The following is a 1,141,225-nucleotide window of genomic DNA, read 5'->3' on the forward strand; positions in this document are numbered from 1 at the left end:
GGCAAGGAACAAAGAACTTCCATGCCCTTTCTAGGCATACCACTCTCCTCACATTTCCATGTGTCAATCCAGAAGCATTCTGAGTGCCATCCTTTTGGGTTTTTATGGAAGCTGTATGATACAGGCATGATTGATTAAATCATCAGACCCTAGTGGTTAACCTCAATCTCCAACTCCTGTCCCCACCCTGCCCTCCCTGGAGGTCAAGGGGTGGGACTGAAAGTTCTAACTCTCCACTCAAGGATTGGTTTCACTGACAACCAGTACCCCTGCCCCCCCCCCCCATCCGGAGGTTACCTAGGGGTTTTCCAAAAGTCTCCTCATTAACATAACAAAAGATACCTTTGTATCCCTCTCATCACTTACATTCTAAGGGTTTTTAGGAGTTCTGTGCCAGAAAGTGGGATGAAGACCAAATATTGTGATTTTTAACAAGAAATATGTATCACAGACTCCAGCACGGGGATGTTTTCCTCCACTTCCCAATTACTAATATAATTCCCCTTTTGGAAGATTTTCTTTGAATATTCTAGTACTAGAATTCCCATTTATCAGATTTTCTAGAAATGTTAAATCATTAATGATGAACGAAGAGAAATTTTCAGGTTTCTCTTTGCTTCCTCACACAGATTGGAGCCAATGCTCATGTTTAATTAGTTCTTTGGTGTTCAGTGATTCTACAAGTGTGTCTGGTAACATCAGTCTTTTCTCCACTGCAGAAAATCATGTTACTTTGGGAATTTGAACCTCAGATCCCAGCTCACCTGCAAACGTCTGCTTTTCATTGACAATACCACCAGGCACTTATTTTAGCTCCTCTTTCTGCTCTGTAACCATCTGTGAAGTGCCTCTCTGTAGTTTTTTTTTTTTTTTTAATTCTAAAATGACATGTTGAAAACATAGTCCCAAAAGTGTAGTTTTGTTGAGAGCAACAAGCCAATTTGGGACTTTTCCTTTGTTGAAATGAACATTTCTGATGCCTTCATCTAGTCAGAGATTGAAATGTTTTAAGTACATTACATTTGGGAAAAAGATATATATATATTAATGTTCTGAGCAAGTAGCTTGGAAAGAAATGTGTTTATTTGCATTTCACCAAAAGCTAATGGGCATAGGTGTCCTGTGGTCTAAATAATTCACTTGGAGGGCTATTTAAGATAATGTGGGTTGAGTTGTACCTGTTATAAGAGCTTTTATAGTGTCCCTTAGTGAAGTGATTAATTTAAATACATCCTGTGCCTTGTTCAAAAAGTAGCATTTGTGCCCTGTTCAAAAAGTAGTTTCTTGAATTATTGATCAAATACATCAATTTGCTGAGGACGCTTGGTAACTTGAGGTTATAATGGTGTGAATCTACTAATCCAGAGTTGTATAATGAAGTGAGAACTGGTTTGCATCACTAGCTAGTTGTGTGACCTTCAGTAAGTTATGTAACCACACTGGGTTTCAGTTTTCTCCTTGGTAAATGAAATGTCTTACCTGTGCCACACCCTATCCTCATCTTCAGGTTGTTGTCATATTCAAATAAGATGTTATATGTAAAAACCAGTTGTAGGCTGAGATGTATCCCTATTATCCAGGACAGTTGTCTTTTTTAAATAAAACAGAACCTGATGAAGAATGATGGAACTAATTTTGTGACTTTGAAGTAGTTTAAGTGAAAGTTAAGCTTTTCTGGATGGCAAAACTGGTTTTAGAGGCAAATTGTCTCATGTCAGCTCACCTACTATAAATTGCTACCTTCTGAAAACTCTTACTTCTGACAATAATCACCTTTTAGAGTTTGGGCCATCTACTGGTTATAAGGTTTAGTGCAGTGATTCTCCACCTTGGCTTATCATAATAGCTTGTGGCCCTTTGAAAACTTACCCATGCTCCATCTTCATCTGAATCAGAATCCCTGATGATGTGGCCCTGTTCTTTCTATTATTGAAATATACTCAAGAATATTAATGGACAGAGAAGAATCAATTCACTGGCTTAGCAGAAATGACACCAGCTTTTGAGTCAGACATCCTTTGTTGTGCCATTTGCCAGTTGTATGACCTTGGGCTGAGAATTCGATAAAAGTGTTACAATAAGCAGTCTATTGCCAGGCTGTCTTGAGACTGGGAAGTCACTTACGCAGCACACTTAATTCAGTGGGAACTCAATAGTGCTAAACATTGTGATTACATTCTGCCATATATTCTGTGCTATTGTTTCATGGGTATTTGCCTTGTGGCCTCAACTGCATTTTAAGAGTTCCACAGGTGCTCTTCGAGCACAAGACTGTGAATCACTTTTCTTCTATATGCTCTGCAGCACATAATAGAATGTTGAGTGTATAGCATGTTGGCGTCTATGAAAAATTCATTGGCAGAAAAAGTAATCAAAAATTTTTAAGCTTTGTCTAGTGCAATTAAAACACCAAAAATGCATTCTCATATAGTACTCAGAGCTTCAAATAAGACTCATGGAGCATTTTCTCATCTGCAACCAGATCACACAGAAATGTTTTCTAAATCAGTCTATGGAGCCTATTGGTTGAGAGACGCTTTTTACAGGAAAGTTTGCACTAAATCCTTCTCTTTGTTTAAGGAGTATAAGAAAGTTTTGTATACATTATGAGGACAGTGGTTGGGTAAAACGTCTATAAGTACCAATAAGAAGCTCTTCTTAAGAAATAGGGTTAATGGGCCAGGTTAGGTGGGAGAGAGTTCAGGGTATAATTTTAAGGGCTGGGGTACAGAAGCAGGTTAAGGATTTGGTGCAGACTGGAGAAAAATATGAGGAACTGAAAGGCATATATTGAAGGGCAAGTGTTGTCTCGGGGAAGAATTAGGAGTCCTAGGGTCAGCCCTGGTTCCTGCATGATGGTCAGTCAGGCCAAACAGAGAGAAGCCTGGAACTTAAGCAAGATGCAGTGGATTTGGGGAGGGGTACAAGAAGGATAGCTAAAGATACTAAAGTCTTCTCTTCCTCCATCCCAGAGGTGTCCCACATATAGTAGAGTTCTGAGCCCACAGATAGTGACATCATTGGTTCTAGTCATGGTGACCTAGAAAGTGCTAAAGGAAGAAACTGAAGCAGGTGCCGGCATTCCATCTGGACTGAGCTTGCTGCATCACTGTGTGACCTTCCTTGATACTAATCACACTGAGGAATATAAAGCACACGTGTGACTCACAGACATATTTTGAATGACTCTTACTGGCCGAGATTGTGTTTTAAAAAGCTACTTCTGTCAGATGTTTCTTTTGGTCTGCAACATCTCTGTAATGTCATTATTTTGTGCTACGTTTATGGTCTCTGTGGGTATTTGAGCTTACAAACTCTGAGTAAAGACACATTACAGGTCTTAGGTCTTCACTATAGTCTCTCTAAATCATTCACCTTTCATTACACATTCCATGATTCAGTGTTATGATAGTTTGTGATTTCTTTCCCATACCAAATGGACAACTGGACCATGAAATTAACAACATTTAGGTCTTATCCTGAATTACTCTGTGTCATAGGTGTTCATTGGGTTTGGGGGATCAAGGAAGTTCTACAGAATCCTCTGGTTGTAAGAGGTCAAAAAAAAAGAAGCAGTCCTGAAGTCAGGAAAGCAAAACTAGGTTTGGGGGCAGCCCCAAGTCAAATGTTAATGAAAATTAAGACTACAACGTTTCTAAAGAATAAATTGAGCCAATAATTCAGCCATCTGAGCACATGATGTGAACCAGAAGTAGGGATAAAGTCTGCCTCAGCCAAAAGTCTCTCATCTACAGTTCTCTCTACCAGATGGAGGGGATCCAGGCTTGAGATGACTTGAGATGCAGCTTTGATAGTATTTTTAGCTGTCTGAGCAAGGCTGTCACCACCTTAAATCAAGATATATTTCTAATGTAAGAAAGTAGCTACTCCTACTGTTTTCTCACAGTGCTCAGGGAAAACGACAACAAAGTTTTGTGAAGCAATTAATCAAATAAGAGGATTCTGATAGGAAAGAGAATATGGAAGGTTACTTTGATATTGATGACTGCATGGTAAAAGTACTCTCACTAAGTGGAATTTAGTAGCTAGAACATGTTTGGGAAGATTCTGAATTTTGGATTTTTGTTTTTCTTTATTTTCCCAACCACAAGGTCTAGCTTATTAATATTTCACTGTCTTTCACAAATAATACTGTGACATTTGGGGGTCAACTGGTGGTGAAATTACATATTTTTTCAATGATTCCAGGATTCTGAAGACACGAGTTAATTTCTCCAAGGTTACTTAATGAGTTATCAACCAGCACAGTCCCATGCAGTCCATTAGACTGAACTGCTTCCCGTGATGAATGAACTAAGGGCCCCAGGTTGGTGACTCAATAAAGCAAAAGAGATGAAACTTTTCCTGTTTTAGCAGTGGATTCTTATATGACTCCATTGTGCCGTGTAAGGCACATTTGTGATTCCTTTAGGTAAATCACTTTCCTCCCTCCCTTAATGAGAGTGGGTTTGTTAATACTGTGCCTCTGACATGCCATCTATTATGGTGCCAGTTGTGCCCCTCTGTTCTTGTTCCAGATGGCTTCCATAATTACTTTTGCAGGTGTTGTAAGGGAACTTCAGTATGTAAGTCAACAGTGAAACTCAGCAGGTAATAAAAATAGGCTTTTTCAAGAGATCATAGGAAAACAAATATATTCTTTTTGTCATAACCAAGTACTAGGGACTATGAGTCCAACATTTCTTAGATATTAGGAAATGCATTTTCTGTTATTTACAGTTAGAAATGATTACTTATTTGGTGATGGAAGTTATGGAAATAATTTTAATAAGAATCACATTTCTCTGAGCTAATTAAAACAAAAAATCTTACGTAATTACAAATTTTGCATTTTACGTGAATTTAGAGATTTAAAAGTATTTTGACAATAATCCTGGAAAGAAAACCAAGCAAGTGCATTTATCCTCACGTTTCTGGTGAGGAAACTGAGGTTCAAGTGGGTTATGCATCTACTCATGGTCATATAGCAATCCAGTGGAGAAAGCAACCAGTCTCTGTTAATCTAGTCTCTCTATTTCCCATCAACACACTGCATCTTCTAGATAACAAGCACCAACTGAGATGTAGGAATTAGGCATTGTGTCTCCTTCCTGTAACTCTATCTTGATTAGGAAAGCAGGATGTGTTTTCTATGAATTTCTTTAGGATCTAATGATAGATTGTAGAATCCTTTATCCACAAAAGAAGTCAGGAAGCAACTTTTCACAAAATAGCCCCAATTATGTAATTTGCGATGGTTCTTGAAAATCATAAACATTCAACCCATTGTAAATCCCTCTCTGGTCTGGCGTCAAAGAATTTTTAATAAACCCCTAGTTAGTGAACACATTTAATTTGCCTGCACATCTGCATTTTGGGCAGAGCTTAGACTTTTTTTCCACTTAGATTCAATAGAGTGTCTCAAAGGCTGGGGGCTCTAGTCATTTGCATGCTCACTCACACTCATGTCTGGTGCCTGGGCAGGGAGTACTTGAACTGCTAGGGGCTAGAACTTCTGGGTTTGTTTGTACATCTTTATCTCGTTGTGGTCCCTGCATGTTCTTTCCAGGATGACAGCTTCAAGATAGTGTCTCATTACATGACAGCTCAGAGCTCCAAAGACACCTACCCTCAAACCCACACCCAGGATGGGGGGCAGAGGAGGGAAAAGAGGGATGGAGGGAGGGAGAAAGAGGGAGAGGAGGTTCTATCACGTTTTCTAACTTTATCTTGGAAGTAGCACCGCTTAATATCTGTCATAATCACAGACTTGCTCAGTTGTTCTCAAGGAGAGGGAATAGAGACCTCAGCTCTCAATGCAGAAGTGTTATTATCATGAGAAGATCATACAGATTAGTATACACGAATACAGTGCTCTCCTATAGCATCTCTGATACTCATTTTAATTCAGACTTAATGTTTCTACAGTTGATTTGTTTCATTTTTGCCTGTGGTGAATAAGGGAGGATGTTGGATTTGGTAATTTCAATGTTCTGTCTATGTCAAATATTCTACCTAGAAATGCTTAATGTTAATATAAAATATTACTATAAAATAACTTACCTTTCTAAATAGTTTACTAAATGCATCTTGAGTTTCCAGTGCATCATCATATTGAGATGATTCCTGGATGTGCCCTGTGTTGGTCATGTTCATATGTCTGTATACTTAAAATTCTCCAATGTGATAACACTTAATTTCTCTCAAAATGTCTGCTGTTAGTGTAAAAGTAGTAGTAAATGTCATCTAGTGAGGGGATAGGGATTTTTTCCAGTAGGGTGTTATTAAGCAGCATATTGATGAGAAATTCCTGATTCATCATGATTAATTTGTAATGTTATTTATGTGATGGAAGGAGATAAAATTGTAAAACTGTACTGTGAATTGAATGGATGAGGAGAATAATGAGAATTGTGCTCTAACGCCTAAAAACACTTTAATATAAGTAATCTAAATGGGAATTTATTGTACCAAGGGAAAAAATAATTAAGATTAGTTAGTATGAATAAATTAAATAGTAATACAAAATCTTATTGAATAATGGATCATATAAGGAGAAAAAGGACTTCACTTGGAGTCCAGCAAAGTATATCTGAAGTCTTGATTCATGTTGATTCATGTTGAATCATGTATGTTCCTATACTCTGTCATTTTCAGGGGTATCCTATACCTGATGATAATTTTAAAAGATACAATTCAAAGACTACAGAGTTACACCTTGAGGGATGATCTGGGGAAATTTTTAGTAGGTATTCATGCAACATATGGATGAGATCATCAAGAAACAATGGTGTTTTAAGAGTCTGTGCATTAAGGAATTTCCTGTTTATGGTGGACCTCTTTTATTTCCCATGGACTTTATTTGGGCTCTTTGGAGGCAATATTCTAAAGGTTTTGGGCATCTACTTTACATTAAAAATATTGTTTTATGTCATTAGTACATTGAAGGAAATCAGAAAGGGAGCATCCTTTGAAATATTCAATATCTATGGTTAGAAGACTTGACCAAGATGGGCACATTTTTTGATCCTCACTCAGAGTTGAAAACACTTGAGTTTAGATTAGTTTGTTAGCTGGGATGAAATGACAGTGTTAAGTGTACTGCAGAGTGGCTATATCAGGACAGCAATAATCATGCTCCCCAAGTTCCACTACTGATAATGGGGCTAGAAAAAATATTGTTTTTTTTAAATTATACATACATATATATATATATATATATAAATTGTAGAAATTTGGAAAATGGAGAAAAGAGTTAAAAAAGTAATTTTAATGCACATATTTTCTATGTGAAATTATGTTTACTTGATTTAGATATAGCTACATTTTGCAAATATGGGGCTGTACTACCTCTACCATCTTTTAAAATCACTACCCAGTATTAATGAATATAAATACAAGGGAATATGATCCTGTCATTTAAAATTATTGTATAAAGCTCTATTTGTTGACCTAAGTACATGTTCATGATGACTATTATTTTTAAAAAAGCTGATCACAAAATAGCATATATGGCATAGTTCTCTGTGTTTAAAATTATATACATGCATCTACATGGGGCTTGAGTACAAGAAATGTCTGTAATGATGTTGAAAGTGTTAGAGTATGCAATTTTTTGGTGGGATAATGATATTTTAATTCTTTAAATTCTTTTTGAACTTTTCAAATATTTATAATCATTATTTATCATTTGTACAAAAACAAAATAACATTATTTAAAATAAGACAACAGTTCTGATTCTGTGTGTTTTCTTTAACTGTTCAAGCAGTTTTTTGTTAAATTCTCTAGCTGGCCTTCTCATTTCTCACTCCATATGTAGTTTCTGACAATCCTGGACAGAAGACATTTTTTTCCACTCATTTGTTTTGTATCTTTCTAGGTAAATGGAACCCTGGAGTTTCTTGTATTTTATTGTAGTTAGTAAACATAAGTTTGGGGAATCATTTTCTAAAATTTAAAGCATACCATTATACAGCCAGCAACACTGCTCAATAATCGTCTCTCCCAGGAGAGATCTTTTATCTTCATACCCTTGACTAGGGTATGTTCTCTGATTTTATGGCAATGTTATCTGTTTAGATGTATGAACAACTTGGGAATAATCATGCTTCTCAAGAAACAATGGTAATTGTCAGACTATTCAGCAAGTGAAATGAGGTCTTAGAATGCTAATTTTAAACACATTTCTTCTGTGTATTTTTATAAATAAAATATCAATTTTGGGAGAACATTTCATTTCTCAAAGTTAATATGAAGGAAGAAAACATTCAAATATTTGCTTTAAATTAGGCTTATGAATGACAACTTATGAGAATGGACTAAACTTTCATTAATAGATGCTACATGGGTAAGACCATAGACTGAAAAAAAGAAAGGTGGTTTATTTTTGTTCCTAGTCTGAGCTTAGTACATATTGTTACATTTATGCTTGTTTTTATGCAATTTAAATATGTTATGCTTATCAGTATTCAGCACAGATAGGCAAGTGAGAATAACAACAGCTATCAATTACTAAGCATTTAATGTGTGTAGTCAGTGCACTATAATATTTTACCTGCATTTTAAAATTTGATTTCCACAATGGTCCTTTAAGATTTAAAACTACAGTGACCTCCATTTTGCCCGAGTTTGTTGACAGTTAAAGAGTTCAGCAACTTTTTCTAGACTGAAAAGATACCAAGTAATGGATGTATACTTTGACTCATGTTTACCTAAAAATAACATCGAAAGTCTTCATCATTGGGCTATTATCTAATGTTTCCAAATAATGGTTTTTGGACACATTGACTTTATGTTCTTACTTTTTTTAATCTTATTTTAAAATTTTGTTTTAAAAAGAGCTAGTGACTGTCTGACCTTGAATGACTTTGATAATGGATTAGAGTGTGTGCTCTCTGCTTTATGTTTAGCCAATGACAGTCTCCTAAACCACATTCTGATCAACTTGTAGATAACAATTTATCTTCCATTTCATGGAAAATTGATTCTTACACTTCTTTCTGTTTTAGCAGTGGAAACTCATGGTCCCATCACTGTCACTAAATGACATTTTCCCTTAACAGTACCTGATAGGGTCCAGCACAGTAAATCCCAAATATTAGCAACCAATTAAAAATTAAAATGGAGATTGTTATCGTACTGTGACCTGTGAATGTGAGTGAGTGAGCTAGAGAGTACAGGGCTGACAAGATCTTGCAGGCTCACTCTGGGCACTCAGGTTTCATTCAGGGCTGGCCTAGGCAACAGTAGGAAATAAATGGAATTTATCACTGGGTGTGTTTGGTCTTTCTCTCTTCATGTTCCAGCCTCTCCTATTCTCTGTGCTCTTCTTTCTCCAGGGCTGCTTCTTCAAAGCCTTGCTGCTCTCTCTGAATAATTATTGACAATTGAATGTCATAGACTCCGCTAGATGTTTTAAATTTTATCCAACCCTGACAGCAACTCTTCAAGGCTCAAAAAGATTAAATGACTTTCAAGGTCACAAACTCATAAAAAGGTTAATGTGAGATCTTAATTTAGGGTTACCTGATTGCAAAGGCAATATTTTTGTTTCTATGCAATGCTCTTTTACTAAGCACCCCACAATTATAACACGTCCTCAGGAACTATCCTGGCTCCAAGTATTTTCCTAACATGTAAATTTCAGCAGTGATATGGTTGGTCTCGTCTCAGGGGGATCTGCTTATATTTTAAGGGTTCTATCTTCCTGATGAATGGGAATTTCTATCCTTCTTTGGATATTTTATGTGGTAGTTGGCCTTTGGGAAAATATTTTTGGATCAGCAGAACTCTCCCGTGCTTTTGATGTGACCTCAAGCGGGAAAATACCTATTTTATTTATGTGTAAGGACACCATTGTTTGTTATCATGATAACAAATAGGGAGGTTTACATTTGGGTGTTTTTCCCCTATATAAAGGAGATCTACCTTTTCTTGGGAATAAAAAATTAAGCCTCCTCAAGTATCCTCCAAATGGACAAATTGTATTGTGACCACTTAGGCTTTTCTTTCATCTGAGCTCTTGCTTAAAAATTCTATTCCTCAGTATAGATACGAAAGGGAGGACATTTATGTACGTGTCCAATACATGCAATGTGTGTATGGAAGTGCACATGTACACATGAAGTATGTATTAAGTTAGTTTCACCTTTCATGCATTGTAAATCGGTAAATAAAAGTATCACAGGTTATTAGAAACTGAGAAAAAGAGGGAAGCTCATAAATAAGGAAGCTTTATGCCAGCTTTACTTTTTTATTCTACCACTTAGTAAGGAAGGCAACTAGTTCTGCTTATTCTAATACTGCATGTTTCCAGAGGTCATCCAGGCACCATCGTAATTGGCATTTCCTAGAAAGTCGGGGACATTCTATCACCTGTCATCTGAGTTGCTTTCTTGAAACTATAATCTAGGTGATCAATCTAGGTTGGTCCTTAGGTTGAATAAAAAAGTAAACTTTATTTGGAAAGGATATAATTAATCTGATCTAATGATAAATATGTGCAGCACATGACCACGGAGTTGCTATTAAGCAGTTCTATGACTAACCAATCCCATTTCATAAATTACTTTGTCTCTTTATATAGGGATATGAGAGTTCTTTGAAGGCAACAAGAGGATAATTCAGGTACTGGACAGTGTTGTGTGGAATTATGGATTTATTGTTTTAGGGGATATCTTTGTGAAGATCTGATTATTCAAACATTTATTTCACGAATGAGGAAAGCACATCTAAGGAAAGCCTCCTTGAATATTTCTGGTTTTCTAACAGAATTATGGCTGAACAGCAGAAACTAACACAACATTGTAGACCAACTATACTCCGATAAAAATTAATTAAAAAAAAAAACAGAAAAGGAAACAATCTCAGAATTGCTTAAACAAGGCTAGAGGTAGGGTGGGATTCAGGTTTCACTCAGTCAAGATGCCAGTTTCCATTTTTTTCTGAATTATTTTTCCCCCCAAGGTATACTTGTCTCTGTGTACTGGTTTCATTCTCAGGATGCTTTCCTCACGGTTGCATTGTGCTTGCACCAAGACTTAGGTGTGTTCCTCCTCACTCAAACCTGGGGGCAGTAGAGATTTGTTTCTTAAAAAATATGAACAAGAAGTCCTGAATTTTAACATAATTAGGGAAAAAAAACAAAACAAAACATGGTCAGGGTAATTGAATGATCTGATTGTCTTAACCCTGCATTACAAATCTCTTAAACTAACATTGTGGCAAATTACATAAAATTATAGTCATTTCGCTTTAACTACCACCCAGTGAAAAATCTGAGCGAGATGAGAAGTGGAGGAATGGAGCTATGGGGTAGGTAACAAGATACCATCGGTTACATTAAAAAAAAAAAAAGTTCTATTTGTTCCATAATCTTCTATATTAGCTAGCTTCCTCCCTCCCTCCCTCCCTTCTTTCATTCCTTCCTTTGTTACTGTGGTAAAACACAAATAATGTAAAATTGATCATGTTAGTCATTTTTAAATGTAGAATTCAGTGACAATAAGTATTTTCACAGTGTTGTGCAACCATCACCACTATCAATTTCCAGAGGGTTTCCTCATCTCAAACAGAAATCCATTAAGCAATAATTTCCCCTTCCCCTCTCCCTCTAGCCCCCTGTCAGCCTCTGTTCTAATTTATGTGTCTGTGAATATGCCTATTTTAGGTACCTCATGTAAGTGAAGTCATACATTATGTGTCTTCTTGTGTCTGATTTATTTTACTTGACATAATGTTTTCAAGGTTTGTCTAAGTTATAGCATGCATCAAAATTTCGTGTTTTTTAAGGTTGAATAATACTCCATTGTAGGTATATATCATATTTTGTTTATCTCTTCATCTGTCAGTGAACATTTGGGTTGTTTCCACCTTTTGGCTATTATGTATTGTGCTGCTAAGAACACTGGTATACAAGCATTTGGTTGAGCCCCCTGCTGTCTATTCTTTTATGTAAATACCTAGAAGTGGAATTGCTGAATCATATGGTAATGCTATGTTTAACTTTCTGAGGAATTACCAAAGTGTTTTCCACGGTGGCTACACTGTTGCACATTTCTACCAATAGCACACAAAATTTGTCCACATCCTCTGCAACACTTGATATTTTTCTGTTTTGTTTCTATGATTTTTTAAAATAATAGCCTCTCTAATGGATATGAAGTAGTACCTCATATGGTTTTAATTTTAATTTCTCTAATGGTTGCTGATTTTGAGCATCTTTTCATTGGCTTCTTGGCTTCTCCTTTTATTTTTTTCTCTCATCCTCTTCCTTTTTTTTCCCTTTTCAATTCGCTCTCCCTGTTTTTCTCCCCTTTACTTTCCTTTCTCTACCCTTCCCCCTTCTTTTCCTCCCTCTTTCCTCCCTTCCTTCTTTCCTTTTTCCCTTCCTCTCTTCCTTCCTTGAAGGACATGATAAGATGTGAATTGACTCTGCACACACAGGGCTTTGTCCCTTCTCCATTCAGTCAAAACCCTAACTAGCCCAGAGTTGCGTGTCTGGTAGGTAGTAATCAGCATTCATAATTGTGTTTGACTCTGATTTCAGAGGTCTTAAAAATATGTTACACTAACTTCAACAAAAACCTCTGAGATTTATTTACATACATTTAATATATGGCCACTATGTTTCAGGCATTTTTCTAGGTGCTGGGGTTACATCCTTAAATAAAAGCAACAATCCCTATGTCTTTGAAGCTCACTATATACTAAAAGTAAAGAGATAGAGGTTTCAATGGATTTTATGAGTAATAAATAAATACATCACTTCTCTATGGACCTCGGTTTGGTCAACTATAGAACTGGAACATTTCACTATAAGTTATCATTTAGCTCAAGCATTCTATGACTATGAGAATTCTATTTTAAGATGCCTTTCTTTTTTCTTCAGTTCCCAATCCCAACTCAGTCTATTTTTAGGCCACTTTTGGTTTTGTTCTAGACTGTCAGTGGCCACATGGGAAAGCAGAAGGGCAGATTTGAGAGGCAATCAAGCTGCTGTGATGTGTTGGTTTGGTAGCGGCAGTATTCCGCCAGCTCTGCTCCACCTACCTTTTTCCTCCTACCTGTGCCAGACTGCTGCTGGCCTGTGGCCTGCCACCATGCTTGAGGGCTCCCTGCCATTCTCACAGATGGGCCCAGATGATGGGGTCAGCTCATGGTGTGGCAGAATCAAATGAAGTCATTAGAAACTATTGCCAACAGCTGTTCATGGGTTTTCATAACATGAAATGATCTACCCATCTGGGCCTCAGAAGAGCCATGGGTTAATATGGTTGAGTTCTTAAGCAACATGCTATAATTAGGCATTTCAAATATGGTTTTTATTTTTATTTTTCCTCATAAAAAGACACTAGAACTGTGGATAAGAGGATTTTGGGAGTGGATTTGCTGCATGATGTCTTTGCTGAAAATGGTTGTTATGAGATGTCCATCTCAATTTTTCACCGTTAATTTTCAACAGTTTATTCATTCAACTATATACATTTATATATTTTAAGACCCATATTGGAGATACAAACATTATCAGTAAAATGTGTCTCCTTGTCTTTAAGGAGTTCACATGACTTACAGACATATAGGGCTTAAGTGGTTTTTCTCCATTTTAGGTAAAAATTGGGTATGGTATGTCATACCAAGAAATCTAGATTTTCAGACACACATGCAGATAATACTGGTGATATATTAATAAAAGCCTCATTTTTGGTGGCTAAAAATGTATGAAATATATAAAGGTGCCCAGTTTCAGAGGGAAAGAGCAGGAAGCTCACTTACATGGGTTAGCTAGTAGAGGAGAGGAAGGTATTGATATCTTTGCAATTTTGTTGACTTTGCACAACCTGCCAGTTCAGATCTTGTTATGCATAGAGAAAATAATCTCATTTATTATTCTCACTTATGCAGGGAATGAATGGTTCCAGTCATCTGCAAAGATATGTTTAGATCCTTATCAAATAAGACCCAAATATCCAGCATTCATTTTTCGTCTATTGAGGAATCTGGTGCATCCCTGGGCTGCAAATAAGTAACTGATAGTAGCAAGATAGAACTTTGGCTTGCCAGGGAAGTCTAAGAATTTTACAATGTGTCTAAAACACTTCATACTTCCTAGGAGATGAAGCAACACATAAGGAGGTTAGCTGTCTCAAGAATAGCCCTCAGTATATACTAATTGTCCACATGTTCTGCCCGGTTCACTCTCCAAAACTTCCGGGTTGAATGGTACATTTTATGATCAACTGTACACATATCCAACAGATCCTCTGTGCATTATCTCTACAAATTCAAATCCTAAGACAAGTATGGTACATCAGTACTTTCCAAGAAGAGATTTGGCCAACAAGGGGGAACGCGTCGTAACAGAAACTCTGTGTCTGTTCCCTGTAATTAAATTCTCTTGACAACTCAAAAACTTCTGTATACTCTAAAGCCAATAATGTGATATTTGCCTTATTGCTTTAGAGAAAGGCGTGGGTGAGAGGCAGACGTAAAATAACAATAAAGCTCAGTTGCTTGTTGAAATGCATTCCCATTTCTGTCACAGAAGGATATGATATGTATTTAATAGGCCATGGCTAAGCAACATGTGGCTGTGAACAGCAAATTGCTGAAAATAGCAGAACGGAACAGTCTTTTCCAGGTTGGTAAGTATGGCTGCTGCTAGGAGGGCTCAGATAGTAACTCCAACAAGAACTGGAACGATATTTTTTTAAGAGGATAGCATAGCAAATAAGATAAGGAATTTTGAAATAATGTCGACTTGTCATTAAAGTAAATAGCTGTGTAATCTTGGGTCTCATGCTTATTAATTAAAACCTCAATTTCCAGATCACTATAAAGTGTGAAATATTCCTCTCTCATAGAGTTTTATGAAGATTGAATGAGATTATAGATACAAATATACGAAATACACATACGTAACTATATAGTGTATATATTATGTAGTATAGATGTAAGTGTATATATGGTTGTGTGCGTGTGTGTATACATATAATGTGTTAAATAGTGTCTCATATCTAGAAAAAGCTAGTACATTTTGTAATTGGTGCCACTCTTCTGATTGGAACTAAAGATCTCTGTTAACTCTCTTTCTCTGTATTTTTCCTCCTTGTTTTGGTTTTATACAAGTTCTGGCTGTGGATGGAGGACTTTATTATTTCTTTGCTGTGTATAGTTTCAAATATAAAGTTTCATTTATATTGTATTCAGGGCAGCCTCTCTACGTTTTTATCTCTTTGATGTCTCCATTTAGCAGAGTTGAGGCAATTTATTTGTGCAGTGTTATCAAGTTATAGTCTTATGTGTGGGTTTGTTTCCCAATAATTATTATCCAGTGTTTTCCTTGGACACACAAGCAGGAGAGCACTTCTACGTTTCAGAGGCTCTTTGCTTTGTCTATACATTCGCTTCGTGGGCAGAATACTCTTTAGGTCCCTCTTTATCTTCCTTTGCTTGGATTTCATGCCAGCCTACACCTGTAACTGCTGGTGTAACTACATCAACTTCACATTCTGGTTTGGAAGGTTTTGTTTCTTGATAGGAGAACATCATGTTTGCTGAATTCGGAAACCAGAAGCTCTCATGGCCTAGGAAATATAACAAAGGAAAAATGGAGAAATAAAGAATTGTATAAGCATCTTACAAATAAATAATAACTAAAGGGTAGAGACAAATTGCTTTATTTAATCTGTTGGGATTCATGACAGTGCAGGTCTTTCTGGAATATGAGGGAAATGGGAAAAGGAACCAACACTATGGTGTGTGGGGCACCAAGCACTGTATAAAACTTGGGTTACCTCTTCCACCTATGGGCACAGAAATACATGAGTTAAAATCCCCTTTGTCTGCTTCCTAAGCCTGTGAGTTTTGGCAAATCACTTACCCCCGGGGTCTTTTTTTCTCACATGTAAAATGTGGATAATAATTCTTATCAGATTGTTCTGTGGAGTAAAAGAGATAATACATGTAAGATATTTATTAGTGTCTGGAATATGATAAGTACTCAATAAATTTCAGTTATGATCAGTAATATTATGGATGGTATCTTGCTGTAGACACTATCTTAGTCCATTATACACACCATTTTATTTTTACAATAAAATAGTAGATGTTATAAGCCCCAGATCAAGATTAAACAACTAAATATTCAAAGAGCTAAGCAAGATGCTCATGTAAAGAACAGAACTGGATTTAAACTCCTGTTTGTCTGACTCTAAAGACTTTTTTATTATTATAAGACATCTACTATATAATAAATGCATTCTTATTAGACTTATAGCAGCTCTGAAACTGTTTGTTTCTTGAAAGAAACATCAATGTATATAGAGAATTTGAATAAAATAAAAATAGAAGACATGAGCATTTAATATATTTAAAAAGGAAACACTACACATACTATATATCACCATGCTAATTGCAGAAAGGTAAACTATCCCAAGTGTTTGATCAGGGAAGGGTCCAATATGCAGTTCTTATCTAATGTTGTAGGAGCTTGGGGATACATCAGTGAACAAAAGTTACAAAAATTTTTCCTATTGCCCCTTAGTGTACATTCCAGTGAGGAAAGACAGGTGATAGACAGTAGCACAATAAAGAAATTTAAAATGTGTATTTTAGAAAATTGTGTGTTTTTAAATGATGATATTAATAACAACAGAAATAATAGACCAGGGTAAGAGGGAAGGCATGATTGGGGAGTTATTGCCCTTTTAGATGAGGTGACAAAAATAGGATTTATTAAAGGTGGTATTTGAGCAAGACTTTAAATAGGTGAATAAGTAAACTGTCGGACTATCTGCAGACAAGAAGTGTAAGCAGAGAAAATAGTGTGGAACAGTGAGGTGGCCAGTGTGGTGTACTGAGTGACCAAAGAATAGAGTCGACCGAGCTGAGGTCAGAGAGATTGCAGGGGGCAAGGTCATGTAGGGACATTGACTTCACACTGAGAGAAATGAGGAGACCTTAGAGGTTTATGAACAGAGAAGAAGCACGATCTAACTTATATTTTGTATAATTGCTCTGGCTTCCACAGAGCATAGAGACTTAGTTTTATGGTTTTCTCATTCCCTTGTTATCCCTACTTCTCTTTTATGGTCAGCTGCCTCTTTCTAGAATCTAGACCACTCCTCACTTAGCTCTTAGAAGGGGAAGGGTTCATGGTGTGGACTGTTAACCCTTGAAGAGAGAACAGGATTCCTCCCATCCCACCAATTGGACAACATTTGAATAATATATGAAGTATATGTAGTATTGCTAAAACAATATGGCAGAACAAACACTTCAAGTGAAAAAGATGAAAAAATAAATTACCAGGAAAGAAGACAAGTTCAAATCAAGTCCTATGTGTTAGTATTTATTGTGAGTCAGGCTCTCTCGCTCACTCGCTCGCTCTCTAACACATCACTGGAATTGAGATTTTACAAAAGACTGAAAAAATCCTTTTTGTATTCTCCACAGTCTTTATACCCTTCCCAGAGGATGGGAACACTCAGATCTATTAATCATATTATAGAACTGAACTATCCACTGTTTTATCAGTGAGAGACAATTTGTCTTTAAAGGCAGAATATACAATGCAGTGATTAACCATCTGTTATTCTTTCAATTGAGATTTAATTTAAATATAATAAAATGCACATCTAATTTTGACTGCAACCACCAACACAATCAATATGTAGAAATATTTTTTTCTATTACAGGAAGTTTTTTTTGTCCCATTTGTACTATAAATGTGGATTAATTTCTTTGTTCTTGGCCTTCATCTAAATCAAGTCACACATATGTACACATTTGTGTCTGGCTTCTTTCATTTAGCATAATAATTTTGAGATTAGTTATTGCAGATAGCAGTCATTAATTCCTTTTACATTCATTTTATTAGTGAATGTTTTCTGCTTTAGGATATACCACTTTTTGTTTGTCCGTTCTCCTGATGATGAACATTTGGGTTGGGTCCAGCTTTTGGCTATTATGGATAAAGCTGCAGTAAATATGTACAACATATGTCACAAACATAAGTTTACATTTCTGTGTTTAAATCCCTAGGAGTGGAATAATTGGATCATAGAGTAAGTGTGTATTTAACTTTGTAAGAAATTGCCAAAGGGTTCTCCAAGGTGGTGTAACATTTTATACTCCAACTGTGATTATGAATTTGTCTATTTCTCTCATTTAGTCCTTTCTACTTTTGTTTTGTCTTGAAGCTCATATTAAACATGTCAACATTTAAGATTGTATTCTTGATTTTCTACTTTGTTATTTTTGAATTGTCACTCTTTATCTCATAATACTCCTTAGTGTTTACATAGAACACATTTCCCCATCCTCTGACTTCAAATCTTATTATGCTTTTATATGAAAAGTGCATCACTTATATACAGCATATAGTTGGATAGTTGCATTCAATTCATTCATAAAATTTCTCCCTTTTAATTTTAGTAAGTACTCCATTTATATTTAATATAATTTTTGGTATATTTGAGATTCACACCATCTTGCTATTTGTTCTCTGTCCCTATTCCTCTTGATTTCTTTGATACTCCTTTACCATATTCTTTCACATTAATTATTTCTAGCTGTTTACCTACTTTATCAGCATTTTGCCTATATCTCTTTTCATGTTATTTTTGTGGCTTTGGTGGTTACAACACGTATTCTTAATTTATTGAGTCTATCTTGAATTGATGTTATACCACTCCTCATGTTATAGAATAACCTTAAAACAGTATAATTCACTTTACATCCTCCTTCCATCTTCTATGGCATTTTCACACATTTTACTTCTCCATATGTTATAAGTCCGAAGGTACATCCTTCTAATTTTTTATTTAAAGAGTCAATTGTCTTTTAAAAACTTTAAGGAAAGAGAAGAGAATAGTATATTTAACCAAGTATTTATCATTTTCAGTTATCTTATTCCTTCTCGTAGATCCCTTTCAATTTTATTTCTCTTCAGCTTAACAAACTTGCTTTAGCATGTCTTGTATAGTTTACATCAGCTGGTGATGGATTATCTGAGGTTTTATTACTCTGAAATATTATTTGATTTTCTTACAATATTTTTGCTCGATATAGAATTCTAGTTTGACCACCCTGTCACCCTGCATCCAGTTCTTTTAAAGAAGTTATTCTATTATCTTTTAACTTCTATTGTTTCATTTGAGAATTCAGGCATCATTCTTATTGTTTCCCCCTTGTGAGTGATGGGTATTGTTTTTCGTGCTGGCTCATTTTACAGTGTTCTCTTTATCTCTGTTTTTCAGTGGATTTTAATAAGCTGCTGAGGTATGGTTTAATGAGTGTTGAATAAAGGCATAAATATTTCTTCTGTGTAACAATTCTTTTTGGTATAAATGATTTTTCTCTCTCTTTTCCCCCAATTTCCAAAATACCTTACAAATACTCTAATTTTAAAGTTTGAGCATTTTTAAAAATTTCTCTTATATTTGTTAATTAGCTCAGTGGCTTTATGATGAACCTTCTTGTGAACAGTTCAGTGTGTATTTATCCAAATGTAACAGCTTATTTCTAGTCTTACCTCTCCCCATCTTTTTCTTGACTTTTTTTAGCCTGTTTTATTTTCATTAATGTCATTTTTCAATAAAATTTATTTCAAAACTTGTACTCTTCTCTTCCTCTGACTTCTCAAGCTTAAGTTCTAACTCAACCTCCCTTTTTTTTTTTTTTTTTCTGCTATTCCTCAGAGTAGATCCTAATACTACAGGAACTTTGGCTTAAAACTGTGGAAGAGAAATTACACACTTTGCCTCATAAGCATTATAGAAAATACATCCAGATTAGATGGTCTTTCTGACATCTGTCTTTCAGTTGAATATTTTCCCCATAATTTGTTTTCCTTATTAACAAGGCCTGGCATTTCTCCCTAACCTGAAGATTTTTCCTGGAAGAAAATAATATTAGAGACATTAAAACGATCATTATGATTGCATTTATCCATTCTCCACATTTATTTTTATGGATAAGCTTTCTATAATTTTGTAAAAGAGAAAAAATGTAACTTAATGCTACTTACTCTCCATAAATCATCCCAACCCCATCTTCTCTAAAATTCTCTAACAGTTTTACTTTGTGGACTTCTGCTGACTTTGCTCATGGTGGTGCGTGTGGGTAAAGGAGGGGGAGAATGAAAAGATTTGCACTCCTATGGGAAATGAGTTTGAAAGTGTATTTTGACACAAAGGGCTTTGTGATAATTCATCTTAAGTGGGGATTTAATAAAGATCATCCAAGTCTCTACTAAGTGTTTTGGCTATAAAAGCATTAAGCTGAATATAGATACTACTCACTAAGTGAATATATTGAAAATTCAGAAAGTTGGAGTAGTCTTTGAGTTAAAGGACAAAGTCATTTTGACATAATGTTACACTTTTCAATTAGTGACAAACATGTCAATGTTGTTTGTGTGAAAAATGGCTATTTCATTCACACCTTGACTTTGATAGTAGAATGTCCAAAATGCAGGTCACAAACTATAAAGAAAACTCACTGCTAGCAAGACTGAGCCAATAGATCATTGATCTTGTTTAATGGTTGGTGGAAAACTAATTTTTACATCAGCTCTGCTATTGTACATTTGTCCATTTTTGGAGTCCAATCCAGTAAAAATTTCTTATTCGATATAACCTTCTTACATTGTGTAGCATACATCTTAGATTGACTAATTCTAATTATTACTGCAGTCATTTGCAGTGTTGGTATGACTGCCACATTGTGAAGTCTCCCTCTTTAAAGGCTTTGTTTTCTTTGCCTATATCAAGACTGATCAGTTCTATCCACCCTATTTGCAAGCACAACGCCTTGATATGCAAGCACAAAGGTAGGGTGGTATTTGATTGATTACACCATCACCTGCTAACCACGTGTTATGCTTGACTAAGCTTCTAATTATTTGACTCTATTCAATATTGTGATGAGATACATAAAATGACACTGTTATAGTAATCTCACCTTCTTTATAGGAGTTCTAATACATGAATAAACATGGAATGAAATATTTTGGTAATATGTAATAACTGAATTCTCTATATTTTCAGTGAGAAGATAGTGGACATTTAAAATAACAGACCCCATACTCCCAATTACGTGTAGTGTGTGCACATGCATGTGTGTGTGTGTATTTAGTCTTACAGAATTCTGTGAAATAGAGGTTGTTGATTTGCTTCTGACCTCTAAGATAATGTTTTAAAAAATCTTTTCCATAAATAGACTAATTTGTGGATATATAATTTGTGTATGTGGAATTGCATGCTGCATTTATACCTCTTCTTTTCTCATTTACCTTTCCTCCAGACTTACTGATATATTTTACTTCCTTGAACAAGTTTTTCACATTTGAGAAGCAGAATAGAAGTCTATCATTGTAGAATCTGGAGTCAGGCAGCCAGGAGTAATGTCCCAGGTCTGCCACTTGATAGTTCTGTGACCTTGGATAAATCACATAGCCTCCCTTTCCATATCTGTAAAATAAGTTTGATATTAGTACCATTCCTCCTAGGGTTGAGTTAATATTTCAATGTAAAATGGCATTGGGCATTAGCCATTATTATAATTTAACTATTATTAACCTGTAACAATCACATGTAGTGGACTCCGGTTGAGTTGCTTTTTGAGTACCTCTTTCTGCTTTGATAACAATCTCCTGAATTTCCTTTGGAGCCACTTCTCCATTATACATGGCTCTCATAGCATTATCAGTTGTGATGCCTTTCCTCCTCTAGGCAAAGGTGAATGAGTGACCATCCTAGGCAAGTCAGAACTTCTCTCCTAAGAGTTTGAACCTTGGGCAGTTACACAAGGACAGATTTTGGAAGAACAGGTTGAAGGTAATATATACCATGAATTGTATTCTTAAGAGAATGTACTTTAGTTCTTGCCACTCAGATCCTCATAGTTGTCCTATTATTGCATTTCCCTTTTAAGGGACTGTTTGTTCAGATTCTCCATTGTTTTTTTCATAACCTTCATATCCTTCCAATATATTCCTCTTTCTCTTTACTTTAACCAAAGTTACTTTCTCTTCTTGTAATCGAAGGACTCTAACTGGGCCAATATTCTTCATAATATTCCACACTGTATATACCTTCTAATTATCCCTTTATTCATACTCTGCCCTTTCTTCAAGCTCTGATTTATGGTCTTTCCTCTTCAAGAAATCCCTGTCAACCACAAGACTCCATGACCTCCTCCATTCTGAAGACTATTACTTTTTTTGTCTGTACCACTTACTTAAGTACTATATATTTACCTATATGATTAGTTTTCTTTGTATATATTGATCAATTTTTAAAAATTGCAGCATGACAAAAAACTGTGGATGCTGGTGGTAACTAATTTTTTAGCTCTAGATTTGGTAGATTGGAAATTTTGTCTGGGCTTCTCTGAGATGTTGGTGGTATCCTGGGTTCAATCATGCGTTTACATCCAGATGCCAGTTTAGCTGGAGGATGATTTGTCATGATGGTGGTAGTGGGGATGTTGAGCTGGAGTGGCTCATTTCTTCCATGCATTAACATCAGCATCTAGCAGGGTTGCATGGCCTTGTTTACACAGTAGAGTGTTCCAAAAGCAGCAAGAGAGGACCAGCCTGACTGCTCAAGTTCTTTCCAAGCCTCTGCTTGGAAATCTCATTGACCAAACAAGTCATATGACCAAGTCCAGAGTTAGTCTGTAATGGGAACTAGACTTCATGCCTTGATAAAGGAAACTATGACATACTACGGACATTGTTACAATCTGCTACATACAGAGACTTGTAGAGCTGGAATTTATCAGGAGCACCTAAAGATGCATTTCCTTATCTAAGGGGTGCTGGAGAGATGACTAACCAGCTTTTCTGGAACATTTCCATTAATTACAAACTCATTACTTCGAGAAGCAGCCTTTTCACATTTAGAGCAAATATTTTTTGAAGTTCTAATTTTCCTTTTTTTCTAATTCTTACATGTGAGTCTAGTTTCTGGAGGGTTAGAATAAGCTTGCTCCTTTTTCCCATGGAACAACCTTTCAGATATTCATAAAGAGCTATTACGCCTGTACTGAACTTTTTCTTCCCTAAGCTAAATACTTTTTATTCCATTAATTATTCCATGTAGGAGAGAGTTTCCTGTCAGTTTTGTCACAATCTCTGGATACATTCCAATTAACTTATCTTTCTAATTCACTTACAAAATGACAGAAAAAATAGTAGTAGTAGTTTACAGTGGATCTACTACTTAACATCCAGGGACTATTTTAACTTTGTCGTTTTGAAGGAATCATTGTGTAGGCTGTTGAAGTGAATAAAGTAGAAGTAAGTGTTGTAAAAAATGAGGTGTCTAGTAATGTCTTTCCAGGAACCCACTTTTAATAAACCCAAATTTCAATCTTCTCCCCACTGTAAATGGGAATCTGTGGGTACATGACATCCTGTTCTTTTGACCAAATGATCTCAGTGGGTTGGCTTCAGTGAAAAATGAAAGTGTCCTATAAAAATAATTTATGAATTATATAACTTAGGAAGAGTGAATTTATTTCCTCAAAAGATGTGCCACAACCTTCTTCAGAGTTCATTAAAAATATTTTGTATTCAGAAAACCAATTTATGTGAATTTCAAGAATGTGTCATGCATATATTACATGAACTGAAGTATTCCAGTAATCATTAACATGATTTGAGATTGGAATCTCAATATGATGGATTTATTAATCAACTATTTAAGGAGCCAATTTCTCAATTCAACAAGATCATTGAATGTACTATATTATGTAAGGGTTACATCAAGATGAGTGTGGGAATGGGGTAGTGAGACAGGGGAAGCTGCAGTTTGAGTCTAGGTTGGGTTCATTGCTGGGATTTAGATATACTTGAACATGACTAAAGATATGGTGAGCTGGTAATGTGAACTTGGATTCCTTAATCCAGCAGGTTATAGACCAGATACATGAAACAGATTTTTCAAAGAGTGAAACAAACTTTACTGATCAGGAAAGTATAATTTAAAATTTGTTACAACATGTAACATGCTAAAATTTGTCACAACATTCTTATTACTTGATTAGAAGTGTTATTAAACCTAGTTCTTGCCATTAAATATAATGACTATAAATTTATTATTTTCTTCTCCCAATCTCACTTAAAATTGGTATTATCTTACGCTAGAAGTTAAATTAACAGATTTTCAAATTAGGGTCTCCTGTCATGGAAAACAGCCAAATTTTGGCCTTCAGCAGTGGCCTTTATATAACTAATCTGAGGACTCAGATATTCATATTTAGGCTTCTACAGAGTTGAGCTACTAAAGACCTGAAGATGGACATTTTCCAGGAAATATAAGATTTTAAATACTGAAGGAAAGATGTACTGTCTGACTTAGTTTTTCACTTAAAAAAAAAAAATTGGGTAAAAGATAGATACTCCAGGTCCTTACCTCTTTTTTGACTAAACTACAACCAGAGCCTCCTAGTTTCTATTTGCAATCATATTTCCTTCAAATCCATGCCACAAGGTCAACAGTGTGATGTATTAAAAAAAAAAATAAGTTAACCCCATCACTCCATAGATAGCAATTTTATGTGATAAATATGGTGTTTCCCTGCAACACACACCAATTCAACAACAGAAACTCTATTTTTTTAAAAATCTGTTTCATAAACTAGAATTCTGTGTAAATTTCACTAGATCAAAATTCTGAACTGATGAAAATAATTTGAAGTATATTTTTTAACATAACAAGTTCACTGTGACTTGACTTCCTTCTCCCCCATCCCTAGCCTATATTTATTTTGCCAGCTTAATTGGCCTGCTGTGCTGTTGTTAGATTCTGTGTCTTTGTTCATTATAGCTCTATCTGCTAGGCATGTTCCTTATACCCTTCCTCATTCAGCTAACTCTTAACTATACCTTAAGACTCACTTTAGGAGATATCTCTAGGGAACATTTTCTTATTCCTAAGGAGTATTAGGGACACCGACTCATTATTCTCAAAGCATATTTCTGTGGCCAAACTTTTACAAAATATTTTATGTTTCCTTAATAGGAAATCCCCTGAAATGTGCTAGAGTTCCAGGGCAAATATAAAAGAGACATCTTCTAGTGAGAGAGCCTGTAGTTTCTTCAGATTCTAGGAAGGGTCTAGGGCCCAGAAAAAGTTAAGTTCTGACTTGTTGACCTGTTTGGCTCTCTGTCTTAAGAGTGAGAATAAAATTTTATTCTTCCCTATATCTTTCATGCCTAACGAAATTCCTATATTTGCACAGTGGGAGCATAATGCTGTTGAATGCATAAAGAATTAAATTATTATATTGTGATTCAATGAGTTTGTGGTTGTTCACACTGTTCGCCTTAGCCCAGTATTGCCGAAGAGTAATGCATTGCATAGTATGAGTCACACCCATTATTCCAAAGACAGCATTTCTGTTTGGACCACGTAGATTTCATTAGGTGACTAGAAATACATTCTTAGGAGTAAAGTCTCTGCTGCTAAAAATAAACATTAACCAGTTGCTTCCTAAGTGGAATGGTCTCAGAGACAGCTTCTACCCAGGCTTCTGTGAGGCTTAGGGTCCCAAAAGGACCGATAAATTCAATGCATCTCCTTCTCCCTATCAAAATATAAGTAGCTTTTATTTTGGGAAAAAGTGACCACATATTTTAAAGCATAGAAAAATTAGTATGCTGATACAGGCAAAATATAGCCCCCAAAAAAGAAAGAAAAAAGATGGAAAATAAAGAGGATTAGCCCTGTCAGGTATTTAAAGAGTGTTATACTCTTGTAAAACGAATGGATATATCCTTGGGATAAGCCACCAAAACTCTTTGGAAAACCTCAAATATAGATGGGAATAGAGGTTGTGATAAAAGGAATAGCATAGGTTTCTGCTAAAGAATTGCTCCTTACCTATTAACAGAAATTCAACCTGTTCCCTTCACAGTATATTTTCAGAAATTGAGGTGAAATAACTTTCAATTTAACCTAATTTATCACTGGCAGAAGATCAAGCCCATAGCTTATGGAAGGCCTGCTCTGATTTTGTTCTTCCGAGAAAATTATAAAGAGAATCTTTTTTCACTCTCTATTAAGAGCAAAGGCTATTACTTTTTGACACTTATCATATGCCTGGTATTATGCTACATTCTTTAAATATATTTTATTCTTACATAACCCTCTAAGTACTATTATTTTCTCATGAAAGTTGAAGAATTTGGGGCTCTGACTTAGAAGTCATGCTTTGGGGAGTGGGCTTTACAGTTTCTGAAAATCTCTAATGCTATGACTATGAAGTCCATTTTGGTTAATGTCATATGGTACATTCAAGTCCGTTTCTCCACCCTTCACCTCCATCCCCAGTGCCAAACCCCTCTGCCTAGTCTTTGCAGATGCATAATTTGAGCAGGACTATATGGGAAGGTGTCATATCCCCCTGCCTAGATAGCTCTTTCAGACTTTGACATTCTGCTACTTAGACAATGTAGCACATAAGGTTTCTCTATAAGGGACTATCTCCTGCAGTTCTGTTTTGTGATGCCCTAAACCTTAATGATATTTCTATCTGGTTTCTACCATCTTGGGAAGTATGTGTATGTGTGAAGTAACTACTTCACAGTGTGAAGTCTACCGTTTAGAGAACGCCAGCTTCTAAACCCTGATCACTTTTTCCTGATTCTTTTTCCCTTTAACTCCTTAAAATTAATGCCTTTGGCTTAGAAATTGGTCCTTAATTTATTATGCATTTTGTTTCTCACTTAGTAGTTATATAAACTCTATGTTTTGCATGCACTGGCTCTTTATATTTAAAGCCAAAATTTGAAATTAAGATTAAAGGAGATAAATAGAATTAGAATGCAGAGGATAAAGAGTAACATATTTGTTATCAAGCACCTCTTAAAAAGTCATGACTACAGATTTACCTAAGTATCACTAGCAGATTCAAAGTTGTTATTTGACTCCTGGTTCTTTGGCTTTTTTTGTATACCCTGAAGATAATTCACATCTTATGGTCTCACATATGCTTGGATGGAAGAAGGTGTGGAGGGAAGAATATAAGGTTAAAAAAATAATTGAAAACCAAAACACATGATTTAATATCAAATAATTACACCCCATACAAGACATTTTTCATATAATCTTCAACAACACTATAGAGTTTAGACACTTACCTCATATTGTTGAAGAGGAAACTGAGTAGTTAAGTCTCACAACTGAGAATAGAGCCAGGATTTGCTGCAGATTCTCTGACTGCAACACTTGGGCTCTTACTTCTTGTATTGCACTGTTCTTCTGGTGTTCTTTCTGGAGCTTTTGAACTGTTTCTAGAAATTAGAACCTATTTACTCTTTGATAATAAAGACTGAGACCCTATTGCTCAGTTCAACATTCAAATTATTGTAGCTTAGTCTAATTGAGCATTTATTATTTACTAGATATTTTTGCAAACACTTTATGGATATTAACTCTTTTATTGCTCACAAGAACAGGTAGGGTACTGTTGTTGTTATATTTCAATTTTTCTGTTTAGAAAACTGAATCAGAAAGATTTGGAAACCCACTTAAGTTTACACGGCTAACTGGTTAGAGGCAGGATTCAAACCTATACAGTTTAACTGCAGTCTAGTTTTGCTCTTGACTATGCTGCTTCCCTTGCGTACCTAATACGGTCTGGTATGTTAGAATTTAGGGGATATTGTCAGGCCAGCATTTCCTAGTTTATTTCATTTGCCATGCTGGTGAGGTTTAGTGCTTCTGGGGTAAGCACTCAGGTCAGACTAATAGCATTTTAGGTTCTGAAAAGACTGGGAAGTTTAATATTATCAAGGTACTAAACTTTACTAGAGGTAAGCAACAAAATATTCTGAATGGCCCTGCACAAGCTCTGAGCATGAAAGCATCCATGTATAAAATAAGGCCCGCCAGCCATTTGAAGCCAATGCTGGTTTTTCATTTGGATGCTCCCTGTCCTGGACACGGATTGTTTTGGCATGGTTGCAACATATGTCCACTTGGAAACTGGGAATAATGGCTTATTCTTTATCCTTTTAAATAAAAGAACCCCACATAAAAGCACATACATGCACGCAGGCATGCACACACACACAGAGGACTCTCTTCTCCAATTCCCATCTATCACTTCCCTTCCCTTGATTTGTTGAGTTGTCTGTATTCACTGCCCTTCCATTTCACCTCCCCCTGTTTTCTCTTGAGCATTCTTCAATCCCCACCAATCCTCTGAAATTACTCTTATCACGGTCTCTAATGATCTTCACTTTGCTGAACATAATGATCAGCTCTCAGCACATCTAAGTTGATCTATGAATAGTTTAACTATACATCTCATTTTTCCTGAGACAATCCTAATTTGTGTCTATTCTGTTGTTTTAATGATTTATTACTTCCACTTAAACTCTCCAGTTCATTTGAGCATTTGGATAATAAATTATATAGTCACTCTATCAGCAATCAGCAGTTTATGACCCAATCAGTCCTCCATGAAACAATTTTTATACTTGTCTTCCAAGTCACCACAAGCCTTGTTTCTTCTTGTCTCTTTGATTTCTGTTTAATCTTTGCTGATTGCTCTGTATATATCCATGTATTCAAATACTTTAGGATTCAGTAATTGGGACTCTTCTCTTTTCTACATATCCATTCACCCTAGATATTCTCATTTAATTTTGTGACTTTATGATTACTCTCAAATTTCTGCCTTTAATCCAGACTCCTCTCTATAACTCTAGAGCCTTACACCTAATGTTCTACTCTACATTTTCAGTTAAAGGTTAGTAGACATCTCATGTGTAGTATATCAAAACAAATGCTTATCACCACCTCACATCTTGTCCTTGTAAGCCTTCCCTCTGCAAACTTGTACAGTTAATGATGACTCCATTTTTTTATGTTCTCAGGTCATGTAAACCTGCAGTCTTTCTTTAGTCCTCTCTCTTGCCGTGATATACAATATAAACACCTCTATCAGGAAAGAACCAGATTTTGTTTTCTCTGTTACCTGTGAAATGCCCGAGAAGCCTTATCTGGCTCACTGTTTCCTCTGTTAAATGAACATGTGTATTATGATCCTAGGGGACAGATGCACAACCAGAATGCCTCACCATGGCTGTCCTTGTATTTGAAATATTAAAATATACCCACATTATTTGTCAAATGGTCAATCCATAAGCTCAATCCCCCACTCTTCTACCTATAGTGGCCGGTAGCCACTTTTGCCTCTCCTTCATAGTCTCCAGACCTTGTTGTACTCCAGTGTCTGAAAGCCCACAGGACCTCCCTCCAGCACTGTGGGCTGGCAACCCTTTTGAATTCAAGCCATTCTGACTGTAAGCTGTTTTGATTCTCACTGCTGCTGGATCCCTCAGTGGAATCAGGAGAATGAAGTGTTTTGAGTACTTATAAATAAATCACCAATGCTAATTACCATGAGATAAACCTTTTAAGTTCTCTTTAACTCACTTTTAATGCAGTGGCAGCTGCACCTTGTTATCTGAATGATTCATTTCCCTTGGCCATGCTTTGCTATGTCTTTAAAAATAACTTAATTCTTTTGTGACTCAGTAATATCTTCTACATTACAACTGCAAATAGATAGTTTCATTTATACCCACATTCTTCCCTCCTCCTTTGATGGAAACTCCTCAATCTGCCACTCTTAGGTATAGAATAGTAGTAACTAACTTTGACCCTAATATAGTTCTCTTTTTGTTTTGACTATTTCTTGGTAACAAAGATAATTAAGAAAGAAAACCGATGAAAAATATCTCTGGATTAAATAGGTTCTATTTTTGGTGTCTGGGAGAAGAGGCAGAGGGGGCCAAGAAATGGGTCAATTTAGGTCCCCACATGAGGGAGAGGAGGACTAGTATGAAGCAGGTCTGAGCTAGGAGATACCTCCATATTCCTTACAGAGCTCTGAATAAGAACTTTTGGAACAAACCCTCATTGACTGGTTCATTTGCCATAAGTCTGTTAAAATTTGTGTCCATTGGCTATGAATTCATTTAGACATTGTTCACTTAGTGAAAACTACTGTATACTCTTTACTGTATACTCTTGGAAAGATCAAACATAGATGTGGACCAATAATCTGTCAACTGCCTCAAAGTAATATTTTTAAGCTAGTTGTCTATAATTTGTAATATTTTTCTGAAAATATTCAAAGGATGTTTTGGGGAAGACCCAGAAATTAGAACGTGGGCATGGATTAGACACTTCTTTGTTATCCTGAGTTCAGCTCTGCCAGAAGTTTGCATACTCCTCTAAACAAAAGCAATGACCCACAGTGTCCAGAACCAGCTGCCACAGAAGACAGTTTGATGAGCCTCTGTTGCTACTTACCAGTGTTTACCTCCTGGAAGCACAGGTCCTACCCAATATAGAATTATATTGGACAGCTTTTCCAACCATACAGATTCCTCTCCTTGAGAGAAATTTTCTTTACTCCTTTTACATTTCCAAAGATATGACAGTAATCGAGGGTTATATAAGAGCCCTTTCAGGTAGGTATCCAAGGATATTGGCTGTGTTTATTTCTAACACTGGAAATTCAGCCCCAGCTAATTTCATTGATTCAGCCTCATTTTTTCCCTGCCCATTTGGTATAGTTTTACTTCTTTCATTCTTAGATTATTATCACATTTTTGACTGAATTCATGGAATATTAAGAAGTATCATTTTTATCCCAATAAACATCTCAGAAGAGAATGAAGACACAGTTTGAGTAAAGATATTATTACATCTATTATCTCCAAAAAAATTCAAGTGAAGTGAGATATTTGATATTGTGGAATAATATAAATATAAATGTGTTAATTTAATACATGGGCATTAGTTCATCAACAGTTATTTGTTGGTGCCTTCTCCATGTTAGGTTCTGTACTAAGTTTGAGATGCAATGATGATTGAAACAGTTCCTGCCCTCAAGGAGTTTTGGGAAAAAAAGAGATCCTATTAATGCTTTATTGTCGAACTCACAGCATCTGCCAGTGCCCATCAGCTTTCTTGCTACACATTAGCCCTCTCTTACATTAGAATGTGCCTCAGTCATTTCTGGAAATTTCTCAACATCCATTTAGAAATGCCTTTCAGATACTTCTAAACATTCTCTTCACCGAACTGTGGCACTAGTTCAAACAGGATTTAATTTTACAAAAGACTTTACACATGGAATATCGGGAAATAACTATTTAAGACAGGAAGGCATGCCATCTAAAATGCTTGGAACGTGGTATTCACAGATTTCTTATGCCTTTGGCCCATCTCTCTTTCTCATTTGTTGCTTTCCTTTCTTATGTGTCTGCTACAATGCCGTGGTAGTGTCAACCAAAAAACAACACGAGAAGTTGCAAGTAAGAAAAGAGTTTATTTGGGGTCTTAAAAACTGAAATTCAGGAGACACAGATTCCAGTAAAACTGAAAAGGGTGTTCTGGGGAAGAGAGAGGTCAGGAGCTCATGAAAACAAAAAGCCATGAGATTCTTAAAAGCTGCCCAGTGAGGGAAACAAAAGTAAAAGTAAACATATAGGGCTACATTAAACTAAAAGGCTTTTGCACAGTGAAGGAAACTATCAACAACATGAAAAGGCCACCTACTCAGTGGGAGAAAATATTTACAAACAATTTATCCAATAAGACATTAATAACCCCAAATGTACAAAGAACTCATACAACTCAACACGAAAAACAAACAGACAACCCAATTAAAAAATGAGCAAAGGATCTGAGGAGACATTTTTCCAAAGAAGATACACAAATGGCCAACAGGAACATGAAAAGATGCTCTACATCACTAATCATTAGGGGAATGCAAATCAAAAGCACTGTGAAATATTTATCACCTCACACCTGTCAGAATGGCTATTATCAAATAGACAACAAATAATAAATGTTGGCGAGGATGTGGAGAAAAGGGAACACTTGTGCACTGTTGATGGGAATGTATGTTAGTGTAGCCACTATGGAAAACAGTATGGAGGTTCCTCAAAAAATTAAAAATAGAACTACCATATGTTCTAGCAATTCCACTTCTGGGTATTAACAAAAACACTAATTCAAAAGGATAAATACACCCCTATGTTCATTGCAGCATTATTTACAATAGCCAAGAGATGGAAGCAATTTAAGTGCCATCAATAGATAAATGGATGAAGAAGATATGGTATGCATATATGATGGAATATTACTCAGCCATAAAAAAGAAATCGTGCCATTTGTGACATCATGGATGGGCCTAGACGGTATTATGCTAAATGAAATAAGTCAGACAGAGAAAGACGAATACTGTATGATTTTACTTATATGTGGACTCTAAAAACAAACAAACAAACAAACAAACAAACAGAAACAGTCATAGAGACAGATAACAAACAGGTGATTGACAAAGAGGAGAGGGGAAGGAGGAGGAGAGAAATAGGTGAGGGAGATTAAGAGGTTCAAACTTCCAGTTGCAAAGTAAATGATGAGACGCAGATATGAAATGTAAAGTGTGGGGAATATAGTCAGTAAATATACAATGTCTTTGTATGGTGATAAATCATAACTAGACTTATCCTGGTGAACATTCTGTAATGTATAGAAATATTGAATCACTATGTTGTGTAACAGGAGCTAACATAGTACTGCAGGTCAATTGCCCTTCCATAACAAACTCTTAGGAAAATAGATTTGTGGTTACCAGAGGTGGTGGGGTGGTGGGGAGAGAGGGAATTGGATGAAGGCAGTCAAAATGTATGAACTCTCAGTTATAAGATACATAATTACTAGAGATGTAAAATACAACATGATGAATATAATTAACACTGCTGTTATGTTTTCTATGAAAGTTGCTAAGTAAGTAAATCCTAAGAGTTCTCATCATAAGGAGACAATATTTTTTTCTGTTTCTTTGATTTTTGTACCTATATGAGATGATGACTGTCCACTAAACTTATTGGGGTAATCATTTCATGATGTATATAAGTCAGATCATTATGCTGCACACCTTAATCTTATGTAGTGCTTTATGTCAATTATATCTCAATAAAACTAGAAGGAAAAAAAAGTTGCTTGGTAAGAATTGTGACTAACGTGAGTCAGGAAATATTTATCCTTAAGGAATCATGAATTATTTTAGGGTAGGGTTTTGATAAGTTATTTTAGGGTAAGAGTGTAATAAGTATCTTGAGTTTCTGGCAGATATTCTGGATGACTACATTAGGCCCATATGTGGTCAAAAGTTCCACTTCCATCAAAGCTGAGATGTGTGTAAGGCACACTTCTTTAATGGCCTCCTGGTTCTATTTTAGAGAGCTCTCTTAGAAATTTTAATTATCCTCTCACACTGGACAGAGTTCTCTCATTTTCTATAGAATGTGTATAAAGTAATGTAGAGAAAAACCAGGAATTAATAGTACAGGAAGCAATAACAAAACTTAACTTGGTCGTGGCCGGATTTTAAGAAATCTTGATGAAAAATGTTGATTCAGATCATGTTATTAGTGTATAGCACTGTCTAGAATTTTTATTTTTCCCCCAGTTTAATTACCAGTGCAGTCATCTGGGCAATTGGGATTTGATTTGTGATAGGATCTCACTATTGAATGGTGTGATATCAGGAAGATATGCCCCCAAACTGCAGTTCTATTCCTGGCAGAAGGAAGTGCTAGTCTTCTCCATAGATGAGACTCATACAGTCCATACAACTGCTTTCCAATTTCCTTATGCTGCACCTTATATTGTCAGCTCTTCTTTAGAATAATGCCTATTTCATCACCTGAGTTGAAGCACAAATGCATTTTTATGCCCTCAACTACTCCCTTGATGTTGCCTAGTTTATATGAGTCAAATCCATTCCATGCCTAATCACTCAACAAACTCCTTTCTTTATGCTTTATAATGGAAGATAAATAGGTAGTCAGAACGGTCATTACTCCTGAGAGAAAATAGGGATTAAAGCTACATAAAAGATTGGTGGGGGAAAGGAGTACTTAGATCAGTGTGCTTCCTTAAATATTTAATCAGTTTAAAACCAGTTTCACCAAAACCCTTCAGACATTACTGTAGGGAATAGTTGTGCGTTGACAATGAACTATTGCTGGATTAGGTGACTCATTGTAACAGGTCCCCACCCCCCTCCCTTATTCACTTAGAAAATACTATTTTGAGGGAAATGGATTGGTTGAATGAGCTTCAATTGAGCCAAGTCTTCAAAAGTCATTTTATAGCTGCTTTGAATCCGGCCGTTTAAAAGTATAACCTCCAGATACATTTTGCAATACATCTCCATTAAAGAACTAGTAATTTTTAATATTAAAGGGACAATTATTCCCATTAACTCTTTAACACAGAAAATGATTAAATTATACCTCTCTTGGGTATTTAAGATATATTGTGCATGTTTCTATAATTATAAATATACCCCTGCCTTTTTTTTCATTTTGAAGAAATCTTTCTAAGCAGCACTTATCCATTTTTATAACCAAATATTCAAATAATATGTTTAAGAAACATTAAAATGACTCTAATAGAGTGGAAATATGTTTTCTTTTATATATGTGTGTGTGTGTATATATATATATATATATGTATATATCATGACAACTTGAATAAAACCAATGAAAAAGTGAATGAAGTAGAAAGAATGAAATCCGTCCTTAAGGAAGTGTTTCCTATAAATTTTATCTGGAGAACTAATAAGAGCAAGGTTCATGTAGCAAAGACACTTGGTAGTACTTTAACTGAGACTTTAGTGACTGCTCCTGCTAAGTAATTTCTCTTATTCTTCCTACTCTTGCTCCTCTTCCTTCTCTCCTTTTCTTCCCACTCTTCCTCCCTCCTCCTTTATTTATCTTGTCTTGACAGTAACCCATGTACTCCATCTTCTGTATCTACTGAATATCTTTTTTTTAATAAAATCAGAAAGAGGCTCTACAGTTGTGTATGTGTGTGTATGCGTGTGCGTGTGTGTGTGTGTGTGTGTGTGTGTGTGTAGTAGTAGTAGTAGAAAACAGGGTATTGGAACTCTTATTTTGGAGGGTGCTATATCATTTTGCCTTCAGTCATCATGTCAAATCCTAAAGTCCTAGAGATTTGTAAGCAGAGTAATAAAATCTCTGGATCCCTGAGGCAAAAGACTCAGTTTGAGCTCTTTCTCAGTCGAATTTGATATCTCAGAGTTGGCAGCAACCAAAATAATCCTAGTATCAAGTAAAGTGGTACAGAGTTCTCCTCTATTTGCAGGCTAGTATATTACTGCATGGTGAGGACAGAACAAATTGGGCCCAGGCACCATCTATTGGGTAAGAGAAATATTGGCAAGGAAAAATGTAGCATATTCTGAGAAGGGCTTCCACTGAAAATGTAGTTTGAATATCTCTACCCATTATCTTACTTGGATGATACTTTATACTGTGGAATGTTGTGGCTAATGAGATTTTAAAATGAAAGATGCTAAATTAGAAAAGTATTCTACCCTCTATTAAAAAAACATCAAAGCCCAGGTTCCTGCCTTGGTAATTAAACCCTAGTACAGAATATTCATTATGGAAACAGTCCCTTCATTACCCTTGCCTATGAGTCTGTGAATGTCTCTTGATACCCAGAGGTTGTCTTCAAGTTCATTATTATGATCTTATATTAAAAATAATACATATCCAAAGAATCACTAAGCATGACAAAAACATTAGCCCCATCACTATTCATGAATCTCTAGAGCTATGAGTGAGATGCACCCTGAGATAAATTACCCTGAGTTTCAACTTACTAAGGATTTATTTTAATAATAACTTACTGAACAGATAGAATAAAAGAAACAATGAAATATTTATTATTGAACTAAGTCATATGTGTCTCTACAGGTTGTTACCCCCTCTGCTTGAACGGAATAACATAATGGTAGAAAAAAACTAGGATAGAGTAAAGACATAATTAATTGACCCACTTATGTATTCAATTTAGAGTGCCTTATTTTGTTTTATTGACATTTGCTTTGTAATTATTCTTCTATTGTTTAATGTGCCGTGTCTTATTGCACAAACCTGTTGCCAGCTTTTTGAAGGAAATCTTTATGCTATCTCAGTGTTTAAAAATCCCCTAGGGTATCCTGAACTTAATACAAGTACAAAACAGCTTCTTCCCTAACCGAAGACCAAATGCAAAGTCAGCATTAATGTAAAACAGTGCATTGTAAAGTATATGAGAATAATAGATGATGCTCATGGAGAGTTTAATTGTTAGGAAGGAATAAAAGTTAGTAGAAAGTAGGCAATATGTTGATTCATCGGTACATCTTGCTAACAGCGCAATTGTGGTTTTTCTGTATAAGTTCAGCATGGTTTATGCTGCTAATTGTTAGGTCTGAGTAAGTAATTCATTTCAAAGACTAGTATCCATGCTTTTACCACATAGTTTTACTAAACTGCAGTTATGCCAAGACCTATAGTGTTGCTATTAAGTGTAAAAAGTGATGCAGCATAAATAAATTGCCAGCTGTTGCTTGCTACCAAAGGTGGTTGTTACATTAAAGTTCTTGTACTGACCATCATAGAAGACGGTATTTCAGTAGCTTTTAGTCCATATGAGATATATCTAAGAGTAAAAAACAAAGCTGTTGTGGGGAAGTCGAGGCTTGATTTTAAAAAAATTGATAATTCTTCATTTCTCATGTTCATAAATGGCTTATGACACTTGACATACACAAGGGAAATGATTAAGCATCTTGTCTAGATGTCTTAAACCTAGTAAACTGGGAATGTATTTATGTTTGTCAAAAAGTAAGATGAGGGCTTCCCTGGTGGCGCAGTGGTTAAGAATCTGCCTGCCAACGCAGGGAACACGGGTTCGAGCCCTGGTCTGGGAAGATCCCACATGCCGCGGAGCGACTAAGCCCGTGAGCCACAACTACTGAGCCTGCGCGTCTGGAGCCTGTGCTCCACAACGGGAGAGGCCACGACAGTGAGAGACCCGCGCACCGCGATGAAGAGTGGCCCCCGCTCGCCGCAACTGGAGAAAGCCCTCGCACAGAAACGAAGACCCAACACAGCCAAAAATAAAAATATAAATAAATAAATTTATTAAAAAAAAAAAAAAAAAAAAAAAAAAGTAAGATGAGAAAAATATCTCAGATTTTTGTATCTCAGATCCTCTGAGATTATTGTATTATCTCAATTCTGTTTCTAATGATGAAGCTAAATTTCCCTCGTGATACAAAAGCTGTTGAGGCATGAGAGTATTCTGCATTGTGGTTCTTTCTATTTTTCTGAATTGTCCCTGAAGCAGGCCATTAGTAGAGGGAAACTGGAGAACGTGAAATGCTCATTAGTTGCTAATAAGGTATATAGATCCAGATCTAGGACACACAGGGAGGATAAGTTTCTTTTGCAGTTGTTTTTACCTTTTGTCCCTTGGACTTCATAGCTGTATTGCTCTGAAACTCATTAACTGAGTTCTAGTCCTAGGACCTCACCAGAAGCTAGAGAGAATGTTAAAGTCTGAGGGTAGGGAAGTTTGCTGTGTATGTGAAAGAAATAAAAAATTACCAATCTCTGTCCATCACTGCCTCTCAAATAATAGCTATATATAGAGGCTGAAGCTTGCACTATTGTAATAGCAAATAATTTCTACTAGTGGTATTCCTGTTTGTAATTGTTATCACTAAGCCCTGCTCTGTGCTCATTTGGTTAATACACTAGCATTTACTGAGTGCCAACTATGGGTTGAAAGTGGTGTTAGGTGTCAGAATTATATGTAAAATAATTTAATTGATAAGAATTATTGAGTTCAACAGACTCGGAATCATCTATGATGCTTACTAGTGGTGTGAATGGGGGTAAGTTACTTTATTTCATGCTTCAGTTTCCTCATTTGTGAGATAGGTTTTATTATTGTTTCCTATCTTAAGAGTGTGTGGTAGTTTTTAAAAGATGCGTGTAAAGCAGTTAACAGAGTACTTAAATATCTGAGGATTATTAACTGTTGTAATAATGATTATTTTTAATGGATGTCGAGTGTCTTAGGGCCTAAGCTAGATGCTTGAATAACAGCAATAACTCTGTCTTGAGAATTGTTGAGAAATTCACTTTTCTAAAAAAAAAAAAAAAAAATAGCAAAATAGAAAAGAAAGAGAGAAAGGAGAGATGGAAGAGAAAGAATTCCATGTGATACCTGGGGTAGAAGGGGGGATAAAGTAAAGAGAACTTATATGGGTATGAGACTGGAATGGCTTCACAAAGAATGATACTTGAGCTATGTCTTGAAGGATGGTAGAAAGCTGCCACCTGTGAGAGGTATGTGAAAAGGCAAAAGGAATAACTCAAATAAGCACGGTTTAATTGGCAAGTAGCAAGGAGATTACAGTGTCTAGACTGGGAGCCAGGAATCTCTATTTAAACCAGAGTGAAAGAATTGGGGACCAGAGAGACACAGGTAAACCCTGACCTTGCTTAGGGCCATAGCAGATGCACACAATCCAGGATAAGTGATGCACCTCTAATGAATGTGACCCTTCAACCTAAGTACCTCAGTCCTACCATGCAGATCCTTACCCTGGCTTAGAACCCTCTAGATCTTCAAGGCCCTCAGTGCTGAGATCATTTTGGGGCATCTCAGAAATCACATAGATTGTAAGTAAATTGAATTCTTCGACTCTGTTCTTCCTATGAAAAATTATTCCTACTATTCAAGAGCGTTTGCCTTTCCATATAAATTTTAGAAATAGCTTTTCCATATCTACCAAAATCCTGCTGGAATTTTGACCATGGTTGGATTGGATCTATGGATCAGATTTAGGAGAATTGATATCTTAACAATACTGAGTTTTACAATCCATGATCACAGAATATAGATTCATTTATCTAGGTCTTATTTTTTTGATCAGTGTTTTGTGTTTTCAGCACACAAATCTTATACATACTTGCTGAGATATATACCTAAGTATTTAATGTTTTTAGTAATATTATAAATTCTAACTTTTAATTTCCAATTGCTATTGCTAGTAGATAGAAATACAACATATTTTTTTTCTGTTGATCTTGTTCCCTTTAACCTTACTAAACCGACTTATTAGATCCAATATTTTTGTAGGATCCTTTGGGATATTTTAGACCATTGTATTATCTTCAAGAGTTGTATTTCTTACTTACAAATTATTGAATTTTTAATTATTTTTCTTGCATTATTGAGATGCTACATCCTCCTGGATGATGGTGAATAGGAGAGAGTGAATATCCTTTCCTTGTTGTGGATCTTGGGAGAAAACATTGTTTTTCACAATTAAATAAGATGTAGCTACAGATGTTTTGTTGACGCTCTTTATCACGTGGGAGAAGTGTCCTGCTTTTCTCAGTTTGCTGAAATATTTGACAACATTTGAAACGTTTGAAACATCCATGACCATGGATGTTAACTTTTTTCAAATGTTTTACATCATTATTTTAAATGATCACGTTTTTTTTCTTCTTTTATAATGTTGGTATGGTGAGCTACATTATTTTTTAGATATTAAACCAAACTTACACTTTCAGAATAAACAGTACAGTCATAATGTTTTTTTGTTTGTTTGTTTTTTTATTGCTGGACTTAATTTGCTACCATTTCATTGGGAATTTTTGCTTTTATGTTTATGAGGGACATTTTTGTGTGGTTTTCTTTATTGTAATAATGTCTCATTTTGTATCAGGGGAGGCTAACCCCACACAATGAATTAGAAATTTTTCTCACTTCCATTTGCTGGAAGAATTTGTATAGGATTGGTATTTGCAAGAGAGACAATAGGCCTGAACTTTTCTTTATTGGAAAGTATTGAGATAAAAATTCAAATTCAATTTATTTAACATCTCCATCTATATATCTCTGTATCTGTGTGTTGGGTATAAATATGATACTATTCAGATTTTCAGTACTTCTGAAGGAAACTTTAATAGTTTTTAATATTTTCTTATTATCCTATTAGTGCCTGTAGGGTCTGTAGTGATACCTCTGTTTCACTCCTGTTATTGGTAATTTTTATATTTTATATTTAACTGTAATCAATATGGGTTATATCTAAATCTTGCTTTTTGTCCCATGTATTCTTTCTTTTTTCCATCTTCTATTTTCTGTTGTATTAAAATGTTTTTTAAAATTATTTGATTCCATATACACAATTTGTTTTCTTAGCCATATTACACACAAACACACACACACTAGTAGTGAATCTGTGGTATACACAATTACAACATACAATTTAAGTCATCGTAGTCTACAGTCAGAAATACTATACATTTTCACTTATAATGTAAGAAACAATAGCAGAACATTTACATTTATCCTTCCCATACTTTGTGACATTATCATACACTATATTACACATGCTATAAGTTTTGTAACACATTTTCTTTAATGTTTAACTACCTTTTAAAGAGCTTGATAATGAGAAAAAATATTTTATATTTATCTATGCATTGAGTATTTCCAGTGTTCTTCATGTGTTTGTGTAGACCCATATTTTGTCTGTTCTTGTTTTCTTCTGTGTCAACTTCATTTAACATTTCTTGTAGTGCAGACATGCTGGCAATACATTCTCTCAATTTTTTTTCTTTAAAACATTTTACTTTATCTTTGAAAGAAATTTCCATTGGATATAGAATGTTAGGTTGACAGTTTGACAGTTTTTGTTTTGTTTTTCCATTAGCAGTATATTAAAAATATTTCTTTTGACTTGTACCATTTTTGAAAAGCATTCTGCTTTCATACTTTTAGTCCTCTGTACATAACACTTACTTTTACTCTGACTGTCTGAAGATTGTCTTTTGTATTTTTTAAAAAATAATTTGATTATGGGTGTACTTGGCATTGTTTCTTTGTATTAATTTGGCCTGTGCTTCATTTTGTTCTTTGGTTGAGAGTTTATCTCAGTGATTAACAAACTTTTTGTAAAGGATCACATAGTAACTATTTTAGGTTTTGTGTCCCCATAACATCTCTGTCACATATTTTTTTCTTTCTTCAACCTTTTAAAAATGCAAAATTGATTTATAGCTCAGGAGTCATACAAAGAAGGCTATATGCTGAATTTGGTCTGCAGTTAATATTAGTTTGACAACCGTTCAGTTTATAATATAGTTCATCATTAGATGATTTTTGTTTCTACAAATATTTTTTACTGTTTTCCCCTAATTTTCTCATGTTCCAATTTCATGTATGTTTTATCATATACTATTTTCTTACTAGTTACTGGTGCTTTGTTCATTTCCTTTTTTTGTTTTTTTTTTTTCCTGTGCTTAAGTTTTATAATTCCCACTACTATGTCTTGAAATTTTAGAGTCAGGGTGTTTTTTTAAGGCTTTCCTATATAAGGTCTATCTTTTATTATTCCAATCCAATATATTTTTAATACACATTTTACCACAAAGAGTTTCCTTTTGATCTCTTTTGCATTTGTCCTTTCTCACTCTATCATGATTTCAAGGTTCCCTCTGCTCTCTTGAGTATATGGAGCATATTTATAATTGCTGTTTTTATTACGGTTGTCACTTGATTTCATCATCTGTACTAATTCTGTATCAATTTCAATTGAATGATTATTTTTCATAATTAAAATTATATTTTCCAGATTCTTTGTATAACTAGTAATTTTTGATTGGATGGTGGGCATCTTAAAATTTTATAGTGAGTACTAGGTTTTGTTGTATCCCATTAAAGTTGACTTTTGTTGTCAGAAGCTAAGCTACTTGGAATCAGTTTGGCCCTTCTAAGACTTGCTTTTAATTTTTTTAAGGTTTGTTAAGATCACTCTTAATTTAGGGCTAACTTTCTTCCACAATTAATTCAGTATTTCTCTGATGATTTTACCTAACGTCCATTCACCATGAGGTCTTACCGCTCTGGTTGGTAGACTCATCAACTACACCCAGCCCTACTTGAGTCCTGAGAATAGTTCTATGCATTCTGTTCTTGTGGTTATTTCCTCTCACAAATTTGAAATTCAGTACTCATTCAAGGAGGGCCTGCAGATCACCAGAACTTTCTTTCCAAAAGATTCCTCCCTCTACAGTAGTCTGCCCCACGTATTCTAGCTATTCTGGACTCTCTAAACTCCAAACTGTGTCTTCTAAACTGAGAAAGATTACATGGCTCTGTTTAGACTCCCCTCTCCTCTACTTCAGTTTGGAAACTGCCTCTAAGCAGTTATCTGGGCAATCCTAAGGCTGGCCTAGTTTCATTTTCACGTAGGAATCATAATACTGCACTGTCTGTCATTCAGTTTCTGAAAAACTTTGTTTCATATGTCTTTTTTGATTTTTACTAGTTGTTTAAGATGGAGGTCCAGAAATGTAAATCTCTTTATTACAAACATGTAGTAGATAAACACCCACTTTGGGGGCCTTTCCATCATGTTGTGCAGATAGTTTTACACCCATTAGTACTTGATGTTCTTCTGCCAGCTCTGGTTACTATTGTAAGATGGGATCTTCTACAGCATGCTCATCTGGACCTCGTTCTTGAACTGCTGAGTCTTTTTCAGGCCACTATTGCAGCTGAACTCATCTATGTAAGTACCCAAGAGTGGCAGATTTTCACCCATGATACCTATCAAGTTCAGTAAACCCCACTACCTTCCCTTCTTAATAAATAAAAATAATAATTAACTATTAAAAATTAAAGGAGACTGTTAATGGAAAGCAGTCAGTTCCCCATGACTTATATTATTATCAGTGACATTATAAAACAGAGTATTTAATGGAATAATTAATAGGAAGGGTAAAATTCATGCTCAGTTTTATACAGATATGTCATATAATTCTGTCTTTCCTTTAGGAATCACTGTGTTTTACCAAAAGTTTTCTGCCTGTAAAAAAAAAAAAAAATAATGACAGTCAGTGTAAGGTCCATTCAGAAAGTTCTGTTCTTCAACGGAAACTGTTTTGTTTTGTTTTTTTAACATCTTTATTGGAGTATAATTGCTTTACAATGATGTGTTAGTTTCTGCTTTATAACAAAGTGAATCAGCTATATATATATGCATATATCCCCATATCTCCTCCCTCTTGCATCTCCCTCCCACCCTCCCTATCCCACCCCTCTAGGTGGTCACAAAGCACAGAGCTGATCTCCCTGTGCTATGCAGGTGCTTCCCACTAGCTATCTATTTTACATTTGGTAGTGTATATGTGTCCATGCCACTCTCTCACTTTGTCCCAGCCTACGCTTCCCACTACCCATGTCCTCAAGTCCATTCTCTACGTCTGTGTCTTTATTCCTGTCCTGCCCCTAGGTTCTTCAGAACCACTTTTTTTTTTTTAGATTCCATATATATGTGTTAGCATACAGGATTTGTTTTTCTCTTTCTGACTTACTTCACTCTGTATGACAGACTCAAGGTCAATCCACTTCACTACAAATAACTCAGTTTTGTTTCTTTTTACAGCTGAGAAATATTCCATTGTATATATGTGCCACATTTTCTTTATCCATTCATCTTTCGATGGACACTTAGGTTGCTTCCATGTTCTGGCTACTGTAAATAGAGCTGCAATGAACATTGTGGTACCTGACTCTTTCTGAATTATGGATTTCTCAGGTTATATGCCCACTAGTGGGATTGCTGGGTCTTACAGTAGTTCTATTTTTAGTTTTATAAGGAACCTCCATACTGTTCTCCATAGTGGCTGTATCAATTTACATTCCCACCAACAGTGCAAGAGGGTTCCCTTTTCTCCACACCCTCTCCAGCATTTATTGTTTGTAGATTTTTTCATGATGGCCATTCTGACTAGTGTAAGGTGATACCTCAGTGTAGTTTTGATTTGAATTTCTCTAACGATTAGTGATGTTGAGCATGCTTTCATGTGCTGGTTGGCAATCTGTATATCTTCTCTGGAGAAATGTCGATTTAGGTCTTCTGCCCATTTTTGGATTGGGTTCTTTGTTTTTCTGACATTGAGCTGCATGAGCTGCTTGTAAACTTTGGAGATTAATCCTTTGTCAGTTGCTTCATTTGCAAATATATTCTCCCATTCTGAGGGTTGTCTTTTCGTCTTGTTTATGTTTTCCTGTGCTGTGTAAAGTTCTTAGGTTTCATTAGGTCCCATTCGTTTATTTTTGTTTTTATTTCCATTTCTCTAGGAGGCGGGTGAAAAAGGATCTTGCTGTGATTTATGTCATAGAGTGTTCTGCCTATGTTTTCCTCTAAGAGTTTTATAGTGTCTGGCCTTACATTTAGGTCTTTAATCCATTTTGAGTATATGTTTGTGTTTAGTGTTAAGGAGTGTTCTAATTTCATTCTTCTACATATAGCTGTCCAGTTTTCACAGCACAACTTATTGAAGAGGCTGTCTTTTCTCCATTGTACATTCTTGCCAACTTTGTCAAAAATGGGGTGACCATATGTGTGTGGATTTATCTCTGGGCTTTCTATCCTGTTCCACTGATCTATATTTCTGTTTTTGTGCCAGTACCATACTGTCTTGATTACTGTAGCTTTGTAGTATAGTCTGAAGTCAGGGAGCCTGAGTCCTCCAGCTCCGTTTATCTTTCTCAGATTACTTTGGCTATTCGGGGTCTTTTGTGTTTCCATACAAATTGTGAAATTTTTTGTTCTAGTTCTGTGAAAAATGCCATTGGTAGTTCGATAGGGATTGCATTGAATCTGTAGATTGCTTTGGGTAGTATAGGCATTTTCACAGTGTTGATTTTTCTAATCCAAGAACATTGTATACCTCTCCATCTGTTTATATCATCTTTAATTTCTTTCATCAGTGTCTTATAGTTTTCTGCATACAGGTCTTTTGTCTCCTTAGGTAAGTTTATTCCTAGGTGTTTTATTCTTTTTGTTGCAATGGTAAAAGGGAGTGTTTCCTTAATTTCTCTTTCAGATTTTTCATCATTAGTGTATAGGAATGCAAGAGATTTCTGTGCATTCATTTTGTATCCTGCTACTTTACCAAATTCATTGATTAGCTCTAGTGGTTTTCTGGTAGCATCCTAAGGATTCTCTATGTATAGTATCATGTCATCTGCAAACAGTGACAGTTTTACTTCTTCTTTTCCAGTTTGTATTCTTTTTATTTCTTTTTCTTCTCTGAATGCTGTGGGTAAAACTTCCAAAACTATGTTGAATAATAGTGGTGAGAGGGGACAACCTTTTCTTGTCTTGATCTTAGAGGAAATGCTTTCAGTTTTTCACCATTGAGAATGATGTGGGCTGTGGGTTTGTCATATATGGCCTTTATTATGTTGAAGTAAGTTCCCTCTATGCCTACTTTCTGGAGGGTCTCTATCATAAATGGGTATTGAATTTTGTCAAAAGCTTTTTCTGCATCTATTGAGATGATCATATGGTTTTTATCTTTCAGTGTGTTAATATGGTGTATCACATGGATTGATTTGCATATATTGCAGAATCCTTGTATTCCTGGGATAAACCCCACTTGATCATGGTGTATGATCCTTTTAATGTGCTATTGGATTCTGTTTGCTAGTATTTTGTTGAGGATTTTTGCATCTATGTTCATCAGTGATATTGGCCTGTAGTTTTCATTCTTTGTGACATCTTTGTCTGGTTTTGGTATCAGGGTGACGGTGGCCTCATAGAATGAGTTTGGGAGTGTGCCTCCCTCTGCTATATTTTGGAAGAGTTTGAGAAGGATAGGTGTTTGCTCTTCTCTAAATGTGTGGTAGAATTCTCCTGTGAAGCCATCTGGTCCTGAGCTTTTGTTTGTTGGAAATTTCTTAATCACAGTCTCAGTTTCAGTGCTTGTGATTGGTCTGTTTATATTTTCTGTTCCCTCCTGGTTCAATCTTGGAAGGTTGTGCTTTTCTAAGAATTGGTCCATTTCTTCCAGGCTGTCCATTTTATTGGCATATAGTTCCTTGTAGTAATCTCTCATGATCCTTTGTATTTCTGCAGTGTCAGTGGTTACTTCTCCTTTTTCATTTCTAATTCTGTTGATTTGAGTCTTCTCCCTTTTTTTCTTGATGAGTCTGGCTAATGGTTTATCAATTTTATTTATCTTCTCAGAGGAACCGGCTTTTAGTTTTATTGACCTTTGCTATTGTTTCCTTCATTTCTTTTTCATTTATTTCTGATCTGATCTTTATGATTTTTTTCCTTCTGCTAACTTTGGGGTTTTTTTGTTCTTCTTTCTCTAATTGCTTTAGTTGTAAATTTAGGTTGTTTGTTTGAGATGTTTCTTGTTTCTTGAGGTAGGATTGTATTGCTATATACTTCCCTCTTAGAACTGCTTTTGCTGCATCCCATAGGTTTTGGGCTGTCGTGTTTTCATTGTCATTTGTTTCTAGGTATTTTTTGATTTCCTTTTTGATTTCTTCAGTGATCTCTTGGTTATTAAATAGTGTATTGTTTAGCCTCCTTGTGTTTGTATTTTTTACCGATTTTTTCCTGTAATTGATATCTAGTTTCATAGCGTTGTGGTTGGAAAAGATACTTGATATGATTTCAATTTTCTTAAATTTACCAAGGCTTGATTCATGACCGAAGAAATGATCTATCCTGGAGAATGTTCCATGAGCACTTGAGAAAAATGTGTATTCTGTTGTTTTTGGATGGAATGTCCTATAAATATCAGTTAAGTCCATCTTGTTTAATGTATCATTTAAAGCTTGTGTTTCCTTATTTATTTTCATTTTGGATGATCTGTCCATTGGTGAAAGTGGGGTGTTAAAGTCCCCTACTATAATTGTGTTACTGTTGAGTTCCCCTTTTATGACTGTTAGTATTTTCCTTATGTATTGAGGTGCTCCTATGTTGGGTGCATAAATATTTACAATTGTTATATCTTCTTGGATTGATCCCTTAATCATTATGTAGTGTCCTTCTTTGTCTCTTGTAATAGTCTTTGTTTTAAAGTCTGTTTTGTCTGATATGAGAATTGCTACTCCAGCTTTCTTCTGATTTCCATTTGCATGGAATATCTTTTTCCATCCCCTCACTTTCAGTCTGTATGTGTCCCTAGGTCTGAAGTGGGTCTCTTGTAGACAGCATATATATGGATCTTGTTTTTTATCCATTCAGCCAGTCTATGTCTTTTGGTTGGGGCATTTAATCCATTTACATTTAAGGTAATTATCGATATGTATGTTCCTATTGCCATTTTCTTAATTCTTTTGGGTTAGTTAGTGTAGGTCTTTTCCTTCTCTTGTATTTCCTGCCTAGAGAAGTTCCTTCAGCGTTTGTTGTAAAACTGGTTTGGTGGTGCTGAATTCTCTTAGCTTTTGCTTGCCTGTAAAGGTTTTAATTTCTCCATGAAATCTGAATGAGATCCTTGCTGGGTAGAGTAATCTTGGTGGTAGGTTTTTCCCTTTCATTACTTTAAATATGTCCTGCCACTCCCTTCTGGCTTGCAGAGTTTCTGCTGAAAGATCAGCTCTTAACCTTATGGGGATTCCCTTGTATGTTATTTGTTGTTTTTCCCTTGCTGCTTTTAATATTTTTTCTTTGTATTTTATTTTTGATAATTTGATTGATATGTGCCTTGGCATATTTCTCCTTGGATTTATTCTGTGTGGGACTCTCTGTGCTTACTGGACTTGAATGATATTTCCTTTCCCATATTAGGGAAGTTTTCAACTCTAATCTCTTCAAGTATATTCTCAATCCCTTTCTTTTTCTCTTCTTCTTCTGGGACCCTTATAATTCGAATGTTGGTGTGTTTAGTGTTGTCCCAGAAGTCTCTGAGACTGTTCTTGATTCTTTTCACTCTTTTTTCTTTATTCTGCTCTGTGGTAGTTATTTCCACTATTTTATCTTCCAGGTCACTTATCCATTCTTCTGCTTCAGTTATTCTGCTATTGATTCCTTCTAGAGAATTTTTAATTTCATTTATTGTGTTGTTCATCATTGTTCGTTTGCTCTTTAGTTCTTCTGGGTCCTTGTTAGACGTTTTTTGTATTTTCTCCATTCTATTTCCAAGATTTTGGATCATCTTTACTATCATTAATCTGTGTTCTCTTTCAGGTAGACTGCCTATTTCCTCTTCATTTGTTTGGTCTCATGGGTTTTTACCTTGTTCCTTCATCTGCTGTGTTTCTCTGTCTTCTCATTTTGCTTATTTTACTGTGTTTGGAGTCTCCTTTTTGCAACCTGCAGTTTTGTAGTTCCTGTTGTTTTTGGTATCTGCCCCCAGTGGTTAAAGTTGGTTCAGTGGGTTGTGTAGGCTTCCGGGTGGAGGGGACTGGTGCCTGTGATTTGGTGGATGAAGCTGGATGTTGTCTTTCTGCTGGGCAGGACTGTGTCTGGTGGTGTGTTTTGGGGTGCCTGTGACCTTATTTTGATTTTAGGCAGCCTCTCTGCTGATGGGTGGGGTTTTGTTCCTGTGTTGCTAGTTGTTTGGCCTAGGGTGCCCAGCACTGTAGCTTGCTGGTTGTTGAGTGGAGCTGGTTCTTTGCGTTGAGATGGAGATCTCTGGGAGAGCTTTTGCCGTTTGATATTATGTGGAGCTGGGTGGGAGGTCTCTCGGTTCTCCCACCTCAGAGGCACAGGCCTGACACCCGGTCGGTGCACCAACACCCTGTCAGCCAAACGGCTCAGAAGAAAAGGGAGAAAAGAAAGAAAGAAAGGAAGAAAAATAACGTTATTAAAATAAAAAATTAAAAAATTAAAAATAAAAAAATTGAAAATAATTTTTTAAAAAAGAAAAAAATCGTACATACAGAACCCTAGGAGAAATGGTAAAAACAATGCTATACAGGCAAAATCACACAAAGAAGCATACACATACACACTCACAAAAAGAGAAAAAGGAAAAAATATCTGCATCTATATATAAAAATAAAAAATAAGAGAGCAACTAAATCAATAAACAAATCTACCAATGATAATAAGCTCTACTAAACTAAGAAACATAAAACCAGAAAAAAATTAAATGAAGAAAGCAAACCCCAAGTCTACAGTTGCTCCCAAAGTCCACTGCCTCAATTTTGGGGTGATTTGTTGTCTGTTTAGGCATTCCAGAGATGCAGGGTACATCAATTTGAATGTGGAGATTTAATCCGCTGCTCCTGAGGCTGCTGGGAGAGATTTCCCTTTCTCTTCTTGGTTCGCACAGCTCCTTGGTTTCAGCTTTGGATTTCGCCCTGCCTCTGCGTGTAGGTCGCCTGAGGGAGTCTCTTCCTGCACAGACAGGACGGGGTTAAAGTAGCAGCTGATTCGGGGACTCAGGCTCACTCAGGCCAGGGGGAGGGAGGGGTACGGATGCGGGGCGAGCCTGTGGCGGCAGAGGCCGGCGTGACGTTGCAGCAGCCCGAGGCGCGCCATGCGTTCTCCCGGGGAAGCTGTCCCTGGATCATGGGACCCTGGCCGTGGTGGGCAGCACAGGCTCCCAGGAGGGGAGGTGTGGAGAGTGACCTGTGCTTGCACACAGGATTCTTGGTGGCTGCAGAAGCAGCTTTAGTGTTTCATGCCCATCTCTGGTGTCCGCGCTGAGAGCCGTGGCTTCCACCCGTCTCTGGAGCTCATTTAGGCGGTGCTCTGAATCCCCTCTCCTCGCTCACCCTGAAACAATTGTCTCTTGCCTCTTAGGCAGGTCCAGACTTTTTCCAGGACTCCATCCCGGCTAGCTGTGGCGCACTAGCTCCCTTCAGGCTGTGTTCACACAGCCAACCCCAGTCCTCTCCCTGGGATCTGATCTCCAAAGCCTGAGCCTCAGCTCCCAATCCCACCTGCCCCGGCGGGTGAGCAGACAAGCCCCTCAGGCTGGTGAGTGCTGGTCAGCAGTGATCCTCTGTGGGAGAAGCTCTCTGCTTGGCCCTCTGCCCCCTTGTTGCTGCGCTCTCCTCCTTTGCTCCAAAGCTTCCCCCACCACCCCCCCCCCCCATTTCAACCAGTGAAGGGGCTTCCTAGTGTGTGGAAACTTTTCCTCCTTCAGAGCTCCCTCCCCAGGGTGCAGGTCCCATCCCTGTTCTTTTGTCTCTGTTTTTTCTTTTTTCTTTTGCCCCACCCAGGTACGTGGGGAGCTTCTTGCCTTTGGGGAAGTCTGAGGTCTTCTGCCAGCGTTCAGTAGGTGCTCTGTAGGAGTTGTTCTACATGTAGATGTATTTCTGATGTATTTGTGGTGAGGAAGGTGATCTCCTCGTCTTACTCCTCCACCATCTTGAAGGTCTCCCCCAGAAACTGTTTTGATTCTTAAAATTTTCCAGTGTCACCTCTTATGAATGACTATTCTGTGATTAGAAGCCCGTGGGTAAACCAGGCTAATTATATTGTTGGTTTCAGTCCAACAATGATGTGTTCTTGCAGTGTATTAGTGGGTTTACTGGGTTGCAAAATAAAGAATGTATTAAACTGTTTTTCTTTAGTTTTGCCAAAGCATCAGGGCTATAAAGTAAGATACTTTAAGTGAAAAACGTTAACTAAAAGATAATAGGCTTCAGTTACTCTATAAAGCAAAGCCAAGTGGGTTTAAAATTTGGAAAGCTTTGCTTTACACTTTAAGATCTTAGGAAATCAACTATTACTTATTTAGAAATTGTTCGGTGACATGAGAGGAAACCTATGTCTATAGTTGGAACAAGAAGGTACAAAATGTGGAGAAATCATTAAAGTCCAAATGACAGACAAAGAACTCTTATTTTATAGATAATGGCCCTTAATACTGAAGCTGTTTTCCCCATTATTTGACAAGGGTAAGCCTTTCCATGTTAGTCCTCATGGACTCCCATTTTAACCTACTTTTACTGCTGCCTGACATATATCACCAATAATGAATTCTAACCAAGGAAATCTGAATCAACAGATATTTTTAGAATATGAAAGTGTCATTTTCTTCTCTTAGCATGTATATCCCTGCCTCCTGTCTATTTAAATTTGATGCCTACTTTAAAACCCTGCTCCCGTCTGCACTATAAAAAACTTCCATGACTACTCCAAATTCTAGTGCATTTCCATAGAATGAGAATTCATTGTAACCAACTGAGTACTTGATCCTCTGCTACTCAAATGTTTGCTTTATTCTCAGGGGTGACAATTTGTCCTCCCAACTGAACCAAAACTTGCCGTATGGCAGAGACACTGATATGACAAATCAAATGAATTTGTATTGTATTAAAATACCATACATTTTTGGAACTGAGGAGCTACTGTCTTTTCTGGTTTCCGTCTTGATGAGTTGGTCAGTCTATAAGATGGCAGCTAGATTAGCTCTATGTCCTAGGCTTATGGTCTATTTCCAAACTTGGCTGAATGAACCATTTGATAATTAATCACAAAAAGTTTCCTGCTTTGGTACTTCTCTCAAGTTAACTGACCTCACTAGTCCCATATTTAAGAGAGCAATAATAAGGTTAATGGGGTGAAATAAAAGCTAGGAAAATATAGTAGCTGTTTTGTTTTTGTATATGGAGAATGTGAGTATTAGAGGACAGTAGAGCCTAGAAAATTGGGAAATAAGCAGTGGAAGTCTTAGAGAGATTCAGATGTTCTTCCCTAGTTTGTTACATGGACCTGCCATGAGTTTGTTTTCATGGCTCTGCAGGGGCTTCCTGTTCTAAGGAACAATAACTCAGAAACAAAGTCTTCATTGTGTGAAGATTTTGAGCACAGGTGGAGTTTGTTCACTAATTTTATCCAATCCCCAGTGGATTCTATTCTAACTTAGATATAGAACAGGTGTTTAAAAAGTAAAGACAGAAAGCGAGCATTATTATACTAAAATATCTGTAGTGTGGTAGAGAACAATTCAGTCCTTGAATTTACCTCTAACAGTGCAACCAAAGAGGATATAGAAATTGTTCTTTCTCACCTTAATATGCCTTACAATTTAAGTATCTCAAAGGACCTTATGTCTTCATTTAGCAGCAGTCAGAGGACATGGTAATTTCCAGTAAACACCTAGCCAAAATAGCATCATCTCTGGGCACAGTGGAACTCAAAACGTGCCTGGAGGAGACTGAAGGGCATGGGTCAGCAGCAGGATCCAAGAGGAGTTGACTTGTTTGTGAGTACATGTTAAATATCATCCTTGAGTGTTCAGAATTTCTTGGACAGAAAGTAGGAATCGGGAGTAAGAGGACATTCCTGAGCATTAGAGCTGAGGCCACAGCCAGATCATCTGAGTTGTTATTATTATAATGCCATATGTGTACCAGCCAGATAAGACATGAGGGATCTTGGAGTTTCAATGATAACTTTCAGGAAGGTTTGTTAACCTATAGCTTCTGAATAAGATATATAAAACCTTCCTTTAAAGAGCGCTTTTGAAGTATGAGAATGAAGTCAGTAAGGATGGGTTAACTTGGTTCTCATTATAGAAAGTGAGTATGAGTTCATTCTTCCAGTAAGTCAGAACTAATTCAAATCAGATATTTATTCCCTCAGGTAAGTTTTTCAGCACTGAATTTTCCCCCCAGAAAATCGTTTCAAATGCTGTTACTTGGGTACAGAAGAAATGCAGAAGGGCCTTGCATCATCTTCAGCAACAGGCATCTTCTCAGTAAGGAAGGGAAGAAAATCCTAGGGATGAATGTTCCAGGGAACATGCCTTTTGCTTCTATCTAAATGTGCATGGCAATAAAGGGCAACGGTAATTTTTCTTTTATATGTAGAGCTTACATTTTATAGTTTTAGAAAACACAATCTTGATCAATTCCAAAAAAGAGAAGAGTAGGGATGTGAGTGAGCTCTGAATTTAGAATGTCTGCCTCTTCCTACCTTTACAAAGTTCCTTGAGTTCTTCCAGAAATGCCTGTGAACAAAACAGGCAGTGGATCATGATGACATGCCTAGGTATCTGTTATCTCTCCAGCCAAATGTGTAGACATTGTTATAGTTGCCAACATACCCAATAAGGATAGCTATTGAATACTTTCCACATGCCAGTTTCTCTTACTTATTCAATTCTCATAACATCACCACAGATTAATTATAGTTATCGCCATTTTCAAATTAGAAAGCCAAGAAAATGACATGCCAAAAATTACAGAGATGGTAAGTGACAGAAAAAGACCAACTCCAGAGCCTGCTTTCTTAACATATGCCCTATTCTGCACACAACTGTTCCAAATGACTTAATTCATTGTTCCAGTATACCTACCCCAATAAATTCAAGCGATGAAATTCATTCTTCTTAACATATGAAGCTGAAAATAAGGCAATGCAATATTTTTTTCTTGTAAAAGTATTTTTTTGTTGTCTCCAAAATTGAGTTATAACAGGACTCTTTAAATAGGTGTATAATAGGGGATAAGTAGAGGCTGTAATAGGGGATGAGTAAAGATAGTTTCCACGTGTAAAATAATGAAGCTTGTGCTCCTCTCGAACTACAAAGCTCAGATGCCAGGACTCTTGGGTATCAAACTTGTTCATCCTAACAATGCAGATCAGTATCCCTTTCCATCTGCTAAAATGAGCCTTTTTTCCATCTTCAGTGTTTCTGTCTACTACTTGGATGTATTGTCTCCAGACTTCCTGTATGATATCTTTCTTGGACTGTGATATTCCTCTCAACTCCTTTTAGTTTTCATCTCTTGAGATTCTAGCAATATGTTGACAGGAATGCCCTACCTTCACAATTCTGCCTTTTCAACTCCAGTAACCTTCATCACTCTTCTATCATAGCTCCCCTCAAAATGCCCTTAAGTCTTGACACCATGTTGGTGGCTTCAGCCACAAAATTCCAGGTTCAGAATTACCCATATCCAACATGTTTGCTCTCTGCCTCCTATTTCCTCCTTCCTTCCTGTTGAAAAAAAAAAAATCAGTATTTACTCAGTAACCAGGTATGTGATAATAAGTCACACTTTTTGAGTCACAGGATCTATTTTGGGAAGACAGATAATTTTAATGTGTCCCAGAGATGGCTGAAAGAGTTTTAAACAAACGCTAAGGGAGTCTAGAAGTGCTGAACCAGAATAAGGAGTATTTAGAAGGACATCAAAATACATTGAATTTGGTTCTTACCTAGTGAGCAGTCATCTGCTGGGCAAGGAAGTGGAAAGAAGACCTTTTAACGCAGTAAAGTAAGTGTGGACGATTATGTGTTTGGAGACCAGATAAAAGACTAGTGAAATAGTTTAAGATATAATTAAGGTCTGGACTAAACACTATGGGAATGGAGAAGAAGCATTAAGAAAAGACAATTTGCCATAGATTCAGCAAGATTTGATGATGGATGTGAGAATAAAGAGAGGATAGTTCTAATGTTTCTACCTTGGGAGACTCGATAATGGCACAGTCAAATGATACTGTGTAAACAAGGACTTTCAAAGGAAAATAGTAGGAAAAGAGTTTGCTACTCAGCTGGTACACAATGGTCTGTTACAACTGACACTGCTCAGTTGTTTCTTACTGTTGTCCATTCTGTTGTCCATTCTGCTTAGTTGAACACCAGTGAACCTGTGTTATATTGATTGTGAATATTTTGAATACTATCCCTGGTCAGAAATAACATGATCAGTTTGAGAAATGGATTAAGTTTGGGATAGTTATTGAAAAGTGAGGTAAAGAAATAAAGAAAATAGTTTTAAATATGATGTTGAACCTTTAGAGAGAGATTAGGGCTGAGGATGTATAAGATTTGGAGTCATTAAGATGTTTATAGTCACAGAAGACAAGGCTGAAAATGGAAGTGTGAGCCTCAGTCTACTGAGAAGAGGATCTTCTTGCCTTTAACATTCTCCATCCCTAATATCCGCTGCATCTATTTTTGTGTGTCACCTTGATCTCTAACTGCATGACACTCCTTATCCCTTTTGATTTCATTTGCCCAAATCTACGTTCCATGGTATGTTATTTCAATTATGTGCTTATTTCCTACCTAGAATCACATTCTCTTTCAATGTTTTCCATTTTTGCCTTACCAATATCTTTCTTTCCACACTCATACAGGTTCCTCAATTATCTTTTACTATTGTTTAGTCAATAACACTGCTCTCTACCAACAGAATGATCTTGGTCTCCTCCCCCATCTCACCTTTCTTAGTCCAATCGATCACACATTCTTATTAAACTGCTTCCCTTATAGCACTCCTACCCAAAACTCCTCTTCTCCTTTTTCCCCGCTGCTGCTGCTGACTTAGCATATGGGCTATTGCAATAACCTAACTTGTCTCCCATGTCCTCAGTATTATCCCTTCAGTTCATTCTCCACCCTAACAGAGTAGACTTGTTAAAACATTAAAGGGGTCATGTTACACACTTGCTTAAAATTCTCCAGTGAATCTCTTTTTTCTTCAAGAGAGTATCTTTAATATGTCAAATCAAGTTTTTCATCATCTGATTCTTGCATATCCATCAGTCTCATCTGTCATCACTTAACTCTTTTCTCATATCCTCTAAACGTTAAGTCTTCGGTTAGAACTGTATCCTGTGCATTCTTATGTCTCCATCTATGCCCTATATACTAAAAATGCATTGTACTTTCTTAATATATGACTACTGAATGTGTTAGTAAGCAAAGAAATGAACTGAAGAAGCATGATACAAAGCATTTTTATAATACTAGGTGAATCCACAAATCTGTTTTTTCATCTACTTAAAAATATGTTTTTGCATCATAGTGGGTCCTCTTACTGCTGCCAAATATATTCTTTTATTCATTTCCTCTTAAATATTTGATATATTTTTAATGATGACTTTTACAAAGGTTTCCTATACTTGATCCTTCAGTTTTACTTCTGGCTCCTTATTCTCATAAATCAATCCTTAATAGACTTGTTTGGGTCAATGCCATATAACATGAATTGCTTCCTTTTTTTTTTTCTTTAAAAGCCTATGTTTCTTCCCCTACCAGCTTTTTATTTTGAATGAATGTTCCCTGTCTACCCTTTTCTAGATTCTTGGATACCTCACTTTTATGTTTACCTCTGTATTTTTAATAGTTTCTCATGGAAAATGAACAACAAAGATATTATCAATGACAAACCATTTGTTTCTCCTCCTAAGAGAGCTTTCCTTAAATTGGATACCTGCTTAAGCTACTTTAGCATTTTTTTTTCCTTTCCTGTGCTGTAAAATTTTAAAGAAATAAAGTAGTCTATAATAACTGACTCATTCTCCCTCCGCTATAAAATCCTTATCTCTTTGCAACCTAGCTCAGTAATTTAGTTTTTTTAAAACTGTTTTGCTAGGCTTCTCTGCACCAAGCTGATCCATGCCACTGCCTTGTTGTTCTCCTACTTCTCTGTTTATTTCTTCTATATCTTCCACTGTTTTCTCTCTCCACTCCTTTCATTAGCATCTTTTCCAACTTCAACCTCATAAGTATTCCTCGGAATTGCTTAGACCTTCCTATCCCTTCCTTAATGGTACCTATCCCACAGCTCCATCTATTGTATCTATACTAATGACTTTAAGATCTACCTCCACAGTCTCCTTTCTAAGTTTCAGACACACAATTTCAAGTGCATATTGGATATTTGAACCCAGTGACTAATCAGTACTTCAAATGACAAATTTGAGTTCATCTTTAACTCATTTGCTGTCTGTTCCTGCCATTAAGTTGAACTTTAAGAGGTAATTGTCTCCACAGTTTTCTCTCATTTAAATCTCCCCTGTCAGTTCCACTGAACTTGCCCTAGCTCAGAATCCAATACTAATTATCTACACCAGTCTCTGTACTTTTAGGTGTCTCCCATCCCAGAAAATTGTTTCTCTGTAAGTGTAATTTTTTTTTTTTTTTTTTTTTTTTACAGTTAGAGGCTTTTCATACCTCTCATTTGAACAAAATATTGTATCTATTTATTACTTTCCTATTGAAGAAACACATTTTTAAGCCTGAAATTAAACAATGACACTCAATATTCAGGACCTAAACTTCCACTGTACCTATTCTTCACTAGTTGACCTTATTCCAGTTGAACTGAGCTGCTCACAGTTTTCCAAATAAGTTTCATACATTCTTGTGTCAATGACATCCTCTGAGCCTACTTAGACCTCACATACAACTCTACCTGTCGTCTTGTTTTCCTTCTTCTTGGCTAAATTAAAGGATATCCCCTGTATGAAATGTTCTGTGCTCCCACCACTACCAGCTATAATAGCATGGTCTCTCTCTCTCTCTCTCTCTCTCTGTCTCTCGCCCCTCATCCATCTCTATCTTTCCCAACTGGGCTCTATTCTCTTCTTGATTTAGATGATGATTGTGAAGAAGTACAACCTCTTCTGACAAAATACCAGTTTAAATTCCAGATGGGTAAAAGTTAGGTGGAAACCAAACAAACAAAAAGGTATATTCTTAAATATCTTGCAAAATTTTGATAAAAAATCAAAATGTTTAAGAGAAACATCACATGAGTTAATCAATGAGTTTAGAAACTCTCTACATTTATTTACTTATTTATTTAAGTGTTAATCTCATCCAAATACAATCTCATAGAAACACCCAAGTTAATGGTTTTTATAATTTAATTTAATTTTTTTACACAGCAGGTTCTTATTAGTTATCCATTTTATACATATTAGTGTATACATGTCAATCCCAATCTCCCAATTCATCCCACCACCACCACCCCCCCCCAACCACTTTCCCCCCTTGGTGTCCATACCTTTGTTCTCTACATCTGTGCCTCAATTTCTGCCCTGCAAACCGGTTCATCTGTACCACTCTTCATCTGTACCACTCTTCTTCTACCACATATGTGCATTAATATATATGATACTTGTTTTTCTCTTTCTGACTTACTTCACTCTGTATGACAGTCTCTAGATCCATCCACATCTCTACAAATGACCCAATTTCATTCCTTTTTATGGCTGAGTAACAGTCCATTGTATATATGTACCACATCATCTTTAACCATTCGTCTGTCGATGGGCATTTAGGTTGCTTCCATGACCTGGCTATTGTAAATAGTGCTGCAATGAACATTGGGGTGCACGTCTCTTTTTGAATTATGGTTTTTTCTGGGTATATGCCCAGTAGTGGGATTGCTGGGTCATATGGTAATTCTATTTTTAGTTGTTTAAGGAACTTCCATACTGTTCTCCATAGTGGCTGTATCAATTTACATTCCCACCAACAGTGCAAGAGGGTTCCCTTTTCTCCACACCCTCTCCAGCATTTGTTGTTTGTAGATTTTCTGATGATGCCCATTCTAACTGGTGTGAGGTGATACCTCATTGTAGTTTTGATTTGCATTTCTCTAATAATTAGTGATGTTGAGCAGCTTTTCATGTGCTTCATGGCCATCTGTATGTCTTCTTTGGAGAAATATCTATTTAAGTCTTCTGCCCATTTTTTGATTGGGTTGTTAGTTTTTTTTAATATTGAGCTGCATTATCTGTTTATATATTTTGGAGATTAATCCTTTGTCCGTTGATTCGTTTGCAAATATTTTCTCCCATTCTGAAGGTTGTCTTTTCGTCTTGTTTGTAGTTTCCTTTGCTTTGCAAAAGCTTTGAAGTTTCATTAGGTCCCATTTGTTTATTTATGTTTTTATTTCCATTACTATAGGAGGTGGATCAAAAAAGATCTTGCTGTGATTTATGTCAAAGAGTGTTCTTCCTATGTTTTCCTCTAAGGGTTTTATAGTGTCTGGTCTTACATTTAGGTCTCTAATCCATTTTGAGTTTATTTTTGTGCATGGTGTTAGGAAGTGTTCTAATCTCATTCTTTTACATGTAGCTGTCCACTTTTCCCAGCACCACTTATTGAAGAGGCTGTCTTTTCTCCATTGTATATCCTTGCCTCCTTTGTCATAGATTAGTGGACCATAGGTGTGAGGGTTTATCTTTGGGCTTTCTATCTTGTTCCATTGATCTATATTTCTGTTTTTGTGCCAGTACAATACTGTCTTGATTACTGTAGCTTTACAGTATAGTCTGAAGTTCAGGAGCCTGATTCCTCCAGCTCCATTTTTTCCCCTCAAGACTGCTTTGTCTATTCGTGGTCTTTTGTGTGTCCATACAAATTTTAAGATATTTTGTTCTAGTTCTGTAAAAAATGCCATTGGTAATTTGATAGGGATTGCATTGAATCTGTAGATTGCTTTGGTAATATAGTCATTTTCACAATATTGATTCTTCCAATCCAAGAACATGGTATATCTCTCCATCTGTTGGTATCCTCTTTAATTTGTTTCTTCAGTGTCTTATAATTTTCTGCATACAGGTCTTTTGTCTCCCTAGGTAGGTTTATTCCTAGGTATTTTATTCTTTTTGTTGCAGTGGTAAATGGGAGTGTTTCCTTAATTTCTCTTTCAGATTTTCCATCATTAGTGTATAGGAATGCAAGAGATTTCTGTGCATTAATTTTGTATCCTGAAACTTTACCAAATTCATTGATTAGCTCTAGTAGTTTTCTGGTGGCATCTTTAGGATTCTCTATGTATAGTATCATGTCATCTGCAAACAGTGACAGCTTTACTTCTTCTTTTCCAATTTGTATTCCTTTTATTTCTTTTTCTTCTCTGATTGCCATGGCTAGGACTTCCAAAACTATGTTGAATAATAGTGGTGAGAGTGGACATCCTTGTCTTGTTCCTGATCTTAGAGGAAATGCTTTCAGTTTTTCACAGTTGGGACTGATGTGGGCTGTGGGTTTGTCATATATGGACTTTACTTTGTTGACGTAGGTTCCCTCTGTGCCCACTTTCTGGAGAGTTTTTATCATAAATCGGTGTTGAATCTTGTCAAAAGCTTTTCCTGCATCTATTGAGATGACCATATGGTTTTTATTCTTCAATTTGTTAATATGGTGTATCACATTGATTGATTTGCATATATTGAAGAATCCTTGCATCCCTGGTATAAATCCCACTTGATCATGGTGTATGATCCTTTTAATGTGTTGTTGGTTTCTGTTTGCTAGTATTTTTTTGAGGATTTTTGCATCTATATTCATCAGTGACATTGGTCTGTAATTTTCTTTTTTTGTAGTATGTCTGTCTGGTTTTGGTATCAGGGTGATGGTGGCCACATAGAATTTTTTGGAAGAGTTTGAGAAGGATGGGTGTTAGCTCTTCTCTAAATGTTTGATAGAATTCACCTGTGAAGCCATCTGGTCCTGGACTTTTGTTTGTTGGAAGATTTTTAATCACAGTTTCAATTTCATTACTTTTGATTTGTCTGTTCATATTTTCTGTTTCTTGCTGCTTCAGTCTTGGAAGGTTATATCTTTCTAAGAATTTGTCCATTTCTTCCAGGTTGTCCATTTTATTGGCATAGAGTTGCTTGTAGTAGTCACTTAGGATGCTTTGTGTATCTGCAGTGTCTGTTGTAACTTCTCCTTTTTCATTTCTAATTTTATTGGTTTGAGTCCTCTCCCTCTTTTACTTGATGTGTCTGGCTTGGTTTATCAATTTTGTTTATCTTCTCAAAGAACCAGCTTTTAGTTTTATTGATCTTTGCTATTGTTTTCTTTGTTTCTATTTCATTTATTTCTGCTCTGATCTTTATGATTCTTTCCTTCTACTAACTTTGGGTTTTATTTGTTCTTCTTTCTCTAGTTCCTTTAGGTGTAAGGTCAGATTGCTTATTTGAGATGTTTCTTGAGGTAGGCTTGTATTGCTATAAACTTCCCTCTTAGAACTACTTTTGCTGCATCCCATAGGTTTTGAATTGTCGTGTTTTCATTGTAATTTGTCTCTAGGTATTTTTTCATTTCCTCTTTGATTTCTTCAGTGATCTCTTGGTTATTTAGTAACGTATTGTTTAGCCTCCATGTGTTTGTATTTTTACTTTTTTCCCCCTGTAATTGATTTCTAATCTCATAGCATTGTGGTCAGAAAAGATGCTTGATATGATTTCAATTTTCTTAAATTTCCTGAGGCTTGATTTGTGACCCAAGATGTGATCTATCTGGGAGGATGTTCCATGTGCACTTAAGAAGCAAGTGTAATCTGCTGTTTTTGGATGGAATGTCCTATAAATATCAACTAAATCTATCTGTCTATTGTGTCATTTATTTATTTATTTTTTTAATTTATTTTATTTTATTTTTGGCTGTGTTGGGTCTTCATTGCTGCGCATGGGCTTTCTCTAGTTGCGGTGAGCGGGGGCTACTCTTTCTTGTGGTGTCATTTAAAGCTTGTGTTTCCTTATTAATTTTCTGTTTCGATGTTTATCCATTGGTGTAAGTGAGGTGTTAAAGTCCCCCACCAATATTGTGTTACTGTCTATTTCCTCTTTTATAGCTGTTAGCAGTTTCCTTATGTATTGAGGTGTCCCTATGTTGGGTGCATATATATGTATAACTGTTATATCTTCTTCTTGGATTGATCCCTTGATCATTATTTAGTGTCCTTCCTTGTCTCTTGTAACATTCTTTATTTTAAAGTCTATTTTATCTGATATGAGTATTGCTACTCCAGCTTTCTTTTGATTTCCATTTGCATGGAATATCTTTTTCCAGCCCCTCACTTTCAGTCTGTATGTGTCCCTAGGTCTGAAGTGGGTCTCTTATAGACAGCATATATATGGGTCTTGTTTTTTTATCCATTCAGCAAACCTGGGTCTTTTGGTTGGAGCATTTAATCCATTCACATTTAAGGTAATTATTGATATGTATTTTCTTATGACCATTTTCTTAATTGTTATGGGTTTGTTTTTGTAGGTCCTTTTCTTCTCTTGTGTTTTCCACTTAGAGAAGTTCCTTTAGCATTTCTTGTAGAGCTGGTTTGATAGTGCTGAATTCTCTTAGCTTTTGCTTGTCTGTAAAGCTTTTGATTTCTCCATCAAATCTGAATGAGATTCTTGCAGGGTAGAGTAATCTTGGTGGTAGGTTCTTCCCTTTCATCACTTTAAATATGTCTTGCCACTCCCTTCTGGCTTGTAGAGTTTCTGCTGAGAAATTAGCTGTTAACCTTATGGGAGTTCCCTTGTATGTTATTTGTCGTTTTTCCCTTGCTGCTTTCAATAATATTTCTTTGTCTTTAATTTTTGTCAGTTTGATTACTATGTGTCTCGGTGTGTTTCTCCTTGAGTTTATCCTGCCTGGGACTCTCTGTGCTTCCTGGACTTGGGTGGCTATTTCCTTTCCCATGTTTGGGAAATTTTCGACTATAATCTCTTCAAGTATTTCCTCAGGTCCTTTCTCTCTCTCTTCTCTTTCTGGGACCCTTAGAATATGAATGTTGTTGCATTTAATGTTGTCCCAGAGGTCTCTTAGGTTGTCTTCATTTCTTTTCATTCTTTTGTCTTTATTTTGTTCCGTGGCAGTGAATTCCACCACTCTGTCTTCCAGGTCACTTATCCGTTCTTCTGCCTCAGTTATTCTGCCATTGATTCCTTCTAGTGTAGTTTTCATTTCATTTATTGTATTGTTCATCTCTGTTTGTTTGTTCTTTAATTCGTCTAGGTCTTTGTTAAACATTTCTTGCGTCTTCTCGATCTTTGCCTGCATTCTTTTTCTGAGGTCCTGGATCATCTTCACTATCATTATTCTGAATTCTTTTTCTGGAAGGGTGCCTATCTCCACTTCATTTAATTGTTTTTCTGGGGTTTTATCTTGTTCCTTCACCTGGTACATAGCCCTCTGCCTTTTCATCTTGTCTATCTTTCTGTGAATGTGGTTTTTGTTCCACAGGCTGCAGGATTGTAGTTCTTCTTGCTTCTACTGTCCAGAAACTCTCTACATTTAAATGCACAAATTAAAAGGTGAAAAGTAAACCAGAGAGAATAATTCAGTCAAATAATGATATTATTTATATTTAAGTAACATAAAAAATAAAACAAGATACCTATAAAGGGCAGAGGGAGATATCTGACTTACAGATAATGTAAAAATATTAGTGGAAATAAAGTGAATACCTTACTGTTTTAAATTAAGCTAGCATAATAATTTGTTGTTTTGTGTTTTTAACCTAGCAGATGAGTAATGATTTAAATGATAATCTTTCATGATGGCAATAAAATGGGCAGTTTAGTCACATTTCTGACATGATTTTTTACTGGCTCAAACTTTCTAGATAGCAGTTGTCCATTCACTATCAAACCTTTAAAAAGTATATAACCTTTAACCTACCTTTTACTCATGGAGGAATCCTTAAGTATGAGAAAATCTATTACACACATACAAGGAGACTTGTTTTTATTTAAAATAGTTGGAGATAATCTAAATGTTCATATGTTGGGTAATATTGTAGTTAAATTTACCATACTAAAGAATACAAATAGCATTCATATTGTTATTTTCATATATATTTAATTACAGAAAATATTTGACATAGTGTTAGAAAATTCTGTATGCACTTTTATTTATGTCACCAACATAATTATAAATCACGCACGTGCACAACCACCATCACATAGTGAATATAATACCATGTTGTTTTCTCTAAAACAGAATTATGAGTGATACAATTTTTCTATTTCCTTTTCTTTCCAAAGGCTCTCTTATTATCATGATTACTATTTTAAATTAAAAATGTGTAAAACAACTGTGTATTTATTTAGCTGTTCCTGCCAACATGTCCTCATGGGAAGTGAACTCATGGTATAGGAGGGGGAACAGAGGCAGTGGAAGTAAAATTTGCTCAGGCAATTTGATGACTGAAAGTGGTGAAAGGAGAGTGTAATGAGATGCTTCTCTTCTCCCTTGTTAACACAAACTGCTGACACCTGACTCAACCCACAGGTGGTCAATAGCAAGTTAACTTGATGTGCATATGTCAATCTCAGCCGAAGTTTCATTAGACCCTTAGGATGATTCTGCTGCTTCTTGACTTTCCTATCAAGGTCAGACAGAGACAGGTGGCCCATCAGTGATTAACTATTAGAGGATCCCCAGGGGAGTTTGCATTTTATGTGCTTTATCCCTTTGGGAAATTTGGCAGCATTCAGGTTTATTAAGGCTTTCTAGAAAAACAATGATCTATAATATCATTCATCCCGCCAAAGGCTCAATATTTGCTTATTTTAATACTTAACCCTTCAATTATGTTTTTATGAATAACTGATTTCTGAAATTGCAGATTTTGTGCCTTTGAGAAGATGAATTTTTTAAATGAACAATTCATTGGTTTTTGTGTTGTATTAAGCCAGTTGGGTTCAATTCCCAATGACACTTGATGACAGAAGTTTTGGGCAATTAATATAAACTCTCAAATCTTTAGTTCCAGTGACTTAAAAATAGTTGAAAATACATATTTTTTATCAGATAGGATGTTTTTGCTTGAAAGTTACAGAGAAGCCAATTCAAAATAAATTAAACAATGAAGGAATTTATTAGATTATAAATCTGAATATAGGCATTAAACAGTTTTTTTCAGGGTTATGGCTCCGTTTTTTCTGGGTTTTTTTCCCCCCTGGCTTTACCATACTCTACATATCTATGTTATCCTCATGCTGACTTTCCTAACTATTGCAAGATGGATGCTACAACACTAGTGCTACAAACTTCATTCAACTACAGAAAAAGTGTGTCTATAACTTCCTACAGCCATTGAATAAATCTTTGGAGATAACCAGAGTCTACCCCTGGGGTATAGTAAATCTGGGGGTCAATCCTATTGTACCACATGGCTCATTTATTGAGGAGGAAACCTTAAAATTTCTGTCTTAATTTGTTGGGGCTGGTATAACAGAATATAATGGATTGGGTGGAATTCTAGTCTCTGTTTCTATGAATTTGGCTTTTTTAGAATCCACGTATAAATGACATCATGCAGAATTTGTCTTCCTCTAACTTATTTCATTTACTATGATGTCATCATTATCCATCCACGTTAGGGCAAATGGCAGGGTGTCTCTTCTCATGGTTGAATACTATTCCATTTTAAACATATATTGCACCTTTTGTATCCACACATTCATTGATGGACACTTAGGTTGTTTCCATATCTTTGCTATTGTGAGTAATATAACAATGAATGTGGCAGTGCAGATACCTCTTTGAGATTCTGTTTTCATTTCCTTTGAACATATACCCAGAAGTAGAATTGCTGGATCATTTGGTAGCTCTGTTTGTAATTTTTGAGGAGCTTTCATACTGTTTTCCATAGTGGCTGTACCAATTTGCATTCCCACAGGTACACAAGGATCCCCTTTTCTCCACATCCTTGGCAGCACTTATTTCTTGTCTTTTTGATAATATCCATTCTAACAGGTATGAAGTGATATCTCATTGTGGTTTTGAGTGTCGTTTCCCTGATGATTAATGATGTTGAGCACCATTTCATGTACCTGTTGGCCATATGTATGTCTGCTTTGGAAAAATGTTTATTCAAGTCTTCTATCAGGTATGTCTTTTGCAACTATTTTCCCCCAGTCTGTGGCTTGTCTTCTCATTCTCTTAACATTGTCTTTTGCAGAGAATCACCATAGCCAATGTTATCTAGGCTTTTTCCTATATTACCTTCTAGGAGTTTTAAAGTTTTGCACATAACATTTAGGCCTATGATCCATTTTGAGTTGTTTTTTGTGAAAGATGTAAAGTCTTTGCCTATATTGTTGTTATTTTTTTGCATGTTGATGTCCAGTTTTTCTAGCACCATGTGTTGAAACAGCTTTCTTTTCTCCATTGTATTGCCTTTACTCCACTGTCAAAGATAAGCTGATTACATTTATTATGGGTCTATTTCTGGGCTCTCCAATTCTGTTTAATTGATCTCATGAATATAGATGCAAAAATCCTTGACAAAATGTTTTAGCAAGTCACACCCAACAATATATTTTTTAAAATACACCATGATCAAGTGGGATTCATCCCAAGTATACAAGGCTGTGCATTTAAAAACAAACATTCAAAAATCAATTAATGTAACTCATCACATCAACTGGCTAAAAAGAAAAATCACAGGATCATACCAATAGATGCAGGAAAAGCATTTGGAAAAATCCAACACCCATTTATGATAAAACTTTCAGCTATGTAGGAATAACAGAGAGTTGCTCAACTTGGTAAAGACAAAAAAACTTACACCTAACATTACACTTAATGGTGAGAAACTCAAAGTCTTCCCACTAACATGAGGGACAAGGGAAGGATCTCCCATTTGGTCAAGGATTTTTATATCTATGTTCATGAGACATATTGGTCAGTAGTTTTCTTTTCGTGTAATGCCTTACCGGTTTTTGGTATTAGGGTGACACTGGCCTCATACAGTGAGTTTGGAAGTATTCTCTCTGCTTCTGTCCACTGAAAACAATTGTATAGAATTGGTATAATTTCTTCCTAACACATTTGGTAGAATTCACCAGTGAACCCATCTGGGCCTGGTGTTCTCTGTTTTGGAAAATGATTAATTTTTGGTTAAATTTCTTTAACAGACAGAGGCTTATTTGGGTTACCTATTTCTTCTTCTGAGTTTTGGCAATTTGTGTCTTTCAAGGAATTGGTTCATTTCATATAGGTCATCAAATTTATGTGCATAGAGTTGTTCATGGTGTTCCTTATTAACCTTTTAATGTCCATAGAATCTGTAGTAATGTTCTCTTTCATTTCTGATATTAGTAATTTGTATCCTTTATCTTTTATTTCTCAATTAGCCTGGCTAGAATCTTATGCATTTTATTGCATAAGATAAACAAAGAACCAGCTTTTGTTTCCATCGATTTCCTCTATTGATTTCCTGTTTTCAATTCCATTGATTTCTTATTTTTTTCTACTCTTTATTTTGGGTTAAATTTGTTCTTCTTTTTTCTAGTTTTCTAAGGTGGAACCTTAGATGATTAACTGTAGGTCTTCTAATATATGCATTAAATGCTATCAGTTTCCTTCTGAGCACTGCTTTAACTGTATCCCACAAATTGTGATAAGTTGTGTTTTCTCATTTAATTCAAAATATTCTTTAATTTATTTTGAGATTTCTTTTTTGATCCATATGTTATTTATAAATGTATTGTTTAATATCCACATATTTTATTCATTTTTTATTAATCTTTGGTTATTTCTAGTTTAATTCCATTCTTTTCCAAGGGCAGACATTCTATGATTTCTGTTCTTTTAAATTTGTTAAAGCATGTGTTATGGCCCAGAAATGGTCCATCTTGATCAATGTTCCATGTGAGCTTGGGAAGAATGTGCATTCTGCGTTTGCTGGGTGAAGTAGTCTATAGACATCAACTATATACAATTGATTAATCGCGTTGTTGAGTTTAACTTTGTCTTTACTGATTTTCTGCCTGTTGTATCTGTCCAATTCTAATAAAGGAGCATGAAGTCTCCAATCATAATAGCAGATTCAAATATTTCTTTTAAATTCTATTAGTTTGTGCCTTACATAGTTTAATGCTCTGTTGTAAGGTGTATGCATGTTAAGGGTTATTGTCTCTGTGCTAACTGACCCCTTTATCATTATGTAATACCCCTCTTTATCCCTGATAACTCTCCTTGCATTGAGTCTGCTCTGTCTGAAATTAAAGTAGCTGCTTCTGCTTTCTTTTGGTTAGTTTCAGCAGGTATATTTTCTTCCTTTCATTTACTTTTTTCTAAAATAAAGTTTGTTTTATTTATTATATTTTTTGGCTGCATTGGGTCTTCATTGCTGTGTGGATTTTCTCTAGTTGCGGCAAGCGGGGGCAACTCTTCATCGTGGTGCGCAGGCTTCTCATTGCAGTGGCTTCTCTTTGTTGTGGAGCACAGGCTCTAGGTTTGCAGGCTTCAGCAGTCGTGGCACTCGGGCTCCGCAGTTTTGGCTTGCGGGCTCTAGAGTACAGGCTCAGTAGTTGTGGCGCATGGGCTTAGCTGCTCTGCAGCATGTGGGATCCTCCTGGACCAGGGCTCGAACCCGTGTCCCCTGCATTGGCAGGAGGATTCTTAACCACTGCACCACCAGGGAAATCCCTTTCATTTACTTTTAATCTGTGTGCATCTTTAAAGTATAAAGATTTCTGGTAGATAACATATTGTCTTAACATTCCTGCCATGTGTGGTTCTGATGCTTGCTCTTTTTCTTCAAAGTGTGTATGTGTATTTCCTTCTAGAATGCTCTGTAATTTTTTTTTTGATAACCAGACGATGTACTGGGTAAAACGAACTGCTATAAATACGATTTTAATAATGTGGTGGAAAGGTATGTGGGGGAGAGGATGTATTCTGCACTCCTACAATTTTCAGTCTTTTAGTAAGCTTCTGAACTGTGAACTTCACAAGTGTTTTTCAGCCACCTCCCACCCCTTGGGTGGGACAGGCTGGCTGGAGTGAGCTGAAGTTGAGTATTTTCCTTCTCCCTTGTGGAAGGCTAGATGGGCTTGGAGTTGGTTATTTCCCTTCCCCTAGGTCAGGTAGGATCCGACACGGTGGATTAGGCTCTGGTTATTTAGTTTCCCCTGAGGATAGGCCTTGTTAAGAAGAACTGTGTGCTCTGGCGTATTTCAAAATGGTTCAATTTCCCCTTTCCCTGCTGGAACTCTGAAATTTACTCTGAGAACCTACTTGATCTCCTGGAGGTAAATATCACAGAATTGTGGGAACCTCCTGCGACTTGGTCTCCCTGGAGTTTTTAACTCTCAGAGTTGTCCACACTGAGCCTCTAGCACTTTGTCAATTAAAGTTGAGGTTTTCCTACCCTGTCACGGGTTCCCGATGTTGTTTCTGCTGTGGTAAGTTGTGACCATCTGTATTATCCTATCCCTCTCTTAAGTCTTGAGGGCAGGGGTTTGTTCTGTATCTTCCCTTCTCTTACATATTCACGGAAAGTTGTTGATTTTTCAATCTGTCAAGCTTCTTGTTAGGCTGGAGTGGTAATTTTCAAGCTCCTTATATGTGGAACCACAATGCTTATCATTTTCGTTGTAGTAGCTGGGAGGAAAACTATGTCCAGACATTAGTTTGTTACATACAAATTTTAATATTGCTGGCTTTCTCCCCAAAGAGATCTCCTGAGCTTAATGATCCATGGACACTCTCCTATTTCCCACTAATCTATAACCTAAACAACCTACTATCTTCAAAGTGCCTAAGAAGGCTAGTCACCTAATCCTTTCATTATCTGTTCTGAGTTGTTGAACTCTGAGTTGTCTATATTTCCCTTAAAGCAGACACCTGCATCAAATGTAAAACACACTTCTGACCATTTTATGCCTCGTTTCTTTCTTGAAATTCAAGATAATTCTGGTTCCATTTGAAATTACCTTACTCCAAATGAATAGTTTTAAATTGTTGACTCTTTTACTGATTTGACTATTTAACATTTTGTTTTGTGTGTCTTCTACTTGTCTTGACTCCATTACAGCATCCAGTCATAGTAGGCATTCACATGTACATTATAAGATCAAGAAAGTGTGGCTGCAGATAAGGGGGTTAATCTGCACTACTAATAAGAGCTTCCCTTTGAGGGAGCCCAATTGTGGAAGAGGAATTTTCCTAAGAAATCTGAAATTCAAAATGAGAGAAACCATCCGCATATAATGATGTCTCATTATGCTACATAATTCCTAGTATAGATAAAGACTTTTTTTATTATTATTATTCTGTGCTCTTGGAATGCATATATTCCCTGCACTGCTTCTTAAATGAAAGCAAGGTTTTCTGTAATGAAAATTGGCCCCAGAATGAGATTAAATTTGATGGGAATCCTCCTAATAGGATATCAGTAATAAACCCTGAAGTTTAACTTTCCACTTTCGTAGGATTTCCAAGGAAATACATTTATTTTTCCCTAACACAGATATATTCATTTTAATAAAAACCAATCCAGATAAGTGTTAGTAGAAAATAAGGATTTTGCATGATGCCCTTCTATATTTGAGGAAAAATAAACCCATTAAATTGAGTAGTATTACCATCTAGTCATAAAAGGAGGATGGGTGAGAAGAAAACTGTGAAGCTAAAATTTCTAGCTGTTGACTTGTAAAATTAATCTGTGTGAAAGAAATAGACCAAAACAAAATCTTACCTCAGAATAATTTTTCTTAGAGTTGTGGGCTTGTGCCAGCAAATACTCCCAGAGACTGCTGCTTGTGTACCGAAGAGTTCACCTACCACAAGATCAGATATAGCCATGGAACATATAGAAGACACTCAGTATCTAATTACTATTCTTTAAGGGAATGGCTCTACATGATTTGTTTCTGGCTTGTCCAAATGGGTTATGAAACCTGTCTTGGCCCAAGAGATTATTCTATACCCCAGTCACTGGGCTTATTTCAGATATGGTCATGTGACCCAAGTCAATTCTGGAATTTAGGCTAAAATAATTGGGGGAAAGGTGCTTGTATTAATCAGGTCTGGCTAGCCTATGCTTTGGTTACAAATAAGCCCTGAAATCTCAGTGGCTTTGCACAATGAACGTTTATTTCTCAATAATGCAAAGGCTAATATGGATTGGATAACCCTCATGTATCTTGTAGCTATACTACCTGGGACATGTACGTTCCCAAGGATACCACAGCATTGGATGAAGAGCTGAATGATCCAGCAAGAAGCTCTTAAGACTGGGCTTGGAATTATCACTCCTGACTACACTTCAGTAGCCAGCATTTGGTTGTAATCTTAAACTTACTGCTAGGGAAGCTCTGAAATTTAACTGTCTTTTGTGCTCATGAAAAGGACACAGTGAGGTAAATACATGGGCACTGTCCCTGGCTCTTATACTAGGATTGCTAATCTCATAATATATAAACCCAGAGTAGCCTGTGATCTATTTTACATACCATAAAAGAGCCTACCTATGAAGTTAATGATGCGGTAAGCCAAACTGAGACATGAATAAAATATTGCATTGATCTTGAATGTTTGAGTCTTTAGATTTATGTACTTGTAAGCTAATAAATTAGTATTGTTCGTATAATTTTACTTTCGATTTAAGCCAGGTTGAGTCAGAATTCTGCCTCATGGAACCAAGAGTTATCGTCAAATCATAGGCTTTTACCACTCATTCATATGCTTGCTAAAACAAGTTCATTAATCAATTAATTGATCAATCCTTGTATCAGTGAAACAACTGGAAACTCTTTCTTGGGCATTAGCTAAGTTCTGATCATACCTAATGACTTGTACTCATCTGCCAAACTTTGTTCTAGTGTCACCTTCTCCATGAAGTCTTAACCAAAAATCTCTAAGTGGTCTATCATCATTTCAGTCCTGATATACAGCATGGGGTGATAGATAAAGCATAGGCTCTGGAGTTCTGCTAAATCAGAGCCTTCCACGTATAGAGGTGAGAAATATGGTATCTAGGTGGGTGATAAAATCTCTGGAAGCAGCAGAGAGATAAGTGGGAATAAAAAGGGAGGGAAATCATAAAAGGCAAGCAAATAAGTAGGAAACACTTGTGCCTACCTTAGGCAGTTGTGTGTGTGTGTGTGTGTGTGTGTGTGTGTGTGTGTGTGTGTGTGTATGTATGTATGTAGAGGGGGTGGTACAGTTATATTTAGGGATGTTACAGGTCCACAGACCATCTGTGCCTGGCTTTCATTCACTGAAGACACTTTCCTATGAGTAGCTGTGAGGTGAATTGTACAAGTAAGGCATAGAGGCCCTTTATGTGTAGCCAGAGAAAAACATGTAAAACATATCTACAAGTAAAAAATAAACAAAAAAAACACAAATGATCCTTAGAAAAATAAGACAAAAGTTCATTAACTTCACCAATATATTCTGCTTGGACTTTTGAGACCATCTGCTCCAGGGCTTCTAAATACGCAATGTTGTCAGAATGACCCATGGCTCTTGTAAAAAAGAGAGACGCTAAGGGGCCATTTTGCATCATCTGAATCTGAAACTTTTGAGTTGGAGCCTGAAGTATTGTCATTTCTACAAAATTCTTTGCAAGATTCTGAGGCTCAGCTAGAGTTGAGAATCAGTGATCTAATCCAATCCCCTTATCTACACGTGGCACAAATTCCCCTAAGCTAGACCTGCTTGTGTATTTGAGTGGAATCACAAACCCAAATGTAACAAATGTGATGAACTCTTTTTCCCATTTCTGAAACAAGACCTCATTTTGTTGAGAATACCTTCAAAAAAGTTTTTGGCGTCCCTAATGTGTCTTACCTGTGCTCATGAACTGGTGAGAGCCCATGCCATGGAACATTGTGTAGGGGGCTTATTGAAGGTATCATGAATGGAAGGAATCAGAACAGTTTGGAAGCTGTGACATTTGTCTCAGAGAGCCCCTGGGCAGTACTGTCAGAAGACTCAGGCAGAATTAGTGAGCTGTCAGTCCCCTAGCCAGGCTCTTCAGATGTTAAGTCAATCCTCAACTTTCTATCATTCACTCTTCCTCTCTTGATTAGCTTTGGACTAATCTTCTCTATGAATTTTTTTTTTTTTTAACTTTGGGTTTATTTATTTATTTATTTATTTTTGGCTGTGTTGGGTCTTCGTTTCTGTGTGAGGGCCCTCCCTAGTTGTGGCAAGCGGGCGCCACTCTTCATCGCGGTGCGCGGGCCTCTCATTATCGAGGCCTCTCTTGTTGCGGAGCACAGGCTCCAGACGCGCAGGCTCAGTAATTGTGGCTCACAGGCCCAGTTGCTCCGCGACATGTGGGATCTTCCCAGACCAGGGCTCGAACCCGTGTCCCCTGCATTGGCAGGCAGATTGTCAACCACTGCGCCACCAGGAAAGCCCCCTATGAATTTTTTAAGGGGGGAAATAGCTATACTTTCTCCTTTTAAACAGAGAGGTATCTAAAATGCAAAACTTGATATGAAAGAGACCAAAATTCTTATAGCTATATAAAATATTTACTAAAAAGTAAAGGCAAAAATTGTCAACTCTCTTATAAATATACTTTGGATCATTTAACTCATAAGTTGAAATTAGATATATCTTTTGTTGGAAAGACCATGTGTAATTTTAAATGCCAATAACTTATTTTCCCTCTTGAGCTCTAGGCAATCATCATTGCAAACTATAATCTGCTGTCTCCTATACTGCATGTGAAAAGCATTAAGTTGGGTTTATTTTATTAGAGAAATTAATGGAAGAGGAGCCATCTTCTGTGCCTGATATGTGTTTTTGTATTGATAATAAGCTGACATTGTTTAATTGCAGATATTGTGATACTAACTCTGTATTCACCTCAACTTCCTGTCATACAAGGAAATTTAATTTTTAATAATTATTGCTCCAACTCCTCTGTAAGGCTTTTAGGGTTATTTTTAAAAAGCATATTTGTGGTTATAGGCATCATGGGCCATGAAAAGTCTGATTTCAGTGTTAACATTTTCTCTTGGATTCTTCACTGTCATAAGAAAGCTCTTATCTTAAGGACTGGCGCATGGTAAGGCATGTTTAAAAAGCAGTTGAGGGGCTTCCCTGGTGGCGCAGTGGTTGAGAATCTGCCTGCCAATGCAGGGGACACGGGTTCGAGCCCTGGTCTGGGAGGATCCCACATGCCGCGGAGCGACTAAGCCCGTGAGCCACAATTACTGAGCCTGCGCGTCTGGAGCCTGTGCTCCGCAACAAGAGAGGCCGCGACAGTGAGAGGCCCGCGCACCGCGATGAAGAGTGGCCCCCGCTTGCCACAACTAGAGAAAGCCCTCGCACAGAAACAAAGACCCAACACAGCCATAAATAAAATAAATTAAAAAAAAAAAAATTCACCTATGCTGACTCCTGTCCCTTCCCTTCTTTCTTAAAAAAAAAAAAAAAAAAAAAGCAGTTGATATCAATATTATTTATTGTTAATATCACAATACCATAATCCTCTCCTTTCATAATAATATCAATGGTATAATCCTTGGTAATTGTAAAGGATATCAGGCCATTTGGAAGTATCAGCCTAGCAGAAACTGGTTTAAAGTAAAAGCAAAATCAGAAAATCTGGAAAGTATTTTTCAGAACAACTAGAGAGAAGATCAGCAAGGAAAAAGAACACCTAAACAGCTCTGTAAACCAACTTGACCTAATAAACGTCTGTATAACATGCTACCCAACAACAGCAGAAAATACATTCTTCTTAAGTGCACATAGAATATTATCCAGGATAGACCATAGTTTAAGCTATAAAAGAAGCCACAATAAATTTTAAAACAATGAAATGATATTAGAAATTAATAATAGAAGGAAATTTAGGGATCTCATGAATGTGTGAAAATGAAACATTATATAGATACATATAAATAATGAATTGATTAAAAATCACAAGAGAAATTTAAAAATACTTTGAGATAAATGAAAAAAACTTATCAAAACTAAGGATATTTAGTGAAAGCAGTACTTAGAGGGAAATTTAAAGTTGTAAATGCCTATATTAAAAAAAAATTTTGACTTATTTCATGAAGCATAATACCCTCTGGGTCCATCCATGTTGTCCCAAATGGCAAAATTAGATTCTTTTTCATGGTTAATATTCCATTGTGCATATGTATGTATGTGTGTGTGTATCTCACGATTTCTTTACCCATTCGTCCTTTATTGGGCACTTAGGTTGCTTCCATATTCTTGGCTATTGTAAATAATGCTGCTGTGAACATTGGAGTACATGTGTCTTTTTGAAGTAGTGTTTTTGTTTTCTTCAGATAAATACCCAGGAGTGAGATTGCTGGATTTTATGGTTGTTCTTTTTTTAAATTTTTTGAGGAGCCTCCATATTATTTCTCATAATGGCTGTACCTATTTACATTCTTACCAACAGTGCATGAGAGTTTTCACTTTTCCACATCCTCGTCAACACTTGTTATTTCCTGACTTTTTGACTATAGCCATCTGACAGATGTGAGGTGATATCTCTTTGTGGTTTTGATTTTCATTTCCCTGATGTAATGTACAGCACAGGGAATATAGTCAATATTTTATAATAACTTTTCATGAAGTGTAATCTATAAACATATCAAACTATTTTGTTGTACACCTGAAACTAATACAATATTTTGAGTAAATAACACTTCAATTAAAAATCAACTCAGTAATCTAAACTTCGATCTCATCACGGTAGTAAAGGAAGAAAAAAGTAAACCTAAAGCAAACAGAAGTAGGAAATAATAATTATGAAATACAGAATAAAGAATAGAAAACAATAAAGAAAATGTTGATTCTTTGAAAAAATTGACTATTGGCAAACCATTAACTATACTGAGCAAAAAAAAAAAAAAAAAGAGAAAGAGGGCTTCAGTAATTAAAATCGAGTGGAATAGGATCTGTAATACTGACCTTACAGAAATAAAAATGATTGTAAGGGACTACTATACTTTTATGCCATGGAATTAGATGACTTAGATTCCTTAAATTCTTAAAAAGACACAAGGTACCAAAATTGACTCAAGAAGTAAAAACATCTGAAGAATTATAACAATAAAGTGAATGAGTTAGTAATCAAAAACTACCCACAAAGAGAACCTCCATACCAGATGGCTTTACTGGTGAATTTTACCAAATGCTTAAAGAAGAGTTGACAGCAGTTCTTCCCAAATCCCTTCCAAAAATAGAAGAGGAGATTTCTCAGTTCTTGTATGAGGCCAGTATTACTTTGATAGTAAACCACAAAATGATACGGCAAGAAAACTAGAGACCAATATCCCTCATGAAAATATAAGCAAAATTTCTCCACAAAATATTAGCAAATTGAATCCAGCAACATATAAAAAAGATTACATATAGTGACCGAGTGACATTTATTTCAGGAATGTAAGGTTGGTTCAACATACAAAATTACTATAATATAGCATTTTATTAGAAAAAGAACACAAACTGATTGTTACAGTAGATGTATTAAAAATATTTGGGGAAGAAAAGGCAACATTTCATGATTAAAAAAAAAATTCAACACTCTAGCAATAATAAGGGAAACCTCAAACTGCTAAATTACATCTATGTCCGTGGCAGCCATTTTCATTGCCATTTATCTAGAATCAGGCAGTACTAGTCTTACATTGTTTAGTTTTGTTACTATATAAGTCCTGGTAGTATATCCAAATCTGTAATGATAGAATATAGAATTTGGAGAGTGGCAGTCATTCACAATGTTTGTCTACAAGCAGATGTGCTAGACAATGGAAATGTGCAGGACAGTGTGTTTCCTTATCATTAGGTTCTTGTGGGTATTTAGCCCTCAAAATGTGGCTAGTCCAAATTGAGATGAGGTATCAGTATAAAATACACATCAGATTTTGAAGATGTACAAAGAAAGAATGTAAAGTATCTCAATTTTGTATATTGGTGAGATTATAATATTTTGGTATAGTGCAGTTAATAAAATGTTACAAATAAATAAATAAATAAATAAATAAATAAATTGCATCTATGAAAAACCCAGAGACAACATTGTACTTAATGGCAATAGCATGAAAACTTTTCCCTTATGAAAAGCAAGAAAAGTGTATCCGCTCATGACCTATATTCAACATTGTACTGTAACTTCTAAATATGAAAATTAGGCAAGTAAAGTAAATAACATCCAGACTAGAAAGGAAGAACATATCGCCAGAAGATATGATCTTGCATACAGACTATAATAAGTAATCCCTCACAAAATCTGTTAAAGGTAATAAAAAGCTTAGCAAAGTTGTATGATAAATGATCAATATATAAAAATCAATTGTATTTCTGCCCTCTAGCAATGAGCAAGCTCAAATGAAATTTATAAAACAATTCCATTAAATTTTTAATATAATAAAACTTAGAAGTAAATTTAACCAAAAGAAGTATAATTTCTAATTTCTGAAAATTGAAATAATTGAAAGAAATTAAACTTCATTAACATGGAATATCATTTCACTTATTTGATTGGAATAAAATATAATTAAGATAACAATACTCCCCAGATTGATCTACAGATTCAGCAAAATCTTTATCAAAATCCAAGCTCCCTTTTTAGTAAAAATTGACAAGGTGACTCTAAAATTTATATGAAAATTCAAGTGACTCTTAAAAGTCAAGACAATCTTAAAAAGGAATAACAAAGATAATAGACTCACACTTTTAGATTTCAAAATTTACTACAAAACTAAAGAGATCATAGATGGATGGATGGATAGATAGATAGATAGATAAGCAGATGAGCAGACAGACTGACAGACTGGCCAGAAATAAACCCATACTTTATCAACAACTGATATTTGAGAAGATTGCTAAGACAATTCAATGAGAAAAAAAGAGTCTTTTCAATAAATAGTATTGAAACAAGTAGATAGTCACATAAAATAAAGTCTGACCCTTCCCTCACCCCAAATACCAAAATTAGCTCAAAATGAATCAAAGACCTAAATGTAAGCACTAAAACTATACAACTCTTAGAGGAAAATATAGATAGAAATCTTTGTGACCTTGGATTTGCCAAGAGATTCTTAGGTATGACACCCAAAGCAAAAGCAACCAGAGAAAAAAAATAAACTGAATTTCATCAGAAATAAAATCTTTTGTTCTCCAGAGTACATACTCAAGAAAGTGAAAGACAAGTCACAGAATGAGAGACATGCATCTATTAGAGGAGTAACATCCAGATTGTGTAAAAAAATAAATGCACAAAAAGACAACCCAATTTAAAAACTGGACAAAGGATTTGAATAGACATTTCTTCAAAGTAGATGTAAACATAGCCAGTAAGCACATGGAAAAATTATTGATTAGAAACATGCAAAAGAAAACCAACAAAACCATTTCATATCTATACCTGCCTGTCTGTATATACTCTCAAGTGATCTCAAACACAGGGAGCTCTGAGGATTTTATTTTCAGCTTATCTCCCTTATGAGCTTCGCTTTGGTACATTCCACTTCCAATTTAGCTTATGCAATTGGATGTTTAAAAAGCACCTCAGTCGCAACAAATCAGGAACTACAATCTTGGTCTAAATTCCCCCAAACCAGTTTGTTTCCAGTGTTAAAAATTCAGTGTTCTGAATCTTTATCATGTTGAGCAACTTAGAAGCCATGTTTAATAATCTTTGTTACCTCTTTCTCCCCATATCTAGTCCATCATCAATTCCTGGTGATTCTAAGTATCTTTGAATTGTGTTGCTCAGGTAAATAACTGCAAACTTTTGAGTTGTAGTAGTTCCTATGATTCCAAACCCCAGATGAGGATTTTTTTTTTAAACCCTGGTTAATGCTACGGTGGTGGTACCCTCTAAGCTGACTGTGGCCTTTGAAAGTTTATGAAGTAAGAAAACGTTTTGTGTTACAGTATAATAAGCTCAGTTAGCTCTAATGAAATATATTCTTTCTTCAGCAATCAAAGATAATTTCCATGATTGTAGAGTCAAGTAAATTTTATGTTTCTTTAGTGCTTTTGCTTTATTCTCTGTTGTTTGAGACACGCTGACAATTTAACAAAAACCCAAACCCAATTCTTTCCCTACCTTCCTCATGGAAATGAATTATCTTTTCTGCCACTCTACTCTCAAGTCTGTCACAGAAGGACCCAATGCAAAGCAAGCCTGATACCATGCTGGTTTAGGGCCATTTCACCTTATGTTGATAAATCATGCAGGCACAAGTCATTGCCAAAAATACATTTACTTGAATCAAATTTGCTTTGCATGCAGGAGGTGCTGGATTCATATCTAGCTTTCATTAAATAATTTATCAAACTCTGATTTGAAATATACAAAATCCTTAATAAAATTAAACTTTTCTGTACCTGGGAATCATATATTGTGTGAAACATACAGCTCATCACAATATTACAATACCATTACGCTGATTTCAATAGTTGAAAAGTTGGCGGTGTGTTGTAAAGTAGACACAATAAATTCAATTTAATATGATTTTATAAATTACTGTTGGTTTCAAAATGGTTGATATTCTTCACTTCTTCCCACTTTTCCACCCACCCATGCCTCTTTTCTGCTATGGGAGAAAATACTAAACTCATGTGCTAAAGACAAGAGTTTTGCTTTTTCCTTTGGTCTCTGAACTTCAGTACCTGAGAAAATATTATGTCTAGTCCATCAGTGAAACAAACACTCTAGTGTACAAAAGGAAAAGACAGTCCTTACTATGTACAAAACTCGAAGGACTCTGGATTTTGAGAGAAAAAAATTTGCCTGATTTGAAATAACGGGTAGACGGTTGGCTGTGCCCTTAGAGATGGTGAGCACGGAGTGTGTCCTTGTCCCCAACCAAAGGTGTCCCCACAAGGAGAGAGGTCACTAAAATATACTGGCTAAATATATAGGCTCTAGAATGTAGCAGTTCAGCTTTGAATCATGGTTCTGTCATTATCTTAGTTGTGTGATCTTAGATAGTTTACTTAACTTCTCTGTTCTTCAGTTTTCTCATGCAGTATAGACCATAATGGTGTCTATGGTTTAGAGTTTGTGGGAGAATTAAATCACAGAATCCCTCAGGAGGGACAGAGGGTAGCTCCACCTACACAATACGCTTTGTGAAAAAGACCAAATCAGCTCCTACTTCACTCAGCCCCTTTCGATTGAAATGAATGAGGTTTCCTAACTTCTGACTGGCCCTAACTAATTCCTGAGATTTTTCTGAGCAGCTGGAATTTAATTAGCACTTCTAGTGTGCCAGTTCACAGAGTCTGTGTGTCATTGTGTCTTTTGTGTGGTCTGGATATAAATGTATTCATAATTTGACAGCTTTCTTAACCTTATCTTATTGCCCCCCTTGGTTCTGCTCATAAGACTGTGCATTTCCCTATTGGCATCTTTGCACTGGACTCAGTTTCCCAGACTGAGTTTCTGAATCCTGGCCTACTTGCCAAGGCCCTTGACATTCTATGTACGCTGATCTTGCCATAGACTTCTCCTGCAAAGATGAATTTTCCCCGTATATCATCAGCCATAATCAGGTTTCTTATAGCAAATGGACCAATAACACAGAGCCATAGTAATTCCATGCATCTACATTAGAGAAAGACTTTCTTGACATTTCTGAAATACATCTCCATGAATTTTGGAACATGTCAGAAACTCTTCTGTTTCCCATACCTTTGGACTTACGTTGCCAAAAGCTAGCTATCAGCAAGGGTCAGCCCTTCAGCCTTGCTGTTACTTGCTTATGTATAGAATACACCTTATTTTTGTATATTGGTCTTATATGCTAAAATCATCTCATAGGTGTGTTAGTTAACTAGAACTACAACAACAAAATGCTAGCGACTGAGTGACTTAACCAACATAAATTTATTTTCTCATAGTTCTGAAAGCTAAAACTCCAAGATACGGTGTTGGCAGGATTAGTGTCTTCTGGTACCTCTTCCTTGGCTTGTAGATGGCCACCTTCTCTCTCTGGACCTAGATCTCTAGTATCTCTTTGCACATCCAAATTCCCTCTTCTTATAAGGACACCAGTCAGATTGATTATGGTCCATACTAAGGGCCCATATTTTTTACCTAGACCACCTATTTAAAGACCCTATTTATAAATACAGCCACATTTAAGGTACTAAGGGTTAAGGTTTCAAAATCTGAATTTGGGGGAAAACATAATTCATCCTATAACAATAATTTTATTAGTTTTTATATAGATTCCATCAGATATAAATAGATAATCATGCCATAGGCAAATGAGAAAAGTTTTTTTTTTCCCTTTACCATTTATATCCCTTTTTTCCCTTGTAGTTATAGAGAAAGTGTTACCTACTCCCTGTTACTCCACAGTGGCCCAGGTAAGAAATCATATAAAATTATTTTGCCCAAGACTCCTGGAGGTAATCAGAATTGATGGAAAAAGCTGTTTTCAACTGCATCCTAGAGAGTAGAAGAATGTAGAAGAATGTTAATACTTAGAGTAGGTTAGCTAGAAAGCAAATTTGGAACTTTGTGGGATGGGAGTATGAGAACAATTGATCACAGGAATATACAGAGGCTGCATTTGCATCACACTGAAAAAGAGCAGGGTATCAGCTTATTACTAGATCCTATTACAGGAAAAATATAATGTAAGATTTTCTATGCCTTTGGTTTGGCTACCATGAAACACCAAAGAACTTTCCTTTTGCACAGGATGACAAAAGTCATACACAAAGAGCAGGATAAGAACAAAAATGTCCACACTGACATTTACTGAGAACTTGGTATATACAGGAGTCATGGCTAAATATATTGCAAGTTCTGTCTCATACTACCCTCACCATAGCCTTAGGTTATAGATATTATTTTTACCTCAGTTATACAGAGGTATATACAGAGGTATACAGGGACAGCCTTGTCCAAAGTTTTGCTATTATAAAATGGCAGCTGTGAGATTTGAAGCCAGGTCTATAAGATTAATTATTAACTATTAAGTATTAATTATTTTGTTGAGCATTTAAGATATTAGGCAAATTAATTTTTGCATATGTAACTACCATTTTTTAGAACAGGAGCAGGCTTTTCAACGCTGTATTTTGTGCAGTCAGTAAATTATCATGTGGTTTTTAACAGTGGTGGGTGTCCATAAAGGTAACTGTGCAGTATTAAATTTAACCCTGGATTTGAGTATTAGTAGTATATGAGAAAAATAATGAAGGAGTACCTGAAATACAAATATAATGATTTTAAAATAGAAAAAGTTTAAGAAATGAAATTATATTATAGTTATCACCTTTCCCTTACTTAAGGTAAATTTTTAAAACACCATATTGGAATAATACAATATGAAAAATCAGTTTCAGCAGTCATCTATTTTCTTGCTTTTATTGTGTTTATGCCTGAGAACCTTTTATTCGATTATTGTTTTGTTAATGATCTTATACCAATGAGCAAGTTTGGTGTGAGAGCTGCAGAGTTTGCAAATTTGAAAGGACAGAGTTAGATAGATATAGATAGATATAATAGATATAGGGAGAAAAAGAGACTGATTTTCGGTGGTATACTTCAAAAAGTCAATTTGGCAAGGATGGCATTGATGAATGGTTGAAGGTAAGGAAGTCTTTTGGGAAAGTAAATATAACCAAATCAATCATTCATGGAAGAATAAAAGAACAGGGAAGGAGAGATCAGTGGAGGAATACCCCTCTCCAATGTGAGTTTTGCTATCATATTGTCACCAAGCTCTACTCTTAAGAAAAGATACACAGCAAATTAGTTTCCTGTCATTTATATCATGTATCATGGACTGTGTATTTAAGATCAAAAAAGAAAATCTCATAACCATTCTATGCAGTATATTAATGGTAGTTTACTGATAGCTATATTTTAATAATATCAAAAGGTGAATATTATTGGATGAATGTAAGATGACTAATTCAAGGAAGGGATGTAGAAGGCTCTAATTAAATTTCAGAACTCTTGGGATTGGCATATAGAGAACCAAGTGCTCAATAACCCTGAATGCATGAAAGAAGGAAGGGAAAGAAAATGGGAAAATGTTGAAATGGATGGTCTGAAGAGTCAGGCCTCATATGCATGTTCCACACCTTTAGAGCAATCATTTTATATTTAAATTTTGATCAAGTTATTGTATTGCAAGGGAAATACTTTGGTAGACCACATATCTAAATCACCAATTTTAGTTTGAAAAGCACCTTAGGTATCATCCATCATTGTCCATATTTTCCAAAAGAGAAAATTGGGGTTAAGCAAAGTTAGTAATTATTTGAGATAATACCATTCATTAACAGGAGAGCTGAGGTCATAATTCAGATTTTCTAACAGAAGATCACAGGCCTGAGTGTAGACTAGTACAAAGTATAGATCTGTACAGAGGAGCCATGGAAATAACCATTAGAATCATTAGTAAATGACCTGAGTTTCAAACTATGGCCAGTGGAGTTGCCTCAAAGATGTCTAAGCAGGTGTTACCGACCAAACTCAGGTCTGCTCACCCAACACACAGCAAAGTCAATATACTTTTATCGCCTATTCAGTACATGATCTGCTTTGTTATTAATTAAAGCCCAAGGAATTAAGATCAATAAAATTCTGATTTTATTTCCTTTTTGTTTATAGCTCTAGTCATATAATGTCAATTATAATCCATTTTTCAAATATTTATTGAGAACTTACTGCATGTCACCAGGAAATGACCAAATACTTGAATAAGAATGACACGGTCTCTATTCTCATAGAGCTTATGTGAGGCAGGCATTGAATTAAAAAAAAAACTAAGTACAAAAGAGCTTTGAGAATAGGAGTGTAGTTGGTTTTTTGGCCTACTTAAATTGTTGATATACCAATTTTAATACATGCGGACGTTGAAAGCCCTCAATGAATTGTTGTGGACAAGAATCTGAAAATTTTTATTTCAATTTCAGTATTCCCATTAATCACATCTATTTTTAAGAGTTTTCACAGGACCACTGGTTTATATCACTTCTTAACCATTTTAAAGAAAATTAGATCACAATGAAAATCTGATGAAAGCTATAGCCATAGACTTGCTTCCCAGAAAAATACATTTATGAATTGTAGTGACTTCTAGTTTTGGCCTGCACAATATCCATCCCCACTTCTGGTAAATGTAGCTTGATTTTCTTTTCAAGGAATTATCTCTCTAGTTATATGTCATTGTGACTTGATTCAGGAATATTCTCAACTTTCTGGCCACAATGATCATTTGGAAATGATTTTTTATCCAAGATGGCACATTCTGGAGATACTGTGAAAGAGAAGCCTGCTCTTTCTGCTGAATTCGCAAAGAAGAAGGTCCTAAGTCTTGAGTCACTGAAACTATAATGTGAAGAGACTCCACCTGTGTAAAGCCACAGGAAGGAAAGCAGAAGCCAGAGAAAAAAAGTGCATCAAGAATCTGATGATATCCTTTGAGCCTATGGATCATGCCTGAAGCTAGAATTCTACTTCGGAAATTATCTTATGTAGAAGTTATTGCACTCCCATTCCACATTTGCTAAAGCTAATGTGATTTCAGGTTTCTGACACTTGTGACACAAAGTGTCCTCCTTAGCTGTTATCTAAAGTGTGCAGCACAACACCCATTACAGGAATCTCACAAGGCTCTCCTGTGAGGTGCTTTCTAGAAGGAGAAATTATAATGGAGCTGTCTTCCTTTGGAGGAGACTGAGTTTTTTGAAAGGCTATAGAAAGTATGAATGAGTCAGAAATCAACAGATACAGTCACAGGAAATTACCATGAAAAGAGCTGCTGTCACAGTTCCTTGGAGCAAAGAGCAGGGAAATCACAGCTAAGGGCTTTAGGGACCTGATGAGAGTCACCACAAACATTTATAAGCACTAATTATGTGAAAGACTTTTTTGCCAGTTTGATGGAGGAGTCAAAAAGCCATAAGACATATGGCTTCTACTCCAAGAAATCTTGTAGTCTGGAGGGAGAGAGAACATATAGATGTAAAACCATACGAAACAGAGGTGAGGACCAAATGAATGGAATTGATTAGGTTCCTTGTAAGATTTGGGAGTAAAAAGTTAAACAAGATCAAGGACCACTTCATCAAGGAGGCATCATGTGAGCAGGACCTTGAAGGAAAAGCACAATTTTAGAGACAGATTTTGAAAGAGACATTGGAGGTAAATAGTATGAGAAGAGGACCAGAGACAGAAGATTGCAATCCTGAGTGTAGATGAGCACAAAGTATGAATTTGTACAGAAAAGCCATGGAAATAGCCATTATAGTCATTAGTAAATGACCTGAAATTCGAACTATGGCCAGTTGACATGCCTCAGAGGTGTGTAAGCAGGTGTTATCAAACCAAACTCAGCTCTGCTCACCAACAGGTACAAAGTCAATCTACTGACAACAGGTTGTGGTGAAGAACCATCAATTTATTTATTTGGAGAGCACCAAGGAAGGAGAGTTGTCAGCTAATGCTCAGAAGACCCAAACTCCTTGCTTGGTGCCCTGCAAATAAACGCTCTATTTTCCTTCACCACAACAGGATGTCAGTAGATTGGCTTTGCTGTGCATCTGGTGAATGGACTCGAGTTCAATTCAGTAACACAGGGAAGTGTGATGTTCTGGGTAAATTAAACTGGTAACAGGAGACCCTAATTGACAAGAAAAAATATAGCTCCATACCTGAGTTGGGGGAAAGACCTTGGAAAGAAGACATTATTTTCTTTCCCTTGAAACTAGATGGGTGGGTTGGGCGGTGGTGTGAGGGAGGTCCAAAAGGGAGGGGATATAGGTATACATATAGCTGATTCACTTCGTTGTACAGCAGAAACTAACACAACATTGTAAAGCAATTATACTCCAATTAAAAAAAAAAAAATTGAGATAGCACATGTTGCCTAGTGCCCTCAATCCAGATTAACCTTTCATGGATACTTTAAAAAAAATACTTTATTTCAGATTTTCAGTAATTTTTTTTTTCAAAATTAGACATGCAGCTGAGCTTTGTCCTAACAATTCCATTCCTGGGAATTCATCTTATAGATTTACGTACACTGTGTGAAATGACATGTATACAAAGACTTTCATGGCAGCATTGCTTATAATGGCTATCAAGTTAAAATAAATCGTGTCCATTAATAGAGGACTGGTTAAATAAATCAAGGTTAATTTATTTGCCTTAATAGCAAATAAATAATAAAATAAATGAAGAATGTTTCCATGAACATAAAATCCTGTGAAAAATATATAACTAAATAAAAAATGCAGAATAATTGTGCATCGTATGTAATCTTTATTTAAAAGAGGTAGCAATAACTTAATTTGCTTCCATTTGTATAAAATTAGAAGGAAACACCTAAGAAACTAATAAAAGGGGATATCTACAAAGAGGAGGGTAGAAACTGAGTGACAAAAGAAGGGAGATGATGAGTCCTTTCCCTGTATAATGTTAAAGTTTTTGTACATATTTTTCTAATTTTTAAGCCGTATATTATGTAGTCAAACTTTAAATACAGGAAATGCTAACAAGCAGACTATATTAAGCTGAACCTGAGTTGTACATGTGGTTGGACTCTGACTCACAGCTCTCACCAAAGCGCTGAAGAAAGAACTGAGGAACATGCTGTTCCATGCATACTTGGACTAACTTAACATCACTAATCCTTTTAATTTTCTTTAGGAGAATTTGTCTAATTCTTGCTCTTTATTATAAAGCAATGCTCAATGTTCTCCTGAAGTATAGTGTGTGTTCCAGTGAGGCTTTGACCATGGGATACACTAGGATATGCTCAATGACTGTTATCAGGGACCACATCTAGTTTCCAGCTCTCTTGGCAGAAGGAAATAGCCAAGGCACCACTAGTCAATGCCCCGAGCTCAATGTGTACTTGCCTGCAGTGCGAGAGGTTCTCTCTCCACTGTGCTTTCACAAAGGGTACCGAGGTAGGAGAGGAAAGTATAATAAGCATCATCATCAAAGATTATGAAGTTGTCTCGTGTGTATGTGTGTTGGTATGAAAAATCACAAGGTTTCAGCTGTGATAAGGATTAGGGAACCCTAGATTCATCAGCACAACTTGAATGTAAGTTCCACGAAACAGACAGTGTAGATAGTTAACTTTATCACACCATTCCCAGCTGTTAGCACACTACCTAATATAAAGTAGATGTTCGGTAAATATTGATTGATGGAACGAATAAACAATCTTGGAATTTAATCATGTCCTATCTTCTAGGCTCATCATCTCATGTAGATTAGCATTCCTACCCATCTGTCCCTCCATCTGTAATGACAACTCCGTGAAGTTAGGAAATTATCAATAAATGTACTAATAAGAGCAGTTACCATTAATTAAGTACTTAGTCCAGGTAACAGGCCTTGTGGGAAACATATCACATACAAATATGGTCTTTCTCTCCTCCTGGCAGATGAAGAAAAAGGTTCAGAAAAGTTAAGTGACTTGCTGTGGTCACACAGCATGTTCATGGAAGATTATCCAAAGCCCACATTGTCAATCACCATGCTACTCTGATATTTTTCGTAAATCTCACACAATGCTTAGCATGACATTAAACCTTTGTATAATTGAAGTTGGTAGGTCTGGTTTAGTTAAACATCTGACATTAGGGAAGCTTCTTTTTCTGTCCATTTCTGTTCTGAGTAGCTATTGTGCCATTTTAGGTCTGCCCCGACCCCCCATTATCAAACCTCATTTAGAACTGCTATGCTCAGGACAGCCCAACCCTGCACTGCCTAAGACCTCTTCTCATCATGAAAACTTACTTTTATTTTCCTGACATTTATTGACTGATTTTGGTAAGCCAAAAGGGATGCTAAACTCTATAGGCTGTCTCATAATTCTAACAGTCATACTAAGAATAGGTTCTATTATTGTCTCCACTTTAAAGATACAGAAATTGAGTCTCAGGGAGATTAAGTAACTTGGCCGAAGTCAAAGAAATATGACCAATTTACTTCTGTGCACTTATTTAGGCCAAGGTCCAAAATATACTTTGACAAATTTGGGCACTATTCTAACCATATCTTATATTTACTGATGCCAATGTTTTTGTTTGTTTCTTTGTTTTTCCTACACATTACTTCTCATTTATCTTTATACCAAATTTCTAAGGAGAGCAAAGCACTGAAACTCAAAAAGGTGGTGTTAATTGGATTGCCATTGCAAGCATGGGGCTGGTGCTTAGGACTTCTGACTCCTTGCCGAGCTGTCTTTCACCACAGGACACCACTCTTTACAAGGAACACTAGTGAATTTTAACAGTGTCCATTCCTCATATCAGCAGCTGAAAGTAAAACTTGCAGACCCCACAGTAGCATCATAAGGGCAATAGTTGGGGACATAGGGACTATCTTCAGTGTTTCTTCAGTCTAACCACCAAAGCTGTCTACCCTATTGCAGCTAAAGACCTACATTCTCTTTCATCCAAGTTATCTTGGTGGTAGACTTGTGTCATATCAGACTAGCATGTACCATATTGTAGAGAATTGGAGAGTCTGGGAACTGGAGCTCATTGCTCTTGTGGTGGAAGAACATTTTGCTTCACTTTAGTTTCCTTTATCATGTGAATTTAATACTTTTATGCATAGAGATTGCTGGAAAGACTTTTGTCAGATATCTCTGGCCTTGGTGGTGACATATTGAGAAATGTACTTTTATTCTCTTTTTTATATTACACAAGAAGATGTTTAACCAATGGAAAGGACATGTCTGTTTCCTTCCTATATGGATTCCTGTCAAGAGAACCCTAACCAAATTCATTCCCTGCTGCTGCTGCATGTATTAGCCTTAAGGTAGCCTTAAGACACTCTTTACAGAGAACAGTCCAAATTACTGGAATTCCTCTTCTGGAAAAATTATTAACAGTATCCTGTGTTATTTTCAAAAGTATCCTGATAAACAGAGTAAATTATATAACTGCCTTATGTATTCTGCAGCAGGTAACTGCTGTGTTCTACTAAAGTAAGCCAAGAAGGCATCTATTGTTTTAAATTAATGTGAAGCTAAGAACATATCTATTGTTTTAAATTAATGGGTGATAAAGTGTGGTCATTCCATACACTACATCTTAGACCCCAAACAGTGAGAAGAGCTGTCTTTAAAACTAAGTGATTGTTCCATTATGCCACAACCTAGGCACAAAATAGTGAGAGGAGTTACCTATAAAACTGTCTATAGCCAGTGAGAAGCAATAACAGACCCAGGCTGGGGGCTGAAGTGTTCGCCCTTATAGATCTAAGGAAATGTGCACTCATACTGGCCAATGATAGTCATTTAGCTTTCATAATTCTCTGTTGCTGTAACCACACCTTTCCCTACAAAACCCTGCATAATTATGTCTTTAATTGCTCTGCACAGACAAAAACATTCAGCTTCTAGTTCTCCAAAATTTTCTGTACTCCCTTCTCTCTGGGAAAGTTAGTTTTCTTTAAACATATGTACACAAACACATGTGAATGCATACACACACAGTACAAAAAAGGACTCACTCCACTGATTGTCTCTGGAGCATAGGTTACTAGAAAGTGGCTACTGGAGTTTTCTTCATATTTATAATTTTCTTGCTTTTGATGTTTTCAATTAAGTTGAGAGAACAAAAATAGCTCCTTTAGTAAATATTAAATATTAACCAGAAGAAGGATTTATTCTGGGACTTCCCTGGTGGCGTAGTGTTTAAGAATCCGCCTGCCAATGCAGGGGACATGGGTTCGATCCCTGGTCCGGGAAGATCCCACATGCCATGGAGCAACTAAGCCCATGCCCACAACTACTGAGCCTGCACTCTACAGCCTGTGAGCCACAACTACTGAGCCCACGAGCCACAAATACTGAAGCCCGCGCGCCTAGAGCCCGTGCTCCGCAACAAGAGAAGCCACCGCAAAGAGAAGCCCGCGCACCGCAACAAAGAGTAGCCCCCGCTCGCCACAACTAGAGAAAGCCCGTGGGCAGTAACAAAGACCCAACGTAGCCATAAATACATAAATAAAATAAATAAATTTAAAAGAAGGATTTATTCTAATTTGTTTTATGACTTGTAAGTAAAGAAATGGTTTCAGTCTTTTATATATATTTTACTTTCTGTGTTTCTTCTTTTCTTTAAAGGTAGTATTTATTTTTAATAATAAATTATCTTCCAAATAAATCTATGAGTAGGTACTACCATTATATTCAGCTTACTAAATAGGAAACTTAGGCAGGAAGATGTAATTTATCAACTGTGAGTTACCTAGGATCAGTGGTGCAGTTCATGCTTAGGGTGTCAAGTGTACCAGCTACAGCTTGAAATATCTAAAGACTCTCGTGAGATGAAGACCAATACAACGTGTTCACTCACGTACCTGGTGCCTCGTTTGGAGTGGGTAGAACAGTTGCCTTCTGGTTGCCCATCTCTCTTTCTCCACACAGCATCTCTGTGTGACTAGCTTGGGCTTCCTCAAAGCATGATGATCTCAGGGTATTCATACTTCTTTCCTAGAGTCTATAGAAGAAGCAGTTCAAAAAACCAGGACACCAGCTGAAAATAATCTTATGACCTAGCCTTGGAATCCACAAGGTACCTCTTTTGCCATGTATTATTGGACGAAAGCAAGTTATAGGGCTGGCCAAATTTCAAGTGAAGGGAATTCCACTATGGTGTAGGTATTGGAAAGTATGGTTCCTTGATAGGTCATGTATGGAGATTAGCTACTTTAATAATATAGAGAAAAACAACCCGCTTTACCTTTAAGTCTAATGCTTTTCCTTTGGTCCTAATTTGGATCCAGTAATTCTCCACTGTGTAAATTGAATTAATTAAGTCAATAGAGAAGGTGAAATACCTAATAAAGAGCTTCTGCAAGATGACAGTTATAAGGGTTAGAAGCATTTAGAGTTTTTAGAGTGTCTTGCATACTTCGGGGTTTCTGAGAGTTTATTCAAGCCCATATTCTAATCCCAGTGGACGTTGTGTGTACTTATGTTCGTTCTAGGTATATGTTTTTGCTTGTATGAGCAAAATCAGTGCTCACAAAAGCATGCAGGTTGCTGCTCTGTTGGGTCTGGTGCTTTGTATATTCATGAAGCACTTGCCTCTCCTGCTGGGGAGACAAGGACCAATGACCTAGATAGGCTCTTTGTGTTCAGGAATGCTGGAATCCGTGTCTTCTACTACTGAGGAGTTAAATTTTCCCCTGATTATTCTTTTACTATGTGAGGGGCTTCTTCTTGGGCAGTTTCTCCCTTGAGAGGCCTTTATTTCTGGCTATGTTCATTTTCCCTTGGCTTCTAGTTTCATAGAAGCTCAGTGCTTCTGAGAAAGCTTAAACATTTTTTTTTTCTTTAAGTATCTGAGCAATTTTGCCCAAATCTCAGCTGCAAGTTAACTCATCTGGAATAATGATGGTAAAATAGAATCTGGTGGCTCTGACTGCTGGTATTTTGACCACTCTTTACTGTATAACTGCGTTCAACATATCTTTTGAGGGATTAAATGATAATGCTGATTATTTGAGTTACCATTTATTGATCACTTATCATACATCAAGTTTTGGATAAATTCACTTGCATTTTCTTATTTACTTGTCATATAAACCTACGCAGTTCTTACTGTAATTTTTATTCACATTTCACAGATGAGGAAACTGAGGCTTAAAGAGTAAAAGATGGTTTACATGCATAGGCAGTGCTCAATCTGGTACTCAAAACGAAGCAGTTGATTCACAGCATGTACTCAGAGCCATATGCTCTTTCCAATTCAACTAAAATCTTTTGAAACTCCAGTATGGGAAAATATTATAATTAGTGGGTTATTTTGTTTTGTTTATTCTTATTGTTTTTTGATGGGCTATTTGGGAAACCTCGACACACTCAAATTTTCTTGATAACCAAAGCTAAAAGATAATCTCCTGGTTTGTCTATTCATCTTTCTTTTTCTATCTTTTTCTTTCCAGAATGATAGGACTAGTGTCTCCGTTTTTGAGAGTTTTTTTCTGTTCAGTTTATAATGCTGAGTTTTCTTTCTTACTAGCATACTGTCAGCTTGAGATATATATGTTATTGAAGTATAGTTGATTTGCAGTATTGTGTGAGTGACATTTTTATTTTAACATAAATTTATGGTAATGAAGTAGCAGTCATCACATGGATTTTTTCCCTCTTAAGAAAGAGGAAAATTCTGAGACTTGGGAAATTCTGCAACATTTAGCAGTTTGTCATAGGACACTCCAGAATGTTATTTGGAGTATAAAACAGAGTAACCTGTTCCTCTGACTTCTTACCAGTGGTGTCCCAGTTTCCGGGAACATTTGTCTAACAATCTATTATAATGATTTACAGTGAACAATTGGTAATTTACTATAGCACATCCTCAGGGATGTTTGGATTTAAAAGTAAGACTGTGAAGTGAGAGGAAATGTTTACCTTAAAGAGATGCATTTCAAGTGATAACATTTGTATTAGAATTTCCCAGAGAAACAAAACCAATAAAAGACACACACACAGAGATATACATATACATATATATTTATCTATTTTTTCCCTTTCCAACATACATTTTATTTATTTTATTTTTTTAACATCTTTATTGGAGTATAATTGCTTTACAATGGTGTGTTAGTTTCTGCTTTATAACAAAGTGAATCAGTTATATACATACATATGTCCCCATATCTCTTCCCTCTTGCATCTCCCTCCCTCCCACCCTCCCTATCCCACCTCTCTAGGTGGTCACAAAGCACCGAGCTGATCTCCCTGTGCTATGCGTCTGCTTCCCACTAGCTATCTATTTTACGTTTGGTAGTGTATATATGTCCATGCCACTCTCTCACTTTGTCCCAGCTTACACTTCGCCCTTCCCGTATCCTCAAGTCCATTCTCCAGTAGGTCTGCATCTTTACTCCCGTCTTGCCCCTAGATTCTTCATGATCTTTTTTTTTTTTTTAAATTCCATATATATGTGTTAGCATATGATATTTGTTTTTCTCTTTCTGACTTACTTCAGTCTGTATGACAGTCTCTAGGTCCATCCGCCTCACTACAAGTAACTCAGTTTTGTTCTTTTTTATGGCTGAGTAATATTCCATTGTATATACGTGCCACAACTTCTTTATCCATTCATCTGTTGATGGACACTTAGGTTGCTTCCATGTCCTGGCTATTGTAAATAGAGCTGCAATGAACATTTTGGTACATGACTCTTTTTGAATTATGGTTTTCTCAGGGTATATGCCCAGTAGTGGGATTGCTGGGTCGTATGGTAGTTCTATTATTAGCTTTTTAAGGAACGTCCATACTGTTCTCCATAGTGGCTGTATCAATGTACATTCCCACCAACAGTGCAAGAGGGTTCCCTTTGCTCTACACCCTCTCCAGCATTTATTGTTTGTAGATTTTTTGATTATGGCTATTCTGACCACTGTGAGATGATATCTCATTGTAGTTTTGATTTGCATTTCTCTAATGATTAGTGATGTTGAGCATCCTTTCATGTGTCTTTTGGCAATCTGTATATCTTCGTTGGAGAAATGTCTATTTAGGTCTTCTGCCCATTTTTGGATTGGGTTGTTCATTTTTTTGTTATTGAGCTGCATGAGCTGCTTGTATATTTTGGAGATTAATCCTTTGTCAGTTGATTCATTTGCAAATATTTTCTCCCATTCTGAGGGTTGTCTTTTTGTCTTGTTTATGGTTTCCTTTGCTGAGCAAAAGCTTTTAAGTTTCATTAGGCCCCATTTGTTTATTTTTGTTTTTATTTCCATTTCTCTAGGAGGTGGATCAAAAAGGAACTTGCTGTGATTTATGTCACAGTGTTCTGCCTATGTTTTCTGCCTATGTTAGGGAGTGTTCTAATTTCATTCTTTTACATGTAGCTGTCCTGTTTTCCCAGCACTGCTTACTGAAGAGGCAGTCTTTTCTCCACTGTATATTCTTGCCTCCTTTATCAAAGATAAGGTGACCATATGTGCATGGGTTAATCTCTGGGCTTTCTATCCTGTTCCATTGATCTATATTTCTGTTTTTGTGCCAGTACCATACTGTCTTGATTACTGTAGCTTTGTAGTATAGTCTGAAGTCAGGGAGCATGATTCTTCCAGCTATGTTTTTCTTTCTCAGGATTCCTTTGGCTATTCGGGGTCTTTTGTGTTTCCATACAAATTGTGAAATTTTTTGTTCTAGTTCTGTGAAAAATGCCAGTGGTAGTTTGATAGAGATTGCACCGAATCTGTGGATTGCTTTGGGTAGTAGAGTCATTTTCACAATGTTGATTCTTCCAATCCAAGAACATGGTATATCTCTCCATCTGTTGGTATCATCTTTAATTTCTTTCATCAGTGTCTTATAGTTTTCTGCATACAGGTATTTTGTCTCCTTAGGTAGGTTTATTCCTAGGTATTTTATTCTTTTTGTTGCAATGGTAAATGGGGTGTTTTCTTAATTTCTCTTTCAAATTTTTCATCATTAGTGTATAGGAATGCAAGAGATTTCTGTGCATTAATTTTGTATCCTGCTACTTTACCAAATTCATTGATTTGCTCTAGTAGTTTTCTGGTAGCATCTTTAGGATTCTCTATGTATAGTATCATGTCATCTGCAAACAGTGACAGCTTTACTTCTTCTTTTCTGGTTTGGATTCCTTTTATTTCTTTGTCTTCTCTGATTGCTGTAGCTAAAACTTCCAAAACTATGTTAAATAATAGTGGTGAGAGTGGACAACCTTTTCTTGTTCCTGATCTTAGTGGAAATGGTTTCAGTTTTTTACCATTGAGGACGATGTTGGCTGTGGGTTTGTCATATACAGCCTTTATTATGTTGAGGAAAGTTCCCTCTATCCCTACTTTCTGGAGGGTTTTTATCATAAATGAGTGTTGAATTTTGTCAAAAGCTTTCTCTGCATCTATTGAGATGATCATATGGTTTTTCTCCTTCAATTTGTTAATATGGTGTATCACGTTGATTGATTTGTGCATATTGAAGAATCCTTGCATTCCTGGGATAAACCCCACTTGATCATGGTGTATGATCCTTTAAATGTGCTGTTGGATTCTGTTTGCTAGTATTTTGTTGAGGATTTTTGCATCTTTGTTCATCAGTGATATTGGCCTGTAGTTTTCTTTCTTTGTGACATCTTTGTCTGGTTTTGGTATCAGAGTGATGGTGGCCTCATAGAATGAGTTTGGGTGTGTTCCTCCCTCTGCTGTATTTTGGAAGAGTTTGAGAAGGATAAGTGTTAGCTCTTCTCTAAATGTTTGATAGAATTCTCCTGTGAAGCCATCTGGTCCTGGGCTTTTGTTTGTTGGAAAATTTGTAATCAAAGTTTCAATTTCAGTGCTTGTGATTGGTCTGTTCATATTTTCTATTTCTTCCTGGTTCAGTCTCGGAAGGTTGTGCATTTCTAAGAATTTGTCCATTTCTTCCAGGCTGTCCATTTTATTGGCATATAGTTCCTTGTAGTAATCTCTCATGATCCTTTGTATTTCTGCAGTGTCAGTTGTTACTTCTCCTTTTTCATTTCTAATTCTATTGATTTGAGTCTTCTCCCTTTTCTTCTTGATGAGTCTGGCTAATGGTTTATCAATTTTGTTTATCTTCTCAAAGAACCAGCTTTTAGTTTTATTGATCTTTGCTATCGTTTCCTTCATTTCTTTTTCATTTATTTCTGATCTTATCTTTATGATTTCTTTCCTTCTGCTAACTTTGGGGTTTTTTTGTTCTTCTTTCTCTAATTGCTTTAAGTGTAAGGTTAGGTTGTTTATTTGAGATGTGTCTTCTTTCTTAAGGTGTGATTGTATTGTTATAAACTTCCCTCTTAGAACTGCTTTTGCTGCATCCCATAGGTTTTGGGTAGTCGTGTTTTCATTGTCATTTGTTTCTAGGTATTTTTTTATTTCCTCTTTGATTTCTTCAGTGATTTCTTGGTTATTAAGTAGTGTGTTGTTTTAGCCTCCATGTGTTTGTATTTGTTACAGATTTTTTCCTGTAATTGATATCTAGTCTCATAGCATTGTGGTCAGAAAAGATACTTGATACGATTTCAGTTTTCTTAAATTTACCAAGGCTTGATTTCTGACCCAAGATATGATCTATCCTGGAGAATGTTCCATGAGCACTTGAGAAAAATGTGTATTCTGTTGTTTTTGGATGGAATGTCCTATAAATATCAATTAAGTCCATCTTGTTTAATGTATCATTTAAAGCTTGTGTTTCCTTATTTATTTTCATTTTGGATGATCTGTCCATTGGTGAAAGTGGGGTGTTAAAGTCCCCTACTATAATTGTGTTACTGTTGAGTTCCCCTTTTATGGCTGTTAGTATTTGCCTTATGTATTGAGGTGCTCCTATGTTGGGTGCATAAATATTTACAATTGTTATATTTTCTTGGATCGATCCCTTGATCATTATGTAGTGTCCTTCTTTGTCTCTTGTAATAGTCTTTGTTTTAAAGTCTGTTTTGTCTGATATGAGAATTGCTACTCCAGCTTTCTTCTGATTTCCATTTGCATGGAATATCTTTTTCCATCCCCTCACTTTCAGTCTGTATGTGTCCCTAGGTCTGAAGTGGGTCCCTTGTAGACAGCATATATACGGGTCTTGTTTTTGATACATATATATTTATATATGCATATAGAAATTTATTAGACAAAATTGTTTCACATGATTATGGAGGCTGAGAAGTCCAGACCCAGGAGAACCTATGGTGTCCACTTCAAGGGCAGGAGAAAACCCATGTTTCACCTCCAGGGTACCTATATAAAGATAAAAGAAAAAAAACAAATTCTTATTCCAAACTTTTATTCTTATTTAGGCCTTCAGTAGATTGAATGAGCCCCACCCAGGTTGGGGAGGGCAATCTGCTTAACTCAGTGTGTGGATTCAGATACTAATCTCATCCCAGAAAACCCTCACAGACACACCCAGAAATAACATTTAATCAAATATTTCAGTGCCCTGTAGCCCAGTGAACTTGACACATAAAATTACTGCTTCACAATATTTTAAGTCAAAGTATTACCAGTTATCTTTTTTATGCATATAGTATGTGCCAGCTTTTAATCCTCACCTCAACCTTATAAAGCAAATATGTTGATCCTCATTTCACTTAAAAAATAAAGGAAAACACAAAAATACTGCACCTCAGAGAGGCTAACTAGCTTGTCCTGTATGATAGAGCTGGTAAATAAGCCAACATCCACTCCGCCTATTTGTTAACCTAAAATAATAAAATAGCCAGTTATTTTTACCAGCAAAATGGGTTTATTCAGGAGAAGCAAAGAATTGCAATTCCGGACATGCAACTACGGTGAACCACATGCAAGTCTGGTAGAGCAAAGGAGAGGAAACTCTTTTATAGAGGAGAAGGGGTAATTGGGAAGGCTGTTATAAACAAAAAGTCCATTGGAGAAAACTGGGAATTTTAAGAATAGTGGCTTTTCAGTCGCTGAGTTGTGACAGTCTCTCATTGGGTGAGCTGTTTCCAGCCAAGGAGAAAAATCTTTCTTTCTCCTGCTGGCGGTAGTGAAGTAGTGTCACTTTCTGCTGGAGGTACAGGGGCATCTCTTCCTGTGGGGGTCTGTATTAATGTCCAGTGGTCTGTGCAAGAAAGCTCCCCCTTCTGGCCTCCCAGCTCCATTTTAGTGAGGTTTTTCTTTATCAATTTTCACACACTACACTCAGTCTGATTGAACACATTAATGGAGAAGGAGAACCTAAGGAGTAATGATAACTCCAGGTGCCACTCATTCTACATATACACAGGTTTATAGAAAGTAAGCCAGGATTCCCCCAGCTTTTCTAAGGCTATAATGTTTCCTTCCTATTTGGGGTGGAAGTTTAACTGATTATTAAGCAGAGGGTAAAGATGTTTCCTGAACCTTGACTCCTGCTGACAAAGGAAGTTTCTATCAGTGACTCAGAAAATCTTCAGGTTCAGTTCTCCTTGGACATAATTAACACCTTTTCCGTTGCTCTCAGTAGGGACATCTCAGGAAGGAGGGAAACAGGGTGGCCTACATTCAGACAGAGGAGGACCCTTTTATAGAACACCCATTTTTAAAGTAAGTACCATACTAGGAACTCTTAGTGAAATATATTTCACAAAAAGCAAAACCCTTTTTTCCTTGATCAGTGTTTGCTGTCTAGCCACTGTTTTGGGCGTAGGATAGATGGAAAACAAAATATTGATAATTCAGTTTGATAAAATATTATTGTTCAAGGAATTTTTATGACCTTAACCAGACAGTGGAGGGTATTAGAGGAAAACTGTCCTGAACTTGAGCACTTTGGTGGTCTTCAGTCCCCCAGATGGAAGCTACCAACTCTGGGAACAAACATATCTTTGCCTTGTTTCTTGGATGATAGTTTTTAAACCAATTTCCAGCAATTTCTCAAGACACTCTTTGTAGCTGTCAGAATGACTACCCTCACCCTTGTCCTGGAGATGCACAATCACATGATTCTAAGTTCTTTTATTTCACTCTCACAGAAAGGTGAGGTGAGAAAGGAATATAGTGTACCTGTGTCTTTGTCCATGTGGCCTGCAGTTTGTGTCGCTTGGCTGTTTTAGAGAATGGGTTTTTAAATAGCAGGAACGACAAATGTCATCTCACCCATTTTTAACAGAGGGTCATGGGGATTATACAGCTATGAGGGCCTCTAGCATAAAATGCCACCTTCAGTGCCACTGTGACTCAGAACCTCAGATTGCTACAGTTTGAAAACTGAGTCAAATTTAGTATGTTTCTCCCTGACAGATTTAATGTCCATTAGGAGCTGGGGAAAAGAGCATCGACAAGCCTCAAGATTAACTGTGTTCTAAGGGAAATGAGTGAAAAAAAATCTCAGCAGAGAAGTGTTTAGCAGGTTGAAACACACAAATTTGTCAGCAAACTTTACTCTCCGTGTACATGAAATTAGGCAAGGCTTTTTAATGCCATTTTGAATTATGCACTCTGCAATATAGACATATCAACCGTTCCTTGTTTGTTAGCCGATCATTTGGAAGACAAGGATGGATTATACTTCCATGTCCATCTGCTTCTGATTCAATAGTTAGGGTGACGTATTGTCAGGCATCACATTAAAACAGGCGCTTTAAGAGTAAGTGCAAACCGTTTTCCATTATGCCCGTTGAGATATAACTGGTCCTGTTGACAACACTCTGGATTGTGTTGATGTTTTTTCCATCAACTGAAAACCTTTAACATACTTTCTTTTTTCTTTTCGTTTTCCTATCCTAACTATTCTATATAGAGTTTTGAAATATTTTCTAAGGGAAACCTATATTATTTACAATTTTCTTATGTGTGTCTAAGTTGTAATCTTGAATTAAGTTTGAACATCAGTCATCCAAAATGACAACCTAAACATTTCCTGCATTACCTAAAGTCATCCTCACAAAAGTTCTAAATATTAACTAATCATATTATCCTTATTTTATACATGATGAAATTGACCTTCACGGGGTTAGGCAATTTATACAAAGAACCACAGTTAAGAAATGGCCTCCATGGGGGGCTTCCCTGGTGGCGCAGTGGTTGAGAATCTGCCTGCCAATGCAGGGGACACGGGTTCGAGCCCTGGTCTGGGAAGATCCCACATGCCGCGGAGCAACTAGGCCCGTGAGCCACAACTACTGAGCCTGCGCGTCTGGAGCCTGTGCTCCGCAACAAGAGAGGCCGCGATGGTGAGAGGCCCGCGCACCGCGATGAAGAGTGGCCCCCACTTGCCACAACTAGAGGAAGCCCTCGCACAGAAACGAAGACTCAACACAGTCTTAAATAAATAAATAAATAAATAAATAAATAAATAAATAAATAAAAGAACATGAATTTCTTAAAAAAAAAAAAAAAAAAGAAATGGCCTCCATGGAATGCAAACCCACTGGTGTCTGACTCTGGGGCCTATACACTATGCGCCATAATATACTTGTTAGTGGCAAAGGACAGACTCTTAGCGGCTAACCCTGATTGTATTTCCTGATACCACCTGTCTGTTTCTTCAATATTACAAACATCTGAGACTTATCTCCTCTTCTTGATTATAAACTTCTTATGTGCAAGAACCATAGCACATGATTCTTGTATAGCCTCGTTAAGCATGAGTTAAGCTCTCAAATACTTGAAGTCTAGCCAGGCCTATGATTGATTTGAGCCTTCAGTCCCATCAAAGACAAACTATAGCTGTATTGTTTCTTCTCATTTTAAAATTGGCCTTCCAGAGATAAAAGATTTAGAGTTGTTTTTCTGATCAACTGGCAATGATGGGAATCATTATCTCTATAATAAGTTTATTCTGAAGGAACTGCCACTGTTAGAAGCAGGAAATGTAATTATATGGCCACTGGTTGGTTCTGGTTATTTGCATCACTTGTGGTGATTTGATAAGCAAAAAAGATTCCTCCCCACTGACATCTCTGTATTTTACCCACCCTCACTGCACTTGCAGAGAACACTGGATAGTTCGAAAACCTGGATCTGCCATTTCCACATGCAAAGCCTAGTTTATTATATTGTCTCTGGTAAAGGAAGACTCTTAAAACATCTCTTTATCATTAGTGGCCAACCGGAACAAAGGAGCATCGTTTATTCTCTCTGGTCACCCCTTTCTCCCTCCCAAAAATGTGAGCTGAAAAAAATATTCAGATCATGCTGTTTCATCTACACAATGGGGAAAATAAGAATGATTTGGAGCCAGATGTAAATGTCAAACTCTGGTCTGTCCCAGTAGTAACAACTTGTGTCTGGGAAGAGGTCTTTAAGATTAACTACACACTCTCCTGCACACACACACAAACACACATCCGTGAATTCCTTTTATTCCGAATCATGAGATCTGCCTGTATACTGGAAGCAACACAAACAGAAAAGGATGAATTGTCCTCAGCTTTCTCTAACTTGTTGCCCTCAGGGCCCCTCCTTTTTATTTGTCCCTGAGCTCTAAAGAAAACAGCATCTTGAGCCAGTTTCTTCAGTTGTAAAAGGGATCGATAAGGCCCTCTCTACTTTCCCATTAAGTACTAAATAGATCATACTGTTGACATAATTGTTGTTTAGGCTATACCTGGTCAGTAAGAGAAACTGACTTATGGAAAATAGCATTTGTTTGTTTTTTTTTTAGTCCAATAAGACAGATCTTTCTCAAACGGAACTCCCCCTGCTTTGGCCCTACACCCACCCCGTGGAAACAAAATAACAAAATCTTCTGCTTTGCTTTGGCACCTCATTAAATATCATGGAACCTGAACATACTTTTCTTATTTGCTGGTTTGCCTTATTTTGCAGGGTCCTACACAATACCTGAAAATATTGTTTTAAATCTGTTGGTGGTTCAGCCGGTCATTTCCCACACTGCTCCATCTCCCCCAGCACATAACAATTTGAATTTCAACAGAGGCTTTCAAAGAGACCATAGACCCTCAATCTTACCAATAAACAGCTGCTGATTTTATCTGTGTCTGTAAAGAGATTTCTTTCTAAAAATAACTCAAGTTGTCTGGTACAGATTCCCCTGTACCCCATTAACCTGGGGTATTAGAACAAGTACTGGTAGGATAGATCATGGTGGGGTGAGACAGTGAGCTTTTGAATCTGACAAGTCAAGTCTTAAATTCTAGCACCAACAATAAATAGCCATTTGGCCTTAGGAAATCACTTTACCACTCTGAAACTCAGGTTCTTTACCACCGCAGCCCAAGAAACATAGAAATGGTTGTAATTTCCACTTTACAAGGTTGTAATGAGGATTGAATTAGTCACTCATCCGAGGTCCTGGAACAGTAAGGCCTTTCAAATTGTAGTTATCGTCATGCCATCACAGCTCTTATTAGTGATGGTAATATTGACCTAAATTGATTAAAATATTTGTTCGTCCAGGTTACCCAGGTAGGCCCCCATTTAGCTATCCTCTCTGTGACCATACCACACTTTGATTTCTCCCAGGATCCTGAGAATAAATGGACCTGAAGGCCAGCCTCTGCCCTGGAGAGGGCTGCCTTCTTCAATCCATCAGTCAGAGCACAATGGATTGCTAGTTGAATTAGATTAGAACATGGGCTTCTTGAGCCCAGATCTGATTGCTAACTCAGAATCCCTGTAGCTGCAAATGCAGCTGCCTGGCTTGCTGACCTCTGGATATGCAGGGCCTATCTTGTTTTCTTTAAAAGAGAAGTCATTCATAATTGATAAGAACTGAGAATATCTCTGTCATCCACCACACTAACTTAATGAACAGCATAAATTTATTCTCTCACAATTGTGGATGCTAGAAGTCTGAAATCAAGGTGTAGGCAAGATTGAATCCCTTTGAGAAAGAACTAGTTTCATGCCCCTCTCCTAGCTTCTGGTGACAACAGGCAATCTTTGGCATTCTTTGGCTTATAAATGCAGTATTAGAATACTAACCTCTAACCTCTACTTCCATCTTCACATGGTGTTCTCCCTGTGTCTCTGCCTCCTCTTCCCTCTGTGTGTGTCTGTCTCTGCATCCAAGTTTCCCCTTCCTATAAGAACACCAGTCATATTAGAGTAGCCTCATCTTAATATGATGATCTGTAAAGACCCTATTACCAAATAAGTTCACATTGAGGTACTGTGATTAGGACTTCAATGTATCTTGACTGGGACGCACAATTCAACCTGTAACAAGGAGTCATTATGTACTCAGTACACTGAACATGTTCATTAGGATTTCTTAAGACCAAATAAGGGCGAGAAAATGTTCCCCATAAACGATACTAGGATGTAACCAAAATTATAATTTAGGGGACAATAATGGGCAGCAGGATGTGGTATCAACTCAAAGAATCAACTCTAACAGGTCATCCGACTGTAACAGATCCTCAAGATGACGTTGATTGGAAATATTGCAAATACAGACTTATCATAGCTACCCCACCATTTCTTGAGAGGAGAACAGTCAGCAGACATCTGTGTTTCCTCCAATCTATCTATCTCTAACATATTCCATGTGACTGGAGTGACAACTGTTGAGCTTCATAACAGGCTTTTTGTTTGTTTTTTACAGTGACATAGAGTAAACTGGAATATTGCTCTTATTTTTCAAAAAGTTGATAACTACTCTTTTTTTGTGTGAATTCTCCCTTCATCTCTCAAATCTCCTAAAACTTTCTTTATCTCTCTGCGATTGTCAGGGTTCATTTATTTGTAGCATACACAAGCCCACTTGTTCTTTGAGCAGGGACATATTCTTTGTCTTCCTCAGCTCTTAATTTATTCATTTCAAAGGACAGGACTGTGGGCCTCACCCACCAGCCACTCAGGAGACCTCTTCAGCTACCTGAACACAGGGAGATGACATTGTGGAGAAGGAGGAGGGCTTTCTAAGTCCCAGGGGAAGAAGTGCCAACCCCATGGAGCTTTCCTCTTCCATGTTGGCAGCCAAGGAATTGTTTCCTTGAGTCACTCTTCATATTTTTTGCTTGCATCTTTTTTGACAATAATTTCCTTTTGACTTAAGTGCATAATTATTCCTAATTCTTTTCACAAAATTGAGATCTTTCAAAGCAGGAATTATATGTTATATTTTTGCTGTCTGCAGTCTAGATTCTAGTCCAATGCCAGACATTGTTTGTTTGTTTGTTTGTCTGTTTTTGGTAAGTACATATGCTGAAGTGAATGGCATTGGAGTATTTTTTAAGTAACAGAAATAATGCATGTCATTGTAGAAAATTCTGAAAACATGGAAATCTAGGGATGATAAAAAACAAAACAATAGTACCACCATAAAGCATCCTGCTTTAATTTTTGTTATTTTTGAAATTCATTTGAAATAAACATGGTTGGCTATCAAGTTCTATCCATGATTTACTACATTTTATAATGTTAGTATTATATAAACACTTCCTCCATGGAATTACAAACACAAAATGTAACTAATTTAACAGTTGCTGTATTATACACTATACAGATACAAAAACAATTACCTATTGTTTCCAATATTATATTAGTATAAATAAATACCTAAATATAATAAGAATGATAAGTATATAATAAATACGTGAATATGTATTAAATAAATATAAATAAATTTTAATATAAATATATTAATAAATATTCAATATGACTAAATATCTAAATAAATTGAACTTATGCAATATAAATAAATACAGTATTATGGTGAACACCTTTGTGTATAACGTTCTCAAGTTGATTTTTAAAATTCCTGAGAATGTACTTCCATAAATAGAATTACTGAGTTGAGGGTTATTTTATAACACATAACTGTTTTACTAAACATGAATAGCTGCTTATTTCTCCAAACAAAGAATAAGAGTTTTTATCATCAGGGTTGAGTGTATGTATAGTATTTGAATATATATATGTATATAAACAATCTTTGTAACTAAATAAATATTTAAAAATTAGAGGACATAAAAAAGAAAACAATAGCACTGTGATCAAGTGTGCTGCATACAGTTTTGGGCAAACTGGGCACTACGAAGGTTTGGTGAAGGGATGAGAGGGTGCTGAAGTCCAGCCACTGTTCCATCAGCCAAGCTGAAGATCTGAATCTGTAACTGCGCAAGAACTTTCTTTAACTAGTAAAAGATACCATCTGTTCAACAAGCTGTGTACTCATCTGGAGAGAATGCCTTTCTCTGATTAACACGAAGCCTGCCTACAGGCCAGCTTTGGGCCCTACTGGATTCTTCAGGCCAAGACGAAGGGAGTGCAACCTTGGTCCTTTTTCTCTCTGAAGATGTTGCTTTCTTGAAGAAGCAGGTAACATCCTGTGGAGCTAAGATATAGCCAGACATAGGGAACGGCACGGCCTCGCTGAGATTTGTCAAAGATAAATGCAGTCAGACGTTAGTAAAAGCAGTGAAAACAGATTTGATTCAGTAACTGCTGACAGTAGGGGGAAGGGTTGAACTACACTCTGATCTGTGCACGGGTGATCGGGTGTTTTAGAGGGAGAATGGAGTAGGGAGGGGGGGTTATGGGAGCTTGAGTCAGGGAAGTGAAAAATTACAAAAAGTGTAAAGGAGGTTCAGTCCCCGTGAAACACATCTGAGTTTGCCAGCTGGCACTTATCAAAGTTAGGCTCCTACCTTCCCACGGAGATTAGGGGACAGTGCCCTTATCTTCTGATGCTGGGTGAACAAAGAGGAAATTACTGATACTTCGGCAGTCTTGAGTTTTCTTGGGCATACACTTCGTGGGGGGCTAGCGTCATCCTAGGGCTATGGTCATGAGCCATTAGAAACTGTGTTACTGTTTGTTCAAGTCTTTGTAGGCCAAGGTTGAGGGCTGCTTGAGAAGAAGGCTTAGAGTAGCCTGACTAGAGTTTGTTTGGGGAGAGAATCTTTATCTGGTGCTTGGATGGCAAGACTTCTGAATATTTCTAACTTGACAGTCAGAGCCATACACAATTTTCTTTTCAGGCTTAGCTCTCATTTCAGTTTACCTGAGGCCTCTCCTCCAGCTTTCACCCATCATGGTGACTTTTCTCACTCTGCTCTCCTGTTGGCTCCTCTTTGCCCATGTATCTCTTCCCAACCTTTAAAGGCTTAACTCACCATCTCTCTCTCCTGTCAAACTTTATCTGGTTGAATTCTTGACTATCAGTGACTTTACCTCCTTTGAATTCATAGCATTTATGTTTTAACAGTCACATAGGGAGGCTGTTCTAAGAACAATCTATGGAGCCATTTGGTTTAGTTTTAAACGTGGTCTATAACTTCCTGTGGAGAGGTGGTAATAATGTTTCTTAATCTGGGCCTCAGTTTCCTCATCAATAAGATGAGATAATAATAGTGCATTATATCTTAGAGTTCTGGTAAAGAGCAACATCTTAATATTTAATTTAATGCAGCACTTAGAAAATAGTGTTTTCGTTTATTGGTTCGTTTTAATATTGTATTCCTTTTTTAACCAAATGATTCTTTAATGTTTTGAAAGAAAATTCATCTTTTTTTTTTTAACATCTTTATTGGAGTATAATTGCTTTACAATGGTGTGTTAGTTTCTGCTTTATAACAAAGTGAATCAGCTATACATATACATATATCCCCATATGTCCTCCCTCTTGCATCTCCTTCCCACCCTCCTTATCCCACCCCTCTAGGTGGTCACAAAGCACCGAGCTGATCTCCCTGTGCTACGCGGCTGCTTCCCACTAGCTATCTATTTTACGTTTGGTAGTGTATATATGTCCATGCCACTCTCTCACTTTGTCCCAGCTTACCCTTCCCCCTCCCCGTGTCATCAAGTCCATTCTCTACGTCTGCATCTTTATTCTTGTCCTGCCCCTCAGTTCTTCAGAACCATTTTTTTTTTTTTTTTTAGATTCCATATATATGTGTTAGCATACGATATTTGTTTTTCTCCTTCTGACTTACTTCACTCTGTATGACAGACTCTAGGTCCATCCACCTCACTACAAATAACTCAATTTTGTTTCTTTTCATGGCTGAGTAATATTCCATTGTATATATGTGCCACATCTTCTTTATCCATTCATTTGTCAATGGACACTTAGGTTGCTTCCAAGTCCTGGCTATTGTAAATAGAGCTGCAATGAACATTGTGGTACATGCCTCTTTTTGAATTATGGTTTTCTCAGGGTATATGCCCAGTAGTGGGATTGCTGGGTCGTATGGTAGTTCTATTTTTAGTTTTGTGGAGAAAATTTATCTTAAAAATTTGGTTTTTATTCTTGGAAATTATTTCACAAGGAAGACACTAAATAAGTATTTGTTGGTTAAATGAGTAAATGCACATTGGCTTTTAGTGGTTGGCATAGCAGCCGATTTGACATTGTTCCTTCTTTCCCTTTTTTTCTTTTTTGCCAGTCAGTATTTCTAGAGCAGATGCTATATTACAATATGCCAGGTATGGGAGTGCAAAGAGAGGATCATGGTCCTCGTCTCAGGAACCCACATAAACAGGCACATGAATAAATGTGGTGAGAAAAGCACTGTGAGGGGAGCTGCACACACATAGGAAGGCTGGGAGCCCAAAGGAAGAACGCCTGCCTTGTACATAACCCCAGGGGAAGTGTATGCAAAGCCAGGATCAAGCTCACAGTTGTGGCATTCTGACCAGGAAGGCATCTATCTAGTGACAAGGAAGAGATAAAAGTTGAAACCGGATGACCTAAAAGTTTTCCTAAAGCCTTAACAACACCTAAGAGATCTAACATCTTAGAGAGAGGACCAAGTCAGAACTGATGGTGTTTCTTACAGTCCAAAAGAGACTCAGATTTACCCAACTCATTATAGTGCTAATTTTCTCTCATATATGTATAAACACACAAAAACCAAACAAAGCATCGCCAACAAAAACAATCCTTTTGTATATAGTTAGTACGCTTGGCAACTACTACCCTAATGAAAGAAAAGTGTGGGGCTACATTTATGATAGTGTTAGCTAAGTTAACTAGTTGTGTTTTATACCAGTTTAGGAGAGAGCCAGACCCTGAGCAAGATACTGTATAATTATAGGATCACATTAAGGAAAGGCAATTTAATTGCAATTAGTGTTACAATAATTTATTTATGAAGTGCCAGGATATGCGTTTATAGCCTATCATTCACTTACTTCCAGCCTGGTACTAGGTGTGCCTCATTAAATTACAAAATACAAGTTTATTCACCTGCAACTCTGCTTGCAATCATGTTACTAGATTGCATCCTGTTCCTCTCTGGTATAGCATCGTTAAGCCTTTTTGGGTCGTTTATCTGTAGCTATTTAATTCCCCTGTGGTCATCTAAAGACTCTTGTCATTGCCAGTTAAGCAGGTGTGACCTGTGCTGAAAGCAGCTGGCTTTCCTTAAACATCTGTTGAGGATCCAAAATTGAGTCAGACCCCTTCCGTTCTCACTAGTTCTTCCCACTAGCCTTTTTAAAATAATGATTCAGGACACTAAGCATGTCCTGAATCTTGCCATGCTCTAGATCATCAAAGTTTTGAGGGCCTTTTAAAAGGGCACTTGACAAAGTTTACCGTAAGTAGGCTTTGAAAACAAAATCATGAAACTGAGATACCACTTAGCCATCTGTTTATCTTTCTGATGCACTGTTTATAAGAGGGGGGAGTTCAATGTAAATCCATTTTCACTGCTGACTGAACGACTCAGAGGTAGTGGAGTAGAAGAGACATATTCTTTATTGAGTTATTTTCACTGTTGCTGTGAGAAATATTGAGCTGGGATTTTTCATATTCATGGTCCCAGGCAAAGTCCCCAAGTTTACTCTATTGAATTTTACAAATTAGCTGAGGTACAGAGAGAGTTTGCTGAGGTAGTTGATCTGGGATTTAAACCCAGATCTGTTGGACTCCAAAGCTCTTTGGAATATCCCACACTCCAGGTGCCCCTGTAGCATCACTGTATAGGGAGCTGACTCTTGATTTTACAGAAAACTGATTATCCTGTCTGAGGATTAAGTATCTTGCCTTTATCCTCTTCCTCTCTCTTAGTGGTCTACTATTAACCACTCATTGATTGCTAAAGTCATCCACACAGAGGGTAATCAGGAGACAGAGGAAGAAATAAAAGTAATTATAAACAAATTCAACCACTGATAACTCTTGGTGTGTGTGTGTGTGTGTGTGTGTGTGTGTGTGTGTGTGTGTGTGTGTGTGTGTGTGTGTGTTCTTAAGAGTTAAGTTGCCATAACAGATAAAGGAGTGTGCTGACATTTAAATGTTTGAATTCTTGTGCCTTTCACAGCTCAGGTTGCCTGCCCCTTGTCTCTTTCATTTACACAACTTGGTTAGAACCAGACACAGTGTACATGTTTCCAACAGATGGTAGGTCTATGATGCTTTTTCAGACTTTGAGTTTATGTTTTATTAAACGGGGAGAAGGTATGCTGGGTTGATGTTAGGTCAAATAGACCCATCATTTGGCCTGTTAATGGTTGGTTAAGCTTCAATGAGACAGCACCACATCTGTCAGTAATGAGAGTTTATTGTCCCCTGTGGACATTAGAAATAAATGATTCATTACTTAGGTCCATGAGTGTGTTGTTGAATTGTTTTGTTTTTTGTTTTTTTGGTTTTTTTTTTTTTGTTTTGGGTTCAGAATACAGGGAAACATTTTTGTCATTCTTTAATTTGACAGACTGCAGCAGATCAAAGGGAATATTGTGATTGTAGTGCCTTGAATATAAATAGCACTAAAGGAAGTAACAGCATATCTCTTCATGTTCTACATACCCATTTGCCTGCACAGCACCACAGCTTAAAGGTGGAGAGTGTACAGGGGCACTGGGTTTATGCAGTCAACGTTGACTCAGAGCTTATATACCAAAACAAAAAATACTGTAAAGACACATGCCGTCTGTACATTCTGAACTCCAGGGATGAAGTCAGCTGTTTTGCAGGAAATTGTCACTCTTGGAGGCTGAGTGATGGCTAGGTGACAGAGTACCTGAGCCCTCTATATACAATTATAGTCACCTTCTTATTTAGAACTTGATAGGTCCTCTACCTTCACCCTCATTCCAGCACTCTATCCCCATAGCACTCTTTCAAAAATGAGAAAATTGTATTGTGTGGTTGTAGATCTTCTTCTTGTCCTCTTCCACTCTTTTGTGAAGAAGACGAGGCTGGAGCTGTGCTGTGTCTTATATATCTTTATCTGCCCAGTGACCAGTGCAGTCAGATACTTAGTAGCTGTACACACATGTTGTAGTTTATAAAAGAAAATGTGTGGAGCTTAGAGTCGGAGAACAGGTTGACTTACTAGTCAAAACTAACAGAGCTTCAGCTCCCTTGTTTGTAAATGGATATAATCATCACCTTCAAAGGCATAGGATAAGGATTAGACATGAATAAGTACATTTTGATTATTTAAAAGTGCTGTGTCAATGTGGGCTAGTTATGTGGTTGTATAATTATTATCTCACTAAGGGAAACCTGGGGTCAAATACGTTTGTTTATATATTGTCTACTGCTACTACTACCACACACACACACACACACACACACACACACACACACACACACACACACACACACACACACACACACACACACTCTTACCAAGTATGAAGAGAGAGTGTGGAGTTTAATAATGGGAGGCTGAGCTATGCCACATCGATTCTCTATTAGGTCTATGTATTTTTTGTTTGTTTGTTTTACTTTTAAGAAAATAGTCAGTTCCATGCAGAAATGCCACAGTGCCATTACCCTTCCTTTCTTGCATTTATCTCTGTTGCAGTTTCTGAGGTTACCCTAGCAGCACAAGTGATGGTCTAGAGCAATCTAGAACGGAATGAGCTTCAAGTCCTAGCTCTATCCTCTCCTGGTTCTTTGGCTTAGTTGTTACTTAATATCTGTTTGTTGTAATTTTTCACCTATATCATGGATGTTGGGGTAATATCACCTACCTCATACAGTGTGGCTTGAGCATATGTAAAGCCTTTACAACAATGACTGGCATGTAGTAAGTGCTATATATAGGGACTATTATCACTATTGTTAGAAGTAGTACCTGAGTTATCCTTCTCCTTCTGCATGATATGTTCATACCACTATGTGGCAAAGTGTGAAGATAAGCTGATGCATCGTTCAGAACATGTGCAAAACGTTGTGGGATATAGCCGTGGCAATTTTATCATTATTCTCACAGTAAATAAAATAATTCCATTCACAATAATGGTAAAAACGATAGTTCCATTTGCAAATTACTGAATATGTACCAGGCACTGTGTTAGTTTCCATGTATTAATTTATGATCCATATGCAGACTTTTGAGAGCTGTGTTTTTAATCCTTATTTTACAGTTGAAAGCAAACTCAGGTTTTGATAGGTTAAGTCAATTATCCATCGTCCCCAGGACAACTGTGTAAGTGGTATTCAAATGCAGATGTCTCTGGTTCCAGAGCTTGTGCTTTTTCTTGCATATTGAGTTTCTCATCCTAGGAAGAGTTCCTCACAGCCAAACAATATATAAAAATATCCTCTCTCTTCAAGATGTTATAAGAGACAAGTTAAAAACCCAGGCTTGGGAGATAGGCTTTAGTTGACATTTTTTTCTGTTGTTTCCTCAGAGTTCAAGAGTGGACCAATTATGAAACATTTCAAAGCCTCTTTTTCCTCAACTCTATATGTTGCCTCAAGCAGTTTTGCCTCATACTGTTCTCATATGCATAAAAAAACTGAAATAAAAATTTTTAATTTTCACAAAATTAAGTCAACACTTAAGAATTGTTTTCAATAACAGTTATTATTTTGAGAACTTTTTAGGAAAGTGAGGACATACGAGGCAACGTTTGTTCCTGTATGGCTGAAGTATATGTGGGGAATAGTGCCAGCAGAAAGATTGGAATATGTCAAAGATCAGTCATAAAGGACACTTCATATAGAAGAAGTTCACCATCATATAGACAATAAGAATTCTTGGAAGTTCATTAGCTCTTTTTGCTTCATATAATCTGAAAGATTCAGAAATGTTATTCCCATTATATCTCCATTTTATTCCACAGTCTTGTCTTTATAAAAGTCAAATGAATTCTGGAAAAAAAAAAATTAGTCAATTACCACAAACTAAACCAAGTAGTAGCCTTAGTTCCATTTGCAGTGGTAATGTAGTATCTTTGCTACAGCAGATTAACATGAACTCAGTATACATGTATTAAGGCTATTAATCTGAAGAACACATCCTTTTTCATACTTTCAGTTTCTTTCTGAAAAGAAACTCAGAAACTGTTCTCATTCATGTGAAATGAACAGTAAGATTAATTTATAGTCTTCCCCAAGGGCTATACTAACTGTATTGCCTTCTGTCATAATATAATCCGAAGAGACCTAGGCCATCTGACCATGCCCAGAACACTGCACTGGTACACTTTATTGATGACATTGTGCTATCATATTGGATGTTCAAGAATAACAATATATTGGAGAATTTAGTAATGTACGTGTGCTCCAGGGGGAGAAAAATAAACTTTATAAAGATTGAAGGACATTCCACGTCGGTGATATTTTTAGTAGTTCAATAATTTGTGGTTCAGTAGCACTTTGCTCCCAAAGAGAGGTCACATTATTACTTCTCCCATCGCCTTCCACAGTGAAAGTGGCAAAATACCTCAAAGGGCTCTTCAGGTTTTAGAGGTAGCACATTTCGCTCCCATGGAAACTGTAGCACTGGATGACCCCAAAACTGAAAACTGTGGGGGAGGTCCAGACCACAGAAAGCTGTGAAGCAGGGTTAGACTGCAGTTCAAGTAGCACTGCCACTTGTACCATATGGCCTGGCAGAGTCTATGTTACTGGAGGTTCTAGATATGATGCGGAATTGATGAAAAACTCCAAATGGAGACTTAAGTTTAGATTCCTAGAGTTCTGGATCAAGGCCATGCCAAAGGCAATGTAAAATTGTATACCTTTCTGAAAAGAGTGCTACTAGACCTTGGTGGACATGCAGTATCATGAGATGGGTTCTGTCCTACTCTCTGACCCATATGGAAAGGAAGACCCAGCATCAATTTATTGTGAGATGGAAGTGCTACATCCAGGATCCAGCCCAGGTAACCTGCACAGCAGATACCCCTCCCTGACTCCACATCACCCAGCACAGTTGCACCGGCATCTTTCCCTCAGCTAACACCTGTGCGACCAGCTGAGAAGGAAAAACTCTGCTTCTTAAAAATGGAAATAACCTGATGCATATAAATGCTTAACACAGAAGCAGGCAAATAATAACAGTTCCATAAATGCTACCCATTCGTTGTTGTGGTTCATTTGTTACGGCCAGTAGGATTGGATCTCTCCTCCCACTTTCGAAATAACTTATTTTCTTTTTACATTTTTCCCTCAGTTAATTGTGTTTAGTTTCTTCTTCATACTGTGTCTGAACACCCTGATTAGGGCAGAAAGTCTGTACGTTGCTTTTGTGGCTGATGAGATGCTAGGACTGAACAAAGACGTTGTCCTGGGCCATGGTCTAGACTGGTGTCACCCATTAATCAGAAGACTCATGCATTCCTCCATCCCTCTCATACTTTACTGACATGGTTTAGAGTTGGTCGAACTTTATATTCATGGAGAAGTTTCCTTTTTTCCTTTAGGTTATTTCCCTTTAAAAAGTGAAAGCATCTGTTAGTATTATAATTAGTATTATATTTCCTTTTCAAAGCCAGAAAAATCAAATTTTTGCATGAAAAAATGTTACCTTTATATTCCAATTTGATTTTCTTGTTCTTATCTTACAAAAACTGGCTTTTAATGAGGTTTTTACTTCCCACTGAGAGCCTACAGCCTGTCCTGGGTTCCTGTTGTGGTTTGTTCAGCATTGATTGGCCCACCAAGGCTTTGAGAAAACTCTTGAATTGGGCGATTGTTGATCCCAATGGAAGATGGTTTGCTGAGAGATTTCCAGCTTTACCACTGAGTTAGAGATGCTGACACAGAACAGCACTTTGCACTATGTACATGGGAACTTTTTCAGATTATTTGAAGTTATGGGGCTGAGAGATGCTTCAGCTACACTCCCAGGGCTCTTCAGAATTCATATTAACCCAGCCCCTCAACAGCGTCTTCAGTTCGTGTGCATGTGGAGCGGTGGGCTCAAGTACATTTTCTATTTGCACATCTCCAAAGAAGCTCGATGGGTATGCTGTCTTCATTGACAATAACGTCAGAAATTCCCCCAGAAACTGGAAAGAATGGAAGGCTGGGGGACTCTGTCCTTAGGGGAAAAAACAAAACAAACAAACAGGAAAAAGCATTTGAACACATAGCGGCTGCACGTGTCACAGGTCATATTTCTTAGAACAGAATCGTGCATGTATGTCAGCCTTTGAAATCCAAGCTGCATGGTCTTCTAGAGTGTGGTCATCCCTTCTAAAATGTTAGAGATGCTTTTTCTTTTCTATTACAAAGCCTGCCCTGGGACCTTAGATAAGACTTTTCATTGCCATCGATGTTTTAGGAATTGGACAGTTTTGATATGTTCATTGCTCGTTTTCCCCAGGACACAACTGCCCAGTGCTTTAAAATGAACAAAACAAAACAATTTCTCTGACTCTATTCTTTAACTCTTACCCCTACACATTAGCATGAACACTGCAGCAATCCTCAAACACTCCCTAGTTTATGTCTGGAAGTCGCTCTGTAAAGAGGAGGAGGATGGGGAGACTGGCTGTGTACTCATAAGAGTAAGAACGGGGACCATGGGCCCTTTTACTGCCACTTTTTATTGACGTTATCTGTGTGATACTGCATATTTCTACAGCTTCATGGGGATGGGGGACACTGCTGCTCTCTCAATAAGGAGGAGAGAGACCCTCTTGATGCCTGTGCCATCCGGCTCTCCATTCAGACCATCAACTCAGCCATCCTGCCATGAGAACTATGTCATGCTCCCCACTATGTCAAAATCTCTCTCACCTCTGGGTTTCTTGCCTTTGCCCAGAACACTCTTCCTCCTCCCCTTTATTGTTTCATTCTTAATAATTCTTCTTGTCTTAGCTCCAAAGTTGTTTCTTCCAGAAGCTTTCCCAGTTACCCCTGGATGTGTTATCTGTACTTCCCTCTCAGGACTTTTATCTCTACTATAAATGTCTGCTTAATCGCTTCCATTTCTGGATGATGAATTTTTTGAAGGCAGAACACAGTGTTACATACCTTTGTATTCTCTGTGCTTAACACAAGTGCTCAAGAGGTAGTAAATCCACGCAATGCACCTGTGTTGAATGAATAAATTAAGTGCTTCTTGCTCCTGTTTATTGTCATTTCTGATTGCACAATTTTTATTTTGCCAACAGAAAAAGAGATTTCAGAACTCCAGTGAGGGCACTGACAAAACCCTTCAAACATAAATTAATGAGATGAGGTGAATTGTGATTGTGGTTAACTCTTGATTAACTAGACTAATGAATTACACAGGAGAGATTATAGTGGGAAGAGCAGCATTTGTGGTCCAAAGACTTGCAATCAACATTTGGATGTACCACTCACTGAGAATTCAAATGCGAAATGCATCCTTTATAGCTTCAGCTGTCTTATTTATGAAGTGGTGGTATTGATCATAGCTGTCGCCCAGGATTATAGTTGAGGTCAAATGATAAAATTGAAAGTGCTATGTAAATGGTGATTATCTTTCCTATTGACATGATAGGGATTGGTATTTGAAGTCTGACATTTGGTCTTCTGGAATGGTGAGTGGGGTAGTTGTGTGTAAGAAGATGCCAGTATTACTATTTTCGTAGAGGTAGTACTAGTGGAAGCAGCAGCTGTAGCAGCAATAAATAGTAGTGGTATTTGAGTTCCTTCTACAAGCCAGGCACTGTCGTAGTAAACTTTTCATATGTATGAGCTTTTCTAATCTTCAAAAAATTACAGGGGTCATTATTATTACTCTCATTTTGTAAATTAGAAAACTGTGGATCAGAAAAGGAAATATGATGCGTAACTTCACACAACTGATAAATTTTTGATGAAATCGAAACCCAGAGCACTATGACTCCAAACCTTATCCTATTATCCAACTTACTATGACTGCTTCTTAAGTATTTACTTTAGAGGAACTGAGGCAGCTTGCTTGACACAATAATAATATTCCTGTTAATAATACCAATTTATTTGAGTTAATTTATTCAAACAGGAATAAGACAACATTCTGGATAATTCCAAAACTTTCAGAATATCATAGAATCTTAGGACTAGATGGCGTTTTCAAGGTTATTCCACCCATCCATCTTTCTTTTCTACTTGATCCTGGGAAAAACTTAAGGTCATAGCTATTTTTGGATAATAGTTTTTATTTGAGTGGACTAATATTGCTTTCTTTTGACTGCAGCTCTTTCTGATGCCCTTCCTCCATGATTTTTTTTTGACATCCACTTTGTGAGCCATTAATTCCCCTCTACTATTTTTTTCTTCATAAACTTATTTCAGTTGAAGTTCTTTTATTTGTGATACTTTCTTTTTTTACCATATAATCCACCTTCCAACTCTGAGTTTATGAATTTCTCAAGGCCATTCAGTTAACTGAACTTATAGCTGGGAATAGAACCTTTTCTTCTTTAAGATCCTAGCATGAAATAGATGACATAATGCTTCTTGAATTTACCTTCTTTAATATTGCCATTTTGATTTTAATCCTGGGCAATGTACCTTTTTTACTAATATTCAGATCAAGGATTATGACAGATTTTCACTGATTAAAAAAAAGCCTCAGTAATTCGAACAAACACACACACACACACACACACACACACACTAAGCCAGTGTCTCTATGGGACCTTGGACATGTGTATGGGTTTTCATAACTTGCACTCTAACCTGCCAAAAATGGACCTAGACCTTTACACTGTCTCACGAGCTGCTGAGACAAGGAATCCATTGCTACAAGTGCCTGAGGTTTCAGCAACTTCTCTTTTGTTGAGCATGACAAGAAAAACACATCCATGGGTACTTTCAGTAGCTTTCTACCATGGTGATATATTTGTCCTGCAGAGACATACTACAGTACTTGGCCCAAGTCTGTCAGCTCTGGTGCAGCATATTATATGTCCTTATTGTGGATTTTAATAAGATTTTTTAAAAATAGGGTATTAAGCCATCTGAAAACACTTATGTTTGAAGCCTCATTTTAAACTTCACTTTGTCTGGTGTGGGATTTTGCTGAGACCAAGTTTTTCTTTATCTATCTTCAGCAGATCTGTTATATTTTCCTGATTAATTGTAATAGCTTTATTTCATGATTCAGTACATTTATAATAACATTTCACATTCATGATCATTCATCACTCAAGTGAGAAGGGGCTGCTTTCTTTTTCTAGTTTGTAGTTTACCAATTTAACATAGTAAATAACCTGAAACTCTTTCACCTTAAGATGTATCTGGATGAGAAGCTGGATTCACAAAGTTCTTGGTCCTCATTTCTACTGAGACATAAGTAGGAAGACTACATTAATACATCAAATATTAGGATTCTTTGTGGGGTAAAAATTATTTTTCTGATTGGTAATATATTTATATAAAATCTTTTAAAAATAACACTCTATGTAACTTAACATTTAATATAATCTCTTATGAACACCCATGAAATTTTAAATTGTGGCAAATCACAGATATTTAATTATTTGTTGAATTTGGCTTATGTGTTTTCTGTGTATATTTTTCTATAAACATTAATGAAATGTTGTGGTTGGAAAGACTAGAGAAAATGAAGATGGATATAAGGTAATTAAATTGAATTCTGTACAAAATACCAAAATGAATGGTCTAAACACCAATTGTACTGAGTCTTAGGATACACTGACTTATGCAAGTTCCCAAATCTGATGACATGGGCTTTAGTAGGTCTCTAAGATCCCTAAAATTTCATATGTACATACATTTTCTCCTAATAAGTTTATAGATTGATCAGATTCTCAATGGTGTATATGACCAAAGATCATAAGTATCACTAACAAAATAGTTTATTCATCAGTAAAATGGAAGGAATTTGATTTTATTTTCTCTAAAGCATATTCTAACTTTAGATTTCTGATCTTTCACCCTGTGTACATCTTTTTTGCAGTTTCTTTAAAATATAAACCATGGATGGGTAAATGATACTCATGAAGTCATGCAGGTAGATGAATCCGGAGTGGGGAAAAGAAATTGCCCAAACACCCCTCCTCAGTTTTGCGTGTACTGGATTTCAAGGTGTATGAAGATCATTTCTTTCTAAGGAGATCTGTCATCTTAAACCATGGGGATAATGGGGTAAGGGTTTAGAACACACATCCATGAAATCAAGTAGTCTACAAGAGTTCAGCTGGAACTGTAAATTGACTAAGGAAAAGGGGCAGAGGTGATGTTTGCTTGTCAGCGAAGTAAAGGTTTAGGACCAATGATAGCGGACCAGGAAGTGAGGTAAGGAATTTTATTAATTAATTAATTTATTTATTTATTTATTATTGATTTTTTTAATTGAAGTATAATTGATTTACAAAGCTGTGTTAATTTCTGCTGTACAGCAAAGTGATTTATTTATACATATGTTTGTGTGTGTATACACACACACACACACACACACACACACACACATTCAATATCCTATGATAAACCACGAGGGAAAAGAATATTAAAAAAGCTGCAGAGTCATGTACCACAGTGTTCATTGCAGCTTTTTTTATATTCTTTTCCCTCGTGGTTTATCATAGGATATTTAATATAGTTCTCTGTGAGAAGTCGGGAATTTTATAACCATAGAAATGAGAAAGGGTTATGGAATACATCACAGCACAGTTCTCTAGAAGAAACAGTGTGGTTTGATATACCAGTTCTCTCGTGTAGGCTGTGTTAAGTGGCGTGGAGAATCTGCTACATTTAATGGACACATCAGCTGAGTCAAGGGCTCCTGTTTCTGTGATTTTCTCTACTGTCCTATTTCTTTTTTTTAAAGTTGGGGTATTTCTTCCCACCTCTTTTTTTTTTTTTTTAATTAATTAATTTACTTATTTATTTTTGGCTGTGTTGGGTCTTCGTCTCTGTGCGAGAGCTTTCTCTAGCTGCGGCAAGTGGGGGCCACTCTTCATCGCGGTGCGCAGGCCTCTACTGTGGCCTCTCTTGTTGCGGAGCACAGGCTCCAGATGCGCAGGCTCAGTAGTTGTGGCTCACGGGCCTAGTTGCTCCGTGGCATGTGGGATCTTCCCAGACCAGGGCTCGAACCCGTGTCCCCTGCATTAGCAGGCAGATTCTCAACCACTGCGCCACCAGGGAAGCCCTGTCCTATTTCTTATATACACAGGACACTGCTTCTAAAATAGCAAATTCAGAAACCCTTTAAGAAATTAAGGCTGCTGGAATGAATTGGATGACATAGAAATAATTTTTTGAAGATAATAAATGAGGACAGTTGGGGGTGTTAGCAATGAGGTCAGTGCAGCTGGCACCAGCCACACCAAATGGAGAGAAAACAGATCACATTTTACCAGTCAAGAGCACAAAATATCATTCATTCAGTATGAGACTAAATCCTGATTGGTCCTTACCCACGGTAAGACGTGGCGCATACGTGAATGGTGTGGTCTCTTCTCCACTGAGATGTGTCTCTGCCATGGAACAAAACTACATTATAAAGCAAGGGCCATGCTCAGCATGAGCACATGGAATATTGGGATTTAAGGCCTCTGAATGCCTTCTTCAGATTTCTGCCAACACTGATTGAATGATTACACTAAGATCGTTAAGCGAGAGGCAGATAGGCATAGAACATTGAAAGCAGAAGGCTGAATTTCAAGGTCTTGGCTCTACCATTCAGGGCTACGTAGTTAAGTGAGAGTTTCTTCCCATGACAAATAAGCCACCCCAAATAGCAACTATTGGGGTGTGTCCAAGATTTAACGAGATGGTGAGTACCGCAGAACTTCATAAACTTTTTACAAGTATTTAATCTCATTTATTCAAAAGTGAACAATCTGTCCCTGGGATTTGCAAGGTGCAGAGACTATTTAGAGGGAAAATTTGCTTTAAGTAATCGGATTGATGCTCAAATGGGACACAGTGTACTGTCTTCCTTGGCCATCCACCCGAGGGAATAACTTGGAGCAGTCAAGGCACCAGCTCCCAGTATGAGGCCCATCAGAAAACAGCCAGGGCCTGACTCTTGCCCCGTGTGAGGATTCTTTCACTAGTGTTCCCGTTATAGCTCCTCTGGGTCAAGGGGCTGAGAGCAGGCAGCGGGAAGTCATGATTTTTGCGATGCTCCAGGATCTCCCAGAGTCTGGCTGTGGAGAAACCATCCATCCTCATGATTTACTGTCTTGTGTGAAGGAGGCAATTTAACTTATTTAGGGGGAAAAAAAATCCCTAATGTCAAAATAATGAGGCTTTCTCTCTTCCCATTTCTGAGCAGCCGGATGTGGTAAAATGTACTCCCTGGAGGCAGAATGGCTGGTTTCCTGGCTGATTCCACCACTGGTTCCTCTCGTGAACTTTATTAAGTCACTAGGCGTCTCTGTTTTCAAAAATACAAAATATTGTGAAAAATTTTCCTGATATTGGTAATATTTGGGGCGGGAATCCACCATTCTCCACTTTTCCACTTACGAGACCTGATTTGATACCATCTTCTCAAAAGTTTTATTAAATGAGAATCACAAGAGTTAACTTTACAGAAAGAAAGAATTCTTGCCTTGGGATAACGTGATGGAAATGAAAGAACATGAACTTTAGAAACAGAGAAACCAGGGTTTAAATCCAGCTCCTTGCTGGATTATTTACATGCTAGGTTATCTTGAAAGTTAATTCATTAAGCTCTATGTTTCTCTGTTTCCGAGAAAATAAGGTTATCAGTTTCATTATCTTTATGTTGGGCATCTCTCTCTTTACAATGCTACAGTCACCTGAAAAAGAGGGTTCAGTTCAGCATTAACTGCGTAAAAACACAAATCTCTTGATTCAGTTTCATAGTGTGTTCTCGGGATTTTTTTTTTGAAATGAACAAAACATAAGAAATGTGTGGTACATATGGATTTTTAAGGAAAAGTTACAACATTTATGTATTTATGTGAAGATGGGCGCTTTTTCCTTGTGAAGTCTAAATTCTCTTTGGATTTAAACAAATACCAAATGAGTTAAGTGTACATGTGAGCAAGTTTCCAATGGGACAGGTAAAAAGGAGAATAGCAATGGAGATCTGCTTTGTTTTGTTTTATCTTCTGAGCAATGTGAACTTGGGCCAAACATATAGTGATGTTGGGCCTCAATTCCCTTCCTCATAAATTGATTTCCAAGATGTCATTTCCAAATCTTTGTCTTGGATGATAAATTTACCTCTTCGAGAGGGTACAGATTGGATGCTAAACCCCATCTGGCAGCATTGGTGCAGCCCCACTTCTTTTCTCACTGAAATACACACCTGCTAGTGGTCACCTCCTCAGGCCTCTGCCAAATGGATCACTGAAGGTGCATTATGCTCTTCCCACTGGTGGCCTCCTCCTCAAGAGGGTACTTACTTGTGGTTTTGTCTTAGTTGAAAACAATCATTTGGAAACTTGTGCAATCCTAGTGAGTAGGAGCAGTGAACAACAAAAACAACAACAAACTTGTCTGTCACTTGGAACATCAGACTAACACTAACCTATAGCATGAGCAATTCTCTAGAGTACTGGCTCAAAAATGGCAAGAGCTATTAAAGGGATTTTTTAAGGCACAGACAGTTTTATCTTTTGACAGTACTTGTTGTGGTGGAAAATGGGTCACTTTCCTCTAAGAGAGCAGCGTTGAGGGTATGGGTGTTGCAGTGAGAAGAGAAATCTGTACTGTTCCAGGCAAAGTTGAAGTTCACCATTGTGACGGATCATGGTAACCATGTGTTCTACTACCAGCTTGCTTCCTCATGCCACCATGTGGAAAGAACCCTTCTCGGGCGGGAGAGGACAGGCCACCACGCAAAGAGGTGTTTATAGCCAAGAAACAAAGATGGGTGTGTAGCTAAATAAATAGACGAAAAGACAGCAAGAGAGAGCCAGTCCTGGTGTCATCATTTGAGGACTTTTATCACACTGGGCCTGAACTCTGAAGAAAAAGCTAGCTAGCATTGGCTTTCTGTCTCTTCAGACAAATAAACAAAAAAGAGTCCTAAAACAACCACACATTATAGTGACCCATTTCTTAGAGTAGAAGTCAACATGTAAATATATTCATCCCTTTTACTGACCAAGATAGTCTTAAAGATCCCATTAGCTTGAGTCAATTCTAGACAGCTTTCTTCTGGACCATAGGCCCTGACCTCCCTTTTCTTAGAGCATTTATTTTAGAAAACTTGTAATCGTAAAGGCTTTCTGTGCCCCTTTGAGAAGTAAATATTTTATAACCCAGAAATGTGTTTTTCTAGGACCTGGGAGCTCTCTCTTTGAAATGTAATTATCCAGGAAGATAGCAACCCGATCTCCCAGTGACTGTGAGGAGGTAGGAACCTAACTTGGATATGCATCAATTAGCGAACACAACCGGCCTAAACACATTGACCAGACTCCCTGCTAATGTCCTCCAGGACTTTTCCACTAGCTTAACCCAGCCCTTAAAAACCCTCCTGCTTTTTGTTTCAGTGGAGATAATTTCAATCTCCCTTCCCTCTGGCAATACTCTCAAATAAAATGCTTCTCGACTGTCTGACTGATGGGGTACAGGTTTTCTTTTGCAATACTCCATGACCTTTGTAGTCCAAAGAGACAACAGTGTGAAGAGTCCAAAGACTTGGATTTCTGCCTAATTGCTTAGAATCTGTCATGAAACAATTCAGTTAAATTCAACATACCTCTTATTTCCTCATCCATAAATTGAGAGCCTCAAAGATACTTGAAGAGATTACACAGGGTGAAGGATGTAGAGAGCAATGTAATTCTTAAGTAAAGCACATCTTTAAAAAAGAGAAAAAAAGGAAGATTTGCAGATATAACTATAAACTAAAAATGATTCTACATCTCAAATTTTAAATAAACACATGAACAAATTTTAAATAAACAAATGATGAGGTAATTAACCAGAATATACAACAGACTACTGTAAGTCAATACAACTTAAAAAAAAAAAAAAAAGTAGTGATAAAGGATGTGTGCAGTCAGTTTATGGAAACAGAAATGAGCAATGAACATGTGAAAAATTCTTAGCTTCATTAGGAAGCAGGGTAATTGTAGTAAAAACGGCAGCCCTTGTGTACAATGGCCTGGCACCCTATGTATGTTTAACTTAATGCTGACTTTAGAACTTGGCATAAAGAACTTCCCCTTCTACCCACTCACCCTCCAGCGTCACTTCAAAGATCTTGAGATCAATGCCAAAATATTGATACATGGATGATAACCATTATTGTTATAACAAAAGAAGTTACCAACCTTGAAAACAAAGAAAAAGAGTTAGTGTACTTTTCAAAAAACATTGGACAGGGAGGTATCATAGAACAAAACTTAGATATAAAACTTAAAAGAAATTTGAGCACTTCTAAGTGTCAGAACTTTGCTAGGTACTTTCACACATTATTATCTCAGTAATAAATCTATTGGTAGGTCCTTCACATAAAGCAGAATGGTATGACTCTTATAGCTAAACATGAACATTTTATTAAAATTCCCCATCCATCCCCCTGTCATACTAGGTATTTGATACTTATCTTAAAAACAGAATAACTTGAGTTCTTAGACATCGGTGTGTTAACTTGTTTGGGCTGTTATAACCAAACACCATAGATTGGGTGGCTTATTAGCAACAGAAATTTATGCCCCGTGGTTCTAGAAGCTGGGAAGTCCAAGATCAAGGTTCCAGCAGGTTTGGTATCTGCTGACAACCTGCTTCCTTCTTCACAGGCAGCTGTCTTGTCACTGCTTCCTCACATGTCAGAGGGGCAATCAAGGGAGCTCCCTGGGGCCACTTTTATAAAGGCGTTAATCTCATTAATGAGAGCTACACCCTCACGACCTAATGCTTCACCTTTAAATACCATCACATTGGGGTTAGGTTTCAACGTATGAATTTTGAAGGATACAAATATTCAGTCTGTACCAAAGCATCCAAACTTTCCTTCTGTTTTGTATTTTTCCCTCTGTCCGGCTCAATGGTTCTTATACCTCAGGGTACATAAGAATTATCATCAATTGACTATCCCCAAATAACATATAACATATTTTATGGCTTTCTGATTTTAACGATATACAACTTATACGTTAAAAACTGACCTTAAAATCTAATCTCACTTAAAATGGAACCCTATTCTTTGTCATTTGACAGGTTAGCAAATCTTAAAAAATAATAATGAGGACATGAGCTTTCATGTACACTACTGCTGGTGTTGAACCACATATTTTTAGGGCATTTTGCTAATATATATCAACATGTTAAATGTGTACAACTTTCAAACTGATAATTCTGCTTCTATCAGTTTGAGACTCAGAAATGTTTACAATGCATGCAGCAAGATGTATGTACAAGATGTTCAAGACAACAATGGTGCAATAGAAAGCTACAGTGTGGGCATGATGTTTAAACCTCTTACACATCTCTATACTTCACTTTGAATGAAATCATAATTTCTGAGTTTGATTTATAAGGCCCCGAACCATCAGCCTTTTTTCTCTCTCTCCAGCCTTATGTTATTCTTCTAACCCCTGGGCTCACCATACTCCATCCCACGGCCTTTTCCTAGTGCCTTAGGCAGAATGCTTAAGTAAAATCACATCCAAACAGCTTAATACTACAGAGCAATTAACAAGTTTAATCTAGATCTTTATGTTCAATATAGAAAGATCTCCACAGTAATATATATATGTGTGTGTATGTGTATATATATTAATATAATATATACATGATGAGATTTCATTTGTGTGTGTACACTTATAAGCACAACTCTCCACATTTGAACTCTATGATGTAGTTTTATTGTGGGCATACTCATTTTTCAGATGGAATATAAAAAGATAGATGAACTGAATCAAAATACTCACCCTCCCCACCCCCCAAAGACTTCCTCAGTTCTTCTCAAATAAAAAGGTTATTTGAGGTTACTATTATGCAGGTTATTTCTTTCTGCATTGCTTCTGGAAAAACACCCTGATGGCCTCTAAGTTTCATCCTAAATATTTAAAAATCATTCATAAGAATTACAAGCGTTTAGAAAGTGCTCATTTTGGCAGGGACAGTGCTAAGTCCTGTACATGCAACATTTCATTTCGTTTTCCCTACACAGAGACAGTAATGTTATCATCACCATTGTGTGGTGAGGATCACAGAAGTGAAGTAACTTTTCAAAAGCCGTATAACTTGTAAGTGGCAAAAAACAGACTTCACATTCTATTGGGATGATCAGAGTGCCCACTTCATTCTCAAAGGTGTCCTGGTTTGGGGGACAAAATATATAGTCATCCTAACGATGAAGAGAATACAAACTTCGAGGATTTGAAATGAAGAGGAAATAATGCAGTGCTCTGTAGAGATTGCTAGAACCTACTAAGGCGTGGAAACTGGCTGTGGTGCCTTATAGCTCTGTGGCTGTCAACAGGGTTCCTTGAACTCTTACACAAAGACATCGTAAGGTGAGCTTTCTCTTCCATTGCCTGTGGGAATGTCAAGAAGAAATAACAGATGACTAAAACTATACATCTGCCTGACGTGGTCCATGTCTAAACGTTCCTGTAGATCTGGAGACAAGCTTTGGGGGATTTTGAATTATAAATGGCATATGTAAATTGGGGCCTGAGAAAAGATTATTTATTGAACACTTCTGATTAAAGGTTAAAAAAAAAACTGTCTAAAAAAGGGAGAAAATGTAATAAACTTCTTTACGAAATCATTTTAACTCTATTAGTTCATGACTAGTAGAATCAACATTCAATTCACTTTCTTCTAATAATTGGCATGAGTGTGCTTTGATTCATCCACGTTTTCTGGCATAGTTCTTTCTGAGATGCTGTCTGGAACCTGGATGGAATTGGATACTGTGTGAGCGTAAGAGCAAAGCTAAGTGGTCCATACAGGGATCACATTCAGAACACAGGCTTTATAAGCATCTTTATTTTTCCCAGCAGGGAAAATAATGTGACTCATGGACTGATAAATGTCACAAATAAGAGAGCTTCCAGGCAAAAAGCTTCTGGCAGTGATATAAAATTTCCTAAAAATGTCACCAGCTAGACCCACTTGACTCTTTTTATCCTCACAGCTGGCCCTGGGTACAGGCATTTTCCAAGCTGTTTGGATAAAGGGACTCCTTGTGTTTGATGGTAAATTGCTAAATATCTAATTATTAGTTTTGTCTGTGGGAGAGGCAAACTAGGACTCCCTTTGGTCTGGTGAACTGATGAGTGGATTTCCAGTTAATGATGGTGTCGAGACCATACTTACCATTTTTCCTTTCTAGCCTCCAAACTTCCCCCACACACCAGCTAGCTGTGCAGGTGATTGGCATCCTGAGCTGCTCAGTGACCTCCTTCTAGAGTTCTGCCTTCTCCCACTGCCAGGTGGGGAATAGAGAGAGTCCAACCGCCACTTGGTCTTGCGCCCATCTGTTTTATGATGGTTTGCAGGAGTTGACTGTTCTTCTCTTCATAAGTGAGCTAGTGGCAGGGGGCTAAATAAGAAAGTGGATAATTGTTAAGCATAGGAAAGTCACAAAGGAAAAGGCTTATTTCCGTTTTAGAAAAGAACTGACTGACTTCTTAGTTCAGGCCAGGGGAGTGGGAAAAATATAAGATTTGCACCCCCCAGGTAGAGTCTGGCTCAAATTCTATCTTTTTAACATGCTAGCTGTGTGATCTTAGACAGTTTGTTTAATCTGCTTGAACCTCACTTTTCTTTTCATTAGAAATGAGGATTATAATAATCCAGAAGTGTTGTTAGGAGGATTTTCTATTTCTGTTATCGGATAAAGACTGAGCTGTGGCTTCAGCTAATACGTGTGAGTGATGAGAAGCCAAGAGCTGGAATATTTGGTTTGGCTCCATTCAGTGTCACTCACTCAGCATTTGGCACGACCTTTGGTTTTCTTAAAAACCCTCTGGATTCTGACGATTCACCTAATCACTGTGACTATTCTTTTTTCATAAGGTCACACATTTTACCCATTTATGTTTACAAAATATTTATAGCAGCAGCAGGAGAGGCTTAATTGTGTATCTTCACACTTCAGTTGAGGTTTGGTAAACAAAAATTCTATCTGAAAATGCATCCTTGCAAATAATAGTATTTTGTAGAGCAAGGCTTTTTGTTTATAGTTTAAAAAATTTCAAAAGAATTCCTTATTACTCCAACTCTATCATTTATAATTTGCAATTTATGACCTTCAAAGCACACAGTGTTTATTACCTATTTGATCCTTATCCAATAGGATTATTATTTCTCCTTTTCAGATGAGGGAAAGTAAGTTTAGAGAGGTTGTAACTCACCAACCACAGAGTTCACAATAGGATGTGTGTCTACTGATTTCCAGCTTTATATTCAACTTTCCGTACTGAGCTCTACTAATGATACTACATCTTATGATTTGGTGGTAATAAGGTTGGTAATAACAATGAGACGGCTTCAAAGTTCTTCATCCCCAACATTTTCCTGGTATTTTCAAAAATAGCAACAACAAAAAAATAAAGAAACATTTCTCTTCACCTTTTAATATAAATGAGGGATCATATGTTACATTTCCTCATCTAAAACAAATCAATGGTCTCTGAGCATTCTCCTTCCCATTCGATGTAAGTATTTTTAGGTATATTTTCTTTAAGCACGTTTATAAGAAGTAGTATGTCGCTAAATCAACTCTAATTGCCTACTAACATAATCCAATAACCTCATTTCACTCGTATTGTTAGAGGAATTAATTGACCTGCACAGCCACCAGCTAAATATATTGCTTTGTGCAAACAGTGAATCCAATTTCCTCTCTAAACATATGTCTGCAGGAGGAGACCAGACAGGATACTGGATGCAGACTTAAAATATCAGTTAAGTCCAGTTATCTGCTCTCATTAGATAGACAATTAAGAAAATACCACTAATTTATTTAAATATAAATTATTGTGTATATATGATACAAATGTTAGATATTTGTATAATACATAATACAATATATATGAATTATATATGCATATTTGTACATGTACATGTAAATTTATGTATGTGTATACAGGTATATATGTATGTGTTGTTACTTTTCTTTCTTTTTTTAAATTTTTTCGACCATGCCACACACACAGTTTGTGAAATCTTAGTTCCCCGACCAGGGCTTGAACCAGGGCCCCGGCAGTGAAAGCACCAAGTCCTAACCACTGGACACTGAACTGTCAGGGAATTACCTCATTACTTTTCAGTTGTAACATGTCAAGAAATAGGAGCATGATAAGATGTATAGCACAAGTGAGTTTAGCCCAAATCAGCAGAATGGACTTCGCTTGCTTCTGAGCCCATTATGCCTCATACGCGTTATCCCTAAAAACTTAATTAGTCTAAGAATGAAGGGAGATTTGTGCTTGTTTGATTTGTTGGAGATGTATGTGTGTATATATATATATATATATATATATATATGTGTGTGTGTGTGTGTGTGTGTGTATAAATTATGTAGTTTTTCCTGTGGGTACATTAACATATATCTCTAAAGTATAAAGTAATATATTCAGATATCAGTGCCTTAAAATTGGTGTGACTCAGAAAAGTGGTTACTTGGTATATTAAACTTGAGTCTGTTGATTTCTGGTCCCATCCCATGACTCACTGGTCTTAGATCTTGGGAAAGTCATGAAATGTCTGTAAGCTTCACATTTTTGTTTGTGGAAGGCTAACAGTTTTGCTTACTTTTCTGATAGACAAATCATGCAAGGTTCAAATGAGAACCTGCTTTTGAACTGCAAAGTATTACACATAAAAAAGAAACCATTTTGAGGTTAAATTAAATAAAAATAATATAATGAGTATAAAAGAATATGTTAATTTACTTCCGTGAAAAACTGTTTTCCATCATTCTGGAACATTGCACCCTAACAATAAATATGCTAATAATAAATCTTCATGAAGAGTTCATTAAACAAGGTACATTCTGTGGAACATTTTCCTGTAACATTTTGTAAATCAGATTCTAGTTACTGTGCCTTTTAAATATGCCTCAAAAATTTGTCTTTCCACCGATTCAAATTGGTTGTCACTTTAATCCAAATTAGTGAGCTAGTATTCTAATCACTTCAGTGCCTGACTTGACAAGCTTCAGATCTGGAAATTTATGTTGAAATACAAACTCCTCTGCCTTCTAGAAACAATAAAAAGTACTCCTTCCGTAAGTTTTGTGAATTTCCTCTTTCTCTAAGTAAAAAGTTAAAGAGCTGAAATAATGGTCTTTTCACTTCATGCTGATTTACAGCAACTTATGGGGGAAAAATCCCTGCCACTTATACTTGATACATTGTGTCTGCACTTGCAGCTTGGTCATATGTGTGTGTGTGTATATATATATATATATATATATATATATATATATACACACACACACACACACACACACACACACACACATATACACACACACACACACACACACACACACACACACACACACACACACATATATATGGCGCATATATATCAGTGAGTCTAACTAACGAGTAGATTATCCTGGCACACTCAACTAGTCAATTTCTGTGGAGCTAGCTATTCAGTGTTCTTCACGTAAGTAATGTTAAATCCCATCTTTCCAAGATCTATTCCCAAATGTGTTTGTGGAGAGTGCATCAAGCACTGTGACTCAACCTGCAGGTAATAGAAGGAAGGTTATTGTTAGTTAATAGTACTGAACATCATAATTATTATGAAGGTTTTAAGAATTTTAAAATCTAGTTAATAAAAAATTTACAATAATGTGTGTTCAAAGGAGGTAATGTGTGAATCAAGCTGTCAGTGCCTTGGAAGTGGACGGAAGAGAGAATTTAGTGAGGAATATTGTACCGGCGAAGGCTTATTATACAAGGAGACATAAATTGAGCCTTGGTGGTTAGTAGGATTTTAAACAAGATAAAATGTAAAAGAACCATTCAGGTTGGAATTTAGGGGTAGACATGTTGATGGCTCTGGCTAATTATGTATATTTTGCTTCTCTTTTTTTTTAATGCTTTGTTTTGTAGAAAGTTAAATCCAAATCTGTGATTAGTGCAGGACCTTACCTTGTTTATGTAGTTGCAATGGCACTTACTTGTTCAGGTTAACCCTCAGATCACCTTCTTCTGGGCCATGTATTTCTCTTTGTCCAGGAAGACAACCCTCCAGGCTTCATCCCATCTGTATGGTTCCTGAAGGTATGAGATTTTGATAGAATATTGTCCTGCTGGCCAAGTTCAATTATCTGACCCAAGCTGGGGCTCTGGGTCCCTTTCCTAGGATTTTTGGACTTGGCACCAGGAATACCATGATGAGCACTTTTTTTCCTCTGGGACAAAATCTACAAGGCATAAAGCTTGGGGGCTCTTGGCCATGGTGTTTTTGGCCATGTGGAGAAAGCTACTCTATACAGTAGAAGGGAAGAATGAGGCTAACACAGGAAAGGGAAAAAAGCATCCTGACGACTCTCTTGTTTCTGGAAGCCAGCCACAAAATGGTTCTCAGGTTCTGTTGCTCTTTTAGTCACTTCCCTTTCTGATTAAATAAGTTCAAGTTTTTGTTTGTTACCTCCATTTTCAACGAAAAATGCCCTAATTTACATCTTGTGAATTAGTAATTGTGCAGCAAACGTAAAACATCCAGAGCCTGGTCTAGTCTATATAGTGCCATATAGTAACTTTGTTTGAATTAGAGAAAGTCACCCCCTCTGGCCAGATGCAGCCTCATGGGGGCTGTGCTGGTGAGGGCACCACAGACTGGATTCCAGCCCTTGCCAGCCTCAAAGCCAGGTGCACAGCCAGATGCAGCAGCCCTCAGTGGCCCGAGACCCTTAGCCTGGGTCGTAAGCACCACTGTGGTTGTAGTTTCCCTCAGTTTCCCAAACATCATATTCTTTACTGTGACTTTGTCAATATAGACAGCACCTTTGGATGGTCATAAAGAAAATCTGTCAATGAGGTCCTCCATAATAACCCACAAATGGGGAGCTTTGGGCGAGGGCAATGGGTAGTGTTTTACTGAGTAGGCTAAAGGGGAGCGAGGGCTTACTTACCTTTGGTCTTGCTATTTAAACCTTATGAGTAGAAAAAGTATAAGCTGATTCCTGGCTCATTAATAGTTTTTTATATTTATACTATGCTTGGGCATCAAATAATGTTCTCAGGGAAAATGCTAATTGGTATGTACAAATTATATTACCAAAGTTAATGAAGCCGTATGCAAAGAGAATGCTCACATCGGTTAAAGCTCTGGTTTTGCTTTACGACCTGCAACATCCTAACTCTACAGATAGAGGGTGCGCTTCCCTAAGCCAGGTCTGGGTTTCTGGAGACACCACATCAGGCAGCTGCAACTCTCAGTGAAAGCTGACCAGAAATTCTCCAAAACAAAGAGCTGATTTCCTCTGAGTCTTAAGGAGTTGGCCTTTTCTCCATGTGTCAAGAATCTTAAGCATAAATATATAACCATCTTTGTACAAAGTTCTTTAAAGAATAATACAATTTAGGTTGTTCCTTCAGAGAGGGAAGATTGCATTTAACCATTCAAGTTAACTCAGGACTGAGGGTTTTTCTGCACAAAGGATTTTTAGTGCTAAAACCAGAAAAGCCCCAGACAAACCAGAAGCAGTTGGTCACCCTACCTATGGAAAGGTTTTCTGGCACGCTGAAGATAGAACTAAGATGGGGAGAATGAGGTTACTTTAGATCTGAACATTTCCCAGACCATAAATTGTTTATAGACCTATTGCTCAAATTCAAAGTTACAGGCAAAAGTACATAGGAAGTGAGCAGCTTGTAACTTGGGCTATTAATCAAAGAAGCCATGCTTATGAGCTAAACAGGTGGGACCTGCCTCAGGTCATGTAATCTCTTTACATCCCACATCCTCATTATCTCTTTCCAAATAAAGACAAGACATAAGAGGCATTTATTATAATATTCAGGGTAGAGTTTGGGTTCTAAAGTCAACAACTTCCTGCGTGCACATCTTGGCTGGGTAGTTTTCTTGCAGTCTAACTTTGGTCAACTTACTTAATCTTCCTGTACTTTGGTTTTCTGATCTTTGAAATGAAGTTAATAATAGTAGTTATTTTACAGGATTTTGATGAGGCCAATAAGCTAGGATATGTAAAAACTAGGCAAATATTTAATATTAATTAGCTGTTACTTTGATGTCACTCCCAGCAAAAATGTGCCAGTGCCTTCTATTTGCCTTTCAAATTTCTTAGGGAAATGTTTAAGACTTAATCCGGCATCAGACTTCCCGTTTCCCAAACTCAGTTCCTATCTTCCTCCCAGCCCCATCCTCTCCCCGATCCTGACTGTAGACATGCAGAACTCCTCCCCATTCTCTCAACGCGTCATAATTTTTTTCACTCTCCTGGGGCAGACTTGTTCTGCTCCCTCTATGGGTATCTTCCTTCTCTACACTTCAGGCATCAAGATAAGACCTTGTAGAGGCCAGGGATTAGAGTCTTCAGAATTGAAAAAGCCTGGATTTTAATCATGGCCCTGTACTCATTTACTGGTGATCTTGGGAAATATGTTTACATTAATTTTATGTGCCTTGGTTTTTTTTTAAATCTGTAAAATGGGCTTAATAACTCAGGATTAAATAAGATAACATACTCAAGTGCTTATACAGTCACTGGTACATATTAACAGCCCAGGTAAGTAAAACTTATCATTACCCAGCAAATATCATCTTCCGTGTGAAGCCTCTCTCTCACCTCAGGACAGAGCTGGTCACCCTTTTCTCTAAGCTTTCCTACCATTTTGTATATTCCATTAAAATAGCATTTATTAAATTGTATACTAATTACATGCTAATTACACGATCATAGTTCTGTTTCTTCAGTGGATTAGAAGTAACATGATTCAAGGAAATGTGTCCTATTACTTTTTGTTGGTCTAATACATAGCACAGTTATTAAAGAGAAAATGTGCTTAATGTGTTCAATGAAAGGATAAACAAAGAAAGTGAATACACTCTAAATCATTAAAATAATGATAATTATAGTAATTAGTGTGCTAGATTTATAAGTCAATTTAGCTAAGCTTGACCTGTGTTTCCCAGAATTCTCTCCTCTATATAGGTCTTATACACAGGACCACAAGAGACATTATATATTAGATCTCAAAGGCAAAGAGAACCAGCAGCTGTCTTTTTTGTGTACACTCAGCAGGCTGGGAGAAATGCACAGGTGCTTTTGCATCTCATCCATGTTGTCTGTGATGTTTCATCTCACCTGGTTAATGTGAAGCTGCAGACCCAAAACTTGTCCAGCTGCTGTTGTATCGCTACCTTCAACTTTTAAATTCCTGGACCAGGTATAAATTTAGCTTTGTGATGAACGGCACAACCTTCTCCAGTAAACCACTGTCATAGAATGTGGAAGCTTAGAGGCAATGAGAGACTGACATAGGTTCTAGTTGCCCTGGGGTACCAAGTTCAGCCTTGCAGGCTCCTATTCGTCCTTGTTTACCCCTTCAAGTTGTGCCTGCCCCTGTAGACTTCAGTTTCTAACACCTGACACAAAAGTAACCACCTCATAAAGACTGTTTAACCGGTTCCCACCACCCCTTAATGTCAAATTCCAATCATAAATTTTATGTGTGTGTGTGTGTACATATATATGTGTGTTTGTGTGTATATGTGTGTGTGTATTTCATGACTTCAGGTGGTTCTGCTTCTGTGTTCTAATCCTGACATGATATAACTAGTAATCAATGGCAAGGTAGGCTAAGGACTTAATGCTTAGACTCTCAATTATATAGGATTTCATAGAAAGTAGAAAACTGTATATCAGAACATTAGAGAAGGATTCCTGAAGGAGGGAGATTTGGAACAGGGCCTTGGAACGTGGGAAAGCAGAAGGTATAGAAAAGAGCCAATGGCACAATGCAACAGGGGTGCAACAATGTTTCAGTAATCCTTGTTTTTTGTGGTTACCAAATTTTTTTACTGAGGTATAGTTAGTGTACAATATTATATAAAATATAAGTTATAGGAGTACAACATAGTGATTCACAATTTTTAAAGGTTATACTCCATTTATAGTTATTATAAAATATTGGCTATATTTCCCCATGCTGTAAAATATATCCTTGTAACTTATTTATTTTACACATAGTAGTTTGTACCTCTTAGTCCCCAACAACATCTTGTCCCTCCCCCTTCCTTCTCCTACTGGTAACCATAAGTTTGTTCTCTATATCTGTGAGTCTGTTTCTTTTTTGTTACATTCACTATGTTTTATTTTTTAGATCCCACATATAAGTGATATACAGTACTTGTCTTTCTCTCTCTTACTTATTTCACTTAGTATAATGCCTTCCAAGTATATCCTTCTTACTAATTTCACTTAGTGTAATACCTTCCAAGTACATCCTTGCTGTTGCAAATCACAAAATTTCATTTTTGTGACTGAGTAGTATTCCCTTGTGTATACATATATATGTACAACATCTTCTTTATCCATTCATCTGTCAGTGGACACTTAGGTTGCTTCCATATCTTAGCAATTGTAAATATGCTGCTATGAACATTGAGGTGCGTGTATCTCTTCAAAGTAGGTGTTTGCATTTTTTTTTCTGGATATATACCCAGGAGTGGAATTGTTGGATCAGGTCATATGTTAGTTGTATTTTTAGTTTTTTGAGAAACCTTCATATGGTTTTCCATAGTGGCTGCACCAATTCACATTCCCACCAACAGAGTATGAGGGTTCCCTTTTCTCCACATTCATATCAACATTGGTTATTTGTGTTCTTTTTGATGATAGCCATTCCGACAGGTGTGAGGTGATATTGCATTGTGGTTTTAATGTGAATTTCTCTGATGATTAATGGTGTTGAGCATCTTTTCATGTGCCCATTGGCCATTTGTATGTCTTCTTTGGAAAAATGTTTATTCAGATCTTCTATCCGGTTTTAATTTTTGTTTTTGATGTTGAGTTGTATGAGCTGTTTATATATATATATTTTTTTTTTTTTTAATTAACTAATTAATTTATTTCTGGCTGTGTTGGGTCTTCGTTTCTGTGCGAGGGCTTTCTCTAGTTGGCGGCGAGTGGGGGCCGCTCTTCATCACGGTGCGTGGGTCTCTCACTGTCACGGCCTCTCTTGTTGCGGAACACAAGCTCCAGACGCACAGGCTCAGTAGTTGTGGCTCACGGGCCTAGTTGCTCCGCAGCATGTGGGATCTTCCCAGACCAGGGCTCGAACCCGTGTCCCCTGCATTGGCAGGCAGATTCTTAACCACTGCGCCACCAGGGAAGCCCTGTTTATATATATTGGATATTAACCCTTTATCAGTCATATCATTTGCAAATAGTTTCTCCCATTCAGCAGGTTGTCTTTTACTTCTGTTGATGGTTTACTTTGCTGTGCAAAAGCTTTCAAGTTTAATTATGCCTCATTTGTTTATGTTTGCTGTTATTTCCTTTGCTTTAGGAAATACATCCAAAAAATATTATGCTATATGTCAAAGAGTGTTCCACCTATATTTTCTTCTAGGAGTTTTATGATTACAAGTCTTATATTGATGTCTTTAATCCATTTTGAGTTTATTTTTGTATATGGTGTGAGAGAATGTTCTAATTTCATTCTTTTACCTGTAGCTCTCCAGTTTTCCCAGCACCACTTATTTTTTTTTTTTTTGCACCACTTATTTTTTGTTTGAATTTTATTTACCAGAACCACTTATAAAAGAGACTGTCTTTTCTCCATTGTATAGTCTTGTATTCTTTGTCATAGATTAATTGACCATAAGTGCATGGTTTTATTTCTGGGCTTTCTGTCCTTTTCGGTGATCTGTGCGTTTTTGTGCCAGTACCATACTGTTTTGATTACTGTAGCTTTGTAGTATAGACTGAAGTCAGGGAGTGTGATTCCTCCAGCTCTGTTTTTCGTTCTAAAGATTTTTTTTGGCTATTTGGGGTCTTTTGTGTTTTCATACAGATTTTAAAATTTGTTCTATGAAGAATTTCCTTGTTATTTTGATAGGGATTGCACTGAATCTGTAGATTGCCTTGGTAATTTAAATGATATTCTTCCTATCCATGAACATGGTATATCCTTCCATTTGTTTGTGTTGTCTTCAGTTTCTTTCATCAGTGTCTTATAGTTTTCTGAGTATGGGTCCTATACCTCCTTAGGTAGGTTTATTCCTAGGTATTTTATTCTTTTTGAGGTGATGGTAGATGACATTGTTCCCTTAATTTCTGTTTCTGATAGTTTGTTGTTAGTGGATAGAAATGCAACAGATTTCTGCATGCTAATTTTGTATCCTGAAACTTTACTAAATTCATTGATGAGGTCTAGTAGGTTTCAGGTGGTGTCTTTAGGATTTTCTATGTATAGTATCATATCATCTGCAAACAGTGACAATTTTACTTCTTTCTTTCCAATTTGGGTGTATTTTCTTTTTCTTCTCTGATTGCTGTGGCTAAGACTTCGAATATTCTGTTGAATAAAAGTGATGAGCGTGGGTATCCTTGTCTTGTTCCTGATCTTAGAGGGTACGCTTTTAGCTTTTCACCTTTGAGTATGATGTTAGCTGTGTGCTTGCCATATAAAGCCTTTATTATGTTGAGATATGTTCCCTCTATGCCCACATTTTGAAGATTTTTAAAGTAATTCTTAAGAATTCTAATTGTTTTTGGGTAAATTGTTTTCCTAAAAAAGGTGTTAAAATCTAACTCACAATAGTTCAGAATGTGACCTTGTTTGAAAATAGGATCTTTTCAGACTTAATGAATTAAAATGATATCATACTGGAGCATGGTAAGCCCCTGATCCAATATGATTGATATTCTTATGAGATGGCCATGTGAAGGCAGAGACAGAAACAGGACACAAGAAGAACACCATGCTATGATGAAGACAGAGATTGGATTTATGAAGCTATAAGCCAGGGGATGCTAAAGTTTGCCAGTATACCACCAGAACTTAGGAAGTGCAAGGAAGGATTTCCCTATAGTTTCAAAGTGGGCATGGCCCTGCCAACACCTTGATTTTGAAGTTCTAGCCTTCAGGACTGTGAGATAATGAATTTCTGTTGTTATAAATTACCCAGATTGTGGCACCTTGTTACAGCAGCCCCTGGAAAAACCAGTACATTAATAGAGAAGATGTTCTTAATTATTTAAGGAGTAAGACAGGGTGGGAGGTCATGGATAAATCCAAATCATAGGGCAAAATTGGTAAAACTATTGTACAAAATGGGTTAAGTATAAATGTATTTAGTTAAGATTGCATCAGATACTTGGTATGCATTCTTTTGTTTCTGAGCAGCCTTCTGTGTGCTTCCTTGCCAATCTACCTTACTGGATGTTCCAAATGGCCAAACACAGTACCAGACTGCATTAGTTAGTGCAGGCCAACAATAGTGGCAGAAACATCAAATTGGAAAATGGCACACACACACAATACAAGAGTATTTTTGCTTACATGATAGTCCAAGGTGTGTGTTTCTGGTCAGCTAATGTCTTTCCTCCCTGTAATGATTCCAGAACCTTCCATCATGTGATTTTCCTATCCTTTGTGATCTAATTTTCATATACATCTAATCAGCGGATGGGGAAATAACATTGAGTTCATCATGGGAGGATTTTTGTTAACCATATCTAAAGTTGGGACACATCATTTCTGCTCTGTTCCTTGGCCAGAACTCAGTTGCATGGTCACACTTAACGCAACGGGGTCTGGGGAATGAAGTTTAGCTTTATATCCAGAAAAAAGAAGAAAAGAATGGTTTTGTTGAGCAGCTAGAGCCTCTGCTACTCATGACATCTTGTTTTCATCAGTGATTGCTTTCATTTCGTTCTTATAGTCCTTTCCTTTCTCTGCTCCAAATGAGCATACAAAGTTGTCATCATCATTCAAGGTCTAGAACCTTACCTTTTATACATTGCAATCAAAACATTAACTGTGTTATTTTCATGGACATATTTTACCCCAATAGTAAAACTGAGTGCATGAGCTTTTATAGTTATCTGCTAATCTGAGACTGAATTTTGTCATATTTCAAAGAAGAGTTGAAACTAGGAATAGTTTAACTAATATGCAATAAGTTTGTATTTTTTCTGAAAATGCAATACCTATTATTAATAGTAGTTGCAGTTAACCACTGTTAACAAGTCCCTGAATAACAGTGATTTGACTATAATCCCATTATTTATTAATTTCATGCCTTGTGCTTCACTGGCATCTCATTTTACACATAAATCTTAAACCTATGAGCATGCATTGTTATTACACTGTTTTAATGGTCCAGTGACCCAAGGATTTGAATTAATTTTTTTTAGCTTTATAGATCACACTGTTTACTGTGGATAATAATTCATTCCTTTCATACCTTAGTGGAGAGTTTTTTTTAATGTCATATTGTAATTATGAAATTTCTTGGGTCACACTAGACAAGCAATCTGCATATTTTTGCCTAACTGAACAGCCATTGAATCGAGGGTCAGGATTTGCATATATATATATATATATATATATATATATATATATATATATATATATCTCAATATCATATGGCACAGAGAGATTTTATGGTTATGTCTGTTGGAAATGAAAAGTACATTTTTTGCATGATTATCTGGCCTGCTTTAATTAATGAGCTTTAATAATTTGTGATTTATAATGACATATGGTATCAGTAACAAGACAAGAAAGAGGAAGCTAATAATTTCCCTGTATAAATAAACAGTTAAGGTTTTGTTATAACCCAGAAATGAGTTGAGATTATTGGCCTTTGAAATGGTAATGAAAGTTATTTTAAGGAGTCATAAAGTAGTATTTCCATTCTTTCTTCAAAAAGTATTTCCATGAGACTTTCATAATGTCTATGGCTTATCATGGGGTAGGGTGGCATCTGAAGATTCTGAAATTATTTGTGGATTATTTAAAATCCAAACAAAATTATACATTAATTTGTAGAAATATCTTAATTGAATTGATAGAAAATGTTCATTCATTAACTTTAAACTTGAATGCCATTACTGAAAAACACTGTCTATGCTGCATCATAAAATAACATTTTTTATTAGTCCTGAAATTCTTTAGAATAGGACAGTTGCAGTACAATATTTGGTGTGTGTGTTTGTGTGTAAAAAATATTATTTATAAAATGTGAATATATAAAGCATGCCACAATTTTGTAAGCCTGTCTGGACTATTAATTAATTAATTTCCATATTCTGGCATTCACCAACTGGAGGTAGTCTAAGCTTACTTTGACCACTGAGAAGTCCTGGTTTTATTTTCAGACACTTGGAGGTACTGAAAGGTTTTTTTGTGTGTGACTTTTCGTCAAATGTAGATGTGCTCTGGATGCCCTGGAAACAGCACACCTGCAAGACTGTCCCTGGGCCATGATTGAACTCTGAGCACTTACTCTGGTGCACTTACTCTGTCCTCAGAGCATCTGGTCTCTGAGAGCAGGTGACTCTGTGTCATGCTCTAAGGGCCACACAACATTGTGCGGGGAAAATGGGACCCTGAAGATGAAGTGAAAAAAGCTCTAGTATATCATTTGAAGTTGCTATTTATCTACTCTAATAACCAATCTGCTTTGAAAAATATTCTTATATTCTCTCCTAAGGTAAACTCTTTTTAGAGAACTACCATAAATATTCATCTATTTTTATTAACTTTATGGTCGTTTCCCAGGATTTCATCCTAGAGGAGTCTTGGGGCCACGGTAAATATTTGAATTTCCAAAAATCTAAATATATGTTGAGACCATTATTTTTAGCCCTGCATGATGGTGTCACAGTGGTACAGTGGGTATCTATCACAGTGAATTACTCATACTCTTAAAATTGTAATTAATACATCTAATCACATCCCTACCATGCACCTGGGGAGAAGTACATCCCTACCATGCACTCAATATCAGTAGCTCTGTAATAAAATATGAAACTTCTAAGATCCCACCAAAAAAGATCTCCTGCTAGTCTCACTTGAGGACAGGGGTTATCTGTATTTCTGGAATGAATCTGGGACCTTAACCACTGTTACCATTTATCACTTTCCATCTGAATGTATCTTGAGACTCTTTAATATAGAGATCTTGGGATCTGCCACAGGCATAGTTAAGATGTCCTGAGGCCTATTGTGAGTCGGGCCCTTAATGGCTATTAATGTTCATTAATGACTGTTAATACACGGAAGAGATTTTTCTCTAGTAAATCAGTCATCCAAAAATCAGAAATTTTCACAGCAAATCAGGGTCAAGTTTGGGAAAGAGAGGCAGGACTCTAATGGCTATTATCTCTGCTATAATAATCAGAAATTGTTGCTACCTTCAATGCTTTCTTTTCTTTTCAGCAACCAGTTTTCATTACAGGAGAAGGTAACATTTGTTTCATGTTCATGTGTCAGTTGTTTTGTTCCTTTTGTATATATCAGTTGTTTTATATACTTTCCATTGCTCTCAGAGAAATCATGGAATCTAGGTAATGTTAGTCTCATTTTGTGAAAATGTGTCACTGAGGCACAGAAATATCAAATCACATCCCAAAGGTCACCATTATTAACATAGCAGAGTCAGAATTCAAAGCAAGACCCAGACTTCTAAACCCCACTATTGCTTTCTGACCCAGTTATGATCGGTGATTGCCTACTTCATGTGAAAATCTGAATTCATGTTGGGATAAAGAAGAATGGCTGAGAGAGAGGGAAAAAATGGGGCTGAGGAAGAAATAAATCATATCCAGATGATAGTGGGCAGGGGAGAGGGGCAGAATGCAAGAGGGATGAAAGGGTCAATGGCTATATAACATCTACTTTTCTTATTTACCTAAGACTGCCTTCAGCAATGACATGGGGAAGGAAAACTTATTTGATGCAGTGCTGCTTGTTTCAAACCTTGCTGTGCACTCCTGTATTCTTTTCTCCTCTGTTTTTAGTGGCTTAAGTTATCACAAAATGGGGATGAATGTCATCAAAGAAAAATTGCACTGGACAGAGTTAAACAGGCAAGGAAGATGTTATTCATGACTATTGCAGCAGGAAGAGAGGTTGAACTCAACTTCACTGAAACAAAAGGCAGAAGGGTTTTCAAGTGCTGAGGTGAGCTAGTGGAAAAGTACTGGGGGCCATTAGGTGGGAGGTTGGTCAGTGTGATTAAGACCATCTGTGTTTGTTCATTGGTACTTAAAGTTATTAGGCTCCTGTCCTCCCTTAGACACTGGGAGATAGAGACTGTATCTTTCTTGGTGATTATACTTCAAAGGTTAACTACCAAGTCCTTGAGAAAGACATGCCTGGGTTGTAAAACTGGGCAGAGGCTCTAAACCTCAAAGGGTACAGAAAGAATTTACAATTGCAAGTTTTCTAAAGTAAATTCTCTAAGAAAAGAAAGGCCAGGGGCCTCTTGTCAGGAAGAAATCAGTTTAAATTTTCATCAAGCTGAGAATGTTAGGCTGGCATGGTCAACATCTTCCAGCACAATGTTCTTGTCTTGAAGACTGGAAGGAAAGATGATAATCAAAGAGAAATTTTATTTTAAATAGTTATGTTAAAAACATACACACACACCTTACTGACTTGAAAGTGGTTGTCTCCAGGGAACCAAAGTGTGAGATGGAGAGAGATGAAAAAGGAAATGGCTGAGATTGTTAGTGTTTTGGTTAATAAAATTGGAGCAATTTACCATTTAAAAATAAGTACTTGAAATAGTTTGATAAAATAATAGTAATAATACTAAAAAGAATAAGAACTATTAGACAGTTAGAAATGAATACAGAACATTGTCAAGGGGAAGAAATGGTTAGCTAGCTGCTCCTGCCTTGAGATGTGAGCCCTGTATCATGACCAAAGTCCTGGTACGTTGTGACCATTCTGAGATGCACCCATAGGAAGGGTTCAGCTCTTTCACTCAGTGGATTCTCAAGATGTGACTATAGGACTTATTCCCCTATAGCAATAGGTAATTGCCAGGCTAGTTCCCCCCACCATCTAATATATTTTTGGTCAAACTTCAACCACTTCAGTTACATGTTGATGTCTAGGAGTAAGAATTGATTTCACATTAGCTAGAATGAAATCTAATTAGGAAAGTAAATCATCTATAACTAAAGTAAATCAAATAAAAACGATGTCCTTGAACCTAACAATTCCCACCAAGTACACGTAGGTCTGTGGCACCATGGTTGTCAGATTGGAGTCAGTGAATCAGGAGTCCCCTTCTAACTCCTTAAAGAAAAGTGGTGCAGGAGTATATAAGCATGAATGTTGATGAATTACACAAAACACACCAATTTGGAGCTGGTTATCTGAGTTTATCATGTATGTCTTAGTTGGGTTACTCAGAAGCATGCCTAGACAAGAACTTTGGTGCAAGGCGTTTATTTGGAATGTTAAAGAAACACTGTCAGGGGACTTGGTAAATGAGATAGGGAAAAGACAGCATCAGTAAAGGTTTATTGTCTTTGGGTAGGTATCAAGAAGCAGACCCTGAGATGGGGATGCTTGTGAAAGTGTTTTATTACAAAATATTTCCAGGGAAAGAATAAACCAAATCAACAACAGTAAAACTCCCCTAGATTGTAGGAAAGTAGGACAAGGAAGGGAACAAAACCAAGCCTGTGTGTGATATTCATGTCTGTTCCTGGTCTCTTACCGTCATGCTCCATCTTCATTATTGCATCCCTGTATGACAAATCTCTCATTTATTTGTATTTCTGGGAATATTCACATTCACATGGGATAAATACAGAATAATATTGGATCATTAAAGTCTTTAGGACAATTGTAAACTTTTAAAATAAAACCACACACCTGAAACTAACACAACATTGTAAATCAAGTACACCCAATAAAAAAAATTTTTTTTAATGCATCAAAATATTTAAAAATTGGAAAAAAATAAAATCACCCATTGGGAAGCACCTTTAATTGTTTTTGCTCCACTTTAATTGAAAGGTCATTCTCAAAGCCTGGACTTCTTACCCTCTCCACCATTATACATTCCTTATTATGAAAGATAACCCCCCCAAAAGAATAAGAGCCTTAAGATGACCCGGAGCCTGGGTTGTGGGTTGGGGTGAGGGTAAGAAGAGAAAGATTCTAGAAATAGAAAGGAGCTTCGTCTTATTAAGATGTTAAGTTCTAAAGGCAGTACGTGAGAACCAACTTATTGATAAAATTACTTCTGAAATCTGCTCAGAAAGGTGCCTCAGTGGAGAACAAGGTACAATCCCTCAGGGAGACCACTGGTTTCCCACCAGAGTAATGAAGTTTCCTTTGCTTTTAGGGCTGATGAATTGTTTGTCTTGTGTTTAAAGGACGTAATGAATGGATAATTAATATCTTTAAACACTCAGATAATGCCCAGAACAGCAACATGCCCACAATATAAGAAACGTTTGTGAAAGCACCCTAAGAAAGTGAATAGTCAACCCAGGTCTTATTCCCGTCTAGAGTCAGAGAAAACAGTAGTAAGTGACAGGGAAGTACACTGTTTCAATGTATGAATAGTTTCTCTCTTTGTCTCTTTCTTCATTTATGCAAAATGCTTAAAAGTTATATGTACCGTGTTTTAATTCAGGCTTCTTGATTGTCTTACAGTGTCACCTTAGGCAAGCCCTTAGCCTCTCTAAGCCTCAGTTTCCTCCTCCACCAGGTTGTTGTAAGATTGAATAAGATAGCAATTACTAAGTTGGATGCACTTGCTATATAAGTGTTCAGTAAACATTTGTATGTTATAATTGGCCTCTGATGGTCTATTGGGAAAGGTCTTCGTGACGGTGACCCTTGGAATTTTGAATCCAAGAGCCTGTCCAGCTCTTACATCTCTTTAAATTGTGTGTTTCAATGAATCCTTGTATCTTCCATGGCCCAGGACTTAACACAGGTGGCTGTCTAAAGAATGAGTTACTTCCATTTAGCTTGACATTTTCTGCTAGTGGATTCTGATTATGTCTACTCAGTGTTCACAGAGTTATATTTTATGAAAATCATCTGTGGTCTGGGCTAGCATTTACATTCATGTTTAAAATTTGTCTCTTCCATTTTCAACTGGCCTGTTGTGCTAAAAAAAACAAAGTAGCAAATGGGGAGGTAAGAGATTAAAGATTTCTCTGAGGGCTTTCATGTTTCCAGCTAATACTATTTCTTTTTCTTAATATTTTAAATTCCTGGGCCTTTCCCCTGTACTTTCTTAGCTCCTGGTGAATGGACAGCGGGGCCAGCATGACAAGCTGCAAAGCTGGAGGAAACTGAACCGAATACATGCAGCAGTTGTGATATCCTGCTGTGCACTAATCAAATAATCCCTCTGGGTAAATGCTGTTACCTTGGAAATATTATATTGGAAGATAGATATTTGAAAAATGAGCTATAAGGATATAAGCAGTAAAAATGAACTTTAGGTATTATAGAAAAATTAGAGGAGAAAGCAAACATCCTAGGGACTGGGGAGCCAATATTGGTATCTATCAAGAGACAATGCTATCCATCTTAGGATATTAAGAAGTGTAAATACTGAAGCATTCATGAAGGGAAATGAAAGCAGGGAAGCTGAGTTATAACTTAGGGCTCTAGTCTGTATGTATACTATGCTGACAGGATAAAAGGGCAAGTAGAAAAGGATACACAAAGGACAGTTTTCCATGTTTAAGTTTGTTTGTTTTCCTGTGTTCATAAATGTTCACTTACAACATGACAATACCAGGAAATAAAAATATTTATATTTTTATGAAATCCAGGAAGAAGCTTGTGAGAGTAGACACTGGCTTGACCAGATCTTCCTAGAATTTCAGTCTCCCAGGAATGTTGCTGTATGATATTTATGTGCATATACTGTTGGTGGTGGAGTCAGTGAGGGACGGAGTAGAGTGGCCTCGAAGCTAATGGTTGAAGTCTCAGCAGAGCCCACAGACTAATGATTTTGACTCCCCTCTTACATGTAGAAAAGCTAGAATTCAGTTAGCTCTACAGTTGGACAACATTACCCTGATGGGAATGAAAACAAATGAGAACCATCATTCACAAAATGTGTGCCATCAATGCCATTGGGAAAAGCCTGGTGAAGGGCCAGGCTACAGGGTCCTGAGAGATGAGACTCTCTGCTTATCAAGGTCTCTGGAACCCTCTGCACTTTGCCTCTGCTAGGATTAAACTAAAGTCATTTATTTTTCTGATTTACATGAAAAGAAATGCATTTATAGAAAGACAGCTAAGATGATGGAGGACTGTATAAGAGAATAAGAATTCTTTGATCAAATGAACCAATTGTAAACTTTGCTCATGAAGATGCACAAAGAAAGGTAAAAATTGTGCTCAGGCATGTAATTGCCTGGATTGCTGAAACTTCTAACAGCATTTGTTTAGTAATAATATAGAAACAGTATGAGTTGCTCTCCACTAGATCTACTTTACTTTTACATTCTGCCATTGGACAGAATGAATGACCTTCAAAAACTTTGATTTAAGGAAAGATTGTCCAGTTCATCATGAAGCTAGTGTTTGCAAAGTGTTGTTAAGATGACAATAGTTAATATCTATGGGAGAGGAAAAAACATTTCAAAACTGAAAAATTAAGGCTCAAGAGGATATTTTCCATAGTGGCTGAACCAATTTATGTTCTCACCAATAGTGTACAAGTATTCTGTTTTCTCCATATCCTGTCAATGTGTGTTATTTGTAGACTTTTTGATGATAGTCATTCTCACCAGTGTTGGATGATATCTTACTGTGCTTTTGATATGCAATTCTCCAAGGATTAGTCACGTTGAGATCTTTTCATGTGCCTGTTGGCCATCTGTAAGTCTTCTCTGGTAAAGTGTCTATTCAGGTCTTCTGTCCATTTTTTTAATCAGATTGTTTTCTTGATATGGTGTTGTATGAACTGTCTGTATATTTTAGTTATTAACCACTTGTTGATCATACCTTTTGCAGGTATTTTATTCCATTTGTAGGTTACCTTTTCATTTTGTCAATGATTTCTATTGCTATGCAAAAGCTTTTAAGTTTAATTAGGTCCCGTTTGTTTATTTTTGCTCTTATTTCTTTTGCTTTAGGAGATAGATTAAAAAAAAGATATTGCAGGTATTTACGTCTAAAACTTTTCTGCCTAGGAGTTTTATGGCTTTAAGTCTTACATTTAGGTATCTAATTCATTTTGAGTTTATTTTCTTATACATGGTGTGTGGAAATGTTCTAATCTCAGTCTTTTACATGTAGTCATCCAGTTTTCTCTGCACTATTTATTGAGAGACTGACTTTTCTCCATGTACAGTCTTGCCTTATTTGTTGTATATTAGTTGACCCTAGGTGCATGACTTTATTTCTGGGCTCTCCAGTCTGTTCTAGTGATCTATGTGTCTGGTTTTGTGCCAGTACCATGCTGTTTTGATTACTGTAGCTTTGTAGTATAGACTGAAGTCAGGGAATGTGATACCTCCACCTTTTTTTCCCTCAAGATTGCTTTAGCTATTTTGGGTCTTTTGTAGGTCCATATAAATTTTAGGATTATTTGTTCTAGTTCTGTGAAAAATGTCATGGGTATTTTGATAGGTATGACACTTAACCTGTAGATTGCTTTCAGTATTATGTCCACTTTACAGTATTAATTCTTCCAATTCAAGAACACAGGATACCTTCACATTTTGTTGCATAATAAACTCCTTCACCAATGTTTTATAGTTTCAGAGTATAGGTCTTTCATCTCCTTGGTTAAGTTTATACCTAGATTTTTAAATTCATTTTGATGTGATTTTATACAGAATTGTTGTCTTGATAGTTTATTATTAGTGCATAGAAGAGCAACAGATTTCTGTATATTAATCTTATATTCTGAAATTTTAGAGAATTCTTTTATTAGTTCCAGTAGTTTTTGGCTGGTGAATTCAGGGTTTTCTATATATAGTATCATTTCATGTGCAAATAGTTACGATTTTATTCCTTCTCTTCCAATTTGGATGTATTTTATTTCTTGTCTGATTGCCACAGCTAGGACTTCAAATACTGTGCTAAATAGAAGTGTAGATAATGTTCATCTTTGTCTTTTTCCTGATCTTAGAGGAGAGGTTTTCAGTTTTTCACCATTGAGTATGATGTTAGCTGTGGGTTTGTCATAAGTGGCCTTTATTATGTTAAGATATGTGTCCTCTATATCAACTTTGATGAGGGTTTTTATCACGAATGGATGTTAAATTTTATGAAATGTTTTTCTGTGTCTATTGAGATGATCATGTGATTTTTATCCTTTCTTTTGTTAATATGGTGTATCATGTTGATTGATTTGCAAATATTGAAACATCTTTGCATCCCTGGAATAAATCCTACTTGATCATGATGTATGATGCTTTTTCTGTAATTTTGGATTCAGTTTGCTAACATTTTGTTGAGGATTTCTGTGTCTATATTTATCAGAGATACTGGCCTATAATTTTCTCTATTTTTGTAGTGTTTTTGTCTAGTTTTGGATCATGGTAATTGTGGCCTCTTAAAATGAATATTGGAGTGTTCCATACTCTTCAGTTTTTTGGAATAGTTTGAGAAAGATATGTATTAGCGCTTCTTTATATGTTTGGTGGAATCCCCCCATGAAACCATCCATTCCTGGACTTTTCTTTGTTGGAAGTTCTTTTTTTATTACAAAATTAAATTTTACTACTAGTAATCGATCTGTTCAGATTATCTGTTTCTTCCTATAGGTTGTATGTTTCTAAAAATTTGTCCATTTCTTCTAGATTTTTCCAATTTGTTGACATATGACTGTTCATAGTATTCTTTTATAATTTTTGTATCCCATGGTATCAGTTGTTGTTACTCTTCTTTCATTTCTTATTTTAATTATTTTGGTCCTCTCTTTCTTTTTTTCTTGATTAGCCTTGCTAAATGTTCATCAATTTTGCTATGTTTTCAAATAACCAGCTTTTGTTTTCATTGAGCTTCTCTTTTGTTATTGTTGTTGGCTCTTTGATTTCTTTTCTCTGTGATCTTTATTATTTCCTTCCTTCTGCTGGTTTTGGGCTTTGTTTGTTGTTCTTTTTCTAATTCCTTTAGATGGTAGGTTAGGTCGTTTGAGGTTTTTTTTGTTGTTGTTTGTTTCTTGACGTAGGCCTATATTGCTATAAACTCCCTCTTAGAACTGCTTTTGGTGCATCCCATAGTTTTTGGAAAGTTGTGTTTCCATTTTCATTTGGCTGGAGGTATTTTCTGATTTCCTCTTTAATTTATTCCTTTACCATTGGTTTTTTAGTAGTATGTTGTTAACTATCCACTTCCCCCACCCTTTTTTTTTTCTGTATGTGATTTCTAGTTTCACACCCTTGTGGTCAGGAAAAAATGCTTGATGTAACTTCTGTCCTCTTAAATTTTCTGAGACTCTTTTTTTGGCCTAGCCATGATCTATCTTGGAGAATGTCTTGTGTGTATTTTAAAAGAATTCGTATTCTGCTGTTTTTGGATGCAATGTCATACAGATATCTATTAAGTCCACCTGGTCTATTGTGTCACTTAAGAGCACTATTGCCTGTTGATTTTCTGTCTAGATGGTCTGTCTATTGGTGTAAGTGAGGTTTTAAAGTCCCCTACTATTATTGTATTATTGTCAATTTCTCCCTTTATGTCTATTAATATTTACATGCTCCTGTATTGGGTGTATAAAAAACAAGTATAATATCCTCTTCTTGTATTAATACCATTTTCATTGTATAACTCCCTTCTTTTGTCTTTTCTTATAGAATTTTTAAAAATTCTATTTTGTCTAATATTAGTATTACTATCCTTGCTTTCTTGTTGTGTCTATTTGCATGAAATATTTTTCCATCCCCTCCCTTTCAGTCTGTGTGTGTCTTTAGCTCTGAAGTTAGTCTCTTGTAAGCCACATATATGGGTCTTATTTTTTTAAACCAATCAGCTGCCCTATATCTTTTGATTAGAGGATTTAGTCTATTGACATTTAAAGTAATAATTGCCATTTTGTTACCTGTTTTCTGATTGTTTTTGTAGTTCTTTCTCTCTTCATTTCATCTTCTGTTTTGATGATTTTTTTAATGGTATGTTTATGTTCCTTTCTCTTTAGTTTTTGTGTAGCTGTTGTAGTTTGATTTACGGTTACCATAGGTTTCATAAATGTTGACCTATAACTATATCTACTTGTTTTAAGCTAGTAGTCATACATATGCATGGATATATATGAGATACAGACCTGGACGTGTATGCTATCAATATGGAGATAGGGATTTGGATCCCATAGTAAATTGGTATGCAGACTAGGCTCCAATCCCTTAGTAATGCATAGTCTGAGACAACATAAATTTCATGGGAAAGTCATTTTGATCTTGGCATCCAACAGTTATGCCAGTGTATTTCTGGCATTTTTCCTCTTTTTGATCTATAGTGATATTTCAGCAGGGCATCTATCCCACCCCTTTTCCCTTGCTGTCATCAATATGATGAGTTTGCAGAGTTCCAAGTTAACTGAAGTTAGCATTGCTTTTGTAGCCTTGCCTCTCTCTGAAGTCTTTGCTCTATGAACCAAGAAATTGAAGAAATGGAGTCAAGGAGAGAAAAGTAGGGAAAAAGGAAGTTTAATTCTCCTTTTTTTAACAGCTAAATGTATCTGGGCTACCTGAGATCACAGTGAATTTATCATCAATTAACTTCTTCTGATCTACTAAATACCTCAGTAATAACCTGTACTTCCCTAGCACTTTGTGAACAAAAAGGCAGATACTGGGGCTGGGAAGGTGAACTCTTGGGCTATAGTGCTCAGCTCATGATGTCAGTCAATCATGGGTTGCCTGCGCTGTGGGGCTACAGGGTCTACAACCCACTGGATAACAATACATGTTCTTCCTAAAGGAAATGTGGTCTTGTATAAAATGCAGTCTGACATCTGAAGGGGAAATTAAGGAGTACCTTGATTCAGGAGGATCATGATACATGTTGGTATCAACTTAATGCAAAATAAAGACAATTTTAGAAATAGTGTAAGTGGCAAGCATTATTCTTATATCCAGATCATACAAATACATAATAAGAAATGAAAACCACAGATCAGTACCCTTTATTAACATATATGTAAAGGTTTTTTAATGATATATTAGCAGGTCACAGCCTAATCAAATAAAAAGAATAGTAAATTGTAATGAATTGGAGTATATCCCTGGACTTCAAATTTAGTTTAAAAATTGAAAACCAATCAATATAATTCACCGTATTAACAGATGAAAAAATACAAACATATGATCAGCTCAGTTAAATCAAAAAACCTGTTTGGCAAAATTCAACACCCATTGATAATAAAATCTCTCTGTAAGCTAAGAATTGAAGGAACTTGCTGAACTTAATAAAGCTCATCTCTAAAATATCGTGCTAATATCTTACTTAGTAATGAAAGACAGACTGCTTTCCTAACAGGATTAAAAGCAAGACAAAGAGGTTTGCTATTATGACTCTTATACAATGTTTTTATTGAAGATACTTATCAGCACACTAAGGCAAGAAAAGAAAGAGCTCTAAATTAAAAAAAAAAAAAGTAAGACTGCCTTTATTCACAGATGACATGATCCTGTATTTAGAAAGTTCTATGAAATCTCCAGAACAGCTACTAGAAGTAGTATGTTAGTTTTAAAAACTCACAGAATAGAATATCAATTATCAAAAGGCAATTACATTCCTACATATAGCAAGGAAAAATGGGAAAATATTTTTAAATGCTATTTATGATGCCTCACTAATATGAAATTCTTAGGTATAAATCTAACAAAACTTATGTAAAGGACTCAGAGGCAAAGAATATACAAATCAATTTTCACTGCAAAGTAAAGGAGCTGTTACAGTGGAGGATTACTGGACTGAATGTCAATATTATGACATAGTATGAGTGTGTTTCATGTTTGGTAATTGCAATCATTGTTGCTTTTGTTGTGGTCATCCATGTACAATGCTTAGTGTCAGTCTATTTATCTCTTGTAAAAATCAAATACAGTGAGTGTGTGTGTGAAAAAAAAAAAAAAAAAAAAACTTATGTAAGATCTGTATACTGAAAATCACAACACATGAAAGGAACTAGAGAATCAAGGAAAAACTAAGTATTATAGTCAAGGTTCTCCAGAGAATAAAACCAACAGGAAGTAAAAACATAATAAGGAGAAAACATAATAAGGAGTTAGCTCACACAATTTTGGAGGCTGACAAGTCCTAAGATCTATAGTCAGTAAGCTGGATACCCAGGAGAGTCAATGGTGTAATTCTAGTCTGAGGCCAAAGGCCTAAGAACAAGGAGAGCCCATGGTGTAGTTTTAGCCTGAAGGCTGGCAGGCTCAAGACCCAGGAAGAGACTATGTCCCAGTTTGAATCCAAAGGAAAATGTTGATATCATGGCTCAAAGGCAATCAAGCAGGGAGAGTTGCCTCTTACTCAGCTATTTTGTTTTATTCAGGCTTCAAGGAACTGGATGAGGCCCACCCACATTAAGGAGGTCAGTTTACTCAATCTACAAATTCAAATGTTAATCTCATTCAAAAACAACCTCCCAGACACACTCAGAATAATGTTTTATCAAATGTCTAGGCACTTCATGGCCCAGCCAACTTGACACCTAAAATTAACCATCATATGGAATGAGATAGCATGCTCATGCATGGGACGATTCAATATTATTAAGATGCCAGTTTTCACCAGTCCAATCTTTAAATTCAACAAAATCACAATCCCAACAGGAATTATTATAGACATTGACAAGCTGACCCATAATTTATATGGTGATACAAAAGCTTAGCATAGTCAAATTGAGAAAAAAAACAAACTTGGAAGATTTATACTGTCTGATTTCAAAACTTACTACAATGCCACAGTAATCAAATCTGTGTGGTAAGGATAGATATATAGATAATAGGACAAAATACACATCCTAAAATTGGTCAATACATATATGGTCAATTGATGAACAATGAACATGCCAAGATAGGGAAAAGGATAGACTTTCCAATGAATTGTACTAGAACAAATGAATATCCATATTAAAAAAGAAAAAAAAAGGAAAGCACATACTAGTTCACACTGAATAAAAAAACTCAAAATGGATCATAAATGTAAATTTAAGAGGTAAAACTAGAAAATGTATAGAAGACGACATGGGAGTGTATCTTAGTGACCTTGATTTAGACAAAGGTGAAAAATATAATAAAATGATGGAATAGTATATGTGTGAAGAAAGGACAGAGACAAAGGCTAATATTTGGGAAGAAATAAGTAGTTAATTGAGGAGATGATTTGAGCAATGTTAAGTAGTCTTCCTTTTACCGTATTTCTTCTTCACCTACTAGGGCTTGTTGCCTGAATTAAGCCATTAAAATTTGTTGCTTAATACTATACAGGACACTATTTCAATCTACTAGATTACATATTACTGATATTACAATTTATAATATATATATTAATTGTGTATCAATTGTGTATTTATATTTATATATATATATATATACACACACACACACACACACACACACATATCTACACAGATAAATATAGAAATGAATATAGATATAACAATACCTCCTGTTTTCCTGTTGACCAGACTGGGGGGAGAAAAGCACTCTCATGTATTTTATTGGCTTGGCCAAAAAGCTTGGGTTTTTCCATGAGATGTTATGGAAAAAACCAAATGAACTTTCTGGCCAACCCAATATATTGCTGGTGGGAAGACACATTTGTATAGTACTATGAGAGGGAGATTTGGTGATACCATATAAAACTACATCTGTATTTACCTGTTGACCCATTGATTCTACTTCCAGGAATTTGCCCTGAAAATACACCTCAAACAATGCTAAACACACACACACACACACACACACACACACACAGTCTTTGCAGCATTGTTTGTCTATATTGAAAACATATTAAATGTTCATATATAGGAGAACAGTTCAATAAACTATAGTATATAAACCCAGAGGAGTACTTTATAAAAATGGAGGAAGGTCTCGATGAACTAATGAGGAGTTATTCCCTGGATATATTTCTCACTGCAAAAAGCAAAGTACAAAAGAATATCTATGTATGTTATCTTTTGTGCAAAAATAAGGATAAAAAGCATACACACACACATATACACAAACACACTTGTTTGTACTAAAAGAAATACAGGAAAGACAAATAAGAAATTCATGAGACTGGCTCTCTATGAGGGTGTGGGGAAACTGGATGGAAAGGGTGGAGGAAAGGGAACATGGAGGAGTGGAAGGAGGGAGAGTACTGAGATGGAAGGGAATTAGGTGGTGACACTTCTAAGTACACCATTTAAAAAATAACTTTGGCTTTTAGAACCATGTTCTGTTTCACATGCTTGAACAAGCAAATAATAAACAGAAACAGGAAGAATTTGAGGGAAATGGAATACGAACAGAAACACATGAATCTAACTCTATTTCAAATGAGTAATATAAACATGTTAGGGATGGGCAATAATTCTTGAATACAGTACTTCATATGCCCTCAGGCTAAAGACAAAAAGAATGTGTGTATGTATTTTTTAAATGACTCTAGTCACTAGGTTTATTTTCCGCAATAGTATGCATTAGTCATTCTGAAATGACTTGATGTACCTTAAAATTGAGCATTTAAGTGAATCTATTGTGAATAAGGAAGAGTTAGTCTCTTTTTGTCAGAAAAGAAAGTCAAATTGTGGAAAGCCAGAAGCTAGAATAAGTACTATGTTGTCGGAATGAAATTGAAGGTATTAGTGTGGATATGTGTTTTTGAATATCTAGATATAGATATGGAAATATATATGTATATAGATTTAAATTTATGAATAAGTGGACAGATACAGAAATAAATATGGGTGTGTATATACATATATACACATATAGTTTAATACTTACCTGATTTAATGTTTTTCAACACTCTAATACCGTTATTGTACAAACCCCAAATATTTAAAGTGAAATTTCTAAAATCTCGGTGTTCCTCTACTCACTTCCTTCTCACAAATACTTTGTTTCATCTTTTCCCTTGAATCCCCCTTAATTTTTCCCAACTACAAATTTCAGAACTCTTAGGGCAGTCTTAGCATTCTGAAGGTGCACAGTAAAAATGTATAAACTCATAGTAAACCAATAGGTAAGGCAGAATGAAACAAAGGACATTTTCAGTACATAAATTGTTTTTACATGACCCTAATCAATAGATCTCTCAATGTTACATGGGGGCAGTGTAGGAGGGGAGGTCAGAAGGAGAGAGAGATGGTTGATAGCATTTGAAGTATTTGATGGACTATGTGACACACAGTGGAAGGGGAACGTATGAGCAGAGTGTGTGTGTGAACTGTGGAGGAACACAGCCTGCTCCCTTGATGAAGCCTTATTATTTTTTATTCTGAAGGTCATGTATAAGATTAGAATCATCCAAGAATAGTTTTCTCATTTTTTCTATAAATGCTTGACAAGTCTACATGTGCAAAAACTATTTAGCAAAATGCCAACATAGGCTTCATAGACTGTAATTTTAAAAAGCAATAACAAAGATTCCCTGCAACTTGTAAAATATTCAATAGAGGGTTTTGAATAAGATTGAAAAATGAAAGGAAATTGGTGTTCCCAGCAGGCAAAATATTACTGACATTTTTAATAATAATGAAACGTAAGACCTAGATAGGGCAAGACAAAAATCCATTTTGCATGTCAAAGACTTGTCTGCAACAAATTTGTTTAGGTTACTTTGTTAGATTCTGTGACTCTAATGGAATAAGTTCAAGGTTAAGAAAAGTAAAATAAATGTCTAAATGATTGTGCAGAGGCTAACTTTTCCAGCAAGGCTCTGCAAGATGAGAAATCTGTATACAAGAAATGACTTCATCTTTTCTTCATGAATGCGTGTTTGTTTCACTTTCAAGATAAAAAGAAAATCAAAGTACCTGCCAACTTGGCTTTACATAATCTGTGTTCTCCTGGCTGTGCATAAATTTAAGTGTTTAGGCACAGTTTCTTGTATATGGTAAGATTTTCCTATTCATCACACGTTTCAACTCAACTAATGAAAAACACAGTAATTCAAGTGTCCTAAAATTTAAATATTTGATAGTTTATTAATATATTATTAAATCCTCCTACTTGGGAAAGAATTAAGAAGTTTAGCATGAAATAGGCTTCAATGAGCAGGGATTATGGTTGAAGAAACACATTAATGAACTTCAGTTGGCTTGAAATAATGGAGTTTAAAGTTATTTTTAAAGCCCTTAATGTAGGGACTTCCTTGGTGGCACAGTGGTTAAGAATCCACCTGCCAATGTAGGGGACACAGGTTTGAGCCCTGGTCTGGAAAGATTCCACATGCTGAGGAGCAACTAAAGCCCATGCACCACAACTACTGAAGCCCGTGTGCCTAGAGCCCATGCTCCGCAGCAATTGCAGCCACCGCAATGAGAAGCCCACGCACCACAATGAAGAGTAGCCCCCGCCTGCCGCAACTAGAGAAAGCCCGCGTGCAGCAACAAAGAGAAGCACAGCCAAAAATAAATAAATTAATTTAAAAAAACCTTAATGTATAAATAAAAGATTAATCTTCTACTTATGACTAGTTTGTATCAGTTACCAGTAAAGAGCCTTTTGATGATTAGATGATTGATATGAGGTGGGGAAAAAATCTACCGTTAACTCTCATTTCCAATTAATTCCAGAGTCTTTTTGATTTAAAGATGATCCTTGAAAGTGATTGATGCTTAAAACATTATTTCTGCTTAATGTTTAATTAATGTAGCATGTAAGCATGCTTAATGTAAGCATGAGTTTCTTTGGGCAAATGATTCAGTTGGTTGTGATAGACTTAACAAGGAAGAACTGAGTTTTACAGAAGCCTATACCTTATGGACAAATAGTCTCCAAAAATTGATCTTGGTTCCATAGAAACAACAAACTATTCAAATTTTGATCAAGATGACATTGAATCTATAAATCAAATAAGGTGAATAGACATCTTGATGGTATTGATTTTTCCAATGAGTGAACATGTCATATCTCTTAGTTCTTTGTTTTTTCTTAGCAATATTTTGTAATTTTCTGCAAAGTGTCTTGCATTTCTTTTGCTGTAATTTTTATAAATGCTTTTTCATATTGATACTTAAAATTTCCATTTGCTCATTGCTAGTGTATAGAAATGCAGTTGCCTTTTGTACGTTGACCTTGCATGTTGTGCCATATAATGTACAATAGAAATAGGGAAAGTAAGCATTCTTTGTGGTTCCCAATCTTAGCAGGAAAATAGTCACGGTTTCTCCCGTACGTATGATCGTAGTTACAGGTTTTTATAAGTAATATTTTATAAGTTTGAGGAAATTTACTTCTACTTCTAATTTGCTTACAGCTTTTATCATGAACATCTGTTGAATTTGGTCAAATGCTTTTTCTGCCTTTAGAGTAATGATCCTCTCCTCGCTCTTTTTTTCTTTCATTTTATAACTGTGGTGCAATATATTAACTGTTAAATACTAAAACAAACTTGCATTCCTGCAATGAACCCTGCTTATTCAAGATGCATTCCCCTTTTCAATATCTTTTTGGATCAATTTGTTAGTATTTTGTTAAGGATTTTTAAGTCTATGTTCATGACAGTAATTATTTTGTCATTTTATTTTCTGGTAATTGTCAGGCTTTGGTACCAATATTGATACCAAAAGTATTACTCTAGAGTCATGAAATGGGTCAGGGATGGTTTCTTCCTCTATTTTCTGAAACATTTTATATAAAATTGTTGTTTAACATAAATGGTTTGTAGAATTTAAGACTGAAAACATCTGAGACTAGAGAGTTTTTTTGGAGTGGGGTAATTACAAATTATGATATTCATAGGCTTATGGTATTCAGATTTTCTACTTCTTGGGTCAGTTTTGTTAATTTGTGTGTTTCAAGGACGAAGCACATTTCATCAAGGCTGTCAAACTGATATTTTAATTTCTATGAGATCTGAGTTAATGTCCTCTCTTACATTTCTGGTATAGACAATTTCTGTCTCCTCTCTTTTTTTTATTGCATGGTCTAGCTAAAGATTTATCAATTTTATCAATACTTTTACAGGAACTGATTTTGGTTTATAAAACTTCTAATTTTTAAAAATTTTCTACTTCATTGATTTCTGCCTCTATCTTTATTATTTCCCTCTTTCTACTTAATTTGGGTTTAATTTTATCTTCTACTTCTAGATACTTGAGGAACTGTAAATCACATAATATATCTATTATTTTCTAATATATGCCTTTAAAGCTATACATTTCTATGTATTTCCTTTTATGCATTCCACAAATTTAGTGGGTAAATATTCTTTATCACTGATTTTAAAGTATTTTAACATGTTTATGATCTCTTTTTTGACTTGTCAATTATTGTAAAATGCATTGCTTAATTTCATACTGAGATATTTTCTAGGTGCCTTACTGGTATTGATTTCTAATCTAATTCTATTACAGTGAGAGAACTTACTATGTGATATTTCAGTTTTCAAAATGTATTGAGAACTTATTTTGTTTTGAAATATATTTTGGTAATTGTTTTATGTGTGCTTGCAAAGTATTTTGTTATCTGAGTTATTGGCTCCATCAATGTAGATCAGGCCAGATTGGCTGATGAATCTGTTCAAATCTGTTGTTCAAATCTGTTCTATCAAATAACTTCGAGAGAAATGTTAAAATCCTCAACCACATTGGTGGATTAATCTACTTCTCTTTAATCCTATTAATATTTGCTTCATATTTTTCAGTTCTTTTATAAGTGGTAAACATTTTAAGCATTGTTGTGCCTTCCTGATAAATTAATCCTTTTTGCCTGATATTAATATAGGCAATGTTTTATTGTGTTTATTATATGCATAGCATATCTTTTACCATTTTTTGCCCCATTTATGTCTTTTTTATCTATCTCTTGTACACATAATTTAGTCTTTTTATCCAGCCTGAAAATATCTTTCTAAAAATTGGAGTGTTTAGTTCATTTATATTTATCAGTATATAGGATTAGAAATTCAGTGGTGCTATTAATTCTTGTTTCATTTGTGTTCCTAAGTAATTTTTCTTTTATTTTGTCTTTGTGTTTCTCCTTTACTAACTTCTTTTGGGTTATCATTTCTTTTTTATTAATTTTTCATTTTAATGCCTCAATTGGCTTTTTAACTATACCTCTTTGTATTATTTTTATAGTTATTGTAGCAACTATAATAAACATCCTTAAGTGGTCACAGTCTACAGAGTTAGCAATGTACCATTTAATATAAAACATAAGAACCTTAAAACAGTAAAATTACATGTATTACCCACATCTTTGTGTCACTGTTATGTATTTTACTATATATATATATAATAAATCTCAAAATCAAAATTCCATACTATTATATTTGCTTTAGGAGTTGCTTTTCAAACAAATTAAAATAATTTTAATAAAGTGAAACAGTCTTTCATAAAAATCCATGTGTTCATACTTTCTGATCTATTTCATTATTTCCTATAAAATCAAGTATTTGTTCAATCTTATTTTCCTTTACCTTAATGAAACTCCTTTAACATTTCTTGTAGTTTAAAAAAAGAAACCTGATGGTATGAATTTCTTAAAGACTTTCATTAGTTTGAAAGTGTCTTTATTTTACCCTGTTTTTTAAAAATATATTTTTCTATGCAGATGTAGAATTATTCTTGTTTCACATTTGCTTTTCTTATACTAGTTCAAAGATGCTATTCTGTGTCTTCTGGCCAGCATTGTTCCCAATGAGAGGTCAGGTATAAAATGTATAACTTTTTCTCAGTATGTAATCTATTTTCTTCTTGGCTCCACTCAAGATTCCTGTTTTTCTTTGATTTTCTGCAGGTTGAAATCTGTATACTTAGGGTTGTTTCCTTTGTTTTTATCCTCCTGATGGTTAACTGAACTTTGTAACTTGGGCTCAAGAATGCAGACAACATACACTAGGGTGTCTGGTTATGCAGTCTCCTTCAAAAGTGTTATATTTTGTTCTGTCAAGCATTTAGATTTCTGTTAGATCCTTTTAGGTTCTGTGAGATTTGGTTTTATTCTTTGATGGGGTGAGTCCATTTTGGTTTGGAACTTAGTTTTTGGTGATGACACCTAATTTAGGAAAGGGTGAGTCGTTTGGAACTTAGTTTTCAGTGATGACACCTACTTTAGGACAGGGACCATAATCCAAAGCTTTGGCATTGCCAGGGCCTTAACTGAATGCTTAAAACTTTCAGCATGGTCTCCCTACTGTTGCTAACTCATTCCAATCTCTCCATGCACAGTGTAACCTCTGATATCACCAGCCAGGTCTCAGCCCTTAGCCAGGCAATCTCTATTAGAACTCATGGAGTTTCATCCTTCCCACATCAACCAATAGGACCCCAAACATCCAGCAAAATGCATGGGCAAGATAACTAAGAATTGACAAGTAAGGGGCTTTATCATAATTGAGTGACATTTTGAAATGTCAGTGTTCAGAAATTCTAATCATTTTTTTTCTTACTTTACACGGCAGTACCTTACTCCAACTTCTTAAGTTACTGAAGTATTCCACACAGCAGCCAATTTGGAAATACATAGCCATAGATGGTTTTCATTATATGATGGTTTCTTCCCTTCCATGAAGGCTTCCTTCATTAAAAAATGCTCTAGGAAAATCCAGTAATGGTAGAGGATGATTTGAATTGTCAACTTCCCAGTAATTTTCCTATCTTCAACTACTGGTAGTAGTTAGTTTTGGCTCAGATTTAAACTTCCATCGAGAAGCAGAGATTTTACACAAAGGGTCATTTTCTTTGGGCAGATCTCATCCTGTCCTGGCCCAAATTCCAGTGTAGGTTATCATTCTGGTCTTGTCTTTCTAATCTGTTATGTGGAGCTTCAAGCAAGAAAAATATGGTATAATTTAGAGAAGTATCAATATTTACAACTGCAGAGAGAAACATATTTTTCTCCCATATTAATTTCTGTCCCAAAGATATGACCCTCACTGGACATGTTCTAATAGGAAAGAATATGTTAAACTCCATGCCATAAAAAAATCAGGGCTTGCAGCATTCATCATCACAATTAATCAGTACTTATTAGGCACCTACCATAGGGCAGCCCAGAATGACGTCACAGATTGTCCCCATGGATAGATCTTGAAGTAGGCAAAGAACACTGATTAAAAGCTAGGGTTTGGGAGTATTTGCTTTTGACTTTGTCATTGATAAGCTTTGTGGCTTAAGCATGTTGCTTACTACTTCTGAGTCTCAGTCTTTATATATGTATAATTAAATAAAAGAGGTTTTAAGAGAGTGGGGGAAATTATGTGTAGAAGCCTCCTAGAAACATTTCTTAGTTCAAGCCAATCATCATAATCTTCCTCTTCAGGTCAGTGATTGGTTTAAAATGTTCATGAAACTGACAAAGGGATGTGTGAGGGGCTTCAGTGAAGCTAATAAACTAAACATGAATCAGAACTGTTGGACATACCAAAATAGTCTAGGTGTCACCAACATGGCCCTGGTTAATAATCTACTGGCATGCAGTCTTTGGTAACAACAGAGACAATGTACACACATACATACAGACAAGCATGCATGCACACATGTGATATATATATGATACACATGTATGATATCATATATATGAAAAGTCAATGGTGTTATATCATCTCATTTCTAAAGTCTATGTAAAGCCAACAAAGGGTTAGTAATTTCTTCTATGTAATGAGTGTTATTTCTTTATTTGAATAATCTATATCTATATAAATTTATACTTAAGCATAGGTTTCTTGGGTTTTTAAAAAAAATAACATTGGCAATAAAGATATTTAAACTTTGAGTTTCATACCTTCATTCCCCCCAAAATGTTATGAATATTTTACTGGACTGGTGACTGAAGAAAAGGTTAAGTTTCTTTTTTTTTTTTTTTTTAAAGTACTTTAAAGATCTTAAAACACTGTTGTTGTTTTTTTAAATTAATTAATTATTTATTTTGGCTGTGTTGGGTCTTCGTTTCTGTGCGAGGGCTTTCTCTAGTTGTGGCAAGCGGGGGCTACTCTTCATGGCGGTGCGCGGGCCTCTCACTATCGCAGCCTCTCTTGTTGTGGAGCACAGGCTCCAGACGCGCAGGCTCAGTAGTTGTGGTGCACGTGCACAGTTGCTCCACGGCATGTGGGATCCTCCCCAACCAGGGCTCGAACCCGTGTCCCCTGCATTGGCAGGCGGATTCTCAACCACTGCGCCACCAGGGAAGCCCAGGTTAAGTTTCTTGAACAGGGAAGTTTAAAATAAAAATCCTTGAAATACGGAAAGTAATTATTGCTACCTTTCTTTCCAATACCATATGCTATCTCATGGCGAGATAGTTACAACAAGTCATGAAGGGATATTTGTACGATTATGTTTAATTATTTCCAAAGGTTATTATCTATATCAACCTTCACCTCTAAATAATATTAGCACAGAGATTTTATCTTCAGGTTTAACCTGTGTGAATTGTTCACCTCTCATGGGGACTTCCCACCAGGACAATAATAGATTATTGTTTCACCTATTATGTCATACACTATTTTTCTGGTGTCTGTAAAATACTAATAAAGATAAATCTCAATAGTATGTCAAGATAAAGTGACAATTATTAATGAGAGGGAGAGAGACCATCATAGCCATGAGACTGACATGTGTGCTAGAAATTTTCAGAGCACAGTCTTAGGCCATCATTTATCGCATATCTTGGGTGAATTGCTTAATCTCTCTAAGCCTCTATTCCTCTCATATATAAAATGAGTAATAACAAGTTAATAGTGTTATCATGAGGCTTAAATGACTAATACAAAAAAGTCCTTTGGACAAAGCCTAGCAAACAGTAGTAATTTCACAAACACTGTTTGGATGAATTCCTGAATACAGATTGCAGATACTGTTCTCTTCATTTTACAGGTGAGGAAATTGAGGCTCAGAGAACTTGAGAAAAGTAGCAAAAATCTCCCAGTCAGTGACAGAGCTGGGTTTCTAACCATGGCAATCTGACTCAAAGCCCGCAAGCGTAACACCTTCCCCTCTTGCTTTGAGTTCTAGAAAATCCCAGGTAGCAAGACACAGATTTCCTGATGCCTTCCTCTGAACATGCATCTTTCTCTCCCCCCTTCTCATATCTAACTGCATTGTACCAATAGAATAACTTTCTGTTTTTAGTAAAGTAATTGAGTGAAAGCCACCATACTAGGCACTGTGCAAGACAGAACAATAAATTATACAAGACACCATCTCCTAACACCCAAGTACATGTTCTGTGCATGTATGTGATTTTTCTTTCTGTGGATTTATGGATATTTATTAGAATTATTTCTCAAGAGTTTTCAAAAAGTTTTCAGGGAACATAAATAAAATGTAGAGATACCAAAGCCACACAGTCCTCCCCCAAATCAATAACAAGGAAAGCCTTCAAACAAAGAAAAAGTGATGAGAGTAAAAACAAAACAAAACAACAACAACAAAAAACACAACAAGAATTATGTAATGATGATTAAGAGAAAGTCAAAGTGATATGACTATATCGCAAAATCTAGACTTTTGGAAGCATATGGGGCAGAAAACTAAGCTATGAGCAACCTGAGAACCAGTGCAGAAACTAATACAAAATATGCAACATAGTTCTTACTGTCCAGTTAAAGTAATTTAATCTAAGTTTTAAGGTTTTTTTTTAACAGTTCTAAACTCAGTTCTCATTCTGTTTTTGTAGAGGATATTGGACAGCCTAAGTATAATATTTTATAGCACAGATTTATTCAAAATTTAAACACATCTCTCTAAGAACTCATTAAAAAAAATTCCACATTTCCACAAATCCAGGACCCATAACTAACAATATAATCTTTGAAAGGGTTATTTATTTTTTTTACTTTCCTGTGGAAATTAAGGTCTCTTGGGCTTTAACCAACTTGAAGCAGCAGAAGGGGAGATAGAACTCCAAATGAGACAGATGTTATCTCTGCCTCGGGAAGTTTGTAATCAGGGAGGACAGATGTTGCACACATGATTAGAAATGTGCAACAGAAATGGGGGGTTATAGACATGTGTGACATGTACATTCAATCTTTTTAAAGGCAGGAATGTTTAGAAATACAAAAGAATGAGTAGAAATGTACTAGGAATTTACTACACAAAGAAATGGGAAGGGTGAGTGTTGTCGTGTGATGGTGTGGAAAGAGAAATCCTGGGTAAGTTAAGAACAACAACGAAAAGATGGGTAGGTATCCATTGAGGGGAAAGAGCAAGGTATGTACGAGAATGTTAAAGAAGCACAGTGTGGTTAGCAAATAAAGACTGAGGAGGAGAATGAGACTAGAGAAATGAACAGGGGTTATTATGAAATCCAAAGGAGCTAATTAGGGCTTAATAGTGTATAACAATGTGAATGTTCCTCCATGTTACTGTTATTAGAGTTATTAATTTTACCATAGACTTAAAATTGTGTGATAGGCTTAGAAGGAAAAATAATTTCCTCTGACTTGGTTTCATAAAGAGAAAGAAAAGGATTCATGCTGTGCTAGAGGAGCCCTCTCAGGACTCCATCAACGTTGTGAATTTCCAGCTGGTTCTGTGCAGGGAAGAAAGTAAGTCTGTTCTGGAGAAGGGGCTGAGCTAGTTTTTAAAATATAAAACATTGTTTCCAAGTATGCAACATCCTTGACTCTTTGACAATTAAAGCTTGTCTTACATCAATTTCATTTGATTGAAGTGAGATAATAAACATATGAACCTGTGATATATGATCAAAACTGTTTGCAAATATTGCTCTATTTTACAGTTTCTTTTCTTATTAACAGTACCTCCTTAATGTACGTATTTATTCACCTTATTCAATACTCAGGGCGATGATTGCCAAGTGCAATGCCTCCACAGGAAAAAACAGTATGCTGGGTTAAAGAAGAACCCGAGGTGGTGGTTGGGATGAGTTTGTTAGGTATATGGATTGCATGTTTGTAAATGAAGGATTGTAAACTCATGCCAATAAAATAGCAACAGAAAAATAACTGCCATGCCTATGATTGTGGAAGAATGAACTGGAGAGATTTTGAGGCCATCTTATTTGTGAATTACTGACAGGGGAAAGAGAGTTGGAGAAAGTGTGTGTTTTCATTAGAATATCTAACAAAAATCTCTGGCTTTTATTTTATTTGTTCGTTTCTTTGGGATGGGAATCTCACTTTAATACACAGTAGCCTCATAACAGCTGGGCTTGCAATTTGTGTGCAGTTGTCTGGCCAACTTGTTTAGGAAATGCACTGGTGTTCAGAAATGGCAGGAGTAGTCTTTAGGAAGGTCTGGAGAGCAAAATTACTGAGCTGCACCCAGTGGAGATGAATAGTGAGAGTCAGAATCTGTCTATAAACAAACAGGCAGGTAGAGAGAAAACTAGAATTCATGCACAGGTTAGGAACCTGTGAGCAATCCTGGCTCCATTCCAGGACCCCACCTACTTATCTCAAGTCATAGTGATTATGTCGGTGTTATCTATGATATGACTAACTCGTGGTGCCATTGTTGTAACACAGTTTTAATTGTCTTGTATATTTATCATTTTATGAGTATTATTATGTTTTACCTAGATTTATAGAGGCTGTAACTTTCCCAAATTAATAACATCCTTAGAAACAAAAGACGGTGTCTTAAATGACAACTAAAGTCCCCATAAGGTTTTGCAGTTCTGCCGAGGCCATTAAATGTGTACCTTAATTAAACTCCTCTGAGGTAGGATTTTATAATGCCTTTATTTTAAAGATGAAGATGCAAAGGACAAAGGTAATAGCTTATAATGATAACTTCTGACTATAAATCGTTTTATTCTACTATAGTTTCTTCTACACTACTTTTTACTTACCATTTTTTGATCAAGCGTAGGAACTACCTCATGTAGAAACTCAAATGCTTGTGAATGAATAAATAAATATGGACATAACCTGTGCTTGATAAATGTGTGCTACTTGCTAGGGTTACAAAAGTTAAATAAAAATAAACATATCTCTCTTGCCTTCAAGATATTGGAGTCTGCTGGGATCATATAAATAGACATACATAACATAGCATAATGTAACATAGCATAGCATAACAACAACATGTTAAGTAAGTTCATGAAGTAGAAATGGAGCGTTAAGGGGTGTTGATAAGTGTAACAATTAATTCTTCTCAGGGGTATGGGGTAAGGCTTTACCAAGGAGATCTCAGTTTCAGGGTATTGTAGGATGAGTTGAGTTTGCTGGTGAACAAACAGGAATAGACATTCCATACAGAAAAACAGTATGTTCACCAAGACACGGAGTTATAAAAAGGCATGACTATGCACTCTGAGAAGGGTGAGAATAGCAGCTTGCCTGGAGCCTAGAGACCTCATGGGGAATTAAAATATAATGAAATGAGGCTGGAGAAGTAAGTCTGGGCAAAGTGGTAAATGATGTATGTCCCAAGTAAAGGAGCTGATCCTGTAAAATCCGGTTTTGAAATCTTCTTTGCTACCAGTGGAGCTACATAAACCATATTTAAAGTATTATAAGCAGAACTTTTCCAGTCATTGAGTTCTTAAATCCCTTGGCCTTTTTGTAAGAGCTTTACAATTGTAATCTTATAAAATTAATGCTCCAAAACCACACAATGAAGTAGCTAACATGAATCTCATTTTGCATGTGACCAATCTAAGCACAAGAGAAGTTAAGAAACTTGCTTCTGTTCACAAATTTGGTAGGCAGTGGATTTTCTTTTGGATCAAACCCCTAAACTTTCCATCCAGATTTGAGGGCGGTGGGGGGTGGGGGGGCGGTGCGGATTTTGAGTACAGTGACTAGAGTGTGAAATTTTTACATATAAAGAGACCATCACTCTCAGAGTCTTGCAAGTGCTGACTCTACACTAGCATGTTCCTAAGAACGAGTACTTCCCTAAATGTTGCGTCAGTCCTACTTCCCCTAAGTGTTGGCAGCAAGGAACCCTACATTCTGGACAGTAATAAAGAAGATACTGGGAAACTTCTGCATCCAAAAAATTCCAGAGGGATAATTTACTGGAGACTTCTAACCCATGGACCTACCTCCACTCAACTCCTCTCTTTCACTCTCCGTAAACCTCTCCCAAAATATTTTTGAAAAGCCCTTTCATATCATTGTCTGTTTCCTGCTTAGAGTTTTTCAGTATCTACTCTTGGACGTAAGAATGAGCCTAAAATCCTTCATGTGGCCATCAAATTCCTTCCTATCATGCCTGTTTTTTCCTCATTTTCTGCCACTTCTACTCCCTTTAACCACATTCTATCAGCATTAGTTTTTATTCAGTTCTATGAGTAATGAGCTCTTTCAGACCTCAGTCCCTCTGCATTAGCTATTTCTCTTCCTAGAATATTCTTCCTTTCTTTTTACACTCCACAAAGACTCAATATTGAGGTCTTAGCGTCTTCATTAGAGATGCTTTTTCTTCTTTTATGAAAATGATTCTATTGAAATATAACTCAAAGATACAGTTTGCCCATTTAAGGTGTTCTGTGTTTTTTAGTATCTTCACATGCATATATGATCCCTATCTTCCCCTATGCAACTATTAATCTACTTTCTGTCTCTATAGATTACCCTATTATGGACTTTGATATCCATAGAATCGTATAATATGTGCAGTTTTATAGCCAGCTTATTTCACTTACCATATTGTTTCCAAGATTCATCCATGTTATGACATGTATCAGTAATTCATTTATTTTTATGACTTAATAATAATCCATTTTATTGATATATCACATTTTGTTTGCCCATTTGTTCGTTGATGGACTTTTGAGATTGTTTCACCTTCTGGCTTTTATGAATAATGCTGTTATAGTATTCATGTACAAATTTTTGCACCTATTTTTTATTTCTCTTAGATATATACCTAGAAATGAAATTGGCCATTTGTGTATCTTCGTTGGAGAAATTTCTGTTAAAATCATTGACCTGTTTTTTAGTCGAGTTATTTGTCCTATTATTATTTAGTGTTCAAGAGTTATTTATATATTCTAGATGCAAGTTCCCTTATCAGATATATGATTTGCAAACATTTCTCCCATTATATGAGTTGTATAGTCATTTCCTTTATGATATTCTTTGAAGTACACATTTTTTTTTAATTTCAGTGAAGTTCAATTTATCTATTTTGTTTGTGCTTTTGATATCCTATCTAAGAATTATTTGCCAAATCAAAGTCAGAAGGCTGTGGAGGAATTTATTAAAATACATAATTAGCCTTATACAGGAAGAAGGTTATGTTAAAGAGTGAGTTTTCAACACTAATGAAACTGGCTTGTTTTATAAGAATGCTGGTGAACAAATCTATAATGTAACCTATATAATGTGTTGTGGTTGACAAAAATGCTATGACCTGAGGCTCACAGACATCTGAACTTGTATTTCCTTTAGGAGCAGTAGTCCAATATTTGTTAATTCATTGTTCATGGTGACTATGTAGAGCGTAACTACCGTGAATAATGAGAATTAACTTATGTTATCCACAGCATTCTGACTTCATTTTTTCTGTTGAGAAGTCAGCTGTTCATCTTATTGGGATTCCTTCTTAAATGAGGAGTCCTTTTTCACTTGCTGCTTTCAAGTTTTCCTCCTTGTGTTTTGACTTTCAACATTTTCACTATAATATTTTTGTTTGTGGATCTCTTTGTGTTAATCTTCCTTGGAGTATTTTTTTAGATTCCTGGATATGCAGGAAATTATTTATCAATAAATTTGGGGAGTTTACTGCCATTGTTACTTCTTTTCATTTTTATATGATTTTATTCTCTCTTAGCTCTCTCTCCTGAGTCTCTGAGACTCCCATTATGCCTATATTGATGCTTTAGCTGGTGTCACACGTTTCTCTGAGGCTTTCTTCAATTGTCTTCATTCTTTTATCTCTCTGTTCTCTGGCTTAAATAGTCTCTATCATTCACCTTCAATTTCACTAATTCTTCTGACAATTCAAATCTACTGATCTGAGCCCCTCTAGTGATTTTTTAAATTCAGTTATTTCACTTTTCACCTCTGGAATTTCATTTTTAAATCATTTCTTTATCTTTATTGACATTCTCTATTTGATGTGACATTGCCATTATATCTTCCCTTACTTCTTTAATCAGGTTTTCCTTTAGTTCCATGAACATGCTTATAATGGCAACTTTGAACCCTTTTTCTGTTAAATTTGACATCTGTTTGCTCTCACAGACAGATTGTGTTGCTTTTTTCTTTTCCAATGTAGGTTGAACTTTCCTGTTTCTTCCAATGCCTAATAATTTTTTGTTGTTGTTAAAAACAAAATAATAATTTTAAATAATATATTGTACTACAGTGTCCCATCCACCCACCAACCAAGGACTGCTATTGTTATTTACTTGTTTACTTTTTTTTTTAAATATAATTCCCTGTGCTATACAGTAAGACCTTGTTGTTTATCCATCATTTTTTTTTTAATTTTTTATTTATTTATTTTTGACTGTGTTGGGTCTTCGTTTCTGTGCGAGGGCTTTCTCTAGTTGCGGCAAGCGGGGGCCACTCTTCATCGTGGTGCGCGGGCCTCTCACTATCGCGGCCTCTCTTGTTGCAGAGCACAGGCTCCAGACGCGTAGGCTCAGTAGTTGTGGCGCACAGGCTTAGTTGCTCCGCGGCATGTGGGATCTTCCCAGATCATGGCTTGAACGCATGTCCCCTGCGTTGGCAGGCAGATTCTCAACCACTGCGCCACCAGGGAAGCCCTACTTGTTTACTTTTTAGAGACTGATTGAATTCTTTCAGTGAATACTATTCCCCACTTCATTGAGTTTTTGATGTTTCTTCTCAGGCACAGCTTTGGGTGTACCCACAACCACCTTGGGTTGACAACGGTATCTGTAGGACTATCTTTCTCTTTCTAACCACACCCAATTTTTAAACTCTACTAATTTCTTGTTGATTGCTATACTGTTTCAACAATGACCTGGAGCATTAATTTCTCTATAAAATAATCAAATTATTACTTCTTTGAAGAAATAGTTTCTGAGGTCCATGTTATATATTTATTCTAACCCCAAGAGAGCTCTTCCCATCTGTCTTATTCCCCAATTCTCTCCTGCATACTAGCTGTCCTACCAGCTAGGCTGTATGTTCATCAAATCCATTAATCTCCTTCCAATTGCCTTTCATTGAAATTTCCCTGTTCTTGATAGCACCCTTAGGTTTGAATTTCTCCACACTCCTTTGCAAATGAAATCAATTCTTTTGGGAAGAGATTAGGAGCTATTTCTTTTGCCATCTGCTTTTTCTTTCCAGACACCATTCCTCTAGTAACTAAGAATTCAGTGGAGGTGTGACAACAGCCTGAGGTTCTTTCAGCTTGCCTCTCTAGCATAAAGTCACTGCCTCGCAAGCCAGGGACAAAGGTTATAGGGGCACCAGATTTCTCGAATTGTTAAGCCCAGGGTAGAACCTTTCTCTGTTCCATTAGTGGGACTGGAACAAAGAAGGGAGCTCTCACCTTTTAAATTAATTAACTCAGGACTTCATCTCAGCAATGGGTCATTGGGGACAGGATGAGAAGTTCTCAAGTCTTGCTCCTCCTGGGAAGAAAACTCTCTGACTTGGTACTAGAGGGAGAGGATGCTGTAGGTTCTTGGCTACAGTAATCTGGAGTGGTCTCTACCTTGCTGAGCTAAAGATGGGGTGAGAAGAGAGTACTCTTTGTTCAAATACCACAGATTCTTGTCTTTCTTACTAAATTTGCATAGATTTTCTTGAATAAATTCTTCTTCATTTGCTCTTTGCCCTTACTACCATTTGCATAGAATTTCAGTTTTTTTAAAAAATAATTTTCATTAGTTTTATTGAGGTGTGAATCAACAAAGCTCTTCATGCTGAGGTGCTAATAGTCAATCAAACCTCTTCTGACCCCCTGTTCTAAAGTGGAGCCCTTTGTAAAGCTATCTCATTTATCCCTGTTAAATTTCCTTTGTATATGTTATCATCATGGTGGCATAATTATAAATGCCATAATTATAAATGCCAATTAAAATTATAAATTTATAATTTTTATACTTATTTTATGATAGCCTCCTTAATTAACCCTGAATTCTTGAGGTCAGAGACTGTGTGTTTTGTTCCACAGCTATACTAACATTGACTAAACTGGCTCCATTGCTGGCTCCTCGAGTATGTGTGGAATAAATGGCTGGACATAGTAATTAGAGTGACTAGATTGTGTTGGTCAAAGAAACATACGTGTATATGGCTGAAGTGGCAGATGGGGATTTTAAAATGAGTCCAGGTCTTCAAACCTGATGACAGGGTGGAGATTGACCCTCTTAAGTTTGATGGAGAATATAGAATATCCCATTTGTAGTGAACTTCTTTAAGTCTGAACACTGGGAGGCATTTTGCAACATTACTATACAGGCTTTACTGTTAAAAAGTTCTTATTCACAGGAGACCATAGACCATAGACCATAGACCACTTTCTGAAACACCAGTTTTCAGAAAGTTCTGGTTGGGATAAAGAGCTCATTCATGTTGCCTTAGCCAGCGGGAGTCTTCCCAGGGTATGGGTTCTCTCAAGCATTGAAATTCCTATTTCCTTGGCTGACACAGTCCCCATGCCATTTTGGAGATTTAGAGATCTGCATTATTCAGTTTGGACAGGGGACCAGAGCCGAGGGAAAGAAATCAGCAATCTATGTAAGCACTGGAACTGGAAGGCAAGAATGATGTCTTAGTCCAGGACACAGTGTTAAATCAGAGTACTTGAATTAGGGTCAAAATAAGATTATGGATAAGAATGTCAACAATTTCTGAATGCAGAGAGTTTGGGAGCACAAAATAAGAAGTCTATCTTATTTTGACCTCAAATCCATTGGAAGCTTGAATAGAACAAAGAGACAGACCAAGGAGGGTTTGTTCTCTCTGCCTGTCTTCTCTTGCCTTCAGACTTGGATGCATACGAGAACTACATCATTGGCTCTCCTTGTTTTCAGGCCTTCAGGTTCAGACTGAAACCATTCCATCAGTTACTCTGGGTCTTCAACTTCCTGAATGCAGACTATGAGATTTTCATCTTTCATAACTGTGTGTGTGTGTATGTAAAATTGACACTTGAATAACATGAATTTGAACTGTACAGGTCCACTTATAAGTGTATTTATTTCAATAAATGTGTATTACAGTACTACACAATTCCTGATTGCTTGAATCTGCGGAAGTGGATCTGTGGATGCGGAAATGTGGATAAGGAAGGCTGACTGTAAAGTTTCATGCAAATTTTTGCTGTGCACAAGATTGGTGCCACTAATTCTGCTTGTTCAAGGGTCAACTCTATTTTTTTTTTTTCTGGTTCTGTTTCTTTGGAGAATCCAGACTAATACAAATTTTACTTGATGAGAGGATGTGACTGTCCATTATCAAATAACTTCACTGTTAGCTGGCTCATAGACATGGGATCCTAGAGGGCGTGCAAGGCAGTCATTTATCTGCAGGATTGAATCACACCTTCATAACCTTCTATACAGTTACAGCTTCAAAAAGGGGCACCTTCTTACATCCCTAATAAGAATGACGTAAAAACAACACATCAATAATAACAATAATTTTATGGTCAATTGATGGTTTCCTTAATGTCGTGTAACATTGATATTGCTATTTTAATTGAGTTAAAGTAATTCACAGAGCATCCGGTTATGGGAGCTAGGGCCCATTTGTTCTGTCAGGGGTCACCAAAACTATCCTCAGTAATTCACTAGAATGACACACAGGACTCAAAAACTGTTATACTCACAGTTACGGTTTATTACAGTGAATGGATATAGATCAAAATCGGCAAAAAGAAAAGGCACGTGGGGCCATGTCTGGAATAAGTGCAGTACAAAATGCCAGTGGAATTACATGGGACACACTGTATGCTTTATTCCTCCTGCAAAGACGCATGACAACACATGCAGAGTGTTGCAAACCAAGTAGCTTACCTGATCCTTGTTGTGCAGGGTTCTACTGGAGGCCAGTCATGTGGGCATTCAGTACCTGTGTGAATGACCTCAGCTCTCAAAGCTCAATCCGGGTATTCACCATAAATATCGTTAGTATAATCTATCTGTTCAAACTTGTACAGCATGCCCCAAGGCCTCAGGCCTACAAAAAGATTCATCACATAGCATATTCAGAGTGCTTAGAGCTCAGTTGCTAGGAACTGGCCCAGGGCTAGTCCTGAAAACAGACCCTTCTTGGGAATATGCAGGATGTGAGAATGTTATACTGGATTATAAATTTCCTTTATATGCCCTATCTATTTTGGTTACCCACCCAGATCCTTAAAAGTCCTAGTAACCTTGATCTAGAGTCCCTGACAGCCAAATGTGGCTCTCTCTCTCTGTGTCTAAAAGGGAAGAAGTAAAATCTTGTGTTCCATTTGGTTACTCTTCCTCCAAGTCTTTTTATCCTATGCTCTTCTCATTTCTACTTGGTAGGGATCAGGATTCTGTGACTACCACTTAGTGAGCACATATTTTCTGATGTGTTTGGTTCTAAGAGCCTTACTTTACTATCATAATATTAAAACAATCTTCAATGGCAAGTGCTGTTATTATCTTTGTTTTACAAGTCAGGAAATCAGAGCACAGAATTCTTAAGCAAACTGCCAGTAACTTACATCTACTGAGAGTTAGAGGTGGATTATAAACCCAGCTAGTCATAATCCAGAGACAAAAATTTTATCACTGTATAAGCTACAAGAAAAACAGTATGTTTGCTTAGCCAGTATTGACTTGGCATATTTCTTGTGCTCTTATGGAAAAAAGTTTTTACCTATTTTTCTACCTTGGTTTGCATTATCATGTGCTGCCGTAAATTTCCCTGGCAACTTCTGAGATGTCTGTGTGCTTGAGGGACAGGGAGGTAAAGGGGTGAGATGGAGGCATGTAGAAGGAAGAAAATCATTGCTGTTACATGTGAAATTACAGCGTTAAAATGTACATGCTAGGATGCTGTTTACAACTGATCTGATACAGACTTTAGTTCACTATTAAGAAACACTTTTTAATAGCAAGATCCTACCACAGATCAATACACTGACTTGCACAGCAGTGAGATCCTTGCAACTAGGAATATTTGATTAATATCAAGATAGGAATCCATTTTTATAGTGGGTGGGACACAGGAAGAGATGACTTCTAAATTTTCTCCAATCTTTTTTTTTTAATTTATTATTATTTTTTTTTATATTTATTTTTGGCTGTGTTGGGTCCTCTTCTCTGCGCAAGGGCCCTCTCCAGTTGCGGCAAGTGGGGTCCACTCCTCATCGTGGTGTGCGGGCCGCTCACTATTGTGGCTTCTCTTGTTGCAGAGCACAGACTCCAGACACGCAGGCTCAGTAGCCGTGGCTCACGGGCCCAGCTGCTCCACGGCATGTGGGATCCTCCCAGACCAGGGCTCGAACCCACGTCCCCTGCATTGGCAGGCAGACCCTCAACCACTGCGCCACCAGGGAAGCCCTTCTCCTATCTTAATAGTATTATACTTTATTTTGGGAGAAAGGGGCACAAAGTGATTTTTGGTTTCTCCAAGATTATCCAACTAATTAGTGACAAAACCAAGTCAGGATTTGTCCCGCCTATGCTGTCTCCTGGCCTAATACTTATGGAGGTCCATAAGAGTTAAGGCTGAAACGGAAGGTGAAATGGATATTGATTTTGACTTTTTAAAAGCTAACATGTTTAGCAGAATGGGACCTACAGATGGTTTTTTTGTTTCCCAACAGAAGTTTTTTATGCAAACACGAAAGGCCTTTGGAAATGTATCATCTGTAACCTCTCCCTTCCTTTTTTGTCTTTTTAAAATTCTTGATCTTTTAGACATTTGAAGATTGACTCTGGAATAGGACTTTAACAAATAAATATTGATTGTGTCTCCTGTTCACAAAACATAAATTTAGGCACAAAAGGGGTAAATAAGATGGACCCTCATGTTTCTAACAGTCTAGAACGTAAATGGGCCATAGAAAATAGCTAATGATTTAAGACATATACCATCTGTATCAAATGAGGCATTCAGAAATAAGTGATATGGAAGATAGAGTAGGAATCCTGTACAGAGTAGGAAGGCTGCTCGTTTGTGTATTACTGCAACAAACATTAATTAAATAGTCACACTTCTCTGGGCTCAGTAATAGGTGCAGCAGACATATTAATGCAAAAAAAAAAAAAAAAATCCACGTGTGGTCCCTGATCTTTTGAAAGTTGCAATCAGCTGAGAGAGACAAACAGTAAATATACAAGCAAACATACAAATACATTGTGCAATTGTTATGAAGCAAAGTAGAAAATCCTAAGAAAGAAATACTACAAGGATATCATTTATCTTAGGATCAAGAATGTTCCTTCAGAGGAAATGGTTTAATGTAAAGGATGTGAAGGGACCTGTTTGATGAAGGAGGACAAGTTGTGGTTTTGAGTAAGAGGGAAGAAGAACTTTCTAGGGAGAAGGAGTAGCTTGTGCATAGGAACTAAGGTGAAAATATGTTTGATGCATTCAAATAACAGAAAGAAGAGCAATGTGGCTGGTATGGGACAGAAAGAGATGGGGAGGGAGAGGGGGAGAGAGAGGGAAAGAAAATATGAATATGAGTATCAGGGAAGTAAGACAAGATTGGGGTGGGATTTTGTGGAAGAAGCAGGGTTTGAGATTTGGCGCTGTATTGAATGGTGTCCTTAATATCATGAGGTTGGAGAAGCTTGACTGACTCTCACCCTTAGGATGAGGCATTAAACTGTTTTCTCTTGCAACAGCTCAGAGCTCAGCAGTAGCCTGTAAGCCAGGCAAATTTTATTCATGAGTTATATTCTACCCATCCTGAGAAAATTTCAAAGAAACCTCTTGCAAATGCAGAATATGAAAGAGATTAAATCAAAATGTTTCTCAGAGAAGGTTAGGTATGTGCTTATAAATCTTCCTGAGCTTCCCACGTGAAAGAATATTTCAAGCCATTTTCCTTCAAATGCTCTTGTTCAGGGCAATATTGTTCTTGGTGAAAGAAAGGCCCATTGGGGGTTACAGAAGTTGGTTTTTGCAATATCCAATTTTTCAAACCTCATGTAAAACTGTCAGTGAGTTGATTCAAACTGACTATTTATGGGCACCAGGACTCTCAAGTAGAAAAAGGGCTTCACATGGTCTAATGTATTATTGTCCAGAAACCCCACCCCCTGCACCTTCAGGAAAGAACAAACAGGAATGTCAGCACATGTATCTGGAGAACTTCCCTCCTGGAGCTCTTTGCAAACAACTCATTATTCTTTGGGAAACCTGAGAGCACCTCAGTTGCCACTGCCTGCCTAAAAGTGACAAGTTTTGCCTCCAAACAATCTTCTTGAATTACTTTTGCAATCTTATTATTATTTTTTTTTCCCAACTACAGTTCATAAATTCTGCAGTAGGAGTATTTTTACTTTGGAGGAATCTGTACCCTGAACCAGCCTAGGCTTGCTTTGATTAGGGTATTGATGGTATCCCTTATGGGAAATAAATGAGAACTTATATTTTATTTAATATTTCTCACACTCCTCCTCTTCCAGGGGGTCTACCTGGAGACAGATACCATCTCTCCCATGGACTGTGGTCCTTCTCTGTATTATTATGTTTAAAGCACAATGGGTCCTTCCTGTGTCTCCATCTGAAACATATGAAGATAAGTGCCATATGTCTCATTCTTTTTCCTCATTCCATGAACCACATGGCAGAACATAGGAGACTGAAATGTTGATGAGAGCCGGAGATTGGTTTATATTTTATTACTGGATTCCCAATACCTAAGACAATATCTGCATATAGTAATCACTCAACACATTTATGGAGCAGCTGGCTTATTTACTAAGAAGTCTTGGAATTTCTTAAGCCCTTATAACTAAGGATGAGTTACTTAAGTTTCAAGGTTAAATATTGGGGATGAGTTTGAATGAAACAGTAGATGTAAGCCACAGCTCGAGGGTACCAAACACCACCACCATTAATACCAACAATAAATATATCTGCACTTACTTAATGTTTACAGTGTATCATACACTATGCTAAATGATACACATGTGGTATTACATTTAATCATAAGAAACAGCCAATTATTATTTCCAGTTATTAATACAAAATTAACCAGAGAAAGTTTAGATAACTTGCTTAAGGCATAAAGCTGGAAAATGGAATAGATATAACTTGAACCTAAGTAGTCTATTGTCAGACCTCCACCCTTAACTGTCATATACTGCTTCCCAGTCAAGAGGCATGACTTAGTAGTGTCTGTAGTTAATTGCCCAATTATATGAGCCACAATCCCAGAAAGAACTCGTGATTACCTCAGTTTTTCTCTGGCATTCGTCCCAGGTTAGTATAATATGTCTGAAGATTTCATACCTTTTTCTTGGGTAGCCTGGTGGCCAAGATGTTCAGTAAGAACAGTATGAGAGTCCCTGCTCAGTATTACTAGCTGTGTTACTTTGAATAAGATTGTTAAACTCTCTAAACCAAATCCTCTGATTGGAAGTGGTACAGTTATTACCATTTTACAAAAGTTTGTGTGAGCCTGGCGTGACACAATACATACCAGGTGCTCAGTATGGAACTGATAAAACAGTAGGCACAAAATAAATGTAAGCTGTCATCATCAGGAATTCTTGGAGTTTGTATCATAAAGTCTCTTTGGAGAATTAAAAGATTTTTGACTGTAAATCCTGGCTCAGTTTGTAGAGTTTGGATCAAGAGTACCCTCACAGGGAGTTCCCTGGTGGTGCAGTGGTTAAGAATCCGCCTGCCAGTGTAAGGGACATGGGTTCGATCTCTGATCCAGGACAATCCCACGTGCCGTGGAGCAACTAAGCCCATGTGCCACAGCTACTGAGCCTGTGCTCTAGAGCCCAAGAACCACAACTACTGAGCCTGCGTGTCACAACTACTGAAGCCTGTGCGCCTAGAGCCCGTGCTCTGCAACAAGAGAAGCCACCGCAATGAGAAGCCTGCGTACTGCAACGAAGAGTAGCCCCTGCTTGCCACAACTAGAGAAAGCCTGCGCGTAGCAACAAAGACCGAACGTAGCCCCACTCCAAAAAACAGAGTACCCTCACATTTGTGTAATCTTCCCAGTAAGAATAAAATAAATTATATGACTAAAGATAATGTGTTTTCTCAACAAAAAAGAGAGACATATGGTTGGATAAAGAACATTTCTTAATCAATTGTACTTAAAAGTAAAGTCTTACTAAACATTATAGATAAAAAGTAAGTTTAGTTGGGTTTCTATCAATTTTCCTTGTTGAGAAGAATAAATCACACAAAATCCTGAGTATTTCGGAAAATTCAGTCAACTTATCTCTAATGGGTGTGGGGTCTACAGCGATCTTTGTTCTCAAAGACTCATTCCTCCATGTGAAATATATTCCTCTTTAGAGACAGAGTATGTTCTCAGAGCCCACTAAGGAAGAACTTTATTCCTAGCTCCTAGGAGTAGTGTCCACAGAGAGCCTTTAGCTGTCAGCTCTTTCAGGGTCTGCATCAGATGCAGAGAGCCGCTGACCTGTGATCATGCCTTTCCAAGGCAACCTGCATTCAATCACTAAACAGGGCAGAGGTACGGAGAGAGGCATGGCTGACCAGGATACTCTGATGGGGGAATATTTACTCCAGAACTCTTCTTTCTCTAGTTCCTTTAAGTGTAAGGTTAGATGTTTATTTGAGATTTTTCTTGTTTCTTGAGGTAAGCTTTTATAGCTATAAACTTCCCTCTTAGAACTGCTTTTGCTGCATCCCATAGGTTTTGGATCGTCGTATTTTCATTGTCATTTGTCTCTAGGTATTTTTTGATTTCCTCTTTGATTTCTTCACTGATCTCTCGGTTATTTAGTAAGGTATTGTTTAACCTCCATGTGTTTGTGTTTTTTACGTTTTTTTCCATGTAATTCATTTCTAATCTCATAGCATTGCGGTCAGAAAAGATGCTTGATATGATTTCAATTTTCTTAAATTTACTGAGTCTTGATTTGTGACCCAAGATGTGATCTATCCTGGAGAATGTTCCATGCGCACTTGAGAAGAAACTGTAATCTGCTGTTTTTGTATGGAATGTCCTATAAATATCAATTAAATCTATCTGGTCTATTGTGTCATTTAAAGCTTCTTTTCCTTATTTTCATTTTGGATGATCTGTCTATTGGTGTAAGTGAGGTGTTAAAGTCCCCCACTGTTGTTGTGTTACTGTCGATTTCCTCTTTTATAGCTGTTAGCAGTTGCCTTATGTATTGGGGTGCTCCTACGGTGGGTGCATATATATTTATAATTGTTATATCTTCTTCTTGGATTGATCCCTTGATCATTATGTAGTGTCCTTCCTGTCTCTTGTAATATTCTTTATTTTAAAGTCTATTTTATCTGATATGAGTATTGCTACTACAGCTTTCTTTTGATTTCCATTTGCATGGAATATCTTTTTCCATCCCCTCACTTTCAGTCTGTATGTGTCCCTAGGTCTGAAGTGGGTCTCTTGTAGACAGCATATATATGGGTCTTGTTTTTGTATCCATTCAGCAAGCCTGTGTCTTTTGGTTGGAGCATTTAATCCATTCACGTGTAACATAATTATCGATATGTATGTTCCTATGACCATTCTCTTAATTGTTTTGTTTTTGTAGGTCCTTTTCTTCTCTTGTGTTTCCCACTTAGAGAAGATCCTTTAGCATTTGTTGTAGAGCTGGTTTGGTGGTGCCGAATTCTCTTAGCTTTTCCTTGTCTGTAAAGCTTTTGATTTCTCCATCGAATCTGAATGAGATCCTTGCCAGGTAGAGTAATCTTGGTTGTAGGTTCTTCCCTTTCATCACTTTAAGTATATCATGCCACTCCCTTCTGGCTTGTAGAGTTTCTGCTGAGAAATCAGCTGTTAACCTTATGGGAGTTCCCTTGTATGTTATTTGTCATTTTTCCTTTGCTGCTTTCAATAATTTTTCTTTGTCTTTAATTTTTGCCAATTTGATTACTATGTGTCTTGGCGTGTTTCTCCTTGGGTTTATCCTGTATAGGACTCTCTGCACTTCCTGGACTTGGGTGGCTATTTCCTTTCCCGTGTTAGGGAAGTTTTCGACTATAATATCTTCAAATATTTTCTCTGGTCCTTTCTCTCTCTTTTCTCCTTCTGGGACCCCTATAATGTGAATATTGTTGCATTTAATGTTTTTCCAGAGGTCTCTTAGGCTGTCTTCATTTCTTTTCATTCTTTTTTCTTTATTCTGTTCTGCGGCAGTGAATTCCACCATTCTGTCTTCCAGGTCACTTATCCGTTCTTCTGCCTCAGTTATTCTGCTATTGATTCCTTCTACTGTATTTTTCATTTCAGTTATTGTATTGTTCATCTCTCTTTGTTCGTTAATTCTTCTAGGTCTTTGTTAAACATTTCTTGCTTCTTCTCGCTCTTTGCCTCCATTTTCCGAAGTCCTGGATCATCTTCACTGTCATTATTCTGAATTCTTTTTCTGGATGGTTGCCTATCTCCACTTCATTTAGTTGTTTTTCTGGGGTTTTATCTTGTTCCTTCATCTGGTACATAGCCCTCTGCCTTTTCACATTGTCTGTCTTTCTGTGAATGTGGTTTTTGTTCCATAGGCTGCAGGATTGTAGTTCTTCTTGCTTCTGCTGTCTGCCCTCTTGTGGATGAGGCTATCTACCAATTTTACACTTTGGGTTATAATCCAGAATTATTTAAATATCTTATTGTTCAAATTTCTTCCAGCTTTGGCTATTCGGAGCTCTTTTCAGTTGTTTCCTGTATTCCCTTGTCATGTCTCCATCAGTCTGTGCGTGTGTGTGTGTGTGTGTGTGTGTGTGTGTGTGTGTGTGTGTGTGTGTGTGCGCATGTGGGTGCAGGTCTGTGTTTCAAGCACTTCTTTAATTTCTGATACTACAAGGATCTCCAAGCTCATCTTGTATATGCCCTGCCCCAGTCTTAGAATGAGCTATTCAGCAATTCTCCAAGGAGCCCTGGTTACTTTTCTGCTGGAGAATGGAATTAAAATTCAAGTTCTGTGTGCAACTTGTACTAATTCCTAAAAGAGCATCATTACTTCTGCGCCTGCTCAGCTGACAGAACAGGGAAGGTGTATATGTGTATATATTAAGCTATGTAAGTACACATATGTATAAATATTTTATATTTAAACATCTATATCTGTATCAAGCTAATACATAGTTTATACTGATGTCTGCAGCTCTAATTCATTACCACATGGATAGCGCTAGCCCCCTCCTCTTGCTTATTTATAACCTCCTATTCCAACAGTGAGAAGCCTGGCTCCCAGTATCTGTTATCCATTTATTTAATTGTTCAATCTCAGTGTGTCTGTGTATGTGTACATACATGGTGTGTGTGTGTTTGTGCATGTGGGTATAGTGGCTTCAAAATGCTTAACTCATGCCCCTCGGGGAAACACCTTTAACACAGAGTGCAGTGCTGATGTGTACTTCATTTTGCATTTTTTTGTCAGACTGCAGTATTTAAAGAATTACCAGGGTGAGGACCCTTTTCCCTAACACCTTTAAGTGAGGTTGTTCCATACATTTGTAATACAGTTAGACTGTTTTATCATATTCTGCATTTTGTCCTGGAAGTCCTCTAAACCCTAAATTATTTTTTAATTTTCATACATTGATGGTCATTCTTTGTACTATAAAGCTCATTTATTCCTTCTCCAACACTTCTTTTTTTTTAACATTTTTATTGGAGTATAATTGCTTTACAATGTTGTATTAGTTTCTGCTGTATAACAAAGTCAATCAGCTATATGTATACATATATCCCCATATCCCCTCCCTCATGCAATTCCCTCCCACCCTCCCTCTCCCACCACTTTGGGTGGTCACAAAGCACTGAGCTGATGTCCCTGAGCTATGCAGCTACTTCCCACTAGGTATCTATTTTACATTTGGTAGTGTATATATGTCAGTGCTACTCTTTCCCTTCGTCTCTGCTTAACCTTCTCCCTCCCCGTGTCCTCAAGTCCATTCTCCATGTCTGCGTCTTTATTCTTGTCCTGCCCTAGGTTCATCAGAACCTTTGTTTTCTTTTTTTTTAGATTCCATATATATGTGTTAGCATACAGTATTTGTTTTTCTCTTTCTGACTTACTTCACTCTGTATGACAAACTCTAGGTCCATCCACCTCAATGCAAAAACTCAATTTCATTTCTTTTTATGGCCCAGTAATATTCCATTGTATATATGTGCCACATCGTCTTTATCCATTTGTCTGTCAACACTTAGGTTGCTTCCATGTCCTGGCTATTGTAAATAGGGCTGCAGTGAAGACTGTGGTACATGTCTCTTTGAATTATGGTTTCTCAGGGTATATGCCCAGTAGTGGTATAGCTGGGTCATATATTGGTTCTATTTTTAATTTTTTAAGGAACCTCCATACTGTTCTCCATAGTGGCTGTATCAATTTACATTCCCATCAATAGTGCAAGAGGGTTCCCTTTTCTCCACACCCTCTCCAGCATTGATTGTTGATTTTTTAAATTTATTTATTTATTTATTTATTTTTGGCTGTGTTGGGTCTACGTTTCTGTGCGAGGGCTTTCTCCAGCTGTGGCGAGCGGAGGCCACTCTTCATCGCGATGCGCGGGCCTCTCACCGTCGCGGCCTCTCCCATTGCGGAGCACAGGCTCCAGACGCGCAGGCTCAGTAGTTGTGGCTCACGGGCTTAGTTGCTCCGTGGCATGTGGGATCTTCCCAGACCAGGGCTCGAACCCGTGTCCCCTGCGTTGGCAGGCAGACTCTCAACCACTGCGCCACCAGGGAAGCCCCTGTTTGTTGATTTTTGATCATACCCATTCTGACTGGTGTGAGGTGATACCTCACTGTGGTTTTGATTTGCATTTCTCTAATAATTAATGATGTTGAGCATCCTTTCATGTGTGTGTTGCCAATCTATATATCTTCTTTGGAGAAATGTCTATTTAGATCTTCCACCCATTTTTGGATTGGGTTGTTTGTTTTTTTGATATTGAGCTGTATGAGTTGCTTGTATATTTTGGAGATTAATCCTTTGTCAGTTGCTTCATTTGCAAATATTTTCTCCCATTCTGAGGGTTTTTTTTTTGTCTTGTTTATGGTTTCCTTTGCTGAGCAAAAGCTTTGAAGTTTCATTAGGTCCCTTTTGTTTATTTTTGTTTTCATTTCCATTTCTCTAGGAGGTGGGTCAAAAATGATCTCGCTGTGATTTATGTCATAGAGTGTTCTGCCTATGTTTTCCTCTAAGAGTTTCATACTGTCTGGCCTTACATTTTGGTCTTTAATCCATTTTGAATTTATTTTTGTGTATGGTGTTAAGGAGTGTTCTAATTTCAGTCTTTTACATGTAGCTGTCTAGTTTTTCCAGCAGCACTGATTGAAGAGGCAGTCTTTTCTCCATTGTATATTCTTACCTCCTTTGTCAAAGATAAGGTGACCATATGTGCATGGGTTAATCTCTGGGTTTTCTATCCAGTTCCCTTGATCTATATTTCTGTTTTTGTGCCAGTACCATATTGTCTTGATTACTGTAGCTTTGTGGTATAGTCTAAAGTCAGGGAGCCTGATTCCTCCAGCTCCGTTTTTCTTTCTCAAAATTGCTTTGGCTATTCTGAGTCTTTTGTGTTTCCATAAAAATTTTAATTTTTTATTGTTCTAATTCTGTGAAAAATGCCATTTATAGTTTGATAGGGATTGCATTGAACCTGTAGATTGCTTTGGGTAGTATAGTCATTTTTACAAAATTGATTCTTCCAATCCAAGAACATGGTATATCTCTCCATCTGTTTGTGTCGTCTTTAATGTGTTTCATCAATGTCTTATAGTTTTCTGCCTACAGGTCTTTTGTCTCCTTAGGAAGGTTTTTTCCTAGGTATTTTATTCTTTGTGTTGCAGTGGTAAATGGGAGTGTTTCCTTAATTTCTCTTTCAGATTTTTCATCGTTAGTGTATAAGAGTGCAGGAGATTTCTGTGCATTAATTTTGTATCCTGCTACTTTACCAAATTCATTGTTTCGCTCTAGTAGTTTTCTGGTGGCATCTTTAGGATTCTCTATATATAATATCATGTCATGTGCAAACAGTGACAATTTTACTTCTTCTTTTCTGATTTGGATTCCTTTTATTTCTTTTTCTTCTCTGATTGCTGTGGCTAAATCTTCCAAAACTATGTTGAATAATAGCTGTGAGAATGGGTAAACTTGTCTTGTTCTTGTTCTTAGAGGAAATGGTTTCAGTTTCTCACCATTCAGAACGATGTTGGCTGTGGGTTTGTCATATATGGCCTTTATTATGTTGAGATAAGTTCCCTCTATGCCTACTTTCTGGATGGTTTTTATCATAAATGGGTGTTGAATTTTGTCCAAAGATTTTTCTGCATCTATTGAGATTATCGTATGGTTTTTATCCTTCAATTTGTTAATATGGTGTATAATATTGATTGATTTGCATATCTTGCAGAATCCTTGCATTTCTGGGATAAACCCCACTTGATCATGGTGTATGATCCTTTTAATGTGTTGTTGGATTCTGTTTGTTAGTATTTTGTTGAGTATTTTTGCATCTATCTTCATCAGTGATATTGGTCTGTTGGTTTCTTTTTTTGTGACATCTGTGTCTGATTTTGATATCAGGGTGATGGTGGCCTTGTAGAAGGAGTTTGGGAGTGTTCCTTCCTCTGCAATATTTTGGAAGAGTTTGAGAAGGATAGGTGTTAGCTCTTCTCTAAATGTTTGATAGAATTCGTCTATGAAACCATCTGGTCCTGGGCCTTTGTTTGTTGGAAGATTTTTAATCACAGTTTCAATTTCAGTGCTTGTGATTGGTCTGTTTAAATTTTCTATTTCTTCCTCGTTCAGTCCCGGAAGGTTGTGCTTTTCTAAGAATTTGTCCATTTCTTCCAGGTTGTCCATTTTATTGGCATAGAGTTGCTTGTAGTAATCTCTCATGATCCTTTGTATTTCAGCAGTGTCACTCGTTACTTCTCCTTTTTCATTTCTAATTCTACTGATTTGAGTCTTCTCCTTTTTTTTGCTTGATGAGTCTGGCTAATGGTTTATCAATTTTGTTTACCTTCTCAAAGAACCAACTTTTTGTTTTATTGATCTTTGCTATTGTTTCTTTCATTTATTTTTCATTTATTTCTGATCTGATCATTGTGATTTCTTTCCTTCTGCTAACTTTGGGGTTTTTTTGTTCTTCTTTCTGTAATTGCGTTAGGTGTAAGTTTAGGTTGTTTATTTGAGATTTTTCTTGTTTCTTTAGGTAGGCTTGTATAGCTATAAACTCCCCTCTTAGAACTGCTTTTTCTGCATCCCAAAGGTTTTGGGTCATCGTGTTTTCATTGTCATTTTTTTCTAGGTATTTTTTAATTTCCTCCTTCATTTCTTCAGTGATCTCTTGGTTGTTTAGCAGCGTATTGTTTAGTATCCATGTGTTTGTATTTTTTACAGTTTTTTTCCTGTAATTGGTATCTAGTCTCATACTGTTTTTGTCAGAAAAGATGCTTGATACAATTTCAATTTTCTTAACTATACTGAGGCTTGATTTGTGTCCCAAGATATGATCTATCCTGGAGAATGTTCCATGAGCACTTCAGAAGATAGTGTATTCTGTCATTTTGGGATGGAATGTCCTATAAATATCAATTCTATCTATCTGGTCTAATGTTTCTTTTAAAGCTTGTGTTTCCTTATTTATTTTCATTTTGGATGATCTGTCTATTGGTGAAAGTGGAGTGTTAAAGTCCCCTACTATGATTGTATTACTGTCAATTTCCCCTTTTATGGCTGTTAGCATTTGCCTTATGTATTGAGGTGGTCCTATGTTAGTTGCATAAATATTAACAATTGTTACACCTTCTTGGATTGATCCCTTGATCATTATGTAGTGTCCTCCTTTGTCTCTTGTAATAGTCTTTATTTTAAAGTCTATTTTGTCTGATATGAGTTTTGCTACTCCAGTTTTCTTTTGATTTCCATTTGCATGGAAGGTCTTTTTCATCCCCTCACTTTCAGACTGTATGTGTCCCTAAGTCTGAAGTCGGTCTCTTGTAGACAATATATACATGGGTCTTGTTTTTGTATCCATTCAGCCTGTCTGTGTTTTGGGTTGGAGGATTTAATCCATTTACATTTAAGGTAATTATCAATATGTATGTTCCTATTACCATTTTCTTTATTGTTTTGTGTTTGTTAATTTGGGTCTTTTCCTTCTCTTCCATTTCCTGCCTAGAGAAGTTCCTTTAGCATTTGTTGCAAAGCTGGTTTGGTGGTGCTGAATTCTCTTAGCTTTTGCTTGTCTGTAAAGGTTTTAATTTCTCTGTTGAATCTGAATGAGGTCCTTGCTGGGTAGAGTAATCTTGGTTGTAGGTTTTCCCCTTTCATGACTTTAAATATGTCCTGCCACTCCCTTCTGGCTTGCAGAGTTCCTACTGAAAGATCAGCTGTTAACCTTATGGGGATTCCCTTGTATGTTATTTGTTGCTTTTCCCTTGCTGATTTTAATATTTTTTCTTTGAATTTAATTTTTGTTAGTTTGATTAATATTTGTCTTGGGCTATTTCTCTTTGGATTTATCCTGTATAGGACTCTCTGCGCTTCCTGGACTTGGGTGACTATTTCCTTTCCCATGTTAAGAAAATTTTCAACTATAATCTCTTCAAATATTTTCTCAGATCCTTTCTTTTCCTCTTCTTCTTCTGGGACCCCTTTAATTCGACTGTTGGTGCGCTTAATGTTGGCCCAGAGGTCTCTGAGACTGTCTTCAATTCTTTTCATTCTTCTTCTTTATTCTTCTCTGTGGCAGTTATTTCCACTATTTTATCTTCCAGGTCAGTTATCTGTTCTTCTGCCTCAGTAATTCCGCTATTGATTCCTTCTCGAGTATTTTTAATTTCATTTATTGTGTTGTTCATCTTTGTTTGCTCTTTATTTCTTCTAGGTCTTTGTTAAACCTTTCTTGTGTTCTCTCCATTCTGGTTCCAAGATTTTGGATCATCTTTACTATCATTACTCTGAATTCTTTTTCAGGTAGACTGCCTATTTCCTCTTCATTTGTTTCATTCAGTGGGTTTTTACCTTGCTTCTTCATCTGCTGCTTATTTCTCTGTCTTCTCATTTTGTTTAACTTACTGTGTTTGGGGTTTCCTTTTTGCAGCCTGCAGGTTTGTAATTCCCGTTTTTTTTGGTGTCTGCCCCCAGTGAGTGAGGTTTGTTTAGTGGCTTGTGTAGGCTTCCTGTTGGCGGGGACTGGTGCCTGTGTTCTAGTGGGTGGGGCTGTTTCTTGTCCTTCTGGTGAGCAGGGCCTTGTCCATTGGTGTGTTTTGGAGTGTCTGTGAACTTAGTATGACTTTAGCCAGCCTGTCTGCTTATGCGTGGGGTTATGTTCCTGTCTTGTTAGTTGTTTGGCATGGGGTGTCCAGCACTGGAGCTTGCCAGCCATTGGGTAGAGCTGAGTATTAGTGTTGAGACGAAGATCTCTGGAAGAGCTCTCGCAGATTGATATTACATGGGCCTGGGAATTTTCTGGTACTCCAGTGTCCTGGACTCAGCCCTCCCACCTAAGAGGCTCAGGCCCAGCACACGGCCAGAGCACCAAGACCCTGCCAGCCACACAGCTCAGAAGAAAAGGAGGAAAGAAAAAAACAAACAAACAAAAGCAATAAACAGAACCCTAGTCCAAATGGTAAAAGCAAACCTATGCAGACAAAATCACAGAAAGAAGTATACACATACACACTCACAAAAAGAGAAAAAGGAGGAAAAAATATATATATATATATATAAAAGGAAGAGAGTAACGAAACCAATAAAGAAATCCGCCAATGATAATAAGCACTGAATACTAAACTCAGATAAACATAAAACCAGAAACAAATTAGACACAGAGAGCAAACCCCAAGTCTAAAGTTGCTCCCAAAGTCCACTGCCTCAATTTTGGGAACATTCATTTTCTATTCTAGTATTCTTCAGATGCAGGGTTTATCAAGTTGAATGTGGGGATTTAAATTGGTGCTCTTTAGTCAGCATGGAGAAATTTCCCTTTCACTTCTTTGTTCGCACAGTTCCTGGGGTTCAGCTTTGGTTTTGGCCCTGCCTCTGTGTGTAGGCTGCCCTCAGGTGTCTTTTACCCACCGAGACAGGAGAGGCTTAAAGCAGTAGCTATTTAGAGCTCTCTTGTTCACTCAGGCCAGGGGGAGGGAGGGATATGGTAGTCATAATTGGAATATGAGGCAAGCCTGTTGTGGCAGAGGCTGGTGTGATGTTGCAACAGCCTGAGGCACACTATGTGCTCTCCCGGGGAAGTTGTCCCTGGATCATAGGACCCTGGCAGCGGCATGCTGCACAGGCTCCTGGGGGATGTGCAGATAGTGACCTGCGCTTGCACACAGGATTCTTGGTGGCAGCAGCATTAGCGGTTCATGCCTATCTCTGGGTTCTGAGCTGAAAGCCACAGCTCATGCCCGTCTCTGGAGCTCATTTAGGTGGTGCTATGCCTTCTGTGGGCACACTGGGAAGGAATCCCCTCTCCTCGTGCACCCTGAAACAAAGGTCTCTTGCCTCTCTGGCAGGTCCAGACTTTTTCCCGGACTCCTTCCCAGCTGGCGTACTAGCCCCCTTCAGGCTGTCTTCACGCAGCCAATCCCAGTCCTCTCCTTGGTGTCTGGTCTCCGAAGCCCAGACCTCAGCTTCCAGCTCCCAGCTCCCAGTGGGTGAGCAGATAAGCTTCTTAGGTTGGTGAGTGCTGGTCAGCACCGATCCTCTGTGTGGGAATCTCTCTGCTTTGCCCTCTGCACCCCTGTTGCTGTACTCTCCTTAGTGGCTCTGAAGCTTCCCCCCACCCACCCTCTGTCCCTGCCGGTGAAGGGGCTCCTTAGTGTGTGGAAACTTTTCCTCTTTCACAGCTCCCTCCCACAGGTGCGGGTCCTGTCCCTATTCTTTTGTCTCTGTTGTTTCTTTTTTCTTTCGCCCTACCCAAGTACGTGTGGATTTTATTGCCTTTTGAGAACTCTAAGGTCTTCTGCCAGCATTCAGCATGTGTTCTGTAGGAATTTTTCCACACGTAGATGTATTTTTGATGTATTTATGGGGAGGAAGGTGATCTCCATGTCTTACTCCTCTGCCATCTTGAAGGTCTCCCCCACTCTTCCTTTCTTCGTTCAGATATGAGTTTTCATCATGTATCATTTTCTTCACCCTGAAAAACTATTTAAAACATGTTTTGTAAGGCAGGGCTTCTGGTGATGAATTCCCTTAGATGTTGTTTGAGTAGATCTTTATTTCTTTTTTACTTTTGAAGAATAATTTCACTGAATATGAAATTCTAAGTGGTGTTTTCTCTTTTCAGTGCTTTAAATATTTTACTCCACTCTTTGCTGTGGTATCTTTGTCCTCATCTGGGTTATGTCATGTTTTTCTCTTTGGTTTTCTGTCATTTGAATATAATATGCTCAAGTGTAGTTTTTTCCTTTTAATTTCTTTTTCGTTTTTACTTTTTTCCACTTTTGTTTGGTGTCTGCTATTAATTTTTGAATGTCCTCATTCATTATTACTTCAAATATTCCTTATACTCTGTTCTTTCTTTCTTCTCCTTCTGACATTCCATGACATGAATGTTGTATCTTTTGAAATTGTTCCATTGTTCTTGAATGTTCTAATTTTTTTTCTGTATTCTTTTTGAATTTCAGTTTGGGAAATTTCTATTGAACTACTCTCAAGTTCAGTGATTATTTTCTCAGCTATGTCCAGTCTACTGTTGAGCCCATCAAAAACATTTTAATTAGTATTTTTTAGAATTTCTTTCTGATTATTTTTAGAAATTTTATTTTTCTACTTACATTACTGATATTTTTTTTGTTGTCTATTTTTCCATGAGACTTTGTACTGGGTATACAGTGTTCCCCCCCCAAATTCATATCTACTTGACACCTGTGAATGTAACCTTTTTTGGAAGTAGGGTTTTTGTAGATATAATCAAGTTGAGACAAAGTCCTACTGGTCTAGGATAGGCCCTGAATTCAATGGCTGGTAACCTTATAAGAAGAGAAAAATTTGGACACAGAGACTTAGACACATAGGGAGAATACCACGTGATAAATAGAGGCAGAGATTTGAGTTATGCTACCACAAACCAAGGAATATCAAGGATTGCTCACAACTACTAGAAACTAGGAAAGAGAGGCATGGAACAGACTCTCTGAGCTCCTAAGAGGGGATCAACTTTGCCAACACATTTATTTTGGATTTCCAGTCTCCAGAACTGTGCAAAAATACATTTTTTGTCTTTTTCAAGATACACAGTTTGTAGTAATTTGTTACAGCAGCCCTATGAAATTAATATAGAGCACTTAACATATTCATCATAGTTATTTTATAGTCCTTGTAATTCTAACATTTGTGTCATATCTGAGTCTATTTTGATGCTTGCTTTGTCTCTTTTGACTGTGTTTCTTCTTACCTTTTGCTGTGTCTTACAATTTTTTGGTTTCAAAAAGCCACATGTTGTATTTGGCAAAAGTCATTGAGGTAAATAGGTCTTTAGGATGAGGATTTGTGATAATTTGACTAGGAGTTGGGCTGTGTTAAGAGTCTGGTATACTTATGGATGCCAAAGACTTCAAAATTCTCTGGTGTGTTTGTGTCTGTCTCCCATCTCGACTTTGGCCTTGGCAAAGTAATCCTCTTGTGAGAGAGTCTACATCTTTTATATCTTTCTGTTGTAATCTGTTATTATACTGAAGCCCTCTTGAAGTAGTGTTAAGTTGTCAGGTAGGGAAAGAATTCTATAATTTTAAGATTAAATCTCATTTTTTATTGTGCCCATGTCCTTGGTTTGTGATACATTTTTTTGGTGTTTCTTCTGTTTGTTTGTTTGGTTGGTTTTTGTTTTATATAACTTTTTCCTCCCTTAAGGGATACAGGAAATCTGGAAGTTTTTAGAATGGGATGAATGTCCTTCCTCCAGATGGAATAAGTCTTTGGAAAGTTCTTCACCTTGGAGAGTAGACCTTTATTATGGAGTATCTGGGGGAGTATCTCACAGTGATTATTCTTCCTTTCCCCCTGCCAGAGCCACTAGGGATATTTCTTGGATTGTCACCATGAGAAATTGTTGAGATTCCTATAGGTAAAGCCCACAAAAGTATAAGAGCCCCTTCTACGTATGCAGCCCCCGAGTTTCTTCCTCTGAACTTAGTCTATATCAGCCTCCAGGAAGTCATCGAAATTACAACTGAAGTATCCAGACAAGTTTAAACTCCATTGGTTTCTGTTCTGGCTAAGTAGAAATCAAATCTCAGCTGTTACTCCCTGGGTTTGGCTGTCTATCCAGCTTTTGGGGTGGTAGTTTTTCCTGAAAACTCTATTCTTTTCATGGGTCCAAGAAAAATTATTGGATTTCAGTTTGTTAAATTTTTTGTTGTTGTTATAACCATAGGAAGGACAACTTCCAAGCAATGTAAGTGTCAGGACTGTAGCTGGAAGTCCTCTACACAGCAGTTTAAGAACTGTTGGCCAAAGGGTGTGATTTGACATTGATAATCAAAAACCTGAAACATCAACTTGCCCACCTTGTTAGAGTGGGGTCACCTGGAGCTCAGGTGATAAATGGCATCCTGTGTTCCAGTGACCACAGTGAGGTTACTGTGGCCCTAAGAGAGGACACTAAATTCCCACTGATGTCTGCTTGGATACTTTGAGCTTGTAATGCCTTGGAATTAGGAATCCAGAAAAGGAACCACCATATGAGTAATGGTAGTTAACTTGGATCATCAGGAGAAAACAGAGTTACTGTTACACAGTGAGTTGATAGATAAACAAATATGTTTGACACCTAGGTGATCCATTTTAGTACCTGTTAGTACTTCCTTATGTAATCAAGATGGTAAATGGATGGGTGCAGCAATCCAAGCCTTAGAAGAGCATGTTGACTGGGTATTCAGACCCCTCAGAAATGAAGGTCTGGCTCACACTTTGAGGTAAAGACACGGATAACATTAGAAGTGCTATCTGAATATGGGGAGGATCTAGAATTCATAGTAGAGAAGGGAGAAAATGACATCAGTTGCACTCCTGACATCAGCTGCACTGTCAGGGGCTCTGCATCAATCCCACTAACCTTCTAATTTTAGGTGTCCCCTGGGGAAAAAACCACTAGAATCCTGAAGGATCTGTTTCCCAAGCCTATATGGTGAAGTCCATCCAAGAGGTGCAATGACTGGGCATAGAGATGCCCACTCTAGATCCTCATTAAATTACAGAATTGTTGCCCCAGGTACTGGAAGTCCTGTCAGGGGCAGCATTTTGCTGCCAGCACTTTTACCTGCTCTCTGCCACTGATTGCCTCAGTGGCAGAGAGCTACCTCACCCAAGGTTTTATCCTTCCTGGAGCAGCCTGTATCTAGTGACTCTGCAAAGTTGCTGTCAAGGTGCAGACTATTTGGTCTGATGCTGGATGCTCTGGTGGGAAATGCCATGCCAGCACTCATTGCCAAATGACTGAGTCTTTATCAGGCCTGAATCCCAGTTCAGCTTTTCTCTTGCTCTTAAAGCTCCTTTTTCCTTTTTCCTTTTTCCTTTCACAGACGCCCATCCCTAACAAACACTGTATACTCCAAAAACCATCGTACCATCTGTTTCCAGTGAACTCAACTTATGACACACATTTGTTTCAAGCTCAAAATCCCTAGTCTTTTCCCACGTTAATAGTGAATATTTCATTAGCTAGCATTATTTCTCCTGTATTATTTGTCTGGATCAATAGTTCCAAAATGTTTTCATGTTTTAAAGGACATTCGATTCTTTAAAAATAACTATTTATCAGCAACTGCATTTATTGCAGTTGTTTCTGCAGCCATGGAGAGCATTTTGAAGTGAACAGTGGCTCTTATAGAATCTAAAGTGTAGAATAGTTGTTAATAGCTCTGTCTCTGGAGTTGAGCAGACCATGATTCAGTACAACAGTGTATTTGAAAGTCTCCAATAGAGATTGTATAGCTCTCTAAGTCTAAAATATTTGCTATATAGCTCTTTAGAGAAAAAGGTTTTCTGACTCAGTATATACCAAATATTTTTATTGATGGGTGTTTATGTAATTTTTATTTTTTGCTACTATGAACAACACTGCAATGAGCATCTCTGTGCAAATACCTTTCATTTTTGCACTTGTCCAATTATTTATTTAGAATATATTCATAGGACTGTAATTTCTAGTTCAAAGAACTTAGGTCTTCCCCCAGTCTGTTTTAAACTGTTACCAGTCTAAAAAGAAGAGATAATCAAGTCTGCTTTCAGTTCAAAATATTGACAATTTGAAGGAAATAAACTCTCATTTCAGATTGACCTTGGCATGGACATTCCACAGCTTGATGAGAAATGCTGGTATCTTCAGAAGAAAGACTTTGGGATTTACCCTGGCAGCTATAATGTGCTTGGGCTTCCAGGCTTGATTCTAGACACATGCATTTCAGGCGCTGGCCAGGCTGACTCTCAGGACCACCTGAACTTGAAGAAGGCACAATGGCTATTGCCTTACTCTGTAACAAGTGGTGATGATCAGGTCAGAATAAATGTTAACCTGGTTCTAAAAGGGCTGTAGTACATGAAGAGAGAAGATGATGGAGTTAGAAGCATTGACAGCATGGCTTACATAATGCCTGGGGGAATATTCAAGCTTCTCATTTAAGGCAGGGCTTTTTTTTTTTTTTAACATCAGAAATTGTCTTTATTTCATCTCAGTTCTTGAATTAGACTTTGGGTATAGAATTCTACATTTAAAGATATGTTTTTAACTTTTTGAATGAAAGAATCTTTAAATTCTACAGTGTTTTATAGTTTTCAAAAGTTTCACATAGATGATTTCATATAATCTCATAATAACCCTCTTTAAAAAAATCCCCTACCCCTATATTTCCCCTCCCCCCTTCCCCTCTCCCCACTGGTAGCTACTAGTTTGTTCTGTATATCTATGAGTCTGCTTCTTTTTGTTTGTTTGTTTTATTCTCTAGTTTGTTATATTTTTTAGATTCTACATATAAGCAATATTATATAGCATTTGTCTTTCTCTGTCTGACTTATTTCACTTAACATCATGCTCTCCAAGTCCATCCATGTTGATACAAATGGCAAAATTTCATTCTTTTTTATGGCTGAGTAGTGTTCCATTGCATATGTATACCACCTCTTCTTTATCCATTCATCTGTTGATGGACATTTTGGTTGCTTCCATATCTTGGCTATTGTAAATAATGCTGCTATGAACACTGGGGTGCATGTACCTTTTCGAATTAGTGTTGTAATTTTTTCAGATATATACCTTGGAGTGGAATTGCTGGGTCATATGGTAGTTTTTAGTTTTTTGAGAAATCTCCATTCTGTTTTCCACAGTGGCTGTACCAATTTACATTCCCACCAACAGTGTAGGAGGGTTTCCTTTTCTATACATCCTTGGCAACATTTGATGTGTTCTTTGGTGAGAAGTGATATCTCACTGTGGTTTTGATTTGCATTTTCCTGATGATTAACTATACTGAGCATGTTTTCCTGTGCCTCTTGGCCATCTGCATTTCCTCTTTGGAAAAATGTCTATTCAGTTCTTCTGCCAGTTTTTAAATTGATTTGTTTGTTTTTTTCATGTTGAGTTGTATGAGCTGCTTATATATGTTGGATATTAATGCTGTATAGGTCATATGGTTTGCAAATATCTTCTCCTATTCGGTAGCTTGTCTTTCTGCTTTGTTGATGGTTTCCTTTGCTGTGCAAAAGCTTTTAAGTTTAATTATGTCTCATTTGTTTATTTTTGCCTTTGTCTTTTTGGTTTAGGAGACAGATCCAAAAAACTACTGCAGCAACTTATGTCAAAGAGTGTTCTGCCTATGTTTTCCTCTAGGTTTTTTATAGTATCTGATCTTACATTTAGGTCTTTAATCCATTTTGAGTTTATTTTTGTATATGGTGTTAGATTATTTCTAATTTCATTGTTTTACATGTAGCTGTCTAGTTTTCCCAGCACAACTTATTGAAGAGACTGTCTTTTTTGCATTGTATATTCTTGCCTCCTTACCATAGATTAATTGACCATATGTGTGTGGGTTTATTTCTCTTCCATTGATCTATGTGTCTGTTTTGTACCACTACCATACTGTTTTGATGACTGTAGCTTTGTAGTATAGTCTGAAGTCAAGGAGTATGATTCCTCCAGCTCTGTTCTTTCTCAAGTTTGTTTTGGCTATTTGAGGCCTTTCATGTTTCCATATAAATTTTAGAATTATGTGTTCTAGTTCTGTGAAAAATGCCATTGGTATTTTGATAGGGATTGCATTGAATCTGTAGATTGCCTTGGGGTAGTGTGATAAATTTAACAATATTAATTCTTTGAATCCAAAAACATGATGTATCTTTTCATCTGTTTGTGTCATCTTCAGTTTCTTTCATCAGTGTCTTATAGTTTTCAGAGTACAGGTCTTGTACCTCCTCAGGTAGGCTTATTGCTAGTTATTTTACTCTCTTGGTGCAGTGGTGAATGGGATCATTTCCTTAATTTCTTCCTGATTGTTCATTGTTAGTGTATAGAAATGCAACAGATTTCTGCATATTAATTTTTATCCTGCAAGTTTACTGAATTCATTGATGAACTATAGTAGCTTTCTGGTGGCATCTTTAGGATTTTCTATTTATAGTATCATGTCATCTGAAAACAGTGACATTTTTACTTTTTCCTCTCCAATTTGGATTCCTTTTATTTCTTTTTCTTTTCTGATTGCTGTGGCTAGGACTTCCAAAATTATGTTGAATACAAGTGACGAGAGTGGACACCCTTGTCTTTTTCCTGATCTTAGAGGAAATGTAAAGCAGGACTTTTAAATCATGTTTTCTTTAGGGTTAAACACCATCACAGCCCTTCTCTAATTTTTCCTTATCTATTAAAAATGACATCTGGGGATTACCTGCATTCTTTTTGTTTTTGAATGAATTGCATTACCTGAGGTTGATAAGTAGATCTTCTAGGAGATTGGCACTTGTCTAATCTAAGCCTGTCTTAGTTTTTCTCCTAAGAGGGCTTCAAACACCAGTAAGTCCAATACAGGTTGGATCCTACAGCAAGAAGAGCATCATAAAGTGTTTACTTTATGCCATCAGCCAGCCTCTGTTACAACCGATCTAGCTTTAACCCTGTAGAATAGAACAGACCCCTTAAGATGAAGTCCTGGCACAGGTAATAACTAGCATGTATGAGTACCTACCATGCATGTTTGAAACGTTACATTATGAACTTTATATTTTATATTCCCAGTCATCCTGCAAGGTAAGCCCTATATTTAAAATTAAAATATTAGAAAGAACTCTAGCCTGGGAAAATCAGTGAAACTCAAATGCTGGTTTTAGCTCTATCGTCATATCAGTATCGATGACTTATTTTCTTGGGTCTCAGTTTTCTCAGCAATGGAATAAAAGAGTTAGACTTGATGTTCCTATTTCCTTCAAGGTGATACTCTATAATTATGTGGCTTTTCATGGAAAAAAAAAAAAAAGCCATGAGGAACTTCCAGGGAAGAATTGTTCTCAAATCTCAAAAGATGCCTCCCTTGCATTTTATTGAACTTTGGACATCTAAAAACCAGTACACAAAATGCCTTTTTTTGGATGCCTCATATATAACATGCACAGGCTTTCAGAACCCTCTCTTGCCAAACTGCATTACTAGTTCTGAACTGTACTGAAAGGTAGATTTCTATGTAGTGTTTCCTAGCAACTTTGTCAAGGCAGAACGAGTGTGTTAATAAAACATAGCATGAGAAGTTTTGTGTTGTATACACTGTGTTTCTTAGCATTTCTGCTGCTTTATGCAGTCTGGCTGTCCCCTAGCAATCTTGAAGATATCTGAACTTTGGTGAAATTTAGTTAGAAGAAAAGCTCATCTTTGAAGGTCTTTTCATGTGTAATCTACTTTGTACCTTCCTCTCTTCCATCCTGACTCCTCCCCCAACTCCCTATGCATGTGTCCAGGATTCTCTCTATTGATTTCTGAAATCCAACAGGTTAAGACTCATGGGTTTTGCCTTTTAAAACTAAAGAAACAGAGTCATTTGTTTCCTCTTTCTCTCTGTTAATTGATCATGATAAGCTGCGGTTGACACCATACCCTTCAGTTTTGGCATGGCCTATCTCCTGAATAGATTGAAAATGTATATGCTGTACCTGGTCTCTCAGCTGTCCTTAAATCGAGGAGGGGAAAAGTCACTTAATCTATAGCAAATAAACCTAAGGGAAGACGAGTGGAGGGCTTCTAGTAAAGAAGCAAACAATAGGATATTCTACTTTCTGTGTTTGACATGGTTGTAGTATAACGTGGTATATTGGCAGCCATGTTGTAACCATGTGGGAATGCTTTTGAAGATGGAGGACAACATGCTAAAGATGGATAATTAGGAAGACAGAAGCCCCTGGCCACTGATGGTGTCACATATCTGGTTAATGAACACTCCTTAGAACTCTCTACACTTGTTGCATGAGATAATAAATACACTTATTTTAAGTCAATTTTACTTTGGGTATCCTGTTAATTGAAGCAACCTGTTTCTAGTTATAGTTCTCAAATTCATCAATGGCCTTCTAAGGCTTCATCTTCCCCCAACTTGCTACATTTTAGTTTGCTATTACAAAAAAAGATTCATGTCAGGACCACAGAATGGAGACTTAGGACTCTGAGGGTCTGCAGGAAGGGAAGGCCTTTTAGATGTAGAAAACATAGTTGAGCCATCAAAAGTATATTCAATGTTTTACTAAAATGAAAACATAAATTATAGTTTTATATAGTCTTTAACTGACTAGAAATCACAGAAATAAGATCAAAACCAAGGAACTTTTGATCACTTGGAGAGATTAAAGTCTCCTGCCCCAGAGTCGTAGGACAACAACATGTCAAATTACAGCATAATATTTCAGAGGCAAAGCTAGGTACTTGCATATTGTCCCTCTACCCTGAATTTTGAGTCCAGTATGTCACGTGCCTAGGTCATGTATGGACATCCAGGTGCACTGTGAGTAACTTAGACCTGCCAAGATCTGGAAAGCACAGCTATTTCCATCTGGTCTTATTCACCAACACAGAGTGGTCTAGGGAAAATTCACAAAAACAGTTTAAACTATGTATCTAAATTGTGTCCTTGTATCGATATTTTTAACCTTTTTCTTGGTTTGGTTACATCTTTTTTCCTGTAAACATTATCCTGTATATCAGTAATTGATGAGAATAGTGTATCTGTTTCCTTCTCTTAAATATGAATTTACTATGAATTTATCACTGAATTCAACAAGGTTTGGTTTTTCTTTTCAAAGAAGTTAATTAGTGGCATAAGTTGCTATTTGAAAACTTTGGGATTGTACAGATGCAATGGAATTTCAGCACTTCTTTCTGAAAGGAAGTTACTGATTTGTAAGAGAACATTAATTTTCAGTTTGTGCCTCCCGCCTCCATGACCTCTTTGAAATATTTCTCTGGGCCCTTCTAAGAGCTGTGGTCCACTATACAGGATTCACTATTGAGCATCTTCAGATTGATAACTTTTTGAAACCACCGAGCAATTTCCTTTAGGGAAAAAATGTGCAGCGATAGGGAAAACAGAAGACTTCAATGTATTTTTTGCTTAGATATGACCACCTCCCGTTTGCCAGGATGTTCATCTTTGTAGAATTCACATAAAACAGGTAGCCATCATTTACTAAGGGCCCACTATGTGACCAGGGCTTCAAATGTGTTAACGCCAGCCCTCCCCCTTAGAATAGCTGTTATCACCATTTCAGAGTTGTGAAAAAAATGTCCAGAACAGTTAAGTAACTTGATGAACAATACCATCTGGAGGTTTGGCAAACTGAGCCTAACATCCAGGTTTTCTAATTGCACACTATGGCTCTTAACCACACTGAGCTACTGAAAACACACACACACACATATATGCACACATGTGAGTACTCACATCCACAAAGAAAATTTTTGTCATGATCAAATTAAGTGCATGGAGGAAGGGAAAAGAAATGAACCAGTGAGGACAGAAGTGTATGGTGTAAATATCTTTTTCATACCAAATCCTGCAAAACATCTGTTGATTATTGGAAAGTAAGATTTTGAGTCAGGCGTGAGAGCTCCAGTTTGGAATACAGGATGTTATGATAAATTTCCTGTGACCAGATAATGATGTATAAAAAAGCAGACTGTAAAAAATCTAGTAAGAACAAACCAAAATTGATTCTATTAAAATTTGGTTAAAGATTATACACTTAGCTAATAATTTTAAAGAACATTGTCATATCCATTGGTCATATCTTCTACTGTTTATAATTGACATCTGTCCCTATTTCCCTTGTCAATTCAGGATCTATAGTATGCTCACCTATTTTCAAAACCCAAACATTTTATTAATTTTTAAAAAATTGAAGTATAGTTGATTTACAATATTGTGTTAGTTTCAGGTGTATAGCAAAGTCATTCAGTTATATATATATATTTTTCTTCAAATCATTTTCCATTATAGGTTTTACAGGATACTGAATAACAGTAAATCCTTGCTGCTTATGTATTTTATATACAGTAGTTTGTATCTGTTAATCCCATACTCCTAACTTACACTTCCCTCCTCCCTTTACCCTCTGGTAACCGTAAGTTTGTTTTCTATGTCTGCAAGTCTGTTTCTGTTTTGCATATAGCTTCATTTGTATTACTTTTTAGATTCCATATATAAGTGATATCTTATAATATTTGTCTTTCTCTGCCTGACTTACTTCATTTCGTATGATATTCTCTCCATTTAACCATGTTGCTGCACATGGCAATATTTCATTCTTTTTTAATGGCTAATAATATTCCATTGTATGTATATATATATATATAATATATATATATATACACATACATACATACACCACATCTTCTTAAACCAATCATCTGTTGATGGGTACTTGGGTTATTTCCATGTCTTGGCTATTGTAACTAGTGCTGCAATGAACATTGGGATAAATAGTGCTTCAATGAACATTGGGGTACATATATCTTTTGGAATTAGAGTGTTTGTCTTTTCTGGATCTATGCCCAGGAGTGGGATTGCTGGATTATATTACAACTCTATATTTAGTTTTCTAAGGAACCTCCACACTGTTTCCCAGAGTGGCTCACCAATTTACCTTCTCACCAACAGTGTACGAGGGTTTCCTTTTCTCCACACCCTCTCCATCCTTTATTATTTGTAGTCTTTTTTGATGATAGCTATTCTGATGGGTGTGAGATGATACCTCATTGTGGGATTTGATTTGCATTTCTCTAATAATTAGCAATGTTGAGCATCTTTTCATGTGCCTGTTGGCCATCTTTATGTCTTTGGAGAAATGTCTCTTTAGGTCTTCTGCTCATTTTTAAATTTTGTTCTTTGTTTTTTTTGATATTAAGTTGTATGAGCTGTCTGTACATTTTGAATATTAATCTCTTGTTGGTTGCATCATTTGCAAAGATTTTCCCCACTGTGTAGGTTGTCTTTTTGCTTTGTTGATGGTTTCCTTTGCTGTGCAAAACTTTTAAGTTTAATTAGGTGTCATTTGTTTATTTTTACTTTTCTTTCTTTTGCCTTAGAAGACTGATCTAAGGATATATTGGTACATGTCTGAGAATGTTTTGCCTGTGTTCTCTTCTAGGAGGTTTATGGTGGCATGTCTTATATATAGGTCTTTAAAACATTTCGATTTTACTTTTGTATATGGCGTAAGGGAATGTTCTGATTTCATTGATATACATGTAACTGTCCAGCATTCCCAACACCACTTGATGAAGAGACGGTCTTTTCTCCATTGTATGTTCTTGCTTTCTTTGCCGTAGATTAACTGACCATAGGTGTGTGGGTTTGTTGAAACAATTTATTTTATCCTGAAGAATTAATGATATTTTAACCTTGATTTTGAAAATAAATTATATTTGATTTCAAAAAGAAAACTGTGAAAGTAGACATTACTCTTGAGTTAAACAGCATCTAGAAAAGTGCCTAGTACTTACAAGTTGCTTAATATTTAATGATATAGTCAATGAATGTCAATGTCAGTATATTAATCTATCTTTGTAAAATATGCAGAACACTTATTAATGTTCAGAAGTTAAATGGGCATAGGCAAAACATCAATATCAATATTATATTTTATTTAAACACATTATTTGTCACAATATTTTATTCTGCTAAGAATGGAGTAAAAATAATCTTACATATGAGTCTTTCACCAACATACTTCTTTTCACCAATCAACATTGACAGTATGCTCTGTAGAACCACAACAGAAATAACCATTAGAATCTATTCCCCAAGGAGCATTTGTTGGAGGGCAGAGTAATGATTTTCTGTACCTGAGTTCCATTTTAGAATATTTTCTAAAACCTTATAAAACATGTTCCAAAATTAATGGATTTTTTTAAGAAGCCTAAAGCTCTCTAAAATATTCATAAGTTGCATTTTATAAGAAACAGTGATTTTATTAACACTGATAAAGAACAAAAGAGTTGGTTGCTTGAGAGATTCAAAGCAACTTATTTCAGTAGGTAGTACTCAGTGGTTTTCATGAAATAAAATTAGTCTTATTTTGGAACAACAGGAAGTAGATAATAGAAAATAAGGTTAAGCCTGATTCAAAAGTAAAACAGCATGACAATCTAGCTGACAAAATAGTGAAAGAAAATGCCCAGCTTCTTTTTATGAATTATTAATCTAGTTCCTTTTTATAATATTGCTAATGTTTCTGAAAGAAAGGGTGGGTGGGCATCAAAGCTTGAATTTTGGAGTCAAAAGCTTGGTCAAAGAATGAGATTGCCTTGCCTCAGAATGTGATTTGTTAGCTTAGGTAGTTTGTAATGCAAATGAAAGTTTTATTTTTCAGTTTTAAATAACAGGGATTTTTGTTATGAAATATGTTAAAATGTTTTAAAAACCAGTATTTTCATATTTATTTCATAATTCCCAAATCACTAGTTTTCTTACTTTATGATTGAAATATGTTAAGAAAAGCTAGTCTATGCCATTTGCATAAGCTTGATTAGAAGTTCTTTATGGAATACTGACTATGCTAAGAATCGTGTGCCTAGGGGGCTTTTAACTTAGAAAGGAAAAAAAAGGACTACTATTTAAATGTATAAAGTATGGACTGAGACCCAAAGGAGAGGTACGATTATTCTCTAGGACCTACAGGAAGACAAAAGTCTCTGACTTCTCTGGGGAATTGAGATTTTTCCACTATTCAGAATTCTGGGCCCTATACATTATTCAATTGAAAGGGTTTTACCCCAAATCTTATTATTTAAAGGAAAAAACTTTCTCCTTGATTTTGTGCATTTATTGTTATAAATACTCTTAGAAGTTTTGTGTGTGTGTGTGTGTCCTTGGTTCTGCCCTGATACTCAGAAGGTTGGATATATACCACCAAAATCCTCTATATCATGCCCAAATTTAGCTCAAAATCTAGTGAGAATCATTTATGTCTTTGGCTCCTGAATTTGACTGAAGTTGGTTATAATTAATTATAGCTGAGAAGTGAGAATGATGTATGTGTGTGTGCATGTGTGTATAAAATTGAAGTCCATTCCAAGAAAAAACACACATAATAATAAGAGATTTCAGCCATAAAAAAATAAATGACCAGGATTCAGTGTACAAAACTATTATACTTTATATTAAATGAGTAAACACAATTAGTCCACACCTTACTTGTAGGCTCGTGTAAGTCTTTTCATATCACTGTTATATCAGACATTCATCCTCAGGAGTTAGTGATGAGGAAGAGTATAAGGAGAAAAGTACTGGTCACATACTATGATTGAAGTCATGCCCTCAAACATTAACCTTATCCCAGTCTTATGACTTCAATTCTGTGAAGATTCACCCTTCCTTATCAACCATGAAAGAGTGAAGTTTCAGTTTGTAAAGAGAGATGATTGGATTTATACATTTTGTATTCCCTCAAGAATGAGTGTGAACAGTAGAATGCTTACAGACCAACCCTCTGGAAATTTAGGAGAACAAGAGGTTAGAATAATCCTCTCATTATTATCTGGGAGAAAGAAAAACTCTTTAACTAATAATAGGTAACTAACTCTCTTGAAGAAAATGTAAAAAGAAAATAACAAATTTGTGTTTAGGTGAAAGGAAAGCACTATGACTTCAGAGATTAGTTGTAAATGGCTTAGGTTTAGAGGTTAAGTTAATCTGGAATGTCTTTGGCTGCAAGTAATAAAATGCCTGACTACAGGAACTTAAAAATTCAGGATATTGTTTTCCACATAAACTGAACTCCAGGTATGAGCCATCTAAAGTTGGTGCAACTGCTTAGTGATTCTGTCAGATGGGTGGGAAATGGGAGTGGAGTTGGCCAACCTACAGTGTTAGTGATTTTTCCCAACAATATCTAATGTGTTTTCTTCTACCAAGTAAGGAAAGTTGTTATTGAAAAAATTCAAACCTTTTTATTTTTTAAAGGACATTCACAAATACCATTTAGTCTTTCATTATATATGTCGACTGAAAAAAATATATACAACCTAAAAGTTGAGAGTTATGATTTTTTTTTGTTTTTTTTGTTTTTTTTGTTTTTCACACACACACACTGTATTTTATTTTTACAAGAGATAAATAGACTGACACCAAGCACTGTATATGGATGACCACAACAAAAGCAACAATGATTGCAATTACCAAACATGAAACACACTCATACTATGTCATAATATTGACATTCAGTCCAGTAATCCTCCACTGTAACAGCTCCTTTACTTTGCAGTGAAAATTGATTTGTATATTCTTTGCCTCTGAGTCCTTGTTGGATTTTTTTTTTTTTTAATTCAGACAGAAAGTCACAAAAATTAAACTCATCCTCATCAGTTCACTCAGTCCCATGTAATTAATTTTTTTTTCATCTTGATCTTTTGTTAGCACTTTTATGAGTTCATCAGTTTTTCATTAGAGTTCTGAAAATTCAGTTCTGCTTATTCATTCAGTTCAGCAGTACAGTCAGTTACCAGAAACCTGTACTTGTCAGAGTCTTTTCCCTGAATTTCTTAAAGATGAAACCCTTTTATAGGAACATATTTGCAATAGCATCAGAGTACACACAGAACTGTCTGTAAATGACAAAAGACTTAAAAATGACCACAGTTAAAAATTTGATGAAAGTTCATAATAATGCAGTTGACAAGAAAATTAGTTATTTCTGAGATATACATTTTAAGGTAATAACTAGGATTATGACTTATAACATTATACCAGAACATATAAGATTTTTAGAAATTTCATGTACTGTCTGAAACATTTATATTAACATATTTCCATACAAATAACCCAATGAAAGTTTAGTATTAGTTGTTTTGTTTGTTTGTTTTTTTATACTGTAGGTTCTTATTAGGCATCAATTTTATACACATCAATGTATACATGTCAATCCCAATCTCCCAATTCAGCACAACACCATCCCCACCCCACCACAGTTTTCCCCCCTTGGTGTCCATATGTCTGTTCTCTACATCTGTGTCTCAACCTCTGCCCTGCAAACTGGCTCATCTGTACCATTTTTCTAGGTTCCACATACATGCGTTAATATACGATATTTGTTTTTCTCTTTCTGACTTACTTCACTCTGTATGACAGTCTCTAGATCCATCCACGTCTCAACAAATGACTCAATTTTGTTCCTTTTTATGGCTGGAGAGTTATGTTTTATTTGGCAGACATTCTGAGGACTTCAAGCCCTGGACACAGCATCTCAGATATCCCTGAGAAACTATTCCAAAGAGGCAAGGGGGCAGCCAGGATATATAGGAGTTTTACAACAAGGACCAGGTAGTTGGAAGATCAAAAGATTACTGTTAAAGAAAACCAGATATCTCAAGTTAAGAAATTTAACACTTTTCCACATATGGGGAGATGCAAGAGTCTAGGCTCACTGAAACCATTCCTTTGATATGGACTTCAGCTATTGGGAGGCCAGTATCCTGCTTTTATCCATCCTGAATTTGAGGGGACTGCAGTGGCTGAGGGCTTGGCAGAAGGCAGCTTATTTGTCTCTATCCTGAGTTCCCTCAGGGCTCATGGTCTCCAGGACACTATAATGTGATGGCTTGATGGCTGCAATGTCCTTTGTTTACTGATAGAGCAGACAATACTTTTTATTGACATAGATGTCATAGTTGACAAATTATATTAAAAATATGTCCTAATCAAGTATTTCTATCTCTTTTTACTTTAAATATTTTGCTATTATAATTAGCTTTCTAATTATTCACAAATCAAAAAAATATTTTGGCTTTTGGGGTTTTTTTAAGGTTTCATTATAGCATTTTGTTTTTGTAATGTAATGAAAGTTCTGAACTACAAATCAAGATACTTGGGATCTAAGTGAATAGGCTTGAGGATCAAATCAACCTAGGTTCAAATCCTTGATTCACTTCTTACTAACTATAAATTCTCCTGAAATAATATTGAATTACCAAACCCCAGAAGGGCACCCCTCATATTTCTTAAATAAAGGAATTAAAAAGACCTTAGTCATGTCATTCTTTCTTTTTCTCCCACTATAGTGGTTGTTATGGATCTAGATCCAAAGGACATTTCAGTCAACTTGATAGAAATACAACTAACACTTTGAAGCTTTTTATTTTCTCTCCCCCTGATTAACTATTCTCTTGCTGTCCCTCTTTTCTATCTAATTTTCACTTGGGTATTTCCAGTTGCCCAGTTTAGTTATATATTCCCATAATGTGGAGAAAAAGTATCTGTCAAAGTGAGTTGACTTACCTCAACACTGAAGATACAGAGTATTTATAGTCACCAGTCACCCCCCTCATGGGGCATACTGTCAGAGATGCAGTTCTTGACTTCGCTGAGATTTTCTTCTGTTCTCTTTGGTCTAGTGAAAATCAGTTTCACTGTTTTCCCCTCTCCCTGCCACTCAGTGCCTCCTATCTCTTCCTATCTCTCTTTCTGCATTCTCTGCTTGTGTGTGTGTGCTTTGATTTATGGTAGAGCCCCCACTGTCTCCTCCTCTTGAATTTGACTACTGATAGATATCCAAGGGCACAGAGGGAAGAGAAACTGCAGGATTTTTTCACTGTCTTGGCCTTTTGTTGCTTCAGACTTCTCAGAACGAAGATAAGAAAAGAAAACAAATACTGTTATTAAAAAAAAAAAAACCCAAATTTAAGAACTAAAAAATAAATATAGGAAAGTCTAAGGAATACCCATTGCACATTAAAACAGCTAAGTTTTGGCTTTGATGGAGGAGGTTTTTCTCCTTCATCAGGGTAGAGGTTAAAGAGATGGAGAGAGCAAAGTTATTGACCAAGATAGCCTTAAAATTCCCCTCAGTTTGACTAAATTTTAGCGAATTTTTTTCCTGACTATAGGTCCTCCCCTCCCTTTTCTCAGAACTTTTACTTTAGAAAAGTTGCAAATTATTTTCTGCCCCTTTTGAAATGTACATAAATCTCCTTAAAAGCCTTTTGCCGTTTTAGGACCCAGATTCCTCCACCTACCTCTTAACTCCCCAGCCCTTTGTTTCAGCAGTGTTGAATTCAATCTCTCCCTTACTGCAATAGTCTTATATAAAATCTTACTTACTTATCTTTGCATGGTACAATTTTACTTTGACATTATCTGTCCTCAGAAGTTTGTGCAGTTTGTTCCTGTGAATGGCTTAAGAGACTAATCAATGTACAGGCAAAGTCAGCTGGTTCAGTGTACTCAGTGGTAGACTTCTCAAACATCCTGCCCCACCCTGCACCCACCCCACCCTCCTCTTCAAAGACATCACCTACAAGTGGCAATAATATAATCAGAATCCCTATTGGAGACTTAGTCTAGAGCTACACCAGCCAATATCCTATCCCATCGCCACGAGTGACCATCAAGTGTTTGAAATGTGGCTAGTCTTGAGTGTCCTGTAAATGTAAAATGTACTGCATATTTTTGCATTTATTACATGTTGAAATGGTAATATTTGTAGTACTGTGTTAAATAAAACATATTATAGAAATTAATGTCACCTGTTTATTTTTAGTCTTTTCAATGTGGCCACTAGAAAATTTTAAATTATATATGCAGCTCATTTTATGTTTCTATTGGATAGTGTTGGTCTAGAGACAGCCTTTTAATTTAAAGCCAGCAGTAGTTTACTATGTTTGCCTCTAGAAGCTGAGCCAGAGAAGCTTTTGTGAATAAAAGAGGAAGAAGATGTCTATAGAGAAGGCAGGAGGAGATGGTAGAAAAAGAAAAGGTTTTGGTATCAGGGTGACCAAGGTTTAAATCCTAGGCTCCACCGCTTTCTGCTGTGCAACTAGGAGCAAATTATCTCATCTTGGTAAACATCTATTTTCCATCCTTAAAACTAGATCATGGGGCTTCCCTGGTGGCGCAGTGGTTAGGAATCCACCTGCCAATGCAGGGAACACGGGTTCGTGCCCTGGTCCGGGAAGATCCCACATGCCGCGGAGCGGCTAGGCCCGTGAGCCACAACTACTGAGCCTGCGCGTCTGGAGCCTGTGCTCCGCAACAAGAGAGGTCGCGACAGTGAGAGGCCCGCGCACCGCGATGAAGAGTGGCCCCCACTTGCCACAACTAGAGAAAGCCCTCGCACAGAAACGAAGACCCAACACAGCTAAAAATAAATAAATACATACATACATACATACATACATACATACATACATACATACAAAATGAGTAAAGTTTCACACAATGTGCCTTGGAAAAATAATAATAAAAAAAAAAACAAAACTAGATCATTATACCTCTTGCTGAGTCCTTAAAAATAGTCACTGGGACAATTTATATGAAGTGTTTAGTAAATGCATGTTTAATAAAGGGTAAACTAAGGAAAAATCTATACCAACAAAAGACTCACTAGAGGACATGCTGCAACCCAGTAATATTTTTCCATATCTCTCTTTTTTAAGAAAAAATTAATTTTTCCATGGTAATAAGGATCAATCACTCCAACCAGTAGTTACTCCACTCACTGCTTATTGATTCATCAGCATGAAAAGCCCAAAATTGTTAAGTGGCAGTCTCAGCATCCAGTTAATAGAATAATTTTATTTTGTCACCTGTTGGAAGTATTCCTCCATTGGGAACAAAATTTCTAAAGCAAAAGAACCCAAATTTGTGTATTAGTAAGGAAAAGCTTTTCTAATGGACCATTGGGGCCACAGTTAGAATAACACCCACCATTTGCATGACTTGATCCCTGGATCCATGAATTCTGGAAGTAGGAGAAAGATTGCTGTATGTTTATCAGAGATTCAGAGAATATAACACCCTAAAGGCTACAAACTCAGAGCCTTAAAGTATTTTCATCCTCTGATGCTATCAGTTGATGCATCTTTAAAATGCTGTCTTTTAATCTGTCAAGCCAGCTGCTTCATGATGATGGAGCATGTGGTAAGAGCAATGAATTACATTGGTTTGAATCTACTACCTTACATTATTTTCTCTAAAATGATTTCCCTAGTCAGAAGCAACACTAAGTGGTATGCATGATAATGTCTTCAAATGGGGGTTTTGGCAGAATCATTGTAGTCAGGAAAGAAAATATATAATAAAAATAAATGCCTATTTCAATGAGAAGAAAGTACCATCTCTTTCATAATGGAAATAGTCCAGTGTAATCAGTTAGCCACTTAGTGTCTTGTTGGTCGCCCTGGCTAACTGTGGGCTCAGTGTTAATTTGTGCTGTTGGCAGGTTGAGTTCCCATCAGTAGCTGTAGCCATATTAGCCTTGATGAAGTGAAATCCAAGTTTCTGAGACCATATATAAACTCTAACCCTGTCACCATGGCCAAGTAGTTCATAAGCCCATTGGGCAAAGACAGGGAGGCCTGGGGAGAGACGGTAGCTAACGTTCATTAAATATTTTATCGTGTGTACTTGATTATTGATACTAATAAGAGTCTCTCTAAGCTGAGGTTACTCTTTAGTAAAGAGTAACCCAGGCCCATTATCACTAGTTTTCCCATTGTCTTCCATCTAAATATTTGAGCATCCAGACACACCATTAGTCACTGTACACAAATTAGAGTAGTTCCATGCCTTTGGACATGTTTCCTTAAAGGCAAAATTCACTGTCTTCTGGGTTGAGCACATCTTTTATTATAAATCAACTCAAATATTTAATGTTTGGGCAAACTTCCTCTGCAGTAAACCAAGTACATTGTGACATCTGAGCTTGATTCAATGCAGACCACCCCTTAGTTCAGTTTTCAGACAGTTGACTAAGAAGGCTGATAGACCTATTCCTCACAGCTCCAGCTTATTAAATCCAGGAGTTTTGGCAGATATACCCATTTGGAACAGTTGCTTTAACTCAACAATATATTCTTTCCATTCTGATCCAAAATCCTCATAATCCATTCCCATATGTATTGCAGTTCTGATGAAGTAAATTAGCAAGATCTTATAATTCTGTTGATTTACAGCCCCTTCTCAGGGCTCACACCTTGGATCCATTCTCCTGGCGCCTATCAGTACTAAATCTGGTTCTAAACCTAGATGTCGTGAGATATTGTGTGGATATGTTTTGAGCAGGATCCCTATTAATTCACAAGACAACTATTTCAAGAGAACCTGTTACAGGTTCTTCAGGAAGAGTAAAAAGAATCCATTCTCGTAGGGCAGAATGAGCTGCTTCTACTGGTAACTGAGATTCCGCAGAGCTTCAAAGTGCTCAGTCTCATCTGAATTTTCCATTGTATTTATATTACAATTTCCAATGTGCCACTCCTTCCCAACAATATTCTAATATTAACATAAGAGAACCTATAAAGTTTATTAGTCTTGTGTTTTAGATTTTTAGCAATCTTAATGCTGAGACTAGAGGAGATATGGGTTACTTTCAGGGCAGAATAGAAGTATTCCAGTTTCTTATTCAAATGTTTATCTGGGAATTTGAAGCCCTGAGCTCCACTTTTGTTTTCTCCCATAAGTACATGAGCACTCTTAGAAGCACCCACACAAACCCACAGTTATTACACTCTTTATTTCTACTGAGTTGTTATTTAGCTCTGTGGTAACAGCTGGTTGATCACCCAAAGCCTTGCCTTCTGAAAGCATTTACTCCAAGTGGCTAAAGGTCTCAATTTTAGTAACTCTTGCCAAGGCCTAACAGATACTAGGAATGTCCTGTTTACCCCCCATCAGTGGTGTCGTTAGTCCAGCTAAATCTTTTCAGATCAATAAATCAATTCCATATTTCTATCCTTAAGTTTCTCTTTCCATGGAACCACTTCTGATACCAAAACCTACATCTTTGAATCTTTAGTCATGGAGTATTAAGAGATGAAAGAACTGATTTTAGATATTAGCTCTGTGGCAAGAGCTGGAGAGATAAAAGTCAGAAATCGAGTCAGAGAATTAGAGAAAGTATCATTAATTGTTCCTCTGAGGCACTGGCACAGTTGAACACGGCAGAGCTTCTGGTGAAATCTGAAAAGGCAAGCAAAATCCACCTGCTAAAATAGATCTAGAAGGGTGAGCTCACGGGAACTGTGACAGGAAGGTGTGCTGTTATGTAATCACAATCTCTGTGGTTCTGAAGTTGTTCATCTAGTAGAGGGCTGATAGAAGCTAGGTCTGCAGTCTGGAAAATAATCAAGATACAAAGCAGAGGCTATGAAAGACAAACTGGACATGCTAATCTGTACCTATATGTAAGCATATCTGCCCAAGACAGCCTTCTGATATTAATGGCATTTGCTGTATTTCTTCCAATTCTCATGTAACTTTCTCTTTTTGTCAGCCCTAACCTGGTATCATACAGAGGTGGGCATTCTGTGATACACAGCTCAAGCTTAGCTAAGTTCACACCTTAGCCTGGAGACATCCAGCACGCACATAACAATGTTTAGTTAAATAACTAGTCAGTATGTACCTTAGTATGGTCCTGTAGGCACTGCTCAGTTCAAGGTAAACCTTTCTGTGAACTACATCTGACCTCTCATACACCAGACAATATTTCTCTTTCCAGATTCTGAACTGTACCTCAGAATCTATTGATCGATCCACATTCTGGAGCCTTCTGACCTCCTACTGAAAAATAGATTACGTTCTTTATGTTTTGTATCTGCTGAGTGTAGCTGCTGTTTCCTGGATTCTGATGTCTTGGTCTTTGTTTGTCAGTTTGTTTTGCTTAATCTATGTGGTTGGATAGCTTCTAGGTAGTAGCTTCTTGAGGAACGGTGTGTGAGGGCAGGAGAAGGAGGAGGAGAGGAGATGGAAATGAAGGAGAAGAGAGATTTCATGTCTGAAATTTCTCTTTATTCTGTTGTCACACGGGACCAGGAGACTTGCTGAATATACAATATTACATTGAGGGTAATTTTTATCATAATGTTATTGAATGCATGTATCATGTTTTCTCTCACTAATAAGCCTATTGAGATTCCTGATGCCATTCTATTTTCCATCCTATTTTAGCTCTCTGGAAATCCTTATGGTCTTTTTAATTTTTGAATTCTGAAATTTGGCAAGGTATGACTTTGGATCCCTTTTTATTCCTGTATGGAATACTCAGCCTACTACTTATTCAATCTGTAAACTAATCATTTATTTATTTATTTATTTATTTTTCTCTCAAGCTAGTATTTAAAATAGGAAATCCAGATTAAACTTTTTAAAAAAAAAAATTCTTATTATTTGTTAAGATGAAACAGACTCAATATTCATTCAAACCTACTTTCCATTGTTTGATGCCGTGGAGACCATGATCTGCATGATTTTGATGATTACCAAACCTACTAAATTGTAACAAACATGGCCCCTATCCTAAGCCATGTTTGTTACAATTTGCACAAGTTCTTTCTTTTTTTTTTTCATTACACTCATCCAAATTGTACTAGTATAAGAAGGTTCAGTGCATGTCCCATGTCTTCTAGGGAGACTTCTGAGTATTCTATTTATTAATTTTCTCTTTCTCTCTGAACTCTTGAACCCCACACTTTACCAATTTTATACGTACGGTAAATAGCAGGCAGAAGAAACTATAATATTCTAGGTAATGTTTTTTGAATCCAGCATAGTTTGGTCATTCTGAGTACACTTATGTAAATATTTCAGAAAGCTTTATGATAGGTTACGGTATTTTTTTTTCTTGTTATTTTATTAAAGACTATGCTTTTAGAGCAGTTGTAGGTTTACAGTAAGATTGAGAGGATAGTACAGAAATTTACCATATACACCCCGGCCCAACACATGAATACCCTCCTGCATTATCAACATTAATCACTAGAATTGTACATTTTTTTTAACTGAGGATGAACTTACATTGACACATCATAATCACTGAAATCCTTAGTTTGCTTAGGGCTCACTCTTGATTTTGTTCATTCTATAGGTTTGGACAAATGGCATATAGCTATTATTTTAATATCTTACAGAGTACTTTCACTGCCCTTAAAATCCTCTATTACTGCCTGTTCATCCCCCGAGCCCCAGCCACTGATCCTTGGTAGCCACCAATCTCTTTATTGCCTCCATAGTTTTGTCTTTTACAGAATGTCATATGCTTGGAATCATATAGTATGAAGCCTTCTTAGACTGGTTTATTTCACTTGGTAATATGCACTTAAATTTCCCTCATATATTTTAATGACTTGATAACTCATTTCTTTTTAGCGATGAATAGTATTCCATCGCCTGGGTGTAACAGTTTATTTATGCATTTACCTGCTGAAGGACATCTTGGCTGCACCCATGCTTTGACGATTATTAATAAAGCTGCCGTAAACATCCTTGTGCAGGTTTTTGTGTGGTCATAAGTTTTCAACTTCTGTGCCAAAGGAGCTCAATTGCTGGATCGTATGGTAGGAGTATGATTCGTTTTATATGTAATCACCAACCTGTCTTCCAAAGTGGCTATATTTGAGAGTTCCTACTGCTCCCCATCCTTGCCAGAATTTGATGTTACTAATTTTGTCCATTCTAACAGTATCTTATTGTTTTAATTTGCATTTCCCTGATGACATATGATGTGGAACATCTTTTTATATGCTTATTTGCCATCTGTATCTTTGGTGAGGTACCTGTTAAAGTCTCTGGGCCACTGATTAATTGGGTTAATTGTGTTTTTATCTTTGAATCTGTCTTTTGCAAATATTTTCTCCCAGTCTGTGTCTTGTCTTCTCATTCTCTGGATAATTGTCTTTTGAAGAACAGAAGTTTTTAATTTCAGTGAAATCCAGCTTATCAATTATTTCTGTCACATATCTTGTTATTGGTATTGTATTTAAAAATACATCAGCACACCCAAGGTCATTCTAGTTTTTTTCTGTTATCTTCTATGAGTTTTAAATTTTTGCATTTTACATTTTAGGCCTATGATCCATTTTGAGCTATTGTTTTTGTGAACAGTGTAAGTTTTGTGTCTAGAAGATTATTATTATATGTAATAAAATATATATTATATAATAGGTATATATATATGTGTGTGTGTGTGTATATATATATATATATATATATATACCTGTTTTATATATATATATATATATATATATATATATATATATATATATATATAGGTATATATAATTTAAATCTCAGTGCTCTCAGGGGTGTGCACTTTGCCTCCTCAGTGTGTCCTTGAGCGGGTCCAGGTCTGCCGGGGGGCCCTCACTGGGTCTGCAGGACCACATGGTATGGGCGGCCTGCCCTTGCTCTCTTCACACCCCGCTCCAAGGCAGTGCCCGCCACCCACACTCCCGGCTCCAAGGCTGTCCCGCAGAGCCCCGGCGCCTCATGCACACCCTATTATATATATTTTTTGCATGTGAATTTCCAGCACCATTTTTTGAAAAGTCTATCTTTTCTCCACTGTATTGCCTTTGCTATTTTGTCAGAGATTCATTGACTCTATTTAGGCAGATCTATTTCTAGGTTCTCTATTCTGTTCTTTTAATCTTTTTTTTTTTTTTTTTCTGTTCTTTCACCAATACCACATTCTCTTGGTTACTGTAGCTTTATAACCAGTCTTAAAGTTGGGTAGCATCAGTCCTCCAACTTTGTTCTTTAATATTGTTTTGGCTGTTCTGAGTCTTTTTTTTTTTTTTAACATCTTTATTGGAGTATAATTGCTTTACAATGGTGTGTTAGTTTCTGTTTTATAACAAAGTGAATCAGCTATACATATAAACATATCCCCATATCTCCTCCCTCTTGCGTCTCCCTTCCACCCTCCTTTTCCCACCCCTCTAGGTGGTCACAAAGCACCGAGCTGATCTCCCTGTGCTATGCAGCTGCTTCCCCCTAGCTATCTATTTTACATTTGGTAGTGTATATATGTCCATGCCACTCTCTCACTTCATCCCAGCTTACCCTTCTCCCTCCCCGTGTCCTCAAGTCCATTCTCTACATCTGCATCTTTATTCCTGTCCTGCCCCTAGGTTCTTCAGAACCATTTTTGTTGTTGTTTTTTTAGATTCCAGATATATGTGTTAGCATATGGTATTAGTTATTCTCTTTCTGACTTACTTCACTCTGTATGACAGACTCTATGTCCACCTCACTACAAATAACTCTATTTCGTTTCTTTTTATGGCTGAGAAATATTCCATTGTATATATGTGCCACATCTTCTTTACCCATTCATCTGTCGATAGAACTACCATATGACCCAGCAATCCCACTACTGGGCATATACCCTGAGAAAACGATAATTCAAAAACAGTCATGTACTGCAGTGTTCATTGCAGCTCTATTTACAATAGCTAGGATATGGAAGCAACCTAAGTGTCTATTCTGAGTCTTTTGACTATAGATATAAACTTTAAGGAATCAGTTCGTTGATATTCATAAAATAACATGCTGGGATTTTGACTGGGATTGCATTGAATATATAGATAAGGTTGGGAAGAACTGACATCTTGATGATATTGAGTCTTTTTATGTAAGACCAGGAAATATCTCTCCATTTATTCTTTCTTGATTTTATTCATCAGAATTTGGTAGTTTTCCTTATATGGATCTTGTATGTAAGGAAAACTACAAAATTCTGATTTATACCTAAGTATTTCATTGTGGGAGGGTTTAATATAAATGGTGTTGTTTTTAATTTTTAAATCCAATTGTTTACTTTTGGTATATTAAAAAAGTGATCAACTTTTATATATTAACCTTGTGTTGTGCAACCTTCTTTTCATTGCTTATTAGTCCTAGGATTATACTTTTTGTTTTTTTGTTTTTGTTTTTTTAAAATTATTTATTTATTTATTTATTTTTAGCTGTGTTGGGTCTTCGTTTCTGTGCAAGGGCTTTCTCTAGTTGTGGCAAGTGGGGGCCACTCTTCATTGCGGTGCGCGGGCCTTTCACTGTCGCGGCCTCTCTTGTTGTGGAGCACGGGCTCCAGACGCGCAGGCTCAGCAGCTGTGGCTCACGGGCCTAGTTGCTCCGTAGCATGTGGGATCTTCCCAGCCCAGGGCTCGAACCCGTGTCCCCTGCATTGGCAGGCAGATTCTCAACCACTGCGCCACCAGGGAAGCCCTTTGTTTTTGTTTTGACTTATATAGTTTCTTGCTTTTTCAGCTCTGCCTACTTACTAATGGTGACAGAGGAACTATAAACACTTGAATATATAATGTCATATTGTCTTATGTGTTACTCTTATCTTTCAAGTTGTGTTATTTATTTACTATTCTATATTGCCTTAGTACATGGCTTTGAGAACATGGAAGGAATTTCAGAAATTCATGATTTCCTCTCACTCTTTTATTACTTTCATCTTGTTCCAAAAATAAAAATTTATAGTATCATACAAGTTACTTATGAAAACAGTATTGATCATAATAACTTAGGTGTGTTTTATAGCCCAGAATGTGGTTTATTTTGGTGAATGATCAATGCGAGCTTGAAAAGAATGTATAATCTGCCCTTGTTGGATTAAGTAGTTTATCAATGACAATTATATCCAGTTAATCTATAGTGTTGTTGAGTTCTACCTAATTCATACATTTTTTATAGGGAGCTGTTCAACCTCCAAATATAATAGTGGATTTATCTTTTTCTTCTTGTAGTTATATCAGTTTTTACCTCATGTATTCTGACACTTTATTTTTAGGTGCATACATATTGAGAATTGGTGTGTATTCTTGGAGTATTGACCCCTTTATCATGTAATGGCTTACTTTATTCCTGATAACTTTGCTTGTTCTGCAGTCTGCTCTGTTGGGAATTGGTGTAGCTATACTTGCTTTCTTTTGATTAGTGTTAACATGGAATATCTTTCTGTTTCCTTTTCCTTTTAATCTATATGTGTCTTTATATTTAAAGTGATTTCTTCTAAACAACATGTAACTGGGTCTTTTGTTTTCATCCACTCTGACATTCTCCGTTGTTTAATTGGTGTCTTTATATCATAACCATTTAAAGGGATTATTAATATAATTGAATTAATATCTACCATATATTTTTTAAATGATTTTCTAGTTGTTGCCCTTTTTCTTTGTTTCTATTTTTGCCTTCCACTCCTTTGCTGCCTTTTGTGGTTTTACTTGGGTATTATATATGATTCTATTTTCTCTCCTTTCTTATCATATCAATTAGACTTCTGTAAAAAAAAAAAAAGTGTCTTAGAGTTTGAATTATACATTTACAACTGATCTAAGTCCACTTTCTAATAACACTATACCACTTCATTGGTAGTGAAAGTATCTTATAATAACAACATACCTCTAATTACTCTCTCCCATCTCTTGTATCATTGCTGTCCTTCATTTAACTTATTCATAAATGTGTATATATATATATATATATATATATATGCACACACACATATATATGTATACCTGTGTATACACACATATATACACACGAGTGTATGTAATTGAATATGTTGTTGAAATTATTATTTTAAACAAACTGTTATCTGTAGATCAATTAAGAATAAGAAAAATAAAAGTTTTCATTTTATCTTCACTTATTCCTCATCCAGTACATCTCCTTTCTTTAGATCCAAATTTCTGAACTGTATAATTTTCCATATTTTTGAAAAACTTATTTTAACATTTCTTACAAGGCAGATCTACTAGAAATAATTTTCCTATATTTTTGCTTCTGTGAGAAATTCTTTAATTCTCCTTCAGTTTTGAAGGAAAATTTTGAAGACTTTAGAGTTCTAGGTTGGTGGGGTTTTTGTTTTGTTTTGTTTTGTGTGTGTTTCTCTCAACACTTTAAATTTTCAGTCCACTCACTTCTTGCTTTCATGCTTTCTGAGGAGAAGGTGGATGTAATTCTTATCTTTGCTCATCTGTAGGTATCATGTTTCTCTCCTCTAGTGTATTTAAAGATTTTTCTTTATCCTTGAGTTTCTGAATTTTGAATATACCTAAATTTTTTTTTGATATTCATTCTTTTTGATGCTCTTTGAGTTTCCAGGATATGTAATTTGGTGTCTGCCATTAATTGGGGGAAAATTCTCAGTCATTATTCCTCCAAATATTTCTTCTGTTCCTTTCTCTCTCTTTCTAGTATTCCCATAATGTGTATCTTATATCTTTTGTAGTTTGCCTACAGCTCTTGGATATCCTATTCTTTTTTCTTTTCCCCAGTATTTTTTTCTTTCTGCTTTCCACTTTTGGAAATGTGTATTGTCATGTCCTCAAACTCAGATATTTTTTTCTCAGCAATGTCTAGTCTACTAATGAGCCCATCAAGAACCCTCTTCATTTTTGTTACAATGTTTTTTATCTCTAGCATTCTTTTTGATAATTTCTTAGAATTTCCATCTTCCCACTTATATTATCCACCTGTTCTTACATGTTATCTACTTTTTCCAATAAAACCCTTAGCATACTAATCATAGTTTTTATAAATTACTGGTCTGATAATTCCAATATGTCTGTCATGTCTGCCTCTGTTTCTGATGTTTGTTCAGCCTCTTAAAAAATTTTTTTTTTCCTTTTAGTATGATTTGTAATATTTTATTCAAAGGCAGACATAATGTATTGGGTTAAAGGAACTGTAGTAAACAGGTCTTTAGTAGTGTAGTGGGGTGGGGAGGGGAAGCATTCTACCATCCTGTGGTTAAGTCTCAGTGAGCTTTTGGTGAGCTTATGCCCCTAGACTGTGAACATCACCAGTGCTCTTCTCAGCATTCCCCCTCTCCCTTAAGTAGGAAGGATAGCTGGGGAGACTGGAGTTGTGTATTTCCCTTCCCCTATGTGGAAGGCTCAAGAGATTGGAGTTGGCTAGTTCTCTTCCCTCATGTGGAAAGCTGGAGCTGACTAGAGTTGGATATCTGCCCCCCCACCCCCCGTGCTTAGTCTGATAAAACCCCAGCAGGCTAGGGTCCAGTAAAATAGTTTCTCCTGAGAGTAAGTCTTGCTAAGAAGAACAGAATGCTCTGAGGTATTTCAAAGTGGCTCCTTTCTTTCCTCCTCCCCCTGCAGGAAGTGAGAGGAGATTTTTATCTGATATTCACTGTGAGGACCTGTTAGAGCTCCTATAGACAAAACTCATAAAAGTGTAAAGGCCCCTCTATTACTAGATTCTCTTGGAATTTTTAACTCTCACATTTATCCCTGTTGAGTCTCCAACAATTTGTTAGCCGTAATTCAGGTTTTCTTACCATGCCTCTGGTTCCTCCAGAAGTTTTTGTTCCTGGATTTCTGTGCCAGTGAGTTGTGATACTCTGTATTTGCCTGTGTCACTCCAATTTGGAGTCAGCAATGTTCTCTGAGACATCACTTCTCTGCCAGATCTAAGAAAACTTGTTGATTTTTCAGTTTGTTGAGTTTTCCCCTTGTTTTTAGGATGGAGTGGCAACTTCCAAGTTCCTTAGATTCTATACCAGAAACCAAAAGTCCATATACCTTAGTGCTTTCATTTTTATAAAATACTGAAGATTTTTTCAAAGTTTTTCCAATTAGGATGATCTTCAGCAATTTCATTTCCAGTTTTTAAAAAAGTGATTCTAACTTTTTAATTGAAAAAATGTAACCATTTTTAATGACTTGGAAATATCCTTTGTAGAGAAGGCAAACAGGTTTTTTTTAATGCTAATAAAAGTCTTATTAGAAAATTAAACTCTCACTTGCTCATGATGAATGTAATAAATTTTGCTCCAATGAAAAGAAGCTTAAATCAATTTTGGTATTCTCATTGAGCTGAAACATTGTTATTTTTCCTCCAGCATAGTGTGGATGCCATAAGCCATGCCTAAATGTGCAAAAGACATTTACTTCCATAAGGTTTTTTTTGAACTAGATGATACTTTATAAGTGACTATGTTATACCTGATAAATACATTTTAATTTAAATGTATTTTTAAACATAGCTTTAATATCCTTACTAGCTGACCAAAGTGGCTTAATTTCTAAAGTAATAAAATACTTTCAAAATCTCTTTAGATGCTCTTAGAGTCTTTAAATATTCTACTTCTATTATGCTTAAACTTACTTAATTACACTATAAATTTATGAAGTTTTAGAGTAGTTGAGCATAGCATATGATTATAAATTTTCCAGACCTAATTTCTAGGCTCATTATCAAAAGATTTCCTGAACTAACATTATTGTTTTCCAGAGAAAAGATCTTCAAGAGACCAAACAGGGAAAAGCCAGTATATGGGAACATCTGAAAATTAAGGGACAGAAAGGTAAATTTAGTCATATGTAACTACACTGGGGGTGTATGGAGTGGAGCAACAGATGAGAAATTATAATTTATATACAGTACATCACAGGAAAATAAATCTGCTGTGGTTTCATATAAGCTTGTTAATTTTCATATTCAAGGTAAATTGTCACTTCCAGTGACTTCATTTGAAGGACTGGGTAGTGTAATATTGAAGAGAGATGGTAATTATTTTCTGGGTACAAGATATATAAATGAAGTATCAGATTTATTGCTATATCTTCTCCTAAGGAAAAGCAAACTGATAAATTCCCTCAAAGTCTGTGCTGAGAAAGGATGTGACCAGTTCCATCTGGAGAAACAAATCTCTCATCTGAGCATCTCTCAGATGAGAACACAACCATTTTCTGTAAAATCAAAACAATATTCCAAATCTAAATATTCCATTAGAAAAGACAGCCGGGTCATTATCTATAAGGAAGATGATGATGAATGATGAGAGTTAACATGGATACTGGGTTAGGCTTAGAAAGAGTAAAATGAGTAAAAATCAGGTGAATAATAATATCAGATGCTTAAGTAGCACTTACTATGTGTCAGCGGCTAGTCTGTGTATTTTATACATACTAACTTATTTAGTCCTCATAATAGTCCAGTGATGTAGATTCTCTCAACGTATTTCAAAAAGCAAACAAACAAAAAAAAGGAGGAAATTGGGGCACTGAGAATTTAAGTGACCTGCTCACACAGTGCTCAGCCATGGGCAAGGAAGCAAAATGTGAAACCAGGCTGTCTGGTTCCAGAATGTGAACTATTAACTATCATAGGATACTTCACCCTGTGTTATGGGGTAGGTTTCAAGTAATTTGAAAAAATTATAATTTGCTTTTAAAGTTTTGATTTCTACTTTGTTCATAAACAAGTCACTGGTGCTGGATTAGCTCTACGATTTTGTTTTTGTTTCAGCAGAGTAGTTACCTGTGCATAATATTTATAGCCAGTCACATAGATGGCCAGAAGAATAAATATCCTGTTTTTTCAGTATATTAAAAAAATGCCCTGGAGAGTGAGAAGAGCATTTTTTTCCACAAAATATTATTGTGTAATTTTCTGGCTTTCTCTAATCTTGACATCTTGAGATATTGTTTATGTGGAGATAGAATTGCTGGGTTAGACAGGGTAGTTCTTAGTTATAAATAGGATCCATGTAAGACCTCAGGAAAACTAGGAAGACCCTTTCTAGCTATAGCCAAAGAATTCTTAGATGCTCTTCTTGGAATAGACCTTAATAATAATTTTAATAATAATTTATTCTTAAACTTCATTTTGGCAACTGGTCTTTTTTTAAAATAATCAGTCTTGGAATATACATACCAAAAACGTAGCTGCTTTGTTTATTCTTTTGTTTATTGGTTTGTTTTTACTTTTTAAAATTTTAAAATCTTAGTTTAGTAATATTGATACTTACCTTGTTTTACCTCATATAGTGTTGTAAGGATCAAAAAAGGTGATATGTATGAAAGAATTTTGTAAACTATAAAATATCATATGTACATGGTAATACATGGCAAAGTGACAAATAGATACTAGATATTCTAAAATGGTGAAAGGGAACATTTCAGGTAGCTTATGAAAATGCAAGTTGTTTTAAAACTCACTTTTAATGTTGCCTCTATATTGACACATTATATTGAGGCTCAGAGCATGAGATAAAACTGTATACGGTTATAGATCAGAGATTACACGTAGAATTCTTTTTGAAAGGTTGGGAATGTTTGCTCAGAGTTTCTGTTGCAGAAGGTTTTGAGATTTTCTTAGCACTTTTCATGAAAGAGTTTTTTGGTAGATTAATGTCTTAGGGTAGAAGATGGGAGTGCCGTACAGTTTCCATTCATGTCATAGGTTATATTTACTCCTTTGATTATTTATCCCCTTTCCTCATTATTAAATTCTTAATCCCACATTCTTGGTGTTCTGTCCCATATTATTTCATGAGACAGCTAGAATCCATCATTCCCAAAATTGTTGATGAGACTAAATCATCAAGCTTTCGCTTGGCACAGAATCTTTTGAGCCTCTCTGTTTTTAAATTATGGCCAGTAGCCAGTCTCCCAGTTCATTAGTGGCTTTTTCTTTATAGTACATGCTATTCTTTGTATCACAGCCAGTTTAGAAACTCACCAAAATTTTTAAGCTTCATTGGGGCCTGTATCACTTAGAGACTGAAACATTTATTATTACAGTGTTATAAATGCCTCTTCCCTCTTTCCAATACATTTTGAATACAAAGTAAAGGCACTCTGTATAGGGGAAAGAGAGAGCCTTTTGAGGAGATACTCAGTAGATGAAAGGAGTAAGGTAATAGTCAGGCTTCCTCTGGGAACAACGAGTCAGATGTCCTCAGCTCTGTTTGAGCTCTGACTTTCATACCCAGCCCACGTGCTTTGCCCATGAAAGATTTTGCCACTGAGAAAAGTGGTAAGGGATGAAGAGAGCACCCCCATAGATCTTCCATGGATTTGGTAGCAAAATGAGCTCCTTGCTCCCAAGGGTCAGCATTGCAATGCTGCATGTGTAACAGTTGAAATCAGCAATGTGTGCTTCTCATTTGTTCCAAAGCCTAACAGCATCCCTAATCATGGTTATAAAGCAATAGTGGCAACAGAAGCCCTGTCTTGTTATCTTCCCACTCTAATTGTGATGGATCATGAAGATACTAGACTTAAGTCTGCATTTGGAATCAGCAGAAAACAGTGCTTTCTTTTCTGGAACAGGAACGATGAGTGATTGGAGTAGATATAAAAATCACTCTCTGCTTTATGATGTGTGAATTAATGAAGGTATTAAACTATTCTAATGATAGATAAGGAAATTATATCTGCTCTTGCTGAATGAACTAAAACTGTTTCATCATAAATTAAAGTGGTCTAAAACGTTGCAAGCTCATCAACAGTGCATGGGCAACAAAGAGGTACAATTTTTTTTTTTTTTTTTTAATAATTTATTTTTGGCTGTGTTGGGTCTTCGTTTCTGTGCGAGGGCCCTCTCCAGTTGCGGCGAGCGGGGGCCACTCTTCATCGCGGTGCGCGGGCCTCCCACCGTCATGGCCTCTCCCGTTGCGGAGCACAGGCTCCAGACGCGCAGGCTCAGTAACTGTGGCCCACGGGCCCAGCCGCTCCTCGGCATGCGGGATCCCCCCAGACCAGGGCCCGAACCCGTGTCCCCTGCACCGGCAGGCGGACTCCCAACCACTGCACCACCAGGGAAGCCCCTAGGTACAATTTTATAACCCATTATGAGGCACCTTAATTTCTTAACATCCATCATTTTTTTCTGCTTCACGCCTGTTGGTTTTATTCTCTAAAACTTATGGAAAACACCAATTTTTGCAGAAGGTAAGAATAAACATGAGGCAGGCTTTTATCATTTTTAAGAGGAATGCCGGGATTTCCCTATTTTATTAGTATGTTGCACTGTTAATTTTTATTTCATTGCCTCTCCTCTAGAGAGCAGCTGTACCCTAAGCTTGAATGGCATGATTACTGCTCAAAGATTAAATGTGTATTTGTAATAAATGGTTAGATATAGTTCTAAACTGTCATAGCAGAAGGGCTACTCCCTCATATTGGTAAAACCCTATGGAATTTGTTGATTCACCAGCACAGGCTATTACAGAGTATAATGTCATAAACTGTGGGCAGGGGAATATCTTGATTGAACTTCTATTGTCTATGACTTTGTCATCTCCACAGCTACGGTGACCACTCTTGTGACAAGCTTTCTGATGGTGCAGCCTTGTGGTACCTTGCTTCAGGCCTTGCACCATATATTTCTCACTTCTTGCCTTGGAGCTTCTCCAGTGCCAGGATGTAAGATGCCTATAGGACCTCATGCATATCCAATCTGTAAATACTGTCTGGGATTATGGGAGAATAACAACACTGCAGCTACTCTTGACAAATTCAGAATGAGGTCCATTAAAAAATTTCTTCCCCCTTTTATCCCTGAGACTGTATCCCTCTCAGCCCTTTTTCAGGAAGGCAAGTAAAAGGCATGTCTGCTAATCCTTTGCATTCTCTTATCCTTTGATGAAAGATGGAGTTATTCTTCACAGCATGACCTCAGAAACTCACGTAAAACAATGTTCTAGGCAGGTATTAGCAATTGATTGGAGTTAGTATCATTGTCCTAGCTCTTTTTCCATTGCACCAAGGAAAATTAGTTTCATGGATTCTCTTTCATTCATTTATTACTGATTCCTGTTATACCTGAAAAACTAAGACTACCCACATGGAATAGACAGTACATTCACTGCTGCAAGGTGAAAGCAGGAGAGTTTCCAAGGTTTGCCCATTTATGTACTGACTCCTCTTATATTCCATACTAATCTCATGAAATGGATAGAAGAGTAATTTGTGTCTCTATAATTATAATCACTCATGATGAGGATAAGTTGAAAATAGGTGAAAACACAAATGTTGTTTGTGAAAATTACATAAATCTACCATATAAAAGATACTGAAGGACAATCATGGCTAAAATATGGCCTGGCCCTGTGTTTTTGCTCCCTTGAGGGACCAGACCTATTAAATTCAGAATTGCTTCAAACCATTGACTGCTGTATTTCTCCTGTTTTCACAATTTTGAAAAAGAGATTCAATAGTAATTATCCTGTGTTTACCCTATGATTGTATGTTGGGTGTATGGCCAGTAGCTAGTGTCCTATTCCATTTTTTGGATGAGCAACACTGGAAATATTCCTAGCAGCACTGATGACCAGTGGTCCATAGTAATGGTAAACTTGGTGACATAACCTTAGGTTAGCTTTCCCTAATACCCCTAATACCCTATTATGACCTTGTTCCCATACCCATTCATTGAGATATTTTCCTAAGCAAGTCACATGCTTAAGAATTTGTATATATAATGACTATTCTAAGGAATGTCAGTGATAGAAATGTAACCCAAACTAATTTTAAGCAAAAATGATTATTTATTTGCGCCTATATATTAATAATGTAGGGCAACTGAATAGGGGCTCAGCAGCTTTATTGGTAATTGGCCTCTCTTCATCTTTTGGACCTGCACGTGCGTGTGTGTGTGTGCACTGATGTGTATGTGTGTGTGGTGACTTCATTCTTAAACAGGCTCCCCCATCGTGGTACCCTCTTAGAGCCACAGGTTTGTACCTTGCTAATTTCTGATTCTATCAGAAAAATATGTTCCCTTCCCAAAGTTTTCAACAGAAGGTATAGAACTAAGTATCATTTTCTCTGGTTGGTCTGATTCTACTTACATATGATGGCCAGTACGATGTGATATTCTTGTTTTTATATGTTTATTTTTTATTTATTTATTTTTTCTTATTAGTCATCCATTTTATACACATCAGTGTATACATATCAATCCCAATTTCCCAATTCATCAAACCAGTGGTATTCTGATTAGACATATCTGAACTACATGTAATCCCCTTAGCTAATGCCTACCTACCTTAACAACATGGTTTGTTTACCAAGTAAAATCAGAAAGATAATTTCATAAGAACTGAAGATGAATTTTGGGCAGACACAAATAACAAATGACACTACACAGTTCAGTCATGTCATTCAGATGTTGTAGCCTCTTTGAGTCAGAAAGTTTATGAGTTTGTGCTTCCCCAACCCTACCCCAATAACGTAAAGGTCCTCTGTAAATCTCCTGCTTGTTCTCTTGCCTCGTTTACCTGTTTTCCCTGGATAGTATACATTCTTTTACAAGGATTTTATTAGTTTTGATATTTGGCTCAGTGCTTTGGTGTATTTGAAGGGTTTATTTATAGTCAGGTGATATCTTCCAAATGCTCATTGTGGGACTTCTCAATTATCCTACATGGCCATTACTCTCAAAAATGCACTTGCATTATCAATATTATATTTCATGACTATCTTTATTGTGACATTTAGGTACTGAATGGGGACTACTGAGGTCATCAGAATCTCCTTGATGTGTTTCATGTACTAGGGAGTCTGCATGATAAACAGAAGGGCAGAATATGGCATTCTGGAAGCTCAGGTCATCAAGGAACTAACAAGATAGATATGGTGGGATGATGGTAGAGACACCATAGTGAGAGGGAAGGAAAAAGTTGTTCAATATCCCAAGCTTGCTCTCTTACTCATTATCTCTATGAAAGAATATCAACTCCTGGTCAGGAACTTATATGATCATTTTAGATTGAATTACAAGTTAAAAGTAAATAAATTAAGCATTCAGGGTCCATTGGGTGGCTCTACATCGATGTAATGGTTGTACTTTCATATATCGTAGATTGCCTCAGATAATGCTCCACTGACTCAGATCAAAGGAATTGCAAAATTATGTGCCCAAAATGCTATTAAAAGTTATGTTGACCATTGCTAATGCATATTATGGGGTCTATAGGGATGTATTAAATTCCTGGATGGCCTAATTAATTTTAGCTTTTTCCCTCAAAACAGGGTTTAGCTCAAATCCTTACCATTTAGATTTCAGTCTGGTATAACTATTGTTGGCACAAAAATGGAAGGATAGAACACATATGCTCAGGGCAATAGGATCTCTTATGGTAGGAAAACTACTCAGTGAGTATGCTTTATAGCAGATGAACTGGGAGAGATGTTTTCAAATCTACAGAAAAATAATGGATTAAGATTCAGTATGGAGAGGTGGTTAGCTTTGACCAAGCCCTAGCAATTGGCCCAAATGTCACATCCTTTTATGTTGCCACAGCAAGAAGATGGATTTCTAAGGAACTTTGCTAGATTATCTTTATTTTCTGTCTACTTTCCAGAAAGGCCTGTGTTAATTACCCCCAGCAAATATACCACAGCTTTTTGGAAATCATTCACGCCTATCCCCCTCCTTTTTCATCCTTTCCAGACTAACTCTCAACTACATCTAAATTATGAAATGTACATATTGCCAGCCCAGACATGTCTAGTCATGTCCAGACCTGTGCAAAGACTTGCTCTATCAAAATCTCATAGAAATTTCCCAATCATTATATGAGAGAATGTGATTGACTCAACCTGAACTTAGTGCTTACTTGTGGTCCAATTAACTGTTGTGTAGGTTCAGCATCAAAACAGTAACTTCTTCTAGGTCTTCAATCCTATGGATTAGGGGTTCTGAGATGGACAGATATTTTAAATTATTAGTAAAGAAAAATTAACTCTATAGATGTAAGTTACAACAAGCCTACCCTTTTCAACTATTCGAAGAACTATTGGTGAGTATCTGGCAAATGTTCCCCCCTGTTGGCTTGGTTCAGATCACATGGTTGAGTTGGAAGTGCTGGAAATAATGAATGCAAACTGGAGAGAGTCATTATCAAGTCACCCAGTACTCTTTCTTCCACATTTAATTAGGACAGAGTATCATAGACCCTTCCATCACTTATACATTAATTTCACACCTAAATATTCAATTTTTAATTTAGAGTAAACACAAGATAATATTTTCTCTTCTCCTTATTTTCAAATCAAAGGTCTTACCCAAAGGCTATGCCCCCAAATCAACTTACCTAAAATATAATATGATTATTTATTTTTCTATAATTATTGCATTGAGTGTTTATTAATCTCCCCATAAATGGTTGAAGAAATGGGGTAACATTTCTCCATATATTAAAGGAAAATGCCATCTCTCACTCTCTGCATTCTTTCTTCCACCACCCAGTTGTAAAGATAAATTCTCCTGTCAGGTTTACTTCAGCACCTGTATGAATATAAATGTTTTATTATTTGAGCTTTTACATTGACAAATTTTGAAAATGAGCTAACTTTATGTGCTTAAAAATCATCTTGCTGGGATAATAAAGATGAGTGTTCACAACAGAGAGTAGCTGTAGCAGATGCTGCAGGGGATATCAGACATTCTTTATTCTCTTTCGACCCAAATTTGTCATCTTGACTTTATCAAGTCCATTACTTCTGAGTCTTATATGCTGGTTCTTATCAATTAATTATGATGTTGGTAGGCTTAATAATAGTTCCCAAAGATATCCAGATTCTACTTTCTGGAACCTGTTCCAGTGTTACCTTATATGGCAAAAGAGACTTTGCAGGTAGGATTAAATTAAGGGTTTTGAGACTGAGAGATTAACTTGGATTAGCTGTGTGAGAACTAAATATGATCACAGGTATCCTTAAGGCAGGGATAGTGGGAGATTTGACTACAGAAGAGGAAGTAGGAGACAGGACAATGGAAGCAAGACGTTGGAGTGATGGGGCCACAGCCAATGGATGTCAGTAGCCAATAGAAGCTGCAAGAGGCAAGGACAAACTCTCCCTTGGAGCCACCAGAGGTATCAACTCTGCTGACACCTTGATTTTAGCCCCATAAAATTTGAACTTCTTGTCTACAGAACTGTAAGAGAAAACATTTGTTATTTTAAGCCAACAATCTTATGGTGATTTGTTAGAGCAGTAACTGTAAACTAATACAGTCATCATCCAGATTTGTGTTGAGAAATATTCTAAGGACTTTCCAGAACTCAGAAATAGTTTTGGGATTTATTGATCTTGGTTGTCATGAGTTAGCAAGTAGTATAGCAGCATCTGTGCTGTTTATGTTTAATTTCTGCATATTTTGAAAGACACTGCAGGATGGACAATAGTTTAGTATAACACCAATTATAGATACTGAATATCATGAAATCTGGAGCCTGTTGTCACCATGCCAGCATTTACTACATGAATAGTTGACCCTTGGTTTCCTGGAGAGATATATTCAGACACTTCTGCAAGTCACTGACCTGGTAATACTACTACAAATTTTCTAAGCCCATTTTATGTACCATTCACTATTCAGAATACTTTACACATGATCTCTCTCTCTCTCTCTCTCTCTCTCTCTAAAATATTCACAGAAGTCCCATGAACTAGGAGTAATTATTATAACCCAGTTAGCCTGTAAGAAACCTGAGGCTTAGGAAAGTTAAATAATGTGTTGATGATTACACAGGTAGTAAGTAGTGGAGTTGGGATTCAAGTCCAGGCAGTCTGACTTCACAAGGCTTAATGTCTATGCTCTAGGGTCTCCAACATGTCAGAGAGCTACAAGTAATTGAGATGGGACGGTAGGACCACTGGGTAGGCTCACTCGTTAGCTACTTATTTTGCTCCCTCACAAGCAGTCTCATGATTGTTTTTATTCATCCTCGGCTGGGCGCTCTGCATACCTTGTCTTATTTAACTTCCACCACAATCTTATAGCTGTGATTTTTTCCTAAATGTTCATTTTCAGCCTCTCTAGAAAATATTAAAAATTCTAAAAGAGTAAACATCAGAAGACGATTGTAGCACCATGTATCTTTCACCACTCCATTTAAAGATTAAAAGATTAGCCATTGACAACAGAGCAGTAAAGACCAGTAGGTAAAGTCATTATTATTTCCAGTGACAGACAAGTTCAGTAAATATGAAAAAAGCAGAGGTCAAGGTACAGAGATTGTGGATGTATGCTGTCAAGCCACATTTATCTTCCTTTATGCTCACATAGCACCATGTTCCACTTCACTATACATAACTTTTTTGTGTTTACAATACATTATATGTACCGAATTTCTCTTATGTATTTGTTGTTTAAAGGATCAAATGATCAAGCAAATGAAAAACCATGAAAATATGAATAAAAGCTGCACAAGGGATCCAGAGCTAGACTTATGTGGGGACACCAGGGCCTGAGTCACATCATTCTCTGTGTAGAAATATACTGATATGTTTGTGGAATATTTAAATGCTCCTTCTGGCTGCAGTGTAGGATAATATAGAGGAAAAAAGGGAAGAGGATTACTTAAGGGACAGTAACATTTATTTTTAAGGTTTAAATTGTCTCTACATTAACAGAGTTGTCTGATTCATAATTCAAGTACTGAACTCAGTCAGCTTTAAATTTATAATTGGATGTGGGTTAGCATAATTTGTGCATTGCTATATTCTAAGAGATCTAAGCATTAGCCTTTGCTTATTGTATTATTCTTTCTTGTTTTTTTTAAACACCTTTTTCAGAGGGAAGATGGAAAAATTAATGATCAGGTAATGAGATTTTAATCCTGTTTCATCATTTAGTTTTATGATCTGGGATAATCTATTTAGCTTTTCTGCCTCAATAACAACAAGAAAGACTGGAGAGAAAACACTGGCCTTGTCTATGTGAGGGATATATGTATATACTGAGAGAGACAGACAGACAGACAGACTGACTGAAAGCATTTTATGAGATGATGAGATGTTTGCTCCCTATTCTAAACTCACACAAATTATGCCAGTTCTCTTCTTCTGTTGCCACAGACACGGTCTATCATTTTGTCATTTTTTTTTTTTCTCTCTATAAGATGGCGTGTTCTTTCATGTTCCTTTAGGGTAGGGCAGAATCTTCTTTGTTGTATTTTCAGCAGTGTGTATCACAAACTAAGTGATTGATAAATGTGCTTGGAAAAGAGACTTTGCAGAGGTGATTAAGTTAAGGATTTTGATGAGGGGATTACCTTGGATTATCCAGATAGAGCAAATGTAAAGACAAAGTTCTTTATAAAAAGGAGGCAAGAGGATCAGAGTCAGAGGAGATGTGAAAATGGAATCAGAGGTCTGAGTGATGAGGCCAAGAGCCAAGGAATGTGGGCCGCCCCTAAAAGCTGGAAAGGACAAAGCTCCCTTGAGCGTCCAGACAGAGCACATCCCTCCTGACACGTTGGTTTTAACCTGCAAGATCCGTAAGACTTCCTGACCTCTAGAACCGTAAGGTCATACATTTATGTTGTTTTAAAGGGCAACTTCGTGGCCATTTGTTACAGTGGTAATAAGAAAATAATACAGAGAGAAATCTATAAGTTAGAGTAACTGAGGTGTGTGGAGAAAATAAACACCGAAGAAAGGTGTCATTCTGGCAGAAAATATTTATGCCCCAGTGACCAACTGATACCATTTTTGCTTTGTGGTTTGTATGATGCTGCCCTGAGTTTTGCCCTTAAAACTGGATTTCCTGGAGCAGGGAACACCACGCAAAAGGTTTTCTTCAGCTTGGCGTTTCCAGTCCTGATTCTGTGGATTCACAAAACAATTTCAAATAACGCCCTATATTCTTGATAGGAATTTAAATTTCTCTAAAATTTCAAAATAAATGTCTTAATTGTTTTATTTATTTATATTACTTTTTTCCTCTACATTTACAGTATAGTGACAATTAAATACCCAGTAAGATTGTACTCAAATTGGTGCACTTGTGCTGTGCAGTAGTTCGCCACAGAATACTTTAAGACACAGGATAAATATGATCAATTTTGCTGGATAAATATGATTTAATAGTGTTCTGGGAATGTGTTATTATATTAAAGCATACATGAATATATCAGTCAGGTGTTCATATATTCATACATGACAAAACACAACACAAAATTCCCTTGTGTTTTTGAAGAAAAAGTACAAGCCTTCAGAGAAATGTTATACTTTCTGATTCAGTTCAGGTGAAACCTCTACTTCCACCAAGAAATTCCCAAGGCTCTTGTGGAGAGAATAATTTCATTTGGAGTAATATATGTTTGAGCACACAATATTTACTTCCTTATTTGTGCACATATAGACAAATGTCTGCTACTCCATGATCAGACTTGCTTCCCTGTAATGCAACTGTTTTGTTTACACCACCCCTTTGTACACCTTTGATTCACTCAGACTTGATTATTCACTGTTCTTTAGACTCAATCTAAAGTTTCACATCTCAATGCCTTTTATTCATTTTGGTCCATATTCCATGAAATCCCTTCTATTCTCTCAGTTCCTGATTTGTGTTTGTCCATTCTTTAAACCTAAGCTCAAATTCCACTTCTTTCATAAGGCTTTAATAAACATTCCTTTCTCCTTCTGTCACATTAAGCAGGGACATTCTCTCAACAAATGTCTATCAATTCCCAGCTTTATGCCAGCTTCCATGCCAGATATTGGCTATACAAATTTGAACACAGACGATGTTTGGATGATTTCTTTTATGACCTTTCCCCAACTCCTATAAGTGATTACTTTTTTGCCTTGTATCATATTTATTTGTAAACATATGATATTGTTGAAAAATAAGTTGCAGTCAGGCAGACCTGAATCACAATTAGCTCTATGAGTGATAAGCCTGTGATACTGAAAAATCATGTAACTTCTCTGAACCTCACTCTCATCATTACAGTTACTTCATTGTGGAATTTTACATAATGTATATCAATAATCTTGCCTGCTAAGTAGTCAGTGATCCAAAACTACTGATCTCCCTTGCTTCCTACTAGCTTGCATATTTGTTGAGGGCAGCATTCTTATGTGGTTAATCATTATATATATATATGTATATATATATGCACACTCTGTAGCACTCAGTGTAATTCTAAGCAAATTGTGAGGACTTAAAAAATAATGAAAGAATCAGCATCAATAGAGTTGCCCTGCAGGAGAAGAGATACAGTTATGGTTTCTGTCTAGTGAATGGAAGCTCTGAAAACAGGTTTGAGGATGGAGAGAGCACTACTGAGTATGTGTTTGAAGAGGGTGGAAATGAAACCTGGACATTTAGTTAATTGCAAACAATAATAACAGCTTGACATGAACCCTAAATATATTATGTACATGTTCCTTAGAAAATATAACCTTTAGGTAACTCATTCTGAAGGGTCTGATTAGTCAGGGCACTGGTTCACAATAAAAAGAGGAGAAACTAACAATAGGTGGGAAAAGCTGAGGTAATGCTTACTGAACACCTTTATGAAACATTTAAGTACAATCAGGGGTAAATGCTAATTGGAGAGTGAAATTACATTCCAAGAAAGTGAAATGATTCGAGGGAGATATTCATTTGAAAAATTCACCTAAGAGTTCTAATTCAATCTAGAGAATTAGAAGCTACAGAGCCCTTCTCATACTCCACATCCTAGACATGTTGGGAGGACCTTCAATGAATGAGAAACTGTGTCATCTAAAATGGTGACAAGCAAAACAAAATGGATTGATGAAGAAAATCCCAATCACAACATACACATCATGGAGTTGCTGTGGATTGAGAAGCTCCATGACAGTTTTTCATGCCTGGAGATGGTGGATCCTGAAAAAAGGAGATGCTTCAGGGACTTTGGCCTCTTCAAACCTTATGAGGGCTACCCTTTCTCAGTTACCACCATAGCCTTTGCTTTTTTGGTCCTCCAGCCTCCTTGTCTCCTGATTCTCTTTTGAACCTGCTTCTTGTATATTGGAACTATGCCTTCTATCCCAGTTTGCATCCTTCCTTCGGCCATTAGACCAACAGTTGGGATAAAGTCTGGTACTACTTTTTCACCGCCGATAGAAATGAGGCGTTCCTCTAAGACGTAGGCAGGGTATAGCTACCAGAAACTTCTCTCATGTAACAAATGCTTCCACTTGTGCTAAGGATCTAAGTGATTTATTTAGTAGATAAATCTACATGTGTATCTACACATCAATGTCTCAAGAGCCATCTCAACACTGACCACAGTTCCAGAACTCTGTGAATGAGTGGTACTGACCTAATTAGGAGATGGAAAAAGAAAGAGTGAAAACTTTATTTCTCTGATTTTATGAAGTAGAAAAAAACAAAATGTGTTAATCTTGTGTAGGTTTTTCCAAGCTTTTTAGAATTTAGCACCAAAATCCTGAGAAATAATATAATTCTGCACTTTAGAGTTTATTAAAATGAATGACTTTTCCAGTTCCCATTTCAACAGCATTTTACTATGTTAAATTTTGTGGATTGATGTTCTTTACATATATATTTCCACAAAGGTGTCCCTTCTGATTCCCAGCCAGAGATAAGCAGAGGTAGATCAATCTCTGCTTTCATCTCTGTTCTGCTTTATCACTTTGTCCTGTACTTAGTGGAGTTTTGGTTGCCACCTCAAGGACTTCGTTTTCTTTTGTCTCAGTTTCCCGCTGCTTTAGGCCCAAAGTAGAACTGATCCACTATGAAGGAGGGGACTCTGTGGGTCAAGTATTTTTGTTTCACGCTGGGTACTCTGTAAGCCGAATCCAGAGATTTGCGTTGATATAGGACACTACAATGCAATATGAAAGTATTCCTGACATGAGTATTTTTGGAAACAGGACACATATTTTTAGTCTATTTATTCCCATTTATTCACATCTTACTTTATCACTCCAAAACAGCATATTATTAGCATCTCTCTCTATTTATACACATTGTCTGTCACTCCATGGAAAATCCTGCCTGATTCTGTTCATCCTTTAATATCCTGACCAGATTTTAAGGCCTGTCTCAAATCATGTCACCTCCCTTTCTAGATGATTCTGGTTTATTATTAGATATTCATCACTTAATTCAATATGACACTTGCTGTCTGCATTACCCACTTTATTACTTAATCATTAGCATCTGCTTCTATTACACATAAAAAGGTTAAGTGTCCCTCCTAATGGGTCAGTTCCATAACTTTGAAGTTCCAATGACGTATGGTAAGATCTATTGCTGGAGCGATACCAATAGTGTATTTCCTTAAATCTCAAACAGTTCTCAAGCTGTCATATTATTCGAATTATTGACATATTGATTAAATTGCTCAGAAATTCTCATAGTTCTATGTGTATCAGTTTCATCAGAGATGTATGTTACAAAGGCAGATTCCTGGGCTCTTCTCTCCTGAGATTGTGATGTTTGTTTCACTATGAGTTTAAAATATTTCTCTTCTCTTCCCTTCTCTCTCTCTCTCTCATTTTCTTATATATGGCGTTATTTTTGTTGTTGTGTTTACAGTTATATCAGGTAATTCTGAGGCAGGTGAGCCACGGAACAAACTAAAAAAGAAAATACTTCCATGCATACCTTAGACACTTTTATCCATGAAACTCCAGAGGCTTTAGAAAATGCTGTCTCAAAAAAACTATTTAAAAATAACAGCCAAAAATACTCTGCTCATTGAGTCTGAATCTTCATACGCAATATTTAGTCATACTGTTAGTGGTATATTAAAAATTTAGGGTCAAGTGCCTTAAACTAGAGAAAGAAGAAAGAACATTGAGAATGTGATGTTTGGCTACAAAATCTGGCTAGTCATGGGGTTGAGTACTCTAGATTTGGGGTACAGGTAAATTTTGCACATTATTGATTTGACAGATGTAAATCTGCCCACTTAGATGTCCAATGAATTGTACAAGGCTCTTGGCAACATTTGAAAAGAACATAAGCTGCACTTCCACAGCCATTGATTTACCTAGTGAAGCATTAAATTTGATTATCCTCTTTTTTATTCTTTAACAGTCATGGATAATTGGACATAAAATCATAGTCCTATTCAGGATCAAACTAAATACATGACTCAGTGAACCCCACCCACACAGGGAAATCAAGATTTCCTATATAAAAATCTTTGCTGGTAGATTTGGTTAACACAGAATGTTGCAAATGTTCAGTTGCTTATTAAGCGCTTGGATATGAGACATTTCAGAATCTCCCCATTCCACAAAACTTTTACTTTGAAAAGCAGCAGAGATTGGGAAATAAGGAGGCACCTAAGAAATGGTAAGTGTGAAAGGGGGTCACGATAGAAAAAGTTGTGTGCTTGGTTCCAGTTCCTAACCTGCAATAATTTTCAATAGTGAACACTTTTAAGCACTTTCCTAAAGGTTTTCATTCATTTTCTTTAATTTTTCCTGCTGTCATATTCACTATATAAGTGAGTAAACCATATCTCAGTGTGTTTAATTGACTTTCCCAATGTTATGTAAGCTAGTCAGCTACTCAGAATTTTAGATTACCATAACAAAACTCATGGTCTTAAACCTGATTGCCATGAGGAGATAGAAGACTCATTGATAAAAATCACAAGAGGAACATTTTATGGCAGCTTATAGACAAGAGTATCTTCTGTACTCAGAACACAAGGGAAGGAGAAATTGTAATAAAGCATTGCAAAATGCAAAAGGTGAGCTCGCTACCAGAGAAGAGGAAATGTGAACAACAGGTTTTCTAACAGTGGGGATATATTTGGCAGGCATTTAAGAATCAAGAGGTTAACATTGGGTTGGCCAAAAAGTTCGTTCGGGTAAGATGTTACGGAGAAACTCAAAGGAACTTTTTGGCCAACCTGATACTTTAGTGTGGTGTAAATCATCCTATAGAGAGAAGATACGAGGGGTTGTGGTAAGTAGTTTCGAATAACTGTAAGGCTTTCAAAGGGAATAGAAGTTAAATTTGTTGTTTGTGGCCCAGGGAACATTGCTCAGTAAATAGCACACAAGACAGTTTGGCTGGGTAGAATTAAGGTTTTACATATAGGAAGTTTGCTCCAAGAGGGAGTGACTTCACTATAATGAAGTCATTTAGGCTAGTTCTGTAATTATCTTTATCCGTGCTCATTTATTGATTTGTGTGGATTCACATTACTCTCTAGTTTGCTTTAGTTTCACCCTTCAGGACTTCCTTTAGTAGTTTTTTGGGGGGCATGTCTACTAGGAGTGAATTCTCTCAGCTTTTGTATATTGTGAACGTCTGATTTAACTTTCATTTTTGATAGTGTTTTACTGGGTATAGAATTCTTAAGAGCCTTTTCCTTTCATCACTATGAATAACGTCATCCTGTTGCCTTCTGGCCTGCATGGATTCTGATGATGACAATTTATGATGTATCTAGGTAGGGATTTATTCGACTTTATCCCACTTAAAGTTTGCTGAACTTCTTGGATGTTTATATTAATGTTTTTTCAGCAGATTTGAGAAGCTGTTGGCCATTAGGTCTTCAAATATTTTTCTGCCCCTTTCTTTCTCTCCTCCCCTCCTGGGATTCCCTCATGCAGATGCTGGTATGCTCGATGATGCCTTGTACGTCTCTGAGGTTCTTTTCATTTTCCTTCATTCTTTTTTTTTTTTTCCTATTTTTCCTTGAACTGAATAATTTCAATTGAACTGTATTTGAATTCACTGATTTTTGTTTTCCTGCCTGTTCAAATCTGCCTTTGAGCCCCTCTATTGAATTTTTCATTTCATTGTTGGCTTTTCAACTCTAGAATTTCTACGTGGTTCATTTTTAAAACTTCTACTTACTAAGTGGTAGTCTGTTTGCCAAGACATCATTCTCATACTAAACTAAACTACTAAACTAAAATAATTTTAGTTTCTTAGATGTGGTTTTCTGTAGTTACCTGAATTTATTTAAAGTAGCTGATTTGTCTAGTAATTCCAATATCTGTGTTTCCTCTGGGGTAGTTTCTATTGACTGCTTTTATTTTTCTGTGCATTGGCCATATTTCTAGTTTGTTTGCATACCTCATATTCTGCTGTTACTGTTGTTGAAAACTGGACATTTTACCTAATACAATGTGGCAACTCTGGAAGTCAGATCCTCTTCCCTCTCCAGAGTTATCGTTGTTGCTGTTTGTTGTTATAGTTGTTATTTAGTGACTCTTATCTAAATATGAAAAATTTTGTTGTGTGTGACCGCTGAAGTCTCTGTTAGCTTAGCTTTAATGGTTAGCTGATAATTTAACAAATATTCCCTTAAATATCTCCTAAATGAAACAAGGTCTGGTGTTGGACATTTCAATTTCTCAGAGGTTGGAGTATCAGGCAGCTCCTCTCTGTTCACTGATTTAATTTATTTATTTCTCCAATATTAGAAAATAGAAATGTGAAATCCACTTTTTAATGTTAAGGACACCAAATTTTGCTACATGAAAATGGACACTGAATATGTTTAGGTCAGCCTGGCACTTTTTCTTCATTATCAACAAATCAACATACAACTTCTATTGCTCTCAGCTCTCTTATCAAAAAAGGAAGCTTGGAAATGCCATCAGAAGGGACCAGTGATGCATATATTATGTTATAGAATTGTATATTTCCGAGGCAAAGGTGAATTATTTAGAACTTACACAGCTATAGAGAGAGATAAATATCATTCCATTGAATCTAGAGATAGAATACTTGTGGAAAGAAGATTGGAACTATTGCATTACACAGTTCTGCATATTTGGATATTCTGAGTCCATCAACTACAGATATATTAAAATCAAAGTAAGTCATATGACATCTAAGAGAGGGTATATGGTAGTTCTTCCTTTACCACAGTCTTGGTCTAAGTTGATGTCTTTTTTATGTTACTAATTTTATATAGGCTTTCTAGAGATAAAAGTTTAGAATACTGCCAACAAACATAATCTTTATGAAAAAAGAATAGAAATGAGGCACAAAGACCATTAAGAAGATTGTTAAGATGGAGTAGAATGAATGAATAGGGGTACATGGGCGTGAAGTTTGCCTCAGTGTCAGGATTTGTCTTGCACCATACTATACACACATTAAGTCCTAAAACCTTTGCTAAACTGAAATGAGTCTGGCAACTAAGTTGATAAATGAGAATTTAAACCTGGTAGGAGACACAAGAAAAGGTACATGTTTAGGGTAGGTGGAAACTGTTAAGTTTGGTTTGAAGTTGTCGGCCTTGCCAATAGCAAATATCACTGCAAATTGAAGGGGGAGAGAAAGAAAAGATGTGAAAAGAAGTCAGAAATCTGTATACTGTGAGCTGTATTTATATCATAACATGACCTCTGCATTGAGAAATACGGAAACTTTTAAAAACATATATTTATCTATTATGTTTTGTTAGAAAAACAGAGTTAAAAATGAGTTATAATGGATAATGACTATTATCAAAGTTTTCTCACCCTAGTTCATTATATTTCAAGGAGAATAAAAATGTGTATGAAACTATTATATTTGTCACGGTCTACTCAGAAAAAATGGAAATCATCTTAATATTTAGCAAAGTGAATTTAACATAGGGAATTAATGAAATTATTATAAAAATTCAGTCAATGCAGGGTTAGTTTCCTCAGATGAGAGGGCAGGCAGTGTCCATTGGCAAGAGAGACACTGAGAGATTCTAAGGTTTCAAGATTTTCGGCTTCTTTTAATTCATCCAGATTCCAAGGTTCAGGCTCTTCTTTCCAGTGTCCTAACATTCACATAACAGGGTTTGTAGCTGTAAATCTCATTGCCTAGTAATTATGCAACCCATACAATAGAATTTAGATTTATTTTTCAAGGATGTTTCCCTATGGCTACAAGAAATAAGATATTAATTTCCAGCCACCATTGGAGTGAGAAGCTATTACTTTGACACTGAGTTGATCTCAGAGATTAAAGTCTCATTTATTACTTCTTTCAGAAAGTGCTCCAGTGCAAGATAGCATTGGCCATCTTACTCACAGCCCTTATAGTTGTTATTGCTACCATAACTGTCAAGTGCAGTTACTACTTAGTGCCCACGGCATTTGCTCTAGTAGGGTATTTGCCTACAGGTGGTATTTCACTTGACTGTGATGAAACCATATGCCACAGATTTCCAATTTCCCTTGTTCCTTTACTAAAATGCTCAGCATCATGTTCAGTACCAAGCTGACCACCAAACCATCTCCAGAGACTTTAGTCAGATGGTTCTGTGCCTTTGAAGAGGCACAGGAAGGATATTTTGGGGAATAATAAGAGAAACTGGGGCCTATAACACTGCCTCTTGTAGGGTGAAAAACTATTGTTGATAAAAACCTCAAACAAAATAAGAAGGAACAATTCCTTCCCCCTTCCTCTTGATTCCTTTGTGCCTTTTCTTATGGGACCTAACAAGAAGCCATCTAATGAAGCAGAAAGATAGTTTGCAGTCTCAGTTCCAGCATTATAAAGCAGAGCATGGAGGATAAATTTTGCAGGAAATGGAATAACTTAATGATTGGCAGAGGTTTATTGGCAGCAATGAGTCATTCTTCAAAGTAAGTTTTTTTCAGGTTTTGACTATTTTTTCATATTAAATGGGAATGCATTTCCAGGTTCAAGTACAAAGATATATATATATATATTTATATATACAATTATATATACAATCATATGTAAGTATATACCTATGTTAATTATACATAAAATTATATATAAAACTCACAAACTTTTAGTTTTCCATGAAGATATTAAGGAAAACCTAATATGTGTATGTTGTGTGTGTGTGTGTTTCTCAGTTCTTACCTTTCTAGGTAATGTTTGACTTAACTGTAGAATTAAATTTGCATACATATTTACTCTAAACCAGTTCTATCCCTGTTTTTGGAAAAGATTGCCCTTAATGAGTTAAATATAATGCACTGCAATGTAGCAAATCATTACCCAAAAATATCAGATGTAAAAAAATTAACTGAGGATATTGCAGTGAATTTAAATTTATAACACATCTTCCTTTTCCAAAAGGGATCATCATTTACAATAAAAGAGTGTAATGGAACTCAGGTGCAATAAGCCATCCAATTTGACTCTCTGTGAATAAAAGAATAAGCCATTTGGACCTCTCACTTGAGTGTTTCATTGAATTTGTTGTTTTGGGCCATCAAAAATACACTGGTGGCCATAATATATTTTTGCATAAACAGTAGTTCCATTCTTCCTCTACAGGAAGTGAATGGAATCAGATGTGTTTCTGCCAAATTTAAGAACTATGCATAGTGTATGGCTTCTAGAATCTAGACAGAATATAAAAGGAGGTCTTTAGGGAAGGTGTTTAAGTTAGATGAATAAGAAGGAAAGCATAGAGTGAAGAAGATGTAAACTTTGAAAGTCAAATCATATACTAGCAGGCACAATATTCTAGATTACACTCAAAAACACTTGTTTCTATAAAGAATTTCACCAGGTATTGTCAGGTAAATCAGAGCAACAGGAGGGAAGTCTTCTGGTTGCCAGAGCAGGGATTTTAGAAAGTCGGTCTTGGTGTGCTAAGGAATTTTCCTGGAAAGCCTGAAAGCCAAATATACTTTTAAAGATTTGGTCTCTCAGATGCATTCCAAGATTGATGAGCAAGTTCAGGTATTCCAAGAAGAAATATGAGAGAGAAAATGTCCTTGCAAACAGGGAGTGAGTTCTAAAACTGCAAATAACACCTCAAGTTAAAAGAGCATATTTGTCACACTGGAAATAGTGACCTTTCTAGAAAGAGGAATGTGTTCAAACCAGTGAGGGGTGGCGTGAATTACTAGATGGAAAGATGGGAACAGTTCTTACTTTTATATTTGTAGCTTCTGGAACAATAGAATAAAAATGGCAGAGCTAATAAGGTGAGACTTTTACACTGTCATCATCATTTTGACAAAGGAAGCCACTTTGTCTAAAATATTGGACTCTATTATAAAAATCTTCATAATTAATTAGGATTTGGCATGTTTTTGCCCCTTCAGGATTCCTTGAGCTACAATACATTTGGAACCAACAAAATAGGTCAGAAACAAACAAACTTGTTGTTGATGAAAGGTGAGGCTCGGCTAGATCAATTTTCTGTATTCCTGGTTTTCATGAGATATCTGAGGTATCAATACCACCTCCTCATGCTAGTCAGAACTTCACTGGCAGAATTATACATCCAACTACCTATTTTTATGTTTAAGTAAATAAGTTCCACTGGTTTAAGGAAGTCAGTCCTCTAGGAACTTCTTCTAGGTCTACCTACCCTTATCTAGTTATGACTAGGTTAATATACCTGAGTGTCATTTTACCTAACAATAATGTTGGCACATGATAGAGTTAAAGAAAGTGAATTACGGCTACTCTATAAATCGATTTTGTATTTACATGTGAAAAAATAGAACAGCAAAATTTCCTCAGTACTTTAAAATACATGTTCAATTTTCAAATAGGTACATGCAATTTTTGAACATTATTATCAAATAAATATATATTCCATATTCACATAGTTAGGATATTTGACTCAGAGGAATAATGTCATTCTTGGTTTCAAAGCAAGCTATTTTCTGGAATCTGAAGTTCTTGTCACTTAAAACAAATGAGAGCCATGCAGAACACTGAAGGAGACTGCTTTAGGTTAGGGAGAGGCTCTTCATAATTTTGCTGTGCGCATTTTCGCCTTTTACCAGGTAAGATGCTTGTTTTCTTTTCTATTAGTATCTTACTATGATAAGCACAACAACAAAAAATAATGATGACACTCCATGAAAACAGAAAAAAAATTCTATTTCTTCACTCCAGCCCCATCACCTTCTCTCCCCACTCCCCCAAATAAGGTTCCTAATCAAAGAGGCCACACTGATCGCCCAGGAATTTATTGGCCCAAGAATCAGAAAAACAGGGCCTCAGATTGCTGCTCCTGAGCAGCTACCATGGCCTTGGTTCAGAAGTGTATTTTCTAAATCTTACGGACAAAAAAGACAGGAAGTAGATTGCCTTAATGAATATTTTGCAATCGAAGTTTTCAAACCCAGAGAAGTCTACCAAATAATCAATTTGGAGCTCATCCCAATTCCTGTGGGGGGAAATTAGAAAGAAATTCAGAGAAATCTAAAACCTAGGCTTTACCTCCAATAGTTGAGTGAGGACCCAACAGGCAATGTTTAGAGCGTTTGAGCTGGACTCGACCTTAAATATTGTTTCCACCCGGGCACTACTCTTAGACTCCAGGCATCCTCTGGTCCAGACAGCTGATCATTATTTCCTGAAATGGCATAACTATCTTCCCTCTGGAGGCTGGCTCTGACCCAATCCTGCCTGTAATTTCAGCTTTCCCAATAAAGACTCAGGGTTGACCTCCTGTCATTGATTGTGCTCCTAGAGTTGTCTCCCTTTGGAGTTAATTGCCCATTTCCAGCATTTAACTTCACAGTTCTAGGACTATGAGGTAGACAGAGTTCTAAAAGAACCCCCAGTGTTTCCTACCTCTTGATATGTATGGCCTTCTGCAGTCACCTCCCCTTAAGTAACTTGGTTCTAACCAAAAGAATATGATAGCATTGAGAGAGGCACTTCCATGATTAGATTAAAAATATTGTGCCATCTGCCTTGCTAGCATAGTCTCTCTTTTCCCTCTTGGCTGATAGGCTTTAATGAAGACTACGCTATTTTGAAGAGTATTACATAGCAAGGAACTGAAGGCAGCCTGCAGCCAACAGTCAGTTAGGAACTAAGGCCGTCAATCCAACAGCCCTTGAGGTACTGATTCAGCAAATAATCACAGGAGCATGAAAGTACACCCTTCCCCAGTCAATTCTTCAGATGAGACTCCAGCCCTCACTGCCCCCTTGTTAGAAGCTTTGTGAGAGACCTTAAACGGTAGACCTGGTTAAAACCTGTATAAACTTCTGGCCCACAGAAACTGTAAAGTAATAGGTGTATGTGTGTGTGTTGTAGTAAAATATACATAACATAAAGCTCCCCATTTTAACCATTTTAAAATGTAGAATTTCATGGTATTAAGTACATTCACATTGTTATGTAACCATCACCACGTACACCTTCAGAATTTGTTCATCTTCCCAAACTGAAACTCTCTCTCATTCAACACTAACTTCCCATTCCCCTCTCCTCAGCTGCTGTTCTACTTTCTGTCTCTCTGATTTTGACTACACTAGATACCTCATATAAATTGAATCATACATTATTCTTTTGTGACTGAATTATTTCACTTAGCATTACTTTTTCAAGGTTCATCCATGTTGAATCCTGTGTCAGAATTTCCTTCCTTCTTAAGGTTGAATAATATTCCATTGTATGTGTATACCACATTTTGTTTATCCGTTCATTCTTGATAGACCCTTGGATTGTTTCTGCTTTTTGGCTGTTAGGATAATGCTGCTGTGAACATGGCTATACAATATCTGTTCAAGTCCTTGTTTTCAATTGTTTTGAATATATACCCAATTTTATGTGTAATTGTCATACTGGTTTCCACTGACTGAACTATTTTACTAGGTTATGTATTGTTTTAAGTCACTAGGGCTTATGGTAATTTGATGCACAGCAATAGATAACTAAAAGGGATTGCTGTTAGGATACACAAAATTGGAAAAAAACACCCCACATGGTCCTTGCATTCATGGTGCTTATAGTCTAGTAGAGGAGAAAGAAATAATCAAATACTCATGACATTGAATGTATATTCACAATTTCTATGTGTATTAAAAAAAAGAAGTATATGGTATAATAGGGTTTTGTAAAAATTGATTGCACCCAGGCTAGGGAGTCAGGATACCATCAATGCAAGCAGCAGGAGTAGCTTCAAATGAGCCAGCTGGCTAACAGCCTGTGGCCCAGATTCAACAAAAGAATGCTCCTTGCTTTGAGATTTCATCTTTCCCTTGCATGAGAGGATTCAAGCCATATAAGAAGAGAGGAAAGCACATTATCAAGGCCTCATCTGTAACCAGTTGTAATGCCAATTGTTAACCTTCTCTTCTTGTATGCAAGCTGTTGAAGAGAAGCAGATATTTACTGTATCTTCATAGCAAATAATTTTTCTGGCCCATGTCTTACTATTTTGTTTGTTTGCTTTATTTTAATGCATTTCAAACTGAACAGTATTTTTGCTTTGTTGAGCTTTAATTAAAAATGTGGATCTTAGTATCCCTCAAAGCAAAGATCTAGAAATATTTAATATTACATGAGTTGAATGTGGAAATGTAAGCAGGCATTATTAGAATCTCCTGCTATTAAGACTACTTGAAGTTTGTGATTTTGTATCCTTCATTTTCTTGGCAGCGTTTCAGGCAGCTTTTCAGTGAGTTCTAATGAGAACACCTCCCTAAGACTGTTCCCCTGACACCCAGAGGACAGATTCCCAGCAAGTTTCTGGGGTGCAATGTCTCAAAAACTGTTCTTCCACACAGTAAGTCACAGCAGTGACTTATCTTCATCCAAATCTGATCTTAGTCTTAGAACTAAATAAAACTAGTGCTGATAGGCCAAGAAGAGAAGAGCTAAAACGTATTAGTTTTATTTAGTTACAGGGAGATTAACAACGTTCTTAAGGGGGGGCTCTTTGGGTAGAGAAGTAGGCAGGAACAGACTGCGGTGGAAGGAACAGGAGAAAGTCCAGAAAATTCTGAAAATCAGTTGGACTTATCAGAGGAGGGAAGAGAAAGTAAGGAGCTAAATGCTTGTCCCACCACATCATGCAGCTTTACTTTCGGCTCTGCTTTTCTGGGATTCCCTCCTCTAGATTCCCTATTTTGTAGGATTTTCCAAGGTCGGATCTCAAGATATCACTGAAGTAGCCCCAGGACACACCTCAGGGTATTCACTCTGCTTCTGAGATGCAAGTGAAGCCACTGCAGGAGGCAAATCATCACAGGTCCTTTTAAGTGTCCAGCATCCCCTTATCCCAAAGTCAGGAAACTGTTGAAACAATTCTCTAAGGAATTTATTAACAAAAGTACAGTTCTGAGGAATATCTCAATAAGAACAAATGATATTTCTGTTCATGTGACCAGCATGCAACAATAACAAATCTACTATTTTATGGGGCCAGTAACAGTGCCATTCTGATTTCCTAGATGATCGGACTCATTAACTGAAGCTGTCCACTTCCTTAACATTAACACACTTGATACTCCAACTTGAATAAATACAAACTGTTTAATACAGTATATATACATATATATTCCTTGTGATCGCCAAACCCTGTTTTTCTATTCTTGTTGTTTTTATAGAGCAAGTTTCATGATGGTGAAAGGTTGCAAACCTTCACTTGCCACTTTCTCTGAGCAGTAATTTAGCAACTACTGGGCCCCAAAATCATAAGCAGGGAAATGCAGGAACCTGGCAGATGATGGTGAGGCACAAATGGGAGTAACTTTAAAAAGGGAGCAAACTGCAGCTCAGAAATGGGAATCATGCTGCAGAAACATGCCCCAAGTGTGTATGGGAAAGAAACAAGGAAAGAACTTTAAAGGCAGATTACTGGTGGATGTTGACTACACTAAAAAGGGGCAGCTGATGTTTTGATGTCCTACTACTAGTTGTAATACAGTAATTTTCATCATGTTGATATCTCTCTTTTGTCAAGTGCCATATGCTGTGATGCCATGTATTATGCCAAGGGCTTTGCAGGATGACCTTATCTGTGCACAGAGTTCACATTCTATGTATAGAGTACACTCTGTATACTGCAGAAACTATTTAACTTCCCTGAACATTAGTTTATACATCTGCAAAATGTCATTAAAGTCACAAAGCTGGTTTAAATTGGTAGAGATAGATTTTAAATTTAGGTCTAGCAGACTCTTGAGAGCAAACCTTTTTGCTATCTTGCAGGATTTGAACTGATAATAAGGGCATCTGTGTTCTTCATATGACCATGAAAGAACTGTGTGATGCAGAATCAGAAAGATAAAGCAACTTTACCCTTCATGCAACTTTCTGTAAAATGAAGAGGTTGGCCTAGGTGATTTCTCTGTTCTTCTCTAGAGTTAACATTTTACCATTCTCCTTGCTGCAAGCTTCTATAAAGAGGCTTCTTGACTTCCTACTGTCGCCACCAGGCAAATTAAACTCTAAATAGCCTTTCTCAGTTGTAGACCAGAATGAGTACATGAAGGAAAGGATGACTAAGGATCATTGCTCGCGATGCTGTTTCAAGTGCCATAGGAATAGAGGGATGTGTGAGTATGGAGTAAGAACTATCCTTTCTCTGATGTCCCTGGACTCTGGGGTGTCTGTCTAACCACAAAACACTTATGCTGGGAGGAATCCACAGATGTCATAGAGAATCAGTCTCCAAATGCTCTTGCTGCAAGAACCTCCTTAATTTTTTTCTTTCATTTGATTTTCCAACATCCAATGACTCTGGAGTCCAGAAAACTCACCAATTTGTGCTCAGGGATAACCAGCCAACTGAAGTGGAAGAGGAGGATATTACCAGGTCCTCTCTACCCCTCCTCCACTATATATGGTCTTGGCCTCTCAGGGAGGTGGGTGAGCTGATTACAGCAGTAGAGAGTGATGTGTTCTACAATCTGTTTTCAACTCACAACTCTGCCAACATGTGAACTCTGTTGTTTCCCAGGCAAACATTGCAGGAAGACTGAGTGGCAGGGTGGATGGAATAGTGGGAATCTGCTAGGGCTGATTTATTTACAGTGGCCTGCAAATAGGTCAGGAGAGAGATAACCCTAGAGATTCTTTTTTTTTTTTTTATTTTATTTTATTTTATTTATTTATTTTTTATACAGCAGGTTCATATTAGTTATTTTATTCATATTAGTGTATATATGTCAATCCCAATCTCCCAATTCATCCCACCACCACGTACCTGCTCCCCCCCCAGCTTTCCCCCCAGATTCTTAAACAGACATACTTGGATTTACATATTTATAGAAAACCTTATACTCCTTTGCATTTTATACCCAGATCCTCTCTGAAGCCAATCTGTACTGCAATCTGGGTGGTCCTCTCAGGGATGTACATTTTCTTCAATAAATTAGACCTGTCTGTTCACCTCCTTATATTACTATGCTATTAAAATATGAGAGTGGTTTGGGGTTGTAGGTAACTTCTGTCCTTCTGACTATAATACTAATGCTGCTTGGTTATCTTTTAGATGTATACAAATCAAATTTACTTTTGAGATGCAGATGAACACATTTACTTTTTTACTCTTTCAGTTTTATTGAGATATAGTTGACATTTAGCACTGTATAAATTTAAGGTGTACAGCATAATGATTTTACTTACATCATGAAGTGATTATTATTATTACCTAAGTTTCATGAACATCCATAATCTCATATAGATACAAAATTAAAGAAATAGAATTTTTTTCTTGTGATGAGAACTCTTAGGATTTATCCTTTTAACAACTTTCATATATAACATATAGCAGAGTTAATTATGTTTGTCATGTTGCACATTACATCCCTAGTACTTATTTATCTCATAATTGGAAGTTTGTACCTTTTGACTGCCTTCGTTCAATGCCCCCCTTCATCCCCACCTCTGGTAACCACAAATCTGAATTTGTTTGTTTTTGAAGTATGATTGACTTACAACACTATCTTAGGTCCTGTTACACAACACAGTGATTCTATATTTCTATACATTTCAAACTGTTCACCACACTAAGTCTAGTTACAATATGTCACTATATATTTACCTTTTATTATATATATATATAAAATTTTTTTTTTTGATGTGAAGAATTTGAGAGTGCCAAGTGCTAACAGTTGCATTTCTACATCTTGTATTTGAAGAGACAATTTAGTTTGGACCTAAGAAACAATTTTATTAAGCCAAACATTGATAATTTAATACATTTTTCTAAAATTTATGAACATTAACATCAGTATTTAGGATTTAAAATAGTTCTTATATTATCTCGATTAATATTTTTCTAAAACACTTTTTTGTTTTTCATTGAAGTTTAGTTGATTTACAGTATTGTCAGTTTCAGGTGTACAGCAATGTGATTCAGGTATATATATATTTTTTCAGAATACTTTCCCTTACAGGTTACTAAAATATAACGAATATTGTTCCCTGTGTTCTACAGTAAATCCTTGTTGCTTTCCTGTTTTATATATAGTAGTATGTATCAGTTAATCCCATACTCCTAATTTATCCTCCCCATAGCCACCTAATGGTAATCCCAAACTCTTCTCACTGTCCTTTCACTTTTGGTTTCATTTGTTTTATTTTTATTTCATTTTTACCTTTGGCTTCTTTTTCCTTTTTTGCAAGCCTCTTTTCTATTTGAAAAATGTGCTATTTGATTGATTTTCATGAACTTTGAATATTATTTCACTCCTAGTTTTTTTTTTTTTTTTAAATTAATTAATCAATTAATTTTATAAATTTATTTATTTATTTATTTTTGGCTGTGTTGGGTCTTCGTTTCTGTGCAAGGGCTTTCTCCAGTTGAGGCGAGTGGGGGCCACTCTTCATCGCGGTGCGCGGGCCTCTCACTATCGCGGCCTCTCCCGATGCGGAGCACAGGCTGCAGACGCGCAGGCTCAGTAGTTGTGGCTCACGGGCCTAGCCGCTCTGCGGCATGTGGGATCTTCCCGGACCGGGGCACGAACCCGTGTCCCCTGCATTGGCAGGCGGACTCCCAACCACCGCGCCACCAGGGAAGCCCTCACTCCTAGTTTTAAAGGATGCTCAATCAGACAGGTAGTATGTTTATTGCTGGTCAAAGGAAGGACTTAGGAACACAGAATGCTAAACTCTACTTTGCAGCCAAAACATCACACACCTTTTCCTCCAGCCTTTTAATGTATGTTAAATATTTCAAAATGAAATCAAAGATCTTTTTTGAAATAACTTCCATTTTTATAGTTAAGCTAAGCCTGTACAGCTTGGCCATTGCTAGAGAGGCTGGGATTTAGGAAAGAGTGAGCAAAATTCTCATTAGACCATTTTGGCTTAATTCTTCAATTTTGAAAAAATGTATAGCAGTGTCCTCTTCCCTTAGAACCATGGGCCTCAGGCAGGCCATGGAGGAGTTCAGAGCTCTGTATGACCCCTCTCATCAACTGCCTTTCTCTAGACTGTGTCTGGCAATTGTTCGCTCTAGGAGAGGCTGCCGTGCAACTGCCCTGGGCAGAGTGGGAGCAGGAGACCTGCCACAGCCGCAGGTGGTTTTATTTTCCTCGCATTTCTTTCTTTGTCCTTGCATCCAAAGATATTTGTGTATAGCACAGGGAGCTCTCTACTCAATGCTCTGTGGTGACCTAAACGGGAAGGAAATCCAAAAAAGAGGGGATATATATATATATATCTAAGTATAGCTGATTCACTTTGCTGTACAGCAGAAACTAACACAACATGGTAAAGCAACTATACTCCAATAAAAATTAATAAAAAAATAAAGATATTTGTTAGTGTGTTAAACTGAAACACTTGTGCTTTTTTTTTAAAATTAGGTCTCATCCTGACACACTTAACAGAGCAATGTGAACTGGCTCATTCTCACAGAACTTATTTACCTCTGAACTCCCTCCCCTTCAACTCCCCCCCCCAGCTCCCACCCACCCACCCATACAGCACCTTTGCAAATACATACATCTGGTAAACCTTTAACAGAAGGAGATGCTTATCTGTCTGGAATCTGAAAATATGTGGAAATGAATATTTTATTTAGGCTTTGGGCTGGTGAATCTATATTTCCTTTAGTTTCCTCCTACAAGGAATTGGTGATTTCATAATCAAGGTCCAAGATTTTGGGATTTCTGAAAAGTCAGCTGTGGATTGAGTAATTCTTTCCCATCTACTCTCTTTCAGAGATTAATTGACTCTGAAATGATGGTGATTGAAGCTTTTTAACCTCTCTTCCACTAGGTCTTAATTGATACTGATCTGCAAAAAGAGGCTAGGGTTAAAGAGTTTAATCACCGAAGATTTGAGGCTCTGAGAATTTAAGATAATCGGCTACCCAAGATCACATGTTGATAGGTGATGGAGCCAAGATTTAAAACCAGGCACTTTCACTCTGGAGACAAGAAGCTTAATCACTCTACCACACTGTTTTCCTAGGCTTATTTTTTTCCCAGAAGACTAGTTAAAAAACCATTTAAAAATGATAAAAAGAGCATTATGAATGCATGGATACCTGTGTATTTGTGTGTGCTCTGTCTAGCTCTCAGTGACTATGTCTAAACCCCACAATTTGACTGTGCAGGAGTGGTAGCTCTTTGGTATTCTGTGGTATTTGATAACCCAATACCAATCTGTAAAGATTTATGAACAATACAGTGGTCTTTTGTGAAGCTTCCTCTGTGCTTTTTCTTTCAAGTTTCCTCTCTTGCTCACCCACTTTCTGAGTTCACCTTATTTAGAAAGTGGATACAAATAAAATTGCTTCAAAGCTCAGAGAATGTAGGTAAGCTTTGTAGAAAAAAAATTATAACTGATAAATTGGAATTATTACAGATGGGTTGACAAAATGTAAACTAAAGCATCACTGGGGATGTTTTCACAAGAATTGCTGCAGAGAGAATAACTGCTTAATGGGCTCTGTAGTAAAAATAAGTCAGCAAACAGAAACCACATGGAAGAGATATCATGTTCAATTAGGGGATGGAATTGGGATAAAGTTTGTCAGTAGGATAGACTCTCACCTGACATGGAGACAGGACCACAAGAGTTGAGCAGAGACAGCGTGTCTAGACAGGCAGTTAGCAATAGGGGGATCTGACACTGGTCCTGAACCAGGACTTGTCAGAGGGTCAGGGAGCCTTGATTCCTTCTTCTTTCTTAGCTATCAGTTTCTTGTCTTAAGGTACTTAGAATAATTTATAGGCAGAGACTCAGACATAGAAAACAAGGCAAGCCGCTGGTTATTAGGATTAGAGCAAAATATTTCACTGAAGAAACCAAGGAGAAGCCAGTAACTCATTTGAAGCATAGGATTAGTGGTAGAGACTATTCAACAAACCATATACTTCCTCCACTGGACACAAAGATAAGTTAAATTTGCCAGCCTCTTCACACTTCCTCATAGCATAGAGGGAAATAGTATTTGCCACTTCCAGGCCTTCCCATAAAACCATCATATACATGACTCTCTACCCTTTTTCCCTAACTGATGGAATATTGGACAGTCCTTTAATGATTAAAAAATGGTAGAGCCACAAGATGGAAGGGGCTTGAATCACCAACTCCCTGCTTTGAGGGGAGCCTTCCAGAAAAACTGTCTAATCAGAGACAATTCTATTGGAGTTAATAATAAAACTTTATTTGGTTAAGATCCTGATATCTTATTTGTTGTTTTTACAGTAGTAACCTTGGCAGCCATGTTCTCCACAGCTAATCCAAGGTCAGAATGCAGCTGACAGCAAGGCTGACTATGATGGATGTGGGTTGATTTTGACTGCTCAGCACATCACCTTTGCCTCTCATTCTGAAACCACAGTACAGTATTCCTAAGAAATCACTCCTGATCTCAGTTCAAGTGTCTCACATGGGATTGGCATAGTTCCCCTCCAGATTCAGAGCATATGACCCGAACTTAGCTAGTTAGCATATTTCACCTGACCCCTACCCAGTAACAATTAGATATAACCCAATTTGGTCTCATAAGAGTAAATGTTGGTATTTTTATTGGAGTCTCCAGGGAAGAAATGATCACTCTTCAATGACGTCCACGAGACTGAGTCTGTAACTTCTGGGGTCTTGACTAGAGAACATACCTGGAAATAAAATGAAAATAATGGGAAGCAGAATTGAAAATCAGGGATAAACAAGTTTGTGATGACATTGATTGAACATTAGGATCCAGCTGTGCCTGAAGTGAGGCCATACTCGGATTTTTCAGTTTTGTGTACAAAATATTATACCAATCGGAATTGAAATCCTGTTACTTATACCCGAAACAGTTTCTGAGGCCTCCTTAAACTTTGCTTTTCAAATCTTTCAGACCATGCATCTAGTAAAATCTGGGTAATACAGTCCCAGATGAGAGAAGAAAATTGTATAGGAATAAGGAGAGAAGGAGATTATTAGGCAGAGGAAAATATGGTTATTACTTTTACTTTATCCAGAGGCTATATTACACAGTAAATATTCATAAAATATTTTTGATTAATAGGATTTATAGCATGTATAAGTAATAACACAATAGATTTGGGATATCATTTGTAGTAAAGGATTTGCTTTGTTTGTAAATCTTAAATATTCTATACTTTGATTCTTTCTACCACCTTAAAGGTAAAAAGACCTTATAAGGAGGATGACCATAAAATTTATAGTTCAAATCAGAACACTTTTGAGAGTACAAGATAATGCTAATAATATGTAAGGTAGGTAACTGACTTACCTGGAAAATGTCCTGGACAAACTGAGAACCATGGTCATTCTGTTACCAGTGCAAGTCTCTGTGCCCGATGCACAGTGAGGCCAAACAATACCAAAACGTTGGAGTTTAGAGCTGAGAAAGGTTTATTGCAGGGCCAGGCAAGGAGATGGGTGGCTATGCCCCAGTAAAACCCTGAACTCTCTGAAGGCTTTCAACAAAGCTGTTTTAAAGACAAGGCGATTTTATTTTTGTGTATGGTGTTAGGTAGTGATCTAATTTCATTCTTTTACATATAGCTGTCCAGTTTTCCCAGCACCACTAATTGAAGAGGCTGTCTTTTCTCCATTGTATGTGCTTGCCTCCTTTGTCATAAAGACCTAAATGTAAAACTGGACACTATAAAACTCTTAGAGGAAAGCATAGGAAAAATACTCTTGACATAAACCACAGCAAGATCTTTTTTGACCCACCTCCTAGAGTAATGACAATAAAACCAAAAGTAAACAAATGGGGCCTAATTAAACTTAAAAGCTTTTGCACAGCAAAGGAAACCATAAACAAGATGAAAAGACAACCAACAGAAGGGGAGAAAATATTTGCAAATGAAGCTACAGACAAAGGATTAATCTCCAAAATATACAAACAGATCATGGAGCTCAATATCAAAAAAACAAACAACCTAATTAAAAAATGGGCAGAAGACCTAAATAGACATTTCACCAAAGAAGTCATACAGATGGACAAGAGGCACATGAAAAGATGCTCAACATCACTAATTATTAGAGAAATGCAAATCAAAACTACAATGAGGTATCACCTCACACCAGTCAGAATGGCCATCATCAACAAATCTACAAACAACAAATGCTGGAGAGGGTGTGGAGAAAAGGGGACCCTCTTGCACTATTGGTGGGAATGTAAATTGATACAATCACCATGGAGAACAGTATGGAAGTTCCTTAAAAAACTAAAAATAGAACTACCGTATGACCCAGCAATCCCACTACTGTGCATATACCCTGAGAAAACCATAATTCAAAAGGACACATGTACCACAATGTTCATTGCAGCACTATTTACAATAGCCAGGACATGGAAACAACCTAAATGTCCAACAATATTTGAATGGATAAAGAAGATGTGGTACATATATACAATGGAATGTTACTCAGCCATAAAAAGGAATGAAATTGGGTCATTTGTAGAGATGTGGATGGACCTAGATTCTGTCATACAGCGTGAAGTAAGCCAGAAAGAGAAAGAAAAACAAGTATCGTATATTAATGCATATATGTGGAATCTAGAAAAATGGTACAGATGAACCTATTTGTTGGGCAGGAATAGAGACGTAGACGTAGAGAACGGCCATGTGGACACAGCGGGGAAAGGGGAGGGTGGGACAAATTGGGAGATTAGGTGTGACATAAATACACTACCATGTGTAAAATAGATAGGTAGTGGGAACCTGCTGTATAGCACAGGGAGCTCAGCTCGGTGCTCTGTGACGACCTAGATGGGTGAGTGGGAGGGAAGTCCAAGAGGGAGGGGATATAGGTATACACATAGCTGATTCACTTCATTGTACAGCAGAAACTAACACAACATTATAAAACAATTTTACACCAATAAAAATAAATAAATAAATGAATTTTTAAAAAAAGGCAAGGTGAGGGAGGGGTGTGGTTAGCTGTTGCAAACTTCTTGGTGTCCCATCTATCATTCTAGCAGCTCTCCAGGTAGGTCAGGTCATGATCAGGTCATGATGTTCCTGTAAACCTTCAACAAAACAATTGTTATTCTCTGCTCTGCAACTTTTTATCTATCTTCATATGAATGGGCTCTAAAAAGTCAGAGCCTTGGTAATAGGCGATCCTGTATGTTTCAGACTATAGGCAACATTCTTTTACAAAAGGTGCAGACCCCAGGCTGGGTGGAGTCAGCCTGGGGTCACAGGAATGGTAGAGTCAGCATGACTAAGCACAGGCAACAAAGAACAAAGGTTAAAGTAAAAAGGAACAGATCTAATACGGCGTCTGATTTGTTCCTCCCTATTATAATGCTATTTATAACAAGTCATTTTATATTATCCAGTGTCTAAACCAACTTCTTTGAAAGCTGAGTTAGATTTCTATTGCTGTGTAACCAGTCACCACAAGCCTAGCAGCTTAAAACAATACCCATCTATCATCTCACAGTTTCCATGTATCAAGGGTCTGTACACTCTGCTCAGGTTCTCTCCATGCTGAATCAGGGTGTTGGCTGGGGTTGTGAGCTCATCTGAGGCTCAGGCTCACTGGTTACTGGCAGAATTTAATTCTCTGTAGTATCAGCACTGAAATCCCTGCTTTCTTGCTGGCTATTGCTTGGGGGTTACTCTCTACTCCTAGAGGTCACCCTCAGGTCCTAGCTAAGTAGCCCTCTCATAGCAGAAGCTTGTTTCTTCAAAGCCAACAGATTACCTTCACAGTCTTCTTCCGTGGAGTCTAATATAATGTAACATAATCATGGAATCCTGTCATCTTTGCCATATAACGCACCCAAATCAAGGGAATGACTATCCCATCATATTCACAGGTCCATCCAAAGTTCAAGGGGAAAGCCAGGAATCTCAAGGGTCATTTTATAATCTTGTCTACCACAGAAGGGATAAGCTTACTCTAAATTCTGCTTTATAGAAAAAATAAACAACAACAATAAAATCACAAACAAAAACTAGGATGTTTGAGTGGGTAAAAACAATCACAATTTAGTGTCCAGTGTGTTTTCATCCTGAGTGGAGAATAATTTGGGGTTTCTGAAAAATACTAGCTTTTCTTAAAAACCATAACTTTGGGAAAAAATTGTTTTTGATGGTGAATGCTTGCTAAGAAATAATTGTTTACTTCATAAATCATTAAAATTGACAACTCTGGGGTATTCATTCATTTAGTCATTCACTGATTTATTTATTATTTATTGAGCATCTACTATGTGCCAAAAGTTAGACATGGATATTATTCTAACTTGGGAAGAGAAGCTCAAAAATATGCTTATGATGCACTTTAATTAGGGTAATGGCTGAGGTATGTGTATGATTCTTAGGAGGAAGAGAAAGGACATAACAGCATGGAGGAGTTCAAAGAAAGGGTAAGAAAAGGCTTTGTGATATGTGTGGAGAAGTAAGGAACATTTATTCTCCCTTAAATGTTTGGTAAAGTTGAGGAGTATATTAAGAGAAAAGGATTAAGATGGGTTCAGATCTTGAAGGATCAAGAAATAAAATAGAGAGAAGGAGGGAGAGTGAGAGAAGTCATATATAGCAGTGGAAGTCATTATGGGAAAGATGGACAAGGAAGTTTGAAATGTGGCTCTTTTCCCTACTTTTTACCCAAGACAGATTTGGTGCTGTGGATATCAAATGTGTCCTTTTTTATTTATTTTTTAATCTTACATCAAATTAGCCCAAGACAATGTACAAGGCACTTTGACTGGAATAAGCTCATTGAATCCTCACATAAAGATGCTGGGGTGAGAATAGAGATCACAGATAGAGTGAAGGACCTGCCTGTGGTCACAGGTGAGGGGGCCTGAAATAGGGCAAGGACCAGAAGTCACCTCATTCATTTCATCATTTCAATTCACAGGCCCCCACTGCAAGCATGGTAGAGTCATGGAATATCCATCTGAGATAGAATATCAAAAGTCTTCTACCTGTTTCCCAACTGATGTACGAGTTCTCTATAGCACTTTCTGAGCTGGCAAGCTCCTTGCTTCCCTGGAAATCCCATCCTTAAACTTTGCTCTGATTTCTAAGACATAAATTCAGGTTTTAAGTTTTCAAATTAAAAAATGTAAAAAAAAAAACTTTTTACAAACACATTTTAATTTTCCATTGTGGTTATAAAGATTCTGAGGAATGGGACATATCATATGCTGACTTCTTACTGCTGACAAGGCCTCAACCAATCTTGTACCTTCTGAATCCCTTTCAATTTGTGATATTAAACAGAAATAGTCTGAGGAGTTAGGATGAATGCAGACAAACTAGACTGACATAAAATGACACAAAGTGCTGATCCAGTATCAAGTTGATCCCCTGATCCTCAGCTCTAGATTGTTGTTGACCTCTATATAATTTATGTGTGAAATTTCTGAGGCTAAAAGGGGAGACTGCTCACAAACCTTGAACTAGTCATAAAACTAACATTCCTTGGTGGACAGTTGTTTTGAGCTTCAATTGAGGGGAAATCTCTTTTGGAAAGGTATACTTCTGGTCTTCCCATTATTACTAGATCATCACTGATATATATGTTACCACATCTGACCCGTACAAGAGGACTTGAACCCCTGTTCTTCTCCAGTTCCACTGGGATGCAAGCCAGTCTCTTTGTGCACATGTGTGACTTTATAAGTGATGCCATGGATTTGACACCCTTCTGAAAAGCAGGCACTGTACATACATTTTTCATAAAACGGCTGCCATGGTGCAGTTAAAGGAGGAATAAGTCTTACCATCTTGATGACAGCCTGTGAAACTGAAACCACGCAATATAGATTTCTCTGAGAAAATGGAAACTTGTATTCTTTGACAGTGTAATTATTATGCTCTATCAAATTACTTGGCTTTTTTAAAATAGAAATCACTGAATACTTCATGCAGATATAATTTTTGCTATCAAATATCACTTTGAGGAAAGTTAATAATTTAGGAACTTTTATATTTTAAAATGGCAAATCCAATAGATGGATGAGATGCCATAGTCAGATAGTCTTCCCACTCTGAAAGTTTTGTGTGATTGCTTCAGCCTTAAGCAGGATTCCAGAGAAAACAAGGGAGATTGCACATTAAGGAGACTCTGCTTAGAAGATGTGGAAGTCTGAGTGTCAACAACAGTATTGGAAATAATTTAAGAGGGTGTTGGGACTTTTATTTAGAAGAGAGACATTTCCTCTCCAGCAGTAGTCTCTTTTATTTTATGACATTTAAACTTAAAGCAAAGGTCTCATTTTTGCGAAGTGTATCATCTTTGAGTTACCAGTGAATGCATTTTTAAAAAAAATAAATTTATTTATTTATTTTTGGTTGTGTTAGGTCTTTGTTGCTGCACACGGGTTTTTTTCCTCTAGTTGCGGCGAGCAGGGGCTACTCTTCGTTGCGGTGTGCGGGCTTCTCATTGCGGTGGCTTCTCTTGTTGCAGAGCACGGGCTCTAGGCGTGCGGGCTCAGTAGTTGTGATGCGCGGGCTTCAGTAGTTGTGGCACATGGGCTTAGTTGCTCTGAGGCATGTGGGATCTTCCCGGACCAGGGCTGAACCCATGTCCCCTGCATTGGCAGGCAGATTCTCAACCACTGCACCACCAGAGAAGCCTGTGAATGCATTTTTATTCTTATGACAGTGATTGTAGTAATAATGATCATTTTAACTGGCATTTACTAAATGATTAATATATGCCTGGCACTCTTCTAGGTTCTTTACACATACTCTCTTGTTTAAATTCCTTAACAGTGTAAGATAGGTATGGCATTACCCCATTTTCCAGAAATGGAAGTGAAAGTTCAGCAATATTAAATTTCCCAATGTCATACAACGAATAAGTATCCTAGTGTGAATTTGTACTTGGACAGTCTGAGTCAGGACCAATCATTGTAATCATGACACTTTAATGCTTTCCTGTAACAGCTATCACTGACTGAATACTTGCTCTTGAACACATGGTAAGCTTTTTTCACTTGGTAAGCACATTAGATACGTCTTCTTGATTCTAACTTTATAGATGAGGAAACTAAGGTTTTTGGTGATTAAGCCATGTGTCCTCAGTCACTCTGCTAATATGAATTAATTTTTAAACATACTTCAATCTCAGTCTTAGAAGTTAGACAGTGTTAAATTTTAGTTTTTAACATCAACGTTATCCTGTTTCCTTTTTGAATTTTTATTTCCCATTCATCTCAGGAGGAACACAGCTTTTGCAGAATGACTTGTTGAACACAAGTAGAGAGAGACTTTCATACTCCAAGATAATGAAGGAGATAATAAAATATATTTGGTAGAAAAAGAAATCTTTATCTGGATTTTTTCAACCTTGATTTTTAAGGGTTGAAAAAATATACACTCAAATCTAATTGCATGGGTTTGACATGTAGAGGGAAATGCTATATACATTTCATCATCAAGTTGTCACTCGCGACTACATCTTTTTCCAAGGATGAAGATTAAAATTTGTTAATGCTGGATTGACTATGTTAATGCTTTTTTTTGTGATCTCTACACAACTGGAAGCACCCACTATCTAGGAGACATGTATAAAGAGAGGATTTGTTTGTTTTTTCATGTGTATTTGTGATAATGATACTTTGGCTCTTGTGTCTTGCGTAACATGCCTTGAAATATTTTATATAAGTTTTTCATTAACCCTCACTGTACTCAGTACATAGATATTATATCAATTTTATCGAGGCACAGAAATGTGGGAGACAATTGTGAGACATTAGCATCAAATCCATGGCATGATGGGGATGATTTATGATTCATCCTAGTGGAGGTGGGTCTGTGAGAAGACGGAGCAGGAAACAACACCCAAGAAACTCTAGTATCTGATGAGCTCTCAGCAATAACTAACTTTCACAAGTCCCAGTGGTCCTTTCGTTAGTTAATTTCTCAATGCATTTCCACATAAGAAAATATTGTGATTCTTTTTCCTACCCTACTTCCTAGACTGGAATGTAGGTCTTCCACAGAATAGCAGTATGGTGAGGTATGGAGTGGTTGTCTCTTTTCTTAGTGACCCTAAAATTTTCAGTCAAATCTCAAACCATTTCCAGGTAGACTCTTAGGCACCTTTAGTTAGACTCACCATACTTGTTGTCCTCATAGGATTTTTGCAATGGTGTCTTATTCATGAATAGTTGTTAGTTGATCATCTTATTAGGAGGGGTGAAGTCAGGAATGACCTATGTCACCATCGTGGTGATGTCACTTCTTCTTTGTCTTTACAGAAACCAAGCCTTGTTGAGATTTTTTTTTTTTTTCAAAATCATGCTTCAGTTTGAAGCTGTTTTTTCCAATCCACTTTTTTCCTTTTTCAGGTTTCAGACCTGCATCGTGGTTTGAAAGTTATCTTTGCCTACCCCTGTTTTCTTTCTTTTTACCTCTCCCAAATCCTAGGGCAATTTTGAATCTTTTTAGCCATACGGGGTGGAGAGTGTTAAAGTGGACATTGCAGATGTGTCTAAGTCCCAGTCTATCTACTCTCAGAACTCCCCAAACCCTTTACCTTTTAGGGTGACTTAACAGAACCTATCACAGTAGATTGCTTCAATAACACATCTCCATAGAGAGAACTGGATAGCAGAATCTATGGACATCTAAAGCTTAGGGTAGAAACCAAGAAATCTCCAATTCCTAGCCACGTTCCAAGGCAGTCCTTCAATTACTGAAGGGATTTGATCTCTAAGCATAATAACAACTATCTCTGTCCAATTTGCCTTGTCAGTCTGAGAACAAAAGAGCTATAAGGGGCTGAAGATACAGCCCCTTCCCTTTCTTAGTCAAGGTTATCAGGGATGACACTAATGAAAGACTGGCATCTGCAGAGCACTGTAAGGAGGCAGAGGAGATGCCTGATTCTCTGCTGGGGAATTTGAGACAGAGGCCAGCATGAATTATCAGGGATGTTCAGCTGCTAAACATGAGGCAGCCTCATGTGCATCTCACCATAGGAAAAACTCTAATAACTCCACACTGATGCACACTGACCACAGTGCTATTTGAGCAGAAAAATCAGACAACAATTAAAAAAAAAAAAAGTGCTGTCTCATTTTGGTGCCATGTCAGTTTGCAACCACAATATATTGAAAAATCAGTTTTCTACTTGATACCAATGACCTTTGCATCTAACCGTGGTTAATCACTACTATTCCTGGCACCACCACATAGTCTGGCCAAACCTGTTCCCCTGCTTTGCCTCACATGGGCCATTTTTGTCCTTATTTCTTCCCTAGGCTGCTGTGAGCCATGTAATGTCCCTCTCTTCATCACCAGTCTTTCATACCCAGTCTATTCCCTAAACTCATTGCAGCCTCTGGCACTCCATGCAGAATTATTTGCCTCCCCTTGGACTCCTCCCATTTTACAAAATACAACAAAGCTTTCCTTATCTACTTAGCAACATTAATTACCTACTGACTAGTTCCTTTCTCCTTTTCCTCAAGTGCTATCTCTTCTCCTTAACTAGACTATTAGCTCTTTGAGGAGAGTCCCTGTGTTATATGATTCTTTAATCTTGTTATGATATCTAATGCAGAACTTCTGTCATGGTGGGCTCAATTAATATTTGTTGGTTGATTTGTATGACCTTTGTATAAATGTATTCAGCAACATTTTAGGAGATTATGGCTTCTAGTACAACACAATTAAATTCGTGTTTTGTTGGATCTACAGAACTCAGGATTTCAAAGATAGAAGAGATTAGGGATCCATTATCTAACTTCCTTGCTTTTCAGGGGAATAACCTGAAGCCCAGAGAGTGAAGTAAGTTAATTAAGATTATGCAGCAGACTTTGATGTAGTGCATTTGTGTTAATTATCTTGATTGTGGTAATCATTTCATAATGTATACATGTATTATACCATCATGTTGCATGGTCTCAATGTCAGTAGCTGCAGGAGGAGAAATGGCTAACACATAATGCTTCTGTGCAAACCAGATGCAGGTCAGTGGTCAAGCAAGGGAGTTTTAAGCTGTACAGTGCTCCACCCACACAAAGCACTGTGATAATTGTTACAGGGAATGGTAATAGTAATGTCCATACAATATCATCCAAAAATGCACTCAAGTCCACCAAAATTTCTCCGTCTTAAATATGTGTCCAAACTTTGTTCCTGATAGTCACAAAAATGTTTAAGACTAGGTTATACCTTTGAAAGATTCTGAAATATTCTAGGAATACTTTGTTCAGAATTATACAACATACATATAAAACACAAATGATAGTTGTCAGAATACCAGTAGCTTATCCATGGAGACCATCTACCAACCCTCCTTCCATCACTAATGTGACTGTGGGCAGGGGGCGGGTACCCTAGTGTGCTATAGGTGTGGGGGTAAATTAGGACTTAGCTGAACACAATTCTAGTATAAACAGACTTTCCATGTTTAGATTTGTTACTCTAATGCATTAGGTATCATTACCATCACTATCTTTGAGACTGAGATGGGTGCCTCTAAGGATGCAACAGTTTTCTATAGCTATCTAACAAATTGCCATCAATTTAGTGGCTTAAAATTATAGACAGTTATTTATTGTCTCACAGTTTCTGTGGGTCAGAAGTACAGGCACAGGTTATCTGGGTCCTTTCGTCAGAGTCTCAAAAGCTTAAATCAATGTTTTAGTAAAGCTGAATTTTCACCTGAGGATCAGGATCCTCTTTCAAACCCATTCAGGTTGACAGAGTTCAGTTTCTTGTGACTCTAGGACTGAGGAGATCTTTTTTTTTTTTTTTTTTTTTTTTTTTTGCTAGCTATTGGCCAGGGGTCATTCTTAGCTCTTAGAGGCCACTCTCAGGTCCTAGTCATGTGGCCATCTCATAATATGGTAGCATTCTTCCTCAGAGCCAGCAGGAGAGTCTCTCTAATCTGCTACAAGATCTGATGTAACATGACCTAATCAAGGTATAATTATAGCCAGACGTCCCATCCACACTCAAAGGGAGGAGATTATGGGGAGGGTGCATGAGGAAGCAGGAATTTTGGGGCCTATTTCAGAATCCTTCCTACCACCAAGGGCTTTTATCCTGATGTGCCATGGATATAATCATAACTTAAAGAAGGTAAACATCCTCGGCAAACTAGGAAAATCAATTATCAGATCTATCCATCCCCTTGTTGTTTCAGCCCCACGGGTGTAGATATATAGTGAAAATTGCTTTCCCCCAGGAGTCAAAATGCCAGAAAGCCTTGTAATTTTGACTTCAGAAGTCCCCAACAATCTGAGCAAGGCAAAATTATTTAAACCTCCTTGGTCTCAGTTTTCTCATTAAACACCAAGAGCTAATACATCTTTTTCCTTCTCACAAAAAATGTTGAGAAGAAAATGAAAAGTGAGCTAATCAAAGTGATAATGAACTTGGAAAGTTTAAAAAGGATGAAACAGTATATAATTATAAAATATAGAGAGAAACAAACCAACACTTTTATAAAGTCTTTAATTTGGTCCAGATACTCTTTTAAGCACTTTACATAAAAAGTATATTATTGACTCGTTATAACAATTAAGAAAGATGAAATTTAATAGAAATTTATCCATATGGCCATTCACATTGTAAAACTAAAATGTCAGCACTTTTCACCTCTTGCATGAACCTCTCCTTCTCAGTCACAGGAACGGAAGTAGAAATGTTGTTGCCAAGGCTTATATGATATGTAGGAAAAGTAGGGTAGACTGTTTTACCTCTAAAGGGACTTGAATGAGTAGTTTCTGATCTCTGTAGTCCTCATCAGAATGGACTGTGCAAAAGTATCTACTTCGTCTCTCTGACTTCAGCTTCAACATCCAGGGTGGGCCCCTCCGATTGGCAGAGCTCAGGTCACATGTCTGCCACTTACCTGTAGACGAATCAGGGAGCATGAGTATCTTGCATTCTTATCTTCTAGAGAGAGAGAGACAAACTGCCTCATACCAACACTCACGCGTTAAAGGAATTTGCCAAAGATAGGAAACGGATACAAATGTTGGGTAGTGAAGAAGAGGTACATGTTTACACAGCCAAGAACTAAAATCTTTAACACATTTTATTCCCAGGACCTAGCACAGTGTCTGGTGCATAAATGACCCTCACAGAATGTACAGTGAGTGAATGAAAGACAGAAATATGAATACTTATTTTACTCCAGTTATTAAAAATGTGTCCCAAGAAATGATGAATACCATATATATAATTGACTGTTTACAGAGTAGAAGAGGAGAATATGTACTTCACCTTCAATGTTGATACCAAGGATGATGATAGTCTTCATAAAACATACACTTTGAGGGCTTCAGAGCCAATTATTACTAGTATCAACATCTCCATCTTAATTAGAAGCCACTGAGAGAGCCAATCTTTTATTAATTCATCCATTCTTTCCATTTATTTTGAAATTCCTTTTATTTATTCATGCTATGACTTTAATGCATATTTTGTATTCTTTTTTATTACTTTGTTAATTAAAATGGTGAACATAAACAGACACTAAACCTGCCCAAATGCAGTATACAGTGGAGTCCTGGAGAAAAACAGTAATCCTTATAAAAGGAAATTAATAAGCAATTACTGGGCTTCCCTGGTGGTGCAGTGGTTAAGAATCTGCCTGCCAATGCAGGGAACACGAGCCCTGGCCCGGGAAGATCCCACATGCCACGGAGCAACTAAGTCCGTGAGCCACAACTACTGAGCCTATGTGCCACAACTACTGAAGCCTGCGTGCCTAGAGCCCTTGCTCCGCAACAAGAGAGGCCACGACAATGAGAAGCCTGCGCACCACAACGAAGAGTAGCCCCCTCTCACTGCAACTAGATAAAGCCTGTGCAGCAATGAAGACACAACACAGCCGAAAATAAAAACAAATAAATAAATAAGAATTTTTTTAAAAAAGCAATTACTGCCATCTTATAGGCTTTCAAAGAGAGCAGCTGGTGAGGAGAGAGTATATAATGAAAGATATGACCTAAACAAAGGGTTCAAAGAGAGGCTTCTTTGAAGAAGTAATGGTTGAACTCAGATTAAAAGAATTAATAGAAAATAACCAACTAAAGTGGGCAGAGGCAAAACCTATACAAATACCTCAGAAGGGCAGAAAAATAGTATTCTTCATGTTAAGTATCTTTACTTGTATCCAAAGGACAAGGGGGCTCCTTAGAGGGTTTGAATCAGAAGAGAGCTTCCTCTGCCATAGTCAAATTTGGGATTGGGGAACTTAATCATTCTTGTACTATGAAGAACGATTGCAGAGTACAAGAGTGCAATAGGAGACCAGCTAGCAGACTAGTTCAGATGAGAGATGAATGGGGGCTTTGACAAAGAAGATGGTGGAGTTGAGGAGATGCAAACACTTGATGACAAACTGAGGGCTAAGGGGCACATGGGAAGAGGAGGAGAAGTAGGAAGGACAAACACCAGCTTTGTCTTAGTCCCATTACAACTCTGTGCTGCACAAGGATGTTAGGGAAAATCCAGCCACAGTAGATTTCCTTGAAAACCGTCATGTGCTCCTATTGAAAATGAGCACATAAATCCATAAACCAATTCTAATTAGTCTTTTTATTTTTTGCCAATAAAACTTGAAACTTTCTTTTGACCCAGTAAAACTCTTAATAGCCCTTTTTTATTTCCCTTCTTTTTTTTTTTATTTCCCTTCTTTTAAAAGCCATTTTTATGTGTTCAAAGTAAAATAATTACTCACTAGTGAAAAATGTATTCCTAATTCCACAATTACTTTATTAAAAATCGCCAGTTTAAAAATGCTTAAAGTCTGAGATTGGTCCAGGAAATAAATTATTTAATACATATTGCAATTTTCTTTCAAAAAATTACTTAGGGGTTGTGGAGAAAAGGAGTTGGGCTGAGAAGCTCCAAGGTATAATTTTCGATCTGATCTCCTTGGCACAAATCAGGCTGCACTGTTTGCCATGAAATGAGGTTGGAGTCCTGGTTTCTTGTGGAGTGTGAGTATGCATATATCCTGTGTGTATTCACGTGTGTGTGTGTGTGTGTGTGTGTGTGTGTGTGTGTGTGTGTGTGTGTGCTGTCATGGTTCGTTATGAGCAAGGTGTCTTTCACCAGCAAGAAGCCCATTTTTAGTCTCAGTGGTCCAAAGTTGAATTAAGTGTCTATGTGGTGAATCCCCTCCCACCCCCGGCACTGAAAGTTTCCTCTCCACATCTCTGTCCTAGCACCTGACATGCACATTTGAAAGCTAATACTTCCTACACAGGTGACATAGAATACTTTAGTCAGCTATTAATGACCCAAGGGGAGTGTAATTATCAAATTATCTGTATTTTCCAACAAGTGAGAATAAATACTCAGTGTCAATGGAAACTTTGATGAAGGGCAGGTTGGAATCATACACTGGGACCTGGACACTTCTGAGCACCTGATGAACAAAGGCAGAGCCCTGGGAACTACTAGGGAGGGATTTGGGAAACAGATAACCATAGACCAATTTTGCCAGTTGGCCAAATCTGCATATTTCTGGGTACCAGTTCTGCCTCCTAAATGAATCACACATTAATATTAGATTTTTTGCTCATGTAGAAAGTCTTCTCCAAGGCTTAGCTTTGCTTACCTCACTTCACAGGAATATGGCTTTCTTATAGCTCAGGCATGGGGCCAAACTCTGAGGTACTGTCTATAGAGTGGCAAAATTAGGAAGTTTTAGAAAATTCCCAAATAATTCTCCAGTCCAAATGTCCCCTTAGATTTACTGGACTTTTCTAGAGAAATTGCACTACTCACATTAGACGAATTAGGTTACACTGGAGGGGCCTGGGGTGGACTTTGTTCTTTCAGTTCTCTTTTTCTCCATTTACTTTCTCCTCGTGACCCTCTTTTGCTCTCTCTCAGTTACTCTCTTGACTCTGATACATGAGAATCTAAACATGTCAATATTGTCTCTTTTTTCACTCTGCTTACTTCTATTCATCCTTCTGGCCTCAGTATAAATGCTGTTTTCTCTGGAAAGTTCTCTATCCTCTCAGCAACCCACCCCACTAGCCTCCCATTCCGCAGACTACATTTTATATTATCTCATTTAATAATAGTATTTATTCTGCACTTAATTGCTGATCTGCTTGTGTAATAATGTCAGCTGGGGACAGTCTCACCTCTTGAAATCTGGATAAAATTGGGTTGGACCTCTCGGTGCTATGGCCTAAGAAAATATCCCTCCACAGGCTGGCTGCTAATTACAAAGGTGAGGTGAGGGGGTTGTGAGTGGGCAGTTATTCTCCTGGCTTAGAGCTGGTGAGAAAGTGAGCGATAACTGTCCTGTACTACCTGGGCTCAGAGTTGAAACTCATACCAGGGCTCAGTATTAACAACAGCAAAACAGCAAGAATAATTAGAAGAATTTATGTGTCTATCATGTATTATTGAAGACTTTTTGAGAGAGAGTTTCTGGGAATGGCTCAAGGGAAAGCATATTTCTGTTCATCTCTTGCTTCTCCAGCTGGTCTAAGAAACTCAAATTGATCACTTTTATTATTTAGAGCATCTTTTTCCCTGTGAAACCTGGACATCAGATAGCACTTGGGCAATTAGAGTGGGGTTGGGGAGGTTCAACTTCTACCTGAAATCCTTATCCAAATTTTATCCAACAAATTTCTCGCTGCAAGAGAAATCCTAGAGTTGCTGATAAATTAATACAGTTTTCTCCAACTCATTCCACTTGCTTATTTTCCTCATTAGATTATAGCTTGCATGGGAAGAGGGATAGTGTTCACTTTATTTATATCTGTCTTCCCAGAAGAATGTCTGGCATGTGGAAGTAGCTAAAAAGAATTTGGTGAGGGAATAAAAGAATGGGAGAGACACTATCCACACGTGGAAATGACTGAAATGATTGAAGCCTTTGACATTCCAGTCTCCTAGTCAAGGAACCATTCAATTAAGATTCAGTAAGTCCCTTTTTGCTATTAGAGTGAAATATGAATATTTGGGGCATATAAGTTATGTCTTTGTTCTGAAAAAAGCATGGTGACAAAGATAAATGAACACATCTGTAATAATTAGCAATTGGTAAGGAAGCATATGTTTGCAGTTGTCTATAAGACAGAATAAATTCAATGAAGTAGAGAGTGGAAAGGTGGTTGCCAGGGGCTGGGGTGAGGAGGGAGGAAACGGGGAGCCGTTCAAGGCTATAAAGTTTCAGTTACAGAAGGTGACTAAGTTCTTGTGATATGCTCTACAACATAGTGCATATAGTTAACAATATTATTGCACACTTAAATTTTTATAAGTGGATAGATCTTATATTAAGTGTTCTGACCATTATAAATAAAAATATTTCAGAGAACATACTTTGGTGCTGGCTGGAATATTTGAGTGAACTTTTATGGAAAAGTAGGAACTTTTAAAAAATTTATATATTGAAGTATAGTTGATTTACCATGTTGTGTTAGTTTCAGGTATACAACAAAGTGATTCAGTTATACATACATATATATCTATTTTTCTCAGATTCTTTTCCCTTATAGGTTATTACAATATTGAGTATAGTTCCCTGTGCTATATAGTAGGTCCTTGTTGGTTATCTATTTTATATACAGTAGTGTGTGTATGTTAATCCCAAACTCCTAATTTATGCCTCCTCCCCCTTTTCCCTTTGGTAACCATAAGTTTGTTTTCTATATCTGTGGGTCTGTTTTGTATATAAGTTCATTTGTATCATGTTTTTTTAGATTCCGCATATAAGTGATATCATACGATATTTGTATTTCTCTGTCTGGCTTACTTCACTTAGTATGACAATCTCTAGGTCCATCCATTTTGCTGCAAATGGCATTATTTCATTCTTTTTTATGGCTGAGTAATATTCTGTTGTATAAATATATCTTCCTTATCCATTCATCTGTCGGACACTTAGTTTGCTTCCATGTCTTGGCTATTGTAAATAGTGCTGCAATTTACAATGTGCTGCAAGAACACTGGGGTACATGTATCTTTTTGAAGTATGGTTTTTCCAGATATATGCCCAGGAGTGGGATTTCAGGATCATCTGGTAGCTCTATTTTTAGTTTTGTAAGGAAATTTCATACTGTTTTCCATAGTGGCTGTTTGATCAGGTTCTTGAAAGATGGGTAGGATTTGGACCAGAAGTGTGGGTAGGGTGGGCTGCTCTCCCACATGGAGGGTATCAGGAGTCAGAATAGTGCCATTGAAGTGAGCTTGGAATATATACTTGACAAGTAGAGGAACTTAGCCTGGGTGGAAGGGTGTATATGGTAGGGAAGAGTAAGTCTCAGATCAGACAGGTAGCCTGTGCTTGGAGGTACCAGGGAAAGCCAGGTGGAGACATTTGAGCTCCATACTTGTAAGTAGTAAAAGCCACTGTAGGATTGTGAGCAGAGAAGTGACTGGATTGGCGTTTACTTCACGTACTTCTTATGTGTCAGACTCTTACATATTAATCATTTTCACCTTATAACTACCCAGTGGATTGAGACATGCTTATATTTTACAGATAAATAATCTGAGACTCAGAGAGGCTGATTAAATTCCCCAAGGACACACATCAAGCTACTCGCAGAGTTTAGATCCATTCCTGATCCTCAAACTCCACATTTGGGCTCCTTCCGTTTCATCTTCCTGATTGTAGAAGGGAGATGACAGACAGAAGATTATGAGGAGATACAATTTTGAGAGAGAAGAATGGTGGTGTCCTGAGGTGTCCCTCTTTTTTCTGAAAGGGAGGGAAACCTGGTCAGCGGGTAGGGGAAGAAACTCTTAGTAAGTGAAGAGTCCAGACAGCAAATACTGAGAAATACCTCAGGCTCTTGGTGTAGTCTGAACAAACGGGGCCCCAGAGGCAGCCGAAGCACCCAGAAGAGAACAGTCTATGGGGGCCTTTTTGGAATTCTTGCAGCATATCCCTTCTCTGGGCTGTGAATTGTGTCCCAGAGACACAGCAGGGGTTGTTAAGGTGGGAAATGAATATCGTGTCCTCAGACTCTTTGAGCAAATGCCACTTTGTCATTCCAGTCAGTCACTAATGACCTTCTTAAGTATATGTCCATTTGGGGGTTTCTTGATTTTTGCTGGGCCTCTAACCAGTCTGTGGGAACAAGAGTGTAATTGTAAAGGCAGAGAGCCTGCAAGGTGAGGGAAGAAGAAGAAGAAGAAAAAAACAGGCTGTGCACAAAATATCTGTGACCAGTGACCTGATTCAGGTGTTTATATGGACAAACAACAGGGAGCCATCTCTGGGAGCCAGACGTTGCTATAAGGTCCTGAGGAGAGTGTTGAGGGCTTCAGTAGGTCAGGCTTCCCCTTGGATTCAGGTAAGTGGTCCCTAAACCACTCAGAGCAGAAGTTGGACACTGCCTCTGGATGCTCACCAGCCAACCATAGCTTTTGTTGACAATCCTATGAAGGCGACTCCCTTCAGTACTTCCAGAGGAATTGCCATTCCCTGGTTTATCCTGTATGTGAAAGTCCCCCCTGCCCTGACGTCAGCTGAGCCCTCACCTGGAAATGAGACGTTGTCCTTGCTACATGCCTGTAGGGCAGTATCATTGTTTGTCCAATCCCAGATAATATTATCATAAAAGGTATAGATGCTAAAAATAGAGAATGTTAGCCTTATAGTAAGTTCAGGGTGTGGGTTTGAGATGACCCCAAGGGAGATGAATATTCCCATTACAGATATTAAATAGAGTTTTCATGTGTTGAGTGCTTTAAGGAAGCAAGCCCTGAGATTACATTATTAAGAATTCTATTAACAGTGCTCCAAGATAATTTTTATTCTCATCATTCAACGGATGAGATATAGAATGCAAAATTCTACAAATGCAAAGTTAATAAGCTAAGGTAACAAAAAAGTAAGATGTATATCGTGAAACTTGATTTAAGTTGGTCTCCAATATTTCATGCTCTTTCTATTGCAACACAAAATAAGCCACCATTCATTGGAATATTAAGTAACTGACATATGGTGTCATGGAACAGAGTTTTCAGCTTAAAGGCAGGGATACTGGTTGAATCGAATATGTCCAAATTTCAGCACAGGCTCTGAAAGTTGTTAAGTCTTGGGTTACATAATTGATGTGTGCTTGACTGTTGTCATTTCTCCTCTGCTGTTTGAAGGTGCATGTAGCAATGCAGTTCTGGTGCTGATTCCTGTACTCCTCATCTGACCTTGAATGAATTATTTTTTCTTCCTGGGTTTTACTGATACCATACATGAAAGGTTTGTTTGATGTATAGTATGCATTTAAAACCCAGATAAACAGTTAGTTTGGAGGTTGGAGAGTATCTCTTCCAGGTAACCTAAAATCCTCACTGGTTAAAAAGAAAACGCAGGCATAAATGCATAGAAACTACGCAAATAGACAACAAAAGAAATGTAAAATTTTATATGAACTCTCATCTCTTTTGAGAGATCACTACTTTCAGAAGATGCTGAGGTGAAAAAGTAACTGTAAGAGAAAGACATAGCAGTAGTGACCACAGCTCTAAATGGGTTGGGTTATTACTGGTAGCACATGCTTAATTAAAAGATTGTTAATGAAAGCTTCCCTTTGAAATATAGCCTGAATACTGCAGAGTTTTATTTTTTAATTGGCCTTTATTCTGAGGCATTGTGATATTTAATAAGTTGAACGTTCAGATAGTAAGTATAGTAAATTGAAACCTGCAGTGACCAAAACCTCAGCAGTTATGTTGTTGCCCTGTGGTGCTATTACCCCACAGCACGATATAATGGAATATCAAAGCTCTTAGAATACAGGAAGCTCAGAAGTAGATGAATAGAAATGCAATCAGTTCTGTTAACACAAATTAATTTAGATAAATGCAAGGCTTTCTTTGCCATTGGTGGTAACCTTCAATTATGCTGGAACCTGCGTTTACAATAAGTGGGCTGCAAACAGTTAAGGCTAAGGAGCAAAGAAATTTTAGACTCTGGACACTGAGCACCACTGTGACTTCAAGTCTGGGTTGTAATTGGAACCCATTCAGAAAATGGCAGATCCAATTTTTTTTAAACATGCAGGAAGTTTCTTAGGATCTTTGAGACATAGCTCCTTGAGAAAGCCTGGGAGCAAAGACTATCTTATTGGAGAAGTTAGTGCCCCAAAAGCTATGAGTTAGTGTTGGAAAACTGAAGTTTTATAGAATGAGGATTCATAGGAGTATAAATTGAATAACCATTTTGAGAAGGTGTCTGGTAAGCCCTAATAAAGTCGAATATATGTACACCTTATGGCTCAGCCATTCCACTCCTAGGGCTATTCCCAAGGGAAACCTGCTTACTTGTGTAATCTAAAACATGTGTAAGAGTGTACATAGCAGCATTATGTTAAAAGTAAACTGGGAGGCAACACCCAAATTTCTATCAATATAAAATATATAAATGAAATATGCTATATGTTTGCAATAAAATACTATTGAACAGTTAAGAGAAATGCATTAGAATCTCTCAAGTAAAAGTAACCTGCAGAAGGAAAAATATAATAATTTTGTAAACATAAAAACCACACTGCATAGGTTTTAGGGATCGATTTATAAGTAGTAAATATGAAACGCACATGAATGCTAACGTGAAGTTCAGTATGTGGTTACCTCTGAAAAAGTTTGTAAATAATTAAAAAAATAAAATTAGAATCCATCTACTTATCCATATGCCCATTTCTTCATATATGCAATAAATATTTACAGAGCTTCTTTCTTATCCTACTATCTCTTCTAAGGGTTAAAAGACCAACAAAAGAAGAATATGATATAGTCCTTGTCCTTGAAAGACTTATAACTTAATTGAAGGCTCACAGGGGAATTTAGACCATAGGGTCAACATTTAATAGTGGAGAAAAATGTCTAAAATGAAGACACAGCTTGAATCAAAATATACACAAAGCCTGACTCCCAGAGTATGGATAAGGATGGGGGAAATAATGTGTTCGGGGGAAAACCCAACTCTGAAAGCACAGAGTATAAATCCCCTCATTGGATTCTTCATTTTTCTTTCCAGGATGTAGTGAAATCCATTGATTTGACAGATGATCCTAGTCAAGTCCAGTTTTTCAAAAACTTATTACAATAGCCTGAAGTTCTGAACAAGGGTGTTTTTTGTTCCATGGTGTGTGTACTGTTTTTTTTTTTTAAATGTGTGATGACTCTCCTTATAAAGCATGACTAGTTAAAGGGGTCATAATGTATTAGTCATTTTGTATTTGGAGAGCACAGTCCTTTTCAAAAAGTCCTTTATTAAGAAACACAGTGGAACAGAATGGAACAGATTCTCCCCGTCAAGAGAAAACAAGGGATGTACTCTGGGGAGATTCACTGTCATTCTTGACAATATGTGTGTCAGACTGTGTGGGGGATATCAAGGGACAGGTTAGGTTAGATCACCTGGAAGGACCTTTTGCAGATCTGAGACTCTGTAGCTTCAGCTTTCAAAAATGAGAACTGTCTTTAAATATTACCATATATTTCTTAAAATCTACTTACGGTGGTGTCATTTTTAGTGTCTGCCATCCCTTGTTTAAGCTGTATTATCATCATTAATTTTAGTTTAGTTATTGCTTGGATGACCTTGAAAATAACAAGCTTGATGCAATTACTTCATTTATTTGTCCTAAAATTATCTCTTAAAATTCACAGGGGACTCCATAGGTCTCGTATTTTAGAAATTAATTCAAAACAAGACTGATTTCTTCTCATCTGAATTTTTTATCATTTGTAGTTTTAAACACAGTTCTTCATTCTGCCTTTATTTTTCTAGGATAAGAAGCTATTTAATGTGAGCCCAGTTTACACATTTTATTTTTAATATACTTATAAGTAAGACATGGCAGCACCTATTGAATTCATTTTCCAAATAAGAGAACCAACAACACATGGAGAGGTTAATTTGTCTAGAATATCATGATGAACAGACACAATCTGAGGAGGGTAGTTTTCAACCTCATGTTCTTTTCTGCTACCTGAACTTAAAATGTAGGAAAGATTTATAGAAACACTCACATACACCCCTCTGAGAGTGGGTAGAGAGAAAGAGGCTATATACTAATTATTATACCTGTTTTTTTTCTCCTAAAGTAGGGAAAGAGTGGGTAGAGAAGAGCTATCTCATAATGAGGATTTATACATTCTGTTACATAATTGGGCAATCTCATATTGTAGCAACACCATACATAGTTTTTTTTTGTTTTTAATGTAAAACTTTATTTTTTAAGAGCAGTTTTGGGTTCACAGCAGAATTGAGGGGAAAGTACAGAGATTTCCCATATGCCTTACTGTCCTCACACATGCAGAGCCTCCCCCATTATCAACATCCCCCACCAGAGGGAAACATTTGTTACAGCTGATGAACCTGCATCAACAATGTTATCACCCAAAGTTCATAGTTTATATTAAGGTTCGCTCTTGGTATTGTGCATTCTTTTGGTTTGATCAAAAGTATAACATGTAACCATCATTACATTATCATACAGAATATTTTCACTGCCCTAAAACTCCTCTAACACTGTATTTTTTGGTTTGTCTTCATTGAGGTATAGTTGATTTATAATATTATATTAGTTTCTGGTGTACAACTTGGTGATTCAAAAATTTTAGATTATATTCCAAATATACTTGTTATGAAATAATGGCTATATTCCTTGTGCTGTATAATATTTCCTTGTAGCCTATTATTTTATACGTAGTAGTTTGTACCTCTTAATCCCCTATCCTTATCGTGCCCTCCCCCTTTCCCCACTGGTAACCAATAGCTTGTTCTCTATATCTGTAACTCTTCTTCTTTTTTGTTATATTCATTAGTTTATTTTTTAGATTCCACATATAAGTGATAACATATAGTATTTATCTTTCTCTGTCTGACTTATTTCAATAAATATAATACCCTCCAGGTCCATCCAAGTTGTTGTAAATGGCAAAATTTACTACCAACGGCATTTTTCACAGAACTAGAACAAAATATTTCACAATTTGTATGGAAACACAAAAGACCCCGAATAGCCAAAGCAATCTTAAGAAAGAAAAACGGACCTGGAGGAATCAGGTTCCCAGACTTCAGACTATACTACAAAGCTACAGTAATCAAGACATTATGGTACTGGCACAAAAACACAAATATATATCAATGGAACAGGATAGAAAGCCCAGAGATAAACCCACACACATATGGTCACCTTATCTTTGATATAGGAGGCAAGAATATACAATGGAGAAAAGACAGTCTCTTCAATAAGTGGTGCTGGGAAAACTGAACAGCTACATGTAGAAGAATGAAATTAGAACACTCCCTAACACCATACACAAAAATAAACTCAAAATGGATTAAAGAACAGACACTATCAAACTCTTAGAGGAAAACATAGGCAGAACACTCTATGACATAAATCACAGCAAGATCCTTTTTGACCCAACTCCTAGAGAAATGTAAGTAAAAAGAAAAATAAACAAATGGGACCTAATGAAACTTAAAAGCTTTTGCACAGCAAAGGAAACCATCGACAAGATGAAAAGACAACCCTTGGAATGGGAGAAAATATTTGCAAATGAAGCAACTGACAAAGGATTAATCTCCCAAATATACAAGCAGCTCATGCAGCTCAATATCAAAAAAACAAAAAACCCAATCCAGACTCCCCATTGCAAGAGCACCGGAATCACAACTAACTGCTGAACAATCATCGACAGGAAGACACTAGAATTCACCAAAAAAGATACCCCACATCCAGAGACAAAGGAGAAGCCACAATGAGATGGTAGGAGGGGTGCAATCAAAATAAAATCAAATCCCGTAACTGCTGGGTGGGTGACCCACAAACTGGAGAAAACTTATACCACAGAAGTCCACCCACTGGCGTGAAGGTTCTGAGCCCCGCATCAGGCTTCCCAACCTGGGGGTCTGGCAACGGGAGGAGGAATTCCTAGAGAATCAGACTTTGAAGGCTAGTGGGATTTGACTGCAGGACTTCAACAGGACTGGGGGAAACACAGCCTCCACTCTTGGAGGGCACACACAAAGTAGTGTGCACATCGGGGCCCAGGGGAAGGAGCAGTGACCCCATAGAAGACTGAACCAGACCTACCTGCTAGTGTTGGAGGGTATCCTGCAGAGGCAGGGGGTGGCTGTGTCTCACCCTGAGGACAAGGACAGTGGCAGCAGAAGTTCTGGGAAGTACTCCTTGGTGTGAGCCCTCCCAGAGTCTGCCATTAGTGCCACCAAACAGCTCGGCTAAGCTCCTGTGTTGGGTCACCTCAGGCCAAACAACCAATAGAGAGGGAGCCAGCCCCACACATCAGCATACAAGTGGATTAAACTTTTACTGAGCTCTGCCCACCAGAGAAACACCCAGCTCTACCCACCACCAGTCCCTCCCATCAGGAAACTTGCACAAGCCTCTTAGATAGCCTCATCCACCAGAGGGCAGATAGCAGAAGCAAGAAGAACTACGATCCTGTAGCCTGTGGAACAAAAAACACATTCACAGAAAGATAGACAAGATGAAAAGGCAGAGGGCTATATACCAGATGACGGAAAAAGATAAAACCCCAGAAAAACAACTAAATGAAGTGGAGATAGGCTACCTTCCAGAAAAAGAATTCAGAATAATGATAGTGAAGATGATCCAGGACCTCAGAAAAAGAATGGAGGCAAAGATAGAGAAGATGCAAGAAATGTTTAACAAATGCCTGGAAGAATTAACAAACAAACAGAGAAGAACAATACAATAACTGAAATGAAAAATACACTAGAAGGAATCAATAGCAGAATAACTGAGGCAGAAGAACAGATAAGTGACCTGGAAGACAGAATGGTGGAATTCACTGCTGTGGAACACAATAAAGAAAAAAGAATGAAAACAAATGAAGACAGCCTAAGAGACCTCTGGGGCAACATTAAACACAACAACATTCACATTATAGGGGTCCCAGAAGGAGAAGAGAGAAAGGACCCAAGAAAATATTTGAAGAGATTATAGTCAAAAACTTCCCTAACATGGGAAAGGAAATAGCTACCCAACTCCAGGAAGTGCAGAGAGTTCCATACAGGATAAACCCAAGGAGAAACATGCCAAGGCACATAGTAATCAAATTGGCAAAAATTAAAGACAAAGAAAAATTATTGAAAGCAGCAAGGGAAAAGCAACAAATAACATGTAAGGGAACTCCCGTAAGGTTAACAGCTGATTTCTCAGCAGAATCTACAAGCCAGAAGGGAGTGGCATGAAATATTTAAAGTGATGAAAGGGAAGAACCTACAACCAAGATTACTCTACCTGGCAAGGATCTCATTCAGATTCGATGGAGAAATCAAAAGCTTTACAGACAAGCAAAAGCTAAGAGAATTCAGCACCAGCAAACCAGCTCTACAACAAATGCTAAAGGAACTTCTCTAAGTGGGACACACAAGAGAAGAAAAGGACCTACAAAAACAAACCCAAAACAATTAAGAAAATTGTCACAGGAACATACATATCAATAATTACCTTAAACGTGAATGGATTAAATGCTCCAACCAAAAGACACAGGCTTGCTGAATGGATACAAAAACAAGACCCATATATATGCTGTCTACAAGAGACCCACTTCAGACCTAGGGACACATACAGACTGAAAGTGAGGGGATGGGAAAAGATATTCCTTGCAAATGGAAATCAAAAGAAAGCTGGAGTAGCAATACTCATATCAGATAAAATAGACTTTAAAGAATGTTACAAGAGACAAGGAAGGACACTACATAATGATCAAGGGATCAATCCAAGAAGAAGATATAACAATTATAAATATATATGCACCCAACATAGGAGCACCTCAATACATAAGGCAACTGCTAACAGCTCTAAAAGAGGAAATCGACAGTAACACAATAATAGTGGGGGACTTTAACACCTCACTTACACCAATGGACAGATCATCCAAACAGAAAATTAATAAGGAAATACAAGCTTTAAATGACACAATAGACCAGATAGATTTAATTGATATTTATCGGACATTCCATCCAAAAACAGCAGATTACACTTTCTTCTCAAGTGCGCACGGAACATTCTCCAGGAAAGATCACATCTTGGGTCACAAATCAAGCCTCAGTAAATTTAAGAAAATTGAAATCATATCAAGCATCTTTTCTGACCACAATGCTATGAGATGAGAAATCAGTTATAGGGGGAAAAAACGTAAAAAACACAAACACATGGAGGCTAAACAATACATTACTAAATAACCAAGCAATCACTGAAGAAATCAAAGAGGAAATCAGAAAATACGTAGAGACAAATGACAATGAAAACATAATGATCCAAAACTTATGGGATGCAGCAAAAGCAGTTCTAAGAGGGAAGTTTACAGCAATATAATCCTACCTCAAGAAACAACAAACATCTCAAATTAACAATGTAACCTTATACCTAAAGTAACTAGAGAAAGAAGAACAAACAAAACCCAAAGTTGGAAAAAAATCATAAAGATCAGAGCAGAAATAAATGAAATAGAAACAAAGAAAACAATAGCAAAGGTCAATAAAACTAAAAGCTGGTTCTTTGAGGAGTTAAAATTGATAAACCATGAGCCAAACTCATCAAGAAAAAGAGGGAGAGGACTCATATAAATAAAATTAGAAATGAAAAAGGAGTAGTTACAACAGACACCACAGAAATACAAAGCCTCCTAAGAGACTACTGCAAGCAACTCTATGTCAGTAAAATGGACAACCTGTAAGAAATGGACACATTCTTAGAAAGGTATAAACTTCCAAGACTGAACCACGAAGAAATAGAAAATACGAACAGACCAATCACAAGTAATGAAATTGAAACTGTGATTAAAAATCTTCCAACAAACAGAAGTCCAGGACCAGATGGCTTCACAGGTGAATTCTATCAAACATTTAGAGAAGAGCTAACACCCATCCTTCTCAAACTCTTCCAAAAATTGCAGAGGAAAGAACACTCTCAAACTCACTCTATGAAGCCACCATCACCCTGATACCAAAACCAGACAAAGATACTACAAAAAAAAGAAAATTACAGACCAGTATCACTGATGAATATAGATGCAAAAATCCTCAACAAAATACTAGCAAACAAAATCCAACAATACATTAAAGGATCATACACCATGATCAAGTGGGATTTATACCACAGATGCAAAGATTCTTCAATATATGCAAATCACTCAATGTGATACACCATATTAACAAATTGAAGAATAAAAACCATATGATCAGCTCAATATATGCAGAAAAAGCTTTTGACAAAATTCAACACCGATTTATGATAAAAACTCTCCAGAAAGTGGGCATAGAGGGAACCTACCTCAACATAATAAAGGCCATATACAACAAACTCACAGCAAACATCATTCTCAATCGTGAAAAACTGAACGCATTTGCTCTAACATCAGGAACAAGACAAGGATGTCCACTCTCACCACTATTATTCAACACAGGTTGGAAGTTGTAGCCAAGGCAATCAGAGAAGAAAAAGAACTAAAAGGAATACAAACTGGATAAGAAGAAGTAAAACTGTCACTGTTTGCAGATGACATGATACTATACATATAGAATCCTAAAGATGCCACCAGACAACTTCTAGAGCTACTCAATGAATTTGATAAAGTTGCAGGATACAAAATTAATGCACAGAAATCTCTTGCATTCCTATACACTAATGATGAAAAATCTGAAAAAGAAATTAAGGAAAGAGTCCCATTTCCCATTGCAACAAAAAGAATAAAATACCTATGAATAAACCTACCTAGGGAGACAAAAAACCTGTATGCAGAAAACTATAAGACACTGATGAAAGACATTAAAGATGATACCAACAGATAGAGAGATATACCATGTTCTTGGATTGGAAGAATCAATATTGTGAAAATGACTATACTACCCAAAGCAATCTACAGATTCAATGCAATCCCTATCAAATTACCAATGTCATTTTTTACAGAACTAGAACAAAAAAATCTTAAAATTTTTATGGAGACACAAAAGACCCCAAAGAGCCAAAGCGGTCTTGAGGGAAAAAATGGGGCTGGAGGAATCAGACTCCCTGACTTCAGACTATACTACAAAGCTACAGTAATCAAGACAATAGGGTACTGGCACAAAAACAGAAATATAGATCAATGGAACAAGATAGAAAGCCCAGAGATAAACTCATACACCTATGGTCAACTAAACTATGACAAAGGAGGCAAGGATATATAATGGAGAAAAGACAGTCTCTTCAATAAGTGGTGCTGGGAAAACTGGACAGCTACATGTCAAAGAATTAAATTAGAACACTCCCTAACACCATACACAAACATCAATTGAAAATGGATTCGAATCTTTGATAAAGGAGGCAAGCATATACAGTGGAGAAAAGACAGCCTCTTCAATAAGTGGTGCTGGGAAAACTGGACAGCTACATGTCAAAGAATGAAATTAGAACACTCCCTAACACCATACACAAAAATAAACTCAAAATGGATTAAAGACCTAAATGTAAGGCCAGACACTATCAAACTCTTAGAGGAAAACATAGGCAGAACAGTCTATGACATAAATCACAGCAAGATCCTTTTTGACCCAACTCCTAGAGAAATGGAAATAAAAACACAAATAAACAAATGGGACCTAATGAAACTTAAATCTTTTGCACAGCAAAGGAAACCATAAACAAGACCAAAAGACAACCCTCAGAATGTGAGAAAATATTTTCAAATGAAGCAACTGACAAAGGATTAATCTCCAAGATTTACAAGCAGCTCATGCAGCTCAATAACAAAAAAACAAACAACCCAATCCAAAAATGGGCAGAAGACCTAAATAGACATTTCTCCAAAGAAGATATACAGATTGCCAACAGACACATGAAAGAATGCTCAACATCATTAATCATTAGAGAAATGCAAATCAAAACTACAATGAGATATCATCTCACACCAGTCGGAATGGCCATCATCAAAAAATCTAGAAACAATAAATGCTGGAGAGGGTGTGGAGAAAAGGGAACCCTCTTGCACTATTGGTGGGAATGTAAATTGATACAGCCACTATGGAGAACAGTATGGAGGTTCCTTAAAAAACTAAAAATAGAATTACCATATGACCCAGCAATCCCACTACTGGGCATATACCCACAGAAAACCATAATTCAAAAAGAGTCATGTACCAAAATGTTCATTGCAGCTCTATTTACAATAGCCAGGACATGGAAGCAATGTAAGTGTCCATCATCGGATGAATGGATAAAGAAGATGTGGCACATATATACAATGGAATATTACTCAGCCATAGAAAGAAATGAAATGGAGGTATTTGTAGTGAGGTGGATGGAGTTAGAGTCTGTCATACAGAGTGAAGTAAGTCAGAAAGAGAAAAACAAATACAGTATGCTAACACATATATATGGAATCTAAGAAAAAAAAAAAAAGGTCATGAAGAACCTACTGGCAAGAGGGGAATAAAGACACAGACCTACTAGAGAATGGACTTGAGGGTATGGGGAGGGGGAGGGGTAAGATGTGACAGGGTGAGAGAGTGGCATGGACATATATACACTACCAAATGTAAAATAGATAGCTAGTGGGAAGCAGCCACATAGCACAGGGAGACCAGCTCAGTGCTTTGTGACCACCTAGAGGGGTGGGATAGGGAGGGTGGGAGGGAGGGAGAGGCAAGAGGGAAGAGATATGGGAACATATGTATATGTATAACTGATTCACTGTGTTATAAAGCAGAAACTAACACACCATTGTAAAGCAATTATACTCCAATAAAGATGTTAAAAAAAAAATGGATTTGAGACCTAAATGTAAGAGCAGACACTATAAAACTCTTAGAGGAAAACATAGGAAGAACACTCTTTGACATAAATCACAGCAAGATCTTTTTTGATCCACCTCCTAGAGTAATGGAAATAAAAACAAAAATAAACAAATGGGACCTAATGAAACGTAAAGGTTTTTGCACAGCAAAGGAATCTACAAAGAAGACGAAATAACAGCCCTCATAATGGGAGAAAATATTTGCAAACGAATCAATGGAGAAACAGCTCATGCAGCTCAATATTAAAAAAAACACACAACCCAATCCAAAAATGGGCAGAAGACCTAAATAGACATTTCTCCAAAGAAGACATACAGATGGCCAAGAAGCACATGAAAAGCTGCTCAACATCACTAATTATTAGAGAAATCCAAATCAAAACTACAATGAGGTATCACCTCACACTAGTCAGAATGGTCATCATCAAAAAATCTACAAACAAACGCTGGAGAGGGTGTGGAGAAAAGGGAAGCCTCTTGCACTGTTGGTGGAAATGTAAATTGATACAGCCACTATGGAGAACAGTATGGAGGTTCCTAAAAAACTAAAAATAGAATTACCATATGACCCAGCAATCCCACTACTGGGCATATACCCAGAAAAAACCATAATTCAAAAAGAGACGTGCACCCCAATGTTCATTGCAGCACTATTTACAATAGCCAGGTCATGGAAGCAACCTAAATGCCCATCAACAGATGAATGGTTAAAGATGATGTGGTATAGACATATACAATGGAATATTACTCAGCCATAAAAAGGAACGAAGTTGGGTCATTTGTAGAGATGTGGATGGATGTAGGGACTGTCATATAGAGTGAAGTCAGAAAGAGAAAAACAAATATTGTATATTAATGCATATATGTGGAACCTAGAAAAATGGTACAGATGAACCGGTTTGCAGGGCAGAAATTGAGACACAGATGTAGAGAACAAAAGTATCAACCCCAAGGGGGGAAAGTGGTGTGTGTGTGGGGGGTGGTGGTGGTGTGATGAATTGGGAGATTGAGATTGACATGTCTACACTAATATGTATAAAATGGATAACTAATAAGAACCTGCTGTGTAAAAAAATAAATAAAATAAAATTCAAAAATTCAAAAAAAAAAAAACCCAATCCAAAAATGGGTGGAAGACCTAAACACACATTTCTCCAAAGAAGATATACAGATTGCCAACAAACACATGAAAGTATGCTCAGCATCACTAATCATTAGAGAAATGCAAATCAAAACCACAAAGAGGTATCACCTCACACTAGTCAGAATGGTCATCACCAAGAAATCTACAAACAATAAATGCTGGAGAGGGTGTGGAGAAAAGGGAACCCTCTTGCACTGTTGGTGGGAATGTAAATTGATACAGCCACTATGGAGAACAGTATGGAAGTCCCTTAAAAAACTAACAATAGAACTACCGTATGACCCAGCAATCCGACTACTGTGCATATACCCTGAAAAACCATAATTCAAAAGGACACATGTACCACAATGTTCATTGCAGCACTATTTACAATAGCCAGGACATGGAAGCAACCTAAGTGTCCATAGACAAATGAATGGATAAAGAAGATGTGGCACATACATACAATGGAATATTACTCAGCCATAAAAAGAAACAAAATTGAGTTATTTGTAGTGAGGTAGATGGACGTTGAGTCTGTCATACAGAGTGAAGAAAATCAGAAAAAGAAAAACAAATACCATATGCTAATACATATATACGGAATCTAAAAAAAAAATGGTTCTGATGAACCTAGCAGCAGGACAGGAATAAAGACGCAGACATAGAGAATGGATTTGAGGACATGGGGAGGGAGAAGGGTAAGCTGGGACGAAATGAGAGAGTAGCATTTACATATATACACTACCAAATGTAAAATAGATAGCGAGTGGGAAGCAGCTGCACAGCACAGGGAGATCAGCTCGGTGCTTTGTGACCACCTAGAGTGGTGGCATAGGAAGTGTGGGAGGGAGGTGAAAGAGGGAGGGGATATATGTATACATATAGCTGATTCACTTTGTTATACAGCAGAAACTAACACAACTTTGTAAAGCAATTATACAATAACGATGTTAAAAAAAATAATAAGGGGAATCCAAATTGGAAAAAAGTAATACTGTCACTGTTTGCAGGTGAAATGATCTTATACATAGAAAATCCTAGAGATGCCAACAAAAATCTAGTAGAGTTCATCAATGAATTTAGTAAAGTTGTAGGATACAAAATTAATGTGTGATGGTCCTTTATTAACTGCTATGATTCAGAAATAAAGAATTTCATAGTTTAGTCTGAGATAAACTGGGAAAATTAAAGAAGTTTCTTCCCTGTCATATTTCTCAGAATCTCTGCTATACTGATGTGAAAGCCAAATCTCTAAAAAGAAACAGAGAATACAGCATTTTTGAAACATTTGACTACATAACTGGTTTTTTATGATGCATTTTACAAAACTTATTTTGGGAAACATTGTTCTAATCCAACTCTATTATTTTACAAGAGAGGAAACTAGAGAGGTAGAGAGGTGTACAGAGGTAAAATTATTACCCAAGAATAAACAGCTTGGTAAGGGAAATTAAGCTAGAGAGATGGGAGAGAGATCCTGTAATATAAATTTTCCCAAAAAAGGTGAATACAGATAGGTACTATTTTAGAGCCTGTATAATGCTAATAAAACACATGTATTCTCCAGAAAACTATTTAGGGAAATATGTAACATATATATATATATGTATTTCACACTTCTAAAAGCATCCGTTATCATTAGACAGTATGCAGAAGTCACACAATTTTATTTCAGCAGCAATAATACCACTCATGCATTAAATACCTATTAGACATCTGGTTTACCAACAAGAGCTTAACTTCACTAACATTATCCACATATAGAAATGCTCTGATAATAATATGCTGGAATGTGTTAATACATACTTCATAGACCCATGGATGGACCCATGTAATTAAGGAGGATAGGATTTTCAACATTATTTAGACTAACCCTCTCATTTTGAGTAAACTGAGGCCCAGGTAGAACAAATAGCAAAGTCAAACACCTGGCTTTTGGCAGCCATGACCCAAGAGCCTGTATTTCCGTAGCACAGTGTTTTCAGTCTTACATGAGCATGTGTAACCATGCCAAGTTTCTGGAGCTGGCTCATGGAGTACCCCATTCTATTCTCATTTAAACTTCTATTTGGGTTTATAGGCTAGAGAATAATTATGAAACAAACTGATTTGTCATTCCTGGGTGAACAGTTCTCCTGTTCAGGTAAAACAAAATAAGGACATGCTTTCGCCTCTGAGAAGTATGAGCTGCTTCATGCATGCAGGATTCATTAGCCATGCTTTCCCTTGTTTAGAGTTACCTGTTTTATTTAGAGATGCACACTCTTTTCAAGGAGAAGAAAAGCCTTTCTTTCTTGTCTATAAATGTCATCTGTGCTGCAAAGCATTAATAAGAACAGTGAACGGAAGAAATGTGATCGTCTTTCAGGGGAAAAAATACTTCTCTTGAAATACATAATGGAAAGAAGAAGGTACAACTTGCTATTCTTTTCCTGTTTGTTGTTTGTTACTGGGTAGACTCTGTCATTACAAATGCTCTGGCATCTCATCACTTATGTCAGAAGCAGTCATTTAATTTTATTGTTTCTCTTTAGGCTTGAACACTGGACATCTGGGTTTCCAACTTTGTAGTCCACAAAACTCCCACCCAGTCACAGAAACGCCCAACACCTACACATCTAACTCCAAATTCTTCTCTGTGTGAGGTTCTTCTTGGAGCTTAGTATTTCCATCTTTTCTAGTAGCCTTAGGTTTGTGTCACTCTCCTGTAACCATGGGCCTTGAACTGTCATGCCAAACCAAGCCTTCCTAGCTGTTCATCTTGGGACAAGTTCCCCAATTTTACAAAGTTTTGTGCTTTACATTTAAACAAAAGACAATCCCCTCTATCACCCAGAGTTATTTAAAGATTAGTTATAATAAAGCATATAACACATGTAGAATAGGCCCTGGTTCTGAAATCTCCTCCTGTACCACATTCATGGGGTGAGGAAAAGGAACACTGGAGTCTGGATTCTCAGTTTCTGCAGCATTTGTACCTTTCTGAAGATTACATCTCCATTCCTCTATCCAAAGCAAGGAGATGAGTAGTGAAGCAGCTTAGTAGAGAGGTTGAATTGAGACTATTAAAATGAGAAAGAAAGGAAAAGTTTATTCAGGCCTTAGAAACACAGGTCAAGACTTTAGGACAGTGTCAGAAGATGTTAGAACACACTGTGGGCTCTCTATTGTCTTTGTAAACCAAAGCTACTTTCAGCCCAAGCACTCCAGAGGTAAAGGGCCCGGTAATCCCTCAGCCTCATAATAATCAGCTGCACCTGCCTTGTAACACTGTGCTAGGCCTTTATGGAGGGCAGGATGGTGGAGTAGAGCACCCAGTGGATTCAGTTCTGACACATAGGAGGTGGTGGCTTTTCCTAAGGCAGTTACCTTCTTATACTTCTTTACACAAGTGTTAATAATTGTACACATTTATGTGTCTGTATTACTTACAGGTTATTGGGTACTTACCATGTGCTTGTCTCTTTAAGTTCTTTATACTATTATCTCATTTAATTCTCATGCTCACTCTGTGATGTAGGCACTTAGTATTATCCATTATGCATGGGCATAAGAAATGTATTACAAAAGGAAAAGAATGGTTACTCGAGACCAACTGAACCAAAATGACGGTTTTGCTAGGAGTTAGCCTTGTTGCAAGCCATGCAATTTCCAGAGAGCTAGCTGGAGAGTCTAACCCTCCCCTGCTCTGACACACCATCAACATCACCAGTAGAGACTCTGAACTGGTGCCCACAGAGCCACAGGTTGTAAAGAGCCAAACAGCTTAATGTGGAGATGACTCCTGGTCCCATAGAACATAAGGCCACCAGAACAGGAAGGCAGCCAGGGTATAAAAGAGGTACGTTCTTATTACAGGTTCCAGGCCTTAATGGCCTTTGTTCTTTCCCTCATCAGCTATGTGACCTTGTAGAGTTTCATAACGTCCATGAACCTCAGATTCATCATCTATAAAATGGGAATAATGAAGTCTGTCATAGCTCAGTGAGGATGACTTAAGATAACACATACAATATATTTCTTGGTGTGGTGCCTGGCAACAAAGTAAGCTTTAAATAGATGGTTAACTCTCAGAATTATTACTATTATTAGTTGTAGTAGGGTTGGTATTCTACTAAAATATGAAGAATTACTTGGCATGTATTAAGTGCCAAAAGTATTGGTGGATACTGGCTTTTTAAAAGTTTTTATTTTTTATTCTTACAAACATAAAAAGAGATATGATAATACATACTGACCTTTTTACTATTTCAAATTGTTCTCTTGTTCCCTCTTTTATATCATGTAAGAATCAGCATAGTTATTCTAGGCTCTGATTACTGGACATTTCGGTTGACATTCCTCATCTTTGGCATCTTTATGACTTCTCAATGGAGGAGTCAGAACAAGTGTCACTTCCACTTGGTTAATGAAGTTATCTACCCAGTAAACTATCAGAAAAGGAACCAATCCCCGGATTGATTCCTCGCCACAAACTCTGGTTATGCTAATACTGACTGAATCTATTCTATTATCCACTCCCCCCAAACCTGTGAATCAACTGATCAAAAGTAGCGAGATCATCTGTAAGTACTTTCACCAATCATAAGTCATTCTTGAACAAAGGCATTCTACAGGGCTTAACACAGTGCTAGGCAATGGATGGGGGTGACACTGAACCACAATAAGGACCCTCTCTATCTACAAGCACCTTCTTGTTTCACTGTAAGGACAAGCATACCATTTATGGAGGTTATGAGTGGAAGTTATGATGGAGTATGCATGAGAACAGATATAAGTGTGTATCCATTAAGAAAATGAAGGAACATTGGAAGAATCTGGCTCTTGCGTTAGTATATGATTCTGCATGGACTAGATGTCCAACTTTGTGTAGCAGATGTTTCCTTCTCGAGTTTCAAGTTCATCAGAGAAGGCTTTGGTGTATTTCTTAGACCTAAAAGCATAAAGAGCGAGTGTAGCTGAATAAGTTTTCCTGCTTAGATCTTGTCCCAGTTTAGGAAAAAAGAGCTACATCATAAAAATAAATGAACAAAAAAGATGAATAAATAAATACATAAATAAATGAAGGTTGGAGTAAAAGTGCTAGAAGAAAAAACTAAAACAAAACTTTATTTTTTTAAGTCAAAAGCAATAGAAAGACTGTAATACTGTTTGCAGCTGGGATGCATGATTTACTTTCTGTTAGAAATTCCAGGATTTGACGTTTGGTTTGTTAAGGTGTCTGTTCTCCAATGAGCATCTATAAATCTGTGAAATATTGAAGAGTAGTGAGAAATAAACCTCTGAGAAAATACCTGTAAGATACTTGCAAGACGATACTCCATCAAGGAAAACCAACACATATTAAGGGTACAATGGGTTGAATTGTGTATCCTCCAGATCTCCTATGTTAACATTATAGTGCCCAATACTTCAGAATGTGACCTTATTTGTCAGTAGGGTTGCTGCAGATATAATTAGTTAACATGAGGTCATACCGAAGTAGGATGGGCCCCTACTCCAGTGTGAATGGTGTCCTTATGTAAAGGGGAAATTTAGATACAGAGACGCATACAGGGAGAATGCCATGTGAAGATAAAGGAGTGATGCTTCTACAAGTCAAGGGATGCCAAAGACCGCCAGCAACCCACCAGAAGCTAGAAGAGATGCACAAAACAGATTCTTATTCAAGCCCTCAGAAAGAACCAAACTTGCCTACACCTTAATCTTGCACTTTTCTAGACTCCAGAACTGTGAAAGAATACATTTTTTGTTGTTATTTAAGCCAGGCTAAATTTGTGGTTCTTTATTATGGCAGGTCTAGAAAACTAATACATAGGGGGATGGAACTTGTCAGGAATTGTTGGAAGCCACTTCTATCACTAGGTTTGTTTAAAAAGTAAATTGCTATGTGAGTAAGAAAGATGTTTGAAACCAAAAGTTCTCAAAAAGTGGAAAGTCCTGAATATTGTCAAAGCTGTCTCGCCCTCAGGATTTAGGTTTTGTTCTGGAGAAAGTTTCAGATTTTTATTTCAATTGAAAGCCTTTTTCTGATTTGTGATTTACTAAGAATCCAACAAGTAGAACTCACTGAGGAAAATTACTTTCTGAAAAGATGTATGATTCATTCATCCACATGTCTGAGCTATTTAGAGGAAATTATCTATGGGATTGTATGATCAGTTTAAAAGCTGCTGCAATTGTTTTTGTGTCAGTGTGATTTTAGGCCATGTAAGAGCATTAGTTAGTCACTTTTTCAAATATGTTTTTCTAACTCATTCCATTTTGCTAAAAATGTGATTCAATAATTATTTGACACTTTATTTGTAACTGGTCCCATAGATGAAGTTGAAATACAACCATCCCTCTTCTGCTGATTTCAAAGGCTATAATTTACCCCTAACTCCTTCATTAGGGAGTGCTGTATAGTCAAACGGAAATGTCAGGCCCAGCTATGCTTGCTAACATGTGCTGAGAGAAAAAGAGCTTTAAGCTCATTTCCTGTGAACTGCTTCTGAAAGCCTGGTTATGGCAGTTGAGTCTCTGGGATCTGTATGGATCTTAAGAAATTTCTCCAAATTTCATATGGAACTAATTTAATTCCTATAAGTTTCATAAGAAACTATTTATCTCCCTTCTACAGTGCAGTCATTAGGAGTTTATAGCCAAGAGGCTTTCTCTTAAACTAGAATAGTACTAAATATATCTAAACTTGTATCTATCAATCGATCTCATTTATCATAAACTTTAAATGTCCAAAAGAGTCATTATGAAAAAGGCAAACCAAAAGTAAAGACAGACTTCATGGAACAAATTCAGAGACTGACAGGTCAGAAAGATCAAGGGAAAAGACATGTTTTTCTTCTGATAAATATTTTTAGACATCCTTTAAGCTAAGAGGCATTTTGACTATGTGGGACAAAAGTGGACATTTTCTCTCTTCGAAATAAGTACTTGCAGTATGGAAAATTAAAGTCCATTTACCCACATTTGCCAAACACTTTACAAAAAGGTTTGTCACAGAAGAGTGCAGGTGTTTGATACCTTATCTTTAGTATATTTCCTGACAAACAGCTATTCTTTAGTTTCCTTCTGCCCAGTATTTATTGAGGTGTATCCAAAATAATAATTTCACAGGAAAACTTACTAAAAATAATTTTAAAGATGCTTAGTGCTATAGAGTTTTATAGCAGCAAAAAAAAAAAAAAAAAAAAAACCTCTGTTAATTTGAAGACTTGAGAAATAGGCAAGTGGAGCTATTTATTTATTTATTTGTTTATATATGACTATTTTAGAGCAGTTTACAACAAAATTAAGAGGAAAGTATAGAGATCTCCCATATAGCACTACCCCAACACACGCATAACCTACCCCATTATCAACATCACACACCAGAACTGAATCTCCCTCCAACTCCCTACAACCACAAATCTTTTGATTTTCTCCATAGTTTTGCCTTTTCTAGAAAGTGGTGTGTTTGGAATCATGCATTGTGTAGTCTTCGCAGATTGTCTTGTTTCATTTAGTAATATGCATTTAAGGTTCCTGCACATCTTTTCATGGCTTGATAACTCATTTCTTTATAGCCATGAATAGTATTCCACTGCCTGGACGTACCACAGATGATTTACCCATTCATCTACTGAGGAACAGCTTGGTTGCTTCCAAGTTTCGGCAGTTATGAATAAAGCTGCTACAAACATTTGTGTGTAAGTTTCTATGTGAACATAGGTTTTCAACTTCTTTGGGTAAATATCAAGACGTATAATTGCTGGATCTTATGGAAAGAATATAGTTAATTTTGGAAGTAACTGCCAAGTTGTCTTCCAAAATGGCTGTACCATTTTACATTCTCACTAGCACCTCATGAGATTCCCAGTTCCTCCACACCCTAGCCAGCATTTGGTGTGGTCAGTATTCTGGATTTTGGCCATTCTAGTAGGTATGGTGATATTTCATTGTTGTTTTAATTTGCATTTCCCTGATGACATGTGATGTCAAGTATCCTTTCTTATGCTTATTTGCCATCTATATTACCTTCCTTGGTGAGGTATAAGTTAAGGCCTTGGCCTATTTTTTTTCTTTCTTTTTGGCCACACCACACAGCATGTGGGATCTTAGTTTCCTGACCAGTGACTGAACCCTGCCCTCAGCATTGGAAATGTGGAGTCTTAACCACTGGACCAACCGCCAGGGAAGTCCCTTGGCCTACTTTTAATTGTTTTGTTTGTTTTCTTATTGTTGAGTTTTAAGAGTTGTTTGTATATTTTGGATAAGAGTCCTTTATCAGATGTGTCTTTTTCAAATGTTTCTCCCAATCTGTGGCTTGTCTTCTCATTCTCTTGATATTCTCCTTCACAAAGCAAAGTTATTAAAATTTAATAAAATTGAGCTTATTAATTGTTTCTTTCATAGATTGTGTCTTTGGTTCGGTATCTAAAAAGGCCTCACCATACTCAAGGACATCTATGTTATCTACTATAAGTTTTATAATTTTATGTTTTAAACTTAGGTCTGTGATCCATATTGAATTAAGTTTTGTGAAGAGTGTAATGTCTATGTATAGATCCTCTTTTTTTTTTTTTTTTTTTTTGGCTTGTGGGTGTTCAGTTGTTCCAGCACAATCTGTTGAAGAATTTATCTTTGCTCCATCATATTCCTTTGCTCCTTTATCAAAAACCAGTTGACTATACTTATGGGGCTTTATTTCTGGGTACTTTGTTCTGTTCTATTGATCTATTAATCTTTTATTTCACCAATACAGTTCTGTCTTGATTACTGTAGCTTCAGGCTGGGCTTTCTTAATGAGCATTTTTCACATAATTAATGCTCAATCTCTCTGTTTACTTATGGAAATTCTAGTAAGTTTTCCCTGAGTGAAACATGTGGAGTGTTTTTTCTAGGTGTGTGTCACTTTGTCTCCTGTAGTTAAACACCCTCTTCTAGAACCTTCACTTAGACATGTGGAGAAAGTAGAAAAGAAATATCAGGCTTGAAACAAAAAAGAAGTATGAAACAAAGCAAACTCACAAATCCCCATATATGAAAACTCTGCTTTGAGTTACAGTTTTATACTATTTTTTTCTTTTCTTTGAATTGAATGAAAGATTCTTTAAGTTCTGTAGTGCTTCACAATTTTCAAAAATTTCACACGCATGATTTCATATAATCCTTAATAATCCTTTTTTATCCCCTACCCCTATATTGTCCCTCCCCCTTCCCTCTCCCCACTAGTAACTAATGGTTTGTTTTCTATATCTATGAGTATGCTTCATTTTTGTTTTATTCTTTAGTTTATTTTTTAGATTCCACATATAAGTGATATCATACAGTATTTGTTTTTCTCTGACTTCTTTCACTTAGCATAATGCCCTCCAGTCCATCCATGTTACTTGCAAATGGCAAAACTTCATACTTTTTTATGGCTGAGTAGTATTCCATTGTGTGTGTATGTATGTGTGTGTGTGTGGGTGTGTATCTCACAGCTTCTTTATCCATTCATCTGTTAATGGACACTTAGGTTGCTTCCATACCTTGGCAATTATAAATAACACTTTTATGAACACTAGGGTGCATGTATCTTTTTGAATTAGCATTTTTTGGTTTTTTTGGATATATACATAGAAGTAGAATTGCTGGGTCATATGGTACTTCTATTTTTAGTTTTTTGAGAAATCTCCATACTGTTTTCCACAGTGGCTGCACCAATATACATTCCCACCAGTAGTGTGGGTTTCCCTTTTCTCCACACTCTTGCCAACATTTGTTATTTTTGTTCTTTTTGATAATAGCCATTCCGACAGGTGTGAGGTGATATGTAATTGTGGTTTTGATTTGTGTTTCCCTGATGATGAACAACGTTGAGCATCTTTTCATGTGCCTGTAGGCCATCTGCATTTTCTATTTAGAAAAATGTCTATTCAGTTCTTCTGCCCATTTTTTAATTGGGTTGTTTTTTTTTTTGATGTTGGGTTGAATGAGCAGTTCATATATGTTGGATAGTAGCCCCTTATCAGTCATATCATTTGCAAATATCTTCTCCCATTCAGTAGCTTTTTACTGTTTTCAAAGACCTTTTAGGTTCTTTTATCTCTGATTTACAGTTTACTTTAAATTTCTACACATATAAAAGAGGAGCATCCATATGAGTTTTCTAATCAATACTGCACATAGTAATTTAGTATCTATATCTTAACATGAAGATCAACTCCAAATTCTCCATGTAATCTTCCCAAACAGCCAACATTAATCATTAAAAACACAGAACTTCAGAGGTAGAAGGGACTTTGTCCTTTTAATTGAAGCAAAACATAAACAAATCTAATAATTAGCATCACCTGGGAGAAATATATTTTCTTCCAAAATACAGGAACCTGAATTCTAGATGTACTGAATAAGAAGTTCTATTGGTGGAGCCTAGGTAAATATGAAAAGAAAATGCCCATGTAATTTACCTGAACACTCCACTCCACAATAATTAACCACTGACCAATTCCTTCATTTTTTCAAAGGCAGTATACTGAATGCTTTATCTAATATTTTTTCTCTAAGCAACCACACAAAGAAACTTAACCCAGTGTCATACTGATAGTAAATGTCAACAAGAATCTCAACACAATCTGAAGACTGAAATTTCACTCTTAGCCACCACAATATCATGCCACACTATTATATAATTTCTCCACAGATAGCATGGAGTGAGGTGAAATTGACACCCTGCCTTTTTCTTGAAACAACTATCCATAATTTTTCTAGACAGATGCATTTTTAAAGATAAAGAACATGAGATCTGGAATCATATACTTTTGAATGAAAATTTAGATCTTCCATTTTCTTATATTATCTAGATACAGTTCTTAACTTACCTGAGACTCTTCTTATTTTTGGCATTTGTTTTGTTTTTTGCTTACAAATGGGCTTAGTAATATATTAACTAGGATTTGTTTGAGGATTAAATGAGATAGCATGTGTGTAAAGTTCATAGCCCTCTGTAGCATGTAACAGTAAGTTGTTAATTTCCTTTATTCTTTTTTCTACTCTCCTTTATCATGCTCAGCAACAGTGAGCATACTTCCAATATGAGCAGAAAATTATTGTATGTTAATAGCCCCGTTGACCTACACTACTGTAGGTCTATATGTGTATACTGGGACATGTTAGTGAGCATACTTTATATATATGCTGTTCAGTTCTGCTCAGTGTGTTCACTGTGTATACTGAACATACTATATAATATGCCATGAGTAAGAGCTATGAGCTGAGCATAACATTAAGCCAGAATCAAGGAAAATCCATAGGCCTTGAAATAATTCTGTCTTCTGAGAATATAAATGTAGTCTGAGCAATTAAGCAGTATATAGTACTGAATAATGACCAGGCAATGTTGTGAACACTAAAGATCACTTTGTGGCAACACAAATGTTTTAAATTGTGACACTAATTTTGAAAGTTCTGATGCTATGATAGAAGTGAAAACCCCTACTGGGATTTTCCTCCTGCTGATTGCAATGAACGTATCTGGAAAAGAAAACCTAAAGCAATTATCTGAGGATTCTGGAAAGTAAACAAAAGGGAGTTGATTATGGAGTGGAGTTAAAACTTGGAGAAGTGACTCACACAAGGGAGAATTTCCTTTTTTTCTCTCTCTCTCTGACAGCTTTGCACCAAGTGAAGGCCCCAGGGGCTAGAAAGGATCTCTTGCAGGCAGGAATTTGAAGGAAAATCTCAAAGTAGAGGTACAAAGCAGAGAACTTCCAATTCTGTGTATGAACTTACACATCTTTCAGTCCAACCCCTAATTTGTGTATGCATGAAAGAGATACATACCAAATTAGAAAAGGCTTACTGAATTTGCAACTACTCCCATGAGTGTCAGGTTATTAAATTAGGCATGTACAGAACAAATTCAATCCAACAAATATCACAAGGGCATTGAGAACTGAGAGTTGACAATTTTTTATAGTTGTAACAGTCTACTTTTAAGTTGATAACAACTTCAATTGCATACAAAACTTCTAAACTTTTACTTCCCCCCCTCGCTTTGCTATTAGTGTCACAATTTAGGTTTTTTCATATTGTGTAGTCAATAACATATTTTTGTAGGTATAGTTTATTAATACTTTTGTTTTTAATTTTTATATTAGAATCATGTGATTTACATGCCACCATTACATTACAATACTTTGTATTTGTCTATATATTTGCCTTTACCAGTGAGTTTTATATTTTCAAATGCTTTAATGTTGCTCTTTATTATCCTTTCATTTCAAATTGAAGAACTCCCTAACATTTCTTATAAGGCAGGTCTAGAAAGTCTTTATCTCTCCTTTGTTTTTGAAGGATAGTTTTGCAGGGTATAGTCATCTTGGTTGGCAGGGATTTTTGTTTTTTTTGTTTTGGGTTTTTAAAAAAATTTTTGTTTGTTTATTTTGTTTTGTTTTTCCACTCATCACTTTGAATATATCATCCCACACCCTTTTGGCCTGTTGCAGGGAGCAGGAATTGGGGAGTTGCTATTCAATGGGAATAAATTTAAACTATATAAGATGAATAAGTTCTGGAGATCTGCCATATGACATTGTGCCTATAGTAGTTAACAGTACTGTATTATGCACTTAATATTTGATTAACAGAGTATATCTCATGTTAAGTGTTATTTCTACAAGAAAAAAATTTGAACAATTTTCATCTATATCATGCTAACTATTGAGCAGTGCTATCACAGAAACAGACACAAACCAAGACAGGAAAACCTCTCAGAACCAAAGTGAGATGTAGAACACATATTCAAATATAAGCCTAACTGCTAAACCATACTTGTGCAATCAGACACAAGAGTGGTATAGCCAGGTCTCTGAGAACTGAATTAGGATGTGAACAGTCACTCATGGAAAGTATAATGGAAATTTTATTATCTTGCATTGATGGTCTGCTACACCATCATCATTCAGGAAAAGATTATTAAAAAATTCAGACACAACAGATTTAAACTTTCATAATATCTAGCATGTAATCCAAAATTAATCAACATACTAAGAACAAGGAAAATATGGTACGGTATCAAGAGAAAATACAAAAAACAAAGGCCATCCCTGAGATGATCTAAATGTTGGAATTATGAGCCTGAGACTTTTGGACAGTTAATCTAATTTTCATTTATAGAACAGTACTTCAAACTTCATTTATAGAACAGTACTTCAAACAACCCTTTTTTCAGTGGATGAGATACTTTGATTCAAATAGACCATTTTCTAGGCAATAAATCAAACTTCAGTATATTTAAAAGGTTTGAAACCACTAAATTACTCAAAATTACTATAATAAAATTAGCAATGATATATCTGGGAAAATACCTCATAAATAATAATTACACTGCATTTCTAAATAACTAATTGGTTAAATATGAAAATTTCGTTGATATAAGAAACACTTAAGAGATGAGAAGAATGTAAATAACATCTAAGTATTATTAAAATTTTAATCAGTCTTTTTGAAAGGATTTTAGGGGTACTCACTGAAGACACAAGCCCAGTGAAAATATAACAAAACATTGGGGAAGTTTTCATACCTCTAGTTGGTGGTGGTTGAATCAGGTTTTGTTTCTTTGTTTTGGGTTTTTTTGTGTGTGTTTGTTTTGTTTTGTTTTTTTTGGTGTCATGGGAGTCAGAGAAACACTCTTGGGATATCCGGATTTAACAAAGAGCAGGAGAAACAACTCCAGTTTAGTCAAAGCTTCCTCATACTACATTTAAAATAAGTTTACACTTTATATGTAAATCCTGTTTACTGCATATAAAAAATTTTTTTGATTAATTAATTTATTTTTATTTTTGCCTGTGTTGGGTCTTCCTTGCTGCACATGGGCTTTCTCTAGTTGCAGCAAGCGGGGGGCTACTCTTTGTTGTGGCGCATGGGCTTCTCATTGTGGTGGCTTCTCTTGTTGCGGAGCATGGGCTCTAGGCACGCGGGCTTCAGTAGGTGTGGCTCATGGGCTCTAGAGTGCAGGCTCAGTAGTTGTAGCACATGGTCTTAGTTTCTCTGTGGCATGTCAGATCTTCCTGGACCAGGGCTTGAACCCATGTCCCCTGCATTGGCAGGTGGACTCTTAACCATTGCAGCACCAGGGAAGCCCTCCATAGAAAATTTGTAGCTGGTATATAGACCCCCCCCCCAAAATGACTTGCATATTAATTTGTTTATCAATACACCCAAAAGGACGTGCACAAAATTTCATTAATAGTAGATAACATAGATGGAGGTGGCAGAGTTACAGGAGAAAAAAAAAGGTATTGAAGAAGTAAAACATTATCACTTGTGTTATTTCATTTTCTTTTTTTTCCCATTTACCTTGGTATACCAATGTCTTAGAATCCAGTAACAAAGAACTAATTTATGACTAAGGATGTTAACCATTTGTCATGCAATGCAAATAAAATACCATATTTTATTGCCATCAATTTACTATGGTGTTTTGTATTTTGGTTGTGTATTAAAATATAATCGTATTGTGTTTAAAAAAATAAGTTCACATATGAGGCTCTGATAGAAGTGGAAGGTAGATACATGTGGTAAGTGGGCTCTGCCTAATTCAAGGAAACAATTCTGCAATAAACAAATTAACAATACTTAGAATACTTAATGTTTTTAAGCATTTACATGAATTGTTATTTTAGTACACATAGAAAAGGTTTTGTAGCTATGATCAGCCTCATTTTATAGATAAGTAATTTGAAGTTAAGAGAAATCATGTGGTCATAAAGTAAGCAGGTAAATTAGGATTTAAATTTATGGGTGAATAGATTAAAAAATAGGGTATATATAAACAATAGAGTATCATTTCAGCCATATAACAGAAGGAAATATTGCCACTTGCAACAACATGGATGAACCTGGAGGATATTACACTAAGTGAAGTAAGCTAGACACAGAAAGATAAGTATTTTGTGATTTTACTTACGTGTGGAATCTAAAGAAGTCTAACTCACAGAAGCAGAGAATAGAATGGTGGTTTCTAAGAATTGGGGACGAGTAGGGAGGAGAATGGGGAGACATTAGTGAAATGGTACAAACTTTCAGTTTTAAGATGAATTAGTTCCAGAGGTCTAACGTACAGCATGGTAACTATAGTTAATAATACTGTATCGTGTACTTGAAATTTGCTCAGACAGTAGATCTTAAGTGTTCTCACCACACACACAAAATGGAACTATGTGAGGTGATGGATGTGTTAATTAGCAAGATTGTAGTAAACATTTTACAATGAATACACACATCAAAACATCACATTGTACACCTTAAGTATGTACAATTTTTATTTGTCAATTATGCTTCAAAAAAGCTAGAGAAAAAAAGAAACTCAAGGCATTTGATTCAAAGTTCTGGGAACTAACCACTGTGCTATTGGGGCTCCTCATCTATAGCCTATAATATGTAAGGAATTGAGAGAGCATTTGCAGAAAAACAATACAGAGGGGGAAATGACAATGGTGAATTGAAAAAGCCACTTAGTGCCTCAATTTTCCTGCCAGCATCTGAAAGATTATCTGCCAAGGACTATATCAGATATGCAAGTGATGGCAGAACCCTTTTGAACAGTTCTTATATCCCCATATTTTTATGATTCTCCAGCAGAAGTTTACCAGTTCCCCTCCTCCAAAACAATAGTTGCCCTCTTAGGAAAAAAACAAGGAGGTGTATTTGTAACTTGAATTCTGAATGAAGGAAAATTGGCAAGTGATATTTTAAAATTCCATTTATTTCAATTTACCATCTCTGAGAGCAGAGACAGTGTTTCTTAACATTGTGGTAATAAATACACGATGTGTAATATCTCATTTTATTCAATGTATAGTTATTAAGTTCCTGCCAAGATGCAATAAAAGAAAATTAAAATGGCCAGGGGGACATAATATATGGCATTTTTTCCCTCTGAAGCATGCTTTTAAATAACGTTCAGTCAGTTCAGTGTCATCGGGCCATTTGGGGATTGCACATTGTGTTATTAATAAATTCTTTGACTGAGATGAATTGAAGTAGCAGAGCTAATGCAGGTTAGATGTATCTTTCAAAGACTGTGAAGAAACCGTTGCACATGGAAGGGAGTGGAATTCACATCATCTGATGACAAATTAACCCAAATTAACATTGTGGGTGGTAAGGATTGGGAAAAGGTCTACTCCTTGCTGCTCACTTCCTTTCTTCCCAAACTTTGTAAATACAAACAGCCAGTTTTAAGGTGCATTACCTGAAGATTGTACCGAAAGAAAGCAGGTACAGTGTCAGATTACAGTGTAGAGCCAGTGGTCATAGGCTTCCACCTCTGCCAGCAGCTTAGAAGGGTCATGATCTCAAAGAATCTATGGTCTTTAAATAGGCCTTTGTTCCTATCAACAACCCCTGCTCCTAAATATGTCCTTATAAATGCCTGGGTAGGGTACAGAATTATCCTTCTTGTAAATCCATGCTTTCCTGTGGGAAAATATAGAATAAGTGAAAATAGGATAATATACGAAGAAACAAAGAGATAACAGGGACCCTGAATTTTCTTTCAATATTTGCTAAGACTAGGAGAAGGGAAGCAGTATGAATGATGTAGGAAAGAAGCTTCATAAGGCCAGTGCTAGAAAGAAAGGGGGAAAAAAAAAAAAGAGGTATAATCTCCTAGAGAGGTCAGGTCATGTGAAAGACAGTGGGAAAGCTGATTAGCTGGAAGCAGGGGCATGTAGAGCAGGGATGTAGAGGGACTACTGCACAAATGCGAAAGCAGCTTGAGCAAGCATGGACACATTTTGCAAAGCTTTTTGAAGATATAGTATAAATATGGAAGAGGGCATATAACATACATTTGCAGCACAAGAGGTTTTAGAAACTGAACAATCCTGTACTATCAGCACTCGGCTCAAGAAACTAAATGTTATCAGTTCCCTCAGAGCCCCCTATAACCTCCATAACAGTCTTTCGCGCCAAGAATAACTGTTATCCTGAGGCTTAAGGACATGGATTGGTTTTGCCTGCTTTTGTACTTTCAGTCTAAATGCTGCATTTGGGAATTTCATTCATATTGTTGTATGTTGTTATAAATCATCAGTTTGTTTTGTTGTATAGTATTTTATTTGGCAAATGCACCACAGTATATTTATCTAATCCAATGCTGATGGGGGCTTGGGTAATTTCTTAGCCATGGATATTACAAATTGTGCTTTTATGAATATTTTAATGCAGATATTTTAGTGACACATGACACATACATGCCTTACTCTGGGTAAAACTAAGAGTAGAAAGTCTGTCTCACTTAGTATGGATAAGTTAGGTGTAACATCTATATTAGTACTTCCAAATAAGAAAAGGGCTGCACTAACTTGCAGTCACAATAGTAGTGTATGATCTTTATATATATATATATATATATATATATATATATATATATATATATATATATATATATATATATAAACTATAAAAGATTTTATATATTAAATATAAATATATTTAATATATAAAATCTTTTATAGTTTAGCAATTCTTATGTAAGAGCTGATTATAATTTTAATTTGTATTTTCCTGATGAATTAAGAAGTTGTAATTTTTTCTCAGATTTTTATTCGTCATTTGGGTATTTTCTTTTATAAAAGTGTTCAAGGTGATTTCATTTTTCTATTGAACTATCTATGTTTAATGTAATCTTACTGATTTTTTTGTGAATGACTTGCTTTTCTTTTTTTTTTCTTTTCCATTATAGTTTAATACAAAATATTGAATATAGTAGGAGCTTGTTCTTTATCTATTGTATATATAGTAGTTTGTATCTGCTAATCCTGAACTCCTAATTTATCCCTCTCCTCCTTTTTCCCTTTGGTAACCATAAATTTGTTTTCTATGTCTGTGATTCTATTTCTGTTTTGTAAAAATTTCACTTATATCAAATTTTAGATTCTGCATAAGTGATATATAATATTTGTTTTTCTTTGACTTAACATTGCTTAGTATGATAATCTCTAGGTTGCTGCAAATTTCATTATTTCATTCTCTTTTATGGCTGAGTAATATTTCAAATTATATATATATATATATATATATATATATATATATATATATATATATACACACACCACATCTTCTTTATCCATTCATCTGTCGATGGACATTGAGGTTGTTTCCATGTCTTGGCTATTGTAAATAGTGCTGCTGTGAACATTGGTGTGAGTGTATATTTTGAATTAGAGTTTTCTCCAGATACACACCCATGAATGTGTTTACTGGATCATATAGTAACTTTTTTTTTTTTTTTAAGGAACCTCCATACTGTTCTCCATAGTGACTGCACCAATTTACATTCCCACCAACAGTGTAGGAGGGTTCCTTTTTTTCCATACCCTCTCCAGCATTTATTATTTGTAGCCTTTTTTTTTAAACATCTTTATTGGAGTATAATTGCTTTACATTGTTGTGTTAGTTGCTGCTGTATAACAAAGTGAATCAGCTATATGTATACATATATCCCCATATCCCCTCCCTCCCTCTTGCACCTCCCTCCCACCCTCCCTATCCCACCCCTCTAGGTGGTCACAAAGCACTGAGCTGATCTCCCTGTGCTCTGCAGCTGCTTCCCACTAGCTAGCTATTTTACATATGTTAGTGTATATATGTCAATGCTACTCTCTTTGTCCCAGCTTACCTTTCCCCATCCCCGTGTCCTTTTTTTTTTTTTTATTGGAGTATAGTTGATTTACAATGTTGTGTTAGTTTCTGCTGTACAGCAAAGTGAATCAGTTATACAGATACATATAGCCACTCTTTTTTAGATTCTTTTCCCATATAGGTCATTACAGAGTATTGAGTTCCCTGTGCTATACATTAGGTCCTTATTAGTTATCTAGTTTTTTAATAGCTCTTTATTGGAGTATAATTGCTTCACAATACTGTGTTAGTTTCTGTTGTATCACAAAGAGAATCAACCATATGCATATACATGTCCCCATATCCCCTCCCTCTTGAGCCTCCCTCCCATCCTCCCTATCCCACCCCTCTAGGTCATCGCAAAGCACTGAGTTGATCTCCCTGTGCTATGCTGCTGCTTCCCACCAGCCAAATGTGAAATTATTTGTAGACTTTTTGATTATGGCCATTCTGATGAGTGTGAGGAGATACCTCATTGTAGCTTTGATTGTATTTCTCTAATAATTAACGACGTTGAGCATTTTCTCATGTGTCTATTGGCCATCCATATGTCTTCTTTGGAGGAATTTTTATTTAGGTCTTCTGCCCATTTTTTGAAGGCTTCTTTGTTGTTGTTGTTTTTATTGAGCTGCATGAGCTGTTTGTATATTTTGAAAATTAAGTCCTTGTTAGTGGCATCATTTGCAAATATTTTCTCTCACTCTGTAGGTTGTCTTTTCATTTTGTTTATGGATTCCTTTGCTGTGCAGAAGTTTTTACATTTGATTAGGTCCCATTTATTTATTTTTGCTTTTATTTCTTTTTCCTTGGGAGACTGACCTAAGAAAATGTCACTATGATTTATGTCTGAGAATGTTTTGTCTAAGTCTCTATGCCATTTTGAGTTTATTTTTGTGTATGGTGTGAAGGAGTGTTAGAACACCTGACACTGACTCAGTAACTTATATTCTTTGAAGTGAGTGTTTTCTAAGACAGGGGACAAACCATACATTTGTGAAGGATTTAAGGGTTAATCTCCTTTTCCCTGTCTGAATTCCCTCCCATTGCCTCTGTGTTTCCTTTAGTTGTACTTCCAGATTTATTGCCAGGGCAGAGCTTTGAGCCTTCTGTCTAGACTGGGCTCTTCTGCTAGGTGTTATTCACACAAAAATTGAAGCACCCTTTCCCTTTATCACTATATCTTACTTTTACTATAGATGACTCAAGAAACTATGTAAACTTTCCTGTTATGTCTTCTTGGCATGGGGACGGAGAAACAAACAAACAAAAAACCATTTAACAGAAGTACTTTTATTTCCTTCCTGGAAATAATAATAGAAAAAAATCATTGTACTGCAGGGTTAGATACAATTTTAGACATTTCCCCCCTTCACCTTTAAGCATCTATTTGCAAAGAAGAAAGAAAGCATGATATATCAAATTTTGTTTAAAAGTTTTCCCAGTCTCATCATCTTCCAGAAGATTGTGCTGACACTCCCACTCTCTGCCTTTCCCATATGTGCCCTGTGTCCGTGGTCAGCGGCTGGACTGGCTAGGGGCTAGCTAAACTGAGATATCTCAGCTGCGTTGTCTCATCTCTACTTCACATGTTTCCTCATCCTCCAGCAGCATGAGCTTGTTCACATGGTGGAGATACAGACATTTCCACAGAATGAACAAAAGTGAACAAAGTCTCCTGAGAGCTAGGCTTAGAACTTGCACAGTATTGTTCTGCCACATTGGCCACGGTCTTGTTTTGAGGCCATCCTAGATTTAAGGATGGAGATATAAATACCATCTCTGATCTTTCTCATAAGAAACTTAATATAAAGTCAAGTGGGGACATGAGTTAGTTCTGCTTTTCAAGCCTTTATTAACTGTGAACTTCACAGGCCAAACTGGGAACTCGACCTTCCTTGTGTTGGGGCACCTAACTCAGTTTCCTTTCAAAACCTAACAGCTACCCCAGGTAGTTCAAACTGAAGTCCTCTCATATTATTGAGAGTTCAATATTGACCCACTTAGAGGCTCAGTCCAATCCTTATTCCCTGTCAAATCGCTGATGTCTCTTGAAATGCCAAACTTCATTGCTGCCTGTTTAGCTGAATATTCTTTCCTCTGCAAATTTTTTTCTTTTCCTTGTAGAAAATTTTGCTACTGATAAGTGGAGGCAGGATAAAACTGAGATTTCAGAGTCTTATTAGCTCCAGGAGGAAAAAAAAAATGCTAAAAGTCTCTATTTTTATAGTATCCTGTAAGAGTATTTGCCTATCAATCTATCTATCTCTACAAATACATAGATACATAAATATAAATATATCTGCTGTAGATTTTTGTATTTGTTTATAAAAATCTCAAAAATTTTAAAGACATAAAATAAACATACATATATGCTGTAGATTTATGTATTTGCTTATACAAGTCTCAAAAAATTTTTTTAAAATATGAGGCAAATAATGAATTCTCGAAATAGGACTGCCATGATGAAATGTCATATTTATTTAAAAATTGGACCATGTTTACTTTATCTGATAGCAAAATCCTTCAATTAAGTTCAAAATAGAGTGGGAGTAGAAGTCACTTCTCTGAGAATATCAGTTGATAACTCATTCTGAGTTCTTCCAATATGCCTGTTTGTCCTGCTGGACATACCCACTTGGATGTTGTCTGGCATCTGGAAGATGGTCCAAAACTGAACTCACCATCTTCGCCCTCTAATGCATTCCTTACCCCTTATTCCAGTTTTTAGGTAGCTCCAATATCTACCTAGTTATCTGAACCTGCACAATTATTTTTGGTTTCTCTTTTTCCAAGTTCCCCAATCCCAAGCAATGGAAACAAGATGATTATGCAGGTCCTAATTCCTTGAACAAAGTCCCCCTTCTTTCTAGTGTAGGCTTTCATTACCTCTTCTGTGCAGTACTAGAGTTGCCTAGCTGGCATCCCTGCCTGAAAGTCTCTTCTCCTTGCAGAAAAAAAAAAAAAGCAGGGGTTTTGGAGCCACTGAAACAGGAGTTTTAATGCTAGCTATCTCACCTCAGGTTTACTTACTACTTGAGGAACCTTAGGAAGTAATTTATCTTGGTGTCTCTGAGCCTTAGTTTCTCTTGCAGCTATACGAGCATAATTAAACATATAGGTGATGCCTTGTGAGTTCATTCTATACTTTAAGTTTAATCTTCAAAATACACAGCTCTGAACACACCAGTCCCTGATACAAGCATCCTTCATGACTCTTCATTTTCCTCAGTATAAAGCACAGACTTCTTAGCTTTTGCAGTCCCCTGTCAGTCTTCCCTAAACTTCATGTCTAATATCCTTTCCTACCAACTCCTTAGTGGATTATTATGTTACAGATTGAGTCCTCTCCCATCTCCCGTCCACTCTTTTTCTGACCCTGCTTTTCCACTTATGCCTTGACCTGACCTAGAATGCTCTGTAGCCAGGAACCCTGGCTCTAAAGTCAGACTACAGGATTTCACACCCCAGTTCCATTAATTGCCAGCTGTGTGCTCTTGGGCAAATGACTTAAACACTCTGTGCCTTTCTTCATCTTGTAAAATGAAATAATAGGACCTATACCATAAGATGATTATAAAGGTTAAAACAGTTATTAAAGCACTTAGAATAGTACCAGATGACAGTAGGTTAGTAAATATTAGTGATTATTACATACATCCAACTTTTTATAGCCTTCAAATACCAGCTAAACCACATTCTTCGGGAAGCCTTTCCTAGTGCCCTCAGCTAGTTATGAACCTCCTCTATTCAGAACTCATCCTTCACTTGTAGGCAGCTCTTGTTATTTATTTCTATCATACACTATAATTAAATGTATGCATTACTTCTGCTAAAGCATCTACTCCTTAAGGAGAAAACTATCTCTTTACTCTTTCATCTAATATACCACTAAACACAAAGTGAAATTTCAATAAGTATATAATGAATTAATATGTCTCATACCCTATTAATAAAAACACACCAAAAGATAGAGTTGATTGAATTATTGCCATTTAAAATATCGTATAAGGTCTCGTAACGGCAGTAGAAAACACTAACTTTACAGCTATATTTTATTTCTATAAAAAAATGATATACAGCATCTATTTAAGTTAAATCAGTTTAATCTAATTGATCTATCTCAATTAGAGGTCAGAATTAATTGTAATAAAAGGTTTCATTTATAGCACATGAAAAATAAACCACACTCATACACTCACACAAAAATGAGAATTCAGTGCCTAAAGGCTGGCATTTCTGGTTTTGTGCCATGTTTAGGTAACACACAGTATATCTAAGGACCTTAAACTCATCAACAAAACAAAACATTATATTTATCCAAACATATATCTATCCCAAATTCTTTATCTGCTTCATGATTTAAAAAAACTGGTTCAGGGTATCAAGACTACACAATGAAAAAAGAACATCCCCTTTAACAAATGGTGCTAGGAAAACTTGACATACACATTCAAAAGAATGAAGTTACCTTATACCATATGGAAAAATTAACTCAAAAGGGATTAAACCTAAGACCAAAAACTATAAAACTACTAAAAGAAGACATAAGGGAAGAGCTTAATGATATCGGATTTGGTTATGATTTCTTGTATATGACACCAAAAGCACAGACAATAAAAGCAAAAATAGGCACATGAGATTACATCAAACTCAACACTTATGTTCATCAAAGGAAACAATTAATAGAATGAAAAGGCAAATGGGAGAAAACACTTACTAATCACAAGTCTGATAAGGGATTAATATCCAGAATATATAGAAACTCCTATACCTCAACCACCACCATCACCACAACAAAAATAATTTTAAAATGGGAAAAGGAGTTGAAGAGACATTTCTACAAAGTAGACCTACAACTGTCCAACAAGCACATTAAAAGATGCTCAACATTACAAATCACTAGAGAGAAATACAAATCAAAACCTCATACCTACTAGGATGGCAACTATCAAAAATACAAACCAACCAACCAACAATCCCAGAAAGTGACAAGCGTTGTGGAGGATGGGAGAGGAATTGGAAGTCTTGTGCATGGCTAGTGGGAAAGCAAAATGGTGCAGCCACTGTGGAAAATAGAACAGAAGTTCCTCCAAAAATTAAAAATAGAATTACCATATGATCCAGCAATCCCCCTTTTGGGTATATATACAAATTAATTAAAAGCAGAATCTCAAAGAGATATTTGTACACTCATATTCACCTTAGCATTTATTCACAAGAGCCAAGAGGTGGAAGCACCCTTAATGTCTATGGATGGATAAATGAATAAATAACATATTATTCATCCTTAAAAAAGAAGGAAATCCTGTAACATGCTACAACATGGGTGCACCTTGAGGACATTATGCTAAGTGAAATAAGTCAAATACAAACAAAAAGACAGATAACTACATGAGTTCACTCATATGAGATATCTAAAGTCGTCAGATTCATAAAAAGAGAAAGAATGGTGACTGCTGGGGGCAGGGGAGGGGAAATGGGGAGTTGTTATTCCATGGAACAGAGTTTCAGCTTCACAAGATGAAAAAGTTTTAGAGATCTGTTATACAACTTGAATATACTGAATACCACCAAAGTATACACTTCAAGTGGTTAAGGTGGTATGTTTTGGGTTTTTTTAATTAAAAAACTTGAAAAAATTTGTTCTGGGTACACAAAATTAATCACCATGTTGTTAATTTGGAAGGAATTACATGGAACACCTGCTTTTTTATCTCTGTGTTTTTCTTCATTCATTCACTAAAACATTCAGATCTCTAAGTACAAGTCACCACCAATTCCCAAGAACAGGCCTTCCAGTAATTCAAAGCAGAATAAGGTTTTTAAAACATAAAGGTAGTTGGGTCATGCTTTTCAATTTTCTCTTACATTTCTCTTTTCTCTTTTTGGAGCTACATCCCCTGGGTTCACTTGCCAGATCCCTTGAGCAGTCAGTCAACCTGTATTTTGAAGTGTGTGCCTACCACATGCATGACAGTGCTGAGAAAAGAAACAGAGTAACCTGCTAGGACACAACTGGGCAGGCCAGTCCTCAAGTCTGGGGAGACTGAAATCTCCCTAAGAGCAGGCGGAGCTATGTTTGCAGTCTTACTCTGTTTCTTCAAGGGTATGTAAAGGGGCCATTGTACTGTCTGCAGGATTTGAATGTAAGAAATGCCTGACCAGGTGAAAATGTTCCCTGTCAGCTTTGGCCAGACAAAAACTGCCTCTGTGTTCCAGAAAAATGTCTTCTTTCTCCATAAGTGAATCGATCTCTTGGAAAAAGCCCTGATTCTTGTGAGTACCCGTGAGGATGCTTTTGGCTGCGAGAGACAGAAAGGCTATCACAGCTGGCTTAAATGATGATCACATTTATTGTTTTGTATAATAAGAACAACTGCAGGAGCAGGCAATTCCTGGGTCATTAAATACACAGCGTAATGATGGCCCAGTTTCCCCTTAACTTTTAGCTCTGCCAGCCTCAGTGTGTTGGCCCCTTCCCCGGCCATATAATGTGTCCTGTAGTTCCATCTGGCACATGCTGATAATAAACACTGTGGCAAAGAGTGAGGCTGTCTCTTCTCATGGGTCTCTGTAAAAGCTAAACAGAAAATCTTTCTCCATAGCACACCCCTAGCAGACCTCTCCTCACATTTTATTAGGAATCACATCCCTGGACATTCACTGCTAGTAGAAACTGGATTACTTTGTCTTGTAGGCAAACAGTAATGTTTTCTACACTCTGCTACTAACTAGCTGTACAATTTAAGATACGTGTATTTTCCTTGTGGGACCCAATTTTTTTGTTTTTTTTAATAATTTATTTTTGGGTGTGTTGGGTCTTCATTGCTGCACACGGGCTTTCTCTAGTTGCGGCAAGCGGGGGCTACTCTTTGTTATGGTGTGTGGGCTTCTCACTGCTGTGGCTTCTCTTATTGTAGGGCACAGGCTCTAGGTGACGGGCTCAGTAGTTGCGGCTTATGGGCTGTAGAGTGCAGGCTCAGTAGTTGTGGCGCACAGGCTTAGTTGCTCCACAGCATGTGGGATCTTCCCGGACCAGGGCTTGAACCCGTGCCCCCTGCATTGGCAGGCGGATTCTTAACCACTGTGTCACCAGGGAAGTCCTTGTTTTTCCTATTTAGATGCTATACATCTGCTTGGGAAATTGAATTTTATGTATTTGCCGAATGTAGGATTCTATGCTAGACTGCAGGGTGTTCAAAGATGAAAGTGCTATCTGTTGCCTTTGAGGATCTTAAGGGACTAGGAAAAAATAAGTAAATCCCATGCCATTGGATTCAACCTGAGAAGACATAGGTCAAGAGGTACTGTCAAGGAACATGATACGTGGTGGATCCTGAGACTAAAACTCATGTGAGCTTAGGATCAGGAGTTAGTTAGATGCAGAGAGACTAGGTTCAAAGGGCATAACGTAAGCCTTAGATAACACCCCTCCTCAAAACTAGCAAGTTCTGGAATTGTCTGTAATTTGGAATAGTAAAATTTCTTTCTCCTAATTTAACGGGTCTAACTGATAAAATTAACCAAAATGCATGACATTGGAGAAGTCTTGAATGCCTAAGGAATAGCCAAGGAAAATAAATAAAGGTTCTCCTGGAAGAAAAGAAAAATGAACAAAGAAAAATATTCCGTAATATAAGGTATTAGTGTCTGTCGGCAACCAGCACATTTGGGGGTTGACATTTTCCTCCAATGTCAGCCCACATTGTATATGAAATAATAAAAGAAGTCTTTTAAATATACCCTGCTGACATGGCACTGATACAGACATCATGCCAGTAAAATGCAAGGCATTATCTAGTGCTTTTAGGGGAAAAAAGAAAATAGGTGAACATATATTTGTAGAGTGAAAGACATTAAAGTTGGGGAAAGACATCATCTCTTCTAGCCCCACCCTTTAACAACACAAATGAAAAAAAATTCAAGTGGGGATCACTGATTTTCACACAGACCAAACCTGTGCTCCTACTTGAACTACAACATTTCTTGGGGTGAGTGCTCCAAACATTACTCTTTGGGAAATGTTGGTATAGACCATTCTGGGGAGTTCTCATTCAGAATCTATAGCCTCATCAGCAAGACTCAGCCCACCTCACTAGGGTAACCCAGGAACAGTTCCTAACTTCCAAAAACTCCACTAGAAGGCCAGACATCTCCCAGGCACCAAGGAAAGATACACTGTCTTGGCACTGGGGCCGGTTGGGGGTTGTTCATGGTATTTGAAGGGCCTGGCTGTTCTCACCACTCATTCCCTCAGGGTTTAACTATAGTTCCACATGTAATTAGAAAATCCAGTCCTTAAGATGACTAACAGTGGTAGTAAATCGCAAAATCTTATATTCCACAAAGAAAAGGGAAACTGATCAATATTCAAAGAGGTGTCCACATTACCAAAGAATTAGTAGAGATGACATAGATTGAATCAGGGGACAGAAGGAGTATCACCTAACATTTAATGAATACCTACCATGTGATGGGAAATACACTAGGGACATCCCAGTAGCACTTCATTTAGTGCTTTTCACAACCCTCTGAGGCAGGCCTGGTTATCACCTTATATAAGGCAGCTAAAGCTTAGGGAAGTTAACTGAAACTCAAGGCATAGAGCTTGTAAATTGTGGAGTTGGGATGGTAACCTAGGCCTTATGATTCTAAACCAATGTCCTTAAGTCTCCCCGGCCATGCCCTGGCCAAACTCAGCCAGCCCTTCTTGGTAATTAGGAGACAGGATTACCAGAGTGACACACAAAATAAGAGCTATTAAAAAAAAGGATAAGTAAGTTGCTTCAAGTGCTACAAAATCACATATGCTAGAAAGATACTGGATAAGTACATTAAAATAATAACTATTTTTGAGTCCTTATTGTTATTGAAACCAAGTCCCTCTAAAACTGAGTTCTTCTGCCAAGTTTATGCTTAACCTCTCTATCCAAACTTTACTCTCTTTCTTTTCCTGAACCTGCTCCCCTCAAGACTGAGGAGTATGAAAGAAAAGGGGGGATTGAAACCATATACAAGCCCCTGTATCCCTGTGCTTTGAAGTAAGAGGCTTTTGCTTTAGTCTCCAGGCCTCCCTTGAGTCTCAAAAGGCTGACTCAAGAGTTAATGACTAGGAAATGTGAAGATGTAGAAACAAAGAAGAGCTGTTGGGCTGGGAAACTGGTAACAGTTTATAATATAAAGCTACCACATAGCACAGGCACCGAACTCCCAGTTCCCTGAAGATACAGACAAAGGCCTGACACACTTTCCTAAGTTGTTTTTACAGGAAGCAGACCCCCACCAGATGAAAATGGGTGACTGCAAGAACATAGATTCTCGACTGGTTGAGACCAGGGTTGATGATGCTTGAAACTTCACCCTGAGGCCAACCAATCTGAGAATTGTGCATGAGCTGATCACACACCCTGCAGCCCCCTCCCTCACACTGCCTTTAAAACCCCTTTCCTGAAAGCCATCGGGGAGTTCAGGTCTTTGGAGCATGAGCTGCACATTCTCCTTGCTTGGCTCCCTGCAATAAACACTGTACTTTCCTTCACTACAACCCGATGTCGGTAGATTGGCTTTACTGAGCACAGGCGAGCAGACCCAAGTCTGGTTCGGTAACATTATCCAGGGACAGGCTAAGAACTTTTTTCCAAACTATAGTGCCACAAAATCCATACAGTGACTCTAACAAGGTACTGCTATTAATTTCCTCATTTTACAGATAAGAAAATTGAGAATCATAGACCCTAAATAACACATCTCAGGTTATACAACATAGGATTTAAAGCAAGGAATGTGACAAAATGAATCTGTCCTTGACTATGGTAAATGTTTACAATTCCATAGGGGTTTCCACTGTATAAATCATGGAAAAGTGGGAAGAACATACTCTAGAACATCCCTAAATTTATTTCATGAAAAGATAATGTGCTATCCTAATTTCATTGGTGAAAGCTTTGTCAAAGGCCAGAGCTGACCCATAGACCTGCATTCAGGAACACTGACCCCAAGACATCAGCAAAATGGAAGTTTTCAATTCTCATCTTACACTTACTTTACAAAACTAGAACAAGAGCATAATCATGCTAGGTGTTTTCAGGATGCCATCCACATTTCATTCTGCAAATGGCCTATCAAACACATATACAAAATATCTGAATTATATCCCCTCTGATTCCATTTTTTTTTAAAATTATTTTTTCCTACACTATACTTCTACTGTTGCATTGGTTGGGCCAAGAAACTACCACCCTCAAAGCTTAGAATTTGAAAATGAACCTCAGGTAAGGAAAGGGCATTAACAAGGAGTGGAAGGATAAGCTTTAAGGATCTGAAAATTCCTAGACGCTAATATCAATTTTTTTTTTTTTAACCAGAATGGGCCTAACTGCTGTGGGTATGGGTTCTAAAGAACTTAAAATCACTACTCTAGTCAAAGTTCACTGGGTGACCCTGGGAGAGTCACCTGACGATTTTATCAAATAGAAATAATGTAATACTTGAAGGATGCATCTTTAAAATGTGAGTCTTACATGAAATAAATGTCTATATAAAACTGAGCAGGGCTTCGCTGGTGGCGCAGTGGTTGAGAATCTGCCTGCTAATGCAGGTGACACGGGTTCGAGCCCTGGTCTGGGAAGATCCCACATGCCGTGGAGCAACTGGGCCCGTGAGCCACAACTACTGAGCCTGCGCGTCTGGAGCCTGTGCTCCGCAACAAGAGAGGCCACGATAGTGAGAGGCCCAAGCAGTGCAATGAAGAGTGGCCCCCACTTGCCGCAACTGGAGAAAGCCCTCACACAGAAACGAAGACCCAACACAGCCAAAAATAAAATAAAATTAAAACTGAGCATTTATGAGTGCTCTTTATCTCATTTCCCTAGAGAGAGCACTTATATAGTTGTATATGCTGTTTCATGAGCATCCTTTTGGGCAAATTCCATTGTACCTGTGTTATTTAGAGGCTCTACTTTGATGATTTAATTCTTTTTCTTCTATGCCAATCTTTTAGTATCCTGTACTCACTGCATTCCATCAATTTTTATCTTTACTGTATTCCAAAATCCAATAAAAATGTAGGTTAGGAATAAATGGAAATAGTTAATATTGCATTTTTGCCAATTGATGTGTGGATGGGAGTTCAAATGAAAAGTCAGCTATCTGCAGTTTTCTAGGTGACACACAATCACTCCCAGGTAGATTAAAGAACCTCAGTAGAGATTATTCTTAAATCACAAAATCTTACCTGAGTAAAAAGGGAAAGCTATGTACTTGCTCTGGGGATATCTTGCTATGGTAGTATTAATATTATTAAATATCAATTAATAGAATTCATATTATTAAATGTTCCTTAAGTATTACTTCTAAGTGTCATCTGAAAGATGTGTTGCTTTGAAGTCTGTAGAGTATTGTGTTTATGTGTGCTGTCATTGTGGAAAAATCAGCAAGGCTGAGAGTGACTGTATCCTTGGTGTCTGACATCCTTTTAGAAGAGCTTTTTTTTTTGTGGGACAAAGTCACACTAATTGGCTTTTTTTTCCTGGGTGGAAATATTTTGCAATTGGAAGATATCCCCAGAGCAAGTACACAGCTCCCCCTTTCTACTCAGAGGAGATTATCTGATTTAAGAACAATCTCTACTGAGGTTCCTTAATCTGCCTGTGAGTGATTGTGTGTCACCTGGACAAGTCCACAGTGAATTTTCTGCAGAAGCCTCATAATCTGGCATCGTTTAGAAAGAAAGTTTTATTGTTATGTTCTCAAGTGAGGCTTCTACTATTGGCCTGAGCAACCTGAATCTTCTGAATCTAGGTAACAATTTTGCAGTCAAGATGAAGATGATCTAGAGAATAAAGGAGAAGACCTTTAGACTCAGTCCCAATATAAATATGGATCACTCCCCCACTTGACTGCAGCAAGGAGCACATAGCTGTCTTTCCTCACCTCACCACTGATCAAGAAATTATGACTTCTTCTCGGAGAAATAATTTGAATGTAGGAAAGGTAGATTTCTCTAACAACTGGATAAAGAGGTACTTCACATTCAGGAAAAACACATGCTCTAATTTAATGGAATCCTAGAAGATCAAGGTTAGACTAGAAAGAAAGACACTGCATGATATGTAGTCCAACCTCAATGCATGCTTTAATCCTTGCTACACACCCATGCTGTGCAGTCATTCAAGCAATGGTAGAATACCTACAATGATAGGGAGATCACTACTTCCATATGGTTGGGCAGCTCTAATCATTATTTATTTATGCATTTGTGCAAACATTTAAAGGCTACTTTTGGACAGACATTCTGCTACACAGTGAACCCGATTCACATGGATACATATTCAGAGGACCCATATTCTGGCAGGAGATGCCACTAATCCAGCAATTACGATAGCACATTCTTCCTTAAATTGAACTGAATTCTCTGCCTAAATCTCACTTACTGTTCCTGGATTAATCTCTTAAAGGCACACATAATGTGTCTAACAATATCCCACAGCCCAAACCCTTCAGACTCCATGATTTCATGAGGCTTCTTTTTTGTGGGTTAACAATCCCCATTTCAATTCATTTATCCCTGTATGCATTCATTCATTCAACAAGTATGTTTTAATTATTTATCATGTGCCAGGTTCTGAAGAGAGAGGAGAAAAATTTTAGCAATGGTCCCTGTCTTCATGAAGTTGATGATCTGGTGTTCTTTCATCTGTCACTGTTCTTGGATAAAAGAATTCCCCTATAAATATCTCTCTACTTACTAACTGAAATAAAGTCTAGTCTACAAATAAGTATGATTGACAGCCCCTGCCTTCACAGACCGTAAAGTCTTGTAAAGCCAAGTGTAGTTTCTGTATCCTTGTTTATGTCATGAATCTCCAAGGCAATCAGTTATATGGCAATACTTCCCTATAGCATCACTCTTGCAGGTATCTGAAATATATGATTACGGAGGAGGAACCAAGATGGCAGAGTAGAAGGACGAACTCTCTCTCCCTCTTGTGAGAACACCAGAATCACAACTAGCTGCTGGAAAATCATCAACAGGAAGACACTAGAATTCACCAAAAAAGATACCCCACATCCAAAGACAAAGGAGAAGCCACAATAAGATGGTAGGAGGGGCACAATCACAGTAAAATCAAATCCCATAACTGGTGGGTGGGTGACTCACAAACTGGAGAAAACTTATACCACAGAAGTCCACCCACTGAAGTGAAGGTTCTGAGCTCCACGTCAGGCTTCCCAACCTGGGGGTCCAGCAATGGGAGGAGGAATTCCTAGAGAATCAGACTTTGAAGCCTAGTGGGAATTGATTGCAGGACTTCAACAGGACTGGGGGAAACAGAGACTCCATTCTTGGAGGGCACACACAAAGTAGTGTGCACATCAGGACCCAGGGGAAGGAGCAGTGACCTCAGGGGAGACTGAACCAGACCTAACTGTTAGTGTTGGAGGGTCTCCTGCAGAAGCAGGGGGTGGCTCTGTTTCACCATGGGGAAAAGGAAACTGGCAGCAGAAGTTCTGGGAAGTACTTCTTGGCATGAGCCCTCCCAGAGTCTGTCATTAACCCCACCAAAGAGCCCAGGTAGGCTCCAGTGTTGGGTTACCTCAGGCCAAACAACCAACAGGGAGGGAACCCAGCCCCACCCATCAACAGTCAAGTGGATTAAAGTTTTACTAACCTCTGCCCACCAGAGCAACACCCAGCTCTACCCACCAACAGTCCCTCCCATCAAGCCTCTTAGATAGCCTCATCCACCAGAGGGCAGACAGCAAAAGCAAGAAGAACTACAATCCTGCAGCTTGTGGAACAAAAACCAGATTCACAGAAAGACAGACAAGATTAAAAGGCAGAGAGCTATGTACCAGGTGAAGGAACAAGATAAAACCCCAGAAAAACAACTAAATGAAGTGGAGATAGGCAAATTTCCAGAAAAAGAATTCAGAATAATGATAGTGAAGATGATCTAGGACCTCGGAAAAAGAATGGAGGCAAAGATCGAGAAGATGCAAGAAGTGTTTAACAAAGACCTAGAAGAATTAAAGAACAAACAAACAGAGATGAACAATAGAGTAACTGAAATGAAAACTACACCAGAAGGAATCAATAGCAGAATAACTGAGGCAGAAGAACGGACAAGTGACCTGGAAGACAGAATGGTGAAATTCACTGCCACGGAATAGAATAAAGAAAAAAGAATGAAAAGAAATGAAGACAACATGACAGACCTCTGGGAAAACATTAAACACAACAAAATTCGTATTACAGGGGTCCCAGAAGGAGAAGAGAGAGAGAAAGGAACAGAGAAAATATTTGAAGAGATTATAGTCAAAAACTTCCCTAACATGGGAAAGGAAATAGCCACCCAAGTCCAGGAAGCGCAGCAAGTCCCATACAGGATAAACCCAAGGTAAACATGCTGAGACACATAGTAATCAAATTGGCAAAAATTAAACACAAAGAAAAATTATTGAAAGCAGCAAGGGAAAAATGACAAATAACATACAAGGGAACTCCCATAAGGTTAACAGCTGATTTCTCAGCAGAAACTCTACAAGCCAGAAGGGAGTGGCATGACATATTTAAAGTGATGAAAGGGAAGAACCTACAACCAAGATTACCCTACCCAGCAAGGATCTCATTCAGATTCGATGGAGAAATCAAAAGCTTTACAGACAAGCAAAAGCTAAGAGAATCCAGCACCACCCAACCAGCTCTACAACAAATGCTTAAAGAACTTCTCTAAGTGAGAAATACAAGAGAAGAAAAGGACGTACAAAAACAAACCCAAAACCATTAAGAAAATGGACATAGGAACATACATATCGATAATTACCTTAAATGTGAATGGATTAAATGCTCCAACCAAAAGACACAGACTTGCTGAATGGATACAAAAACAAGACCCATATATATGCTGTCTACAAGAGACCCACTTCAGACCTAGGGACACATGCAGACTGAAAGTGAGAGGATGGAAAAAGATATTCCATGCCAATGGAAATCAAAAGAAAGCTGGAGTAGCAATACTCATATCAGATAAAATAGACTTTAAAGAATTTTACAAGAGAGCAGGAAGGACACTACATAATGAGCAAGGGATCAATCCAAGAAGAAGATGTAACAATTATAAATATATATGCACCCAACATAGGAGCACCTCAATACATAAGGCAACTGCTAACAGCTCTAAAAGAGGAAATCAACTGTAACACAATAATAGTGGGGGACTTTAACACCTCACTTACACCAATGGACAGATCATCCAAAATGAAAATAAAGAAGGAACCAGAAGCTTTAAATGACACAATAGACCAGATAGATTTAATTGATATTTATAGGACATTCCATCCAAAAACAGCAGATTACACTTTCTTCTCAAGTGTGCACAGTACATTCTGTAGGATAGATCACATCTTGGGTCACAAATCAAGCCTCGGTAAATTTAAGAAAATTGAAATCATATCAAGCATCTTTTCTGACCACAACACTATGAGATTAGAAATGAATTACAGGGAAAAAAAACGTAAAACACACAAACACATGGAGGCTAAACAATACGTTACTAAATAACGAAGAGATCACTGAAGAAATCAAAGAGGAAATCAAAAAATACCTAGAGACAAATGACAATGAAAACAAGATGCTCCAAAACCTATGGGATGTAGCAAAAGCAGTCCTAAGAGGGAAGTTTATAGCTATACAAGCCTACCTCAAGAAACAAGAAAAATCTCAAGTAAACAATCTAAATTTACACCTAAAGGAACTAGAGAAAGAAGAACAAACAAAACCCAAAGTTAGTAGAAGGAAACAAATCCTAAAGATCAGAGCAGAAATAAATGAAATAGAAACAAAGAAAACAATAGCAAAGATCAATAAAAATAAAAGCTGGTTCTTTGAGAAGATAAACAAAATTGATAAACCATGAGCCAGACTCATAAAGAAAAAGAGGGAGAGGACTCAAATCAATAAAATTAGAAATGAAAAAGGAGAAGTTACAACAGACACTACAGAAATACAAAGCATCCTAAGAGACTACTACAAGCAACTCTATGCCAATAAAATGGACAACCTGGAAGAAATGGACAAATTCTTAGAAAGGTATAACCTTCCAAGACTGAACCAGGAAGAAACAGAAAATATGAACAGACCAATCACAAGTAATGAAATTGAAACTGTGATTAAAAATCTTCCAACAAACAAAAGTCCAGGAACAGATGGCTTCACAGGTGAATTCTATCAAACATTTAGAGAAGAGCTAACACCCATCCTTCTCAAACTCTTCCAAACAATTGCAGAGGAAGGAACACTCCCAAACTCATTCTATGAGGCCACCATCACCCTGGTACCAAAACCAGACAAAGATACTACAAAAAAAGAAAATTACAGACCAATATCACTGATGAATATAGACGCAAAAATCCTCAACAAACTACTAGCAAACAGAATCCAACAACACATTAAAAGGATCATACACCATGATCAAGTGGGATTTATCCCAGCGATGCAAGGATTCTTCAATATAGGCAAATCAATCAATGTGATACACCATATTAACAAATTGAAGAATAAAAACCATATGATCATCTCAATAGATGCAGAAAAAGCTTTTGACAAAATTCAACACCCATTTATGATAAAAACTCTCCAGAAAGTGGGCATAGAGGGAACCTACCTCAACATAATAAAGTCCATATATGACAAACCCACAGCAAACATCATTCTCAATGGTGAAAAACTGAAAGAATTTCCTCTAAGATCAGGAGCAAGACATGGATGTCCATGCTCACCACTATTATTCAACAGAGTTTTGCAAGTCCTAGCCACAGCAATCAAAGAAGAAAAAGAAATAAAAGGAATACAAAGAGGAAAAGAAGAAGTAATACTGTCACTTTTGCAGATGATACTATATACAGAGAATCCTAAAGATGCCACCAGGAAACTACTATAGCTAATCAATGAATTTGGTAAAGTTGCAGGATACAAAATGAATGCACAGATATCTCTTGCATTCCTATACACTAATGATGAAAAATCTGAAAGAGAAATTATGGAAATACTCCCATTTACCATGGAAACAAAAAGAATAAAATACCTAGGAATAAACCTACCTAGGGAGACAAAAGACCTGTATGCAGAAAACTATAAGACACTGATGAAAGAAATTAAAGATGATACCAACAGATGGAGAGAAATACCATGTTCTTGGATTGGAAGAATCAATATTGTGAAAATGACTATACTACCCAAAGCAATCTACAGATTCAATGCAATCCCTATTAAATTACCAATGGCATTTTTTACCAAACTAGAACAAATAATCTTAAATTTTGTATGGAGACACAAAAGACCCCGAATAGCCAAAGCAGTCTTGAGGAAAAACAATGGAGCTGGAGGAATCAGACTCCCTGACTTCAGACTATACTACAAAGCTACAGTAATCAGGACAATATGGTACTGGCACAAAAACAGAAACATAGATCAATGGAACAAGATAGAAAGCCCAGAGATAAACCCATGCACCTATGGTCAACTAATCTATGACAAAGGAGGCAAGGATATACAATGGAGAAAAGACAGTCTCTTCAATAAGTGGTGCTGGGAAAACTGGACAGCTACATGTAAAAGAATGAAATTAGAACACTCACTAACACCATACACAAAAATAAACTCAAAATGGGTTAGAGACCTAAATGTAAGACCGGACACTATAAAACTCTTAGAGGAAAACATAGGAAGAACACTCTTTGACATAAATCACAGCAAGATCTTTTTTGATCCACCTCCTAGAGTAATGGAAATAAAAACAAAAATAAACAAATGGGACCTAATGAAACTTCACAGCTTTTGCACAGCAAAGGATGAAAAAGACAACCCTCAGAATGGGAGAAAATATTTGCAAATGAATCAACGGACAAAGGAGTAATCTCCAAAATATATAAACAGCTCATGCAGCTCAATATTAAAGAAACAAACAACCCAATCCAAAAATGGGCAGAAGACCTAAATAGACATTTCTCCAAAGAAGACATACAGATGGCCAAGAAGCACATGAAAAGCTGCTCAACATCACTAATTATTAGAGAAATGCAAATCAAAACTACAATGAGGCATCACCTTACACCAGTTAGAATGGGCATCATCAGAAAATCTACAAACAACAAATGCTGGAGAGGGTGCAGAGAAATGGGAACCCTCTTGCACTCTTGGTGGGAATGTAAATTGATACAGCCACTATGGAGAACAGTATGGAGGTTCCTTAAAAAACTAAGAATAGAATTACCATATGATCCAGCAATCCCACTACTGGGCATATACCCAGAGAAAACCATAATTCAAAAAGACACATGCACCCCAATGTTCACTGCAGCACTATTTACAATAGCCAGGTCATGGAAGCAGCCTAAATGCCCATTGACAGATGAATGGATAAAGAAGAAATGGTACATATATACAATGGAATATTACTCAGCCATAAAAAGGAACGAAACTGAGTCATTTGTTGAGACGTGGACGGATCTAGAGACTGTCATACAGAGTGAAGTAAGTCAGAAAGAGAAAAACAGATATTGTATATTAACACATGTATGTGGAACCTAGAAGAACGGTACGGATGAGCCAGTTGGCAGGGCAGAAGTTGAGACACAGATGTAGAGAACAAACGTATTGACACCAAGTGGGGAAAACCACGGTGGGGTGGGGATGGTGGTGTGCTGAATTGGGAGATTGGGATTGACATGTATACACTGATGTGTATAAAATTGATGACCAATAAGAACCTGCAGTATAAAAAAAGAAACAAACAAAAATACAACTAATACTAAACTTTCTTTGGGTTATTTGTATGGAAATATGTTAATATAAATGTTTCAGAGATTACATGAAATTTCTAAAAATCTTATATGTTCTGGTATAATGTTATAAATCATATTTCTAGTTTTTACTTTAAAATGTATATCTCAGAAATATCTAAATTTCCTTGTCAATTGCATTATTATGAACTTTCATCAAATCTTTAACTGTGGTCATTTTTAAGTCTTTTGTAATTTACAGACAGTTCTGGGTGTACTCTGCTGCTTTTGCAAATATGTTCCTATAAAAGGGTTTCATCTTCAAGGAATTCATGGAAAAGACTCTGACAAGTACGGGTTTCTGGTAACTGACTATACTGCTGAACTGAATGAATAAGCATTTTCAGAACTCTAATGGAAAACTGATGAACTCATAAAAGTGCTAACAAAAGATCAAGATAAAAAAAATTAATTACATGGGACTGAGTGAACTGAAGAGGATGATTATAATTTTTGTGACTTTCTGTTTGAATAAAAAAAAAAAAATCCCACAAGGACTCAGAGGCAAAAAATATACAAATCAATTTCCACTGCAAAGTAAAGGAGCTGTTACAGTGGAGGATTACTGGACTGAATGTCAATATTATGAGATAGTATGAGTGTGTTTGGTAATTGCAATCATTATTGCTTTTGTTGTGGTCATCCATTTACAATGCTTGGTGTCAGTCCATTTATCTCTTGTAAAAATAAAATACAGTGTGTGTGTGAAAAAAAAATGTGTCACATGATAGCAAACCCATAATGCAAAATTAAAAAGAATCAACCAATTGAGAAAATGTAATATGCTGCAAATGTAGTATAAGGCTCTTGAAAAAAAAATATATTTATACACCTCTGAGAAAAATGATAAACATGTTGAGTGTGAAAAATCAACAGATATGTACAAAATAGGAACAAAATAAAATATTTAGAAAATATATGTATAATTGTATATGTATAAACTCAACAGATGCTTATAAAATAAAATATGAGGTTTATAAATGGTAAATATGCATATATATGTATATATGTATGCATTTTTGAATAAATTTAATCCTATCTGTAATCATAGAGATACAAATTAAAATAAACTACAAATGTTGTCTATCAAAAAATAAAATGAAATAAAATAAATGATTACCATTGCAATCTGCATAATTAACATAGTTTTAATAGAACACATATCAAATATTTTATATTAATTGCAGAGACTGTAGGTAGGTCCTGAGGATTCCTCCTGTGATGGGGAAGTCAGTAAAGCCCATTTACCAAACACAGAATAGTTGAAGTTCTATTTCTTTTCTTGGGATTATTTTTGAGAACTTGAGATCTCCCAATTTTCCATACATACTGATGTAGGTACTAAAGAGTGCTGGGCAACAGAATAATCCCTGAGCCATGTTCTAAATCCCTCCTCTACTCTCTGGAGTTGGCTAAAACTCAAGTTACTGTGACTTATTTTTTCGATCTGAAAACCAAATGATGCAATATAGTGGTTACATGTCTCCTCTTAATCAAAGGCACAGGGTTCTCAGGAACCTCTCCAATATACTCAGATTTGAGGGAGAAGTTTTGCTGGAGGTTGTCATTTTTCTCCTTTTAATTTTTCCTTGGTTATTTTTTTCCCTCCTTTCATGGACAGAGTCCCTGCCTTTCTCCATTCAGTCTTCTAAAGCACTAAAGTTTCCCAAGCTTTTTTCTCCCTGTAATATAATTACATGATTTCTATTATGACTGTTCTCTCATGAGGATGTTTTGATGTGATATATAAAGCATTGAATTTTTAGTCATTTCATTAACAAGTTATAAGCAAAAAGGGCATCATTAATATTTCCCTGAATCTCACCCCATTGTTACCCCTTACCCTTGGGAAGGGCTTTGACAATATTAGAGAGATCAGACACCATTTACAAGATAGGACACATGTTTGCCTCGGAGAAGATTTCCCCGTCAATTCAATGCAAACCTGCATCCACGGCAAGCCTATCTCACATGGTCATAGTTTTATTTTCTACAGAGCATATCCCATGACCTGAAATTGCCTTAGTTATCTACTTCTTTATTTGTATATGTCTTTATTTCCTTCATCACAGCCCCACTCCCATCCCTAACTAGAAAGCCAGTTATACAAGAACAGGTACCTTGGGGGGATTACTGGTTGCTGTATTTCTATCAGGCATAAAATTAACAGTAAAAAAAAAAAATGACACACATACACACACACATACACATGTTAAGGAATGACCCATGGGAGATGTATTTTTCATACTGGCTTATCTCATAAAGAATTTAATTGTTCTAAGCAAAGTGTTCATTCTTAGAATTTTACTTTAACTGGGTGTATCTAATGTCTGGTATCTATCTACTCAACAGTACAAATCAACATACTCTTTCATTTAATAACTAAATTGGTTCAGTACCTTTGAGCCTCTGGAGGAAGATGGTGACATAGGAGGTCCCTGAAATTCCATCGTCCCACAGGCACATCAAATACGCACCTGCACACAGCAATACTCTCTGAAAGAAATCCAGGCTTGGGTTGAGTGACCCCTACACATCGAGAGACCAGGAGAGTACCCACAAAGAAATAAGTGGGAGAGGCTGAGACACACTCCCACCATAAGCCCTATCCCTGGCACAGTACCATACAGTCAGGAGGGAACACCCAAACTCCTAGCATCTCCCTGAGGAGTTAAGCATATGGACCACACGTCTAACACCCTAACTTTTAAGGCTGCCACCCAGGGGATGAGACCCCAAAGTATTTATTTCTAAAAGCCAATGGGGCTTGCATTCATGAGTCTCAAAGGATTATAGCAAAGGGAGAAGCAGTTGTTAGTCCCCAGGGACTAACGCAGAGAAAACAGGAAAAAATGCGCCATCTTCCAGTCTTTCCCTGGAAGGGGACTGACTACATATTTCACAAGCTGCTGCCTCAGGGTCCAGCATCTAATTTGTATACATCTAAACACTGACTGTGATCCTTCCTGGAGCTCAAAAGAGCCTGTGGGCACTTCCGATAACTTCTCTCTGGCACACTCCAACAAAAAATCAAGTCATCAGCATCTCCCTGAAAGGAGATTATCCACACATCTAGCACCCCAACTTTTATGGCTGACACCAGAGTGATGGCCCCCCGAATCACACAGCCCTGATAACCAGTGGGGCTTGCAATTTCAAGTCCCATAGAACTATGGTGAACAAAAAAGTAGTGTTTAAATGAGTGCAGGAATCACCACCCGCATCCTTCACCATGGCTATACACCCAAGCTCACTGTATAACTTCAACATAATAAAAGTCATATATGACAGTCCACAGCTAATATTGTATTCTGTGGTGAAAAGCTAAAAATTTTTCCTCTAACAACAAAGACAAGGATGCCCACTCTCTCCATTTTTATTCAACACACAACTGGAAGTCTTAGCCAGAGAAAATAGGGAAGAAAAAAAGCATCTAAATCAGAAAGGAAGAAATAAAACTGTCTCTGTTTATAGATGTATAATCATATATAGAAAATACTAATTACTTGATCATGGCACTGTCTGAACTAATAAAAGAATTCAGTAAAGTTTCAGGATACAAAATCAATATAAATAAATCAGTTGTGCTTCTATATACAAGCAATGAACTATCAGAAAGAGAAATTCAGAAAACAATCTCATTTACAGAGCAACCAAAATAATAAAATACTTAGGAGTATATTTATCCAAGGAGGTAAAATATCTGTACACTGAAAACTATAAAACATTGATGAAAGAAATTAAAGAAGACACAAACAAATGGAAAGATATTCTGTGTTCATAGATTAGAAGAATTAATATTGTTAAAATGTCCACATTTCCCAGAGAAATGTACAGATTCAATGCAATCACTATCAAAATTCTCATGACATTTTCACAGATATAGAACGATCTTAAGATTCATATATAAGCACAAAAGACCCCAAATAGCCAAAGCAACCTTGAGAAAAAAGAACAAACCTATAGGCATCACAGTTCCTTATTTCAAACTATATTACAAAGCTATAGTAATTAAAATAGTATGGTATTGGCATTGAAAACAGAAATATAAACTAATGGAAAATTAGAATCAGGAGCCCCAAAATAAACCCATGCATATATGGTCAATTAAGTTTTGACCAAAAAAATCCAAGAATAGACAATGGAGAAAGGATAGTCTTTTTAATAAATGATGCTGGGGAAACTGGATATCCACATGCAAGAGAATGAAACTAGACCCCTACCTTACACCATACCCAAAAATCAACTCAAAATAGATTAAAGACTTGAGTGTAATACCTCAAACCATACAACTACTAGAAGAAAAAGTAAGAGGAAGTCCCCTTGCTGTTGATGTTGGCAAGGAAATTTTGGCTATGACAACAAAAGCAAAGGCAACAAAAGCAGAAATAAAGAAGTGGGACTATATCAAACTAAAAAGCTGCACAGAAAAGAAAACCATCATCAAAATGAAAAGGAAATTATGGAATGGGTGAGAATATTTGCAAACCACCTATCTGGTAAGGTGTTAATATCCAAGATACATAGGGAACTAATTCAACTCAATAGCAAAAAAAAAAAAAAAAAAAAGCAATAACCAAATTCGGAAATGGGCAAAGTACCTGAATAGACATTTTTATAAAGAAGACATACAGGGCTTCCCTGGTGGCGCAGTGGTTGGGAGTCTGCCTGCCAATGCAGGGGGCACGGGTTCGGGCCCTGGTCTGGGAGGATCCCGCGTGCCGCGGAGTGACTGGGCCCGTGAGCCACAACTGCTGAGCCTGAGCGTCTGGAGCCTCTGCTCCGCGACAAGAGAGGCCGCGATGGTGACAGGCCCGCGCACCGCGATGAAGAGTGGCCCCCACTCGCCACAACTGAAGAAAGCCCTCACACAGAAACGAAGACCCAACACAGCCAAAAATAAACATAATAAATAAATAATAAATAAAAATTAAAAAAAAAAAAGAAGACATACAAATGGGTGACAGGTACATGAAAAGGTACTTGACTAATAATTAGGGTAATGCAAATCAAAATCACAATGAGATATTGTCTCACACCTGTTACGATGTCTATTATCAAAAAACCAATAGACAGTGTTGGTGAGAATGTGGGGGAAAGAGCACCCTTGTACACTGTTGGTGGGAATGTAAACTGGTACAGTCTCTATGGAAAACAGTATGGAAATTCTTCAAAAAATTAGAAACACAACTATCATATGATCCTACAATACCACTACTACCTGTATATCCAAAAGAAATGTAATTACTATTTTGAAGAGATATCTGTATTCCCATGTTTATTATGGTATTATTCATAATAGTTGAGGTATAAGGACAACCTTAGTGTCCATCAGTGAATGAATGGATAAAGAAAATGTGGTATATATATATAACCACATATACACACACTCATAATGGAATATATATATATATATATATTCACACACACACACAATGGAATATTATTCAGCCTTATAAAAGAAGGAAATCTTACTATTTGCAACAACATGGATGAACTTCGAGTACACTATGCTAAACTAAATAACCCAGAGAGGGAAAGAAAATACTGCATGGTATTACTCATATGTATGGAATCTTAAAAAGTTGAACTCATAGAAAAAGAGGATAGTATGGTGGTTTTCAGGAATTGGGGTGAGAGGGTAAAGGGAAATGGGGTGAAAGGGTACAAACTTTCAGCTGTGAGATGCGTAAGGTCTGAGAATCTAATTGATAACATAGTAACCCTAGTTGAATACTGTACTGTGTAATAGGAATTTGCTGAGAGACTAGAACTTAAGTATTTCACACACACAAAAAGGCAGACATATGAGGTGCAGGATATGTTAATTAAATCAATGGTGAGATGATGGGAGTCCTCTCACAATGTATTCATATATCAAATTATCACTTTGAACCCTTTAGATATGAATTCCTTTGGCTGTGACATCCCCAAAATGCTTGAATTTCTAAAAACTGGACATGAAATTAAAGTAGATGAAGAAAGGGAGAACTTTCTTGAGACGAAAATAGCAAAGCTGGATATGTCAAATGACCAGATAGCTATCAGTCTGCAAGCAGTTATCAGTTAAGTTTGTAGGCACAGATTTCTGAGTTTGGGACACTTTATGGTGTGGGCTTTTTTTCTTAGAAGTTCAACAAGTGAAGGTTTCTTACTAAAGACTGGGTCATTGTCGTCCATCACTGGATGAAAGGGTAAAGACAATGAGGTATTTTCCATAATACAATGGAATATTATTCAACCGAAAAAAAAGAATGAAATAAGTCAGACAAAGAAAGACAGACACCATATGATCTCACTTATATGTGGAATCTTAAAAAAAAAAAAAAAAAAGGCAAGCTCATAGATACAGAGAACAGATTGGTAGTTGCCAGAGATGAGATTCGGGGGGTGCACAAAATGGGTGAAGGGAGTCAAACGTTACAAACTCCCAGTTATAAAATAAGTAAGTCATGGGGATGTAATGTACAGTATATCGACTACAATTAATAATAGTATATTATATATCTGCAGGTTTCTAAGAGAGTAAATCTTAAAAGCTCTCATCACAAGAAAAAAAAATGTAACTATGTATGGTAATAGATGTTAACAAGACTTATCATGATGATCAATTTGCAATATATACAAATATCTAATCATTATGTTGTACACCTGAAACATAACACTGGACGTCATCTATACCTCATAAAAAAAAAGATTGAGCCATTCCTGCCAAAAGTAGAAACCAAAGAAAGTAACAAAGAAGCTGCTTAAAGTGTGCATTGTGAAATTATTTTCAGTGGATTAAGAAACAAATAGAGAAAATTATAAAACTGACAATTTTATTTGTCACTTAAACCTGAATAAAGCTGAAAAACGAATAAATAGGAAAATCTGCCTACAAAATTACTAAATTTAAGCTATTTTCTAATTTAAAATGTATAGTTTGTATTTCTATATACTATCTTACTTTGGTGAATTATATATTAGACACATGAGGTGAAATAAGGGCAGGCAGAGGATATTTGAGCCACATGTGATCTCTTTTTCAACATCTTAGACTTCAAAAGAAATTCTGAATTATACTTCTAACAGTTATTTCAGTACTTTTTTTAATATTAAAAATATCATTAATAATTTAGTTTAATAAAACATTTAAAAATGGCTTTGGTAACTAGTTCTGATATAGACACTAACTTTATTCTATTAGACTTAAAAATCTTATTTTCCCCCAGTTAAAAATAATCTTATCAAAACTGAAAAAAAAAAATCGACAATATTCTATAGTTAGGGAGATATTCATAATGGAACATGGGTAACGGATATTTAGTAACATTTTACAAACATATTAAGAGATTTGCATTTTGTCCAGGAGGGTTTGACATGATCATGCCAAAATACATGGTTTTCTTATGGAATAATATACTACTGCCATGTTAATCCACAGAAACAACCAACAAGTTGAGATTATGCTGAAGTTTACAGTTACCTTCACTGAAAAGTTTTTTTTAAAGTAAATATATAATTAAACCTCAGTCAAGACATTTTACCATTTGAGGGGCATCATCCAGTGGTCAGAGAAGACACTGACCAGCTTGGATTGGACTATCACATTAATGCATAATTCCGCTTCAGTGTGTTACTACTTACTGGTCATGTTGGTGGTAGTGCTGCTGCTATTAAATGTAGCTCATTTTTGCTACACGTTTCTTCTCAGTAGAATACATGTATTACTGCCTTAAAAACCTTGTAACACTGAGAAGTAGGTATTTGCACCCTCTCTTAAAAATGAACAACTGCAGCTAGGAGAGATTAGATAAACTACCCAAAATAATACAATAAGAGGTAAAGAGAATCAAAATTGAAACCCCAGCTATACAGGGAACACTAGGACTAGAAAAATGCCACAGTGAAGGCCCATGAAACAAGGAGATTGGTAGGAGAAATGATGGAATTGGAAGATTAGGAATGATTCCACCTAACTTTGCAGTAAAACAAATGATACCCAAGTTCCCATTTTAAATTAATGCCTTCATGGGTCAACTCAAATTCTATAAATGAGCTGTGGTTCCGTAACCTAGAGTTTGCTATCTGTGAGTATCCAGCCACTTAAATCTCTACCAATGCCATCACAATGGACAAATCAACATCACTGCTCCTAAGAAACCAGGTTTAGCCATAATTTCATTTCATCCATTCATCTGTGCACTTACACATATGCCCTTGCAAATATTTGAGTAAATGTCTGGCACTTGGGCACACTCTACCCTGCCCTGGAGGAACATCTCTCACCTTAGCAGGGCAATACTCAAGAGAACAGACCCAGACAAACACAGAGCTCATACCCAACATATTTCTAAATGGTAATTAAATATCTTCTGTGCATTAAAGGTCAGTTCAACAAAATCCAAATGTTGGAAAATATTTGTCTGTAAAGTACAAGCTCTTAAAAAACTCAGTTCTCTCTTCCACTCATTGTTACAACCAGCTGAATTATTTAGCCGTGGGTCCACATGATGCTTTTCTGATAAGTTAAAATACGGTCTTAAGCACAAATTAGTCTGCCTCAAAGTCTTTTCTCAACCAAAAAAGATTTATGGCATTAATTAAAATGAGGAAAATCTACAGAAAAAATTTTTGTGCCTTTATATTGATTTACCAGCCATTAAAACTACTTTTCATTTTACTAAGTGAGAAATAAAAACCAATTATAAAGTAGAAAGGACTGATTTTTTAAAAATTAAAATGAACATTTTTTGTTTGTTTGTTTAATATACTTAAAGCTTTCCAGGCTAACCAAAGTTTACATAATATGTTGCCTCAGTTGTAAGTCTGAACCTGTGAAACCCAATTTCACTCTAAATCACATCTCCAGCCTCTCTCTCCTGAACAGAGGAATGAACAGCAATAGGTAAATAAGCCATGAAGTGTTAAACTTTAGGAGATTGTTGTCACAGTTGTCACAGTGTTTCTCCTAAGGAAAGGTCAAAAGTGTGACAGTTGGGTAAGACTCCTCCGGACAAGAAACAGAGGGTAAGCCCTTAAATTTATGCACAGTCAGGAGAATATACATAATATAAATGCAAGCTTGCCAATACTTTGGTTTCCTTTTTGCCTCTGGAAATAAAACAAAACCACATTAAAGAAGCAAAGGGGAGAAGTAATTCTTTCATACAGATTTCTCTCCTTTCAAAGTCTAGTTAGAAAATCAGCTACCTGTTTTCATCTGGATTCATACCTCTTCTCAACCATTTAGACATTTATTATAATCTCTGTAAGCTTGAAATTTTTACATAAGAAACAAAAGCTAACAACGAAACCTAAACAAATTAAATAGAACCTATTCTTTGACATGCAAATGTGTTTTAGCTTTGCCCCACTGAGGTCTTAGGTTTCATTATTATTAAAAATATCAAGCAATTTTTTGCCTTCTGGGAGTGTAGGTTTTACTCCTATTCTTCAATCTTACTCAAAACCCTTCACGGCATATTATATGAGGTGCAGCAGCCTTAGGTTGTTTTTTTTTTTTTTTTTTTAAATTATAAACTATGAACCCCATGGTGGCCTTTTGCTAAATGGTTCTGCACATATTTGCTTTTGAACATTTATATAGAATAAAGTATAAAATGAGAAACCCTTTTTGGATGATTATTCTCTTGTGTGCAACCTACAGGAGTGAAAATCATCTGTCCTCATTCATGGAGCAAGGGGGTCCTCCACCTGCTCAATTCATGAGCTTTCCTTCCATCTTGGGTGGTGCAATCCTCAAACTACTTCATCAAATACTCCCTTTCTCTCATTCCTCACCAACACCCCACATCCTACGTTTTACTGAGAAACGCACTGATTAGAATTTACATGAAGAGAATTTGCTGAAAGCTTGAGTGGTGTATAAAAATGTCCTGCTTTTTCCCTTGCATTAACCTCTGGGGCTCGGTGAGCTTAATGAACTTGCCATGTGTGTTTGCAATGTGTGAAGTCTTCTGGGAAAATAATTCCTTCTGTCATAGAAAATATTTGAAGGACACTCATGGGAAAAATGGAACAACATATCAGGAAATACCAACAGAGTTGGGAACATGGGTTTTACAAATAGATTTTTAAATAGTTGTGTTTTGTTCAACACCTTTTCAGAATAGTAGATTACCACAGTCAAATTTTTCCTGTCTGGATGGACAGGGTAGTTGTGAAAACCTAAGGAGCTAATATATGTTTAGAGCAGGGCCTGGCCCAGGGAGAGTATCCAGTAAATATTTGGTGTAATTATTAAGCTTCTCCTTATATAACAGCCACTGTAAACCCATCAGGAGGAGCTAGAATATAACTTCTTTAAGAGGAGCCCTGATTGAATCAGAAAACATAGGAAAAACAATGATTTAGATTCTAGGACCATAGCTGTGATTAACAGCTAGTATGGAAGATAATACTTCACATTCACTAAGACGGCTATAATCAAAAAGATAAAAAAAGTATTGCTATGTATTTGAGGAGGTTAAAACCCGTGTACGCTGCTAGTAGGGTTGTAAAATGGTGCAGCCACTTTAGAAAACAGTTTGGCAGTTTCCCAAAATGTTAAACGTAGAGTTACCATATGACCTAGTAATTCCACGTCTAGGTATATATTCAAGTGAAAATATATGTCCACACAAAAACCTGTACATGAATATTCATAACAGTATTATTTATAATAGCCAAAAAGTGGAAACAACCCAGATGTTCATCAACTGATAACAAGATAAAATATGGTATATATCTATTATGTTGCCATATAAAAAGGATGCAATATTGATATATTCTACAACATGGATGAACCTTGGAAACATTATGATAAGTGAAAAGGAAAGAAGAGAGGGAGGGAGGGAGGAAGGGAGAGAGAATAAAAGGATAGTTAATGATATATAATTGCATATATATGCAAATATATAATTTCATATATATATATGCAAAAAAATTGTTTTTTCAGAAAGCAGTCCATTGGGCTACAGAAAGAAATCATTTTGTGGAATTTCAAGAACCAAGGATAGATCCCTACTCGTCACCTGTCCCTCCCATCAGGAAACATGCACAAGCCTCTTAGATAGCCTCATCCACCAGAGGGCAGACAGCAGAAGCAAGAAGAACTACAATTCTGCAGCCTGTGGAACAAAAACCACATTCACAAAAAGACAGACAAGATGAAAAGGCAGAGGGCTATGTACCAGATGAAGGAACAAGATAAAATCCCAGAAAAACAACTAAACAAAGTGGAGGTAGGCAACCTTCCAGAAAAAGAATTCAGAATAATGATAGTGAAGATGATCAAGGACCTGGGAAAAAGAATGGGGGCAAACAGCAAGAAGATGCAAAAAATGTTTAACAAAGACCTAGAAGAATTAAAGAACAAACAAACAGAGATGAACAATACAATAACTGAAATGAAAACTACACTAGAAGGAATCAATAGCAGAATAACTGAGGCAGAAGAACAGATAAGTGACCTGGAAGACAGAATGGTGGAATTCACTGCTGCGGAACAGAATAAACAAAAGAGAATGAAAAGAAATGAAGACAGCCCAGGAGACCTCTGGGACAATATTAAACGCAACAACATTCGCATTATAGGGGTCCCAGAAGGAGAAGAGAGAGAGAAAGGACCCGAGAAAATATTTGAAGAGATTATAGTCGAAAACTTCCTTAACATGGGAAAGGAAATAGCCACCCAAGTCCAGGAAGCTCAGAGAGTCACATACAGTATAAACCCAAGGAGAAACATGCCGAGACATATAGTAATCAAACTGGTAAAAACTAAAGACAAAGAAAAATTATTGAAAGCAGCGAGGGAAAAACGACAAATAACATACAAGGGAACTCCCATAAGATAACAGCTGATTTCTCAGCAGAAACTCTACAAGCCAGAAGGGAGTGGCACGATATACTTAAAGTGATGAAAGGGAAGAACCTACAAACAAGATTACTCTACCCGGCAAGGATCTCATTCAGATTCGATGGAGAAATCAAAAGCTTTACAGACAAGCAAAAGCTAAGAGAATTCAGCACCACCAAACCAGCTCTACAACAAATGCTTAAGGAACTTCTCTATGTGGGAAACACAAGAGAAGAAAAGGACCTACAAAAACAAACCCAAAACAATTAAGAAATGGTCATAGGAACATACATATTGATAATTACCTTAAACGTGAATGGATTAAATGCTCTAAGCAAAAGACACAGGCTTACTGATTGGATACAAAAACAAGACCCATATATATGCTGTCTACAAGAGACCCACTTCAGAGCTAGGGACACATACAGACTGAAAGTGAGGGGAAGGAAAAAGATACTCCATGCAAATGGAAATCAAAAGAAAGCTGGAGTAGCAATACTCATATCAGATAAAATCGACTTTAAAATAAAGAATTTTACAAGAGAGCAGGAAGGACACTACATAATGAGCAAGGGATCAATCCAAGAAGAAGATGTAACAATTATAAATATATATGCACCCAACATAGGAGCACCTCAATACATAAGGCAACTGCTAACAGCTCTAAAAGAGGAAATCAACTGTAACACAATAATAGTGGGGGACTTTAACACCTCACTTACACCAATGGACAGATCATCCAAAATGAAAATAAAGAAGGAACCAGAAGCTTTAAATGACACAATAGACCAGATAGATTTAATTGATATTTATGGGACATTCCACCCAAAAACAGCAGATTACACTTTCTTCTCAAGTGTGCACAGAACATTCTCCAGGATAGATCACATCTTGGGTCACAAATCAAGCCTCAGTAAATTTAAGAAAATTGAAATCATATCAAGCATCTTCTCTGACCACAACACTATGAGATTAGAAATCAATTACAGGGGAGAGAACGTAAACAACACAAACACATGAGGCTAAACAATACGTTACTAAATAACCAAGAGATCACTGAAGATATCAAAGAGGAAATCAAAAAATACCTAGAGACAAATGACAATGAAAACACGATGATCTAAAACCTATGGGATGCAGCAAAAGCAGTTCTAAGAGGGAAGTTTATAGCTATACAAGCCTACCTCAAGAAACAAGAAAAGTCTCAAATAAACAATCTAACCTTACACCTAAAGGAACTAGAGAAAGAAGAACAAACAAAACCCAAAATTAGCAGAAGGAAAGAAATCATAAAGATCAGAGCAGAAAGAAATGAAAAGAAACAAAGAAAACAATAGCAAAGATCAATAAAACTAAAAGCTGGTTCTTTGAAAAGATAAACAAAATTGATAAAACATTGGCCAGACACATCAAGAAAAAGAGGGAGAGGACTCAAATCAGTAAAATTAGAAATGAAAAAGGAGGAGTTACAACAGACACTGCAGAACTACAAAGCATCCTAAGAGACTACTACAAGCAACTCTATGCCAATAAAATGGACAACCTGGAAGAAATGGACAAATTCTTAGAAAGGTATAACCTTCCAAGACTGAACCAGGAAGAAATAGAAAATATGAAGAAAGCAATTACAAGTAATGAAATTGAAACTGTGATTAAAAATCTTCCAACAAACAAAAGTCCAGGAACAGATGGCTTCACAGGTGAATTCTATCAAACACTGATAGAAGAGCTAACACCCATCAGTCTCCAACTCTTCCAAAAATTGCAGAGGAAGGAACACTCCCAAACTCATTCTATGAGGCCACCATCACCCTTATACCAAAACCAGGCAAAGATACTACAAACAAAGAAAATTACAGACCAGTATCACTGATGAATATAGATGCAAAAATCCTCAACAAAATACTAGCAAACAGAATCCAACAACACATTAAAAGGATCATACACCACGATCAAGTGGAGTTTACCCCAGGGATTCAAGGATTCTGCAATATACATAAATCAATCAATGTGATACACCATATTAACAAACTGAAGAGTAAAAACCATATGATCATCTCAATAGACGCAGAAAAAGCTTTCGACAAAATTCAACACCCATTTATGATAAAAACTCTCCAGAAAGTGGGCATAGAAGGAACCTACCTCAACATAATAAAGTCCATATATGACAAACCCACAGCAAACATCATTCTCAGTGGTGAAAAACTGAAAGCATTTCCTCTAAGATCAGGAACAAGACAAGGATGTCCACTCTCACCACTATTATTCAACATAGTTTTGGAAGTCCTAGCCATGGCAATCAGAGAAGAAAAAGAAATAAAAGGAATACAAATTGGAAAAGAAGAAGTAAAATTGCCACTGTTTGCACATAACATGATACTATACATAGGGAATCCTAAAGATGCCACCAGAAAACTACTAGAGCTAATCAATGAATTTGGTAAAGTTGCAGGATACAAAATTAATACACAGGAATCTCTTGCATTCCTATACACTAATGATGAAAAATCTGAAAGAGAAATTAAGGAAACACTGCCATTTACCATTGCAACAAAGAGAATAAAATACCTAGGAATAAACCTACCTAGGGAGACAAAAGACTTGTATGCAGAAAACTATAAGTCACTGATGAAAGAAATTAAAGATGATACCAACAGATGGAGAGATATACCATGTCCTTGGATTGGAAGAATCAACATTGTGAAAATGACTATACTACCCAAAGCAATCTACAGATTCAATGCAATCCCTATCAAATTACCAATGGCATTTTTTACAGAACTAGAACAAAAAATCTTAAAATTTGTATGGAGACACAAAAGACCCCGAATAGCCAAAGCAGTCTTGAGGGAAAAAAACGGAGCTGGAGGAATCAGATTCCCTGACTTCAGACTATACTACAAAGCTACAGTAATCAAGACAATATGGTACTGGCACAAAAGCAGAAACATAGATCAGTGGAACAAGATAGAAAGCCCAGAGATAAACCCACGCACCTATGGTCAACTAATCTATGACAAAGGAGGCAAAGATATATAATGGAGAAAAGACAGTCTCTTCAATAAGTGGTGCTGGGAAAACTGGACAGCTACATGTAAAAGAATGAAGTTAGAACACTCCCTAACACCATACACAAAAATAAACTCAAAATGGGTTAGAGACCTAAATGTAAGACCGGACACTATAAAACTCTTAGAGGAAAACATAGGAAGAACACTCTTTGACATAAATCACAGCAAGATCTTTTGTGATCCACCTCTTAGAGTAATGGAAATAAAAACAAAAATAAACAAATGGGACCTAATGAAACTTCAAAGCTTTTGCATAGCAAAGGAAACCATAAACAAGATGAAAAGACAACCCTCAGAATGGGAGAAAATATTTGCAAATGAATTAATGGACAAAGGATTAATCTCCAAAATATATAAACAGCTCATGCAGCTCAATATTAAAAAAACAAACAACCCAATCAAAAAATGGGCAGAAGGCCTAAATAGACATTTCTCCAAAGAAGACATACAGATGGCCAAGAAGCACATGAAAAGCTGCTCAACATCACATATTATTAGAGAAATGCAAATCAAAACTACAATGAGGTATCACCTCTCACCAGTTAGAATGGGCATCATCAGAAAATCTACAAACAAGTGCTAGAGAGGGTGTGGTGAAAAGGGAACCCTCTTGCACTGTTGGTGGGAATGTAAATTGATACAGTCACTATGGAGAACAGTATGGAGGTTCCTTAAGAAACTAAAAATAGAATTACCACATGATCCAACAATCCCACTACTGGGCATATACCCAGAGAAAACCATAATTCAAAAAGACACATGCACCCCAATGTTCATTGCAGCACTATTTACAATAGCCAGGTCATGGAAGCAACCTAAACGCCCATCGACAGATGAATGGATAAAGAAGAAGTGGTACATATATACAATGGAATATTACTCAGCCATAAAAAGGAACGAAATTGCATCATTTGTAGAGATGTGGATGGATCTAGAGACTGTCATACAGAGTGAAGTAAGTCAGAAAGAAAAAAACAAATACCGTATATTAACACATATATGTGGATCCTAGAAAAATGGTACAGATGAACCGGTTTGCAGGGCAGAAATTGAGACACAGATGTAGAGAACAAACGTATGCACACCATGGGGGGAAAGCCACAGTGGGGTGGGGGTGGGGATGTGATGAATTGGGCAATTGGGATTGACATGTATACACTGATGTGTATAAAATTGATGACTAATAAGGACCTGCTATATAAAAATGTAAATTAAATAAAATTCAAGAATTAAAAAAAAAAAAGAACCAAGGATAAGTAGATGATGAAAATAATTGAAGAAGAGTTTTCCTAATAGCCCTCAGGTGGCCCCAGAGTAACCACTTTTTCAGGTATTAACTTTCCCCTGCTTGTTCTTGCTCTAAGCACATGTTCTATTTCTGATTTCATTCTTACTCAGCATTAAAGTGTCACTGGCTGCTGCCATGATCCCGACAACCCAGAACTCACCTTTCTCTTTCAGAAGCTAATAAAACCTCTGGTGTAACTAGGATCTTAGTTCCTTGGGGTAAGAAAATGCAATATGTCTGGACTTCCAGGCTGAAGGCCTCAGCAAACCTGCAGCTCAGACCCAACCCTCTCAGTACCTCCTCTCCCCCAAACTCCAACCTCAGCAAACCCAGACAGAGCATGGCTGGATGCCTGTGCTGTTCCCTTCCCAGTCCCCAGTGGACATCAGGAGAGGTTTGTTGATGGACTTTCTGTGTGCTCAAGTAGCTAAAATGTCTCCAGCAAGACTGAAGGCAGAGAAAGAAGGTTGAAGGCTATTGTGGTAATCCAGGCAAGAAATACAGGGGGTGAGAAACCACTCAATGTGAGTGTATGTGAGGGAGTGACACGCTGGAAAAATAAAGGAATGTGTGACAAATAGGTGTCAGTGATTAATTTAGAAACAGGGAGGAGGGAAGAAGCTCTCTGGCTTGAATGTCCAATGAGATGGTGATTCCACTAATGAGATGATGAATTATGAGGAGGATGTGCTTGCAGGAACCCCATGGAGGGCATGTTGAGTCAGAGGAGCCGGCAGGACCTTGGGCTGAGAGTAAACTGCAGTAGCTAGAATTCTGAGTGGAGACAACCTTTTAAAACCAGTCCTTTTCTTTGAAATAGCAAAAATACATCATTCAAAGCAGGAATGTGGAAGGAATGCACGACCTGATATATGAAATGAGGATCTTACACAGCAGAGTCAATTAAAAGAGGATGAGGGAAATTGAAAGGAGGAGAGAGATAACCTATTGAACAAGTGCTTTAGGCCAACTAGGAATTCGAATGTCAAGTAAGCTACAACGACAGGCTCTAAAACAGCATCTCTGACCGGAGATTGGAGGACAATCAAATGAGATTAGTGCTAAAGGTGCAATTGAACATCTACACTTTGTAGCTCCATTTGCACACACAGAGAAAAGCCACCATCAACACTGACATCCCAAAACCCAAGAGCCAATTGAATCACAAATGTTTGTCACAGTCAGACATCAGTGACTAATGTCTGGTACAGAGAAAAGTAATGAGCAAATAAGAGGTCTGTCATTTATTATCAGTTGTATAGTCTGCTTAAAGTCATAAATGGCCATGATTAAATTTAATAGAGCTTTGTTTTTCTTCACTTGTATATTAATTTTATACATTTTACAACAGAAACACAATTAGTTTCTACTTCTATAGTTAATCAAAAAATTAGACAATTAATTTTTGAAAAACAGTCTAACCAGGTTCCTAATACATTAATTTACTGAATGTTCTTCCTTTGCTCAATTTAATTTACTGTATGTTATTTTCATCTATAGACATTAATTGAAGTTTCATATTTATTTGCAACATTTTTAAAGCCCTACCTAATGATAAGCTGGGTTGTTTTTTTTCCCATAAATCAAGATTTGTTGAATGTTACTCAAATTGTTCAACCCTAAGATGAAAAAGCAAAGTATATCTGTGGAACTCAGTTTGCAGCTCTTCTATATCTTTATTAGAATAATGTTCAGATAGCATTTTTAGATTTCCAAACAACATGTATACTCAAGCACAATTTGTTCCCTTTCATCATCATATAAAATTATAAATAAAGCATTTAAGGCTATTTTTGGATGGTTTTCCTTCGACTTTACTGGTGAATTCATTATCTCCTGTAATGCTACTGCCATGCCAGTTCTCTTTCTAAAAATGCATTTCTTTTAAGGGTAAAGAAAAGACCAAATCTCTCTGGCTTAATGTTAATAGAAGGCAGAGGGTCAGTGCAATCTTGGTAAACAAGGAAACTCAATTTTTCACGCTCAGTAAGAGAAAGTGGGAGATTATTTCACATGGCTAGTATGATTGTCATACCCTCATGATACAAATCATATCCTTTGTGTAATATGCAAATACTCTCGGGAATCACCAGTTTTCCTCTGAGAAGCCACAAGCTAATTTTTGTTGCTTTATTTGCTCCCAATCATACATAATGTTGGGATCCGTATTTGTAAGTTGTGTAGGAAAAGCCAACTATGAAACCATCTTCCAGTTCATTCAGAAGGCAAATCAGCTTACCTCAAGGACTTTGTTTTCAAGATTTTTACAAGGGTACTAAGTATTATGAATGGTCCAACATTATTTTCTCAGGTTGGTCCATATCAATTTGATGTTTGCAGAAAGATAAGTAAATGTCAAGACGTCCATATGTGGTGAGATAGCAGAAAGAGAAATAAAACAAGGATAAGAGACCAAGAGAGAGTGATAGACAAGAAACTAGAAGCTTGACCAAGACAGACATATAAACATATAAGTAGACACTTTATCCCCGCTTTGTGCTTCTATTTTAGCTTCGTTGTGTGGGGGAGTATAAGAATTACAGAGAAAGAAAGGGAGTTTGACTCTTGGTCTGCACATATTAACTCTGTGTCTCTAGGTAAGTTATTTAAGTTCTCTGAGACTCACATTTCCCATTTATAAAAAGGGCATACAAAAAGATTTCTCATGAGATTACTGTGAAAATTTATGCAAAATCTACAAAATGTAGCCTGGAATACGAGATAAATAGGCCCTGACTCTACTTTCTTTCAACAAATATGTATTGACAACTTTTCCAATGTAATCATAATCACTGTTGGTGGCAACGGTGGTGATCTTTGATTCTCAGATACTGGGTAAAAGATTACTTTCAAAACAATTTATCTCTATTTCTAGACCTTGTCTACTTCTAAACTTTGCTTGGACCATCTTCTGTCTGCTTCTCAGTAATAGTCGGTTTATTGTCTGCATATCAGTATCATGCTTTGTCAGGATTTGTGGGGTAGAAAGCGTTTCTTCTAAGTGGGTAGATGTCTTGCTTGAATCAGAAATAATGAATAACTTAAAGATGGACTGTCTGGAATGGTTTATCACTCTTAATATCTGAACATCACACAGAAATCCCCTATGATTTGGTAACACCACCCATTGCTCCCGATCCCTTGAAAGTAATAATATTCCACATATCTACAATGATATACATTTTGGGCTCTTAAAGTAACTTTCTGTTCAGTTTTTTTAATGAAGCATTCCACTCTGTCCTTGTAAGTGTTCTTAAAAATCTCCTTACTATGCAAAATCACACTACAAAAGCCACAGGGCTTATGGTGGAAATGGGGTGAGAGGCACAAGATTCATAAACTTCATGAGTGAAAAACTTATATATATAGGAGTATAAGAAACCAGTAGCATAGTTTCACATATAGTAAATGGTTCAGAAATTCATAATATTCCAATACATATAGCACTTTACCTTATAAAGACATGAAGTTTATTTGGAAGGGCAGATATTTAAAGGGTGCAGCTTGTGAGTTACTGTAAAGTGGTAGAAGTAGATTTTTTTGTCTGAAATCAGACAAAAAGTTATAACACCAGGTGTGCATGGACGTAGGGCAGAATAGATATAGTGAACTGAGGTAGCTGTGGTGTTTGAGATGTGTGCTTGTGTGTGTGCATTCCTACACAGCTCTGTTCACCTGGGTGCAGTTTTCTAAGTTTACTGAGTATTTCACATGAACAAAAGTGTTTATAAGCAAACGTATAATGTGTGTTATCCTCAGATTGATTCTTAAGATATCAATCATGTTAGAAAAAAATCTTGTTTTCAAAACATAAATTATAGCAGAAGTGAATGTATGTACTTTGTCTTCAGAACATACATATACACTATTCTGAATGAAGGATAGACTTGACAAAATATTCTCAAGTGAGCCTGGTGGTTTTATATAGTTAACCAATAGTTATTTTAAGAAAAGACGCATTATATTCTGTTCAAGAAGTAGATGGGATTAGTGATCCATTGGCTCCATATTTGATTAAGTTTACTCGGTGGAAACTGGTCAGAGAATAGATACCAGATAAATCATAATGCTGTCTATGTTTCGTTTTGAATCTCCTTATTTAAAGCTAATTTATAATCCAAATTTGAGTTTATTCCAGATTATATAAAATTCACTTCCATTTCCAGATGACGTTTGTGTGACTGAAATAGGGTAAAGTTTGATGAGAAATGATTGGGTGGCCAGGGAGAACTAGTTTGGGCATTATATATCCTTTCAAAGAGTCAAGGTGAATTCAGTAGCATTCATCCTGTGAATGCTAGTGAAACATTTACCAGTGTTTAGACCTTACTAGGTGTCAGGAGAAAAATCTCAGAGTGACTAGTATTCTCTGGGACCCCAGTCATGAGACATCACCCAGATAAACTCATCGAAGGTCTCCTCCAACTCATCTCAGGAATGGAAGGCTCTTTACAGAGCAACTGCTTTTTGCCTTCCTCTGGCTAACTTCCTTATTTACCTCTTGAATTATTGGGAGTTTTTTTTTTTTTTTTTATAGTACTTTAAATACACAGTTAGCAATAGCAAATTGTACTGAAGGGTTTATCAGCAGTAACAAAGGCAAAGACAACAGAAACATGAAGACGGCAGCATTGTGACTCCACCTCCCTCCCACCAAACGAAACCTGCATGTCATCCCGTTCTCCCCAATTCTTCAGTCAAGAACAGAGGAGTTCTGAGAGATGCCCACAACTAGTTAAAGACGAGCCTTACTTAAGCCACTAAATGGACAGGGAGAGAGCAACACAAGCCATAGGCTATATCTGGAACAAGCAGCGTTGCGTCGTGCCATTCTTTATTTCCCTCTTGGTTTCATTCCTAGAGTCAGCCTGAGACAAATAATAAAGCAGATCTTTCACTGCCTTTGCCCCCTCAACTCTTGCTTTCACCTCCCTGCCCAGCCCCATGCCTGCTGCCTTCCTCGGGACCTCTCACAACGCCCTTCTTCCTGAGCCCCACTTCTTTTCTTCTGCTAAACTTTCGCAGCTCTAGTCTGCACACTCCCCACCCCGCTTCATTTCTCTGTATCTTGACCTCATCTCAGGTTTCACACCAAGGGTCACGACTGACAACAACTGTGTTAGAAATAGGATCCGCTAGAGCTTAACCCAGTAGAATTGGGTTTCTATCCAGTCTTTGCTGTTTTAATATGTCCCTGGGGAAGCCACTTTATGTCTAAGTTTCAGTCACACCATCTCCAAGATGAATATAATCACCTTTCAGGGTTGCTTTGAGGATAAAAGAATCTACGTAAAAGCCTGGTACATCATAAGTGCTGTAATAATGCTTTCATTTCCCCTGTACTGACAATTTTTTTGCAGAAAAGAAACAAAAAGGATTTGAGTATTAAAAGGTTAGGTCTACCCTCTATAGGCTAATACAAGTAGCAAAGGAAGGGCAAAGAAAGAAGTTATTTGATGTCTGGGATAAGTTCTGAGACCTCTGCTTTAAAGATTTCAGATATGCTTTCAGATGAGAGGTGGTATGGCATGTGGTTAAGGCCTCAGACTCTTAAAAAACAACAACAACAAAAGCACCAGACAATCCTGACTCTGGCACCATTAGCTGAGTTGCCTTTAGCAAGTTACTTAATCTCTCTGTTCCTTCTGTGTGTGTGTTTGTTAGAAAGAATCAAATGAGATAACACATTTAAGTGCTTACTTAGGTCAGTGCCTGGTTTGTATGAAATACAGATTTTTATTTTCGTTATTTTTGTGGTGATGAGGAAGATGGTAATGATGAAGTTGGTGATAATGATGTCATGGAGTATTAAAAAAAATACTCCGACTCCAAAAAGGCTTAGAAGTGTTTACAAGCTTTTTAATGAAGAAACTTATTTCTGCCATTGCTATGGATGGTTACTCAGATCATTGATATAAAACGCACTGTGTGAATTTACTTCTCTCCCATTGGATAACTGGATCCATCACCTGCTAACACAACATGAGTTAAATATTATGAGAGGTTATCAGAGTAATTCACTGAGGGAAATACTAGCTGTACTACTTGTTCTTGTTTGAGTTCTGCAGGTAGTAAATTTAGTCATGGGTAACTTCAAACATTTACTGTGGACCCCTGAGACTTCACCTGAAATGCAATCCCAGGAAGATGACAGTACAGAGGACAAAGCAGTCGAACTTTTATAGTAGTTATTTTAAAAGCCGTTCATCTTCAGGGAGGGCACAGGGAAGATTTCTAAAGCAGACTGATTATTAGAGTAGATATATATTAACTTCAGGAACACAGTAGAGGTTTTTTCCCATCCATCTTCAGGATCCTGTGCATTCCTGTACAGCTCATAAAGTAAGGTGTTGCATCGCCTGCTTTTAGAGCCCATAAAAAGTGTACATAAGACCCCATCTAGGTAAGTCATAGCCCAAACTCCCTACCTCACAGATTTTTAAATCTGAGTAATATAACTGGAAAAATATGAATCTGTAGAAATATTATGTTTCATTTAATTTCATTCCCGCCACCTTAACTAGATATATGTCTTACCTACTAAATATTTCTGTCTTAAATAAGTTGCATTTCTCCTTTCCTAAGCTGACTTTCTAAATTAGATTTTTCTCCTCATGAAAATGTTTACAAATTGGGGAATTATTTATGTTGAAGATTCTCTTCATGTACCTGGCATCTTCCCAAACCTCTAGGAAACTCATCTATTTGAGGTAACGTTCTAGCCTCTGTGGCTGAGAATTATAATCACTTTGCCTGTTGCCACCTAACCCTTTACCTGGTAGCCTGTGTTGTAGGACAGTACATTTGTGGGCCTTGGAGCTAACCAGCCCTATCCAGGCATATTTATTTTTTCCTGCTGATAAAGGAGAACTTCAAATAAAACAGAGCCATTAGAGTGTGCTCCTTCTCTCTCTTGTGTCAACTTCTCTCTGGATAGTAGCTTCATTTTTCTCTCCTATCAAAAACTAGCTTTCTCCACATGTCAAAAACTTAAGAGGAACAAGTACTCTCAAGTTTTACAGTATATAGCTTCTTCCCAGAGAGGGGCAGATTTCAAGTTCTTTCTTGATTCTATGTCCCAAATGCTCAGAGAAGAGAGATATTAGCTAAATTTGAATGTATTAGTTTTCTAGGGCTGCTGTAACAAAGCACCACAAATGAAGTGGCTTTAAAAATAGAAATGGACTCCCACCCCAGGCGTGAGCGTTTCTACGTCAGACCAGTCAGCCTCCAGCAGGTTTCCGGACCCAGGCCAGAAAAAGATGCTCAGATGGTCGGAAAGCTCATGAGGCAAGAGCTGCGGGTCCAGGATCCGGGACCGAGAGGACTTGCCCAGCACCTCCAGAGGCAGCGAGAAAACAGCCAGCTTCAGGGACTCAGCAGCAGTGGTTCTCATCACTACATCAAGAAGCGGTGAGAGGAGATTAACCAAGATGGCGGAGTAGAAGGACGTGCTGTCACTCCCTCTTGCGAGAGCACCAGAATCACAACTGACTGCTGGACCATCATTGACAGGAAGACCCTGGACTTCACCAAGGAGGATACCCCACGTCCAAGGACAGAGGAGAAGCCACAGTGAGACGGTAGGAGGGGCGCAAGCAGAGTAAAATCAAACCCCGTAACTGCTGGGTGGGTGACTCACAGACTGGCGAACACTTATACCACAGAAGTCCACCCACTGGAGTAAAGGTTCTGAGCCCCACGTCAGGCTTCCCAACCTGGGGGTCAGGCAACGGGAGGAGGAATTCCTAGAGAATCAGACTTTGAAGCCTAGTGGGAATTGGATTGCAGGACTTTGACGGGACTGGGGGAAACAGAGACCCCACTCTTGGAGGGCACACACAAAGTAATGTGTGCATCAGGACCCAGGGGAAGGAGCAGTGAGCCTGGGGGAGACTGAACCAGACCTACCTGCTGGTGTTGGGGGGTCTCCTGCAGAGGCGAGTGGTGGCTCTGTTTCACCGTGGGGATAAGGACACTGGCAGCAGAGGTTCTGGGAAGTTCTCCTTGGCGTGAGCCCTCCCAGAGTCTGCCATTAACCCCACCAAAGAGCACAGGTAGGCTCCAGTGTTGGGTTGCCTCAGGCAAAACAGCCAACAGGGAGGGAACCCAGCCCCACCCATCAACAGTCAAGTGGATTAAGGTTTTACTGAGCTCTGACCGCCACAGCAACAGGGAGGGAACCCAGCCCCACCCATCAACAGTCAAGTGGATTAAGGTTTTACTGAGCTCTGACCGCCACAGCAACAGTCAGCTCTACCCACCACCAGAGCCTCCCATCAAGCCTCTTAGATAGCCTCAACCACCAGAGGGCAGACAACAGAAGCAAGAAAAACTATAATCCTGCAGCCTGTGGACCAAAAACCACAGTTACAGAAAGATAGAGAAGATGAAAAGGCAGAGGGCTACGTACCAGATGACGGAACAAGAAAAAACCCCAGAAAAACAACTAAATGAAGTGGAGATAGGCAACCTTCCAGAAAAAGAATTCAGAATAATGATAGTGAAGATGATCCAGGACCTTGGAATAAGAATGGAGGCAAAGATTGAGAAGATGCAAGAAATGATTAACAAAGACCTAGAAGAATTAAAGAACAAACAAACAGAGATGACCAATACAATAACTGAAATGAAAACTACACTAGAAGGAATCAATAGCAGAATAACTGAGGCAGAAGAACGGATAAGTGACCTGGAAGACAGAATGATGGAATTCACTGCTGCGGAACAGACTAAAGAAAAAAGAATGAAAAGAAATGAAGACAGCCTAAGAGACCTCTGGGACAACATTAAACGCAACAACATTCGCATTATAGGGGTCCCAGAAGGAGAAGAGAGAGAGAAAGGACCAGAGAAAATATTTGAAGAGATTATAGTCGAAAACTTCCCTAACATGGGAAAGGAAATAGCCACCCAAGTCCAGGAAGCGCAGAGAGTCCCATACAGGATAAACCCAAGGAGAAACACGCCGAGACACATAGTAATCAAAGTGGCAAAAATTAAAGACAAAGAAAAATTATTGAAAGCAGCAAGGGAAAAACGACAAATAACATACAAGGGAACTCCCATAAGGTTAACAGCTGATTTCTCAGCAGAAACTCTGCAAGCCAGAAGGGAGTGGCATGATATACTTAAAGTGATGAAAGGGAAGAACCTACAACCAAGATTACTCTACCCGGCAAGGATCTCATTTAGATTTGATGGAGAAATCAAAAGCTTTACAGACAAGCAAAAGCTAAGAGAATTCAGCACCACCAAACCAGCTCTACAACAAATGCTAAAGGAACTTCTCTAAGTGGGAAACACAAGAGAAGAAAAGGACCTACAAAAACAAACCCAAAACAATTAAGAAAATGGTCATAGGAACATACATATCGATAATTACCTTAAACGTGAATGGATTAAATGCCCCAACCAAAAGACATAGACTGGCTGAATGGATACAAAAACAAGACCCATATATATGCTGTCTACAAGAGACCCACTTTAGACCTAGGGACACATACAGACTGAAAGTGATGGGATGGAAAAAGATATTCCATGCAAATGGAAATCAAAAGAAAGCTGGAGTAGCTATACTCATATCAGATAAAATAGACTTTAAATTAAAGAATGTTACAAGAGACAAGGAAGGACACTACATAATGATCCAGGGATCAATCCAAGAAGAAGATATAACAATTATAAATATATATGCACCCAACATAGGAGCACCTCAATACATAAGGCAACTGCTAACAGGTATAAAAGAGGAAATCGACAGTAACACAATAATAGTGGGGGACTTTAACACCTCACTTACACCAATGGACAGATCATCCAAAATGAAAATAAATAAGGAAACAGAAGCTTTAAATGACACAATAGACCAGATAGATTTAATTGATATATATCGGACATTCCATCCAAAAACAGCAGATTACACGTTCTTCTCAAGTGCGCACGGAACATTCTCCAAGATAGATCACATCTTGGGTCACAAATCAAGCCTCAGTAAATTTAAGAAAATTGAAATCATATCAAGCATCTTTTCTGACCACAACGCTATGAGATTAGAAATGAATTACAGGGAAAAAAACGTAAAAAGGACAAACACATGGAGGCTAAACAATACGTTACTAAATAACCAAGAGATCACTGAAGAAATCAAAGAGGAAATCAAAAAATACCTAGAGACAAATGACAATGAAAACACGACGACCCAAAACCTATGGGATGCAGCAAAAGCAGTTCTAAGAGGGAAGTTTATAGCTATACAAGCCTACCTCAAGAAACAAGAAAAAGCTCAAGTAAACAATCTAACCTTACACTTAAAGAAACTAGAGAAAGAAGAACAAACAAAACCCAAAGTTAGCAGAAGGAAAGAAATCATAAAGATCAGAGCAGAAATAAATGAAATAGAAACAAAGAAAACAATAGCAAAGATCAATAAAACTAAAAGTTGGTTCTTTGAGAAGATAAACAAAATTGATAAACCATTAGCCAGACTCATCAAGAAAAAGAGGGAGAGGACTCAAATCAATAAAATCAGAAATGAAAAAGGAGAAGTTACAACAGACACTGCAGAAATACAAAGCATCCTAAGAGACTACTACAAGCAACTTTATGCCATTAAAATGGACAACCTGGAAGAAATGGACAAATTCTTAGAAAGGTATAACCTTCCAAGACTGAACCAGGAAGAAATAGAAAATATGAACAGACCAATCACAAGTAATGAAATTGAAACTGTGATTAAAAATCTTCCAACAAACAAAAGTCCAGGACCAGATGGCTTCACAGGTGAATTCTATCAAACATTTAGAGAAGAGCTAACACCCATCCTTCTCAAACTCTTCCAAAAAATTGCAGAGGAAGGAACACTCCCAAACTCATTCTATGAGGCCACCATCACCCTGATACCAAAACCAGACAAAGACACTACAAAAAAAGAAAATTACAGACCAATATCACTGATGAATATAGATGCAAAAATCCTCAACAAAATACTAGCAAACAGAATCCAACAACACATTAAAAGGATCATACACCACGATCAAGTGGGATTTATCCCAGGGATGCAAGGATTCTTCAATATACGCAAATCAATCAATGTGATACACCATATTAACAAATTGAAGAATAAAAACCATATGATCATCTCAATAGATGCAGAAAAAGCTTTTGACAAAATTCAACACCCATTTCTGATAAAAACTCTCCAGAAAGTGGGCATAGAGGGAACCTACCTCAACATAATAAAGGCCATATATGACAAACCCACAGCAATCATCATTCTCAATGGTGAAAAACTGAAAGCATTTCCTCTAAGATCAGGAACGAGACAAGGATGTCCACTCTCACCACTATTATTCAACATAGTTTTGGAAGTCCTAGCCACGGCAATCAGAGAAGAAAAAGAAATAAAAGGAATACAAATTGGAAAAGAAGAAGTAAAACTGTCACTGTTTGCGGATGACATGATACTATACATAGAGAATCCTAAAACTGCCACCAGAAAACTGCTAGAGCTAATTAATGAATATGGTAAAGTTGCAGGATACAAAATTAATGCACAGAAATCTCTTGCATTCCTATACACTAATGATGAAAAATCTGAAAGAGAAAATATGGAAACACTCCCATTTACCATTGCAACAAAAAGAATAAAATACCTAGGAATAAACCTACCTAGGGAGACAAAAGACCTGTATGCAGAAAACTATAAGACACTGATGAAAGAAATTAAAGATGATACCAACAGATGGAGAGATATACCATGTTCTTGGATTGGAAGAATCAACATTGTGAAAATGACTATACTACCCAAAGCAATCTACAGATTCAATGCAATCCCTATCAAATTACCAATGGCATTTTTTACGGAGCTAGAACAAATCATCTTAAAATTTGTATGGAGACACAAAAGACCCCGAATAGGCAAAGCAGTCTTGAGGCAAAAAAATGGAGCTGGAGGAATCAGACTCCCTGACTTCAGACTATACTACAAAGCTACAGTAATCAAGACAATATGGTACTGGCACAAAAACAGAAACATAGATCAATGGAACAAGATAGAAAGCCCAGAGATTAACCCACGCACCTATGGTCAACTAATCTATGACAAAGGAGGCAAAGATATACAATGGAGAAAAGACAGTCTCTTCAATAAGTGGTGCTGGGAAAACTGGACAGCTACATGTAAAAGAATGAAATTAGAATACTCCCTAACACCATACACAAAAATAAACTCAAAATGGATTAGAGACCTAAATATAAGACTGGACACTATAAAACTCTTAGAGGAAAACATAGGAAGAACACTCTTTGACATAAATCACAGCAAGATCTTTTTTGATCCACCTCCTAGAGTAATGGAAATAAAAACAAAAATAAACAAATGGGACCTAATGAAACTTCACAGCTTTTGCACAGCAAAGGAAACCATAAACAAGACGAAAAGACAACCCTCAGAATGGGAGAAAATATTTGCAAATGAATCAACGGACAAAGGATTAATCTCCAAAATATATAAACAGCTCATTCAGCTCAATATCAAAGAAACAAACACCCCAATCCAAAAATGGGCAGAAGACCTAAATAGACATTTCTCCAAAGAAGACATACAGATGGCCACGAAGCACATGAAAAGATGCTCAACATCACTAATTATTAGAGAAATGCAAATCAAAACTACAATGAGGTATCACCTCACACCAGTTAGAATGGGCATCATCAGAAAATCTACAAACAACAAATGCTGGAGAGGGTGTGGTGAAAAGGGAACCCTCTTGCACTGTTGGTGGGAATGTAAATTGATACAGCCACTATGGAGAACAATATGGAGGTTCCTTAAAATACTAAAAATAGGATTACCATATGACCCAGCAATCCCACTACTGGGCATATACCCAGAGAAAACCGTAATTCAAAAAGACACATGCACCCGAATGTTCATTGCAGCACTATTTACAATAGCCAGGTCATGGAAGCAACCTAAATGCCCATCAACAGACGAATGGATAAAGAAGATGTGGTACATATATACAATGGAATATTACTCAGCCATAAAAAGGAACGAAATTGAGTCATTTGTTGAGACGTGGATGGATCTAGAGACTGTCATACAGAGTGAAGTAAGTCAGAAAGAGAAAAACAAATATCGTATATTAATGCATGTATGCGGAACCTAGAAAAATGGTACAGATGAGCCAGTTTGCAGGGCAGAAGTTGAGACACAGATGTAGAGAATGGACATATGGACACCAAGGGGGGAAAACCGCGGTGGGGTGGGGATGGTGGTGTGCTGAATTGGGCGATTGGGATTGACATGTATACACTGATGTGTATAAAACTGATGCCTAATAAGAACCTGCAGTATAAAAAAACAAACAAAACAACTAATACTAAACTTTCATTGGGTTATTTGTATGGAAACATGTTAATATAAATGTTTCAGACATTACATGAAATTTCTAAAAATCTTATATTTGTATTTGTATGGAAATATGTATGGAAATATGTTAATATAAATGTTTCAGACATTACATGAAATTTCTAAAAATCATATTTGTATTTGTATGGAAATATGTATGGAAATATGTTAATATAAATGTTTCAGACATTACATGAAATTTCTAAAAATCTTATATTTGTACTTGTATGGAAATATGTATGGAAATATGTTAATATAAATGTTTCAGACATTACATGAAATTTCTAAAAATCTTATATGTTCTGGTATAATGTTATAAGTAATAATCCTAGTTATTACTTTAAAATGTATATCTCAGAAATAACTAATTTTCTTGTCAACTGCATTATTATGAACTGTCATCAAATCTTTAACCGTGGTCATTTTTAAGTCTTTTGTCATTTACAGACAGTTCTGGGTGTACTCTGATGATTTTGCAAATATGTTCCTATAAAAGGGTTTCATCTTCAAGAAATACATGGAAAAGACTCTGACAAGTACAGGTTTCTGGTAACGGACTGTACTGCTGAACTGAATGAATAAGCATTTTCAGAACTCTAATGAAAAACTGATGAACTCATAAAAGTGCTAACAAAAGATCAAGATGAAAAAAAAAATTAATTACATGGGACTGAGTGAACTGATGAGGATGAGTATAATTTTTGTGTCTTTCTGTCTGAATTTAAAAAAAAAAAAAAAAAAATTCCACAAGGACTCAGAGGCAAAGAATATACAAATCAATTTTCACTGCAAAGTAAAGGAGCTGTTACAGTGGAGGATTACTGGACTGAATGTCAATACTATGACATAGTATGAGTGTGTTTCATGTTTGGTAATTGCAATCATTGTTGCTTTTGTTGTGGTCATCCATGTACAATGCTTGGTGTCAGTCGATTTATCTCTTGTAAAAATACAATACAGTGTGTGTGTGTGTGAAAAAAATAAAAAATAAAAAATAAAAAAAAATAAAAAAAAAAAAAAAAAATAGAAATGTACTGTCTTACAGTTCTGGGACCTATAAGTCTGAGGCCAAGGTGTTAGCAGAGTTGATTCCTTCCGACAGTACTAGGGAAGGATGTTTCAGGTTTCTCTCCTTGGCTTGTTGATGCCTGTCTTCTCCCTGTGTCTCTTTACATTGTCTCCCCTCTATGCATGCCACTCTCCGTATCCTAATTTCCTTTGTTTATAAGTACATCGGTCATATTGGATTATGGTCCATTCTAATGATTTCCCTTTAACTTGATTAGCCCTGTAAAGACCCTATCTCCAAATAAAGCCACATTCTGAAATATTGGGAGTTAGGGTTTCAACATATGAATTTAGGGGAAACACAAAGTAACCCATAACACATGTACAGGAGCATCCATCCCACGACTCCCATAACACCTCACAATAACCACCTACCCCTGAGAACTGCTCTCAGACAGAAGCTGTCTTGCCTGAAACATTACCCTCTATCACCAAAAGACTAGGTAGGCCACAGACAAGTAGTGACTGAGCTGAAGGTACAAAAGCCCAGTCTCTTAGACTCATGATTAGACCAATAGTGTGGTGCAATTCAGACTCTAGAGCTTCTCATGGGTTCTGGCTGTGATTCTGCAGCATCTTTAAGAGTTTTGTGCATTCCTTACTCAGCTGTAAACTCCTTTCATCTTTTATAATGTACATTTTTATAATAATCATTATCAATAGCATTTTGAATTAACAAGTACCTTAGTCCATCCATTAGATCTTGTAGCACAATTCTAGGTGCATTCTTGATAAACACATATTTGGAAACAGATTTTTGGTGAGATGAGGCTTAGCATCACTTACACAAGCCACATTGAGCAACCACAGCAAGCACAACCAATGAATGGCAGGGGTACTGACTTTTATGAGATGTAAATGGACTACTAGGCACTTAATAGTATGCTAAGAAGTGATATCAAGCTGGAAGATTAGAAATGTTGTGTTTGTAATATGAGGGACCATGTTTTGTCACTGTAGAACACTATACTGTAATGAAACTCAGATTAAGAACAAAATTAGTCTATTCCTTATCTTCTCTAATTAGAGGATAACTTATAAGACAAGAAGTTCAGGTTCTATGGGGAGATTTTTTTTTTTTTTTAACAAGACAAAGTAAGAGTTTACTTCAACACAGATTTTTTTATCTTTGTTAATTCAGGCGTTAAGAATGACTAGCATACTTGTTCACTTAGTGAAATGATGAACATGTTAAATTTCTGAAAAGTAAGAATTATGAAATACGTTTAAAAGGCACAATAACCACAGTCTGTATAACAAAAGGCTACCAGAAGTCATTCCATGGGGAGAATCTGTTTTAGTAAACTAATTCTGAAAATTTGTCGTTACCATATTTATTGTTAGGATGAAAATAATGCTTCCAGAGAGAAGAAAAGAGCTTATTATTTGAAGTAACATAATTTCTCTTCTATATTCTTGTCTAAATCATTGTTCCTTGGATTTAATCTTTAAAATAGTTTCTTACATTTATGTTGGACTTCACAATTTAAAAGCACATTATCAGAGGACTTCTGGTTCTAGCCATGAGAGAGTGGCCTTTCTCCTTTAGCCCAACTAAAAAGCCCTGAACATAAGATAATAAGCAAGCATAGGAAGACCCTTGAGGGTGGACTGCCTAGAGAACTCAAGACTTGAGGAAGAACATGGTAATGAGTTTCCCTGGTTTTCTTATTGGCTCCCATATATCCTGGACAGAGTATTGCAGAACCCTCCAATCCAGAAGTGCTGACAGGCACAGAAACATTATGATTTTTTTTTTTTCCCCAGAAGAGCCTGTCTCTCTTAGCCAAAGGACCAGAAAATAGGTGGGTAAGAAGAAAAATTAGCAATACCCAATCTACTCCAGCCAAACACCAACAGAAAAGCCATATACACATACTACTCTCACAGTTTCAATGGAGCTGAGTGGGAACTGACCTTCTATCCCACCTCCAGAGAAGTGCCTTGTGGAAGCAGGCAGTGGAGCTCCAATTCCTCTGCCCATTGAAAGAAGGTGGTGTTCCATATCCCATGTCTAAGTAGTGTCAATAGGGCAGAGCAAGGAACCGATCTCTATCTCTTGCACAATGGAAGTAGGAAGTACTCTAATTCCCCTGCCATGGTGGTAGCAGCAGAGGCCTGCAGTAACTGTGGAACTCTGCTTCCTTTCTCCCCTCCCCAAGTATCAACAAGGCCCAGTGGGGCACAGCTGAGCTTCAGCTCTCAACCTGCAGCAATACAGTGATATAAGTCAGCTCTCTGTTTTCCCCTTCCCTGGAGTCAACTGGGCATGGCAGGGAGCTTAAATCAGGGCCCCACATTTGCCAGGAAGGTGTTAGTGGACAGGGATGGGAGCTAAACCTCCACCTGATCCATTTACAATGAAGCAGCTCCACACTTTTGCCAGTGGGATGGTGGGGGGCAGCAGAAAGCTGTACATATATGTTCACCTGCCCTCGCACCACACCTCAATAGGGGTAAAGCAGGATTCAGAATCTCATAATATTCAAACTGTACATGATACAACAAAAAATCACTCATCAAAATCCAGGAAGATCATGACTTAAATGAAAAATGATCATCAACATATTCCAACACTGAAATGAATCAGATGTTGAAATTATCTGACAAGGTTTTTAAAGCAGCCATCATAAAAATGCTTCAATGCACAATAATCAATTAACTTGAAACTAATGAATAAATAGAACATTTCAGTCAAGAAATATGTTATTAAAGAGAACCAAATAGAAATTCCAGGACTGAAAAATGCAGAAAAAAAGAAAAAAGGAAACAAAATAGAATAAACTTGCTGGATGGGCTCAAAAGTAAAGTGGAAATGACAGAGGATAGAATCAGTGAACTTGAGGATAGAGCAATACAATTTACCAAATCAGAGTAACAGAGAGAAAGTAGACCATGAAAAATTAACAGAGTATAAGGAACCTATGTTACAGTAACAAAAGATCTAACATTCAAATCATCAGAGTCTCAGTAGCAGAGGAGAGAGAGAGAGAGAGAATAAGACTGAAAATATATCAGAAGAAATAATTGCTGAAAACCCCAAATATAGTGAAATTCATTAACCTACAGATTCAAGAAGCTAAGTGAGCTACAAATAGAATAAACTCAAAGATAATAATTAAACTTCTGAAAACAAAAGACAAAAATTCTTGAAAGAAGTCAGAGAAAAATGGCACATCATGTATAGGGAAACTCCAATTACAAAAACAGAAGATTTCTGATCTGAAAACACACAGGCCAGAAGGAAATGGAATATTTTTCAAGTACTGAAAGAAAAAAATACCAGCCATGATTTCTATATCTCGTAAAAATATCCCTCAGAAATCAAGGGAATATTCACACATTATCAGACAAAAGAAAACTAAGAGAATTTGTTGCTAGCATAACTACCCTCAATGAAGTGCTGAAGTAAGTTCTCTAAAGTAAGAGGAAAGGAGAGAAGGAGGCATGGAATTTCAGAAAAGAAAAAAACATCAGAAAGGGTAAAAGTCGGGGTAAATATAATGTCCTAAGCTACTTCTCATAAGCTTCTTAAATAATATTTGATTATTGAAACAAGAATAATAGCACCATATGACATGTTGCTCAATGGATGTAGAGGAAATATAATTACAGAATTATAAATAATATAAAATAGTATTTTTAAAGTAGGGAGAATAAAGAGATCCAAATGGCAGTAAGATTTCTCCACTACATTCAAAATGGTAGAAGCACATTTAAACCTCATGAGTGAAGTAAAGCAGAGATTTAACCACTTCCACAGATAAAGTAGGGCTTAAAGATGTTTTATACTTGCCAAAGTCATCTTTCATATATATACAAGGTTCCTATTTTTCCGAGTTACCAGTAATTCTAAGTCAGTGGGATCTCAATAACAGGTTTTTTTTTTTTTTTTTTCTTTTTTAAAAGAGAAATGGAACTTTCTGGGAGTGATGGAAACTAAAACAGGATTTTATATGGTTGCATAACTGTTTAAATTTATGAAAACTCATAGAACTTTACACTTAAAATGTAAACATTTTGTGGTTATGTAGATTACACCTCAATATTGCTGTTGAAAAAGAGAAATAGTGTAACATGACAAAAAATTCAAGGACAAAAGCAAACTTTTTCTGGATTCATTCCTATAGTTCATAGATACATGCTCTATGTTGTACAGATTCACTGAGATTCTAGTAGGAATAGAGAAGCCCATTTCTGTAGATTTTTGTCTGGGCTTGATTATAGTGCCAAATTTGTCTTGTTACAATTTTTGTTTGCCTCTTTCAATTAGAAAGGAAATGAATATATACACATATTATCATTTTAAAATGTGGTAGTGTTTTCTTCTCCATCTATGTAGAGAGAGCAGATAATTGAAATGACATCATCTTTTGAAATTTCACTCTAGAATCCTATCTTCTTTCTCCTTATTTGCATTGCTACTGCAAAGGATTATAGATGAAGAAAATTATATTCACCATTCACATAAAACAAAATTTTTAGCTGGTGGCAGTCCAGGTTCAATAAACTCCTCTAATAATAAGGGTAAAACTGTGGTTTTTGTTTTATGCTTATATCCCATTAGAATTGTTATTGTTGAACACTTTGTTTTGTAACTTTATTTAATGTCAATAACACAATACTGAAAAATATTTCATGGGGTAAGAAGGGTTGCCTGAGTGGAAATTTAAGCAAAAATCTAGGTTATGAAATCAAAGACAAGGCCTTTATTTAGTTTTAAGGGTAAAGGGAAGGTGTCTTCTGCAGAAATCAGGACAAAAATGTCAACATAACACTCTTTAAGCCATATCATTATCATTTTTATTACTATTACATCATTTAAAAACACTAATATTATTGGGGCTTCCCTGGTGGCGCAGTGGTTAAGAATCTGCCTGCCAATGCAGGGGACATGGGTTTGAGCCCTGGTCCAGGAAGATCCCACATGCCTCAGAGCAACTAAGCCCACGAGCCACAACTACTGAGCCCGCATGCCACAACTGCTGAAGTCCGTGCGCCTAGAGCCAGTGCTCCACAACAAGAGAAGCCACCGCAATGAGAAGCCTGCACACCAGAACAAAGAGTAACCCCCACTCGCCGCAACTAGAGAAAGCCCATGCGTAGCAACAAAGACCCAATGCAGCCAAAAATAAATAAATAAAATAGAAAACAAAAAACAAAACTAATATTATTAGTGGGACACCAAATGGCAACAATGGAAGAAACATGGAGTTTAGAACCAGTTGAATAAGGTCTTAATTTCATCTTGATGGCTGGTGAGTCACAAACTTTCTGAACTGACATTTTTGTTTGTTTGTTTTATCTGGAAAGTGGAATTAATAACATGGTTCCTTTAAGGATTCAACAGACACGATGGATCTTAATAAGGTATAACTTACAATGTGAATTTGGAACAATAATTATTATTTCTTCTGAAATTATTTTAAACTATAACACAATGGATTTTAGTTTTATGTATTAAAAGTCTTCCCTGAGTAGTGAGTGATAATAAAAGATTTTTTAAAAAAATGTACTTTAATATCTTTAAGATTAATCAGCCCTCTCATTCCCCTAGACTACCTATTTTTTCCTATGAATGGGAGCTCCCAGCCTTACGGGAACAGAGCTAAAAGAGATCTGAGATTGTTGCCAGTTGGTGTCGGCATCTGATGTAAGAGGTCACACATGTAATATTCCATAGAAATCAAATTTTGAGAGAAGAAAAAGGCAGAGAGAATAAAGCTGAGAGAGAGGAGAAAGGAGCATAAGAACAGAAGCAGAAACAATGACTAAAGGGTGTCAGAGACTCAAAGGGAGGTAGAGACTGGTAAAATAGGAAATTAAGACACTCTAGGAAAGATCAGAGATGGAGACAAACAGAAAGACAGAAGGAGTCACTATTTTTATCTCCTTATAGTTTTCCAACTTCTAGTTCCATACCCATGTGATCTCCAATAGCACTGTATCCTTAAAAGAAGCCCCATTCCCACCCCCTACCCTTTTAGGCTCCTTTATATTCCAAAGACAAGTGCATAGAGCCACAAACTCAAGGTCACACCCCTTCCTGGGTCAGTCTATTTAATTTTTGCCAAAATTCTTTGGAGTAAATATTAGCATTCTCCCCATGGTTAGGATACCCATGAAATAAATCTTGCAAACCAGGAACAAGTGAACATGGGAATGATCTAAGAATGTCCCTAACAAGCCAGAGAGTTGGGTAACAAGATCAGTTACCAAAGTGGAATGGGAGGTCCAGAGGACCCATGGCTCCTTAATGATCCGACAAAGTCAAGGGTTCAGGAGGTCCAGTCTAGGTATTTCCATTTTGCTTCTGAAGCTTCCTGACTCTTCTTCACAGTTTTGTCTCTATTTTTTAGCACAATTGTTTACAAAATCACAGCCAAAAAGACAAAGCTGATCCATGTTGCCATATAAATAATGACCAAAATCTAGAACCAAAAGGTGAGAAATGCAATTAGGGTCCTTAACGTAAGAAAACACGCATCATATGCATGTTTAAGAGGTGCTCCTTCTGACTCTAGTCCGTAAATCATGGACAGGTTTGTCTCTGCAGCTACTAATTACAACAACCGTTCTGGAGCGAAGGGAAATAGCAAAGCTGACATAGGTGCCCTCCCTGTGAGCTCAGGTGCCTGGCAATTGATGTAGACATAGAAGGTGAGTTGCATTGTGTGGCTTTTCTATCCCTGTGATTCTAAAGGGACTCAACTAGAACCAGCAGGAGGTCGAGTCACCTCTGCTCTAAGGAGAGTGTTGAGACATTTCTATGACTTTGAACTACATCTTGTGATCAAGGAGTCTCTGGTTGTCTCAGACATGGAAGGGCAGAGCTGTAGCTCTGTGTCTTTAAGAACAATGTAGCCAACTGTCCCTTTCTCTCTCACATACCTTACCTAATGTGGGATTTGGGGCAGGGAAAAGGGGTGATCAGTTGGCTCTAAGTTGACAAACTCTGCTGTCTACCCACAATTGTCAGCCAGTTTAGTGCTTATAAGCACCAACTCTGAAGTCAGATAGTGTTGGTTTGAATAATGACTTTATCTTTTACTAGTTGCATGCCCAGAGTAAGTTATTTAACCTTGCTGATCCTCACTATAAATGAGGGGGCTGACTATTTACTTCATGAGTTTACTGAGATGAATGAATGAACTAAATGCATGGAAAGTGTGCACAAGACATTGCACAAATTCACTTTTGATAAATACTTACTATTATAAAAAAAAATAATAAAGCTTAGGACAGACTTATGAAAGCATTCTCCAGGACCAGAATGAGAAGCAATCTAGTCATGTTTTTAAAATCTCTGCGAAGAAGGGGGAAAAAAGGGAGTAAATCTGGAAGTGGTAGTTTTAGTAGTTTATTCAGATTTTCCACTCAGCGCAGCTGAAGGAGCAGGTTCACAACTCTGCTTCAGAATTCTAAATGAGCAAAAGCTATGTGCGTGCATACACACACACACACACACAACGTTAGGTCCCTCTATATAAGATGATGCTGTCTTGGAGACCTTTTTGTCTTTATAGATACATCTGTTTCAAATTTGTTATTTGTCTAGAGGTATTATAATCTATTTTCCACTCCACTTTTGTGGAGTTACCAGTTATTGTTGTGTAGATGACAAGAATGTAGAGAACATAAGAAAAGGCTAGAGATGTAACAAAAAGCCTGACCTTTCAGGGCCTTGTAGTCCAAGGTAAGAGATTACACTTTTATTAAAAGTACATTATGGCAATATCTAAGGAAGTATATTCATTAATGGAATGGCTTTGTTTTGCTAAAACAATCAATCCTATAATAAACATCGTCTTATACATCTTTGGGCACATGTGTATATAGGTCTTTTAAGAACAATTGCTAGAAGTGGAATTACAAAGTAAAAAATTTGTACACTTTTTAAGTTGAAAGATATTGACCAATTACTTAATGAAAGTGTTTTGCTGAGACTCTCAGCCAAAGTGTATGAGAGCCCACATCCAAGCTTAGCTAACTCATTATTATCAATGATTTTAAGAATTGTCAGTATTTAGAGTGAAAAACAACTAAACGGTATTGCTTCTTTTACTAGGGTTAGGCTTTACATTCAGCATGTAATATGGAAATTGCATGTTGTCAAAATCATCCTGGAAAGTCTCTTGGGTCACTCATAATGTAGAATACATGCAGCTGGAAATATACAGCCCTGTGCAGTAATACATATGTACCCTGAAGTGAAAGAAGCCCTGAACCCAATAAAAAGAAGGAACAGAAAGAAAGCACCCATGCTGATGTCTGGCAACTAAACCATCCTGCCTTCAAGAAAACTGTTAAGCACTGGCACTTCTTCCATGAGCAGTGGAAGGTCTCCCACACCCTATTTTTTATGTCCAGGTGAAAAATGACCCACATTCAACGTCCACAAGGACTCTCACAGCAGATGAAAACACCTTTATAAATAAAAAGTCTCTATTAGTTACACCCATATTAGAGTCTATGCCTTATAAACTTAATTATGCATCAACTTAAATCTACCCTGCTGCTCTTGGTGATGCAGTGAGTCGTTTTTGCTCTTGACCAGCACTGAGACTATAATGAGCTTCCACTGTATTAACTTCAACCAAGAGAAAACCGTAAAACAATCCCCTCCCTGAAAGAGACACAGGTCTGGGGGAAGGCCGTTGGTCAACCTGCAGTGTAATGTTCTGCCACAGATGTTCATTAAGCAGAGTCTGGAAGAGGTGGCCCTTAACAGGGCTGCGTGTCAGAGAGACGGGGTGAGGCTGGAAATGCAGTCGTTCGTTCATGCTGTTCAACTTTGCCTCCTGCCTGTTCCCAGTGATCAATCCAAGCCTCCTCTTTTAAGGGTGAACTAATCCAAGGTAAAGATGCAAAACCAGAAAATGTCAGTGCTGGAAAGGGTCTTATGATGAACTGCATCACTTTGTGAAGGAAACTGAGATCCAACATAAATGCATGATGTGTTGAAGGTAACATTACACAGAAGAAAATATTTATCTGCGTTACTAATCCGCCTTTTATATTTCCTACCGCAGATATGCTTGTTACCATATTCATTTTATTTTAATTTTTTCCTAAATCTAAGGAGAAGTGAATCCTCACAAGGAAATTACTCCTCTCTCACCTGAACACATGAATGTATTCTTGACTGTGCTATTTACTTTCTTAATTGTTCCTTTAAATGTCCATGTAAAAATCACTTTAATGTACTTTAAGCTAGTCAAAACCCAAAGAACAGCAGAAGAAGCCAGGTGACTGATAAAGAGTTTTATATTCACATTACTTACAAATTCCATTTCAATATTGTACAGAGTGGTAGAATGGATTTAATAATTAATGAGAATCTACTGTTGGCCAGATATTGTATAGAAGCCTACTGCACATTCTCCACCTCGCAGCAATTCTTTTTTTTTTTTTTAAACATCTTTATTGGAATATACTTGCTTTAATATGTTGTGTTAGTTTCTGCTGTATAACAAAGTGAATCAGTTATATGTATACATATATCCCCATATCTCCTCCCTTTTGCATCTCCCTCCCACCCTCCCTATCCCACCCCTCTAGGTGGTCACAAAGCACCGAGCTGATCTCCCTGTGCTATGCGGCTGCTTCCCACTAGCTATCTATTTTATATCTGGTAGTGTATGTATGTCAATTCCACTCTCACTTCATCCCAGCTTACCCTTCTCCCTCCCCGTGTCCACAAGTCCATTCTCTATGTCTGCATCTTTATTCCTGTCCTGCCAATAGGTTCATCAGAACCATTTTTTTTTACATTCCATATATATGTGTTAGCATACAGCATTTGTTTTTCTCTTTCTGACTTACTCTGTATGACAGTCTCTAGGTCCATCCACCTCACTACAAATAACACAATTTTGTTCCTTTCTATGGCTGAGTAATATTCCATTCTATATATGTGCTACATCTTCTTTATCCATTCATCTGTCGATGGACACTTAGGTTGCTTCCATGTCCTGGCTATTGTACATAGAACTGCAGTGAACATTGTGGTACATGACTCTTTTTAAATTATGGTTTTCGCATGGTATATACCCAGCAGGGGGATTGCTTGGCCATATGGTAGTTCTATTTTTAGTTTTTTAAGGAACCTCCATACTGTTCTCCATAGTGGCTGTATCAATTTACATTCCCACCAACAGTGCAAGAGGGTTCCCTTTTCTCCACACACTCTCCAGCATTTATTGTCTGTAGATTTTTTGATGATGGCCATTCTGACTGGTGTGAGGTGATACCTCACTGTAGTTTTGATTTGCATTTCTCTAATGATTAGTGATGTTGAGCATCCTTTCATGTGTTTGTTGGCAATCTGTATATCTTCTTTGGAGAAATGTCTATTTAGGTCTTCAGCCCATTTTTGGATTGGGTTGTTCGTTTTTATGATATTGAGCTGCATGAGCTGCTTGTATATTTTGGATATTAATCCTTTGTTAGTTGCTTCATTTGCAAATATTTTCTCCCATTCTGAGGGTTGTCTTTTTGTCTTGTTTATGGTTTCCTTTGCTGTGCAAAAGCTTTTAAGTTTCATTAGGTCCCATTTGTTTATATTTGTTTTTATTTCCATTTCTCTAGGAAGTGGGTCAAAAAGGATCTTGCTGATTTATGTCATAGAGTGTTCTGTCTATGTTTTCCTCTAAGAGTTTTATTGTGTCTGACCTTACATTTAGGTCTTTAATCCATTTTGAGTTTATTTCAGTGTATGGTGTTAGGGAGTGTTCTAATTTCATTCTTTTACATGTAGCTGTCCAGTTTTCCCAGCACCACTTATTGAAGAGACTGTCTTTTCTCCATTGTATATTCTTGCCTGCTTTATCAAAGATAAGGTGACCATATGTGCATGTGTTTATCTCTGGGCTTTCTATCCTGTTCCATTGATCTATATTTCTGTTTTTGTGCCAGTACCATATTGTTTTGATTACTGTAGCTTTGTAGTATAGTCTGAAGTCCAGGTGCCTGATTCCTCCAGCTCTGTTTTTCTTTCTCAAGATTGTTTTGGCTATTTGGGGTCTTTTGTCTTTCAATACAAATTGTGAAATTTTTTGTTCCAGTTTTGTGAAAAATGTCATTGGTAGCTTGATAGGTATTGCACTGAATTCAGATATTGCTTTGGGTAGTATAGTCATTTTCACAATGTTGATTCTTCCAAACCAAGAAAATGGTATCTCTCTCCATCTGTTTGTATCGTCTTTAATTTTTTCAATCAGTGTTTTATAGTTTTCTGCATACAGGTCTTTTGTCTCCTTAGGTAGGTTTATTCCTAGGTGTTTTTTTTTGTTGTTGCAGTGGTAAATGGGAGTGTTTCCTTAATCTCTCTTTCATATTTTTCATCATTAGTGTATGGGAATGCAAGAGATTTCTCTGCATTAATTTTGTATCCTGCTACTATACCAAATTCATTGATTAGTTCTAGTAGTATTCTGGTGGCATCTTTAGGGTTCTTTATGTATAATATCATGTCATTTGCAAACAGTGACAGTTTTACTTCTTTTCTGATTTGGAATCCTTTTATTTCTTTTTCTTCTCTGATTGCTGTGGCTGAAACTTCCAAAACTATGTTGAATAATAGTGGTGACAGTGGGCAACCTTGTCTTGTTCCTGATCTTAGAGGAAACGCTTTCAGTTTTTCACCATTGAGAATGATGTTGGCTGTGGGTTGTTCATATATGGCCTTTATTATGTGGAGGTAGGTTCCCTCTAAGCCTACTTTCTGGAGGCTTTTATCATAAATGGGTGCTGAATTTTGTCAAAAGCTTTTTCTGCATCTACTGATGTGATCATATAGTTTTTATTCTTCAATTTGTTAATATGGTTTTTCACATTGATTGATTTGCCTATATTGAAGAAACCTTGCATTCCAGGATAAACCCCACTTGATCATGGTGTATGACCATTTTAATGTGCTGTTGGATTCTGTTTGCTAGTATTTTGTTGAGGATTTTTGCATCTATGTTCATCAGTGATCTTGACCTGTAGTTTTCTTTGTTTGTGACATCTTTGTCTGGTTTTGGTATCAGGGTGACGGTGGCCTCATAGAATGAGTTTGGGAGTGTTCCTCCCTCTGCTATATTTTGGAAGAGTTTGAGAAGGATCAGTGTTAGCGCTTCTCTAAATGTTTGATAGAATTCGCCTGTGAAGTCATCTGGTCCTGGGCTTTTGTTTGTTGGAAGATTTTTAATCACAGTTTCAATTTCAGTGCTTGTGATTGGTCTGTTTATATTTTCTATGTCTTTCTGGCTCACTCTTGGAAGGTTGTGCTTTTCTAAGAATTTGTCAATGTCCTCTAGGTTGTCCATTTTATTGGCATATAGTTGCTTGTAGTAATCTCTCATGATCCTTTGTTTTTCTGTAGTTTCAGTTGTTACTTCCTTTTTATTTCTAATTCTATTGATTTGAGTCTGCTCCTTTTTTTTCTTGATGAGTCTGGCTAATGGTTTATCAATTTTATCTTCTCAAATAACCAGCTTTTACTTTTATTGATTTTTGCTATTGTTTCCTTCATTTCTTTTTCATTTATTTCTGATCTGATCTTTTTGATTTCTTTCCCTCTGCTAACTTTGGTTTTTTTTTTTGTTCTTTTTTCTCTAATTGCTTTAGGTATAAGGTTAGGTTGTTTATTTGTGATGTTTCTTGTTTCTTGAGGTAGGATTTTATTGCTATAAACTTCCCTCTTAGAACTGCTTTGGCTGCATCCCATAGGTTTTGGGCTGTCGTGTTTTCATTGTCATTTGTCTAGGTACTTTTTGATTTTTTCTTTGATTTCTTCAGTGATCTCTTGGTCACTTAGTAGTGTATTGTTTGCCTCCATGTATTTGTATTATTTACAGATTTTTTCCTGTAATTGATATCTAGTCTCATAGAGTTGTAGTTGGAAAAGATACATGATATAATTTCAATTTTTTAAAATTTACCAAGGCTTGATTTGTGACCCAAGATATGATCTATCCTGGAGAATGTTCCATGAGCACTTGAGAAGAAAGTGTATTCTGTTGTTTTTGGATGGAATGTCCTATAAATATCAATAAGTGCATCTTGTTTAATGTGTCATTTAAAGCTTGTGTTTTCTTATTTATTTTCATTTTGGTTGATCTGTCCATTGGTGAAAGTGAGGTGTTAAAGTCCTCTTCTATTGTTCAGCTACTGTTGATTTCCCCTTGTATGGCTGTTAGCACTTGCCTTATGTATTGAGGTGCTCCTATGTTGGGTGCATAAATATTTACAATTGTTATATCTTCTTCTAGGATTGATCCCTTGATCATTATGTAGCGTCCTTCTTTGTCTCTTGTAATAGTCTTTATTTTAAAGTCTCTTTTGTTTGATATGTGAATTGCTACTCTGGCTTTCTTTTGATTTCCATTTGCATGGAATATGGGAAGTTGTTCCTGGATCATGGGACCCTGGCAGTGGCGGGCTGCACAGGCTCCCGGGGGGGGGAGGTGGTGGATAGTGACCTGTGCTTGCACACATTCTTCTTGGTGGATAGTGACCTGTGCTTGCACACAGGCTTCTTGGTGGATAGTGACCTGTGCTTGCAGCAGCCTTAGCATTTTATGCCCATCTCTGGTGTTTGCACTGATAGCCACAGCTCGTGCCTGTCTCTGGAGCTCATATAGGCGGTGCTCTGCCTTCTGTGGGCAGACAGGGATGGAATCCCCTCTCCTCACACACTCCAAAACAATGTTCTGTTGTCTGTTAGGCAGTTCCAGACTTTTTCCCAGACTCCCTCCCGGCCAGCTGTGGCACACTAGCCCCCTTCAGGCTGTGTTCACACAGCCAACCCCAGTCCTCTCCCTGGGATCTGACCTCCAAAGCCCGATCCTCAGCTCCCAGCCCCAACCTGCCCTGGTGGGTGAGCAGACAAGCCTTTCAGGCTGGTGAGTGCTGGTCAACAACGATCCTCTGTGTGGGAACCTCTCTGCTTTGCCCTCTGCACCCCTGTTGCTGCTGTGCTCTCCTCCTTGCCTCTGAAGCTCCACCCCCCCCATTGTCTCCACCAGTGAAGGGGCTTCCTACTGTGTGGAAACTTTTCCTCCTTCCCAGCTCCCTCCCTGAGGTGCAAGTCCCATCCCATTCTTTTGTCTCTGTTTTTTCTTTTTTCTTTTGCCCTACCTATGTACATGGGGAGTTTCTTGCCTTTTGGGAAGTCTGAGGTCTTCTGCCAGCATTCAGTAGGTGTTCTGTAGGAGCTGTTCCACATGCAGATGTATTTCTGATGTATTTGTGGGGAGGAAGGTGATCTCCACTTCTTACTCCTCCGCCATCTTGAAGGTCCCCCCCCCCCGCCGCAGCAATTCTGTGATGCCAATTCTAGCATCCTTATGACCATTTCACAGGTGAAGCAACTTCATCCCAGGCAGTTTAAGGAAATCATTCAAGGTTACTTGGCAGAGACTGAACAGAGATTTAAACCCAAATCTGCCTACTTCTAAAGCTTATACTCTTTCAACTCCTACATATCACCCTCAAGGCACAACCTCAGGAATTGCGTCTTCTTCAATGTTGTTTATCTGTGTCACAAGAAGGTGCAATCTAGTGTCTCATAAATAAAGAGAGTTGGATTGGCCTCACAATATAAATAATATAAGAGGGGGTAATATGTGCATACCTAGCTCTTTATAACATCGTGACTTTTAAAAGCTTTTCAAATACAGTTCATAACAGTTCATAAGGAAAATAGGATGTATTTGATAACCCATTTTTACAGATGGGAAAACAGAAAAGTCAAATGAACTCCTGAAGATCCCAAGGTGAGGTAATGGAATGGCCAGCCTGGAAAGCATTCTCTTACCTCCAAGTCCAGATCTCTTCCCATCACATCATGCTTTTCAGAGATGTGAGCAGAGGGACCCCCACTAATTCTGACATTAGGTCCTTTTCTTTGTTTTTTCCTCAAAGAAGCTAATTTGTCTCCGCCCACTCAAGATAGGAGGGTGAGAGGTCAAATGCTTTCTCCACCACCAGGCTCAGAAGCTGTTGACTCATCTGGGATTTAGCCTCCCCTCCCTCCTGCTCTCAATCCCTCCTGCCCAGAGAAGCTACAGTAGGAGTATTTCACTGGAAAATCTCCCCACAGAGAAAGGGTCAGACCTGGAAGAGTTCTGATGGGCCTCATGCTAGGAGTTGGCACACGATGCTTCCAGCTCCTCTGTGGGGACAAGTAGCAGAGGGAGAGGTTCCCACTGTGCCCCATTTGGGCATTGATCTGTTTACTGTACTCCAAATGGTTTCTGGGCCTTACCAGTCCCAGGGACATATATTTATCTTTTAAATAAATAAGTAAGCTAACATTTATAAAGAGTTTTACAACCTTCTGCCACATCCACAATCTAATTAAATTCTGTACCAAATCCAATGCATATGTATCTGTACTTTTGTCATGTGGGGAAACTGCTTAGTGATGAAATTACTGAGTTGACTTAATTTGTGTTATTTGGCCTCCAAAAATCTCATGCTCTTTTCCCCTACACCATTCTTTCCATTTACTGAATGACCTTAGACTATCTAAACCTTGGTCATGGAAATTTCCCCAAGAAAGCACTCAGAAATCTTACCTCTTAGTATGTCAGGTGTCCAGGCAGTGAGCAGCTGTTGAATGCTACATGAGAGCCCTTTCATAAAGAAGATACTTTACAGGGAAGCAGAGACTAGATCACTCAGCTATATGCCCCTCTTTCCACTGTGTGGAAATAAGGGGCTAGGCTTTGATCTGATGCTTAGTGAACACCCTGTGTGCTCCTGACTTGAATTTTTTTAAATTTTATTTTATATTGGAATACAATTGATTAACAATATTGTGTTTGTTTCAGGTGCACAGAAGAGTGAACCAAATATACATGTATCTATTCTTTTTCAAATTCTTTTCACAGTTAGGTTATTACAGAGTACTGAGCAGAGTTTCTTGTGCTATACAGTAGGCCCTTGTTGCTTATCTATTTTAAATGTAACAGGGTGCACATGTCAATCCCAAACTCCCAATCTATCCCTCCCCACTCCCCTACCCCCCTGGTAACCATAAGTTCATTCTGTAAGTCTGTGAGTCTATTTCTATTTTGTAAATAAGTTCATTTGTGTCTTTTTTTTTTTTTAGATTCCACATATTAGTGATATCATATGATATTTGTCTTTCTCTGTTTGACTTATTTCACTTAGTATGATAATCCCTAGGTCCATCCATGTTGCTGCAAATGGCATTATTTCATTCTTTTTAATGGCTGAGTAATATTCCATTGTATATATGTATCACATCTTCTTTGTATATTCATCTGTCAATGGACATTTAGGTTGCTTCCATAATCTCCAAAAGTTACAAACAGCTCATGCAACTCAATATCAAAAACCAAACAACCTAATCAAAAAATTGGCAGAAGACCTAAATAGACATATCTTCAAAGAAAACATACAGATAGCCAAGAGGCACATGAAAAGACGCTCAACATTGCTAATTATCAGAGAAATGCATATCAAAACTACAATGAGATATCACCTTACACCAGTCTAAATGGCCATGATCAAAAAGTCTACAAACAATAAATGCTGGAGAAGGTGTGGAGAGAAGGAAACCCTCCTACACTGCTGGTGGGAATGTAAATTGTTACAGCCACTATGGAGGACAGTATGAAGGTTCCTTAAGAAAGTAAAAATAGAGGTACCATATGCTCCAGCAATTCCACTCCTGGGCATATAGTTGGAGAAAAACATGGTTCGAAAGGATACCTGCACCCCAATGTTCATTGCAGCACTGTTTACAATAGCCAAGACACGACTTAAATTTTTAATCTCATCTCTTCTCTCCATTTGCTATGACAGGCCCAAGCTCCCTCATCACCAAAGCCCCAATTGTCCTCCTCTATGCTAGTTCATTCTAGAAGCTTCCAGTTCTTAAGTAGTTCCTGAATTTGTTGTCATAGAGAGAGAAGCCTGTGTGTGAGAAGCCAGATGGAAGAGGAACGGCAGAGCAGATTTGGGCTTTGAGTGCAGCTGCCCCTCTCATGCAACTTAACACAGTCTATTTGTAGAAGGTCCGGACATCATACCATGCCACCTCTTCCAAGGAATTGAGCAGCACTGTTTTCTGCCTTGACCCTCTGCGCTTTGATTGTTTCTATTACTATGTAATTTCTGACTCCATTTCCTAAATTCCTATAATATTTCTGGTCCTTCACTTTGTTAAAAAATAAAACTTCTGTCTATGGCTTAGTGAATTCATTGCCCATGTCAATTCTGCAGTCATGATCCTCTTCTTTTTGTCTGTGTATTTTTATTCTCACTACTCCTTCCTAACAACTTTTATATAAAATATTCCTTTGATAAAATCTGATTTCCAAACACCCTAACATGCAGCTCACAGACAAGAGGGGAACAAACCATACAACTTTGGAAAGCTGTTACGCCTCAGTAGAACTTATTTTCATCTATAAAATGAGGGAGTTCGACTACATCACTTCCTAAAAAGGAAGGAAAAAAAGAAAGAAGGAAAAAAGGAAGGAAGGAAGGAACTCAGTGAACACACAAGATGAATGATCAGAATCTGGGAGGTGGAGTGAAATTTAAGGAAAATAAAATCTATTGTCTCCAATTATACCAATGGAGAAACTATTATATCAGTAGAACTTAGATGGTAGCGGATATGGGCTTCATTGAGAATCATATGAAAGCTATGCACACTTAACAGAAGAAAGTGTATGTACATATAATTATAGACATATGCATACAATTGCACTGAAACCTACCCTAACCTTAGGTTAAGAACCCTGCAACTGGCATTCAGCTCAAGTCTCAGTGCAGTTGCTGTTTGGGCCACACATTTGGTATTTAACTTAGAAAACATGTGTCAAATCTTGAATTTCCTGTAATTATTTCATGCATATTAAATTAACATATTTAACTATGGCATTTGCTGAATATTTTTACATCAAATATGTAGGAAAAAAGACCAGTAGAAAATGTGCACACGTTTAAGTCAAATTAAATAATCAAATTTATGGTACAGGTACCATTTTACATTAAATCCATTCATTTCCACAAAGTTAATAAAACTTTTTATTAAGTACACTTACCAATCAGCAAACAAAAATTATTTATCACATGGAGTATTCTATTTTTAATGTGGGTCATATGACCCACATATTGAAGGCTTAGATGATTTGAGTTCAACTTCTTATCCTGAGATATTTGAAGTTGAAAGGTTATTAGGTCAGGTTTTATATTAAATTGATACAATGAATGCTTGAGAAAGAGGTGTCTGTCTGCTTGGGTGATAAATGATTGTGCATCTAAAATGTTATTACAACTTCACTGAATTATGAAACATTGCTAATATAATTAATTATGAAAACATACCAAATCTGCTGAAGAGAGATAAATCCAAAAAATGAACTCAGCAATATTCCAAAACATAATAAAGGGGTTTTTTAATTGTTGCTTTAACCTTAAGTGTTTTCAGCTGACTTTACGTTCTTACTTAAAAATAGTCATACTCCCCAATAAGAATATATAATGTAATTCGCTAGTGTTGATTGACTTAGGCCAAAAACTACAGGAAGTATCTGAAGGCCAGATAAATGAGAATATATCCAAATGTTAGAAAACCCTTGAACAGACCTTGTGTTTTCTTAACATGGTCAATAAGAAAAGGCCAGTGGATGCTGAATCCTTAGGCATTGTCAGTGAAGAAGAAGTTGTCCAAATAATACATGAGACAGAGTGTAGGTAAGTATAATTGCTGGTGCAGCAAAATTCAGTTATAAATATCCACAGATGTCATATTTTTCCCGACAGTAAGGGAAATGTGAAATGTAGTCACTACACAGAAAAAAATTAACACAAGTAAGAATTTAAATGGGTTCATATTCGGCTATAAGATGAATAAGGTCTGAGGATCTAATAGAACATGGTGACTATAGTTGATTATATTATATAACATTGTTATACTATAAAATCCATTGTGTGATAGATTTTTTTTTTCAGGGAGTCAGAGGAATTTTGTTAAAGTACCAGAAGACCTTTAAAAAGTGGACTATCATATAGATGTTATAAAAATAATATTTTATATTTTAAGCATCTATTAGTTTGTACAGAACAAAATATTCTGCAGTGAAAAACACAAAATGCCAATATGAGTTAGGATGCTCTGGTTACAAGTATCAGAAAACCACACTTAAACCTCAAATAATAAGGAAATTTATTCTTTCACATGACAGGGGTCCAAAGTTGGGCAGTTTCTTGTGTTCGTTGATTTGGGCACTCAGTGATGTATACAATCAAAGAATACGTTATTTTTATTTCTCCACTTTCCATTTTTGGGACTGTCTTCTTTCTTGGAATGGTAACAAGAGGCCAATGCAAGTATTACATGGTGATTGTCTCTTCCTGAGTTCTTTCATTTTGTTCTAACTTTTCATGATTCTCTTTTACCTATCCAAATTGACCTGCTATTATGGCATAGTATTTCTCAATTTCATTCAGTTGCTTATGATGATCCTCTTTAGCTAGACGATGTAACTAGGCTTTTTGTTCCATTTCACTCACTTTTGTAAAGACTATTTAGAACTCTGTAATGCTTTTAATGTTCCTTCAATCCTTTGATTTTTTTATTTCTGTATCAAGTTGATATTTTCTCTTTTATTATTCCAAGACACACATCTTCATTTGCAACTGCATTTTTAAAACTCCATTGCCTTTTTTTTTTTTTTTTTTTTTTGCTTTACTAATGTTCCTTTTAATTCGAAGAGTTTCCTTTTGCAATTTAATTTCTTGTGTCTCCTCAATAATTTTGCCACCCTGCTCTCTATATTGAGTTTCTGCTTCCTGGGGCATTAGCCACTGAGTACTGATCATACTATAGCTGATTATACTATCGAACACTTATACTATATAACACTGTATTGTATAATTGAAATTAGCTAAAAAAGTAAAACTTAAATGTTCTCACACAAATATATATGTATATATTTCAATATACTTCATATATATCAATATTTGAGGTGATGGATGTGTTAACTAGTTGGGAGGAATCCTTTCACAATGTATACATATGTCAAATTATCAAAATGTACAGCTTAAATATCTGACAATTGTATTTGTCAATTATACCTCAATAAAGCTGAAAAAAATAACTTAGGTGACCCAGAATCTGGTTCCAATCTATAGAATTCAAACTCAGACAGACTCATGTCAATTCCAGACTGGGATGTAAAGGAGTATGCATTCCTAGTCCCAGTCATGACACCATTTCACCAGATGGTCGTGGGAAAACCATAGATTTAGAACTGGTAGGTAGACTATATGCTATATTTACCAGAACTATTATTATTTAAATTGAGAAAAGTCCAACCCAAAATATCTTCTAAAAAAAAAAAAAAAAAAACCACCAACAAGAGAAAATTTGTTTAATACCCAACAAAACTAGGAAGTTAAAGGAAATCTGGAGGTAGATCTTTGGTTACACCTGAATTCAGACACTAAAATAATATCAAAGTGGCTTCCCTTTACTCCTCAGATAGATATTCTACACCTTCAACAATAGCAACATACTTAAGTCCTAGAATCTAATTGAAGCAAGGTAGCAACTGATTAGATGATCTTTATAACCTGTTCTCATCTTTAGATTCAGAGTCTAAGAATTCTTAGCATACTAATATTCAGCATCAGAGCATTTGATAGCCATGCTTTTTTTTTTTTTAATTTATTTTATTTATTTATTTTTGGCTGCATTGGGTCTTTGTTGCTGCGCACGGGCTTTCTCTAGTTGTGGTGCACAGGCTTCTCATTGCAGTGGCTTCTCTTGTTGTGGAGCACAGGCTCTAGGTGCACAGGCTTCAGTAGTTGTAGCACGTGGGCTCAGTAGTTGTGGCTCACAGGCTCAGTAGTTATGGCACATGGGCTTATTAGCTCTGCAGCATGTGTGATCTTCCCAGACCAGGGTTCGAACCCGTGTCCCCTGCATTGGCAGGCAGATTCTTAACCACTGTGCCACCTGGGAAGCCCCAGCCATGCTATTTTGAGTTAATTATATCAATTTAAAAAATATTGTTGAGTCTGACAGACTGTCTTAATTTTTGCACTGTCTCCTAAATATTTAGCTAGAGGTTCATGTTGAAGTCAGCCCAAGAATATTTAGGAGGCACCTTGAGATGCAGAGCCACATAATCCTGGGGCCAGATGCCTCTTTACCAGCCATGTGAACTTAATCAATTCACTTAGCTTTTCTGAGCCTTAATTTCTTCATCTAAAAATAAGGATAACAATATCACCACCTACCCCAAAGGGTTATTGTAGCTAATAAAGGATATCACGTATGTAAACTTCTAGAGGAGTTCCAAGCATACAGAAAAAAAACCTACTCTAATTCCAGTCCTTCCCTAAGCCTAACCCTAACCCTGTAATTTCGATTTATTTAAAAATATTTATTGAGTACCTACTATGGACCAGGCACTATGGTAGGTATCAGAATTCAAAGATGAGTAATACATGTTCTATATTGTTCAAGCTCTTGAAATCTAATGAAATGAAAGGAGAAGAAATTATCAGAACCCTAATGGATGCACACTCTAAACCTTCCATGCTGTGCTGAGAAACAATCATCTCTTTCCTGATGATGAGGCTTTACAAGAAAAACTCCATCTCCCTGAGAATGAGTTCTCTCCCAGGATGCAACCTGGTCCCATATACAGATAACTAATTGGCAAGCTGCTCCACCAGCCAGGCAAACATGCCCTAACATATAAGGATGGTAGTGACAGGACAGAGCATAAAATCAAGATGGTGATCTCATTCCAAAGTAGGAATTCAGAATGTGATAAAAGGTTGAGCTGACCCAGCCCTCTAAATTTAGCCCTAGCAAATATGTGTTGGGGCCAATTATTTACTCACTTGCTAAGAGGAAGTCAGCAAAATTCTCTAATGGACCCAGAAAAAGATCTGTATCAAGTGTAGTCAACTTGAATTGCATTAGTTTCACCCAAACACAAAGTCCTGCAGTTCAGCAGTCAGTTCAATTCCTGAGGGAATTTTATATGTCACTGTCACTGAAGCCAAAATGTGTATTCAGCCTCCTAGAATATGGACTAATGGAAGTTGTATTTGAACCCACAGTTTGTGGACTGCTGAGAGACTGAGTTTCTAAATATAAATACAACTCTCTGTGGATATAGCTGAAGCATCTCTCAGCCCCTTAAAATGATGTATTACACCAACCACAAGGGACAGTGGAGAGAAGTGTTGAGAAGTGATTTTCTCAATTCACAATTTATTCATTAGCTTTACTTGGGCATCTGTGTAGAATACAAGACTACCAGATTATAAATTATAAGAGAACATGGATTGTGTATATCTTTCCACCATTGCATGTCTAGGTTCTGGGACAGTCCCTGGTAAAAATTGGTGCTCAATAATGAGCTTCCAGTGTAGATCATAGTACTCCATAGAAGAAGTGCTTCCTTTTACAGAGGATCTTCTGGAGACCGCTGTTCACTCTATCACCTGCTTCCCTCTTCATATTCTGGTCAACCAACTCTGTACAAAGTGCTATTCAATACCACCATCTTACAGTTCTGTCTATTGAGCTCAGTGGCAGAGCTGAGCAACTCTGGGGTTGAAATTCACATTGCTCAGGAGTATGTGGAAGCCTGTTGAGCCAGTCAATAGTGAAAAACTATGATAGCATGGCAGGCTGAGGCCTTAGAGGTAAATAAAAGCTTCATCACAAATCGGTTGAGGCAAGAAGTTTATAAAGAGAAAAAAAGAGAAAGGCAAGCGTAGGCCAAAGCTGCTACTTCATTCATACAAAAATAATTTTCATTATTCTGAAAATAAGACGTCGTGCTAATTTCGAAAGAAATAAGAAACACAAGAAAACTCTATGTGATATGAAGTCCAACATAATGACAAGGAAGCGTATTGGTAAAGCACAAATGTCTCTTCTAATGATTTAACTTTATCTCTCAGTCTGTTTCCTCCTTTGTAAACTGTGGTTAGTAATTGTGCTGACCTCATAGGGCTATCCCAAGGATTAATTCAGAAATTGTATGCAGAGTGCCTGATGTACAGTTTTACTAAGATGACACAATTTTTCAGTTATTAAGCAGGGAAGAGCAAAAATTTTGATAATCAATGATTTTGGAAACAACGAATTACATCAAGTTGAGTAGGTATATTTTCTATAGGGTATCTCAGATCAGAGCCAATAAGATGTATTGCAATTTTTCAAGATGGGGATGTATTATTCTACATTTCCTAAACTCAACTGCCCCTACCTACAGAACTTCATTTTCTAAAGCAGGCAAGAAATTCTTGTTCTATGTGTCCCACTTTGGGAACTTCTAATTAAGGTCAAACCATTTATTGTGAAGAAAGGGGGCCCAGCAGGGCCTGGACTGAGGTAAAGCAGGTGAAGTGCTTAGGGTGCAAAATTTAAGAAGCCACTAATTCTCAGGGCTGACACTGCACTTTCACGAAAACAACGCTGAGAGTAGTTTTAAGGGCCTCCTTAAATTCTGTGTCCTAGGCATCCCACTTGCCTCACCCTATCCTGGTCCTAGGATGGAGACCCTGAGAAAGAAAGTACCTGCCCATATGACAGAGATAGGGTTGGAACCTGGACTTGAACGCAGCATCCTGATTTTCACACTAATCTCTTCCCATAAAAGAGTAGTTACCTTTGAGGATAACTTGAAAATGTCCTTAGAAACATCAAGTATCTGAAACACCAAACCGTCTGCTTTCTAACCAGCCAGACTCACAATTGCTCTGCCAGTTCCCTAACTCAAGGTTAGACTGGGGTTCATGTCTGGGATTTTATTAAGAAACTATAAAATATTGATCTGCTTAACTTGTATTAGGATTTAAAACAACACAAAACTGTCGGATGGCATTTATGGATGTAACCCAAAGAGACTCATTATGTGTAGGGTTGAGAGAATGATCTTTTACTTTCATTGGTCTTTAAGTTTCATATTAAGTATGTAGAAGTAGGAGTCACTATTTAATCCATTGCCATGACTCTTCCACCGAGGGCCAGGTTCATAAAGCAGGAACAATGGATACAAGTAGGACCCTCTGCAAAGTCTTATATTTCATTTCTTTCCTGGACTCATTCACTTCCATCAGCTAGTATTTTTATGCTTCCCTCAATCACCTAAACTTTACGAAAAATAAAACATCCACTTAATGCACACTGGAGGGACACAAGAGGAAATTAATGGGAAAATTTTATGGACATATCATTGAGAAGGGGCTTTTGGAAAGACCAATAACAACAATAGGAACAAGCCTTTAGATTTATAATGAAGAGCTCCATCACAGTGTCCTTTGAGAAATGTGAGATTTGTCATGGGTTGGTAGAGGGTAAAAAGAAGAGGTGGGAAGGGGAGGAGAGGGGGAGAGGGAGGGAGGGACGGAGGGGGGGGGAGAGAGAGAGAGGGAGGGAGGGAGAGAGAGAGAGAGAGAGAGAGAACCTCAAACTACAAAGTTAGTCTTCTTTAGGAGTACCCAAATCAGATGCTACAAATTCAGATTCATTAAAATTGATCTGCTAACTCATAGACAAAACCCTGAAACCCTCTCTTAATTAATATAAGAGATAGATACTATATAATTAATATATAATTAATATAATTAATAGATATTAATAGATATATTATAAGATATAACATATATAAGATATATTAATAGATATAATTAATATAATTAATATATTAATATAAATTAATATAACATTTTTTTTAATTGAGTATTTGTTTCCCCAGTTCACTCCAGCCTTGATATTAGAATCAGAAAGTACCTGCTTTTGGCAGGCATAGTCAGAAAACTAAATACATAACAACTGGAAGTGAAAAATAAATACAGAGAGACATTGTAAAAAGTAGACACAAAAGGCAACAAATACAGATGTTTAGTAAATGGAAAAACAGTCCTATGCATTCAAAACCCTGGAGGACACTGCTAAAATGCCACACTGCATAATTAACAGTAGTCATAATATTCATTCACTGTTTCAACACAGAACACCTGATTATGTGTCAAGTACTGTTCTAGTTGAGAACAGATTCTAGAATGATCAAGAAAGCCAAATCATCACTCTTATGAGTTTAAGCTGTCACAGTGGAGGCAAATGAGATACAATAAAAGCAATATAAAAATAATACCATATACATATATATATTAATGACTCTGTTAACAAAGACAGGATATTCATTTCAAAAAAAGGTTAATTAAAAACATCTCTTTTGGGCTTCCCTGGTGGCACAGTGGTTGAGAATCTGCCTGCCAATGCAGGGGACACGGGTTCGAGCCCTGGTCTGGGAAGATCCCACATGCCGCGGAGCAACTGGGCCCGTGAGCCACAACTACTGAGCCTGCGCGTCTGGAGCCTGTGCTCCGCAACAAGAGAAGCCGCGATAATGAGAGGCCCGCGCACCGCGATGAAGAGTGGCCCCTGCTTGCCGCAACTAGAGAAAGCCCTCGCACAGAAACGAAGACCCAACACAGCCATAAAAAAAAAAAAAAAAAAAAAAAAAATCTCTTTCATGAGACACAGAAAGAAATATACCACATGATCTCCCTTTATGTAGAATCTAAAAAAGTCAAATACATAGAAGCAGAGAGTAGGATGGTGGTTACCAGGAGCAGGGAGGTGGGGGAAATGGGGCCATATTGGTCAGAGGGTACAAAGTTGCAGTTATTTGGGATGATTAAGTCTAGAAAACTAATGTACAGCATGATGATTATAGTTAATAATACTGTATTGAATACTGGAAATTTGCTAAGAGAATAATTTCAGCTTCTCTCATGACACACACACAAAGGTAACTATAGGAGGAGATGGATATATTAATTAGCTTGACTGTAGTAATCATTTTACTATGTATACATATATTGAAACATCATGTTGTATACATATATACAATTTTATTGAAAATTTTTCTTTCTTCCTTTCTTCCTTTCTTTTTCTTCATTCATATTTGGATCTTAAATATGTACATGCTGCTTCATTGATCAAAAGTTGCTATTATCTGAAATTTGACTATACTTGCCGTATACTTTCTATGCCTGCTCCTTCTTTCCTTCAGTGTAAACAATTTTACCAAGTAATAATGTGATCCCTAGAGAGTCAGCAAAAGAAAGAAGGAAGATAAAGACCAAATATGATTAATCCTTGGACAGGATACCTAAACTCAGGGAAACTGAGATTTAGGTTTGCACATGGTGGTGCCAGAGGGTAACTGAATTATGGTCTGTTGCAAAGGGCTTTGGAGTTCTGCAGACCTGACTTTAAATTCTAGCTCAGCTACCTAGTAACTGTACACACTTGAGCAAGTGCATTTTTCTCTCTGGGCCCCAATTTCTTTACCTGTAAAACTGGGTTTATAGTAACACCTTTCTGAGAGCATTATAGGGAAATTTACTTGGACATGAGTTAAGAGCTTTCACATTCAATATTAACTAATACATCAGTAGGAGCAACATAAATGGTAGCTCCCTTTTACTTCTTTCATTCTTCACTTATTCTGCCAAAGTCATGAATGAAAAGTCAGCTTGACTGTCCAGTCTCTAGCTCAGATGTACCCAGTAAGATATGTGAATTGCTGGCCTGGAACGGGAATGTAAGTGGTCTGTGTTCGGGAAACACAGGTTTCATCTATGCAAAAGAACCTACCTGGGAAGTTCCACTCTACAAATCCCAGACTCATTATCCATAACACTGAGCTCAACAGCCTGACCACTCAACACTAAGTACCATCCTGGCTTCAGAAGCAGAGGGAGTGCTTTACTTCCATGGTCTATCTACAGTGTACCTGGTCACATGCCAAGTGCCCTCTTTAAAGCCCCCAAAACCCTAATGATCCTGAACACGAAAACATGCACAGAGCTGCCATAATCACTAATGACCAAAGGCAAATATGAGGAAAATAAGAGCACTAAAGAGACTTGACCCAATTTTGGATCCTGGCCAGATGTTCAAGGAGTGCCAACCGCTTTTGGCACAGATCACACCTGCTTAAACTAGCAGTAATAAGAGCTTTTGGAAGATCACAGGTAAATTAAATGGTTACAGATAAGTGGTCTAACAATTCTGTCTCAACCAGAGAAGGGATAGGATGCTATTTAATAACACGCAAGTGGAATTGAAGGTTAATGACCTTGCATTTTATAATTTAATGAGGCACACACAGTACCACACTGAAAGTAAATGGACTGTCAAATACAAATGCATACACTGGCATTTTAAAAATAAATTATTATAACAGTAATTGCAATTAAATTGCTGTATTTTAATATGGCCTAGTAATTAAGTAATGAATGGCTTGCTGCCTGGTTCTTGCTTAAACTGGCACCAAATAAAACTATTTCAGTCAGTTAAAGCAGTTTTGAATATGCCCTCAAGGTTCGTACAGCAGTGGAGGTACACAGGAATCCCAACTATGTAAATAAGGACTATTCCTTCTCCCCCTTGCCTTTTTGATGAGTATCTGCAAAGGAAAACAATATCACAGTGAACTGGGTGAACTTGAGCCCCTCTTTTATCTCAAGAAATACTGTCAATTCTGACTCAGTCTTCGCCTGAAGTTTTTTTTTTTTCCCATAAAGCTTAGAGCAACTCTCAGGCATGTAATTTCACCATCCATTTATTTTTTTTAGTACAGAAAGGATAACACCCTTGTCAGAAATGTCACAGCAATTGTGAGCTCTGGTTCTGTGTGATGGGATTCCTTTGGGCCGCCTGCCCCATTGTGTGCTCCCATTGCTCCTGTGTCAGCCACGTCATAGCACTGTTTTTCCCAGGTTCCAATCAATCATTTACTCATGGGTCTATTTATGTTGTTTCCTAAGGGCAGGGCCATGACCTGCTGTATTTCCCCAGAACCTTAAATATAATACATGCTCAAAACTATTGAAAGGAAAGCTCATTCACACCTCATCACAATCACTAAGTGCCCATCTGTAAGGACTAAGTAAATCAATTCATATTTATTTTAGTGTCTGCCAACTGCAAGCATTTTTGTATCTACAAAGACATACAATTTACAATCCCTGCCCTCAAATGAAGTACAGTCCATTTACTACAATGTATACCCACGTAAAGGTAAAATCACTTTTTGCAGACACTACATTAAAAACAATATGAGCTCTCCAGTCCTCACCATGATGGCATGAGATAGGTACTATTATTATCTCTACTTTGTATATGAGGCAGAGAGATTAGGAAAATTTCCCAAAGTCTCTTTCCTAGTAAATGACACAGTCAGGTTTCTGTCCCAAATCAACTGGCTCTACAGCCTGCACACTTAATTCCCATAAGATGTAACTATAGATTTAAAGGAGGTAAATGTCATTTTTCTCTAGGCATTAGGGTGTTTGGAGACACTGACAGCAGAAGTTGACAGTGTCTTAAAGGGTTGGAGGAGTCAGATGGAGAAAGAGGAGGTGAGGCTCCCAACTGAGGAAAGTCAGCACAGAGATGGAAGTGAACATGGTGTGGCTGGAGCCCAGGAATCAGGTGGACCGTATAAAATATAAGGCTATAGAGTTAAGGTGTACAGGACTTTGCCATCCACACGAAAGAAGCTTCAGATATTCCTGACACACAATCTTTACAGCCAGAAGCCTCTTGTCACCTGCACTATCTGTAAGGGAAATTCCTCAACCAAATACTCATTGAAGTGATAACAGTTTGTTTCTCCCCAGGCTTCTCATGTGGTTGTTCAAATATGGTCCAAGCAGCAAATAGATAACTCTGCCGCTCTCTTTACATGCCCAGCTGCACAGGGTAGTAAGTCTACAGAGGGCAGAATGGCAGACATTGGAATCTGCTTCCTTTCCTCTTTGCAGAGATTTCACTGGGAGTGTTTCTTGATTTGTTAGTGCTTGGTATGCCAATGACAAACTACTTTGACTGAGACTCTAGTCTTGGATAAACAAGGAAGGAAAATGCTTGTGCATTCACCTCATTTGTCATTGTTCTCTGCTATTTCTTTTGGCCCACAAAGTTGAGAACAAAAGCTGTTTCATGCATCAATATTTTGGTTAACAAGATATTTTATTAAATTGGGGTAGTGGGTGATGGGGATGATTTTAGACCTTATCAATTAGCTATTGCTTGAAGCAAACAAGATGGGCCCTCTCTTGCTGGATATCAGTCAGGTTGCTGTCTCTCTAAGGACTGGATTTCTGGATTAGTCTATAATCAATTCTGCCTTGCTGATCTGAGCTCCAGTCTAATGCAATCATAACATCTTGTGCTTAGCCTGACTCATTGAAGAGGACAGCTTCCTACAGGGCAGGCCCTGACCTTAAGGAAGCCCCTGGGGAAATTTCACTTAAGATCAATTTCTTGGGAAAAAACAAATCAGGGAAAGGGTCCTGTAGAGATGTTTGAAAGATAGGGTTACCTGGGAGTCATGAATATATGAAGATTTTAAACTATTTCAGATCAATATCATCAATAATTATAGTTAATAACAACAAAGGTATTTAATAACCACAATTATCATTTTTTATCATAAAAACTTCTTCCTTGGAAGAAAACTATGACCATTTGCCCCCTGACTCTGCTTTGGGACTATTAGTTCCCCTTGCTAAGTTGATTATCAGAGGATAAGCACAGTTTGATGCCAGAGTGGTTGGAAGGTATTTGAGATGAAATTTAGGTACTTGCTACTCATGCACCTGATGGGGTTCCTCCCACCTACAGCACCTGCAGAGTGATTATTTTAATAACATGTAATCCCATATGGCTCACTCCTTTCATCTTTATTGGATGAGGGATAGACACCTGAGTAAGGGTGGACTACCCATAAACTGGCTATTCCTTGGCTTTGAAAAATGAACAAAGGCTATTAGACCTCCAACTTGGAAATGTGAACCAGAAGACACAGAAGGGAATTTCTGACTGTGGAGTTTCAAAGTCCTGTGATCTTGAGGTTGAGGCTGCTATTACCACACTATATAGACACACAGCTTGAAGGAGTAGCATCTAGGAAAAATGGAATGAGGAGAAATAGAGCAGAAATGAGCATATGTGCAGAGGGCCTTCCAAGAGAAGACAGAAGAAAGTGAGATTAAGAGAGTATCACATAGCAGAACTACCCTTCTAGAGATCTGATTCTTAATCTTCCTTAGGTTTTTTGAGCTTGTTTGTCTTCCTTATCATAAAAGTAGATCTAACTAGAAGAGAAACCCTATGGTCACTCTGCAAACAAAAAGCTGGACTAACAACTAAACACAAATTTGGTTTTCCTAAATCTTCACTTCATACAGGTCAATGCTATGAGAATGATCTGGAAAAAGTATAAGCAAAAGTATCTGTAACACTTGAGAGAGTCATGAGGGAGCCATTTGAATCTGGTCGTGCTCAGGGAAGACACAGTGCCTTGTCTGGTGCAATAAAGGTCTCAGGGCTCATGGGAAATAAGCAGGGGCTGTGCAGCCCTGCAGAGCAAGATTTGAATCTGACTCCTCCACTTACTATGTTATCCTAGGCTAGCTAGTTCACTTTTCTGAGCCTCAGTTTCTGCATCTGTGAAATCGAGATAGTAAAATCCAACTTGTGCATGTTGGGGACAGACTAAATATAATAGTATCTATATAGCTTCCAATATAATTCCTATCATGAAGTTGAAAAATTTAGTCCTTTCTCTTGCAGGACAATTTGTCAAGTGGAAAGTAGACTGAATTTCAACTTCTATTTACCCCCTCAGCTCTGCTCTTGTGTACAATACATCTGCATGATGGTCCTAAATATGTGGTATTTCGTAAGTGGTAATTATCATGTTGCTGTGGGTGATTTATATCAGGGAAACAACATAGATTCATTTAAGGCAGTTGAAACTAATATTAGTTTCCCTTAGAGAAAGTTAAATAACTGGTAGAATAGTTGGGATGAAAATTTTAAAAGAATCAGAAAGGGTTTAAGACAGTTAGGAAAATCAAGGCAGTTCAGTGAGTTGTCAAAAGAACCAATTATACCTCATTGGTTATAATGAAAAGTGGTTTGCACTTATCTATTTCAGATTAATTTTTAACCTGAGAGATGACCAAATTGACCCTTAGCACCAAATCAGAAATAGATTGACATGGAAAGAAAACACATCCCAGACTTCTAAAAGCTAAGCAACCAGCCAAGAAATAGTTGATCTCTGTGTGATGTAGAGTGCATAATTCAAAATGACATAGAAGGGGGTGGGGGGAAGGTTTGCCTAATTTTATGGATGTGGAGGATAAATTTTGCTGACAGATTTATGGGTTATAACCATCTGAAGTCCTTCTGTTGAAATATTCACTTGTTTCCTTTGGAGACAAAATCAGTTAATCTTATGGCCCTTTAGATGATATTTCCCCAGGACTTCATGGATTTTAAATCTGTCTAAGGGGAACTTATCCAATCTGACTCAACGCCACAATGGTAGTGATCTGAGGCCTTGAGTAGCAGCAGCTCTAAAAGTGATACAGACCTTCCCAAATGGTGTTTTACATGGAGGACAGAAAGCCTGATATAATTAATACAAACTAAATTAATACAAACTAATTAAAACCAGATATAATTAATACAAACTAAATTAATACAAACAAAAGTGATGGGGACACTATTTGTAAACCCTGATTCTCTTTAAGGTTTCCACTGATAAAATTGCTGAGCAAATAATATCCCAAGACCCTGTGAGAACCGGTTACTAGCACTGTGTTCCTTTTGCAATTTTCAGGAGAAATGGAAATAAAAGAACTTAGAACCATATCATTCTCATCTTCAAAGCAAGGGAACATGACAGGTACAAAGAATACCTTAAGTAAACACTGAAAATTGGTTTAAAAGTATCATCCAAAAGACAAGTCAGAGGAAATGCTTTTATTTCCAGGGTTGGCAGATCCCATATCTATGTTTAAATGTTACCAAGTTCACAAAAAAACTTCAATTTAGTATTAATAGTCATGAAAAATCAAAAAGCAAGAACTTCTAAAGTTCCACTAAACTGAGTTACTTTATTTTTTTTCAACATCTTTATTGGAGTATATTTGCCTGACATTGTTGTTAGTTTCTGCTGTATAACAAAGTGAATCAGCTATACTTATACATATATCCCCATATCTCCTCCCTATTGCATCTCCCTCCCACCCTCCCTATCCGACACCTCTAGGTGGTGACAAAGCACCGAGCTGATCTCCCTGTGCTATGCAGCTGCTTCCCACTAGCTATCTATTTTACATTTGTATATAGGTAACTCAATTACGTTTCTTTTTATGGCTAAGTAATATTCCATTGTGTATATATGTGCCACATCTTCTTTATCCATTCATCTGTGAATGGACACTTAGGTTGCTTCCATGTCTTGGCTATTGTAAATAGAGCTGCAATGAACATTGTGGTACATGACTCTTTTTGAATTATGGTTTTCTCAGGGTATATGTCCAGTAGTGCGATTGCTGGGTCGTATGGTAGTTCTATTTTTAGTTTTCTAAGGAACCTCCATACTGTTCTCCATAGCGGCTGTATCAATTTACATTCCCACCAACAGTGCAAGAGGGTTCCCTTTTCTCCACACCCCCTCCAGCATTTGTTGTTTGTACATTTTTTGATGATGGCCATTCTGACTGGTGTGAGGTGATACCTCATTGTGGTTTTTTTTTCTTTATTTTTTTTTTTTCACATCTTTATTGGAGTATAATTGCTTTACAATGGTGTGTTAGTTTCTGCTCTATAACAAAGTGAATCAGTCATACATATACATATGTTCCCATATCTCCTCCCTCCTGCATCTCCCTCCCTCCCACCCTCCCCGTCCCACTCCCTCAGACGGTCACAAAGCGCAGAGCTGACCTCCCTGTGCTATGCGGCTGCTTCCCACTAGCTATCTATTTTACATTTGGTAGTGTATATATGTCCATGCCACTCTCTCACTTTGTCACATCTTACCCTTCCCCCTCCCCATATCCTTAAGTCCATTCTTTAGTAGGTTTGTGTCTTTATTCCCATCCTGCCACTAGGTTCTTCATGACCTTTTTTTTTTTTTTTAATCCCTTAGATTCCATATATATGTGTTAGCATACTGTATTTGTTTTTCTCTTTCTGACTTACTTCACTCTGTATGACAGACTCTAACTCCATCCACCTCACTACAAATAACTCCACTTCGTTTCTTTTTATGGCTGAGTAATATTCCATTGTATATACGTGCCACATCTTCTTTATCCATTCATCCGATGATGGACACTTACGTTGCTTCCATGTCCTGGCTATTGTAAATAGAGCTGCAATGAACATTTTGGTACATGACTCTTTTTGAATTATGGTTTTCTCAGGGTATATGCCCAGTATTGGGATTGCTGGGTCGTATGGTAGTTCTATTTTTAGTTTTTTAAGGAACCTGCATACTGTTCTCCATAGTGGCTGTATCAACTTACATTCCCACTAACAGTGCAAGAGTGTTCCCTTTTCTCCACACCCTCTCCAGCATTTATTGTTTCTAGATTTTTTGATGATGGCCATTCTGACCGGTGTGAGATAATATCTCATTGTAGTTTTGATTTGTGTTTCTCTAATGATTAATGATGTTGAGCATTCTTTCATGTGTTTGTTGGCAATCTGTATATCTTCTTTGGAGAAATGTCTATTTAGGTCTTCTGCCCATTTTTGGATTGGGTTGTTTGTTTTTATGTTATTGAGCTGCATGAGCTGCTTGTAAATCTTGGAGATTAATCCTTTGTCAGTTGCTTCATTTGCAAATATTTTCTCCCATTCTGAGGGTTGTCTTTTGGTCTTGTTTATGGTTTCCTTTGCTGTGCAAAAGCTTTTAAGTTTCATTAGGTCCCATTTGTTCATTTTTGTTTTCATTTCCATTTCTCTAGGAGCTGTGTCAAAAAGGATCTTGCTGTGATTTATGTCACAGAGTGTTCTGCCTATGTTTTCCTCTAAGAGTTTGATAGTGTCTGGCCTTACACTTAGGTCTTTAATCCATTTTGAGTTTATTTTTGCGTATGGTGTTAGGGAGTGTTCTAATCTCATACTTTTACACGTACCTGCCCAGTTTTCCCAGCACCACTTATTGAAGAGGCTGTCTTTTCTCCACTGTATATGCTTGTCTCCTTTATCAAAGATAAGGTGACCATATGTGTGTGGGTTTATCTCTGGGCTTTCTATCCTGTTCCATTGATCTATGTTTCTGTTTTTGTGCCAGCACCATACTGTCTTGATTACTGTAGCTTTGTAGTATAGTCTGAAGTCAGGGAGCCTGATTCCTCCAGCTCCATTTTTCGTTCTCAAGATTGCTTTGGCTATTCGGGGTCTTTTGTATTTCCATACGAATTGTGAAATTTTTTGTTCTAGTTCTGTGAAAAATGCCAGTGGTAGTTTGATAGGGATTGCATTGAATCTGTAGATTGCTTTGGGTAATAGAGTCAATTTCACAATGTTGATTCTTCCAATCCAAGAACATGGTATATCTCTCCATCTATTTGTATCATCTTTAATTTCTTTCATCAGTGTCTTATAATTTTCTGCATACAGGTCTTTTGTCTCCTTAGGTAGGTTTATTCCTAGATATTTTATTCTTTTTGTTGCAATGGTAAATGGGAGTGTCTTCTTAATTTCACTTTCAGATTTTTCATCATTAGTGTATAGGAATGCAAGAGATTTCTGTGCATTAATTTTGTATCCTGCTACTTTACCAAATTCATTGATTAGCTCTAGTAGTTTTCTGGTAGCATCTTTAGGATTCTCTATGTATAGTATCATGTCATCTGCAAACAGTGACAGCTTTACTTCTTCTTTTCTGATTTGGATTCCTTTTATTTCTTTTTCTTCTCTGATTGCTGTGACTAAAACTTCCAAAACTATGTTGAATAACAGTGGTGAGAGTGGGCAACCTTGTCTTGTTCCTGATCTTAGTGGAAATGATTTCAGTTTTTCACCATTGAGGATGATGTTGGCTGTGGGTTTGTCATATATAGCCTTTATTATGTTGAGGAAAGTTCCCTCCATGCCTACTTTCTGCAGGGCTTTTATCATAAATGTGTGTTGAATTTTGTCAAAAGCTTTCTCTGCCTCTATTGAGATGATCATATGGTTTTTCTCCTTCAATTTGTTAATATGGTGTATCATGTTGATTGATTTGCGTATATTGAAGAATCCTTGCATTCCTGGAATAAACCCCAGTTGATCATGGTGTATGATCCTTTTAATGTGCTGTTGGATTCTGTTTGCTGGTATTTCGTTGAGGATTTTTGCATTTATGTTCATCAGTGATATTGGCCTATAGTTTTCCTTGTGGCATCTTTGTCTGGTTTTGGTATCAGGGTGATGGTGGCCTCGTAGAATGAGTTTGGGAGTGTTCCTCCCTCTGCTATATTTTGGAAGAGTTTGAGAAGGATTGGTGTTAGCTCTTCTCTAAATGTCTGATAGAATTCGCCTGTGAAGCCATCTGGTCCTGGGCTTTTGTTTGTTGCAAGATTTTTAATCACAGTTTCAATTTCAGTGCTTGTGATTGGTCTGTTCATATTTTCTATTTCTTCCTGGTTCAGCCTCGGCAGGTTGTGCATTCCTAAGAATTTGTTCATTTATTCCAGGTTGTCCATTTTATTGGCATAGAGTTGCTTGTAGTAATCTCTCTTTAGTTTTTCTATGTGCTTTTTAGACGTTTCTTGTATTTTCTCGATTCTATTTCCAAGATTTAGGATCATCTTTACTATCATTACTCTGAATTCTTTTTCAGGTAGACTGCCTATTTCCTCTTCATTTGTTAGGTCTGGTGTGTTTTTACTTTGCTCCTTCATCTGCTGTGTGTTTTTCTGTCTTCTCATTTTGCTTATCTTACTGTGTTTGGGGTCTCCTTTTCACAGGCTGCAGGTTCGTAGTTCCTGTTGTTTTTGGTGTCTGTCCCCAGTGGCTAAGGTTGGTTCAGTGGGTTGTGTAGGATTCCTGGTGGAGGGGACTGTTGCCTGTGTTCTGGTGGATGAGGCTGGATCTTGTCTTTCTGGTGGGCACGTCCACGTCTGGTGGTGTGTTTTGGGGTGTCTGTGGCCTTATTATGATTTTAGGCAGCCTCTCTGCTAATGGATGGGGCTGTGTTCCTGTCTTGCTAGTTGTTTGGCATAGGGTGTCCAGCACTGTAGCTTGCTGGTCGTTGAGTGAAGCTGGGTCTTGGTGTTGAGATGGAGATTTCTGAGAGATTTTCACCATTTGGTATTACGTGGAGCTGGGAGGTCTCTTGTGGACCATTGTCCTGAAGTTGGCTCTCTCACCTCAGAGGCACAGCCCTGATGCCTGGCTGGAGCACCAAGAACCTTTCCTCCACACGGAAAAAGAGGAAAAGGGGAAAAAATAATATATCCTGCTCCCAAAGTCCACCTCCTCAATTTGGGATGATTCGTTGTCTATTCAGGTATTCAACAGATGAAGGTACATCAAGTTGTTTGTGGAGCTTTAATCCGCTGCTTCTGAGGCTGCTGGAAGAAATTTCCCTTTCTCTTTGTTCACACAGCTCCCAGGGTTCAGCTTTGGATTTGGACTCGCCTCTGCGTGTAGGTCGCCTGAGGGCGTCTGTTCTTCGCTCTCTCATTGTGGTTTAGATTTGCATTTCTCTAATGATTAGTGATGTTGAGCATCCTTTCATGTGTTTGTTGGCAATCTGTATATCTTCTTTGGAGAAATGTCTATTTAGGTCTTCTGCCCATTTTTGGATTGGGTTGTTTGTTTTTTTGATATTGAGCTGCATGAGCTGCTTGTATATTTTGGAGATTAATCCTTTGTCTGTTGCTGTATTTGCAAATATTTTCTCCCATTCTGAGGGTTGTCTTTTAGACTTGTTTGTGGTTTCCTTTGCTGTGCAAAAGCTTTTAAGTTTAATTAGGTCCCATTTGTTTATTTTTGTTTTTATTTCCATTTCTCTAGGAGGTGGGTCAAAAAGGATCTTGCTGTGATTTATGTCATAGAGTGTTCTGTCTATGCTTTCCTCTAAGAGTTTTACAGTGTCTGGACTTATATTTAGGTCTCTAATCCATTTTTAGTTTATTTTTGTGTATGGTGTTTTAACTTCATTCTTTTACATGTAGCTGTCCAGTTTCCCCAGCACCACTTATTGAAGAGGCTTCTTTTCTCCATTGTATACTCTTGCCTGCTTTATCAAAGATATGGTGACCATATGTGCATGTGTTTATCTCTGGGCTTTCTATCAGGTTCCATTGATCTATATTTCTGTTTTTGTGCCAGTACCATACTGTCTTGATTACGGTAGCTTTGTAGTATAGTCTGAAGTCAGGGAGTCTGATTCCTCTAGCTCCATTTTTCTGTTTCAAGATTGCTTTGAAAAAAAAAAAAAAAAAGATTGCTTTGGCTATTCAGGGTCTTTTGTGTTTCCATACAAATTGTGAAATTTTTCATTCTAGTTCTGTGAAAAATGCCATTGGTAGTTTGATAGGGATTGCACTGAATCTGTAGATTGCTTTGGGTAGTATAGTCATTTTCATAATGTTGATTGTTCCAATCCAAGAACATGGTATACCTCTCCATCTGTTTGTATTGTCTTTAATTTCTTTCATCAGTGTCTTATAGTTTTCTGCATACAGGTCTTTTGTCACATTAGGTAGGTTTACTCCTAGGTATTTTATTCTTTTTGTTGCAATGGTAAATGGGAGTGTTTCCATAATTTGTCTTTCATATTTTTCATCATTAGTGTATAGGAATGCAAGAGATTTCTGTGCATTAATTTTGTATGCTGACACTTTACCACATTCATTGATTAGCTCTAGTAGTTTTCTGGTAGCATCCTTAGGATTCTCTATGTATAGTATCATGTCATCTGCAAACAGTGACAGTTTTATTTCTTCTTTTCCAATTTGAATTCCTTTTATTTCTTATTCTTCTCTGATTGCCTTGGCTAAAACTTCCAAAGCTATGTTGAATAATAGTGGTGAAAGTGGGCATCCTTGTCTTGTTCCTGATTTTAGAGGAAATGGTTTCACTTTTTCACCATTGAGAATGATGTTGGCTGTGGGTTTGTCATGTATGTCCTTCATTATATTGAGGTGAGTTTCCTCTATGCCTACTTTCTGCAGAGTTTTTATCATAAATCAGTGTTGAATTTTTTCAAAAGCTTTTTCTGCATCTATTCAGATAATATGGTTTTTACCCTTTGTTAATATTGTGTATCACAATGAACGATTTGTGTATGTTGAGGAATCCTTGCATTCCTGGGATAAACCCCACTTGATCATGGTGTATGATCCGTTTAATGTGCTGTTGGATTTTATTTGCTAGTATTTTATTGAGGATTTTTGCATCTATGTTCATCAGTGATATTAGCCCATAGTTTTCTTTTTTTGTGACATCTTTGTCTGGTTTTGGTATCAGGGAGATGGTGGCCTCGTAGCATTAGTTTGGGAGTGTTCCTTCCTCTGCTATATTTTGGAAGAGTTTGAGAAGGATAAGTGTTAGCTCTTCTCTAAATGTTTGATAGAATTCACCTGTGAAGCCATCTGGTCCTGGGCTTTTGTTTATTGGAAGGTTTTTAATCACAGTTTCAACTTCAGTGCTTGTGATTGGTCTGTTAATATTTTCTATTTACTCCTGGTTCAGTCTCAGAAGGTTGTGCTTTTCTATGAATTTGTTCATGTCTTCCAGGTTGTCCATTTTATTGGCATAGAGTTGCTTGTAGTAATCTCTAAAGATCCCTTGTATTTCTCAGTGTCAGTTGTTTCTTCTCCTTTTTCATTTCTAATTCTGTTGATTTGTGTCTTGTCCCTTTTTTTCTTGATGAGTCTGGCTAGGGGTTTATCAATTTTGTTTATCTTCTCAGAGAACCAACTTTTAATTTTATTGATCTTTGCTGTTGTTTCCTTCATTTCTTTTTCATTTATTTCTGATCTGATTTTTATGATTTCTTTCCTTCTGCTAACTTTGAGGATTTTTTGTTCTTCTTTCTCTAATTGCTTTAGGTGTAATGGCAGATTTTTTATTTGAGATTTTTCTTATTTCTTGAGGTAGGATTGTATTGCTATAAACTTCCCTCTTAGAAATGCTTTTGCTGCATCCCATAGGTTTTGCATTGTCGTGTTTTCATTGTCCTTTGTCTAGGTGCTTTTTGATTTCCCTTTGATTTCTTCAGTGATCTCTTGGTTACTCAGTAGTGTATTGTTTGTCTCCATGTGTCTGTGTTTTCTACAGATTTTTTCCTGTAATTGATATCTAGTCTCATAGTGCTGTGGTCAGAAAAGATACGTGATATGATTTCAACTTTCTTAAATTTTCCAAGTCTTGATTTGTGACCCAAGATATGATGTATCCTGGAAAATGTTCCAAGAGCACTTGAGAAGAAATTGTATTCTGTTGTTTTTGGATGGGATGTCCTATAAATATCAATTAAGTGCATCTTGTTTAATGTGTCATTTAAAGCTTGTGTTTTCTTATTTATTTTCATTTTGGTTGATCTGTCCATTGGTGAAAGTGAGGTATTAAAGTCCTCTTCTATTGTTCTGTTACTGTTGATTTCCCCTTTTATGGCTGTTAGCATTTGCCTTATGTATTGAGGTGCTCCTATGTTGGGTGCATAAATATTTACAATTGTTATATCTTCTTCTAGGATTGATCGCTTGATAATTATGTAGTGTCCTTCTTTGTCTCTTGTAATAGTCTTTATTTTAAAGTCTGTTTTATCTGATATGAGAAATGCTTCTCTGGCTTTCTTTTGATTTCCATTTGCATTGAATATCTTTTTCCATCCTCTCACTTTCAGTCTGTATGTGTCCCTAGGTCTGAAGTGGATCTCTTGTAAACAGCATATATATGGGTCTTGTTTTTGTATCCATTCAGCCAGTTTATGTCTTTTGGTTGGAGCATTAAATCCATTTATATTTAAGGTAATTATCGATATGCATGTTCCTATTACCATTTTCTTAACTGTTTTGGATTTGTTACTGTAGGTCTTTTCCTTCTCTTGTGTTTCCTGCCTAGAGAAGTTCCTTTAGCATTTGTTGTAAAGCTGGTTTGGTGGTGCTGAATTCTCTTAGCTTTTGCTTGTCTGTAAAGGTTTTAATTTCTCAGTCGATTCTGAATGAGATCCTTGCTGGGTACAGTAATTTTGGTTGTAGCTTTTACCCTTTCATCACTTTAAATATGTCCTGCCACTCCCTTCTGGCTTGCAGACTTTCTGCTGAAAGATCAGCTCTTAACCTTATGGGGATTCCCTTGTATGTTATTTGTTGCTTTTCCCTTGCTGCTTTTAATATTTTTTCTTTGTATTTAATTTTTGATAGTTTGATTAATATGTGTCTTGGCATGTTTCTCCTTGGATTTATCCTGTATAGGACTCTCTGTTCTTCCTGGACTTGACTATTTCCTTTCCCATGTTAGGAAAGTTTTCAACTGTAATCTCCTCAAATATTTCTCAGACCCTTTCTTTTTCTCTTCTTCTTCTGGGACCCCTGTAATTCGAATGTTGGTTCATTTAATGTTGTCCCAGAGGTCTGTGAGACTGTCCTCAATTCTTTGCATTCTTTTTCCTTTATTCTGCTCACAGTGGTTATTTTCACTATTTTATCTTCCTGGTCACTTATCCGTTCTTCTGCCTCAGTTATTGTGCTATTGATTCCTTCTAGAGAATTTTTAATTTCTTTTATTGTGTTGTTCATCATTGTTTGTTTGCTCTTTAGTTTTTCTATGTGCTTTTTAGACGTTTCTTGTATTTTCTCGATTCTATTTCCAAGATTTAGGATCATCTTTACTATCATTACTCTGAATTCTTTTTCAGGTAGACTGCCTATTTCCTCTTCACTTGTTTGGTCTGGTAGGTTTTTATCTTGCTCCTTCATCTGCTGTGTATTTCTCTGTCTTCTCATTTTGCTTTACTTACTGTGTTTGGGGTCTCCTTTTTGCAGGCTGCAGGTTCGTAGTTTCCGTTATTTTTGCTGTCTGCCCCCAGTGGGTAAGGTTGTTTCACTGGGTTGTGTAGGCTTCCTGGTGGAGGAGACTGGTGCCCGTGTTCTGGCAGATGAGACTGGATATTTTCTTTCTGGTGGGCAGGACCACGTCCGGTGGTGTATTTTGGGGTGTCTGTGAACTTATTATGATTTTAGGCAGCCTGTCTGCTAATGGGTGGGGTTGTGTTCCTGTCTTGCTAGTTGTTTGGCATGGGGTGTTTGGCATGGAGCTTGCTGGTCGTTGAGTGGAGTTGTGTCTTAGCATTGAGACAGAGATCTTTGGGAGAGCTCTCACCAATTGATATCACGTGGGGCCTGGAGGTCTATGGTGGTCCAATGTCCTGAACTCTCCTCTCCCACCTCAGAGGCTCAGGCCTGACACACGGCTGGAGCTTCAAGACCCTGTCAGCCACACGCTATCTAGAGAAACATCTGGGGGAAACCTCAACAAGGCTGGCTTCTTAGCAGTAGCATCTGTAACAGGAAGCTTATTCCTCCCTATGGATGGGGCAACAAGTTGTCCTGAAGGTGCGAGGGTGCCTCCTTTGTCCTAAGGAAACTAACTCCTTGTTGCCCTTGCTGTGGACTAGGTGCCGACATTCTACCTTAGTTTTATATTTTCTATCTATCTACATTCTCTACCTCAATCTTTAAAAAATGTTTAGGCACAATAAAGGAAAACAGGAATAAAATTCCTCTGAGATAAGTCTGAAAAAGTCTAGCAAATTATCTAACACACTAAGTTCTTCGCAAAACGGTGCTCCCTTCTTCCTCCCATAGGGCATTTTGGTCCTCTCTTTGAGGGGTTCCTCCCGAGTGTGGTAGAAGGAAAAAGGCTAATTCTGCCCAGAGGAGAATTGGGCCTGAGGATTATCTAAGTCTCTGATAGAAACCTCTTACCTCACTAAGAGTGATGGTTCAGGAGTTCCTATCATCTTTTGTGCACATTCAATATTCATAAATATCCAACCCACATGGGAGGGCAATCTGGGTAGTGAGGTAGGATCCCAGCTAACTTTCTATCAGGACCAGCCTTGTGTGCAGGCAATGAGTGGTGCCTCCAGCCAATGACCATGCATGACCTGCACAAGGCTAAAGTAGTGATTATCTAGAACTAAAGAGACCAGATTTTGAACCCCGTGGGATGAGATACTAACTTTTTTCTGACCCATAGTTGTTATTATTATTATTAAAACGGATTGAAAATATCTACTATGTAAGGCTGAGGTCAGGAATAATGAGATGATATAGGAAGATATTACTGTAGTGCCTGGCACTTAGTAAGTATGTATTAAATGGGAAAAACATTAAATAACTAATATCTCTGTGTGAATCAGTATGCTTGGTCTCTTTTCTACTTTCAAGGGGGTTTCTGAGGACTCTGGGGAGCCCACTTATGAGAGAGCAGAAGACTTGGTACATAAAAAGAGGCAGGGATTTCGAAGTCCAAACTTTGCTAAATTTTGCAGAACTTCACAAGTCACCCAGAGTATAGTATTCTTTAAGAATAACAAAAGAAAGCTATTTGCCATATTGTTTTCTATTCTCACAAATGTGTGCTGAAATAAAAATACTGCAAAGTCTACTGTAATGCTATTAGAATACCAGGAACCACATAATGAGATATGAAAGCTCAAAATTTCCAACTGGACAGAAAAGGTTTGGTCATCATTCTTGTTGGTAAATAACAGAGAAAGAAAAAAGAAATGGGAAGAGGAAAATAAGCATCCAGTCCTGAGGGCAATTCTCTTTAGCTTTGAGCATCAAGGCAATGTAAGTATACTGAGACTTTGTAAATAGTCCATGCATGTTTCTGTTTCCAAAAACCTGCACATATTTCTCCAGATTATGAGACTCAAGAGATTTTAGAAACACAAAAGTGAAATAGAGATTAGACTCACATGTCTTGAAGTCAAATCGCCTGAGCTTGAATACCAGATTGGACTCTGATTAGCACTGTGAACTGGGAAGGCATTCAGCCTCTCTAAGTTCCAGCTTCTTTCTCTTTAGGGGACAAATAATACTGCCCACCTTGTAGGACTGACATGAGAATTTTAATGGGATGGTGCATATACAATAACAAGAAAAGAAAGAAGAAAAAACTTTCTCCTCATGAATGAGAACTTTTAGGATTTATTCTCTTAACAACTTTCCTATATATCATAGAGCAGTGTTAGCTACAGTCATCATGCTGTACATTATATCCCTAGTACTTATTTATCTTATAACTAGAAGTTTGTACTTTTTGACCACCTTCCTCCAATTCTTCCTCCCCCAACCTTCTGCCCCTGGTAACCACAAGTCTGATCTCTTTGGCTATGAGTCTGCTTGTTTGTTTGTTTAGATTCCACATATAAGTAGGATCATATAGTATCTGTCTTTCTCTATCTGACTTATTTCACATAGCATAATGTCTTCAAGGTCCATCCATGTTGTCGCAAATGGTAAGATTTCTTTGTTTTTTTAATGGTTGAATAATAATTATATATATACATTTCAGGTGCACAGAATTACAATTTAACATCTGTATACACTACAAAATGATAGTAGTATAGTGGTAGTATTGACTTTTTAATAATATTATCTCTTCCAACCCATGAACACAGGATATATTTCAATTTATTTGTCTCTTCTACTTCTTTCAATGGTATCTTGTAGTTTTCAGTGTATAGATCTTTCACCATCTTAGCTACATGTACCCCTAAATATTTTAGTGTCTTTTGATGCTATTGTAAATGGGATCAATTTTTTATTTTCTTTTTCAGGAAATTTGTTCATAATGTATAGAAATGTTACTGGTTTTTATATGTCAATTTGGATCCTGCAAATTTACTGAATTCATTGGTTAAACCTAACAGTTCTTCAGTTGAGTCTTAAGAATTTTCTACATATAAAATTATGTCATCTACAAATAAAAACTATATTACTTCCTCCTTTTCAATTCTGATGCCTTTTCTTTTTCTTGCCTAATGCATCACATTAATTGATTTATGTATGTTGAACCATCTTTGCATCCCAGGGATAAATCCCACTTGGTCATGGTAAATGATCCTTTTAATGTCCTTCTTAATCCAGTTGGCTAGTATTTTATTGAGAATTTTTGCATCTATATTCATCTGGGATATTGGCCTGTAGTTTTTTTTTTCTAGTAGTGTCCTTTTCCAGTTTTGGTATCAGGGTAATGCTGGCCTCATAAAATGATTTGGGAATGTTTCCTTCTCTTCAGTTTTTCAGAAGAGTTGAGAAGGATTGGTGTTAATTTTTTCAAAGTTTGGTAAAATTAATCAGTGACATCATCTGGGATTTTCTTCGTTGGGAAATTTTAAGTTACTGATTCAATCTCCTTACTCGTAATTGGCCTATTCAGATTTTCTATCTCTTCCTGATTCAGTCTTAGTAAGTTGTAACTCTGAGAATTTTTCCATTACTTCTAGGTTGTTCAATTTGCTCACATACTGTTCATAGTAGCCTCATGATCCTTTGAATTTCTGTGGTATCCATTGTAATGTCTCCTTTTTCATTAATAATTTCGTTGATTTGGGTCCTTTCCCTTTTTTCCTTGGTTAGTCTAGCTAAGGGTTTGTCAATTCTGTTTATCTTTTTAAAAAACCAACTCTCAGTTTGGTTAATCTTTCTACTGTTTTCTGCTCTCTATTTCATTTATTTTTTGTTCTAATCTTTATTGTTCCCTTTCTTCTGCAATATTTGGGGCTCAAATTTTTCTTTTTTCTTTTTCCAGTTCCTTAAGGTGTAGAGTTAGTTTCTTTTGGGGGATCTTTCTTGTTTTAATGTAGGTGTTTATTGCTAGAAACATCTCTCTTAAAACTGCTTTTGCTGTATCCCGCAAGTTCTGGTATGTTGTGTTTCAGATTTTGTCTCAAACTTTTAAATTTCCTTTTAAATTTCTTCTTTGATCCATTGGTTGTTCAGGAGAATGTTAATTTCCATGTGTTTTTGAATTTTCCAGTTTTTCTCGTATTGTTTTTAGATTCATGCCATTGTGGTTGGAGAAGATACTTAGTATGATTTCAATCTTCTTGAATTTTCTAAGACTTATTTTGTTGTCTAATATATGGCTTATCCTAGAAAATGTTCCATGTATGCTTGAGAAAAATGTGTATTCAGCTGCTGTTGGATAGAATGTTCTGTATATGTCTGTTATGTCTATTTGGTCTAAAATCTTGTTCAGATCCACTGTCCCCCTTATTGATTCTCTGTCTAGAGGATCTATCCATCATTGAAAATGGGGGTATTAAAGTCCCCAAATATCACTGCATTACTATTTATTTCTCTTTTTAGCTCTTTTAGTTTTTGCTTTATACATTTAAGTGCTCCAATGTTGGGCACATAAATATTTACATTATTATAGCTTATTGATGTTATTGACTCCTTTATCATTATATAATAACTTTCTTTTTCTCTTTTCATCAATTTTAGTTTGAAGTTTTGTCTGTAGTGAATATAGCTAGTCATGATTTTATTTATTTATTTATTGGTTATCATTTGCTTGACTTCACTCTTAGTCTATGTGTGTCTTTAAGGATAAAGTCAGTCTCTTGTAGGTAGCATCTTGTTGGATCCTGTTTTTTTGTTTGTTTGTTTTTAAACGTTTCAGTCATTCTATTTCTCTTAATTGGAGAATTTAATCTATTTACATTTAAAGTAACTATTGATAGGTAAGGACTAAAGATTGCCATTTTGTTAATTGTTTTCTGGTTGTTTTGTAGATATTTTGTTCCTTGTTTCTTGTCCTGCTGTCATTTCTTTCTCATTTTGTTGTTTTTTGGTATCAGTATGCTTTGACTTCTTTATTGTATTCCCTTGTGTAATTACTATAGGATTTTCTCTTTCAGTTAACTTGAGATTTAGGTAAAATTATTTAAACTTATAACCCCCTATTTTAAACTGACATCAACTTAACTTCAATAGAATTTATAAACTCTACACTTTTACTTCTCTTTCCTCTCACATTTTAGGTTATTGCTGTTACAATTTAAATGTTTTTTTAATATAGTGTAACCAAAACAGATTATTTGTTTTAATAAACTGTTTAGTTTAGAATAGTTTTATATTTACAGAATATTTGTAAAGATAGTTCAGAAAGTTCTCATATAAGCCTTTTAAAATATTGATCTTTTCAGTATGATGAGTACGGACAACTTGTAGACTAAATATATAATTGTATACCATCCAAATGACTATGGTTTTCATGTTACTAACACTGTCTCTCTTGCTGGCACACTCCCCCTTTCCTCTTGCTTGCTCACTCTGATGAAGCACATTGCCATATTGTGAAATGCTGTGTGCAGAGGTCCACAAAGACAATGGCCAATACCTTCTGAGAAACTGAATCCTTCCAGCAGCCATCTGAGTGAACTAGGACATGAAGCCTTCCTAGTCAAGCCTTGAACTGACTGTAGCTTCATTAAAGAACCAGAGATAAAGGACTCATCTAAGCCACACCTAGATCCTGACCCACAGAAAATGTGAGATGATAAATGTTGGTTTAGGCCCCTAATTTTTGTAGCAATTTGTTATTCAGTAGTAGAAAACTAGTACAGGGAGCCAGGTACTGTGCTAACAGCTGGGGATACAGTGGTAATTGCCATGGTCCCTGCCCTCATGGCACTTACAGTCCAGGACTGCTAGTGACTCAGTGACTCTGCAGGAGTCCATGGCCCAGGGCTTCCCAGTTTTCTTTCACTGATGAAGCCCTGTATTGCTCCAGATAACAAAGAAGCTAAATGGAAGAATGGGGTATCTTCTTATCAGAAGCTTATGTTTTTTAAATAAGCTGGAATAAGTTTCTACATGGACTCACTGCCTATTTGACATTTCCCTCCTCGTCTATATTCACAGAAACTGGTAGGAATTCCTGTTAATACCCAGATTTGAAATCTCAGAGCCAAGTGCTATAGCAGTGGGGCCTGATTTGCATCCATGAATATGCAGCAGCACGAGCTCCTTGCTTGGGATTTCTGCCCTGTGTTGGGCATCAGTGTTGTGTGTAAGGCTGTGAATTTTCCCTTCCTGAACTGAACATCCAACTCAGGAAATGAATTCAGAGCTGGAGAGCAGACAATAGAAGCCCCCTTCCATTTTCTTTTTACTACAAAATTTCACACTGGTCTCACCAGTCCCTGAACGGTTTTCACGTCTAAGTTCTGGTAAAATTGATATGATTTTGTTACCTCCTCCAGCCCTAAGGTTTGAAAGATGGTGAGTAAACTATTTAATTGTAGTCAACTGCTTTTCTAATACACTACTCAGGAAAAGAAAAACAAATAAATAAAAATAAGCAAACATGAATGTATGATGATCTTTAAAAGATAGACAAATAGCTCATTTCCAGAGATTCAAGAGAGATAGAGAGTAATATCTGATATTTCAAGAAGTATTAATTTCATTTGATGGGCACTTATCACATAGATGAGAATTTTTTGAAATAAACTAAGAATGTCTGGGGCCCATTTTGATTTTTGTAAGAAAGACTCTTCTCATTGTTTAGATAAAAGTACTGGCCAAAGTGGATCTATTGGGATCACAATTATCTTCCTCATTATCAGTATCTTTATCTTCCTCTTGGATTTCTTTGATGGGGCACAAATGACCTCCAGAATATAATGGGTGATTCCTTGGAGAAAGATGTAGAACTTATGGCCCAGGCTACATTTTGTGCTGGCTAAGCTCTATTACCAGGAAATGAAGTACAATTTCCACTCAGGCCCTCACTCTCAGAGAGCCACTGCCTGGACCATGTCTGCAACCAGCTGAGGCAGTCAGTTGGGCATTACATCTCAATTATTTTAGATACTCAGAGCTAAATTTACAGTCAGTGGGACATTGTTTTTAAAATATCACAGTATCTTTAAAAAGACAGTATATCGTTTGGTAAACAAGAGGATCACTGCTGTTAGACTGGATGAGAGGAGAAAAGACTCAATTCAAAAATGGTATGAAAAAGGGAAAGATAAACAGCATTCATAGAGCACCTACTTTTCAGAAATGTTATCTTGAATCCAGTCAGCTGTCCCAGGAAATATTTGTTATTATTCCCATTTCATAGTCAAAGAAACTGAGGCCCAGAGGGTAAAGTGACTTGCTAAGGTCACAAAAATAGTACATTGGAGATTCAGAATTCAAAGTCATGTTTGCTTGATTTTCATTTCTGGGCTCTCTCCACCCCACCCTGGTACACAAGAGATTTGCATCTTGGCCTTGGTTCTGTCTCTAATTGGCCATCAGCATGACCTTGGGCTATACATTCTTTAGTGCTGGGTTCTTCTATTATGTGAGTCAATGAGTCATTTGGACTAGATAATTCCTGGGATCTCTTCAATGAGGTCCTTACCCTGTGGCCCAAAGGGGCAATGTGACCCAATAGAGGGGTCAAAATTGGGCCCATCGTAAGATGGGCAGATATAATAATTACACCAAGGGAATAATTCCAATTTTCTTTAGAAGAGACTTTAACTCCAGATAGAACAATAAGAGGCTCACAAAAGCCTGCATCAAGCACAAAATACCAGAGTAAGAAACACCTACTGAATTTATTTTTAAAAATCTGATTACTGGGCCCCACCTCAGGCTAACTTAATTAGAATCAGAATTTCATGGTGAAAAGTTCATAGAAAACTTATTTTTCAACTTATACCCCAAGTGATTATTTAGTCTCCAAACCACATTGTAAGAAAGAGTATGATATCTACTACTATATATATTGAAATTCTAAGCTATAACAAGGTATTCTCCATTTAATCTGGGTCCTTGTAAAAACTTTGATATCAATTAGAACATTCTCTAACACCATATACAAAAATAAACTCAAAATGGATTAAAGACCTAAATGGAAGACTGGATATTATAAAACTCCTAGAGGAAAACATAGGTAGAACACACTTTGACATAAATTGCTGCAATATTTTTTTGGATCTGTCTCCTACAGTAATGGAAATAAAAACAAAAATCAACAAATGGGACCTAATTAAATTTAAAACCTTTTGCACAGCAAAGGAAACCACAAACAAAATGAAAAGACAATCTAGGCAACCTACAACTGGGAGAAAATATTTGCAAATGATGCTACCAACGAGGGATTAATTTCCAAAATATACAAACAGTGCATACAGCTTAATATAAAATAAATTTAAATAAAAAAGAGAAGAAGACTTAAATAGACATTTCTCCAAAGAAGACATACAGATGACCAACAGGCACAAGAAAAGATGCTCAACCTCTTTAATTATTAGAGAAATGAAAATGAAAACTACAACAAGGTATCACCTCACACCACTCAGATGGCCATCATTAAAACGTCTACAAATAATAAATGCTGGAGAGGGTGTGGAGAAATGGGAAACCTCCCACACTGTTGATGGGAATGTAAATTAGTACAGCCACTATGGGGAACAGTATGGAGGTTCCTCAAAAAACTAAAAATAGAGCTACCATATGATCCAGCAATCTCACTCCTGGGCATATATCCAGAGGAAACTCTAATTCAAAAAGATACATGTACTCCCAACATTCATAGCAGCACTATTTACGATACCCAAGACATGGAAGCAACCTAAGTGTTCACTGACAGATGAATGGATGAAGAAGAAATGTCATATGGTATCACTTATATGTGGAATTTAAATATATGATATAAATGAACTTGTTTACAAAACAGAAATAGACTCACAGACATAGAAAACAAGCTTATGGTTACCAAAGGGGATAGCGGGGGGTGAGGGGGAGATAAATTAGGAGTTTGGGATTAACATATATACGCTACTATGTATAAAATAGGTAAACAACAAGGACCTATGATATAGTACAGGGAACCATATTCAAAAATATCTTGTAATAACCTATAATGGAAAAGAATCTGAAAAAGAATATATATATATATATATATATATATATATATATATATATACACACACACACACACACATATATATATATAACTGAATCACTTTGCTGTACACATGAAACTAACACAACATTACAAATTAACTATATTTCAATTAAAAAATGGTTATAAAACAAACAAAAGCCTCTGAGATCTGTCATATTAGGGTTAGGAGATGCTGCTCTTGTGCTAGAATGCAGGTTTATCAAAAGTAATTACAGAGATGCTGGTGGTAGTTGAAATTTATTTATCTTCTACACACTTTGGATAGCTAGATGTGGTAGAGAATGGGAAACTAAACCAGAGTTTTTATGGGTTCTCTCTCTCCTATGGTTCTCATTAAGTATAGAGCTATCTCTTCATTTGAGAATGCCCAAAATGAATCTTAAAAAAATAAGTGAATAAAATTTTAAAAATATAGCCTCAGGTAAGATCAATTCTCCTTCCTATTCTCATATCAAAATAGAATTCTAACAAATAAAATGCACCGCCCTCCACTTTTCTGCTGCAACCAGCATCACAGAGGCCAAAAAATAATCTGAATGCATCTGATAAAATTTCCAATACTTTCCCCAATGTACTTTCTTAGGCTTAACTCAGGGTAGGCACAGGAAAGGTGATGCTTCCATATATACCAGGAGCAGGAGTCAAGTTAATCAGGGACCCCCAGTTCATGGCCTGGTAAAAGCTTCCCCATTACTTCTGTCTGAAGAACCAGGACTGACCCAGGAGGTGAGAATAAAATAATTGGTTTGGATTCAGTATTACTGCCATCTCTAGAATATCAGACCTTCTATAGAAGAATTTGGGAAATACAGTGGTTAAGAACAAGGACTTTAGAATCAGACTTGTTAGAACTGATTCTCAGCTTGGCCAACTATTAGCTGGGCGACTACAGGCCAATGAGCCTGAGTTTCCTCCTCTATAAAATAGAAAAAATAACAGCAAATGTTCGATAGAGTCTTTATAAATTATAATGTAATTTAGATTATTTTAATAAGAAAAGTAAGTGGTGGACAACCCTTATTAATACGTTTAGTTGCAATGAAGGAAGATAGTAACACCTCCATGAGTTTCATCTCTCATGAAACCTTCATGAGGTGCATCTCTTTTTTGTAGGATAGGTGTCTTAGACCAAAGGTTTTAACAAAGCAGTGATGGCACCCTTATACAATTATAGAATATCCTAATCTGAATAAGTATTTCTTTTCTTTTCAAAAATATATCCAATAAAGTATAGTCACTGATATGACAAATTCCCTTAATGTGATTGGGCACCAAATGCATGACCCAAGGCTTACATATACAGAGCATGCAATTTATATCAACCCCTGTATTAAGGCAGACTAATCCAAGACAAAAGAAGATACTTCCTTGACATTAACTCATTTAATTTGTATCAAAAACCTCTATTGGGTAGACATCATTATCCATTTTTACAGGTGAGAAAATGAGGCTTAGATAGGTAAATTCCCCAGTCATTTTGCTAGTAGGTATCAAATTGAAATTTGAACCTATAGTTTTCTAACTATCATGATATACTTTATTTAATAAACATAAGCACACATACATACCTCCAACGTAAAGCAGTTGAAAGGAAAAGAAAGCAAACAGTTATCAAGTGCAATCTACAGAGGATAGATAAGGAGGTGACTTTTGAATCTTTGGCAGTGCTAAATGTGGAAGTCTTTCTCTTCTCATTGCCACTAGAACACAAAGAAGAGGAAGTTCTTTAATGATGAATGCAGGTGCCTGCTGAGCTCTGGGTACTGTCTGACATTGGCCTATCTGCTCCCTTGATCTAGGAGGGCCAGGCATGATGAAGAGCCCATCATGTAATGACATCTTGGTCAAGTAAGCACATAGCATTTCACCACTGTCAAATACTCACTGGAGGTATGAGTTTGCTTGTGGGAAAAACAATTGGCTTTGACAGTGAGGAGCAGAAATTAGACAGATTATTATGAAGGGATTCGAGAGGATTAGTGTCTTTAAACAGTCCACAGTGTGCACAAATGCACATACTCCTCAGCCTCTTTTAACTGAAATTTTGTGTTGATCTGTGGCTTAGAGCCTGGTCTCATGATCCACTAATGCCCCTGCTTGAAATGTTTTGCTTACTGGCATTTTTATATGTAATATTTGCCTAGTTAGTACATTCTGATAGCTAGAGAAAAAATACAGCAAAAGGACTTGCTTCTATATCTTTTATTTACTCAGTTTATGTTTTTCTTCCACAGTTTAAATACCACCATTACTTTCTCTGTACACTTCTGAAGTTTCTTTATGCAAATGCAAACATATGTGAATAAAAAGCTTTCTTTTCCTTTTGCATAAAAGGTAACATGCTACATAACATTCTACACTTTATTCTTTTATTTGACTATATAAATTGGAAAATTTTTTTCAGTACATGGAGAGTTGTTTTTAACAACGTATTTTAAAAAAATGTTTATTGTAATATTTTGATGAACCATAATTTATTCAACAAGATCCTACTGATGAAAACATGGATTATTTTCAGTCTTTTGGGCTTACAAGCAACACTGCAGTTAATAATCTTGCACATATGTCATTTAGGTAGGAAAAATACTATATGTAGATTTGCTGAGTAAAGAATAGATGCACCTGCATATTTTCAGAAGTGGAAGAAGAATCAAAATTTAAAAATCAAGGCATCTACAAGAGGTCATCTGGATAGAACCTACTACCTATCGTAAATATTCTCCATTGTTTAGAGGAAAAAATGTTTATGGTTCTTTCCTTAGAAAGGGAGACATCTTAATTCTTAGAAAAAGTTCTACCCAGAACTTGGCTTCAGCCTTCACTAATTCCCCACTCAGACTATTTCAAATGTCCCCTACAGACTCAGGTCTGGAATTCAAGGCCATTTACTAACAGAGTTGACGTTGTCACTGCTCTTCTATACAAACACCTGCTCTGTGTAAAACATGGGTGTTAGACTGCATGACCCCTCAAGTCCCTTTTGGAGCTAAATTCTTCTAGTTAGTGATATTATGGGCCAAAATTGTATCAATTTTATGCATCAAAGTTGTGATATTAAATGATTGTCCTAGAGCTCCAGATTATGAACATTAGCTCTTTCCCTTGATATGAGTCATTCTATTTTTCTCATCCCTTCTAGTCAATCATTCATGTATTCTGACAGTTGTTGAGCATTTAATTTATTCACAAAGGTTCCAATTATGGTCAAGAATGAATCAGGTTTCTGTATGTCTTCACTTGAGTTAGGCACCCCAAACTGGTCCCGTAGTCTCTGGATTTTATGGAATTCAGACTTTTTTTAATCAAAAAATTACTATAAAGTTGACCCATAATATGGTTAAATGTTATTTCTCTTCTTTTACCATGAATGCACAGTCTGACCTATTCTGTGAATTTCCAGAAGCTAAATCAGGAACACAGTCCTCAGACAATAGAACTTTGAGCATAATAACATAGTCAATTCAAAAAGGGATTTTCCTCAATTATCCTCTATTGTGTTTTTTTGGTGATGGTTTATTTTGGTTAAATTAAATTTTTCTGATTTCTTTGCCCTTAACCAGAAAATAATGCCCCATCCATGGTTAATTAAATTCCATTATATATTATACCAAAAATAAAAAGGGAAAAGTAAATCTTACCCTTGTCATAGGTTTTTTATTCCTTTATTTATGTATATTTTAAATTTTATATATAGGTTTGTCAGCTCTTACTAGCTTGCTCTTTAGTTCAAGACCATTACTATATATTACTAGAATTATGATATATTTACCACTTCTAGTGTTCTTTATTTTCTGAAGAACTGAGTTATGTTCTAGTATTGTGACTTTTCATCTTGAGGGGAAATTTCTTTAAAACTTCTGTACTTCAGATATTCTGAATAAAAATTGCCATAAGAATATCTTTATTTCATTTTTCATTTTTGCCAGATATACAAATCTGAGATGACAATACAGTAAGTCCCCTACATACAAACAAGTTCCGTTCCTAGAGCATGTTCGTAAGTCCAATTTGTTCATAAGTCCCAACTTATGAACAAGCCTAGGTACCCAACTAACATAAATGGCTATATAGTACTGTACTGTAATAAGTTCAAAATACTTTTCACACAAATAATACATAAAAAAACAAACACAAAAAATAAAACATTTTTAATCTTACAGTATAGTACCTTGAAAAGTACAGTAGTACAGTACAACAGCTGGCATACAGGGGCTGGCATTGAGTGAACAGGCAAGAAGAGTTACTGACTGGAGGAGGGAGAGGAGGTGGGAGATGGTAGAGCTGAAGGATCATCAGCAACAGGAGATGGAAGGCAAGCTGTAATTTCACTCACGACTGACATTGATGGCACAGGTCTAGTTCCTTGCTGGATTCAGTTCTATCCACCCTCTTGAAAAAATGATCCAGGGATATCTGGGTAGTAGCTCTTTTTTTTCTCATCATAGATGACACGGTAGCACTGGATTGCATTCTGAATGGCTGCTTGCAACCTTTGTGTTCTGTTCTATGTTTGGGTCCTGTGCCTCAAAAACTAACAGTGCCTCCTCAAATAAATAAAACCCCCTTGCCATTTCCTGCATCGTGAATCTCTTCAGTCCTTCAGTTACTTATTCTTCCTCTTTCTTCATCCTTTCTCTGGGCCTCCAATTTCTTGCACTTCTTAGCAGTACCACCTACATCACTGCTGCTTTTTCACTTGCTTCCGGACATCCTGGGCTTAAAATGAAGACACTGCACTACTGTATACAGTACTGTATAGTAAGGTACACAAATGCACAACCACTTGTAGAGGATGCATGCATGTGACAATGAACACCAGACACGTGAACTGACTTATGTGATTGGACATGTGAACATACGTTCACATCTTTGGAAGTTTGCAACTTGAAGGTTCTTATGTAGGGGATTTACTGTATATGCTCCCTGCAACACACGTTAAAAAGTGGATGTTCCATTGCTGCCTGACTTCCATAGTTTCTAGCGAAAGGTCAGGAGCTTGTCTATGTAGTGGGTCATTTTTATCTGGCTGATTTCAAGACTTTTTGTTTGTTTTTTAGCAGATTAACTATTATGTTTGAGTTCCACTAAGCATTTAAAAAGTTTAAATTTATGTTTCTCCAATTTGTGAGATTTTCACCCATTATTTCTTCAAATATATTCTTTCTCTCATTTCTCTCTCTCTGGGATTCAAGTCACATATATGTTATATGATTAGATATTTTCTTCAGGGACCATGAGTCTGAATTTTTTGATATTTTTATTTCCTTTTATATTCTTCTGAATGTATAACTTCTGTTGATCTGTGTTCCCAAATTTTGACTCTTTCCTTTTGTTATGTCCTTTCTGAAATTAACTTCATCCTGTATGTTTTTAATTTTATATTTAAAACTCTTTTCAATTTATTTTATTTTACCTTTTTATACAGTTTCTATTTGACTGCTGATTTTCCTTCCTTTTCATCTATCACAAAAATTTTGTTTTTAATTTCACTAAGCAATTTTATAATGACCTTTTATAAAATCTTTCTTGGCTAATTCCAACATCTCAGTCATCTCAGAGTCACAATCTGCTGATTGTCTTTTCTTTTGAAAATAGGGTAGTACAGTTTTCTCTTTATATGTAGAGTATTTTTGTATTGTATTATGAACATTTTGAATCTTTGCATGTGTTTATTCTTTTATATGCCTTTTAACAGTGTGTGAGAGTGTATAATAGGCAATAAACTGGTCAGACTGATTCTCAAATTGTCTCCTGTGCAGCTCAAGTTTCAAATCAATTCTTTTAGTCTTAGCTGGGCTGTCTGCTACATATTTACATGTTTCTGGATCAGAAATTTAGACCATAGTTTTTGTTCTTTCTCTCATATCTTTGACTCTCTTATCTCTGGGATTCCCCCTGCACTTTCCATTGCTTATGAGCTAAAGTTACTCCAAGCTTTTTCTCTGCTTTTTCAGGCCAGAAAAACCTTACTATTTGTTTTGTTTTGTTTTGTTTTTTTGCTTGTTTTCAATTAGAGCTTTAGCTGTTCTCCATTGCACCAACTGTGACCCATCCTTAGGTTAAAAGACAAAAAAATCAGAAACTCAACACATGCTGACATTTTCATTCAAATGTTACCCTCCTTTTTAATGTGCCTTGTGGGTTCATTTCCTTGTGTGTCTAGATTTTTTTTTTTGTAAACAGAGTTTACAGTTGTTATCTTCAGGAGCATCAGTTGAGTAGGAGCTTACTCAACCGCACTAGAAAATAAGTTCTCAATTTCCTTCCTGTCATTCATAACAAAACTCAGAAAGGAGATAAATGCCCATTTATAGAGCTAGATAAACTATTACGCATGTATACAATAGAATTCTATACCTTTCTTTTTTGATAACAATTTGTATGTATATTGTATAGAGTTATCTCTAAGATACATATATTTTTAATACCTTTATTGGAGTATAATTGCTTTATGATGTTGTGTTAGTTTCTGCTGTATAACAAAGTGAATCAGCTATATGCATACGTATATCCCCATATTCCCTCCCTCTTGTGTCTCCCTCCCACCCTCCTTATCCCACCCCTCTAGGTGGTCACAAAGCACCGAGCTGATATCCCTGTGCTATGCAGCTGCTTCTCACTAGCTATCTATTTTACATTTGGTAGTGTATATATGTCAATGTTACTCTCTTACTTCGTCCCATTAACTGAAAAAATACAATCAATATGCATGTCTCTGAAACCGGGAGGAAAAGAATGCCTGCTGAAGGATGTAAAAGGAACTAATAAGAATAGTTTTCTCTAGGGAAGAAAACTGGATAGCTGGACTGGAGGTAAGTAGTGAGAGGCAGAATTTTGCTTTATAACATTTGTATCTATCAAATCTTGAACACAGAAATGAATTATCTTTTCAAACATAAACATAACTGCATTTAATTAAATATAATTTCAAACATTAAATTTAATATGAATCATTGTTTCCTTTTATTACCATTTTAGGACTATGCCTCTCTCAGTGGATCCTAGGAAGAAGTCTCAAGAGATACTGAATTGCAAGGTCAGAGAATTTTTGTGGGATTTTCAGCCAGTCTAGACAGAAAGGAAGAAAATTGTGGAGAGAAGACAATAGGTAGTAATGCCCTTGGTGAGCTCACAGTGGGGAACTTCTCTCCTATAACTGGAAGACATCAGAAAGTTACTCTATAGCCACACCTCCTTTTAATCATACCTCATGTCAAATAAGAAATAATGAAGATAAAAGCAGTGTGAAAATTCATTTAAATTATGCTTTTAAAAAACAATTCAGCTCTCTTTTATTCCATTTACATCAATGCCTTCTCACTAATAGATTTTTTAAGATACTTTTTCTTTAATGCTTTAATCTTTGTCAATACAAGTGAACAGAAATGGACTTGTGTGAAGGTTAAAAAAAATTAAAAGTGAAAAGAAATGGTATTCTGTCAGGTCTAAAAAAGAAACAAATAATACACTTGTCTATCTTATTTGTGCCAGAAAATTGATGTAATTCAGATCTCAGAAGACTTAAAGGGTGATCTCCTAATTTCACTTCTGCTGGGAGATTTCCTTAAACTCTTTAATTTCCATTTCCCATGAAATAATTGATTTCTCACATGTATTGAAGTTTTAAAAGTTACAAAGGACTATATCAAGATTAAATTAATTATTTCAGTGATGATGAACATAGTTGCAAATTTACTTTACTTTAACTACTCTTGACTTGGATCAAAGCAAGAGAGTCATTTGAAAGGAAAAATCTTATCTTCACCTAAACATTCTTAAAGGGAAGTGGGAATGCTGTTACTTTATCTCACACAAAATTGCAACTGCCTCACTATAGAGATGTGTTTGAGTTTAAATACCTGCCTCACAAAATGCCAATTATTAGGAAGAGGAAAAAGTGAGGGACTTGAACGTTCAGAGCAGCTAAAAAAAATCACTTTAAAAATAAAAATAGGTAAAATGGTTGAGACCTCACCATAAACTGAGCTTTGGGTTTCACATAGATAATTTTATGAAATATTCCATTTTTGAAACATTATTTTATCCCTAAGAAAAACTTTGTTTTTACAGCCTGAACACCCTGAAAATCCTTGGCCTCATTAAACTGTCTTAAGTAGACATACTAAAAAAAATCCTCTAAGTTGTCAAAACTCAGTTAATTTCCAGCAATGACAGAAGCCCTTCATTTCCTCTCTAGTGTGGAAAAGACAACAATCATCACTATGCTCCATCTGGGATCCAGTCTGTAAGTGCCTGCCTGTCCTCTGGGAGAGTCCACACTTCAAACAAGCATATAAAGCATATCTGATGAAAGCAACTACTACCGCATCTGGGGGGAGAAGAAAAGGTGATACATTGGGATTTTTTCCCCAAGTTCTCAGAGTGACAAGCAGATCTCACTAGCTATTGACTTGTATCATCCTTAAGAACAGCTGCCAAGCCATTCAAGCAAGATACTATACTGACCCCTAAGGGTCACATGCAGTTAACCAAATCTATTTCTAGGAAGTATCACATGCTGAGTGCCAATTGCACCTGCTGCCCCTGCTGTTGTTCCCAAGTTTTCTTTCTTATAGTTTTGCACCTCCAGAGATCAACCCATTGGTTTTGATGATCTTACTGGGCTTCTTTATCTTTTGTTTTTTTCATAACTCTTAGATGGGATCAGAGGCTTCCAAATGATAGACTCCCTCCTATTGAATGAGTCATGAAATCAAAGAGTAAAGGAGACTGAATCAAGATGAGAAACGGAATCTAAGGGTCTCACTCATCTCTCCAAAACTCGCATGGTATTTCAGAAAAAAGCCACTAAAAATGCTGAAAAATAACTTCCATTTCTAGACCAGAAAATAAGCATTGTGAAAGATAATAACAAAAGAAATACGAAAAGGAACTGAGGAAATCGTGCAAAGGAAGACTTCCCTGGAAGTGATCAAAGGACCAAGAATCACAAAGCACTGAGGACAGTGAATACCACGAAAGAGGGGAACTTAATAAATTGAAAACAAAATGATTCTCTCCAAAAAAGACTACAGAGAACAAATTGTCAGACATCAGAATAAATAAAATCAATACCATAAAAATAGGATATTGATTGCATCCATTAACTAAGATGAGACCTTAGAGCACACATTTCTAATGATCATAAGTAAGAAACTAGGGAATTAATCAATAAAAGACATAAACATTTAAAACAATAATAAACCAAAGTCCAAGATAAGATTGGTTGGTATTCAAAATTTGTGTGTTTGTGGTAGGCTGCAAATTGGTCTTAGAGTTGCTAAAAAGACAAAGCAGAGAGTAAAATATGATTAGTTACAAATTTATAGAGTTTACAACATAATAAAACAACAATTGAGGGCTTCTGTGGTGGCGCAGTGGTTGAGAATCTGCCTGCCAATGCAGGGGACACGGGTTTGAGCCCTGGTCTGGGAAGATCCCACATGCCGCGGAGCGACTAGGCCCGTCAGCCACAATTGCTGAGCCTGCGCGTCTGGAGCCTGTGCTCCGCGATAGTGAGAGGCCCGCGCACCGCGATGAAGAGTGGCCCCTACTTGCCGCAACTAGAGAAAGCACTCGCACAGAAGCAAAGACCCAACACAGCCATAAATAAATAAATAAGTACATTTTTTTAAAAATTAAAAGAAAAAAGAAAGTGAGAAAAATAGGTAAAAGAAGTGAATTTAAAAAAAAAAAACAACTGATAAGGAGAAATAGCAGGAGTTCTCATAACAGAAGCTGAGAGAAAACTCTTCAATGGTTTTCATAAAAATAATATGTTCATTGACATCCCTGTAATAAATATAATAAGTGTATTCATAGGAAAGTTGGTTAGCACATCCTTCAGGCCAAACACTATTATTATTTTTAAAGCATTTATCTTCCCTCTCCTTTAATTTCCAGGTGGTTTGTGATTCTTGATTTTATGATAGTTGTTTAGCGTGAGATCCCAGTGGCTTCTCTGGGAAGGTACAGTATAACTCCACTTAAAAGCCTCATTGGCTCTGAGGTCAGCACATCAACCCCTCCTTTGCCTCAGGCTTCCTGTAGGACTCATGTGATCCCTGTAACTGTCACCATGGATTGCTGATCTAAGATGATGCCTCCAAAAAATTAACCAGGAGAGTGAGAGAGAGAAATAGTATTCCAGCAAATGAATCCCATGGCCTCTTACCTAGGGGTTGTTTTTAATGTTGTGGTAATATAATAAAACGTAACAGCTTCTTATGACAAAAAATTGCTATCAACTTATACACACTTTATTTACAAATAAGAGGAAAATCAGGAAAAGAAAAAGCACAGAACTGCTATGGTTTTGTTTGAATGCTGAAAGCTTTTATAAAAAGCAAAATTAAACCATGATAATTTGATCTCATTGCTAGGGAGAGTCTGGAGAACAGACCAAAAAAGAGAAAAAGTAAAAGATATAGGTAAATTTGTATTGTTAGTTTTAATCTCAAAAGCTATTTTATAGATGTCAGCTTCCTCAGTTTCTCCCTCTGCTTCGACCCCCCAAATCCCTGTTGGTAAGAAGATATTTCAAAATTCTGTGTTATCTTAATCACTACATGTGGGCTTAGCTCTAATGCATGTGTCTACCACACAACAAAAAAGACTGATACCAGATTTATGGCACCAAGATTCATCCCAGAGCCCATGATTTGGTGTGCTTGGAAAGTGCTGGAAGATATTCTGCCCTGGGGAGGAATGTCTCAGAACGTAGGCAGGGCATGACCTGAAGGCAGGAAGCCCAATAATTCCAGCTCAGAGAGGATAGTAGAGTAGGGGCTGCTTGTTACTCCTCCATACAGCAAACACCAAGACCAGAATAAGCATGCAACGCTATTAAAGGGGAAAAAAATGGGGAAAAGGGGAGGGAGCCAGGGAAGCCTGGGGCTGTAATTCTGCCCCAAGTGAAGGAGAGAGAAGTTTGGGTGGAAGTGGCCTGGAGAGTCCCAGGAATGCCCAAGGCCATCTGTGAATCCTTGAGCCAACGGTCAGCAGTCAGAGGAGTCCTGTGTGTCACAGGAGTGAGTCTGCCCTAGTATATCTGCTGTGTTCTGTCAACTATGTTCCCTGTAGTGAGAAGTCTTCAGGGAGCATTCTTATGACTGATATAGGGTGAAACATTTCTTTCGATTAGATGTTTTAAGCTAATGGAACAACATCAGCCAAGCCTGCCTAACACTCATCTAGCAAGTTGGATTCATTATTGGGCTGTACAGAGAGATTATATATAATCTCTATTTTAAGATGGTGAAACAGAGGCCTAAAAATGTTCCAAATTCAATTTCACCCAGCTAGGAAGTGAGCAGGTTGGGCAGGGCAGCCCAAATCTGGAACCTGTTTCTCTAACCACTGTACCTAAAAAATGCCCACCTCTACTTGTTGGGACACCATCTTCAGGGGATAGAGCAAAGAACGAGCCCACAGATTCAAATTCAGAATTATCCCTATTACTATCCATTATTTCAAATCAGGACATATTTTCTCTCTTAAGTATTAGTAAAGACTGTGTGTGATTCATGAATGGCAGAAACTGTTTTTCCTTTTAATATTAGAGCATTTTGGAGTGTGGGGGAAAGCAGTGCTGTCTTAGGTACTGGAATTCAGTTAGGAACTCAAGGCAAAAACAAAGGTTCCAGCTCCATCATATGAGATTGTTATTTTCTATTTATCAGGATATGTATGACCAAGGGAGGGGGTGTGGGCAGGAATAGACAATACCAACAACTTTTAAATCAAGAGTTATAACAATATATGTTTTAAATTCTGTTTATAATATCTATTTTGAAATACACCAGGAAATATTTAACTGTTGAACTAAACTTTTATGCTATGATAATGAGCTACAATCACATTTCCTCCAATGTACTATTCCCAGAAGTAGGGACTTTTATTTGATTTTACTATGGGCTGTTTTTTGCTACATTCAAACAAATCTTGGTTCAATAAATTATTTAGTAAGCCCTGGATAACCAATCTAGTATCTCTGCACACGAAGCAACTGTGATTTAAGTAAATGTATTTTTGATAAATGAGCTCTGCCTGAATGATTTATCAACTTAATGTGGAATTGCCCTACAATTGTATAGTATTAGGTTTGGTTTGTATCTGAACCTTTTATTGTAAGCTGAGAAAATGAGGCAAAAGTATAAGCTATTTCCAGTTGGAGGTTAGGAAAGAATTAGATTTGTGTAAGTTGACAGTGTATGGCTCAAACAACAGAAAATAAAGTAAAAGGAGTAAAGACACAGAAAGTTTATTTAAATCTGATTTTATGGAAGTGATCCATGCATGCTGAATAAAGGGGAAAAACACCATTAGATTTAACTGAGCTTACTAACTAAATGTGTCTCTCATATCAGAAACCTTTTTCTAAGGGGACACAGTCTGCTTCTATTTAGTCAGCTTAGCATTAAGCAGAGTTAAAAAATACAAAGACCTTTGGTATAGTTTGACTGGGTAGAAAAAGCTACAGCTAAGAAGCATACTAAGCATATTTCCACAATCACCTTCAGGAAGACGCAGGGGTTTATAAGCTTTAAGATGCCTTATTGGCTCATAGGTCTCTGTGGCACATGAAATGACGGGGTGAATTATAATGACTCATAACCATATCAGAACTTCATCAACATAGATTGTGACATAATTTTAGCTTACGTCAAAGATAAACACACTCAAACAGTTAAAGCGGTGAAACAGATTTTTTTCAGTAACTGACCATAGGGGAAAGAGCTGGGCTCCATCAGATTTGTGCACGGGTGACCGAGCCTTTTAAAGGGAGAATGAAGGAAGGGGGTGGGAGTAACCAGGGGCTCACGTAGAGTCAGTTCATTGAGGAATTACAAAGGGTTGTTTTGTGTAAATGTGATTCTGCTAGCTGGCAATTATCGAAGTTAGGATCCGGTCCTCCCATAGTGACTGGACATAGAGGCTCTATCCTTCCTGATGATTATATTTCAAAGGGAGGACTTTCAGGTACTTGAGGAAGACACTCCTGAGGTGTAGGAGATACATGTATTGATATATCTCAGAGAAGTGGAAGTAGTATTCATAATTGTAAGTTCTCTTTAGTAAATGTCCTAAGAAAGGGAGATCAAGGACCTACTGTCAGGCTTGGCTAGAACAAACAGTAAATTCTCCTGGCTGCATTGAGCTTTCTCAGGCAGGCATGCCTGCGGTCATCCTAGGGACGTAGCCTTATGCTGCCAGAAGCCATGCTAGAGCTTGGTCATCTCTTGGTGCAGAGGTTTGGAGAGAGATATTATATGGCAAGGGTTCTGCACTTCACACCTAGCTAAGGAAGTAACATGCACAGGCCTCTTAAGGCAGCATGCTAAGATTAGTTTGGAATCCTAAATACATAACAATGCAAGCTATAAGATACATAATTATGTATGGAAAATATTATTTGGGCTTGACACAATGCCAGTCAAATGGGTTACAGTGGTAAATGATACAGAACTATTTCATGAACATGTCAAATTTTAATCTAGTGGGTGAAACTAGCACTAAAGCAATAGTGGCACATATAATTAACAAATATTGTGCTTCCAAAAATAGAGATACCCGGAAATACATAAGACCCTCTATATTTTTTGCCAAAAATTGAATGTGAATCTGAAAAGCCTCTAAAACTAAATATAATATAGGAGAAAAAAAGAACATGTTAAACAACACCATAGGCATGCATTCAGTAAGATTCAGACTGCAGGAGACTTTACAGAACAAATAAGCTAGATTTCTTTAAAAAATTAATAAAAATATTATAGGGAATCAGTATGTTAAAAGATAGCATCTATGGACCTTGATCCTAATGAAAACAAGAGAGAGACAAACTACATATGTGATTCTACTAAATACTGAATATTGTTAATAATTTTAGATTTGAAAATGACTAATTTTTTAAAGAGACGTAAATTAGAGATACATACTGATGTGTATGTCAATGAAATAATATATCTTGAATTTGTTTCAGAATAGTCTGGGGTTCAGGGTTAAATGTGAGTCTAAGTGAATTAAGATGGACAAGTGGACAACTGTTGATGCTGGGTGATTGGTATATTTGAGTTAATTAAGCAAGTCTCTTTTGGAGCTAAGAAGCTTAGTTCTACCATAGATGGGAAACAGAGTATAAAAGAGGGGGACTTGCAAGAAGAAGCTGGATATATAACCTTCTTGAGGATTTGGGGCATACTCTTATAATAAATGGAAAATCATCAAAATTTTTAAGCAAGGAAGTGACAAAACTAGGTTTTGTTTTGTGAAAGAACAATCAATCTCTTAAGAGATTGAAGGAAGGCAAGAATGAAGAGGCTTCTGCAATACTCCAGGTGAGTGATAATAGTGACAGAAATACAGATATAGTAAAGTGAATAGGGTCAAGATACTAAGATGATAAAATCATCAGTAATTGGCAGTGCACTAGATAGAGAGAACTGTAAAGAAAGATGGCAAGGAAACCTCTATGATTTTAATTCACACAATTTAATGTTGGTATCATTCACCAGATTATTGCAGAGGACATATTTAAGGGGTAATACTCATAAGGTCTGTTCTAGACTTAGAAAATTTGAGGTGTTTTTGTAGCATACAAGTCAAAAAGAAAAGTAAAAGGTTTTCTACAACAATCTATAATTTTAAAAAAGGGGATCTAGGTTGGTAATATAAATTTAAGAGTCCCAAGAAGATAACAAGAGAAAAACTAATGAATACAAAGAGGGCCTTGGTGTAAGCCCTGAGAAATATCAGGTCCAGGTAGAGAAATTTGCTTCTAGGTTACTGAAGTCATTCAATATTCATTGTGCAACAAATATAAGCTGGGTAACATAAAAACCATAAGTTGACACACAAAAAGAAAAATAATGAAAAAAGTGTAAGATGAATGAAAAGACACATCAATGTAGAGTCTACTGACATTAAAAAGATATTCAAAGGATATTATTAATAGTTTGGTGCCAATAAAGTTGACATTCTATATGAAGTGGTCAAATTTCTTAAGAAACAAAATTTGAGAAAATTGCCAAATAAATAATTTTTAATGGAATACCTCTATGCCTGTTAAAGAAATTAAATTCATAATTTAAAAAACTTAAAAGCAAATCAGCAACAGCAACAGTAACAACAATACAAAAAAAATTCCTAGCCAAGCTGCATTCACAGGAAAACATTAACCAATATTTTTAAAAGAAGAAATAATACCAATTTTACACTTACTCTTTCTAGAATAGAGTAAGAACACTTCCCAAGTGCTCTTATGAGGCCAGATATTACTGATTTCAAAATCTGGCAATGTTATGAGAATAGAAATTTAAGGCCAGTATCTCCCATAAATGCACACGCAAAAATGCTAAATTGAATAATACCAATCAATAATAGTCATACTGTATTATGATCATCATTTTTATTCTAGATATTTAAGATCATTTTCCAATTAGAAAAATCAATCCATTTAATTAACTACATTAACAAAATTAAGGATAAAGTGTATAATAATTACAAAAAATTACGTGGTGAAATTCAATACTCACTTTATGAAAATGCTTGATGTACTTAGAGGAAACTTCCTCTATATTATGAAGGAAACTACAAAGAATCTACAAGAAGCATCATATCTAATGGTAAAATATTGAGTACCTCCTCTGAGACTGAAAGCAGTATAAGGATATAAAAGGTATAGAGATTTTGTAAAAAGTCAGTTTTGTTCACCACTGTCCATCTGAAATATAGAAATGTGCCTGGCATATAGTAGATTTTCAATATTTAATTAATGTTCACGCTTCACTTATCTTGGCCTTGGGGACATATAAAAAGAAAATACGGCAAAGACTTTTTTCTCCATCGAAACACCAAATGGAATCTTAGAAGCTGTTTAAGTTGCTCCAAACTTTATTTCACATATAAGATTAAACCCAAAGGATTACAATAAAGAATGATGAGAAATTCCACGGGGGGCGGGGGAGGTGAAAATAACTCTAAAATGTAGACCTTTCATATTCCGTAATGATTGTAGCTGCATATACACATTTTAAAATAGTTTAAAAGCCCCATAGCAGAGACAGAGAACAAAATTTTATCAGAAAATAATTTTCCAAAGACAGTAGCAATTTTCTAGCAACCAGAAAAGAGGTACAGAATTATTTCCATAATAACTGCTATTAAACTACTCCAGCATAATACTGCTAACAAAAGACATGTATTTGATAGGAGAGATGGCCTCTCCTACAATTTATTTCACTAAGACATTGACTTAACACTTCTCTCATGTGATATAGGAGAGACCAGAGTACAGTTTGCAGTGATGGTTGCTAGAACTCCAGAGAAAAAATAACTTTCTGTGACTGGTAATTACTCCAGCCTTCCTTGGGAAAAATCCCAAGTCTAATTTCATTTTTTAGTATGATATATGTGATCCAAAACATATTTATGACAGCTAGTTGGCATTTCCATGTTTTTGATTTGGGGGAATTATTTTTATTGCTAAACATTTTATTGTTGTTGTTTTTCACATTAATTTTGGCAATTAAATATAGGACATTTAGATTTTCAGTTCCTGGTCTGCCTTAAAGCAGGAAACCTAGAGGCTGCTCTTCCCATGTTTTTCCCTTCAAGGAAGATAACGGCACAAAGAAAAAGTATGAAAATGAGTGGTTAATTACTGTAGAGACCAGACATTCCACATAGCCTGGCTGGTCACCTGCGCCCAGCATGTCCAGACTAAAGAATCTCCCTACTGTGGTGGCTTGGAGTTATCATAGGGTTAACTGCCATAGCCTCCTTCTTGCTCACTGTAATTAATTCTCCACTCAACAGCCAGAGTGAGTTTTAAAAAACAACTCAATTTCATTTGCAATAGCCAAAATCTGGAAAAAGACCAGGGGTCCTTCAATGGGTGAATGGTTAAACAAATGTATATCTACACTACGGAATACTATTCAGTAATAAAAAGGAATAGATTATTGATAAATGCAACATCCTGGATGAATCTCCAGAGAATTATGTTGAGTGAAAAATGCTAATGTAACCAAAATGTCATCTTCTGTAGGATTCCATTTGTATAGCATTCTTGAAATGATGAAATTAAAGAAATGGAGAACAGATTAGTGGTCGCTAGATTTTAAGGAGAGGGTGATGTCCTGTACTTTGTATCGAAGTCAATATCCCTGTTGTGACATTGTGGTATGGTTTTGCAACCTTTGGCAAAATTGGGTAAAGTATGCTTGGGGTTTCTCTGTATTATTTCTTACAAATGCATGGGAATCTTTGCCTCAAAATAAAAAGATTAACAAATAAAATAGTACATTTAAACTTAAATGTAAAAGAAAAGCATGGGATAAGGTATAGAAAAGGCAAAACTATAAAAATATCAACTAAAAATCCTGAGTTCACTTAAGCACACAGGGTGTTATGTGTATATTTGATTAAAAGCCTTTCCTACAGAAATCAAAATATTTGGGAGTATAATTTTCAGCTACACGTCACGTAAAGGATGCTGCTTCTCAGAAGCTTGTATCTTGTGGTTTCAGAGGAATGGAAGCTCATGTAGAGGCTAGAAAACTTTAACTTCCTTGCATGACTTTATGAGCACCTTGAATACTACAGTGTTACCAAATGTATGATTTAAAAATGTAGCATATAAGGTGGGGAAAGGATCTAAGATTTTCTTAGCAAAATTGGAAAATAGGTGGCAATATAATCAATTAGTATGAATTCCAATCAACATCATCATTTAAATGAGTTTAATAAGAACTCCATTCAAGTTTGAAATGTTTCATCTTTGAGTTACTTGGGAATGTCACTGAACTACAGCAAAAGAGTGCTGGCTGTGGGCACTGGGATTCCTTGAGTACCATTGCCATATAGGTTGTGATCCCTTTTGGATTGGTGACAGTTGGGCATCTTAAAATTATCACCTGGGACAATATAAGCTTTTCTGGGGGAAAACTACCTTGTGATTTGCAAGTCATGTGGCTGCTCTTCAACTCTCAGAAATCTTCAGTTACGGCAACTTTAGATCCAGACATTTTACCTCAGCATAACTTTGTTACCTTTAATACTGTCTTAGTTATGTATATTTGGGCTACTTTTTAATTCTCTCAGTGTCTCAAGTACCTCATCTATAAATTGGAGATAATAGTAGCACTTACTTTATGGGGCTGTTGTGAATAAGAAATAAGGCAAAACATGTAAAGCTGGTAACATGAGCTTATAACAGAGCTTTGACTAATAGAAAGTGAAATGTAAATGTTAATGTTCTCTGTCATGAACATCACTGATCATTCACCTTGGTTTCTGATCTACCTAGGATTGAATTTTCTATAGGAGGAGATGTCTCAGGAAATTGCCCTGACTTGGTCTTTCCAAGTTTAAGGAATCTGATCTCCAGATTTCTGATTTATGGTTTCTGTTGGATAAAGAAACTTCCCTAGAATGAAAATTATTGGAAAGCATAGCTAAGAGATGCAAGAGACAAAGTCTGATGACATTATATGAACTACTGGACCTAGGTAGGCCTGAAGTTAAATCCACCTCTTGCCAAATCTAGAAATGTGCCTTCTATTTCTACACCTAAATCCAATCAATCAGCCACACAATTGTGTCAATTGTACCTCTGAAACGTCCCTTGACTCTATTGGCTGCTCTCTCTTCTCAATTCCACTTAGTTCAGGCTCCCTTCACTTCTCCCCTACTTATTTCAATAGTCTCAAACTTCCAGTTTTTTCTCCCTCTCCCAACACCATTCTCCACGCTCTTCTCAATTATCCTTCTATATCACAAAATATGATCAAGTTGTTGATATATCTAAAAGAGATCCATTGCAGTGATTTTTTTTTTAAAGGCTGAGACTTTTATTTGAGCTATGGAGGGAGCAGATTCACTTTTTCTGCTGGATATGCATCCAAGAGAATATAGCCTTAGATATGCCTGACAGCCAACTTGTGACCAAGAAGGGGAGTATTCCAGATAGAGTTAACCTGGAAAAGATGTTAACTGAGTTAATGCTGGAAAGTGGAGAGAGAAAAAAAAAAAACAGACCCAGAAAACATCTGTGGATCCCCTGTATCCAGCTGTGCCCAAACTCATCTCAAAGAGTATGAAAGAGGTGGTCTGATAAGGAGATCTGGATTCTGATTTTTAAAAGTATACAGGTAACTTTCATATAAGTGTGCTACAGATGACCCTTTAGAAAACCATGACAGGCTCTGCCTCTTGTGACTTAACCTCTGACTCATAATTCACCAGCCTGTCTCTGCTGTTAACTAAATAAAACATTCCGTCTCACTGTGAGATAACAGTTAATCTGAATTGTAGACTTTCTGAACTGACCTGTTTATCACACAATATTTTTCCTGTCCTATGTGCCTGATTTTATGTGAGATATTTTGTGTAGTATTTAAAAATGATATCTATGTAAGATTAGTTTTTGGAAAGGTAAGTTATGTGCTATTTTACACAGAGAAGTGAATATATGTTATCTTACATGGAGAAGTGAATATAAATTTGTATCTCCTTTCTTTGAATTGATGACTTAATATGTGTTAAATTTATTTTAAGTACTGAATTTAAATCAACATGTGATGTTTTGTTTTTTTAATTCCTGCTTTGAAATTTTTGGTGAATATTTGCATATTTTCCATTTAAAAATTCAAAAGCTCTTTGAAATTTAATCTTTTCTGTTCTATATGCATCATAATACGCTTTAGCTAAAAGTAATACAATCTGACATCAGAGTGTTAGTGAGAGAATAGAAGAAAAAATGAAAAATTTTACTAAGAAAGAAGAATTGAACAGCTAAAGTATGTTCTATAGATATGAACAGAAAGAATATGAGACTCACTGAATGACAGAGATTGATTTAGAGAAGAACAATCTGTGGACCACACAGGTTTTCATATATGGAAGAAATAAAAGTTAGATAAATAAAGTGGATAAGGGAAATATCTCTGTGAAAGCAAAATCTATAGATAATAAGATCTGAGCTGTTACTAGAATAAAAGACCTAGGTTTAAAATCTACGGTTTATCTTCTCTGAATTATATTTTAACTTCTACTCCTTGGATAAGGACAGAAAATGAAATTGGAACAGGGGAATGACACCAGGCCATGTGATAAGCTGATCCCACCACATTTCTTTTATTTCTTTCTTAATAGCTACAGTATCTTTTTTGCTTCTCTGATTCCCCATTTTACCTCACAGAATTGTACTGGGTGATTCTTTGGCCACCATATATAAGGTATTTAATTAACCTACTGTAAGCTCAAATCTCAGCTCTGCACTAACTTATTACTTGGGTTACCTCGAGCAAGTTGCTGTACCTCCTTGAGACTTGATTGCCTCACATGTAAAACGGATAAGCCAATACCAACCTACTTACAAATATATTGCGAGGATTAAATTAGTTAATGTATGCAAACACATGTAAAACTGTCCCTCCCTAGATTAACCATTCTACCAATATTGACCATTTGTATTATTGTCTTTATCATTGCCTTGGCTAGAATCTTTTTTTGAAGTAGACATCCTGACAAGCTTTTACTTATTGAGTTTGCTTTACCCTTATATTTCAGGCTGTTACAGTTTCTCAAGGTCTTAGAGTGCTCTATTTCCTCACCAAGTTCACGAAATAGCTTTGCTCCCTCTTCGTCTGTTTATTTTCTATTTATATACCTCTATTTATTATGGCTGTGTTTTTCCTGACTCTGACTTTGGAGAAAGTCAATTCATTATTCCCAACATGTCCAGAGCGGATTTCAACTGTTAAAATAATTGATTCTATCCATTATCTACATTCTTAAATTAATGAGTATATTGTCACTTCCCAGAAATGCCTGCCAAGAAGCAGTAATGGCAAAGACTCCTGGCTGCAACATTGCTGTGATGTTCAGAACTTTCTGAAAAGCTTTAGTTGACTGACTGAAGAACAGAGCTGCTGAGCTGAGGCAAGAGAAGAAATGGGTCTAAGAACCCATTGCGATTTCAAGATGTGATATCATATGTCTTGGCTGGGTGAATTTGTTTCTGTTCTCTGTGAGGTAGGGTAAGAATAGCAGATAAACCCTTAGGAGTGTTTCAAGTGAAGTCCATTCCTAATCTCTTCTAGCAGTCTCAAAACTTTGTTTTCTGGGGAAAAAGTATAGCTTTTTAAAAGACTCTTCACCCGCACAAGGGTCCCTATCTTCTAGGTGTTTCATTGCCTCCACCTGCCTGGAACAATAGTAATTCTTTGGATTGGAAAGGTGGCCATTTTGACGACTTTATTTATCTCATCCTCACGACTCTCCCATCTTTGCTCTTCAACAGGGCAGGGAAAAATAGAGCCCCAACTCCACAGAAAAACTTCTCAGCATCTGACCCCAAAATCAAGGCAAGGTCTTCCCATGGGATGCCTCAGTGACTCAACCTAAGATAGGAGGTCATTGGCACTTTTTCAAATTTCTCAAGATACTTAGTAATACAACCCTGTGAGGATGAAGGGAAGCAAGCTGGACTATTCTGAGTATCAGAGAGGGTACCTTTCAGGTTTAGGGAGTAAGAATCAATTTGATCCCATTATTTTGTAAGTTAGATTGACCCATTCCTCTCCATCATCATTCGATTTTAACATGTGATTTAACATAGATTTAAAATTCCCTATTAGAATATGCTTCTAAGGAGCACACTGATTGGCCATGAACTGTCCTTGAGGTGACATTTCTTTGCTTTCTTTTTGCTATTGAAGCTCCCTGCTAAGCAAACAAGATCCTGAGTAGCAATCATACTTCCCCTAAAGCTTGGGCAAAGGGGGATGGTAATAGAAATTGAAGTCAATCAAGGCTAGCCAATGTGGCAGGGCAATGTGTGAATAAACAATCAGAATTTAAAATATTTAGCTTGTGTGTATCTGGTGGTATGGAGAAGCCATTTACTCATGTTCAGTTCTGCAGCACACCTCAGAAGATTTATTACAGGGACCAGAGCTGAACTACGGTGCTTATCACTTCAATTTAGCTCTTTGCTCCTTCACTAATAGTAAAGGTGAAAAGAATTTGAAGATTTATAGACAAAATTTAGGGGTTTTGTTGCTCTTCTGGTATAAAATCCCAAGTAAAGAAAAGGAAAAGAACTGTAATGTCATAGGGCTTAAAGATCCAAAGAATCAAGAGCCAAAAATTCTCAATAATTTTAACAATGATTAAGTTCCTTCACTGGGCTGAGGACATTAGGATATCCAAAATTCTGTTTTCAAAGACTATAAAATCTACACGAGAAGATAAGATTAAAGTGGAAAAAAATCAGGATTCAGAAGAGGGTGCAATGACATTGAAGGCTGAAATATATAAATGTATTTGGAGGGGGTTGCCTGCCAAAATTATATTAGGCCAGGTAAGGAAAGCCATCCTACCTAAAGTGTATGTGAGTAAAGATACTGCATTTTCATGAAAGGTACATGAAAGTTTCAAATGGCAAATAGTTACACCAAATGTAACACCAAGTGCCAGCCAGCAGTATGCCTTACTTCTAATTCTGAAGGGGCTTCTGGAAAGAAGTTAATTGCTATCTAATGAGGATAAACATGTGCTGTGCTTGATTCTAGATCAATTTGTGCTAAGTTTAAGGATCCCCAGAAATTCAACTATCCAACAAGAGAGCATCGTACACTTCCATTGCTCTGCACTTTTAGCTACGTGAGACAATTCACTAGAAATACTGTCATCATTTCCCACCACTTATAAAAATCCTTCTCATCATTCAATGGCTAAATCAAATTCTACTTCCTCCATAAAACTTTCTAAAATATTAATATTCTTCATCGTTCATTCACATTTCCTGTGGTCATCTTGCATCCCCAAACTGAATCATATGTGTTTGGAGAGAAGGGGGCAATGTGTGGCAGAGACAATGCGAAGTATTCACCAAATCATCTATACCTCCAGAACACACATGAAGACTACATTCAACTACTTTGTGAGTCAGTGTGGCAATATGACTAACTTTGATCAGTGTAATGTGCATGAAAATGATATATACTACTTTCAAACTTGCCTTGAAAAAATACTCCCATATCCTATTGTTCTGTTGATTTTCCTTCTATCATAGCTATGGAAGCTCTGTGGTTAGGAAGGTGGTGACCCAGGTGGAAGGAGCCTAGATTCCTTAGTTACTGAGTAGAGAAGTGATTCCCAGAAGAAACACCCAACCAGCAACTTCCGCACTGGATTCTGAATGAGTAAAAAATAAACTCCTTTATTCAGACTCCTTTACACAAAGCTACTGAAATTTGTTTGTTGTTGTATTTTATGAGAACTAGTATTAAACACTGTCAATATCTAGAAATCACAAGTCTTATATAGGTCTTACACCAGATATTTTGGGGTTCAGTGAAGGATAATTTCCAATGAAAATTAGAATGGTCATAAGAAACTTTATAAAAGGCAAGAAACTTAAAATGGCATAAAGTATTAGTTATGCTTCCATATTAGAAGAATAGACATAGTAGAGAGGATTCATATCATTAAGACAAGCATGGTGAAGAATTTTAATAACATATCATTAAAGATGTAATTGAAGAAATTAGGTATTTTAAGACTATGGATTAGAATATTAGTAAAAAAAAAAAAAAAAAAAAAAAGAAAAGGGACATAGCAGACCTGTCTGGCTAGAGCTAAACAAACGATCAGGAGTCACAGGGAGATGGATTTTCGTCTGATATAAGTCTTTTCTTCAGTAATCCAAGTTGTCTAGGTGAAAGATCTATTACTCCAGTAGATAATGAGTTTTCTGTGTTTAGAAGCATCCAAGCATGTGTTCAGCATTGACTTATCAGGGATGTTTTAGAGGGATTTAAGGTTGGACTAAATGCTACTAATACTATCATTTTAGAAGCTGTCTACTGAAGAATGTAACATATTGAATGTTACTTTTCTGGGAAAAGAAAACTCTACTACCACTTTTACCTTCAATTCTCAGTTCCCACAACCAGCCTTGCTCTTTTCCTACAAACGCTATGAAAAGTTGTAACCAGTCATTCATGCTAATATCAGCAACCCCTTCAGATGCAGGACTACAGGAGGGAAGAAACAATTCTCTCCTCAGAAATCTACAAATTACTGGTGGGAGGAAACCCATGACCTACCTCCTGGGAGAAAATGTCAGGACAATATTGTTTTATGTATTACAAACTACGTTTTGGGATAATCTTTTCTCTCTTTTAATTATTTCAAACTCCACAATGGTTGTAGTGAATCTAATACAACAATATTTACACATTTACTAATGCCTTATCTATTGATCACTCAAAGCCATTTGTGCATGATGTTGGAAACTCATTGTCTTTTTCTGCAGCTTCTCATTTGTAAGCCCCTTCAAATCCACCCACGCAAAGACCACTGCCCAGAATCAAGCCCCATAGCTTATTCTGTTTTATTACTATCTAGTTATTTTCCAGTTTTCATCACTTATAAATTCTGACAAAGGTATCTGTATTGCACAATTATCTACCTCTACATTTCCAAGTCTCAACACTGACCTTTCTCTTTGGTAGAGGGGAAGAAAAACACCATAGTCTGAGAGAGCACAGGTCTCCTTGATCCTCTCTAATAAGCAGGGTTTCATTTCTATTCTATTTGAATATTTTATTGTCTCTGCTTACAAAGGATAGATCCATTTTCAAAAACTATGATGTTGCTCTATTTCAAATTTGTTGCTTTTCAGCTGACTTTATTCATTTTCATTTCTCTTATTATTTACAACAAAAGAAAACTCTGACTCTTCCTGGAGGTGTCATACTCTGAGGGAATGATTCATTTTGCTTCTTTGGAGCTCAACTCCATTAATGTCATATTACACAGCATAGGTTTATCTAAATATATCAGCCTAAGATCTTTTAAAGACTTGCTGTTTCTTCTCTCAGGTCTGGCTCATCCCAGTTAGAATGAACTAAGGATCATAGGAGGAAAGCATAAATCTTTTCATTTTGACTACAAAATACATATCCTGAAGACACTGCTTGACAATTTATAAATCACCCTAAGTATAATGAATTGGCAAAAAAGCTAATAGGAAGAGCAGTAGAGAGAACAATGAGTTTATTGATTATTCATGAGCTATATGTACATTTATGTTGCTAGTTCTCCTTACTATTGCATTGTTCATGTGCACTAGCCCCTTTTGTCTTTGTTGAAATGAGAGAGACTAGAGAAAGACAGTGGATTAGATTTTCATGACTCAAAAAAAAAAAAAAATCCAAAAGATAGGAAAAAAAAAAACCCCAAAAGATCAGGAAAAAAGTCTTTCCTTAGCTACTAATTGCAGTTACATTTCACAGTGTAAACATGAACAGAAATCCCAACTCGTGTTTATATATTTTTCCTAATGTGAACATCAGCCTTTTTATGACTCTTACCTTAAAAGAGTACAGTGATGTCATTATTAGAGTGGGTGGGAATAGCTATCACTTAGTAACTCAGGAACTTAATTTAGCATTTCTAAATTTTAATTTTCACATCTGAAAATTTAGAATAATTATACAGTTGTCATGATGATTAAATGAGATTATACATGCTTAGTTTGTTTGCAATGTAAAACTCAGTTATTTGTGTCTACTTTAGTCAAGTAATGGGAGCCATCAAACGGTGTTACTCAAGAGAATCATATGGTGAGAGGTAGGCTTTAGGAAAATTGATGAAATGTTTAGGCCAAGTTAAAATTAAGAGGGGGGTAGTTGAAAGAGGCAAAGATCATGCATCTAGGGAGGGTGAAGTGAGATTGGAAGTGTAGATGTAAATGTGAAAGAAAATGGTTAAGGTAAATCTATAGAAATTCACAATTAATGAAGTATGGAGGGCCCCAAACTTTAAAATTTGAAAGTTTATCAGGACATTCTCGATGTAGGTCCCCATATGCAGTTAGAAATGAGATTATAAGAGAGGTGAGTACTTAGATATTTACATTGTAGTTATTCACTTTGCTATCTTACATGGAACATGAGAATAGATATAATTAATAGAAAGTTTAAAGAAAACTTGAGAAATGCTCCAAGTGAGAAATGAGAAAGGGTAAGTTGACATTAAAAAATAGGCAAGGAATGAAGGGAAAGAATCAGGATAAGCAGTCAGAAGAGTAGGAGTACAAGATAATATCATGAAGCAAGATTCACGAGAGACCAGAGAAGTGAAGTCAAGTAAAACACAAAGAACCAAAAGTCTGTGTTTAGGTAGGCAATGAATATTTCAAAGAAATATTATATTGATTCAACATAAATCCAATGATAGTCTGAACAGGGATTTTTTTTAGCATCTTTATTCGAGTATAATTGCTTTACAATGGTGTGTTAGTTTCTGCTGTATAACAAAGTGAATCAGCTATACGTATACATATATCTCCATATCCCCTCCCTCTTGGGTCTCCCTCCCACCCTCCCTATCCCACCCCTCTACATGGTCACAAAGCACCGAGCTGATCTCCCTGTGCTATGCAGCTGCTTCCCACTAGCTATCTATTTTACATTTGGTAGTGTATATATGTCAATGCGACTCTCACTTCATCCTAGCTTACCCTTCCCCCTCCAGGTGTCCTCAAGGTCCTCAAGTCCATTCTCTACGCCTGCATCTTTATTCCTGTCTTGCCCAAAGGTTCACCAGAACTACTTTTTTTCTTTTTTTTTTTAGATTCCATATATATGTGTTAGCTTACGGTTTTTGTTTTTCTATTTCTGACTTCTTTCACTCTGAATGACAGTCTCTAGGTCCATCCACCTCACTACAAATAACTCAATTTTGTTTCTTTTTGTGGTTGAGTAATATTCCATTGTATATATGTGCCACAAATTCTTTATCCATTCATCTGTCGATGCACACTTAGGTTGCTTTCATGTCCGGGCTATTGTAAATAGTGCTGCAATGAATATTGTGGTACATGACTTTTTTTGAATTATGGTTTTCTCAGGGTATATGCCCAGTAGTGGGATTGCTGGGTCATATGGTAGTTCTATTTTTAGTTTTTTAAGGAACCTCCATACTGTTCTCCATAGTGGCTGTATCAATTTACATTCCCACCAACAGTGCAAGAGGGTTCCCTTTTCTCCACACCCCCTCCAGCATTTATTGTTTGTACATTTTTTGATGATGGCCATTCTGACTGGTGTGAGGTGATACCTCATTGTGGTTTTGATTTGCATTTCTCTAATGATTACTGATGTTGAGCATCCTTTCATGTGTGTTTGTTGGCAATCTGTATATCTTCTTTGAAGAAATGTCTAGTTAGATCTTCTGCCCATTTTTGGATTGGGTTGTTTGTTCTTTTGATATTGAGCTGCATGAGCTGCTTGTATATTTTGGAGATTAATCCTTTGTCAGTTGCTTCGTTTGCAAATATTTTCTCCCATTCTGAGGGTTGTCTTTTTGTCTTGTTTAGGGTTTCCTTTGCTGTGCAAAAGCATTTAAGTTTCATTAGGTCCCATTTGTTTATTTTTGTTTTTATTTCCCTTTCTCTAGGAGGTGGGTCAAAAAGGATCTGGCTGTGATTTATGTCAAAGAGTGTTCTTCCTATGTTTTCCTCTAAGAGTTTTTTAGTGTCCAGCCTTACATTTAGTTCTTTATTCCATTTTGAGTTTATTTTTATGTATGGTGTTAGGGAGTGTTCTAATTTCATTCTTTTACATGTAGCTGTCCCATTTTCCCAGCACCACTTATTGAAGAGACTGTGTTTTCTCCATGGTATATTCTTGCCTCCTTTATCAAAGATAAGTTGACAGTATGTGCATGGGATTATCTCTCGGCTTTCTATCCTGTTCCATTGATCTATATTTCTGTTTTTGTGCCATACCATACTGTCTTGATTACTGTAGCTTTGTGGTATAGTCTGAAGTCAGGGAGTCTGATTCCTCCAGCTCCGTTTTTCTTTCTCAAGATTGCTTTGGCTATTCGGGGTCTTTTGTGTTTCCATACAAATTGTGAAATTTTTCGTTCTAGTTCTGTGAAAAATGCCATTGGTCGTTTGATAGGGATTGCACTGAATCTGTAGACTGCTTTGGGTAGTGTAGTCATTTTCATAGTGTTGATTCTTCCAATCCAAGAACATGGTACATCTTTCCATCTGTTTGTATCATCTTTAATTTCTTTCATCAGTGTCTTATAGTTTTCTGCATAGAGGTCTTTTTGCCTCCTTTGGTAGCTGTGTTCTCGCAGCCAACCCAAGTCCTCTCCCTGGGGTCTGACCTCTGAAGCCTGTGCCTCAGCTCCCAGCTCCCACCCGCCCCAGCGGGTGAGCAGACAAGCCTCTAAGGCTGGTGAGTGCTGGTTGGCACTGATCCTCTGTGTGGGAATCTCTCCACTTTGCCCTCTGCACCCCTGTCGCTGTGCTCTCCTCCGTGGCTCCGAAGCTTCCCCTCCCCACCCCCCACCTTCACCAGTGAAGGGGCTTCCTAGTGTGTGTAAACTTTTCCTCCTTGACAGCTCCCTCCCTGAGGTGCAGGTCCCGTCTCTATTCTTTTGTCTCTGTTTTTTCTTTTTTCTTTTGTCCTGCCCAGGTACGTGGGGATTTTCTTGGTTTTGGGGAAGTCTGATGTCTTCTGCTAGCCTTCAGTAGGTGTTCTGTAGGAGTTGTTCCACATGTAGATGTATTTTTGATGTATTTGTAGGGAGGAAGGTAATCTCCACGTCTTACTCCTCTACCATTTTGAAGGTCACCCCCTCATCAGGGATTTTTGCAGAGATTAGCAAACTGAGTCTAAAATGTTTATGGAAATGGCCAAACAACCACATGACCATTCTTCAAAAGCAAATTGGAAAAAATAAACCAAATTTGAAGGATGCTCTGACATCATAATGTCAATCAAAGTAATCAATTTGGAAAAAAAAATTCTTTTCACAAATGGTGTTGAAATAACTGGATAGACATATGGGAGAAAAATGAAACTTGACCACTACCTTGCATCATACACAAAAATTAATTTGAGATGGATTACAGACCTAAATGTAAAGCCTAAAACCATAAAGCTTTTAGGAATAAACAGACACAGAAGACCATCTTTAGGACTTGGGGGTCGACAAAGAGTTCTTAAAAAGGCCACAGAAAGCAATAATATTAAAAATATATATTTCATCAAAACAAAACAAAAAAACCTGTGCATCAAAAATTTAAGAAAATGAACACTTACAAATGTAGAGGACATAGTGGAAAAATAAATTTATAATTATAGTACATAGACTAAATGATAAAGTAGCAATATTCACAGAGATTTAGGGTAGGGATTTCATGCAAATGGAATGGCATGGGCACAGATACACAGGCATGTGTGCCTAAGCCTTATGAGTTAAGGGATGCTCATATAGCTTGACATGGCTGGAGCATAGTGTGTCTGTGGGCATGTTGTAAGAGATGAGGCTGGATGGAAATGCAGGACATGTTGACAGACATGTAAGTAAGACCTGATGAAGGAGATGGGGATCTTCAGAAAGATTTTAAACAAGTGAACCACATGATTCCATTAGCATTTTAGAAAGACCACTCTACTGCCAGCAATGTGGAGAATGAATTCAAGAAGTAGACTGAGAGGGAAATTATTTAGAGAGAATTTCAGTAATCCATGTGAGGCTTGATAAAGAGCCAACCTATGACATTTACAGTATGGACAAAATAAGGAAGGTGAAGGATTATAGAGCTATCAAGGAGATAGGAATTTTAGCATTCTTTGGGTCAGGGAGTTAGAGGAGATGCCTAGGGTCATTCTCTGAGCAGAGAATAGTGTCTTTAATTAAGAATCATGTTAGAGAGTTAAGGTCATGTTTAGGTTGTAGACAGGATAAATGATTTTACGGTGAAAGTAGGCACATAATTGAAATGGCAGCCTATGGTGTTTAGATTGTGAGAAATGAATTCAGCAGCATCTAGGGGAGCCAAAGGGGCTGGAAGTCAAAGCGGTTCAAAGAACAGATCCAGTGGAGATCAGGGAGTGGAGATGGTAAAAGGCAAGGAGATCTTCTCAACAGAATGAAACACATTTCCTCTGTGTGGTTCATCCACAACTTGGACACCAACCACGACTGATAAATTGATGACTAAGACACCTAATCTTAAACAGACAAACTAGTCCCGAGTTACATCCCAAACTCCAACATAATATCTTCAACTTCTCTCTAGGTTTCTTCACCTCCATATTTAATAGACATCCCAAACTTTACCACGTCCAAATCTTATTTATAACATTGGGCCAACGTTAGTGCTTAAAATATTTTATGACCAAAGCATCACAGGTTTTAACTTAGAAAGAATGCCAGATGATTCAGAATGGCAACTATGCATAAAGAATTTGAGCAAGCAAACCACCACCCACTGGCTAAATAACAAATCTGTCTCAAACCACCTTCATTTCCAAGTCTTTGTGTTGTAAATCTCAGTTAATAATACTATTGGCTGGTCACCTATATGAGATAACTTAGGGGTATCTTCTAGGCCCCCTTTCCCTTATCAACTTCCCTAAGTGGTCATCAAGTCTTGCCAGTACTACCCTTGATAATCCCTTGATTAAATTTGCCTCCTTTCTCCATTTCCATGCCTATATTTCTGGCTTTAATTGTCTCTTATCTTGAGTATGGCAGTAGCCTCTCAACTGGTATCCAATTACTTTACTCATCTGAACTTATTGTATCCTGATCCCAGAATACTTTCTTTCCCCCTACTCTGCCTAGTAGATAATTACTCACCACTCAGGATTAAAATAAAATATCATCTTCTATATGAAAACTTCCTCCAGCTTCCAAAGATGGTCCTTTACTTCTGGACTTCCACACTTTTATAAACCTTTTAAGGCTATTACTTTGTTTCACTACTTATAAGTGACTCTCTATTTTCTCCCAACTTATCCTGTGGCACAGATAATTTGTAATTATTATGTATTCAGTTTCTTACACATAACTGCACACTGTGTTTAGTAGATATTGAAGGCATTTCTTTTTTCAAAAGTAAGAAAGGAAGAAGTGAGGGAAAAAGGGAAGAGGATGAATCTGTATTCCTCCCCTTCATATTCCACTACCCCACTACATGATAAAATAGCTAAAATATCTCCCTTGCTATTATTTTATCCCAAAACTTAAATCTGAAGGTACGCAGCTGAGTTAATTTGCGTGGGACACGCATGAAACGATTATGTTATATTTAGCCACATCCTTAATTGAACCACCCCATTAGTCAAAGGGAGAGCAGAAAAGAGAGATATTTCCAAGGATGCCAATCTTTTAATAGAAGTTCAGTGAACGTGAACTGAACTTAACAGTGATATCACTGTCTGTCTTTTAGCAAATTCTGTGTTCAATTCAGAAGACGAATTTCACCCCATGTATGTATAAGCAATGTCTTTGAGATAGCACAGAATCGAATGTTCAGTTGGGTAGAAGTGATTCTCCTGTCAAGGGAATTCTCCCCAGTCCTAAATTATGTGTATAATTTTGATAAGAAATCCCAAGTAGTCGGTGTTCCAAATAAGGAAAGGGACATTTTCAGAGTCCAATTAATATAATCCAAATTAATTCACTCAATCAGATTATACAGATCAATTTTCATCAACAGTGATGATTAAGAGTTATCTAAAGGATAATCCATTAAACACACACACAGAGACACAAAGACACACACAGACACACACACAGAAAAAACTTTCACCATGACAAATGATGCTGACACTATCTACCCCTTATGGATCACAGTCTATAAAATCAGGATCAACACTCATATATACCAATTGAACAGCTAATGATTTCCCCAAATTTTCTACTTTCTCACTCATGTTAATATGAACTTTTCTTCTCAAATGAGAGATTCATTTCTAGTATATATACATATATGTTAATATATGTTTGTGTGAATAAGAAGCTGTTCTAATTTTTAATACACCATCTTTGTTTACTAAGTAACTCAAGTTTATGGGCTTTAATTCAAGTGTTCTGTAAACTTATGCAACTTACACAACAATACTGGAAAAACCAAGGAAAAATAAAGTTTGCTTTAATAAATTTTGATTTAGCAATCTACAAAATTCACTAATATGTTGGGAAAATAAGACTGTTGTTAGACTAATACAAAAATATAATTAGCAGTTACTTCATAAACTATGATAGTGTTTAATGTTTTAATAACAAAATTTCTTTCAGGAAATAGCATTTCCTTAGTGAACTTCACGTTGACTTTGGTTATCTTTTCATAAGCAGGAACAAAATTGTTTGTGAAAAAGGACAGTGATGTTATCCTAACCTTTACATTACCCTAAGAGAAATGTGCCTGCCTTCTAATGTATACTCTCACTGTTTCCCCTGATCACATAAATAATGGGAGCATAAAGCATGGGGAACGGTACCTCCCATTATACAGGCTCCCATAATTTTTATCTTTTTGTTAATACTTATTTAATTTACTGTAAGAGTGAAAAAGGTGATGAGAATAAAAATGAACAAAATAGATTTAAAACCAAATAGCCTATATTAATGGGATCACTTTACATTCTAAGCTTCATGACAGAAGGGAAGGAAAGAAAGCAACCATAAACTAGGTGAAATGGCCAGAGTCTCTCCATAAGAGGGAGATGCTCCTCGGTCTCTGCCCACTGGGGCCATCAGATGAGCCTGAAACTAAGTAAGAATCAACCACAAGCATCTTGAGGTTTGATGTGTGTGTTTTAATGTCCCTCCTGGAAGAAATATTTTTAAAGATCCCTATTATTAGAAGAAGAAAACAGCCAGCAAACCAAGTTACGTAAGTGATCAATTTTGTTCACCTCTTGTGTGCTAAACACTGAGATAGCTGTTTTGTATATTTTATATCAAAGACTCACCATAATCCTGTGCAGATGTATCATTATTATCCTTCAATATACTGATGAAGAAACCCCAAGTTTATACATATTAACTTTTCTACTCTAACACAATGTATAAACGACAAAACCAGGATCCAAGAATTCAGGTAGGTTTAAAAGATTTCCTACCTTAATTCTAAATCACAGCCTTAACCTTGAGGCTGAACAGTTCCATATTCAACTCTTCTTTTCATCTCCCTCTCCCTCTTTACACTTACTCATTGTTTCAATTTATCCTGATTCATTTAAGAATTTACCTAGACCATAATATTTTAAGCCCCTTAAAATCACTTTTTTTTTTTTTTTTTTTTTTGCCTTTTGCTGCACAAGACTATGGGGAAGGCGACATAATTCAATGAACCTAGAACTCCACCCGTAGTCTGGCCCAGTGGGGGTGATGAAAAAATGGCAGCACCTACCTTCATGTGGTAGACAGGGCTCTCCATGTAGACAACAATAGTGAAGACTTTCAGATGGACAGAAAGATTGCTCACCAAAGGGTTTTAACGTTTTACAGGTATTATTAGAGATTCCTCTCCTAAGGGGGTGGACTAACCTGTTATTTCTGAGATGTCCAGTGTTAAAGACTACACCAGGAGCAACCACTGATACTGGGTTTTTTAACTGTGCCATGGCCCTCTGTTAGACTGTGCCCATCTGGCCCCTATTATATCCTTTCTAACTGCTTACTGCTCTTTGGCCTTCTAAGTCATAGACAGATGCTCAGACATATCAAATTCTTTGCTATTTACCAATTAGCTATGTTTTTCTCAAACCCTTCTGATGTTCCAAATTTCTCTCTTCCAAATCAGGTGAACTGCTACTCATTCTGCAAGATGTAATTCAACTATCTTCCCTATGAAGTCTTTCACAAATATCACACTCATGGAAATGCTACTTTTCTACTTTTCTGTATTTTCACCACACTGGATATATAGCTTTCTGGTGGCAATTGTTGAATGGAATACTTTCTTGCTGTGTTTAATTTTTATCATATTTAGGAATTGGCCAGCAGATCACAGAGTAAGAATTGATCACTGAGCAAGATTTAAAGACAGTGATCATTACCAACAATTCTGCCACTAGAAACTAAATGATGTTGCTATAAGGAGATTTGTTTGTGTCTTCATAGACATTTAAATGATGCTGATGGATAGAGATGGGAGATCTTCCTCTCCTGACCCCTTATTACAATACACTCTTTACCCTCTCACTTCATTTCCCCCAGTTAGCAATGACTGAAACCAGGTCAAGAGTCTTGATGGCACTCAGAGGTGAAGCCCTGAAAAGATCTGGGCAAAAGGGGAAAAAATCACTAAATGTTTCCTACCAAACATGTGACATAGAATTGGACCTAAGTATTCTATTAACTTCATAGACATTTCATGTTTTTAAATTTCCCTGTACTAATTTAATTTCCTGGCTTAGGGTAGCTGGTTAAAGGCATATTGTGTCCATTTGAAGGAGAAGGCAAACTGCAGCTGAGAAGCTGTTGAAATTGACACTGAACAGAACAAGACTGCTAAGTATTTACCATTTTCAGATTGCAAGGAATTCATTATTTCAATAATACTGAATATGGGGGCCCTAACAGGTGGGAGCACAACATTAAGATATTCATTATTTCTAGATCTAAATTCTTTCCAGACCAGATTGGGCTTATAATGGTCAAAAGAGAAGGCATAATCACTCCTTCTCTAAATAGGTCTGATATAATGGATTTCGATTTTTTAAGCCCCTGTTTTAGTTTATATTGTGCTGTATTAACTATTAATATTTTAAACAAAGGAGCAAGTCTATGGGGTTAAATTTCATCAAGCCAATGTAAGTGCCAAAATTTTAATTTTAATTTATTAGTCATTGGATGAGAGTGACCATGCCCACTATGGGCTGTTTTAGGGCAATGAATGCTATTACTATAAGAAAATTTGGTAAGACAATAGTTCTGAGGGTTAAGATGAGGCATATCTGTTTTATGTTTGGTAACTCTCCTAAGAGTGTAGAAACTATATTATTTAAATTTATTGTGAACTCCAGGTATAATAATAATATGTGCTCTAATATTGATTAAACTATGAAGGTTTGCCAATTGGTACATTTTAGCACAATGTAAAGTTAATTCAGGATATAGGTTGCAGAGGAGATATATGTCTAATTATCTAACTAGTCCAAACTATTTTTATCTTTATTTGATTTTCTTAAAGTTCTAGTTAGTGAAGAAACTAGTTTTGAGCCTGTATGATGTTCTGATTACTGGTAAAGAAATTTAAACACTAAAGAACCTAGAGAGATCCTTTAATAAATTTGCAGTATGCTTGTGAAACTTAGACACGTACGTTAAACAACAAAAGGACACTTTAAAAGTAACTGTTGCGGGCTTCCCTGGTGGTGCAGTGGTTGAGAATCTGCCTGCCAATGCAGGGGACACGGGTTCGAGCCCTGGTCTGGGAAGATCCCACATGCCGCGGAGCAACTAGGCCCGTCAGCCACAACTTCTGAGCCTGCGCGTCTGGAGCCTGTGCTCCGCAACAAGAGATGCCGCGATAGTGAGAGGCCCGCGCACCGCGATGAAGAGCGGCCCACACTTGCCGCAACTAGAGAAAGCCCTCGCACAGAAACGAAGACCCAACACAGCCATAAATAAATACATAAATAAATAAATAACATTTTTAAAAAAAGTAACTGTTGGTAAGTTCTAAAGAAGTCACTGCAAATTGAACACATAAGGAAGCTGCTTAATTTTGCAATGTCCTCATTAAAACTATGTTTTATTGTATTTTCATTTTTCTCAAAGTTGTAAAGATATTCAAGGAGGGTTGAAAAATATAACATGCATCAGAGAGACATATGTATCTTTTTTCAGTAATGATAATGATAATTTCATTGCTTCTCTTATGTTATTTGTGCATGTGCTCATGTGCTCATTAAAATCAAGCTCTAGTGAAAATAAAGTCCCAGCATTCTTCATCGCAGGTTGCATCTCACTTACAGGTAAAGAGACTCTTGAAAAAAATTTCACCATACTTAGTGACACCTTAGAATATAATGTGTTATGTTAATGTAAGTTAATGTAATTAACTGGGAGTCAAGCCCTGGGTATCAACAAATATTCATGTACTGACAACGAAAAGTAATGAAGGGACTGTTGCCATAATGAATAGTATGTATTAGGGTATAATTACCAAAGCAGGATCCCGGACCTTGATGATTTTTTAATGAAGAGTAGGATGCTTTTATGATTTAGAATTATTCATCTCAAAAGCTCATTAGCAATCACATTCTCTAGTGGAACAAAATTTATCCAAGGAAGAAACATGGTAGGGCTAGTTAAACTATCATCCCCAGAGTAGAAATGGCAGGGTTTGTAATTTTCCCATAAGTTGCTATAGTATTCTTTTTCTTAATTGAAGTATAGTTGATTTATAATACTATATTAGTTTCAGATGTACAACATAGTGAATCAATATTTGTATAGATTATACTTCATTTAAAGTAGTTATAGTATTCTTAACCAGTATTTTTCCTAGTAGTAATATGCTCTCTTCTCACAGGGGCTTTTATGTTTAGTAAAAAAGTACTAGAGATGGGTCTGTTGCTGTGAGAATCTCAGAAAACTCATCTGGTAGGCTGACAGAACTCGGGGCCCCTTGGTTTTGACTTGGTATGCCAGATAGTCAAAATGATATCAGAACTCTAAGGTCCCTCTTACCGGGAAGTATTGATACTTCCAAAATAGTTAAGAACCTGTTGAAAACCTGCTGTTCCATAAAAGTACTGGTGAATATCATCAATATCAAATGTTTCAGGATTGTAAAAATTAATAAATGCTTGCAGGAATCAGAGTAGCATTTGTTCAAGAAAAAGGCTGAATTAAACTAAAAACTGCAAAATTTTGTGTTCTAACTTGCCCTATCCCAACCACTTTCTCTCTAGCTGTACAGTTGCCTTAAAATAACAACAACAGCAGCAGCAAAACACAGGCAGGCTTGAAAACATGAAAATGTGGAAATTACTTACTAAGGGACTAAAAAGAGCATATCTGGACTGAAGCTTTTCAAAAGCCCCTTCCCCAAAGTATTGTCATATGTGTCTGACAGATACCTGAAAAAGCCCCATTCAAAGGGCTTGTCATTATTTGACATTACTCAGTGATCACTCAATAGGAAAAGGCCTATATCCAGAATATGTCTAAAACAAGAGTAGAAATTTTTAACATCATAGCTGCCTGAAGTGGCGATATGAGTTGGGGCAAATAATAGGTTTGCCAAAAAACTTAAGAGAAAGATCTGGGAAATCAAATGTCAATAGGAAATTTGAAAAGCTTCAACATATTCTTTGAAATCTTGAAGGCCACATACATGTATTTGGATACGCACATTCTTACTGAGAAAGCCTTAATCTATCATTTATATCTGATTTGAGGTTCTGCACAAATAGGAGGTCAAGGCCTAGACAGAGCTGTGAACTGCTAGAGCATTGAAGGCATGTCCCAACATAGCAAAGAGCCCACAGCCACGTGAAAAGTGCTACAAGTCTTTCTGCTTAAGTCACTTAGGGAATTTTCTGTCCAATTATTAGGTGACTACTAAAGATACTGATGAGAGGCTTAAGTAAACACACACAACAGGAAATACAAATTGTATACATAATTAGGCCAGTGAACTCACTAAACAAAAGATTAGCAAAAATAGAAACAGCAAATAGCAACAACAATCAACTCTGGAGTGGGGGAGGACTGATTTCTAATACTGCCACATTGTATTTAAAATATCCAGTTTCAAAAGAAAATTATAAGACATGAAAAGGAACAGGAAATTTTTGTCACAACACAGAGAAGAAAAGAAGTCAATAAAAAAAACGGAGGAAGCCCAGATTTTGGACCTAAAAGACTTTAAACTGACTATTACAAATACGTTTAAAGAACTAAAGAAACACTTGTCTACATAATTAAAGAATATATGAGAACCAAGTCTCACAAAATAGACGAAGTCAATAAAGAGAAATTATTTTTAAAAGAAGTAAATAGAAATTTTGAATTTTAGAACTATATTAACTGAAATGAAAAATTCACCATAAGGAATCAACAGCAGATTTGATTTGGCAGAGGAAAGAGCATAACTGAGGACAAGTCAATTGAGATTAGCTAGTCTGTAGAACAGAGAGAGAGAAAAAAAAAAGAGAAGGAAAATGAAAATAGCCTCAAATACCTATGCAATGCATCAAATGTACCAACATACTCAATGGGAGTCCTAGAAGGAAAGAAGAAACAATGCCAAGGAAAAATAATAGTAATAATGGCCCTAATTTCCCCAAATTTGATAAAAAATTAGTCTACATCTGCAAGAAGTTTAGCAAGCTGCAGGTAAGATAAATTCAAGGAGATCTACATCTAGGCACATTATAAACAAACTGTCAAAAGACAAAGACAAAGGGAGAATCTTGAAAGCATGTGACAAAAGAAAAACATAGATAAGTTGGACTTCACCAAACTTAAAAAGCTTTGTGTTTCAAAGGAAAGTGGAAAATCAACCCATAGAATGGCAGAAAATATTTATAATCACATATTTAATAAAGAACCTATATTTAGAACATACAAAAAGTCTTACAATTCAAATTAAAAAGACAAATAATCAAATTAAAAATGGGCAAAGTAGTTGAATAGTCATTTCTCCAGAGAAGATATACAAACAGTCACCAAGCACATGAAAAGATGCTCTAATCATTATTCATTAAGGAAATATAAATCAAAACCAAACTAAGATACCATGTCACACACACACCAGGATGTCTAAAATTAAAAGTACCAGCAATAACAAGTGTTGACAAGGATATGGACAAATTAAAACTTATATATTGCTGGGGGGATTGTAAAATAGTACAACCATTTTGATAGTACCTCAAAATGTTATATAGAGAGTTTGCATGTAACTCAACAATTCTATTCCTAGGTATATTCCCAACAGAAATAAAAACGTACATCCATACAGTCACTTGTATACAAATATTTATGAGAATTACTCATAATAATAACAACAACAACAAAAAAAAACGGTTAACAACCCAAATTTCCACTGACTGATGAATAGATAAAATGTGATGCATCTATACAATGGAATATTATTTGGCAATAAAAATAAATTAAGTATGGATACATGTTACAAGACAGATGTAACTTGAACACATGTGAAAATAACCTGTCAAAAGAGACCACATATTTTATGATTCCATGTATATGAAATGCCCAAAAAACACAGATGCATAGAGACAGATAGCAAATTAGGTCTGCTAAAGGTTGGGGGAATAGAGAAATGGGAAGTTTCTTTAATGCTGTGAGGTTTCTTTTCCGGAATGAGGAAAATGTTTTAAGATTAGATAGTGGTGGTGGTTGCACAACTCCATGAATATAATAAAAACAACTGAATGTGCACTGAAAAATCGTGAACTCTGGGATTTCCTTGGTGGTACAGTGATTAAGAATCCACCTGCCAATACAAGGGACACAGGTTTGAGCCCTGGTCTGGGAAGATTCCACAGGCTGCAGAGCAACTAAGCCCATGAGCCACAACTACTGAGCTCGTGTGCTACAACTACTGAAGCCTGCGTGCCTAGAGCCCATGCTCTGCAACAAGAGAAGCCATCGCAGCGAGAAGCCCGCACACCACAATGAAGAGTAGCCCCCACTCGCTGCAACTAGAGAAAGCCCACATGCAGCAACGAAGACCCAATGCAGCCAAAACTAAATTAGTTTTAAAAAATGGTGAACTCTACATTACAGGAGTGTATCTCAATAAAATTTTAAAAAGATAACTGGGGCTTCCCTGGTGGTGCAGTGGTTGAGAGTCCGCCTGCCAATGAAGGGGACACAGGTTCGAGCCCTGGTCTGGGAAGATCCCACATGCCGCAGAGCAACTGGGCCCGTGAGCCACAACTACTGAGCCTGCGCGTCTGGAGCCTGTGCTCTGCAACAAGAGAGGCCGTGAAAGTGAGAGGCCCGCGCACCGCAATGAAGAGTGGCACCCGCTCGCCACAACTAGAGAAAGCCCTTGCACAGAAACGAAGACCCAACACAGCCAAAAATAAATAAATAAATTTATAAAAAAACAAACAAACAAACTGACCATTCAGCAGGCTTGGCTGGTAATTTTTTAATATCTCTGATGTTATAAAAATAACTTATGTTGAATAATTCAGAGAAAAATAGCATGAGATGTTGCCAAAACAAAAAAAAAGAAAATGTTCTTGATGGGACTCCGAATAGTCACCAATGTCTCACTGAAAGTGATGTCCAGTGCCTCTGCTGCATAGCTCTGTTCTTTTCCAACCTTTCCATAAAATTTACAGGTATTTATATATATATATATATATATATATATATATATATATATATATATATATATATATATATAACTGGCTGCTATTGATATTTCTCACATATATAATAAAAAGGAAATTTATTGCTCTATTTAACTATTCCAATGTTTCCTAAAAATTTATTTGCACATTTGACCTCAAACCATAAACAACTGTTTTTTGATAAGATTCATTTTTCTCATCATGAGAAAAAAAAAGCAGGAATGCATTCTTAATTAGGGAAACATGCAGAGTACAACTTAAGCTCCTAATATGGGCATGGCTTCCTGATATCATGCAATAAGGGGAATATGCAGAAAATACTCTATCATAATTGCAAGCTCTATAATGGAGATAGATGGCAAAACTTTTCTGAAGGTTATACTTTTATTTTTTATTTATTATTTTTTTTTGAAGGTTATACTTTTAAATGGCCAGATTAGAAGCAGTTATGAAATGACTTTTAAAGTGTGGGTGTATTTGGAAATCATTTGCCAAGCCTATTTCCATCATAATAGGCTCCTAGAATGGAGTGCAGGTATAAAAAGGGCCCATTACAGAGAGGTCAGCAGATATAGCCCTAGCTACAATACCGTATTGTTCCCTTCAACACTGTCTTCAGGGCTTTCTCCAGACTCATTTGAAATATGTGCAGATTTCACCTTCCCCATTATTTTTAACTTGAATACCTATTTCCTAATGGCAGTAATGATTAGTCTGCCAACACATTCATCTTCCTTTAAAGATGGAAATAAAAGAGATTTTTGGGTACTCTGAGCAAAGAGCAGAATTGGCTCACAGTTTCTAGGTGACAGTAAGTGGATAGCTGAAGTTGTGCAATTATCTCTGGGGTCCCTGCTCCCTGAGACAAGCATTATTTCAAAGGAATAAAGAAAAGAAAGTGGAGATTAAAAAAACTAGAAAGTATGTTGTTTGGGCTTTTTAGGTGGTGCTGAAGGTACCGTGGAATTACAGACTCTTGCACCACTCTGCTGTATTTAGGTTTGGAAAATGTGGAGAAAACCACTTCTCCTTGAGAGGAGACTGGACTGATATTTGTCATGTTTTAAACCATGGCTTCAAAGTGAAATATTACCTAGTTCTAGATTTCACTCTTATAAATCTTACCAACAATGTTCAGCTTTATTCACTAATAATTATATATAAGAAAATCAAAGCTCAGAAAATAATCAGTAAAATACCAAGGCTTAATACAATGTCTTCCAGTATTTCTCCATAATGGTAAACTGGACTAAGGCATCTTTTGTGATTGTTATTTTATATGCCATTTGTTAGCTGCTTCCCCCATCTCCTGAGAAGGACCTCTAGGTTCCATGGATGCCTTCTGATTTCACACTACCATTTTCTCACAACTCAAGTAAATACTACCATCTGTACTTGGTGACAGATTCCACACTCACCAAAGCATTGCAGCAGAAATAGGGAGAAGCAAGGTACAAAGAGATGAGGAGAATGCCTGGGCAGAACCATCAGAAAGCATTGAGTCCTCCTCCCCTCGTATTTTAGATGATCTCTTCCATGAGCAGGACTTCCTATTTTAAATAGCTATGCTCTAATACTCTGAGTATAAACAATTTGGATAAATCAAACCCTGTATGAATCATTATTATAGAGGAAAGAATTATTGGAAATGCATAGATGACATAAGTGATGGACCAAATTGAATACTTCTACAAAAATAAAATGAGATTTTAAAGAAAAAGAAGGGAGTGTTGATTTCTAGAATGAAAAGTAGTGAAGTCTGGCAGATATTGTGAATCTACCATCAAAAGTTTTGATTTTTGTTAATTTTTTTTTTTTTTTTTTTTTTTTTTTTACCCTGAGGGCTATGGTATTTGGCAACATATCAGATTACATATCTCTCCCAAAATATTAAAAGCCCTTTGGTGGAGATCAAGACAGCAGAGTAGGAGGACACGGAACTCACTTCTTCCCAGAAACACATAAAAAATACATATACATGTGGAACAGTTTTCATTGAAAACTAACTGGAAACTGGCAGAAAGACTCCTGTACAACCACGGCTGTAAGAAAGATCCATACGAAATCAGGTAGGAAGGTAAGAGAAGCAATCAGGTTGGGACCTGTGCCCCTGGAAGGGGACTCAGAGAAAGAGGAACATTACATGTGTAGAGTGGGTAGAGATCTTTCCTGGGGAATGAGCAGTTTGAGCCAAATATTGGACACCCCAGCCCTGGGGTTTGACGCCGGGAAGACAAGCCTCCTTGTCTGGTTGGAGGGCCAGTGGGAATAATAGGAGGGCTGTGGAAAGCCTGAACTCTGCTCATGAGGAGCATGTGTATGCTTGCTTGCTCTCCAAGCAGGGTGAAGAAGGTGGTTTGAAACAGAACAAGATGCAGACCAGTTTCCCACAACAACCCAGGCACATGCCCCAGCTTGAACTAGTGAATGCTCCAGCCCCACTTCATGATGCAGCTCCACACTAGTGCAAGGGCTTGGCTGTGAGACACAGGAGTAACTTAGATTTGAAGCAGCATCTAAGCAGGGCAGAGGAAGCCATTTCTGACATTTACACATGGAGTGCATCAGAAGCAGTCTTGGTCTTTGACCCAACTGGATTACCGCAGCCTGCAGCCCAACCCATGCTGTGTGCCCACATGGACCCCTCTTGTTCCAGCACTGCTCACCTCTGTGGCAATGTTGCTGGTGCTGTGAGGGGGGAGAGCACACACTTAAAGAGATGGAGCCAGCTTGGACCTAAACCTCAGAGGTTCTGCTCCAGCAATGTAGGAACTAACACCACACAAGATAGGGCAGTGACCAACACTGAGCAGAGGAAAAGCCCTGGCTCAGGCCCTAGCCCTTCCATACCCAGTCCCACCTCCCAACAGGGTGATGGCTGCTGGCATATCCTGAGGAAAGGCACGACTTGTGTTCATGTCAAATCCAGCTTTCCCACCAAAGGCACTGGGCACACACAGACTGTGTAGGGAATGCTCCCACATAAGGACACACCTTTGAGAGCACAAGAGGTAACTGTTCCACCTAATTTCATACAGAGAAAGTTAAACAAAATGAGGAGAGAGAGAAATTGGACTCAACTGAAAGAGCAAGAGAAAAACTCTGAAAAAAACAAATAATGAAACAATTTACCAGAGAAAGAAATCAAATTATTAGTAATAAGAATAATAACTGAATTATGGAAAAGAAGAGATGAACACAGTGACAAGTTTTTCAAGGAACCAGAAAATATAAAAAATAACCAGTCATAACTGAAGAATATAATAACTGAAATGAAAAACACATTAGAAGAATTAATAGCCAATAGCTGATATAGAAGAATGATAAGTAATCTGGAAGATAGAATAATGGAAATCACCGAATTTGAACAACAAAGGGAAAAATAAATTTAAAAAAGACAACAGTTTAAGGGAGCTCTGGGAAAACATCAAGTGTAGGAATGTTCACATTATAGGGGTCTCAGAAGGAGATGAGATAGATAAGGGGTTCAAAAATGTATCTGATGAAATTATGGTTAAAACTTCCCAAACCTGATGAAGGAAACAGCTATCCAGGTACAGGAAGCATAGAGGGTCCCAAAAAAGATGAACCCAAATGGATCCTGACCAAGACATATCATAATTTAAAATGGCAGAAGTGAAATATAGAGAGAAAATTCCAAAGTCAACAAAAGAAAAACAAAGAATCATATACAGGAGAACTCCATAAGACTATCAGCTGTTCCTTCTGCAGAAACATCACATGCCAGAAAGGAGTGGCAGGAAAAGTCAGCAACCTAGGATATTCTACCCAGCAAGATTATCATTTAGAATTGAAGAAAAGATAAAGAAATCTTCAGACAAGCAAAAACTAAGAGTTCATGCATACTAAACTGACCGTGAAAGAATGCTAAAGGGTCTTCTCTAAGTGCAAAGGAAAACACTACAATAAGAAGGAATAATCTATAGGAAAGGAAAAATCCCACTAGTAAAGGCAAATATATAGTAAAGGCTCTGTATCAGCCACTTAAATAAGCTAGGGCAATGATTAAAAGACAAAAACATTGTAAAGTTAACTATAACTACCATAAAAAGTGAAGAGATAAGCATGAAGATGTGAAATATGACATAAAAAACACAAATCATGTGGGAGGGGAATAAATAAATGCAGATCTTTTAGAATGCGTTTGACCTTAAATGACTACCAGTTTAAAAAATATATATACAGTGAGAGGTCAACATATATGAACCCCATGGTAAACACAAATCAAAAACCTACAGTAGATACACAAAAACCAGAGATAGAGGAACACAAGCATACTACTAAAGAAAATCATCAAACTACAGAGGAAGAAACAAAAAGAAGAAAAGAACAGAGAATTACTACAAAAATAACCAGAAAACAAGTAATAAAATGGTACTAAGTGCATACCTACCAATAGTTACTTTAAGGGTCAATGGACTAAATGCTTCAATCAAGGGATATAGGAAGGAGCAGAATCAAGAACTACAATCCTGCAGCCTGTGGAACAAAAACCACATTCACAGAAAGATAGACAAGATGAAAAGGCACAGGGCTATGTAGCAGACGAAGGAACAAGATAAAACCCCAGAAAAACAACTAAAAGAAGTGGAGATAGGCAACCTTCCAGAAAAAGAATTCAGAATAATGATAGTGAAGATGATCCAGCACCTCAGAAAAAGAATTGAGGCAAAGATCGAGAAGATGCAAGAAACGTTTAACAAAGACCTAGAAGAATTAAAGAACAAACAAACAGAGATGAACAATACAAAAACTGAAATGAAAACTACACTAGAAGGAATCAATAGCAGAATAACTGAGGCAGAAGAACGGATAAGTGACCCGGAAGACAGAATGGGAATTCACTGCTGTGGAACAGAATAAGGAAAAAAGAATGAAAAGAAATGAAGACAGCCTAAGAGACCTCTGGGACAACATTAAACGCAGCAACATTCGCATTTTATGGGTCCCAGAAGGAGAAGAGAGAGAGAACGAACCAGAGAAAATATTTGAGGAGATTATAGTCAAAAACTTCCCTAACACGGGAAAGGAAATAGCCACACAAGTCCAGTAAGCACAGCCAGGCCCATACAGGATAAACCCAAGGAGAAACACACTGAGACACATAGTAATCAAATTGGCAAAAATTAAAGATAAAGTAAATTATTGAAAGCAGCAAGGGAAAACCGACAAATAATATACAAGGGAACTCCCATAAGGTTAACAGCTGATTTCTCAGCAGAAACTCTACAAGCCAGAAGGGAGTGGCATGATATAATTAAAGTGATGAAAGGGAAGAACCTACAACCAAGATTACCCTACCTGGCAAGGATCTCATGCAGATTCAATAGAGAAATCAAAAGCACTACAAACAAGCAAAAGCTAAGAGAATTCAGCAACAGCAAACCAGCTCTACAACAAATGCTAAAGGAACTTCTCTAAGGGGGAAACACAAGAGAAGAAAAGGACCTACAAAAACAAACCCAAAACAATTAAGAAAATGGTCATAGGAACATACATATCGATAATTACCTTAAACGTGAATGGTTTAAATGCTCCAACCAAAAGACACAGTCTTGCTGAATGGATACAAAAATAAAACCCATATATATGCTGTTTACAAGAGACCCACTTCAGACCTAGGGGCACATACAGACTGAAAGTGAGGGGATAGAAAAAGATATCCCATGCAAATGGAAATCAAAAGAAAGCTGGAGTAGCAATACTCATATCAGATAAAATAGACTTTAAAATAAAGAATGTTACAAGAGACAAGGAAGGACACTACATAATGATCAAGGCATCAATCCAAGAAGAAGATATAACAATTATAAATATATATGCACCCAACATAGGAGCACCTCAATACATAAGGCAACTGCTAACAGCTCTAAAAGAGGAAATCGACAGTAACACAATAATAGTGGGGGACTTTAACACCTCATTTATGCCAAAGGACAGATCATCCAAAATGAAAATAAATAAGAAAACAGAAGCTTTAAATGACACAATAGACCAGATAGATTTAATTGATATTTATGGGACATTCCATCCAAAAACAGCAGATTACAGTTTCTTCTCAAGTGCGCATGGAACATTCTCCAGGATAGATCATATCTTGGGTCACAAATCAAGCCTCAGTAATTTTAAGAACATTGAAATCATATCAAGCATGTTTTCTGACCACAACGCTGTGAGACTAGAAATGAATTACACGGAAAAAAACATAAAAAACACAAACACATGGAGGCTAAACAATACGATAGTAAATAACCAAGAGATCACTAAAGAAATCAAAGAGGAAATCAAAAAATACCTAGAGACAAATGACAATGAAAACACGATGATCCAAAACCTATGGGATGCAGCAAAAGCAGTTCTAAGAGGGAAGTTTATAGCTATACAAGCCTACCTCAAGAAACAAGAAAAATCTCAAATGAACAATCTAACCTTACACCTAAAGGAACTAGAGAAAGAATAACAAACAAAACCCAAAGTTAGCAGAAGGAAAGAAATCATAAAGACCAGAGTAGAAATAAATGAAATAGAAACAAAGAAAACAATAGCAAAGATCAATAAAACTAAAAGCTGGTTCTTTGAGAAGATAAACAAAATTGATAAACCAAGCCAGACACATCAAGTAAAAGAGGGAGAGGACTCAAACCAATAAAATTAGAAATGAAAAAGGAGAAGTTACAACAGACACTGCAGAAATACAAAGCATCCTAAGTGAATACTACAAGCAACTCTATGCCAATAAAATGGACAACCTGGAAGAAATGGACACATTCTTAGAAAGATATAACCTTCCAAGACTGAATCAGGAAGAAACAAAAAATATGAACAGACAAATCCCAAGTAATGAAATTGAAACAGTGATTAAAAATCTTCCAACAAACAAAAGTCCAGGACCAGATAGCTTCACAGGTGAATTCTATCAAACATTTAGAGAAGAGCTAACACCAATGCTTCTCAAACTCTTCAAAAAAATTGCAGAGGAAGGAACACTCCCAAACTCCTTCTATGAGGCCACCATCACCCTGACACGAAAACCAGACAAAGATACCACAAAAAAAGAAAATTACAGACCAATATCACTGATGAACATAAATGCAAAACTCCTCAACAAAATACTAGCAAACAGAATCCAACAACACATTAAAAGGATCATACACCATGATCAAGTGGGATTTATCCCAGGAATGCAAGGATTCTTCAATATATGCAAATCAATCAATGTGATACACCATATTAACAAATTGAAGAATAAAAACCATATGATCATCTCAATAGATGCAGAAAAAGCTTTTGACAAAATTCAACACCCATTTCTGATAAAAGCTCTCCAGAAAGTGGGCATAGGGGTAACCTACCTCAACATAATAAAGGCCATATATGACAAACCCACAGCAAACAGCAATCTCAATGGTGAAAAACTGAAAGCATTTCCTCTAAGATCAGGAACAAGACAAGGATGTCCACTCTCAGCACTATTATTCAACATAGTTTTGGAAGTCCTAGTCAAGGCAATCAGAGAAGAAAAAGAAATAAAAGGAATACAAATTGGAAAAGAAGAAGTAAAACTGTCACTGTTTGCAGATGACATGATACTATACATAGAGAATCCTAAAGATGCCACCAGAAAACTACTAGAGCTAATCAATGAATTTGCTAAAGTTTCAGGATACAAAAGGCACAGCAATCTTTTGCATTCCTACACTCTAATGATGAAAAATCTGAAAGAAAAATTAAGGAAACACTCCCATTTATGATTGCAACAAAAAGAATAAAATAACTAGGAATAAACCTACCTAGGGAGACAAATGACCTGTATGCAGAAAACTATAAGACACTGATGAAAGAAATTATAGATGATACCAACAGATGGAGAGATATACCATGTTCTTGGGTTGGAATAATCAATATTGTGAAAATGACTATACTACTATACTACAAAGCAATCAACAGATTCAATGCAATCCCTATCAAATTGCCAATGGCATTTTTTAGAGAACTAGAACAAAAAAATCTTAAAATTTGTATGGAGACACAAAAGATCCCGAATAGCCAAAGCAGTCTTGAGGAAAAACAATGGAGCTGGAGGAATCAGACTCTCCGACTTCAGACTATACTACAAAGCTACAGTAATCAAGACAATATGGTACTGGCATTAAAACAGAAAAATAGATCAATGGAACAAGATGGAAAGCCCAGAGATAAACTCACACAGCTATGGTCAACTTATCTATGACAAAGGAGGCAAGGATATACAATGGAGAAAAGACAGTCTCTTCAATAAGTGGTGCTCGGAAAACTGGACAGCTACATGTAAAAGAATGAAATAAGAACACTCCCTAACACCATACACAAAAATGCAGTCAAAATGGATTCGAGACTGAAATGTAAGACCGGACACTATAAAACTCTTAGAGGAAAACATAGGAAGAACACTCTTTGACATAAATCACAGCAAGATCTTTTTTGATCCACCTCCTAGAATAATGGAAATAAAAACAAAAATAAACAAATGGGGGCTTCCCTGGTGGCGCAGTGGTTGAGAATCTGCCTGCCAATGCAGGAGACACGGGTTCGTGCCCTGGTCTGGGAAGATCCTACATGCCGTGGAGCAACTGGGCCTGTGAGCTGCAATTACTGACCCTGCACGTCTGGAGCCTGTGCTACGCAACAAGAGAGGCCACGATGGTGAGAGGCCCGCACACCGCGATGAAGAGTGTCCCCTGCTTGCCACAACTAGAGAAAGCCCTCGCACAGAAACGAAGACCCAACACAGCCATAAATAAATAAAAATAAATTTTAAAAAATTATATAAAATAAATAATAAATAAATAAATAAATAAACAAATGGGACCTAATGAAACTTAAAAGCTTTTGCATGGCAAAGGAAACCATAAACAAGATGAAAAGACAACCCTCAGAATGGGAGAAAATATTTGCCAGCGAATCAATGGACAAAGGATTAATCTCCAAAATATATAAACAGCTCATGCAGTTCAATATTAAAAAAACAAACAACCCAATCCAAAAATGGGCAGAAGACCTAAACAGACATTTCTCCAAAGAAGACATACAGATGTCCAAGAAGCACATGAAAAGCTGCTCAACATCACTAATTATTAGAGAAATTCAAATCAAATCTACAATGAGGTATCATCTCACACCAGTTTGAATGGGCATCATCAGAAAATCTACAAACAACAAATGCTGGAGAGGGTGTGGAGAAAAGGGAACCCTCTTGCACTGTTGGTGAGAATGTAAATTGATACAGCCACTATGGAGAACAGTATAGAGGTTCCTTAAAACACTAAAAATAGAATTACCATATGATCCAGCAATCCCACTATTGGCATATACCCAGAGAAAACCATAATTCAAAAAGACACATGCACCCCAATGTTCACTGCAGCACTATTTACAATAGCCAGGTCATGGAAGCAACCTAAATGTCCATCGACAGATGAATGGATAAAGAAGTTGTGGTACATATATACAATGGAATATTACTCATCCATAAAAAGGAACGAAATTGAGTCATTTGTTGAGACATGGATGGATCTAGAGACTGTCATACAGAGTGAAATAAGTCAGAAAGAGAAAAACAAATATCGTATATTAACGCATGTATGTGGAACTTAGAGAAATGGTACAGATGAATCGGTTTGCAGGGCAGAAGTTGAGATATAGATGTAGAGAACAAACGTATGGACACCAAGGGGGGAAAGCCACAGCGGGGTGGGGATGGTGGTGTGCTGTATTGGGTGATTGGGATTGACATGTATACACTGATGTGTATAAAATTGATGACTAATAAGAACCTGCTGTATAAAAATATAAATTAAATATAATTTAAAAATTAAAAAAAAAAAAAAGAAGACTCACAGATAAAAAGAACAAACTTGTGGTTACCACTTGTGGGAGTGGGCAATATAGGGGTGGGGGAAAAATGGGTTATCATGGGTTTATATGAAGTCATGTGTGTGAAACTTTTGGAAATTGTAAAGCACTATAAAATTGTTAAAATCTTTCATTCAATAAAAAATTATTTACCATACAATTATTTTAATACCTATAGAGACGTAAGTAAAAAAAGAAAAAAAAAAGAGATATAGGATGGCTTTTGGATAAAAAAAATAAAAATGACCCATCTACATGCTGTCTATAAGAGACTCACTTCAGTGGTAAAGACACAAACAAAATAAAAGTGGGGGAATGGAAAAGATATTGCAAATGGAAACAACAGAAAGCAGGGGTATCGATACTTATATCAGACAAAATAGACTCTAAAACAAAGTATATAAATAAGATAAAGAAGGACTTTATATAATGATGAAGGGTCCTATATAAGAAAAGGATATTACACTTGTTAACATATATGCACACAATACAGGAGCAATTGAATATATAAAACAAATTTGCACAAACATAAAGGGAGAAATAAAAAATAATGTAATAATAGTAGGGGACTTTAACACCCCACCTACATAAAGGAAGAGATCATATAGGCAGAAAATCATTAAGACAACCATGGTCTCAAATAACACAATAGAACATTTAGACTTAATAGATATCTACTGGGTACTCTATTGCAATACAGCAGAATACACATTCTTTTCAAGCACACATGGAACTTTCTCCAGGATAGATCACATGCTAGGTCACAAAACAAGTCTCAAAAAATTTAAGAGGATAGACATTATAACAAGCATTTTTTTCTAAGCATAATGGTATGAAACTAAAAATCAGTTATAGGAAGGAAAAGGGAAAGCACAAACAGGTGGAGAATAAACAACATGCTACTAAGAAGCCAATGAAGAATTCAGAGGAAATCAGAAAATATCTTGAGACAAAGGAAAATAGAAACACAACTTTTGAAAATGTATGGGATGCAGAACAAACAGTTGCAAGAGGGAAGTTTATAGCAATGCAGGACTACCTAAGAAACTTTTTTAAAATAGCAAATAAACAACTTAATCTATCATCTAGAGGAATTAGAAAAAGAACAAATGAAATCCAAACTCAGGAAACGCAAAGAAATAATAAAGATCAAGGAGGAAGAAAATAAAAGAGACAAAAATAATAGTAAAGATTAAATAAAGATCTGAGTTTTTAAAAATATAAATGAAATTGATAAACCTTTATCCAAGCTCAACAGTACAAAGAGAGAAGAACCAAATAAACAAAATAAAACATGAAAGAGGAGAAAAAACAACAGTTATCACAAAGAGTAAAAAAATCATAAGAGAATGCAACAAAAGTTATATGCCAGTAAATCGGGCAACATAGAAGAAATGAATAAATTTCTAGAAATATACAACCTTCCATGACTGAATCAGGAAAATACAGGAATCTGAACAGACTGATCACCAGTAGTGAAACTGAATTTGTAACTTTAAAAACTCCTAGCAAACAAAATTGCAGGACCAGACAGCTTCACAGGGAAATTCTACCAAACCTATAAAGAAGAGCTAATATCTGTTCTTCTCAAACTATTCCAAAAATTTAAAGAGAATAGAACTCTCCCATATTCATTCTATGAGGTCACCATTACTCTGATATCAAAACCAGACAAATACATTACAAAACAGAAAATTACAGGCCAATATCTTTGATAAATATAAATGCAAAAATCCTCAACAAAATATTAGCAAACCAAATTCAAGAATATTTAAAGAGAATCATACAACATGATCAAGTGGGATTTATTTCAGGTCTGCAAGGATGGTACAATATTAGCAAATTAATCAATGTGATACAACACATTAACAAAAGGAAGGATAAAAATCACTTGAACATCTCAATAGATGCAGCAAAAGCGAATGAAATATTCAACATCCATTCATAATAAAAATTCTCATCAAAGTTGGTATAGCGGGAACATATCACAACATAATAAAGGCCATTTGTGATAAACCCATGGCTAACATTTATACTCAATGGTGAAAAGCCGAAAGTCTTTCCTTTACAGTCAGGAACAAGACAAGGATGCCCACACTTGCCACTTCTATTTAACATAGTATTGGAGTCCTAGTCACAGCAATTAGACAAGAAAAAGAGGTAAAAATCACCCAAATTGGAACTGTCACTATTTGCAGATGACATGATGCTATATATAGAAAACTCTAAAGTCTCCACCAAAAAACTATTAGAATTAATAGTTTTAATAATAAATAAAATTAGTAAAGTTGCAGGATACAAGATTAATATGCAGAAATCTGTTTTATTTCCATACACTAATAATGAACTATCAGAAAGAGAAAGAAAACAATCCATTTTAAAATTGCATCAAAAATAATAAAATAACTAGGAATAAACATAACCAAAGCAGTAGAAGACTTATACTTTGAAAACTATAAAACACTGATGAAGGAATTTGAAAAAGATACAAAGAAATGGAAAGATACACCATGTTTTTGCATTGGGAAGATTTAATATTGTTAAATATTGTCCATACTACCCTAGCAATCTAGAGATTTGTTTCAATCTGTATCAAAATACCCATTACATTTTTCACAGAACTAGAACAAATAATCTTAAAATTTATATGGAACTGCAAAGGACTTCAAGTTACCAAAACAATCTTGAGGAAAAAGAAGAAAGCTTGAGGTAGAACACTCCCTGACTTCAGACTATACCACAAAGCTACAGTAAACAAAACAGTATGGTACTGGCACAAAAACAGACACATAGATCCTGGAACAGAATAGAGATCCCAGGAATAAACCCACACACCTATTATCAATTAATATATGACAGTGAAGGCAAGAATATACAGTGGAGAAGAGACAGTTCTTCAGTAAGTGGTTCTGGGAAAACTGGACAGCTGCATGTTAAAGAATGAGATTAGAACATTTCCTCACACTATATTCAAAAATAAACACAAAATTGATTAAAGACCTAAATGTAAGACTTGAAACCATAAAACACCTAGAAGAGAACACAGGCAGAACACTCACTGACGTAAATCATAGAGATATTTTTTTTGGATCTGTCTCCTAAGGCAAAAGAAATAAAAGTTAAAAGAAACAAATGGGTCCTAATTAAACTTAAAAGGTTTTGCACAGAAAAGGAGACCACTGACAAAACAAAAAGGCAACCTAGTGAATAGGAGAAAATATTTGCAAATGATATAGCCAATAAGGGGTTAATATCCAAATATATAAACAGGTCATACAAATCAATACCAAAAAACAGACAACTTAATTTAAAAAATAGGCAAAAGACATTTTTCCAAAGAAGATAGACAGATGACAAACTGGTATATGAAAATCCCTCAACATTTCTAATTACCAGAGAAATACAAATCCAAACTACCATGAGATGTCATCTCACACCTATCAAAATGACTATCATCAAAAATTCTACAAATTAACAAATTTTGGTGAGGATGTGGAGAAACAGAACCCTAGTGCACCATTGGTGAGATTATGAATTGGTGCAGCCACTATGGGAAACAGCATGGAGGTTCTCTAAATAACTAAAAATTGAACTATCATATGATCCAGCAGTTCCACTTCTGTGTGTATATCCAAAGAAAACAAGAATAATTCAAAAAGATACATGCATCTCAATGTTCATAGCAGCATTATTTATAATAGCCAATATATGGATGTAACCTAAGTGTCCATCAACACATGAATTGATAAAGAAGATATGACATATATGTACAATAGAATATTACTCAGCCATAAAAAAGAATGAAATTCTGCCATTTGCAACAATATGGATATACGTACAGAGTATCATGCTTGCTTAATGAAATAAGTCAGACAAAGACAAATACTCTATATTATCGCTTATACATGGAATCTAAAAAATAAAACAAACAAACAAATGTATATAATCAAACAGAAACAAACTTGCAGATCAAGAGAACGAACTAGTGGTTACCAGTGGGGAGAGAGAAGTGGGGAGGGGCGAGATAGAGGTATGGGATTAAGAGAGAAAAACTACTTTGTATAAAATAAATAAGCAACAAGAACATATTTTACAGCACAGGGAAAAATAAACATTATGCTGTAATAACTTTAAATGGAGTATAATCTATAAGAATATCTAATTACTAAATTGTACGCCTAAAACTAATATTATAAATCAACTATACATCAATTAAAAATAAAAGTGAACTTAATTAAAAGGATCACATTGTAATTATTAAAAGACAAATGACATTTAATAATATTTAATAGAGCTTCCCTGGTGGCACAGTGGTTAAGACTCCAACGCCAATGCAGGGGACACGGGTTCGAGCCCTGGTCCAGGAAGATCCCACATGCTGTGGAGCAACTAAGCCTATGTACCACAACTACTGAGCTTGTGCACCACAACTACTGAAGCCCGTGCTCCTAAACAAGAGAAGCTACCACAATGAGAAGCCTGCACACCGCAACAAAGAATAGCTCCCGCTCGCAGCAACTAAAGAAAGCCCGCGCGCAGCAATGAAGACCCAATGCAGCCAAAAATAAGTAAATAAAAATTAAAAAAAAAACTTAATAATAAAAAATGAATCAATCCCTTAAGAAGTCATAACAATCCTGAATATGTATGCACTAAATAACAGTTTCAAAATACAAGAACAAAACGTGATAGAACTAGGAGGAATAAAAACATTTGCTATTATAACTAGATATTTTAACACTCTTCTCTCAGTAATTAACAGAACAAGTAGACAAAAAATAAGGATATTGAAGACATAACACTGGCAACCAACTTGATACGTTTATAGAACAGTCTTCCCAACAACAACAGCAGTACACATAAACATTTACCAGAATAAATCATGTTCTGGGCCATAATATAAACCTCACTGCATTTAAGAGCATTGATATAGTACAAAACATGATTTCAACAACTATGGAATTAAATCTTAAAGTAGTTCTTAAGAATTTGTAAAAGGGTAATTATAAAAGTATTAGGGGTATGACTGGGTGAATCCAGAGATAATTTTGCTTCAAGTCAAAAAAAAAAAAAAAAAAAAAACCAGCCCCTTAATGGCAAGGATTGTGTCATTTTTACCACTGAACCAATCCTGACACTGTGATAATCATACATGAAGTATTTGATAAAGATTAGTTGAGTGCATAATATTCTAAGTGTTAAATAAATCACACACATATTCATATATTTTTCAGAGTATTAAAGACTGATTCCTCTTTTCAGTGATATTGTCATAGGTAATAAAATACAGTAAAGATCTTTACTCATAACTGCCTTCACTCTGTTCTGCTTACAGTTATTGGAGAAACAATATCTGTACCCTTGTGCTCATTGAATTCAAAGAAAAAATATTAAGTTTGAAAGATTGAGAGGTGAAATAATTTATCTCAAAGGGAAGGGGAAAATGAGACTAGAATAAATGAAAATATGTTAAGGTTTATGTTCATATCCTGCAAACAATTCAGGCAGATTCCTATTGTGTCCAATATAAAAAACTCTAATACATCCTTGTGGTACTAAAATGCTTTTTGAAAATAATAAGGTAAAAGAAAATATGCACTTCAAGGAGATACTGTATATTGTTGGAAGGACCATTTAGATAATTAAGTAGGATTTGAGACTTCCAGGAAGCATGCACAAGTAACAGCAGATGTTCCTAAACACCTTCTACAGGATTAATGTGTGTGCAGGGAGAGGTGGAGTGGTCTGAAAAATTAACAGGACAGAGACAGGACAACTGTGGGGATACAGGTAACAGAGACAATGAGATAGACACTTCAGGTTACTTCCCTTGACATGCATCAACTCTGGCTATTTCTGTTTCAACCTGCCTAAGATTCAAATTCCTAGGAGAGAGCCAGGAAACCTTAGATTTTTTTTTTCCCCCAAATGTTTATTTTTTTCCCAAAGTTTATTTTTCTTAGCAATTTAAAAATACATAAGCATACACATTAAGTTAGTGTTTTATTTCCTTACTATACAACTGATATTATAAGAAACTTCCATTCAGTTAAAATCTAATGAATACTGTCAACTTTCCCTGGCTTATATTTCTGCATAGAATTAGTACATGGACATGTAATTTTGTTATCATTTTCAAAATGCTTAGCAAAATTACAATATCACAGTTCACATGAAGTCCTTTAAAAAATCTGATGTCACTGGTTGTAGATGTTAAAGGTAAATGATGACATAAGAAACCACCACAATTGTTAGTACCAGAACTGTTGCCAACTTGCATGAAGTTCATTTGCCACATTTTAAATGGTTTGAATTTCAACATAGATATCACAGCACAGAATTTAAAATTTAAGGATTAAATCAAGCAATTGATGGTAGTTAATTATATTCTTAAAATATGGGGACCTGATGTATTGCTTTGTTTCAAATGTGACTATTAAGTGTGACTTTATTTAAAGTATGACAAGTTCCGTGGTTAGGGGAGGGCAGGGTACCTCAACTGACAGTGTAACAAAGACACATAAAGTAGAAGGGAGATGTTCCTAAGAAGGAAATTTTAAATACTCATTAGCAATAGACAGAGAAAGGAATGCTGTGTGGACAAAACATCAGATGTCCACTACATACGGTTGTGGTGGGAAAATAACACTGTCAAATATATATATAATATTACTCACATGTTAAAAGCATTTTGTCCTGTCCTAAGACTAACTGGTATTAACTCATTTAACCTTCCAACAACCCTCATTTTCCCTACCTTACAGATAAAGAAACCTATGTATCAGGAGCTTAAGAGCTGATCTAAAGTTACACAGCTACGTAGCGGCAGAAAGAAAGTTTGAACCCATGTCACCTGGCTCTAGAGTCTACCCTCTACTTCATACTGCTTCTCAAAAGTGTGCCATCTGTGAAATAGAGCAGCCAGTCGAGCTAGGAGAAGCAGTGTAAAGGGAAAAAGGAAAAAACATAAAGTTGTTAAACTATTTCATTATGCCACTTTATTGCATTTATTGAAAGAGTATTTGAACTTTTATTTTATGAACCAGATCCAATTCATGGCCTCAATTTCACTAAAGCTTGAAAGATTAAAAAAAAACCAAAAAACTCACTTTCACACATGAAAGTTAACTTCTTAATGATTCAGTGCCTATAATTGAGGCTTGGAGAAGGAGTTTTTCAAAAGTCCACTATCTTCTCCAAAATTCAGAGACTTCAGTGCCTAAATGTTATCAAAAGATTCCTTTTGTTACATATTCAAAGATCAGAGCTTCTTTCTTGAAGCAGGTAAGGTCCACTAACACCGTGTCATTTCAGGTCTCTCATCACAATTGAATAGAGTCACGTAATTGGACGCTTACCCAAGCATAACAGGCATTAACAGGTGATGGTACAATCTGATGCTACCCTTGCTTGCAAACCCAGGCCATTTCACACTAGAAAGGATTTAGAGTCTCAGGAGGGACAAAGGAAAAAGCCTCTGAAAAAAGAGTGTTTACAAAGGAAGAATTATCCATACCCTCTAGAAACTGCAGAGATCAGCAGAGTTTAGTCCATCCAGGGCCCATGCTGCATGAAAAAGCAGATAATGTTAAATATGAGGCTTTTACTGTATTGGACTCCAAACCAAGCAAATAGACAATAGCAGAGCTTATGAAAAAAAATAATTTGCAACTAACCATTAAGCATTAAACACGTCAGTAATATATTAACTCTAATTTACTAGCAATGAAATTTTGTTATACTGTGAGGCCTGTGTTTTGAACATTCTACCCCCTAATATGGGACTTTAAATAAAGTGTTGCCTTTATACAGGACAGCACAGCATGCTGATGCCAAGGTTTAACATTAATTCAAAACTGTTTTGTTCTTTTTCTCAAAGACTGTTCACTATCATGGCCTTTGATAACCATTAGATTTTTCTATTATGATATTCTTCAATGCGCAAAAACTGTTGTGGAGACTTAGAAGATCCACACTTAGATGAAATATTAGAAAACCATTTGTGACAAAACCCCTTCTTAAAATAATCGCCGTATGAGGTAAAGTTGCTTATCTACATACACTCACAGGCAGAGTCAGCAAATGTCAATGCAAAGAGAGGTCTGAACGGGAATTGTAAAGGAGAAGGGACAATGGAGAGAGAGATACTGTAATGAAAAGTTAATTATAGTACAATTTTAGAGTAAACTTGTCTTGTTCAATTAAACAGAAAGAACAATTACAAAGTACGTGGATTCATTCTACGTTATCATTTCTCTTATGGATAAACTTCTCTAGGATGAGGACTAAGAATAGATCTTACTTATAAAGCAAAGAGATTTTGTATGCAGGTAAAAGATTCCACTGATCTGACAAATGCCAAGGGCACCACCCAACAGCATGTATTTTCCATTCATTGTTCAGAGGCAAACTTCACCATTCTATTCTCCACATGCCAAATTTCCTGCAAATATTCCCAACTAGTCACCAGAAGCTTTGTGCAAGAGATTGCAGTAGGTCTCATTTTTGAGAAGGCAGGAGAAAGGAAGAACAGAAGTCTTCCTCAAAACTGATAATTTCTGTGTTGGTTGTTGATACTACTACTTTCAGGATATGGAGCTACTTTCCTTCTCCTGGAGTGTGGGCAGGGCTTAGTAACTTGTTTCTAAGAAACAGAGTATGTAAAGAGAAAAATAGTAACTTTACAGGGAGATACCTGGCAGATACACCCTTTGCCAGATGACAAAGGCTAACAACACCAGTATTAAATCATGCTGATATATATTATGTATTCCCTGATATGATATTATAGGTAGGGCACTTCACTTCTATGGTATTCTCCCCCCCACATCTATAACCTCAGTCTAATCATGAACAAATATCAGGCGAAGCAAATTTGAGGGACACTCTACGAAAATACCTGACCACTAGTCTTCAACAGTGTCAAGACCATGAAAGACAAGAAAAGACATAAAAACTGTCACAGAATGGAGTAGGCTAAGGAGACACAAGGACTAAATACAATGGGGTACCCTAGTTTGGATTCTGGAAAAGAAGAAAAGCACCAGAAGAAAATCTGGGGAAACGTCAATGGAGTTTTTAGCTTAGTTAATAGTATTATACCAATGTCAGTGTCTTAGTTTTGGTAAACGTAACATGCTATGTAAAATGTTAACAATAGGGGAAGTTGGATGAAGGGTGTAAGGGAACTCTATACTATCTGTGCTGTTTTTCCAGAAATCTAAAAATATTTCAGAGTAAAATGTTAAAAGTATTGTAATGCCAGAAATTAAAGAAGTGATCAAGAAACAAAAGGGTAGGGGCATGTCAAAGGATTACAGGTGCCTACCTGGAAGAGCATCCAGGGGCACAGCTGGAACTATGAAAGTTAACATATATATAATGTAGTGATGGATCATAATCCAAAGTATAAAATAAATATCCATGAATCCATATTGATATAAATTATTAAATCATAAATAGATGGGAGAAAAGACACAAATTTCCCATGCAGAAGACTTTCCAGTAATTTATATAGATATTTTCTCTCCAATAGGTGGTGCTTAACTCCCCAAACCACACAAGGGTTAATGAGGACTACACTAGGCAATTTGCTTTCAAAGGGTAGAATATGGAAAAAGCAGGAGGAACTTTATAGTTTAGAAACCTAGCAAACACTTGCCTCACTCAGCCATATGATCAAGGTCAGCATCATTAGTGATAAGTCATGTTGATAACAGGTACTCTTGGTATATGATAAGAATGGTATTTCACCTCTATCGTCTTTCTCCCAGAAACCCATGACCCAGATTAAATTATGAGAAAAATATCAGACAAACCCCAATTAAGGGGTAGTCTGTAAAATACTTGACAAGTACTCCTGAAAACTGCCAGGGTCATCAAAACAAAGAAAATCTGAGAAATTCTCACAATCAAGAGAAATTTAAGGAGACATGAAAACAAAATATATTATTCTGGATGAGACCCTGGAACAGAAAAAGAATAATAGGAAACAACTAGTGAAAATTGAATAAAGTTGTTTCCTTAGTTGTGATAAATATACCATAAAAAGTTAGAAGCTAACAGTCAAAGAGAGGAGCATACAGCAATTCTGTACTAACTTTTTACATTTTCAGTAAATCTAAAACTATTCTAAAATTAAAGGTTTATTTTTAAAGTTTAAAATTATATTACATATACAATATATATTTTATGTTTATATATACACATATATATATAACATTAAATATTGGATGGATTCTCCTTAGCATCTTTTATGGTGGGATCTTGCTGCCTCTTGCCATGTCCCCAGGAATGAAAATAACCATAGGTTTCTTCTCTCTAGAAAAGTTTCATTCTTTTATGGAGTTACTTTCATTTAGTTTTATTTACAGCCTTGTCTCTCTGATGGGTTTTTAAAAATCTACGTTTTTGAAGCTTATCTGACAAGTTATCATTGTTAAGTTTCTTGTGACTTTATACATCCTAAAGGGATCAGAAGCCACACTTAAATTTTAAGTGATATTTTCATCACTAGAGATGTTCACAGGTAGAGAAAATCAACTTTTTTGAATGCCTCAGATAGTTATAAGTCTAAACTAAAACGTGAAATAGATAATCCCTGAGGATTCCTTTTATTTCTCACTTGTATTAAGAGAAGGAACAATTGCATAAGAACTAAACATTGAATCCTTCACCAGTAAATCAATTTGGATGGTTTCCTCTTCCTGCAATTATTATGGTATTTTATGGCCTCTGGAGACTAAATATCTATCTACATCTATATCTATACCTATCTAGATATTTTAAATATGTCTAACACTTGCAGTACACTTCCCCTTGTTCTATCTCTTTTCTTCAAATTTCTCACCTAAATTGATGAGATACTGTTATCGGTAACATAGGTAGGTAGCTATAAATGTGTAATAGAGCCTTATTTTATATTTGATGCAACCTGGAACATGGTGAAAAGACATCCAAGACATACAAGACTTGACAAAGAGTTGTTTAGTTTCTTTCAGTTTCTTCAACTGCAAAATGAGAGAAATAACATCTACTAGAGAATAAAATGAAGAATTAAATACAATAATGTATGAAAAGTCCTGGTGCAGCATTTAGGGTAGAATTGACCCTCAAACACATTAACTTCAGTGGCTAAAATGCATCACACAATTTCTACATCCTACATGCTTGTGACTTACACGCATTACCTCCTCTGTTAAACAGGACAACCCTGTGGGTGGAAACTAATATTATTCTCCATATTCAGTGAGGGAACCAAGACTCTCAGAGGTAACTTGCCTTCAGGTTCACAGCAGGAAAATAGCAAAACTAATGACTCCAGGATGGACTTGTAATCACAATTCTGTATTGTGCTCCGTATAATATTATTACTGTCTCTCTTTTATTGTCCTCTGGTGCAAGATGGACTTGCTCTGGCCTGAATTCTCCCCAAATAGTTTTGTATCACTAGAGGAAGATTCCAGTATGTGACTATAAAATCTTCCACTCTTTTCTACATACTGTCGCTAAACAATTATTCTCTGCCTTTTTGCTTGCACCCCCTCCAGATGATCAGAGAGATCTTTCTTTACCATTCTCCAGTACTTCCTTTGTCATCTCCTTGGCCCCTTTAACAAAAGTCACCCCTCTGGCTTTGCTCATCCTTTCCCTCTCATCAGCTGTCAATTTCTAGCTACAGCAGTGTCTGAAGAGAAAGCCTTATTCTAGTGAAAGATTCACTGGAATTTTCATTTAGACTCAAGCACAGAGAGTTGCTGATTAATTCATAACACCCAATGCCCCCAAATCTGAAACAAAACTTTGAATAACTATGGTGTTACAATGGTTAAAGCAGTGATCATATAGTATACACAGCTGCATAAAACGCAAAGGTAGTGAGATAGCACATTTCAGGAGGCAAAATAACAGGACAGACTGAAATCCAATGCAAACATAGAAATACTGTACAGCTTATATTCAGAAATATTTGCATAAAGTTGCTTGGTTAAAAAAAGTAACCAAAAAGTTGATAATGCTGCCCAAGTAAGCTGTCTCAATTCTTCTGTGTTTCCCAAAGTGAATATCGAATGAATAAGAAAGCAGAGAAGCAGCCCTGACACACAGAGTAAAATAAATCATACTCTTTTCAAAGGGTATCACTTATGCTTTGAAACTACAGATGACACAGAAATAATCAACTCTCTTCCAGGAAGGCTGAGCATAGAAAAAAATCATAAACGATGGGATATTAAAGAAAAGGAGGAGTGACAGATTTGCATTCCAGTCTGAAGAGGTATTCTTCGATCTATAATTTACTAAGCTCTTATTAGGTATCAGACACTGTCTGTATACACATTATCTCATCTAATCCTCACAGCAGTATAAGACATGACATTTTAAACACATCACACAAAGAAAATGAGGTACAGACTGTTACAGAGAAAGCCCTAGATCATTATTCACCTGGGAAATGCTACATACAGTACAATACAATTTCATACCCAGTAGGGTGGTTAAAATTCAAAAGAGGGAAAATACCAAATATTATTGAGGATGTGGAATAACTAGACTTTTTATGTTGGGTGGTTTCTTTACAAGGTAAAATATACTTCTACCCTAAGACCTTTCATTTGAACTCCTAAATGCTTACCTAAGAGAAGTGAAAACATTTGTTCATGAAAAGAATTGTGCAATGATTCCATGGTAGCTTTATTTATAGTAGCCCAAGCCTGTAAAGAAATGTATATCAAGAAGAGAACTACTAAATAAATTGTGGTATATGTGCATTGTGAAATATTATGTAGCAGCTAAAAAAGAACAAGTGACAAATTCTACAATAAAGATGAACCTCAGAAAACATTATTTCTGGTGAAAGATGATATACAATATATGATTCGATTTATATGAATAAGGAAAAGCTAATATAAAGTGATAGAAATCAGAACAGAGTTTGCTTGTGGTGTGGGGGATAACAGAAAAGAGGTTTGAGGGAACTTTCTAGCATGGTGGAAGTGTTATATATCTTGAGTTAGTGAAGGTTGTAAGTGCATATATTTATCAGAACTCATTGAATTGTACAGTTCTTTTCTGTGCCTCTCACTGTAAAATTTTCATCCATTGGGAATAAAAGCAATAGTAACATGATGACCATAGTTAACAATACTGTATTGTATATTTATTGTATATTTGAAAGTTGTTAAGAAGGTAAATAGATCTTAAAAGATCTCACCAAAGAAAAAAAGAAAAAGTTCTAAATATGTGAGGTGATGGATGTGTTTAACTTTATTATGGTAATCATTTCACAAAATACGCATATATCAAATCATTAGGTGTACATCTTAAACTTACAAAATGTTATATGTCAATTATATCTCAATAAAGCTGGGGAATAAGTGATAATGCATTTGAATGATACTCAATAATGGTCAGTTATTGCTAGTCTCATCTAACACTTGGTTTGGGGGTGGGGGGAGGAGCTATGTTAAGGATGTTGAAGTAATTCCTCAAGTGAGTCAAGAATAAAACCAGAAGGGAAAGCAATTCCACTCCCTCCCCCCAATTTCTTCCATCCATTAAATAATAGCAGGACTATCCCCATACACAATGATTCTTTTTTTTTCCTAGACTTTACTGTTTTTTTTTTTAAATTTTATACAGCAGGTTCTTATTCATTATCTATTTTATACATATTAGTGTATATATGCCAATCCCACAGTGATTCTTATGAGCCCATTAAAACAAACATTTTGTTATCCCTTTCATTGGAAAATAAAGTGTTTCTCTAAGTTTGACACTTTATTCAGCAAAAATACACAGAAACTATTTTGACAATTAATACTAATACTTACATCTCATTTTACTTGTTAGGCAATTCTTCTTTCCTAGGAAGCATGATTACTCTCCTACCATTATTATATCAAAAATACAATAAATGCCATTAAGTCAGCAAATATTTTCAGTCAAGAATGTTGATATAAAACTTATTTATAAAAGAGGCAAATTTTGAGCCCTATTATTCTCTACATAGTGCGTCTGCTGCAAGTTTAGAAAATGTCACACAGACTCAATGTTTAATAACTGCAAGAAATTTTTTAAAATGAAGGAAGAAGGAAAAAGGAAGGAAATGAAAAGAAAACTTTGTGGTTCTACTTACCTATGCAAAATTACAAATTAGAGATTACAAAACTAGTGGATGAGGGAAAAGACGTCCTGGCCAGAAGAAGGCCAGATAGAGCACTTAACCAAACACTTTGAAAGGTGGAGAAGCACACCACATCTAAATTTCAATATTGTTTTATATCACTTTACTATGTATCCAAATGATACCTGCTTATTATAAATAATTCAAACAATATAAAAATATTAAAGACAAATGTAAAAGAAAATCTTTTCTCAAGGGTAAGATCCCCTTGGAGCACATCAAGAGTGTTAAATGGAAAAAGACATCAAGGAAACTTTCATTGTGAGGAATACAATACCTCCTGGGCTCAAGCTAAAATCTGAGATTAGTGATTCAATTTGAGTCTGTGTGAAAAATTCCAGCCAAGAATTCTCACACGCTGAAAATTCTTGATCATCTAAACATTATCCATTTACCCAGATGCAGTTTACATTCCCACTGACAGTGTACTAGGGTTTCATTTTCTCCACGTCCTCACCAGCATTGTTATCTCTCATCATTTCGATAATAGCCATCCTAGTAAGTGTGAGATGATATCTCACTATAATTTTGATTTGCATTTCTCTGATGATTAGTAATGTTGAGCATCTTTTCTTGTACCTGTTGTCCATTTGTATATCTACTTTTGAGAATTGTTTATGCAAGTCTTTTGCTGTTTTAATTGCATCATTTGCTTTTTAGCTATTGAGTCATATGATTCCCTGTATATTTTGAATATTAACACTGTATTGGATGTGTGGTTTGCAAATATTTCCTCCAGTTCCACAAACCTATTTTCATTTTGTGGATGCTTTCTTTTGCTATGTGGAAATTTACTTTGATATAATTCCACTTTTAATTTTTTTAAATTGTTGTCTTTGATTTGGGTGTCAAATCCAAAAAATAATTGGGAAGACCAAAGTCAAGGAGATTATCCACCACTTTTCCCATTTCCTTCTAGAAGTTTTCAATTTCAGGTCCTACGTTTAAGTCTTCAATACATTTTGAGTTGATTTTTGTGTATGCTGTAACGTAGGGGGCCAGTTTTCCCAACACCATTTCTTGAAGAGAACATCCTTTCCCCATTTACATTCTTAGTTCATTTATTGAAAATTAATTGACTATTCATGCATGGGTTTATTTCTGGGCTCTCTATTCTGTTCCATTGATCTAAGTGCCTGTTTTTATGCCAATACCATACTGTTGATTACTACAACTTTGCAATATACAGCTGACCCTTGAACAACATGGATTTGAACTGTGATGTCCACTTATACACAGACATTTTTTCAGTACATACTACAGTACTACATGATTTATGGTTGGTTGAATCTATGGATGCAGACTCGTGGATACAGAAGGCCAACTGTAAAGTTATATTCAGATTTTCAACTGCAAAGATGATTTCTTGAATCTGACACCAAAAGCAAAAGCAACTAAATCAGAAATAAATAAATGGGACTACATCAAAGTAAAAAGCTTCTGCACAGGAAAGGCAACCATCAACAATATGAAAACGCAGCCTACTGAATAGAAGAAAATATTTGCAAATTATATATCAGATAAGGGGTCAATATCCAAAATATATAAAGAACTCATACAACTCAATAGCAAAAAAACCAAACAATCCAATTAAAAATGGGCAGAAAATCTGAACAGTTTTCCAAAGATGAAAGACAGATGGTCAGTAGACACAAAAAGATGCTCAACTAATTAGAGAAATGCAAATCAAATCCACAATGAGATATCACCCCACACTTATCAGAATGGCTAATATCAAAAATGGCAAGAAATAAGAAGTGTTGGTGAGAATGTGGAGAAAAGGAAATCCTTATGCACTGTTGGTGTGAATGTACAAAAAATTGGTGCAGCCACTATGGAATACAGTATGGAGGTTCCTCAAAAAATGAAAAATAGAACTATTATATGATCCAGCAATTCCACTTCTGAGTATTTATCTGAAGGAAATGAAAACACTAACTAGAAAATATATATGGACCCCATGCTCATTGCATCATTATTTACAATAGCCATGGTATAGAAACAACCTAAGCATCCACTAGTAGATGAATGGATAAAGAAAAAATAAATAACACACACACACACACACACACGCACACATACATGCACACAATGGAATATTATTAGGCCAAAAAAATAATAAAATCTTGCCATTTGCAGCAACATGGTTGGACCTCCAGGGCATTATGCTAAATGAAATAAGTCAGAGAGAGAAAGGCAAATACTTTATGATCTTACTCATATGTGGAATCTAAACAAAACAAAAACAAAATTCAAAAAAAACAAGCTCATAGATACAGAGAACAGATTGTTGGTTTTTGGATGCAGGAGGGTAGGGGGTGAAATGGGTAAAGGGAGCCAGAAGACACAAACTTCCAGTTATAAAATAAATGTCACAGGGATGTAATATACAGCATGGTGACTATAGTTAATAATACCTTATTGCATATTTGCAAGTTGCTAAGAGAGTAGGTCTTAAAAGTTCTCATCATAAGAAAAACAAATTTGTAACTATGTAAGTTGATAGATGTCAACTAGACTTACTGTGGTGATCATTTTGCAATGTATACAAATATTTAATCATTATGTTGTATACCTGAAACAAATACAGTGCTATATATCAGTTATACCTCATTCAAAAAATCAAGATCTGAAATTATATTTAATAACATAAAACATGCATGAAGTGTTAAGTGAGAAACCAATTTACAAAAGAGTGGAAACTGTGGAACATCAATTTTATAACATTAACTCCAGATAAAGTACACATGCATAAGCATTAAAAACAAAAAAAGCAATGGACGGGTCTACAGAAAAAAATGATTACTGAGTATTTTTCTTCAGTTACATATATATGTATATCACATATTTTTTCTTCATTTTTTCCTTTTTTATCTTCCATATTTTTACAATAAATTATTGATTCCACTTATGTTCAGAAAAGTCAGTAAGAATATATTCCAAATCCTGTTTTCTGAAGTGGATATAATTATTGGTTTCCTAAATCTATTCTGGACTAAAGTACAGCATAGTCAGGTGCTTCATATCAGTATCCAGATTCAAGAGATAGTTTTCTAACACACACTCACCCAAGTTACCCATCTTGGTCATTTTTTGTAGCCACAGATCCTCACATTAAAATGGCTGCTCCCTCAAAGATTTCCTTCCATGCAACAGTGACATCATGCTGAAATACTGAGACGAGAGATTTCTAAGACATGTAATTTATGTACTAAAGTCAGTGGATGTTTAAATAGGTCTTCAACACCCTGGAAGATCTCTAGCCTATGTGCTCAGTGCAATCCAAATTTCTTTCTTGTGATCTCATCTTTATCTACTAAGTAAACATGCACTCACTACCCCAGACTTTACCCAAAAGTGAAGCTAGCTTGACTTCAGGTTGCAGCACTCCTAATTATGGTTTGTCATATTTCTTATGGCTTTTATCCTTATAATATCAATATCAGGGGCAGGAGATTCCTTAGAGAGGCAGAGTGGGGATGCATGCAAGTCAATAAGAGTTGGTTCCTTAGATGCACTTGGTTGGACTCCCACTGGGCTCTTGTGGCCCTAAGAATGCAATTATTCTGCAGTGTTATTATTGTGTCTATTTCCCCATAAAAGTTTAATGAGCTATATAATTTTCCTAGATACAAGACAATTATGTTATTAACTAACCATGAGATATGTCCCTTGCCAGTACAATAAATTTTATTTCTGACTGAAAACTTCTATTTAATCATTTGTTTGAGGAAGAGCAGAGTTCCAAATCACTCTCCCTAAATTCATTCCACATCTCTGTACCAGTTTTTCCATCTCCTTCTACTGTACAAAACAGCAGAACAACTAAGAGCATGATGAAATATGAATCCCTGGGCAGCCATTCCCCAAACAGCCTCCTTAAGTAAGTTCCATTCCTTCCCACCGTTAAGTATCACACCTACTTCTAGGCTATTAGCTGAACTTTGAGAAGAGTTATGGCTTGACAAATCTTGAAGAATTTTAAGTTTAGTAAAAACTGAAAATGACCAGCTTGATGAGAAATCTGGACACCTTTCCCTATGGCAGTTTATTCTAGGGCCAAGGTACTTTTAGGGAAAAGATGAGCTAGCAGAAATAATGGTATCAATAGGTGAAGATTTATAAGATTTTTTGAGTCAAAGTGAAATATTAAATCAGTTAAATAAATTATCCTGTCACAAAACTAACATATCTATTCATACACGTGTCATGGCAAACCTGAGACCATTAGAAGTAGAAGGAAATAAATACTGACTTGCTCTAAGAGGAAAATGTCTTAAACTCAGAAATTTCAAAAAATGGAAATATATCACCCCGTCTTTAGAAACCTTCTGTCGAAGGCAGGAAATTTATCCCTCAAGAAGGATGTAGGAAAGACTTTTACCTAGGATGGGTCATTGAATTTCATGAGTTCTATGGCCTATCCCCAACTCTAAAACTAAGAATTTTCCTGTAACAACTTCCAATGATTCTTTTCATAAAAACAAAGTATTATGGAGCAAAATGAAAAAAAAAAGAAATAAAAAAGAATCCATACAAGATCAATCTTTTGTATTCCTACAGATTTGGGTGTTGGAAATGGTCCTCTAAAGAAGTGAAACATCTTTAACTTGCATCTACATCAGGGATTCTGTATCCAAGATATTCTCTGGTAGTAGAATATGCATAGAGGATTAGGAGTCAGAAGACTGACTGACACTATAATAAATCACTTTACTTCTCTGAACTTCAGTTTCCTCAGCATGGTTCTCAGAATAATAGTACCTGGCTGGCTTTCTACCCAACATTATAGTCAAACACTTTAAAACCCATGAAATCATATAAAAAGGCAAGAAAATGTAATTACATGACTTTTTTGAAAATGAAGTTAAAAGAACGCTTGATTTACGACTACTACTAAATTAATTTCCAAACGCCCCCCATTCCCCCATGAAGCAAAAAGATCAATTTATATCTCAAATAATTGGCATGCAATTTATAAAATTACAATATGCTTGACTGATAATCTACTGTACCTGCAGTTGATATAAAACATATATTTTTTTTACACAATGAATACTCAATAAAAAAGTCCACTTTTATTACCTTCTTTGATGTTTTGTTGGCTCGTACCTTGAAATTTCCCGTATGACATCTGCAAAAATAATAAACCAATTATGAAGTCACCTGGAAGAGAGTGAAGAGAAAATACTATTTTTTAAACCTCTCCTTTGAATAACTGTAATAGAGGGCATGTCAGAACTAAACCATTAACAAAACCATTATTATTAAGGAAAGACGGAAAGAGATTTGCATAAAGAAAATCATAACTGCTTATTATCACACACAGTGGGGTCACATATTGAATCACGGCTGAAATAGACCGAACATCCATTCCCATATATATTTGAGACACAAGCTGGGGCCATTCAAGTCTGTAGAACACCACCCTCTTCAATTAAAATATGGATTTTTAATCGTAGATCCATGCCACAGAACTATAGATTTATTGAAGAAATTTAAGAAAATGTTAGTCTTGAGGCTTCAACCAAATTATCCACCTAGTTTGGGAAAACAAAAATAATTCCTCAAGGATGGTGGAAAAAAGTTTCTTTTCTCTCCTCTCAACATTCTCCCTCAAAGTCTGGGTAATCAAATTTAGAAATATTATAAACATTAGAAAGTAATCAATAATCACTGTTAAGCAAAATAAAATGAGCAAACACTAAAAGATCTACTTATTTTCTCTGGGTTTAGCGTGAAAAATCTCAGGACAAAAAGTTTTCGGCTTTTTGCCTTTTGTAAACCTGGCTTCACCACTGAATGACTTTATCCTAGTATAATTTACTTAAATTTTCTCAGTTTCACTCTTTTAAAAATAGAGAAAATCATATATCCCTTGCTGTTCTCAAATGACACCACTGGAATCTAAAATCTATGGGAAGAATTCTTATCAATTTAACTAGTCCTATTTAGTGTTCCAAAGCTCTCATCTAGTAATATTATTCCTGAAAAAAAAATTTCCCTAAGGAATGATTAAATTAAAAAGAATGAACAAAACAGCAAGACATAATCCATGAAAGAAAAAAATTGATAAACTGGACTTCATTAAAATATAAAACTTGTGCTCTACAGAAGGCACTGTTGCGAGAATGAAAAGACAAGGCATGGACTCGGAGAAGCTATTTTCAAAATACATATCTGATAATTTTTCTGCATTTATTGAGATGATCATATGATTCTTGTCCTTCATTCTTTAATGTGGTATATCACATTTGATTTGTGTTCCATCTAGGCATCCCAGGAATAAATCACATTTCACCATGGTGTGTAATCCTTTTTAATATACTGTTGAATTCAGTTTGTTAGGGTTTGGGGGTATTGTTTGTTTTTTAGGATTTTTACATGTATATTCATAAGGAATACTGGTCTATCCTTTTCTTTTCTTGTAGTGTCCTTATCTGACTTTGGTATGAGGGCAATGCTGGCCTTGTCTTTAAATGTTTGTTAGGCTTGAACAGTGAAGTCATCAGGTCCCGAACTTTTATTTTGGGGGATGATTTGACTACTTACTCAATATACTTTCTCATTATTTGTATGTTTATATTTTCTTTTTCTTTGTCACTGTTGGTAGGTTTTATTTTTCCGGGAATGTATTTCTTCTAGGTTGTCCAATTTGTTGGCATTATATGTTCATAATAGTCTCATATGATCTTTATATTTCTGTGGTGTCAGTTGTAATGTCTCCTTTTTCACTTATAATTTTGAGTCCTGTTAGTCTAGCTAAAAATTTAATTTTGTTTATCTTTAATAAAAAGAACTTAGTTTCATTGATCTGTTCTTTTGTTTTTTAGTCTCAATTTCATTTATTTCTGCTCTGATCTTTATTATTTCCTTCCTTATTCTAACTTTAGGTTTAGTTTTTTCTTCTTTTTCGAATTTCTTGATGTGTGAAGTCAGGTTGTTTGAGATTTTTTCCCTTAATGTAGGCATTTTATTGCTGTAAACTTCCCAACTGGAACTGCTTTTGCTGCACACCTTAAGTTTTGGTGTGGTTAATTTCCATTTTCATTTGTCTCAAGTTATTTTTTGATTACCTTTTTGGTTTCTTCTTTGACCCACTGGTTGTTTAGAAGTGTGTTTCTAAACTTCCACATATTTATGAATTTTCTATTTTTCCTCCTATTATTGATTCTAGTTTCACACTATTTTGGTCAGAAAATACACTTGAAATGATATCAATCTTCTTAAATTTGGTAGGACTTATTTTGTGACCCAATATATGATCCATCGTGGAGAATGTTCCATGGGTGTTGGAAATGAAGATGTACTCTGCCGTTGGATAGGATGTTCAATATATGTCTGTTAAGTTTATTTGATCTATAGTTTCATTCACTTCCACTGTTTCCTTATTCATTTTCTGTCTAGATCATCTATTCAATATTGAAAGTGGGGTACTGCAATCCCCTACTATTATTGTATTGTTGATCAATTCTCCTTTCATTTGTGTTAATACATGCTTTACATATTTATGTGTTTCAATGTTGGGTGCATATACATTTATAATTGTTATATCTTCTCAGTGAGTTGACTTATCATTAGATAGTGAACTTCTTGGTCTCTTTTGACAATTTTTGACTTAAAGTTTATTTTGTCTGATTTAAGTATAGCCACTACTGCTCACTTTTGGTTACCATATGCATGAAATAATTTTTTCCATCCCTTTACTTTCAGCTTGTGTGTGTCCTTAAATCTAAAGTGATTGTCACAGAGATAGAACATAGATGGGTCTTGTTTTGTTTTCATCTATTCAGCCAATCTATGTCTTTTGATTTGAGAATTAATCATTTGCATTTAATTATTATTGTCATCATATTGTTTTCTGACTGTTTTGTAGTTCCTTTCTTCCTCTTTTGCAGTCTTTTGTTATTAGATGATATATTTGTACTGGTAATCTTTGGTTCCTTTGTCTTTGTCTTTTGTGTTCTGCTACAGGTTTTATATGTGTAGTTACAGGAGGCCTACATAAAATGTCTTATAGATATAATAGTCTAATTTAAGCTGATAACTTCAACCACATACAAAAACTCCACATTTTAACTTCTCCCAGCACATTTGATGTTATTGATATTACAATTTATATCTTCTATATATAGCATATCCATTAAAACATTATTCTAGCTAGAGTTATTTTTTATACTTTTGTCCTTTAACTTTTATACTAGAGTTAAAAGCGATTTACATACCATCATTACTGTATTAGAGTATTCTGAATTTGACTACATTCTTACCTTTATAGTGAGTTTTGAAATTTTTATATTTTCATGTTGTTAGTGTTCTTTTGCTTCAACTGAACAACTACCTTTAGCATTTCTTGTAATGCAGGTCTAGTAGTGATAAATTCCCTCAGCTTTTGTTTGTTTGGGAAAGTCTTTCCCTCAACCTTCATTTGTGAAAGACAACTTTGCTGAGTAAAGTATTGTTGGTTGGCAGGTTTTTTTCCTTTTTTTCTTTCAGCACTTTGACTATGTCACCCCACTCTCTCTTGGCCTGCAAGTTTTGTGCTAGGTAATCTGCTGATAGCCTTATGGCAGTTTCCTTGTAGGTGAGAATTTTTTTTTCTCTTGTTGCTTTAAAAATTATCTCTTTGTGTTTGATTTTAGGCAGTTTTGTTATGTCTTGGGGAATATATCCTTAAATTGACTTTGTTTGGGGACCTGTGAGCCTTGTGAACTTGAATGACCAAATCTTGCCCCAGATTTTGGAAGTTCTCAGTCATTCTTTCTTTTCTTTTTTTAAGTTAAGTGTAGTTGATTTACAATATTATATTAGTGTCAGGTATATAACACAGTGACACAATACTCCATTTAAACTTGTAATAAAATATTGGCTATATTGCTATATTCCCTGTGCTGTACAATACATCCTTGTATCTTATTTATTTTATGCATAGTTGTTCGTATGTATAAAACATACAAACTGTCTGCTACCACTATCTTTCCTCTCCCCCCATCCCTCACCCCACTGGTAAATGCTAGTTTTTTCTCTATATCCGAGTCTGTTTCTGTTTTGTTACACTCATTTATTTTTTTAGATTCCACCTGTAAGTGATAACATACAGTATTTGTCTTTCTCTGACTTACTTCAGTGTTCAGCCATTGTTTCTTTAAATAAGCTCTCTGCCCCTTTCTCCCTCTCTTCTTTTGGGACTCCAGGGATGCATAGATCGTTTCTCTTCTCTTTGGTGAAATGACTATTCATGTCTTTTGTCCATTTATAATTGGATTTTATTTTACTACTGGGTTTTAAGACTTCTTTCTATATTTTATACATAGGAATTTTTTAGATATGTGGTTTGTAGAACATTTATCCCAGTGTATAGTCTGTCTTTTTATCTTCTTAATAAGGTCTTTTTCAATGCAAAAGGCTTAACTTTGATGAAGTCTAATTTATCTTTTTTATTTTTATTTGGGAGGTTATGCATTAGTTATCATATCTAAGAACACTTCACCTAGTCCTATGTCCCAAGGATAAGCATTAGGGTTATGAAGTTTTATATTATAAAATATTAATAAGTATATATTAGAATTTTTAATTATTCACAAAATAGTAAAAATTAAGATAATAATGGGAATCAACTATACTAAATTCCAATAAGTAGAGTTCACAACATATCTCTTCAAAGTGGTCTTTCATATATTCTCTCATACCAACCATAGTTAATTACTCCACAAAGGGGATATTTCTAAACACCATAAGTGAATGGCAAATTATAAATAAGAATATAATTGAATTTGAGCTGGTGAGAAATCTGTTATGTCAGGTAAGCTCAATTAGTTATCAAGGCTGCAGCTTACATCATTTTATTCCTGGAGTCAATCACCTCTAATTTGATAAATTTCTCTAAATAAGAAATTTATGTCTGACATATACTTTAAAATTAAACCTGGATCAAATCACAATGCTTAGATGTCTAGAGTTTTGCCTTGACTTATTGCCTGCCAAGACTTTGAACATTTAATATGCATTGACATCTGTTTTTGGAGCTTTTCCCAAAACTCATTTTGTTTGACTAAATTCTGAACTGCTGTTTGCTTTGATCTCTTATACTTATATATTTCTGCACAATATCTTTGCTTTCAATCTTATGCAAACACATAGTGACCCATACTTCAAAATTTTATTTGAAAACAACAGTGATAATTCAGGGTAAGAACCAGATTTTATTCTCTACCTGGTTGGATTTTCCACTATCTCTGGGGAGGAAATCTCAAAGAAAAAAATAAAAAGCCAACTGGCATTTTTCAATTAACATTCATTGGATTTTGATCAACTTGAAAGGACTGATACCTTAATATGGAATTTTCTGATCCATGAACACAGTATCCATCTACATTTATTTAGGTGTTCTCTAAACAGTAACTTGTTGTTTTCAGTGCATAGCACTTTCAAATATTTTTATCAGGTTTATTTCAAAGTATCTCTTAACAAAAAATATCTGACATTTGTTACTACTATGTAGAAATATGATAGATTTTTGTACATTGATCTTGTAACCTTGCTAAACTCATGTATTAACTCTACGAGTTTTTATTGATTTTTGAGATTCTGTGTGATGTTCTATAAATAATGACAGTTTTACTTCTCCCTTTCTAATCTGGATGACTTTCATTCCATTTTCTTGTACTATTTTACTATACCTTCTAATCTGATGCTGAATAGAAGTGGTGATAGTGGAAACCCTTGCTGTGATTTCAATTTTATAAGAAAACTATGAGATAGTTATCATTTCACACGATGTTAGCTATAGTTCTTTTCATTCATACCCTTTATTAGTCTGAGTACATTTTCTATTGCTAGTTTGCTGATAGTTTTTATTATTGAATACATCTGTGAGTTTGTCCAAAGTTTGTTTTTTTTTTTGCACTTATTGAAGTAACCATGTGGCTTTTATTGTAAATCTGATAACATGGTGAATTACAATAATTAGTTCTCATATGTTACACCAACATTGACTTCCTGGTGTAAACTCCATTGGTCATGATATATTATCTATTTATCATTATATGACCCTATTTATTCCTGGTAATATTCTTTGCTCTAACAATTTCTGATATTAATATAGCTACTACAGATATATTATTATTAGTGTTAGCATGGTATATCTTTTCCCACCTACTTTTACACTGATGGTGTGTTTATATTTAAAGTGGCCTTCTTATAAGCAGAATATAAGTGAGTCAATTTTTAAATACACCTGATTATTATTATTATTATTTTTTACGTTCAGCAAAATTCTTTTGAAATTCATCTGTGTTACAGTGTTTTCCTAGGTGAGTGGGATTTTACAGTATGAATGAGCCAGTCACAACTGATTTCTTATCCATTCATCAGTTCATGAGCATTTAGACTGTTTCCAATTTTTGATATTAAGAATAAAGTTGCTATGAAAATTCAATGAGTCTTTCGCTTCTCTTGTGTAAATATCTAGGAATTTTCTTGGTCTTTTGTTAGGTGTATATTTACATTTAAAAATTTGTTTACCTCTTTTTCAAAGTGGCTCTTCTATTTTGCAATGCTACCGGAGATGTATGAGAGCGTCAGTTGTTTCATATCCTTGTTAACACTTGGCTTTTCCTTTCTTTTTAAAGTTTAGTTATTCTAATGAATGTGTAATGGTATCTCACAGCAGTTTTTAATTTGATTTCCCCTAATGACTGAGGATGTTCAGCATCTTTTTATATGCTTATTTGTCATTTGTATATTTTCTTTAATGAAGTGGCCATTCAAATCTTATCCCTACTTCTTAACTTTCAGAAGTTAATTTTTTAACAATTAAAAAGTTTTAGACTAAAAAATACAATAATACAGAAAGTTTCCATATACCCTACAGCCAGTTATACCTACTATTAACATCTTATATTAGTATGATACACGTGTCACAACTAATAAGCAAATACTGATACATTATTCTTAACTAAGGTTCACATTTTATTAAGATTTCCTTGGTATTTACCTAATGGTTTCTCACTGTTCTGGGATCTCAACCAAGATACCATATTGTATTTAGCTGTCATGTCTCCTTAGGCTCTTAGCTCTTACAGTCTCTTTGACTTGCCTTGTTTTTGTTGGCCTTGACAGTTTTGAACAGTTCTGACCAGGTATGTTATTGAATGGCCCTCAATTAAAAATTGTCTGATCTATTTCTCATCATTAGACTGGGGGTATAAGTTTCTGGGAGGAAGACGACAGAGGCAAAGTGCCATATTCATCACATCATACCAAGGGTACATATGCTATCCACATACCTTATCACTGTTGATGTTGACCTTGGTCACATGGCCAAGGTAGTGTTGGTTAGGTTTCTCCACTACACGTTTGTACTTTTTTCCTTTACTTCTCCATATTATACTCTTTAGAAAGAAGTTACTGTGCACAGCTCACACTTAAGGAATTGGGGAGTGTGCTTCCCCTCAATGAGGATGGAGTATCTACATACATTATTTGCAGTTCTTCAGCATGGGAAATTTGTTTATTCTCCCTCAAATATTTATTCATTTATTTATACCATTACAGATTCATGGATATTTATTTCATACTTTAGATTATAATCCAAAACAATTTTATTTTATTGTTCAAATTGTTCAACGTTGGCCTTTGGAAGCTCTTTCATTTGACTCCTGTGTTCCTTTGATATACACCCATCATTATGTTTTTGTTTTTTTTTTTTTTTTGAGCACTTCATTACTTCCTGGCACTATAAGATGCTCCAGCTTTATCTTGTATATTTCCTGCCGCAATCCTAGAATCAGGCCTTTCTCTAAGGAACCCTGGTTGCTTTCAATGAAGAATGGTATTGAAAGCAAGATATGGGTGCTGTGTATGCTTGCTATTTCTAGCCCCTCTCAGCTGACATAGTAAGAAAACATGTACGTAGTAAGAAAACATGTATCATCTAGATACACATCTCTATAAATATTTATATATGTAATTATCTCTACCTATATTAAGCTAAACATTAATTCATACTGAGGTCTCCAACTCTAATCCATTGCTATAATGGTTATTCCAGTCTCCTCTAATCGCATATCTGTAAATTTTACTCCAATACTGAGAAAATTGACTTCCACCATCCACCATTTATTTACTTAATTTTGATTTTCAGTATACAGAATTGTTATCCAGTATGCTTGTGGGAAACCACTTTACCAACTAGAAAACAGTCTTTCATATAGTTTATTTTTCCCTTCGTCTTACAGACCCCACTGGATTCCAAAGTTACTTAGGTCAGACTTCCTCCATGATTGCCTTCAATATGGTTGTTTCATACACTTGTAGTAGAGTTAGATTGTTGTGGCACATTCTGAATTCCATCTTGGAATTCCCTTTATCTATTAAATGAATTTTTCAAAATTTGCATACCTCAAGGTTCACTCTTTGAGTTAAAAAGTTCAATGTGTTTTGACAAAAATGGGTTTCACCATCCTAAAAAATCCACTGTGTTTCACATTCAACCCTACCATTCTCCTGAACCACTGGAAACCACTAATACTTTTACTGCCTCTATAGTTTTGCATTTTCCAGAATATTATGTAATCAAAATCATACAGTCTTTTGCCTTATCAGACTAGCTTCTCTCTTTTAGCAATATGCATTTAAGAGTCACTCATTTTTTTTTTTACATTATTTTATTTTTTTAATGAATTTATTTATTTATTTATTTATTTTTGGCTGCTTTGCTGCATGCAGGCTTTCTCTAGTTGCGGCGAGCGGGGGCTACTCTTTGTTGCAGTGCATGGGCTTCTCATTGTGGTGGAGGAGCATGGGCTCTAGGCGTGTGGTCTTCAGTAGTTATGGCACATGGGTTTCAGTAGTTGTGGCTTGCAGGCTCTAGAGCACAGGCTCAGTAGTTGTGGCGCACAGGCTTAGTTGCTCCGTGACATGTGGGATATTCCTGGACCAAGGCTCAAACCCGTGTCCCCTGCATTGGCAGGCAGATTTTTAACCCTCTGCCACCAGGAAAACCTAATTCACTCATTTTTATTGAATTGATAGCTCAATCGTTTTGATTACTAAAAATATTCCATTATATAGATATACTGTAGTTTGTTTATCTACACAACTAGGGGAGTGTATCTTCGTTGTTTCCAGGTTTTGGCAATTATAAATAGGTCTGCTATAAATGTCCATGTGTGCATTTTTGTGTGGATATAAGTTTTTTAAGTTAGTTGGGTAAATATCTAGGAGTACAATTACCGGAATGTATGATAAGACAATGTTTAGCTTTGTAAGAAATTGCAAAACTGTCTTCCAAATTGGGTATATCATTTTACATTCCAACCAGCAATGAATGATAGTTCTGTAGCTCTGCATCTTCCCCAAAAGCTGGTATTGTCAGCTTTTGGATTTTAGAAATTCTAATATGTACAAGAATCTCATTGTTGTTTTAATTTGCAGTTCTGTAATAACAAACGCTATTGGGCATCTTTTACATACTTATTTGCCATCTGTGTATCTTCTTTGGTGAGGTGACTGCTCAGATCAGTAGCCCATTTTTAATTCAATTGTCTTTTTTTAATGTTGAGCTTTAGGAATTCTTTTTATAATATTGATACAAGTTATTTACCTATATGCATTTTGCAAATATTTTCTCCCAGTCTGTGGATTATTTTTTTCACTCTTAGTGTTTAACAGAATGGATTTTTTGATTCAATAAGGTCTAACTTATGAACTTTTTTCTTTCATTAATCATGATTTTGATATATCTAAAACTCACTGACAAACCCAAAGTCACCTAGATTTTCTCCTATAATGTTTTCTTCTATGTTTATAATTTGGTGTCTTACATCTAGACCTATGATCCATTATGAATAAATTATGGTGAAAGGTATGAGCTCTATGTCTAGGTTCACTGTTTTGCCCATGGTCATCCAATTGATCTAGTACTATTTATTGAAAAGACTATCTTTTCCTTACGGAACTGTCTTTGCTCCAATGTGAAAAATCAGTAGATTATATTTGTGTGGCTCTATCTATGGGTTCTCTATCCTATTTCATTGATCTGTGTGTCTATTCTGTAAATAATACTATGCTGTCTCGATTTCAGTAACTTTGTAATAAATTATGAAATTGGGTAGTGTGTATACTTGAAGTTATTTTTATTCTCAAGTACTGTGCTTGCTATCCTAAGTTTTTTGTCTTTTCTATAAACAGTAGAGTCAGTTTGTTTATATCCACAAAATACTTTGCTGGGATTATTACTGCAATTACATGGATTCCACAGGTCATATTTGGAATAACTGACACCTTAAAACATTGAGATTTCAAATCCATAATCATGGGGTATCTCTCCATTTATTTAGATCAATGTTGATTTCTTTCATTAGAGTTTTATAGCTTTCAGCATAAAATCATGTATGTATTTTGTTAGATTTATATTTAGGTACTACTTTCTTTATTTTGGGCAGCTGTTTTAAATGTTATGTATTTTTATTTCAAGTTCCAATTGCTCACTATACTTATATAGGGAAGTAGCTGATTTTTGTATTAATAGAGTGTTCTGTGATCTTGATATACTAAACTGTCTATCATAAGAATGAATTAAAAAGGAAGTAATCATGGATGATTATTTTATGCAAGTGAGTCAAAGTTATATCTCAATTATAACTCATCATTCCTCTCATTGTCTACAAAGGAAAGGAAGCAAGTCATCAAACATCATTGAGTGAGCAACTCTTTCAGGCTGTCCTGAAAGTTTTATAGAAATAAAAATAAACAAAGTATTCTTATCAATATTATCAATAATTTCGTAATTCTTTTTTTAGTTATACTGCCATGGGCCAGGCATTATAGTTAGTATATGTTACTTAGCTCAGTTTTTACCATGACCTTACAACATAATGCATTAGTCAAGAAACTATAAGACACTGATGAAAGAAATCAAAGATGACACAGATGGAAAGATATACCATGTTCTTGGATTGGAAGAATCAATATTGTCAAAATGACTATACTACCCGAGGCAATATACAGATTCAGTGCAATTCCTATCAAATTACCAGTGGCGTTTTTCACAGAACTAGAACAAAAAAAATTTTAATTTGTATGGAAGCACAAAGGAGCTTGAATAGCCAAAGCAATCCTGAGAAAGAAAAACAGAGCTGGCGAAATTAGGCTTCCTGACTTCAGACCATACTACAAAGTTACAGTAATCAAAACAATATGGTACTGGCACAAAAACAGAAATATAGATCAATAGAACAGGATAGAAAGTCCATAAGTAAACCCACGCCCCTATGGTCAACTTATCTATGACAAAGGAGGCAAGAATATACAATGGAGAAAAGACAGTCTCTTCAATAAGTGCTGCTGGAAAAACTGGACAGCTACATGTAAAAGAATGAAATTAGAACACTCTCTAACACCATACATAAAAGTAAACTCAAAATGGATTAAAGACCTAAATGTAAGACTAGATACTATAAAATTCTTAGAGGAAAACATAGGCAGAACACTCTTTGACATAAATCACAGCAATATCTTTTTGGATCCACCTCCTAGAGTAATAAAAATAAAAGCAAAAATAAACAAACGGGATGTAATTAAACTTAAAAGCTTTTGCACAGCTAAGGAAACCATAAAATGAAAAGACAACACACAGAATGGGAGAAAATATTTGCAAATGAAGTGACTGACAAGGAATTAATCTCCAAAATACATAAACAGCTCATGCAGCTCAACATTAAAAAAAAAAAAATCAAAAAATGAGTAGAAGATCTAAATAGGCATTTCTCCAAAGAAGACATACAGATGTCCAAGAGGCACATGAAAAGATGCTCAACACCACTAATTATTAGAGAAATGCAAATCAAATGAGGTATCACCTCACACCAGTCAGAATGACCATCATCAAAAAGTCTACAAACAGTAAATGCTGGAGAGGGTGTGGAGAAAAGGGAACCCTCCTACACCACTGATGGGAATGTAAATTGGTACAACCACTATAGAGAACACTATGGAGGTTCCTTAAAAAACTAAAAATAGAACTACCATATGATCCAGCAATCCCACTCCTGGGCATATATCTGGAGAAAACCATAATTCAAAAAGATACATGCACCCCAATGCTCATTGCAGCACTATTTACAATAACCAAGACATGGAAGCAACCTAAATGTCCATTGACAGAGGAATGGATAAAGAAGATATGGTACATACATACAATGGAATATTACTCAGCATAAAAAAGAATGAAATAATGCCATTTGCAGCAATGTGGATGGATCTAGAGATTATCATACTAAGTGAAGTAAGACAGAGACAAATATCATATTATATCACTTATATGTGGAATCTAAAAAAAATGATACAAATGAGCTTACTTACAAAACAGGCATAGAAAACAAACTTATGGTTACCAAAGGGGAAAGATGGTAGAGGGAGGGATAGATTAGGAGTTTGGGATTAACATATACACACTACTATATATAAAATAGATCATCAACAAGGAACTACTGTATAGAACAGGGAACTCTACTCAATATTCTGTAATAACCTGTATGGGAAAAGAATCTGAAAAATAATGGATATATATACATATGGTATATATATATATTTTTTTATATAATAGTATATATATATTTTTTATATATATATAACTGAATCACTCTGCTGTACACCTGAAACTAACAACATTGTAAATTAACTATACTCCCATATAAAATAAAAAGTAAATTTAAGATTCTCCAAAATGCAATCAAAAGAAGCCAAATTCTAGCTATATGATATAAAATAAAATCATAATAAAAGCAATAGGAGGTTTTTATTATGTCAAGGCACTGGGAAGGGTGGGTGAAAATGGATTAGGCATTACATACAGCACCTACTTACTCTTTTTTTTTTCTCCTTACTTATCTTTATGTTTTGACCTTAAAGAAGGGGATTTCCATTGTAAGAACAGGATTCCTCCATGTGACAGAGAAGATAAATACTTAAAACTATCAAGGAGAATCTCCCTTGCATTTTTAAGCAAGGAAGTTTCAAGGCAGTGTCTTGATCCATGTTGCTTGCATCACATGTCTATCCTTTAGCCAACTGTCATAACTGGGAGAATGAAGCTCCGTTATTGGCCAGTTCAGGTCATATGCCCAACTCTGAGGGTCAAAGAGTAAGGTTCCATGATTGACAGCCCACCAAAATGAGTGGTGGGTGGGGAATTTTCAAAATATAATGTTAATTACAGGCCGGTATTACTTTATAGATGAGGTATATGAAGCTTAGAGTTTATATAACTTATAAAACGTTATCCATGTAAAGTGTCAGAATGGGCTTTAATTCTAGGTTTGATTGAATTATATACCCAAGCTCTAAATACCTAAGCTACATTGCCTTCTCCATTCTTGCTTTGTGGTGGTCACAAGCTATGGAAGAGGAGGAAGAGGAGATGGGGGAAGAGGATGAAGGGGGGTTGGGGGGAGGGGGGTAGGAGGAGAAGAAAGCAAAACTGGGTAATCAATAATAGTAAAACAAGGTGTTCCCGAATATCCTCATCAATTATGGGAGATATCATGCAATAAGAGAACTTACAAGAATCTTGCAGAAATGAAATTTCAAGTAACTTTGAAGAAAGTTAAAGGATTGGCTAATGAAAAAAGAGAATGTGATGCTGTGTTTTTTCCAGCTACAAATGGAGCTTTATTTCTTATAAAAATATCATAGAGATGAGGGATAAAGAAAAATGGATTCTAGTCTAGGCTTAGTTACTGATTCATTTGTGACTATGAACAGGTCAATCAGTCTGTGAAACTTATCTACAAAATATGGACACACATATTAGCTCCATTTCATGGAGGTCTCATGAGATTCAAATTGGAGACTAAATATGAAAGCATGTTGAAAATAGTAAAAAAAGAACCTATTCAAGTAAAAGAGCATATTTTTCATGTCATATGCTTCCTCCTGTGCATAAAGCCGTAGTCACTTTCTATCAACATTCTTTATAAAATCCTGGAGAAATTAAGCCCCTATTACAAGAGCAGCTTTTAAATAGCTAAAAGGACGATTTTACACCAGCTAATGTATCCCTTAATTAATATTTTATCCTAAACTTTTAATTTGATGAAGGTGTTTTTGCTAAGCTTTCCTCTATAGCAGAATTCTTATAAATTAAAATAGGTGCCTCAAGAATTTTTTTGCTTGCATCCAGGTGAAATATTTATTTCTTTGTATTGAGTAATATTCAGTAAATAGGGCTATCTTACTTTCTCCACAATGGTCATTAATTTTCCCTGAATCTTTTCTTGCATAATTTAAACCATCCTTTCATTTCTCCTTATGAAAACGTTTTTTTTCCCCCCCAATTCTTCCAGGTCTAAAGGGATCCTCTTCTTATGCAATTCCAGGTAAAAATAAGGCATCGATTGATGCCACGTCTTTAGCCACTTAGCCCTAAGGAAAACAGTGAAAGGCCACATTTTGTGAATAATTGGTTTCTAAAACAAACCAGAGGCAACAGGAGAAACAATAAAATTTGTGTTTCATCTCATTTATTTTGATAGTTACAGGAATTCAAGTCCAAATATGTATGTTAATATTGGTAACTAGAGGTACAAAAATGAAAAAAAAAAATTAAGTCAAAGAAGACTCAGACTCACTGAAGCTCAAAAACCATCAAATTGTGACTAATTTAATGTGCAGCACATTTCTCATATGACTTTGGGATATACTTTTCAGAAGGTTCTGACTGGTTTTTCACATTCTGTCTCACAATAGTATAAATAAACAACCTATTGAAGGCATTCTCTCAAAGGGCCCGAAGTTACTGAGAGCAGCAGGCTGCCCTTTGGTTTCAGAGAAATGCTGTTCCTGCACCAGATCCCTGGATCTCAGAAATAAAAGAAGAAAATGTCTCTATTTTCTTCAGACTCAGTTTCTTTGTGTTGATATAGGGGGAAGAAGGGCATTTTGAAAAACATGTATGGGAAAATATAGAATATAAATAGAATGAATGAAGTTAATCAAGACGTAGAAACATAGAAAAACTATAGTAATGTTGTGATATAGACATAAAAAAAAGAAAAATAGTTAAAATTGATTGCATCCAGGTAGTGAGGTTACAGCTGGGGTTCAATGTGGTGGGGACTTTTTATCATGGAGCTTTTGGTATTATTGGATTTGCTTTATTATGCATGATGATAACAATAACAACAATATCAATAATGATAACAATATAAATATGGTTATAGACCAAAAGGATTAAAGTTGAGATGAAATGGCATCCATGTCTGTGAAATAATAAAATTATCTTTCACAATTATTAGTCTCTTGAGGCATCATAATAACTCTGAGTTACACAAATCAGGTTTATTGTCTCACTGTTCAGATAAAGATCTTGAGAAAAACAAATATCATATATTAACGCATATATGTGGAATCTAGAAAAATTCTATAGATGATCATACTTGCAAAGCAGAAATAGAGACACAGGCATAGAGAACAAATGTGTAGATACCAAGGGGGAATGGGGGGCAGGATGAATTGGCAGATTGGGATTGACACACATACACTATTAGGTATAAAACAGATAACTAATAAGAACCTGCTATATAACACAGGTAACTCTACTCGGTGCTCTGTGGTGACCTAAATGGGAAGGAAATCCAAAAAAGAGGGAATATATGTATACGTATGGCTGATTCACTTTGCTGTACAGCAGAAACTGACACATGAAGGTAAAGCAACTATGATCCAATAAAAAATTTTTAAAAAAAGATCTTGAAGTTCACAGATTTAGAGATATCTCCCAAAACCACCCAGCAAGTTGAGGATAGAATAACTGGGAGACAACTTGTCTCCTGAGTTACACACTAGTGCTCATTCCCACTCACCAGATTCAAAGAGATGTTCCCAAGATACCAGTCACTGGAGCAAGAGAGATTTAGGGCAAAGGGAAGGAGTGAGCATACCACTTTAGCCAGAGAAACACCAATCTGACAGGTGACAGAGTCAAAGTGTCAACTTATTCAGTAAATTTTTAAATAACAAATATGAGAGCAACTGGTCCATACAGATTATGAGAAATTGTATGTAACTGGGCAGATGTTTTAAGGATAAGTGTGTTTTCCCATAAATTAAACCCTTCCAAACATAAAAGCACAAGAACATACAAACACAGGAATAAGTGAACCATATCCTGACATAGTGGGGTAATGTGTTTGTTTCTAGATTTACAGATCAGAAAAAGCAAGCAATACATCACCTCCACTAAAGTAAGATCAGTGAAACTGTGTAAGCAGATACTGACTTGTATAAATTCCGTAGCTCAATAGCAGTAGTAGATCCTTAGCAACTCACATCATGGCCCCATTGTTCATCCAGCCCTCCATGCAGGAAGAGAAAGACCACAATATTGTTCTGATTGTGGTGAGTATTTAAAGGCATTTCCAGCCAAAGAAAACTATCACAGCTAGACTTATCCAAAAGATTTGGGTTGGGGCGGGGGTGGGGTGGGGTGGATATTCAAGCAGAAGAAAGTGGGAAGAGCATGAAAAAAAATATGAAATACGAAGCACAGAACTCAGTGAAGAACAAGACACATTCATTCTAGGTTAGAGCATGAGGGGAGAATAGAATGGCATGGGACTTCAGAGGTGGCCCAGGGCCAGCTTCTACAGGACAGAATATGCCATGTTAATGAATCTCACCCTCCAGATGCCTCCATGGTTCACTCACTGGATTCATTCAACTCTCTGTGCAAAAAGTCATGTGCATAGAGAGGCCTTCCCTGACCACCGCATCCAAAGTAACATGTGGAGTCTACCACTCTCTAGCTCTTTCTCTTCCTGTTATTCTTTCCACAGAGCTTATTTATGCGTTGCTTTTTTTTATTGAGACACCATTTGTTTTCCCCACTAGAATGTAGATTCTAACAAGACAGAAACTGTTTCTGTTTTGCTCACAGCTCTATCCCCAGCACCTAGAATAATGGCATATATGTTCCAGAAGTATCTGGGAGATGAATGAATGAATGAATGAATGAGTGAACAAACAATCTTGCTTTCCTAGTCTAACTGGGTAATTTAGGCAATTCATTCAGCCTCTTCATTTTTACATATCTCACTGAGCTCTTATGAGATTAAAGAAAATGTACATAAAGTACTTAGTCCAGGCCTGACACATGCACATGGTAAATTCTCAATGAAAGTAAATTTTAGAATCAGACACAGAAAAAGGAGAAGCAAATAGTCGACCAAAATATGCACCCATTATATATTTCAGAGACAACACCTCCATTGCTTTAAATCTCTCTGTCCAAATGTCACAAAAAGATCTTTTATATCTTTGTCTTTCCTTAAAGAAAGAAGGGAGGGAGGGAGGGGAAGTTCAGTGTTGAAAACTACCAGAATTTAGCCTATTATTTTATAGAACCAGATAAGATAGTTCTGTCACAAATCTTTCTTTCCCACAATAATACATCAGATTCTACACAGGAAGAATATGAATGTTTGTATGTGTAAATGAGTGTGTGTTTGTATGCAAACACATAGCTACAAAACCACATATAGTGTAAATGCGAAAATAAGCCTCTTCCCTCTGCCTTTCCTGCAGTCTCTATATAACCAGAATCATGAAAAAATGAGAAATCCTCTCTCCTTTTGGTTTTGCAAGAGGATTTCAATCCTGACTCTGAGGCGTTTGGGTCTAATTTATGACACATTTATTGTATGATTCTTATCCAACGTAAAAACAAAAATCAAAAAAAAAAAAAACAAAACAAAAATCAATAATGCAGGACTGATCAATGGGGCTCAAGTACTGGAAAAGAAATATATCTTGTAGGTGTTAAACATATAAAAGTGTGAATAGTTATTATGGTGCTTCAAAGCTAGGTATCTGCTTGTAAGTAGTAAAGATATTATATTATATTATATTATATTACCCCTGTTTCACCTACTTTGCAGAACTGATGATATTTCTAAGGCTACTGAGCTTCCTGATGGCCCATGGATCAGAGAGTTGGAGGCCTGAAGCTTCTAGAATGCCCTTGATTTTGCTGTTTATCTAGTTTATTTGTTTATAAGCAATGGCCTATTCACCAAAAAGATTTAAAGAACACTTGTTTTGTACTAAGGCTGTGTCTCACACTGTCCCAGTTCTTTCGGGGAAGCTGAAGGTAGCCCTGTTTATCCCACCCAAGTGCACCTGTGAGTGAGGGAGAAGGGAGGAGAGGGTTGGAGAGGGAGGGTAGAGATTATCAATTACTGTTTCAAAAGTAAAATGTAGTAATAGCAGCTGAATTATTACATATTTGTATTTTCTTGAAAACTACCACAGTGATAGACCTATCCTAGGCCAGTGGTTCTCAAATTCCTGTCCTTCAAGATCACTCTGGAAGCTTGTAAAAAACGTAGGTTCCCAGGACTAGCCCCCAAGGATGTGTGATTCAGGGGAACTTGAGTGAGAACAAGGAGTCTCAATGTTTCACAAGCACCTGAGGTGCATCTGATGGGCTGAGGGCCACATTTTCAGTAACACCAAAGTAATCAATATCCTCTAAACCACTTGTTTATTATCTTGCATATGACTTGTTTATTGACACCTGTTCCTTTTTTTCCATTGATCTTCTGCCCCACCCTCCACCCTCCCTAAATTTGTTCTTAGTCTATTATGTAAGGCTAAGCTGGTCCCATTGTAAAGGTCACTTTACAAGATGGCAAAACACCTGTAGCTGGTGCTCCCTGGAATTAATAGTGATGGGAAAAGAAGCAGACATGGCAGGAATAAAGGAAAATTATCATTCCACTTAATCATGATAGGACGTTGATGAACATTGTTATTACAGCCCCTCTTGTTAGTAGTTGAAGAAACTGATATTCAGAAAGTTTAAGTTATTGGGTCAAGGTCACACAAATGGCGTAGGAAAGGCAGAAAGATCAAAAATGGGGAGGGAAGATTATTGTAAATTGGAAAGTCTGTCAAGTCTCAGTTTGAGGGGGGCTCATTATGGATATTAATGAATCATTATTCCCTGAGGGATCAAAGTAGGCCAATAAGCTGGCTGTGCTAATAATATGACTTTGGAAATAAATGAAAGAAAACCGTAGTTCTTGTTACCCAATCCCAGATGAAAGCAATTAAAAAGTAAATCTAAAAGAAAAGAGTGGGGTCTTATATCCACTTACATCAGGCCATGAGTGAAAGAGCCTTGCCAAAAGGGGGTGTGCCTGTGCGTATGCATGTGTATACCCACGTGCATGCGATAACCTCTGGGCAAGGAGATTATTTTCTTTTCCTAATAGAGAACAGCTTAGATGGTGCTGATCAAAAGCTGGCACCAGGCATGCAGCCTCAATCATTAAAACTTCCATTTATAACCTCTCTTTTAAGAGAAGACAGGTTGATTATAAGTTTCTCAAGTCAAATGAATTAACTTCATGTAATTCTAATTTCCAAGCCCCAGCCCCTCTCCAACCCATCTTTCCAGGTCATCAGGAAGCTAGTTTGTAATTTAACACTGTGTTGTCTGCATGAGGATGAGAATCATGTGTTCTCAGTCAGATGGAGAAGTGTAGGCCACTTTGTCCTAAAACCTCAGCCATAAATATGACTAGCATTAAGCCATCAGCATGAACAGAAAATAGCATTTCATAAATTTTAACTCTTATCTCTATGTAAACTTAACCAACATATTTTAAATAATAACTTATAAATATTTATATTTATGCTATTTGTCTATGAGGATTTTTAAAAATTATATTTAAAATAATGGTTTATAAACCATTATTTCATTTTATAAAACCCAGTAATTGGCTGTCTGTGGAGCTACAAAATAGAGATCCAATCCATCTCCTATTTAAAGAAAACTAACCACTCAAACTCTTCTAAGCTAAGAAAGGAGTGATGCCAAGCATAAAGGTACCAATATTAAAAAGTATTTTGAAATATTAAAATGAGTCTACGAAATGCACTTTTTTTAATGACTGCATATTTGAACAATATAAAATATAAAATCAACATGACTGAAATGTTAATATTTATTCATAATTGGGGTATATTCTAAACACCAAACAAATGATAGTCTATTCCTTTCCTCCTCAGGGTCTAGTACGACCTCCATTATATATTGAATGAACTATGTGTATACGTTTATGATGATGAAGACACATTTTATCAAGCATCTTCTGAAGAATACACAGACTTTGTATCAGCCATGGTTCTCCAGAGACACAGAATCAATAGGATATACGTGTGTATATGGATAATTATTATGGGAGCTGGAAATTCTGAAATCTATAGGTTGGGCCAGCAGCTTGGAAACTCTGGCAGGATTTCTATGTTATAGTCTTGAGGTAGAATTCCTTCTCCAGGAAATCTCAGTTTTGCTCCTAAGGCCTTCAGCTGATTGGATGAGGCTCATCCACATCATCTACCATAATCTTACTTAAAGTAAATTGATTGTAGGTGTTAAACACATCTATTGATATAAAATATCTTACAGCAATATCTAGACTAATTTTGACAAAAGGTCTGGGTACCATAGTTTAACCAAGATGATACATAAAATTTAACCATCACAGACTTGGAGAGAAATGCCTCATGTTGAAAACCACTGAGTGTAACAGAAGTTTCTGTAACAAACATGCCCCGCTATTTTCATGATTTAATGAAATAGAAGCTTAATATTTATCCTTATTATAGCCTTATGTGATACAGGTTTGGTAAGCACTCTTCCTGCACACCACTGTCCAAAGACTCAGGTTTCTTCCATTTTTTGCATCCAATATCACCTAGGGCCTCATCATCCTCTGCAGCTAGTCAGCAAGACAGAAAAATACTGAATATGAACAGTTACTTCTTCATAGCTTTGCCCCAGAAATTACATTACTTCTACCCACATTTCAATGGCAAGAAATAGTCACATGGCCATACTTAGATGCAAAGGGGCTTGTAAATGTGATTAGTATATACACAGCTTATTGTTAGCAGAAATTCTCTACTCTGAAAGGGGGAGCACGCATTTAGACACAAAGTGCAAAAGGAATCTCAAGACATCATCTAAATAAAGTCATTTAATTGTTTAAAAATTAGGCTGTGGGTCAGGATATCACTAAGTACATAGAAAATTTCTTTTCAAATACATATTCCTGTGGCTCTTGATTCATATATTATGGTTTAGAAAGTCTGTGATAGTATCCAGAAATGGGTATTTTAAAAGTTCCCTCAGGTCACACTTCTGGTTAGAGATACACTCTAACCAGAATGACTTAATTAAAATACATTATCTATGGAGAAAAGACAGCCTCTTCAGTAAGTGGTGCTGGGAAAACTGGACAGCTACATGTAAGAGAAAGAAATTAGAACACTCCCTAACACCATACACTAAAATAAACGCAAAATGGATTAAAGACCTAAATGGAAGGCCAGACACTATAAAACTCTTAGAGGAAAACATAGGCAGAACACTCTATGACATAAATCACAGCAAGATCCTTTTTGACCCACCTCCTAGAGAAAGGGAAATAAAAACAAAAATAACCAAATGGGACCTAATGAAACTTAAATACTTTTGCACAGCAAAGGAAACCATAAACAAGACAAAAAGACAACCCTCAGAATGGGAGAAAATATTTGCAAATGAAGCAACTGACAAAGGATTAATCTCCAAAATACACAAGCAGCTCATGCAGCTCAATACCAAAAAAAACAAATAAACCAATCCAAAAATGTGCAGAAGACCTAAATAGACATTTCTCCAAAGAAGATATACAGATTGCCAGCAAACACATGAAAGGATGCTCAACACCACTAATCATTAGAGAAATGCAAATCAAGACTACAATGATGTATTACCTCACACCAGTCAGAATGGCCATCATCAAAAAGTCTACAAACAAAATGCTGGAGAGCGTGTGGAGAAAAGGGAACCCTTTTGCACTGTTGGTGGGAATGTAAATTGATACAGACACTATGGAGAATAGTATGGAGGTTCCTTGAAACACTAAAAATAGAACTACCATATGACCCAGCAATTCCACTACTGGGCATGTACCCTGAGAAAACCATAATTCAAAAGGAGTCATGTACCACAATGTTCATTGCAGCTCTATTTACAATAGCCAGGACATGGAAGCAACTTAATTGTCCATCGACAGATGAATGGATAAAGAAGATGTGGCACACATATACAATGGAATATTACTCAGCCATAAAAAGAAACGAAATTGAGTTATCTGTAGTGAGGTGGATGGACGTAGAGTCTGTCATACAGAGTGAAGTAAGTCAGAAAGAGAAAAACAAATACCGTATGCTCACACATATATATGGAATCTAAAAAGTAAAACAAAAAAGTTCTGAAGAACCTAGGCCCAGGACAGGAATACTCTTGGACATGGGGAGGCGGAAGGGTAAGCTGGGACGAAGTGAGAGAGTGGCATGGACATATATACACTACCAAATGTAAAATAGATAGCTAGTGGGAAGCAGCTGCATAGCACAGGGAGATCAGCTAGGTGCTTTGTGACCACCTAGAGGGGTGGGATAGGGAGGGTGGGAGGGAGATGCAAGAGGGAGGGGATATGGGGATATGTGTATACGTATGGCTGATTCACTTTTTTATACAGCAGAAGCTAATGCACCACTGTAGAGCAATTATACTCCAATAAAGATGTTGAAAAAAAATTAAAAATCCATTATCTACCTCTAAGCAGGGGCACAGTCAGACTAATTCACGGAGGGATACCTATCTTGGAACTCAATGGTTCTCAAAATTAGTGAGCATGCAAATCCTAGTCTGAGCTTCAGGAATACTCATTTTAACAACTACTTGGCTAATAATTTTAGCTAATCTTTACTGGGCATTTAAGATGTACTAAGAACTGTTTTGGGAGCATTGCATCAGTTACATAATTTGCACTTCACAGAAACATTAAAAGTTAGCTATTATGTCCAACTTTACAGATGAGGAAACTGAGGCACAGAAAGATTAAATTAAATTATAAGCATTATACTAGGAGATGACAGAGATGGGATTATGGGATTTAAACCTAGGCAGTGTGACTCTCAATCTTGCATCTTTCCCAATGCATTATTTATTATCCAGGTGATTCTGATACACCTTAAGTTCCAATATGAATCAAGTTAAGGATAAACATGAAGAGGCTTAAGATTGAGCAGAGTTTGCCAATCACTTTGACAAATAATATGTGTTCCTTACTTTTCCTCTCTCAATTAAATCTCCATCCAAACAACTCTGAACTCCAAGTCTGTACATCCAACTACCTATTCTGAATGTCTCAAAGGCAATCAAAATATTATATCCTAAAACTAACTGACAATCTTTTTCTGAAAATTTGGTTTTTTCCTGCTGTTACAAATCTCAACAGTTGTTAACAGTATTGCAAGCCTGTACCTGGGAATTATGCTCAATACATTCTTCACCAACATTTCCCACCATCTCCTTACAGCTATAAATTAGTCCTATCATTTTATCTCCAAAATCCCTCTCCAACCAAGTACTCTCCACTTCCACTAACAACTCCTGAGTCCACACCGCTATCATATTGCTTTGGTGACTCCACGAACCTTCTAAATAGGCTCTGCTACTTGCACCCTACAATATGTCTATCATACAGTGGCAAGAGTGAAACCAAGCAGGATCCTGTGGGGTTTCTAGGCACAGAAGCCTTTCCGTGTCCCACATTTCTTGTTTGTAGGGCATAGGTTTCAACCTCTATAACCTTCCCTGAGTTCCAAAGGGCAGGTTCAAACAGTTGCTAATTAGAGAAGGAAGGGGATGCAGAGACAAGGGAGGAGAAGTCAAGAAACAATAGTGCAGCCTTGAGACAGGATCCTGGTTCTGCCTCAAGGGATACGCATTAACAATATCTTTGAGCTCTTCTGCAGAACTAAACCCCCAACAAATGGAAGATGTTAACTCCTTGATAAAGCTTTCTTCATTCCAGAGAGACGCTCATCAGGAGACCACCTGAGGCCAGATTAAAGGAATGCAGGGCCTACACACACCCCGATCCTTATCAGCAACCCCACCCTTGAGCCATTGCTATAAAACACCTCACCAAATCCTCCCCAGTGTGGGACACACAGTTTTGAAGGGCATGAGCCCTCTGTGTCCCCCTTTGCCTGGCAAAGCAGTAAAGCTATTCTTTTCTACTTCACCCAAAACTGTTTCCGAGATTCAATTTGGCATCAGTGCAGAGAGGCTGAGTTTCTGGCCTCAAGAGTGACCCTTCCAATGTGTAATGCCTGAAGCCCCAAATACTTAGCATTTCCTGGAAGATCCTCCATACACCAGCCCTGCCTATCTCACAGCCCTCTGCTCAGACCACTCTTCCCATTTTTCTAACTTTCAGACACTTCTTGTCTAGGTTAAGTCTTTGCACATACGGGCCTTGGTGCCTGCAGTTCTCCCCTTAATCCACCTTGGATGGTTACTTGACCACTCCCAGACTTATCTATAAAATGGGACTAAAATGCCGCCAATTGGAAGCCATATAAAGATGAAATAAAACAAGTCGTTGGCACATAAAATGTTTAACTTTTTTTTTTTTCTAAAAAGTTCCAACTTTTAAAATTTTATCCAACATCCTAAAAAGATATATCCATTTTCTTGTTCCTCAAATTGTATTGAATCTCTAGGTTGGAAAGACCCTTTAAAGAATTTATCTATCTCAATTCAGATAATTATTAAAATGAGAGTGCATCTTCATCTCAAGGAGGCTATAGCAGTTTAAATTACTATCAAGTTAACAATACCGCTAGGATGTTGCATCTTTGCCAAATAAAGGTGTTGAACTGTTATAACTTTTAACACTACTGCTTTGTTTCAGAATCATTAATGAAATACATATGCCTTCAGAGGCACTGACATGAAAAAAAGAAAGATTTCAAATAAATGAACAAGTAAAAGAATAATAACTAGGGTCTAATTTTAGAGAGCAGAGTGCAGCACTCAATAATTTGAAAATGAATTGAACCTTCATATTGGTGTAAAAGTTGGAAGCATAGCCAAGTTCTCAATGAGGTGAGATTAATGTTAACTTAATAAATATATTGTTAAAAACTGGCTTGTTGAAGGAACAAAAGTGTACCATATAAGGAAGATCTATATCAGAGCACATCCAACTTTGTATAGCAAGAAAGTAGAGTGTTTGAAGGATATTACACACTTGTGAAAATGGAAATGCTGGGAGATTCTGGAGATAATAGCAAAGACAACAACAATGTTATTTATGTTGAGTTTAAATTATTAGAAAATTGGATTAGAATATTAGTTGCTTGTAGACAAATCAAAATAAACAAGTTTATGATATTAATAAATGAAAGAATTGGTGACATGAGAGTTATTTTTTAAAAATTGTCTTTACAAATTGAAATTATTAAAACTCAATATTCAATAAGTTATTAAACTCCCTTGGGGGACCTCTGTAATTCTCCCTTGTGCTTACTAGGAAGAGTTTTAGGCGGTCAGCATTATAATTTTATCCAGGAGTACAGTGCAGAGATTATAGAGACAAAGGACTGATCATCAGGCATCCTTTGTACAGTGCCATGGCTAAGAGCTAGGCTTTACACTCAGACATGGGTTCAATTCCACCATTAACCCTTAAAGCCTGTGCAAATTTGACCAACTACATAAGCTTTCTTAGCCTCGGTTTCTTCATCTGGGAAATAGGGGTAATACCATCTACTCACTGGTTTGAGGACTCAAATAAGGTGATTATGTAAAGTGGCAGAACCAGGATTCCAACCCAAGTATTCTAACTCCAGAACCCCAAATCTTAAAAGGAAAATGCTATACCCACCCTTCCACTCTGTCAACATGGTTTGGATGATTTGGTTGCACACAAATGTGCCTAGAACATAGTAAGTGCTCAGTACAGGTCATCATAATCCAGAATAATAGTTCCTTTCACATTTTTTTTTGACATTTGACCATATTGATCAAGAAGATAAATATCAGACTTCGGCCTAGCTTGCCATCTTTAAAGACTGAAAACGGCATGTGAGACCCAGCAGAAAATCAGGTGAGACTGGGGCGAAGGAAGAAAATGAGCAGTGTGAACAACAGCAAGACATCCATTTCCTGGAGGCACTTGCAGAGATAATATGATGTGCTGCAAGTTGGGGCTGTATATTTTTTGTCTTTTGATTGCTTTACTCGTCACACACAAATGCCAGCTTCTCAAACTAGCACTTGTATAGGGAATCAATGCAATTTAGCCCAGACAAGTTGATCCCTGCCCTGTGATGAAGGCTGACTTTTCCACACATCTAGACCTGGGGAGAAATTTATGGTTTATGAGCCAATCTCCTTATTTATACTAACTGCAAAGGGGAAAAATAAAAGCTTTGCCCCTAAATTAAGTTTGCATTTTTTGAAAAATTGTACTTTAAATACACTAGAGATCACTCTTTTAAAATATCCTCAGATAAAATATTTTTTAATTAGCCAATGTTTTAATAGAAATTACATAATGGGTTTTATCCAGTTGATTACTGTATTTCTACTCTCTAGTACTGTTTGACACACAGGACATGCTATAAATATTTGTAGAATGAATGAATATGTCTGTAAGATGGTGATCATAATCCTACCTGCCTCACATATTTGTTATGAATAACATGATTTATTTAAAGCATTAAGTGCCTAGATTATAGGAAGGGCTCCATAGGTTAGTAATTATTACTAACAAATAAGTTTGACTAGAGATCGCAGTATGCAGTGCTGTGAGATTACATTTAAGAAGGGTAGAAACAGTTAAAGAAAAATATCACAGGAGTCTGTAGTTTTTTCCATTGGCAGTGGGGGGAGGTTTAAGGAGAGGAGGGACATATTTGTAGTACATAACATTATTTGGGCATTAGTGTGCAAAATGATTTCCAGGAATGAGAGATGAAAAGAAGGGCAACTCTAATTCCTCCAAGCCTCAGTTTCCTCATGTATAAAATGGAGATGATAATACTTGCAAAACCTATCTCATGATATTCTATGGATGAAAAATAAGAGGTGTAATTATTCATGAAGACAAATGTAATGTGCTATATAGAAAAATATACAACATGGTCATCCTGTGTGGTTGTGTTCATGAATATCAGTTGTGACTCAGAGAAACATATTCTCATTAGCAAACTGGCCCACCCTTTGCTCTCCTGGACCTCATTTGTAGGAGCCTCCATGAACAGTGTAAAGGCTGGGAGTGATATGGCTATAGACAAATTAGCATTTTCCTGAAGAGAAAGGAGGAGGAGGGGAAGGAGGGAAAGGAGGATATGAAGCTCAAAGGAGGAAGATAAACTGTTACAGGGAGAAAAAGATATTTGAAAATATCTTGCTGACCCTGGTCCTTGACTTCTAGATGTCTTATCTTCTTATCAAGTTTCTTTGAGCCCCAGGGCATTTCAATTTAAAAAAAAAAAGAAGGGGCCTGAAATGATAGCCTGAGATAGCCTAAACAGATGATAAACTTTAATCTCCATCTTTATTTAATTAAACTAATGGAAAACTGTGCCCTTGCCAAACCTATTAGCACCTGATAATAAAGTTGTTAACAGAGGTCCAATAGTTGATCATTTTTAGAAAAACTTGCTAACATTTCACTTTTAGGTTGAGTGCTAATTAGCCTTTCACCTGAACTTGACCTTGCAAAATGGAGTTATATAAAACTATCAGAAAAGGAAGAGTTGGGTACAGATGTGTAGGATCATGCACAGGAAATGCTGAAGGCTGGTTCCATTTAGAGATGGATGTGTAAGGCTGGTGTGGGTTGAGCAAGACCAAAAAAGCAAGAAAACATGGCAACTGGGAATGCAATACTGCAGGAGGCTGGCAGCTACTGAAGAGGCTGGCACAAAAATAATGAGTCCAGGGAGGCCAGTAGATATTAGTTAAATGTACACATTTAGTTCACATAGGTAACATCTAAAAGACAGTGAGTCCTGTGCTCTCTAAAGGCCAAGGGATTTAGAACATGAATATTCACCCTAAGGCACAGACACCTTACTCGCCATAACTTCTTTACATACTGCTGAATAAGTGTGATTGGACAAGACAGGCTTGAATATTTAAAGCCAAACAGAGACTATGTATAGAGTAAGTGCTATTAACTAAGGCAGACGTGATCTTGGTTTTTCCTATAGGAAGAAAGAACAGCATTGAGAGGAGAGTTATAGGGTTGGGAATTAAGAGAGACCAGGGCTTAATTCTCAATTTGAAAACTCAGAGCAATTTTGAACCTTGTGAAAGTTCCTTAGTATATATGAGCCTCTATATTATTTTCATATATATCTTGAATACTAATACAAAGCATTTTGTAGAAAATGTGGAAATACAGAAAATTAAGAGAAATAAGTTTTAAATAGTCTAGAAGATGACACCCTAGAGATGACTATTACATTTTATATATTTCTGTCTAGTTCCCTCATGGAATGATACTTTATACATGATTTGTACCCTGATTTATTTCACATATTTTATGTACTAGGTATTTCATAGGTATATATTTCATATGTATAATTAAGACCCTAAAAGCACAATTTCTGAGGCTGTAAAATGATCCATTATATGAATGTAGCATCATGTATCTAAGAAGTCAACCTACCTGAGGCTGTCATGTGGAAATAACATATGGAGATAAAGGAGAGGAAGGGAGGGTGAGAGACTAAAGAAGACTCAGCTGTTCCCCCGCACCTAACTATATGAGTCCCAGCCCAGGTGCAGACACGTGAGTGAAGAAAGCTTTGGGATGAACCATGTTGTACTGTTGAGGGTCTTTTGTTTTTTTTAAGTTTCTGCAGCTTAAGTACAAAGCACATGAATGTAAAAGCATTTCCGAAAATAAGACAAAACATCTGCACGTATCGTGTTTAATTCAGAAGGCTTCAAATCGAGACGAGTGTTACTTGAAGAGCTATAATTGAACTTGGGAAAACACACCTAGGAAGCTTCATCCATCTGAAGCTTCATTTATCATTCATGAATGTGGTTTAGATCATGAGATACTGGACCTTGACCCTGAGCCTGATGCTACAATAGATGACACTTTGGGGGGACCCTAGGAGGTAGTGAGTATATTTTGTATTTGGGAGGAATGTAAATAACTTTGGCAAGAGGGTGGCCTCTGGTTAGTTTTAAAACATGTCTGCAAACCGTATGACACTCTTCCCATCAAAGATGGAGTCCCTTAAACTCAAATGACTTGTGACTTCTTTGATTAACAGAATGTGGCAAAGGTGATGTTGCATGATTTCTGAGGCTAGAATAGAAAAAAAATCATGTTGTCACTGGTGGTCCACTCACTCTGGGGGCGTTCATCTGCCATGCAAGAATTCAGTCTACTCTGAGGCTGTTGTGTGGAAAGTCTACTCGAAAGGGAAGTAAGGAAGAGAGGAGAGGAGAGGGGAGAACAGCTCCCAGTTACCTGAACTTTCCAGCCAAGATGCCACATATACAGTTGAAGAAGTTTTGTTATGACACCAGAGCCAGACTCTAACTCTAGCCTAATGAGAAATCCTGTGCCTGCTGAGCCCAGTCAACCCTCAGATTTATGAACAAAATATTATAACTGTCATCATTTTAAGTTCCTTGATGGGTGGTTTGTTATGCAGGAACTGTGATTAAATGAGACAATGTAGGTAGATGCAGAGGACATGGCAGTTGGTATATATTGCAAAAGTCAGTTATCTCCCGGCTCCTTTTGTGGAAATATCAGTACTTTAAGAGCTAGAAACAGTATCAAGAAGGCTTTAATTTAATCTCTTTTCTCCAGATACCACCCTAGACAAAAATTTAACCATGTCCCTCAATGTGACCTCTGCAGGAAAATCTGCAATGTATCCTGGTAAGTGTTTAAAGTCTCCAAGCATATGATCCAGCAATCCCACTCCTGGGAATATATCCAGAGAAAACCATAATTTGAAAAGATACCTGCACCCCAATGTTCAGTGCAGCCTTATTTACAATAACCAAGACATGGAAGTAACCTAAGTGCCCATCGACAGAGGAATGGATAAAGAAGGTGTGGTACATATATACAATGGAATATTACTCAGCCATAAAAAAGAAAGAAATAATGTCATTTGCAGCAACATGGATGGAGCTAGAAATTATCATACAAAGTGAAGTAAGCCAGACAAAGATAAATATCATATGATATCACTTATATGTAAAATCTAAAAAAAAAAAGATAGAAATGAACTTATATATAAAATAGAAATAGACCCACAGATATAGAAAACAAACTTATGGTTACCAAAGGTGAAAAGGGGGATAAATTAGGAGTTTGGGATTAACATACACACACTACTATATATAACCTACAAGGGAAAAGAATCTGAAAAAGATATATATGTATGTATAACTGAATCGCTTTGCTGTATTCCTGAAACTAACACAACATTGTAACCAACTATACTCTAACAAAAAATAAATTTAAAAAATAAAGTCTCCAGGATTTATTTTATTTAAATTCAACTTTTTTTTGATCCAAACTCTACTCAATTTAACATGGGTTTATTTAGCTCCTGCTACACACCCAGGACTGTGTTGAATGGATGATGAGATAAATACACAGAGTCAATTCTCAAGGAACATTTGGGAATTACACTGCCACCCCAACAGTGGCCTCCCTCAATCCTCAGCCTACTTTATACAGCCATTGACAACCCCCTTTTCACTATGTGTGTGTTTGGATGTGTGAATATGCTGAGAAACAAAAGTGAAACATTCACTGAGTTTTCTAAGTACTAGCCTGTGTTAGGGAGTTTGCATAGATTATCTCATTCCAAAGATCTCAACAACCCTATAAGCTAGATACTATTTCTACCCCATTTTATAAAAATTATAATAAGTTAGGCTCCAAAAGCCTACTTTTGGACATTAAACAAATGCCCAAGATCATGCAATTTTTAAAAGGCAAATTTGGGAGTCAAACCTGAGTCAAGGTGACTCCAGCAACTTGCATCCCTAATGAGAAACGTAGTCAATCGCTTTGAACCTCAGTTTGCTCATCTGTATAATCGAAATAATAATAACCGCAAGGCCTACACTAGGTTTCTCTGAAGTCTGACATCTTAGTGTAAGCAGACAGTCCTGAGTTCAAATCTCAGACCTCCTACTTACCACCCTATCAAACTTGAGCACATTTCTTAACCCTCTTAAGCCTCCATAGCTTCATTAGTGACATAAATGTAGCAGTACTATTTACCTCTGTGGTTACTGTAATGCATTAACGAGGAGATGGGTGAGCACTTAGCACAGGGTCTGGCACGTTGTATATTTTCATCAACTACGGTGGTGGTAGCAATGTGATTGTTATTTCTGATAATACTCCCTCTGATCTAACCACTTTTCTGTGAATTTATTCCTGGGTTCTTTTATTCAATGACTCACCACATATTAAGAGTTTGTTGTCTTCCTGGTGCTGAGAACCAAATATCTTGAAATGCCTCTCCCTTTGCCAAAGTGAAGGTGAATCTCTGAGCTGGAGACAGGCAGGGGGTGCTAATGAGAGCAAGCGCTCTTGGATAATAATTTCTGCCTGCATCTCACTGAGAAACCTGTCTCCCACTCCCCATGACCTCCCTCCACCAAGTTACATCATTATATCCAGCAGAGAGGCTGCTTCTTGTGTCTCTTATTTTTCCCTCAATTTTTTTCAGCCAATTATTTCAGCACAATGTTACATCCTTTACCATGAACAGCTTCTCAACACAAATTCACAAAGTCCTTTTTCCAGTACTTCACAAAAGTAAGTTTCCTGATGGCTAGAAAAAAAAAAAAACAGCCAATGACAGCAGAAAGTCATTTCACAAAAAGAATAAGGTAGGTGCATTTTCTCTGGGCCATCAACTTCTAGCAGTTTGGGGATTGCGGGGAGAGGCAGAGGTAGATGAAGGACTTGCCAATAAATGAAGAAAAGAGAAGGCGTTCTAATATCTCCAACCTACCGGCTGAAATATCCCAGGAAATGACCACAGGCTCACCTACTGACAACTAACAAGGCCATCCTGGCAGCCTCTGGTATCTCCCATTCAATTAGTAGGAAAAAGCAGGCTAGTACAATGCCTTCCAGAGAGCTGCACTTTGCAAAAATGTTCTAATGAATGAAATGGCCAAAGTACAACAACTTTCTTGGCTGATTATTTTTACTAACAATATTTTTTAAGATGTATGTCTTTGGGCCAGTTACTTAACTAGAATCCCTGTTTTCTCTTGAGAAGTAGAAATGGTAATCATACCCATGCATTGTTGCTTGTGAAATTAAATCTTGACAGATATAATATATATGATAGACAATATGTGATCCACATATATATTAGATGATGATGATAATAAAATCATTTTTCAGCAATCATGAAATGAGCAATATGTTCAAGACATGGGAGATGTCAAGCTTCTGTCTTCCAGAAACATCCCATTGTATTGGGGGTGGGGAGGTGAAGTAGAATAATATCAAATAAAACCCCACAAAAAACAATATAAAACATAGCAAACCAAACAGCTTTTGGCTCAATCCTAGCACAGGCTCATATTTTAAGAAACCTCAATGTGACAACCATAAATCATTGAAATTTAATATTTATTTTCCTTGAAGCCCAGCTATGTATACCAACTGAGGATCCTGTACGTAACTCCCAGCAAACCTCCTTACATTCTCTCACGCCCAGCCTCCCTCACTCATGCATGGCTGCAGGACTTTCAAAATCTGCCTCTCCTTTCCTCCATCCCAAAATCTCCTTAAAATACAAATAAAAACCATCTTTTTCTAAATCAGAGCCATAAGCCCAAACAGGCTTTTATGTTATCCTCCAGCCTCTGCTTTCTCTAGTTTAGTTATTTGTCATTCACATCAACTTAAGCCTGTGGCCCTTTTCAAATTTTCTAATCCTCTTTACTCAGATTCTACACCATAAAGAAAGACCTGGGAGTGGACATAGAAATCAACAGTTACCCCTCCATAAAAATCAGCAGGGAGGGGGGACAATTTCAAACACTTGGGAATTAATATCATTTTCTTTATCCCTGTCCCAGCTATAGAGAAATGCTAGATATAATATACGCCTTAAAGGTACAAACAAAATGCTGTGTGCTGAAGCACTGTTCAGGCAGCTGTGTTGGTTTGGTTTAGGGATGGGATAAAAGGTGTAAAGTTAAATATTTGTACCAGTTAAAAAAAGAGAGGATGAAGGGCACTCCCCCTCAAGAAAGGGAGTGAGCAAGTGGTAGGACCAGCAAGAGAAGCTGGAGCCAGATGTGGGAGGGGGCAGAATCTGGGCATAAACTGAGAGCTATGCTGTTAGGAGACTCATCTGCTAAGAGGGCAGCAGGCTGTGGGCAGCCACAAAGGGCAGGAAGAGCAGTGGAAGAGGCCACTGAAAACATCTAAGCAATAGGGAATGTCTATTTGATTGAGTGAATGATCTTGAGTGAGTTTCTGAACCTTCTCCCCAGGTGAAAGAAGAATGAAAAATGGCTTGTTACTCTTTCTTTCTCTCTCAGAGCTGGCTGCTCTGCAAAGACTTTCTTCTTTCTTCAGATAATGTTTTGTAACCATACGTGAATGGTGTCTTACACATGAATCTGTAACAGCTATTTTCGCCCAGGTAACAGCTTTGAAAAGAGGACAGTGGCAATGGCTGCTCGATCAGAAAATGAAAGCAGAGTCGTTCTCAAAGCTCCAGGAATAGAGCCTCTATTTCACAGGCTGTCCTGACTCCAGGCCTCCCTGAGTCTCTAAGCCAGATCAGGCCAGTCTTATCTCTGTCTTAAGGTATTTCTGGGGGTTTACATGTATGTCTCCAAGTATGTCTGTGTGTCTATGTCAGTGAAACTATCTTTGAACTATATGTATGTGTCTTATTTTTTTGTATGTAACAAAGGAAGGGATTGATAAACTTCTACTCAGTCCAGCTATGCTCCTAAACTATTCTGTGTTGCTATCAAACAAATCCATAGGAAAGCAAGTTTTTCAGGACTTGACTGCAAAACAGGATCACCTTTATACTTTTAAAACCATTCTGATGATAAAACCCTATTTCTACCAATTTTTAATAACTTAGTCTTTTCTTGGATGAGGTCCAGACATCAGACAATTTTTAACCTCCTTCCTACTGATTGTAATATAAAGTCAGGTTTCAAAACCACCCTACCAGTGAGAAGGCTGAATTTCTTCATGGAAAGCTTGAATTGCTTCAACTATATGAGTCTTTACTTACATCATGCTGGGGTAGGAAAGAGGATTTAAGTCTCATGTAGAAGAGAACAGATCTCCTCCTTTCCTGCTGAGTTGCGAGGTACTCCATCCACTGGAGCCTAGAGGACTGACCTATGAAAATAACTGAAGAGAAACTTCCTTCCCAGCTCTTTCTCTTTTATCCAGCACTCGTTTGTTCTAATATATAGCTCTGCATCATTAAAATGACAAAGTGTTTTCTTAATTTACATATAAACTCTTCACATCCCCTACAGGCCTTTGGCAAACAAAAAAGAATTTATTAGTATAATAAAATAAGTACTACATAAAAATTTAAATGCATGTTTTGGAGCATTCTTTACATAGTAATGAAAAGAGGAAGGGCAGTAAATGGAGCAGAATTGATAGCCTTGAAGGATGCGGATTTAAGGATAGGAGACAGATAGGATCGAAATATTGGAAAGGAAAAAAAAAAAAAAAACCCTGCAGATGTTTAACCTGGGAGACGGGGCCACTTTTATCCTAAAAGATACTTTTCCACAAATCAAAATCCTGCTTTCCTCTAGGATTCAGCCCTGTTTACATTCTCAGCTTATATCCTTTTTTAGTGAACATCCCAAAACCCCCGCAAGAGTGGGACAGCCTGCCTGGTGTCCATGTAGCCCTTCTCTCATCTCTTGACTCTCACCCTTTTGGAGCTCTCCATGGTACTGAACATTTGGGTTCTGCCACCCATAAACAAGACATCAGGTGGACCGACACTTGATTAGCCAAAAGGGAAACTGGATTTATAAACATTCTTCAGTTCCACTATTGCATTAAGCTGTGAGAATCACAGTAAGGTGTTGAATAAATATTTGTGGGATAAAGGAATATATTACTGTTTAACAACTTGTCAGAACTGAAAGAGCAACTCATAAAGCTCTCTTGACTGAAGCCAGTGAAAAGAATCAAAGGGAAGCTTTGTAACATGAGCACAGTTATCACCACAGGAATATGTCTTGGAAACAAAACATTCATGAAAAAGCATGAGAAAGATGCTATTTCTATGGATTGTCTCCATTTGTATCAACTACCTAATGAGACAGGTGTATTAGTTATCCCAGTTGCACTGATGAGAAAACCTAAGCCCAAAAGATCAAATAACACATCCAAGGTCAGATGATATGTAAGTGAGAAAGCCTGAATTCCAGTTCAGATCATAGGATTCCAGAGCCTCTGTGCTTAAGCAATATACCACCCATTCTCCATACACCAAGGACAAGATGATAGAGCAACTGACTAAGTAGTACAGATGGGACTTACTTCAAATTCTCCCAAATCATGCACCTCCCTTTTATCTCATTTCCTAAGCTACTTGGGAATACACAAGATGCTAACTGACTCCATGAGTTGAAGTGTGCCTTAATGAGGAAGGTATGCAATTGCCTTGCTTCGGGATTTATAAGACAAGAAAGACAGACACTTCATAGAATATTGATCTGGCAAAGACTCTGGAAACTGTCCAGGCCAGATCTCTCATATAACCCTGAGTAACTAGTTTTCAGTGATAGAAGGTGATTTATTTGGTCGCAGAGTTCATCAATGATGGAGCCAGAACAAGTACTCAGGAATAATTCCCTTATCTGTTACTCTTTTTAGTATATCATGCTGCTTTCTCCTCTCTAGAATGTCTTGACAAAGCCTATTTGGCAACATTAAAAAATCAAAAAACAAAACAAAAACACACATAAAAACCCTTATTGCCCTCATGCACCTTTTGCTGAATAAATTCTGCTTCCAGATCTACAATAAATTTATCAATAAAATGATCAAAATAATTTTCTTCCCCCTTGGGAAACAAGAACGACTCCTCCTCCCTTTTTCTCTCACTTCATGATTATATAACCTGTAAATGTTTACCGGTATTATCATGCAAATCCAGTCCCTAAAAAGAAATTGTGTTTAGCCTGCAGCACTGCTTTGACTTTCAACTTAGAGTGATAGATTTATGTGGTGGAGGGGCTAATAAATGGCAGATGCCCACATCGTATGACGAAGTTAAACCTCTGCTAAGAATTAGGAAGAAAATGAAACAAACCAAAAATAAATAAGTTTCTCAAAAAATAAAATCCTAAGTTCTAGAAGGTCGTACAATATTTGCTCATTTAAATAAAGTCACCACTAGAAGTTAGTATCACAAACTGCTAAAGTGATTCTGCTAGCACGTGTATTCAACAGCTTTTTATCTGACCCACAGTCGTGTTTATTTCTTGTACTCTTCATACTCACCACCAACCACCACCAGATGTATTTCCACATGTGGCTATTGGCAATAAGAGCAAGCTGTGACTTAGTACTGGAAAACCAGCTTTGAGAAGCAACGGTGCAGGATTTGCAGACACAGAGATGAAGGAAAGCAAACACCAAGTTTTGGAGGAGGCCATCAAGAGAATGTGACCACTGGTTGACCCAGGAGCTGGACCCGGGCAATTGGAGTCTCCTCACCCCCTCCTCTGTCCTAGGGATGTACATACTGCCCATTATTCCCACAGTGGGAGCCCTTTCCAAGGACACAGCTTTGAGAGAGCAATGTGTTATTGAGGTTATCTGGACGGTATATGTGACTGAACCCAGTTAAGGCTTCTATATGAAGATTCTGACAGGCAGGAACAGAGATCTTAGTCTTGTGGCTGCCTAGGACAAACCTCATGTAAGTTCCCTTGCTTATTAAATTCACTACCTACCAATCTGGAGTGGCCTCTTTCTTTGCTCTCATTGTCCACTGTGTTCGAAGGTCAGTTTCAGATTTCACCTGGGAAATTCCAGGGTTTGCAAACCAACACCTTGGCAGTGATTTAAAAGATCCTGGTAAGAAAGTAACCACTTACACTGGCAGAAGAATTAAAATAGGCAATATTTGTATGCTTTCACTACTTACTTCTAGAACTGGATATTCTAAATAAATGAATAAAATTTCAGTGTTTGCTATTAGTTAGTCATTTTCTATGAATATTGCAGAAAGAAAAAATTCATAAACTACAAAAAATTAACTTACGATGAATTTTCTGGTAAGGATATTTTAGTAGAGAATTTTTAACTGCAGAGACCTTTGAAAGCCACTAGAAATAAATCTCAAAGAACCAAAGACATGAGATTTCTCCATTTGTTTGCAATTTGGGATATTTAATAATCTATGGCAAACTTTATTTTTAGGTTTAAGGTTTTCCATAAAGACATTTATATTTTCCAGATATTTATATACCTGTTGCCTAGTATAGAAGGAACTTTCTGAAATTAAAATACAGAAGTTTATCAGATTGAAGTCGAGTAAAGGTAGCCATGTGCTAAATGGGATTATAGACAATTGAACAAGACTATGCACAGGAAAAATAACTTTACATAGTCAATGACAAATTGGCAGAAACCAAATCTTGAAAAAAATAAACTATAATGTTTTTATTCAGTGTTAATCACACGTTCATACGCAGATGTAAGCTTTTTAAAAAATACATTAATGTCATTGGAAAGTATTCATTTATTTTTTACTTTCTGTACTATAAACATTTTTTTACTATTATGATTATACATGTAAAATTTGATAAATGGAGAAATGCACTCTGTATTTTGGGCCATTATTTTTATTGCTCATTTTATGTAATTATTATTAATAAAATAATTGTGTTACATAGATGAGGGGCGACTAAAAATGATGCACTCTGATGTCAAAAACACTAGATGTACCATTGGGTAGTAGGTACATGGGTAGATGAAATTTACCCATGTTTCTGCATCTATTTTCCTAGCTTTTCAAACTCTTATAAAGCAGATATGGTCACTCAAAGTTCTTTCAAGGTACACTAAGTAGGAAAAGACAATCCTGTGCCAGGTTGAGGGTTGGGAATACGAATGTTACTTAATTCAGTAAGAGGTGGCAAGGGATGCATTATCCACTATGCACAAAATGGCCATAAATTAAGAGATCCTAAGTAGATGCAATTGCTTTTTAGCTTATCTCAGTTTGCATTCCCTGAATCCTAAATTATACACCATTATGTACTGATTCCCTTAGGACCTGAGGAAACTGCAACCCAGTTCCTGACAACCCTCTCCTAACAGGCTGCCCAGCTGTTAGGAGACAGCAACAGCAAAGAGAATAAAGGGCAAACCTCAATCAATTCAGTGGATGTGTTCCGCAAAGGCCCCATGCAAGCTTAGTTTTTGCTACTAAAACTCTATGGGAAGTGCAGGAGGATGCTTACAACTTAATTTAACAGTAATTACAATTATAAAGTAAATATTGGCTCTGTTTAATTAGCTATACATATATAGTGTATGCCATCATACTTTTTCTTTTATTTCTTGTTATGGGGTGGGACAAAGACCAACCTCAAGCATCTTAGGGAATATAGGGGGAGGGAGGACAGTACTCTTAGAAAATACTCTCCAGTTTGACCAGTCTATGAAAAAAGAAAACACAAAAACAAACCAAACTCTGGCACTTTATAAAAACATTCAAAGAAAGATCTTTGCTTCCTTGAAATGCTTTCAACCTGAGGAGCAGAAATTTGAGAAATGAATTAGAGAGAAGTGGCAACAATTAAGAACAGAAAAATAAAGTATGTATTAGGGTGTTTTCAACTGCAAGTCACAGGAAAGATATTGAGTAGCTCCTTAAACCTAAGGATATTCATCATTTATATAACAAGTCATTTGGAGGAAGGTGGTTCCAGAATTAGTGCAGTACCTCAACAAAATAGAGTTCACTGTTTTCTACTCTTCTTGTTGGCTTTTTCCTACATTCCCAAGATGGCACTTCAGAAATGCCAAAGACACTCAAGGCAAGAAGGAAGGGGAAGAATTGACATCTAAGAGCTCTTCCTTCATATCTGCCTTCCTGCCTCCTATTAGAAATTACAATATTTCCCAGAAACTTCCTAACAGATTTCTCATTTCTCTTTCTCTAGAATTAGGTTACTTGGACATGCTTAAATGCAAGAGAAGCTTGGAAAGTATAATAAATATCTAGCAAAAGGTAAGAGAATTAAAACCGCATCCTCTAAAAAAAAGCCAAAGTCTGTTAGCAAATAATTTCTGGGAAAGAACAAAGAATGACTGTTGGGTAGTAAATTACCTTTGATTCAAGACTGTCTCTGATGGAACCACTGAGATGAAACCGTCACCCTCAAACTATGATGTTTGGGTTCCCATCTTATTTATCAATATGAATATAACAATAAGAAAAAATCCATCTTAAAAAGCTATTTCCAGTGGTTTTCATAGAACAATCAGCCTGCAAGATGACGCAGAAAAAATTAATCAGAGGATTTTTTAATTCACATTACCATATTAAAGACTTTGGTAATCCTGTAATAATAAAAACAAAAAACTCTTTATCCAATGTTTCCCAAATGTATGTATTTAATTTATTTATAACTTGTTTATGGGATCCACTGCTTTATGTAACACCCATGGAACCCACTCTGAGGTACATTCCTCATCCCATTAGCACAAACTGTAGAACAGTTTTTGGTTGGATACTGGTATTTCCCTAGGAGAGATCATCTCAAATTATTGATATCTCCATTCATTGCTCACTGTGATGCCCATCAAAGTATTTGAAATATTGTCTTTTCTTTGTCTTTGAACAAAATATAAGTCAGGAATGAGTAAGCAATCATATAACTATCATTTAACAAAGAAGTGACAGAAACATGAGTGTAACCACACAAAGGTAAAGCAGAATATCAAGCTACTGACCTTGAGAATTATAATATGGAACAATACTGTTTAATGGAAAATAAATACTATTTGACAAGACTTCGATGGATTATATAAGTGGAGACAGCCAGCTCCCCTGTTAATTTCAGTGAATGTTTTCATGTGCTTTTACTCTTGCCCCAAATACCTATTCTGCAAATAGTTTTCAAGATGAAGAGTAAAGTCATAGAGGTAGAAAAGCTCTGAAATTGTGACCACTCTCATCTTACACTCTTTCCTACCCTCCCCAATTCTCACTATTCACCATCCTAGAGTTGTCAATCCCGAAGTAAATATGAGTCTTAAAAGAATAGATGGGCTCAAATGTTCTCCTAGGTTTCAGTAATATCAATCCCAACCTTCATGACCTGCAGGCTGATGGACAACACCAAACATGTTCTCACTTGAATATACTAACTTCGTTTTCCAAAGGAGATTTCTTATTACTACTGTTTTCTGGTTCAGGGGAAAGAGAGATATCAAAACGTATGCAGACCAGTCATATCTTCACAGAACCTTTCAAGGTTCCAACACAACCCATGCAGAAATCCTTGCCCAATCCAATGTCTCTGTGGGAGACACAATTTAGGTATTGTCCAATCTAACAACTTTTTGCACACTCAGGGGCCAGAACTCTTCATTATGACTCAAATTTTTTCTTGCATATGCAAACCCAACTCTGAGCATTTCTTTAGCTGTCAAGAAGACCTAGCAGCATTTTACTACATTCATTACAGCAACGAGGCTGGCAGATAAGAACTTTGGTTTTGGACCCTATGAATGTAAATACACACACACACACACACACACACACACACACACACACACACACACACGGTTCCTCCAGAGACTTCTAGTGCCAGAAGTCCCTGGAACCAGAGATTAATTCTGATTAATCTAGTGATTAATCAGAGACATTTATCCACCCTTTTCTCCCAAGGTTGTCTTCCTCAGCCTGACATTGGGGTCTGTGGGCCCACTGGAGAACACTCAAATGGCTGGAGCCCCTAGAGCCTGGATAAGCCCCAGTATACTTGTCAGAAGGGAAAATAAGGGTGAAGATTAGAAATTCTCAATGCCAAATTGAGAATGCTAATTCTCAATGCCAAATTGATGAACCTTCCTCCTTTCCCCAGAGCATACATCAATCAGATCCATTGGTCCATAGATCACCAAACACAGCATTTGACTATCTACCCTGTCTTAGAATTCCCCTTGCATTACCTGCTCACAAAGAACTGCCTGAGCCCAAGTAAAGTCTGTTGGGACCCCATAGCTCTGGGCTCTGAGACAAATCACTTATCCAGAGAAACCCAGCTATTAAGGGTCAGATTTGAGACTTGATATGGCATAAGGTCATGTATTCTCTTAATTGCTCCAAAGATCAATACGACTTGGCATTGGCTCTATTAAGAGGTAGAATTGGGATTCTAGCCCAGGCAATCTGAGCTTAGCACCCACACCCTTAACTACCTCACCACTATGGCCTCCAAAGAGCCCATTGGGGTTGTCATCAGACTGACTAGTAAAATCATACCCACTCAGACAATCTCCCTTCTTCAGACTTGTCACTGAGATGTTGGTGAGGGAAAGACAGGGGCAAAGGGGAGAATCAGTACAATCAGGATGCCTCAAGTTAGTGTCTCCACCAGAGAGAAGGCTTAACTGGCAGGGACAACGCATATTTGGGGCACACCTTAGGCAGGGAATTACTAGAAAGTTAAATTCAAGTTCCAGTCAAATGTAAGTGTCAAAAGTTTTAACACATTGAAAAGTGATAGTTTGCCTTCCTGTGCTATGTTCACAGGACAAAACGTCAAGTAAAGAGCTCCTCTTGCTTTTGATCCTGGAAAACCACAGATTCAAATTATTGCCAATTATTTTCTGGAAATCAGAAATAGTTCCTGGTAAAAGATAGCTCCTTTCCCTCATGATGTTACTGGGAAATAACCCAGGATCAGACCATATTTTAAGTCATAGCTATACTGTCCACTTTCATCTGTTTGTAGTTTCTAGTGATGCTAATTTCCATGGCTGTGATAAAAAACAGCTATAGGCAGGATTTTAAAAGCTTCCTGAGAAATGTCATCAGGGCGTTGGTACTGCCATTGCTAATTTATTGACCTAGCAGTGAATTCTTTGAAAATTTTATGATCCCTCCTCATCTCCCAGCTTCACCTCATTTCATCTTCACAAACCTGTACTATCAATGCATCTAGTAATTTGCCTTTATAATAAAGTGCTCCAAATTCATTTATTTAATGACAACATTTTGGATAAAATATATATTCTTAAGGTGATATTTAGACTCTTTAATGCTTAGTTTCACAATTTCCATGAGTTTTTATTGTTCAAACTCATACTAACTATATAAAAGGACTTCATATTCTCCAGAAGAAATCCCTCACAACTCTAGACGTTCATAGACTTTTATATATTCTTTTCTTATGGCATTTATAATTTACCCCACTGTGGAGTTTTTTTTCATTTTTATTTTATTATTTATTTATTTATTTTTGGCTGTGTTGGGTCTTTGTTGCTGTGGGCAGGCTTTCTCCAGTTGTGGCGAACAGGGGCTACTCTTCGTTGCGGTGCTCGGGCTTCTCCTTGTGGTGGCTTCTCTTGTTGCGGAGCACAGACTCTAGGAGCACAGGCTTCGGTAGTTGTGGCATGTGGGCTCAGTAGTTGTGGCATGTGGGCTCAGTAGTTGTGGCACATGGACTTAGTTGCTCCACAGCATGTGGGATCTTCCTGGACTAGGGCTCGAACCCGTGTCTCCTGCATTGGCAGGCAGATTCTTAACCACCGTGCCACCAGGGAAGTCCTGTAGAGTTTTTTATGTTATCTTTTTATCTTCTCTTTTCTGTCAGAGAAGATACACCCTATTTGAAAATACACTGGGAATTGTTTATCTCCCTAGTTTTTACCATGTCTAGAGCAGAACCTAACAAGTAGAACTAATGTTTCTATTCTGGCTCAATCAGAAACCCTAAATGCAATAATTTAATAGTATCAGGTTGGTGATCAATTATCGTTTAAACAACTTAAAGCCTTAGAAAAGTAATATAGTTTAGCAATTAAAATGTAAACCTTACTGGCAGCCTTAGGGTTTGGGTTTCTGCTTACTTACTGTGAGATCTTAATTAAATGATTTAACCAAACCATGTCTCAGTATCTTGTTTTGTAAAATGAGGTTATGCATAGGATATGATAAATTAGTTTTTGTATGAATTAAATAACATGACACAGCTAAAGCTTCCCAATAGCTTAGATACACATTTAAAGTTGACAATTGTTCTTTCAGCTAAAAGCAAAAGACTCCAAACAGGGAGTCCAACACTCCTACTTCCTCATCCTCTACTTCTTCCACCTTTCTCTCCTCTCCCTCACACACACACACACACACACACACACAACCTGTGCGGCTGTGAAAACGCGGACAGCCTAGGTTATACTGCAAAAGCAAACAACTTCCAAATCTAGGTGGCTTAAAAGACTTAGTTTTCACTCACATTTCATGTCCACCAGCTGGGTCTCTAGTCAACATTTTTCTCAGTGTCAGTGTGGACTTCCCCTAGATAGCTCACAAAGTCAGGCAGGGAATGAGCAGTGCTAGGCTTCAGTTTAAGTGGGGAAAGGAAGACATGCCAGGACCTCGTCTGCCCCTCTAAATAAGGAACTTTGATAAGGAGGAAGCTATTTCTTTCCTGGCTCCTGTTCTTGGCCAATGCAAACCCTTGTTTAAAAAATGAAAGATAAACGGAACAAAGTGACATACTCCTAACTGCCTGTATCTTGTCTCCCTGGCTCTGTAAAGGACCACCATGCTATTGCTGGATTATTCAAAAGAGACCAGGGTTACCATGGCACCAGGATATTACAGCGTTCTGTTTCCCCACAAACCCAGGACTGGGTAAACTTCCAAAGGCAAATGGGCAGTGGAAGGGCAATGCCTGCTTGCAGGAAAAGAAGAAAAAAACTAAACTTTTCAAATTTTCCAACTCTACAATATAAAGGAATGAGGCTCAAAATTATAAAGTTGACCAAGTTTCTCTTAGGTCCCTCTGTCATTATCTTTTCATCTCTATGACCCCAAATTCTAAAGCCCCGAATTTGCTATTTTTCCCAACATATCACCATGATGCATAGTAATCAGTTGTAATCAACGGTCCTCTAATTACAAAATTATGGGCCCAAATTTTTCCAAAGTTCATGTCTACGAGGAAGTACTAAGCTGAGGTATGAGACTTCTTAAGAAGGAAGGTAGGAAGGAAGGGTGTGGGAGGATACTAGATTCAGAGATGTGAAATAATATGTCTGTACCTCGTTTAAAAAAGTATGCTTTTAGAGTCATAATTCTTTACTGAAGAAATGAAATGCAAGTACGTATTACGAACTATCCTTGGATGTAGTGAGCACTTGGCTCAATTCATAGCTGAGGCTGAAAAAACTTAAAGACGAGTTTACCAATGTGTCACTCCACAGAGGACATGTGGGATCATGACAGATTTTAAAAACTGTTGTAACAGCAAATTGTTCTGTCTCAGATCTCCCCTTGAGGTGTTATCACGGGTGGACCTCTGGATTAAAAGGGCCATGTAATGACCCTAGAGGGAGTGGGTGGGTGAGAGGAGGAAACAAACTTTTCTGTAAAGTGCCAGTTAGTGAATATTTTAGTCTCTGTGGGCCAGATGTTCTCTGTCACAATTATTCAACTTCTGCTGTTGTAGCTCGGAAGCAGCTATAATCTGGATGTGGCTGTGTTCCAATAAGGCTTTATTTACAAATACAGATTAGGGGTCAGATCTGCTGCAGTGCTATCTTTTGTCACCCCCTGCCCTAGTGGAAGAGCACACACAGGTCTGGGAGGCAAGAGATGAAGGTGTTAATCCAAGCTTTGCCACTATCTTTCTGAGATGTGACCTCGGGCAGGACACAGTGCATTGCTGTGTGTACTGTCTTTTCCAAGGGTAATAATGAAAGCTGTTCCAGCTCTCTGGGTTGTGGTGAGAATGATATGAAATCACAACTATGGATATTTCTTGGGAGGGTGGATTTTAAACGCTGTGTACAGTCCTAAAGAGGTGATATTTTATTGTTTGACTTTGGCATTAATGAGTAAGATTTCATACTGAATGGGAAGAACTGCTCACTATCTTCATCACCCCCTAAAGTCAGAAGCACAGTTCCTTTCCTCCTGTGAGTCTGTTCAGTCTCCATCCTCTCTTGTCCTGATGTCCCAGTTTAGTTCTGAAAACATTAGCTTTTCCTTAAAGCCCCACAGCCGGCACGAAAACTCTCCTGCAACCACGCAAAGGGAGAACTAATGTGTGGCCACGTAGCTCCCACACGTTCCCCGCTCTCTCCCACAGCCCATCTTTCCTGTTGACAGGAGCAGGCATTTTTATCTACTTTGATTGCAGCTGTGAGCGTGGAGTGGTTAAACTGTATTTAGAAATAAATGGTAGGAGGACCTTCAAGATGGCAGAGGAAAAAGTCATGAAGATCACCTTCCTCCCCACAAATACATCAAAAATACATCTACATGTGGAACAACTCCTATGGAACACCTACTGAACACTGGCAGAAGACCTCAGGCTTCCCAAAAGGCTAGAAACTCCCCATGTACCTGGGTAGGGCAAAAGAAAAAAGAAAAAAACAGAGAGAAAAGAATAGGGACGGGACCTGCACCTCTGGGAGGGAGCTATGATGGAGGAAAAGTTTCCACACATTAGGAAGCCCCTTCACTGGTGGAGACGGGGTGGAGCGAAGCTTCGGAGCCATGGGGGAGGGTGCAGCAAGAGGGGTGCAGAGGTCAAAGTGGAGAGATTCCCACACAGAGGATCAGTGCCGACCAGCACTCACTAGCCTGAGAGGCTTGTCTGCTTGCCCACTGGGGCGGGCAGGGGCTGGGAGCTGAGGCTCGGGCTTCGGAGGTCAGATCCCAGGGAGAGGACTGGGGTTGGCTGCGTGAACACAGCCTGAAGGGGGCTAGTGCGCCACAGCTAGTCGGGAGGGAGTCCGGGAAAAACTGTGGAACTGCCTAAGAGGCAAGAGACCATTGTTTCAGGGTGCGTGAGGAGAGGGGATTCAGAGCACAGCCTAAATGAGCTCCAGAGACGGGCACGAGCCGCGGCTATCAGCGCGGACCCCAGACGGGCATGAGACGCTAAGGCTGCTGCTGCCGCCACCAAGAAGCCTGTGTGCGAGCACAGGTCACTATCCACACCTCCCCTCCCTGGAGCCTCTGCAGCCCGCCACTGCCAGGGTCCCGTGATCCAGGGACAACTTCCCCGGGAGAACGCACGGCGCGCCTCAGGCTGCTACAACGTCACGCTGGCCTCTGCCTCCGCAGGCTCGCCCCGCATCCGTACCCCTCCCTCCCCCTGGCCTGAGTGAGCCAGAGCCCCCTCATCAGCTGCTACTTTAACCCCATCCTATCTGGGAGAGAACAGAAGCCTGCGGGTGGCCTACATGCAGAGGCCAGTCCAAATCCAAAGCTGAACCCCGGAAGCTGTGCGAACAAAGAAGAGAAAGGGAAATTTCTCCATGCAGCCTCAGGAGCAGCAGATTAAATCCCCACAATCAACTTGATGTTCCCTGCATCTGTGGAATACCTGAATAGACAACGAATCATCCCAAAATTGAGGCAGTGGACTTTGGCAGCAACTGTAGACTTGGGGTTTGCTGTATGAGACTGCCTAGTTTCTGATTTTTATGTTTATCTTAGTACAGTTTTTTTTTTTTTAAACGTACTTTGGATTTTTATTTATTTATTTATTTTTTGGTTGTATTGGGTCTTCGTTTCTGTGCAAGCGCTTTCTCTAGTTGTGGCGAGCAGGGGCCACTCTTCATTGTGGTGCGCGGGCCTCTCACTGTCGTCGCCTCTCTTGTTGCGGAGCACAGGCTCCAGACGTGCAGGCTCAGTAGCTGTGGCTCATGGGTCCAGTTGCTCCATGGCACGTGGGATCTTCCCAGACCAGGGCTCGAACCCGCATCCCCTGCATTGGCAGGCAGACTCTCAACCACTGCACCACCAGGGAAGCCCCTTAGTACAGTTTTTAGCACTTGTTATCATTGGTGGATTTGTTTATTGGTTTGGTTGCTCTCTTCTTTTTCTCATTTTTTAAATTACTTCTTAAATTTTTTAAAGAATTTTTTAATTTTTTATTTTAATAACTTTATTTATTTTATTTTATTTTTCATTTTGTTTCTTTCTTTTTTTTCCTCCATTTTCTTCCGAGCTGTGTGACCGACAGGGTCTTGGTGCTCTGGCTGAGTGTCAGGCCTGAGCCTCTGAAGTGGGAGAGCTGATTTCTGGACACTGGACCACCAGAGACCTCCAGGTCCCATGTAATATCAATTGGAGACAGCTCTCCCAGAGATCTCCACCTCAAAGCTAAGACCCAACTCCACTCAACAACCAGAAAGCTCCAGTGCTGGAAAGCCCATGCCAAGCAACTAGCAAGACAGGAACACAACCCCACCCACTGCAGAGAGTCTGCGTAAAATCGTAATAAGTTCACAGACACCCCAAAACACACCAGCACATGTGGTCCTGCCCACCAGAAAGACAAGATCCAGCCTCATCCACCAGAACACAGGCACCAGTCCCCTCCACCAGGAAGTCTACACAACCCACTGAACCAACCTTACCCACTGGGGGCAGACACCGGAAACAACGGGAACTACGAACCTGCAGCCTGCGAAAAGGAGACCCCAAACACAGGAAGTTAAGGAAAATGAGAAGACAGAGAAATACGCAGCAGATGAAGGAGTAAAGTAAAAACCCACCAGACCAAACAAATGAAGAGGAAGTAGGTAGTGTACCTGAAAAAGAATTCAGAGTAATGATAGTAAAGATGATCCAAAATCTTGGAAACAGAATGGAGAAAATATAAGAAACATTTAACAAGGACCTAGAAGAACTAAAGAGCAAACAAACAATGATGAACAACACAATAAGTGAAATTTAAAATTCTCTAGAAGGAATCAATAGCAGAATAACTGAGGCAGAAGAACAGATAAGTGACCTGGAAGATATAATAGTGGAAATAACTACAGCAGAGCAGAATAAAGAAAAAAGAATGAAAAGAATTGAGGACAGTCTCACAGACCTCTGGGACAACATTAAATGCACCAACATTTGAATTATAGGGGTCCCAGAAGAAGAAGAGAAAAATAAAGGGACTGAGAAAGTATTTTAAGAAATAATAGTTGAAAACTTCCCTAATATGGGAAAGGAAATAGTCAATCAAGTCCAGGAAGTGCAGAGAGTCCCATACAGGATAAATCCAAGGAGAAACACAGCAAGACACATATTAATCAAACTATCAAAAATTAAATGCAAAGAAAAAATATTAAAAGCAGCAAGAGAAATGCAACAAATAACATACAAGGGAATCCCCATAAGGTTAACAGCTGATCTTTCAGCAGAAACCCTGCAAGCCACAAGGGAGTGGCAGGACGTATTTAAAGTGATCAAAGGGAAAAACCTACAACCAAGATTACTCTACCCAGTAAGGATCTCATTCAGATTTGACAGAGATATTAAAACATTTGCAGACAAGCAAAAGCTAAGAGAATTCAGCACCACCAAACCAGCTTCACAAAAAATGCTAAAGGAACTTCTCTAGGCAGGAAACACAAAAGAAGGAAAAGACCTACAATAACAAAACAATTAAGAAAATGGTAATAGGAGCATACATATTGATAATTACCTTAAATGTAAATGGATTAAATGCTCCAACCAAAAGACATAGACTGGCTGAATGGATATAAGAACAAGACCCATATATATGCTGTCTACAAGAGACCCACTTCAGACCTAGGGACACATACAGACTGAAAGTTAAGGGATGGAAAAAGATATTCCATGTAAATGGAAATCAAAAGAAAGCTGGAGTAGCAATTCTCATATCAGACAAAATTGACTTTAAAATAGACTATTACAAGAGACAAAGAAGGAAACTACATAATGATCAAGGGATCAATCCAAGAAGAAGATATAACAATTGTAAATATTTATGCACCCAACATAGGAGCTCAGTATATAAGGTAAATGCTAACAGCCATAAGGAGAAATCGACAGTAACACAGTAAAAATAGGGGACTTTGATACTCCACTTTCACCAATGGACAGATCATCCAAAATGAAAATAAATAAGGAAACACAAGCTTTAAATGACACATTAAACAAGATGCACTTAATTGATATTTATAGGACATTCCATCCAAAAACAACAGAATACACTTTCTTCTCAAGTGCTCATGGAACATTCTCCAGGATAGATCATATCTTGGGTCACAAATCAAGCCTTGCTAAATTTAAGAAAATTGAAATCGTATCAAGTACCTTTTCCGACCACAACGCTAGGAGACTAGATATCAATTACCGGTAAAAACTGTAAAAAATACAAACACATGGAGGCTAAACAATACGCTACTAAATAACCAAGAGATCACTAAAGGAATCAAAGAGGAAATCAAAAAATATCTAGAAACAGATGACAATGAAAACATGATGACCCAAAATCTATGGGATGCAACAAAAGCAGTTCTAAGAGGGAAGTTTATGGCAAAACAATCCTACCTCAAGAAACAAGAAAAATCTCAAATAAAAAACCTAACCTTACACCTAAAGCAATTAGAGAAAGAAGAACAAAAAAACCCCAAAGTTAGCAGAAGGAAAGAAATCAGATCAGATATAAATGAAAAAGAAATGAAGGAAACAATAGCAAAGATCAATAAAACTAAAAGCTGGTTCTTTGAGAAGATAAACAAAATTGATAAACCATTAGCAAGACTCATCAAGAAAACACATTCTGCAAGGCCACCATCACCCTGATACCAAAACCAGACAAAGATGTCATAAAAAAAGAAAACTACAGGCCAATATCACTGATGAACATAGATGCAAAAATCTTCAACAAAATGCTAGCAAACAGAATCCAACAGCACATTAAACGGATCATACACCATGATCAAGTGGGGTTTATCCCAGGAATGCACGGATTTTTCAATATACGCAAATCAGGCAATGAGACACCATATTAACGAAGTGAAGGATAAAAACCATATGATAATCTGAATAGAAGCAGATAAAGCTTTCAACAAAATTCAACACCCATTTATGATAAAAATCCTCCAGAAAGTAGTATAGAGGGAACTTACCTCAACATAATAAAGGCCATATATGACAAACCCTCAGCCAACATCATTCTCAATGGTGAAAAACTGAAACCATTTCCACTGCGATCAGGAACAAGACAAGGTTGCCCACTCTCATCACTATTATTCAACATAGTTTTGCACGTTTTAGCCACGGCAATCAGAGAAGAAAAAGAAATAAAAGGAATCCAGACTGGAAAAGAAGAAGTAAAGCTGTCACTGCCTGCAGATGACATGCTAGTATACATAGAGAATCCTAAAGATGCTACAAGAAAACTACTACACCTAATCAATGAATTTGGTAAAGTAGCAGGATACAAAATTAATGCACAGAAATCTCTTGCATTCCTATACACTAATGATGAAAAATCTAAAAGAGAAATTAAGGAATCACTCCCATTTACCACTGCAACAAAAAGAATAAAATACCTAGGAATAAACCTACCTAGGGAGACAGAAGACCTGTATGCAGAAAACTATAAAACACTGATGAAAGAAATTAAAGATGATACAAATAGATGGAGAGATATACCTTGTTCTTGGATTGGAAGAAGCAACATTGTGAAAATGACTATACTACCCCAAGAAATCCACAGATTCAGTGCAATCCCTATCAAACTACCACTGGCATTTTTCACAGAACTAGAACAAAAAATTTCACAATTTGTATGGAAACACAAAAGACCCCGAATAGCCAAAGGAATCCTGAGAAAGAAAAACATAGCTGGAAGAATCATGCTCCCTGACTTCAGACTATACTACAAAGCTACAGTAATCAAGAGAGTATGGTACTTGCACAAAAACAGAAATATAGATCAATGGAACAGGATAGAAAGCCCAGAGATTAACCCATGCACATATGGTCACCTTATCTTTGATAAAGGAGGCAAGAATATACAATGGAGAAAGGACAACCTTTCAATAAGTGGTGCTGGGAAAACTGGACAGCTACATGTAAAACAATGAAATTGGAACATTCCCTAACACCATACACAAAAATAAACTCAAAATGGATTAAAGACATAAATATAATTAAGGCCAGACACTATAGAACTCTTAGAGGAAAACATAGGAAGAACACTCTTTGATATAAATCACAGCAAGATCCTTTTTGACCCACCTCCTAGAGAAATGGAAATAAAAACAAAAATAAACAAATGAGATCTAATGAAACTTAAAAGCTTTTGCACAGCAAAGGAAACCATAAACGAGATGAAAAGACAACCCTCAGAATGGGAGAAAATATTTGCAAACGAAGCAACTGACAAAGGATTAATCTCTAAAATATACAAGCAGCTCATGCAGCTCAATATCAAAAAAACAAACAACCCAACCCAAAAATGGTCAGAAGACCTAAATAGACATTTCTCCGAAGAAGATATACAGATTGCCAACAAACACATGAAAGGATGCTCAACATCACTAATCATTAGAGAAATGCAAATCTAAACTGCAATGAGGTATCACCTCACACAGGTCAGAAAGGCCATCATCAACAAATCTACAAACAATAAATGCTGGAGAGGGTGTGGAGAAAAGGGAACCCTCTTGCAGTGCTGGTGGGAATGTAAATTGATACAGCCACTATGGAGAACAGCATGGAGGTTCCTTAAAAAACTAAAAATAGAACTACCATTTGACCCAGCAATTCCACTACTGGGCATATACCCTGAGAAAACCATAAGTCAAAAGGAGTCATGTACCACAATGTTCACTGCAGCACTATTTACAATATTCAGGACATAGAAGCAACCTAAGTGTCCATCGACAAATGAATGGATAAAGATGTGGCACATATATACAATGGAATATTACTCAGCCATAAAAAGAAACAAAATTGAATTATTTGTAGTGAGGTGGATGGACGTAGAGTCTGTTATACAGAGTGAAGTAAGTCAGAAAGAGAAAAACAAATACATATATATGTAATCTAAAAAAGAAAAAAAAGGTTCTGAAGAACCTAGGGGCAGGACAGGAATAAAGATGCAGCAGTAGAGAATGGACCTGAGGACACGGGGTAGTTGGAAGGGTAAGCTGGAGGAAGTGAGAGAGTGGCATGGACATATATACACTACCAAATGTAAAATAGCTAGCTAGTGGGAAGTAGCCGCATAGCACAGGGAGATCAGCTCGGTGCTTTGTGACCACCTAGAGGGGTGGGATAGGGAGGGTGGGAGGGAGATGCAAGTGGAGGAGATATGGGGATATATGTATATGTATAGCTGATTCACTTTTTTTATACAGCAGCAACTAACACAACATTGTAAAGCAATTATACTCCAATACAGATGTTAAAAAATAAATATTCTGCCCACTGTCACCATAAAAAAAAAAGAAATAAATGGTAAAATAACTTTTGACAGGGAAGCTTTTTAAACGTCCCATTTTCTTTGTGTTTAATGCTTCTCTGGCTCTGAGTGAGTAGCAAGGGGCTCATTATGCCTTGGAGAACAGGGCTGGAGGCAGCTGCTTCCAGACCTCCTTAAGCATTTTAAGGAGTCCTCTGCTCCTGGGGAGGCAGGGCCTGCCTTTGAGAGGGCTGGTGCTCCCAGGACTGCTGTGGCACCTGTTCTTCACTGGGGGAGGGGAAGGGGAACATGTTGCTCGGATATAGGGTAGGAGCTATTGTTTACTGGCTGGGGCTTTAGGAAAGCCTGTTACCCTCTCAGGCCTCTGTTCCTGAAGGAGAGGTTTGGAACTGTGACATTGCTTCCAACTGTCTCTTCTTCTGGCCTCTGTGGGGAAAGAACTAAGACTCCATCTCTGCTTCCTGCCAGAGACTGATCCCATTTCAAGGCCCCTGTGTGTAGGTGGAGAGAAGGGTAAGGTTGATGTGTCAACTCACCAGGACAGGGAACCCTGATGTACTCTTGAGGTTCTGATGGAGCAGCCTTACTCACTCAGCCTCTCCTGGCTGGAGGCCTGAGTGGACGGGGCCTGTCAGGGGCAACCAAGCACTTGCTAAGGGCCTGGGAAACCGTGAGAAGCCCTGAACCAGGCCAGGAAATTGACTGGCATTCAGGCCAGCACCTGCCCCACAGTGGGTGTCAGATAAATATTTGCTGATAGAAAAAGATGAATGCCCCACCCACCAATCCTCACCTCGGAGGGGGGAGACCAAACTGTGTGGCCTAAAGCCCTCCAGAGGGCCAATCCCTGCTCCATAACATCCTGGTCAGAGAGTGCTGGCTGGGCCCTAATCTGTAGGAGTCCACACCTGCCTGACAACCACACCTCAGCTGCAGTCCATTCATGTATCATTTCTTTCATTTATTCCTTCATTCTGCATTTGCTGAGTATTCATTGTTTCAGTGCTGGTGATTCAGTTATGCATGGGACAGCCACAGTCCATACTCTCCTGGAATTTACATTCTAGCTCAACCAATCTGGACTCTTCCAAATTACGTGACCTCCATAAAGGCTCTCCAGGCCAGCTCACAGGAAGGTGTTTCTCCCTGTGTTGTGAGAGTGAACCATTGTTTTTATCATTGGGGGTAACACAGCAAGTGACATTTCTCATCTGTAGAATGGGCACGATAATGTCTTGGCTTCACATAACCCATTAGATTCAAGTGGGACAAATTCCATTTGAGGTTTTAAATCAAAAAGTGTCATGCAATCTTAAAATATAGACATCATCCCTTATATTTGTATTTAATACATTTATTCATTGTTTCAAATGAATATCCCCTGACACTCCCCACCTCACTTACTACCTCCTTCTGTGATTTAAGGCAACATCAGTGTCTCATTCTTTTTTTGTTTCCAACAGCAAATAGTGCTGAAGGAGAGAGAGAAAAGGCCACCCAGCCCAGGTGCTGTCATGAGTGGGGCTCCCCCTGTTGGTGAAACCTGGCATTATTCACCCTTGGGTCTCCTAGGTTCCTGGTTCTCCAGGTTGTTTTTCACTGGGTTCCACAAATTTTTATGTTTTATATTTTTCTTCCAGACCTCTGCTCACTTTGCTTCCCACTCTTGATTTCCAGTTCCAACTGTAGTTCCTTTTTCTCTTGATGAAGATGCTGCTTCATGAACATTATGGATTTTAGCCAACAGAACTCCCTCCACCCTCCCCTACTTGAGTACAAAGATAATTCCCAGTTAAATTAATTAGGCTCAACTTACAAAAGTTCGTGAAGTCATGAGCTATGTGATTGTGCCTAGTAAATCAGTCAATCAGTGCATTTTTAGACAAAAAAATGTCATCATACTCTAATAATATTTTGTACATTCTCCCCCCCTCCACCTTCTCAAAATATCATGGTCATTTTATGGAATCACTAAAGCATATTTTATGTGATTTTAAAAATATTTCATTAATTTGTTAGGGCAAAACTAATACTGTAGTCTTGGGAATGTAGGTTTCTGTAATTTACTATTTTATTTAAAGCAGTAATGAGAAATTGTAGTGCTGTATCATTGACTCTTGCCTAATATTTTTCTTAGGATGAAAAGTATAATTCGAATTTCAGGAGCAAAAGGTGTGCATAGTTTCATAGAACTTTATTTTGGGTACCTCTTGCTGAATTACTTCTTCAAGTATTTTGTTTTCAATCTTTTTTTTTTCCTCATAATATAATGACTGTTTAGCTTAGTTTTTAAATGATCTCAAGGTGATAAAAAGCTTTTTTTTTTTTTAAGTTGCTGAAAAAAATGTTGTACCAGATATAGTCAAGTGAAGAAACTTCGAGCAAATCTTAGAAACAGCTTTCAAGGTTGCCATGATTTGAGTTTTAATCAAGTATGAATCCATCCAGCAGAGTCCTTGTCCAAAGAAAAAATTATATTTCTTTTGAATCACATCAGACTCATTAATCGGAATTAGATCCTTTCTCCCACTTTTGAAAAACCAGGACAGCACCAAAATATATTTTTTAAAGGTAGTGTGTATGTCTCTGTATATACGTATATGGTGTGTATTGATATTTTTATAGCTCTAGCTACATACATTGTTTCTCTTCCTGAATCTTCCTCTCCCTCATGCAGTTCAACAGTCTTACATGGCAAGGAAAACTGAGTGTGTGTGTGTGTGTGTGTGTGTGTGTGTGTGTGTATGTGTGTGTGTGTGTGTGTGTGTGTATTTGGTCCACCCCGATAATGCCTCAAGGGGAGATCTGAGACAGAACAATTTGCTGTTACAACAGTTTTTAAAATCTGTCATGATCCCAGATGTCCTCTGTGGAGCGACACACTTGTAAACTCGTCTTTAAGTTTTTTCAGCCTCAGCTTATGAATTGAGCCAAGTGCTCACTACATCCAAGGATAGTTCGTAATACGTACTTGCATTTCATTTCTTCAGTGAAGAATTATGACTCTAAAAGCATAGTTTTCTAAACGAGGTACAGACATTATTTCACATCTCCGAATCTAGTATCCTCCCACACACACATCCCACACAACCGTCTTCCCAGCCTGGGTCTTAGCTCAGTCCTTCCCCCCACCCGCCATTCATGCCCATGTCCTAGTTGCTGGTCTCTCGCTCCGGACAATTTTATTTTCTTTCTTACAAGTTGGGAGACTTCCTGGTCCAGCTGTATAAGGGAATGTATCACATCATTTCCCCATAGACTCAGATACTTTATCTTCAGGAGCCCCAGGTGTGTGTCCTCATTGCGGGGCCAGAAAGAGGGAGGAGGGAATCAAGGGAAGCGGAGAGGTAGAAAGAGGAGGGTAAAAACAGAGAGAAAGGACGGAATGTTTTCTGAATTATGTTCTGTAATGCTTCCATCTGTTTTCCCACCAGACTGTTAGCTTTATGAAAGAGGATACCATACTTGCTTTGTTTGATATCAGGCACTCAGTAAATACACGTTAAAAAATAAAGTCAAACAGATTCAAGCTTTGCCCAGGATTGAGAAGGATGAATTTTGCCTCAAATACATATTTTTATCAGCAATTATCACCAATGTACCTAGAAGTATTGCTTTTTTTGTTGAAAAGGAGCTCAGGCTGGAATTTAAAACCAGAGTCCTGGTTCCAGGCAGTTTCAGCAGAAGAGAGACCCTGGGCACAGGGTGAATAAAGAAACACCGAAAAAACACCACTTTCAGCCTATCTTTATGCAACCGATACTCCTTTTCAAATAAATTATCTTTTACACCAGCCTTTCTAAAAACCGAAAGTCTAGATACAAATTCCAATTCTCTTAAATTTAAATTTAATCCCCTTCCTTTGCATTTCTTTCAGAGGTTTTGTTTGTTTTTAAAGCACAGGCAAACATTTTAAAGAATAAGGTCACATCAGCTCACATTTGCATGCAGTGTCAAGTCTGGTAAGGCTGAACAGTAAAATTTAATATTTCCTCTTACCTTATATCCAGGAACACAGTGAAGGAGCTAATATTTCTTCGTCCCATGTTTTGCTTCCTCAGGATCTTTGACGAGATGCCTCTGCCGTAAAGCAGGCAACCAAACATCTAACCTACGAGGCAGGAAAACTGGTGATGCTATCACGCAAGTCAAACGGTCAGTTGAGCTACTAGAAAAATGTGAGCACCCCAGTGCTGTGGTAATGAGTTTAAATAGCACAAATCATGACAGTGCTGGCCTGCCGTAAAGTAACCCGCAGATTGGCCCTGAGTAGACACACCTGCATTGGGTCATTACCTGCCTTTTCTGGGATCAAGTCTAAGCTCACATCATTTACCATGATTCCTAATTATCAAAGCTAGCTTCAAACCAAGGCAAACAAGGTCAACAGGTGTGTGTCCTACAATTTTAGGAGCACTTCTATCAATCAGAGACTTGTCAGGCAGCTGCATTAGGACTCAGAGTACATATGTATGTATGGGAGAAAAGATAACTATGCCAGATGCTGTTAAACTGAACCCAACCTAAATATCCATCAATAAATAAGTTGTGGAAAAGCACAGAAACTCAGGCACATCCAACATAATTTTTTTAAAGGAGGCATATTCACATCAATAGCTTCCAAGCCCGGCTACCCATTAGATTCATCTGGGGACTTTTACCCCTCCCCAGCTAATTGAATCAGAATCTCAGCAGGTGTGGGTGTGGGTGTGGGTGTTGTTTTCAAAGCTCCTCAAATGCTTATGACGCACCTCCCATGTTGAGAAACATGATCTATATATTCAAAAATGTGAGTTATTGTTGAATAAAAAACGCAAGTTAAGAACAATATGAACAGTATGATCCAATTGTGTTACAAAAATCAACCAACTTAATCATGAGTTTATTTTTAATATGCAAATAAAAAATTGAAATATGGCAAAATGTTTCAAAGATGGGTTCTTGAGTCCACTAGTCCAGTATGTTACTTTATAATGCTTTATATATGTTAGAATTATTTCATTTTTTAAAGAAAATAATGTAAATCTATTAGAAACACATTAAACTTAATCCAGATATTATTTGGAAGGGGACTAATTTTTACTTTTTACACTCCAGTGTACTCCTTTTTTTAAATTTAATAAAACATTTATTTCTGCCCCCTCTATCTCTCAACTAAAGTCCATATAAGAACAGAAAACCTGTGAGCACCTACTATCCCCTAGGCAAAGGGGAGATATTGGATTCTCCTCAGTCCCTGTTGGCTGCCTTGGGCTGAAAACTTTTAGGGGCTTTTTCACATTTTTGAACCTGCTCTGAATGTTGATGTGACAGCATCTCCCATAGTTATGGAAGTAAGAAGGAAAGAGCAACAGAGAGAAGGGGCCTCAGAGTGCATTTTCTTAGGGACAGTCCCTCTCACAGCCCAGGAAAAAGTCCCCAGTATAGGGACCATCTTCACACTTGCACTTAGCCCTCTCAGTATATAGCTTCACAATATTTCGTGCCACTGGCATTAAAGATTTGCAGATACAATTCTATAACCCAGTTCCTGGGAGGAAGAGAGGGGAGAACTGAGCCTAAGAAAAGATAACTGGAACAAAATCTCAAAATTCTTTTAAACTATTTGAAGGGGAAAAAATGAAGTTGGATATTAAAAAAAAGTATGCATATAAAGTAAGCATCAGTTATTTCAAGCTAAAAAATTGATTCAAAACCTTCTTTTTACTCACAATTGGGGTTTATTGGACCCCTGAGCCAATGCTGGCAATAATATAAACTGACTCAATCTTTTAGAGCAGCAATCTGTTAACATGTAACAGGAGCCATACCAATCAAATCCCTTTGATTAAATCGATGGCATTAATAGCAACATTATTGATACAAGGCAGGGTCCAAGCAGATGAGATTATTTTTCACTACCCAATCAACAGTAATCCATGGTGTTTTCCAGAATTTGTCTTTTAGGTAGCAGGGAAGCCAGCAGAGAAGAAAAGGCTGCAGTTGGAAAAGCCTGATTCATGGTCAACATCCAGCATAAGTTCAGGGCATTCTTTCCAATTCTACCCTTCAGGACCTCCGGGGCCTGTCAGTTTTCCCTTTAATTAGGCTGCTAGAAGCACAGCAACAGTGTATCTGTTGACTCTTTGGAACCCAAATAGAATGATGCCTTAGAAGGAAAGCTGGACTTGGATAGTTTTGCCAAGCTTAGAAATTAGACCTTGGCTCTGTGCTGGGCTAAGAGGGCAACTGACAGCTGGAGCCCTGGGATCTGCATTTTAACACATTCCTCAGAATTAAAGATAAAATAATCACATGTTATGATTATCTCTAACCCCTTCCTGATCTGACAATTTGATACCTACTTTTTAAGATAACAAACATGGGTTCTGTAATAAGCATTCATTATGTTTATGGAACAGTCCATTGAACATAGCCAACTCCTTCTCATCATTCACATTTCAGCTAAAATATTTCCTCCTTCGAAAGCATTTCCTTATCCACCCAATCTAATGTCTCTTCTTCTGTCACTCCCTATCACATCACCCTATCTATTAAATTTACATGATTTATCGTCATCCAAAAGTCATTATTCATTTCATGTATTTATGGTTTTATTTCCTCTCCTTGTCTATCTAATCTATTGCATTACAAACAATGTTAGTATTTGTTGAATGAATAAGTGAGAGAGTGAATGTGTCAAGTACTTTTTATATCTTGATTAATAACTGTAAATCCCTCTGCTCTAAGAAATGAAGCAACTTGCTCAAGACTATTGATTTATTTAATAGCCACATGAATAATAAGATTGAACTTATTCTCTTTAACCCCAAAGTCTGCGCTCTTTCCAGTACCCCACACTAACTCTAAGGATTGACATCTACATATTTGCCGTGCACATCACCATCTCCTAGTCAGTCCAACATGCACAGTAGAGGCTGTCGTTAACATTTATATGCCGTCTTCCTAACACACCTTCTGTGTTCCTCCTTTTTCAGATCCGTCTCCCATAAAACATTGGGCTTAGATCTAGGAACTGACTCATCTGTTCTTGCTACTTCTACCAACACAGTGCTTGGCACACTGCGTGTGCTCAAAGAGTGCCTGATGAACTCAGCTGCAGTTACTATGATGGCCAATACAGCACAGCATATTATCACATATGGGATGTTTCATGTGCAGTATCTTCCTTGATTACTGCAACAGCCCTATTACAGATAAAGAAATTGAGACTCAGAATGTCCTTCCCAACATTGGGTGGTAGAATCTGGGCTGAAACTCAAGTTTTTCTTCTATTTTTATTCATTAGTTTTCCAACCTCTAAGTCTCTCATTTAGCGTTTCTACTTGGTGAGCTGCAATTTAGTCTTCTAGACCGAACACAAACATTACCATCTCTGTAAAAATCCCCTGAAGAGAGTTTATAGTAGGTTTATTCATAAAACCTGGAAACAGGGTAATGGATAAACAAATTATAGTACATCCATACAATGGAATAATACTCAACAATAAAAAGGAATGGGCTATATTAATTCATGCAAAAACATAGATGAACCTTGAAAGCATTTTGCTAAGTGAAAGAAGTCAAACCCAAAAGGATATATATTGCATGACTGCATTTATATGACATTGAGAAAGACACAGAACTGTGAGATGGCATGATGATCAGTGGATGGTAAGTACTGAGAGACGGGGGAAGAGCTGACTACACAACAGCAGTACAGAGAAAATTTTAGGGTGATGGAACTCTTCTTTATAGTAGTAGATGGTGGATACATGACTATGCATCTAACAAAACTCCTATAACTGTATATCACAAAGAGTACAAGTTAAAAGAAAAGTCAACCATCATGTTGTGAAATCTCAGGAAGGGATGCAAACTAACTATTTTATTACAAACGTATGATATGAAATGTGAAATCTGGGTGAATGGAATGCAGAAACTCTCTCCACATCCATTGCAACTCTTCTATGAATCTAAAATTATTCCAACATGAGAATTTTAAAAACACATGAATCTTCTTGTGTACAACATTTACATCCTATTTTTTTCTTACCTATATGTAAGAATAGATCCTATTCTTTCATAATAAACATTATATAATAAGTTGCTCTTTGTCTCATGTACATCTTTCGAATAGCTTTCCCATCCAAAGTAATGAGAAACATGCTTTTCAAAGGTGGCCATTAATCTCGCTCTGGTGTGTTTCATCCTGACACTCTTGTCTACCATGGCTTTTGCTTGCTGCAGGAATGCTGTTTGCCCAGTGTTTCCCTTTCTGAAAAGGAAAGGAATCTTTCAGGAATCTTTCCCAGAATCTTTGTTTAGGTAGAGAAATAACACATTAATTAAGATAAACAAACAGGTAGAACTGTATTTTCATATTATTTTAGGGAACAAAATAAATTCTTCCTTTTCAGCAAGTTTGCACATACTGAAAAAACTACCTCTTAGTGTGTTTGGGGGTTGTCATTATTGAATATAAGGCTTCAAAGAAAAGAAATTCCACTAATAAACATGCTTTGATATTTATATATAACAAATATTATAGTTTACTACAGAAATTTCATTCTGTCATTCTCTTCTTGTGTCCTGAACCAAATAAGCCCCATTAAGATTTCGAGCACTTTTGACAAAAACCCAGCAGTATTTTGTTCCATTTCTTAACTGAAGTTTCTGATTTGCCAAAAAAAATGTGCTCTCTTCTCCTCAGTCTTTCCAAGATTTTTATTTCAGGATGAACAAATATAGAACCCAAAGGGGTGTTTTCCAACTTGGACAGTATTAAACGGCAGAAATAATTCAAGCCCAAAGTTCTTTGAATTTTGGCTTAACAAGTCTTACATGTTTCAAGAATTTAAACTTTCTGCTTAAATATAGAACTTTGATTAATTATTTAAAGCAGCAGGAAAGTTATTCAATTAGTATAAGAGGATTCAAGTTCAAATTGGAGGATTAATTTTCAGGGTTATGATATGAGAGATATGGTGATTAAGTTATGAAGTGAAGGCAAAAGTCTCTCAAACCCTAATGGAAAGAATATCTGATTCAATTATTTAATTAAACCAATCCAGAGAATGATATGAAATCATAACCTGTCACATAAAGGTTGAATTGTAGGGTAAACCCTGTGGATGATATCATACTAAATGTTATTATGATTTGTCTTAATATAATATATACCTATGTACCAAAGAAATAAAAACGAGCAGATTATTTTAAAATGTGTACTTTAAATAAACTTTAAATAAAAAACTAAAGATGAGTACAACTAACTAAAGTAGCACTTTTCTTCCAGGAAAAGGTTTCTGGCAATTACATTACAACTGAAAACAGGGGAAGGTACCAGGCTGGATAATCTGTGCACTCACTCTCCAGAAAGTAATTTGTCATCTTGCTTGGAAGTTTCCTGGAAACTTGGATTTTGAAGGAGATGAGGATGAGATGGGATGGAGATAGTTTTTTCAGCAAGTTCTATTATTTCCAAGGAATAGGGGTGTGGGCTCTAGTTCATAGCTTCTCCCAAATCCAGAAGCCCTCATCCAACCTCTTCCTCTTTTGATCCCCCGCTGACTTTAACCCTTTCCACTCTTCATTTCTTGGCTCCCAGCCCATCACCATGCCTTTATTCACTATGCTTTTTTTTTTTTAAACCACCGGACCATGGCTTGCTCCGGTGCTGAGTCTCCTGTTGGAGCAAACCCACTGCGGGTCCTCCTTTAGCTCCTCCACCAGGAAGCTAGAGGTTTTGTCCACGCCCTAGGGCAGTGCGTTTACCCCCCGGGCTCAGGCTCCCTTCCCTTCTCCACTGGCTCCCTCTAGAGGGCGCCCTGGGCGAAGCGGAGGCGCGGTAGGAGGCCAGCCTCGCCTCCCCAAATTGAAATGCCACCACCCTCCCTAGAGCAGGTTGCAGAGCAGCTCCGAGCCCGGGTGTGGCTGAGGCCGCAGAAGCCTCAACCTTCCGCCCCGCAGAGGAGCGCGAGCCCACAGGTGATGGAAGGCGCACAGCCCGGCTGAACAGTGGCGCCGCCGTCCCGCAACTTTTCCCACCTTTCCCCATCGTTGAACCGGAGAGAGGTCCCAAACCTGAGTGGCGCCGCAGCGATCTCCCCTGAGCGGTCCTAGGGCAGGGCGCTTAGACCCCCGTTCCATTTAAGTTGAAGGGGCACCAACGAAGACAGTTCTGGGGCGGGTGGCGCCCCTTGAGCGGACGACCCACCGCCGCCAAGGGGCCTGGAGGTGGACGGAAGCACCGGCGGAGGGACCGCGGGCTGGCGGGCCGGCCGGAGTGAGGGAGCTGCGGCCCCGGCTGCGCACGGATTGCACGCGCCGCCGCCCCGAACGACCCTTCCTCTCGGCTTTCGGGTGCTGTGGCCATCTGGTCCCACACCCTACCCCACCTATTCTCTCTTTGCTGCCTCCTGTCCCCCCTGGGAGCCTTGTCTCCAGGGCTCCAGAAACTTTGTCAGTGTTATCGGTATGTGTACTGCAGGTAGGGGTGGCGTCCTGTCTGCTCTTGGTCTTTGGGACCCTCAGAGCACAGTCTGAGCGTCCCAGGGTGGAGGACATCCCAGAAATGCAAAGCAGCAGCAGGGTCTGTGTGTGCACGTGGTGGGGGGAGGGTAATGTGAGGCCGTGCGTGTGTGGGGACGGGTATGTGTTTGCCTGCAGCAGACTGAAATGCCTGCTTCGTGTCTTTGCAGTTCTTAGAATTCTAATATATCTTCATTTAATCAATAACGAATGATGCCCAAAATACAAATAACAATTACAATAAAGTAATACTACCTCCAGTTTCTAATATAACTATGTTTTCTTACAGAAAATCTAGTCTATGTGCCTCTCATGGTAACACCTCGAGAGAGAGAAATTGTTAATCATAAAAAAATGGGGCTTCCCTGGTGGCGCAGTGGTTGAGAATCTGCCTGCCAATGAAGGGAACACGGGTTCGAGACCTGGTCTAGGAAGATCCCACAAGCCGCGGAGCAACTGGGCCCGTGAGCCACAATTACTGAGCCTGCGCGTCTGGAGCCTGTGCTCCGCAACAAGAGAGGCCGCGATAGTGAGAGGCCTGCGCACCACAATGAAGAGTGGCCCCCGCTCGCCGCAACTAGAGAAAGCCCTCGCACAGAAACGAAGACCCAACACAGCTAAAAATAAAAATAAAAATAAATAAAAAAATAAAAAAATGAAAACTTTTAGGTAATATCTAAGAAAAGTTAGTTATGACAGATTGTATTTTCTGAAAATGGCTGCAACAATTTCACTCACCCCACATGCTCTACCTATCATATGACTTTGACATTCCCGTCTCCTAACCTGGCCAGAGTATGGCTGTGACGGAAGTGACATTATGCGATCTCTGAGGTTAGATGCCAGAAGACTATACAAGTTTTGCCTGGTTCTCTTCGGACACTTGCTTTGGAGCTCAGCCACCTTGCCATAAGGAAGAGGAACACAGGCCCCCAGAACCTAGCCCCAGCTGACAGCCAGTGCCAGCTTGGCGAGTGATTGGGCCCTGTGATCAAGCTATCTCAAGAGGGGATGCTCAGCCCTAGTGAAGGTGCACCAGCAAATGTCAAGAGAAACAGACGCAAGAGGGAGGAGATATGGGGATATATGTATATGTATAGCTGATTCACTTTGTTATAAAGCAGAAACTAACACACCATTGTAAAGCAATTATACTCCAATAAAGATGTTAGAAAAAAATCAAAGCAGACTGTTGTAAAAAGAAAAAAAAAAAAGAGAAACAAGAAGAGAGGTTCCTGCCCAAAGGCAAATTCCTGAGTGATCTGAAAGATTGCTGTTTTAAGCCACTAAGTTTGCAGCTGGTATGTAACACTTATAGAAAATTGATACACTTAATTGTTTTACAAACCTTCACAAGTAGTGTTATCCAAGAGTCCTCTTTCTGAAAACTATTGCAAAAAAAAAAGTGTCTCAGCCTTTGATAACAAAGGTGGAAGGAAGAATGAGCAAGTTTCCTGTCTGTAATCAGAGGACCTTGGGAAGTTCACAGGTGTGTGTGCTATCCTTGATTAATGGCTTATTCTGGGAACCCAGGATTGTACCCTAGTATAAAATTGGCACCTCCTAACTAGCTGGATGTAGATTAAGTTGACTTCAATTTTTGACATTATTACATTTAATTTTATACATCTCTACCACCCATTGACCTCTGTCAATAAACAGAATAAAAATATCACAAATTCTCCAACTCAATCCCATTTTGCCAGTCATATCAGAAAGCGAACTAGTCTAATTAGAGGTGTTTTTAATCCATTAGCCCACTAACTTTCCTCAATAGACTTCATTCGTGGAATTAAAATGAATAAGCATTTAATGGGAAAACCATTGATGCTGTGAGACAAGAAGTGGGTACAGTCATGGTAATTATGGTGATCTGTCAATTATGCATGAGAAAAATATATCTTAAAGGCATTGTCTTTTCATCATAAGAATCGCCACCACCCTCGTTGAAGCTGTCCTCAATTACAACTGGACAACCACAGCAGCTACACTGATGTACACTGATGCACCCCCTATCTCCAACACTGCTTTGCTCCCATCCCCTTTCTACTACAATTGTCTCCAATGTGGGTTACATTATCTTAGCAGCAATGGACTCAGGATAAATTTCATAGATATTTTAGGTAGACTTACTTTTGTATAAAAAAATAGAGAGATTTACTTTTATTAACCTTCAATTATTTAATTATTTCATTTGATGATTTCAGTACATATATAACTTAAAACAAAAATGGAAGATTCAAACTCTCAATCTAGCACTTGGAGTGGAGATGACTGGGAGAGGAAGCATATCTCCCAAATTTTATATAAGGATTGCTGTCATGATGTTGACTTACTTCTCAAAGCTGACACAATTATGTTTCTCTAATCAGATGATCCCCACTAAACCAAATTTAAGTTTTCATCATTTCTGGTTACTTTTTATAGTTTTCAAAATAATTTTTAAAAATATCTTCTTTAACTTGCAATGTCTTCTAATATATTTGCCAATTGGTAAAAAAAAAAAAAAGTTATTTTTTCTTTTGAAGTCCCTCAGATCATAACATCATTATTGTTGAAAAACTGCAAATACAGTTTATAGACGATTACATTTGTAATTATTTAACCTGTCATCATTTTTCTTTTTCCTGCATTAAGCTCTTCAAGACTCAATTGAAGCACTGTAGTGACAGCGATAAGCAAAAATGTTTTGTGCTTTGTCAATTCAAATAAACCCCAAGCAGTAAATGACAGACTATTCTGTTAGCAAAGATTAACATCCAGTGATGTCTGAAAAATGACCTGTTTATACACAGTCACAGGTAGTGCTAATAGTATTTTAAAGAGTATTCTTTTTTTTAAAAAAAATCTGCCATTCCTTTGATAGGGTCTGAGCACATTCAGTATCTTTATTCTCCCCAGTTTTCTATCATTGGTTCTATTTGAAACTGATCTAACATGCAAGATACTGCCTGGTATCCATTGGGAACCAAGTATTTTGTTAATTATTATAAAAACATTGTTGCAATTATAAGACATATGTGATTTACTGCAAGATGAAGAAGCCAAGTTAAGACTAGGACAGCCTATAAGAGGGAGAAGGGCTGCAAAGTGAAAATGGTATTACCTGATGCCCACATCACAGAATTACATGAGTAGTTAGCATGTTATTTCTTTTCAACACAATACCAAGTTGAAATGGCTATGCATTTCTTTTTTTTTTTTCCTTCAAATACTCTGTACAATCAGATTTGTTGGTACAAAGTAACTAAAAATGACACAACCTAGACATAGGAGTTATAGAATCAGAAGCAGCATTGCACAATGGTTAAGCACATGGTTGTGGGGATGACTACCTAGGTTCAAATTCTGCCTTCTCCATTGTCTGATCAGCATGCAAAACATTTGGAGATACTTGTCCATAAAGCAGCAGAAGAGAGGTTTTAAATGCAAACTACGTCATGTTGCAACTTTGCTTAAAACCTTTCAGTGGTTTCCCATTCCATACAATGAAATCCCAAATCCCTACAATGGTCCATGGGATCTTGAGTGAGGTGAACTCTGACTATATATTCAAGGCATGATGCCCCTGCCCCCCTTACTCAAGAGTGTGCTCCAGCCTCCCTGGTCTATCAGTTCTTACACTGTTCGAAGCATTGTTCCTTTCTCATTGCATTTACACGTGCCTTTCACCTGCTTGAGCGCTTGTGCTCACATTCTTCACACGGCTCCTCTCATCTTTTAAGCTGATCACTGGCAATACTAAATGTTCCCTTCTTAATGATAACATTTCTAACACCATAGCCAACATAGATCCCTCACTAGTTTTGTCCTATTTTATCTCCTTAGTGTCTGTAGAATTTGCAGTCATTTCCTTTGACTCTGTGTTTTGTCTGTCTTTTCTACCAGATTGAAAGCTCTTTAGAACAGAGACTACGACTGCCTGTCAAGCTCTGATCCCAGTGCTCTCTCAGTATCTGACCCCCTGTGATGGTCACTAAATAATGGTCGACTGACTGACGCCTGTACAGCAGCTCACCCTCCAAAAAATCACTACCCAATATTCTCAAAAGTTCACTATGTGCCAGGAACTTGCTACATGTTTTGCATGGACTATCTCATTCATTTTTACAAAAACTGCCTGAGGTAAGTACTATTACTTAAGTAATAATAGCACTCAAGCCATTTAAGTGATTACCCTGGTCACACAACTACTTAGTGTAGAAGGCAGGGTTAGAACTCGGGCAGTCCTTCCCACAATCCATGCTTCACTATTATAACAATTGGGCAGTTACAATTTCCAGCCCTCTTTAAGTTCTGAGCCATTTTTTTAGTTGTTTTGTACAAACAAATCTGATTGTATAAAGTATTTGAAGGAAGAAATTGTGTTTGTCATTTCAGTTTGCTACTGTGTTGAAAGGCCAGTGATCCAGGAAATAGCACGGTTGCTGATAGTATAATTCTACAGTGTGAGCACAGGTGACAGCCTTCTCATTTTTGCTCCCCTTCCTCCCCTTGTAGGTCTCCCCATTCTTGATGGATAATTTGGCTTTGTCTTGCACGCAGTCACATAATATGTCTTATAATGTGTTTTGTATTTCAAATCAGTTTCAAATACAACCAATGATAGAAAACTGAGGAGAACAGAAATACTAGACATGTTACAAATCATGTTGAACAAATGATGAATTTTACAAAAAGAATACTCTAAGATACTATCATCATTACTTGTGACTGTATACACAGGTCCTTTTTAAATATACATCACTTGATTGTAATCCTTGCTAAAAAATAGCTTGGATTTTATCTGAATTGACAAAGCCCAAAATATGCTTGCCCATCAATGTCACTATAGCTCTTCACTTGACTCTGGAAAAACTTATTTATTCCTCTGGAATAAAAGGAATAATGATGGGGAAAAGAAGACTATAAATGCAATGATCTGTAAACTGTATTTGCTGTTTTTATCATTCATGGTGGTATCAAATGATGGCTTCCAAAAAAAGCACTTTTTCCAAATGGTAAATAATGTGATAAATACATATTAATTTGAAGATATTCCAAGTTAAACAAAATAAATATTGCTTTTTAAAATTTTATTTTGAAAATTATAAAGGACATCCATAAGTACCTTAAAATTTAATTTGATTTAGAAGAGGCCACCTGATTAGAGAATTTTCACTGTACAAGTTTTGGGAGGTAAGTCAAAATAATGACTGAGCAATCCCTATATAAGATTTTTGTAAATATGTTCCCTTTCCCAATCATGTCCATTGCAAATAATAGACTGGAGGTAAGATCTTCCATTTCAGCTCACAAATGATCAACAGCATGGTTGAATTTGCTTTTATCCATCTATTATCTCAACATCTAATAAACACCTACTTGGCTGCAGGAACTGCTTCTCTAAGACTCATATACCTATACCCTTGACTATAAATCACATATTGCAAGATATTAAAAATGAAATCCAACCAGGCACCAATTGACAAGACATGAGAATTTCCAAAGTGTGGTTTCAAATCATCATAAGCAGATGTTAAAAGGCAATTCTTTGAATCAAGTCTAGAACTTTTGGATTCCTCAGGTAGACAAAATCTATAAAAAGGGGTTGGCAAGTGAAAGAGAGGGTTTGGTAAGAAGTATTTGAGAAGAGTTTTTCTTTAGAAAGAGCTGTTGTGCTCTGATTTGCCCACCACCTCACAGGAAGGTCTCATCTCATTCCCAGTGAAAGAGGTCACCCTGCATCTAGGCTGGTGTGACTCCCACAAAGGACAGAAGGAAGGTCCAAGCCGTGCTACTTTGTTGGACATCCAGGAGAGGGCTGCTAGTCTGCAATCAGCCTACCTCTAAGAGTTGGTGAGAACAAGGTATTTCCTACGGATAGCTGGAGGCCATCTGTAAAGGGGAAGAACCAGCCTGTGTTCATAATGGGTCTTGTCCAATTGGGTCACTTGGGATGCACAAATCCCTGTAACAAGAAACTAAGGGGGGAGGCTTTGTATTCCTAGGAATTGCTTAATTTATGGAAAATTGTCATCCATAAAATGATGCATCTGCTTACCCAGGTCACATGAACTTTAGTTGGAAAGAAAAACCACAAACTATTAAAGAGTCTCTGGCAGCACCACACACATACACACACACACACACCAGCTTTAAACATATTTGAGGCCCAGAGACCATAAAAACAACCTACAATTGTACCATTTAAATAAAAGATTTCACTTTCCTTTAATACTTCACACTCACCCTTCCCGGACTCTGTAGGTGTCAGAATGTGCCCAGCAAGGTCGGGTGAGGGTTGAAAAGAACAAATAAAGAATTAGACAAGAAGCTTATTATTCTCTTTTGCCTACTGCAGGCTTCCATTTCCCCTGAAGTTCTCACTGAAGAAGGAGAGGTTATAATGCTCAATAAAATTCAGAGTTTTCATTAATATCTTTGATTGGACATTCTGATCTCTGTCAAAAAGTGTGCATAAAAGGTGCTGGTGTGGAAGTTTTCATCCAAGGGCAGAGAAAAATCACCCTGACTTGAATATATTTTAAAGGGATGGTGGAAAATAAAGTTGTGTTTTGATGATGTCAGTTGTTGCCCTTTATCATCATACTGGTTTCACATGCATTGACACTTAAGAATTTTGCTTCAATTCTAAGCTGGCTAGAGAGGCAGAGCTAAGTCAGGACTGTGCCTTGAAGCCTGTTCCACAGCAAGTGCAGATGTGACAGGAAACATTGACTGTGAATTTAATTACAAAATCATTTGTAAAATTAAGGAAGTAATGAATCTAGATTTTCCATATTTGACCTAGTCCTTTCTTTCTTTTTATTTTATTGAAGTATGGTTGATTTACAATGTTGTGCCAGTCTCTGCTGTACAGCAAAGTGAGTCAGTTATAGACATATAGACATTCTTTTTTTATATTCTTTTCCATTATGGTTTATCACAGGATACTGAATATAGTTCCTTGTGCTATATATTAGGACCTTGTTGTTTATGCATTCTAAATGTAACAGTTTACATCTACCAATCCCAGACTCCCAGTCCATTCTTCTCCCTCCCTCCCTCCCCCTTGAGCTCTAGCTCTGTTACCTATTCCACAGAACTTAGCTTTTACATCTGTGTAATTACAGGCTGGACTAACTTATCTTTAAATAATGATGGGTATGAGCTTATAAATGCTTATCCAAAAGAATTAATGAGTAAGTGGTAAATTCAGTCCTGGATCTTGCCATTAACTTATAGTGTGACCTTTTCAAGTTTCCTAATTTTTCTATATCTTAATTGACTTCTCTCTCTCTCTATGTATATATCTTCATTGCATTCCTATAAGGTGGATGTGCAGCTCTAAAAATAATACTACTAATAATAAAGCATTTTTGAAAATTTCAAAACCTTATGCAAACACTAGATACTGGGAATTAAGATGGCTATCGTAAAACTGTGTCAGATGTATGTATAACTGATTCACTTTGTTATAAAGCAGAAACTAACACACCATTGTAAAGCAATTATACTTCAATAAAGATGTTTAAAAAAAAAAATTGTGTCAGATGAACACTGATTTATTTGAAACCTTCCAGAAAACAACCAAAGCTGGGAAGAGAGGTTTAAAACTATTCACACTCCACTCCCACACTCCATTTTTCTCTTTATCCAGATAGCATATCCTTCCTTTCACTATTTCATGCAGAGAGGTTCAACAAAAATCCTTTGCCAGCAATTCCACAGTTTCACAATTCTTATAATTGTATAATTATTCCACTTAATCTACTCATGTTAATATAAAAGCAGATGACAAAATTTTTGATCATTAATTGTACTAGCAGAAAGAAAATATTTGCTCTAAATGTTGAAAGGGAGACTACTCACATCTTAAGTTAGGAACTGTTGCTCAAGTGTTATATTTTAATTATTCTTGTTTTTTAAGTGACATCAGCTGTTTGACTGCTGGAATTATCATAATATATGAGGCTAAAATACATTGTAATGTTTATTTCGCTAGTGGATTTGTGATCTCTGCTAACACAGAAATCAAAACAAGAAAATGTCTTTAAAGAATAAAATTGAATAATTCAGTATCCAGAGTGGGTGTGGGATAAACATAATGATATTACATGCACAAAGTTTTCTCACTTGACTTATTAAATAGTAATCTTCTAGATTTTTCTTTCATGTATAATTTTCTTGGCAATTGACCTATTTGCAAGTTCAAAATCCCTACAGTGGCTCACAAACTCAATTACAATTTTATGGGTTTTTTTTTTTTTTGCTTTCTAATAAAAGATTCTTAATAAGATAGGAAATTTACATATTATTTCTTTAGAATTTTGACAGATCTGGGTCTCATATTTCTCTTGTATCTGTAAAATGAAAAATTATTTGAACCAATAAACTAATTTTTCTCTCATCTAATTCCTCCTCTTGTAGCTTATAAAATAAGAGTCTGACATGTATTTCTTTTCTACGACTTAGGTCAGCTCTCTCTGAAAGTTGTTGATACTTATCACTATTCCCAGAATACTACAGTCTTTTGGGAGAGCTGTGTTATTTAGTAACTGGTCAATATTTTTAATTAGTTCTGGAGGAGGCATTTGGCATATTTATGTTGCCTGCTATTACTAGAATTATTGTTTGTTTAATACTCTCAATATTGTAAGCTATGATATATGAAGTTTATTTCTGGTTTCCTACTGTTCACCTTCCCAGTTTCCCCTGTACACCTGGTCTCCACTGAAGAGACTTAATGCCACCCATGCAATGCATGAGTTGGGAGAACTGCAGTATCTCCTGGGGCCTTGACCCAAGGGCTGGGCCCTCCATGCTGAGAGGATCACTGGGTTCACTTCTCTCTTTCCTGCAAGCAATAATGACTCTTGCTGCAACTCCCAGAACTAAACCTTGGCATGTGTTAAAGAAAAAAAAATACTCAATGACACTTGTTCAACATAGTAAGGCAGACTTCATTCAGGACCGTTGGGAGAGGTATAAGGACCACTGCAGTGAGATTTTGCAGTGGGGGAGAAAGACTGGGCTCAACTACAAATACAGTGTGGACAGGTGGGAATTTATAGCCAGGGAACACGGTGGCAGTCAGTGGATGGAAAATTATTAAGAGGAAACGTTAGCGGTAAGGAGAGTTCTGGCTAAACTGACCTAACCGGATTCTTGCTGAAGACAGGCCAGAGGAATCAGACATCATCTGGGGGACAGCAGAGAGTGAGGAACCTGATCAGCTATCGAGGGTGATCAGATATCAAGGGTCGGGGGTTCTAGTTAAAATGACTTAGCAGGGGTTTTGCTAAAACTAGATTTACAAAGAAATGCACAGATGGGCCTAGGAGAAGGTTGAGGACCCTGACCAAAGTTTGATCAAGCAAGGAATTATTCTCACACACAGAGATAGTGGTCACTAACCCTGTCTCATGCATTTCTCTTATAAAGAAGAAGGTGTGAAGTGTTGAGTCACACTCCTTCCAAAAAAAAAAAAAGTCCTCTAGACTTGGCTTCAGGGGAAAGAAAAGGATTTTTGTAAAATATAAAAGGCTGTTTTAAAAATTGCTGTGTTAAAAAGCAACCCAGCTAGAGATGAATAGCCATGTAGTCTGAGAGTCATTTTCCTCACTTTGCACATAAGGTGTTTTCTTTTTTCTTTACTGAAATTATTGAAAATGTGTGAATGATTGAGAAGTTTTGATGTATTCAGCTCAATAAAAAAGTAGAAAAATGAAGTTATGTACTAATTTGATTGAAGATATCATAGCTACTAGGAACCAGAACTCTATCTAATGGCAGAGACAATAAGCAGGATTTAAAAATGCTCTCCACACCCTATTATCAAGGATAGATTGTTCAGAGGTTAAAAGTTTGAACTCTAGATTCTGACCAACCCAGGTCAGAATTTTTGCTTCCTTATTTCTTTGCTTTGCATACTCAGAAGAGTTGCTTAATCTCTATGCCTCCGCTTATTCCAGAGGCATCTTGGAGGAGATAAAGGGGAACATCCACCTACCCCTAGCACATTCCCCCAAAGCAGTTCCTTTTCAAACAGTTTCAAGGTTACTTCTTGGCATAAGAGTTATTAAAACTGTGATAAAAAGAAAGCCTTAGAGGAGACAATTTACTGTATTATTGAGGCCAACTGAGAGAACTAGGATTCATATTGAAGGTCAGGGACTTAAATAATTTAAAGATTTAAGGATGAATGGCAAAATGATTTCTGCCTGTAAGGAAGGTACAGTCCAGCAAAAGTAGGATGATGTTATTGAAGACAAACTGTCCCATCCATGAGATACAGAAAATTTGAGGAACTCAGGGAAGACAAAAAGATCAATGGCTATTTAGGGACAGTCATTGGAAAGCCCAGTGGAAGAGGGTTTGTTAGATATGAAGATTATATTGGATTTCAACTATGAAAAACGACAATGTGTTTTGTTTGGAGTCATCACTAACGAGTTTTATTTCGATTCTTTAGTATGGTGGATCTAGCAAAAAATTAAACTACAAATCTCTCTTGACTTATGGTAGGGTTACCCATGGTTAATTGAAAATGTTACAATTGGAAAATGCATTTAATGCCTAACCTACCAAACATCATAGCTTAGCCTTGCCTACCTTAAATTTGCTCAGGACACTTACATTAGCCTGTAGTTCGGCAACATCATCTAACACAGAGACTATTTTATAGTAAATTGTTAAATACTTCATGTAATTTATTGACTACTTTACTGAAAGTGACAAACAGAATGGTTGTATGGGTGCAGAATGGTTATAAGTATATTGGTTGTTTACCCTGATGATCACGTGGCTGACTGGGAGCTGCAGCTTGCCGGGGCAGCCCAGCATGCCAACAGAGTATCAGGGAAGAGGGCATCCTATGGCATGTCGCTAGCCCGGGAAAAGATCAAAGTTCAAAATGTGAAGTGCAGTTTCTACTGAATACATATTGCCTCATAAATCAAACCATCCTAGATTGAGGACTGTCTGTACTTCCTCAGGAGATGGCTTATTGGGTTTAATTAGAAAGAGTATAATTAAAAGTAATAGGCTCAGAGTCTTCGTCAGAATGCCCTTGGTACTGAATAATGCTCATAAACAAATGATAGTTCAAATATTTGTTTTGTAACCCATGAATAGAAGATTAAATGCACAAATTTGATAAGATTCTTATTTCCAATGCTTTATCACATATGAGAATATCATATAATCCTATATTATGAAATAGTGAGATCTCATGATCATTAAAATACCCTAGATGTTAAGGAAATGGCCACTTATCTACTTATTCTATGTAATAATTATGCTATTGCCTTAGAATTTTAAAATTACATTATTTCTCTCTCCCTTTCTCTTTATCTCTGTCTCTGTTTCTCTCTCTCTATATATATAGATAACTACATGTGTATTTAAATATAAATAAATTATATAAATCATACATGATTTACATATGTAGGATTACATATATATGTACATATATTTTACACATATATGTAAGGTTTTAGAGCAGGAGTGATGTTCTAGTAATGTCATGTGTGACCCAGAGCAGAGTCTGGAAACTGAGTGAAACTGACTACCCCAGGTGAAAATGGATCTGGCCACCAGACCATCTCTAGATCTTTAAACTATAGCTGAATAAATTTATTAACCATCAGTGTTTGTATCATACTTTCAAGTAAGATCAACTGTTTGAACATCTACCAAAAAGTTTTTCCCCATTTTTTTGCATTATTTTTACCACAAATTTAATATCTCTGAAGTTCTGAAATCTAGTACAGGTGGTTGACTGTCAAGGATCAACTGAGTATTGATTTTAAATGACATCTCAGTTGAATATGGTGGCTAACAGGCATATAATAAGAGATAAATAAAGGAAAACGTATTATTACACTCTAGTCAAGATTACTTCTACTTGTTTCAATCCTGTGTAATACGGTCTTCAAAAATATTACACTGGCTTTGTTTACTGACATAATTTGTGCCAATCCTTATCTAGGCCCAAAACTCGGCGGTGGCAGGGAATATGTTTGTTTATCTTTCAATGTTTTATCCCTAGTTCCTGGTAAAATATCTGCCACACAGTTTCACACATAAATTTCTAAACATTCAATAGACTTTAATAGAAATGAACTTCTAAAAACTGAATTTATTACCAATGTTTCAATGGGAGAAAAAGAAAGTGAAGAAATGATAGTGAAATCACAAGAAAAAAAGAATCACCTCAGAGAAGTCATGGCACAGATATCAGTATTTTTAGAGTCAAATGATTAGAACAAAATAAATACATAAATGGTTTCAGTAATTTACAGTGAAGGCTCCTATCCTGTGCCTACTTTAAGTCATGCCTAATATTATATATCATATAGTATTTTTAGCTACTTTTGAGATATAATTCCTATACCATGAAATTCATTATTTTAAAGTATAAAAGTTTTAAAAATTCAGTGGTTTTTAGTATTCACAAACTTATGCAAGCTCCAACAATGCGTACTCCCAAAATATTATTATTGCCTCCCAAAAACCCCTTTGTGAATTAGCAGTCACTCTGCATACTTCTGTAACCTCAACCTCAGGTAATCGCTAATGTACTTTCTGCCGCTATGGGTTTCCCTATTCTGGACATTTCAAATAAATAGAACCATACAATATTTGGCCTTTTGTGCCTAGCTTCTTTCACTTAGTTTAAAGTATTCAGGTTCATCCATGTGGTAGCATGTATCAGTATTTCATTATTTTTATGGCTAAACAGTATTCCATTGTATTGGTACATAGCATTTTTTTTATCTACTTATTATTGAACCTTCAGATTGTTTCAACTTTTGGTTATTATGAATAATGCTTCTATAAACACTCATGTACAAGTTTTCGTGTGAACAATTTCTTTTGACTATATACCTAGGAGTGGAACTTCAGGGAAATATGGTAATCTTATGTTTATATTTTTGAAGAAATTCCAAACCAATTTCCAGAGTCACTGGTCTATTTTAAATTCCTACTACCAATGTATTTGGGTTCCAATTTCTGCTCTTCTTGTCCTAGATTTGTTATTATCCATTTTTTTAAATTATAGCAATGATAGTGGGTATAAAGTGATACCTTGTGGTTTTAATTTGCATTTCCCTAATGACTAATAATGTTGAGCATCTTTCGTGTGATTATTGGTCATTTGGATAACTTCTGTAGGTAAACTGATGTTTTCAAATACTTTGCCCATTATTTAATAGGGTAGTCTTTTTATTGTTGAGTTGTATGAGTTCTTTACATAGTATAGGTAGTAGTCCCTTGCATATATTTTATTCCATTATCTGTTTTTTAAAAAAAATTCTTGATAGTACCATTTGAAGGACACATGGTTTGTTTTTTACGAAATCCAATATAAATATCTTTTTTTTTTTTTTTTTTGCTTGGGCATTTTGGTGTCATATCTAAGAAACCTTTGCCTAGTCCATGGTCACAAAAATTAAAGTCCATATTTTACATTTTTAGTAATTACATTACGTTCTTAATGCATTTTGAATGAATTTTTGTGCATGGTGTAAGGCTGAGATCCAATTTTGTATTTTGCATATGGATAGCAAGTTGTCTCAGCACCACTTGTTGAAGAAATAATTCTTTCTTTAAGTTATGATTAAGTTATATTGGCATCTTTGTCAAAAATCTGTTGACCTTAAATGCAAAGGTTTATTTCTGAACTCTCAATTCTGTTTCATTGATCTGTGGCTATGCTTATGCCAGTACCACACACTCTTAATCACTGTTGTTTTGTAGTAATTTTTGAAATTAGAAAACATTATTCCCTCAATTTTAATCTCTCTTTTTGTTCAAGATAGTTGTAGATATTCTGGTTCTACTGAAAATACACATGATTTTTAGGATCAGCTTGTCAATTTCCACACACACACAAAAGAAACCTGGCTTGTGATGTAGGATGTGTTGGATTTATAGTTTAATATGGGGAGTAGCATTATCTTAGTATTAAATTTTCCAATTCATGACATGATATATTTCTCCATTTATTTAGGTCTTCTTGAATTTATTTCAGTGATGGTTTGTAGTTTTAAGTGTACAAGTTTTACAAGTTTGTTAAACTTATTCCTAAGCATTTTATTGTTTTATGATGCTATTGTAACCACTGCTTGTGTGTAGAAATACAACTGATATTTGTATATCTATATAATATCTATCTTATAACATGAAACCTTGCTGAAGTAGTTTATCCGCTTTAAGAGTTTTGTATGTGAATTTTTTAGGATTTTCTATAAACAAAATCATTTATCTGTGAACAGAGAAATTTTTTTACTTCTCCTTTTTCAGTCTGATGACTTTTATTTATTTTTCCTGCCTAATTGCTCTACTTAGAACCTTCAATATGATGTTGAATAGAGTGGACATTCTGGTGTTATATCTGACCTTAGGAGAAAAGCTTTCAGTCTTTCACCATTAAGGATGGTGTTAGCTGTGGGTTTTTCATAAATGCCTTCTATTAGCTTGAGAAAGTTTCCTTCTATTTAAAGTTTCATTGAGGTTTTTTAACATAGAAGGGGGTTTGATTCTGTCAAATACTTTTTCCTGCATCAGTTGAGAGGATTGTGTAAGTTTTGTCTTTTATTCTATAAATACAGTATATTCTTTTCTTTAATTTTTTATGTTGAAGCATCCTTGCACTACTGATCACTTGGTTATGGTATATAATCCTTTGTATATTTGACTGCATTTGGTTTGATCATATTTTATTGAGGAGTTTTGAGTTTACATTCCTAAGGGAGTCTGTAGTTTTATTTTCTTGTAACACCTTTGTCTGCTCAAAGGTAATACTGACTTCATAAAATAAGTTGGGAAGAATTTTCTCCTCTTCAATTTTGGAAGACTTTGTGAAGGGTTAGTATTAATTCCCCTTCAAACACTTTGTGGAACTCATCAATAAATCCATTTAATCCTGGATTTCTCTTTTTGGGAAGATTTTGACCACGAATTCAATTTTCTTTTCTTTTCTTTTTTTTGGGGGGTGGTTACAGACTGTCTAATAGTTTCCTGAGGCTTCTGTAATGAAGTAGTACAAACTCTGTAAATTAAAACAGGAGAAATTTATGTCTTCACATTTCTGAGTGCTAGATGTTTAAAATGATGCTGTTGGCAGGGTCATTCTTACTTGTCTTTTCTTAACTTCTAGAGGTTGGTTGCTGGCAATCTTTGGTGTTCCTCTGCTTGTAGCTGCATCACTCCAATGTCCATCTTCACATGGTCTTCCTTCCTCTGTGTGTGTCTGTATCCAAGTCCCCCTCTATTTATAAGGACACTGTTTATTGGATTTAGGGCTCATCCTAGTCCATTATGACCACATCTTAACTTTGATTACATCTGCAATGACCCTGTTTCCAAATAAGTCCACATTTACAGGTTCCAGGTGGATATGAATTTTGGAAGGGACACTGTTCAACCCAGTAAAGTTTGCCACAAGCCTCCAAAAATTCACATCTTTCCCATGTACGAAATACATTCACTTCATCCTAACATTCCCCAAAGCCCTACCCTATTGCAGGATCTCAGCTAAATAGGACAAACTCAAAAAGTCCAAGGTCTCATCATCTAAATGAGGTATGGGTGAGACTTTGGGTATGATCTATCCTCAAGCAAAATTCCTCTCCATCTGTGGACCAATGAGACTAAAAAACAAGTTATCTGTTTCCAAAATGCAATGTTGAATCATGCATAGATAGAATAGATATTCACATTCAGAAAGGAAGAAATGGAAGGAATAAAGGGTAACATGTCCCAAACAAGTCTGAAAATCAGCAGGGGAAATTTTCATTAGATTTCAAGTCCTGAGAATGATTCTCTTTGGCTATATGCTCTGTTCTCTGGATCCCAAGGAATAGCCCCATGCTCTGGCTTATGGTAGCAGTCCACTGCCCCCCTTCAGCACTCAGAGATGGCACTGCCCTCTCAACTGTGAAGGTGTTGGTTGCCCTACCTCTTTGCCCATGGAAACAACTGGAGACCTGCCCTCTGGATCTGCAGAGACAGACATGACTTTATCCTCTCGACTGTTTCCTTCTTGTAGACTTTTGGAAGTCTGATAGCCTTCCTGCATTTTGTTCTGTCTCTGTATACTTCAGTCCAAGCTGGCAGTGTTTCTGTTGATATATCCTTCTCAAAACCTTTGTTGGTCTCCCATGGATGTAAAGCCAAAAGGATGCACACCATCTCTATGCTGGCTTCTGCTGAGATGTTTGATTAAAGTCAAATCGTACATGATTAATATCTTCAGCAAAAGATTTTCTGGTAGTATTCTTAGTGTTCTCTCCAGAGCATGCCTTAGTATCTTTTGTAATATGGATAGGCCGAGAATTTTCCAAACCACTTAGCTCTGGTTCCTTTTTACATAATAGTCCTTTCCTCAATTCATCTCTTTCCTTTCACATTTTACTGTAAGTAGAAAAGAGATATTGGGCTGTACCATGCCCACTTCTTGGAAATATCCTCAGCTAAATATCAAAGTTCATTGTTTAAAAGTTATACTTTCCGCCCAACATTAGAACACAGTTCAGCCAAGTTGTCTGCCACTTATAACAAGGATCACCTTTCCTCCAGTTTCCAATAAGGTATTCCTCATTTCCATCTGAGATCTCACCAGAAGCACCTTTAACCTCCATATTTCTACCAAAAATCTCAAGACTATGTAGGCTTTCTCTAATACACTTTTCAAAAGTCTTTCAGCCTCAATACATTACCCAATTCCACTGCACATTTTGAGATATCTTATAGCAACATATCTACTTCTGATATCAAAATTTGTATTACTTTCTCAGACCTGCTGTAACAAAGTACCCACTTCTTTTTATTTTAGTTTCTTACAGTGGGATGTTAGATTATAAATTTGAGATCTTTCTTCTTTAATATATCTTTTTACGTTATAAATTTCCCTGTAAGCACTGTGTTAGCTGCATTCCACATGCTCTGGAACATTGTGTTTGTGTTTTCATTTATAGAAGAGTATTTTCTAATTTATCTTCTTTGATCCATTGATTATAAGAGTATTTGTTTAATGTTCCCATATTTGTGAATTTCCAAAATTTCCTTCTGTTATTGACTTCTAATTTCATTTCATTTTGCTTAGAGAATATAATTTGTATGATTACAATCCATTTAATTATACTGAGACTTGTTTTATGTGTTAGTGTATGGGCTACCTTGAGGAATGACTCCTGTGAAATTGAAAATAATATATATAATATATCTGAAATTGTTGTGCTTGTCAGTTTTTTCAGGTAGGTACAACAAAACACCACACACTTGGTAGCTTATAAACAACAGAAATTTATTGCTCACAGTTCTGGAGGCTAGGAAGTCCAAGACCAAGGCTCCAGCATGTTTGAATTTTGATGAGAGCTCATTTTTGGTTCATAGCATGCTCCTTCTTGCTGTGTCCTCACATGGTGGGAGCGCTAGGGATCCCTGTGGGTTTCTTTTATAAGGTACTAATCTCATTCATGAAGGTTATACCCTCAAGCTTTAAGCATTTCCTAAAGGTCCCACTCCTAATACCTTCATCTTTCGGGCTTATAATTTAAGCATATGAATATAGGGGGAACGGAAACATTCAGATCATAGCAGTGCTCTATAGTTATTTACTCAGTCTAGTTGGTTTATTGTGTCTTTTATATGTCCTATTACCTTGTTGATCTTCTGTCTCATTTTGTTATCCATTATTGAAAGTGAAGTATTAAAGCCTTCAACTTTTGATGTTCTTTCCATAATGATATATAGTTCTCATATTTTTTATAGTCCATCATGCACGGATTATTTTAGTTCTTTCAATATATTTAAAATACAGAAAGAGAGAACACATGCATTTGGGAAATAAGAAATGATACTTAGAAAGTTAAGTCTTTTGCTGTTGCATTCCTGACTTTTTGAGATAAAAATCAGAATGGGCAACAAATACTGTTTTCAATAAATTCTGTATCTTGGCTTTATTAAGGACAATTTCTAGTGATTGCTTATTTTTTCCTGTGTATGGGCCATACTTTGTTTTTTTGTGTGTCTTATACTTCTTTTGTTGAAAACTGAAGGTTTTAAATAATAAAATGTGACTATTCTGGATATCAGATTCTCCTCCCTTCCCATAAGCTATTGCTATTTATTGTTGTTTCTATTCTTGTTCATACTGTTTATCTGCTTAGTGACTTTGCTGATTTAACTTTGTAAAGTCTGTATACTTTGTCTTCTGTGGCCACTGTAGTTTCTGCTCAGATAGCTTAGTGTCAGTTAATGATCGCCAGATATTTCCCTAAATGCCTAGAATGAATAAGTCCCCCAGACTATTTGCCAAGGGGCTCTGTGTTCATGTTGGGGCATACCTTCAATGCTCAGGTAGGCAGTTTACAACTCTGCCTTCTTGCTTGTGCAGAGCTTCAAGGTCAGCCAGAGGTGAGGACTTAGGGCCTTCTCAGGTATTTCTTGAGCTTGCGCCTAGATCTTTGCATGTTCACGGACTATTAGGTTCTCAGGAATATGTCAGAACTTTACAAAGCTTCTACGGCCATCTCATTTCTCATATTTCTCTCTCCCTCTCTTTTTTTTTTTTTTTTTGTCAGTTTTTTTGTTGCTCCTGCAACATTAAACAATTGCCACTGATTGCTTTTGACAATTATCCTGGGAGAAAAAGGTGTTCACATTAGGTGGGCTCTACATCAGGTCAAGTAAAGAACACTCTTGCAGATGGAGTTTTCTGGGGAAATTCTAAGTAAGTCAAATAATGACACTTCTCTAGGAATGGAGCTTTGTAGGAGCCTCAACCCAGTGTTTTAGAGGAGCTTCAACTCAGTTCTGCCCAAAGGGCTTTTAAGCTGCTGGTTTTTACTGTAATTATGGAGGTATTAGTTTTCAAGGGTACCACTGAGTCAGGTAGTGGAGGATGGGGATAGAGAAAGCTAAAACACCATAATACTTGTTATTCTTACTGAGACACAGCCTTTTTTTTTCTGGATTAAGTGTTTTATGAATTGTTGCAAGTATTTGATTAATTTCCAGATTTGTCAAAAAGTTGATATTCACAATGTTTGCCAGTGTTCTCTTTGATTTTATGAAGTAGAGAAGTTGTGAAAGTCCTTACTCCACCATTGTAACTGACGTTTTCTTCCTACCATGTTCTTTTGAATTACTATTCAATGATGTTGCCAGCATTTTCTTTTAGATGCTGAAAGAAAAGTGGGGAGTTGTACACAATGCTGTGAAAGTCATATTTTAAAATATCTCCTTCATTTAGTAAATATGTAACTGGATATATCATCTCATGGACTGAGCATTCATATTTAAGAAAGAGCAGGAATGGCCTTATCTGTACAGAAATGATATAGGTAAATGTGGAATGTGCTTGAATGCTTGTCAGGACATGTTATGGCCTAGATATGTTTATGCCTTCGAAAAATGTGTAGAAATATTATCTTTCAAAATAAAAATTAAAAAAAAATCTTTTTTAAAGGAAAGTTTTGTTTGCATTAAGATGATAACTTGAAAGCATTAACCTGAGTTTTTAGATCTATAATTTATTGTACTGTAAAATGAATATGCCATGTGCGTCTGTTTTAGAAACTGCATTATAAATATAACATGGTTTTCAAATATATCATGATTAAGAATATTTTTAGTATCAAACCAGAGATTAGTTTAGATATTATCCTTCGTGGTAGAAGGATCTTGCCATGGGTGTGCGCACCACAGTAGAGACTGGTGACAAAGGTCAAGCTGGTGGTATACAGGTGCACAGCTAGGGAGGCTAGACTCAAGTGTGCACATAGTGGTGGCAGTCAGCCATGAGGTTTCAGGCTGGCATCTCGCACCCATGTTGCCACAGAAGCCTGGGCTGATGGCCTGTGTGAATCCCTGGCTCTGATGGAGGTGGCAAGGAGGGAGTGAGGAGGGAATTGGGTAGCTGGTGTTTGTGAACATGAATACATCTAGGACAAAGCATGGTGAAATCTGCATGGGGTCCACTATGGCTGTGCTGACCATTGGTTTCTTCAGTGGCAAAAACTACTAAGATCTCCTGCAGAGCTCATCACTGGGAACCACAGCTGCTGCTGCTGCGTGGCTGATACCGGTAGCCCCTGCTCTTTTTTGTTCCTAGCCATCTCTATATATCAGAGATTTGCTGGTCTCTGGGTGGGGTGAAATCAAAGCAGGTCCTTTTTTTGTGCCCCAAAAGAGTGGGGAAGCTGGTCACTCACTCCACTCTCTCTTTCCAGTCAGAGGAACTCTTTCTAGGTGGAGAGTTTCCTCTCGGCACTGAGCAGTGCTGGCCTGGGGAATGATGATGATGTCGGCAAAATGAAGCTATTCTTCCTTCACTTTTTTCCTGGTTATTCTCAGGTTTTTTGTTCTAGTATGCTGCTGAAGTTTCTTAAGTAGACCCCTGCGCTCTTCCAGAGCTGTTTGTTTTTTTCCCATAAATAACTGTCAAATTGTCCATCTTTGTTGTGGAACAGAGGCTGGCATCTCCTACTTCGCCATCTTGGTGATGTCACTCTTTATTCAATTTAAATTGAGTACATTTTTTGCTTGGAAGGCATTTATAGAATTCTACTAGATTTTTCTCTAGATATTTTTATTTTAACATGCCATAATATTTCAGATTAATCATTTCCAATTGAAGGTTAGGTGGAAGCTACTCAATTTCATGGTTAAATTGATTTTGAAATATAGAAAAATTTTTTTTTTCACTTGGTGTGAGGTTTGAAACAAACTGTTGGAACTATAGCTTAAGCTTAGAAATTTGTAGATTGAGTACTGAAAATTTGTGTGATAGTGATAATTTTACTTCCTGTTTTAACTCTTGTCAGCATGGGAAGGTTACAAGTCTGTTGACATTACTTGTATTTCAAACAACATTAGTTTTTATGGAAATGACTTTAAACCAATATAAGTTTCGTATATAAGCTATCTCTCACCTTGAAAGTTTAGATGGATTCACTAAGAAGTATTATCATCTGCAACAGAAGCTAGTTTCTAAAGCCAGTCAGTGTTTAACAATAATGATTGAGGGTAGTTCTTCTTATTCAAAAAAATTCAGTTTGGGTCCTGCCATCAAAAATAACAATAAAACTTCACCACTGGTAAATCATCAACCAGCTATGTGGTAAAGCCAAGTTAGGATATTCAACTCCTATTTCTTATGAAAATTCATGAAACGACAATGTTAAATTCACTAGAGCAGACGACGTTCACCATTGATACTACTGATTCAACAGGCTAAAGTATTTTCCACATAGTACGTGCTGATGAATAATATAATAAATAAACATACCTTTAAACAACTTACACTTTCACAAGCTTTGTAAATCTGTCCAAATGAGTCTTTTTATGCTTCACCCATACTTTTACCAACATGAGTTACAGCACATCATAGCAGATTTCACTTCAGGTTTTAATGAATTAGTATTTTCTCAACTTCTTTGAAAATATTCTTACCTGTGGTTATTCCATGCAGGCTATTCATAAAGGCTAATTCTTCAATCACTTCAAACTCAGTATTGACTCCTGGAAAAAAGTAAAATTTGTTAACTCATCAATAGTCAAAGAGAACAATTCAAAATCATCCAGCTTATTTTTAATTGACTACTGATTTGCTCCTAATATCCACAACTCTTCAGTTTTTTTTTCACAGAAAGGCAAATAGTTTTTAACAATTTTGTTTCTCTCTGGACACATTTCTTTTGCTGTTGTAATCAAAGATGGTGTAATTAACCCACAATTGGTAAACCATTTTCTTTGCTTGGCTAACAAATGAGTCACTCAGGCACTTTAGTTGTGGTCTTATTTTTATTTTTGTGAAGCAGTTCTGCTGTGATAAGATATTGTTTCAAATTTTCTAATTTTTCTGAACATTGCTTTCCAATATCCCACAATAGGGATATTGTCATGAGTGCTTAGTTTGCTAAAGTCAACGGATAATGAATTCTTTTAGAATAGCTGTAATGCCATTGCATAATAAACACAATTCTTTGACTTCTAATTCAATAACAAAATAATCCACACTATTGTGCCTTTAAATCACAACATTATTTTTTCTTCTTATTGTTATTTTGACATTGTTTATTATGCACTAGTAATAAAAAGATAAATAAAATATCTTGATATTTTTTGCCCTATTTGAGTGCCATATATGAGGCACCAAAACACTGTCAGTTATAACTGCATTGCTCAAGTTGTACTGTGCCAAGCAGCAGGGCAAAGTGATGACAGAACCACATCTGGTCTCTGTTACAACCCTGCCACCATAGCAGGAAAACAGACATGGAGAATACATTTGAGCATAGCTGTATCCACATATGGTCTCTGTTACAACCACTCAACTCTGCCACTATAGTAGGAAAACAGGCGTGGAGAATACATAATGAGCACAGCGGTACTGTAATAAAACTTTATTTGTGGACATTTACATTTGAATTTAGCATAACTTTCATGGCTGAGGAAATATTGTACATCTTTGATTTTTTTTTTCTTTTTGGCTATTTAAAAGTAGCTCACGGGCCAAACAAAGATGGGCCAGATTGACCCCCAGTCTAGTTTGCAGATCTCTGGTTCAGAGTATGGATTTTGCTGTTGGTACTCTTGTCTCCACTTTCTTGAGCAGCCAAATTCTTGAATAATATATATAACCTTCAGTTTCCTCATCGATAAAATTGGGATAATAGTAATAACTCTGTCATAGGGCCATTGATAAAAAAAATAAGTTTATATTTGTAAGATGCTCAGCCTGGTGCCAGGTACATAATAACATATGTTGATAGTAATCATTAATTTTGGTTTCTATTTCTGTTGGCTATGGACTTAGGGGTTAATTTAGTGGGTTTATTATCAATTAGCCCAGGCACAAAGATGTTTTTATTCTGAGAGATCTTCTAGAAAAATGAAATGCCAAATATTTAAACCTCAATTATTATTTCATGCCTGTTAGTTAACATACTTGCCTAGTTAATCATACTTGCCTAAAGTTGATGAAAGTACAGCATATGAGGACACATTTGTGGGCAATGTATGATTGTTTCACTTTGTTATTTATATCAAGAATCTACAGGGTGGGAAGTCTAGAGGGGTCCATCTTTTCCACCCACAGGGACGGCCTGGTTATATCAGGGGACACCCCCCCTCTATGACGCCTATAGATGGTCTTTAGCTAAGACCATCTCAATAGTTTTAGCAATTATATATAAATAAATTCAATAGATGAATTCACAATTGTTACTCTAAGAGCCTCAAGTTGTATATAGTCACTGTGTAAAGTGGTTTGTCAGCCAACTAGTTACTGCAGTACACTTATTTTGAAATGTCTAGCAAGTCTTGCGTGGAAAAGAAATGTAGATGGATTTGATTTATTGTTTTCTATACAGAACAATAAAGCCTGGAAAGGGGGTTTTGAGTCCTTATTTATTGGTATAAATTGTCACAGAAGCAGGTGCCATCCCTGGCTTGATCATTTGGAATATGTTTATACATTCAGCTACAGTTGGAGGGAGAGTAAGTTGGTCTCCAAAACTTGTGACCCCTACAGGGTAACCTTGGAGAGCTGTAACGATAGCATGTCACACTCTGCTCTTCAGTCCCAACCTATCTCAAGTAAATACAAGATGTAGATAAAAGCAATGTCTTTGATATGGAAATTTTTCTTTAATACACATCTTGGAGTTCCAATGTCCAAACACATCGTGCCTTTCCTGTATAGAAAGCTAAAAATTTTAGCAGACACTATCTTCAACTAATATGAGAATTTCTAGAGCAGCCAAAATAGAAACATCCACACTTTACAATATACTATAGTATTCAGCAAGACTACATGAAACGCACAAAAGGGCAGATTTGCTTTGTTAAATCCAGTTTATTTCATGTCTACTTAACACTAGTCCAATATAGCTCTGCCAATAATAATAATTTGAATGCAATTATAATTGCCCATCCTTCATTACCTGAGCCCTATTGTAATTTGTTTATAATCAGTTTACAGCAAGTTGATTGTTCCCCCTCCCTTTCAAATGTAGGGATAGAGATAGTTGAAAGAAAATTTGCCTATACAACTAAATTGCAGAGCTCAGTCCATCACAGCATCCAGGGAAACGTAAGGATGTTAAACATAAATGCACATTACAATAGCTCATGTCCAGCCTAAATTGGCGCATTTACTTTCAATTGCATTTGATTATTCAAATGATGTTATTACCATGATCATAACTGTTTTAATTTGCCAGTATGGATAAATGGCTTCCCTTAAAAAAACAACCGTGGCTGCAAATATGAAGTGAAGATGATAATTTGCTCTGAGCACCTATTCGGAGGGCAATTAATCAGGCAAGTATCCTGTTCAAGAAGCTTGAAGCAGTGTGTTAGGCAGAGCCTGGATACTTACCACCAGGGAAGAAGATGTGGAAAGAATATTGAACTTGAAAATGAGCTCTGCCACTGAGTTCTTGCATGATATTGGACAAGTCACTCCACCTCTGTGCAGTTTTTATGACATGCATTTCTTTTTAATGCTGCCATGAGTTTGCTTAAATTGTCTCCTCTGCTGGGAATACCCGCCTCCCTTTTACCCAAGACCCACTTGGTTCTCTACTGTCTGGTCTTCATGTTTATTATTTATTTCAACTTCTGTATTCTTTAATTCTTATTAAACCTGATTCTCTTTTATGTTTCATTATCTCCCCTAAACTCCTAATATTTTTACCTATATAGTCATCATTTTCAGTGTACTTTTAACTAACTTATCAAAGCCTTATTTTAAAGGCTTTGCTAATTTCAACGTTTGAGCAATTGTGAATCTCTTACTTTAAAGTATTATTCCTCTTCACTGTGGCTGGTATTTTCTGTTTCCTTCTCATGTCCAGTATTTTTTAAATTTATTCGAGACATTGTGGGTGATATATCAGAGAAACTGGTTTCTGCAATCCTCCTCTGAAGACAAATGCTATTGTTTTTCTATTGCCAGTTAAGTCGCTAACACATCAAACTGAGCTTATAGAGCAGAGGTCAGCAAACTACAGCCCTGGGCCAAGTCTGGACAACTATCTGTTTTTATAAATAAAGTTTTATTGGACCACAGCTACACCTATTTGTTTAGGTATTATCTATAGCTACTTTTTGGCTAGAATAGCGAGGTGAGTCATTGCTATGAAGACTGAATGAACTACAAAACCTATAATATTTTATATCTGTCCCTTTACAGAGAGCTTTTTCTTACCAATTCCTGTTCTAGGAAATAAGCCTGACATGTGTATTTAAAAAAATACATATATATTCCCAGATGATTTTAATGTATATCCTTTTATAGAAAACACTCCATTAACATATCTATAAGATCCCTTACATTTCTGAGATTCTTTAATTGTAGATATCAGTGTAGATGTCGGATTATAAATTCATGAAAAAGAGCACGCAATTTTAATCTCAGAATAATGACACAAAATCTCCAGTCTCCTATTGGTTAACTCATACTGATATTGTTACTCTATTTTAAATATAAAAACAAAACAAAACAAAAAGGTCCTTTGGGAGTCCATGGATGCAAGAAAAACCATCTCAAAAATATTTCAATGTAGCTATGATCTAAGATTCAGAGCATATTTATCATATTTCAATTTTTTTGGTTTGATTTGCTTTGTTTTGATTTTGTTTCTTTTGCTTCTTCCCAAACTAGCTGTTGTCTACATTGCTGGGAATATAGCACTTGGCCATCTGGAGGCAGAGATACTACAACCAGAGAACGCACTCAACATAATTTACTTTGGAACAATACACTGGAATTTTCAGATGTCAATTTCAGGGATTGGGGACATAAATGAGATGGGAAATACTCATTAATCAAGCCTAAGCTGCCTGTTTCTCAAAGGACACAGAATCAATATAGGTCAAATTTTCTATTTCTTCAAAGCCTATCTCACTAAGCACCTTGAAAGAGACGTTATGGGCAGTTTTCCTATAGATTTACTGTTTGGCATGCAAGAATATCAACCTCTTTACATGTTGCGCAGAGAGAACTTTAAATTGTGAAACAGGTATGCCTGATTGAAGGGTAAAATCAATCAAACACCAGTTCTATTCTATGGGAATGCATTCTGTAATAATATAGTGATGTGGGCGGGTGAATTTTGAATTTTCATGTTGTAAATGTTGATTTTAGAAAGAATGATCCCATCACTTTCTACCCCTAAAACAGATACATAAACAAATAGAAAGAATGCCTTTTACCAACACAAAAGTTAAAATAATCAGGTAAAAATAATTCGAAATATATATGAAAGAAAAGAGTGATTGTACTAAATACACAAAGAGCTCCTACTATCAATAAGGAAATAAATATTATAAATTAATAGATTAATATCCAAAATATATGAAAAGCAAATACATTTAATACTAGTTTTCACTAGTGATACATGTTAATTTAAATGCCCACATTTATTATTAACATGTTCTATTAGAAAAAAATATCGCTGAAATATCGCTATTGAATTTTTCCCTAAAGATATATACATATTGAGAGCAATAGTACTCAGTGCTATAAAGAAATGAGTTATCAAGCTATGAAAACACATGGACAATTTCCAGATCCTCTATTTTCATATGCATTCTTTTCTGAAAATTGATCTTCCTTTTGGGAACTCTTGTGAGATGAAAGCACAGGGTTTCCCTTTCTATTTCTTCTCTCATAATCCTCATTTTCCTACTTCTTGCCCATCCTGGATCTAACTCTGGCACATCACCCTGGGCATACAAACTTTTAAGCTATCAACAAAGGGTTGATTCAAAGATATTGGTGGTGTGCTATGTGCCTCTTCCAGGACCTGTGTAATAAACTTCTTTATTTCAATTAAAAAAAAAAAAGGAAAGACATGGAGGAAACTTAAATGCATATTATTAAATGAAAGAAGGCAATCTGAAAAGACTATATACTATGATTCCAACTATACGACATTCTGGAAAGGGCAAAGCTATGGAGACAGTAAAAAGATGAATGTTTGCTGGCTAGAGGCAGGGGGAGAAATGAATGGGCAGAGCACAGAGGATTCTGAGGGCAGTGAAAAACACTGTGATATTATAAGATGGCTGTAGGCCACTATACATTTACCCAAACCCATAGAAGGTACAACACCAAGAGTGAATCCTAAGGTAAGCTATGAACTTCAGGTAATGATGATGTGTGACTGTAGGTCCAGCCTTGGTAAAAAATGTACCATTCCTGTGAGTGATGTTGATAATGGGCGAGGCTATGCATGTGGGCTGGTGGTATATGAGAAGTCTCTGTATCTCCCTCTCAATTTTGTGGTAAACCTAAAACTGATCTAAAAAAATAAAGTCTTAAAAGAAAAGACGTACACATGTACATGTGTGTATATGTATATTACAGTACAACATTCTTTCAATGGAATTCAAAGTAATCACTATAATAATTCCTATTGATAATTTAAGTTATATTCTTTTCTCTCTAAAAATGTTAGTTAGCTAGCTGGAGAGTATATGTATTATTATATATCATTTCATATTATATAATTGTACATTATTTGATATGCATATATATAAAACCAGAAACATTTACACCACAAGGTGTTTACCTTTGTGTGAGGAGGTTATAATGATTTGTGTTTTCTTCTATGTGCTTTTGTTATGTAGTTTCCAAACTGTTTAAACTAAACATCAATTACTTTTATAATTATTTAAAGGCAATTAAAGCTATTTAGAAAATAGGAGAAACCATACTTCCTTCCAAGGTACTTTTCCCCTACCTACAGTTCCCTCTCTGTTTCTCTTTCTTAGAGGCAAAGATAAATGCAAGCGCCCTCAAGTTTAAGAAAAGTACAGTCATTTACTCTGACCCATCTCCGAAGTTCTTCGGACTGCCCTGGGCATGTGATGATATTTTTGTTAGAAGAAAAATGTGGATTTTCTAAGGATGAACTGGGAAGGCAAGTTGGGGCAGGGGGAAAAGCCATTGCCTTCAGAACTGAACAACTTTTCTACCCCAATTCCACTATTAACTGAGCAAGGCAATTTTCTATTTGAGAACTCATGGCTTTTATTTATGAAATAACTTTTGGCTAGCTCATCTAGAGCATGAGCTAGCCAAAATCAAGCTGGCAGCTTGATTTCTCAGTAATTGTGATTAAACCCAAATCTGTTGAGTTTTAAAACTGCATAAGCTATTTGTAAGAAAGTATTTTTTAGGGGTAACTTAATATAAAGGAAGCAGCCTATTAACAAAATAGTATTTATAGTGTTTAAAAATATGGGGTCTATAGAACTATCTCTTATCTATAGATATTAACCTATGGGTAATACTTACAGAGCTATTTGGTAATGAGAGCCGACAAACTGGAAGATTCAATCAATAAAATAAAAGCTTTAGCAATAGTAATAGCAGTAATAATAATGCTAATAGTAGTAATGCAATTAAATATAGTTGAAAAACCCATCTATTTTACCTCTAGATATTTATGTGTGATGTTTTGCTTATGTTATCTTCCAAATATTCAATATGCTATGCCAAAGTAAGTAGACAAAACTAAATTAATAAAGCTAAATTAGCATGTATTAGTTTGTCATCAACATGACTTCCTGGCATTTATAAGCAAAGCATTTCTCCCATCCTGTATCTCTCACCCTAAGGTCTCTGTCAAATTCCTAGTTTCTCTGTTTTCAATCTTTATGTTCATTCCCTTCAAGTCAGTATGATCAACACCTCTTATTTTATTGTTAAAAACTTATATGTTAGACTCTGAGAAAAATAACATAAAATAGTAACCTAAAAACACATTTAAAATCCTCCCCAATCTACCACCCCAGTATTATTATAACTAATGTTTTCATAACTATTTTGAACAATTTCATATAGGTACTTGTATGAGTATATGTAAACTATGATTTTTGTGTAAAGGAAAAATCATTATTTTTGCTCATTTCTTCTACCATTATTTTTCCCTATCACCTGCCAAAACTATTGTTATTCTGTGATGTAAAGAAAAAGTACAAAAAGTGTGCACCTTATTGTACATAAATTTTATCTCATAAGAAAAAAACCCTGCAAAATATTGATGTCTAGTTAATGATATGCATTAAATAAAACATTTAGATATAACTACTGCTATCTAGAATTTATTTGAAATGTAACAAAAAATGATGGATCGGCAGATGGATAAATGGATCTGCAGGAAGTGCTGTAAAATATTAATTGCATAATATTGGTGGTAGATAGTTGGGTATTCACTGCAAAATTCTTTAATTTTTTTTTATGTTTGAAATTTTCCTAAGAAAATGTTGGATAAAGGTAACTAGAAGAGCCCCAGATTCCTAGAATACAAAACAGCAGCAGGCATTTTTAAAGATCAGGTGTGATGTTTTTACAATAATCTAGGGAAGAAATAATGAGGGAGCAAGCTGGGAAGATTATATAAACTGAAGGCTTGTGTGTCAAGAAAAGCAGTCAGAGAGATAAGATATTAGGGAAATAGAAGCAAGCAACCATACTTGGAAATTATCTGATATCCAGAGTGATGAAAAGTAAGAATTTAATTATGATTAGATAGTTCTAGCAGAATAGAGATTCTGGAGGATGCAGAGGTCACACAGTGCTGGTAGATAATAGAATTCCAACTAGCTAGAGTGGAGAGACATCACTTAAAAACACAAGCACTTATTCTAGAGCCCTATAGCAGCTGAAGGCTGACCTGCAAGAGCTTTGGTTCATAAGTTGAGCTGGATCATGAAAGCACTGCTGCCAGAGGCTCCCAGCTAACTGGCCTGGCTGCAGCAGGATAGCAAGTTATTTCTTGAAGGGAAACCTTAATGGTGAACTTCCCTGACTGTCATTCTGAACACTCTGAATGCCATATTGTTGAGAGTCTGAATTTAGTTGTCTACCCAAAGATTTTCGAGTGTTGTTCTGATGGACAGCTAAATAGTGGCTTATTTTGACATTGCTGAGGTTGGATTTTAGGTTTTGTTAGGGTGGGTCTAGTGTAGGGCTAATCTAGGGTTAGAGAAAACTTCCTCCTAAAATGTAGCTTTTCTGGAATTTCAAATAAATGCCTGGGCTACTTAGTGATGTCTCTCCACCCTGGCTAGTTGGAATTTTAATATCACCCAACACTGTGTGAATTACAGAATCTCCAATAAGTTCACAGCTTCCCAGTAGCTCTTCTCTATCAGGCCCCGTAGGACCTTGTCTTAGGCATATGAAGCTCAGTACTCAGCCAGAGAGCCAAGGGGACCCTGACACAGACTCTGGGGCTACTTCTCAGGACTGCTTCCTTTTGAAGGCTCTAGGGCAGAATCCCTTCCTTGTCTCTTCCAGCTTCCAGAGGCTGCTGGCTTTCCTTAGCATGTAGCCACATCCCTCCTATCTCAGCTTGCATCCTCACATTGCCTTCTCTCTCTTACCTACTGCTTCCCATTTATAAGGACCCTTCTAATTACATGGAGCCAACATGATAATCTCCCCATCTCAAAATCCTGCATTTACATATATCAGCAAAGTCTCTGTTATATGTATGGTCACATATTCTTAGGTTTCAGGAATTAGGACATGGCCATCTTTGGAGGGTCATTATTCAGTCTACCATACATATGAAGAGGCAAATTTCTCTGAAGTCCCAATTTCAACAAAGTGAAAATGATTACATACCTTTTCAAATATAATTGAATTCCAACTATTACATTCCTTAAAAACATACTGACCACACACACACACACACACACACACACACAATTGTAGCAGCTTTAAATTAATGATATAATCCCATGGACAATTTCCTCTTAATAGCTCAGAGATGTGGAAGACTAAATCCTATGTTATTACAGGAAGACTCTTCTCTCTATGAGATCTACCTGCTGCAATCTCAAGGCATTATAGATTGAATAAAACTTTCATTTAAAATAACACTATGAAATTAGCCTTGGAGAAAAACCTCATACTTGAGGGTGAGATGGCTGTGCATATATTTAGAATGTTCTTGTTTCTAGGAGCTCTTGGTTTCAAATTCTCTCCTCTGTGCACAGCAATTTACCTTTGTGAAGTGACTTCCAACAATTCTTCTCAGTTTTCATTCTCCTTAATGTGGACTGGCCTTTCCTGATAGATTGCCATCGTGTAAAATTCTCAATAATATTCCCCTGGAGGTTTTTCTCTCCCTGCTCTGCAATATGAAACGATGTACCGATATTCATCAGAAACTCAGTACACTTTAACACATTAAGTGTCACTTCTTGGGAAATTGTAACAGTAAGTCAAAACATGCAGCCTAGCTCCAAATAGCTTTACATGTGTTTCTCTTTCTTTCTGAACTATTATAGAATAATGTAAATAATATTACCCTTTCACTCTAGCGTTTTTTTAAGACGGAGATATTTCTCCCAATCTGGGACATAACCTTAACAGATGAACTATCTCTTTTACTTGACATGGTCCTAGGTCTGAGGAATGAACAAAATACATTCTTCAAGGAATTTGAAACTCAAAGAGGATGAGTGAATTATACACATTTAAACAGCTAATACAAAAAAACCCAGAATTTAAATTAGGCTTTTAAATGCCTCAGTAGCTCAAAATTATATTTGGTTTTATGTCGCTTCCTCTCAGAGTGTTATGCTTGACCCTTAACCTAGACCACAAAATATTTATGCAGAAAGGATACTCTCTTCCAGTCAGAGTCACATGTATCTCCTAGCACAGGATTGAGCAAAATAATAATAATGCAATGCAGAATGGATTTATTCAGGAATTCTGTCATCAAAGAAGCCATTAAGAGAATGAAAAGTCAACTCAGAGAAAGAGAAAGGAAGAAATCTGTGTGTGTGTGTGCATGTGCATGTGTGTACATAAATTTCATATACATAAAGTTTTCCAAAGTGGGAAAATCAACTTATCTCCAGCTCTATAAGTAAAACTTGTACCCAGCCCTAAAAAATAATGACACACAACCCAACAGGGAAAAAATGGACAAAAACTCCAACTAAACAAACAAAAAGACAACTTATTTCAGCATTTTATTTTATAAAAGAGGATATCTAAATTGCTAATAAAGCTATGAAAATGCATTTAGCTTATTTAATTACTAGGCAAATGCAAACAAAACCATGATGCCAAATATGTACACATCCCCCAGAAGAACTAAGATAATAATGATACTAATGAGGAGGAGAAGAAGAAGGAGGAGAAAGAAGGGGAGGAGGAGAGAGAGGAGGAGGAAGAGGAAGAAGAATTTTTAAACAGAGAAAAAAATACCAAGTGTTGGTAAGGAAAAGGAGTAACTGTGACTCTCAAACAATACTGGAGGAAGTATAAGTTGACAGGCCCATTTTTGAAAACTATTTCAGATCAATGGCATTGCTGGCCTCACTTATTTACCCCGCCTTTTGTTACTGCCCTTTGCCATCAAGAAGCAAAGTATGATCTCTTGCCTTTCAATTCTGTGTTCATTTATCTGACTTGCTTTGGATGGGGTTAGCAAAAGTTATAGAAGGAGAATCTTGTAAAAGCACTTGTGCATTTCCACTTGTACCCTTGCATCTTTGCCTTTGTAATGAGAACATGCTTAGACTAGGTGCTGGAGAGCCAGAGGTAAATGGGGGCAGTCTTGTCCCAGTCAAGGTTACCCTAAATCAGCCAACAGCCACTCTGTGCCCACACATGCGAGCCGGCTCATGCATGAACAGCAGAATGATACAGCTCAACTCCAGTAGACCCCAGTGGAATACACTGCTGAAAACTCTTCAATGATACTTCATTGCTTTCCAGGTAAAATCCATATTCTGTAGTACAGCTTAGATGATGCCACCTGATGTATCCCTTCCTACCTCTTCAGTATAGTTATTATTCTCTTATTTTCTCTACTTTCATATATAGCCATACTACAAAAATGTGAAAAACAATTATAATTTGTCACCTTTACTTGATTCCCCTCCCTTCTGTTGTCATATATGAGCCTTGGTAAAGAGCAGACCCCCTGTAAAGGGATGGGTTTGAATATCATGTCCATCACTTATCCTCCCAAAAGTTTTTACTTTTTTTTATCTGTGAAATGGAGACACTAACAGCAGTTAACACATAGGGGGCTCGAGGGTATTAAGTGCAGTAACTTATGCCTGGCACTCACTCCACAAGTGTTGGCTACTGTTATTAATAATCTTTTTTCCTCTTTTGTTCCTCTTACAATCCCCTATTAATCTTTCAACATACAGACCACAGATTCTCAAACACCCATTGCTGACGGTCCTTGCTGGATCCCTCACCATGCTCATCTCTCCACTTTGTTCCTCTTGTACCCTGGGCATGCAATATGGTAGCTCTTAACAATAATATGATAATAGCTGATCTCTTTGTCTCCCCTCAGAGACCTGCAAGCATCCTGAAGGCAGGGACTGGGCCTAGTTCACTTTTGAATCACTGGTGCCTGCACCGAGTCCACAGAAGACATTCAGTGAACATGTTTCCTTTTGTGAATTTTGGAAACATCAAGGCCCAGCTTTTGCAGAGAAGAGGATGGACAGTCATAGTGGAAAAGGTGGTCAAGGATGGAGAGTTCTTGGCTCAGTGAACCGTTATTTACTCAAGTGTCTTCTACATCTGTGACTGGAAGGAGTGTGTTGCCAGCTAGCTGAGTTCTGAACATAAAGAGCTGGTAACCCAGGCATCCTACCAGGATCCTGGGTCTAAATAACTGTGATCTAGCCAAGTGTTGGCTCATAACAAGAACAGCTGATTTTTTATGTGGTTACAAACTCATTTTCCCTCAAAAATTCTACATAGCACTTTGCTTCAAAAGTGCTAAACTGATCATTTATTGTGGGGAAAAAAAAAAAAAAAAACAGCTGTCACTGAGAAGCCAAAATTTGGGGTGAATATGAGAGGTTACCCTCATCAAAATCATGATGGAAAGTGGAAGGCCTTATTTTGATGAATCTGCCAACTTTTCTACTTTCCAAAAGCAACAAATCTGAATGTGAGACATACAGTGATTTTCCCATCTGGAATTTCAAAGCAGTTTATCATTAGTTTGGCCACATTTCTCTTTGAAGAAAGATTATTACATCCAGAATTAAGAATATGATAGTATTATTCTTGAGGGAACTTCCTCATTTTTAAGCCCAGTTTCTACTATCGAGGAGATTCGTTTCCCTTTTTAAAATTTTTTTCTTAGTATATGACAAAATTAAGAATCAATTAGAAAATGCATAGGAGAGGTTCAAACACACACACAAATTCATAGATAGATAGACAGATAGATAGATGATAGATAGATAATAGATAATTTTCCCAGAATCTCAAGCAAAATTCTCTTCATAAATCCCTGCTTTTGTATATAGAGAATGGCATTCCTCTTTGGATTCCTCAGGATTACTTGGCAATTACTAGCGCAATTTTTGTGGACACAAGTGAAACTCAGATATTGACTGTCAGTTTGCAATTTGATTAGTATATCCTAGCTCGTTCTCACTCTTTTTTTCCCTTTTTATCTGACTTAAATCACTTCCAGAATAATTCCCTTTCCCATGTTGTTTTGATTCAGAGGATGTAGGTAATATATAATACTTAACTTTTGTAAAACCTTTCATTTCATGAACAGAAATAATTGAACTACTGTTTATTCAAATATTTATCACTGCCCTTAGGGTATTTTGATGATCCTACATGCTAAGAGCAGTAAGATGCCCAAGTAACAAATTCCAAATTGCTGTATTCATTGATTCATGGGTAAATTGGATGCTTTATCCATTTGAATTCCAAACATCATTTAGTATAAATAATAAAAGCATTTGGAAAGAAAAGCCAGCTATAAATTCAATAAACTCCCAGTAATTCACCATTCCACGTAATGTAGTGATTTTGTTTTGTTACGTGTTATAGTGAGCCTAACTGGTGTTAGAAGTGCCTGATTCCAATAAGGTATTTGAGAACGTGGAAATATTCCATCATGCAAGGATAAAAAATACTATATAATAGGAATGCAGAGCATCTTCTCAGCATAAAATATTGTTAAATCAAAGGTCTTAAAAATATTAGATATTTGGTAATAGATGGCATGCATTGACTAGTTGACTAAACACAGGCAGTTCTGAGGAATGTTCCCAGATGCCCAACTTCAATGGACATTCTCAGGGAAGATTGAATGTCACCTCCGGAAAAATAAGAAAAACAACTGTTAAGGGGGAACTCTTTTTATGACCAGCGTTCCAAACTCTCTTCAATCTGTATGTATTCTTTGCATCAAATAACCTGTACTTCTTAGTATCTTTGTAATTGAGATTATGTCCTGTGACACATGGCACAGCAAGAAGGGTTTGAAATTGATTTTACAATGTGGTCTAATAAGTGCAAGAAATTGGATGACTAAGTTCAGCATAATAACTTGTCCGTGATCCAAACACGAAAGCACACACTCGCTTTTGAGAACAGCATGAGAAACCATGGAAGGAGGTGGTCTGACTGTGAATGCAAAGCTATTAATTAACTGGGAGTCTAGGAAGGACGTCCATGTTGGCAGGAATCAAAAGTATCTCCTTTCTGGATCAACATGATGTACAATGGAATGGATAACATTTTATTATTACACCCAAAGGAACAAACTAACCAGGCACAGTAAACTAGAGAAATGATTTAAAAGAAACATGAATCCTCTCTTCAAGACTTGAATATTTTTCTCTTTCTTAGACTTTATCTGGAAAAAGGGCCAGGAGCTAAGTCCAGAGAAAACATTACTGTGATTTTCAATAAGGCTAATTTGGACCACTAAAAGAAGGTCAAATGTGCCTTCCCCTCACCACCCATGAAATAGGCTTACCAGTAATCCAGTTTCTGTAGGTGGAAAGCTGAAGGCAAGAGACCAAACCATGCTGAGAGACAGAAACAGACATAGTAACCTACAACCACCACATTTGTGACTGAGGTAAGATTATGTTTTCAGGCTTAGAAATCTGAAATAACTATTTAAGATATTAGCTATTTAAAAAAATAATAAAGGAGCATTAAACCCCTGGTGATCACAAGTATTAATGTGTCTCTATTTTCTCATTAAAATTATTGAAGTTCATGAGGTGAAGGACTTTAAATAAATAAGAAGTAAACCAAATATTTTAACCACTTCTATGTAAATCTATCCCTAGGTAACATTTCTGAGTCTGTACATTTGGGAAATTTGAGACTTTTTTAGGGAATGATAACTGTTAGTAGGTAACACGTCAAAGACCTGATAAAATGAAATGGTCACTCTGCTGGTAGACATCATTGCAGTAAAATTGACCCTGACTTTAAGATGCATATGTATGCTTTCCAACTCTGACTTCTACATCTTTGTCGTCCAGTACAAAGCATTTCTCTCAACTTGGTGCATTATCTGATGGGTTGTTACAAGCAATAGCGACTTGTGGAAACTAAAACTACTAAGGCAGAGTGGCTCCAAATCTCATCCCCTTGTATGTAAGTGCCAACTGGAGGGCCAGTTTTTAAAAATCCATATTCCTTAGATGTGGAGATCATCTTTTTGTTGAAATACTGATATGTCACAATTTGTTACTTATTACTTTATTTCATGTTTTTATCTGAATTTTTGCAGCATTTACAAATGTTGGCAAAATCATTCAGTCAAAATCCAAATCACCAGCTTTCACATACTTCCAAATCCCAACCCTTCCTGGGTCCTCTATCATGAACATGTTGGCTTTCAACTTAAAGTCAGCTTTAACTTGTCCTTTATCCAATCAGTTGCCATTTTTAAAATTCAGTTAAAAAAAAAAGCAACATTTATTGAGAGCTTATTATGTGTCTTGCATGGTGACAGGCAGAAATCCTGTCTCTGAATGGAGGCTCAAAGGCATATATGCCCTTTCTACTCCTACTACCCTATGGTAACATTCCCCTAGTTGTTCTCTCTTGTTCTCTTCTCTTGTATATGGCATTTACTAGCAGGGAATTTTGTTATCTGGGGAACTAACATCTATTTTGCACCATAAATAGGATAGCAATATATGCCAAGACCTTAGTAAAAAAAGAAATAGGTGTCACTTGATTTCTTTGTTGATAACACCCCTATAACTGCAGGCCCTAAAAAACCAACCATCAAGTAACAGAACTGCACAACACAATGGTCCCATTGTTCTTTCTAGAAAGATCATTCTATTTAAATTTAATAGTTTATTTAATCATATGCGGTATACTTATAGTGCTTTTAGTCAATGTGAGTGTGGTGTGTGTGAGTATGGTGTGTGTACATGTGTCTGTGAGTGTATGTGTGTGTGTTGAACTTGCCCCAGCTATTTATAATTCTGCAACATATATTCATCACTGGCCATTTCTCATGGCATCTTCAGGCATCTCTGTTAAAAGCTGGAAGCAACAAAGAGTGGACAATGATTTGCTGAGAATAAATGAAAACAGTCAAGACTAAGGCCAACTTTTACAACCTGGAGCCTTTTAATTTAACAAAATTTGGTCTTCTTGATATGAATGGAAATCCCTTCACATTTGCCTTGTCCTATCCTGGATAAATGAATACATTAAAGAAGTGAACAAAATTTTCTTCTTAATCACATAGACATTGCTCTGCCTTGCTGCAGCTATGGAGATATTGAAAATTAAAATATTTAACACTGGCTTCCCTGGTGGCACAGTGGTTAAGAATCTGCCTGCCAATACAGGGGACACGGGTTCGAGCCCTGGTCTGGGAAGATCCCACATGCAGCGGAGCAACTAAGCCTGTGCACCACAACTACTGAGCCTGCGCTCTAGCCCCCGCTCGCTGCAACTAGAGAAAGCCCACATGTAGCAACGAAGACCTAACGCAGCCAAAAATAAAATAAATAAATAAATTTATTAAAAAAAAAATTAACATTGCAGGCGCTGCCCCTGCTTCCCTCTGAAACAGGTCCTCTTGCTTGTGTTTGTATTATTAAGTTTGTTATTTTCATATTCATTACAGAGCTGTGTGTGGCTCTAAGAGCTGTATTCATTAAATGTGGGCAGTCAGCCTAGAGCATTAATCAGATAAATAGCATTCCATTCGAAAATCATGCTTTTTTTGTTGCCTCGTTTCATTTTATCTTTGCCCTTGCCCCTTGATTTAATTTATTCATATAATCATAGATGCCACCTGAGGGATTAGGGGTAAGGTGGAAATTGCAATTTTTTTGTTCTAGGGAGACAAAATTACAGATGCTGGTGCTTGAACACCTTACAAAGGTGCTAATCTCTTCCTAAGAGTATCACCCCACCCAATGCCTTGCAAGATCTCTGTCTCCAAGAACAGATTCTATGGCACAGTAAAAACATACCATGGACAGTACATCTAAGAGTTAAGAGGTTTTGGTGTAAACCTCCAAATTCAGATTTTTGCTCCTTCACTTACCCCACAACCTTATGGTTACCATTTATTTAACTTTTTGAAGCCTCACTTTTATCATCCATAAAGCAGTGGGGATGAGTGAGCTTACAATGAAATAAATGTAAGGCAAGTAGCCAATACCTGGAACAAAGCATTTGCTCAGTAGATTTTAATGATTACTTTTTTCTTCTTTTTTTTTGATAATACTGGGCATATAAGAAGCTTAAGGAAATCTACTCCAGTGTTTCTGTAGACAAGTGAATTCAACAGAATCGTCTGGAGCTGTTTGATAAAAAATACGTGTTTTTTCATTCAAACCCCATTGATAGTGAATTAGATACTGTGTTTACTATATGCCTAACCACCCTTCTAAGTGAGTCTGGTGGGCAGTCACACTTGCAAATCACTATCTTATTCATCTCACCCTAAATTCCATTGCTCAATTCCCTTTTGCAATATTGCTGCCAAGTTGTTTCTGTTACCTTGGCTTAAATATTTTTAATACTGAACTCAAAATGTCCCTTGAAGCATCTCTGTCTATATATAACAGTTTTAAGAAGTGATTTCTTCTATACAAGCAAAATTTCTCTCCAGCATCCTTCATTTGCTGATGCAAATGCAAACACCTAGAGTTATGCAGAAAAAAAATCAACCCCTCTCTGTGTCTGACAGTCATTCATCTATTTGAAATCATAATTGTCCTCCATGTCTTCTCTCCTGCAGACTCATATATTGCTCACAAAATTGCCAATCCCCATTTTCCAAATTCATGTTTACCTAATCTTTGCCAAATATATCCTACTGCTAGAGGTCCAGGTGCCTGAATATTTTTCTAGGCTCTGACCACTGGGACACCTTTGGAAGTTTGCATTTACTTAATCTAATCACCTTCACTTGGCAAGAGAAGACCAAAGATGCATATAAGGGCCCATTTGAAGTTATCTGTCATTTGCTACAAAAGAATCTTCAAATATTTTTTTTTATGTCTAAGTGTTTTACAACTCCTCAACCATCCTATGAATGACGCAAATTCAGTATCGGGTTTTATTATGAACATCTGAGATTTTAGATTTGGGGCAAGAGAAGTGTACAGGGCATTGGGAGAATAGTTTATAGCTGAGGCAACTGAGGCCCTAGGAGGTCATATGCCTTACCAAAGTTTATATACCTAGTACTATACATATATTGTCTGTTTGTTTGTTTGTTCATTTTCTAGTACAATAACTGTTTGTGACAAAAAGATTTCCTACTTATATGGTACAGATAACTCAAGCCACCAGCTTCTAGGCAGGTTTTGTTGACCTTCATAACCTCAGTTCTTTTTCATTGTTGTTGTTTTAATTTAAACCTACATTTAATAGTTAAAAAATATCAGTTGAACTAAGGAGTCATGGATTTTACTTAAAAATTAGAAATCTCGCAATTCCGGGCCTACCTTCCCACAGAGCAGCAATATGCTGGACCTCCCTTTAGTTTGGGCTCATATTTCCTGCCTGGTCTCTGCAGACACCTAAGTTTGCCACACAACCCTATGGAATAGTACTGCCTACTTTTACAAGCACATTCATATGTGTGATTTAACACAGAATTTAGGCCAATCCTATGAAATAAAAAAAGGGCTGACACAATCATATATATGTATTTTTGATGTGTATACAGATATACCTAAGTCAACCTGTGCCAGGAGAGGATGAGGAGAATTGTAATAGTTCAGCATTACTGGAGTAAAATTTCCTGGTTTAAAAATCCCCATTTTGCCACTTACTAGCTATTAACATGGGCAAGTCATTTCATTTGATGTTTTTGAAACTCGGTATCTTATGTCTATAAAATAAAGATGAGACAATACCTATCTGATAGCATTTCGGGAAAGATTAAATTAGGGTATATGGCAAGTGTTTGACAAATATTTGCCTCTGACATTCTTAATACTTGGGCACTAGAACTTAGAGTGCCCCCATAACATCTAGTGTGGGGCTCCTCTCATTGTATAAAACTTACACCTACTCTGTCCCATGTGACTCCTTAATTCCCAGTTTCTGAAATTTCTCAAAGTAAATGTCTCACCAGACTGCTGATGAGGATTGACTCATGACGATACACTAGCTGTCCCACTCAATTTTATCAAGATCCTGCCCTAACCCAAGCTCTCTGCCCCAAATCTTCTTACATGGGAAATGTGAAGACCACCCTGTGATTGGTGACTCACTTAGTCATATACTCAGCTTGGATCATGGTTGGGACAGCATATTTTATGACTTATATGCCCCATCTTTTAAGAAATTAAAAGTAGAAATAATTTGCTAAATAAATCAATAACTGGTTGGGATTACAGTTGATGTTATTTTAAAATGTTGATAAAATTCTTAAACAAATGACTGTACACCTGACTGTGTGTTCTGAGTGGCTTTGCCACTACTGAAGCATCAAGCTGGAAAATTTACTTGTTTCAAAAATCTGGGTCATTCACCTGTCCCCAGTCTGAGGCAGCCAAGTTTCTGCAGACTTCATATTTTCATCAACAATCTCTCTCTCTCTCCTTCCTCAGTTTTGGGCAGTTTTGATCTTGTGTCTTCTAGCAGATATTTGGGAGCTATGTGGCCATAGACAATACAGGCTGAAGAAGCAAAGGTGTAGGCATCTTCTGAGGTAGTGCTTTCTGATATCTTAATGTTCTGTGAATAGAAGAGGTTTAAGGATCTATGGAAGCATTTTTCAGAGTTTGGTATTTGACTCACCTTCCTTAGAATCACAAAGATACATTTATGAATTTTCCCAAAATCAATTGAATCACATTTCTTGATTTGGGGCCTTGGAATCTGCCTTTTTAACAAGTGCTACACAATGAAATTGAATATGTACTGAACAAGTGCAATAAGAAATCAATGGGGAGATACAAGTGAGAACTGGAGAAATGGCGGTAGTGATGAGGGAAGAATTAGATTAACTCCAGCAACTGGGTACCATGAGGAATTTAGAGTATTATTCCTAGCCTCATGATATGAGTTGCTGACCAAAGCCTCAGGCATACAAAATATTTGGAAGCATGAAACAAGATAAATATGATTAATTATTAACATGAGTAGTTCAGATGACAAGTACTCAAAGCGTTTCAAGGATGGGTGAGACAAGGGTGGAACCAAATCATCTGAGAAGAGTAATTTGGTAGGACTTAAAATATAGATGAATGTGTGGGTGAGGAAAGGGTTTTCTATATGAGGGGAAGGTAAATATAGGTAAATGTGAGGAAGTGGTAATAAATATAATGTATAGGGCTAATGAAAAATTAAATGGACAAATTGAGAATAAAGATTTCGTAAAGTCTTCGAAAAAGCAGCATAGCAAGACCTAAAACATGGGATTTCAAAGCTTCATTGTGGTGCGTTATGTCAAAAGAAATTAGAATGCACCTATATAATTCTAAAACATCATGAATTTAGCTCCCACGCTAACTCTGAGTCTCTGTTATCTCACCTCAGACTCAGCTGGGAATGTTTAGATTAAATTCTATAAAGAAGATGAGAACTGAGCAAAGACAGAATGTGTCATTTGAGACAGCAACCAAGATCCTTAGAAATTCTGCAAAAAGCTGGAATATAGAGGAAAAAAAATAGAAAGAAACATGTTGAAGTTCAGAGACTTTCCTACTTCACCTTGCCTTTCCAGCTGGGTCTCACTGGGCTACAACCCAACTACCGAAACCCAAGTGAATCCTCATCAGTTATCTGTATGTGCAGTAGGATCAACTACACAGCTTAGTTTTGTACACTCCTGTAGCTAAATGGGAACAGGCAGCCTCGCTCATTTTATGTTAACCTAAAACACAATCACACGATCACATTCTTTCTCAGTGTCTTAGATTGCATTTAATAATTCTTAAACTATATCCCAGATCTCTTAGGAAACCCACAGAAGATCAAACACTAGTTTTATATATTTTCATCTTGTAATACCAGAAAAAAAAAAAGAATATTCTCTTTCCAATCCTCAGCCAAATTGATCTCATCCTTCATATCACTCCAGGCTCTGGGGTTGCATTAGAGGTTGAGACAATGCATGAGACTCATGTGTGAACTGCCAGATGGAAGTAATATGGAATGTGTTGGGAGTCCTTACTGAATATTTCAGAGGTATAAGTTGGAAGAAATGCTTGTTCCTGTGTCTGTGCTCTATCTACATCTTGTAGCAAGGCCAAGATCCCATCTCACCTCTAACGTAAGGATACTATCAGCATTTCTTCTGGATGCTGATCTGTGTATCACCTCATTACCTGAATGCTCATACTTTATACCAAAGCTGAACACTGTTCTATGCTGACCATAGTGGAAACTTGTTGTATTATTTTTTTAAGTTTCACCATTGGATTCTCAAATAACATCTTCTGGGTGATCCTACCTTTAGTTTCAGAAATGGGTATGGGAAGTAGGCCTAAGCCAATCAGCACAGTGTATCCCTCTAGACACAAAAACTGTTCAGGGCTTGTAATGGAATTCAAATATAGGCAATCAGAGCTCATTTCAGAACGTGGTTGAATGGACCAGAAGAAAGACATGATGTTACTTTCTCTTGGATTTAATCTATTGTGATATAGCTCGGGCCTGCCACTGCAGGCTCACTATGTGTCAGGGTAAAAACCTTCTGAGAATGAGGCCAACACAAAGGTAGACCCCCAATATAGAAAGTGCATTGATGGTGTCATTTAATCCCCAAATCCTGTTAGAAGCCAATCTAACCCTAGACGTTTCCATTTTCTAGTCTATGAGTAGCAGTGCTACTTTATGCTTAACCCATTTTAACAGCTTTATTGAGGCACAATTAATATACAAAAACTGCACATATCTACTATGTACAATCTGATGATTTTGGACACAAACAAACACCCTGATACCATCACTACAATCAAGGTAATAGATACATCCACCACCTCCTAAAGTTTCCTTGTGTCCCTTTGTTTGTATTTGTTTACTTTTTTGGTAAGAACACTTCACATGATATCTATCCTCTTAACAAATTTTGAAGTGCACACCACCTGTGTTGTTAACTATAGGAGCTGTGTTGTAAGCAGCTCTCAAGGACTTATTCATTGAATGTAATTGAAACTTTAAATCCATTGAACAACAGCTCCCCTTTTCTCCCACCCTCTCCAGACCCTGGTAACTACTATCACATTCTCTGCTTCTATGAATTTGACTACTTTAGATTTCTCATATAAGTAGAATCATGTAGTTTTTGGCCTTCCATAACTGGCTTATTTCACTTAGCATCATGTCCTCCAGGTTTATCCATGTTGTCTCAAATGGCAGGATTAAGACTGAACAATATTCCACTGCATGTCTTCTACAATTTCTTTGTGTATTAATCTGTCAATGGACACTTGGGTTCTTTCCATATCCTGACTATTGAGAATAATATTGCAATAAAGATGAAACCTAGATATCTCTTCAAAACCTTGATTTCAATTATTTTGGATATATACCCAGAAGTGGGATTTCTGGATCATAAGGTAGTTATCACCTCACACCTTTTATAATGGATACTATCAAACAAGGACGGAGGGAGGATGGGAAGAAGGGAGGGGGAGAGAGAGAGAGAGAGACAAGTGTTGGTGAAAATGTGGAGAAATTGGAACTCTGTTAATGCAAATGTAAAATGGTACAGTGGCTATTGAAAACAGTACGGAGGTGTCAGAAAAAAAACTGAAAATGCTTAACTCATTGTTTTGTCATTGACTAAAACAGCCTCAATTGATATGCTGAGGTTGTTATGAATCAAAAGCATTTCCTACCTTGCTTTTTATCATTATTTCAGTAACACCACATATTTGAAATTTATATTCTGTATGTAATAGTTTGTTTCATTTTAGCTCAATGCTTTTTAAATCTCCCTTGAATCGTCTCCTTGACCATGGACTATAAACCAACAATTAAAACTTGAAGTTGCCACTTAAAGAGCCTCCCAGTTTAACTCCATTGTACATCAGATTTTTTAAAAATTGATAACCACTCACTAATGCCTCAGCTTCGTGACTCTGCTTTCTTACAAGAATTTCCTGTAAGACTTTTGCACTTCTGATCCTTGGATGCTGAATCTCCTGGTCACTCAGTCATCATTTTACCCTCTAAAAATAAATACATAGAACCCATTTCCTAAATCCTCAGTGCTACCTGGAAAATCATAACAATTATACTTCACATTGATTTTTGTCATGTCCAGCTATGTCAGATCAGGCTTTATAATGGTTAACCCAGTGACCAGGGCCAAAGGCTAGAATATGAAATGGGGATACAAATAAATGCTCACAGCAATAATATTCTTTTTTCCACCAGTGAAATGAGGTTACAACATGACAACATGAAGCAAACATCTATAATAATGTGTTAAATCCAGAATGAAGAATAATTTCTCCAATTAAATGAGTGGAGAGGGTAGATTTAGAAGGCTTGAAATCTTTATCTGGCTCTTTACTAATATTATTATGGAGAAAAAGATGAAGAAAGAGTAGATTTTAAAAACAGACTCTTAGAGAGGAAACCTTCAAGATGGCAGAGGAGTAAGACATGGAGATTGCCTTCCTCCCCACAAATATATCAGCAATACATCTACATGTGCAACAACTCCTACAGAACACATACTGAACACTGGCAGAAGACCTCAGACTTCCAGACAGGGTCTTGGTGCTCTGGCCGGGTGTCAGGCCTGAGCCTCTGAGGTGGGAGAGCCGAGTTCAGGATATTGGTCAGCCAGAGACCTCCCGGCCCCACATAATATCAAATGGTAAAAGCTCTCCCAGAGATCTCCATCTCAACACTAAGACCCAGCTTCACTCAACGACCAGCAAGCTACAGTGACGGACACCCTATGCCAAACAACTAGCAAGACAGGAACACAACACCACCCATTAGCAGAGAGGCTGCTTAAAATCATAAAAAGTTCATACACCCCAAAACACACCAGCAGACGTGATCCTGCCCACTAGAAAGACAAGATCTAAACTCATCCACCAGAACACAGGCACCAGTTCCCTCCACCAGGAAGCCTACACAACCCACTGAACCAACCTTACCCACTGGGGGCAGACACCAAAAACAACATGAACTACGAACCTGCAGCCTATGAAAAGGAGATCCCAAATGCAGTAAATTAAGCAAAATGAGAAGACAGAGAAATACACAGCAGATGAAGGAGCAAGGTAAAAACCCACCAGACCAAACAAATGAAGAGGAAATAGGCAGTCTACCTGAAAAAGAATTCAGAGTAATGATAGTAAAGATGATCCAAAATCTTGGAAATAGAATGGAGAAAATACAAGAAATGTTTAACAAGGACCTAGAAGAACAAAAGAGAAAACAAACAATAATGAACAAAAAAATAAATGAAATTAAAAATTCTCTAGAAGGAATCAATAGCAGAATAACTGAGGCAGAAGAACGGATAAGTGACCTGGAAGATAAAATAGTGGAAATAACTACCTCAGAGCAAAATAAAGAAAAAAGAAAGAAAACAATTGAAGACAATCTCAGAGACCTCTGGGACAATATTAAATGCACCAACATTTGAATTGTAGGGGTCACAGAAGAAGAGAAAAAAAAGGGACTGAGAAAATATTTGAAGACATTATAGTTGAAAACTTCCCTAATATGGGAAAGGAAGCAGTCAATCAAGTCCAGGAAGCACAGAGAGTCCCATACAGGATAAATCCAAGGAGAAACACGCCAAGACACATATTAATCAAACTATCAAGATTAAATACAAAGAAAAAATATTAAAAGCAGCAAGGGAAAAGCAACAAATAACATACAAGAGAATCCCCATAAGGTTAACAGCTGATCTTTCAGCAGAAACTCTGCAAACCAGAAGGGAGTGGCAGGACATATTTAAAGTGATGAAAGGGAAAAACCTACAACCAAGATTACTCTACCCAGCAAGGATCTCATTCAGATTCGACAGAGAAATTAAAACCATTACAGACAAAGGCAAACAAAAGCTAAGAGAGTTCAGCACCATCAAACCAGCTCTACAACAAATGCTAAAGGAACTTCTCTAGGCAGGAAATACAAGAGAAGGAAAAGACTTACAATAACAAACCCAAAACAATTAAGAAAATGGTAATGGGAACATACATATTGATAACTACCTTAAATGTAAATGGATTAAATGCTCCAACCAAAACACATACACTGGCTGAATGGATACAAAAACAAGACGCATATATATGCTGTCTACAAGAGACCCACTTCATACCGAGGGACACATCCAGACTGAAAGTGAAGGGATAGAAAAAGATATTCCATGCAAATGGAAATCAAAAGAAAACTGGAGTAGGAATTCTCATATCAGACAAAAGAGACTTTGAAACAAACACTATTACAAGAGACAAAGAAGGACACTACATAATGATCAAAGGATCAATCCAAGAGGAAGATAGAACAATTGTAAATATTTATGCACCCAACATAGGAGCACTTCAATACATAAGGCATATGCTAACAGACATAAAATGGGAAATCAATGGTAACACATTCATAGTAGGGGACTCTAACACCACACTTACATCAATAGACAGATAATGCAAAATGAAAATAAATAAGGAAACACAAGCTTTAAAGGACACAACAAACAAGATGCACTTAATTGATATTTATAGGACATTCCATCCAAAAACAGCAGATTACACTTTCTTCTCAAGTGCACATGGAACATTCTTCAGGAAAGATCATATCTTGGGTCACAAATCAACTGTTGGTAAATTTAAGAAAATTGAAATCATATCAAGTGTCTTTTCCAACAACAATGCTATGAGACTAGATATCAATTACAGGAAAAATGTGTAAAAAATGCAAATACATGGAGGCTAAACAATACACTACTAAATAACTAAGAGATCACTGAAGAAATCAAAGAGGAAATCAAAAAATACCTAGAAACAAATGACAATGAAAACACAACAACGCAAAACCTATGGGATGCAGCAAAAGCAGTTCTAAGAGGGAAGTTTATAACAACACAATCCTACCTCAAGAAACAAGAAACATCTCAAATAAACAACCTAACCTTACACTTAAAGCAATTAGAGAAAGAAGAACAACAAAACCCCAAAGTTAGCAGAAGGAAAGAAATCATAAAGATCAGATCAGAAATAAATGAAAAAGAAATGAAGGAAATCATAGCACACAACAATAAAACTAAAAGCTGGTTCTTTGAGAAGATAAACAAAATTGATAAACCATTAGCCAGACTCATCAAGAAAAAAAGGGAGAAGACTCAAATCAATAGAATTAGACATGAAAAAGAAGAAGTAACAACTGACACTGCAGAAATACAAAGGATCATGAGAGATTACTACAAGCAACTATAAGCCAATAAAATGGACAACTTGGAAGAAATGGACCAATTCTTAGAAAAGCACAACCTTCCAAGACTGAACCAGAAAGAAACAGAAAATATAAACAGACCAATCATAAGCACTGAAATTGCAACTGTGATTAAAAATCTTCCAACAAAAGCCCAGGACCAGATGGCTTTACAGGTGAATTGTACCAAATATTTAGAGAAAAGCTAACATCTATCCTTCTCAAACTCTTCCAAAATATAGCAGAGGGAGGAACGCTCTCAAACTCATTCTACAAGGCCACCATCACCCTGATACCAAAACCAGACAAAGATGTCACAAAAAAAGAAAACTACAGGCCAATATCACTGATGAATATAGATGCAAAAATCCTCAACAAAATACTAGCAAATAGAATCCAACAGCACATTAAAAGGATCATACACCATGATTAAGTCAGGTTTCTGCCAGGAACGCAAGGATTCTTCAATATACGCAAATCAATCCATGTGATACACCATATTAACAAATTGAAAAATAAAAACTATATGATCATCTCAAAAGATGCAGAAAATGCTTTTGACAAAAATCAACACCGATTTATGAGAAAAACCCTCCAGAAAGTAGGCATAGAGGGAAATTACCTCAACATAATAAAGGCCATATATGACAAACCCACAGCTAACATCCTTCTCAATGGTGAAAAACTGAGACCATTTCCACTAAGATCAGGAACAAGACAAGGATGCCCACTCTCACCACTATTATTCAACAGAATTTTGGAAGTTTTAGCCACAGCAATCAGAGAAGAAAAAGAAATAAAAGGAATCCAAATCAGAAAAGAAGAAGTAAAACTGTCACTGTTTGCAGATGACATGATACTATACACAAAGAATCCTAAAGATGTTACCAGAAAACTACTGGAGCTAATCAATGAATTTGGTAGAGTAGAAGAATACAAACTTAATGCACAGAAGTCTCTTGCATTCCTATACACTAATGATGAAAAATCTGAACGAGAAATTAAGGAAACACTGCCATTTACCATTGCAACAAAAAGAATAAAATACATAGGAATAAACCTACCTAAGGAGACAAAAGACCTGTATGCAGCAAACTATAACACACTGATGAAAGAAATTAAAGATGATACAAACCGATGGAGAGATATACCATGTTCTTGGATTGGAAGAATCAACATTGTGAAAATGACTCTACTACCCAAAGCAATCTACAGATTCAATGCAATCCCTATCAAACTACCAATGGCCTTTTTCGCAGAAGTAGAACAAAAAATTTCATAATTTGTATGGAAACACAAAAGACCCTGAATAGCCAAAGCAATCTTGAGAAAGAAAAATGGAGCTGGAAGAATCAGGTCCCAGACTTCAAACAATACTACAAAGCTACAGTAATCAAGACAGTATGGTACTGGCACAAAACACAGAAATATAGATCAATGGAACAGGATAGAAAGCCCAGAGATAAACCCACGCACATATGGTCACCTTATCTTTGATAAAGGATGCAAGAATATACAATGGAGAAAAGACAGCCTCTTCAATAAGTGGTGCTGGGAAAACTGGACAGCTACATGTAAAAGAATGAAATTAGAACACTCCCTAACACGATACACAAAAATAAACTCAAAATGTATTAGAGACCTAAATGTAATGCCAGACACTTTAAAACTCCTGGAGGAAAACACAGGCAGAACATTCTATGACATAAATCACAGCAAGATCCTTTTTGACCCACCTCCTAGAGAAACGGAAATAGAAATAAAAATAAACAAATGGGACCTAATGACATGTAAATGCTTTTGCACAGCAAAGGAAACCCTAAACAAGACAAAAAGACAACCCTCAGAATGGGAGAAAATATTTGCAAATGAAGCAACTGACAAAGGATTAATCTCCAAAATATACAAGCAGCTCATGCAGCTCATGCAGCTCAATATCAAAAAAACAAACAACCCAACCCAAAAATGGTCAGAAGCCCTAAACAGACATTTCTCCAAAGAAGATATACAGATTGCTAACAAACACGTGAAAGGATGCTCAACATCACTAATCATTAGAGAAATGCAAATCAGAACTGCAATGATGTATTACCTCACACCAGTCAGAATGGCCATCATCAAAAAATCTACAAACAATAAATGCTGGAGAGGGTGTGGAGAAAAGGGAACCCTCTTGCACTGTTGGTGGGAATGTAAATTGATACAGCCACTACGGAGACTAGTATGGAGGTTCCTCAAAAAACTAAAAATAGAACTACCATATGACCCAGCAATCCCACTACTGGGCATATACCCTGAGAAAACCATAATTCAAAAAGAGGCATGTACCACAATGTTCATTGCAGCTCTATTTACAATAGCCAGGACATGGAAGTAACCTAAGTGTCCATCGACAGATGAATGGATAAAGAAGATGTGGCACATATATACAATGGAATATATTACTCAGCCATAAAAAGAAATGAAATTGAGTTATTTGTAGTGAGCTGGATGGACCTAGAGACTGTCATACATACTGAAGTAAGTCAGAAAGAGAAAAACAAATACCATATGCTAACACATATATATGGAATCTAAAAAAAAAAAAAAAAATGGTTCTGAAGAACCTAGGGGCAGGACAGGAATAAAGACACAGATGTAGAGACTAGACTTGAGGACAAGGGGAGGGGGAAGGGTAAGCTGGTACGAAGTGAGAGAGTGGCATGGACATACATACTCTACCAAATGTAAAATAGATAGCTAGTATGAATTAGCTGGGTGTTTTGTGTCCACCTAGACAGGTGGGATAGGGAGTGTGGGAGGGAGACGCAAGAGGGAGGAGATATTGGGATATATGTATATCTATAGCTGATTCACTTTGCTATACAGCAGAAACTAACACAGCATTGTAAAGCAATTATACTCCAATAAAGATGTTAAAAAAATAAATAAAAATAAAAATAAAAACAGACTCTTAGAAAGCATAATCCCACTGGAATAACTAGTCCAAAGTCCACACACAGTTTTCTCATCTGTAAAATGACAGAAAACTCATAGCATTTTTGTATAGAATCAATGAGAAATGCTAGATCAAGTTTAAGACAGAGAGAGGCAACTAGAACAATTAATTCAGCGGCTTGAGAGTGAGACACTTCTGGGTTTGAAATTTATCTCACTTGGACAAACACTTAAATTGATCCTCAATTTCCATATCTATAAAATGGGTAAAATACTAGCCTTGGAGGACTCCTAGAGAAGATCCCCACCCTCTCCTTCTGCAGTGGCCCTCTGATGTACATGCCAGGGCTGAAGTTCCCGTTTTCAATTTATCCCATTTTGCTTTCCATTCGCTTAGGATTCTTCACAGCTACTCATCCATTGAAGGTTATCCTTCTATATTCAAGAATACTTATGGATTTTCTGAATATCCTTTCTAGCATTTCAAAGGATTTGGAGTAAATAATGGAGGCTGTATTTTATGCTTGGTTCTCTGTATTGAATCAATTCCAACGTGTGCTTCAAATGGACATTTATCCTCAATTCATACCCTTCTAAGAATTGGGTTTCATTTCTTGTAAGGATTTTCCTCTAACTGCACATAACCATATCCTTTAAAAAATTTGCATTATTATCTACAGCTGCCCCCTCCTTCTGCTGGAGAGAATCTCTCATCTATATCCTGATTAACCAGCTCCTTTAGAATGAGCTTCTTAAGGAATGTGAGTAAGATTTTCTTCTAATTTCTGATATTTCCATAGTACAGGACAGGCTCATATTATCACATGTTCATGACTTATTGCTCCAAATTTAGCACCAGCAAGAGCTTCACATAGTTAATAAAGTGAAAAACAAGATTAAATTAGGGTCGATTTCCCTTAAAACAAGTGTCAACTTTGGTAGAGTCGAACCTCCCTTTCGTGTGAGATGATTAAAGATTGACAACCACTCATCCATCAGCCTAAGCTGTCTCAGTCACTCTTCAGTAAAGCTGAGGTTTGCTACATCTGCTGCCAAGCATGACAAACCCAAATCAGCTCAGGTGCAGGCTACTAAACATACTAACACACTAGCACCCAGATATAACAGCAGAAGAAACTCTTCAGAAACCTCTAGCTCAGTGATTCTTGAGACAACTTCTAGAGCAAAAATTCCAGAGCCACACTGCCACTTTTCCCACTTCACTTGTTATTTTAAAAGTATGTATATATATAACATACTTTTAAACATATAACATATATATGTTATGTATACATGTATGTTATATATACACACAAAATGTTATATACATAATATATATAACATTTTATTTAACTATATAGTATACTGTATATAAACATATATAGTATCAACTCAAAATATGCAAAAGTCTCAAGGTCTAATTATTGAAATTAGGAGGGTAGCTTGATTTAGAATCCAACCAAGAGTTCTCAGTCCATTACTCAAGTCTTTCATGTCATCATCGTCAGGATACAAAGTTAGTAATTCAGGCTCTGAGGATTTATGCAGGGTCTCCAAACACAGAAGAAAGGTTAACATGTGTTGTTTGGTTCTATTAAGATTAAGCTCAAATTTATGTTATCTCTCAAAATTCTGCATCCTCACTTTCAGAATTTTTGTTATATGATTTTTAAGAACCTGTAGAGCTAGGGTTCCCTGCTAACGATTTGCGATTCTCAAGTAACAGGTATCAATAAGGTTGTCTAGAGTTTAAAGGGAATTTATTTTCAGTCTCCTGAGTCAAGTGCTAAATTTACATATCCTCAGTCTATGGCATCAAGGTAGCATTCAGGAGTTCTGTGGTTTAGGGGACAGCTATTCCAGCTGGGCATGTGGGTATGTCCACTTTTAGTGGATCCACAGTACATAGGGCACTCATTCAATTATTCATTCATGTATACATCCATTTTAAAATTTTTACTGGAGAATTTCCTGGCAGTCAAGTGGTTAGGATTCTGCACTTTCACCGTCAAGGGCACGGGTTCAATACTTCATTGGGGAACTAAGATCCCACAACCCTCGTGGTGTGGCCAAAACAAAAACAAAAAAAAATTAAAAATAAAATTTTTACTAACATCTACAAAGTGTGAGTGTAGGAGGTACCTGGGCTAGCCCAAGTTGTTAGAAAAGACACTGGTTAAGTGGTATGTGAAAAATAATTGAATCCAGACAGCTTCTCTTATTAAAAATTACCTCCACTGTCCCTCCATAACCTCTTACTAAGAATTAAAATATATAAATAATAATTCCTCTGAAATATATATATAATGCACTAGACTATACAAATAAAAAGAGTTATTTATATATCTGTGGTGTACAAAATTACCCTTGGAAGAGGCCACATGATGACTTAACCATCCTTAGTTTGCTGGAGTGAATTTGCATTTTATTTTATTTTATTTTTTTCTTCAGCTATTTAAGGGTTAAGCATTTCTGAGACTTTTTTCTGAGACTGAAGTTTTGAGATAGAGAGGTTACTCTTCACTTCAATGAAGAATAAAAGAGCAATAGGAGGCTATGGAGAAGGAGTGGAACAGGAAGAGAGAATATCTGCTTTTTTCCTCTCTGTTTTTATTCACTTTTATTTTGAGGTATCTGGTGGATGTTAAGAAGGCTATGGCAGGCAAACAAACAGAGACTCAGATGTTGGAGACTCAGGTATGGAAGTTCTCAGCATATAGATGAGAGCAGCAGGGTGCGTTGTGACCACCTAGAGGGGTGGCATAGGGAGGGTGGAAGGGAGATGCAAGAGGGAGGAGATATGGGGATATATGTATATGTATAGCTGATTCACTTTGTTATAGAGCAGAAACTAACACGCCATTGTAAAGCAATCATACTCCAATAAAGATGTTAAAAAAAAAAAAAAAAGATGAGATCAGCGGCCAACCACGTGGATGCATTTGCTCCGGAAGGTTTTTAAAGTGAGAAGAGTTGCTCAGAAAAGTCCAATGAGGTAGACAGTGGGTCCCCATCAAAGAGGAAAATCACTCCCAGGGGTGTATTTAATTTTGTCTTCAACACATGGTCAATGATAAAGCCAAAATCTATTTTATTTTAAATCTTTTCACTAAGCCATGCTGTCCCTCAGGTCAACAAGTATTTGTTGAGTGTCTCCTATGTGCCCAACATGCATAAGCTACTTAGAGAAAGCAAAGTAAGGATAAGGCAAAGTCTTTCACCAGTCTGTAATGGTGTTGCACATATGCTAGTTGACTAGTTGCTAGTGGATATACTAATTCCCAGGCTTGGAAGTTCTTAGTCAATTTTTTTTAACTTTTTATTTTATATTGGAGTATAGTTGATTAACAATGTTATGATAGCTTCAGGTGTATAGCAAATTGATTCAGTTATACATATACATGTATCTATTCTCTTTCAAATTCTTTTCCCATTTAGGTTGTTACATAATATTGAGCAGAGTTCCCTGTGCTATGCAGTAGGTCCTTGTTGGTTATCTACTTTAAATACGGCAGTGTGTACATGTCAAACCCGAACTCCCTAACTATCCCCTCCCCCCAGTAACTGTAAGTTTGTTCTCTGAGTCTCTTTCTGTTTTGTAAGTAATTTCATTTGTATCATTTCTTTTTAGATTCCGCTTATAAGAGATATCATACAACATTTCTCTTTCTCTGTTCACTCACTATGACAATCTCTAGATCCGTCCATGTTGCTGCAAATGGCATTATTTCATTCTTTTTAATGGCTGAGTAATATTCCATTGTATATATTGCCACATCTTCTTTATCCATTCCTCTGTCAATGGACATTTAGGTTGCTTCCATGTCTTGCCTATTGTAAACAGTGCCCTTATATGCCCTCATCATTTATATCAACTCTCTCAATCATTACTTCTACCAGGAAGCCTTCTCATAGCACCACTGGTGATAATTTTAAAGCAGGTATTTTTAAAGACAAATATGACACATGAAATGTTAATTATCTTCTTATGTGTCCATATCTTAACTCAACTAAATGGAAGAGTCCTCAAATGTCCTCAACTAATCTCCTCCAATACAGGTAATTACAGAAATATTTATTGGAAGAAAAAAAGAATAATAGGCAATTTAAGTGTTATAAGTGATAAAAGTAAATAATACAATAGAAGCATTGATTAATGACTTGGCTAAGGGGTAGAAATTCTGGTGTGGACTCCAGAAATCATGAGTTCTACTTCACAAACTGATTGAATAACCAAATTATAACTACCAGGAACTCCAGTTTACACTATTCATAGGATGTAAATAAAGCTACTTTTCCTGAGCTTTGAGGGGATGAAGGAAGTTAAAATAATGCTAATAGACTCTAAAAACAGTGTATCTTCTTAATACTCCATTCTCTGTTAGACTCATTGAAATGTTTCTAGTTTGGACCTTTAACAATTCTGCACTATACCTGGGTGACTGTAGCTTAGAGAGGTCTCTAATTTTGGCAAATATTCATTAAAATGAAAGGTCACTGGAGCCCCTGGAGGAGGGTTCTGTTCAAAAAGCCAATTAGTTTAGTTCCAACCCATGACCCTATCTGCTCAGTACTATAAGGTTACTATCCTATTCTCTTTTATATTGTCTTGATTTGAAGTTAGTTTTTATTCAGTATAATATCCATGACCACAAAGATAATTTAGCTGTAATAATCAGTATTACCTGGTCAAGAATTAATTCTAGGGAAGGAAGAAGCTGGGTGTTTAGAGAACCTCAGGAAAAAAATATCCAACTATTTGGGACATGTCACTAATTTGAGGATAAAAATGAACTGTCCCATGATGGTGTCATATAGAACTCCCTCCACTGTACCTGTGAGATCCTGCTGAAAATAGTGATGGGATCCTGAGAGAAGTGATACTGATATGATGGGTTATGAAAAGCAGTATGGTTCTGGTCATGGTTCTGAATATATACAACATTTTCCTTACCTCCAAAGAATAGAGAAGGGCAGATCAGAGCCATATTTAAGGATATAGTAGACAGAACTGGTCTTTGATAAAGTTAGGTCCAGTTTGAACTCTCAGTTTCTGCATAATAAGTCACCCTCAAACTCTATCTCACAAACACTTAGCAATGCTCCCTCCCCATCCCCCTACTTACTCTCCAACTCTCCATTTGCTTGAAAGTGTCTATGACTATGTCACTTCTCCCTAGAGTACATCCATCAATATTCATACTCTATTATTTATTTTGTTTCCAATATTTGGTTATCATTCTGCTGGATTCTATGGGGGATGCAGCCCTCAAGGGCTAAGTAGGCTAGCAGGAGTAAGGTGAAAACAGTATTTGTGGTTCATTGACTATTCAGCAGTCTAAGCTATGAAATCCAACTTTTTTTATTTAACATCTATCATGATGGATGGATCATGATACAAATATCATTGTCTATAAATTTTAAGATGTAAAAGCTGAGATTCAGAGAGGTTAAATGATTGTTTCAAGGTCACAGATTTGTTACTGGTAGAGCTTTGATTTTAAAATAACTTTAAAATCCATGCTCTTTCCACTGCATTATGTTTTTAGAAGTAATTGTAAGAAAGAGTTTAAAATAATAAAATAAATATGAACGATTGTAGATGAAAGTGGGGTAGATCAGAGGAGATGTAACTCAGCTGGTTCTTTTTTTCAAAGCCATATCCCTTATGTCTGGCATAATGTCCAGACAGAATTGAGACTTGATAGGTACTTACTGAGTATATGTTCTGGCTAAAAGTGGCAGGAAGATAGAGTTTTCAAAGACGTGTGTGTCCGTGTATGCATGAAGGACTTAGAATTTGAGACTGATTTTAAAGAAAGGGAAGGATTTGGGTATGCATACATTAGGAATTAAGTGACAGAAAATGATTTCCTGGCACATGGGGACAGAACAAGCAAAGATACTGAGGCAGGAGACACTAAAGCATTTTTGAAATTGTGAATAGTCAAGTCTGAATTAATCAAATTCTTGAGAGAAACAAAATTCTCATATTAGAATTTCAGATCATAGCCTACCTGTATATAAATAAGGAGAGTGAAACTTTTAGGATAAGAGCCATCCTATTGTAACTAGAACCTCTCCATGCACGGAGTGTCACAGATAAATCTATCTCTGAGGATTCCCCACACCAGTGGTTCTCACTAAAGTCCTCTTGGGACACCTCAGGTAGCCACATGAATTGGCCAAATACAAATAAGACATCTCTTTGAAGCGTGCATTCATCTTAAAAGTGCCAATGATTTTGCATTTATTCATGTTTGATTTAGTATAGAAATGTTTCTCTCTGATCATTGAGCAAAATGATCAGCCCTGGGAAAATGAGCCATATCTCCCAGTGACTTCATGTCCTCTGTGACAAACTGCCTATACAACAATGAAGACCCAATATGCTGGATGGAGTCTGGTTGCATAGGGATTCAACTTGCTTCCCTGAGAGACATACCTTTCACTCAGGAAAACAAAACAAAATAAAATGTGTGTGACCTGTATTTGTTATTCATATTTAGAAAAATTAAAATACATTTTAACAACATTATTGAGATGTCTTTCACATAAAAAACTGTATATGTTTAAGGTATACAACCTGATGTTTTGATATATGTATATATTGTGAAAATATCATCACAATCAAGCTGAACAACTAATCTATCACCTCTACATAGTTACTATTTTTGGGATTTCTGTGTGTGTGTGTGTCTGTGTGTTGTGAGAAGACTTAATTTAATTATCCTCTTGGCAAATTTCAAGAATACAATACAGTATTGCTAATTTTTATCATCATGCTATACATTAGACCTACAAAACTCATTCATCTGACACTTTGTACCTTTTGACCAATATCTCTTCTTTTCCCACTTGTATCCCATGGCGACTACCATCCTAGTCTCTGCTTTTATGAGTTTGACTATTTTAGATTCCTCACAAAAGTGGGAACTCACGGTTTTGGCCTTCCTGTGTCTGGCTTATCTCACTTAGCACAGAGTCCTCCAGATTCACCAGTGTTGCCGCAAATGGCTGGATTTCCTTCTTTCATAAGGCTGAATAATGCACATATACAACATATAATCACTTTCTCTTTATTCATTTAACTGCTGATGGACATTTAGGTTGTTTTCATACCTTGGCTATTGTGAATAAACAGCAATGAACATGGATGAACAGATATCCTTTCAAGACTTCATTTCCTTTGGATATAGACCCAGAAATGGGATTTCTGGATCATAGGGTACTTCTATCTTTAATTTTTTGAGTAACCTCTAGATTGTACCAGTTTACATTCCCACCAACAATGCCTAAGAGTTCCCGTGTACCACATCCTCACCAATATTGTAATCTTCTATCTTTTTGATAATAGCACTTCTAACAGGTACGAGATAATTTCTTCCTATGATTTTGATTAGCATTTCCCTGATGATTAGTGATGTAGAACACCTCTTCACGTACCTGTTAACCATCTGTATGCCTTCATTTGAGAAATGTCTATTCAGGCCCTTTGCCCATTTTTTAAGTGGGCTATTTGTTTTTTAGCTGTTGAGTTATTTGAGTTCCCTATGTATTTTGCATATGAACTTCTCATAAGACACATGGTTTGCAAACAATTTTTCCCATTCCATAAGTTGCCTTTTCATTTTGATGCTTGATTCCTTTGCTGTGCAGAAGTCTTTTAGTTTGATGCAACCTCACTTATCTATTTTTGCTTTTAATTCCTGTGATTTTGGTGCCATGACCAAAAAATCATTGCCATGAACAGTGTCAAGAAGCTTTTTCCCTGTATTTTCTTCTAGTAGTTTTACAGTTTTGGGTCCTACATTTAATTATTTCACATTTATTCATTCATTTTTGAGTTAATTTTTGTATATGGCTTTGAGAAAAGGGTACAGTTTCATTCTTCTGCATGTGGATATCCAGTTTTCCCAACGTCATTTATTAAAGAGACTATCCTTTCCCCATTGTGTGTTCTTGGCACCCTTTTTGAAGATCTGTTGACTGTAAATGTCTGTATCTATTTCCTGACTCTCTGTTTTGTTCCAATGATCTATGTGTCTCTGTTTCTATTCCTGTACCATACTGTTTTGGTTACTATGGCTTTGTAATATATTTTGAAATCAGGAAGTGTGATGCCTTCAGGTTTATTCTTATTTCTCAAAAATTTGGGGGCTATTTGGTGTCTTGTTTGGTTCCATATGAAATTTATGATTTTTCCCTATTTTTTAAAAGCATGCCATTGGGATTTGGATAGGGATTCATTGAGTCTGTAGATTTAGGAAGTAACTCTGGTCATACTGTGGGCTTACAGAAATTGGGTATGAAAATGTCAGGTTTAAGGAAAACTTTAGTCTTTTTGCTCAGGGGAATTGATTTTTAAAATCTAAATTAAGTAGTGGTATGACCAAATTCTAAAGAAAACAAATAAGCAAGCAAGCAAACAAACAAATAAACAAAATGCTACTCTACACAGAAAAGTATAGGAGGGAGCACAATGAGAGAAGATGTCCTCTCTCTCAGGTGCTTGTTCTCTTCAAGGCACACCTGGATTTTTTTCTCTCACTGATGGAATCCTCTCCAAATCCCTGCCAAAACCAGAAGCACAGAGAGAGGGTCTATGAAGGAGCCACATCACCTATAAAGCAGCTATACTTATTTATTTTTGTCCTATCTTTCCTCAACCTATCCAGACGACCATTTGGTGGACCCCACTGCTTTAGATCCTCACACATTTTCTAAGCAAAAAGGCAGGCAAAATACTCTCAGGCTACTTGCCCAGGGGAAGAGAAAACATAATAATAATCATGAAAACAAAATGTTTCAGAGTTGAAGTCAGAAGTTCAGTTTATTTTTGCCAAATGTTACAACAATATCTGACACTTTCACAGCACTTTCTGAGATGAACGAATGTATGGATTGTTGATTGAATCAACAAGTATATTCTCCTTACTTTCCTTTCTCCCTCCCTCCTTAAAGCCATTTTTGAGCACCTATTATATAACAAGCACTGCTAGGAATACAACGAATAAGACACGTACCCTGTCATCAAGGACTGTAGAATCTAATAAAGCAAAGGAGACAATGGGGAAGAAAGTGACCGATGACATGAAAGAAAGGAAGAGGATGATCTGGGAGTAGGGTTTGTTTCAGGACAGGGAGAAATCACTCCATAAAATGCTCATGGTGTCGTAAAAAAAAACTATCAGATTATAGAATTAGGATTCTTATATTTGTTTTTAGGTGAAGAAACAGGCTTAGAGAAGTTAATGAACTTGTCCTAGATCACACACCTAAAAGGTAGTAGATTCAAGACTAAAAGCAGCAGTCTACCTTCCTTTTTAGCACTTCACACAGTCTCAAGATAGAAAAAGCGTCTTTTAAAGAGGCTAATTTTAAGAGTATCACAATATAACAACAAATTATACCTGCTCACTTCTAATTAAAGATCCAAAGTTGATCGAGTCCAATTTATAAATTTTTAATCATAAGAGTTTATTAATGGAGGTATAATGTTAGATTTCAACATCAAATATTAATATTCAATGCCAAGCCTCCTTTCTCTTTTCCAGATTCTACATCATGCCATTTTGCTGCCAGAAGAAAGTTAGCCATTCCATAAATAGGTCAATATTTGCCCACACTGTAGAGGATGAGATCCAACCCTGGTGCCCCATCTGCACCTTGGCACCAAACTTGTCTCAGAAGACCAGCTTTGGGCATTTTCCTAGTTCTCCATTTCAAAGATGAGAAAACAGTTTCAGCAATATTCATCAACATGCTTAATCTCAAACAGCTGAGAAGAAGTGGATACAGGATTTGAGTAGCTCTTTCTGAGTCTGAAGTTCTTGTTCCTTCCAATTCTATCATGGTCCATTATATCTTTATATTCTAGTATTTTTGCAGCTACATTTACAGCTAAAGGTTTTAGATGCTTTACATCTGTGAATCTAGACATCCCTCTCATCATCACTTCTTTTATATAAAACCTTCTTGATTCTAAAAGAAAAAAAAAAAACCTGAAAATGATTCCATTTTCTGCCATCCGACACTTCATCCCTAAACCCCACTATCTTTTAGATGAAGTAAGAGTACAACTATAGCTGAGCAGACTCATGGGGGATAAAAGCAATGTTCTTGCCTTTCCAAACAGGACTTATGTGAAGATGTGCAGAAGCAGCAGGCTGTTACTCATATTTTGGCTTTATTTCCAAGATATTCTGGTTATAATAATGTCTGAACTTGAAGATTTGTTTACATGACCTGAGCCTACTTATGTGAACTATTGACCGTTTGTGTATTAGTTTTCAAGGAATGGGTTGAAAGTGGACATATAATTTTACCATGAGTGCCATAATAAAGAAGGGAGTCTTGCAAAGCAAATTTTAATAAAAATAAATCAACTTGACCAAAATTCTGCAGATAATATTTCCTTGGTGGAGAAGAGAAGTGGCTGACAAAACAAGCCCCCCCACTACTATTATTTTAATTTTCATGTACTATTTTTAGCTCTTAGAATAGACTATAAATAATGGCAGAAGAGAAATGAGATTCATAATGAATTAGAAACACTAATGAGTTCCATAAAATATTTATCTGCAGTGAAGTGGGTTTTGATGATTTCTGAATGTAAAGAAATATAAACAGGGCATTCCACTGCACACAGATTTTTCTACAATATGACAATTTTTGCATTTTTATTTAAAGGTCTAAATCATAAGTAATGAAAAACAACCTGAAAAAAGTCTGTACCCTTTTTTTTCTCCTGCTCTGTTTTCCAAAAGCTAAACTTCAAAATATAGTGATGACTGGTACTTAGCACTATATAGTAATTTTGTGTTTATGCATCTAATATTCATCATTCTGATAATTTACTAATGATTCCAAGGATTGACTTCTATGAATAATCACATTTCCCACGCAGGATTGTTGTGAAGAATAAAGAAACCAGGATATGTACAGCACCTATCCAATGGCTCTGGTAAGGATTGAGAATAATAATAATAATAATCACCACATAGTAAGTGATTAGTAAATGTTGAGCGTTATTCCCATGATCAAGATTTGCAGAGGTCTTTGAAAGTATGTCCCAAATGTGTTCCTCATGATTTAATGCCAATATGTGACAGTAGAACTCTCCTAGTCTCCAGGCTCTATGTCATCTGATTTCTATCATAGGTTTTAAAATCTTATGTGTTCCTTGGTCTATATATTTTTTGTTTTTAAGGCTTTAATTTTTAGAGCAGTTTTACGTTTACAAAAAAAATGGAGAGGAAGGTACAGAGATTTCCCATATAACCATAGCCCACACACATTCATAGCCTCCCCCATTATCAACATAACTTACCAGAATGGTACATTTCTTTTTACCAAGGATGAACCCACACTGACATGCCATAATCACCCAAATCCATAGTTTAGTGTTCACTCTTGGTGTTGTAAGTTCTATGAGTTTGGACAAATGTATAATAACATATATCCACCTTATAATATCATAGAGAATATTTTCACTGCCTTAACAATCTTCTGTTCTCTGTCTATTCATCTCCCCCCACGCACACCCTTTGGTAACCACTAATCTTTTTTACTACCTCCATGGTTTTGCTTTTTAGAATGTCATATACTTGTAATCATACAGTATGTAGCCTTTCAGATTGGCTTCTTTCATTTAATAATATGCATTTAAAGTTCCACCATGTCTTTTCATAGCTTGATAGTTCATTTCTTTTTAGTGCTGAATAACATTCCATTGTCTGGATGTACCACAGTTTACTTATCCATTCACCTACTAAAGGACATCTTGGTTGCTTCTAAGTTTTGGCCATTATAAATAAAGCTGCTATAAACATTTGTGTGCAGGTTTGTATGTGGACATAAGCTTTCAACCGTTGGTGTATTTTTAAATATCTATTTGGGAAATTGTATGGCTTATATTCTGTCACTCTCCTCCCCTGTGTCCATGATGGTCAGCCGTAATCAAGCCAAGAAGTTTGAGTCTATACAAGGTCTCATGATCCTTTATAACACATACTCTGAACAGCCACTTATTAAACGATTCCAGTCAGTACATGAGATATAACCCAATTGCCATTCTTTTCCTGGAAACACAGCCTAATAACATCATTTTAAGCTGTAGTTTGAGAAGGGAGTTAAATTGTACGAGATGGCTCAAGTTTCAGGAAAAGGACAATGACTAATGTCCCTTTTCGCATCTGCTAAGCCCATTCCTTCTGCTGAACACTTATTCTTCATTATTCTAGTGTGGTGATTTACAGGAACATAAATCAGCACATTTTGCAAATTTGTCAATATGAGACTCCAATAATAAAATATCCAGATTCATGTAGGTACTCCTGTAAGCATGACAACATCATTTATTTTCCAAAGGGAAGAATACAAAGAAAGACAGCTGACAGTTTCTTTTAATGTGTGGAGAAATATTACTGCATCTCTGCTTTCACTTATGGGAAGGTCAATTAAGCTTAAATGTGGAAATTACAGGGAGAAAGAAAGATGGATCAGTGTAGAATTTTTGTTGAGGTAACTGGAAATTTTCATATGATCTCAGCATCAGACCCCTTATTTGAAGATGAAGAGAATGTTAAAGGGAATATTCTCTCAATGTGTTTCACTAAGAATATACACTAAGAAATTAATTTTAATTAACTAAGAAAACAAGTTAATTTGGAGTATTAGACTCCAAGTTAAAACCAGAATGTTTTCAAGTGTGGAATGAAAGTATGAACGAGCTGTGGAAGGGTCTGTGTTATCCTGTCATCCTGAAAGGCAGAGGAAAACAGATCTAGATTATACCTTTCCTAGGACTCTACTCAGAGCAGCATTTACTCCCCAAGGTACAGCCACCTCACCCCACGTGAACTGAACAAAGCCGAGAAATGAGGAGAGAGAGGGAGGAGAAGGTGGTGTTGCCCACTGTTGCCAAAGCCGACTCATGCGCTAGTAGGTAATTGCTAGCTCCCAACCACGCCCCTGGCTTTAAGAATAGACAAGTTTGTAGGGTATATTGACTCTCAGTTTCACTGCATTCCTGACCTCAGGCTGCAGGTTTCCACTTTGTAGCATAGCTTTCTCTCATTTTCTCCTTCATACTTGTTGATGTTTGCTGTATTTCACCTGGATACGTACCTGTTCTCTTATCTTTGCGATTCTAAGTGTAATCCTCAAACCAGCAGCATTGGCATCACCAGGGAACTTGATAGAAATAGAGAATATCAGCCCCAAATCAGAACTCTTTTTTTTTTTTTCCAAATAAGAACTCGTAAATCAGAATCTAATGTTTACCACTATCCCCTCGTAATACAAGGGAGGTTGGGGTTTTCAGACAGTGCTCAAAGTCTTACTCCTACTCACATATTTCTGCTTATGAGGCCTCTCTCTTGTTCATTAATCCTTGTTCTTTCTATTTCTCCTCTCCCTCTCTCTCTTTCTGTCCTTCTATGCAGGAGAGTCAGAAGCAGGAGGAGAAATGTACCTTTCTCAAAAACAGTCACCTCAAATCCTGGTGTCTGCAGCGAAGAGAAATCTTGTGAGGACATTGTAGAACTTCTCATCCTGGCAGAAAAAGAAAATCTCTCTTTTCCAGATCTTGAGAGATGAAGCTTCAATATCTGCCCTCTGCCACTCATTCTAAAGCCTTTGTATTCACTTGTCGGAAGGTTTTCCCAGCTGCTTAATCTAACTTGTTGCAGGTGCATGGCCAAGGCATCTGTTCTTGCCTCAGCCTCAGCAGCTATCAAGGACAGTGGCCCACCAGTTTATCCTCTATAAACCCCTTACCTTGAGTCATCTCTTCATTTCTATTTCCTTCTAGACTAGGAACTGATTTGACTAACTCCACTGTCTGCAGCTCCTCTAAGAGATCCAGTCTGCAGTGACTCCTTCCAACATCTCTAAAATTTTGAGGACATGTGAGGGCAGATTTGCCCATCAACAGGAAACCCCCTTCCTACTCCTATCCTTCACTCAGTCTCCTCCTCTAATCCCTATGGAGATCTCCAAACAACTGCTTACAAGAACACCTGTGTGGTCATGTTGAGCACATTCTCTGGCTAGCCATTACAAGGAGAAGTTACCTTACTAGAAACCTTGTTTGTGTGTGTGCATGTGTGTGTTTATGAGTCCTGAAGCCCTTATTTCATGAATGCCTACACAGAGTTCGAACTCTGTCGGGAATGATAAAGGATCATTCTCATTATAAACCTCAATTTATCTCACCCATCACCTCGAACTTTATTAAAGTTATGATCATTAGAAACCATAGGAAAAGAGAAAAGCCTACCTCTATTTAAGCAGGAAACCTACTGCTTTCTCTTTGAGCGTGGGATAAGGAATTGAGAATGTGGCATTCAGAAAACACATAAAACCTGCATCCTATTCCTTTAAGAAGATAATCGGGAGAGTCATCCATCACGGGGTCATTTACACAAGTTCAAGGTTAGAAGTTTCTCTCTCTGAAGGTTTATCTCCTTGAGATGAAATATAAAAGGGGAGGAAAGGAAAAAGGGGAGTCAGAAAAACATACTGACATTGATGGACTAACTGATAAATGGGAAAAAAAGACACGAGAAAGGAGGAAGGCAACAGCTCTCTGGAAAGCAGCCAGTGCAAATAAAATAAACGATGTTTGGGTATGGAAAAGCACATCTCTTCCCAGCTTCTCCCACTTTAATATCTCTAAATCAGTCGAAGCAGAACAGCACTTGTCTTAGATGTTTCATAATAAGTATCAGTCTTCTCGTGCCTTACCTTGTGCTTAGCTTAGTTAGAAATTTGCAAGTTCCCCTTCATGAGACAGGAAAAAACTTCTGTTACGTTGATTTGGTGATTGACTTGGTACAGAGATTCTTCTTACCAAATGAAGAGAAAAATAAGGTCACCCTGAATAATTTCCCCAGCCCCTCTGCTGGAGGGTTCCTGAACTATACCTCAGTCTAACTTTGTCCCTTCCATTTTTCCACACTAAAATCAGGATTGTCTTGATTTTGATGACAAAAATCTAAGTTAAACTGAGTCCTGAGGCCCCTAAGCAAACACAAGCAAACAAATCAACTGGTAAAATGCCTTCAGATAAGGCTGGATCAAGAAGTTCAACAAAATCATTAGGAATCTCTCTCTTTCTAACACTTGCTTCTATGTTCCCTGCTTGGAGAGTGAAACATATATATATATATATGTATATATATATATATATATATATGTATATATGTGTATATATACATATATATATATATATATATATACACACATGGGAAACTTAAGGACTGTGTACATTTTGTATCTATAATGTACTCTGACCATATGCAAAATTAGGATAATAATACAAACCACATAGAGTTTGTGTGGGAGGATTAGTTAAGATAAAGTCTCTAACATACATTAAACTTAAGGATATTATACATAAGAATGTATATTTTTCCATATTAACCCCTTGATTTCCAGTCCCATCTTCCCAATATCAATGTATGATAGACAGGTATAATTGGAAAATTCACAATGTGCATTGTTTTCTCTTCTTACCTTAATGTCTTTTCTTCTTTCTTCTGTCCTGTCCAAAAATGGTACTGTCCTTGCCCCATCCTACAATAAATATCTCCTTTCACTAATCCCCTTTTGTAACAGGGAAGAGCCAAATCTTACTACATGTTGGATCTGTTTCTTTTATTTTAACCTCTGCTTTCCGCTGCTTTTGTTCACTAAAAGGATACAGTCTCTACATAATGGCCTGCCTCTGGGAACCCCGCCCCTCTGCCTGAATGTTAAACCAAAGTGCCTTTGTTCAGGGAAGCATCCGGACCCTGTCCACCTGTGGATGGCTGCAAGAAAGAAGAAATTAACACACCCCTTCCCTGAGGCTGGCCATTCCAGGGGACATTTGCAAATCTTATGGGGCTTTTTACTTTACTTCCTCATCTCCTCCCCCTCTCTGTTCTATAAAAGAAACTGGCATAAAAACTCCCGATAAGATGGTTACTTTGAGACTTTAGTCTGCCATCTTCTCAGTCTGCCGGCTCTCCGAATAAAGTCGTCTTCCTTGCCTCAACACCTCGTCTCCGATTTATTGGCCTGTCGTGCGGCAAGCAGAGCGAGCTCGGACTCGGTAACAATTTTACCCTACTACTTCAGTCTAAATGATCCAGGGTTATGAATAATAATAAGCTATCATTTTTTGTTGAACTTTCCTGTGTTTCTTCCTGATTCCACAATTACTGTAGGGCAAATACTTAAAGGGAAGTCATCTACTTCAATGCCCTGCCACCATCCTCTACTCAGCGACCACAGGCTATGCCTATTAAATACTGGGGTTGGATACTGAGGATTGCATCCATTGTACCTGCTATTTTGAATAGTCATCATTAATCCAACCTCCTAGGGCTAGTGTGAGGAAAATTTAAAGCCAAGTAAACTATATATATTTTTCCATAACGTTAGAGCCCAAATTTGTTATGTTGTTGTTTTAGTTCTCACCACCATGATCTTCTAAATGCAAGACATAGAATATGACAGGCCAACAGGCACTTAATAAGGGTATACGACTAATGGGCATATAATGTAATAACCTTCATTCAGGTTGTATTTCTTTTGCCATTTTCCTTATGATGGCCTGTTAAAACGACTGCCACCATAAATATTCACTTGCAAAATTTCCTTCCTCAAATTGAGTGTAAATGTTAAAGTTTTAATTTTTAAATGTACAACTCAAGGTCACAGGGAAATGATTGGAATCACATTAAATAAACATATGCAAATAGCATAAAATAAGCAAATTTTCTCAGCAGTCCTCCCTCTACTTCTGGTCTCTGAAAATCCTTAAAATTTGACTCAAAGGACAGATTAGAGTGGGGAAAAAAGAGTCAGGGCTGTAAGCCGAGATCCCTGGATAACTGTGAGAATCTGCCTTCTTTCTCTTTTAGTGGTGATGTGGAGAAATAAACTCACTACTTGGTAAAGACATAAAACTAAGAAATTGAAATAACTGCTTCTATTGTCAAAAGTTTGGCAGGAGGAAAAAACCAGCAAATTTTCCTTGGACATCAGCACAGAGATATCTCTATATTTTAGACTTTTAATTTGACTATTACTGTGAAAAATATTTCTAAATGGTAATGAGTCACTGGACTATTCAGTCCTGGAAATACATGGGAATAATTGAACATAGAAATGAGGAAATGAAGTTTTAACCATAGAAACCAAAAAACAGAGCAACAAAGTCTCATAATAAAAGAGACTTAAAACAAAGGAGCGCCAAAGGGAAGCATTTTGAAGTTTGAAGCCCTGGCTTTGGGAACCTTATAATGGACAAACCTAGGGCCTGTTTTCATTGGATAGAGGTAAAATTTAAGGATGGGTATTAATGTATCCTGTGAGTATATACAGTTATAGGGGACCCATACATAAAATGGAATAACGTGTCCTTGCTCTACTGCTTAATTTGATAATGGGCCTCATAAATAGTTCAATAATTATCTCATTAACTGTGTCCATACAGGAGTGATAAAGTAGCGGTGAAGGACATATACTTCAAAGTCAAACCAAACTGACTTCAAGAACTGGGTTCCATCATTTCCTACTTTTGCATCCTTGGGAAAACTTCCTTTTCAATTTAATTTTTCTCATGTGTGAAATAGGAATAATGCTAGTACCTCTTATTGTAAGATCACATGTGAAAATACATGTAGTATCTTTAGCATTATGCCTAGAACATAAAATACACTGAAGAAATGTTGGTGATAACGTAAATGTTGATGGTGATGGTAATAGTGATGATGATGATGATGATGATGATGATGATGACGATACTGAATTTTGCAACTACAGTAAGGCCTGTCCTCTTAAAGAAAATTTTTAGAGACATTGAAAATTTTAGAGATGCTCTTTAATATTTTAACATAGTGAAGACTTTATAAAAAGTCCTCTGGAATCCATCAAATCATTCATAAAAAGTTGTAGACACAGAATTCTAGAACCAAATCATTCATAAAAAGTTGTAGACACACAGAATTCTAGAACCAACCAATGTTAGGAATAAAAGAAGTACTAGCTAACACTATAGTAGTAATCATATTGCAATATGAAAATGTACCAAATCAATATGCTGTAAACCTTAAACTTTCACAATGTGATATATCAATTATATCTCAATTTAAAAATGTATAAATCTCTAGGGGAAAAAAGAGGTAAAGCCACACATCTTCGTTTTGTAGGTGTGGAAATTGAGGGTCACAATCTGGTTAGCAGCACCTATGATTCTAGACTCTTAGTCCAATACTCTTTGAACTATAATATACTGAAACCTGCTCAACAGCCCACCATACTCCCACTGTGACAAACTCTCTAAGAGATGAATTTAGTAGAGTTAGCACCATAAGGACACAAGTAGAAATTGTACTGATAGAAATATGGTGGAAAATGACCAGTAAGTGAATTGGAAAAAGAAGTCTAGTTTGTTCTCTGTCCTGTCCAAACATGAGAAGCACTCAGCTGTACACATTTGCCACAGGCCTGTAGAGCACTTCGTTTTTCTTGGTTATTTATGAAACATGACAAATATTTCATGGAATGCTTATATCAATGACAATATAAATATTTCATAATGTACAGTTTTAAAATTGACCTTCCCAAGTCAATTCTCTGCTCTAAAGGAGAATAGCAGCTTTTAAGAATGGGAATAATTGTAGTATTAGAAAATTACTATTTCATAATCACCAATGTAATAGATAATTCAGGCAAGGATCATTTAAGGATAGTAAAAGGAGCTGGTGAAAATTCGAAAGGGAAAAGAGGCATCCTTTGTACTGCATCACATACCCTTTCTTTAACAATCGACACTGTGATCAAGTGACAACAGTTACAAAGGTGACTGCTGAGGATCTGAGCTCCAGCCTGGAGCTATCCAGGAATTTAAACTCACCCCTATGCTCTCAGAACTGTGCACCACCCATGAAAAACTGCATCTATAATAGCATCTTTGAGATGAATTTTGCCATTCCTAAAATATGTGTCTGGGCAGAAATGCCTGTACCAGTCAAAGGCACCTGAGAATTTTTGTATGGAACATCTGGGAAGCTGTGAACTAGACATCAAATCCTGCCTTTTCCTGAGACCCCAGCTAGAGTGGTGGCAACGGTTTCTTGTCCTCAGATAAAAATATTCAAGGCTTCATGTTCCACCAGAGAGATAAAATGTAACAATCTAACATACACATAGTCAACAATTTGTCCCTTCCTTCTCACCTGAGCATCTCCTCCATTACCCTACCAGTTCTGTCCTCTTAGCCCCATGATGAAAGGAGCAGCCTGCCTGCCTAAGCATGCTCCCTGTTTACCATGAAGTTTCCCTGGTACTTGACAAAACACATCAGTGAGATTCTGCTCACCTCAATAGGCCTCCCTTCTTGCTTGAATGCACACCCACAAATCCAAGCAGTGTTAAAGGATACTGATGAAGTGGACGACTCTCCAAGAATGATGGCCCAGGAGAAAAACAGAAATCACACACAGCAGGCAATCAGGAAATGTCGGCAGACCTTAGAGAGAAACCCTTTAAACACACCAGAGCACTCAGACAAACATCAAAACTAATGGAGTGTTTGTAAAGAGATGTGTGTTTGCCCAGAAAAGGGAGGTAGGAAATATAGTGAGAAGTCAAGCAGAAGGACTGTCTGTGTTATTTGGAAGCTGACAGCATGCTAGGGGAAGAACACAACCCACAAGCTGGCAGTCTGAAAAATAATCAGGAAAGGAAGTTGAATATCAGGGATTGAAATATCATTTAGGAATGACCAATGAGAATGTCACGTATCCCTGGCCACAGTGATTGCTTTAGGGTTAGTCACATGACCCAAGCCAGAGCCATCTGAATCACTGAGATATAATCCTAGATTTTTATGGCAACTCTTGGGAAATAGAACATCTCTTTCTGCTTAACTTAAGTAAAGGTTCTCTGGGAAGCGGAGGCCCAGATTAAATTAGACATGTAAAAAAAATTGTATTAAGAGAAATAACTGGGAAATCTGAGTGACAGGTCTCTCTCTACATGGGTTGTGTCTGTCTGCTGTGGAGTAATGCCCTTAGGAAACTTAGGAGCCCCTTGGTTTGAGAGGAGCTACCAGGGGAACAACTTAAACCTTTCGAAGATTTTAATCAAGTGTCTTTACAGCTATACCCTTGATGTGTACTTTGGTCCAAGACTCATTTCACTTGAAAAATCGTTTAATTTCTGGAATAACTAAAGAAAAGAAATACTTTACCAACCAGGCAAGCCCTATCCTTTGTATAGCCCCTAAATGTTGCTTGAAACTAAACAGTTCCTTCTTTAGTTCATTTCTCTCTCCTCCTAAATTTTCACAGGGAGTAAAACAAAGCCAACTGGAATTTGTAACACTGTGCATGAAAATCATCTTTCCCAGGCTCACAAGTTCATCATGTAAATTTCTTAGCTCCCAGGTTACCACAGAAGATAGTTTCCCTTACACAATTTGAGGAGTTTTTTTTCTAGCTTGATACCACCTTTTCCTCATTGCTTTTTTGACTTTATTAAACCTTTTGTTCACCGTTTTTGCAGACTTCACTAACATCTTCACTGGATTTAGTTCAAATCTAGATTTCATTACTGAACAAAATGGATCATGTTTCTAGCTTGGAAAATAGAGGCTAAAAGAGGGCAATGCCAGAGAAATAAAATTAATTTGCAACACATTAATCAAGTGGAGAAATCTTAATATTCCCCTAAAAATCTATTATTCTGACCCATATTTATTTTTTTCCAAAATTACTGTTTCCCACAAGGATCACATCAATAGTAATGAAGCAGAAAAATTATGCATGTTAAGAAATTAATGTACTCCATAATGGGTTATAAACTTGCACTTCTTCATTGCTCATGCACTTTTGATAAGCTCGACAAATTTTAGACCTCTTTAAGATAGAACAGTTTTAGTCTTTTAAGTTACAGTGGAAATAATTTCCCTATCTATCATCAGAATGGTTCAATACATTCATTAATCTACAAAATATCATTCAGAAAGTGATTTTTGTATCTACTCCAATTACTCATTTAGTCTGTTTCAGAAAGGAAAGGGACTATTTTCTGTGGACTCCAAATCTAGACTTAAGGCCAATACTTTCATAAGCCATCCTAATTATAGGGGCAAGATTTAGAGATAGAGCTGCCATTATCACTTTGTCTTCCTTGGCATGAATAGGGCTATTGCCAAGGGGAGAAACCACATACAGAGAAATCAGTAACACTGGGAACTGCAGTAGGATATGCAATGCTGCCTCTAGGGAACAAAGAAGCAGCATTTATTCATTTCTCATCAACTCAGTGGGGGTTTGTGGAATTGCTCATCTGCCTCTGTTCCTTCTCTCAGTGGCACCTTCAGTATTTGCCAAGCAGGTGGGACAAGCTTGAAAATATTCAAATGAAGAACGAGCAGAGGAAGTTGTACCCACTGTTTCTCATGTGCGCCTCCCATGGTCCTGTTTTGTTAAGTGATCATTCATTAAGACTGTTCTCTATTTCCCCAACAGGGCACTTGGATTTATATTCAAAATATACCAAAGGTAAGAGGCATTTGCAATGATATTGTATTAAATTTGTCAGTCCACAGGTTAATGGGGTCCAGTGGACACTCATCATGGATGATTTTCTAATAGTGGCATATTATACAGGAGACAGTAACATGGCACTGACAGACTGACAGACAGTCAGAATTCCAAACTGTCAGGCTCAGAAAACAGAGACACAAACTGTACTAACAGAAAGCCTGAGCATTCAGCCCCGATCCTCACCTTGCAATTTTGAGAACGGGTCCCAACTGTCCTAAGAAATGCTGTGAATTTCAGCATTATGGAACCAGAATTGTGCATGTGGGAAAGAGGAAAAGGCAGGGGAAAGAATCAAAGAAATGAAGGTAACTATGATAGTGCTGGAAAATGCACATCAATCTTATCTTCTACCCATAGCAGACATCACTAATTGTAACAATTATGGATTGACTGCTATATAATGAACCACCACGAAACTCAGTGGCTTGAAACATTTACTAGCCCATAAGTGTGCAGGTGAGCTGGACAGTTCTGCTAGTCTGGGCTGGGCTCATTATGTTCCAGTTCATTCTTATTCATGCATTTGCAGTCAGCACCAGAGTTAGCTCACGGCTGAATGTATGAAGATGGCTCAGCTGGGAGAGCTGGTCTTTGCACATACATACTCTCATTCTACAGAGGGATAGCATGGATCCATTCAAATTATGGTAGTGGTGAAAGTTCTAGAATCAAAAGCTGAATGGTACAAAGCCCCTTGGCTTCTAGGCTCCAAACTCATAACAAAATTGCTTTCACCACATTCTAATGGACAAATCAAGTCTCAAAGCATCCCATATTTAAGGATTGGAGAATTAGACTGCACCTCTGAAAGTGAAGAGGTACAAAAAACGTAGTCACTTATACAAACTAATTTAGCAAAAAACCCCTCTCTGTTAAGGAATGAGGAAGCTTCAAAACCCTTATGACCCCAGCCTTCCAAGAAGTCACTGCCAAATTTTCAACAAGAAACACATGTCATCCATAGTCTTTGACAATATCTAGTATTAGACTACTCATTTCTGACTAGGATAATCATATAATATGATATAACCTAATAAAATGATATGTCTTCATGTGATTTGTCTTAATCATTTGGTAATTCTGGAGTGAATAGAAATTGATTTTTGTATAAAATACTTAGAATCTCTTATTCCCCTCTTCCAGAACACATGTTGTTTAAACCATCTATTTATCACTTTACCATGTACTACCATAAGTGCTTCTCTTTTGATGTAGCAAAACTAATAGGTATGGGTATAATGTGATATTTTATAAATTATAGTTTTATATAAACCAACTGATCTATGATGTAGACAAAGCAGGAATTATCATTATCATTTTAAGATTAAAATATATGAAGATCAGATACATTTAATAACCTTCGAATTTCACATATTTAGTAAATGGAGGGCTTATCGGAGTAAAAATTTAAATCCTTACCCAGCCAATTTAGCTTTGTACACTTTATACATTGGCAAATGTTCCCTAGAATTTCTTTAATTAGCTGATAAAATAGTTTGAAAATTGGGAAAATAAATTATAAATTATATGTAAGGATATTTACAAGTCTAGCACTTAAATATCCTGTGGCTGTGGGGAGAGTGTGTTTTCCCAGTTTTTCTGCAGCCTTAGGTGTGACATGTTTGGAATTAAAAGCCACCTTGCCAAATCCAGAACCTCTGCCCCCAAAATTAATAACATCTCAAAATTCTAAGATTAGAACAACCAGGAAATAACACAATAATGTACCATGGGAGAGGAAATTACTTTCTGGTCTTCCAGGCACTTGTTTTGAGCACTGATGCAAGAACATTTGAATATTCTCTTAGCTGTCTTATGGAGAATGGCTACAGATATTATGAGGCACTAGGAAATTACATGGCTTCATTAAAGCTATAGGAACAATTATCCAAAAAATCACATCCTGTAATCATGTACTTTGTATCATTAAAATGAGCCATACCATCAGTGGTCACACTGCCAGGTCATGGTCTCAGGAATAACCAAGGTCAAAATTAATGATTTGTACCTTACCCCACAGCCAGTAGATTAGAATGTGAGCTAATATCTAATCTCAAAAATAAGCAAGAAGAATTTATAAGCTCCGAGCAGAAAACTACTACATTTTTGGAAAAATTAAAAAATGAAATACAAGTCTATGGTGGAGGTGCTCAAATTTGAGAGGTATTTGAAGAAAAGGCCTAGAGTCTTCATTGGTCTAAGCTTATAAAGAAATGTCTTTTTTCAATTTTTATTTTTTATTGAAGGATATTTAACATATAATATTAGCTTCAGATGTACCAGATAGTGATTTGACATTTATATACATTATGAACTGATCAGCATTGTAAGTCTAATAACCATCTGTCACAATACAAAATTATTACAATATCATTGACTATAAATTATATCCCCTTGACATATTTATTTTATAACTGGAAGTTTGTACTTCTTAATCTCCTTTAGCTATTTCAACCAACGAGCCACCCTCTCCCCTCTGGTAACCACCAGTTTGTTCTCTGAATCTATGAGTCTCTTTCTGTTTTGTTTGTTTATTTGTTTTGTTTTTTAGATTCCGCATGTGAATGTGATTATCTGGTATTTGTCTTCCTTCGTCTGACTTATTTCACTTAGCATAACACCAGCAAGGTCTATCCATGTTGTTGTAAATGGCAGGATTTCATTTCTTTTTATGGATAAATAGTATTCCATTGTTTATCTATACCACTTCTTTATCCATTAATTTATCAATGGATATTTAGGTTGCTTCCATATATTGGCAGTTGTAGATAATGTTGTGGAGAACACAGGACTACATACATACATCTGAATTAGGTTTTTTGTTTGTTTTTCTTGGACAAATACCAAGAAGTGGAAGTTCTGGATTGTGTGGTAGTCCTATTTTTAATTTTTTGAGGAAGCTTAATGTTTTCCATAGTGGCTACAACAATTTACATTCCCACCAAAAGTGCATGAGGGTTCCCTTTTCTCCACATCTTTGCCAACACTTGTTATTTATTGTCTTTGGATAACAGCCATTCTGACAAATGTGAGGTGATATCTCATTGTGGTTTTGACTTGCACTTCCCTGATGATTTGTGATGCCGAGCATCTTTTCATACTGTCCATCTGTATGTCTTTCTTGGAAAAAAATGTTTATTCAGTTCCTCTATCCATTTTTATTCAGATTTTTTTATGTTTATTTGTGTGACTTCTTTGTAAATTTTGGCTATTAACCCCTAATCAGGTATATCATTTGTAAGTATCTTCTCCCAGTCACTAGGCTGCTTTTTTATTTTGTTGATGATTTCCTTCACTAGGCAAAAGCTTTTTAGTTTGGTGTAGTCCCATTTGTTTATTTTTGCTTTTGTCCTTGCCTGAGGAGGCAGATCCAAAAAAAAATATTGCTAAGACTGATGTCAAAGAGCATACCACCTATGTTTTTGCTATGAGTTCTATGGTTTCAGTTCTTAATTTAAGTATTTAACTCATTTTGTGTTTATTTTTGCAAATGGTGTAAAAAAGTGGCCTAGTTACATTCTTTTGCATGTAGGTCTCCTGCTTTCCCAACAACATTTATCAAAAAGACGGTCTTTCCCCCACTGTATATTCCTGGCTACTTTGTCATAAATCAAATGACCATATGTGTGTGGGTTTATTTCTGGGCTTTCTATTCTATTCCATTGATCTATGTGCCTGCCTTTGTGCCAGTACCATACAGTCTACATTACTATAGTTTTGTAGTACAGTTTGAAATCAGGGAGTGTGATACTTCTAGCATTTTTCTGCTTTCTTATGGTTCCTTTGGCTTTATGGGATCTTTTCTGGATCCATACAAATTTTAGAATTATTTGTTCCAGTTCTGTGAAAAATGCCATTGGTATTTTGGTAGGGATTGCACTGAATCTATAAATTGCTTTCAGTAATTCTTCTAATCCATGAGCATGATATATCCTTCCATTTATTTGTGTCTTCTTCAATTTCTTTCATCAAGGTATTATAGTTTTCAGAGTACAGGTCTTTCACCTCCTTGATTAAATTATTTCCAGATATTTTTATATTCTTTCTGATGCAATTGTAAATGGGATTGTTTTCTGATAGTTCATTACTAGTGTATAGAGATGCAAAATTTCTGTATATTAATCTTATATCCTTTAACTCTACTGAATTCATTTTTTACTTCTAATAGTTTTTTGGTGGAGTCTTTGGGGTTTTCTATATACAGTATCATGTCATCAGCAAATAGTGACAATTTTAGGAAATTCTTCCTTTCCTATTTGGATGTCTTCTATTTTATTTTCTTGTCTGATTGCTGTGGCTAGTTCTATCAATATTATGTTGAATAAAAATGGCAATAGTGGGCATCTTTGTATTGTTCCTGATCTTAGAGGAAAAGCTTCCAGCTTTTCACGGTTGAGTATTTTGTCAGCAGTGGGTTTTATTATGTTGAGGTATATTCCCTCTATACCCAGTTTGTTGAGAGTTTTTATAGTAAGTGGATGTTAAATTTTGTCAAATGCTTTTTCTGTATCTATGGAGATAATCACACAATTTTTATCTTGATTTTGTTAATGTGGTGTATCATGTTGATTGATTCGCAAATATTGAACCATCCTTGCACACCTGGAATAAATATCACTTGATTATTGTGTATGATTCTTTTAATGTATTGTTGGATTTTGTTTGATAATACAGTTAACCATTGAATAACACGGGTTTGAACTGCACAGGTCCACTAATATGTGGATTTTTTTTCAATAAATACTACTACAATACTACATGACACACAATTGGTTGAATCCACAGATGTGGAACTGTGGATATGCAGGGCTGACTGTGAAGGTATGTGTGGATTTTCAACTACACAAGGGGTTGTCTAACCCTAACTCCCTCATTGTTGAAGGGTCTATTGTATTTTGTTGAGGATTTTTGCATCTATGTTCATCAAGGATATTGGCCTGTTAGTGTCTTTCCTTGTGTTGTCTTTGTCTGGTTTTGGTATCAGGGTAATGCTGGTCTCACAAAATTAGTTTGAAAGTATTCTATCATCTTTAATTTTCTGAAATAGTTTGAGAAGGATAAGTATTAACTTTGTTAAAAAGTATTTCATAGAATTCACCTGTGAAGCCATCCGCCATCTAGTCCTAGACTTTGTTTGCTGAGAGTTTTTTAAAAATTTATTTTATTAAAGTATAGTTGATTTACAATGTTGTGTTCATTTCTAGTGTACAACAAAGAGATTCAGTTACACACACACACACACACACATAGATATATATATATTCTTTTTCATATTCTTTTCCATTATGGTTTATCACAGGATATTGAATATAGTTCCCTGTGCTATACAGTAGGATATTGTTTTTCCATTCAATATACAATAGTTTGCATCTGCTAATCCCAAACTCTCAATCCATCTCTTCCCCATACCCCTCATTCCCCTTGGCAACCACAAGGTTGTTCTCTACGTCTGTGAGACTGTTTGTTGGGAGTTTTTTGATTAATGACTCAATTTCATTACTAATGATCAATCTGTTCAGATTTTCTCCTCTAGTACTATCAGTTAGAAGAACATGCTCTAGATAGCTCAGACCAACTCAGGAGCACTCAGCTCATACTGGTTATCACATTTTAAAGAAAAGGGTACACAGACAGACTAGAATAAACTACAGTACAAAACAAAAAACAAACAAACTGGGGAAGAGCTTTGAAAACCCTGTCACAGGAAAAAAAGTGATAGTAAAATAAAATAAAGTGACTTTTAGAAGTTGAATGAATGTGTCTAGAGAATTTACAGAGAATATATTTAGCAGTTATTAAATGGACATAAATCTATCAGTCATATGGCCTTAGTCTATATTTTACTAGGATGCAGAGGGAGGGCCAATGGGTGGTTGTCACAGGAAAGTGAATTTTACATCACTCTAAGGGATATAGATATAGATATAGATATCCTTGTAAAACATGGGATTTCCTATCAATAAGAATGTTCAAACTGAAGCAAGAAGACCAAATACCAATATCAGGAATGACTTGGGGAAGTCTTGTGGGTAGCTTTATGCATTATACTTTGGATCATTCATAAATGAATTTCTTCCTTAAAGACTAGTCAGGGAAGTGGGCTGGGTCACTTAGCCAGGCCTCACTTCATTATGTACACAAAAAATCTTCTAAAATGTGGACATTTTAAAATAATCAAATTCAAGCATTTCCCCTATTTTGAATCATATTGTTAACCTGTAGTGGGCAATTCCAGAAGTGACACTTTCAAAACATGCACACTACTATATGTAAAATAAATAATCAACAAGGACCTACTGTATAGCACAGAGAAATATACTCAATACTCTGTAATAACCTATATGGGAAAAGAAAGAATCTGAAAAAGAACAGATATATGAATATGTATAACTAAATCATTTTGCTGTACACCTGAAACTAACACAACATTGTGAATCAACTATACTCCAATTTAAAACAAAATAAAATAAAACACCAACAGAGATTGAACTTGGAGTCAGAGCTACATCCTGGACACATTCACTATGCTATCTTAGGGCCCCTCAAATATAATATGGCCACAAGAGAAAGTATTATCCTCTCTCTCAGATCCACATCTCCATTAATTTATTTTTTCTTTTTGTCTCAGTGTTGATCACAGGCAAACCAGTCTTCGTAGTTAGAAATCTTGGAGTTGCCCTTAAACCCCTGCTCCTCTTTTACTCCTCACAAAAAATCAATCATTAAATGAAGTTGGTTGTAGCTCATAATGTCTCTGAATTCAGGTGTTTCTTGCTAAGATATTGCAACAACACTGAAGCTAGCCCTGATCTCTTATACTTCCCCAACAGTCCTCTTTCTAATCTCTCCATTTCCAGGGACTCTATCTCTGTTCTAATTCACCTAACTAGTAAGGTGAAATCCCCTAAAGAAACAGATTCTTAAAAGTAAAAACTAGTCCTCACAGTCGTCTGTATTGAAGTTATCTTAGTTTCCCACTGCCTGAATAATTAAGTCCAGATATTTCAATCTGTCACTCAAGGCTATACACACCTTTCCTGTGCCCTCCTCTCCAGCTACTTATACAGGGAGGATTCCTTGATGGACTAGCTGAGAAGTTTCCAGAATACCAATCTATAAGAGACACAAAAATATATTTTAAATTAAGAAAAAGGAGTACCACATAGGTTCAAAAGAGCATTTTGCTAAGCTGTTTGGGGTGGTAACACTTCCAAAGGGTAAGCTGAGTTATAAAACATGGTAGCTAAACTTCCTTCTAAGGATTTGCTGTGCTGAGATGGAAATGCACAATTAAGTTTCAAACAAACTGTGAAGGATAATAGAGATCAAGGATTCCCACAACAGTCCTCTTTCTCAGCCATTCTCTTAAAAGATTACCAGTGAATCTCTTTAAATAAATAAATAAAATTTATATTGGTTGAAAGGAACACCAAAGTGTTTACCTTTCCTGACATACTTCTGTCCTGTCTGGCCCCAGTGCAATGCACTGAAAATTTCACTTGATGTTGGAAGAGGTCATCAAGAGGACATGACTAGTGGTTGACCTTAGAGCTGGATCCAGGCAACTGGAGGCTCCTTGCCTCCTCCCATGTTTTGGGAATGTACACTCTGTCCACCATATCCACAGTGAGAGCCATTTTAAAGAATGCAGCCTTGAGAGGGCAATATGTTGTTGATACCATCTCGATGGTATACGTGACCTAGATAAGACCTGTATATAAAATTTTAAGATTCTAGTGGGCACAAGCAGAGATCCACTCGTCTCGTGGTCACCCAAGACAAGCCTCATATGTAAGTCGCCTTGCTTATTAAACTTGCCACCTACCAATGTGGCTTGCCCCTTTCTTCAGTCTCTCCTTGCCCTCTGTGTAACAGGACCAGTTTACAAACCAACACTTGCCCTAAACAAGCTGAGTCTTTTATAATGAATGCTATGCCTCTGCCATGCTGTTCCTCTTTCCTGGAAGCATTTCAACTCTCGCACTCCCTAACTCCCACCTTGCTGGCACCCAAATCTAAATTACCTTTCTCATGCTCATAACTGAACTTGAGAAGAAAGCAAAAAACTTTTTCTGCTGACCCTCAGCAAGTTTTACTCCTTCCTCTGCAACCTGCACTCAGTTCATACCTTTATAATATCACTTACTATGTTGATTTTAATGTACTTGTTTACAAGTCTATTTCCTGTAATAATCTGAGTTCCTTGAGGGCAAGTAGAATTTCTTATTCATCTTTGAATTCCCAGTTCTTAGCTCACTACCCACCACTGGGGATTGGCTCAGTAAATGTTTGTTGATTTAATTGAATGAGTTCTTTGAGACAGAATCTGGATTGTATTCTCTCTCCAATTTTATGAATTGGGTTCCAGTCCCAACTGAGTCACTAGGCAGGTGCTTAACCTTGGGCAATCATTCTACTTCTGAGTCATAGTAGTTTTTGAAAAATTAAGAACTATGTCAAGTGGTCTGTCTAGTTCAAATGGTTATTTCAAGAATAAAATAGGATTATGTGTGGGAAAATGTAAAAAATTGAAAATCCCTCTACATACTAAATTGTTCTTCTCTGGTATTTAACATCATGCCAACATACCATTAAATACTTGTTAAAGTGAATGATGTGAATCCATCACTGATCAAGGTCTATGCTAGGGCAGAAGACATTAACGCAAAGCCCAAGGCTCTGTCTCCCATCCAAGAAGAAGAACAACATGCAAACACCACATTCTGGAACCTAGATGCGCCCAAAAGAATTGCCAAAGAAGTGTATCCATTTTCAGTGAGTGCCATAGTTTAGTTCATGAGCAAGTTCTGAGAAACTCTATAAAGTGAAAATGAATTAAAAGGAAATAAACAGGAATAAAAGGAAAGGCTAAAATTGGGTTCCAGCAGAGGGAGAAGAGAAACATAAACCAATAGGTGTTGGGATACTTTGTTATGCAGAATAGATCACTGAAACAAAAATTTTATCTTTTTGTCTACACACATTCAACTAAGTGAGACAATGAGGCATACTAAACCCAGTTATCTGAAAACGATTCATCACTTTGCATACTCTAAGACCGTCTTATAATCATTTACTCACTCATTTGTGCTGTCCATCCTACAGTTCATTCCTTCAACACATAACATTAAGCACCTATTTGGAGGAAGGTCGGTGTATTAGAGATACATCAGTGGTGTAAGGCAATCTTTGCCCTTAAAGATCTCAGAGTCTAAGAGGAGAGAATGAGGAGTAAGTGAACAATAACCCCAGAGTGTGGAAAGTATTCTAATAAGTTAAGTGTGCCTTTTTGTGAGGCTAATATGTGGGTCACCTAAGCAGTCTTGGAGTCAGGAAGTGTATCTAATAAAATAATTTTTCCAAACTGTACCAGAACCCCCTGGATTGCTCATTAAAAATGCCAATTTCAGGGCTCTAAACTAGACTTTTAAAATCAGAACTTCTGAAGTCAGGGCTCCAAATTATGCATTTTTAACAAGAGTCTGAGGTAATCTTACTGTTAAGGAAGTTTGAGAAATACTATTCTTGATAACTGACATCTATGCTGAGCCCTCCACAAAAAGCAGGAGTTAATTCAACTAATTTTCTTCTTCATTATAGATATAATAACTAGAACTATGCATCAGAATGCAGGTCAATGGATGTGATATATAGCGTTAGCTTTGAATTAAATATACATTACTGACTTAACTTTTAGAACTATAATTAGTAGCAATTTACCTGTAACTCAGCAGATAGAAGGTTAATAGTTCAAACTCTGCCATCAGACCCTCTACGTTTAAACCTCAAATTTGCAGCTTTCCATATCTGTAGCTTTGAGAAAGTCACATGACATCTCTGTGCACCAGTTTCCTCATTTGTAAAATGGGTATAGGCATACTTCATTTTATTGTGCTTTGCTTTATTGCTCTCACAGATATTGTATTTTTTTTGCAAATTAAAGTTTTGTGGCAACCCTGTGTCATCAAGTCTGTCAGCACCATTCTTCCAACAGCATTTGCTCACTTTGTGTCTGTGTCACATTTTGGTAATTCTCACAGTATTTCAAACTTTTTCATGATCTTATTTGTTATGGTAACCTGTGATCAGTGATCTTTGATATCACTACCACAACTCACTGAAGATTCAGATGATGGTTAGCATTTTCTAGCAAAAAAATATTTCCTAATTAAGGTACGTACTTTGTTTTTAGACATAATGCTATTGCACACTTAATAGACTGCAGTATAGTGTAAACATAACCTTTATATACACCAGAAAACAAAAGTTCTTGTGACTCATTTTATTGTGATATTTGCTTTATTGAGGAGGTCTGAAACCAAACCTACAATATATCTGAGGTATGCCTGTATAATAAAATAGGTCCTATCTATACTACAGGCAGGTTGAAGTAAATGAGATAGGTAACTGAGAACATCATCTAGCACATAAGTGCTGTATAAGTGTTAGGTGTCATGACTAATCGCATTCTGTTTGCTTCCTCTCTGAGCCTAACTTGGGCTCAGTACTCATTCCAGATCAATTCTCATTAGTAATCATGTATTTCCTTCCAGTTAATTTTCTTGTTGCCTTTCCTGGTGGTACATAATGAACACTGGAAAATGTCATATTGAGGCATGTGAAGGAGGGATCCTATCTTCCCCCAAGAAGTGTCCAAAGGAGGTAACTGTTTCCCTTGTAGTATTGGTCACATTCTTACTCTTCGGGACGGGAGGGAGTCAGTCAGTTTTGTTCTTGAGATAATAAATGTCTGGAAACCTGATGATTCATTGCATTTTCTTATAACAACAAAACATTTTCCCTTCCCCTTAAGCTGCCCACTATGCATCCTTTAAAAGAAAGTAATTGGAAGGGACAATTTGCCAAGATTATGAATATTAGGAACTTGATATTTTATCTTGACAGAAATCATCCAATGTACTGAGTGAAAATTAGCATTTCTTCCTTTTCTCCACCTCACATCCCCAGTTACTTCATTGATTATATCAACTTCTCTCTTTTTTAGCCTTCAACAGTTTGTACCCAAGGCTCATCTTTAAATAGCTTATTGAAGTTCTCTATATTTATTTTACTTCTACAAATTCTCTGTTAAAGGTCTTGAAAATGGAACCCAGACAATTTGCAATAACATCTTGTATCTGACTACCCTAAAACTCCATAAAATTAAAGTGCAATTAAATAAGTTTAAAAGTATTTAAGTAGAACACTTAATGATCCTGTCCCAGAGCACTCTGGATACATTTTTATAAAGTGCATTACTTCAAAAATTAAAACATTTTAGTTACTTAGTGAAGAGATATTTTATACCTATGTTTAAAAGTACATTTAAGTTAAAATGTAGTTAAAAGCTAAAATAGAATCACAAAATCTCATTTTGCTCAATAAAACCAATGGAAATAAATGTCCTCTCTCCACTTAGATATGTTTGATGGCATCCATATTGTTCTGAAAGAACAATAACAAAGATTGCAGCTCAATGAGAATACAGAAATTGATTAAGAAGTTTTTTCATTGAGGTTAAATTATTACAGTCACCATAAGCATGTAGGAGCATAATTTTAAGTGAGGATTTTTTTGTTTGTTTGTTTTTAGTCATTCACAAAGGAAACTTCCGTAGTTTGGAATGTTTACAGACGTTGCATAGAAAAAGTTTAAAGCAACCGTTACTGTTTTTCATGGAGAAGAAATGACCACTGAGCATTTCAGCTGAAAGTGCCGTGATAAATATCATATTATTTATGAAGTTGAAGTTCCTAATGAAAGTTCTAAAAGTTTCTGATTACTATAATTACTGACAGCATTAACATCATTTTATGTTATGCTGTTTAAGTAATTTGAAAAGCTTTTGTGGAAAAGAGTGACGGTAATGAGAGAGTGAGATGGGGGAGTAGAAATTAAGGATGTCAAACACTCAAAATGTTCTCGACTTCATGCCAGGTAGTAAGAAGGGGTACAGGGGAAACAACAGTTTCATAATTCAGTTGGAAAGATAAAACTAACAAGTCTGACATAATGTGTGCCATTATGTCCTAAAGAGCTTGTAGCTCCTGAGCTGTCATTTAGCAAAGAAAGAGGAGAATATTTAAACATTAGAACATGAGTTCAAATGAGTACTATCTAAAAGAGTACTATCTAGAACACATTATGTGATGTTCTGTAAGTATAAAATACATACTGCATTTTGACGACTACATACTAAAAATGAATATAAAATGTCCCATTAATATTTTTATATTGCTCACAGGCTGAATGATAATATTTTTAAAGATATTTTGGGTTAAATAAAAACATGATTAAAATTATTTTCACCCAATCTTTTTTATGGTGACTACTAGTAAAATTAAATTGCTTATTTGGCTTGCATTAGATTTCTATGGGGCAGCACTCATCTGGAACTGCTGGCTTCCATGCATACAACAGAGACAAATATGAAATACTAACCTTTAGGAATTCAGGAAAAAAAGAGATAAGAATAGTGACAGAATAGTAAGAAGCCCTCCTAAGGACATGAGGCTTGAATTGGGCCATGTTGACTAGTAGTATTTGGATCAGAAGAGAAAACATGGAACAGGACTGAGCCAAGACATCAAGATGGCAATGAGTTTAACATCAGGTGATGACTAATTGGTTACCATTATGCTGACGCCAAACAATATCTGCAGATGATCAAGCAAGGAAGAGTGGGTTTGAATAATTTTATTTTTCAAATGGACATATGGAATGAAAAAGTTAATGAAAATTTCTAATCTAAAATGATAATGACCAACCAACACGAATCAGAGAATTTCTCTGAACTGCCCAACTTCTGTTCACAGTTTGTTTGGGGGTTTTGGTTATTTATTTATTTATTTATTTAGGTAAGATCACTTAACACAAGATTTACCCTGTTAACAGATTTTTAAGTGTCCAACACAGTATTGTTATCTATAGGCACAATGTTGTGTATCACACCTCTAGAACTAATTCATCTTGCATAATTGAAATTTTATACACGTTGATTAGCAACTCCTCATTTCCGCCTCCCCTTAGCCCCTGGCAACCACTATTCTATTCTTTGTTTCTATGAGTTTGACTATTTTAGATACTTCATACAAGTGGAGTCATGCAGCTTTTATCCTTCTGTGACTAGCTTATTTTGCTTAGCATAATGTCCTCCAGGTTCATCTATGTTGTCATATATTGCAGAATTCCCTTCTTCTTCAATTATGAATAATATTCCATTGTATGTATACGGCACATTTTCTTTATCCATTCATCTGTCGATGAAAATTTAGGTTGTTTCCACATCTTCGCTCTTATGAATAGCCTTGCAATAAACATGGGAGTGGTAATGGTAATATCTCTCTGAGATACAGATTTCAATTTTTTTGGCTAGATACCCAGAATTGAGCTCGTTAGTTATTCTACTTAACATTTTTTGAGGAAGCTCCATATTATTTTCCATATTAGCTGCATTTTTCATTCCTACCAACAATGTTTAAGAGTTCCAATTTCTCCACATCCTCACCAACACTTGTCTTTTGTCTTTTTGTTAATAGCCATTCTAACAAGTTTGATGTAAAATCTCATTGTGGTTTTGATTTGCATTTCGCTGGTAATTCGTGATGTTGAACATTTTTAACATACCTCTTGGCCATTTAAAAAAATCTTTTCTTGGAGAAATGTCTGTACAAGTTTTTAGCCTTTTTTTACAAAAAAGCAAACATTTGTATTAAAAATGGTACACAATGTCTCTCCTTAGAGGAGTCTACTGTTATTAGTTTGTTGTGTATCTTCCCAACACAAATTGATTTACATCATTCTTTTTAAAGGCTGTAGAGTAATCTGGTATATAAATGTATCACAATGTATTCAATAAAAAGGCAGATCACTTTTGAAAGTTCAGATATTGCTTCCTAGTTCTGGTTTTCCTGTTTCCTGAGGAAGATTACTTTGATTTGTACTTCTATTTCACACAGCCTAAAGCTGTATATGTGGGAGCTTAATAAATAGTTGTTGATGAAATGTACTACTGATGTGATGTGCTGATGATAAATATATATATATATTTTTTACATCATGAAATGATTATCTTGATAAGTTTAGTGAGCATCCATCATCTCATACCAATACAAAATTAAAGAAATAGGGAAAAAAATTTTTTTCCTTATGATGAGAGCTCTTAGGATTACTCTCTTAACAACTTTCATATGTATAGTACAGCAGTGTTAATTATCTTTATCATGTTGTACATTACATCTCTAGCACTTATTTATCTTATGACTGGAAGTTTTGTACCTTTTTTTTTAATGTTTTTAATTTTTTCACATGCACACACACACACACACTGTATTTTATTTTTACAAGAGATAAATAAACTGACACAAAGCATTGTAAATGGATGACCGCAACAAAAGCAACAATGATTGCAATTACCAAACACACTCATACTATGTCATAATATTGACATTCAGTCCAGTAATCCTCCACTGTAACAGCTCCTTTACTTTGCAGTGAAAATTGATTTGTATATTTTTTGCCTCAGAGTCCTTGTGGGATTTTTTTTTTTTTTATTCAAACAGAAAGTAACAAAAATTATAATCATCCTCATCAGTTCACTCAGTCCCATGTAATTAATTTGTTTTTCATCTTGATCTTTTGTTAGCACTTTTATGAATTCATCAGTTTTCCATTAGAGTTCTGAAAATGCTTATTCATTCAGTTCAGCAGTATAGTCAGTTACCAGAAACCTGTACTTGTCAGAGTCTTTTCCATGAATTCCTTGAAGATGAAACCCTTTTATAGGAACATCTTTGCAAAAGCATCAGAGTACACCCAGAACTGTCTGTAAATGACAAAAGACTTAAAAATGACCACGGCTAAAGATTTGATGAAAGTTCATAATAATGCAATTGACAAGGAAATTTAGTTATTTATGAGATATACATTTTAAAGTAATAACTAGAATTATGACTTATAACATTATACCAGAACATATAAGATTTTTAGAAATTTCATGTAATGTCTGAACATTTATATTAACATATTTCCATGCAAATAACCCAAAGAAAGTTTAGTATTAGTTGTTTTTTTTTGTTTGTTTTTTTATACTGCAGGTTCTTATTAGTCATCAATTTTATACACATCAGTGTATACATGTCAATCCCAATCGCCCAATTCAGCACACCACCGTCCCCACCCCACCGCAGTTTTCTCCCCTTGGTGTCCATACATTTGTTCTCTACATCTGTGTCTCAACTTCTGCCCTGCGAACCAGTTCATCTGTACCATTTTTCTAGGTTCCACACACATGCGTTAATATACGATATTTGTTTTTCTCTTTCTGACTTACTTCACTCTGTATGACAGTCTCTAGATCCAGCCACGTCTCAACAAAAGACTCAATTTCATTCCTTTTTATGGCTGAGTAATATTCCATTGTATATATGTGCCACATCTTCTTTATCCATTCATCTGTCGATGGACACTTAGGTTGCTTCCATGTCCTGGATATTGTAAATACTGCTGCAATGAACACTGTGGTACATGACTTCTTTTGAATTATGGTTTTCTCAGGGTATATGCCCAGTAATGGGATTGCTGGGTCATATGGTAGCATTTTAAGTTTTTAAGGAACCTCCATACTGTTCTCCATAGTGGCTGTATCAACTTACATTTCTACCAACAGTGCAAGAGTGTTCCGTTTTCTCCACACCCTCTCCAGCATTTATTGTTTGTAGATTTTTTGATCATGAGAGTTCTGACCAGTGTGAGGTGATACTCATTGCAGTTTTGATTTGCATTTCTCTAATGATTAATGATGTTGAGCATCCTTTCATGTGTTTGTTGGCAATCTGTATCTCTTCTTTGGAGAAATGTCTGTTTAGGTCTTCTGCCCATTTTTGGATTGGGTTGTTTGTTTTTTTGATATGGAGCTGCATGAGCTGCTTGTAAATTTTGGAGATTAATCCTTTGTCAGTTGCTTCATTTGCAAATATTTTCTCCCATTCTGAGGGTTGTCTTTTCGTCTTGTTTATGGTTTCCTTTGCTGTGCAAAGCTTTAAATTTCATTAGGTCCCATTTGTTTATTTTTGTTTTTATTTCCTTTTCTGTAGGAGGTGGGTCAAAAAGGATCTTGCTGTGATTTATGTCATAGAGTGTTCTGCCTATGTTTTCCTCTAAGAGTTTTATAGTGTCTGGCCTTACATTTAGGTCTTTAATCCATTTTGAGTTTATTTTTGTGTATGGTGTTAGGGAGTGTTCTAATTTCATTCATTTATATGTTGCTGTCCAGTTTTCCCAGCACCACTTATTGATGAGGCTGTCTTTTCTCCATTGTTTATTCTTGCTTCCTTTATCAAAGGTAAGTTGACCATGTTCTTGGATTGAAAGAATCAACATTGTGAAAATGACTCTACTACCCAAAGCAATCTACAGATTCAATGCAATCCCTATCAAACTACCAATGGCATTTTTCACAGAACTAGAACAAAAAATTTCACAATTTGTATGGAAACACAAAAGACCCCAAATAGCCAAAGCAATCTTGAGAAAGAAAAACCAAGCTGGAGGAATCAGGCTCCCTGACTTCAGACTATACTACAAAGCTACCAAGACAGTATGGTATTGGCACAAAAACAGAAATATAGATCAATGGAACAGCATAGAAAGCCCAGAGATAAACCCATGCACATATGGTCACCTTATCTTTAGCCTATTTTTAAATTATTAGACTTTTGCTGTTGAGTTCCTTATATATTTTGAAAATTAACCCCTTATCAGAAATATGATATGAAAATGCCTTCTCCCATTCCATAGGTTGCCTTTTCACTCTGTTGTTTTCTTTGCTGTGCAGAAGCTTTTTAGTCTGATGTAGTCACACTTGCCTAAATTTGTTTTTGTTGCTTGTGCTTTTGATGTCATAGACATGAAATCATTGCCAAGATTGACGTCAAGGAGCTTTTTCACTAGGTTTTCATCTAAGAGTGTTATGATTCCAGGTCTTACAATTAAGTCCTTAATCCATTTCAAGTTAATATTTGTAAGTGGTGTGAGATAAAGATCCAATTTCATTCTTTTGCATGTGAATATCCAGTTTTCTCATCACCACTTATTGAAGAGACTATCCTTTCCCTATTGACTGTTCTTGCTTCTATTTCCAAATATTAGTTGACCACATATGTGTCTGGTTTTAAAATTTTTTTTCTGGGTTCTCAGTTCTGTTCTATTGGTCTATGTGTCTTTTTTAAATGCCAGCACCATACTGTTTTCATTACTATAGTTTTGTCATATATCATTTCACTCAAAGAATGAATTCCAAACTTTCTCATACTCTTCCAAAAATCAAAGTATAGGGATCACTTCCAAATACATTTTATGAGGTCAGAATTACTCTGATATCAAAGCCAGACAAGGACACCACAAGAAAAGAAAAGTACAGGCCAATATCTCTGATGAAAATACATGCAAAAATCCTCAACAAAATACTAGCGAACAAAATTCAACAGCACATTCATAGGAACATACACCATGACCAAGTAGGATTTATTCCTGGGATGCAGGAATAATTCAACATATGAAAATCAATTCATGTGATACACCACATCAACACAATGAAAGACAAAAACCACCTCTTTCCAGTTTGAAAGAGTCCACCAAGTGCTTAGCTTAATAAATTGAATGAAAAAACCAATGTTCATCTTTGTGCAATTTCAGAACCTTAGAATAACGAGAAATCCTAAAAACTTTCAGAGAGGCCAAAAAGAGTAGGAACTCAACGTGATATCAGCCTTTTTCAATCACAGTATTAAAGCCAGAGATAGGCTTTCAATCAACTGCTGAGTAGCAAACCTCACTAAAATTTAGTGGCGTAAAGAAATAACGATTTGGATACACCTACAAATTATGGCAGGGCACAGTGGCGATAGTCCTTCTTTTCCTCAAGAGGCCTCAGGAGGGGACTCAAACAGCTAAAAATAGCTGGGATAGGTTGACTGGGGTCATAAGTCTAGGACCTCAGTTTTTGTTTTTGGATGGATTATTTTGTTTTATTTCTCCAGTAATATCTACTGGGTTTGAAATCTCCAAAATGACTTCTTCACTCAGTATCTGGGATCTGGGCTGGGATGGTTGGACCATCTGAGGGCTGCACAAGCATCTCTCTTTTCAGGCAGCCTCTTCACATGGTTACCTTGGGCTTCTTCATGACATGGCAGTCTCAGGGTACAGCTTCCCTAGAGCAAGTTTTTCAAGATGACTGGGTGGAAGCCACAAGGGTTTTAATGACCTAGCTCCACAATTCCCAAAATATTTTTTGCCACACTCTATTTGTCAGGTGGAAGCCACAAGGGTTTTAATGACCTAGCTCCACAATTCCCAAAATATTTTTTGCCACACTCTATTTGTCAGGTGAGTCATTAAGGCTAGCCCAGATTCAAGCAGACGGTAATTAGACTGCACCTCTCAGTAGAAGGGTTAGAAAAGAACTCACAGTTGTATTTACCATGCTATCTGCAAGAAAATTATTTTTACTTTAGAATTATATATTCAGCTTAGCTTTCAATCAAGTGTGAAAATAGACATTTCATACATTCAATAACTTGGTGTTTTGTTCTACGATATTTCTCAGGAATCTACTGAAGAATTTTACCTACCAAAATAAAGCTTGTAAACAAAGAAGAAGATACAGAATCTAGGGAACAACAACTATAAAACAAACCTAAAAACCAGCCAGTTCAGACTGCAACAGGTGAATTGAGGTTCCTAGAGAGAGAGTTCCAGGGAAATTTTTTTTAAAAAATGGTTAGATATTAGATATGTTTGAATGTTTCAGGAAGAATTTTGATCAAGCAGCATTTGATATATGCAATGAAACATTAAAGTAGGCATATGGAAACTTATGAAACTGACCAAAATAGCAGATATAAATTAAGAAAAAATAAAATGTTCCATAAAGAAAGAATATGATTCTGTATCTGCAATGACTAGTATAATAGTCATAATAATGTACACAGTGAATGTTTATCCCAAGAGTATTTTGGATAAATCTATTGGCAGAATGGGAAAAACTAACTGGGGATGAGGTGCTGTATAAGAATGATATAGCTTTATTACTACAGTATATCAATGGATACTGCACATTACTGACAGCGATACTGACAAAACAAGACAGTTTTAAAAAATAGCTACAAATAAATTATTTAAAAATACGAGCATAAAAACTTAAAGAATTAAAATAAATAAAAAAGAGATTACTTCTGCGGAGGGGAACAGGGTAGTAAAAAGTAGTGTAGAAGGATTTCCTATATTTTGTTATAAGCATTTTTATTTTAAATACACTCACAAACACACACACAAATGGGAAAATGAGAGACACACTGAATCTATGATCTGCTTTTCTGTTTTAGGGTTTAAACATTTTTTAACATATTTGAAACGAACTAGAAAGTGAAAAACAAGGTTTTGCTAGAAACTGTCTCATAAATGATTTAATGTGTCACTTAACCCAAAGAATGCTGGTAGATTTCTATACATAATGATCCTCTGACAGAAGGCAGACTCATAAAATAACAATTTTTTAAAAAAATCCAGACTTAGTAAAATTTGTATATGGAATTACAGACATGGAGAGTTATATTTTGTAGCAAGAATCCAGTCTTAAGGAACATCTCTGATAACTTCAATGTCCCATTTGCTGAAAAGACCAATGAATGATGAGTCCAGGGGGTTGGTAAGTGAGAAGAGAAGGTCGCACTTAGAAAATCAGGCTACACAAGACATTTGTGGGTGCTGCATGCTTCTGACTGAAATAGGACTGAAAAACAACTAAGTCACTGAGAACCCTTTTCAAATATGTTAGAAAGAAAAGGAGAAAGAAGGGAAGACAGAAAAAAGGTATTACAGGTAAGCTGTGGGCTATGTGTGTTCATTATTTGATTAGTTTTATGCTGAATAATATTGCTAATGGCTTGATGTCATATAATTAATGCCAAATACAGTAATTATAAAGTGATTATAATTAAACCCAACAATTAAATTTATGAGAAAAAATGAGGTAAAGGAAATAACTTGCATACTTCATCAATGAAAATATTACTTAATGAATAATTAATCACGTACTTCAAAAGTGATGGCGTTTGTAGAAAGTCCTCACACTGTTAAATTTCACAGCAGGAATAAGGATGAGCCTCCAGGATGCATTTATCAAACAACTAATTTCCCCACTCAGTGCAGAGAGATCTTTATGTGGAGCACGTACACACAGAAGTGAAAATCACACCTGTCTGGCTAACCCCATTATTTATGCAAAACATCTAAATCATGAGTTTCTTGTTCATAGTTTGGATATTTTATAACAATCGCTACCATTTTGTCATGATGTACTAGATACTTTGTACACATTTTCTTAAATTATGAGATCCTTTTAGAAATTCTGCAGGAGATATTATTTCTTCCATATGCTTTCTTGAAAGATATGAGGAACTGATACTCAGAGAGTTTAGGTCACGTGCCCATGGCCTCAGCAGGCAGTATTGGAGTCTGGATTTGGCCCTTAATCACACTGATACCAAAGCCACCTCCTGCTGCCTCCCTTATAGCCCTAGCTTCAATGCTGTTTACAGTGCTTCTCTAACCCACCTTACAAAGTCTCAGAGATATACTTGGACTGCCTGTGGCTTTAAGTAAACAGTTGACTCTCGACCACACCCTGAAGATAGGGCTTCTTGACACCTGGCCTCTCTGGATCTGGAGCTGTGGAAGAGGAGAACAGGGTGCGGTGGTACTGGGATGGGAAGCGGGTGATGGAACAGTCTGTGGGTGGGACGGGAACAGCTGCGTCTGCCTGCACCTTGGCTAACTGATCCATCTCTTCTTTCCTTGTGGGCACAATGTGCTTACACCTCTACGGACACCTCCTGACCTGGCTCTGAAAAACGGATTCAGGTCTTCCATAAGAGAAGCTTCCTTCTCCAAAATTGCATTTGTTCACCATTTTGGCTGTTTTAATTCACACAAAAGGCATTCCTGGGCCTTTCACAGGCTCTGGGTTGTTTTTGGTTTGGGGAGAGATTTTTTTTCGTAGTCCCTAAGTTTGTTGTTAAATTTGAGAATATGTTTTCTCATTGTTATCTTGGACACAGAGAAGCTGAAAGCCTAAGAAGCCAAACCAATGAAAGAAACCATACTGCTGCTGTCTTCCCCATGCCCTCTGATAATCAATGAAATTCAAATTCAAGAGACAAGAGAGCAACAGGTGTGATCCACTCAATCAAAGCCCAGTCACACAGCAGAGAACACAGAGGCTCTGGAAGGAGAATGAGGCAGAGTAGGAGGTAGCCATGGAATGAGGTATACACGCACACAGGGAGGAGGAGGAGATTTCAGCTAATTCAAGGGATGGATTCATTCCTGACTCTGCACCACAGTTAAGGTTTAGCTGTCAACTATAATACCACACATCTTCACTGATGAGAGACAGCCATCCCAGGAAGCGAATTTAGTGGACAAGGGGGAGTTCCCTTCTAAATAATCCAGACATCTGAGTCAGTCTCAAGTCAATAATTGTTTTGCTACCCAAGGGGTGACACTGAGAACTTAGAAATGCTCAAGTAAGAACTACAGACAAAGACAGATGGAAAAAGTCCATCGGAGAAACAAAGAGCACAAAACAGCAAAAGGGTCATTGTCATAACTTTCACCAAATTGACTGAATTGGCCTTTGGATGAAGAATCATAAAAATAAACCATACAGAAAGGAAACAAGAACAGTGACAATGTAAGATCTTTGGAATTTTTTTTACATGGGTGATTTTATAAGTACATATTTGCAGAGGCATTGACAACTGAGTACACTTTTGAAAGGATCTGAGATTCTGAATAAATATTCTCCCCAAACTTTTACAAGGAAACTTATTAAAGAGGAAAAAAGCTCCAAATTGTACAGAACTCATCAAAGCACTCAGGGCTGACCTATGTTACCAACATGCCAAAAGTGAGCTGAGGAGTATTCACACATCTCTCCCTCTGGCAGACACTTTGGGTGGCTGATCCACCATTCAATTCTTCTGTTCACTACCTTAAAATAGAAGCTATAAAAAAAATTTAAAATGTACATTTCTAGCCATCTTAATAGATTGGGAACAGGAGGAGATGTGATGCAGTTCTGGCTGATAGGACATAAATAAGCTTATGGTTTCTGCCTCTTCCTCTTACTCCCCCTTCCTTCTGGAATGTGTATGTGAAGACTGGAGGCACAACAGCCATTGGGAACCATGAGGTAACAACCATAAAGATAAAAAAACATACACTAAGAATGATGGAGTAGACAGTGAGAAAGCTCCTTGATGGTATCACTAAGAAGCTGCACCAGCTCTGTACTGCTGACACCTGGAATACTATTTATTTGGGAAAAAGAATATTTTAAATGTTTAAGCCACTTCAGGAACAATGAAGATTTCTCTTCCTTGGACCCAAAGGGATTCCTAACCAATATAACCTTTAAGGTATTATAACTTACTCTCTGACATTAAGGTGATTTTTCTCTTATACAAAGAGAGCTGTGAATTGGTTTAAAATTTTTTAAAAATCTGTTTACTCCAGAAAAAAATACACTTCCTTTTTTTGTTCTTTATTTTCTTGTGGGTTGGCTTCTTAGTGCTGTACTGTTCCCACCTCTAAAAGTATAAGCTTAAAAGTATAAGGACTCTGCCACATCTTACAATAAAATCAAACTCCAACCTTAGAGGCTGGTCAGGGAGGAGAGTCCTCACCTGGTGGGCAGGGATGAGAGGAGGAAGATTCGTCGAGGATGAGGACGATCTTCTGTGGGGTGTTCATGAATCAGTTTAGTTTTCATTCTATCACCCCTCTGAGGAGAGATCCTCCCCCATCATGAGGCCTTCTGGATCCAACTTTAATTTGATAAAGAATGTAAAAGAGCTTTTTTACACAAGCCTGTAAGGAACTCAGAAGTAAAAATCCAAACTCCTGATTACTTGGGGGAGATCCCAAGATATCCACATAAACTTCTAGGATTATAAAGCTAAATACTCAAGAACAAGAAACACAGTCGAGAATGCTGGTAAGATTTTCAAACTGGGGACTGAGCACAGCCCAGGATCTGCTGCAGAAGACAAGCTCCAGTTTTCTATAGCAGAGAGCAGGGGACTGGTGTCCTGCCAGAAAGGAAGAATAAACCCCACTTTGTAACGCTCTGCCACCGCTAGGTAGAAGCCCCTTGAGAACAGGGTTTCCATCTCTTTCCAATCCCTCGCCCATGCTTTTCTTAAACATGGTTTATCCTCAGGAAACAGTTGTTATTAAAGATGATGCAAAAGGAATAAAACATTAGCTTATTTAAAATAATTTGATTCACCCCAAAAGGAAAACTGATAGCTTGATAATTATAAAGATAAAGGAAAGAATGTTGGTTTTTTAAAACCTTTATTTTTTTTGTATTTTGTATTTTGAAAAAAACTATCAGTCTTAAAATAAAATATAAATCTTTTGTGTGTATGACCAGCAAATGCAAATAACTGAAATCTGCAGCAAGGTAATTTTACTCTTCAACCACATTGTTGAATAGAGAAGTCACAAATATTAACCTTTCTGTAATAAATAACAATTTCATAAAGAGATACTAGGTTAATCTTTTATCAAAAATAAGCTGGATATTCCCTTTCACTATTTTTTTCACCTAGCTAGAAAAGTCGTCTGACTTAAGAATCAGTTTAAAGCAGGTACTTCATTATATGCTTCCTATTTTTTCAAAATACAACTAATTTTATTTATTTATATAAGCTAGTGAGTGGTTGCCACAGATGTTGATTTTGAATTTCTCTCAAGGAATCCCCTTTTTTATTTTACGAGTATTAATAAAACCATGGTGCCTTGGATAATTCAATTTCAGATTGTTTTCCACTTGGAGAGCTTTAGAATTCTTCTAATTTTGGAACATAAGCATTGTTCCATTGGACAGGTTTTTCTTTTTTCTTACTGTAGTTTCATAAAATAAATATTCTCAAAAGAGACTTAAGGACAGGGAAGCATTACAGTGTCTCCACGCAAATCATTTTTGAGGAAAAGAAAGTAATGACCTTTCTTAAAAATTTTCATGATGAGTTTTGTTTGCGAATCACATCAAAAGTTGAATGTGTCTTTGGGAATAATTTTAATCTCTGCTGGAAATTAGAAAATACAAGATTATTTCTTCCTCTCTGTACTCATCAGATTGACCCATCTCTATAAACTACATTTTTAATATTATCTCAAAATACTGACATACTCTTTTTGTACAGTATTAATAAATATTTTACATTACCACAAATAAAAGCTTACTGCAATGCCACTGCATTCATTCAATCTTTTGCCAAATGTTTATTAAGCATCTGCTGTGTTCTAGGCAATGTGGCATATACACTATCTAGTTCTCCAAACATAATTATTCATAGCTCTTCATCACAAATAGTTATAAAATAAATAACTTAAAATGGGTCCAACCCCACAATCTTTCTTGTACTGTTTGTGTGTCGGGGTGTGTGTGTGTGTATCTGCATTGTATCTGGAGAATTATACAGTAATTGGCTTGTCTGTGTGGAATAAGACAAATTCCATTGATGGCAAGTTACTTAATTTCTCAGGACTTCATTTTCACCTCTGTAAACTGGGTAGAAACAGTTAAAGTATTGTAATGGTTAGAGATAATTTACTTTAAATTCTTGTCACCTAGTGGTTAGGTTCTCATAAAATGTTAGCTGTTTTCATCCTTTTGTGAGAAATGTTCTCTGACTTCAGTTCTGTTGCTGATCTATTGAGTTGGGTGTGGGAAGGTTCATTCCTATTGACTATTCCTTGAATTGAATGTTTTGGATCAAGTTCCTGTGTAAGAAACCCTTCAGTAATCTCAAGCTCAGAAATGAGTCCAATTATTCAATTACTCATGAAAAGTATAAATATGTCCCCATCCGAGACTGATCCTTTTAGGAATACACTCAATTAAAATGTCTTATACTGACACTTTGCCTTTCATAAATCTTTCTGGGGAGGACATTGAAATTGCCAAGTAATTTTAGCATCTGGTCTTGATTTTCCACAATCTCTTAATGAGAAAATGAGCATATATTATTTTGAAAAAAAATTTGTCTTATTTCTGCGTCAGAGAGAAAAGTAGTAAAACCAGTTGCATGTCGTAAATATTTACAAAGACACACGCTTATTCCATGACTTTAAACATTGTTATTCCAAAAATATTTAAGATAAAGATTCTCTAGTTTTTATTTGTCATAAGACTTAAAGCAAATTAATTCCACATTAGTTATGGATCATGGAGGAAGACACTCTGAAACAAGTTGTTTTATTTTTCAACAGGAGTGTGATGTGCCAATGAAAGCAATTAAACAAGAGCTGCCACCAAAATCAGCAGCCCAGCCACTGGAACATAATAGCAAATAATCCACTGACCAAGTTTCTATTCTGTTTCTCAAGCCCATGTTCTTATAAAAAAGAACAACAACAACAACTATGTATATACATATATATATATATATATATATATATATATATACCATATTTCACTAAAATAAATCATCAATTGGGTTCAAAAAGTTATCATTCTATTAATATACAACAGTGTGTCTGAAAAGATTAACTGCAACTATAGAGAATTCACAGATGGCCCAGAGGGTGATGGGTGTGTAAGGCAAAGTCTAAATATAAATACATAGGTATTATCCCATGAACACACACACACACAAGTCTTCTGATAATAAGTGACATTTGATGTACCATTTATAAATATCAGATGCCACAAGCAACAGCTGATACCATACATAAACGTATTTGTAGGAAGCTATATTTTACATAGCAGCGTTTTACTGATGACTCGAGTAAGGTAAACTCACATGCAAATTACTGTCAAGAATGAAAACAACTGCAATCCTTAAGATTATCTCATAGACCTAAAAACAAGTTATCCAAAGGATGATATTTGGGCAAAATTTAAACATGTGGCTAATATTTCTTAAATATTTTTCCTTTGAGAAAGTATAATGCTTTTCAGATTGAGACATATGTACCTTACACATGGCACTCCTGCATTAGCATCTGTGCCACAGACATAGTAAGTAGCCTGCCTGACATAAACAGCAGGGGATAAATGAGGTTTGTATGTCTCTACTCTTTCTCTGTACACAGTCTTCTGAGATAGGGCATTCTCTGTTCTCTAAAAATGGATAGGGTATTAAGAGTTTCCTGTCCAATAACTCCCAGTGCTCAACTATTTCCCTTGACTTTATTTCTACTTAATTAAAAGAATAATTTTTACACAGTTACAGAATAAATAAAACTCTGATGTATTTTTCACATTAAGTTGAGCATTTTGTGTATTTTTGACAGTTCAATCTTAAATTCAAATTCCCTTCCCCCACCATAAATTAAGGAGCATATATTGCCATCTAGTGTCCTTCTGAAATAACACTTCTACCAGAATCTTGAAATAAAGTCTGTTAAATTAGACAAAGAGGATGGAAAAATTTTGCAAGTAGGTAATTTGGATTTGCATAAGGTATCAAAAAGCTCTTAGCTAAAACTCATAGAATGATCAAAGTGTCTTAAGATCAGTGCTTTCATCATTTCAACTAAAACATCCAGAGTGTTCTAGATTTGGTTAATTAGGAAGCATAGTGATGTCATCTATGACACAGGTGCTTCCATCTTACCACTCAGTATCTTCAGCATGTTGGCCTTAATCCTCATGCATACACCCTCATGTTCACAAAATGGCTGCCACCATTCCATGCATCATATATTTGCCTAACCATGTATGCAGGAAGAAAGTAAAATCTCCAACTGTATATCTTTTCCAGAGATCCCCCCCCAACCCCCATCATTATATACTTTCCCTCAGGACCCATTGCATGGAATAGATCACATGTACTGTCTGGTATTTTCAGCCTTTACATCATAGACTTTTTGCAAAGAAGAGAACTAGGTATAAATCAACTGTGTTGGAAACACATAATAATTAGAAAAGAGAGAGAAAAAAAAGTTTAAGGAACTGGTTCAGTTTAAATGGTGCAAGGAATGGAATGAGCTCTATTTTCAGATTCCAACAATCTGTAGAAGGAGTCCTAAACACATGAACAGGGTGTATATATTGGGGAAGTGAGGGTATTAAGGAAGAGAGAGAGAGAGAGATTCTAAATGAGTAGACCTAGAAAGAACCCAGTGAAAGCTTTTCTATGATTACAGTAGAAACTGTAATATTACATTTAGCTAGGAATTGGAAATGACCCTGAAGGATTCAGAGGACATGAGTTAGTGGGATCCTGCAAAATGCAGAGGGAACAACAACAAGATAGTCCACTCACTCTCCATTTCTCATTGATTTGCCCTGATTAAAGGGATAGGAAACTCAGCATTGAAGGATGCCTTAAAATACAGATCAGGATTTGCATGGCGGCTTGGCACCAGAGAGTTCCGTACCCCTGTGGTCTTCTACTGTGTGTGTCACAGGTGGGACATCCAAAGAAAGAGTCTTTGAGCACTAGCATTCAGGTAGCCAGAGTATGGATGTGAAAAATAAGGCCTGAAGAAATCAACATGATTTCTATTAAAGACTGGCATTATTTTTTCAAAGTAGGTGTTCTATTTTTAAGATTTTAGAGTTTTATCCCAATGACTGAAAGTAGTGTTTATCTAAATTTCTTTTCTTTATTTACATTAAGCTCTGGGGACTGAGATATATCTTGGAATAATTTAGAATTTGGAAATATACTCATACATATTTTGACATTAAAAAAATCACAGAATCATACAATATCATTTTGAATGGAAAGAACAGTAATTAAGCCAAATCCTCTCATTTGATATAAGAGGAAATTTAGGCCCAGAGAAAAGCAATGACTTACCCAGTGCCTCCTAATGATACAACAGAAGAACGGCATCTAAAATTTAGGAACCTTAATTCCAATCCAGTGCTCTTCCCATTATTTTTTTTTTCTGAAATTGTATAGGATATTTCTTAAGATTTTGGATTTGGGAAATAGACTTGCACATGAATACCAGTCCAGCCACTTAGGTGGTTGGATCTAGAAAGAAAAACTTAATGTCTCTAAGCCTTGGGCCCATCATGTGTCAAATGAGAATATAAATAGGAACTATCTTGCAGGAAATTTGGGAAAATAAAAGGTAGACTCTGTAGTATGGTGTTGGAAGCCCACACGTAGAGTGCTTCCAAACATTAGTTAATCATTAGCTGTGTCAGGACCCTATTTTCAGAGATGTGTGTGGCCCTTGGGGATCCTGTGGGGATTTAGGGCCTGTATAATTTAATATAAAGCCATTTTATTGAAACAATGTGGCTCAGTGTAAGAATTTGTCTCTGTCGCCGGATCACCTGAGTTCCAACACCAGTGCTGCCATTTTTATTTTCACAGTCCGTAACTTTGAGCACTCATTTAACCTCTCTTTGTCCTCAGGTTCTACAGTTATATATTATAAAAGCATCTAGCTCACAGGGTAGTTGTGGGAATTAAATGAGCTAATATATGTGAAGAACTTAGAACAATGCTTGGAAACTAGTGGGTCCTATATAAGTGTTTATGTGGTTAATATTATAATTAATTGTGAAACCATCTCATTCTAGGAGCCTCCAATTCCCACAACAATACACATTCTGTGACAAGAGAATGTCACTCAGCATGATCCGTCCTGGGAAATTCCCCTCTCAGCAACCTTTGACCTTCTGCCCAAAAGCACTGTTAAGTCCTCCTTGTATCAGACAAATTGCTACCTAGGTTCCTCCTCCATAACCAGCAGTTTTAGATTGAAAAAAGTGCCCAGACTCCCAAAAAGCCTAGATGATCAGCTGGGGAACTGCACACCATCCTAAGACGAAAAGAGGCAGGTAATGATCAGATGGTGTAAATAAATATACAAGAAAGTATCAGAGAAAGGCTTGTAGAAAGGCTTAACCTTGAAGAAACTAGGTACTTTAATCTCTACCATTTCAGAAGCAGCTAAATATATAGCCCTCTCTTTTTTAAAAAGCCACCCTACCAGTACTTCATGACCCACGTGCTCCTTTCTCCTACTTTAAAACAATGCTTAAAATCCATTGTAAGCTAATAACTCTTCTACAGTAGAGAGCAAAGCACCACTACAGTGTTTTTCCATGCTCTTCTCTGCCTGAAGGTCAGTGCTTTCAGGGCCTATGTTGGATGGTGGACCTCATATGACTAGAGTCATAGCTGTCAGACAAGATAAACACGCTTCCATCTATAGCAACTGACATTTACCCATCACACTGTAGAATATCTATATCCAGGTTATTGTAAAATAAAAGTTGATTTCCTCCTGTGTTTTCAATATTTTGAAACTAAAAATACTAGAGGGATTCTTTCTTTCATGATTTTAGTAACAAACAAATATGGCCCACTACTTGTTTTTTGTAAATAAACATAACCCTTATTTGTTTCTGACTGCTTTTGCGCTATAGTGACAAAGCTGAGACGTTTTGACAATGACTATATGGCATGAAAAGCCTAAAATATCTTGTCTCCTTAGAGAAAAAATTTGCTAACCCCTATTTTAAATAGATTGGTATGTCTTTCATTCCAGGTTTGTATCTTAAGGGAATAAATGAATAAGTGAACAAATAAAGATGCAGACACAGGGATGTCCATTGTAATGCTGTACACAATAGCAAGAAGTTTAAAAACAATCTAAAGTACATGAAAGATAACTTATAAATGTATATATAATAAAAATACATATAGATGCAGAAGGTATGTCAAAATATTGAATATTAAAAATTGTTGAAAAGGGTAAGATAGATCTATTCAATGTGACACAGAAATACTTGAACAACAGTAATAACGATCATGCAACACCTAACTTTTATTGAGTAATTAACATGGACCAGATACTGTGCTATTCCCTTTTCATCTGTTATTATCCTCTATTTATAGGTTACAGTATTGAGGTTTGGAAAGATTACATATATTCAAGTCACACGACTTGAAAGTGGCAGAGCTGAACAGAGATCTGCCTGTTTTCCCAACTCCAAAGAGAGAGAGAGAGATAGACAGACAGACAGAGAGAGAGTGTTCTTAATAGACTACAGCTTACAAAAGAGCCACCAGCCGCTTCAAAATACTCTCTATAGCCATAAAAATGACTACAAAAGAACTTTTTTTTTCCCTGACCCACTTGAGAGTGAGTTGCTGACCTCAGGTCCCCACAGCACTTTCATGTTATTTCATCAAACAAGGATATTCTCCCACGTAGCTACCCTCGTGGGTTTGTCTGCTGTTACCTCATGATTAGATTATGTGCACATTTTTGTTCTGTTTTCTTCTTTTGTCATCTTAATGATTTAAATTTTTCCTATTACTGATAATGTTCACTTTATTATTACAAATGATGATGTTAAATGGTGCTTCTCCACTGCAAAGTTAACTCTTTTTTTCCACTATTTTTTTGTGAAGATTTACTTTGAAACTATGCAAAGTTTATTTTGTTCTTCAAATTTATTCATTCATTTATTCATATATGGTTAGATTCATGGTTGCCTATGTTATGCAATGATTAATAATCTGTTACAAGCATTATTTATTTTGATGCTCAAATTATGCTTAATTTGGCACAGAGAGCCCCCTCCTAACTGGCTTTTGTGTTGTTTTGACATGCCCTCATCACTCTGAGCATTTTCTTATTTTCTGGCACAAAAAGCTATCTCTAGTTCCTGTTAGTGGACAATATATTCAGAAAACAAGATATGGGCATAAGGTGTGCTCATTTTTATTGGTATCTCACTGCTCCCAGGCCCTCTCAATGGACAAAGGAATGAATGAAATTAAACAACACACACACACACATACACATACTTCCATGAAGTCATACTGATACTTCAAATTCCAACCTACCAAACTGAAAGGTATTCCTTTCAGTTTTCTCCCTTTTGATATTTGATCTCCCTTCTCTGACAGTGAGCAATAAGGCTCCCATTATCCTTAATCTACTTTTCTTATTTCCCATTAATTCCCCTGTACATAACCAATCTTTCACCTCTTCCAATCCCCACCTTACCAAACTTGGGCTCCAACAATTTATGTGAGGCCACCCCCAGCAGGGAAGCCTTTATTCCTTACCCATTTGCTATCCAACACTCCAAGCTGGGCTTCTCCCACCACCCAACACATGCATGCATACCCTTCTGCCCTGCTTCACCTCTGACACCCTGCACCGGGGTCACTGTGGCTTCCCTACCTTCCAGCACAGGTACTGCTCCCATGCTGCCCAATATAAGGGTTTTAGAACTTAATTCTTCATGAACAGAAGAGTAGGGAAAGCAAAGGAAAATACTGGTAAGAATCAATCAACCAATCACAAAATTTAATACCACACAGTGTAATGCAAAGTGGGGAATAGAGAGTGGATCAATATGTTCATAGAATAGAAGATTCCATAGAACATGTCCAAGGGCTGAGAAAATGAGAACTACTTGGAACACTTAATCAAGAAAGATAATAATGTGGCAGTGTTGTTGGCTAATATTCACTAACAGCCAAGAGATGGTTGGGAAGAATAGTTTCTGGACTTGGGAGAAACAAAAATTTGTCTTCCACAAAGTAGGTCATCGATATCTTTGAATACAGAGAGAAGTATATGCTTTATTAATACTCTGCATTATAGATATTATGGCTATGCATCTTGGATTTCCTAAGACTGTCACAATTGTAGATAATTTTATTCACCTCAATTAGTCCTGTTCAATAAAAGTACAACTAAATCCACTGTTAAGGGTTGGTAAGAATCTGTGTGTATGTGTGTGTATTTATATATCAGCACAAAATCTTTGGTCAGCTCATATGGTCCTATTTTGGGAAAAGATATGATCATTATAACCACATAATTTTGATTTGACAATTGACTTTTTGAAAAGATTACACAAACATGGGGGAATTCTAATGATCCAAGGTCTTCTAAATTACTTAGCATCTACATCTAAATCTCACCTACTGCTCTGTATTCACCTCATGACAGAAACACAAAGAACCCATGCTACTTGTATAGCAATTATTATTGGTATTATAAGATAATGATAGTTTATCTTCACATTAGACTTTGTGCTAAAGTATTTTGCGTATTATGGGGTCAAGCAGTATACAGCTGTAGAATACAGATTCATCACCACTTAAAAAATAAACTGATTTAGTCATTCATGTAGCATTTTTTTAAGAGCGCAGCTTTCAAACACAGAGCAAGAATTCTTACTCTGGTCCTTTTGACTTCAGTACCCTTGTTAACCACCAAAGAGCACTACCTCACCATGCTGCCAAAAGAAGAAGATATGGAATTTATAAATATTTCATGCCATTAGAAGCACGCACTAGAGGAAGGAAAACAAGCCCTCCACATGAGGACTTCTATGGCATTTGTTTTTATTTATTTATTTATTATTTAAAAATTTTTTAAACATCTTTATTGGAGTATAATTGCTTTACAATGGTGTGTTAATTTCTGCTTTATAACAAAGTGAATCAGCTATACATATACATATATCTCCATATCTCCTCCCTCTTGCGTCTCCCTTCCACCCTCCTTTTCCCACCCGTCTAGGTGGTCACAAAGCACCGAGCTGATCTCCCTGTGCTATGTGGCTGCTTCCCACTAGCTATCTATTTTACATTTGGTAGTGTATATATGTCCATGCCACTCTCTCACTTTGTCCCAGCTTACCCTTCCCCCTCTCTATGGCCTCAAGTCCATTCTCTACTTCTGTGTCTTTATTCCTGTCCTGCCCCTAGGTTCTTCAGAACCTTATATATATATTTTTTGTTTGTTTGTTTGTTTGTTTTTTAGATTCCATATATATGTGTTAGCATATGGTATTTTTATTTTGAAAGAGAAAACAGGATCTGGAGACCTGGAATCACAACTTGGCATAGTGGTTAGAACGTGACCCCAACCATGAATGGCCAGGCTGAAAGCCCAGCTTGGCAACTTACTTAGGGCCTAGAGCAAATTATTTAACTTCCCTGTGCCTCATTTTTTCATCCATAAATTGAAATGGTAAAAGATATGTTTTCTTAGGACTAAATGAAATAATGCATAAAGTACTAAGTGCAGTACCTGGCACATGGTAAACATAATTCATTCTTATTGTTATTATTACAGTTGATGATGGTGTTGTTATTTCCGAGCCCTCTAGCCATGCTTTACACCTGCTGCTTTTTTCCTGAGCTTAATTACATCAGGGTTAAAGGTTGAAACTTGAGGAATGACAATCCTTGACAAGAATACCCCATCCTTAATTATGACAATTTATAAAGTCCGTGCATAGAATCAAGCCGGTCAGCTAATGTGCAAACACTTCGTAAGCACCTCCTATGTGCCAGATGCTATGCTAGGCATTAAAGATCCTATAGGAAAAGACAAATGAGTTCCTCGCCCTCACTGAACTTTCCCTCTTGGTTGTTCTTAAGTGTGCTTCATGCCCAGAGTTTAAAAAAAGGCTGGGATGCGGTGCCTATTCTCTGGTATACATTCTAGCTAGAGACATAATAGTCACACAAGGCATGACTAGAGAGTTATTTAATGATAAAGCACATAATTTTGAGCAATGGTCCAAAGATAGATCAACCCAAAGCTGAGAGAGTGTCTGCCTCTGTGTAGGCTCCTTGAAAGAGAAGCACAAATAGGAAATATTAAATAAAACAGGGTTCAGTCTGAAAACTGGAGGCGTTGAGAGGACTCTCTTTGCTAGCATTACATTTTTGTTTGTTATCATGTAATAGTTCAGGTACAATGGGAGTATTGACACACACAATGAACACCTGTATATATATTTTACAGGTGAAGAAATAAATATGTATAATTGAAGCCTTCTGTGAATTCCTTCTCACTACCTATGAATATCACAGATGTATGCATCTGATCAGCTGCCCAATGGGCTATACCTTAACTTTTTCTGTATCTTCATGGATAAGATTTTTTAAGTACTTCAAGGGTAAGAATAGCCAAACACTTACAAAAATGCTTTCTAGTAAAGTAAATGCCTTTAACTGAGTTAAAAAACGTGGCTCCTTGTCTGCTTTTGGGATGATTCTAAAGTTCAGAGTCAAGCAAAGGTCACCTACCTGATACCAGGCAATGTGCCAGGCACACTCACTAACTTTGGTTTATTTAATTTTCATCAAGGTCTTATAATGATCTCCATTTAACAGACAAGGAAACCGAACCTCAAGGGGGTCACTCTTGAGCACATGAGTAAGACACCCACTGTTTACCCTCAATCCTCCCAACTGCAAGTGCCTGCTTCCTCTCCATTCATCACCAACCTGTCTATGGATGTGTTAAAAGCTTAATGGAGTTCCAGAACTGGCTTTATCCCACACTAACTTTAAGCCTTACTTTCCATATCTGCAAAATAGAGGCAATAATAATATCCATGATTAAAATATTACATAAAATAATTCATCTATGGTGCATAGCACAGTGTCTCATGCAGAGTACATGCTCAACTAATAGTAATTGTTATTTCTTATGAGAAAGACCCCCAGAAGACCATTCATGACCTTCAGACATCATGGCTTCTCTCCCCATTTTACTGCCATAGCCCAACTTGTCCTCACTCTTCCTCCACAGGGAAAACTAGATTTGGCTTGGAAATAACCTCAACTGGAACACTGGTGAAAGCTCTGACCCTGCGGGGAAGTCTGAGTGAAGTGATTGGCATGGCTTTATCAGTGGCTTCATTAATGGCCTCGTCTCCAGGCCGCAGACTAAGTTGACAGGTCAGTGCTTTCTCTATCTCTTGTCAAAGAAGCAACACATATTACACAGTTAAGAAGAATAAATCTGAGTTCTTGTTATTTTCTGAACGAACCCCTTTAAATCTTCCACTCATGGAAGTTTTTTCAAAAGTGGACTATTTTAGGGGTGTAGGTTGGTGATGCCCCTGTCACCCTAAAACAAAAATCATTACAATATAAAACCTATAAAACAATTTGAAACTGGTATCTTTAAAGTAAAAAAAAAAAAAAAAAAAGAAAGAGAAAAAGAAGAGAAATAAATGGATATTTCCTGACAGGCTAGGGCAGTTTTAGTTGTCTCAGGCTGTAAAATAATGTGTTTGCAAAGAGCCCTGGGAGAAAGTTCTCTAGATTCAGATCTGAGGGTTTTATTCGTTCTTCCCTGGAGGGAGCCTGGTATATTCTAAAGAATCAACTTTTACAGAGTCTTTTGCAGACTCACTGGTTCGGGCGCCAATAAAAATATTTTTGAATCAACCCACTGACATTTTTATAAGGAGCATGAAAAATTCTATATTGAAAGAGCCAACTTCCACAAACCCCACAGGCCTTTCCTTCAGCCAAGAACAATACTGAAGTGAACAGGAGCGTTTGACAGGACACGATTTGAAGTGTTCTTTCATGTGGGAAGTGCGGGAAGATTTACCAGCACATCCTTGACCTTTTCCTCAGACACATTTTGATTTAATCTGTTTCATATTCTGACTTCGTAAGAGACTTCTTTGAACTCTCCATCAGGATGGGTACATGGTAACTTGGTGGTTGATGTAATTGGCTGGGACCACAGGCCACTGAACTCTGAGTTTCCTCAAGAGAAAGCAATTTTACTCCTGCACCTCAAGATGAAGGTTAGTTGAGCTTCTGCACCCCGTGGCACTGAGGGAACCTCTCAGCATAGGCATCAAGGCCCATCTCTGCACAATAATCCTGTCTGCCAATCCACCCGTAACCTCGCTGCCCTGTGCTTGGTACAGCTACTGGTCTTCTTTCTGGTACTTGAGGGTATCAAGTTCATTGCACCCTGGGTCCTCTGCTTGTTTCCTGAATTCTCTTTCTCTCACTTTCCTCATTTTACCACCAAGCCCTCCCCTACTTTTATTAAACTGGCTCTTTCTAAGCCTCCAGCCAAAATTTCACTACTTCAATGAGGATATCCTTATATGTCAATATATTTTAAGCCTTTTGTTATTCTCTTTTGTTGTAGCCTGTAAAATTTCCAACAAATCTTTGTTAGTTCCTCTATAAATACTTCTAGTGGCACATAACTCACTACTACAAATTAAGTCTATTTTATTTTGACCAGATTTTATCATTAGAAAGTAATTCCTGATTTTTTTTTTTAAAAAAAGCCTCTCTGAAGACGTGATGTCTAAGCTGAGTGTAGGATAAACTAGCTAATTGAAAGAGTCTGCGTGTTAAATTAGCTAACTGAAAGGAGCATATGCAAAGGTCCTGAGATCAGAGAGACCTCATCACACTGGAAGAATTTGAGGAAGATTGATATTCTTGGAATAGAGGACAGGAGGCTGGAAAAATTGGCAGATATTTATTTTCCATATTGAATTTTTTTACTTAATTCTACAAAAAGAGACTGAAGGAAAATGATGTGATTCTTTTGATGGTGGCTGGATTGGAAAAGGGCAAGAGTTTGTCAACCTTAGAAACATCCCTCAAATTCCATCTTTCTCTCCAAACCCATTGATTCTGCCTTAGTTCAAGCCCTATAACATCTTTACTAGTCTAGTACTTGTATAATTTCCCTCTTTCATAACTGGTCTCCTAGCTTCCAATATGTGTGATGCGCACGTATATCCCTTTCTTCTGATTACCAGCAAAACCATAAGTTTTGGGGTGGATCTAGAGTAAAGTCTTGGCTGCACTGCCTATAAGCTTTGTGGCCATAGGTGAGTTACTTATCCTCTCTTGCCCTCAGATGCATCATCAGTGAAATGAGAATAATGGTGTCTAGTTTATAGGGTTATTCTAGTCCATTAACTTTATGACGTCCATAAAGCACCTACGATAAGGCTAAGATATATAAGAGGAACATAATAAGCAGTGGCTCTTATAGTTTGTTTTTTATATTCCATTATAAAAAGTAGATTGTATAGCTCCTCTGATAAACAGGAGTGTAGAGAATTAACGCTGCACTTGAGACAGAAATTATTCCAGAGAGACGCCATGCATGTCTCTACAGCCTACTCTGCAAATAACTCCACTTTCCCATTCTGTCTCGCCACACCGCCATTCTCACCTTCCCTATATCTCTTCGCTTCCATGGCTTCGGCACATATTGATCTCTCTTTGTGTAATGTCCATCCCTGTTTATTCACTTGGAAAACTCCAATTCATCTTTCAGGACCAAATGTACATTTATGCTTATTTGTACAATCACAAACATTTTGAGTACCTATATGAGCCAGCCTCTATGCTTGTCTACAGATAGGAATTAAACAGAGAAAAGGCACTAGCTGGATAGAGCTAAGCCATTTAGATTCAGAAGCTCTGAGTTATTATTGGCTTTATAATCATGAAGAAATTCCCTGTCTGAGACCTAGTTGCTTCATCTTTAAAATGAAGGCATTAATTATTCCCGCTTCATAGGATCTGTGGGGCATGCAAATGAGATGAGATTGTGGTGTGGAACCCTAAAACTTAATGCAGATATTAGTTGTTTTAACTCACCACCTTATATCTTTATGGAGGGTACAGTTTAACATATAGAAAAACATACTTCTATTTAGCAAATAGAAAAACACATATCAAAAAATATGCATTAAAAACACAAAGAAATATAGACAAGTTTTTGTTTAGGATGGTGATATGTAAGAGGATCCTAAACTCACCTCCTCCCACAAACATACCAAATCCACACCTACACGTGGAACAGTTTTCTCTGGAAAAAAACAAAACAAAACAAAACCCTGAAAACTGGCTGAGCAACTTCACACTGGGCAAAGAGAAAAGCAGGTAGACACAATCTTGCCATAAACCCCACCCCTGGCTCTGTGACCCAGAGTTGGGAGGCAACTCAAAACTTGGACTTTGTGTGGGAAAGGCTCATTTGCATGTCTTGGAGCATTGGGCTGAGGGACAGGCATCTGATCTGACACACATATGGGGGCCTGCTGAAATATAACATAATACCATAGAAATGCAATACACAGAATTCAATACACATAGGAAAATATACATATAAAATATATCAATATTCAGAAAATGATAGCAATTCAAGAAAAGTTATGTGTAATGACATAATTAGTTAATTCTATAACAAATGAGGCAGAAACTGTCCTGTGAGTTAATGGTCAAGGGAGTCAACATGGAAGAGATGTGACCTAAAGACCAAGTAGGATTCAAAGACAACAGGAGAAGGCTGCCTGTGCTTGCTTATAGGGCTCCAGATATTGCAGCGCGATCTGAATTTACAGAGTAGCTGGTATACATTCTCAAGGGGCGTCTGCTACTCCGTTTATATCACCCTGATGGCTAATGGAGCTGAGACAATTTTTATATATTCATTGATCATTTGTAACCTTTTATGAAGTGACTGTTCAAATCTTATCCGTTTTTCTATTGGATTGTTTGCCTTTTTAAAATTGATTCATAATTGTTTTTTATATAATCCGGATGTTAACAGACATGTATTTCACAAATGTATTCTCGTATTCTCTGGGTTTTCATTTGAAAAAAATTATTTTATAACAGTTTTAGGTTCACAGAAAAGCTATGAAGGTAGTAATACAGAAAGTTTCCATATACTCCACATCCAGTTTCCCTTATTATTAAGATTTTACATAATTACGGTATATCTGCATATTAATGAACTGATATGGGTAAATTATTATTAAATAAGGACCATAGTTTTTGAGATTTCCTTAGTTTCTACCTAGTGCCCTTTTTCTGCTCCAGGATCCAGGAGAGCACACAACTTTCTATAGTTGAGGTTCCTTTTGGTCCTGTTGTCTGTGATGATTTCTCAGACTTTCCTTGTTTTTTGATGACCTTTACACTTAGAGACATACTGGTCAGATATCTTGTAGAATGTCCTTCTATTGAGGTTATCTAGTGTTTTCTTATGATTGCACAATGGTTGTGTGTTTTGGGGAGGAAGATCACAGAGGTAAAGTGTCTTTTTCATCATGATTTAATGGGTATATACTATCAACATGAATTATCACCTTGATGTTAATATTTATCTACTGGCTGAAATAGTGTTTGTCAGATTTCTCTACTATAAAGCTACTTTTTTTCCCCTTTTCATACTGTATCCTTACTTTCCATACTGTATCCTAACTCCATACTTAAGGAGGGGGAATTATGCTCTACCTCCTTGAGGCCAGAGTATCCACATAAATTATTTAGAATTATTCAGCATGGGAAATTTACTCTCCCTTATTCATTTATTCAAATATATTTATTTTTATATACTTATAATATATTATTATATTAATTTTATTTACTATATGTTATAGAGAATAAATATTTATTTATTTTATACCTTAAGTTATAATTCAATAAAAATTCATTTATTTTGTTGCCCAAATGTATTTCAGTTTTGGTCAATGGGCACTCTCAATTGGTTCCTCGGTCCCTTGTCATTTTCTCCTTCAATTTAAAATAATTTCACTGGATATAGAATTGTAGGTTGGTGTGGTGTTTTCCTCCATACTCCCAACTCTCTAAATATTTCACTTCATTCCTTCTTTCTTGCATAGTTTCTGAATATAAGAATTCTGTAATTCTTATATTTGGTCTTCCATAAGTGAGGAGTTTCCCCACCCCTGGCTTCTTTCAAGATTTTTTCCTTTATCTTTGATTTTCTGTAGTTTGACTATGATATGTGTATATGTCAATTTTTAAAATACTCTGAGCTTCCTAGAACTGTAATCTGATGCATGTCATTTTGGAAAGTTCTTGGCCATTATCACTTCAAATATTTCTTCTGCTCAGTTCTCTTTTTCCTTCTGGCATTCTAACTATGTACATAATACACATTTTGATATTGTCCCAAAGTTCTTGGATATTCTGGTCTGATTTTTTCCATTGTTTTCAACTTACATTATAGTCTGGGAAGTTTCTATTGACCTATCTTCAAGATCACTGAGCCTACCCTTTGCCATGTCCGGTCTATTGATGAGTCCATCAAAGGCGTTCTTCTTTCTTGTTACAGTGTTTTGATCTCTAGAGTTTCCTTTTAATTCTCTTGTAGAGTTTCTAAGTCTCTGCTTACATTACTCATCTGCTCTTGCATATTGTCTATTTTTCCGTTAGAGCCTTAACATGTTAATCATAGTTATTTTGCATCCCCTCTCTGATAATTACCATATCTGTGTCGCATCTGAGTCTGGTTCTGATTATTGTTTTCACTCTTCGGTCAGTGTTTTCTTCTTGCCTTTTGTCATGCCTTGTACTTCTTAAAAGCCACACATGTTACATTGGTTAATAGGAACAGAAGCAAATATGCCTTTATTGTAAGGTTTATGTGAATCTGGTTAGCAGTTCGGGTGTTTTTAATGTTTGCTATAGCTTCAAATTCCTCTAATGTCCTTATTGTTATCTCTCTCTTGATCTGGGGCTTCCCTAAGTACAACTCCTCAGAGAGTTTATGTCTCAAAACACTTTTTCCTGTGATCTATTGTTATTGTACTACAGCCCTATTGGTGTGGTGGTTAGATGTGGGATATGAGTAGTGTCCTATAATCTTCCAATTAAATTTCAGTCTCTTATTTAACCTGTGTCTCAGGACTGTTATACCTTCAGAAGTATTTCTCCAGCAATAAAACCCTTCTCCATGCCTTGTACTCCCCTTCCATCCCTTTCATGTTTCTAATATGTTTGCTTAAAGATCCAACTCTTGTTGATTATGTCTTCCTCTCCCCTGAGATGAAACAGAAAGCCTAGAAGGGGCTCAAGTGGGAAGAATCTCCTTCCCCTAGCTGGAATAAAGCTCTTTCAAAGCCCCTTCTTTTGGAGAATAGGTCCTTATTATGTTTTTGTTCTTGCACGTTGCCTTACAAAGTTCCTTCCATATGTAGAGCCCTCATTTACTGATCATTGAAAATGAAACATTTCATGATTTATTCAGTACTCTTGGATAAATGGAAGAGAAAGAAAAAGGTCAAATGTTCCTTACTTGATGCCTTCTTAGTACTGGAATATAGGATTCTATGTTATACTACTTGAATATTTTAAAATTCAAGGCCAGGTGGACTTTTAGAATCAGGTGGCCTGTGTTAGAATCCCAAATTCTGCCTGTAAGGCCTTTGTCCAGTTACTTACCTTCCCTGGGCAACATTTTTACAGCCATCACATGAAGATAATGATAGTACTTATATGCAATTTTTCATTGAATCAGCACTCATTAAATTATGATTATATGCAAGGTAATTTACAAGACGCATTTTTATATGGGCTCACTTAAATTTCATGTAAATCTTCATTTTAATGATTGGGAGAGACTAATAAGTATTATAACTCTTCCTTCTCTGAAATGTACAGCCATATATCTGCTCTGATTTAAAGTAATTTCTAATCAGATTTTTCTTTATTATTTACTTAAATCCAGGTAAGGTTGAAATACACATTTGTTGCTGGGAAACACACACAGATTTCTAAGAATGTTTATCTGGTAAAGGAATTTACCAAATTTTAATAAGCCCTATTAAAATGACAACATTGCCCTTTTCTGTGGCCACATCTTCTTCTATCCTTATTCTCATCCCTACTTGCCTGAGTAAACATTATCCCTTCTCATGGTTCTATTTAAGGCGTACATGTCATGGGTTAACATCAGAGTTTGTTGTTGTTAGCAAAGTTCTCCATCACTGCCCTAATGAGATAATGTATTTTTATACTAATAAACATAACTCTAAAATGGATCATAAACTACATAATGTGCATATTCCCATACTTAATATTTCATCTCAACTGAAATATAAATTATCTTTTTGTTTCACATCATCTACTTTCTATTTTCTTCAGTGTCCATGGTATTTAAAAACAGTCATCACAACTTATACTAATTTCTTATGACAAAACTGCAAATAGAAATTGATTAGTCTTGTAAAAATTTTTTAATCTAATATATTGTTGTCTTTCCAATCCATTCACATAAGAGTATGATCAACTTTCTCTCCTTATTAATCATTTTCACTTTATCATGTCAATAATATTGAATTTTATCTTTATTTGTATCTTACAGACAGTGCAAAAAATTATATATAACATATATAACAAGTGGACCAATAATCTAATCCATTACCCCGGTTATAATTCCTAAGGGGAGTGTGAAAGACTGGTGTTGAAAGTAACAATATAAGATTAAATCTCCCTGATAACATTATTCAAAGGGGAAGGTAGGTATAACCATCAGCCATTGGAAGCCATTAAGCATATACTAGTATAACTACTATGACTACTTAAGTATGTCTTCTGCTTCTGCCCATAATGGAGAAACTAGCCCTGGCCTTCCCACCACAAACAACTACAAAACTGGACAAAATATATGAGGCAACTGTTTTTAGACACTGGACTACAGGTGGCATAGAACTTCCCTCTTTGACAGAGAAGAAACACATAAGGTGAGCCCCTCAATTCCTCAAGCTTTCTGACTCAGATTACTTTCAAACCTGTGGCCTGAGTTAGAGAGTTAAGAGTTTAGGCAGAACCTGACAGTCTTGCCCAAAGAGAATACAGAAATTGAAAACTGAGTTACTGAACTGGCTGGAATTTGTAGGACATGTACTAAAGAGAAGAAAGTTGCACCAAATAAAAGGAGCTTCCAAAGTTTAAAGATGTCCCATTAGCTGTTTGGACATATGCTAAGCTATGCATGTAAAGAGCAAGGCTCTTGAAGATTGGCAAAGAAAAGCTTCCAGGGAGCTATGAGATGAAGGGAGACTGAAGAAGAAGGTGGAAAATACGGTGGTCTTGACTGGCCATGGTAGAGTGACTTTGCTGAGCTCCTGGGGAGGTCAGCTGAACACATCAGAAAGGCCAAATCTTAGGGGTGATGCACTTCTAGACCTAGAATAAAGTATTTTCTAGACTTGTCCTAACAAGATTCAAAATCAAGCCATGAGAAGATCAGCATATCCATTGGAAAATTAACTGTCTTCCAGAACAAAACTCAACTTTCTTTTAAAAAGAGAAGGAAATCCAGACTCTCAATAGTTTGCATATAATTTTTCATATATAACTGGTGAAATTTGGATAAGCACATCAGGTAACACAAAATTAATAGCCATGTCTAGAAATAAGAAAATGTATCTTATAACCAGTAAGAAAAGAAACATACATATTTATATATGCATTCGTCAAATTTAATTCAATTGCCCACTCTGAATTATGGTATAATTTAGATATAATAAAGTGTACACATGTTAAGTGTATAGTTTGATTACTTTTGAGACACTTGTATAAATATAATCTCCACCCTCAATTCAGACTCTAAACATTTTTATCATTGCAGATGATTTTTTCATATGTTGCTTGATTCGATTTGCTAATATTTTCTTGATGATTTTATCATCTATGTTCACAATAGATATTTGTCTTTAAGTTTCCTTCCTTATGATGTCTTTACCTGGTTTTGGAATAGAATGAGTTAGGAAGTATTCCTTCTGCTTCTATTTTCTGGAAAAAATTTTTTAGAGAATTAGTAGCATTCATTCCTTAAATGATTGATAGAATTTACCACTGAAACCATCTTGACAAAGTGCTTTCATTTTGGGGAAGCTGTTTAATTACTGATTCAATTTCTTTTGTAGATAAAAAGCCTATTAAATTTGCCTATTGATTCTTGTGTCAGTTTTGACAGATCGTGTCTTTCAAAGAATTAGTCCATTGCAATCTAAATTATCAAATTTTGCAGCATAGTGTTCACAAAATTCCTTTATTATGCTTTTAATGTCCATGGGATTTATAGTGATGATCCTACTTACCATTCTGATAATAGTCATTTATGTCTTCTCTTTTTCTTTCCCCTTGGATAGCCTGGCTACAGGTTTAGCAAATTTATTGGTCTTTCCAAAGATCTAGTTTTTGTTTTCACTGATTTTTCTCTATTGTTTTCCTTTTTCAATATCATTGATTTCTGCTCTTTTATTATTTCTATTCCTCCGACTGATTTAGGCTTATATTACTTTTGTTTATCTAGTTTCCTAACATAATTTTAGATCTTCTTTTTGAATATGTATATTCAATGCTATAACATTTCCCTCTAAGTACTTCTGCTGTACCCCACAAATTTTGATAAGTTGTACTTTCATTTCATTCAGCTTAAATTATTTTTTAAAACCTCTCTTGGAAATTTCTTTATTGATCCATGTGTTATTTGGAAGAATATTGTTTAATCTCCAAATATTTTGAGATTTTCCAGCTATCTTTTGGTTATTGATTTCTTGTATAATTCCATTGTTGATCTGAGAACATACTTGGTATAATTTCCATTCTTTTAAATTTGTTAACATATGTTTTATGGCCCAGAATGGGGTCTATCTTGGTGAATGTTTCATGTGAGCTTGAGAAGAATAGGTATTCTGATGTTGATTAAAGTTTCTATAAATGTCAATTAGATCCAGCTAACTGATTGTTCTATTCCATTCAACTATATCCTTGGTGATTTTCTCTTTGCCTGTTTTCTCAATTACTGATAGAAGGTTGTTGAAGTTCCCAATGATAATAGTGAATTAGTCAATTTTTCTATCACTATTTGTACATTTTTTATTTTGACACTCTATTGTTAGATGCATATATGTAAGAACTGTTATGTATTCTGAAAGAATTGACCCTTTTTATCATTATATAATAACCCTGATAATATTTCTTGTTCTGAAGTCCGCTTTTCCTGAAATTAGTATAGCTACTCCAGTTTTCTTTTGATTAGTGTTAAATAGTATATCTTTCTCCATACCTTTTAAAAAGTCTACCTGTGTATTTATATTTAGAGTGTTTTTATAGACAACATATAGTTGGATGGGTGGCTTATAAACAATATAAATTTATTTCTCACAGTTTAGAGGCTGGAAAATCCAAGGTCAAGGTGCCAGTGTGGTCGCATTCTGGTGAAAGTCTTCTTTCTGGTTCATAGCCACAACTTTTCACTGTGTCCTCACGTGATGGAAGGAGCTAGGGAGCTCTATGTGGCTTCACCCTCATGACCTAAGGACTTACCTCCTAATACCATCACATTGGGCATTAAGATTTCAATATATGATTTATTTTTCCTTTGGAGGAGGACATAAACATTCAGACCATAGCAATGTATTTAGATCATTCACATTTAATTATGTATTTAATTATTTAATTATTGATATATTTCTTTTTATATATACTATGTTTGTAACTCTTTTGTATCCATTGCACTTGATCTTCATTTCATTTTATTTTTATCATCTCTTCTATTTCTGGCTTCTCTGGTGTTAATTGAACATTTTATACGTGCAAACCAACTGTACTTTTTAAAAATGTTTTCAGTGGTTTCCCTAGAGATTGCAATTTACATTTTAACTAATCTAAGTCCATTTTCAAATTATGCTATACTGCTTAATGAGTAATGCAAATACCTTACAGCAGAGTGTTACCAATTCCTCCCTCCCATCCCTTGTAACCTTTCTGCCTTTCCTTTCACTTACTCACATGCTGTAATCAACCAATAATTATTGCTATTATTGCTTTGAATTATCTACTGAGTCAGATAGAAACAAGAAAAATAAAGATTTTATTTTAACTTCATTTTTTCCCTTTTCTCAGCTTCTTTCTTTATGTAGATATGAATTTCTGACCTATATTATTTTCCTTCTTTCTGAAGTACTTTTTTTTTAATAAATTTATTTTATTTTATTTTTATTTTTGGCTGTGTTGGATCTCCGTTGCTGTGCGTGGGCTTTCTCTAGTTGCGGCAAGCAGGGCTACTCTTCATTGAGGTAGCTTCTCTTGCTGTGGAGCACAGGCTCTAGGAGCGCAGGCTTCAGTAGTTGTGGCATGTGGGCTCAGCAGTTGTGGCTCACGGGCTCTAGAGCGCAAGCTCAGTAGTTGTGGCACATGGGCTTAATTGCTCCGTGGCATGTGGGATCTTCCTGGACCAGGGCTCGAATCCATGTCCCCTGCATTGGCAGGCAGATTCTTAACCACTGAGCCACCAGGGAAGCCCCAAAGTACTTATTTTAACTTTTATTGAAAGACAACTATACTGGAAATGAGTTCCTTCAGTTTTTCTTTTTCTGAGGAAGTTTTTACTTTTCGTTCACTTCTGAAAGACAATTTCATTGGATATAACACTCTACTTTGGTTAAGTTTTTCTTTTAACACTAAATTTTTCATTCTACTCTTTCCTTGCTTATGTGGTTTCTGATTAGACATCTGATGTAATTCTTACCTTTATTTGCTCTATAGGTAAGGTGTTACCCCCACCACCACCAAACCCCAGTCTTATTTCAAGGTTTTCTCTTTGTCTTTGGTTTTCTGTAGTTTGACCATGATATGCTCAGGTATGCATATTTTGGGGGTACGTATCTTGCTTGGTATTCTCTGAGCTTACTGGATTGGTGGTTTAGTTCCTATCACTAATTTTGGAAAACTCTCAGCCATTATTACTCCTAACTTTTTTTCTGAACCTTTCTATCTTTTTGTTCTGATGTTCCCATTTATACATCTGTAACTATTTTGGTAATTGTCCCACCTATCTTGGATATTCTCTTCATCTTTTTGGTTCTTTTTTCTTTTTGCATTTCAGTTTTGGAAGTTTTCTATTGATATATTTTCAAGCTCATAGACCCAGTCTACTTGTGAGTCCATTAAAGAAACTCTTCACTTCTGTTACAGTGTTATTTTCCTTCAATTTCTTCGGATTCTTTCTTAGAGTTTCTATCTTTCCACTTACATTATTCATCTGTTCTTTTGGTCTGTTCACTTTTCCATTAGAGCACTTAGCATATTAATCATAGTTATTTTAAATTCCTGGTTTGATAAGTTCAACACCTCTGTCACATCTGAGTCTGGCTCTGATGTTTGCTTTGTCTCTTCAAATTGTGTGTGTGTGTGTGTGTGTGTGTGTGTGTGTGTGTGTGTGTGTGTGTGTCTGCTTCTTAGCATGCCTTGTAATTTTTTTGTTTAAAGCTAGGCATGATGTATTGAGGAACAGAAACTGGGTACATAGGCCATTAGTGTGAAGGTTTTTGTTCATCTGCCTAGGAGTTAAGCTCTTTGCTGTGGCTGTAGGTATCACAGACTCCAACTTCTTCTAATGTCCTTGTTTTTGTTCCCTCTATTGTCTTTGAGTTTCCCTAGAAACTCGTTGGTAAATAGAGTTTGAGCTATGAAGCTCTTTCAGCTATAATCCACTGCTAGTATACAGGGGGCTTGCTGATGTGCTGGTAAGATGTTGGGGGGTAGGGGATGTATTCCAAAATTCTATGCTTAGGTCTCAGTTTTTTAGTGGGCCTGAGCCCCTGGACTCTGGCCTTCTCAAGTGCTTCTCAACCCCTCCCCACTCTGGTGACACAGAAGACTAGCAGAGGCGGAAGTTGTGTAATTTTCCTTCCCCGAAGTCAAATGAGGCTCAGGTGAAGTCTTTTGCCTTGGCAGGTAAGTTGTCATTGTGAAGAACTCTCTGGGCTTACTTTATTTTATTTTTAAATAAATTTATTTATTTTTGGCTGCGTTGGGTCTTCGTTGCTGTGCACAGGCTTTCTCTAGTTGCGGCGAGCAGGGTCTACTCTTCATTGCGGTGCGCGGGCTTCTCATTGTGGTGGCTTCTCTTGTTGCAGAGCATGGGATCTAGGTGCGCGGGCTTCAGTAGTTCTGGAACATGGGCTCAGTAGTTGTGGCTTGCGGGCTTCAGTGCATGGGCTCAATAGTTGTGGCTCATGGGCTTAGTTGCTCCCGGATCCCACATGGGCTTAATGGGATCTTCCCGGACCAGGGCTCGAACCCGTATCCCCTGCACTGGCAGGCAGATTCCTAAACACTGTGCCACCAGGGAAGCCCCTCTGGGCTTACTTTAAATAGGTTACTCTTCCCCTTTCCCTGTTCAAACACAGGCAGATTTTTCTCCCATCTTTACTGGTGGGGCTCCTGGAGGTAAAACACATGAAAGTCTGCCCCTCCTTGACGGGTCTCCAAGAGATTTTAACTTTCAAGTTAGTCCATATATAGCCTCCAGAAGTTCACTGAAGCCACTGTTTAAGTTCTCCTACAAGTTACTGGTTACAGCATGTTCTGCTTTAAGTAAGCTAGCTAATCTGTATTCTGTGTTTTGTGTATCCACCTGTCTCTCCAGTTTTGAGGGTGGCAATTTGTCCAGTGACCTCGATTCCCTGAAGGATCTAAGAAAAGTCATTTTTTTTTTCAATTTCTTCAGCTTTTTTCTTGCAACGGGGGTAGGAGTGACAACTTACAACCTCTCTACATGTCAGAGTGGAAGCTAGATGTCCTGTTGAATATTTTTATTGTGAAAGGTTGTTGGATTTTGTCAAATGTTACTTATGCATCTGTTGAAATGAAAATTTGGTTTAACTTTTTATTCTATCAAAACTGTATGTTACATTAACTGACTTTGGGATGTTAAACCAACCTTGCATTTAGGGGTTAAATCAACTTTGTCATGGTATATAAACCTTATTCATTTAGAACCAGTCAGGAGTAAACTTCAAGATTTCCAAGTTGGGCCATTTCTACATTTTCTGAGAGCAAAATATCTCAGATGAGTTCATAAGAATGTAGGAGTAGCTGTCACCTCTGTGAGACAGATTGTGTCCAAAGGTATTTTTTTTCATTCCTGAGTTCTTCTTGATGTGTGCTCACTATAAGCATACCTTGGAGATACTGCAGGTTCAGTTCCAGACTACTGCAATAAAGCAAATACTGCAATAAAGCAAGAAGTCACATGAATTTTTTGGTTTCCCAGCACGTATGCAAGTTATATTTACAGTGCAATGTAATCTATTAAGTTTGCAATAGGATTATGTCTAAAAAAACAATGTATATACCTTAATTAAAAATATTTTATTGCTAAAAAATGCTAACCTTTTATTGCTAAAAAATGCTAACCTCAGCATTTTAATGCTAAAAAGTGCTAACCTTTGAGTTGACTAACATTTGAGCCTTCAGTGGGTCATAATCTTTTTGCTGGTGGAGGGTTTGAAATATTGTGAGAATTGCCAAAATGTGACACTGAGACACGATGTGAGAAAATGATGTTGGAAAAATGGTACTTATAGACTTGCTCGATGCAGGGTTGTCACAGGGTTGCTTTCACTTGGTAAAAAAAATGCAATATCTGTGAAGCGTAATAAAGTGAAGCAGAAGTGTACTTGCTCTTTGCTCTATATTTCCATCTGGGGATATGTTGGTGTCTGGTCCAATGTGGAATTCACAACATTCTGGTATATATCATATGCATCCTTTTCTTCGATTTATAACTTCGCCACACAAGTGAGTCCTTCCTGGGATCATTTATCAAATTAACTACTTGGTTCAAATGCTTGTCTTAGGGTTTACTTCTGGGACCCCAATTGATGACTGACTTGCTCAAACTCTGTTGACAGCTTTCAATTACTTTCAGAGTAAAACCCAAACTTCTTAGTTTATACGGCCTTTGGTGATTCACACTAATTGTCATTTCTAATGTTCTTTCTCAACACATTCTGCAGAGGACACTTTGTTACAGCCAGATTCAGCCCTGTCTTCTTACCCACATCTGCTTCATATTCTCCTCTCCTGGCTATTACACTCATACTATTACTATTACATACTATTTAGTAGCGTGATTAAAAACAGACTCTGAAGTCAGGCTGCTTGGATTTATATCCTGGTTTTGACACTTACTAGCTGTGTGTTCTTCATCAAGTTATTTAGTCTCTCTGTGCCTCCATTTGCTCATCTATTTTACAAGGATAATAACAGTACCTAACTCGAGAGGGCAGACAGCAGAAGCAAGAAGAACTACAATCCTGCAGCCTGTGGAGCAAAAACCACATGCACAGAAAGGTAGACAAGATAAAAAGGCAGAGGGCTATGTACCAGATGAAGGAACAAGATAAAACCCCAGAAAAACAATGAAATGAAGTGGAGATAGGAAACCTTCCAGAAAAAGAATTCAGAATAATGATAGTGAAGATGATCCAGGACCTCAGAAAAAGAATGGAGGCAAAGATTGAGAAGATGCAAGAAATGTTCAACAAGGACCTAAAAGAATTAAAGAACAAACACTTAGAAGAATTAAAGAACAAACAAACAGAGATGAACAATACAATAACTGAAATGAAAAATACACTAGAAGGAACCAATAGCAGAATAACTGAGGCAGAAGAATGGATAAGTGACCTGGAAGACAGAATGGTGGAATTCATTGCCATAGAACAGAATAAAGAAAAAAGAATGAAAAGAAATGAAGACAGCCTATGAGACCTCTGGGACAACATTAAACACAACAACATTATAGGGGTCCCAGAAGGAGTAGAGAGAGAGAGAGGACCCGAGAAAATATTTGAAGAGATTATAGTCAAAAACTTCCCTAACATGGGAAAGGAAATTGCCACCCAAGTCCAGGAAGCACAGAGAGTCCCAGGCAGGATAAACCCAAGGAGAAACACACCGAGACACATAGTAATCAAAGTGGCAAAAATTAAAAATAAAGAAAAATTATTGAAAGCAACAAGGGAAAAACAACAAATATCATACAAGGGAACTCCCATAAGGTTAACAGCTGATTTCTCAGCAGAAACTCTACAAGCCAGAAGGGAGTGGCATGATATATTTAAAGTGATGAAAGGGAAGAACCTATAACCAAGATTACTCTACCCGGCAAGGATCTCATACAGATTCGAAGGAGAAATCAAAAGCTTTACAGACAAGCAAAAGCTAAGAGAATTCAGCACCACCAAACCAGCTCTACAACAAATGCTAAAGGAACTTCTCTAAGTGGGAAACACAAGAGAAGAAAATGACCTACAAAAAAAAAAACCATAACAATTACGAAAATGGTAATAGGGACAAACATATCGATAATCACCTTAAACGTGAATGGATTAAATGCTCCAACCAAAAGACATAGGCTTGCTGAATGGATACAAAGAACAAGACCCATATATATGCTGTCTACAAGAGACCTACTTCAGACCTAGGGACACATACAGACTGAAAGTGAGGGGATGGAAAAAGATATTCCGTGCAAATGGAAATCAAAAGAAAGCTGGAGTAGCAATACTCATATCAGATAAAATAGACTTTAAAATATAGGATGTTACAAGAGACAAGGAAGGACACTACATAATGATCAAGGGATCAATCCAAGAAGAAGATATAACAATTATAAATATATATGCACCCAACATAGGAGCACCTCAATACACAAGGCAACTGCTAATAGCTATAAAAGAGGAAATTGACAGTAACACAATAATAGTGGGGGACTTTAACACCTCACTTACACCAATGGACAGATCATCCAAACAGAAAATTAATAAGGAAATACAAGCTTTAAATGACACAATAGACCAGATAGATTTAATTTACATTTATAGGACATTCCATCCAAAAATAGCAGATTACACTTTCTTCTCAAGTGTGCATGGAACATTCTCCAGGACAGATCACATCTTGGGTCACAAATCAAGCCTCAGTAAATTTAAGAAAATTGAAATCATATCAAGCATCTTTTCTGACCACAACGCTATGAGATTAGAAATGAATTACAGGGAAAAAAACGTAAAAAACACAAACACATGGAGGCTAAACAATACGTTACTAAATAGCCAAGAGATCACTGAAGAAATCAAAAAATACCTAGAGACAAATTACAAGGAAATCACAATGATCCAAAACCTATGGGATGCAGCAAAAGCAGTTCTAAGAGGGAAGTTTATAGCAATACAAGCCTACCTCAAGAAACAAGAAAAATCTCAAATAAACAATCTAACCTTACACCTAAAGGAACTAGAGAAAGAAGAACAAACAAATCCCAAAGTTAGTAAAAGGAAAAAAACCATAAAGATCAGAGCAGAAATAAATGAAATAGAAACAAAGAAACCAATAGCAAAGATCAATAAAACTAAAAGCTCATTCTTTGAGAAGATAAACAAAATTGATAAAAGAAAATAATAATAACAGTACCTAACTCATGAAGTGAATATGACAATTAAAAAATTAGTACTTAGAAAGGTACCCCTTACTTAGTAAATACTGAATAAATGTCAGCTATTATTATCCCATTTCCAAATCTTACCTTCAAAGCAGCTCAGTCCTCTACTTCAAGGATGCCTTTTTTTGAACCCATAGCTATATATAAGCATTGCAGCTCTTAAAGTCTCTCTTTACCTATATTTTTCTCTTTGCATTTATTTTCTATCATGCATGATATGTAAATTTAATTTCCCTGATAAAACTGTATGTTCCATAAGAAAAAAGATAATTCCCTTTCTTTGTATCCAATTCAGTGCTTAGCACATAGTGCATACTCAGATATTTAATGAATGACTTAATTTTTACCACAAAATAAAAATACATAGCACATGTAATACATATCATTTTATAATATCTTAGCCAAAGTCAACTCACAAAAGCAATAGAAAATTCCCAATTCAGAGTTACATTTATCTCCAGGAGACAAGTCGTAAGTTAATAACTGTGGAAATTAAATAACAGTTCAGCCTCAATTGTTCATCTTTATTATACGTGAGGACTGATTCCACTGTGGATTGATTTATATCACAAGAAAAATAAGATTTCAGATGAAGAGACCAGACCTGTTTTTGTTGTTGTTGTTGTTGTTATGTCTGTGGTACACAAACCTCTAGGCCAGAATATTATTTCCAATTACGCCCATGTTTATGAATCACACAAAAACTCTAGGTAGCCCAAACATTCACAAAGAAACATTATTTTTATTCAAACATGTTTCTCCCCAGCCTCTTATCTTCTTCTTGACTTAAGAAACTGTTCTGTTCACATTAACAAAAATCACCATGCTAAGATGGTGATATGGAAGGTGATTACATGTAATAGCTTCTGCTTTATAATTGAAGAGGTACTACTCATTTATCTATCACGTGAGCTCAAATCTCTATATTCAAATCGCTGCCAATTTCTGAGACCAGGCTTCACAAGATTTCAAATCCAAAATCTAGGACAGTTTCCCCCAAAGGAATAGAGTTGGAGCTCAGTTTTTGTTTTGTTTTGTTTAATGCTCCAGTGGAAATATAATTAGCATTTTAGAAACATAGAATTGTTATTGGATTCTGATTCAGAAAGTATTTACTATATTATATCTCCTGAGTGTAAGTCAATGTACTGGTTACTTTAAAGGATTCCATGACAGTAAGACAGAGTCTCTGCCCTTCATGAGCTTTTAGCTAGTTAAGACAAATGTTCAAACTCATCTAAGTAAGAAAAAGAACATTATAATAAAGCCCACATGATAAGCACAAGTGCCATTTGGATTACAGTGAGGAAGGAAACAAATTCACCAGGATAATGGGACTTGAGTCAAGACACTTATATGTTATGGAGGGAGTGACACTTCAGATGAGACTGGAAGGAACAGTTAGACTCAGCATTTGGAGGTGGTGAAGAAAGGTTCTCCACAGAAAATAAAGAACATGTATGATCTTATTTTTGCTGGCTGGTATATATTCATTGTGTTCCTGGCAAAATAGCCCTGATTTTCCTTTGAGGAAGTACCACTCTAGTCTGTGCTCTTTGAATGTATTTGCTGTTACTGGTGGTAACCTGGGCCTATCATCTGATTTTATTATCCACAGTGATTGATTTAGGTATTTAGAGCTTAAATCAAATACTTTGATTTAAGGTATTTAGGCCTTTTGATTTAGTGACTGAACAGGTGATGTTTGCTTTGGCAATGATCTTGAGCATGGGAACAGATAAGCCTGAGGCTGCTGTTTGCTCTTTCCTCCACATGGACCCTGGGACTAAAGCCAACATAAAGGTAAGACCTAGGAGATGAAGAAGACTGGATCCTAATGACATCATTTGAGCCTGAATGTCAAGCCTACATGGAACTAGCTAGTTGAAAACTTTCTGGTTACTTAGACGGAAGAAATTATTCTTCTGATAATTTGGGTCAAGTTTTCTGTTGCTTCTAAAATAAAGGGTCCAAACTGATTTAGTAAATAAATGCATGGATATGGAAAATCATGTGTAGAAGTAGTAATATCTCTCTGAGAATAGAAAGGTTTCTGCTGTATCTTATTATCAATAACTGTCAACATCTTGCACTCTCAGGAACTGACATTTACCTTCAGTGTCAGACCTCACTGTGTACACTTCAATTAACTGAATCTCAAAATAACAGAAAGTGAGACCAAGGCAATGAAAGAACTTTTAATGTGACTGTCAAATTTGTTTTGCCCACTTCCCATTGCTTACCCCCACCATTGGGTTGTCTTCTCCAACTAACACATGCATTAATTGGCACAGAAGCCTTCACTGATGCAAATTCCACTGCCCAGTCTACTTCTATTGTATCTGAGCAGCAACTGAAAGTTGGTGGTAAGATTTGAAATTAGTGCTGATGATGTAATAGCTTCCATTATTGAGGGCTTCCTATATTCCAGGAACTGTACTAAAAATGCTGGATGTATAATTCCCTCATACCTTCACAAAAGTCCTGTGAGTTATGTACTGTTTCCCTGTATACAGATGAGGAAACTGAGGCTCATAAATATTAATTAACTTGTTCTAATTTCCACAGTGTCATAGGTCAAATCATATAAAATCTATCTGATCCCAAGCCCCACTCCCAAGCCTCACCTTAGCAATTATCTGTGAGTTTACAGTGTATCTGGAGCTTTAAGTGGTGAGTAAGAACTTATTGATAGGGTCAGTGGAGAGCTTGCCTACTTGCTTTCACTGGTATGGAGATCAAAACACAATTCTGTTCAGTCTAAGGTGGCTAGACAGATGCCCAGCAAAGTCCCAGGTCTTGGGAAAATAGCTAATTGTGGCGGAGAGATCACCATTTGCTCTCTACAGTTGTAATTAATAAATAAATGCTTACTCTTAAATATGTTATTCTTATTGACCATAGGAATACAAAGCAGATGAGAAAGATGAGGTCTAGAAAGGTAAGCTACTCCGAGAAACAGTCTGAGTCAGGATGAGAATCTGACCATTCTGGACTGACCCTCTGAGTAGATCCTTGTTTCTCAGGGAAAGTTTAAATCTGAACCATAAGTAAGACCCTGGAGCTGGGGTTAGGATAAAAAGCTTGGCAGTTAAGCGGTCAAACCGCCAGCTCTCATCACTGAAGAGATGTGAGGTGGATATTCAGGAAGTGCTGCTTCAATGAAGGAAATAAATTAGCATCTGTTAAAAACCAGTCACAGACTGGTGTACTTATGCTTTTATCTTTCTCAATCAAATGGCAGTGTGTACAACCTTTTTGTGGTAGATAGTATTATCCTTATTTTAGCAAATAAGAAAAGTGAGGTTCAGAGCACTATGTAGAATCTCCCAAACTACCAAATTAGTAATTTTCAAGGAAAATTAGATTAGCAGGAATTAGATCTCTTTTATATGTTTATACATCTAAATGGAGTTTTAAATGTAACTGCATCACAACACACACTCACTCCCAATATATGACTTTAAATTATGTCAACCCAGAAATTCATTCTATCAATGAATACACAAAGTTTATTTTTTAAATGCATTCTATTTAATGCATTTTTTTTTGTTGGTATGTTTGTTTTTGTTAGAAACTTTGTTTTGGTGTGAAAATTAGTCAAGACAGCCTTTTCTTCAAAGGAAAAAGAGAAACCAATCTTTATGCCTGATGCTCTAGGTTTTGAGTACTATGGGTTAGAAAGAAGTGACCCAAAAAAAAAGTACAGGCTACCATTTTTTTTGTTGTTGTTGTTACACAACAGGAGCTTATATCAGTTTCCCAAGTTACTGACAAAAAGTACAAAGCAGCCATCAAGACCTCTCAGTAAATGTAACATGCAACCCTCAGGAACAAGAGGACCCAAACAACCACAAGATTCCAATTTTTAGTCCTCTTTTTCATCAGTTTGATGGACACTCACATTTATTGAAACATTCCAATGGCTGCTTTGTGCATCCTTGTCACCAGCTGTGTGACTTTGGAAAACTCTATATTCTTGGTGCTTTCGTCTTTGAGTCTTGCAGAATTAGGAACGAATTGTTTATCAGAGATAACTGGAAGAAAACGTCATCCAGTTAGTCCCCTGGTAGTGAATAGGGCTACACTTCATCCATCTACACTGCTCTTTGACAATACAGAGGTGAAGAAGCTACAGTAGGTGTTGGAACTTAAACGCTTACACAGGCCACATAGGGGATGTAAACGAGTGATGTGAGAAAACGGGGAGTGGTGGAGCACACAATATCTGGAGGCATCCAGAAGGCAGTTTTGCAAAGTGGCTAATACTGCTAGAATTTGGAGTAAGAATGTCTGGGATTCAATTCTGGCTCTTCTTACTAACTGTGTGTGTTTGGATAAGTTATCTAAGCATTTAATGCCTCCGTTTCCTCACCTATAAAATGAAAATAAGACTGAATTTAGAGGGTTGCTGTAAAAATTAAATATTATCTATATAAGTCTTTAGCACAGTACCTGACAAAGAGTCAATGATCAATAGATTTTTTTCTTCAAAAAGTACAGGGATACACTTATATTTTCAGCAAAGCCTTGATTGGCTTGACTTTAACTAACTGGAGTGGGAGAAAAAGGATGTCTTGTTAGCCCTGGGGAAAGTGAAACACACGTGAATCACTTCCATAACTTAAGCACTTGCTATTTATTCCAGGAAATTAAAATTTTACTTTATTTCTTGACTATAAATTGTGCTTTACACTTTAACATTCTAGAGTAAACACAGAGCTGTCCTTGAAAAGTGTAAGAATTGTAAAAACATGAAATAGATATGAAAGCAAGAGAGGAAACTGCAAATATTTGCTAAGTAAAATTTTAAAATCCCATTTTATCTAATGGAACACAGACTGAAACAAGTATTTCTAGGAAGTACATCAAAGGGGCAAAATGTTTTTTTCTATAAGAATTAACAGAAGCAAATAAACAACACCCAAGGCCAAACTAAATAGACATCAAACATAAAAAAAGCAATCACAAGAGGAAATGTATTAGGAAATTAAGTATATAGAAAACTGTCCAACCTTCAAAAATGTTAATTAAAAGAAACATGAGATACTTTTTCACTTATCACACTGGCCATATTTTTTTAATGAAGATAACCTGATTAGAAAAAATTCAGCTGGCTCTCATATATTTGTGTTAAGAGTATACAATGCTATAGGAAAGGTTTTAGAAAGTGTATATCCAAGCTTTAAAAATGTCAAAAGACAGAGTTCATAATGTTAATTATGAGAGTCTACCCTGTGAAAACAGTCAAAAGCACAGAATAAGCTTTACATGCAAATATGCAAATATGTTCTTTTCAGTCAAAATACTTAAAGGAGGTATTTGCATTTTTAAAATTGACACATAGTAGTTTACAATATTAAAACGATAACTAAACACAAGGAGAAAATATGAAGTGCCATACCAAGAATTTCTCTGGGGCCCCTTTCCTCCAGCAGTCTGCAATATAATTGAAGGGGACAAAGCACATATTGGAAAAATCTTGAGAATAAATGTAATATAATATTTTAATAAAACTTGAGAATAATATAAAAAGCAAAACTTGGATACTGCAGAGAGGCAAAGTAAAATAACAGACTAATCTGTAAATTTTTCTCTTTTATATCTGTTTTATAATAATAAAAGTAATTCAAGACTATGCCCAAAAATGTGAATAATATAGGATAAAGTAAAACAAAGAATATAGCATTATCTTAATTTCCTTAGATAAATTTTGTTTAATTTCTTCTTTTCTCATTGTGTTTAATTACATTTTTCCTTCAACAAAAACATCTTTTTTGCTTTTAATCCTTGACTCAGGTAAGATGAGACCTGGGGAGGAGTGGCTAGATACCCATGTAGTAACAAGCAGAGGGTCTTTCTAATGTGCCTGTGATTATGTCATTTAGACAGTATTCAAGGCCCTAACTGATATTTTTAAAGGAAACCCAGAAGATAAATATGCATTTGCAAGGGCAGAGTCTGTCTAGACATCATCTGTTGTAGTAAAACTGTTCGAATTCACAAAAAAAAAATCAAGTGAATTTTAGTTTAGACCAAGTTCCCAAACCTGAGTCCTTGGTAGCTCTAGCACAAGAGGTCAGACCTCCATCCTCCTACAAAGGGTTACATAAAGGAGTCAGGCTTCTTGGGTTCAAATCCTAAGTTTTGTGATCTTAGACATGTTATTTAAATCATTAGTAGCCTCAGTGGAATCATAAGTGTGCATGTGTAAAATGGGAGATAATAAAAGAAACTTCCTCACAAGATCATCATGGAGATTAAATGACATAAGTTGTAAAAGCACTTTCCTAAGTGCCTGCCTCCTAATTAAACATATATTAATGGTTATTATAATTATTGTTTTTAGTTAGTCTCATGCCTTTCTCCTCCATGATGTTTCACAACACTTAGAGCAATTCATTTTCCTTTTGAAAAATAGCTGATATTCTGTGTGTCACTCTGATGTCCCTTAGCCACTAAGAAGGGCATCTGGGTTTGGTCAGGGAGTGTCTGGGGAAGCTGAAGGAGGGTCTTTTGGAGCCAGAGCCTTCTTTTCCATCCTAGTTGCTCCATTTATGAACTCTAGGACTTGGGCAAATATCAACTTCTCTGAGCTTCACAAGCCTCATAAGGAGAAAATACCAAGAACTACCTTGGAGGCTGTCAGGAGGACTAAATGAAATATTCTGAAGATGACTAGCATATTGCCCACCATGTGATAAATGCTCAGGAAATACAGCCCTGAGTCAGTGGATGGAAGCAGTGCCCCATAAGTCACGACCTGCTAAGCCTTTGGCAACAGAGACGCTCATTTAAATGTTTATCACTCTCTATCTCTTTTTTTTTTTTCTGTGATTTAAAACCCTGTTTAAATGATTTTGGATTTATTAGCAGTGCTAGTGATGCTTGACGATTGATTCATTCTTCCCTGTAATTAATTGAGGTGATTAGAGAAAGCATTCTTATTACTGTAAAGTTTGATTTGTAACAACCTGTTAAACCCAGAGGGAGGGAGGGAGTTGAGAAGAGGTCAGTCCCCTCCAATAATGAATACACACCCTCCCTCGCAGGAGTAGAGTGCCTTTTTTTTGAGGAGGGTATTCGGAATTTAGGCATGATTGGCTAGTGTCTCTTTGCCAACAAGGCTATAACCTTCAAATGAAAAGAGCCAAAATCTATACCAGCATTTCCCAAAACATATTCTGTGAACTATTCAACCCTGCCCCCGACCATGAAACTCTCTACAGAGAATAAAAGAGGGAGTGGGTCTTATGTTCAAATAACTTTGGAAGTCTTGTATGAACTAGCGCCCTTGAAGATTCACAACACACAAGATGACCCATCTATGTAATGCTGGGAGAATCCAGATAAAGAAAATTATTTAATGAAATGAAGCCTTTTTCCCCTGTCAATTAATATCTCTTAATGCTGTGAAGAATTAGCATAAGCCAAAAACTGCTTAAGAATTCTTATCTATAAATAGATAGATAAACAGACATTCAATAATATATATTTTAACTATATTAAAAGTTTCAAATAAAATAGAATGCACCTATGCTGCTTATAATAAATGATTACCTTAAGAAGGGTTTTATACTGGAGAGATCATACTCTAAATAAAGGTGAAAGTTGTTTTGCTCACTTAAGCCACTTTCCTGACTTAACTGCCTTCTTCATCCTGTTTGCTCAATGAATCCACAGTGTCATCTATTAAACGGATGTTAAATGGACACCCACAGAAGAATCAGTATCTCTCTCTCTAAACTTGTGTACTTACGTCTTTTTGTAGTAGTAAAGTATGAATTTTGATTCTCAAATCCTTCCTCTCTAGTTTCTGCTCATTTTCAGATACTATCTTGAAGAGGTGAGGGGGAGATAGGAGCCCTTAAAAATTAGAGTATTTGCATAAGTGATAATTTGAAGTTATTGCCATTGTGTAGAAGTGTATAGACCAAGGGAAGAGTGTATAGACTTTCCAAACTCCATCCCTTCCAATAAACCTCACTAAATAAATGAATTGGAACTTTGTTTGTTCCTCAACTCAAATATAAATAGTAGGGATATGGGTTAATTTACTGTGTGCTGAGATTAATAACTATACATTGTTAAGAAGCTCAGGATGCTGTTTTTGGGGACTAAGGTCCAGGTGATTTATTTATTCCTTCTTCCTCCATCATTCCTTCCTTCTCTTTTTTTTAAAGCTAAAGTTTACTTGTTTGAGCTTATATTTCTATCAGCTATCAAATATAAGCTTGAACCAGGTGGGATATAATCGGCACAAACCCTGTGATTCTGAAGAGCACCATGATGGGCCCTCCAAACTGTGAACGTTTCCAAGCTACAACTGAGTAATTGTCAGGTTGCCTGTGTTGCTGCCTTAAATGTTTTCCTCTTGACATTAGTGAATGTAAGACATTTATTTATTCTCTGTTATGTCTGATTAAAAAAAAAGAAGTTTTTTCCTCAAAGAGAGAAAAACAATAATTATTCTTGTTCGTAAGAAAAGAGCTTTAGGGCTTCCCTGGTGGCGCAGCGGTTGAGAATCTGCCTGCCAATGCAGGGGACACGGGTTCGAGCCCTGGTCTGGGAAGATCCCACATGCCGCGGAGCAACTAGGCCCGTGAGCCACAACTACTGAGCCTGCGCGTCTAGAGCTTGTGCTCTGCAACAAGAGAGGCCGCAATAGTGAGAGGCCCGCGCACCGCGATGAAGAGTGGCCCCCACTTGCCGCAACTAGAGAAAGCCCTCGCATAGAAACGAAGACCCAACACAGCCATAAATAAATAAATAAATAAATAAATAAATAAATAAATAAATAAAAATAAAGGAATTCCTTTCAAAAAAAAAAGCGTATGTCACTTCATTAAAAAAAAAAGAAAGAAAAGAGCTTTAAAACACACTGATAGCTGTGTCTCTCACACCACCAAAGTATGTTCATCCCTTCTCTGCCTTAAGTAAGACAAACACCTTTTAATCTTATGGATGGAAGCACCCTGGCATTAAAAAGTCAATTAACTAATTGCCTGCAGTTAATTTACTGGTGAGACTGAGAACAAGAGCAAGAAAGAGAGAGTGGGAGAGAGATTAAATAGATATTATATAGATATATAGTTTATATATTTATACATATACATAACGTATCATATACAATATAGCATTTACAGACCAAGGGAAGATTTAAGCCGCTGCCCCAGGGATGGCACCTGGACTAGGTTGGGCAGAGGCTGTGCCTTAGCCAGTAGGATGCATGGGTCAAGGGAGGACAGAGAACTCGCAACAGCAAAATAATTTCATGTCAGAGCCTTTGGCACTAATGGTGTCATCAAACTGTCACTTTTTCATTCAATATATAATTACTAAGCTCCATGACTTTTCTATGTGTTGGGGGAACAGCAGCAAGCAAGACAGACAAGAGGGATGATTTCAAAGTTGACCCTGAAAGGGGAAGCACACACACACAGAGTAAATTTAATATGAGGGCCTCAAATAAACGGGGTTTCTAATGGGATTCAGTTCACCTAACCCTCTTCCTCCCACCCCCTTCTAGACAAAGAAAGTATTTCTCAGAAAAGAACTAAAGAGCTATTTTTCTCCTCACTCCTGCTTGCTCTTTTTCTCTCCATATTCCTCTCCCCCTTTCTCTCCCTTTCACATACTACACATATGAACTTTCATAACTGGTATAACTTCAATATAATAATAATAGTTAAATTCAACATAATAATAATAATTATTTGGAAAATTGATATAGGGTTGCAAAATATTTTGCGATGTTGGGATATAAATTTCCTGAGCACTTATTCTTTTAAGTGTTTTTTTGTCTACTAACTCATTTCAACACAACACCTTATGAACTAGGTACTATTATTATTCCCGTTTTAAATATATGGAAACCGGAACTCAAAGAGGTTAGGTGTACTTCCCCATCTAACCCCATGGCAGAGCCAGGCTGTGGGCTCAGGAAGTTTGGCCCCAGAGCTTGTTCTCCTGACCACCCCATGTAATGTGGACCCTAATACTACCTGAGTGAAAAACTCGCTTGTCTTTTTAATGTTTTTTTAATTTCCCTGTAGACCGGTGAAAACTTCGTCAAAGCCCTGCTTTGACCCACTAACCTGGGTCCAGGAACCCCAGCCCCATGCTATCAGCCTTATGAAGGTTTTTAATTCTCATCCCAGATTTACGTTGTGGACATTGTAGGACAAGAGCTTAACTGTGTTCATAGGGTGCTGTTTACAATTTATTTTGCCAATGGCTTTCAAAAACGGCACACACTACCTGATTTTGAACACTCTCACTCACTAGCCCTTTTAACAATGTGTTATTAACCTGGTCGTCAAAAGACTAGGAAATGACCTCAGGAAATGACCCACAGATGGACTTGAGGGGCCTAGGAATCCCCTGAAGTCAAATGAAAAAATGTATTCAAATGCCAGTAACCCTACACACACACACACACACACACACACACACACACACACACACACACACGCACTCCACACACACATGGTCTGGGGAAAAGATCCACAGGTTTCACAGGAATCCTGAAAATATCCATAAGCCAAAAGAGCGTGAGAACTGCTGCTCTAGGCCTGAGGACTAATTTACCATGTGACCTTATGAAAGTCACTGGGCCACACTGTACCTCAGTTCTCCTCTTGTCAAATCATAATTTAATTCTACTCTGACAAGTCTTCTAAAGGGTGAAGATTGGATGATATAAAGTCCTGCATACATATTAGCTATTATTATTTCTTTACCCTTTCTCTTTTACCTTCTGAGAGATTTTGTGAAATTTAGTCATGAAGGTTCTTTTGGGCAAGTAACAAAATTTCACCTGTGCAATGTTTTCTGTATCTTTATTTTTGAAGATATTTTAGTATTCTGTGCTCACTGTAGATGGAAAACTGTTATTCCAGTTTGTCCCAATAGCCAAGAAAAATGTTAAATTAAGGATAAATGAAAACAGTAAATCTGCATTTCTACCCATCAACTCTAGAAATAGAAGATGAAGTGAACAGGTAAACATCAAAATGACACAACATCATTCCAGGCTGATTTTAAAACCTCGGTAAGGGGCTATTTTAAGAGCAGAGCAGCTTTTCTAAGGAAATAAGCAATGTTTATGTAGGTGCACTCTAGCACTGTAGTCCAATATCAGAATATTTTCAGAAGAAAAAGAAATTCCAGTTAATGTGATTTTGCCCAGAAAGAAGGCGGCTCCAGCAAGTACCAAAGACACTGTCATGATTTCTCTCATGGCTCTGCTGCTCTATGAGAAGCATCATATGCACACACACACACACACATCAAAGCAACAGATGGTTCCTAGAGACATTGAAGGTACATCTGATAGCTTGAGTTCTTGGGATTATCATCTGGCCTGAATTTCCTGCAGAAAATCTATTATTAGGCAACATTTAGGAACACGGTTTTATTGTGTTGCCCTCCTATGGGTGAATGAGATGCTTCTAACAGTGGCCTGGGAAACAAGCAGCTTCTAAAATCCAGGTAACAGGAAACAGGGAGAGCTATCCTGAGCCAATATACATATATCTAGATAGATAGATAGATAGATAGATAGATAGATAGATAGATAGATAGATAGATAGATAGATAGATATACCATACTGGTTCTGTTTTCCTGGAGAACCCTAACACAGTTTCCATGATTAGAACAATCATTTTGTGTTACCTAGTTCAGCCTTTTTTCTTGAATCTTTGGTATAAGGCTTATGATATGTAGTCATGTAGGCAATACTACAACACCTCTAACAGGTAGCTCACTACTTCCATGTGAAAAGTTCTAATCATCATTCATTTATGCATTAACTCAAACATTTATTAAATTTCTACTATCTGCTGGCACTGTGCTATGAATAAGGAGCACAGCAGTGGACAAGAATCTCTACCACAGCAAACTATTGATTTCATGGAGAGACAACTAAATCAGAAATTACATTTTAGCACATCTTTTTACTTCTAACTGAACACTCATATGTAAATCTCACTAACTGCTCTGGATTAAGCCCCTAGCAATACATATAACAAGTCTAATTTATATCCCAGAGACGAATCCATTAGGCATTTGAAGACTAACTATCACAGCTTTGTAAGTTAAAAATCCCTAATCCATTCATTCTTTTTTTTGGAGCATCTGCTCTGTGCTGTGCTGTGGAGATATAGCAAATTAAATACTAACACAAGCCCTGCCTTCAAGTAGTCATCCCTCCTTGCAGCTACCTTTTTTTTATAGTTGTAAGTCCTCCCATCCAAATAATTCTCTATTCGCTACCTTAAATACTAACAATCAACATTGTGCTAGAGATTGATTTATGCACAGAACTAAGTGACACAAGTCTCTGGCATCAAGAAACATACAGACTGGTGGTAGAGGCCAGTGTAGCTACTCCATTCATCTCATCATCATGAATTCACAAAATAGATATAAAGAATATACCTGGTTGGCCTATTTCCCTTTTCCATCACTATCCAGGGTATCTAAATATATGTGAAAGAAATAATATGATGATGTTTACATTTATTAAAAATAATGTAAAATGAATGTTAAATACTGAGATTTGATTGTAGAGGTTATGTGAAGTATTTGAAGATTGCTTCAAAGCCCACTGACCCAACCAATGGCAATTTATGCTTTATTCCTTTTCCTGTATTATTTTCTAAGACCTAGGGCTGCAGTTTATTCTGTACCACCCACATTTTGAGACCCCACTGAAACACTAAAGCTTGGAACTTGCCAGGAAAACCCTCTCAGCAAATGCTCCAGGTCAGTCTGCTCCCCTTCCTCTCCACGTTGGCTGCATCTCAGGTCCCTCTGGCTCCTTTAACTCCTGCCTTCAGGAGAGTCAAAGAACACAACTAACTGTTGTTTGTCTTCTTTCCACCAAAGCACTACACACTATATATTCCACCTCCAATATGTCCAGAGGGATGGGAAACATTTTGATGGTGGTTGTGATCTTTTTAATCTCCTTTACTTTCTTGGCCTGAATCTCTGACTTTGACTGTTCAGTCTCCCAAGGGTCTCTCTGTCCATTTATTCATTGGGTACTCCAAACATTGCCTTGTTTCTTTAATGGATTACTTTGATATACTCATTTTTAAATGAGGATATATTAATAGAGCCTAAGAGAGAAACACTTAAATTTCAGCTTTTTAAATGAACACTTCATGAATAAGCTCATGTTACTCCATTCTTGAGGCTCTCCCCTGCCACCCATTGCTAACCCTCAGCCCTGAGGCAGGGTTTGGAGATGGAGGACAGATCAGGGTCATCTAGCAGACAAGCACAGATATCCTGTCAGCTCCTCAGCCAGGTCCGCCTGGTCCACCCAAAGTAGAGTAGTAGCCACAGCACTCTTTCATATCACCTTATTTTGTTTACTTCATAGCATTTTTCATAATCTGAAATTAATGTATTCATCTATTTTAACTTGTTTATAGTCTGTGCATCATCTACTTTACCCCTACTCCTACTTGATATAAACTATAGGAGAAGGGGACCTGCTCCGCTTCTTTATTGCTTTATCCCCAGCTGGTACATAATGAACAGATAGAAACATTGAATAATAAATGATTGAACCAGAAGATCAGAAGATGTATCTTTCATAGTGGCTCAACTCAGAAAAAGAAAACTACCCATCAATCTAGGCCAAGTGGCTGTACTCAGAATTTACTTATATTTTACATAGACTTATCACATCCTATCTGATTTTTCTCTGACAATAACTATTGAGATATAGGTTTATCAATTAAATGAAATTAATAAAATGGCTGCTAAATCACTAAACTTATTCTAATTTCTCTTTAGAAATCTAGAATTTGGACATACGAGCTTCTGCAGGATTCCTAAGATGTGTTGAGGTTAGCTATTTGTTGTCGGTAGGGCAGGCCAAAGATATTTGATTACAGCGTGACCCCTTATTCATGATTCTAGACTTCAGGAAAAAATCCTCAATTAACTTTTAAGAGTTAACACAAAATATTCAATACTATACAATATCATCTTTAATATGATAGGATTTCCTTGTAATGTCTTGAGGACCAATACAGAGACTAACTTAATTCTAGTGGTTTCCTCCCACCTCACTCCTCACTGGTTCTGCTTCTTCTCTCTGACTGGGATCCTCTATCTCACTCCCCCTAGGTAATATCATCTAATCTCATGATAACTGTATACCCTTCCTCAGGCTTTTACCTTTAGTTCCAAATCCATATATTTAGCTACCTAATTCACACTTCCGCTTGGATATTGCTCAGGCAGCTCTAACTTAATATATCCAAAATAGAACTCTTGATTTCTTCCTCTAAATATATTCCTCCATCACACCACCCATTTGCTTAAACCGTCAACATTCAACTTACCCTCATATTCTCACCTTCCCTCAGCATTAGGCCATGTCTCACCAACTCAGAAACTATTCTTGGAAACTGTCATGTTCTCCTGCAGCAATATATGCATTTGATCTCCTCTAATTGAAAACTAGTTTTCTCTGCACCACTGAATTTCAGATTTTCCAATAAAATATAATGAGTCTGTGGTGACATTTTTCATAGCTCCATGGGTCAATCTTTGATAATCCTGGGCTCCCCCATAGACCATTCTCCATAGACAAGCCAAACAGTGACCAGCATAGGTACCTCCAGAATGACCTGCACAATTGTTCATAAAGTCTCTTTAGTAAACAGTGGCCACTACTAACCATAGGCAAAAGTGTCAGAAAAAGGAATGTGCTCTGAAATCTGATGCATTTCTATGGCCAGCATTACAGCTCAATAAGAAAATTCAGGTGCTTTAGCACCTGGCAGCATTTAGGATTCCCTCCCACCATAAATCTTTTCCTGGCTGAGTTACTGAGGGCAAACTGAGAAGGAAAGCCAGAACAGAGTTTTAACAGGCAAATAAATATGAGCTGCTCCTAAGGTCAAGGACAATGATAAAAGAAAGTTGTCATGATTTAAAGCAGTGGAGACGAGGGGAAATAGGAAATAGATCTCTGTACTCCCAATTACAAATAATTGCTATCAGCCATCTTATGATTTTCCCTAAAGCACAGCAGAGTAAAATAGTACTAAGTAGGTAAGCAACCACCGAAATGGACTATGGTCAAATTGCAAACTTAAAATAGAGTAGATTTCCAAACTAGACAAATCACAGCAGCTATGCCCACCCATATTTGCCTCAATTGGTTTATTGGGATAGGAGAGGAAATATTATTAAAGAGATCTGCAGTGACCACAAAGAATGAAGGACAAAAAGACAGCTCATGACACTACAAATCTTACCTAATTGGCTGGTTACTACTCCACCTTATTCTAGAAAGAACTGCCATGAAGTGCTAAACACTTGCAGGAAACTGACTTTGTTTCTCAGTTTCCCTCCACTCAGTGCAAGAGGAGAACTTGTGAGTTTTATAATGTACAGTAATATGTGCTCTGTAATTGCAATTCTTATTGCCTCTGGACCAAACCACTGTGGTGTAGGCAGCAGAGCAGAAATAAAGAACACCTTAAATATGTTCTGATGCGTATATGTCAGTATCAAGGCATAGCTGAAGAATGGTATAAAGTATAATAGTAACCAAACTTCTGTAATGTGAAGAATATTAGGACAGTGAATTGGGCCAGCTAGGAAGGCAAGTGTCACAATTGGTTACAGCAACAAACTCCAAAGCAGAAATTTTTACCCAAGATTGAAAGTTGCTCAATAATATAGCAAGAACAGTTGAAGACCTACCAGAATTTGTAGCTGCAACTGCACACGTAAGTGGTAACCATTCTCAGCAGCAGCATCCTCAAGTGCCAGAGACCAGTGACAAATGCATGAAGTATGTGTGTCGCAGTCAGAGACCAACGATTACCTAATGTCTAGAGCAGAGAAGAATAATAATCAAATACATCAGTCACAATTCTGTAGGCTGAGGTCAATCATTTATTATCAGTGGAAAGGCTAGTGTTATTCAAAGCCATTAGTGTCCATGAGTAAATTAAAATGTGTGTTTTGATACTTCTGTTTTTCTTTCACATATTTTGTTCCATTTGACATCAGGAATCCATTTAGACTATATTTCTATGTTTAACTCTAATAATAAAAAAGTGAATTTTCTTTCACAACAGAATCTAAACAGACTTGTAATTCTTTAATTTGCAGAATATTCTTCTCTCCCCTCAATCATAAAATTACTGGGTGTTCTTCCTGCATATACATCTTAACCACATCTCTATCAATGGTGTCTTGGAGCCCCAGCTTAATATTGAACTGAATAACCTGCTCTTGAGTCAAAAATTTTGCAAGTAAATGAAATTTCCCAATCCTAGAATGCAAAACAATGTATATCTTGTAGAGAAGATCTTGCATTTCTTCTATATCATTAAATGTTCAAGTGACATTTTTAACATTCCAGGCAACTTATACAACCAAATACATGAAGAAGTAATGCCTTTTTTCATATATCTTCAGAAGCAAAACATCCAAAAATACTGTTGGTTAGTTGATCTTGTATGCATTAATTATCTTATATATAGTCTCTGCAACCTTTGGGCTCCCTCTCTCTTTTCTGAAGAAAAGTAAATATCTTTAGTTTAATCATAGCAGTAGGCAAAGTTCAGCAGGCCAGAGGGTCACTGAGATCTTGGTAAACAAAGATTCTCAATCCCCAATACCACTCACACTTGAACTTCATCGGGTTTAACTCAATATCATTGTGTGCACATCTTCTGAGAGTAAAATTTCTTATCTCCTTTCTTTATGATTGAGCTAATTCTGTCTAAGTATATTGCATACTAATTGGATTCAGGCTTACTTGCAAGCACAAAGAGACATCAGGTAGTGAGGCTGTGTTGTGAGTTAAACCAACCATCACCCTGGAGACCACTCTACTTCATCCTACATCAAGTTCACCACCAACAAGACCCACATTGCTTTGCACACAGACATTGTATCTAAATATTCCTAGAAGAAAGAAATTCTAGAAAGATATATTAAAATTTTCCTTCTGGAAATATATATATTTATTTTTATGGCATTCCCAGTGCAAAAGTATATAAATATGGTCAGAAAAGAAAGAAAGAAAAACAAATGAACATGGAGATTTTCCCTTGGTCCTACTCTCTTCCTCTTCCCCCTTTATCCTGTCAGAATAGTATACATCAAACCAGAGCCTGATGTTGTAACTGGGCTTTCGGCTTTCATTTTCCTTCATGAATCTTTCAGTATTTAAACTTTTGTTCAATATACTAAGATGGATGGCACTATCCCTTAATAGATACAACCTGTTTCCCAGCCACTGACATGTGTGTGATCCTCTCTAATTTTCTGTTATATCTGAATTTCATTTGGCTGCTCATATTTTTAACATACTCATTTTTTCAAATATCTGTCTTCCAACATCTTATTTTCAAAATAACAATATTTATCTGATTTTTATTTATTTTATTTTATTTTTTAGCACATAGCATGGTGTCATAAATGCTGCAACCCACTCAACTAAGTTTTCTCAGGTTTTGTGTCCTGTCATAAGGACCCCTCTCTCTGTTTAACATGAGCTGAGAAAGGCAACAGACAAGAGGGACAAAGACTAGATGTATTTGTGTAAAAGAGAAAAATGAAAAGAGTGAGAGAGGATCACCTAGAAAGATAAAATCCTCTTGGCCACCCTAACTTCATTAATTTTTCCAAGTTATTGGTTCATTTTTACCACATCTTGTCAGTTCAGGGAGGAAAATGCCCACCTAGAATATAAAACCCAGCACAGATCAGTGAATATTTACCTAAAATTTGATTCTCTAAACAGCAAAGCAGACATCAGTAAAGTGCTACAGCAGCAGCAGGGCTCAAACTAAATGAAAGAGAATTATTCTTTAGAAAATCTATGTTAGATTCTGGGCCTTGGCAGAAATGGGAAATCACTGAAACACAGTTTAAGGAGACCTAAGAGAGGAAGAGGTGGCCACAGTGGGCATCAGAGCATTCATCAATGGATACACATAGGAAGACAGCACTAGCAGGGAATTCCTGTTGAGAACCTACCAAGTGGTGGGCACTGTGCTGGGCAATTCACATTTGTTATCTCTCCTAAACAACTCAATGGTATTAGAACTATTATTAAGCCTATTTTACAGGTGAGGAAATGAGGCTTATAGCGCTTGTTGTGTAAAGTGAAAACTAAGTCATGGAGCCTGAATTCAAGTGCGGGCAGTAAGACTCTCAACCATTATGAATGCGGCAGTAGCTCTGCATTCTATGGAAATCTGCAACTATACCTGCTTAAGGAAGGAGGAAAGTTTATGAGAGAGAGAGAGAGAATACCATAACTAGACAATCAGTAAGAGACACAGCCTTCTGCCATTCTGTGCATTAAGTATGCTCCCTAGAGGAGCTAAATATGGGAAACCTGATTCACCTTCCTTTCATCAGGCTCAGTATCTCTCACAGTGGGGTCTTGTAAGCTGCTTGGGCATCCTTCAGTGTCTAAAATACAAAACTTTTTCATATGGCATGGCTTATAGATGAGCCAACTACTTCATCTGATGCTCAATCACAGAAGGATCCATGGGACACACACCCAGAAGGGAACTTAAACTCATTGAAAGATGCCATTGTGTCTCCAATGTGGCACCTTCTTAAGGGATTCTGGAAGCAATGTACCCCTTTAAAACTTAATTCCAAAGTCAAAGGCACCTCCTTTCTGCTTCCAAATGGTACAATTCCTGCTCTCTCTCAGAAGCCACAGGCTCTTCTTGGATGCCCTTATTTTGCTCCAATCATTCTTAATACAGCTGCTATATTTCTGGGTAGCATAAAATAATTTAAAACTATTTTTCAATTGAAAAGTGCTTCTCCAAGAACAGATTGTTTTAAAGACAGAGTTGATTGTAGTAATCATTTTAAATGGTCCAATATAGTCTCTTCATTTGACCTAGGACAATCTCCCCATTGGTAGGAGAGTGGGTAAGTGAATAATTTCCAAACTGGGATAAGATGGTAAAGATAAAGACAGAGACAGAGTGAGGGGTGAGACATGAAGGGCTGAATGTAAACACAGATTTAAGCAAATATAGATAGATGTCCACCTTTTCTCCCTCTATTCCTAGCTTTGTGCAAGGAATAATATTAAAGCTATAGTAAAAGAAAAAAAATGTATGTCTGAATTCTTGCTCTGTCATATATTAGCTGTGTATCCATTATTTAATTTGTTTGAGGCCCCTAACTCCACATTTATAGGAAGGTTATCAGAATATACAGTTAAGAGGTTCATTGAGAAAATAAAGTTCCTGGAGCAGATACATTCAATTAAAAGTTGTGGACTCCGCAATTCCCTCCCCTACCTTATTTCAAGAAATAAATGGAGGCCATCCTAAGGCACATGATCAAAGTGTGACTTTCCGGAAACCCATTCAGGTGATGGTGCTCTTCACTTCCTAGTCATGGGTGCATACAGTTATTTTCTCACTAAGTTTGTCTCCATTTCCAGGATGTAGACTTCGTTTTTTCTCTCTCTGGCTTCTCAGCAATATTTTCGGCACTTGTTGTCTGAATAGCAATATCGTGCTCTGAATCAGAGGATTTATTGAAGGAATGTGTGTACCTGTATCATGGCAGTTACTTGTCAGAATAATGCACAGATGCTCTCAGGGAGTGTTTCTTTCACCATATGAACATCACAAAAGAATCATCCACTTCTTGCAAATACCACACCTGCTCCCCACTTCCCTGAAATAGAATTCCACAGCTTCATAACAACTTTTACTTTATTTATCCCCAAAGTAGCCATCTGCTTGGTACTGTTTTTTTGTTCGCTGGTTTGGTTTGATTTGGTTTTGCTTTCTTTCCCTGTATTTTACTTTGTTTTAGACAGAAAAATGTATTCTGAATGAGAAAAACAAAGCAAGCTCAGTTTAAACTACTTTAACTTGGTGTCTATACATCAGCATCCAAAAAAACCATCACTGATTTCTTCTCGAGAAATTAATGGAACTCCGACTGGCTCCAAATATTACAGGACAAATGCCTCAGCCCCATGTTTACATGATAAAAATAGGCAAAAAAAACACAAGCATATAGATGAACCATCTCTATTTGTTTTGAGACATTTTACTTATAGCATATTTCCTCTCTTAACTAAGTTTTAGTCCCTACCATGTGAATCAACTTCTGATTCTGAGAGTACTCCATCTTCCTCAAGTGGGGCAAGTATGCCTGAAAGATGTTCGGTGGCTGAGGGAACTCACCAGATCAACAGAGAGTTAATTAATATCATTTCAAGAGTCATGTATAAAGTATCTCCTATGTGCCAAGAACTAACCCCTTCCTGATGGTGAACCACAGTGTGGCCAGCACTTGTTGGGACATTACTCATGAAATGTCATAATACATCATCTTTAGGTCATTCTTCTAGTTTCTTCTCAAAAAGGCAGGAATAAATATCAATTCTTTTCCCTTTTACTATGCTCCTTATCTATGTTTAACTGCTTGTGAGACTATTATTATTTTAAATTTCATAATAGTATGTAATAGATGTAGTAAAAACCACAGTTAAAAGCAACATTTACTAATATTTTTATCAATAAAACAAAGATACTTCACTGTGTCTTGCACCAACCCCTCCACTTCCCCAAATTCAGCTCCCAGAAACAACCATTTTTATCTTTTCTACTTGTTTATTCACATTCTTATTTAAGATAAAACTTCTCTTTGATATTCCTCACTCAGTTATTCAGCTCATGAATTTGGCTGTGCTGGGTGACACCAACTCCAACATATATTAATTCTAACTTAAGCCACTTAATGGGTAGAGCAAGAATCAACAGAGAAGTGTCTAAATCAAGCAGCACTGCATCATGTAGTTATTTTCCTGCTCTGGAGTCATGCCCAAATCCAGAATTAGAAAAAAAACAGGAAAACTTATAGAATGTACAAGCCTTTCCCCTCACCTCCATCCTCCTCCTCCACTTGTTTTCCCCCCACACCTGACTCCAAACTTCCTATGGATACTTTTTCCATTACTTTTCTTTTTCAGTGTCACTTCCTCTCTCCTTCTTAATCTTTACACAAGGTTTTGATGAACAATATCAACTGCATCAGAAAGGCCATGTGGTTTATAGATTTAGCACATGGTCTTTGGTATCAAATGATGTGGTAGGAAACCTAACTCTACCATAAGGGTGACTTTGGGAAAGTTGTGAGTTTGTTATACATCTAAAATGATGATAATATTAGCTACCTTTCAGGATTGCTGTAAGAAAAAATTATAAGATATAGAAAGTACCCAGCACATGACAGGTATGAAATAAATATTTTTACATGTTATAAAACCCTGTTGCTAAAGAAAAATCTATTAAAAAGTATTTAGCCATTGAAAGGTAGTAATAAATTCTGATTATTATGGCAGAGATACTGGCCATGAGTACACTAGATTTCCTTCCCAACTTTGATATCGATTTGTTACTCTTGATCAATAAAATCTCTTCTGTCCATTGATTGGTTAGTTCTATTTTGGGTGATGTTACTGTCTCTCAAGGACTGAGTAAGAAATTAATTTATGACTGTGGTAGGCACTGAGAAACTTGCATGAAAGATGCTTTTGGATGAGAGGTAAGAGTACAGAATGGTTATAGCATCAGATTTTCCCTCCAGAATATAGGCATTATTACTCTGGCATTACTAGCTAATTGGGAAAGTTACTCAAATCCTTTAAGTCTCACCTGTAAAATGGGAATAATAGGAGTGCCTCTCACTTTATACAATCTTTGCATAAATTTTAAAAACAATGAAAAATGTATATAAAGTACTTTATCATATATGGTAAACCCTAATTTTTTTCCATGAATATTATAATGATGGTGAAGATGTTGATGATGATAATGACATCATGAGATGTCAAGAAATATCAAGATATCAAGAAGGAGATAGCCTTCTCAGTGGTAAAAGCCTTTTATTAGAGAAAACCTTCTTTGGTGGGAGCTTGAAAACTTGATTTTTAATTATGGAGCTTACTTTTCCAATTGGTATGGATAAGTAATTGGGCTACTCAAAGTGATATAAAATGACGTGATTTCTCTACTAGAGCATAATTGGATTTGTCACCCATTATAATTAGTTAAATATTTTGGAAGGTCAGGAGAAGTAAATCACTCAAAGAAACATCTACTGCATTTCTTTGGTGTGTTTCTGTGGATTGCAGATGGTCATAGCCTCAGCATAAAATTCATCATTTGTAACTCAAATTGTGCCTTGTATCCCGAGACTACACCTAAAATGAAATCCAAGGAAAATGACAATTCAAAGGACAAAGGAGATGAATGTTTGCAGTAAGCTCCTTATAAAAATAGTTCATCTTCAGGTAGTGCACAGGGGAGATTATCAAACCAGGCTTGCTATTATAATAGATAAATATAAACTTCAAATACATACTGGAGCTCTTTTCTGTTCATCTTCAAGCTCCCAACCCTTCCCTTCATGATGTTGTACAGCCCATAAGGCATGAGCAGAGTCACTGCTCTCAGGGCCTGCATCCTCTGAGTATGTGGTGGATGCAAACAGTGCCCCAGCTTACAGGTGAATCACAGCCCAGGGACAGTCATACAGCAGCACTATTTTCAGAGTATCCAAATAACACCCAGTTAATTCATTAAACCACTTCTGACAGCCATTCACAAAACTTCCCAAAGCCCCAGTGTGTGCACTAGACCCTATTTATCAGGTAATAGAACAGGGCTTCAGAGACTCAAGTATATTTATGAAAAAAAAACTATAGGTAATATCATATTCAATGATGAAAGTCTCAAAGTGTTTCCCTTAAAAAAAGGAACAAGATCAGAATACCTGCTCTTACCAGTGCTATTCAGTATTGTACTGGACGTTTTAAACAGAGTAAATAGGCAAGAAAAAGTAATAAAGGTCATTCGAATTGGAAAGGAATAAACAAAACTGTCTCTATTTTTTGATGGCATGACCCTATATATAGAAAATCCTACAGAATCACAAAAAAAGCCCTACTAGAGTTAATAAATACATTTGGTAAAGTTCCTGAGTACAAGGATCAACACATAGAAATCATCTGTGTTTCTGTATACCATCAATAACAATCCCAAAAGGAAATTAAGAAAATTCAATTTATAATAGCAGCCAAATAATTAAATAACTGGGAATAAATGTGATCAAGTGAAAGATGTGTACATTCAAAACTACAAAATAATGCTGGAAGACATTTTAAAAGACCTGAATAAATGGAAAGACATCTCACGTTTGTGGACTGGAAAACTTAACATTGTTAACATGGTACTACTATCCAAAGCAATCTACAAATTCAATGCAATCCCTATCAATAACCCAAAAGCCTTTTCTGAAAAATTTAAAAGAATTGAAATCCTCAAATTTATATGGAATACCAATGGACTTTTTATCCAAAGTAGAAAAACTATGAAATCATCAAATTAATTTGGAATTGTGAGGAACTCTGAATAGCCAAAACAATATCAAAGAAAAGAATAAATTTGGAGGACTCACTTCTTGATTTCAAAACTTACTACAAAGCTGGAGTAATCAAAAGCCTGTATAACTAGGATAAGGATTGGCATATAGAGCAATGGAATAGAATTAAGAGTCCAAAAATAAATGCATTTATTTATGGCCAGTTGGCTTTGACAAGGGTGTCAAAACCATTCAGTGTGAAAGTAAAATTCTCTTCAACAAATGTTGGAGGTATAACCAGATATCTACATGCAAAAGAATGATATAGCCTCACACTATATAAAAAAAAAAATTAGCTCAAAATGGATCAATGTCCTAAATATGAGTTAAAACCATGACATTCTAAAAGAAAATATAGGGATAAATCTTCCTGACTTCATGTTTGCCAGTGGATTCTTAGATATAACACCAAAATACAAGCAACGGAAGAAAATATAGATTAAATCAGACTTCATCAAAAATTTTTTTTAAATTTTGCATCTGAGGACATTATCAAAAAATGAAAAGATACCCTAGAGAATGGGAAGAAATATTTACAAATCATATATCTTATCAGAGATTAGTATCCAATATATATAAAGAAAAATTATAGCTCAACAACAAAAAGACAAAAACCCAATTTAAGAAGAAGAAAAGAACTTGAATAGACATTTCTCCAAAGAATAAACAAATGGCAAACAGGAACATAGATGCTCAACATTATTATTAGGGAAATGCAAATAAAAAGCACAATGAGGTACCACTCTCCACCCATGAGGGTGACTATAATTATTTTTTAAAGAAAAAAAGAAAAAGAAGAACAAATATTGGCAAGGATGTGGAGAAATTGGAACACCTGTCCATTGCCGGTGGGAGTGTAAAATGGTTCAGCTGCTGTGGAAAACATTTTGGTGGATCCTCAAAAACTTAAACATAGAATTATTATATAACCACTCCTAAGTATATACCCCAAATAACTGGAAATGGGTACTAAACTATATACATGTCCATCTACATTTATGGCAGTACCATTAATAAAAGCCAAAAGTAGAAAACAACCCAAATGTTCTTTAACAGATGAATGCATTAAAAAAATTTTAGTGTATATATTGAATAGAACACTACTCATCCATAAAAAGGAATGAAGCACCGATACATGCTACAGTATGTATGAACCTCAAAAACATAATGATAGGGGCTTCCCTGGTGGCGCAGTGGTTGAGAATCTGCCTGCCAATGCAGGGGACACGGGTTCGAGCCCTGGTCTGGGAAGATCCCACATGCCGCAGAGCAACTAGGCCCCTGAGCCACAATTACTGAGCCTGTGCGTCTGGAGCCTGTGCTCCGCAACAAGAGAGGCTGCGATAGTGAGAAGCCCGCGCACCGCGATGAAGAGTGGCCTCCACTTGCCACAACTAGAGAAAGCCCTCGCACAGAAACAAAGACCCAACACAGCCATAAAATAAATAAATAAATAAATAAATAATTAAAAAAAAAAAAATAAATAAAAAAAATAAAAAACATAATGATATATGAAAGAAGCTGACCCAACTGTCAGATAGTCTATATTTCCATTTATATTAAATATCCAAAATAAACAAATGCATAGACACAGAAAGCAGGTTTGTGATTGCCATGAGCTAAGAATAAGAAGATAGTGGAATAGAGGGTAACTGTTTAATGAGTATTGGGCTGCCCTTTGGGGTGATAAAAATATTTAAAAATTTTTGGAACTTAATATAAATGGTGTTGTACAACATTGTGAATGTACTGAATGCCCCTGAATTGTACATTTTAATTGGTTAATTTTATCTTATATGAATTTCACTTTAATTTTAAAAAAGGTTGAATACTGAAGTCTCCAACTATTATTGCTATTTTCCATTCTGACAGTTTGGGATTTTTTTTCATGTACTTTGGAGCTCTATTGTTAGTTGCATAACTATTACAATTGTTTCATCTTCCTGATGGATTAATCATTCTAAAATTTTATTTTTGTCATTCATAACAACATTTGTCTTGAAGTCTATTTTGACTATATTAGTATAGCCACTCCGTATCTCTTCCTTTTAATTGTTTGCATGACACAACTTTTTCCATCTATTTAATTGTAATCTATCTGTGTCTCTAAATCTCAGTGTGTGTGTTATATATATTTAGTTGGATCATACTTTTTTATTTTTCTAATTTCTATCTTTTTATTTGTTTAATTCATTTATTTTAAATGTAGAATTTCCATCTGTTATTTTGCTATTTGTTTTCTTCATGTTTTATGCCTTTTTTGTCCTTCTAGTCCTTTATTACTGCCTTCTTTTTTATTAAATAGATATATTCTAGTCTACCATTTCTATCCCTTGTCATTTATTTTACTATAATTGTTAGTTACTTTTAGAGTGGTTGCCCTGAGGTTAGGAGGATTTTATTCAGTTGATTTGTGTAAAATTTTGCTTCCAGACTTTCTGCAATAGTTCTTTATGGATTTTATTTTCCTTTTATTCATTTCAGGGTACTGAAGTGTTTTTACATGATTCCAAGTCTAACAATGTGCTTTCCTTCAGTTTAGCAAATGTCCGTATACTTTAGTGGGGTTTTGTTTGTTTCTTTTATTGGTAAAGAAAGAGTTTTAATCTATAAAAATATTGCATCACTATGTTGTATACTTGAAACTATTATAATATTGTAAGTCAACTATACTTCAATTAAAAAATAGTTGTAGATTATTTCATTTTATGGTCTAATGCTCTTCACGGTTCTAAGTCTCAAAAACATGGAGAAGAGACTCATTGGCACAGCTTGAGTCAGTTACTCCATCCTTAAAAGGAAACTTTGCCAAGAGGGTGTGTCGTATAACAAGCACTATCTATTTAGAAGTTATATCTTTGTAAATCAAATGGTATTGGAGGGTAACATTTTAGGAAAAATTTCACTGTTTTTTGCAGAAAATGGAGGACCCATTTAAGTACGCATTAAAGCTACATGTATGAGGGAAGGCCCTGCATCAGCCATGTAATTGAGTACAACTTCCCATAAAAATAGAAAAAGAAAAAAGAATAACATGGTATATATAATCAGGTAAAATTGTTAATAACTTAGTCCTGTGGTCCCATTCTCAACTCCATTTGAGTAGCCCTTCTCCAACATTTTGTTCTGTTTAAATTCCACATACCCCACAACACTCAATGCATTTCTTTCTCCCTCCTTGAAGCTTTTACCAAGTACCATCCATAGCTGTCAATCTTTTCCCCCAACTTCCAGAAGAAGGAGAAGAAGCAGTAGCAGAAGCAGAAGAATGTATACATTGCATTTGTTGATGATACAATGTGTTTACTGTACATTGTTTTTGATATAAAATTATTTATAAGAATTATTATTGTATATTTATAAGAAATATTCATAAGAATTGTTAAAGGCATAGTTAAAACTATCTTTGTTGTTTCATCATCAATTTGTACCACAAACCTTGTTAAACCCCTAGTAAGATTATGTTTGGGAACAGATCTGGGGAAGAAGAGGTTTAGTACTGCTTATATGAAGCACACTGAATAGCCCAACAACAAGCAGAATAGTTGACTTCCAGTGTAACTGACTCTTTGCTAAGACATAAATTGGTTCCTAGTCTGAATAATACCTTAAGAAACACCCCATGTTGAGAGATAAAACTTACGCCATTTATCATATATTAGACAGTGTTTTGTCCACCTTGAAGCATTATAGTAATAATGATCATGGAGTAAGGAGACCATTACCCTATTTCTTTTATTATCTATTTAGGGCTCATCTCAGAAGAGGAAGTTCAAAGGGGTATTCTTTGTTTTCCAAAAGTTAAGGGAAGTTTGTTTTTCAACACAGATTTTTAATGCTAAAGCTTGTCAAATCAGGCATTGAAAATAACTAACACACCAGCTCACTAATTTTGACTACAGTAACAATTTGAATTTTTAAAAACTCAGAATTATGAGGAATATTTAAAAGGTGAAATAACTTGAATCTGGTTAACAAAGTGTAAATGCTCCACACAACAAATATTCTTTAAAAAACTAATCATGAAATTTGGCATTATTCTATTTATTATTAGGATGTAAACAATGATCCCTGCATAAATGAAAATAGCTTGTTCTTTGAAATGTTAAATTCTTCCTTTTATACCTGTCTACATTATTGTTTGTTGAGTTTTATAATTTTTTTCTTAAATATATGCAATAGGTTAAAGTTTAAGTTGACATTCTCATTTAATAATTACTTGTCTTCAAGAGGTAACTAAAGCCACTTTCATGGGCAAAATAATGAGGCTGAAAGGTATCTTGTGACTTGCCTGAGGACAGGTGGGTGTAGGGGGTGAGGCTAGAATCAAGTTCCTCCTAATAACAGGTAAGCATTGACCAAAATCTACCCAGTGTAAATCACTGAAGTCTGAATAAATAAGAAGATTTTTTTAAATAGATATATTGATTACCAAAAATAAAATCAAAATCCCCTCTCTGTGTTAATTCTTAAAGTTCTTAGGGACTTGGTATATGAAGTGCTGGGAAGTGGGATGGAGGCATTCATCTCCCCTGCTTTTGGGGAAATTGGACGGCACTGTAAAATTTATCATTTCTTTGCTGGTCTGGCCCAATTTAAAAACAATAATATATGTTAAAATAAACTAATTACATTTCTTTCTATCTCTGTCATGAGTAAAACATTGGAGCCAAATTGACTTTTGAAGTTACACAAGCACCCTTTCTCCTGGATCCTCTGCCTGCACTGTTCCTGTGCAGGAATGTTTATGGAGGAAATTAGATTCACTATTTGCTGAAACCAATGTATTTTGCTGGTGGCTCTACCAATCCAATTAACTCCTCTGACAATACAGTAAAATTAGGATACTGGATTATGTTTGTAGCCAATCAGAAAAGTCATGGTCGAATGTCATCCTTGTAACATTACCTAGAGTTATGAAATCCTAGTACTGAAAAATACTTCATGGAGTAGGAGAGAAAACTTAGGAGGAAAATGAAGAACAGTTCTTTTCTTTAGATCATGATATGAAAATCGTAACTCTTACATATGCTTAGGAGTAAAGGCGGGGTTTTTTTTCTGTAAGAATCAGAAATATGCGGGGCACAAATTAGCAGAAATACATCTCCCTATTATAATTAACAATATTATTACTATCACATTAAAAAAATTAACACTGATGGGAGACAATATATAAAATGGATGGAATATTGTGTTAAGAAATCAATAGACCCAAGTCCCAATTTTATTTCTGCTGCTCCTTGAGCCATAACCTCTCTCATTTGAAAGGTGGAAGTAATAAGTCTGCTATCATGAGAATCAAAAGAAATGACATATGTGATGTGCTCTGAAAAGTATTAATCGTAAGGTATAATTCATAAAATAAAATTAGAATAATACATAATTCTTCTGGAATTATTTTAAACTCTAGTACAAGCAAATCTTATTTTATACATTAGAAATGCACACAAGGAAATATTTATTAAAAAATTTTGAGAACCAAACTTCACTTTAATTGTGCTAAAGACAAATAAGTAGACCTCTCACTCCCTTGGTATAAATATTTTGTAAATGAGAATGGAGTTTGTAATATACCACAGAAAAATTGAAGAGCTTATGCCAGAAAAGCAAAAAGTCACCATGACTGGGCAAATCAACATGAATAGAAAGTGCTCTTTTGAGAAACTCAAAGCCAAGTGCTAAAAACCAAGCAAGTGAGCAATTCTGAACACCAGGACCAAAATTTTAACCCCAGTCCTTGATCTCCCATCACCAGTTTTTACCCTCTATAGCCACAGTTTAGCCCTGATTCAACAATAGTAATAGATAATTCTCCCAACAATGCTTCTGGGTTGGTATTATCATCCACAGTTCAAAAATAAGAAAACTGAGGCTCCAGGAGATTATGTAATCTCCTCAAGGTCACACAGCAAATAAGTGAAGAGTTATTTGATTTAAGTTTTGCCTGAGATCTCCAAAGCTCATGTATTTTTTACTCCTTTACTCTAAGCAAAGAAGTCAGGTATTTCTTTTGAAGTGACAAGTCTGCTTTCATCTTTGTAACCCATGTACATCTAACTCAATTTCCTTCCCTGACTACTCATCACAGTCAAAACACCACATGTTCTTGATTACATAGTTAAGAGAGAAGTACAGATGGTTCCTGATGGAACAAGATGATGGCAAGAACAAATGACAGATGGGCCTCCTCCATTCCTCAACAGAGTGAGAAGGCAGAACTAGATAATGAGAGCATTAAGCTGCTCAGAACATCTGCATGGCTGCCATGAGATGGGAGGGTTAGGGGCAGAGACACTGGGGGAGTAATATGGCTACCCTATAATTGTCTGTTATCCACCAACCAGCCCTCCATCAAAAAGGAGTCCCTTTTGCACAGCTGACACCAACAAGGAAAAAATCATTGTTAATCACAATGAATGTCTCTGCCCAGGCTGCTTGGAAATGACTTTTAACCAGGAAAAGCCTTGGTCATGAGCATGAACGGACTTAAAGTAAAACACTTGGTGAACCTGCTGGAGGTCTCTAAAACCAACCTTGAAATAATTTGTCTGAAATTCTCTTACTTGTAGCAATTATTAATCCTTAAGTCTCATTAGTTCCTTTGCTGGTAAAATCAGTGTTATGAATGAAATTCCTTTGTGGATCACTTAGCTTTGCTTTCTTCTTCAGACAGTACACAGTTACAGAGAGCTCTAGGCCAGAAAGTGTGGGTTACTCAGAGCACACCCATCTCCACTATTAAAAGGGAAGAAAAATATTCTGCTATCAGTGGGAAAACAGCGTAAGAGCATTTTTTACATAGAAAGTATTGCTTCCCTAATATTTTATATTGGTATAAGTGTCTGACCTAAAAGTTTAGATAGTGTTAGAGCTAGTTTATGCCTCATCAAAAACTAACGTTTGGGCAAAGAGTGAAGTTGAAGGAGTAAAGCAGATGGGTTAAAGCAAATAGAGCTTATCTGCAGAGAGAATAATGGGACACATGAACAGGCAGAAGCAGAAATGAGAGACAATGTGGTCTCAGAGAGAGAGATACACAGAGACAGAAATAGAAATCAAGACATAATCTGACAGAGTCAGATGCAGAGAAAAATCTTTAATGGTTTTCAGCTATCAAATCCAATTCCCATAAAATCTGTGAGATCTCTATGCTTTTGTTGTCATATATTTTACTTATACAAAAGTTATAAACTATATAATACATTGTTATTATTATTTGTATTTAAACATTCAATGAGCATTTTAACACCTTAATTGAGCTATAATTCACACACCATACAATTCACTCATTTAAAGTATAAAATTCATTGTATTTCTGTGGTATCAGTTGTAACATCTTCTCTTTCATTTCTGACTTATTTGTGCCCTCTCTCTTTTTTTTCTTGGTGAGTCTAGCTGAAGGTTTGTCAATTTTGTTTGTTTGTTTGTTTGTTTTCAAAGAACTAGCTCTTAGTTTCATCAGTCTTTTCTATTGTCTTTTTAGTCTCTGTATCATTTATTTCTGCTCTGACCTTTATTATTTCCTTTCTTCTACTAAATTCGAGCTTTGTTCTTTTTCTAGATTCTTTAGGTGTAAAGTTGGATTGTTTAAGATTTTTCTTACTTCTTATGCTAGGCTTGTATTGTTATGAACTTCTCTTTTATATCCACTTTTGCTTCATCCCATGTATTTTGGTATGTTGTATTTATATTTTCATTTGGCTCTAGGTTTTTTTTTTATTTCTCCTTTAATATCTTTAATGATCCATTGTTTGTTCGGTAGCATGCAGTTTAATCTCCATATTTTTGTGGGTTTTCCAGTTTATCTTGTAATTGACTTCTAGTTTCATGTCATCATGGTAAGAAAAGGTGCTTGATATGATTTTAATTATCTTGAATTTACTGAGACTTGTTTTGTGGCCTAACATGTGATCTATCTGGAGAACGTTCCATGTGTACTTGAGAAGAATGTATACTCTGCTGCTTTTGGATGGAATGTTCTGTATATATCTACTAAGTTTATCTGGTATAATGAGTCATTTAAGACTGACGTTTCTTTATTGATTTTCTGTCTGGCTGATGTATCTGTTGATGTTAATGGGGTGCTAAAATTTCCTACTATAATTGTATTGCATCAATTTCTCCATTTAGAGAGTCTGTTAATTTTTGCTTTCTATATTTTGTTTGCCCCTATGTTGGGTGTATATATAGTTATAAATGTTATATCTTCTTGCTGGATTGACTCCCTTATCATTATGTAATGCCCTTCTTTGTCTTTTCTTACAGTCTTTGTTTTAAGGTCCATTTTTTCTGATATATAGCTACACCAGCTTTCTTTTTGTTTCCATTTGCATGTGATATCTTTTTCCATCCTTTCACTTTCAGTCTGTGTGTGTTTTAGATCTGAAGTGAGTCTCTTCTAGGCAGTTATAGATGTGTCATTTTTTTTTTATCCATTCAGCCTATCATTTTTTAAATTGCAGGATTTAATATGTTTACATGCAAATTATTTATTAATAGGTACGTACTTATTGCCATTTTGTTCATTGTTTTCTGGCTGTTTTGTAGTTTCTCTTGGTTCCTTTCTTCTCTTTCTCTTTATCCTTGTGGTTTGATGGCTTTCTTTAGTGTTATATTTCACCAACAAATTGGACAGCCTAGAAGAAATGGATAAATTCCTAAAAACATACAATCTTCTAAGACTGAATCATGAAGAAATAGAAAATATGAAGAGACTAATTACTAGTAAGGAGATTAAATCAGTTAAAACAAACAAACAAAAAAACCTCCCAACAAAAAAAAGTCCAGGACTAGAAAGTTTCACTGGTGAATTCAATCAAACATTCAAAGAAGATTTAATTCCTATTCTTCTCAAACTTTTCCAAAAAATCGAAGAGGAGGGAATACTTTTAAAGTTATTTTAGGTGACCAGCATTAACCTTATACCAAAAACAGAGAAGGACACAACAAAAAAATGAAATTTCAGGCCAATATCCTTGATGACCAGAGATGTAAAAATCGTCAAAAAATATTAGCAAACCAAGTTCAACAATGTATAAAAGGATCATACATCATTAGCAACAGGGATTTATTCCAGGAATGCAAAAGTAGTTCAACGTCCACAAATCAATGTGATACGACAAAATGAAAGATAAAAATCTTGCAGTCATCTCAATAGATGCAGAAAAAGCATTTGACAAAATTCAACATTCACTTGTGATAGAAACTTAACAAAGTGAGTATAGAGGGAACATAATTAAACATAATAAAGGCCATATATAACAAACCCACAGCTAACATCATACTCAATGATGAAAAGCTGAAATCTTTTCCTCTAAAATGAGGAAAAAGACAAGTACCCATTATTACCACTTTTATTCGACATAGTGTTGGAAGTCCTAGCCACAGTATTTAGTCAAGAAAAAAAGGGAAAACACATCCAAATAGGAAAAAGTAAAACTGTCCCTATTTGCAGATGGCATGATACAATATAAATATATCTATATCTATCTACATATAGATATAGATATAAAACTCCAAAGACTCCACCAAAAAACTGTTAGAATTAATAAAGTCAGTAAAGTTGCAGGATACAAAATCATTATACAGAAACCCATGGCATTTTTATACACCTATAACTAATTATCAGAGAGAGATTTAAAGGAAAACGATATTATTTATATTTGTATCACAAAGAATAAAATACCCAAAAATAAATTTAACCAATGAGGTGAAAGACCTGCACACTAAAACCTATTAGACCCTGATGAAATAAATTGAGCAAGACACAATAATGGAAATATATCCCATGCTCATGGTTTGGAAGAATTAAATTGTTAAAATGTCCATTTTACCCAAAGCAATCTACAGATTCAGTGCAATCCCTATCAAAATTCCAATGGCATTTTTCACAGAACTAAAACAAATAATCCTAAAATGTGTATGGATCCACAAAAGATCCCAAATAGTCAAAGCAATCTTGAGAAAAAAGAACAAAGCCAGAGGTATCACACTCCTTGATTTCAAACTATACTACAAAGCTATAGTAATCAAAACAGTAAGGTATTGGCTTAAAAACAAACACACCAGTCTATGGAATAGAATTGAGAGTCCAGAAATAAACCCATACATATATGGACAATTAATTTATATAAAAGCATCAAGAACATACAATGGAGAAAAAAAAAACCAAAGAGATTCTCATAATAAATACTGTAACACTTCACTCATCTATAACTAAGTGCCTTACTTTAAATATCTCTAGGAAGTAGACCTTGAGACAAAGATCTAAATGCAGGTCATTGACCTGTTGGAGGGAAACCTCATGAAACACAGTAGGGGAATACGGTAGCCAGACAGCAAAAAGTAGGAAGCCAATATCGGTGAGTTATTGAGCATGTTAGCATTATGAATGACTAGGGTATAATCATACTACAAAAGTCTGGGAATTAGTGGGGAATGTACACCTCAGAGTTATCCCACTTGGGGGTGGGAAGGGAACTGGGGTACTTATGCACCAATTCCATCAGTTAGGGCCCTCTCCCTCCTTAAGATGATAATTCCTCAGCACATCTGGCCTGTAGATCTTACAGGCAGAGGAGGCTCTGATGGTCAGAGAAAGCTTCAAACAGACAGGAAGCATGTACTGCGGTTGCAAGTTGGGTCAACATGCGGTGAAAAGGCAAAGGCAGAGGGGATGCAGTCAGGGTACCAAATATGTCTTCTATGATTACTTATTTGTCAACTTTCTAAAACAGATCTAGATGAAAAATCCAGCTAAGAAAGGTATCCTTGAGTACTCACAGCTCCTTTCCTTTGGAAAATGCCACAAACTCCCACTTAAACGTATTTGCTCACTCCTAGTAGAGGCTTCGAACCTTTAGAAAATTTCAGTAACAAAGGGCATCTGGTTCCCTAATTCACTATAGCTTTCATATTAGATGCAGCGGGTGCTTCCTAGTGGCAGACATATGCTGAAAACACAATAAATGACAGTGGAGTTGTAAGAGCTGACAGTGAAGAAGTAACAGCTGACAGTGAAGAAGAAGGCTGAAAACTGTAGAAAACAGATAAGAGAACAATGAACATAGATCTTTAAGGAACAAATAATCTTACACTTTCCAATATCCTTAAAGGCATATTATATTAAGCTCCAGGATAATAAATAATGACCATAATAGGCACTGATTAATTCAACAGTTACTGAGCATGTTAGTGTGTCATTTGCATTGTTGTAGATGCAGGGGAAACATAATTAATATTGCCATCAATGTCACAGCCATTATGGAGTTACCATCCTGTGATGAAGGCAATTTACCTAAAACAAACAAACACATATGTAAAGTGGTTATGTTTAAAAATGTAGGAAATAAAATTCATCTTAGAAAAAATAGAACCTTATTTTTAATTTTGAGGGAATAAGTATGGGCGTGCTTTATAAATAAATAAAGAAAACTTGGTTATTCTGAAATATTCATTCCCCAGGAGTGATCAATAACTAGACTTTTATAGTAACTGCCTTGCACTTTCTCCCCCTTCTGCTTGCCGCCTGTGTGAAAGTCTTTAGCAAACAATTTTGTGGTAAACACAGGGCTATGCAGAGGAAAGAAAATCTTATAGAATTAATCCTCAGAAAGAATAACTAACCCTTGGAGAATTGTAAATAGTGATGCTAAAAGGACAACTGGAGTGCAGTATACTGCAGAGAGCTTTGGAGTCCAGGAGTCTGAAGCTTACCTCAGCTCTCTAGTGACTGTGTAATCTTGAGCAAGTAACTTTCCCTCTCTGAGCCTCAGTTTTGGGGGATATAAAATGAATTTTTTGATAATACCTAGCTTTGAGAATTGGGAAATTGGATTGAAATATCAAATAAAAAATGTCTAGCTCAGCAGTTCTTGGCACATTGATAGTACAAACTCAATAAACAGCAGTTCCCTCCTATTCATACAAATATTCAGGTCACTCTGCTAGCAATGGAGACAGATTTGTGTTGATCAGTCCTCATATTTGAGCCCAAGAGTGGCTGGTGATTACTACTCTTGACTATGTTTGCATGCATATTTTGTTAAATTGGTTTCATCTGGGAGAAGCTATCAATGTGGGGATTTCAACTCTACAATCCTAGACTTGTTACACTTATTAACCATACTCAGCTCACCAAACAACTGGCTTCAGAATCAGGAGTAGCATTTTGCTTCTGGCGTTTATCTACAATTCACTTTGCTCTGTTCCAAGTGTTCTCTGTAAAAGTGCAAAGAACTCTAATGTTTCAGTACTTGGAAAAATGTACTGAGCTTCCAGAATCACTACCAACCAGGGCCATATATGAGGAAGGAGAGATGGGTGAAGAGCAGAACCCATCCCAGACCCACTCTGGATGTTTAAGGAAAGCCAACTGCTTACAGCACAGGTCACACGTGCTTAACTAGTTGTAGTCAGAGCCTTAAGAGATTCACAAAGAAATTAAGTAGTAAGAAATAACTAAAGAGAATTTAACAATTTCATACTAAACACAGAACAGAATATAATAAACAAGATGGCAAATGAAATTGCAGGTTAATGACATTGTACTTTACAATATAACGAGGCACATACAGTACTAGGTTGGAATAAAATGTATTACAGGATATAAATGTACATAATGACAGTTTATAAATAAATTATTCTACACTGATTGCAATTAAATTGCCTTGTTTTAATACTCTTGTAATTAAGGTGTAAGTGACTTGCTGCCTTGCTACTCCCTGATCAACAACAAATACAAATATTTTTCTCAGCTACAGTAGTTGTAAATAAACACCCAAACTTTTTAGATAAACTTTTTTTTTGTCAGATGAATATCCATGTACAAAATCCGATTATTACAAATTGGGTAAACCTGCAAACACCATCAATTCTGACTCAGTACTCTCCCCAAAGACTATTTCCAATTGTTTCCAATTAAGGAAAATTGTTTCCAAGTTAAGGAAACTTTTAAGTCCTCCAATTTTACCTTTCATCTATTCCATACTACTAGATAGATGGCACTCTGGTCAGAAATGCCACGGCAACTATGAGCTTGGCTGCGCCAGTATGTAAGCCCCATCTCCTCCCCGCCTACTGTCTGAGTCAGGGGTACTTCCTTTGGGCTGCTGTGTGTAGTTCTGTCTTGGCACTGTGCACACCACATTCTAAGCATTCATTCACGGGCCTGTTTATGTTGGTCCTGAGGACAAAAGCATGAGGACTTTCATGCTCCAGATCATATTCTCTTCCTAGAATTGGGTTAGAACCCAAGTGTATACAAAGGAAATGAAAACCCCACAATGCCTGCCTTTAAGGGGCTTCAATTTGGCAAGAGGAATAATAACCTACAAACCAGTTAGGTAAGGCACAGTAACATTAGTTTTCAACAATGTTACAAGAAGCAATTTTGGGAAGTTGAATGGAAGGAGCAACTAATTAGCTGGCGAGTAATAGGAAAGTTCATGCAAGTGGCATTTCTTTGCCCTGGGACTTAAAGGAAGAGACTTCTGCCAAGGATTTCTTGTGTGTGTCTCTTTTGACATAAATTAAAGGGCATCTATTCAAAGTACCATTCAATGAAGGAGGAAAATCCATCATGCCTGAAGAACAAACAACCGTAACTATACTAAGGAAAACCAAACAAATTTTTTAAATAAATAAATAAATAAATAAATAAATAAATAAATAAATCCTGGATTGAGGCGAGAGGGAATATTTTTAGAGAAAGGTCAGAGGGAGGGGGAATTGCAAGAAAAAGATAATTTAGCACCAACGGGGGAGTGTGACTAGAAGAAAGTCACTATCAAATGTAAAATAGCTGATTCTCCAGGTGAATGGGCTGGGGATAGACCAATCAAAGGAAGTATGCAGATTTCAATGCATTGCTCTGTACTAATGAGTCAACTGTAGGCAAATTTTAAGTAGGAAAAGGTTAGCTAAATGGATCAGGTTCTCAGGATACCCAATAAATGACAGCCCTCTGTCCCATCCTGGGTTCTGAACAAAAGAATAAGGCCAATGGGAGTTCAAAATATTACCTTTACTATGATAAAATCAAAGCGAGGGTTGGGGGGGTGGGCATAGGTTATTATAAAAACAAATATAAGCAAAACAAAGCAAAACAAATAGGTCTGCCAGTTGACCCCAGAATCAGAAAGACTATCAGTGCACTCAGAGGTGTTGGGCGAGGGCAAGACCGCCCCACACATTTGAGGAGGAAGCAAAGGGAAAAGCCACCTCTGAAAAAAGAGCAGAGAATACCACCTACCTGCAGGCAGCTGCCACCTGAGAGGAAAAGCCAAGGAGGTCTGATATGTTACAAATTTACCAATCCAGTAAGTCATCCCAAAGGGGTCTCATAAATCTTCATTCCTAACAAGCAGCCACCACTCCCATCCCATTCTACTTCCCTCCCCACTCCAACCCTGCCCCCAACCGTTGTTGATTTTCTTGCAGTTTGTAAACGCTCTTTGAGAAGCAATGCACTACTACCTCATCTGCCTCTCTCCACACTTTTATTGTGATGGCCTAGCACAGTAATAGTAATGAACCACGTCAAACTTGGCATAATTCTCCATTACTAGTCCTACATAATTATTCACTGAATTGTTATTCTGTTTTCATTTTATTTTTCCAAGTAAATATATATATTTTTAAAGAAATCCTCTTTACCTTGTTGGTCCAAAGAAAGTCAAAGATCATCTTCAATGAAACAGTTGCTTGATGACTTTTCAAGTGTGTTGAAGAGCACTTCATTAAATAGTTCTCCAAACAGCAGTTGTGAGAAACAGCCATCAAGCTCTTCTGACAATCTTTTTCCAAGAGCTCTCCACCCCAGCAGAAATGACATACGAAGACCTTAGGACCCAGGCATTCACGCAAATCTCATCCCAGCTTTCTTGGATTAGTACCCAGTGAAACAGTCACATCTCTCTACTCCTCAGGTGTATTAGGTACTCTTTCAATTAAAGGACCATTAGCAAGTAATTAAGCCCTATCCTTCCTTTTCCATCCTGAGCCAAGACATTAAAGCTGCAGAAGATTGGAGGATGTGAGATCAAGCAAGGCGACACAGGCGTTGGTAGGTATCTATTTTGCTCTTGCAAAAGTTTCACTGAGAGAGAGTATTTTCTTTGCTTATGTCAGTCTTATTTAACTAATTGTGGTGCTACACTTGGTCCATAATGACAGCCTTTAGAATCAACAGACATTTTAGAATCAATAGAGATTTCAGGCACCACTGTTTTAGTTAACAAGGTATTTCATTATATTAGGTGGTAAATGATGGAGATGTCCTTGGATCTTATCAATTATAAATGAGCTATTGCTTGAAGAAAACCGGAAGGGCTATCCCTTGCCAGAGATCAGCCAGGCTGTCCTCTCTACAGGAACAGGCTTTGTGAGTTAGACAATAATGATTCAGCTTTAGTGATTCAGGCTCTGATCTAAGGCAATGATAATCCTCTGGGCTCAGCCTAACACACTGAGAAGGACAGCTCCCCATAGAGTAGGCCCTGACCTTCAGAAAGCCCCTGAGGAAATTTCTTCCAGTTTGTTCATTCCACTTAAGTGCAGGGTCCTGGGAAAAACTAGAGCAAGGCAAAGTCATAGAGAGCTGACTGGAAGATGGGAGTTACATGGGTGTCCTAAACAGACAAAGATTTTTATCATTTCAAGTTAACTTTATGTTTACTAATTTATCTAATAATCACAGTAATAAAATTATAATAGCTACAACTTGTGTGGACATTTTATGCATAAGACATTGTGCTAAGTACCATACCTCATTCAAACCCACAACAATCTTGTGAGATAGAATTTATTACTAACACCATTTTTGTAGGGGGATGAGGAAAATGTGGTTCAACATACTAAAGATTTTTGTCCAAAGCTATGTGGCTAATGATTGGTGGTCTTAGGATTAAAGTCCAGGTTGATAAGATACTGAAGCCAATGGTCTAACCCACCATGTTATAGCCCAGCAGTACTCTTATCAACCAATTCAGATTAATGGGGGACAGAGAACCCTGATGACCTGAGTTCTTTGTCAGTCACAAGCACAATGAGCCCCCATTTGTTGGTAAGATTTGGGAGGCATCAAACTTTACTGGTTCAAAAACCCACATCACAGTGGGCCAAAGATTATTTTTGGTCATCAGCAAAGGCTTCCTTTTATTCATATATTGTGTACAAAGGAAGAGGAATTTATCAATATTCTTTGACTATTTTCAGGCATCCTGTATGGCTTGACGAGATGGAAATAGAATGAAGAACAGCATAAAGGAAGAGAGAGTCCAGATATCATGTCACTTAAGGAGATGTCAAAATAATGACAGGAGGATTTATCTTCTTTTATTTGTTTGTTTTCTAGGGTAAAAAAGTTCCCTTAGAAAAAAGTCAAGGTTTGTCATAGTTACCAAAGGGAAAAAAGTATTTCTGCATTCTTAATCTATTCAATAGTCAGCATAGTAGACTGAAATAATAAAATGAAAATAGTAATTCTTACTTGGGATTTGTAATTTTAGAGAGTGCTTTAGTGTTTATTGCCCTCTTAGATCCTTACAGCAGCCATGTAAGAAAACAGGATGGAGATTATTTACCTCCCATTCTACAGGTGAGGAAATTAAATTTTCTTTTTAAGTTTTGACACCATAAAAACTAAAAAATTAGCCTAAGGTCACATGGTTAGTAATTAGCAGAGCCAGCACCAACCCCTGGTCTTCAGCTTCAAGTATCCCTTCTATTACAGCTCAGGGACTGGTTGAAATAAAAAGTAAAGATCTCAGAGAGTCAGGGGGCAGTTGATGGAGAAATCTGTGAACAACTGATCCTATTCTGTCTTTACCATTTCCTATTCTTCTCTGAACCTTGCGCTTTAGAATAAAATCCCATATGTTTGTCCTAAAAAGTTATTTCCCAAATATATCTCACGGCGAATTGAGGCTAAGGACATACCAGCTAATGGTTTAAAGCATTCGTGTGTTTCCCATTATTATTTTCTTGACAGTTATGAAACAGAGAGATCTAAACATGTTCCAGCCTACTGTGTTATGAAGGTGGTAGAGTCGGGAGGAAATAAAGAAAGATATTCATTTTTTCAACCAGATAATAATGATTTTAAAATGTTTCAGAGTCTCCCTTTAGTTTAGGGAGGTTAATTGGGCAAAGTTTGTATGTGGGGAGGGGCAGGTGCTAGTTTTTCTCACTATTCAGTGAAGCAGGGCCAAATGTGTGTTTTCTTTATTTTGGTTTGGTTAGTGTTAGGTTTTTAATTATTGTGCAATTTCCTTAAGCAAATTATTACCAACACTGCCTGTACCAGATAATCACACTTTCTGCTTCTACTGTTACCAGATCAGAATAAATGAGTTAGATCATGGTGCCATATCTTGAGAATTTTTCGTATTCAAGGGTCTAGGGCTCAGAAAAATAATCCTAAATCTTCTTGTCTTTGGAAAGTCAATTGGAGTTGAGCAGAATAAAAAATATATAGCTATAGCTAATTTTTGATGAGACCAAAAGCTGAAGAAAATATAAGTGCAGACCTACAATAAGCATATATGAGCTTTATTTGTGCTTTCACCTAGGATGAGTTACAAATGACGCTAGAGACATGTTTTCTATGCTTCCATCCCACCATAGTTTCAAAGACTAGTTGAAGAGACAAGGTTTCTGTGTATATTACATGCAAAGAAACAGGAAGGTGGTTCCCCATGAACAAGACAATCAGTATTAGGTATCAATTGGCCAGTTTTTAGTCACTTACAAGGATAATGTGGTACTTGAGAGTATAAGCTCCGGAGTCAGATACACCTGGAACATACTCTAGATGTTGTGCTGGCTTGGGTAAGATAGTTCTTCTCACCAAAACTTCATACTATTATCTATAAAATGGAGACTGTGATATTAGCTACCACCTAAGATTTTCATGAAGATTAAATGAGCTAACACATTAAAAAAAAAAGGAACGTTGTTATATTGTAAGTTCTCATACATGTTAGCTAGTAGTAGTAGTAATAGCGGCAGTAGTAGCAATAGTAGTAGCAGTAACAAGCAAAACCTTATAGGAAAGAGATCAAAACTGGGTATGATTAGGTGGAGCTCAAGAATGTGTATGGGAAACAGCATCTCAAGGAGTGCCATGTCAGAGTTTAGAGGATCACTTAAAATGCTACTGTCAATCCAATAGGCTCATCAGAAAAAGGAGTGATGCCCATAGGCTCTACCACCAAGAGGAACAGATAGAGAAACATGTTTGAAGCATAGCGTGGGAATTAGAGCATGGAGTAACTTCAAAGCCGACATGCAGGGGCTGAAGCCCTTCTGTTATCTAAGTCCCCAGCACTGTACCCTGCAGAGTGTGTGGTGCACATGACATCACTATCCACCCTCTCCCTTCTATTGGGAATTTGAACAGAGTGAAATTCCAATTCCAGATGTAGAACTGAGAGTTCCATGAAAGGGGAGGTTACCAGCCAATGTACATAGCACTATCATAAAGAAGTGAAGTCCCAGAGTATGTGGGTCATGGGAAATTTTACAGAGTAAATGCTTAGAGAGACCCAGAGAGATCACAAGAAAGACAGTAGGTGGAGAAAGCAGCCACATTCTAGAGCTGTCCTTCTGGAGGCTCAATTCCTGATATTCCTGAGGCTTCATGCTCAGCTCTTCCTAGATTCCAATGAAATCTCACTGTAGTTTTTCCATGGTTCCCACTCCATCCTTTTCATTTGTACCTACTCGTTTTCTTTTCTTTCCAAGTAGATGAGAATCTCTATATTAATTCTAAAAGCAAAGATTTGAAGGAGCCAACTAAGCAACTTTTTATTTTCCTAGAGTTTCACTTCACTCTGGCTAATGTTTTGGGATTATCCAGAAAAACATAAGCAAAACTATTCACAATAGCTTTGGAGAACTGCAGGTAAGCCAACTGGTATCTAATCTGACTAATAAAAGATACATTTTCTCTCCTTAGAAAAGCATCTCTGTGGTGCAGTGTAGACCCCACAGCTGAGGGGAAATAAGCCAGGGCTCTGCAGTTTCACAGACCAGGACTTGAGTCCTCCATTTACTGGCTGTCTGACCTTGGATGAGTTGTATCACTTCTACAGGGCTCACCCTCTGCAGCTGTAAATTGGGGGTAATAATATCTACTGTATATGAGTTCCACATAAATGTGCATCAAACCTTCAGAATGTGGGCCCAGAGTAGCGGGCCTTCCACAAGCCCGTACAGCATTTATAGGAATAAGAAAAATGTGCTTTTTCTTCTGGGCAAACAACTGGCGAGTAGGTCTCTGAAGACCAGTATATGGCAACTCTGCTTAACAGTCATTAAGTGGAAATTATTATGTTGTTGTATCAATAATTTATGTCCAAGTTTGCTTCTTTTGGAAAAGCAGCATAGCTGTGTACAACAAATTGTAATTTATATAATTTTCCCTTTGTGATGGTTCATAACTAATCAAGTAGTTAGGGTGGAAAAAAAAGTTGTCATCAAGGTTTCAGCCTGATGGGAAAATCAATGCAGCCCAGAGTGCTGTCAATAGCAGCAATTACATCTCATCGGTCATGACGGAAAGCGGCTTACACTCAATACAGATTTTTTTTTAACTTGATGCCTGATTATATGTCACCCTAAACACTGAATCAGAGCAAGTCGACATGAAAATCCCTGTCTTCCAAGACATCCCTGTCTTCCAAGGCTCAGTCAGCTGCCTAGGAAGAGTTGATCTATCTATAACATAGAGTGCGTAATTCAAAATGACAATAAAGAAAAAAAGAAGCTCGCATAATTTCGTGCACACAGAGGGTAAAGATTGCTGACAGATTTATGGGTTATAACTTACTGAAGATTCTGTGTGGAAATGTTTCACTCACTCCTCTTTGCAAGGCAGGCAAATTCTTTCATCTTCAGGCCCTTTGGATACATTTTCCCCAGGAGTTGCTGGACATTAAGTCTGTCAAATAGAGACCTATTAAATCTGACTTGATGCTATAAATGGTAGTAGCCTGAGGCCCTGAGTTGTAGCAGCTCTAAAGATGACACACACCTCCCCATGTGGCATTGTATGGTAGAGGACAGCAAGGTTGTTAGGATGGCCATTCTCCAAGACAGAAATGGGATGGAGCATTTGCAATTCCTGTCCCTCTTGGAGGGGTCCTCCTTAAAAAACAACCCAGTGACACCAACCCCAGGCAGCTGTGGCAACTGCCCAGTGGGACTGTGCTTCATTCTCACACATGCCAATAGTTGGGTGGCTGGATGAAAGAACACAGAGTCATGTGATTCTCTAGAACTGGTTAATGAATACTGGTAAGTGGCAATGTTTTTGTTCCCAAATTTGACAGCTGCCAGCTATGGATGTTGAAGCATTCTGAAGGTGTCAGATTTGGGAAAGTTTTGATCTAATACACTCTGTTGTGTGAATAAGTCATCAAAAGTCCAAGCATGATAATGCTTTAGCAAACTGAGTTCTCTACAGTTTGTATTCCATCTGTCTGCTCCCAGAGAACAATGCTTAGGCACCAGAACCTATTCAAGAAAAAGAGGAATGAGGTCTCTGAGTGGTAGGTCAGACCGTGCCTAGTAATAGCCTGGTTCACAACAGATGTTTTGTAAAAAGTCCTCTTCTCTTGCTTATCTAGGACATTCTATCCTTCTGACTGGGGGGATTGTTCTTAGCATGGGAGAAGGAAGAATATTAATTCTGTCCAAAGAACTTGACTTGAAGTTTCTCAGGGTTTATTGGAAGTCGGCATACCAGAAACAGATAATAAGATGAAATTTGGCATGCTAGATATCTTTTAGGGATCGACACCTGTGGGAAGGTGTTAGCGGAAGTGAGATTGGTAAAACGGAGATGTCTAACTGCAAAGCAGGTCACGTAAGACCCTGGCCAACCCCACTGGAAGTGTTGGAGTATGTATGGCTTGTCTAAGTTGTTCCATGTTGGGCCAAAATGTCTGGGCTTTTGGTCATGTCCTTAGGAGAGGTGGCTCTCTACAGTGAAGCAAATCCTGAATGGGCTGACAACTAAAGTCTATTTGTTGGGAGCTGGCAGCAAGACATCCCTTGAAAAGGTCTCATTCTATAAGTCCTTAGCAAAGCAGACCTCCCTTGGTTGGGTTTTACTCTTCTCTGGAGCTTAGCCACTCTGACTCAGTACCTGGTCTTCAGCTTTCTGAGCACTCCTGTTGCCAATAATGAGAGCCTCTCAATAAGGTACCAAGGATGCCTTCTCTTCTGGCTTCCACACTTTTATTTCAATTGCCTTTTGGTCTCCTGGGAATTTTCTGTAACATCATTTTCTTCCTCAAATGCTGTCCCACAGGCTATTTATTTGGGGTTAAATGCTACCAAGTGGCCCCTATTATTGAGTGTTCTCTGATCCTATTGCTGTCAGTGAGAGCCTAGTTCTCTCCTACTCTCCTCTGTAGCTTCCAGATTAGAGCCTGACCATTATTAGTACACAGGTACAATCCCTGTACCTTACAGCTTATAAATTTGTCCATTTAAAAGCTGATACCCTATTTGGAAGGTAAGGAGTAGCGTAGATTATCTAACAGTGAGGACTCCAGAGTCACATAGATCAGGTTTGAATCTCAGCTCAGTCTGTAGCTAAGTAATGTTTGGGTAAATTATTTAACATTTTTGAGTCTAGAATTTCCTACTTAGGAAAAGGGTATATAGTAGTACCTACATTAGGCTTACGAGAAAGAATATTTAGCAGAAGAAAGGAAGGAAGGAAAGATGGAACAAAAGAAGGAAGGAAAGAAGAGAAGAAGAAACCAAAGAAAATTGTCCGAAGTCAACTATTTATTACAGATGATCTGTAATAGGGCAGGCTGGAGATATCTTTTTCAAAGCATTTCTACCAGAGCCTGTTCCTGTTTTCAAATTTCACTGATATAATTTGTGAGCTATATGAATTAGAAAATAGAGGAGGATATAAACATAGAAGGAACATCAGCCTTCTAGGAGCACGTGCCCAAAGGCCATCCAAGTGTCAAGCACATTTATTGTCCATGGTGGTGGCGTGAGAAGATGCTGAGTCCCCTTGTGACCATGTGGCCTAGCAGAGAATATCAGCAGATGAACAGCCTTGCCCTTGCTCTGCAATTATAGACACCATTACAAGGGAAAGTGAAAGCAAAAGAGCCTACAGCAACCTAAATAAATGCCTGTCATCGGCCACTCTGCCTGTACACATCCTCAGATATATTGGGGAGGCACTTGGGCTCCAGCCCCAGTCCGCTGAGATGCCTTCTCATTATCATTTGGCAGCTGATTTTAGACGAGATACATGGTGGAATACAGTGACCACACTTTGTTCCCAGCAAGATTCACTGGCCCCAAGATCATGATTCTCATAAACCTAAAAGAGTCTGGTTTTGTGAACATATGTTGTAGCATATGGAGGGTGACCATATAATTTATCACACAAACTAAGATACTTATTAAGAATTAAAATGGTATATTAATAATTCTATAGGCAATTGATCTAAATTAGAGCTATTCCAGGTAAATTGGCCATGATTTTATCTAAATATAGACACACAGCTGATGCAGAACATGGACTTAGGGCTTCCTGATGCATAAATCCATTTAAAAAGCAGGTATGAGATTTTAATTGGTTATCATTCTCCCTTAGGAAACTACTTATAGTGAATTGAATAATGGTCCCCAAAAAGATCAGATCCTAATCCCTGGAACCTGTAAATATTACTTTGTATGGAAAAGACTTTGCAGATGTTTTAAATTAAGAATTTTGTGATGAGGAGATCACCCTGGATTATCTCTCTGGATCCTAAATACAATAACATGCATCATTATATGAGGAAGACAGAGGGAAATTTGACTACATATAGAGGAAAAGAAAATGTGAAGATGGAGCAGAGAGAATTTAAAGATACTGACCATGAAGATGGACGTAATGCAGCCACAAGCCAAGAAATACCAGCAGTCATCAGAGCTGAAAGATGCAAGGAACAGATTCTGCACGGAAGCCTCCAGAGGGAGCATGGCCCTACTGACATCTTTATTTTGGACCAGTGATACTGATTTCAGACTTCTAGACTTCAGAACTATGAGAAAATAAATAGTTGTTTTAAGCCATCAAGTTTGTGGTAATTTGTTACAGCAGCCATAAGAAACTAATATACAAATTAACTTTATTCTCTAGCAATGATTTCTGAAAATAACATATATTTTAAACTTTTAATAAATAAGTAATATAGAAGCATACAAAAAAGGAGAATAAAAATAAAATCACTAGAAGTTTTACATCCCAGGGAGGGAGAAACAGCATTACCATTTGCTGGACATAAGTTCCACTGTCTTTCTATTCTTTAAGAATAAATAGATGGATAGAAAAATAGCTGTATTGAATAAATCTAATTCAACAGAATCATAATATATTCAACACCCAATTAAAATTTTGAAATTTAATTTAGCACTACAAAGGAAAGGGAAATGGAAAAAATTAAAAGGAAGTATTGAACTTGAAATAAATGCTTCTTCACAACAAGGAAGTTGAGTTTTTAGTCCCAAACTCTCCAGGACTCTACAGACTACACATCCTTGGATAAATTCCCTTCTGATTTATCCAAGTCCAATGTCAGTTTAACTTGGGTTAAACAGAAGGTTGGCCTTTAGTAGGGCAACAGCCTGGTGGTGAGACCAAAGGAATGCCAAAGATATTCCCTGTGCCAAAATATCTTCCCTGTGGTCCTAGGGTCTGTATGTCCACCTTCAGACACTGATTTGTGAAAGGTCTCTGATGTAATATGGAAGTGTGTCTTTGAAGGGTTGGTGTGGTACAGCAGGAAGAATGTTTGATAAAGACAGGAGACCAAGGCCTTGCATCCTTGTTACTTTCCCTTGCTGCTGTCTAATTATCACTTAAGATTTTTGATCTGTTAGTGCTATTGTGAAGATCAAATGTGAGACATTATTTGAAATCTTTGGAACATAGAACTCTAAGGTATGGCTGGTACAGTAGCCCATTCACTAACTGCATTTAGGATTTTGACCCAGGAGCAAAGAACAAATAGAAAGGCATGATGAAATGAGCCATATTTCTGTGACCTTGATCCAGTTTCTTAATCTTCCTGAGCCTCAGTTTCCACATCATTAAAACAGAAATAATAAAACTCACCTCATAAGGTTACTGTGAGAATTACATAATATACCCTATAAAATGATCATAGTATGGATTTTGAGCCAGCATGAACATTTTACAAATGACAGCTAACAAAATACAACAAAACAATTTTCATGAGGAGAGGTGGTCAGGGAAACTTCAAGGAAAAGGCACTTCCTGGGATAGACAGGACTAAATAGGGTATGGCAATAGGGAGCCAGGACCATGGACAGCTCTAGAAGAGCAAAATGGCAATCCATAATGGAAACAAGCAGAAAAAGCCACTTTTTTCATGTCAGATTTTTAACCTTTCCCAGCTCTGCTGATCATGGTTTATATTTAATGCCTGCAATGTGTAAACTCTCTGCAAAACACTGTATGGGATAGAGAAGAAGTATGGTGATGAAGAATACAGGCTTTGGATTCAACCATTGGCTGTGCGGTGAAGAGGCTGTGTGATCGAGGGCAAGTTACTTAACCTCCCTTTTTCTTCATCTGTCATATGGAAATAATAATTAACTTAATTAAAAATGTGCAGAGGATTCTGTTTGCGATGTGTGTTCTATAGGCCCTGTTATTAGAAGCAGATACTTTCAAAATTGCAGTTAATTTCATGACTAATTTTACTGGAACCTGCCTTTGAGGAGGTCACAGCATAGCTGAAGGGACAAGACTAATCAAAATTAAATAAATGAGCCAACAACAGAACATAGGAAACTATTAAGAGTTAAAATTAGGGATTCCTTTCATCAATACATATTAACTATGTATTGTACTAGTAATTGTACTAGTAATTGTACTATGTATTGTAACTAGTAATTACTATGTGCCAGCTACTGTACTATAAGCTACAGAAACAGTAGTGAATAAAGTAGCAACACTCCCTGCCCAGTGGCACTTACAATCCAGGGGTGCTGGTGACTCTGCAGGAGTTCATCCCACAAGGGCTATTATATAATCCAGAGACACTTAGAGAAATTCCTGCTTATAACCAGATCTAAATTTGCAGTGTCAAAAGGCTGCTTTCTTGGAGCTTGGTTTGCATTCATGAATAGTAGGATATTGCTTTACAAACGTGGCAGTATCTAAGAAACCATATACATAGTAATGGTTATAGAGCAAGTTATGTGGTGCTGGACTTGACCTGAAAAATGAGCTTTGAACCATAAGGGAAACTGGGCAAGGAAGAAAACCATCATTCACTGAGAACCTACCCTGAATAAGGCCAGGTACCTTAAAATGATATCAGTAATTTGAAAAACTGGTCTGTGGGGTTTGTTTCTTATCCCCATTTCACAGATGAAGAGCCTGAGGCTCAGAGACATTAAGTGACTTGCCCAAGGTCACAAAGCCAGTAAAGGGCAGTGAAGGGCAGACATAAATTTCAAAGCCTAGTCTATTTGCTTCCCATCCCAGGGCTCATCTACCCCATTATGGAGCCTCAGGAGACAGACATCCTGGCACTGGCTCTGTCACTAACTCATTGAGCTGCTAAAGACAGAACATGTACTGCCACTTGGGCTCTGTGTTTGTGAATAAATGAGTGGTTTGGGCTAAAGGATATCTGAGATGTCTTCATTCTCTCTTCCTTATCTTCTGGCTAGAACTTGACAGAAACCTCAAAGACAGAGCTGGGGACATCAAAAGCAGTGTGTGCTACTGGCAGAAGGATTTCTCTGGATATGGTGTCATGGTGGGTCTGATACCCAAGCTGCCTTTAAATGACACCTTCCTTAATCCAAGACATTATAGATGCCCTCTGTCCTGGGAGTTAAAGAATGGTCTTTAAAGAGGTCTCTGTCTTCTTGAGGTAACTCTGATTGCAATTTAAGGCAGTGTCTGGCATACACAGAGCCAAGATGAATAGTTACAAACCTAATTAACCTAGAAAGGCCATCTAACCTTGCTTAACCTCAGTTTCCTCAGCTGTAAAACGGGGGGATGATATGCGTTCTCATTTCGATCCCTTGAATTTCAAATAATAAGACTGAGATATGAAAATGCTTGGAAAAACATGAAGTGTTCTCAGTAGGCAAGTTAGATATCTATAACTAGAAGAGAGCATATGGCTAATATCATAAAAGGAATAAACATACTTAAATTTATATACATTAAGATTTATGTTAAACTTGATCATTTATATCTGCTCATATTAATATTCTGTATATTTTAATACAACTCTAATTTTAAGTACAGAGACCATATTTTCTGACAAATTCATCTATATACAGCAATAATCATTATCATGATCCAAAAAACATGAGTAAGAAATGCTGGGAGCACTTATAAAAGAAGATGCTTGTGGCACCAACAAGACCAATTGCTTCAGAATTTTCAGGAGTGGGACCTAGAGATCTATATTTTAACTAATTACTTAATTCCTCAATTGATTCACATATAGATGACCCACAGGATTCTGGGGGCAGAGAGTAAGCTGAAAGCTTTTGATAGTGAAGGTTAACAATGAAATATTTGGGGACTTCCCTGGTGGCGCAGCGGTTAAGAATCCGCCTGCCAATGCAGGAGATACGGGCTCGAGCCCTGGTCCGGGAAGATCCCACATGCCGTGGAGCAACTAAGCCTGTGTGCCACAACTACCGAGCCTGCGCTCTAGAGCCTGTGAGCCACAATTACTGCAGCCTGCGAGCCATAACTACTGCAGCCCGTGAGCCACAACTACTCCAGCCCGTGTGCCTAGAGCCTGTGCTCCACAACAAAGAAAAGCCACCACAATGAGAAGCCCGCACACCGTAACGAGAGTAGCCCCCACTCTCCCCAACTAGAGAAAACCAGTGCACAGCAACGAAGACCCAATGCAGCCAAAAAATAAATAAATTAATTAATTTAAAAAAAACAATGAAATATATTTTTTTTCTGGGATTAACTAAGCAGATAATAATGGGTACCTGGCAGGGGCTAGTGGCAGGTGTGGGTGGACCTTCCTTGTGTTTCAAGGAATGGGAGTCAAGTTTAATCAGGGTACCACAAAATCTTGCCAACGACAAGCACTTCTGTTATTCCATAACCACCAGGAGTCTCCCAAGAGGTAAGAGCTAATGCTTGGACTGGAATCAATAATCCTAATGCTCTGAGAACCTCAGACCATCCATCAAGGAATCACAAAGGTATAGTGGTTAAGAATGTGGCCTCCAAAATAGTCATGGCTACAATGAAATCCCAACTCTACTAATTATTAGCTATGTGATCAGGAAAGTCAGCCTCATTCAGCTCATCTGTAAAATCGGAATAATAATAGTACCTATGTTGCCTTGTTTATGTAAACACAACGTGAAATGAAGTATCCCTAATGCAGCACCGGGCACAGAATGAGGACTCAATAACTGTCAGTTACCAAGGAAAATGGATCGTATAAGTCATGTATTTCGATCTCAGTCACATTTGGGAAACTTGCCAAGTAAGCAATTATAATCTTTTGGATGAATGATAAACACGCACACACACACACTCACACACACTTGTTTGAATTGAGACAATATTTGAAAGTGGATGAAGGAGGCATCACTCCTAAGTTCCAGTTGGGGTAATCCACAGAAAACAAAGACACTACTCCCAGTGAACTCAAGGTGGTGGCCCTGTCTTCCTTTATTGCAACTGAACCACACATCTGGATCATGATTGTCCAACTCTTTTCCTACCAAGAGCATGCATATTATCTATATCTTTTGATTCATGAGATGAGAGTCATCATCAACCACATAGTTATTTGAGATAACAAATAATATAATTAAATATATTATAATATATTATGTTATAATTAAGATAATTATATAATTAATAATTATATTATATTATAATATAATAATATAACATAATATATTTTTTAAAAATATAAAATATATATATTATATATTTAAAATATATATAAAATATTATAATAATATAATAATAATAAGATAATAATTATATTATAATATATTATATTGTAATTACTAATATATTATTAAGATAATATAAGGGTTTTATATTATAAAAGAATACAATATTTATTTTTCACAAGAATCCCTGTCAGACAGATATTGTTATCCCCATTGGATAGGTAAGACAGTTAACATTGTTCAGTCTCCTTCCAGATTGCAAGATCTCCTACAGCAGGAGTCATACCTTAGCTTCTTTGGCAGTCCTCTCAGAGTTAGCAAAAGTCTTGCACACAGAAAGTACTTAATAAATATCTGTGATCATTCCCAGCAACTGCTCCCACAAGATTATAACTGTAACTTTCTAGTCCTTACTCCAAGCAGCTGTAGCAGCAGCTCCCTTCATTGGTTACTTCCAGTGACTGCCCTACGAAGTCCTGAGTGTTTCTCTCCCTCCCTACACAACACCTTTAAAAAACTATTAGGCCCCTCTGAATCTGGACAGGTTCAGTGTACTTGCTTCCAGAAAGCAGCTGAAGCATAGCCCTGGTGCAAACCCACTAGTAATGGCTGTTATGCTGCAACTGGTCTTTGAACTCACAGGTGCTCTGCCCCCTGTCTATCAGATGCCCTTTCCTGTCCCCCAAGGCAGACAGATTCCCATGAATCCACTTTGGTTTAGGTGAGCTCTCATGCCACAGAAGGCCATTTTCCCTGACTCATGGGGTAGGAGAGAAGAATTACACACATATTCTCAGTTTCCAAACTCAGATGACAGACTTAACCACAGACCCAAATCTTCCTCAAAATTCCCAATACTATTCACAGAGAACCCTATGCAAATCAAATCCCAGAAGTCACTTTCTTGTATCTATAATTTAATTGGATATACAAACTCTAATAGTGGCTCTGAGGTTATAACGGGGCTGAGGTTGGAGGGACGGCATTGGGGAAAATCAAAACTACACATATCTATTTCAGCATTTTCAAAATGTGGTCCAAGGATTATCACATTATAAATGCATGGGTGGTTTTGATAAAATCAAAATTGAAAACCACCCAACTAATTATTGGATGTGATTGGTGATCACAGGAAAAGAGAAGATACAGGGCTTTCAGTTCATAAATATCACCCTCCCCAAACAAGCACACAGGATGATTCACAAAAAATATATACACATTATATATATAATTTAAGTTGATTAATTACCCACTGTTCAAAGCCCACAAAGCAACCCTCCCAGCTTACCTATGCTATAGTTCATGGATCTGTAAGATGGGACCTGTGGATGTGCCTGGTGATATCCATAAAACCCCCTTGTGTTTACAATGGGTAACAACCAGGTTTCTTTCTGCTGTAAATGTCAAAGAATCCATCTCAAATCACCTTAGCCAAAAAAATAAATGTATTGACTTCCCCACATGACAAATTAGTTTAAGGCAGGGCTGCATCCAGAGGCTGAAGTGATATTAAAGATTTTCTGTTATTTTCCATCTCTCAGGTCTCCTGTCTCCATGCAATAGTACTCAAAATCTTCTATCTTAGACTTTTCCTGCTTTGAGTCCAGCAAAAGAGGGGGCTTCACCTTCCTAAAGTCTTCAGTTTGGGCCAATTAAAGTAAAGCATTCATTCATGAATGAATCACTGTGACTAGAAAGGGTGAGTATTCCTTACCCCACACCCCAAGTCCCAAGGACTATGAGTGGGGGAAGGATATCACCCCCCAAAAAAGTCCACCTACTCTTACCAGAAGTGTGAATAAATATTATATAGGCAAAACAACAGATTTCACCATGGTTCATAAGTGTGTTAATTTTTTTCCCCCTGAGAAGAGTGTCCACGGCTTTTATCAGATTCTCAATGTGGTCAAGAACCTTTGAAGTTGCTAATAACTGATAAAAGCCCCTATTTCTTTATCTACAATGAAGGTAGCTGTGAAATAGAAAAGATGAATTTAAATCAGGAACAAAAAGTTACAGGTTGTAGCTCCTGCATCTTCCTAACAAATTCTTAGGAATTTCATTTTCCTCATCTATGTTTACAAAAAGCAAAAAGAATAACCTCAAAGAACCCGCCATAGCATTCTTTACACTTGTAATCACTTTTTAAATATCTGACTTCCTATTAGACCAATAATTAAATGTTAGCCATATATGTCATTTTAAAATTTCTAATAGATTAAGAAAAATTAAAGGAAACTGAAAATAATTTTAAAGGCATTTAAACAGCTACATTCAAAATGTTATCATTTCAAATAAACATGAGTATCAGTGAGCTATTTTTAAAGCTTCATTGATGTATAAAATAACAAAAAGTATACCAATATAAAGTGTACAATTCAGTAGTTTTTAGTATATTTACAGAGTTGTGCAAAAATCACCATAACCTAATTTTAGAACACTTTCATCAACTTGAAAAGAAACTTTATACTCATTAAATTAACACTCTCCATCCTACACCTCCAGTTCCAGACAATTCCTAATGTATTTTCCATCTTTATGTGTTTACTTATTCTGTACATTTCATATAATGAACTTAGAGACTGAGCACTCAAAAAAAACAGTGGACAGATTACATATAAAAATAGAACTCTGACCCACAACCTGTAGTAATTAATTAGGCCTGGAAGTCAACCTATTATCTTAAAGTAACCAGTCCAGGAAGTTAGATAATAAACCCTTGTAACAATAGACCCCCAAATGACCAGGATTTGATTAAAGACTTACACATTTTTAATTTTTGCCCCCGTTTCCAAATTAGGGCCACCTGGAGAAAGCCACCCATAATCAATCAATTACTAACGATGCCCTGCTTCTAGTTGGCCCACCCTACAACTTCCCCATGTCAACAGCATCCAAAGAGGGCATACTTGAAGGCACCCTTCTTTTCCACCCTTCTGCCTGCCTTTGAGTCTCTGCCAAACGCAAGTGCTGGTGGCTGACTCCGTTGTTATAGCCAACTGTGAATAAATCACCTTAGCTTGCTCTCATTTGAGTGGTCTTCATTTATGTTCCACAGAATCATACAAAATATGGCCTTTTGTGTGGCTTTTTCCACTTAGCATAATGTTTCAAGTTTCATCCATGTTGTGGACTGTACCAGTACCTCATTCCTTATAATGGCTGGATGACATTCCACATTCTATTTATCTATTCATCAGTTCGTGGACATGTGGGTTATTTATATATTTTTTTGCTATTTGGAACAATACTTCTATGAACATTTCTGTACAAGTGTTTGTGTGGACATATGTTTATACTTATCTTGGATATATACTAAGGAGTGGGATTGCTGGGTTATATGAAAACTTTATATTTAATATTTTAAGGAACTGACAAACTGTTTTCCAAAATGTCTGTACCATTTTAGAATCCCACCAGAAATATATGAGTTTAAATATCTTTATATCCTTGTCAACACTTTTTACTGTCTGTCATTTTTCTATTTTAGCCATCCTTGTAGGTGTGAAGTGGTATTTGTGGCTTTTATTTCCATTTCCCTAATGACTAACAATATTGAGCATCTTCTCACGAGCTTTTTGACCATTTGTATATCTTATATGAAGGTATATCTATTCAAATCCATTGCCCATTTTAAAATTGAGTTCTGTGTCTTTTCATCATTGAGTTTTGTTTTTCTTTTTTAACATCTTTATTGGAGTATAATTGCTTTACAATGATGTGTTAGTTTCTGCTTTATAACAAAGTGAATCAGTTATACATATACATATGTCCCCATATCTCTTCCCTCTTGCATCTCCCTCCCTGCCACCCTCCCTATCCCACCCCTCTAGGTGGTCACAAAGCACAGAGCTGATCTCCCTGTGCTATGCAGTTGCTTCCCACTAGCTATCTATTTTACGTTTGGTAGTGTATATATGTCCATGCCACTCTCTCACTTTGTCACATCTTACCCTTCCCCCTCCCCATATCCTCAAATCCATTCTCTAGTAGGTCTGTGTCTTTATTCCCGTCTCGCCACTAAGTTCTTCATGACCTTTTTTTTTTCCTTTAGATTCCATATATATGTGTTAGCATACTGTATTTGTTTTTCTCTTTCTGACTTACTTCACTCTGTATGACAGATTCTAACTCCATCCACCTCATTACAAATAACTCAATTTCATTTCTTTTTATGGCTGAGTAATATTCCATTGTATATATGTGCCACATCTTCTACATCCATTCATCCGATGATGGACACTTAGGTTGCTTCCATGTCCTGGCTATTGTAAATAGAGCTGCAATGAACATTTTGGTACATGACTCTTTTTGAATTATGGTTTTCTCAGGGTATATGCCCAGCATCATTGAGTTTTAAGTGTTCTTTACATATTCTGGATTCAAGTACCTTATCATGTGTATGATGTGTAAATACTTTCTCCCACTCTGTTGCTTGTCCTTTCACATTTTATCAATAAAATTGGGAAAAAAGTAAATTCTATTTTATTCGATTCTATTAATCTCTAGCCATAGGCTCAAATTACAGGTTTTCCGTGCTATCGGAAAACACAGCATTCCTGTGAAACTTTTCAAAAGCAGAAATGGAGTAAAGTGAAGAGTATACCCTATTTTCTGAAAATTCCAGTTTTACCACTTTGCTTTTACAAAAGATCTGCATTAGTACAGTAATGGCTTTTTTGGTAAAAGTGAAAATCCTCTTCGGATTTATCTCAGTTAGTGAAAACAGGTACTAAAGTATGTCTTCATAAGAGTGAAGTGGCGTTACGTGAACTTTTGGAAAGCAGGAAGATCTGTAATGGGGGAAAAAATCATCTGTTTACTGAAGGGAATTTCAGAAAATCTGTATTCTAATTCCGGTTCTTCTATTATCTAAAGGGTGACTTCACATAATTAACTTCTTTGAAACTTTTTTTTCTCATCTGCAAAATATGGGGACTAAAGTGGGTGATCCTCAAAATCCCATCCAGATAAAAATTATGTTGGCTATACATGTAGCAGAACAAAGTATGAATCCTGACATATAGCTATTTCACATATCAAATCCTGATGTAAAATAATTGCTCTAGAGATGTAGATCACGCATATGAGTTCTAACTCCTGGCACTATGCATCATATACTTTCCTCATCTTCACTTTCCATTCTCTCCTGCTTTCCCTAGTTACTGAACACTTGCTCTGTATGCACCAGCTCTATAGGAGATTTAAAAAAATGAATCCAATTTCTCTATATTCCTATCTTCAGTAACAGACTTCACTCCAGGGCCATAGTATCTGTCTTTTTAGAAGCTTCAAAGCCAAACCATTATAGCATTAATAAGATAAACTATTTCCTGATCTTGAATGCACAGCCTATTACATATTATGTAAATGACAGACTAATTCTCCCTATAACATAATCCTTTGAGAATAGAACTTTGGACATAATAGTACAACCAAATATACAATGGAGAAGAGCTCTTTTCTCTGGTGAATTTCTTCTTCCAATATGGATTGATTTGGCTGTGCTTAGGTCTCTGAAAAATTTCCTAGCCCTCAACCGTATATTAATGCTACTCATGCTAAATTGACTTCCGTGATGTATTACACCTGGATGTGAAAAATAAAAGTCATTCTTCAGAAATATACTTTATACCACAGGTACTGCAGCTTTCACCACCTTGTTCATTGGTTCAAGTCCATTAATAAAACAATGATTAAATAAAAAGGCCTCAGGCATAAACACAAGAGCAAAAATATAGATGATGGTTTGCACTCATTTGTAATATATTTTTCCAGCATGTTGTAAGATTTTTACCTTAAGCAAGAAGTTGATGATTTTATAATAGAGTTTTCTTTCTAAATCTTTTCCTTTCTGCTTAAAAACTGCCGACTTTTACCACAGGCTCTCATACAATTATTTGCCAACACACATCTCTAAATTGCAAAGCTACCTCAATAATGCTTGGTTAATTGTATGGGCACTTGGTGACAAGAAAAAGACACAAATTATTAATTCCATACCATATAGCATTTGAATGCTATTACTCTTCTCAACAAAATCTCATTTTAAAATGTAAATGGTACTTATTTAATTTCAATTACCTACAAATAAATCGTTTCACACCAATAGTGTCCTAGCAATTCAGAACAATCATTAAGAGCTTTCTGGTCTTACGGACCTAGATTCAAACTCCATCACTACCATTTTGAATAATGAGACTTTGTTTATGTTACTTAAATTCTTTAAGCCTCAATGTCCTTACCTTTAAAATGGAGTAATAATAGTACATACCTCACAGGGTTGTGGTAAAGTTTTTGAGATAGATCTTCAGGTTCTGTACAGAACATATAATAAAAACTTCACAAATTCTTGTAGAGTACTTAGAAACAAGATTGGTATAAACCATGTTCTTGTGAAGTATGGCAAGGATATTCTTGATGTCCCCTTTATACCTGACTTTTTCTAGACTTTTGATTCTAGAAGGGATCCAAATAAAAGGCAGAAAGAATCTTGTTGTTTACAATACGATATGATCAGACGAGATTGGGTGTGTTCAGGGTGGCCATCATCAAGAAGTCTACAAATAATAAATGCTGGAGAGGGTGTGGAAAAAAGGGAACCCTCCTACACTGTTGGTGGGAATGTAAATTGGTACAGCCACTACAGAGAACAGTATAGAGGTTCCTTAAGAAACTAAAAATAGAGTTGCCATATGATCCAGCAATCCCACTCCTGGGCATATATCCAAAGAAAATCATGGTTCAAAAGGATACATGTACTCCAATGTTCACTGCAGTGCTGTTTACAATAGCCAAGACATGGAAGCAAGCTAAATGCCCATTGACAGATGAATGGATAAAGAAGATGTGGTACATATATACAATCGAATACTACTCAGCCATTAAAAAGAATGAAATAATGCCATTTGCAGCCACATAGATGGACGTGGAGATTATCATACTAAGTGAAGTGTAAGTCAAGCAGAGAAAGAGAAATATCATATGATATCTCTTATATGTGGAATCTAAAAAAATTATACAAATGAACTTATTTACAAAACAGAAACAGACTCACAGATTTAGAAAGCAAACTTGTGGCTACCGGGGGGAAAGGTGGGGGTGAGGGATAAATTGGGAGTTTGGGACTGACATGTACACACTACTAAAGTTAAAATAGATAACCACCAAGGACTTACTGTATAGCACAGGGAACTCTGCTCAGTATTCTGTAATAACCTAAATGGGAAAAGAATTTGAAAAAGAATAATATATGTGTATGTTTAACTGAATCACTTTGCTGTACACCTGAAACTGACAGAACATTGTAAATCAACTTCGTCCAATATAACATAAAAACATAAAAAAAAAAAAATGATATGATCAGCTTGCTATCTAGGCCCTTCCCCCGGATCAGCCTCAAACATAAACAGCCTTCTCTGTTCCTGCAATCTCTCCCCACACCTGCAGCCAACAGGACACTGTTTTTGCTTTCTAACCCAGCTTCCCCCATTCTGTTACTTGATGACCTTCCCTGGTGTCCTCTCTTTTCTGCTCATGGTACAATCAAACACAGCCTTTGTCCATCCACTTTCTTGAATCCTGGACAATATAGTTTTTAAAATCCTTTATCTAACCAAAACTAAAAATGCTGGTTTTCAAAATGAAACTTGGGAGCTACTGCCTCATAAATATCAGTCTATTTTCCACCTAAGGTTAGAGACGCATACCCTGCTTCTGAAGCAGTCTTTGCATCATTTTCAGAATCAAAGTGGAGAACTGGCCCTCACTGTCCAGAGAGAAAGACATGGTTTTGGTATACCAGAGCTAGAGCCTTTTTGGTGTAATGTTAGTTGCAGCAGAAGTGGACTGAGAAAAAAAAATAAGACAAACCCTTTTCAAAGTCAAAGGGATCAAAACACATAACGTTTACAAAAAGATGTACCTGATTTTCATTTTGTGATGGGGAATATAAAAAATGATGAGAAATTAGAAAATCATTATAGTCATACCGTTTGTTTCCATAAAAGTGCATGCATTTCCCCAAATCCAGGGTAGAACTGTGCCAGGATTTATAATCTATTGTTTCTGAAAAAAGTCTCTAATTCTATCTGGAGAAGTTTGCATGTGTTCTTTATAACATGAAGTATATGTAACATTTAGTAAATATGGTATATAATAATTTAACTAATCTCAAAGTCATAAAAAACTCCTTGAGATGTCAATTAATCCAATGTCCTGACAGTCCTCAAATTATTCCAATAATACCTTCCCCTGTGAGTCTACTATAGTGTGTCAGAACGAGTAATCAGGATCTTTGGAAGGCTATGCTAAATGATAACTAGGTGAGGTGAAGGATATGTTAAGTAACTTGATTATGATCATGATTTTACAGTGTATATATATATACATATATATCAAATCATTGCATTGTATACCTTAAATGCATACCATTTTTATTTGTTAACTATGCCTCAATAAAGCTGGGGAAAAGAAAGAAAGAAAGAAAGAAAGAAAGAAAGAAAGAAAGAAAGAAAGAAAGAAAGGGAGAAAGAAAGGAAGGAAGGGGGAAGGAAGGAAGGAAGGAAGGAGGGAGGAAGGAAGGAAGGAAGGAAGGAAGAGAGAGAAAGAGAAAGGAAGAAAGAAAAAAGAAGGAAAGAAGGAAAGAAAAGAAAGAAAGAAAGAAAGAAAGAGAAAGTGGGAGGGAGGGAGGGAAGGAAGGAAGGCAGAGTGGAGGAAGGAAGGAGGGAAGGAAGGAAGGAAGGGAGGGAGGGAGGGAGGGAGGAAGGAGAGGGAGGGAGGGAGGGAGAAGAGGGGAAAAAGGAAAAGGGAAGGGAAGGAAAGGGAAGAAAAGAAAAGAAAGGAAAAGAAAGGAAAGAAAAGAAAAGAAAAGAAAGAAAAGAAGGGAGGGAGGGAGGGAGGGAAGGCAGGCTATGCTAACCCTGGACTTCAATCACCTGCTTCAAGAGGTTCAGCAATTTCCAGTTTCTATGCTTCTATGACTTGATTCTGACTTAAATCCTCCTGTATTTGCTCACATACACATAACATTGCATCAATGAAGTCAACTTCTTATGCACACAAAGGCACTCATGTTGGAGATGGTCATTGAGACGATGTGCATATTAGTTGACCAGCAAGCTGGACCCAGGCAATTCAAGATTCCTTACCTCCTCTCCTGCCTTTGGAATGTACAGCCTGCCCACCGTTCCCACAGTGGGAACCATTTTCAAGGACACAGCCCTGAGAGAGCAACGTGTTGCTGAGACCATCTGGATGGTATACATGACTGAACCTAGATAAGGCCTCTATTTGAACTTTTGAGATTCTGGCAGGTGGGGCAGAGATCTACCCATTTTGTGGCTGCCAAAGACAAGCCTTGTATGTAAGTTCCCTTGCTTATTAAACCTGCCACCTACCAGTCTGGGGTGGTCTGCCTCTTTCTTGGATTCTCCTTGCCCTCTATGTAAGGAGGCCAGTTTCAGATTTCACCCAGTAAGGTCTCAAGGTTTCAAACCAACAATCCAGCACCCTTGGTGCAGATACTTTCCCCCCCACACACACCAGTCTCCCTAAAGCCATTCCTCATCATTTTTTATTCCTCCTCACAGGAAAGGGTTGAAATTTGTATTATACCCAAAAAGTTCAGGAAATGTAATTCCCTAAATTTACAAAATTCTCAATTCTAAAGAAAGTTTTAAAACCAGATTGATTTTAAATGAACTGCTTCCTTTCTCAGGTTACCCTATTGGGATAAATGTAGCCTTCTATTTTATTTGTTTGTCTTTATTTATGAAATGCTTTTCCCTTTCTCAATAGCTGAATAAAGGTGAGAGCTAAAGGAAGGGCTAATATCAACTGTTACTTAAAGGGCTAAGCAAACACATGCTCCATTTTCTCAGGAATGCTATTCCAGTTAAATAATATAGAAAGGAATGAATAGAGATGCCCAGGTGCTACATTAAAATGTCAACTCTGTCCTTTGAAGATCAGAATAGTCAAAGACAGCTATGATTAATGATTAATGGGCAAGGAGGCACATTTATAAATTATAGCATTCAGCATGAAGAGAAAGTCTGTGGTTACTGGACAGGATATAGAAAGCATTTAGCCCCCGTGCTCCACCTCTTTGTCTATTTATTAATTATGCCAGTTTAAAAAGCTGATTAGAATGTAGCTGTTTTTACCACATTCACTTATTTTTGTTTATTTAATTTATTAATTTAACGTATTTTTCTTCAATGCATTAGTGGTCATATATCATCCAGATTTCAGAAAGAGAAAGCTAGGCAAGGATCCAGACAACTCAGCATGCACTTCTTGTTTTTACCTGAAAATCTGTCAACACCTCTTCCCATCCAATTCTCAGAACAGGTTCAAAGGGACAATGCAGGTGGCTGTGGAGATGCCAAGCACCTCTCCTCCAACACCGTGCTATGGACAGATGGAAACATCATAGTCTTTGGCTTTATTTATTTATTTATTTATGGTCATGCTGTGGCATGCGGGATCTTAGTTCCCTGACCAGGGATCGAACACATGCCCCTTGAAATGGAAGCATGGAGTCCTAGCCACTGGACCCAGGGAATTCCCTTGGCATGAATTTTTCAAGTACAAAAATGAAGTTGAAATAACCTAAGCAACTAATTACTGGTTCTTAAATACAGCAACAAGAGCTGATTCCAGTATCTGGAGAGGGGGCTCCAGATTCAACTTCAGTAACCACTCACGTTCACCTCTTCCCCACACATAATGCTAAACACACACACACACACACACACACACACACACGCACACACGCTGGAAGCCAGGGCTTTGGTACAAAGTAAAGGTCAAGTAATAAGTCTGAGGGTCAAAAGCAAACAAAAGCAAAGGAAAGTGCAACAGCAAACCTGCATCAACCACCAGGCTGATCTCAATTTCTCCTCTCTCATGATGAAAGCTCATAAGCTCATTTCTAAGAAAAGGTAATTAGGATAATGTCAATTTCAAAACCACTTTAAATGATACTTTAAGAAATAAAGAAGACAGTTCTTCATTTGAATTGGTCTCAATGAGCTTTAATTATGCACTGTGAGCAACAGAAAAGAGCTAATTAGAAAGTATATGCTTGTTTAGGTACATTCCCATCAATGTGCTTTCACAGATGGTTTTCATTTGAACAGAATTTTTTTTAATTCTATATAAGAACTTTATCTTTGTGGACACGGAATGAACAAAAATAGAGGTGTTAAGCAGGAAAAAAGTGAAAGTAAATGTATCAAAATTTTGAAAAATACAAATTTAATGCTTGCCTATCTCAACTGAGTCAACTGATTGACCCTACTCTGAGTTCTGAAGCCGCTGAAAGATGACTCCTGCTTGCCTCCAATTGGGAGATGTTTACAAGCTCTTCAATTTCCATTTAGCAAGAAGGAATTGATACAGTATTGAAGCCCTAAAAGTTGCAAAGGGCTTTACCAGATCATGTTAACTTTTGGATGAATACATATGGGAATTCAAGTTCTCTTCTACTTAATTGTATCTGAGTTTAAAGCCAGAGCATGTTTTGAAAGTGTTAGGGGAACCACTGACTCAAACCACCGGCCCTGGCCAGGCTAGATTGTAGCCACTTGCATGAGTTACCTAACAACAGGAGGTCCTGGTAAGGAACACGGAACTAACAAGCTACCACCAATTGGAAGAATTCGGGAAAGGTCAAAAGGAGAGAGGAGACGCCAGTCCATATGGCCTACCAACCTCCCAGAACCCCTCTCACTGGAATCCATCTTGGCTGAGTGATCTGCACACCACCAGGAAGGACCCTGAGTCACAGTGATTGGCCAGAGACAACCCAGAAACTAACCCCATTACCATAAATCCCAAGACTGTGAGCCACGTGTCAGAGCAGTTCTCCTGGGTTCCCTTACCCTGCTGCTCTCCGCCGGGGCGCCCCTTCACAATAAAGTCTCTTGCTTTGTCAGCACGTGTGTCTCCTCGTACAATTCATTTCCGAGTGTTAGACAAGAGCCCACTCTCAGGCCCTGGAAGGGGTCCCCCTTCCTGCAACAAAAAGATGACTTTATTTCTACACTAATATACTTATTTCTAATATTCTTGGTGATTTTATTGCTACATTATTCCAAATTCCTCCCCTTGGAGATTTGTCTGATTTTATTTTCACTCCAAAATACCCCAGATATTTTGGAGGGATAAGAGTGACCCTTTATGACATTTAAATCAGCTAACAAATTACGAATAATAAAATTAATACTTGCTTACATTTCCTGAACAGTATGTGTCTGGCTCCGTACTTTGGGGTTTGTATAGATTTATTGAAGCATTTCAACTGTGCTAATACTATGGTTTAATTTTATCTCTAACAAGGTCTCTTCTTTTGCTGACCCCCAAACTCCCAAGCCCCTATCCTCTCTTCAAACTAACTCTACCAAAAACTGAAAAATTCCCCACAGGGAAAACCCCCAGGGAAATCCTAGGAATATCAGACCCTGTGCTTTCCTTCCTCAATCACACACAAAAATCATCAATTTATACCACTATTCATCTGAACCAGAAATATAGGGGATATCTGATCAGAGAGTTCTTTCAGTCCCAGGGAGGTGGGTTGAGGGTCAAAGTGATGTTTTTTCTGGGTGATCAAGGGTGATCTGCTGGACCAGGTGACTACAATTTGCTCTGGGCCTGGCTTCATAGGATCATCTAGCCCCTCTCTGCATGGTACCACACACATCCCAGATTATAAAACATATTTCTTTAAGTGGCCCCTATGCTGCTTGCCAAGCATGTTCATAGTGCTCTAATACAGGTGGTCAGAAGTGCTACAGCTCTGAGTAATTGGTCTGTTTGCATCAATATGCCATCCTGTGGCTGGCAATTAAGGGACAGTATTCACTTCCATAAAAGAGGATGGTAAGGTCAGGGTAGAGGGTCAGGGATCCAGGGACAAAATTTGTTTTCAACAGGAAACCAGGTTTAGGGCAAAGAAAATCCAGGTACAGACCAAGAAGCAAAGGCTGAATCAACATAGTTACAAACTGGGTTTGAGAAGGTTGCAACTTGGGTACTCAGGGATCCAGACTACAAAATAGGCGCAATTAATTCCAGATCCACAGCAGGCAGTTCACTCTATGACCTGGAGGGCAGAGACTGCTGATGAATCCCCACGACCTGGTCAGGACTGACTTAGGAATCAGATATAACAGAGCTTGAAGGCAGAAAGCATCTAATTTCAGCTGTTTCTCTTGGCTAAATATTTTGAGGTAGCAGAGTCATAACCACAGTACCCCTAACACTGAGAGCTCATTGAATGTCAGGCATATGTATTCTGTGATTCAATTCGCTCAGGAATTCTAAGCAGTGAGTGCTATTACTAATTCTATTTTAAAATAAGATAACAGGGGCAAAAGAGCATTAAGAAATGTGTCTCTGGTCACATAGATAGGAAGTTGCAGGACCAAGGTTCCAAGTCAACAGCCTTACTCTAAGAGCCTACATACTTAACCACTAGGCTATACTACACTCTTCTATTTTCTGGGCCACATGAGCAAAACCCAACCCACTGGCCCTAAGGCAGAAACACCACTGAAACTACCCATTATATCAAATCAAAATATATCTTTGCCCCTGAGTTTTATAGTAACAGATACTATCTTTTCCTTTGAGTACTGGAGCATTTCAGAGATGTCCTGTGAAGATGTAGTGGTTCCTAAGATGTTGGAATTTAGTCAAGATCTCAGGAAAAAACCAAAGACTCTTTCAAATCAACACATTTATGAAAGTATTATTTTTTTCTGTTCATCTCACAGAAGCAGAAAAACCTAGGGGAGGGGAGTAATGTGTATAGCAATGGAGAATGTCAACCATACTTCTGAAACATTTTTTTGAGATAATTATAAATTCACAAGCAATTGTAAGTAATAATACAGAGAGATCCTGTGTGTCCTTTGGCCAGTTTCTCCTAATGGTTTGACCATTTTAAAACTTATATTTGTAAATGAAAATGTTATTGAATGGTCTATATTATGCGCATTTTGAAATAAACCAGCAACCACCGGGCAATTGGAATCACCATAATGTTTTTTATGATACGGCAATGAGCTGTAATTATACTTCCTCCAGTGCATTAGTACTAGATAAAGACACTTTTATTTAATCTAATTATGGATTGTTGTTAAATTAAATTTCAAACAAATGAGAGTGTGATAAGTTATTAGTAACCACTAGCCAATAAATCTACCACATTCTTCACAAAAAACTAATTTATTCAAGTATATGTATGTTAGACAAATGACTCCTGCTTGAATGATTTAGCAACTAAGTGTGAAATGTAGTTGCTTACAACAGCCAGCTACTAGTCCTGCTTTGCATTTGGGTCTTCCATTGAAGGCTGAAAGAAGGATGGAAAAAAGTATAATTCTTTTTTGAGAGATTAAGATTAAAAAAGAAAAGTTTGTGTTAAATGCATGTTAAGTACATGTTAAAGGTGGGTACATGTTAGTAAGTTATTAGTCAAAGCAGTCACAGACTCCACCCAGATTCAAGGGAAGGACACATAAAACCCAACACCAAAATGAAAGAAATTCAAAGAATTTGCAGCAACCTTGAGTCAGTGACAGTCTATGAATGCATTCATCCGACATAGAAAGGTATTTAACTGCACTGCATTCACAGTAAGACAGAATTTTAATCCTAGCTCTGCTACTCTCTGGTTGAGTGATTTGAGGCAATGTTATCAAACGCAAGTCCCTGTGCCCAGCACGCAGTGAGTCTAAACAATACCGAAACTTCGGAGTTTGGAGGAGAGAAAGGTTTATTTCAGGGCCCTGCAAGGAGACGGGTGGCTCATTACTTAAAAACCCTGAACTCCCCGAAAGCTTTCAGCAAAGCCCTTTTATAGGAAACGTGAGGGAGGGGTGTGGTTGGTTTGTTACAAATTTCTTGGTGTCAGATCCTTTGTTCTGGAGGTCAGGTCACAATGTTCCTGTAGACCTCCACCAAAACAAGTGGTATTCTCTGTTCTGACAAGAAAAGGCAAGGTCCCAAGGCTCAACTTTCGCCCTCTGAGGTCCAGGTCCTGACTAAGAGGCGGGGGTCCCTGCATGGGCTGGTCACCCAGCCCGGAAGCTTTGGTCCAGCACCTAGTCTGGGTCCCCCCGCCAGTGTCCAGGCCCCGCCGAGGAGGCAGATATCAGCTGGCGGCACCCTCAGGGCCAGGTCCCCAGACCCTGCCCAGCTGTCATCACTGAGGGAGCCAGGCGCCCAGGTCCCAGCCGGCCCTCAGGCTTTTCCACTTAAACTGGAGAGAATCATTTGTATGGGATCAATAGGAATGCATGTCGTAGCAAATACCAATCAGGTTTATTCCAAGTTCACAACTGCCCTTCTTTGAGAACAGCCCCAGCCACAGAGGTGGACCTGAAGTAATGATGTGCAGTGTCCTTGCAACTTGACCCTGACGTCTGGCCACCTCCTAGGGGGAGACAACTGATCAAAGCTGTACCAAGTTTTGAAACTTGAATGGAGAGACTGAAGCTGGTTGAAGCTGTTACCTTAATGGCAGTGTCCATATACTCCAGTTGCTGAGGCCTCCAGGGACTGCAATGCATGGAGACTGCCAGTGCCATTAGGAAGCAGAAGAAAGCTCTTTATGCGCCTAAGTAATGTACTTAGTGTAGAGGGAACAGCTCACTTGTTGCAAGCCCACAGTCTTTCCTGCTCTTAGTCCCTTCATCTGTAAATGCCTATTTCTACTGCCGAGAAGCAAATATGTTTTGGTGTATATGGTGAGCAGGTGAAACCGGCCCCATTTTACTCCCCATCGGATTCGCATGGTAACTAACAGAGCAAAAATCTTTGAAACTCTCCGTAGTTACTGTGCTGACATTAGGAACTGGGAGATAAGAGAATCTATGAGAACCCTTTGTGTTCCACAGGAGATTCAGGAAAGGAAGGACCCTGCTCAGAAACAGCCAGTGGTTGCGATGAAACTGAAGGAGCTGGAGCTTCTACTCAGAGTCCACACACAAAAAAGGAAGATGTAATGAGCAAAGATGAAGCTCAATGACCAGGAACACTGATCTCCAAGAGCCTCACAGACCCCTGTGGAAGCCTCCTCCCTTCATTAGTTATTTACTCAACAAATAGTCAAGGATATAGTCAAGGTTAGTGATTTATTCAGCTACAGCACACAGGGTACTCAAGCTCTGTTGTGTAGAACTATTTGTGATTATTTGACAATATATAATACCTGCTATTTGTTATTAATTGACATGAGAACTTGAACTATTCTCCTTCTGACTCCTATGAAAACAAGTCATTTTTCAGTCAACCAACATTTTTGATGCTAGCATAATAAAGAAACTTAACCATATTCATCAGATTTATTGGATGGCATCGTTATTGCCAGATCTCATTGACACACTATCTATAATAATATGGAGGTATTACATTTATTGTTGTGTGATTAACCTAGCTATGAAGTAAGAAGTGAGATAGTGATTTCAATAGTTTTGGAAACACATGTTGGTGGAAACTTCTGTCACCTGAAGGGAGATGTTGCTCAAGTGTGTCTCTTAACGTGGTTTCAGAAGAACAAAAACTTTGAAGTTATATTTTTTAAAAGCTATAACTTCTCAAAGATACATATGCAGTGTCACCAAATGAGCAATTTGGAATGCTGAGTAAGGAGGGTGGAGTTCTTATACACTTCTCCAGCAAAAGTGAAAAAGTGAGCACTTTCATAAGAAAAAGGAAATCCCAAACTCATCACCCTTATGGTTAAGCTAGTGGTTACTACAGTCTGAGTTTGAAATGTTCCATTTTAAGTGAATGGTGAAAGCCACTCAGCAAAATCTCAGAAGCAGGAGCACTTTGGAATCATAGCCTTCAGCTCTGGGACTCATGACAACTCCCTCTCTCTGCAGGATGTAATCCCTCCTTGAATTCAGAATGGTATGCTTCCTAAAAACGATCCTTGGTCAAGTTCTGAAGTAATTTTGGGGAAAACACCAAAGAAATTATCAAGGTCTACTGAGCCTATTCAAAACAGCTAAAGCACTTTTAGAACTAGGTTTTTGATTAGAGTACTATTTTGCCTTCTTCAATATTTACTAATTTTGAAGACTTGGGCAAACTATTTAAACTCTGCTTATTTTCCATGTTCACCAAATTGGTTAATAATATTACTTTCTTGGTAGGGTAGTTTTGGAGATTAAATGAGTAAATAAAATAAAACACTTATAATAGAGTTTGGCTTAGAAAGAAATTTTAGTGAAACTATCACATTATCATCATCATCACCATCACCATCACCATCATTATCATTGTAATGGTCATTCATCATCAACTGTGGATTCTAAGCTATTCAGTGTTGATTTCATGGTGGAGGAATCACCTCAGGAAAGTAGCACCAACTCTATTTCCTAGATGTTTTGCTATGGTGTATGCTTCATGTTCTGAGTAAATAAAACCATCTCTACAATTCTGATCACATATGGTTGGACCAGGGCTTGGCTGTGAGCTGAAAGCAACGATACATTGGCCAGATATGACGAAGGCAAACCACCTCTGAGTCTATATGTATGAAATTCCTCCTAACAGGAGTAGGGCGAATTAGATGGAAGCAAGTGTACTAATCAAAACCTCTCTTTTTTAGAATGTGAACACAGATAAGTTGGCAATGAGCAAAATGATCACTAAGCTTGAGTATAACCCAAATGAACCTATGTTAATTTCATGATTCTACTCGAGGACTTGGAAATCCCAGTCTCAGTGTTGGGAGTCAGTGCTTTAGAAGAAAGACATCTCTTGCTGCCATATAGTGTGTGTATATATATTTGGAATATCTCTCATTAGTGAGGCACATTTATATATGTCTCTTCTTTTAAAAGCTCAAGTGGTACTATACATCACTCACATGTGTGTGCCTCTTATTTCTTGGCTTGGCACACAACTTTAGCATCTCCTGGCATGTGTATTTCAATAAGAAGCTTTGACTTTTGTCTCTCCCTTTATCTTTCCATTTCTTTGGTATGCTTATTACTCCTCTATTACTGTGGCTGTCTAGGATCAATCCCAATGAAGACTGTTATCAAACTGAGAAGCATTAGTTCAGAAACGATTGTTTTGGGGACATTTTTCAAAATTTTTCTCTTCTAATCTTTCTGATTCTTTTGGGACTGTCAATCATACATCCCCTACTTTTCCAGCTTCAGGGGTGAGCACCTGATTCAACCTGGCTAGTAAGAGTGCCCCATACCCCTTATGCTTTATTCAGTGATTGGTCTATTGTTGGGCAGTACATTAGTTTGCTAGAGCTGCCATAACAAAACATCACAGACCAGGTGGTAAACATCAAAAATTTATTTTCTCACACTTTTGGAGGCAACAAGTCCAAGATTAAGATGCTGGCAGGCTTACGCACCTACGGTCAACTAATCTATGACAAAGGAGGCAAAGATATACAATGGAGAAAAGACAGTCTCTTCAATAAGTGGTGCTGGGAAAACTGGACAGCTACACGTAAAAGAATGAAATTAGAATACTCCCTAACACCATACACAATAATAAACTCAAAATGGATTAGAGACCTAAATGTAAGACTGGACACTATAAAACTCTTAGAGGAAAACATAGGAAGAACACTCTTTGACATAAGTCACAGCAAGATCTTTTTTGATCCCCCTCCTAGAGTAATGGAAATAAAAACAAAAATAAACAAATGGGACCTAATGAAACTTCACAGCTTTTGCACAGCAAAGAAAACCATAAACAAGACGAAAAGACAACCCTCAGAATGGGAGAAAATATTTGCAAATGAATCAACGGACAAAAGATTATTCTCCAAAATATAGAAACAGCTCATTCAGCTCAATATTAAAGAAACAAATACCCCAATCCAAAAATGGGCAGAAGACCTAAATAGACATTTCTCCAAAGAAGACATACAGACGGCCACGAAGCACATGAAAAGCTGCTCAACATCACTAATTATTAGAGAAATGCAAATCAAAACTACAATGAGGTATCACCTCACACCAGTTAGAATGGGCATCATCAGAAAATCTACAAACAACAAATGCTGGAGAGGGTGTGGAGAAAAGGGAACCCTCTTGCACTGTTGGTGGGAATGTAAATTGATAAAGCCACTATGGAGAACAATATGGAGGTTCCTTAAAAAACTAAAAATAGAATTACCATATGACCCAGCAATCCCACTACTGGGCATATACCCAGAGAAAACCGTAATTCAAAAAGACACATGCACCCGAATGTTCATTGCAGCACTATTTACAATAGCCAGGTCATGGAAGCAATCTAAATGCCCATCGACAGACGAATGGATAAAGAAGTTGTGGTACATATATGCAATGGAATATTACTCAGCCATAGAAAGGAACGAAATTGAGTCATTTGTTGAGACGTGGATGGATCTAGAGACTGTTATACAGAGTGAAGTAAGTCAGAAAGAGAAAAACAAATATCGTATATTAACGCATGTATGTGGAACCTAGAAAAATGGTACAGATGAGCTGGTTTGCAGGGCAGAAGTTGAGACACAGATGTAGAGAATGGACATATGGACACCAAGGGGGGAAAACTGCGGTGGGGTGGGGATGGTGGTGTGCTGAATTGGGCGATTGGGATTGACATGTATACACTGATGTGTATAAAATTGATGACTAATAAGAACCTGCAGTATAAAAAAACAAACAAACAAAACAACTAATACTAAACTTTCATTGGGTTATTTGTATGGAAATATGTTAATATAAATGTTTCAGACATTACATGAAATTTCTAAAAACCTTATATGTTCTGGTATAATGTTATAAGTCATAATCCTAGTTATTACTTTAAAATGTGTATCTCAGAAATAACTAATTTTCTTGTCAACTGCATTATTATGAACTTTCATCAAATCTTTAACTGTGGTCATTTTTAAGTCTTTTGTCATTTACAGATAGCTCTGGGTGTACTCTGATGCTTTTGCAAATATGTTCCTATAAAAGGGTTTCATCTCCAAGAAATTCATGGAAAAGACTCTGACAAGTACAGGTTTCTGGTAACTGACTGTACTGCTGAACTGAATGAATAAGCATTTTCAGAATTCTAATGAAAAACTGATGAACTCATAAAAGTGCTAACAAAAGATCAAGATGAAAAAAAAATTAATTACATGGGACTGAGTGAACTGATGAGGATGAGTATAATTTTTGTGACTTTCTGTCTGAATTAAAAAAAAAAAAATCCCACAAGGACTCAGAGGCAAAGAATATACAAATCAATTTTCACTACAAAGTAAAGGAGCTGTTACAGTGGAGGATTACTGGACCGAATGTCAATATTATGACATAGTATGAGTGTGTTTCATGTTTGGTAATTGCAATCATTGTTGCTTTTGTTGTGGTCATCCATGTACAATGCTTGGTGTCAGTCTATTTATCTCTTGTAAAAATAAAATACAGTGTGTGTGTGTGAAAAAAAAAAAAAAACTACAATGAGGTATCACCTCACACCAGTTAGAATGGGCATCATCAGAAAACCTATAAACAACAAATGCTGGAGAGGGTGTGGAGAAAAGGGAGCCCTCTTGCACTGTTGGTGGGAATGTAAACTGATACAGCCACTATGCAGAACAATATGGAGGTTCCTTAAAAAACTAAAAATAGAATTACCATATGACCCAGCAATCCCACTACTGGGCATATACCCAGAGAAAACCGTAATTCAAAAAGACACATGCGGGGCTTCCCTGGTGGTGCAGTGGTTGAGAATCTGCCTGCCAATGCAGGGGACATGGGTTCAAGCCCTGGTCTGGCAAGATCCCACATGCCGCGGAGCAACTAGGCCCGTGAGCCACAATTGCTGAGCCTGCGCATTTGGAGCCTGTGCTCCGCAACGGGAGAGACTGTGATAGTGAGAGGCCCGCGCACCGTGATGAAGAGTGGCCCCCACTTGCCACAACTGGAGAAAGCCCTCACACAGAAAACGAAGACCCAACACAGCCATAAATAAATAAATAAATAAATAAAAATTAAAAAAAAAAAAAAAGACACATGCACCCGAATGTTCATTACAGCACTATTTACAATAGCCATGTCATGGAAGCAACCTAAATGCCCATCAACAGACGAATGGATAAAGAAGTTGTGGTACATATATACAATGGAATATTACTCAGCCATAAAAAGGAACGAAATTGAGTCATTTGTTGAGACATGGATGGATCTAGAGACTGTCATACAGAGTGAAGTAAGTCAGAAAGAGGAAAACAAATATCGTATATTAACGCATGTATGTGGAACCTAGAAAAATGGTACAGATGAACCGGGTTGCAGGGCAGAAGTTGAGACACAGATATAGAGAACAAACGTATGGACACCAAGGGGGGAAAACTGTGGTGGGGTGGGGATGGTGGTGTGCTGAATTGGGTGATTGGGATTGACATGTATAAAGTGATGTGTATAAAATTGATGACTGATTAAAAATTTAAAAAAAAGAGAAACCTCCACAATATTACAGGGAAAATGGAATCTAGCTACACCTAAATTTAAATATTGGACTTGCAGATATGACAGCTAAAAAGCTAGAAACAGTGCTCTTTGTTTCTCCTAATTCTAAACAATCAAACATAAAAATCATTTCAATTATACTTCCAAAATACCTCTTGACTATCACTATTTCCCTTTCATCTCAGTTTAGTTCCCTTGGTTTATATTTTTTTACCCCTTGACTGGACAATTGTAACAGCCACTTGCTTCTAACCCTCTTCTCTCCCCAAGATCTATCTTCCATACCAAACTTCTGATAACATGTCCATTATTATTTGGGAATCTACCCCCTTCCCTTGCCTCCCATCCTGTTAGAATTTTTGCCAACCTTTCGCTATTTCCCCCACATGCCATCCCCTGACAAACACTTCCCTACTTTCTGTTTCTATGAGTTTGATTTTATTTGATTCCACATATAAGTGATACTAAGAGAAATACAAAGACTTTGTATATGTTTTCCAGTTTAGTCCTATAACAATAGCGTAGGCATTACTATCACATGCATTTTACATATGAGGAAGCCAAGGATCAAGGAGATGCAGTAACTTGCCTAATGTGACATAATGTGACACAGGTAGTAAGTGCTCAGGTAAGACTTAAACTCAGTTTTGTTTGATAATACGGTAGGTGCTTTCATTTTTTTCCTCATTTTTAAAAAATATTGTAGCAAATGCTGCTGATGTCCCCCAGATCTCCTTTACACTTCTGCAAGTAAATCCTGCATTTCTGTGAGCTTCTCCTAACGGTTTGCACCTGCAAACTGTTTAGAGGACTAACTTTGGGCTTATGGAACTACTTTGAACAGACATACTAGAGGCCAGAAATGACTGGGAGTTTAATTCCAAATGGAGAGTCGTGAGGCACTCCTGAAGGAGTATGAAAGCCCAGCTACAAACTGTGCAGTGTAACTTGTGCTCCAGTGCCACTGAAGCACTAAAGTGAAGGCTGATATGATGTCTAAAACCCAGCTTGGGGCTTCCCTGGTGGCGCAGTGGTTGAGAATCTGCCTGCCAATGCAGAAGACACGGGTTCGAGCCCTGGTCTGGGAAGATCCCACATGCCGCGGAGCAACTAGGCCTGTGAGCCACAACTACTGAGCCTGCGCGTCTGGAGCCTGTGCTCCGCAACAAGGGAGGCCGCGACAGTGAGAGGCCCACGCATCACGATGAAGAGTGGCCCCCGCTCTCCGCAACTAGAGAAAGCCCTCGCACAGAAACGAAGACCCAACACAGCCAAAAATAAATAATAAATAAATAATAAATAAATAAAACCCAGCTTGCCTTCTTCCCCTTCTCTTTCCTGCTTCTTTCACTCCCTTCTTGGCTTCTCCTGGGAACATCCCCATAATGAATCACACACAAATCCTTGTCTTCGTGCCCGCTTCTGGAGAATCTGAACAAACACAATTTTGCTTTGGTCTCAATCTAAACGTGACACTACAAATGAGCCCACTTTAATGAAAGGCAATAAGAAATCATAATTGAACACAGCTAATGCAGAAACCTTAGAGGTTCTTCAGCATGTTGATTTGACCTTCCAGTTACTCTCATTTCATTCATTCAATCATTCATTCAACAAAAATGTATTTTCTACCAAGTACCTAGGACCAATTTGATGTGTACACACCCTTTCATGTGATAGGGAAAAAATACACATTTCAGTATATGCATTCAGGGTATTCAGAAAGGACAGAGGAAGAAGTCTTAAAAAAACTTAATCCTTTACAATTATGAGTATAATTTCAACTTCCACAATATAGTTTCTTCTAGATCTAAATTCATGGTCTGAGATTTTTTTTATGGCTGAGTGGTGTGTGGGGCAGAGAAGCCTGAGGAAGAGGTTGGCTTCTGACTAGAACCTTCACTCACATTATGTTGTGTAAATGTCTTCCATACAGTAATGACAAAACCACACTTCTTGCAATTTTTGGAGATTGGTTTTGGTACAAAACATGAGTCACTGAAACAAAAGGATTTATCAAATAAAATGCCATAAATAATAAGATTGATTATAGAAGGGATATATTGCCCAGGCTGAAGTTACTCCTCTGCTCAAAATTTACTTTGTGATTTGATGTGAAAGGTAGATGTTAGGATAAAATTCTGAAAGAGAGGTGAATAAGCTTGGAATTTTGAACCTAGGTTTCTCCATGTTATAACCCCTAAGATCTGTGGGCTATAGATATTGCTCCCAAGTAGCTCTGCCTCTCTCTTTTTTCTATTACCCTCATTTCTTCCATATGTGAAAACTCTCTTTAGGCTTAGAGAATGTTCCATCTGTTATACAATCTCTCTCTTCTACCTTCAAAGCTCAAGGCTATACTTGCCACTCCCACACACAACTTTTGCTGCTTTTCCTTTTATTTCTTAGTGATGCTTACTATTTTTTTTCTTAGTGACATTTACTCTTTACTGATCTGCTTACTACTGAAATGAACAGTGCCATGTCAGGTTGCATTCCCTTGGCCAAAGGCTATTATAAAATACACAAGACAAACAAATAAGTGCAGGGTAATCTACAGACTGACTCACAGAGAGCATTCTGAATATGAGTATATACTTTGCTACCAGAAACATCAAGGGAAGAACCCAAAATCATCAGGACATTAATAATGCAGAAAAAAATTCTAGAATTGAACATCATCATCTCTGATTGGTTTGATGGGGTCCTGCACTCATACCTCTGTCAGTTATTTTTTCCATGTTAATATGGCACTTTGTCCAAGTCTAGATTATGTGGTACCCAACTTGCTGAAATGGAGATAACACCATTAGAGCCACATGGATAGAAAAGTAGGAAATGATTTCAATTGCATCAAAAAGAATAAAATACCAAGGAATAAATTTAACCAAGGAGGTGAAACATCTGTATACTGAAAACTACAAGAGAGCGATGAAAGAAATTGAAGAAGACACAAATAAATGGAAAGATATTCCATGCTTATGGATTGGAAGAATTAATATTGGTAAAATGTCCATACTACCCAAAGCCATGTACAGATTCAATGCAATTCCTTTTAAAATTACAATGACATTTTTCACATAAACAGAAAAAAATCAATCCTAAAATTTATATGGAGCCACAAAAGACCCCAAATAGGCACAATCCTGAGAAAGAAGAACAAACCTAGAGTCAACAAACTTCCGGATTTCAAACTATATTACAAAGTTGTAATAATCAAAACTGTATGGTATTGGCATAAAACCAGACACATAGATCAATGGAATGGAATAGAGAGCCTAGAAATAAACCCATGCATATATGGTCAATTAATTTATGACAAAGGAGTCAAAAATAGACAATGGGGAAAGAACAGTCTCTTCAATAAATGATTTTGGGAAAACTGAACAGCCACATGCAAAAGAATTAAACTGGACCCTATGTTACAGCATACACATCAACTTCGAATGTAAAACCTGAAACTATAAAACTAGAAGGAGACATAGAGAATAAGCTCTTTGACATTGGTCTTGGCAATGATTTTTTTTTTTTTTTTTTTTTTTTTTGGTTCTGACTCCAAAAGCAAAAGTAACAAAAGCTAAAATAAAGAAATTGGACTAGTCAGATCAAAAAGCTCCTGCACAGCAAAGGAAACCATCAACAGAATGAAAAGGCTGGAATGGGAGAAAATATTTGCAAGTCATATATCTGGTAAGGGATTAATATCTAAAATATGTAATGCACATATACAATTCAATAGCAAGAAAACAAACAATCCAATTTAAAAATGGGTAGAGGAATTGAATAGACTTTTTTCCAAAGAAGACATACAAATGGTTAGGTTTTTTAAAAAGTGCTCAGCATTACTAATCATCAGAGAAATGCAAATCAAAGCCACAATGACACACCACCTCACACCTGTCAGATGTCTGTTGTCAAAATGATAAGAGATAACAAGTGTTGGTGAGGATGTGATGAAAAGGGAACAGTTGGTGGGAACGTAAACTGGTATAGCCACTATGGAAAACAGTATAAAAATTTTTTGAGGTTCCTCAGAAACTGTAAAATAGAACTACCATATGATCCAGAAATCCCACTTCTGGATACATATATTTAAAAAGATGAAAACAGGATCTCAAAGAGATATCTGCACTCCCATGTTCATTGCAGCATTATTTACAATAGCCAAGGTATGGAAATAACCTAAGTGTCCATCAGTGGATGAGCTGATAAAGAAGATATGTTATATACATACAATGGAATATTTCTCAGCCATGAGAAAGAAAAAAATCCTTCCATTTTCAACAACACGGATGGGCTTTGAAGGCATTATGCTAAGTGAAATAAATCAGAGAGAGAAAGACAAATACGAAGACTTCTGTATGATAACCACTCAATAATCAATTAATTATCATCACCATCGTCCCCATGGTCCTCACTGTTGCTGGAGACAGAACATTCTTTGATAAATCTCGATATTTTGACATTTCCTTAATGCTTAAATTCCCGACTGTCTTGTTTTTTTCCTGGCCCTAAAACATTTAATTCTGCAACTCAATTTTTCAACCTCAGGTAATATTTTAGCTCCCCTCCTCCTTCATGTTATCCTCCTGTTTCACATCGGTCTAACGCTCACATCTGTGTTCCTCTTGACCTTGACTTTGGAGTCAGCCAGTTCATTCTTCAGTCAATGCTGGGCTGATTCAGAGAGGGCTGTGGATCCAAAACTAATGGATATTGTCAGTTTTCCACAATCTGAAATTAATGGGATTATCTCCATCAGTTTGAAAGTCCTGCCAGAAGGCAAAAGTAACAGTGACTCCTGGCAGCAACAATGCTGGGATGATCCGGCTTTCTTAAAGGGCAGCAGTTGAGAAATTGCAAAGCAGAACATCCAAGGCTCACAACTGCTGAAGGTCTTGGGTACCTGTAGAACATCTGAGGCATGATTTCAAGTGTCTTAGCTGTCATTAATTTCTGATTCAAGTAAGAAGGTATGAGAATATCAGTGTGTTTACAGGGGAAAATTTTCCTGGGCATTTCCAGTACTGAGCAAACTAGAAACAGAAGGCTTGAATTTTCAAGGATCCCACAAGACTTGTCAGGCTTGTCATTAGTCCTACCTGTGAGGGTTGGGACAACAACCCATCTTTTTTTGTTTGGAAAGTCAAGAATGTCCCCATTTAACACCTTAAAACCCTTCCTTGGGTTTTCTGTCCTTGGTCCTAATCATAGAAGGGCCTGACCCTTAATTATGAATGTTATGCTTAATTATGGAAGTCCCTGACAAATACAATAGATTCTCGAAACCTGGCCCCAGCATTTAAGCCAAGTACTCCAGTGAAGAACTGGGATGATTCAGCAGGGAAAACATTGCCCTTCCGAGTTTGTTATTGTTGTTGCCAAGATGCCTAATGATGCAATAATTTGAAGATAATGGGAATGAAAACCAAATTACTCACATCTGTAGAGAGATTACGTTTCACACTAGAAAGCAAAAATTAGTTTGGTCTGTTTTTCTCTCATTTAGTTAGCTATTTAAGAGAATCACCAATTAACCTAAGATGCCAATTAAACATAGACTAAAGATTCTTTGTTGAGAGATGCTTTTTGGAAATACACCAATTGGATATGTATTGGAATTTATGTGACATTTTATTGCTATTTCTTTGCTCATCCAAGATTCCAACTCGGCAAAGGAGATCCCAGGATATAATCACACTTGCACCAAATTGCCTTAAGTCTTGAAAGTGATAGCACTAGAACTTGAAGCCAATCTTTTTTTTTTTAATTAATTAATTAATTTATTTATTTTTGGCTGCGTTGGGTCTTTGTTGCTATGCATGGGCTTTCTCCAGTTGCAGCAAGTGGTGGCTACTCTTTGTTGTGGTGCACAGGCTTCTCATTGTGGTGGCTTCTCTCGTTGTGGACCACGGGCTCTAGGTGTGCAGGCTTCAGTAGTTGTGGCACGTGGGGTCAGTAGTTGTGGTGCACGGGCTTAGCTGCTCCGTGGCATGTGGGATCTTCCCGGACCAGGGCTCGAACCCGTGTCCCCTGCATTCGCAGGCGGATTCTCAACCACTGCACCACCAGGGAAGCCCCATGAAGCCAATCTTGAGTGGACATACAGGCACATGGCTCCAACTAGTAAATGTGGGAGAGCATTAAATGAATAATGCATCAGAGCACAAAATATGCAGCACACTGTGGATTATTTGGGGCTGTGTGAAACAGGCAGGGTATGAGGCATCCATCATTTCATAAAATTCAGCTCTGCACCTCACCTCACAAGATGAGGAACCAGTGTAGCTTCCTGATGGTAAACATTGCAACCTAGCATCTTGCTCCCTCACTGACTAGCTGCAAAGAGGAAAACAATAAGAAGATTTAAGTTCATGATACTGGTGCTTTGTTGTTCTTGTATATAATCTGGAAAGAGAAATTAAGAAATAAAACCCTATAATGCCAGTTATTTTCCAAGACCCAATGAATCAAGGAACAAAAATGTCTTAGATTTTTACAACTATTATGTCCCCCACTCTGTGCTTAGTGCCGCAGGACAAAACTATTTTCAAAGGGGATAGTCTGGCAGAGAAGGCAAGACTTTAATATATGTAATATAGAGAAAAAAGACTCAAAATAGAGTGAAAGAACACAAAACAAGCTGAAGTTGTCAGAAAATGTCTTGAGTGGAGGGAGATAATAACAAAACGCTCTTAAACCACATCAGTAAACCTGCTTGTCTGAACAAAGTCATACAGAAGATGATTTCATTCCTGACGGGAAAAGAAAAGTTGATTAAGCTGGCACCTAGGTACTGTAGAGGCAACCCCAACTTTCAACTCCGGAATTTTAAATTTAACTTTAATTCCAAATGGTCCTCTGGAAAATGGGGATACATGTGTCAATTTCTACATAGTAGTGATGCTGCTGTGCTGCTCTTTGGGTAGGTATATCTATATTGAGTAAAGGGTTTCCAGGACCAAGCCTTCCCTTAGCCCTTCACCTATTCCAATCACCCTCATCCATCAGGGCACAAGTGAAGTTCTCCCTTCTCCATGAAGCCTTCTCAAATGATTTAGTTATTCATTGTTCATTCACGTTTCAAATTTTAACCTTGCTTCCTCCCAATGGATTGCATTGTATTTTTTAGAGTCGACACAAGACAAAATAATGTTATATGTTTATCAAACTGTATTATTTCCCTAACAGAAAAAAATGGAAGACAATTTTCTTGCCTCTAGATGAAGCCATTTGATAACTTTTATCAATAGAATGTGAGAGAAAGTGATATTCACCATTCCCAAGCCTGACCCCTAAAAATCCACTCATTCATGATTTTCCTGTATTGTTCCTTTTTCCACGGAGACCCATACACTGAGGATATCCGTGTCCAAAGATGAAGGAGACTGGATTCTTAAGTCAAGACTTAGAGAAGAGCTACTCGGAAGTATTCCCTGACAGCAACAGTCTCAGAAACATGAGTAAGAAATAAAATATTATATGAAGCCATTGATATTCTGTGGTCAGTTATATACTAACTATTATTTATTACCTTGTTTAACATCGTATGTTGTTTTTCATTTATTTTCAACCTTTTGTTGAAGTATAACATATACATAAGTAAAAGGCTGAAATCATAGTGTACAATTTGATGAATTTTTACAAACTGAACACATTTATGCCGCCAACCCCAACATCAAGAAAAAAACCATTATCTGCTCCCCAAAAGCCACCCTCATGCCCTTGCAGAGTGTTAGCCTAGAAGAGTTACCAGTATCTTGGCTTCCAACAACATGGATTTGTTTTCTACATCATAGAAATGGAATCATGAGACTGCAGTTGAAGGGGTCACCACTACAAACCTCTCCTAAGGCAAGAACACGACCCCCCCATACTGGACTTGGTCCCACAAACTGCAGTCCCCAGAGCATGTATCTCCATCCTCTATAATAAAGCCAGTGGTTTCTCACGTCACAGAGTACAAGGAGAAAGGGAGAGATGGCTGAGCACCAGGACCTTTCAGCAGCTGGGTCCACAGTCACAACGTCCCCAGGAGCATAGGGGGACAAAGGTGGGTACAGGGCAACATCTGCAGCTTTGTTCTCGAATCTCACTGCAGTGTGCCTGTGAGCTGGTGTTGCCCAGATGAGCAGTGAGGACTGCCGCTTCCAAGAAGAAGCTCAGCTACCCCAACCGCCCTTTATTCTAGCCCCAAACCCTAAACTCAGCTCCTTACCACCTAAATGAGATAAAGTGAAGGCCAGGAAGAACATACCAGGGAAAAAATTGGGAAAATTAAAAAATGTAGTAGCACATAGAGGTTAAGTATACAGACACTGGAGTCAGGCAGAGTTAGGTTTGAAACACGACTTCGTCATTTATTAGATTTGTAAACTAATACCTCTGATTCATTATTTTTTATTATCTGCATAATATTCCAAAGTGCAGCTGTTCTGTAATTAAGTAAGTTGCTGTGCCATTGGGACAAGTGGGTAACTATAAAGGGATATCACAAGGGAGTGTTTTGGGAGCGCTCCATTTAGAGCGCACACTCATTGTGTTCAGTTGCCTGCCACTAAGTACAATGCTATAATAAACATCCGTGTACATATACCTTTAAAAACCTGGACCTCTTATTTTTGTGAGAGAGATTCAGATGGTGGGTCTTCTGGGAGAAAGGGTTTATGTAGTTTCAAGTTCTAACAGCTGTTACAAGATTGCTTTAAAAAAAAACCTGTGACAATTTACATGTTCATCAGCAGTTTAGGAGCATCCTTTTACTCAGATTCCTGCCAGCAACAGGTGTTAGCCTTCTTGATTTTTGTTTGCTTTTTACTTTTCAAATATATGCAAAATAAAGACGATCCTGTAACAAGCCCTCAAATGCCCATTGCGCGGTTTCATCAATTGTGAATATCCTACCACCTCTGTAACCTTATATTTTAACTCAGATTATTAAGATACCATTTAAATCTAGAAAATGCATCCCTTTTAATGTACAGTTCTATAAGCCTTAACGAATGTGTATCGCTGTATAACCATCAGTACAGTCACAGTACAGAGCTTTACATCACACTGTCAAGTTCCCTTTTCTCTTTTATAATCAAACATTCCCCTCACACCCTAGTCCCTGGCAAGCACTGGTAGGTTTTTCTTCCTGTATGTTTGCTTTTTCCAGAATGTCACATAAATGCAATCATACAGAATGCAGTAGCCCTTTGAATCTGGCTTTTGCAATTTAGCATAATACATTTGAGACTTAAACATATCATTATTTGTATAAGTAGCATGCTTCTTATTGCTGAACAGTATCCAATTGCAAGGGTGTGCCTCAGCTCATTTATCCATTCACAAGTTGAAATTGTGGCTGGTTATTAACATAGCTGAAATAAACATTGATGCCCAGGTGTTCATGTGAACATAAGTTCTTTTTTTTTTTTTAATTTCTCCATCTATAAATTTTTTTTTACATCTTTATTGGAGTATAATTGCTTTACAATGGTGTGTTAGTTTCTGCTTTATAACAAAGTGAATCAGTTATACGTATACATATACCCCCATATCTCCTCCCTCTTGCGTCTCCTTCCCACCCTCCCTATCCCACCCCTCTAGGTGGACACAAAGCACGAGCTGATCTCCCTGTGCTATGTGGCTGCTTCCCACTAGCTATCTATTTTACATTTGGTAGGGTATATATGTCAATGCCACTCTCTCACTTCGTCCCATCTAACCCTTCCCCCCTCCCCATGTCCTCAAGAATCCATTCTCTACGTCTGCGTCTTTATTCCTTTCTGCCCCTAGGTTCTTCAGAACCATTTTATTTTTTTTTTTAGATTCCATATATATGTGTTAGCATACGGTATTTGTTTTTCTCTTTCTGACTTACTTCACTCTGTATGACAGACTCTAAGTCCATCCACCTCACTACAAATAACTCAGTTTCGTTTCTTTTTATGGCTGAGTAATATTCCATTGTATATATGTGCTACAACTTCTCTATCCATTCATCTGTCGATGGACACTTAGGCTGCTTCCATGTCCTGGCTATTGTAATTAGAGCTGCAATGAACATTGTGGTACATGACTCTTTTAGAATTGCGGTTTTCTCAGGGTATATGCCCAGTAGTGGGATTGCTGGGTCGTATGGTAGTTCTATTTTTACTTTTTTAAGGAACCTCCATACTGTTCTCCATAGTGGCTGTATCAATTTACATTCCCACCAACAGTGCAAGAGGGTTCCCTTTTCTCCACACCCTCTCCAGCGTTTATTGTTTGTAGATTTATCGATGATGGCCATTTTGACCAGCGTGAGGTGATATCTCATTGTAGTTTTGATTTGCATTTCTCTTATGATTAGTGATGTTGAGCATCCTTTCACGTCTTTGTTGGCAATCTGTATATCTTCTTTGGAAAAATATCTGTTTAGCTCTTCTGCTCATTTTTGGATTGGGATGTTTGTTTTTTTGATATGAAGCTGCATGAGCTGCTTGTATATTTTGGAGATTAATCCTTTGTCAGTTGCTTCATTTGCAAATATTTTCTCTCTTTCTGAGGGTTGTCTTTTCATCTTGTTTATGGTTTCCTTTGCTGTGCAAAAGCTTCAAATTTCATTAGGTCCCATTTATTTATTTTTGTTTTTATTTCCCTTTCTCTAGGAGGTGGGTCAAAAAAGATCTTGCTGTGATTTATGTCATAGAGTGTTCTGCCTATGTTTTCCTCTAAGAGTTTTAGAGTGTCTGGCCTTTCATTTAGATCTTTAATCAATTTTGGGTTTATTTTTGTGTATGGTGTTAGGGAGTGTTCTAATTTCATTCTTTTACATGTAGCTGTCCAGTTATTGAAGAGGATATCTTTTCTCCATTGTATATTCTTGACTCCTTTATCAAAGATAAGGTGACCATATGGATGTCGGTTTATCTCTGGGCTTTCTATCCTGTTCCATTGATCTATATTTCTATTTTTGTGCCAGTACCATACTGTCTTGATTACTGTAGCTTTGTAGTATAGTCTGAAGTCACAGAGCCTGATTCCTCCAGCTCCATTTTTCTTTCTCAAGATTGCTTTTGCTATTCGAAGTCTTTTGTGTTTCCATACAAATTGTGAAATGTTTTTGTTCTAGTTCTGAGAAAAATTCCATTGGTAGTTTGATAGGGATTGCATTGAATCTGTAGATTGCTTTGGGTAGTATAGTCATTCTCACAATGTGATTCTTCCAATCCAGGAACATGGTATGTCTCTCCATCTGTTTATATCATCTTTAATTTCTTTCATCAGTGTCTCATAGTTTTCTACATACAAGTCTTTTGTCTTCTTAGGTAGGTTTATTCCTAGGTATTTTACTCTTTTTGTTACAACGGTAAATGGGTGTTTTTCCTTAATTTCTCTTTCACATTTTTCATCATTAGTGTATAGGAATGCAAGAGATTTCTGTGCATTAATTTTGTATCCTGCTACTTTACCGAATTCATTGATTAGCTCTAGTAGTTTTCTGGTAGCATCTTTAGGATTCTCACTGTATAGTATCATGTCCTCTGCAAATAGAGACAGTTTTACTTTTTCTTCTCCGATCTGGATTCCTTTTATTTCTTTCTCTTCTCTCCTTGCTGTAGCTTAAAATTCCAAAACTATGTTGAATAAGAGTGGTGAGAGTGGGCAACCTTGTCTTGTTCCTGATCTTAGTGGAAATGGTTTCAGTTTTTCACCATTGAGGATGATGTTGGCTGTGGGTTTGTCATATATTGCCTTTATTATGTTGAGGTAAGTCCCCTCTATGCCTACTTTCTGGAGGGTGTTTATCATAAATGGGTGTTGAATTTTGTCAAAGGCTTTTTCTGCATCTACTGAGATGATCATATGGTTTTTATCCTTCAGCTTGTTAATATGGTGTATCATATTGATTGATTTGCATATACTGAAGAATCCTTGCATTCCTGGGATAAACCCTACTTGATCATGGTGTATGATCCTTTTAATGTGCTGTTGGATTCTGTTTGCTAGTGTTTTGTTGAGGATTTTTGCATCTATGTTCATCAGTGATATTGGCCTGTAGGTTTCTTTTTTTGTGACACCTTGGTCTGGTTTTGCTTATCAGGGTGATGGTGGCCTCGTAGAGTGAGTTGGGAGTGTTCCTCCCTCTGCTATATTTTGGAAGAGTTTGAGAAGGATAGGTGTTAGTTCTTCTCTAAATGTTTGATAGAATTCACCTGTGAAGCCATCTGGTCCTGGACGTTTGTTTGTTGGAAGATTTTTAATCACAGTCTCAATTTCAGTGCTTGTGATTGGTCTGTTTGTATTTTCTATTTCTTCCTGGTTCACTCTCAGAAAGTTGTGCTTTTCTCAGAATTTGCCCATTTCTTCCAGGCTGTCCATTTTATTGGTATATACTTGCTTGTAGTAATCTCTCATGATCCTTTGTATTTCTGCAGTGTTAGTTGTTACTTCTCCTTTTTCATTTCTAATTCTATTGATTTGAGTCTTCTCCCTTTTTTCTCGAAGAGTCTAGCTAATGGTTTATCAATTTGTTTTAGCTTCTCAAAGAACCAGCTTTTAGTTTTATTGATCTTTGCTATTGTTTCATTTCTGATGTGATCTTTATGATTTCTTTCCTTCTGCTAACTTTGGGGTTTTTTTAATCTTCTTTCTCTAATTGCTTTAGGTGTAAGGTTAGGTTGTTTATTTGAGATGTTTCTTGTTTTTGAGGTAGGATTGTATTGCTATAAACTTCCCTCTTAGAACTGCTTTTGCTGCATCCCATAGGTTTTGGTTCGTCATGTTTTCATTGTCATTTGTTTTAGGTATTTTTTGATATCCTCTTTGATTTCTTCAGTGATCTCTTGGTTATTTAGTAGTGTATATTTTTAGCTTCCATGTGTTTGTATTTTTTACAGTTTTTTTCCTGTAATTGATATCCAGTCTCATAGCGTTGTGGTTGGAAAATATACTTGACATGATTTCAATTTTGTTAAATTTAGCAAGGCTTGATTTGTGACCCAAGATATGATCTGTCCTGGAGAATGTTCCATGAGCACTTGAGAAGAAAGTGTATTCTGTTGTTGTGGGATGGAATGTCCTATAAATATCAATTAGGTCCATCTTATTTAATGTATCATTTAAAGCTTGTGTTTCCTTATTTATTTTCATTTTGGATGATCTGTCCATTGGTGAAAGTGGGGTGTTAAAGTCCCCTACTATGATTGTGTTACTGTCGATTTCCCCTTTTATGGCTGTTAGCATTTGCCTTGTGTATTGAGGTGCTCCTATGTTGGGTGCATAAATATTTACAATTGTTATATCTTCTTCTTGGATCGATCCCTTGATCATTATGTACTGTCCTTCTTTGTCTCTTGTAATAGTCTTTATTTTAAAGTCTGTTTTGTCTGATATGAGAATTGCTACTCCAGCTTTCTTCTGATTTCCATTTGCATGGAGTACCTTTTTCCATCCCCTCACTTTCTGTCTGTATGTGTCCCTAGGCCTGAAGTGGGTCTCTTGTAGACAGCATATATATGGGTCTTGTTTTTGTATCCATTCAGCCAGTCTATGTCTTTTGGTTGGAGCATTTAATCCATTTACATTTAAGGTAATTATCGATATGTATGTTCCTATTACCATGTTCTTAATTGTTCTGGGTTTGTTATAGTAGGACTTTTCCTTCTCTTGTGTTTCTGCCTAGAGAAGTTCCTTTAGCATTTGTTGTAAAGCTGGTTTGGTGGTGCTGAATTCTCTTAGCTTTTGCTTGTCTGTAAATGTTTTCATTTCTCCGTCGAATCTGAATGAGATCCTTGCTGGGTAGAGTAATCTTGGTTGTAGGTTTTTCCGTTTCATCACTTTAAATATGTCCTGCCACACCCTTCTGGCTTGCAGAGTTTCTGCTGAGAAATCAGCTGTTAACCTTACAGGGATTCCATTGTATGTTATTTGTTGCTTTTCCCTTGCTGCTTTTAATATTTTTTCTTTATATTTAATTTTTGATAGTTTGGTTAATATGTGTCTTGGCATGTTTCTCCTTGGATTTATCCTGTATGGGACTCTCTGCGCTTCCTGGACTTGACTAACTATTTCCTTTCCCATATTAGGGAAATTTTCAACTGTAATCTCTTCAAATATTTTCTCAGTCCCTTTCTTTTTCTCTTCATTTCTGGGACCCCTATAATTCGAATGTTGGTGTGTTTAATGTTGTCCCAGAGGTCTCTGAGACTGTCCTCAATTCTTTTCATTCTTTTTTCTTTATTCTGCTCTGTGGCAGTTATTTCCACTATTTTATCTTCCAGGTCACTTATCCATTCTTCTGCCTGTTATTCTGCTACTGATTCCTTCTAGAGTATTTTTAATTTCATTTATTGTGTTGTTCATCATTGTTTATTTGCTCTTAATTCTTCTAGGTCCTTGTTAAACGTTTCTTTTATTTTCTCCATTTTGTTTCCAAGATTTTGGATCATCTTTACTCTCATTACTCTGAATTCTTTTTCAGGTAGACTGCCTATTTCCTCTTCATTTTTTTGGTCTGGTGGGTTTTTACTTGGCTCCTTCATCTGCTGTGCATTTCTCTGTCTTCTCATTTTCCTTAACTTGTTGTGTTTGGGGGTCTCCTTTTCTCAGGCTGCTGGTTCGTATTTCCCGTTGTTTTTGGTGTCTGCCCCCAGTGGGTAAGGTTGGTTCACTGGCTGTGTAGGCTTCCTGGTGGAGGGGACTGGTGCTTGCGTTCTGGTGGATGAGGCTGGATCTTGTCTTTCTGGTGGGCAGGACCATTTCTTGTGGTGTGTTTTGGGCTATCTGTGAACTTATTATGATTTTAGGCAGCCTCTTTGCTAATGGGTTGGGTTGTGTTCCTGCCTTGGTAGTTGTGTGGCATGGGGTGTCCAGCACTGTAGCTTGCTGGTTGTTAAGTGGAGCTGGGTCTTAGCATTGACATTGAGATCTCTGGGAGAGCTTTTGCCATTTGATATTACATGGAGCCAGGAGGTCTCTGGTGGACCAATGTCCTGAACTTGGCTCTCCCACCTAAGAGGCTCGGGCCTGACACCAGCCGGAGCACCAAGACCCTGTCAGCCAGTGTGAACATAAGTTTTTATTTTTCAGATAAAAAACCTAGGAATGGAATTACTGGGTCATATTTGTTAGTGCTACTTAACTTTATATTTTATATATATATATATATATATATATATATATATATATATATATTCTATAAACCTATTTTCCAGAGTGACTAACACATTTTATATTCCCACCAGCAATGTATGAGTTGTCTAAACTCTGCATAGTCACAAGTACGTAGCACTGTGGGCTTTTTTTAAAAGCCATTCAAATAGAAATTTCTTAATCATGAATGATGCTGAGAACCTTTTCATGTGCATATTTGTATTCTTTGTGGAAACATTGTTCCATCTTATTTTTAAATTGGTTTGAATATTTCATATTATAAATTTTTGAAAAGTTTTAATATATTCTAGACACATGACCTTTAATAGACATGTGTTTTGAAAATATTTTCTCTCAGTTTATGTCTTATCTTTTTATTTACTTAACAATGTCTTTATTTTATTTTTTAAATTTATACAAGAAAATTGACTTGGCACCATACAGTTCTGTGAATTTTAACATATGTTTATAGGTCCATGTAAAAACCACAATAATCATTGCATAGAAAGTTCATTTACTCCAAAAAATTATTGTATTATCCCTTTATATTCATGCTGTTTTCTCAGTCATAACCACTAGAAATAACTGCTATATTCTCCAGACCTACAGCTTCATCATTTTGAATGTTATGTAAGTGTAATGAATCAGCAGTAACCTTTGGATACCAGGTTCTTTCACTCACTACAATGTCTTTGAGACTCATACGAGTGGTGTGTATCACAATTCTGTTTTGGTATATTGTTGAGTGTTCCATTGTGTGGATGTCCATTTACCTACTATAGGACATTTGGTTTGTTTTTCTGTTATAGGACATTGGGTTTGTTTTCAGTTCAGATCTATTACTAATAGAGCGGTTATAAATATCCATGTAGAGATTTTTCTGTGAACATATATTTTCATTTTTCTAAGATACATTCCCAAAAGCAGGATTGCTGAGCCCTGAAGTACAGTTAACTTTACAAAACAATGCCAAACCATTTTTCAGAGTGGCTGTACCAGTTTCCATTCCCACCAGCAATCTATGAAGAGTTCCAGTTGCTATACATTCCTTGTTAGTTGTTGGTATTGAATGTTTTGTTTTAGCCTTTCTATTAGATGTATAGTAGTATCTCATCATGATTTTAATTTTAAATGGCTAATGACTTTAAACACCTTTTCATGTGCTTATTTGTCTTCTTTATATCCTCTTTGTGGAGGTATGTGTTCATGACACTAGTCCTTTTTTTAAATTTGTTTTTTAATTTTTGATTTTTGAAAGTCATTTATATATTCTGGTTAAAATCTATTTTAAGATATACGGTTTTCAAATATTTCTCCTAGTCTGTAGACTATCTTTTCATCTCTTCATACAATCTTTTGCATAATTAACATTTTTAATTTTGATGGAGTACAGTTTATCAAATTTTTCTTTTATGAATCACACATTGGTTCAGACCTTGTCTGAATGGTATTGCCATGTTCACTGATCCTAGGCACCATAGAGGATCTAAAGTTTGGGGGCTCCTGAGGCATAGATCCCTCTTACTTGACTCTAACGGTGGTATTGCCACCATGCGCAAGAGTCCAAGCCAGACCAGACACTATGCAGAAGGCATGGTTCCCAAAGAAAATTAAAGAGATTTTCCCAAAGTGAAGAAAAAGGGATGCTTGGCTGTCATAAACAACACATATTTACTGCAGATGGTTATGGCAGAATAATAACAATAATAGCTAACACCACTTTCAGGGTACTCATCCTGTGCCAGGCACTGTTCTAAACTCTTTTTGCATATTAACTCATTTTGCCTTCAAAACAACATTATGGGGGAAATAAGATTATTATCCATTTTTTACAGCTAAATAAACAAAAGCACAGAGAAATAACTGAATTATTCAGTGTCATAGAGCAACTAAAGGACAGAACTGAGATTTGAACCCAGGTCACCTGGCCCCAGGGTCTTCACCCTTAAACTCTACTCTATTATTGCTTTTCAAGTGTGGAATCCATGCTCAATGGAGAAGTAAACCAGATAGTTTAAAGCAAAGGGAGGAAAAGACTTCAATGTACTAAATTATTTCATTATATTGTTTTATGTCATTTACTGGAAGGGTTTTCATATCATTTGATACATCAGAAGAAAATACCCGGTCTCACTTTCACTGAAGGCTTGAAGATGAACCCACATACATGCACAAACAGAAACACAATAATCTTTAATGATTCCGAACATAAAATTGGTATTTTGAAGTGTGTTTTCTAAAAGTTCACTATCTTCTCCAAAATTCTGAGACTTTGATGCTGGTGTTATCAAAAGGTTTCTTCCTTTTTCATTAAAAGATTGGAATCAGGTAAGATCAGTAACATTGTGTCAGTTGAAGTCCCTCATGAAAATGTTGAACACCATCACATAATTGGGGACTTAGTAAAGCAGAGTAGGTGTTAGACAGTGATAGTAAAATCAGATACTACCATTATCTCAGTGCTTGCAAACCCAGGCATTTCATGCTAGAAATGATTAATCAGTCTCAAGAGGGACAAAGAAAAAGAAGTCTCAGATAGTGTGTCTGTGTGTCTACAATAGCTGGGATATCAGTAGTCTTGAGAAGTTGCCATAATAATCAGGGTTCAGTCCACCTAAAGCATATGCTAAGACACGTGCACACACACACACACACACACACACACACACACAATGTCAAATAAGAGAATTTTATTGGGTTGGCCTCTTTAGACACATGTCCAATAGCAGGGCTGATACAAAAACATAAACAATTATCTCTTATCTTCCTAGCAGTGAGTATTCATTATAATTGTGACCTTAATTTTGTCCATGCTACTCCAATTAAAAATTGTATTTACATGTGGACGGCAATTATACTCTTACTCCTGATCCCAAAGCTTAAGAATAATTTTAAACAACTTTGTTCTTTTCTTTAAAAGCTGTTTATCTTCATGGCATTTCAAGTCATTATATAATGCATCACTCTATTCAACTTATTCTAATAAGTCTAAGATCGCCATTATAATAGAACCAAGCAGACTCTCCAAAGACCTTAAGTAAATCAGCTTAACTTGAGATGAAATATTTTAAAAACCCTTAGTGCCAAAAATCTTCTCAGAGTCATTTCCATATCCATGTAAATCTTTTCACTTACACCCACCTCTATAAGTCTTGGAGAGCAGAGTCAGCAAACGTTTAGAAAATAAATGTCAGAGAACTGCATTGCAGATGGGGATAGAATGATGGAGGGAGGATAGTACTATGTTGAAAGCTTCATTTTAATATAAGATTATAGAAACTTTACCTGGCACCAAAAAAAGGGAAGAAAGGTTGCAAAGTAATCTTGATTTTTATTTCTCTAATATTGTTTCACACATAGGAATGACTTCTCCAGGGTGGGGAGCAAGAGAAGACCTCATTTTTGAAGGAGAGAGCAGATAGCTTGTGCAGAAAGTTTATTCCTTGCACAGAAGCCAGCAGATAGCTTGTGCAGAAAGTTTATTCCTTGCACAGAAGCCAAGGAAACTACACACTCAGGTTGTATTATCACATCTTGAAATTCTTATCTCATCAAAGTAACTCCAATGGCATTTAAATCTATAGAAGGAAGGAAGGAAGGGAGGGAAGAAGGAAGGAAGGAAGGGAGGGAGGGAGGTAAGGAGGGAGGAAATTAAATGAGTCTCCAGTCTTAAGAAGTCAGCAAAAAGAAAGAGCAAAATTTTTATAATAAATTATATTTATAGAAAATATACATTAATTTAAAATGTTCTATAACAAATAATCCTAAAATTTATATGGAACCATAAAAGAGCAACAATTGCCAAAGCAATCTTGAGGGAAAAGAACAAAGCTAGAGGCATAACCCTCCCAGACTTCAGACAATACTACAAAGCTACAGTAATCAAAATGGCATGGTAGTGGCACAAAAACAGACATACGGATCAATGGAATAGAATAGAGAGACTCAAAATAAACCAACACACCTACAGTCAATTAATCTTCAACAAAGGAGGCAAGAATATATAATGGAGAAGAGATTGTCTCTTCAAAAAGACTGTCCTTGTAAAATTCAGAAGAACTTTCTGTATCTAAATGGTTCAGCTAAATACTGAAAAGATGTGGGAAAAGCAATGAGGTGAGAAAAAGCTGCATAATGAAGTCCACTGTGAACACAGTTGCTCAGAAGATTCTCTGAAGGGTAAATCAAATCATGTCATTTCTCTGCTCCAAAATCTCCAATGGGCTCCCTGTTTCTCAGAGTAAAATGTCCTTAAAGTCTTTAAAATGAGCAACAATGCCCTACACAATCTGACCTGTTATCTCTCACTGCAGCTCTTACTAATTTTCTCTTTGCTCATTCAGTCCCAACCAAGCTGGATGGAATACACACTGCTGCCACCTCTTCCCTCTGAATATAATGTTCCTCCCACAGACATCCTCATGGCTCACTCCTTGGCCTTCCTCAGGTCTTGGCTTAAATGTCACGTCTTAACACAGCATTTCCTGAACAACCCATTATAAACGTGACACCCCCACAAAAAAGCAATGCTGATCCCTATACTTTATTTTTCCCATTTCAGGTATCTTCTAACACATTGTAAAATGCACATATTTATTGTGTTCCCACCATTCATTATCTGTCTCCTGTCACTGGAATATAAGCTACAGGAGAGCAGAGGACTTTTTGTGTGTGTTTTGTTTTATTTTTTATTCACTGTTCTGTCTGCAGCACTTAGAACAGTTACCGAAAGGAATTATGCATTTACTAAATATTTGTTGAAACAATGAGTGAATATGAAAAGAATTGATATGTAAGAAAACTCCTTTTAAGGTACTTCATGTTGAGAAACCAATTACAGATTCGTATATTAAGTAAATACCATTTATAAGAATTAAGTGAAACTTCATCCCTAATGGTTTACGGAGATAGGAATACTGGCTGTTCTGAGTCATATAGATGAGCATCTGTCTACTAGAAAACATGAACAAGCAGAGAATTTTTAGGATCCTTTCACAGTTCTTCTGTCTTAAGAGAAAGGACAATTGTAAAAGAAATGGATATTCAATACATTACACCTTTTGAAGAGGGTATCTTTGTGCATTAGCATGGCAATATGTATAATAAAGAGATGTCATTAGAGCTTGTTTCATTTAAATATGCCCAGTACTTACAGTGCTGTATTGTTTTCTTGCATTATTTAAATTTTCTACCTATATTGATGATATATTCTATTTAGAAAACAGTCATAATTGGAGTTATCAGTATACTATAACTTAACTCTCTTGTATTGAATACTGTATGATGTGGTGGAAAAAGAAACAGGATTTGGAGGCATGCAGACTAGAGATGCAGTTCAGCTCTGCTATTTACTGGGCATCTGGTCTTGAACAAATCATTGAACTTCTTCACGTCTTCCACCTTTCTTTCTATAAAATGGAGGGGGTTAGCAATAACACCTACTTTCATGTGGTGGGTATTAAATAAGCTAATGTATGTAAAGCATTGTCATAGTATTTGGGACAGAAGGTCATTAAAATGATAATAACTACAAGTAATTAACGATTCTCTATAATTCAAGCACTTGGGTGTCAAGTGCCTTCCATGCTCTGTCTCCTTCCATCACAATCCTGTGAAGTAGAAACTATTAGAATCCCCATTTCACAGATGAGAAAATCAAGACTAATTAGGATTAACTTGCCCACACAGTTACTCAAGCAGAAAGCAGCAGAGCTGGGATGTCAACTCTCATCTTTCTGAGTCCAGAAATAGAAATATAAACACAAATCTATTCTATGTTCCATACACTAGTATGCTAATTCCCTCACCTTTTGATTTACAAAAAAACTTACTCTGTCTTGAATTTTGCTCTGAACTAGATTGCGTTATAGCAAGACTCCAATATATTACCTATCCCCTAGCCTGCCACATTTTCAACTTTCTCCTAATCATTCTCACTAACCTATTTCTCTCTGCCTTTTGGCACCTTTTTGGGGGGGGTCGGGAGGGGTAAGATATTCGGAGAGCTCTTTCTTATCTCAATTTTTCTTTACCATTCTTTTCCCCAAGCCATCAATATTTAGCACCTTTACCCAAAGGGGTCATCCCTCTGACTGGGTTCATCATTTCGCTGCCTCCTTCCTCAGACACCTCTCACTCCATTTGTCTACAGTTTCAGGTACAGGGATGCTTGGATATATAGTTATGTTCCAAAGAGAGACCCATAGGGCCTCCATTCCTGCCCAAGGAGAGCCCCTGATTTCTAAATCCAGCCTCCCAGTGCTTCCCAAAACAGTAACAAAATGTTCTAAAACTCAGTTTGGTAGTTATAGTGATGATCACAGATATAAGCTTGCTTGAATTCCAAACAAAGGGGGATAAGGAGGTCTGAGGCATTTTTCAGATGAGAAGCAAAGAACAAACAAACCAAAGGGCTGCAGGTATATAATACTACTGTTCTTTTCTGCATGAGACAAATATTTGAAGCATGACTGCTGAATAGAAAATACATACACACCCCCCTCCCATAAATCAAGAAAGTTGAAAATACCCAATAAATTGTGCTAAGCATTCAAAATGAGGCACCAAATGAAAAAGAAGCAGAGAGGCTGCATTAGTACACAGTGTATAAACACAGACTTTTTCAAAGAGCTCCACATATTCTTTGAAGCTACACACAGCAAAAAAGTCTATGGGTAGCCCGGACATGGCTAAAACCAGAAAGGAAAATGAAAAGCAAGGAGTAAGGACAGCGGCAACAGAGGGCTGCAGTCCCAAACTCAAGAGCTCATTAAGCTTCTACTAGCTGTCAGATACATTTGACACTCTGTGTTCACTATCTCAAAACAACTCTAGAAGAGAGGAGTCATTGTCTACTTCATAGATATTAGGAAACTGAGGTGCAAATTATTATTTAGAAATTATTTCTAGTCACAAGATTCAAACCCGGATCTGAGTCATTTCAAAGCCCTTTCTCTTAAACACAATGCTGTCTTCTTAAGAAACAACATTTGCAGACCCTGCTTCGTTGTTGAAATTATTGCTTGAGCCTCCCTGCTCTTGTGGGGAGAAATGAGGGCTCCCACTCCAGGGAGAGGCAGCCACAGTTAGCAACCTGGAAGGCATGAATGGTCTGGTGTGTTGTTTTCAACCATTTTGCTCTTTATAGCCACATAATGTTTAGCTACCATGATTCCTGGAAGTAGGAATCCATTTAGATATGCAACTGAGCTTTATTTTTATTTTATTTCTGCTGGCCCCATCAGCACACTCTACATTATAAAGCAATAAGGCAAATATCATATTTAGTAGGCTTCTGAGTATATGAAAATGTCTGTGTTGGCAGGAGAATCTAACTACAGCAAGCAGGAAGAGAGATCCTTTCTGTTATGACTCCAAATCTCTTCCTAGAATGTATTGTAAAAACAAGATTGTTTGGGGCTTTGGGGAATTACTGGAGAACACGGAAAAAAGATATGTTGATTGGTAATACAATTCAGCCAAACTGGAACCCTTCTGATAGAGAAAGGGGATGCTAATAGAACAGGATGCTGGGTCAAACAAAGATTAAACTGGGAATTTCCTGGATAAACTGGGAATTTTTGTCATGTTTGTCATTTGTAATTTTGCCTCTAAGGAAAGGTTAAGAGTTTTCAGCCAAATGAAAAATTTTAGAACCCACCTGAGCAAGATTATCTGGAGACCCTTGGTTTGCGCAAAAGAAAGTGATTATTCAAATCTGGAGCAAAATCAACTCTGGGTGTCTCTGTATTATTTGAATAAAAAAAACAAATAGCCATTGCAATTGACTCAAAGCTTTTCAACCCTGTATAGGTGACAAAATATGTAAAAGATCCTTCTTTATGGAAAAAGACAAGCCCACTGAAAGCCTCCCTATCTCTTTGATTGTTATAACAAACCTAATAAAACTGTATAAAATGAAAGAAGGAGTTACCTATGTGAAGACACTTCAGACAGCTGGAAAAGACCTACTGAGCCCAAGCACCTAAATCATCCTTCTCTAATGTTTAAAATATCTAAACCAAGGAGTCGAAACTTTCATTTAACTTTGAGATAGAAGACTTAAAATTAATACCCTTAAGAAGAGGAAAACATTTACCGAATTTTGTCAAACAATAATCAGTATCAAGTATGCAAACAACAAATAGCTTTATTTGGGGTCTTAAGAATTCCAATTCAGGAGACACAGATTCGGGTAAAACCAAATGTGTGTTCTAGGGAAGAGAAAGAGGCAAGGGCTTATAAAGGCAAAAGCCACAAGTTTATTAAAGTTGCCTGGTAAGAACTATGATTGACTCTAACACAGGAAAGGAAATATTTGTCCTTATGGGACAGCCTACCACGAGTTATGTAGGGGAAGGGTCCAGTAAGTATCTTGAGATTCTGGAATATTGTGCAGATGTCCTTTCTGGATGCCTGTGTCACGACAGTAAGTGGTTCAAGTTCAAATTCCATTGGAGCTGAGACGTACATGTCACACTTCCTCCGTGGCCTCCCAGCTCCATTTTAGAGAGTTCTCTTAGCAATACTGACTCCATTTTGATTTTCCTTTTACAATTTCATGATTGGGTATAAACACCTGAGACAATGTCTCTTCTGAAAATAAATATTAATTGTGAGAGTGTCATGAAAAACGAGAGCATACAATGTGGACAAAACACAGACTTTATGATCAGGCAGAAAATAACAGAAACTTGGGGCTGGCCCTTCATTAGCTATGTAATCTAGGGAAGTCCCTTAAACCTTACTTAGCTGGGAAGAGGGAATGATTATATTGCATCCAGCAGAGTTCAAGGCATAGAGTGGTGATAATTCCTGGGAGAAAGCAGCAGGATCCTGAGGGTTGAGGGGAGGATGGAGATAGAACTAAGGAAGGAGGCACAGTAGAAAGAGAGAGTGGGAATACTGTACGATCAATTGTTTGTCCCCATCTTTGCCAAGATCAGCCCTGGATGGGGCACTAGACTCCTCAACTAGCCTTAGAGGTCTTGGTGGTCTCACACTGCTTAGCTGAAGGAAACTTAATCCAATTAAAATTGCCTTAGTTTCATTGCCATTCTGTGACAACAACCTTCCTTTCCTTCTGTTGGGTTTTTAATATTCATCTTCATTAACTTTACCCTGAATGCACACACAAGGTGTTCTGGATCAGAGACAGATTTTTTTTTATTAATTACTTCACAGTAAATAATAAGTGTGCTGCCTCTCCCCCTCCCACTTCTTCCCCCAGTCCTTCCCCCTGGGGTGACAAGAGGAGAGCCACTGAACATTTTTCCTACATGAGTGGCCAGACACTCCACAGAAGAAAGATAAGGAAGAAATGATTTTTCTCTGCTTACAAAGGTGGGGAGTGGGAGGAAGCTATAACTCTCCCCTCCTGAAAGGGTCTACTTGGAAATGTAATGGGCCTGATTGCTAACTCCAACCCTTTGGAATGTAAAGAAAATCTCTCCAGGAGCCAGACATACACAGAAGTCTTGGATTTTGTGAGCTAAAGATGTCTCCAAGTCCCCAGGCCTCATACTTCCTTAAAATATAGTACCTAGGAAAATAGCGCTCCAGTCTACGCTGTACCTTCAGAGATAACCTAGGTGCCTTTATGTGGATGAAACCTTTTGGATTTTGGGTACATAAGGAAAGTTTTAAATGAATAACTACAGATGTAATCATTATGATATATGAAAATATTTATAGGAGAAGTGAAAGCAAACATTTTCTAATTTCATAGTAGCTATGTTTCTGTGGCTCAGGAGGCTTTACAGAAGAATACATAAATTCAGCGAAATTCTATTTCCCAACACCTCCCTTCTCTAAGTTTTAATTATCTGCCAATATTAGAGACTTCCTGTGGCAGACCCACTACTCTGGTACTAATCCAAACACAGGGATGGGCAAGTTGCCTTCCATTGCCATGGAAGACAAATTAGAAGATCAGTTTTCTATGAAATTGAAGATAAGGTTGCTTTACAAGATTGGATAAGATGGCTGTTTAGGAGAGACTTTTAATGGCCAAATGTAGAGCCAAAGCATAAATTCTATTCCATGGTCAATTCAAAGTAATTCAAGGGCATATGCAATCTCATCCTCGTCTCTTAAAAGGGATCTATGTCATTCCAGAGAATTCTAAAACCACTTTCATTATTATGATCTATTAAATAACAATTATAATACAGTGGTTAAGAATTTGTATTTTGGAGTCAGAGAATCCAGGTTCAAAGTAGAATGTCAACCACTCCCTAGCTGAATGATATTGAGCAAATCATTAAACTTCTGTAACCATCAGCAAAATATCTAAAAAAAAAAGTGAAATAGCAACTTATATTGTAAGGATTAAGTGAGACAATGAGTGCAAACAGCATACTACCTGGAGCATACTAAGAATACAATTAAGATTAATTTTTGTCATTCTCATTAACATTTTGGTGTATGGGGGTTAGGAGTTGAGGGGAATGAATATAGATGAAAGATACTTATCTAATGAGCCCAGGCTAGAACCAAAAAAAACAATTTTTTTTCCCTAAATTTCTGGGTTTTACTCATCTTGTCTCCATTAAAGAAAATTTAAACCATTTCTGTGCCTAGTCATTCTTCAGGATCTTTCTAAAGCAACATTTAAATATCTCAACTCTTCCCCTTAACTTTGAAAAATAAAGAGTTTCGCTTCTGGCTTCAGCTCTGACATTTAAGAGCTTGGAAGTTGTCACTCCCATACTTGTCAGGTGGTGAACAAACAAAATCAACCACTTTTCTTAGCTCCATCAAAATACTGAAGTCATAAGGCAAACGGCCACCCTTAAAAATCCGGAGAGACACAGCTTCTGGGATCTGTTTATCTGGAGCGGAAGCTTCTGGAGCCATAAACTGGTAGGAACACTTAAATGGTAATTTTGACAAAATGCTGGAACCTAAGCATGGACTAACTTGAGAATGAGGAACTCCTGGTGGATTCAGTCTTCGGGGAGTCCACACACTGTCATAGGCCCTTCCACCAGGAACCTCACAGAGTTCTTACGGTGAAGATCCAAGAAAGATTCCGTCTTGACTCAGGCAGCAGACAGGGAAGTGTGACCATTATGCAATACATGCAGAGCCTTCTCCATAACAAAACCTACGTCCAGGAAAAAAGATTTTGCCACAGTGCAATTCTGAAACCTAATCTCAGGTGGGGAAAAGGAATCCTTCCTCATGTCAGTTTGTTACAGCCTTCTTATCTCATATAAGAGAGGAAAAAACCTAGTCAACCAGAAAAATACATTCAAATAAGTATGGGGAACACTGCAGGCAGAGAAACAAGTGAGGAGGAGGGGGAAAGAAGCTATACAACTGAATACCAGCATAGAAACCTTTGTGAAGGTCACAGCCCTGAGACGGGCCCACTAAAAGGCTAAGAATTAACCTGAGACTATAGACCGTACCCTTCCCCAGTACCATACCATCACACCAGCAAAGTTAAAGTATAATAACAGTGGACTATTGTTGAAAGAACTGCAGGATAAGGACTCTCTCTCTGACTAGAGTACGTAGGGAACCACAGACTCAATGGGGGAGATAAAACCAAAGACACTAGAGGAAGGTAAAGCCTCTGGCATTTACAGCTCCAAAGAGCATTAAATACAACCAACTCATAACCAGATTAATGTAAATTCTCACATTAGAGGCCTATTTACATCATATTGTGTTACCCAATTAAAAATGTTCAGATATCAACAAAAATCACAAGCTGCGCTGAAAAGTAAGAAAGAACACACTCTGAAGTGGCCATCATCAGTCTATTCAACACAGCCAAGGAAAGGATCAGTGAGTTTGAAGGTAGATCGATAGAAACTTACCAATCTGAAATGCAAAGAGGAAAGAAAAAAAAGAAAACAAAACATCCAAGAGCTTTGGACAATACCTAAAGAGGTTACATATGTGTAATTGATGCCATGGCCACCACTGAAAGAAGGACACCTTGGAGAAATGGCTGATTCTAGAGCTGGGGCAGGAAATGCACAAGATGAGCCCAGAGCGTTTTGCAGTACCAGAAAGTAAGGAACACACGTGATGGGGCATTTCAAAGAGACACTGAGCCAACTGAAAAAGGTCCTAATGGTCAAAGTTCAAACAATTTGAGCACAAAATTAAACAGCATTGAATTATAACCCAAAGTATGAAATAAACATTCGTAAGTCCACACTTACATAAATGAATGAATGAATAAATAGTTAATGGGTAGAAGAGACAAATCTCCCATCAGAAGGATTCCAAATAATTCTTGCAGATACTTTGCCCTCAAGAAGGTAGAACATAACTCCCTTCTCCTTAAGTGTGGGCAGTACATAGTGATTTCCTTCTAAAGAGTACAGCATGGAAAGAGAGGAGGGAAAAAGTACTTTGACAGTGGGGAAACTTAACAAACACTACTTCTCCAGGTGATCATGATTAACATCAAGAGTAATAAGGTATATTGATGGAATATATCCTTGATACGATAAAATGAGAGTGGCATTTTACCTCTGTGGCTTCCTCCCCAAACCCATATCCATAAGCTAATCATAAGTAGAACATCAGACAAACCTCAACTGAGGAACATTCTGCAAAATACCTGACCAGTACTCTTCAAAGTTTTCAAAGTCCTAAAAAGAAAAGTAATATCTGAACAGCTGCTATAGCCAAGAGGAGCATCAGGGCATATGACTAAATGTAATGAGGGATCCTAGGTTGATCCTGAACAGAAAAAGAACATTAATTAAAAACTAAGGAACTCTGAATAAAATATGGAATTTAGTTAATAATAATGTAAAAATATTGGTGCATTAATTGTAACAAATTCACCATACTGATACAAGTTGTGAGTAATAGGGGAAACTAGGTATGAGTAGATGAGAAGTCTGCACTCTCTTTGCAAATTTTCTGTTAATCTAAAACTACTCTAAAATTAAAAGTTAATTAAAAAATAAAATATTTCTTAACATTGACATCTTATTCCTAAACATATACACAATGGAAGTGTGTTGAAAATTAACATTCACATTAAGACCTCATTTTCCTTGCTGAGTAGCCTGTCAATCCTTGTTTCCTGAGAAGCATGATTACTCCCCCATCATTCATACATTTAAAGAGGCAATCAGTGCCACTAAATCAGAGAGCAGCTCAGTCAAGAATATAAAATTTAAATTTATCTGAAGGGAATGTAAACTGCCTAATTTGATTCCCTGTCATACAGCTGGTGTGCTTTGAAATTAAGACAATGTCCTCTAACCTTATGTTTATTAACTGCAATGATGGATAAGAAAACTTCAGGGTTCCATTCACCTAGAAAGTAAGACAAGATGCAGAACTAACAAATGAAGGCAAAGAATCCCAGGCCAGGACTGCCAGAAACTACACATGTAGGGAGAGAGAGGAAGGCCAGATGGAGTATTCCAAAAACAAACAAACAAAAAAGCCCAGTTAATATAGCCAAAGGAGACACATGGAATCAAAATCTATATCTTTATCTTTTAAAGTACATTGCTTTGGGTTACTTTTAGAGCAATATATACTCATTTAAAGAGTTCAAATCATAACCCCTTGCCCCAGAATTCAAAGAAAAAGATGAAACATGATACCCAGTCCCACAACTCAGTGATAATTATTGTTAACTCTTTGAATATCCTTAGACATTTCTCTGTACTTAGAAGTACAAGTGGTATATTATGTAGTATATGCAATTTATTCTATCTGCTTTTGTCAAGCAACAATTACCCATGAGCATCTTTCCAGATCAATAAATAAGATTCTGAATTATTTTTTATTGGATTGATAATATTTCATTACTTTATATATCATAATTTATATTTGAAATCTTACACTAGGAAATTTAGTTTGTTTTGACATTAAAATCGACACCAAGCTCTGTTAAAAAACAAAATTCAACCATGTAAATTTGAAAATCTAATTGGCTTTATTCAACAATTCATGAATTTAAACATGTTCTCTTACACTGTTTTTTCTGACAGAGCTTGTAAAATTTTCATGTTATTTTTTTCTTTAAATATTTGATAGAATTCAATCTGAGAAGTCCTCTAAGCCTGGTCTTTGCTTTGTGGGAGGATATATAATTACTAATTCATGTTCTTACTTGTTATAGGTCAACTCAGATCTTCCTTTTTTCTTCTTTTGGCAATGCTTCTTTATGCCTGCTTAGATGTTTATTTCATCTAAGTTGTCTAATTTTTGGTATAAGGTTGTTCATAAAATATCCTTACTGTCTTTTTAATTTTTGTAGGATTGGTAATGACATCGCTTTAATTACTGATTTGGGTATTATTTTATGTTCTCCCTATTTTTCTTTATCTGTCTAGGTAAAGGTTTGTCAATATTGATGGTTCTTTTCAAGTCTCTCAAATTTCTTTCCAGACCTTCTCCCAATGCGGAGTTAGCCAGAATAAGAGTTTTACTCACCCGAGTTATGTTTTTGATGTTTGCACATGGCTTTGCTTATTTGCATGTGAGGGGTCACTGAGAGTAACAGAGAGTGGGGCACATACAGTTTATCATGAATCAGGTCCTCAGATTATTTGGTTGGGCTCCGACTGAGGTCTTTTTTGTTCCACTCTTATTGTACCAAGAAGGGTTAATATTGAAATCTTATTTTGTCAATTTCTTATATGATCATTATACAGTTTATAGGGCTTTTCCCCTAAACTTATTAATACAATTTTCTTTTTTTCTAGTTATCAACTTTGATCTTTTTCTGTCAACTAGGATAATGCATTTTATTTTTGATCAATACAGCCTACTAAATGTTTGTTTTTGGAGGTAAAACACAACTTCTTATCATTCTCTTTACATGTCCTCCACATCTATGGACCAACTTTAATTTCTACCTTTATCACACAAATGATGTTTCAACTAAACCTTGTAAAGAATGAAGCCCTTTGTAATAATTTCCCAAATAGGTGCTCTGAACATGTTCCCATCCCTTCACCGTAACATTCAAGCATTTCTCCACTAGGCAGATATATTGAGAAGATCTGTCGATTGCACATTTTGAAAAATACTAAAGGTGCTGACAAATAAAATTAGCCAACATGAGAGTATAGGACATATGATGATATGCTAGAGGGTCAAGACTTATTATGTGGAAATAGTTAGCAAAAATAAAATGATATATTTCTAATATAAGAATTGTTTCTAGTTAAAATTTTCGAGTTAGAGTAAACTTTAAATCATCTAATCAAAAAAAATTTTTGACACCTGCAAGCATATGAAATGAAAATACAGATGGCTATCCTATAACCAATTTGAAGCCGTGAGAGACCCATTTTAATTCACTCTAATAACTGAGAATTATCCCCAAATGAAACAAATCACTTTATCACTAGAAACATTCCATCAGAGACTGGATGGCTCCAGTAACAGTTGCTATAGGAAAGATTTCTGCACTGGATGGACAGTGACATTTTAGGCCATCTCGTATCACAGAATAGAAAACATTGCAGTGAAAAGTTGAGTTGCCTCCTGCTTCCTTCCCTGAAACTTAGGAGTGTGGGAACCACCTCCTATTGGAGGCACAATATCTATCTTATGATACTCAATTAAGGTTCCTGAATACTAGGGATATGATATGGTAATAGTGAAAAGCAAAGAGGACTAGCCCAAGAGCCAGAAGACCTGAATTATTCTACCACTGGAAAGCTATATGACTTTGTGTAGTCATCTCACATCGCTGGACCTCAGCTGTCCCTCAGGAATACGGGAATAATAACAATAGCAATAATTAAACCTGCCTGATTTTCTTTTCAATATGATTGCTAAAACACTCTTAAAACTATATAAGGGTATTTTAAAATATAAGAGATTATAATTACACAACTTCTTCAGAGATCGGTTCAATGAGAAATATGATTTTTCCTACCAAATTTATTTTCAGAAAGCCAGTCTTCCACAAAGCAATAAGACCACTGAAAGGGCCCTATCCTTGGCAGCCCCCTCAGAGATGTATTAATGTCTCAAGAGAATTAATATTGTTAAAATGTCCGATCTACCTAAAGTCATCTATAGATTCCATGCAATCCTTATCAAAATTCCAATAGCATTTTTCACAGAAATAGAAAAAACAATCCTAAAATTTGTCCCCCAAATATCCAGCTCAATCTTAAAAATTAAGAACAAAGCTGGAGGCACCCTTCCTCTTTTTTTTCTCCTCCTCTTCTTATAAATGAACATTAGTATTATTGCTTTGTAGCTTTGTTCCATTGTTGTATCATGAATGTCTATCTAAATCCATTGAAACAAAAAGTACCAATCATTCCTCTTTGCTATCTTTCCTCTATGAGTAAATAAATACTGAATTAATATAAAATATAAAGTAATCAATAAAAAAATGAAAACTAAAAAACACCCAGAAACAACCTCCTTATTTTCCCCAGATTGAGAAAATCCCTAGGCCAGCAAAGAGTTCTAGGTCTCACTTTGCTTCTTGTATTCCATCTGGCCTTGAATAGCCATTGAATCATCTTAGCCTCAGTTTTTCTATCTATAAACTGGAGGAACTAAAATGCTTTTTTTCATCTCCAGGACATCTTGAGTGTTAACCTCTAAAAATTAGAGAACACTCTTTGTCAATATAACAAGTTTTGTTTAGTGTTCATAATCTTTGATGCAGAAATCTTTTTCCTGGGAATTTACCCTAACAATATTTTTTCAAAAAAACATGAAGCCACGAACTGAAAGATATACAGTGACTTTTTAAAATAACAAATAATTGTAATCAAACAAAATATCTAATAATTTACTTAATCCCTTAAATAAAGCTGTGTTTTCACATACAACCTCTCCTTTAAGAATCACAACAACCTGCATTGAGATGGGGGTAGGTATTTTATTTACCAATGAGAAAACTGAGTCTTAGAGTGATTGTGTGACTCACGGAAGGTCACACAGCTATTAGTGCCTCAGTCCAGTACTCACTTCATTGCACTACTCTGATCTGGCTGCTCCAGCACCATTGTACTGTGTGCCTTCTCTGCGAATTAAAATGGAAAATCAACCATTCACAGAACATCTAATTGAGCAGGGCAAAGAATGAATGCATTAAGACCAATCACTTTCATAGGAAGCACTCCTAAAGCTCCTAAGGGAGATGCAATGCAACATGTACTGTGACAGCCATCCCTCCAAATAAAATATTCAGATTTGAAATGCATGTCCATTAGCATCTTGTAAAATACAGATAAATACGTTTCTTCCCAAGCTACTTCCGAAGCACCTTAATATGCATTTTCCCCAAACGTAATGAGTGACATACTTAGACCATCAGCAGGTGAAGCCATCAGTAAAAGCCATTCGAGTGCAGGAAAGCAATGAATTAGCTAGTAGCTTTTGATACATCTGTACTATTTAGTGTAGACTTTCAGCATGTATTTTCAGAATAAACAACTTCAGGGAGGCAACTACACAGAAGATGTCAGAGCAGAGTGAAGAGTCAAAAATAACTGCCTGGCAGCACTATCAAGGAACAGCAGAATTTTGCTGGAGAGCTGGGGTCCTTGACTTTAATTTGCAGAGGAAAATGATCTTTTGAAATGAGAGAAGCCCAGTACTATCAGTCACTCTTGTGGAATCACGCATATATACAAGAAACCAACTGCATGTGAAGGCCAGCTCCTTTCTGTGGGCAGTCGCAGGGAGGCACCAGTTCATTCCTCCTCTTGGCCTGTTGTTAGTAACTTGGTCTTTCTAAAAATCCTCTGGAAAAGATGGATGGAATCCAAGGATACTCAAGAAAGTCTTTTGAACTGGGCAATGGGGGCATTGGTAACTGGGGAGTGAGGAAGAGGAAAAGAAAATGTTTCTAAATTCTTAGGATGGCTTTTTTAACACTAAAAAATGTGAAATGAAAAAAATTTTAAATCTCCTAAAATATTAATGAGATAAACTGCATTTTATTCTTCAAAACAATGTTTATGTGTCCTACTCTTCAAAATAAGTATTTACAGACAACATACAGATATGAGTTCAAGTTCCTATAGCTACTTAATAGTTGTGTGTATGCATATATACGTATATGTGTATATGTATGTGTCCATGTATGTATACATGTATGTATGTATATGTGCATATACATATATGTGTATTTTAATTAGGTTCTTTTGTTCTCAAGTAATAGTAAACACTGAAAGCAAATAGGAAAGGGTACTGGAATATCTTACCAACTAGAGACTGTGGCATCAAAATGTCTCAGTTTTTATTGGTGGGCTCCATGGAATTTATGTGGAGGGCATGCTCACATGCTCAGCTTCCTGAGGACAGTCTTGTTGAGTTGATGTGTTGAGGTGAGCTGTGTTATATTTACCACGCGAGGCTCACACACCCAGAAGTGCTAAATGGACAACTGCAGCACCTTGGTGCATTGCTAGTTCCATGGGTTTGCAGGACACTCAGGCTGCAGTAGATGTGTCAATATCTTCTACACCTCTGTTAACATATTCTTTCAGTTATAATTTCTTCACTTAAGCTAATGTGCGTGAGCCCAATCATTTGCATTCACTCTCAGACAGGCACTGTCCATAACCCCTACCAACTTGCAATACATGAGTGTTTTGACTCCAACTACAAAATTCTCAAGAGAAACAATATGATTGGCCTAGCTAGGAACAAACATCCTCTTCTATTCCAATCCACAGTGACCAGGCATAACACATAGAACACAAAGACAGCCAATGTCCTGTCTTTCTTTGAACACTCTAGAAAACAAGAGAGATCTTTAGGACCGGGGCAGATGCCCTAAAAAGAAGCATGATCACAATTAATAACATTCTCTCTCTGTGCTAGTTTCTCTACAGAAATGGAGAAAATCAGATCTGTCATCCACCATATCTGCTTTATTATTTTTTCATAGACTCCTAATACGATATTTTATTTCTTTACTAAAACAAAAATTTTCTGTTTTCCTCTAATGAAATGTAAGCTTTGTGAGAGGACAGCTTTTTGTCTGACGACTTCATTGCTGAATTTCTAGTGCCTTAAGGGATGTCTGTTACAAAGTACATGCTCAATAAATATACTGAATGACAATGGAGTGATTTAGTGTTATGAGGATAAAATGAAATAAGCTAAGCGATGTGTCTGCCATTATATAGGATGAGCAATAAATAGTGACTATTAAAATTCTTACATTTAACATTTCCAAAATATCTTGCACCCCTAAAAATAACAGAAATAGTTAACTTGTTGTAATAAGTGATAATAGATCTTCTTACTGAATAATTATTGAATAATTGAATAATAAGATCTATTATATATCACACACTGTTCAAAATGTGTTCCATGAATTAACTCATTGAATCCCCACCACGGCCTGATGTGGTAGGCAAAATGTTATCTCCACCCCATAAATGAGGAAACTTCAGCTACATAATTTGCCCAAGGTCATTCTACTACTAAGTGGCGGTGCTGGGATTTAAATTGGACAGTCTGGATCTGAGTCCATACTGCTTTCCCAAGTCCCAAATCGTAGGCGGTAGATGGGAAAAGGACAGACAAGACATAATGAGTGAAAATTTTAGGGTAGAAAAGATGGGATCTTATAACCAAAATAACAATAACTTTTAAAAAGCAATAGGAAACATATTAGAAGAAACATGACTTCATTTCACAGAAGAAAAAACATTGAAAAACTATTACATGTTGTTACTGTCTATTGTTAAATAAAGAAAACATGATTCAGAATATTGTATATAATATGATCCCATTTAAATGCCAGACTTTTAAAAGGTTCATTAACATCATTTTGATTTGAAAGACTTATAAGTCAATTAGAATCCAGGTCAGTTTTAGCTTTTCCTTCTTGTTAACACTGACCTCCTAATAGGCATCTGACTCGAGTATCTAAGCCAATATACCGAAACTTCTGTCCTCACAGATAGTGAATAAGAATGAGGCAGACTGAGTATGATATTTGTGGGTGGGGGGGACTGTAAAAAACTGAAGAGTTCATACCCATGTGGGCTTTTCAGCTCCAGGTAATCATTCGAGGAATTTAAGCCCAATACAGTAAGTCCCCTACATATGAACTTTCAAGTTGCGAACTTTCAAAGATGGACACGTGGAGCTTACTAATGAAGACCTGATGAAATTGGAGGCCCAGAGAATGGATGAAGAGAGACAAGAGGAAGAAGAAGTAACTGAAGAACTGAAGAGATTCACGATGCAGGAAATGGCAAGGGGATTTTCTTTATTTGAGGAGGCACTGTTAGTTTTTGAGGCACAAGACCTGAATATAGAACGGTACATGAAGGTTGCAACAGCTATTCAGAATGCAATCCAGTGCTACTGTGTCATCTATGATGAGAAAAAAAGAGCTACCCAGACATCACTGGATTGTTTTTTCAAGAGGGTAGATAGAACTGAATCCAGCAAGTACCCAGAACCTGCGCCATCAACATCAGTCGTGAGTGAAATTACAGCTTGCCCTCCATCTCATATTGCTGATGATCCTTCAGCCCTACCATCTCCCACCTCCTCTCCCTCCTCCAGTCAGTAACTCTTCTTGCCTGTTCACTCGATGCCAGCCCCTGTACGCCAGCTGTTGTACTGTACTACTGTACTTTTCAAGGTACTCTAGTAAGATTAAAAATGTTTTCTTTATTTTTTGTGTTTGTGTGTTTTTTATGCATTATATGTAAAAAGTATTATAAACCTATTGCAGTACAGTACTGTAGAGCTGATTGTGTTAGTTGGGTACCTAGGCTAACTTTGTTGTACTTAGAACAAATTAGACTTACAAACACCCTCTCAGAACGGAACTCGTTCGTATGTAGGTGACTTACTGTAATGCCAGATCTCCCATCTGCCAAGATATGATAGTAATCTGCATTTTTAATGAAACGCTGATTTTTAAATGAGTAACTAATTACAGTAATGCAAACACTCCATAGGCAAAAAAAAAAAAAAGCCATCAGTCAAATTTATCCAAGTTCTGTTAGTTCTTGCTTCAATGAGCCACAGACTCTTGAAAACAGGAGATTGCCTTCTGCTTCCTTTGTCTTTCCTACAGCCCCCAGAACCATGTGGGGTTCACTGCAGGCTCCAAAGAAAAGTGACTGACCCGACAAGCTCAGAGATTGGCTACCCCCATCCTAGAACAGAGCAAAGCCGTTACAGCTACCAAATGAGAATAAATCATTGTGCTGCATCCTTGCATTCTGCCCTTGTCAGAGGGCCAACTGGCATTTGATCTTATTTCCCCACTTGTGACCCAACTACTGAGCAGAAAATTATTTTGTCCCCACATTCCACTCACCAGCTGAACCTCCACCACCTTGCACACGTTTATCTGCTTGACCAGACTCAAACTGCTAACAACCTGGAAAAACATTGCTTTTCGGTAGGTGGTGGTGTTTTATAACTAACTGATAGACATTAAATTGGGGGGAAAAAGGAACAACTAAAAAAGTCTAACTATTGATGAAAATAATGGGAAGTAAATTAGCTCTAAACCCTGGTGAGAGCATATACTGAAAATGCCTTAGAGGAGCACAGTCCAGCACCACATATAGAAATGTAAACTACGCTTTCCTTCTAATGCCAGGAAGTTAAAAAAAAAAAAAATCAGAAAAGGGAAAAAAGACTCTGAAAATGAATGACGTTTAGATATAATGTAAGGGAATGATTCTAGTCCTTTACAAGAATAGGTTTAGATAGGAAAATTAGAAGTGAGAAAATGAGCATTAAGAGGTAAGGTGGTTTTAATGGAATAAGTCAACTGGGATGCAGTAGGAGCCTTGGGCAACCAATGGTTCAAAAAAGCAAATATAATCAACTGAGCACAGATTCTAGGCATTGTGAATTGTCCTCACAATCACAATGAGATGTTCATTCCTCAGATGAGAAAACTGGGCTCAGAAAGTTGATAGTTCTCAATTATTTTTCTGGCATAAATATGATGAAATGATTGAAAATGCACATCTCAGAAAAGATGAATTGTGGGCAGTGAGTCTCCATGGGTGCAGAAGGGCTGTAGACAAGCTGCTCTTAGAGGAATCTCATCAGGATTCCAAGATTCTAGTGGAAGAGGGTTTGGAAAAGACTCCCACGTAGTATGGTTAGCACCCCTTTCTTCCTATGAGAACACCTAAATTTTTGTTAGCTTTAACTCCGATCATTCTGAGTCCAATGTCAGTATTCTAGCACTGGGCATAGGAGTCAGCAAATCAGTCTACTGTACTTGTGAAAACCCAGCATTTAATTTAGTAGTGCAAATATTTATCCATCTTCATGAGTATATCCAACAACCACGGGCAAGAAATAGTAAGCAAGAGTGTAATTTATTACTTTGTCAGTTTCAACAAACACCATATTGATGTGCTAACAGTCTCTAATGATGATATAAAATATCATTTATTATTAGATTCATGAATAAATGCTCATTCTCTGAAAGGTTCAGAACACATTTATGAGCTCGTTTGTTGCATGTTTCTTATCCAGTGCAAAATCAAAAGCCCAAAATGTAGTAGTCAATGGAACTCCAGTGCTAAGAGAGAATTGTGTTAAAATACATATAAAAGTGGGGAAAATAAACAAGAACTTCAATTACAGCTAGTGGCTTGGAACTAATAAAGAGATTACATTATTAGCCAACAGAAAGATTTTATTTCACACTTGCTCTGTGGCATTGGCGCTATTCCAGGGGCTATTTGCAGGGTTTGCTATTTATTTGTGAGTTTCCCCACTGACTATCCTTGGCTTTGAAGGCTGGAGGTCTATAGCTCAATTTAAAGTGCTTTTGTTGTTTCCCTTTTTCAAATGTTTATTTGTAAGTTATTACCTGCCTTCTTGCAAAGAAGGATCTAAAGTGATTTAAGCACACTTGCTTCTGTACCAAGGCTGTGTTCTACCACTGACCCAGGCAGGGGAGAGTCAGAGCTGGTCTGTTCATTCCATCCCAGTGCAGCCATGAGGCTGGGGCAGGATGGTGGGGATAGCAAGTGGGGAACAAGGATGGGAATTATCAGTTCTGTTTCAAGACTAAAAACTCATTATAGGTAATTGTTGGGTCTTTTGCTTATTATCAATTTTTTCAAAGCTACTCTAAAGCTGGGCACATACTCGACCAAGAATTTTCAGGATCATCTGAGAATCTTATTAAAATAGCAACTTCCCAGACCCCACCTCCAAGAATGAGTCAATTGGCCAGGGTGAGGCTTAGGAATCTGAGAAGTGTCTCGTAGGCTGGATCCACATTTTGAGAAACAGCATAATGAATAATATTCCCCAACTGATTGATTAACATTCTGTTCATAGTGTGTTGATCAATCAGTATCACCTGTTCTTTTTTCTACTCCCAAGCTACCTCACCCCCCCTTTTTAATCACCTCCTATTCACCCCATTGATGAGGGAGGGATTCCCACCCTATGGTTTGGGGGAATGGCCAAACATACAACACCTAATGCTGGACAGGTTATTCTATGCATTAGTTGAGGTTCTCCAGAGAAACAGAACTAATGTATACATAAATATATAAAAAGCAATTTATTATAAGGAATTGGACCATGCCAATTCCTGTGGAATTATGGGGGCTGACAAGTCTCAAGAACTACAGGATGAGTCTGCAAGCTAAAGATTCAAAAGAGAGCCAATGGTGTAGTTCCAGTCCAAAGGCCAGCAGGCTTGAGACCCAGAAAGAGCTGATGTTCCAGTTTGAATGCAGTCAGGCGGGAGGAATTCTTTCTTACTAAGCCCTTTTGTTCTATTCAAGTCTTCAACTGATTGGATGAGGCCCATCCACATTAGGAAGGGCAATCTGCTTTGCTCAGTCTTCCAATTCAAATGTTAATCTCATTTAGAAACTCCTTCACAGAAACGTTTAGAATAACGTTTGGTCAAATATCTGGGCATCCCATGGCCCAGTCAAGTTGACATATAAAATTAATCATCACACTTTATAAGTCTAAAAACACCCATTCCTGGTCCTCTGAGAAATAACATGATAAGACAGAAGAAAATGCAGACTCAGAGCAAAAAAGACATGACAGTCTCATTTAATTATCACAGTTATATGAACATTGATAATACAACCCACCCCATAGTTGAAGAAACTGATGTTCCAAGAGTTCAAGTGACTGGGCCAAGATCACACAGTCATGAGATAAAGGGGAAGGGAGAACCAGAGCTGTAGTAGAGTCAGGAAGAGCAAAAATAGGGAGGGGAAATTATTGTGAATTAGAAGCTTGTCAATTGCTGATATAGAGCACTCAATCTATGCGTCATAATGGAGGATTGTTCCTTGAAGGAGCAATGTATGTCAACAAGCTGAGTCTGCTAAATAATATGGTCCGGAAAAAATGAAGGAGCAAAGACATTTGGTTTTGTCACCAAAGTCATAAATGAAAGATATAAGAAATATGATAATCCAAAGTAACAGGTCATAAACTTTACTGTACATCAGAATCAGATGTGTAAAACACAAATTGTTGGGCCTAACCCCCAAGTTTCTGATTCGGTAGGTCTGGAGGGCAGTGAGTAGTCACACTTCTAACAAGTTCGCAGGTGATGCTAATATCACTCATCCATGGTCCTTATAAACCCCTGCTTTAAGGAGATAAAAAGAGAACATAAGGGCTCAGCCTCAGATCTACACATAGTCAGGCTGGGTGAGAGAGCCTGGCCTAAGGGTGTGTCTGTGTGTGTGTGTCTCTGTGTGTGTGTGTGTGTGTGTGTGTGTGTGTATAGTGAACCTCCAGGAAAGGAAATACTTATCTTTCCCAAGCAAAGATCAAGATGAGATTATGCTAACCAAAGGTTGGTACCAAATATGAAGCCCTGATAACTGTCTCCCCACCCCATCTATAAACTTCTTTCTGAAAGGAGAAGTGGACAGGATTAGCATGACTTTCTCAAGCCCCATAAATCAATTCCACTTCATTCTGATTCACACTCGTCAATTTCTCTCCAACACACTCTTTCCCTGCCTTCTTGAAGAAATTTGCATTTTAACCCTGTGAGTTCTGCCCAGGACTAGGGCTCTCGCATATCCAGGTAGATGGAAAGACCAGGGGCACTTTGTCCAGGGACTACAACCATTAAAAATAAGCCATCAGGATGAAAGAAAATAATATTTCACACTTTTCAAATGTAATCTATATGTAAATTTAGCCAGTTTGCTTTAAAAATAAATAATTTGTGAATATTTATGCTTACGCCATTAATCTGTGAGAGGTTCATGCCTTCAATTAATGGTTTGGAAGCAGCTTTTTTGTATTTTATAGAGCTAGGTGATTGGCTGAGGAGATACAGAATACCGACCCATCTCCTATTTAAAGATAAACAAAACCACTAAACCGCATCTGAGCTAATACAGAAGAAGGTGAGGCTGATCTGAAAGCTGCTGATTTTCAATAATTTATATTCAAATGGTATTTGGGGATCAAGAAATGTCTTCCAAATGCACAATTTTCTAATTACTATGTACTCAATCAACATAAAATAAAGAGGAATAACAACTGAAATGTTGGCATTATTTAGACATGGTTTCATGTTATAGGAGCCAAATGACAAACACTTATTCTTTGTATTCTCGGGGTCTGTCTAGCACATTGATGCTGCTGGTGTGATACATTTCCTCACAGGGCTTCGTATGCTAATCCCTTAGAGGAGATTCATGTAGAAGAGCAGTAAGTGTAACCCTAGTTGCTGTAACAAAGAACCCCCACGACTTCTGCGACTTAATACATTATAAGTTTCTTTCTTGTTCATGGGATAGACCACCCTCTTTTCATGCATTTCAAGGAATCCTAAATTCCTTCCGTCTTGTCGAAACACCATCCTTACAGCTGAAAGATAAGTAGCATGCAGAAAGGGCAGGACACCTTCTTAAAAGCTTTGGATCTGCTTACATGCCATTATCCAAAACCAGTCACCTGTGCACCGGCCTGGAAATGTCCACTGAAAGATGGACAGCCAATTCTAAGCATAAAAGCTCTACTTTGAAAGCAAAACACAGATTTTGGTGGATATATAGTTATCTCGGACATAAAAAGAATCATAACACATCATCTAATGTAGTGTCCCCAGACTTGGCTGATGATCATCACTACCAAACCCTGGGGGGTTTATTTTAAAAACTAGAGATTTCCTGGGCTCTGAACCCAGAGACTGTGATTCTGAGGTCTGTGTTAAGATCTAAGGAAAAGTATTTTTAAGGAGTCTACCAGGATTCTGATGCTCCCTGCCCAGAATCACAGATTATGTTCCATTCTTCACCTGCAAACAGAAACTCAGCCAAACCCACACTCAGATGCTTATCTGTCCTGTAATGTGATGTGCATAAAGTATCTTGGATCAGGATCCATAAACTTGTATTTTAGCAAGCTCTTGGGATAATTATGATAGCTAACTTGTATTGAGTGTTATTAGAGCTTAAGATATGAATGGACTTGTTTAACTTTTATATGCCCTGTTAGCTTGGTATGGTATTTCTGTTTTACAGAAGAAGAAACTGAGACACAGAGGGGTTAAATAAATTGCTTACATTTACAGTAGTAAATGGAAGAGCTGGGATTAAAACACAGCAGAGCCTACACCTTCCCCACTGGACTATACCCAGGGGAATCTGACACAAAAGAAGGTCTATGGACCACTGAGCTACAGGGGAGATACTCAGGGGTTTCTGATAAAAGCGCTCCAAGCCAACTTTGAGAACCCTACAGTAAATAAGAGTTTCTTATTGTTGCTCTCAAATTTAAATCTCCAGCACAGGTGTTTCCTCTGAACTCCATAGATATGGACCACCCATGCTGGACACCTTGCACATACTTCACAAATGGACTCACCGTTTGCCCCTGCCATTTGCTCCTCAACTTGTGCTCCCATCTTAATGAATAGTGCAACTTTCCACTCAGTCATGCAAGCTGTGAATCCGGGAATCATCTCCAACACTCAGCTTTTCCTTACTCAACTACTGCGCAATCCATCTAACCATGTGTTCTACAGATCTTGCCTGCCTAATATCTCCCCAAACCCTCTACTGTCTACCTCTAAGTCAACACTTCATAGCACACCTTAATCCCCTCCACAGCTTTATTTTTCTATCACTTTCTAATTTACCACCTACTTTACTTATTTATTTGATTCCCACCAGAATGTAAGCAACATGAGGGTAAAGGAGAGCAGAATTATCCACCCCCAAAAATGCCTCTTTGGCATAAGGATAATTTTAGGCTGATTATTTTTAAGAAACAGCAGACACAGGAGAAACTCTGAAAACCAGGTAGAAGTTACTCTTTTGTAAGAGATATTTACATTTATAAGAGAAATCTCTACTTGTGAAGGTGTCTCCCTCTCTGTACCAGGATGACTAAATCTCTAGAAACTCTTAGCAATAGAGAAGGCAAGCACCGTATAACAACCATATACTTGTTTACTGTGCTTTTCCTGGTAACATCCCATAACTGGCTCCCCCACCCCTACATCTTCTTTTGTCTTTAGTTGGAGATAGTATTTAAGGTGGTGGCTTGGGCCATTTCAGGGAGTTACTCAGTTTTACTGGGTCTCTCCCATGTATACAGGAAGTACACATGTTATTAAACTTCTGTTTTGCTCCTGCACATCTGTCTTTTATTACAGGGTGGTCTCTGTAACCTAGAAGGGTAGAAGGGAAATTATTTTTCCTCCCATACAACAGCAGAATTATGTGATTCTTGTTCTCTGTTGTATCACCATCACCTAGAATAATTGCTATTTATTGAAAGAATGATCGAATGAATAAATAAATTAAATATAAAGTGGGAAGAATAATATTAGCTTTTTCATATCTTGCCATAAAAGACATACAATGTATAAAGCACTTAGCACAGCATGGAGTACATAGTGAGTGTTCATCAAAGTCAGTTATTACTAGTAAGTAGATAGATAGGTAGGGTAAGAGTTCACAATATGAAGTAGTAAGTGTTTGGGCTGAGGGAGGGGCAAATGGCCAGAGCACAGAAGTACTCGTGGGTCACACTAAGGAGTTTTGTACTAATTCCGAAGTTTTAAGTAAGGGTGGGACAGAGTAAGCTTCATATTGTATGGACTTCAAATCAGCAGCTGTAAGGAAGATGATTGGAGATGGAGTGCAAGTCATTTAATCCTCTGACACTCAGTTTTTCATCTTGAAAATGGATGGAATAAAATGTGCCCAATATGCTCACAAAGTGAAAATGGCAAAATAATATAAAAGGGTGTTGATAACTATAAAATGATGTGAGAATGTCACGATACATTTATCACATCTAGGTACACATCAGATTTGCTATAGTAGTGCTCACCAGATTGTTTTTCATAAGCAAGCAGCTGGAATCCCAAGGAAAATATGCTCAGTACAAAACACCCACCCTCCTCTGGAGAGAATTTCCCACCAAGACTTCATTTTCATGTGCCATTGCAACCATGAGTCAAATAGAGGCATACCTCAGAGATATTGAAGGTTCGGTTGCAGACCACCACAATAAAGCAAGTATCGCAATAAAGTGAGTCACATGAATTTTTTGGTTTCCCACTGCATATAAAAGTTATGTTTACACTATACTGTAGTCTATTAAGTGTGCAATAGCATTATGTCTAAAAAAACAACATACATGTCTTAATTAAAAAATACTTTAGTGTTAAAAAATGCTAACCATCATCTGAGCCTTTAAGTGAGTCAGTCTTTTTGCTGGTGGAGGGTCCTGCCTGGATGTCAATGGCTTCTGACTGACTAGGGTGGTGGCTGCTGAGGCCTGGGATGGCTGCGGCAGCTTCTTAAAATAAGACAGCAATGAAGTTGCCACACTGATTGACTCTTCCTTTCATGAATGATTTCTCTGGAGCAGGCAATGCTGTTTGACAGGATTTTACTCACAGTAGAACTTCTTTCAAAACTGGAGTCAGTCCTCTCAAACCCTCCACAGCTTTATCAACTAAGTTTATGTAATATTCTAAATCATTTGTTGTCATTCAACAATATTCACAGCATCTTCACCAGGAATACATTCTATCTCAAGAAACCATTTTCTTTGCTCATTCATAGGAAGCAACTCCTTATCTGTCCAAGTTTTACCATGAGTGGGCAGCAGTTCAGTCACACATTTAGGCTCTACTTCTAATTCTAGTCCTCTTTCTATTTTCATCATATCTGCAATTACTTCCTCCACTGGAGTCTTAAACCCCTCAAGGTCATCCATGAGGGTTGGAATTAACTTCTTCCAAATTCCTGTTAATGTTGATATTTTGATTTCTTCCCATGAATTGCAAATGTTCTTAATGGCATCTAGAAAGGTGAATCCTTTCCAGGAGGTTTTCAATTGACTTTGCCCAGATCCATCAGAGGAATCACTATGTGTGGCAGTTATAGCCTTATGAAACATATTTCTTAAATAATAAGACTTGAAAGTTGAAATTACTCCTTGATCCTTGGGGCTGCAGAATGGATGTTGTGTTAGCAGTCATGAAAACAACATTAATCTTATTGTTTATCTCTAACAGAACCCTTGTGTGACCAGGTGCATTGTCAGTGAGCAGTACTATTTTGCAAGGAATCTTTTTCCTGAGCAGTTGGTCTCAACAATGGACTTAAAGTATTTAGTAAACCGTGTTATAAACAGACGTGCTTTCATCCAGGTTTTATTTTTCCATTTACTGAGCAAAGGCAGAGTAGATTTAGCATAATTCTTAAGGGACCTAGGGTTTTCAGAATGACCATTGGCTTCAACCTAAAGTCACCAGCTGCATTAGCCCCTAACAGGAGAGTCAGCCTATCCTTCTTTGAAGGTTTGAATCCAGCCACTGACTTCTCCTATCGAGCTATGAAAGTCCTAGATGGCATCTTCCCAAATAAGGCTGTTTCATCTACATTGAAATTCTGTTGTGTAGTATAGCCACATTCATTAATTATCTCAGCCAGATCTGAATAACTTGCTGCAGCTTCTACATCAGCGTTTGCCACTTCACCCTACACTTTCATGTTATGGAGATGGCTTCTTTCCTTAAACCTCATGAACCAACCTCCACTAGTTTCAAACTTTTCTTCTGCAGCTTCCTCACCTCTCTTAGCCTTCCAGAAATTGAAGAGAGTAGGGCTTTGCTCTGGATTAGGCTTTGGCCTAAGGAAATGTTGTGGCTGTTTGATCTTCTATCCAGACCACTAAAACTTTCTCCATATCAGCTATAAGGCTATTTAGCTTTCTTGTCATTTGTGTGCTCACTGGAGCAGCACTTCTAACTTCCCTCAAGGACTTTTCCTTTGCTCACAGCTTGGCTCACTGTTTGGCACAAGAGGCCCAGGTTTCAGCCTACCTTGACTTTTGACATGTCTTCCTCATGATTAAAAACTTAATCAGTTTTAGCTTTTGATTAAAAGTGAGAGACATGCAACTATCCTTCACTTGAACACTTAGAGGCTAATGCAGGGGTATTAATTGGCCTAATTTCAATATCGTTGTGTCCCGAGGAATAGGGAGGCCCAAAAAGAGGGAAAGAGATGAGGGAACGGCTGGTTGGTGGAGCAGTCAGAACACACACAACATCTATCAATTAGGTTTGCCATCTTATATGGGCACAGTTCTTAGCGCCCCAAAAGAATTGCAATAGTGACATCAAAAAGCACTGATCACATATCACCGTAACAAATATAATAATAATGAAAAAGTTTGAAATATTGTAGGAATTGCTAAAATGTGGCACAGAGACACAAAGTGAACAAATGCTGTTGGAAAAATGGTGCTGTTAGACTCTTCCAATGCCAGGTTGCCACCAACCTTCAATTTGTAAAAAATGCAATATCTGCAAAGTACAGCAAAGTGAAGTACAATACAAAGCCTGTATGCTGTGCACAAGGAATGATATGACTGCAAACACATGGGTATATTTCCTAAAGTAGAAGCAGTATTTAAAAATGCAGGAAAGAAAGGCTACCCTGTGAGCTCACTGGCAGTGGATGTGGGAGCCATCCTGTCATCCTGCAGAACTGAACTGCAGTATCGAAAGTCTCAATGATGGAGTAGAACTTGCCCCAAGGTGGGGCCAGGATCAGGGTGAAGCAAGTTAAGCAAGTGAGGCAAGTGCCAAAAACCTCAGTAATCAAGATAAATCATATTTTAATTCAATATTTTTAAAAATCAAAATGCAAAAAATCTCTGGTGAACAATATACCAAAATTTTAAATAAAGATCAGTGTCAAGATCAATAATGGAGATTGAGTCAGAAGAAAAATGTGTGCCCCCCCCCATACAAATGCTTTTATGTATTGTAATGGTTATTTTTTTCAGAATATTAAAGTAATCAAAAATATTTGAAAATTGAAAATGGGCACATAGAATTACCTTTGTGGAAATTCATTAAATTCATTTAATGTGCTTAATCAACTAATTCAAATAATTAACTTCATTAAAGATGAAGTTAATCATCTTTACTTAAGATCACTACTTGGTCAAAAGAAATTGTCAAACATGACAATTCCCTCAATGGAAAATGAGATAAGCAAAGAAGTAGATTTTGAAAATATTAATAAGTTTACTGCCATTAAAACCAAGAAAGTAAAAGTATAATATATTATGTTATTGGTATAAATACAATATATAAACATAATAATGTTGTATTTTTTATTTTATTTATTTTTATGACAACTTAGGACTAAATATTTTTACATGTAGGCAATAGTTCAATATTTTTAAAACATTTTGAGGGCCAAATCAAACATATCAATCTACTGGCTGGAGACAGCTATTTATCCCCAAATTTGTGACCTCTGATCTATTTGTTTCTAAAGATGCAATAAATGTTTTATTGCTATTTATTTCCCAATTAAAACATAAGTAAGGTTCTTGAGTATAGAAACACACCATAACCTATCACAGAGAGAAATACTTGGAAAATCCTTGATAGTTTTGATTGACAGAAAACTTTGTAATCATGCCTTCATCCTTGCACACACAATCTGATCCACACTAAAGATTCTAAGGAGAGGTTTGGAAAGACATTCCATATCAAGTCACTAATACCAAGAGATGGTGTCCTTAATGTTGAGTGAGACTCATGCCCATAGAAAATGGCAAACAAACAGCCTTACAAAGTCAAGTTGAACCTTAGTCCAAGCAGTGCACCAAGAGTTTCTCAAAAGGCAATGGTCTGCGAGTTAGAAAGAGCAGTTCATAGTCCCCAACAAAGGGTTAAAGATTAGTAGACGGTCTCCAGCTCCACTACTTCTAAGAATCCAATTCTATTTTAGAATAGTTGAGGTATTACTGTTTTGTTTCCAGTAACGTTTGTTTGGCTTCAAAGTCAAACTTTTCTTTGCCCCCACCTGAATTCCCTTTTAGTAATGAGCCCTGGATCCAGAAATCAGAACGCTGGAATTCAAAACTTGAATTTGACTCTGTGAAGCCTTGACCAAGGTTGCTAATATGCCTTATCCCTGATCCTCTGTTTTTGTCACCTTTGAGATGACATCTCATTGGTATAGATTCAGTGTCATAGAGATCTGAGGAGCACAGATTCTGAAGTCAAACATAGTCTCAGACATGCAACTTACTAGCTGTGTAACCTAGAGAAAGTTACCTTTGCTGAAACTTAGATCCCACTCCTGTAAAAACTGGGGATAACAATAGCTCCTATCTCATGGACTGTTCCAAGGATTCTCATGAGATCACACTTTTAAAATACTGCAGAAATAAAACTCCTACCAACAAAGAAAAACATCATCACACAATATGGAAATTTTAAAAAACAAAGTATTTTGAGTAAGCATAACACAATACATGCATACATGTATCCTGCAAGAAACTGCAAAGCCAGAATAAAATTTTATACAGTTTAAACAAAGCAGTATAAAATTCACTTGGGATCTGAGGTAGCTATTTGTCTAGTTAATTGACTTCCTCTGTAAGAATAATAAAACTTCTCTAATCTCCTGGAAAAAACAAATGGTTACACCTTGAGAGAGGCTCCCAGAGATATGTTTCCACATTTCAAGAGGGAATGAGGCTCATGACCTTGAACACAATTCTGCATTGCAAAACTGAAGGCTGGACGTTTTTTGGTCCCTGGAGAAATTATTCCATGTTGCAAAGATTAGAGAAAGGACTCAGCTCAGGCCCACAATGGCCCCCAAAGAGATGTGCTATGAAGGGGAAGGGAAGAAAATCATCTCTTTCCCTTTTATTCATCTTTATCACCCTTACAAAAGCCCCCTCCCCCTAAATTAAAGATATGAGAAATGTATTAGTAGGTATGAAAATTGTCAGTAAATGTGTGTATATATTTATTAATTAAATATTATTATTTGACTATGGTATTCTGCCACCCATTTTTGTTTTCTCCAAGGTTATGAGCTCACATGAAGAAAATTTCCCAGTAGGATCTACTCTCTATTGAAAAGGGGTATGGTACCTGAGAAATGGAATATTTCCTGCCATATCAATAAACAAAGGATGTCACAGTCATCAAGGATTGCAGCCCTCCAACGTGAGCCGGTGAGCCAAGGAAACTCAGGGCTGAAAAGAATACCTGCCATCTAGCAGCCATCCGACTGCAGCCACTCTGGGCGGTGAGCCCTGAGGAAACTCAGGGTGTGTCAGGATACTGGCCCCAGATAGCTGAGCTGCACATCAGAGGAATGATTTCAGTAAGCCCAGACCCTTGCATCTTCCCATACAGAGAAAAGCGCTAAATTCCTTAACTTGAGATGTCTGGCTTTCTTTCATTAACAATTATCTTTTGACGTTCCTGACCACCTGTGCTTTGTTGCAAAACTCCTATATATCCTGGCTCCTCCCCTCGCCTCCTGGGAGCAGTTTCTCAGAGTTATCTGAAACGCTGTCTTCCGGGCTGCAGTCCTCATTTTGCCCCAAATAAAACTTAACTCACAACTCTCACATCGTGCATATATTTTTTTAGTTGACATACCCTCCGCTGAGACATCTTGCCTCTCATACTGCCCACCAAGAGTATGAGTCTAGGCAAAATCACATCTATGGAGAGGCAGCAAATAACTCCACAATGGCGTGCTAATTTCTGTACCCAACAAAGACCTAAAAGTTACTATATGTATAAATAGACGTATATGTATATATGGAATATTTATTTATATACTAAATATGTGTAACTATATATGTTATACATATGTGCATATGTGTATGTGTATGATTGTTTATGTGTGTATATGCACACATATATATGTCTAATCACAAATAGATGTAGCTGACAATTTCCATATAATCTTTTCACATCTGCTGCAGGCGTGAAAAGTTTATATAGGTCAATATATTTCTCATCAATGGAGTATTCTTTGGAAACAAAGTAAGATATAGGTAGGGAACATTGGTCTTTGTGTGCTAGCCAGACTTGCTGACATTCACCCTAGTAGAAAGAAAAATATAAAGAAAAAAAGTCTTAATATTTCCATTCTTCTAGATGTTACTGTAAGTGCAGCTCCTTAAGGGTTTTGGATGGAGAGCTATAATGACTATGTTGCACTGCCAGTATATACTATACATGTGGCTTGTCATATTTGACTTTCTAAACTACTTGATGAGGTTGATATTATCATAATCCCTACTTTATGATTGATAGGAGAGAAGTCTCAAAGGGTTAAATAACTCAACTAAAGTGATCTTAATAGTTAGGGAAATAAAAGTCCATCTCAGGTCATGTGATTCAGAACCCAACTCAGGTCATATGATTCAGCCTAAGCAGTATAACATGTAGGTATTAACTTTTATTATTAACGAGAGAGTTAGGTACCACACATCCACCTACTCATTAAGGACTAGGAAAACATAACAACTGCCAAATATGGTAGAGAATCAGAGATAGTGTATGCATTAAAATCTTCAGATCCATCTTTTTTGTGACCCGTAACATGAGCTTCTGGCTTGGGTATAACACAGATGTATCCTGAGCCAAGTTTGAGGTAAGATTTAATGAGGAAAATATGAGACTCCTATTCCTAAAGAATTTAAGACAAGAAAATGGCTGCCTCGCTGAATTTTAGAGGGGACTTTTTTCTAGAGACTATCCATTTGAGCTCTCTCATCTTACAGTTGAGAAAACTGGTGTCCAGACACATAAAGTAGTATGTATAGTCACTTAGCAAGTCAGTAGTACAGCCAGACGGGAACTCAGGTATATTTATACTCTTCATTTGCTATGCATTTCATGATATCAGGCTACTTGATTTCCATTTAGAATGGCTTGAGCCAAGCCTATTTGGAGTAGAAAACCCTTGCTGACTCTGCTGACCACTGGATGGACATGTGCAGGCACAAAGACTCTGTCTGATCTACTAATGTTTTTTTGATAGACAGATCGAAGTATCTTTTCCTGTGAGGACTAAGAGATATGTGTCCTCAATTATTGCAAACCCATAATTAATAACATGGGGAAAGTGATTAGCAACATTATGCAACCTAGTCCTTAATACGAAGGATTTTAGATTGAATCCCATTATTGACTTGGCATTTGGTTCAGAGTGATGGCTTCCTGGAAATAAGCAAACAACAAAAAACATACTAAATGCCTTTCTTCCTTCATGCAATCAAATCTATACATGAAGTTAGAGAGAAAATCAAACAAAACTTTTTTCTTTTTACGATGGCCCAAATATTTCCCAGGAATAATTGTAAACATTAGGGTTCCCATGGAGTATGTGGTCTTTCTTATCAGGTCATCATAGGCAGTTAGTCAAGTAAACTGCTGAATTGATCCTGCCTTCCAAAAGTTTCCAGTGCCTTTATCTGCTCCACAGTTCGGGTTATCTCTTACACAACCTGTTTCTCACATACACACGTATCTCTTCCTGTGCTACCTGCCTCCAAAAGAAATAGGGTTCCACTCTGATGAAAATTCAGTTCTGAGAACCACAAAGTTGGATCTTGAGACTCTAGAGATGCATAAAAAGCAAACACCAGGTTAAAGTTTGGCAGTTCTCAAAAGGTGGTACTCAGAAAGTGACCATTAAAAAAATGTTATCAAGATCTAATCCTTTGGGGAGGGGAGAAAAAAGAAGGATAAGAAAAAAATTGAACAAATTAGGTGAAATACTTTTAAAAACTTAAATCCCATCATTGATTCTTCTACTCTGAATTTAGCACTTGCATACATAACATGTTTCAGTGTTTTCTTTCTCTCTAACTAGATTCAAAGAAATCCCAGAATTGAAAAACTCAGGATATATACTCCAACTAACCCTCCTGAAATTCATCTCTCAAATCATTGCTCATTTGTTCAGCCAGATGAATAACTCCAGAAATGTTGATATATAGAAATATAGTTAGACAGACAGACAAATATAGATAGATAGATAGATAGATAGATAGATAGATAGACAGACAGGTAGATAGAGATAGATCTCAAACAGGTACAATTTTTCACCTAGAATATTAACAAAACTATTTTCCATTGATGATACCCAAAGTATATAAAAATGCAGTAAAATTGTCACTCCTATACACTGCTGGCAACGTAATAAATTATCAACTTTCAAGAAGACACTATAATAAGGCATATAACATGAGATGTTTGACACAGTAAATACATTTCTTATAATCATCAATAATTTTTTTAAAGTTATAAACACAAAATATCAACTACATGATTATTTTTAAATGTTACTTTTCTAACAGTAGGGTAATAGCTATATCTATCAATATATGTTGACACGTATATTATGCAGTAATTCTAAACTGTGGTCAGAAATATGTAGCATCATGGATTTTGCTTATAATATAATGTTAATATACCGTGAGAAAACCATAATTCAAAAAGAGACACATACCACAATGTTCATTGCAGCACTATTTACAATAGCCAGTACATGGAACCAACTTAAATGTCCACTGACAGATGAATGGATAAAGAAGATGTGGCACATATATACAATAGAATATTACTCAGCTATAAAAAGAAACGAAATTGAGTTATTTGTAGTGAGGTGGATGGACCTAGAGTCTGTCATACAGAGTGAAGTAAGTCAGAAAGAGAAAAACAAATGCCATATGCTAACGCATATATATGCAATCTAAAAAAAAAAAAATGGTACTGATGAACCTAGTGGCAGAGCAGAAATAAATATGCAGACATAGAGAATGGACTTGAGGACACGGCGGGGTGGGGAGGGGGAAGCTGAGGCGAAGTCAGAGAAGCATCGACATATATACACTACCAAATGTAAAACAGATAGCTAGTGGGAAGCAGCAGCATAGCACAGGAAGATCAGCTCGGTGCTTTGCGATGACCTAGAGGGGTGGGATAGGGAGGGTGGGAGAGAGGTTCAAAAGGGAGGGGATATATCCCCATATGTATGCATATGGCTGATTCACTTTGTTGTACAACAGAAACTAACACAGCATTGTGAAGCAATTATACTCCAATAAAAATGTATAAAAAAATAATAAATAAATAAAAAATAAAAGAGCAGGACACCGTTATCAGCCAGGGCGTTACCTGCAATCAATAATACAAACTCTGCATATTTCTGCAATATGAGGAATTTACTTAAACAACTTTAGTCACTGGGGACTGGGAAAACAAGGCTGAAAACTACACAGGCAGGAATGTGACAGACCTAGTCCAAGGAAGATGCTATGCTGTTTGTCACTGGGCACAAACATCTCACCTGCAGTGCTGGCAGTGCTAATGCTGGGGTCTCAACATGAGCCTGGAATCACTTCTGCTGCTCCTCTGGAAACTAGATGTAACTGTATGACATTTCCGCCACCACCCCATTGGATGGAACCTTGCACAGTCCCTGTAATCTCAAGTCACCAGTTTCTGATTCAGCCTGAGGTGAGGGTGTCTGGTTGTTTCTGGGCAGGACTTTGGGTTCAGAGGACATAAGGAAAGCAAGGATGTGGCATTTTCAACTACTATAATGGGAGGAGGATCCTGTCTGTTATGGAATTCTCCAAAGTAAGACAAGGGTTGGATATCTTGTGTTCAAAAACTGTAACAAATATCCACCAGAGATACAAAATTACACTTTGCTATGGTTACAACCAGTAAAACTATTATCACTGGATAAAGATTGGAAGGAATTCAGTCTTGGGTTCACACATTGAACAGTACTTAGGTTGGTACATTGAAATTTGGGTGATTTTTTTCCCTCTTTACCAATATTGTATATTTTTCTATATATGTTATTAAAATACACAAAATTTGGGAGTATCCTTTTTTCTGTTGAGCTAAACATCAAGTTTCTGGTGTCAGGATGTGTATTTCTTTGGAATCCAACTATGTTCTTTTATAGCACCTTGAGTAGTACTCAGCACATATTGAGCATTTAATAAATATTTAATAAGTGATACAGAAAAAGAAAATAGGAGATATGGAGGAAGAAATTAGTACACTAAAGAAGGAATGACTATATGAGTGAATGTTTCTGCATGGAGTTAATAGAAAATCTGCCACAAGCTTAGAAATAATTTCTTCCTCCTTGTCCTCCTCCTCCTCATCATCATCAGTACATTATCTATTTCATAAAGAATTTGACACAATCAAGTCTGCCCATCCATCTCAATTAAGAATTTTTCCTAATTAGTAACATACCAGAAATAACTATAAACCTGAGCAAATGGTCCCAGACTCAAGGTCAAATTAATACTAATCAAAACTTAAAAATGTGTGAAAAAATAAGTCAGCAAGTTCATTAATAAATAATCTTTATATTTTGAAAAGTTGATAAGTAGGTAAATATGGTAAGTAGGTAGATAATTAGATTAGGCAAGAAAGTAGGTTAGAGCAGGTAAGTAATTAGGCAAAATAAAGAGGTAGGTAGGCAAGATCAAATTTCCCCAAGCCTCTATTCTCAGTCTCCCAGCTTTTAAATTCACAGATAATAGAAATGATAATTGCAAAGGGCAAACAGTGGGAAGGGCTTGCCCTGTGACAGGTTGGGGTTTTGGAACTTAACTCAAGCTAATTTTAATAGGAGGCAGAGAGAATTACATCAGCCACTGTGTCCATAAATTGGAAACATTTTGAATAGCATGCCCTTGCCACACAGTGTAATTTGATTGCTCATCTCTTTAATCCGTAATTACCTATCACTGTGTGATACCCTTGATTCCACATACTAATTCCCTTAGCTCCCAGGAAAGGTGCGATTCAGCTCCTGGGAGCCATCTTGCGAGACAAGCTGCCCAGCTGTTTGGGAACAAAGCTCAGTAACAGAGAAAAGAAAGGGAGACATCAATCAATTCAATTGATGTGCTCCTCGATGGCTGTGGGCAACCTCATTTTTATGACTAAAATACTATTTGAAATGCTCCCAGGATGATCAACGCTTAACCCAGTAGTAATTACTTTTGGATAAATGAGTAACAGCCCTAATTTTTTTACCTATCATTATGAACTGAATGTTTCTATCTCTCCAAAATTCACATGTTAAAGCCCTAACCCCCAAAGTGATGCCATTAGGAAGTGGGGCTTTGGTGAGGTAATTAAGTTAAGATGAGGGCATGAGGGTGGGGGGTCTCCATGATGGGATTAGTGCCCTAATAAGAAGAGGGAGAGATACCAGCCCGTCCTCTTTCCTCCATGTAAAGAGACAGCAAGAAGGTAGCCATCTGCAAGTCAGTAAGGGAGTTCTCACCAGGCACTGAATCTGCCAGCCCCTGGTCTTAGGTTTTTCAGACTCCAGAAATGTGAGAAATTTATTGCTGCTTAAACCACCCAGTCTATGATATTTCGTTATAGCAGCCCAAGCTAAGACACCTATATATGTACATTTTATACTATCAGTGTTTTTTGTTGTTGTTGTTATTGCTTAAAAAAAAAAAAACAAAACTTAGGCCCACTTCAGATGCTATAAAAATGTTCCTGGAAGACAAGAGAAAGAAAAAAAGTAATCTAATATAAAGCAAAGTTTTTCTATTATCAGTAAAAAGATATGTTAAGATGCTGTTCAGAATGTTTAGAGAGGACATTTCTCCCCTTGGGGAATGTTCATGGAAGTGCAGGTTTGGAGAAAGACAGCAAAGTAAAGGGGCATGTATTAGATACAAAAGTAGTTTCTGAGAACCTGGAAGTGGCCTAGTGGACACATGTCAGAAGTGGAAACACTAGGAATATAAGAATTTGGTTCTCACTGCCAAAGTGACCAATTTCCCCATATGATATTCACTCTCCCAGAACATCAACCAACAAAATTCATCTATACATTGATCACCAAACATAGGTACCCATATATCAAGTGAGAGAGCTGAGTTTTTAACACAAGCCTGTCTGCCTGACCCCAAAGCCTATTTATCTTTCACTGCCTCAAATAATAATATGTAGCCCATTCTTGTAAGAGGTGACTTGGGGCTTTTAACCCAGGAAGCCTAAACCCAGAGTCTCACTAATATTGGTCAGGGACTGGAGAAAAATCACTTCCACTAAAACACAATCACCCTTTTTCAGACTTAAAGCACTAAGGCATAATGAGGCGAGAGAAGGGTCACTAGAGAAGAGATGGGAATACATAATACAATTGGGACACCAAGGAGTAACATTTCCATCAAAGAGAAGGCCAATCAGTGGCTTCATTGGCAGTTCCAAACCTATATGTCAGACATGCCTCAGGCAGGGGATTACTATCAAATTATATTTAAAGCTCAGTCAAAGCAATAAGTCAAAAGTACTATCTTCATCAAAATACAAAGTCTCATCTTCACAGCGACATCAGATTCTCTTACTTAGCATCCTGAAAAACTAGATTCTTAACAGGAGCTGGTAATTTTCTAGAAGACACCAGATGATAGAAGTGCCCTGCGCATGAAAAACCCCAGTCCTTCCCTGAGTGGAGTGCCAAAGTCACTAGGCAACTAACCTAGGGTAAGACCACATTTTATTTTATTTTATTTATAAATTTATTTATTTTATTTATTTATTTTTATTTTTGGCTGTGTTCAGTCTTCGTTGCTGTGCGCAGGCTTTCTCTAGCTCCGGCGAGCAGGGGCTACTCTTAGTTGCAGCGCGTGGGCTTCTCATTGCGGTGGCTTCTCTTGTTGCAGAGCATGGGCTCTAGGCACGCGGGCTTTAGTAGTTGTGGCTCATGGGCTCAGTAGTTGTGGCTCATGGGCTCTAGAGTACAGGCTCAGTAGTTGTGGCGCACAGGCTTAGTTGCTCCGCAACATGTGGGCTCTTCCCAGACCAGGGCGCGAACCTGTGTTCCCTGCATTGGCAGGTGGATTCTTAACCATTGCGCCACCAGAGAAGCCACATTTTAAATCACATGCTGCAGAGGACATTTTCCTCTTTGTGCACTGTCTAGAGATGCTAAATTCTGTATCTATGCATTAAAAATAGCTAGCAGGAAAATTTAAACATCTGCCTCAAAAATGTCATCAGGGATTCGGATCTGTCACAGCCATCTAATTTAGCCATCCCATAGGACATTGATCTAGCATGGTACACTTTGCAATGTACTTAATTTCTTGTCATCTCTCCAGCACCAGCTCATTTCATCTTCACAACCCTTTTAACTATTATGCACCTATAAATTAAATTTTATAAGTTACCCTGAGTTCATTTTTAATGACAGTCTTATGGATCACACCTAATTTCTAAATATTATATTGAAGATTCTGCCTGGAGTCTCAGTTTCACAATTATACTGTTGCCTTTTTTCATCACTCCAAATCCCATGCGCTATAAAAGCACAATTAAAAGTTTCTCTTCCAACACTAGGAAGCATATTTTCGTCCTCTGGACTCCCATAGTCCTTCGTTTATCCTTTTCTATGTTATTAATAATCTGCCTCATTTTAGAGTTACTTACTCATAAATATCTCATCTCCTCTACAAATGGTAAACTTCTTAAAGAACATTCTGAGGTCCATTCATCTTTTTGAACTCCCCACTAAAATCCTGTATATAAAACTAATTCAATTCATTCTTTCTAAATAAAAATATGATTTAAAAAAAACTAATTTAGTAACAAACTGGGTACAATCAGAGAAAAGCAATACAGAATGAGTACTAAAAGCATAAACTTTACTATTAAACATCTGTGCAACTTACTAATTGTGAAAACTTGCTAAATACATTTAAATATTCTAGGTCTTAGTTTCTTAAGACCTATAAAATGGAAATATTTCTGGGACATGCGTCATACAGTTTTGTCAGAATTTAATGAGATGATGCCCTTTAAGCAGCTCAGTGTAGTAAGTTTCTAACAAATGTTGCTGTTATTTTTCAGTTGAAAAAGAAAGTACCAAGACATATAAGATATATTCATTCTCTCTTTGTCTCTCTCTCTCTCAAAATATACACCCACACACACACCAGATATTTTATATGTAGTCATATAAGTAAAAGTAATGTAGTGTCACAAAAGAATTAATTATCACTTATACTTTATCATTCCTTGCCTCAACATTTCTACCTGGAAGTTACTGTCAAACAGAAAAACAAATCTAGGCTTAATTGAGGAGAGACTTTTTTCAAGATGACTGTTGCAGTAGAGCATTCTCTGTTTCAACCTCAGAATCTGCAAGTGTCTCAAAGTTAAGCAGAAAAAGGCTTTTCTTTTATAGAGAAGTAAAGCAGGGATAGCAGGAACATACTGGGGAAGGGAGCAATCAGTGGTGACCAGCAAACAGCATGATGGTGGTGGTTCAACAGGAAATGTTCTTCCCTGTGGTGAATTGATTATTGGAACGAGCTGTTAAGGGTGTAGAGGAGAGGGGTGAGGGGTATATTCTGCACCTTAGTACTTGCTTAACCTGTGATCAAACCACAGTTCAAGGGTCTGTGGGGAGGAGAGAAGACTAACTAAAGTTTGGTCAACTCAAGTCAATATGTTAGTTATGGGCAATTATGAGCAGTTGACTATTACACATGTCATTGGCCAAAGCAATTCATATGGCTACACTCACTTTAGAGGAGGGAGGGAAAAGTAATCCTGGCATGTGCCAAATGGGAGAAGAACATAGTATCTATGAGCAGACCAAGTGACTACTGCAGTAGGTCTCAACCTTTCCCTTCCTCTTCATGGAGGAAACAGTTCTCCTGCTGGAAGGCAACTTCTACCAGTGACCTCACCTTACACCAGGAAGTTTCAAAATGCCATTCATTCAGGAGCTTGACCAAAGTGTTTCACGGTTAAATATTGAAAAAATAATGTGCTTTCCAAATTTTCATTAAGAAATTAAGATAGTAGATTGAATTATTTGCAATTATTTATTTTTCTTTCAAATATGTTTAACTTCAATGACTGCTATAACCTATGAACATTAGAAACTAAATAAGAGAACTTATTTAGCCTCAAGGCATTCTGTAGGGACCATCTTATTCTAGGGGCACTTTCCCACATGAGTAGATTTGAGTAGATCTCCTGTGCCTCACAGGACTTAGGGAAACTCTGTTGGCTTCTCCAGTTGGTGAATCAGAAGCTCTGGATTGTAAATCTAGATAAATCAGCTGAATGAGCCATTCTATTTATGAACTGCATGGGCAAGTAGAGATAAGAATATCTGCTAGCTGAAGGGGTTGTTGTGAGGATGAAATGATGTGATATGAGTGCACTCTGTAAATTTAAAGGAGTAAATAAATGGAGGGGATTTTTATTTATGTATCAGATTCTGTTCATTATAAGAGTTTCACTATGTGCCAGGGGCACTTTATATACTTAGTACACTTAATCAGTCCTAAAATCTAATGAGGTATTATCTCCATGCTACAGATGAGGAATATACAAATACATGCACACTAAACCCTACTTTGGAAACAGGGAATGCATTGACAGGATAATAGGCTCCATCCCCCAAAACTTGAATGGAAAGGAGTCAGTCTTTACAATATGCTAGGCTCTGTATTTTAAATTCTGTAATGCCTTGAGTAAATTACTTGTCCACTTTAAACTGTAGTTTCCATATCTATTAAATGAAGATAAAAGTATCTTGGTTCAAGTTGGCAGAGTAGAAGGACATGCGCTCACTCCCTCTTACGAGAGCACCAGAATCACAACTAACTGATGAACAATCAACGACAGGAAGAAACTGGAACTCACCAAAAAAGATACCCCATATCCAAAGACAAAGGAGAAGCCAAAATAAGATGGTAGCAGGGTCACAATCACAATAGAATCAAATCCCATAATTGCTGGGTGGGTGACTCACAAACTGGAGAACACTTATACCACAGAAGTCCACCCACTGGAGGGAAGGTTCTGAGCCCCATATCAGGCTTCCCAACCTGGGGGTCTGGCAACAGGAGGAGGAATTTCTAGAGAATCAGACTTTAAAGGCTAGCAGAATTTGATTACAGTACTTCGGCAGAACTGGGGGAAACAGAGACTCCACTCTTGGAGGGCACACACAAAGTAGTGTGTGCACTGGGACCCAGGGGAAGGAGCAGTGACCCCATAGGAGACTGAATCAGACCTACCTGCTAGTGTTGGAGGGTCTCCTGCAGAGGCGGGGGGTCACTGTGGCTCACTGTGTGGACAAGGAAACTGGCAACAGAAGTTCTGGGATGTGTTCCTTGGTGTGAGCCCTCCTGGAGTCTGCCATTAGCCCCACAAAGAGCCAGGTGGGCACCAGTGTTGGGTCACCTCAGGCCAAACAACTAACAGGGAGGGAACCCAGCCCCACCCAACAGCAGACAAGTGGATTAAAGTTTTACTGGGCTCTGCCCATCAGAACAACACCCAGCTCTACCCACCACCAGTCCTTCCCATCAGGAAACTTGCACAAGCCTCTTAGATAGCCTCATCCAGCAGAGGGCAGACAGCAGAAGCAAGAAAAACTACAATTCTGCAGCCTGTGGAAAGAAAACCATATTCACAGAAAGATAGACAAAATGAAAAGGCTGAGGACTTTGTACCAGATGAAGGCACAAGAAAAAACCCCAGAAAAACAACAAAATGAAGTGGAGATAGGCAACCTTCCAGAAAAAGAATTCAGATTAATGATAGTGAAGATGATCCAGGACCTCAGAAAGAGAATGGAAGCAAAGATCCAGAAGATGCAAGAACTGTTTAATGAAGACCTGGAAGAAATAAAGAACAAACACCTAGAAGAATTAAAGAACAAACAAACAGAGATGAACAATACAATAATTGAAATGAAGAATACACTAGAAGGAATCAAGAGCAGAATAACTGAGGCAGAGGAATGGGTAATTGACCTGGAAGACAGAATGGTGGAATTCACTGCCATGGAACAGAATAAAGAAAAGAGAATAAAAACAAACGAAGACAGCTGAAGAGACCTCTGGGACAACATTAAATGCAACAACATATGCATTATAGGGATCCCATAAGGGGAAGAGAGAGAGAAAGGACCCGAGAAAATATTTGAAGAGATTATGGTCAAAAAATTCCCTAACATGGAAAGGAAATAGCCACTCAAGTCCAGGAAGCGCAGAGAGTCCCAGGCAGGATAAACCCAAGGAGAAAAACTCTGAGACACATAGTAATCAAAGAGGCAAAAATTAAAGACAAAGAAAAATTATTGAAAGCAGCAAGGGAAAAATGACAAATAACATACAAGGGAACTCCCATAAGGTTAACAGCTTATTTTTCAGCAGAAACTCTACAAGCCAGAAGGGAGTGGCATGATTTATTTAAAGTGATGAAAGGGAAGAATCTACAACCAAGATTACTCTAACCAGCAAGGATATCATTCAGATTCGACAGAGAAATCAAAAGCTTTAGAGACAAGCAAAAGCTAAGAGGATTCAGCACCACCAAACCAGCTCTACAACAAATGCTAAAAGACCTTTTCTAAGTGGGAAACACAAGAGAAGAAAAGGACCTACAAAAACAAACACATAACAATTAAGAAAATGGTCATAGGAACATACATATCGATAATTACCTTAAACGTGAATGGATTAAATGCTCCAACCAAAAGATACAGGCTTGCTGAATGGATACAAAAACAAGACCTATATATATGCTGTCTACAAGAGACCCACTTTAGACCTAGGGACACATACAGACTGAGAGTGAGGGGATGGAAAAAGATATTCCATGCAAATGGAAATCAAAAGAAAGCTGGAGTAGCAATTCTCATGTCAGATAAAATAGACTTTAAAATAAAGAATGTTACAAGAGACAAGGAAGGACACTACATAATGATCAAGGCATCAATCCAAAAAGAAGATATAACAATTATAAATATATATGCACCCAACATAGGAGCACCTCAATACATAAGGCAACTGCTAACAGCTATAAAAGAGGAAATCGACAGTAATACAATAATAATGGGGGACTTTAACACCTCACTTACACCAATGGACAGATCATCCAAAACGAAAATAAATAAGGAAACAGAAGCTTTAAATGACACAATAGACCAGATAGATTTAATTGATATTTATAGGACATTCCATCCAAAAACAGCAGACTACACTTTCTTCTCAAGTGCACACGGAACATTCTCGAGGATAGATCACATCTTGGGTCACAAATCAAGCCTCAGTAAATTTAAGAAAACTGAAATCATATCAAGCATCTTTTCTGACCACAACACTATGAGATTAGAAATCAATTACAGGGAAAAAAACATAAAAAACACAAACACATGGAGGCTAAACAATACGTTACTAAATAACCAAGAGATCACTGAAGAAGTCAAAGAGGAAATCAAAAAATACCTAGAGACAAATGACAATGAAAACACGGTGATCCAAAACCTGTGGGATGCAGTAAAAGCAGTTCTAAGAGGGAATTTTATAGCAATACAAGCCTACCTCAAGAAACAAGAAAAATCTCAAATAAACAATCTAACCTTACACCTAAAGGAAGTAGAGAAAGAAGAACAAACAAAACCCGAAGTTAGTAGAAGGAAACAAAACATAAAGATCAGAGCAGAAATAAATGAAATAGAAACAAAGAAAACAATAGCAAAGATCAATAAAACTAAAAGCTGGTTCTTTGAGAAGATAAACAAAATTGATAAACCATTAGCCAGACTCATCAAGAAAAAAAGGGAGAAGACTCAAATCAATAGAATTAGAAATGAAAAAGGAGAAGTTACAATGGACATTGCAGAAATACAACGCATCCTAAGAGACTACTACAAGCAACTCTATGCCAATAAAATGGACAACCTGGAAGAAATGGACAGATTCTTAGAAAGGTATAACCTTCCAAGACAGAACCAGGAAGAAATAGAAAATATGAACAGACCAATCACAAGTAATGAAATTGAAACTGTGATTTAAAATCTTCCAACAAACAAAAGTCCAGGACCAGATGGCTTCACACATGAATTCTATAAAACATTTAGAGAAGAGCTGACACCATCCTTCTCAAACTCTTCCAAAATTGCAGAGGAAGGAACACTCCCAAACTCATTCTGTGAGGCCACCATCACCCTGATACCAAAACCTGACAAAGATACTACAAAAAAAGAAAATTACAGACCAATGTCACTGATTAACATAGATGCAAAAATCCTCAACAAGGTACTAGCAAACAGAATCTAACAACACATTAAAAGAATCATACACCATGCTCAAGTGGGATTTAACCCAGGGATACAAGGATTCTTCAATATACACAAATCAATCAATGTGATACACCATGTTAAGAAACTGAAGAATAAATACCATATGATCATTTCAATAGATGCAGAAAACGCTTTTGACAAAATTCAACACCCATTTATGACAAAAACTCTCCAGAAAGTGGGCATAGAGGGAACCTACCTCAACATAATAAAGGCCATATATGACAAACCCACAGCAAACATCATTCTCAATGGTGAAAAACTAAAAGCATTTCCTCTAAGATCAGGAACAAGACAAGGATGTCCACTCTCACCACTATTATTCAACATAGTTTTGGAAGTCCTAGCCATGGCAATCAGAGAAGAAAAAGAAATAAAAGGAATACAAATTGGAAAAGAAGAAGTAAAACTGTCACTGTTTGCAGATGACATGACACTATACATAGAGAACCCTAAAACTGCCACCAGAAAACTACTAGAGCTAATCAATGAATTTGGTAAAGTTGCAGGATACAAAATTAATGCACAGAAATCTCTTGCATTCCTATACACTAATGATGAAAAATATGAAGGAGAAATTAAGGAAACACTCCCATTCCCCACTGCAACAAAAAGAATAAAATACCTAGGAATAAACCTACCTAGGGAGACAAAAGACCTGTATGCAGAAAACTATAAGACACTGATGAAAGAAATTAAAGATAATACCAACAGATGGAGAGATATACCACGTTCTTGGATTGGAAGTATCAATATTGTGAAAATGACTATACTACCCAAAGCAATCTACAGATTCAGTGCAATCCCTGTCAAATTACCAATGGCATTTTTTTACAGAACTAGAACAAAAAATCTTAAAATTTGTATGGCGACACAAAAGACCCCGAATAGCCAAAGCAGTCTTGAGAGAAAAAAATGGAGCTGGAGGAATCAGACTCCCTGACTTCAGACTATACTACAAAGCTACAGTAATCAAGACAATACGGTACTGGCACAAAAACAGAAATACAGATCAATAGAACAGGATAGAATGCCCAGAGATAAACCCACGTACCTATGGTCAACTAATCTATGACAAAGGAGGCAAGGATATAAAATGGAGAAAAGACAGTCTCTTCAATAAGTGGTGCTGGGAAAACTGGACAGCTACATGTAAAAGAATGAAATTATAACACTCCCTTAACACCATACACAAAAATAAACTCAAAACGGATGAGAGACCTAAATGTAAGACTGGACACTATAAAACTCTTAGGTGAAAACATAGGAAGACCACTCTTTAACATAAATCACAGCAAGATCTTTTGTGATCCACCTCTTAGAGTAATGGAAATAAAAACAAAAATAAAAAAAATGGGACCTAATGAAACTTCAAAGCTTTTGCACAGCAAAGGAAACCATAAACAAGACGAAAAGACAACCCTCAGAATGGGAGAAAATATTTGCAAACGAATCAATGGACATAGGATTAATCTCCAAAATATATAAACAGCTCATGCAGCTCAATATTAAAAAAACAAAGAACCCAATCCAAAAATGGGCAGAAGACCTAAATAGACATTTCTCCAAAGAAGACAAACAGATGGCCAAGAAGCACATGAAAAGCTGCTCAACATCACATATTATTAGAGAAATGCAAATCAAAACTACAATGAGGTATCACCTCACACCAGTTAGAATGGGCATCATCAGAAAATCTACAAACAACAAATGCTGGAGAGGATGTGGAGAAAAGGGAACCCTCTTGCACTGTTGGTGGGAATGTAAATTGATACAGCCACTATGGAGAATAGTATGGAGGTTCCTTAAAAATGTAAAAATGGAATTACTATATGACCTATCAATACCACTACTGGGCATATTCCCAGAGAAAACCATAATTCAAAAAGACACATTCACCCCAATGTTCATTGCAGCACTATTTACAATAGCCAGGTCATGGAAGCAACCTAAATGCCCATCAATAGATGAATGGATAAAGAAGATGTGGTACATACATACAATGGAATATTACTCAGCCATAAAAAGGAATGAAATTGGGTCATTTGTAGAGACGTGATTGGATCTAGAGACTGTCATACAGAGTGTAGTAAGTTTAGAAAGGGAAAAACAAATATTGTATATTAATGCATATATGTGGAACCTAGAAAAATGGTACAGATGAACTAGTTTGCAGGGCAGAAATAGAGACACAGATGTAGAGAACAAACTTATGGACATAAGGGGGAAAGTGCCGGGGGAGGGGGGTGTTGGGGGGGTGGCGGTGGGATGAATTGGGAGATTGGGATTGACATGTAGACACTAATATGTTTAAAATGGTTAACTAATAAGAACCTGCTGTATAAAAAATAAATAAAATAAAATTCAAAAAATATATATATATAAAAGTATCTTTCCATGGGGTAGTTGTATAGCTTCAATTCAATAAGATAATACATATAAAAGCATTTAGCTTAGTGCCTTGCATAAAATGAACACTCAGCAAATGTTTTGTAAACTATGTAAACTCTTAGGACCCAAACTTGCAAATTGACTTGCAAAGAATGGGAAATGGGAAAAGTTGGAATTTGCATGCAAGAAGCAAATGTTTACAAATGTAAACAAGTACCAGGTTACAAGTCCTGGACCTCAAACAGAGGTCACTAAAACACGCATTTGGACAGTGTTTGGGTTAAAAGAGCAGGCAGATACAGGAGCAGCACATGCTGCCCAAACCTGGGGCTTTCCTCCAAACGCTTCTGAGTTTCTGAGGGTAATAAGGCAAGGAAAGCAGAAAACCGGAAACAACATGTATTCCTCACCTGTATCAGTCTGGGTCCAATCAGGAGAGAGAAACCACAGAGTCATTTGAACAGGGAAAGTCTGATGATAAGAATTATTAACAATCACATGGAATTAGAGTCATGTGGTCTTGGCTAAGAAGAAGTTAAAAAAAAAAAGGAGAAAAAAAAATCCGAGGAACACAGGGACAGTAGTTTTAAGGAACTGCCACTACCCCAAGGGTTGAGATGGAGGTCCCAAAGAAGAGCCCCCTCACCGCCACACATCACTCAGGGCTGAGACTCAGACCTTGCTGACAGGGCACAGCTGTGGCCCATAGACTCTGGGACTCTGCCCACTAGGGTGCTAGGGAAAGGGGTTCACAGGGAGGTGTCTCACTGGAGACACTTTGCTAATAAAATTGCCTGAGCGGGTGCCAGCAAAGCTGCTGGTCACTGGGTGTTGCTTGCTGCCATGCAGTGCAGGAGTCTGGTGCTAGAAAATCATGAATTCTGCAGGATCCTGCCAAACAGGACACTAGAACCAAGACGCAAAACCCTTTGCTCTAGAAGTGTCTCTCAGTGCCCCCTATAGACAAAGCTTCAGCACTAGCTGGCAAAGGGATAATGCTTAAAGGGCCCAGATCCATTCTCACATAGCAGTCAAAAGGATGAATTTCAATTACTGGCACATAGCCCTTCAGTTAATGGCATTTTCCAAACAGAGCAACAGCAGTGTAGAAACACTCAGCATTGATACTTGCTTTCCACTTCATTCTGCAATCCAAATGACTACCCATCTGCCTTTCGGTTGTCGCCAGGGAGCAAGTTTGACACTGAGTGCTTCCCGTCTCCATTGCCAGAATGAGACCAATCTGCACTGGCCAGGAACTGTAGTATTCAGCCAGCCTCAGGGGAGGGATAAGGACTAAGTTGCTGAGCTAATTGCTACTGAAGCTTATTTACAAAAATCCAGTCTAGGCCCACAAGGGGAAATGGTTTAAATGCAATTATAAATTGGTCGTCCTTCATAACCTTGGCCCTGGCTTAGTTTGCACAGGCTCAGATTATAGCAAGTATGTTCATATAAATACACAATTCTATAGCAGACAAGAGTCTTAGAGATCTTCTAGCTCAATCCCTTGTGTGTAATATCAGCAAACTGCCATCTAGGAGGTGAAGTGTCTTGCCTAAGATCATGTGACAAGATGGAAGACCAGAGGTCAAGGTTACCAAATCCCAAATCCTATTCCATTTCACACTACTTCTAACTAGGGAAATAAAGAATCTATAGACAAGGAGTGTGATTTGGTAAACTAGAAGAGGACAAATAGTACTGGGTAGCATTTCCAGCTTTCTCTACCTGCACCTGGAAAGAACAGTAGCAGTTTAATGAGTCAACCACAACACATTCAGGACTGGAGTATGGAGGAAGTAAAGGAAACAGAAGATAAATACCACTGACTTTGGGCACTGGATAGACAGCCCATTGATATCCCTTTCACCCTAATGTTGAAGGACATGTGAATAGTGGAGCAGATCATGAGATCCTGACAAAGCCTTGGTTTCCTCATCTGAAAAATGGAGAACTATTAGTACCTGCCTGAAGGGCTTTTTTGAGTTTAAAGTGAGACAATGTGTTATTGTACTTATTACAGTGCTCAGCATTAAAAAGTGGCTTTGTTGTTATTATTCTAATTATTCTCATTCAACTACTACAATTACCACTACTACAATAGGTCCAGCCTTGCTGTACCAGCACTCCATCTTCTAGTTCCTTCCAGAGAAACCGAAGGGTTTGCCTGATGATTAACTCTGCTCTAGCCTCTGGGTTTCCAGATATCTTGGTAAGGCTACAGAGGGAGCTAATTTCTAGAAAGTCCACCCTTTTTTCAGAGAACCACAACAGTAGAGGAAACTGCAAAACAAACAATGGAAGAAGCATTATTTCTTTTTATTTATTTATTTTTCTAAACTAAAGCTTTGTTAGTAGGAGCCTGCAACTTAGAAAGAAGGGGCCAATAGGACAGGAATTAATATACAGCTGAAGAGATACTACATATTAATTCAGGGGCACTGATGCTACAGACAGCTTTGGCAGGTGGCAAAGAGAGATTCATGCTTTTCAGAGCAACATGAGAAGTGAACATAGAGTAGTTCATCTTTGAAAAGCATTGAGTGGGGGACATATTAAGTTCTTTATTATTTTTTTTTAAAGATTTTTTGATGTGGACCATTTTTAAAGTCTTTATCGAATTTGTTACAATATTGCTTCTGGTTTTTTTTTTTTTTGTTTTGGTTTTTTGGCTGTGAGGCACATGGGATCTTAGCTCCCCGACCAGGGATCAAACCCGCACCCCCTGCATTGGAAGGCGAAGTCTTAACCACTGGACTGCCAGCGAAGTCCCTTAAGTTCTTTATTGAAGTACCTTTTCCTCCTGTGCTATACTCACAATACTCAGAGAATTTATTTCAGGTTCATCAGCTTACTTATTGTACTCATCATCCTTATGGTTAGAATTTTGAGTTTGGATGGTTCCCTGGATTTGGTTGTGGGACCTAGTAAGCTATGAAGACAATAGGCTCCTTCCTACCAAAAAAAAAAAAAAAAAAAAAAAAGTGAGGGCACAGGTTGTTTGAGCTTCCTGTTAAACCTAGTCAAGGGTAAGTTGTTACCCATCAAGCTGCTTTCTCAAAGCCAAGTCAAACACTCTCAGTGTCCTGGCCTGCTGGGGTGGGTGGGGTTGGCTAAGGAGATAGGGGATAGAGGGATCTACAGAGAGAGGAGGCAGAATGGATCCAATACTTTGCTAATCAGGTGGAGTGTTAATTTGTTCAACCCAGAGGCATAAAGTCCAAAGGAATCTGCATTTGTTTCCCTGTGAATGAAAAATGACAGAGAGACAAGGAGACTTTGAGACTGATTAAAACAGAGTGTGTGGTTATCTGGCCAGGCATATACCCAGCACAGGGGATATTCAGCATATAAAGCTCATCATCTGTAGGTTTCTAGCCTGAGGTCCCAAAAAGGCTTGAGAAGGGCAGGGTGGCACAATGAGAAGACTACAGGGTTTTGGAGACAGATCTGGGATTGTGTTTCAGCCCTGGCATTTGCTAGTTCTGTGTTACTAAGCAAATTATTTCCCCCATTTTCAGCTCTAAGATCTTCATCTACAAAATGGCCTAATTAATACCCAAATTAAAGAGATCAACTGAGAGGACACTTATGAAAAAGATTCATAAAGTATGTATTCCAAGCAGAATATCCTATTGGCTTATGAAATCAAAGTAGGTTTTTATCTAAGTTTCAGGAGGATGAAGGGATGAAGAAACAACTTTCCATGAGCCCTACCCCAGAGTTCTAGACAGTAATGACATTGATCTGCACCAATGTAGCAATGTTTGTATTTAAAGACTTTGTGTTAAAAGATTTATGTAATGATCTACAGGGCTAGTGTATAAAAAAGAAGAAGATGTAGACCTCAAAGAAAGTGCCATAAAATTGTATAAGAAAAACAGGTGTTTTGTAGGGAGAAAGCTTTACGGCTTTACTCAATATGAAAAAAAATTATACTCAGATACTTCAGGAAGTGAAGTATAACCAGGAAATTTTGTGGTGAAGTGTTAGAATTTCCCTTCCTGATCACAGTTTTACTACAGTAAAAACTGGGGTCTCTCAATATCGTCAATTTTTCACCCAAAAGGACAGGTTTCTTTTTGAGAAGAGTATGCTGAATATATCCAACCCTTCTTTTGTTCTACTTTCTGATGAATTTGCCAAGAGAAAAGCAGTGAATATTACTTAGTATAGATATAGCTAATTTCAGCAGGAATTACAGGACTCATCCTAGAGAAAAACTGAGCTGAGGAGAGAAAAATCTTATTAGGATCATTCTCTTCATTACGATACAGCTGAAGCTAGGAGTCTCCTGACAGCACATCCTTGGTAATTTTGTACACTTGTGTTTTAAACAACTCAAGTGATTGGCCTCTTATTATTGCTCCTGGGAACTCATCCCATCATATAAAGGAATTGACTCTTAGGAAGTTTTTTCTTTTTTTTGACATAATATTATTGTATACATTTCTTCATATATTTTCTTCTATTTAATTTCACCTACATAAAAAAATCAATGTGAATTTTAGAAAGAAAGAAAGAAAGAGAGAAAGAGAAATAAAGAAGGAAAGAAGGAAGGGAGGGAAGGGGGAGGGAGGGAGGGAGGGAGAAAAAGAAGAAAAGGAAGTGGTTGGGTAAGATAAGAAGGAATGTGGGATGGGGAGTTTTGCTGGCTGATGAGAGAGGGCAGAAGAGGCAGACAGTGACAAACACATTAAAAAAAATAGTTGCACATGTAGGGGTTGGGGGAAGGCACACCGCTAAAAGCAAGTTCTAGTTGGGAAAGATCTAGTCGGGAAATCCATTCCCTCAGAATGGATTTAAGGAGGTGGCAGCAGCCCAGAATCAACAGTAAAGTCCATCCCTAATTCTACTTCTTTCTGTGCTTCAAGACATTGACCTCAAGAATCGCTATGTATTTGGTCAGTTCCCTGGTTATTACCCTGAAATCAATGTTTAATCCATTTAAAAATCCATCCATAGCTATCCATGTTAACCTGCATAGGAGAGCTTGAACACCAATCCTGAGGAGAGATGTGGAGAGGGATGAGAGGAGCAGATTTACTTTCCCCCAACTTGTAACATAGCTCTTGCTTTTCCACAGATCCCTACCAGCCTCTGTATTCCAAGTTCACCCCCTCCCCCACCACCCATGTGTATCCATTTTTGAACTTGGGGTTCTCAAAGTGAATATCTGAGGGAATTAATAGAAGGAAAGAGAGCAGCTCACAAGGGGGTTCTACAGTCTCTAGAGCCAAAATAGAGCCAGACTCTTTCCATCCTACTTGTCTGAGTTGTCAACAATAGCGTTTCCAGATGGATGTCATAAAGTTTTCATGTTAGGGTTTTGTTGTAAAAAAAAAAAAATCCAGAAATAGGATTGGTATTCATATAGGTTTTTCTTCATTTTGCCAAGGGTACACTTTCATCAGAATCTCTGCTTTATTTAGTATAGATTTAATGTCATAATTTCCAGACCCCCAAGGACACCTCTAATCATGTCACTCTCCTGTTTAACTCCACACCCCCCAAAATGACTATCCTTGTTCTCCGGACAAAATTCAAAACCCTCAACACCATTCACCAGATCCTGCCTGATCTGGTTTCTGCTTCTCTCTCCAGCCTTGCCTCTGGCCAGCCTTCCCTGCATTCTGTCCACACTGGCCATCATCAGCTTTCTAAAACATTGCACACCTCCATGCTTCACACCTCTCGTTCCATTGCTTAATTATTCCATCTTCAGGGAAACATTCTTCAATTACCTCTCTTCCCAGACTAGGTCGGGTCCCTGTCGTGACTTTGCCTCCAGAACAAGTACAATTAGACACACAATCACACATGTACACATGTAAGTGTGTCTATTCTACCAGATTGTAAACTCCATGAGGACAGAGACTTTGTCTGCTTTGCTCATCACTATATCTATGGGGCCTGTTAATGCCTTGTGCATGCTGTAAACTTACTCCTTTCTGTAGGAAAAATGGCTGTGTCACAGCCTATGCTCAGAAACAGGCCTGTTTATAGCAAGGTATGTCCTATCTGAATGGCCAGAGATTAACCACCAGAATCCAGAGACCTGTGAGTTGTTTTTGAAAATGATTAGAACAATTAACACCGATTGTTTAACTGAGTGAAGAAAACCTTTTTCAACTAAAAACTAGTTTGTTGCCCATTTAAGTCATCAAAACATCACTCAAAGAGCCTCACAAGTACCTTTCAGTAGGTTCCTAGGTTTATTAATTAAGCTCATGATCAGAGGCACATATCTCTACAAAATAATTACCCATCTCCTGGCAATTTGTCCATTTCCTACTATACTTTCCTTGACTTCTAAGAGTATATTATTTTTCTGGTTTATATTGTTGATCCACTGGGAAAATAACACATCTTTGTTTTTCACAGCAGCCAGTGCGCTGTTAAATAACACAATAATACTTAAGAATAACAAACACAGCATATGTCTTGGGAAAATTAAGAGGTTCTTAAAGCATCTTTTTTATCTTACATAGCAGATAGTTAACTGTGATTTTAGATCCAAGTTAAATATGGATAATAAAGGGAAGAGATGCAGTGGTGTTACTGGACAGGCACAAATCATTGATAATCCAGAAGCTGTATTATTTAAAGACACAAGTAAAGGGAACTGGTGAATAGAAATCCCAAGTGGTTGCAAAAGTCCCTAAGCACATAAATAAGCTAGTCATTTTAGGGAAAAGGAGGCTAGTCCAGAGGCGTCGGGGAACGAGATTATGAAGACTTAGAGAAATGAGAGTGAATAATGTTCACTGAGAGGAAAATACGGAGGCTGAAAAGTGTATAAGCAGGACCATGACACCATCATCATCTTTGTGTGTTAAGGCTGAGTTGATAAAGAATTTCCCATACAGCCTTGGCCAGTGTTGGGAACACAGGAGGTGGCACAGACGCAGGAGCTCATGTTCCCAATACTTTGTAACTCTGAGTAGGAACATGAAGAAGCCAGTAGTGGATGATACTGTAATGGTCCCAACTGATCTGCTAGGACTAAGACCCACTAAGGCCAAAGAAGAGGTGATCAGGAAGGGGGAGAGAGTCAGGACCTTTCCTCCTAAGTAATGTCTCCTTCACCTCCACCCCCAGAAATCTCTTCTCAGCTGGATTCTTCCTGTTCTCACTGCTGTTTCACCCACTGCGCACTGAAGTCTGATGTTTTTAGCGGTCAGAATCCTAAGTGTGGAGCTGCCTTGTCTCTCCAGCTAGATCAAGGAGACCATGGTCCAACTTCTGCCACTGTCTTGGCCACCTCAGTGCATGGTACAGAGGTGGTTGCTGCACATTTGAAAACAGTACTGCTCTGCATTCGAGTCACACACGCAGAAATCATCAGGCCCATATCTCCTGATATCATCTCATCCTATTGCTGACTCCTAACTTAACAGCTCTGTTTTCAGGCCTAGCTGCTTGTTGCAGATCCCCTCTGGTGGGACATCAAAGAGACCACAGCAGGCTTCTTTTGGAACAGCTACGATGGTGGAATTTTCTCTCCTTGTTCTTTCCTCTGATTTAAACAAATACTCGCTGTATATTGGCAACTCCCCTGCTGTGTGCTTTAATTAGCCTCCTTTCTGGGTCCTGCTGTCAGCCTCCTGCTGTGCGTTGCTGGGCATGTGAGTGATCTGGGAGGGCTCCTGTGTTTCTTTACTGGAATCTGGGTGGACTCTTCAAAGAAGGTTGTTTTTTTTAAGAATGTTTGGGTCATATGGTATTGGTTAGCTCTTGCTGGTCTCTAAAATATAAACATAATTTGACCTGTTCTGTTCTCCATTGGTTTAAAACTTAGATGTATAATACTGGACCCAGATGAAGTGGGAAAGAGAAATCAGGTTCTTTTATATTTCATTAATTTAAAAGTTAGCAGGATGATAACCCAGGGGAAAAAATCAGGATATCTTTAATTTCAACTGTTAAGTAGGAAAACAGAATGGAAGATGACTGGAATAGATTCAACTTTTTACTCTGCTACAACCTAGAGAAATGACCTTGAACAATCATCTCACCTTTTGAGGTCACAATTTCTTCTTCTATAAAATAAAAGAATTACACTAAATGAACTCGTCTAAAAGGATTTTGTAGTTCAAACATTCTATGAAAACATGGCACACCCATTTCAAAGGCTTAGAGAAAAATGTAACTGCTCTAGTCTAGTGAGAGATGTAGACATGACTATTACAAAAATAAAATTGGAAAGTCATGTGATGCCCTTCATTTCCTTCTATACGTATTTACTCCATATAGTAAGCAGAGTAATGTTAAGTACTCTGCACAAGTCATCTTATTGTAATCCTCAGGACACCTCTACCGTAAGCATTTATCACCATTTTACAGTTGAGAAAACTGATGTCTAGAGAGATAAACTGCTAGTTATATGACTAGTAATTGTGTATCAGATTAAATCTAACTCTTTCTGATTCCATGGTTCTATTCCTACACTCTATGCAGACTCCACCAAAACAAAGCCAAACAAATAAATAATAACAACAAAAATGACTTAGATTTACTACAAACAATACAAGTGATTTTGTGAAGGATTCTTTTTTTTAAAAGGTTAATATTTATTTATTTATTTGGCTGCGCCAGGTCTTAGTTGTGGCATACAGGATCTTTAGTTGTGGCATGCGGGATCTTAATGAAGGGCAAGAGAAGACAACTATTGTCTCGTATTTGCGGTAGGGAAGATTCCTAGAGACAGTGGTCTTTTCTAAGAGCCTTTTTCTAGTCTCCATGGAATATCTGCCTCATTATTACTGAAGAATGTACCTTCCATTGGGATAAGTTCTTCTGCCTCCTCCTCATCACCACATGTAAAGTGGGGTGTATGAGCACAGCTGACCTCCATGCTGTAAAATTGCCTTCCTTTGATGCTTTGGTAAATGCAGACAATGCTGACCTTCTGACATTCAGGCCTGAGACAGGAGTTTTCAATGAATTATGAAGAAACTATGATAGAAGGACCAGTTTAGAAAAAGTCAAGTATTAAAGTGTGGCTCCTGTTATTCTGAAAAAGTATATATGCTCCCACTGATGCCCAGCAATCTTGCCAGTAAGTGCCTTCTATAGCTGACATTGACTTCATGACCCCCACATTGGGTCTAGACTGTTCAGAAAGATCAGTGTGTCTGCAAAAGCTAAACTATAAAAATCCTCACCATCTACAGGGGAAAGTAGATTTTGGGACATTGCATATTTTCCGGTAAGTGGCTATGTATAGATTGATGGATGTTTATTGGGGAAATCCCTTGCCCACCTAGCACAGGAAGGTCTAGAGAAGGTTTTTGGTAGGCATGTATGAAGTGAACTGAAATATACCTTTTTCCATTTAATAGATAGCTCCACATGAGTAGGAAAAAAATATCAATACATGTTCATGGTCAGACAGATGTATGATATTTTCACTACTTCTGCTAGCCAATTCCTAAGGCACATCTGTGCCACATTCCTCAGCCATATCCTCAACTCCTTTTCCATCCATCCCTATATCACCTTTTCCCTCCTCCTACCTTGTCATCCACACCAGTTCCTGGAATAGGACAGTAGGTTAATTTGGTTGGTTGAATGGCCCTGTATTCAGGAAACAGTCATTTTACCCCTCATGCTAGAAGCTGGAAATTTTCACATTGCTCATTTGAAGAAATTGGCCCTCAAGGATTCAGTCAACCTGTTTTCAGGCAGGTCCACTAGCATGAGCTCAGCATTTGCACACACAGTCACTGCTACCTGCAAAAGGCCACTTAAATCTATAAAGAGAATACATTTTTACACCCTGATCAATCAATGGCTTACCCTTTATTTTTCATAAACCCTAAAAAAAATCCTAAAGTCAATGTGTTGGCACTGGAGTCTGAAAGAAGGGCACAGTGAATGTTTAACTATTTCTTCCTGTTCTGCCTGAGGGTTGAAGTTGGTTTAGCGTAGTGAAGCAGCTGTATGCAGAGCTATTCACCCACTCTTCTTTCATCTTCACTCTCATCAGCTACACTTGCTAATATGTTGAAGCACAGATTCCCCATGACATAGGGATTACATATATAGGACTTTATAACTACAAAAGATATGAAAGACCAACTAGTCTGGTTTCAGACTAGCTGGAGCTAGGGTGGTGGACTGAATGGGAATCTCACTCGTGACTTTGACCTCAGTAACAGCATGTCCTTCTGTATTAGTTGGTAACATTGGACTTCAAATAACAGATAATCATTGAGCTAGCTTAAGACCAAAATGGAAATTTATCACCCAGATATTGGGAGGGAGGGTCACAGACACAAAAGATAGCAGATGAATCTCAGAAAGGACCTAAATTCTGTCCTTGGGGATAGGAAGAGACTTGGGATTAGGAGCTGAATTTGGAAAAGATATGGTGTCAGATATCAAGGACACCACCTCTGTGTGTCTTATATTTCAGGCTGATATGTTCTATGCATTTATTTCCTCCACCTCTGTCTGTAGACCCACTCTTTTTATAGTCAGTTACATGGCAGGAAGGGCTGTGTTGCAGCTGCCCAGATCAGACTGACAAAGCAGATAGTCTGATTCTAATTAGCCCAGCTTGGAAAAGATGCTGCAGAGTATTGAATTATCTCTTCCCATTATTTACCATCCTGTTAAACATCTACAGCCTTTGTATCTCCTCATGGTGGGTAGAGTGTACTTCACCTCAAATGACTTTGGTTTGGCCATAGGACTTTCTTTGGCTAGCAGAATGTTAATGAATCCGACCCAAGCAAAGGCTTGAAATGTATTGTGTGTTGCATGGTTGAGCTTGTTCTCTTGTGTTCCCCTGATCTCCCATTAGAAGATCACACTCCAGGTAGCCACTGTCCCTGGGCACTATGATGAACATATGTGGAACAGACCTAAACCAAACCTGCAGCCTAGAGTCAAGGAGGATTAGAGTAGCCAAACCCCAGTTTTATTGCAGACCCATAAGCATAAAGAATATTTCTTGTTTTAAACTACATACTTTTAGAGTGGCTTATTATGTGACAATGTGGCAAGGAAAGATGGAATGAAATAAGGAAGGAAGGAAGGAAGTTAAGAAGGAAGAGAGGAAGGAGGGAAGGAAGGAAAGGAAAAAGGAAAAAATGCCCCACAAAGATGGGGGTATATCAAAGGGACACACAAAGATGGGGGGTATATCAAGGGGGTATATCAAAGCCAACTGATAATGTTCCTAATGGCTAAAACTAGAACAATCTGAGCAACAAAATAAATTAGTATTGCATTATAACCCAAAATATGAAACAAATATCCATGAATCCATATTGATATAAATAAATGATTGAATAAATAAATGGGGGAGTATAGACAAGTATTTTTCTCATGCAGAAGGATCCCAAACAGTTGATATAGGTGCTTTATCTTCAAGGAGGGGGAGCATGACTCGCCACTCCTTACATGTGGGCCATACATAGTAATTTCTTTCCAAAAAGTACAGTATGCAAAAGGGTGGGAGGAGTGACTTTACAGGGGAGAAGCTGACAAGCATGACCTCAGCCGGGTGATCATGTCAACAATAACAATGATAGTCCTGTTGATAGTAGGTACCCTTGATATGATGTAATTAAAATGGTGGTTTTCCTCCCAAAACCCATACCCCAGTCTAACCATGAGAAAACCATCAGACAAATCCAAATAGAAGTACATTCTACAAAATGCCAACTAGTATTCTTCAAAACTGCCAAGGTCATCAAAAACAAGGAAAATCTAAGAAACTCTTATAACCAAGGGTAGCTTAAAGAGACATAATTAATAAAATGTAATATAGTATCCTGCATGAGATGCTGGAACAGAAAGGGACATTAGGTGAAACTGAAGGAAATCTAAATGAAGTATGGACTTTAGTTAGTAATAATGGTTCATTAATTGTAACATACATAAATGTATCATAGTAGTGTAAAATGTTAATAATGGGTAATTGGGTGTGGGGTATATGGACACTCTCTGAAATATCTTCACAATTTTCTGTGAATCTAAAATTATTCTAAAATAAAAAATTTATTTAAAAGAAACACAATGAGAACTATTTCACACCCCCCAAGAGCTATGATGTAAAAGTCAGATGACAACAACTGCTAGCAAGGATGTAGAGAAACAAGAAGCACCATATATTGCTGGTGATGATGTAAAATGGTGCATGACATTAGAAAAAAGTTTGTCAGTTTCTTACAAAGTTAAAAATAAATATACCATAACATTCACAAATCCCACTCCTAGGAATCCGCTTAAGGAAATTAAAACAGAAAACACAGTGAGACTTGTACATATATATCAATGGTTATAACAGCATTATTTAAAATGGCCAAAAAATGAAAATAGCCTGCTCAATGAATGGATAAAAAGGCATGTTATATCTGTATTATGGAATACTATTCAACAATAAAAATTAGTGAACTGTTGGTACATGGTACAACATGGATGAAAAACATTATGCTAAATGAAACAAGCTAGAGGCAAAAGACAACATATGACATGGCCTTATGTAAATGAAATGTTCAGAAAACACAAATCCATCAACACAGAAAATAATGAATGTTTGCCTGTGGCTGATGGTAGGGCAGAGATTGACTGTATTTGGGCACAGGGATATTTTTATATGTGGAAATATATTAAAACTGGATTTTGATGATGGTTATACAGCTCCATAAATTCACTAAAAAGTATTTAGTTGTACATTTAAATTGGGTAACTGTTAGGGTATGTAAATTATATCTCCATCCAACTATTAAAGTCAAGGATATGTTACATCCTGTTAAGATACCTGAAAATATGAAAGTGGTACAGTAGATCTTTAAACCAGAAAAGAGCTCCTAGAAATATTAAGTGTACATAATCTTGATGTAGCAGATATTGGTTCAACCACATACACTTTATCATCAAATGTACTCAGCTCCCAACTCTTGCAGATGTTGTCTGTTAACAGCTTGTATCCTGACTCTTCTGTAGACTTATTCTTATCCTGACTGAAGCTGTACAATTTGAGATTCCTAAGAGGATATACCCCCATCTCCCTCCCATGGTCCTGACAAGCAGGCATTAACTCACCAATGAAGGTCTATCACAGCCCAGCCCACACCTCTAGGTGGGATCAAGCTGAGGCTGGACTTCTAAAACACATTTGCCCAGCTTCTGCTCCTGCACTTTTTGTTTTTTTGTTTTTGTTTTTTGTTCTTTTACTGGTTTCACCTGAGAACACCCCCTCAATATGTCATTTACACAAGGATACCTGTATAATACTCTTCTTATAGGGAACCAGATTTAAAACACCTGATAAGCTCAAAGTTGCCATCATTAAATCTAGACAGAATGACAAATCTAAAAAGGACTGTGGATGTCAATTATGATACTATTGTGCAAATATAAAATAATTGTCAGTGGGCTAGAGGCGAATGCTAAAATCCTCTCTTTACCTGTGTCACTTAACTCATTGACCTCTATAGGTTTTGCGCATGACATTTTTGACCCTGGAAACCTGACAGACCTGCTTCCCAGCTGCATTCACTGTCTCTGGAAGTCCTGCACAGCCAGGGACCATAACTTGCATGCCACTTACCTCTTATTAGCTTGAATAGATGATCATTGAGAGAGGCAGAGAACAATTGAGTGAGTTAACTGCAAGTTACTAAGAAGGAGATGTCTAAGACAGATTACACACAATGTTTTACCATTTCATTGTGCTCATATAAATTGTTAGAAGGTATGGAGACACATCTATAATAATAATGTGCTCTGGTCACCAAATTGCAAAGCAAAGGAAATATGACCATTTTAATCCCTGCAATGATTAAATTGAGTTGCATTAATGTGATGAGTCTCATCAGTGCTAAAGGTTTCCAAATCTATTCTCTGCACGTGAAAATACCTCAGGTCTCCAGCCTTGGGGTCCATAGAGAACAGCACAGAAAGATGCTATAATAGTTCTGCACCAGTGTTCTGCTGTCTGGGGAGACACCGCTGTGGATATCAGGGATCAGGCACTTTTTCTAAGTTAAAAGTTGGAAGAAACTTGATATAGAGGTTTACATCTACATCAGCTTGTTCTTAGAAGCAATCTGATATAGCCCATAGATGACATACTGGACTTGGAGACAAGAGATGTGTACCTGGTATACTGATATATTTGATTTAGTGGTAAGTCCTTAGTTTTGTTGTTTTTTTCTCTCATCTGTAAAACAGGGAATAATGACTACTAAAACAAAATGCATCAAGATTTATACAAGTAAGTTATTTTTTCCACTTTTCCCTCTTCTAATCATTTCATTGTCTATCACTCACTATCTCATGTTTTACTCTGGCCATGAAACTTGCTTTGTAGCCAGTGCTTGGCCTTTTTGAATGTCAGTTTGAATACAAAACAAGGCACCTTCCAAACATTAGTGAGTAATTGATCCCATAGTCAAATTTTTATGGGGAGATCTGAGAGTACTTTGGAGGGAGGTGGTACGGTTTACATTGCATATTCCTCAGCAAAGCAATCAACCCCATAGATACTTTGTTCCCCTACAGACCTTTTTTTTTTCCTATTTAAAAAAGCAATTCTAAAAGAACAGGTAGCAAAACATCCAAACCACCAGGAACTCCAAGGGGGAAATTTGAAGGCAAAGCTCAACTATCTTAAGAGACAGGATGACACAAGGGAGTAATAGCTTTCTGATGTCCAGTGAGATGTTGTGGTTATTAATGTTGGAAGCAGATCCTTCTCAAAATGCTTCATCCTATTCAAGCTTTCCATAAACATTGCCCTTCTTAAATTCTGACCCCGCTTAACTTCTGGAGTCTTACTCTGAATCCTGGCTCATCATCCATGCAAGATCCTGGCTGCCACAGAGTATTCTCTTAGGTAGTCACCATGTTCCAGTCAGTTCCTTCCTTTGGAGGGTAAATATAACAAAGTCATGGATGCTTTCTAGTCCTTTCCCCATACCAGGAAGACTCAGCAGAGGTGCCACCTCATTAGAGACTTAACTGTTGATGGAAATGTAAATTGGTGTATCCACTGTGGAAAACAGTATGGAGGTTCTTCAAAAAATTAAAAGTAGAACTACCATATGATTCAGCAGTCTCACTTCTGAGTACATACCCAAAGGAACTGAAATCAAGACATCTTTCCCTTCTCAGCCAGTTAGATTCCATGGTTCCTCATACTCACTCACTTGCAAACACTATTAATGTCAACCCTTCCCTCCATTGTATTAGGTGCCACCCCAACTCTGCATAAACCTATGTATATTTTGCCAACAATTGTTTAATATCTACTTGACCATGAGTCTGAATGTGAAACTATATGGAAGTTGAGAGCTATGAAGGGGGAAATGGAGAGACACCCAAGTCAGTAGTAGCTGTCCTCTGGAGGCCAGAGCTAACAATAGGAGATGCTGTTACAGAAACGGTTTCACTTATATCATTGAAAATGTAAGGCCCTAAAACAATAAAGGTCAGCTTATGGTATTTAACTATTAGAATAAAGTGGGGATGATTATAACGTGCTTAGTAGCAAGGTAAGAAAAGAAGCCAAGGGGGCTTGACCTGCAGAGAGCTTTGTAGATGGTTCATATAACACAGCATCTATAATACCAAGGTAGATCTATAGGCTCCCAAGAAACCGTGGATGAATAACTATGAGGCTGAAGGAAATTTTCCCAGTTTCCAGACCAGAACCAGTTCTTAGAACCAGAATGAACTGACTGAAGAAGAGGCCTACTGCCCACAAGAAAGGACCTACAAAATGACAGTAAGTACATATGATATACTACTTCTTCCCCAAAAGGAACTGTGACCATACAATTGGGTCACCATACACTGGGGAAAGGGCACTATCCAAATACTTTCAAAACTCCTGGATACATGGACCTAATTGACATTAATACCTAGGGATCCACAGTGTTATTATGCCTCATCGAATTAGAGTAAGCTACCAGTTAATAAACGGAGTAATGATCCAGGTCCAGTTCACAGAGAATTCACTCAATCCAAAGATACCAGGTGTAGGGACTTCCCTGGCGGTCCAGTAGTTAAAACTCTGTGCTCCCAATGCAGGGGGCCCAGGTTCGATCCCTGTCAGGGAACTAGATCCCGCATGCCGCAACTAAAGATCCCGCATGCTGCAACTAAGACCCAGAGCAGCCAAAGACTCAGAATTTATAACTACAATGCACAAGTTTGATAGTTTACAGACCCCCCATGCTGATTCCTTGGCTTATGTGGTAGGAGCTATCATAGTGGAGAAAACCAAGTGAAAGGACCAGAAACGGTCTTACTGGGGAGAAAGCAGAGATTAGTATCACCCTTAGAGACCTAAATGATGAAGTGTTTGTTGATAGTTCTGATCATATTCCCATTTAGGATACCAGTCCAGTCACTAGAAAAATCACCTGGAAGCAAAAAGTTGACAATGAACTTATACAAACTCAATTTGATAACATCTCCAACTGCAGCTGCTATGTCAAATGTGATTTCTTTGTTGAAGCAAATTAACATGATCTTTAGGTACATTGCAGGTGGCCATTGATCTGGCAAATCCATTATTTTCTAGTCCCAAGACGAAAAGATTTTGCATTCACTTGGGATGGGCAAGAGCACAGAGCTATAGTCTCGATCTTCTTTGTTAGGACCACTTAATTAGAAGACCTATAAGGCCCCTATATTGCTAAGATTGTATGATTTAAAATATCAACGCAAGATGTTGAGGAAAGAAGTTATGTGAGAATGGATTCAATCTTTTTTTTTAATTGAAGCATAGTTGATTTACAATGTTATGTTAGTTTCTCATGTACAGAAAAGTGATTCAGTTATATACATATATATATACATGATATATGTATTATTTTTCATATTCTTTTCAATTATGGTTTATTACAGGATACTGAGTATAGTTCCCTGTGCTATACAGTAGGACCTTGTTGTTTATGTATTTTATATATAGAAGTCTGTCTCTGTTAATCCTAAATTCCTAATTTATCCCTCCCCCTGCTTCCACCTTTGGAAATCATAAGTTTGTTTTCTATGTCTGTGAGTCTGTTTCTGTTTTGCAAATAAGTTCATTTGTATCATATTTTCGATTCCACATATAAGTGATATCATAGGATATTTGCCTTTCTCTGTCTGACTTACTTCACATAGTATGATAATCTCTAGGTTGATCCATGTTGCTGCAAATGGCATTATTTCATTCTTTTTTATGGCTGAGTAGTACTCTATTGTATATATGTACCACATTCTTATTTTTAGAAGAAAATATGGGTATTTATTTTTATAATCTTGGGGTGGATAAGGCCTTTCTCTTTTTTTAAAATTTTTATCGGTGTATCGTTGATTTAAAATGTTGTGTTAGTTTCAGGTATACAGCAAAGTGAATCAATTATACATATACATATATCCACTTTTTTTTTTTAGATTCTTTTCCATATAGGCTATTACAGAATATTGAGTAGATTTCCCTGTGCTATACAGCAGGTCCTTATTAGTTACCTATTTTATATATACTAGTGTGTATATGTCAATCCCAATCCCCCAATTTATTCCTCGCCCCCATACCCTGGTAATCATAAGTTTGTTTTCTACATCTGTGACTCTACTTCTCTTTTGTAAATATAAATTCATTTGTACCCTTCTTTTAGATTTCACATATAAGCAATATCATATGATATTTGTCTTTCTCTGATTTACTTCACTCAGTATGACAATCTCTAGGTCCATCCATGTTGCTGCAAATGGCATTATTTTGTTCTTTTTTATGGCTGAGTAATATTCCATTGTATATATATGTACCACATCTTCTTTACCCATTCCTCTGTTGATAGACAATTAGGTTGCTTCCATGTCTTGGCTATTGTAAATAGTGCCGCAGTGAACATTGGGGTGCATGTATCTTTTCAACTTAGAGTTTTCTCCAGATATATGTCCAGGAGTGGGATTGCTGGATCATATAAAAACTCTATTTTTAGTTTTTTAAGGAACCTCCATACTGTTTTCCATAGAGGCTGCACCAATCTACATTCCGACCAACAAGGCAGGAGGGTTCCCTTTTCTCCACACCCTCTTCAGCTTTTGTTACTTGTAGACTTTCTAATGATGGCCAAGGAATGGATTCAATCTGAAGTTTGCAATAGGACAAAACATTTCTACTTGTATCCCAGATTGGTCAACTCCAACTGATGGTGTTCTTGTATTTTGAATAGGCAAGAATCAAGTCATCTGGTACAGTAGAGATACAAGAAAAAGAACTTAAAAGACGTTTAAAGATAGCTGTGGGTTGAATGTCGAAATGTCTTTTTATTTGTTTGTTTTAATTTTATGGTTGTTTATTTTTCTTTTTTGTTTGTCTCTATGCCTGACATTTCTGTTGGTCTTTTTCCCAACCTGTCTGCTGTCTGCATTAGATACAGGAAGTAAAAAGATCTCATAATCTGAAAAAGCACTTTATGCAGTTCTTCTGGGAAAATGTGTTGAGTTTTCAGAAGTAAACTGCAGAGACATTGGGTATAAATGATGCGGAAAATGCCCATCAATCAAATCTCAGGTGCTGATTTCTCAAAGAATTTTGAAACCATATAGTTGAAATTTCTTTTTATGCTGAAGTCTACACCACTAAAAATCTTGAAAGAGACTTTATGGTCAGTTTCCCTATAGATTTATTGTTTGCATGCAAGAACATTAATCTTTTTAACTGCTGAGCAGAGAGAACATAGGCTGTGAATTAGGTGTGCCTCTTGTCCAGAAACATGGCAAAGATAAAGAATCAAATGCCAAACACATTATTCTGTGGAAACCCATTTTGTAATAACAAGCTTTTTTGTCAGTATATGAACTTTGAATTTTCAAGCTGTAAATAGTTATTTTAGAAAAACATATGTTTTTCTCTTTCTTCTCACTAGTAAAATAATTATATAAACAAAAATACACATCATCTTTAAGCAAAGTAGAAAGTAAGCAAAAAACTGGAAAAAGTTTTGAAAGACATGAGAGGAAATAGTTATAGTAGCCTCAAAACAATAATAATTGTTACATATTAATACAGAAGAAGGTGACCAATAGATCTTGTAGCAAAAAAAAAGTCTACACAGAATTATGAAACCAAAATAAACTCATTTTTTGTTGTTAAAAATCCAATCAGCTAGCTAGAAAACTCATATGTTATTTTATGTCATTATGTACCATTAATTCTTGTATACATGCATATATGAAGAACCAAAAAGATTTACAAGAGAATGTATTCATCCTTTTCTGGTGGAATTTTGGTGGTATTTATTTTTATCTGAGTGCTTTTCTTTCTGTACTTTGTGAATATTATGCACTAAATATCTACCACATTAATGATTATATGCTAGTAATAAACATTATTTTAAAATAAAAGTAAAGTTCCCTCTAGGCTATATTTCCTACTGTCTATTTCCCATTCATTCTGTCTTTCTTCAAGGCAAAAGGCAAATAGAGTACAACCATCATCATGAATTGATTTGGAATACATAGAGGCATCTGCCATAACCCAAGCTATTGATATTATAACCTATAATCTCCACGTTCTTAAGGGTGCTCTGGGCCTATCAACCACAAGCGGTCAAACTCTGGAGTCATCCAGGCTGTTTAGGAAAAATAGCCGAATATTCTGATGGTAACCCAATGCCTTGGTTTATCTATTAAGGATTGAATAAATCTGGCCCCTACTCTTCCCAAAGCTCCCAGCCAACCTCTCCATCAAGATCCCATAATGCTCATCTCACTGGGACAAAAACATGAGGAGCATCCCCAGGAGATACAGATCCTCAATGCACAGGGAGCCACATTGTGTTTCTCATCCAAAGACAAAGCTTCCTAGACAAGCAGGGGGACAGTCAGATGGATTTGGATTCTGTTAAAAGGGTCTACTCACACCCACGTGTGGAGATGGAGAAAGATGTAAGAGCATGACCGCTGTAACAATTTGGACCTGAGCTGTAAAGTACCCTAGGTATTTCCGATCTTATTACCGCTTCTGACTCTAATCTTGCCACAGAACACATTAAAATGCTGTTCCCGGTTTTTTCAGGAGAGAAGAAGCATCCACCTCTAAGGTGCACACGGACAAAATCTCTGCTTGAGAATATTTAGAAGTACCAAGAACCAGCACCTGCAGGGACAGCATCACAATTGACACCCAAGTACTTATGTCCTAGAGTATGCCCCTAATCAACTGAAATCCTCCAGGCTTCCAGACAGAATGTTGCTTCAGGATTTTAACTGTAATAGGACAGGGCTGGCCAAGTATGGGAAAACTTAGAGTTGAAGGAGCCAGTAGGTAGCTGGTAGTTAATACAAGTGTCCAGGAAAAATAGAGGCCAACAGTAGCATACAGGAAAGGAACTAGCCCTAAAGAAACGAGATGAACTAAGGAGGAAAGCACAAGCTAATTTTGATGATCTAGACAGAAGGACCTAAAGCCTGGGGATCAATGTCTCATAAAAACCAGCCCTGCCCAGTCAACCCAGAACACTCCAGGCTAACTGGGGCCACAATCAGAGGCTGTGGAGCCAGCCTTGTGATTAATGCCTACTGAGTAAAATTACCTGTTTTTAGAGCCAGACAGGCAGTCAAATACCTGTGAGGGAACCTATGCAGCCTGGGAGAAGTCTGGAAGTCCTCACACAGAGAAGAACTTGGATCTGACACGCAGGGAGCAAGCATTTCGGACTGAGTGGGGGTTGCTTGGACTCCAGAAAGTCAGACACACCAGAGCAATTCAGACATTAGCTCTAGTGCTCAAGACCTAACAGGGACCAATGAAAGGACATAGAACCTGCTTCCAGGGAGAGTGAGGAGGTGATGGAAAAGCACTTGTGGTGATGCCAGACATTCCCCATGCTCCAGGCCTGGGGAAGAGCAATCTTAGATCTCCCTTGCCTCTATAGTCAAAAAAAGAATCACAAATGCATCCCAGTGTTTGCCTCTACTGTGTCTTACAAAGGGCCATTGCTCTTTTGTTCTGAGCTATACAACATTTATGTTCACTCTTTGCTCTTATTTATGTTTTGCAGCACAGATGGCATTTATATATGAGAAAGAAGAGCCATCCCTCCCCTTGAAGGTGAGTGGACATGAAATATCTCTAAGCAAGGGGATTTATAAGTAATGAATCCTGCATTAGACAACTAGTTACTTCTCATTCATCACGCTGCTTGCAGGTCCTCATCCTCTGGCTTAAGTGAACAGGAGATCTAGCCTCCCAGGAATGATAAATCATTGTATTTCACAATTATACTTTAACCTACACAAACAAATAAAAGTCTAAATAAGAATTAAATGTAGTAGCACATGAGCTACCTCCAATAACTTGGCACTGCAACAAACACTTAGTAGGATTGGAAACACCATGCTATGAGAATAGGAAGAACCAGATTCTTATCCCAGGTCTTTCACAAACAAATTGTGTAACCTTATTGTTTAATCCATTTGGGCTTCATTTTCCTCATCTAAAAATTGAAAGGGTTAAATTTAACAATCTTGAAGGTTCATCCTTTTACTAAACCATTAAGCTATAAAAATATACATTAGCACATCACTAAAGCATTTACATGTGGGTAGATAATGATGTTAGTAATGTGAAACTGCCTATTCTTTTTGTTATCCTGGATGTCATAATAAGTATTTAATAGAATATTGTTGCTGCTGTAAACAGTTGTCTGTATGTGTTTAATGATGAGGGACATCTTTGGTAATATGACTCAATAATACGTATGGTACATCATTCCTTGTTTAGTTCAAAGGAAAGTACATCTCTGTCATTAGCATTATACATACTGTAAACATCTACCACATACTATTCACATCTATTTGGAAAAATGTTATTCCCCTCCCTCTTCTCCTGCTCAATTTCAGCACTAACCAATTGTGTGACTTCAGTAAATTACTACAACTTCTCTATCCCTTAATTTTTGTTGGGTGAACTGATAAAGTTGGGTTAGATCTGTGTTCCCCAAAATGCTTTTCATAAGCAGCAGCATACAAACAATGACAAAAAACAATTCTGTGGACACGAATTTCAGAAAATGCTGGAAACTCTATCCCCTTTCAGAGACTTACTATCACATTAGCATTATGAAGTCTCTGAAAAGTCCTTCAGAACAGAAGCCTGACTACTTCACCCAGTTTTTCCTTGAAACAATTGACCATGGAATCCTTTATTTCTGAATAAAAGCAGTTTATAATGGCACCTCAGCAGTAACAATCCCTGGACTCACTTTGGGAAACCTCAAGAATGATACTCTCCTTAGTTTCTTTTTACCTTAAATATTTTATGAAATCTTGGCAGACATATATTTACATGGATTAGGAATATGGTGAAGATGCAGTAAAAGACTTTCTAATTTATGACTCAGAATTCATAAGCCCTGATGCTGGTTTTCTTCCCCAATCCCTCTGCCATAATCCATCACAAGATAAAACTTAAGTGGCATAGCATACAATCTAATTCCCCTGGTATTCCAATATAAAGCCACATACACACACACACACACACACACACACACACACGAATCAATAAAATCAGTCCCATTTAGTTTTGAGGATATTATAAATTTTTAAAATAATATATGAAAAATATGGAAGAAAATTAATAGTTTCTCATTCTAGAAAAATGAAGGTGAAGTACCAAATTTAAAGGCTATATAAAGCATGGAAAATCTAGATGAGGTAAACTTAATTTGGTTCACTATTTATGAAATACTTAAGGTTCCCTTCAAATCTCAAAAGAGATAGTTTCAGGAGAGATAACCCGCAAGGAAAATAATTTTACGCAGCTTGTTATTTTCAAGACCATCTAGTGCAGTAACTAAAGAAATGCAAGTTAAAAGGAGGTTTCGAGGCATCCACGTACTCAAAGATCCCCTGCTTGAGGAACTGAAACAGGAAATATCACAGCTGATAAGGACCTTCCAGAAGATCTAGCCTTTCCCATAACATCCCTCCCTCACTCCCACACAAATGTTGTCAACAAGGACAGCTGAGCCCTCCTATACTACATCCCTTGGGTCTCTTGTGAGGGGTGTGAAGCTGCTCCGGTCCAACACAATATGTTCTTAGGGTAAAACAGAGTCACAAAGAACTCTGTGGACACCAGACATCAGAATGACTAATGGATATAGCCCTGCCATCGTTACACTTCCAGGAGGACAGCTGTGACACTTACATTGACAAAGCACACAAAACACAGAAGGAAAATCATCCTTTGCACAGAGCTTCAGCAATTGTAAGAAGTGTTTGAAACAACTTAGGCGTGAGTGGAAGCGCTTGCCAAGTTAATGGATTCTACTGTGTCCTGGAAAGAGGCCAGGAGTCCAATAAGTGGATTTATATACCATTAATTGATTTTGTCTCATACTCATGGTATCCCTTATCGTTCACCACATTCCTGGGAACAGGCTCTGTGTGTACCAATGCTTCAAGCTCTGTCTTCCTTTTAGATTCCTCCTTTATCATAGTATTGCCTAAATTTCCTGGTGTCCTGTCCTCCCTACTAGACTGTCAGCTCTTTGTGGGGCATAGGCTATGCCTTTCACTTCCCTTCTTTCTCTCACAGCTCCTAGAAGAGCGCCTACATAAAACAGTTCAGTTAATATTTACTGGGGGAAAAACAGATTGATACATAGATGAATTCTAATTTTATTTTCAGATTAACTTTCAAAAGTTGTCTTACAAGTTATTTCAGCCATTCAAAAAGTTTAATTGCTAATATAAGGAATAATTGTGAAACCGCTGCAAACACCCAAAGTTAAATGCCGGTGACCCCCTCCCTGTTCACATCCCCCTCACTCCTCAGAGGTGATCTTGGCGTTTATCATTCCCACGCATCTCTTTACACCTTTACTAATTATGTATAGGTACCTAAGTATTTTTCAATCTTATTTCTGAATGTTTGTTTTGTAAAATATTATTATATTGCATTCTATTGTATTTGTCTGCAAATTGCATTTATAATCAAGAATATAATGAGGTAAATTCATGTTGATATAAATTATTCTAGTTCAGTTATTTTCAGTGCTGGATTGTATTTCATTGCCTGAATATCCATAATTTATTTATCCTTCCATGAATGGAAGTTGGTTTGTTTCCAATTTTTCACTATTACACACAAAGCTGTTATGAACATTCTTATCCATGTCTCTGTGTGCACATATGAGTGGATTTTTATAGGGCATATCCCTAGGGGTGGAGTTTGGGGGTTAACTGGATAACTTTCCCAAAGGGCTATACCAATTTATTCTCTCACAAATTTTCATTTTGTAAGATTTCAGTTTTGCAACACCAGCTTCTGGCCATTTGGGCACTGACTTCAAGAGAGGATGCTCTTTGCTGCCAAGCTTGCCAAGGACTGTGTCTCAAAGCTTCTGAGATATACATGTACCTGTTCAAAGGCAGGGATACCAGCCTACTGGGGTGTAAATGGTTCCCATTCCTCCGTCACAACTTCTTGACCACAAGCCACAATTGTTGCTGTGTTCAAGGTATATGAGTTTTTTTTTTCCTTCTAACCCTCAACTGCTTGAGCCCTTTTATTTTAAACACAGATTCCGACAATAATTAAAAGTTACCTTTAATGGCAAAGGAAGAGATGCATTTATCTAAATGTGATCTGTGTTAGCAGGAATGACTGTGATGCTATTCATAAACTCCTGGTCTCCCTGTGTCCTGATTACATTAACATCCCATTACATTCCATATAAGCAAAACTCATTAAAAGTTGATAATGACCTCTGCAAAACTGTCAAACTAGAAAGTTGGTCTTTGATTACTGTTTCCCCAACCATCAGACTCATTTGTTCATCAAAGTTCCCCGAAGTGCCTTAGGCCTTCAATTTATGGTTTCAACATACTTTCTATCAAAACTTCTATGGCCCCAATAATTTACTTTCAGCTACTGGAGAATGTAAAAGGTCTGATAATTATTCTATTGGGTTTTTAATAGCTGATGAAAGTGTCCTTCCTCACCTCTGTATATTTGCCTTTAACATATAGGGATTATAGCCCCTGCTATAAAGATGTTGAGAGGAATATTTCAGGGGTTGGGATGGGATGGGATTCATACATCATAGACAGACACTTTCAAGTTCTCACCACTTAGATGCAAAACAAGGTCACTTAGTGGCAATGACACTTTCTCTTGCTGCATTAAGCACACGTACACTCATGCTCATACACACACAGATGCACAGTTATGCATACATGTGAGCACATGCACACATGTAGATGTACATTCATACTTCACAGCAAGTAAGAACCCAGCCAGGGACTCTAATCAATCCCTCCTTGTTTCATTATTCTACTTGCTTTCTGTCAGGCATATCAGCTCTAAATTTACACACTAGAGCTTTTCAGCCCAACTCGTTTTTTCCCCAACCCTTAAGTAATTATTTGAGAGGAAATTACATTATACGTTAAATAAAATAATTTCTTTCCCAGACAGATCTCAGACTTCAGGCATTTATAAGTTGATACTATATAATAAACTAATTGTGTAATTAGGAATACATTTGTCAAGTAGATAATTATTATGCTTAGAACATGTAAAAATTGCTTTTTAAAGAGAGAGATGAAAAGGTGGTATTACGAATTTTTTAGTGGATCAAATGAAAGCTTCAAGTTTTATTGGAAAGGAATAAATGGCCCTAACCAGAATTGGTTTTATGAGTCTTTAAGTCCATTTTAAAAAGGGTCAGATAATGAGTTTGGAGGAAAATCTGATCTGGCTGAATACTCATTAATATCCCTTTACAGCATTAAGTTGGCCGTGACAGACATTAAAGTCTGTTCTGGGTGTTGTGTGTCCTCCTACCCCACTTCCTCTGACATCAACCCTAGTTGGTTACTGATGATTTGCTTCTCCCCATCTTCATCTCCACACATGTCAAAGACACTCTAATGTCTTGCATGAACTCCAATAGCCTCCTAGACAGTTCCCCATTAAGTCTTTTTGTATGTTTGTTTTATTTGCTTTTATTGAGGTAAAATTCACATAACATAAAATTAACCATTCTAAAGGGCACAATTCAGTAGAATTAGGCCACCTACAATACTGCAAAACCACCACCTACATCAAATTCCAAAACATTTTTATCTCTCCAAAAGAAAACTCCATACCCATTAAGCAGTCAGTCCCATTGCCTGGCAACTACCAATCTGCTTTCTGTCTCTATGGATTTACCTATTCTGGATACTGCACATAAATGGGATCATACAATACGTGACTTTTTGTGTCTGGCTTCTCTACTTAATATTTTCGAGGTTTATCTATGTCATAGCACATATAAGTACTCCATTGCTTTTTATGTATGAAGAATATTCTATACTATGTATATACCAAAATTGGTTTATCCATTCATCTGTTGGTGGACATTTGGGTTGCAAGGATCCCACCTTTTGACTATTATGAATAGTGCTTCTATGAACATCCACATACATGTATTTGTTTGAGTACGTGTTTTCAATTCTTTTGTACACGTACCTAGGAATAGAATTGCTAAGTCATATGGTAAATCTATGTTTAACATCTTGAGGAACTACCAAACTGTTTTGAACAGCCACTGCACCATTTTATATTCCCATCAGCAATGAACAAGTGTTCCAATTTCTTCTCATCCTCACCAACAGGTCATTTTCTGTTGTTGTTTTTGTTGTTGCTGTTGTTATTGCCATCCTAGTGGGTGTGAAGTGGTATCTCATTGTGGCTTTGATTTGCATTTACCTAATGGCTAAAGATGTGGAGCATCTTTTCATATGCATATTGGCCATTTGTATATCTTCTTTCCAAAAATGTCTGTTCAAGTCCTCTGCCCATTTTTTAATTGACTAGTTTGTCTTTTTGTTGTTGAGTTGTAAGAGTTCTTTATATATTCTAGATACTATTTGTAGCAACTAAGTAACTGGCAATTTTACAGTATCTCCTCTTTTATAATGTCTTTCTCCTCACCTAGATGAGGAATTCCATCCAGGGCAGTACCCACTTTGGTTTATGCTCGCCATTCTGTCTCCTTCACCTATGTGTTGCCTGCCACAGAGGAACATTCACAAATAGTCAATTAATAAGTGAATTAATGAATGAATGAGAAGTCTACTGTCTTCTCAGGAAGATTAGGGCACTGCCTTCTTACTATACATCCCTGTCTATAAGAGCTTAGGCATATAGTGTAGGGAAAGAATAATCATCCCTGATATCACCTTTAAAAGTTAAGCCTCTTTCAGTAACTATTTTTCTATTTTTTGTGTATTAAATATATTTCTCCTGACAGTCTCTTATGCACTAGGCAACACATGAGGCACTACATAGACAAATGTGAAGAAAACTCAGTCCTTCTTATAGTAGATATTTTACTGCCCAGCAAATGAACCTCCTTCTTATGTTTGGGGAATTCTCCATTTCATGTATCAACCACGTAAGGTGAAAATGTTGGATACTCACATCCCCAGCCTTCATTACAGCTAGGATACAGGGCTTTGACCTAGCTCTGCCAATCAGAGGCACCCACGTTGGACCTGGATTCCATAGCTGGTGAGGTAATGAAGCAGGGGCTGTTGCAGATTTTGTTCTGGTGAGGCTGACGGAAATAGTAACAGAGACAGCCACGCCCAGTATCCAGTAGCAGTGATCCAGAGGCAGTATCCAGAACAGTTCTGCAAGCACCTTTACGTGCCTGGGAGAAGAGGCATTTTCATGGGATCTGTTCTGAAAGACGACTAGAGTGATTTTTCTTGTATGTGGCATTCAATCCTAGTTCTCTAGTCTCCTAGAGATTCTGCAAACTGCAATATGCTTGAATAAATTCTTTTCCTGCTCAAATTACGCGAGGTGATTACCGTCCCTTGCAACTGAGACACTTGACAGACACACTGCCCTCATGGAACTCACATTCTAGAACAAGGATAGACTGACTACTGCCCATGGGCTTCCTGTCTTAAAGCTTTATTGGAACACAGCCAGGCCCATTTATTTCCATATGGTCTATGGTTGCCTTGGAGCTACAATAGCAGAGTTGAGTAGCTGACACAGAAACAACTTATAAAACCTAAAATATTTACTCTCTGGCCCTTTACAGAAAGAGTATACAGATTCCTGCCCTAGAAAGGGAGACATGAAAATAAAATGCAAATGCAGTATAATATCTTTCAAGCTTTTATTAAGACCTGCTTTGAAATGATCCACATTTTTACTTGTACCATCTCTTAAAGTGACAAATTTTATAGTAAGTGACCCCAGAGGCTTTCCAAAAATGTGTATCATAAGACATAATTCCCTGGACAAAGCACTTGTTATATGAAATGAGATTTTCTTTTATTTGTTACAACTTTGTCTTAAAGAAGCAGGTCCTTAGTCTAGAAATAGGAAAATCAATGGAGAAATATATTTTCTCCTAGTATTGACTTTTGTTATTATCATAGACCTTAAAGATTATAAGTAATCTTATAATTTACCTGTGCTGATCTAATGTTTGAATCATCTTCACACTAAGTGACCACAATGTTTTCATATCTTCCAGTGACAGAAAACTAACAAATTCTCAAGGAAAACTGTTCCTTTCTGGTCAGTCTCCATTGACACCAGGCTTGTCATTACGTCAAAATTTGTTTCTATCCACCAGTACCTCAAAAGAATATTTAATTCTTCTCCCACATTAGTGCATTTACGGATTTGACAACCACTACTCTGTTTTCCTGACTTGTTTTTTTTTAAATTTTACCTGGAACAACATAAAATTGTAAGAGATTTATCAAAGGTCTTTTCCACATTTTCTCATTAACATAGCACAGTAACACTAGGAGGACAGTATTGTCATCCCTATTAGAAAACTATTCCAGTCCAAATTCACACCGGTAAGTGATGGAACTGAGCTACACATGGTTTTCCATTATGGCCAACATGTTGGTTTAAGTCGCATGAGCAATCCATATGGCAAATGACATTTTGTACCCCTAAAAGCTCTCCTTTGCCATGGTTTCTGTTCTCTCTCAGCATCTGTCTTTCTAAGCCAGAGATCTCCCCATCCTCTCTACACACACACACACACACACACACACACACACACACACACACCACTACCTTCTTTTTATCATGTCCTCATAGAACAACTAGAAACCCCCTCAATCTTCTACCTACGGCTTCTACTTCCAGCATGTCCTTTGAGTTGCCCCTCCCATGTCATTTTAATCTTAATGATGTCACTGCTATGCCCAGTAGGCAGTGCCTATGGTGTCAATGGTTCTGTCCCTTACTAACTATTTGACATTTGGCAATTATATTTCTGACTATATGACCTCCTGGTGGTTTCTCACCTTCTGTACCTTAATAAAATGGATTCAATATCTATGTCCTGAGTACAGTGAGAGTTAATTAAAATACTTACATAAAGTGCTAAAGAATAAGAGCCAAGCACATTATTACTATAAATACACTTGAAAAATACAACAAATCTTTCCCATAGACATCTCTGCTGGAAGAAAAGTTGCTAATTCTACAGCAATCAAGATAAGGCATTAGGGCTTTCCTGGTGGCGTAGTGGTTAAGAATCTGCCTGCCAATGCGGGGGACACGGGTTCGAGCCCTGGTCCGGGAAGATCCCACATGCCGCTGAGCAACAAAGCCCCTGTGCCACAACTACTGAGCCTGTGCTCTAGAGCCCATAAGCCACAACTACTGAGCCTGCGTGCCGCAACTACTGAAGCCCATGCGCCTAGAGCCCGTGCTCTGCAACAAGAGAAGCCACCGCAATGAGAAGCCCGCGCACTGCAACAAAGAGTAGCCCCCGCTCACCACAAGTAGAGAAAGCCCACGTGCAGCAACGAAGACCCAATGCAGCCAAAAATAAAAAGATTAGGCATTAACATAAGCAATCTAGCACTGAAATTTATTTTTATCTTCCTATTGGAACAAAGATTTAAACTCTTGAAGAGCAGCTTGAAGACGAAACACGTTAAAAAAAATTGCACTTCACACGTCAATTCTATGCCATTAGATTCAGGGCAGGAGATTTTTTTTTTCATTATAGAGATAAACCAAGAGAGAGACAAGGTCTTTCTTGTACCAAGTATATGACTGTAATCCTAAAGATTGGAAAATTCTCCACCAGAGTCCAACAAATCCCTCTACCTGCACAAGGTATTGTGCATGCTAAGATGATTTGAAAATGCAATGTCACTGGAGATATTAAGAAAAATTTGATGACCAGAGAAATGACCAAAACGAAACACTTTATTACACTGAGACAGATTTCACTAGTAGATTGATAATTCGGTAACACTAACGGGATGACTACAGGCAATTTGTTTAATTTCTATAAGCCTCAGTTATGTTATCTATAAAATGAAAAGATCTAGCTCATTTGTTGTGGAAGTCAAAGAAACAAACAAACAAACAAACCTACATGAGACCCAAGGGCAAGTACTCATTAACTGGTAGCTCTAAATGGAAAGTGGTAAAACGCAGTGCTCACAGTGGTTATATGTCTTATCCGCTGTGTGACCTGAATCAAGTTACTTATCTTGACTAATCTGTGCCTTAGTTTTCACATTTGCAAAATGGGAATAATACTACTTATCTCATTTGGCAGTTAAGAGAATTAAACTAGGAGTATGTGTGAAACACCTAGGACAGTGCCTGGCGCATCGCAAGCACTCAGTCAACGTCAGTTACTGTCATCATCCTCATCGTTGCATCAAATATACATTTTTCCCTTATCAGGGCACATCAGCCAAATACTACCTAAGTCTTTGCAAAATAAGATTTTTGATTTAAGTTTTTAAAAGATAGAAAGTAGAAGTTAAAACTATTGCTGAGAGAAAAATTCTCTCTTTAAGAGAAAAGTCACAGTGCCCTCATAAACCATTTCCAATGCTGCTGTTGATCTCCCTGGCTTCCAAATCCCAGACGCTGCCTTATTAGTTGAATCCCCATGTTTTCTTCAATGCCCTACATTGAGACTGAAGCAATCATATAAATCTCTCAGAATGAGACAGCTATATGGTTACGGCATCTCCTGCATTTGTTGAAATAGCCATTTTAGCCAATTTTAATATAAAAGATCCGAAATTGTTAATGTTTTCCTAGTGATATTTGATGTCAAAATTAATATCTGCATGAACTGTAATAATTGATTTTTTGTGTGAAAAAAACATACAAGTTGACAGAGGGTAATAATCACAGTGTCAAAGACCACAAGATTTCATTTTCTCAGAGCCTTCTATATGCCCTGGTTTCACTTATACAGGCTGTCATCAAGATGGTGAGATTTATTTCACCTCTAATTGCACCATGGCAGCCAGTGTCATAGGACATATAGCTATGGTATCCACTTTTCAAAAGGGTGCAAAATCCATAGCATCACATACAGGGAGTTACATGCACGATGAAGAGAATGGCTTATGTGCCAATGAAACCCAATTAAAGGCTTATAGAAGAAACTTAGGGGTGCAATTCAGATGTCTAAAAATGTATAGCAACCAGTGACTTATTTATTCAGGGGAAAATCCAAAACAGTTTGCTTATGACCTCAATCCCAAAGGAACTGCCCATCAGAGAATGCAAGTTTGACCTTTTTTGTGCAATTTTCTGTGGTTTTCTTTCTCGTGCACTGAAATATGGAACATGCATTTAAAAACCCTCATGCCTGTTTCAAGATCTGTGTGTGACTTCCCCTTGAAACCTCTCCAATTTCACACATAATTCATTAAAGGCAGATAATGGTCTGGAGCTCAGGAACAGGAACTGTAGTCAGTATTGGCTTTTCTCCTTCTGCCACTAGCGTCACCGTAGGACTAGTTGGTTGGTTTCCATTTACTCTAACTCTCCAAATGTTCATTTATGCTCAAAATCATGTAGCCTGCAGGGTATCTTGTTTTATGCCAGGCCCTGAAGCCTTGTGCAGGAAGCACATCATATGTCCCAGTACTCAGAGCGCATGTATTTGAGAGCTAAGGCTTGTATTTGTGAAAAATTAAATCTGTACTATCAGGAGTGAATTAAATATAATTAGATATGTCAGTGAATGGCCAGCAGAGCTGGGTTACTGAAAACACAGCTTTAGCATCAGCTTTTCTATGTCTGAATCCCAACAAGACCACTAACTAGCTGTATGATCTCTGTAGCTGTGAGAGACCATCCTAGTTTGGACAGCAAACCTGGATAGAAAACCTGGCCTGGTCATTCAGGGAAACTTCAAAACGGATGAGTATTTTGATAGATGAAAACTGGGGAGCTATGTGTTACAGGCAGAGAGAGCAGTGTCTGAAAAGATAGTGAGGAGAGAAAAAGCATGTAGCAAATTCAAGAGCACAGAAAGGAGACTTATGAATCAACATAGGAAGTAGAAGTATAGCTGGAATTGGGGCTGCAGACTGTGGATGGCTTTGCAAGCATGGTCAGGGTTTTTTTTTTTCCTTTGAAAACTACTGATGGTGAGTGACTGCTTAATGGGTACAGGATGTCCTTTGTGGGTGATGAAAATGTTTAAGAACTAGATTGTTGCACAACACTGTGAACATACTAATGTCACTGAATTATAAACTTTAAAATTGTTGATTTTATGTGAATTTCACCTAACCACAAGATAAAATTTTAAACTAATTATTATTTTAAAATTAATACATGCACAGATGGCACAGAATTCAAAAAGTATTAAAATTATTCAATAAATAGTTTCCCTCCTACTCCTGACCCCTTGTTACAGCTCCTTCTCCATGGACACCTCAGTTGTATGCACATTTTTGTTGGTTACCCTTCTAGATATATTTTGTATGATATGTGTATGTACGCTGTTGATTTTCTTATCCAATTGGTAGCATTTCATACACAAGGATTTGTGCTTTGCTCCTGACTTTAAAATTGATCTTAGAGGGACTTCCCTGGTGGCACAGTGGTTAAGAATCCACCTGCAATGCAGGGGACACGGTTTCGATCCCTGGTCAGGGAAGATTCCACATGCCGCGGAGCAACTAATCCCGTGTGCCACAACTATTGAGCCTGCGCTCTAGAGGTCGCGAGCCACAACTACTGAGCCCACGTGCTACAACTACTGAAGACTGCACGCCTAGAGCCCGTGCTCCACAACAAGAGAAGCCACCACAATGAGAAGCCCGTGCACCACACAGAAGAGCAGCCCCCGCTCACCGCAACTAGAGAAAGCTCATGCACAACAACGAAGACCCAACACAGCCAAAAATAAATAAATAAATAAATAAAATTGATCTTAGAGATCATTCCATACAAGTACACAGAGTTTTTCCAAAGGCTCTGTTGTATGGTTTTGCAGTTCCAGTTGCTGGATATTTAGATTACTTCTAATCTTTTGTTTTTAGAAGGATATCACAACAAAAATCCTTCTTTCATAGTTTCACCTGCACAAGTACATCTCTGGTCTAACTATATATTTCTATTTACTCTTCTGGTTTTTTGCTAGTACCTGAGTAAAACTCCCTACTATGAACAGTAAGGTTTTGGTTTTTTTTTTTTTCATTTCTTCTCCACCGTCTTGCCTCCCTGCCCACCACCTGAGTCTAGTGGATTATGTGATTTTTGGAGTGTTTGCTTGTTTTTGAACAAAACAAGATTTATATTCATACAAGCACAAACACATATATGTTTATTGGCAATAGACATATGCCTGATTCATATTTTTTGAATTAAGCCCCACATTTTCCTAAAGTGTACTGAGTTGAAAATTGTTATCCAAAGAAGTGACATCAGCAAGATGGTGACATAGGCCATTCCCAACTTCAGTCCCCTTCACAAGAAGACCAACTAGCAACTATCCATAGACAAGACACTACTGTGGAAATCCCAGATGCTGAGGGTGATACTGAAGGAACCCCGGACCATGGATACTGAGAAGGATGGCATTAGAAGGGTAAAGGAGCAGCTACACACTGACCACTTTGCCCTTCCCCCGGGCTGGCATGGCAACACACCAAGAGGGTCCCCTGGGCCTACAGTTTCTCTGATGGGAAAAAGGGACCCCAAGGTAGACATCCAGCTCTCCAAATGTTGCTGGACATTTCCCAGGGGGTCCACTCAGGTCTTACAGGAATCACAGGGGGAATCTGTGGGGCTTGACAACAGGGTAATTACACTTAAACATTTAAGTATGCTTATATTATAGCTCTATTACTTGATTTGCCAATCTAAAAAAAAAAGCCTTTTAGTTTCTATACTACCTTCGATTTTTTCTTCTCCTTCTCTTCCAAATTTTACTCTATCGTTTCCACTTTTTCAAGTGTTATAGATTATTTATATTCTATTGTGTAATTATAACCCCCACCTTTATTTTAGTCTTAAACTCTCTCTGAATTAAGTCTGGCCACACTTTCACCAGACATCTCTTCATCCATTTAAGTTTGCCCTTTAGAAACCTCTAGAAAGTCACATTCTAGAAAGACATTGGAATTGTATACATTGATGTTTTTGCATGTGGATATCCAATTGTTCCATGTTGCCTGGTATGTATGGTCATTTCAGGTCAGAGAATAAGTAGGTTCTGGCTACTCTATCTTAACTGAAAGTAGAAGTCTGGACCTAATCTCTAAATTTGTTTTTCCCACTTTAAATTGGCTTTATGAACTTAGTCATCATCATTATTTCCATGTTGCTGAAGTTCAGGGAAACTGAACAATTTATCCAATTCACAGAGTTGTTGCAGTGATAAGTGATAGTGAGACAAGTTTGCAAAACCAATAGTGCAGCATATGACATCATAATTGTGCAGCAGCTGATAGAGGCTTTAATCAATTTAAGATTATTTATTAAATTAACTCTACTACCGTAACAAGTGTCCCTCTGCAGTGTATTCAACATCCATAAACACTTTTCCTTGAAAAGTCTCTACTTTTATTTCCTTACCCAAGACATACTGAAGAGTGTGTTCTCAGCCTGATCAGGGGGCCCCATTTGTATCCCTAGCATTAGCTGCTGATCTACACTTATCAGCAACCTGTGAACTTCATTCACAGGTTGCTAAATTACTGCTTCCAGAAAGGGACAGATGACTACAACATTTCACTGACATAGAGCTCACTCAATAAAAATAAAAGAAGCCTTAGAGAATACGGGTTTGGAAGAATCATAAATAAGTATATATTTTAGACAGGCTTTGTTTTTCCTAATGTCAGGAGCAGTGAGTTAATGCTAAGAAATAAACATCTTTAGTTATTAAACAGGCTATTAGCAGGACAGAACTGTTCTCATCACTTTCCATAGAAGGGAGTGAATCTATTACTTTTGAATGCAGCTGTATTAACAAAAACATCAATTGTTTATATTAAGATATTTCCCAGAGCTCTACTTTTGTTTATAAAAATAAAGCCCTATGTGGGTTGTGGAATTTTATATTTTCCTCTTTGAAACCCTTCCAACAGCAATCTAACTGTGACACATAAGGATATGGGGGGGCTTATTTCATGAGATGGTATATATGGGATTTCACTGGCTTTTTAGGACCAGAGACGATGCTCTGAGCTGAACCCCTAGATGTCTCTAACAACCTGAAGTCTAACCCTGTGTGTTTTTGTGAAGCAGCGAATACAGGAGTAGAAATCTAGAATCTCAGAGTCAGAAGTGAAGATGCTTACCATAGTGGGAGATTCATCCGGCTACCCCCTCTCTCACCCCATCTCTTCACGGTCAAAACTTTTCAAGAGAGTTTTTCCCTTCCACACCTCTTCATCACTTCTCAGATCACTCACGATAGCACTCTATCACTGCACCCTAACTCCCTCCCCAAAGTCATCAACAATCTCCATGTCACTAAACCAAGGGATATATAACAATTAGAAGATACAGGCATACTTCATTTTACTGTGCTTCCCTTCATTGTGCTTAGCAGATACTATGTTTTTTACAAATTAGAAGGTTTGTGGCAACCCTGTGTTGAGCAAGACTATAGGCACCATTTTTCCAACATCGCTTGCTCACTTCGTGTCTCTGTGTCACATTTTGGTAACTCTCACAATATTTCAAAATTTTCCATTATTATTATATTTGTTACGGTGATCTGTGATCAGTGATCTTTGATGTCATTACCATCACTGTTTTAGCATTTTTTAGCGATAAAATATTTTTAAATTAAAAAAAGGGGATATATTTTCATCATCCTCTAACCTGACCCATCAAAAGAATATTCCAGTATGACCAACTCTACTTCTCAGAACATTCTGTTCCGTGGTTTCCAAGACCCACATTGCATTTTCTATCTTTTCTTTTTTTTTTTTTTTCTCTTGGCACTCTTTATCAGATTCCATTTTAGATCTGTCTGCCTCTAAATTCAATAATTAAATGCGGTGATGATCATCCCTAAGTGTTCTTCTTTCCTCATGCTTTGCACTCTCCCTGAAGGAAGACATCACTCCCATGACTTCAACTGCCACCTATATGCAGGTGACTCACCTGCCTCCCCTCTAAGCTGTGGGCTCCCTTACCCAGGTGTCCCACTGACATCCCCACATGATGTCTCAAAGGAATTCCATACTTATCATGTCCAGGTCAATATTAAAACAAAAGAATTTTTTAAAAAAGAAAAACTGATGTTATTCTCATTTTCCCAGCTTAAAGTAAAAACTAACATGATTCATCATTATTCAGTGGCTGAATAATCTAGCCACTGTTTTTGTCTCCAGCCTCCAGATCCCGGCTCCCATGTCACCGCTCAGAGTCACCCAACCTCCCAAAGTTATTATCTTCTGCTTTGTGGTCTCATGAGGCAATATACCTCCAAGTGGTATAATTTAATTTATATGTATAATTTCTTGATTGATGTAAACCTCCTCCCCAGTGAGAGATCCATGATGGCAGGGCCAAATCCTGCCAAGCTCTCCAGTGCATCCTCAGAATTAACACCATTGATCAGTAAAATTTGTTGGATTTATCGAATAATTGTAAACCAAGAGTCCTGGGTCCCTGTCCTAGCTCTATCTTTGCTAAGCTGAATGACTTCCAGCATAAAAGACTGCTGGCTAAATCGAAGAGATGTCTATCCTTGTCATTGAAGGATATTAACACCCTGTACAAATCCTGCCCACTGGAAGGACCCAATCCATTTGCTGATTAATCATTTAAGCATGTTTTCACACTCAAGAAGCTTGGATAGAGGAAATCAATACTACTTTCCATTTCATCTAACTCCCAAATTTCCAAACTAACTTGATTAGTTCTGCAAGTGCCCAAGGTACAGTTTCCTATAACTGAGCCTTATAACTGCATCTTTCTGGGGATTCAGAGTATAGAAAGTGCGCAGCTGATTCTCATTTGAGGATGCTCAGTGCTTACCCCAGTTGCTCTATGGTTTGGAAAACTTGAAGGAACAGCATTAATGTAGGAAAATGTGAGAAAATTGTTGACCCCCAACAATGAGAGAGAGAAAAATGAACCTCTGGTTAGTATCTGCCCAAATTTCAACTTCACTGGCAACTCTACTGCTTTCCTCCATGCACTTTAGAAACAGTTCGCATATTTTTCTATAATTGTGGGATGCTAAGAATACACAACAGTTTCACATCCATAGAAGCATTTTACCTTCATTAAACCCTATAAGGCAATCTTGTCTTTGTTCTAATTTTTTTTCAGGTTAGGAAACTGAGGATTAGAGACACCAAATGGCCCAGAGTGTATTATCCCTGTGGTGAGCCTGGTTTCAACTCGGCTGCTTTTATTCTAAGACTTCTCATTTTTTTTCTCATTACCTTAATTTAAATTTTCTTTTTTTTTTTTATTGGAGTATAATTGCTTTACAATGGTGTGTTAGTTTCTGCTGTATAACAATGTGAATCAGCTATACATATACATATATCCCCATATCTCCTCCCTCTTGCGTCTCCCTTCCACCCTCCCTATCCCACCTCTCTAGGTGGTCACAAAGCACCGAGCTGATCTCCCTGTGCTATGCAGCTGCTTCCCACTAGCTATCTATTTTACATTTGGTAAGGTGTATATGTCCATGCCACTGTCTCATTTCATCCCATCTTACCCTATTTTTCTCTAATTCCTAAATTTGTGTTTCTTCTTCCCACATGCACTACAAATTCCTTGGGGACAACAACAGTGGACTGTGGCTCTCAAGTCAGACACAAAGCAGTTTTGCTGAACTGGGTCAAGGAATGTAGAAGGAACAGAGAAGGCTGCAGACACAAAGCCCATTATGTCAGAGTAGAGACAACTACTGAGGCTTTAGTTTGAAGAAAACCTCAAAGGAACACATGTAATTTATTTATTGCTGGAGGGAATGGCTTTGGGTCAGGACCAGCTATATAATTTGCAGGGCCCTGTGCAAAATAAAAATGTGGGTCCCTTGTTCAAAAAGCAGGAGAAAATATTTCTCCTTCCTTCCATGGTCTTTTTCTCCACCTGTTGTGGTATTTTTTATTTGCTGCTTAATGTTGGACATGTGGATATTTGCAGGTTGAATGCAGACCTGTGCCCATGCCCAGGCCTCTGCTGGGGATGGAGGGTGTCAGCTGTCACTGCAGAGGGACAAGGGAGAGGGCTGACAACATGTCCAGGAGACACAGACAGCACAGCCTATGAACAAGGCTCCCAGACCCCAGTGTAGGCTCCATTGTCCCATCAGATTTCACTTACAAAACATAGAGTTAAAGATAAAATTATTAAAAATTTCATACAGCAATTGCAGAGCATTAAACTCCAAGACTGAGGGCTTCTCTCTGAGTGTGGAGCCCTGTGCACAGTCCAGAAGCCAGCCCTGCCCCGGGTCACACGTATTAATGAAACTAGGGCAAAGTCAGAGGCTCCTGGACCACCCAGAGTCCTTACATTCTGCATGACCCATAAGAACAGCATGTGGCAGCCTTAAATAAATATGGTATTGAATCAAACTGGAGAGACTGCCGATAAAGCAGAAAAGGCAAGATGTGTTTTTTAAATCACAGTATTAAATGAAGTCAGACTTCCCCTGGAGACTCAAAAGGAACGTTTTTTGGTACTTCTTTCATACTATTAGAAATAAGATGAAGTGTCAGTTACACAGGCTTTAACCTCAAATTTAATACTCTTAAGCAATGGCAGGCCAGACTGTGAGGGTACCTCCCTCACCCCTGACCTCCGCAGAGGGACAATGACCCCATCTGAAGATGGCCCAACGTTTGATGAGCAGCTTCCTTCATCATTTTCAGGGAATGACAGACAAGGAAAATTTAAGCACTAAAAGTCTCAAACACATTCTTGTTGGTGTCAGGGTCTTTCTGGACCCCAGGGCTACCTTTGACTATATTGGCCAGGCACACTGATTCTACTGCTGTCCAGAGCCATTACAGATGGAGCACCAGCTTTAAAAGGATGACCCCAGGGGGGTGATTGGAAGAAACCCTCCCAGGCTACATCGTAGCATCCTCACACCAGAAAGGGCTGTAGGTAAAATTGTGCTTACAAATTTATGGCAATTTTCTTAGAGATGAGACCCTATTCGGCCGCTACAACCACCCAATCCTCACAGTGTGGGGCTTCACTTTACACAAGAGTTATCAGTCACATTTCTGCAAAGTCAGAGACCGTTTAGTGTTCATAAACTGAATTCTACTTTTAACATGGGGCAATTCAGTATTTGAGGGACGCCTGAGGTAATCCTCTGGGAACCCAGACTCCCCTATTCTGAAATAGCCTCAGCTTTCAGAAAGATGTTGAATAACCAGCATAAGTGTAGATTGGCATACTGAATTGGAGATGCCTACGGTTTCTCCTCAGAGCAGTTCTGCTCATTCTTACACATGTGATTCTTTATTTTATATGGAAAGTATTAGTTTGTTTTGTGGTCACCATGTTTCTTTCCTGAAATGCAGCCCTTTAGGTTGACTTCTCCAATATTATAAATATAGGATGTGATAAATGTCCTATTCTAGGTTATGTCCAGAGTAAATGGAGGGATAAATAAATCCAATTACAAAGTGTCACATACTGAGAGCAAAGCAAAAACAATCATTTTATGAGAAATATTTCTGTTCACTATATGCAGAAGAAAGGGTGTTTGCGCCCAGGAAAGACACGAGTGCAAAACTACACACTAGGCAAAGTGAGCTTCTAAATTCATTTTCCTTCTAATTTGGGGTTAGTCTTAAATTGTTTGTTTCTTATGGAATGCATTAGTTTGCTAGAGATGTCATAACAAAGTACCATAGTCTGGGTGACAACAGAAATTACTTTTCTCACAGTTCTGGAGGCTAGAAGTCTGAGATCAAGGCATTGGCAGGGTTGGTTTCTTCTGAGGCTTCTCTCTCTTAGCTTGTAGATGGCTGTCTCTCCCTACGTCTTCACGTGGTCTTCTCTCTGTAACTCTCCGTGTCCAGATTTCCTCTTCTTATAAGGGCACCAGTCATACTGGATTAGGACCCACCCTTATGACCTCATTTTAAGTTAATTACCTCATTAAAGATCCTGTCTCCAAATCTGAGGTACTAGGGGTTAGGATTTCAACATGTGAATTTGGGGGGGATGTAACTCAACCCATAAAATGAAAGAATAGTAAACATAAGAAAAGAAAAGTACAGTTAGAGAAACTGTCTCTTCCGATTTACTGCACATATGTCTAAAACTCAAACATACTTACAGAGCAAATTTCAAAACAGAGAAAAAATTTTTTTCTTTCTATAATTTTCGTTTTACAACATTGTTGCCATACTGATAGGATTTATACTAAAATGGGCCTGATTTCTGCAGCTCACACTGAGGGAAATGAAGGGCCCATTATGAAAAATGTCTAGTAACTTTAATGTCTATGTCTATGTCTAATAGACATGTGACATAATAGACATAATGTCTATGTCTATGTCTAATATGTCTATATTACATGAGTTGACTATGAGGAGAGTTCTCATAGTCAACTCATGTAATATGAATTTTCCTGGGTTTTCACTTTGAGGAAATGTTCTGAAGCTATTAAGGTTTCTGTTAGTCAGTGTAGGCTAAGCAAAGCAGAAAATACTGCCTATTTCTAAAAACTAATATATGGTCTGATATATTATCTGATTATATTATATGGTCTGATTATATTATATGGTCTGATATACTATCATTGTATCCCAAAGATACAATGAATTCCTACCATTGCTAACACAAGAAGAGAAGATCAGGCAGTTGGCATTAGAGTTGGTTGCAGATGAAGCCCTGGTAACGTACCTTCCTCTCCCCCATTCATGGTTTGCATCATCAGCTGCAAGGGAAGGATGACACCTTGAAGAGTCTTTCTTTGAGGCACAGGTGATTACTGAGCTGGCTCCACTGAATGTCCCTGCTTCTCCGATTGATGTGAGCCTTCCTGACTCCCTAACCTTTCACTGGGTGAAATCCCCACTTTACAAGCTCTCATAAAACCATTTCCCTTTGTAATATAAATAACAATTTATGAGTGTACATTTAATGCCATGGTAATTTGCTAATTCTACCTCCATCACTAGTCTATAAGCCCCAGGACTGCAGGGACTATGTATGTTTCATTTACCTTCATGACTCTCATAAACCAGGTCCAGAGATGTGAAAGCAAATTCTGGAAACAAGCGGTGTCAACAGGACTCTGAATGGTTATTGCTCTTGCTAAGTGACGATAGTTTTAAATTCCAGCAAACAGCTTCCTAATTACCCCTAATTAGACAAACTACAAATGCCATTCTTTCTCTTCATGGACTAACTCAAACCCAGAATAATGAATATGTACTTCAAAAATATTTATATGCATAATAATACATAAAACTTCATAGGCTTATAAATTCATATATAATTTAATATCCTAAAAATGTCTCACATCTTATTTTCTTGTGATTTTTTTCCTCTGAATTCTTGTGGCACTCTCAACACAGCTTGAATATTGAAGAAGTATCCATTGTTCACTTTCTCATGTATCATCACTATCATAATATAAAATAATAATAAGCTCTATTATCATAGCACATTACTGAGCCTTTAGAAAATACACAGGAAATATTTATGGTATCTAAGCTGGAAATCCAACTAGTGATTAGATCCCCTCCCCAACATCGCCAATAAAGAAACATAGCTAAAGTCAAAGACGGCATTATCTCTAGCAAACTCCATTTTATCTCTCATCGGAATCCCAGACCCATATATTCTGTTGAGCACTTCTACTTGTAGCCCTGCCAAATCTGGTCTCCTGCCTGTTTTTGTAAATAAAGTTGTATTTGAGCACAACACCATTCACTCATTTACATATTGTTCCAGGACTGCTTTCATGCCACAATGGCAGAACTAAGTAATTGTCAGAGGCCATATGACCCCCAAAGCTAAAAATATTTATCACCTGGCTTTTCACAGAAAAAGTTTAAATGATCTGCTTGCCACTTACACCCTGAATTTCCATTTTTTTAATCCATAAAATGGGGATAATAAGGTCTATCTCATAATGAAGTTAAGATTTTAAATACAGTACTGTTCTCAAATCACTTTGCAGGTGCCTGGAATATAATAAGCACTCACACGTGATGACTCTTCATATTAATCTTATTCCTTCCCCGTTTGTCTGCCTCATAAGCCCCTATTCATATTTCAAGACTCAGACCACACCTCTTCAAGAATACTCTCTGACTTGCCTTCCGCCATCCCACCCCCTCCTCAGTCTTCCACTGTGCTCCCCCATCACCTGAGGACACCTTCATATTAGCTCTTCCTTCATTATACAGTCTTCTGCCTCCTCTCAGAAGACCATGAACATCTTGAGGGCAGGGTTTGTGCCTCACTGATTCAGAATCCACAGAGCCAGAGTACTGTCCACTGCCAGCTTTCAGTGCCTGTGAGCTGCTCATGGGAGGCTACAGAATGTCAGCATCCAGAAGATGTGCATTCATAGACAGGGAGGTTGCTGGGGCACTGGCGTTTTTTGGCTTGATGGAGGTTACTCACTCAACTGACTTCCAAATCAGTAGTTGGAAGTTATATTTTGGCAGCTGAGGTCTGATCAACATGACAGCTCATAAACCAGGCGCCCACTGAGGACTCTGGATCCAAATAAGTGTGATGTGTGTGATGCATCCAAGCCCCAAATCACACCATCAGCAGGTGACCTTGATTTTAGCTCCTTTGTGTGGTTTCACATCCATTCTTTCTCAATGAATCGTAAATGGGCAGAAAAGTGCCAACTGCTGATTTGTTTGTTTAAAGAAAATCTTATATATAGTAGTGTGCATGACATATACACACTATTATAATAAAATAGATAACTAATAAGAACCTACTGTATAGCACAGGGAACTCTACTCAATACTCTGTAATGACCTATATGGGAATAGGATTTTAAAAAGAGTGGATATATATATATGTAACCGATTTTACTTTGCTGTACAGTAGAAACTAACACAACATTGTAAATTAACTATAGTCCAATTAAAATTAACTTTAAAAAAATCTTGCCACCAAGAAACTGGCATTTAGGGCCAATCTGAGAAGTACTTACACTAAAGTCAAGATAAAAATATGAAGGACTCCCTTTTGCTTGTTTGTTTGTTTTTGAATCTGCCAATTTTTCCAACTTTCCAAGAATGACAAGCACAAAGTGGGGCTCATTTCCCATCTTTCCATCTAGAATTTCAGAAGAGATTCTCACTATTTTGGCCACTTTGCTCTTTCTAGAAAGATCACTATCTCCAGGATTAAGAATATGATATTTAACCTCAAAAAACTACTGCAGTTTTAAAGTTCAGTTCTCTTAAAGAGAAGGTTGTTTTGCTTTCTCTGTTATGTCTTGTCAGGATGCCCTGACCTTTATCATCATTCAGAGAATTCTCTTGAAGGGCTGAATTTTAAAAGATATGCATAGCCTCCAAATGTTCTAGCAGAAAACTTTCAGTCTACAAAAGATCATTTGCAAAATGCTTCGCTTTTACATCCAGACAACTTCAATGGCCCTTTCTCCTGACTACTCAGGATTACGTGGCAATAATAGGAGCAGCTATTTATCACCAGACTCCACAACTTGAGCAATACTCAGAATTGGTTCTGTCAGTTTTCAGTTAAAACTCAAGCCTAGGGCTTCCCTGGTGGCGCAGTGGTTGAGAGCCTGCCTACCAATGCAGGGGACACCGGTTCGAGCCCTGGTCTGGGAAGATCCCACATGCCGCGGAGCAACTGGGCCCGTGAGCCACAACTGCTGAGCCTGCGCGTCTGGAGCCTGTGCTCCGCAACAAGAGAGGCCGCGATAGTGAGAGGCCCGTGCACCGAGATGAAGAGTCGCCCCCACTTGCCACAGCTGGAGAGGGCCCTCGCACAGAAACGAAGACCCAACACAGTCATAAATAAATAAATTAATTAATTAAAAAAAAAAACCCTCAAGCCTAGCTTTCCTCACTCCTTGCTTCCATTCATCTTCCTTAAATCATGTCCAAAATGACCCTCTACCACCTTTCACTTGATTTCAGAGACACTGATGATATACAACACTTAACTCAAGCAAGACTTCTCTGTTTCCTTCCATTTTCTGTACAGAGAGAATGGAACCACTGATTATGCAAAAAACTTTTACCTTTATCATGATTGTTTTGATGCTCCTACACTCTAAATGGAAAAACATTTCATGCTAGAAATTTCAAATACCTCTCCTCTCTTATTCTTGCAAAGACAAATTGAAAGGCTTATTACATTTGGGTTCTAATACACCGTTTTATTATAAATAATGAATCCTTCTAAAAAAGGAAAAGCTGTCATAAGGATTTCTCAATAAGCTCTCATTACCTCATAGTTTATGTTTTATGCTTTATGTCTGCTGGATTTGATATCTTCTTTTTATGATGATTTGCTGTATTACAGTAGAGTGCACTTAACTCAATAAAAGTGATTTTCAAAAAATCAGGGATATAAGTCATTTAAGGTAACCACAGGATGAATTCTCTATTTAAACTCAAGTCCTAATTATTGAAAGAGGTAAAAGCCTAGACACACAGACATACACACACACAGATTTTCCTTAATTAGGTTCATAGAGTATTAAACATTTTCTGACATATAACATTTGCCTGTATCTTACAGATAAATATAGTATATTAATATTTTATGGTCATTCTTTCTCTTTCCTACACCCCAACCTTACTCATTCTTTATGCCTTTTCCTGAGCTTGAACTGAATACTTTTAAATTTTATATGCAAATATTACTTAACAGCTACATTAAGTTTATTTTAAGCTATATCACTCATATCTAAATCAACCTATCTATACTCTTCTTTGCAATGATGTGGTTGGAATCGTGAAAACTCTATTTCTCATCTTTTCAGATGGCTTCCTGTTAAGTTCCACCAATATGGGGTGCTAGATTGAAACTGGAAGGCAGGAAGAAAAGGAAAAGGCTGGTCCCTTCCTGTTTTCCTGCTCTTCCTGCCAGCATCACTCCAATTTCACTCCAGCAATGGGTCGCAGTTAGCCCCAGTCTCCAATAATTTTGGTCCTCTAGGAACCAACATCACTGTGTTCCTTCAGAGGGACTAACACTTACTGGGAGTTGGCCATTCCCAGGGATCTGGACCCAAACTCTGTGGTGTTCAACCTCTGCTCTCCTGAGGTACCAAGAGTAGCCAAGCATCTCCTTCTCTTCAGAGTTTGGAGTCTAGCTCTCCAATACCCCTCCTCTAAGCTCCTGTGCTATTAGCTGCAGCTGCATGGCACCCCCTTTTCAGAGCTTTGAGTCTCATTTCTCCAGGGCATCTTCTCTAAGTTTCCAGATTCTGGAAATTCCAACCCCTTTTCCTCATGCTTCAAGACTTAGATGTATAACTCTGTTGTACTTTAGTGTTCTATTTTAATCTTTTCATGCTCTAACACCTCTTTATCCAGTTCAATATAGTAAATTCTTTCTGTTGCCATATTTAATGATTTCTATGTTCCTAACTGGACCCTGAGTCTGAGACTATATTGGTACCAAACATAGTTCCAGGCTACAAAACCACTAAATGAGATTCATGGATTGGTTTCATTGTATCCCTGGCCTTGAAAAATATGCTGAGCTCCTTGTCAATGGGAAAAGAGAACGCAGTAATTCTTAGCATGCTGTGCATCATGATTAATTAAATTGTCATCTGTGGTTAATCGTGATAAAGTATCTAAACACACTTTTGGAACCAAGTGTCTGCTCTTGATGCATATGGGGTAGGATATCTTCTGTGCTGGAGAGCATGGAGAAACAAGTGACCAGCTCAAGGCTTTAAACCCTTAGCTCGATTGATGGAAAAAGAAAAGATCTTTAATCTCTATACATCCCTAAAATAATCCTATTTCATTAAAAATCACACTCAAAATTCAATTGTGTGGGGGCTTCCCTGGTGGCGCAGTGGTTGAGAATCTGCCTGCCAATGCAGGGAACACCGGTTCGAGCCCTTGGTCTGGGAGGATCCCACATGCCGCGGAGCAAATAGGCCTGTGAGCCACAACTACTGAGCCTGCGCGTCTGGAGCCTGTGCTCCGCAACAAGAGAGGCCACAACAGTGAGAGGCCCGTGCACCGCGATGAAGAGTGGCCCCCACTTGCCACAGCTGGAGAGGGCCCTCGCACAGAAACGAAGACCCAACACAGCCATAAATAAATAAATAAATAAATAAATAAATAAAAAGACTTTCTCTCTATTTCACTGTCTTAAAAAAAAAAAAAGAAAGAAAATGAAATAACTTAAAATTAAAAAAAAAAAATTCAATTGTGTGACTTGCAGAAATAAAAACTAGGTTGAATTCACAGACTCCCAGCACTTGAAAACCCAAGGCTTGGAAAAAGTGAGAAGTATTACAGCATGCCTGGAGGCCACTTTATTTCTTTGTTTTTAATACTCATACCTGCTGGTCACAAAACTGTAAGTGAAAATGTGCAACATAATGATCTCATTGTACTTTCCAGAAAGATACTGGTATCTTGGAGTATCTGCATAGCTATGGTAGAAGACACAATGGGTATTGATACAATTATGCAGAGAGAATTGATTAAATGAGAAGAGATTCTCCCAGCAACCACAGGAAGCAGATAGTATGTCCATTTCACTGATCTAAGACAATAAGTGGGAAAATTTGTGGGAGGTGCCAACAGTCCTTTGAAGAGTAAAAAAGGAGGGTGGGACTACTGCAGCTCATGGCCCTGTATGTAGCTTTTAAGTTCCTTTTGTTTTGGTCTCTTCACTGGAACTGGTTCACTGATTCACAGGTCTAGGGCTCAGTAGACTGGCTGTTACCTGATTCAAGTGGACAGATTTACAAAATGAGCTAATTTTACTATTCTTGCAAATCTTCATGTTTGTGGGTCTTGGCATTGTACCTTACCCTTAGTAAAACACTGTTTCTTCATCATCTCCAGCCCTCAGATCTTAATCCCACTCCTTAACTAACGACACTCCTCACATCTCAATTAATTAGTTCAGGCAGGTTTACATATCATTTGATTTGCAGGTTAAACCTGTAATGATATTCCCTTTCTGAACCAACATGTCATCATTCCAATCTTTTCTGCCAAAGTCAAGAGGGAGCATGAGATGATCAAGTGTAGTCAAGCACATTGTAAACTGTAAAGCATGACCCTGCTACCCTTAGAAATAATTCATGTCATTTCCATCAGCCACTCATTCAGATTATGGAGTTCCCTTCATTTCAGTCATCCAGCACATAGTCATTAAGTGACAAGAACAGCATTTGGAATATAATAGAGATAAATGCAGACCCAGCGTTGCCTTTATGGAACATGGAAATCTAACAGGAAAAATAGACATTAACAAATAACTACGGAAACACCACAGCGTTCTAGATTCTGACAAGTGCTATGATGGATAAGTAGAGGTGGGATATAGCAGGGAAACTGGGTCTGGACCTCCTGTTCTTGGTTGAGGTGGGTCGTTTTATGCCAGCAGATGTCTCAGACACAAACATTTTTAAAAAATGCAACCATTGCAGGGAAATAACAACAGCGTGAAATCCATTCTCTGTTGCAATCTGTGTGACTTAAGCCTGTGACCTAAGCTAGGAATGCAAATTCCTGAGACTGTTTCCTCATTTATCTTGTCAATTAGTGCGTGTTATGGACTGAATATTTGTGTCCCCCAAAATTCATGTATTGAAACCCTACTCCCCAATGTGATGGTATTAGGAGTTTGGGTCTTGGGGAGGTAACTAGGATTAGATTAAGTCATGCGGGTATAGCCCTCATGAATGGAATTAGTGCCCTTATAATAGTCACAAGATAGCTTGCTTCCTCTGATCTCTGATATGTGAGGATAGAATGAGACGTCAGCAGTCTGCCAGGTGGAAAAGGGCTCTCACCAGAGCTCGACAATGCTGGCACTCTGATCTTGGACTTTCAGCCTCCAAGACTGTGAGAAATAAAGTTCTGCTATTTATAAGCCACCCTGGTCAATGATACTTTGTCAGAGCAGCCTGAATCGACTAAGACACTGCCTACAAAGGGTGGTATTGCCCTACCAATACCACCAGGGCATCTTCAAAGGAACCTATGCAGCCCTTCACTGTCCTCCAACCAGTCCTGCCTTCTGCCACTATCACTCACCCAATCGCTCACTGAGCGGAGATCCAGGCAGTGATGGACTAGGCAAACTCACCAACAAGTTAAGCTCTGAGGCCAGGGCTTATACAGGCTGTACTTCTGAGGATCTTGGAGTAAGAGGATATTCTCCCTGCACATCAACTGGCACTTGCAGGAGTCCAAAAATTGAGACTTTCAGCAGTCTAAAGCCCTCCTTGATATTTCTGAGAATACCTAGACACTGCTGCTCCTGTGGCCTCCTCTGCCTCTTGGGCTCCAGATTCCTCATTCAGGGTTCTTGTTGCTCACCACATTGACCCAGACTTAAAATTCAGTCCCTTCATTGATTTCTCATCCACCTTCCACCCATATTCCCAACTCTCATGAAATATGCATGACTTCATAAGAGTGAATATCACATCCCACATCACAGAGTGAACAAAATGGTCTATTTTTCCTCTCTAAAGAACTTTTTGGAGTTCATGTCCCTAGAGTCCAAGAGATGGTAAACACCCGAACAAAACTTAGCTTCTACCAATAAGAAAGCTTGAGGCTGCGGAGGTGGGAAAGAATGGTTGCTTTGTAAATATGGGCCTTCCATCTCTAATTTGAATGCACTTTCCATTTTTCAATCTTTCTTCTTTTCTAGCTTCACCCATTCTTGGATTAAAAAAAAAAAAAAAGAACTTTTTGGCAATCTCATCACTCAGGACCCCATCCAAAATCCATTCACCCCTCTAATCTCTATTTCTTCTTTTGTTCCTGCCTAGAGCCTCCAGGTCCTCTCTATGTCAAAGCAGCAGCACTTGGACCTTATTTCTGAAGACCCTGGGTCCCACACTTGGCACCAAACACTTGATTTTCCATGTATGTCTTTCCCTCCCTAAATGGAATCCTGGTTCCTGTTAGAATAAAACATGTTCCCCCGTGTTCTACTCCAGCATTGCTGCAGAGAGGGGGTTAGGAGCCACCTCACAGCCCCTGTGATGACTCCAAACTGGATTTGCCACCTTGCCTCACCCCTGACTGAAGGAAGGACTTGCCGCAGCAGAGGCAAGCAAGTCCCGAGTTGTGCTATTGCCTCGTCGCACGGCAGCCGGGACCTGATCTTAGTGCACGAGGAACTGCAACTTTAGAGTCTCATAAATCAATGGCAGCGCCTACCTTCCATTCAAAGAGCCACCGGCGTCATTAGTGGTAAATGGTCACACATTGCAGTAACTGGCTGCTTTTCTTCAAACGCTGAGAGACAATAGGGATGTGTGAAAACAGGCCGTGCACAGACAGAGTAGAACAGACATTCCTGGAACAGACACAAATGAGCGGAAAGCCGTGTTCAAACCATTGAAATCCAGCAATTAGATTATCCAAATATCTAAATCTGACATAAGTTTTGGAGTCAGATCTGGGTGCAATTTCCAATTATTCGTTTACTTGCTAAGTATCCTCAAGTAAATGGCTTAATTCTTCCTACTTCTTTAAACAATGAGGCTAACGTGTCTCATCACACAGGTTCAAAGTAAGACAATGAATTTAGTAAGTGTTCAATAAATGGCAGTTGTCACAAAGAGAAGTCACATGGAAAATGAGCCAGTACATACACTGAAACCTTTTGTGCATTCTTACCTCACACACAGTTCCTCACTTGCAAGCAAAGCAGCCTTAAAATCTAGCACCCAAAATCCTATCATTTAACTAAACTAAGTCTTTCTTGCTTTCTTTGAAATACTTTTAAACAGAACAGATTCAAATTTTCTATTGGCAGCCTGTTATATGTGGACAGTGACACTTCTTTCCTTCCTATTTTGCTTAGAATCAATATTCTTTTCATTTTGGACTCTTCACCAACGCCATACAGCTAAGAAGCTAGGGGAAATAGTAGGTGTTCGATAAATACATGCTAATTGATTGACTGACCCAATCTGTGTCCACCAGCACCCATACTAATGGAGCTGTTGTTAGAACTTAACCAGGGTAGCTGTTTGCTTGAGAATCAGGGCCACGTTTCTCTAATCCAGAGGCTGGAGCTTTTAAGACTTTGATTACAGCACAAGAGGTTGGCTCAGATCTCTCCTCCTCAGCTGCTATGGCACTATGAGTTGTACAGAGTGTCCAAATGGGATGTAATAAACATATTATTCATCTACAGTCTGAAAGGTAGTTTGTCATACACATTTGTTGCTGGGAAACCACCACACATTTCTAAATAGCTTTATTATTAGAAGGACTCAGGAAAACAAAATTTAAAAATCTTTGCAACAATTTTAGCTCCTGCATAAAAGACACTTTGCTTTTTGCTGTGACCTCAATGACACCTACAGACTCCACCCCACAAGGCCTATCTTTCAACTCTATTGGATTTAATAAATCTTTTTCTTGGGGTTCCATTTGGGGCATACGTGTTGTGAGTGGATATGAGAAACTTGTGTTCTTATAGTTATGAAAATGCTGCCTTAATGAGATAATATATTTACTTATTAAAACAATAAACACAGCTGAAAAATGAACCATAAAAAAACCTGTGAGCTACAGATTTCTCTACCCAAAGTGTCAGCTTTAATTGAGAAATAAATTGAACAATCCATCTTCTCCCATCATCTTTTCCTCAATCTTCTTGTGTACTTATGGTATTCAAGAGCAGTCAGCATTACTTACATAATTACAGAATCACAAAACTCCATATGGATGTTGATCAGCCTTGTAATACAATTTTGACAACACAACATAATGTGGCTCTTCCAATGAACTCAAATCTAATGACTAAACAGAACTATATCTACATATTAACAGGTTTTCCTTTACCATGTTGATACTATTTAGATTTCTCTCTATTAGGGTCCTAGAGGCAATGATGAAAGAGATACATCATATACTAAGGGAAATAATCTAATCTATGTTCTAAGTGGTGATTCCCAGGTGTGTGTGAGGGACTATTTCATGTAAATTATACCACAAGACTAATTTTTCCTGCTAATAGTTTTCAGAGGTAAAGGCTGAAATAACCAACAGACGCTGGAACCATTTGAACATAACTGTTCCAATTTGTTTTTCCCCAACACATGTTATAATAATCCTAAAATGATATAGCATATGTCACTACAGGGAAAAGTCACAATAATTTCATTTGTGTTTTCAAATATTTTAGTTTTACTCCTTCCCTACTCTGAAACTTTGTCTTTCTTTTTTTTTTTTTTTTTAAAAACCTCCTGGCCCATCCATATATCAGGTCAAAAAAATATTTAAAAATATTTGGGGACAGGGGAGACCATCAAGATGGCAGAGAAGTAAGAGGTGGAGATCACCTTCCTCCCCACAAATACATCAGAAATACATCTACATGTGGAACAACTCCTACAGAACATCTACTAAACGCTGGCAGAAGACCTCAGACTTCCCAAAGGGCAAGAAACTCCCCATGTACCTGGGTAGGGCAAAAGAAAAAAGAAAAAACAGAGACAAAAGAATAGGGACGGGACCTGCACCACTGGGAGGGAGTGTGAAGGAGGAAAAGTTTGCACACGCTAGGAAGCCCCTTCACTCTTCACTGGCGGAGAGGGGCGGGGGTGACAGGGGGGAAGCTTCAGAGCCACGAAGGAGAGTGCAGCCACAGGGGTGCGGAGGGCAAAGTGGAGAGATTCCCGCACAGAGGATCGGTGCCGACCAGCACTCACCAGCCTGAGACGCTTGTCTGCTGGCCCGCTGGGGCGGGTGGGGGCTGGGAGCTGAGGCTTGGGCTTCAGAGGTCAGACCCCAGGGAGAGGACTGGGGTTGGCTGCGTGAACACAGCCTGAAGGGGGCTAGTGAGCCACAGCTAGCCGGGAGGGAGTCTGGACCTGCGTAAGAGGCAAGAGACCATTGTTTCAGGGTGCGCGAGGAGACGGGATTCAGAGCACAGCCTAAACGAGCTCCAGAGATGGGCGCGAGCTGCGGCTATCAGCACGGACCCCAGAGACGGGCATGAAATGCTAAGGCTGCTGCCGCAGCCACCAAGAAGCCTGTGTGCGAGCACAGGTCACTATCCACACCTGCCCTCCCGGGAGCCTGTGCAGCCCGCCACTGCCAGGGTCCCGTGATCCAGGAACAACTTCCCAGGGAAAACACACGGCGAGGCTCAGGTTGTTGCAACATCACGCCGGTCTCTGCCGCCGCAGGCTCGCCCCGCATTCCATACCCCTCCCTCCCCCGGGCCTGAGTGAGCCAGAGTCCCCGAATCAGCTGCTCCTTTAACCCTGTCCTGTCTGGGCGGGGAAAAGATGCCCTCAGGTGACCTACATGCAGAGTTAGGGCCAAATCCAGAGCTGAACCCCAGGAGCTGGGCAAACAAAGAAGAGAAAGGGAAATCTCTCCCTGCAGTCTCAGGAACAGCAGATTAAATCTTCACAATCAACTTGATGTACACTGCATCTGTGGAATACCTGAATAGACAATGAATCATCCCAAAATTGAGGTGGTGACCTTTGGGAGCAACGATATAAATTTTTTTTCCTTTTTCTCTTTTTGTGAGTGTGTATGTGTATGCTTCTTTGTGTGGTTTTGTCTGTATAGATTTGCTTTTACCATTTGTCCTAGGGTTCTGTCTGTACATTTTTTTAAAAATATTTGTTTGTTTATTTATTTATGGCTATGTTGGGTCCTCGTCTCTGTGCGAGGGCCCCCTCCAGTCGCAGCAAGCGGGGGCCACTCCTCATCACGGTGCGCGGGCCCCTCACTATCACGTCATCTCCTGTTGCGGAGCACAGGCTCCAGACGCGCGGGCTCAGTAACTGTGGCCCACGGGCCCAGCCGCTCTGCGGCACACGGGATCCTCCAAGACTAGGGCTCGAACCCATGTCCCCTGCATTGGCAGGCAGACTCCCAATCACTGCGCCACCAGGGAAGCCCCATATTCTTTTTTAGTATAGTTTTTAGAGCTTAATATCATTGGTGGATTTGTTTTTAGGTTTTGTTGCTCTCTTCTTTCTTTCTTTCTTTCTTTTTTTTCTTTTTTATTGCTTTTTAATTTTTTTAGTTCAATAATTATTTTTAATTTTTTTAAATAACTTTATTTTATTTTTTTCCCTCTTTCTTTCTTTTTTTCTGCCTTTTCTTCTGAGCTGTGTGGCTGACAGGGTATTGGTGCTCCAGCCGGGTGTCAGACCTGTGCCTCTGAGGTGGGAGAGCCAAGTTCAGGACATTGGTCCACCAGACACCTCCCGGCTCCACGTAATATCAAAAGGCAAAAGCTCTCCCAGAGATCTCCATCTCAATGCTAAGACCCAGCTCCACTCAACAACCAGCAACATACAGTGCTGGACACCCTATGCCAAACAACTAGCAAGACAGGAACACAATACCACCCATTAGCAAGGAGGCTGCCTAAAATCATAATAAGGTCACAGACACCCCAAAACACACCACCAGACACGGACCTGCCCACCAGAAAGACAAGACACAGCCTCAACCACCAGAACACAGGCACTAGTCCCCTCCACCAGGAAGCCTGCACAACCCACTGAACCAACCTTAGCCACTGGGGACAGACACTAAAAACAGCAGGAATTATGAACCTGCAGGCTGCGAAAAGGAGACCCCAAACACAGTAAGTTAAGCAAAATGAGAAGACAGAGAAACACACAGCAGAAGGAGCAAGGTAAAAACCCACCAGACCAAATAAACGAAGAGGAAATAGGCAGTCTACCTGAAAAAGAATTCAGGGTAGTGATAGTAAAGATGATCCAAAATCTTGGAAATAGAATGACGAAAACACAAGAAACATTTAACAAGGACCTACATGAACTAAAGAGCAAACAGACAATGATGAACAACAAAATAAATGAAATTGAAAATTCTCTAAAAGGAATCAATAGCAGACTAACTGAGGCAGAAGAAAGGATAAGTGACCTGGAAGATAAAATAGTGGAAATAACTACTGCAGAGCAGAATAAAGAAAAAAGAATGAAAAGAATTGAGGACAGTCTCAGAGACCTCTGGGACAACATTAAACGCACCAACATTCGAATTATAGGGGTCCCAGAAGAAGAAGAGAAAAAGAAAGGGACTGAGAAAATATTTGAAGAGATTATATTGAAAACTTCCCTAATATGGGAAAGGAAATAGTCAATCAAGTCCAGGAAGTGCAGAGAGTCCCATACAGGATAAATCCAAGGAGAAACACGCCAAGACACATATTAGTCAAACTATCAAAAATTAAATACAAAGAAAAAATATTAAAAGCAGCAAGAGAAAAATAACAAATTATATACAAGGGAATTCGAATAAGGTTAACAGCTAATCTTTCAGCAGAAACTCTGCAAGCCAGAACAGAGTGGCAGGACATATTTAAAGTGATGAAAGGGAAAAATATACAACCAAGATTATTCTACCCAGAAAGGATCTCATTCAAATTCAATGGAGAAATTAAAACCTCTACAGACAAGCAAAAGCTAAGAGAATTCAGCACCACCTAACCAGCTCTACAACAAATGCTAAAGGAACTTCTCTAGGCAGGAAACACAAGAGAAGGAAAAGACCTACAATAACAAACCCAAAACGATTAAGAAAATGGTAATAGGAATATATATATCAATAACTACCTTAAATGTAAATGGATTAAATGCTCCAACCAAAAGACATAGACTGGCTGAATGGATACAAAAACAAGACCTGTATATATGCTGTCTACAAGAGATCCACTTCAGACCTAGGGACACATACAGACTGAAAGTGAGGGGATGGAAAAAGATATTCCATGCAGATGGAAATCAAAAGAAAGCTGGAGTAGCAATTCTCATATCAGACAAAATAGATTTTAAAATAAACACTATTACAAGAGACAAAGAAGGACATTACATAATGATCAAGGGATCAATCCAAGAAGAAGATATAACAATTGTAAATATTTATGCACCCAACATAGGAGCACCTCAATACATAAGGCATATGCTAACAACCATAAAAGGAGAAATTGAGAGTAACATAGTCATAGTAGGAGACTTTAACACCCCACTTTCACCAATGGACAGATCATCCAAAATGAAAATAAGTAAGGAAACACAAACTTTAAATGATACATTAAAAACTTGGACTTAATTGATATTTATAGGACAGTCCATCCAAAAACAACAGAATACACCTTCTTCTCAAGTGCTTATGGAACATTCTCCAGGATAGATCATATCTTGGGTCACAAATCAAGCCTTGGTAAATTTAAGAAAACTGAAATCATATCAAGTATCTTTTCCAACAACAACACTGTGAGACTAGATATCAGTTACAGGAAAAAATCTGTAAAAAATACAAACACATGGAGGCTAAACCATACACTACTTAATAACCAAGAGATCACTGAAGAAATCAAAGAGGAAATCAAAAAATACCTAGAAACAAATGACAATGAAAACACGATGACTCAAAACCTATGGGATGCAGCAAAAGCAGTTCTAAGAGGGAAGTTTATAGCAATACAACCCTACCTCAGGAAACAAGAAACATTTCAAATAAACAACCTAACCTTACACTTAAAGCAATTAGAGAAAGAAGAACAAAAATACTGCAAAGTTAGCAGAAGGAAAGAAATCATAAAGATCAGATCAGAAATAAATGAAAAAGAAATGAAGGAAACAATAGCAAAGATCAATAAAACTAAAAGCTGGTTCTTTGAGAAGATAAACAGAATTGATAAACCATTAGCCAGACTCACCAAGGAAAAAAGGAAGAAGACGCAAATCAATAGAATTAGAAATGAAAAAGGAGAAGTAACAACTGACACTGCAGAAATACAAAGGATCATGAGAGATTACTACAAACAGCCATATGCCAATAAAATGGACAACCTGGAAGAAATGGACAAATTCTTAGGAAAGCACAACCTTCCGAGACTGAACCAGGAAGAAATAGAAAACATAAATAGACCAATCACAAGCACTGATATTGAAACTGTGATTAAAAATCTTCCAACAAACAAAAGCTCAGGACCAGATGGCTTCACAGGTGAATTTTATCAAACATTTAGAGAAGAGCTAACACCTATCCTTCTCAAACTCTTCCAAAATATAGCAGAGGGAGGAACACTCCCAAACTCATTCCACGAGTCCACCATCACCCTGATACCCAAACCAGACCAAGATGTCACAAAAAAAGAAAACTACAGGGCAATATCACTGATGAACATAGATGCAAAAATCCTCAACAAAATACTAGCAAACAGAATCCAACACCACATTAAAAAGATTATACATCATGATTAAGTGGGGTTTATCCCAGGAATGCAAGAATTCTTCAATATATGCAAATCAATCAATGTGATACACTATATTAACAAACTGAAAGAGAAAAACCATATGATCATCTCAATAGATGCAGAAAAAGTTTTCAACAAAATTCAACACCCATTTATGATAAAAACCCTCCAGAAAGTAGGCAGAGAGGGAACTTACCTCAACATAATAAAGGCCATATATGACAAACCCATAGTCAACATTGTTCTCAATGGTGAAAAACTGAAACCATTTCCACTAAGATAAGGAAAAAGACAAGGTTGTCCACTATCACCACTATTATTCAACATAGATTTGGAAGTTTTAGCCACAGCAATCAGAGAAGAAAAAGAAATAAAAAGAATCAAATTCGGAAAAGAAGAAGTAAAGTTGTCACTGTTTGCAGATGCCATGATACTATACATAGAGGATCCTAAAGATGCTACCAGAAAACTACTAGACCTAATCAATGAATTTGGTAAAGTAGCAGGATACAGAATTAATGCACAGAAATCTCTTGCATTCCTATACACTAATGATGAAAAATATGAAAGTGAAATTAAGAAAACACTCCCATTTACCATTGCAACAAAAGGAATAAAATATCTAGGAATAAACCTACCTAAGGAGACAAAAGACCTGTATGCAGAATATTATAAGACACTGATGAAAGAAATTAAAGATGATACAAATAGATGGAGAGATATACCATGTTCTTGGATTGGAAGAATCAACATTGTGAAAATGACTCTACTACCCAAAGCAATCTACAGATTCAATGCAATCCCTATCAAACAACCACTGGCATTTTTCACAGAACTAGAACAAAAAATTTCACAATTTGTATGGAAACACAAAAGACCCCGAATAGCCAAAGCAATCTTGAGAAAGAAAAACGGAGCGGGAGGAATCAGACTCCCTGACTTCAGACTACACTACAAAGCTACAGTAATCAAGACAGTATGGTACTGGCACAAAAACAGAAATATAGATCAATGGAACAGGATAGAAAGCCCAGAGATAAACCCACGCACATATGGGCACCTTATCTTTGATAAAAGAGGCAAGAATATACAGTGTAGAAAAGACAGCCTCTTCAATAACTGGTGCTGGGAAAACTGAACAGCTGCATGTAAAAGAATGAAATTATAACACTCCCTAACACCATACACAAAAATAAACTCAAAATGGATTAAAGACCTAAATGTAAGGCCAGACACCATCAAACCCTTACAGGAAAACATAGGCAGAACACTCTATGACATAAATCACAGCAAGATCCTTTTTGACCCACCTCCTAGAGAAAGGGAAATAAAAACAAAAATAAACAAATGGGACCTAATGGAACTTCAAAGCTTTTGCACAGCAAAGAAACCATAAACAAGATGAAAAGACAACCCTCAGAATGGGAGAAAATATTTGCAAATGAAGCAACTGACAAAGGATTACTCTCCAAGATTTACAAGCAGCTCATGCAGCTCAATAACAAAAAAACAAACAACCCAATCCAAAAATGGGCAGAAGACCTAAATAGACATTTCTCCAAAGAAGATATACAGATTGCCAACAGACACATGAAAGAGTGCTCAACATCATTAATCATTAGAGAAATGCAAATCAAAACTACAGTGAGATATCACCTCACACCGGTCAGCGTGGCCATCATCAAAAAATCTACAAACAATAAATGCTGGAGAGGGTGTGGAGAAAAGGGAACCCTCTTGCACTGTTGGTAGGAATGTAAACTGATACAGCCACTATGGAGAACAGTATGGAGGTTCCTTAAAAAACTAAAAATAGAACTACCATACGACCCAGCAATCCCACTACTGGGCATATACCCTGAGAAAACCATAATTCAAAAAGAGTCATGTACCACAATGTTCATTGCAACACTATTTACAATAGCCAGGACATGGAAGCAACCTAAGTGTCCATCGACAGATGAATGGATAAAGAAGATGTGGCACATATATACAATGGAATATTACTCAGCCATAAAAAGGAACGAAACTGAGTTATTTGTAGTGAGGTGGATGGAGTTAGAGTCTGCCATACAGAGTGAAGTAAGTCAGAAAGAGAAAAACAAACACCATATGCTAACACATATATATAGAATCTTAAAAAAAAAAAAAAAAAAGAAAGAAAGAGGTCAGAAGAACCTAGGGGCAAGACGGGAATAAAGGTGCAGACCTACTAGAGAATGGAGTTGAGGATATGGAGAGGGTGAAGGTTAAGCTGGGAGAAAGTGAGAGAGTGGCATGGACATATATACACTACCAAACGTAAAATAGATAGCTAGTGGGAAGCAGCCACATAGCACAGGGAGATCAGCTCGGTGCTTTGTGACCACCTAGAGGGGTGGGATAGGGAGGGTGGGAGGGAGGGATATGCAAGAGGGAAGAGATATGGGGACATATGTATATGTATAACTGATTCACTTTGTTATATAGCAGAAACTGACACAGCATTGTAAAGCAATTATACTCTAATAAAGATGTTAAACAAAAGAAAAGAGAATTGGGGGAATCCACCCAGGTTTTCAAACAATTTTGCCATTAAAGAATACTTACATATCTTTTTATGATTATAAACATATGCATATATATTCAAACAATGTAATTATTAGCTAGCTTTTTCTGAGTACTTAATATGTTTAGACACTTTTCTAAGTGTCTTAAATATATTAACTTATTTTATAAGCACAATAGCCTTTAACCTGGGTGCCATTATTATTCCCATTTTACAGATAAGGAACCTCAAATTAAAATAGGCTAATGTCCAGTGTAATCATTTAGTAAGTGATAGAACCAGGCTGTGAATCTGGCACCAGAGTTTGGATTCCTGACACTGCCATGCTATGCAACATGACCATATCATTAAAAAAGAAATATCTGTCTATTACCAAAAAGAAAAGAAGAGAAAACCAGTACAAGGACATAACTTCAGAGTAGTTATTTTTATAAAGAATTCCCTTGATCTTATTTTTTTTAATTCACTGTAGACTGGGAAAGGTTTTGTCAAAAACTACTGCTGGACCCAGCACCCTGCATCCAGGAGACCAAGACCAAGACATCAGCAACATGGTTTCCAGTTTTATTCCAGACTTACACTCTGGACATTGTAGATCAAGAGCTTAACCATGTCAGTCATCGTTGGGATGTTGTTCATAAGCCGTTTTACAAATGCCCTTCAAACACCTATACAAAATAAATGAATTTAATTCCCTCTCAACCTTTTACTTTTAATAGCACATAGGTAGGTTCTGAAATCACCACCCCCCGAAGCTTGACAAAGTGAATAGTTTGGAAAATGACTATCAGGTGAGGAAGGTCCTTAATACAGACTCCAAGGACTTCAGGGATCTGAGAATCCACCGAAATGAACCGCAAAAATTTGCCAACTTGCACAATGCCCACTGCTACAGGAAGAAGAGCTATAGCTATGAAATTATTTTTAAAGAGTCTACCTCCCAAAAGAGCTGAAGAACCACAGCTTTCAGCTCAGTGCCTAAGTTACTACTAACATTTTGGGGAAATTAACTTGACCACTCTACACATCAGGTTTCCCAAATATCAAGTTGGAATAATATAATTCCCTCCTGGCATTCTTTCAAAAGCATGAAAATTAAATAAGGGTGTATTATCATGAGCTGTTATTATTATTCTGCTCCCCACCCCCCTCTGTGAAGCTTGTGAGAGTTGTGTGAGGGTGCTTTGGGGTGTGCTCTGTTTATTCTGTCTTTTAGAGGTCCTGTTTTAACATGTTGCATGTACCCATCTCTGTAGATACTTTAGCATTACGTAATTAAATTTTTCTATAAACTGTTCTTTCTGTTTGCTCCCAAAAGCCAATAAAATTTTTAAATTGAGAATAAGTGTAAACAACAAATATTGCACTTCAGCCCATCAACTTGTGGATGGGATTTAGAGTGAACAAGCAGATTCTCTAAGGACAAATGATGAACAGCAACTTCTAAGCAGATTAAAATACCCCAATAGGTTGTACCTTAAACCAAAGCAGCTCTTCTATGGAAACATGCAATGCTGGGTGGCTGCTGAGGGAATATCTTCTAATACCATTTTTTCAATCCAGGAAATGAAATTTAAAATAATGTGCTTTTATCTTCCTCCCCCTCTGCCTAACATAAGTAGTAATAATTAAAAGAAATTTTTCTAGACCCCAACAAGCACTGAATACACTGTCATCATCATTCCCTTCCAGCTCCACTATCTGTCCATACATGTAGCACAATTTTAAAATTTTACTTTAAGGGCTTTTAAAAACACCATTAAAGTTGCATCATTGTGAGGTCAATTTAAGTTCAAGTCTAAAGCTTGCCCTGTGGAGCGTGACTTCACTAGAAACCCCAGCCGTGTCTCACCATCTCTCTCTGCACAAGAATAACCAACAATTAGGATAGCCATATTTAGCTAATGAGAAGATATGATGCCCAGTTAAATTTGAATTTCAAATAAGCAGCAAATAATTTTTTAGTATTAGTATGACTCACCTATTGCAAGGAATATAATTACACTAAAAAATTATATGTAGCTAATCTGAAAGTCAAATTTAACTGGGATCCTGTATTTTACCAGCAACCCTACCAATAATGTGTGAGGACACCATTAAATGTTCAACATTAGGGGATCTGTGTTGTGACATTTTTCCTGAGAATAGGCCCGAAATGTGACAAAATATATAACCCTAAAACATTAAGGCCAGAAACAGAACTATACCTTTACATTCATGCATACCTACAAAAACATAGATTCTATAAAAGGAAGTCATTTTGCTATTGAACTTGTGAACATTAAATTAAATTCTTACAGCAAAGAGGGAAAAGTCACTTTTTGCATTAACACCTAACATTCCAAAATCTGGTTGGGAAAGTCAGTTCTCTGTACCATGACTCCCCTCAATAATTTAGAAGTTAGTAACACTGGTCATAACCTTGAACTGATTCAATAAGAAATACAAAATGAACAAAGAAACCTAAACAAATTAAATGGATCTATTCTTTCACTGCACAATGGATTTTAGTTTTGCCCCAAGTACGTATTATACTTCATTATTATTAAATATGTCAGCAATATTTTCCCTGCAAAAAGCACTAAATTTTCCTATTTTCCCATCTTACTCAAAACCCCTTATTGTATATTTTATGAGTCACAGGAGGTCTAATCGCTGCTTTTCAGTGTTACAAATTTGGAAATACAAGGTAGCATTTTGCTAAATGGATTTTGTACACGCAGAGTTGTTAAACGTTTACAAAACACAGACACACACATACACACACACACACTGAGGGAAAAACATTCCTGGCATGATTCTTTTCTTGTGAGTAACCCAAAGAAGTGGAACTAACAAGGCTTTATGAAGGTAGCCAACCAAGTTCCAGCTCTTGCTAACTTCACACTCTTTTCTTTCACCTTGAATGGTATAGTCTACAAGCTACCTTATTATTCTGTCTTCCTTCCCTCTCTCTCATATACCCCTCAGTTTTGAGAGGCATATTAATAAATGTAACACAGAGAAAAATTATGATATGAAAGTTGGGGTGAGTGTCTTGAAACCCCCTGCTTCCTCTTTTTCCTTACTCACTGGGGTACTTGGGTCATAATCAATTTTCACTGTGTCATTCATGTGCTAACGCTGTCAGGAAAAAAAATTTCCTTTTGAATTTGGGAAGAACTAAGAGGCTGTCTTGGGAAAATGGAACAAAATGGTTGCAGAGAATAGCTGAATTTGGGGACCTGGGATTTTGGAAATTATTTATAAAAGCTGGGTTTTGTGTAATACATTCTCAGACTGATTTGAGAGAGGGATTATGAGAATTAAATGTGATAAGGCATGTGAAGTAGTATGCATAGTACACATGGTACCCATAAAATGCTTAATAAATGCTAGGTATTATTAAGGGCAAGTCCATTCCTCTTGTATATGAAGCACTGTAAACTCTGCAAGGAGGGAGGGAGGAGACACAAATTCTTTAGGAGAGATCTTAATTTCAACAGCAAATTTACAGAGAAGAGCATCTTGTACAATCTCATGGGATCCACAGCAATGCTAAAGGATCAAAAATGGTGGCCCAGATGACTGTCCAGTAAAAAAGAATGTGAATTTGATGAGGCTTTCACTCCTTCCTGTCTGGTGTATCTTGAGACAGTGCTGCTGGAAAGAGTGCTTTGTCACAGATGAGGCCAATAATCCTCTTGGCGTCTCCAAAAACATTTTGGCTTTGGAATTTCCTGAACAGATCACCTTAGGGAAATGGCAGCATCTCTGTGTCAGGCTTGTGGATCTTCAGGGTGATGAGAACTGAAACTCAAATTTCTGTGTATTCTCTTTCCCTCTTCCCTTAGGACCACATCCCAGCTACCCCATAGCCAAAGAAAGAAGTCCACTGTCTCAGTTGAAAAAGCTGTTGCATTTACGCAGTCACATCAGCCACCTTCATTCTAGTTTCAGACCTTAGCAGAACTGAATTGGGATATATTTTCCTTTCACTGTCAACCCTCACTCCTTCCATCACCATCTTTGTTCCTCCTGGGATTCCTGAATCCAATATCTTCATGTTGCCTGGAACCCAGTGCTAGAGGTACCACTTGGGCCTGCTCCCACTGCATCCCCACAACTACAAGCTATACCTTTTCTCTTCCATGCACTACCAATTATCATGTATCTTATTCCTCTGGACTCTCAGTCAACAGCGTGTTGAATCAAATTCTGAAACAGGAGGTGATTTGGGGTGGTAAAGCATACAATGATTAAAACTAAAGCAAGTGTTCCTTAAGTATATAACTGCCGTATATAATTTTAATGCTTTATAATTCACTCAACAACTCTATGAGGTGGATACTGAGTTTATCCCTGTTTTATAGGTGATAAAAACTGAGGTTGGCAGGAATGAAACAAATTCCCCAAGGTCAATAGTTAAGAAATTAGTAGAGCAAGGATTTAAACGCAGTGTGCTTGAATCCAAAGTCTGAGCTATTAGTCATATCTTCATTCCAGGTAACCTTTGAACCACCTGGAAATTTTTAAAGATATAAACATGAAGGAATAACTCCCTATCCTTGAGCCCAGAAGCTTGGAACAATGAAATCAATCTGGGTTACCACCATCTCAAAGAGGCAAATTAACACATTCCTTAAACAAAATTAATGTAACCCTAATTTAAACACACTAATGGCATGGAAAAGTTAAGACTAGCAAACTGACCCTCCTATGATAATAGCTCTAAACTCTGGGGGAAATACCACAGGAAATTACCTGAGAGCTCTGGAAACTGAATAAAGGTAGACAGATTTTGCAGAGGCATCAAAACTTAGAAGAAATGTCAGGTATTGAAAGAATTTCCCAATTATGGGAATTTGCTATGAGAATATTTGTAGTTGTGGCATGATATAGAGGGACTAAACCTCTTCAGGAAGGTCTGCAATCTTTCTAGCCAGAGGAAACAGAGTAAGCTGCCTGAAACAACCAAGGTCACCAGAAAGATGGAGTGAATCCCAGAAAGGAGAACACCAGAGAATGCAAAAGCCAAATACCGTGCATGAACTCTGCCAAAATGTTTGGCTGCCTATTAAATTACTCATGCGCAGTGTCCACTAAAAGCAGCCTGAACTAGAATCTAGGCTGTTACTCACTACGCACGCTACCCAAAAGAGTTTTCAGTTTGAGTCTAATTAAGCTCATTGCCTGCATAAATAAAAACATCAACATTCTTCACATAAAATTAACAGAATTCAGAATCTCTAAAACATAATACTTACAGTATTCAAGATTCAAACTGAAATTACCCAACACAAAAAGAAAGGCAAATGTCACCCATTCTCATGGGGAAAGATAATTGAGTCTAATCCCAAAATATTCCAGTAGTTGGAATAAACAGCAAGAACTTTAAAAACAACTATAATAACCATGATCAATGAGGTGAAGCAAAATATTCTCATATGAATGAAAAACAAAGCTGTCTCAGCATAAAAATAGAAAATATTAAAAAAGAATAAATTTAATATTAGAATTGAAAAGTACAATATCTGAAAAAAATAACTTGAAGGGCTTAGGAAAAGGTCAGTGAACTTAAAAATACTTTACTAGAAAATGTCCAACCTGAAGAAAAAAAAATATTTAAAAAATTAAGACACTCAAGACAAGTGTTAGACAATATAAAAAGTTCTTAACATACCTGTCACTGAAATTGCTGAAGGAGAGGAAGTAAAAATGGGTATAAAGAATACTTAAAGAAATAATGGCTTAGAACTCTCCACATTTGATAAGATACATAAATTTACAGATTCAACAAGCTCAGCAAATTTCAAATAGGATAAATATGATGAAAACCACACTTAGGAAAACTATATTCAAACTGTTGATAATCAAAAATAATGAGAAATTCTTGAAGACAGTCAGAAACAAAAGACATGATATTAAGGAAAAGAGCAAATCAGAAATCATGGAAACCAGAAGACACTGCAAGTGCATCTTTAATGTACTGAATGAGGAAAAAAAATAAAATATCAACTTAAAACTCTATATACCTTCAAAGAATGAAGGCAAAATAAAGACTGTTTTGCATAAGTAAAACTTAGAAAATCTGTCACCAGTAGATCAATACTACAAGAAATGCTAAAGAAATTTCTTCAAGCTGAAAAAAAATGATAATAGAGTGACACTCAGATCTTCAGGAAGGACTGGAGAATATTTAAGGTGATAAATATCTATGTTACTATTAGATTATTTTTACTCTTAATTTATTTAAAATGCATATGACTGTTTAAAACAAAATTATAATATTTTCTTATGGGTTTATATTCTATGTAGATATAATACCTTTGACAACTATTAATTGAAGGATGGCAAGGAGTATGTTAAGTGGAAGTGGTAACATTTTTATATTTTATAGGCAGTATTAAAATGTTAATTCTAAATAGACTGTTAAAATAAAGGACATGGCAGTAGTTTTATCCTTAGAGAACCACTAAAAATACAAAAAGTAGAGTTAAAACCAATAGCTAATTAGGATGGAATTCTTAAAAATATCCAGATAATCCAAAAGAAGTCAAAAGGGATAGAGGGGACTTCAAAGAAAAAAAATAAAATTACAGAGTTGACACCAAAAGCACAATCCACAAAAGGAAAGATTGACAAATTGGAATTCATCACAACTAAAAATTTTTACAAGGTAAAAGATCCTGTTAAGAAAATGAAAGACAAGCTACAGATAGGGAGAAAATATTTTCAAATCACATATTCAACAAGTACTAGTATGTAGCATATATTAAAATCTCTCAAAGTTCAACAGTAATAAAACAAAAAATCCAATTACAAAAACAAGCAAAAAACATGAAGACACATTTTACTGAAGAAGATACACAGATGAAAATAAGCACATGGAAAGATGTTTTACATCATGAGCCATTAGGGAAATGAACATTCAAACCACAATGATATATTACTACACATCTAATAGAATGGCTCATGTAAAAAAATAGTAACTCCACCAAGTTCTGGTAAAGAAGTACGTTTCCATTCATACATTGCTGGTGGAAATGTAAAATGGTACAGCCACTCTGGAAAAGTTCGGCAGTTTTTCATACCACTCAGCTTAGTAATTGTAATTCCTGGTCATTTATTCAGAGAAATGAAAAACTTATGTTCACATGAGAACCTATATACAAATGCTCACAGAAGCTTTATTCATAAGAGCCAAAATGTTGAAACAACCCAGATGTCCTTCACCAGGTGAATGGTTAAACAATCTGTGATGCATCCATATCATGGAATACTACTTGGCAATAAAAACGAACAAACTCTTGGCATACACGACAACCTGGATGAATTTCCAGGGAAATTTTTTGAGTGATAAAGCAATCTCAAAAGATTACTTACTGTCTACCTGGTATAGAATATCCTTGAAATAACAATATTGTAGAAATAAAGAACAGATTAGTAGTTGCCATGGGAAAAGGAGAGAGTGGGGGGATGAGAGAACTGAATGTTAAAAATGCGTTTCAAAAAATAAAGAAAAATATTTTCTCAGACAAGCAAAGACTGTGGGAATTTACTGCCAGCAGACCTACTCTTTAATAATTATTTAAAGAAGTTTTTCAGGCAGAGAAAGATCTGACAGCTCCCAATGGCCAAGTCTGTAATAATTTGTGCAAAAAGAGAATGTTACTATAAGATTATAATCCAAAGAAGAAAACAAATTTCCATGAGTATATACTGATATAAATAATTGTAGAATAAATAAATAGGTGACAACTCCTTACAGAAGAACTCTAATTAGTAAATGTAGAAGGAATGAGGGAAATAGAAACTCATCACTAGAACACCACAGTAATAATTACTATAGGCAAGATCCACCAACTAATACTAAAATTAGTGAGCAAATGTTTAAGAAGAAATAGGATATTTGGGTAATCTCAAAGTATTTTTCTCCAAAATATTTATTAATTTCAAAGGGAAAAATAGTAACTTTGCAGTAAAGAAATCTGCAGACACTGTCTTAACCAAGTGATAAAGGTTAACATTACCGGTGAAATCATGAAGATATCTTATATAAGTCTAAAATTATTTCAAAATAACAAGTTTTTGAAAAGGGAAAGAGGGGAAAAAGGCAAAAGCTATGAATAGGCAATTTATAAAAGAACAAGTTTGCCAATTACATGTGAAAATATGCCCAGGACCCCTAATAATCAGAGAAATGCAAAGTTTTAAATTTATGAGGTACCATTTTAGATCCACCAAACTGGCACAAAGTTAAAGAATGGAAACAGCTACTAATGGTGAAAATGTTGAGGTGAGGTGCCCCCAAAATGTTCTCTTTCATTATACGTAGAAATGTGAAAAGTAAAACAGATCAACTTTGTTCTATCTTTTAAAATAAAAAACCCACGTACTGTTTCACCCATCAATACCTCTGCTTGAAATCCATCTAATGGAAATTGAAGCAACAGTTATTGGGAATGTAATGGTCAGATCTTCAACGATATTCATGGCAGAGTTGGTCCAAGTGGTCAATCAAAATCACCACCAAAATCTAAACAAACAAACAAAAACACAACAAATCACTAAAGAATAAACTAATAAAAGAAGGAATTAGATCTATATCAGGAAACTAGGAGAAATTTCTAGGAGATTTTTTGAAACAATATGACTTTATTTATTCATTCATTCCTGCCCATCTGTCCTACAACAGGACCTAGATCGAAAGGTGGTTACCATGGTTTATCTGGATTGGAAAGAAGGGTTGATGCAGATGAAAGGACATGCAGAAGAGAAGCAGGGAAGTAAGATTACAAAAGAATGCATTTAAAAAAAATATCCCCAAAGAAAAATAACATGCCTGAAATAATCTCATATATGTCAAACAATGTATGTGTATGGATATGTACCTAAAGTGGGTGTAAAAATGTCAACAAATGACTATTGGGATCATCTCAGGATGGAAGGATTTTAAGTGAGTTTTTAGGATTTTTCTTACTCTTCTGTGCATTATTCAAATTATTCCAAAGAGCATGTGCTGATTATATAAATAGAAACAATAATAAACTTGTTTTCACAGTGAGGGGGAAAAGAGTCTCAGCGGAGGAGAGTGAATTTCAGAGGTGGATGATTCTTATCTGCACAGTCATCCTTCCATCCTCTTAAGTCTAGAAACAGGACACATTTTTCTTATTGAACAGTGATACGTGAGACTATGATTTCCAATGGAAAAATACTAAAACCAGTGTTAGACCCTCCAATTCTGTTCTTCTTTACCTATAAGCAAGTGCTTAGTTTTTAATGTCCTGTGTGCCTCAGAGTAAAAAGTAATTCCAGACTCTTCTAAACCTTTAAGTGATAAAGTTCATCAAGTTCATGGAGAAATCAGTTGCTGATTAAATATAAGAAATGAAAACAAGAAATCTTTGCCAAATCAGTAACAGTTTATTAAAAGATATTTTTCTTTATTTTTCTTCATTAATTTATTCATCCACTCAATAAACATATTTTACCACCAACTATGTACCAGGCACTAAGCTAGTCCCCAAGGAAAAATAGGTCAAAAAAGGATGATCTCAGAGTCCTGTGGTAATATCAAGAAAATTCCAATTATCTTGTAATAACTTTTAATGGAGTATAATCTGTAAAAACACTGAATCACTATGCTGTACATCTGAAACTAATATAATATTGTACTATACTTCAATTAAAAATTAAATTAAAATGCTGTTTAAAAAATTCCAGATTATAAAAGTAATAAGTAACAGGTAAAGGAGGTGTAGTTAATTCATCTTGAATGGAAAGAGGAGGAAGAAAAGGAAGAGAGTAGTCAGGGAGAAACATTTCCAAAAGGAGGTGATGCTTGACGTGAATATGAGTTTAAATATTAAAGCCTGAATATGAGTTTGCTGGATAAAGAAAAGAGAAAGAAGTATTTCAAGCCGAGTGAACAACACATGCAGAGGCACAGAGCTTGGTGAAACATGATACTTTGGGAAAATATAAGTGGCTCAAGCCAGTGAAAGCAAAGATTATACAAGTGAAGGCATACAATCTGAAGCCAGAAAGCAGACTTTCTGCTTGGAAAGTCTTGATCTGGCTGGATCATTAAGAGACCACTGAATGCCAACTTAGGAAGTTTGAGTTTTATCCTGTGAAAGTCAAAGAACTACTAAAGGGATTTTTTAAAGGAGAGGCACAATTACATGTGCATTTTAGGAAAATCACTAAAATTGTGGAAGATGGATTGGAAATTGGCAAAGCTAGAGCAGAGAGACCAGCTAGCACACTATTGTATTATTTCTGACAAGAAAAATAGAGGGAGGGGGACTTATGCAGTGAATGGAGGAGGGGGTTGTCTGACAAGGGGAGAGAGAGTCATTAGAATCTAAAATTGATATTACCTCATGAGCAGTTAGATGCAGGAGCTGATAAGGAGAGTGAGATTGGAAAGAAAATCTCTAGCATAAATGACCATGGAGAAAGTGATGTCATCCACTGAAATGACAAATATGGAAGAAGAAGCAATTTTGAGAGAGGAGTTTAGTGGGACATGTTCAGTCTGCCATAGCTTCACTTGAAGGTGCAGCAGCAATTGGAAACGCCACGTAGTTTCCTTTTAGACCACAAACCAGCCATTGCTTCCTAGAAAGCAAGGTATGTTATTCAAATCAAGAATGAGGAATATGAGGAGATTTCCAGGTAAAGTGAGATGGGGAAGGGTCACTGAAAGAGAAATTAGGAGGAAGAGATGGATGGGGACAGACTGGAGGGAAGGGAAGGGGAGGCATGAGTGACAAATGAAGCAATTAAACTTTTCACTAGCCTCTCTCTCAACTATCAGGTCATGAAGTTTTCAAAGAGTTATTTGTAAGAACTCTGTTCTTTGGAGGCAGAATGAGTTATTAACCTTCTGTAATTGGAATCTGATTTTCTCTAGAATTCCGTATTTCAGACTAACGGGGTTTCACAGAAGAGTGTAATAAGTTTGGGATGACTGTTTTTATGCTACATGAGTCACTTCTTTAATAACCCAAGTCCCACTCCCACTCCCCATCTATCCCTGCCCTATCTAAGCCACAGAGTCCCAGGGCAGAATCTAGCTTATAGGCCCCTGAAGTTGTCCATGAAGTCTTCCTAAACAAACAATGGTGCTGTGAACTGAATGTTAATGTCCTTCCAAAATTCACATGTTGAAGCCCTGACCCAAAATGTGATCATACTTGGAGATGGAGCCTTTGGGAGGTAATTAGCTTTAGATGAAGTCATAAAGGTGGGGCCCTCATGATGAGATTGGTGGCCTTATAAGAAGAGACTCAAGAGCTTGTTCACTCTCTCCTCACTGTGCACAAGAAGAGGTCATAATGAGCACAAATGTTCTCTTGGACACCTACAAGCCAAGAGAACAGGCCCCAGGATGAAACCTACCCTGATGGCACCTTTATCTTGGACTTCCCAGCTTCCATAATTGTAAGAAATAAATTTCTGTTGTTTAAGCCACCCTGTCTACGGTATTTTGTTATGGCAGCCTAAACAGACTAAGATACATGGGTGTCACAGATGTCAAGTTTGCCTCACAGAGAATCTGTGTCCCAATCTGATACATGTCTATGATCAGCATCATACCCAATATGAACATTTAATTGCCTTAATCAAATGTATCCTGGTCTTGAGTCTGCATTGAACCCTCCTGGGCTAAGGTGCTAGGAGGGAGGCCAGAAGACATGTCAGAACAGAGAGATTTTGTTAGGAAACAAGCACATCCTCATGAGAGACCAGCTTCTCTTAAAGCCAAAGAGAATGAGGGAACAAGGATCATAATACAAATTTGGGGAAGGAGAGAAAATGGGAGTCAGATTCCCCAGTCCTTGGCCACATCTGTGTGCTGTTAACCACGTTATGGATTTCCCAAAAAGCCTACTGGGCATCCGTAGCACTTTGGTAGGTACGTGATGGTATGTGATTAAAATTTCAACCTTAAGACAGAGGATTTCTCCAAAGCAGACGAGTCCCATTTGCTAGATCCACATGTGTCTTATTGACCTGTGGTGTGTCAGGGGTAATGTGGCGAATGCTGTGTTACCAATGAGCCATGCAGGGACTTCCCTGGCAGTCCAGTGGTTAAGACTCTGCTCTTCCACTTCAGGGGGCACAGGTTCGATCCCTGGTTAGAGAACTAAGACCCCGCATGCTGCACAGCATGGCCAAAAAAAAAAAAAAAAAAGAAAAAAGAGCTATGCAATGACCAAAAGGCATAAAGGACATGAAAATATAATTCATGGGACCATGGAACTTATCTATTTATTTATTCTTAATACTCATCTTTATTCCATAAAGAATTGTCATCCTTATAACACACACTCTTGGGAGGTGGGCTACAGTTTGATTTTAGCCTTCTTCCAAACAGTGAAGGGGAAACACTTTTTGGGTGACATAAGTCACCATGGTATGAGCCGTGCTTTCTTCTCTCATTTCATTTAAATCCAAACAGCTGTGTTGTGGACAGGAGCCAAATAAGAAAGAATACCTTAAAAATACCTTGATGCAACATGCCAATATAGAAGCATGAGGGAAGACAGGTGTGGCAGTGCACAGCAATGAGCTGACCAATGAGCTGGCCAAGATGTTTGAAGCACCGAGTCTAAACAATCATATGCCAATCATGAATCTAAGCATCAATGTCAGCTATAATCATAGACCCTAAAATCTTTGACCACAGAAATGGATAGTCACATGACAATGATATGGAAAAAATGCATGACATCCACCAGCAAACTCACACACCTACACACATCCTCAACAGCTTCATCCTCAAACACAAGGAATGGTGACAAATGCATCACAAATAAGTGTCACAGCAAGAATCCCGTGACTCTCTCAAGTCTGGAGCAGAGAAAACTACAAGTAAATGCATTAGTCACAGTACAATCGGTCAAAGCCAGCCATTGATATCAGTGCATAGTCTGTATTAATTAAATCTTAAGTGTAAATATTAAATTAAAAATGTTGATTTTCCCCATTTGTCCTTTAACTCCATACATTTTATCATTTCACAATAGGAGTTCACTTAGGTTATGTTTCTATAAGTAATCCAAAACAATGATGAATTAATTACCTTTCACAACATAAGTCAAAGCAGAATCTAATTCATTAATACATTTTTATCTCCCTCAACTCATTAATTTACTGAATGCCATTTCTTCCTATAGACAGAATTTCATCTTTAGCTACAACATTTTGCAAGCACAAGACTAACACTGAACAGGATAATTTGCTCTTGAATCAAACTTTGCTGAACAAGTCAAATTGTCCAGCAACTAGAATATGTTTTAAAAGTAAATCTGGAGAAGAAGCTTGACTATTCTGTATCTTTGTCAAGTAGCATTTTCATGCTTCAGATAATCTACATGCCCAAACAAAGCAGGGGCTTCTCTTTGCTTATCTCCAAAAGCAAAGTATCCTGTCACATTGGTGGCTGGAACACCTTTCAAGCTTAGTTAGTAAATTTACCATCTACTGTATTGTTTTGGGGTTTTTAAAAAATTTTATTTATTTATTTTATTTTTGGCTGCGTTGGGTCCTCATTGCTGTGCAGGGCTTTCTTTTAGTTGCAGCGAGCGGGGGCTACTCTTCGTCGTGGTGCACAGGCTTCTCATTGCGGTGGCTTCTCTTGTTGCGGAGCACAGGCTCCAGGCACGCGGGCTTCAGTAGTTGCAGCATGTGGGCTCAGTAGTTGTGGCTCACGGGCTTTAGAGCGCAGGCTCAGTAGTTGTGGCGCACGGGCTTAGTTGGGAGATCCCACACGGCATGTGGGATCTTCACAGACCAGGGCTCGAACCCGTGTCCCCCACATTGGCAGGCAGATTCTTAACCACTGTACCACCAGGGAAGCCCCATCTACTGTATTATGTCACCTTCACTCTTTCTGGAGTTGTATTTCTTTTTAGGGACAAGAGAAAAGTAAATCTCCTTAATTGAGTTAAAATGCATTGATAGAGAGGGAGGCTCTTGGCAAGGTAAAGGTCCTCCAGGCCATCTTTAAGACTTTCCTTTCTCCTAGCACACGCCTTATTTTTACCACAAGTTTCCAGTTTAGAAAGAAGTATGTCCATCTAAAAAGTAAATCCCAGCACAGACTACAAATGATTTACTTGAAATCCCAGACTGTAGACACTGGAGCAAAAGTTAATGAAATACTCTGTCAACAATCCAAGCTAAATGAAAGAAAATTATTAATTACACAGACTGCCAACTCTAAGGTGTTGGTAGCCAAAGTGAATAATCGAATTAAATATCTAAGGTGATGTAAGAAAGAAGAGAAAATACTGGAGAAAAGTCCAGGGAAAGGGTGCTAGGGCACCAATCGTGAGAAAATATTAGTGATAAATGCCTTTATCAGGTGTTAAGTAAATGCTAGGGCACTTGCTAATTACTTGACATTTGTTACTTAATTCTATTTTTTTTTTATAAATTTATTTATTTTTATTTATTTACTTTTGGATGTGTTGGGTCTTCGTTTCTGTGCGAGGGCTTTCTCTAGTTGCGGCAAGTGGGGGCCACTTTTCATCGCGGTGCGCGGGCCTCTCACTGTTGTGGCCTCTCTTGTTGCAGAGCACAGGCTCCAGACGCGCAGGCTCAGTAGTTGTGCCTCATGGGCCCAGTTGCTCCAAGGCATGTGGGATCCTCCCAGACCAGGGCTCGAACCCATGTCCTCTGCATTGGCAGGCAGACTCCCAACCACCGCGCCACCAGGGAAGCCCTGTTACTTAATTCTTATAATAAACATATGAGATGTTCACTAACATGATTCCCTTTTGACATATGAGTAAACTGAAGCTTAGAGTTTAAGTAGCTTGATTAGGTGGCAAATAAGTCATAATGTCTAAATACAAGTGCAATCATTGTGACTGTTCACCCTTATACATAGAGTATGAGTTAATCTGATCCTCATTTTCAAACCGCACTCATTTGAGAAATTTGGGTATGGTGAGAAAGGGACAGAGGCAGGGGCAGGGGAGAGAGAGAAAGAGAAGAGACCAGATAGCTATTCAAACAGTGAAAGGACTGCTCCCTGCTATTCTGCTCAGTGGTCATGTGTCCTGGAGGGAGCAAGAGAAGGGACCTGGCAGTGCTATTCCCGTCCTCGCAGTAGGAGCACCGAAGATGGAACTCTGGATCAGTGTTCGAAGATTTAATTTTTTCAGACAACACAGTTCCTAAAATTAAGCCCTGTTAGTGGATTCTAAAACAAATAAACAAATAAAGCCATCAATTCCAACCCAAGAAGAAAATCTGGCTGTGATGAAGTAATTAGAGAAGGCACGTTGGCCTCCACCAGGGTGTCTTCCTAAGCCATTTCCAAAAGCAGTTTTTTTTTTTTAATTGAAGTATAGCTGATTTGCAATCAAACTTTAATGGTTACCAAAGGGGAAAGGGAGAAGGGCAGGAGGGATAAATTAGGAGCATGGGATTAATAGATATACACTACTATATATAAAATAGATAAGCAACAAGGATTTACTGTATAATACAAGGAACAATATTCGATATCTTGTAATAGCCTATAATGGAAAATAATCCAAAAGCAGTTTTAACCCTCACCACTTGGAGAACTTACCTTCCCAGTGAGAGGCACCTCCTCGCTTCTTCCAGGCCCTGTACATGCTTTTCCATCTTAGGAGCTACAGGCTCCCCCAGAAACAGACCCTGAAAAGAGAATGAACTAGTGAACATAGTTGTTTGGGGGTGACCTCAGAAAACACAAAGAGAGAGGTAGGAAAATGAGGCAGGGAAGGGAAGGAGGCTGATAAAGGGTGACTCTTCAAGCAAGTTCCCACCATGCGTAACTGGTGGTTAACGCCACAGAAAAGCACTGGAGCCAAAGTAAAAATTATTTTTTGAGAGTTATCCCCACAAGGGATGAGGGGGCTAAGAGGTCACTTATACACTGACATTTTCAGCACAATTTGCTGAAAATAATTACCTGAAGACTGGAATGGTGGTTACCAGGAAACCGGAATCATAGTTACCAGGAAAATGAAAAGGTGTTTACCAGGGCCTAGGGGGAGGTGGGCATGGGAGTTATTAACATCTAAGCATAAAGTTTCAGTTGAGTAAGATGAATAAGCTTTAGAGATCTGCTGTACAACACTGTACATATAGTCAACAGTAATGTATTATACACTTAACATTTAAGAGGATAGATTTCATGTTAAGCGATCTTACCACAATAAAATAAAGACAAAATAAATTACCTGGACAACTTTGTAAAAAACAAAATTGCCATACATGTGAGGGTCTACTTCCAGACTCCCAATTCAATTCTATGGATCTATATATGTTTATACCTAAGCCAATAACACACTCTCTTGATTACTATGGCTTTAAAATAAGACTAGAAATTAAGTAGTTTAGGTTCTCTTGTTTTCTTATTTGTAAAAATTATTTAGCTATTCAAAGTCCTGTTTGTTTCCATATAATTTTAGAAACAGTTCTGACTTACAGCAAACAACTGCTGGGATTTTAATTGGGATTGCATTGACTCATTAGGTCAATTTGGGAAGAATTGACATCAACAATATCATCTTTCAGTTCATGAAAATGGTATGCTCCTCCATTTATTTAGCTCTTCTGTAATTTTTCTTCCTCTTTCTTGGCCATTTCTTAAGCTTCTAATTGAATTTTGATGTTTAATTAAATTAGTTAATACTTCTAAAACAATGATGAATAGAGATAACGGACACCTTTGCCATGTTCCTATCTTAGTGGAAATTCCTCTAGTATCTATTAGATCTTAAGTAAGATGCTAGCTTTGGTACTAAACATATATACTTTTTATCACATTAAGAAAGTATCCATCAAAGTTTTTTAATCAGAAAAGGGTATTGTGTACTATTGGAGGTTTTTTTCAGGGAGACAATCACATGATTTTTTTCCCTTAGATCTACTTATAAGGGGTATTTTATTAACACTGTTTCTAATATTAAGCAAATCATGCATTCATTGAATAAATCTCTGCTGATCATGGTTTGTTATTTTCTTACTGTGCTATAAGATTCTGTTTGCTAATATTTTATTTAGTACTTTTTCATCAATATTCATAAATAACATTGATTTACAGTTTTCTCTTTTTGTACTCTACTTATTAAATGTTCTTTTAGAAACTCCTGTTCAAATCACAAGGCAAAGTGTAAACCAGCCACTTTCCCTTCTTGCCCAATATTATTTTATCCCTGTAAACAATTTTTACCCCTTCCCATTTACCCCCATGCCTCACAAGAGTTCGCACGTATGTGGGTTATTACAGAAGCTATCATGAACAGAAGTGATCAAAAGCCATTTCCTGAGAACCAAAAAGCTTGATTCAAAGGTATGTTAACTTGGTAAGCATCCCAAGATACCCTGAATAATTACAAAGTCTGACATTCTTCCTGTTTCTGTGTCCAAATTCCTGGGCAGGAGACTTACTGGTCTAGCCTGGGTCAGAAAACCATGTTGCTACTCCTGGACAAATCAAATGCAGTCAGAGGGCAGGATCATATGAAAAAAAGAGAACTATTTAGAAGGCATATATATGAAGTGGCCAGCTGGGGGTATGGGGAAAGAAAGCCTTTCAGATGGAAAGAAATGCCTTTTCCCAAAGGAAGGCAAACTGATAGTCAAATACAACAGTAACGCCTATTAAAATTACATAAAAAGGGAAGGCCCTATATCATTTATATTGAATTGAATATGCCTCCTGAAAATGCATAGTCAAAAAAATGTCATCCTACAAGTACTCAGGCAAAAAAAAATTAACAATTTTTTTCCTGCACTCAGTATTGGGTACAGACCTTGGGAAGATGGGATTTAGCATTACTTACACAAAGCACACCAATAGCGCCACAGCAAGCATATCAAACGAGAGGCAAGGTGAGTTTCTTTCCTGAGACATGTACTAGATAATATACCAAGAAAAACTCTGAAGCCACCAAATGATATGCAAAGGAAAGATCTCAAGTATTTGTAAAATATGTGGTAGTACTCGGTACCCTATAAAATGCTATACCAATAATGAGCTAGGAGTGAGGACACAATTACCCCACCTTTGTTTTTCTCTGCTTAAAGAAACCCCAAATAAAAAGGGAGTTCAGAAGATATACAGAAAGGAACATTCTGTCTATAAGGCAATAGAAGTTTATAATTTTTCCCAGATTCAAAAATCTGAAACTCGTTAACTCAGGCGATGAAAGTGATAAGCAGGGCTCACGAATTTGCATAACTAAATGCCATCATTTAGACATTATGAAAAGTAAAAATTATGAGGTATATTTGAAAGGCACAATAACTGGAATCTGATGAACTAAATATTAAAGGAAAATACTCCACAGAGAGCACCTAGTTAGTGAACTCATTATGAAAATTGTATATTAGCATATTTATTGTTAGGTTGTAAACAATGCTCCCAGACTGGCTGAAAACAGCCTTTCATTAAAGAGTAAGGCAAATTTCCCCTTTCAAACTTGTCTAAATTATTGTTTCTGAAATTTAATTTCCCACATTTTTTTCTCACATTTGTGCAATACTTAACAGTTTAGCAGCACATTCTCACTCAACATTTACATGACTTTTTACCCCTTCATGGGGTTAAAAAAAAAAAAAAAAGAACCAGTCTTAAAATGTTTGCCGACTTGCTAAAGGTAGATCAGGTAACTAGTCTGAACTGTAGAAATTCTAAATCAGTGAAGTCTAAATAAGTATGACTTTACTTTGTTTTTGTTTTATTCCTGAGAGACATGTATTCCCATATGGCAAAAATTACAGAGGAGAAAAAGAAAGGAAAAAAGAAAAACAATGTTTTCACTTCTGGATTAATTCTCTAAACTCCTAAAGACTATATTTATGAAGGAACAGGGGGAAAAGGCAGAGGGGGAGGGAGTCCATCCGTGTTAATATTGGTTGAGCTCAAATGCAATGTAAAATTTATTATTTCTTTTGTTGTTTTTGTTCTTCCAATTTGAAAAGAATTATGTGTGTGTACATATTTATTATATTTTTTCACTTAAGTAGAGCGATGACTTTTTTTCAAGTTTATCTAGCAAGAGCAGATAATTGACACCAAATTGGTCTTTTGAATTTCCAGCCAGAATCTTCTCTCCTTCAACTGCTCCTGCAGAAGGATGATTTTGGAGGAAATTAGATTCACTGTTTGCATAAACCAATGTATTTAGCTGGTGGCTCTGCAGGTCCAATTAACTCTTCTAACAATATGGGTGAAATGAGGTTGCGGTTATGTTTGTAGCCACTTAGAATTGTTTTGATTAAACACTCCCTCCTGTATCTTATTTAAAGTAAGAACACATGTCACTGAAACGTATTTCATGGGATGGGAGAGGATGCCTGGGGGGAAAAGGGAAGAAAAATATCTAAGTCATGATATGAAATGCATGACCTCTCATTTATGTATAACCATAAAGAGAAGGCTTATTTGCACAAATTTTTTAAAATATTGCACATAACACACTTTGAAGACATCTTTAATATGTCAATCAATATCATTACTATTGTATTGTGAAAAATATCATTGATGTCAGACAAAATAGTAAAAGTTGAAGGAGCACAAAGCTGAGAACCAGCAGACCTGTATACTAAGGTCAGCTCTGTCCCTAGTGAGTCACAATCTTTCTGAACTTACTTTTTTCCTTGTCTGGAAAGAGAAACAACACTCATTTAGTTTCTGCCTCTGAGAATACAACAAAATATAAGATACAATTGCTGCTCTCAAAGAGTTTGTAATACATTTGGCAAAACAAAGTAATTCACAAAAAGATAAAAATAACCACTTGCTAGGAACTTCTCCAAAATCAGTATCATCTGGTTGAGCTTCATAACAACCCAAAGAGGTAGGCATTATTATTATTATTTCTATTTTACACACAAGAAAACTGAGGCACAGAGTAATTCAGAAATATTAGAAGACCTCTCTGTTGCTTAAGTAACAGTGAGGTTTCAAACCCAGTCAACCTCAGCATGAGCACTTAGCTACCATATCATATAATGACAAAAAGTCCTATGTGTTCAAAGAAGGGAAAGGCAGGATAATTAATTAGCAAAATAATACACAAGGGATAGTTAAGAATTGGAGTGGTAAGAGAAGGTTCCAATCATAAGAATATGATGAGCCAAACCTTAAAGGATGAGGAGTATTTTTATGGACAGAAGAGAAGATGATGGAAGTAGAGTGAGAAAACGCAGCATGAAGATGGCAGTAGGTGTGGGGTGACAGGAGGGAAGAACCCAGAAGAATGGCAGTGAGATATAAGGATGGACAGGTCAATTGTGGAGAATTTTGACTACAGAGTTTAAATCCTTCCAACCTCCCCAAACTGACAGCTCTGTTTGCCCGGCCTCCTCTACAAGCTAGTCTCCACAGTTGAGCATTGCTGCTTCCAGAAAGCAGTATTTAAAGAGCAAGCAAAGACTCCAGTTGTTCTAAGACCCCAATCAAAGCCCCAGCTGGCCTACAGGGAGCCTTTGAACTAACTAGGCAAAAGTGCCCTCAACCGATAAGTATGTGGCTTGGTGAGGAGAGCGTGCCTTTCCCTGATTTAGAGGAGGGTCCTGGGTAGATGCAGCCCTATGTGTAGAGCTTGGCTGATCAACACAGACTGATCTCAGTCCCAAGCATCTCTCCAGAAGGATCACACAAACTACTCAAAACTGTACATACCAGCCCCATTCCCAATACACAGCCACATTCTCTGGAATCACCCTTCAAATTTACAAAAGCTTATATAAGCACAAAAACCATTACTTAATTACCATAAGTAATTACTTAAAGGTGACAATAATCACTCATGCTATTTGGGGAAAAGTTGGAAAATGTTTGTAAAACAATCACATGATATGTAATAAGTCAAAATTCAGTTATGCTGACTCTGGTAATCAGTATTAAAGATTGTTTTTACTTCAGAATAATACACAAATATGTTTCCTCAATTATAGTTTATATTGAAACAAAATTAGAATCCATATGGTAATTTGGGGCACATCATTAGTAGATTGTAAAACAGAGATTCAAATGTTTACATCTAACGTTCCTAATTCCATGGAGGAAATAGTTTATATTAGAATTTTTTTACCAGCCAATATATAGTCATTATCTTAATGAAATTAGTTCTTTTTATTTCTTTAAGTGTAAAATTCTACATAGAATTTGATAGCCAGCTATGTATCTTAAATGTATTTATTGCAATATGATTCAAATAAGTACAAAGGAACTTTTGGGGATGATGGATGTGTCCTAAAACTGAATTGCGGTGATTGTTGCAAAACTGTGTAAATTTAGTAAAATTCATTGAACTCTGCACATAATCTTTTTACTGTATGTAAGTTATTGCATACTCTTTTACTGTAAGTTAGCTTAATAAAGCTATTTTTTTAAAGATTAAAACTGGTGGCTTTTGGTGGATGTATTACAAATTCTTTTCATTTACCTACTTCAAAATTTTCCTATTTTTTACATACTTCAAAATTTTCCTATTTTTTACAACAGTAGGTATTACCTACATAATTAAAAAATAATTTCAATGCAGTTCAGTTTAACATAAACATTTATCTAGCACACATTCTGTGCTTAGCATAGTGATAGAATCTAGAGTTGTACAAAATAGAAAATAACATGTTGCCTCTTCCTTAAGGAGCTTACAATTGAGTAAGAGTAGAAAACAATGCAAACAACTACCTATTTATGGCAGAATGAAATTACCTTTCAATTAAGTTGCAAGTAACAGATGTTGGTAGCTGGGTGAAAGAAAGAATTAATGACTGGCCAAAGGGAAGTGGGCAAAGAAAAGAGTGATTGGCAGGAGAGTTTTAATGAGTCACCTGGAGGTTGATGCACATGGCCACATCCTTAATTGGAATAAATGAATTAATATTCATTGGAAAGTAAGGTTTAGCAGCAAAAGCAAGCATTCTTCATGCTTACCACACATATTTATATCTGCTAGAAAAAAAAAATTGACCTTGAGGAGTCCAGAAGATTTGATAGAGAGTAGGCAGAAAGTAGGTAGGTAGGAAGAATAGACAGAGGAAAGCAGAAAATATGTCAGCTTGTACTTTATCATTGAAAAAGAAAACAAAAATAAAAACAAGAGTCTGTTTCAAAAAATAGTTGTTTCTCTAACCGGTGTGAACGAGGTGGGGTAATTACCTCCCCACATTGCAGGAAGGAGTAAAGAGCCTCCTTTCGGCAGGCAGTTACCTCTCTAGAGATAAGATAATCGAGCTAAGCCCATCAAGCCCAGATTATTCTTTACAAATTTACCAATCAGAAATATTACTCCACCTCTCTTGGGCTGCAGTCAGTAAAATGGTGGAGAAAAGCCAGGACCCATACCAAATGAGCTCTCTTTCCCAGGGACAGAATCATCAGCAATACTCTGTCATCACAAGTGGCATACAACAATCATTTGTAAAGCTTGCTAAAAATGTGGCTTCCCAGTCCAAACACAGTGGATTCTGAGAGAGATCCATGATCTGTATTTAAAACATGCATGCACTACCCTGTCCCATCCCCAATCTGCAGAACCTATTGCAGTAGGTCTGTAGACCACACTATTAAAACACAACACCAACTTAGAGGTCTGCTTGCGGGGAACTAACAAAATCATGAACACTGATACATAAAATCTTATTAATTATTTATTGTTACTGGTACTATTACTATAAATCACTAAATTAAGATTCTAGCTGCATACTAGTTTCAAGAGTAATAATATATTTATAGAAGAAATTTTCTTTTGATTTAATGCAAAGAAAAATCTAAGGGAGATATTGAGTGTGCCGGGTACAATTTCTAATAGTTTCTCAGTGATATAAAATCCATTTCTTTAAGTGATTCCCAAAATTGTATTCGTCAGGAGAACTGGCCAACAAGAAATCTCCATCCCATCAGAGATGACACATAAAGCCTTACAATCCCAGGTCTTGTCCCAGGTTTCTTAAATAAATAATACTTTACCTCTCCCCAGGTCTGTCAGCTGCAGGTAAACAACTCCACCCTTCCCTGTTCACGCTTAACCAGACATTCAGTTTGAAGAGAGTAGGAAGATGTGGTTTCCAACAAGGAGGCAAGACACAAGCTTTGATAGCCGCCTGTATTTCTTTTTGCAGAGGCTTCCCTGGGAATCTTTTCTGGGCAGGTTAGCACTTAAAATGTCATCATCTGACTGCTTTGATTAATTGTGGTACCATTTTCTGCATGAACCAGGTAGGGAAAGATGTTCTTTTTTTTTTTTTTTTTTAATTGATTGATTGATTGATTGATTGTTATGTTGGGTCTTCGTTTCTGTGCTAGGGCTTTCCCTAGTTGCGGCAAGAGGGGGCCACTCTTCATCGCGGTGCGCGGGCCTCTCACTATCGTGGCCTCTTGTTGTGGAGCACAGGCTCCAGACGCACAGGCTCAGTAGTTGTGGCTCACGGGCCTAGTTGCTCCGCGGCATGTGGGATCCTCCCAGACCAGGGCTCGAACCCGTGTCCCCTGCATTAGCAGGCAGATTCTCAACCACTGCGCCATCAGGGAAGCCCATGGAAAGATGTTCTTTTCATTTTGAGTGGTCTTTTATGCTCAGAAGAAATTAGCTTGCCCCAAATGAGAGGCCTTGACACAATTAGCCAGTTCAGATACCACATGTCACTTTATTAAAGTGGCAGATTTTGGAGGTGTTCTTTAATTTTATCATTTATGATAAGTTACTGTTTGAAGAAAAAGAGATGGGCCATGTTCTGGCAGAGCTTAGCCAGGCTGTGCCTCTGTTGGTCAGGCTTTCTAAGTTATTCTGTGATCAGATTCACGCTTACTCATCCAGGCTTCCATCCAATGCCACCACAATCACCTGTGCTCAGTCTGACTCGCTGCAGAGAAAGTGCCCCCTGGGGAAATCTTATCTGGACTTTGATGACTATATTTAATCCCAGAGCCCGGGGAGAAACTAAAGCAGAGAAGGATCATGAGGAACTGCCTGAAAGATTGGCATCACCTGAGTGTTCTACGCAAAGACTTTTTTGTAACAATTTTAGTTCAGAAATTGTCCTAGTGATAGCAGTACTGGTATAATAACTACAGTTTGGGGTACATACTATATGTCAAGCATGGTGTTCATTGTTCTATCCTATTTAAAATTTCCTAACAGCTTTGGGGAGTGATATTATTATTCTACATTACCCTCTTACAGGTGAAGAAACTGAGGCTCACAGTGGTAAAATTATTTGTTCAAGGCCATATGGCAATGGTGCTAAGAACCAGGATTGTCTGAACCTAAAGCCCACACACCTGGTGTGTGTTAATGTACCCTTATATCAATCTACCAGTGCAAGTTTAATAGAGTCCAGGGAGCTTGTGTCAGAAAACCTGGGTTCTTTGTTGAATGACCATCCCATTACATGCATAGGAGCACCAAGAGTTCACTGGTCCAAAATCATTCCCACATATTTGACATGGACCTAAGATTTTTTTTTTTTTTTTTTTGTGAGTAACATGCCCCTGCCCTATTTCATTCACTTGTGCAGCTTTTATTTCTCCTTATTCTCTTTTCTTAAATTTTTATTTTATATTGGAGAACAGCCAATTAACAAATGTTGTGATAGTTTCAGGTGCACAGCAAAGCAACTCAGCCATACATATACATGTATCCATTCTCTCCCAGACTCCCCTCCCATCAACGCTGCCACATAACATTGAGCAGAGTTCCCTGTGCTATACAGTAGGACCTAAAATTCTTTTGAGTAACACACAGAAAGGTCAGGCTGGCATTATTATGTCCATTTTACAAACAAAGAAATTGAGGTTAAGAAGGAAAATAAATTACCTGAGGTCTTAGCTGGTAGTTAGCAGAGCCAGATCCGGCACCTGTACCAAATGCTTTTTCCACATACCTTAAAGGAAATAGGCAGAAAGAGACACGTTAAAGACAATAGGTTGGGGAAAACAGAAAACATTGATCGCTTTCTCTCTGAGCCATTTCCTTCTTATACTCAGATGCTGAGAAAATATATGGAATTTTCAAGAGTGCAAACATCTGTGCATGCATGCACACAGCTGTGTGAACGTGGTAGGTGAGAGAGGTAGATGAGCCTCACACTCCCGCCCAGGCCCAGGTCATGGTACATGGGTGTAGGGACAGAGAAGCTGCCGGAATTCAGAATGGGGATCAGCCATCTCTATTTTCCCCATGTCATCTATCTTGGCAGCCATGGAACAGACTGACTGACTTGAGGGGGGAGGAAGGGAGAGAAGTAGTCAGAAATAAAGAAGGGAGTTCATATGATTCAGCCAGCCAAAATTATTAAAATCTATTCCTGAGGGCTTTTTTCCATTGAAAGACTTTAATAGAGCAGGGTTTGTAATCTGGCAAACGGAAGATGCCATTTTTTTTCTCACTATCTAGTGCTGTTTTGGCTAAGGAGGGTGGGAGGTATGAATACAGGAAAGCAGAGATGTCAGCCAAGTCAATTATATTTTAAATTCTTACCAGATTTCCTCAAGCAAATTGATTGCCAGAAAAGACCAGTGGGCCATATAGTTATTTTTTTAATTAATTTTTATTGGAGTATAGTTGATTTACATGGGCCATATAGTTATATTTTACTCTTCTAATGGGGCCAGTTGCTTCAGAATTTATGTTAGGCATATCATGTTGCCCGTCTTTTTCAGTAGAAATTTAGGGGTCCAGAGTACACAAGAAAAACACCAAACCTTCTTTTTCTTGGAAACCAATCTGGAGCTCAGAGGGGGGAGAAAACACAAAATTTCAGCTTGTCTTTGATGTGGCTGAGAAATGGTGTACAACGAAGGTCCAGACAGAGAATAATACTCAAGAATTGCCTTTGCGCTCCCAACTAGGCTTGAGTCTGAAAGACTCAAGAGATGGATACCCCTGGGTAGCTGAGGTGGGGAGACCAACCTTAGGCATAGATCACAACTGGAACAACAGCACACTAGGCACAGAAAGTGCTTCCTCTTTGTGGCTGACAAGTATACTTCAAGGCAGATTTATCGATTCAGCCAATTACATGCAGCTGCACGAATCTTAAGATTCAGAACTAGAAATCGGTCAAGATGGGTGGAGTAGAAAGACCTAAGCTCACCTCCTCTCACGAGCCCACCAAAATCACAATTATTTTCAAAACAACCATCGATGAAAAAGACCAGAACCTATCAGAAAAGATCTACAACTAAAGATATAAAGAAGGAACCACAGCAAGATGGGTAGACTTGTGATATAATCAAGTCCCATACCCCTGGGTGGGCAACCCACAAACTGGAGAATAATTATATTGCAGAGGTTCTCCCACAGGAGTGAGAGTTCTGAGCCCCACGTCAGGCTCCCCAGCCCAGGGGTCCTGCACCAGGAACACAAGCCCCTAGACATTTGGTTTTGAAGGCCGGCAGGGCTTAAACTCAGGAGCCCCACAGGTATAGGGGAAATAGACTTCACTCTTAAAGGGTGCACACAAAATCTCACACACACCAGGACCCAGGGCAAAAGCACTAATTTGATGGGAGCCTGGGCCAGACCTACCTTCTGGTCTTGGAGAGTCTCCTGGAGAGGCAGGGAGGTTGGGAGGGTGGGGGTAGCTGAGGCTCTCCTGGGGACATAGATACTGGCAGCAGCCATATTTGGGAGCTTTCCATCACATGCACACTGGGCACCATCTTGGAACCCTCCCTCTAGCTCTTTAGTGCCAAGTCCTGACCCCACCCAATAGCCTGCAGTTGCCAGTGCTGGGACACTTCAGGACAAACAACTAACTGGAGAGGACACAGACCCACCCATCAGAAGACAGGCTGCCTAAAGATTTCCTGAGCCCACAAGTTCCTCTAGACATGCCCCTAGATATGGCCCTGCCCAGCAGAGGGCCAAGACCCAGCTCCACCCAAGAGTGGTCAGGCACCAGCCCTGCCCTCCAGGAATCCTGCCCTAGCCTCTAGGCCAGCCTCACCCACCAGGGGGCAGACACCAGACGCAAGAAAACCACAAACCCACAGCCTACCCTGGGATCAGTAGGACCCTGACCCTGCCCACTAGCAGGCCATATATTTTATTGCCTCCTGAAAGAGGCAGGATGTTAAGGTACCAACTCCTGTGTCACTTTCCTGCATGAGAGAAGAGGTCTGGGATGCAGGAGAGGCCAGGAAGGAGAAGACAGAAGAAACAAATGAACAAATAAAGATGAGGCTGGAATTTCCAAAGACAGCCTTTGTGAAATTTTGCCGGATTTCCTAAACCTCAAAGCATTCCTATTCCATAAGAAGGAAAATTGGAGGCCACTGCCGTATATTACCTCATTAACGCAAATGAGCGGTAAAGAAGCAATACCCCAAAACCCACTGTCATGTGAGGGATTGACTTTGCATGAATGTCAAAAATGAAGAAAACTCACATGTCTAAACCAAGCAAAAAAACAAAAACCAGGGCTCAGACCATCATTCTAGAAGTGAAAAAAAAGAAAAAATAGGTACAGAGAAAGCAAAACTGAAGACAAAGGAGCATTCAGCGCTGAGGACATTCTCTGGATCTTAGCTCTGTTCATGTAGGCAATTTGAGTGCACAGAAGGTCCCTAAACAACCCATAAGCTGAACTAAACTATAGGAAACTGTTTTCAAATCCAACACAGAATTAGTCCTAGACTGTGAGATTCAATAGATTTAAGGTGCAGTGTGGCTACCAGTGGAGTCAGACAGCTAGTTTTGAGTGCTGGGTTGAGTGCTGGCTGGGTAAGCCCTTTAATACTACCTATCTAGCTAGCTAGCTAGCTAGCTATTTATTTATTTATTTAATTTTTGGCTGCGTTAGGTCTTTGTTGCTGCACGCGGGCTTTCTCTAGTTGCAGTGATAGGGGGCTACTCTTCGTTTACTGAATGCCATTCCTTCCTATAGACAGAATTTCATCTTTAGCTACAACATTTTGCAAGCACCAGACTAACACTGAAGAGGATAATTTGCTCTTGAATCAAGCTTTGCTGAATAAGTCAAATTGTCCAGCAACTAGAATATGTTTTAAAAGTAAATCTGGAGAAGAAGCTTGACTATTCTGTATCTTTGTCAAGTAGCATTTTAATGCTCCAGATAATCTACATGCCCAAACAAAGCAGGGGCTTCTCTTTATCTCCAAAAGCAAAGTATCCTGTCACATTGGTGGCTGGAACTCCTTTCAAGCTTAGTCAGTACATTTACCATCTACTGTACTGTTTCTTGTGGGGTTTTTTATTTATTTACTTTATTTTTGGCTGCTTTGGGTCTTCATTGCTGTGCACGGGCTTTCTTTTAGTTGCGGCGAGCGGGGGCTACTCTTCGTCGTGGTGCGTGGGCTTCTCATTGCGGTGGCTTCTCTTGTTGCAGAGCACAGGCTCTAGGCGCGCGGGCTTCAGTAGTTGGGGTACGTGGGCTCAGTAATTGTGGCTCGAAGGCTCTAGAGCACAGGCTCAGCAGTTGTGGTGCACGGGCTTAGCTGCTCCGCGGCATGTGGGATCCTCTCGGACCAGGGATCCAACCTGTGTCCCCTGCATTGGCAGGTGGATTCTTAACCACTACGCCGCCAGGGAAGCCCAGCCCTTTAATACTCTTAAGTCTCAGCTCCATCCTCTGTAAGATGAGAATAAAAATAGGATCTATTCCATAGCATTGTTGTGAGGGGTAAATATGATAATGCGTTTAAGATATTTAGCTAATATTTAAGTTTTTGGCATTTGATATTTAAGTTTTTGACATTTAAGTACTCCATAAATATCTTATTATTGTTGTTCTTGCTATCATTGTCCTCTAACTTGTTAAGCAGGAAACAGATATCTTGAAATGACATTACAATGACAAGGGGTGGGAGAAACATCATCAACAAAAGCCAGCATCTACCTCAAGCTGCCCCAGCTGAACTCTACTACTGTGGTCAGTTAAATATCAAATATTCATATGATCCAGCAATCCTACTCCTGGACATATATCTGGACAAAAGTATAATTCAAAAAGATACACATAGCCCTATGTTCATAGTAGCACTATTTATAATAGTCAAGACATAGAAACAACCTAAATGTTCATCGACAGATGAAAAAGAAAATGTGGTATACACACACACACACACACACACACACACACACACACACACACACATACTGGAATATTACTCAGCCATAAAAAAGAGTGAAATAATGCCATTTGCAGCAACATGGATGGACCTAGAGATTGTCATACTAAGTGAAGTCAGAGAAAGACAAATATCATGATATCACTTATATGTGGAATCTAAAATATGACACAAATGAACCTATCTACAAAACAGAAACAGACTCACAGACACAGAGAACAGACTTGTAGAGGGTTGGGGGAGGGATGGATTGGGAGTTTGGGATTAGCAGATGCAAACTACTTTGCATAGAATGGATAAACAGGGTCCTACTGTACAGCACAGGGAACTATATTCAATATCCTGTGACAAACCATAATGGAAAAGAATATGAAAAATAATTATATACCTATGTATAACTGAATCACTTTGCTGTACAGTAGAAATTAACACATAGTAAATCAACTATACTTCAATAAAATAAATTTTAAAAAATCAAATACTCAAAAAAATAGTCTCAGCCTATTTTAATGCATTAAAAGCCTATAGAAATAGGGCAAAAATAGTATTTAAAATTTTGTAACTAGAAATAAAGGTCACCACCACTTGAGCTCTCTCATTCTCCGCTGCCTGGTAGGGAAGCTGTCTACATAGAAGACCCCTTAGTTAGCCAGAAAATGCATATTAAACTCTCCACCAACAGAATACAATTGATCCTATGGTCCCTGAACCCAGACATCCCTCCAGAAGCCTTTGGAGGGGGAGACTCGGTCAGCATCCTCAGCAGAGGAGGCAAGTGGTCTATGCAACACACAGGACAGGTAGTTGCAGGCTTCTGCGGACATTATTTGTCCTTAGTATCACAAAGTTTCAATGTTCAAATATGTACAAGCATGACAAATGGGGGAGAATCAAATGACCATTAGGATTATAATATGTGTGAATAAGCCATTGGGATAATTTCTGCAAATAAAGGGCCATGTAACTGCTAATATTCCCACCTTTTCCTAGCAATAATAATGCATCATCTGGCTAAAACAGTTCCTTAAGTACCTTATGTTCTCTGCTGGAACCAAGTCATTAATCCCATTTATACAGCTAACAGGGAAGCTCTGAGTCCAAACTAAGGTCCTGAAGAAAAGTACTGGAATTAATGACAAAGGGGAATCATTTTTCTCTACAGCTATAAGGTTGCTTTGCCAAATAGCACTTTTTTGCTCATGAACTTTACTTTGAATACTGAATAATCTACCCAGGAAAGAAATAGTTAATACACCCACATCAATAGTTTTCCAGCTGGTCAACCCAACATTGCTAGGACCATACAGCAACCCTGGTCCTTTACTATGTCTCTCCCTTAGCGTATCCATATTCCCATCAGCCTACAAAAGCAGAGTCAGCTTTTACAGTGTGCCAGTGAACTAGGACAGAGACCCCCATGCCATGCATGTTCGCCCCAAACTCTGCAAGGTGATGCAGTTTTAGTCTGTGACTCTCTCCACATAAGAAATAGTAGTACATAACAGTTATATGATTTAGTGCACTCCAGTGTCAGACAGACCTGGTTTATATCCCAGCTCTATCAGCATCTGAAGTTCCCGGGTCAGTTTACATCTTTTAGGCTAGTTTTCCCTGTCTCTAAAGTGAGTGGGGAAGGAAGGAGTACTCTTAAGATTATTTGGACAATTGCTTATTAATATTAGTAATAAGTGACTGTAAAGAAGGAAGGAAGGAGGAAAGGGAGGAAGGAAGGGAGGGAGGGAGGAAGGCAGGCAGAGAGGACTCCCTGAAGAGTCACAGCTTCACTCGAGAGACCTGTGAGAGAACAGGCTAGAGGGACCCTCCCCAAAATCCAGGGTCTCTCCTCCCAGAATCTGCCCTTGTTCTCTGTCACTGAAAAGTTCAGGAGCAGGAAAGCTGTGAACCTGAACCAAGCTCCTTCCAGGAGCCAGACCTGAGAGCTCTTCTAGCAGCAGTGACAACTCTTACTTTCTGATTTGGGTGGCGGCGTATGTGCTGTGAGCATGTTTAAAGAACACGAAGAGAGGGAGACGTTGAGTCTGTCTTATTGCCATACTCCCAACAGAGAACAGCTCTGCTGAACCACTGCATCCTTGCTCTGCAGTTACGATCCTTATTATAGGGGGAGGTTACAGCAAAGAGCTAACGGAGCTGAGTGGCAGTCATCAGCCATCCTGCCCACACGTAACCTCCAGGGGAAGCACTGCAGGATTCCTTCTCAGCATCAGTAGGCAAGTGCATTTAGAGGCAGCTTCTCTCCCTATTTTGCACCCAGTGTGTGAACAGGAGGACCACACCTTATCCACAGAGAGGCTCTCAGGCCCCAGGCTCCCTGTGTCCTTAAACATAAAATAGGAGGCCTGAGCCCTTGCTTCAGGGCCACATGCTTTGTTATAAGTAGAACGACCATGTGATTTATTGTCCAAGACAACACATTGTTGAGAGTGAAAGAAAGCACTGGTAATAATTACCAGTGAGACAAGAGGCATAAACTGGGACTGTTCTAAGCAAACAAGGATATGAGATCATCCTAAGTGATTCTAGTTAGGCTTCACACAGCAGGAACCCTCTCAAGAAGGAGGAAGCCTTCGTGCTGGTTAGCCTTCTCCCTCTGAAAACTATCTAAATGGTTTTCCCCCTTCCAATAAACAAATAAATAAATAAAAATAATGGTAACATTTTAAAATAAAATATATTAAAACTATTAATATAAAAGTAAGCAAAACAGAAAAGGACAAAAAGAAAATACTGAAAATACCACAAGTGTAGTGGGGAGAGGGAGAGAGTATCATCATTTGGTGAAAATCATTTTTTCCACACTTCCATAGGTGAAAAATAAATAAATAAATGAAAGGATGGGTAGAAAGACAAAATAATTTTATGAAAAAGGAATCATACTACACTAGATACTTTTAATAAAAGGAGTTGAATTTAATTTTACACAGAACACAAAAACGGAAAGTGAAATGAAACTAAGGAAAATGTTGAACCTCACACAAATACTTCTCTGTTACAAGAACGATGCTATATCCAAACTTCCCAGGTCCCTACAACACTGCACACTTAACCTCCTTCTGACATGACTCCAATCCCCTAGAGAAATAACGTGGATTAAAGAGAAGCTAGTTTCCAGCTAAGAAAAGAACACAGCCTTGGCTGTGAGCCTGGGGAATACAAAGATGGTCCCTCTGCCCTAAAGAAGCCCCTTAAGATCCTACAGTGGGGTCTTCCACTTCCACCTTTGCTCACTCGGCTGCTGAAAGGCTCCTGTAGAGTAAATATGTTGCCTGGAGAGGTTGGTCTGTTGTAGCAGAAAGAGAGCATGCAGTTAGGAATCAGGCCTTCATCCAGGCCTGCATCAGAAAGTTGTCACTGGAGCTTTTTGAGCCTTAGGTCTGCTTTCTGCAAATAGTTGATATGAGGAACCGTGAGAGACTCAGTGGTGGTGAGGGGGCAGCGGTGGCTTTGAAAGTGATGACAGGAAGGTCTGGTGGGACAGTAGCCCGTCTAGTCACTGCCTGATGAGCACAGAGCAAGTGGATGAACCAGTGGGATAGGTCACATTCCATGACCTTGGCCATGCTACTTGTCACTTAACCTTTCTGAGGCTCAGTTTCCACATCTTTAAAATGAGGATATTAATAGGAGCTAACTCACAGGGTCACTGTCAGGATTATGAGACAGCCTATAAAAAGAGCTCAGCATGTCACCTGGCTCCTCAAAAGCATTCAAAAATGCCAACTAACAAAATAAACTAAAACAAGTAGGTTTATATGATGAGGTCTGGGGAAATCGAAGGATGGGACATTTCCTGGAATGGACATACCTGAATGGGGTTTGGGAGTGGGGAAACAGGGCTGCCCTAGAGTAGCACTATGGATACCTGAAATGGAAACTGTGGGAAGAGGGAAGCAAATTCCTCCAAGTCACGCCTTTAACTAAGCCAGCCTTGCTAAGCATGGCTAATGTCTGATTTTTACAATGTGCTTAACTCTCTGCAAACCACTACATGTGCTGGAGAAGATGCATCAGTGTGGCTTGGAAGTTATGAACCTGCACTTTGAACTCAGTCATCCACAGATATGAATGCAAGTTCTGCCTTGGATGAGCTGTGTGACCATGGGCAAGTTACTTAACCTCTTTGAGCCTGATTCTTCATCTACCAAATGGTGATAAGGATCAGTTTCATGGAGCTGTGGGGAGAAGTAAATGAGATTGTGTGTATGGTATGTCTCTCACAGGACCTGTTACCATGTACTCAATAATCGTAACTCCTATTATTAATATTTTTATCTGTCCCTGCCTTTGAAAAGTTTATAGTATAGCTGTAGGGACAAAGCAAATACACTGAAAAATGAGCCCACAGTAGACGACAGAGAACCATTAAGTGCTAAAGTTAGGGAAACATTCAGTCAATATGTATTTACTGAACATGTAGTGTGCGCCAGGCACTGTTTTAGTAGCTGGAGATATATTAATGCATAAAGTGGACATACTCCAGTTCTTACCATCCGAGGGTACTAGTGACTCACTAAGAGTCTACACCGCCCAGCTCCCCTCCACTGCTGAAGCCCAGACCAAAAAGGCTGAATGTGGGGCCTTGTCTCTAAGAGACATCCAGCTCTCAAATAAGCAGGAAGAAAAGGATCTTCAGGTGCTCACCTTCTGTTTGCCATCTCCCTCTTAGCTAATATAACCTGCAGAAACTTGTAGGAAGCTCAGATAATTCCCAGATCCAAAATCTCAGAGTCAAGAGTTGTCATCCTGAGGCCCGTGGTCTGAGCGTCCCCAGACTCTCAAACCGACCACGGAGGCCACCTAAAGGTCTGAATGCCCTCAATTAACAGTTGTGTGAATGTGAACACATAGCTAACTTCTCTGATTCTCATTTCCTTCATCTGTAAAATAGTGATAAAAAGAGGGCACACCTCCTAGCATTTCTATGAATAATAAGTGAAATGATGCACGTGAGCTTGCCTAATGCAGTACCTGGTGCAGAGTGAAGTCTTGATCAATATATGTTTAATGTAAGAAAATGCAACTTATTCATGCATTTGCTCATATATGCAGAACCTGTCAAGTGAGTAACTATAATTTATTGAAGAAGTGCTTACAATTTATATAAAGAACATTATTTAAATTGTAAGACCTAGAAATACATGAAAGAGCAGTCTCTTTCAAACAGCTCTCGGGCTTATCCAAAGCTGTGCAGCTCTAATGAGAGCCCAATAATAATTGACACTATGCTGCGACTGGCCTTTCTGAGCTCTAATTCTAGGCCCCCTGCCATTTGCCCCCTCAACTCCTTCCTCCTGTGCCCCACAGGGACAGAGGACCTTGTCTCTACTTTGGTTTGGTTGAGCTCTCAGACCAATAAGGACGGACCTATCCCTGTATCTTGGGGTTACAGAGACTTCCCCAAATATTCTCACGGTTTCCAACCTCTAATAACAGACTTAGTGACAGTCTCAAATCATTCCCTCTGTGAAGGAAAGTGACACCTCTCCAAGTCACCTAGGAGAAGCCACTCTGCTGAGCATAGAGTTTTCCTAGATGGGCAAATTAAATTGTAACTGCTGCTCTGAGATTAAGGAGGAAGTGGGGGGGATCAAAATGATGTGATTTGATTTCAGTGTCCTCAAAATATGGTTCAAAGACCATCCATCAGAATCACCTGGAGGATTCTGAGAGTCAACGATCTAGTTATTGGAGTTGACTGATGATAAGAATCTCAGAAAAGGAAAGGAGAAAAGCAAATATGATCCATAATCCTTCTCCCACCACCCAAAGATTTACACACGATTATCTTTGAAGAAGGTATCTCTGTCAGCCCAATTAAGTGTGTGCTGGATAAACCTGAACCCAAAACTCCCCTGACTCACAAGTATGCACCCTGGAGAGGGGCTTCCCTTTGGAAACGTCTCCTCCTTTTTGCCTTTCTTCTTCCAAGATGGGTTCACGGGCACAATTACCTTCTTGACAGATTTCCGTCCTCAACGATAAATCTCTTTTCTGCCAGATTGACTTAGATGATGTAGTATGCATGGGAAAAAAGAAAAAAATCTCTAGACCCTAAACTTACCTCTCTCTCTTTTTAAAATTTTACATCTGCAGGTATCGTGGCTCTCAAAGCTTGTCCATTTATTTAAGACCATTAAAAGAAAAATGATCATATATTTTATCCCCAGGCATAAACATGACAAAGAAAGAAAAAGGATGACTACTGACAGTCATTTGTAATATTATAGTGTTCTGGCATGCTATAAGTTTTTCAACCTTAAACAAGAGACATTTTGATGTCTTTAATAGAGTTATCTTTATGCACCTTTTTCTCCCTTTCTGTTTCAAAACTGCTGATTTTTTTAAATCCCTGGTTCTCTCACTATTGCACACAGCTCTAAATTTCAAAGCCAGGGTCCACCTGGAGGATGCTTGGTTTATTGTGTGGGCACTCACAGCTGATGGCAAGCAGAGGCTCTCAAAGGCTGAAACTTTGCTGTCTGCTCCCTGCAGAAAGTCTTCACCCTGTAAAGGCCAAAAGGCACTGAGGCGCTCCAACTCTAAGAAGTTAGCTCAATAATAATAATAATCTCTTAGATATACATCATAAGGATTAAGGTCTTTCTAATCACGTAAAACCAAATCCCACCCCTGCCATTCTAGAGATGTGAAATTGAGGAACTGACTTTGTTTCTCTAAGCTTCAGTTTCTTAATCCATAGGATGTAAGTGACAACAGTACCCACCTCCTAGGGCAGTGGGAATATTAAATAACACTGGGCTTGTACAAGGCTTAGCAGGGGCCTGGGACACACCACGTGCTCTGTAAATGGTGGTTACAGATGTGTGGATGTTTTCTTGCTCTCCTCCTCATCCCTGCCTCTTGTCACTGTGTAAGCAAAGAAATGTCTTTAGCTCTAGAGGCAAACCCAATCAAAACAGGGGAATCCTGCTGTTTGACTAATGCGGTCTCCACCTGAGACTCTCCCTCTGGCTCGTAACCAGCCTCCTGATGTTCCTGGAGCCTCTTCATCTCACACCTCCATCCAATGGGCATATGCATTTGCTTTCTAATTAATCTTTCTTTATTTCTATTACTCTGTGATCCCCATGAAAAAAGCCCATTCAGAAAATATAAGTGTTTTAAAATTCCTCACTACACAAAAAGTGTAAGACTGCACAATACAAAGAAACTTCAGTCACCAACCTAGGAGTATTGATCTATTTGATAACACTGAAGAGAAATTAAACAGTCTTTTCAAATGGCCAAAGGAGCAAAAATCATACCATCGAGGGAAAGAAGTAAGAAATTTGTTTGGAGGATGATGGAATAAGAAGGGACTGTGAATATAAAAATGATGGCAGTATATCGATCAATATTTCTATAAAAATATAAACATTTACTACCTATATGATGGTGTGACTTACAGGATCTATAAAAGTGTCTCTGCATAAAACCTCCTCTGATTTCACTTGGAGAGGGCTGTACATATTAAGTATAACATTGAGAAAATACTATATTTTTAAAATATATTGCCATAATAATACCTAATTGTAAAAATCATTGGACAGGGCTTTTGGATATGAGTTAAGCCAGCCCACTCTCTCCACACGACAGTCCACAAACTATTCCAATAATCATGTCCCTTGTGAACATTAACATGTCCATGTAGCCTGGGATAAGTTGTGTCTGAAAGGCAATGTGAAACACAACTTATCAGATTTCAATCACCAGCATCAGGATGTCCCATGGTTACTAGCTTCTGAGGTTCTGTGACGTTTTTATGACATCAAGTCTTCTCTATCTGGTAATCAACATTACCCAGGAAAAGTCATCGTCTTGTGCATAAAAATGTGTCCAGCATCACTTATCCTCTTTTGCTCTCTTTGTTTCTTCCCTATCACTATTTTGTCCACTCTGTCAAGAAGCCCTTGGATTTGCATGACACCAAAAAGAGGTTGGAAATTTATTATATGTGCGTCTCGAAGAGTTCGAAATATAAAACCACTCACATATTCATTGCTCTCTTTTTCTAAATCCATAAATCTCTAGCCCCAGTGTGATTTTGTGATTTTCCAGTGTTGGTTCTCTTTAAATCGCTTGCTTTCTCTCTAGGGTTTCTTTATTCCAAAAGATGTAGCCCTTCACTTCTATTTTTACATCTTGCTATCTCTCAGATCATGAGCTAGTAGATAACACGGCAAAATTTCAAATGTGGCTCCCTCTTTCACTGAAGGGAGAAGAGGTTGGAGCTTTAGCTACATTACTCTAAACGTAGCCCAAATTCTATTTGTCCCGAAAGGGTCTCTGTTACTGCATGCCCCATTTCCTCTGGGAATGCTATTTTGTTCATAGTAAATAAAAGGAAATGTATATGGTGTCTCTGCTGATCTTCAGAAGTCAAAGCAGCCCTCACGGATAAAGGATGCATATTTATAAATCTGAGCCTGGTGGAGGAAAGGAGGAAGCCATGTGAGTGCTGAGTAGGGTGATTATGTCACAGTCCTCCATCCTCTCTTCCTAGCCACAATCACTTAAGTAAGCCACTTGGGAGTATGCTGCTGATGGTGGTCACCTCGACTACCCCTTGCAACCATGCCTGATGGGACAGTAGAAGCTCAATGCCTTTGGCATGGTGTTGCCTTATTATGTGAGGTATTAAATCAAATTTAAAAAACCAAAGCCACCAACTGCTGATTCTTTAATGCTACAACACTATTAGAGTCCAGTTCTTTCCAGGAGCTGGGGTGAGTGCTTTCATTAAATAGACTTTCTACCCCAAATACCTAGATATACACATGCACACCCCTGGGTTCCAAAGGTCCATGGTGGCAGGGAGCTCTCACAGCAATGAGTACTATGGTCTCCCAGCTCGACATATAACATCCAGAGTAAACTTAAAAAAATAGGTAATGTAATTCCAGCTTCCTTGACTTGGAACGAGGTCAAAACTTCATGCTGTGTCCTGTACACTCCGTTTGATTTTTCTACTAGCTCTCAGAGCAACAAAGGTAAGTGAATTTGTTATCTGCCTATGTGGCCCTGGTCTGACAGGTTTCTCCTGGAAAGTGATCAGCACGTTTTCAAGCATTAAACTCTACATTAACCTCTCCTCTCTTGCTGCTGCCCAGCTCTACTCCTTATCCATATCTAGAATAAACCTAATTCTTTCTTTGTCCTAACTTGAATTGTCCCTGACATCTGGAAAATGAGCAATATCTCTGGGGCTAAAATAAAACTTAGTTCACATCTGAATGAAGCATAATTTCTTTCTCTGGAAGATGCATAATTTTCACTCTGATAATCCGAGCATTTGATATTTTTGCATCTTTTATCCAAGTTTCCAAATTTTTAACCAGCCTGGACCAGAGAGACATGACATGGAAGCAAAGCAAGCTCATTACAGATCTAAGCAACCATGCCGTGGATGGGGCTTAGAGCTGGACCTGAGCCCCTTGGTGCTGATTCAGCCGTGTTCCTCACACCCTGGCTCATTTGCGCCAGTCCCACAAGCTCTCTGATACTCAGTTTCTTCTTTTATAAGTGCCTTGGTCTGCTGATGAGAACCACAGTTATTTTATAGGTCTTGTGAAAGATGGGCTAGAAAGAGAACTCCTGGAAGAGGACTCACAATGGCCCAGTATAGGCCATCCACAAAGCTCTGAGGATCCAAGGTACAAGGGAAGATGCCCAGAGGGAGATTTTGAGCACTGGGGCAAGACTGGATCCTTCTGAGGAAGCCGTAGTAGTGATTGCTGGAGCATCAGGCCTCAGTGAACATTACATGGCATCTGCCCAGACCTGTTCATAAGCTCATATAAGACTCCCCCTAGGGACACCAAAATATTTTAGGGAACTTTCAGCAAACTTAAGTCTTATGGGAGAAGCAGGGATGAGAGACAGTGATATGTGTGGTTTTAACCCAACTCAACCTGTAGGCTGGTACAGTTTCAGGGGAGCCTGGGCTGCATGCAGGGTAGATTCCAACAGCCTGAGACACAGAATGTCTTGAGCGGTGTTTGTAAAACAGCAAATGTCTAATACCCAACTCCAAAAATTCCAATTCAGTACGTCCAGAAAGGATCCAGGCTTCTGTATCTTTATCAAGTTCCACAGACAACTCTAAAGGACAGCCAGGACTTGGATCCATTGGACTAGATGGTCTCAAAAGACCAGCACAGAAATAAATTGAAGGATTTTTTAAAATATTCTATAAAATCATTTCTTTATTTTTATTTGCTGTTTGCATATTTTGTCTATATTGAATCTTTTCCTGTGATCTAGTATCTATATTCAGGGCTCACCATTGCTCACTTCCATCTTTCTACCTCACACCCATTTTTGGAAAGTGCCTTAAAAGAGTGAAAGCCCACTGTGAAAGTCCTGACCTATAATATCCTACAATATGGAAAACCTCTTGAAGAAAAGTAAGGACAAGTTCTTTCCTTCTCTCCTGCCTATTGTGATTTCCTTCCTTTCTTCTCTCCATTCTCATTAGTCTGTGGCTGCCCAGGATTTAACCACTAGTATAAACTCCATGTCTCCTATCTGTCCAGATAAGAGCCTGTTTTGATGAGACTTAAGGCTGCAAGGAGTAAGAAGGCATCCATGAGGCCAACCCCTTTGTGGGGTTCCAGCCTGTCCCTCCCCTCACCCACAGCCCAATACAGGTCTGGTCATCACTTCAGCTCTCACGTAGAAATGCCCAAAGGGGAATAGATTCTAATTTTCCTCTGAAACTTAGAAATGTTCAGTACTGCCTAAATTCAAGAGCTCTCCATTGGCACTTATTTACATCATTCTCTATCCTTACAGGGACTATGTGAAAATGAGGGAAAGTGGGGAGTATAAAATAGAGCCATTACATCCCACCAGTGTCTTAAGGTAACTAGCAATGTAAAAGTTTAAACACCCTTCTAAAACATCCAAAGTTAACGGGAAATATAAATCTTTCTGATTCAGTAATTGGTACTGGTGGGCACATGACCCAAGCAGGGTCAATAAGAGTCTCTTATTTGGATTGACATGGATTCTGGATGGCAAAAGAGTTGTACTCTTCCACTGAAATAATAAACTTGTAAGCCTATATATTCTAGGGATCATCTCACTGCATAGTAGGAAGCCTTCTCAAGAAGGAAACCAGCTTAGAAGGATGAAAATTCAAGAGATGAAGAAAGATAAGAACCTAAAGGCATTATCTAAAATAGCTGCACCTGAAGACAAATCCACCCATTGGACTTCCCAGTTATGACAGCCAAAGGTAAAAATGACAGCCTTCCATTGCTGGCCCTAAATCCAGTCAATTTGTTATAAAATCCTATCTGTACTACCTCTCAAATGCCTCTTGACGGTGTCACATTACTCTCCATTCTAACTTCTAAAGCCTTAGTTCAGGTCTGTGTCCTCCCTGCCCAGACTCCTTCAACAACTTCCCCCTCCCCCCCCACATCTAGTTCTTTCTTTCTCCTCCAGGGTATCCTCCATCCTGTCACCAGTATTATCTTCTAAAACCCAAATTAAATTATTTGTTTCCCTCAAAAATACTTAGGGATCTTCATTGCTGATAGTTATAATTTTATCTCTTTCTCCAGCAGGGCTCTTTTAAATTTTTTCAAATCAAATATTATGTAGACCTTCAGTGTATAAAACCAAAATATTATGCAAATCTCAAGGCATATAAATGAATGTAGAAAGAGAGAAAGAAGAAGGCAATAGAAAAGAGGGCAGTAAAACTGCACTCACTCAACTTCCCCATGTCCCAGGTAGTGAGCCCAGAGATACTTCTAAGAATCCCTGGTTCTCTAAAGAGTACAATTTCAAAACATAAAATCAAATAAATATTTTACACTTCGCAGAAAAATCCAGTATACTCTTTCCCCCAATCCTTCCCCAAATCACACATACCTACCTTCTCAGCTTCACTGATCATATTTTAAATTGACTCTCATTGAGCTGTCCTTAGGGGTGCAATGTTGGTACACTGGGTGCTGGACTCAGGCCTCAGTTAGTTGTTTTGCACCTGAGAAACTTCTATTCCAGAAGAAGAGAAGATTAAAGCCAAAACAGGAAATGAATACCAAAATTAAACCTGGGAAGGAATGGGAAAAAGCCTCTAAACTGAAACAGCAAATCAGATAGGAAGCTGAATAAACATAATAAAGAACATATCTGGAGAGCCAGCAATGAGATCTCTGTACCAGGAAACTGAACTCCAGTCTGAGAGCTTACTTCTTGATCACAACCATCTGCAGAATTCTTCCTCTTATGATGTCTTCTTAAGATAGCCAAATTATAACAAACTATACCAGATACCATAACTTGTTCCCAAAAGGTTCTCCAAGTTCTCAACCGATGAAAGTTCATTATGCATCCTTGGAAATGTTATTGCCTCTGCCTGAAATTTCAAATCTCTTTCTCTAAATTCCCAGTCATTTTTTTTTTTATAAATTCTGTTTTTATTTTTATTTTTATTTATTTATTTATCTTTTATTTATTTTTGGCTGTGTTGGGTCTTCGTTGCTGTGCACAGGCTTTCTCTAGTTGCAGTGAGCGGGGGCTACTTGCTCCACAGCATGTGGGATCTTCCCCGACCAGGGATCGAACCGGTGTCCCCTGCATTGGCAGGTGGATTCTTAACCACTGTGCCACCAGGGGAGTCCCCAGTCATTCTTCAAGATGTATTTACAAGAAAAAAGCTTCCTGAATTCTCCAGGCAGCTACAGGTTGCCTTCTTTCTGAATATTGTACATCACCTTCTTAACATACACCCACTGTTATTGTAATTATTATAATGTGTCCTTTCTCTTGATCTAAATGGCATTTAATCTCATTCTTCTTCCTAGCTCCTATAGCACCCAACTCAGTGCCTGACACTTTATCAAACTCTCAACAAGCAAATGTTGAAAGAAGGAGCCATGAAATCATGTATTACATGAGTCTCATTTCTTAGCATAGTGAACAATATCTCTATAAATTGATTTCTTTTTATCCTTCATTATTCTCAAACATTTTTGAGTTTAGCAATCCCATTCAGCTATTAATCTTAATATTATTTTTTAAAAGATATACAAGAACATATTGAATAATGAAATCCCACTGTGGCAAAGTTAATTGGAAATATCTCTCAATGTTGGAATCTGATGCCCAGTCCAACACAGTTGTTTCTTACATACTTGATCTCATGGAATTCATCAAAAGACCTAAATCAAAGGGAATCAAAAACTCAAAGAAAGAAGTCAAGTTGAGGGGAAGGGAGATCCAAACCATCCCTGATTCAAAGTAGACTAAACCCAAAGAATGCAAAAGGAAATAAATGATGAAAACTAGAACAGAAACAAACAAAATAGAGAGTAGAAAAATGACAGAGAAAAATCAACAAAGCCAAAAACTGGTTCATAGAAGAGATAATAAAATTGACAACCCTTTAAGGTAGACTGGAGAGAGAGAGACAGAGAGAGAGAAGTCAAACTACAAAATTCAGGAATCAAGAGAGGACATCACAACTGAGTACACAGAAGTAAAATATATAATAAGGGAATACTATGAACAACAGTATGTTAATAAATTAGGTAACTTAGACAAAACTGATAAATTCTTGACACAAATTACTGAAACTGGCTCAAGAAGAACTAGACAATCTGAATTGATCTATAAAAGCAAAGAGATCAACTTAGTAATTTAAGAACTTATCACAAAGAAAGTCCAGGCCTACATGGTTCACTGATGAATTACATCAGAGGTTCACAGAAGAATTGATGCAAATACTTCACAAATTGTTCCCCAAAAAAGAAAAAAGGAAGAAACACTTCCCAACTCATTCTATGAGGCCAGAATTATCTTGATATCAACACCAGACAAACATACCACAAGAAGAAAAAATATACAAACCAATATACCCTACAAATACAGAATCAAAAATTCTCAGCAAAGTACTAGAAAACCAAATCTAGCAAGATATAAAAAGGATTATCGATCAGAAAACTTACACAAGTCTCTTAGATAGACTCATCCAACAGAGGGCAGATAGCAGAAGCAAGAAGAACTACAGTCCTGCAGCCTGTGGAACAAAAACCACATTCACAGGAAGATAGACAAGATGAAAAGGCAGAGGGCTATGTACAAGATGAAGAAAAAAAATAAAACCCCAGAAAAACAACCAAATGAAGTGGAGATAGGCAACCTTCCAGAAAAAGAATTCAGAATGATAGTGAAGATGATCCAGCACCTCAGAAAAACAATGGAGGCAAAGATCAAGAAGATGCAAGAAATGTTGAACAAAGACCTAGAAGAATTAAAGAACAAAAAAACAGAGATGACCAATACAATAACTGAAACGAAAACTACACTAGAAGGAATCAATAGCAGAATAACTGAGGCAGAAGAACGGAAAAGTGACCTGGAAGACAGAAGGGTGGAATTCACTGCTGGGGAACAGACTAAAGAAAAAAGAATGAAAAGAAATGAAGACAGCCTAAGAGACCACTGGGACAACATTAAACGCAACAACATTCGCATTACAGGGGTCCCAGAAGGACAAGAGAGAGAGCAAGGACCTGAGAAAATAATTGAAGAGATTATAGTCGAAAACTTCCCTAACATGGGAAAGGAAATAGCCACCCAAGTCCAGGAAGCGCAGTGAGTCCCATACAGGATAAACCCAAGGAGAAACACACTGAGACACATAGTAATCAAATTGGCAAAAATTGAAGACAAAGAAAAATTATTGAAAGCAGCAAGGGAAAAACGACAAATAACATACAAGGGAACTCCCATAAGGTTAACAGCTGATTTCTCAGCAGAAACGCTACAAGCCAGAAGGGAGTGGCATGATATACTTAAAGTGATGAAAGGGAAGAACCTATAACCAAGATTACTCTACGGCAAGGATCTCATTCAGATTCGATAAAGAAATCAAAAGTTTTACAGTCAAGCAAAAGCTAAGAGAATTCAGCACCACCAAACCAGCTCTACAACAAATGCTAAAGGAACTTCTCTAAGTGGGAAACACAAGAGAATAAAAGGACCTACAAAAACAAACCCAAAACAATTAAGAAAATGGTCATAGGAACATACGTATCGATAATTACCTTAAACGTGACTGGATTAAATACTCCAACCAAAAGACCCAGGCTTGCTGAATGGATACAAAAACAAGACCCATACACATGCTTTCTACAGGAGACCCACTTCAGACCTAGGGACACGTAGAGACTGAAAGCGAGGGGATGGAAAAAGATATCCCATGCAAATGGAAATCAAAAGAAAGCTGGAGTAACAATACTCATATCAGATAAAATAGACTTTAAAATAAGGAATGTTACAAGAGACAAGGAAGGACACTACATAATGATCAAGGGATCAATCCAAGAAGAAGATACCGCAATTATAAATATATATGCACCCAACATAGGTGCACCTCAATAGATAAGGCAACTGCTAACAGCTATAAAAGAGGAAATCGACAGTAACACAATAACAGTGGGGGACTTTAACACCTCACTTACACTAATGGACAGATCATCCAAAATGAAACTAAATAAGGAAACAGAAGCTTTAAATGACACAATAGACCAGATAGATTTAATTGATATTTATGGGACATGCCATCCAAAAACAGAAGATTACACATTCTTCTCAAGTGCGCACGGAACATTCTCCAGGATAGATCACATCTTGGTCACAAATCAATCCTCGGTAAATTTAAGAAAATTGAAATCATATCAAGCATCTTTTATGACCACAATGCTATGAGATTAGAAATGAATTACAGGGAAAAAAAATGTAAAAAACACAAACACATGGAGGCTAAACAATACTTTACTAAATAACCAAGAGATCACTGAAGAAGTCAAAGAGGAAATCAAAAAATACCTAGAGACAAATGACAATGAAAACACGACGATCCAAAACCTATGGGATGCAGCAAAAGCAGCTCTAAGAGGGAAGTTTATACCTATACAAGCCTACCTCAAGAAACAAGAAAAATCTCAAATAAACAATCTAACCTTACACCTAAAGGAACTAGAGAAAGAAGAACAAAGAAAACCCAAAGTTAGCAGAAGGAAAGAAATCATAAAGATCAGAGCAGAAATAAAGAAATAGAAACAAAGAATATGATAGAAAACATCAATAAAACTAAAAGCTGGTTCTTTGAGAAGATAAACAAAAGTGATAAACCATTAGCCAGACTCATCAAGAAAAAGAGGGAGAGGACTCAAATGAATAAAATTAGAAATGAAAAAGGAGAAGTTACAACAGAAACTGCAGAAATACAAAGCATCCTAAGAGACTACTACAAGCAACTCTACACCAATAAAATGGACAACCTAGAAGAAATGGACAAATTCTTAGAAAGGTATAACCTTCCAAGGCTGAACCAGGAAGAAATAGAAAATATGAACAAACCAATCACAAGTAATGAAATTGAAACTGTGATTAAAAATCTTCCAACAAACAAAAGTCCAGGACCAGATGGCTTCACAGGTGAATTCTATCAAACATTTAGAGAAGAGCTAACACCCATCCTTCTCAAACTTTTCAAGAAAACTGCAGAGGAAGGAACACTCCCAAACTCATTATACAAGGCCACCATCACCCTGATACCAAAACCAGAGAAAGATACTAGAAACAAAGAAAATTAGAGACCAATATCAGTGATGAATATAGATGCAAAAATCCTCAACAAAATACTAGCAAACAAAATCCAACAATACATTAAAAGGATCATACACCAGGATCAGGTGGGATTTATCCCAGGGATGCAAGGATTCTTCAATATATGCAGTCAATCAGTGTGAAACACCATGTTAAACTGAAGAATAAAAACCATATGATCATCTCAATAGATGCAGAAAAAGCTTATGACATAATTCAACACCCATTTATGATAAAAACTCTCCAGAAAGTGGGCATAGAGGGAACCTACCTCAACATAATAAAGACCATATATGACAAACCCACAGCAAACATCATTCTCAATGGTGAAAAACTGAACGCATTTCCTCTAAGATCAGGAACAAAACAAGGATATCCACCCTCACCACTATTATTCAGCATAATTTTGGAAGCCCTAGCCATGACAATCAGAGAAGAAAAAGAAATAAAAGGAATACAAATTGGAAAAGAAGAAGTAAAACTGTCATTGTTTGCAGTTGACATGATACTATACACAGAGAATCCTAAAAATGCTACCAGAAAACTACTAGAGCTAATCAATGAATTTGGTAAAGTTGCAGGATACAAAATTAATGCACAGAAATCTCTTGCGTTCCTATACACTAATGATGAAAAATATGAAAGAGAAATTAAGGAAACACTCCCATTTCCCATTGCAACAAAAAGAATAAAATACCTAGGAATAAACCTACATAGGGAGACAAAGGACCTGTATGCAGAAAACTATAAGACACTGATGAAAGGAATTAAAGATGATACCAACAGATGGAGAGATATACCATGTTCTTGGATTGGAAGAATCAATATTGTGAAACTGACTATACTACCCAAAGCAATCTACACATTCGATGCAATCCCTATCAAATTACCAATGGCAATTTTTACAGAACTAGAACAAAAAATCTTAAAATTTGTATGGAGACACAAAAGACCCCGAATAGCCAAAGCAGTCTTGAGGGAAGAAAACGGAGCTGGAGGAATCAGGCTCCCTGACTTCAGACTATACTACAAAGCTACAGTAATCAAGAGAATATGGTACTGGCACAAAAACAGAAACATAGATCAATGGAACAAGATAGAAAGCCCAGAGATAAACCCACGCACCTATGGTCAACTAATTTATGAAAAAGGAGGCAAGGATATACAATGGAGAAAAGACAGTCTCTTCAATAAGTGGTGCTGGGAAAACTGGACAGCTACATGTAAAAGAATGAAATTAGAACTTTCCCTAACACCATACACAAAAATAAACTCAAAATGCATTAGAGACCTAAATGTAAGACCGGACACTACAAAACTCTTAGAGGAAAACATAGGAAGAACACTCTTTGACATAAATCACAGCAAGATCTTTTTTGATCCACCTCCTAGAGTAATGGAAATAAAAACAAAAATAAACAAATGGGACCTAATGAAACTTCAAAGCTTTTGCACAGCAAAGGAAGCCATAAACAAGACGAAAAGACAACCCTCAGAATGGGAGAAAGGAGGGGCAAGATGGCAGAAGAGTAAGACACGGAGATCACCTTCCTTCCCACAGATACAGTAGAAATACATCTACACGTGGAACTGCTCCTACAGAACACCCACTGAACGCTGGCAGAAGACGTCAGACCTCCCAAAAGGCAAGAAACTCCCCACGTACTTGGGTAGGGCAAAAGAAAAAAGAAATAACAGAGACAAAAGAATAGGGACGGGACCTGCACCAGTGGGAGGGAGCTGTGAAGGAGGAAAGGTTTCCACACACTAGGAAGCCCCTGCGTGGGCAGAGACTGCAGGTGGCAGAGGGGGGAAGCTTCGGAGCCACGGAGGAGAGCGCAGCCACAGGGGTGCGGAGGGCAAAGCGGAGAGATTCCCGCACAGAGGATCGGTGCTGAGTAGCACTCACCAGCCTGAGAGGCTTGTCTGCTCAGCCGCCGGGGCAGGCGGGGGCTGGGAGCTGAGGCTCGGGATTCGGTGCTAGCCAGGAGGGAGTCCGGGAAAAAGTCTGCAGCTGCCAAAGAGGCAAGAGACTTTTTCTTGCCTCTCTGTTTCACGGCGCGCAAGGAGAGGGGATTCAGAGCGCTGCCTAAACGAACTCCAGAGATGGGCGTGAGCCGCGGCTATCAGCGTGGATCCCACAGCAACAGGGGCACAGAGGGAAAAACGGAGAGATTCCCGCACAGAGGCTCGGCGCCTAGCAGCACTCACCAGCCCGAGAGGCTTGTCTGCTCACCCGCCGGGGCGAGCGGGGACTGGGAGCTGAGGCTCGGGCTTCGGTGCTAGCCGGGAGGGAGTCCGGGAAAAAGTCTGCAGCTGCCGAAGAGGCAAGAGACTATTTCTTGCCTCTTTGTTTCGCGGCGCGCAAGGAGAGGGGATTCAGAGCGCCGCCTAAACAAACTCCAGAGACGGGCACGAGCCGCGGCTATCAGCATGGACCCCAGAGGCGGGCGCGAGCCGCAGCTAACAGCGCGGACCCCAGAGACGGGCGCGAGCCGCGGTTATCAGCGCGGACCCCAGAGACGGGAAGGAGACGCTAAGGCTGCTGCTGCCGCCACCAAGAAGCCTGTGTGCGAGCACAGGTCACTCTCCACACCGCCCCTCCCGGGAGCCTGAGCAGCTCGCCACTGCCAGGGTCCCTTGAACGAGGGACAACTTCCCCGGGAGAACGCACTGCGCGCCTCAGGCTGCTGCAACGTCATGCCGGCCTCTGCCGCTGCAGGCTCACCCCGCCTCCTCTGTACCCCTCCCTCCCCCCGGCCTGAGTGAGCCAGAGCCCCTGAAGCAGCTGCTCCTTTAGCCCCGGTCTGTCTGGGCGGGTAACAGACGCCCTCAGGCGACCTACATGCAGAGGCGGGTCCAAATCCAAAGCTGAACGCCAGGAGCTGTACGAACAAAGAAGAGAAAGGGAAATCTCTCCCAGCAGCCTCAGAAGCAGCGGATTAAAACTCCACAAACAACTTGATGTGCCTGCATCTGTTGAATACCTGAATAGACAACGAATCATCCCAAATTCAAGAGGTGGACTTTGGGAGCAGGATATATTAATTTTTCCCTTTTTCCTTTTTTTGTGAGTGTATATGTGTATGCTTCTGGGTGAGATTTTGTCTGTATAGCTTTGCTTTCACCATTAGTCCTAGGATTAGGTCCGTCCGTGTTTTTTTTTTTTTTACTTAAAAAAAATTTATTTTCCGAATAAATGTTTTCTGAATAATTTTTTCCATATTTTCTATTTTTAGAAATTTAAAAAAATTTTTAATAAGTTTTTTCATATTTTTTATTTTAAAAAACTAAAAAATTTTTTTCTTAATAAATTTTTTCGTAATATTTTTTTTCTTATTTTTTACTATAAAAAATTAATAAATCTATTTTTAAAAAATTAAAAAAAATTTTTTTTTCTGAATACATTTATTCTGAAAATTTTTTTTTCTTATTTTTTATTATAATAGCTTTATTTTATTTGATTTTATCCTCTTTCTTTCCTTTCTATTTTTTTCTCCCTTTTATTCTGAGTCGTGTGGATGAAAGGCTCTTGGTGCTCCAGCCAGGCATCAGGGCTGTGCCTCTGAGGTGGGAGAGCCAACTTCAGGACACTGGTCCACAAGAGACCTCCCAGCTCCAGGTAATACCAAACGGCGAACATCTCTCAGAGATCTCCATCTCAACATCAAGACCCAGCTTCACTCAACGACCAGCAAGCTACAGAGCTGGACACCCTATGCCAAACAACTAGCAAGACAGGAACACAGCCCCATCCATTAGCAGAGAGGCTGCCTAAAAACATAATAAGGCCACAGACACCCCAAAACACACCACCAGACGTGGACGTGCCCACCAGAAAGACAAGATCCAACCTCATCCACCAGAACACAGGCACTAGCCCCCTCCACCAGGAAGCCTACACAACCCAGTGAACCAACCTTAGCCACTGGGGACAGATACCAAAAACAACAGGAACTACGAACCTGCAGCCTGTGAAAAGGAGACCCCAAACACAGTAAGATAAGCAAAATGAGAAGACAGAAAAACACACAGCAGATGAAGGAGCAGGGTCAAAACACACTAGACTTAACAAATGAAGAGGAAATAGGTAGTCTACCTGAAAAAGAATTCAGAATAATGATAGTAAGGATGATCCAAAATCTTGGAAATAGAATAGACAAAATGCAAGAAACATTTAACAAGGACGTCGAAGAACTAAAGACGAACCAAGCAACGATGAAAAACACAATAAATGAAATTAAAAATACTCTAGAAGGGATCAATAGCAGAATAACTGAGGCAGAAGAAAGGATAAGTGACCTGGAAGATAAAATGGTGGAAATAACTACTGCAGAGCAGAATAAAGAAAAAAGAATGAAAAGAACTGAGGACAGTCTCAGAGACCTCTGGGACAACATTAAACGCACCAACATTCGAATTATAGGGGTCCCAGAAGAAGAAGAGAAAAAGAAAGGGACTGAGAAAATATTTGAAGAGATTATAGTTGAAAACTTCCCTAATATGGGAAAGGAAATAGTTAATCAAGTCCTGGAAGCACAGAGAGTCCCATACAGGATAAATCCAAGGAGAAACACGCCAAGACACATAGTAATCAAACTATCAAAAATTAAATATAAAGAAAACGTATTAAAAGCAGCAAGGGAAAAAGAACAAATAACACACAAGGGTATCCCCATAAGGTTAACAGCTGATCTTTCAGCAGAAACTCTGCAAGCCAGAAGGGAATGGCAGGATATACTTAAAGTGATGAAGGAGAAAAACCTACAACCAAGGTTACTCTACCCAGCAAGGATCTCATTCAGATGTGATGGAGAAATTAAAACCTTTACAGAAAAGCAAAAGCTGAGAGAGTTCAGCACCACCAAACCAGCTTTACAACAAATGCTAAAGGAACTTCTCTAGGCAAGAAACACAAGAGAAGGAAAACACCTACAATAACAAAACCAAAATATTTAAGAAAATGGGAATAGGAACATACATATCGATAATTACCTTAAATGTAAATGGATTAATGCTCCCACCAAAAGACACAGACTGGCTGAATGGATACAAAACAAGACCCATATATATGCTGTCTACAAGAGACCCACTTCAGACCTAGAGACACATACAGACTGAAAGTGAGGGGATGGAAAAAGACATTCCATGCAAATGGAAATCAAAAGAAAGCTGGAGTAGCAATTCTCATATCAGACAAAATAGACTTTAAAATAAAGACTATTACAAGAGACAAAGAAGGACACTATATAATGATCAAGGGATCGATCCAAGAGGAAGGTATAACAATTGTAAATATTTATGCACCCAACATAGGAGCACCTCAATACATAAGGAAAATACTAACAGCCATAAAAGGGGAAATCGACAGTAACACAATCATAGTAGGGGACTTTAACACCCCACTTTCACCAATGGACAGATCATCCAAAATGAAAATAAATAAAGAAACACAAGCTTTAAATGATACATTAAACAAGATGGACTTAATTGATATTTATAGGACATTCCACCCAAAAACAACAGAGTACACATTTTTCTCAAGTGCTCATGGAACATTCTCCAGGATAGATCATATCTTGGGTCACAAATCAAGCCTTGATAAATTTAAGAAAATTGAAATCGTATCAAGTATCTTTCCCGACCACAACGCTATGAGACTAGATATCAATTACAGGAAAAGATCTGTAAAAAATACAAACACATGGAGGCTACACAATACACTACTTAATAACGAAGTGATCACTGAAGAAATCAAAGGGGAAATCAAAAAATACCTAGAAACAAATGACAATGCAGACACGAGGACCCAAAAACCTATGGGATGCAGCAAAAGCAGTGCTAAGAGGGAAGTTTATAACAATACAAGCCCACATCAAGAAACAGGAAACATCTCGAATAAACAACCTAACCTTGCACCTAAAGCAATTAGAGAAAGAAGAGCAAAAAAACCCCAAAGCTAGCAGAAGGAAAGAAATCATAAAGATCAGATCAGAAATAAATGAAAAAGAAATGAAGGAAACAATAGCAAAAATCAATGAAACTAAAAGCTGGTTCTTCAAGAAGATAAACAAAATTGATAAACCATTAGCCAGACTCATCAAGAGAAAAAGGGAGAAGACTCAAATCAATAGAATTAGAAATGAAAAAGGAGAAGTAACCACTGACACTGCAGAAATACAAACGATCATGAGAGATTACTACAAGCAACTCTATGACAGTAAAATGGACAACCTGGAAGAAATGGACAGATTCTTAGAAATGCACAAACTGCTGAGACTGAACCAGGAAGAAATAAAAAATATGAACAGACCAATCACAAGCACTGAAATTGAAACTGTGATTAAAAATCTTCCAACAAACAAAAGCCCAGGACCAGATGGCTTCACAGGCGAATTCTATCAAACATTTAGAGAAGAGCTAACACCTATCCTTCTCAAACTCTTCCAAAATATTGCAGAGGGAGGAACTCCCCAACTCATTCTACAAGGCCACCATCACCCTGATACCAAAACCAGACAAAGATGTCACAAAGAAAGAAAACTACAGGCCAATATCACTGATGAACATAGATGCAAAAATCCTCAATAAAATACTAGCAAACAGAATCCAACAGCACATTAAAAGGATCATACACCATGATCAAGTGGGGTTTATCCCAGGAATGCAAGGATTCTTCAATATATGCAAATCAATCAACGTGATATATCATATTAACAAATTGAAGGAGAAAAACCACATGATCATATCAATAGATGCAGAGAAAGCTTTCGACAAAATTCAACACCCATTTATGATAAAAGCCCTGCAGAAAGTAGGCATAGAGGGAACTTTCCTCAACATAATAAAGGCCATATATGACAAACCCACAGCCAACATTGTCCTCAATGGTGAAAAACTGAAACCATTTCCACTAAGATCAGGAACAAGACAAGGTTGCCCACTCTCACCACTATTATTCAACATAGTTTTAGAAGTTTTAGCCACAGCAATCAGAGAAGAAAAAGAAATAAAAGGAATCCAAATCGGAAAAGAAGAAGTAAAGCTGTCACTGTTTGCAGATGACATGATACTATACATAGAGTATAAAACTGCTACCAGAAAACTACTAGAGCTAATCAATGAATTTGGTAAAGTAGCAGGATACAAAATTAATGCACAGAAATCTCTTGCATTCCTATATACTAATGACGAAAAATCTGAAAGTGAAATTAAGAAAACACTCCCATTTACCACTGCAAGAAAAAGAATAAAATATCTAGGATAAACCTACCTAAGGAGACAAAAGACCTGTATGCAGAAAATTATAGGACACTGATGAAAGAAATTAAAGATGATACAAATAGATGGAGAGATATACCATGTTCTTGGATTGGAAGAATCAACATTGTGAAAATGACTCTACTACCCAAAGCAATCTACAGATTCAATGCAATCCCTATCAAACTACCACTGGCATTTTTCACAGAACTAGAACAAAAAATTTCACAATTTGTATGGAGACACAAAAGACCCCGAATAGCCAAAGCAATCTTGAGAACGAAAAATGGAGCTGGAGGAATCAGGCTCCCTGACTTCAGACTATATTACAAAGCTACAGTAATCAAGACAGTTTGGTACTGGCACAAAAACAGAAATATAGATCAATGGAACAGGATAGAAAGCCCAGAGATAAACCCACGCACATATGGGCACCTTATCTTTGATAAAGGAGGCAAGCATACACAGTGGAGAAAAGACAGCCTCTTCAATAAGTGGTGCTGGGAAAATTGGACAGGTATATGTAAAAGTATGAAACTAGAACACTCCCTGACACCATACACAAAAATAAACTCAAAATGGATTAAAGACCTAAGTGTAAAGCCAGACACTATCAAACTCTTAGAGGAAAACATAGGCAGAACACTATATGACATACATCACAGCAAGATCCTTTTTGACCCACCTCCTAGAGAAATGGAAATAAAAATACAAATAAACAAATGGGACCTAATGAAACTTAAAAGCTTTTGCACAGCAAAGGAAACCATAAACAAGACCAAAAGACAACCATCAGAATGGGAGAAAATATTTGCAAATGAAGCAACTGACAAAGGATTAATCTCCAAGATTTACAAGCAGCTCATGCAGCTCAATAACAAAAAAACAAACAACCCAATCCAAAAATGGGCAGAAGACCTAATTAGACATTTCTCCAAAGAAGATATACAGATGGCCAACAGACACATGAAAGAATGCTCAACATCATTAATCATTAGAGAAATGCAAATCAAAACTACAATGAGGTATCATCTCACACCGGTCAGAATGGCCATCATCAAAAAATCTACAAACAATAAATGCTGGAGAGGGTGTGGAGGAAAGGGAACACTCTTGCACTGTTGGTGGGAATGTAAATTGATACAGCCACTATGGAGAACAGTATGGAGGTTCCTTAAAAAACTAAAAATAGAACTACCATATGACCCAGCAATCCCACTACTGGGCATATACCCTGAGAAAACCATAATTCAAAAAGAGTCATGTACCAAAATGTTCATTGCAGCTCTATTTACAATAGCCAGGACATGGAAGCAACCTAAGTGTCCATCATCGGATGAATGGATAAAGAAGATGTGGCACATATATACAATGGAATATTACTCAGCCAGAAAAAGAAATGAAATGGAGGTATTTGTAGTGAGGTGGATGGAGTTAGAGTGTGTCATACAGAGTGAAGTAAGTCAGAAAGAGAAAAACAAATACAGTATGCTAACACATATATATGGAATCTAAGGGAAAAAAAAAGGGGGTTATGAAGAACCTAGTGGCAAGATGGGAATAAAGACAGAGACCTACTAAAGAATGGACTTGAGGATATGGGGAGGGGGAGGGGTGAGATGTGACAGGGTGAGAGAGTGTCATGGACATATATACACTACCAAATGTAAAATAGATGGCTGGTGGGGAGCAGCCACATAGCACAGGGAGATCAGCTCAGTGCTTTGTGAGCACCTGGGGGGGTGGGATGGGGAGGGTGGGAGGGAGGGAGATGCGGGAGGGAGGAGATATGGGAACTTGTGTATATGTGTAGCTGATTCACTTTGTTATAAAGCAGAAACTAACACACCATTGTGAAGCAATTATACTTCATTAAAGATGTTTTAAAAAAAAAAAGATTAAAAAAAAAAAAAAAAGAATGGGAGAAAATATTTGCAAACGAATCAACGGACAAAGGATTAATCTCCAAAATATATAAACAGCTCATGCAGCTCAATATTAAAGAAACAAACAACCCAATCCAAAAATGGGCAGAAGATCTAAATAGACATTTCTCCCAAGAAGATATACAAACGGCCACGAAGCACATGAAAAGCTGCTCAACATCACTAATTATTAGAGAAATGCAAATCAAAACTGCAATGAGGTATCACCCCACACCAGTTAGAATGGGCATCATCAGAAAATCTACAAACAACAAATGCTGGAGAGGGTGTGGAGAAAAGGGAACCCTTTTGCACTGTTGGTGGGAATGTAAATTGATACAGCCACTATGGAGAACGGTATGGAGGTTCCTTAAAGAACTAAAAATAGAATTACCATATGATCCAGCAATCCCACTACTGGGCATATACCCAGTGAAAACCATAATTCAAAAAGACACATGCACCCCAATGTTCATTGCAGCACAATTACAATAGCCAGGTCATGGAAACAACCTAAATGCCCATCGACAGATGAATGGATAAAGAAGTTGTGGTACATATATACAACGGAATATTACTCAGCCATAAAAAGGAACGACATTGCGTCATTTGTTGAGACGGGGATGGATCTAGAGTCTGTCATACAGAGTGAAGTAAGTCAGAAAGAGAAAAACAAATATCGTATATTAACGCATGTATGTGGAACCTAGAAAAATGGTACAGATGAACCAGTTTGCAGGGCAGAAGTTGAGACACAAATGTAGAGAACAACGTATGGACACCAAGGGGTGGAAGCGGCGGGGGGATGGGGGTGGTGGTGTGATGAATTGGGCGATTGGGATTGACATGTATACACTGATGTGTATAAAACTGATGACTAATAAGGACCTGCTGTATAAAAAAATAAAATAAAATTCAAGAATTAAAAAAAAACAACTCTCTAATAGAATAATTTTGTGTTATAGATAGACTATAAAAAAAAAAAGGATTATCCACCATGACTAAATGGGATTTATCCCAGTAATGCATAGTTGGCTTAACATGTATAAATCAAATAATGTAATACACCTTATTGATAGTATAAATGATAAAAACTACATGACCATATTAATTGATGCAAAAATTTTTTTATAGTATCTAACACCATTTGACAATAATATTTAGTGAACTAGGAATATAAAGGAACTTCTTCAACATGGCAAAGGAACACCTGTGTAAAACAATGACTATAGTATTTAATGGTTAATGACTTAATACTCTCTCCCTAAGATCAGAAACTATTCAAGGATGTCAACTTTTACCATTTTTATTTAATATTGTGCTAGAGGTTCTACCAGGGAAATTAGGCAATGAAAAACAAGAAGACCGAAGTAAAACCATCTCTGTTTGCACATGATATGATCATATATGTATGTATGTATAAACATATATTTTTAAATCAACTAAAAATTAATGCTAATAATAGTAAAATAATTAATAATATAAGCTAAGTAATACTAATAAACTAATAGGTCCAGAAAGGCTTCAGGATACAAGTTCAATATATAAAAATCTACTGTATTTCTACACACTAGCAATGAACATTTTGAAAATGAATTTAAGAAAACAATTCCATTTACAATAGAATCAAAAAGAATAAAATACTCAGGTACAAATTCAACAAAAGAAGTGCAAGACTTGTACACTAAACACTACAAAACATTGTTGAAAGTAATTTAAAAAGGTTTAAATAAATGGAAAGACATTCCATGTTCATGAATTGGAAGAAAGTATTGTTAAAATGTCAATACTCCCCAAATTGATCTATAGATTCAACACAATTCTATCAAAATTTCAGCTGCCAAGTTTGCAAAAATTGACAAGCTGATCAAAACATTCATACAGAAATACAAAAAAAAAATATAGAAGAGCCAAATCCATCTTGAAAAAAGAATAAAGTTGGATGACTCACATTTCTTGATTTCAAAACCTACTACAAAACTACAGTAATCAAGATAGTGTAATACTGGCATAAAATAGACAGATAGATCAATGGAATAGAATTTAGAGTCCAGATATAAACCCATGCATTTATGGTCAACTGATTTTTTTTACAAGGCTGCCAAAACAATTCAATGGGGAATGAATAGTCTTTTCAACAAATGGTGCTGGTACAACTGGTAGCCCCATTAAAAGAACAAAGGTGGACCTCTACCTCACAACATATTCAAAAATGAGCTCATAATAGTTCTGAGGCCTAAATATAAGAGCTAAAACTGAAAAACACTTAGGAGAAAGCAGATATAAATTTTCTTGACCTTGCTTGGGTAATAATTTCTTAGATACAATACAAATAGCATAAGCAACAAAAGAAAAAATATACTGGATTACATCAAAAGTTAAATATTTTGTACTGAAATCTATCGTCAACAAAGTGAAAGTATAATCCACAGAATAGGAGAAAATATTTTCAAATTATATATCTGATAGAGACTTGTTTCCAGAATCTATAAACAACTCTCACAACTCAATAATAAGGAGGCACAAAACCCATTTAAAAAGTGAGCAAGGAATTTCAATAGATATTTCTCCCAAGAAGATATACAAATGGCTAGTAAGTACATGAAAAGAAATTAAACATCATTAATCATTAGAGAAATACAAATCAAAACCACAACACAATACCAGTTTACAACCACTAGGAAACTGTAATAAAAAAGAGAGACAATAGCAAGTGCTGGTGAGGATACAGAGAAATTAGCACTTACACACATTACTTGTGGAAATGCAAAATGGTACAGCCATTTTGGAAAACAGTTTGACAGTTCCTCAAAATGTTAAACATAGAGTTACATATGGCCCAGCAACTCTACTCCTATGTATATACTCATAAGAAATGAAAACTTGTCCACACAGACCTGTACATGAATGTTCACAGCAGCATTATTCATAATTTCCAAAGAGTAGAAAAATCCAAATGTCCATCAATTGATGAATAGATAAACAAAATATGGCATAACCATGTAATATAATACGATTTGGCAATAAAAAGGAATGGAATACTGATATATGCTACAACATTGATGAACCTTGAAAACATTATGCTAAGTGAAAGTAAAAGAAGCCAATAACAGAAGACATTTTCTGTGATTCCATTTATATGAAACTTGAATAGGCATATTTTAGAGACACAAATTACACAGTAACTGCTTAGGGTCTGGGAGGCTGTTGTAGAGGAGAATGGGGATTGCTTGCAAATGGGTACAATGTTTATTTTAAAGGGGACAAAAATGTCTAAACTTACATTTTTGTGATGGTTACACAATCCTGTGAATATACCAAAAAGCACTAAATTTTATACTTTAAGTAGATAAATTGTATAGTATGTGATTTATATTCAATTCAATGTGGAGTATGTACTTTGGTATGGTTTCTCCATGAGAGGGCATTCATAGCCTTGATTCATATTTATAGTTATGCTATTGAGTTTATGATTTTCTACACAATCACACAACAAATAGAACCATGACAATTGCTACTTCATAACAGATGCAGCTAGATTTAACATATTTTTGACAGTCTACACTTATTTGCAAAAGTTAGTCTTATTTTAGCCACTGAAATAAAAAGGGAGAAAAAGAAAAAATAAAAATTCCTACTAACCCAGATTTTCTACCAGAAAAAAAACAGAGAAAATCTATTTGACTCAGTTCAGGGGATCTGAGTTTGTGAGTCTTCTCAGCTGAAGGGTCTTCTATACTAACTTCCATTCTGCCCTGGGTGCCAGGATTCATGCCAGATATTTTGTGTAGTATTTCTAAATTCAATATTTCTATAAAAGTTAAAACATTTGCTGTCTTACACAGACACAAAATTTGAGTTTCTCTTTTATACATTGGTTCCTTTAAATATATACATATATCTCAAAACCATATTTGATACTATATTTAAATCAACATAGTGATGCCATTGTCTGGAATTTCATTTTTATATTCCTCATGAAATACTGCGTATGTTCATATTCTGGATTAGAAGATGGAGAATGTCATTAGGAAAAAAGAACAGCATATTAAAGCTAAAATAGGTACTACATCTCTGACTCTGGAAAATAGCCAAGGGTTACTGAATGAGAGAGACTGTACTGTACGAATGAGAGAGAGAGATGATAGAATATGCAGATAATACACAATTCTTGTATAAGGAGAAAATGAGACAAGTGAGGTAAACAAAGTAAAAAATGAGTAAAAAAATAATAATAAGTGGATAGAAGCAATGTTTATGGGCTTGAAGAGACCTAAGTTCAAAATCTTGGGCTCATCATGCACTTTACTCCAAGAATTCTATCTCATGGAGGTATTCCAACACAGATTAAATCTCATTCCCACATTTAACCTTCTTAGTTTCATCCCACGATATTTTGCTTCTCTGATTTTCCCTCCATCCCATGATCACCTCATAAGGATTACAGAGGCCAGTGTACCTATTATATGTAACACAGGTAACAAAACTTCACTGATGTCAGTTTCTACCCTGAATCCTGCCACCACCACTCCCAGCCCCAGACTCTATAACTTATATACAAATCCAGCCATGAAAAAGAGCTCTAACCTCTGGATGCAGATCCTGGGAAAAATTAGACTGGGCATAATAGAAAGGTTTCACAGGGGCTTAAAGAAGTTCATTTCACTAAATCTTTTTTACCTGTTTTCCCTTCTCTCAGCAGGTATATTCAGTTAGCACATGCAGTGGAGGTGGCTCTTTTCCCCTCTACATGAAGGGCATTTGTGAGCATCTGGAAAGACGCCACGTGCTTGATAGATATATATGCCTGACCAATGAATAAATGAATGAATTATGAATGAATGAACCAGGGGTAACTGGGGTGTTAATCGATATTAAAAAGAAGTAGAAAATCTGGACAGACTGATTACCAGTAATGAAATTGGATCAGTAATCAAAAACCTTCCAATAAACAAAGTCTAAGACCAGATGGATTCACAAATGAATTCTAGCAAACATTTAAAGAAGAGTTAACACCTGCACTTCTCAAACTATTCCCAAAAATTGAAGAGGAAAGAATGCTTCTGAACTTATTCCATGAAGCCAGCATCACACTGATACCAAAACCAGAAAAAGACACCACACAAAAAAAATTACAGGCCAATATCACCAATGAACGTAGATGAAAATATCATCAACAAAATATTAGCAAACCAAATTCAATTATACATTAAGACGATTATACACCATGATCAAGTCGGACGCAAGGATGCTTTGATATCTGCAAATCAATCAACATCATACACCAAATTAACAAAATGAAGGATAAAAATCACAGGGTCATCTCAATAAAAACAGAAAAAGCATTTGACAAAATTCAACATCCACACACCTCAACATAATAAAGGTCACATATGACAAACCTACAGCCAACAACATACTCAATGGTGGTAAGCTGAAAGCACTTCCTCTAAGATCAGGAACAAGGCAAGGATAACCACTACTGCCACTTTTATTCAATATAGTGCTGGAAGTCCTAGCCACAGCAATCAGACAATAAAAAGAGACAGTACATTCTTTGACATTAGTCTGAGCAACATTTCTTTGGACCTGTCTCCTCAGGCAAGGGCAACAAAAGCAAAAATAAACAAATGGGACTGCATTAAACTAAGAAGTTTTTTCACAGCAAAGAAAACATTAACAAAATAAAAAGGCAACCTACTGAATAGGAAAAGATATTCACAAATCATATATCAGGTAAGGGGTTAATATCCAGAATATATGAAGAACTCACCCAACTCAATATCAAAAACCAAACAATCTAATTAAAAAATGGACAGAGGACCTGAAGAGACATTTTTCCAAGGAAAACCTACAGATGGCCAACAGACAATGAAAACATGCTCAACATCACAAATCATCAGGGACATACATATCAAAACCACAGTGAGATATTACCTCATGCCTGTCAAAATGGCCATCACCAAAAACACAGGAAATAACAAGTGTTGGTGAGGATATGGTGAAGGGGACCCTTGTGCACTGTTGGTAGAGAATGTAAATTGGTGCAGCCACTTTGGAAAAAGTATGGAGGTTCTTCAAAAAATTAAAAATAGAACTATCATATGATCCAGCAACTCTATTTCTAGGTATTTATCCAAAGAAAATGAAGGCATTAATTTGAAAAGATATATGCATTCTAACTTTTCATTGCAGCATTATTTATAATAGCCAAGATATGAAAGCAACCTAAGTGCTCATTGATAGGTGAACGGATAAAGAAGATGTGATACACATAATGGAATGTAACTATTAAAAAAATGAAATCTTGGGCTTCCCTGGTGGCGCAGTGGTTAAGAATCCCCTGCCAATGCAGGAGACACGGGTCCAAGGCCCTGGTCCGGGAAGATCCCAAATGCCGCGGAGCAACTGGACCCGTGCGCCACAGCTACTGAGCCTGCGCCCTAGAGCCCATGAGCCACAACTACTGAAGCCCACGTGCCTAGAGCCCGTGCTCCGCAACAAGAGAAGCCACTGAAATGAGAAGCCCGCGCACCACAAGGAAGAGCAGCCCCCGCTCGCCACAACTAGAGAAAGCCCACATGCAGCAGCAAAGACCCAATGCAGCCAAAAATAAATAAATTAAATAAGTTAAAAAAAAAAAACACACCGAAATCTTGCCATTTGCAACAGCATGGATGTACTTAGAGGGGATTATGCTAAGTGAAATAAGTCATACAGAGAAAGACAAATATTGTATAATTTCATTTATATGTGAAATCTAAAAATACAAAACAAATGAACAAATAAAAGAGAAGAGAAACAAACTCATAGATACAGAGAACAAACCGGTGGTCACCAGAGGGGAAGGGGGTAAGTGTTTGGGCAAAATAGGTGAAGGGGATTAAGAGATACAATCTTTCAGTTATAAAATAAATAAAGTCATGGGGATATAATGTACTGAGTAGAGAATATAGTCAATAATATTGTCATAACTTTTTTATGGTGACAGATGATCACTAGACTTATCATTGTCATCAATTAGTAATGTATATAAATGTCAAATCACTATGTTGTACAACTGAAACTAATATTGTATGTCAACTGTACTTTAATAAATAAAAAAAATTTTTAAATACTGAGATAATTTCTAAGGTTTCTTCATTAGTTGTATACATTATTATTATATAAACCCCATTATTAAAATTATCTCTTTTTCCAAGGTCAAATTTGGAGCAAGAGCAAACCATATTTGTCTTAGTTCAGATTCCCCAGAAGCAGACACTGAGGCAAAGATTAGTGTCCCAGTGATTTATTAATAAATGCCACCAGGAGAAACCAGTAAAGGAGTGGGAGTTGCAAGATGCATAGGGGGATGAGGCCAAACAAAGGTATGATATCAGGTGAAGTCGCATTTCTGCCTGATCCAATAAGGAGCTCTGGAGATCAACTCCTCTGTAGTTTATCACAGTTGTCTGTCCCAACCTGATGCAAAGTTGTTAGGCTTTCAGGACACTACACCAGTCAGTCACTGGTTTGGGGTCATGCAGGGGGCTGTAAATTACTAAACACTTCCTGCTCTGGTCAAAGAGGATTCAGTAGCCCAAGGATAGTCCTCAAAAGAAAGTTGTGGATGTGAGTTCTTAGGAGAGGCACACAGAAGTTAGTAGCTACGCACCCAGAGCAGGTAAAAGTGATCAGGGGTATCTGAGCAGTGTACCTACAGTATCTACCTAGATGACTCAGCAGGAAAAATATTGGCCTTTGACACTTTTCTCATGCTATCAAGATGTCTAATGATAAAATTCCTTGAAGATGAAGTAAATACCAATAACATACTGAATCTGAGAGCACATTTCAGGTTAAAAAGTGGAAATGATTTTGAGTCAGTTCTCCTCTTGTTTATATTGATCCATGGGCCTCCATTTTCATTTTTTAAATGCAAATTTAATATAGATTAGAAATTTCTTGCTGAAAGATGGTTCTAGGAGGTATGCTAAGTAGACTAAAATTGGTTTTTACATGATAGCTCATTGCTATTCATTTGCTAACTGATGCTCCTTAATTAGCAGATTATGTACCAGGTAACAGTTTGATATCTCCCAAAAGCCTTAGACCTTAGATGATGGTGCTAGAACAAGAGATGGCGCTAGAACAATACACCATTCTGTTACTCATTTAGGCACAGCAGCACTCAACCTACAACGGTGTCAAAGCAGTGAGTGGAAATGTAGAAAAGTATAAAATATTCAACACAACTTGTGTTACCAGCAGTAATGTAAACAGGCAAGATGGGAAGCATCCATCAGTTACAAATGTTCAACTCTGAAGATACCTAGGGAGAGATTGATTGTGGGGTCAGAGAAGGTCCCTGACTTGAAACATTACATCTCAACCCCTTGCTCCTTTACTGGCTAGTAACAAAGATGAAAAGAATAGCAAGATTTATAGACACAATTCAAGATTTTTGTTGTTCCCCTTGTATAAAATGTCTGAGTACATAAAGTGAAAAGAGCTGCAATGTCGGATACCTCTGAGAACTGATGAATCAAAAAACCAAGAAATCTTATTTGAAATACTATTATGTCCTCTAAACTATATATGACCAGGGGGTTACAGGACTCTATTTCAACTAATGTGCAATCTAGTTGATACGACAAGACTAATCTGTATGAAAATATCAGGACTGAGAGTTTGCTGCAATAAGAAAGAACAGACTGAACTTGTCAAAAAAGATGCTGCAGCTGGCGGGGGTGTTGGTAACTGGCAAAATCCTGCAAAACAGCTCAATAAATCATCTTGTTTGAAGGGTGTTCATAAAATACAAAAAGGCCTGCATCCTGTTAGAGGCCCCATGTTTCGTACAGAAGATCTACAATATAGCAGAGGGCTGCCCATCATGAATTAGACTTGATATGAGCAAGAAATTAAGCTGCCAGGGAGTATTTTTTTCTGCAGCAGAGTCCAGTCTATTCTGATTGCTAAAAACACTACTTTCCCATTTTTTAGCACAAATCTCAGGCCTAATCCTAATTCTACTGGTTTGAGTCATGTACCTACTACAGAACTACTCCCCAAGAGGACCAACACAGGAAAAACCAATTGGTTGCATTATATGTTCCATGGCCTTAGTGACATTTTGGTAAATAAATTATTATATAATGTTGCCAAATTCCTGGATTATTTGGTATAACACATGTCCACAGTTCATCAGCAGCTGCAAGGACAATCATTCTAAGAACACAAGTTTGTTCTCTTGCTAACTCAAATTCACTGGATATTTTATAGTTTAGTAGCCACATATTTCTTCAGTCAAAAATTTTTTCTCTCATTCACCTCATCTTTCAGGTCTGGGAGTTAGCACTATTCAATTCAGTGGTCCTATTCAAATAGAGAAGGGCTCTATATAAATTCCTCATTTTTCACTGACACAGTCATCTGGCTTAGTTTTATTAAATAGTAACACATTTGTCTTCAGATAAAATTAATTTTTTCTTTGAAAGTCCTGGAGAATTGGAAAGTTAAACTTCAGGGATTATGGCTGGTATAGTTTTAGGCTAGTAACTCATCAGCATTAGTCCCATATGGGGGCCAATTTTCATTATAGAAAATCTTTTTTCTCTTTGTAAATAGAGCAGGAAATGTTCCTATTCTGAAACCACAAGGAAAACATACACTAAGCATTTTGCAATGATGTCAGAGAGATCTTTGAAAGAAAATTGTTTCTGTCATTTTGAAATTTCATATTTTTTAGAAAATTTCTGCTTTCACAATTGGGCATAATCTTAAAGAACAGCTTCTGTCATAGCGCCAGTTCTTCCTATTGCCTGCAGGTACATTTTCTTTATGATTTAAATTTTATGGAATGGGGACTGTTGTGGTGCCCTAAAGAATATATATATATATATATATATATATATATATATATATATATATATATAAAAGACCTGGAAGGTAAGATGTACAGAATTATATGCCCTGATTAGTGATACAAACAATAAGATACTATTGAAATTGCTCATGCTCACAACAAAATTATATATATATATACATATGTATATACATATATTATATGTATATGTATATGCATATATATATATATAATATATATATATATATATACTTTTTCAGATTCTTTTCCATTATACGTTATTACAAGATTTTGAATATAGTTCCCCATGTTATACAGCAGGTCCTTGTTTACCTTTATATATAGTAGTGTGTATATGTCAATCCCAAATTCCTAAATTATCTCTCCCCTCTGCCCTACCCCTGCTACCCTCTTTGGTACCCATGTTTGTTTTCTATGTCTGTGAGTCTATTTCTGTTTTGTAAATAAGTTCCTTTGTATCATTTTTTTTTTAGATTCCATATATAAGTGATATCATATGATATCTGTCTTTGTCTGGCTTACTTCACTTAATATGATAAATTCTAGGTCCATCCATGTTGCTGCAAATAGCATTACTTTATTATTTTTTTATAGCTGAGTAATATTCCATTGTGTATATCTACCACACCTCCTTTATCCATTCATCTGTTCAAGGACATTTAGGTTGCTTCCACGTCTTGGCTATTGTAAATAATGCTGCTATGAATATTAAAGGTGGGGTCACTTCCTTAATTTCTCTTTCTGGTATTTCTTTTTCTTCTCTGATTGCTGTGGCTAGGACTTCCAAAACTATGTTGAATAAAAGTGGCAAGAGAGACTTCCCTGGCAGTCCAGTAGTTAAGATTCCGAGCTCCCAAAACAGGGGGCACAGGTTCAATCCCTGGTTGGGGAAATAAGATCCTGCATGCCGCGTGGTGCGGCCTAAAAAATCAAAAGTGGCAAGAGTGGGCATCCTTGTCTTGTTCTTGATCTTAAAGGAAATGCTTTCAGTTTTTCACTGTTGAGGATGATGTTAGCTGTGGGTATGTCATACATGGCCTTTATTATGTTGAGGTATGTTCCCTCTTTGCCCACCTTCTGAAGAGTATTTATCATAAGTGGATGTTGAATTTTATCAAAAGCTTTTTCCACATCTGTTGAGATGATTATATCGTTTTTATTCTTCAATTTGTTAATGTTGTGTATCACATTGATTGATTTGCAGATATTGAAAATCCTTGCATTCCTGGAATAAATCCCACTTGATCATGGTGTACGATCCTTATAATGTATTGTTGGAGTTGGTTTGCTAGCATTTTGCTGAGGATCAAGCCAATTCTTAATCCATTTGATATGAACTCCCACCCCCCATTAATTTTTTTTAGTACATCCTTGTTTTCTGTTTCAACAGGACGTTCCAGGCTCGTTTTCTACCCCCGACTCAAACCCGTAGTAAGCCACTCCAAAGAGACTTAATTTATTTTAGTGAGGAATAATATATAGAAATAATGATCTAGATACCACAGAGACTAAGAACTCAACAGTACTATTTAACATTACACAGTAGTTTAGGATGCACTTATTTTTCACTTCTAGGGTAACCAACAAAATAATATTATTAAATAAATGAGGGAAAGATTATAAAAGAAATAAAATGGATTAATAAAAATAATGATCAACATAAAAGAAGTTAGGAAAGAAAGATCAAATAACCAATGAGACCAATAAAAAACAAATAGCAAGATGGTGCAATTAACTCCAAATATGTTAAGTACAAATGAAACAGTCCAATTTAAAGACAGAGATTGTCAGACTAGTATCAATCAGATCCAACTTTACTATTTATAAGAAATACACATTAATATAAAGACACGGATAGGTTGAAAGTAAAATGATAGAATAAATTATACCATATAAACGCTACATAAAATATTCTGCCTCTATTAATATCAGTAAACTAGACTCTAAGGTAAGAAATATTACAAGAGATGAACAAGAACATTTATTGTTGAAAGGGAATTTGATAAGTTTTATTATATATTTATGATAAAAGCTTTCAGCACACTAGAAAAAGGTAGAAATATTTAACCTGATAAAAGTATCTAAAACAGACTATAATTAACATCAGACTTAAAGGTAAACTATTGTTATCATTTTTCCCTAATGTCAGGAATAAGACAAAGCTGTCCACTATAATCACTGCCATTCAATATTTTACTGGAACTTCTAGCCTGCACAATAAAGCAAGATAAAGAAATGAAGAGCATAATAATTAGAAGGAAAGAAGTGACATAGTCTTTACCACAGATAACATGATGTTGGATATAGAAAATCTGAAATTAGTAAGTGAATTTAGAAAGGTGCTAGATACAAGATGAATATTCCATAATCGATTACTTTACTCTTCGTGCTTTTTCTTGAGTCCCAAGTGAATGTTTGGCGTGTTAAAAAGGTCTTTTCACTCTGGCTAGGCTCAGAGTCAAACAGCTATCAGCACTGTGTTTTCTCTGAAATCACATTGCAATAAACAATTTGAAAATAAAATTAGAAAAGCAATATGATTTACAACAGCATCAAAAAGTATTAATATATATAGCAATCAATCTAACAAAAGATGTGAAAGACCATGGCACAAAAAAATTACTATGAATTATTGCTTAGAGAAATTTTAAAATATCTAGATAGAGTGAGATTCTAAGTTCATGAATTTCAAGACATGATATCATTACATTATCAATGCTTCCCAAATTTCAAATTGATCTATAAAAGCAAAGCAACTGCAACAACAAAAAAAAACTTTGCTTTTTTTTAAATTGGTGAGCTGATTCTAAAATGTACTTAGAAATGCAATGGACCTCAGAGAAAGATGTTACTTTGGCAAATTGCTGAGCATGAGGGATGGCAGACAAAAGAGAGAGGTTCCAAGCTTCTGGGAATCAAAGGCGACTTGGTCAGCCTCATGTGATCAAAGAGGGTCAACAATTCACGCATAGGTTTGCGACATCAAAACAGACCAGAAGGCATGTACGCATGCCTCAGACTGCCCTATATAAAGGGCCAAGAAGCTTTCTCTCCTATGGGAAAAGCTTGATACAGTCTTGACTCTCAAGAGTGGCTAGCATGCAAGGTCTATTTACCTACACACAATTAGCCTAGCCATTTCTCTAAATTATATTGCAAGAAGCTGCACACACATTTTTCAAACTCATCACCTGCACCAAAATTCAAATTACTGCATCATAACAAGGTATCATGAGGTTATTTATATCTTAGGACCTACAATTTTCAACTAACTTAGGGGACAGTTTAGTGACAAAATAAAATCTCTTTACAAGGTGACACTTGTTTGATGCAGTACCTACACAAGTATATTATCCTGGAACTCCAAATAATATAGTGAGAAAATGAATGTGACTTTATTATCCAGCACAATGACTTATAGATGCTTACTACATAAACTCTTATTATTGACAATATAATAATTGTGGTTATGATTATTTCCATATAATATCATGTTTCTTCCTTTAGCTAAAGCTAACCAATATTCAGATTATTCAAATATAATCATCATAAGGCTTTTAAAAAGTGAGACTCATTAGAAAACTTTAAAATATGATTCAACTTGCACATGGTTATTCAAGGAACACAGTGAATATGCTGTGTCAAGTACACATATTAACGGATTGCAGGATTTTTAAACCATATTGTCAGACTAGTACCTAGATTTCATGAACCAATTTGGAAGCAGCATATTGAAGAATGCACGGTTGTCAAGCACAACTTTTATGCCAAAGAGCAATCCACCTCTGCCGCCACAGGGCAACTCTTCTCAGTCTCCAACACCAACCCTGCTCTTGTTCTTAGAGATCCTCGGAAAATATTTAAGAAGCATTTGTGAGGTGGCAGCTCCTGGTGAGGTATGTTTAAAGGAGAGAAGCAGAAGTTCTCTATGGAGTATTCAGCTAAAGAAATTCCTCAACTCTCCTCTTGGTTGAATATCAGCAATAACAAATTTTGGCCATGACAAACCAGCACTTAAGTTCTTCACTCCCTTTTAACTCAATCTTTCAATTCCAACAATGAAGATGGTGACACCCAGTACCATTCTCCTAGCCCAGCGACCCATACGCAGGTACTCACTTATATGAAGCTGTGACAAAGGTTCTTTGCTTGACCAAACTTTAATCAGCCTCCTGAACCATCTCCCAACCCATCTGTACACTTCCTCATAAAATTCAGTTTTAGCAATAACCCTGCTAAGTTAGTTTAGTAAGAATCCCTAATCCTATCTGATCACTCTTTTTTTTTACAGATTTGATGAAAGTTCATAATAATGCAATTGACAAAGAAATTTAGTTATTTCTGAGATATAACTTTTAAAATAACTAGAATTATGACATAACATTATACCAGAACATATAAGGTTTTTAGGAATTTCATGTAATGTCTAAAACATTTATATTAACATACGTCCATACAAATAACCCAAAGAAAGTTTAGTATTAGTTTTTGTTTGTTTGTTTTTCTTTTTTTGAATTTTTGAATTTTATTTTATTTACTTTTTTATACAGTAGGTTCTTATTAGTCATCAATTTTATACACATCAGTGTATACATATCAATCCCAATCGCCCAAATCATCAAACCACCATCCCCACCCCACCACGGCTTTCCCCGCTTGGTGTCCATACGTCTGTTCTCTACATCTGTCTCAAGTTCTGCCCTGAAAACCGGTTCACCTGTACCATTTTTCTAGGTTCCACATACATGCGTTAATATACGATATTTGTTTTTCTCTTTCTGACTTACTTCACTCTGTATGACAGACTCTAGATCCATCCCCGCCTCAACAAATGACCCAATTTCGTTCCTTTTTATGGCTGAGTAATATTCCATTATATATATGTACCAAAACTTCTTTATCCATTCGTCTGTCAATGGGCATTTAGGTTGCTTCCATGGCCTGGCTATTGTAAATAGAGCTGCAATGAACATTTTGGTACTTGACTCTTTTTGAATTATGGTTTACTCAGGGTATATGCCCAGTAGTGGGATTGCTGGGTCATATGGTAATTCTATTTTTAGTTTTTTAAGGAATCTCCATACTGTTCTCCATAGTGGCTGTATCAGTTTACATTCCCACCAACAGTGCAAGAGGGTTCCCTTTTCTCCATACCCTCTCCAGCATTTGTTGTTTGTAGATTTTCTGATGATGCCCATTCTAACTGGTGTGAGGTGGTACCTCATTGTAGTTTGGATTTGCATTTCTCTAATAATTAGTGATGTTGAGCAGCTTTTCATGTGTTTCTTGTCCATCTGTATATCTTCTTTGGAGAAATGTCTACTTAGGTCTTCTTCTCATTTTTGTATTGGGGTGTTTGTTTCTTTAATATTGAGCTGAATGAGCTGTTTATATATTTTGGAGATTAATCCTTTGTCCGTTGATTCATTTGCAAATATTTTCTCCCATTCTGAGGGTCGTCTTTGTGTCTTATTTATGGTTTCCTTTGCTGTCCAAAAGATTTGAAGTCTCATTAGGTCCCATTTATTTATTTTTGTTTTTATTTCCATTACTCTAGGAGGTGGATCAAAAAAGATCTTGCTGTGATTTATGTCAAACAGTGTTCTTCCTATGTTTTCCTCTAAGAGTTTTATAGTGTCCGGTCTTACATGTAGCTCTCAAATCCATTTTGAGTTTATTTTTGTGTTTGGTGTTAGGGAGTGTTCTAATTTCATTCTTTTATATGTAGCTGTCCAGTTTTCCCAGCACCACTTATTGAAGAGGCTGTCTTTTCTCCATTGTATATCCTTGCCTCCTTTGTCATAGATTAGTTGACCATAGGTGCGTCGGTTTATCTCTGGGCTTTCTATCTTGTTCCATTGATCTATATTTCTGTTTTTGTGCCAGTACCATATTGTCTTGATTACTGTAGCTTTGTAGTATAGCCTGAAGTCAGGGAGTCTGATTCCTCCAGCTCCATTTTTTTTTTCCTCAAGACTGCTTTGGCTATTCGGGATCTTTTGTGTCTCCATACAAATTTTAAGATTTTTTGTTCTAGTTCCGTAAAAAATGCCATTGATAATTTGATAGGGATTGCATTGAATCTGTAGATTGCTTTGGGTAATAGAGTCATTTTCACAATATTGATTCTTCCAATCCAAGAACATGGTATATCCCTCCATCTGTTGGTATCATCTTTAATTTCTTTCATCAGTGTCTTATAGTTTTCTGCATACAGGTCTTTTGTCTCCCTGGTAGGTTTTTTCCTAGGTATTTTATTCTTTTTGTTGCAATGGTAAATGGGAGTGTTTCCTTAATTTCTCTTTCAGACTTTTCATCATTAGTGTATAGGAATGCAAGAGATTTCTGTGCATTAATTTTGTATCCTGCAACTTTACCAAATTCATTGATAAGCTCTAGTAGTTTTCTGGTGGCATTTTTAGGATTCTCTCTATATAGTATCATGTCACGTGCAAACAGTGACAGTTTTACTTCTTCTTTTCCAATTTGTATTCCTTTTTTTTCCTTTTTCTTCTCTGATTGCCATGGCTAGGACTTCCAAAACTATGTTGAATAATAGTGGTGAGAGTGGACATCCTTGTCTTGTACCTGATCTTAGAGGAAATGCTTTCAGTTTTTCACCACTGAGAATGATGTTTGCTGTGGGTTTGTCATATATGGCCTTTATTATGTTGAGGTAGGTTCCCTCTATGCCCACTTTCTGGAGAGTTTTTATCATAAATGAGTGTCGAATTCTCTCAAAAGCTTTTTCTGCATCTATTGAGATGATCATATGGTTTTTATTCTTCAATTTGTTAATATGGTGTATCACATTGATTGATTTGTGTATATTGAAGAATCCTTGCATCCCTGGGATAAATCTCACTTGATCCTGCTGTATGATCCATTTAATGTGTTGTTGGATTCTGTTTGCTAGTATTTTGTTGAGGATTTTTGCATCTATATTCATCAATGAAATGGTTCTCTAATTTTCTTTTTTTCTAGTATCTTTATCTGGTTTTGGTATCAGGGTGATGGTGGCTTCAAAGAATGAGTTTGGGAGTGTTCCTTCCTCTGCAATTTTTGGGAAGAGTTTGAGAAGGATGGGTGTCAGCTCTTCTCTAAATGTTTGATAGAATTCACCTGTGGAGCCATCTGGTCCTGGACTTTTGTTTGTTGGAAGATTTTTAATCACAGTTTCAATTTCATTACTTGTGATTGGTTTGTTCATATTTTCTGTTTCTTCCTGGTTCAGCCTTGGAAGGTTATACCTTTCTAAGAATTTGTCCATTTCTTCCAGGTTGTCCATTTTATTGGTGTAGAGTTGCTTGTAGTAGTCTCTTAGGATGCTTTCTATTTCTGCAGTGTCTGTTGTAACTTCTCCTTTTTCATTTCTAATTTTATTGATTTAAGTCCTCTCCCTCTTTTTCTTGATGAGTCTGGCTAATGGTTTATCAATTTTGTGTATCTTCTCAAAGAACCAGCTTTTAGTTTTATTGATCTTTGCTATCATCTTCTTTGTTTCTATTTCATTTATTTCTGCACTGATATTTATGATTTCATTCCTTCTGCTAACTTTGGGTTTTGTTTGTTCTTCTTTCTCTAGTTCCTTTAGGTGTAAGGTTAGATTGTTTATTTGAGATTTTTCCTGTTTCTTGAGGTAGGCTTGTATAGCTATAAACTTCCCTCTTAGAATTGCTTTTGTTGCATCCCATAGGTTTTGGATCATCGTGTTTTCATTGTCATTTGTCTCCAGGTATTTTTTGACTTCCTCTTTGATTTCTTCAGTGATTTCTTCGTTATTTTGTAATATATTGTTTAGCCTCCATGTGTTTGTGTTTTTTACGTTTTTTTCCCTGTAATTCATTTCTAATCTCATAGCGTTGTGGTCAGAAAAGATGCTTGATATGATTTCAATTTTCTTAAATTTACTGAGGCTTGATTTGTGACCCAAGATGTGATCTATCCTGGAGAATGTTCCGTGCGCACTTGAGAAGAAAGTGTAATCTGCTGTTTTTGGATGGCATGTCCCATAAATATCAATTAAATCTATCTGGTCTATTGTGTCATTTAAAGCTTCTGTTTCCTTATTTATTTTCATTTTGGATGATCTGTCCATTGGTGTAAATGGGGTGTTAAAATTCGCCACTATTATTGTGTTACTGTCGATTTCCTCTTTTATAGCTGTTAGCAGTTGCCTTATCTATTGAGGTGCTCCTATGTTGGGTGCATATATATTTATAATTGTTATATCTTCTTCTTGGATTGATCCCTTGATCATTATGTAGTGCCCTTCCTTGTCTCTTGTAACATTCTTTATTTTAAAGTCTATTTTATCTGATATGAGTATTGCTACTCCAGCTTTCTTTTGATTTCCATTTGCATGGAATACCTTTTTCCATCCCCTCACTTTCAGTCTGTATATGTCCCTAGGTCTGAAGTGGGTCTCTTGTAGAAAGCATATATATGGGTCTTGCTTTTGTATCCATTCTGCAAGCCTGGGTCTTTTGGTTGGAGCATTTAATCCATTCACGTTTAAGGTAATTATTGATATGTATGTTCCTATGACCATTTTCTTAATTGTTTTGTGTTTGCTTTTGTAGGTCCTTTTCTTCTCTTCTGTTTCCCACTTAGAGAAGTTCCTTTAGCATTTGGTGTAGAGCTGGTTTGGTGGTGCTAAATTTTCTTAGCTTTTGCTTCTCTGTAAAGATATTGATTTCTCCATCAAATCTGAATAAGATCCTTGCTGGGTAGAGTAATCTTGGTTGTAGGTTCTTCCCTTTCATCACTTTAAGTATATCATGCCACTCCCTTCTGGCTTATAGAGTTTCTGCTGAGAAATCAGCTGTTAACCTTATGGGAGTTCCCTTGTATGTTATTTGTCGTTTTTCACTTGCTGCTTTCAATAATTTTTCTTTGTCTTTAATTTTTGTCAATTTGATTACTATGTGCCTCGGCGTGTTTCTCCTTGGATTTATCCTGTATGGGACTCGCTGCACTTCCTGGACTTGGGTGGCTATTTCCTTTCCCATGTTAGGGAAGTTTTCAACTATAATGTCTTCAAATATTTTCTCTGGTTCTTTCTCTCTCTCTCTTCTGCTTCTGGGACCCCTATAATGCGAATGTTGTTGCGTTTAATGTTGTCCCAGTGGTCTCTTAGGCTGTCTTCATTTCTTTTCATTCTTTTTTCTTTATTCTTTTCTGCAGCAGTGAATTCTACCATTCTGTCTTCCATGTCACTTATCCATTCTTCTGCCTCAGTTATTCTGCTATTGATTTCTTCCAGTGTAGTTTTCATTTCAGTTATTGTATTGGTCATCTCTGTTTGTTTGTTCTTTAATTCTTCTAGGTCTTTGTTCAACATTTCTTGCACCTTCTCGATCTTTGCCTCCATTCTTTTTCTGAGGTCCTGGATCATCTTCACTATCATTATTCTGAATCCTTTTTCTGGAAGGTTGCCTATCTCCACTTCATTTCGTTGTTTTTCTGGGGTTTTATCTTGTTCCTTCATCTGGTACATAGCCCTCTGCCTTTTCATCTTGTCTATCTTTCTGTGAATGTGGTTTTTGTTCCACAGGCTGCAGGACTGTAGTTCTTCTTGCTTCTGCTGTCTGCCCTCTGGTGGATGAGGCTATCTCAGAGGCTTGTGTAAGTTTCCTAATGGGAGGGACTGGTGGTGGGTAGACCTGACTGTTGCTCTGGTGGGCAGAGCTCAGCAAAACTTTAATCCATTTGACTGCTGATGGGTGGGGCTGGGTTTCCTCCCTGTTGGTTGTTTGGCCTGAGGCAACCCAATACTGGCGCTTACCTGGGCTCTTTTGGTGGGGCCAATGACAGACTCCAGGAGGGCTCATGCCAAGGAGCACCCCCCAGAACCTCCGCTGCCAGTGTCCTCGTCCCCACAGTGAGCCACAGCCACCCACTGCCTCCGCAGGAGACCCTCCAACACTAGCAGGTAGGTCTGGCTCAGTCTCCCCTGGGGTCACTGCTCCTTCCCCTGGGTCCTGATGTGCACACTGCTTTGTGTGTGCCCTCCAAGAGTGGAGTCTGTTTCCCCCAGGCCTGTCGAAGTCCTGCAGTCAAATCCCACTAGGCTTCAAAGTCTGATTCTCTAGGAATTCTTCCTCCCGTTGCCGGACCCCCAGGTTGGGAAGCCTGACATGGGGCTCAGAACCTTCACTCCAGTGGGTGGACTTCTGTGGTATAAGTGTTCTCTAGTCTGTGATTCACCCAACCAGCAGTTATGGGATCTGATTTTACTGTGATTGTGCCTCTCCTACCGTCTCATTGTGGCTTCTCCTTTGTCTTTGGATGTGGGGTACCCTTTCTTGGGGGCTCCAGTGTCCTCCTGTCGATGATTCTCCAGCAGCTAGCCGTGACTCTGGCATTCTCACAAGAGGGAGTGAGAGCACATCCTTCTACTCCACCATCTTGGTTCATACTTTCTGATCACTCTTGATATCTAATTAGGTTCATCATCCTCCAGCATCCCCCAGGCGATATCTGATCACCCTGGTCTGTCTTCAGCAAGAATGCTATTAGGTCATTTTAGCCAGAATTCTCCTTACCCCTGATGTTTCCTTTTAGTAATTTTCCATTCACTGACCATCAGTTTGCTCCGTGGCTATAAATTCCCACTTGCCCATGCTATATTTGGACTTGAGCCGGTTCTATACTGAGGTCTCATTTCTCCTATTGCAGTCGTCCTGAATAAAATCTGTTTTTACCACTTTAACTACTGCTCAGCTCTGGTTTTTCTTTGACAGCCTTCCCTGAGGGTCACTAGAAACCATTGAGTGCCTAAAGAATCTCATTTTTTGCTCTGTGACTGCCCCTTACTGAGCTCCTTCCACCCACCCACACCCTCCCAACTCACACTGCTCAGAATTCAGCCCAACCAGCATATCCATTTATTTACTGGGGGTGATTTCCCCCTCTTCATCATGTAAATTCAGCAAGTGCCCCATTTCACAATTATCTCCCTATCACTAAGTCACAGGTCTGAATTTCTTTTGATAAAGCAGGGAGAAAACACCATACTCAGAAAGCACACGTCTCCTTGCTCTTTAACTAACATGCAAGGTCTTCATTTTTATTCCTGAATTCTTTTCCCGTTTGACTTTTTAAATTGTCAGCCTTATAATGGATAATTCCCTATTCAGAAACAATGTTTAGCCCTCATTCAAACATTTCAAGTATCAGCCTCTCTTTTCATTCTATTTACAACAAAAGAAATTCCTCCCTTCCACCAGAGGCAGCTTCCCATAAGGGAACAACACATGGTTCATCTAAAGGTACAAGCTCATGATATTTTAAGAATCCCACTTCTCTTACAGCTGGCTAAGTCCCACTAGAGTAAACTGCAGGTGGCCTCAGGAAAACTCAATCCTCTATTTTAACTGTAAAATATATATTCCTGAGAGAAGGAACAGCATTGCCTCTTATTTCATAAATATCTTTAAAGACAAGAAGTTAGAGTGAATAAATGGGAAAGAATTGAACAGAAAAAAACATTTATTATTCACATTCTGTTTACGTTTCCCTTGCTAACTCTCTTTGGTTATTTGTCTAAAACTTAAGTCTTTTGTTTTTATAGTAATTGGAGAGAATTATAAGTGAATGATAATGCGCTTAGTTTTGCAGGTATCTTGAGTGCTCCCACAAAAACATGACAGGGGGTGACGGGGGTGACAGACAATACATCCTAGCTAGCAGTTGCAGATGTATTTCAAAGGGTAACTGTGAACAGAAAAGCTGAAGAAGTCCCTCATTTTTCTCTAGGCCCTTCAGATGTTTCTCTTTCTAGCTGAGTGTCCACTAGGAAACACCAGGTTTTCTATTTCCTCCTTAGCAGAGGCACTAGAGCCAAGTGGCAATGTGGTAGCTATTACTGTGATACATAGAAGGATTCCTATGTCCCCTTGGGGGATGCTTTGTCATAGGGACACCCAAAGAATGTTCCTATGCACAAAGCCCTTGCAGAGTTTATTTCTGTTTTACACCAGTGTGCTATACTAATCATATAAATAACTCCTTCAGGGGCTGGCTCAAGAGACAAAGCTAAGTAATGAATTCCACCTGTATATAGAATTGTCACTCACCTCCAACAATGGAAGCTTTCTTCATCCCCAGACGATTCTTCCCTTAGGGTTCTCTCTCAGGCACTGCTTCAGGCCCCAAGCAAATAAACTCTTGACAGGGCATGCCACATGGCTCCCACTCACAAGTAAGCTTGTTCCATCCCCTGCTCTCTACTATCCCCATTCCCAACTATAAAATGAAACAGCAATTGTATTTTCCTTGCTGTTTCATCCAATTAACTCTATCTTTGCTATCTTAAATCTGGGGCTAGTTAGCTCATTTAATTACCATGGGACACTAATGAGGTTAAAGTCTTGAATTCATTTGTCAAATGGTTCAGCCCAGTCAGGCCATGGCCCCTAGGCCTAGGTAATACCAATAATCCAGCCTCAGTATTATAGTGTACCCACTGGTGAAAAGGGAAGCCAGAAAAGGATTCCCTGAACAGTGCCAAGGATACTTGACTTTTTCATAGAAACCTAGTCAAGCCATCTGGAGGCATCACTGCCTCTGCTTTTGAAGAGTTTGAAATTCTTTGGGGAGGATGCATTTTCACTCATGAGAGAATAAGCAAACACCCTGGAATAGCACAGAATCAAGCAATCAGTCGAGTACTGCTTTGGGAACTGACTGGGACTTGGGTGATCCTGGAAGACAGCACAGAGGCCAAGGAAACTGATCATCCTCTTCAGGGATGCATAGAATTTGAATAGGTAAGAGGAGTGGTGGGTTTTCAAGAGTGAGGGAAGAGAAATTTTCACATTTGAAAGACACATGGTGTGATTCAGATCTTGATGTTTGTTTCTCATTAGCAATGATGAGTTTCAGAAAGTATTTAAGTCATTGTAAACCCAAGGAAACAAGGGGGAAAAAAGCTTCCCCATGACAGATGTCGAGAGAGATTTCTTAAAGGGCCAGGGTCTAGGATACAAGAACCTATCCCTTTCTATGTCATCTATGCCTTTTGGGGGGCATGGGAGGGCACGCTGTGTGGCATGTGGGACCTTAGTTCCCCGACCAGGGATTGAACCCGTGCCCCCTGCATTGGGAGCGTGGAGTCTTAACCACTGGACTGCCAGGGAAGTCCCCTCTATGCCATTTAGACACAAAATTATTTCCTCACATTTTCCGTCTTCTCACCCTAATTCAAGACCTGAATTTCTTTTCAAACCCAGGATTCCTTTTCATACAGAATGAGAGTTAATTTGCTAAGAGTTCCAGGTATGAAGCAAATGCTTTGCTACTTTTAAACAAAATTAGCTTTGCTTAATAAGCATTATGCCTATGAATTTTTTAACCTTTAATGACCTTAAGCACCTATTCTATAGCTCAATTACTTTAGCAAAGCTGAGGGAAATCACAGTTTGTTTTAATATATTCTTAATTTAGCAATACAATAAACTTACTAGTAAGTTGCAAGAATAAGTCATTTTTTTGGACTAAAACCAACAGCCTAATTAGCCTGGTGTACCTACCCTTGGGCTCTTAATCACCCAGCAGTCACCTTCAAAAGGGGTGACACTGTTTAACATTTTAACAACTGAAGCAGAGTTTCTGTTGAAGAAGAGAAGTTTTTCAATGGACTTCACTTAGACTTTTTTTGTGGGAGGGGAGCGAGAACAAAAAGCAGTCTCGTTTTTGGAGAGGCAAATAGTTCTAGGTTTACCCAGTCATGAAGGATATTGGCCTTTCTTATTCATTAATTATATGCTCATGCTGTCCTCTCTTATTATCTAGATAATGGTAACATAAAGTACACAGATTTTAACAGCCTCCCATTATTCAATCTTCACAGTTTTTAACTTTTTTACTTCAGAGGGCAGTAGAAATTACAGAAACAAAGTTATAAGAAAATATACTAAAAAGCAACTGGCCTTTATTCATGATATCAGCTTTCATTTCAAAGCACCACAATGGAAGAGAAGGAAAGCTATGAATAAACTAGCCATAAAATCATTAACAGAAATGGATACTCTCTAGTACTCAAAATTGGGAATCATCAGACAAGTTTGAAAACTATCTGAGATTTCATCCCATAAATATTTGGAGGTGTTTTTGTGTTTACTATTTAACCTCCTCCCTCACAATCTTGGAAAAAATCCTTTTAAAACCCCCTGTCATATTTACCAGAGGTTGTCAATTGATTTCCTCTAATAATAATTTTTAACCTTTAATAAGAATATTTTAACTTTTTGTGACCTTAAACACCTTATTCTATATAGTCCAAGTGCTTTGGCAAAGCTAAGGAAAATCACAGTGGGTTTTAATATACTCTTGATTTAGCAATCCAATAAACTTACTAAACAGTTGCAAGAATAAGTCATTTTTTGGACTAAAACCAACAATCTAATTACCCTGGTGTACCGTTGGGATACCAAAGTGTAGCACTTGGTAGCACTTGAAAGCACGTGGGCTACAGAATAAGGTCATTAAAGGTTAAAAATAATAGCTATCATTTATTGAATACCCATCAGATCAGACAATGTGATAAGCACTTGACATATTTAATCTCATCATCTCACAATAACCCTGTGAGGGTATACTATTATTTTTCTCATTTTACAGATGAGAATACCAAGGTTTAGAGAGGTTTAAATGACTATTATCACATAGCTGGTGAATTGCAGAGCCAGGATACAAAACTTTATCATCTTGAATGGGTTTACAAAGTGCCCCACTTTGAAACATGGGTCTAAAGACTAACATTCAGAACCGTTATTCTCCTGTGCTTATTGCCTTGTGAAATTCTGATTCATGTCAGAATGAATACCTATCTGATAGGATATCTATAAGCTCCTTGAAATCAGATGCCACATGATATTCATTTTTGTGTCTCCTACACAAAGCCCTGGGCAGCCTCATCCAGCAGATCTCTAACTCTGCTTTTAGTCTGACCCAACAGAGCTACTGAGGAAATGGTAGAACCCTACTGAAACTGAGCAGAACCCTGAGTCCCCTCCCAAGTACAAAGGCTCCTCCATGTCCCCTGCCTCTTGTTTGTAATAGAAAAGTTGAAGTCTCCCAGGCCTCCCTGAGTTACAAAAGAGCAGGTTCAAGCAGTTAATGAATAGGACAATAGAGTCACAGAATCTTTCAGTGTTTGATGCACATTCCTGAGTTATTTTGCAGATACTATAACTGCCACCAGAGGGAAAAAGCTAACTGCATGATGACCAGGTTGTAGCCACCACATAAGCTGCTCCATCTTGAGCAGTACTGAATCTATGGCTAGCACAATTCTAAGAACTAGCCTCAAGAGAATGGGATTAACACTATTGCTCACAATAATCTGTCTCTCTGTGAGGAAAACTAACTGTAACTTGCTTGCCCATATATGTAAGTGAGCAACTAAAATTGTCAGCAAAAAGATGCTACAGACCCGCGTCGACATCTCCCACCCTAAGAATAGGGTGCCCTGTAACAACATGAAGAAGTTATCTTTGTCCATAATTCCATAGAAATGAAATAATGTCTGACAGTGGGGAATTGTAAGCAGCTCTTTGCAGGCAGCTCTTTGCAGGAAACAGACCTTTGCAGGAAGCAGCTCTTTGCAGGGGGCCCTTTTGTCTTGTCACTTTAGCAAAGCTATATTTTAACTAAAGTCCTGCCTAAGCACACTTCAAAATCTTTTGATCACAGAATGCCTCGCCTAACCTGTTGATTCTTTTCTTGGATTAAAGAAGTAGAAATGAAGAATAAGTAATTAACAGATGAATATATCTTTTCCCCCACTTACCCTTCTCACAAGCAAATTGTGTGAATGAGAATAGCATCTAAAGAAAAATCACAAGAAGTTGACAAGCCTGCACGCAGTGGGAGATGGCAAAGAATCCTACTCCCTACCTCGATGATTAACTGAGATTACTTCCTCTTTTTCCCTTTAAAAACTCTCATGGCCAGCAGAATCTTCAGAGTTGGTTCTGGGACATGAGTCTGCCTTCTCACCAGGTTGCCAACCACTTGAATAAAGCAAGCTTTCCATTCCTACCAGCACTCGTCTCTAGAGTAATGGCTTTCCCGTGGGCAAGCAGCGGAACCTGAGTTTGGTAGCACCGTGTTCACTTGGTAAAGTCAGTGCTCCCTGCAGAGAAACACCCTGAAGTTTCCTGTATGTCAGGCAAATTCCTCAACTCTGAGAAGCCTTTGGAGACCTAGCAAATTCTACATCAGGGGAGGGACCAATCTGCTAAGACTGAGTTGCCTCGGGTGAAGGACCTTATTTGACAGAGAAGTCTCATTGATCCTGCATCCTGTAACTTTGCCATGAAACTCAGCACAACAGACACTCAGAAAAACTAAGTAAGGAGAAAAATACATGGATACAGTTTTTTGAAATGCATTATTTTCTTTGTCCTAAGACACGGCAGCCTATGCTCTTCTATACTAACACAGAAAGCCAAAATCAGTTTTTTGGGAAAGGATGTACCAATAAGTCATCATTATCTTTTCACATTTCATTCCCTTCTGACTCTTCTCACTTGTCCAAACTACTTTTATCTGTTTGTTCCCTTAAATGTCTAGTTAGAGAAGAGCTGGTTTTGAACTTGTATTAGGTTCTGGTCATTCATGGAGAAATTCAAATTGTTAGGACAGTGTGGACACTGTCTCAGAGAAATATTCAACCTGGTTGTAGAACAAGACATGTAGCTGTTAAACTAAAGGACATTCCCAAAGCAATCATCAACAAGTGCAAAATAAGACACTTTCTATTACTTAGTTACATATTTATGCTATCTTTGTGGTTTTGTTCTACCATCCTGTTAGCCCATTCAGAGTTTACAGAAATACTTAATGAACATTGCTACAAATAACATCCCTCAGAGACACATATGACTTACCTTGATAATGATGGTTTCATTGCTTCTCTTATTTTATTTGTGCAGCAGGTGATCATTAAAATTAAGCTCTTTATTAAAATTACCCAGGGTAATTTATCTCAGGCTGCCTTCTCACTTAACAAGAGATTCATAATTACTGATGGGGATGAAGTTTTCACCATCCTAACATAATTCCTTGGGATTCCCAAGGTGTTATGTTAGCATAAAATCACAATAATTAACTAGAATAATCCAACCCCTGGGTATCAACAGATAATTCATAGAGTCATTGGCAAATGTAATGAAGAAATTGTCACTATTATGCATACTTGATATAAGGTTTAATTACCAAAGTATGAGCCTGGGCCTTAAAGGATTTCTTAAGAGAGGGTAGGACCTTTTCTTATTTAGCATTATTCATCTAAAATGCTCATTAGCAGCAATATTGCATAGTGTAACAAAACTCTCCCATCTAAGAAAAGCAGTAGAGATAATCAAACTACAGTTTCAAGAGTAAACATGATAAGGATTTGCTAAATATTCCCTGGACTCCTCTATTGCTTTCATCAAAGAGATGGAACCCAGTGCTATTTTGCCCTGTTCTCATTATTCTGTACGATAATAGCCCTCACTTCTTCAAAAGGGAGGACTCTACATGGTACTCTACATGCTACTACATGCTACCCTACATGATACCAGGGCTAGTTTGGATGCTGCCAACATGGAAGATCATGCCCAGTTGAGAAAGAGCCAGAACCAAATTTATTGCTTCCAGGACTCCAGAGACCTCACTACCTGGCTCAACACATTTCTAAGACCATTAAAACTTGACATGGTGACCCAGATGGTCAAAGGGATATGGCTCTATCCAAAATCAAGAGTCCCACAGACACTTCAATGGAGGTAGCTGTTGAGTGATATTTTCAGACTCACTATTTTACAGAAAAAATATATATTAATTCTAGGAGAGATGCAGGATCTTGGTCTCCGCAAACTCCAAAAGAAATTTCATAAGAGCTGATAGTCTAATCGCTCATGTCTTACTGAGCCCAGGCCCTCTCCTAAGCTACTGCTCTTCTGTCCATCCTTCCTATGCGATGTACAAGCAATACTAAATTTTAGAATTACATCAGTGTGGAATTCCATTCTTCATGGTGAAATCATTAAGTACATGTGCTTTTGAAGTTTTTCATCATACGCATTAAAAAGGAAATAAATTTTCACCCTATCAGAGATGTTCTAATGTTATCTAAGCACATTATTTGCATATTTGATTGTAAGCCATCAATAAGTCCTTTCCAAAAGATTTTTTTCTTAGCAGGAAGAAAGAGACAGGAGTGTATTTGTAATTATGGAAACATGCACAATGTATTTGAAAAACCCAAGGTAGGTATAATTTCAAAACGCCAAGTGATAAGAGATATATTGAAATAATTATCTCTTTCTTATTAAAAATTGCTATTTCTATAAGGGAGATAGATGGAGAAATTCATCTGGAGGTTATACCTTTAAATAGCTATATTAAAAGCAGTTAGGAAATGACTTTTGAAGTCTGGATGCAATTGAAGCAGATTTGGCCAGGCCATTTCCATCACAATAGGATTTTTGAAGTGACTGCAGAGGGAAAAAAGCTCCCATTACAGACAGGTCACCTGATTCAGCCCTAGAGATAATATGGAATTGTTCCATACAGTAATGTCTGCAGCGCTTTATCTGGACTAGTCTGAAATGGATACTCAGAAAAATGCACAGTTCTGATAATCCCCCTCTTTTATTTTCAGCTTGAAAGCCTATTTCCTAATGACTAGCCGGCCTACCCATTCATCTTCCATTAAAGATGTAAATGAAAACAGTATTTTGCAACCACCAGGCATGAGGGAGAGTTGCTCACAGGACCTTGGTGATAAAAAGGGGGGAGCTGAGGTTACATCATGTGCTTTTTAAGCCCCAGCTCATCTGGCATTTGGTAGAATAAGCTTTATCCCACAGAGAGCCTGAGAAAAAGAGGAGCCTGAAGAACATGCAAGTGAATTGCATGGGCTGTTTCAAGGGGGATGAAGGTACCTCGGATTGCAGAGATATGTACCTCTCTCCTTAAGTCTCATCTGTAGCGAAGACTACTGCTCCTTGAGCAGGAAATAGACATCAATGTTCTGCACCATGAATTCCAGATGTCAAATTAATCAGTCGATATTCAGTGTCATAAATCATATCCTAATTGTTCTACTACTGCATGGCAATTAAGTCACGGGGAAAATAAAACTCAGATGGCACTATGAAAAAATCATTGAGGCCTGATAACAATGTCTTCCAGCAGGAATGCAACAGGACCAGCAATGGTCAAGGCATTTTCCTTGACATTTTTATGTTATTTAACACTTGGTGTTGCCACCTCCAGGGAAGATCAGCTGGGTTCCCTTGATTCCATGGAAGCCTGTTGATTTTACACTCTTGCTTTCCCAAACCTCCAGGGACCACCACCCTCTGTATAAGATAAGCAGACCCTGCCCTCCTCAGCACTTCATCAGACACTTAAGGAAAACAGAAACAAATTTGAAAGTAGTGAGATCTGGGCAGAAGCGTTAGGAGTCTCTGTCATAAACAGGTTAGACGGCATCCATTATGGGTATCCTTATTTACAAACAATGTATCCTACATTCTGAGTGTAAATTGTTTAGATAAAACAAGAAAGCATTGTCTGGAATGGTGCTGTGGTTCAGTGGAGAGTGTAGTTAGAAATGCAGAAATATGTAGATACACATGTGATAGACCCCATTTGGACTTCTAAAATTAACTGAAGAGGTTTTAGGGCCAGGGAGTGAGGGCTGAAAGCCAGCAAGAAAGTGTGTATTTGCCATCATTGTGATTTCAACATTAAACATTAGTGTGGCCTCATTTGTCCCCAAAGCCTCTTGTGAATGGTAACAAATCAGTCACTATCTCTCAAACTAGAGTATAAACTCTGAATTTAAACATTGTGTCATTCATTATTATATCCCTGAACCTAAAGAAAATATTAGTTGAGTAGATGAATATCTAAATACTGAATGAATATTAAAAAATGCACACCTACCTATCGTAGAAACTAGAAGGACAGTCTCCACTTGTAACTGTGTCTTCATTCTTTTCTGCTACGTTCTAAGGGTAACAATCACCTGTTCCCAATGCTCACTGAATTCAGGCAAGAAAATAGTAAGTTTGGAACGCAAGAAAGGTAAAATCATTTCAGTCAAAGAGGATATGTTTAAAAGAAGTAATTGTCTCTGGGTTATAATAATATGCCAACGTAAGTTCATGGATTGTAACAGGTGTACCACCGTGGTGCTGGCCGTCAATGTTGGAGGAGGTTGTGCATGCGTGGGGACAGGGGGTATATGGGAACTCTCTGTACTTTCTCCTACATATTGCTGCAAAACTAAATCTGCTCTAAAAATAAAGTTTATTAATTTGTAAAAAGTAAATGTCAGGCTGGAAACAATAAAACAGTAAAAACATGTAGTTCTAGAAGTAAAGCCAGGCATTTTCCAAAACACTGTTTATCCAGACACTGTTTTAAACATTTTACATGTTTTACCTCATTTAATTCTCTAAAAACTCCATGAAGAAAGTGCTATTAATATCCTTTTTTTTTTTTTTTTTCAGAAAAGAGCACAGAACCAAAGTTATCTGGCATCTTTTTACAAGGCTTCCCCTTGGTAAAGGGGATTTGAACCCAGACCTCCTGGCTGCCGGGTTTAGACTCTCAACCTCTGCTCTTTGCTGGTTCACAGATGTGTTGAATCTCCATAGGAGGTGAAGCAGACTACACATCTTTACTGTGTTTACTAAAAAAGATTTTCAGTTCTTTGTTAAATAAATCAGAAAATATCACACAGCTCCAATTTCACTAAAGCCTGGAAAAGTAAACACACACACACACACACACACCCCACGTGTAATTTGGAGTTTGATATCTGTTCTTTCTCAAGTCTAGCATCTTCTTCATAACTCAGGGACTACGGGACTTCACTGCTATCACAATTTTCCTTTTGTTATTATATAAAGACTAGAACTTCTTGGACACCAGGGAGATAACTAGCAACACATTATTTCATTATTTCTTGGACACCAGGGAGATAACTAGCAACACATTATTTCAAGTTCCTCATAACAATATTGAATAAAGTCCCACATAATAGGAACTTCAGTGAAGTGAAGCAGGTGTTAGCACTGGATGATATGATCAGATTCCACCCTTATCTTGGTGCCTGTAAGCCCAAGACTTTCTACACCAGAAAGGGTTTACCAGTCTCTTGAGGGACAAAGCAAAGGAAACCTCAGAAAGAAAAGTGCTCACAATGGCAGGAATACGAATGCCCCAGGGTGACTGTAGCAATAAACAGGGTTTAGTGCATCAAAGGCATATGCTACTCGACATTAGAAAGTAATATCAAATGAAAGATTTTTATTGAATTAGACTCTAAAACAGACAAATTCCCAATTGCCATAGCTGATGAAAAAAATTAGCTTGCTACTAAACATTAAATGGATCAATAATCTATTAACTCTAACCTTGTTAGCAGGAGCTTGCAGTACACGACGTGACCTGCCTTTTTAACCAAGCTGTCTTCAATGTCTGTCTTTGACTAAAATAATTTCCTTTTGGTGTATTCAGCAATGATGTACTTAATACTCCATATTAACTCAAAATGACTTTTTCCCTTTTTTCGAAGGCTGTTCACCTTCGAGACCTTTCAAGATTATTACATATGCACCATTTTATTCAGCTAATAATAGCATGAATTTATTTTATGGGCAGAAACTACAGCAGAGACTCAGACAATAGTCAGTAAATCTCCACAGTCATGATGAGATGTTATGAAGCCCTTGGTGACAAATCATCTTCACAAAGTTATCGTCTTATCAGCGTAAATATTCTCCTCCACACTTACCTATAGGCAAGGGTGAGGAGAGAGTCAGAAAATGCCCACGCAGAAAAAGTTCTGATGGGGAACTGCAAGGAGAATGGGAATAGGCTGATGGAGTGAGTATAGTTTTAGGGTGAAATCTTCATATTTATACAAGTTAAATGAAAGTTTATCTTGTAAAGTAAAAGTGTGTTTATGGGGGGCAGGGGGGCACTGCTATGTAACTTGATTCTTTCTTTCCATTCTCTGTTATTATTTCCCTCCTGTGACAAACTTCTCTAGGAGGAAAGCATTGACAAGCCCTATACATGAATGAAAGAGCAGATCATGTAAGCAAGTATACTATTCCAATGACCTGGCAGCCACAGGGACACTGCCCAGTGTGGGTGTATTTCAGCCAGCCCTCCAGAAGCAAACCTTAGTTTCTCTCCTAAATAAACTTAAGTTTCTGCTACAACCCAAACCTACTCCCCAGAAGGCTTGGGAGAAGGCGGTCCCAATACCTCCAATCTTGAAAAAGTAGGAGAGGGAAGAACAATAGTTCTGAAATAAAGTATATTCCTATGAAACCAACATCATGTAAATAGAAGTAAATGCTAGAATTAAAGCCAGAAAAAGGTGAGGAGCAGTAGTAACTTCAGGCTGGAAATAAGGAAGTACTCCATAGCATTTAGAGTGAACAAATATTGAAAAGACTGTCCAAGGAGGTTTCATAAACCCTTTGAGTTAGTTAGCAAATATTACAGAAAAGAAAGTGCAGGGTATCCTTAGCATCAGCCAAATGTTTGTGGGGCTCTTTGGAAAGTAAAGGAGAAAAGAAGGAAAGGATCATCATAGGAGTTTAACAACGTCTGAGTCAGCAGAAATCCTCAGGCACCACGTTTTCAAATGGCACGTAACACCTACCTTCTCCAGTGCTATGCCAAGTACTAAAGACATGAGAGTGACAAGTCACCATCCTTACTCTCAGGTGTCTAAAATGTTTGGAGAGGAATGGTCCAGCTTCTAGATGGGCATAGCCACCTGTGGCAAAAAGGTGGGAAAACTATCCCAAATGGCTTAGACAGTCAATGTCAAGGCAAAAGCAAAATCCAAGAATCATCAGCATCTCTGTGGCATCTTAAAAGGAAGGACAATTGGAAGAGAAGTGAATATTAGACTCTTCCTCTATAAAATCTGTTGGAAAGTTCGGTCTTCCTGAATGTGTGTGTGTGTGTGTGTGTGTGTGTGTGTGTGTGTGCGCGCGCGCGTGCGCGCTCGCACGTGATGTCACATTTGGAGACTGAGTTAAATCTATTCAACTGCCACATGCTTACCTTGTTACTCCTAGATATTCAGATTTCTATACTATACCAGTTTCTGTTTATAAAGTAGGCATAATTTGAGTTATAAATATAATACAGATATTTATTTTATTTTAGATGCAATATTACATACAATGGAAAAATAAATAAATAAAACAAACAAAATAGGTTTTGGAATCAGACAGACCATGTAATTAATTTCTGTTATTTACTCAGTATGTGACCTTGAACAAGCACAATTTCTATGAATCTTCAGTTTCCTCATCTGTAAAATGGAGATAATTAGACTTACCATGATGTCAGGAATATTAAATAAGGTAGTGTACGCAAGTGCTGGCATAGTTTCTAGGATAGAAAATGCACTGAAATATTGATATTGGCCACCTTTTATTAAGAAATTACTATATTCAAAGCATTTTCTATTTTATTCCTCAGAAAATGTGGTGAGGCAGGGTAAATTATTATCCCCTATTTTCAAATTAGGAAACCAAGGCTTACAAAGTTTCAATGACTTTACCTTACTAGCCAAATCTCTTTCTGGAAGAACTCAAGCATCTTATTTGCTTTAGATTCTCTGGAATTGTAGGGGAGAATGGGCTGACAGTTTGTGGGTTATGTATAGTAGAGCCTTACATTTTATCATCCAAATGGGGACATGTTTGAGAGAGTGGATGGGATGCTAAAAGAGCATAAACATGAAGTGCCCTGAGTGAAATGGGACTTGTTAGTAGTTATTTGTAATTTCAAGCCCCAAAAAGTGTGAAAGACAGGTATTATCTGATCACAACAGAACTAAACTATAATTAGCAAAAATAAAGCAATACTTGTAAACAACCCTTGGGTCAGAGAAGAAATCACAAAGGAAATAGAAAATACTTGGAATGAAAATGATAATGAAAACCTAAAGTATCAAAAGTGGTGGATGCAACTAATGACATGATTAGAAAGAAATTTACGGATGCAATGTTCATATTAGAAAAAAAGAAAATTCTAAAGTCAATGCTCTAATATTGCACCTTAAGAAATTAAGAAAAAGAAGAGCAAATTAAGTCAAAACTAAGTAAAAAGAAGGAAATAAATATGAGTAGAAATCAATAAAATTAAAAATAAACAGAAAAGTCAATGAAACCAAAAGCTGGTACTTTGAAAAGATCAGTAAAATTGATAAATTTCTAGGTAGACTGGTCAAAAAGAAAACAAGAGGGAAGAAATAAGTTATCAATATCAGGAATGAAAGAGGGACATAATTACAGATACTACAAATAATATGAATAATTTTTTCTTATCAATTTGACAACAGATCATATGGAAAAGTCTTTGGACTACACAAATTACAAACACAAGACAAAATAGAAATTGTTACTAGCCCTGTAATTATTTTTAAAATGTTTAATTAAACCTTTCCACTAAGAAAATCTGAGCCTGGATGGCTTCACCAGTGAATTCATTTATGTAAGAAATAAAACCAAAACAACACAAATTGATTGATGGTACCTTACACATGGTAGGCAAAAAGTATTTAACCTCTCTGGGCCTTAGTTTCTTCATGTGTAAATAGGAATTTCTATACCAAAAACCTCATGGGCTTGAAGAAAAGATTAATTATGATAACTGATTAACAGCCTTTAGCACAGTGCCTGGCATACTGAAGCATTTAATAAGTGCAAGTGCAATGTTTAATATTTATTATTATCTTAGTTCACTATCATATAATGATAGCCATCTAAATATATTAAATCCACCAAATTTTTCTTCTCTCTTCCCTTGAAACCCTTTCTCCAAAATCTTGTAACCAAATATGGAAAAACTATGAATTGGGGAAATAATAAAGAAAATTTTAAATGCACAACAGAACAAAGCTGAACAGCAAAGGCTTTTGATATCCCTTGTTTAAAAGGAAAAATCAAGAATCAGAGATCACTTGTTATAAGAATGGTTCTGCCAGTTAATGACTGTTTTAAATTGGAAAAATCACTTAACTTTCTTAGCCTGCTTCTCAGCTATAAATGGGGGAAATAACATGTAATTTGCTCACATCACTGAAGTTGTATTAAAACCTAAAACATAAAAATTTACGACTTTTTCATATTTTTAACCAGTGATATAGTAATATAATTAATGAAGAAATAATTCAAAAAAGAAAAGAAACCTCTTAATAATATCAAACAATAGGAAACCACTGATATGATCTTTATTTTACTTAGTCTTTTTTTAAGTAAATTATGCTAGTAAATTTACTTTTTTAAGTAAGTGTGCAATTGAATGCTATGATTAAAGATTATTTCATATAGACTCTGCTTCTCTGTGAGAGATGTTAATGACAAAATAATAAGTAGAAAGTTGGTAGAAAATACTTTATTATAAAGTATAATAATGCAAAAATTATGGTGCATTTGAACAAAAATGATAAAGAAATGCAAAAAAAATGAGCCAATTGTGTTAAAGTCTTGGGATTTTTTTCTATAAAAATCATAACAAATAAAAACTAAATATTCAAAATATATTTGGAAAATGGTAAATAGGTTTTTTATTTTTAATTGAAGTATAGTTGATTTACAATAGTGTGTTAGTTTCAGGTATACAGCAAAGTGATTTGGTATATATATATATATATATATATATATATATATATATATATATATATTCTTTTTTGGATTCTTTTCCATTATAGGGTATTATAAGATATTTAATATAGTTCCCTGTGCTATACAGTAAACCCTTGCTGTTCATATATTTTATATATGGTAGTGTGTATCTCTTAATCCAATACTCCTAGTTTATCCCTCTCCCTACCTTCCCCTTTGGTAACCATAAGTTTGTTTTCTGTCTGTGAGTCTGTTTCTGTTTTGTAAATAAGTTCATTTGCACTATTTTTTAGATTCCACATATAAGTAATATCATATAATATTTATCTATCTCTGTCTGACTTACATATTTAGTATGATAATCTCTAGGTCCATCCATATTGCTACAAATAGCATTATTTAATTCCTCTTTATGGTTAATATTCCATTTTATACATGTACTGCATCTTCTTTATCCATTCCTTTGTTGATGAACGCTTAGGCTGCTGCCATGTCTTGGTATTGTATATAGTGCTGCTATGAACACTGGGGTGCATTACCTTTTCAAATCAGAGTTTTCATCTTTTCCAGATATATGCCCAGGAATGGGATTGCTGGATCATATGGTAACTCTATTTTTAGTTTTTTAAGGAACCTCCATACTGTTTTCCAGAGTGGCTGCACCAATTTACACTCCTGTAAACAGTGTAGGAGGGTTCCCTTTTCTCCACACCCTCTCCAGCATTTATTATTTGTAGACTTTTTGATGTTGATCATTCTGACTGGTGTGAGGCGGTACTTCATTGTAGTTTTGATTTGCCTTTCTCTAATAATTAGCGATGCTGAGCATCCTTCCATGTGCCTGTTGACCATCTGTATGTCACCTCTGGAGAAACGTCTGTTTAGGTTTTTTGCCCATTTCTTGATTGGGTTGTTTGTTTTTTTGATATTGAGCTGTATGAACTGTTTGTATATTTTGGAAATTAATCCCTTGTCAGTCACGTTGTTTGCAAATATTTTCTCCCATTCCATAAGCTTCCCTTTTATTTTGTTTCTGGTTTCCTTTGCTGTACAAAAGTTTTTGAGTTTAAGTCCCATTTGTTTATTTTTGCTTATATTTCTTTTGCCTTGGGAGACTGACCTAAGAAAATATTGCTACAATTTATGTCAGAGAATGTTTTGCCTATGTTGTCTTCTAGGAGTTTTACAATGTCAAGTCTTATATTTAAGTCTTTAAGCCATTTTGAGTTTATTTTTGTGTATCATGTGAGGAAGTAGTCCAACTTCATTGATTAACATGCAGCTGTCTGGCTTTCCCAACATCACTTGCTGAAGAGACTGTCTTTTCTCCATTGTATATTCTTGCCTCCTTTGTCAAAGATTAATTGACCATGTGTGGGTTTATTTCTAGATTCTCTATTCTGTTCCATTGATCCATATGTCATTTTTTGTGCCAATACCATGCTGTTTTGATTACTGTAGCTTTGTAGTATTGTCTGAAGTCTGGAAGGGTTATGCTTCTGGCTTTGTTCTTTTTCCTCAGGATTGCTTTGGCAATTCTGGGTCCTTTGTGGTTCCATGTAAATATTAGGATTATTTGTTCTGGCTCTGTGAAAAATGTCATGGATAATTTGATAGGGATCACATTAAATCTACAGATTTCTTTGGGTAATATAGCCATTTTAACTATATTAATTCTTCCAATCCAAGAGCATGGGATATATTTCTATTTATTTGAATCATCTTCAGTTTCCTTTATCAATGTTTTATAGTTCTTGGTGTATAAGTCTTACACCTCCTTGATTAGGTTTATTCCTAGGTTTTTTTTGGGTTTTTTTTGGATGTGATTTTAAATGGGACTTTTTTTTACTTTCTCTTTCTGATATTTCACTGTTAAGAAATGAAACATGTTTCTCTATATTAATCTTGCATCCTGCTACCTTGCTGAATTCATTTATCAGTTCTAATAGCTTTGTGTGGAGTCTTCAGGGTTTTTTATATATAGTATCATGTCATCTGCATATAATGACAATTTTACCTCTTCACTTCTGATTTGTATACCTTTTATTTCTTTATCTTGTCTGATTGCTATGGCCAAGATTTCCAATACTATGTTAAATAGAAGTGGTGAGAGTGGGCATCCTTGTCTTGTTCCAGAATTTAGCAGGAAGGGTTTCAGCTTTCCACCATTTAGTATTATATTGGCTGTGGGTTTGTCATAAATGGCTTTTATTATGTTGAGATATGTTCCCTCTATACCCACTTTGGCAAGAGTTTTTATCATGAATAGATGTTGAATTTTATCAAATGCTTTCTCTGCATCTATTGAGATGATCATTTGGTTTTTGTATTTTCTTTTGTTGATGTGGTGTATCACAATGATTGAGTTGCATATGTAGAACCATCTTTGTGACCCTGGAATGAATCCAACTTGATCATCGTGTATGATCCTTTTTATGTGTTGTTGGATTCAGAAAATGATAAATTGTTATGTGGTAGTAAGGTATGGATGGTAGTAAGCTGAATGGAAATCAGCCTTACTGAATTCCGGTAAGTAGGAAGACATTCACTCATGCAGTCATCCCTTTCACAGTGACTCTCTGTGTTTGTGTCCATATCAGATTCAGTTATTCTATTATTTACTTGACAAAGGTAATTTTCCTGAGCCTTGTAAGCAGGAAAAGGAGGCAACTTCCTTAAGCTAGAAATATGTTTAAATATGAGCTGTTAGCAGACCTGCTCAGCCAGGAACAAACACGTATCAGAGCTCTGGCTCAAGCAGTCTCATGCTTGGGACCACCACTGCCCTGGTGGAAAGACATTCCAGGCAAAAACAGACCTTTCTTCTAAATTGAATTGAACAAGGAGTTCAGATGACGGATGTCTAGGTTTTATTTATTGTCTGCCAAGATTTTGGAACCTTCATTCCTTGACCTCTGATTTGGATTCCCTGAAAATTCAGGCTGCTTTGCTTGCCTGAGCACTGGACCACTTTTGCTTTGATCTCTTACAACTATACGCCTTCACACAACTCTCTGCCTCCCCAAACTCCATGCATACCTAAGACACACAAGTCAAAATTACTTGGGTGCCTTATAGCTAATGATTGGAAATACAAACTCAACCTTTGCTTTCTTCTCGTTCTGACTTCCCATTACCTCTGCAGAGGAAATCCCAAAGATTAAAAAGTCTGAGTCATGGAATATGCAATAAAATGAGGAAGAACAATTCTAATGTCTGAAGGACACAACAATAAACCCCTGTAGCCATCCAAAGGCTTCAACTAAGTGTTTGCAAATGTACATGCCTAGCAGGCATGTAAATATCAGCAGGAGAAAGGGGTTGAAGCTCCCAAGGTCCTTGTATTAAAACAATCCCATTTACAATAGTTTCAAAAAGAATAAAATAGGAATAAATTTAACCAAGTTGATAAACAATCTGTACACTGAAAACTATAAGACTTTGATGAAATAAATTGAAAAAAATACAAATAAATGGAATATCTTGTGTATATAAATTGGAATAATTAATATTGCTAAAATGTCCATACTACCGAAAGCAATCTACAGATTCAATACAATCCCTATCAAAATTCCAATGGTACTTTTAACAAAAATAGAAAAAAACCGTTCTAAAATTCATATGGAACCATAAAAGACCCTGAATAGACTAAGCAATCTTGAGGGGGGTGGCATTATACTGCCTGATTTCAAACTATATTACAAAACTATAGTAATCAAAACAGTATAGTACTGGCATTAAAACAGACACAAAAACCAATGGAACAGAATAGAGATGCCAGAAATTAATCCACCTATATATGGTCAACCAATATTTGGCAAGGGCACCAAGAATATAACATAGAGAAAGGATAGTCTTATCAATAAATGGTGTTGGGAAAACTAGATATCCACATTCAAAAGAATGAAATTTGACCTTTATTTCACACCATACACAAAAATTAACTTGAAAATCGATTAACGACTTACATGTGAGACCCAAAACCATAAAACTTCTAGAAGAAAACATAGGGAAAAAGCACCTTTACATTGGTCTTGGCCACAACTTTTTGGATATGACACCAAAAACATAGGCAACAAAATAAAAATAAACAGTAGAACTACATTAAACTAAAAAGCTTATGCACAACAAAGAAAATAATGAACAAAATGAAAAGATAATCTACAGAATGTGAGAAAATATTTGCAAACTATATATTTGATAAGGCATTAGTATCCAAGGTACATAAGGAACTCATATTACTCCAGCAAAAAAAAAAAAACAAAAAGAACCCCTCAATTTAAAAATGAGCAAAAGACCTGAATAGACATTTTTCCAAAGAAGACATACAAATGGCCAATTTGTATATGAAAAGGTGCTCAATATCACTAATCAGGGAAATAAAAATCAAAACCACAATGAGATATTACTTCACACCTGTTAGTATGGCTATTATCAAAAATATAAGAGACAAGTATTGGCTAATTTATAGAGAAAAGAAAATCCTTGTACATTGTTGGTGGGAATGTAAATTGGTACACCCATTATGGAAAACAGTATGGAGGTTCCTCAAAAAATTAAAACTAGAAATACCATATGACCCAGCAGTCCCACTTCTGGGTATATATATCTGTACCCCCATGTTCATTGCATCATTATTTACAATAGCCAAGACATAGAAACAACATAAATGTCCAACGATGGATGAATGGATATAGAAAATGTGATATATATGTCACTTTGTGACAATATGGTTGAACCTGGAGGGTATTATGCTAAGTGAAATAAGCCAGACAAAGACAAATAACACATGATCTCACTTATATGTGGAATCTAAAATAGTTGAACTCATAAAACTGAAAGTAGAACTGTGGTTTCCAGGGGGCAGAGAGCAGGGAAAATGGGGAGATGTTGGCCAAATGGTACAGACTATCACTTCTAAGATGAATAGGTTTGGGGGATGTAATATACAGTACGATGACTATAGTTAATAGTACTGTATTGTATACTTGAAATGTCCTAAGAGAGTAAATCTTAAGTGTTCTAATCACACACACACACACAAACACACACACACACAAAGGTAACTATGAGAGTTGATGGATAAGCTGATAATTAGCTTGATTGTGGTAATCATTTCACAATGTACATGTATATCAAATCATCATGTCGTACACCTTAAATATATACAATTTTACTTGGTCAATTATACCTCAATAAAGCCAGAAAAAAATAAAGCAAAATAAAATGAAAACAAAGACCTGGAGTGACTCCTGCCTGATTGTATTGCTATTTAAAACACTGCCTTAGTATTCTGTCTTTACATAACAAACTACCACAAATTTAGTATCTTAAAACAACACACACATATTATGTCACAGTGTTGGTGGGTCAGGAGTCTGAGCATGGCTTATTTGGGTCGTCTGCTCAGAGTCTCATAAGGCTTCAGGAGAGACATCAGCAAGGCTGAATTCTCATGTGCAGGATTAACTGGGGAAAAATCTGCTCACTCAGATTCATTTCCTTGCAACTGTATAAGCCAGCTTTTTACTGGCTTTGGCTGGAAGCTTGCCTCAGATCTTCAAGGCTGACCACCTCTTCGCCACATGGGCTTCTCCAACATGATCACTTACTTTGTCAAACCCATGAGGACAGCTTCTCACCTAGGGAAGGACCCAGTTTCTCTTTTAAGGGCTTTCACTCCAGACCCACCCAGGATAGATCAGAATAAATCACTCTGTTTAAATAAAAATCAACTGATTTGGATCCTTAAATACATCTGCAAAATCCCTTGTCACTTTGGCATGTTCTACTGGCTAGAAGCAAATTACAATTCATGCTCATGCTCAAGGGGAAGAGAGTACACAGGACATGAATATTAGGGGACAGAAATCATGAGGCTACCCTAGGATCTATCTGGCACAAACACTGTGTGTGCTATTTTAAAAATGACATAAAACATGCCTATGAGCCTCCAGTCTGCCCTGACTTCTGCCTGCTTCCCGTCTCAGTGGAGATAACAGCAGGGGAGCTCATCCAGTAGTGCAGTAAGCTCAGTGGGGACAGGAGTCCAGCCCCTCTGCCTGACCTCCCTTGTTCTTCATCTCTTGAAGAACACATCTCATGCACTGCCATTGAGGCCACTGGCCTCCCATCTACAGGTTCAGTTCTGCTCTACTCCTAAGATAAGTTCAGGCTTAAAGCACAAAACACTTGTGTATTTTCATCCTTTCCCCTTACTCTCCTCCCCAAATCCAGTGAACCTGAACTAAGGCCAAAGCATTCTTCTTTGGGATTTCCAGAAAGGTAAGGTTCAGTGCTGACCATTAGACATCGTCACTCCCCAGCCACATTCCTTGTTATTCTGATACTATTGAATGACTTCTGGTTCCCCAGCTGTGTCACAGTCCTGTTCTCTGTGCTCAGACACACTCTCCTGACACTTTCTACCATACTCCCTCAGTATCTCCAGTTTGTAAAACATGGCATATGCATTAGTCCTTTCAGAAATGATATACAGGCACCGTCCTCAAAACTTACGCACAACTTGCTTCTTGAAGTCCAGGATAGCCTGGAATGACTCAGGACAATTTATCAGTTCTCCAAATGGAATTTCTAAACTGATGGGCTTCACAGACTGATTATTAAAAAATGTCTCTGTAGCCTAGACACAGATGAGCAAATGCTCTTAGGATCTTATTGAAATCTGTGGTTAGTCTGCCAGAATGCAATTTTGGTGTTTATAAATGCATTTGACAAAGCTGAGTTGATTTTTAATTTCAGTTCTGTCAAAAAAAATCAATCAAAAAATGGTTTTTATGAACTTATTTGTTAAATGCTCAGCACTATACTAGAAGCTGTAGGGGATTAAAAAGAAACGTAAACCACTGTTTATGACCTCAAAGACTTTACAATCCAGTTGTGGATACACACACACACACACACACACACACACACACACACACACACACCATTCATGAAACAAGAGTACACAATAAAAGACAAAAATAAATAATAATAGTTGCCACATTTTGAGAATCTATGGAACTAGTCACTTTAAAGAGTGATTTTGCAGCCTCACAACAATTCTGAAAGTTCTCACTTATTTTCACAGCAAAATGGGCAGAGCCAAGTCTATCTGATACCAAAGTTGATGTTCTTTCCACCTAAAACAAAACCAAGCAAAACAAAACAAATGCAAGATCCTGAGTTCCTCTTAAGATTCTTATTCAGTTGCAGTCTGGCATTTAATAGTTTTTTTAGGATGTCACGTGGTGTACTGTACGGCCAAGGAGTAGAATTGAACTAAAACGATAATTCATTGCATGGCCCAAGTGCTAAAGAATATACATATTAAAAGCTTTTAGTAAGGGAAAATTTCTAGCAGGTATGCTGGGAAGAAACAATGTGCCCTATAACAGGTGTTTCCCAGCCACCTGGGACTTAAATGTTAATCAACTTGTTCCATAGTCATAGCTTGACTTCAGGTCTAAGAAAAAGTAAATGAATGGATAATACTAATATATACATATTATTCACGAAAGCTTACACTGTATCTTCACAAGCATCATTTCATTTTAAGTATCACAAGAATTTGGGAGCAAGTAGGGGTAGTTATTTTCTTTCTTTCTTTCCTATTGAGAAAACCAAGGATCAAACTTGCTGCAGGTCATACAGCTACCCAGTTACCAAGCTCTGTGCTCACTTCATTACTCGACTCTGACTAGCCCACCCCCATGTCCCTGCAGCTTGATGACACCCAGGACAGGATACCTATCTGTGGGGCCCAATGCAAAATGAAAATCAGAGTTCAAAGTGTATTAAGAATTTCAAAGTGTATTAGGAATTTCAAAACAGCAACTGCAGGGTATTAAAGCAGCATGGGGCCCTTCTAAGTAACTGCACAGGTGGCATGCCCATGAAGCTGGCCTTGATGACACCACGGCAAATTAAACTATGAAATCAATAATTCAAGGAGCTACTAATTGAATAAGGCAAAGGGTATGAATGTACTAAAAATAATCACTTCTCCAGGAAGCAATGCAAAAGTACCTGTGACAAATGCAATCCAGCAATCCAAGGTGTATGATCATAATCACCCTCCTCTAAGTAAATTATTCAGATTAGGAAATGCATGCCTATCAGCTTCTGGTGGAATGAGATAAACACATTTCTTCCCAAGTTATTTACTGAACACATTAATATGTATTTTCCCAAATGTAACGAACTGACATGCTTCAGACTGTGACAAAGTGAAGGCATCAGAAAGTTCATTCAAGAGCAGGAAAACCATCAAATTAACTTGTAGCTTTCAGCAAACTTACTCTATTCGGCCTATGCCTCTAGCATGCCATTTCAGAATAAACAACTTCAGGAAGGCAGCTACACAGGTGCTTTCACAACTGAGTGAAGAGCTGAAATAAGAGACTGGCAGTGCTATCAATGAACAGCAGATGTTTGCAGGCGAGCTGGGATCTGCTGTTTGAATTTCCAGAGTAACATGAGATTCTGGAATGTATAAAAAAAGCCCACTGTTGTCAGTCACCTCTGAACACCAAACCGCAGAACTATTTGGGCGTGAGAACCAACTCCATTCCTTATGAGGGAGGAGTGAGGAAACAGCACATTGCCTTCTTGTCCTGTTATCTGTACTTTGATCTTACTAGAAAACTTCTGAAAACTGGAAATCTTGTCAAGAAAACTCCAGAAAGATTTTTGAACCAGGAAATGTGCATTTGGAGAGTGGGGAAGGAGAGCAGGAAACATTCCTGCATAAGTAACATGTTTCTTTTTTTTTTTTCATTAAAAATAAGCTAAATGTGATCTAGGAAAAAGAAAGCATTTAAATCAATCAAACATGAATAAGGGAAACGTTACACAAATGTCGATTTTATTCTTCAAAACAAGTGTGTATAGATTACAATTTATTGTTGGACATCAGTTATCACCTACTCCATTTGAACATGAATATAAACAGTTGCTTGTCCTGGAGTTCAACCAGTCTGTATTTAAATCCCCAATAGCTATTTAATATCTGAGTGAGCTTAATTAGGAATATTGGGTTCTTTTGATCTGGAGTAACAAAAACCAACTTAAGCAAATAGGAAAAGATACCAGGGTATCTTACTAAATCCAGTAAATAGTTGAATAACCAGGTTATAGGAAGAGTGAGAACGAGGGCAACTCCAAGGACCTCCTCAAATAAACTTGGTAGATCTTTCCTCTTGGTCTCTGCCATCACAGCAACGTGGTTTCTACTGAAAGATTCAGTGAAGTTCATATATCCACACTCTGAACTCTTCTAATACAGGCATGTTAACTTGGATGGGTTTTATTGATAAGTATCAGTTGAGGCTCACACATCCAGAAGTACTAAAATGTTCACAAACGTCCAGAAGATGTGGAACATGAATACTAGTCCTAAGACAGAAGAGTTTTACTCTCAGTTTTCTTTCACTTGCCCCACTCATTGTGGATGGACAAGAGATAACATATTGGAGTGCTCCAAGACAAAAAGAACTGTGTACTATGGGTGTGCTTAACTAAGACAAGGGTTTGCCCAGAGATTATTACAGGGAAACAGCACAACATAGTGATAAGGACGTGGGTTTTCTAACTGAGACACAGTTGGATTCAAATCTGAAATGACCCACTCCGTGATCAGCTGTTTGAGACTGGGAAAGTTACAAAATATCTTTGAATCTCAGTTTTTTTATTAATATCATTTTCTCTGAATGTTAAGATAATGAAAGGTCTTTGTGGAAAACTGAAAACTATGGGAAGTTTCAAGGCATACATTGTAATTGCCCTGTAATCTAATCCCCTGGGCCTGAAGGTTAACACTGTGATATAATTCTTATAAATTATATATATATATATTTATTTATATATATAAATATATATATATTTATATAAATATATATATATTTCCCACAATCACTGCTTCAGCTGCATGCCACAATTTTGAAGTTTTGTTTCATTTTCATTCAGTTAGAACTATTTTCCCTTGTGATTTCCTCTTGGATCTGTTAATTATTTAGAAGTATGTTATTTAATTCCAAGTTTCATGGATTTCCAAGATATCTTCCTGTTATTGGTTTCTAATTTGCTTCTGTTGTGGTCACAGAACATACTCTGTGTGAGTTCAATCTTCATAATTTACTGAAAATTGTTTTATGGCTCAGTATGTGGTCCGTCTTGAATGTCCCATGTGAAAGGATGGTTTCTTGCTCTTATTGAGTGCTGTGCTCTATAAACATCAATTAGCTCGAGCTGGTTAATGGTGCTATTCAAGTCTTCTACATCATTACTGTTTTTCCGTGGCAATTATTAAATCAAATTTTCGAGTAATGTTTTGAAATATCCAATCATAATTATAGGTTTATGTATTTCTCCTTTCAGTAATGCCAGATTTTGCTTTATGCATTTTGAAACTATGTTGTTGTGCTTACACATTTAGGATTGTTATGTTTTTTGATGAATTAACCCTTTCATCATGAAATTTTCTTCTTTACACCTGCAAATCTTCCTTATTATGAAGACTATTTTTTCTGATATTGCACAGCTACTCTAGCTCGCTCATGATTATTCATTGTATTAAATATACTTTAAATGTATTTTTAGTCCTTTTCATTAAACCTCTCTGTGTCTTTCTATTTATGTGTTTCTTATAAAGTCACTATAACTGGATCTTTTTAAATGCAGTTTTACAATCTTCACTTTTAATTGTGTTTTTAGGTCATTTGGTTATCAACAGTGTTATGTTTAAATCTACTATCTAGCTTTTTATTTTCTATGCAGCCCATCTTTCCTTAGTCCCTTTTTCTTGCCTCATTCTGGATTAAAAGAACATTATTTCATTCTAGCTCCACTTTAGCTCCTTTTTTTTTTAAACTTTTATTGGAGTATAGTTGATTTACAATGTTGTGTTAGCTTCAGGCACAGAACAAAGTGAATCAGTTATACATATACGTATATCCACTCCTTTTTTAGATTCTTTTCCCACATAGGCCATTACAGAGTATTGAGTAGAGTTCCCTGTGCTACACAGTAGGTTCTTATTAGTTATCTATTTTATATATACTAGTGCGTATATGTCAATCTCAATCTCCCAATTTATCCCTCCCCCACCTTATACCCTGGTAACCATAAGTTTGCTTTCTAAATCTGTGACTCTACTTCTGTTTTGTAAATAAGTTCATTCTCTGGCTCCTTAATTATACATTCTTGTTCTGTTTTGTTAGTGGTTGCTCTGGGCTTAAAACATGCACCTTTAACTTATCACAGTCTATCTTCAAATAATATTATACCCCTTCATGTATAACATAAGAACCTTGGAACAGTAAGCCTCCATTTCTTCCTTAGTCCTTCATGCTGTTGTTGTTATACATTTTAACAACTTAACATAAGCCATATTCTCCACAGCTTTTATACCAAGTCCCTCTTCTATAATCAGTACGTAAAGGTGCCAGTTTTCAGCATCCTGACCAACCCGTTGGAATTGTCACATTTAAAAATTTGTGCCAATGTGATATTTATGAAATGATATATCATGATTGTTTTAGTTTTCATTTCCCAGATAAAATGTTTGAGGTAGAGCATCTTTTCATTATCTATTGGCTATTGTGTTTCCTTTCTGTCAATGGAATGTTCATATGATTTATACATATTTTTCCATTGAGTTGTTTGTCTTGTTGATTTGTGGTAGTTTTTATTTAATGAATTTTGGATATTTATCCTCTATTTTATGCATTGCAAATATTCTTCCTATCTTCAGCTTGCCTTTTGACTTTGTTTTCTGCATTTTTAGATAAACAGAGGTTTTTTTGTGCTTTTTTTAAAATTTAGTGAAGTCAAACCTCTGAATGTTTTCCTTTGTGGCTTGAGTTTTTTATGTCACTAAAATAAATTCTCCCCAGTTCTGATAAAATAGTCTCCTGTATTTTCTTCCTAATGTCCAAAAATTTTGCTTTTCCTATTTAGGCTTTTCATCCATTCAGGATTTAACTTTATATTCACCTTTTGTCCCTCTTTTCATGCATCTTACACACAAGTACATTCCAGTTCTCCATCCCCTTCCGTAAGTTCTAACTTTTTTTAGTCCAGCTTAGTTACCACTTCCTTCATGAAGTCTTCCTTGACTGCCCCAGCCCTCAATGACTTTCCCTCCTCAACTTTCTAAGATATTTATCACTGAACTTTGATAGTAATTGATGCCTATGCATGACAGTGAATGAGGTAGATGCAGGATTCAGGCAGATCATCTTAATGAATAAAAGAGGGCCAGATTTAAAGACTATAAAGAGAGTGGGGAATGGAATAGCACATGTCTTATCTCAAGGGCAGCTGCTACTCAGCTCTAGCCAATGATTTCTATGTGGTACCAAGGCTCAGAGTTGCCAGATCTAATTTTTTTTTTTCAACAGAACCTAGGAATCCAAATTTTTTATGTGAAATATTTTGACCTTTAAATATTGCCAACTCATTTAAACACATTTTTAAAGCATTACATGTGTGTGTTCAGGGGGGTGAGGGGAGTTAGCTCCGGGTCAGACTCAATCATCCCACTTCCAATCTCTATCCTCTGGTTTAACTGTTAACTGATCAACTAATCAGTTGATCAGTTTAATTTTCTCTTCAATTAAATCATAAACCCCTTGAGTACAGGAACACCCACTTTGTAACCATGACAGAAAAGCATATGATAAATGCTCGATAAACCGTTGATTGACTGTTGATGGACAGGGGACATCATATGCATACCCTGAGGCACAGTCCTCTCCATGACGGAGTGCTAGGGAGAAGTCTGGAGGGGATCCCACAATGGGACACTATGACCAAGATGCTGCCTATCCAGTGAGTGTCATTCCAGTGAGACACACGTGCACAGAAAATAGATCCTCCCAAAGTCAACGTCATCTGTCCCCAAGGGATGGGATGCCAGGTCACATTCTGGACACTCTGCCAGGACAAATTCAAATTCAAGAGCTTTTAAATTCCAGTGGTCTGTGTAGTACAAAGAGAAGATGCCCAGTTCTCAGAGAGGCAAACAGAGTTGTAGAGAGAAACAGAAAAGGCTTCCAACCCCTCTGTCTTTTAGGAGAATAAAATCCTGACTCTTAGTAAAGTTGTGGCATGGCCATTGCTGTTCATTCATAGTTCTGGGTCCTTACCCTCAGAATCACCAACTCCACACCACCAAGTTCACAAAAAGCCTAAGGAATGAACCAAAGGTCCATCTCTGTAGTAAAGGCAAGTTCAAACCAAGGAACCAGACACTCAGATTCAAAGCTTTAGTTTATCCCTCAAGAGCCCTGGCTAAGGTGCCTAGCCTCTCTGACCCTCTGTCTTCTCAGCGGAAGAGTAAGAACAGTCAGCTTGCAACTACCTCTCAGTGGAGTAAGTAGCAGTGTCAGGAGTGGTGAGGAGCACAGCCTCAAGTCAGACACGAATTTGAGCCTGTTAGCTGAGTGACCCAGGGAAAGTTACTTTACTAACCTCTTTGTGCCTGAGTTTCCATACCTACAAAATGAAGGCAAAAAATAGAACTTAGCCCACTAAGTTGTTCTAAAGATCAAATGACATTATACCTGTAAAGTTTGCCACAAGTGATAAGTTTGAGTTCAAAGGTGGGAGGGAAATTGGTGCACTGTAAGGAATTACTATTACAGGATCTTTTGTTCTAGTCTCCAGAGCTGCCAGCACCCCACAGGGGTCATCTCGTTGTTGTTGTGCTGTTGTTGTTCCTTCCCCAAGATTGCAGGGTCCTGCGAAGGAGAACTTCTCAGCAGAATCTATTTCCACTGAAAGCTAGTGTGTTCACTCCTCTGAGGCTACACAATTGGCATGTTTCACGCCCACTTGGAAACAGATCTAGGCAAAGGCACTTCTATGCTTCAAGATCTTACACACAAAATGTCCTAACATTGCCTGAGAGTGCTTTTATGAGCATGTGTGTCTTCACTTCGGGGTGTCTAAATGGGCCTCTATGTTGCCTTCCATATCTCTGTGAATGTAGGTCTCTTTGTGTCTCTGTGTGTATCCTTGGCTACGTCTATACACGTGAACTCTTGTGTATGTGTCTCTTTCTGTGTATAACTGTGTGCCTCTCCATGAAACTCTATGTCTACCTCTTCTTGTGTGCATGTTTCTCTGGATATGTATCCAGAGTCTATGTTATGAATGTGTGTGGGTATGTGTCTGCACCTGTGTTCTTTTTCATGAAGTTCTAGGATTGTCCCTCTGTACCAGGATACATGTGTATATGTGTGTCAGGAGCCATAGTCTCTAACCATGGACCATGGGTGTGTGTGTGCATGTGCCTCTGTCTGTGATGTGTGAGTCTCCCATCAGGGTTGTATACGTATCTATGTTCTCTCTGTGTTGTGTCTGTCAGTGAAACTCCTTGTCTATATCCCTTACCAAAGGGGCCACAAGCATGTGTGTCTGTGACAAAAGACAGAACTGAACAACTTCAATTTGGCCCATCAATGCTCCTTAATTACTCTGTGCTATTGTCAAACTCTTGGAAAACACAGGCCACTGGTTCTCAATCTATCTGCACGGGTTCTGGGGAGCTTTTAAAGAAACACTGATGCCCAAACTCCACTCGCAGAGATTATAATTGCCATTTATTACTCTGCAGTGGAGTCCAAATATGAGATCTTTGTGAAGCACCTGGGCAATTCTAATGTGCAGCCATGGTTAAGAAAGACTATATCAGGGAAATGGACAGGCCTCTTCCATTCTCCCTAGAAAGATGCACACTGCTTTCCTTGCCTGTGACATCACTAATATCAGGGGGAGAAGGAAGCAAAAAAAACAGACCTTCCCTCTTTCTAAGGAGGAGGCGCTACCACAAAGGACCCTGTGAGTCAACAGTCTGCAAATTAACCTATGAAAATAACTGAGGAGAAACTCTCCTTCAAGCCCAATCCTTCTTCCATTCCAGTAGACATTTGTTTCGTTTTACATATATGTCTGTCTAATTAAAAGATGTAGAACTACCTTAATTTCTATATAAACTCATTGTGTTTACTAAAAATCTTTCACAAACCAAAAGAGGATTTATTAGTATAATAAACCAAGTACTTCATAAAAATTTAATGCATTTTTGAGCATTTTTTACCAAGGAAAAGTGTTAAAAGAGGAAGGGTCCATGGGGCTTCCCTGGTGGTGCAGTGGTTAAGAATTCGCCTGCCAATGCAGGGGACACGGGTTCGAGCCCTGGTCCGGGAAGATCCCACATGCTGCAGAGCAACTAAGCCCGTGCGCCACAACTACTGAGTCCGTGCACCTAGAGCCCACGAGCCACAACTACTGAGCCTGTGCGCCACAACTACTGAGTTCGCGCACCTAGAGCCAGTGCTCCATGACAAGAGAAGCCACCAAAACGAAGAGTAGCCCCCACTCGCTGCAACTAGAGAAAGCCCACACGCAACAACGAAGACCCAATGCAGCCAAAAATAAATAAATTTATTTATTTATTAAAAAAAAAAAAGGAAGGGTCCATCATGGGTCAAAATCTCTCATTTGTGGGAGTGGAGATCTAAAGATGAATATGAGAAAGAATCCAAGAAGGGGGAGGGAAGGAATAAAATCTCAGATGTTTAGACCCTGGAAGCAGAGCCACCACATTCCGTAAGATGCTTTTGTACAAATTAGAAAAAGGCTCCCTTTGCCCAGGATTGTCCCACTCACCTTCAGAGCAGCGTGCCTTATGATTTAAATCATAAGGGTGGGAGCCTGTAGGGAAGGTTCTATGGAGGGACTGGCTATTCCCTCACTTGCAACTCCTGCCTCTAGAGAAGTTCTGAGACTCTGAGGATCTTCCACCCATGCAGACAGACTCGTTTTTAGGCAAGAGAAAGGTAGTAGACTCTCAAACAGTCCTTAGGAAGCACTACTGAAGCTGGCAGAGTACCTGCAACTCAGTAGATCTCACTGAATATTTGTGAGAATATGAATAATGAATGATTGAATGAATGAATGAACTGCTCTTTAGCGATCTAATGGACCTGAACAGGCAATGCAGAGGGCTCTCTCAGCCAACTAAAGGAAGCACAAAAAGTTGACAAGAATACCTTCTGAGCTCACTAACTTTCTCACCAGGAGAACCTTCCTGTGGAGCAAAATACTCACAGAGAAGTAAGAAATATGCTACTGTCCCCAGTGAGGGAAATGTAAAGAAAATATACAACCTGTTATGTATCCAAAGCCCATTTTAAGGAAATATTAATTTTAAAAGATGGGATTGGATTGCCTGAAGAAGTTTAAGACAGGAAAGATGGAAGCCTCACAGAATTTTAGAGCAGGAGTTGGCCCTGGAGACTGTCCAGCACAGTCCTCTCTTGTTGTAGTTGAAAGTCTGGTGCCAGAGAGACGTGAAAGTGCCCATCTAGTCCCTCTGCCAACTGGTGATGGATTGTGATCAAGAACCCCAGTTTAGGGACTTCCCCGGTGGTCCAGTAGTTAAGACTTCGCCTTCCAATGCAGGTGGTGTGGGTTCGATCCCTGGTCGGACAGCTAAGATCCCACACGCCTCTCGGCCAAAAAACCAAATCATAAAAAAAAAGAAGCAATATTGTAACAAATTCAATAAAGACTTTAAAAACTGTCCACATCAAAAAAATCTTTAAAAAGAAAAAAGAGAGAACCCCAGCTTAGTTAATCATCATTTGCTGCTCTTTCCATGCTCTCCGGCTCCTTACCTCCCTGAAGAATGGCTTAGGCAAAGCTATTTGGAGGTGCAAAGACAAACTGAGAGACCTCACTAACCAGTGTATGGACCATTATAGCTCTGGGGGTTCTGCTTCCCCGATTCACCCAAACTTTTAATAGAATGATCATAATTACTTCTCCTCCAGGAATTAAGGAAAAACCCTCCTTTTTCTCTCAGGCCCACTATTTAAAACAAACATGGATGAAATGGTCACAAGCATAATGCAAACCTTAACCTTAGCAAGAGGAGTTTGAGATTACCCCACTGCTACTTATCCTCTGACTCAGGGTGGTGGACTCCTGGGGAGGTAGCGGGGAGGGCCAAGTGCCTGTATTTTCTGATGAAATCAAATCTCTTTGTGAGAGTTTGGAAGCAGAAAAAAAAATATATCAAATAAACGTTTTTCTCTGCAGGGTGCCCCCCAAAACTTCCCAAGAGTAATCCTAAAGCTTATGCAATATGTTTGTATAAATCAGTCATCATTAAAAATTGTTCAAGCAAACTGCCAAATCGATCCTACTATCAAGTAGATTCAACAGCTTTTATCTGCCCCCAAATTCCAGTTATCTCTTACCCACCATACTCCTTCCACCCCCACCCCGCCCTCTACACACAAAAGCTTCTTCCTGCTTCTCTTGAAAGCAACAGGCTGCCACCCCCTGGCAAGAAATCATCTTGGAGAAACAAGGTTGGATCTTAAGACCCTTGAAATGAAGGAAAGAAAATGTCAGGCTAAAACTTGTCAGTTCTAAAAGGTACTAATCAGAAAGTGACCATTAGAATGTTGCCAAGAATTAGTTTCCTAGGATGGGAAAAAGAAAGTATGTAAGAAAAGAAATGAGAACATTGAGGCAGAACCTATAAGAGAAAGAACTTTTCCTTGGTAATTCTGCCACTCTGAATTGAGCACTTGCAGATACAGCATGCTTCCACATTTCTTTCCTCCCAAGAAGAATAAAAAAAAAAAAAAAAAAAAATCTCAGGATTGAAAACCTTTATTGAATCTATACCTCTTGAATCCCCTGCCCCACATCACAACTTCATCAATTTTCCCTCTCTGCTCAAATAGATGTAGCGATTTTGGATTTGTAACCCTGTTAAGAAGCACATTCTACAGTTTATGCATGCCTATTTTACCTTCCTGCCTTGTGAACAGAAAAATCAGTTGGAAATCCCAACTAAATAGGGGATTTCCCTTAAACAAAATAAGGGAACAATGTTATTCTCACTAGTAATCAGAGAAGTGAAAATTAAAACATGAAAGTACTGTTTTTCACCCAGGAAGATAGTAGAAATATTTGTCACTGATAATATCAACCATGTAAATAAAGATGTAATAAAATTAGCACTTTCATACATTGCAGGCCGCAGCATAAATTGTTACTACTTTTCAGGAAAGCACAATGACATACAGAATTCACACTCTTTGACCCAGTGTGCATATTTCTTGTAATTTTCACATAAAAAATAATGCAAGGAATAAACAAGTAATAGACACAAATATATCCATTGCAGGTTTGTTTTGAAATGACCAACTTATTTGTAACATTGCAGAGTATGCTTATGATACAATGCTAAATTTAAAAACAGGAAAACCAGCCAGAATTTTCCTGATAAGCAGTAGGAATCCATGCTGGTTAGTTTCACCCTCAAAATTATATTAAAACAACATTACAAAAGTGTTCCTGCAAAACTGTGTCATCTTCAAAGAGATTCATGGAAAGGACTCTGACAAGTACGGAGGAATACAGGTTTCTGATAAATTTTCAGATCATACCACTGAACTAGGTAAGAATTTACAGAACTCTAATGAAGAAACTGATGGCTTCGCAAAACTTCTAACAAAAGATGAAGACCGGGACTTCCCTGGTGGTTCAGTGGGTAAGACTCAGCGCTCCCAATGCAGGGGGCCCGTGTTCAATCCCTGATTGGGGAACTAGATCCCGCATGCCACAACTAAAAGATCCCACATGGCACAACGAAGATCCTGCGTGTTGCAACTAAGACCCGGTGCAACCAAAATAAATAAATAATTAATTAAAAATAAATCTTAAAAAAAAAAAAGATCAAGACCAACAAGAAGTAATTGTATGGGACTAAATGAACTGAAGAGAATACTTATAATATGACTTTTTTATTTGAAACACTGCTGAATTTTTTAACATTTTAGTTTTCCATATTTAAGGAAACTTTTTCTCTTAGGCTATCTATGATTCACAGCAATTTGATAAAATGTACCTTGTAAACAAAAATGAAGCATTTACTTTTTCTCTCTGCCTGATCGCTCCAGAATTTGGAAACTCTCATTGAGTATTCTTATTTTTATGGCAGTATAGTCGTTTGCATGAGTTCAATAAGAACCTGTTCTCCTTGTAACAGGACACAATCAGAAATACTGGCTAAAATACCAAGAATTTGACTAGAATGTCATATTGGAGAGAGATATACAAAGACTCAGATATGACCAAACAATTTTAAGGAAGTGCTGGGGAAAATCAGCCTAGTACCTTGCTTGTAAAGTTCCAGCAAAGTAACCTTAAAAAGAGCTTATATGGTCAATCATTATTCTTGCCGCATTAATGTAAATAATCAGGCCATTTCAATGTAAACAAATTAGTTTTACTATGATCATCTTTGATAAAAAGGGGGATAATTATGGAGAGAGAAATTAGTTTTGCATCTTTGTAGATATTAGGTTCTTATCCTATTAATTGTCTTTAAGGCTCTGTTATACACCTGTAAGTTGGACTGGATACTAAACTCTTCTGGTTTCCTCAAATATCAGACTAGAAATCTCTCTAAACTGTTTCCAATTTTCTCCCACCCTTTTGATTTGGAATCAGTAAGAACAAAGACTGCCCTTAAATTTCCTTGGAAGGGACTATACCAGGTCCTCCTCACTTTACCCAGATGGCAGCCAAACTTCAGAGACGCAAGCCTTAGGTGCACATCTTATAGCTAAAGAAGGCTCCACCTGACATCTAGTCCGATACAAGCGCTGGAGACTTCCGAATGAAATTCACCTGCAGGAATTGAAGTAGAAGACAGCTGAAGGAGACAGCTTTCTCAAGGTGTCAGGACCAGACCTGTATACCTTTTTCCCACAGTTACTTCTTATCTTATCCTCTCCCTCTTTTTCTTGGAAAGAAACACCCTTATCTGCATTTCTCCATCTATTACAAAAGGGGGAAACTTACCTAATTGTTGGGCTTGCCACCAGAAATTTCAATCAATTCTTGACAATGGTGACGATTTAGTCCATCCTGTAACAAATTTTTTCACTTGTCACAAGTGTTACTGCTAATTTCACCCAGTATCCCCTTGACATCAGCTACAAAGTAAGACTTTTGAAGCCTCCCACAGTCCACCCCATTAAGCCTCCATGGCCACCTTAAACAGGAATTACCCATGGGCATACATGACTCCAGGTTTGCCTCCACAGGAATAGCCTTTCTCCTTAAGATCAGAATAAGTGCCAATGAACACATGATCCAAAATTTCTCCCTAACATTAGGAGAGCAAGACAATTCCACGGCCAAAGCAGTAGCAGGCCAAAAATGATCACGTGACTCTTTGGATAAAGTAGTTTTAGACAATGGCATGGCCCTTAATTATCTACTTGCTGAACAAGGAGGTATTTGTATGATAGAAAATACCACCTGTTGCACTGGATAAATACCTCTGGAGAGGCAGAAATTCAATTACACACGATCAGGGAACAAGTGCACTGATCATAACAAATTCCCCCTGATACTCTATGGTCTTTTGATCTGTTTAGCTGGCTAACATCATACAAACTGGACTTAAATTACTTTTAACTCTGCTTTGCATAATTACTGTTTTTGCATAGTTATTTTTAAGCTCTGTACCTGTTGCCTGTCAAACCTTTAGAAACGACATACCCAATAGGGTGACACTAGCTCAGTGCTTCAAGATGATCTCTAATGCTTACAACCTAGATGGGATATAGACTTTAGATGGGAAATCCCTGAGAGTTCTTCCTCATGCCCCTCCTTGTTACTCAAATGTGGCTTCAATGGTTTCCAATTGCTATGCGCTTTCCCTCTGACATGAAACATGACAACCACGAAAGGTCCTTCCTGGTACCAAAGTGACAAAAACCACTAAATAGGGACAACCTGACTCTTGATCAGCCATGCTTTCGAGGAAAGATCTTGACCAAAATAGGGAAATGTGAAAATAAATAATAGAAAACTTCATTTAAAATGGAGTCAGGAATCCCTGAAGGGAAAGCTCTCATGCATGTACCACTCGTGGCTGCCTGCATAACCAGCAGGAAGAAGAACAATAAAAATTATTTTAACAAGGTCTGTTTGGATAGAATTAATTCTTTGTGTAAAATTCTCTCAGTCTCAACTTCTTATTCATGATGATAAGAATACTACTTTTCTTCTAGTACAAAGGACATTTTTCACATGGAAATTTCATCTCTTACTTTTAAGCATCTCCCTGCCTCAGCAACAATGCATTAGCCACCACTTGCAGCCAATAAGAAACTGTCACAACCTCAAATTCTTGTTCCTCTCCAATGAACTTTTATCTAAAACAACGCTCCCCAAGTTCCTCCTAAACCCTCATAAAAGCTGACCTTCCCTTTGTCTATTTGGATTTGCCTATAATTCATCATAGCTTGCCTGTCACGAATTGCAATTCTCTGCTATTCCCAAGTAAACCCATTTTGCTGGTAAAATAACTGGCTACTTTATTTTTGAGGCTGACAAGTTCTATATTCACCACCCTTCCTCGGTGGTTTCCTCACTTTTGCAGCTACTCCTCACACAAACTACCAGTTTTCAAGGCATCTTGTAAAAAGCATAACATAAAGGGGAGGAGGTGGGATGAATTGGGAGCTTGGGATTGACATATGTACACTAATATGCATAAAATAGATAACTAATGAGAACCTGCTGTATATTGTAGGGAACTCCACTTCGCTGTACAGTAGAAACTAACACAACATTGTAAAACAACTATACCCCAATTAAAAAAAAAAAGCATAACATATGCATAACGTAACATAACATAAAAATAGCTCTCCCATGGTGGGAGAGCTACGTCTTCCATTCCTGATACCATCATCAGAGGAGTTCCTGGCACATGGGTTGTGTTCAATAAGTATTGATGAATCTATTTATAGTTACTGATGATTGCCATCTCTATATGTAATAGGGACGGGGTGGGCGTGCAGCTATTGGCAGGCAGCCTTTACCGCGTGACTGTTACTGGGCAACCACGACAGTGAGATAGAAAAGGTGCGGTGCAGAGCCCTTAGCAGGCCCGCTGGCGCTACCATTACCAGGCAACCATTACTAGCAGACCACTAGCGCTGCAGGTGGAAGGCCCAGGTTAGGCCAAAGGTCGGGTGGGTGGTTGTCCTCCAGCAGGGGACAGTTAGGTAAGAGGCACATCGCAGCCTTCTCCCCGGGGCCCTCCAGGCCTTCCAGCCTCAGGCCAGCGGGTGTGCTGGGGGGGCCTGGGGAACAGGCTGGGGCTGTGTACTTCAGGGCTCCAGAGCCCTCGCCAAGGCTGCCCACAGTCCAGGCTCAGGCCTTAAAGTGGCAGTGAACCTCTCCCCCATCCCCGCCTCTGCAACCTAATGGCAGCGGCAGTCTGCATGGGTCTCAGTCCCTGGGACCTGGCCCCTGCCGTTTGGGCAGCCTGAGGAGGCTGGGTCCTGGGGGCCTGGCTCCCTCAGTGATGATGGCTGGGTAGAGTCTAGGGACCTGTCCAGGAGGATGCCACCAGCTGAGATCTGCCTCCCCAGCTGGGCCTGGGCACTGGCGGGAGGACGCAGACTGGGTGCTGGATGAATGCTCCCGGGCAGGGTAACCAGCCCCCGCAGAGCCAGGGCCTCGGAGGGTGAAAGTTGTGCCTTGGGACCTTGCCCTTTCTTGTCAGAACAGAGAATAACATTTGTTTGGTGGAAATTTACAAGAACATCGTGACCTGACCGCGACCTGACCTCAAGAACAAAGGATCTGACACGAAGAAGTTTGCAACAACTTAACCACACCCCTCCCTCACCTTTCTTATAAAAGGGCTTTGCTGAAAGCTTTCGGGGAGTTCGGGGTTTTTAAGGCATGTGACACCTGTCTCCTTGCAAGGCCCTGCAATAAAACTTTCTCTCTTCCAAACTCCGATGTCTTGGTATCGTTTGGCCTCTGTGCGTCGGGCACACGGACTTGCGTTTGGTAACATAAACAGCACTCTTAGCATGAGAAATGTATCATAACAACAACTCCTTAGATCTCACCCAGAAGCCCGTGAGGCTGAGTAGCGCAGAACATCTCACTATGACAGAGAAGGAATCTGGATTCAGAGACCACATCTCAAGTCTGGCTGACAGAGCCAAACTGAGACAGATCTTCCTATAACAACCTCCAAGTTTCCATCTCAAATTTCTACTTGGCTGAGCTGTTACTCATCCTTCAAGAACTAGCAGATATTTGCCTCCTCTGTGACAATGACAATGCCCTAGAGAATGTGACCCCCAGTCAGCTCTGTGTTCCTATCACTCTTACACATATGTTCTGCAACATTTGTCACAATATAATGGTCTTGGGTTAATAAGACTCTCATATTAGACTGATAACCCTTGGGAAACAGCTTCCCTAACTTTGTCATCTATGTCTCCCTAGTGCCCAGCACAGAGCCTGGGTACACAGTAGGAGTCTGATAAAATATGTTTGACATTTTATTTCTGTTGTACCACACCAACAAGTTAAAACCAAGTTAAAACCAAACTAAGATATTCATAGGATTATGTTACTCTTTAGCAAGCAATACTTGCTTGCTAAAAGGACAGCTGCATATGAATCTCACAAACATAATGTTGAGCAAAAGAGGCCAGATCCAAAATAGTACATATTTACTTGAAGTTCAAAAGCAGGCAAAATTAACTGATGGTGTAAGAACTGCTATTATGATTTGTGTTCATGCAATCTGTGCCTGGACACCAAAGGGATTCATAAAAACTTCTAAAGTGTTCACAAATTTCATTACCAGCTGACAATGAGTCACAACTAAAAGTGGCATCCCTCTGGGAATGTTTCTGGCAATTATGTGACAACTGAAAACACCATGAAGGATACCTTTATTTGGTATTAATGTTCTCAATGCCTGCAGAACACTTTAAAATAGTCTTTAACTATTGCATCCAAGATTTTTTTTTTTCTCAAGAAGTTAAAATTTCTAGGATCACCTTAAAATGTAACCGTTCTTTCAGGTTGAAAAGATGAAGAATTTTCTCAAAAACATAAAACCTCCCCGGAAAAGATCAAAGATTACTGGCTTCCACCTGCTCTGTGTCTAGCCCAAGCCTACTCATGCCTCTCTCCCCAGTTTCAGCCTGCAGGAATACAGCAATCCCTTTCCTCCTTCCATTAAAGCAGGGAGAAAGACTATGATTTTGTTCTCTTCATTACAGGAGGTGAGGCAATGGGACAAGAGGGGGTTGTTGTCACTGGGATATCTTTTCCTAGGAGCGATCACACCAGGGAACAGTGGCTCATGCTCAGGCTGGACAGTCTGACCACACCCTCCATGCGACAAGAAGATGCCACAGAGTTCCCTCCCTGTAAAGCCTGTGGTGAGTTCCCGCAAAAAGGGAATCTCTAAGGGCACACTGTCCACTGGCATTCTCCTCCCCTCTGAGGGAAGAAGGCAGAAGGGGTGGGAATTCTCATCTAAATTACCCTACAAACAGGAGAGTTTTTGGTCTAACTTAAGCCCACAAGAAAGCCTAGCAAGTAAAGTCCCTGGAAGGAATGACAGCCTGTTGAAATTTAACTCTTTCATCTCCATAGCCCTGACACCTTGTTGCTCCCAATTCTTTGCCTGGTCTTCACACCCCTGTGAGCAGGGAGACAGGTCACACTGTCCGCTCACTGTGAAGTTTCTGTCAGGGTTGGGCTTTGGAAAGGAACATGGGGATTGGGTGGGATGGAGGTAGTTCTTGCAGAAGGTACTATCACTTCTGTAGAAGATGGTCTCAAAGGCTCTAAGTATGCAGCAACTCCAGAGTTTAGAAGCCCCATCTACTCACATTCTCCAAGAGATCGCCTTTAACCCTTTCCACCCTTCACCTCTCCTCTCTTCGGGCTGCTGTCGTGGCCACAAGAGTGCACCAAGTCTTAAGACGCGTTTGGAGTCTCCCTGTCGAGAGCCAATTCGATACTGACTAGCCTTAGCTCTCCAGCTCCAGGCGGGTGGCTTCGCCTGGGTACCGGTCCTGCGCTCCGGCTCTCGGGGGTCGCAGTCCGTGCCCTCGCCCTGTTCCCCTCAGATTAGGGAGCGCACGGAGCGAGGCAAAGGAGTGGCAGGAGCCCGGCCTCTTGGCCTTGGTGAGGGACGGAAGTCCCCTGGGGGTGGGGACCCTAGGCCCGAGGGACCCAGCAGGAGCCGCCGCCGCAGGCACCCAGTACCTGGAGAACCCAGAGCCCCGTGCAGGCGAGGAGCGCGCTCAGCCCGGCTGGGAGCCGCCGCCGGCGCCAACTTTTTCCATCGTGGGAGCGGAGAGGAGCGGAGAAGGGATCCCGGACCAGGGATGGCGGCGCGGGGCTGTACGGCTGTAGGGGGCAGTCGCTCAGAACCCCAACTCCAGCCAAGTCGGGCAGCGGTGGGGACGGACAGAAGCTTCGCGGGCAGGTGGCGACCACCGGCGAGGAGCAAGGCGCCACCACGCGGGCTGGAGCTGCGGTCTCGCGAGGCAAGCCGGACGCGGCCGCCTGCGGAGCGCATGCGCAGAGCCGGAGCGGCGAGGGTTCCAGGCCGGCGCCAGCCTCCCTGCAGTGAGCTGGCATGGGCTGTGGACACACTGGGTGCACCGCCGCCGCCAAGACCCCCACCCACTAGCTGGCGCACCGAAGGCCGGCTGCTCTAACCCCGCGGACTTTACAATCTCAAAGCTGGCACTACATCGTGAGGTGGAGGCTTCCTTCTCTCTGGGGGCATCTTGACCTGACCTGGAGCACAGAGTGGGTTTCCTGGCCTGGACAGAAAATGATGTTAATCACTGATCTTGTGTGTGCTGCGGATCCCGACTTCCGAAAGTGCTCCTCTCTCATTGTGCACCTCATCCTATTTAAAAGAACACTTTCCCACAGGCCACGTTCCGCAGGTTTGTGGGGGTGTGTTTTGGCTTCCTCAAAATACTGCAAACTTCTTGAAGACAGAAAGACTAAACCGCGAGTTCCAGGAGAGAAAGCCCTGTGTTGGATTTTGCTCACCTTTGCAGCCCTACTTAGAAATATGCGGAAGGCCAAGGATGACACAGATATCCCCCGCAGGTACCAGACAACATTGGTCTTGTTTTCACCTTCAGGCGGAGCCCAGAGGTGGTGATACGTGCATTTTAGTGTCTCCGAATGAACCTACATGAAGTTAGCCAACTTCAGCTCCAGTACTGGATATTCTGCCACTCGTTTGTACAGGATCCTTATTCAAGCCACCTCTCAGCTAACTGAGCCTTAAAATGAAGGAGTTGTATAGACGGCAAAGTCCCCTCCAGTATCTAAAGTTTTGAACTGTAGGATCATATCAGCCCAGAATCTCAACTGCTGTTTAAAGGTTCAGATGAAGATCTTTGGTGGGTGAAGTTTAAAAATATGTTTTAAATTACTAAGTTTTTATTTATAAGCCAGTCTTTAAAAAAAATAGGGATTGGGGCTTCTCTAGTGGCGCAGTGGTTAAGAATCTGCCTGCCAATGCAGGAGACAGGGGTTCAAGCCCTGGTCCGGGGAGATCCCACATGCCGCGGAGCAACTAAGCCCGTGGGCCACAGCTACTGAGCCTGAGCTCTAGAGCCCGCGTGCCATAACTACTGAAGCCCGCGCGCCTAGAGCCTGTGCTCCGCAACAAGAGAAGCCACCGCAATGAGAAGCCCTCGCACTGCAATGAAGAGTAGCCCCTGCTCGCTGCAACTAGAGAAAGCCCGCGTGCAGCAACGAAGACCCAATGCGGCCAAAAATAAATAAATTAAAAAAAAAAATAGGGCTAGGGATAGGGAGGGTGGGAGGGCAATGCAAGAGGGAGGGGATATGGGGATATATGTATACATACAGCTGATTCACTTTGTTATACAGCAGAAATTAACACAACATTGTAAAGCAATTATGCTCCAATAAAGATGTTCAAAAAAAAAAAAAAATAGGGCTAAAATGTCTTCAAATTTCTAAGTCCTCGTAGACTTTGTAACACTGCTATTTGTACATAGGAATTAGACAATAGATATCAATGACTAAATTAATGAATCTCAGGACAATTAATGCCTATTACAAAAATAATAATAATAATAATTCCTGTGTGTGTGTGTGTGTGTGTGTTTTCCATTGCTATTTTCATAGTAACATCACTAAAAATTTGACCTCTGTGTCTATGACAGGCCTACCTTGAAGACAACATAAGAATAGATCCTCATTGATGTTTCCAATAGAGTTCAAGAAAACTTCTCTTGCACAGACTCTCCCAAGGCGGGATTATAACAAAGTTCCCTGAGTCATAATTCTTAAGATCACTCCAAGGTAAGTAGGAATAGAAGGAGAGCAGCCTTCTCAGCCAATGAGGTTGAATGTGTTGATATTTAATGGAGGGATGTCTAACATTAAAACAGCCTTGAATTACCTTCCAAATTTCCCTTTTGTTTCCCTTGACTAATGTCTCATCCTTGGAGCCTCGCTCTGTACCCTTCCATAAAGATAACGACATCTGGTGGGCTGTGGCCTCTAGATAGGAGAAGGGACAGTGGAGATTCTCCCTCACCCCAGATTACAAGTGTTGTTTGTGAACTCCAGGCTAGCCATTCCCTTCGACTCAGAAAGCTTTGCAGAATCATTTTTTTTTTAATGAATTTATTTTATTTATTTATTTTTGGCTGTGTTGGCTCTTCCTTGCTGCGTGCGTGCTTTCTCCAGTTGCGGAGAGCGGTGGCTACTCTTCGTTGCGGTGCGTTGGCTTCTCATTGCGGTGCCTTCTCTTGTTACGGAGCATGGGCTCTAGGCACTCGGGCTTCCGTAGTTGTGGCTCGCGGGCTCCAGAGCGCAGGCCCAGTAGTTGTGGTGCACGGGCTTCATTGCCCAGCGGCGTGCGGGAACCTCCCGGACCAGGGCTTGAACCCTCGTCGCCTGCATTGGCAGGCAAATTCTTAACCACTGCGCCACCAGGGAAACCCCAGAATCATTTTCTTAATGCCTTCTCTTCATGCCCAGCTTACCTCCTTTCCAACCTGGGTAAGTATGCTGGAGTTCCTCCAAGAGAGGAAAAGCAGATTAAAGAGTAGAACCCAGATAGATCCCTAGTTAAACATAGGACTGGGAAAAGCATATATAAAGAGGGTAGGAGAGAAGAAATCAGAATATTTGAAGGCTATGAGCCAATACTTATTTGCCTTAATATGCTTACGTTTCAACTTAGGACTGTTACTGCTTTAAATTATTTTTCCAACCTGAAGTACTTCCTGCAGAAACTTGGTGAAAATACAGCTGATTTTTCTCCCCATAAAGGTTACACCTCCTTTCTTCCTGAACTAACTTCCTCCAAAAGCTCCTTGGAAAGGGGAAGTTTGAGATCCATTTGAGAGGAATTCACTAAGGCTTCATCATTTTTTTCATCTCCAATTTTAGTTTTCCATTTGAAGAAGGGTTTAATCAGAAAGATGTAGATTAAATTAGTTCCAAGGTTGGTTTGTTGTCTGTTTGGGGTTTTTTTGTGCGTGTGTGGTTACTACTGTTACACTACCTTTTAATTCATAGATCTCTGCTCCCCTCTGCCCACTGTCAACAGGAAGTGGTTAAAAAACACCACAAATTCCCCAAATACATCTCCTTTAACAAAACTACCAAAGAAATAGCCTAATCAGGTAGAGAAGTGGACTAATATAATCAAGTGGTTTCTAATCCACCCTTCCCTTAAGAGTTTTGAACAGATCCCATTGATGGGTTGCTAGAAGGATGAGCTCTCCAGTGGGTGGGGGAGGGGGAGGGGGAGTTGATGTCAGCAGCCAGGCAGTGGGTTTAGATAGGTGGTTCCTACAAGAAATCTGAAGACTCTAAACATGAAAAATATATCTCAACTCTTTCTCCTTACCATGTCTACCCTAGCAGCTTCCACACTACTGTCCCTGCTTCTCTGATATTCCCTCTCTATTTCTTCTGTATAAAATTCATTCACAAAGCGGGTTTATACACCCAGCAGGACCAGACAATGATACAGTGGGGGGGGGGGAGAAGATGGAAAATAATTTGTTTTTATATATCCTTAATTTTTATATTCAAAAGCAAGCATGTCCGTACTGTACTTTAACTACTCCCTTTGTGACCATAACAAGTTGAGTCTATCTTTTTACTGATGTTCCTTATATAATTATACTTTTATTATTTCAATAATTCAGTTTTCTTTATAGTATTTTAATAGACATTTTTTAGAGCAGTTTTAAGTTCATCACAAAATTGAATGGAAGGTACAGAGATTTCCCATATAGCACCTGCCCCTGCACAAGCTTGGCCCATTATCAACATCCCCCAGCAGAGTGGTACATTTGCTACAGTTGGTGAACCTATATTGACACATCATAATCACCCAAAGTCCATAGTTTACAATACAGTTCATTCTTGGTGTTGTACGTTCTATGGGTTTGGACAAATGTATAATGACATGTATCCATCATTATGTCAATAGTATCATACAGAATAGTTTCACTACCCTAAAAATCCTCTGTGCTCAGCCTGTTTATCCCTCCCCACACCCAACTTGATAGTATTTTTATTAGTCATTTTACCCTCAATGGGAATGTGACTCTGCTGCCACCTTATACAGTTGACCCTTGAAAAACATGGCTTTGAACAACATGGCTTTGAACTGTGCAGGTCCACTTATACAAGGATTTTTTCCAGTAGTAAGTACTGCAGTACTACATGATCCACAGTTGGTTAAATCTGCCAATTTGGAAGTAAGGATACAGAAAAACCACGTATGTGAAGGGCCGACCATAAGTTATAGGCAGATTTTCAACTGCAGGGAGTGTTGGCTCCCCTAACCCCCACATTGTTCAAGGGTCGACTGTATATTAACAAAAAGGTTCAATTCATTTGCCAGTTATCAAGGATTATAATCTCTAATTACAAATTATATGCTACTTTTTTTATTTGCTCATTTATTTGAAATCCTTTTTCATGTGATTACCTCTAAAAGTGCATACTTTTCATTAATTATTTTTGCTGATAGGTTAAAGAACAAAGCAGTAATTTTGAAAATTATAGCCATCTAACATCTACATTTAACAAAGACTCCACACTCTAAGGGATATTATTAACTTGACAGCAGTTAAAAACTACAGCACAAACGCTTCACTGAAAGATACATTATGATTTTAATAAATTTCTAAAATGAGATAAACAGATCTTTAAAGGTTCTTTCCTACTTTGAAGTTTTATAAATCACAATTAGAGAACAAGTTTAATTGAATTTATCTTTATATGAAGGTTATTGGGAAAAATTTAAGATTCTGGGATATTTTTAGGGAAACAAATTTGGTGAACATCTATTTTGTACCAGGAACATTATGTCTTTATTTTATTTCATATTTTTAACAACTCTGATCTATGGCACTTTCACTCGCATTTGACAGATGAGATAACCAAGGCTTTGAGTGATTAAGTAATTTTCCTAAGCCAGGTGGAGGGGGGCATTCCAGGCAAAGGGGCCAGCTTGTGTTGTGCGGAAGCTGAGGTCAAAGGAACATGGGGAGATGGAGGAAGTAAAGGAAGGCCTTATCGCTGGAGCACGGGAATGGGAGAGAGTCCAAGCTGAGGCCCAGGAGGCAGACAGTGCAGCTCAGGAAGGGGTTAATGGCAAATGTTAAGGAGAGACTTATTTGTATCTTCTTCACACTCACTGTAGTGTGAGGAATGGATTGGAGGGATAATTACAAGAGTCAAGGAGAAAGCATGTGGCTTTGTGAGAGACTTAGGGAAGAGTGATAGGCACCAGTTATTGATGCAGGGTGATGCGGGTGATGAGAGAATGAAGATGAGGGAGTGATTTCCAAGTTTCAGACTTGCTCACCTGTGTGGAATGTAATACTCTTCCTTGGGACAAGGAGTACCGAGAGAAGAACGACTCACAGGATTTTGTGGGTTTGTTCTAAGACGTGGTGGGATGCCTTTGAAATGTACAGAATAAGTTGCAGGGTGTAGGGGTATGGAGTTCAATGGAAATATCTGGGCCAAAGGTCTAAGTTTAGGAGTAAAAGTGAAGACCATTAAATATTTACTGCAGTGTTTCCCAAGTTGTCCCTTGGACCTTCTAAATCAGGAGCCCCCGCAAATCCATCCTGTCACTCAGTGTTCTCAGACCTTCCTGTGCATTGGAGCCACCTGGGTGTAGCAGAGCAGACAAACGCAGTGTGTGCCAGCAGAGCGCCTGGGATTGAATCCTGGCTCTGGAGCTAGTGGTGTACACTTGAGCAAATGATCAACCTATTTAGCTCTGTTAGTCTCCTCCTGTGTAAAATGGGAACAATAGCATCTACTTCATAATGTTTCTTAAAGATTAAATAAGTTCATATACATAAAGCTCTAAAAATGATACCCGATACATCGTAAGAACTCAATACCTGTTAGTTATCATAATTTTCTGGGAAGCTTTCTAAAATGGGCATTCATGGATCCCAACCATTTGTCTGGGATTTAGTTCACACTCTATCTCAACTTATGTCCTTTCAGTCTGTGCCATATTTATACTATCCCTCATTGATTATTTCTATCAAAGTAATACAGGCTCATGGTTAAATAAAAATTCACGATGGGTTTATCATAAAAAGCAACAGCTTTTGATCTCACTGCTCCTCACCTGAAACCTCACTTCCTAGCAATAATCAATTTTGGTCATTTTCCTGGTTTCAGTTTTCTGATGGTTGTTATAGCCATAGTTCTGAAGTATTAAATTCACGCCAGTGTACCATCATTTATCCCCTTTATATATACATTGCCTTTGCTTTCTGTGTTTTTTGCATCTCTTCTTTTCACAATTCTTCTAGTTGTTATTCTGTCTCAGCCTTGTATCCAAAAGGAGCACAGTGAAAGGAAAAGGAGGATCTTTCTGCCTTCCCTTCTCAAGTCCCAGGGCTCCATAGAATCAGTGTCCTCCCAGAGAGAGAGCATTGCCCTGAGGCCAAAGTCAGCCTTGAGCCCCTCACCAGCAGGCGGCCAAACCTGGGATTCCCTATGTGACTGCTTTTAGAGGGTTGTTTACTTATCTCGTTGTAGGATGAAATTTCGAAAAGATTCCCAGTACTGTGCATTACAAAAAATTTGTAAGAACACACAAAGTAGCTTGGTGCTCATCTCAGGCAAGATTTGATGATCTTGAGCTACAGTAAGACTTTCTTTGGCAAAAACGTGTCTTTCCTCTTTGCCAGCATGCTGCCTGCCACTTTATTTACCTACGTGAACATGCATAACTGCACCTGTTAAAATAAATGAGACAAAGCATGAATGTCATTGCTTTAGCCTGCCACATTTGGGCTTTGCTCTTTGAAGCAATCATTCACAGAATGCAACATTTCACCTGTTTCCTTACAACAATGAATGACAATTTAGTTTAAAGTGATGTTCCATTGTCGTTTGGAGTTACAAAGAAGGGACATCTTAGGATATTTGAAGTGTTTCCTAGGAGGAATTTCTGCTCAGCTTGCAGAAGAAAGCATTCAGGTGAATGCATAAAAGTATGAATTAATTAGTAGGAAGGAGGCATCCAACAAGACATCTCTGCTTACCAAATACAGGTAAACGTAGGGAGACACTTTTCATTTGATTTCAAGAAAACTTTTTGTTGAGTACAGAATTTATCTTACATTGTCCTGCTACAGAGTTAGCAAAAAGAGCATCCAAATTTAAAAGCATTGTTTTGGGACAGAATAAAAATGGAAGGATAAATTATTTGCTGTAAATTTTGCCTCTTCAGCTATGTGTTTATAAAACTGTTATTGTGACAAAGTCTCACCTCCCCTCTAATTTCAGAAAGGCTGTCAGAAAAAAAAAAATCTGTTCATTTTATGTCTAGGAGGAAGCACATAATAAGAAATAATGATGCAATCTTCCATTTGGATAGTGTTTTTAGCTTTTCAAAACACTTTGCTCTCCTATTTGAATCTCATGACAACTCCATAAAAATGTGGGGCCGGTATAAGTGTCTGTATTTTTCAGATGAGGAAACTGAGGCCAGAATGTGAATGATGGGTCTATATTGTCTTTCATAGGGGCTGCACCAATTTATATTAACATTCACAGCATGCAAGAGTTCCCTTTTCCCCACATCCTCACCAGCATTTGTTTTGGATCCTACAGCTTTACTAAATTTATTTATTCGTTCTAACAGTTTTTTGGTGGAGCCTACAGGATTTTCTCTATATAAGATCGTGTCATCGGCAAACAGAAACAGTTTTACTTCTACCTTTCTGATTTGGATGCTTTTCATTTCTTTTTCTTGCCTGATTGTTCTGACTAAGACTTCCAGGACTATGCTGAATAGGAGTGGTAAGAGTGAGCATCCTTGTCTTGTTCTTGATCTTAGAGGAAAGCTTTCAACCTTTCTCCTCTCATCATGTGTATAATATTAGATGTGGGCTTGTCATATACGGCCTTACTATTTTGAGGTATGCTCCTTCTATACCAAATTTGTTGAGAGTTTTTATAATGAAGGATGTTGAATTTTGTCAAATGCTTTTTCTGTATCTGTTGAGATGATCGTATTTTTTTCTTTCATTCTATTAATAGGATGTATCATATTTATTGATTGTGTGTGTTGAACCATCCTTGCATCCCAGGGATAAATCCCACTTGATAATCCTTTTAATGAGCTGTTGAATTCAGTTTGTTAGCATTTGTTGAGAATTCTTACATCTGTATTCATAAGGGATATTGGTCTATAGTTTTCTTGTAGAGTCATTATCTGGCTTTTGTATCAGGGTAATGTTCCCTCCTCTTCAATTTTTTTGGAAGAGTTTGAAAAGGATTAGTACTAATTCTTTTTAAAATTTTTGGTAGAATTCACCAGTGAAAACATCTGGCCCTGGGCTTTTCTTTGTTGGGAGATTTTTTTTATTACTGATTCAATATCCTTATTCAACTTTGGTCTTACTCATTATTTTCAATTTCTTCATGCTTCTGTCTTGGTAGGCTGTATGTTTCTAGAAATTTTTCCGTTTCTTCTAGGCTGTCCAGTTTGTTGGTGTATAATTGTTCACAGTAATCTCTCATGATCCTTTATATTTCTGTGGTATCAGTTGTAATGTCTCTTATTTAAAATTTTATTTGGGGGAGGGGGTCCTTCTCTCTTTTTTCCTGGTTAGTCTAGCTGAAGATTTGTCAATTTTATTTATCTTTTCAAATAACCAACTCTTAGTTTTGTTAATCTTCTCTATTGTTTTATTATTCTCTGTTTTACTTATTTCTACTCTAATGTTTAATATTTACTTCCTCTGCTAACTTTGGGCTTTGTTTATTCTACTTTTTCTATTTCCTTGAGGTTTAAAGTTAGGTTGTTTATTTGAGATTTTTCTTTTTTCTTGATGTATACATTTATTCATCAAATCTATCTTCATTCTTTCGTGTTATTATTAACTCATGATAACCTCAGTTTGGCTCAGAATGGTGAGAAATAGTTCAGTCCCTGCTTAGTCATTTTATCTTCAGATGAGTAAGTTGTTTTTTTGTTTTGTTTTGTTTTTTTATCAAGAAGTCTCTGTACCTGGATAGTACCGATGGCAGCTGACAATCATATGAATTTAAAGCCCCAAGGCAGGCTATCCCCTCAAGAGCTTCCTACATAGACTTACTTGAGAATCAGAATCCCAAGACAGTTTAGGGGTGTGTTTGTACTGAATGAGGGCCATGAAATAAACCCAGAGGCAATGGCATTTTGTTATATTGTATTAAAGTCCTTGTCTCTAATAAGTATGAACTTGATTGCCCCTCTGAGTTTATTAACCTAAGGCAGTTCACATTTAAGTGAAGAGATAGCTGGCTGGCTGAGTGTGTTTGTGTGTACGCGCGCGCACGTGCGTGCGCATCTGAACAGCATTTAGCCTTAATCAGAAACTCCCTGTGCAACCTAACTTAAATGGCTTAACTGCTCTGAGTCACTAATCTTCTGCATTGCCAAAATAAAGATACAAATATATCTAAATACAGATCTGTAAAGGTGAATAACTCAGACTTCCACACAAAATTAAAAAATTACTTTAGGAACTTCATGAAAGATTAACTCTTAGGTAATTTCAAAATCACTAGCCACTCCAAAATTTCTAACAACTTGAATCATTTCACCATCTATGCCAATTTTGGTTCATGATTGTGATTTGAAACACTGCAAAAATATGAAGTGATTTCAGAACAATCTGTTGTAAATGTATATGCACATGTATTTGTCCTGGAAGGCAGGAAGACTTTGCCTATTTCTCTTGTCCCCCCTTTTTTTAATGAAACTCCAAGTCTGTTGAAGATAAAGGGTTTTACAGGAAAGTGGAGAGTGGCTTGAAGAAGAGTGCAGAGCTTTTCCAAAGGCAGGAAGCACTGCCCCCACGCTGGGGGAAGAGAGCAAGCTCTACATCCCTGGGCAGGTGAGGGTAGGGGGTGCTGAGACAGCACCTAGGCAGGCTCTAGAGAAGAATAGATGCGAGGGTGACCAGGGTAACACCACCAGCACCAGGGACCTAGCCTCACCCCAGAGTCTCTCATACCACAAACGGAGTCAATAAAAAGAGCGCCCCCTACAGGCATGGACAATGAGGATGTCAGCAGTCAGCATGCAAGGAAAGAAGGGATTCTGCCTCCCTTTTCTGGACATTACCTATGTCTCGAGATGCTAGAATAGTTCTGTGGATAGAAGGGGCCCCATAATGACTGAAATTGATTTTCTATCTAGTCCAGCTGGATGATACATGGGGCTAAATTATGTTGATTTAAATGAATGAAAGTTATATTTCTTACATTTCTGAGCTAATAGCCTACCATGCATAGCCATTATGAGTACTGTGTGTAATTTCTGCAGTCCCAATCTTTGATAATTAGCAATCCATGTGTGATAATTATTGTAACACTGGCATCGTAACAGGTGTCTACTGAAGGCCAGTGGATATCCACAATACCCATGTCTCATCCCAGCCTAGGAAATTATGGTATTCCCAAAATCAGGTATTAAATGCACATATTTTCTTGAACCTTTCCATTAAAGGACCAAAGATATGAATGAAAGAGAAACTGATTTTTCAAATTTAGATTAAGTTTAGGTATGCATGACAGGACCCATTTCCCATAAGCCTTGCCAACACTTGAAATTTTTAGACTATTTAATATTTACTGACATCTGCCAGTTGATTGAGGGCTACCACTTCTGGAAAGGATTTTTCTGGCCCTTAAAGTCTGAGTCTGGGCAAACAGGTAAAGGCTGTGTGAGGGAGGAGAAGGGAGATACCTTGATAGAGGAGTTGGAAGAATTATTTTCTCCTGAGGACTCCTGTCTCCAGGGGTGAAAGGGACAAGTGTCAATCAAATCCTCACTGAATACAGGCCCAGGACATAGTATTGATTCATTTCTCTTTGTTGAATGTGATGACTTTGACCTGTCCCAGGATGGGAGGTGCCAGCCTTTCATGCTTGTCAGTCTTTACTGAAGGCTCAGGATTGCCTGTGATGTGCATCACATTCTGGGTTAATGCTTATTTAATAAGCATTATTAAATTTTATTTCTCTATTATTATTTTATTTCTCTACTAAATTTGTGGACAGGATTTCTGGATTTGGAGAAGTTTTTATTTTTAATTATATTTCTTTTAATTATATTTTCTTTTTCACATGCAATCAGTGATTGCCACTGGGAAAATATGTGTTGGAAGTGGGTAAAGGTGTGTCCTCAGTCATATTTTTCTCTTTCGATATAAATAAAGCATTTTAATGAGCCAGAGGGAAGTATCATTGTGCTCTCTGGCATTCTATCTCCTACTCTTCCCTTGTCTGCATGTTGAGGAGGGGCTGCCTGTTAGACGTCCCTTACATTCCATAGAAGGTGGCGGGACTCTTCAAGGAGGATGAAAACTGGAGAGAATAGAGGTCACAAACCAGGATATCTTCAGGAACACATAAACTCATGTGCGTCTCAGCTCACTGTTGAGGAATGAGAGGCCTTGGGAAGCTCTTTGGACACATGCCGTGTGGTAAATGTATGAGGCTTGCTGGCCTCCTCCTATGAGTTGCACATGGCTTCCATCTTAATAGGATTTCCTGCGTTCAAGTCATTTCCAGTTCCTTGGGAGAAGAAGGACTGTCTTATCTGCTTTTCAAGGCCCAGTCATCTGGCTCTTTCTTGGATCCATTCATTTCCTATTTAATTAACTATTTGTTACTTGAAAGCAAGACAGCATAATGTGCGTTCTTGAATTGCTGCTGGAATTTATACCCAGATCTGGTGACCTCAAAATGGGAACTCTGTGTTCTCACATGGAAATGATATTAATGATAATAATTCTTCAGAAAATATTTACAGTAGGCACATTTTTTGAAGAATTAAATGTATGTGGGAGTAACCTTTATCTCTTCATGTTAGTTGCTTTATCTCTCTTTTAGCTGTCTAATATTATTTTATTTAATAGACAATACATCTTAATCATTTAGGAACTTTCTTTTCTTTCCTTCCTTATTCTCTAATTACCAGTCAACAGATTTCTCAAGTGTCCTAGGACCAGAAGTCCCCATTTTCCTTAGGTCTTCTAGAAAAGTGAAATGATCCACAAGAGGCCAAGAAGAGGACTGCACTGATACAGAATGAGCTGGGTCTGCATCTCCAGAAAGTTCCACAATGTGCAGAGATTCCATAGAGGGGACCCATAACAGTGGGCTCTTCTCTGTTTTAGAAAATCCTTTTACTCTGGGAATTTAAAGCCAGGATCCCAGCTCACTGACAAACATCTGCTGTTCATTGATAGCACCATCTGGTATTTCAGCTCCTCGCTGTGTTGTAGCAGCTTCGTGTAGCTGCCTCCCCAGATTAATTATTCTATAACAACTTGTTTTCTGGAAGCACAGGCCAAATAGGGTAGTTTTGCTGAAAGCTACTAATTCGATGCTTTGCCCCTTGTTTGAATGGGCATTCCTACGCCTTCCTCTCGTCATGGTCTGAAGTGTTTCAAGCCATTATATTTGGGGTTATGTGGGATGGAGGGAAATGCACACTAATGCCCTGAGCAAGTGGCTTGGGAAAAAATGTGTTTCTCTGCATTTCACAAGCTCATGAACATGCATAGCCTAATTTAAATAATTTATTTAGAGGGATGATTATGATAATACAGGCTGAGCTATATCTGTCATAGGAGCTTAAAAAGTACTTCCTAGAGTAGCGATTACTTTTAATATAGCTATACCGTGCTCCCCACTCAATTAGCAGCTTCTTCAATGATTGGTCTCACCATTCAGCTTGCAGCAGTGCCACGAAGTTCCATGCTGTGGGAGCAGCTGAGTGATGCAGTGAAATGAGCACTAACGAACCAAGTGAGGTTCAGTAAGTCACTTGGTCACTCTGGGTCTCAGTTTTCTCATTGGTACATAAATTACCTGACCTATCACACTGCAGGTTGTTGTGAAGCTCAGATGAGAAGAGTACCAAGACACAGGCAATCAGTAATGAGCAATATGCACATATTACAAATTTCATCCCTTTATCTCTTTTTTACAGATTCCAATGAAATCAGGTACCTGTTGCTGCAACTCTGGAGCAAGATGCTTAATCTGTAAGTCTGTGGTTTAGGGACACATTGTCTCATTCCACACCAAACTCTCTCTTCAGAATACTGTATACTTGTTTTTAGCATTTGGCTGCATGGTGGCAGAATGATTTGGCACAGTGGTTCTTCACCTTGGTAACATGTTAGAATTACTTAAGATTCTTTTTTTAATTGAAGTATAGTTAAGTTACAATGTTGTGTCAGTTTCTGGTGTATAGCAAAGTGATTCAGTTACGTAAAAAAATATATATTCTTTTTCATATTCTTTTCCATTATAGTTTATTAAAAGGTATTGAATATAGTTCCCTATGCTATATAGTAGGACCTTGTTGTTTATCTATTTTATATATAGTAGTTAGTATCTGTTAATCTCAAACTCCTAATTTATCCTCCTGTCTGTGAGTCTGTTTCTGTTTTGTAAATAAGTTCATTTGTATCATATTTTAGATTCTACATATGAATGATATCATATGATATTTGTCTTTGTCTGACTTACTTCGCTTAGTATGATAATCTCTAAGTCCATTCATGTTTCTGCAAATGACATTATTTCATTCTTTTCTGTGGCTGAGTAGTATTCCATTGTGTATATATAGCACATAGTTATCCATTCATTTGCTGATGGACATTTATCACCTAGGATTCTTTAAATATGCCAATACCCAGGCCTCAAATAAACAGAATCTCTGATGGCATGGCCCAGGCATCTGTATTTTTTAAAGTACATCAGTTGAGGCAAATACACAGAGAGGAATGAGAACCACTCATTCAGAGGAAAGAGCAACATCCAGACACCCTTGGCTCCACCATTCTGCTGACTATGTGACCTCAAGCTGAGGTCTCTGAACCTCAGTTTATAACGTGTAAAATGGGGAAGGGAGAACTGACAACTTCCCGAGTTTTTGTGAGGATACAGGATCACTTATGTAAATTGCCCAGCCCAGTAGAAGCTCAGTAGTTGTTCACTGTTATTATTTATATACTGACTTTTATTGTATACTCTTTTTCTCAGTATGATTGTGGGGGTCCACATCTGAAATATAAACTTTTTGAGGACGGAGACTATGGTTTACTTTTCCTCTAAATCCCTTACAGCTCCTGGCACAGTACTGAGCGTAGAGTAAAGAGGTATATATCAACTATCAATATAATAACTATTTTGATTAATTTATTGACAGGAAACTCAAAGTCATCTTCAGCTCTGTTAAGGATATTTTAAAACATCAGAATTGCATTCTAGTAATTCACCACAGCTTTTGATAAAATCCAAATCCAGGGCATTTGATCATCTCTGTCTAAGCCACAAAACCTTTTCTGTAATCAAACTACGAGCCCATCAGCTTAGATATTACATTTGAAGGACAGTCGTGTTTGTCCCAAGGCATTTCATTTGATACAAGGCCACAGGAAGGAAGCTTTATCAGTTTAGAAGGCAGGACCTGGCTTTCATTTCTGAAAAAACTAATATAGGAATCATGTTCTGGAAACTGGTGCAGTTGGAAGGCAGTCAGTATAGCCAGGTGCTTGGGTGCATGAACCTGGGAATTGATTGGACTCCTGAAGGTGGGATGGACAGAGACTCTGGGAACGAAGTGGGGAACCAGAGGCTATTCATTACTGTGTCAAAGCAGTAAGGAACTATTCACATCCTTTCTGGCTTAAGCCCAGATTGGTCTTAGAGGTAGAACAGAGGGATCTGTGGGGCCAGCTTTAGCGAGGGGAGAGACACAGCAAGGAAGGTCAGGCAGAGGTCATTCTCTCTCAACTGGACATGCTACATCACCACATGAGCATCCCTGCTATTCTCTACACTATGTTGGGCAGCAGGCATGAATTAGAGCAGACCAGCAGCCTGCAGACATGTTCTGAGTGGCTAGTGTATTTAGTTCACACAGTGTGTTAAAACATAGCACAACCAGCAATGTGTTACTCTAGATCTTAACAGAATTCAGCAACTTCATCACCTTCTGTGCCATCTGCCTGCCCTTGTATGATTTTTAGTTTGCAAACTCAAGTTAAAGCCTGTTGATTGATAGCCACAGAAAACAGCTGTTGTTTCTGTCAAGTGTTGTCAATAAAATGCCCTTCATTTTATTGCACATTCCAAGTTTCATTCTGGTGTTCTTTAAGATTCCACCCCCCCTCCCCGCAAAGGTAATGGTAATTCAGACCCATGAGGGAATAGAGATATGGTTCTTATCCTGAGTCATTATTTACAGGGCCCCCATAGAGCTTTGGAGTATGCGCCATAGGTGTGCCTGGGATTTGGGGATGCAGGGTGTTGTACAAAAACATATGGTTGTAAGAAGTCAGCAGCAAACTGGAGGTCAAGGAAGACTAAGGCCCCAGAGTCATGGCTTACAGTAAATCAAGTCAAAACTCAAGTCATCTGAGCACCAACATGTGGACCAGAATGGGAGGCAAGGTCTGCCTCTGTCAGAAATCTCCAGTGTACCGTTCTCTCTAGGAGGGTTAACCATGGGTATGAGACAATATATGTGACAATTTTGTTATGTGTTTTACCTGGAAAAGAAGAGCTGTCACCAGCTCAAATTTCTATATTTCTAGTTTTAAAAAGTTGCCACGCTTTCCATTTTCTCTCAGGTCTCAGAAAAATCACCTTTGTTGGAGTAATTAGTCAAATAACTAGGCCTGATATGGGAAAAAAATATGGAGGGTCTTTTTTTTTTTTTTAAACATCTTTATTGGCGTATAATTGCTTTACAACGGTGTGTTAATTTCTGCTTTATAACAAAGTGAATCAGCTATACATATACATATATCCCCATATCTCCTCCCTCTTGTGTCTCCCTCCCTCCCTCCCTATCCCACCCCTGGAGGGTGATTTTGAAAGAGATGACTCTCTGGGCTGATGTCTTCCTACTTATTAAATTTCCATTAATACATTATTACCCTGTAACTATTTTCATAATGGGTTTTTTAAATTTTGATTTTTACTCATCGCTTTTATAGCATGAAATCCATGATTGTAACACCACAGTTTTGTCCTTTTTGCATTCCTTTCCCATTTTTTTCCCAACTGTACCATATATTGCATTATGTTTGTAATATAATACAGTTGTGACTCTTTGCCATATAATCGGTCATAAAATTTTCCTCTTAGAAAAATACTGTTTTTATATTCATGAAGACAATATTATTCTATGGCAAAGTTATCTTTTATTAACATTAAAATGATAGCATAATATGCATATACATTTGCATAATATTCATTTACACTAACATAACATTCAATTGCATTTACCTAAGATAAATTACCTAAAACAGGTTAAGTACAATAATGTACATTTCAGTTGTTTTCAATTGTTTGGTTTTTTAAAGAGCCTTCTTACTTCTTTATAATTACAGCTGTCCCTTAGTATCTGCAGAGAATTGGTTCCAGGACCCCCGGAGATACCAAAATCTGTGGATATTATGGCATAGCACAGTCAGCCCTCCATATCTAGGGATAAGGAACCAGTAGATATAGGGGGCAGCTGACTGTATTTCCTTAGGATAAATCTTGTAAGTTGGATTACTGAATCAATGATTCTGAATATAAAACAAGACTTGTTAAGTTTATAAAGAATTTCCCTATAAGTTTCCGATTTTAATACTCAAACTTTCCAGCAAAGTGGGCAAAGCACAAATTATTTCACCCATTTTACAGGCAGAAAAACTGAGCCAAAGAGAGATTAAATGACTTGCCCAAGCCAGATGAACCATAGTGCAGAATAAGACCTAAAATAAAAGTCTTCTAGTTCTTGGCTTTTCCTTCTAAACAAGAGACTTTAAGGAGACTTTTTGTTTCCCTTTATTTTTTTAATTGTCATTATCATTTCCCTAATTTATAATTTTTCTTTCTTTTGTTATATTTTGGAGGAAGGGTAGCAAGGGAGTTTAGTGAAGTTCAGTAATAATAAAATTCAAAACAAAATAATGAGGAAGTTTACAATAATAACTAATTACAATAACAGAGCCCTGTAAGATTCCAGGCACAGTGCTAAGTGATTTATATCAATGGTGTGTTCTGGGGCCGGAAAGCTGATTGTATGGACATCTTCCCGCTTGAAATGGCCCGGGCGGGGCACTTACACCATGGAAATCAGCACGTGCTGACCTCTCCACCTCAACCTGAAGAGCTGCTTGCCAAACATTTACTGGCACACCCCATGAAATGAATTATTTCATTTCATAGCTCCAAACAAGCTGATTTTACAATGATAATCCTCATTCTCAGGTGAAAGACTAAGGCCAGAGAGGGTAAGTGATTTCCTGGTATTAAACAGCTATGAAGTAGCAGATTTGGAATCTACACCAGGCAGTCTGATTCCAAAAATTACCCACTTTACCCACCAAACATCACTGTTTCCTATTCATCCAAACCAGTGCAGATAGTTCGACAGTATTCTGAGATGACTGGGGGCAGATTCTAGGTTATGGATTTTGATTTTGCTTTATTTTCCCGAACTCAAGTGGATGACAAGGCTCAACTTTGAAATAATCTTGCTGTCTCTACCAGTCCCACTGTAACCCTTTGAGGCAAGTTGATGGTAAAAAGAAAGAACAAAAAGAGTCTCCCCTTTTCATGAATGAATTGTTCCAAGGGCATAAGTATCTAGCCCAAGGTGACTAAATGAGTCAACAGCCCATACAGCCCACACTCAATCCATTAGGCCCCACTGATTCCCAATATGAGTGAGCTGAAAGCCTCGGGCTTGTGACTCAGGTAAACAATGGAGATGGATGCTCAGCCTGTTTCAGCAGTGAAATGCCATGTAACTTGACTGTTGTATCTGATATTGAACAACCATAATTTCCTTTATGTAAATCATTCCTCATCCCCTTAAAGATAGTACTCATATTTGTTAATATTGTTGTTCTTCATGCATGCCATCTATGCCAGAGCTAGTTATTCAAGGGATTTTCTTTGCATAATTATTCTATTCTGCTCTTATTCTAGATGATTTACATAAAATTGACTTACTACTTTTTCAGATGTAGAGAAATCAAGATATAAACCAACGATGGATAGTAGCAACTAATAAGAGGAAGCTGTTTCAGGCAATTATTTACAGTGTAAAAACAAGTATATTTGGTGTGCCGACTGCAGGCAAAAAAGAAAAAGACCCCAGCATCTCTGGGGGCTTAGAAACTACTTATCAATCATATGAGATGCATAGTTGGTCTTTGTGTTTCTTAGAAAACTGGGACTTTGGAAAAGAGTTTATTAACTACAAATGAGCATTCCCATTGAAATAACTTCCATCTAATGTATATAAGTAAAATTACTCAATATCTGTAAAATATTTTACAGCTTTCAAAAGGTTATGGATATAATCCTTGCAATACAACTTTAGAGAGATGGTGTTAATACTCAAAAGTCATACAGCTTTCCAGTGGCAGGAGAACTCAGGCTTTCTTACCTGAGGTCCAGTTCATTTTTCATTCTACCAGTACCACATTGTATCTCTGGATATAGGAGGCACATTTAAGGTGCATAAAATAGACATTCGGGTGCCAAATCAATGATCTTTAAGAGATGGGCATGCTTATGATTGAATTTTTTTCTTATGTACCCTCCACTTACTGCCTTCAAGGGACAACTGTTACTGAAATATACTCAGATGTATGATTTGGGATGAAACAGAGCTAACTCCTACCCAATATCTCCTAAATTTCTCTGACAAATTCTCACCAGTCTCTTACTAAATATTTCTGGAGGTAAATTGTTTAATTAGATCTTTGGGAAAGTGTCTAAGACACTTTTTCTTAATGTGAGTCAATATTGGTCTTTGACCTCAATTTAGGACTATCTTCTCCATTTACACAAAGATCTACTTGTATATAGCAGAAAGAATTATAGATCAGGTGATTTTAATGTTTACTCCAGCCCAAAAAGTTCTGCCTGAAAACTCTTCAGATTTTGGAATTCCTTTATCTAATACCTGCTATAGATTTTTTTCCTAAGTATCAATATATCTAAATGCTTTTTCCTAAAGAGTCCAAATGATAATTGTATGATATGGGGTCCGGGTTCCTCACTAAGCCAGACATCTTTAGTTTGTCACTTAACTGGTGAATAAAGTGAAGAACTTTAAAATTCTTTATGATGTGCCAAACCACAACTCCATCCAGTATATCTGGTCTTACTGGGGAAAGCAGTCATGCAAGTTTCAGTGGTAAGAGAACAGAGACTTATTTTAGGTAGATCTTTTTGGGGAGATGATTGCTGAGAACATCATGTTTCACCTTGTTTAATGGTCATCGTGATTTACTGGAGAGAGAATGGAAAATTGGTCAAGCATATGGAATAAGTGTGAAATGAGCGATTGAGAACTCTGCTCTTTGGCAAACAAAATAGGGCAGTATCAGTAAACAAAGGAATGACTGTACTTTAAAAAGTGAAAAGTTTCAAGGTTAGTGTAAGCAAAATAAATGAATTTAATACGTGTAGAAAAAAATCTGTACAGGTCGTCAAGATACTACAGAAAAACACATAATATAGGAGGAAAATGTTACAGAATTCCTACATTGGGGGCACCAAAAGAGTGGTCCAAACTAAGTAGTCTTAGATTTTGATTTATAATCAGCTGAACTGCTTTTTTCTCCATGACTCTCAGAGACTCCCTACCTCTGAAATTAATAGTATAATGATCAAAACCATGTGAATACATAGCAACAGTAAGTATGAGCTGATAAAGTCCAAATCCCGGTTTGCTTCCTTGGAGAAATGTGTTGAGAGAGTTTGAGAAGGATTCCTGCAGTAGAAAAAGGAAGTAGTAACACGGGGGTAGATTTTGGTTTGAGATAAAATTGTTGCTCTGAGCCTCGTTAGGGAACTTCTTGAACATTGCAGATTTGTTGGATCTTTCATAGATTTTCCACATGTTCAGTGTAGATAAAAACCAAATGTCTTGGCTCCACGTAGCCTCCCATGTCGTCTGATTCCACTGTTGCATGGAGAATCTCCCCAGATGGAGAAGCCTTTTAAATTTGAAGGTCCATAAAGAGGATGACTAGGAAGAGCAATTTCGTTATCACTGCTAATTTTAGGAACACTTGTGCTTGGAATTCTTTACCGAGAAGAGGCACCTAAATACTTAGTGCAGAGTGATTATGTTAGGATAATCCGATGGAGGTATTTTTAAAATACAGAAAAGGAAAAATAAAGCAGAAAAAAATTACTTAGTTATTCCTCATTCCAAAGACCAAACTTACAGATTTTGATGTCAACCCTTCCGTTTTTTTCATATCTGCCTGTGTTTTCATTTAGCTGTATTGTACAAAATGGGGTGTATTCTGCATCTACTATTTTGTAACTTGCTTTCTCACTTAATACATTACGAACATTTTTCATACCATTAAGTATTCCTTTAAAATTTGACTGTGTGTGGCTGCATTATTTCTGCAATTTGTTTAGTCAGTGTCCTGTTATTAGATTTTATGTTGTTTCCTATTGTTCACATTATACTTGTTCATATATATTTGTGTGCCTATGACTAATTTTTTAGGATAAATCCCTATGTGAAGAAATATTGGATGAAATAGAATGAACATTTTTAGCTTTCAATACTTACTGCCAAAGGGCTATTTCCATGGTCTATTGCCAGGACTGAGTATTAACATTTTTTAAAAGTGGAAATTTCATAGGTCAAACACAACATTTCTTACGGTTTTTCTCTGATTAATAGTGAGGATGATTATACAGTTTGTCCATCTGGACATTTTCTAAGCTGCTCATTCATGCTCCATAGAATAATAATAATTTGTCACTGGACTAGAGCACCCAGACATTGCTGACTCCGGTGTTTCTCCTGAGTCAGCAGTGAGGCTGGTGGCTAAAGCTTGGACCAAAAAATAGAAAGTCAACCACAGCTCTGATAGTGGCTTGCTACAGCAGTTGGGCAAGTTAATTCTCTCCTGTACCCTATTTTCCCCATTTGAAATATAATAACCTCAACCTGTATTCTACATAATCTTATATTTGGGATAGGATGACCCTATCCTAATCTAAGTCCTATATTCTACATCTACAGGATGAATTTAGAATAAATGTGTGTGTGATCCAGATCTCCTTAAGCCTCAGCTGCTTTCACATTCTCATCATGTTTTGGGTTTTTTGGGTGGCATCTGAGCATTTTTATTTGTCCTCTCATGGTCCTCAAAGCTTCCAAAGTAAGAAGTTTGCAGTTCTAGAAAATATAATAAATGCTGAAAAGTTACTAAGCATTTTATACATGCCAAGCATTGAACTAAGGACTTCAAATAACACACACCAGGTCCTACAACCTCTTAAGATAATTATTTTTTTAGATGAAGAAAGTGAGGCTAAAATAGTTTTTCATAACCTGCCCAAAATTCCTGTGGTTAGTAAATAACAGAATTAGGCCTAAAACCTTGGTTTTCTGACACCAACCAATACTTGCTGTGAGTATCTTGGGATCAAAGCCTGATTTAAAAGCAAAGCACTATAACTTCCAAAATACAATAAATACCTAATGCCAGGTTAAATTCCTTCTGGCACCTAGGATTTCCCTAGGCCATCTTTTCTCACTGTCAAGTTGATGTAAACTTAAGAAATGCAAATAACATTTGATATTAGATTAAATTAATGTAGTTAGCAGAGTTTATCAGTGACAGAAAAACAAAAGCAAACTCTCTGCAAAATGCATCATAATATCAGATTTGATAGAAAATTCATTATTCCCATTGAAAGTTTGAAACTATGGAGTACCTTAAAGATAATTTTCAAACTTCTCATCCATGAATATGCAAACTGAGACAGCGATGGGGAAGTTAGTAGAAACCAAACCTGGGATTAGAATCTAGGTCTTTTGGTTCCTAATCCAGTGCTTTTTGTGCTAAAACATTGTGCAACTTGTGACAAATGATGAATATTCTTGGATTCAGAATATAAATACACAAGCACAAGGAGACATATCACAGAGGTGTTCCACTTAGAGGTTATAATAGCATCAAATTGAAAATAACCAAAATTTCAATCAATAGAACATTTGATAAACAAGAGTACATAAAAACCATGAATCTTACCCAGCCCTTCAAAATCGTAACAGAGAGCTCTGTTTATTGTCCTAGACAGAGGAGCATGATGTACTATTTGAGAAAAAAAAAAGGCGTATTACGAAGTAGCATGTATAGCGTGGCCTGCTGTTGATACATATGAAGTTGCACACTTACATCCGTAGATAATGTGGCTTTTGCTAGATGATGGGATTATGATGATTTTTCTTACTTTTGTCTATGTCCTTGGTTCAATATTATTTCAATTGCTTCTAAGAATTTGTTACATGAAACAAAATGCTTTAAAACAAGAAAGCAGTTCTTATTCTGTGTACTTTTTAAAATGACCTAAACCAGTGCTTCTCAAGCTTTAATCACCTGGAAACCTTGATAAAATGCAGGTTCTGATTCCACTGCCTGTCCATGGTCTGGGGTGGAGCCAGAGTCTGCGTTTTAAACAAGCTCCCATGCGATACCGATGCTGCTGAAGAGAACAACACCTTGCATTACAAGGATCTAACCGTTTTTGTTAATTACCCCAGCAGGTCTTTTCATCATTCATTCCATATGTAGTTTCTGGCAATCCTGGCCTGGAATTGTTTTGCCTTATTTGTTAGTGCTGTAGTGATTTCTAGGTAAATAGAACCCTGGAGCTTTCTTATTTTTCTTGGAGTTAATAAACATAAACACTGGGGGACACTATTTTAAATTGCTGCACATGCATTATAAAACTAGAAATAGTACTCAATATTTCTTCTCCCATCAGATAATTTTTATCTTGATATCCTCAACTGAGGATATTCTCTGATTTAATGGCATGGGTTGTTTAAATGTATGAACAATTGGGGAGCAATTATGATTAAAAAAAGAAAACAGCAATTGACAGGCTGCTCAGCAAGTTAAATTAGGTCATAATATGAATGCTAATTCTCAACACACTTCTTAATGTATTTTCATGAAGAAAATTAAAGCATTTTAAGAATGACTGGGTATGAGAATGGCCTAAGGTTTCTTTTATGAAAGCAAGGTTCAAAACCCTGTACTTTGGAAGAAAATTGGATGAAATAATATCCGTTAGAAATAATAATGTAATCAACAGTTACGTAAAATATGGCCGATGCTATTACTATGTTTAGCATTCATTGAGTCTTACTAGGTAGTACCAGGCTGATCAAATTGATTTATGTGCATTATTTTAATGTCTCATTAAAAGTTTGTAAAAGTTCAGTAACATGTCCAAAGTAACATGTCTAATAGGAGGTAGTCAATATTTCGATTCATATGTGTGACACAAACTCAAGATCTTTATCACTATGTATATACTTTGAGACTCATTCAAGGAATTGAGCATCTGCCTGATGTGTACCAGGCATTGTTCTAGGTAACAGGGAACATTTAGGGAATGAATGAAACAAAAACCATGCCTTCATGGAGCTTACGTTCTAGAGAAGGTAAAGAAATAAATATACTGATAGATTTGTATGAGATCTTAGTCATTTATCTGTATAATCCTGAGTGAGAAAGAAAAGTTACTTCCTTCTTTTGGCCTTCATTTCTGCAAATATAGAATTTGGATTTTGCACGCTTAAGTTTGCTTTAAGCTCTCAAACCTCTATGTCCATGAAATTTCAAACCATTGTGTTTATCTTTACATTTCCTGCTTCAAACTATCAGTAGGCCACCTTACCAACACCTCCTGATTTCACATTTTAGAGGTGTTTCCTTTTCCAGTCATTATTTTTATTGATATTATTATTACCATTATTAATGACTATGAATGCCAGGTCAGGCTGCTATGAAATGACTTGGTGGCTTTCCACTGCAGTGTTTATGTCACCTGCACTCCGCCAAGCCACCTCCTCCTACTTGGGCCAGACTGCTGATCTTGCTTGTGGGCTCTCTGCCATTGTCACGGATGGGGCCAGTACACTGGACTGAGGACCTCGTGTATGAGACTCAAATGCACTCATTGGAAATTATTGTGGAATGCTCTTCAGTCGTTGCCATGAAATGAAACAGTGTTCCCATCTGGGTTCCAAAAGACTCTTGAGTCTTAACTCAATCTTCTCTCCTTTAGGAGTTTCACACCTAAATATTTCCTGCCCCTTATAGAAAAACACTAGGCAATACTAGAACCAGCACAAAAGGAATCTGGGTATGGATTTGCTCTCTAATAATTCTGCAGAAAATAGGTGTCAGTAGGCAGTTCAGGCCTCTTGATTTGCTAGTGTTTCTCTCAATCATCAATTCACTTACTCTGATAATAATATATATGATTGCCTAGTGTGTGTTAGGTACCCTGGGATCATAGAAACTATGATTAAAATAAGGCCTTCCCTTCCAAAGAGCCTTATTTTTTAAAACATGATTTTTTAGACATGCAGAATTGTAGGACTAGAGTAGTGTTGGATATTTTAGATAATTTTTGGTATGAAAAAGTAATACGAAGTATCTGAATCTTTCAGACACTGATGTGTAGAAAAGAATGGAGATGAAGTCCTGCAATATTTGTAGTTGGTGGCCAACAAATTTTGAAGTATATAAACATGATTGGCTTTTAGGGAAAAGACATAATGATCACTTCCATAGGTGGAGTAATGATTGGGGGCGGGTATTACTCCTTTGAATTTGGAAAAACTTGTCAGACCCTGAAATTTCAGAAAAAGCAATAAGTGAAGAAGAGAATGTTACATATGTTGTCTTCTGTGTAGAGTAAGAATAACCTGAGTCATCTGCTGTGGAATTATACACATATTCAAATAGGGACAGCCTACCGATGTCAAGTTTGATTGAATTCTGTGCATACTGTTGTCCCTTTTGAGCAAACAGTCTCCCTCAGTTTCAAATATATAACTAACAGAGGCAAGATAAGCTCTTGTCTTGCCAAGGAATACTCCAAGAATTTACAAATTGGTCCCAAACCCTTCACACTTTCTTGGGAGTGAAATAGAAATTGACTAGGGTGATCAAAGTCCCTGTTGTCTGCCATCCCCATCAATTTGCAATACCCCTTTCTTTCAAAAAAGAAATCTCATTTCTTACCCATATTCTTATTCTTATTCTTATTCAGGCATAAGAGTAATGAAGTGTGTTATCACTCTACTTTTAACCAAAAGAGACCTTCTTTGTAGGCACCCACTCCATTTCGAAGATCCTAAAGCAAAAAAAGTACCCCAACCCATCTGTTGTATGATAAAGAATTTGTCTGGTCTTTGACGCAGGTTCCTTGCGTGGAACTTCTAAAATCCTTTGACTTCCCCTAAGTGATAGGAGTGTCTTTGTTATGCATGAGCCCCCTGGATCACATCTGAGTTTATATTAATGATATTAGATGATGCAAATGGGGATGGTCACCAGAAAAACCAACTGTGTGATTACAAGGTTGGCTCTTTGGGCCAGCCCAACTCCCGAGAAGTGGTGTGGGGGGCTGGAGAAAGAGTTCAATCATGTAGCCAGCATTCAATCAATCGTGCCTATGTAATGAAACTCCAGTTAAAAGCTAGGGACATGAAATCAGAGGATCTTCTTGGTTGTTGAACACATCAATGTCAGTGTGCCTGGAGGGAGATGGACCATGATTCCATGGGGAGAGGGCATCGTAGCTGTGCGTTTGGGACCCTCCTAAACCATGTGTCTCTTCATTTGGCTGGTCCTGATCTGTATCCTTTATAACAAAACTGTAACCATAAGCAAAGCACTTGTTTGCACTGTGAGTGATTCTAGCAAATTGTTGAGTCTGAGGGGTTGTAGGAACCCCTGAATTTGCAGCCAATTGATCAGAAGTGTGGGATCCCTGAAGTGCAGCTGGCTTCTGAAATGAGGACAGTCTTATGGAGGACTGAGCCCTTAACTTATGGGTTCTACACTGATTCCAGATGATTAGCACCAGATTCAAATTGCAGTACACCAGTTAGTGTTGGAATATAATCCAAGGAAGAGGTTTGACTAAAGGAAGCAGTGCTTTCATGCCTGGTCACTGTAGTTAAATTCTTCTGCCAATATGGACATTTTCAGAAAATCTGAAGCTTATTACCTTAATTTTTGCCCTTTAAAAAATTTTTTGCTTTAAAAAGAGGGTCAACATATACAAAATGAAAGTAAAGTTCAAATGAATGTTTAAATGGACTTCCATTTCAGCCACAGAAAGACACAATACGTATTTAACAGACCATGGATAAAGCTATGTGGCCACAAACTGGAAAATGGCTGAAGACAACAGATTGGACCACGGTTTTTCAGGTTTGAGTGTGGCAGCCCCTCCCTGGAGTGGGAGCTCTCACTTTCCCCCACCAGAGCTAGACAGAGTTTCACAAGGGAGCAGTGACAACAAAATATGACTTCTTAAGAGTAGTAAGAACACAGACTGCGGGATTTTGCAGAACTGGGTGTGACTTCCAACTACAGAAATAATTAGGTGTGTGACTGTAGCCCTGTTACTTAATAGTGTGAGCCTCAGTTTCCTCACCTGTAAAATGTAGATAATAATTCCTCTCTTATGTGGTGGTGAGGATTAAGTGAGATGAATAAATGAATAAAAGGTAACAAACTGTGCCTGAAAATAAAAATAGCTTAATAAGTAGTATATTTAGGGCCACTCTGCAGCTTGAGGCTGCAGCTCTTTGTTATCTTATCTCTCAGGCTATCTTCTTTTCATCCTTTTTGGGTTTTGCCCCAAAGAAGCTTTCCAAAGAAGAATTTAATATATCGCTGCTGAAACTTCAAATCATTTATAGAATATTGAAAAAAAAAAGCATGCATTTACATTGGACTCTAAACGTCACTACCTTCTTGTTCATCTGGGCCTTTTTTGACAGTTCAGTTGAGTTGGGTAAGTTTACATGGGCAGTATTTTCAACATTTGTGTTTCAACATAATGGAGTGTGTGTGTGTGTGTGTGTGTGTGTGTGTGTGTGTATGTGTGTGTTTCCTTCAAGCAATTGGTATTAAAATACTTTCCTTTTGTAGACAAGCAGGACCGTGTGTCTACAGTTCATGATTTCTCTGATTTGTGTATTCTTTTGTTCCTTATGCTTCAGGCCCTCTCTTTAATCTCTTGTTTGGATTTCATGCAAGCAAACATCTGTGAGCCCCCCTATAACTACAGCAGCCCCAAACTGAGTTCTCAGAAGGCTTTGTTTCCTGACTTCAGATCACCTGCGTGCTGAATTCAGCAGCCAGAAGCTCCCTCTCGTCAGGTAGAAAGAGAGGTGGCCACAAGCCTTTGGTTAGAACACACCTGCCCTTCAGGCAAGGCTGGAACTGGAAGTTATCATAGATGGGGCAGGGAGAACCTTCTCTGGTTTCTTAAGACTGAAGTCTTAAGTCTGCTACTGCAGGCTCTCTCTTCCCAATGTTTCTGTTGAGTAGGTCTGAGTCATTAGAGAAACTTGGGTTCAAAGGTGAGAGAGGGAAGCTCCAAATGTTGCCCCTGGGGGATTAGTTGAAAATATACTCAGATCAGGTGGTATTCCTGGCATTTGTGAAACCAGTGGAATATTTTACCTGAGTACACAATCTGTGCTGTACTTGGTAAATAGGGAATGCCTTTGTTCCACATCATGGAAAAGTTTGTCATGGGAGAGAAATCATTTCAGAGAATAAGAAGAATCAAGGTTGCTCTGGAACTTTCTTCCCCCTTGATTGTACTAGATAAGCTCTGTATAAGCCTGTAGGAGGATTAGGTGCTCATCACACACTGCTCTCCCTTCATCAACACAAGCCCAGTGCAATTTCCTATCAAAACCTGCTCTCGGTGGACATTTGCTGACTCTGCTCTGCTGACAATTGACTAAGGATAGATGAGAATGGGACCATGTATTATGTACGGTGATATGGAAATGACTTTGAGAAGGTGGTTTGTCACAAAAGGCTTCATAATACTTCATCTTAACTCTCTAGATTTACTAAATATTGTTCAAGTCTTTGCTGTGATTTTTACCAGTAAACTAAATTCATAATATTATAAACTTAATAAAATCATGTATACATAATGATCCTAAAAAGCCATGAAGGTGAACAGACTTTTCATAAAAGGACAAAGTCATTTTATGTTAATCTTTTGGGGTCACAGGCAAAAGAATGCATGCTGTCCATGTATAAAGATAACTATTTTTTTCAAAGATACTGTTTTGTGGATAGACTACTTTAAAATATAGGTCACGAAAGCACAGAGATTTCCAGTGCCTCCTATCTCATATTAATTGCAACTAAAAATTCTGGGACAATACAAAAAACAACTACTTGAGAACTCGGAGAACTTAATAATAGGCAGATTGAGGAAGGGAGACAAAATTTTAAGGACAACTGTTAGGGGGTAAACTTCTCAAGGTTTTCCTCTATTCCCCAGGTTAACCCAAGGGCTGCCTCAGTGCTTAACTGCGTAGTGAGTGAGCAAAGCAAAACCTCTGAGAGAAACCTTGTCTTTCTGGCCAGAGGACCAGGAAAAGGAGCCCCTGTGAGCCTTACAGTATGGGAGGAATTAATGTTTTTATTTTGTTTTGTTTTTCTCTTTTTTTCTCCCATCCTTAGTCCAAAGGCAGCCCTAGCCACAGCAACAGCTCTGGCAGCAGAACAGTAGCCTAAAACCCCAAGAAAAAAATCTGTCTCTCTGTGTCCAGAAGAATTCAGAAAAAGAGACCTGTGGTTCAAAGAGTGTGGAGAAATCCCATTATTTTTCTCTCCCTTTTCTCTCTCTGCTTTGACTCCAGAGTAGCCCCAGCCATGCGGAGCTGTGCAGAAATAAGGATGGATGAAATTCCAAAATGAGTCCTGTGTTTCTAGTAAGATGACTAGGAAACAAAACACTGGAACAAGAGAATGTGAGGGAAATCCCAGAGGAGAAACCAGGAAAAGAGGATCCCCTATTTCTGTCATGATCAAATTCCAGGCTCAACCCCCCAAGATACACATGCATAGGATAGACCCCAAGTAGCATAGCAAAGGCTTTGAAAACTGAACTGACATTGGATTCTTCAACCACAGAAAGTTAAGCAGAACTCATGGACTGATGATGACTGAATTATTTCCTTCTAAAACAAAGAGTTCCCTGGCGGTCCAGTGGTTAGGACTCAGCGCTTTCATTGCCTTGGCCCAGTTTCAGTTCCTGGTTGGGGTACTAAGATCCTGCAAGACACAGGGCGTGGCCTAAACAAACAAACAAAAAAACAAATAAATAAAACAAAATCAACATTATTTGGAGGATTTTTACAATACCAAAGGTCTGACAACGTAATATTCAAAATGTCCAGAATATAATCCAAAATTACTTTTAAAAGAACCCAAAAAAATGCTCGATTCTCAAGAGAAAAGACAGTCAACAGATGCCAATACATGAGGCCCCAGATTTTGAAGTTATCAAAGACTTTAAAAGCAGTTATTATAATCAGCTCCAGAAATAAAAGTAAAAATGCTTGAAATTAATGAAAAGATATATGCGTTCTCTATAGAGAAATAGAAACTGTAAAAAAGAACCAAGTTGGAATTTCAGAACTGAAAATGACAGTATCTGCCATAAAATATTCACTGAATGAGCTCAATTGAATAATGAAGATTACAGAGGAATGAGTTATTGAAATTTAAGGTATAACAATAGAAATTTTCCAATCTGAAAAATGGAGAAAAAGGTTGAAAAAAATGAACAGAGCCTTTGGAAGTTGTGGAACAATAAAAAAGATCTAGTGTTCTTTTCATTTGAGAATATGAGGAAGGAAAGAAAAACACTGGTATAGAAAAAAATTGAAGAAATAAGAGTCAAAAACTAAAATTGGTAGGAGTGTAAAGAATTAGACTGTTTTGCAACTCTTGTGTAGCAAAAACACAAGAGAATGTGCTTTTCATTGATGGACCTAAACTAATAGTTTTCTTGATAAATTCAAAAATGCAGAATGTACTTTTCCTGGACTTACTTTAGACCACCATTTGAGGACTGAGAATGGTTAATCTCTTAAATGCACTTTTCTGGACTTTAGACCCTCTTTTCAAGAACTGGAAACAGCTTAGTAGAGTATCTTCTTTGCCCTCACATCAGATTCCCACTTTATCATTCCCATTCTTCATATTTCCCCTTTCTGCTGTCTTTAATAAATCAAAATCCTTACTAACTGTCAGAAGTGTAAAGCAATCAGTTTTGGATGGTCTCTCTTACTATAGCAGAAATAAAGCTTTCTCTTCTCTCATTTATTTGTGGAGATCTTAATCTAGAATCTCAAATACCAGTATGTACCAATTTCTTATTTATAAGAAGGAACTAAAAATACATACTAGATTTTCTCCTGGTTATCACTACATTCAGACTTCAGAGAATTTTCCATATGAAACTGCTGCTTACATATTAAGTCCTCATCACCTACTACCTCAGTGTTCTACCTTTCCCCTATTTCTAGTTCTATTTCCTTAAAATTTATCTATCATAGCTGCCAAAGTGACATATTAACATGAAAATATGACCATGTCACTCTATAGTTAGAAATTCTTTCTGTACATTCTCTTGGTATAAGTTCTTTGTCAGATATGTTTTTACAGATATTCTCAACCAGAATGTGGCTTGCCTTTTCATCTTCTGATGACTAGGATTTTTTTATTTTAATTAAATCTAACTTACTGTTTATGTTTCTAATGCCTTTTGCGTTCTAAGAAATCTTTCCTATCCTAAAGTCATGAAAATATTCTACGTGTATTCTAGAAGTCTTATGGCTTTGGTAGTAGTGTTTAAGTGATCCATCTCAAATTAAATTTTCGAGTAAGATAGGAGACAAGGTTCATTTTTCTGTCCAGCTGTGTAGATGCTCCAGAACCATTTGTCACAAAGACTTTTATTTTCATGTTAAATTTATTTGTGATCATTTCTAGACTGTTCTGTTCCATTAATCTATTTGTCTCTGCTTATGCCATTGTGATATGATTTAGGACAGTGAATCTTAGCACTAATTTGCTTGATATCTGGAAGTCGTAATGGATGTTATAACAAATACAATTTCATTTCCTGCTCAAAGATCAGCGGTCTTCTCCACAAGTAAGATCCAAGGAGAGATACACACCTCTGCAACTCCAGGATAACTTCATCACTCACAAAACTGTCCGTAAAACTCATTATCCAGGTTTCTCAGGGTCCGATTTATTTTCCCAGTCTCCCTTTTAGAATAATGTTTATTGCACCAGACATATTGGGTAGAGGCTCCAGAGCATTTGTGCAACCTCAGCTACCATCTTGCTATCACCTAGGACCAGTGAGCTAACTCTCCTCTGTGCACGATAGTCCCAAAATATTGCTTTCTTTTCCACCTTAATGGACGATTAGTGGGCTGGAAGGCTAGTCATTACTACCATTATGAAATAGGTGTTCAAGCTAAAACTAAGATGGGCAGATCTGTGCATTTTCCTGAGTATCCATTTCAGATTGGTCTGAACAAAGTACTATAGACATTATTCTAGGGAGCAATTCCACTTTGTCTCTAGGACTGAATCAGATGACCTATCTGTAATGGGGCCTATTATTCCTCTGCATTCACTTCTAAAATCTTATTATGATAGAAAAAGCCTGGCTAAATCAGCTTCAATTGCATCCAGACTTCAAAAGTAATTTCATATCTGCTTCTAATCTAGCTATTTAAAAGTATAGCCTCCAGATGAGTTTCTCCATCTATCTTTCTTGTAAAAAGTGATTATTAATAAGAAATAGATGATTATGCTAACCTTTCCTTTACCACATAGAATGAAAGCATGCATCTCTTCAGTGTGAAAAATATAGGGTGTATGTTTCCATAATTACAAATATACTCCTACCTCTTATCTTCCTGCTGAGAACAATCTTTCCATAATTACAAATATACTCCTACCTCTTTTCTTCCTGCTGAGAACAATCTTTCTGGAAAGCTCTTATTGATGGCTTACAATCAGTGTGAAAATGATAGGTTTAGAAAATTAAAATAGCTCTAATAGAGTGGCAATAGATTTCTTTTTCAATATATATGATGGGAAACTACAAGAGCTTTTGACATAAAATATCCACTAATTTTTTTCTAAAATTTAATGTTACCTGTATATTTCGTAGCAAAGTTGGAAAGGACTGAGCTTGCAAAGACACTGGACGGTACTGTCAGTGAAGCATCAATAGAAAGATCACCAGTTCATGTTAAATATTTTCTTCTCTCTTGTCTTGGCAGTAACCCCAGCTCTACCTTCTCTGCAGTATATAACATAATTTACTTCTATAAATTTATGGAAAGGACTAAGAGTTTTAGAGTCTTACATTTCATGGGAGGTACGTAGAAGTATCCATCCATCACTCTTTCTACTCCAACTCATGCTGATCTATTCCATCTCTCAACTCCTAGAGCACCTGCAGAGAGTTTTGGACTTTAATGTATCTGTTATCATAATGTCCGGTTAATAATTAGTCTTTGCTCCTTCACAGAGGGTTTAACTTCTTGAAAATTGGAAACATGTCTCTCGTTTCTTCGCCAATGATCTTAGCCTTGTGTTAGCCATTAAGTGGATGTCCAATAACTCTTCATATATTGATTATAAAAATAATAATTATTTTAGCTAACATATATTGAGCTCTGATATGTGTCAGGCTTAACTAATCCTCATGACAACTGAATTATATTATTATCCTATTTCTACAGATGAGAAGACTGATACTTAATGAGGGTAAATGGCTTGAAAATTGCATGGCTTGTAATCATAGTGAAAGAACTACATTTTAAGGCAATAGACAAAGAAGCTACTGTCCATAGCCAGTAAACACTATTAGTAAAATTTTTAGTCATAATTTCTCTTCATAGTTATCCTCAGAAATGTAACTGTAATTATCAGATTAAGCTAGTAATTTGTTGGATTTTGTCAGATAACAGAACAATCCAGATGCATTATCATTCACAGCTCTCTCCAATTACTACAAAGAAGAAACATGTCAATTTAAACAAACAGCTAGTGAGGATTAGTGATGAAAGTATAATAGAACCTACAGATAATTAGTTCATTGTTCTTCCTAGCCCCATCTCCCATTAGCTTCACCCTAACTTCTAGTTCTTAAAGATATTTATAAATCAGTGCAGTTCCTTCTCTCAGGAATTTATATCCACTGTCAAAATGCAGGATTAAATTTGCCTGGTGTCATCCTCAGTTGACTCTAGCAGTGCTTAGCTAGCTCTAATAGAAGAAGTGAGAATCTTAAAATATCATGAGCTGGTATGTTTAGATGAACCATGTTGCATATATATGCCATTCATGGAGTTGGGCTCTTAAGAAGCAAAATAAATTGTTTCCTTAGAGGAAGTGCCTCTGGTAGAAGGCAGAGGTTTCTTTTGGTCTAAATAGCAAGAGATATGAGAATGAAAGGAGAGAGTTGATGTTAGTTTCAGGTGTACAGCAAAGTGATTCAGTTTTACATGTACATGTATCTATTCTTTTTCAAATTATTTTCCCATTTAGGTTGTTACATAATATTGACCATCGTTCGTTGTGCTATACAGTAGGTCCTTGTTGGTTAGCCATTTTAAATATAGCAGTGTTAATCAACTATACTCCAATATAAACTAAAAAGTTTCTTAAAAAATGAAAAAAAGAGAGAGATGATGATTAAAATGTTTGAATTAAAGCTAAACATCCTTTCTAAATATAAACGTATCCATTGTGAGCCTGACAAATTTTTTTAAAGTCAAATGAGAAAAGAATTCAGAAATATAAATGAAGCCCTTACACGTTAGTTAAAGAGCAAGGAGACTTGTGTTTTCTCAGAGTATGGTATTTTCCCTCGTCTAGCAAAAGAAAAGTCAGACTTGAGATTTGGTGCTATGAAAATAATTGTGTAATGGGGACATTTGCTGGAATGTCTAAGTGGTGAAGAGAGGGAAATCACCAGGTAGTAGAGAAAGGGATGTGCTGGTTGGCTGAATTCTGAGCAGTGTGCATTATATAGATGGTGGGGGAAGGGGATGGAGGGTTTAAAGGAGCTCCTTCCTTCCATGAGAAGGGCTGTCACAGAGGAAAATCAGAAATTCCTTAGGCATCATTATCATATGTGCAGCTAACAACAGAGCAAGGTTGGTTTAACATCTGAAAATCGATTAATTTAATCTACCATATTAATAGAATAAAATGACTATAAATTGATGAATGGATAAATAAAATCTGGTATAACCATATGATGGATATTATGAAGCACTGATACATGAGACAACATGGATGAACCTTGAAAACATTATGTTAAGTGAAAGACGCCATCATGAAAGACCACATATATCATTCCATTTACATGAAATGTCCAAAATAGGCTACTTCTATACAGACAGAAAGTAGATTAACGATGGCCTAGAGCTGAGGGGGTTAGAGGCTGAGATGGAATGAAGAGTATTGCTGATGGCCACAGGATTCTTTGGGGGAGGACAAAAGTATTCTAAAATTAGATTGTGGTGATGGTTGCACAGCATTGTGAATACACTTGAATTGTACACTTAAAATGGGTGAATTGTGTGTTATAGGAGTTATATCTCAAAAAATAACTTTTGTTTTTTGTTTTGGTTTTTGATTTTTCTTAAAATTTTTTGGAGATATGGCTGAGTCCATGACTGAGCTGGGAGGCTACTGTAAGCACTGAATATTTTGTTGGACCAAAAGAAAATAAGTGCTCAAATATTGTGTTCTTATCAAATAAATGCAGAATTGGCTTGGAGGGGTGCCCACTGGCCAGGTTTGAAATAATTCGAGCAACAAAAATAAAATCATACTGTATAGGAAGAACTATATTTAAATAATCCATGAGGCCATAGTATTGCTAATATTAAAAATAAATGTTATGTAAATATATATAATACATAGAAAGAAAAGATAAAGAAAATCTCTTCTTTATAAAAGAATGTCAGATAGTAAAAGTAGAAGGAATGATGGAATTAGAAAATCAACATTCTGTTAACCCTATTATAATAATGATTTAAGCAAAGAACATCAATAAATGTAAAAACCATTGGATTAAAGGCATTGGAAGACACATTCACATTATCTCAGAGTATCACCCAACAGATTACTAATAACAAAGGGAAAGCTGTAAAATTGAGTGATCTGATAGTTGCCCCCTTAACCAAGTGGTCAAGCTTGCCATTGCCAATAATAAGATGTCCTGATATTCTGTGTCTCCTGACATGAGCATTGTGAGATACACATCACCTTTGTTGGGTTCTTGCTGGAAATGTGTGATCTGAATTTAACCAAGATATAACAGTCAGGCAAATCCAGAAGGTGGAAAGTCCTGCAGGACATGTGGCCAGGAATTGTCAAAGGATGCAATACCATAAAGAAAAAAGGGTTGAGAGGAAAGTTTTAGGTTATGGGAGACTAAAGGGACTCAACAGCAAATGTTATGTATATATCTTAATAGGATTCTTATTTTCAAAATAAAGCTATAAAGGGTGTTTGGGGGACAATATTGAAAAATTGTGCATGGACTTCATGTTTGATGCTGTTATTGAGTTAGTTGATTTTCCTAGGTGTGACAATGATATTGTGTCTGTGTAGGGGAAAAAAATGTTCTTGTTCTTGGATTATGCATGACCAAGAAGTATTTCGTGGAGAAATATCAAGATGTTTTTATGCTACTTTCAGAAGATTTGGGGAAAGAGGTGTATTAGCTTATATGTATCCACACAGAGACGTGTATGTGTGTTTACATACACGCACACACACAGAGACAGAGCTATTTGGAAAGCTTAAGTGTAGTAAATCTACATAAGGGATGTACAGGCATCTATTATATTCTTTTTTTTAAATTTCCACGGCTTTGATATTTTCGATACTAGCTTATTGCCCATATTACTAATCTGGGCGTTTAATTCTGCACATTTGTGTCTCATGTATTTTTTTATTCTTTGTAGCACTAGTAAGGTACCCACATCATAATAAAAATATGTAATTGCTAACAGAAACAATCATCTTGACAGGGGCTGCTTTTAGATTTTACCCAATAGTGGAGGTAGAATGTTCCAGAGAGATCTGAAATTCATAAGTAGATAAAACCTATGTCGTTAAAGATCTCTCTGTTTGTACCATAAAAACTCTAGCATGCAGAGTGAATGGGTTTTCCTGTGATCTCAATGTGCTAACATTCCCTGACCTACTTCCTCAGTGCAAGAAAGATTTTCTATAATGAAAATTGTTCCCAGAATAGGATTAATATAGATGAGATTGCCCGAATACAATACGAACGATAATCTCTGGAGTTTAACTTTCCAATTCTGCAGGATTTGCAAGGAAAAAAAATTAAATTTTCCTAAAGATAAATGCATTAACATTTAATAAAAACAAAGATTACAGGGTTAGTGAAAAATAAGGAATTTACATAAAGTCATTTTATATTTGATCAAATACACTAAATTGAGTAGCATAATATCCCAGACATGAAAAAGGTGTGAATAAAAGGAAAATTTACAGGCTGATGAAATATTTGGTTACTGGAGTAAAAACTTTCCAGTGCATGTGTGTTGGCAAAAGTGACCAAATTCCTATTTTCAGAATGATTATCCTTGTAGCTCTTGGTGGACTTGTGATATCAATGATCTAAGAAATTGACCATGATATATAGTATTTATGTTCCAAAAGATCAGTAATGGTCATGGAAAAACATAGACTAATTTTTGTTTTCTGCCATCTCCTTATGAGGAATGACTCTTCTTCACTTTTGATTAGCTTTGCTGGAGCTCTTCTAAAAGTGGGTACAAGAGCCAAATGAGTAGGCTGAGAGTGGAAATTGGGAAAGTAGTCTTTGTGTTAATCTGGATAGGCTAGACCATGCTGCAGGAACAAATGAAAACCTGATGTATCAGTAGTTTAAGATAATAAAGCTTTATTCCTTCTTCACAGAATGCCCAGTTCATGTTGGGCAGCCGTCCACTATGTTGTAGCTCCTCCATCTGAAACATGGGACCTCTAAGGCACCGTGACAAAGGGAAGAGAGAGATCTAGAATATACTGTGAGTTGTGTACAAAAGCCAGGTCTTGAAGTGTCTCTAATCCCTCTTACCCATCTTTTCTTGGCTAGAACTCAGCCATTTGGCCTCAACTCGACTATAAGAGAGGCTAGGAAATGCAGTCTTCCTGGGAGCCCAGAAATAGGAAATGATGCAGGGGCTGCCTCCCATTGCTTCTGCTGTAGTATTCTCTTTACAGGGTGGCTACTCACAGGATGAGCTCCTGGGGTACCTCGTGGTCAGTTTTTTACAAATGTGCCCAAAACCTAGCTAAGAATGAAGCCATCACAGAAGAAAACAAAGTACAGCCAAAGAGCTTTTGTCCATCACATTGTTCTAGTCTGTGGATCCTGCTGGGATGGTGAGCCAATAAATAATGCCACTTCCTTTGTTTTCCGTAATTCAGTTTGAATTGTATTTGCCTCTTGTAGCCCGGAGTAATTACTAACTCGGGGTCCTTTCAAACTGAGCCACATGCTCAATAATCAATAATCCCACTGATGCATCATTGGCAAATATCATTGGTATTTACTGTACTGTGACTGGTAAACTTCCACTCTTCTATCAAACTTTGTCTCAGTATCACCCCTTCTGTGAAATCTTCATCGTACTGGTCAGAGTATCCACTCTGTGCCTGGTTCTATCAATTCTTAGAGTTTTATTTGGCAGAGAGAGTGTAGTGTAGTGGATAAATGCATAACCACTTGAGTTAGTTTGCTTGGCCTTAAATCTAGTTGCTACTTAAAGCTGTGTGAACTTGGGCATGTAATTTAACTTCTCTGTGTCTCAGTTTCATTAACCATAAAATGGAGATAATATAATGCTATTGGGCATATTTTAAAAGTTAATACATATAAAGCACTTAGAATAGTACGAGACAATAGGTAATTATTCAATAAATATTAACAATTATTATTACAAATAGACTAAGCCCTTCAAGGACAAGGATAGTGACAATTTACTGATTCTTTTCTCTGATACTTAGTACACCACCTGGTGTTAATATGTGGACAAGCAGTACCTTCCATATTACTGGTGACATCAGCACACTTTTCCATAAAAGCAGGAAGGCACCCATGTTCACCTCCTCACCTCCACCTGTCACTACCCACCCAGTCTTAAAAGCTTTGTCTCCATGATTCTTTCCACGAGCCTGGGAGAAAGGAAATTCTCCCTCTTCTCAACCACAGAACATGCAGAATTATTGAATATATGGTTCATGAGCATGGTACCCCCACCCTACATACCTTCATAGCCACCTGCATATCACTTAGCACAGTGCACCTAAGAAACAGTTTTTGGATGACAATGAGGGGCTGGCCCCCTGTGCCAGGCTATGTGCTATTAGCTTTATATCAACTCTCTTATTTACTCCTCCCACAGACCTGTAAGAATTACCATCAACCTTGTTTTACACATCAGGAAACTAAGACTTAGGAGATTACTTGACTAGAGCACAATTTATCCTAAAACACACAAAAAGCTAAGATTAAAACTCAGATTGTCTGACTTTAAAGGTTCAGTGACTTAATTGCTATATGGTACTGGATGGATGAATCAATCTGTCATCTGTCATCTCTGGAAACTTGGCTTAGAGGACTGACAACATTCTCACTTGGGCACTCACTGTGAGCAAATTTATAACAGGTATTATTAAAGGATTAAAAATAGATTGTTGTTCCTGATTTAGAGCAACTTTTGCTTTTCTCTAGTTTCTGGAGTATGGTGGAGGTAGCAGAGGTGGTCAGAGTAGCACTTTAGGATTTTCTGGGGTATAGGTATATGACATTGGAAAAAATTCTCCAGGCAAAGGTGATAGACCTCTGCCTTCTGCCCTAGATGATGCTACTAATCTAAGGTTCTTAGACAAATATGGAATGTATGAAAGGAAGAAGAATGACCCCCAAAGATAGCTACACCCTAATCCCCAGAACCTGTGAATGTTATCTTATATGGCAAGAGACTTTGCAGAGAAATTAGTGTTAAGGACCTTGAGATGAGATTATCCTGGATTATCCAAGTTGGCACAATCTAATCACATGAGTCATCAAAAGTGAAGAATTTTTCTCAACTGCAGTCAGAGAGAATCTAAGATGGAAGGCAGAAGATCTGAAAACAGTAGTGTGAAAAAGATTCTTCATCCCTTTGTTGGTTCTGAGATGTAAAAGGTGATGTGCAAGGACTAGAGGAAAGTTTCTAGGAATCAGAGGTTGTCCCCAACTGACAGTCAGCAAAGAAACAGAAACCTCAGTCCTACAACCGCATAGAACTGAATTCTAACACCTGAATGAGCAAGGAAATAGATTCTACTCTAGACCCCTAGAATATCACACAGCCCTGCCAACATCTTCATCTTAGCCAGGTGAGAGCTGTACCAGACTTCTGACTTCCAGAACTATAAGATGATAAATTTGTGTTGTTTTAAGCCACTAAGTTTTTGGTTACTTGTTACGACAGTATAGAAAACTAATACAGTAGGCATTTAAGAAATAATTTAGTCTACACATTCATTTTATTACTAAAGATACTGAGGCCAAAGAAATTAAATTACAGTTTAAGATCTCATTTAGGTTAGTCTAGTTTACAGGGACTCGAGTCTATAATGAGAATAAATTACAATAATAAACACAAATTGTCAAAAATTAGGTATTGCCACGGTTTCTTACAAAATTAGGAAAATGGATATATTTGTGATTCTCAATAAAGGGATGCAATTGGCTAGCTCAGTGGTTCTTTGCAAAACAGGTTACACATTACTATCACTTGAGAGATTTTAATAAAGGCCAATGTCCAGGACCAATACATAGAATTTCTTATTTTATGCATTTGTGATGGAGTCCTGACATTATTATTTTTTAAAGTTTCCGGAGGTGACTTTAATGTGTAAGCAGAGTTGAGAAACACTGCTTTAACAAATATTCAGCTTGCTAAGCTTCCTTGTGACATCTGTAACGTCTTTATATATAATCACTTATGTTGGTTCTACAATAACACCAAAAAAGCCAGTGTGTTACATCTCCTGGCTATCATTTGATAATGATAGACTTGTCTGCACTACCCCATCATTAACAAGCCCTTGTTCCTTCAATTACTCCTTATTCAACAGTTTCTTAAATATATTGCTTTTCTATTGCTGCATGACAAATTAAAACTTGACATTTTAAAACAACAAATATTTATTATCTCACACTCTGTGGGTCAAATATCTGGATGCTTCTTGTTCACAGTCTTTCACAAGCAATAAGGTATCAGCCAGGATTGCGGTCACCTCAAGGCTCAATCAGGAAAGATCCATTTCCAAAATCATCCCCATGGCTATTGGCAGCCTCAGGTCCTTGCTGTTTGATGGCAGAGACACCAGACCCTTTCCATATAGCTACTCACTGGCAGCTTGCTTCCCTGAAGCAAGCACAGAGAGACAGACAGATAGACAGACAGAGACAGAAACAGCAACATAGATACAGAGAAACAGAGAGAGAGAGAAAGAAGTGGGAGAAGGAGGCAGGGAGGTATCAAGCAAACTAGAAATCACAGTCTTTTTGTAACTAAATCTAAGAAGTAATATCTCATCATTTTTGCCACATTTTATTAGTAAGAATTGAGTCGATAAGTCCAATCCACAACCCAAAGAAGGGAATCCATACAATAACACTTTGGGGCCAGCACGGTATTATTTTAGATCAAATTCGGATACATTAGTTAAACACCCAGATCTATGAGACATCAAAGCCCACCCTGCACTAATCCACAACACTACAAGTTCCCATGAATTCTACTCTCCAATTCTTCTAGAACCAAGTTTTAAAATTTCTACCTAACATACTCTATCTTGCTCAGCCACCATCTGGATGTTTTAGAATCTCCTGACCTTGGAAGGTGAGACCCATTTGTTCCACCTCATCAGAGAGACATCTTGCACCATAGTCCCATATTTTATTTTAAGAACCATCTAATTATGTATTTTCTCTTTGATCACCTTTACCCTGGAGGATTCTCTTTTTATGTATTATCATTATACAAATTGAAATGATCTTTCTCATTATTTTAATGTTATGAATTTTATTGTATTTTGAGTAGGTAATGTATATGTCTGACACAAAAGTAAAAAGAAAATATAAAAAAAAATTGTGCCTTTGTGCAATATTTATCCTCCTCACCTGCACTCTGAATCCCATCACTTCTTGCCTTATTAAAACCTTAAGCTGTTAAGTATCCCCTACTATATCTCTAACCTCTCCTTCTCTACCCAACATTTCCCAGTACCATTCAAACATGCTGAAATCACTTCTATCTTTAAAACAAGCAAAATTTTAAAATAACTTACGTGAATCACATATTCTCCTCTAGCAGCTGCTCTGTCTTGTTTTCTTCAAACCAGTTATCTCAGAAGAGGACCCAACTTGTACATCTTCCCCACCTTGGGTAATGGCATTGCCATCTAGCTGGGCAAAGTAGAAACCCCACCATCTGCACTTCTTCACCTACCATTTATTACTCACTTTACTCCAGTATGACTCTGACATGTTCTGCTTTATCAGAATGCTCTTAGATCAACAATGACCTTCTCTTTACAACCAGTGGGCATTTCTAGGTCCTCATTTCACTTGAGTTCTCAGCAACATTTGACACTGTTGAGAACTCCCTCCTTTCTGCAACCATATCCCATTCTCATCTCCCTTGGCTTCTGTTCTCCCACTTTCCCTTGGTATTTCTTCTACTTTGGCAGCTGCTCCTTCTAAGTCTTTTCCAGCCCTTCCTTACTTATCTGCCTTTTAAAGATTGGAGCTTTCCGGGGCTCAGCCTAGGCTCTCTTTCCAATCTGTATTTTTCTGCAGGTAATTTATCTTCTTAAGACTTCTAGATTTATATTCCCAACCCAAAACCCTTTTCCAAGTTCCAGATTGGCATAACTCCCTCCCAAGAATTTCCACTTAAATGTTTAAAATGCTTATCACATCCATTAAGGATGAGAAGTAAAATCAAGGTTATTTACCCCAAACAGGTTCTCTTCCATATCTTGAGGAATGGCACCACATTCCAGTTGGCAAACTAGAAACCCAGATGTCATCCTTAACCCCTATCTCTCCTTCACCTCCTTTGTCTAGTCCACCACAGGATTTACGTTTTACCGCTTAAATGTTACTTGTTTGTGGTTTCAGATACATTACTCGGTATAGTTTTCAGCTATAATATTTCCTACTTCCCAAACCCCACCGAAGTCAGTTAATCTGTGGAGATGCCCTTACATTCCAATCTGACTGTGGCCATTGAGAATGAGTTTAGAGTTTGAGAAGCCTTTTGTGATTTATAGTTTAAGGCACTTAGTTAACTCTAAAGATTTCCTGTCAGTTCTTCACTGGACAGAGTTAATTTCCACAATTTCAGGTTTAAGTAAAATTATTGTGTCTTTATTGCCTTTTATGTTTTTTAGTTCATTTTTTTGAATCACACACTACTGACTTAAAACAAACCCATTTTTTTCTTAACCTCTTCTTGGAAATGAATTATACTCCCCTAAACCTTCCTCTCAGCCTAAGTGGAAAATCTTTAAAAATTGTGAAACAGGGCTACTACCTTGCTATTGTAGAACTGTCCCACATTAAGTTGATAAGTCATGCAGGAAGAAGTTATTTATCAAAGAAATATATGTATTTGAAACAAGTTCAGTTTAGGTGCATGGTGTGCTGGATTAGTTATCCAGCCCTTAATAAATAATTTATAAAACTCTGACCTGTTTGAAAAACAATAAATGAAACCTCATAACAAATTTTTAAATGTTCATATGTCTTGAACTGTACATTGAAGAAACGTTATTATAGGTCTTCAACATATCATACACACCCATTATGCTGAATTCAGTAGTGAAATGGTTGTTAGTGTATTTCTAAGTAAATGCAAGTAAGCCAAGATGGTAGAGTAGGAACACCCTGAGCTCACCTTCGTCCATGGACACACCAAAATTACAGCTTACAGAGAAACTATCTATGAGAATGACCTGAAGACTATCAGAAAATATTTTCCACAACTAAAGATATACAGATGGAACCATAAAGAGACTGGTAGGAGGGGCAAAGACATGGTGTAGTCAAGACCCACACCCTGGGGTAGGCCATCCACTAATAGGAGGATAAGCACAATTGCAGAGGTTTTCCTCAAGGAATGAGCCTACATCAGGCTCCCCAGCCTGGGGGATCCTTCACCATGAAGATAAGTCCCCAGAATGTCTGGCTTTGAAGGCCAACAGGGCTTGCATATGGGAGAGCTGGAGGGCTGTAGGAAACAGAGATTCTGTTTTGTTTTTTTTAAAAATAAATTTATTTATTTATTTATTTTTAGCTGCATTGGGTCTTCATTGCTGTGCGCGGGCTTTCTCTAGTTGCGGCGAGCAGGGGCTACTCTCTTCATTGCGGTGTGCGGGCTTCTCATTGCCGTGGCTTCTGTTGTTGAGGAACACAGGCACGCGGGCTCAGTCATTGTAGCTTGCGGGCTCTAGAGCGCAGGCTCAGTAGTTGTGGCGCACGGGCTTGGTTGCTCCGAGGCATGTGGGATCTTCCCGGCCCAGGGCTCAAACCTGTGTCCCCTGCATTGGCAGGCGGATTCTTAACCACTGCACCACCAGGGAAGCCCGAGATTCTGTTTTTAAGGGGTGCATGCAAAACCTCACACACTCTGAGTCTTAGAGCAGAGGCAGTAATTTGAAAGGAACCTGGGTCAGACCCACTTGCTGATCTTGGAGAGTTTCCCAAAGAGGCAGGCGGCAACTAGGAATCCCCCTGCGGATATAGACACTGGTGGCAGCCATTTGGAGAGCTCATTCTACCAAGAGGACACTGGTGCTGCCAAGCACCATTTTGGAGTCCTCCCTCTAGTCTGTTAGCACAGGGGGCTTCCTGGGGCTCTAGGGCCCGACATCACCCTAGAGCCCCCTGGGCTTGCAGGCAGCCAAAGGGGCCGGGGCCAGCCCCACCTACCTGTGCACCTACAGTAGTAAGACCCGGCACAACGAAAGCATCATGAAAAGATGCTCACCATCACTAATCATCAGGGAAATGCAAATCAAAACCACAATGGGATACCACCTCACACCTGTCAGAATGGCTATCGTCAAAAAGACAACAAATAACAAGTGCTGGTGAGGATGTGGAAAAGAGGTGATTGTAAATTGGTGCAGCCACTGTGGAAAACAGTATGGAGGTTCCTCAAAAAAAAAAAAAAGTAAATAAATAAAAATAGAACTGCCATATGATCCAACAATTTTACTTCTGGGTGTTCACCCAAAGAAAACAAAAACACTAGTTTGAAAAGGTATATGTGCACTCCAATGTTCGCTGCAGTATTATTTACTATAGCCAAGATATGGAAGCAACCTAAGTGTCCATCATTAGATGAATGGATAAAGATGTGGTATACACAGAGTGGAATATTACTCAGCCATAAAAAATGAAATTTTGCCATTTGCAACAACATGGATGGATCTCGAGGCTATTATGCTAAATGAAGTAAGTCAGAGAAAGACAAATACCACATGAGGTCACTTATATGTGGGATCTAAAAAACAAAGCAAAATGAAAACAAGTTCATAGATACAGAGAACAAACGTTCTCTGTGGTTGCCAGAAGGGGAGGGGGGTGGGGGGAGTGAAATAGGTGAAAGGGATTGAGAGGTACAAACTTCCAGTCATATAATAAATAAGTCATGGAGATGGCAGTTCACAACATAAGGAATATGGCCAATAATATTCTAATAACCTCATATAGGGACAGATGGTTACAAAACTTAGTGTGATCATTTCCTAATGTATGCAAATATCAAATCATTATGTAGTACACCTAAAAGTAACATACTGCACATCAACTATATTTCAATTAAAATTTTTAATAAATAAAATAAATAAAACAAAGGAAATTCTGACACATGCTACAACATGGATAAACCTTGAGGACTCTATGGTAAGTAAAATAATCCAGTCACAAAAAATGACTAATATCACGTGATTCTGTTTCTATGAAGTACTACAGTAGTTGAACTCATAAAGACAGAAAGTAGAATGGTGGTTGCCAGAGGCTGGGGGCAGTGGGGAGTGGGGAGTTGTTGTTTAATGGGTATAGCATTTCAGTTTTGCAAGATGAAAAAAGTTCTGGAGGTTGGTAACATAACAATGTGAATGTACTTAACGCTACCAATCGCACACTTTAAAGTGGTCAAGATGGTAAACTTTACTTCAATTAAAAAGAAAAAAGATAGTAAACTTTATGTTGTATACATTTTCCCACAATAAAAATTAAAAATAAAAAGGAATAAAGTACTGATACATGGCATAACATCATGAAACTTGAAAATATTATGCTTAGTGAAAGCAACCAGACACATAAGACCATTTATTGTATGATTTCATTTATATGAAATGTCCAGAAGAGACAAATCCACAGACAGAAAATAGATTAGTGGTTTCCAGGAGCTGCGTGGAGGGAGGATTGGGAGTTCCTGCTAATGGGTATATGGTTTCTTTTTGGAGTGGTGAAAATATTCTGGAATTAGACAGTGGTGATAGATGCACAGTTTTGTGAATATACTTAAAAATACTGAATTGTATACTATAAAAGGTGAATTTTATGGTATATGGATTAATTATCAATTAAAAAAGCTGTAAACAAAAAAAATACAAATAGTGTGAAAGACAGATAGATGGTAAATAAATTGCTGTTGATTTCAAAGTGGTTGATATTCTGTATCCCCATCACTCACTCTCTGCTACCATAAGATGAAAAGAAGACAATCTTATGTGACAGATACCATCATGTAATATTTGGTTCTTCTTGAAGTCCTAACTGAACTTCAGTACATAAGGAATCAGCACCTTATTCACCGTTACAGTGTTCAAAGAAAAATATAGTATCTGGTATTTATAAAAGCATAGGGACTTCCTTAGTACTCATAAACGAAAACATACCCTGTGTACAGAAATTTACTCAAAGTGGATCAACGACCTAAATGTAGTAGCTAAAACTATAAAACTCTTAGGAGAAAACATAGGGGTAAATCTTCATGACCTTGGATTTGGCAAAGGATTCTTAGATATGACATCAAAATCATAAGCGGCAAAAGAAAAAATAAATTAATTGGACTTTATCAAAATTTAATACTTTCATGCTGCAAAGGACATTATCAAGAAAGTGAAAAAAACAACCCACATGTTGGGGGAAAATATTTGCGAATCATATATCTGATAGGGAGCTTATATCTAGAACATATACAACTCAATGACAAGAAGAAAACTCACTTTTAAAACGGGCAAAAGATCTGAATAGACATTTCTCCGAAAGACCAATAAGCATATGAAAAGATGCTCAATATTATTAGTCATCAGGAAAATGTAAATCAAAACAACAATAGATACCACTTCACATAGACCAGGATGGCTAGGATCAAAAAGACATATAATAACAAGTGTTATTGAGGATGTGGAAAAATTCTCATACACTGCTGGTGACTAAGTAAAATGGTGCAGCTACTGTGGAAAACAGTCTGGCAGTTTCTCAAAGGATTCATCATAGAGTTACCAGCAATTCTACTCCTAGTTATATATCCAGGAGAAATGAAAACATATGTCCATGCAAAAACTTGTACATGGATATTTATAGCAGCATTATTTATGACAGCCAAAAGGTGGCAATAACCCCAATATCCATCAATGATCAACAAAAGGTGGTACATCCATAAAATGGGATAGTATTCAGCCATAAAAAGGAGTGATGTACTGATACATGCTACAACTTGGATAAGCCTTGAAAACATTATCCTAAGTGAAAGAAGCCAGTGGTAAAAGTCTACATAGTATATGATTCCATTCATATGAAAGTCCAGAACAGACAAATATACAGACAATAGAAAGTAAATTAGTGGTTGCTTTAGGGCTGAGGAGAGGGGAGGTGGGGAGGGGAAGATAGGAAGCTGAGAGCTAAAGGTTATAGGGTTTCTTTTTGAGATGATGAAAATGTTGCAGAATAGACTATGATGCTGCTTCTACATATCTGTGAAGATGCTCAAAACCATTGAACTGTACACTTTACACAGATGAATTGTATGGCATATGGATTATATTTCAGTAAAGCTGTTGTTACAGTGGGGGGTTCTTCATTAGCACCAGAGGAGGGGGCAGTTCTTTGCTCTGTGCCCCCCAAGGATGTCCCAACAAATAAAAGGGAACAGTTTGCATAATAGTTGGGTGTATGCATTCTGGAGTCAAGTTTCTTGGCTTTGAACACTGGAATACCTCCTGTCACTTCCTAATTGTGTCACAGATACCCATCTACCTTCTCTGAGCCTGTTTTTTCATCTTGGTAACAGTAGCACATATGGCATATGATGTTAGGCAAGAGGGATCTAATCAGAAAGCTCATGTGTCTGAGAGAGTGTAAGCGCCCAATAATTATGAACTGGGGGTGAGGGTACCTTGCTTGATATCCCTTGACCATCTTAAAGCATTTAGTCAGGCAAAACATCGTCTCAGCCCGTACATGCCCAAGCCTCTCTCAACTGGAATAACTGAGGGTCTCTACGCCCAGGATCTGCCCAGCTTACTCCTCACTCAGTCCCGGTCTGGAGAGTACTTTGTTTCAGCAATTTCAGCCCACCAGGTCAAAGGGTATGGGATGCATATCACTACTTTATTTTTTTTGAATTAATTTTTATTGGAGTATAGTTCAATGTGTTAGTTTCTGCTGTACAGCAAAGTGAATCAGTTATACATATACATATATCCACTCTTTTTTATATTCTTTTCCCACATAGGTCATTACAGAGTATTGAGTAGAGTTCCCTGTGCTATATAGTAGGTCCTTATTAGTTATCTATTTTATATATAGTACTGTGTATATGTCAATCCCAATCTCCCAGTTTATCCCTCCCCCCACCTTCCCTCTTGGTAACCATAAGTTTGTTTTCTACATCTATGATTATTTGTTTTGTAAATAGGTTCATTTGTACCATTTTTTTAGATTCCACATATAAGTGATATCATATGATACTTGTCTTTCTCTTTCTGACTTACTTCACTTAGTATGATAATCTCTAGGTCCATCCATGTTGCTGTAAATGGCATTATTTCATTCTTTTTATGGCTGAGTAACATTCAGTAATATTTCATTTCATTCTTTTTTATGGCTGAGTAATATTCCATGTGTGTGTATATATGTGTGTGTGTGTGTGTGTGTGTGTGTGTGTGTGTGTATATATATCTTCCTTTTTTTTTAATTTTTATTTATTTATATATTTATGGCTGCATTGGGTCTTCGTTTCTGTGCGAGGGCTTTCTCTTGTTGTGGCAAGCGGGGGCCACTCTTCATCGCAGTGCGCAGGCCTCTCACTATCGCGGCCTCTCTTGTTGCGGAGCACAGGCTCCAGATGCACAGGCTCAGTAATTGTGGCTCACGGGCCTAGTTGCTCTGCGGCATGTGGGATCCTCCCAGGCCAGGGCTCGAACCCGTGTCCCCTGCATTGGCAGGCGGACTCTCAACCACTGCGCCACCAGGGAAGCCCCTATATATCTTCTTTATCCATTCATCTGTCAATGGATGTTTAGGTTGCTTCCATGTCTTGGCTATTGTGAATAGTGTTGCAGTGAACATTGGAACGCATGTATATTTTCGAATTATGGTTTGAGCGACAGAATTAATAAAGGATGTTAAATCATCATTTGTCTGTTAATAGGGATTTTTGATGATTGAAGTCAGAAAAGTGGTTATTTCAGTATAGGTTACTGACTGAGAAAAGGTACAGGGACACTCCTAAGGTTCTGGAAATATTCTATATCTTGATCTGAGTGAAAATTATTCAGTATTTACGTATGTAAAAATTTGTCAAGCTGCACATACAAGATTAGTGCACTTTATGAACTTCATATATGTTATGCCTAAATAGAAAAAGCGGGAAATACAGTAACGTTTAATATTGAGGAACATGATAACAATAAGTCCTGTGAAAACAGTCATATGTACTGTAGAAATAGTCATGAACATATTTGCTTTATGAAAATCTGCTAAAGAAACGTCTCTCCAATTTCGCTATGAGCCTTGCTTCTGTTTCTCCAGAACATATATTTATTTTCATTTTGTAATTATAGCTCTTATTTCCCTCTTCACTTTGGCTTCCAGGCAGCTCTAAGTCCAATATTCAGTCAATCCAGGTACCTGTGTAGTATTTTTCTTGTGTTTTTTAAATTAATTTCAACCTTACCATACATTTTGGCTTATTTTTTTCCAACTTTAAGTACTTTGTCCTTAAATTTCTTCACTTTCTAATTTTGGCAATCAAAACTGTAGATACCGGGGCTTCCCTGGTGGTGCAGTGGTTGAGAGTCCGCCTGCCAATGCAGGGGACACGGGTTCGAGCCCTGGTCTGGGAGGATCCCACATGCCGCAGAGCAACTAGGCCCGTGAGCCACAATTACTGAGCCTGTGCGTCTGGAGCCTGTGCTCCGCAACAAGAGAGGCCGCGATAGTGAGAGGCCCGTGCACCGCGATGAAGAGTGGCCCCCACTTGCCGCAGCTGGAGAAAGTCCTCGCACAGAAACGAAGACCCAGCACAGCCATAAATAAAAATAAATAAAAATGTTTTCCTAAAAAAAAAAAAAAACTGTAGATACCAAGATCTCTACTTGGTTTTATTTATTTGGTGCTGTCTTCTGCGCTTTTTTTTTTTTTTTAACATCTTTATTGGAGTATAATACAATGGTGTGTTAGTTTCTGCTTTATAACAAAGTGAATCAGCTGTATGTATATACATATATCCCCATATCTCCTCCCTCTTACGTCTCCCTCCCTCCCACCCTCCCTATCCCACCCTTCTAGGTGATCACAAAGCACCGAGCTGATCTCCCTGTGCTATGCGGCTGCTTCCCACTAGCTATCAGTTTTACCTTTGGTAGTGTATCTATGTCCATGCCACTCTCTCACTTTGTCCCAGCTTACCCTTCCCCCTCCCCGTGTCCTCAAGTCCATTTTCTTCTACTTGGTTTTAAAGGATACAATTAATGACCTTTTAAGTATTTTCTGAGACTATAATTGTATTATTTATATACTCCATCCATTGATTCTATTGAGTTTGTTTCCTTGGGGAGTAATTCTTCTGTTTGATGTTATTGGTACTTCTCTATACTGATTCTAACTTTCCTTGATGTTTGGTGATTCCTGACTCTTGATGTTTACAGATCACTTTCTGAACAGTTCTCTTTTGCACATTTCTCTTTTTTAGTGTATTTTGAGGGTGGATATGGGGAGTGGGGAGGAATTGGAGCTAGATGTGATGTCATTTGGTTTCTAATTTTCAGAACTTCTTTCATTTTCCACCGACTAGTAGCAGTTCTTTTATTTTACAGCACTGCTGTTGAAATTTTTTTTGGAAAGTAGCAGCACCATGGGCTCAGTCTGCCATCTTGAGATCTCTTGAGAACATGAAAGATCTCAGCAACAGGGGAGCAATATGAGCTGACAGCTGTGGAAATACGTTCACCAGTGACACCAGAATTCAGTGGGCCAAACTCTGGGAGTATGAGCTGCGAGTCAGAAAAGCATGGAGGCAAGATGATGGGATGGGTAGCAGGTGATGTTGGCATGCACTGCTGGGTACCTACCAGGAAATAGACTTTATAATCTGGTTCTGTCTCTTATTGGTCATTACAGTGCAGTTTATGGACAGGCCAGCCATTTGTAAAGGACCAGGGACATAGCAGACAATAGCCACCTAGTCCTAAAAATTCAGAAAGTTTTCTTAAGTCACTACCCTCCTCCCACTGATTAGTAGCTCTCTGATCAGATGTGCTCCCTGTTACTGATGTCAGGCATAAACCTCTAAGACGGCAAGCAGGCAAGCATATGGAGGCTGGGTCCCTGTGGAGAGACTGGTGCTTTTTGACTTTTTCAGCCTGAGGAGGAAATGCTTTGGGTCAGTTATTTCTGGCAATTGCCTGGGGGTAGCCCATGGAAGGATTTGTCAGTATTTTGGATGAAGATCCTTTTGAAGAGAAGGATAGAGTTTTGAGAATTTCAGTTCTAGTCAAAATAAAGATTTTGTTAGTAATCATATTTATTTCTTAGTGCAGTAGGAATGATTTAACAAAATATTCTATGTAAATCTCAGTGTACAGTGCTTGGCATATACTGAACACTTAATAAATGTTAGCAGTAATTATTTCTACTATTATGTGCTTTGTTATCTGCTTTGACTATTGCATTGGGTCACTGTCAGTCACCCCTCTAAATACCTAGAATACCTAGAATGTGTGGAGGTACAGAGTTAAACCCAAACTATCTCTATATCATAGAGTCTCCATGGAGTGTGTAGTGAGGCAGCTGTGATTGTATAAGAGACAAAACAGCTGCAGCTACCCTGGAAACGTTAGGGTGGAAATAAAATTATTCCTTTCAAATGTTTTTTTCCTTCAAATTCAATTAAATAGGTTTATAATAGACTCTGAAGCCACTTACAAAGTCATGAACAAAATATCATATCCGTACCAAGTCCTTTACAGCTTCCAGGGCTTTCATTCCAGTGAGAAAGCAATTCTTTCCTGTTAAATGGAAGTTAATGAGTTTGAAAACATCGCCCAGCAGGAGAGCAGGTAGTGACCATCCTGACAGCTTTTAGAGAGATCTGAACTTTGTCAGTTTACTGACACAATTAAACTGTGATGTTTTATTTGTATTTTTGAGGCTTTGCCATAAAACATTTACTTTCTTTTATTTTTCTTCTCCACCCCTCCATTTCTGTTCACTCTATATTAACAAAGATTAAAGCTGCAGTTTGAGTCAAAACATGATCTCCTTAAATCAAAACAACTTATGAAAGTACATTGATGAGAATGTGTCTAAATACACCAGTATACTTCCTGATTAGTTGTTTGGTGACTCCCAATGCATAATTAAAGCTTATTCAAGCAAATTCCAAAGAAGAGCTTCCTTCTTTTTTTAAGGTATCCCTAAAATTATATGTTAACTGTCATCGTTGTACTTACTTCTTTTTAGAAATGTACTATGGATTTTTAAAAGGCAAGGGAGGAGATTGTGGAGGCCATGTAATTTGCCCTGGTGTTTGATGCAGAACTTTTTCTTACTTTTCTTTAAACTCTCTGCTGATCTCCGCTTACCTGGGGCTGTACTAATTTGCACGTGTTCACCTTAGACCCTTCAAGACAACAGAATCTAGGCTGCTGGAAGTTAAGGAATCCTCCCTAAGAGAAAAGAAAATCAGTGAAGGGCATTTCTTCAAATCCATACCAAGCCAAAAAGCAAAAATGCTGGTTTTTCAAACTTTCCAAGACATCAAATACAAAACCTCAACCTCACCAGTCACTCTATCTATTTATAACAAAAACAGAAAAACGGCTTACCTGGTGATTAAGCCAAACACTCGCCATCTCTGGCTGAGGCAGGAGCACAGGTTTCAAGAAGCTGGGAAATCCAGGCCAGTCATTAGATGTGAGCTCCCTTAGGGACACTTTCTAGGAATGCATTCCATCCCAGCTGGCCTTAGGCCTCTAAGCTGCAGTGGAGAAGTTCCCAGAAGTGAATTTTTCAAGTTTTTGAGCATGAACCCTCCTCTCTTCTTCCTGGACTGGCTGGAAATATCAGAGTGTTCTTTGCTTTTGCCTTTTGACTGACTCATCTGGGACATAACCGTGGGTCGCACTTAGAGAAGCATTGTTCTAAAAGAGGGATGAAAACAAAAGATGTATTTAATTATGATTGTATGTAATTTTTACATAGGTATTTCAATCACATAGTTCAGATTTCAAAAGGTACACACAGTTTGGTAAAATTGCCCCTCCTAATCCGAATAACCAGCCACCCTGTCTCCTCCCCAGAGGCAAGCAACTTGGTCATTTTCTTTTGCTTTCTTTCAAAATATTCTATGCAAAATCAAAAAAATTATAAATACATATTTCCTTTTACTCATCTTTAAACAAATAAGCTTTGGTTTGTATCTTGTTTTATTCAATTAATAATATATCTTGGAGGTCATTCTCTACATTTTAGAGAACATTCCATATCAGGTCATGGAGAGCTTTCTCATTCTTTTGGGGAATTTATCATAATTTAACCAATCCTCTACTGGTAGACATTTGGTTTGTGTCTAATGATTTGCTCTTACAAATGGTGGTACAAGATAAAGTTGTGTCCTTGTATCATTTCACATATGTGGGAAAGTATCAGTAGGCTAAAGCGAAATTCCTAAGTCAAAAGGTAAATTTTACTTAAAATTTTGACAAATATTACAACTTTTTCTCCTTTAAAAACTTCTACCTGTAATACATGAGTGTTTATTTCATTAGACCGTTTTCAAACTGTACATGACTTTTTAATTTTTTGCCAACCTGATATATGAAAAATAGTACTCAGTATAGTTTTAAATCACATTTTTTTCTTATATGTGAGACTAACCATCTTTACATATATATTATTTGTTTTCTGTAAACTATCTTTTCCCAAATTTTTACTAGACTGTTGGTATGTTATCTTATTGATTTGTATGGTTCTTTACATATTAGGAAAATTAGCTATTTCTTTTTTTTTTTCTTTTTTTTTTTTTTAAACATCTTTATTGAAGTATAATTGCCTTACAATGGTGTGTTAGCTTCTGCTTTATAACAAAGTGAATCAGTTATACATATACAATATGTTCCCATTTCTCTTCCCTCTTGCATCTCCCTCCCTCCCACCCTCCCCATCCCACCCCTCTAGGTGGTCACAAAGCACCGAGCTGATCTCCCTGTGCTATGCGGCTGCTTCCCACTAGTTATCTATTTTACATTTGGTAGTGTATATATGTCCATGACACTCTCTTACCCTGTCACATCTCACCTCACCCCCTCCCCATATCCTCAAGTCCATTCTCTAGTAGGTCTGTGTCTTTATTCCCGTCTTGCCACTAGGTTCTTCATGGCCTTTTTTTTTTTTTTCCCTTAGATTCCGTATATATGTGTTAGCATACTGTATTTGTTTTTCTCTTTCTGACTTACTTCACTCTGTATGACAGACTGTAACTCCATCCACCTCATTACAAATACCTCCATTTCATTTCTTTTTATGGCTGAGTAATATTCCATTGTATATATGTGCCACATCTTCTTTATCCATTCATCTGTCAATGGACATTTAGGTTGCTTCCATGTCCTGGCTATTGTAAATAGAGCTGCAATGAACATTTTGGTACATGACTCTTTTTGACCTATGGTTTTCTCAATTAGCTATTTCTGATATGTTACAGTTTAATTTTTAGTTTGTCATTTGTCTTTTGATTTTGATTATATGCAAAATAAATTGATATTTAGAAGGCCTCTTCCACATCAAGATTTTATGTGTGTGTGTAATATAGATATGTATGTGTGTGTGTGTGTATATGTATGTGTGTGTGTGTATATATATATATATATATATATATATATATAAAGACTGCTGTTTTCTGAGACTCAATAGAACATCAGAAGTTGATGGAGACAGCGTAGTTTTTTTTTTTTTTTTTTTTTTTTTTAAGCAATTCCTTTATTTTTATTATTTATTTATTTATTTTTGGCTGTGTTGGGTCTTCGTTTCTGTGCAAGGGCTTTCTCTAGTTGCGGCAAGCGGGGGCCACTCTTCATTGCGGTGCGCAGGCCTCTCACTATCGCGGCCTCTCTTGTTGCGGAGCACAAGCTCCAGACACGCAGGCTCAGTAGTCGTGGCTCACGGGCCTAGTTGCTCTGCGGCATGTGGGATCTTCCCAGACCAGGGCTCGAACCCGTGTCCCCTGCATTGGCAGGCGGATTCTCAACCACTGCGCCACCAGCGAAGCCCGACAGTGTAGTTTTGAATGGACCCTGGGCACAGAGGAAAGGGACCAGTGGAGATCACAGAATGAAAGAAATGGAAATGTTTGTTTAACAAGCAAATGCAGGAGTCCCCTGAAAAAAGGTGTGACAAGAAGATACTAGGAGTATAAAGAAGCTGGTTATGAGACAGACTGATTAGGAAAGGGCTGGAAATGTTCACAGATCCTATCATATGTTAATCAGCAGGATTCCCCTGCTTTGGTTGGGTTTGCCTCTAGAACTAAAGGCATTTCTTTGCTTACACCGTGACAATGGGCAGGCATGAGAAGGAGAACAAGAACACAGACATCCACACATCTGTAACCACCGTTTACAGAGCACGTGGTGTGTGCCACACCCCTGCTAAGCCTTGTACAGGCCCAATGTTATTTTTAATATTCACCACCGCCCTATGACATAGGTACTGTTGTCATTTATATCCTACAGATGAATAAACTGAAACTTAGACAAGTTAAGTCAGTGCCTCAAATTTCACGTCTGTAGAGTGGTTTCTATATGACTAGATTAATTCTTTGCTGTACAACTAAGAGAGGATTTTTATTAAGCTAAACTCTTAAACAGTTGGAGCCAATCAGTGTCACTTGCATATCTATAGTGAAACCTTCTCTGAAGGAAGCAGGGAGCAGCATTCCAATTCTGTGCTTCATCCAGTCTTTGAGAGCCTCTGCTTGCCTGCTGTCAGCTGGGAGTGCTCATACAATGAACCGAGCATCTCCAAGAAGACCCGGGTTTTGAAACCTAGAGACATGCACTGCAAAGCAATCATAAGGGAGCTAGGGATAAAAAAAATGTCAGCAGTTTTGAAGCAGAAAAGAAAGGGTTTATGAAGAAAACTCTATTAAAGTCATCAACTTTCTCTTGCTTTAGGTCAAAAACTTACAGCATGCTGGAATACTATTTGTTATGTTACAAAAGAGTGCCAGCTGTCATCTGTTTCCTTGCCCTTGTCATGTTTCTGCCCGGGGTATTTATATTTGATCATTGTTCTCTTAATGGATTGAACTAATAAACAAGCATGTGAAAGCTATAGTACCTACAGATCTAAAGTAAAAGGGAGATATAAAGTATATTGTCTGAAGATTTGTGATGTCCTTTCCCAAAGTATCATCAGGGAAGTCAGTTTGGCAAGAATGTCATCGATTTATGGTTGAGGACTAGGGAATCTATTGGGAAACTAAATGCCACCCAATTAATTCATCTTGGAAAAAGAAATTCACAAAGTAGAGGAGGGTAGAGTAGAAAAATCCCTCTCCGGTGTGGACTTGCCTGTCTTTGAGACCAAAGTTCAATTCTCAGAAGATTATACTTCAGGGGGGATTAACCCTTGTCATTTCCACAATACATCAAGCTCAGAAAAGAATGTCTCTTTATCACTTCATGGAATTACACATGGTCGATCTTTGATGATTAGACTTTGATCATCATCAAAGACAGAACCAGTAGGACCCAACTGGGGGTGCCTAATAAAGACGAGGATGTAGATTGATGAGGTTAATTTTTAATCATCAACAGAGCCAGAACACACAGAGCAAGTGTTTAATAATTATTTGAATTCATGACAGAAAAAAAAAAAGGAAGGGAGGATGAAACTGATAGTCTCCGTGGTCAGGATTCATACCCATGGCCTATGATTCTAGTCTAGAGCAGTCATTTTGGAATAACATTTGAAAATATAAACTCCTCATATTTGGGGGCTCATACTGTGATTTGCCAGGCATGTTAACTACAGAACTTAGCTGTGGCAAAGCAATTTTAGCTTCCCATGTATTCAGCTCCCATATTTAATAGAGGAAAAAATTGTGGCTCAGAGAGATTTGATGGTCATCTAAGGTCATAGCCCTAATTAACAGCATAGCTGGGGTTAGAATTTGAGTTTCCTGACATTCTCTTCTACACAAATCTGATTTTCCATTGATAGAAACCCAGAGATCGAGACCAATAGCATTCTGGTTTATCAACTTTTCCTCCGATTCTATTTGCACCATGTATTAACTCATTTAATTTATATGTCAAGTATTTATTGAGCATCTACTGAATGTCAGGTTCCGGAGGCCACTGAGAATACAGCATTGAATGAGACAGCCATGGGCTCAGCCCTCATAGGTTTTACAGTCTAATGGAAGCCAGGCACTAAATGAGTCATTACAAATGAAAGGGGGAGCTCTTCAGGGCAGGCATTAATTCTACATTCTGGGCAAAAAAATAAAATACCCCAAGAGGCTCCTAAGCAAATGTAAGAGCAAGAATTTGGGCCTTTGACTCTAAATTTAGGATTCTTACGAAATCACAGTTACCTTTAGAGTATAGAAGCACCACTGCCTTATATTGGTTATCAATCAGTTTCTTTGTTGCCACAGCTCAGAGCCTCAGAGAGCAGGTGCTGAGCATCACATCAAATAGTTACTGAGCCCACAAGTTATTGGTGTGCAAAGGATACCTGGAGAATGTAGACCATCTCCTGCACCAGAAGATCTCATAGTCTGGAAGCAGAGAGAAGGAATGTACCCAGAACACAGTGCAACGTGAGTGAGCACCAAAGGGGGACAAATGAGACGCTGTGTCAGAGGGAAAGGGAAGGAGACAGGACCTGTGCCTGTCGGTGGACAGGCAGGTAGCACAGAGCTCACGGAGGAGCAGTGGAGATGCCCACTGGAGTCTGAGAATGAAAGGCCTGGATTTCCAGACTGTGGCCACTGGGGACCCGCTTGAAGGTGCCTGAGCAGGAAAGTGTGATGGGCAGACTATCCCCAGGTTCTAGGGGATTAATCTGGTCATGATATTTCTTAATTTCTAAGAAATGGGTAGCTCTATACCCACAGCTTGGAAAGGATCTTCAAATGAAGAGATTCCTCCCCTAAAAAATGAAGAAGACACATGTGACCTAGCACACTCCAAGTCACCTCTCAAGGATGAGTTTTAAAGTTTTGACTCAGATTCTCAGAATACCCATTGAATACCAGCATTTTTCTAAATGACAAATGCACACACCCTTGACAGAACAACTGACCTCTGGAAATTTTACCTCCGGAAGTACATGTATAAGCTGACGTGTGTACGCATTGTTCCCTGCTACATCCTTTGAAATTGATTCACTATGCTGTACAGCAGAAACTAACAGAACATTGTAAATCAACTATACTCCAATAAAAATTAATTAAACTTAAAAAAGTAATAACAAAAGATTGGAAACAACCCAAGTGTCCAATAGGAAACTGATGGACTCAATGATTGTATATACATGCAATGAGACATTATGCACATATAAAAGAAATGAGAAATCTTTCCATGTTCTTTAAAAGAAGGGCTGCCAATTGGGAAAAAGTGGTACAGAAAAGTCTGCTACTTTCTGTATAAAGAAGGAACAAAGAACTATATCTATTCATATTTAGTTTGCATTTTCAAAATCCCAGAGGGATATATTTTTAAAAATCTACTGAAAAGTAGTTATCCAAGGGAGGAGGGTGTAAACTTTAGGGCAGAAAGACAGGAGTGGAAATGAATCTTTTCATTCTGATCCTTAATTATATTTTAAATACATGAGGGCATTACCTAGTCAATATAGTATTTTATCAAATGCCAGTGAGCAGAACACATTCAGCAGGGGCTTCCTTTGCCCATGAGGCTGGACTCTGATTCCCAGCTCAACAGAGAGGTTCCTGAGTGAGGAGAGTGCAGACCTGGAGCTTCCATACAGAGCAGGGCCACATACCAGCATTTATTCAGTCATATCCCCTCCAGAGAATCTAATTCCTGTTCTCTGCGATCAGGCAAAGCTGCTTGTTCTCCTGCAGCAGAACTTGTGCAACAAAGGAGGTTTTGGAATGTACTCAGTCACTGAGATACCATCTCTGTGATGGCCTGCGCCCTGTGCCCTGTGCCCAGCCCTCCTAGCAGAAAGGAGAGGGTAATCCAGCACTGGCCAGTTCCCTGAGCTCAGAGGGCACCTGCCTGAAGAGCAAAGGGCACCCACTTTCTAACAAATATTCCATTTTGTATTAAATCATATCTAATCTAGTTGATGACAACTGTCGTTAGTGTCACCATCAGCAATTCAGGAGTTGCCTCCTTCACCCCTCTGTCTTCCTCTCAACTTTCTTAGAGTGGGGGTCTGGGCGTGTGTGTGTGTGCATGTGTGCATGCGCTATGTGTGTTCTTCCTTGTGAAAGAAAATAGAATATAGTGACTTAAAAATACAAAACAAATTTGCGTAAACATGGGTTCAAATCTGAGTTTGGCACTTATCAACATGGCCTTGAAAAGGTTACTTAAGACTTCCCTGGTGGCACAATGGTTAAGAATCCACCTGCCAATGCAGGGGACAAGGGTTCAAGCCCTGGTCCAGGAAGATCCCACATGCCACGGAGCAACTAAGCCCATGAGCCACAACTACTGAGCCTGTGCTCTAGAGCCCGTGGGCCACAACCACTGAAGCCCCCATGCCTAGAGCCCATGCTCTGCAACAAGAGAAGCCACCGCAATGAGAAGCCCACGCAAGGCAACAAAGAGTAGCCCCCGCTCGCTGCAACTAGAGAAAGCCCGCGTGCAGCAATGAAGACCCAATGCAGCCAAAAATAAATAAATAAATACATAAATTTATTTAAAAAATTAGAGGTTACTTGACATAGCCCAGTTTACTCACCTAAAAATGAGGTGGTTTTATAAAATAAAAGAGAAAATATATTAAAGCATTAGCCTTTTACCTGGCATTTAGAGAAGACTCAATAAATGTGTTGCTGATGATGTACGATGACCTTCTCCTGGTTGTGAAACCTCTGATGTAGAATAATCTGGAAGCATTTGGTAGAAAATATATTGAATAACCCTATCGGCTTGTTTAGATCAGTTGCAGTAAAGAGACGTGGAATCTCCTCCAAGAGTCCCATCGAAACTTCTTTCATTTTCCTGAAATGATCTACCTGAAACCAAGAGGTGATATCTCCTTCATGTAGCTCTGGAAATGTTCCCAATTCAAACTATATATTTGTTTATATACGTAGCCAGAGTGGCTGACAGTCATTTAAGCTGCATTAGGCTTCTTGGCTGTAACCTACTCCTCGAATTAGGCTTGTAATTGCAGAGCAAGGACAAAATGATTCAGCCAAAACATCCTCTACTGGGAGCCTGGCCGCAAGACGGACTCAGCGCCCCCCTCTCTTCGTATTCCTTTTTTTTTTTTTTTTTTTTATTTATTTTTGTCTGTGTTGGGTCTTCATTGCTGCGTGTTGGCTTTCTTTAGTTGTGGCGAGCAGGTGCTACTCTTCATTGCGGTGCGCGGACTCCTCATTGCGGTGGCTTCTCTTGTTGCAGAGCATGGGCTCTAGGTGCGCAGGCTTCAGTAGTTGTGGCACACGGGCTCAGTAGCTGTGGCACACGGGCTTAGTTGCTCCATGGCACATGGGATCTTCTCGGATCAGGGCTTGAACTCTCGTCCCCTGCATTGGCAGGTGGATTCTTAACCACTCTGCCACCAGGGAAGTCCCTCTTTGTATTCTTTAAACACACTCAGATGACATACCCCACCACCCCCAGGAGAAAGCAAAAACTCACGGCTGCTCGCAGGCCCCGGTCTGGCTCCTAGAACAAGGCTGCTGCTCCATTCAGGTTCACAGCTTCCTGCTCCTGAACCTTTAAGTGACAGAGAACAAGGACAGACTCTGTGGGGAGAGACCCTGGACTCTGAGGAGGGTCCCTCTAGCCTGTCCTCTCACAGGTCTCTTGAGTCAAGCTGTGACTCTTCAGGGAGTCCTCTCTCTTTGCCTGCCTTCCTTCTTTCCTCCCGCCCTTCCTTTCTTCCTTCCTTTTCTAATACAGATAAATAAATCTAACAAGCCTAGAAGATTTGCTACTACTATACCCATTTTAAAGGCTTAATCTTTTTTTTAAAGGTGAGACAACTTGCTCTGAAAGACATTAAGAAACTTATTCAATGATGATTCAGGTAATGGTGAACTGGGATAGGAAGCAGATCAGTCTGACTCTAGAGCTCACACTCTTAGCCACCTTGCTGTACCGCCCCTCATTTTGAAAGAGGGTCCTTGGGCTAATTGCTTTGCAGAGCGTGAGAGGGACACATCACTGGGCATTCTCCCTGTCTGTCCTATTTTAATGGCACACAGAGAAACCTGATTGCATGGGCCGATTGGAACGTGAATGCTGTAGAGGAAGCTTATTAATGGACCAGGGTTATTCTGAGGTCCTAGCAAAGCATGGGTCATCTCCAACTCAAAACCATCATGAGCTATAATAGCCACTTCTTTCCAGGATATTATTCAATAATCAAAGTCGAGTTAAAGGGTAAAAAAAGCAACACTGTATCTCCAGAGGAGGAAAAAAGGATAAAGGATCTCCCCTTGCCTGTAATTCTAATACATCTTCTCAGGAACCTAATTTGGACTCAGGGCTTCCCCATTAACTACATAAATGGAATTAAAGACTTGATTCCAGCAGAGAACATGAAGTACTTAAGGAATTGCTTCAGCCAGATAATACATTATTAATAGTAATAGGGGGTGGAATTATGTAGTATTTATATGGCCCTTTATTTGCAGAGAGTGTTTGTTGGCTTCCTCACACACATATTACAATCCTAATGGTCATTTTGTGCACTCCCATTTGTCATGCCTGTATATATTTGCAGCATTTAAATATTTGTGATTAAATTAATGCTCATGGAAGCCCCGTGTGGTCTGATGCTTCATCTATTCATAGAACACTTGCCTTCCCAGCCAAGGACCTCACCCAAGTCTCCTTGACCATCACAGGCTTCTGCAGGCTATTTGGGGCCATGAGGCCTAGAACCAATTGTCTTCTGTCAGTGGAGACTTTATTGATATCCTGGCTCATTGAAAGACCTTCTATTCTTGGGACTATGTTTCCATTTTTCGCTGCAGATTCTTTTCTTGACTCTATTTCCATAGTTCAGTGCCTTTAAGTAGGTTCACTCTTAAGATACCTGAGATTTAATTCACAAAATCCTGACTAGGCTTAACTGGGATAATGCAGAGTAAATTATGATTTGCTGTAGATAATATTTATCTACCACTTTCCACTGTAAGTCCACATCTGATACTGCTTTTCCTGTTTTATGAGTTAGATGGTGATGGTGATGATGAAGATGATGATGATGATAATCAAAAAAGAGTTCATTGAGTACTGAGGTGTCAAACACTTAGTTGAGTACTTCACTTACACATTCACATTTACCCCTCACAAGAACCCTGTGAGGTATTATTACTATTATTATTACTATTATTGTTATTATTAATATCATTCCCATTTTACAGAGGCAGAAGCTGAGGCCCAGTTCACATAAGCCAGCCAGTGAGCCTGATGCTCACACCCAGGTCATCTGACTCTACCCCATGCACTGAAACCATGATAACCCTTGTACAACCCTCATTTGCTCCAGATCTCTTGAGCCTGGCAAGCTGAGTATGTGTTGTGCTGGGTTTTTTAAACTGTTATCTATCTTAGTCTCACCTATGGTTTGTTTAGGAAACTTCTGTGTACTCAGGTTGCCTGGATGTTGAAAGCTAAAAGTCAGAGAATTCTTCTCAACCCCTCATGCTCCTCTGTGTTGCCTCTCCTCTTTATCTGTTTTTCCCTTTCCAGAATGATGGCCTGAGTCTCAGCTTTATGGGGTTTTTTTAGAATAGAATTGAATTTTCTTCATTTTACAATCTAACACCTTCTACTCCATGTCCTAACAGCAGTATCGTGGGCTTTGGGGATTGCTATTGGTCCACATGTTGGTGACAGTTAATTAGCATCTGGCCAAAAGACCCAGTTTTTCTTGTTGAGAAATATGAATCTCTGAGGCCAGGGAAATTCTGCAAAATATAACAAAGGTTACTTATATTTCTTCTGTACCCTCACCTCTGGTCTTTCCAGTGTCCCCAGATCACTCCTCTCATGTAGGAAAGTGTGGCTATTGATCCACACTGTGTGTTGGTAACATAATGTGGTACCTCTGTCAGGTGGCACTAAAATATATGATAGTATGTGGAAGACTTAAGCTAAAAGAATGTTTCTCAAGTGGTAGAATTTAAAGTTGAAACAATAACAGTTAACAGGTATCATGTTCTTACTTAGTTCCACCAAGTTCTTCCCATATTATCTCATTTCATTCTTATGTCAACTTTATACAACAGGTATATGATTCCATCTTACTAATGGAGAAATGACAAATAGTCTCCCTCATGTGTCCCAGCTGGTAAATGGGGGAAATGAATTCAAATGCTGATCTGTTTCATTCTAAAACCACACCTAACCTCTGTGGTCCCCCCCGATGAAGGACAGAGGTGTGAGCAGGAGACCCTTCCCTATGATGATCAGAGGTGCCGCCCACTCTGCCTGCACACAGGCTGATCCTGCCAAAGGATTAGCTGAGGTTCCCTCTCACATCCACAGTGATGATGTTTCCCTCCCATCTGTGGTGGGAATTTACCAGGTGGCAGAGGGTGACAGTGAGGGTGATTCCTGAACCCGGGGTATGGCTGATGAATCAACCCAGGGAATCCTCAGACCCAGCTCTCCTTTGGACAGAATTAACCTCTTTCCTTCTTCCATCCTCAGTAGGAGAGGAGTGGATCCTACACAAGGAAGGAGACAGGACCCATTTATTGAGCACCTACTGGATGCACACTCTGTGCTAGGCTCTTTCAGACTTATCTCATGGAGAGCTCAATCCTCCTTTTCTTCATAGGGATCTGTTGACTAAACATTGTTTTGACGGAGCAGGTACCTGCAAAATAAATCACAGAGAACTCATTTGGCTTGGCTTTTGCATAGTTTTCATCATACAAGATAAGACATTAGATCAAAGTCTGTGTGTTGTTTAGTTTTTATGCACCAACTTGGCTGAGCTATAATTCCATTATTAAATCAAACACTATCAGGTGTTGCACCAAAGGTATTTTTTTAGATGTGGTTAACACTTACAGTCAGTTGATTTTGAATAAAGGAAATTACCCTTAATAATGTGGGTGGGCCTCATCCAATCAGTTGAAGGCATTAAAAACAAAAACTGAGATTTCCCAGAGAAGAAATTCTGCCTCAAGACTGCAATATCAACTCCTGCCTGAGTTTCCAGCCTGCCCTACAGATTGCAGCTTCCACAATAACATGAGCCAATTCCTTAAGAATAAATCTGTCTATCTATACCTATAATGTGTCATCTGTTTCAGCCTGAAAATTTTGAAACTCTCAAAAGCACTCAGATGGGAGCTGCCAACCCTGGGAGTAACAGTGCTGCCTCTGCTTTGTGTCTTGGGTGTCATTCTTTAATTCCCAGCATCCCTCTAGGCACTCTTTAGGTGTCACTGTCATCCAGCTCAAGAGGTGAGAGGCCACATGGTTCTGAGTTCTTCCAATTCTACCCCCATTGAAAAGTTAAAAAGAACACAGTGTGGCTGAGCAGGTGCTGCAGAGGCTTGGAGTTTGTGTCACTGTAACGTTGTGTAGTGTGGACCCTTAAAGAAGAAAGGGGCTGCTCGCATTGTCTCCACCCCATCCTTAATGCAGATGAGATGATCGTAAGCACCTTGCTGTCCTCCGTGGAAAATGCCAGTTGGGGAGGTCTGTGTCACTTTCAGAGCCTCCATCTCAGGGCCTCAGACGTTTGTAGCATCAGGCATTTGTAGCATGGAGTCAAATTTAGTCAAATGTGACAGATTTAAAGTCCATCAAGTCCTGGGGAAAGAGCGTCTGAAGAGCCCGAAGATGAGCTCATTTACCTCTCTTCAAAGATAAGTTAGTGAAAAAGTTCAACGGAGGAGTGTTCAGCAGGTTGAAGCTCATAAATCTGTCAGTAAACTTTACTGACTGCATACAGGAAATTAAGCAAGGCTTTTTTTCCCCTTACCTCCAATATCATTTTGAATGATGTACTCTGCTTTATGGAGAGATCGTCTTCTTCTTGGCTGCTAGCCAAGCTTCTGGAAGACAGGGACAGATTTTATTTTTATATCAACCTGTTTCTGATTCAGACTTTAGGGTGACATATAGTCAGGCATCAGGTTAAAAAAATCATCTGTTAGAGGTCAGTCAACCCACTTTCAATTATGCTCAACGGGATATAATTGGTGATATTGACAATGCACTGGATTGCATTGATTTTCCCATTGGAGTGAAAAACCTTGGGACACTTTTCTTTTTCATCCCACTACCCTGTTAGTTGTGAAAAATTCTCTAAGGAAAAATTATGTTAGTCATAAGTTCTTTAGATATATCTATGCTGTTTTCCTGAAAGACTTGACCTTAAGTGTAAATAATTTACCACTTATTGCATGCTGACTCTGCAGGACTTCCACCCTGTCTTATTCTGGTTCTGTAATGAAACAGAGACGCTCAGCTGAGGGGTGAGTAGGAGCTAGAAGCCAGCCACACTCCAGTTGCCAAGTTACTCACCTTGAGGAAGGGGCATCTTTCTCTAATTCACATGAGTCACTGGTTTTTTATATACACTGTTATATTTAATCTGCACAAATGTTGCACAAGGTAGAGTTATGAATGTGTAGAGAGGGAAGATTAGGATGTACCCTGTGCCATAGGGTTGGAATTATTGGTATTAGTATGGACTCATGACATTTAATAGAGAGACAGACAGGCATAGTCATAAATATATGTAAGTGTGTGTATCTGCACACACCCACACACACTCACATGTGCATTTTCTAACTCTGGCTACTTAGAATAAGACATACTAGGGCTTAAATCTTAATACCTTGTCCATGTGGATATGGCTTTGGTCAAATCACTTACCAGTTGTAACCCACATCTTCCTTATCCAAAAAAAACCCCAGAAAACAAGAAAGAAAGGAAAATAAGGATGGTAATAATAGCTACCTAACAAGGTTATTGTGATGATTAAATGAGATAAAACATACTTATGAAGTCTGGCATTCCCAAACTCATTCCATGAGGCCACCATCACCCTGATACCAAAGCCAGACAAAGATATCACAAAAAAAAACTACAGGCCAATATCACTGATGAACATAGATGCAAAAATCCTCAAGAAAATACTAGCAACCAGAATCCAACAGCACATTAAAAGCATCATTCACCATGATCAAGTGCGGTTTATCCAGGAATGCAAGGATTCTTCAATATATGCAAATCAATCAATGTGATACACCATATTAACAAATTGAAGGATAAAAACCATATGATCATCTCAACAGGTGCAGAAAAAGCTTTTGACAAAATTCAACACCCATTTATGATAAAACTCTCCAGAAAGTAGGCATAGAGGGAACCTACCTCAACATAATAAAGGCCATATATGACAAACCCACAGCCAACATCGTCCTCAATGGTGAAAAACTGAAACCATTTCCTCTAAGATCAGGAACAAGACAAGGCTGCCCACTCTCACCACTATTATTCAACATAGTTTTGGAAGTTTTAGCCACAGCAGTCAGAGAAGAGAAAGAAATAAAAGGAATCCAAATCGGAAAAGAAGAAGTAAAACTGTCACTCTTTTCAGATGACATGATACTATACATGGAGAATCGTAGAGATGCTAGCAGAAAACTACTAGAGCTAATCAATGAATTCAGTAAAGTTGCAGGATACAAAATTAATGCACAGAAATTTCTTGCATTCCTATACACTAATGATGAAGAATCTGAAAGAGAAATTAAGGAAACACTCCCATTTACCATTGCAACAGAAAGAATAAAATACTTAGGAATAAACCTACCTAAGGAGACAAAAGACCTGTATGCAGAAAACGATAAGACACTGATGAAAGAAATTAAAGGTGATACAAACAGACGGAGAGATATACCATGTTCTTGGATTGGAAGAATCAACATTGTGAAAATGACTATACTACCCAAAGCAATCTACAGATTCAATGCAATCCCTATCAAACTACCAATGGCATTTTTCACAGAACTAGAACAAAAAATTTCACTATTTGTATGGAAAAACAAAAGACCCCGAATAGCCAAAGCAATCTTGAGAAAGAAAAACAGAGCTGGAAGAATCAGGCTCCCTGACTTTAGACTATACTACAAAGCTACAGTAATCAAGACAGTATGGTACTGGCACAAAAACAGAAATACAGATCAATGGAACAGGATAGAAAGCCCAGAGATAAACACATGCACATATGGTCACCTTTTTTTTAATAAAGGAGGCTAGAGTATACAATGGAGAAAAGACAGCCTCTTCAATAAGTGGTGCTGGGAAAACTGGACAGCTACATGTAAAAGAATGAAATTAGAACCCTCCCTAACACCATCCACAAACATAAACTCAAAATGGATTAAAGACATAAATGTAAGGCCAGACACTATAAAACTCTTAGAGGAAAACATAGGCAGAACACTCTGTGACATAAATCACAGGAGGATCCTTTTTGACCCACCTCCTAGAGAAATGGAAATAAAAACAAAAATAAACAAATGGAACCTAATGAAACTTCAAAGCTTTTGCACAGCAAAGGAAACCATAAACAAGATGAAAAGACAACCCTAAGAATGGGAGAAAATATTTGCAAATGAATCAATGGACAAAGGATTAATCTCCAAAATATACAAGTAGCTCATGCAGCTCAATATCAAAAAGCAGACAACCCAATCCAAAAATGGGCAGAAGACCTAAATAGACATTTCTCCAAAGAAGACATACAGATTGCCAACAAACACATGAAAGGATGTTCAACATCACTAATCATTAGAGAAATGCAAATCAAAACTACAATGAGGTATCACCTCACACCAGTCAGAATGGCCATCGTCAAAAAAATCTACAAACAATAAATTCTGGAGAGGGTGGGGAGAAAAGGGAATCCTCTTGCACTGTTGGTGGGAATGTAAATTGATACAGCCACTGTGGAGAACGGTATGGAGGTCCTTAAAAAACTAGAACTACCATATGACCCAGCTATCCCACTTCTGGGCATATACCCTGAGAAAACCATAATTCAAAAAGAGTCATATACCACAATGTTCATTGCAGCACTATTCGCAATAGCCAAGACATGGAAGCAACCTAAGTGTCCATCAACAGATGAATGGATAAAGAAGATGTGGCACATATATACAATGGAATATTATTCAGCCATAAAAAGAAACAAAATTGAGTTATTTTGTAGTGAGGTGCATGGATCTAGAGTCTGTCATACAGAGTGAAGTAAGTCAGAACAAGAAACACAAATACTGTATGCTAACATACATATATGGAATCTAAAATAATGGTTCTGATGAACCTAGGGGCAGGACAGGAATAAAGACACAGATGTAGAGAATGGACTTGAGGACACAGGGAGGGGGCAGGGTAAGCTGGGACGAAGTGAGAGAGTAGCATTGACATATACACACTACCAAATGTAAAGTAGATAGCTAGTGGGAAGCAGCTGCATCACACAGGGAGATCAGCTCGAAGCTTTGTGACCACCTAGAGGCGTGAGATAAGGATGGTGGGAGGGAGACACAAGAGGGAGGGGATATGGGGATATATGTATGCACATAGCTGTTTCACTTTGTTATACAGCAGAAACTAACACAACATTGTAAAGCAATTATAGTCCAATAATGATGTTAAAAAAATAATAAAAGGGGGAAGTCAGACTTTATATATCTGCTGCTGGGTCTTTAACTGAAAACCTGAGATAGGACTCACACAAATGCTGGAGTTCTGTGGCTTCGCTGACACAGATGGCACTTGAAGAAGACCATCAGGAGAGCCTTGCATGTTCTTGAGAACTGCAATCTGGGGAATTATTTAAAGTAGTGTTCTTAAATCACTTGAGGAGTTGTTAAGCACTCGGTACACTGATTACACTCTTTAGATTTTCTTTGGACCAAATTATAGCACAAGAATTTCCTTCACAAACATGTAATTACTTTGGGGGAAAAAAATCACAATTCAGGAAATAATAATAGTAAATTATATAATGCTTTACATATTGACTTGCATAATTTTGTTAGGTTTCTAAGGGTCTTCATGGAACATTTTGATCTTCGCAGCTTGTGATCAAGAACTTGTGGATGCTTTTCCAAAAGCAAGAGCCCAGGCAAGGAAGCAGCCTTTGGGTTAAGGCTGGGTGGGAAAGGGGGAGCAAGCCCCCCAGAGAGTCAGAGGAAGGCCGACTCTCCTCTGAGGAAGAATGCCCACTTTTGGGTTCAAAAGAACATAGACTGTAGATTCCCCAGGTAGACCCTGGGTCAAATTTATTTTTCTTCACTTTCCAGCAGTGCATCCTTGGCATGTATTCCCTATCTGAGAATTGTGGAAAGTAGCATCTACTTTGAAGTGTTGCTGGGAGGATTGTCCATCACCACTGTTGGCCCTTGGACTGTTGGCCAAGGTCTGGGCCTTCCTTTTTTTAACTTATTTTATTGAAGTATAGTTGATTTACAATGTTGTGTTAATTTCTGCTGTACAGCAAAATTTAAAAATTATCTGATCCTCTCTTTCTTGGGAAATAAAACACCTTCTTTGTCTAGAGTAATGGTAGGGAAATTAAAGATCAGATCATTTCAGATGTCTTCAGCCTCTTTTGATTTGAGATCCTCAGGTTTAGTCTACCTTGTGTCTATTTATTCTCTCTCTCTCTCGCATCAGCTTTATGGCGTAAGCATTCTTGTCTGGCTGACTCTTTCCCAACACTGTCACAATGTAGACACTGAATTATTTTCACTGAATGAATGAAGTGAGGGTCAGTAATTCAGTGTCAAATGTCTTGAGCATGAAATTGTCTTTATTTTTTTAATTGAAGTATAGTTGACTTAACAACGTTGTGTTAATTTCTCTGTATAGCAAAGTGATTCAGTTACACATATATATACATTCTTTTTTGTATTCTTTTACATTATGGTTTATCACAGGATATTGATTATAGTTCCTTGTGCTATACAGTAGGACCTTGTTGTTTATCCATTCTATATATAATAGTTTGCATCTGCTAATCCCAAACTCCCAATCCATGGGGCTTCTTGATTGGTCCTGGTGCTCAAAGTTATGGGCTCACTGGACCTTCTACAGATAGTGGCTCAAAGCAGACCTGTCTCATTTGGCTGCAGTTTTCTTAACGATCCTCCTCTACTTGCCCTGAAGATCCATCCCAACTACGGTGAAAAACTATTTGCTTTTGCAGAAATGATTTTACTTTGCCTTTGCCTTTTATAAACCCAGTTTTCGCTTATGTTATAATTAGACCAGGGGAGGGAGAGGGCTGATTATATACCTTTGGCTAAATTAAACTCAGGTTTTGTTTACAAAACTTCTGCTTATAAATATTTCCTTGGGAACATATGTGTTGAGAAGACTAAATCTCCTTGTAGATTTTAAAATACTTTCAGAAAGACCACATAGTATTTTAACTCTATTTTATAATCTCTAACTTACAATTCATGCTTTTCAAAGCACATTGTATTCACTGTATCATTGGGTCCTCAGGGCAACAGGATTATTATTTCTACTTCCCAGATTAGGGAATATTAAGTTCAAGAGTTTGTGATTCAACATCCACAGAGCTGACATTAGGGTTTGGACTGTTCTTTCCCAACGCTGTGTTCCCAGTGCTTCAACTTTACCATGTTGTGTCCCATTAAAGATACTTCGTGTGTGTAATAATAATAATAATGGCAAAAATAATAATAAAATACCCTCAAAACACTTTGTACTCAACATTTTTCTTCTGTTTCCCCTCCAGACTTCTGCTCCCAAGAAATATGTTTCAGTACCATGTTTTATTAACTTTAACTAAGTTTACAAGAGGGAGTATTCAACTAGAACAACCCTAATTGGCTAGAAACATAATATAATAATCTCTTTTCACCCAAATTGTAGAGGAGTTAATTGGACCTGCAGAGCCAACAGTTAAACACATTGCTTTAAACATACAGTGAATCTAATTCACTCCGAAAACATTGTTGCGGAAGCAGGGCAAATGGAAGGGAAGGAGGGAGAATTCTCAGCGGAGCTTTAACTCAGTTTAGTTTAGTTATCTGTTCTTGCTAGATAAACAAAACAAAAAATAATAATTTACTTAAATATATCTGTTTGTGTGTGTGTGTGTGTGTGTGTGTGTTTGTAAGATAGATAGATAGGTAGAGAGATAGATAGACACTTTTCCAATTGAAACAGTCAAAAATTAAAAAATTATAAATTCTATGTTGGAGTTGAACTAAGCCAGAATCAGCAGGTTGGGATCACTGTGTTCCCTGCCCCCAGCCCCTCATAACCATTATCCCTAAGAGCCTAAATACAATAGGAAGGGTTTTTTTCCATGTAATTTTTGCCCTATGGCAAAAAACAGAAAACAAAGAACAAAAAACCTTAAAATTTAGTGATTAAGAACTGGTCCAATTTAAATCAGCAGTTACTAGTTGCTTGGTGTATTAGAAATCAAGTATATTGATTTTTAGTTCCTCCTGCACTCAGTGGGCTCCCAGTCTCTGTCTGGCAAGCCTTGAAACCTGCTTACCTCATGAGGTCCAGACAGTTAAATGAGAATGGACTTTTAGACTGAAAGTATTACTAAGATGTCAGCAACTCGTGTGGAGACTCAATTCAACGAGAGCACATAGAAAACACATATATCTTAAAATGAAAAGTTTTCAAGATTCTTTCACTAAAGAAGGTGCTCTCAATGGGACATTTTCTGATAACACTTTGTTAATCAGTGTTTTGCCTTTTAATTATACCGTAATTCACATACTATGTGATCCTTACTTTTCACAAATTCAAATTAATTGTCATTCAGTTGGTATTAATTAATAAGCGTTAGTTGGCAAGCCACAGATTTGGAAATTTGTATTAAGCAAATATTTCCACCACCTTCTGGAAAGAATGTGTCTCTATATACATCTTCTGAACTTCTTTTTTTTTTTTTTTTTTTTTGAGACTTCCCTAAGTAGAGAAGATTGGAGTAACTGTGTCCTTACTCATTATTAGTTCATGATTTTCACAGCAAAAAGCACTGTCACATATTCTACACTTTGGATTTGAGCTCTCATCTTGAGATTTTTCATTAACATATTACTCAATGCCTGGAACCTTATTTATGTGTCAGGAAAAAAATCAGAACACTGTTCAGATTGGGCTTGAGGGAGATAACTGCAGGAACAAATTTTGTTGACGACTTTGGCTGAGTGTATGTAGTTTGCTACTCTTTTTTATTTTTTCTTTGCTTGGAGGTAAACTCAATGATGTCAATGATGTGGGTCCTTCTCATTTTTATGTTGCTGGAATTGGCACCTATTGTTTGGTCTAATTCCATACTACCTTCTTCCAGGAAAAGCCTATTGTTGAAGGCTCGCTCTCTCCACACCCTTAAACTCTGTCATTTATCTCCTATTTTCTAAACAGATACCATTTATTCATACGGCCCTGTCCTCCTGGCCACATTGATTGGCCCAAAAATGAGTGCCTGACCCAAGCTGGGTCAATGAATCTTTCCTCATGGATATTTGGATTTGGAAACAGGGGGGAATATTAGGCCAGTCTCTCTCTGGTACTGAATCCATAAGATGTACATCTGGGGAGATCTTGGTGGTCGTGTTTTTGGCCACATAGAGAAAGCTACTCTGCCATAGAGAGAAAGGAGGCTGAGATGACCCAAAGAGGGAAATAAACGAGAGAGGAAGGACATCCCGATGTTTCTATTATTATAGAGGTCCAACCATAGCCTTGTTCTTGGGTTCTTGACCCAACATTTTCTGATAGAAATGTTCACGTATATAAATGTTGAAATAATTTTACAGTGAACACTCGTATCTACCACCTAGATTCTACAATGAACGTTTTGCTGTATTTGCCTTATCACATATCTATCTATCCATCCCTTATCCATAAAATCATCTTATTTCTCATGCATTTTAGCTTAAGTTGCAAACATCACTTCACTAAAACCCTGAACACTTTAGCATACATATCATTAAGCAGAGTTCAATTATTGTTTACTTATTGAGGTAAAATTTACACATAGTAAGATGCACAGATTTTAAGTGTAGCATTCAGTGAGTTTTGGCAAATGCATACATCTGTATAACTCAAGTCCCTATCCATATACCTAGTATTTTCTTTGAATAAGTTTCTCTTTTCACTTAAGATAATTCAAGTCTTTGCTTTCTCCACCTGCAAACAAGAGAGTCATTGTTATACTTCAGCAAATTCACAGCTGAATTGGGAATTGGACTATCTTAGTCTGCTTTTGTTATAGCTTAGTACACCATAATAAAATAGCACAGACTGGGTGACTTGAACAACAGACTTTTATTTCTCACCATTCTGGAGTCTGGGAAGACCAAGATCAAGGTGCCCGAATTCAGTTCCTGGTGAGAACCTTCTTCTTGGCTTGTAGATAGCTGCCTTCTCACTGTGTCCTCACATGGCAGAGAAAGAGAGAGAGCCCTAGTTTCTCTTCCTTTTTTTTAACAACAACGCTGATCCCATCACGGGGGCCCTACTCTCATGACCTCATCTAAACGTAATTACCTCCCAAAGGCCCCACCTCCAAATATCATCATATTGGGGCTTAGGGCTTCAATATATAAATCTGGGGAGAACACAAAAATTCAGGTGAAGTAGGTTGACGCTGTCAGTCAAGTCTACTATATCCTTCATGATTTTCTGCCATTTTTTTCTATGAATTATTGAGATAGGGATATTAAAATCTCCAAATACCATTGTGCCTATTTCTCCTAGCCACTCTAGCAATTTTTGCTTCATGTATTTTGAATCTCTGTTATTAGCTGCATAAATGTTTAGAATTGCTATGTCCTCTTGATAAATTGACCCTATTACCATTATGAAATGAACTTCTTTATCCCTGGTAATATTCTTTGCTGTGAAATCTTTTTTGTCTGATATTAATATAGATGTTCCAACTTTCTTTTGATTCATGGAATGACAAGCCACATACTGGAAGAAAATATTTGCAAAGCATATATCTGGTAAAGGACTTGTATCTAGAATTTATAAAGAACTCTCAAAATTCAATATGCAGAAAGCAAACAACTTAATTTTTTTAAATGGTAAAAGAGTTTTAAGAGGTACTTCACCACAGAAGACACACAGATGACAAATATGCACATGAAATGATATTCGACATCATTGGTCATTAGGGAAATGCAAATTAAAACCACAGTGCAGTCTCACTTCACACATATTAGAATGTCTAAAATTAAAAAGACTGACCACATCAAGGTGTCAAGAATCTGGAGGAACAGAAATTCTCAGTGCACTGCTAATGAGAATGTAAAATGAAACACCGCTTTGGAAGACGATTTGGCAATTTCCTACAAAGTTAATCATATGCCTACAATGTAATGAAGCTGTTCCATTCCTGAGACTTTACCCAAAAGAAAAAAAGCATATGTTCATACAAATGTAAATGTTCAAAGCAGCTTTGTTTGTAGTAATAGCAAAAAAATGGAAACAACCTAAATACCCATCAACAGATGAATGATAAACTGAGGTATATGCAGATAAACTATTACTCAGGAATTTAAAAAAAGAAATGAGCTATTGATATACACTGCAACATGGAAAAATGAGAAAATAATTATGCTGAGTGAAGGAAGTAAGACCAAAAAAAAATAGCACATGCTTTATAATTCCACTGACATAAAATCTAGAAAATGAAAACTAATCTAAAAGCACAGAAAGCAAGTTAGTGATTGTCAGAGGATTGGGGTTGATGGGGAAGGATAAGCAGGAGGATTACAAAGCAACATGAAGGATTGTTTGGGGATAAAGGATATGCTCATTACCTTGCTTGTGGTGATGGCTTGACAGGTGTATACATATGTCAAAACAGGTTAAATTGTATACTTAAATTATATCCAGTTTATTATATGTCAATTATAATGTAATAAAGCCGTTTTTTAAAAAGTGCCATATCTATCCAAGAAAAATGAAAACCTATGTCCTCACAAAGACTTGTAAACAAATGTTCTTAGCATTATTCATAATCACCAAACATTGGAAACAACCAAAATGTCCATCAGTTGGCACACAGGTAGACAAAATGTCATATGTCCATACAATGGAATACTATTTAGCAATTAAAGGAATGAACTACAAATACATGTTATGACATGGATGAACTTCAAAAACATGATGCTCAGTGAAAGAAATCAGACACAACGAATACATATTGTATGATTCCATTTGTATGAAATATCCAGAAAAGGCAAAGCTATGAGAGACAGAAAGTAGCTTAGTGGTTACCTAGGGAGTGGGTGTGGGAATGGGGATTAATTGTAGATGTGCATTAGTGATCTTACTGGGGTGATGGAACTGTTCTAAAACTGATTTATGGGGATGGTTGCACAACATGGCAAGTTAACTACAACAAATAGTTCCAAATTCTGGCCCACCTTGTCTCGGTTTTCTCAGCTCATAGTGAACTCTCAGAATGGATGTGCATAACTGGAAGGAAAGCTTGAGGAAACTTAACAGAAAGAGCTACAGGAGTTGAGATACTGCCCTGTGCCCTAATTAAATAACTCCTCTGAGTAATACTGTTACCTTGAAAATGTGATCTTGGAAGATAGCTGTTTGAACAATGAGCACATTATAAGATTATGGCCATGAAAATGAACTGTAGGCATTTTAGGAAATGAAAGGGGAGAACAAACATTGCCAAACATTGCCAGTCTCCTGTTTAGACTCTTGTTGGGTTTCATATGCCAGGTTGGTATCCATCAGAGGGTAGTACTACCATCTTAGTATATTAAGAAGTGTAAATTCTGAAAAAAATCATAAGTGCAATGAAAGCCTGGAAGTTATATTATAACCTAGGGCTTAGTTTTTATGCATGCCATGAAGCTGTGAAAAGGAAAAAGAAGAAAAGGGCGATTTTTTTTTGTTCTGGAAGTTTTTCTTCTCTCTCTGATGGTGAATATAAATTTCATCCTTAAAATGGAAAGGCAAGGAAATAGAAATATAATTTTACACAGAAATGTAATTTTACACACTTTTGCATTGTCCAGTGGGAAAGTTTATAGACAGGCAGAAATTACATCGTATCTTTCTGGGATCTCTGTCCCACAGAAATAGTGTGGCATTATATTTGTATGCAAAGCAGTGGGGGTCCTGCTGGCAGTGAACTCAGTGAAGGTGGGAATAGAGTGTCCTCAGGGATGGTGGTTGAAGTTAACCTCATCACAGCCTCACTATCCAATGACATTGACTCCTTGTGTTTGCATGTAAACCAGAATTCAGTCATCAGTGCTACACCTAGACAATATTTGCCTGATGGGAGTGAAGGCAGATGAGAAGCTTCACTCACAGAATATGTGACATCGATGCTAAGGAGAAAGCCTGGTGAGGTGACAGTCTACAGGGTCCTCGGGAACAAGGTGTTGTGATTATCAAGATTTCTGTGATCCTCTGCACTTCGATTACTGCTAATACTCAACTAAGGAGATGTCCTTGTGTTTGCCTCTGAAAAGAAATACATCTCCACAAAGAGGGGAGATAACAGCTGTTATATAAGATAGTGAATGCATTGTTTGTGCTTCAAAGGAGTTCCAGCTCGCAATGCAACAGGGCCTTTGCTTTTGAAAATACTGTACAAAGAGAAGCACCAGTGGGCTTGAGTGTGAGCATTGCCTGAAGCACTTTAAATGCTACTTAAGAAGGATATAGAATAGATCTAAGCATCTCCATCAGATTTACTTCATTTGTATATTCTAGGGATGGACAATTTGAGTTACTTTCAACAGTTTGATTCAAACATAGATTATCCTGTTCAACACTGGTCTTTGACTCACAAAAATGTTATAGCTAATGATGAAACAGTAGCTAATATCTATACGAGGGTAGCACATTCAGTAAACTGATAAACTGAGGAGGAGAAAACATTGAGTAAATTCATGAACGAACAGTCTGCTTTGACTTCTGCTGTGAAGGGTAATTCATTCATCTTATGTTTGAGTTAATTACAGAAATATAACCTAAGTGGGCTCCTGCTGTGAAATGATAAAATGCATAAGATTAATACACAAATGTGGGAACATGCACCACACATTTTAATTCAATAATACAAACTTGCAGCTTTAATTAATAATGACAATCAATCAATAAAAAGGATTGATTTTGACCAATAAAAATGTGACTAGTAAATTTGCTCCTTATTTTTCTCTGCTCTGGATTTAAGAGAGCCATTGGTCTCTTCTTATGATACTGGTTTGTGATGCATTTGTCACTGGCCTTCCTGTCTTGTCACTGGCCTTCCTGTTTGAGGATGATGCCGCTCATGGTGTTGTCATCTGTGTGAGCAGATGTAGCTGTGATGTCTGGTGGGGGTCCACCTAATCTTTTCACATCGTTCTCTGTAGCCAGAGATGCTGCTAAACAAGCTTTGTTGTAACTAACTTTGACGTTTAGACTCCTGTTGGGCCCAAAACACATGTTCAAAGTCAGCTGCCCCATACCTCTTACTTTCATATTGTATTGGCCTAATTACTGCTTTGATTTCCTACTTGTCTCCAGCTTGGCCTCCACGTTATAGGCGAAGGCATATCTTTAAGGTGTTGCTTCTCTTTTGTCTGCTTCTCACCCTTCATCTGTTTAGATAGAAATGCAACGAGTCAAGTAACCATAGTCCATTCTGATGGACTGTAGGCATTTCAGGAAAACAAAATTAGAGGGGAGAGCAACTATCACAATAGTTCAGTGTCCTGGACTGCTAAGTGGCTCAGGACCTCTTTTTTTATTGAAGTAGAGTTGATTTACAATATTGTGTTAGTTTCAGGTGTCTACTTTATGTATCTGTTAATCCCATACTCCTCATTTGTCCCTCCCCCCACCCGCTTTGGTAACCATAAGTTTGTTTTCTGTGGCTGCGAGTTTGTTTCTGTTTTGTGTATAGATTGATTTATATTATTTTTCAGATTCCACATATAAGTGATATCATATAGTATTTGTCTTTCCCTATCTGACTTATTTCACTAACATAATATTCTCTAGATCCATCCACATTGTTGCAAACGGCAATATTTCATTCTTTTTAATGGCTGAGTAATATTCCATTTTGTGTGTGTGTGTGTGTGTGTGTGTGTGTGTGTGTGTGTGTTATATATGCTTAAGAAGATGTGGGGTATATATATAGCCAATCGTCTGTTGATGGGCACTTGTCTCAGTATCTTTTTACAGAATCTAGAAGAAGGCTGAAAATTAAACTTGTATTCCACCTCTCATGAGTAGGAATAGCCTTTATGTCAATACTTCCTGCCATGAGGGGTAATGTTAAATAAGTGTTATATTAAATATTAATATTTATGTTGATTACATATATTTATATTAAATTATATTAAATAAACATCAGGGTTTGTATGAGAATTAAATGAGATAAACACATACAAAACATCAAGAACCATGTCCAGTATACAATAAATGCTCAGTGAATATTTGCTTTTGTCTTTGTATAAAATAAAAATCACCTTCGATTCCAGAATTTGAGGCAACACTGTCTTGGCAGAGGGATTGTCCTAAAAGAAATAAAATATACAGTAGTTCAATTGAGTTGCCCAAGTGACACCACCTAGTGGGGGGTCCAGGGAAAAGTGAAAGAACAGGGTTAAGACCTTGAAAAGTAGCACCCGGGGAATGAAGAGGGCAATGGAAGGAGTGAGAGGCAGAAGTAAAAAAATACTTGCTTCATTCCAGCTTTGCTAGAAAGAGCCAGGTTACACATGAGTGCAGCACCCCATGAATGCCACATTTGGTGTATGCATGGGTGGGGCTGGGGATGGTGAGAGCGTGAACCCCTTTACTCAGATAAACCATGGCACTAGGATGCAGTCCTGAGGGGTAAGGGAAAAATAAAGACACAGACATTGTTAGAACTAAGTTTTAGCTCTCCCTCTTGACCCTGAATGTCCACTGCTCTGACCCCCATAGAGATGCATCAGTTTCTCTATGGTGATCTATTTGGGGGAGACCAAAACCAAATCGATTTGGAGAGGTCATGAGGCTTATTGGCCTCCAAAGTTCACTTTTGAGCAGGACTGTCTCAAGATACAACAGACAGGGAGTGGTCAAATCCTCATGGAACTCATACTCCTTTGTACTGCCTACAGCATCACCAGCTCACCTTGGGCCACCTTTATTTGTTCTTGGGCTTTGTTGTTGGTCCTAGATCCTAGATGCAGGCCATGTAAGGTGTCCTTTCCTGCAACTTTCCTGATGCAATTAAAGCCCCCTTTAAAAAGTTGTTTCCCAAATCCCTTTGAGGGGTTTACAATGAATCACATACAAGATGAGTGTGCCTGCAACTTAATAATAATAACAATAACAATAACAATAATAATAATAAACATTTATTGAGCACTTTTCAGGTGCCCAGACCCTGTGCTAAGCACTTCCTAGGACTTATACCATTTAATTTTCATAATCACCCTCTTTAGTCTTTCTAGAAATGTCTTTTTGAAAAAAAAAAAAAAAAAAACCTCTTTAAAAATTCATTCCTGAAATCCCAAAGTTCCCCAATCAACTACTTCTCACAACAGTTTTGCTCCATTTCCCATGAACACCTTCAACTCGTCCCAACTGCAAGGGGAACAGCTCGTACTGCAGACACACCATGGAAGCTCAAGAAGCTCACAGTACCCTAGCAGGCAAGGCAAGGCAAGGAGAAAACAAGAGGCTTCAAGGCACCCAACGCAGCTTTCAGCTCTGTACATGTCCCTAATTATAGATTTCCCAAAATTGTCAAGGGGAGAGGAAAAGTGAGATGATAATAAAGTGAGAGGATAATAAATTAGCCTGTGATCTAAGCCACTCAAGTTGGAAGAAGTTCTCAGGAAATTGGCATCTAGAGAAACTCAGCTTGCTTGCTCAACATAGTCCTATTTCTGTTTATAAAAGTCACACAAGTATATTACAAGTATATATTCATCCCACAAATGTTTCTCTTATTACATTTTTCTCTGTAAACGCTCAACAACACGTATATGCAAAGACCATTAGCAGAATGCCAACATAGGCTTTAGAGTTTGTAATTTTAAAAAGCAACAACTAAGATCTGCTGTAACTCATAAAATATGCAATAAGGGATTTTGAGGAAGATTGAAAAATAGGAAGAAAAACTGTGCTCCCAGCAGGCAAAATATTCATGATATTTTTAATAATAATGAAACATAAGACCTTCATAAGGCAAAACTAAAATCCATTTTGCGTGTGAAAAAAAAATAGGTTCCATTTAATTTGTTTAGGTTTTTTGGTTAGATTTTATGTTTCTTACTGAAAAGTTTGAGGATATGAAAAGTATAATAAGTGCCTGAGGGGAGGTATGGAAGAGGGAGCCAAATAAGACTAGGTAAGGTAAGAAGCCTTTCTACAAGAGTATCTTCACCCTCTTTTCTTCACAAATTCAGTTTTGTTTTACTTTCAGAAGGCAAAAAGGGAAACCAAGTTTTGGCTGGCTTGCCTTTATTTATATAATCTATAATATCCTGGCAAAGCATACATTGAAGGGTATAGTTTGTTACTTATGCTAACTTATGAGGTTTACCTAATTCACCTTAGAGAGGGAGGAAGGGAGAGAGGAAGGAAGATGAGCATTTTTAGTTCTTCAAAGGAATTACGATCATTGTCTTCAAATACCAGATGGATTTGTCCTAACGGCGATGGATTAGACTTATCACTTTTGAGTGGTATCTGCAGGCATGAGAGTTCAATAAGGAAGAATCCAATATTGTAGTTGCTGGTTTCATTTTATCTTCCACTCAGTTCTAAGGTCCCTGAAGTTGGGATCACATTTTTTTTTAATTCACTACTGTGTTTCCACTGCCTAATCAAGTAGTTTTAATAAGTGTTTGAGTAGGAGCGTAACTACATGATGATTGGACCTGTCCAGTCATGGAAGCAGTAAGCTTTCCGTCACCAGGGATGTGCCAGCATTTCTGACACGTGGGGTTAGAGCAGAAATCTGAGTGTGAGGCAGGGGTTGGGCTAAAGAGTACGTGATGCCTGATTTAATTCTGATCTTCTGAGATCCCATTCATTTCGAATATCTGTTTTGCCTCTGTGCCTTTTTACACAGTTTTTAGGAAACTCTTTCTCCCCATCTACAAAATAGTCCTCAAGGAAAAAGATGTAATTGCACGGCCTATGGTAAGGATGGGGAGCTGTGTGCTTTTTCCTAGGTCCTTCTTATGTTTCCAGGAAATCTGATGACTCCCTCCTTTATTCCCTTCATTGTATCGTGGCCTTCTTTACTAAATCTTGCCCTGTTACCAGAAAAGAGGGTGAAGTTACTCTGGTATAAAGGTTTCAGAAGGTGCTGGTTACTGAGGCCACTGAAAGAAGCCTCACTCCCTGAGAGGCTATTGTTCTTCCTACATGATACCTAATTGTGAGGCTTCTTAAGAAATTCACCAAGGAGATTGGGCCGCAGTCAACAGAGTAATGTTACTGAACATTCCTTATGCATTGCTCCTTAGAGCCATCTGACCTCTGCATGTTCCTGCGATGCGCTTATATATGACGCTCCTCCCATGAATCAGCAGAATCGGGAGAAAGCAGGAAAGACAGCAAGTACCTTAGGGCCTCCTGGGTTCCCAGCTCTCCCTCTTTGAGGGACAAATCGTACCATTTGGAATTTCTAAGAAGTAGAAATATTTTGATGTTGGAAGGCGTGCCCCAATCAGCCACCTAGGATTGTCTGTCTCCCTGAGAGCGGCTCTGATTAAAACAACCCCTGCTGCAGTCTCCTAATCAACCTGGAAGTGATTGTGTGTCATTTCGGGTGTTCACTTGCTCCTTTCATCTCCCATCCACATGTTGATTGGCAGAAATGCAATAGTTACTGTTTTCATTTATGCTTAATTTAAAATTTTATTGGCTTTGGGGAGCAAACAGAAATAACAATTTGCAGGAAAGAGTGAGTATAGAATACTAAACATTTGAGAAGGGGAAACCGTATAAGGAATCAGAAGAGAATATCTAATGACACAGGGAAATGGAGCTGGTCCAAAAGAATGCCCATGAATCTGCAAACTAAATTGCAGAAGCTCTCTCAGAAGGGGAAAAAGATGGAGGGGATACACATACTTTGTCTCATCTAACGCTCACCCTTTTGAAGGTATGTCAGATGGGAATTAAATTATTCTGATTTGACAAATGGAAAAACTGAGGTACTAGATAATTAGGCAACTCACTCAAGATTATAACTCAGTGACTGAACCTAGAGTATTGATTTTTTAAGCTCTTTTGGGTTATAGAAACAATTAAGAATTCTTGGAAAGACTTTCTCTCCAAGGTGTGGGGAAGGTGTAGCATTGCCCAAGCTAGTACATTTTTGTGGTTTATTTCTGGGGATCCCCATACCCTTGAAGGCTTTGCCCTCTGTGGTAAAAAACCTTTCTCACCTGAGGAACATTTCCTAGTTTCCTAATTCCATGCACCCAATGGGGGAATTAAAACTGAGGTATTTTGTAAAATGCATTTGAAGGTCATTTCATAAAATGAATCATGATTGTCCTTAAAATGGCTAACATGCTTATACTCTTGATCTAAACTCTCTAGAAAGTCATCTAGGATGTGAATTAAAAGCTTCTCTCTTGCTGAAGACTTGGAACCAGGATTCCTAAGTGCAATTCATGGGCCTGGGCAAGCCTTTAACAAAGCTTTCTCCAGTCCACAGTGAAATAAGAAAAATAAGAACAAGTGAGTTTTTCATAAAGATAACTTTAAAATTTCTGAAATCATGTCTTTCCCATATTTTTAGTGACGAGTAGTTTTGTAAGGGTTTTCTCTGCTTTAAAGGGAATGGTGGGGGACTTCCCTGGCAGGCCAGTGGTTAAGACTCAGTGCTTCCAATGCGGGGTGCACAGGTTCGATCCCCGGTCGAGGAACTAAGATCCCACATGCCACACAGCGTGGTCAAAAAATTAAAAATAAAATAAAAAGAATTAGAACTTAAAACTGAGAATTTTTAAAAAGTTAAAAAAAAAAAAAGGGGAATGGTGGTATTGAGAGCCCAAGGGTTGAATGGTCAGAAGTCCAATCTCTGGCTCTACCACCCACCAGCTGGGTCTGACTGGGCAGTGTTCTCAGCCTCTTTGAGCTTCCATTGCATTATCTGTAAAAAGGGAATATTAACAGTATCTATACCATAAGTGTTGTGCAGATTCAATATAAAGAATCAGTCACATATTAAACCCTCAAACGTTAGCTAATATTAGGAGTAGATGGTAATGTATATCACTATCTATAATATATAAAATAGATGGTAATATATACATATATAATATATGTACACATAGACATATGCATAAAACCATAGCAAAAAGAAGTTGGCAATTCTATATAGATGCCTGAAATTATTTTTTTTTAACTTTACCGTCGTGAAATCCAAATGTCTAGGAATTACTGTTCTAGTATATAAGAGGAGAGGGAGAGAGATAGAAGGGAAGAGTGAGCATCCAGGGGTAGGGAAAACTTTTTAAAATTATCTGATCCTCTCTTTCTTGGGAAAAAACCACCTTCTTTGTCTAGAGTAATGGTAGGGAGAAGAAAGATGAGGTCATTTCAGATGCCTTCAGCCTCTTTTGATTTGACATCCTCAGGTTTAGTCTACCTTGTGTCTCTTCATTCTCTCTCTCACATCAGCTTTATGGCATCAGCATTCTTATATGGTTGACTCTATCCCAGCACTGCCACAATGTAGACACTGAATTATATTCACTGAATAAATGAAATGAGGATCAATAATTCATAGTGTCAAATGTCTTGGGCATGAAATTGTCTTTATTTTTTTAATTGAAGTATAGTTGACTTACAATGTTGTGTTAATTTCTGCTGTACAGCAAAGTGATTCAGGTATATATATATACATTCTTTTTTTGTATTCTTTTCCATTATGGATTAGCACAGGATATTGAATATAGTTCACTGTGCTAGGCAGTAGGACCTTGTTGTTTACCCATCTTATGTATAATAGTTTGCATCTGCTAATCTCAGACTCCCAGTCCATCCCTCCCTCACCACCCACCCCCTTGGCAACCACAAGTTTGTTCTCTATGTCTGTGAGTCTGTTTCTGTTTTGTAGATAAGTTCATTTGTGTCATATTTTAGATTCCACATATAAGTGATATCATATTTGTCTTTGTCTGACTTACTTCACGTAGTATGATAATCTCTAGGTCCATCCATGTTGCTGCAAATGGCATTATTTCATTCTTTTTTATGGCTGAGTAGTATTCCATAGTATATATGTACCACATCTTCCTTATCCATTCATCTGTCGATGGACATTTAAGTTGTTTCCATGTCTTGGCTATCGTGAATAGTGCTGCTATGAACATAGGGGTGCATGTATCTTTTTGAATTATAGTTTTGTCTGGATATATGCCCAGGAGTGGGATTGCTGGGTCATATGGTAGTTCTATTTTTAGTTTTTTAAGTAACGTCCATTCTGTTCTCCATAGTGGTTGCACCAATTTACATTCACACCAGCAGTGCAAGAGGGTTCCCTTTCTCCACACCCTTTCCAGCATTTGTTATTTATAGACTTTCTGATGATGGCCATTCTGACTGGTGTGAGGTGATATCTCATTGTAGTTTTATTTGCATTTCTCTAATAGTGATGCTGAGCATCTTTTCATGTGCTTGTTGGCCATCTGTATGTCTTCTTTGGAGAAATGTCTATTTAGTTCTTCTGCCCATTTTTCCATTGGGTTGTTTGTTTTTTTGTTGTTGAGTTGTATGAGCTGTTTGTATATTTTGAAGATTAATCTGGGCATGAAATTGTCTTGATGTTGTAGGTGCTCTGACCTCCCTTGGCCCATGCATCCCACTGGTTAAGGCACAGTCCCTGCCCAGCTCAGTCCAGGAACCGTGACTGGAGGGGGAGGCTGGAATCTTCCCTCCCTCTGTGCTACAACATGGGACCCAAATGACATCAGGCAGGCAGTCTGTCTCTCTCTCTTTCTCTCTCCTTCTCCTTTTTATAATTTTAATGTATTTCAGTATCTAAGATGACCTACCCCACTTCTTTATCAGCCACAAGCAACTCATTACAATTGGTTTTTAATGTCAGGTAGCTCCCAGCTGTAAAGTCGAAACATGTTTGTCTTATTTAAGTAGGGAGAAAGGCTTTACCTGGGATGAAAGATAATGGTGATATGAGAGACACAGCTATCAGCTGTGGTTTAAAGTAGCTGCGTTTATAAACGAGAGTAAGGACATGCCTACTTCAAGGACTGAACTGCTCTTTGGTGGAGAGTGTGCTAGGAACAAGAGCAGTGGTTATATTTCTTTTATTAGGCATTTCAGAGAGTAAACAAATGTCAACACATTCACTGAAGGCAACAGGCAGCCACTCAAACACTCTAAACACAAATTGCTTTGACAAGTGATCAGGTGTGTTCAGAATAGAGACCATCCGCTGTAGGCCAGGCGCACTCCACACCAGCACCCAAGTGTTCTGCAAAGTCAGAGTTTGTGCCTGTTCCATTCCCAACTGAGTTGAACTGATTTTAGAGAGCTAATGCCAAGGTAAATGCAAGCAACTTAACATGGCCAAAAGTGATAGGCAAAAAATTTTAAATTAGACTTTAACCTCAAACCAACAAAATACTGAATGTTAAACAATTTATAATTATAAAACACAGCCCACAGTGAATTAATTTAGGTATCTATGATTACTTGTGTATTGAAATAGAAAGAATATCAGGTTTCCACTTTATTTATCTAAATAAACTGAGACTGAGGGCATTAGGTGAGGAGATAGATTCAGTAATTCCTATTGTTTGTCTATGAAATGAGTTGGATTTCTAAATATGATTGAAATTTTCAAATAATCTCATTAGTATTCTCCCCTCCCACCTCTCTGAAATAGAATTCTTTGATCAGCAGGGACTAGAGAGGAAGGATATTAAAATGAAAATTTATGCTTGACTAGTGCAAGAAAGGCATATATATATATATATAAGTAGATTTAAAGAGAGATGGTAACTCTTCTTTAGGAAATTCATTTAACATCTATTTTATAGATGATCAGCTCCTTCACAGTGGAAAGGAGAGGAAGGAAGTGGATGAGCTGGGGGAGTGGAGTGGAACAGGGCAGGCAAATAATTGCTCCCTTTCCATTACAGTGTAGTTTCTCCAGCAACAACCAAGTTGAAATTAAACATTTATCATAACCAAGTACAGATATATTTTTTTCAATCTAAAATTTTTGGTCTGTATTATTAGTACAGATCAACACTTCCCAAGAATTTTCTGCCATATATAAATTCTTTAGACACTAATTAATAAATGTTAATTGAAAAGTGGTTTCTAACATTAAATGAGTTTGTTCAATCCAAGGTTTCCCAAAGGTAAAAGGATGTACACACAGCAGGAATTTTGCTGCTTATAAAAAGGAAAATTAACCTCTCTACACATTCTATGAAATGCCATATGGTTGAAAAACATGGATCTATCTAATAAAAACAGTAGCCAATTTAAAAATCCTATTGTAAGCCAGGAAATGGGATAAATGCATATACAACTGCTAGGCTGAATCATGTCACCACAAAATTCATTCATATGTTGAAGTCCTCACCCCCAGTACTTCAGAATGTGACTGTATTTGGACAAAAAACGTTAAAGAGGTAGTTAAGGTAGGGGGACCTTCAAGATGGCAGAGGAGTAAGCTGTGGAGATCACCTTCTTCCCCACAAATACATCAGAAATACATCTACATATGGAACAACTCCTACAGAACACCTATGAACGCTGGCAGAAGACCTCAGACTTCCCCAAAGCCAAGAAAATCCCCACGTATGTTGGTAGGGCAAAAGAAAAAAGAAAAAACAGAGACAAAAGAATAGGGACAGGACCTGCACCTCTGGGAGGCAGCTGTGAAGGAGGAAAAGTTTCCACACACTAGGAAGCCCCTCACTGGTGGAGATGGGGGGTGGGCAGGGCAAAAGCTTCGGAGCCACTGAGGAGAGCGCAGCAACAGGGGTGCAGAGGGCAAAGCGGAGAGATTCCCGCACAGAGGATCAGTGCCGACCAGCATTCACCAGTCTGAGAGGCTTGTCTGCTCACCCACCAGGGCAGGTAGGGGCTGGGAGTTGAGGCTCGGGCTTCAGAGGTCAGATCCCAGGGAGAGGACTGGGGTTGGCTGCTTGAACAAAGCCTGAGGGGACTAGTGCACCACAGCTAGCCGGGAGGGAGTCGGGGAAAAAAGACTGAACCTGTCTAAGAGGCAAGAGACCATTGTTTTGGGGTGCACAAGGAGAGGGGATTCCTTCCCTGTCTGCCCAAAGAAGGCATAGCGCTGCCTAAATGAACTCCAGAGACGGGCGCGAGCCATGGCTATCATCTCGGACCCCAGAGACGGACATGAAATGCTAACGCTGCTGCTACAGCCACCAAGAATCCTGTGTGCAAGCACAGGTCACTATCCACACCCACCCACCTCCTACCCCCCAGGAGCCTGTACAGCCCGCCACTGCCAGGGTCCCGTGATCCAGGGACAACTTCCCTGGGAGAACACGCGGCACACCTCAGGCTGTTGCAACGTCACGCTGCCCTCTGCTGCCACAGGCTCACCCGCATTCCAATTATAACTACCGTACTCCTCCCTCCCCCAACCCTGAATGAGCAAAAACCCCCTAATCAGCCACTGCTTTAACTCTGTCTTGTCTGGGTGGAAACAGATGCCGGAGGGTGGCCTACATGCAGAGGTGGGGCCGAAATGAAAGCTGAACCCCAGGAACTGTGTGAACAAAGAAGAGAAAGGGAAGTTTCTCCAAGCAGCCTCAGGAGCAGCGGATTAAATCCCCCCAATCAACTTGATGTTCCCTGCATCTGTGGAATACCTGAATAGACAACGAATCATCCCAAAATTGAGGCAGTGCACGTTGGGAGCAACTGTAGACTTGGGATTTGCTGTGTGTGACTGATCTGTTTCTGATTTTTATATTTATCTTAGCTTAGTTTTTAGCGCTTGTTATCATTGGTGGATTTGTTTATTGGTTTGGTTGCTCTCTTCTTTTATTTTTAATTATTTTTTTTTAATTTTTATTTTAGTAAATTTATTTGTTTATTTTTCTTTCTTTTTTTCTCCCTTTTCTTCTGAGCCATGTGGCTGACAGGGTCTTGGTGCTCCAGCCTGGTGTCAGGCCTGAGCCTCTGAGGTGGGAGAGCCGAGTTCAGGACACTGGACCACGAGAGACCTCCCAGCCCCACATAATATCAATCAGCGAGAGCTCTCCCAGAGATCTCTGTCTCAACAGTAAGACCCAACTCCACCCAACGGCCAGCAAGCTCCAGTGCTGGACACCCCATGCCAAAAAACTAGCAAGACAGGAACACAACCCCACCCATTAGCAGAGAGGCTGCCCAAAATCATACTAAGTTCACAGACACTCCAAAACACACCACCGGAAGTGGACCTGCCCACCAGAAAGACAAGATCCAGCCCCACCCACGAGAACACAGGCACAAGTCCCCTCCACCAGGAAGCCTACACAAGCCACTGAACCAACCTCACCCAACACCCCTTTGGTGTTTGGGGTCAGACACCAAAAACAATAGGAACTACAAACCTGCAGACTGCGAAAAGGAGACCTCAAACACAGTAAGTTAAACAAAATGGGAAGACAGAGAAATATGCAGCAGATGACGGACCAAGGTAAAAACCCACCAGACCAAACAAATGAAGAGGAAATAGGCAGTCTACCTGAAAAAGAATTCAGAGTAATGATAGTAAAGATGATCCAAAATTTTGCAAATAGAATGGAGAAAATACAAGAAACATTTAACACGGACCTAGAAGAACTAAAGAGCAAACAAACTGATGAACAACACAATAAATGAAATTAAAAATTCTCTAGAAGGAATCAATAACAGAATACCAGAGGCAGAAGAACAGATAAGTGACCTGGAAGATAAAATAGTGGAAATAACTACTGCAGAGCAGAGTAAAGAAAAAAGCATGAAAAGAATTGAGGACAGTCTCAGAGACCTCTGGGACAACATTAAAGGCACCAACATATGAATTATAGGGGTCCCAGAAAAAGAAGAGAAAAAGAAAGGGTCTGATAAATATTTGAAGCGACTGTAGTTGAAAACTTCCCTAACATGGGAATGGAAATAGTCAGTCAAGTCCAGGAAGTGCAGAGAGTTCCATACAGGATAAATCCAAGGAGAAACACGTCAAGACACATATTAATCAAACTGTCAAAAATTAAATGCAAAGAAAACATGTTAAAAGCAGCAAGGGAAAAGCAACAAATAACATACAAGGGAATCCCCATAAGGTTAACAGCTGGTCTTTCAGCAGAAACTCTGCAAGCCAGAAGGGAGTGGCAGGACATATTTAAAGTGATGAAAGGGAAAAAGCTACAACCAAGATGACCCTACCCAGAAAGGATCTCATTCAGATTTGAAGGAGAAATTAAAACCTTACAGACAGGGCTTCCCTGGTGGCGCAGTGGTTGAGAGTCTGCCTGCCAATGCGGGGGACACGGGTTCGAGCCCTGGTCTGGGAGGATCCCGCATGCCGCGGAGCAGCTGGGCCCATGAGTCACGATTGCTGGGCCTGCGCGTCTGGAGCCTGTGCTCCGCAACGGGAGAGGCCGCGACGGTGAGAGGCCCGCGCACCGCGATGAAGGGTGGCCCCCGCTTGCCGCAACTGGAGAGAGCCCTCGCACAGAAACGAAGACCCAACATAGCAATCAATCAATCAATAAATCTTTAAAAAAAAAAAAAAAAAAAAAACCTTACAGACAAGCAAAAGCTAAGAGAATTCAGCACGACCAAACCAGCTTTACAACAAATGCTAAAGGAACTTCTCTAGGCAGGAAACACAAGAGAAGGAAAAGGCCTACAATAACAAACCCAAAATAATTAGGAAAATGGTAATAGGAACATACATATCAATAATTACCTTAAATGTAAATGGATTAAATGCTCCAACCAAAAGACATAGACTGGCTGAATGGATACAAAAATCAAGACCTGTGTATATTCTGTCTACAAGAGACCCACTTCAGACCTAGGGACACATACAGGCTGAAAGTGAGGGGATGGAAAAAGATATTCCATACAAATGGAAATCAAAGGAAAGCTGGAATAGCAATTCTCATATCAGACAAAATAGACTTTAAAATAAAGACTATTACAAGAGACAAAGGAGGACACTACATAATGATCAAGGGATCAATCCAAGAAGAAGATATAACAATTGTAAATATGTGTGCACCCAACATAGGAGCACCTCAATACAGAAGAAAAAGGCTAACACCCATAAAAGGGGAAATCAACAATAACACAGTCATAGTAGGCGACTGTAACACCCCACTTTCACCAAGGGACAGATCACTGAAAATGAAAATAAATAAGGAAACACAAGCTTTAAATGACACATTAGACCAGATGGACTTAATTGATATTTATAGGACATTCCATCCCAAAACAACAGAATACACTTTCTTCTCAAGTGCTCAAGGAACATTCTCCAGGATAGATCATATTTTGGGTCACAAATCAAACCTTGGTAAATTTAAGAAAACTGAAATTGTATCAAGTATCTTCTTCGACCACAGTGCTATGAGACTAGATATCAATTACAGGAAAAAAACTGTAAAAAATACAAACACATAGAGGCTAAACAGCACACTACTTAATAAGCAAGAGATCACTGAAGAAATCATGAGGAAATCAAAAAATACCTAGAAACAAATGACAATGAAAACACGACGACCCAAAACCTATGGGATGCAGCAAAAGCAGTTCTATGAGGGAAGTTTATAGCAATACAATCCTACCTCAGGAAACAAGAAACATTTCAAATAAACAACCTAACCTTACACTTAAAGCAATTAGAGAAAGAAGAACAAAAATACTGCAAAGTTAGCAGAAGGAAAGAAATCATAAAGATCAGATCAGAAATAAATGAAAAAGAAATGAAGGAAACGTTAGCAAAGATCAATAAAACTAAAAGCTGGTTCTTTGAGAAGATAAACAAAATTGATAAACCATTAGCCAGACTCATCAAGAAGAAAAGGGAGAAGACTCAAATCAATAGAATTAGACATGAAAAAGGAGAAGTAACAACTGGCACTGCAGAAATACAAAGGATCATGAGAGATTACTACAAGCAACTTTATGCCAATAAAATGGACAATTTGGAAGAGACAGACAAATACTTAGAAAAGCACAACCTTCTGAGACTGAACCAGGAAGAAATAGAAAATATAAACAGACCAATCACAAGCACTGAAATTGAAACTGTGATTAAAAATCTTCCAACAAACAAAAGCCCAGGACCAGATGGCTTCACAGGGGAATTCTATCACTCATTTAGAAAAGAGCTAACACCTATCCTTCTCAGACTCTTCCAAAATATAGCAGAGGGAAGAACACTCGCAAACTCATTCTAGGAGGCCACCAGCACCCTGATACCAAAGCCAGACAAAGATGTCACAAAAAAGAGAACTACAGGCCAATATCACTGATGAACATAGATGGAAAAATCCTCAAGAAAATAGTAGCAACCAGAATCCAGCAGCACGTTAAAAGGATCATACACATGATCAAGTGAGGTTTATCCCAGGAATGCAAGGATTTTTCAATATATGCCAATCAATCAATGTGATACACCATATTAACAAATTGAAGGATAAAAACCATATGACCATCTCAACAGGTGCAGAAAAAACTTTCGACAAAAGTCAACAGCCATTTATGATAAAAACTCTCCAGAAAGTAGGCATAGAGGGAACCTACCTCAACATAATAAAGGCCATATATGACAAACCCACAAGCAACATCATTCTCAATGGTGAAAAACTGAAACCATTTCCTCTAAGATCAGGAGCAAGACCAGGTTGCCCACTCGCACCACTATTATTCAACATAGCTTTGGAAGTTTTAGCCACAGCAATCAGAGAAGAAAAAGAAATAAAAGGAATCCAAATCAGAAAAGAAGAAGTAAAACTGTCACTCTTTGCAGATGACATGATACTATACATAGAGAATCCTAAAGATGCTACCAGAAAACTCCTAGAGCTAATCAATGAATTCGGTAAAGTAGCAGATACAAAATTAATGCACAGAAATTTCTTGCATTCCTATACACTAATGATGAAAAATCTGAAAGAGAAATTAAGGAAACACTCCCATTTACCATTGCAACAAAAAGAATAAAATACCTAGGAATAAACCTAATTAAGGAGACAAAAGACCTGTATGCAGAAAACTATAAGACACTGATGAAAGAAATTAAAGACGATACAAACAGATGGAGAGATATACCATGTTCTTGGATTGGAAGAATCAACATTGTGAAAATGACTCTACTACCCAAAGCAATCTACAGATTCAGTGCAATCCCTATCAAACTACCACTGGCATTTTTCACAGAACTAGAACAAAAAATTTCACAATTTGTATGGAAACACAAAAGACCCTGAATAGCCAAAGCAATCTTGAGAAAGAAAAACGGAGCGGGAGGAATCTGGCTCCCTGACTTCAGACTATACTACAAAGCTACTGTTATCAATACAGTATGGACTGGCACAAAAATAGAAATATAGATCAATGGAACAGGATAGAAAGCCCAGAGATAAACCCACACGCATATGGTCACCTTATCTTTGATATAGGAGGAAAGAATATACAATGGAGAAAAGACAGCCTCTTCAATAAGTGGTTCTGGGAAAACTGGACAGCTATATGTAAAAAATGAAATTAGAACCCTCCCTAACACTGTATACAAAAATAAGCTCAAAATGGATTAAAGACCTAAATATAAGGCCAGACACTATAAAACTCTTAGAGGAAAATATAGGCAGGACACTCTATGACATAAATCACAGCAAGATCCTTTTTGACCCACCTTCTAGAGAAATGGAAATAAAAACAAAAATAAACAAATGGGACCTAATGAAACTTAAAAGCTTTTGCACAGCAAAGGAAACCATAAAGAAGATGAGAAAACAACCCTAATAATGGGAGAAAATATTTGCAATTGAAGCAACTGACAAAGGATTAATCTCCAAAATATACAAGCAGCTCATGCAGCTCCATATCAGAAAAACAAACAACCCCGTCCAAAAATGTGCAAAAGACCTCAATAGACATTTCTATAAAGAAGATATACAGACTGCCAACAAACACATGAAAGGGTGCTCAACATCACTAATCATTAAAGAAATGCAAATCAAAACTACAGTGAGATATCACCTCACACTGGTCAGAATGGCCATCATCAAAAAATCTACAAACAATACATGCTGGAGACGGTGTGAAGAAAAGGGAACCCTCTTGCACTGTTGGTGGGAATGTAAATTGATACAGCCACCATGGAGAACAGTATGGAGGTTCCTTAAAAAACTAAAACTAGAGCTACCATATGACCCAGTAATCCCACTACTGGGCATATACCCTGAGGAAACCATAATTCAGAAAGAGTCATGTACCACAATGTTCACTACAGCACTAGTCACAATAGCCAAGACATGGAAGCAACCTAAGTGTCCATCGACAAATGAGTGGATGGATAAAGAAGATGTGGCACATATTTACAATGGAATATTACTCAGTCATAAAAAGAAATGAAATTGAGTTATTTGTAGTAAGGTGGATGGACCTAGAGTCTGTCATACAGAGTGAAGTAAGTCAGAAAGAGAAAAACAAATACCATATGCTAACACATACATATGGAATCTGAAAAAAAAAATGGTTCTGAAGAACCTAGGGGAAGGACAGGAATAAAGTCACAGACGTAGAGAATGGACTTGAGGACATGGGGAGGGAGAAGGGTAAGCTGGGACGAAGTGAGAGAGTGACAAGAACATATATACACTACCAAATGTAAAATAGATAGCTAGTGGGAAGCAGCTGCATGGCACAGGGAGATCAGCTCTGTTCTTTGTGACCACCTAGAGGGGTGGGATAGGGAGGGTGGGAGGGAGACGCAAGAGGGAGGGGATATGGGGATATATGTATACATATAGCTGATTCACTTTGTTACAGCAGAAACTAACACAACATTGTAAAGCAATTATACTCCAATAAAGAAGTTAAAAAAAAAAGAGAGATAGTTAAGGTAAAATGAAGTGGACCCTAATCCAATATGATTGATGTCCTTCTAAAGAGATGAGATTATGTCACAGACAACACAGACCAAGAGATGACCATGTGAGGACATAGAAACAAGGTGGACATCTACAAGCCAAGGAGAGAGACCTCAAAGAAATAAACATCCCAACATCTTGATCTTGGACTTCTGGCCTCCGGAACTGTGAAAATAAATTTCTGTTGTTTAACCCACCCAGTCTGGTATTTTATTATGTCAGCCCTAGCAAATTAATACAAGATACTATGTCATTTAATCCCCACAATGACCCTTTGATGAGAATGGCATTATTGTTATCACCTACTTTCACTGATGAAAAAACTGGGCCTTGAATTTCACTAGTACAATGTCTAAATGAGTGCCGTACGTTTAAAAGACCTGCTTGCTTTAACTCCCAAGAATATCCAGCAATTCTTTCTCAGATCTCGTTCTTCCTAATCCTAGACATCTTTGCTGAAAAAAAAAAAAGAAGGAAACTTGCCAAGAGGTTAACTATGGTCTGGAATATTACAAGTAATTTTTACTTTTTCTGTATTTTCCGATTTTTCTGCAACAAACTTGCATTCGTTTTCCAATTTAAAAATATAAATAAATGAGAAAAGGAAGATTCATGATTAATCCCAGCTATTTAATTTGCCTCCCTAATGTATCCCCATAAGTGACGTGTTTTCACTCTGTCACACCTCCCTTGTTAACCCTTTGCATTTCTGTTACTCTCAGTGTTGTGTCCATGTGTGTTTGCCCCAGTCACTTGGCTGGCAAGCTCCTTAAAGACAAGGCAGTCTCTTGGTATGGCACCTTATATTTTCATATCCTCTTGCATTTAGTTACTATTTTGACATTACAAAAAGAACATATGCTCCATAAGAACAACTTTTAAGTTATTTATTATGTATTCTCTATTAAACAAATTTCTATATTTGAAAATTTGGGCTGAAAATATCCTTGTGCTTAAGGACTATCCTACACTTGGGGGGCTTTTTTTTTTTCCGAATAGATGTCTTAATTAGCAGATAATCAAGTTAAAGGCTTTGGACACTTTTAACACTTGGATTCAAATTGTCTAAGAGCTTCCTTGAAGAGGGGTACACTCTCAGCAATGTGTGAGTGTCAGCTGCATCCTTGCCAACACTGGCCATTTTCATTTTTAAAATAGTCTTGGCCAGTTTGACAGGTGACAGTGATATCTCCTGATTGCTTTAATTAATATTTCTTAAAAAATTGAACATTCTTTCACATGGTTATTTTACAATTTAATATCCTCTTTCTAATTTTAATCATTATATTTATTAATGTCTTATTTATTTGTATGAGCTCTTGTGATAAAAGTTTAATAATCTTTTGACATATTTACTAGAAATATTTTTCCCAGTCTGCCTTGTAATTAAATGAAGTAAGATTTTAAATTTTACACAGCCAAGTCTGAAGATTTTTCAATTACTTCTAACTTAGATATTACTCCCTGTTTTCATTTAATTTTATTTTCTTTCTCTTTTTTCAAGATTCTCATATTTTCAGTAATGACTTCGTGCTTACAACAAATGTTAAAGTGAAAAGCACAACTTAAAGTCAGTTCGTTAGAATAGATGGGGAATGACTAGTGAATGGAGTGGTTGATTCAGATGTTGTTTTTCCAAGGGCTAACTAGTACCCTGCTGCTTTCCTGCTTACTGAGTATGAATATCTCTGTCCTGGATTCCACAGTATTTCAGAATTTCAAGTTTGGTATCCTACCTCCACAGGCAAAGAAAGAGGAGACAGATAAAGAGGAGAATTCTTTAGTGATGACGTTCTCCAAGGGCTGTTTCCCTTCACGCCCTTGTTTCCTTGGCTCTTTTCTCTGCCTCTCCAGTGAAGAATGTGTGGAATGTGTTCATTCCCTTCTTCTAAGAAGCCTCCTTGGCCGCCACCTAAGGTCAGATGCTCCCACTTCGTACTCCAGGATAGTACTTGCCTCAACATAGCCGCCGTACTCTCTTACTGCACTTTCTTTTTATTAGTTGCCCTCAGATCACAGCTAGAATGTAAGTTCTTTGAGGGAAGGGACTACTAAAATAAATAAAGATCGCAGTGGTTTAATATAAAAACTAAAGCATAAACTCTGCAGAGAAATAGGACCACATTAGAACCTCTCTCCCCAACCCCACATTCACTTCTTGGGGTCTAATAGTTGTCTTAAGACAAATGACTCAAATTCACAGCCATCAGCATGTACACTGTTCTTCCTAGCATTCTGGCTGATTATTTTAGGACATTGCTGCTAACCACCAATATGCTTCTTGCCTGTAGACTTCTATTCTTGCCTGTAGGGACCTGGATTACTCTCTGTCTGTAAGAGCTACAAAACTCAAGGCCCCAAAAAGAGAGATTCTGATCTTGACTACAGCTAGTTTGATATGGTCTCATGGCAATTCAGGGGAGCTACTTAACTTTTCTGAATGTCAACTGCCTTATTTACAACTATGGGAATAATAACAACTACCTTAAACCTTGTTGGATGCTCTTGAATTTTATTACATGAGGTAAAGCATGAAAAAGTCTGGCCTGTAACTGGCTCTCAATAAATGCTGCTTCATTTCCGTCCTTGGAGTTGCAAGTGCTACATCACCAGCAGATAGTTACCCCAGAATAATCCACTGATGAAAGTCGGTGGCCAGACCAGTGGTCAGCCAAGCCCTTTATCTTAATCCTGGCTCCAGGCTCTCAGTTATGGCCCAGATTTACATTTGCCCTGAGAAACACGGATCTACTTAAAAGGCCAGTCTGGGATGAGCTGGTTCTAGTCTTGACTCAGTCTAGTGCCCAGAGTAGTTTAAACTCTCACGTGGCTTTTCTAATAATAAACTTTGTCTTATATAATATGAATTATATTAGTCTCCCCATGAGATTATAAGTAACCTAAGGACTAGGAGAGTGTCTTAGTCATCTCTTTGCACATTATGGCATCTAGGGCAGTGCTCAATAACCAGAGAGGCATAGTAATACTCTTTGAATTAGATTTCCCAATCACCCCATATTTAGAGAAAAGGTATTATGCCTCAGTTGGAAAAGTAAGAAGACTGAGCCCCAAAGAATCATCAGCACAGTTGTCTGCCAACCCAAGAATCTGTCTTGAGTGTTCATCCCCTCCACACGAGACTTGGGGATCCCATACTGGTTAGCTTCAGCCAAACAACATAACCTAATCCTTCTTTCCAGGGGTTGGTTTAGCATGAATCAAAGAGGCTTGAGGGGGGTATCCTTTGAAAAGTGTCTGCTATTAAAAAGAAACACATGAGAAGAGAGAATCTGACTTCTTTGGAAAGATGCTGTCCTATCAGCATGTGACCATGAGGGGAATAACCTGATGAACAAGGCCCACATGTCAAGAAGTAGAAAGCGTGGAAGCATCCAGCTGGGATGATGGGATGCAGCTGTGGCTTAAGGGCCCTGGATCCAGCCACCTCTGCACTTCTTGCTATGTAAGATATTAAATGTGCTCATTATTAAAGCCAGGCAATTTTTCTGTAGCCCAAAGCAGCCCTAATCCCAAGCCCTTCCAGGAGGTCATAGGAAAAAACCTTTTCCTGGATCTAGGTGCAGCAAAGGTTTTTGGTCTGATCTAAGCTGAGGGAGCACATCAGTCACCTGGTCAGTCTTTGTCTTGATTTAAAGTTTGCACATGGCACACTGTTCTCTGTGAAGTCCTTGCAGCACTAGAGTAAGATTCAAAACATCTTGCTTGCCCTCAAGGAAATTTAAGTCCCCCCAGAGGCCTGAGATGTGATCTGCCAGCCTGATCTTTATGTGATAGCAGGCCCTTCCATTTCTTATCGCTTCAGCGCTGGATGCACAGTAGGTCCTCAGACAACATATGCATATTGCTTGACTGATCAAGTAACTCCAAGTAATGTGCTTCCAGGGAGCATGATCCCCAGAAGCAGAGGAGAGAAGGGAAAATGCAGGAGTGAGAGGAAAATGTAACCTCACTTTATTTCTGTGGTGAAAAATTCATCCTAGCTTTTGCTCTGAAGCATTACCAGGCCTCGTCTCAGAAACTGGCAGTGACTTGCACTAAGAGTTCCGAAGCCCCATGTGGATGTATGAGAGGCATCTCTTCAATTATACAGCCGAGGCTGTTCCGTGGAACTCCTTCCAAATTACCCTCTTAACGTGGTGATTATTTTTTTTGTATGTGTGCCCTGAACAGATTCTTAAATCTGGAAGCAGAGAAGAAACTTGGGGGACATGTGTGTTTGGATGACAAAAATCCTCCTTTGTGAGTCTGAATTCCTTTCAGCTATTATGTGTTTCATAAACATCACAGTGAATTGGCAGACACTCTGGCTCAGGCATTTGTGGAAATCTTTTATTTTTTTTAAGGACAAAGTGAAGCCTTGTCTTCTCATTTGTTATGTTTTATTTTTCTTGTGTTATATATGAAGTTCTACAGTGGAATCTCTTCTGACCTTTGATAGAGAAGATAACTGGGACTAAACTATTATTTAACTTCCAGAGTACTAACTTGTGTTTTACTTCCTATAAGTAAAATAGAGCTCTAAATTTGGGCTTTTCTATTACTCTTCTCTGCCTCTAGGTTCTGTGCTCCTCACGCCCTGCTACAGGGTGTCCCAGGCCAGAGGAAAACAGGAGAGCTAGCTCTCGGGCAGAAACAATGGAAGGTGTGGACGGAGGACAGCAGGGTCTTAATCTGGCTGTGATCAATAGCCACCTGAGGGGTGTGGTGAAAAGGGCCATTAGAAATGAAGGTTAGGGGCCCTTCACAATGATCTGTAAGAAATAAGAGGTTTGGGCTTTACTCTGGAGACAGTGGAGATCCAGAAAACATGTATTTGAGCTGAGGGGTTGTCTTGGTTGGGTTTCCCGGAAGCAGACACTGAAAGGAGGATTTGAACCCAAGGAGTTTGTTTGGGAGGCAGTCAGGCAATGGGAGGGTAGTGGGGAAGTGACGTTGAGAACAGGAACAGCCAACAAAGCAGAGCTGTTGGTTAAATGTACCCCAGATGAATACCGTTAGGGCAGAGCTGTCTAAGCCCTGTGGTTCACAACTAAGGCTCCGAATCTCGGTTTTATTCTACCCCATAACTGGTGGATGAAACCTCAGAGGAGAAGGGACTCCACAGCAACAGACAAGTGAAGCCTGATGTTCAGAAAGTTTGAGAAAACACTTCAGTTGTCATCAGGAACATCGATGAAGATTTGTGATGAATTTAAGTCCGGGTGCGTAGATCAGGGCAACAGGAGACAGAGACACAGGCCATGGTGGTCCAGGGCAAGAGATGATGAAAATTCTAGAAGAAGATAAGACCAAGATGAGAAGAAGACAGGACCTCACACTTACCTGCTGGTGGCTGCCAGGTTTTGAGAGAGCAGATTCTCAGAACTGAGCTATAAAGTAAGGGCCTTGTTGAAAACATGGCCAAGTCCCCAGTTCCAGAAGGAAAGTTCATTTTCAAAGTTGGTGGTCAGGCCTAGGTTCAGGTTCCCATGTGAGCTGTTGAATTTGAGACTCTCAAATTCCTTCTGAGGAAGGTCAGTGTTAGTCCAGGAAACCAGCTGCAATACAGGACCAATTAAGTAGTGACAGCGGGAAAGTGGAGGAACTGTGGGGAGCCCAGCACATCGTTATGGATGGAGAGTCTCCAGGCTCATGTCTGGGGGATCGGGTGGGGCATCAGAGAGTGGGCATGTCTGCTCTACCCTCTAACTGCAAGAATACCATTCAGTGTGCAGAAATTTAATCAAACTACCTAACCTTGACCTTTCTTTTTTCTTTGCAAGAATTCTTAAGGGGTTACAGGGAAGACAGAAATGAGAGATTTAAAATTTCAATGTGATATTCTATCATATTCTTAAGACAAAAGTGGACTGTTTTAGATACCTCATATAAATGGGACCACACAGTATTTGTCCTTCTGTGACTGGCTTATCCCACTTAGGATAATGTCCTCAAGATGTATTCATGTTGTCTCATACGGCAGAATTTTCTTATTTTTAAGGCTGAATAATAGGCCATTATATAATTATATCACATTTTCTTTCTCCATTTGTCCTTTGGGGAGGAATGGGGAGTCATTCAACATGTATAAAGTTTCAGTTATGCATGATGAGTAAGTTCTAAAGATCTGCTGTACGACGCTCTCAGTTAACATTACAGTGATGTACACTTAAAATTTTGTTAAGAGGGTAGATGTCATGCTAAATGTTCTTATCACAATGAAAAGAAGAAGAAGAAGGAGGAGAGGAGGAGAAGAAGAAGAAGGTGGAATTCCTTTTGTTATAAGTTTTCCTTTGTTTGTTTTTCGCCCAAGCCATGAAATAACAGGGTACCTAAAACTTTCCTCTATATGCTGAGTCAGCCACAAATAACAGAAAGTGTACCATGAAAGAGAGGGAGCTGCTTTAATTCCCGAGCCGTCTGCTGCCATCACAGGAATGACTGTGAGATGGAAGGCTCAGGACCAGCCCCAACACAGAGAGCAGAGAGAAGGAAAATGAACTCAAGCTAGAAAATCATAAGCCTTAGCTAAATCTCAGGCTTCTCCTGTTTTCCTATGTAAAATAAAGTGACTTCTAGAAATGGAGAAAATAATTTTGCCCCAGAGGCTCATTACAGGTAAGGATGACCTACTCGGACATATCTGCCCTCTAGGCTTCAGGGAAGCTATCAGAAAGAAACTAAGCATGAATCAAAAGTACAGGCAATACTGGAATAACTTAGATGTCAACCATATGGGCTGGTTAAATAGCAAATGGATATGCTGCCTCTAGAAATGACAGTGATGATCTATGGGTTTTTTTGTTTTTGTTTTTGTTTTTTTGGAGAAGAGTACATCTCTTTTTTTTTTTTCTAATTTATTTATTTTATTCATTTATTTTTGGCTGTGTTGGGTCTTCGTTGCTGTGCACGGGCTTTCTCTAGTTGCAGTGAGTGGGGGCTATTCTTCGTTGCGGTGCGCAGGCGTCTCATTGCGTTGGCTTCTCTTGCTGCAGAGCACGGGCTCTAGGCACGCGGGCTTCAGTAGTTGTGGCGCATGGGCTCAGTAGTTGTGGCTTGTGGGCTCTAGAGCACAGGCTCAGTAGTTGTGGCGCACGGGCTTAGTAGTTGTGGCGCACGGGCTTAGTGGCTCCACGGCATGTGAGATCTTCTCGGACCAGGGCTCGAACCCATGTCCCCTGCATTGGCAGGCAGATTCTTAACCACTGCGCCACCAGGGAGGTCCCTATCTATGTTTTTTGACATGGAGAGATGCTCACTCCACATAGTGTTAGTTGAGAAAACAATAAGTAAAAAATAAAATAAACAGCATTATGATGTTGCACTGGTTTAAAATGCATGACACTGCATTGGTGTAATGCATATTTTTAAAGTCTGGTAGGAAAAACAAAGTGTTAGTGATGTTTATCTCTAGGTGATGAGTGTAGTGATTTTTTAAATCTATATCTTATATTTTTAACAGCAAAAATAGATGTCTTGTGTATTTTTTTAAAAGCATAGTCAATAAGGATTTTCTTAAAAAATGTTATCCCTCCCTCTCCCAAAGTGATGCAAGTATTGTCCTGGATTGAGGGACTGAAGAAAAGCCAAATATTCCTGAGTAGGAAAGGATTAAAATAAAAATTCTTGAAAAATAAAAAATAAGATTTTTTCTTCAATGACATGTGTTATCTCATGGTGGGATAATTAACACAAGTCATGGAGAGAAAATGGTACAATTATATTTAATGGGTTCCAAAGGTTGTTGTCTATTTCAACCTTTACCTCTGATTAAAATTAGCAGACAGATGTAACCTGTGTGAACTTTTTGCCTTCTTATCAAGAATTACTACAGGGATAGTAGATTAGGTAATTGTTCCACCTATTATATGATATATTATTTCAGCAGTGTCTATAAAATCCAAATAAAGAGAAATCTCAATAGTGTTGGCATGATAAAATGAAAATTATTAATAAGAATAAAGTTCATCGTAGTCAGACAAATATATTAAAGAACAACAGTATGTTAAGTGTTGGCAAAATTATACTGCAAGGTCAATCTGTTTCTCTAAAGAGTTTTTCTTAGTGAGTAATTAGTACAAAAAATGCCGATGACTCGTGTATCACACAGATAGTGAAGAAAACTGAGGCATGCATGACAGGAAGCAGATGGATCATCTAATTATTTTTCAATTACAGGTGACACATTGAGTGCAAAAATCTGCAAGTCATCCATCTGTCCAGCTGTTTCTTATAATAAATAAATACGCTATTTCATTAGGGCAGCATGTCATAAAAAACAAAAATAAAAACAGCCCACACACAACGTATATGCCCTGAATGGAACCCCAGGAGGGAAGAATGTTGGCCCAACCAGGGTGGGCCTGTGTGGGTGGAGGCTGTAGGCACCAGGAGGTGGGTGCAGCAGAGGACGGTTAGTTGCCTTTAGACAGGGGCTATTAATGGTTGGGAAGTTTCTTTTTCAGATAGATGAAGTACGGTTTAGTAATCTGGGTGTTTCCCAGCAACAAATACGTATGGCAAACTATCATCCAGCTTGCCTATGTATAATAAAGTTTATTACACCCATTTCAGACTCTCTGTGCAAACTTGCAGTGCCATAGAGCTGACGGAGAGAGATCGGAGCCAACCTCCAGTGCTGTCATTAAAAATTTTTTAACTGAAACTTTTATTGAAATAATTGTAGATTCACATGTAGATGTCAGAAATAGTACAGAGATTTTTGTATACTTTGCCTAGTCTCCCCAGTGGTGACGTGCAGAACGGTAGAATGATATCACAACCAGGATACTAACATCAGTCTTATTCAATTATTTATTGACTGATTTTTCAGATTTCCCCAGCGTTTTTGTACTCGTGTGTGTATGAGTGTGCTTAAATTTTGAAAATCTTCATCCATTGAATTATAAGAGAAGTCTTTATTCTCAAGATTAACAGCTGGACTATTATGTATTCTCACAGGTTCCCCCTGTTAGAGTGGGAAGGGGTGAGGGGAGGTAGGAGACACGCTGAATCAACTCATCAAATAGCATATATTTATTGACTGCTGACTATTTTCTCAGCTGAATCTTAGAAATTTGTCCTATCTTTAAGTATTATATGCTAACAAGGACTTATAGAGAGTGAAGTGCTACTTGCTTTCTAAACAGCATCACTCTAGCTCATACATCTGCTCTACACCCTCCATCCATACATCCCTAGGCTGGTGTATCCTTCGCTATCTGACCAGTGGCCACCTTTATTCCAAAGCTATGTCTTTGAAAAATCCAAAGTAAACTGAATTTTATGCAATGCTAAGGACTTAGGTACTGGCCTCAGACAGATCTAGGTTCAAATGCCAGATCTTTACCTACCTGGTTTTGGACGATTTATCTAAACTCTTCCAGGAATCAGCTTCTACATCTGAAATATGGGGCTAATAAGAGCCCTTATCTCATGGGATTGGGATAGTAAATAAAACATTTCCTGCAAAGCACTTCCCAAGGAGTTTAACACATAATATGCCTAAATACATTATTATCTGTATATTATATTAATGTTACATGGCTATAGAGTCAAATAGTTATATTGCATTTTCTTATGATCTTTAATAAATACAAGGAAATTTTATTTTGAGGAAAAAGCAGCAGTCTTTTGTAGAGAGAAGAAATTCTGTGTCGTCTGAATACACTATTTCTCAGTGCCATAGTCTTGGTAGTTTGAGACAGAAGCTTTCCTTAGAGCAGGACGTTTGCACTCATGATTGTGTGTGGGAAAAGGACTGGCATGTCCATGACACACACCTCTCTGGTGGGGCATGAGTTCAATGCCCTTGATGTCCTCCATGGTGTGGTGAGAGGGCTACACAGATGTCAGTTACTGTTTTATGGGGACCCAGGCTTCTATGAGATGTGTTGGTAGGACTAGTTCATGGGTAAATTTAGTGACAGTATTCTCCACACCAGGCATAAGGACTTATGGTGTGAAGTCATTTCTAGGCAATATACAGGATGTAGTTTGGACACCAGCATATTGAAAGTTGGGCACTGTGCTGTGATTTTTTAGGACAATTGGCAGTCTGCTGTAGACAGGGAGCTTCCTGCACCAACACTCCCTATCCAGGATTTCTGATTGGGGCATGTTGATATTCTGGTTGCCATGTTCTCCTCTCAGCAGGCTTCAGGTTGACTGCCTGGTGAAGAGTCCAGAAAGAAGAAAATACTGTTTGTAAGCAAAATAGAAAGGAAAGAAATGGCCCTGGCCGCAGATAGATAAAGAATAGAAAATCTGAGCCCATTTTACTTTGCTTTCAATATGTTTCAAAGAAGAAAGCAAGAAAGAGGGTTAGTGTCATGGAATGGTAGGTTTGGGGTGCTGCTGGACTAAAACTTGCTTTGCTGTAAATGAGGTTAAGGATGGGCTGCTGTGCATGAAGGGCAAAACTGCACAAGACAAATATCCACTAGCAGTACTTTAGCAAAATCAGGGGCTTGACTTTGCACCAGCTCCTTTTCCATGGGAATTGTCTCTGAGATAGCCACCATTTCTGGAGCACTTACTATGCTAAGCACGGTGTTAAGTACTTTCAGTGAATATGGAACTGGTAACATGGGCCTCATTGCACAAAGAAAGGACAGTTCAGCCATTTATCTGAGGTCACCTGGCAAGTAAGTAACCAACTGGACCTAGACTCGAAACGTTGGTAAGGTATTTGAGTGCTCAGATCCCTGGATTTCAACAGTCTGAATATGCCTTTCTGCTCATTTGCATCTGTTCCAGGAATGTCTGTTCTGTTTTCACACATCCCTATTGTCTCTCAGTGTTTGAAGAAAAGCAGCCAGTTACTGCAGTGTGTGGCCATTTACCGCTAATGACGCCGGTGGCTCTTTGAATGGAAGGTAGGCGCTGCCACTGATTTATGAGACTCTAAAGTTGCCGTTCCTCGTGCACTAAGATCAGGTCCCGGCTGCCGTGTGACGAGGCAATAGCACAACTCGGGACTTGCTTGCCTCTGCTGCGGCAAGTCCTTCCTTCAGTCAGGGGTGAGGCAAGGTGGCAAATCCAGTTTGGACTCATCACAGGGGCTGTGAGGTGGCTCCTAACCCCCTCTCTGCAGCAATGCTGGAGTAAAACACGGGGGAACATGTTTTATTCTAACAGGAACCAGGATTCCATTTAGGGAGGGAAAGACATACATGGAAAATCAAGTGTTTGGTGCCAAGTGGGACTCAGGGACCTGGGAATCAGATGGCATCAAGGATTTCAAAGAAAAGGCCCATGTACCTCTGCGTGGACACAGGCAGGAAGAGGATGAACAAGAGAAGAAATCAGAGGAGAAAATGGATTTGGGGCTGGGTCCTGAGCGATGAAGTTGCCAAAAAGTTCTTTGGAGAGGAGAAATCGTCCACTTCATTTGCTCTGTGAGGTGGATGTCAAAGTGACACCCACTCTGTGAAGCCGTGCATGTTTCATGTGAGTTGTAAGTGTGGGTGGGAGGTGGATGAGAAATCAATGAAGGGACTGAACTTTAAGTCTGGGTCAGTGTGAGGAACAAGAGTATCGAATGGCAAATCTGGAGCCCAAGACATAGAGGAGGACACAAGACTGTCAGTCCCTGGGGGGGTTCTCAGAAATAGCGAGAAGGGCTTTGGACTCCCACAAGCCATGGAATTGTATATGTGTTTTTTGTTTGGATGGTTGGTTGGTTTTTATTAAGACTGTATTTTTTTATAGCAGCTTTAGATTCATAGCAAAATTGAAGGGAAGGTATAGAGATTTCCTATATGCATCCTGTCCCCACACATGCATAGCCTCCCCCATTATCAACATCCCGTACCAGAGTGGTACCTTTGTTACAGTTGATGATGTGCAGTGGCATCCATAGTTTACATTACAGTTCACTCCTGGTGTTATACATTGTGTGTTTGGACAAATGAATAATGACATGTATCCAACACTATGGTATTATACAGAGTATTTTTACTGAGCTAAAAATCCCCTGTGTTCTGCCTATTTATCCTTCCCTCCCCACTAACCCTTAACAACAACTGATCTTTTTACTGTCTCCATAGTTTTACCTTTTCCAGAATGTCATATAGTTGAAACCATGTAGTGTGTAGCCTTTTCAGATTGTCTCTTTCACTTAGTAATATGCACTAAGTTGCTTCCATGTCTTTTCATGGCTTGATAGTTCATTATTTTAGGCCTGAATAATATTCTATTGTCTGGATGTACCATGGTTTATTTATCCGTTCACATACTAAAGGACATCTTGGTTGCTTCCAAATTTTGGCAATTATTAATAAAGCTGCTATAAACACCCATGTGCAGGTTTTTGTGTGGATGTAAGTTTTCAACTTTGAGGGGTAAATACCAAGGAGCATGATTGCTGGATGATATGGGAAGAGTACATTTCATTTTGTAAATCACCAAACTGTCTTCCAAAGTGGCTGCATTCCCACCAGCAATGAATGAGGGTTCCCATTGCTCCACTTCCTCACCAGCATTTGGTGTTGTCAGTGTTCCAGATTTTGGCCATTCTAATAGGTGTGTAATGGTATCTCATTTTAATTTGCATTTCCCTGATGACATATGATGGCATATGATGTGGAGCATCTTTTCACATGTTTATTTCCCATCTGTATATCTTCTTTGGTGAGGTATCTGTTAAGGTCTTTGGCCCATTTTTTAAATCATAGGTTTGTTTTCTTATTGTTGAGTTTTAAGAGCTCTTTGTATATTTTGAATAACAGTCCTTTATCAGATGTATTTTGCAAATATTTTCTCTCAGTCTCTGACTTGTCTTCTCATTGTTGTTATATGTGCTTTTTAAGGGGGGGGCACATGTTCAAAGCCATCTACCTAGATATCCATGGTCAAGGGGCTCTTACTAACATCCTGTTTACATATTTTTTTTCTTACATATCTTTAGTTAGGGGCCTAGAATATGTCATTTGGTTATAAGTATGGACTTTGTAGACGCAGATGGGGAACTCTGGGGAAAGAGAGTTGCTTTGCTTACAAGGGCCACCCAGGAAAGTTAGTCACACCAGTCTCCATCTCTGGCTATGTCATGCACAGATGACATCTCTGTCTCCTGCCAATCAATGTGTAAAGAGAACGGCCGCTCACTTGAAGATTCTCAGAAGTATCACGTGTTCAAATTCTGGGCTCTCAGTCCCTGAGAAGCCCACTTGCCTTGAGTTTAAAACTTAACTTTTTGTTGAATTTTTATGCCAATTTTATTGAATTCAGTCAAAAAGGGAAATGCACAAACCTATGATATATGATCCTATTTCTAAGTAGTGATTTAGTTTACAGTTTTTCTTTGAGACATAGCTTCTCTTTAAAGTACATATTTATTCAATTATTTGGGTCTCTGGGCAAGTGACTGCCAAGGCCAAGGCCTCTTCAGGGAAGAACATTACTGGGAGTGGAAAAAAAACCCAAGGAATTTTGGATCTGCTTGTTAGGTATACAGATTGTGGGTTTTCTAAATGAAAGATTGCAATGTCACACCAATAAACCAGCAATAGAAAAGCACCTCTATGTCTGTAATTGGAGGATTGTGAACGGGAGGGATTTGGATGCAGTCTTAATGTGAATCAGTCGGTTGTTACAGAGGAACTCCACATGTTCAATAAAACCACCTAACAAAAATCACACTCAGTTCCTGGTCATGGGACCTGATTCCAGCCCCTAATTTATTTTTATTACATTTGGTAGTCGGGAAACTCACCTTAATACAACAGTTCTGTCAAGGCAGCTTTGGCTTGCTACGTGCATGCAAATGCCTGGCTAAATAGCTCAGCAAATGCGTCACTATTCAGAATGGGTAGGTGCACTTCTGAGAGAGGAGGGAGAGCAGAATCACCCACCGTACCACAGCCTGGTGAGTCAGCAAAATCAAGAGTCAGAAACAGTCTTTAAGAGAAAGTGCAGGTGGGGAGGGGAGCTCTCTGGAGATAGAGTGCAGGACTTGGTACCCAGAGGACAACCTTGGTTCCATTTCAGGGCTCCATTTCTCCAGCACCCACCTCTTCTCGTCTCCACATCCTCACCCTCACCTCAACTGCATTTCAGCTTCCTTAATGATATAGATGACTGTCATTTTCTGAAAGGAGTCCTGTTTTGTTTTTTATTTATTTATTTATTTATTTATTTATTTTTTTTGGCTGTGTTGGGTCTTCCTTTCTGTGCAAAGGCTTTCTCTAGTTGCGGCGAGCGGGGGCCACTCTTCATCGCGGTGCGTGGGCCTCTCACTATCGTGGCCTCTCTTGTTGCGGAGCACAAGCTCCAGACGCGCAGGCTCAGTAGTTGTGGCTCACGGGCCTAGTTGCTCTGCGGCATGTGGGATCTTCCCAGAGCAGGGCTCAAACCCATGTCCCCTGCATTGGCAGGTAGATTCTCAACCACTGCACCACCAGGGAAGCCCAGGAGTCTTGTTTTTATTTTTCACTTCTAGCAGTCCTTCTATCCTCATCACTGCACGTACATTGGTCAAGACACCATTTGAGACTGTAAACCAGGTATGCTGTAAGTTCAGGTTGCACTGCAGGACCCAGGAGCTCCACAACAAAGCACAGGCAGCCTCTTCTCTGTCAGTTTGAATCCCACCTGTTCTTTAGAGTATATTTGTTCCACGTAGACTCCCCTGACTACCTCAACTCACAGGAATTGTACCTGTCTTATTTCTTAGAGAACAAATAATGGTACACTTCTTCAGACACATCTTAAATTACCTTAAATTATGGTTATCATTTTATGTGTATATATTTGTCCTATCAGGATATATGTTTGTTCTCTCTTCTTAATTATAACTCATAAAGGCATCAGACCTTGTCTTTAAAATAACTAGCCCCTGCATAATACTGTGCAGTTCCAAAGCCACATCTTGTTGGCCTCCTTGAGGCCAGTTTTAATCCCCTTAAAATCCCATCAGTAAATGTGCTGTGTTCACCCATCCCAATGAAAAATTCAAAGAAATCTATTGGAAAAGCAAAATATAAAACATTAAATCATAATGTGTCCGTGGAGACGCTCAGACATATGCTTATGAATCTTCCTGGGCTTCCAACATGAAAGAACGTTTAATCTGTTTCACTCCAAATGCTCTCGTTCACTTCAATATTGTTCATAGGGAAAGAAAAGCCTATGGAGTTTGTGGAAGTTGGCTTTTGCAATATTCAAATTTTCAGGCTCCATGTAAAAATGTCCCAGAGTTGATTCAAACTTACTTTTACAGGGCAGAGACTGGAAAATCAGCAAGGAGTTTACATGAGCTAATTCATTAAAGAGCCTAGCAGGCCTCCCTTTAGAAAAGACCAAGTAAAAATCCTAGCATCAGAATCTTGAGAACTTTGCTCCAGGAGTTCTTTGCAAAGAAGTCATTATATTTTATAAACCTTTAGAGTACCATAATTGCCCTGCTGTACCTGGGAATGAAAGGTTTTGCCAAACTGTCTATCGGAATAGCTTTAAAATCTCATTTTTAAGTAGAGTTTATTGGCTCTACATTGGGAACATTTTGTTTTGGGGGGGACAAAGGTGCCATCTGCTTGCACTTGAATTTGTTCTGACCTGAGATGTTAATGACATCCCTCCCTGAGAATAAGTGAAGATCATGATTTACCATGATTAACTAAGCAGATGACTGATTTTAGCTCAAATACTGTATTAGCAACCTGTCCACAAGCAAAGAAAGTCCTGGGTTGTTCATTTAATTCCAAACAAAGGGAAGATGCATTTAATAAATTCGCTTTTACCACTTCACTGAAAATTTTACTGATGGGCACAGCTTTTTCCTGCATTTAGGTAGAAGTTATTTCAAGCCTTAGGAGAGTTGAACTCTTGGAGGAAATAGAAGAACACACTGTGCTGTGGAGGAGAGATCAGGATAGTCAAGTCTCCCTTGGAATTCTTTTCTGTAATTGCAGAAGCAAATAGTGCAGGTCAGACATCATTGCAATTATTTCAGCCCAGTTCCTGCACAAACTCAGTGCTCCTTGACGTTTATTCATACCCAAATCCCATACTATTCACCTCCCAGGCTATACTCACTCAATTACCTGGCAAATTCCATATGTCAGGATTGGGCAGATCTTCAAGAAAAAAGACAGCAATCATCATCGTTTTTAGTATTTACTAGTATCAGGACTTGGTGTGGGTGACTGATGACCCTCCAGTAATTGATCTAGGCCAAAGTGAGCTGCCTCATCAAGGTCACGTTCCCTCCCCAGGGACAGCCCTCATCCGACGACTATGTACTGGGGGAGGGAAGTAAAAGCCAGCCTCCTTGCTTCAGAGAGGAACAGCTCTGAAAGGACAACCAGTTTCAGAGATCCTTATAGAATCAGTACTCTATATGATTTCATTGTACAATGCAACTTCCCCCCCCGTCCAATCTTCCTTCCCTCTCCCATCCTAGGTGTTGTTCCTGAAAGCATTCCCCAATAATGCTATTGCATGCAAATCTGAGAATTTTAACATCTATATCCTGGGTCACCTAACCTACAACAGTTGAAACCGGAAGTGATCCAAGTGGGCAGATTCCAAAATGAAATGCTGGTGCTGGATTACTAACAGAACAGCAGGGTAGCAATGAGGACCCCCTCACTGGTGGTAGGCAGAGCAATGAAAGCCCCTGGCATGTAAGTGCAGTAATTGTTAAGCACACTTGACAGGAATGCACTGGTGGGTGCAGTGTCTCACACATTTGAAAGTTTCATAGGAAATAGTAATTATAAGGACTTTGGGTCTGGAGGGCTGTTGATGGGGACAATAAATATGAGAAAAAAAACAACTAAAGACAAAAAGGGGACATGTAAAAGCCAGAGGGCCTTCTTGGCAACACGTAAAGAAACTCCTCTCCTACAACCTGAGGGCAGAAAGGGCAAAGGATCAGGCATAAGACTTAAAGAGTAGCCGAGCTCAAGATAGTGAGGAAGACCAGGTAGAAGCCTCTAAAACTCCACTCCTGCCCCAGCCAAAATAGTAAATCAAAAGCTGTATCCCATCATGGAAGGAATGGCAGAGATTAACACTATCCTTAAAGTCCTGAGGAATGTATGGTCCTTCCTAATCTCTATGCATTCTCTATATTAATGGTCACCTACTAACATGTAACTAGGGCTCTGTTAGTTTGCTCTAGCAAAGATATCATAACAGCTGCATCTGCAACTTTTACTTAGTTTGGTTTACTGTGGTCCACTATCATCCTCCAGGATTCATCTGGTTTTTTCAGAGGCAAGACCTAACCCTCATGCTCTATACTGCTTCCTAGACAACAGATTATGACTTGACAACATCTGCAATTTCTCTTTCAAAATAAGAGACCGAAACCCTAGGAGAACTAATGGAACACCCTCTTGCGTTTTTTTTGGCACTTGTCCTTGGTTATTATTACCATAATATATTTACAAATGTCTCCCCTTGTCCTTTGAGCAGCATGAGAAGGCAGTGCAGTAAAGTGATTAGACATGGGGGCTCCAGAGTCAGGTAGACCAGGGTTTCAGTCTCTGCTCAAATTTTTAATAGCTAGTTTCATTGTGCAGTTTATTTAACCTCTCTAAGCAAGTTTTCTGTTCCAGAAAGGGGAAATAAATTGGCCATTTCCTAAGGTTATCTGAGAACTTCTTGACAGAATATATAGAAAGTGATTATCACAGAGCCAAGCAAACATTTCCAAATAAAAGTCTTACTATTATGATTATGATTATGCTTATGACTATGATTATTATTAAGAATTCTTTGAGTTTCTATCAGGTAATGTACATGGAGCACTGGGTGAATTTTAATAGCAGATGTTCAGTGATTTAGAAACCTTCGTATTTGTTTTAATTCTTAGAATAAGAAGATTGACAAACCCAAGTCACAAAGTTACAAAAACTATATCTCCCAACCAAAAATGGAGGATGGTATGGACTGAATCTTTGTGTCCCCCCAAATTCACATACTGAAGTCCTAAATCCCAAAGTGATTGTATAAGGAGATGGGGCCTTCAGTAGGTAATTAGGTTTAGATAAAGTCATGAGGGTGGAGTCTTCATGGTAGGATTTGTACCCTCCTAAGAAGAGACCAGAGAGCTTGTCAGCTCTCTGTCTCTCTCTCTGCCATTTAAAAACATACAAGGTGCTGCCTGCTAGCCAGAGAGAGAGCGTTCACCAGGAACTGAATTGGCTGGCACCTTGATCTTGGACTTCCCAGCCTCCAGAACGTCAGAAATGAATGTCTGCTGTGTAAGCCACTCAGTCTATGGTATTTTGTTATAGCAGCCTGAGCTAAGACAGAGCATATGATCTAACAAAGGATATTTTTCTAATTGCTAGTATACCTATGTGTAAAGGCTTGCCAACTATTAAAAACAAAAATAGAGTTCTAAGTAATAATGGTTCTTCACAATATGGTTTTTATTGACCCATTTTAACTGAAAAGGGTACACTCACACAATGGGTCTTATTTTGGAACTTGCAGGCTGTCCAGCCACCTCTATAGAGCACAGTCTCTGGAGTCAGAAACGTTCAAGTCTCGTTTTATGTGAAATGCATTCTTTTTTGTCGTAAGCTTGGAAACACTGTACTCTTCTCTCCCATAGTTCCAGTCTTAATTACTGCTCCCTTTGTCAACAGCATTGCTCCCAGTGTTATTTCTCTGATCAGTGCTTTCAGTAGCCATCAACGAAATGGCCATGCCAGGGCCTTATTGCCCATGTATTTCTTCCCTACACTTGGTTGCTCTATGGTGATTATAAATTTTGATTCTTTTAAAGTAACCTTCGTCAGTGCTTCTGCACTGGAGGCAGTTATTTCTGGGGCAGTGGAGACTATTTTGAACTGACCAGGGACTTTTGCAGAAGCTGTTAGGGCAAGTTAACAACTCTGTCTCTGGAGGTAGGCTGATCAGGGTTCAAATCTTGGCTTCCCCACTTTGAACCTGCTTGGCTTTGAGCAGACCATCTTTCTGAACCTCCATATATTCTTCTGTGAATTGATAGCAATCAAATAATAATGCCTACTTGATAGGGCAGTTGTGAGGATTAAGTGTGTTGACCTGTAAAGAGCTTAGTGCAGTACGTGACACTGGATATGCAGTCAACAGGAGTTAGATTTTGCTAAGATCATCACGGATAATACCATGGTCCTTCTAGTTTATTTATTTATTTTTTATTTTATTTTTGGCTTGGGTCTTTGGTACTGTGAGCAGGCTTTCTCTAGTTGCGGTGAGCAGGGCTACTCTTCGTTGCGGTGCGCGGGCTTCTCATCACAGTGGCTTCTCTTGTTGCTGAGCAGGGGCTCTAGAGCGCAGGCTCAGTAGTTGTGGCATGCGAGCATAGTGGCTCCGCAGCATGTGGGATCCTCCCGAATCAGGGCTCGAACCCGTGTCCCCTGCATTGGCAGGCAGATTCTCAACCACTGCACCACCAGGGAAGCCTGGTCCTTCTAAATAGATATACCTTTCGTCTTTTAAATATTGTAGAAGTTATTTTCCTTTCCTTCTTGCTACTGTGAACAGCACTGGAATGAACATCTCTGAATGTATATTTCTCCTTACACTTGTCCAATTATTTCCTTTTATGTGTTCTTAGAACTAGACTTTCTGAATCAAAGGATATGAATTTTTCTATATATGTATATATATACACATATAAATATATATATATATATATATTTAAATCAATACCAAAGTCTAAGAGGAATATATTATCTAGCTAAGTGTACATTCAAAATATTGAAAATCTGGAAAAAAATTGACTGTTACTTGAAATTGACCTGAATATGGAAAATCTACAGCTTGGTAGAAAATGTTGGTGGTCTCAGAAGGAAGCTCATTGGCTCCAGCCTGGAAGATATGCTGTCTCTGTGGCTTCTAAGACTGACTCTGGTCACAGGAGGCTGCTCACACTCAGACAGACTGTCTTTCAGGAAGAGAAAGCCTGGGAGAAAATATACTAGCTAGTGCCCCTCTGCCCAGTATAGAGAGAAATCAGGTCATAGTGAATATTCAGCAAAGCTAAAGGGGAAAGAAAGGAAAGGGAAGGAACTATGGCTAGAGAGTGTCTTAACTCAAGATTAAGAATGTATTCTAGGTTCCTCACTTAATTTACAGAGTTTTAAAGTCCCTAGTTCCTCTGGGCTAAGACCTGTCGCAAAACCTTCTTTCTAGTATTTCCTAATCCCTTAAAATGAGTCATTTGATGATTGCCTGCATTCTTTTTCTTAAAATGTTTTGCATTGCTCCAGTGGAGGTATGGATTTGTCAGCATAGATAATTGTCTGACTGAAGGCTGATGGACATGAAGGAGGGACCTAAAGACTCATTTGCCTGCTAGGGCCCACATCCTACAGGTTCATGGGTCACAGGTGCCGAGAGCTCCAAGAAGTATCGAGGAGGAAACCTCGCAGAAAAGATGTCTCTGAGTTAATACTCTCTTACTATATAATGTGAATCCTTACATAGACTAGAGAAGATTTGACTAAGGGTGATTGTATAGTAGTGAAGAGCTTTTTTTTTCCCTCTTTCTTACAGAAGCCATGTTCAGAAGGTCCATTCTGGTACTAGACTAAAGATATCAACCAATGACCTGACTTCCATAACAAATACAAACAATTACACTCATATGACTTAATACATGCAGATATTGTACTAAGCACTTTAGAAATATAAACTCATTTAATCCTGAGTACAGTCCCATAAAGTGAACAAGATTATAATTCACTTGTTAAAGGTGCAGAAACTAAAGCACAGAAAGGTTAAGTGACTTGCCTAAAGTCACACAGCTAGTAAGTGGTTAAAGAAGCCTGACTTCACATTTTTATACAGGGCAGCATGATCTCAGTAAAGCCTTATAAGTTTCATTAGTCTGGCTGGCCCCCCAACAGCCACCCATATGTCCTTGAAATGGGGTCCCAGCACTAGTAATAACAAGTATTTGTGACCACCTACCTCGTGGCCACCTGCCAAATTCTATGCCCTGTAGATTTTGTTTTACAACTGCCCTGCAAGGCGGGTCCTCAGTCCTTTCATCTATCAAATGTGTTTTATTCACATTTGATAGATGAAGGGACTGAGGCTCAGAAAAATTAAGCTCCTTGTTCAAGGTTACACTGCCAGTGAAGGCCAGAGCTGTCATTATCACCTAAGTCTTCCTGTCCTCAAAGCTCAAGGTATTAACTACTCCCCTGTACTGTTTTAGACATAAATGTTGGGAAAAGCACAAGCCTGGAAGTTAATAGGTGTTGGGTAATTCTAGCCCAGCTCTCCCACCCTATTTTAAAATAAATGCTATCAGGACCAAGGTGAGCGACACTGCGTCCCCACTTTTTTGAGTCAGGCAGTGACTTGCCTGTGGATAGCTGTCGAGGTGGGGCGTGGGTAAGATAGAAACACTGGAAAGCACTACTTCTCATTCTTGGCTCTCTCCACCAGAGCACAGAAAGCTAAAGAATACATTAAAGCAATATTAGTTACTTATTCAAATTATGGCTTTGAGTTCTGATTTATTTACTTTCTGCTTTAAAATCATTCCTTGCAGATTGTATTCATGATTCTCAGAGATTGGCTGAAAGATAGTAGCTATTTTCCTTCTTGGCATGAATCTAAATATAGTTTTGCAATGTGCTTAAATCTTCAAGAAAACGCTATAATGAAAAAGTTATCTTCCTCCGAATAAGTTCAAAAATGACACCATGACGCCAGTTCCTGTGTGTGAAATCTGTCTTTAAAAATGGCACATCTGTTTATCACGTATCACTACAGACAGATGTTCAGTTTGTGAAAGGATGTGTGTTTTTTAAATTTCGGCATTTGTGTCACTCGCCTGTCCCCATTATCCATCTGGCATCTTTCTACGAATCCCCTAGAAGCTATGAGGCACCTTTTGGGACACACAGTTGGGATCATTAGATTGATAACTTTTCAAGGCAAAAGATAATTTTCTTCAGTAAAATGATATAATTTAAAGAATGAGTTTTTTCTGACAACATAGCCAGATGAAAGGCAAAGTAGTGGAATGTAGAAGTGGGTTGTTCTCCACAGGTGCCTGAGCACCCCACTGGCTGGGCTGCATCTTGCCAGGAGCTCCATCACATGTCAGATGTACAATGAGGGTGTGTCAGACTTGGGTTTGGAAAACAAATAGCTTATTACAAAATGCCTCATCTTAATTAATGAAGACAGATTAGTATGCTTCAGACCTTATACTGAGTCAATACTGGATAATACTTTTTTTAAACTTTAAGAATGGTAATGTTTTAAAGACATAGAGCAATGTGTGTAACTTTGTATAATTTAAAAATTAAGGCAAGCAACTGGTTTTATTGTTGACATTTTAATACTCTTATTCTGTCATTAATGAATTGTGAAAATGAAGTCTAAATGCTGAACCTGTATGGATGCTATTCAAATAGTTGGGATGCCTTCTCCCCAGGAAAAGACATGAAAAATGAAATGTCAGTGTGGGACATTGGATTTGAGTGTGTTCTGGAAAGGAGTGGTCTTGAGTGGGGGCGTGTTTTCTATATTCATCAGCAATTTGAAAACAAATTGGAATTATTTCTGATATGGAGAATACTGAAGGATTCCTTACACAGAAATTGAGCCAAGGGATTCAATTCTATATATATTCACCATGGATGCTCTGGGTTCATAAGAGGAGGGGTTCATAAGAACCCCTCCTCCACACTATCCCTCCTCCCCCGCCAAAAACTGCCACAAAGCTTAGGCTAGAAAACACTTCTAATTGAAGGATAAAAATACCTACTATTTACTGAGGGACCATTTTGTAAAAGGTGCTTAAAATGTATTCTTTTTAACCCTCACAATAACGCTATAGAGTAGATTTTTAAACCCATCATGTGAAAGGTGAGGTCCAGAGAAATTCAGTAACTTGCTGAATATCACCCTCTGGAAGTGATGGATTCAAACATAGGGCTGCCTTACTCCACACCATGATCCTAACTACTGTGTGTTTCTGCGTACACCACACACACACACACACACACACACACACACACACACTCTACAAGAAAAATAATGGTATTATTCAGCCCAAGTGTGCTGGAGCCACAGAGAAGGAGAGATGAACTCCAAATAAAGATAAATCCTAGATTGTGTAAGTTGACTTTTACAAAGTACAATTTTGAGATGGTAAATTTTGACAAAATAAACTCCAAATAGCAATGCATGGAAACTACTATATTGTGATAAATTTATTGTGACCAGACAGAAATGTATTCAGAAACAAACTGAATAAATTCACTTCAGACAGATCCAGGATACTGATCTTATTTGGTTAGAGAATACTCGTTTACTTACTAACATTAAGGACAAATGTTACATTTTACTCAGTATCTACAGGTCATCTTTTCCACTAGATTTCAGAATTTTTGTGGTAAAGCAGGAATTATACCAACTAGTCATTTATGATATGTTATAAACATGCGAAAGAGTATGATCTTATTTTATGGTTGAGGACTAATTAAAGGTACCACCGGCCAGGTTGGGGAATAGACTGACTTTCATTTGGTGTAAAATAGAAGGTTATAAAAATAAACACGACTGTAAAGGTAAACAACATTCAGAACAGTGCCTAGCACGTAGTATGGACTTAATAAATATTTGATGAAAAGTGATTGAATGACAAATGCCGTATATCCATCTATTGCTGTGTGGTATGTGGAACACTTTTTTCTTCCAGTTTTGTTAAGATATAATTGACATACAGCACTGCATAAGTTTAAGGTGTACAGCCTAATGATCTGACTTAGATACATCATGAAATGATGACCACATTAAGTTCAGTAAACATCCATCATCTCCCCTAGGTACAAAATAAAAGAAAAAAATTCTCCTTGTGATGAGAGCTCTTAGGACTTACTCTATAACAACTTTCAGATATGACATAGAGCAGTGCTCATTATATTAACCATGTTGTACATTACATCTTTAGTACTTATTTATCTTATAACTGGACATTTGTTGTGGAACACTTTTAAGGTTCAGAAGTTCATTGGGCGTAAGCAAAATATAATTATCTTGCAATTTTATTTAAAAGCAAATATGATCTATAAAGAAGTTTCTATAAAATGTGCAGGAGAAAAAAATTACAATTATTCCCATAACTTTGTTCCATTTTACAGTAGTTTTGTGTACCCCCAAAAATTACCAAGAAGTCCTTCAAGGGAAGCTATTATTGTCTATTCATTAGGAGGGTTTATGTGGCAGGAAGTAATGCAGCCCTCTTTTCAAGTTGCTCTTCATAGTACTTATTTTACAAAATTATCATAGAAAAGAATCTTCACTCTAACCTGTGTTGCAAAATTGAATGGACTATTTTATTGTCTAAAAATTTCCATGTGGACAATAATCTTAGACTGTACCAGGACACTATGGTTTTATTAACATTGATTTTTTCTAAGGGAAAGGTTCAGAAACAGTCTTATTTTAGTGATGACTGCTCAGTAGTTTACATAGAATAAAATCAGTTTTGTTTTAGAACAGGAAGTACACAACATAAAATAAGGTTAAGATTGATGTTAAAGTAAGACGGCAGTGCTGCCTAGCTGGGAAATAAAAAAAGAAAATATTCAGCTCATTTTTTATAAATTGTTAATCTGGTTTTGTGTTTTGGTTGTTTTTTTTGTTTTACAAAATTGTCAATATTTGTGACAGAGAAGGGAGAGATCAAAGCCTGACTTCCCTAGCCAGCAGCCTGCTCAAAGAAGGAACTGCCTCACCTTAGAATACATTTTGTTTGCAATAGGTTGCTTATAATCCAAATAAATGATTTACTTCTCATTTTATGACTGTGTTTTTAATGAAATATATGAAAAAGGTATTAAATAACTAACATTTATTTCCTTTTTTTTTACAGCTCCCAAATCACTAGAGTTTTTGTCGGATGAGTCAGAATTCACTAAAGAAGCTGTGTTCTGTTTCACTTGCCTCACAGTTTACAACAGCTGTTTATTGAGAACTTACCAAATTCAAGGCACCATGTAGACTAGGAATTGGAGAGATGGTAAGTGGAATCCTTATCCTCAAGGCGTTTCTAACCTGGCTGGGGGAAAGAGGCACATACTTAAAAGGTCGATAACAGTTCCAAGGCTGTTTCAGAGACCTGGTTATTCTCTAAGACCTGCAAGAAAAGAAAAGCACCACCTTTTGCTCCAGGAATTAAGTAGAGGGTCCCCATTAGAGGACTTCCACCCAAATTTATATTGGGTAAGTGTGTTATGCTCCTTGCTCTTGTTCTCTGTCTTTATAATCCCTCTTAGAACTTTATTTCGGCATCCTGATTCTAAGTAATCAGAAGTTTGGATATTTACTCTCAAGATCCTGGGTTTCTCCTACTTCAGTACATGTAAGGGCAAATTCAGCTCACAACCTATGTGAAAATACTCATGTTTTCTGCCTCCTGAATGTGACAGAGAATGGTAATAAATTAAGAAAATGCACAGTTAACCAGAACGAAGTTTCTCACTCTTGACGTTTGGGGCCAGGTAATTCTTTGCTAGGGGTGGAAGAGGCTGTCTGTGCAATAATGCAGGATGTTAAGCAGCATCCTTGGCCTTTACCGGTTAGATGCCAGCAGCTCCCCAAGCCCGTTGTGACAACTAAAAATACCTCCAGACATTGCCAAGTGTCCAGGGCTGGGGGGCGGGGGGCGGGGGCCAAAGTTATCCCCAGCCGAGAACCACTGCCCTGGAATGATCAGTTACACCTCAGAAAATGAGAAATCTATGTGTATATATATGCACATGGAAGATTCTAGCCAGTCTCTAGAGTGAAGCAACAAACAATATTGAGAGATTTCAGCCACACAAACAAACCATCAGGATTCAAAATGCCAGCAATTGCATCTTTTATTAGAATGAATAATTTCAATAATATTTACAAGCTTTGTTAGAGGCTTCTGTATTCTTAATTAACTCACACCCTGACCTACAGGGTGAATTAGGAATGACAATCTCTACATGGAGCAGGGGGACAAGTTGGACACTGAAACCTGATTCTGGCTGCAGAGCTGGAGATTCATTTTCTACCTCATTTTCACAAACGCCTTGATTTGTGATGTTTTTGGTTATTCCTCAACAACATTTCCATTGCTGAATTTTGCATCTCATTTTCTACAGATTTTTTCATCCATAAATTTTCTTGTTGAAATTTATAGTCGCTTTATAATTTCTGTATTAACTTTTATACTGCATTTTACTGTATTATACTATTATAGGACATTGATATCACATGCAGCCATTAACAATTTTATTCACCATAAAACTCATCAAGTCATGAACACATATGCTCTGTATCTAGCCTGTAGGAGCCTACCTCTCTCTGTCATTTTTCTTATCTTTCTAACACTATCAAAAGGGCATTTTAATGACCAAGGTGTTTGTAAGTCCCGTTCTATCAGCAGTACCCACAATATCTTCTGGAGCCTTCTTTCTAAGACAGCTGTCTCCCTCTCTCTCTCTCCTACCAACAGTCTGGTCTCTTTATTAACCTTTCCAGCCAAAGGATGCAGGAGAGGACTCGGGGGGCCGCAGAGCTACAGTGCTTTGTCGGGACCTCCCTTAGGACTGGCCTCTTATGTTAAAAGGAGAATTTCTGTTCTGTTATTTCTGTCCTGTAGCTTTACTATCTGAGTCTGATGCCTCAAATCCTAATTCCAATTCCAAGTTTACCCAGAGGCCCAGTGTCAGTTCCATCGTCATTTCTGAGACTTAAACCTCCTATCTTTAAATGAGGATATTCCCTGTGCTATACAGTATATCCTTGTTGCTTATCTATTTTATACATATTAGTTTGTATCTGTTCATCCTGTACCCCTAATTTGTCCCTCCCCCCTTTCCTTCCCCCTTTGGTAACCACAAGTTTGTTTTCTATATCTGTCTTAAGTCTGTTTCTGTTTTGCACATATATTCAGTTGTATTATTTTTTAGAATCACTATGCTGTACACCTGAAACTAATATAATATTGTAAATCAACTATACTTCAATTTTTAAAAAATGAGGCTGGATGATGTAAAAGTCCCTGACTACTCAAATTGTCTATAATCATATCAAAAATTAAACACAATGACCCCTCCATTACAGGCTAAAACATCACTAGCTTAGTGTACATTTTAAAATGCCTTCTGAAAAAAATAAAATAAAATGCCTTCTGTTCCTCAACTGCTAGAAAACTTTCAGAATGTGTAGATCAGTGTTGATTACAAATGTAAATGGCAACCCCTAGAGTTTTTCACAACTTACACAACCACCTGTGATGCCCAGTTCTAAACGACATTCATTAGCTAAAATGTAGACAGGAATTAGCAGGATCACAGGGTCACCAGTGAGAGAAGAAGAGAATGTCAGAAGATGGACACTAGTGCTGATAGGAGATGTATCAAAAGGCTACAGTCAAGGGACAAAAATCATATCAGGTATTTAAACAGGGAAATTGAAGAATTTTTAATTAGATATAAAGTTGAAGGTAACAAAAAAGGCAGAAAGAGACAAGTATCATAGAAGTGGCAATTGTAGGAAGAGCTACCACCCCTAGTGATGGGGAATAAAAGGAAAAGGGTTGGAATAAAAGGAAAAGCTGGAGGAGAGGCCTATGCAGTTGAAATTCAGACCTCTGAGGAGGCAGGATGGGCTGGAAGGCGCTATTGTTCCTGAGGGAGATACCGCAAGGCTGTTTCTGAGAGTGTTGGAAAACCTGCCAACTAGATTCAGCTGCTACTACAGAAAGGCAGCAGGAAGCCACAGAAAACATGAAGGAAAGAGAAAGTCCCTTCTTCCTCCAGCCTTGCAGTGTCCATCTGGACTAACGGTGGGCCAGCTGGCAAAGCAGAAACATAACTTACAGAATCCCAACACAACTATCACAAAGAAGAGCATGGAGAGCTGTTTGGAACTAAAGGGATAATAAATAGCACACCAAGTCTGCTCTAAAGCAGGGGTGACAAATAGATTTCATCTGTGTACCAGTTCTAATAATGGCAGCATACTGTGTTGAGAAGGATGCTGAGGTTATACTTATGCAACAGAAGAGAGCCCTGTAATCATTTAGAATATCTTCCATGGGCAGAAGGAGAGCATGGTGGCATAGAGTTGTCATTTCTGGCCTAGAGCCACCTAATTGTCCCATGCACCTTTTGGGTATCAGTCTCTGGAGACAGAGACCTGAACTCCTTCTCAGCAGCAGTAGATGCCCCATCTCACTCCATCTGGCAGAGGGTATGATGGGGAGCAAAGTAAATTAGAGATCCTGACATGGTTATAAGTTTCTTGGCTATGCTTGAGCACCTCTAGGGATGGAGAACACATCATCTTCATCTTCAGGGAGTTCTGATAAATGTCTTCCTCATAAAGAACTTAGATCAACCTCAATGTAACTCCTATCCACTGGCCCCACATCTACCCCTTTCAGAAAGACAGAAGTCAGTCAAATTCTTTCTCTGCATGCCGTCCTTTAGATGTTTGAATCCGGTCACCATATTCCACCAGATCTTTCTTCTCGAGGTGAAATAGCCTAATGCCTCCCACTGTTCCTTACGTGGATGTTATAGAGATATCCCTGTCCTGTCTTCTGAGTACACTTTGACACATCTCAGCCCCTCATCAAGGCTGGCCTGAAATTAATACTCCAGATGTGGTTAGAAGAGCACCAAAGAATAAAGCAGAGAATGGAATTCATTCTTTTATAGATCCCATCAACATTTCTGACGACCACGTCTCACTGAAAATTTTCATCGGGACTTATTTTCTTTCACCTCAAATAATCCTCAGCCCTTCTACCCCCAGGATAAGCAATTTCCAGTGGCTTCAAACTTTCCCAAGGAAAAACATGTTGTGGTCGATACAAACTACTGGGAAGTCTCCTTGGAGGAGAAGGCAGACAGCTTTGTGAATGTTTAACTAAGTTAGAAAATTAAGCTCTTTCTTGCTGATGGTGGCTGTCATAAATGTATGCTCCAGTGAAAAGAAGCTTAAATCAATTTCGGTGTTCTCATTGAGCTGCGAACTTTGTTATTGTTCCTCCTGCACAATACAGATGCCATAAACCATATCTAAGTTTGCAGAAGACATTTACTTTCACTGGGGTTTTCGAGCCAGATGAGATTTTTATAAGTGATTCTGTTCTACGTTTTAACTACATTTTAATTTAAATATATTTTTAATCGTAGCTTTAAAATTATCTTCACTATGTAACCAAAGTTTAAAGTAATGGCATATTTTTAAAATACATGCAAAAATCTCTTAGTCAGGGTCTTTAAATAGTCTACTTGCATTATTTATTGTAGGTTCATTTAACTGCACTATAATTTTATGAAGTTTTAGAGTGGTGCGGCATATGATGTAATTGCTGATTACACAGGCCATATTTCCAGGCACATTATCAGAAGAATCTATGAAATAGCAGGGAGTTTAACAAGAACAAGCGTCTTCAAGAAATTACCTGATGAAAATTCCACAGATACAAATTTCTAAAAGTTAAGGGAAGAGAGATAAATATGATTAAATACGAAGAAGTCAGGGGCGTGATGTAGAGAACAGCAGGAGAAATTCTGATTTGTACACAGCACCCTGGAGGATGGATGATCTGCTGAAATTAAATATCAACCTTCAGATTCTTACATTTAAAGCCAATCATCACTTTCAGTGACTTCATTTTGAAGAACTAGGGGTTGTGCCCCTAAAATGCGAAGGAATTATTTTCTGGATATAAAAGATAAAATTGAAAGATCAGGTACATATTATTCTAAAGAAAAAACAGATGTCTAAAGATTATAGGTATTAGTTTTCTCTTGCCACTGTAACAAATTACCACAAACCCAGTGGCTTAAACAATGCAAATTTATTATCTTGCAGTTCTGTAAATCAGAATTCTGACATGGATCTCACAGGTCTAAAATCCACATGTTGGCAGGACTTCACTCCCTTCTGGAGGTTCTAGGTAAGGATCCATTTTGTTGCCTTTTCCAGCTTCTATAAGCTGCCCTCATTTCTTGGCTCAAAAATCCCTTCTGCCATCTTCAAAGCTAGCAATGTTACATCTCCATCTGACCTAAGCTTGGAAAGGTTCTCCACTTATAAGGACTCATGTGGTTATATTGAGTTTACCTGGATATTCCAGGATACTCTCCCCATCTCAAGGTCCTTTACTTAATTACATCTAGAAAAATTCCATTTGCCATGCAAGGTAGTGTTCATATGTTCTGGAGATTAGGGCAGGGACATCTTTGGGGGCCATTATTCTGCCTATTACACTGTATAAAGCAAAGATGAGACAACACTCCAAGAAACAAATTGCTTGCAGGAGACTTCCTCAGATGAAGATTATTTCCTTTCATCTCATGTACTTTTCTAGGACAAAATTCACCATTCAGTATTCCCACCCCCAGAGACGACAAGAGGGCAGCTATCTGCAAGGAAAGGGATGGAAACTGATGGGAACTGATCTAGAATGATGGCTGAGTCCAGATTAGGTGTAGAGTGGATATGCCAGGGACTCTTCTAAATACTTTATGCAGATAAATTTATTTAGTCCTCATAGCAGCCCTATACAGAAGGAATCTTATCATCATCCTGTTTTCCCAATGAGGAAACTAAGGCACAGATAACTTGCCCAAAGCTACCCAGAGCCTGAACGTTAACCACTAGAATACACAACCTCCTATCTGCTGACCAGTTAATAGGTGGGTTGCAAGTAATTTGTGACTAACAATACTTTTACAAAAAGTCAATGATTTACATTTGAGTCAAGATTATCTCTATGACAACACTCTTGCCGTTACCTTCTGATATGGGTTTCTGGTTATTACATAGATGTTGGAGAAGGAACAAGCATTGAACTAGTCAATTGATCTAAGTCGGTGGTTCTCGCAGTTTATTGGGCATAAGAATCACCTGGAGTACTTTGTGAAAATGCAGATTACTCAGCCCTAACCCCAGAGATTCATTTAGATCTTGGAATCTCTATTTAAAAAAAAATTCCAAGGGGCTTCCCTGGTGGCGCAGTGGTTGAGAATCTGCCTGCTAATGCAGGGGACACGGGTTCGAGCCCTGGTCTAGGAAGATCCTGCATGCCACTGAGCAAGTAGGCCAGTGAGCCACAACTACTGAGCCTGCGCGTCTGGAGCCTGTGCTCCGCAACAAAGAGAGGCCGCGAGAGTGAAGAGGCCCACGCACCGCGATGAAGAGTGGCCCCCACTTGCCGCAACTAGAGAAAGCCCTCGCACAGAAACGAAGACCCAACACAGCCAAAAATAAATATAAAAATAAATAAATAAATAAATAAATAAATAAAATTCCAAGAGTTTCTGATACAGGCTTCCTGGCACATATTAAGTGCAGTATAGAGTGTTTGGAAAAACTACGGTTGGATGACCTCCCTGGAGCATCCCCCTAAGTCCTGATAAGGCACTTGCAAAGAACCCCACATTTATCCCATTGAAGCTCTTACCATATTATATAGTAATTGCCCATTTGTTTATCTGTCTCCCCCTCTAGACTACGAGGTCTTTAAGGTCAAGGCTGTGCCTCTCTCAGTGCCTTATCTCTGCTGCCCACCCCACACTCCACGGGTATAGGTGCTCAGTTAGCCATCTGTTGTCAAATGCATGGCTGAATAGACAAATCAATGATGAAATGGTCTCAGATCACACAAAACCATTTTCAGATGGGTCAGTTGAGAGTCCCACATGCCTCATTTAGTTGAAAATCTGCAGGTAGTAGGAAAAAATTGAAAAAAAAAAGAACACCATAAGCTAAGTTCACTGTTGAAGGACAGAACAGAAGCATATGAGCAGAAGCTCTTAGAGAGCAGTAGAAATAGGCAGTAGTCTCAGCGTTGGTGGATGATGACTTCTTGTACCAGCAAGAGATAGTCAGCAGCCCTAGGGGCAGACAGTGTGTCCTGTGTGAACTCTTTTCACAGTATTATACTGACTTCAGATTTATTTTGCATTTTGGAGAGAGAGTGGTATTCTATAAATAAATTAATAAACAAGGAAAAATGTTTGTGATGTCTCAAAGCGATTGTCTTGTGGAAAGACTAATCTGAGCCACCCAAAGTGACTGTATCATAGTGTGGTTGTGAAGATCTCCAGATCATTTGTACAAAGTGTCTAGCACAAAGCCAGGCACAAGGCAGGTGCTCAGTAAATACTTGTTGAATAATCAAGTCTCAGGAAGCTTTGATAAGCAAAGACCCGTCTCAGCATGACTCTGTTTCTGCCATGACAAACTAAGGGAACCCACGTTTATCATCCCAGAAGGACTCACCGCACTATTTCCCTTAGCCCCTCCTCCATTAAATTTTAAGATTTTTTTTTCTCCTGGAATATTTTGCCTCTTGTAAGAAAAACTTTTCATGTTGTTTTCATCTGCCAAGAAATTTAAACAAACAATTTGAGGAGTAAACTGTGACTCTGAGGACAGACTGCAACTTATAAATTGTTTTTTTTTTAATATCTTTATAGGAGTATAATTGTTTTACATTGTTGTGTTAGTTTCTGCTGTATAACAGAGTGAATCAGCTATATGTATACATATAACCCCGTATCCCCTCCCTTTGCGCCTCCCTCCGACCCTCCATATCCCAACCCTCTAGGTAGTCACAAAGCACTGAGCTGATCTCCCTGTGCTATGTAGCTGCTTCCCACTAACTATTTTACACTTGGTAGTGTATATATGTCAGTGGCACTCTCTCACTTTGTCCCAGCTTACCATTGCCCCTCCCCATGTCCTCACGTCCATTCTCTACATCTGTGTCTTTATTCCTGTCTTGCCCCTAGGTTCTGCAGAACCTTTTTTTTTTTTTTAGATTCCATATATATGTGTTAGCATACAGTATTTGTTCTTCTCTTTCTGACTTACTTCACTCTGTATGACAGACTCTAGGTCCATCCACCTCACTACAAATAACTCAATTTCATTTCTTATTATGGCTGAGTAATATTCCAGTGTATATATGTACCACATCTTCTTTATCCATTCATCTGTCGATGGACACTTAGGTTGCTTCCATGTCCTGACTATTGTAAATAGTGCTGCAGTGAACATTGTGGTACATGACTCTTTTTTTTTTTTTTTTTTTAACCATTTCAAAGAATATTTATTTTCTTTTTTAGGGCTTACCAAATTTTCTTATACAATCTCTGCAATGTCAAATTAAAAATTAATTTTACAATGCTTATATAAGCATTTAAAGGCTATGTAAATTTAAATGTATTACATAATTCTCATTTGAGAAAATGTTTCTACGGATAAACGTGTGCAGAATTTTAAAGCAGTGATCACTAGCAATATTGTTTGCTTCAAACTCTCAACATTAACTACAATAGTTTGTGGAGGTATTTTTTTACACTGGTCAGACCACAGATGCAGCAGGGAGTTTCGAGTGATGGTTTCCAGCTCAGGGACCAGTGACCAGGACTATCTGTGCGTTTTGAAGGCCTAACTGATGGCTGCAGCAAACCTTTTTCTCTATTTGTCCTGATGCAGATGCTATCAGTGTAAGCCCTCTTTTATATTTTTTAATCTTACCCCTTCTCCACTCTCTCCTTGTTGGTTTGGTTCTTTTCCAGTCAGGATCCCTCACTGGGGAGCAGGTCAGTAGTTTCTTAGTGTTCTGTCCAATCTCTTGCTTCCCTTTCTGCTGTCCACTTGTTTCCCTTTCCTTGTTTATATCCACTTCCGTAGTAGTCAATGAAGCATTCTTTAAAAGACTGCATCATGTACCTGCTGCTGTGTGTGGGCACACTCCCCCAATTTCCTGGAAACTTGGAAAGTTAAATCTGTTTAAAACATTTAGAAATTTAGTAATTTATTTGCTATGGAAGGAAGAATTTGAGAAACATTGTTTCTAAGAGGACGTAGAATTCCTGGTAACCGGATTATCAGGCTTCCTCCAGAAATGTTGACAAATGAATAACTAATTTTTAACACAGGCTGTTGTAAACCATTCTAGGAGCTAATTAAAGGATCATTTATCAAAGTAACCTGCACAGTAGGTATCTTTGACAGCTCCCTCCCCACCCCAACTCCTGCCTTTTCTGGGTAACCCTGAACTGCAAACAGTGGTCTGGGTGGGGGCAGGGAAGTACTATCTTTGTTATCTCTGATGTGTAACAGAGCTAGTGCTCCATGAATAAAGAACACGAAAAACTACGGAAATAGAAACCTGACTAGAATAAGAACATACTGGTTATTTTAGAGCTGCCAGGTACCCAACGCTTTTCATCCAATGGGCTCCTTTTACAGATGAGGAAATGAGGTTAGAAACACATCCAAGTCACACAGGCAATAGGGACCTGTATCAGTGTTCGCAGGTTTGTTTGCTTCTGGTTAACAGTGTTTAGGTGGCTTTGTGAAACCATCTGACCTCCAGCATGTGGACCAGATGTCATTTAACAGTGTCACCTCCTACCTTTTGTCTACCTCCACCCGTTTCTCAGCATTCCTGCCATAACAAGACTGAGAAAACCCAAGTACTTTGTGCAGAAAATGCACTCCCAAGATATGATTTCATAAAAACTAGAAAAGGTGAATTCTGGTTCCTATCACCTTATATTAATAAAAACAGTAACAGTTACCACTCATTTAGGGCTTATTGTGTGACAGGCACTGGGCTAAATGCTTTACCAACATATAATCAAAATATTTTAAAGTGGACTTCTACAACAATATGATGAGTTATTAATATCCCATTTTTGTGGATGAGGAAACTGAGGCTTAGTGTTAAGTAACTTTCCCAAGGCTGAAAGGTTAGTAATAATAGCAGAGGCAAAACACAAAGCCTGTTCATTGTGACCGTCATGAAATCTCATTTCCCAACTTTTGTTTCCTCTTGTGTCACATATTCAGCTGCTTAGTGGATTTCTTTTTTTTTTTTTCACACACACACACTGTATTTTATTTTTACAAGAGATAAATAGACTGACACCAAGCATTGTAAATGGATGACCACAACAAAAGCAACAATGATTGCAATTACCAAACACGAAACGCAACTTATAAATTTTAACCGCAGTTTCTTCCTGGACTAAGACCCAGCAGTGTGACCATCAGCAATGTGGTGCCTTTCAGTGATACAAAATGCTTGCTCACAGGCCATGATTTCATGAAACTTGTTCCCACGGTTATAGCAAGGCCAGGTAACCCCCGGATGCATATTATCATTTATAGCCATTCCCCATAAGACACCTAAGAGAGTGATCAAATGCTCTTGTGTCAGCACATAGAACAAATGCCTGGCGGATCATAAAATAATGATACATTATTGTGTAATATCCACATTGCTTCTGATATTGTACTTGGGAGATATTGTTAATTTTAGGGGTAAAATTGCAGGACAGGATAGGACAGCTTTCAACTCCAAATAGAGCATGCTCAAGACCTCAGCAAAACTGGCATGTCTCTCTCTAGCCTTGGCCACAGAAGCTCTGAATGCCAGTCATCAAAGGACGTTGGGTACAATTTACTCTCATGGTTTCCAAACATTTATTTTAACAATTGACCTTCTTAAAATTAATCATGGACAGATTCCTCTATGTATATAATAGACAAATGGCAAGCACTCTGGCTGAAGATCTGAACTCTCATCTTAGCCCCTTCAGCTCCTAAATATATGAAATTAAGAAACCACTTTCCTTCTCTGAGCCCTACGTTTTGTTTTTGGTATTCTTAATCTTAGAGTGGAAATAATAGTGCTTGCCTTGCCTACCTTATGTTGATAATTGCTTTAGAATCAGACAAATTAACATTGGAGAGTATTTTGTAAATAATAAAAACCATATACATCTAAGGTAGTAGTATTATTACATGAAAAGGAAAAGCACAAGATAGAACATGATAAATAAGTAATTTAAGTTACAGTTATGAAGAAAGAGAAACATTCTTGGTAGTTTACGCAAACTATCTGTTCTTCTCATAGACTTGGATATTTGAGATGTTTAGAATAACACTAGACATGGTCATAGATCAAGGATGACACACTGATTTCTTCAAAAAAAAAATGGGATGATTCAACTACCTAAAAGTGTGGGTTAATGAGAGTTTTAGGATATCTCACTGCTCATCAGGGAAGGAATCATAAGAGATTAGTGATGTCTGCTATGAGTGGAAGATGAGAATAGTGCATGTTTTCCATTCCTGTCAGATTAGTTTTATCCCTTTGATTCTTTTGCTCCACTTCTTTTCCCCAAGTTTTCAGTCCTGGGTCCTTAGCACTAGCACTCACTCCATTTCACAGGACAGCTGGAGCCACCATTCCCAAAATTGCCGAGTGGCGATAGGGGCTTAAAGCTCAGTTTTCTTCTTGATGCACAATGTGTGCATCCTTCTCCTGAGCTATTTTTAATTCTGGTTAGTTGACCAGCTCATCAGCGTCCCTTTCTCCATAGTATTCTCTCTCCTCCATACTGTGCAACCCTTGGAAAATCATCTCAGATGATGTTCCATTACAGCCCACCTCAATCAGCATCTGACCAACTCAGTGCTATGATATTGTAGATGTTGTCTCTTTCCTCTCTCTGGCACACTTAGAATATGAATCCATCAATTCTGTGTGGAGGAAAGATAGAACATTCTGAATTAATTATTAAGGAGACTAATGAACTGAGAACCTGGGTGAGGCTCATAAAGAAAAATGGCTGAAACTTCATCAGCTTTGTCTTAAGCTCTATTGTTCAGCCTGGCCCACCTGCTTGGCCAATGTCTGTGCACCACTGGGAAGGGCAAGTGTTGAAGTGACTGCCTTTAGAGGCCTCCCGCATATTTGATGAGGACACCCACTGCCTGTGCCCTGGAGGCAGCACAGCAGGTTTCCAGCATCAGACGTCCATTATGCCATGATGTCAAAATCCCTGATGTATTCATATGTGTTCTGCTGCTTGCGGCCATAATCTTAATCATGTTAAGGAAGAGATGGCAACCTTACCAGCTCCATCTATCTCTAAATCTTGCCCCTATAATCACCATGGCTCATGGATCTCCTAACCTTAAGTTAAATTTATAGTTAGCAGAAAACAGCTGTTTTCCTTTCCAAAGCAAGCTGCAATGAATGATTGAAATGGATACAGAAATCACTTTATGCTTTATGATGTGTTGATTAATAAAAGTTTTAAAACATTCTAATGATACAAGTGTAAATTATTATTACTATCAAAGAAAAAAATTGATGTCTCTCAAAATAAAAAAAAAAGTCTAAAACTTTGCAAGCTCCTCACAGTACATGGACAAAAAGAGGTACTCCACTGTGGAGCACCTAAATTTCTTAATGCTTATCAATTTTATGCTTCATTAGTGTTAGTGTATTTCTCAAAAGTTTGTGAGAAGTATTAATCTTCACAGAAATAATACTTAATATGGGTCAGGCTAATATTGTATGGTGAATGATGAGAATTCCTCCTTTTATTAGTATATTGCACTATAATTTTTTTCATTGAAATTGTTGCCTCTATAGCAGCTGTGTTCAAAGGCAGGGCAGCATGATTCACTGTGTTTAGCAAACAAATTTACATCTGAAGTAACTGGTTAGATGTGGGTCCAGGCAATATGGTTTCTGAGAAGATCATAGCCTGAATGTGTCCTCCCTTAAATGGGTGAGATTCTATGGAGTTTTGTTCAACCACTAAGCATATGCCATTTTAAGAATAAGACCCAACAGAGTGGACATAGAGTAACTGTATTGGGGAATTCCCTGGCTGTCCAGTGGTTAGGACTCTGTGCTTTCACTGCCGAGGGCTTGGGTTCAATCCCTGGTCTAGGAAGTAAGATCCCGCAAGCCGTGTGGAGCGGCCAAAAAAAAATAGTAACTGTATTGGTCACACCTTTTAAGCGTGATTTCATCTCCCTCTAGTCCCACCTCTGCTTCTAGTCACTGCTGTGGTGACTTTGATCAGCTTTGCACAGGGACAGCCTGACATCGCTTCACCTCAAGACCTGCTCTTGCCTCCCACCCTGGGGCTCCTCTGAAGCTGGCCACTGATATCTCCAGGACCCACTCAGCACTCAGGTATGCAATTTGGAAATGCAGAGGAGTTAATGTCTGTGGAGTCTCCCTTGACTGACAAGGGAGGGAAACTTTGCATAAATATTTCCTTCTTTTATTCCCTAGGCAAATAATTGTGCGATACATTTTGTAAGGCTCCCCAGAAGGTACCCTGGAGTAAAGTGCTAGTCACCAGTAGCAATAGCCAACTCAATAGTGCACTCTTGTGTTGCTTTTCCTTCATTCCCTGTTCACTGTCTTTGCCCTCACAGTTGCACCCTGGGATCACATTCCCCCAAATCCCCTTAATGCAGCCTTTATTTAAGGGTTAAGAAAATCTCCCTCCTACTGTGTTAAGTATTTTTGAGGCATGTGTGCTGATGTTTTCAATTACCCATTAATTAGTCACGGAATTCTTCTATAGGTATGAGCTCAGAATCCCTCTGAACACAAGATTCCAGGGAGACATTGTCAGTTCCTTGTCAGTTCATCATCACCACAATCTCTGACTCTCATTCTGTAATCATTTGAAATCTATAAATGCTGGAAGAACAAAGCTGCCCATGCTCACTGGGCAGTATGGTCATTTGTTGTAATGTGGATGTTGAGAAGTAGGCTAGCCTTACTCATTAGCTTAGTAACTCTCGTATCAATATGTGACATTTTGTATTCAAATCGATGCCTCAAAAAAGATACAATCCATTGGGAATAATTTAAACCTTACATGTTAATTCTGCAAATTGCATTACTTACCATATAAAAGTACACAAGAACAATTATTCTTTGACCTAGGATAAGGCTCATCTCCTTTCTGCTTTCTCAAATGACCTGAATAACACTCTAGACCAAAATAGACATAAAAAACCTATACAGAATATTCCATCCAACTGCAGCAGAATATTCAGTCTTCCCAAGTACACATGGATCATTCTCCAGAATAAATCATATATTAGGCCATAAAACAAGTTTCAACAAATTCAAGAATATTGAAGTTCTATTATGTATCTTTTCTGACCACAATGGTATGAAACTAGAAGTCAAGAAAAGAAGAAAAGCTGGAAAATTCACCAAAAAATGTGGAAATTAAACAACATACTCTTGGACAAACATTGGGTCAAAGAGAAATTAAAAGGGAAAACAAAAAATATCTTGAGACAAATGAAAATGGAAACACAGCATACCAAATCTTAAGGGATACAGCAAGAGCAATTCTAAAAGGGAAGTTTATAGCAATAAATGACTACATTAGGAAAAAAGAAAGATCTCAAACAACCTAACTATACACATAAGGAACTATAAATGTAACAACAAACTAAGCCCAAAATTAGCAGAATGAAGGAAATAAAAAGATCAGAGCAGAAATAAATTAAATAGAGGTCAGAAAAAATAGAAATAATCAACAAAACTAAGAGCTGATTTTTGAAAAGATAAACAAAATTGACAAGCCTTTAAGTAGACCTAGAATAAAAGTGATAAGACTCAAAATCAGAAATGAAATAGAAGACACTACAACTAGTACCCTAGTTATGAAAAGGTTCGTGAAACACTACTATGAACAATTATACACTAACAAACTTGAAAACTTAGAAGAAATAAATACATTTTTAGAAGCATACACCCTACCAAAACTGAATCATGAAGAAATAGAAAAACTGAACAGACCAATAATAAGTAAAGACACTGAATTAGTCATCAAAAACCTCACAATAAAGGAAAGTCCAGGAGCAAATGGTTTCATGGGTAAATCTACCAAACGTTTAAGGAAAAATTCACACCAAACCTATTCAAACTTTTCCAAAAAATTAACAAAGAGGTGACATTTTAAAACTCTTTTTACAAGGCCACCATTACCCTCATACCAAAGTTAGACAAGGACATTATGAGAAAAGAAAATTACAGGACAAAACCCTAACGAACATTAGTGCAAAATATCTCAACAGAAAATAGCAAACTATATTCCACAGCACTTTAAAGATATCATACACCATGATCAAGTGAGATTTATCCCTGCGGTACAAGAATGATTCAACATCTGCAAATCAATAAATGTGATACACCACATTAAGAGAGTGAAGGTAAAAATCTTATGATCATTTCAATAGATACAGTAAGAGCATTTGACAAAATACAAAATCCTTTCATGATAAAAATCTCAACAAACTGGGTATAGAGGGAATGTACCTCAACATAATAAAGGCCGTATAGGACAAGCCCACAGCTAACATCAAGTTCAACAGTGAAAAGCTAAAAGCTTTTCCTCTAAAATCACAAGACAAGGATGTCCACTCTCACCACTTTTATTCAACATCGTACTGGAAGTTCTAGCCACAGCAATTAGGGGGAAAAAAAAAAAAAAGGAGGGAGGGAGGGAAGAAAAAGCATACAAATCAGAGAGGAAGAAGAAAACTGTTTCTGTTTGCAGATGATATGATCTTACATATTAAAAACTCCTAAGACTCCACCAAAAAACTGGTATTGTTACAACTAATAAACAAATTCTGTAAAGTTGCAGGATACAAAATCAACATATAAAAATCACTTATGTTACCACACGCTAATAACAAACTATCTAAAAAGAATTTAGTCATCATTCTTTATCTTTTTAATCTAGAATTCCCCCATCTTTTTTTGTCTTTCATAGCATTGACATCACATCAAGAGTTATATGACGTCTACTCAAAAAAAAAAAAAAAATACATAATGTCAATTTATTTCACTATTAGGTGATGTCAAGTTTGATCGCTTATTTAAATTCATATTGGCCAGAACTCTTTATTGTAAGAATTTCTCCCTTTGAAATTGATAAGTAATCTGCGAGCTGGTACACTGAGATTATGTGAACTCCTGTTTCCCAGTATACTTCCACGTAATTGTTTTGGCAGCATTTGGTGATTCTTGGCTGAATAATTATTATATTGATAATTGCAAGATGGTGATTTTCTAATTTCATAATTTCTTCTATTTCTTTTATCTAGTATTCTTCAGTAGAGAGGAGCTTTCCCTTGAGAAGGTGAGTTTTTTAAATGGTATACTGAAATTTTCTTATAAACTTTGATGTATAAAGTATTTAGTAGCCCATAAAATATCTTGCCTGGTTCAGAAACAACTTAGAAATAAAACTGTGGGGCCTATAGCTTTACAGGGAGTGTGAAGCTAAGAGGTCCTCGCTGTTTATACAGGACAGAGAGCCTGCTGGACAGGCCATCGCCTGTTTGTGTATAGCTGGTCTCTTTTCCTATCAGCTATTTCTGTCGGGACTGGCTCTACTTGTGTTCTTAGGGGGACAACTCTGTTAAGAAGGTCTCTCAGTGGGTCTGTAGCAGTGTTTTGGGGGGAAGTAAACAGTTATGGAGTTATGCTATTCCAAGACAGCTGAACTAGGGGTATAGAGTTGTGAGAACTAATCTAGACTTTGCTGCATTCTAGTTCTGTGGCCCAGTGTCACACCTTAAAAATTAAATTCTAATGGTTAATCATAGGATTCCATGCCTACATACAGTTCCTTATGAGTTGTGGTTTGTTGGTTGGTTGGTTAGCTGGTTTTAGCGTCCATTATAGAGTTTGTTTTCCAGATTTTAGAGCACCTATGAAATGTACTTTTCCCAAAAATATATCTGAGGGGCGGGCCATATTGCAGGTGCAATATTTGGTATTATCATCATCACCAGCATATTGAGTGCTAACTCAGTGCCAGACATGCTGCAGAATGCTGATCATACACTCTCATCTATGAGTCAGAGAAGTCAGTGTGAGAATATTACTATTACCTGGATTTGTGTAGATGGGAAAACTGACTCTTAGAAGCTAAGAGATGATAGAACCAGGTGTCAACCTCAGGTCTGTCTGATTCAAAGCCAATGAATGATCTTTACCATGGTGCTATAGTCACTCCCATATGGGCAACAAAAGAGAAATAAATTGTTTGGAGTTTTTCAAGGCCCTTTCAGAGATCCAAAGGTCCTACAGGAGCTTGGTTTTCTATTCTCTGACTTGTGCTGCCATCCATATACATCTTCAGTTCTCATTAAAAGCAAACCAGGATCTCTCACCCTCACCCCAGGAGAATATGCCCAGAGGCCTGTGAGCAATAACATTCCCATTCCAAGGTTTCAGTCTTCAATTTCAATCCTACTGTTTCCTTTGGATGCTCGTTTGTTTTAAATCTTTTTCATTAAGAAGCTACTGGCTCTGCCCTCCTTGTCTATGCTATAAATGTTTTTATTTTGTTAAATTTAATTCTTATGGATTTGCCAGACTATGAATGCCCCAGTGACTCATAAAAGCATGAAAATACATAACCAGAGTTATGCATAACTAAAAGCCTAATTACAAATGTGCTGATGTCCTTAGTTTGAAAACTAAAAATGAAATGAGATGTATTAGCTTTTGTTGTATTTCTTTAACAAAACTGGAGATGGTCATTTTTCCAAGCACCACCCAGAGGGAAGAGGGGAGAATTATTCACCAGAGAGTTGCCAGAGGATACTGGACTCCCCACCACTCCCTTTTCCCACTCCAACCCTTTGTGCTAGTTTACAAAGACTTCATAGACCAGAAGCATATGGAGGATTTCTGTGAAGAATCCACATGTGCTCAGCTATTTGCATATGTTTGTGTTTTGTGCTTTCAGATGTTTCCCTATGACAAGAAGGAAATTCTGAAAGGGTACATTGATGGCATCAATTGTTTTCATTAACATGACATCATTGGGAGATGACAAAATAAGAATCTGAGTGTTAGAATCAGATGGTCACAGACTCATGTTGAGTGTCTGTGCTATGCTACCTCTGGCATAACAAGAAAGAAAAAAGAAGAAACACGGGCTCTGTCCTCAGGAAATTTATCATCTAAATTATACATACATATGTATATATGCATGTATATCCATTATTTATTGCATACATATGTGGGTAAATAATAGATACATTATTGGATACTTACTATGTGGTAAGCATCTCAAAGATACCATCTTATTCTTCTTATGAGCCCTATGTGGTTGACATTGTCATCTTCATTTTACAAATGACTAAACTAGACAATAGACACAAAATGTATATAATTCTGAATATTCAGTCCTAGTATTGGGTATGCACTGTGTGCCAGGTGAGGTAGGATGGGCAGTACATAAACCCAGATGTGTTCCTTATGGTTCTTTACAGTCTGGTTGGGAAACTGAGACTAACACAAATGAAATTTCAGAAAAGACCACAAGGATGGCTACTATTAAGCATCAGGCTGGGTGATGTAAACTGTTGTGGAAGGTTAAGAAGAGAGCAGTGAGAGGGCATCAGGAAGGATAGAGGCAAGCTGAGGGGTGGGCTTTCATCAGGGGAACAACTAAAGAACAGAAACTTAATGTGGGAAACAGAAACATCCACATTGCAAATTTTCCAATTAGCGCTTTCTATCCAACATGGATGTTAGGAAGATAAGATGAAAACCAAAGTGTCTGAATCTGTGGAAACTTTGTACAGAATTGAATGTGTAGTTGGCATCTATTATATTTTTGGTCTATTTCTTCCTAATGGAAATCTTTGTCCAACTCTCCATGTGATTCATGTACAGTAACCAGTCAAGGGGCTCACCATTCATACCTGAGAAATGAGTGAGAATATACGCCAGTTAGCCAAACAGAATTCTTCCTAGAGACTAACATGGGCCTTCTTTCTGGGGGATCGTGAGTTCTAAGGACCATTTAGGGCCGTAGCTCTGGAGATCAGCTTGCCACTGGCAGGAGACAGAGCACAGCAGAGAATAACCTAAGCAAGGCTCATATATCAGTGGTCAGAGATGACAGTCCTAATGGTGTTGTTAGAATGCCTGGACGGAAACTGACCTGAACGCAGTAGTTGGGCTTCCCAGTTTTGTTTGCTTGCTTGCTTGCTTTGATTAAATTAGTTTGACTTAGGTTTCTTTATACTTATAACCAACACAATCCTGATTAACACAGAATGGAAGAATGGATGGAATAAGATGTGGAACGACAAGTCATGGGCAGGGGTCCTGCAGCAGAGGGACTGGAGAAATTGCTGGGAAGTAGTCCCTTGTTCCTGCATCAGTTTTTGAGGGACAACTCCTACGATTTTCCACTGTCCAATCAATACAAAAAGTTATGCCTTTACCCCCATAAAGGAGAACTTGCGAAGTTCTAACAAAGCTGAGAAAAGGACTTTGAAATCTCTGAACCAAAGATAAAGCAGTAAAAGACTAATATTTATTATTAAGCATCCAAAATAAGTGTTGTTCCATTTTTTTCTTATTTAGACACATTTGAGTGTGTTAGAAAGTAGGAAGAAATGCACTTTTCAAGAACCAAACATCATTTATTTAACTTGAACCATCTGTTTTATGATTTCTTTTTTAGGCGACATTTCACATCCTGCTGCTTTCGAGAGAGCTGCTGTCTTCCTGGTCTATAACCCTCTCATTTCTTCTGTATCTTCATCACTTAATTAGTCCATCTGTCAACCAATCCATCTTTCTCTCTTATCTCTTTTCTCTCCCCTCATTTCCCACCTCAGAAAGTAACTTCTAACTGAACTAGGCAAATGACTCCTAGATAATTATCTTCTAAGAGGAATATAATGCATTTTTTATGTATCCACCAAATGACACACTCTCCATTCCTCATCCTGCTCTCATCCAGAAAGCCGTGACTTGCCTGCCTTCACATCTTAAATGAAAGTAAAGTTTATTCTTTAGCTCTGGCTCCTGACAGCCATAACTTATAGCAATAAAGGTTAATGTATTGGATGGAAGGGAAGTAAATTTAAGGTAATAATGAGAATGATTCTTTATCATTCCTGACAGATCTTGAGCTCTGTGTAGGCAGTAATTAAAGAAGAGTTTCAGAAACCATAAAAACATAAATAAGATTTCTAGTAAAACTCTTTATTGTGGCTAGGACTTTTTTATTGTAGTCTGGACTGAGTTGAGAATACTCTCATAGACTTTGTTAAGCTTTTTCAGAAATCACCGGGATGGGAAAGATTGAGTACAATGGTGGGGTCCCTGTCAGTGGGCATCTCTGCCCCCCAGTAGGCATAGAAACATGGAGAGGACTTAGAGGGAGCTACCAAAGCTCTTTCAGTTTGGCTGGAATGGGTCCTTGAGAAAGGCATAGACACCAGGACCACCTGGGCCAGTTCAAGAGTCTGGAGGGGAGTAAACACAGTGGAGGTGACAGAATGTGAATGGCTCTTGTGAAGAATAAACAGTGGCCTTAAAAGTTGCTGAGGTCTGAGCCATGCACTGAGAAGGTGATAGGCCGGCTGCAGGGAAGTCTTCTGGCCAGATGAAACTTTAAAAAGGGTAATAAAAGATCTGCTCGGAAAGATTCTCGATTAGGATGAAATTTCCTCCAATGAAATCACAAGATTTCTTCTCTTCACAGATTATAGGGTTTTGAGGCATGTGATTTAGAGAAAGACACAGACTGGAACCGGTAATTTCCTTCTTCTTCTGGCCATAATGAGGAAGGAAGAGGGAGCTAATGAGAGCTATCAGGAACGGGAATGAATGGGCCAGGGAGAGGCGAGACAACAGGGAGACTTAGAGCACGTGCGTGCATAACTCAACCTCCTTGCAAGACAGAAGGTGTCCAGTGAAATCAGGGTTGAATTCACAGCTACAGACTTGAAGGGAAAAGGACAAGGAAGAGACACCACAGAACATCAACCTGCAGCCCAGGGATGGGAAAGTATGGAAGCTGGGAGGAGGTTTTCCTCCAAGTCCCCCTGTCATAGTCCTCCTCAAAGTCAGGGACGTGTCTGGGAAGCCGGAGGTTACTTGCCTCTTCCATGAATTCTCTGGTCTGTTTTGGCACTATTTGGCAGTACTGGCTTCCTCTTTCTTGCCCTTTCCTTTCTTGTATCAGTGCATCTAACCACCCATTCTCCAGAGCATCACAGGGCTGGGCCAACCCACCCCAGTTTATCACACTCCATTGACAGTCAAAAATATAAGTGAGAGTATAGATCTGGAATCACAAGGACTGAGATGAGGGAGCAGTTTTCCCCAGTGTGGAAGAAGTAAACCCATCTTCACCTTCATTGGGCATAAGGAAGCAAATGACCCAAGAGTGACTGAGCTTTAAACTGAGCCAGACTATCTAAGGTTAAAATTCCAACTCTAACACTTATACAGTATTTGGTATTTGTCCCATTACATGATCTTCTGTGAGCTTCAATAGTCCCATCTGTAAAAGAGAAATAATAACACCTATCTTGATGCTGTTTTAAGGATTAGTCATAATGTTCAGTCAGGAAGAAGAGGCATAATCTGAAAGTGGAATGGATTATGGAAGGTAGCCAAGGAAAAACACTTGACCATCTCATGCCCACTCTTGACTTTGGCAGAGAAAGTTCAAGGTGATGGCATGTCAGTCTAGGAGGAAAATATCAACTCAGATGCTGGCACCCAAATCAGATGCTATGTAACGTGCCTTGACTTGTTTGTTTGTTTTTAGAGATATGATTGACATATAATATTATATTAGTGTCAGTTGTACAACATAATGATTCAATACTTGTATATATTGTGAAATGATCACCACAATAAATCTACTTAACATGCATCACCACACATAAACAATTTTTTCTTTTTTTTTTTTTGGCTGCATTGGGTGTTAGTTGTGGCACATGGGGTCTTCATTGCAGCATGCAGGATCTTTTGCTGTGGCGCACGGGCTTCTCTCTAGTTGTGGAGTGCAGGTTTTCTCTCTGTAGTTGTGGCGTGCAGGTTCCAGGGCACGTGGGCTCTGTCGTTTGCAGCACACAAGCTCTCTTGTTGAGGCGCCCAAGCTCAGTAGTTGTGGCGTGCGGGCTTAGTTGCCCTGCGGCATGTGGGATCTTAGTTCCCCCAACCAGGGATCAAACCCCCGTCCCCTGCATTGGAAGGCAGATTCTTTACCACTGGATCACCAAGGAAATCCCACAATTTTTTTCTTGTGATGAGAACTTTTAAGATCTATTCTCTTAACAACTTTCAAATATACAATTCAGTAATATTAACTATAGTTACCAAGCTGTACATTACATCCCCATGACTTATTTATTTTATAACTGGATGTTTGTACCTTTTGACCATTTTCACCCATTTTACCCACCCACCACCCCTGGTAACCACCAATCTGTTCTGTGTATCTATGAGTTCATTTTTTTTGTTTTGCTTTGTTTTTAGATTTCACATATAAATGAGATTATATGGTATTTGTCTTTATCTGGCTTATTTTATTTAGCATAATCACCTCAAGGTTCATCCACATTGTCACAAATGCAAGATTTCATTCTTTATTATGGCTGAATTTTATGTATATATATAAAATCACCTTTTCTTTACCCATTCACCAATGTACTGATGAACACTTAGGTTGCTTCCACATCTTGGCCATTGTAAATAATGCTGCAATGAACATTGTGGGGACAGGGCATATATATTTTTGAGTTAATGTCTTCATTTCCTTTGAATAAATACCCAAAAGTGGAATTGCTGGATCATATGATAGTTCTATTTTTAATTTTTTGAGGACTTTCCGTACTGTTTTCCATAGTGGCTGCAACAATTTACATTCCCACCAGTAGTGCATAAAGTTTCCCTTTTCTCCACAACCTCATTAACACTTGTTATCACTTGTCTTTCGGATAGTAGCCATTCTAACAGGTATGAAGTGATATCTTACTGTGGTTTTGATTTGCGTATCCCTGATGATTCATGATTTTGAGCCCCTTTTCATGTACCTGTTGACCATCTTTATGTCTTCTTTGGGAAAATGTCTATTCAGATCTTCTGCCTGTTTTATAATTGGATCATTTGGGGGTTTTGCTATAGAGTTGTGTGAGCTCTTTATATATTTTGGATATTAACCCCTTATCAGATATATGATTTGCAAATATTTCCTTCCATTTGGTAAATTGCCTTTTCATTGTGTTGATGGTTTCAAAAATTTGCTGTGCAAATCCTTTTTGTTTGATGTAATCCCACTTGTTTATTTTTGCTTTTGTTGCATTTGCTTTTGGTGTCAAATCCAAAAAATCATCACCAAGACTGACGTCAAGGAGCTTACTGCTTGTGTTTTCTTCTAGGATTTTTATGGTTTCAGATCTTATGTTCAAGTCTTTAATACATTTTGAGTTGATTCTTGTGCATGGTGTAAGATAATGGTCCAGTTTTGTTCTCTCGAATGTGGCTATCCATGCCTTAACCTGTCAGTTGACCTGTGAGGAACATCTTTCATTGGGGGATGGGATTATGATCTGAAGGCTGGAGATGATGAGGTGTTTTATTAAGAATAAAGAACCATGCTAAGACCCACCAACGCAGTGGTCATAGAAAGGTGAGATGGACTTGAAAAGAACTAGAAAAATAGTGGACTTAACAGGCTGTGGTTCCCTCTGGCCAGCTTCATTTAACCCACCTTGCTGACCCAGAGTATAGCCAGTCCCCAGAAATAGACTAGGTCTGGCAAACAAAACTATGAAGGAACCCAGGATATAGCATTTCTTTATTGCTCATTGCTATTTCTCTCTGTTTCTCTCTCTCCCTCTCTCTCTCTCTTTCTCTCTCTCTCTCTCACTGTCTCCCTCTTTTTCCTGACATCTCCATCTCTTCAGTTCTACTGAACCCACATGGTAATAGAAGACCGTGGCTCCTCAACTCTGATATTGTTATTTTATAAGTACATACAGAGGCAAAGGCTGGCTCTGTACAAATCTCTAAATTTCAATTCCAAATTCCTGGGAGACAGAAAGTGATTGACTCAACCTGAATCAAGGATCGGCCAGTCCGCTCTGGCCAGAGGATCAGGGTCACAACCAGTTGCCAGCCAACCCTTCTGCATCAGGGAGCCAGTGCCAGTGAGGAGACCCGACAAAGGGAAATGAAATAAAAGAAACTGTTCCCGGGTCAAGTGAAATGGAGCCAAGGTGGCAATGCTGGACACAGGAAAAGTTAAACAGGAAGTAGTTAAAGGAAGGCAATAACTGAACCATGCTCCACTCACCATTAGACCAATGGAATCTTTTCCGTCTCTCATTCCGTATCTTCATTTCACCCCTTAGAGCATTCTATCTTTAATTTGGATAAGAATGTTTCTAATCAAAGTTCATGCACAAATCTCGTGACCCAGACTACAATGCTATAAAAGTAAATCATGCATCAATTAATAAATCTTTTCTCTCTATAACCTCTGCATTGAGTTTATCAGCCTTCCTGTAACTGGAATACTGAATGCAAAAATATTTCTCCACACATAAAGCAACTGACACTCTCTGCAGCACCCACCCCTCACCCCCCCAACCCAGTTGCACAGATAAATTCTACTGTCATTTTTATAGCAGCTCTTGTGTAAATCTGGATATTTTATTATTTGAGATTTTGCATTGACAAATTTTCAAAATTAGCTCATTTTACGTTCTTGCAAATCATCATGCTGGGGGTAATGAAGAATGAGTGTTCATGACAGGGAATGACTTAGCAGATGCCACGGGGAACATCAGTCATTCTTTGTCCTCTTCCTGATTGCCTTAGCCCCCCTCCTCCATTCAGTTTCCTTCCTGAAGTGTAGTAATAGTATTGGATTAAGTTTCTAGAATAAAGATTGCCAATAGGTTACCTCTTATGAGCTCACTCTAGTTAACAGTGCTGTCCAAGTTCCGTGTTGAGAATAGCTCTGAGGTCTGGTCTGGGGTCAGTTGGAGAGAGTACTTGGGTTGATTAGCAATGACGGCCATGGGTATAGGAAGGAAGAGTATCAGTAAACATGCCAGATATTTCCTATTCCTGCATCTTTCAAAAGAGACCAAGGGGCAAGTAAAAGTTTATATCCCAAAACAGAGATCAAATTTCATGGAGCCTGGTGTCTGGAAGAGTGCTGTCGCTGCTATGCTGGCATTGAAGTATGTGGAATATGGTTCAATCTTGATATTCTTGAGAGAGATAATTAGAGAATTTGCAAACCCACCATCTCAAAACTAATCATAGTATTAAACATATATATGAACCAGGCATTATTCTACACGCCTTTACATGTGTTTTTCTTTGTAATTTTCACAACACTCTTACGAAGTAGACACTACTATCTCCCTTTTACAGAAGAGGAAACAGATACGGAGAAGTTAAGTGATATGCCCATGATTACAGACCTAGGGAGGGTGTGGCTGGCAATCCATGTCAGGCAGTCTCAGTCCAGAGCTCTTAACCCCTGTGCTGTATGGGCTCCAGAGTGCAGGGAACTAACTCTAACTGAGACGTGGATGCCAATAGTCAGGTAGGGACCCTCAGTAGCTGCATAATGTACTCCTTCACACCAGCCTCACAGCTAATTTGATTCAATCCTGTCTAGGCACTTTCCGTGCACTACCTCATCCAAAAAAACCTATAGGATTGCTGTGATTATTCCTAAACATGCACCTGTAGGGTTGCAAGCAAGTGGCCAACACTGAGTACTGTAGACATAACTCCAAGAGGCAATAGTGCCAAGTAACTCTTACAGCTACATTTAGAAGATCAGTATTTGGAAGACCACACTAGAGAGACAAGTAGAAAAAACACGTGTAGGTCCCTATTCATTCCCAATGGTGGGACCGTTCAATAAAAATGCAAAATTGTGGCATGCTAAAGAAAATCTGGATGTAGTGGTGAACTAAACTTGTTTCTTTATGTTCAGATAGCATCAAATTCCACTTCATTACAGTTAACTATTTTATGGAACTCACTTGCATTTATAATTCATTATGTCTCATTTCTTTTCTGCTCAGTTATCTCTGGTTTATTTGAAAGTGCATCCCTTAGGAACCCCATTTCAAAGGAGCTGGTTAATCAGGACATTGGGTCATGATAAAAAGATGAGAGCCTCTTTCTAGCAATGGGGGAAATTGCCAAAAAAGCCTTAATACGCAAGGCACTTTATGAGAAAGCAGTTAAGTCATTTTAGAAGCAAATCCTGAGTAAAATCATCTTCTTAGAAAGGGGTTTGAGCTAAAAGAGATGGAGCCATTTGAGGATGGCATTTGAGATTTTTTTATTCGATCCAAAAAAATAAACATAAGCTACAGCCTCTCTCTTCTACTCCAAGTCCCTAACCATTCCTGAAATTATATTGAAGAAAATTACAATTCTTGAATATAAGAATAAGGGGACCTCCATGGATGAGAAACCATTAGGCATCCCCAAAATGTGGAAAGCAAAGGGAATGAAGAAGGAAACCACAGCCCAGCCGACTACCGCAGCAAGTGGGAGCTGCACCAAAAGTTTTCCATCCCTGGAGGTGGTGGGTGCTGGAAACATGAGGGATTCAGGAGCACTGACCTCACAAACCCTTTTATTGAGGTGAAATTCACATAACATAAAATTCACTGTTTTAAAGCGAACAATTCGGTGCTATTTAGAACAATGTTGTGTAACTATTACCTCTATCAAGGTCCAAAACATTTCCTCACCCCCAAAGAAATCCCATACCCATTAAGTAATCACGCCTCATTCCTCCCTCCTTCCCCACAACCCCTGACAACCACTAATCTGCTTTCTGTCTCTATGAATTTACCTATTCTGGATTGTTCACATAAATGGAATCATGTGACCCTTTGTATCTGGCTTCTTTCACTGAACATAATGTTTACAAGTTCATCAACATTGTAGTATGTATCAGTACTTCATTCCTTTTCATAGCTGAGTAATACATATTCCAGTGACGATATATACCACATTTTGTTTATTCAGTCATTCATTGATGGACATTTGGGTTGTTTTCACTTTTTGGCTATTCTGAATATTGCTGCTATAAACATTCGTGCACAAGAATTTGTTTGAGTACCTGTTTTCAATTATTTGGGGTATATACCTAGGGGTGGAATTGCTAGATCATATGATAGTTCTGTTAAACATATGATAATGTTTAATTTATTGAGGACATGCCGAACTGTTTTTGTCCCAGTGACTGCACCATATTACACTTTCTCCACAGCCTTACCAACACTCGTTATTTTTCATCTTTTGGTGATGACGATGATGATGATGGCCATCCTAGTAGACACGCAGTGGTATCTCATGGTTTTTATTTGCATTTCCCTAATGACTAATGATGCTGAGCACCTTTTCATGTGCTTGTTGTCCATTTGTATATCTTCCTTAGAGAATATTTATTCAGGTCCTTTGACAATTTTTAAATTGGATTATTTATCTTTCTGTTGTTAAGAAGTCTTTACATATTCTGAATAATTAGACCTTTAACAGGTACATGATTTGCAAATATTTTCTCCCATTCTGTAGGGTATCTTTTCAGTCCCTTAATAATGTCTTTTGCTTCACAAAAGTTTTTAATTTTGATAAAGTTCAACTTATCTATTTGTCTTTTGTTACTTGTACTCTTGATGTCCCGCCAAACTTTTGATGGCTGCCCGTATCTCAATTATAACTAGGTTCTGTGTTTTCATGGCCTTCTGGTCCTCTTCTGCTCTCCCTGGTGCCCACTCAGCACAAACTTCTCATAGATTGATTTACCCTGTCCATCCTTCCTTGGAGCCTTCCTCTGGTCATTCTTCTTTATCCCTGACTGACAGACATCTCTTCATATTTTCTTTTTCATCTTCATATTCCCTTTATTATCAAGTATCTTTCTTGACTCTTAGCCTATAAATAAGTCCAAACTACTTCTATTCAGAAATTTAAAGCAAAGAAATTTCTCTCCAGATATTTTACATCCTTCTCCAGTGACCGCCTCACCTCCCTCCTCCTACGAACAAAACTTCATGAGTCACCCACATTGACTCCTTCTTACCCCTTTGCAATCAAGCCTTGGTCACATTCCTGAGCCAGCTCTTGGAGAGGCCACTTGTGACCTCCAGTTTGCCAAATTCTGAGGACACTTTACAGTTCTATTGTGGCTGGTCCCCTCTGCAGCATAAGACAGGACTTTTTTTTTTGAATTTTATTTTATTTTTTTTTTTATGCAGCAGGTTCTTATTAATCATCCATTTTATACACATCAGTGTATACATGTCAATCCCAATCTCCCAATTCATCACAGCACCTCCACCCACCCCACCCCCCGACCCCCCCACCACTTTCCCCCCTTGGTGTCCATACGTTTGTTCTCTACATCTGTGTCTCAATTTCTGCCCTGCAAACCAGTTCATCTGTACCATTTTTCTAGGTTCCACATGTATGCGTTAATATACGATATTTGTTTTTCTCCTTCTGACTTACTTCACTCTGTATGACAGTCTCTATATTCATCCACGTCTCTGCACATGACCCAATTTCATTCCTTTTTATGGCTGAGTAATATTCCATTGTATATATGTACCACATCTTCTTTATCCATTCATCTGTTGATGGGCATTTAGGTTGCTTCCATGACCTGGCTATTGTAAATAGTGCTGCAGTGAACATTGGGGTACATGTGTCTTTTTGAATTATGGTTTTCTCTGGGTATGTGTCCAGTAGTGGGATTGCTGGGTCATATGGTAATTCTATTTTTAGTTTTTTAAGGAACCTCCATACTGTTCTCCATAGTGGCTGTATCAATTTACATTCCCACCAACAGTGCAAGAGGGTTCCCTTTTCTCCACACCCTCTCCAGCATTTGTTGTCTGTAGATTTTCTGATGATGCCCATTCTAACTGGTGTGAGGTGATACCTCATTAAGACAGGACTTATGAGTTCTTTCTTTTTAAATCCTTTCACTCCCCCCCATTGGCTTCTGTGACACAAACTTCAAAAGGCAACAATGTCTAGAAAGTGATTACAAATCCCTAACATTTATTGAGCACTCACCATAATTACATTTCACCAGAGGAAGAAAAGGACATCATCATTGTGAGCATTTTTTTTCCCATTTTATAATCTGGTTTATGGCTGTGGCCTTGAGCTTCACAAACATAGAGCCTCTTTGACATGGTTTGACATGAAACATCAATCTGATACCTAAAGGTTGAAATTCTGCAAGGAGCACTGAGGATTGGGGAAATGGGTGTTATAGGTTTCAATAAGTAAGTAGCATTCCATAGTTCCTTCAGAGGATGACTGATGGCTGGGAGACTGGAGAACCACCAGCCAAAGTTCAGACATGGGCAAGTCTTAGGACTGGTACCGGCTCAAGCAGATGGAAAACAGAAACTACAAAGCTGTTATGTTAGAGTGTGGTTAATAATTTACAAGAGGATGCCCTGATTTAATAAGATGGGATTTAACTGTGAGGTTCTTTAAATGGGCAGCTTTCCTCATGTCTCTAAGTGTTTATTAACAACACATTAGCTAGAGAAGAATCTGAGGGAGCTTAAAAGAGCTTAGAACTAATGTGTAATTATAATGATCCACCGAGAATCAACATAAAACAAAGGGATAGTATTTCTAAAGTGGTTGATTGATGTCAAAAGAAGCAAATGCTCTTGACTTATAAGAACTCGGCATGCAACCCAACCACAGATGGCTTAGGCATAATAAGACGTTATTTTCTTATGAAAATAAAAAGTCCAAGGGTAATGGTAATATTTATCTCACCATATGGCTTGACTCTAGACTCAAATGACAACCTTGCAGTCTCTCTTCTCCGTGGTGGCCCCTTTCTTATCTTGTCATGGCTGTGAGAGTTCCAGGCAGCATCTGTTTATTCCAGGAGAAAAGAAGTAGCATGTCTCTCTCCTGGTCACCTAGGTCAAGTCCTAAGATTAATTCTCATTGGTTCACATTGGTTCTGTGACTATCCCTGCATTCACTTTTTTTGTGGCCAAGGGAACAGAGTGTGCTGATTGGCTCAGGTCTAAGGTCACATGCCCATGTCTGGAGCAGGAGGTGAGGTCAGCTTCATCCAAACCACACTCTCTGAGAGTAGGGCCGCTTGGGATCTCTAGAGGCAAATGGAGAGATTCTTTACCAAAAGAAGGAAAAATGAAAGTTGGGGAACTAAAAAAAAAGAACAAGGTTTCACTATGCTCAGCACATACATGAACTGACTGGGTTACAGTTTCGGTGTAAAGCTAGAACCAAGCAGGATTCTCACACCCATACCTGGGACAGATGCTTTTGTGCCTTCCGCTAGCTGGAATGTTTGGCCTTGCGACAATACAGCCACCAGGAGACTCTCACATATAGCACATGCCTCCACTTGCCACGGGCATCTTCCACGGAGACTTCCAAGCACATTCTTTGCAGGCTAAATCTCTATGTCTTCACATACCTGCCTATGGTGTTACCTTGCCATCTAGTGCCATCCCTGAGAAGTACAAATGAACAATATTGATCTGGTTAGAAAATATAAAGAGGAAGTGCAAACTTTATTTTTTTAATGTTCCAAGATGGAGAGAACAAAGAGCACAAATCAATCTTGTATGGATTTTCCAAGTGTCTGGGATTTAGCATAAGAGTAATCCAATTCAATAATTCAATGCAACCAGGAAAAAGAATGTGATTCTAAGTTTTAGTCTTATTTAAAGTGAATGAGGCCACCAGTTCCCATTTCAACGGAAGTATTTCAGGAAGCTAAGTTTCGTGGGTGAACCCTGCTGCATGTGCGGATTACTGCAGAGGTACGACTTGGTTTCCTAGAGAACAGGGGAGAAACATCGATGGAGGCAGGTAGATCTCTGGCTTTTGTCTTCCCTCCTTTTCACTTCTTCCTTCTCTTTGTACAGAGTTTAGTTGTTCTCGCAAATGCTGCGTTTAGTCTTAGCTCACTTTATCATCTTCTTCTGCTAAAGTAGAGCCGGTCCACACACTCCCAGGCCAAAGCCTTTGACGGGAAGAAGAGACTCACTGCCAAACGTCCAGTAAACGACACCATCCTAGAAAGACTTGGGTGCCCCTGAAGACGAATCAAGAAATGTTTACCTAAGACAGAATGCAGCCTTGAGCCTCAAGATCTCAGTCTTGCCTTGATTCTTCTTAGAAGCAGCAACACAAAATTGTAAATTCTTAATCCCAAATTCATCCATTCAATTCTGCATCAAACACCGCTAAACCATATTTGTTACCATTTCCTCACATTTATCCATATTGCCCTCAAACAAGAAGATTCTCTTTTTATTCCCAGCCATTATTAAAATTTGGGACATATTACCTCCTTCTCAATCATATCACCTCTTTCCAAGATCGTTCTTTTCTCTACTAGTCACCTATTTCCTGAAACCTTACTGCATTTATCACCAGGACCCATATTAATACTTAATCACAAAATTACTTGTTTCCTATATATTTCTCATATTTTTATAAGAAAATGGGTCTAAATTGCCTACTCCTAAAGGGCTGGATCCATTATTTAGTATCTGCCATGATACCTGATTCATACTAATACCTGTTGCTGAAATGACCCCAATTCTTCTCTCAACTCTGCAACAGTTCTCAAGTTGTCATATTTCTCCAAACCTTGATTTCTGGATCCATCTGTTAAGTAGTCCTCAAACTTCAGTGTATCAAGGGTGCTTGTTAAAAGGAAGACTTCTGGGCCCTACCTCAAGAGATTGTATTTCAGTAGATTTTTGATAGATTCAGCAATCTGCCTTTGTAAAATTGCCCCACCTTATTCTGAGGCAGGTGAGCCAAGGACCAAATTCTGAGAAAGGCTTCCAGAGAAGCTTTCCAATTCTATCCAAGGGGATCCTCAGACATCAGGAAGCATTATCTCAAAGAATGAGTTATGCCACATGTGAATGCTTCTGCCTCTGAGGGTGATTTATTGGCCTAAGTTTCTGGCACTGATAAAACTTCCAGTTCGATGATTCAACAGAAGTAAAGCCACAATTTGTGTAGCCAAACTGTACAAGGCTCTCAACAGCATGTAAAAAGGAGATCAGCTGGAATCCGATGGCCATTGATTTATCTAGTAAAGCATGAAATGTGATTACCTTCATTCAGTTGGGGCAGGATGCTGAGAAGTTCAGTGGCTCATCTAGTGCTCATCAGCAGCCGCATGAGACAATCCTCATCAGTGGTCCCCATAAGACCCTAAGTTTGTGACATTCCAGGAACTGGGGACAAAGAAGGCATGTGAACCAGCGTGCGTGTGGCAATGTAACACAAAGGGAAGAGCCTCAAATTCAATGTCTGAAGGTCTAGATTCTTTTTCCTAGTCTGCAAGGAATATTAATAGCTAACATTTGCTAAGCATGCTGCCAAAAGTTTTCTTACTTTTTCTCATTTACTCTGCTAAACAATGTTACAAGGTAGACTCTGCCAATATCAACATCTTCACTTTAAAGTTAAAGAAATCGAGTCTCAGAAGTGTTTCTTACCCATTGTTATACAACTTTAAGTGACAAAATTGAGATTTGAAGCCAAGGAGTTTGATTCCAGAGGTCCAGAAAGCACCTCACTATACTGCCTCTGCCTGAGCCATGTTAAGGACTCAGGCATCCCTTCTCCATGCATCTAAGATGTGTAAGTAGGATCATACCAGCTCTCTTTATTGCATAGGATTGACCTGAGGGTTCAGGTAAAAGGGTAGATATGCAAGTGCTTATGAAGTATGTGCTTCTATGCCAACTGCATTATTGAAAATGTAAATATCTATAGAGGACAGTCTTACGATGTAAAGAATGTGAGCTTCATCTAAGGGTACCAGGCTCCATGGAGGTCAAACTCATTGTTGCTATGCAGCAATGCAAGATTTCCAATATTCCAAAAGAAGCCCTAAATCTGTATATTTATTTGAAATCTTTCGACTTTAAATACTCATCCATTTAAAAAAAAAAAAAAGACTTTGCACATCAATAAAACAGGTCTGGAGGACCCTGGCTTGAGATATATACATACATAAACAGAAGGTCTCATTGTTGAAAGAATGCTTTGTATGAGGAGATAGGGTACACACACACTTGGGTAATTCAGTTAAACTCCCAGTACCTCCATTTCCTATTTTTTTCTAGCTTTATTGAGATATAATTGACATATAATATTATGTAAGTTTAAGTTTAAAAACTTAATGATCTGATGTATGTTGCAGAATACCACAATAAGGTTAGTTAATATATCCATCATCTATCAAAGTTATAATTTTTTGTCTGTGGTGAGAACTTTCAAAATCTACTCTATAAGCAACTTTCAGATATACAATACAGTATTGTTAACTATAGTCACCATGCTGTACATTCCATTCCCAGAACTTATTCATCTTATAACTGGAAGTTTGTACCATTTGACAACCTTCACTCATTTTCCCCACCTCCCATCCCTGACCCCTCGCAATCATCAATCTATTCTTTGTTTCTATTAGTTGGTTTTTTTAGATTCCACATGTAAGTGAGATCATACAGTATTTGTCATTCTCTGTCTGACTTATTTCACTTAACATAATGCCCTAAAGATTCATCCATGTTGTCACAAATGTCAGGGTTCCCTTCCTTTTTTATGGCTGAATAATATTTATATATCTATATCTATATCTACTTCATCCAAGTCCATCCAGCTCCCAAGTCTGACTGCCCATGAAAACCACATGGGAAGTTAATTCACATGGATTAAGCAGAGTGATCCTGATTCACCAGGTCAAGAGAGCACCTAGGAATGTCTGTTTTCAGCAAGCAATCCAAAGTAATGTTGTTGGAGCCACCTGCCTGCAGGTACTCTGTGATTTCTTTTCAGTTTGCTTATCTTGTTACATTCTCAACCATCCCTATGTAGCATATGTGAATTCACACATGAGTAAACTGACGCTTTGAGAGGTCATGTAGCCAGTGAGTGATAAAGTAGAACTGTCAGATATGTTTTACTCCAAAGCTTCTTTTTTTTTTCTCCTTACTTATACTTATTTGTTTTAACATCTTTATTGGAGTATAATTGCTTTACAATGTTGTGTTAGTTGCTGCTGTATAACAAAGTGAATCAGCTATATGTATATATATATCCCCATATCCCCTCCCTCTTGTGTCTCCCTCCCACCCTGCCTATCCCATCCCTCTAGGGGGACACAAAGCACTGAGGGCTGATTTCCCTGTGCTATGCAGCTGCTTCCCACTAGCTATCTATTTTACATTTGGTAGTGTATGTATGTTAATGCTACTCTTTCACTTCGTCCCAGCTTACCCTTACCCCTCCCCATGTCCTCAGGTCCATTCTCTACGTCTGCATCTTTATTCCTGTCCTGCCCCTAGGTTCTTCAGAACCTTTTTTTTTTTATAGACTCCATATATATGTGTTAGCATACGGTATTTGTTTTTCTCTTTCTGACTTACTTCACTCTGTATGACAGTCTCTAGGTGCATCCACCTAACTGCAAATAACTCAATTTCATTTCTTTTTATGGCTGAGTAATATTCTATTGTATATATGTACCACATCTTCTTTATCCATTCATCTGTCGATGGACACGTAGGTTGCTTCCATGTCCTGGCTATTGTAAATAGTGCTGCAATGAACATTGTGGTACCTGACTCTTTTTGAATTATGGTTTTCTGTGGGTATATGCCCAGTAGTGGGATTGCTGGGTCATATGGTAGTTCTATTTTTAGTTTTTTAGGGAACTTCTTTACTATTCTCCATAGTGGCTGTATCAATTTACATTCCCACCAACAGTGCAAGAGGGTTCCCTTTTCTCCACACCCTCTCCAGAATTTATTGTTTGTCAATTTCTTGATGATGGCCATTCTGACCCGTGTGAGATGATATCTCATTGTAGTTTTGATTTGCATTTCTCTAATGATTAGTGACGTTGAGCATCCTTTTGTGTGTTTGTTGGCAATCTTTAAGTCTTCTTTGGAGAAATGTCTATTTAGGTCTTCTGCCCATTTTTGGATTGGGTTGTTTGTTTTTTTGATATTGAGCTGCATGAGCTGCTTGTATATTTTGGAGATTAATCCTTTGTCAGTTGATTCATCTGCAAATATTTTCTCCCATTCTGAGGGTTCTCTTTTCGGCTTGTTTATAGTTTCCTTTGCTGTGCAAAAGCATTTAAGTTTCATTAGGTCCCATTTCTTTATTTTTGTTTTTATTTCCATTTCTCTAGGAGCTGGGTCAAAAAGGATCTTGCTGTGATTTATGTCATAGAGTGTTCTGCCTATGTTTTCCTCTAAGAGTTTTATAGTGTCTGGCCTTACATTTATGTCTTTAATCCATTTTGAGTTTATTTTTGTGTGTGGTGTTAGGGAGTGTTCTAATTTCAGTCTTTTACATGTAGCTATCTAGTTTTCCCAGCATCACTTATTGAAAAGGCTATCTTTTCTCATTGTGTATTCTTGCCTCCTTTATTAAAGATAAGGTGACCATATGTGTGTGGGTTTATCTCTGGGCTTTCTATCCTGTTCCATTGATCTATATTTCTGTTTTTGTGCCAGTACCATACTGTCTTGATTACTGTAGCTTTGTAGTATAGTCTAAAGTCAGGGAGCCTGATTCCTCCAGCTCCGTTTTTTTTTCTCAAGATGGCTTTGGCTATTCGGGGTCTTTTGTGTTTCCATACAAATTGTGAAATTTTTTGTTCTAGTTCTGTGAAAAATGGCAATGGTAGTTTGATAGGGATTGCACTGAGTCTGTAGATTGCTTTGGGTAGTAGAGTCATTTTCACAATGTTGATTCTTCCAATCCAAGAACATGGTATATCTCTCCATCTGTTTGTATCGTCTTTAATTTCTTTCATCAATGTCTTATAGTTTTCTGCATACAGGTCTTTTGTCTCCTTAGGTAGGTTTATTCCTAGGTATTTGATTCTTTTTATTACAATGGTAAATGGGAGTGTTTCCTTAATTTCTCTTTCAGATTTTTCATCATTAGTGTATAGAAATGCAAAAGATTTCTGTGCATTAATTTTGTATCCTGCTACTTTACCAAATTCATTGATTAGCTCTAGTAGTTTTCTGGTAGCATCTTTAGGATTCTCTGTGTATAGTATCATGTCATCTGCAAACAGTGACAGTTTTACTTCTTCTTTTCCGGTTTGAATTCTTTTTATTTCTTTTTCTTCTCTGATTGCTGTGGCTAAAACTTCCAAAACTATGTTGAATAATAGTGGTGAGAGTACGCCAAAGCTTCTTAACCACTACATGTACACAGAACCACAAAGTGTTTCTTGCCTACAAATAACATCCATTCTTAGGATCAAGAGTTCTTGCAAGACACGAAAGAAGTGCCCCCAGGAAGAGAATTGCTCCAGGTCTTTGAGCACCATCTCAGGTAAAGTCTTAAAAGGAAAATTTGTGATTGACAGTCTCCTGCCTCACCCCTGGGCTCTGAGATGGCTTCTGTGAGTATAGAAGTGTAATTAATTCAAAGGACAAGCATAAGGGGGAGGGGAGGAGGGGAGAGAAAACCTGAATGAAATATATTTTCCAAATGGAATAATATCTGATTAATGCCTTGTGCTGCCTACGCATGTTCAGTGAAACTCTGATCTCAGAGACACACAGAGTTTTCTATAAGAAACTGGTTAGGCAGAAATGTGATGACTATGTAAAGCAAACCCAATGATACAAACACAGCCATAGTGACCTATTTCAGAGGAGGGGAAGTGCCCATGATGTTGTAAATTTCAATTTCTGATGCCTCCCTAGCTGTGGAAGGGCAGAGCCGGCGCTTTTTGATGATGAGGCAGCTCTGTTCACCTCTTTAGTTTATTTTCCCCTGCAGGATAGGACAATGAAAATAAGAAAGTCAATTCTCTTTTCATCTCAAGCGAATTGAATTTTGGTAAACTAAAATGGGCTCTGGGTAAGCAAAGATCAGTTCAACCTTGGATCTTTTTCTTCATTAGCAAAAAATCAATGCACCATTGTAACTTCCAGCTCTTTTATGAGAGATACCAGGAGATGCCAGTGAAGCATGCATTACCTTACCAAAATCATGAACAGCTGAGGCAAGAGCCAGTTATTACTTATGTGAATGCATATATATTTTTCATATTAAAAGCATGGCAAATATATTTATCCTTGATAAATTTCATACTATTAAGACCAGAGAAAATGACTCTGAAAAGAACAATGAGACCATTGGGTTGTCCAATTCTTCTGACTCAACTACTTTGTGTCCTTCAGATACAGGAGTATCAACAAAAGAAGTCAGATGAGACAGGCTGTGCTACTTCTCTCTTTACCAAAGTCTTGAGCTGAAGGAAGGCCACATCTTCTAGGAAGGGAGGCTCAGAGAGACGCAGGGAACTGAGATTCTCAGCTTCATATGTGTCCACCCAAATATCTCTATTCCAACTTTCAGGCTCTTAGTCTTTCCAAATCAATACCCTGTCTTGACTTAGTGAGACTGTGAATTCAGCTTAGTTTGTATTTCTTCAACACACACCACAGTTAAATTTAGGGTATGATTTTCAGTGCATTAGACCCACACCTAGATTATTTCTATCTCTAATTTTAGAAAATTGCTTTTATTAAATATAATGTTGCACAATATAATAAATAATTGTACAAAAAGACATTAAATATTAAAAGTAGTAAAGTAGTGGGAGTTTACTGAGATAGCTTCTAATGGGTTTTCCTTTTCTAAAAGGATTCATCATTTATAAGAAAATAGTGAATCCAAGCCCAAATGCACTTAATCATCTGATTTGTTTATAAATAAAAGAGTTGAGCCTTTTGGAATTTCTCACTTGGAAGTCTTTCTGCTTTTACCATCAAACTGACCTGGTGGTAAAAAATAATAATAATTAATTAAATAAATTGTAACTATGTATGGTAACGATGCTAACTAGACTTATTGGAGTGATCATTTTGAAATATATACAAATATCAAATCACGATGTTGTACACCTAAAACGAATATAATGTTATATGTCAATTATACCTCAATAAAAAATACCCCAATTGTTATTTTTAATAATAATAATTTAATTTTAAAAAACCCTTACATGGTGGTGATAAAATATTTTTATGTAAATAACAGTTCAGTTTCCCTATACAGCATGTGAAGGGAATCAGGAAGTGAAAGAAAGCAGGTATGTTATTGCATGAGTTAACTACTATATGTTACCCATGTTCTCAGAAATCCAGACCAAGTAGAAAAGAGGATCTATCTGGAAAGAATGTAAGGCAAAATAATAGAAAGGAAGCAAAAATATGAGTGAAAAAAAACCCCTAGATTTTGAGAGCAAAACTGCAAATTGACAGCACAAAATCTGGGTTTCACGCAAGCTCTTGTTGACAAATAATTATACCAAGATTTTCCAAGTAATTATGAACAATTAGGAACAAGGGCCATTAAAAGTGTCTGGGTGTAAAAACAAAGCATTGGCTGAAAAATTCTGATGAAACATTTGGTGGCTGTGTGTATTTAACAGTTTACTTCCTCAAGTAAATTCTCTGATTGATGATCAAGTTCAGGGATTTTGAAAAAAGAGACGAGGCAGGAAAACAACCTTCTCTGTAAGAGAAACAGGGCTTCAAAACTGCAGGTACTTCCTCCAGATCAAATAACATATTCTTAATCCTTGGAGATAGTGATCTTTCTAGAAAGAGCAATGTGTCCAAACCAGTGAGGGCTGTTCTGAAATCCTGAATGGGAAGATAAAAAAAATGGAAGTGGGTCTCACTTTCCATGTTTGTCACTCTTGGAAAGGGAGAAATTTGGCAGATTCAAAAAAAAAGTTAAGTCCTTCACATTTTCATCTTCTTATATTTATCCTAAATACTTGCTTCTCAGTAGCAAGATTTTTTTCATTAAAAAAAATTATCGAGGGAATTGGATGAAGGTGGCCAAAAGGTCTAAACTTCCAGTTATAAGATAAATAAGTACTGGGGATGTAACATACAACATGATGACTATAGCTAACACTACTGAATGGTATATTTGAAAGTTGTTAAGAGAGTAGATCCTAAGAGTTCTCACTACAAGGAAAAAAGCATTTCTTTCTTTCTTTCTTTCTTTGTTTTTTTTTTGTATCTACATGAGATGAAGAATGTTAACTAAACTTATTGTGGTAGTCACTTCACAGTGTATGTAAATCATGTCATTATGCTGTACACCTTAAACTTATATAGGGCTACATGTCAATTATATCTCAATAAAACTGGGTGAAAACCAAAACAAAACAAATTATCAATTGATCTGGCAGGATTCCTTGAGTTTGGAACCACATGAAGGGGCTAGAATCAAGTCCTCAGTTTTTGCTGGGATTTGGGATTCGGCTGCATCACAGTTGTTCGGATCCAGGGTCCTGGTGGGTGTGTTACTCGATGTCTTCGTGTGCTCCGGCTGCTATAACAAAATACCATAGACTGGGTAGCTATTAAACAACAGAAATTTATTTCTCACAGTTCTGCTGGCTGGAAAATCCAAGATCATGATGCCAGCAGATTCAATGTCTAGAGAGAGCTCATGTCCAGGCTCCTAGACTTGACCTTTTCTCTGTGTCCTCACAGGGGAAAAGGGGTGAGGATGCTTTCTGGGATCTCTTTTATAAGGACAGTAATCCCATTCATTAGGGCTCTGCCCTCATAACTTAATCATCTCTCAAAGGCCCTGCCTCCTAATACCATCACTTTGGAGGGTTAGGATTTCAACTATGAAATCCTATGAATTTGGGGGAACATGAATATTCAGACCATAGCACCAGATCTCATGCTGGTGAGTGCTCAGCTGGTAAAATATACCTTTCAACTACTCCTCTGGAGACTGATAACCTCCATCCACCCAGCCAAGAAATAACAATGTCCTGGCAACCTCCCCACCTATGGATTCACATCCTTGTCCCCACTGATGCTGTGTGCTGACATTCTGTAACCTCCCCTGAGAGGCTCACATGTGCTGAAAGCCAGCACTGGACAAGACTCTGGCTCTGTGGATTCAAAATTAATGAGGCACAAAACCTGCCTTCAAGATGTTCACAATCTTGGGAATTCTCTTGTGGTCCAGTGGTTAGGACTTGGTGCTTTCACTGCCAGGGCCCGGGTTCAATCCCTGGTCAGGGAACTAAGATACCACGAGCTGCACGGTGCAGCCAAAAAAAGAAATGTTCCTGGTCTTCTGAGGACAAGCAGAAGACTGTAATGAAGTAAGAGCTAAGATAAAGTTGTCCTCATGTGATGGGGAGAGCACAGTGGAGGACTGAGGAGGGGGTGGGATGGGGGAAGGCAAATCAGAGAATATTCTTGAAGATGTGTGGTCTGAGTCTTGAAATATGAATAGGAGCTTGTGAGGTAGACAAAGGGGAGGAATAAGATTAATTACAAGAGCCAACAGATGGGAGTGCTTATTATGTTCCAGGCACCCACTAAGTGGTTTGTGAACAGTACCGTATTTAATACCTCAACATCATTATGACGTAACATTATTATTGTTTATCCTCATTGTATGGATAAGGGAGTGGAAGCTCAGGGGAGTAAATGGTAGACATAACGTTCAAACCCAGGCTATCAGGGTCCAGCGCATCTGCTGTTAACAACCTGGGCCCTGCCTTCCATACAATAATTGAGAAGAGGACATGCTAGACAAAGAGAACAAGCCAGGCTCAGGAGAGAGTGATGAGGAAGCAGAGCGAAGCAATAGAAGGACGTGAGAAGAAGGACCATGAGCAACATGTTATGGAACCTGGATTTTATCTGAAGAGCAATGGAGGGCCATTGAATTGTTTCAGTCTTTGGAATGGCGAGGTCAGTTTTGCGCTTAAGATAGCTTCCCCTGGTATAATTTGGATAAGTGGATTGGGAGCAGATGAGAACAGAGTCAGGGAGACAAGTCAAGAGGCTGTTGTGATAATCCAGATAAGAAATGAAGAAGGCCTGACCATAGACGGGGGGGTGACCTGTGGAAACAGAACGTTGACCAGAAGCCACATAGGAGGTAGATTTCATTGGACTTGGTATCTAGCAGGTTCATGGGTGAGTGAGAGAAGGAATCTGGGATGATTTCCAAGTTCAGGATAAGGCAACTGATGAATGGTTGTGCCGTACACTGAGATGTGAAATACAGGGTGAAGAAGAGCAGATATTGGACAGGCTTCTAGCCCACCCAAGTGGAGACACCCAGCAGGAATATGTGGGTCTGGAATTAAGATAAGGGACACGGCTAGTGACTACCATGTTGGCCTGTAAATTTAGCCATTCTCTTTAGAAAGGGATATTGGAGAGGGGATTTAATCACCAGTTGGACAGTCAGATTTTAGATGCCACAAATTTCCTGCACACTTTCTAAAGGCTCAGTAGTGTGTCTGGTTAACACATCTGACTATAATTTTGTCTATAATGATAATGATGACGATGCATGTGGCAATTTGATGGAGAACATGAGCTATAGCCAACTCTTCAATTTTAAAGGGATGTTGGAAGTTTGCCATGAGAATTCAGGAAGACAAAAATTCAAGAACATAAGTGATAAAAAGTTCTCAGTATTTCAAAATATATGTGCAACTACCTGCGCATGTAGTTTGCATGTCTTAGTATGTATATACATATATTCATATATTTATGTGACTTGGTCCACACAGAGAGAAAGGGTTGTTCCTGTTTCCCCACCTGTGCAGGTTATCAGGTGAGCTTCTGCAACCAACTCCAAGCCTCACTCTCTCTCCTAGGCACCTGCTGTGTGGGGCAAGAAATTCACTGTTATCTTTAGAGCAAATAACTTACTGACCCATATATGATTTTTGGCAGACTAGGCAGTATTTTCTTCTTTGCTCAGCCTACACTAACAAATGACTACATTGAAATATTCTTAAAAATAAAGTCAGGGAAAGACTCAGGAGCTGGACGAGTTGAATGTGGAAACGTAACGGGGCAGACTTTGTGCGATGACTTAGACCACTTGAGATTTTTTATAATGTGCCCTTCATGTCCCTCCCAGTTATCTGCAAAAAGTGTGGCTCATTTTAGTACAAATCTCAGTTGGGTGGCAGCAACTTTTCAAACTTTAAAGAAGAGAGAGAGAAGGAAATTTAAGTACTTTTCTGTTTTGAAATATGATCTACAGATACATTTAGATTTTAGGCATAAGTGAAGTAACTCAGAAATGATCATGATGCTGAAGGCTTTCTTTTTCTTTTCTCACATTTACCCTTCTTGCACCACAAGTGAATATTATAAAAGATAAACCTCCTGTTACTGAGAAAATGATCCCACTTGGCATGGTTCGGTTATAACTCTCTGCTAGCCTCTCTGATGTGTGTCCTGGCATGTGATGTATTTCCGATGATGTGATCAGAGCAACGATTTTGTTCAACTGTCAGGCAGAGACACAGTAGGTACTCACTGGCTTCATTTATCCTTCCATTTTCCCTGGATGTAATCTGGAATAGGACATTCACCAATTCCAATATTTAACAAAGATGCCAACATAGAGACTCCTCTTCAGGGAAAAAAATGTCGACCCCAAAACAAAACACACTCATTTAAAATAAAGAAGCACATGCATAAGAATGAAGAGAACTGTTCTGAGGGGAAACTGTGAACTCCCGCCCAACTCCAAAATGAAAATCTAAATTTATTCTACTTATTCAACGCCTTTCTGAGAGCTACGGCTATTCACAGAATAAGGGTGGGGGTGGGGGTCTCTGAGTTTCCAGGTGATTCACTTCTGGCCTCTCTCAAACAGCAAACTGCCCTGGATTAAAATAGAATTCAGCTTATAAGAAGTAAACCACTGGGAATTCCCTGGAGGTCCAGTGGTTAGAACTCTGAGCTTTCATGGCAGGGGGCACGCGTTTGATCCCTAGTCAGGGAACTAAGATCTTGCATGCCGCGAGGCCAAAAAAAAAAAAAAATTAGTAAACCATTGCACCCTCATGAGCGGAGGGAGTCTCACACTTAAGGGTGAGCTGTGCAAACTGACTCTCTTCCAAAGAATACAGTATGGAAAGGGGGGAAAAGAGCAACTTTACAGTGAAGAAACATGGCAGATTATAAACGAAACATCAGATAAAACCCAGCTGAGGGTTATTGTACAAAATTCATTACCAGTACTCACTCCTCAAAACTGTCAAAGTCATCAAAAACATTGGAAGTCTGAGAAACTGCCCAGCCAAGAGGAACCCTTGGAGACATGACAACTAAAGGTAGTGTAGTGTCCTCAATGGGATCCTGGAACAGAGAAAAAGGACATCACGTAAAAACTAAGGAAATCTGAATAAAGTATGGCATTTAGTTAATAATAGTATCAATACTGGTTCATTAATTGCAGCAAATGTACATACTAATCTAAGATGTTATCAATAGAAGATACTGGGTGTGGGATATATGGGAACTTGCCACACTATCTTTGCAATTTTTCTTCTAGTCTAAAACTGTTCTGAAAAAATAAAGAGTATTTTTTTGGACTTCCCTGGTGGTCCAGTGATTAAGACACCATGCTTCCACTTCAGGGGTCGCAGGTTCGATCCCTGGTCAGGGAAGTTCCTCATTACGCGTGGTACGGCCAAAAACAAAAAAAAAGAGTTGTTTTTTTTTTTTTAATTTAAGCACTTGACTTTGCAAGAATGCTGTTGATTGTCCGGTGAAAAGCTAGAGAGAATTGAGGGGATTGTAGTGCCACCTGTGGCCCAGTGGGGTCTCGTCTCCAAGAGAAGTCCCATAGACCTGTAAGCACTATTTTATCCACAAGCCTTGTGGCATGAGGCTAATGTGTAGCTCCAGAAAGATGCCTTCCAATTCCTCCCTGAGAGTCAATCTTTTATAGCTGCTGTTTCACCTGTAATGGCTCTTGACAGAGGTGAAATTAGTGAACACGGCAAATAAAATCCAAAGCATCCCCGAGGCCAGGAAAGGCCTTCTACCCACCCAAGAGTGTGTTCTCTGAGTCTTCTCAAGATTTCTTTTCTTTTTTTTTTTTTTAACATCTTTATTGGAGTATAATCGCTTTACAATGTTGTGTTTCTGCTGTATAACAAAGTGAATCAGCTATATGTATACATATATCCCCATATCCCCTCCCTTCAAGATTTATTTTCTTTATTTGACTGCCATTCCCTGAAAATGATGGAGGATGTTGCTCATCAAATTCTATACAGCTTTCAGATCAGGCCACTGTCCCTCTGGAAAGACAGGATGCTCCCACTAGCAGAGCGAGGGTGGAGAAGGCCAGGGATAGCAGAGCAGCTGTCACAGCCTGGCCTCCTGCTGCTCATAGAAGGTTAAACCTGTGCGTCTGACAATCCATCTTCTTATCTCTGTAGACGAGGAGTCAACAGACCTTTCTATTATATTTCCAAGGAAAGATTGGTTTCAGTTAATACCATGATTTTTAAACAGCAGGTTTTAGCTTTACTACTTCTTTATGATTCTCTCCGATTTAATTATGTCCCATATTTTATTTAGGACCACCAGTGCTGGATCGTGGGGGATACAGAATGCAAGGAACTTTGGTGGTCCAGAAACATCTGACTGCACCTCGGATTCAGTTAATTCCTATGGACCCAAAGCCACTGCACCCAGCAATGAATAAATATCTCTGCCCTGGAATGAGAGGCAAGTCCATGTTCTGTGATCACTGTCTGGGGTTGTCTCTCCTAAGACATGGGGCATTTGGGTCCACTTGCCTTGTCACCAGCTTTATACCCACTTGACCCTCTTGTGCAGCAGTCTGATGTGACATGTATCTTAGTCAGCTTGGGCTGCCATAAAAAAATACCACACTGTGTGACTTAAACTACAGATATTTATTTTCTCACACTTCTAGAGGCTGAAAGGTCAAGGTGCGATCGGGGTTGGTACTGGTAAGGTCTCTCTTTTTTGGATTGCAGATGGCCACCTTCTTGCTATATTCTCACATAGCCTTTCCTCTGATCCTGCATGGGGAGAAAGAGAGAGATCTCTGGTGTCCCTTCCTCCTATAAGGGTACCAGCCCAGTTGGATTAGGGTCCTTCCCTTATGACCTTATTTAACCTTAATTACCTCCTTAAAGACCCTATCTCCAAATATAGTAACATTAGGGGTTAAGGCTTCAACATATGGATTTTAGAGGGACACAATTTAGTCCATAACAATGTGGAAATATAGCACAAATAATTTCAATAATGTAGTAGAAAACTCACTAGCTTTGGAGTGAGAAAAGCTAAGTTTGAAACCAAGATTACTAGAGGGGTCACAAAAAATGAGAGGAATTCACTTGCCTTCTCTAATTTGTTTCCTAATATAAAAAATGAGAATAAAAACAATGCCTATAAATCAGAGTTGTCATGAAACTGAAAATGTGACAAAGCATGTGAAAATGCATTATAATCATTAGTAGCCTTCAATTATATTAAATTATGGGCCCACTGGTTCTGGAAGTAAGTGCTACACAAGTGAAGGATTCAAAAGAAGGATGCAACAGACTCCAGGGGTGCCTCAATCCATAGAGCAACCAGGGCAAGCTCTGGGCATCGCAGAGTGTCACCAGCTGTGCACTTTCTGTATCTCTGCAGCCCCCAAAGAACACAAGCTGCTTCTTCTATCCAAACAGGTTCCTAATATGAAGCTCAGTCAGGTAAACTGTGCACCCCAGGGCGTTTACCACTGCTGATGGAGGGAATTTTGGAAATTAGATTGAGGTAATTGAGCGCTGCCAATTGCCTGGGCCCAAGCTCCTTCTAACTGATACCTCCACTTAAAGGACTGATCAGTGAATGGATCTGATCCCCCAGGGCAGGACCTTTACCTTGAACAAATAAATTTCAATAATAAAGGACAGAATTTCTTTGATCCATGCAAGTCCTGTATCTCCAAGGCCATGCATCCATCCAAGGCAGAGCCAGGGCCTAGTCCCAGGCCTTCTGGTTTACAATTATTCAATGTATTTAATAAACAGTATTGAGCACCAGCTGTGCTGAGTTCCAAGCATACAGCAAGAACATAGCCAGATACTGTTCCTGTCATCATGGAGCTTATACTCTTAGAGGAGACAGATATTGAACAAATAATTATACACATTTTTAAATGAAATAGTTATTGGGTTGGGTTGGCCAAAAAGTTCATTCGTGTTTTCCATAACATCTTATGGAAAAACTGGAACGAGCTTTTTGGCCAACCCAATACTTTCAGAGGTATATGGTGTCCTAGGAGTTTGAGGTGGGTGACCCTGATGACGTAAGTGACATGTAAGGCAAGATCTGGAGGATGAGAACTAGTTAACTAAGAACTGATTGGAGAAGAGAAAGAAAAGTGGGTCAGGTAGAAGTTTCTATGGCAGGAGGGGGCACGGCAAGTGTGAGAGGTCTAGAGCAGAGGGGTGTGTTTGGCGTGCTTCGAGCAAAAAAGAAGAGTGGCTTCTGGTGTTAGATGAGGCTGGATAAACAGGCAGTAGAAAAACTACACAGGCCCTTATAAGTCATGTTATAAATTTGTATTTTATCCTAGGAGCAATAAGAAACCATTTAAGTGTTTTAAGCTGGGGAAAGAAGATGATGTAATAAGATTTGCTTTTTTGGGTAGATCCCTTTGGTTGTAATATGGAATACTGTTTAGATTGGGGAAACATAGATTAGTGAGACCCCTATTAGGAAGCTCTGGCAGCTGTTCTGGCCAGACACCACAGTAGCCTGTCCTAGGATGCCATTGTGAAGATTCATTCATTCATCAAATATCTATTGAGTGCTGCTGTATGCCATTCCTGTGCTGGGACTGGAGATGAACAGAGGTGGAAAGATTTGAGATAAAATTGACAAGACATGCTGATGAAATGGACATGGACTGCAAGAAGAGAGAGAGCTGAAAATAATGTCTAAGTCCTTGACTCATCAGATACAGAACAGATGGTGGAGCTGGAGGGGGCCCATGTTTGGGGAAGAAGAGTGAGCATTTGGACCTGGACATTTTGCGTTTGCAATACCTTTGAGATATCTTGGGGAGATATCAGTGGGACAGCAGGTTAAGAGAGTCCACAGCTCAGAGGGGAGGTGTGTGAGTCCCACATAAGGATGGTGGTAGAAGCCACAGGTGCAGTGAGATCCTTCAGGGCGAGAGCAAAGTGTGAGAAAAGAATAGTGCCTAGGGCTGACCCTCAAAGGGCAACCAGCTCTTAATGGCTGAGGTTAGAGAAAGATGAAACCTGATAGGGAGTCCAAAAAAACAGTAAGAAGAGAGACAAAAGAAAAACTTAGGATAGTGTCAAGTCATGGAAACCAAGAGCAGCAGGAATTGATCTATTGTGGAAAATTCCACTGATGGGTAAAGTAAGAGGAAGACTGAAAAATAATCATTTGATCTGTAACATGGAGATCATTGATTACATTAGTGAGAACTATTAGAGTGAAGGGACAGTCGCCAAATGGGAGTGGGAAGAAAAGTGAGGGTGAGGTGAGGAAGTAGAGAAAATTCTCTAGAGACCTTTGGGTCTGAAGAAGTGGGATGGGTACCTGGATGATTTTCCTACTACAATGCACAGCTTTGCTTTGGCTCTGATAGTCGGAGATTTCTACCTCTATATTCCCTGCTTCACAAAAAGCACATGCACTCAGACCTCAGGTGTCACAGGGGGATCCCTAGGGCTCAGCTCAGAGTATCCACTCTGGCTCTGAAATACAGGTGAACACACTGCATTTGTCAAATCACCTCATGAAATAAGGCCCCAGGAAGGCCATGGCCCACAGTCAGGAAGCTATTTGGAAGGGTTCTAAGGGTGAGAAGAAAACATTTGACAGCCTGTATCTTTATTAAGAAAATCGCTGCTTTGGGTAAGGTTTCAATATGAGCAAACGTTTCTGTTAACGTAGGTACATTGGCAAGTAACAAATCCACTGTTTGACATGGCAAACGATGGTGATAGATCTGTGTTCCTAAATACTAAACTTTATTAACTGAAGCTGTCTCTTTCTTGAAGCATTAACTCACTGAATTGTGCCACTCAAATAAAGTGCCTGAAGCAGACATATATTCCTTGTGATCTCACAAACCAGACTTCTCTATAGCTCCTTTTTGCTTTAATGCATGAGCTTTAATGGTGGTAAAAAGTTGCAAACTGTCTTTTGCCACTTTTTGGTGGCAGTAATTTAGCATCTAATGAGCAAAACTTGCAACTCATGCCCCGGGCAGTGCAGAAGCTCGGGAACTAATGCTGGGGGCGAAAATGGGAGAGACTTTATAAAGGGAACAAATGTGGCTCAGACATGGAAATCAGGCTGAGAAAACAGGCGCCTGAGTGTGCCTGGGAAGGAATACAAGAAGGGAACTTTAAAGGCAGGTCATTTATGCATATTAGACTAAAAAGGGGCAGCTAATGCCACAGGAGTGATAAGAATAAACTAATAATCATAATATTGATAGTAGAACACATATATCAAGTGCCACATAGTGTGCCCCATGTACTGTGCCAAGGGCTTTGCCAGATGATCTCATTGGGTCATTACAGCAATCTCATGAGCTGTTCAAAGAAACCAACTGCTCTGAACTTCAGTTTATAAACTTTCAAAATAGAAATTAGAAGGATGGCTAAGGTCACAAAGCTAACTTCAAGTTTTAGAGACAGATTTTAAATCCAGGTGCATCTGACTCATGAGAACAAGGCTTTTAACAATTGCGTCAGGGACTGGATGAGAAATAAAGAGATCTGGACTTTTTCCCACACGTGGCTACAAATGAACTACATAACTCAGAACCAGAAAGGTAAAGTAACTTTTTCTGAGTTTCACATCTACAAAATGAAGAGTTTGGACTAGGTGAATTCTCTACTCCTCTCCAGAATTAACACTGCCATTCTCATTGGCCTTCCTACCTAGAAATTGCCTGAACTGTGGTTTGTAAACCTCTAGTGACAGAGCAGACAGTTTTAAAGATGGTCCATGCTGTTTAAAGAAGAGAAAACACAGTTTGTGCCACAATCATTGTGAAGTTGAAAGATCCAGTAAACCTTCTTGAAGTTTTAGCTGCACTAATCACACACCCATCCTCTCCCCTCATTTCTAGTCAACTGATAACAGAAAGTTAAAAACAAATAAACATGAAATTGATTTCTGTGCCAACTTTATTACTGGTAAAACTGCAATGGAGAATACTTTGTGACCCCCTATTTCCCATTTTGTTCTTTTTTATTTTAACAGCATAATGAGATATAAAAAGGCATACACTGTACATATTTAAATTATAGCATTCAAAATGTTTTGACGTATGCATACACCCATGAAAACCACCAACACGATCAAGATAATGAGCATATCCATCACCCAAAAACTCTCTAGTGCCCCTTTGTAATTCTCTCTCCTGCTTATGTTTTCCCTGCACCCTTCCCCTAGGTAACCACTGATCAGCTTCCTATGGCTATATTTGCATTTTTGAGAACTTCATGTAGATGGAATTATAAGGAATATACTCTTTTTCTGTGACCTCTTTCCTTTGGTGTAATTGTTTTGAGATTCATCCATGTTGTGGTATGTATCAATAGTTCATTCCTTTTTATTGCTGACCATTCCATTATAGGACTTTAACAAAGTTTTTTATCCATTCATCTGTTGATAGACACTTAGGTGTCTATCTTAGGTTTCCAGTTTGGGGGTATTACAAATAAAATTGTGTATATGCAAGTGGTTGTATGGTTAGATGCTTTCATACCTAGGAGTGGCATGGATCCTATGATAGGAATACATTTAATTTATTAAGAAACTGCCAAACTATTTTCCAAAGTGTGTGTACATTACCAACAGCAGTGCCTGAGACTTCCCATCCCCCGCATCCTCAGCACCACTTGATATAGTCAGTATTTTTTATTTTAGCTGTTCTACTAGGTGGTATCTCACAGTGGTTTTAGTGTACATTTCCCTAATGACTAATGATACTGAGCATCTTTTAATGTCCGTACTTTACATCAATATATTCTCTTTCATGAAGTGTCTATTCAAATCTTCACCACCCCCCTTTTCCAATTTTATCGAGATGTAATTGACATACAACATTCTGTAAGTTTAAGGTGTACAACATAATAATTTGCTACATGTATATATTGCAAAATGATTCCCACGATAAGGTTAGTTAACACATCCATCACCTCACATAGTTACAACTTTGTGAGTTCATCTTCATTCATTTTCCCCACCCTCTGCCACTGGCAACCATCAATCTGTTCTCTGTTTCTTTGAGTTCAGTTCTTTAAGATTCTGCATATAAGTGAGATCATACAGTATTTGCCTTTCTCTGTGACTTATTTCACTTAGAATAATGCACTCAAGGTACATCTGTGTTGTCCCAAATGGCAGGGTTTCCTTCTTTTTTATGGCTGAATAATATTCACTGTATATATATATACCACATTTTCTTTATCCATTCATCTATTGATGGATACTTAAGTGGTTTCCATGTCTGGGCAATTATAAATAATGCTGCAATGAACATGAGGGGGGTTGCAGATATCTCTTCGATATAGTGATATTATTTCCTTTGGATATATACCCAGAAGTGGAATTGCTGGATCATATGGTAGTTCTGTTTTTAATTTTTGGAGGAATTTCCATACTATTTTCTATAGTGGCTGTACTAATTCACATTTCCACCAACAGTGCACAAGTGTTCCCTTTTTTCCACATCCTCACCAATTCTTATCATCTCTTGTCTTTTTGATAATAATCATTCTAACAGGTACAAGATGATATCTCATTGTGGTTTTGATTTGCATTTCCCTAATGATTAGTGATGTTGAACACCTTTTCATGCACCTATTAGCCATTTGTATGGATTCTTTGGGAAAATGTCTATCCAGATCCTCTGCCCATTTTTAAATTGGATTTTTTGTTTTTTCACTGTTGATCTGTATGAGTTCTTATATATTTTGGATGTTAACCCATTATCAGATATATGATTTGCAAATATTTTCTCCCATTCAGTAGGCTGCCTTTTCATTTTGTGGATGGTTTCCTTTGCTGTGCAGGAGCTTTTTAGTTTGACGTAGTCCTGCTTGTTTACTTTTGCTTTTGTTGCCTTTGATTTTGGTGTCAAATCCAAAACAAGCATTGCCAAGACCAATGTCAAGGATATTACTGCCTATGTTTTCTTCCAAGAGTTTTATAGTTTCAGGTCTTAGATTCAAGTCTTTAATCCATTTTGAGTTAATTTTTGTGTATGGTGTAAGAGGGGTCTAGTTTCATTCTTTTGCATGTGGTATCCAGTTTTCCCAACACCATTTATTGAAAAGATTATCCTTTCCCCATTGTATATTCTTGGCTCCTTTGTCATAAATCAATTGACCACATATGTGTGGGTCATTTCTGGGCTTTTTATTCTGTTCTGTTGATCTATGTGTCTGTTTTATGCCAGTACCATACTGTTTTCATTACTATAGCTGCAATAGTTTGAAATCAGGAAACACGATGTCTCTAGCTTTCCTCTCCTTTCTCAAGATTGCTGGAGCTATTTGGAGTCTTTTGTAGTTCCATACAAGTTTTAGGATTGTTTGTTCTATTTCTTTGAAAAATGCCATTGGAATTATATATATATATATATATATATATATATATTTTTTTTTTTTTTTTTTTTTTTTGGTGGCATCAGGTCTTAGTTGCAGCATGCAGGACCTTTCATTGCGGCGCGCGGGCTCTTCGTTGCAGTTCGTGGGCTTCTCTCTAGTTGTGGCGTGCGGCATCCAGAGCTCATGGGCTCTGTAGTTGTGGCACATGGACTCTCTAGTTATGGCACGTGGGCTTAGTTGCCCTGCAGTGTATGGGATCTTAGTTCCCCCAGCAGGGATCGAACCGACATTCCCTGCATTGCAAGGTGGATTCTTAACCACTGGAGCACCAGGGTAGTCCCTGCCATTGGAATTTTGATGAGGATTGCATTGAATCTATAGATTTCTTTGGTTGGTGTGGACATTTTAACAATATTAATTCTTCCAATCTATGAGCACAGAATATCTTTCCTTTTATTTCTGTCTTCAGTTTCTTTCATCAATGTCTAATAGTTTTCAGTGTACAGATCTTTCACATCCTTGTTAAATTTATTCCTACGTATTTTATTCTTTTTGATGCAATTGTAAATGGGATTGTTTTCTTAATTTCTCTTTCTGATAGTTCATAATTAGTGCATAAAAATGCAACAGATTTTTGTATATTGATTTTTTTTTTTATATTTTTTTTTTATTTTTGGCTGTGTTGGGTCTTCGTTTCCGCGCGAGGGCTTTCTCCAGTTGCGGCGAGCGGGGGCCACTCTTCATCGCGGTGCGCGGGCCTCTCACCGTCGCGGCCTCTCCTGTTGCGGAGCACAGGCTCCAGACGCTTAGGCTCAGTAATTGTGGCTCACGGGCTTAGTCGCTCCGCGGCATGTGGGATCCTCCCAGACCAGGGCTCGAACCCGTGTGCCCTGCATTGGCAGGCAGATTCTCAACCACTGCGCCACCAGGGAAGCCCCTGTATATTGATTTTGTATCCTGCAGTTTTACTGAATTCATTTATTAATTCTAACATTTCTTTTTTTTTTTTCTTTCCTATCTTCTCTGGCTAGTATTTCCAATACTCTGTCAAATACAAGTAATGAGAGCAGGCATCTTTGTCTTGTTCCTGATCTTAGAGGAAAAGCTTTCAGCTTTTCACCATTGAATACGATGTTAAATGTGGCCTTATTGTATATGGGCTTAATTATCTTGAGGTACATTCCCTGTATACCCACTTTACCCACTTTGTTAATCCTCTAGCTGCTTTTAAGATTTTTCTCTTTTCATTGGTTTTGAGAAATGTGATTATAATGTGCCGTTGTATTGTTTTCTTCATATCGTTTGCACTTGGGGTTTATTGAACTTGTATCTGTTGATTTACAGTTTTTATCAAATTTGGAAAAATTTTAGTCATTATTTCTTCAAATATTTTTTGTCCATTTCTCCCCCTATTTCGAAGAATCCAATTACATGTATTTTCTGCCACTTGAAGTTATCCCACAGCTCACTCACATTCTGTTTATTTGCTTTTGCACTCTTCTCTGTGTTTTATTTTGAATACTTTCCTATGTCTTCCAGTTTACGAATCATTATTTCTGAAGTGTATGATCCACTGTTAATCCCACCCAATGTATTTTTCATCTCAGACATTGTAGTTTTCATCTCTAGAAGTTTGATTTACATCTTTTTATATCTTTCACATCACTACTTAACATGATTAATCTTTTCTCCAGCTTCTTGTGGAGTACAGTTACAGTAACTGTTTTAATGATCTTGACTGCTAATTCCGTCATCTGATAATTTCTAAGTCAGTTTTGATAGATTGATTTTTCTCCTCACTATAAATTTTATTTTCATGCTCCTTTGCATATCTAGTAATGTTTGGCTGGATTCTGACCTTGTGAGTTTCCCCTTGCTGGGTGCTAGATAGTTTTGTATTCCTATAAATATTCCTGAGCTTTGTTCTGAGATACATTTACATTACTTGGAAACAGTTTGAGCCTTTTGGATCTTGCTGTTAATCTTTGCTAGGTAGGACCAGGGCAATGTATAGTCTGGGGCTAATTTTGTTCTGCTACTGGGGGGATAATCTCTTGAGTACTCTAACCAGTGTCCTATAAATTATGATGTTTTTCCATTTGACTAATGAGAGCAAGAACTATTCCTGGCTCTGTGTGACCTCTGGACATTATTACCTTTAATCCTCTTGGATACCTTTTGCCCTGGCCTCTAGTCGTTTCTTTACACACACATGCTGATTGGGACTCAGGTGAAGAAACCAGGGGACTCTACAGATCCCTACAGACCTCTCTGGAGTTCTTTCTCTGTGACGCTCTCTCTAACCAAGCTCTCTGCTCTGCAAACTCTAGTCACCTTGGCCCTCTTTGTTTCTCAACTTCATCTTCTCAATTCAGGGAGACCACAGTGCCCTACCTGGGGGTCTCCTCTGCCTACAATGCCTGGAAACTCTCTACAGGCAATAACTTGAGTCCATCATAGGACTCATCTTATTTGTTTCCTGTCTCTCAGGCATCACTCTTCTTCATTGTCCAATGTCCAATGTCCAATATCTTGAACACTGCTGCTTTAAATTTGTGTTCAGTCTTTTTGTTGTTGTTTCAGGGTACATCCAGCCCCTGTTACTCAATCTATGCTGAAAGTGACCATTTTTAATATACCGTAATTAGTAATAGCTGTATTACAATAGAGCAAAATACAAGTGGTAGAATTCTTAACACCTTTTTGTAATTCCTGAACTTGACATGAAAACGTTGCTCGTGTCATATGCATCTGAATACCTGCTCTAAATCAGTCACTATGTTAGACCCAATTTGTGTTATATTTTACTTTAAATATACATTATCACAAATTTATAAATAAAAAATGACCGCTTTAAATAATAAAAAATAAAATAAAATACGAAAAATATATGACACCCAATTAGTAAATAGCAGAGAAATGATGGAGTAAACTCAGACCTGTCTAACTTCAAATCCTGCCACCCTTTCAGAAAGACATGCTACCACCAATGTGTTCATTTGATGAACTGGTTGAAATGATTGTAATGTGTTCAGTCTGTGCCAGACTTTGTGGTAATAGAGATGATGGGTATTGTCCTAGCGCTCAGGTAGCTTATAGGCTATTAGAGAATGGAACACAAATGTAAAATAACTGGAAAAGAAAGGAATTGCTAGACTATGTTCTATACTTGTGAATGAAAGCCAATGAACGACAAAAAAAAAAAAAAGAAATTTAGAAATTGGTACCTTCTCACGCTTTCTCTGCCATTGTGATGTGTGCAACTGACTCCCTTCCTGGTCACGTCTTCTACTGGACTTTCAGGATCAAGCAATTCCTGGCCAAGAAGCAAAAGCACAATTGTCCCATTCTCAAATGGATTCAGATGAAACTCATAATAAAATCAGGTACAATTCCAAGAAGAGATATGGAACCAAGCTACTTCTTCGCTAGTAGTTTGGTTCCATAATAAATACATGAGATCTTTTGTTTGGAAAAAAAGAGAGAAATTGATGTCTTCTCCTTTCTGCCTTTCAGCTATGATTTTTGGCCTGAGGCTGTGCATTCTCTGTTAAAGAGTTATGTCCTCCTCATTAAAACAAATGTCTTTTTTTATTAGAAAACCATGTTCACTAAGTCTGACTTATTTTGGGGACCACTCGGTGTCTCTGGGAAAAATAAAAGTGTACGATGACCTTGCAAGTGGAGCTACCATTGGGTGGTGAGGGTGACCTCCTTGACCTTTCTTAGTGAGCCACATAGAGTGCCAGAAAGGACCAGGACTGTGGAGTCAGCCAGATGTGGATTCGAATTTTAGTTATCTCATTTACCGGCTTCTCATCTTTGAGAAGATGGCTGATGCTTTCTGAGCCCCAGTTACCTTACAGTATCTACCACCCAGGATTGTTATAGATATTAAATATGGAAATTAAGTGCTCAGCACAAAAGAGGCACTCAAAAAATAGTGGTGGTGTTGACTGGTGCTTCTTTCCATTTGTAGATTTTGGGATAAGAAGCAACATCCTGGCAACTAGCAGCTGGCCTGACTCACAGTAATATGGGAATGGTTTTAACTGAGGCCAAAGCATAAAGCTCCACACTGGGTAATAGACATTATTTCTTAAGAATGTTCACTCACGTTTGTAAATCTGAGCTGTCATATGGGATAGGTGGGTAGCAGTGATTCCCATCGCCTGCCTTTCCTCAGTTCAGTGCCCAACTCAAGAAGGTTCCCCCACCATTTGGAATAAGCTAGAATGCCCCTTTCTAAAATTTAAGGATTTCCACAGTTAATCATAGGATCAGAAAATGTGCGTGCTGGAGAGAGAAGTAAAGGGAAGTCTAGCACAACCTGAGTTGCATAATCTTAGTATCTTGAATGGCTAACAGAATCTGACAAAGGTTGGGTTGTAATCAATGTAATCAATATTGATTGTTGGATATCTACTAGCATTGCCCCCTTCTCCTCTCAGAAATCAACTCAGAACAATAAGAAGCA

General features: G+C 37.5%; 1 protein-coding gene and 3 long non-coding RNA genes across 15 annotated transcripts in view; 1 reads left to right on the forward strand and 3 right to left on the reverse strand.

Annotated features, from left to right (window-relative positions):
* Positions 1 to 117,458: 117,458 nt before the first annotated feature.
* On the reverse strand, positions 117,459 to 134,096 carry LOC309636200. 2 transcript variants are annotated; one of them, XR_014249295.1, is made up of 4 exons: positions 128,541 to 134,096; positions 121,140 to 124,940; positions 119,739 to 119,884; positions 117,459 to 118,835 (listed from the first exon to the last, which is right to left on the reverse strand). It is a non-coding gene; the product is annotated as an uncharacterized lncRNA (long non-coding RNA). The 2 variants fall into 2 exon arrangements; XR_014249296.1 differs by having other exon boundaries at positions 117,459 to 119,884.
* A 112,795-nt stretch (positions 134,097 to 246,891) lies between these two features.
* LOC309636184 (uncharacterized protein) lies at positions 246,892 to 967,582 on the reverse strand (the record flags this gene model as incomplete). Of its 11 annotated transcripts, XM_082408530.1 has the most annotated exons (11): positions 246,892 to 249,030; positions 466,622 to 466,670; positions 522,939 to 523,050; positions 550,899 to 550,967; positions 841,109 to 841,247; positions 859,107 to 859,228; positions 866,291 to 866,379; positions 875,523 to 875,589; positions 878,935 to 891,829; positions 961,078 to 961,143; positions 966,325 to 966,702. In XM_082408530.1, the coding sequence occupies 2 exons, from the start codon at positions 966,700 to 966,702 to the stop codon at positions 961,078 to 961,080; spliced, it is 444 nt and encodes a 147-aa protein (XP_082264656.1). In that variant the 3' UTR covers positions 246,892 to 249,030; positions 466,622 to 466,670; positions 522,939 to 523,050; positions 550,899 to 550,967; positions 841,109 to 841,247; positions 859,107 to 859,228; positions 866,291 to 866,379; positions 875,523 to 875,589; positions 878,935 to 891,829. The 11 variants fall into 11 exon arrangements, 9 of the variants coding, with proteins under 9 accessions (XP_082264656.1, XP_082264653.1, XP_082264657.1 ...); XR_014249272.1 differs by lacking the exons at positions 878,935 to 891,829; positions 966,325 to 966,702 and adding an exon at positions 965,946 to 966,312; XM_082408527.1 differs by lacking the exons at positions 841,109 to 841,247; positions 875,523 to 875,589; positions 878,935 to 891,829; positions 961,078 to 961,143 and adding exons at positions 570,255 to 570,459; positions 669,358 to 669,488; positions 699,994 to 700,160 and having other exon boundaries at positions 966,325 to 967,582.
* Positions 967,583 to 1,016,342: 48,760 nt separating this feature from the next.
* LOC309636213 lies at positions 1,016,343 to 1,021,152 on the reverse strand. Its single transcript, XR_014249308.1, has 2 exons — positions 1,020,915 to 1,021,152; positions 1,016,343 to 1,020,224 (listed from the first exon to the last, which is right to left on the reverse strand). It is a non-coding gene; the product is annotated as an uncharacterized lncRNA (long non-coding RNA).
* Positions 1,021,153 to 1,060,799: 39,647 nt separating this feature from the next.
* LOC309636199 overlaps positions 1,060,800 to 1,141,225 on the forward strand; it is an 81,899-nt gene continuing 1,473 nt past the window's right edge. The window contains exons 1-3 of the long non-coding RNA XR_014249294.1: positions 1,060,800 to 1,098,551; positions 1,101,503 to 1,101,537; positions 1,129,697 to 1,141,225. The exon at positions 1,129,697 to 1,141,225 is cut by the window's right edge and continues 1,473 nt beyond it. This is a non-coding gene — a long non-coding RNA (uncharacterized lncRNA). The remainder of the gene's footprint in view (positions 1,098,552 to 1,101,502; positions 1,101,538 to 1,129,696) is intronic.

Source organism: Balaenoptera borealis, assembly GCF_965194805.1.
Source record: "Balaenoptera borealis genome assembly, chromosome: 10".
NCBI lineage: Eukaryota > Metazoa > Chordata > Mammalia > Artiodactyla > Balaenopteridae > Balaenoptera > Balaenoptera borealis.